This window comes from Schistocerca serialis, chromosome 3 (genome assembly GCF_023864345.2).
Source record: "Schistocerca serialis cubense isolate TAMUIC-IGC-003099 chromosome 3, iqSchSeri2.2, whole genome shotgun sequence".
Classification (NCBI taxonomy): Eukaryota; Metazoa; Arthropoda; class Insecta; order Orthoptera; family Acrididae; genus Schistocerca; species Schistocerca serialis.
The window spans coordinates 162,785,466-163,850,795 of NC_064640.1; the positions used below are offsets into that span (position 1 = coordinate 162,785,466).

Below are 1,065,330 nucleotides of genomic sequence, written 5' to 3' on the forward strand. Positions count from 1 at the left end.
TGTGCAGTCTTGTGATTATACAAGTAGAATTTCATGAATTGCACGAGAATGTAGAAAAATGTTGGTGGGAATGGAAGCTATAAGAAACACAGTTAACTAATTATTCTGTGCCACGTAATAATCAATAAATTTGAAAATTCAGAAGAGAAGGAACTAAAAATTATGCCCATTAAGACAGAAACTAAAGTGCAGATGAGGGCACTGTGGAGATCTGCGCTTTTTCATCTTCAGATCTATACAAATAATGTATAGCAACCAGCGTATTCATCTGCTTTCGTAATGTTTCCCTCTTGAACTGGGTCCACACCCATGAGTCTGAGTGTTTCTTTGTATCCTTCCATCTACTATCTTTGTGTGTTATTGCTGGGTGTTCAAAAAGAAAAATGTTATGCCTGCTCCCACGAGGTATTAGAGCGAGGTCTCAAGAAGGCTAATACATTGAGACGCCAATTTGTCTGCCGTCATGGTGTTAAGTCGACAGAAATAGTTGGGTATTATTGCCTGCACTACTGGCATCCCATTGTTGTCTTCTCTTACTGAGATTTTCAGATTACCCTGAACAAAAGACACCGAGATAAATATGTATATTCGCCGTGACGAAATATCCCACATTCCTTTCATTCTGATCCATTCGTTACGTGCATCGGCAGCAATGAGTGATAGGAAATTTGTTGTGAGTTGACGAATAACAATAACAAAGGTAGTAGTAACAAATCAGTAATCAAGGATGTTTACTGCGTTACAGACAATTGTTAAAGATTAACAAAATAACCAAGAAAGGCAGAGTGGTTAATTGGCGCACTGCATAGGTGTTCTTACCAGTTTGTTACTGAATTCTGTTCTGTTTGTTTGCAGAGGGAAAGGAGAGAACCCTGTAGCATACATATCGCTAGTACAACGAGATATTACCTATCAACTATCCTTGCTTTACATCACGAGCCGAACATGGCATAACCGAGCTGATATTTGAAATACATTTGTTTTCTCTCTCTGTCTCTCTTTTTATTTTAATTTTTTGAGAAAAGCATCAAGAAGCACGAGTAATAATCAGGTAGGCATATAATCTATTTACAGTTATTTTCACACCTTTTAAGTGTATTATTGCGTAATTCCAATTGTTGATAGTCTATCCGTGAGCTTGCGCGCATTCAGTGGGGTGAAACCTATCACAGAAGCAAGCAAAACACAAATATTTCGTGCACCATGCGCAACACACAAACGAAACCTCGCTGCACTGACGTATTGTCTGATACATTGCTCGGAAAACATATCTGATTCATGTTGCTAAATACAGCTATATCAGATATCAATGTGGATGCGTACCTAGAAATGCACAAAGTGGTAGTCGACTGAAACATAGCCATGAACAAGAATGTAACTGGGGTCGCCAGCATCGTCGTCTACCACCTTGACAACTCGAACGGTGACAGTGCTCGGACGGTTACTTACGTTTACTGATATCAAAGCTATAGCATGAAAACACAAAAATGTTAATAACCTGAAGATCATTAACTTTGGAACCCATAGTGAAGTAAAGCAGTCATCAATTAGAAGATTGGTTTGAACACCACAGTGCTTTAATAGACACGGTCTTGTTGGAGGTGGTATGTCGTTCCTTTCCTCCGACCATTTAGTTGACGTGCCTAGACAGTTAATAGGGGAACCTACAGTTTAACGTGGCTCTCGGATCGTAGTGCAACTCGGCGTTTTTCACATCAGCAAACACTGCCCGAAGGGAAATAAGTGTAAAACCGGAGATAAAATTAGTGGGACTGACCAGGGATCGAAACCGAGACCTTCGTACTCATAGTCTTACTAGTTATCAATTTGCCGCCATGTAGCCACCTCTGAGGATTCTGCTTGGCATTAAAATTAAGGAACTCTTGTTTGTGCCTGCGTTGGCACTTGCGCGTCCCTGCACCAAAGTAAAGAGAACTGAACTGAATGTAGCGCGTTCAAGTTGGCGTAATTAGAAAAGGAGAAAAATTAAACAACATAAATGGTCTCTAGAATGAAATTTTCACTCTGCAGCGGAGTGTGCGCTGATATGAAACTTCCTGGCAGATCAAAACTGTGTGCCCGACCGAGACTCGAACTCGGGACCTTTGCCTTTTGCGGGCAAGTGCTCTACCAACTGAGCTACCGAAGCACGACTCACGCCCCGTACTCACAGCTTTACTTCTGCCAGTACATCGTCTCCTACCTTCCAAACTTTACAGAAGCTCTCCTGCGAACCTTGCAGAACTAGCACTCCTGAAAGAAAGGATATTGCGGAGACATGGCTTAGCCACAGCCTGGGGGATGTTTCCAGAATGAAATTTTCACTCTGCAGCGGAGTGTGCGCTGATATGAAACTTCCTGGCAGATTAAAACTGTGTGCCCGACCGAGACTCGAACTCGGGACCTTTGCCTTTCGCGGGCAAGTGCTCTACCAACTGAGCTACCGAAGCACGACTCACGCCCAGTACTCACAGCTTTACTTCTGCCAGTACCTCGTCTCCTACCTTCCAAACTTTACAGAAGCTCTCCTGCGAACCTTGCAGAACTAGCACTCCTGAAAGAAAGGATATTGTGGAGACATGGCTTAGCCACAGCCTGGGGGATGTTTCCAGAATGAAATTTTCACTCTGCAGCGGAATGTGCGCTGATATGAAACTTCCTGGCAGATTAAAACTGTGTGCCCGACCGAGACTCGAACTCGGGACCTTTGCCTTTCGTGGGCAAGTGCTCTACCAACCGAGCTACCGAAGCACGACTCACGCCCGGTACTCACAGCTTTACGTCTGCCAGTACATCGTCTCCTACCTTCCAAACTTTACAGAAGCGCTCCCGCGAAAGGCAAAGGTCCCGAGTTCGAGTCTCGGTCGGGCACACAGTTTTAATCTGCCAGGAAGTTTCATATCAGCGCATACTCCGCTGCAGAGTGAAAATTTCATTCTGGAAACATCCCTCAGGCTGTGGCTAAGCGCCGGCCGAAGTGGCCGTGCGGTTAAAGGCGCTGCAGTCTGGAACCGCAAGACCGCTACGGTCGCAGGTTCGAATCCTGCCCCGGGCATGGATGTTTGTGATGTCCTTAGGTTAGTTAGGTTTAACTAGTTCTAAGTTCTAGGGGACTAATGACCTCAGCAGTTGAGTCCCATAGTGCTCAGAGCCCTTTTGTGGCTAAGCCATGTCTCCGCAATATCCTTTCTTTCAGGAGTGCTAGTTCTGCAAGGTTCGCAGGAGAGCTTCTGTAAAGTTTGGAAGGTAGGAGACGAGGTACTGGCAGAAGTAAAGCTGGAACTGACAGGAAAAATCAAGTGAACTTTGAGGCTTAAATGAGTGCACACCAGGAAGTAACTCGTCGATCACAGAGTTGCCAAACATACCTTGCCTTGTTGCCAAATCTCAGTTACAGTACCAGCAGGAAGAAGACGAACCGATGTGTTGCTACACAGGGCTGGGAAGTGACCGTAGTTGTCATCTCAAAGACGGGGCTGGCACGGCCTGGAATACGTATAGTGTCTGATCTCCATTTCTGTAACTAGGTTTAGGGACTGGAGCGTAGTTACTAATAATACTGAGAACTGAGGTTAAACTAAGCATCATAAATCAGTAACTCTCATAGGTTTTTTTATATTTCTTTCGTAAGTGTACTCAAAACTAAGAAACTCATTCATGGACGTTTTCGTGCCTGCCCGATAGTTGAGCACAACAAACAAATAAAAATTAAAATCATTGTGTATGAGTGTGTGTGTGAGTGTGTGTGAGAGTGTGTGAAACAGACAGAGTGGGAGATAGAGATAAATATAAAAAAGATTGAGAGAGAGAGTAAATAATTGTTGCAAAGAAATTGAATCATGGTATGTAAAGAAATCTTTCATTAAAATGACACGTTCCATGTCATTAAGAAATGTCTTATTCATTATCTATGGAACAAATATTAATGGAATCAAATCTAATCTAATCTATATTGCTGATTAGCCATAAAGAGTCATGAATTACCGAAATTTTCGCCACTATCAGTAACTAAATCTAAACTTGAAAATAAACGACCACAGTTTTTGTAATAAACTGGGACTCCTATCAAGACCCTTTCGTCTCTGTTAACTAACCATGAAAGATGTCTGATATACCTCCGTTCAGAAATAACAAGGTGTGCATGCATTTAAAGCGAAATGCATGATGTGATGTTCTGTGACTGAGATACGAACCCAACTCGTAATCGGATTGTTAACTAAGTAAAATCAAATGTTATGTATCGTTTTATCTTACCAGCTGCTAGGTGTTTGAATCTAAAATAAGGATACAAATTTTTGTGCCTGAGCGACAATCGAACCGCACACCTACCGTCCTTCTTTATCATCCACGAGTATAGCTTATGTATCAATTGGTTACTCACCAACAGTAAGATGTGTGCGTGTTTGACCAGAAATAACTACACCTATTGTGAATGTTGGCAACACATGAACATACATTAAAAATGCATGTTAATTTTCACTAGCAGGCCGGTGTGCACGTGATAGGGCTTGAAATGAAATTATGAATATTTTTGTACTGGATCAGTATTCGGACTCACATACTTACCTTTGGAGGAGACCTAGAGAAGATTGCAGCCTTGGGAAAGGGAATGAAATGACTGAACTATACTGTTCCCAGAGATTCAGATCCTCGAGAGAGGAGATACGAATTCAAATCACAGTCCAGCACCAAATTTTTCAGCGTCTGTAGTTCAATCAAGTACAAGTAAAACAAGTGCCTCGTTCATTTAAATGGCTATCGGTTCATCAAATAAAATAAAATTTTCTAATGTAAGTAAGTTTACTGGCGACAATATTTCTATTTACCATGACTTCCGCCTGTGTCATTTCCTAACGTAAACTGGCTCTGCCCAATTGGTAATGAAGGAACGTGATGTTTAATGCGGATTCTGAATTATAACGTCTTTCTCTTGAGGTTACCAGAGGTAAAGTAAATCTGTTTGTGCCTCTTAAAGGTAAGTGCCTGAACCCACGCATTTCACCTGTGATTGTTCGTTCCACCAGACCATTGTGGCCTTATTTCCCAGCCCCAGAAGTTTGCTGTAATGGATTATATGCTTAGCTTACAAAATCAGTCACGGTGGAAAAAAAGCCAGTCTATTAAATGGTTAAGTAGAAGCAAGCTTCTGGCGCGGAGATTATGCTATTTTCATGTTAGCAGGATGTAAAGCCTCTTCCAGGCATCATAGCCTCGATGTCAAACATTTTGAAATTTTCACTAACTCAGCAAATTTCTTAGTTCGAGAAAATCCACTGTGAAGTGTGAAGTTACGGGATAATTCGATTATTACCATCATTATTACTATCATTTTCTTCATGCCGCTGCTGGAATACACGTGCTTGAACATCATTTAATGCCTTTTGGTCATTATAGAAGTAGTTGCCCAAGAACAGGTTCCTTCTCTGTCTAAGGAATTCTTTTAATGTTAATATCAAACATCAGTAATTACTCGTAGATTACATTAAAACTGAAGTAATTGATAAAAACGTCACTTGATAACAAAAACGCACTGTCTTTTTTCATTTACTTGCGCCTAGAAATGGCTGTCGAATTCTGCCAAACCAAAAGCCAAGGGATCTTACTGCCTTCCGATATGCGTCGCTGTCAGTTCTTCCATGTGATTTGGTCGACGTGACCTCTTTCAAGTTGTGTATGGCAGAGAATGTTTTAGAAAATCAATTATTTTCCTTTGCAATAAACAGAAATAATTTTTTTTCTAAGCTATCCAAGTTTAAAATTTTCGCAATATTAGTTCACATTTAATATTCGCTTCTGTAATGTGGGAAAGTACTTCACAGTTCCAAAACCCGCCTCCAACCCATTGACCTTACACTTAGTCGCTGACCATAAATTCTAGCTCAGAGTGACACCAGTTTAAGTAACCTAATGTAGCGAAGACTAGTTGCCAGTGCTCTTTCTCACCGGAAAATACGCAGTTAACCCATTGGGCTCCATAAGTAAACTGTAATAGTAATTTATGTGTGTATGCAACGCATACGGATTGTAGAATTTAGTAGTGCTGTCTCTTCCACTTCTGTATACAATACGCCTGATCTAAACGGGCCCTTTATCATTATAAGCCCTGGGCAGTGCAACATCATACTGACAACAGTAATGTGCTTTTACTGACAACCTCACTGTTCGTTTTACCCGATTTTGTAATCATTTAAATAAACAACATGACCTTCCAGTGTACGTTTTTTCTCATAAGACGCATAATGGCAATGAAGACTGAGGCATCAAAGAGAGACCATTTATGAAACTTCCTGGCAGATTAAAACTGTGTGCCCGACCGAGACTCGAACTCGGGACCTTTGCCTTTCGCGGGCAAGTGCTCTACCAACTGAGCTACCGAAGCACGACTCACGCCCGGTACTCACAGCTTTACTTCTGCCAGAACCTCGTCTCCTACCTTCCAAACTTTACAGAAGCTCTCCTGCGAACCTTGCAGAACTAGCACTCCTGAAAGGTATACAGGGTGTAAGCGAGTAAGGCGCCAAAATTATACAGATAGTACATCTCGGAGTGATTGACAAAAAAGTCTAATGACATTTTCTTGTATCATGTGCTTTATTTTTGTAATATTAAAACCTAATGTTCGTAGGATAGATAGTATACGCATTTTTGTTTACGTAGTCAACCGACAGTACACGGCGTACCGAGCTTATTGCCTACAATGACGGGGCGGCCAGAGAAAGGCAACGAGCCGACTAGAGGATTGAAATCATTAGACGTGTGCAACGACGTTGTGTGATAATCAGGTGGTACCGAAAAAAGGAATGTAAACGGTTTTTAGATTGTCAAGAATGTGTAATTCGCTTTACGTGAATTGAATACAACCAGTCTGTTTCTCAACAAGTCGATAACGATGGTCGTAGTAGTAATGACAAGCTAATATCAAACACAATGTATTTCCATTAGAACAAATTCAATCAATCGCCAAGTAGATAGTTGTGCATTAATTACAATCAATTGTTTCACCTTTTTACGGCAATGCCATAACGAATACTAAATTCACATTATTTTCCTTCTGTAAAACAACATCGTAACGAAAAGAAAACCCATTACTTCGTTTCCTCTTACACCAATACTACAATAAATGTTCGAAATGACCACCATTCGCTTCTACACATACATCGTTACGGCAAACCCAGTTTCGTCGCACTCGTTCACATACACGCACATTGGCCTTTATGGTATTGGCAGCATCTAAAATCTTCTGCGTCACATTATTTACTGGCTCAGCATCAACAAGTTCCTTCATATGGCCCCAAAAGTAAAAATGCAGTGGATTTAAATCAGGGCTGCGTGCTGGCCATCGACGTGGACCCGAACGCCCGATCCATCGTCCTGGAAATCGACTATCCAAAAATCTGCGTACTCTGTGACCAATGTGGGGTGGAGCACCATCGTGGAGGAACCACATGTTACGACGTATGCCTAACGTAATGTCTTCTAACAACGTTAGTAACAATGTTTCCTCTAGAAACGTTCGGTAATAGCTATCAGTCAGACGTGCAGGTAAAACATAGGGCCCAATAATGTAATTATCGAGCATACCCGCCCACACATTAACGGAAAATCGTCACTGAAAATGTGTTGCCACTACGTGGCGAGAATTGTGTACACTCCACGTGTGCATGTTATGGAAATTAGTTATTCCGTCGCGAGTGAAACACGCTTCATCTGTGACGAGTATTTTGTTGACAAAATCATGCTGCGCACTGTGTAACAAAAACCACTCTGAGAATTCACGTCGTGGAGGGAAATCGTGTTCTTCCAATGCTTGTACGCGTTGAATGTGGTAAGGCCGCCGACGCTCCTCTTGCAAAGTGCGATGAACGACAGTGTGCGATATACCCACGTGGCGGGCGATGCTTCTAGTACTCTGAGAAGGATCCTCCTGGATGCGGTCCAGAATTTTTTCCTCAGCTTCCGATGTACGATCGGCGCGTTGTGGGCCTCTGCCTTCTGCGCGGCGCAGTAAAGAGACAGTATCTCTCAATCTAAGGAAATTAAATACGTACTCGTCAGTTGTATTCTGTCATGATGTAACAAAAACGGAAAGCATATAAGAAGATACGTTTCGCATACGGACGAAAATTTACAAACGTGCAGATAACTACTGTACTTTATTAAGATGTAAATGCATAATAATCGCATACAAGTAGAGAATTACAATGACACAAACCTTTGATGCACAGCAGCAAATGTCTTTCGTGCAGGAAGTCGTCACTGTGGGAAGCGTTCTCGATAAATTCGTACAGCTGCCCTCGCAACACCTTTTGCCTCGCCATAAATTAAATGCATATCACATAGTTCAGCTATAGTAAATCTCCTTTCCATCCTAACAGTTAACAGAGTTGTAATAACATCTGCACAGGTTACTCGCCTACTGTCGTCGCTCGGTGTATTACAATGACGCAGCCACTCAGGCCGCAGTTGCCTATGTGTTTACGATTTACGCTCGCGATATCAATACGCGCAGCAGGCAATAACAGGAACCGATTGCTTACGTACGTGCAAGGCCAAGTATCTACTTTTCCAAAACCGTTATCCTGAGACGAACTGTTTTTTTCTGGTCCAACCGTAGGAAATACGCAAACATGTTACTAGACTTTTTTGTCAAGAATTGCGAGATGTGCCATCTGTATAATTTTGGCGCCTTATACCATTTACACCCTGTATATACAGTTACAGAACATTCCAGTACAATGATTATTGATATTTGTATATACTTCTAGAATGTCCTAAGCCCGAATATAGAAATTAAAATTTTACAGCTCATGTGAGTTTGGAACTCACGACCCAGCATGCAACAGTCTAGTATTATAACCGCTACATCCCAGTGACAGTGCTACTCAGCTTCTTATGCGACAATATGGCCGAAAGAGACAGCCTTCCAGGAATTGTGAAACGAATCCTGTCGTCCAGGTCCGTGTGCCACAAAGAGCGCAGATTCGCCACGAGATGGGGAAATTCGTCTATTGTGCTGAATGAGGCCAGGCTGATCAGGCCTAAGCGCTGTGGTGTACGAGTGAGACAGACGAGAACCTACGTCATAGGGAAACCCCGTAGAAGCTGTTTGTGCCCCGGGAGGCGTAGCAGTGTTAAATATGGCGGACCTAAGATCGGCCGTAAAGGAAAACATTTATGAAAACTATTTAATTCTGTAGTAATTCAGGGAATGAAGCCACAGTGATTTTAATCTACCATCTTTCTTAAATTTTCCTGGTGACCCCAATAAAATTGAATATTGATCATATCTATAATAAAAAATGGTTCAAATGGCTCTGAGCACTATGGGACTCAACTGCTGTGGTCATCAGTCTCCTAGAACTTAGAACTACTTAAACCTAACCAACCTAAGGACATCACACACATCCATGCCCGAGGCAGGATTCGAACCTGCGACCGTAGCAGCAGCGCGGCTCCGGACTGGAGCGCCTAGAACCGCACGGCCACCGCGGCCGGCCATATCTATAATAGTTTAGGATTTACTGTTAAAGTGCAATTAACAAGTTTTGTAACAAAGTCCTGAATTCTACATTCTGAACGCTTTCGTCGATCGTAAGGATCGACATTTCATAAAAAAAACCGCACCATTAAAATGACAATTGTTGTAAATATCAACTCTGTAACTTTATTTGTTTAAAAGATACAGTAAATCAAAAATAGGAGGTGCATCGCTATAGGGGGCAGGAGCAGATGGACAGAGAGAGAGAGGGGAGGTGGTGATGGACAGAGAGAAGAGGGAAAAGCAGATTAGGACACTTACCCACTTCCTATACATACCTAGCAATTGCAGAGCATTGCTAGGTTCGTTAGTATTTAATAAAAATTTCTTGTAGCTGGTTGGCAAGTTAAATCAAAAGATTTGCACACTCATGGGTCATCAGCTGCGGAGTCCCATCGTTAGGAGTGTCCGGTGCACTACATATTCAGACACACTTTTACTCTGCTCAACATTAAAGTCTGATGTTAGTTCGGCCACAGTTCACCGCCTGTCTTGTTTTGCCAGTGTGCCTAGCCTACAACGTCTGACATCTCTTATGAGGTGACTGCCCAACTCCACAATGCCTGGACGTGGTTTCAACTTGATTTCGCTATGTGTTGAAGACACTCACCATAGAACTCCTTGAGCACCTGATATATCTTGCAGTTTCCAAAATTCACATGCCGAGCCTCCAGGCCATCACAATCTGCCCTCGGTCAAAGTCAGACAGATCGCGTGCCTTCTCCATTTTACAGATGGACGGCACATTCACTGATATTACATGCACTGTTCATGTATCTAACTATCAGGATTTCCTTGCCAGGTGACGTAGCTATCACATGGATGGGTTTACGTCAGTAGCAGGTCGGTGGTCATAATATCACGGCTGATCAATGTAAACAACATTGACAGAGGTTGGAAATTCGTTACATACACATCTGATTCCGTTGCTCCACTGAATAACTGGGTATTGTCTTCATAAGCAAATCACATTTCGAAATCTGGAGGAAATCTATATGTGCATATATGGTATAGAAGAATGCATTTTTAATGCAAAATTTGTTAACTCAACATTATGATCACGAACTTTATGTTCCAGTACGCCCTTTACAATATCGTAAAAAAGCATTTGTAATGGCGACTTGCCGTGACTTAGTTAGTACACTGTAGCACATATCGTATCCTGCAAAACTCGTGTGTTCCCAACACTTTGATGCTTTAGAAATATGCTCTGCAGTAACTCTCGAGCTGTTAATTTTAATGTGGCAACACGAAATACACACATTATTGATGCACTGACACTGCTGCTGTCAATGACATGAATGCCAAACAGATTGTGCTGTACGTCTCCATCAACTGCCCCTCGATATATATCAGTTTACTGCACAGATTTTCCCACTCTGTCTGAATGAGCCACCTCTTAATACCACACCATACACCCTCAACATCCAGTATAACCTTGAGACCATTGTCAGCTACTATCCCAACACTAACTAACACAGACCCGTTGGTGGTTAATTAATACGTACTGGTGAATAGTAACATCAGTTCTAATGAAACGCGTCTTGTGGATGCTGCTAGAATTGTACATGTTTGGTGGACTCCATTTGAATATGCTACATAAAAAAAATCTCTGGGAAATCCGAAATATTTCTCCCGAAAACATAAGGATGGATTAGGGTATGTATGGAGGTATACAGTCAATCACTTTATACTCGATCAATACGTGCGAGTGGGATGGAAGAGTAATCGATAATGTTGGTGCGATGTACTCTCCACCATGCACTGTGCAGCGGCTTGTCGTGTATTTTTTTTTTTTTTTAAGACGAAAGCTGTTTGCAGGTGATGGAGTTGCCTACAGTCTGACTGGAAGACTTGTGGTTGGGCTGATAGTTGACCTAAACGTGAATAGATCCATTACACACTTATAGGACTTGAAATTCCATACACTGTCACTAGAAGCATCCGCTGCAGTAAAATATAAAATACTTTCCAGGAAGCACCTGGGGAAAGTTGAAGTAGAACGCGTATGTCGGGCTCAGATTCATGTGCAGGAATGTTAAGGGAAGTAACTCAAATACTAAGAACTGACAGGTGGACTTACGTGTGGCAGGCGAGCAGGTGCAAATCCCGTCGGCATGTCACCTAACTAACATTACAACTTTAACCGACATGTAAGTATTGGTGGTTTTAAAAAAATTCTGTTCTACAACACATATGTGCACTGCCCACTGCTCTAGCCAGAATACGGTATTGCAGTCAGCCCAATCTCAAATAGCATGTGGGAGGAAAAATGAATGCTGCTGTGATTAAACCCTAAATCTTCCGCTAATCTTACTGCAGTTCTGAACTGTTGTGTGTGGTCGTTTGAGTCAGTCATACCAATGTAAATGATTCAGTAGATAGCGTGAGTTGAAAGCTCTGTGACACTGCTGAAGTCGTGTTATGTCGGTACACCCCATTTCAAAAGTCTGTATTTCTCGTAAAATGTCATGCGTTCAACGAAGACTCTGATCCCATTATGTCATTGTATATCTAGTGGAACAATCGTAGGAATGCAATGAAGGAGACTGGGATACGTACAGGGACATATTTATAGACTATCATTTTATATCGATGAACTGCAGATGTTACGGCTCTGAATTTCTCTATAAAGTCCCAACATGCCAAAGGAGGTGCGTCAGTAAGGCTTCATTGACCATTTGCAGCCGGCCGTTGTGGCCGTGCGGTTCTAGGCGCTTCAGTCTGGAACCGCGTGACCGCTACGGTCGCAGGTTCGAATCCTGCCTCGGGCATGGCTGTGTGCAATGTCCTTAGGGTAGTTAGGTTTAATTAGTTCTAAGTTCTAGGCGACTGATGACCTCAGACGTTAAGTCGCATAGCGCTCAGAGCCATTTGAACATTTGACCATTTGCACTGGACCAATATTTGCCTATATTCTATCCATTAAAAAACTGATATGTGGCCTAGCGGTCATTAACGAGATTACAGTACGTATTAATGCACACAGATAACCATTTTTAGTCAGTCATTACGTGTGTTAGCGGAATAGGAACAACCTCGATAATACTGCTGCGACATAGCACACAGCGTGCAGTGGTTTACGAAATATGTATTTAGGTCTAGGCTCTTACACAGGGTGATTTTTTCCAACATGTAAAACTCTAGGGATTGATTGATGAGAAGATACAAAACAAAAAAGGTCTAATGAATTTGTCTCCGGAACTGCATGGTTTCCATGCTAGGGACAGTTTATTCAGTCATACTTTGTTAGGGAGAATGCGATCTAATACGCGCTGTAACATGCAGCCACAGTTGCATGGTTTCCTCCTAGAGGCTGATACTACTCCTCATACGTATACTAGGGTGCCCTCTCCTGCCATCGTAATTGTAATGTTGTGTCCGATTCACTTCTCTTGCTGACTCACCTTGTAGTGGATGTGATACAAGTTGTACACAGTGGTTCCGTATTCGAATCGAGAGCTTGCCGACATTGTGTTTACTTACAGAAAGGCAAATGGCATCGAGCGACAGGCAGCAAGGTTGTATATCAGGACAACAACGACAACCACAGCATTCAATGTTTGCAACAGTGTTTCACCGTTTGTATGAGACAGGGTAGTTTCAGAAACCAGGAAATCATGAATGACGTACCCGAAATGTTCAGCCACCAGTCTTGTAGGAAAATGTGATTAACACTGTGGAAGGTGACTACCAGTCAGTACCAGGCAGTTGGTCCACCAGCACAGGGTAAGCCGGACGAGCATGTGGAACATTCTCCATGACAATTGTGACTGCCCTTATCACTTACAGCGTGTGCGGGGCTTACTAGCGACAGACTTTCCACATCGAGAGCAGTTTCTTCACTAGGAGCCATGATTCTAGGATTTGTGTCATCCATCCTATTCACAACTGAGGCCACCTTTATGCGGAGTGGTATCTTCATCTTTCATGACAGTCGTGTGTGGGATAGTATGCAGTACCCCCATGGTATGGTGACAGCGAATCATCAGCATCGGTTCACTCGGAATGCGTGGGCCGGAATGTTTGGCGACCGTATTTTGCGATCAGTCTTCCTTCCACCTCGCCTAACAGGCCGGAACTATCGCCGTTTCTTGAAGCTGACTTTACCTCCCCTGCTGGAAGAAGTGCCATTGATGATTCGAAGGGTTATGTGGTTGCTACATGATGGTGCTCCAGCACACTTAGCCATTAACATCCAGATGCATCTCAGTCGTATCTTGCTTGGTTGATGGATGCTTGTGTGATATTAGAAAGCAAACTATTAAGCATAAACAAAAAATTGATTAAAAAAAAACACAAACCACCTTACCTGTGAAAATTGTTCCGAATACTACAGTTAGAATAGCAAGCAGAGCGTAAGGCGCCCTTTCTTTATTTATTGCTGAACATTGTTCTATTTTAGCTGTAGATCATTTAGGAATACTGTGCAAGAAGGTGTTTTCCCGTGATGAGGGCGCTAAAAACATGCAATTACATCGTACAAAGTGCACTAATATTGTAACTGAAGTTTTGGCTCCATATTTTACACAATCATTGGTTGAAGATACAGGTAACCAAAAATACAGTGTACTAATAGATGAATCCACAGATGTATCAATATCTAAAATGTTAGACGGTACTATAGTGTAAACAATCAAACCATTAGATCAGCATTTCTCAAACTCGCTCTAGTAGAAACTGCAGATGCAAGAAATCTGGCTGCTGTTCTTGTGAATTCTTTGAAAGATCTCAAACTTCCAATCGCCAATATGATAGGAATTGGCACAGATAATGCTTCTGCAATGGTTGGAATAAACAATGGGCTTTTCGAACAACTCAATAGAGAATATGGTTTGAAGCATTTGGTATTGATCCGTTGCATTTGTCACTCTCTTCAGCTTGCAGTTTCGTACGCCTCAGTGAATACCATACCTAGAAACACAGAGTTTCTCGTACGGGAAACTTACAATTGGTTCTCCATTTCACCCACAAGACAAAAGGAACATAAAAAGGTTTATGAGACAATAAATTGTGGAAAACAGCCACTAAAAATTTTGAAGGTCTGTGCAACACGTTGGCTTTCAATTGAACCAGCAATACGAAGAATTCTGGAGCAGTGGGAAGAACTAAAGCTACGTTTTTCACTTGCCATGGTTCAAGACAATTGTTACACTGCCGATCTTTTGTACAAGATGTATTGTGACGACTCAAATCATCTTTACATGTTTTACCTTAAACATGCTTTAAAAGACGTACAAATAGCAATAAAAGCTTTTGATGGAGAAGACAATGACCCCACTAAATTACTAGATACACTTGTATTTCTCATGCAGTCACTCGGACAAAACATAGTTTTTCCAACTGTTGATTTGTTGACAACACCAGTTCCAAGCGAATGTATGTACGCAATTCCGAACCTTGGCTTTACGAGGTGCATTCAAGTTCTAAGGCCTCCAATTTTTTTTCTAATTAACTACTCACCCGAAATCGATTAAACTGGCGTGGCTTCTCGACGTAATCGCCCTGCAGACGTACACATTTTTCACAACGCTGACACCATGATTCCATGGCAGCGGCGAAGGCTTCTTTAGGAGTCTGTTTTGACCACTGGAAAATCACTGAGGCAATAGCAGCACGGCTGGTGAATGTGCGGCCACGGAGAGTGTCTTTCATTGTTGGAAAAAGCCAAAAGTCACTAGGAGCCTGGTCAGGTGAGTAGGGAGCATGAGGGATCACTTCAAAGTTGTTATCACGAAGAAACTGTTGCGTAACGTTAGCTCGATGTGCGGGTGCATTGTCTTGGTGAAACAGCACACGCGCAGCCCTTCCTGGACGTTTTTGTTGCAGTGCAGGAAGGAATTTGTTCTTCAAAACATTTTCGTAGGATGCACCTGTTACCGTAGTGCCCTTTGGAATGCAATGGGTAAGGATTACGCCGTCGCTGTCCCAGAACATGGACACCATCATTTTTTCAGCATTACCCGAAATTTTTTTGGTGGCAGTGAATCTGTGTGCTTCCATTGAGCTGACTGGCGCTTTGTATCTGGATTGAAAAATGGCATCCACATCTCATCCATTGTCACAACTGACGAAAAGAAAGTCCCATTCGTGCTGTCGTTGCACGTCAACATTGCTTGGCAACATGCCACACGGGCAGCCATGTGATCGTCCGTCAGCATTCGTGGCACCCACCTGGATGACACTTTTCGCATTTTCAGGTCATCATGCAGGATTGTGTGCACAGAACCCACAGAAATGCCAACTCTGGAGGCGATCTGTTCAACAGTCATTCGGCGATCCCCCAAATCAATTCTCTCCACTTTCTCGATCATGTCATCAGACCGGCTTGTGCGAGCCTAAGGTTTTTTCGGTTTGTTGTCACACGATGTTCTGTCTTCATTAAACTGTCGCACCCACGAACGCACTTTCGACACATCCATAACTCCATCACCACATGTCTCCTTCAACTGTCGATGAATTTCAATTGGTTTCACACCACGCAAATTCAGAAAACGATTGATTGCATGCTGTTCATGTAAGGAAAACGTCGCCATTTTAAGTATTTAAAACAGTTCTCATTCTCGCCGCTGGCGGTAAAATTCCATCTGCCGTACGGTGCTGCCATCTCTGGGACGTATTGACAATGAACGCGGCCTCATTTTAAAACAATGCGCATGTTTCTATCTCTTTCCAGTCCGGAGAAAAAAAATTGGAGGCCTTAGAACTTGAATGCACCTCGTATGTTCGAACAGAAATTGTCTGAGCCAAGTTTGTCTGAAGAAAATAAAGTTTATTTGAAGAAGAGATGCATTCAATTTAGTCCAAAACTCATAAAAGAAATTCAATAAAGATTGCCAAGTAACGTTACGATCCTGAAAAAAATGTCAATGCTGGATATTGAAGAAACACGAAAGTGAAAAAAAAAATACTGTAGTGGATGTAGCCAAAGAATTGGGTTTTAGTGGCGATTTCATAGATGGTATGCTGCAAGAATGGCATAATATCAACTTCATTAGGTGGAATAACACTACTAACACTGTTCGATTTTGGAGTGAGGTTTTGCAGTATAAAAATGCCGCAGGGGAGAATCCTTTTTCTTTGATTTCACAGCTGGCAATGACTGTTCTATGCCTACCGCATTCAAATGCAGAAGTGGAAAGAATATTCAGTTCTATGAACATTATAAAAACAAAACAACGTAACAGATTATCGTTAAAGACAATTAATGCTTTGATCATGTTGAGAGACCAGCTGAAGAAGCAAAATAAAAATTGTGCATCTTTTGACATACGGTCAGAAGTACTGGAGCTTATTGGAACGAACGAAAGTTACTCTTTTGCAACAAAACCAGTCGAACTGCAACATCATCTTTTGAGCGACGTTCAACCCTCTACATCAACTACAGTTCTGTCAGAACATGAAACAGAAGAGTAATTCGATCTCCTGAGTGACGACGATGAATAGCTCACATGCCGGTATGTATATATTTTGTAACCTAATTTGAGTTCTTGCTTTCTTTTGTTACAAATATAGTTGAATATCTCTAGTATATTTGAATACTGTGATTGAAACAACAATTTATGTGTTGCATCAATTACGAAAACATGTTTACTTAAACGGTAGCGTATTTTATATGTATGTTGTTGCAAGCGATGCGTCATTTAATTAAAACAATATAGCAATTACGTATGAGACAATTTTAAGTAATGTTTTATTCCCCCCCCCCCCCCCCACTGGCTTAGCACGAAATTTTCAGTACACCCCTAGTAAAATCAGTTTTAGCGACTTCCTAGCGACTTTTGATATTGAATCTACCTACTCGGGTTTTTTAGAGTTGGCAACACTGCGTGCCACATCAGTGCTCTTGGAAGAGAGCTGTGGCGGTGACGTGGCTCTGTAGTTGTTCCCACATAGTGATTAGCGAAGATGGAAAAAATCAAGATTCGAGCTGTGATTAAGTACCTCGTAAAGAAAGGTACGAAAGCAAAGGACATTCATGCCGATTTCCAGAATACACTGGGGAACTCTGCTCCTACATATTCAACTGTTGTCAAGTGGACAAATGAATTTAAATTTGGTTGGGAGACCTTAGATGATGATTCGCGCAGTGGTCGGCGAAGCTGTGTCACTACTCCATAAATCATTGCAAAAGTGCACAAAATGGTCATAGAGGATCGCCGATGGAAAGTGCGTGAAATTCATCACGCTTGCCAAATGTCATCTGAAAGGGTATATCACATTTTAACTGAAGAAATAGAAATGTAAATATTATCTGCAAAATGGGTGCCGCGACTCTTGACGCGCGCCCGCACACGTGTGCCGTCGCCATGGCAAAATTACACGAACTACGGTATGAATTGTTGCCACACCAGCTTTATTCACCTGATATGGCTCCGTCAGACTTCCGTCTCTTCCCAAAATTGAAAATTTTTCTTGGTGGACGAAGATTCACTTCAAACGAAGGATTGATAGCAGGAGATGACTACTATTTTGCAGGCCTGGAGGAAACTCATTTTCGAAGTGCGATCAAGGCACTGGAATATCGTTGAACGAAGTCCCTTAGTCTACACGGAGACTACACTGAAAAACAAAAAAAAGTTTTAGTGATGTAAGTACCTTTTTTCTATTCCGTTCTGAGAACTTCTCCAACCACCCTTATACACTCCTGGAAATTGAAATAAGAACACCGTGAATTCATTGTCCCAGGAAGGGGAAACTTTATTGACACATTCCTGGGGTCAGATACATCACATGATCACACTGACAGAACCACAGGCACATAGACACAGGCAACAGAGCATGCACAATGTCGGCACTAGTACAGTGTATATCCACCTTTCGCAGCAATGCAGGCTGCTATTCTCCCATGGAGACGATCGTAGAGATGCTGGATGTAGTCCTGTGGAACGGCTTGCCATGCCATTTCCACCTGGCGCCTCAGTTGGACCAGCGTTCGTGCTGGACGTGCAGACCGCGTGAGACGACGCTTCATCCAGTCCCAAACATGCTCAATGGGGGACAGATCCGGAGATCTTGCTGGCCAGGGTAGTTGACTTACACCTTCTAGAGAACGTTGGGTGGCACGGGATACATGCGGACGTGCATTGTCCTGTTGGAACAGCAAGTTCCCTTGCCGGTCTAGGAATGGTAGAACGATGGGTTCGATGACGGTTTGGATGTACCGTGCACTATTCAGTGTCCCCTCGACGATCACCAGTGGTGTACGGCCAGTGTAGGAGATCGCTCCCCACACCATGATGCCGGGTGTTGGCCCTGTGTGCCTTGGTCGTATGCAGTCCTGATTGTGGCGCTCACCTGCACGGCGCCAAACACGCATACGACCATCATTGGCAACAAGGCAGAAGCGACTCTCATCGCTGAAGACGACACGTCTCCATTCGTCCCTCCATTCACGCCTGTCGCGACACCACTGGAGGCGGGCTGCACGATGTTGGGGCGTGAGCGGAAGACGGCCTAACGGTGTGCGGGACCGTAGCCCAGCTTCATGGAGACGGTTGCGAATGGTACTCGCCGATACCCCAGGAGCAACAGTGTCCCTAATTTGCTGGGAAGTGGCGGTGCGGTCCCCTACGGCACTGCGTAGGATCCTACGGTCTTGGCGTGCATCCGTGCGTCGCTGCGGTCCGGTCCCAGGTCGACGGGCACGTGCACCTTCCACCGACCATTGGCGACAACATCGATGTACTGTGGAGACCTCACGCCCCACGTGTTGAGCAATTCGGCGGTACGTCCACCCGGCCTCCCGCATGCCCACTATACGCCCTCGCTCAAAGTCCGTCAACTGCACATACGGTTCACGTCCACGCTGTCGCGGCATGCTACCAGTGTTAAAGACTGCGATGGAGCTCCGTATGCCACGGCAAACTGGCTGACATTGACGGCGGCGGTGCACAAATGCTGCGCAGCTAGCGCCATTCGACGGCCAACACCGCGGTTCCTGTTGTGTCCGCTGTGCCGTGCGTGTGATCATTGCTTGTACAGCCCTCTCGCAGTGTCCGGAGCAAATATGGTGGGTCTGACACACCGGTGTCAATGTGTTCTTTTTTCCATTTCCAGGAGTGTACTTTGTCCCATAATAGATCTTGCTATTAATCAACGTCAGACCCAATCCTTACTCAGTGCTGTTCAGAGACGTAAAGTACAATACGATGGAGCAGTACCAGTACAGTTTCGCAGAACTCACAGATATGCACCTTGAGTATGGGGAAGTACGTTCAGTGTTCTCGGTGCTGAAAGGCTGTAAAGGGAACGATTTCCTAACAGGCATCATCCGTCACGACGAGTGTTTATTTCTCTCGGTCGACGAATGCTGGAGACTGGTTCATTGGAAAGAACAAACGAGGGATTTGGCAACATGAGGACCACTCACACACTCGATTTTGAAGAGGAGGTGCTGGAACGTGTTGTACCAGGCCCCACTACAAGTACGCGTTGTATTGCATGTGAAATGGGCGCTGCACATACTAGCGTGTGGAAGTATTCCACGACCAACAATTACACCTATATCACTCTCAATGAGTCCATGCAATGCTTATGACTGACTTTGCACCAAGCGCCGTATTGTGTCAGTGGTTGCACCAACAATGGATTGATCGAGCAGATTTCTTCCAAATCGTGCTATTTACTGACGAGGCCTTGTTTGATCGTGATGGTATATTTCGAACAGCACGAAGAGTTGTGTGTGGGATGAGGAAGACGCTTACGCTGTAGTACAGTCACACCATCAAGTACGTTTTTCTATGAATTTCTCGACCTGAATTGTAGGCGACAGTATCTCTGGGCCATATCTTCTACCTGGCCATCTGAATGATCATCTGTACTTGAGATTCGTGCAAAGAGTTCTACCTGAGTTGTTGGAGAACGTACCCTTGGCTGTTCGTAAGAGGATGTGGATACAACATGACGGCACACTTCAGTGTGGATGTCCGAAACCATCTCAGTGCTGTATTTTCTGGTCGCTGGATTTGAAGAGTAGGTCCTATTTCATGGCCTGCGAGGTCACCTGATCTGAATCCCTTTGATTATTTCCGATGTCGATATCTAAAGTCACTTGTGTATGAGAACCCAGTGGATACGGAGATGGAATTAGTTGCCAGAATTTTAACTGCCTTTGATGTGATTCAAAATACACTAGGGGTATTATCCAGAGTGCGTCAGAATCTAGTTCGCTGTTGTCATGCTTGCATTGAGGCTGATGGCTGTCACTTTCAGCACATTCTGTAAGATACAGTACAATTGGTACGTTCATTGTGTCAGTGGTGCTATTTTCAGATAACTGATACTAATGTAAATAAAAAAGTACACAGTAATGTGATTTTATTCCTATTATCTCCTTAAGGTGGCTTCTCCGACCCCAGGTTCCCTGCCTCAAACTGTTCAATGGAGCATCCTCTATGTCCTGTTAAATTTCTGCATTCTCTTACGAAAACATCCTGAATAGATGACTATTGATTTATGTCTTCGGATAAAACGCGAGATTTTCTTGTAATTTCCAAGAACGTTTGCCTATCGAAGCACGGGCTCCAAATGATAGATATCGAACGTCCGATTCTAAATCGATCACGCTACTTGTAATTTAGCATTTTATTTCAACTGCTTCATTAAGGAATATAATTATGTTACTTCGACAACTATTATCGATCCTTTACTAAGTTTGCAGAAGAGTAAATAAAGGACTACCGGGTAGGTAGTAGACCTTGTTCCGGGAGCCTGGTCTGTCTACAAATGGATGGTCTGACATGTTAATAGGCAGCCTAAATTTATGTTGTTGACTCGTACAAAAAATATGGCGAATAAAGTTATCGAATCAATGTGTAGCACAAAAATTCTGACTGACAGACAGACATTCTTTCCGCACGCCATTCACGAATTGTATTAGCTGCAGACGAAAAACAAATATACTTGATGACTCCTAGGAAGGACAAGGTGTATATGTGATCAGTACGAAAGTGAAACTTAAAACTATGGGAGAGCCATCTGCCGGATTTGGTGCATCAGTTCATGTGTGATACGTTCGTCAATGATCATTACGTCGGAATGACGGAAAAATGATAGAATTGTCAAATTGTAACTGAACGTAAATTTTCCTAAGGCAACTTAAGTCACATACTTCTGGAAACATATACAAGCTTTCAGGAGTGATGCAAATTCGTGCATGCAGCCTGCTGCTATACTGTGTGCTGTGAGCTAAAGGAAATGGTCAGAGTCAATTTTTAATCGTGACAGCGGAGGGATCTTTCAGTCGGACAGAAGCTTGTCACCTCACACATGGAGGACAGAGCTACTGCACGCGACCAGTCGCAAAAGGTCACGCCAAGCACCTCTGACTTCTTACGCCTGCTGTGGGCGGGAATGGGTGGGGGGGGGGGGGAGGGGGGAGGTGGGAGTGTACTGCTTGTGTCACTTACAGGCGGGGCAGCTCTTGGCGGCTCATACACGAGATCGCCGTGGTATAACGAAGATACAGTCTCCCTCGGTGTGGTGGGAATCACTGTGCAGAGTACCGGAAGTTATTGTTTTGCATGTCTTTAGGGGCCACCGCACTGCGTGATATTTATTTGAATACAGGCGTTGTAATTATTCGCACACTTTCCCGGCAGTTATCTCGTGGCAGTACTAAAATGCTAAAGGCCGCGGCATTAGTTTCTAGCTGGGAGTAATGGCTAGAAACGGTAGGAGGCCTAGTGCGGGCATCACGAGTGGAGCATAAACTTTCCTCCGTAGAAGCGTTCCAGCCGTCATTTTCTACAAGTCCAGTACAACCATAGAAGGGGGAGGGGGGTGTAGCTTATTTTAAGTGACACGTAGGCCTGATGCGGGTTTCGATGGGGTGTGTCTTTCTGAAAAAGTGACTATTTGTGGAATACTCGGAAAAAATCGACAATATTTTAACAGATTGCCTAAAAACTGTAAATAGCGTCATATGTTGGTGTGCTCGCAACACTGTTGTATTCATTGTTATACATTTAAAGCTTTCTGGAAAAAGTAGGTATTTGTGGAGAAAAATGACAAAATTGTATTGAATTGCCTAATAACACTAAATAGTGTCATACATTGATGGTGTTATTAAACATATAAGCCAACGTACTTTTTGTGTGTTTCCTGAAAATGGATAAAATAGCAGCGAAACCCATATTTACATTATTTTCTTAAAAAGTGTGGGTAAAACAGAAAATAGCAATATAATTATCTCTTCTTAAAAAATCTGTAAAAATGATCCACAAAACCGTAAATAGCATTTGCACATTGCAGAAAATAGCGTTGGTGCCGAACAATCACGAAAACTAGACCGATACTGACGGATGTCATATTATGCAGGAAATTTGTAACGTCACCTGAATTTACTGATGCTGCTGCTGCTGTTGTTGCTTGAGTGAAGCCTAGGTTAAGAATACCAGTCTCCTGACACTTAGAACGCTATGAAGCGGTGGAGACGGTGGCAGGGGGAATGACCAGTAGCAGCACAGTGGGGGTGGTTGTACAGGGAGAAGGGTCAACAGGACCACAGTGGAGGAGATGCAATTTTTTGGGTCATACGTTATCACCATTAAAATGACAGTTATTACTTTACGTTAAATTAATTTGACAATTAACTAACACGTGGGTAAATTTGAACCCAAGACAACCACTCAGTCGCCATCTTGTTTATAAATTACGGTAATTATCTCGACAGTTATTGACCATAAATTGCCAGTATTGTGACAGTAATTGCCCAGCAGTGACAACATAAATAAACAAAACATGCCTTGGGCAACTGGCTGGTTTGTTTAAGAGGACAATGGGGTCTTTGTCGTAAAATATACATACGCTCGCTGTTAATAACCGTTTGTCAAACCAGTTGATAGCAAATAAATTAATAAACGACGGAGCTGATCCTCCTTGGTACACAAAACGGGTTAGAACACTGTTGCAGAAACAACGAAAGAAACATGCCAAATTTAAATAGACGCAAAATCTCCAAGGTTGGCTATCGTTTACAGAAGCTCGAAATTTAGCGCGGACTTCAATGCGAGATGCTTATAACAGTCTCCACAACGAAACTTTGTCTCGAAACCTTGCAGAAAAGCCAAAGAGATTCTGGTTGTATGTGAAGTACGTTAGCGGCAAGAAACAATCAATGCCTTCTCTGCGAGAAAGCAATGGAGATACTATCGAAGACAGTGCTGCCAAATCAGAGTTACTAAACACAGCCTTCCGAAATGCCTTCACAAAACAAGACGAAGTAAATATTTCAGAACCCGAATCGAGAACAGCTGCCAACATGAGTAACGTAGAAGTAAATATCCTCGGAGTAGAGAAGCAACTTAAATCACTTAATAAAAGCAAGTCTTCTGGTCCAGACTGTACACCAATTAGGTTCCTTTAGGAGTATGCTGATGCATTAGCTCCATACTTAACAATCATATACAACCGTTCGCTCAACGGAAGATCCGTACCCAAAGACTGGAAAGTAGCACAGATCACACGAATATTCAAGAAAGATAACAGGAGTAATCCACTAAATTACAGTTCCATATCGTTAACGTCGATATGCAGCAGGATTTTGAAACATATATTGTGTTCAAACATTATGAATTACATCGAAGAAAGCTGTCTATTGACACACAGTCAACATGGGTTTAGAAAACATCGTTCCTGTGAAACACAAGTCGCTCTCTATTCACATGAAGTGTTGAGTGCTATTGACAAGGGATTTCAGATCGATTCCGTATTTCTGGATTTCCGAAAGGCTTTTGACACTGTACCACACAAGCGGCTTGTTGTGAAATTGCGTGCTTTTGGAATATCGTCTCAGTTATGTGACTGGATTTGTGATTTGCTGTCAGAGGGATAACAGTTTGTAGTAATTGACGGAAAGTCATCGATTAAAACAGAAGTGATTTCTGGCTTTCCCCAAGGTAGTGTTATAGGCCCTTTGCTGTTCCTTATGTATGTAAACGATTTGGGAGATAATCTGAGAAGCCGTCTTAGGTTGTTAGCAGATGACGCTGTCGTTTATTAACTAATAAAGTCATCAGATCAAAACCCACTGCAAAACGATTTAGAAAAGATATCTCAATGGTGCGAAAATTGACAGTTGACCCTAAACAGCCTGCCGCTGTGACCGATCGGTTCTAGGCGCTTCAGTCTGGAACCACGCGGCCGCTACGGTCGCAGGTTCGAATCCTGCCTCGGGCATGGATGTTCGTGATGTCCTTAGGTTAGTTAGGTTTAAGTAGTTCTAAGTTGTAGGGGACTGATGAGCTCAGATGTTAAGTCCCATAGTGCTCAGAGCCATTTGAACCACTTTGACCCTAAATAACGAAAAGTGGGAGGTCATCCACGTGAGTGCTAAAAGGAATTTATTAAACTTCGGTTACACGATAAATCAGTCTAATCTAAAAGCCGCAAATTCAACTAAATACCTAGGTATTACTATTACGAACAACTTAAATTTGAAGGAACACGTAGAAAATGTTACGGGGGAGGCTAACCAAAGACTGAGTTTTATTGGCAGGACACTTAGAAAATGTAACAGACCTACTAAGGATACTGCCTACACTACGCCTGTCCGATCTCTTGAAGAATACTGCTGCGCGGTGTGGAATCCTTTCCCGATAGGAATGACGGAGTACATCGAAAAAGTTCAAAGAAGCGCAGCACGTTTTGTATTAGCGCGAAATATGGGAGAGAGTGTCACAGAAATGATACATGATTTGGGCTGGACATCATTAAAAGGAAGGCGTTCTTCGTTGCGACGGAATCTTCTCACGAAATTCCAATCACCAACTTTTTCCTCGGAACGCGAAAATATTTTGTTGACAACAACCTACATAGGGAGAAACGATCACCACGATAAAATAAGGAAAATCAGAGCTCGTAGGGAAAGATATAGGTGTTCATTCTTTACGCGCGCTAAACGAGATTGGAATAACAGAGAATTGTGAAAGTGGTTCGATGAACCCTCTGCCAGGCACTTAAATGCGATTTGCAGAGTATCGATATAGATGTAGATGTAGAAAAGGGTGAAAGAGATAAAGTAGACAAATATAGGAGAGTTTCTTTGCTAAAAATGTTTTTAAAATTTTTTGACGAAGCAATGTACAGGACAGTGTTGGCACATGTCAGCAGACACACTTTGTTTTCAGATTCTCAGTTTGGCTTCAGGAATGGGATATTCATGGAAAATGCTATTTATTCCTTTGTGTTTGAAGAACTAGAAGCGCTAAATCATTGGTTAAGGATAGCTGGTATTTTATTTGGTTTGATAAATCCTTGGATTACGTGGGCCATACAATACTTGATGTAACCAAAGTCGTGGGGTACCTCCTAATATAGAGTATGGCTTCCTTTCGCCCGGCGCAGTGCAGCAACGTGACGTGGTATGGACTCAAGTCGGTGAAATATTGAGCCACGCTGACTCTACAGACGCCCATAATTGCGAAAGTGTTGCCTATGCAGGATTTTGTGCTTGAACTGACCTCTCAGTTATGTTCCATGCGATTCATGTTAGCCGATCTGGGTGGCCAAATCGTTATCTCAGATTGTCCAGAATGTTCTTCAAACCAATCGCGAACAATTGTGGCCCCATGACATGTTTGGGAATACGAAGTCCATAAATGGTTCAAATGGCTCTGAGCAGTATGGGACTTAACGTCTGAGGTCATCAGTCCCCTAGAACTTAGAACTACTTAATCCTAACCAACATAAGGACATCACACACATCCATGCCCGAGGCACGATTCGAACCTGCGACCGTAGCAGTCGCGCGGTTCCGGACTGAAGCGCCTAGAACCACTCGGCCACCGCCGCCGGCTAAGTCCATAAATGGCCGCAAAGGCCTCCAAGTAGCGGAAAATAACCATTTTCAGTCAATCACCTGTTCAGATGGATCAGAGGACCTAGTCCATTCCATGTAAACACAGCCCACACTACTATGGAGCCACTACCAGCTTGCAGAGTGCCATGTTGACAACTTGCGTCCATTGCTTCGTGGGATCTGTGCCACACTCGAACCTTAACAACTGAAATCGGGACTCATCTGACGAGCCCACGGTTTTCCAGTCGTCTAGGGTCCAACTGACATGGTTACGAGCCCAGGAGAGGTACTGCAGGTGATGTGCTCTCGCGACGGTCGTCTGCTGCCATTGCCCATTAATGCCTAATTTCGCCGCACTTCCCTACCTGATACGTTCGTCGTACGTCCCACATTCATGCCTGCGGTTATTCCAGGCAGTGTCGCTTCCCTGTTAGCACTGACAACACTTCACGAACACTGCTGCTCTCGGTCGTTAAGTGCAGGCCGACGGCCATGCATGTGGTAAGAGTTAATGCTTGATAATTGGTATTCTTAGCAAACTCTTGACACTGTGGATCTCGGAATATTGAATTTCCTAACGATTTCCGAAATGGAATGACCTATGTGTCTAGTTACAAATACCATTCCACGTTCGAAGTCTGTTAATTCCCGTCGTGCGGCCAAAATCATGTCGAAAACCTTTTCACAAGAATCATCTGAGTACAAGAGATGGCTCCGTCAGCACTGTCCTTTCATACTTCGTGTACGCGATATTATCGCCGTCTGTATATGAGCATATCGCTATCCCATGAACTTGTCATCTCAGTGTAAGTTGGGACATTATGAGATTAGGGTGTAGCGTTATTTGGGGTCATAGGACACGAAATTGTAGAAATGATTGAATGAGTCATAGAGATATTAACACAATGCACATTTATTAATGTTGTCAAAGTTTTAACAAACTTACAACTTCTTCTCTGTACAACAATTTGTCTTAAAATTCACACACAATCCAAACAATTAACAAATTAATAAAGCTGAACCATGAGAATTATTCAGTACAGAATCCAGAAGTAAGCAAACTTCCAGTATTGTTCAAGTAACCAAACCTGATAATTACTTATTCTCGAACTTTTAACAGATTTACAAAAATTAAAACTTACTTAAATTACCTTAAGAGACAAAAATTATTCACCCAGTTATGCACTTACTCTTTACAAGCCCGTAACCTTGCTGAAAGCTCAAAATGCAGAAATTAAAAAAAAAGTTCTAGTACTACCAAAGCACATACATATTGTAGACAGTTATGCGAGATTGTACTCCTAGCTGAAACACTCCAAGGATAACAGTTACGAGTTCACTGGCTACTTCCTGACATGTGAACCACTTGCATGTTGACTGTTGTCCTATCAGTAGCAACCTGTATTGATTGGGCAAGGACACAACCTACAATAATTTTGGCTCGATTTTATCTAAGGGTCGGTTATGTGCTGCTGCCTTATGGCCCAAATAATTATGCCCTGAGGTAGCTGAACATACGTATTAATCAGCCAAATTTTATAGAATCATGCAAATGTTTTCATCTGTGTTCAATCAAAAATTGATGTAAATTAAATGAGGTGTATCCCAAAGGATAGTAAGGTAACAATGCGTTGGTTCAAGTTCAACTTGTAACTTCAGTTGCAAGTAATGAATCAATGGAAACAAGTGCGAAAAGATGGCCATACATTTCTAAGTAAACCTGTAGCAGATAAATGAATCACTGTAAAGTGCAGAGGAATAGCAGCCGAGCATCGAATGAAATTTCGGAAGATTAACGAAGGTCAGAGTTTGTAGCACATGTAAAATTTTCAGCATCTTGCAAAATTTTTGAAGCTGCACAGAAACTCATTTAAAGAACCTCCACTGCTCAGCGCCAAAGATCAGAAGCGCATCTTCCCATCTACAAAAACAGCGATAAAAGACTACAAAGCTTCTCTACTTGCCTCCTCCAGAGCTTGGGCACATGACCAACTACTACAGCAAGTTCATTACTTTCCTTGGACCACCTTATCAGAATACACTGTTCTTTATACAGGGTGATTCAAAAAGAATACCACAACTTTAAAAATGTGTATTTAATGAAAGAAACATAATATAACCTTCTGTTATACATCATTACAAAGAGTATTTAAAAAGGTTTTTTTTCACTCAAAAACAAGTTCAGAGATGTTCAATATGGCCCCCTCCAGACACACGAGCAATATCAACCCGATACTCCAACTCGTTCCACACTCTCTGTAGCATATCAGGCGTAACAGTTTGGATAGCTGCAGTTATTTATCGTTTCAAATCATCAATGGTGGCTGGGAGAGGTGGCCGAAACACCATATCCTTAACATACCCCCATAAGAAAAAATCGCAGGGGGTAAGATCAGGGCTTCTTGGAGGCCAGTGATAAAGTGCTCTGTCACGGGCTGCCTGGCGGCCGATCCATCGCCTCGGGTAGTTGACGTTCAGGTTTCATAACTAACCTTTTTCGTAGGACTCTCCATACAGTTGATTGTGGAATTTGCAGCTCTCTGCTAGCTCTGCGAGTCGATTTTCCTGGGCTGCGAACAAATGCTTGCTGGATGCGTGCTACATTTTCATCACTCGTTCTCGGCCGTCCAGAACTTTTCCCTTTGCACAAACACCCATCCTCTGTAAACTGTTTATACCAACGTTTAATACACCACCTATCAGGAGGTTTAACACCATACTTCGTTCGAAATGCACGCTGAACAACTGTCGTCGATTCACTTCTGCCGTACTCAATAACACAAAAAGCTTTCTTTTGAGCGGTCGCCATCTTAGCATCAACTGACGCTGACGCCTAGTCAACAGCGCCTCAAGCGAACAAATGTACAACTAAATGAAACCTTATAGCTCCCTTAATTCGCCAACAGATAGTGCTTAGCTCTGCCTTTTGTCGTTGCAGAGTTTTAAATTCCTAAAGTTGTGGTATTCTTTTTGAATCACCCTGTATATTATGAATTTTTAATATGCAGGATGATTTTTTTTTCCAGCGTGATCAAACTCTATGGATTGATCGATGAGAGGATACGCTCTGTATACATTAGGAATTTTTAATATACAGGGCGAGTCACTTACTATTGCCACCAAGAATAACTCCGAAAGTATGATAGAAGCTGAAAAAGTTTGTGGGACAAAAGTTACATGGGACAACGGGGGCTGTAATATGACGTTGGTATTTTGTTGATAGGTGGGGTCGCTTCAGAGATACGAAAGTCTACTTTTCTTTTCTTTTCTTTTTTTTAAATGGGATGCTATAATTTGGTACTTATTTTCTGATAGCGGCTATCGACACCAATCCAATGATGTGTAACAGTAAGGTCTTTGAAGGTCAACGAAGGTCACAAAGGTGGCATGAACGTCCATTTACAGAAGGTGTTAAAAGAGATGACCATTGGTATCAACGCAGCGCTGCAATCTTCTTATAACGGGTTGAGTGGTGTTCCTTATCACTTCGGCATTTATCGAAGCATATGCTCTGACAATTCCAGCCCACTTCGCCGTTAACGTCCGGACGCACATCAATCGTGTGTTCCCTGGTCGATGGATCGGACGAGGGGTCCAGCTGTACGGCCTGCTTGTTCACCGGATCTCAATCTGTGAGATTTCTGGTTATGGGGCCATCTCAAAAGTATCGTGTATGCAGAACCCATTCCAGATGTGGAGACACTGGAGCAGCGTATTCATGCTGCCTTTGACACTGTTCGGAAGCAGCCTAGACCTTGTGAACGTGTCAGACAGAACTTGCTACGGGGCGCGTACACCCTTGCGTTGAGACACATGGAAACCATTTTCAACACGTATTGTAACAGTGAGTGCTTGGTACAGTGCGTATTAGACCGCAGTCTCTGTAACACTGTATGATTGCAAAAATGGTCTCTAACATGGATACCACGCATTTCCGGACATACGTTCATTAGACGTTATTGATCAGTATCCTTTATTGATCAATCCCTCGAGATTGTACATTGTGGAAAAAATCGCCCTGTACGTATTCTTAATTCTACTTCTGTGTACATCTTATTCCATAACTAATGGCTGCCCTTTGTCCTTTTAATTTATTATTTTTCCTTCTATTTGGAAAGGAAATCTCCGAAGCTAGTCAATTACCTGTCCATGTTTTTCTTATCGCTGTGACACTACGAGATTCAAAGCCCATTTCTCAATATTTTTACGAACATAGGAAATAATATGATTAATTTGTTTTCATATATCGTACGTTCGGTCTGATGCGCCTTGCCATGTGTCCCCCCCCCCCCCCCCCCCCCCCCCCCCCCGTCAGAGGTTCGAGTCCTCCCTCGGGCAAGGGTGTATGTGTTGTCCTTAGTGTAAGTTAGTTTAAGTTAGATTAAATAGTGTGTAAGACTAGGGACCGATGACCTCAGCAGTTTGGTCCCATAGAACTTACCACAAATTTCCAATTTTTCCATACATAATGAATAAACTAAGATTTAAACTTTAATGATCACTAATCATGACGGCATATAAATATGTTAATAATTTGTGTTTAGGACTTCCGCTAATTCCAGAAATGTCCTTATATTTGCCGTATCTCAACAGTCGGTAGTCTTGGCAGTTTTAATAGATATACAATACTTTTCACTTGACACAGTTGCCGGGCTACGCTCACCTCTTTATAGCGCCAGAAAGATCGACTATGCCGCTCATTTTGTCACATAGTCAGCTGTACAGAGCTCTCCAGACTTCAGATTCACCTAAATACCTAGTAATTACATTTACGAACAACTTAAATTGGAAATAACACATAGAAGATGTTGTGGAAGGCAAACCAAATACTGCGTTTTATTGGCAAAACAAATCTTCTAGACTGCCTAGACCACGCTTGTCCGTTCTCTTTTGGACCACTGCTGCGCGGTCTGGGCTTAACGGAGTACATCGAGACAGTCCAAAGAAGAGAAGTGATGTGTTGGCAAATGTGCCAACACCTTGTAGATAGAGGCGGCCGAAATGCACGCTATCTAACGCAGACGGGCGTGAATTCTGGAACAGGATAAGTATTGATTGAATGCTAATAAGAAAAGTATGCAGCTCCTCGAATACTTAACTTTATTCGATCCTTGTGGTACATCGCTCTTGATAATACAAATAAGACTATCTTCAGATACGGTTAATGGCGCCTTGATAGGTCGTAGCCATGGACTTAGCTGAAGGCTATTCTAACGGTCTCTCGGCAAATGAGAGAAAGGCTTCGTCAGTGTAGTCGCTAGCAAAGTCGTCGTACAACTGGGGCGAGTGCTATTCCGTATCTCGAGACCTGCCTTGTGGTGGCGCTGGGTCTGCGATCACACAGTGGCGACACGCGGGTCCGACATGTACTAAATGGACCGCGGCCGATTTAAGCTACCACCTAGCAAGTGTGGTGTCTGGCGGTGACACCACAAGAAGCATGTTATTATTATCCGAAATAGAGGAGAGAGTGTCACGGACATGATACAGGGTTTGGGGTCGACAACATTTAAACAGAGACGTTTTTCGTAGCGACGGAATCTTCTCACGAAATTTCAATCAGCAACTTTCTCGTCCGGAGGAGAAAACATTTTGGTGACGGCGACCTACTTAAGGCGAAACGATCATCATAATAAAATAAGGGAAATCAGAGCTCGCACGGAGAGATATAGGTGTTCGTTAATTCCGCGCTGATCGAGATTGGAGTAATAGAGAATTATTGTGAAGGTGGTTCGATGAAATCTCTGCCAGGCACTTATGTGTGATTTGCAGAGTATCCATGTAAATGTAGATGTAGCTGGGTTGCTAAGGCATCTACTAGCGAACATACAATATAAGTAAGGTTTGGAAAGATCTTTCCCTCTCTGTGTAGCTTGCTCACATTCAATTCGCTGCGTCGTTACATGTAGTACTTATATCACTAACCTTCGAATTTGCTCATATGGCAAAGAACACAGAATGTCTCATAGTGTACGTGAAAGAGCCCAATGTTGGAAAACAAGAACTACAAAGTTTCACCGAGCCCTGCACGAGTGTGTTATGAACTAATAAATAAGCAAGCAAACATTGTAAACGGTGTAATGAAATACCTGTAACACCACACAAAGAAGGCGAATACCACTGAGCAAGTCAAATCAGGCAAATGACTCTGTAATAAAGTGTGTACACGACAGTGTTGAATCTCTACAGCTCACGTAGCACATAAAATATATACGAACCGTTTCGTGAGCAGATAATAGGACACCATAAGAATGAAAATCATGAAGTGGTGACACTACCGTCAGTACTGGCTTATTCACATTCCGTAAGTGCACAGAACGTTCGTGTCAAGAATACACAATGACAGTCTTCTGCGCGACAGACCATGGTTCCTTCCGCTTAGGCACAGCCAAGTAACCACAGCGTGTTTCTCTGTCGTGTCTTCCTTCACAGTCAGCGACAACCTCCTGCTTATTCGCGGTATTGATTCCAACCCGCCGTCGCTGACCCGACCTTTACGCGCTGCCCTCGCACAGAGTAACGTCTCCTCACTGTCAGACAGGTCACAGCAGCGTCGATAGGGAGGACGGCCAACCGAGAATACCAGTTCGGATGTTGCCAAGCTAGGCTATAGTGCCCAACACGCCACATACTCCCCCTTCCCCTCCCGCCCCTATTAGACAACCTGCCAAAGTAACTGCAGAATCAGCCGCAAGGACCCAGTTAGATCCGTCTGGACCTCCTTCCCCGTCTGGACCTCCTTCAAACAGATGGTAAGTGATGTTAAAAATTCTTGAATTTCAAAGAGTCCACGAAATCTGTGCAACAATTTTTTTGGTTATTTTTCTCGGAGCCTGCTCACTCTTTGGAAATTCCAGACGAATTCCGTGTTCCCAGATTGGTAGCTGTTCAGCCGATGAGCCCTCCTTTGAGCCTTACGGATATTCCTCTTCGCTTTCTTCTGCTGTGCAGCTACCTGCTGAATACTCTTCCTTTCCGGCAACAAGTCTTCAATGAACCGTAAATTGTACAGTGGAGTTGCGATTTGGTAACCTAGAAGCAAGATCGTGGAAGAGGGCTGGTATAATTGCACAGTGGAGTTTCCGTTTGGTAACCCAGGAGCAAACTCGTGGGTGTCGGCTGGTGGCTCTTGTGGTGTGCCGTTTTAAATGCAATGGTTAACCAAGTAAGAGAGCGATACCATCGCCGTTTCGTCTTTCCTATGTTATGCTATAAGGGTAGACCGAATGTTCCTGTTAATTCTTTCTGCGTATGAAGGGTTGGGATAATATGGCGTGGTGGTGATGTGTCGTATATCCATTCCAAGACAGAACTGTTTGATTTGATGTGCCGTTTATGCAGTTCATTGTTGGTAATTATGGACTGCTGGGATGCCAAGGTGCCAAATATTCTTTGCAATTTCTGAATGACAACTTGCGTGGCTGCCCTTCTAGTTGGTAACAACCAGACAAACCTGGTGAACACATCCACACACAAAAATTAACTTGTTGCTGGTCTTAGATCTACACAGAGGCCCAACAAAATCAATGTATATCCATTGGAAGAGTGTGTCCGCCATTTTGGAGGCATAATATCCAACCCTACTATTCTGGTTGGATTTGCTAATCGCACACACTCTACAATTGCGTATTTTCTTTCGAATCTCACTGTCCATACGCGGCCATATAAATTGTTGTCTGATCTTTTCTCTCTTCTTATACACCCCAAGATGTCCACCCACCAGTGAGTCACGAAAATATTTGAACAGAAATGGAACCAGTTCCCTAGGCGCAACTAACCCTTACACATCACTTTTGGCAAACCATTCCTTAATTCTACATATAAGGCTTAACATTTTCTTCTCCTAGGACCTTTTTTTTAATTCTCTTAGGACATTCATCGGAGTCCTGAAATTCTCTTTTGTCGGGGGATCTTGGTGAGGATAGAGGCTACTATAGCATTCGCACCATAACCCTTCTCCTGCTGATCGTCTTCTTGCCCCTTTTCTTCTTCTCCAAACACGAGGCTCATACCATCAGCAATCAAATTCTCAGAGCATCGTATATTATACACTTCAGACTTGAACGTTATGTCTGGCTATGCGACGAGTCTTTCTGGACCTCGCCAAGGAGTGAATTGTCATTGCTCAAGATAGTATATAAATTTTCCATACCGAACAATACAACTAAAGCTTCTAACTCACACATGGGATACCGTTTCTCTGAATCATTCTAACTTCTTGAAACAGAAGCAGTCACCTTTTTACCACCTTCGTGTTCTTGTAGCAGGACTGCTCCCGCTCCCAGAGCTGATGAATCTGTCTGCAAGATAAATTCCTTATCGAAGTCAGGCAAGGCTAATACTGGGACCGACTCCACGGCTTCCATCAGTACTACAAATGAAGCTTCCTGTATCAGACCCCACACAAACTTGCATCCCTTGTTCCTGAGTTCGTTGAGGAGTGCTGCCTTCTCCTCAAATCAGCAAATAAATTTTCTGTAAAAATTGGTTGTCCCAACAAATCAGGTCACATATTTCACACATTTTGTGGCTGGGGATACTGCCTGATTGCTTCAACTCTTTCTCGATTGATGGAAATCCCTTCGCCAGAGACCGCATTGCCTAAAAACTTTATGGTGGAACAAGATAATGATAGACATATTGAACTTGATATCGAAAAACATTGCATCCATCAACTGTAAGAGCACGGTAGCGCCCGTAACCAACCCAAATGGTCCACAGTTATATTCAAACAGGTTCCAATCTTCACGAACGCTGTTACATTCTTACACCCTTCTTCTAACACAATTTGATTGTATACCTGATTCAGATCTAACGTGGTAAATATCTTTGCTCTCTTAAACCATTCAGAACATGAATGCAAGACCGGCAGAGGAACAGATCGGAATATAACCTTCTTATTTAGGTCCCTGTAGTCTACAGCTGGACGATATCCGCCGTTACCCTTCGGTACTAAGAATACTGGTGCATTGTATGGTGCCTTAAATGGTCATATCACACCTTGTTGAAACATTTTCTAAACATGCTATCTTAATTACTTCATTCTAGGTGGAGATAATCAATATAACTCCTTTTTAACAGGAATCTGATCCGTTAACTCCACACAATATTCAGGCGCATCCGTCGTCCCCAAATCTTCCGTTAACACATCCGGATATTCCTCACACACAACTTTCATCTTCTCGTCCAGGAAACTGTCGAGGTGACGTAACTGCTGATCAATTCGAATGTGAGTTCGCCTCACTACCCACTTAAACACCCTGTTATCATATGCCAAGTTGGTCTCACCTTCTGCCCATGTCGGCAAAAATGAAACTGGGCATGAGGCTTAAACTTGAAATAAAACTGCTGGCCCACCCAATCCGGAATCAGTCATACCAATAAAGCCCGATACCAAAATACATTCAGTAGCTAAATCTTCCGCAGCCTTCATGGTGATCCTACAGGAATATTTGGCAATCGAAATCTTATCTTGTAAAATCCCATTTACACTCAGACTGGACCTATCTGCTGTGAGATATTCACTGCTATCAGTTATCAACTTCCGTCAGCTACATATAGTCTTTTACTCGACAAACCACGTATAATCGTTGGCAGTTCCCGATTTACTAGAATCAATTAAGGTGCAGTCTGGTTCGTTATTGATAGCTGCGTAAACAAATGGCGAACATGGAGCCCAATCCTCTCATATTGCGTTCATTAATATCCCTGGATCTTGTTATCATAAATGTTGTTCTGTGTTTACCATGTTTGTTCAAAATGGCTCAAATGGCTCTAAGCACTATGGGACTTTACATCTGAGGTCATCAGTCCCCTAGAACTTAGAACTACTTAAACCTAACTAACCTAAGGACATCACACACAGCCGGCCGGGGTGGCCGAGCGGTTCTAGGCGCTACAGTCTGGAAACGCGTGACCGCAACAGTCGCAGGTTCGAATCCTCCCTCGGGCATGGATGTGTGTGATGTCCTCAGGTTAGTTAGGTTTAAGTAGTTCTAAGTTCTAGGGGACTGATGACCTCAGAAGTTAAGTCCCATAGTGCTCAGAGCCATTTGAACCATTTGAACATCACACACATCCATGCCTGAGGCAGGATTCGAACCTGCGACAGTAGCAGTCGCGCGGTTCCAGACTGCAGCGCCTAGAACCGCTCGTCCACCGCGGCCGGTTTACCATGTTTGTGTACTCCCTCTTTATATGTTCTCGTTTGCCATAGTGGCGACAAGTTACCTTCGCTGCCCCTTTTCCAATCTGCCCTTGTAAATTTCTGCTTCCTACATGAGTTTTCTGATCCATGATCCTCCCCATCTGCTTTTATCTAATTGCTGATTTTCACAGCCTGCTCCTTCATTACCTCTGTTCCTACTAGAATTCATTAATTCAGTGGTTTGTATATGTCTCACTAGTTCTTCTAAAAGAACAAACGTTGTAAGACCTGCAGAATAGAGCTCTGCCTGGTTTCCAAATTGAACCCCCCCACCCCACCACTAATATATGGTTCATCACTTATTTCTCTGTGAACTCCAATTCTAAGGCTACCATTCTTCCTTTAATCCATTCAACATATTCTACTAATATTTCAGCGGTACCTTGCTCGTGCCAATATAGATGACTAACCAATTCTTGCAAGGCCCTGCGTGGAATTAACCCACAAATTCCCTCTCTTAGTTGTTTCCAAGTATTATTCTGTTGCATCGATCACACTACTTCCTCCTGTAATGTACTCTTTACAGTACTGACTATGAATCGTTATGTGTCCACATTATTTACTTCCATAGCTAGCGTTACATTTTGAAATTCCAGTGTTAAGTTCAAAAACTTCACTATATTATCAACTGAATCCAGTGACAACTGAGAACACTCATTTAAACTGTCCTGAAACAGGCTCTGTAACTTTGAAGACACAGCGTCTAAGACCACTTGCCTACACCAGAATTCTAATCTACTTGGTTGTCGTCACTATTCGCTACACTGAAATTGTTGTTAAGGCGCTATAACCAGTTCTGAATGATATTACTGTACGTTACTACTTGTTGTGCCTGCTCCTTGTCCACACCCAACAAATCACTCGTCCTAACAACATAATGATGGAAACGAGCCTGCAATCTACACAAGCGATTAGGTCTAGGGCCTCCTCACTTTACACAACCTGTAACTTTTTTTCCAAAGCAGCAACTATAGCGATAGTGACAAAACTTACTCCTTTTATCTTTCATCTTTGTAATTCATACACCAGCTCATTCTTTCTCAGGGAAACCGGATCCTTTACATCGGTGGGCATTCTGCAAAATTAGACACAGTAAGACAAGCTAGCGTAATTACGTGACATACACTCAGTCGCAAAACTATTCGGACAGCACGTGACGGCGCATAATTTTGCAGTTTGCCGCATGAACAAATGCAGAAATTGCACTTTGTAATGTATTTGGGACTCTGGGTACGATGTCGCAAACGTGAAACACGCGTCAAATACGAAGAATTGTTGTTGGACGTGTGTCTGTTACGTAATATTTCCTGAAAACGGCATGGGAAGGTGCAAAAAAAGTATTCGGACAACGGCGGGAAACGTGAGAAAATAGTTCATTCCGAGACGCACAGAGAGTGAAGCAACTGCAGTGTGTCCGACATTTCCGCGAGACGATAGCGATGATTAGTAAACACGTATCGCGAGCCTGTGCAGGTCGATGATGGGATGCAGAGGGAAGTGTTCTACGTTCGAGCAACGGCAACTTGTCGTTTATCATCACGCGAAGGGGAAAACCTGCAGGGAAATTGCCGCAATAGTGAACATGAAGAAAAGTACAGTTCACGACATTATTAAACGGTTCGAGACCGATTGGAATTCCGTTGCGTTATAGGACGGCCACGGACATTTTCACAGAGAGATGAACGTGTGATTGTGCGAAAGGTACAACAGAATCCGAAAATATCTGCCACACGAATTGCAAGTGAGGTGGAGGGAGACCTTGGTGTAAAAGTTCATCCCGAAACCGTGCGGAGAGTACGACGACGATCGCAGTACCATGGTCGAGTGACACGGCGAAAGCCATTCATAAATGCTGTGAACCAGAAGAAACGTATGCAGTTTGCGAGGGAATACGCCGAATACGATCAGGCTTGGTGGAATCGGGTGATATTTTCCGACGAATGTAAATTTACATTATGGCAAAGCAACGGAAAGGCAAACGTGTGGCGAAAGACCAATGAAAAGCTGAATCCCAGGAACCTCAAACCAATAGTAAAGTTTGGATGTGGGAGCATCATGGTGTGGGGATGCATGTCCGGCAGTGGTGTGGGTGATTTAGTGTTCATTGATGATACGATGAACAAGGAAGCGTATTTGAATATACTGCGAGGACATTTGAAGCAGAGTGCATGACATCTAGGTATTGCGAACAACTTTCATTTTTATCAGGATAATGATCCCAAGCATACCGTGCATATTGTACAAATGTGGTTGTTCTTCAATTGCCCGAAATTATTGCATCCTCCTCTCCAATCACCAGACCTTAACCCAATCGAACATTTGTTGGATAAATTGAAACGGACCCTCCGCTCGGACAACATCTATACGAAGGAGACCTTGAAAGAGAAACTGCGCCAAGAATGGGCAAATATAGGACCAGATTTCACGAAAAAACTCGTGGAAAGTATGCTTAGTAGATTGGAGGAGGTATTGAAAATGAATGGTGGACCCACAAGGTATTGACATTTTCGTCGTACAACATATGAACATTTATTGGACAGTGTCCGAATACTTTTGTAGCAGCAGGGTGTACCGGGTGTTTCATTTTTGTTGTTAATTTTTCTGTTACTTATGTTTTGGAAACGAAATAATACAATAATTCTTTTGCAATTAATGTTGTTACGCATATATATATTGCTAATAAATATGTTTGGGTTTCATAGTCAGTGTTTCTCGAGTACTCATTGTGAAACTTCCCCCTGTCCGAATACTTTTGCGAATACTTAGCGTTTTTAATATTTACACAGTTTTTACAAGTTTTTACAACCTAAGTCTGCACAACAGTTTCTCTTAAAATTCATGCACAATCCAAACATTTTGCAAATTAATAAAGCAGAACCATGACAATTATTCAGTACAGGAATTCAGGAATAAGCAAACTTCCAATATTGTTCAAATAACCAAACCTAACAGTTACTTATTCAGGAAGTTACCAGATCGACAAAAATTAAAACTCACTTAAATTACCTTAGGGGTCATAAGAATTATTCACCAGGTTATGCACTTTACACTGTACAGACCAGTAACTTTACTCAGAGCCCAAAACGCAGACATTTAAAAAAAACGCATAATACAATCAGTTCACATACATGTTACAGACAATTATGCAATATTATACTCTCATCTGAAACACTATAAGGATAACAGTAACTTGGGCAGAGCTCTTTAGACTTCACTTAACTCATAAACATTCGAAATGGCTTGCTAGAGCATCGTGAACATACAATAGAAGTAAGATTTCGAATGGTTCCTTTCCTTTTTGAAAAGCTTGTTTGGAGTAAATTCGTTGCGCTATTACAGGCAGCACTTATATAATCAACCATCGAGTTGCTTCATATAACAAATAGAATAGCATATCTCATAGTGTACCTGAAACAGCCCAGTGTTAGTTGTTGTTGTTGTGGTCTTCAGTCCTGAGACTCGTTTGATGCAGCTCTCCATGCTAATCTATCCTGTACAAGCTCCTTCATCTCCCAGTACCTACTGCAACCTACATCCTTCTGAATCTGCTTAGTGTATTCATCTCTTGGTCTCCCTCTACGATTTTTACCCTCCACGCTGCCCTCCAATGCTAAATTTGTGATCCCTTGATGCCTCAGGACATGTCCTACCAACCGATCCCTTCTTCTAGTCAAGTTGTGCCACAAACTTCTCTTCTCCCCAATCCTATTCAATACCTCCTCATTAATTACGTGATCTACCCACCTAATCTTCAACATTCTTCTGCAGCACCACATTTCGAGAGCTTCTATTCTCTTCTTGTCCAAACTATTTATTGTCCATGTTTCACTTCCATGCATGGCTACACTCCATAGAAATACTTTCAGAAACGACTTCCTGACGCTTAAATCTATACTCGATGTTAACAAATTTCTCTTTTTCAGAAACGCTTTACTTGCCATTGCCAGTCTACATTTTATATCCTCTCTACTTCGACCATCATCAGTTATTTTGCTCCCCAAATAGCAAAACTCCTTTACTACTTTAAGTGTCTCATTTCCTAATCTGATTCCCTCAGCATCACCCGACTTAATTCGACTACATTCCATGATCCTCGTTTTGCTTTTGTTGATGTTCATCTTATACCCTCCTTTCGGGACACTGTCCATTCCGTTCAACTGCTCTTCCAAGTCCTTTGCTGTCTCTGACAGAATTACAATGTCATCGGCGAACCTCAAAGTTTTTATTTCTTCTCCCTGGATTTTAATACCCACTCCAAATTTTTCTTTTGTTTCCTTTACTGCTTGCTCAATATACAGATTGAATAACATCGGGGAGAGTTAGTAATAAGCACTACAAAGTTTCACTGAGCCTTGCACAAGAGTATTATGAACTAAGAAATAAGAAAGCGTACACTGTAAACGTTTAAATAAAACATCTATAACACTGCACAAGGAAGGTGTGTACCACTGAGCAGTTCAAATCAGGCAAATGCCTGTTTAAAAAAGTGCGTACACAAAAGTGTTGAATCTCTACAGCTCACGTAGCACATAAAATACATACAAACCCTTTCGTGAGCAGATAATAGTACGCCACAAGAATGAAAGTCATGAAAAGGCCCGGCCGGAGTGGCCGAGCTGTTCTAGGCGGTACAGTCCGGAACCGCGCGACCGCTACGGTCGCAGGTTCGAATCCTGCCTCGGGCATGGATGTGTGTGATGTTTTTAGGTTATTTAGGTTTAAGTAGTTCTGAGTTCTAGGGGACTGATAACCTCAGAAGTTAAGTCCCATAGTGCTCAGAGCCATTTGAACCATTTTGAATCATGAAATGGCGACACAACCATCAGTACATAGTACTTGAAGGAACTGAACGTTCGACACAAGAACGACACACAATTTCAATGCGTCTGGCTTGTTCACGTTCTGTAAGTGTACAGTACATTCGTGCCAAAAATACACAATCACAATCTTTTTTGTGACAGACCAGCTCCCTTCCGCATGGCACAACGAAGTAATCATAACGTCTATCTCTGTCGGGTGTTCCTACACAGTCAGCGTCAGCTTCCTGTTAATTCACAGTAATCATTCCAACTGACTCCATCTTTTCGCGCTGCACATGCTTAGATAAACCCTTATCTCTGTCAGGGAGATCAGAATAGCGTCGATAGGGAGTATGACCAACCAGAATATCCGTTCGGGTGTTGCCATTCTAGATCATAGTGCCATACATGGCAAAAAGAATAAAGCTCAACAATGGTTCACTTCATATCTAGAAATTAAAAAGGAGAAGGTTGTCCTCCAGTATTAACAGACAGGTAAGAGGTGTGAATCTGACTAATACCATGTCAAGTGGGATGTGCCATATAGTTCTGTTCTGTGTCTATTGGTTTTCTTGACATACAGGGTAAATCAACTAAAACTTGAACCGCAAATATTGCGGAAATGGAATTGGTAGTCAGGGGCTCGTATTGTTAACCAAAAAACAGATTGTAATAATGTGGAAATTTGTGGCATGGTCTTATGAGAAAGAAAGATCCTTTATCATTTAGCTACACTCCTGGAAATGGAAAAAAGAACACATTGACACCGGTGTGTCAGACCCACCATACTTGCTCCGGACACTGCCAGAGGGCTGTACAAGCAATGATCACACGCACGGCACAGCGGACACACCAGGAACCGCGGTGTTGGCCGTCGAATGGCGCTAGCTGCGCAGCATTTGTGCACCGCCGCCGTCAGTGTCAGCCAGTTTGCCGTGGCATACGGAGCTCCATCGCAGTCTTTAACACTGGTAGCATGCCGCGACAGCGTGGACGTGAACCGTATGTGCAGTTGACGGACTTTGAGCGAGGGCGTATAGTGGGCATGCGGGAGGCCGGGTGGACGTACCGCCGAATTGCTCAACACGTGGGGCGTGAGGTCTCCACAGTACATCGATGTTGTCGCCAGTGGTCGGCGGAAGGTGCACGTGCCCGTCGACCTGGGACCGGACCGCAGCGACGCACGGATGCACGCCAAGACCGTAGGATCCTACGCAGTGCCGTAGGGGACCGCACCGCCACTTCCCAGCAAATTAGGGACACTGTTGCCCCTGGGGTATCGGCGAGGACCATTCGCAACCGTCTCCATGAAGCTGGGCTACGATCCCGCACACCGTTAGGCCGTCTTCCGCTCACGCCCCAACATCGTGCAGCCCGCCTCCAGTGGTGTCGCGACAGGCGTGAATGGAGGGACGAATGGAGACGTGTCGTCTTCAGCGATGAGAGTCGCTTCTGCCTTGGTGCCAATGATGGTCGTATGCGTGTTTGGCGCCGTGCAGGTGAGCGCCACAATCAGGACTGCATACGACCGAGGCACACAGGGCCAACACCCGGCATCATGGTGTGGGGAGCGATCTCCTACACTGGCCGTACACCACTGGTGATCGTCGAGGGGACACTGAATTGTGCACGGTACATCCAAACCGTCATCGAACCCATCGTTCTACCATTCCTAGACCGGCAAGGGAACTTGCTGTTCCAACAGGACAATGCACGTCCGCATGTATCCCGTGCCACCCAACGTGCTCTAGAAGGTGTAAGTCAACTACCCTGGCCAGCGAGATCTCCGGATCTGTCCCCCATTGAGCATGTTTGGGACTGGATGAAGCGTCGTCTCACGCGGTCTGCACGTCCAGCACGAACGCTGGTCCAACTGAGGCGCCATTTGGAAATGGCATGGCAAGCCGTTCCACAAGACTACATCCAGCATCTCTACGATCGTCTCCATGGGAGAATAGCAGCCTGCATTGCTGCGAAAGGTGGATATACACTGTACTAGTGCCGACATTGTGCATGCTCTGTTGCCTGTGTCTATGTGCCTGTGGTTCTGTCAGTGTGATCATGTGATGTATCTGACCCCAGGAATGTGTCAATAAAGTTTCCCCTTCCTGGGACAATGAATTCACGGTGTTCTTATTTCAATTTCCAGGAGTGTACAATGTAGCAGGTCAGCAACTGGACGCAGTTAATTCCATAAATTATCGGGGAGTAGGCATTAGGAGTTATTTAAAATGGAATGGTCATATAAAGTTGATCGTCGGTAAAGCAGATGCCAGACTGAGATTCATTGGAAGAATCCTAAGAAAATGCAATCCGAAAACAAAGGAAGTAGGTTACAGTTCGATTGTTCGCCCACTGTTTGAATACTGCTCAACAGTGTGGGATCCGTACCAGATAGGGTTGATAGAAGAGATAGAGAAGATCCAACGGAGAGCAGCGCGCTTCGTTACAGGATCATTTAGTAATCGCGAAAGCGTTACGGAGATGATACATAAACTCCAGTGGAAGACTCTGCAGGAGAGACGCTCAGTAGCTCGGTACGGGCTTTTGTTGAAGTTTAGAGAACACACCTTCTCTGAGGAGTCAAGCAGTATATTGCTCCCTCCTACGTATATCTCGCGAAGAGACCATGAGGATGAAAGCAGAGAGATTAGAGCCCACACAGAGGCATACCGACAATCTTTCTTTCCACGAACAATACGAGACTGGAATAGAAGGGAGAACCGATAGAGGTGCTCAAGGTACCCTCCGCCACACACCGTCAGGTGGCTTGCGGAGTGTGGATGTAGATATAGATGTAGATGTATGAGACCAAACTGCTGAGGTCATCGGTCCCTAAGCCTACACACTACTTAATCTAATTTAAACTAACTTACGCTATGGACAACATACACACCCATGGCCGATGGGAGACTCGAACCTCCGACGGGGCAGCCGCAAGGACCGTTACAAGGGCCCTTAGACCGCGCGGCTTTGCAATAATACTTAGAAAGTGTATTTTTTGTGCAAACATACACATTTTTAAAATGGAGCAACGCCTATTGACATTAGCAGACCAAAAACAGGGTAAATTAAATTGTTAGTAGTGGTTGTTGCAGGATTCTAGCGCGAGTCTACGTACAGTGCCTGTGGTAGCACACACTAAGGAACAACACAACTGCATAGCACTAGTAATGTGGATTCTAACCTGTAACGAGACAACTGATCATCAGAGGCTGTGTTCAAAATGACCCATGGTATAGATCGACTGCTGCACACATGCTAGCAGTTCAGCGGAGATGTCCGAGCAGGCTGCAGTAATACATTCCTTGCATATCATTGGAAGTAGGTCGTAGGCCACTGTAGATGGCGTGTTTCAGCTTACCCCACAGAAAAAAGCCTACAGGTGTCAAATCCGATGACTGGGCCAGCCAAAGTACATGTCCTCTGGTGAAATCCAAAGATTTGAGAACGATTCGTGAAGACATGTTGTAGTGCTTCGTGCACTATGGGCTGGACAGCCATCATGTTGGTACCACAGGGTTCTCCTAGTCGGCAGAGGAACGTTTCCTAACATTTGTTGAAGATGTTCTGTCAGGAGGCTGCGATATTTGTGCACGTTCAGTGTTCCGTCTCTGAAACACAGGCCAATGGGCTGATGGTTCACTATCCCACATCACACGTTTACACTCCATGGACGCTGACGTCCTACCTCATGAAGCCAATGGGGACTGTCAACAGACCAGCGGTACGTGTTTTGGCATTTTACGTGGCCATGATTGGTAAATCGAAATGAGCGTTTGGCGTCATTGGTCGGGAGGCCTCTCACGGGGCAGGTCCGGCCGCCTTTGTGCAAGTCTTATCACATTCGACGCCACGTTGAAGACAACACAACACCCAGTCCCCGAGAGGAGAAAATCGCCGACGCAGCCGGGAATCGAAACCGGGCCCCTTAGGACGGCAGTCCGTCACGCTGACCATTCAGCTATCGGGGTGGACGATTGGTAAATGTGGCTTCATCGCTAAACAAGAACTGGAGTATCCTGCTTTAAGGCCCATGTACTGAAGTTAACACGGTTCTCATAATCGTTTCCATGCAGCTCTTGACGGAGACAGATGTGATAGGGATGGAACCTTTGTCGATGAAGACTGTGTAGCACCTTATTCATGCCACTCCCTCGTGCGATTGCGCGGGAACTAACATGCGGATTAACTGCAACAATAGCAAGAACATTCATTTCCGCCTCTTCTGCCATCACTTGTTTCCTTGTGTTACGTTGTCTAGGTGTTACACTACCACTTTCACGTAACAGATTGAAGAGGTTGATAAATAACTGCCGAGATGGTTGACGTCTATCGGGATATCTTGCCGTATACATCGCACAAGAAAAAACTGCATTCTTCGTGCAATCTCCATGCACCGCGAGCATGTCGGCTTTTTCTACATTGGTAAATCCCATCGTCCACTCACGACCTACTGCTTAGACTGTCACACACTAACTGACTAGTAAGTTCAGTGCACTCAAGGAACACACACGCTCACTGTAACCAAACATAACAACACCGTACCTAGGAACTATGCAGGTTGAATGGCACAAACAAGTGTCTGTGTGTAAACTTTTCACAATACGGTATGTCATAAACGACTCGCACTAGACTCCTGCAACAAAAACCACTGACATTATAATTTGTCACACTCTTAGGTTGTTAATGTCAACAGGTATTGTTCGATTTAAAAAAGTGTATATTTACGCAAAAAATACGCTTTTTATGTATTAGTACTACCTATTGACTGGCCAACAATACGAACCCCTAACTACCAATCCATTCCGTGAAAACCGCACATCAATAGCGCTTTCCATTACCGCAATATTTTCGGTGGAAGTTTTAGGTGATTCAACCTGTATATCAATGATCTACCACTAAACGTGACAGATGACAGAAAAATTATTCTCTTTGCAGATGACGCAAATGTTATCGTGACAGACATGAAACGTAATATAAATGATGTAGTTAATAGGGCTGGCAGTAACATCTTATATTAGATCTAATGGCAACGAATAGATCTGACCTCGTTGAGGATGACCACATCGAAACTGGTAGCAGGGATCTTGTGACAGTTATAGCAACAATGAGTACCAAAATAGGAATAGCAACTAAAATAAGTATAAAGTTCTATACAGGGAAGCAGTAGTGTCATATGTCAATGAGGAACTTGAAACTTTTATCTCAGGACAGGGGCATGTAGATCGGTTATAGATCGAGTTTAAAATAATAGTTGACCATGCACTGGATAGTTACGCGGCAGGTGGAACAGTTCATGATATTAGAGGACCTCCATAGTAGACAGTCGCTGTAAAGTAACTTCTAAAGAAACAGAGACTACTGCATAATAGGTGTAAAACAAAGCATAGGGCTATAGATGGAGATATGCTGAATGAAACGCGTTTGCATGTCAAGAGAGCAATGCGTGAAGCCTTCAATGACTACCGTAGCAGAATATTGCCGAAAAGTCTTTCACAAGACCCAAAGAAATTCTGGTCGTATGTAAGAGCTGTTAGTGGCACTAAAGTTAGTGTCCAATCACTCATGGACAAGGAACTGAAATTGAGCGTAGCAGAGTAAAAGCAGAAATGCTTAAACTGTTTTCAAATGTTCCTTTTCAAAGGAAAACCCAGGAGCACTGAACAAAGCCCCAGGCCAAATGGAATTCCTATGAGATTCTTTACCCAATTTGCGGCTGAGTTAGCAGCCGCTCTGTTAACTATAATCTGTTGTAGATCCCTCGAATGAAAACCCGTGCCTAATAGTTGGAAAAAGCACAGGTGACACCACTGTACAAGAAGTGTGGTAGAAGTGATCCTCAAACTGCCATCCACTATTCTTGATATTAATTTGTTGTAGAATCTTAGAATATACCCTGAGCTCAAACCTAATGAGATGTCTTGAACGGAACGACCTCCTGTATGCCAACCAGCGCGGATTTCGAAGACATCGATCATATGGAACCCAACTCACATTTTTCCCACATCAATTACTGAAAGCCATGGATAAAGGCAGGTAGATACAGTACATCTAGGTTTCCGAAAAGCGTTTGACTTAGTATCACACCTTTGCTTATTATGAAAAGTACGATCGGATGGAGAGCCATCAAAAGATTTAGAAGTAACTTCGGGTATACCCCAGGATAGTGTGTTGGGTTCCTTGCTGTTCATGTTGTATATTAATGATCTTGCGGACAATATTAACAGCATCCTCAGACTTTTCGCAGATGAGGTGGTTATCTATATTGACGTTATAACTCTAGATTTAAGAGAATTACACATAGCTTCCTATGACTATATGAGTGAGTCATTGTTGGAATCGGTAAACCCATATAAATCTCTGGGTGTAGCCCTTTGTAGGGGCATGAAATGGAACGATCACATTGGCTCAGTTGTGAGTAAAGCAGGTAGCGGGCTTTGGTGAAGAGGTAGAATACTATTGCAATGTATTCAGTCTACAAAGGAGATTGCATGCAAATGTCTCTCGCGCCCCATCTTAGAATATGTGTGGCACTAACAGGGGATATTGAACGCGTACAGAGGAGGGAGAGCGAAAGGTTGCAGGTTTGTTTGACCCTCGGGAAAGTGTCACAGAAATTTTGAAAGAACTGAACTGGCAGACTGAAGAACAGTGGTCGTCAAACTGCAGCCCGAATCAAGTATTCGTGCGGCCCTCGCTTCTCAGCACCTAGCAACTAACAGCCGAATTCAAAAACGTTATCTAAAGTTACGAGATTATTAAAAGTGTAGTTTCCTGGTCAGTAATAAAGCGAAAATACAAGGAATGCTTAATTTGAATTGATGTCGGTGCATTTAGCCGTGAGCTAATTTGGCTGATTAGCTCTGCGGCAGGGGAGTAAGTAGCATGGCCACTGCGGGGTTAGAGGGCGTGAGAGGGGAGGATGATTTATTGATTGTCTTCCAGTACTGACAACTCACGAGCATGCGTGACTCCTGCCGATCAGCACTATGTTATGAATTTTGACACGGAAGTGTTCGTGAATGCGCAATACAGAGACGATCATCTCCAAATGCGGTCCTTATATGCAGCAAGGAACATTAAATTAATTAAGCCTTTTGTAATACATCACAGTGAGTAAAAGAAAACAGGCATTTAAATCATTTATCAAACTCTTGTCATGATGCCTCATATTCAATCGTGCATCTAAATACAAGTACAAATAGTGTTATTAATCAAAGTCAGTCACTTAGGTAGTAAAACCAACAACACTTCACCACGCAACTATAGCGTCAGAACAGTTAGATCACTTAGCAAATTTGTAAATTTGTGGTAAGTTCTTATGGGACCAAACTGATGATGTCATCGGTCCCTAAGCTTACACACTACTTAATCTAACTTAAACTAACTTACGCTAAGGACAACACACACACCCATGCCCGAAGGAGTACTCGAACCTCCGACGGGGGAGCCTCGCGATCCGTGACAGGTCGCCACAGACCGCGCGGCTACCCCGCGTGGCAGATCTCTTAGGTCGGTAGAATCCAAAACAGATCCATCAAAACTGTTTCGATTGGTTTCGACTTTTAACGATCAGTACTTTGGGGCCGGTGGACAACTTTATCGTGCCCTTACTATAGTTAGTCTTCTGGGGGATCAGAACACACGAATGACGTAGGTTACCAATTAATAATAACATCGATTCATATGTGTCCCTATACGCCGCTTCAGAGTGACAGTATTGGCTCTGGAATAAAACAGCTTGACGACTACTGCTGTAGAAGACAGAGCTTCTAGAACTTGCTTTAAGTGATGCTTCTAGGAATATACACTACTGGCCATTAAAATTGCTACACCACGAAGATGACGTGTTACAGATTCGAAATTTAACCGACAGGAAGAAGATGCTGTCATATGCAAATCATTAGCTTTTCAGAGCATTCACAGAAGGTTGGCGGCTGTGGCGACACCTAGAACGTGCTGACATGAGAAAAGTTTCCAACCGATTTCTCATACACAAACAGCAGTTGACCGGCGTTGCCTGGTGAAACGTTGTTGTGATGCCTCGTGTAAGCAGGAGAAATGCGTACCATCACGTTTCCGACTTTGGTAAAGATCGGATTGTACCCTATCGCGATTGTGGTTTATCGTATCGCGGCATTGCTGCTCGCATTGGTCAAGACACAATAATTGTTAGCAGAATATGGAATCGGTGGGTTCAGGAGGGTAATACGGAACGCCGTGCTGGATCCCAACGGCCTCGTATCACTAGCAGTCACGATGACAGGCATCTTTTCCGCATGGCTGTAACGGATCGTGCAGCCACGTCTCGTTCCCTGAGTCAACAGATAGAGACGTTTGCAAGATAACAACCATCTGCACGAGCAGTTCGACGACGTTTGCAGCAGCATGGACTATCAGCTCGGAGACTATGGCTGCGGTTACCCTTGACGCTGCATCACAGACAGGAACGCCTGCGATGGTGTACTCAACGACGAACCTGGGAGCACGAAAGGCAAAAGCTCATTTTTTCGGATGAATCCAGGTTCTGTTTACAGCATCATGATGGTCGCATCCGTGTTTGGTGACATCGCGGTGAACGCACATTGGAAGCGTGTATTCGTCATCGCCATACTGGCGTATCACCCGGCGTTATGGTATGGGGTGCCATTGGTTACACGTCTCGGTCACCTCTTTTTCGCATTGACGGCACTTTGAACAGTGGACGTTACATTTCAGATGTGTTACGACCCGTGGCTCTATCCTTCATTCGATTCCTGCGAAACCCTACATTTCAGCAGGATAATGCACGACCGCATGTTGCAGATCATGTACGGGCCTTTCTGGATACAGAAAATGTTCGACTGCTGCCCTGGCCAGCACATTCTCCAGATCTCTCTCCAATTGAAAACGTCTGGTCAATGGTGGCCGAGCAACTGGCTTTATCATCTGCATTTCTTCTTGGTGTAGCAATTTTAATGGCCAGTAGTGTACTACAACCCCCTACATATCGTTCCTATATGGACCATGAGGACACGATTAATTACAGCATGCACAGGCGGAGTTAAACAGTTATTCTTCCCGCGCTGCATACACAAATGGAACGGGGAAAAAGCTATAATAACTGATACAGTGGTTGGGACTTACCGTCTTTCATACTCTTCACAGTGGTTCGCAGAGTAATGATGTAGTGGCTTCCAGAGAACAGATAAGTGTAACAAAACACTACGCATACAGTTTCTGCCATGGGACTCTTGTAAAACCGAAACTTTGCTGTCCGAAGGTGGTTAAACAATCGAAGAAGTCTACGCTCGTGCGAGTGTAGTGATGTAGTGTGTATTCGCTTATATTTTGAGCCGCGAATAACGTAGTTTGTGCTATATTAACGATTGTAACTAGTATCTATCCTTTATAAAATGTTGACAGTAGTATTCTTTTTCAAAGGATCACTAACCGCCAGTTTCAGTGCGTATCAACGTGAATAAACGGACGTTTTTTTAGGATCATCAGAAATTACGGGTGTTTTTTTTTGGACACTTGAAGATGTATATTTTCGAAAACATTCGTAAGTTATAAGTGCTGTGCGAGCCTATTTCGTGGTAAATCAGCGTTTGTGATTTACAAAGGCTTCAAATGTCTCTAAGCACTATGGGACTTAACATCTGAGGTGATTAGACCCCTAGACTTAGAACTACTGAAACCTAACTAACCTCAGGACATCACATACGTCAATGCCCGAGGCAAGATTCGAACCTGCGACCGTAGGAGCAGCGCGGTTCCGGACTGAAGCGCCTAGAACCGCTCGCACACAGCGGCCGGCTGTGATTTACAATTACTCTAAATAACTAACATATCATGCCACATTTGTTTTCCCTTTTAGCAGGAGTGTGTATTGTCTGCATTCATCGTAAATTAACGCTATTGCCGAATTCGTTAGTGACCATAACGTTTCAGAGAAACAATATTTTTATACTCAGTTTTTTTCTATTGTCGTAAGAGATATCTCGTTTTGCCTGTAAATCGCTTCAGTTCTAAAAGGCTAATCGTAGTACGAGTAGCATTTAAGACCCATTAATTGAAAGAGAAACGATACGCTTAGTTTAAAGTTATCTGTTAACTGTGCTCTAAAATATTTCGCCAGGCACAATGGAGCCGCACTTTGTACGCTATTATTGGGCACGCAAAGAGTTATCTGCTGTTCGTAAGCAGCTGGAAATCGCCCTGATTGCTGTTAATATTGGAAGCTGCTGTGAATAAGTGTGTGTGGGGGGGGGGGGGGGATAATTAAGAATCGTGTACCAGAGGTACCGCCGGCCGGAGTGGTCGAGCGGTTCTAGGCGCTACAGTTTGGAGCCGCGCGACCGCTACGGTCGCAGGTTCGAATCCTGCCTCGGGCATGGATGTGTGTGATGTCCTTAGGTTAGTTAGGTTTAGGTATTTCTAAGTTCTAGGGGACTGATGACCTCAGAAGTTAAGTCCCATAGTGCTCAGAGCCATTTTGAACCAGAGGTACCAATGGCTCCTCTCCTATGGATCCTGCCTCTTATGCACGAAAGGTCCCTAACGACTGGAAAAAAGTGCAGGTCATTTCCGCTTTCAAAAAGGGTCGATGCACGTAATTATAGGCCCGTAACGTTGACGTCACTCTGTTGTAGAATTATGGGTCATGTCTAATGTTCATGTACTATGATATTTATCGAGAACGAACATCTCATCTATAAAAAATTGACATGTATTCCGCAAACAGAGATCTGGCAAAACTCAGCTCGTTCTGTTCCTCCATGAAATCCATAGCACTGTAGACAACGGCGCTTAGGTTGATGTCCTGTTTCTTGACTTCAGGAAGGCATTTGACACCGTCCCGCACTGCCGTTTAGTGAAAAAAAAAAAAAGAGCTTATCGAGTATCGGACCAGATTTGCGACTGGATTCAGTACTTCCTTGCAAATAAAAATCAACATGTCTATTTGAAAGGGACAAACTCGACAGATATAAAGGCAACTTAAGGAATTCCCCAAGGTAATGTGACAGGACCATTGGTCGGCGCGGGATTAGCCGAGCGGTCTAGGGTGAAGCCGTCATGGACTGTGCGGCTGGTCCCAGCGGAGGTTCGAGACCTCCCTCGGGCATGGGTGTGTGTGTTCGTCCTTAGGACAATTTAGGTTAAGTAGTGTGTAATCTTAGGGACTGATGACCTTAGCAGTTAAGTCCCATAAGATTTCACACACATTTGAAACACCATTGGTCGTACGGGAAAATTCCCACTCCATCGATACCTCGGAGATGCTGTGTCCCATCGCTCGTGCGCAGACTGTAACACCACGTTCAAACTCACTTAAATCTTGATAACCTGCCATTGTAGCAGCAGTAACCGATCTAACAACTGTGCCAGACGCTTGTTTTCTTATACAGGCGCTGCCGACCGCAGTGCCGTATTCTGCCTGTTTTCGTATCTCTGTATTTGAATACGCATGCCTTTTCCCCCTAAGGGACCAAACTGCTTAGGTCACCGATTCCTAGTCTTTACACACTACTTGCATTAACTTATACTAAGAACAACACACACACTCATGCCCGAGGGAGGACTCGAACCTCCGGTGGGAGGAGCCGCGCAGACCGTGCATGACGCCCCAAACCGTGCGGCCATTACGCGCGGCCGCATGCCTATACTAGTTTCTTTGCCGCTTCAGTGTAGTTTCGATGAAGCTCAAAATTTGCGGTATTGTCCCCAGCACAAATCGTGGCTCCTTGGTTCTGAGTCGACTGGAAGCTTCAAAGCAGAGACTTGGAAGGTTCTGCGTCAAGCTAGGCTGTAACTTCCTAGACTTGAGCCAGCAGGCTGAGAACTGTGAGGTCCCACTAAATGAATCAGTTGTGCACTACATATCATGTGCACACAAGTTTTTTTTAGATGAGGTGACTCTCCATCCAGTTTAGATAATGATCGCTGTAGGAGACCTGGCAGTGTTCGTGCAACGTCCAACGAAATGTCCTCCACAGGCGAGAGTACTGAAATACTAGGGGTTTCGTCTCCCCTTTTACACACACTGACTCACACACACACACACACACACACACACACACACACACACACACACACAGACACGCACGCACTACCGAAGCATCCGCAATGAAGTTCCAGAGTTTGAGACCTCAAAATTACGGTGAAGTTGACATAATACTTGGTACAGAAAATTAGTCAAATCTGAAGTTGACTGCAGTGAGGATTTTGGAGAAAATGTAAATGTATATCAAAAAAATAGGCTGATGGGTAATGGAGATCGTGATTTGTCACAGTATACAAGAAATTCAAATCCATTGATATGGATACTGAAGCTGCATGCGAGATTGTCTGGACAAGACTCAGTATCATATGTGAGCGTAAGATTGTAATTGGATGCTTCTATTGACCACTAGACTCACCTCCTGATATAATTGAAAATTTCAGAGAAAATATCACTTCACTTGTACGTAAGTTCCTCAGACATTCAGTAATCACCGGTGGAGACTTCAATCATCCAACAATCAATTGGGAAAATTGCAGTTTTGCGCCGCGCCGAGTGGCTGCGCGATTTGAGGGGTCATGTCACGGACTGCGTGGCCCCTCCCGCCGGAGGTTCGAGTCCTCCACCGGGGCATGGTTGTATGTGTTGTTCTTAGCGTAAGTTATTTTAAGTTGTGTGTAAGTCTAGGGACCGATGACCTAAGCAGTTTGGTCCCTTAGGAATTCACACTCATTTGAACAATTTGAACATTTTTGCACTTTTGTTAGTGGTGGACATGACAAGACATCGTGTGAAACACTAATAAATGCCTTCTCTGTAAACTACCTGGAACAGATGGTTTGGAACGCCACTCGTGATGGAAATATATTAGATCTAATCGCAACAAACAGACTTGTATTTTTTGAAGATGTGCACATGGAAAGTAATATCAGTGACCATGAGAAGTTGAAGCAATTGTGGTTACCAATGCACATTTAAAAGAATAGTCGATTATGCATTGCATAGATACGTACCCAGTAGAACAGTTCTTAATTAGATGAACTCTCCGTGGTATACAGTCACTGTAAAGAAACGTCTAAAGGAACAGAGACTGCTACACAATAGGCGTAAAACAAATCATAGAGCTATAGATACAGAGATGCTGAATGAAATATATTTGGCTGTAACGTATTTGGCTGCCAAGAGAGCAATGCAAGGTGTATTTAATGACTACCATAGAAGAATATTGTTAAACGATTTTTCACGAAACCCAAAAAAGTTCTGGTTGTATGTAAAAACTGTTATTCGTACCAGCGTTAGCATCCAGGCACTCATGGATGCGACAGGAATTGAAATTGAAGGTAGCAAAGCAAAAACAGAATTGTAACAGATTATACAAAGGAAAGACAGGAGAACTGCCCCAATTTAATCCTTCACTAAAACATGAGTAAAATGAGTATTAGTCCAGTGGCGATGAGAAACAGCTGAAATCGCTGAAATTGGACGAAGCACCAGGGCCCGATGGAATCCCTATCAGATTGTACGCTTGTACAGTATATTGTACAGGGGACAACTGGGCTAGGTCTACTATCTTGGATTTTTGAATTTCCCATCATTTTACACTGAGTACAATTGGGACTAGGGGATTTCCCACCATTTTATACTTAGATTATTTGGTCCAGACCGCTATGTCAGAGGGATGGGGGTGGAGAAACCTGGCGACATTAAGTAACATCATTGATGACATCATCGGTGATATCATCGATGACGTTATCAGATATCTGGCAACAATGAAAACTAGCCCAGTGCACCAGTTTCCCTACTGCTCAAATCTGGGAGTCAGGACTGTAATTCAGACGACCGGCCGTGCGTACTTTATAAACCAGAAAAAGCGGGCACACATCGATGGCACCAAAATCAACTTCATTTTCGTGAATTCATTAATTCTGCCAGAGATTTTAATTTTTCAGAGACACTGCCAGGAAAAAAGACAACTAGAATGAAATTTTCACTCTACAGCGGAGTGTGCGCTGATATGAAAGTTCCTGGCAGATTAAAACTGTGTGCCGGACCGAGGCTCGAACTTGGGAACTTTGCCTTTCGCGGGCAAGTGCTCTACCAACTGAGCTCAGTTGGTAGAGTACTTGCCCGCGAAAGGCAAAGTTTCCGTTCGAGCCTCGGTCCGGCACACAGTTTTAATCAGCCAGGAACTTTCATATCAGCGCACACTCCGCTGTAGAGTGAAAATTTCATTCTAGAAACACCCCCCCCCCCCCCCCAGGCTGTGGCTAAGCCATGTCTCCGCAATATCCTTTCTTCCAGGAGTGCTAGTTCCGCAAGGTTCGCAGGAGAGCTTCTGTGAAGTTTGGAAGGTAGGAGACGAGGTACTGGCGGAATTAAAGCTGTGAGGACGGGGCGTGAGTCGTGCTTGGGTAGCACTTGCCCGCGAAAGGCGAAGGTCCCGAGTTCGAGTCACGGTCCGGCACACAGTTTTAATCTGCCAGGAAGTTTCAAACAAGACATCACTGGACTCGCATTCGGGAGGACGACGGTTCAATCCCGCGTCCGGCCATCCTGATTTAGGTTTTCCGTGATTTCGCTAAGTCGCTCCAGGCAAATGCCGGGATGGTTCCTTTGAAAGGGCACGGCCGACTTCCTTCCCCGTCCCTCCCTACTCCGATGAGACCGATGACCTCGCTGTCTGGTCTCCTCCCACAAACAATCCAAAATCCAATCAAACAAGACCACTACCTGCCCGTAGCGGTTTCCACTGTCAGATGTCTAGTCGCACAGACCACCCGAAGACGTAACGCACATGGAAATCGACACATGGTCGCCTACGCCGCAGCCGTGTAGTCTGCAAACCTCTCAGCCGCCGACGCAGCATCCTTCATGGACATCGAGCCACCATGAGCGTTGGAGTCATCATCATCATCGCCAGTAATGTTGTCTCCTGTGACCTTCAGTCAGCGTTCTATTTCTGTTTCTTTCGGCATATGCTTCCGGAAATTCGGAGGACAAATTTATGGATCCAGGTTGGTCGATGCCGTCTGCCTTAGTGACCCATGCAACTCCATCATTTTCACCACAGAATAGGCCTTCTCCATGACATGGGCTGCATCCACACTACACGGCGATGGTGCGAAAGTTTGGAGGAGAGGTGGGTGAGGAATGCGAGATCGTTGGTGTTTACGCCGCCCGAACACGACCCTGCAGCGAGCCGCAACGAAGTCAAAAAAATGGCTCTGACGAGGGAACTTCCCCATCGCACCCCCCTCAGATTTAGTTATAAGTTGGCACAGTGGATAGGCCTTGAAAAACTGAACACAGATCAATCGAGAAAGCAGGAAGAAGTTGTGTGGAACTATGAAAAAATAAGCAAAATATAAAAACTGAGTAGTCCATGAGCAAGATAGCCAACATCAAGGATACTGTGAGCTCAGGAGCTCCGTGGTCCCGTGGTTAGCGTGAACAGCTACGGAACGCGCGGTGAAAATGTACTTCCTTTATTTTCGCAAAGTTATGATCTGTCCGTTCGTTCATTGACGTCTCTGTTCACTGTAATAAGTTTAGTGTCTGTGTTTTGCGACCGCACCGCAAAACCGTGCGATTAGTAGACGAAAGGACGTGCCTCTCCAATGGGAACCGAAAACATTTGATCGCAAGGTCATAGGTCAACCAATTCCTCCACAGGAAAACACGTCTGATATATTCTATACGACACTGGTGACGGCATGTGCGTCACATGACAGGAATATGTTGTCGACCCACCTAACTTGTACACGTGGCGAATGGGTAAAAAGATTCTTCTACATTGCCCGATTTAGGTTTTCTTGTGGATGTGATAATCATAAATAAAATAAAATAAATCAAACTTATCGCTCGAGGGAAGACTTGAAACAAGGACCTCGCGTTCCGCAGCTGCTCACGCTAACGACGTCACCATGGCGCTCCTGAGCTCAGAGCATCCTTGATGTTGCCTATGTTGCGCATGGACTACTCAGTTTGTATATTTTGCTCATTTTTTCATAGTTCCACACAACTTCTTCCTATTTTCACGACTGATCTGTGTTCAGTTTTTCAAGGCCTATCCACTGTGCCAACTTATAACTTAATCTGAGGGGGATGCGATGGGGAGGTTCCCTTGTGAGCACAATGGGACTTAACTTCTGAGGTCATCAGTCCCCTAGAACTTAGATCTGCTTAAACTTAACTAACCTAAGGACATCACACACATCCATGCCCGAGGCAGGATTCGAACCTGCGACCATAGCGGTCGCGCGAACGAAGTCAACCAAGGACCGTAACTCGAGGCTGTCCGACAGCTGGCACTCCACAAGTTCCGGGATCTCTGCCACTCGTCGCAACACCGACTGGTGGTGCCAATACAATGATCAGCCAGAACATTATGATCACCTACTTAATAGCCGGCAAGTCCGCCTTTGGCACTGATAACAGTGGCGACGTGTCGTGACATGGAAGCAATGAGGCCTTGGTAGGTCGCTGGAGGGAATTAGCACCACTCCTATCCACACAAGTCACCTAATTCCCGGAAATTCCGGGGAGGGTCGCGATGAACTCTGACACCACGTTCAATAACGTTCTAGAAGTGTTCAGATTTGGCAAGTTGGAGGGGCAACACATCAACTGGAACTCACCATTGTGTTCCTTGAACTAATTCACCAAACTTCTGGCTTTACTACATGGCGCATTATCTTGCTGAAAAATGCCAATACCGTCGGGAAACATGAATGCCATGAAGGGGTCTGCAACCAGTGTACGATTCTCCATTGGCCGTCATGGTGCCTTGCACGAGTTCCACCGGACACACGGATGCCCATGTGAATGTTCTTCAGAGCGTAATCGCGCACCCGCCAGCATGCCTCCGTCCCGTAGTACAGGTGTCAAGGAGCTGTTACCCTGGAACACGACGGATTCGCGCCCTCCCATCGGCGTGATGAAGAAGGTATCAGGATTCATCAGACCATGCAACTCTCTGCCACTGCGCCAACGTCCAGTGCCGATTGTCACTTGCCCATTTCACTCGTAGTAAGCGTTATCGTAGTATTAACATTGACACATGCGTGGGTCGTCGGCTGCGGAGGCCCATCGATAGGAATGTTCGGCGCACTGTGTTCAGACACACTTGTACTCTATCCAGCATTAAAGTCTGATGTTATTTCTGCCATAGTTCGCCGCGTGTCCTGTTTTACTAGTCTGCCTAGCCTACGACATCCAACAACTGTAATGAGGGGTGGCCGGTCAACCCTATTACGTCTGGACGTAGTTACACCTTGGTTTCACTACGTGTTGAAGACACTCACCACAGCAAAAGTCATGCAGTTTCCGAAATGCTCGTTCCGAGCTTCCGGGTCATCACAACCTGCCCTCGGTCAGACTCAGATAGACCACGCGTCTTCCCCATTCTACACAAGGACAACACACTCACTGCCACTACATGCACCGTGCGTATGTCTGACTAATAACGGTCTGCAGTTGACGTTTACACTAGGTCGAATTGCTCGGTGCATCTAGTTCCGCTCCGCGTTAAGTCCGTCAGAAATCGATACAGCCTCTTTCTACTGAGACGGCAACCGCACTCTACTTCCATAACGCTCATTCGAGCGTCACACTCTCCTCGAATTGTTCGGCCGTCTGCTATATTTACCCGGGCGCCGCTCAGTCGCTCGCTGTAGGATCATGGCGAATCTACATCTACATCTACAACCATACTCCGCAAGCCACCTGACGGTGTGTGGCGGAGGGTACCTTGAGTACCTCTATCGGTGCTCCCTTCTATTCCAGTCTCGTATTGTTCGTGGAAAGAAGGATTGTCGGTATGCTTCTGTGTGGGCTTTAATCTCTCTGATTTCATCTCATGGTCTCTTCGCGAGATATACGTAGGAAGGAGCAATATACTGCTTGACTCCTCAGAGAAGGTGTGTTCTCGAAACTTCAACAAAAGCCCGTACCGAGCTACTGAGCGTCTCTCCTGCAGAGTCTTCCACTGGAGTTTATGTATCATCTCCGTAACGCTTTCGCGATTACTAAATGATCCTGTAACGAAGCGCGCTGCTCTCCGTTGGATCTTCTCTATCTCTTCTATCAACCCTATCTGGTACGGATCCCACACTGTTGAGCAGTATTCAAGTAGTGGGCGAACAAGCGTACTGTAACCTACTTCCTTTGTTTTCGGATTGCTTTTCCTTAGGATTCTTCCAATGAACCTCAGTCTGGCATCTGCTTTACCGAGGATCAGCTTTATATGATAATTCTATTTTAAATCACTCCTAATGCGTACTCCCAGATAATTAATGGAATTAACTGCTTCCAGTTGCTGACCTGCTATATTGTAACTAAATGATAAGGGATCTTTCTTCCTATGTATTCGCAGCACATTACACTTGTCTACATTGAGATTCAATTGCCATTCCCTGCACCATGCGTCAATTCGCTGCAGATCCTCCTGCATTTCAGTACAATTTTTCATTGTTACAACCTCTCGATAGACCACAGCATCATCCACAAAAAGCCTCAGTGAACTTCCGATGTCATCCACAAGGTCATTTATGTATATTGTGAATGCGAGATGACGGAGAGTGCGAAAGCGAAACTTAATTCAAAATAATATATCCTGAGTGCGAAAGACGGTGGTTGTAACAATGTTTGGGAGAGATTTTCATCAGTGACTGACAACGGTGTCGTCTACATGTACTGTGGCAACTGATCTGCTCTCCTGTCCTACAGATCCGTCAGATCCGCATATCTGAAGGGACATGTCTGCAGGTTACGACATAACGTAATTTGTGAACATCAGCAGTTTCAGAGAAAGCTACGATAATTAAAAAGGTGCGTAGAAATGTGTACCAGAGACCTTCATCCACATAAAGGAAAATTAGTTGTAGGCTTTTGCGTTTTATATCACAAGATTGTAAATGTCGGTTTAGTAATGGGAGATGTAGGTAGACGTTTCCAACATATTTCCTAATTCTGTGTCAGTATTACGAAACACTGAAAGACAAGCCGATGAAATAATAGCGAGTATGATGCCCAACATTATCCAGACCATAGGCGTCAATGCATGTGAATGTACAGCGAATGTGTGGATAGGCAGATAGCGGAATATGTGTTGCCTATCTAGTACTGTGCACTTTGCTTATCCAGATTAGGAACTGCGAAGTATGGCATTGGCGGCAAATCACTTTTCGGAGAAGCAGAAAACGCATAGAGAATTTTTTAAGAACTACATCGATAAAACATTATTCAAATTGTTACGTGTAAACACCCAGCATTTTAATAAGATTTAATTTGCAACTGACGAAGGCGCTAATACATGCAAGGCACTGAAATCCTTTCAGCATTATGCATGAATTACAATGTTTTGAACACGGTACTGAAACACATGTTAGATGACTATTATTTGATAGATTGGCTTGGAGTGGTTTATTCCACGACTTATGCTGCTAGAGATAGTGACCATTTCATGAAACAAACTGGTGACGTGAATTCGATACAGACAAGCTTGAAGCAAGAAACGAAGAGTAAGTGTGACGGCTTGTTTAGAGTACTACAGAATGTACTAAGACAGTACGACAAAATCATGGACGTTTTTCCAGAGGAAGGTGTCACTGAAAAACTTACTGGTTACGACAGCACTGAAAAAGAGCTCGCGCCATTTTTAGAGAAATTTAAAGATGCAACATCAATACTGGAAGGCGAGAAGCTTGCAACAGTTCAGTTTGTTTTGTTATGGGTGCACAAACTGAAAAGTCGTTGTAATATAGGACCCAAACATTCAAAGGGGAATATTTTTAAATTGTAGCAGTTACTTGCAAAACGATGTTTTCAGCATCACCGGTATTTTGACAGTACACTACAACAATCGTATTATCATCTATTAATTGAAAGTACTACGACTGTTGAATCATCGCTGTCTCCATCTCGCAAATGAGAAAGCCGAAATTCCGAGTTGCACAGAATAGTAACAACCCTGTGGTCGCCCTTCCGATTATTGGAAATGATATCTGTTTGTGACAGAGATAAGACGTTAAGTATTATGCATCAAATGTGTGATGAAGTATCAGGTTCTGGTAAGCAAAAAAAAGCAGTCAATTCATTGTAATTACGCCAACAATGAATAATTTGGAGACAATTTTGTTCTTGTTACATTTTTAATGTGTTAGCTGGTCAAGTTCACACATGTAATTTGAATCAATAAAGCAGGTGGTGTTATAAATAGCAGTAAAGTGATTTTTCAGTATGAAACCGACAAAAGTGGGTAGTTACATAACTTCCCTGTGAAATTCCAAATTGTTTTTAGAATTTCGTTATTGCATAAGGTACACTGAAGCGCCGAAGAAACTGGCATAGGCATGCGTATTCAAATACAGATATATGTATACAGGCAGAATATGGCACTGCGGTCGGCAACGCCTATATAAGATAACAAAAGCCTGGCGCAGTTGTTAGATCGATTACTGTTGCTACAATGGCAGGTTATCAAGAGTTAAGTGAGTTTGAACGTGGTGTTATAGTCGGCGCACAAGCGATGGGACACAGCATCTCCGAAGTATCGATGAAGAGGGAATTTTCCCGTACGACCATTTCACGAGTGTACCGTGAATATCAGGAATCCGATAAAACATGAAATTTCCGACATCGCTGTGGCCGAAGAAAGACCCTGCAAGAACGGGACCAATGACGGCTGAAGAGAATCGTTCAACGTGACAGAAGTGGAACCCTTCTGGATTTCAGTGCTGGGCCATCAACAAGTGTCAGCGTGCGAACCGTTCAACGAAACATCATCGATATGGGCTTTCGAAGCCGGAGGCCCACAGTGTACCCTTGACGTCTGCACGACACAAAGCCTTACGCCTCGCCTGGGCCCTCAACGCCGACGTTGGACTGTTGATGACTGGAAACACGTTGCCTGGTCGGACGAGTCTCGTTTCAAATTGTATTGAGCGGATGGACGTGCACAGCCTCATGAATCGATGAACCCTGTCAGCAGGGGCGTGTACAGCTGGAGTGATATGGGACCTTGATACGTCTAGATACGACTCTGGTAAGTGGCACGTACGTAAATACGCTGTCTGATCACCTGCATCCATTCATGTCCATTGTGCACTCCGACGGACTTGGGAAGTTCCAGCAGGACAATACGACACGCCATACGTCCAGAATTGCTACAGAGTGGCTCCAGGAACACTCCTATGAGTTTAAACACTTCCGCTGGCCACCAAACTCCCCAGACATGAACATTATTGAGCATATCTGGGATGCCTTGCAACGTGCTGTTCAGAAGAGATCTCATACTAGGATTTATAGTGTCAATTCCCTCCAGCACTACTTCAGACATTAGTCGCGTCTATCCCACGTCTTGTTGCGGCACTTGTACGGGCTCGCAGGGGCCCTAGACGATATTAGGCAGGTGTATCAGTTTCTTTGGCCCTTCAACGTAATTAGTGTCAGTTTTAAATTGAACGTTTCCCCACGATTCCGCTTTTGTAAGTAGACTCTTTTAGCTGCGTCAAGCTGCATCGCACCATCCTATCTGTTTTGAACATGGAACAGATTACTTACTTACGCAGATTTTTGCATTGTCATACACAACTGTTAAGTCAGGATAATGGCTCCAGTTTACTAGTACCGTAGCTCTGAAGGAGACAAACTGAATGGTGTTTCACTCTTCAAAATCCGACTAGTAATCCGGGAAAAGTTAGAATTTTTTGGACTTAGGATTTAAATTGTGAATATTGTTGTACTCCGAAACAACTAATCGGATTTCGAGTGATGTCACCACCCCACCCCATCGCTTATGTTCGACGTCAGCATGCATTTACCACTGACAAACAACAGGTGGCAGAAGTAACAGTGGTGGGTACATAAAGCGTGTCGGCGGTGAAGGGGGGGGCGGGGAGGGGGGGGGGGGGGGGGAACGTGAAAACAGTGCAGTCGCTGTCGAGATGCAGAACAATTTATTTGACGTCCAAAAGGTCATTATCATTGTTTTCCGGCAAAGCGTGGTAGAACTTTGTGGTACTGTAGAACTTCCTTTATGTTCGATCCTTGATCCGTCGCGAATGCCACTTTCTTTAGTTCCAGAGGAGATATATCTATCTCAGACAATGTTTCATATAACTCTGTAATAATATTTTCACTAGTTTTTGAAACGTCGGGAAATTTCATTGTGAGGAGCACATTGTTTCTCAGTTTACAGCTATACACCTGTCCTCAAAGTTTAGAATAACACTAGATGTGATGGTCACATAATGTATTTTGCGGTAATTGTAAGTCCAAAGATCGCACATCATAGAACATTCATTCTGGTCAATAACTTTCTGTACTCGAGGCAAGATCTCACCTCTCACATGATCGGCAATAACTCGTATATGTCGAAGACAGCTCTCGGAGAAGGAAAAGTCTCCTGCGCTCTCACTGTCCCGTACTTAGCACCAATATCGATTAGTCCTTGTAAAAGGCTAATAAACCCTTCACTACTAACAATGTTAAACGGTTGTAGATCCAACGCATACATTTGCACACACTTGTCTCTGATTGTCTCTTTATCGCTGTTAGAAACTGTTGTAGATGTCGAATATGTGGTACCTTGGCACTTATTTCTTTTCAGGCTCGTGGTGCTTCACTTGCATACGAGTAACGCTTTGCATCCCTCTCTTCGGCACTGAACGTAATCCAACAGGATCCCAAGTATCCCTTTCAGACACTATCTGGAATTAAAAATTGCGGTACAAAACGTCTGTTCTGTCGAATACAGCTCCTCTTCCAGAATGAGATTTTCACTCTGCAGCGGAGTGTGCGCTGATATGAAACTTCCTGGCAGATTAAAACTGTGTGCCCGACCGAGACTCGAACTCGGGACCTTTGCCTTTCGCGGGCAAGTGCTCTATCATCTGAGTTACCGAAGCACGACTCACACCCCGTCTCACAGCTTTACTTCTGCCAGTATCTCGTCTCCTACCTTCCAAACTTTACAGAAGCTCTCCTGCGAACCTGGAGAGCTTCTGTAAAGTTTGGAAGGTAGGAGACGAGATACTGGCAGAAGTAAAGCTGTGAGACGGGGCGTGAGTCGTGCTTCGGTAGCTCAGATGGAGCCGGCACGGTAGCTCAGCGTGTTCGGTCAGAAGGTTAGCTGTCCTCTGCAACAAAAAACTGAGTTAATCGATCAACAACGAACTTAAAACGGATGTCTTACGACGTCCGCTCCGAGCAGACGCAACGAACAAAAGTGAACAAAATGAGATAAAAAAAAAAAAAAAAAAATGGTAGAGCACTTGCACGCGAAAGGCAAAGGTCCCGAGTCTCGGTCGGGCACACAGTTTTAATCTGCCAGGAAGATTCACAGCTCCTCTTTTTTCTCGTATCCGTTTAACGTAATCAAGCGATTTTTCGGAAGCTATAAATCAACAAAAAGTAAAGCGGAAAATGTTACGATTTTTACTCCCACAAAGTCCCAAGTTGAAAGCCGGTGGACAGACTCCCCAGAACATTATAAATATCATTTAAATCTCGATGAAGTCGAAGGGCCAAATTTTTTAATTTAGTAGGCAAAAAATGTTGTCCATTTGATAGTTTTTTTTTTTAACCGCAACCTTTGTCGGTAACTGAGCTTTTCAGCATTATGTGGAACTGCGGTAACTTACATTAGACTGTGAGCGAAAGAAATGCATCGGTTTTTATAGCTTGTAATGTGCGCGTCCAACGTCCCGACTATCCGGCGTTAATCCTGATCTCCAAAGCTTTGAATTAAATATAAATGAATGTGGCAGCGGACTCGTAAAAAATCTGCGTAGGTTCTAAATTGCATCATGTTATCGTAATAAAAACACACCAGATAACGAAATGTTGCACTATATACCACAATATTATCAGTCCATTAGAGCAGAAGCCACTTTAGGAAATTTAGACTTTAATAGCCAATAAGCCACAGCTGCAAAATCCTAAAGCGAATTCTTTACAGACGAATGGAAAAACTAGTAGAAGCCGACCTAGGGGAAGATCAGTTTGAATTCCGTAGAAATACTGGAACACGTGAGGCAATACTGACCCTACGACTTATCTTAGAAGCTAGATTAAGGAAAGGCAAACCTACGTTTCTAGCATTTGTAGACTTAGAGAAAGCGTTTGACAATGTTGACTGGAATACTCTCTTTCAAATTCTGAAGGTGGCAGGGGTAAAATACAGGGAGCGAAAGGCTATTTACAATTTGTACAGAAACCAGATGGCAGTTATAAGAGTCGAGGGACATGAAAGGGAAGCAGTGGTTGGGAAGGGAGTGAGACAGGTTTGTAGCCTATCCCCGATGTCATTCAATCTTTATATTGAGCAAGCAGTGAAGGAAACAAAAGAAAAATTTGGAGTAGGTATTAAAATCCATGGTGAAGTAATAAAAACTTTGAGGTTTGCCGATGACATTGTAATTCTGTCAGAGACAGCAAAGGACTTGGAAGAGCAGTTGAACGGAATGCATAGTGTCTTGAAAGGAGGATATAAGATGAACATCAACAGAAGCAAAACGAGGATAATGAAATGTAGTCGAATTAAGTCGGGTGACGCTGAGGGAATTAGATTAGGAAATGAGACACTTAACGAAGTAAAGGAGTTTTGCTATTTGGGGAGCAAAATAACTGATGATGGTCGAAGTAGAGAGGATATAAAACGTAGACTGGCAATGGCAAGGAAAGCGTTTCTGAAAAAGAGAAATTTGTTAACATCGAATATAGAGTTGAGTGTCAGGAAGTCATTTCTGAAAGTATTTGTATGGAGTGGGGCCATGTATGGAAGTGAAACATGGACGATAAATAGATTGGACAAGAAGTGAATAGAAGCTTTCGAAATGTGGTGCTACAGAAGAATGCTGAAGATTAGATGGGTAGATCACATAACTAATGAGGAGGTATTGAGTAGGATTGGGGAGAAGAGAAGTTTGTGGCACAACTTGACTGGAAGAAGGGATCGGTTGGTAGGACATGTTCTGAGGCATCAAGGGATCACCAATTTAGAATTGGAGGGCAGCGTGGAGGGTAAAAATTGTTGTGCCACCGCCAGACACCACACTTGCTAGGTGGTAGCCTTTAAATCGGCCGCGGTCCGTTAGTATACGTAGGACCCGCGTGTCGCCACTATCAGTGACTGCAGACCGAGCGCCGCCACACGGCAGGTCTAGAGAGACTTCCTAGCACACGCCCCAGTTGTACAGCCGACTTTCCTAGCGATGGTTCACTGACAAAATACGCTCTCATTTGCCGAGACGATAGTTAGCATAGCCTTCAGCTACGTCATTTGCTACGACCTAGCAAGGCGCCAGTACTAGTTACTATTGATACTGTGTCATGTACAGTCAAGAGCGACGCTCATCATTAATGGATTAAAGTTAAGTATTCCACCAGCTACGTCCGTTTCTCTAAAGTCTAATTTCCTTGTCCTGTTCCAGACCTCACGCCAGCCTGAGTGAGCTAAAACGCGTGCCTTTCGGCTTCCTCTAGTACCCGGTGTTGGCTCTCCCGCCAACCCACAACAAAAATCGTAGAGGGAGACCAAGAGATGAATACACTAAGCAGATTCAAAAGGATGTAGGTTGCAGTAGGTACTGGGTGATGAAAAAGCTTGCACAGGATAGAGTAGCATGGAGTGCTGCATCAAACCAGTCTCAGGACTGAAGACCACAACAACAACAGCTGAAGGCTCTTTGATAAATTTTCATTCAGTGGAGCTAAAGCCTCTTCAAAAACTGCACATTCAGCGAAGTGCGTCACTAATTAATTCAACGTATATGATGACGTGATAATTTGACTCGTGAATTCAAAATATCTGGTAGACACTGATTTATTTCCTCTATTAAATACAGATTGTATCTTTCCTAGAAAGTCTTAAACAGGCGAAGCGAACACTGGAAGTAAGTACGAGATCAAATGACATTTAGTTTTACGAGCATTTTCGGTCAGGAAGTGGAAGCGATTAGCAGCATGTAATAGAAAAGTTTTTACTCAGCATATCATCTTCGTTTCACATACTAGCAAAGCATATCTGTTACGAGCACTCAAAGTCCTCATTCGTAATAACATTCGCAAATAAACTGAACGCTCTAATAATATACTACAAGCCTTAATCCGTCACTGTTCAGAAAGTAAAAGAGATATGAAAACACACTACTGGCCATTAAAATTGCTACACCAAGAAGAAATGCAGATGATAAAGCCAGTTGCTCGGCCACCATTGACCAGACGTTTTCAATTGGTGAGAGATCTGGAGAATACGCTGGCCAGGACAGCAGTAGAACATTTTCCGTATCCAGAAAGGCCCGTACAGGACCTGCAACAAGCGGTCGTGCATTATCCTGCTGAAATGTAGGGTTTCGCAGGGATCGAATGAAGGGTAGAGCCACGGGTCGTAACACATCTGAAGTGTAACGTCCACTGTTCAAAGTGCCGTCAATGCGAACAAGAGGTGCCCAAGACGTGTAACCAATGGCACCCCATACCATCACGCCGGGTGATACGTCAGTACAGCGATGACGAATGCACGCTTCCAATGTGCGTTCACCGCGATGGCGCCAAACACGGATGCAACCATCATGATGCTATAAACAGAACCAGGATTCATCCGAAAAAATGACGTTTTGCCATTCGTGCACCCATGTTCGTCGTTGAGTACACCATCGCAGGCGCTCCTGTCTGTGATGCAGCGTCATGGGTAACCGCCGTCATGGTCCCCGAGCTGATAGTCGAACTGTTCGTGCAGATGGTTATTGTCTTGCAAACGTCCCCATCAGTTGTCTCAGGGATCGAGGCGTGGCTGCACGATCCGTTACAGCCATGCGGATAAGATGCCTGTCATCTCGACTGCTAGTGATACGAGGCCGTTGGGATCCAGCACGGCGTTCCATATTACCCCCCTGAACCCACCGATTCCATATTCTGCGATTAGTCACTGGATCTCAACCAACGCGAGCAGCAATATCACGATACGATAAACCGCAATCGCTATAGGCTACAATCCGACCTTTATCAAAGTTGGAAACGTGATGGTACGGATTTCTCCTCCTTACGCGAGGCATCACAACAACGTTTCACCAGGCAACGCCGGTCAACTGCTGTTTGTGTATGAGAAATCGGTTGGAAACTTTCCTCATGACAGCACGTTGTAGGTGTCGCCACCGGCGCCAACTTTGTGTGAATCCTCTGAAAAGCTAATCATTTGCGCATCACAGCATTTTCTTCCTGTCGGTTAAATTTCGCGTCTGTAGCACGTCATCTTCGTTGTGTAGGAATTTTAATGGCCAGTAGTATAAATCTTGAGCGCATTTGTTTAACATGGCTGTAAGATAAACGTCAGAAAATCCGATAACATTATCGTGGGCACCTCGTTCATCGAACACCAAGTGATAGAAATTTCTAGTAAAATTAAAGAAGAACCTTGAATTTATCCCATCAGAAACTACCCATGCTTGTTCCGCATCTATCCAACAGAACATATGGTTGCTAACATTTGCAGAATGTCCTCTTTCGTCGTCATAGGTCTGTAAGAAACGACACTGGAATGTCTACGCGTCTAATGAATGCAGTGGAAACTCGTAGCAAGTGAGCAGCAACTGGCTCTCCCAGCCTCATTGCCCTTTGTGCTGCGAGTACTACTCACGGCGGTAACGAGCTACAAACGAGCCTGAAGGCTGGGGTTACCGACTCTATTAGAGCTGGACACTTGGGCCATCCATTTCGGAAATTGTTAGGGTATTAAACATTCCGAGATCCACAGTGTCAAGAGTGTGCCGCGAATACCATATTTCAGGCATTAACCCACACCAAGGACAATGCAATGGCCGACGGCTTTCACTTAACGACCGAGAGCAGCGGCGTTTATGTAGAGCTGTCAGTGCTGAGAGACAAGCAACACTGCGTAAAATAATCGCAGGCATGAATGTGGGACGTACGGCGAACGTATCCGTTGGAGCAGTGCAGAGAACTTAGGCATTAATGGGCTATGGCAGCAGACGACCCTTGTGTGTGTCTTTGCTAACAGGACGACATCGCCTGCAGCGCCTCTCCTGGGCTCGTCACCGTGTCGGTTTTACGTAGGTTACTAGAAAACCGATGAGTCCCTATTTCAAATAGTAAGAGCTGATGGTAGGGTTCGAGTGTGGCGCAGACACCTCATAGCCATGGTGCTAAGTTGTCAACAAGGCACTGTATAAGCTGGTGGTGGCTCCATAATGGTGTGGTTCAATTGTACCGATCATTGACTAGAAATGGAGACAATTTGTAGCTATTCATGGACTTCATATTCCCAAACAACGTTGAAATTTTTATAGGTGATAATGCAGCATGTCTCTGAACTTCAAATGCTCGCGATTGGTTCGGATAACATTCTGGACAATTCGAGCGAATGCTCTGGTTACTTGGAGACTATTTGCAGCCTTTAATGGATTTCATGTGCCCAAACAATGATGGATTTTTTATGGATGATAATGCGGGTCCTCAATTGCTCGTAGTTGGTTTGAAGAACATTCTGGACAATTTGGATTAATGATTTGGTCACCCAGATCGCCCGACATGGGACATAATCGAGAGGTAAGTTCTACATCTACATCTACTTGATTACTCTGCTATTCACAATAAAGTGCCTGGCAGAGAGTTCAATGAACCACCGTCAAGCTGTCTCTCTACCATCCAACTCTCTAACGGCGCGCGGGAGAAACGAGCACTTAAATTTTTCTGTGCGATAGCTGATTTCTCTTATTTTGTCGTGATGATCATTTCTCCCTATGTAGGTGGGTGCCAACAGAATGTTTTCGCAATCCGAGAAAACTGATGACTGAAATTTCATGAGAAGGTACCGTCGCAACGAAAAACGCCTTTGTTTTAATGATTGCCACTCCAGTTCACGTATCATGTCTGTGGCACGATCTCTTCTATTTCGCGATAATACAAAACGAGTTGCCCTTCTTTGTACTTTTTCGATGTCATCCGTCAGTCCCACCTGATGTGGATACCACTCTACACACCAGTACTACAGAATATGGCGGACAAGCGTGGTTTAAGCAGTCTCTTTAGTAAACCTGTTACACCTTCTAAGTGTTCTGTCAATGAATCGCAGTCTTTGGTTTGCTCTACTTACAACATTGTCTATTTGATCGTTCCAATTTAGGTTATTTGTAATTGTAATCCCTAAATATTTCGTTGAATTTACAACCTTTAGATTTCTGTGACTTACCGCGTAATCGAAATTTAGCGGATTTCTTTTGGTACTCATGTGAAAAGCTTCACACTTTTCTTTATTCAGGGTCAATTGCCACTTTTCGTACCATACAGATATCTTATCTAATTCATTTTGCAAATTCGTTTGGGTCATCTGATGACGTTACAAGCCAGTAAATGACAGTATCATCTGCAAAACAATCTAAGACGGCTACTCAGATTGACCCCTATGTCGTTAATATAGATCAGGAACAATAGACGGCCTATAACACTTCTTGGGGAAGGCCGGATATTACTTCTGTTTTATTCGATGGCTTTCCTCTACTACTACGAACTGTGAGCTTTCTGACAGGAATCAGGAATCCAGACGCACGACTAGGCGATATTCCATAGGCACGCAGTTTGGTTTGAAGATGCTTGTGTGAAACAGTGTCGAAAGCCTTTTGGAAATCTAAAAATATGGAATCAATTTGACATCCCCGGTCGATAATACCCATTACTTAATGAGTATAAATAGCTAGTTGTGTTTCCCAAGAACGATATTTTCCAAATCCGTGCTGACTATGTGTCAATAAATCGTTTTCTTCGAGGTACTTCATAATATTCGAATACAGTATATGTTCCAAAACCCTACTGCAAATCGACGCTAGTGATATGGGCCTATAATTCAGCTAATTACTACTACTTTTCTTGTTGGGTATTGGAGTGACTTGAGCAACTTTCCAGTCTTTAGGTATGGATCTTCCTGTGAGCGAGCGGTTGTATATAATTGCTAAATATGGAGCTATTGTATCAGCATACTCTGAGAGGAACCTGACTGGTATATTTGGCATGCTTTTTTCGTTGCTTCTGCAACAGCGATCTGACCTGTTTTGTGTAAGACGGGGAATCAGTACCATGACTTATTAATTCATGTGGTATATATCTCTCAACTGCTGTTGATACTATCTCTTTGAAATCATTCCACAACTTTTCTTCGCTTACATGATCAGATCGGAAGGAATGAAGACTATCTCTTAAAAATGCGTTAAGCGCATTTTTAAGCTTTTTTAAATAGATATACTTCGTGTCACTTTTTGATGGTTGTATGCGTTACGGTATTCAGCTTAGCAGCAACTGTCTTGTGGTCGCTATACCCTGTATTCGTAACGATTCTCACTATTTGCCCAGGATCATTTGTTGCTAAGAGGTCAAGTATGCTTTCGCAACCGTTTACGCTTCGAGTGGGTTCATGAACGAATTGTTCAAAATAATTTTCTGAGAAAGCATTCAGTACAATATTGTGTTCTTTGAACTGCTCACCTATATCTTCTGGAGTCGGGGGGGGGGGGGGGGGGTGCCGGTAAAGCGATCCAATTAATAGTTTAGTCCGAGTATCAGGTATAACCTCTACCCATACTATTTCGCAGGAAATACCTACTTCAATTTCACTACAAGGCGAACTACTTCTGACAGCAATAAATACCAACTGCATTTAATCCATCCTTTCTGATCACCGTTAGATCATTTGAAAAAAATTCGGCTGAACTTATTTCCGGCTTTAGCCAGCTTTCTGTACCTATAACTATTTGAGCTTCAGTGCTTTCTGCTAGGGCTTGGAGCTTTGGTTCTTTCCCAACACAGCTACGACAATTTACAACTACAATACCGATCGTTTCTACAAAAACCTTACTGTTTTACCTGCCCCTTTTAGACTGATTTCGTGGTGCACTCAGCCTCGTGATGCCAATTGAGGAGCTACTCGACCGAATAGTAGCGGCTTCGGTCAAGAATACCATCATAACAACCGGGAGAGCGGTGTGCTGACCCCACGCCCCTCCTATCCGCATCCGACTCTGAGGATGACACGGCGGTCGGATGGTCCCGGTAGGCCACTCGTGGCCTGAAGGCGGAGTGAGTGTTACTAGACTGACGCCCTTCCTGTGGTTCCCTGAGACCCTCTAACCTAAAAAATCGCCCAGTCCCTTCCACACAGCCCCCGCTACTCGTGTAGCCTCCTCCTGTGTGTAGTTGACTCCTGACCTACGAGGGTTGGATCTTAAATAGTGGCAACTATTTATTCACAACCGATACAAAAGAGTTACATATTTTCACCTGTTACAGTCCTTCAAAGTAGCCACCAGCGTTGTGTGGAATCCGTTACCAGCGATGTGGAAAGTGTAGTGTACTGTTAGCAGAGCTTGTTCTATTGATGGTGCGAACGGAGCGGTCTACTGCCTGTCGAATCTCTGAAACAGTTCTGAAGCGAATGCCACGAAGTGGTCACTTCCTCTTCGGAATCAAATCAAAGTCTCAAGGAATTACGTCCGGGAAGTATGGTGGATGATAGAGTACTTTCCAGTCCCATCGACCGAACAGAGCAGCCACAGCTTGCGCTGTATGCGCCCGCGCATTGTAGTGCAAAATGATGGGTGGTTTGCGTAGAAAGTGTCTCCACTTCTTTCGCAAAGCTGAAGACCTTGATGACACTGTCGTGCTGTACGACCTCTGGCACATTCGGTCTAGATCCAACTCCGTCGTTCCTGTTTCGAAAACATAGTGACACCGTTACGTTAGGCCGCTCGCTCACAAAAATGGTTCAAATGGCTCTGAGCACTATGGGACTTAACAGCTGTGGTCATCAGTCCCCTAGAACTTAGAACTACTTAAACCTAACTAACCTAAGGACATCACACACATCCATGCCCGAGGCAGGATTCGAACCTGTGACCGTAGCAGTCACACGGTTCCGGACTGCGCGCCTAGAACCGCGAGACCACCGCGGCCGGCGCTCGCTCACAAGTGACTGTTTTTCCCTCGATTGTGCGCACGCCGGTGACGTGGGACGGGCGAGTCCATTTGCTCGGAGATAAGGTAGATATGTTAACAACTTGTGCTATCAGCGACAATAGTAGATTCCATTGCACAGTGTCTCCACAGCAGTGGTGACACTATTTAAGTTCCAACCTACGTATGAGTGACAGTAAACATCACCACAGATCATGAATTAAATGTAGTGATAATTTTTGAAAATCCACGATTTAGTGTCATCTAAGTATTGCTTCCAGGCTATGAATGGTGTCAATTAAGTCTGAATTCTACGCAAATAATTGTTATGTTCAATGCTCAGACACCTGCAATGTTACTAGATTGTGATATAATATGTGTGTGTGGGGGGCGGGGGGGGGGGGGGGCTATCCAAGAACAGTGAAATTCTACAACGACCACGCCATATAGTGCATTCACTTTTGGGAATCTACATTTAGAAACTTGACGTGTGCTGGTTCAGAAATCTAGAGTGTGGTGTTTGAGCGTGGCGACTCGTGTCTATATACAGATGGATAATTTGGAAATGTCTGGTATGTGCTTACAGAGCTTACTCGTCAGAAGTCTTCAGAGGAAGCCTTTGTTACGAATTTCCAACCTACGTATTGAGCGGAACCCGAAAACCCACCACCCGATGGCTCAAGTCAAGGAATCTGCAGTCTACACGGTCACAGAACCCTCTGAGCCTCTGATTCAGAGGCTTTGCACCAAAGGACCACAGTCAGTTCTATCGACGATGCTACAGATAGTGAGCTCCGCCTTAATCTTGAAAGCAAGACTGGCAGTCTTTACCATTCCCTCTAGCCGCCCGAAACGAGAGAGAATCTCCTCCGATCCAAAGCGACACACGTCACTGGTACCGACATGAGTCACCACCTGCAGTTGGCTGCACCCCGTGCTCTTCATGGCATCCGGAAGCACCCTTGCCACATTCGGAATGATTCCCTCCAGTATGCGCACGGAGTGCACACTGGCTTCCTTCCAGTCCTTGGCAGTCATGTTCCTAAGTGGTCTCATTACGCGCCTAACGTTGGAGCTCCCAACTACCAGCAAACCCGCCCTCTCTGAATACCCAGACCTTGCGGGCCGAGAAGCTTCCTCTGGAACAAGGTGGACGGCGGCATCCGGCTTAGAGACATCGTCAGCCACAGTTAACGTCCGAAACCTGTTCTTTAAACGAACGAGGGAGGCCCTACGATCGGACCCTCGGAAAGTTTTTGCTGCCGGCCAGACTTTGGAATGATCTCCCTCTCGACCACAGGTGAGGGGCAACCTCGGTGTACGCAGTGCCTAGGGCGGCTACAGGAGTGGACCGGTCGGTTCGTGAACAAAATCCTGCACCTGCACCACTTTTGCAATTATCGACGGCTATAGATGCAGCAATGCTTAGTTTTTCTGCAGTGGACATCCATCGACTTGTGGAGTCAATGCTACTTCAAGCTGTTACACTATGCCACGCAAAACGAGCTTCAACACGGTATTAGGAGGCATCCAATGATTTTTGTCACCTCAGTGTATACTGTGCATGGCAAAATGGCACTATCCAAAACCTATGTCGAGGCAACTGTGGTGCGCCATGGACCATAAATGACAGGGGTGATTGATGGCTGCGGAGATGTGTACCAGTCGAATTTATGTTCAACTATCAAGCAGCTGACCACCCAGCTGAAACAAGGTGCTGATAACAGTTGTAATCCCTGACACAGTACTCGTTAAAGCCTGTGCTATGGTAAGTGAGCGGGATTCACCTTATGAGAAAGGATTTTCGTATAGTTATCGACCGCGTGTACCTGAATGGTGGCATATCAGACTTACATCCACTCTGTAATAACAATGATCCGTCAAGTAAGTTCAAAATGCAATTACACCTCAGGATGGATCAAAAGCAACCCAGAAGATGCAACCAATTAGATAATAATACGGTCGCCAGCCTAATTAGGCATTAACTGAGTTTCTTTCCTATACAAGTTGGTATATATTCATGCAAAACAACAAGTTGTAACACTGCGTAATATAGTCGAATTTTAGAACCAGAAAATCTATTGAACTGATATTTTCACGTTCTGTACTGATATGGATGAATACATAACACTACACTATAATGTATACTACAAAACTTCATACTGTCTATTAATCTGATTAAAATCGGGCATAGGTTACCCTAGAAATTGCACTTTCGTGCCACACATAAAATGTCAGTTTTGATAAAGATAAAACACTGATAAATTTTGACTTAAACTTTTGCTGGTCAAACCAATTTAGAACACTTCAGAATTCAAATGAATGAGGGGGGACCCTGAATCTGTTATGATCGCTGTATTTAAAAAATTGATTACTGAGTTTATTATGCGTTCAAGATTTCCAGTATATAAGTTACTACTCTTTTCATCTTATTTACTGCTCATTTAAATGCCTTTAAATCTGTCTCGAAATAATAAACTTCATTACTATATCAATACTAAAGTTATCTTTCAATTTCGTTAGACCTTCGTTATTCATTTACTGGTTCATTATCAAAACATTTCTTTAAACACCATGCTAACATAGCTAGTTCTGTAAATAATTATTATTAACACAAATTTTAATTTTCATTTCGGGACACTCGGATTGCACAACATTTGGAAAGGACCCTGTCTAGGTTAGTTGTGAGGATAATTAAATAATGGCAAAGTTCTGGTAAAATTTAGGTTATTATTGGATCAAACAAACACAGTTAACTCTCTGATCCACACGAATACAGTACTAAAAGTTTCAACCTGCTAGTATCGATGCGGCGGTTGGCGGGCGGCGAGATGGCGAGGCACAGAGCACACATACAACCACAGATATGGCTCTTGACGTATCGGCACTTTAATTCTTCTTAGCGTCGCAATACTTTTCCATTTAGTGCCTATGGAATTTTGCCATGCTGTGTGGGCGTAGGAACAGCATACCCGAGGCTCAGTGAAGCTATGTCTTCCAGGAGAGCCTCCTCGCTCCAGAAGGTGTTGCTCAAACCAATGCCAAACTCCAACAACTACTGAGCCCGTTTTGGCGTGCAGTGCCCGTGCGCATTTTCCCGCGCTCGCCTGCCATCCACCTTTTACCGCTCCCTTACAGACAGGGTATTCACCCGAGGTTTTGCATTCTACATATCCTAACACATTGGCTACGTATGGACCAGACGCACAGTTACAATTTTAAACATGTTACAACAGTCTCAACATTTGTTACACTTGAATTCTATTACAATGCCGGCCGCGGTGGTCTCGCGGTTCTAGGCGCGCAGTCTGGGACCGTGCGACTGCTACGGTCGCAGGTTCGAATCCTGCCTCGGGCATGGATGTGTGTGATGTCCTTAGGTTAGTTAGGTTTAAGTAGTTCTAAGTTCTAGGGGACTGATAACCACAGCAGTTGAGTCCCATAGTGCTCAGAGCCATTTGAACCATTTTTTTCTATTACAATATTACTTGACATTCAACATAAACATTAATATTCACATTGAAACTTGTTTACAGTTTTCTTAACACAATGGCATGAAACAAAAAAGAATTGAAATCAGAACATCAATTACACAAGTTTATCGAAAAATCAGATGGGAATAATTACTTATATGTACAATATTACAGAGTCGTTGTTGTTACACAGTGTCTTGTCAACGACCTTTCAGCTAACGTTGTTGGATATGAGCCTCCACAGCAGGAGCCTGGACCCACGCTGACTGCTGCTCATCGGCGACGAAGGCTGGTGGAATTTGCACACCAGATCCGCAACTGGGCGTCTACCGAATGGCGACAGGTGGTCTTTTGAGAAGAATCATGTTTTATGCTCCATCGGACGACGTGGATGGCGTGAAACGTCTGAAAGGAAACAGCCTGCATTATTATGGTGTGGGGAATGTTTTTGTGGCATTCCCTGGGGGATCTCGTTATTCAGGAAGGCACAATGGATCGAAACGAGTAGTCCTATGCATCTGCTCTTGAGGTTCATGCCCACCCCTACATGCAGTTTGTTTTTCCTCGGCTCGATGACATCTACCAGCAGGACAATGAAACGTGTCGCACAGTTCGCAGTGTATGTGTGTGGTTTGAAGAGCATCAGGATGAGTTTGCAGTGACCTCCTGGCCACCAAACTCCCTGGATTAAAACCCAGTCGAGAATCTTTGGGACCAACTTGGTCGAGCTGTTCGCGCCGTGGATCATTAACCGAGAAACCTCACAAGCTGGTCACGACATTGGAGTAAGCATTGCTCCACATTCCTGTCGGTACCTTCCAGGACCTGAATGACTCTCTTCCTTCACGTCACGCAGCTGTCTGTACTATAAAAGGTGGTTACTAGGACTTTTGTCACGTGGTCACATTAATTTGACAGGACAGTACTACAGCAGAAAGTACTACAGCTCCATTTGAAAAACACGCAGTTGATATCTAAACCTCTATGATTAATATAGCCATGAAAAGAGACTATACTTCTTTTAAATAAGACTTTTTCACAATTCGTTTTGGTGAAAAGAGAATTAAGATATTTTAAACGGTTCAGTGAATATCTGAGGAGAACAGATTAGCTGAATCTCTCCGTCTACTGGCGAACTTGGAGAGGTTGAGATGATGCGTTTGGGGAAATAACTGTGGCTAGATATTATATGATGAACGTTTGCCGTAAGGTCACCTCTCGGGCAGCAGCCATTAGTTTGTATATTGACGGCATTCAGACGGAGTTGATCGTGACCACGCGTCTCGCAGCAATACTGCAGAGTCTGATAAGCACTGTGGTCTCAGCGTACAAACTCATATTTGCTGCCAAAGGGGTGAGGGACTGACACCTGCAACTTCAATCTTCTGTAGCGTCGTGAGATGACATTTCCAAACATAGTTTCATAGCCTCAGTTTGTTCTCCAAAACACTCCTTACAACCGCTCGAGGTTTGTATTGTTACACTCTGTATATCACACTTTTCGGTCACTGTGTATTGCTAGAAATCATTTGAGGGTAGAGGGAAGAATAGGGTTTAATGTCACATCGACGTCTAGGTCATTAGCGACGGAGCTCAAACTCGGGTCGGGGAAGGAAATCGGTTCTACATCTACATCTACATCCATACTCCACAAGCCACCTGACGGTGTGTGGTGGAGGGTACCTTGAGTACCTCTATCGGTTCTCCCTTCTATTCCAGTCTGGTATTGTTCGTGGAAGGAAAGATTGTCGGTATGCCTCTGTGTGTGCTCTAATCTCTCTGATTTTATCCTCATGGTCTCTTCGCGAGATATACGTAGGAGAGAGCAATATACTGCTTGACTCCTCGGTGAAGGTATGTTCTCGAAACTTCAACAAAAGCCCGTACCGAGCTACTGAGCGTCTCTCCTGCAGAGTCTTCCACTGGAGTTTATCTATCATCTCCGTAACGCTTTCGCGATTACTAAATGATTCTATAACGAAGCGCGCTGCTCTCCGTTGGATCTTCTCTATCTCTTCTATCAACCCTATCTGGTACGGATCCCACACTGCTGAGCAGTATTCAAGTAGTGGGCGAACAAGCCTACTGTAACCTACTTCCTTTGTTTTCGGATTGCATTTCCTTAGGATTCTTCCAATGAATCTCAGTCTGGCATCTGCTTTACCGAAGATCAACTTTATATTATCATTCCATTTTAAATCACTCCTAATGCGTACCCCCAGATAATTAATGGTATTAACTGCTTCCAGTTGCCGACCTGCTAAATTGTAGCTAAATGATAAAGGATCTTTCTTTCTATGTATTCGCAGCACATTACACTTGTCTACATTGAGATTCAATTGCCATTCCCTGCACCATGCGTCAATTCGCTGCAGATCCTCCTGCATTTCGGTACAATTTTCCATTGTTACAGCCTCTCGATATACTACAGCATCATCCGCAAAAAGCCTTTCCTTTTCAAGGAAATCGACCTTACGTTTGCCCCGAGCGATTTGCGGAAACTGCCGAAAACCGAAATCTGGATGGAAGCATGGCGATTTGTTAACTATTTAAGTCCTTTCGTATGTACAATATTTCTACTTGTTTATATAAGTGTATTTCACTCTGTTGCTACTAAGAATTTTATTGAACACTCTTTCTGAACATATACAGATTTGGTTTAGGTAGAATGTTGCGACATTACGAGCAGTGTGTCAGCCATGCGACAAAGTATTCAAAGAACGGCAGGTTTGGTTGAAAATAATATACCTGGTAACTCGCCGCAGAGTGAGTAGCTCAGGTAGACACGCGAGTGCTGAAGAAAGCTCCGAGTGGCTGCAGAAAGGATTCGAGGTGACTGGGCGGAAGCAGCGTGCAATTCCCGCAGCGGCAAGGGTAAACTGTGCCACCATGTGCATATGGACGCCAAGCAATACTGCCCGATTCAGAACGTTCTAAAATTAAAACGTCAAGTATTTAGTAAAAACACTAGAATTACTTCCAGATCTGCTAAAGAAAATCTCATGACAGCATTGAAATTGCAATAAAGAAACGTATTCAGCAAATTTTTTACCGAATTTATACAACAAATATTAACAAAGTTATTAACATGTATGTGTAAAATTGTCTATAACAACAATATCAAACCCTATACAACACTACTTACGACACACCATTGACTAGATCTTTTGAAGTGAGCTTTGAAATGACCATGTATGTTTCAATATTCAACAATCCCATTAATTGCTATAAATAAATTATTTAATAATTATGAACAGAGTGCCAAACCAAAGAGTTCTAGACAGATGCATCATAGATTAGCATCAACATGAGTAATCTGTCCTATTACTCCAATTTGTTTATGTTTCTTTAATGAGATTTTATAAGCCAATTTTTGTAAGATGCATGTTTGTGCAGCAAAGTACAGAAGCGGCAAGCCGAATCAAGTTACGATTTTGACTAGCGCTTGTCATTCAGTTTTTTTATGTATAACATATAAATCGCAGTCGAATATTATCCATTGTTTAACATGTTATGAAATAATATGTCTGCAGATTGTCTAAACTTGTGGTATTATATGTGTTTAAATGTGTAAAATTGTAAAAGATGTATTCAGTAGAATGGTGGCATAAGTCTAAGACGCCCACCTGACCGGAGTAGTTGGTCATTTGAGAGAAGTTTCAGATAGGGAGGCGGGGTCTTTTGATGTTCGTATCTGGTTGGGTAAGGGTGGTAAAGGATTGAGAAGCCAGTGAGCTGCGTGTGTTTAAGTGACAATTCAGTAACAGGAATATTTTGATGTGCACGTATTCGGGACTTAGTATTTTTCGGTGTAATAATGTGGGCTATAGAAAATATCTGAACAGTGAGTGCTAATATACGGTAGTTATCAGTGATGGAACTTTGCTATGGAGAATTGGCAGTTATATACAGTTTTGAATGAAGTTATTGAAATTTAGTAACTCTGGTGCACTACACAATGGCTTTGGCTTATATTTGTCAGTGCCTGCGAACGCTCTGCTTGCTCTACTAGGTCAGGTCAGTTATTTCATAGCTTATTGTTTCACAGTCTGTAAATATTAGTCCGAGTAAGGCCACCATTCGAAGCAACTTGAGTTTGATGTGAATAGATTGAAAGTGAACTTAAGTCCTGTTCTTAGGCTGCATCATTATCCTGAGGGATCATTTCTTTCTTGTCTCCTTTATTTAATAATTCATTTATTTATGTGATTCTGTAAACTAATCATTAATTCTACATTAGGCAGGCCATGTAAATAATCGATGCCTCTATAAGGACTTAATGCAACAGTGCTCAACTGAACATCTACATTTTCAACCAAACCATACGCAGATTTAAGGTTGTGTACTTCTTTCGGGTGGTTACGTAGCAACAAATTGATTTCAGCTGACGACTGACTGTACAGTATTTGTTTCCTTAAACCCCCAGTGTCGCAGCAATGTTAATCATATTTTGTATACTTACGAGTTCAGATTTTAAGTAACGTGTGTAAAGTTTCCCCCATGAATTACTGACCTGCTTGCCTCAATGGCACACATAGCCGTACTGTAGGTGCAACGACAACACAGAGGTGTCTGTGGAGAGGCCAGATTAATTGATGGTTCCTAAAGAGGGGCACCAGCTTTTTCAGTAGTTGCAGGGGCGACAGTCTGGATGACTGACTGATCTAGTCTTGTAGTAAAATTAGCCAACATGGCTTTGCTGTGAGGATACTGGAATCAGCTGAAACAAATGAGAAACTACAGCTGTTTTTTTCCACGAGGGCATGCGGATCTACTGTATGGTTAAAAGATGATGGCATTCTCTCGGGTAAAATAAACCGGAGGTAAAATAGTCCCCCATTCGGATCTCCGGGCGCGGACTACGTACGAGGATATCGTCATTAGGAAAAACATAACTAGTATTCTACCGCCGGCCGGAGTGGCCGTGCGGTTCTGGGCGCTACAGTCTGGAGCCGAGCGACCGCTACAGTCGCAGGTTCGAATCCTGCCTCGGGCATGGATGTGTGTGATGTCCTTAGGTTAGTTAGGTTTAATTAGTTTTACGTTCTAGGCGACTGATGACCTCAGAAGTTAAGTCGCATAGTGTTCAGAGCCATTTGAACGTTTTAGTGTTCTACGGATCAGCGTATGGAGTGTTCGATCTCTTAATCGAATAGGTAAGTTAGAAAATTTAAAAAAGGTTGAAGGTAGATATCGTGGGATTTAGTGAAGTTCGGTGACAGCAGGAACAAGGTTTCTGTTCAAGTGTGTATAAGCTCATAAACACAAAATCAAATAGGGGTAATGCAAGAGTAGGGCTAATAATGAGCAAGAAAATAGAAATGAGGGTAAGGTACGAGGGTTGACTGAAAATTAATGCCTCCACCTTCGTAACTCTTCAACAGTTGGCAGCATTGGTATGCGGCAGGTACTGGCTTGTTCCGTAGCCTCTTCTCTACAGCTCCAGTTGGCGGCAAGCCTTAGCATTGAACGATTGCGTTGTTACAGTGTAAAGTATGGAACCCTGCGCAGACGGTCGGTCAATGCGATTTAAGCAACGTTGAATCATTGAATTCTTAACAGCAGAAGGAGATTCATCAGAGAATGAAATCAGTTTATAATGATTGTGTTGATGTGAGTACTGTGCGTCGTTGGGCGAGTAAGTTTAAAGATGTTGAGGCGGGAACAACTGACGTGCGTGACAAAGAGTTGGACGTCCTGTGACAGCAACCACCGAGTTTCACAAGCAAAATGTTGATAGATTGAGTCAGGACGATCGTCGTATCACTCAGAGAGAAATTGCAAGCACAATCGGCATTTCACAAGAACGTATGGGTCACATTATTGCTTTATTATCGGAAGATCTGTGCACGATGGGTACCCCGGAAGTTGACTCCTGAAATGAAAGTGTGCAGACTTGAAATTTGCCAGGAACTCCTCTCGCGTTACGGGAATGAAGGCGACGAATTTCTCCATTCAATTGTGACAGGAGACGAAACATGGGTACACCATTACGATACGGAGACGGAACGTCAGTCTATGGAATATCGACACAAAGACTCGCCCCAGAAAACAAAATTCAAGACGCAGCCCTCAGCTGGAAAAATCATGGCCACAGTGTTCTGGCAAGCAGATGGTGTTATCCGTGTTGATTTCCTTGATCGTGGAACAACAATAAATTCAGAGCCTTACATCACAACTCTACGAACTCTGAAACGACGGCTAATAAGGGTCCGAAAGGAAAAGGAAAATGTTTTCCTGCAGCGTGACAATGCCAAACCACACACTTCGCGTATCACCACAGTAGAACTTCAGAGACTGAATCTCACTACTGTACGGCATCCTTCATACAGTCCAGATTTAGCACCGACTGACTTCCATCTCTTCACGATAATGAAGCACGATTTTCGGGGACATCATTATGCTTCTGATGAAGACGCTGAGAGAACTGCGAGGCTGTGGTTGCGGAAGCAGAGTGTCGACTTCTTCCGTGACGGCTTCACAAAACCTGTTCATCGTTGGCAGAAATGGATCCAATTGCCTGACGATTATGTGGAAAAGTGAATATTGGTAATGAAATATCACATTCTAAGGATTATTTCTCCGTTTGACTTATTAAAATATTTTCATACAAACCCAATTAACGAAGGTGGAGGCATTACTTTTCATTCAACCCTCGTACTATGAGCAGCCTAATGAAAGCACTGTCTTAGCCAGCACAGACACGAAGCCAACACTCACCACCGTAGTAAAAATGCGTATGCCAACTAGCTCCGCAGATGATGAAGAGATTGGAAGACCGTTTGATGAAATAAAAGAAGTTATTCAGATAGTTAAGGGAGAGGAAAATTTGATTGTGGTCGGTGACTGGAATGTGACAGTTGGAGAAATAACAAAAGGAAAAATAGTAGGAGAATATGGACTGTTGGTACAGAATGAAAGAGGAAACCGCCTAGTAGAATTTCACGCAGATCATAAATTAATCATGGCTAACACACGGTATAAGAATCATGAAAAATGATTGTATACGTGGATGAGAACTGGAGACATTGGAAGGTTTCAGATTGATTATGCTATGGCAAGAAAGAGATTTCGAAACCAATCTGTAAGACATTTCCAGACGTGGACTCTTACCATAAATTATTGGTTATGAGCTGTAGATTAAACTGAGGAAATTGCAAAAAGATACGAAATTAAGGAGATGGGATCTGGATAAGTTGAAAGAATGAGAAGTTGTTGACATGAGTCTCAAAGCGAGCATTATGTAACAGTTGACTGAAACAGGGGAAAGGAATACAGTAGAAGACGAATGGGTAGCTTTGAGAAATGAGATAGTGAAGGAAGCAGAGGATCAAATATGTAAAAAGACAAGTCCTAGCAGAAATCCTTGGATATCACAGCAGATGCCGAATGTAACTGATGAAAGGAGAAAATATAAAAAAAGCAGCAAATGAAGCAGGACAAAGGGAACAGAGAATCTAAAAACTGAGATTGCCAGTATGTGCAAAATAGCTAAACAGGAAAGGCTAGAGAGCAAATGCAAGACTATAGAAGCATGTACAACTAGGATAAAGAATAGATATATCGTATAGGAAAATTAAAGAGACCTTTGGAGAAAATAAGTAGCTGTATGAATATAAAGAACTCAGATGGAAACCAGTACTGAGCAAAGAAGGGAAAACTGTAAAAAATAGAGGGTATCGACAAATAAAGTTCCAGTTTAAAAATTCTGTAGACACAAAACCACTGCTCATAACGACGTCAAATTTGAACGGCATATCACTGACGCAGGAAGATACGGCATGGAAAAAGAAAAAGAAAATTTGAGCAGTAGACGGCGTTACAAGCGTCAGAATATGCACACCAAAAGGCGCGGGACACAATTGTTCTGTTTGCGTCCGAGGTGCCCTACACAACTATCTTTAAGGACAGCGCGCTTCTGGTAAAGCTCCTTTGCAAGAACGGTGACTGTGCGCCAGTAGCACTGCGAAAGTTCCGGACACTCTAGTGTATGAAATAAGGCACTGGACCGATGTCTGATAAGAGTCTGGAGAAAATTATTATAACATTCGAAAAGACAGGTTCTTTTGAAGTGCGATGAGGCAGAGGGAGGAAAGCAGTGAATCTGATGTCTGTCAAAGGTGTGACCACAGCAATGCAGGAGGAATCGATGGGTAGTGCGCAAACATGCATTGCACGGAAAATTGCTCGAACGTTGGACATGTCTGCGAGCACGGTGCATGAAATCCTACGTAACATGCTGCATTGCTATCTATACAAAATTACCTAAGTTCAAGAGTTGCTGCCTGCAGACCTGCCAGCAAGACAAACGTTCGCTCTGGAATTTGTTGCCCGCATTGAAGTGGACAATGAATGGCCATGGAATTTTCTGTGGACAGATAAAGCCCATTCCTGTCTCCAAGGAAACCCTTCAAGATTCTGTTGATGAATTTCTACTTAAAAACTGGTAGCCCGTAAAGGAAATAAAAAAAGTAAAAAATAATTAAGTGTAGTTGCATGGGTGGGATTAAAACTAATGTGTCCATTAATCTTAACACTAATCATAAATACATATTCTGTAATCTTGTGAATAGGCAGTTTAGGTTTTTATATTGGTAACGTCACGTAGCGCTCTGTATGAAAATCACTGGCTGTGCTGTGTGCAGTCTGTGGCTGGTTGGCATTGTTGGAATATTTGCTATTGTAGTGTTGGGCAGTTGGATGTGAACAACGCGTAGCGTTGCGCAGTTGGAGGTGAGTCTCCAGCAGTGGTGGATGTGGGGAGAGAGATGGTAGAATTTTGAGAGCGGACGATCTGGACGTGTGTCCATCAGAAAGAGTAAATTTGTAATATTGGATATCATGAACTGATATATACATGGTTGACTTTTGAACATTATTAAGGTAAATACATTGCTTGTTCTTCATCAAAATCTTTCATTTGCTAACTATGCCTATCAGTAGTTAGTGCCTTCATTAGTTAGAATCTTTTATTTAGCTGGCAGTATTGGCGCTCGCTGTATTGCAGTAGTTCGAGTAACGAAGATTTTTGTGAGGTAAGTGATTCATGAAAGGTATAGGTTATTGTTAGTCAGGGCCATTCTTTTGTAGGGATTATTGAAAGTCAGATTGCGTTGCGCTAAAAAAAATATTGTGTGTCAGTTTAGTGATGATCAGAATAAGTAAAGCGAGAAATGTCTGAGTAATTTCAGTTTTGCTCAGCTGTTTGAAAATCAAATAACGTAACAGGTTTATCAGCACAGTAATTCAATAATTTTTCTAAGGGCATGTTTCATATGTCGACCCTTAGCCGAGAATACCTCACTGGAATCTTCTGATTTTTTCTTGTAGTTTGTGTAATTAGTGTAGCTATTGTTTATTGCTAGCGCGTAATTATAGAGAGAATTTCCTTTGTAGTTGTAGGTTTTGATTGTTTTACAGTAAAACAGTTGTGTCATGCATGGAGATTTGCACGAAGTATTTCGCAGCTACACATGCAATTAACGAGATATTATTTTCAGTGCTATGCTAACGTATTTTCTTGTTTTTGCTCTTCAAATTGTGCTTTTCTTGTTATCGTGTGAAATACGTGATAATTATCGCGTGTGAAAAACGTAACACTAGGCTCCAAAGTAAATTGAGACATGATAGTGACGACGATTGTAGCTTATCAGCTCCATTATGTAATGAATTAAGAGATATTCAACGTAGTAATTTGGTAATTGTGCATAGGGAAATGGAGCGGGTGGCAAATAATGGTGTAGACAGTGAAACAATTAGAGAACAGGGAAGCATTATCGATCGATCGGTCGGCAACAGCTCGCCTCAGGAATCCGAACTGACAGGACACAATCTTGCAAATACTGTAGATTCAGGTTTTGGGTCCTCACCGTTTTCTCAAATAAGTCAAGACACATTTTCTGCTTGTCAAAATGTGAATGTTTCCGGTGCAAATGCACTGCCGAAAAGCATAGAGGAACAGATTCCAGACACTAATACATTATTATTGCAATTAATGCAACAAATGAAACAAAATCAGAAACAAACACAGCAACAGTTAGACACAATGGAACAAAACCAGAGACAAACACAGCAACAGCTTCAAAAGTTAGACTCAATGGAACAAACGCTTGAACAAACACGTGAAGATTTAACTGCAGAGTTACTTAAAATCGAATATAAATGTCAAAAAGTCTGTAATGACGTAAAAACATAAATTTGTGATCTTTTCAACCCATTTTTTCGCGTCATGAAAATGCATTACAATTTCACGAAGCAGCCATAAAGGAACTGCAAACTATTGTTCATGAAAACCACGACACCTTGCAAGCTAAAACTGACTCAGTTGTATCTACCGATTCGGTTACGCAACTTGCAAAAACTCAGAAAAACTTAAAGGATACAGTACATACGATTTGAATACAAATGGACACTCTGAAACATGGTTCAGAAAAACACACTGTGGAAATCGGTTCACTATCGGAGAAAGTAGCCGAACTTTCGGATCAGTTCACTAACTTATCTACAAAGGTAGATGATGATCTGAATGACACAAGACCTGTAGCCTTCACTGACACAGAAGAGTATGAACAACTTAATAAATTTAAACAAAATCAAAATCAAATTAATATGCAACACAGAAGAGAAATCCAGGAAGTACAAGATCAGTTGGCACAAGTAATACAAGAATTACATATTTCAGAGGACACTCGCGCTCCAATACGTTAAGAGGGACATAGAAATACGGAAAAGCCACACAATGACCGTTATGTGACTCGCCGTCATGATGGCTTTGACTATAAGCTATTTATTACTACACGTAAATTCAAAACGTTTCCGGCAACGATATTTATCCACAATTCTCTCATTGTTTTCCTCCCAACTGGTCATTGGAGCACAGATTAGAATTTATGTGTGGCTACTTAGATAAAGAACCAGCTGTAAGAATGCGATCGGTCATTCACGATTGTCACAATGAAGGAGAATTTTATCATGCCTTCCTCTCAGCATATTGGTCTCAAGCTATTCAAGACCGAGTAAAACATAGCATCATAATGATGAAACATTTCGAACAATGTGAATTTTCCAGTCTTGTCAAATATTTTGAAGACATGTTGCATAAGAATCAGTATCTTTCAAACTCATACAGCCCCTCAGGACTCATCCGTATTTGCTTAATCAAATTGCCTGAACATTTACGACATATTATTTTGGCAGGACGTTGCAAAGACGACATTGAAGCTTTTCAGGCAGTGTTACAAGAATTGGAAATTGACACTGACAATAGCGGGACGCGAAAACAGGAACACAGCAATTACAGGTCACATCCGTCACAATTCCGCTATGACAGAAATAATAACTGGACATGACAAGGCTATTCTTACAACGCAAATCGTGACCAAAACAGACACCACCCGTATGACAACCGTTGGCAGAGTAGTAATAATTACAGGGAAAGATCACCTCTCCCCGGTAATGACTATGACAGAGACAATCAGAGAAACAGACAATATGGGAACCGAAATAATTATTATCAAGAGAGACAGAATAACTTCAGACGCAACGGTCCAGCGCGCAGTTACGATTCCGGGAGAAATTCTCCACCAGATGACTGACAAGAAAGAAACGATGGAAAATATCGACATAACGACAGACCTGAATGTCATCAGAACTGGCGGGATTCAAACAGAGCAGGGCTCTCGACAAGGTGAATTTGTAGAAGTTAGATATCCAAATCCCAATAACGACGCGCGCCAACAAAGACACAGTAGGCAATGACTCACACCGCTGGCAGCCACAAAACGTACTTATGAAGCTGATGACGTAGCTGCCGTGGCTAGTAATTACGTAAAAATGGAAGACATTAGGGATATCTTACTCCAAGAACACGACGTAAAACATAACAACATTGCATATCCTGTAATTCACATTACAGTAAATGACGTTAAATTTACGGCAGTACCTGACTCTGGCAGTCCCATTTCAGTAATTAGTGAAACAGCCTTTAGCAAATGCAAGAAATCGAACGATTGCCCCACACTTCCGTTATGTAAGATTAAATTACAAGGTGCAATCGTTGTAAAAAGTGTAGATGTACGCCAAGAAACCAACTTAGAATTCTTTTGTCAAAGCCACAGTTTCTGTATGAACTTTCTTGTTGTTCCATTACTGTTGACGGAAATTATATTGGGAGTAGAATTTTTGAATGAATAGAAGCAGTATTAAACTTTCACGATGCAGAAATAAGTTTAGAGAAAGAAGGTAAGTCAATAGCTTTGAAATTTGAGATTGGCTCTCAAACCATGACGAGGAAATTAATCGGCTTCACCTTCTGTTAGACAACAGTTCGGAATTTTCGACGGAACTTGGCACTAACAATCACTCTGCAAGTACTGACAGGGATGATATCGACGGCGTATTTGATACTAATGAGTTAATTCAAAATAAAATTCAAACAATTGAGAATTGTAATGACGCTGATAGGCAGGACCTTTTTGAGATTTTACGAGCACATTCCACAGTTTTTACTCACAAAACAGGAACAATCAAGGGATTTCAATACCAATTTCGTGTTCGTGAGCATACTAAATTTTGAGTTAGACCATACGTAATTCCAGCACATTATAGGGACCGTGTTAGAACAGAAATACAATTTGTGCTTGATGAGGGAATTATTGAGTCTGCAGTAAGCTTATACAACAATCCATTACATGTTCTTGAGAAGAAAAATAGATCGATCAGGCTTGTCTTAGATTCGAGAGAAATCAATACTATCATCATTCCTGGAACAGACAGGCCGCAAACGTTGGAAGAACTTCTGCAAAATTTTAATGGTGTAAAAGTGTTGTCTTCTATTGATCTCAGATCCAGCTTTTATCAGATTGAACTTCATCCAGAATGTAGAAAAGGAAAACAAAAATTAAAAAAAGAATGGAGAAGAAATTAAAGTTCAGGGAGAAGAAATAAAAACTTCGAGGTCTGCCGATGACATTGTAATACCATCAGAGGCAGTACCTGGAAGAGCAGCTGAACGGTATGGACAGCGTCTTGAAAGAAGGATGTCAGATAAACATCAAGAAAAACAAAACAATGGTAACGAGATGTAGTCGAATTAAATATGGCGGTACAGAAGGAACTAAATTAGCAAATGAGGCAAAAATATTGGTACATGAGCTTTAATTCTTGGGCAGTAAAATAACTGATGATGGGCAAAGTAGAGAGGATATAAAATGTAGACTGGCAATGGCAAGAAAAGCGTTTCTGATGAAGCGAAATTTGTTAACATATTAGATGTACAACTTTGCTTCCGCCGTTTTGCAATAGACGGCAGTAGAGGCAAGTGGGGTTCAGATGGTCATATGTGTAATGCAATAAGCTTAGACATCTGTAAACATAATGCCATAAAAATATTAGTCGATTTGTGATTGCATCATAAGGTTATTCTCGATTAAGTACGTCACCTTACGTACCCATTTCTCGCCATTTGCGGGAAGTTTTAATGTTCTGCTTTAATATGAAGAAATCTGCGGCTGTGGCTCATAAAAGGCTAGGTAAGGCCAATGGTGATGGAACTATTAGTGGAAGAACGTGCAGAGAATGTTTTCAACGCCTTAAGAACGGTGATTTTGATGTCGAAGACCGGCATGGCGGGGAAGACAGAATATTTTCGTAGCTACTGAAACAGGCGGAGACAGTCACAGGATATCATTACGTGTGTGTGTGTGTTGGGGTTTATGGGATATCATTATCGAAAGCAATTTATGCGTTCGAGCCCAACACTGAAACACAAACGGTCACAATACAGCGATAGACACGTAAAGGTAATTTTGCAGCAGGTCAGTGCTCGACCTAATGTCGCAAAACCCGTCAAAATATACATGGAAACGTTGCAAAGAGAAGTCCTATACCTCCCGCCGTATTATCCATACGTTGCTCTCTCTGACGACCACCTTTTTCGATCAGTGGTATACAGTCTGGCTGACCAGCACTTCCAATCATATGACCTAGTGCAAAATTGAATCGATTCGTGGATCCCCGCAATATACGCCCAGTTCTTCCGCCACGGGATTCGTATGCTATCCGAAAAATGGGAGAATGTAGTGGCCAGCGATGGACAATACTATCAATCATAATTTTTTGTAAGTTTTTCACAATGAAGCGCCGAACTTCGAGAGAAAACGGCGGAAGCAAAGTTGTAGATCTAGTAGGATATAAATTTAAGTGTTAGGAAGTCTTTTATGAAAGTATTTGTCTGGAATATCGTCTTGTACGGAAATGAAACGTGGAAAATAAGCACTTCAGCCAATAAAAGAATAGGAGCCTTTGAAATGTGACGCTACAGAATAATTAATGAGGAATTACTGAATAGAAATGAGGAGAAAAGAAATTTTGCGGTATAACTTGGCTAAAAGAAGAGATTGGTTGATGGATCACATTCTGAGACATCAAAGCAACACTAATTTAGTGTTGTAGGGAAGTGTAAAAAACAAAAAAATCGTAGAGAGAGACCAAGAGATGATTATAGTATGAAATGGATGTATGTTGCAGCAGTTATTTGAAGATGAAGAAGCTTTCACAGGACAGAGTAGCGTGGAGAGCTGCATCAAATCAGTCTATGGATTGAAGACCACGAATGTCATTAATATTTTTTTTTCTTGTCCAGCATATGGAGCATCTTGATGAAAGTTCCGTAGCTCTAGTATTGATTCAATAAAGTGCTAACACCAGATGCAGTTCTTTTAAAAACCACGTCTAGTTTCGGCCCTCAAACCCATTATCCAGTGATATATGTCAGGCTTCCTGAGGGAACACACAGTCGTATTCATACGTCTTGATGTATGTAACGCCTTGTAAACTGCCAATAATAAGAGAGAAAGTAAATGGATCAAGATAAGTTGGCATGTTTCTAGTCAATTGTTGTCTGTACGTCAGCCTTCTCTCTCCTCAAATACCGACTGAGAAGTTAGTGTTTATCATCCGAGCTATCGGCTGCGCGTAATAAATACTGAAATTACCTTGATTTATGGGCCGATTCTTGTATACCAACCCTTGTTAATGTTTGATAGGCATGCTCGGCTGTGAAGCACATGGAAATGGCCACGTATATTATCATATTATCCTAAACGATCCAATGTTCCCTGATATCAGCGTGCTAGAGCAGATCCCATACGAGGTTGTATTAAAGAGTAAGCAACCAAGATTATAAATCCCTCCCCCCTTTTCAAGGTGGATTGAAAATATTACAGAATCATTATGCGTGGAGTTTCGACTTTTTCCACAGTCTCATTAAATGATCTGCTTCATAATACATTAAGAAAGGCATTTTGTACCTTTAATGCTCCTGGCACTTATTCTACTATGATGTTGGCTGAAGAAGCGAAAAAGTGGGAAAAACAGAAAAATGTTTGAAAAAATTAATTATTTTGAATAAAACGCCAACACCAGTTACAATTTTCTTTTTATTCGAATAACCACGACCAGTTTCGGACCCCAAGGCCATTATCCAGTGGAATGTGTCCTGAGAGAATACAGTACTACTCTGCATGCAACTTATGCCTTCCCACACCATAACGTCTGGACCACCGAAACGATTTCGAAAATGTTTGCATTGCGTGTTTTCACCTCTTGGCATATGAGAACACGGTACGCTCAGCGGCCAACACTGCTGTGACATTATATTCCTTCTCCATGTGCGTCTTTTTCGGGATGCATTTTTTTTGGATGATAATGTGCCACTGCATCGAACTATATAGGTGGAGGGGAAGATATTTGGTGAATGAATTGGCCTGCCCATTAACCTGAGTTAAACCCCACCGAGCACATGTGGGCTGTTCCATTTCACTTAGAACAGCAGGAAACCTTGCATTTTTTATGTGGGTTCAATTTTATGTCGTCTAAAGTAGACGTTCAGTATCTTTTGCAAATTCGCATCTATGATAAACAGGTGCTTCTGGTTTTTTTAAAAGGTCAAAGCTATCGTAATTTAATAAAATCTCATGTTTCTGAGACACGTAGTTCAGAAACTATGCAAAGTAAAATTCGAAATAAAATTCAAAACGAAGATAATATGTACAGTTCGAGGTGGTAGTCATGTGGTATTTTTAGAACTTAAATTTAATTTAATTTCCCACAGCTCGCCATTTCCATTGACCAGGGTGCTTACATCACACATCTACACAGACAGGGAAATACGCATAAGCGCCTAAGAAGCTGGTATATGCATGCGTATTCAAATACAGACATGTGTAAAGAGGCAGAATACAGCGCTGCAGTCGACAAGACCTATATAAGACGACAAGTGTCTGGCGCAGTTGTTATATCGGTTGCTGCTGCTACAACGGCAGGTTATCAAGATATCAGTCTGAACGTGATGTTAAGGAGTCGGTGCACGAGTGATGGGGCACAGCATCTCCGAGGTAGCGATGAAGTGGGGATTTTCCCGTACGACCATTTCACGAGTGTATCGTGAATATCAGGAATCCGGTAAAACATTAAACCTCCAACATCGCTGCGGCCGGTAAAAGGTCCTGCAAGAACGGGACCAACGACGACTGCACGACACAAAGCTTTACGCCTCGCTTGGGCCCGTCAACGCCGACATTGGACTGTTCATTACTCGAAACATGTTGCGTGGTCAGACGACTCTCGTTTCAAATTGTATCGAGCGGATGGACATGCACGAGTATGGAGACAGCCTCATGAATCCATGGACCCTGCATGTCAGCGTGGAGATGTTCAAGCTGGTGGAGGCTCTGTAATAGTGAGGGGCCTGTGCAGCTGGAGTAATCTGGAACCTCTGCTACATCTAGATATGACTCTGGCAGGTGGCACGTACGTAAGCATCCTGTCTGATCGCCTGCATAGATGCATGTCCATTGTGCATTCCGACGGACTTAGGCAATCCCAGCAGGACAGTGCGACACCCCACACGTCCAGAATTCATACAGAGTGGCCCCAGGATCACTCACCTGAGTTTAAAAATATTTGATGGCCACCAAACTCTCCAGACATGAACTTTATTGAGCATATAAGGGATGTCTTGGAACGTGCTGTTCAGAAGAGATCTCCACCCCTCGTACTCTTATGGATTTATGGACAGCCCTGCAGGATTCATGGTGTCAATTACCTCCAGCACTATTCATACATTAGTAGAATCTACGCCACGTCGTGTTGCGGCACTTCTTCGAGCTCGCGGGGGCCCTACACGGTATTAGGCAGGTGTACCAGTTTCTTTGACTCTTATACGTCACGCAGACAACACAGGTCATGGACGTAATGTTCATATACTCTGAAGAGCCAAAGAAACTGGTACAGCGACGTAATGGATATATTCACTTATCAGCCAAAGAATCAGGTACACCTACCCGCAAGCAGGCAGAAGTGCTGCAACACTACGTGGCATGGACTCGACTAGTGTCTGAAGTAGTGTCGGAGGGAACTGACACCATGAATCCTGAAGGGCTGTCCATAAATCCGTAAGAGTACGAGGGGGTGGAGATCTCTTCTGAACAGCACGCTGCAAGATATCCCTTATATACTCAATAATGTTCATGTCTGCGGAGTTTGGTGGCAGTGGAAGTGTTTAAATTCCGAAGAGTGTTCCTGGAGCCACGTTGTATCAATTTAGGACGTGTTGGGTGTCGTATTGTTCTGCTGGAATTGCCCAAGCCTGTCTGAATGCACGATGGACATGAATGGTTGCAGGTGATCAGACCAGATGTTACGTACATGTCACCTGTCAGAATCGTATCTAGACGTATCAGGGGTCCCACATCACTCCAACTGCATACGCCCTACAACATTACAGAGCCCCCACCAGCCTGGACAGTCCTCTCCTGACATGCAGGGTCATTGGATTCATGAGGTTGTCTCCATACCTGTGCACGTCTATCCGCTTGATATAATTAGAAACGATACTCATCTGACCAGGCAACATGTTTCCAGTCATCTACAGTCCAATGTCGGTGTAGACGGACCCAGCAAGGCTTAAAGCTTTGTGTCGTGCAGTCATAAAGTCTGCACGAGTGAGTCTTCGGCTCGGAAAGCCTATATCGGTGATGTTTCGTTGAATGGTTCGCACACTGACACTTGTTTATGGCCCAGCACTGAAATCTGGAGCAATTTGCGGAAGGGTTGCATTTCTGTAACGTTGGACGATTCTCTTCATTCGTCGTTGGTTCCGTTCTTGCAGGATCTTTTTGGCCGCAACGATATCGGATATTTGAAGTTTTACCGGATTCGTGATATTCACGATACACTCGTGAAATGGTCGTATGGGGAAATACCCACTTCATCGCTACCTCGGAGATTTTGTGTCCCATCGCTCGTGCACCGACTATAACACCACTGTCAAACTCACTGAAATCCTTAAAACCTGCCATTGTAGCAGCAGTAACCGATGTAACAACTGCGCCAGACGTTTATCTTACATAGAGGTTACCGACCGCAGTGGCGCATTCTGCCTGTTTACAAAAAAATGGTTCAAATACCTCTGAGCACTATGGGACTTAACATCTATGGTCATGAGTCCCCTAGAACTTAGAACTACTCAAACCTAACTAACCTAAGGACATCACACAACACCCAGTCATCACGAGGCAGAGAAAATCCCTGACCCCGCCAGGAATCGAACCCGGGAACGCGTGCACGGGAAGCGAGAACGCTACCGCACGACCAGGAGCTGCGGACGCCTGTTTACATATATCTGTATTTGAATACGCATACCTGTTCCTGTTTCTTAGTTTCAGGTACTGTGCCCTTCTGTTATTTTTTAAAAAAAATTTAGACGTCTTGAAACGTTAATGTAACGGTTTTTTTCCTCAGAGGTACTGGTACAGCCTACCGTCACAGATAAAGCCATATGTATACATATATTCGAGCGACATGACCAGCCCACTGCCATTTCAGGTTATTCGTTCTTTCCATTACGACGCTGACCTGTGTTGTCTGCTTGATATTAACTGCTTTCGTTTTTTTCTTTACGTAGCCCAACAATGATCTTTTCTATTCCTCTTTGGATTACTATTTGTTTTCTGATAATGAACCCAAGTAATGTCCATGTCTCACAGCTGTAAGCTGGTCATTTTACAATGGTCAAAAACCGATTTTTTAAGCTTGGCCGAAATTTTGGGCCTCAAAACTGAGGTGTGTCTTCCATAAGCTTGTCAGCCTAATTAATTTAATATGTCGAAATTATATATATATATATATATACATATATATATATAAAACCCTCAATGACTTAACGCGCAGGAACACAATACAGTAGTTCACATAGACATAGTGGATGTCACACAGTGGGTACATTACTGTGAACAATCGCATCCCTCTTGTCACATTCGTAAATTACACATGGCATCAACGATATTACCTTCTAAGTTAAACTACTTTCTCTATATCACTTTGTCACTTCTTATTACTTCATTTCTTTCATCAAATGGAAGAGTTGTCCTTGTTATATATTCATCTGACACATTCTTCATCCACTGTGGACATAGTAATTGTCTCCTATAGACAATCTCTCTTCATTATCATCAGTCGGTGGTGGATCTAAATACACACATCACCCTGTTATTCTGTAACATAAAAAGTGATGTCACTTTGCGCGACCGTTCCATTCAGCTTTGCACTGACTACTTCGCTCCATCCCTTATTTTCTCGTTACGACTTCCTCATAGCACACAAAGATACAATAAGCACAGCCCTTGCCTCGCAACTAGCAAAACAACAAAATCTCCCTCTAGACATCAGGCGCTTCCCGGAGTCCTTAGTATCACATCATCTTACAAGGGGAGGCCGCCAATTGTGAAATTCAGATTCGATTCATACTGCGCATAATAAAAGCTCATGGCCAGAGGTGTAATGTGGCAAAGCACCAAGATGCACTTCTCAGCCGTTGTCGAGAAAATCGACAGTTAAAAGAAACCGTTGCGGTGAAATACTCTGTATGATTAATAATTTTCTACAGAGTCGTGGCGCAGCGGTAAGCGCTCGGGTTCGTAATCCGAAGGTCGCCGTATCGAATCTCGCGCCATGCAACCTTCTTTTTTTTTTTTAGTATTTGTTTTTTTTGTAATTTATATATATATATATATATATATATATATATATATATATATATATATATATATAATTCCCGGCAATCAGTTGCAACAATTATGCATATAATAAGTTGTTGAAAGTCGTTTGTCGTGGAAAAACTGGCGACTTCGAACATCATTATGTTTTCCGCAAACAAAGTTGTATTTCACAAATGTTATTAATTATCTTCATAATGTTATCCACGTATAGTTAACGGAAGACGTAGGAACGATATTCCGAAACGAATACGTATAGCGTAAGTCAAACGTTCGAATTAGAATAGAGACACCACAAACACAAATTTGCTGTGGCAGGTATGAAATATAAACTCCGTTACTCGCTCGTTACACTTGAAGGACAGATGTTGAATGGGCCGAAACGAGCCGCCGCATAACAGCTTAGTTGCGTGCTAACTTCGAAAGAAGGTAGATGCGGTCCCTAGCGCAACTTATAACATCGTCGAAAATCAGTGCGGATGGGAGAGCTTTGGTACACCCTGTTAAAAAAAAGGGAAAAATGGAGGCGGTACAATTGGAGAGCGATCCGCCTTCACCAACATGCATAAGCAATTCATTAATAGTAGACATATATATATATATATATATATATATATATATATATATTTGAATTACAAAACACTAATAATAAAAAAAAAGTTGCATGGCGCGAGATTCGATCCGGCGACCTTCGGATTACGAACCCGAGCGCTTACCGCTGCGCCACAACGCTGTAGAAAATTATTAATCGTAGAGAGTATTTCACGGCAACGGTTTCTTTTAACTGTCGATTTTCTCGACAACGGCTGAGAAGTGCATCTTGGTGCTTTGCCACATTACACCTTTGGCCATGAGCTTTTATTATGTGCAGTATGAATCGAATCTGAATTTCACAATTGGCGGCCTCCCCTTGTTAGCCTTAATATGCCTCTATCTGGGAACTCCTATTTCTCCTCACCTCCCTATTTCCCCACATTGTTTCCTGCAATGACCACGAACTCCAAACGTTCGACAAAACACAGCGGTTCATAGAAGTACGCGTAATATTCAGCAGCTTTCTTAAGTACCATTCGTAAGACTGATTATTTCTCGCTTTCCTTCGAGCGCAGTGCTTATGCAACATCTTCAGTCTCCTTAATCTACAAGTGCCATCATCACCTACCACACGTCAGATATCCAGCAACAATATTTCCAACATGACCTTAATTTACTATTATGGAGGAGTAAGTAATCGTGATTATGTACAGGGTGACAATTATTAAATAATATGAAAAAAAAACATAAATCAGTTACAAACTACGGCGTGCACGCACTTTATTCAACATGTAAACGTCATTACAGACATTCGGATTTAGGTTACGACATGTTCGATATGCCTGCCATCATTCGCGATGATGTGATGTGGCTCAGACGAATAGCGAAATTCTGCATGACCCGCTGAAGTGTCGGAATATCGATGCTCTCGATGACCTCCCGAATGACTGTTTTCAGCTCAGCAATGGTTGTGGAGTTGTTGCTGTACACCTTGTCTTTAATATAGCCCAACAAAAAAGAGTCGCATATGTTCAGATCCGGAAAATAGGCGGCTAATCGAGGCCCATGCCAGTAGCCTCTGGGTACCCCAGAGCCAGAATGCGGTCGCAAAGTGCCCCTACAGGACATCAAACACTCTCCTACTTCGATGCGGTCGAGCTCCGTCTTGTATGAACCACATCTTGTCGAAATAAGGGTCAGTTTGGATAGCTTCCAGAGCCTTCACGTACCATTCAGTAGTCACCGTGCCATCAAGGAATATCGCACCGATTATTCCGCGACTGGACATTGCACAACACAGTCACCCGTTGAGGGTTAAGAGACGCCTCGATTGCGAAATTCAGATTCTCAGTCTCTCAAATGTGCCAATTTTGCTTATAAACGGACCCGTCCAGATACAAATCACTGACAACAACAAGGCGTGTGTGCATGCGCAATACTTATTATCATCATACCTCGCGACTAACGTGCAGTTTGAACGTCCTAACGCAAACCGTTCAGAAGTTATGATGATTTTATTTTATATATCTTAATAATTGTCGCCCTGTATCAACTAGATGTAATCAAGTGCCCAATCGGCATCATGCCTATAAAGATTTTTCACATTTGAGATATTGTGCACACCTCAAGATCGTTTTGATCGAAGGGTGTCTACTTCAACGGCGTTATGGTGCACTATCCTCCGTAGTCGAAACTGTCCGCAATAAATGTTAAAAAAATTATTACATAGAAATTTCTGCTCCTTAGATAATTAGTGTACTTTCGCCAAAACTCTCTTTCCTGTTTAGTATCCCTTTGTGTACCATTCAGTCACTCTTGGTTCAGATCTACATTCAATTCCATTTTTCGTACCAAAATTTCATCGTTGAATCGCCTATTACGAGGAAAGCCATTACTTTTAGTCAAACAGTCCGCGGCTCAGTTTGTACTGCGCGTCAAACGTACGTCTTCTGTCTCAAAACATATCATACCTCTGTCCTGGCGCCATTCCATCGTGTCCACGGCCACTTTTCAGTGGACGTCATCCATGGTTTCTTCGTGATCACATCGTCTTGTATTTGTGTGACCATACATTTCCCCCTGTTTTCCCCCTGTCATCAAATAGCCAGAAATGTGACTTGCAACTCCATGGTACTAAAAACAAAGAGAAACAGCTTAAAGGGTTGAAAACAATTAAGTCGCCAGGTCCAGATGTAATCCCAATTTGGTTTTACAAAGAGTACTCTACGGCATTGGCCCCTTACTTAGTTTGCATTTATCGTGAATCTCTCGCCCAGTGCGTAATCCAAAAAAAGTAGTTGACTCCTGTACGAAATAAAGATAAAATAACGCATCTGAAAAATTACTGACCATTATCCTTAACACTGGTTTGCTGTAGATTTCTTGAACATATTCAGAGTTCATACATAAAAAATTTCCCAGAGATGGGAAAGCTTATGTCCACGAATCAGCACGACTTTAGAAAATATCGTTCGTGCGAAAATCAGCTGGCTCTTTTCTCACGTGATACACTACGAATTATGGATGGAGGGCAACAGGCAGATTCCATATCCCTAGATTTCTGAAAAGCATATGTCACTGTGTCCCTGCAGACTGTTAACGAAAGTACGAGAGTGTGAAATAGATTCCCAGATGTGTGAGTGGCTCGTAGAATTGTTAAGTAATAGAACCCAGTATGTTGGCATCGATGGCGAGTGTACATCAGAGACAAGGGTATCGTCAGGAGGGCCCCAGGGAAGTATGATACTATAAATGTAGAAAAATGCAAGTTAATGCGGATGAGTAGGAAAAACAAACCCGTAATATTTGGATACAGTGTTGGTAGTGTCCTGCTTGACAAGTCACGTCGATTAAATATCTGGGTGTAACGGTGCAAAGCGAAATGAAATGGAACGAGCTGTGAGGATTATGGTAGGGAAGGAGAACGGTCGACTCCGGTTTTTGTGAGAATTTTAGGAAAGTGTGGGTCACCTGTAAAGGAGACTACATATAGGATGCTATTGCGACCTATATTTAAGTACTACTCGAGTGTTTGGAATCTGCACCAGATTGGATTAATGTAAGACATCGAAGCATTTCGGAGACGGATTTCTTGATCTGTTACCAGTAGGTTCGAACAACATGAAAGTATTACAGATATCCTTGGGGAACTGAAATGGGAATCCCTGGAGGGAAGGTGACGTTCTTTTCGAGGAACGCTACTGAGAAAATTTAGGGCACCGGCATTTGAAGCTGGCTTCAGAATGATTCTAATGCCGCAACATACATTTCGCATAAAGACCATCAACAACTTCTCCATTGGAGCAGTGAATAAATGCACTTTCAGTAACGGTCTTCCTAGCCTATAAGCTCTCCCGTGTCTCCTTGTTGTTTTCTTTTGCTTCTTCTACTTTGTTTATGATCTCTGCTCTCGATTGATCTATTGATTTATCGTTTATATTCTGGATCTTACCTCCGCAATCTCATGGTGAAGAGACCTTGTAGCACCTCGGCATTCCACAATTATGGAGTGCACCCGAGCATCATACTCCTCAAACTTTCTATGGATTCCTTGAATTTCTTTTCTCTCCCCCTCAAATTTCCTAAAGAGCATTTTTTCCTTTTCTTCGAATTTCATATCGAACCATTTTTACTGTGCCTCTAACTTTTTGTTGATTCCCTTGACACCTTCCTCTACCATTACCAGAAACGTATTAAAGCCGAGAGGTAGAGGAACAGGTCTCGCTTCATTGGCTACTGCACCATCGTCTAAATCATCCAGATTATTCTATTTGTTGGATACAATCTCAATCTCCCCTCGCAGAAATGCAACTTCATCCTCTCTGATCATTGTAATGCCACTATCTGATACCTCTAAATCTAATCCCCACTCACTGTTGTTCCGGCCATAAATTTAGATCACGCTATTTCACTCATCCTTTTTTGTTTTATCTCGAATTACATCTGTATACTTTGGTTTACTGTTATACGTGCATGATACAACAACTACTTACAGTTCCACTGTGTTTATTTGACAAATTTCTGTACAAAATTCACACATACGTTATTAATTATTTTATTTAAACTCACTGTAAGAAAATGAGATATAACAATCCAAAAGAACTAATAATACATTTAAAGAAACACTTCAAGAGGGACAAAACAACAGCATAGAATGAAGCTGAACAACAGCAAGGAAAAAATGACTACTGAAGTTGAAAAAAAGTAGCACATGCAACCATCTACTAGTTTTTCCGAAAGTCTCACTCTACACTGTAAGAATTATTCTGGCAACGTCGCCACATGAAAAGAGGGTGTCTTGAGCCATATTGGACACGTTCTAGGTCATGGTTATAAAAGAGGTAATATCTTGAATTATTGGATCGTCAAGAATAATATACATTGTGGTGCCACCGCCAGACACCACACTTGCTAGGTGGTAGCCTTTAAATCGGCAGCAGTCCATTAGTATACGCCGGACCCGCGTGTCGCCACTGTCAATAATTGCAGACCGAGCGCCACCACACGGCAGGTCTAGAGAGACGTACTAGCACTCGCCCCAGTTGTACAGCCGACGTTCATAGCAATGGTTCACTGACAAATACGCTCTCATTTGCCGAGACGATAGTTAGCATAGCCTTCAGCTACATTTGCTACGACCTAGCAAGGCGCCGTATTCAATTGATAATTAATATTATGAAGCATGTACCGTAACGAGAGATGTTCTACAATTGTGGATTAAAGTTAAGTATTCTCCCAGTTACCTCCTGTTTTGCTAGTCTTATTTCTCTGACCTGTTCCAGACCTCACGCCAGTCAGCGTGTAATTAAACGCGTGCATTTCGGCCTCCTCTAGAAACACAGTGTTGGCTCTTCTGCCAACTCTACATACATGGCTAAGGAACATGAACAAGGTCGCGGCTATCGCTAGGATAATATACGTGGCTGTCTCCATCAGCTTCAGAGCCCATCATGCCTATCAAATATTAATATGTGTTCACATACAAGGACTGGTCTATAAATCAAGGCAACTTCAATATTTATTACGTGCAACAGATAACTCAGATTATAAAGATTAACTTCTTGACAGGCATTTGAGGAGAAGGTTGGCTGATATACAGACAGAAAGTGACTAGGGAATATGTTAACTTGGCTTGAACGATTTTCTTTCTGTCTATTGTCAGTTTCTTAGGTGCCACGTACGTCATGGTGGATGAACGCTTTATGAAGTAGGTGGGAATTAAGGAGGTGCAGCTTTGGGAGTGCTTTAGAATATCAAAAAGTTCAGAAATCAACCATAGATTTATTAATTTAAGAAAGGCATTTCACTTCTATAAATTTCGCTATTAGGCGTTCATGGGGTTTTAGAAAGAACATAATTTTTATAAGCATCAATAAGCTACAATTAAATTTCTCCTGAGCAAGACAGTCATATTAATAAACTGAAAGGGTAACTGAGAACATACAACCTAACAAAGCCCAGCTTTTGGATGATGGGAGGCCATGATAAGGGAAACACAGGAAGAAGTCAAATCACATGTGTATCTTTTTTGTGAAAGAAAACATTCCTTTATTCGTTGTGTAATTGGACAACATCGACACTAGGTCAGTTTCAAGCACCTGCAAAAGAATACATCAACATGGACGAGTTTCACTAAATATGAAAATGACACACAATCTTTGGGGCGGGGTGAACACGTGATGGGCTGAAGGCCAAATTCGTTCTAACTCCAAGAAAAAAAAAGTGAAGTAATGGAAATAATTGCCTCGTGTAGGAGTTCTTCTGTTTCTACATACTATAATCTTTCTTTTGAGGAACACAAATTCACTGTAGCAAGCAACATCTGAACATGTGGTGAAGTTAACAGTCAAGTGGCGCCATGATGAACACAAAGACAACTCATCAAGAATATCTGAAAATAACAGTTTTCAAATTAACAAGCAGAGTATAATGGAGGGGAAGCGCATGAGATACCACTACAATTTTGATATTACAACATTCTATAGCAAAACGGCCACATCCGGTGGAGCTGCGACTGGAACAAAGGGTCCCATCTCAAGTTTGCACAGCTACACGAAATGAAGCAAATAAAAAGATAAGTGATACTCTAGAATCAACTTAAGCATTCATAGAGCTTACCGTTTCATTGTAGGAATAGGAGCTACATAAAACCGAAAAAGATCCATCAAATATATCGCAGAATCTCTATCACACTTCACATTTAGAAAATGAGAACCTCGATTATACTCTTTACCTGCTGGTCTTTTACGCAAAAACGTCGTACGGCAGGAAACAGTAGTTTAGTAAACTTATCGCACTGCATTACATGCTTTTATCGACTGAAGGTCCCGAGTTTGTGTACCATGCATTACGGAAACCTCTCGTTTCATTCATGTGGTTTACAAGAGGTTTAGATGCAGTTAATCTATTACGAATGTTATGATTAACCCGTTTCTGCTTCATTATTTTTTCTGATATTCTGTGCCCATGAGACATACCAAACTTAAAGAGTAATTTTTTTGGCAGTCGTCATTTTCTTAGAGACAAAAAGCCTCTTTAATGCCTCTTTTTATCAGGAGATAATTTTATTTTTTCTTTCACAATTGCGCTTAGCAGATGCACATCCGGTAATTAAGTAAGCACTTTAGTTGAGCTACAATTCCAATATTCGTGATTTATGCGATAAGAGATTTTCAAATGAGGGAACTAGATTGTTTTTCATATTTACAGTCACGAATGAGCTACGTAATCAGTTTTGAGAAATCAACTTACAATCATAGTATTTTCACAGTACTGTGTGTTTCAGTTTTTAATACAGACGAGTGCTATAAAACCAGATATTTGGTTTTAGTTCTGGAACATTCTGGACAAACAGCTTCAAAATATGGGGTATTTTGAGAACTTTTCAACAATATTTATTATTCAATGTTGGCCTACGTCATTACCAACATGTTCCTTTTCTCAAAAAACAAGCGTAAAGTGTAAACACGATAACAGGCAAAAAAAAAAAAAAACCTTCACAAAGTCTTCAAGGACTGAAATCTAGTCAGAAATGAGTCAGATATAAACTTACATATGAATTCAACAACGTGCCAGAACATGTCACATGTCTTATGACTAAAGTGCTGGAGCTTAAGATAGAATTAACAAGAAACGAGATGACACAGAATTAACTAGACTCTTATCTTCGTTTTATGTTATTTTGTGGATAATATTAGCTCTGCAGTGCAATAGTATTTCATAATGTTAAATCATTTCACTGCACTACAGTTAAAAAATGCACACGGCTGACCATTAAAGCTATAATGTCAGAAATGTCAGCAAAAACCAAATTTTATTTATTTTTTCGTACACAGTATAGTTGGAAGACTGTATAACTTTAGGTCATTTGAGAATGAACAGGCCGCCCCCTGTGGCAGCAGCGACGTCTCTCCCGTGGCTGGGTATCCATCATCTGTGCTTGGATAATTGACAGGGATGTATTATTCCGTGCTGCTTCCGCTCTCTACCAACGTTAATTAACCTTGTTCAAATATAGCCGGCCGGTGTGGCCGTGCGGTTCTAGGCGCTTCAGTCTGGAACCGCGTGACCGCTACGGTCGCAGGTTCGAATCCTGCCTCGGGCATGGATGTGTGTGATGTCCTTAGGTTAGTTAGGTTTAAGTAGTTTTAAGTTCTAGGGGACTGATGACCAAGGATGTTAAGTCGCATAGTGCTCAGAGCCATTTTGTTCAAATATAACGTCACAGAGATCGCCAAATTAAGGCACAGGACCTGCCTTTAATAGCTCAGATATGCAACGGCTGCTGTACGAACTAAACGGATGCGATTGTGTTGTGCGCTTAATGGCAAGGCAGCAGCTGGGCCCGTATGACGATGGTGCATGCAGTCTGGCAACGTACACTCCCGCTGTCTGCGCGCCCCTCACTGTTACCGCGTGAAGGGAAACAGCTACAGCGGTCTCTGTGGTACTCCAGACGTATGTTTGTAAACTTTTTATGCTGTAATCGAGCCTATTTCCCGCCCCGAGGTGCTTAATGTGCCTGTAAGATCACATACGGCAGAGAAAACAATATGTCTGTCCTCTCAGGCGGCAGTCGCGTGGGGCCGTTGAGATTCCACTTGGCTGTTAGTATGGTCCTCCTCTACCATAAATGAGGCTGTCTTGACCTCGTGAGGAGACCTTTCTATCGGATTAGATTATAGAAGCCTACGTCTCGGTCAAGATAGCCGTGCGTGATAAAGCGGCGCTTTCGGGCTTGGCATATGTGTCGGTCCAGCATCGAATCCGCCTAAGGGTTTAACGACGAGGGTCGGTGTGCCGGCCAGCCTGGATGTGGTTTCTAGGCGGCTTCCCATCTCCCATTAAGTGAATAGCAGATTGGTTCCCAAGTCTCGCTGTAAGATCGCATTTTATTACAGAAATAACTGTGTCAGATGCTGCGCTGTGCATCGGAACCAACGATGTTACTCCTTGCATAAGAAACGCGAACATTATCATTGCATTATCTCTGTTGTTGAATGTAATGTTAATGACAAAGATTTTGTTCTTGCTCTGATAAAGACGAGCGAACTTTTAATTTTCAATATTACTTATTACAACTCAATATTAAAAGTTGTATTCACGGAAGAAGTAGCGAGGGCTCGTCTCTGATAAATAATTAGGTGAGACTCGAAAGTAAATATTACTCTGTCATTCTAATTACTAGAGAAAGTTTCAGCTACACTACGTCGACGTGATGTTGGGAACACGAAACCTGCCACAGCTCTTCACCAACATATTACCACACGGCAAAATACACAAACAAGGCGAGTTTAGTTTCTATGGACATTTAAACACACCATTTGAAAACCAAGAATACGTTCTACTCTTGTTTATAGAACCATAAAATACCAAAAAATAACAATATACCGCCTCCTTTACACGATTCACATTTAGAAAACTTTCGGTCACTTTCACACAAATAAGACTACGCGCAGACAAATGGTGTGCACATATTCCGTTGCTGGGGTAACGGGGTAGCGACAGGAAAGGTGTCTGGCCACCCCTTACATGAACCATGCCAAATCCGCTACTAACCATGCCGACTCTGCCCTGATCCGGGATAAAGGCACAAGAGATTAAAAAAAAGCCCTGTGTGTTAGCCACAAGTTATTTTATGAAAACTGATTACCTGTTTCGGCTTTGCAACCATCATCAGACCTAAAACGAGAAAGCCGGCCGCGGTGCGAGCCGCAATATCGCTGAACAATAAACCGTAGTCTCGATAGACCACCATATTTCAGGCGCTCTCTTGCTTGGTGTGTCTGCGACGACAGACTCAAAGTCTGCTAGTGATATTTAGTTGAAAGTAAACAAAGCCCATGCAAAAACTTCGTCTTTTACATTACATTAGCGGTATTCCACAGATCCCACGCAGAGCAGTCTTCGGGACGTACGAAGAAGTCAACGATATAGAGCGCTGTCCACTGAAATTGTAGCACTATTAAGGTGGCGTCGAACAAACGTCAAATAGACATGAAGTTTACCACATACCTAGATATTCAGCTGACTATCATTCCAAGGCAGCTACATTCTGTATGCAAAGAAAGATTGCCCAGTGCACTTCTCATTCAGAAATCGCATTTGCATGTTGGTTGTTTGTGAGATGCTTCGTGTAAGAAGGTGAAATGTCTACCATCAAATGTCGAATTTCGAAACTGGCAGGATCGCAGCCTGTCGATAATGCATAATGCTGGCTCACGTTGGTCAGAATTCCAGAACTGTCATGCGAATATCGAATAAGTGCCTCAGGAGGGACTTACTATACGAGAACGGGCATATGATTAGTGAAACTAAACAGTTCGAGTTTCTAGGTGTTCAGCTAGATAGTAAACTGTCGTGGAAAGCCCACTGTCAGGATCTTGTTCAAAGACTTAATTCTCCCATTTTTACTATTCGAACAGTATCTGAAGTGAGTGATCGTTCGACACGAAAATTATTCTAGTTTGCTTATTTTCATTCGCTTATGTCGTATGGTATTATATTTTTGGGTAACTCTTCCCATTCTCAAAGGATATTTTTGGTTTAGAAACTGGCGGTTCGGGCAATAAGTAGTGTAAGTTCACGAACCTCTTGTCGACCCCTGTTCACGAGTCTCGATATTTTGACATAGGTCTCTCAATATATATATATATATATATATATATATATATATATATATATTCATTACTGTCATTTCTTGTTAACAATATTAGCTTATTCCCAAGAATAACGGTGTGGCCAAGCGGTTAAAGGCGCTACAGTCTGGAACCGCGCGACCGCTACGGTCGCAGGTTCAAATCCTGCCTCGGGCATGGATGTGTGTGATGTCCTTAGGTTAGTTAGTTTTAAGTAGTCCTAAGTTCTAGGGGACTGATGACCTCAGTTGTTAAGTCCCATAGTGCTCAGAGCTATCTATCTGAACCCAAGAATAAGCAGCTTTCACTGTGTTAATGCTCGGCAGAAATCAAACCTGCATTTGTATCGGACTTTCTTAACTCTTGTGCAGAAATGTGTGCAGTATAATGCTGCATCCATTTTCGATAAGCTACCACTCGAATTGAAAAATCTTAGGAGTAATCCACGCGCTTTCAAATCGAAACTGAAGAAATTCCTCATGGGTCACTCCTTCTATTCTGTCGAGGAGTTTCTTGAAAAATTTAGCTGATTCTTGGTGTATTGTTGATTGAGTTTGCTTCAACATATGGACTGACTTTTTTCGGGTTCATGAACATTTTATTTTTACCTGTTATTACTTTTATGTTGTAATTCCATGTACTGACACGTTCCATGACCTCGGAGATTTGCTCCTCAATTTGGTTCTACGGAAATTGACGTATAAGTAAATAATAAATAAAAAGCAAACTATGCTGACACTCGGCGTGGTAGCTGGTGGGAGCGACCATAAAGGCATTTCCCATTTATAGTTGCTCCCATCAGCCACCGCACCGAGCACCAACTTATACTGATGAGTGATGAGCCAAAACATTATGGCCACCTGATTAATAACTTGTTTGGCCGTCTTTGGTACGAAATGCATCACTGATTCTGCATATCAGGGATAAGACAGTTTGTTGGTAGGGTTGTAGATGTATGTGGCATTAGATGTCTACGCACAGATCATGTAATTCGCGTAAATAACGAACCGCTAATTTGTGTACTCGGTGATGACGTCCGATAGCGATCCAGATGGGTTCGATAGATTTTACATCAGGCAAATGTGGTCGGCGAGACATCAACATGAGTTCACTATAATGCTGCTCAAGCCACTGTAGCACGGATCTGGACCTGAGATACAGACAATTCCACCGCTGAAAAATGGCTTCGCCGTTGGGGAATACATCAAGTATGAAGCGATGCTGGTGGTTTGCAGGTCTCAGTGTGCCTTCTATTACTACCACAGGTCCCATGCAACCGCACGAGCTGTCTCCCATAGCATAATACTGCTCCCACTAGCCTGCGTCCGTGCGAGCTGCGCGTTTCGAGCCGCCGTTCACCTCGATGACGGCGTTTGTGTAGACCTAGTGCAGAAAAGAAGGTGATTCACCGAAGAGCCAACAAGTTTCCATCGATCGACGGTAGAATCCCGATGGACTCGTGCCCAGTGCAGTCGCAATTAGCGATGTCGTTGGGTCAGGATGTGAAGACGCAGGGATGGTCTGCTGCGGAGCTTCATGTTCAACAATGTACGATGAACGGTGTGGTCCGAAAAACTTGTGCGTGTAGAAGAATGAGCTCCATTATTCGTATTATTTTGTTGAGTCCCTAGAGGGAGTGCAGATGGCAGTGAAAACAGAAAGCTCTGTCTACTAAATCACAGTTCCGATGAGGACGAAGACATGTTTTTGCTTACTTGGTACACACTTTCTTCCAGAATCTTGTGCCAGGTAACAAAGTGCTGTTAAAGCGAGGCAGCAAATTCGATAAGGCGACGGCGGCGGGGGAGAGTTAGACAAGGAGGAGGTGGAGGAGGTGGAGGAGGCTGAGGGACGCCGATCAATACGGGACCAGCTCCGTCCGCAGCCCTTCCCTTCCCTTCTATTCATATGCCGGTTAAAGCTGCTGTCTCCAGTCTGCTTCCCAGTGAAACTCGATTTGGACCACTTGAGTTTCATCTTGGACTAGCTCGGCGCCATTATTTCCAGCCACATTCATTTGTCTTCTCGAAGTAATCTCAATGACGAGGGATCACCAACAGATGCGTAAATAATATTTATGCAGGATGTTCGAATTACCTTACGTAACTGTATGACTGAACATTGGCGGTTTCAGTAGTGGCAGAGAAACCAGATAAAGATGACGGCAGGAAAGTGTTACGCACTTAATTGTGAATTGCAGAATAATCATGTAGATACAGATGTAGACATAAAATTAGCTCCGGGAGTCCCGCAAGGCAGTTTTAAGAGACCAACGCTGTTCAAAATATACTGAGTGTACACTGAGTTGACAAAAGTCATCGGATAGAGATAACCACATACACAGATGGCAGTAGTATCGCATACACAAAGTATAAAGGGGCAGTGCTTTGGCGAACTCAGGTGATTCTTGTGAAATTGCGACGTCATTATGGCCGCACGATGGGAATTAACAGACTTTGAACGCGGAATGGCCAGAGTGTCAAAAGTGTGCCGAGAATACCAAATTTCAGACATTACCTCTCACCGCGTACAACGCAGTGGCCGATGGCCTTCACTTAACGACCGAGAGAAGCGGCGTTTGCGTAGAGTTGTCAGTGCCGACAGACAAACACCATTGCAGGCATGAATGAGGGACGTACGACGAACGTATCAGTTAGGGCAGTGAGGCAAAATTAGGCATTAATGGGCAATGGCAGCAGACGACCGTCGCGTGCGCCTTTGCTAACAGAACTACAACGCCCGCAGCGCCTCTCCTGGGCTCGTGACCGTATCGGTTGGACGCAGACGACTGGAAAACCGTGGCCTGGTCAGATGAGTCCCGATTTCAGTTGGTAAGAGCTGATGGTAGGATTCGAGTGTGGCGCAGACCCTACGAAGCCGTTGACCCAAGTTGTCGACAAGGCATCGTGAAAGCTGTTGGTGGCTACATGGTGGTGTGGGTTGTGTTTATATGGAATGTATCGGGTCCTCTGTGCCGATTGAACCGATAATTGACTGGAAATGTTTATGTGCGGCTACTTGGAGGCAATCTACAGCCATTCATAGACTTTATGTTTCCAATCAAGCCCGTGCACAAAATTCTGCACCGGCAACACTTTCGCAATTATGGACGGCTATAGAAGCAATATGGCTCAATATTTCTGCAGGGGACTTCCAACGACTTGTTAAGTTCATGTCGCATCGATTTGTAGCACCACACCGGGCAAAGGGAAGTCCGACACGTTATTAGGAGGTATCACATGAGTTTTGTTACCTCGTTGTATGTTCGATGGAATGTAAAATTGACTTGAGGAACACATGGAGAACAGGAACTTATATCCATAAACAGCAACCAATGACGCTATAGAGCGTCGAAATTGAAAGGGCGATCGTGTGGCCATTAGGCTTAATCCTACTTTTTGGAGCCGCAGATTTCTGCTAGTGATTCGAAGAGAGCGTCATTGCTTGGAGACTGATAGTCAACATTAATTTTAAAACTAACTTGGCATGAACAACATTTAATTACACAATAAAAAATAAGAAGTTACTTGTGATGTGCTTCTTCGAGTGTTGACTTTTATTGTGACTTATTTGTATTCTGGCAGACGAATGATGAGTGAAATTCGCATAAATTCTCTTAAATGTTAATTTGTTAGTTCAGATTAAAATTTTATTTAATGAAACTGAGTACTGAGTGCACTGATTTACGCACAAGTTTTCCCCAAAATTGAAGTCCGTTGGCACGATATTTGGTTAAGGGATATTGTTCGCCGGCCCCTGTGGCGGAGCGGTTCTAGGCGCTTCAGTCTGGAACCGCGCTGCTGCTACGGTCGCAGGTTCGAATCCTGCCTCGGGCTTGGATGTGTGTGATGTCCTTAGGTTAGTTAGGTTTAAGTAGTTCTAAGTTCTAGGGGGACTAACGACCTCAGATGTTAAGTCCCATAGTACTCAGAGCCATTTTTGGATATTGTTCTTCTGGAGCCTGCATCCATAATTCAGTAGATGAACAACTAGTTCGTTTCAGTCCTTTCAGTCCTAGGATCCTAGGACCTTTTTTTAGTTTTAAAAATTCGAACTCTAAAGCTGCTGAAACCTTCATAATTAGGGGTGAAGTGTGACAACCATACCCACAAAACCAGTAGCAAACGGACTTTTCAGTAATGCATATGAAGGTTTAAGTGTCTTTAAAAAAAGTCTCGAATACTGCGATTCGTTTCTTCAGCGAGGTTTGAAATTTTACATAAATAATCTTCAGTCTGAACCTGAACATCAGGAAAGGTTTCAGTAATTTTCTTCCGACATTTGAAATGAGTGAATGTTTTAGTCTCAAGGTCTTTTCGAAACAGTGTTAGTTTGTCATGAAAACGGAACACATTTTGCGCTAAATGAGAAATAAATTTTCAACCGCCCTCCCCCCTGTTGTGGAACTTCTAGCTTTTGTAACTGCTGAACAATATGTGTAATGAAAACCATATTTAACAACCACTGGGAATCATCAAGCTGAAGGGAAGATTTTCCCTTTCCTCGCAGAAATCGTTTGATTATGCTATAATTGAAAAAAATTCTGCCTAGAACATTGCCAGCTGGTAGTCATATCACGAAGCAATAACAAAACACATTAGGAAGGTCGTCATTGTACGTTTGCTCTATGAAGAATTTCAACTGTTGGTTGGTTTAGATGTAGTTTACAGTTTGTAGAACAACTGGCATAATATGTGGATATTGAAAATATCTGCCATATACAACATAAAAAGGCAACTATGCATCGCACTGACTAGTCGACATGAGCCGCAATATCCTGTAGCAGGAACTGCATGCAACTCGAAAGCCGCTTCACGCGATATTGTGCTGAGAGGCGTGGGCGTGTTCGACGCCATCTAAGATGCTGGAAGCTGTCAGCCGCACCCCAGGAAGCTCCGATAACGATCCGTCCGCTTACAAACTTATGTCTGCTGCCGATGGGGATATCTTGGCTGCAGGCATCATTCCTTAGTAAATTTCACCCACTATACCGCGCAGATGAGTTCCTGTCTTCAATTTGTTCCTGATGGCCTCTCTAAAACCCCACAAAATTTAGTTTTATCATTTTGTCATGCATTGTCTATAGCTGTCCTGGTACACATCGCCGAAATCCCCAGGAGTCTGTTGTATAGAGAGCAGTCGAAACGCTAGGAATTGTATCAAAATGCAGGAACACCTGCAGACGATAAACGCATGGTGCAGGGTTTGACAGTTGCCCCTTAACATAAACAAATGTAGAATATTGCACATAAATAGGTGGAAGAACTAGTTATTGTTTGATTACACGATTGCCGAACGATCACCGGAAACAATCACATCCATGAAATATCTGGGAGTGTGACCATGGAACGATTTAAAGCGGAGCTAACACATGAAATGAATTGTAGGAAGGGCAGATGCCAGACTGGGAGAGTACTCAGCAAGTGTAGTCCACCCACAAAAGGGCTTGCTTGCAAAAAAAAACTCGTTCGACCGATGCTTGGGTATTCCTCCTGAGTCTGGAACCCTTACATCTACATGATTACTCTGCAATTCACATTTAAGTGCCTGGCAGAGGGTTCATCGAATCATTTTCACTCTGTCTCTACTGTTCTTCTGAGGGCTGGAGTGGCCGTGCGGTTCTAGGAGCTACAGTCTGGAATCGAGCGACCACTACGGTCGCAGGTTCGAATCCTGCCTCGGGCATGGATGTGTGTGATGTCCTTAGGTTAGTTAGGCTTAATTAGCTCTAAGTTCTAGGCGACTGATGACCTTAGAAGTTAAGTCGCATAGTGCTCAGAGCCATTTTTTTACTGTTCTTCTCTGCAACAGCGCGTGGAAAAGACGAACACTTAAATCTTTCAGGGAAAGCTCTGATTTCTCTTAATTTATTACAATGATCGTTTCCCTCTATGTAGGTAACTGTCAAAAAAATATTTTCGGGTTTGGAAAAGATGTCGCGGCAACGAAAAACGCCTGTGTTTTAATGATTGCCACCCCAACTCGCGTATCATATCCGTGACACTCTCGCCCCTATTACGCGATAATACAAAAGTAGCTGCCCTTCTGTGAAGTTTTTCGATTCCCTCCATCAGTCCTGTCTGATGCGGATCCCATACCTCGGAGTAGTACTCCAGAAGAGGACAGACAAGGTTACTCTATGCAGTGTCTTCAGTAAACCTGATGCATCTTTTAACTGTTCTGACAATAAAACGCAGTCTTTGGTTCGCCTTCCCCACCATATTATCTATGCGGTCGTTACAATTTAAGTTGTTCATAATTGCTATTCCTAGGTGGTTAGTTGAACTGACAACCCGTAGACTGGTGTGATTTATCGCGTAACCGAAGTTTAAGGGATTTATTTTAGTACTCATGTTGATAACCTCACACTTTTCACTATTTAGGGTCGCATCCACTTTTAACACCATAAAGCTATCTTGTTTAAATCAATTTGATATTGGTTTTGAATTTCTGATGACTTTATTACCCCGTAAATGACAGCAGCAGGTGCAAACAAGATAAGAGGGCTGCTCAGATCATCTTCTAAATCACTTATATAGATTATAAACAGCAGAGGGCCTTGGGGCACGCCAAATATCACTTCTGTTTCACTCGATGACTTTCAGTCAATTACTACGAATTGTGACCTATTTGACAGAAAATCACGAATCCAGTCGCACAACTGACAAGATAGTCCATAGCCACGCAATTTGATTAGAAGCTGCTTGTGAGGAACAGTATCAAAAGCCTTTTGCGATCTACAAGTATGGAATGGATTTGACATCCCATGTCAACAGTGTTCATTAATTCGTGAGAATACACAGAGTACGCGAAAGAACTTGCCCCCCTTCTAACAGCCGTGTACCGCAAGTCTCTAGAGGAACAGAGGGTTCCAAATGATTGGAAAAGAGCACAGGTAGTCCCAGTCTTCAAGAAGGGTCGTCGAGCAGATGCGCAAAACTGTAGACCAATATCTCTGACGTCGATCTGTTGTAGAATTTTAGAACATGTTTTTTGCTCGAGTATCATGTCGTTTTTGGAAACCCAGAATCTACTATGTAGGAATCAACATGGATTCCGGAAACAGCGATCGTGTGAGACCCAACTCGCTTTATTTGTTCATGAGACCCAGAAAATATTAGATACAGGCTCCTAGGTACATGCTATTTTTCTTGACTTCCGGAAGGCGTTCGATACAGTTCCACACTGTCGCCTGATAAACAAAGTAAGAGCCTACGGAATATCAGACCAGCTGTGTGGCTGGATTGAAGAGTTTTTAGCAAACAGAACACAGCATGTTGTTATCAATGGAGAGACGTCTACAGACGTTAAAGTAACCTCTGGCGTGCCACAGGGGAGTGTTATGGGACCATTGCTTTTCACAATATATATAAATGACCTAGTAGATAGTGTCGGAAGTTCCATGCGGCTTTTCGCGGATGATGCTGTAGTATACAGAGAAGTTGCAGCATTAAAAAATTGTAGCGAAATGCAGGAAGATCTGCAGCGGATAGGCACTTGGTGCAGGGAGTGGCAACTGTCCCTTAACATAGACAAATGTAATGTATTGCGAATACATAGAAAGAAGGATCCTTTATTGTATGATTATATGATAGCGGAACAAACACTGGTAGCAGTTACTTCTGTAAAATATCTGGGAGTATGCGTGCGGAACGATTTGAAGGGGAATGATCATATAAAATTAATTGTTGGTAAGGTGGGTACCAGGTTGAGATTCATTGGGAGAGTCCTTAGAAAATGTAGTCCATCAACAAAGGAGGTGGCTTACAAAACACTCGTTCGACCTATACTTGAGTATTGCTCATCAGTGTGGGATCCGTACCAGGTCGGTTTGATGGAGGAGATAGAGAAGATCCAAAGAAGAGCGGCGCGTTTCGTCACAGGGTTATTTGGTAACCGTGATAGCGTTACGGAGATGTTTAATAAACTCAAGTGGCAGACTCTGCAATAGAGGCGCTCTGCATCGCGGTGTAGATTGCTCGCCAGGTTTCGAGAGGGTGCGTTTCTGGATAAGGTATCGAATATATTGCTTCCACCTACTTATACCTCCCGAGGAGATCACGAATGTAAAATTAGAGAGATTAGAGCGCGCACGGAGGCTTTCAGACAGTCGTTCTTCCCGCGAACCATACGCGACTGGAACAGGAAAGGGAGGTAATGACAGTGGCACGTAAAGTGCCCTCCGCCACACACAGTTGGGTGGCTTGCGGAGTATAAATGTAGATGTAGATGAATACAGAGCTGTTTCACAAAAGCGATAGTTTTTGAATCCGTGCCGACAGTGTGTCAACAGATCGTTATTTCTGAGATAATTCATAATTATTTTTTTTTTTTTACTTTATTGTTATTTTGACACCTAAACAACCAGGTAGGCTGGCAGCGGCACAATACGCCGCTCTTCGGCCAAAGAGAGTACAGGGAGATAAACAAAGAAGAGACATCATTTAATAAACGGTGGGAAAAAACAGGAGACACAAGAACATAAAAGCACAAGAAGCCGTTCACACTTGATGACAATCCACACTATGAACTGGAGACCCGACGCACAAACACTGAAGAAGACGATGGCACTGGTGAACAATGGAGTGTGACGGCGAAACTGAACACTAAACATGACGGCACACACGATACACTGATGGCGGTGATCTCCGGCGCGCGAATGTCCACTGAGCGTGTGCGAGTCCGGGGACCTGCCAAGAGGGGAACAGGGGTGAGGAGGGGGACAGGGGAGGAAAAGAGGATGCCACAGCTTAGAAGACGGGGACAGGAGGATAGGGACAGGGGTGGGGAGGCCCGGGGGACGAGGGGGGAGAAAAGGAGGAGGGAGGGAAAAGGGAGAGAAGGGTGGGAGGGTGCCCAGAGGAGTAAGGACAGGAGGAGGGTGGGAGGATCAAAGTTGGTAGGAGGGGTAGATGGAGGGGGGGGAGGGCATCATCAGGGAGAGGGAGCTGGCGGAAGCCACCTTGGGAGAGGGTAAGGAGGGTGGAGAGATGGAGACCGGGTGGGACGTGGAAATACAGGCGCGGCAGCGGGCGGGGGTGGGAGAGGAGCGGGGAGACGAGCGGGTGAGGAGGATCAAGTTTACGGGAGGTGTACAGGATCCGTATCCTTTCAAGGAAAAGGAGGAGGTGGGGGAAGGGGATGAGATCATACAGGATCCGTGTGGGGGATAATTCATAATCTTCGAACACAGTATATGTACCAATAACCTACTGCAAATCGACGTGAGTTATATGGGTCGGTAATTCATCGGAAAACTCCCATTTCCGTTTTGAGTGGTGTGACTTGTGCATCTTTCATCCAGCGAGCGGTTATACAGGGTGGTCCGTTGATTGTGATCGGGCCAAATATCTCACGAAATAAGCGTCAAACGAAACAACTACAAAGAACGAAACTCGTCTAACTTGAAGGGGGAAACCAGATGGCGGTATGATGGGCCCGTTAGACGGCGCTGCGATAGGTCACACGGATATCAGCTGCGTTTTTTTTTTAAATAGAAACCCCCATTTTTTAATACATATTCGTGTAGTACGTAAGAAAATACGAATGTTTTAGTTGGACCATTTTTTCGCTTTGTGATAGACGGGCGCTGCAATAGCCATAAACATATGGCTCATAATTTTAGACGAACAGTTGGTAACAGGTAGGTTTTTTAAATTAAAATACAGAACGTAGGTACGTTTGAAGATTTTATTTCGGTTGTTCCAATGTGATACGTTTACCTTTGTGAACTTATCATTTCTGAGAACGCATGCTGTTACAGCGTGATTACATGTAAATACCACATTAATGCAATAAATGCTCAAAATGATGTCCGTCAACCTCAATGAATTTGGCAGTACGTGTAAAGACATTCCTCTCAACAGCGAGGAGTTCGCCTTTCGTAATGTTCGCACATGCATTGAAAATGCTCTGACGCATGTTGTCAGGCGTTGTCAGTGGATCACAATAGCAAATATCCTTGAACTTTTCTCACAGAAAGAAATCCGGGGATGTCAAATGTTCAAATGGCTCTGAGCACTATGCGACTTAACTTCTGAGGTCATCAGTCGCCTAGAACTTAGAACTAATTAAACCTAACTAACCTAAGGACATCACACACATCCATGCCCGAGGCAGGATTCGAACCTGCGACCGTAGCGGTCGCCCGGTTCCAGACTGTAGCGCCTAGAACCGCACGGCCACTCAGGCCGGCCCGGGAACGTCAGATCCGGTAAACGTGCGGGCCATTGTATGGTGCTTCGACGACCAATCCACCTGTCATGAAATATGCTATTCAGTACCGCTTCAACCGCACGCGAGCTATGTGCCGGACATCCATCACGTTGGAAGTAACATCGGTAGAACATTACGTAGGAAATCAGCACACATTGCACCATTTAGATTGCCGTCGATAAAATGGGGGCCAATTATCCTTCCCCCCATAATGCCGCACTATATATTAACCCGCCAAGCTCGCTGATGTTTCACTTGTCGCAGCCATCGTGGATTTTCCGTTGCTCAATAGTGCATATTATGCCGGTTTACGTTACCGCTGTTGGTGAATGACGCTTCGTCGCTAAATAGAACGCGTGCAAAAAATCTGTCATCGTCCCGTAATTTCTCTTGTGTCCAGTGGCAGAACTGTACACGACGTTCAAAGTCGCCGCCATGCAATTCCTGGTGCATAGAAATATGGTACGGGTGCAATCGATGTTGATGTAGCATTCTCAACACCGACGTTTTTGAGATTCCCGATCGTCGCGCAATTTGTCTGCTACTGATGTGCTGATTAGCCGCGAAAGCAGCTAAAACACCTACTTGGGCATCATCTTTTGTTGCAGGTCGTGGTTGACGTTTCAAATGTGGCTGAACACTTCCTGCTTCCTTAAATAACGTAACTATCCGGCTAACGGTCCGGACACTTGGATGATGTCGTCCAGGATACCGAACAGCATACATAACACACGCCCGTTGGGCGTGTTGATCACAATAGCCATACATCAAGACGATATCGACCTTTCCCGCAATTGGTAAACGGTCCATTTAAATATGAGTAATGTATCACGAAGCAAATACCGTCCGCACTTGCTGAATGTTACGTGATACCACGTACTTATACGTTTGTGACTATTACAGCGCCATTTAAAAAACGCAGTTGGTATCCGTTTGACCTATAGCAGCGCCATCTAGCGGGCCAACCAGAGCGCTATCTGGTTTCCCCCTCCAAGCTTGACAAGTTTCGTTCTTTGTAGTTTTTTCGTTTGATGCTTATTTTGTGAGATATTTGTCCCGGTCACTATCAATGGACCACCCTGTATAGTCATACCGCAGTTAGTATGCGCCTTATGCCTTATACGTAAAGAAAGAGTAAGAGATATTTTGAAAGGAAAAGCAAGTATTACCTACCCCCGCCTCTAACTTGCCCACCTTCTACTTTATGGCCCTCGAGACAAGTATATTATCAAAATACAATGATCAGCCAGAACATTATGACCATCTACCTAATAGCTTGTATGTCCACCTTTGGCACAGATAACAGGGCGACGCATAGTGACATAGATGCAATGAGGTCTTGGGAGGTCGCTGCAGGGAACTGCCACCACATTTGCAGACACAAGTCGACTAATTCACGTAAATTGCGGTGAGGGGGGCGATGAGCTCTGACGTCAGATTGAATCACATCCCAGATATGTTCGATCGGGTTCAGATCTGGCGAGTCCGGGGCGAGCAAATCAAATGGATCTCGCCACTGTGTTTTGGTAACCCCTCCATCACACTCCTGAACTCGTGAAATCGCGGAGTATCTTGCTGAAAAATGCCACTTTAGTTCGCCTTCCCCACCATATTATCTACGTGGTCGTTCCAATTTATGTTGTTTATAATTGTTATTCCTAGGTGGTTAGTTGAATTGACAACCTGTAGATTGGTGTGATTTATCGAGCAACCGAAATTTAAGGAATTTCTTTTGCTTCGTGCTTTGCACGAGCTTCACTGGACCCATGGATGCACACGTAAATGTTCCCTGTAGCATAATGGGGCCGCCGCCAGCTTTTCTCCGTCCCGCAGTACAGGTGTCAAGGAGCTGTTCCCCTGGAAGACGACGGATTCGCACCCTCCCATCGGTATGATGAAGAAGATATCGGGATACATCAGACCACGCAACGCTCTGCCACAACGCCAGCGTCCAGTACCGATGGTACCAGTCTGCCTAGCATACGACATTTGTAAAGAGAGGTGGCCGCCCAGTCTCACGACGTGTGGACGTGGTTTTACCTCAGTTTCGCCACGTGTTGAACACCCCTATCACAACACAAGTTGTGCAGTTTCTGAAATGCTCGTGCCGAGCCTCCGGGCCATGACAATCTGCTCTCGGTCAAAGTTAGATCACGCGCCTTACCCAGTCTACGCACGGACACTGATATTACATGACCGCACGGGTGTCTGACTAGCAGTCATTCCTCGTCGGGTGACGCTACTATCGCCTGGACGGGCTTATATCCATAGTGGGTAAGTGGTCATAATTGACATAATTGACATGATTGACATACATACTTCCATAACTTTCTTCGCCGGCCGGAGTGACCGAGAGGTTCTACGCGCTACAGTCTGGAACCACGCGACCGCTACGGTCGCAGGTTCGAATCCTGCCTCGGGCATGGATGTGTGTGATGTCCTTAGGTTAGTTAGGTTTAGGTAGTTCTAAGTTCTAGGGGACTGATGACCTCAGATGTTAAGTCCCATAGTGCTCAGAGCCATATAACTTTCTTCTTCTGGGAAACTTGTTTTTCACAAACAATTAATTAAGACAGAAATATTAGCGCACGCATTTTGTTTCTCGATTGAAAGCCGGGACAAATATGTGTCCCGAATATACACATCGAAGTGCCAAAGAAACTGGTATAGGCTTGCGTATTCAAACACAGAGCTATGTAAACAGGCAGAATACGGCGCTGCGGTCGGCAATGCCTATACAAGACAAGTGTCTGGCGCAGATCGGTTGCAACTGCTACAATGGCAGGTTATCAAAATTTAAGAAAGTTTGAACGTGGTGTTATAGTCGACACGCGAATGATCGGACACAGCATCTCAGAGATAGCGATGAAGTAGATATTTTCCCGTACGACCATTTCACGACTGTTCTGTGACTATCAGAAATCTGGTAAAAGATAAAATCTCTGACATCACAGCGGCTGGAAAAAGATCCTGCAAGAACGGGACCAAAGACGACTGAAGAGAATCGTTCAACGTGACAAAGTGCAACCCTTCCGCAAATTGCTACATATTTCAATGCTGGGCCATCAACAATTGTCAGCATGCGAACCATACAACGAAACATCACCTATATGAGCATACAGAGCCGAAGTCCCACTCGAGCACGCATGATGACTGCGCGACACAAAGCTTTACGCCTCGCCTGGGCCTGTCAACACCGACATTGGACTGTTGATGACTGGAAACATGTTGCCTGGTCGGACGAGGGTCGTTTCAAACTGTATCGAGTAGATGCACGTGTACGGGTATGGAGACAACCTCATGAACCCATCGACCCTGCATGTCAGCAAGGAACGCTTCAAGTTATTGAAGGCTCTGTAATGGTTTGGGGCGTGTGAAGCTGGAGTGATTTGGGCACCCTGTTACGTCTAGATACGACTCTGAGAGTAGACACATGGGTAAACATCCTGACAGATGACCTGCATACATTCACGTTCATTGTGAATTCCGATGGACTTGGGCAATTCCAGCAGGACAATACGACACCTCACACGTCCAGAATTGCTAGACAGTGGCTCCAGGAACACTCTTCTGAGTTTGAACACTCTAAGTAGGCTGTTTAGGTTTTTATGTTGGTAACGTCAGCCAGCGCTCTGTATGAAAATCACTGGCTGTGCTGTGTGCTGTCTGTGGCTGGTTGGCATTGTTGGAATATTCGCTATTGTAGTGTTGGGCAGTTGGATGTGAACAGCGCGTAGTGTTGCGCAGTTGGAGGTGAGCCGCCAGCAGTGGTGGATGTGGGGAGCGAGATGGTGGAGTTTTGAGAGCGGATGATCTGGACGTGTGTCCATCAGAGAGAGTAAATTTGTATGACTGGATGTCATGAACTGATATATATATTATGACTTTTGAACACTATTAAGGTAAATACATTGTTTGTTATCTATCAAAATCTTTCATTTGCTGACTATGCCTATCAGTAGTTAGTGCCTTCAGTAGTTAGAATCTTTTATTTAGCTGGCAGTATTGGCGCTCGCTGTATTGCAGTAGTTCGAGTAACGAAGATTTTTGTGAGGTAAGTGATTCATGGAAAGTATAGGTTATTGTTAGTCAGGGCCATTCTTTTGTAGGGATTTTTGAAAGTCAGATTGCGTTGCGCTAAAAATATTGTGTGTCAGTTTAGTGTTGATCAGAATAGGTAAAGAGCGAAATGTCTGAGTACGTTCAGTTCTGCTCAGCTCTTTGAAAATCAAATAATGTAAGAGGTTTATCAGCACAGTCATTCACAAATTTTTCTATGGGGACGTTTCATATGTCGACCCTTAGCCGAGGATACCTCACTGGAGTCTTCTGATTTTTCTTGTAGTTTGTGTAATTAGTGTTGCTATTGTTTATTGCTAGAGAGTAATTATAGAGAGAAGAGCTGGCCGGAGTGGCCGTGCGGTTCTAGGCGCTACAGTCTCAGGATCGAATCCTGCCTCGGGCATGGATGTGTGTGATGTCCTTAGGTTAGTTAGGTTTGATTAGTTCTAAGTTCTAGGCGACTGATGACCTCAGAATTTAAGTCGCATAGTGCTCAGAGCCATTTTTTGGTAGAGAGAATTTCCTTTGTAGTTGTAGTTTTTGATTGTTGTACTGTAAAACAGTTGTGGCATGAATGTAGATTTGCACCAAGTATTTTGCAGCTCCCTTGCAATTAACTAGATATTATTTTAAGTGCCATGTTAATGTGTTTTCTTATTTTTGCTCTTCAAATTGTGCTTTCCTTGTTATCGTGTGAAATACGTGATAATTATGGCGTGTGAAAAACGTAACACTAGGCTCCAAAGTAAATTGAGAAATGATAGTGACGACGAGCTTAGGTTATCAGCACCACCGTGTAATGAATTAACAGACATTCAAAGTAGTAATTTGGTAATTGTGCATAGGGCAATGGAGCGGGTGGCAAATAATGGTGTAGACAGTGAAACAATTAGTGAACAGGGAAGCATTATCGATCGATCGGTCGGCAACAGCTCGCCTCATGAATCCGAAATGACAGGACACAATCTTGCAAATACTGTAGATTCAGGTTGTGGGTCCTCACCGTTTTCTCAAATAAGTCAAGACACATTTTCTGCTTGTCAAAATGTGAATGTTGCCGGTGCAAATGCACTGCCGAAAAGCATAGAGGAACAGATTCCAGACACTAATACATTATTATTGCAATTAATGCAACAAATCAAACAAAATCAAAGACAAACACAGCAACAGTTAGACACAATGGAACAAAATCAGGGACAAACACAGCAAGAGCTTCAAAAGTTACATTCAATGAAATAAACGCTTGAACAAACACGTGGAAATTTAACTGCAGAGTCACTTAAAATCGAATATAAATGACAAAATGTCTGTAATGACGTAAAAACACAAATTTCTGATAATTTTCAACCTATTTTTTCGCGTCATGAAAATTCGTTACAGAATCACGAAGCAGCCATAAAAGAACTGCAAACTATTGTTCATGAAAATCACGACACCTTGCAAGCTAAAATTGACTCAGTTGCATCTACCGATTCGGTTACGCAACTTGCAAAAACTCAGGAAAACTTAAAGTACACAGTAGACACGATTCCAACACAAATGGACACTCTGAAACTTGGTTCAGAAAAACACACTGAGGAAATCAGTTCACTATCGGAGAAAGTAGCCGAACTTTCGTATCAGTTCACTAACTTATCTACAAAGGTAGCTGATGATCTGAATGACACAAGACCCGTAGCCTTCACTGACACAGAAGAGTATGAACAAATTAAGAAATTTAAACAAAATCAAAATCAAATTAATACGCAACACAAAAGAGAAATCCGGGAAGTACAAGATTAGTGCCAGAATGAGATTTTCACTCTGCAGCGGAGTGTGCGCTGATATGAAACTTCCTGGCAGATTAAAACTGTGTGCCCGACCGAGACTCGAACTCGGGACCTTTGCCTTTCGTGGGCAAGTGCTCTACCATCTGAGCTACCGGAGGACGACTCACGCCCGGTACTCACATTCTGGAAACATCCCCCAGGCTGTGGCTAAGCCATGTCTCCGCTATATCCTTTCTTTCAGGAGTGTTAGTTCTGCAAGGTTCGCAGGAGAGCTTCTGCAAAGTTTGGAAGGTAGGAGACGAGATACTGGCAGAAGTAAAGCTGTGAGTACCGGGCGTGAGTCGTGCTTCGGTAGCTCAGATGGTAGAGCACTTGCCCGCGAAGGGCAACGGTCCCGAGTTCGAGTCTCGGTCGGGCACACAGTTTTAATCTGCCAGGAAGTTTCACAAGATTAGTTGACACAGATAATACAAGAATTACATATTTCAGAGGAGACTCACGCTCCAACACGGGAAGAGGGACTTAGAAATACGGAAAAGTCACAAAATAATAATACAGGGCATTTCAGAAATTATGAAAGAAATTGGCTAGACTCACTGAATTTTGAGATGGAACCGCTGAAACGAAGTAACAATGACCGACATGCGACCCGTCGTCATGATGATTTTGACTTTAAGCTGTTCATTACTACACGTAAATTCAAAACATTTAAGAATTCTGGCAACGACATTCATCCACAACCATGGCTTCATCAATTCGCTCATTGTTTTCCTCCCAACTGGTCATTGGAGCACAGGTTAGAATTTACGTGTGGCTACTTAGAGAATGAATCAGTTGTAAGAATGCGATCGGTCATTCACGATTGTCACAGTGAAGGAGAATTTTATCATGCCTTCCTCTCAGCATATTGGTCTCAAGCTATTCAAGACCGAGTAAAACATAGCATCATAATGATGAAACATTTCGAACAATCTGAATTTTCCAGTCTTGTGAAATATTTCGACGACATGTTACATAAGAATCAGTATCTTTCAAACCCATACAGCCCCTCGGAACTCATCCGCATTTGCTTAATCAAATTGCCTGAACATTTACGACATATTACTTTGGCAGGACGTTGCAAAGACGACATTGAAGCTTTCCAGGGACTGTTACAAGAATTGGGAATTGACACTGACAATCGCGGAACGTGAAAACATGAACACAACAACTACAGGTCACATCCGTCACAATTCCGCGATGACAGAAATATAAACTGGACACGACAAGGCTATTCTTACAACGCAAATCGTGACCAAAACAGACACCACCCGTATGACAACCGTTGGCAGAGTAGTAATGATTACAGAGAAAGATCGCATTTCCATAGTAATGAATGTGAAAGAGACAACCATAGAAACAGACAATATGGGAACCAAAACAATTATTATCAAGGGAGACAGAATAACTTCAGACAAAACGGTCCACCGCGCAGTTACTACTCAGGGAGAAGTTCTCCATCACGTGATCGACAAGAAATTAAATACAGAAATTACCGACATGACGACAGACGATGTAATCATAACGACAGACCTGAATTTCTTCAGAAATGGCGAGATTCAAACAGGGTAGGGCCTTCTAGTCAAGGTGAATTTGTAGAAGTTATGTCTCCTAATCCTATTAACGACGCGCGCCAACGAAGAGACAGATAATGACTCGCACCGCAGGCAGCCACGTGCGCCGGCTGGCTCAGAGAAAAATAACGCAGATGCTAACCTTGAGAAAAATTCCAGAATTCTTTACCGACGTATACCGCATGATAATTGCGTTCAAGTTGAAACTCTGAGTGCTATGAAGAGTAAAGGATTGCACCACATTTCACATGTAAAACCGCTTATTGAGAGATAATCTGTTTTTTAACTTAGTCTTTGCTATAAAATTTTTCACTTCACATTACTAGTACGCTTTGACACACTTAGAAACTTTTAACATGCAACAACGATTTGAAGTTAACTATCCAGTAAAGAACCTGGGCAACTTATTTAGACAGTAATTACGAATGCATTGCCATAGTGAACAGACGACGCAGTGTTATTGTGTGTACATTCTTGCTTGTTAGTTGCACGATTATGTAACGTTTATTAGGCTTACATACTTAGAACATATATCGCTAATAAGATTTTGATGCAATATTTTGGTTTACTTGAAAAGATATTCTTTATTTGAAGTACATTCTGTGAGATTAAAGATGACTTAGCATTTGGTTTCTTTGACAGCTACACGATTATATCACGACGCTACTAATGTGTGACACAATTTACATTGTTGCATTTGCGGTGTATCTGTTTTATATCTGCACAGTTTTTCTGCATTATTTTGGAAAGTAAAACATGTTTTAGTAGTAACTTTTGTGGTATGGCTACAAAGAGACAGCCTTTTCCGTAGCACAACAACACGTTACAGTACAGTACTTACTTCATCACGGCAATAAGCGTAATAACTACGATATCTATACGCAAAGCATTTCACTTTTGTTTATTACGAGGTAAGTACATTGACTTCTACATAACTTTGCTTACGGACGACGATAATTACGACACTTGGCACATTTTTTACCCTTAAGTAATGACAGAGATTATCTTACAACAAGACGCAGAGTTTAGCGCTTAAGTACACGTATTTAAGTGATTAATTTTGTACTTAAAACATTTATTTTTAAAGATTTTTGAATTATAAAGATACAAAGGTTTTCCGTGATAATTTCATTCCATTGCTGTAATCTGTAACACCTGAGGGTATAATTACATTAATCCTCAGGGGGTACACGCCTACTTTGTGTGCGAAGCGTGTAGCGAGCGCTAGGAGCCCTAGCTGATATGATATTTGCTTATACAACTTTACACATCGGTACCATATTTCTCTAACACAGAATTACACAGCTATCTGATTGTTTAACAGAGAAACAAACATTTTTTTTTTTACTATTTCAGTGACACATGTTTACGCAATTACACAGTTGGATAACTTCACACTTATGAAATTGTATTTTGTCTGTACTTTGTGAACTGTTAATACTTTTTCGGAATCATTGTGATACTATGAGAGCTTTGAATGATGTATTTGGTATAGGATCATTATTTTTAAAGTACGTTAGAGGTAGATGACACTACCGAAATCAGCAGAGAATGTTTTTTAGGTTTTTAAATTATTGGAGGAAGCTACGACGATTTTAAGATTTGACTGAGGTGTCATGATGTTATTATTACGACGACGATGTGTATTGTGCTGTGGAGGTATGTTTATGATCAGTAAGTTGATGCTATATGAGGAATTTGATTATGCTATATATTTATTATGATGAAATATTGAAGAAGTGTCGACGAATATGTATATGTGTAATAAGGTAAGGAATAATGAGTAGTGATTAGGGACTCTGATTTGTGAAAAAGGATGTTGGAAACCAAGAATCGTACTTTAAGAGTTATGAAATGTGTGTAAATGCGTGAAGGTATCACAATCCCGGCGAAAAGTTTTTGGACACTGTTATATTTACAGGATTTTGTTTCTACACATTTCTACTGTAATCTCTCGACTTGTGTGAAATTTTATTTGTATCAAACTCTCACTGTAGCGGAAACTTCTGTTGTAAATTTCGGTAAGAAAACTAAGTGACCTTGATGTAATGTGTTGTGGGCGCCCTCCTGCCAGGAGAAAAAGCCATTAGGTGGAGAAAAACAACAGAGGCCAGTAACCTCGCTATTGACATTTCTTTGTAGAAAGCATTTCAAATAAGACACGCTCATACTTGAAACATATTATTACAGTTTTTAGATACTTTCTGATATTTACTGAAATGCCTAATGAAATGATGAGAAATATTTTATGTCTATACACCTGATTATGACAACTGTCTTTCTAGTTGAGAGATTTTTTTTCTGCCTTATGAAATGCCATATGGCTAGTGAATGATGTTTCATGCTTTGCTTGTATATATATTTGCCTATTTTGTTTAATATCTAGTTTCTAGCTGCACTGCAGCATTGGTTAATATAAAATTTAATAGATGTACTAATGTAAATATTTTCTGTCTACAGATCCATTAAACAATAATTTTATGATCTACTTTCTTAAAAAAAAAAAAAGGGAACACAAATAGACATTTCCCTTGACAGGAATTGCATAAATAATTTTTTTAACGATTTGGTAACTTGTGTGCTAGAGTAAGTTATCGTGGTGCATCACTCTAGTGTTTTAAGATGTGAAGTAGGTATTAGGCATGGCCATCTTTACTGTAATATTTTTTCTGCTTGAGCTTTGTCATGTTTAGGTATAAGTTATAGCATTTGCTGCTGCTGTTTGCCAGGCATAATGCTACTAAATTTCACTTTGTATTACTCTGTTAAACCAGTTTTACTACTGATTTATTTTTCTTGTTGCTACACATTGGCTCATATTAGTTGTAATGTTGCATTTGCTCTGCTAATTTAGATTTACTGCTGCTTGCTTTGCCAATCTGCATTTTTCCATTGCTGTTTGTGTTAATTGCTTTTGTGCTGCTGAATTGCCACATACCTTAGTTTATGCAACTGAGCTCAGTAGATTTAAGTTACCTTAAGATGGGGTAAGCTATATAAGAGAACAAGTTGTGATGAATTGGAAGAAATGCATTGAGAAGCTATAATAAAATGGTTTGGCCAAAAAAGTATTGTACAGTGGAGAATAACTACTTTGAAAGAGGATATGAATAGAATACAGAAAGCATGCATGGATAGGATTCTTTTTTTTTTCAGTAGCAAGTGTTGAAATGATAGGGAAGATCTATGGAATGAAGTTTCGGGTTTGAAATGCAGTACTAGACGTCTCACTGAAAACAAACCCTGTCCTTTCCTTTTGTGTTATTCCGCTATGTGTTTGTGTACCCTTTTGTATTTGTGTTCTTCCTCTCTTTATACGAGTATATTTATCTGATAAGAGATATGCTGTAGAATTTTTCTAATAATGTGTTATTTTCCTTGAAAAGACGTTTAAACATTATTTATTCTGTTTTGTTTTAATGCTCATTTGTGAAATTAATGTTTCGAAAACCATTCTCATTATTTTATATATTTACTTATGTCATAATTCCTGTAACACTGATGTATATGTCTATTTCTATTCTTTTGTAAAGCCTGTATTACTACAAACGTTATCTGTATTATTATGTTTTAATGATGTTTTCTGTATCTTTGTAACTGTATTCTCATGTTATAAAATTGTAATGGACGCCAGTTCATCAAATTAAGTAACATGTAAACATTCATTTCACTGCACACATTTCTGTTGGTCATAGTATATGCACAGTATGTGATAAGTTGGGACTGTTAGTGTTTGCACGTGTGTTAATAATTCAGCAAGGGACTGGTTAACAGCATTGCTGGTTCTAATGACATTTTAAAAAAAAAATTTTGTGAGTGCACAAGTGGTGGTTCATGGACTTGCTATATTACCCGCAAGACTCTTCAAAAAATGGCTCTGAGCGCTATGGGACTCAACTGCTGAGGTCATTAGTCCCCTAGAACTTAGAACTAGTTAAACCTAACTAACCTAAGGACATCACAAACGTCCATGCCCGAGGCAGGATTCGAACCTGCGACCGTAGCGGTCTTGCGGTTCCAGACTGCAGCGCCTTTAACCGCACGGCCACTTCGGCCGGCCGCAAGACTCTTCAATGGTGACTGTGCACCCGCACAGTCACAATGGATGGCTGGTAGCCACCTCTGCAAGTACTACAGTGGGTCTACACCTTTGATGACTCACCAGTACCATTATTTCTACAAGGACTGCAGCGGGTCTACACCTCTGGTGGCCCACCAATACCATAATCTCTACCAGGACCACAGTGAGTCTGCTCTGTGATGACCTACCTACCAATATTCTTCAACTTCGACTGACTCTGCTGTGGGTTTGCTCTGTTGTGGCCCATTACCTGTCTGCATGTCAAGAGTCAGCACTGTCTTTCCGTTGGAAGGACAACACTACTTCTTCAAGGCTGCATGGAAATCCACTACTTCAGTGTGCATTTTCCTTTACTGCTCAGACTTTGAGAAAAACACTGCAATTTTACTGTGATGAACGATCACAACAGTCTTTATGGACTGTGAGAAAATCTTTGCTTTTGACCAACAGTATATCAATAAGTGTGTGCATTTGATTTCTTTGCTATTGTAATTATGATATGTATGTAGGATGTTTATGTTTTTATGTTGGTAACATCACCTAGCGCTCTGTATGAAAATCACTGGCTGTGCTGTGTGCTGTATGTGGCTGGTTGGCATTGTTGGAATATTCGCTATTGTAGTGTTGGGCAGTTGGATGTGAACAGCGCATAGCGTTGCGCAGTTGGAGGTGAGCCACCAGCAGTGGTGGATGTGGGGGGTGAGATGGCGGAGTTTTGAGAGCGGATGATCTGGACGTGTGTCCATCAGAGAGAGTAAATTTGTATGACTGGATGTCATGAACTGATATATATATATATTATGACTTTTGAACACTATTAAGGTAAATACATTGTTTGTTATCTATCAAAATCTTTCATTTGCTGACTATGCCTATCAGTAGTTAGTGCCTTCAGTAGTTAGAATCTTTTATTTAGCTGGCAGTATTGGCGCTCGCTGTATTGCAGTAGTTCGAGTAACGAAGATTTTTGTGAGGTAAGTGATTCATGGAAAGTATAGGTTATTGTTAGTCAGGGCCATTCTTTTGTAGGGATTTTTGAAAGTCAGATTCCGTTTCGCTGAAAATATTGTGTGTCAGTTTAGTGTTGATCAGAATAGGTAAAGAGCGAAATGTCTGAGTACATTCGGTTCTGCTCAGCTCTTTGAAAATCAAATAATGTAAGAGGTTTATCAGCACAGTCATTCATAAATTTTTCTAAGGAGACGTTTCAGAACTTCCGCTGGCTGCGATACTACCCAGACACGAACATTATTGAGCACATCTGGAATGCCTTGCAACATTCTGTTCAGAAGAGATCTCCAGCCCCTCGTACTCTTAAGGATTTATGGACAGCCATGACGTCAGTTCCCTCCAGCACTACTTCAGACATTAGTCCAGTCCATGACACGTTGTGTTGCGGCACTTCTGCGTGCTCGCGGGTTCCCTACACGATATTAGGCAGGTGTGCCAGTTTATTTGACTCTTCGATGTAGTTGAGTGTTGCACATGCAGGGAGTTATATCGATTCCTCTCAAATACAGTTTCTCGGAGTTTTTCTGGTAGCTTTTCATTTATTCGGTGAAATGTTTCTAATCTGAGTGCTCTAGACTATGGTTTAAACGCCATCAACTGAAAAATGGTTCAAATGGCTGTAAGCACTATGGGACTTAACATCTGAGGTCATCAGTCCCCTAGACATAGAGAACTACTTAAACCTAACTAACCTAAGGACATCACAAACATCCATGCCCGAGGCAGGATTCGAACCTGCGACAGTAGCAGCCACGCGGTTGCGGATTGAAGCGCCTAGAGCCGCTCGGTCACAGAGGTCGGCCGCCATCAGCTGAGTCAAATCTTCCGCTCACACTAAAGATCTCACTCTTTCGGAGCTTGCAGTTTAATCTCTTGCTGAGTGATAATTAAATGTATGAAGAAAAGCTATTTTTTTTATTATTAAGTCTAGAAAAATAATCTATGTCGCCCGGGTATGCTTATTTGTTAGGTACGTTGTCATATGGTTATCTTTCTAGGATTAATACCTAATATTAAGTATTTGTACAAATCAACAAAAATCAATGTTTATGAAACGATTAGAGACATATTTTTGTACATATATGCTTAATCACGAAATAACTAACAAAAGGCACGTAGGATAGTCACTGTAATTTAATTTTGTTTAAAATATTTAGTAATTGTCATTTGACAATTTTTTTCTCTTCATTGCTGCTACATCATGAATTCATTTTAATTGTAGTACACTCACGGTACCACACTCTGTTTTTCAAACCATTTGACAGTTGTTTCCAGGACTTGAAATGCTTCTGCATGGGACGGTCCTATATCATTTTCTACATCTACTTTTTCTTCTGTTTCATCTTCTTGCGTTTCGTGATGTTCGCTTTCCTGCAATATGTTTAAACAATTTCGCCATTCGAGATGCTCTAAAACTCTTGATCACTACTGTCACAATCATCTAATCATCGGCATAACATTCCTGACATATCTGTATGTTTGTCATTTCCTCACAAATATCCTCCAAAACAGTATCAAACGTATAGGTTAGCGAATTTTCGTGGTCCCGTTTTAGTATTCTGTTCCGAGGTTTGTTCAATGCCTTCCTGTCAATCGAATCCCATGGATCTACAACCATGTAACAACACTCCTTTGAATTCATTTGAAGCAAAAGTGACAAAGCGATTTCTGTGTTATCTTCATCAACAGATAATAATCGACGTAAAAGTTGTTTTATTTAACTGCAACGTCTTTTCACAGAGCAAAGGACCAGAATTTGACTGCCCAGTTGACCGTTTTGTGAAAAGCAATAATACAAAGATTCTTCCAAAAGTTCAGTTTTCGGCTTCTTCATCACTTTTCGACATTTACTCCTGTCTTCAAGTTTGCAGGTGTATTTAAAATTGAATCGGTATTTTTCTTAATATCGCTTATTAGAAGTACCTACACCATGCTTTTCGGCAAAATACGACCAGTTTCTCCTTTTTAAATGAACCAGTAATGTAATTTTAATCATGGTTGACAGCAGTAACCGTAAATAAACTTCCAATAAATGATGTATACAGCCAATAATAAACCTTCACCAGGTTTCAGTACCACTAGCGGTCTCTTCTTCAGAACGAATAAAGTCACATAGTATGAAAATTGTACAGAGCGACAATTATTGAACTATACGAAAAAAAACGTATATTGGTTGCAAACTACGGCATGCACACACCTTATTCAACATGTAAACGTCTCTACAGTATCCGAATTTACGTTATGACATGTTCGATATGCCTGCCATCATTAGCAGTGATGTGATGTGGAGCAGACGAATAGCTAAATTCTGCATGACCCGCTGAAGTGTCGGAACATCGATGCTATCGATGACCTCCTGAATGGCTGGTTTTGGGGTTATTGCTGTACACCTTGTCTTTAATGTAGCCCCACAAAAAAGAGTTGCATGTGTTCAGATCTGGAGAAAATGGCGGCCGATCGAGGCCCATGCCGGTGGCCTCTCGGTATCCTGGAGCTACACTACTGGCCATTAAAATTGCTGCACCACGAAGATGACATGCTACAGACGCGAAATTTAACCGACAGCAAAAAGATACTGTGATATGCAAATGATTAGCTTTGCAGAGCATTCACACAAGGTTGGCGCCGGTAGCGATACCTACAACGTGCTGACATGAGGAAAGTTTCCAACCGATTTCTCATACACAAACAGCAGTTGACCGGCGTTGCCTGGTGAAACGTTGTTGTGATGCCTCGTGTAAGGAGGAGAAATGCGTACCATCACGTTTCCGACTTTGATAAAGGTCGGATTGTAGCTTATCGCGATTGCGGTTTATCGAATCGTGACATTGCTGCTCGCGTTGATCGAGATCCAATGACTGTTAGCAGACTATGGAATCGGTGGGTTCAAGAGGGTAATACGGAACGCCGTGTTGGATCCCAATAGCCTCGTATCACTAGCAGTCGAGATGACAGGCATCTTATTCGCACGGCTGTAACGGATAGTGCAGCCATGTTTCGATCCCTTAGGCAACAAATGGGGACGTTTGCAAGACATCAACCATCTGCACGAACAGTTTGACGACGTTTGCAGCAGCGTGGACTATCAGCTCGGAGACCGTGGCTGCGGTTACCCTTGACGCTGCATCACAGACGGGAGCGCCTGCGATGGTGTACTCAACGACGAACCTGGGTGAACGAATGACAAAACGTCATTTTTTCGGATGAATCCAGGTTCTGTTTACAGCATCACGATGGTCTCATCCGTGTTTGGTGACATCGCGCTGAACGCACGTTGGAAGTGTGTATTCGTCATCGCCATACTGGCGTATCACCCGGCGTGATGGTATAGGGTGCCATTGGTTACACGTCTCGGTCACCTCTTACTCGCATTGACAGCACTTCGAACAGTGAACGTTACATCTCAGATTTATTACGACCCGTGGCTCTACCCTTCATTCGATCCCTGCGAAACCCTACATTTCAGCGGGATAATGCACGACCGCGTGTTGCAGGTCCTGTACGGGCCTTTCTGGACACAGAAAATGTTCGACTGCTGCCCTGGCCAGCACATTCTCCAGATCTCTCACCAATTGCAAACGTCTGGTCAATGGTGACCGAACAACTGGCTTGTCACAATACGCCAGTCTCTACTCCTGATAAACTGTGGTATCGTGTTGAAGCTGCATGGGTAGCTGTACCTGTACACGCCGTCAAAGCTCTGTTTGACTCAATGCCCAGGCGTATCAAGGCCATATTACGGCCAGAAGTGGTTGTTCTGGGTATTGATTTCTCAGGATCTATGCACCCAAATTTCGTGAAAATGTAATCACATGTCAGTTCTAGTATAATATATGTGTCCAATGAATACCCGTTTATCATCTGCATTTCTTCTTGGTGCAGCAATTTTAATGGCCAGTAGTATAGAATGCGGTCCCCAAAGTGCTGCACCATGACGTCAAACACTCTCCTGCTTCGATGGGATCGAGCTCCGTCTTGGATGAATCGCATCAGGGTCACTCTGGACAATGGGAATGGTATCATCTTCCAAAACCTTCACGTACCGCTCGGTTGTCACTGCGCCACCAAGGAATAACGCACCGATTATTCCGCGACTGGACATTGCACACCACACAGCCAACCGTTAATGGTGAAGAAAATTCTTGATCGCGAAATGCGGATTGTCAGCCCCCCAAATGCCCCAGTTTTGCTTATCTCTTATTGACGAACCGATCCAAATGAAAGGGGCTTCGTCGCTAAACTATAGTAATTTCCATCACACCCCGCGGCCAGCCGTGCAGTTTTAACGTCCTAACGCAAATCGTTCAGAAGTGAAGACGATATTATTTCATATAGTTCAATAATTGTCACCCTGTAAGTATACGTTATGAGCTAAAACGATCATGTGAAATAGCAGAAACTGAAACCTGATCAAGGGCTTATAAAAATAAACTTTATTGAGCCGAGTGACTGTATACATCATTTATCAAAAGAAAGAAGAATACTTGTTTCGTAAAAGAAATAAAAAAAAAACCTTCTCTTGCTGCAAATTAATTTATTTTTCCCAGATGCATTTCACCTTTTTCTTGCTCTGAGGCATCTTCAGTGGTATCTATAACGATACAGTTTTGTTACTTTTAGAATATCAAACAGTTCACATCGCGTTTTTTTATGTAAATAAGTAATTGCTTACAGTTTGCTGTGATCTGCGTTTCCGCTCATCTGGCCTGGAAACGCAGACCACAGCAAACTGTATGTAATTACTTATTTACATAAAAAACACGACGTGCACTGTTTGATATTCTAAAAATAACAAAACAGTATCGCTATAGATTCCACTGAAGATGGCCTAAAGCAAGAAATTGGCGAAACGCGTCTGGGAAAAATAAATTAATTTGCAGCAAGAAAAGGCAGTTTTAATTACAATACAAGTATTTCCGTGTTTGCTGCGGAGGATGGTCACGGAGACAAACCTGATAAAGAAAAATGTTTATTTTATTTTTAAGCGTTAACACAGCTCTCTTGCGCTTTGACCTTTTTAAACGTATACGCGACATGGCGCAGCGGCGTAGCGATTGGCAACTGTCAAACTCAAACAATAATGAATCGCGCGCTGTGTAATTCACACACCAATGGAACGCACGTTGTGACACTCAAACAATAATGAAACGCCCGCTATCTCACTCAAACAATAAAGAAACGCGCAGGGCAAAGATCGGCATTGTGCCCACACACATACTAGACTAAAGAGAGATTTGCTCACGCTTGAAAATCCGGGTAATTGCGACTCCGCATAACTGAGGTTCGAATAATCGAGTCTCCAGTGGATATGCGCGTATGATGCAGATAGTGCGTCATAAAGGTGGCTGAGATTCTAAATCCAAAACTGGTCCATATTTTCTCGTAAAATCTTTACACGAATGGCTGGTCCTTTTTATAGGGCATACTGGATAGTGTAAATGTCATACATTACCTATAAATTGTTGCAGGTGAGTCCACCTCTGCGGTTAAAAATTTAAACGTCCTCTGCAGTAACTGTATGATCGCCTAACATCACTGCGGAGCTTCAGCAACTGAGCATGGCAGAAATTTGCACTGACGTACCACATAGATATACGCACTCATTCACGGATAACGTCACCTTCATGTCACTAGGATTTTGGAGCATATACTGTACTCGAACATTATGAATCACCTTAAACAAAATGACTTATTGATATATAACCAACACGGATTCAGAAAATATCGTTCTTGTGCAACACAGCTAGCTCTTTGTTCCCATGAAGTAATGAGTGCTGTAGACAAGAGATCTCAGATCGATTCCATATTCCTAGATTTCCAGAAGGCTTTCGATACCGTTCCTCACAAGCGACTATTAATCAATTTGCGTGCATATGGAGTATCGTCTCAGTTGTGTGACTGGATTCGTAATTTCCTCTCAGAGAGGTCACAGTTCTTAGTGATAGACGGTAAATCATCAAGTAGAACAGAAGTGATATCTGTTGTTCCGCAAGGTAGTGTCATAGGCCCTCTGCTGTTCCTGATTTACATAAACGATCTAGGTGATAATCTGAGCAGCCCCCTTAGATTGTTTACAGATGACGCTGTAATTTACCGTCTAGTAAAATCATCAGACGATCAATTCCAATTACAAAATGATCTAGAGAGAAATTCTGTATGGTGCGAAGAAGTGGCAATTGACACTAAACAAAGAAAAGTGTGAGGTCATCCACATGGGTACTAAAAGAAATCCGATAAATTTTGGGTATACGATAAATCGCACAAATCTAAGGGCTGTCAGTTCGACTAAATACCTAGAAATTATAATTACGAGCAACTTAAATTGGAAAGACCACATAGATAATATTGTGGGGAAGGCGAATTAAAGACTGCGCTTTGTTGGCAGAACACTTAGAAGATGCGACGAACCTACTAAAGAGATAACCTACATTACACTTGTCCGTCCTCTGCTGGAATATTGCTGCGCGGTGTGGGGTCCTTACCAAGTAGGATTGACGGAGGACATCGAAAAAGTGCAAAGAAGGGCAGCTCGTTTCGTGTTATAGCGCAGTAGGGGTGAGAGTGTTACTGATATGATACGCGAGTTGGGGTGGCAGTCACTGAAGCAAAGGCGATTTTCTTTGCGGCGAGATCTATTTACGAAATTTCAATCACCAGCTTTCTCTTCCGAACGCGAAAATATTTTGTTGACACCCATCTACGTAGGAAGAAATGATAATTATAATAAAATAACAGAAATCAGAGCTCGAACGGAAAGATTTAGGTGTTCCTTTTTCCCACGCGCCATTCGAGAGTGGAATGGTAGAGAAGTGGTATGAAAATGGTTCGATGAACCCTCTGCCAGGCACTTAAGTGTGAATTGCAGAGTAACCATGTAGATGTAGATGTAGACTATATTGAGAATTTTGACAACAATCACTTGTTTCGACATGTTCACCCTTTAGGAGTGTATTTTACCTACATAATACGAGTATAACATCGTCACAGAGCTTCCAACATACATTGATTCATTTGCTCTGGCGAGCCAAAACATTATAACCACCTGCTTAGTAACTTCTTGGTTCAGCTTTGGAACGCAGTATGTCACCAATTCTGCATTTCATTGATTCGACGGTTTGTTGGTAAGTTTGTGGAGGTATGTCACATCAGATGTGCATGCACAAGTCATGCAGTTTTCTTAAACAACGGGCAGCTGATTTGTGCATGCGGTGATGGCACCTAATAGCGACCCAAATGTGAAGACAGGGGTCGTCTGCTGCAGAGCCCCATGTTCAACAATGTACGATGAACAGTGTGCTCCAAAACACTTAATGCGTGCACCAGCATTGTGCTCATTCTGCAGAGATGCCACAGATCGACACCTATTGTGCTTCAGAGAGCAGGAAAGGCTCCAAATCCCACATTCTGTGTAGAGTCGTGGACCTCCAACCACTTATCGCGAATGGTAGTTTCACTGTCGTTCTACCACTTTCCAATGATGCTCACTACAGTAGCACATATATATTCGACCAGCTACGCCGTTTTCGAGTATTCACAGGCTCTGGGTAATAATATCAGCTTCGTCAAAGTCACTTATGCCAGCAGATCTCCGCGTTTGTGGCCCGTGTCGTAGCTAGAATGATACGCCATCTGTCTTGATCCACTTACATACTTTCCTGCTACGTCAACAGGCGATATCCAACTTCGGGGGTGGGCAGTGATCATAATGTTTTGGCATATCAGTGTATACTGGAACGTAAAGTTCGTGATGATCATGTAGAGTTAGGTAAATGTATAAGCGCATGTATCGGAAATTCAGTAGAAGACAACACACCTACTCTATTACGTTTGAATACAATACACGAAGAATTCAAAGCACACAAAACACAATTATTTACGAAATTTTGTCGCTTGGCATGTGAGTTTAATGTGGGACGAGGAAGGATTACTGTTTTCAATTGCAATACTGTGTGTTGTCGCTGGCCGGCCGGTGTGGCCGAGCGGTTCTAGGCGCTTCAGTCTGGATCCTCGTGACCGCTACGGTCGCAGGTTCGATTCCTGCCTAGGGTATGGTTGTGTGTGATGTCCTTAGGTTAGTTAGGTTTAAGTAATTCTAAGTTCTAGGGGACTGATGATGGTTCAAATGGCTCTGAGCACTATGGGACTTAACATCTGAGGTCATCAGTCTGCTAGAACTTAGAACTACTTAAACCTAAGGACATCACACACATCCATGCCCGAGGCATGATTCGAACCTGCGACCGTAGCGGTCGCGCGGTTCCAGACTGAAGCGCCTAGAACCGCTCGGCCACTTTGTCCGGCTACGTGCTAGAAACACTGCACCTACACCGGAGTTATGCTCTGGGGTGTGATTTCGTATGGGAACAGGAGCACTCTCGTGGTTATCCCACGCACCTTGACTGAAAATTTGTACGTCAATCTGGTGATTCGACCTGTTGTGCTGCCATTCATGAATAGCATTCCAGGGAGTGCTTTCCGACAGGATAACGCTCGCCCACATACCGCTGTTGTAGCCCAAACATGCTCCACGGAGTACCTACATGTTGCCTCGGCCTGTTCAATCGCCAGACCTGTCTCCACTCGAGCACGTATGGAACATCAGCGACGACAACTCAACGTCATTCACAAACAGCATTAACCGTCTATGTATTGACCGACCAAGTGCAACAGGCATGGAACTCCATCCCACAAACTGACATCCGGTACCTATCCACCACAATGCATGCACGTCTGCATGCTTGCATTCAATATTCTGGCTATTACACCAATTATTAATGTACCAACATTTCACATTCGCAGTGACTTACCTAGCTCTTTAAATTAACCTGTGATCTTGGAATTTTAATCACTTAAATATACTGCCTAGACAAATTTATTCCAGAAACTTCATTACTCGACATTAGTTGTCTTTTGGTGCTACGATTTTTTCCGTCAGTGTATAACTCTTTCTTATCGCTAGCATTTAATAGGCACAGCCACCACCGGGTCAAACTTGAGCAGTTCATTCCAGACTAATAAACCAGAGCTTAAAATCACGTTATTTTTAGCGGAGGAAGATGGGAATGTTTCTGCCGAAATTTAGGTAATCACACTTATCCATTCTCTTAAAAAGTCATCTGTTTTATCCTAATCTATAAGCTAATAGGCATCTACACAAAGCCATTGAAGTAGTATAGGCTGATGTTTCATTTGAACGTCAGGCATTTCTGCTTTTTATACCCGCTGCGTGCCATCCAGTTTCTCCTATCATGTCTTTTGATGCCACAGTATTGCATCAATGTATGGGAAATGGTACAATGGCTCTAGAATGCCTAGTTTCCCTCTATTGAACTACTGATGTGTGACGTCATCCTCTTGTCCTACACTAGTGTTTACATTAAGAAACCCTTTATCTTCTACTGCCAATTGCGATTACGTCTGCTGTGTAACGCTTTTTACTGTAGGCAGCACTCTATAATTTATATTTTACGGATGGTTTTGTGCGGTGATAGAATCGGATTTTTTTTTCTCCACGCATTACACCCCAACACAGAATCTGGTCGCTGCTACGTTAGTGGAGTGTACATCTCGCACAGCACTTGTTACTGGATCGTATAAAACTGTGTAGCACAGGTCATAACAACTGTACTCTTCTGGGGACAAAACGATGTTATTATGGAGGACTGCTTACGTTGACAGAATGGTAGTTTCGTCTGTCAGTTCTCTGTTTCGACACACGAAATCACTATTGTTTAATGCAGGTCAGGAGGTGTTAACATCATGTCTCAATGGAGAGAAGTCTTCCGAAGTAAGAGTGATTTCAGGTGTGCCGCAGGGGAGTGTCGTAGGACCGTTGCTATTCACAATATACATAAATGACCTTATGGAGGACATCGGAAGGTCACTGAGGCTTTTTGCGGATGATGCTGTGGTATATCGAGAGGTTGTAACAACGGAAAATTGTACTGAGATGCAGGAGGATCTGCAACGAATTGACGCATGGTGCAGGGAATGGCAATTTAATCTCAATGTAGACAAGTGTAATGTGCTGCGAATGCATAGAAAGAAAGATCCTTTATCATTTAGCTACAATAGAGCAGGTCAGCAACTGGAAGCAGTTAATTCCATAAATTATCAGGGAGTAGGCATTAGGAGTGATTTAAAATGGAATGATCGTATACAGTTGATCGGCGGTAAAGCAGATGCCAGACAGATTCATTGGAAGAATCCTAACGAAATGCAATCCGAAAACAAAGGAAGTAGGTTACAGTACACTTGATCGCCCATTGCTAGAATATTGCTCACCAGTGTGGGACCCGTACCAGATAGGGTCGATAGAAGAGATAGAGCAGATCCAACGGAGAGCAGCGCGCTTCGTTACAGGATCATTTAGTAATCGCGAAAGCGTTACGGAGATAATAGATAAACTCCAGTAGAAGGCTCTGCAGGAGAGTCGCTTTTGTTGAAGTTTCGAGAAAATACCTTCACCGAGGAGTCGAGCAGTATATTGCTCCCTCCTATGTATATCTCGCGAAGAGACCATGAGGATAAAATCAGAGAGATTAGAGCCCACACAGAGGCATACCGACAATCTTTCTTTCCACGAACAACACGAGACTGGAATAGAAGGGAGAACCGATAGAGGTACTCAAAGTACCCTCCCCCACACACCGTCAGGGGGCTTGCGGAGTATGGATGTAGATGCAGATGAAGATGTAATCATAGTTATCGTATTAAGAACAGACCTAATTGTGATTCAAATAGAAAAAAAAAATCAAGAAGAAATAAGAAAAGAATGCATTTTAACAATAGTGTTCTATTTTCCACAATGTGTATTATCAGTTTATAAAAAATATATAATAATTCCTACAAAATCGCAGTTTTTGTCAAAAACGCTCTTACTGCAATTAAACAGGTCTCCGAGACATAGCACATGAGGAAAGTGGGAGGCCCACGTTTAATACAAGCAACACCCTGTCTGCATGGAAGGAACAGCAGTACCATTTCATTTCGGAAGTAGTTTTACACAGGCAAGTACTGTCAGAAGCTTTGGAGCAACCCAGAGACGTTTTAGTAACTGATATTTCATGCAGTCACTAATATCGTTATTTAGGAAGAGCGTTCAGTATGTAATGAAGCACATTCCTTTTCTGAAAGCAGGTTGGTTTCATTCAGGATTCCAATATATTATATTATTACCCACTCTTTTGTCTACAAAACCTTATCTCTCAACATAATCTCCGTTCAACGCGACGGCCTTGCGCCACATTTCTGGGAGGGCCTGTATACCCGCATGGTACCACTCTACTGGTCGATGTCGGAGCCAACGACTCCCTGCGTTAATAACCTTCCCTTCACGTAGAAGGAGAAGTTCGTTTGCATTTATGTAACGAGCAAGCTGAAGTCGTTTCTTTAATTTCCTGAGGATAGCACAATACACTTCCGCGCTGATCGCTGCACCATGAGGGAGGGAATCAAACAGAATAACAACTTCAGAGTCCCAGAAGACCGTCGTCATGGCTTTAGTGACTGAGGGTGCGGTTTAAATCTTTTCTTCGGAGAAGAGGTGGCGTGGCGCCAGTCCGTGGATTACTGTTTTGTTTGCGGTTCGAACTGATGAACCCATCTTCATCTACATCTACATCTACATCTACATGGTTACTCTGCAATTCACACTTAAGTGTCTGACCGAGGGATCATCGAACCATTTTCATACTACTTCTCTACCATTCCACTCTCGAATGGAGTGTGGGAGAAAGGAACACCTAAATCTTTCCGTTCGAGCAGTGATTTCTCTCATTTTATTATGATGATCATTTCTCCCTACGTAGGTGGGTGTCAACAAAATATTTTCGCATTCGGAAGAGAAAGTTGGCGATTGAAATTTCGTAAATAGATCTCGCCGCAAAGAAAACCGCCTTTGCCGGCCGGTGTGGCAGAGCAGTTCTAGGCGCTTCAGTCTGGACCGCTACGGTCGCAGGTTCGAATCCAGCCTCGGGCATGGATGTATGTGATGTCCTTAGGTTGGTTAGGTTTAAGTAGTTCTAAGTTCTAGGGGACTGATGGCCTCAGCTGTTAAGTCCCATAGTGCTCAGAGCCGTTTGAACCATTTGAAATCCGCCTTTGTTTCAGTGACTGCCACCCCAAAATGGTTCAAATGGCTCTGAGCACTATGGGACTCAACTGCTGAGTACATTAGTCCCCTATAACTTAGAACTAGTTAAAGCTAACTAACCTAAGGACATCACAAACACCCATGCCCGAGGCAGGATTCGAACCTGCGACCGTAGCGGTCTTGCGGTTCCAGACTGCAGCACCTTTAACCGCACGGCCACTTCGGCCGGCCTGCCACCCCAACTCGCGTATCATATCAGTGACACTCTCACCTCTATCGCGCTATAACTCGAAACGAGCTGGTCTTCTTTGGACTTTTTCGATGTCCTCCGTCGATTCTACCAGGTAAGGATCCCACACCGTGCAGCGATATTCGAGCAGAGGACGGACAAGTGCAATGTAGCCTGTCTCTTTAGTGGGTTTGTCGCATCTTCTAAGTGTTCTGCCAACAAAGCGCAGTCTTTGTTTCGCCTACCCCGCAACATTATCTATGTGGTCTTTCCAATTTAAGTTGCTCGTATTTGTAATTCCTAGGTATTTAGTCGAACTGACAGCCCTTAGATTTGTGCGATTTATCGTATACCCAAATTATCGGATGTCTTTTAGTATCCATGTGGATGACTTCGCACTTTTCTTTGTTTAGTGCCAGTTGCCACTTTCCGCACCATACAGAATTTCTCTCTAGATCATTCTGTAATTGGATTTGATCGTCTGATGATTTTACTAGACGTCACATGCAAACAATCTTAGGGGGCTGCTCAGATTATCAACTAGATCATTTATGTAAATCAGTAACAGCAGAGGGTCTATGACACTACCTTGCGGAACAACAGATATCACTTCTGTTCTACTCTATGATCTACCGTCTATCACTACGAACTGTGACCTCTCTGAGAGGAAATCACGAATCCAGTCACACAACTGAGACGATACTCCATATGCACGCAAATTGATTAATAGTCGCTTGTGGGGAACGGTATCAAAAGCCTTCTGGAAATCTAGGAATATGGAATCGATCTGAGATCTCTTGTCTACAGCACTCATTACTTCATGGGAACAAAGAGCTAGCTGTGTTGCACAAGAACGATATTTTCTGAATCCGTGTTGGTTTAGTTTCAATAAGTCATTTTGTTTAAGGTGATTCATAATGTTCGAGTACAGTATATCCCCCAAAATCCTACTGCAAATTGAGGCCAGTGATATGGGTCTGTAATTCAACGGGTTACTCCTATTTCCTTTCTTGAACATTATTGTGACCCGTTTCAAAGTTTGCGACGATGTTCAATAACAAATTGTCAGGGTCAGCCTCGTAACGTGCAAGCAGCTCTGCTCAGACGGTCCTACGTTGCTCTTTATGGTCTTCTGTTAGGCGGTGAGGATACCACACCTCTGAGCACTCCAACTGTCGGACGAAAGTGGCAGCACTACCAACAGAGAGGTCCAGTTGTGCAGCGAGGTGTTTGATTGTGATCCACCCATCACCTCGAATGAGAGTGTCCACCTTTCACTGGGGTTGTGCGGCCGGCCGGCACGCGGGACATACGACAGGTTTCCGCGACTTGTTGCGATGATAACAGTCGCCTCGCGCAGCGACTTACCGTGCTTTTGCTCACTGCCAGGTCTCTGTAGACGTCCTGCAAGCGCGTATGAATATCTGCGGTGCTTCGGTTTTCCGCCAAAAGGAAGTTAATGACAGCCTTCTGCTTAGAATGCACTCCCGTTACAGATGCCATTTTGAAGGCTACGTACAGCGCAGCCACCTGTCGGAACTTCATGAAACTATAGGTACTGAAGCGGGAATATCAACCACGATGTCCCACGACAAATGTCCCATTGTCAACCGAAACTAGTTGAGAAAAAAATGTGTCGCATTACTAACTGAACGTTCCCCTACATCGTTTGACATTTACGTCTACATCTATGTGATTACTCTGCTATTCACAATAAAGTGCCTGAAAGGGGGTTCAAGCCCTGATTTCTCTTATTATATCGTGACGATCATTTCTCCCTATGTAGGTGGGTGCCAACAGAATGTTTTCGCAATCGGAGAAGAAAACTGGTGATTCAAATTTCATAAGAAGATCCCGTCGCAACGGAAAACGACTTTGTTTCAATGATTGCCACTTCAATTCACGTATAATGCCTGTGACACTATCTCCCCTATTTCGCGATAATACAGAACGAACTGCCCTTCTTCGTACTTTTTCGATGTCATCCGTTTGAAATACTAAGACTACTCCTGTGAATTGATCTGTTCAGCTTTTACCAATTTGAACATATTATTTTAGAGGTCGGCCAACCGCAGCCAAAACTGCACATGGTGAACAAAACCTTGCGTACTCTCTGTTAAAATACTTTTATTAAAATGTCACGACTGGTTGCGCATCCATAGAGATGCATCTTCAGGTAATAGGTTCCTTAATTTTTTTAAACAGTCATGGCACGGCAAAGTAAATGCTAAGAGCCGATTCCCATCCTTCATTGTCATTTAATTTTGATTCTAATGTCTCTTAGCATTTACTTTGCTACACTATCACTGTTCAAAAAAATCAAAGAAACCTATCACCTGAGGAAGCATCTCCACTGATGGAAAAGCTGTCGGGACTATTTAATAATAGTACACTCCTGGAAATGGAAAAAAGAACACATTGACACCGGTGTGTCAGACCCACCATACTTGCTCCGGACACTGCGAGAGGGCTGTACAAGCAATGATCACACGCACGGCACAGCGGACACACCAGGAACCGCGGTGTTGGCCGTCGAATGGCGCTAGCTGCGCAGCATTTGTGCACCGCCGCCGTCAGTGTCAGCCAGTTTGCCGTGGCATACGGAGCTCCATCGCAGTCTTTAACACTGGTAGCATGCCGCGACAGCGTGGACGTGAACCGTATGTGCAGTTGACGGACTTTGAGCGAGGGCGTATAGTGGGCATGCGGGAGGCCGGGTGGACGTACCGCCGAATTGCTCAACACGTGGGGCGTGAGGTCTCCACAGTACATCGATGTTGTCGCCAGTGGTCGGCGGAAGGTGCACGTGCCCGTCGACCTGGGACCGGACCGCAGCGACGCACGGATGCACGCCAAGACCGTAGGATCCTACGCAGTGCCGTAGGGGACCGCACCGCCACTTCCCAGCAAATTAGGGACACTGTTGCTCCTGGGGTATCGGCGAGGACCATTCGCAACCGTCTCCATGAAGCTGGGCTACGGTCCCGCACACCGTTAGGCCGTCTTCCGCTCACGCCCCAACATCGTGCAGCCCGACTCCAGTGGTGTCGCGACAGGCGTGAATGGAGGGACGAATGGTGACGTGTCGTCTTCAGCGATGAGAGTCGCTTCTGCCTTGGTGCCAATGATGGTCGTATGCGTGTTTGGCGCTGTGCAGGTGAGCGCCACAATCAGGACTGCATACGACCGAGGCACACAGGGCCAACACCCGGCATCATGGTGTGGGGAGCGATCTCCTACACTGGCCGTACACCACTGGTGATCGTCGAGGGGACACTGAATAGTGCACGGTACATCCAAACCGTCATCGAACCCATCGTTCTACCATTCCTAGACCGGCAAGGGAACTTGCTGTTCCAACAGGACAATGCACGTCCGCATGTATCCCGTGCCACCCAACGTGCTCTAGAAGGTGTAAGTCAACTACCCTGGCCAGCAAGATCTCCGGATCTGTCCCCCATTGAGCATGTTTGGGACTGGATGAAGCGTCGTCTCACGCGGTCTGCACGTCCAGCACGAACGCTGGTCCAACTGAGGCGCCAGGTGGAAATGGCATGGCAAGCCGTTCCACAGGACTACATCCATCATCTCTACGATCGTCTCCATGGGAGAATAGCAGCCTGCATTGCTGCGAAAGGTGGATATACACTGTACTAGTGCCGACATTGTGCATGTTCTGTTGCCTGTGTCTATGTGCCTGTGGTTCTGTCAGTGTGATCATGTGATGTATCTGACCCCAGGAATGTGTCAATAAAGTTTCCCCTTCCTGGGACAATGAATTCACGGTGTTCTTATTTCAATTTCCAGGAGTGTATTTTAACTGCCAGTGTGGAAGATTTTATTCACCATTTCATCAATTTCTCGTGAACTCTGTTGTTGTTGTTGTGGTCTTCAGTCCTGAGACTGGTTTGATGCAGCTCTCCATGCTACTCTATCCTGTGCAACCTTCTTCATCTCCCAGTACCTACTGCAACTTACATCCTTCTGAATCTACTTAGTGTATTCATCTCTTGGTCTCCCTCTACGATTTTTACCCTCCACGCTGCCCTCCAATACTAAACTGGTGATCTCTTGATGCCTCAGAAAATGTCCTACCAACCGATCCCTTCTTCTAGTCACGTTGTGTCACAAACTTCTCTTCTCCCCAATCCTATTCAATACTTCCTCATTAGTTATGTGATCTACCCATCTAATCTTCAGCATTCTTCTGTAGCACCACATTTCGAAAGCTTCTATTCTCATCTTGTCCAAACTATTTATCGTCCATGTTTCACATCCATACATGGCTACACTCCATACAAATACTTTCAGAAACGACTTCCTGACACTTAAACCTATACTCGATGTTAACAAATTTCTCATCTTCAGAAATGCTTTCCTTGCCATTGCCAGTCTACATTTTATATCCTCTCTACTTCGACCATCATCAGTTATTTTGCTCCCCAAATAGCAAAGCTCCTTTACTACTTTAAGTGTCTCATTTCCTAATCTAATTCCCTCAGCATCACCCAACTTAATTCGAATACATTCCATTATCCTCGTTTTGCTTTTGTTGATGTTCATCTTATATCCTCCTTTCAAGACACTATCCATTCCGTCCAACTGCTCTTCCAAGTCCTTTGCTGTCTCTGATAGAATTACAATGTCATCGGCAAACCTCAAAGTTTTTGTTTCTTCTCCATGGATTTTAATACCTACTCCGAATTTTTCTTTTGTTTCCTTCACTGCTTGCTCAATATAGAGATTGAATAACATCGTGGAGAGGCTACAACCCTGTCTCACTCCCTTCCCAGCCACTGCTTCCCTTTGATGTCCCTCGACTCTCATAACTGCCATCTGGTTTCTGTACAAATTGTAAATAGCTTTCCGCTCCCTGTATTTTACCCCTGCCACCTTCAGAATTTGAAAGAGAGTATTCCAGTCAACATTGTCAAAAGCTTTCTCTAAGTCTACAAATGCTAGAAACGTAGGTTTGCCTTTCCTTAATGTATTTTCTAAGATAAATCGTAGGGTCAGTATTGCCTCACGTGTTCCGATATTCCGCAAATGATGATGCACTGCAGCCACAACTTCGTAACATATTTGCATTTTCGGTTGCAATAAAAACTATGTCATCATGCTTGGCATCAGGAACTAGTAACGAAGAAGGTTCCAAGGAACACGTATGTCCCTCACCATCCAGAGACTATGTATCACTACCAGGATTACAGTTTCAACTGCTTCGTGAAAGAGAGGAATGATTCAATGCCTCGCTAACTTGAAGTATGTTTCTTCCTTCCACTCTGAAAGCAGGAAATAATATCAAATATAAAAATTTTGCGGATAGGTACGGTCATTTTCCTCACCTTACATCAATGGTATCATGTTACGAGCTCTTCTTTCTGTTAATATGGCGTTGAAGATATTTTTTGTTACATGTCAGATTGATTGGTACATCTGTCAGCCTGGTGACGATTCTTTCTCACTTACAACTTCCCAAACCATTCATAACGACTAGCGCACCGTTCTGTCGATCTTTTTAGTGTGGAACAGTGTGCAGATTCTGCCAATCACAACACTCACTGCGGTGCGGCTGTCGTTGAAACAAAATGTTCAAATGCGTGTGAATTCCTAAGAGACCAAACTGCTGAGGTCATCGGTCCCTAGACCTACACACTACTTAAACTAACTTTTGCTAAGAACAACACACACACACCCGCCCGAGGGAGGAATCGAAGCTCCGGCGGGAGGGGCCTCGCAATCTCGTTTGAAACCAGTGAAGTTTGTCGTACTTTAGTTCGATCCTCCGCTCACTGGAGCTCGGGGAGCAGAGGAAGTGGCACGTGAAGGAGAGCTGAGAGGGAAGACTTTCTGACACAGCACTCCTTGACGCAAGCTTCTCCCTTCACGCCTCTCATCTTATATGGTAAAATTAACAGCCGGAAGTAACAAGGTTTCGTGGCGGTGCCTAAAATGACGCACTCAAAGAACTATAGCAATTTTCTAAGAACATGAAAACGTTTTTGTTATTAAAGTTCGTAACCATAAGGTATATAGGGTGCTCACTTAACTTTGCGACCACATTGCATTATTGCTGTTGTAGTCTTCAGTTCAGACACTGGTTTCATGCAACTCTCCATGCTGCTCTATCCTGTGCAAACCTCTTCATCTCCGAGTAACTACTGTAGCCTACATCCTTCTGAATCTGCTTAGTGTATTCTTCTCTTGGTCTCCCTTTACGATTTCTACCCTCCACGCTTCCCTCCAAGACTAAATTGGTGATCCCTTGATGTCTCAGAATGTGTCATGCCGCCCGATCCCTTCTTCTAGTCAAGTTGTGAAACAAATTCCTCTTCTTTCCAATTCTATTCAGTACCCTCTCATTAGTTGTGTGATCTACCCATCTAAACTTCAGCATTCTTCTGTAGCGCCATATTTCGAAAAGTTCTGTTGTCGTCTTGTCTAAACTATCTATCGTCCATGTTTGGCTTCCATACATGGCTACACTCCATATAAATACGTTCAGAAAGAACTTCCTAACACTTAAATCTATACTTGATGCTAACAAATTTCTCTTCTTCAGAAACGTTTTCCTTGCCATTGTCAGTCTACATTTTATATCCACTCTAATTCGATCGTCATCAGTTATTTTGCTTCCCAGATAGCAAAACACATTTACTACTTTAAATTTCTCATTTCCTAATCCAATTCCCTCAGTATCACCCGATTTAATTTGACTACATTCCATTATCCTCGATTTGATTTTGTTGATGTTCATCTTATATCCTCCTTTCAAGACACTGTCCATTCTGTTCAGCTGCTCTTCCAGGTCCTTTGCTTTCTCTGACAGAATTACAATGTCATCGGCGAACCTCAAAGTTTTTTTTCTTCTCCATAGATTTTAATTCCTACTCCGAATTTTTCTTTTGTTTCCTTTACTGCTTGCTCAATATACAGATTGAATAACATCGGGGATAGGCTACAACCCTGTCTCACTCCCTTCCCAACCACTGCTTCTCTTTCATGCACCTCGACTCTTATAACTGCCATCTGGTTTCTGTACAAATTGTAAATAGCCTTTCGCTCCCTGTATTTTACCCCTGCCACCTTCAGAATTTGAAAGAGAGTGTGCCTGTCGACATTGTCAAAAGCTTTCTCGAAGTCGACGAATGCTAGAAACGTAGTTTTGCCTTTCCTTAGTCTCAAGAATATCGCCCTTGTATAGACCCTCTATATACTCCTTCCACCTTTCTGCTCTTCCTTCTTTGCTTAGAACTGGGTTTCCATCTGAGCTCTTGATACTCATGCAAGTGGTTTCTTTTCTCCAAAGGTCTCTTTAATTTTCCTGTAGGCAGTACCCATAGTGATATATGCGTCTATATTTTTACATTTGTCCTCTAACCATCCCTGCTTAGCCATTTTGCACTTCCTGTCGATCTCATTTTTGAGACGTTCGTATTCCTTTTCGCCTGCTTCATTTACTGCATTTTTATATTTTCTCGTTTCATAAATTAAATTCAATATCTCCTCTGTTACCCAAGGATTTCTACGAACTCTCGTCTTTTTACCTGTATGATACTCTGAAGCCTTCACGATTTCATCTCTCAAAACTATCCATTCTTCTTCTACAGTATTTCTTTCGCCTGTTGTTGACAGTCGTTCCCTAATGCTCTTTCTTAAACTCTCTACAGCCTCTTGTTCTTTCAGTTTATCCAGATCCCATCTCCTTAAATTCCTACCTTTTTGCAGTTTCTTCAGTTTTAATCTACAGTTCGTAACCAATAAATTGTGGTCGGAGTCCACTTCTGCCCCTGGAAATGTCCTTCAATTTAGAACTTGGTTCCTAAAACTCTGTCTTATCATTATATAATCTATCTGAAACCTTCCAGTGTCTCCAGAACTCTTTCCCGTATACAACTTTCTCTCATGATTCTTAAACCAAGTGTTAGGATTAAGTTATGCTCTGCGCATATTTCTGCCAGGCGGCTTCCTCTTACCCCCAGTCCATATTCACCTACTACTTTCCCTTCTCTTCCTTTTACTACTGTCGAATTCCAGTCCCCCATGGCTATTAAATTTTCGTCTCCCTTAACTATTTTAATAATTTCCTTTATCATACGTTTCTTCACTCTCTTCATCATCTGCAGAGCTAGTTGGCATATAAACTTGAACTACTGTGGTAGGCGTGAGCATCGTGTCTATCTTGGGTGCAATAATGCGTTCACTATCCTGTTCGTAGTAGCTTATTGTCGTTCCTATTTTTTTTATTCATTATTAAACCTACTTCTGCATTCACCTGACCAGAAGTCTTGTTCCTCTTACCACCGAACTTCACTAATTCCCACTATATCTATCTTTAACCTGTCCATTTCCCTTTTTAAATTTTCTAACCTACCTGCCCGATTAAGGGATCTGACATTCCACGCTCCGATCCGTAGAACGCCAGTTTTGTTTCTCCTTATAACGACATCCTCCTGGGCAATCCCCGCCCGGAGGTCAGAATGGCGGACTATTTTACCTCCGGAATATTTTACCCAACAGGACGCCATCATCGTTTAACCATACAGTAAGGCTGCATGCCCTCGGGAAAAATTACAGTTGTTGTTTTCCCTTGCTTTCAGCCGTTCGCAATACCAGCACAGCAAGGCCGTTTTGGTTGATCTTACACGCCCAGATCAATCAATTATCCAGACTGTTGAACCTCCAAGTACTTAAAAGGCTGCTGCCCCTCTTCAGGAACCACACTTTTGTCTGGCCTCTCATCAGATGCTCTTCCGTTGTGGATGCACCTACGGTACGGTTATCTGTGTCGCTGAGACACGCAGGCCTCCCCCCCCCCCCCCCCCCAACGGCAAAGTCCATGGCTCATTGAGGGAGAGGGGGAGGGGGGCACATTGCTTTATCTGTCAAAAAAGTACGCTGTACTAGAAAATATTGTGGAAAAAACCACTGAAGCCAATAATGAGAAACCAGATCCAGTTCACTTGTTAAGAATTATTCCCATAAAGTTAAAAGTTAATCTTAAATGACATATTCGGGAGGACGGCGGTTCAATCCCGCGTCCGGCCATCCTGATTTAGGTTTTCCGTGATTTCCCTAAATCGCTCCATGCAAATGCCGGGATGGTTCCTTCGAAAGGGCACGGCCGACTTCCTTCCCCATCCTTCCCTAATACGATGAGACCAATGACCTTGCTGTCTGCTCTCCTCCCCCAAAACAATCCAGTCCATCTTAAATGACATTTCAGATAAAAGTTCTCATCTGAAATGGTTTGTGCCTATGTATGTTTACTGTGTTTGTGTGTAGTGAAGGAGTCCCTGACGTCAAAATTAAATATGTCGAAAGCTAAGATCGTTAAAGCTGCTAACAGATGGCGCTGTACAGTGTGCAGCGTGCACAATTAAACTCGTCTTCTTCAAGTAGTATTTGCAATTGCATGACCATCTTTACGAAATGTCCACCACCTGCAGTTATTTATTTATTTATTTCATTAACAGTACAGAGTAACCTACTGCCTTGAAATGTAAGGTGGGTCGGATGCTTCTGAATCAACAGCAAAAACTTCTCAGTGTTACAATGTTACTGGTATACAGTTATTAATGCTTTTTAAAATAATATAAAGAATACAATTAAAAACATTTACAGCGAATTAAGTGCTTAACAGCTGTTAAAATAGTTCTATACAATGTTTTTCTGCCTAGCTTATGAGAATCTAATTTATACATGCGACTGTCAAAGAAAAAGAAAAAGAAAAATGTAATAAATGAGCGTGCTGGAAATAATTTGCAGTATGCAGAGGGAAGTGATATACTGTATATGGATGTGTAATATAGCGTGTCTAGCATGTTGTTTTGTAATGGCCTATTCCTACCTATTTCAGGTGAGAAGGTTTCGGTAGAACCTCGAGCTGTTCTCAACCGAAATGGTTTGTGCCTATGTATGTTTATTGTGTTTGTGTGTATTGGTATATTACTGGGAGTGTTGCAAGTCCGGACACTACATGATATTCAGCAGCTGTTTGTTTGTCCTATTGTTGGTAGTTGCGGTATATTCTATGTGATACCTTCGGTACATACACCTGGTATTATAAAAATTAAATACTGACTGAGCATTTGATACATGGAAACATGAATTTAGCTTTACACGAGAAATACACTTATGTTTGTAAATTTGTTAGGAGAAAAACAATGCAGTTCATTGTTACTTGAGTGCATTATTCCTTAAATAACTTAATACATTATATTTTTAGTTTTCTACATACTTTACACAGAAAATACATTTGATGTAGAAAATTAATATACTTCTATCTATACATGAGACGAACAATACAGTACTGCTTGTGTGCAGTATGGAAGCGATGCAAATAAACAGTGAAATTCGCCATCACATCCTGTAATGTCTCAACGGAAATGGATTCAGATACCACACAATTCACCGATTCAAGCACGTCCAACGTGGTGGGGTGGTTCCAATAGACAGCGTCTTTCAATGTTCCCCACAAAAAGTTGTCACAAGGAGTCAGACAGGGTGGATATAGAGGCCAATCCATCCATCTGCGAGCAAATTTTCGAAAATCCAACGCAATGACTCTCTTCCCGAAGTGTTCATCAAGAAACACCTGTTCCGTGCTATGTGGTCTGGCGTCATCTTGCGCGAACCACTCGGTGCCTCGTCGATCGTTCAGCACTAGCTGTGTGACGATAACTTGTTCCAAAATTGCAACATAACGTTCATTAGTGACCGTTTCTTGCCGAAAAAGGGACAATAATGCCTCTGTTGCATACGGCAGCCCAAACAGTAACTTTAGGAGAATACAGTGGTTTCGCTTCACACAAAAGAGCATTTTCGGAACCGCAAAATCGCGTTTTGCTTATTCACGACTCCATTCAGCTGGAACTGTGCTTCATCAGTGAAGCAGACGCAGCCAACATCAAATCCTTCAATATTAATCATTGCGAGAATCTGGTTCGTAAAGTCAGCCCTCTGTCGCACCGCTCGTACAGACATGGCCAGGTGGCTTTGAATTTTGAATGGAAACACATTTAGGCTCTGTGCCAGTATTTTCTTGGTGCTGGAACGCTTCAAATCAGTCACTGCTGCAATTATTCGAACGGATTTTATTGGATTTTGCTGAGTAATTCCAGAAACCGTGGCGACATTTTCTGCAGTAACTACATCTTGCCTGAGGCCATCATTCCCCGCTAGATTATCAGCTATGCTGCCTGTCAATTAGAATTTGACTAAGAGCCTGTGAATGGTTCTCGCATCTGGTCATTTTGGAACATTAAACCGTGTTTAAAAATTGCACCTTGTTGCCGTAGGACTGTGTTATAACCTGCGGTTTCCAGTGCCAGAAAAATACGTTCAATGGAATAAACGACTTCAGTCTCTTCCTTCGGTATGCTAACCTCCTTTCTCGTTCAAACGGTTGAGCTGATAACTCTGGCTGGCTGGCTGACTAACGTGCCGACCTAAGGCACGAGTGGGGTTAGGATAAGCACTTGCGTGCTGTGCCTGCAGGACCTAACTGTGTGTGCGAGGGCCATATCGGTCATGTGGGTCCTCTCTGGTGACGGGGGTGTCGCCTGGGGCTGTTGGGAAGTGGGTCACTCCCGCAACAAGTCCGGCCAACCTGTGGTTGTGCGGTGGTGTGGTTGTTGGCCCGGTCCCTGGATGAGCCGGTTGCGGGAGAGATCCACTTTTTCGTAGAAGTGACGTGCCGTAACCCGAAAACGATCACGCGATGGCAGAATGCCAGTATCCTCATGGAGGAGATAAAGGGGTAAAATCGGGGGAGGCACAGCGCGAGCTTAAGCGCCCTATTTTGGACCCACTGGAGGGAAAATATCCATGAGTCGGCTGCATTGCCCCACACCATAGCCACGTACTCCAACACTGGACGCACCAATGCTAGACATAGCATGATGGCGTGGTGGGGAGACAAGGTTGACTTCAAGTTTAGGAGAGGGTATATGGCGCGAAGTCTCCCTATGGCCCTGTTCCAGACCCAACGGATATGTGGGATCCAGGTGAGCCGCTGGTCCAGTCGCACACGGAGATTAGTGGCCGTTTTTGATCACGGGATGGGGCCTCCCGCGATGTGTAGGGGTTCCAGATTAGGCAGTACCTTTCGCTTTGTGAAGGTAACTGCCTAGCTTTTCCCTGCATTATACTTAAGACGCCACATGGTGACCCAGGCACCAAGTACTTCACAGCCTTACTGGGGACGGCGTCCCATGTGGTGCACATCCATACTGCGAGTGAACAGAGCAGTATCGTCAGCATAGCACCTTCACTCTGTCCACTTGCGGAGCATCAACCACGAAGAGCGAGTAAAACAGGAGCCAAGAACAGACCCCTGCGGCACCCCAGCACGGATGGGCATGACGGCGGATGTTCCCTGATCGTTCTGCCAGAGAGGTAGGAGTACTCCGTGCGATGTTGGCACCCCGTGCACAAATAGCTTGTACACGAGGCCATTGTGCCACATGGAGTCATAGGCACAGGAGACATCTTTGAAGACTGCCCCAAGGTACGAGGTATTCCCTCGTCTCCAGTGCCCTCATCGCAGGTTCCACGAGACAGAGCAGCTGGTGGGACGTGGCGTGGCTGCCACAGAATCCGAATTGCTCATTCGGGAGGAGATTTTCAAGCTTGACGTGCAGAAGGTGAGGCTTCATATATAGCCTCTCGAAAACGTTCGAGAGAGGTGGAAGAAGGCTTATGGTCCTGTAGCTAGACGGCAATCGGGAGTCTTTGTCGTGCTTCGGGATGGCCACCACTTCCATATGTTTGCATACGGAAGGGTAGACCCCCGAAGCAAGAATCTGGTTGAAAATGTCCGCCAGATGAAGCTCCGAAGGCAGATTTCTGAGCAGTATATTTGGGATGCCGTCATTGCTACAAGCCCTCCAGGCGTTTAGCGTCCGAAGTAGCGATGCGACCCCCTTGGCGGAAATGGGGTCAATGACGCCGACCGCCTCTCTGGCAGCAGGGAAGGTGGCACGACGTTCCTCAACGAGCCTGATGTGGGCCTCGTCAACGACGTCCACCATAGACCTGAAATTTGTCTCGAAGGTGTCTGCCAGGGCACTAGCTTCAGCGTCCGGCTCGCAGAGGTACTCTTGACCAGACTGCAGTGGAGAGACGCGCTGCCCGCGGCGCTGGAAGCAGCGCACTACGCGCCAAGCACTGCCGTCGTCCAAGTGGAGGAACTTAACGAGGTCTGGCCACGCATTGTTACGGTGAGCTCGGATCGCCGCGGTAATAGCTCGTCGCTTGCGGTTTACGCGACGTTTCGTCGCTGGCTGCCGCGTGAGTTGCCACTCGCAGAATAGGCGGTTCTTGGCCTCAAGAATTGATGGTGGGAGGTGGCGAGACCTATCCCACAGGTGAAGGGGACACCCAGGTGTGCTACATCGGCAGCACATAGAAGTTCCTGGTTTAGAGAGGCGATATGCTGCTTTGGCCCCTATCTCCACTAGGTCAGATGCGTGTGGGAGGTACGTCAGTATCTCGGCTCGAAAGCGATCGACAGCGACCTTCCTGTAGGTCGAAAGGCCAGGTCCTACCACCGCCCCGATGACACCGATGTCAATCATCACTGGTACGTGATCAGATGACAGGGCTGTCCTCGTAGAGGTAGACATAAACTGGACAACCCCCTCGAGAATGGCGCTGTCGAGCACACTAGGCTGTCCATGGGCGGGGTAAATGGCGAGGTCAGAGGGCCCCAGGATGACGGCACCGTGCCACAGCGCAACCCATGGCCAGCAGGGCGTCGAAGTCTGCTTCCTGCAGCACACCCTGAGGAAGCCGCTAGGCCGCCACCAAGGTGATTTTGCCAGCAGTGGTGTGTACTATTATGCCTGTGGCCTCTAGAGTGGCAAGCTGGGGCAGTTGCACTGGAGAGTGCAGCAACGATGACCTAACGTACACTGCCATATCACCACCAGCAGTCAGCGTGTTGGAGCAGTAGCAGCAATAGCTGCCTTTACAAAGTCTCCTGGTTTAAGGAATGTCTCACAGACAAGGCAGATATCAACTGCCTCCCCCCCCCCCCCCCCCACCCTGTGGATGGACGCTGTTTGCTTTAAAAACGCAGATGGGCAGATCTTCCATCTACATCTACATCTACATACATACTCCGCAATCCACCATACGGTGCGTGGCGACGGGTACCTCGTACCACAACTAGCATCTTCTCTCCCTGTTCCACTCCCAAACAGAACGAGGGAAAAATGATTGCCTATATGCCTCTGTACGAGCCCTAATCTCTCTTATCTTATCTTTGTGGTCCCTCCGCGCAATGTAAGTTGGCGGCAGTAAAATTGTACTGCAGTCAGCCTCAAATGCTGGTTCTCTAAATTTCCTCAGTAACGATTCACGAAAAGAACGCCTCCTTTCCTCTAGAGACTCTCACCCGAGTTACTGAAGCATTTCCGTAACACTCGCGTGATGATCAAACCTACCAGTAACAAATCTAGCAGCCCGCCTCTGAATTGCTTCTATATCCTCCCTCAATCCGACCTGACAGGGACCCCCACGCTCGAGCAATACTCAAGAACAGGTCGTATTAGTGTTTTATAAGCGGTCCCCTTTACAGATGAACCACATCTTCCCAAAATTCTACCAATGAACCGAAGACGACTATCCACCTTCCCCACAACTGGCATTACATGCTTGTCCCACTTCATATCCCTCTGCAATGTTACGCCCAAATATTTAATCGACGTAACTGTGTCAAGCGCTACACTACTAATGGAGTATTCAAACATTACGGGATTCTTTTTCCTATTCATCTGCATTAATTTACATTTATCTATATTTAGAGTTAGCTACCATTCTTTACACCAATCAAAAATCCCGTCCAAGTCATCTTGTATCCTCCTACAGTCACTCAACGACGACACCACAGCATCATCAGCAAACAGCCGCACATTGCTGTCCATCCTATCCAAAAGATCATTTATGTAGATAGAAAACAACAGCGGACCTACCACACTTCCCTGGGGCACTCCAGATGATACTCTCACCTCCGATGAACACTCACCATCGAGGACAACGTACTGGGTTCTATTACTTAAGAAGTCTTCGAGCCACTCACATACTTGGGAACCAATCCCATATGCTCGTACCTTAGTTAGGAGTCTGCAGTGGGGCACCGAGTCAAACGCTTTCCAGAAGTCAAGGAATATGTCATCCGTCTGATACCCTTCATCCACGGTTCGCAAGATATCATGTGAAAAAAGGGCGAGTTGCGTTTCGCAGGAGCGATGCTTTCTAAAGCCGTGCTGATGCATGGAGAACAATTTCTCTGTCTCAAGGAAATTCATTATATTCGAACTGAGAATATGTTCGAGAATCCTGCAACAAACCGATGTTAAGGATATTGGTCTGTAATTTTGAGGATCCGCCCTTCTACCCTTCTTATATACAGGCGTCACCTGCGCTTTCTTCTAGTCGCTCGGGACTTTACGTTGGGCAAGAGATTCGCGATAAATGCAAGCTAAGTAAGGAGCCAATGCAGTAGAGTACTCTCTGTAAAACCGAATTGGAATCCCATCAGGACCTGGCGATTTATGTATTTTCAACCCATTCAGCTGCCTCACAACCCCAGGGATGTCTATCACTATGTCCTCCATACGGGAATCTGTACGAGACTCAAACGGCGGTATGTTTATACGATCCTCCTGCGAGAAAGATTTCTCAAATGCTAAATTTAAAATTTCAGCTTTCGTTTTGCCGTCTTTCGTTGCCAGGCCAGACTGATCAGTGAGTGACTGGATGGAAGCCTTCGACCCGCTTATCGATTTTACGTAAGACCAGAATTTCCTTGGGTTTTCAGCAAGATCTTTTGCTAAGGTATGACGGTGGTAGTGGTTGAATGCTTCGCGCAGCGCTCTTTTTACAGCAGCACGAATCTCTACTAACTTTTGCCTGTCCTCTTTCTCCCAATCTTTCTTGTACCGCGAGTGCAACTGCCTTTGCTTCCTGAGCATTCTCCGAATTGCGCATGGCTGTGAGAAGGAACGGCGGCCTGGAGTGCCATCTCAAAAGTTGAGACAAGCGCTGGAAGTTGGAGCATGATGGTGTTTAGGGTCTGCTGTAGCGCGTGTAGATCGCCAGCAGCAGCGCCCGCAGCGGGGGAGGCAGGAGGCGAGAATTCCTGGAGGCCAGGGTCCGGCTAGCTCAGATCGGGAGTGGTATACTGAGTTGAAGGAGCGGCCGGTCTGTCTCGAGCACAGAGGGCTGGGGCAGGAGGTGGTGTGCTGACAGCGATACCAAATGGACTGAGTACCTTCAGCCAGCTGTGAAGACAGGGCCGGTTTTCGACGCTCCTCTCGGGTCCCTGCTGGTCAGCAGTCTGACCCTTGGCAACGGCAGCAAAGGTGACATCGGCCTGCACTTTCCGTGCAGCCTTGCCACGTTTGCGCTGTTTGAAGGCACGACAACCTCTGTAGCTGGCCACATGCGGCCCGCTACAGTTGCAGCACTGAGCTGGATCGTCGCGCATTTTGGTACAGTCCTTACTCTGATGCGAGCCTGCGCACTTGACACAGCACGCAGGCGTGGTGCAGTTGTAGGCCACGTGGTCCAAGCTTTGGCAAGAGTAGCAATGCGGCCTCTTACCCTTGACTCGGAGAGGTTTAACCACGACAGATGTCAGTGATTGCCTCCACTTGAAAAATCTTGCGGTTTTACGTGTTGTCGACCAGGACGACGAGGAACAACAGCATTTTCTTGTGTGTCCTAGGACGCTTCTAAAGTAACTGTTCAAAATAATTTTCTGACAAAGCATTCAGTAAAATTTCGGACGACGTTTTATGCCAACCACCAATTGGATTTAATCTATTCTTCCTCAACACAGTTAGGTCCTCTGCAAGCATTTCGACCGAACTTATTTCCGATTTTAGCTTGCTTTCCGAACCTATAACGATTTGAAATTCAGTTCTTTCTATTACAGCTTGGAGCACTGGCTGTTTCCCAACACAGATCCGACAATTTACAGCTACAATACCGATTGTTGCTAGGTCTACCTTCGTCGTGTGTTTGCCTGGCACCCTTTTAGACTGACGCCCTCTGTGTAGATTCCCAAGACCCTCTAACCGTAAAAACCGACCAGTCCCCTCCACACAGCCCGTGTAGCCACTTCCTGTGTGTAGTTGACTCCTGACCTGTTAAGTGGAAGCCGGAAACCTACCACCCTATGGTGCAAGTTGAGGAAACTGCAGCCCACACGGTCGCATTACCATCTGAGCCTCTGATTCAGACTCTCCACAGTCAGTTCTGTCGTCAGTGCCACAGATGTTGAGCTCTGCCTTCATCTCGCAAACAAGACTGGCAGTCTTTATGACTTCAGCTAGCCGCCCGATAAAATAAAAAAAAATCTTCCGATCCAAAGCGACACACATCGTTATTATCGATATGCGCCACCACCTGACGTTGGCTGCATCATGTGCTCTTCATGGCACCCGGAGACATTTGTTCCACATCTGGAATAACTCATAGTCTAGTCTGTCTTCATTTACTGCTGGAAATGGGGAAAATAGTGTCAGAGGTGTTCTGAGAACTGAGTTTGCACTTGCTAAAGTTATTGCTGCAACATGTGGCATTTTATTCACACGAAGTAATGAGTGCTATCGACAAGGGATCTCTAATTAAGTCCATATATCTACACTTCCAAGACGCTTTTTACACTTTCCCTCACAAGCAGCTTCTCATCAAATGTCATGCCTACGGAGTATCGCCTATTTGTGCGACTGGATTCGTGATTTCCTGTCAGAAAGAACGCAGTTCGTAGTAATTGATGGGAAGTCTTTGAGTGAAACAGAGATGGTATCTGACGTTCCCCACGTGAGTGTTATAGGCTCTCTACTGTTTCTAATCTGTATACACGATGTGGGAGACAATGTGGACAGCTCTTTTGGGTTTTCTGCAGATGATTTCGGCGTTTACCGTCTAGCAAAGTCATCAGAAGATCAAAACCAATTGCAAAAGTATTTAAAGAATGTGTCTGTATGATGCGAAAAGTGGCGGTAGATCCTGAACAGCCAGCCGTGATGGCCGTGCGGTTCTAGGTGCTCAGAGGCATTTGAACCATTTTGATCCTGAACAATAAAAAGTGAGAGGTTCTCCCCATGAATTCTAAAAATAATTCTTTAAATTTCGGTTACCCGATAAATAAAACCAATTTAAAGGTTGTCAATTCAAATAAGTGCTTAAGGATTGTAATTACGAACAACTTAAGTTGGATCCATCACTTGTGGGGAAGGCGAACCAAAGACTGTGTTTTACAGGCAGAACACTTATAAGATGTAACAGGTCTACTAAAGAGACTGCCTGCACTTCGCTTAACTGTCCTCTGCTAGAGTGTGCAGTACAGGATCCTTACCAGACTGTATTGACGGAGAACATCGAAAAAGTTCAAGGAAGGGCAGCTCGTTTAGTATTATCGTGAAATATAACACGAGTGCTGGGGTGGCAACCATTAAAAAAAGGCTTTTTCTGTTGCGATGACATCTTTTCACAAAATTTCAATCACCAACTTTCTCCTCCGAATGCGAAATATTTTGTTGACTCCTACCTACATAAGCAGAAATGCCTATTGTAATGAAACAAGAACGATTTAGATGTTTATTATCTCGCGTGCTGTATGAGAGTGAAACGGTCGAGAAATTGTCTGAAAAATCTCCATAATGTAACCACATGTATAAATTAATTTGCTATGCGAATGTGAAATGACTCGTTTCATATCATTACTCTCTATCGTGAAAAACGATCCATGGAACATGTAACGAACTATCTAACCAATTAATTTAGATGCGAATTGCGAAGTAGTATTGTAGATGTAGGTCTGAACTGTTCCTGAAGGGACAGAGCAAGTGTATAACAAGAATGTAGATAAACACCACAACTGACTCATCCCACGGAGATACCGTGCAAAACCGCCTCTAGCCTGGGTAACGGCCGAAATTCCGTAAGGAGGAGAGTCACAAGATTTTCAGGTATGCCGTATACACCTGACGTTATTAATCGATGATCAGATCTCGACACTCCCTTTCCATAAAATACAGAAAACGAGAATTCTGAGTGGAGAACTCTATGTTTAGTGTGTCAGATACATGAGCAGTTCCGGTCGTTAAATATTGGATGCCGTCGCTAGAATACTTAGAAGGCAAAGTCAGCTACTGTGAATGACGGCTCGGGGAAGTTAAGTCTTTGTAAGCCTCAGTGTGGTATTCATAAGTCTGCGAGCGATCAATACTTGTACGAAACTTTGCTGTATAGCCGGTTATTATGTGGAAGAAAGTTCTTAACTAAGAGAAGCTACTGTGCTGCTAAACAGAAAACATTCATTCGTTCGTGTACTAACGCAGCCGACAGAGAACTCTTCGGTAAATTATAAGTACTAAGATGCTGACATCATTTCCTGCAATATTGCTTCTCTAGGGTAAACTGTCTCATAGTAAATGTCTCGTAATAAATGTCAGACCATATTATTCTTCCTCCTCTCTTCTTTTTTCGCGCTTTTTGTTTCTACATGAACCTGCAAATTGTTTTACGGGGAAAATAAGCCTGTGGTTCTGTATCGAGAGTACCCTGTTTCCTCGGCCCTTTATTTTTACGTGTACCAGTAAATTGTTTTTGGGGGAAAGTAAGCATATGTGATACTACACTCCTGGAAATGGAAAAAAGAACACATTGACACCGGTGTGTCAGACCCACCATACTTGCTCCGGACACTGCGAGAGGGCTGTACAAGCAATGATCACACGCACGGCACAGCGGACACACCAGGAACCGCGGTGTTGGCCGTCGAATGGCGCTAGCTGCGCAGCATTTGTGCACCGCCGCCGTCAGTGTCAGCCAGTTTGCCGTGGCATACGGAGCTCCATCGCAGTCTTTAACACTGGTAGCATGCCGCGACAGCGTGGACGTGAACCGTATGTGCAGTTGACGGACTTTGAGCGAGGGCGTATAGTGGGCATGCGGGAGGACGGGTGGACGTACCGCCGAATTGCTCAACACGTGGGGCGTGAGGACTCCACAGTACATTGATGTTGTCGCCAGTGGTCGGCGGAAGGTGCACGTGCCCGTCGACCTGGGACCGGACCGCAGCGACGCACGGATGCACGCCAAGACCGTAGGATCCTACGCAGTGACGTAGGGGACCGCACCGCCACTTCCCAGCAAATTAGGGACACTGTTGCTCCTGGGGTATCGGCGAGGACCATTCGCAACCGTCTCCATGAAGCTGGGCTACGGTCCCGCACACCGTTAGGCCGTCTTCCGCTCACGCCCCAACATCGTGCAGCCCGCCTCCAGTGGTGTCGCGACAGGCGTGAAGGGAGGCACGAATGGAGACGTGTCGTCTTCAGCGATGAGAGTAGCTTCTGCCTTGGTGCCAATGATGGTCGTATGCGTGTTTGGCGCCGTGCAGGTGAGCGCCACAATCAGGACTGCATACGACCGAGGCACACAGGGTCAACACCCGGCATCATGGTGTGGGGAGCGATCTCCTACACTGGCCGTACACCACTGGTGATCGTCGAGGGGACACTGAATAGTGCACGGTACATCCAAACCGTCATCGAACCCATCGTTCTACCATTCCTAGACCGGCAAGGGAACTTGCTGTTCCAACAGGACAATGCACGTCCGCATGTATCCCGTGCCACCCAACGTGCTCTAGAAGGTGTAAGTCAACTACCCTGGCCAGCAAGATCTCCGGATCTGTCCGCCATTGAGCATGTTTGGGACTGGATGAAGCGTCGTCTCACGCGGTCTGCACGTCCAGCACGAACGCTGGTCCAACTGAGGCGCCAGGTGGAAATGGCATGGCAAGCCGTTCCACAGGACTACATCCAGCATCTCTACGATCGTCTCCATGGGAGAATAGCAGCCTGCATTGCTGCGAAAGGTGGATATACACTGTACTAGTGCCGACATTGTGCATGCTCTGTTGCCTGTGTCTATGTGCCTGTGGTTCTGTCAGTGTGATCATGTGATGTATCTGACCCCAGGAATGTGTCAATAAAGTTTCCCCTTCCTGGGACAGTGAATTCACGGTGTTCTTATTTCAATTTCCAGGAGTGTATATTGAAAGTGCGTATTGTTTACTCTGCGTGATATTAGAAATGTACCTTAGAGACTCGACCGCTGGGAGACCAAGTGTGTTACTAATATTCGAATAAAAAAGCGAGTTTTGCCTACAACTGAGAAAGTGCCGGCCGGTGTGGCCGTGCGGTTCTAGGCGCTTCAGTCTGGAACCGCGTGACCGCTACGGTCGCAGGTTCGAATCCTGCCTCGGGCATGGATGTGTGTGATGTCCGTAGGTTAGTTAGGTTTAAGTAGTTCTAAGTTCTAGGGGGCTGATGACCACAGATGTTAAGTCCCATAGTGCTCAGAGCCATTTTTGAACAATTGAGAAAGTGATATGTTCTTCGTCAGGGAGAGAATGTCATTAATATCAATGAGATATTGTATTTCTTGTATTGATTCATAACGACAGGATTCTTAGGTATCTGACGTCTTGGTACTGAGCACGCATACTAAACCTCATACAGACAACAGTGCTCAAGAAGGATAGAACGAAGTCTAAAAAAGTTAATACAAAGTTTCTCCTTAAAACACACACACACACACACACACACACACACACAAATATATACATAAATAGAATATAATCTTGTGTTACATTATTTCTTAAAATTTGTGATGAAAATTAGGACGTAAATCGGAAAAAAATGTTCAAATGTGTGTGAAATCTGATGGGACTTAACTGCTAAGGTCATCAGTACCTAAGCTTACACATTACTTAATATAATTTAACCTAAGGACAAACACACACACCCATGCCCGAGGGAGGACTCGAACCTCCGCCGGGACCAGCCGCACAGTCCATGACTGCAGCGCCTAAGACCGCTCGGCTAATGCCGCGCGGCGTAAATCGGAAGACAAGAGATAAAGTACTGCGGAAGATATATATACATAAATTATTACTAAATTAAACTGAATGAACCAGATACTCTGGTACAAACTAAAATTTCCAACCTAAAAGCTTAAGCTGGAGTTAAACAATTAAAGAGATACTAGGATGTACATCACAAACATCTCATCATCAGCTAAAGTAGAGGATAAGTCCTCATTGATAAGTAAATCTATCCTTTCATTAAAATTTAAAACGCACTCCGGTCAAATGTGCTATACTGAAATGCGTACACCGCAGAGTGAGAAACAGATGAGTCTTTCTGGCATCTATAACCATGGGTCTTCGTTTAACTTCATGCTACATCTGAAAAAAATAAAAGAGTTGTTTGGCATTTCCGTGTGGAGAAATCACGAGCTTTTTTCTTACTTCCAGTCACGCTTTTTCTGATTGTTTTGTGACATAGCTCAAATGCGAGGCTAGACAAACAGCTGAATAGGACATTTTCGTGTGCCGCTAAGCTCCGTGATCGTCACAATGATCACTCAACATCAGACGCTATTCACGTACCTTATATTTCCCGCCAGACCTGATATTGCTACTGAAGAATTAACTCTGTTGGCCGTTGCAGCTATCACAGAGTATTACAACTCTTATCTTGTACATACCTAGCGATCATGGAGTACGAAGTTACATTCACACTCGACCGTGTCTTCTGGGTGCTTCACTTTTTTTTTTTGATATATTATAAAAACTGCAGTGGATACGAAAGAGAAGGAAACGAGAAGAAAGCAAAAAGTGCAAAATAAAGAGAGACACCACAAGAAGACAGATAAGGAACAGAACAGCAGAAGAGGAGAGAAGGTGGGGAATACACAGAAGTTGTGGAATAAATTAATCGTGAAAGTCATTTTTTGCTACTAGACACATAAGAAACTGTGGCGTTTTATCGTGAGGACTCCGATCTGTAACTGTTAAAAACAAAATCCTCGCCTACTTGATTAGTTTCAGACACCATCTTTTACGCGAACTTGATAACTGTAGTTCTTATGCCCGGTTTGCGAATGACTGTTCAAACGCAGATAATAGGATATCTTGAATTATAAAGTCCATCACTCAAGCCGATGCCACATCATAGTTTTGTGAGGATGTTGATTTATTAATTAATATAGCGTCATCAAGGCGCCGCTACGGTGTTAAATCAACAACTAATACGACGTAATTCCCGAGATAAAATACTCTTCGGACAACGTACAGAAAGCGTCGTATTTCGGTGTAAACTTGCTGTTCACTGTTAATAAAATCACTAAATCAACTTTAACTTCTGCGTTCTCTCAAGAAATAGTTAATTTCACAATTACACAGTAAATTTCCATTAAATGACGTAGCCGACACGAAGCATTAAGGTTATATTGGAGTTTATTGAACTCTGCAATTATTTAAACCTGCACTGAAAACACACCAATCTGTCATTCAGGGTCTTGAATCTATTTGCGATTCTGACATTGACTGCAGCTTCCGACAACACGGCGTAACTAAGTTCTTCGTGATCGCGTGTAACTGTTCCCTACTCAAGGCAAACAATAGAGGTTATGTTGGCGGTTGGTATATTGCTGTGTCCTTTGATGTTCGTGACAATCACAGATCACGAAGGCTAAGTCCCAGCGTTAATCAGGTATCACACGATTTACTTTTCTTTCACACATAATAACTGCTCCGTTGTCTGGCTCAACCGTAAATGTTATTTTACTGCCGGCCGAAGTGGCCGTGCGGTTAAAGGCGCTGCAGTCTGGAACCGCAGGACCGCTACGGTCGCAGGTTCGAATCCTGCCTCGGGCATGGATATTTGTGATGTCCTTAGGTTAGTTAGGTTTAACTAGTTCTACGTTCTAGGGGACTAATGACCTCAGCAGTTGAGTCCCATAGTGCTCAGAACCATTTGAACCATTTTGTTATTTTACTTCAGTTCGAAATTCTGGCTAGTACGTCAAGTCGATGCTGGAAAACTTGTAAAACTTCAGATCGGTTTGAAACAATCTAGTAGCGTTCAATAGGTTTACTATTATTGCGACGTCTACAAGAGAGACTGAATCAACATCTCCATTGCAGTGTTACATTGTACTCGCAGCGAACTTACAGCTCGATGCGGCTGCAACTCTCTTCTTGGATAAATGTTATCTCTGATCTGTTTATGGTCTGGGATTTAACCTTCGTAAAGAACATATTTTGAATTATTTATTTAAAGTCTCAGGCTTCGTATCATCTGATAGTCTTTCATTTAGTCCTTTCTTTATAATAAACGTTATTAGCTACATAGTATTGCTGTTAGTCAAACTTGAAATATGTTAATTTTGCTGTCACTAACTGCCGTCAATGTCAGGATCACTAATTTTGTTATTTCTTTTGCTACAAAAGGGCTTTCATTAGGTGTTCCATATTTGGGGTGTTACAAAACAGATACAGAATTAAATAAATCGTGAAAAGTGAAATTCCATATACATACCCTATAAGCCACTGTGCAGTGCATGGTGGAGAGTACTTTGTACCAATTAAGAAACTGGAAAAAGAAGAGCAGACATAACAAAAAACGTTTCAGTCAGGATAGAGAGTAGTAAAGAGAAATTCAGAGAAGGCGAAATCGAATGCCGGTAAACAGACTGGGAAAGCAACTTAGAGATTAGAACGATAGCGTGTTCCAGAGCGCCGGCCAGTGTGACCGAGCGGTTCTAGGCGCTTCAGTCTGGAACCGCGTGACCGCTACGGTCGCAGGTTCGAATCCTCCCCCGGGCATGTATATGCATGATTTCCTTAGGTTAGTTAGGTTTAAGTAGTTCTAAGTTCTAGGGGACTGATGACCTCAGATGTTAAGTCCCATAGTGCTCAGAGCCATTTTTTTGTGTTCCAGAGCAACCGACCGACTGGATTACAGAGAAAAATTCGCTGGGAATCGGCAACGTCACCCTAGCTGCTACATGGAGTCTCGAGATAGCCACTTACAACCATACTCCTCTTAGTATGACGTGCATATAAAATGTTATCTATAACCCTTACCCCTGCACATTATACCCATGCTGGGCTATCCGTTGAATCACATGTCAATAGTCGCTTGCGAGCAGCGAGACCTTTTCGCATACATGATGAAACAGAAAATAATGCGAGATGCTAAGGTTGGCGCATTTCTCTACCTTGGTTTCTTGTGAGGCCGTCTCTAACAGTTTTGAGAACAAAAAGCATCTCCAGTAGAGTTTTTGAAGCACAGTTTTACAATATTTTAGACAAACAACTTGATTTTCTGACTGTGTGTAGTGGTACGTGTATGACGGGGGTCTCTGTTGGCTTCTCAATCTACTTACCTGGTCACCTCTATAGGAATAGTCTTTCGCATATGTTCGGAGTTCATTGTGCATAAATCTGTGCGATTATGTATAAACACGAACATTTGAGGGATGACCGAGGAGGAATTTATCTCTTCTACTGCAGTTCTCTCATTACATGTCAACTGAGCCAACAGATGTACTGAGTAGAGAAAATGATTCCGATAAACTAAGATTTCCTTCGCCACTACCAAATCCGCGAAGCCATGAACCATTCTTGATGCTCTCTACTATGCACTATACAGTGATTTGTGGAATATGTATGTGGAATTTGATTATTCATGATCAATTGAATTCTATATCTGTTTCTTACGTGCCTAGTAACCCAAAACGATTTCAAGACTAATCCATTTCACAATTTCTATGCATTCCCCTCCTTCTCTCTTCTCCTCTCCTATTTGTTCCGGATCTATCCTCTTATCGTATCTTTCTTTACTTTCCTCTTTTTGCGTTCTCCTACACACACACACACACACACACACACACACACACACACACACGTACACGCCATTTCCGGATATGTAAAAGAAAAGAGCTGTAATTCTCTGTGATAGGTAGAACGGTCAACAGAATGTGTGAGTGTTGTTCATGTTTAGTAGTTTTATCAGGGATGGTAGGGAATATAATGGGCGTGAACAGCGTCTGATATTGAGTGATCACTGTGTAAGTCACGGAGCTGCCGTACCTGTGTGACATAACATTATCAGCACCTGAAAGAATTCGAAATGGGCCTCATTGTGCATCTCATTTGGTTGGTCGAACCGTGCAATATCCAGTTTGTGGGGCATTCCAAGGTGACAGTGGATTTATACTAGATTGCATGGGAACGTGAGGGCAGGTGAACTTGTCATCAAGGTTCCAGCCCATCAAACCTCACCACGACAAGGGCGAATTGCCTAATGTGCGCCAAGCATATCGTAACCCCTTCACATTTACTACTGCCATCCAAGAACAAGTAATGGAAATTCTGTGTCATTCCACAGGGCTGGTCGGAGCTTTGCATCAGCCGGACAAGGGAAGAACTGTCCCGTGCGAAGGCTGCCGCTAACACCACAACATTAGCTGCTGAGTTTGCTGTGGAGCCGTGACCGGCAGCGATGAATCGCCGTCCTGATCAACCCCAGCTGATCACTGTCAGCCTGTATGGTAGTGACCTAGGGGGAGGTCCAATTCTTCCATTGTTCTCGATGGCACAGCGGCGTTACTCCTTGCGTCATGGTGCCGCGTGCCATCGGACATGGCGTCAGATCACAGCTCATAATGCTTGAGGAAACTCTGGCGGCACATCGGTACGTCACCGACCTCGTAAATCCTCATATATTACCTCTCAAGTGACAGTATCGTGATCCAATTTTTCAACAAGACAGTGCTCAACTGTCCATGCCTCAATATGGTTCAAATGGCTCTGAGCACTATGGGACTTAACATCTATGGTCATCAGTCCCCTAGAACTTAGAACTACTTAAACCTAACTAACCTAAGGACATCACACAACACCCAGTCATCACGAGGCAGAGAAAATCCCTGACCCCGCCGGGAATCGAACCCGGGAACCCGGGGTCCATGCCTCGTGTAGCTAAGAACTGTCTACGTGATATTCTGGTACTTCCGTGGCCAGCAGGACATCCAAATCTATCCCTGTCAGAACATGTGTCGGAGCAGATCACAGGTCATCTCCGTCACAGCGCCAGTATCCAGGATATCAATAACCAGTGGCAACTGCTGTGGGCCTCCTTGCCTCAGGAGGTGCTACAGCGGCTTTACGACAACCGTCCCAACTGAGTCAGTGCATGCATGCAAGCCAGAGTGGATGCAACGTCATACTCATAAGTGGACTCATACTGCTAAGTTCCTTGAGAATTTGAATCGATTTAGTAATCACCGAAATAACATCAAATACCTCCTCGCATGCATGAAGTTTCATTACGTTTCCTCCGCCTCCTCTTATGCGCACTTCACATATTTAGTTATGGAGTGTACCTACTCCCTCGATTTTACTTCGTCAGCGTGTAGCTTTTCCCTCTCTGTTTCTTTATTCCTTTTCCTGTTATATCGACCTCTCTTTCCTTTCTTCCCTGAGATTTTGTTCTCAAACCTCTGTCTTAGAATACTCTATTTCTTCTTGCTTTCCCCAATCACTCTCACCACATTTCTAATGCTTGGAGAGACTCGCCAAATGTAATCTATCTGCTCTTTTCTGCCTGATGTTCTTTCTCGAATACCACTCTACCTCGGTCAAGTCTATGCAAAACATAAAAGCTCTCCTATTTCTGTTTGGCTCTCGCTTCCTCATACATTGTATGTTATGGCCGTCAGCTTCACTTGACATTCAAAACTACGTCAAACAACGCCAATTCACCTTTTAGACTTTATTAGATCCTCTGGCTATTTCAGTCTCTAAGATTTGCGGTTCGTTCAATTTATCGATTAAATGCAAGGAGACTGTCCATCGGAAAAGGGTCAGCCATAGGAAAATAAACTCACTGATACAGATAAAAAGATTAAAAGTGTATTGGATGTTGCCAAAGAGGAGATAGCATAAAACCGTACAGGCCGACCTCGTCTGTTGACTGACAGAGATCGCCGACAGTGGAAGAGGGTCGTAATGTGTAATAGGCAGACATCTAGCCAGACCATCACACAGGAATTCCAAACTGCATCAGGATCCACTGCAAGTACTATGACAGTTAGGCGGAAGGTGAGAAAACTTGGATTTAATGGTCGAGCGGCTTCTCATAAGTCACACATCACGCCGGTAAATGCCAAACGACGCCTTGCTTTGTGTAAGGAGCGTAAACATTGTACGATTGAACAGTGGAAAAACGTTGTGTGGAGTGACGAATCACGGTACACAATGTGGCTATCCGATGGCAGGGTGTGGGTATGGCGAATGCCCGGTGAAGGTGTAGTGCCAACAGTAAAATTTGGACCCATAGTGCTCAGAGCCATTTTTTAAGTAAAATTTGGAGGCGGTGGTGTTATGGTGTGGTCGTGTTTTTCATGGAGAAGGCTTGCACCCCTTGTTCTTTTGCGTGGCACTATCACAGCATAGACCTACATTGATGTTTTAAGCACCTTCTTGCTTCCCACTGTTGAAGAGTAATTCGGGAATGGCGATTGAATCTTTCAACACGATCGAGCACCTGTTCATAATGTACGGCCTGTGACGGAGTGGTTACACGACAATAACATCCCTGTAATGGACTGACCTGCACTGAATCCTGATCTGAATCCTATAGCACACCTTTGGGATGTTTTGGAACGCCGACTTCGTGCCAGGTCTCACCGACCGACATCGATATCTCTCCTCAGTGCAGCACTCCGTGAAGAATGGGCTGCCATTCCCCAAGAAACCTTCCAGCACCTGACTGAACGTGTGCCTGCGAGAGTGGAGGCTGTCATCAAGGCCAAGGCTGGGCCAACACCATACTGAATTCCAGTATTACCGATGGAGGGTGCCACGAACTTGCAAGTCATTTTCAGCCAGGTGACCGGATAGTTTTGATCACATACTTTATGTACTGTCCTACTGCAGACGCAAGAAAAATGCAGTCCAGGAAAATAAAGTGGAACACGTTTATGAGAAAACACATGAAATAAAATCTTTTTGGAGCAATTTTTTTCCGTTGGACCAACGTCATACAAGCTGGAACGGAAAATAAGTCAGTTCACTCAAAATTTGAACATTACACGAAAGAAAAACGCCTTCTATCTACGGCGTAGCACACAGCTGAAAAAATGAGGGGGGGGGGGGGGGGGGGGGGAAGAACTCGCCAAAATGAATTGATGTACCCTATGTGCTAGCAAACACTTAGTAACTGATTGTCTCAGGTCGTTGTCAGTTAGCCCTTACATGTCAAGATACATCTACACCTACATACATGCTCTCCGTAACCCATTGCATTGTTCGTGGCGGAGGGTACCTTGTACTATTACCATACATTTTCTTCCTGTTCCACTCGCATACAGAGCAAGGGAAAAACGACTGTCTATATGCCTCTGAACGAGCCCTGATTTCCCTTATCTGATCTTCGTGGTCCTTACGCAAAATTTCGTTGCCGGCAGTAGAACCGTTCCGCAGTCAGCTTCAAATGCCAGTTCTCTGATTTACTCAATAGTGTTCGCGAAAAGAGAGTCGTGTTCTCCCAGGGATACCGATTTATATTCACGAAGCATCTCCGTAGCACTCGTGTGCTGATCGAACCTATCGGTAACAAATGTAGCAGCACTCCTCTGAACTGCTCACATGTCTTCCTTTAATCCGTCCTGGTGGAGACCCCAAACACTCGAACAGTACTCAAGAATGGGTGGCACTCGAATTCTACACGCAGGCTCGTTTACAGATGTACCACACTGTCCTAACATTCTCCCAATAAACTGAAGTCCACCGCTGGCCTTCCTTACTACCGTCATTACGTGCTCGTTCCATTTCTTAACCCTTTGCAACGTCCCGCCTAGACATTTGATCAACGTGATTGTGTCAAGCAGCACAATACTAATGCAGTATTCGAACATTACGGGACTGTTTTTCCTACTTATCTCCATTAACTTACATTTTTTTCTACATTTAGAGGAAGCTGTCATTCACCATACCAACTAGAAATTTTGTCTAACTCATCTTGTATCCTACAGTTACTCAACGACGGCCCCTTCCTGTACACCACAGTATCATCAGACTGCTGCTCACCGTGTCCGTCAGATCATTTATGTGTATACAGAATAACAGCGATTCTGTCACACTTCCATGGGGTGCTCCTGACGGTACCCTTGCCTTTGAACACTGACTGTCGAGGACGACGTACTATGTTCTATTATTTAAGAAGTCTTCGACACAATCACATATCTGGGGACTCTGCAGTGGAGCACCGTGTCAAACGTTTTCCGGAATACTAGGAATATGGAATCTACGCATTGCTCTTCACTCATGGATCGAAGGGCGAATTTCGCAGGAGTGATGCTTTCTAAATCTGTGCCGATTTGGGGACAGAAGCTCTTTCGTCACAAGGAACTTTATTATATTCGAACTGAAAATGTGTTCAAGAATTCTGCAGAAGACAATGTTAAGGATATTGGTCTGTAATTTTGTGGGCTTGTTCTTTTACCCTTTTTACATACAGGAATTATATGCGCTTTTTTCAGGCATTTCCTACTATACTGTGGGCGAGAGATTAGCCTTAAATTCAAGCAAAGTAAGGGGCCATTGTCGTAGAGTACTCTCTGTAAAACCCATTTGGGATTCTATCAGAACCTGGCGACTTATCTGTTTTAATCTCTTTCAGTTCCTTTTCTACACCGGCGATACTCATTGCTTCGTTCTCCGTACGGGAGTCTGTACTACGGCCAAACGACGGTTTGTCTGTACGATCCTCCTGCCTGAATGAGTTCTTAAAAGCGAGTTTTAAAACTTCAGCTTTCCTTATGCTGTCTTCTATTGCCACAGCATACTAGTCAACGAGTGACTGTGTAGAAGCCGCCGACCCTTTTACGTGGGGTGAGAATTTTTTAGGGTTCTGGGCAAGATATTTTGCTAAAGAATGACGGTGATAATAGTATGATTCGAACATCGATCTTTTTGCAGACACACGAATTTCTGCTTTTATTGTCATCATTTGCGCATTTTTTCCTTTTTTTACCAAGAGTGCAACAGCCTGCTTCCTCAGCAATTTCTGAAGTTTGTTATTAAATCACGGTCGGGTTTTTTCGTCCTTAATCGACTTACTCGCCCCATAATTCTATGAGTCGCGACACATAATTCTCCGAGCTGCAGTTTTCAATCTGTTTAATGATCATGATTATATTTGATTAGTGGTGCGCTCAACTGCGTTGTTATCAGCTCCCCAATCTTTTCACCCTCCAGTCCCGCCACTTTTCCCGAATGGTGATGAACTGATGAGGAAAACGTAAACGCCCAGTCCCCAGGCGGAGAAAGTCCCCGACCCGGACGGGAATCGAAACCGGGATCCCGTGATTCAGAGGCAGCAATGCTAGTCACTAGACCACGAGCTGCGGACTCAATCCGTAAAATTCATCTACGTCTGTAGAACCAAATAATGCCCACACATTGTGTAAGTGGGACGCTAACAAGTGTTTATCCGCTCTTTCTAAGAAAACTACTCTCCTAGCATTCTTGATGGATTTATTAACAATCATCGCTATGATGACATGCATCATGATCACTAATCCCTGTCTCTGTACTGACACCACCAATAAAGTGTTGAAGCTACAAAGTCTAAAACGTTTCCCTTACGTGTGGGCTGTCGAACTAGCTGCTCGAAGCAGTTTTCGGAAAACGTGTTCAAAAGTACTTCACAGGAGTGCCTGTTTGTATCACCAGCAGCGAATTCATAGACGTCCCAGTCTATACTCGTTAAGCTAAAATCGCCTTCAACCAATATTGCATGATCCAAATATTTCCGCACAAAAATGCAAAAATCGAAAGAAATTTATTCAGCATTGACTTAGTGTGCCGACTGGACTGTACCACAATACTATAAAGATTATTTAGTGTCTATACATGAAAGCACTTGAAAGTTTGTAAGTTCCAGAGATGGAATCACGATGACGGGAGTCCGTGAAGTTTACGATACAGATAATAAGACTTATGATCAGTTAGCTGTGGTCCCTATTGAGGAAGTTCCACAAAGTCAAAGTCTGTTTGGTAATATAGTGATGGCAACTATTGAGAGCAGCTGATAGTGTAAGTTCCACATAAGAATACCAGTCATGAAGCACCGAGTGCACGAGACCCAAAGTCGGAGGCGAAGTTACCTGGGCGACGAGTGGCTGCTCGTAGTGTCAGCGGTGCGTGGCTGCTGCTGGAATCGTTTGGTGAAGGTCCTGCTGGTTGTTCCATTTCTGAACTGCTTACAATCACTCAGCGGACTGAACTGGGGGATAGCAATCGTTCGCCGTCGTAAATACATACCCGGTGGAGTGATATCTGCTTGGATGGCACATGATTCTCATAGGTAAAGTAGTGCTTCCAGTTGTGTCAGGAATGCGTGTGCCGCTGGTCTCGAGGCTGGTGTCTCTCCCGGCGAAGTTAGCACCGCATTTTTCTGTGGAGCCGGCTGGAATTCCACTTCAAAACAGACTGTCGTGTTTCAGACACAGTCCAGTTTTATGTAAGTCTGCAGGCTCTCGTGGCCGTTGTCACTAAAGTTAAAATCTTATGGGTTGTTAGGCCACGTCATATTTCCTTCTAAAATAATCGATGTTTCGAACCGTCTGCTGATGTTACGTCTGCCACAGACGGCCCCTGCCAGGCAGACTACACTCAGGACACCCCTGTGTACCATATAACATACACAAGCACTAGCAGGCGCAACCAAGAGGAAAACAATTCTTCACAACAAACAGAACTTGCTAGAGGCTAATGCGAACCTTTTTCTGCAGAGGTCGCCTCACAGATACAGGGAAAGTTGGAGTACTCCGCCGACCTCCGCCGGCTTTATAAGGCCAGCGGAGCAGCAGTACAGCCAGTTCCTCGCCGAGCTAGGACCAGCTCCGACGGATCTCACCGACGCTCTTGATGAATGGCCGTCTACATGTTATTTGTTTTCTTTGTATATATATATATATATATATATATATATATATATATATATATATATATATATAGTGATTATTCGAGAAGTGTCGTTCAGTTTCAATAAACGACATTATACTGAGTGTTCTACAGTACTGAGTATTCTTCAGCTGGGATCTTCTTCAGAATGTTACGGTGTCCACTATTGCTAGAATACTATCAGAGACCAGTCTCACGTTCTCTTATAAAGAAGCCTTTCCTGCGTAGTCACATAAAATCACGACGCATTTTACAGGTTAGAATGTACACACCTGAATAGGGCAAATTATTAGCGTTGTCTGGTACATATTCAGAACCGATATCTGAGAACGGCGTATTTTCAACCAGTGGAGAGGACATCCTGATCTAAAAATCACGTATTGTGTAACAGCAGCAGACTACTATGTCTAACAGTACTCCAAGACAAACAAGCCGGTGTTGCAAACGGACTTAGAGTAAATGACTTCGGAACATTTCGGCTCATTTACTCTGTGGTCAGTACATGTGCTGTCATCTACGGTACGAAATGTCAAATGGTGACTTAACTCGTCTCGGCAACCGAAAGACTGAATACTCAGGAATCTGTTACGACATTTCTACATCTACATCTACATTTATACTCCGCAAGCCACCCAACGGTGTGTGGCGGAGGGCACGTTACGTGCCACTGTCATTACCTCCCTTTCCTGTTCCAGTCGCGTATGGTTCGCGGGAAGAACGACTGTCTGAAAGCCTCCGCGCGCGCTCTAATCTCTCTAATTTTACATTCGTGATCTTCTCGGGAGGTATAAGTAGGAGGAAGCAAAATATTCGATACCTCATCCAGAAACGCACCCTCTCGAAACCTGGCGGGCAAGCCACACCGCGATGCAGAGCGCATCTCTTGAAGAGTATGCCACTTGAGTTTGTTAAACATCCCCGTAACGCTATCACGGTTACCATATAACCCTGTGACGAATCGCGCCGCTCTTCTTTGGATCTTCTCTATCTCCTCTGTCAACCCGACCTGGTACGGATCCCACACTGACAAGCAATACTCAAGTACAGGTCGAACGAGTGTTTTGTAAGCCATCTCCTTTGTTGATGGACTACATTTTCTAAGTACTCTCCCAATGAATCTCAACCTGGTACCCGCCTTACCAACAATTAATTTTATATGATCATTCCACTTCAAATCGTTCCGCACGCATACTCCCAGATATTTTACAGAAGTAACTGCTACCAGTGTTTGTTCCGCTATCATATAACCATACAATAAAGGATCCTTCTTTCTATGTATTCGCAATACATTACATTTGTCTATGTTAAGGGTCAGTTGCCACTCCCTGCACCAAGTGCCTATCCGCTGCAGATCTTCCTGCATTTCGCTACAATTTTCTAATGCTGCAACTTCTCTGTATACTACAGCATCAGCCGCGAAGAGCCGCATGGAACTTCCGACACTATCTACTAGGTCATTTATATATATTGTGAAAAGCAATGGTCCCATAACACTCCCCTGTGGCACGCCAGAGGTTACTTTCACGTCTGTAGACGTCTCTCCATTGATAACAACATGCTGTGTTCTGTTTGCTAAAAACTCTTCAATCCAGCCACACAGCTGGTCTGATATTCCGTAGGCTCTTACTTTGTTTATCAGGCGACAGTGCGGAACTGTATCGAACGCCTTCCAGAAGTCGAGAAAAATAGCATCTACCTGGGAGCCTGTATTTAATATTTTCTGGGTCTCATGAACAAATAAAGCGAGCTGGGTCTCTCACGATCGCTGTTTCCGGAATCCATGTTGATTCCTACAGAGTAGATTCTGGGTTTCCAAAAACAACATGATACTCGAGCAAAAAACATGTTCTAAAATTCTACAAGAGATCGACGTAAGAGATATAGGTCTATAGTTTTGCGCATCTGCTCGATGACCCTTCTTGAAGACTGGGACTACCTGTGCTCTTTTCCAATCATTTGGAACCTTCCGTTCCTCTAGAGACTTGCGGTACACGGCTGTTAGAAGGGGGGCAAGTTCTTTCGCGTACTCTGTGTAGAATCGAATTGGTATCCCGTCAGGTCCAGTGGACTTTCCTCTGTTGAGTGATTCCAGTTGCTTTTCTATTCATTGGACACTTATTTCGATGTCAGCCATTTTTTCGTTTGTGCGAGGATTTAGAGAAGGAACTGCAGTGCGGTCTTCCTCTGTGAACAGCTTTGGAAAAATGTGTTTAGTATTTCAGCTTTACGCGTGTCATCCTCTGTTTCAATGCCATCATCATCCCAGAGTGTCTGGATATGCTGTTTCGAGCCACTTACTGATTTAACGTAAGACCAGAACTTCCTAGGATTTTCTGTCAAGTCGGTACATAGAATTTTACTTTCGAATTCACTGAACGCTTCACGCATAGTCCTCCTTACGCTAACTTTGACATCGTTTAGCCTCTGTTTGTCAGAGGTTTTGGCTGCGTTTAAACTTGGAGTGAAGCTGTCTTTGCTTTCGCAGTAGTTTCCTAACTTTGTTGTTGTACCACGGTGGGTTTTTCTCGTCCCTCACAGTTTTACTCGGCACGTACCTGTCTAAAACGCATTATACGATTGCCTTGAACTTTTTCCATAAACACTCAACATTGTCAGTGTCTGAACAGAAATTTTCGTTTTGATCTGTTAGGTAGTCTGAAATCTGCCTTCTATTACTCTTGCTAAATAGATAAACTTTCCTCCCTTTTTTATATTCCTATTAACTTCCATATTCAGGGATGCTGCAACGGCCTTATGATCACTGAGTCCCTGTTCTGCACATACAGAGTCGAAAAGTTCGGGTCTGTTTGTTATCAGTAGGTCCAAGATGTTATCTCCACGAGTCGGTTCTCTGTTTAATTGCTCGAGGTAATTTTTGGATAGTGCACTCAGTATAATGTTACTCGATGCTCTGTCCCTACCACCCGTCCTAAACATCTGAGTGTCCCAATCTATATCTGGTAAATTGAAATCTCCACCTAAGACTATAACATGCTAAGAAAATTTATGTGAAATGTATTCTAAATTTTCTCTCAGTTGTTCTGCCACTAATGCTGCTGAGTCGGGAGGTCGGTAAAAGGAGCCAATTATTAATCTAGCTCGGTTGTTGAGTGCAACCTCCACCCACAATAATTCACAGGAACTATCCACTTCTACTTCACTGCAGGATAAATTACTACTAACAGCAACGAACACTCCACCACCGGTTGCATGCAATCTATCCTTTCTAAACACCGTCTGTACCTTTGTAAAAATTTCGGCAGAATTTATCTCTGGCTTCAGCCAGCTTTCTGTACCTATAACGATTTCAGCTTCGGTGCTTTCTATCAGCGCTTGAAGTTCTGGTACTTTACCAACGCAGCTTCGACAGTTTACAATTAAAATACCGATTGCTGCTTGGTCCCCGCATGTCCTGACTTTGCCCCGCACCCGTTGAGGCTGTTGCCCTTTCTGTACTTGCCCAAGGCCATCTAACCTAAAAAACCGCCCAGCCCACGCCACACAGCCCCTGCTACCCGTGTAGCCGCTTGTTGCGTGTAGTGGACTCCTGACCTATCCAGCGGAACCCGAAACCCCACCACCCTATGGCGCAAGTCGAGGAATCTGCAGCCCACACGGTCGCAGAATCGTCTCAGCCTCTGATTTAGACCCTCCACTCGGCTCTGTACCAAAGGTCCACAGTCAGTCCTGCCGACGATGCTGCAGATGGTCAGCTCTGCTTTCATCCCCTAGCGAGACGCAGTGTTCACCAAATCAGATAGCCGCCGGAAGCCAGAGAGGATTTCCTCCGATCCATAGCGACACACATCATTGGTGCCGACATGAGCGACCACCTGCAGATGGGTGCACCCTGTACCCTTCATGGAATCCGGAAGGACCCTTTCCACATCTGGAATGACTCCCCCCGGTATACACACGGAGCGCACATTGGTTTTCTTCCCCTCTCTTGCTGCCATATCCCTAAGGGGCCCCATTACGCGCCTGACGTTGGAGCTCCCAACTACCAGTAAGCCCACCCTCTGCGACCGCCCGGATCTTGCAGACTGAGGGGCAACCTCTGGAACAGGACAAGCAGCCATGTCAGGCCGAAGATCAGTATCAGCCTGAGACAGAGCCTGAAACCGGTTCGTCAGACAAACTGGAGAGGCCTTCCGTTCAGCCCTCCGGAATGTCTTTCGCCCCCTGCCACACCTTGAGACGACCTCCCACTCTACCACAGGTGAGGGATCAGCCTCAATGCGGGCAGTATCCCGGGCAACCAGAGTCGTAGTCCGATCGGGGGATGCGTGGGACGAGCTGGGCGTCCCAGGCAAACCCCCATCCGGACCCCCACAGTGATGCCCATTGGCAACAGCCTCAAGCTGTGTGACCGAAGCCAACACTGCCTGAAGCTGGGAGCGAAAGGATGCCAACTCAGCCTGCATCCGAACACAGCAGTTGCAGTCCCTATCCATGCTAAAAACTGTTGTGCAAAGAACGTCTGAACTAATCTACAGAGAGCACAAACAAATCGACACAAAATTTAAACGGTTATTAAAATACAAGATTGCCTAGTAAATGCAGTAATGCTGCTACTTGCACACTGCTGACACACTGCTCGGCGGCGGAAGGAGACTACGCGATTTTACACTATTCAGGTACTAAAACGCGATGCTACAACTCTCAAATACTATAATACGCCCGAAAGTTATGGATTAAACAATGCAAGTACCAAAAACACGCAAAGAAATTAAGAATTACACTATGTAACGAATGAGTGAGCTAGGAGTATACGACTTGCTGCTGCAGCTGCTTATCCAACGGCGGCAGGGAGCACACTGACTGTGACCAACCGACACAGGCCGTTCAAAACAAAAACAGAAGACAAACGACTACGCGAATTTACACTATTCAGGTACTAAAACGCGATGCTACAACTCTCAAATACTATAATACGCCCGAAAGTTATGGATTAAACAATGCAAGTACCAAAAACACGCAAAGAAATTAAGAATTACACTATGTAACGAATGAGTGAGCTAGGAGTATACGACTTGCTGCTGCAGCTGCTTATCCAACGGCGGCAGGAAGCACACTGACTGTGACCAACCGACACAGGCCGTTCAAAACAAAAACAGAAGACAAACGACTACGCGAATTTACACTATTCAGGTACTAAAACGCGATGCTACAACTCTCAAATACTATAATACGCCCGAAATTTATGAATTAAACAATGCAAGTACCAAAAACACGCAAAGAAATTAAGAATTAAACTATGTAACAAATGAGTGAGCGAGGAGTATACGACTTGCTGCTGCAGCTGCTTATCCAACGGCGGCAGGGAACACACTGACTGTGACCAACCGACACTGGCCGTTCAAAACAAAAACAGAAGACAAACGACTACGCGAATTTACACTATTCAGGTACTAAAACGCGATGCTGCAACTCTCAAATACTATAATACGCCCGAAATTTATGAATTAAACAATGCAAGTACCAAAAACACGCAAAGAAATTAAGAATTAAACTATGTAAGAAATGAGTGAGCTAGGAGTATACGACTTGCTGCTGCAGCTGCTTATCCAACGGCGGCAGGGAGCACATTTAAGTCACTTGCAGAAAAATGATGACTTACACTGATTGGCATCTGAGCCCTCCTATGACAGTAGTCTCTAACACATTCAGTAACAGCAGTTTGTCATCATATTATTCCATTGTGGGGTCACGTCATCCTCCTTGAGTGCAGAAAGAAACACATCTTGCTGTAGCCTTGCCGGTAGCATCTAATATTTCCGGTCGACATCCTTTTCAGTATAGTTTTCAGATTAGGGACTACGTTAAGTTGGTACACCGTAGTGTCTCATTCACAATTTGTATACTCCGTGCACAGCCTACAGGCAGTTGTTCGTACTGAAGCTCAGTTGTGTAAAACTTTTTGGGACGCACGTCACTGCCTCGTGGGGTAGCCGCGCGGTCTTGGGCGCCTTGTCACGGTTCGCGCGGCTCCCCCCGTCGGAGGTTCGAGTCCTCCCTCGGGCATGGGTGTGTGTGTTGTCCTTAGCGTAACTTAGTTTATGTTAGATTCAGTAGCGTGTGAGCTTAGGGACCGATGACCTCAGCAGTTTGGTCTCATAAGACCTTCCCACAAATTTCCGATTTCCGTACGTTGCTCTGACGTCGTCCAAGCAACCGATGATATTTGCTTTACGTCAAGTGATCAAAGAAGAGTAGTACACTCTTTATCAGCCCGTGGGCAACGCGCGTTGTGGTAATAATAAATTAAGTGATGCTATAAGAATTTGTGGCTACTACAGTGCCACTAAACACGCCATGTCCAACACACATGTACAATCGACATCTCTCCCAACAGAATTACTAGCTAATTTAGTCGGCGACCAATGCTTCTAAAAAATTGAATTGCTGACGCATATTTACAACCACGACTCTGAAAGCAGACGAAATAAGAGCTCTCTTAAAATATGTCGTACAGAATGGATAGATGAAATGGTTTGCAAGCAGTCCCTCCTTATTTCAAAGTTATCGCAGCAACAATCCCCCAGTGTACAAACCACTTTTAGGCATCATTAGTGTAGCAGGCACTCTGCAGGATCACTATTTTTAATTTATCAATGTTGTTCAAGCAACTCCAAGCCAGTTTACTGTGCAAGCTGAGTAAATGCTGCTTCTTTGAGGCTAGTGCCAAATACCTCTGCCGCTTGCTAAATTTGATAGATGAGCTTACGCCAACAACAGAGTGTGCTACAACAGCATACAATATAGCAACATCCAGAAACTTACAGAAATTGCTAGCCTTCGTGGGAAAGAATAATTATTATAGTAATTTTTTGTTCGTAATGTGCACCAAATAACCTAATTCAGCTCCCTGTTTGGCCACATATACGATTAAGCGAGCGTCTTAGACTTGCTATCGGTGACTTTCATCAATGTTGTCTTATCGTACAAAAATTCCAGCAACACACACAGCCAATGGTTTTGCCTCATATACGTTATTGATGGGCGTCATTCCTTCCTAGAAGGGAACGGGCTATCAGTGACAACGTATAGGGTTGAGAAATTTCACATATATTTAAAAAATGTGTGTGAAATCTTATGGGACTTAACTTTTAAGGTCATCAGTCTCAAAGCTTACACACTAGTAAACATAAATTATCCTAAGGACAAACACACACACACCCATGCCCGAGGGAGGACTCGAACCTCCGCCGGGACCAGCCGCACAGTCCATGACTGCAGCGCCTGAGACCGCTCGGCTAATCCCGAGCGGCTCACGTATATTTGTATGATACGGAATTTTCTCAAATAACGGATGAGCTGTTCATTTCTTATTCGGTAGGGTTAAGCTCGTGGAAAAGACAGTAAAACAGCTGCAATGGTGCACCATATTCGTAAGCGACTACCAGTACAATATTCAAAATGCCCTCTCCCGTACCTTTTTGTTATATTATTCACCAACGGAAAAATGTTCCTATCGGAGCCCAAAAAAGAGGGTTATGTACGCTCCTCTTAAAAAGTCTCCGACAGAAGAGTGGAGAACCAGCTACCTCAGTCCTCATTCCGCCTTTCTCACCAAAAACTTTGGCATGAGAACATATTCGCGCTCTTTTAACACAGAAGATTCTAAATCCTTTTACCCCATCTGTCTTAGTAGTTAAGTCTTCATACTCAGCATCTCCGTCTCACTGCCACTGTCTATATGTGTCTCTCTCCGACTGTCTCCATTTCCTCCCATTGATTTAGAGTATATCCCACTGCCACTGTCTGCTCTCTCTCTTATACCGTGTCCTTTTTTGTTTCTTAACCATTTCCACTGACTGTACCACATGTCGGCAGCTCAGAAATTCTGTTGGGGGAGTGCTTCTGTTTCCGAATTACCATGCAAAGTTCCTTCGGACATGCATGCATGCGTAAAACTCTAGTGCGAATCATTCTTGAGAGAGTTTAGGATTACCAACATGTTGAATTAAAGGGAGAAACCGAAGCAATTCGGAGTCGTCTTATTAGATGTGTTACCAGCAGGTTCGATCAAAGCGCGAGTGTTACAAGTTTACGAAGACACTTCGTGAACTCGAATGGGATTTCCTGGAGAGAAGACGACATTCTTTTCGCTAAGACCGGCCGAAGTGGCCGAGCGCTTCTAGGCGCTACAGCCTGGAACCGCGCGACCGCTACGGTCGCAGATTCGAATCCTGCCTCGGGCATGGATGTGTGTGATGTCCTTAGGTTAGTTAGGTTTAAGTAGTTCTAAGTTCTAGGGGACTGATGACCTCAGAAGTTAAGTCCCATAGTGCTCAGAGCCATTTGAACCATTTTTTTTTCGCTAAACAATACTGAGAAAGCCGAGCGGTTCTAGACGCTACAGTCTGGAACCGCGCGACCGCTACAGTCGTAGGTTCGAATCCTGCCTCGGGCATGGATGTTTGTGATGTCCTTAGGTTAGTTAGGTTTAAGTAGTTCTAAGTTCTAGGGGACTGATGACCTCAGAAGTTAAGTCCCATAGTGCTCAGAGCCATTTGAACCATATTGAATATTGAGAAAATTTGGAGAAGCGGTATTTGCGACTGATGCAGAATGGTTCTATTGTCCCCAATGTATGTTTTGCTCAAGGACTACAAAGATAAGTGTTATTAGGGCATATAGACAGTCGCCCTTTTCCTCGCTGTACTTGCGACTGGTAGAGAAAAGGAAATGAATAGTAGTGGTACGAGGTACCTTCTGCCATAAACCGTACGGTGCCTTGCGGAGTGTGTACGTAGATGTAGATGTAGGTGCCTACTTATTTCTCTTCCGTAATATAAGGATGGAGCGCGACGCTTCTGATTCTACCGGAGCGGAATGTCTTTCTTTGGGTTGCAGTTGTGAGAGAAGCTGTTGGACGGGCTACGTGTTTCGTACCGAAATGGTGCCGAGAGCGTTATCCAGCTTGCGACATATTTGTCATGCGATGACAGCAGAGGCGGCAGAAGCTGGATAGGCTTGCGCGCGCACAGCGACGATCGAAGCAGCGGCGGCGGCTGCGGCTCGGATGCTGAGCGTGTCTCGCGAAGCCGCCACTGTGCAGCCCGCAGCGCCGCGCGCAACCGAGCCTCGCCGGTAAGTCCAATTACACGCGCCGCACCTGCCCTCAAACTTCGTACGCTCTTTCTTTCGCTGCGCCGCAACCGTTTTTTCCACTCGTTTTACAAACGCAGTTAAGGTGCGACTGTCGCAGAATCTTTCGAAGCGTGCTTCCTTTCTCAGACTGTTTGTACGAGAGTGTGTCAATTAATAAGTAGCAAACGCCAGAATACCGGACACTATTTTAAATTTCGCGCCTTACGTGTCTAGGAGGTTCCAGCACGTGTCGCGTGGAAGGTAGCCGATACACAGTATTCCGCGGCCAATGCTTAATGATGTGCAGTCATACCAGAATGGCAGGTGTGATATAAGTAAGTTCCCGACTAGATTAACGCGATTTTTGTGAGCCGAGGGACACTTCGCGAAATACGTCCTTTTACACGTTTATAACTTTATTTCGTGCAAAATTGTGTTCAGTGGGATACAGGAATTCTGCAAAGGACAAAAATTAGTCCCAAACGAGAATCGTCCTATGTAGATCGAATGTGGAGTTGGGTAGAAAGGAAAGGGATTACTGGCGTCAGCCGCAACGGGGCATTGCGAGGACACAGCGGTACGAGTGAAAATAGGTACCTGAACAGGATTCGAACCCGAGACCTCCTGCTTACTAGGAAGGTGCAATCCGGGACATAGTATTATTGCCACTGGGCGGACTATCTCGGCACATTCCCGCCGTTCCCGTCCATTTCCTCCATGCTCACTACTCTAAGATTCCTGCAGGAGGTCGGACTTATCTGTGCATCCGCAATGAAGATGGTGGATCCATTGCCCATCGAGGCGAATCAATTATATGAAAACGTTGTGTCTGTTCTTTTGTACGTGTCCGAAAGAACAGATACCACGCATTCGTATAAAAGAAACGTCCTGTCTGCGCCGGTTATCCACTGATCTCATAGTTTCCCGTATAGCGGTATTTCCCTACCCCTTGCACACATCGGTTTTGTGAGGTGTCGCAAATTACGGAACCAAATACACTTGGTGTATCCCGAGAGCGTTATACGCGAAAAAAAAAAATCGATTTCAGGCTGGTACACGAGGCTTTGATGTCTCTATCCTAGTTTGCGAGTTATTTATTGACTTACCCTCGTAGATGCGGCCGAGTTTGCGTGTTCCAGACACCCTTTTAATTTATTACGTAATCGCCGATTGCAGATTAATCCGTCTAAATGTGATTACTTGGTGAGCTAACCTAATATGCTGCTTAACAGACCGTAGAAATGCACCATTCGGCACTAATTTTACCGATTAATATTTTAGTTTCGCGACCGATTATGTTATTTAAAATTTGCTGCACTCACAGCGTGTGTATTGCGTAGGCGGAGGGTGCTTCGCGCGAGTGTTGTTTCTTTCTAATCCTCAGCCACTTGCTGAATGGGGCGTGACCAAAATGAGTGTGTTCGCTTTAGTGTGTGTGGGACTTCCTCTTGTTCTTATGCAGATCTGTTCCGTCACAGAATTCTTCGGAAGGTGTTGTTATAAGCTTTTCGGGCGAAAAGCCTCGTCGCTCTTCGGGCATTCTCAAATTATACCGGACAGGGTGTGCTTGGTAATCTCTCCATTATTAGTCGGAACGTTTACAGTTACAGTTAGATCTCCAGTCTCGTTTCTATTGCTTAGCTGCGGGGAACTACGATGGAAACGCTGGTGAGGAGTTGATCTGACACTTACCATGTAGTCGAACCTCGTGAATGCTTTCCTCTTCTCTGTGCTTATTGGCTCATTTTATCTACATATGACATGAAGAGCATTCGAAAAGACTGCGGGACATTTTCATAGGTAAATATGTAGCATTATAGTATTCCGGTCTCTCAACAGTAGTATCTTTAGAGAAGAATCTGAAGGCTCGAACCATTTTGACACATCATTATACGAACTGAGGACGTTAGTTGTTCTATAATGCTTTCTTTTATCAGTGCTGATAATGTTTGTATTTAACATCACGTATCTAACACAACATACGCAGTGTGATATTGCAGTGCCTGTGCACTGTTCCGAAGGAACAGGCACTGGAGCGACTACAGCCGTTATGAAATACATGAAATGTATTCGTAGTTGCGAATATGAACAAGCGTCAGCTGTATAATGGAATGGCAGCAATTAAAATTTGTGCCGGACCGGGACCGTAACACAGGCACTGCAATATCCTATTTATCTGCCGATACTAGGCAGCGACTTTCAATTAAAATGTCTCCCCTGTACGGGAAATACATAATGTGTATACCAGCACGTTTTGTGACGCAGGAAAGACGACGTTTGGAAGTTTGGGTGTGGCCATGAATCGCGCACGGGTAGCCAAAGCAGTTAAGGAGACCGCTGGCGTAAAGCGGGGAACTCGGGTTCGAGCGCTGGTCCGGCACCAATTTTCATTGACATCATTCCCTTATACAACAGCTGATGGTTCTTAGAATACTGTGAGTATATTTCATATACTCTTTGCGAAAATTTAGGGAATCGGTATTTGGTTTAACTGCAGAATGATTCCATTGCCGCCAATGCACCGTACATCTTGCGTATGAGGCTCGAAGAGAAGGTAAGAGAAATTAGGGCTCGTGCAGAGGCATATAGACTGTCGTTTTTCCCTCGCTCTATTTGCGGGTGCGAGTGGAACGTCATCTAGGAAACAGCTGCAGAGTGTTACTTATCCAGTCTTTCAATTCATTTATATGTTTAGAGAATAAAAGTGTTCCTCTCAAACTTCCCTCAGGCATTCCTGACGATACCCTCGTCTCTCACGAACACTCGCCGTCGAGGGCAACGCCCTGGGTTCTGTTACTACGACGACTATTCGGAAAGTAAGGAACGATAAGTCGCGAAATGGCAACCACAGTGAAAATCAAAACTGTTTTATTTGCAACAATTAGCTGCAAATTCCAGCTACTTATCTCCATAGTCGCCGATCAGACTTGGACATTTGTCGTAGCGTTATACCAACTTTCCAATAGCCTCGTTATAAAAGGCAGCCACCAGTGCTTTCCGCCAGTTCTCTACGCTGGCCTACAGTTCGTTGTCTGTGCCAAAATGTTGTCTTCATAGCCAGCGGTTCATGTGAGCAGAGATGAAACTCATAGGGAGACAATTACGGGCTGTAATGTGGGTAATCAAACATCTCCAATTGAAAAAGATGCAGGAGCATCATCATTGCCCCTAAAGAATACGGCTGAAAATTGTCTTGAAGAAGAAAACGCAGGACAGTTATGTAATGTTAGGTGCATAGCTTCAGGCGAAATTTCTCCCCAGGGCCTCGTACTTGGCGGGAGACACTTTCTAGATACCTTTATGTGCTCCCAGTGTGCTCAGAACTAAAAAAAGTAACGTAACGCGATCGACGGGTATACTAGAGACACTGGCCAACACACCTGTGCAAAACGTCATCGGATTTTCACTGAGGTTTCCATTTCGCCACCGATCGTTCGTTACTTTCCGAATAACCCTCGTATGTACCGACGTCTACAGACCAAAGAATTTTCCCACATGGAACAGAAAACTGTACTAACTCATACCTGTTAAATATTTAAGATTAACTTTGGGAATCTGCACTAAGCGAAGTGAACATACAGGGTGGTCCATTGATCGTGACCAGGCCAAATATCTCACGAAATAAGCGTCAAATGAAAAAAACTACAAAGAACGAAACTTGTCTAGCTTTAAGGGGGAAACCAGATGGTGCTATGGTTGGCCGACTAGATGGCGCTGCCATAGCTCAAACGGATATTAACTGCGTTTTTGTAAATAGGAACCCACATTTTAAATTACATATTCGTGTAATACGTAAAGAAATATGAATGTTTTAGTTGGACCACTTTTTTCGCTTTGTGATAGATGGCGCTGTAATAGTCACAAACATACGGCTTACAATTTTAGACGAACAGTTGGTAACAGGTAGGTTTTTTAAATTAAAATACAGAACGTAGGTACGTTTGAACATTTTATTTCGGTTGTTCCAATGTGATACATGTACCTTTGTGAACTTACCATTTCTGAGAACGCATGCTGTTACAGCGTGATTACCTGTAAATACAACATCAATCCAATAAATGCTCAAAATGATGTCCGTTAGCCTCAGTGCATTTGGCAATACGTGTAACGACATTCCTCTCAACAGCGAGTAGTTCGCCTTCCGTAATGTTCGCACATGCATTGACAATGCGCTGACGCAAGTTGTCAGGCGTTGTCAGTGGATCACGATAGCACATATCCTTCACCTTTCCCCACAGAAAGAAATCCGAGGACGTCACATACGGTGAACGTGAGGGCCATGATATGGTGCTTTGACGTCCAATCCACCTGCCATGAAATATGCTATTCAATACCGCTTCAACCGCAGGCGAGCTATGTGCCGGACATCCATCATGTTGGAAGTACATCGGCATCCTGTCACATAGTGAAACATCTTGTAGTAACATCGGTAGGACATTACGTAGGAAATCAGCATACATTGCACCATTTAGATTGCCATCGATAAAATGGGGGCCAATTATCCTTCCTTTCATAATGCCGTACCATACATTAACCCGCCAAGCTCGCTGATGTTCCACTTGTCGCAGTCATCGTGGATTTTCTGTTGCCCAATAGTGCACATTATGCCGGTTTACGTTACTGCTGTTGGTGAATGACGCTTCGTCGCTAAATAGAATGAGTGCAAAAAATCGTCCCGTAATTTCTCTTGTGCCCAGTGGCAGAACTGTACACGACGTTCAAAGTCGTCGCCATGCAATTCCTGGTGCATAGAAATATGGTACGGGTGCAATCGATGTTGATGTAGCATTCTCAACACAGACGTTTTTCAGATTCCCGATTCTCGCGCAGTTTGTCTGCTACTGATGTGCGGATTAGCGGCGACAGCAGGTAAAACACCTACTTGGGCATCATCATTTGTTGCAGGTCGTGGTTGACGTTTCACATGTGGCTGAACACTTCCTGTTTCCTTAAATAACATAACTATCCGGCGAACGGTCCGGACACTTGGATGATGTCGTCCAGGATACCGAGCAGCATACATAGCACATTGGGCATTTTGATCACAATAGCCATACATCAACACGATATCGACCTTTTTCGCAATTGGTAAACGGTCCATTTTAACATGGGTAGTGTATCACGAAGTAAATACCGTCCACACTGGCGTAATGTTATGTGATACCACGTACTTTGTGACTATTACAGAGCCATCTAGCACAAAGCGATAAACGTGGTCCAACAAAAACATTCATATTTCTTTACGTACTACACGAATATGTAATAAAAATGGGTGTTCCTATTTTAAAAAAGGAGTTGATATCCGATTGACCTATGGCAGCGCCATCTAGCGGGCCAACCATATCGCCATCTGGTTTGCCCCTTCAAGCTAGACGAGTTTCGTTCTTTGTAGTTTTTTCGTTTGACGCTTATTTCGTGAGATATTTGGCCCGGTCACTATCAATGGACCAACCTCTATAGAATCAGTTGTAAGGTGGAAAAATGTACGACTTCAAATGGCTCTGAGCACTATGGGACTCAACATCTTAGGCCATTAGTCCCCTAGAACTTAGAACTACTTAAACCTAACTAACCTAAGGACATCACACACATCCATGCCCGAGGCAGGATTCGAACCTGCGTCCGTAGCAGTCCCGCGGTTGCGGACTGAATCGCCTAGAACCGCACGGCCACCGCGGCCGGCTGTACGACTTCGAATTTTCCGAAGGATTCGGCTAAAATGATGTGGAGCTGCGTAGTATTTATGGTCCTCACGACCTCAGATTAAAAGCGGATATGGTAAGACATCACTGGTGTGCTGCTAGATTTGGTTCAGCTAGCCTGACAGTGTCTGGGAAACTTACATGGCAGTATTTGAAAGAATGGCAATTTTCTTTTTGTGAAGCACTGTTTCGTAAGTTTAAGAAACCAGCATTCTTCACAGATATCATCCGTCGTATATCGCTGCAGAATCTGAGCCTGAGGGGTAAAAGAACGGTAAGGGCGTCCACGCGGTTACACAGACCGTCATTTTTCTCGCAGTCAGTTTGTGAGTGGGCTGCGAAAGGGAGGTACAAATAACAGTATGTAGCACTCTCCCCCAACAACTTCATTGTGTGACATGCTGCGTACATACGTACAGGCGGGGGGGGGGGGGATAGGTGGAAGGGTGGGAGGGGGATCAAATTTAGCGAACCGCTAAAACGCAACTCATTACCATGCCTAATACGGTGTAGGAAAACAGTTGACGATCAAAACAGCTTCCAGTCGTCTCGGGATGGATAAACACAGGTCCTGTATGATTTTAAGGGAATTTTCGTATTATTCTTCCTGTAAAATAGTGGCAAGCTCCGGTAACGATGATGGCGATGGACAGTGATCACGCACACGTCTCTCGAAATTAGACAACAAAGGTTCAATAATACTGAGATCTGGTTGGGTTGGGGTTGTTTGGGGGAGAACACCAGACAGCGAGGTCATCGGTCTCATCGGATTAGGGAAGGACGGGGAAGGAAGTCGGCCGTGCCCTTTCAAAGGAACTATCCCGGCATTTGTCAAGAGCGATTTAGGGAAATCACGGGAAACCTAAATCAGGATGGCCAGACGAGGGATTGAACCGCCGTCCTCCCGAATGCGAGTCTAGTGTGCTAGCTAAGATCTGCAAAACGCGGCAATTCAACGTTTTGCTCACAAAACCAGTCCCCGACGATGCGGGCAGTGTGGGCAGGACACTCTAACCTTGTAACACAGCATCTTCGTTGGGAAAAAAATATTGTACCTTGGGGTGGAACTGAGCAGCCAAAATCGTCACGTAATCCTTGGCACTAATGCAAACTTGCTGCGTAACCAGTGGGCCCACGAATATCACGATATAGCTGCCCAGTTATCACCGAGTGTCCGCTATGTTTCACTCTTTGGCTGCAAGCAGTCTACATCAAATTCTTGGAACGGCGTGCACCAGACTTAAACTCTACCATAAGTAGGAAACAGTGTGAAACATCTGACCAAATGACGCTCTTCCATTGCTCCATAGTTCAAGGTTTAAGACTTCGGCACCACGTTTTCCTGTTACGGAAATTTGTATCACTGATGTGTGGTTTTGGAATTCCAGCTATCCCTGCAATTCTCTACTAGTGGAATTCCCTTTGAGTCGTTTTGGCGCTCACAGGGTTCGCGAGTGCGACAAACAGTTCTGCATTATCGTTGAACACACTTTCGCCCGCGTTGTGATTTACTGCTTGATGGTTCCCGGTTTCCCTCTATGCGAATTAATTTCGATGCGGTGCCTCTTGAAACACGAAACACGTCTGCTGTATTGGTTACGGCAGTACCCACCATATGAGCACAAACAACCTGTCCACAAATGTTCAAATGTGTGTGAAATCTTATGGGACTTAACTGCTAAGGTCAGCAGTCCCTAAGCTTACACACTACTTAACCTAAATTATCCTAAGGACAAACACACACACACACCCATGCCCATGGAAGACTCGAACCTCCGCCTGGACCAGCCGCACAGTCCATGACAGCAGTGCCTGAGACCGCTCGGCTAATCCCGCGCGGCAACCTGTTCACGTTCGAATTCACTTACAAGGGGACCGCGCCTACATGTCATCACTGATTTGAACCAAATTTATGGTATATGCAGGGTTTTACAGAAACGAGAGAGACAGAAGTTGGTGCTGTGTATGGTAATGCGTTTAGAACAGATAACATGTTTGGGGCGGGTCGGGAGTTCAAAAATGTTCAAATGTGTGTGAATTTCTAAGGGGCCAAATTGCTGAGGTCATCGGTCCCTAGACTCACACACTATTTAAACTAACTTATACTAACAAGGGGAGGCTACGACGTCTGGAAAGCGGATTTACTGCAAACTTCGTAGACTCGTAGTACTCCATTGGGACAACAAAATGTGTAAGCAATAGCGCGTACTTCTCAAGCGTTATTGAGAAAATCGCAAGATAATTTCGATCGTCAAATATCTCAGATATCTATGCGTAATCATTTACCAGGAAGCGCCGGCAGGCGAGTGGTTAGCGTTCAAGCCCCGTAATCGCTGGGTCACTGGATCGAGTCCCGCTCGTCAGTTTTATTTTTATTTACAGTTGATGTAATGGGAAAAATACGTGTAATCGGATGAACTTTTATTAAATTTACAATGTTATTTGGCAGTCTACAAATTTTTATTATTCATAACTACTGACTAGTAAACGGCCAAACGCATAAAGTGATACTGAAAGTGTATGCTTGTCCCTGATTTGAGAAATCCCTTGTACCTGGAAGGAGCCCGAAACGACTTGTTACCTCAGAAGTTTTGACCGGCACAGACGGCTTTCGAAAGATGTACAATTAATCGTCGCTTTCGACATTACGATTACAAGCTGCGGGATGGTATTTTTCGTAAAAACATGAAAAACAAAGTTAAACGGCAACAGCTGCACTGAATAATTGCTATGTTTCCTCACACGCAAGGTCTTTTGAGGTTTTCCGTGGAAAAACAAACCTCGTTAACATTTTCAAAAACCTCCCTGCAGCCGATAATTTGGAAGCAAACCATGCATAACGCAGCACTTCCTTAAATATCGGCGCTGATCGTTGGTCACGCAGTATCGAGTGTATTTTGATAGCGTCATCACGAGAAGCAATTTCTCGTTCTCTTTCGATTAAATACGATCTCTATGACGCTTGAGAAGTACGCGCTAATGGAGTACTACGAGTGTACGAAGTTAGCAGTAAATCCGCGTTCCAAACGTCGTGGCCTCCCTTTGTAAGAACAACACACACACACACACATGGGAGGACTCGAACCTCCGGCGGGAGGGGCCGCGCAGTCAGTGAGATGCGCCGCTAACCACGCGGCCACTCCTCGCGGCCCGGGTCGGGAGTGACATGAGCCATTTATACACTCCTGGAAATTGAAATAAGAACACCGTGAATTCATCGTCCCAGGAAGGGTAAACTTTATTGACACATTCCTGGGGTCAGATACATCACATGATCACACTGACAGAACCACAGGAACATAGACACGGTCAACAGAGCATGCACAATGTCGGCACTAGTACAGTGTATATCCACCTTTCGCAGCATTGCAGGCTGCTATTCTCCCATGGAGACGATCGTAGAGATGCTGGATGTAGTCCTGTGGAACGGCTTGCCATGCCATTTCCACCTGGCGCCTCAGTTGGACCAGCGTTCGTGCTGGACGTGCAGACCGCGTGAGACGACGCTTCATCGCCCGCAGCTCGTGGTCGTGCGGTAGCGTTCTCGCTTCCCGCGCCCGGGTTCCCGGGTTCGATTCCCGGCGGGGTCAGGGATTTTCTCTGCCTCGTGATGGCTGGGTGTTGTGTGATGTCCTTAGGTTAGTTAGGTTTAAGTAGTTCTAAGTTCTAGGGGACTGATGACCATAGATGTTAAGTCCCATAGTGCTCAGAGCCATTTGAACCATTTGAACGACGCTTCATCCAGTCCCAAACATGCTCAATGGGGGACAGATCCGGAGGTCTTGCTGGCCAGGGTAGTTGACTTACACCTTCTAGAGCACGTTGGGTGGCACGGGATACATGCGGACGTGCATTGTCCTGTTGGAACAGCAAGTTCCCTTGCCGGTCTAGGAATGGTAGAACGATGGGTTCGATGACGGTTTGGATGTACCGTGCACTATTCATTGTCCGCTCGACGATCACCAGTGGTGTACGGCCAGTGTAGGAGATCGCTCCCCACACCATGATGCCGGGTGTTGGCCCTGTGTGCCTCGGTCGTATGCAGTCCTGATTGTGGCGCTCACCTGCACGGCGCCAAACACGCATACGACCATCATTGGCACCAAGGCAGAAGCGACTCTCATCGCTGAAGACGACACGTCTCCATTCGTCCCTCCATTCACGCCTGTCGCGACACCACTGGAGGCGGGCTGCACGATGTTGGGGCGTGAGCGGAAGACGGCCTAACGGTGTGCGGGACCGTAGCCCAGCTTCATGGAGACGGTTGCGAATGGTCCTCGCCGATACCCCAGGAGCAACAGTGTCCCTAACTTGCTGGGAAGTGGCGGTGCGGTCCCCTACGGCACTGCGTAGGATCCTACGGTCTTGGCGTGCATCCGTGCGTCGCTGCGGTCCGGTCCCAGGTCGACGGGCACGTGCACCTTCCGCCGACCACTGGCGACAACATCGATGTACTGTGGAGACCTCACGCCCCACGTGTTGAGCAATTCGGCGGTACGTCCACCCGGCCTCCCGCATGCCCACTATACGCCCTCGCTCAAAGTCCGTCAACTGCACATACGGTTCACGTCCACGCTGTCGCGGCATGCTACCAGTGTTAAAGACTGCGATGGAGCTCCGTATGCCACGGCAAACTGGCTGACACTGACGGCGGCGGTGCACAAATGCTGCGCAGCTAGCGCCATTCGACGGCCAACACCGCGGTTCCTGGTGTGTCCGCTGTGCCGTGCGTGTGATCATTGCTTGTACAGCCCTCTCGCAGTGTCCGGAGCAAGTATGGTGGGTCTGACACACCGGTGTCAATGTGTTCTTTTTTCCATTTCCAGGAGTGTATTAGTGAACATTCCAGGCAGTGAGTTGTTTAACGGAAAGAATGCAGAACTATAATCCGAGGATCGCAGAGTCGAGTCCCTTCACAGAAACTTTTTTTCTTATTTTTAACATCAAACAAAGAATTTGGAAAACTTGAAAATTTGAGGTAAGGTCTTATGGGACCAAACTGCTGAGGTCATCGGTCCCTAAGCCTACACACTACTTAAACTAACTTACTCTATGGACAACACACACACCCATATCCGAGGGAGGACTCGAACCTCGGATGGGGGGAGCCGCACGGACAGTGACAAGGCGCCTAATACCGCGCGGCTACCCCGCGCGGCCAAAGAATTTCATCAAAATGTTTCAAAGCTCCTCTTATCTCATCGAGAGAGAAAAAGAAATTACATTCCGCGAAGACTGCATCAAAATATATTCTGTCGTCATCATAAACTTCTAATATTCGGAAAAATGCTGCGTTGCGCGTTGTTTGTTGCCAAACTGTGCGATGAGAGATAATGTTTTATGAAAGTAAACCAAGATTGTATTTCTGTAATAACTTTAAAACAACCGTGTAATTTTAGAAACGCAGCGATTGAATGAATATATGCAAGATAACGGGAAAATTATTGCTTCCCCTACTTTTACGCCGGCAAGTGTAAATTATCAGCTGTAATAATCTAATTTCGTGTACGAAGTTCTTGTGTGCGTCTTAAAATTTCTTCCTAGAAATATAATTGCAATTTCAAATTTCACTTCGACTTTCTTTTCGTGTCTTTTATGGAAATATTATTAACTGAAATATATTTCGCATTATTTCAATTTATTTTGCTGTGTAAGTAATGTAAAAAATTAAAATAAAAAAAATGTTTCCTCATGGGAACTCGACCCCAAGACCCTCGCATTACTGTTGCGTACTCTTTTCGCTGCGTCAACCAGTCAGCAATATTGTTGAAATCGGTGATGATGAGAAGGCGCGGTCCCGTTGTTAGCTGTGATACAATGCTGTCACAACTGCACACGACACTGTTCTGACCAACGTATGAGGGCATCGACAGCTGCCGTCAGGGGTCAAATACAACAGCGCCACCTAGCATCTGCATTTATGTTCTCGTGCTGTTTCCATAATTCCGTCCAAGCCGTGTAGATGTGTTGTATAAGTTTTTTCGTGTGTTGTCTTATCCTTCCTATCAACAGGAGCGTCTTGGACCCCTTGTAGTAAGTTACGGGTACTGTCTTTATAATAACTCTACAAGGAACTCTTTGTGTTCCGTCAGACATAGGTCATTTTTCATATACAGCAAGTTCACTTGTTTGAACGAAGGCTGTCTTGTGCCTTCATTCAGATCAGAGTGTGAGCAAATAGCGTTCATCTTTATATCGTAGTTACGAGCAACACGTTCAACGTCTTGAAACAGGAGTGCAATCTTTAATTCATATTTTGTAGAGTAAGGTTGTAAGAGGTAGGCAGGAACCACTGTGGTTCAATATCCACGAAAGGAAGGTGTTATGAAGGCAAAGACAGTTCCATCACAGATTTAAGAGCAATCAAGTCCTTGACACACAAAAGCTTACCGCAGTCAAAATGAGTGTAAGGAGACCAGAGCGAGGACCGTTTAGTAATTTCGAAAGTAAAGTTTTACCGATAGATCTGACAGACAATTGCAAGACGTTTTAGTCTTAGGTTAAATAAGTAAACGCATCAAAATCATCTAGTCACAGCGACCACACTCGTACCGAAAAGGAAGATGAAAGATATCTACATCTACATACATACTCCGCAAGCCAACGATTGTTGCATGGCGAAGGATACCGTATACCACTGCTAGTCATTTCCTTTCCTGTTCCACTCTCAAATAGAGCGAGAGAAAAAGATTGTCAATATGCCTCCGTATGAGCCCTTAGTTATCTTATCTTCGCGGTTGTCACGCGAAATGTACGTTGGCGGCAGGAGAATCGTTCTACTGTCTGCCACAAATGTTCTCAATAGTGACTCGCGAAAAGATTGTCTTCTTCACTCCCGGGATTCCATTTCGAGTTTACGAAGCATGCGTGCTGATCGAACGTACTAGTAACAAATCTAGCAACACGCCTCTCAATTGCTTCGCTGTCTTCCTTTAACCCGACCTGACGGAGATCCGAGACACTGAAACAGAACTGTATAGCGCTATTGCTCTACACACATTCTCCTTTACAGATAAGCTGCACTTTCCTAAAATTCTCCCAATAAACGGAAGTCGACCATCCATCTTTATTCCCTTTTACTACTACCAACTTTGCATGCTCGTTCCATTTCATATCGCTTTCCAGCCTTACGCCTACACATTTAATCGACGTTGCTGTGTCAAGCAGTACGCTCCTTGTGTTGTATTCGAACGTTGCAGGATTGTTTTTCCTACTCGTATGCATTAACTTACATTTCTCTACATTTAGAGCTAGCTGTTACCCGCACAACAACTAGAAATTTGATCTAAGTCATCTTGTATCCTCCTATTGTCACTCAAACGACGATATCTGTCCGTACAGCGCAGCATGGTCAGCAGACAGCCGTAAATTGCACATCATCCTATCCGTCACATCATTTACCTACATAGAGAACAACAGTGGTCCTATCACACGTCCGTGGTGCATTCCTGACGACACTTTTGTCTCAGATGAACGCTCGCCGTCGAGGACAACGTACGGTACTGCGTTCTATTAGCCGAAATAAAAGTTTTCTGCGTATGGTACCGCGTCATAATGTATAAAACTACTGCTGCTGGAGATAAACCAACGTTTCGGCCACTATTGCAGGGGCGTTCATCTGGGTCTATTGTGACCAGTAGACCCAGAAGAAGGCCGCTGAAACAGTAGTTTTATACATTATGACGCGGTACCATACCTAGAAAATTTTTATGTCGACTGACTCTGGCCACAGAAGTCCACGCAGTTATAATGCGTTCTATTACTTAAGAAGTCTTAGGGCCTCTCACATATCTGGGAACCTAGTCCTTATGCTCGAATATTTGTTAACAGACTGCAGTGGAGCATCGTGTCAGACGCTTTCCGGATATTTGGAAATATGGAATCTGCCATTGCCTTCCGTCTATGGTTCGCAGGATATCATGCGAGGAAATTTCGCACGAGCGATGCGTTCTAAATCCGCGCTGATTTGTGGACAGAAGCTTTTCTCTCTCAAGGAAATTCATTATATTCGAACTAAGAATGTGTTCAAGGATTATGTAGCCAACTGATGTTAAGGATATTGGTCTGTAATTTTGTGGGCCGTTGTCTAACCGTTCTTATATACACGAGTCACCTGCGCATTTTCTCTCATTAAAACCGAATTGCGATGCTATCTGGACCTGGCGTCTTATTTGTTTTCAGTTGATTCTCTACACCGGGGACGCCTGTTATTACGTCCTCCATTCGGGGCCTGTGCAACAGTCAATGGACAGTTTGTTTATACGACTTTCTATTGCCACTCCGGACTTGGCAATGAGTGACTGTATAAAAGCCCTCAGCCGCTTATTGATTTAACGTGTGAGCAGAATTTTCCCAGGCCCCCGGCGATATCGTTCGCTAAGGCTTAACGGTGGAAGTTGTTGTATGCTTTGCGCATCGATCTTCTTACGGACGCATGAATTTCCATTTTTGCATGCTGACATTCGCGCGTTCTTTTTTTTATTTTATTTTTTTATTTTTTTTAACCGAGAGTGCAATCATCTCTGCATGCTCAGCATTTTCCGAATTTTGTTAACAAACCACGGCGGGTCTTTTTTATCCCTTACCCGGAACATACGTCTCCAGAGTGCGATTTACAATTAGTTTAAACTTTGCTGATAGTTTCTCTACATCCGTCATATTGGAACTAAATAATGTCCATTCATTGTCTAAGTGACATACTAACAATTGCTTATCTGGTTTTTGCAGTCTAAATACTCTCGTAGGCTTCTAGATGGATTTATTAACTTTAGGAACCATCGTCGCTGAGATGACATCATGATCACCAATCCCTGCCCGTATACTGACGCTGGCGATAAGGTCACGCCTGTCACTGTCGAAGATAGTTCCACTGCGTGTGGGCTGCGGAACTAGTTGTTCAAGGCAGTTTTCGGAAAACGTGTTCGAAAGTGCTTCTCAAGACTGTCTATCCTTACCACCTGCAATGAATCCACAGACGTGCCAGACTATACTCGTAGATTAAATCCACCTCCAACTAATATGGCATGATTTGGGTATTTCCGCGCTAATGCGTATAGACTTTCTTAGATTAATTTTACAACTTTTACGGCAGAATCGGAAGGCCGGTAAAAACACCCGATAATTAACTTGAGTTCACCTAGACGTGTTCCTCGTAACCAGATAACTTCACAGCCAGCCTCAATTTCAATCTCGATGGACACAATATTTTGTCGATAACAACGAAAATTTTTTTTCCTAAGGCGTCTAATCTGTCTTTTTCGATAAACGTTCCATGTCTCACCAATTCTATTTCAGGTTTCATCTGTATCTCGGATCTGAGAGTAGTTTGAACGCAACAACTTTCCTATAGGGCAGTAAGTTCAGGTACTTTCTTACCAGTTCTTCGAAAATTTACTCTTAAAATTTTGAAAGTCGCTTTCTGTGTATCCATTGGAAAGGGTTCATCAGAGGGCCTTAAACACAACCTAGCCTAAAAAGAACTCCTTGTGCGCTCCAGAAGTACTCTGCTGCTCGAGTAGCCGCGTCCTTTGTTTAGTGCACCTATCAACAGGGTCCTACGATACTCCACCTCATACCGCTGGTCCAGGAATCTGCAGCCATGAGTGTCACAGAATCGACGGAGCCCTTCGCTGAGACTCCCCACTCGGCTTCAAACCAGAGAACCCCGATCGACTCTGGGTACGATGCTGCAAACTGTGAGTTGTGGTTACGCCATGCGAGCGAGGCCAACAGTCTTCACTACTTTCGACAGCCGCCCATTGGAATTGAGGATGATCTCAGAACCCAAGCGACAGGCGTCACTGGTACCGACATGTGACACCAATTGCAGACCACTGCTCCCTGAAACCTCGACAGCCACAGGCAGGGCCTCCTCCACATCTCGGATGAGGCTCCCACGATTGTACATTGGAGTTCTTTCCAGCCCCAACCGATATTTCGCTAAGGGGCTACATAACACAACTAAGATTGGAGATCCCGATAACTATTAAAACTTTACCTACCCCCATGTGCCTGCTCGGACGCTGCTGAAGGAGCGGCCACCTGTCAACTCTCATTGTGAATCGGCGAGGCCCGATGGCCAGCCTTCACACTGCCTCCCTGCCTCGAGAGACGCAACCACGTAACAACCCACCATTCACCCTGCAGTGAGTGCACATTTCCCGTTTCGGGTGCGCTGGAAGGTGCCTCCACAGCAGAGAACCTGGGCGATACAAATGTCCCTTGCGACGCGCCATTTTCTCCACCGTCGCCACACCCCGAGCCAGCAGCCTGCAGACAGTTGACTACGGCCGTAAGCGTCTGTAGCTACTTGCAAACTGCGGCCAGATCTTCCTGCGTCCGCACACAACACGCGCACACCCTGTCCATCCCACTACTATTAATTTAAGAATTAAACTACGAAAAAAAACCAAAAAATTAAATATGTGAGCTGGTACTCCCATGGAGCTACCAGTAGAGGCTTGCGGCTGACTGGGCTGTGTTCCAAAGTCACTGGCTGTCCAAAACAAATGACAACTACGCTACAGATAGAAGGTCGAGATACTGAATTCCCGGAATTTTTTCAGTGCTGAAGATCGAGATGTGCTTCCTCGTTTCAGTCATCGTACAAACATCGAAATGGAAGATACTGAGATAAATGATTACGAAAGAGAAGGTCAAGTACAATGGAACGACAGAGAAAAGACATGCATACCTGACGAGATACATAAGCAATTCTGCTATACAGATAATGCAAAGTAACTTCTGGGAAAAGGTTTTTGTAGGTCGCTGTATCAACGAACAATATCAAGAGATTAAAAAAAGAAGGAAAAAAGCGCTGTTTATTCTCGTTTTGAAAAAGAGTTGTCGGTCAGATGCAGACAGCTAGAGTCCTAAATCGGAGATGTCAGTTTGTTGGGGAATTATAAACCATATGTTTTGCTCATGTATTTTCATCTTTTTCGGGAAGGAAGATCTACGCTATAGAATTCAACAGGTATTTCGGAAACTGACATTCCGTGAAATTCAACTCGCTCTGTTCGTTCATGAGATACGGCGAAAGCCTGATCCCGTGTTCTTTTCCGTCCGAAAGACAGTCGACATAGATCCGCATGCCGCTCAACGAACGAATTACAAGTATGGGAATATCGAACCAATTTTGTGATTATGTTAAAAATGACGAAATTCCTCTAGCTGTAGGCATCGAATATTCTCATTCTCGATACTGTAAGTGGACTGCTTCCACGATATCGTATCTTTGTTGCTGAAGTTGTCTTAGTTACGATCTTTGAACCACTAGTTTTAACTTCATATCAGTTACTACCTGCCTTCCGCGTGGAACACGCCTATCTCACCACTGACTACTGGTGTTAGACACATACAGTTGCTGTCAACAAGTATGGTGAGTTACTTATACAATGTTACCTGCTTAGACGTCCTACACGTAATAACAACGAAGCACGACCGTTTCTCCGTCCGCCTACCGCGTGTTACTGTTACATCGCTTTTAGAATGACTTAGCTTCCTAGTAGATTTAATGTCAACTTCCTTGACGATACTTGAACTGTTTCCCCCACGTGTAGAGATTGTTCTGTTTAATACTGATTATAAGACAGTAGTTCAGGTGTTTATATCCGCTTATACCTACTATAGAGTTCAATATGTTGTCACTTCAATGAGTAACTTGCCCGCCTTAGACAGATTTTATACTTGGTATATTATCAACTTCCACTATTAGTCAGTTTATTTTAATCAGTAAATTGGTCTTTTAGCCAAAATAATTATGCTTCCAAGTTTCATGCTCGTTTCTCGTAAATCAGTGCGTAGCTGATATGCTTTAACTACCAATTCTATACAACAACCGAATTATAAAGATAAGTAAAATGAATGAGTCCCCATGTTATAGTAATGATTGGTCCAGTAGACTATTTGCCCATAGTAAATAGAGATTAAGCGCATTATTGATCGTAATTAACTCGAATTGACACTCGACGAGATCAAATACTTAATACAAGAGATTTTAAGAAATCTAGGACTCCATCCAAAACTAATTAAAATAATACAACTCACTCTAAACAACACCAAATCAAAAGTGAAGTTTAGAGGAGAAATTTCGGAACCATTCCTCATAAAAACGGGCTTAAGACAATGTGACTGCCCATCACCATTACTGTTCAACTGTGCACTGGAATACATAATGAGAGAATGGTACAAGGACAATCCAAAGACGATAAGAATTGGAAGTCCAAAAGATGATGTTAGCTTAAACTGCTTGGGATTCGCTGACGATCTTGCTCTCCTAGCCAATACCGTTCAAGAAGCCGGGTAACAAGTGAAATCACTACAAGAAATAGCAGAGAAAGTAGGCCTTAGAATATCATTTGAAAAAACGGAGATTATGCTAACTGATCCACCACTTGCAAACAAAATTACAATAGGAGAACAGGAAATCAAAATTGTTGATTAATTTAAATATTTAGACGAAATAATAACATACAATCTAAATGAGAAGCCATCATGGCAGAACAGAATAAAAAAACTGAACTACGCAAATTACGTTACCAAAACTACATACAACAAAAAAAGCCTATCTATAGATGCAAAATTAAAACACTATAAAACAGTTACACAACCAGAAATAACGTATGCAGCTGAAACTATTGACAGAATACTAAAAATAGAAAGAAGAATAATTAGAACATGTATAAATAAACAGTATAAAATAAATGGACATTGGAGAATAGCATCAAATGAAACAGTATATAAAAAAATAGAACCAGTCAAGAGCACGATCAGGAAGAAACGCATCTCATTCTTTGGACATCTGATGAGAACTCCAGAAAACAGAATTAGTAAAAAAATAATACAAAAATTGTAGAATAGCAAGAGCGACATTAAATGGATCACAGAAATTAAGGAAGATAAAAAAGAACTCCAAATTACAGTAGATGACCTAAAAAACAAGACAGAGAAAACCAGAATACTGCAAGACCCGCAAACCAGACTACAAATGAAAATCAATAAAATGAGTACAGGAAGAGTGGTCTCAGATGAAGAAAGAAAGAAAATATCTGAAAGAATGAAGAAATATTGGGCAGACAGAAGAGCAAAACACCTTTCATATAAGAATGGACTCTAATAATTATATTACCTAAATATCATATTAAGTTATTGTTGAGCCAAATTATATCCCTGTGTAACAACTTGTTTACAACTTTGTATTTTTGACTAGAGTGGTCCAATGAAGCCCATAAAAAAAAACAAGAGTTACTTTACTGGGTGGCTATGTTTGTGTGTATTTATTAGAGGAACAACAAATACGTTACATATATGACCGTTTATTTCAACTGACGTTGCCTAGATTACTTCTATTTAGAGCATTACCATGTATCTGATCGTACTTTTGACCATGTAAACTTACTGGAATTGATTTTAGACCCTGGTCGTAGCCTTCGATGAGACACCGACCTATAAATTATTTCAGCAACGTGTTAACTTATACCTTTATTGGAATGAATAGTTTTTTTAAATTGATTAGCACGTATTTTACACTATTGACTACCTTGTATTAACTGGGTTTCACACCATTTTTCCGGTCCCTTACCATTTCTTTCGTGGTGTTAGGAACGAAGTTGTCTAAGTAAATTACGCCATTGTTACTTTAGTATGACGACAGTACAGAATTTTGCAAACGTAACTCTAGTCCACCTTTCCCACCGTTCACTACTAGTAAACAATGTTTACCTAACATACGTTTGATTGGCAATGCGTATGTTCTCCTTTTTATAGTTCATTATTTTAAAAAAAATTACAATGTTCCACGCCTATATTATTATCTATTAAAATAACGGCTTGTAGCGTAAGCTTTTACATAGTATCATTTTTAATACCTGATATTAACTTATAATAAAACGATTGTGCATATACAGCTTCATGTGTATTTAGTGATACCACGTAAATGGCTAATGTCCATTTTAACGGAAATGACCAAAAATATAATTAGTTTCACTAAAATTATCCATTACGTAATATGGTTATAATAGAATTATTTTGCATAATAACTCATAAATTACTGTTGTTGCATTGCTTGTTTGTGTGGTATGTTGTATTTAGGGCCTGAAGACGATGTAACAACATCGAAACTATTTGCTAATAAAACCAACACCTTAATACAGCGAGAGGAATTTCGTCGTTTTTAACATATATTATACTAGCTGACGTCCCAAGTCCTCCGTTTCAATTGTGAATATACGAAGAATTTTGTGATTGAATTCAAATATTACTAGCAGACTAATTGTAGGAAAAGCAGATAGCCGAATGAGATTCTTTGGAAAAAGCCAAAGCAAATGTAATTCATCTATGAAAGATGTAGCTTACAAATCACTCGATTGATAGAACCTTGAGTATTGTTCTAAGTCTGGACTGTTGAAGTGTAGGCTTAATAAAGAAGATCCAAAGGAGAGTGGCACATTTCGTCACGGTTTCGAGTAGTAAACGGAAGTGCGTTACGTAGGAACGAAGGAATTTTATGTCCCGTCGACAACGAGGTCATTAGAGAAGAATCACAGGCTTGAGCTGCAGAAAGTTGGAGACGGAAACAGACCGTGCCTTTTCCAAACGATACGTCCCAGCATTTACCTTAAAACGATTTAGGGAAATCGTGGCATATCTGCATCTGGATGGTCAGATGGGAGTTTTAACCGTCGTCCTTCCGGATGCGAGTACAGTCCTCGCTCGGTGCGTGCGTTACGGAGATGCTCATCGAACTCTGTTGGCAAACGCTAAAGAGACGTGACTTGCATCATGAAGACGTTTATTGTTAGAATTACGAAAGCGTAAATTCCGAATAGAGGCAAGCAACATGTTAAATTTCTCACATACATCTTGCGAAATGGAAAAATCGGACAAATCAGAGACTTACCGATGGTCGTTATTCGAAACCGCCACTCGTGAATGGACAAGAGGAGAGTGGAAATGATGCGCTACTAGAGGCACCCTGCTCCAAGCACCGTAAGGTGGCGTGCGGGGTATACATGTAGATGTATTACACTTTTCTCCCATCGCTGTTTCTGTAACAAGAAATACAAAGAGACAATCTTCTAATTTTCCTCTTCTCAGAACTACCATCTACATCTGTATCTACGTGATTACTCTGCTATTCACAGTAAAGTTCCTGGCAGAGGGTTCAACGAATCACCGTCAAGTTGTCTCTCTACCGTTCCACTCCCTAACTGCGCGAGGGAAAAACGAGCACTTACATTTTTCTGTGCGAGCCCTGATTTCTCTAATTTTTATCGTGATGATCATTTCTATGTAGGTGAGTGCCAACAGAATGTTTTCACAATCGGAGGAGAAAACTGCTGATTGAAATTTCATGAGAAGATCCCGTCGCAACGAAAAACGCCTTCGTCTTAATGATTGCCACTCCTATTCATGTATCATGTCTGTGGTACTATCTCCCCTATTTCGCGATAATACAAAACGAGCTGCCCTTCTTTGCACTTTTTCGATGTCATTCGTCAGTGCCACTTGATGTGGATTCCACACCGCACAGCAATACTCCAGATTAGGGCCGACAAGCGTGGTGTAAGGAGTCTCTTCAGTAGACATGCTACACCTTCTAAGTGTTCTGCCAACGAATCGCAGTCCTTAGTTTGTTCTATGCGATCGTTCCAGTTTAGGTTATTTGTAATTGCAATCGCTAAGTATTTAGTTGGATTTACAGCCTTAAGAGTTGTGTGACTTATCGCGTAATCGAAATTTAGCGGATTTCTTTTAGTACTCATGTGAATAACTTCACACTCTTCCTTATTCAGGGTCAATTGCCACTTTTCGCACCATACTGATATCTTATCTAAACCATTTTGTAATTCGTTTTGGTGGTCTGATGACTTTTCAAGACGGTAAATGACAGCATCATCTGCAAACAATCTAAGACAGCGACTCAGATTGTATCCTATGTCGTTAATAGAGGGCCTATAACACTTCCTTGGAGAACGCCGGATATTACTTCTGTTTTACTCGATGACTTTCCATTCTAACAGGAAATCACGAATCCAGTCGCGCTACTGTGGCGATATTCCACGGGCACGCAGTTGGGTTAGATGATGCGTCTGAGGAACGATGTCGAAAGCCTTCTGGAAATCTAAAAATATGGAATTAATTTGACATCCCCTGCCTTTTTTTTTTTTACAAGTTTCCTGAGACCGAATTGAGGATCAAATCTGCAAGGTCATGGAAAGTGTCAGTACACGAAATTACAACATAAAAGTAACAACAGATAAAAATAAAATGTTTATGAACCCGAAAAAAGTCAATCCATAAGTTTAAGTAACCGCAATCAACAATACAACAAGAATCAGCTTAATTACTCAAGGAACTTCTCGACAGAATAGGAGTGACCGATAAGGGAACTCTTCATTTTCGATTTGAAAGTGCGTGGACTACAGCTAAGGTTTTTGAATTCGAGTGATAGCTTACTGAAAATGGATGCAGCAGTATACTGCAAACCTTTCTGGACAAGAGTTACGGAAGTCCGATCCAAATGCAGGTTTGATTTCTGCCGAGTATTAACTGAGTGAAAACTGCTTATTCTTGGGAATATGGTAATATTGTTAACAAGAAATGACAGTAAAGAATATATATATATATATATATATATATATATATATATATATATATATATATATATATATATAGATAGATAGATAGATATATTGAGAGACGAATGTCAAAATACCCAGACTCGTTAACAGGGGTCGACAAGCGGTCCGTGAACTTACACCACTTGTTGCCCGAACCCCCCGTTTCTGAGCCAAAAATATCCTTTTAGAATGGGAAGAGGTGACTCAAAATATAGTACCATACGACATAAGCGAATGAAAAAAGTAAAGTAGACTAATTTTAGTGTCGAACGATCAGTCACATCAGCTACTGTTCGAATAATAAAAGTGACAGCATTAAGTCTTTGAACAAGATCCTGAACATGGGCTTTCCACGACAGTTTACTGTCTATCTGAACAACTAGAAATTTGAACTGTTCAGTTTCACTAATCATATGCCCATTCTGTGAAATTAAAACGTCAGTCTCTGTTGAATTGAGTGTTAGAAATTGTAAAAACTGCGTCTTACTGTGATTTAGCATTAGTTTATGTTCTACAAGCCATGAACTGCGCTGTTAAAAATCGAGCCAATGTTTTACAGAACATCCTTTACTGCCAAGTTAGTGTCATCAGCAAACAGAAATATTTTAAAGTTACGCATAATACTAGAGGGCATATCATTTATATAAATAAGGAAGAGGAGTGCTGCCCCTGGGGCACCTACCTCCCCCCCCCCCCCCCCCCTCCACCACCACCACTCACTTGAGCGTACCCGACCACGACCACAGCCATTCTCAATATTGTGAATAATGCCCTTTTGCTGTCTGTTGCTTAATTAGTAAGAGGTGAACCAATTCTGAGCTACTCCGCGTATTCCGTAATGGTCCAGCTTCTGGAGCAATATTTTATGATCAACACAATCAAACGCCTTAGTTAAATAAAAAAATATGGCTAGCGTTCTAAACCTTTTGTTTAACCCATCAGTACCCCACAGAGAAAAGAAAATATAGCATTTTCAGTTGTAAAACGACTTCTAAAGCCGAACTGTGCATTTGATAGCAAATTTTATGATATAAAATGATCAATTATCCTTACATATAGAGCCTTTTCAATAGCTTTAGCAAACACTGATAGCATAGAAATAGGTCTAAAATTATCTACACTATCCCCTTCTCCCTTTTTATAAAGCGGTTTTACTACTGATTACTTTAATCGTTCAAGAAACTGACCATTCCCAAAGGAAAAATTACAAATATGACTAAATACAGGGCTAACAAATGCAGCACGGTACTCTAATATTCTGCTGGACACTCCATCATAACCATGAGAGTCCTTAGTCTTCCGAGATTTAATTATTGACTCAATCTCCCCCTTGGTTGTATCACAGAGGAGTATTTCAGACATCAGTCTCGTAAAGGTATTTGCCAAGAAAGTTATGATTCGCTGTAGAAACTAATTTTATATTTAATTTGCCAGCAATGCTCAGAAAATGATTGTTAAATACTGTACATATATCTGATTTATCAGTAACAAAAATATTTTTACTACGAACTGACTTTATATCGTCGACCTTGTGCTGCTGACCAGACACTTCCTTCACAACTGACCATATGGTTTTAGTTTTATCCTCTGAATTAACTATTCTATTTGCATACCACATACTATTTGCCTTCCTTATAACATTTTTAAGCACCTTACAATACTGTTTGTAATGGGCCACTGTAGCTTGATTGTGACTACTTCTAACATTTTGATATAATTCCCGCTTTGTTCTAGATGATATCCTTATCCCACTAGTCAGCCACCCGGGCTGCCTATTACTGCTAGTACCCCGTTTAGAACGTTCTAATGCAAAGCAACTCTCAAAGAGCATGGGAAATCTTTTAAGGTACGCATTATATTTATCATCTATGTTACTGGCACTATAAACATCCTGCCACTCTTGTTTCTTGACAAGGTTTAAAAAACTATCTATTGCTGTTGGATTAACTTTTCTACATAGTTTGTAATTACATGTGACATTTATTTGAGTACAAAAGCCATTTAGTGTTAAAATTTGTGCATCGTGTTCTGAAAGTCCATTCACCTTTTTACTAACAGAATGCCCATCTAGTAATGAAAAATGAATAAAAATATTGTCTCTGGCTGTGCTACTCTTCCCCTGCACCCTAGTTAGAAAAAACAGTCTACATCAGATCGTAGGAATTTAAGAGATCTACCAAAATCCTTTTTCTTGCACCATCATATACAAAATTTATATTGAAGTCACCACATATAACAAATTTCTGATACTTTCTACAAAGTGAATCAAGAACCCTCTCTAGCTTGAGCAGAAATGCTATGAAATCAGAGTTAGGGGACCTATAAACAACAACAATTAGAAGTTTAGTTTCACTAAATTCAGCTGCCCCTGCACAGCATTCAAATATCTGTTAGGTGCAGTGGCGTGATAAGTCTATGGACTGAAATGGAATACTGTTTTTTACGTACATAGCCACTCCCCCACCGCGCAAGGAACTCCTTGAAAAACAGCCAGCTAATCTGTATCCTGGTAAAGGAAACCTCTGAATTGTCGAATTATTTAAGTGGTGCTCCCATATACCAATAATTTCAGAGTCAACATCTATAAACAGTTCACTACATCTCGAATACCTCTTATATTTTGGTGAAATATGCTAATTTCGTCTCTACTTGGAAACATGACGTCCTACGAAGGTAGGCCCTTAGAGGGACTTACTTTAAGCAGGTATACCTATCAGCTGACTTCAATCTAAAAAAGGTTCAGCTCTAACACCAACTACTACAGGAATATTTCCGTGAATGATCCCAACACCAGTATTGAGGCTCAGACAATGCTTAGTGAAACCCGATCTACTGATAGACCCAACTGGCACCACTGAAATGTGACCCATGCCCTCTGTCATCAGTACCCTCCCCAGCCCCATGTTAACGCGCCTAACAGCTGCATTAAGATTAGGCCGATCATGACGCTGAAACATTTGCACGAAATGCACGTTAGTGCCATCAGTTTGAATAGCTATCTTTACCAGGTCACCACCTACATCATATTCCCCGTCCCTATCAAGACCGTTCCCTGTTCCACTCACTATCACTAACTGATCCTCCTTCGTAAAATTCCTACATAACTCCCCTATTCTGTCAGTCACCTGAGCCAGCCCTGCACTAGGCTTCACAATGCTGGTGTCCTGGTACTCACTTCCCAACACTTCCTGCAACTGCTGGCCCACACATCTACGGTGCGAACTACCTAGCAGCAGAACCGTCTTCTTTCTGTTAGACTTTGCAACTGACTGCTGAGGACTGCTGCATGTTCCCTACATCTACAGCTACAAGAGGTTCCTTTCCACTCAACTCTGACAGTTGGCCAGATCTATTGCATATACGTAAAGTATAACTGTCTGAATACCTCCTCCTCCTAGCTGCCTTCTTGCCAACTGCCAGTTCCCATTCCCCACCACCCTTCACCCTCCTCAACCTCCTTTGCGCGATGTAGCTGCACCTGAAGAGCACAGATCTTATTCTCCTGCTCCTCTATCAACTGTCGATAGCACTCATTACTTCATGAGTATAAAGAGCTAATTGTGTTTCACAAGAACGATATTTTCTGAATCAGTGATGACTGTGTCAATAATTCGTTTTCTTCAAGGTACTTCATAATGTTCGAATACAATATATGTTCCAAGATCCTACTGCAAATTGGTGAAACAATTTTGGGAAATCAAATTCAGTATTTCGGCCTTCTCTCTGTTAGCTTCCGTTTCGGTGCCAATATGGTTTTTGATTGAATGAACATAATATTTTGATCCACTTACTGATTTTACATGCGACCAAAATCTCTTAGGGTTTTAACTCAGATCGTCTAAGTTTTACTTTCAAAGTCATTGAACGCTTCTCTCATTGCTCTCCTTACGCTCATTTTCGCTTCGTTGAGCTTTTGTTTCTCAGCTAGTTTTTTACTTCCCTAGAATCTGAGATGGTTATTTTTGTTTACGTAGTAGTTTTCTAACACAGTTATTAAACCATGGTGGGTCTTTCCCATCCCTTAAGACCTTACTCGGAACATACTTGTCTAGTGCATATTGCACGATGCCTTTGAATTTTTTCTTCACATCTTCGCCCTCATCACCGAATATTTGATGCTGACTGCTCAGATACTCCGAAAATTGCATCCTGTCACTGTTGCTATGCAAAAATATCTTCCTACCTTTCTTAATATTCTTTGTAAGACCCATTGTCTTAGATGCTATCACAGCCTTGTGATCACTGATACCTTCCTCTAAGTTAACTGATTCGACAACCCTCACGAATTGTTTCTCTGTCTGCTCAAAGTAATTTTCGGATAAGACATCCAGAATAATGTCACACGAATCCCTCTCTCTGGCACCAGTTTTGATAGCGTGACACTCCCAATCTATACATGGCAAGTTGAAGTCAGCCTCTATTACAACAGCATGATCAGGAAAATTACTAACGATATTCTGCAAGTTCTGTCTGAAGCGCTCCACCACTAGGGTTCCTGACCCAAGTGGTCTATGAAAGCATTTGATTATCATTTCTGACCAATCTTTGATACTTAACGTCATCCAGATTAATTTACAGTCGGAATCCGTTATAACGTCGCTAGATTTTGTGGAATTCTTTACTGCAATAAACACGCTGCCACTACTGACAGCTAATCTATCCTTACGATAAATATTACGAACAACTTAAACTGGAAGTAACACATAGAAAATGTTGTGGGGAAGGTTAACCAAAGACTGCGTTTTATTGGCAGGACACTTAGAAAATGTACCAGACCTTTTAGGAGACTGCCTACACTGATATGCTTGTCCGTCCTCTTTTAGAATACTGCTGCGCGGTGTGGGATCCTTACCAGATAGGATTGACGGAGTACATCGAAAAAGTCCCAAGAAAGGCAGCACGTTTCGTATTATCGCGAAAGATGGGAGTGTGTCACAGAAATGATACAGGATTTGGGCTAGGAATTATTAAAAGAAAGGCGTTTTTCGTTGCGACGGAATCTTCTCACGAAATTCCAATCACCAACTTTCTCCTCCGAATGCGAAAATATTTTATTGACACCGACCTACATAGGGAGGAACGAATACCACGATAAAATAAGGGAAATCAGAGCTCGTACGGAAAGATATAGGCGTTCATTCTTTCCGCGAGCTATACGAGATTGGAATAATAGAGAGTTGTGAAGGTGGTTCGATGAACTCTCTGCCAGGCACTTAAATGTGATTTGCAGAGTATCCATGTAGATATAGATTCCAATGTGAAGTGGGGATTGGTTACAACCAAGTTTCTGTTCATAGTAGAAATCTGTGCATTATAATTTTCACTGATACTAATTTTGGGACCTTTCTTTGGATGCTCCTGCGGCTGACTAAAATCACGTTAATCTTTCCTGTCTCTGATCTGCGACGACGAACTTCCTCTGAGGACATTGCGGCTAATTTATGAGGCGAATCGTCTTATTCCCGAGGGAGGGTTTCTCTAACCTAAAAAAGCCTCATGAGCACGCCACACGTACTGCGCTACCCTAGTAGCCGCTTTCTGCATGTAGTGCACGCCTGATATATTAAGGGGAACCCTACAATTCTGTACCCGATAGCGGAGGTCGAGAAATTCGCATCCGATACCGTCGCAGAGTCGTCTGAGATTCTGGTTTAGACCTTACACTCTGCTCCAAACCAGAGGACCGCGATCAACCCTCCGTACGATGCTATATGCAGCTTAGCCTGCACCCCGCGTACGATGCTAGTTGCCTTCACTAAGTCAGCCATCCGTCGAAAGGAGCTGAGGATGCCCTCAGAACCCAAGCGGCAGGCGTCATTCGTGCCGACATGTGCCACTACATGCAGCCGGTTGTATCCAGCGCGCTCGATAGCCGCCGGCAGGGCCTCTTCCACGTCACGGACGAGATCCCCCGGTAAACATACCGAGTGCACACTGGCATTCCATCTCGCCTTGCCTGCTATCTCCCTGAGGGGCTCCATCACCCGCCTATCATTGGCGCTCCCAATGACAAGCATGCCCACCCTCTGCACATTTCCAGACTGGGCAGGAAAATCGGCCACTGGACCAACGGGGGAGGCATCCCGTGCTGGCTCAGAGTTATCATCACCACTGGGAAGCACCTCGTACCTGTTGCTTAGACGTAGGGAGCCAGACGCCGACTTGCTCCCTCTTTCGCCTTCCGGTCAGTGACATGCGAACGCATAACTGTCTGCCACCCACTCTCGAGTGAGAACGGACCGGCCAGATGTTGCGTATCAGAAGACACAGGGACACCCGGGTCACCAGGGGATTCCTCAAAGGTGTCGCAGGTCTCGTCAGCAGCGCCCCGATGTCGTGCAATTTCGAGCATTAGCCAGAAGCATGTCGATGGCAGACAACGCTTCGTCCAGCTGTTTAGACAACAGCCAATTCTCCTTGTGTCCGCTCACAACAATCACAGTCCCTAGCCATACCGTAGTGTGTAGGAATAGATATAAGATCCCAAATGAAGCTACTGAGTATGGAATGCACGCAAAATATAACGAGGAGAATAAAGAAACACTAAACTGCTGTGTAGACTTCTCACTATGCCCTGAGACGACAAACTTTTAAACCGAAATAAATTTCTCTGTAGTGGATGTATCTACAGTTAACTGTTACTAGAAATTCTGCTTATGCGAAAGCTACTGCACAAGATAAGTACGCAAACTAGATGCACAAATCTAGTGGCGTGACGTGGCGGTCTGACGGCGGTAAAATTACACTAGAAAGCCACCTTACACAAGGATATGCACTAAGATTTACGCAAAAATAAAAAAACTTACAGTAATTAGCTAACCACTAGTCTACACAGTAAAATATACGGGTATAGTTCACTCCTTTGCAGAAGCACGTGAAGAAAAAACAGAAACTAAATTATTGTGTCCCATACAACTAATGCCTTGCTACCGCTGCTGGTGGGGGGCTCGGTGTCTTCTTACGTTGATGTGAAGAACAGTTTTCACTGTCGCTTATTAACCAGGAGCCTGTAGAATCTCCCTGGTTGCGTGATGTGGACGTCAGTGCTGTTAAGACATGTTAGCGAAACTGAAATCAACAAACGCGTATATGAAACGATGTACCTGCTTTTAAAGAACGGATATGATGTCTTAAGCTGATAGTCCGTTGATGATACACTCCTGGAAATGGAAAAAAGAACACATTGACACCGGTGTGTCAGACCCACCATACTTGCTCCGGACACTGCGAGAGGGCTGTACAAGCAATGATCACACGCACGGCACAGCGGACACACCAGGAACCGCGGTGTTGGCCGTCGAATGGCGCTAGCTGCGCAGCATTTGTGCACCGCCGCCGTCAGTGTCAGCCAGTTTGCCGTGGCATACGGAGCTCCATCGCAGTATTTAACACTGGTAGCATGCCGCGACAGCGTGGACGTGAACCGTATGTGCAGTTGACGGACTTTGAGCGAGGGCGTATAGTGGGCATGCGGGAGGCCGGGTGGACGTACCGCCGAATTGCTCAACACGTGGGGCGTGAGGTCTCCACAGTACATCGATGTTGTCGCCAGTGGTCGGCGGAAGGTGCACGTGCCCGTCGATCTGGGACCGGACCGCAGCGACGCACGGATGCACGCCAAGACCGTAGGATCCGACGCAGTGCCGTAGGGGACCGCACCGCCACTTCCCAGCAAATTAGGGACACTGTTGCTCCTGGGGTATCGGCGAGGACCATTCGCAACCGTCTCCATAAAGCTGGGCTACGGTCCCGCACACCGTTAGGCCGTCTTCCGCTCACGCCCCAACATCGTGCAGCCCGCCTCCAGTGGTGTCGCGACAGGCGTGAATGGAGGGACGAATGGAGACGTGTCGTCTTCAGCGATGAGAGTCGCTTCTGCCTTGGTGCCAATGATGGTCGTATGCGTGTTTGGCGTCGTGCAGGTGAGCGCCACAATCAGGACTGCATACGACCGAGGCACACAGGGCCAACACCCGGCATCATGGTGTGGGGAGCGATCTCCTACACTGGCCGTACACCACTGGTGATCGTCGAGGGGACACTGAATAGTGCACGGTACAGCCAAACCGTCATCGAACCCATCGTTCTACCATTCCTAGACCGGCAAGGGAACTTGCTGTTCCAACAGGACAATGCACGTCCGCATGTATCCCGTGCCACCCAACGTGCTCTAGAAGGTGTAAGTCAACTACCCTGGCCAGCAAGATCTCCGGATCTGTCCCCCATTGAGCATGTTTGGGACTGAATGAAGCGTCGTCTCACGTGATCTGCACGTCCAGCACGAACGCTGGTCCAACTGAGGCGCCAGGTGGAAATGGCATGGCAAGCCGTTCCACAGGACTACATCCAGCATCTCTACGATCGTCTCCATGGGAGAATAGCAGCCTGCATTGCTGCGAAAGGTGGATATACACTGTACTAGTGCCGACATTGTGCATGCTCTGTTGCCTGTGTCTATGTGCCTGTGGTTCTGTCAGTGTGATCATGTGATGTATCTGACCCCAGGAATGTGTCAATTAAGTTTCCCCTTCCTGGGACAATGAATTCACGGTGTTCTTATTTCAATTTCCAGGAGTGTATAATAAGCTAACCCGTGCTAACACAACACAGTTCTGAGTTAGTTATCAAAAACATGTGCCACACAATTTCTTTAAATATTAGTGACTGAAAGTGACAGGTGATGAAAAGTACTGATGCGCTCTTGTGATATGGGGAACGAAGATAATGATGACAAATTTCGTTGTGACCGTCATTAGTGAATACAGGCGGCAAATCACGACCACATCTTCTGTACTTCACGTTAAAAATCGTTTTACAGCGGTGTCATTGGGCCTGAAACATTGCTTTTAACGTACACAAGTGGATATTTGTGCTTCATGAAGGAATGGTCAACAGTAAACATTTCTGTGCAGAATACACTGCAAGAGGTAGGACAAATGCTAGCCAGTATAGCGCTTTGACCATGACCATTCCAAATCCACGTTTAAGCTCCCTTAATCATTTGCACCCATCCGGTCATCCAGATTTATCTTCCACGATTTCCCAATTCGAATGCCGCGATAGTTTCTTTGAAAGGGGAACTTCGATTTCCTTCTCCCTCCATCCCCAATATGTGCTTTATCTCCTTCCTTCTTCAAACATTTAGAGATGCATTCCACTCATAGAAAATGTGCTAAAGATGTTGATAGGCAATTGTCATTATCACAGGAAAGCGTGATATTCGTGGAAACACGAAGAGACGATTGCATTCTGGTAAGACTGAGCTATTAAGAAATGAGTTTTGAAAGGTAATATGAGGGCTAACGTACACAACTGGCCATTAAAATTGCTACACCAAGAAGAAATTCAGATGATGAACGGGTATTCATTGGACAAATATATTGTACTAGAATTGACATATGACTACATTTTCACGCAATTCGGGTGCATAGATCCTGAGAAATCAGTACCCAGAACAACCACCTCTGGCCGTAATAACGGCCTTGGTACGCCTGGGCAATGAGTCAGACAAAGCTTGGACGGCGTGTACAGGTGCAGCTGCCTATGCAGCTTCGACACGATACCACAGTTCATCAAGAGTATTGACTGGCCAGTTGCTCGGCCACCATTGACCAGACGTTTCCAATTGGTGATAGATCTGGAGAATGTGCTGGCCAGGGCAGCAGTCGAACATTTTCTGTATCCAGAAATGCCCGTACATGAACTGCAACATGTGGTCGTGCATTATCCTGCTGAAATGTAGGGTTTCGCAGGGATCGAATGAAGGGTAGAGCCACGGGTCGTAACACATCTGAAATGTAACGTCCACTGTTCAAAGTGCCGTCAATGCGCCACAAGAGGTGCCCGAGACGTGTAACCAATGGCATCCCATACCATCACGCCGGCTGATACGTCAGTATGGCGATGACAAATACACGCTTCCAATGTGCGTTCACCGCGATGTCGCCAAACACGGATGCGACCATCATGATGCTGTAAACAGAACCTGGATTCATCCGAAAAAATGACGTTTTGCCATTCATGCACCCAGGTTCGTTTTGAGTACACGATCGCAGGCGCTCCTGTCTGTGATGCTGCGTCAAGGGTAACCGAAGCCATGGTCTCCGAGCGGGTAGTCCATGCTGATGCAAACTGTCGTCGAACTGTTCGTGCAGATGGTTGTTGTCTCGCAAACGTCCCCATCTGTTGACTCAGGGATCGAGACATGACTGCACGATCCGTTACAGCCATGCGGATAAGATGCCTGTCATCTCGACTGTTAGTGATACGAGGCCGTTGGGACCCAGCACGGCGTTCCGTATTACCCTCCTGAACCCATCGATTCCATATTCTGCTAACAGTCATTGGATTTCGACCAATGTGAACAGCAATGTCGCGATACGATAAACCGAAATCGCGATAGGCTACAATCTGACCTTTATCAAAGTCGGAAACTTGATGGTATGCATTTCTCCTCCTTGCACGAGGCATCACGAAAACGTTTCACCAGACAGTGCCGGTCAACTGCTGTTTGTGTGTGAGAAATCGGTTGGAAACTTTCCTCATGTCAGCACGTTGTAGGTGTCGCCACCGGCGCCAACCTTGTGAATGCTCTGAAAAGCTAATCATTTGCATATGACAACATCTTCTTCCTGTCTGTTAAATTTCGCGTCTGTAGCACGTCATCTTCGTGGTGCAGCAATTTTAATGGCCAGTAGTGTATTTTTGTGGAACTTCGCTCGATACTGAACGGAAATGAACTGAACGATTTAAGAATACGTTCCTGGTGGAACGATGATCAGCCACCGCATCTCACGAAAGACCAAGGTACGGAAATGAATATTTCAAAAAACGATAATATGAAAGAGATGGAAGCGTGGTATTTATCTGATACTCGCTATGTTGTCCGTGCGTCGGAGCGTCCGTAGCCTGGCGCGAGGCCGCGGCCAGAAATAAACCACTGATGAATACGTGCGGTGCCCCAGACGTACTGGTCCGTAAATTTAGTCGGAAAGGATCGTTAGGGATTCATTTTCTGCATGGCTTCGCATGGAAATTCAGTTTCCATAACGGTCGCCAAACTCACTTTGACCTGTGAGATAGGGTTAAACTTCCCACTACTCCGAAGTCCATAATTAGTGTCCTTGAGCAACCTAGCTGCGGTCAGAAGAATTCAGATATCCGACCGCTAGACTGGAAAACGAACAGTTGATATACTATCACCACCGACAAAAAAGAAAAAATACAGGTTAAATTCACTAGCGAAAATCTGAAATTAAAACGCCACACTCGGATTTCTACGAAAACGAATACAGTTGACTGGCCTCAATGAAAACCTCGACCGCTCCGTCTCGTTCACTAAATATCATCGTTAAAGCTAGTTCGTTCGCTCCTCGTTCGCCCCGATAGCTGATTGGTCAGCGCGACGGCCCGTCATACCAAGGGCCCGGGGTCGGAGATTTTTTCCGCTCAGGGACTGGGTGTTGTGTTGTCCTAATCACCACCATCTCATCCCCATCGACAGGCAAGTCGCCGAAGTGGCGTCAACTCAAAAGACTTGCACCAGGCGAACGGCCTACCCGACGGGAGGCTCTAGCCACACGGCATTTCATTTCAGTGTGCTCCTCATATTTCGTATTTGTTTATTTGTACGTTGTTGATCTTCTTCCTGTAAAAGTTTGAGAGTTGTAATAATTATTCAAATTTATTATTTAGCAGTTTGTTATATCTTCATTATTATGTTTGTTATTGCTTTGGTAGTGGATTTTCACCTCTTAGCGAGAGTACCAGTTCCTACTTAATAAAAGCAAGTCTTCTTTCGGAGTATGCTGATGTATTATCTCCATACTTAACAAGCATATACAACCGTTCGCTCGACGAAAGATCCGTGCCCAAAGACTGGAAAGTTGCACAGGTCGCACCAATATTCAAGAAAGGTAGTAGGAGTAATCCACTAAATTACAGGCCCATATTGTTAACGTCGATATGCAGCAAGATTTTAGAACAAATATTGTGTTCGAACATAATGAATTACCTAGAAGAAAACGGTCTATTGGCACACAGTCAACATGGGTTTAGAGAACATCGTTCCTGTGAAACACAACTAGCTCTTTATTCACATGAAGTGTTGCGTGCTATTGACAAGGGATTTCAGATCGATTCCGTATTTCTGGACTTCCGGAAGGCTTTTGACACTGTACCACACAAGCGGCTCGTAGTGAAATTGCGTGTTTATGGAATATCGTCTCAGTTATGTGACTGACTTTGTGATTTCCTGTCAGGGAGGTCTCAGTTCGTAGTAACTGACAGTCATCGAGTACAACAGAGTCGATTTCTGGCGTTCTCCAAGGTAGTGTTATAGATCTTTTGCTGTTCCTCATGTATATTAGCATGGAGAGCTGCATCAAACCAGTCTCAGGACTGAAGACAACAACAACAACAACAACATGTATATAAACGATTTTGGAGACAATCTTAGCAGCCGTCTTCGGTTGTTTGCAGATGACGCTGTCGTTTATCAATAAAGTCATCAGAAGATCAAAACAAACTGCAAAGCGATTTAGAAAAGATATCTGAATGGTGCGAAAAGTGGCGGTTGACCCTAAATAACGAAAAGTGTGAAGTCATCCACATGAGTGCTAAAAGGAACTCGTTAAACTTCGGTTACACGATAAATCAGTCTAATCTAAAAGCCGTAAATTCAACTAAATACCTAGGTATTACAATTGCGAACAACTTAAATTGGAAGGAACACATAGAAAATGTTGTGGGGAAGGCTAACCAAAGACTGCGTTTCATTGTCAGGACACTTAGGAAATGTAACAGACCTACTAAGGAGACTGCCTACACTACGCTTCTCCGTCCTCTTTTAGAATACTGCTGCGCTGTGTGGGATCCTTACCAGATAGGATTGACGGAGTACATCCAAACGTTCAAAGAAAGGCAGCACGTTTTGTATAGTAGCGAAATATGGGAGAGAGTGTCACAAAAATGATACAGGATTTGGGCTGGAAATCATTAAAAGATAGGTGTTTTTCGTTGCGACGAAATCCTCACGAAATTCGAATCACCAACTTTCTCCTCCGAATGCGAAAATATTTTGTTGACTCCGACCTACATAGAGAGGAACGACCACCACGATAAAATAAGGGAAATCAGAGCTCGTACGGAAAGATGTAGGTGTTCATTCTTTCCGCGCGTTATACGAGATTGGAATAATAGAGAATTGTGAAGGTGGTTCGATGAACCCTCTGCCAGGCATTTGAATGTGATTTGCAGAGTATCCATGCAGATAGATAAAGATACAGAGGGGAGGTGGGCGGAATATCATTTGCGAAACCTCTTATATTGTCAAAGACCTAAAATTTTTATATAGCCAACCAAACTAACTACAACACCGGTTACAAACAAACAACATAATTAATTTCCCACAGCCGCTCTAGGTAGCCATGCGGTCTATGGCGCTTTGTCACGGTTCGCGCGTCTGCCCCCGTCAGAGGTTCGAGTCCTCCCTCGAGCATGGGTGTGTATGTTGTCCTTAGTGGAAGTTAGATTACGTAATGTGTAAGCTTAGGGACCGATGACCTCAGCAGTTCTGTCCCATAAAGATCTTACCACAAATTTCCAATTTCCTCACCTGTGGGTAGCGCTGTTATATTTATAATAATAATTTACATGTTTAGGACATGGGGAGGCAGCCTTCAACTTTCTAGTTCTTCGGTGACTATTTTCGATAAGTACTGGTGTTACTATTTCTCAGTCTTAGCCTCCTACACCTTCTGTGTCTTATTAGATGTTATGTGTCAAGCGCCAATCCACCGGACCGGTCAGACCAAAGATCGGTCGATTTCACACTGGGACACTGGTGACGGTAGCCAGTGATGGTCACCGGTAATTGTTTTGAACACTCCTGGATCACCGGTGTCCGACACCGCAGGTATAGCCAACTGACTAGTTTGTGAAATGGACTCGAGCGAGGATGAACTTTGTTGGTACCTCTAAGCAGTAGGAAGAGGAGGATGAGGAGGAGAATGAAGACAAAACTTTTATTACACGTACATCGACTGCTACCAGATCGGCTGGAGAAAGAATTGTTTTATACTCTTTATCTCGTTTGAGGATACGTTAACTATTCAGGGATTGCAGGACATGTCACCTCGTTTAGTCCGTGGAGGAAATATGGCGAACAGTGTCAGAGACGACTTTCCAAACTACTTCGTTCGCCCTGAAGGTGAAGTGGCTTGGCAGCTGCAAAAAATGTAATTGCTAGAAATATTACGTGAACGTTAACGTGGTTAGGCCTCATTGTTCATCTGGCATTATATTTGTGATATGCATTGTGCAATTGTTACTATGTTAACTGTAAGAAGTCATATTATTGTATTCACTGAACTGATTGGAACTTACAATTAAAATTATAGTGTGTCAGGAACTTGTACCTCAGTCATATTATAATAAATAAATGAAATTCATTATTGTAGTAGCGACATTTGCGTAAATAATTTTAGCTCTATTTTTTGGACCATAAGGCGGAACGCCTTAAGACGCAGAAGAAAAGGGGGCGAGGGATGCAAATGTGCTTGAAGGTTACTACCCTCCTAGCCACCACTTTGTCTCTATAGTCATCGCTTTTGACGTCCCAAATAGCGGGACCACTTTCTACTTCACTTATAACATCTTCGGTGTTAATGAAATCTAAACTCATGGCTACAATGTGTACAGTATAATATATAATGAATGTTTCGCTGCACCGTCTCAGAAATGACTGCCTGTCTGTTGGCAAATCTGCAGCGCTGTGTCTGTGATCTGTGTCCCAGTGTGAACGATCCAATTCAAACTAATGCATGTCCGGCGGTGACTGCTGTGAACAGTGACCTTGTCCGTCACATGTGGCGAGGGTGAGTCACAGTGGCTCGGTGAGGCTGTGGTGTCCCGGTGTGAATGCTCCAGTTCAAACGAATGTATCTCTGTCGGCTACAGTCGCTGGTGACCGTCACCAGTGTCCTAGTGTGAAACGAGCCTTCCGTGGCGGCCACGCATGTTAACGTTCAAAGAAAACATGGACTAAAATACTCGACAAAAATTACGCGGCTGGTTGATCACAAATTAAAAAAGAGTGGATCAGACGCTAAGCAACACACCAAAAATATCCAGTCTAAAAGATCAGGCTGGAGTCCAGAAGATGGACAAATGAGTACTACACTCGCCTGGTCGTCAGCTAAAGTAGATCGAGATACTCGGCAGATGTTATTGCTGTTCTCTCGTCGGAAAATATATCGCATTCTGTTAAGATATGATTTGCTGCACCCCGGCTGGATATTCTGATTTCCTGTCTTATCTCTGATTGCAAAGAGGGAGCCAGCGTCTTTTCTCACCTCCAGCTATGCTTCGTCCCATTGGTGCACGATTTTCTGTCTCAATTGTGGCATGAATACCTCCAGCAGAATGACATATTATCCAACTAAGACACCCCTATAGGCTCCTGTCGCTGATACATCAACTTGTTCGTTTGCCCCTTATTCAATGTGTCCTGGTACCAATCCACCTTCTGTTGTTATAGCAGGCTGTATATTCTCGACCATTTTTTCTCCTGAATACAGTTGTGGTAGGGCCTGATGAACTCTAAGAGAATTTGAGCAGAAGAGAAGGTTCTTCTCTCGGTCACATCTCTTCTCCTCCAAGGCCCCCTCAGAATCGAGGGCAAGATCGCATTGTAGCTATCAAAGTAACTGCTAGGTGGATCCTGAAAAGCAATGCAGGGAAATACACTCCTGGAAATTGAAATAAGAACACCGTGAATTCATTGTCCCAGGAAGGGGAAACTTTATTGACACATTCCTGGGGTCAGATACATCACATGATCACACTGACAGAACCACAGGCACATAGACACAGGCAACAGAGCATGCACAATGTCGGCACTAGTACAGTGTATATCCACCTTTCGCAGCAATGCAGGCTGCTATTCTCCCATGGAGACGATCGTAGAGATGCTGGATGTAGTCCTGTGGAACGGCTTCCCATGCCATTTCCACCTGGCGCCTCAGTTGGACCAGCGTTCGTGATGGACGTGCAGACCGCGTGAGACGACGCTTCATCCAGTCCCAAACATGCTCAATGGGGGACAGATCCGGAGATCTTGCTGGCCAGGGTAGTTGACTTACACCTTCTAGAGCACGTTGGGTGGCACGGGATTCATGCGGACGTGCATTGTCCTGTTGGAACAGCAAGTTCCCTTGCCGGTCTAGGAATGGTAGAACGATGGGTTCGATGACGGTTTGGATGTACCGTGCACTATTCAGTGTCCCCTCGACGATCACCAGTGGTGTACGGCCAGTGTAGGAGATCGCTCCCCACACCATGATGCCTGGTGTTGGCCCTGTGTGCCTCGGTCGTATGCAGTCCTGATTGTGGCGCTCACCTGCACGGCGCCAAACACGCATACGACCATCATTCGCACCAAGGCAGAAGCGACTCTCATCGCTGAAGACGACACGTCACCATTCGTCCCTCCATTCACGCCTGTCGCGACACCACTGGAGGCGGGCTGCACGATGTTGGGGCGTGAGCGGAAGACGGCCTAACGGTGTGCGGGACCGTAGCCCAGCTTCATGGAGACGGTTGCGAATGGTCCTCGCCGATACCCCAGGAGCAACAGTGTCCCTAATTTGCTGGGAAGTGGCGGTGCGGTCCCCTACGGCACTGCGTAGGACCCTACGGTCTTGGCGTGCATCCGTGCGTCGCTGCGGTCCGGTCCTAGGTCGACGGGCACGTGCACCTTCCGCCGACCACTGGCGACAACATCGATGTACTGTGGAGACCTCACACCCCACGTGTTGAGCAATTCGGCGGTACGTCCACCCGGCGTCCCGCATGCCCACTATACGCCCTCGCTCAAAGTCCGTCAACTGCACATACGGTTCACGTCCACGCTGTCGCGGCATGCTACCAGTGTTAAAGACTGCGATGGAGCTCCGTATGCCACGGCAAACTGGCTGACACTGACGGTGGCGGTGCACAAATGCTGCGCAGCTAGCGCCATTCGACGGCCAACACCGCGGTTCCTGGTGTGTCCTCTGTACCGTGCGTGTGATCATTGCTTGTACAGCCCTCTCGCAGTGTCCGGAGCAAGTATGGTGGGTCTGACACACCGGTGTCAATGTGTTCTTTTTTCCATTTCCAGGAGTGTATATGTAAGATAAGAGGGTCGTGCCCTGTTTCGACTCGTATGGATGTTAAAATAGTGGTGCCCAACAGAAATATTATTTAAAATATCTAAAGCGAGCTTCTGTAGTGCTTTCACTCCCAAAATTCATCTAATCGAATTCTCTTCTGGATCTCTTAAGAATAAGAGTTGGTTGTTTATTCTGACGTATGAGCTAAAACTTCGATGTTCCTTACAAATATTTCCAAGTTCTTTGCACAAAAGTTCTTATTGCTTGCAGACGATTACTGAAAAGTGGCTCCATAGGTGGGCGAGGGAAGGTGTGGTATGCAGGCATCTGGAGATATTACTGCAGATGTGAAGTACCGGCTCGATGTCCTCGGCACAGAGGCTGGGTTCGGGCTGGGCCTAAACGCCTCTATGCCCGCCTGATTCTCTCATGGTGGGCTACTGTCGATACAGTCAGGTACTGTGCTGTACTTTGTGCATTCTCGACCAAGCCAAGGCCATACAAAAGTTCGGTAAAACTGTAGCATACAATCTCGATCTACAACCTACGCGCATTGCCTTTTCAAATATTTAGAGCGTTGGATGACTGCATTTTCAGGTCCACGTTACTTTCTGATAAAAAAAAGGGCCCAAGAGAATCCAACGAATCTAAAAAATTTAAAATGGTGTCTCTTATCATAAATCCTGAAAGATATGAGACATGACTGCACCGGTTCAAAAGAACTCCATTTTTTTCTGTAGAAAACATAAAACCAAATGTTAATGCCCTTTCCTTCAGCCTCCTGTCATCTGCAGCTACCGTGTTCTCGTTGCAAGGCTGGAAGAGGAACGAAAAGTTGACATTTAAATTCTTTTTAGTATTAACCTCTTTCATTCAATTCGTCCAATAATGTGAAGTAAAGAACGCAGTACAGCCTATAGCTTAAAACACCGTCTCGAAGATTATCGTTGTTTTGTATAAAGAGGTTTGGAAGTAGGTCACCGAGCCGACACTTCAAATAACGCAGGGGCGAAAAGGACTGTAAAGAAATCGGAGGACGCCCCCAAAGCCCTGTGTGTGCAACTGTTGAGTATCATGCCTTCAAGCAGAGTCGAAGGCCTTCTTATGGTCGAAGAAAACACACATTAGATGATGCCCACGTAGGAAAGCCTACTGTACAGCCGTGTCCAGCAGCGTCAGGTAATCGATTGTGGAATGATGTCGCCTGAAGACTCATTGCAGTCATCTTAGGGGAGCTTGGATTCTGAGATCCAGACTAACTGGCGGTTGACCATCCAATACGACTACTTTTCAGTGCACTGTTGAGGAGAATTAGAGTAAAATTCTTTCAGAGTCAGTGAATCTTCCAGTTTTCGGAAATAAGATAAAAAAATTTGAGGAGTATTTCCTTAGCAATATACTGTAACGGGTTCTGTCGCGACTTGTGGTGTCAAGGCAGCAGAAAATGCGGATCTGTCTTCTACATTGAGAAAGGGCAGCTGTAAACTTCGTTACTGCCGGAATTGGTGTCTCACTTGTGCTCTGAGCAACTGCTTAGTAGTGGTAGAAGATCTTGGACGGCGATGGTGATGGTTCGAGCGAAATGCTCAGACATTTTCTGGCCATTGTTTCGTGAGAAGTTTAGTGTATAGGAATTTTTCAGGTGGCTTCTTTTGGTTTTCCTTAATAATTCTGCACATTTCACTTTCGCCCCATCTGAAAGTCTGCGAGATTTTCCGTAGTCGGCTGGCTTTCAAATCTACGCAGACACACCCTACTGCCCTTATTTGTAGTGGGGCACTCCATCGCGGAATAGGCTGTTAAGTTGAAGATTGTGTAATGGGTGCTTAGGCAAGGCACATCAAGGGATTGTCAGAGATGCCCCACAGCAGGAAAAGTGACTGCTCTACCTCATGTTCAAGAGACACACGCCTTCTGGCAACTAGAGGCCCTGAGAGCTGTGTTATATGAATTGACGTCACACAGGCTCACGGACGGGGTAGCCACTTTGGAAGGCAATTTTAGAAAGCTGTCTTAGGAAACCTCTCTAGAAAGCCAATATGTCTGGAACACCTGCGGTGGTAGATACAGGGATATAGGGAACATATAGTAAGCCTTCTAGACACTTGCACCACTTCAGTAATTGCTTCTAACTTGCTGGTGAGAGAGAGAGGAGAGGAGTTTCATGAGTCATTAACAAAACGAGCTGCTTCTCTTGTAAGTCTTTCTTTTCCTGTAGAAGACATACTTTCTTAGCGGAGGGGCTTACAGACGTAGAAACAAGGGAATTTCCTGCACAAGGACACTCAATTCATTCACATGCTGATTACGATGAGTGGCTGACTGCAAACTCCAGAGGCTCATCCTCTGATTCGTCAGAGAGAACCAATTCGAAGAAAGCGGATGGTTTTGATCCGTTTTTTTTTAAATCTGTTGTTTTTACTTCTATGTCACTCTTTCTATGTTGAAACTAAAGGCTTGTCGGTTTGAGGACTACTTTTTATTTTTTCTTTATTTGCCCGCTGAGACAGAATGCCAGTTGTGATATTTTCCATTTGTTGGCGTTCTGAGAGAGAGCCGACACACGTGTATCTTTGCAGGAGCACTTACATGCGTTGGATCAAGCTTCCACTGTTACAGAATGCGCTGAAGAAGTTTTTGTACTCACTAATTTTACGGTCGTAGTGGCGAATAATGTTGTGGATACTGGTGATTACGCTTCGATATGATAAATCCGGTCGGTGACTTTTTTTCCGATTTCTTTCTCATCGATGGAAGCTGTACTTTATCATCTTCAGACTGCATGGCATCCAGATCACTTTGCGTATATGTTGGCGCTGACGCTGAACGGTAAGTTATCACTTCATGAGCAGCTTTTCGACATACATCACACTTTGCTTCTTCCTTGCAAGAAATGATGCCATGTCCGTGCGGCCATTTAAAGCACATACTTGGGTTCCGGAACTAGTTCGCACTTTAAGTCCATGGAAACCAGCCTTTATACGTTCTCGCAAGATTGTTGGACTACTAAAAGTAGAAATTAGATTGTTTTCTCAAGCTCGCAATTTATCTTCCACACAACATTTCTGTTATACAGGGTAGTCAGAAACGTTTCAAACTTTCTAAGGGTGTAGCATGGGAGGTTGCACTGAGAAGTAATTGTTAAGCAAAAATTTCGATACTTCGTGTTATTTCGGGGTTATTTAGCATTGAAGTTATCGAATCAGGTCGCTGCACGCGCAAATTCAAGCAGCTTGCCAGAGGCGGAGTAACTAGACGTGTTCATTCCATTTCTTCACCGAAAATAAATGCTTATTTTGCTCACCAGGCTTAAATTTAGCACTTCCAAAGCAGGTACAGTTTGACTGTAATGAGCATTTCAACAAGTGATAACTCACGGACCCGCAGACGTCTGTGCTTTATTGATTTGTAGCGCACACAAGTGCTTGAGTTTGCGCGCGCAGCAACCTCATTGGCTAAGCTCAATGCTAAATAATTCGGAAACGGCGCAACGTAACGATTTCTTTCTTTAACAATTATTACTCAGCACAACCTTTTCTGCAACGCCATTAGAAACTTTTTGCACCGTTCCTGACCCCCTGTATGTCTGACATTAATTTCTCTTTTGCAAAGCAATACCCGTTCACAATTTCAATTACGTTACAATATAAAAAGTGTGATGTTTGTCCATATAATCTACTGCATCGTTTTGGTAACTTCACCACAGTGTAGGAATGCGTAAATTTATCGTTAGTGACTTTTCTTTGTTCCGTAAACACTACAAAGTGTAAAATATTTGTAATTTATCAATTAAGGTGTTTGCCAAAGTTACATATAATATTTTTATTAATGTCTAGTTTCGAATATTTTTGTTCATTCTCGAGCCATTACCTACCTTAAGAGACAATGTTACTAACAAAACATGAAATACAAAATTTTGAACATTTTGTGTGCGTAGATTACAGTAGTGTGATAAATCTTTTGACATACCTGCGTTTGTAATGTTAGACTGTACGCAACAGATTTGGTTTAACATCTTATCAATATAACAAATGTTATTTGACTGTATTATGATTGTCTTGGTACATATAAAATTTGATAGGCCACTTCAGTAGTTCATACATTAAAATCTGACGGACTCTGTCGGCTGTTTGTTGGGTTTTCCAAGGCGCTTAATTGTATAGATAATGTTCTACCCTTAAATAAACTCAAGTTTTATGGAACTGGTGGCTTTATGCACAGCTGGTTTGAATCATACTTAACAGAAAACAAAATGTGCTGAACAATTCAAACAACGTTGGAAGGACAGAAAATTTTAGTGCTCTTCAGAGATCTTAATGTCAAAACTAAAGTCTAGATATTGGCTGTTAAAGATCTCATTCATTGTCGTATTATTATGTAAATTACTTATGTCATCAGCTAACTGCTGTGCTGAGTCATGAATGAAAAAGAGCAAAACTATTGTTTTATTTAAATTCGGCTTGTTCGTTCATCAATTTGTCTGGCCCTTTATCGTCCGTTTGTATATTTATCATTCTGTATGCAAGTCTAACTTCATTCCCTTAGGTGCTACACTTAAAATTTTCATAATATTGTGAATACCACCTGCAGTATGTCGCAAACGATGGTCAAAAAGAGTCTTGTTGTTTGGGCTGATATTTTCTTTGTATTCCAGACTCAAACATTTATCGTCCAACTTTCTTACCGATATCTTTTTCCAGAATATTCGAAAAAGTAATGTACTCATGAATAGTGTGACAGTTAAGAGGAAAGAATTTACTTAACATCTCACAGCTTGGATTCCAGAAGGGTTGCTCGACTGAGAATGTTATTTGAATATTCAGTCATCAAATATTACAAACCTTAATGAATTAAAGATTGCTAATTGGTATTTTTGTGATATTTGCAAGGCGCTTAATTGTATAGGTAATGTTCTACCCCTAAATAAACTCAAGTTTTATGGAACTGGTGGATTTATGCACAGCTGGTTTGAATCATACTTAACAGAAAATAAAATGTGCTGAACAATTCAAACAATGTTGGAAGGACAGAAAATTTTAGTGATTGGAAAGACAAAGGGAGCCCCACCAGGTCCAGTTTTCGCTTCACTCCTATTCATTATATATGTGAATGACCTTCCACTTAATATTCAACAATCAGAATTGGTACGTTTTGCAGATGATGCTAGTGTTGTAAAGATACCATTAGAGAAAAAGCAACGAAAGAAATGGTAAATGATATTATCCAATAAAGGGGTTCCCATAAAATACTATCCCTAAATAAAAAAGTACTATATTCAGTTCTGTACAACAAACAGACATGCCAACAGTGGATGTAGCACGTGATCAAAAGTTTGTACATAGGGTAGAATGATCTAACGTTCTGGGTGTAGATATTGATGAAAACTTGAACCCGCAGAAGCATGTTACTGAACTTCTCAAATAATATGTGATATTCACTAATGGACGTCATGTAGGTACCTCTTCAAGGAACTAGGAGTTTCAATTGCACCGTCACGATATATACATTCTATTTGCTAGTGAAATTCGTAAAAAATAATCCACCACAATTTCAGAAGAACAGTGATGTCCATACCTACAACATTAGAGGAGAAATGGCCTTTTTTACTCATTATTAAAGCTGTCAGTGATTCAGAAATGAATTCAATATGCAGCAACGAAAGTTTTTGATATTTTCCCAATAACATGACCTGTGTGACAGGTAGCAAAGCAAGTTTTAAATTTAACTTGAAATCGCTTCTTCTGGACAATTCCTTCTATTCCAGAGACGAATTTCTATTTAAAAACTGGTAGCCACTAATGATAACTAATCATGTATACATATCCTGTAAATTGACTCATTCCACGTAATTTTGATAAAAGAATTGTTTAAGTGATTTATCGAAAATCTAACAAATTATCTCGTAAGAAATCCCTACCAGCTTGGCTTATATAAAAATTATAACATGTTCCACATTGAAATTTATATACACCAAATGCATAACACTTTTTTCTTATTTTACAATTATATCTCTTAGTTTAAATCTTAATTGAGCTGCTGTTCGAAATGCTATTTTGTACTGCTCGAGGTAAGCGTGCACTAACTTTTCAGCAATATGGTCATAATATTTCAATGTAGTACGTTTGTTTCTTTAAGTGGGATTTACTCCCTTTTATATTTTTTGAGAAATTTCTGTTAAAACCATTGGCTACTGCTACTTGTTTGAGAATGCATAACTCGCAAGATATTTCTATTTTATTTAACAGAAGCTTAAATATGCGAGCTACCATAGCAAAAAAACATGACTTTTGTGTTGTGGCTGGAGGTTGGAGCCATCCATTGTTATTGCATATGAATGTGATTCTTTACAATAAATAGAAAATTTCAGATTATTTTCTGCCATTGTTACTGTTAAGTCTAAGAAATTAATTTCCATTTTGGACTCAACGTCTAAAATGTATTTCATACTGTGGTACTGCTGGTTAAAAATAATGTGGAAGGTGTGTAGATCCTCCTCCCTCCATTTACTACAGTAAATCAATCGTCTAAGCAGCATTTATATATAACTATCTTCTGTGTCAAAAGTGAGTTGTTCTGAAGCAGCGCCTTGATAAATAATAAAATACGAAACTGAACAAAGCCTACGCAAAGAAAAAATGTGTTACTTTGAAATATTATGGCCGTATTACAGAAAAGTTAGCACATGCTTTCCCCAAGCAATACAAAGTAGCAAAATGGTTCAAATGGCTCTGAGCACTATGGGACTTAACTACTGTGGTCATCAGTCCCCTAGAACTTAGAACTACTTAAACCTAACTAACCTAAGGACATCACACACATCCATGCCCGAGGCAGGATTCGAACCTGCGACCGTAGCAGTCGCGCGGTTCCGGACTGCGCGCCTAGAACCGCTAGACCACCGCGGCCGGCTACAAAGTAGCATTTCGGACAGCAGGTCAGTTAAGTTTTAAACAAAGACATAAAACGGAAAAATGAAACCAAGTATTATGCATCAGATGTGTATAGATTACAATGTGGAGCAAGTGGATGTTTGCATATAGGTCAAATTGCTTGGAATACTGCACTATCTATCTGCAACTAGATACAAAGAACATATCAGGCCAAACAATAAGGCTGCTTTTGGCCATCGTTTGCGAAGCACAAAACATACAAAGTATTGCAGATAGTATTGACAATACTATGAGAACTTTAACAGTGTCACCTCAAAGAATGAAGTTAGATGTACTCGAAGAATGTGAAATATGTAAGCGGAAGTTAAAAGAGCTGGACATATTGATGAACGAACAATTAGAATTTAAAAAACACAATAATTTTGCTCTTTTTAAAAGTAATCATGATTCAGTACAGCAGTTTGCTGACAACATGTCAGTGATTTTAAAAATAATACGACAATGTCTGAGATCTCTATGAATACAATATCTATGTATTTAGTTTTAATGAAGAGACAGAGCATATGAACACACAATAAATAACTGAAGGCGCCCATCAAATTTTAATGTATAAAGACCAAATATGCCTATCCAATTTTATACGTACCAAGACAATCATAATGTGGTCCGATAACATTTGTTATATTGATCGGATGTAAAAACTCATCTATTATATACTGTCAAATATAACAAATGTTGGGAATGGGTCGGGAATGAACAAAAATGTACCAAACTTGTGACTAATAAGAATAGTATATGCAAATCTGACGGAAACCTTAATTAATAATTTACACATACATTGAGCCGCTGATTCTGATAGCAACACAATGTGGGAATTACGTAAAGTGTAAAATGTACTGTATTTACGAAACATTGAGTGCTCTGTTACGCAGATACACATCATTATATTTACTTCACTGATACAAAGAAAAACAACAACGTGATCATCACTGACACATAGGGTGATAGTACAAGTCGTCAAGAGAGAATATTTAATACTCTTCTCAGTGTCACAAACATTTTTAACCAACAACGTAGTAATTTTCAAGTAATTAAATTACAGTGAACTCATCAAAACAGTGATTAAATGTTAACGTAGCAGCAAATAAACGAAATATACAACAGTGTCTGTTGGAAGCCGAATACATAGCAATGGTATACATCTTTTTAGCTCTCTGACGCTACCTAGTGAAATGACATGTCAGCTTAAGACAGAGAAGGAGTACGTTAAGTTTTCGTCTGTTCCGCTTAGTTGCTTATGTACATGCCTTTTTTTCAACTTTTTGTTCTTTAAACGCATTGATTGGCTCTTGAAGGGTTCTGTGGCAAGAAAAACATCGGTACTAACGCGCATCTAGAGGTATGTTGGAAGCTCCATTACTGGTAAAACAGCCATTAAACCTAAAATTCTACATTATTTCTCTTACAAATATTCTGCTCTTGCGATTAGCGTTTCATTTTGCTTAAAAAGCAACTACTGACTGATGTATTACACACTCATTGCAGGTTTAATTATATGCTGATATGGATGTTAAGTGTACACCCATTTGCAGAAGGCCGTAAGTGCTGTTTGCAGCTGAAAGAAATTCAGAGACAGTGCAACACACTGTGCCTCTTACTTAGAAATCTGCGAGGCTTGGGTGGATGCTCACAGACAAGACTATTAATCACTGGAAGTTGTAATCAGAAGATTAGACTTCCGGGAAAGAGTTAATGTAAGAGACAAGACACAATCTGTTTTCGATGTCTGCGACTGTCGCACTCTTTGACGAATAAAGATACCACTGTTTGTAGAGGGTGCAGACGACCGCATGTTAGAATCATTGAGCTGGCTTGGATTAATGCATGTAGAACTACTCACATACTCTTCGGCATAGAAAAAATGGTTTGTGCGGTCACATTGTGATTGACTCAGTGATTTCTAATTCAAATGTCATTTAGCGTATAAATGCTATGGTCAAGGCCACGAGATGTAAAATTTTTCCCCTTTACCGTTTTTTCAGTTTCAACCGCAGCATCTATCATCACAATTTCATGCCCTCTGTTGCTCTGATTGCTCTAACTTTTTTTTCTTTCTCCACAGAACGTACAGTACTTGTAATGTATCAGCACGGTCCGTTATGTGTCGTTTTATGCATTGCATAAAAGGGACCGGTAATAAGTATTCTTGAAGAAACTGGAATATGTTCATACACATAAAATTACCATCAGGAAATTCTGAATGAACAGATCGATTTGGAATATAAATATTACACAGAAATTTTATTGTAATTACCCTTCCAAATAAAAGTTGGGTAGAAGAACAGAATCTACAAATATGTCAGAGATCATGTTACCACGAAATTAAAAGTAATCACTGGAAAGCATGCATTTACATAAACAACATCGGTAAATTGTTGGAAACCTCACACACCACAATACTAGCTGGTATAACCAATTCCATAAGCAACAATAGTATTAAATTACATAACTCATAAAGCAATATAATATAGATTATAAGAAAAAAATATAACGTACAGAATACCAGAGAAGTAAACTGCCTGTAAACATGTAACATCACTGACTCAATTGTCAATATAGCTGTCACGAAACATAATTGTGAAATAAGCTTTCATAATTCGACAATTGAGGTGGTGCCTGGATGAAGGGCATTATAGACAGAAACCATATTACGAGATAAAGAACTTTAAAGTTTCGGTTTTCTGCTTATAAAATTATTTTACATATTTTCGACTATAATTCTCACATTCAGAATTAAATTTGAACTTCTTCATTGCAATAAGTTCAGTATCTTGACATTTATATGCTTATTTTATTAAAGGAGTAGTTTAAAAAAAAGTGTTGTATGCTTTTTTCTTCCCACAAAGTACTGTAATAATTTATTAATAAAAACCATGTAAAAAGAAAAATACTTATTTAAATAGTACAGTTTATTACAGAAATTGAAAATTAACACTGTCCACAGAAATAATAAGATTGCTAACAGTATTCGTAAGTAATCAGTGCATTCCTATAAAAGTAATTTTCATCATTGAATATTACTTCATTCTAGAAAATTTCTGTACACTCTTGACCCTGTTGGTTAGTGAAGTGCTATAAGTCTCGAATATCCCTTATATTCTTTGCATTTACCATCACATAAGGACAATCATCAGGATGAAATGTTTAGAATGTTTTTATGTCAAATACACTTAAAAGTTTGAAAGAAACATTGCTTGGTATATAAGTTCCTGAAGAAAGTAGTTCCATCTGGTTGGTACTGTAGTTGTAAGTAACTCTGAAGTTTGAATGAATTTTGTCTAAATAAAGTGGCCTTTAGGAAGAAGTTGATCAATAGTCTATTCCAGTCTTCGATTACATCAGGTGCAAAGCATAAATTGAACGGTGTAGATCAGCATAAAAGACCGCTTCAAGGTATGCGTTAGCTGTAGGTATAATGGTATTCTCCCTTAGAGCCTGTTTCGCTATTGCAAAATTTCTGTCACGTTGGGAGAACGAGTGTCAATATACTGGGGAGAGATGATCAGAATTGACATTCTATATTCGGGAGGCATATGAGCAAAACGAAACCATGGCCTTCTTCTTATTTTGCCCACCTGAAGGATCAGAAAGAAAAATATATTTCTCAGATGTCTCTAATTCGTCATTTCCTTTGTAAGACAGTCATTAAGAAAAGATAAAACAGAGTTGACATATTTCCTTGCTTGTGTTTCTAAGAAACTATATGTGTAGGATGTATTGTCATTTTGAACATCGAACATATTCAACATCAGCAATACTTTATAAAATTGACTGGTGACGTTTCCGCTCCGGTCGCAGGTTCGAATCCTGCCTTGGGCATGGACGTGTGTGATGTCCTTAGTTTAGTTAGGTTTAATTAGTTCTAAGTTCTAGGCGACTGATGACCTTAGAAGTTAAGTCGCATAGTGCTCAGAGCCATTTGAACCATTTTTGAACTGGTGACATTTAGCTTTCGTATCGGAAAATTTTGGGCATCATCGAATTCTACGACAATACATTTCTCACTTTCTGTAGCTCTCTTTTTATTTCGAAGTATTTTTCAACCTTTTTCTTGTAAAGCAAATGCAGTAATGCAGTAGTAATCAGCTGTGGAATGATTCCATAAAATTGATGTCCTGACTACTAGAGTTGAATGATTGAAACAGAAAGTGAAGACGTTATGTATCAGAATATTGGAGATTATTTAAATCAATGAGTGGAAAATAGCATATAAGCCCACATGACATTTTTCCAGCCTACGCCTCAACTTCATAAATAACTACTTCAACAAAAAATGACATCTGCTATAACTCCAACAGCATAAAATGAGAAAACATATAAAATAGGGTGACAGAAACTTAGAAATTGCTGTCATATGGATATCAAGACCACCTGATGTATATAGTAAACTGTAATTCTACAACAGCGTAAATTACCTACTTAAGAAATTTGAAATGTTATACCAAGCTAAGTACTTCTCAGAGATAACCTGAAGATGACAATCACGCAGAAATAAGCCTATTGTGATAAACAATATAATCAAACACACATACTTCCAGCTATTGATTACAGCGATGTTATCAACCAAGTCCTTTCTCAGGAAAGCTGACGGCGCCTGGGACTGGTGTGTTCGTTATATCTATGACGTTCGACTCTTTGTATTTCACTATCGTAAGCACAGCTATCCTGGCTGCATGCACAGATTTCCGCACCTTCTGTCTTCTCTATTGTCTTATCAACGTACACTGTCCCCCATATCTCTCCACGACCTTAATGCTCTTGTCTGAAGAACATGGCAAAACACCCGTTCCCATTAGACCAAAATCCTATTTCACCCCATTATTAGGCCATTTTTCTCAGTGTCCCACCCAGTGGCAGGAACCCGACTCCTAAATCTCCAGCATTATGTTAGAGAACGGAAAAACATCTCCAGCTTCAGAAGACACTTAATGACGTATCTACTAAAACAGTAACAATGATTACTACTGTCCCTGTACAAGCTCGTTACCGTTGTACATCCTTCTTTCTAACCAGATTTTCCTCTTTTCCTTGTATTCTTAACTGGTGCAGTCTCCTTACATTTCCTTTTCCCAGAACTCGCTCTATCAGAAAACATCTACAACTATAAATTCCTTATATATACAGGGTGTTACAAAAAGGTACGGCCAAACTTTCAGGAAACATTTCTCACACTCCAAGAAAGAAAATATGTGGACATGTGTCCGGAAACGCTTACTTTCCATGTTAGAGCTCATTTTATTACTTCTCTTCAAATCACATTAATCATGGAATGGAAACACACAGCAACAGAACGTACCACCGTGACTTCAAACACTTTGTTACAGGAAATGTTCAAAATGTCCTCCGTTAGAGAGGATACATGCATCCACCCTCCGTCGCATGGAATCCCTGATGCGCTGATGCAGCCCTGGAGAACGGCGTATTGTATCACAGCCGTCCACAATACGAACACGAAGAGTCTCTACATTTGGTACCGGGGTTGCGTAGACAAGAGCTTTCAAATGCCCCCATAAATGAAAGCCAAGAGGGTTGAGGTCAGGAGAGCGTGGAGGCCATGGAATTGGTCCGCCTCTACCAATCCATCGGTCACCAATTTGTTGTTGAGAAGCGTACGAACTCTTCGACTGAAATGTGGAGGAGCTCCATCGCGCATGAACCACATGTTGTGTCGTACTTGTAAAGGCACATGTTCTAGCAGCACAGGTAGAGTATCCCGTATGAAATAATGATAACGTGCTCCATTGAGCGTAGGTGGACGAAACTAAAATGAGCTCTAACATGGAAACTAAGCGTTTCCGGACACATGTCCACGTAACATCTTTTCTTTATTTGTGTGTGAGGAATGTTTCCTGAAAGTTTGGCCGTACCTTTTTATAACACCCTGTATATATTGTGTGTGTGTGTGTGTGTGTGTGTGTGTGTGTGTGTGTGTGTGTGTGTGTGTGTGTCACTATCATTATTATTTTAAATTTTTATTGTCATTATTATTGAAATTATTATTATCACTATTAGTGGCGGCAGCAGCAGCACTATTTTCATTAGTTTACAGTCAGTATTATGTACGCAAATTCTCACTATAGACACTCAAATCATTTTAACACTATTTGTCATATTAAAACAGTTATTTCTTCGGTTACTATGGTGTGAAAAAGGTGCTGCATGTGAGAAATCCTGGTCCGATGCAAGAGAGGGCCTGATGGTGCTAATGAGGTCAGATTAAATAAATACATAAAAACGAGTGTTTCAGGCACAGCAGCAAATCTCCTGAAGATAACATTCGCAGGTGACCTGCACGCCACAATGAATAAAGGAGTGTATTCGTACCGGTGGGCGATCACATCTCATGCTGTTGTCCATGATGGACATCAGTCCCACATGAAATGGAAGTTTTATCACTTACTACCCCTTGTATGATGAACATCTCCATGAAGTTACTCACGTACTGAAATGGTGTTACATAATATAACACTTCGATTTCCGTCGGTATGCTTACACGAAGAGACACGATCAAAATGTTCAACATCTTATAATCGGCAACTATAACCATCTTCCTCTTTTGACTGCTGAATCTTCCTTCGGTATTTCGCTACTCATGTAGAATATACTACTGGCTATTAAAGTTGCTACACCAAGAAGAAATGCAGATGATAAACGGGTAGTCATTGGACAAATATATTATACTAGAAATGACATGAGATTACATTTTCACGCAATTTAGGTGCATAGATCCTGAGAAATCAGTACCGAGAACAACCGCCTCGGACCGTAATAACGGCCTTGATACGCCTGGACGTTGAGTCAAACAGAGCTTGGATGGCGTGTACAGGTACAGCTGCCCATGCAGCTTCAACACGATACCACAGTTCATCAAGACTAGTAACAGGCGTATTGTGAAGAGCCAGATGCTCGGCCATCATTGACCAGACGTTTTCAGTTGATGAGAGATCTGGAGAATGTGCTGGCCAGGGGAGCAGTCGAACAGGTTCTGTATCCAGAAAGGCCCGTACAGGACCTGCAACATGCGCTCGTGCATTATCCTGCTGAAGTGTAGGGTTTCGCAGGGATCGAATGAGGGGTAGAGCCACGGGTCGTAATACATCTGAATTGTAACGTCCACTGTTCAAAGTGCCGTCAATGCGAACAAGAGGTGACAGAGACGTGTAACCAATGGCACCCCACATCATCACGCCGGGTGATACGCCAGTATGGCGATGACGAATACACCCTTCCAATGTGCGTTCACCGGGTTGTCGCCAAACATGGATGCGAGCGTCATGACGCTGTAAACAGAACCTAGATTCATCCGAAAAAATGACGTTTTGCCATTCATGCACCCAGGTTCGTTGATGAGTACACGATCGCAGGCGCCCCTGTCTGTGATGCAGCATCAAGGGTAACCGAAGCCATGGTCTCCGAGCTGATAGTCCATGCTGCTGCAAACGTCGTCGAACTGTTCGTGCAGATGGTTGTTGTCTCGCAAACGTCTCCATCTGTTGACCCAGGGATCGAGACATGGTTGCACGATCCGTTACAGCCATGCGGATAAGATGCCTGTCATCTCGACTGCTAGTGATACGAGGCCGTTGGGACCCAGCACGGCGTTCCGTATTACCCTCCTGAACCGACCAATTTCATATTCTGCTAACAGTCATTGGATTTCGACCAACGTGAGCAGCAATGTCGCGATACGATAAACCGCAATCGCGATAGGCTACAATCCGACCTTTATCAGAGTAAGAAACGTGGTGGTACGCATATCTCCTCCTTACACGAGGCATCATGACGTCGTTTCACCAGGCAATGCCGGTCAACTGTCGTTTGTGTATGAGAAATCGGTTGGAAACTTTCCTCATGTCAGCACGTTGCAGGCGCCGCCACCCGCGCCAACTTTGTGTGAATGGTCTAAAAAACTAATCATTTGCATATCACAGCATCTTCTTCCTGTCGGTTAAATTTCGCGTCTGTAGCACGTCATCTTCGTGGTGTAGCAATTTTAATGGCCAGTAGTGTAGTTGTTCCACATTAAACTTCCCTCATTTCAGACTCTTTAACGTTTTCTCGTCAATTTAGAAGCGGAATAACCCATGTTTACAATGTACAAAAATGGCTCTGAGCACTATGGGACTTAACATCTATGGTCATCAGTCCCCTAGAAATTAGAACTACTTAAACCTATCTAACCTAAGGACAGCACACAACACCCAGTCATCACGAGGCAGAGGAAATCCCTCGACCCCGCCGGGAATCGAACCCGGGTACCGGGCGTGGGAAGCGAGAACGCTACCGCACGACCACGAGCTGCGGACTTACAATGTACAATAATAGCACCTCAGACAACAGAGGTAACATATTAACACAAATTATTATTATTCGTACGTAAGTATAGGATTTCGCGGCCGTCGTCACTGTCAATAAAATTCTTCAGGGTATTTGACCGCATCGTCAATATGTAAAATTCTCCTACATTTTGATCACTGTTGTAAATGGCCTTCCTCAGGGTGAAAAACACCCTGAGGAAGGCCATTTTGAAGGCACCCCGATTCATTTTATTGACATCATTCGTATGGTTTACATGGTAATTTGACATTCTCACATAAACGGTTAAATATGCAGAAAATACATAGTATAAAACCAAACATAATATAAAAAACTCTCGAAAATTTTGTATTGGAATCTCTAGTCTCTTAGACAACCCACAGATCTCGGTGTCACTAAATGCAGTTAACTGAGTCCAGCAGGAAATTTTCGTAATAAATACTCTTCAGACTGGTGCTGTGTAGCTTGCTCAGCAACTACACAGTCGCACGTCGGGGCATCTTTGAATCCCCAGTCATACAAATAATGATCATGATTGCTTTGTGACAGCACCAGTTCGAAGGATTAACCAGTGATATTCTGTTGCCCAGGGCATGCCAGAATGTGAATATTACGTTTAGCACGCTTTTCAGGGAGACTCCTTTCATGTCCCCTTTGACGCAAATGAAAACGACAAAGGGATGCTTTTTTATGTGGATTATATGATTCGTAACTGGAACCTTCACGCAAATGATTGTGTGTCGAATGATTTTGTTTTCATTGGGTTGTATCTTCCTGTATAATAAGCTAGTGCGAGTAGGTATACAAGGAGCATTCCGCCCCAAAGTTTCAGCGATGACATTATCTATGATGTCATGAGATTTCCCCACACCAACCCTCCCTTACCACTTCACCTCTATCCATGCTGACAAAGGTCAGTTACCCTACGTATAAAATGGCAGAAAATTCAAATGTTTCTGGGAAATTACAAAATGGCGGAAAATACCAAAACTAGCTCAATTTCGTTAGTGTGTTTCCCTCCCACCCCACTCCTATGATGTAAGTTTGTTGTCCTAAGTGTAAACTAGCAGGAAAATACAATACAGCGCTTGAACAAATCAACCAGGGCATACTGACGCAGCACTATGACATCATAAACCGAAATGATGGGTCTAGGATACTGCCACAGCCATAGCATGGCGTCAGAAACCAAGACATGGAATACTGGCGCAAACCTATGACGTCAAAACACAAGATGCAAGGACAAAAGAAAGTAACACCTGCAGAAATCTGTAGGGCTATTTGTAGCAGCCAGGTCACCGTGTAATTCCGTTCTCCCCATCCTACGTTAATTAGTTTATCTCTGTTTAAACAATAGTTTGTGTTTAGTCAGCACACGTGTCATACAACATCGCAAACTTGCTTTTCCTGTAAGTTTGGATCTTTCCACAGTATATCTATAACGCTACACCCTGGGAGGGAAAGGGCCCCTGGAAAATTCACCACCAATGGGAGCAGTCTGCATGCACTGACCATCTCATGACGGTTGGGTCTGGTAGCGAACAGCCATTGCACTGCGCTGTATGGAAAAAGAGCCCTGCAGTGTAGGCAAAATGCTGCGTTATGACCCCGCAGCCCAGCTGGAGGTGTTCCAGAAGCTATAGGCATCAGATGTGAAGTGCCCACGCAAAGTTGCGTGTAGAAGCTCTGATTCCCAACGCCGGTGTGCTGTTGTGACAGCACTGCAGCTACAGCCCACATGACTAAGATGAATTGTGTGTGTGTGTGTGTGTGTGTGTGTGTGTGTGTGTGTCTGTAATCAGACAAGGTTATACGTATTTACAAGTTGAATCATAGCCATCAAACCATGGTCAATATATATGATGAAAAAATAACATCTTACAAGTATAATGGCCCATACCTCTCTTACTCATGGCGTTTCAACACGAAAAAACTGTCTGCAGTATCAGATGCTAGACCACAGCACTTCCTGTCGACATGGTGCAGAGACTGTAAGCAGCTAGAGCCCCCAGACATCTGTCTCATGGAGAAGCATGACACTGCCAGCACAGTGGATCTATGAATCACGCAGTTCAGTATATAATATAGGCATCCAGTGGCTGTCGATACCGGCATCCTAGAGGTTAACCTATTGAATTTTCTCTCATGTCACAGAACTTTTACATCTAAGGGTTCCCACCTCACTATGCGTCTTATGGTGCATACTTAACGTCATAAATCTCTATAAAATTTCTAAATGGCTACAGATGACATACATACGGCAAGTCATGGAATTATCGCGTCAATTTTATGGTGAATTGAGAGAATAGCGTACCGAAATCAATGAAATTTCCACCTAAAATCACTCTCCAGTTGTGGTCTTATCCTTTTAAAACAAATATTGTACCGACAACACTGAATTCTGCGTTGAAAAATAAAGAATGTAGTACCGAAATCAATTTTGTAAGCTCATTCTCCAGGTGTCATCTTATGCTTGCTATAATGAATATCACACCGCCAAATTGACTCTTCCATTGTAAACAGTGAATGTACTAGACAATAATCATTTTTCAACGTACATTGGAGAACTTCCACTTCAAATCTAAATCCTCCCCTGCCGTTGGACACGAACATCGAAGAGTCAAATGTAATTATCCATCGGTGGGAACGTGCTGATGATGGTTTAATGCCATCCAACAGTCGTAGGGTCCATATCTTAAATTAAAATAATAGTGTACTGCATTGGTCTGCAGGTCACACAAAACTTTAGGCATCCCTCTTACACAGGAGTTTTATACAGCAGCGCTGACATGACGATCACACATATATGACGCTGTTAACAGCCCCTGGCCACAGCAGAGCTCTCTCAGACAACTGTGCTATTAAGTGTCACTCTATGGATTGGAAAGTCCCGGTATTCATTCTCTCGTCAGTCTGTCGTAGGATCTGTATCTGCCACTTACCATTTCTTACAACTCTGTTAATGTTTGTGTGTGTGGAGGAAAACACTGTAGATATAAATTGTTCCCTAATGCCATCTGCTTCTTTAGCCAGACACTTTATAAATTCGGTATATTGACTATAGAGTCATAAATAGTGTTAGTCTGTGTGATAGAATTTCACGTGGTCTATACGTAAGGTAACCACGATAGCAAGTTAATTGTTGTAACTGCAGTTATTCCACCAGTTTTAAGCACTCAGCAAACTGTATCCCAGCTTCTAGATGCACAATGTTCTCTCCTTATAGCCCAGGGGCACCGTCGCAGAACCCTCCAAAATCATTACAACTAGGAAACGGCGAGTTCCACACACTTTTTTGACGAATGCTGGTGCTAATGATATGACGGCTTGTTAATTTTCCCAATAAATCTAGTTCTTCCATCCGCTGCTCCTGTACTTTACAAAGATACAAAACGACTCAACTCTAGCTGTGATGCTCACAATCGTAACAGCTTGACTGTTTCACGCATTTTCACATGTTTAACGGTACTACATTTCTCAAGCACAGGATGTTTACGTATTTAGCTGTTGATAGACATTTCAATTCCCTGCAAGTTGACACGTATGCCCAATATCACTATACCTGTATAATATAAGTTCTTTGTCTTGTTATGCTCAATGTAACGCCTGTGTCACAATGTTCTTTGATTGAACATCTATGTAAAAGTTTATTCATATTGTCTGTCACTTTATCTCACTGTCATTAATCTACGACTCTAATTTTCAATTTAATGTTCTGTTTAAATTCTGTTAGATTAAAATAATCTTTGTAGAACTGGTTTATGCATAGAGAACGTGGGTTTGTACTTAGGATGGACGTCCCCCCCGCTACTAACTCAACATGATGGGAATAGAAAAGGTGGGATTGGCAGTAGAGCGCAATAAGTCTTTGTGACAGTCAGTCAGCAGCTAGCATCAAAACTGTCCAAATCTTGTGTCATGAATGAGGCTAAGAAAGTAGAAAGACTGATTAATAATGCCACGGATGTGGGTGAGAACTGGCTATTTGTTCACGGAATTTACTGGTTGCTCCTGAATTCCAGAAACCCGGCGCCAAGAAAACAATTTTCAGACCTTTTGTACCTCAAGAGCCATGAGTACGTTTATCGCCTTTTCCTTAACCACAGCTGATTGCGACAGTTACCATCTCTATCTCAAGTAAAAGTTTACAACTGTGTTTAGATGCATGTACCAGTTATTTGCCTTATTTGCAAATAATGACTGTTTTTAGTTCAACTTGGAGTTATGAACCCTGAATTACTCATTTGTCATTTTATTTAGACAAGATCCTTTTCCAAGTGAGCAACATACCCGAATTTACTATTTTATTGAGCTGAAGAATATTTATTGCTTCAGTAGTGTTCATTAACTTTCGTGGAGTAGTTTTCTTAAGTGTTCAGCTATCTTTGTTTCTTGAATACCTCACGTAAGATTTCAAATATAATATTATGGACAACAATGTATAACCCTATAACTTAATCGTTACTACAGGTTCACAGTCAAAACCAAACTCCTTTTATAGGCGGAACATTACCGGCAGCTTGCTCTTGTGGTTTTAGATGGAAGTGTTACTTGTCTTTTGGTAAAAGTGATGTTTTAGTGGCTGTTAGTTTTATAGAGTCTTGACGTTTTACGGCTGAACTTAAACAGTATGCTACACTAGCGCTGTGAACAAGGAAAGAACACTAGACCACCACCATCTCGCTCTCTCTCGCATATACAATCAATAGAGTATGCAGCAGGGCGGGTTATTAAAGTTTGCTCGTTTGTCGTACTGTTCACTGCAAAAGTTCCACCTACCTCAGTACGGCGGCAGATCACAAGCCCATTTCTCTGCATACGTATGTACTGCGCTGACGACGTAAAAGCAGCGTTGAAGAAAACGCCATCAGTACTTAAGTTGCACGTCCGCGTAAACTCTGGTAGCAAGCTATTCTGTAATTTCTTGTAATACTTTTCGGGCAGAAAGTGGTTGCATCGTTCTCTCAGTAAAATGTCAAAATTCTGAAACGAGTCTTTTATTTCATTTCAGTTGAAAAAATACCTGCCGTCAGCCCACATGTAATTAGCGAACAACGTCACTCTCTTCAGTTCACAGTTCATGCAACCCAGTACCCACGCATGGCAGCCAGAAATGTATTTAAGTCCAACCCGAAGAATTACGCGACTTCACAGTCAATACTCCGCTACTATATCTGACTTTCACATTCAGTCCTTTTCGGCGGATTTCTATTAAAGAAATTGCTCGCCAAATACTCCATATACGGATACGAAACATGCCACGCGGAATTTTACAAAGGCCGGAAGTTCACACGCGTTTATCTTCCCAACAAAATAGTTCTAGAAATTCCAGACTTCACAAAACTGTCCGAGAATGCAACTGCTTCTACGGCAACACAATCGGGACGCGAAATACCAATAACTTCTTCATTTTACACATTATGCAGACGGACACGTTCAACATGACCTGCAGGTTCAACAGCTACGCAGCGACTCCTTCATTCTGCTCCTTCCACACCCTGTAACTACCTGGGAGTGCGAGGGAACTGCTAAACTCTGATAGGTTGATCAAAATTGGTCGAGATCATTCTCGCGCCAAAGCTGTCCTACGCCAATCACTATTCCCAAGTGCATTCACGTCATTTCAATATGCAAATATTAATATAATGTTTATCATAACCAAACCAAAGGAAAACTAATCTGGGGATTTACTTAGAAAACTATTACTCTGCAAACGGCTATCCTGGCTGCCTTCTTACAAAAGCAAGTACTCTTAGCCATACGTCATCAGCAATGAGGGGAAAACACAACTTTCCCACTACACAGTTACGTAATGTGGTACAATATACAATATTGAATTTCTACGTATGCAACACTTACACACTCTCATTCATCCTCATTCAGTCCAGAACAAACAAGCAAATATTTATTAATTAAATAATCTACTACATCTACATCCATACTCCGCAAGCGGAGGGTACCCTGAGTACCTCTATCGGTTCTCCTTTCTATTCCAGTCTCGTATTGTTCGTGGAAAGAAGGATTGTCGGTATGCTTCTGTGTGGGCTCTAATCTCTCTGATTTTATCCTCGTGGTCTCTTGGCGACATATACGTAGGAGGGAGCAATATACTGCTTGACTCTTCGGTGAAGGTATGTTCCCGAAACTTTAACAAAAGCCCGTACCGAGCTACTGAGCGTCTCTCCTGCAGAGTCTTCCACTGGAGTTTATCAATCATCTCCGTAACGCTTTCGCGATTACTAAATGATCCTGTAACGAAGCGCGCTGCTCTCCGTTGGATCTTCTCTCTCTCTTCTATCAACCCTATCTGGTACGGATCCCACACTGCTGAGCAGCATTCAAGCAGTGGGCGAACAAGCGTACTGTAACCTACTTCCTTTGTTTTCGGATTGCATTTCCTTAGGATTCTTCCAATGAATCTCGGTCTGGCATCTGCTTTACCGACGATCAAGTTTATACGATCATTCCATTTTAAATCACTCCTAATGCGTACTCCCAGATAATTTTTGGAATTAACTGCTTCCAGTTGCTGACTTGCTATTTTGTAGCTAAATGATAAGGGAACTATCTTTCTATATATTCGCAGCACATTACTATTGTCTACATTGAGATTCAATTGTCATTCCCTGCACCACGCGACAATTCGCTGCAGATCCTCCTGCATTTCAGTACAATTTTCCATTGTTACAACCTCTCAATACACCACAGCATCATCTGCAAAAAGCCTCAGTGAACTTCCGATGTCATCCACAAGTTCATTTACGTATATTGTGAATAGCAACGGTCCTACGACACTCCCCTGCGGCACACCTGAAATCACTCTTACTTCGGAAGACTTCTCTCCATTGAGAATGACATGCTGCGTTCTGTTATATAGGAACTCTTCAATCCAATCACACAATTGGTCTGATAGTCCATATGCTCTTACTTTGTTCATTAAACGACAGTGGGGAACTGTATCGAACGCCTTGCGGAAGTAAAGAAACACGGCATCTACCTGTGAACCCGTGTCTATGGCCCTCTGAGTCTCGTGGACGAATAGCGCGAGCTGGGTTTCACACGACCGTCTTTTTCGAAACCCATGCTGATTCCTACAGAGTAGATGTCTAGTTTCCAGAAAAGTCATTATACTCGAACGTAATACGTGTTCCAAAATTCTGCAAGTAATCGACGTTAGAGACATAGGTCTATAGTTCTGCACATCTGTTCGACGTCCCTTCTTGAAAACGGGGATGACCTGTGCCCTTTTCCAATCCTTTGGAACGCTACGCTCTTCTAGAGACCTACGGTACACCACTGCAAGAAGGAGGGGGGGGGGGGGGGGGGCAAGTTCCTTGGCGTACTCTGTGTAAAATCGAACTGGTATCCCATCAGGTCCAGCGGCCTTTCCTCTTTTGAGCAATTCTAATTGTTTCTCTATCCCTCTGTCGTCTATTTCGATATCTACCATTTTGTCATCTGTACGACAATCTAGAGAAGGAACTACAGTGCAGTCTTCCTCTGTGAAACAGAAATCTTTTCTGTATTTTATATTACAAAAATGAAAAGTAGTTAACGTTTTTAATATGAAAATCCAAATAAATTAACCTGACATTTTGTGAGCTCCAGTAATGTTTTCAAATGATACTAAAAGACACTGTTGTTATTCCTAACTGAATTTTTTAGTCTGGGGTGTTGTAATTAATTTCCTCTAACTCTGAAACTATGATAGATAGAAGGCTGAAATTTTTATAAGATATTCTATTGAATAACAAAAGGCAGTGTATCGACTTTGAACAATATTAAATAATATTTGATATAGCTTATTTAGATTCTTAGGGGTCTGAATATTCAGTTGCTCGCTTCCCATGGCTAGTTAGCGACAGGTGCAAATGAGTCATTGCTAAGATACAACTGGCTGTCTCCTTCACAGCCAATGGCTCCAAGGCTACGGGCTGTTCTGCAGAGTAGCTTACAAGTTATCGCATATTGACTCCCAACATTACACACACCCCTAAGAATCTAAAATTTCTCCTGAGCATTTTTATCGTTGTTATTGCAAGAAATGTTAGTTAAGATTCGTTTCGTTAATATACCAGCACTGTCAAATCTAAATGGTTCTTACTAAAATCTAATTTTAACTGAAATCTTTCTCAAATAAACAAAATATCTAAAATTACGTTACAACATTATATATAGTTGCATCAAACATCAGTGGCTGTGGCTTGATGACATACACTCAAATTAATTCACAAAAAAACTTCTCTCTCCTTTCTCCCAAATTCACCTATTACAACATTTTCTCTCAATTTATATTTACAAATTATTCACACGGGGAAATTTTACATGCCGGCCACTGTGGCCGAGCGGTTCTAGGCGCTTCAGTCCGGAACCGCACAACAGCTACGGCCGCAGGTTCGAATCCTGCCACGGACATGGATATGTGTGATGTCCTTAAGTTAGTTAGGTTTAAGTAGTTCTAAGTTCTAGGGGACTGATGACCTCAGGTGTTAAGTCTCATAGTGCTCAGAGCCATTTGAACCATTTGAAATTTTACCTACGTTCTTGAAACTACAAAATTTTTCCTAATCAAAACTTTTATATCTTCCACATAGTATTTAACCAAAAAAATAATTTTATTTCGTCGCTTAATCAGCGTCCAAAAACTTTACTAATTATAATTTAGGCACTGGGAATGGTGCCCTTTCCTGAACCTTACGCTACGATTTGACGGTCGTCTCTTAATTTAACACTTTTCCGACAAGAAGTTGGAAGTTTCACTGACGAAGGAGATGGGTGCGGATCACTTCTACAAATCACTTATATATAGGTCACATAATGGCTTGCTACTGGGATACAGCGTCCAGCTCTCAACATCGGGTTCCCTCTCAGTACCGTATCCGGTTCGGTCACATTTTACATACCTGCAATATATAGTCCGTCTAAATGTCCATTCTTAGCATTTACATGCTAACCTAACACACACATTTATCCTAATAAATAATAATGCTCCCTTTTCAAAATTGAAAGCGAAACTTTTTCAAAGAACTTTTGGAAAAATTTTGGAAAAAAATTTTTTAACTTTACTGTAGTAACATTTTCATATTAATACTCTCAGTAAAGAGTGAATTAATTGATTCTCAGAATTTTAACAGTACCCAATTCGGTACTACTACTGAAATCTTTTTTTCAACATCGGTTTTAATCATTGAGCAAGTTACTGTTACAAAAAATCCCCAAATATTTTTCTCTAGGAATTTTCCTTCAGCAAAAATTCTCTTCTACAGTTACTAATTAAGCTCCATGACTTCACACAAAATGAGCTATTATACATAAAGAAAAAATACATCATCATTAAATATACTGAAAAATTGTTTCTGCCACCATCTTCGGCTCTGAAAAACATCATGATACGTTACATAATGAATATAAAATTATTGCACACAGAAAATCATTCATGCCACCTTCTACAGTTCTGCAAAATCTCCTATATACATTATATGAAAAGAGAAATTTTTTTTTATAAAATCAGTGAATATTACTCTCATACGCCTATATACAGAGAACATAAATTTCCTTATAGAAAAATACTGAAACAAACTCATGCCAACTTCTGTGGCTCTTCTACACTAGCCAACTACTATGGCTCTTCATTTTCTCATATACAATTTTATTTATTTCCTCAGTAGGCAATTCTCTCTTGCCTTGAAAACATTCCTTACAACAATTTCTTTACAAGATATATAATTCGGAAAATTATTTCACATTACTGTATTGGCTTTCAGTTCAATTTCATTCCTCTCTCTTTCTGGTTAGTATTTTAGCTTCTTACTGGAACTACCAGCTTTATGTATCACATGATAGAGAAGAAGGTAAGACAATAGCTATAAATTCTGTATGATGAAGAGGAAAGTTGACAATACGAAAAGAAACGGAAATAGTATTGTCAACAACTTGGGATGCCAGGTGTTCGTCAACCACCTGGCAATGCAAATAATGCGTGTACCCTGAGGCTACTTAGTTACTGCTGTATAATTGATCCTTCAATATGTATTTCTTTAAATCAATAATATTTCTTAAGCCAAGTAATTTGTGTGACTTAACATATTCCAACCTGTAGGCATTTGCATGAGGTTTGGCTACAGTTCTAAATGGTCCCACATAATCAGTAAATTTTTTAGTCTAAGATGTCAGTTTCTTAGACTTTCCTTTATTTTTCACCAGCACTAGGTCACCTATCTGAAAATTCGTTGGACTTGCCCTCGCATCGTGCCTTCTTTTCCTATCAAAGCCTATTTCCTAATATTGGCATGTGCTATTTTCTTCATCTGCTCCAACGCTACCTCAGTAAGAGTCGGAAATTCTACTAGGTCAAAGACAAGATTATTAGGTCTTATTCCACCCATTAATTCTACCGGTGCAAAACCCATTGCTTCATGTTTCAAATTGTTTATTACTTCTTCAGAATACTCCAAGTAATTAGCCCAAGCAAAGTGCTTCATATGACAGTATGTTTTACAAAGACGGTTAAGTTCTTTCATGATGCTTTCACACATGTTTCCCCGAGGAAAACATGCGAAAATTTTTATATGTTCTGTGTTTCTTTTATTCAAACATTCCTCAAAACGCTTAGAAATGAATTGGGGCCCATTATCTGACAAAATTGCTTTCGGCACCCCTGTGTTTACAAAATAACCTTTCTCCAATTTACTCACATTTACTTTGGAATTAGCCTTCTTAATACGATAAAAGCTCACATAATTTGAAAATCCATCCACCAATACAAACACATATTCGCAACCTCCTCTTGAAACTGGCAGAGGACCGAAAAGATTCACTGCTACTAGTTTGTTCTGAGATTCCACAGAGTACATCTGTCCCTGTATAATTCTGTTATTTGCTTGTACTTTTTGACACTTGTCACAGTATTCTAGCCTCTTTTGCACTCAACACCACATGTTATCAAAAATTAACTCACTTAATTTAGCAATACACTTAAGGGCTCCGTAATGTCCATATTTTTGATGTATAAAATCAATCAATAAATCTTCATGTGGCTCTGGGAAACAAATACGCCAATCTTCATTCGTGTTCTTCCTTCTCCTAAACAGAATATCTTTGTATACCTGATAATATTCAGTTAACTTTGGAAAATCAGGGTGACCTATCCTGCTTTTTACCAGTTTCAGATTATCGCCCTGGTTTTGTTCTGTCTGAGGTGCTTACAGATGCGCTTAATTGGTCCCTCTTTCTGCAGTTGAATGACCGCCAGCAAAATTTCATCACAATCCCTATTCCTTAATGGATCTACCCTCTGCTCTTTTTCCATCAAGCTTCTAGATAACGCATCTACCACAATGCTTTGAGAACCCTTTATATACTTCATCTCATTCTCAAATTGCTGTAAATACATAGACCACCTCCTCAGTCTACCGTGTTTGAGTTGACAAGTATCTAAATATGTTAAAGCACGATGGTCAGTAAAAATTATAACTTTGTCCCAAGAGATATTGGTCAAATTTTTGCAATCCGAAAATAATGGCTAAAGCTTCCACTTCAGAAATGCTATAATTTTTCTCTGTTTGTAGCAATGATCGACTTGCAAATGCGATCATTTTGTGGACCTGCTCTCCACCAACTGTATCGATCTGGAATAATTCCACCCTCAGACTATAACCACATGCATCTGATACCAGACAAAAAAGTTCCGAAAAGTCAGGATGGTTTAAAATTTGACTGTTCACTAGTACTTCTTTAAGTACTTCGAATGCTGTTTGAAACTCCTGGGTCCACTTAATATGGAATATTTTTCTTAAGCAATTCCATCGAACAAGATGCATTAAATAACTGCCCAGTCACAAACTTGCGATAAAATCCAAAAAGTCCAAATATTCCTTTTAATTCTTTACGTGTAGTTAGCGCTGCAGGAATTATGCCAGGATCTGGCATAATTCGTTCACCACTAACTATATGTCCCAGGAATTTAATTTCTTTCTTAAAAAATTCTGTTTTGTCCAGTTTCCGTTTCATTCCACATGTTGTAATTGCCTCTAATACTTTGTCTAACAATAGGCAGTGTTCATCCCAAGTGGGAGTTGAGATCAATACATCATCCACATAAACAGTAATCCTTTTTAATAATTGATCACCTAAGACCTGTGACATTGCCCTAACAAAAGCACAAACACTGATGTTTAAACCAGAAGATACCACCTTATATTGGTAACATCGTCTTTCAAAGAGGAGCCAGCCGAGGTGGCCGAGCGGTTCTAGACGCTACAGTCTGGAACCGCGCGACCGCTACGATCGCAGGTTCGAATCCTGCCTCGGGCATGGATGTGTGTGATGTCTTTAGGTTAGTTAGGTTTAAGTAGTTCTAAGTTCTAGGGGACTGATGACCTCAGAAGTTGAGTCCCGTAGTGCACAGAGCCATTTGAACCATTTTTCAAACAGGAACGCCATATACTTTCTGGATTTCTTAGCCAAAGGTGGATTCCATTAACCACACGTTACATCCATAGAAGTAAAAAAATTTGTCCGTTTAAATTTTTGCAATAGCTCTTCAATATTTTCAGGCCTGTCGCTCTCTGGTAATATAAATTTATTCAATGCCCTAGCATCCAAAACAAGTCTAATAGATCCCTCCTTCTTAGGTACAACAACCAATGGGTTATTATATACACTAATCGCTTTTTCTGTTATTGCCCATTGGAGCATTTTCTGTATTATGTCTCTAACTGCTTCCTTATGCACTTCCGGAACAGCGAATGGTTTTATGAAAAAATGTGCATCTTCTTTAACAGTTAAATAGCACTCATGATCCCTTACTAGCCCGGGTTGGTCGGAAAACACTTCACAACGATCGTTCAAAATTTGTCTCAAATCTTGTTTTTGTACTTCCGTCAATTCCGCTAATTCACTTAGTTTTTCCTCGATCCTAATTTTGACATTTTCTGTCTCTGAAGGATCTACTTCCTTTCTTTCACCATATTCATTATAGCCCTCGATTACCTCTGGAGCCCTGCACTATCTTACAGCCCTACAGTATCTTATTGGAATATCACTTTGTTCATTATTTACACAGTGTCTTTTACCTGTGAAGGGAATAACTACCGGTTTTCCATACACTCTAATAATCACATCATTTGTCCCAAAATTAACCCATCCTTCATATTTGTGTAAGAAATAGACACCTACCAACATTTCAACATTGAGTCCATTAACAATTAGAAAATGTAACTCTATTTGTACTCCACTCACAATGAATGACGGGTAACAATAAATACCTGTTTAACCACCTTCCTGCTTTTCCCAGTGGCCACCATAATTTTCAGCCCACGTACTGGCATTAAAACTATTTGCTTACATTTAGGGAGAGCATTCACAAAATTCTGGGAGACTGCACATTCAGAACCAGTATCTATTAAACAAGAAACCTTTTCTTTAAACACAGTGACTTCAATGATAGGTTACCCAATATATTCTCTTCTGATTACAGATTCAGGCTCCTCTAACAAATCATGCACTACTTCACACCTGTCAAAATCTACCTTTTCTGTGGAGAGTACACTTAACTGGATCCCCTTTTACATCATTAATAGTGGCGGCTTTTACAATCGTATCTACCAAAGATAAATAAAAATATCTAACTTTTCAACCTCTGTACTAACTTCTGTTTCTGAAACCCTGTCCAAGTTGTTGTCAGCATTATTTATATCATCTCCTTCTTCATCCTCACTATCTGAAATTACTTGATTCAACCTATTCACAACCTCCTCTTGTATTTTCATAGTATTAATTCCACAGTCTATAGGTATTCTCACGTCTGTTTCGCAGTGCTGATTCACCCCCACCTCCTGATCTGCGTCTTCACTTCCTGTATTTAATTTCTTCTTAACACGGTTCCTGTGATCTTTATTTGAACTTTCCCTTTCACGAAATGCTACTTCATTTTCTAAATAAGTAAACTGCTTTTCAGTTTCACTCTCCTCTGCCCTCCTGATTTCAGTAACATTACTTCCAAAACGTTTTGTGGGTGCCTCTTTCACAAAGGGTTTAATTTGTACGGTTGCAGTCTGCAAACGCTAGCGTCATTACAGAACGTTAATCGTTTCCCTGCTGTGTGACGTAATTGCCTCTGACGTCGGTCACCTGTTGGCGGCGCCTACTCGTTACGTCATCGGTCTGCAGCTGACGGCAATCCTAGTAGTGTACTCGGTCATTGAACAATTTCCAGCAGAGCCCCCTCTCCCCCGGTATCTGCCTCTAACTGTTCGCTCGCTGCACGCCGATCCTGTTTATACTGTCTTCCGCTCTGTTTTCATTGGGTCTAGTGGGAGGTCAAAAATCTCTCGTAGTATTTTCTTCCACTTTTAAAATATTTTCCACCCTTTCGAAATAATAGATAAATCAGTCAATGTCATCCCTTGATGCCGAAATGATATTATTTCGCCAATACAACGGCAAATTGTTCTCTATTCCCATATTCAACCTTAGCAGTTAAATAGGACAAAGTAGTCACCTATTTTTGTACAAACCTTTTAATACCATCTCTCTTGCGGTCATACTTTTCCACAGACCAAAACACTTGTTGAACACTTCAGTTTGCTTCCGTCCCCCCCCCCCCCCCCCCGTACTCTCTTCAAAGAATGCTTGCTTGAAGTCCACTAATCTGTCATACTTATGGGAAGCTAAATTTCCTCAGATTCTAGCTTCTCCCATTAGATTAGAGGTAATGAAACCTATATATCACTTGTCATTCCAAGATTTGGGTAATACATCTTCAAAATCACTCCAAAATTATTTTGGACGAACATTCTTACTTGGATCAAATCTCAAAAATTGTCTGTGAGTAACATATGCAGTTTCTGATGAATCTACACCACTGTTAGATACTATACAGCCACTATGGTTGTTAGCATTTTGCTCCACTCTGGTTAGTCTACCTTCATGCTCACACAATTGCTCATTCACACTGGTACTGAATAGCTGGATGTTAGTTTCAATGTTAGTAATTTTACTAGCAACTTGCGCACGAAACTTTGCACATATGTCTCTCCCTTCTTTAAGTTTACTTTCTAAGACAACATGACTATCCTCACAGCACTTTTCTACATTTTGAATCTGTTCCTGAACTTTATTTACTTCTGAATGTAATTGTTGCTTTAACTGCTGATTGTCCTCAGCAACTTCTTCAATCTGTGAAGTTAGTTCACTTTTCACCGTTACAATAGCAGTATTACATTCGAATTTTACCTGATTAATATGACTTAATACTATCACTAAGGAAAGCCATGTCATTATTCAAGATTCCCTGAATTTAGAAATTTTGTCTTCCATTTTAGATTCCATTTCAACAACTTCAGTGTGTAGCTCATTTATTTCAGAACTTAATGAAGCTTTTATATCTGACCCCATTTTTTTTTATTCATTTTGGAATTCATCTCAACACCCAATCTGCTCATTTTATTATCAATATTAGCAACCATTTTATTAATTTTAGTGTCAATATCGGAACTCACTGACGTTTTAATTTCACTACCCAATCCATTCATTTTTGTCATAATATTCATTAGCATTTCCGACACACTAGCCCTTGATTCCCCCACAATTGACACTGGTTCCTGTTTCGTTTTAGTAATAGCTACAGGCATATATTTAATATCGGCTTCCACCATACTCAGTTAATTTCCTATACCATAATTAGAACTCATTGAGTCTGGCAAACCACTGTCATTGGTTTGTGATACATCAAAACTGAAATTACCAAGCACGGAATCATCTTCGTAATTTACATTACCTAAATCTACCTTCAGTTTATCATCTACAATTTCCTGATTCTTTTCTGACCCTTTGCAAAGTAGAACACTACTTATCTTTCGCCTCGTCGGTTAGTTGCACGGCGAGATGAAACAGCGGGTCCGTCCAACAAGCTCTGACTACGTTGGACCAGAGTACGGGCCACCGCTTCTGCCACGGCTACCAACTGCTCCCACTGCCGGTCTGCTGCAGTAGAAAATGGTTCAAATGGCTTTGAGAACTATGGGACTTCACATCTGAGGTCATCAGTCCTGTAGAACTTACAACTACTTAAACCTAACTAACCTAAGGACATTACACACATCAATGCCCGAGGCATGATTCGAACCTGCGGTCGTAGCGGTCGCGCGGTGCCAGACTGAAGCGCCTAGAACCGATCCGTCACATAGGCCCGTGCTGCAGTAGAAACGCCGTCTCTTGAAGTTCAGCGGTCACTGACGTAGCCTCTGCCATCTCGTTCCACTTGCTGCCATTTTTTGACGAAAGTTTATTTGTACATGTGTCTATTGTCCTACTGTAGTTCCTTTACACGCGCGTGTGAATATTTCACGAGTTCACTCGACACTGCTGCTTTTATAAAGTTCCTACACACCCGAACTTGACTGTTGTTTTTCCCGGCCGATAAAACAACAATTGCGGCGGGGCCGGTTTATGTTTCGTTTTGGATATCACTGTCTTTCGTCGTAATGATCACTGCAAAAGTTCCACCTATCTCAGTACGGCAGCAGATCACCAGCCCATTTCTCTGCATATGTATGTACTGCGCTTACAACGCAAAAGCAGCGTTGAAGATAACGCCAAGTCCGCGTAAGCTCTGGTAGCAAGAAGCTATTCTGTAAATTCTTATAATACTTTTCGGGCAGAAAGTGGTTGCTTCGTTCTCTCAGTAAAATGTCAAAATTCTGATACGAGTCTTTTATTTCATTTCAGTTGAAAAAATACCTGCCGTCAGCCCACATGTAACTAGCGAACAACGTCACTGCCCTCAGTTCACAGTTCAGGCAACCCAGTACCCACGCATGGCAGCCAGAAATGTATTTAAGTCCAACCCGAAGAATTACGCGACTTCACAGTCAATACTCCGCTACTATATCTGAGTTTCACATTCAGTCCTTTTCAGCGGATTTCTATTATAGAAATTGCTCGCCAAATATTCCATATACGGATACGATATATGCCACGCGGAATTTTACAAAGGCCGAAAGTTCACACGCGTTTATCTTCCCAAAAAAACAATTCTAGAACTTCCAAACTTCACAAAACTGTCCGAGAATGCAACAGCTTCTACGGCAACACAATCAGGACGCGAAATACCAGTAACTTCTTCATTTTACACATTACGCAGACGGACACGTTCAACATGACCTGCACGTTCAACATCTACCCAGCGACTCCTCCATGCTGCTCCTTCCACAGCCTATAACTACCTGGCAGTGCGAGGGAACTGATAAACTCTGATTGGTTGATCAAAATGACCAGCCAATCAGAACAATCGTTCGAGATCATTCTCGCGCCAAAACTGGCCTACGCCAATCACTATTCCCAAGTGCCTTCACGTCATTTGAATATGCAAATATTAATATAATGTTTAACGTAACCAAACCAAAGGAAAACTAATCTGGGGATTTATTTAGAAAACTATTAGTCTGCAAACGGCTATTCTGGCTGCCTTCTTACAAAAGCAAGTACTCTTAGCCATACGTCATCAGCAATGAGAGGAAAACACAACTTTCCCACTACACAGTTACATAATTTGGTACAATATACAATATTGAATTTCTACGTATGTCCCAATATACATACTCTCATTCATTCTCATTAATTCCACAACAACAAATAGATATTAATTAAATAATAATCTTTTCTGGATTTTATATTACAGAAATGAAAATTAGTTAACGTTTTCAATATGAAAATCCAAATAAATTGACCTGACATTTTGTGAACTCGAGTAATGATTTCAAATGATACTAAAAGATAAACTGTTGTTATTCCCAACTGAATTTTTTAGTCTAAGTGTCGGTTTGGGGTGTTTTAAGTAATTTCCTCTAACTCTGAAACTATGACAGATAGACGGCTGACATTTTTATACCATATTCTCTTGAATAACAAAAGGCAGAGTATCGACTTTGAATAATACTGATTGATATTTAATATAGTGTATTTAGATTCTTAGGGATTTGAATAGTCAGTCGCTCGAAGTGACACATACACTCAGTCGCAAAAGTAATCGGACAGCACGTAAAGGCGCATAATTTTGCAGTTTGCCGCATGAATAAATACAGAAATTGCACTTTGTAATGTATTTGGGACTCTGGGTACGATGTCGCAAACGTGAAACACGCGTCAAATACGAAGAATTGTTGTTGGACATGTGTCTGTTACGTAATATTTCCTGAAAACGGTATGGGAAGGTGCAACAAAAGTATTCGGACAAAGGCGGACAACGTGAGAGAATAGTTCATTCCGAGACGTACAGAGGGTGAAGCGACTGCAGTTTGTCCGACATTTCCGCGAGACGATAGCGATGATTAGTAAACACGTATCGCGAGCCCGTGCAGGTCGATGATGGGATGCAGAGGGAAGTGTTCTACGTTCGAGCAAAGGCAATTTGTCGTTCATCATCACGCGAAGGGGAAAATCTGCAGAGAAATTGCCGCAATAGTGAACATGAAGAAAAGTGCAGTTCACTACATTATTAAACGGTTAGAGAAAGAAGACCGACTGGAATTCCGTTGCAGTACAGGATGGTCACGGAAATTTTCACACAGAGATGAACGTGTGATTGTGCGAAAGGTACAACAGAATCCGAAAATATCTGCCACACGAATTGAAAGTGAGGTGGAGGGAGACCTTGGTGTAAAAGTTCATCCCGAAACCGTGCGGAGAGTACGACGACGATCGCAGTACCATGGTCGAGTGACACGGCGAAAGCCATTCATAAATGCTGTGAACCAGAAGAAACGTATGCAGTTTGCGAGGGAATACGCCGAATACGATCAGGCTTGGTGGAATCGGGTGATATTTTGTGACGAATGTAAATTTACATTATGGCAAAAGCGACGGAAAGGCAAACGTATGGCGAAAGACAAATGAAGAGCTGAATCCCAGAAACCTCAAACCAACAGTAAAGTTTGGATGTGGGAGCATCATGGTGTGGGGATGCATGTCCGGCAATGGTGTGGGTGATTTAGTGTTCATTGATGATACGATGAACAAGGAAGCGTATTTGAATATACTGCGAGGACATTTGAAGCAGAGTGCACGACATCTAGGTATTGCGAACAACTTTCATTTTTATCAGGATAATGATCCCAAGCATACCGCGCATATTGTACAAATGTGGTTGCTCTTCAATTGCCCGAAAGTATTGCATCCCCCTCCCCAATCACCAGACCTTACCCAATCGAACATTTGAGGGATAAATTGAAACGGACCCTCCGCGCGGACAACATCTATACAAAGGAGACCTTGAAAGAGAAACTGTGCCAAGAATGGACAAATATAGGCCCAGATTTCACGAAAAAACTCGTGGAAAGTATGCCTAGTAGATTGGAGGAGGTATTGAAAATGAAACGTGGACCCACAAGGTATTGACATTTTCGTCGTACAATTTATGAACATTTATTGGACAGTGTCAGAATACTTTTGTAGCAGCAGGGTGTGCAGGATGTTTCATTTTTGTTGTTAATTTTTCTGTTATTTATGTTTTGGAAACGAAATAATACAATAATTCTTTTGTAATTAATGTTGTTACGCATATATATTGCTAATAAATATGTTTGGGTTTCATAGTCAGTGTTTCTCGAGTACTCATTGTGAAACTTCCCACTGTCCGAATACTTTTGCGACTGAATGTATACCGCTACACACGGCTACCATAGCGACAGGTGCGAATGAGTCATTGCTAAGGCACAACTGGCTGTCTCCTACACAGCCAACAGCTCTAATGCTACGGGCTGTAGGACACTCAAACCTTTTTTTTAAAAAAAAAAAAAAAAAAAAACAATACACACAGCTGGCAGTGTCTGATGCCAGACCACAGCCCACTCAGTGTATTTAACACCCTCCAGAAATCAGGAACGCTGACTTTGTTCCAAAACATACCTGACAACATAACCGAAGAGCAGTTTATATGTCCACCATAGATTACGTCTCTCCATAGCGATCCATATTGCCGAGTGGAACTCGCACAGTTTTACCACACTTGAACACTTAAAGTTGCTTGACAGAGGTACATATTCGTTCTCACATTGCTCCAAATGAAAGTGGAACAGCAAAAGTGATATACTAACAATGATACAAGACATTCTCCACAATGTGTTGTATGAAGGCCTGTAGAGTATACATAATCGTCTTTCTAAGATTTGAGGCTTAGTAGAGGCAATATCAAAGTCGTTAACATCACACACGACACACATCAGAAATTGCACATCACACCTTTAATTTCTGGTGGATTCTAAGGTGCTTGTACAGGAAAATATGTTACAATAGTTCATACGGACGTGAGGTTCGCTGTGGCTCGGTTGGTATAGTTCCCTAGTGGCAGTGCAGTAGTAGTAGCAATAGTAAATTCAATAGATTCAAACAGTTGGCCCCATGCCAAATTTAGATTGCATTAGGTTCCCAGCTAGCTGTAAGAGATTCATAACCAAGGTTCTCAGCCAGCTGTACACACAGTCACCCACACATTCTTTTGATGGGTGACATCATTTTTTTAACTAATACAGATTTTTACTGAAGGTACGCCTTGGTGTGATGGAAATTTCACATCAGTGTTGAATAAACGTTAAAATCCAACCATCAGTTTGTAAGTGACTCCTCACATAAATTGTGTTTTAGTTGGACATAGCACATCTAGTATTTCCAGTAGATTTCCATCCACCACTAACCCACAATGTCCTGGCTTACTAGCATCAAGATTATATTGGCCAATTTGACCACCATGATATAAGACACTATTGCACTGCTGGAATTCACACACTGCCAACTATCATTGTTAAGTAGGGTATGCTCTTACGGTGATGAGAGCACTGGGAGGGGGGGGAGGGATGATGATGATGATGATGATGATGATGATGATGGCCTATGGTACTGTGGTCATCTACCTTCCTCCCTCCCTCCCTCTCTCCCCCTTACTCATCTCTGTATTCAGGCATACTAACGATCAAGCAGACCCACAACTTGTGCTCTGCACTCCATAGTGAGAGGGTGGTCACAATCGTAAAGAGTATTCAGAGATCTACCATCTTCAGGCCGAAAAAACTGACTTGCACACTCGACTATAAGTATTAAACAATTCTTCTCGCTCAATGTTTACTAATTATTGCGTATGTGTGAATGTATATGTTTTTCATGGTTTTCTTTTATTTGTCCCTGAGTTCAACAGCTCCGTGACGTATGTGATTCAATGAATATTACCTATGAGGAGCAGCAACAGATATCAAGGCAGCATGCAGGCACACTGTCAGATGCAGCTTCCGACAGACTGGAGTGGAAATAAAGTTAGCACGCAGAACTACGCATATATCCATCACCTGCACCACTAAGATAGCACACAGACTGACCCCATGATGCAGTATAAGAGCAGGACACAGAATTGTTTCCTGACTTTGAGTTTCTGCTATCACCAATGTCTGAATCACTCATCAAGCCGCTACCACAATTTAATGTAGCTATGAAATCGGTTTTGTTCGCTGCAGCAAGTTGAACATGAGTGACAGTAAACACGTAGTTGTAGGCATCTTCTCAGATGGTTAGTTAAATGTAATGGTAATATTTGAAAATCCATGATTTAGTGACATAAATGTATTGCTTCCAGACCATGAATAGTATCAATTATGTTTGGATTCAACGCAAATAACTGCTTGGTTCAACGCTCAGACGCCTGCAGTGTTACTAGATTGTCATATAATACGTGTGTGGGACTGTCCAAGAACAACGAAAATACACTGCAACGAGAATACCACACAGTTCATTCACATTTGGGAATCTGCATTTAGAAACTCGATGCGCGCTAGTTCAGCCATTCAGAGTGCAGTGTATGAACATGTCAAATGGTGCCCATATGTGTATGGGTTTTTTGGACATATGTGGCATGTGCTTACAGAGCTTATGCATCAGAATACTTCAGAGGTAGCCTTTGCTACAAATTTCGACGAATGCTGTGTTTCAGTGCATGGCATGTACAATGCATCTGCACCATCTTAATCTGATGTAGCTAGACAAGTACATGCATATTTCAATTTATTTCTATATTCTACTGTGTTAAACCATATTAAAAATGTGAAAAATAAATGAATATTTATCTTTCTGAGTAGTTGTCCATGAACAGGATATACACGTATCTAACAGAACAGTTCTTGATATGAGGTGGACCGAACTTCTCAGTCCAGTTACTGCTATCTCGAAGAGTCTAACACACTTTACATGGGCTGAAATTTAACAGTTCGTTTGTTGCAATGTCAGAGAGAGGCTTAACAGTTCACACATTTTCAGTTGTTGCCACTATGTTAGACAGGAACATAGATGTACATTATTAGAAGAGGCAAAATTGGTGTGGAATGAAGTTGCCCAAAAATGAAACTATGTACAGGTGAACTATGGAAGACATCCACGGGAGGACGACTGCTCCACATGCAGCTGCCACCCGTTCGACACCGTGCCCAGTACCATGCGTGGGTGCTACATCGCACATTGGATAGCATGGGAATTCTACACCAAGCTGTGCTGCACCCATTAACATGTTCAGTAATTGCGTACAGCTTTAGTGCCACATGCTATATAGTTGTGGCATTGTATCTGGAGAACCACACCGTACATCACATCACCTGTGTAGCGTATCGCAATTGCTGGGCACTTGATCTATCTACAGTACCACATCATAGAGCATACTCTATCTGTAAGGGTACCACTTGTGAGGGAAGTGGTTCCTCTCCCACAGACATCTTGCATTGTTTACCTGTACACACTTTCTTTTTTGAGCAACTTTATTCCACACACAGTTTGTCTCTTCTAATAAGAACTTTGAAGTTTCTCTCTGATATAGTGTCAACAACTGGAAATGTAATCCATCTCTGACATTCCAACAGTTCAAATGTTACATTTCATCACAGACAAAATGTGCTAAGTCTCTTCGATATGACAGTAACTGGGCTGTAGAGTTCGGGCTCCTATCGTATAAAGAACTGTTTTGCTAGATATGTATGTATCCTCTGCATGAATAAGTACTCAATTAAATGTGACCTACAGTTATATTGCATGATTGTGCCCATAGGTAAATATTCCTTCGTATGAGATATGTCTCGACTACCTCGTCGTCTACATTACTGAACATGTAAAGAATTTTGTCATTTATACTTTAGTAAAATTAACTGTATATTTTATTCAACATGTTCAAGGATTTTTACGAAATATAACAGTTTAGAGAGAGAAAGACTCATTTGTTTTCTCTTTTTTACTTTGGTTTAACATAGTAAGATACAGACAGTAATATAAATATCCACATACTTGTCTAGCAATTTCAGGTAGTGATGATGCAGATGCACTGTACATGTTGCTTACTGAAACACAGCATGCATCGAAATTCGTAGCAAAGGCTTCCTCTGAAGACTTCTGACGAGTAAGCTCTGTAAGCACATACCAGACATTTCCAAATTATCCATCTGCATATAGACATGATTCGCCATGCTCGTACACCACACTCTACATGGCTGAACTGGCACATGCCAAGTTTCTAAATGTAGATTCCCAAAAGTGAATGCACTACGTGGTATTGTCGTTGTACATTTTCACTGTCCTTGAATAGTCTCCCATACATATTATATGAGAATCTAGTAACACTGCAGGTGTCTGAGCATTGAACAAGCAGTTATATGCATAGAATTCAGATTTAATTGATACCATTCATAGCCTGAAAGCAATACTTTTGTCACTAAATCGTGGATTTTCAAAAATTACCACTACGTTTAACTTATGATCTGTGGTGAGTTTACTGTCACTCATACGTAGGTTGGAACTTAAATAGTGGCAACACTGCTGTGGAGACACTATGTAATGGAATCTACTACTGTCGCTAATAGCACACTTTGTTGGCATACCTACCTTACCTCCGAGCAAATGGACTCGCCCGTCCCACGTCACCGGCGTGCGCACACTCGAGGGAAAGTCACTTGTGAGCGAGCGGTCTAACATAACGGTGTCACTATGTTTTCGAAACAGGAACAAAGGAGTTGGATCAATGCACAATATTACTGTTCGTTTTTGAGCATCACCTGCGACCAGCTTTGCGAAAGCAGTGGCGACACTTTCTGCGCAACCCACCTATAATTTTGCACGACAATGCGCGGGCGCATACAGCACAAGCTGTGGCTGCTCTGTGCGGTCGATGGGGCTGGGAAGTACTGTACCATCCACCATACTCCCCGGGCTTAGGTCCTTGTGACTTTGATTTGATTCCGAAGATGAAGGAACCACTTCGTGGCATTCGCTTCAGAACTGTTCCAGAGATTCGATAGGCAGTAAACCGCTCCATCCGCACCATAAACAGAACAGACTCTGCTAACGGTATACTACGCCTTCCAAATCGCTGGCAACGGGTTCTACACAACGCTGGCGACTACTTTGAAGGACAGTAACAGGCTAAAACATGTAACTCTTTTGTATCGGTTGTGAATAAACAGTTGCCACTATTTAAGTTCCAACCCTCGTATTCAACTTGTATGATGCAGCTCATAACACTACTTTAATAGCTGCATTAAAGTGTGGTAGCAGCTTCACACGTAGTACTGACGTTGGTGATAATAGAAACTCGAAGTACGGAAAGAATTCGGGACGCTGAACTGATTGCTGCTTCGATGTATCAAGTGCAGTACTGATACGCAGTGTTTTTAGTTCCGTGACTGGTGTATATGTTGGATATATAGGAAACCCAAAGTCTCGAAACAATTCTCTGTCCAGCCCTGATATTAGGCACTGCATCATGGAGTCAGTCTGTGTGCTGTCTTAGTGGTGCAAGTGACAGATATATATGTAGTTCTGCATGCTAACTTGATTTCCACTCCAGTGTGTCGGGAGCTGCATTAGAGAGTGTGCCTGCATGCTGACCTAATGTCTGGTGCTGCTCCTCAAATATAATCTGCATTGCAATCAAATATGTCAGGGAGCTGTTGAACTGAGGAATAAATAAAACAAAACCATGAAAAACATATACATACACATATACACATAACAATTACTAAACATAGAGAGAGAGAGAGAGGAATGGTTTAATATTTACAATCGAGCTGTATGGAGGTGGTAGACCTCTGATTACACTTCATGATTATGATCAATCTTTCATTATGGAGTGCAGAGTACAAGTGGTGGGTCCGCTTGATAACTAGTAAGCCTGAACGCTGAAGACGAGTGGGGCGGGGCGGGGGAGAGGGGAGGGATGGAGGTAGGCGACCACAGTGCCAAGGGATTGATACAACTATTTTTTCTACTGCATCCATATCCACAGGTCAGCCACCTCGGATTCTGTCGTCGCGAAAGATGTCATGGACGCTAAATTTAGAATCATGCAGGTACCTGTAGGATGACATAGAAATACCGTTAACCTGCTTAGTGATTTACTGTGCTGGAATGTCACATATGATTAACATGGTAGAAATTCATAGCAGAGACTTCTTCTGAAGTGTTCTAATCAATCTTAAGCATTTCAGATAACGTTTGGACTTTGAGGAATTTATATGTAACAGGAAACTGATCAGAGGAGACTACATAACACTTTCACTCGGCCTATACATGTTACAGGAAAAAAAAAACATTGCATCTATATGTCTCCAAACTGTGCCAAAATGTCCAACGAACGACACCACAGTTGTAGCAAAATGCTTCCCAAACTATAGCGCCTATCATCATCATCATCGACAACAACACTTTCAGCATTCTCGCCTTCACATGAGCGTTCCACACTTGTGCAGTGGATGTCATGGTGATCAAGTTCACCAATATAATCTTGATGACTAGTAAGCAAGGATGTTATGGGTCAGTGATGGATACAAATCTGTTGGAAATGTTAGATGACCTATGTTTAACGTAAAACACAATTTATATGAGGAATCACTCAAAAGTTTGGCTGTAACTTAACATTTTGTCTACATCGATATCAAATTTTCGTCACACCAAGGTGTACGAGCAGCAGAAATCGGTGTTAGTTGAAAGATTGCACCGTCATCTGTCAAGAGAGTGCGTAGGTCACTGTGATACAGGTGGCTGTAAATCCTTGATTATGAATCTGCAACATAAAGTGAGCTTTCCTCACTTTTGAAGGGTCTTAAATACAGGGTGTTTTGTAGTCTGGTGTCTGACGCCGGTGGTTGTTTTTCGTACTGAAATGTTGCGGATAAGAAGGCAAGGGTATTATTACCGTTGTACACACATTTTCCTATATGTGAAGGATGACTGAAGTTTTGAGTGTCCTAAAGACCAATGCAGTACTGACTGTGTGTGTGTGTGTGTGTGTGTGTGTGTGTGTGTGGAGGAGAGAGATTTTAGTGGTCTACTGTTCTGTTCTTTTTCACAATGTTAGTGTAACATACTGTTTAAGTTCTATGTAAAACGCCGAGACTTTGAGAGAACTGAAAGATGTATTGACAGCTAAATACGTACATATCCTGTACTTGTGAGATGTACTACCGCTAAACATGAGAAATAACGTGAAAAATATCAAACTGCTATGATTATGATCATTACAGTTAGAGATGAGTTGTTCTTTGGCTTAGTACAGTTCAGGAGAAGCGAATGGAGGAATAAGATTTGCTGGAAATATTCACAAGCCGTTATATCACCAGCACCAGTATTGGTCAAAAATGTGTGAGGAACTCGCAGTTTCCTTGCTGTTGTGGTTTTGGATCTGTTGCAGAAATGGGAACACGTTAACGGGATACTGTATGATAATGTTCTGCGACTACATTGTGCATCTAGAATCTGCGAAGCAGTTTGCCGAGTTTTTGAAACTGGTGGAATAGCAGCATTTAACAATAATTCATTTTCTATCGTGGTTAACTTACATTTAGAACACGTGTGGCTCTATTATACAGACTCCAACACTATTTATGACTCCATAGTCAACATGCCGAATTTATAGTGTCTGATTAAAGAAGGAGACGGCATTAGGGAACGATTTGTAACTATATTGTTTTCCTCCGCACAAAAAAAAAAACGTTAACAGAATCGTAAGAAATGGTAAATGACACAAATCCTACGACTGACTGACTGATGAGGGAGCAAAAGCCGATACTTTCCAATCTACAGAGTTATAATAGCACAGTTGTCTGATGGAGCTGTCTGCTCTGCTAGGGCTGGGGGTTGTTAGTACCATGTATCAGTGTGATATGCATGTCAGCACCACGGGTCTATCTTGACGTGACTGTGGTGTACTTGCAGGGATTGCCCTACTGTGAAAACCTGTAACAAACTCCTAGGTAAGAGGGACGACTAAAGCTTTTTGTGTCCTGCAAACGAGTGCAGTTTTGACTGATCTATTATTTTAATTTAAGATATGGACGTAATGATTATTGGATGGCATCAAATCATCAACACTTCCGCAGCCATGGATAACTACATTCAATTCTCGTATGTCTATGTCCAACAGTATGGGGGACGTAGATTTTACTTGGAAATTCCCCAAGTTACTTGGAAAAACGATTATTGTGTTATATATTCATTGATTTCAATGCGAGAGTCAATGTTGTCTATACAATATTCTTTGCAGCAAGCATAAGATCACAGCTAGGGACTGAGTTTTTTTTTTAATTCTTTTTTATCGAGTTGAGCCTCTATGGACTGCGTGGTAACAACTAATTTCAATTTAGTGTCTAGGTCTCCTTCTTGTTCCAGCTTTGACTTCCTGTCAGTACCTTCCGAGCCCATCAGGAAGTGCCTGTTTATGATCTTCAGACGAAGGTCCTCTCCGTCGTTTGGACGTTGATGCCATTTTAAAACCTTGGTGGTTGTTCACCAGTCTTCTAAATTTGTTCCTGTCAGGAATTTCTTTCTCTGAGATACCAATCTACCTAAGATCTTTCTCACGTTCCTCGAACCATCTCGGTCTTGTTTTCTTAGACTGGATGAAACTCCATATTCTTTTTGTTAGTCGGTCACCGTCCATCCTCATCAGATGACCGTAAAGTAACAATCGTATTTTCTTAATGGATGCTTTGATAGGTTCTGCCTTGCTGAACAAGTCCTCATTTTCTCTCATTCGCCGTTGTCCATCAACCTATCTATTACCTAGGATTTTCCTTAATATTCTACGCTCTCGCTTTTCCTGCCACTCAGCTTGACCTTGCCTATTCATGGTCATATAAGGCCTTAGGTTTTACAACTGTATTATAATGTCGGAACTTGTCCCCTATACTCAGACATTTTGTTATAGGTATTCTTTGTCAGTTGGCATGCCTGGTCTAACTTCCTCATCACATTAACTGCTACTTCTTATAATCCATTCTCCTGGATGATTTCACAGAGACACCTGAAATTCTTAACCCGTCAGATTTTTCCCAGATTGGTGATCATCCATTCAGGTCCATCACAGACGTTCGTCATATATTTTGTCTTTTGAATAGAGATCTGGAGTCCAACTTTTTCAGCAATTTCCGACAGCCTATTCACCTTGTTGACTACTGACTGTTTTTAGCAAAAATGGCCAGGTCATCCGCAAAGGCCAAGCAATCAATGCACACCCCTTTGTTCATAGGACCAAGCCTGAACCACTCTTCATTTGTTTCTCCTTGGACTAACAACTTTTTCCATTCTCGAATGACCTTTTCCAAGACGCAGCGGATAGTCCATCTCCTTGTCTTACACCCGTTCTGATTGTAAAGGGTTCTGAGATCTCACCCATGAATTTTATTTTTGACACTGTGTTAGTGAGAGTTTGTTTGATCAGCTTTCTTGATGTATCATTCACTTCAAACTCTTCCAAAATATTCATTAATACCCCTCGGTCGATGAAGTCATATGCCTTCTGAAAATCAACAAACACGACCACGTAGTTATTTCCTCCAGTTTTTTTGTACCTGATGATCTTCTTCAGGTTAAAGATCTGTTCTGGGCAAGAGCGGCCCTATCGGAAACCAGCTTGATATTCCCCAATAAGTTGGTCAAGATGACCTATTCTGTTCTGTATTGCTTTGGAGAGAATCTTATATGGAACACATACTAATGAAATGCCCTTATAGCTGATGACATTTTTTATTGCCTGTTTTGTGTAGAGGATGGATCAAAGCTGACTGCCATTCAGTTGGTACCATCCAAATTCTCCAGATCTCCTCAAAAAGTTGGACTAGTACATCTAGAGTTTCATTATTTGCCAGCTTCAGTAGTTTCATCACTATTGAATCCTCTCCAGCTGCCTTATTATTCTTAAGGTTGTTGATGATCTCTTTGATCTCCTCTTTACTAGGTGGAGATGAGTTGGGTAGTTTGTGAATCGGGGCAAATACAGGGAATCTTTCTTTCGGTGCATCACAATTAAGTAGGTTTTCAAAATAACGAGACATGATTGTGCAGTTTGCTTTGTTGGTCAGGTCGAGCTTTCCATTTTTGTCTGTAAAACAAAGACTATGGGCTTGATATCTTTTCACATTCGACTTGAACGTCTGATAGTATTCTCTGGCATTGTTTTTCCTTAATTTGTCTCCTAGAGATTGCTACATGATCAATCTGTTTCTCTCCACGCACATTGCATGGTGATCACCAAGTCTTCTGTTTACTTGGCTTGTGTTTGTAAAATGTTGACATTATCTGGACATTGAAGGATCGACACAGATTGACTTGTTAGTTACCTTGTGAGCAGGATACTATCCAATTGTTGATCTGAATTGAGGTTCTATTCTCAGCTGAGCGTTAAAGTCACCTAGTAGGATCTTTATGTTCTTAGATGGTATTTTCTCTAACTGTTCTTCAAAAAGATCCCAGAACTGTTAAACTTTTCGGGGTTACGTCTGTTGTCTTCATCGACTGATGCATGCGCATTGATCAGTGTGTATCCTTTGTTACCACAGCTGAGAGCTAGGACAGAAAGTCTCTCAGAAGGGCTGAAGAACTCCACAATTGAACTGACAACCTTCTTACGAACAACAAAAGCTGTGCCAAGTATATGCATGTTCTTACCGATTTTGACTGCCCTTTTCCATTTATAAATCCTGTAACCTTCAATGTCCATTGTATCTTCATCTAGGTATCTGGTTTCTTTAATGGCCAAGATGGTTATGTCATATTTGTCCATCATCGTCAACCCTTTGTGTTTCCCAACTTTCAATAGAGAACTGACGTTCAAAGTCCCAAAATAGTAATTCTGTTTTATCTTTAATTTTGTATGCATAATCGTGTCTTCAAACCATCTAGGTTCATGCTTCCCAGAATCCATAGGCCTGATTGCACTCCTAAGAGTGGTAGATTACCTCAAACAGGTACTACCTGGGGTAGTGTCCTTTTTATGACGTCATTCCACGATGCTTGGTTGTTCAAACCAGTGTGGGGCGGACAAATCCTTCCCAGTAATACAACCGAGTGAAATTATACTTCTTTAGGTACAAAATTCATTAATTTCGATACTATATTCGCTATTCGCTATTTGCAATGCAGATTTCAGTGTTGTCAGTACAATATTAGTTTAGAAATGCTATGGAAACGTTTGATGTTAAGTATGCACCATGAAACATATAGTGAGGTGGGAACCGTTAGATGTAAAAGTTCTGTGACATGAGAGAAAATTCGATGGCCTGTGGTTGGTTAAGTTGCAAGCTTTCATATGCGGTGACTCTGTTGACATCTGCCGGTCCCCTGCGTAGCACACCGAACCGCGTGATTCATAGATCGACTGTGCTGGCAGCGTCATGCTTCTTCATGAGACAGATATCTTGGGGTTCTATTCGATGACAGTTTATTTCTTTATTTTATGTTTTTTAAATGCCATGGATAAGAAGCGTATAGGCCATACTCTCGTAAGATATTGCCTTTTCACTGTCTATATTTAGTGTGTTTGGCGGTTATGATTGAACTTGTTAGTAAGTATAAACATGTCTGATTCTTAAATGCGCTTGATACATGGCTGCTAGATATATTACCATATACGATCGTCTTATCCAGTTCACTAACGCATTAAAATGCCTCAGACTAACACTTGATCGCCAACAAGGAAGCTCCATCTATTAATCATTCAAATGGTTCAAATGGCTCTGAGCACTATGGGACTCAACTGCTGAGGTCATTAGTCCCCTAGAACTTAGAACTAGTTAAACCTAACTAACCTAAGGACATCACAAACATCCATGCCCGAGGCAGGATTCGAACCTGCGACCGTAGCGGTCTTGCGGTTCCAGACTGCAGCGCCTTTAACCGCACGGCCACTTCGGCCGGCTATTAATCATTCAACAGAAAGCCCACAATAGATTAAAATTACTGAAACTACTAACGGGCTGAGCATGGGGATTGTATCGTTCCACAGTCCTCCACACCTATAAATCCCTGATCTGATCCATCTTCTGCTATGCAAATGTGACATGAACTTCCGCTCTTCCCTCCTTTTATCGCGCGTTACAGATGCGCTCCGCCTAGCCTTTCGAATCTGCTTACCCTCCCTCATTTGCATTCTCTACCAACAAATAAAATTCCCCTCCCTCCTCTTCCGTCTTTATAACCTCTGACTATCCTACATTACCTGTAAACTAGACAATACCCACCCTCTAATTTCCTCCCTACTCAGTGCTCCTGGGACTCTGCTGTGCCTCTACCACCACATTCCCCGAATGCTGCACCTCCACACTCTCCACATTCTGCTCCCAAGAAATTTTAGTCACCTTCCCTTACCTGATCATGAAATCTGCCCTGATATATACCCATCCTGCCGGATCTAAGAGATCCCAGCCCAACTCCCCCAGTCAGGGCTCCCTCAGTCTCTACTTCTCTCCACCCATATCCTATGCCTTTGTCCGGAAAAGCATTACTCTTCACTCTCCTGAATTCCTCCTCTAAACATCTGCCCAAACAAACACCCTCTTACTATCGCAACTGCTACATTCCCATGATACCCTCCCTCCTAGCAGTCTAGGCACACTCATCACTTCACTCATCAATGTGTCTATTTTGATCACTCAACACACTGGCTTTTCACTTTTTTAATTTACGCACTTGTTTGTCTTTTATTTTTTGTGAAACATTCACTTGCATTTCTTCTGTGTCAAACTTTTGATTAACAACAAATCCACCTTTTATATTTTAAATTATGAAACTGAATCTATGTTTATTATTTCAAACATTCGTTTTGGGAATTGCTGTGTCCAACTGTATGCTGTGTTTTAAAATTCTTACTCTCATATGGCTGAAGAGTGGTGACTTGCATCACTGACAGCCCACCCCAATCATTGTGGGGCAAGAGGAATGAAATAACAATAAAGAAAAAAAATAACAGAACAGGGGTCGTAGGCTCTCCTCTCCCCCCCTCCTCCCCCTCCCCATACACACAAAAAATCGCGAATTTTTTGTGCGAGCTATGGCTGTAATGCTGTCACTAGTGTTGGAAATCAGAGCTTCCATAGTCCACTTTGGAATCGCACTTCACGTTTGATGTCTACAACTTGGAGACAACCACCAGCTGGGTTGCAGGGTCATAGCACAGCATTTTCCCTACATGTAGAGATCTATTTCCATGCGGTACAGTGTGGTGGCTGTTCGCTACCAGACACAGACCTCCTGAGGTGGCTGGTGCATGTAGACAGATCGCAGGGGTGGTTGTGTTTCCAGGGGGTCCTTTCCCTCCCAAGGTGAGAGATACAGATTGAAAAATGTTTGGTTGTCAAGAGAGCAACATATGAAGCCTTCAGTGACTACTGTAGTAGAATACTGTAGATAGATCTTTCACAAAACCCAAATAAATTCTGGTCTTATACAATCGCTGTTAATGGTACCAGAGTTAGTGTTCAGTCATCCACAGACAAGATGAGAACCAAAATTGAGGCTGGTAAAATAAAAGCAGAAATGCTTAACTCCTCCACTCGATTTTCAAGTGTTCCTCTATAAAGGAAAGTCCAAAAATCCAATACTATTGACCCAATTTAATTCTTGTACTATTGAAAAGATGAGTGAAATACATATTAGTGTCAGTGGTTTTGAGAAACAGTTGAAGTCACTAAAACTGAAGAGAGCTTCAGTGCTCGATGACTTCCTTATCAGATTCCATACTGAAATGCGTCTGAGTTAGTCTCTATTTTAATCATAATCCATCATAGATCCATTGAACAAACAACTGTGACCTGTAGCTGGAAGAACGCACAAGTTATACCCATCTATAAGATGAATAGCAGAAGTGATCCACAAAACTATCGTCTAATATCCTTGACATCCATTTCTTGTACAATGTCACTCAAACGTGATGATAGGACAAAAATAGGAAGGCAGAGCTGCCACAAGCACAGTTTGCGATGTTGCCAAATTTACTGCCCCTCCCCCACCTTGGTACAAGGTTGTAGTGGTAAATGTGGCAACATCGCAATTTAATAATGCAAATTAATGAATTCAGTTATGCAAATTAGCCCTTCTCTGACCCTCCCTCTCCCCTCCCCTTCCTCATCCCCACTACCCCACCTGCCCTATTCACAGGAACTTCGAATTTTGGCGGGAATTTCTAATTTTGTTAGGAAATTAAAAATCATGAGGGTTTCGAAATGGTAGGAATTGCTTTGTCCCAAGGCTGTGCTGACGTCACACCCCCACAGCCCATCCGCGAATTGCCAGGATTTTCAAAATGGTAGGTGACCTTTTTGGGATTCAAACCCCAGGCCTTCTGAGCAGAAAGCCCAAGTGCGCACCCCCCCCCCCTCCCCCCGAACACAAGGACACATGGAAATGGACAGTCTGTATCCAGCTGTACGAGATGAAGGTTAGGTTAGTGAACTTCATTTATTTTGGGTGGGAAACTGAAGTAAAGATCGGTGATAATTACGTAATTAATCATAAAGATCGGTCCTAATTACACATGTACATGCATAACGCTACACAAGAAGCACCTAAAGTCGCAATACAGCTCAAAAATTGACGATGTCCCCTTCCTTTCCTCTTCTGTTCCCCCATAAGTGAGCCGGCCGCGGTGGACGAGCGGTTCTAGGCGCTTCAGTCCGGAACCGCGCGACTTCTACGGTCGCAGGTTCGAATCCTGCCTCGGGCATGGATGTGTGTGATGTCCTTAGGTTAGTTAGGTTTAAGTAGTTCTAAGTCAAGGGGACTGATGACCTCATATGTTAAGTCCAGTAGTGCTCAGAGCCATTTGAGTCATTTCCCCCATATGCCCTATTAGCGAGAATTTCGAATTATGGTGGGAAATTTAAAAAAAATTGTAGCAATTTCAATATCGCAGCAATTTCTTTGTCCCAAGGCTGTGCTGAAGCCACACCCCACCGCCCACTCGGGAATTGTCGGGAAATTCAAAATGCCGGGTGCCCTTTGCGTGATTCAAACCCCGGGCGTTCTGGGCGGAAAGCTCTTGTGCACCCGCATACACAGGGAAAAGATCAATCTGTATCCAGCTGGAGGTGAGGAAGGTTAGGTTAGTATACATTATTTATTTTGGGTGCGAAACTGAAGTAAAGGTCAGTCCTAATTACGCAATTAATCATGAAGATCGGTCCTAATTACACATCTATGGGCATGGCGCTACACAAGGTGCGCCTAAAATTGCAATACATCTCAAAAATTGACCATGTTATACAACTGGTGTTATCGTACAGGAAAAAAGCTCACAATACCACTCGAAACAAGTGGCAGATGTACTCAAAATAAATAGTAACTTTATATAGGATGATCCCTTTACCTACAAGTAGAAATAAATCTCTATGCTTCACTTGTAAATTGGTGGGAGAAAGGCTGGAGTGGAAGGTAATATCTTTATTTTTGGCGGGGAAACCTTTTCAACTCACGGGCCGAGGTTGGAGGCTGTGTCCCTGGCTGAGCACACGGTCGGGAGCCCACGCTATCGATTCAGACCAACGTTACTCACACAATAGCCCGCGACTACAGCAGAGCACTGAGCAAAGCTATCCCAAACAAAGACGACTATGTGTTGTTTGTCTAAACGTGCAGCTGCAGCTGAGATACACTACATGCCACCAACAGCGGATCCTGCCATGGCACGCTGTTCTGGGAGAAAACATTTCAGTGTAACCACTACATTTAACGTCAACACACTTCGTATAAGTGAGCATCTATTTAAAAAAATACAATCTCACCGATAATAAAACAGTCCTGTTGCCACGAAAATAGGTGTCGTCCATTTTTTATTTTTTAGTTTTATGAGCAAAATCAGTATGATTTGAAATCATTCGTTATGCACGAGAATATTACACTAATTTGAGACAGTTGAATTATCAGTATAGAATGGCATCTACACAGTCATTTTTACGTTCGACTACAGGATACAATTCACATCTCTCTCTCTCCCTTTCTCTCTCTCTCTCTCTCTCTCTCTCTCTCTCTCTCTACCTCCCTCTATTTTGTGACAGCCCACGATGTGAAAATAAAAACTACAGCACTGGCGCCTAGTACAGATAAGCAAGCTGCAGAGACCGTAGCTCTATAGTGATAAAGCTGACTGATGCATTAACTTATCTCACATCTCCTATATATGTCCACCTTACGTAAGATCGAAAGAGCTTCTACTATTTTGCTGCTAAAACTACCAATCACTGCACAATGTGCTTGTTATTTGGAAACTTTCATTGGAGGAAAAGTGAGAATTTAAACTCCAAGGAAAAAAAAACATGCAGTCTAACGAAACATCTATGTTAACCGATTTCTTCCAGTATGATGGACAAAATTACATGCTTTGAGAGTGTCCCTGGCATTCAGATCAGTGTCCGTAAATGAACTGTCATGCGTGTGGGTACTACAAACATTTGAGAGATATGAAATAACTTTACAGAATTCAGTCTTTCACACTATCTGTTTACATGTCGGAAAAAATACAATCATTTTTCGTTCGGCAACAAGAAGTTACAATTCAAGAGCACGTTCTTGTTTAATACACTATGGCAGATCCCATTTTACCAATGCTATGGTATATCATCCTGGCATTTACGTAACGTAAAAACCTAGTCGTGAGAGCATTCCTTGTCAAAGAACCTCCTAACGTCATCTGGTAGAGAACTTTATAAGATTTCACAGATACATCAAAAACAAATACCGTCTTCGTGCTTGCATCCGACACATTTGCTCCATAACTCGCCTCTACCGACCTGTGTGTAAAATTCCTGTCACTAGTACTTGAAGAAGAAGACGGCACCCAGCAGACCATCATTTGCAATAGCAGCAGATTCTTGTGTTGAAGTTTCGCAAGCAATTTGGTCATCACACAACAACCTGTTTCATGCAATCCACACACATGTCTGGAAAAACACTACCATATCTAGGCTCCACAACAGCTATAACTCAGCTGGAGGATGCTTTGTAATTAGAGGTTACGAAGTATGAAATAACACAGGACTTGCGGTAATACATATTTTTAAACACACAATCGTGACCATAATAATAAAAACACTCATGATTCCACTAGAATAGACACAGTAGATTTCTGTTGGTTTTATGAGAAAATCGGCATAGTTTGAGTGTGTTCCTCATGTTAAAATTACAAATTGTCATGCATGAGGACATTACATTCATTTCAGACGTATGAATTAACGATACAGATCAGCATCTATACAGTCATTTATTACGTTCGAGCGCATTCCTCTTTGTTATTTTGTAACATCCAGAGAGGGTAAAAAAGTCTACGAATTATCTGCAGCTGAACTTTAACTTGCCATACCGCTCCTTGTAATAGAATCACCTAACGTCATCCTATAACATTTTACAGTATCTCTCTTCAGATATATCAAATACCGTCAGCGTGCCGACATCGACGATATTGCTAAATAAGGCGCTTTCACAGACCTACATGTGTGTGTAAAGTTTCGTCACCTGTGCCGGAAAGAAGCCTGTATCCAGCAGTGTATCACTCGTAATAGATGACTCTTGTGTTACAGTGACAGGTCATATATCCATGTGTTCCATCTCGAAGAGGCCCTGAGCACTACTGCCTCATATTACAGACATGTGCATAATCACTGTTCCGGTGTTGACCACCCTCAGAAAGTGCGGCTCACAACATGCACAGCGTAGTAAAAAACAAAAAGGGAGGTACTGTTATCATGTTGCTGTTGTGGTCTTCAGTCCAGAGACTGGTTTGATGCAGCTCTCCATACTGCTCTATCCTATGCAAGCCTCTTCATCTCCCAGTACCTACTGCAACCTACATCCTTCTGAATCTGTTTAGTGTATTCATCTCTTGGTCTCCCTCTACAATTTTTACCCTCCACGCTGCCCTCCAATACTAAATTGGTGATCCCTTGGTGCCTCAGAATATGCCCTACCAACCGATGCCTTCTTGTAGTAAAGTTGTGCCACAAATTTCTCTTCTCTCCAATTCTATTCAATACCTCCTCATTAGTAGTGTGATCTACCCATCTAATCTTCAGCATTCTTCTATAGCACCACATTTCGAAAGCTTCTATTCTCTTCTTGTCTAAACTATTTATCGTCCACGTTTCACTTCCATACATAGCTACACTCCATATAAATACTTTCAAAAACTACTTCCTGGCACTTAAATCTATACTCGATGTTAACAAATTTCTCTTATTCAGAAACGCTTTCCTTGCCATTGCCAGTCTACATTTTATATCCTCTATACTTCGACCATCATCAGTTATTTTGCTCCCCAAATAGCAAAACTCATTTACTACTTTAAGCGTCTCATTTCCTAATGTAATTCCCACAGCATCACCCGGTTTAATTCGACTACATTCCATTATCCTCGTTTTGCTTTTGTTGATGTTCATCTTATATCCTGCTTTGAAGACACTGTCCATTCCGTTCAGCTGCTCTTCCAGGTCCTTTGCTGTCTCTGACAGAATTACAATGTCATCGGCGAACGTCAAAGCTTTTATTTCTTCTCCATGGGTTGTAATTCCTACCCCGAATTTTTCTTTTGTTTCCCTTACTGCTTGCTCAATATACAGATGGAATAACATCGGGGATAGTCTACAACCCTGTTTCACTCCCTTCCCAACCGCTGCTTCCCTTTCATGCCCCTCGACTCTTATAACTGCCATCTGGTTGCTGTACAAATTATAAATAAGCTCTTGCTCCCTGCATTTTACCCCTGCCACCTTTAGAATTTGAAAGAGAGTATTCCAGTCAATATTGTGAAAAGCTTTCTCCAAGTCTACAAATGCTGGAAACGTAGGTTTGCCTTTCCTTAATGTATTTTCTAAGATAAGTCGTAGGGTCAGTATTGCCTCACGTGTTCCAACATTTCTACGGAATCCAAACTGATCTTCCCCGAGGTCGGTTTATACCCGTTTTTCCATCCGTCTGTAAAGAATTCGTGTTACTATTTTGCAGACGTGGCTTATTAAACTGACTGTTCGGTAATTTTCACATCAAAATAACTGTCATCTTATTGGTAAGAAAAAAATTTGGCGGGCATCGGAGCATATGAAATCACAATTAGTCTCCAGCATTGAGGAACGTCATCAAACAGCTGTCTCAAGGTGATGACCTCTTCATTTAATCCCATGTTACACAGTGACAAGTAGCTGGTGTCCAGTGGTCCACCAAGGCTGTCTCTATCTCAAACAAGTGATGTCAGTCAATCACTGTGTGGTAATCAACAGCGTATCAGTGGATAGATTGGATGGAAAAGACACTGTCGGTACGGAATGATCAAATGTAACAAGCACCGCAGTTGACAGCATGATCAGCTTTACCAGTTTTCCGTAATTTCAACGCCAGAGAATGACGCTGCAGAATGCTTCCTAATTTCTGTACCACCACTAGACTGCAAATGTAGATAGATGGTGTGGTACGTTCGTATGGCCACATACACCAAAGTATACCAGACAGCATGCTACACAGATGCAGTTAGGTTATATACATATTTCTGGCACATCGATCATAGTGCGGAATTTACAATTACGACTGGCCATCTTTCCTTATGTGAATGGGAGTCACAGAGCATTCCTGCATTCATAGGATAAAGTCAGAGATTGCAAGATGTCCCCGCATTATCCTTGACCAGCCATCCCTGAAACACTGTCGCTAATTTAATTTGCAACTGCCCGTCGGCCGGAGTGGCCGAGCGGTTCTAAGCGCTACAGTCTGGAACCGAGCGACCGCTACGCTCGCAGGTTCGAATCCTGCCTCGGGCATGGATGTGTGTGATGCCCTTAGGTTAGTTAGGTTTGAGTAGTTCTAAGTTCTAGGGGGCTGATGACCTCAGAAGTTAAGTCCCATAGAGCTCAGAGCCATTTTGCAACTGCCCAGAAGTAGGAGGGTTTTTTGCCCGCTACATTCCAAGTCTCGTGAAGGAACAGAGCGAGCTGAGTCCATAACTGCTACTCAGACGACTGCCCCTCATCAGTCTTACTCATGGCACCCATCCAACTGCACAAGATCTCTCCAGATACGCGTATTCGAGGAGGTTAGCATCCCTTATTGGTGTATAGTAAACATGAGGATGTTGTGGTGATAAAACAGATGGTTCAAAATAAATGTGTGGTTTATGCACGATGGAGCTCTAGGTAGACGGACTTCTAAACATTTTACGTAAATCAACTGTGCTATCAATTCTGGAGTATTGAAATGAAATGAGCGTATGGCGTTGCTGGCCGGGAGGCCCCATCCGGGGCCGTTCGGCCGCCGAGTGCGAGTCTTATTTCAGTCGACGCCACATTGAGCGACTCGCGTGCCGGTGATGAGAATGAAATGATGATGAAGACAGCTTAACACCCAGTCCACGAGCGGAGAAAATCTCCAACTCGACAAGGAATCGAACCTGGGCCCTCTGCATGGTAGGCAAGCGCGTAACCACTCAGCTAAGCAGGCGGACTCTGGAGTAGTATTCCACTGAAGTCAGTACCAAGAAGGTACTGGCAAGAGGCGAATGATCGTAGAACATAGACACGCGCACTCCTAAGGCTACACGGTTCTGCGATTAAAAAACGCTGTAATGCTAAAGCCATATGGTTTCTGAAGTATTAGTCGTGCAGAATGCCATGCTCTTAATACTCTAATGCAGGACGTAGACGTCCATCAGATATTAATGCCAGCCTACAAATTCTCTGTCGCAATTACTACGGTGACAAACTTTAAGATGATGAAGCTGCTTCGTTCTACACTATTCAGATGACCAAGGAAGTGACAGAGCTGTTCCTCACTACGAATCTATCGTCGGTGTATATCTGTAGCTCGAACTGCTTATAAACAAACTGGAACGAAGTTAGGCGACTGCTGATCTGTCTCTTAGAAGGTAATGGATTTCATACGTCCTTTTTACGTGGGAAACGTACGATACTTAATCACATTTCCCATGTCAGTCGCGCTTATCAGAAGGAGTAGTGGTTTTGATGGATGCGGCCATACCTCACTAGGAAATAGAGCGAGGAAAGAAGACATGAATATCTTCGTTAGTTGATCCAATGAGTTACTAACTGTCCACGCCTTGCTGTATGAAAAGACACATCTAGAAACAGTGACTTCTTATGAGTGAGTTAACACAACGATCATCTACATCTACATCCATTCTCCGCAAGTCACCTGACGGTGTGTGGCGGAGGGTACCTTGCGTACCTCTATCGGTTCTCCCTTCTATTCCAGTCTCGTATTGTTCGTGGAAAGAAGGATTGTCGGTATGCTTCTGTGTGGGCTCTAATCTCTCTGATTTTATCCTCATGGTCTCTTCGCGAGATATACGTAGGAGGGAGCAATATACTGCTTGACTCTTCGGTGAAGATATGTTCTCGAAACTTCAACAAAAGCCCGTACCGAGCTACAGAGCGTCTCTCCTGCAGAGTCTTCCAGTGGAGTTTATCTATTATCTCCGTAACGCTTTCGCGATTACTAAATGATCCTGTAACGAAACGCTCTGCTCTCCGTTGGATCTTCTCTATCTCTTCTATCAACCCCATCTGGTACGGATCCCACACTGCTGAGCAGTATTCAAGCAGTGGGCGAACAAGCGTACTGTAACCTACTTCCCCGGCCGCGGTGGTCTCGCGGTTCTAGGCGCTCAGTCCGGAACCGCGCGACTGCTACGGTCGCAGGTTCGAATCCTTCCTCGGGCATGGATGTGTGTGATGTTCTTAGGTTAGTTAGGTTTAAGTAGTTCTAAGTTCTAGGGGACTGATGACCACAGATGTTAAGTCCCATAGTGCTCAGAGCCATTTGAACCATTTTTGTAACCTACTTCCTTTGTTTTCGGATTGCGTTTCCTTAGGATTCTTCCAATGAACCTCAGTCTTGCATCTGCTTTACCAACGATCAACTTTATATGATCATTCCATTTTAAATCACTCCTAATGCTTACTCCCAAATAATTTATGGAAGTAACTGCTTCCAGTTGCTGACCTGCTATATTGTAGTTACATGATAAGGGATCTATCTTTCTATGTAGTCGCAGCACATTAAACTTGTCTACACTCAGATTCAATTGCCATTCCCTGTCAATTCGCTGCAGATCCTCCTGCATTTCAGTACAATTTTCCATTGTTACAACCTCTCGATACACCACAGCATCATCTGCAAAAAGCCTCAGTGAACTTCCGATGTCATCCACAAGGTCATTTATGTGTACTGTGAATAGCAATGGTCCTACGATACTCCCCTGCGGCACACCTGAAATCACTCTTACTTCGGAAAACTTCTCTCCATTGAGAATGACATGCTGCGTTCTGTTATATAGGAACTCTTCAATTCAATCACACTATTGGTCTAATAATCCATATGCTCTTACTTTGTTCATTAAACGACAGTGGGGAACTGTATCGAACGCCGTGCGAAAGTCAAACACGGCATCTACCTGTGAACCCGTGTCTATGGCCCTCTGAGTCTCGTGGACGAATAGCGCGAGCTGGGTTTCACACGACCGTCTTTTTCGAAACCCATGCTGATTCCTACAGAGTAGATTTCTAGATTCCAGAAAAGTCATTATACTCGAACGTAATACGTGTTCCAAAAATTCTGCAACTGATCGACGTTAGAGACATAGGTCTATAGTTCTGCACATCTGTTCGACGTCCCTTCTTGAAAACGGGGATGACCTGTGCCCTTTTCCAATCCTTTGGAACGCTACGCTCTTCTAGAGACCTACGGTACACCGCTGCAAGAAGGGGGGCAAGTTCCTTGGCGTACTGTGTGTAAAATCGAACTGGTATCCTATCAGGTGCAGCGGCCTTTCCTGTTTTGAGCGATTTTAATTGTTTCTCTATCCCTCTGTCGTCTATTTCGATATCTACCATTTTGTCATCTGTGCGACAATCTAGAGAAGGAACTACAGTGCAGTCTTCCTCTGTGAAACAGCTTTGGAAAAAGACATTTAGTATTTCGGCCTTTAGTCTGCCATCGTCTGTTTCAGTACCATTTAGTTCACAGAGTGTCTGGACATTTTGTTTTGATCCACCTACCGCTTTGACATAAGACCAAAATTTCTTAGGATTTTCTGTCAAGTCAGTACATAGAACTTTACTTTTGAATTCATTGAACGCCTCTCGCATAGCCCTTCTCACACTACATTTCGCTTCGCGTAATTTTTGTTTGTCTGCAAGGCTTTGGCTATGTTTATGTTTGCTGTGAAGTTCCCTTTGGTTCCGCAACAGTTTTCTAACTCGGTTGTTGTACCACGGTGGATCTTTTCATCTCTTACGATCTTGCTTGGCACATACTCATCTAACGCATATTGTACGATGGTTTTGAACTTTGTCCACTGATCCTCAACACTACCTGTACTTGAGACAAAACTTTTGTGTTGAGCCGTCAGGTACTCTGTAATCTACTTTTTGTCACTTTTGCTAAACAGAAAAATCTTCCTACCTTTTTTAATATTTCTATTTACGGCTGAAATCAGCGATGCAGTAACCGCTTTATGATCGCTGATTCCCTGTTCTGCGTTAACTGTTTCAAATAGTTCGGGTCTGTTTGGCACCAGAAGGTCTAATATGTTATCGCCACGAGTCGGTTCTCTGCTCAAGGTAGTTTTCAGATAAAGCACTTAAAAAAATTTCACTGGATTCTTTGTCCCTGCCACCCGTTATGAACGTTTGAGTCACCCAGTCTATATCCGGCAAATTAAAATCTCCACCCAGAACTATAACATGGTGGGGAAATCTACTTGAAGTCGCCAAAGGAGATATAACAGTCTTACTACTGTTTCACAGTAGCAACTCCAAGGCCCTGGTAGCCTTCCTCTTGCACACAGAAGTCATGATCTGATGTTAGGTAGTTTTACTCATGTGCTGGATAATATGGCAATTTCGTCCTAACACCACATCTCTAGAGTACCTCCTCCTCACACTATTAAATAGGAAATATGTGGCATAAGTCTACTATCCTACACAACACGTTAGGAAATGGCTTAACTCTGTTAAACACATTGATTCTTCTCCTTAATACTTGTGGAACAACATTGCTTGTGAGAACCAGCCTCAATTCGGTAATATCTGTATTCCACTTCATGTGTGAGAACACTGTCTTGGAATGGGATACATATATTTCGCCTGCTTCACTATAGCGCTTCTGTGTGATACTTATTTCGCCTTTGTTGAAGTATGCCTTACGACCGCCCACATGGTTTACAAGTGACGAGAATTGAAACTGAATATAGTTTGCGCTCAATTTTTAGACTTTTCTAGGTCTTGAGCGTCCGGGTACATCTAAACCACCTCAATTCCCAGCATTTCATGGTATTTTTTCTCTAATTTTATGTATCATCAGCCAGTATACGTAATTTCGCTAGGTTTTCACGATTTTATGTATTTCGTCGTTATTTCCCTCAATTTTACGTATTTACCACCCATTTGTCATATTTACACAACCCTTTCCTCGAATTTTAGCGATTTTACGTATTTCACGTATTTTTCGATAGTTTTCCGTGTGCATATGGTCTTATTGTTGACATACCCACGCGTTGTTTGATTATATACGAGAATATTTGCGCGTCTCGTACACGAACCTACTAAAAAACCTTAAGGAGACCGCATACATTTTGGATAGGACGATCATAGTAAGTAACACCCGCTTCATACCTAAATGTGGCTCAATGAATTGCGCAGACGAAGGATACATTGGCAACTCGAAGTCTGGAAACAATTCTGGGTACCGCTACGACAGAGAGAGCTTGTCTGCAGACTCGTGTAGTGATGCACTTGATGGAAACTCAGTCTGGAAACAGTTCTACACGTTTGACTTCCACTCTATCGTGCAGGGATCTGCAACAGGGAGCTGACATGTATACAGAGTTGATTTCTGTTGTTGCTCACATATGTTTTCCTTAAGTATATGCTCTTATTGCTTACCAGATGAGCTTCGCTACTTCTGTTTATACCTTCCAACTCTGATACGTACCCACAACCCTGTCAGAACATCTACAAACTGTAGATTTCATGTTTTTTTTACCCTAGTAATTAGTTATTCGTTAGTTGACAGTGTGTTGACTGCACTTGGCATCCTGAGCCGTAACAGTTTCCTTTCTCTCTACCTACAGAGTGCGTCTCTCCAGCAGCGTCATTTATACACGAACAGTTCGCAAGTTATGTATTCTAACCGCAACCATCGGCCGCTGATAGCTCTACACACATATACATACTCTGGATACATATTACCTATCACGAATTCGCGATTTCAACCACTTGCACGTTATTTTCGACAATGCTACAGCTCTGCAAATAGCGAAATACTCTTCGCAAATCAATTCTGTACGGCGTGTGAGCACATTTAAATTTCTACTCCTAAAAAGTATAACATCTTCTGTATAAGTTATATTACCAATATTTGTAACAAGATTGTCTAGATTCTACAGTAATAGCAACAAACCAAGACGTCCTGCTGCGCCTATCGCACCTCCTTTTATCCTCTTAAAGATCCACAATGATGGCACATGATCATCCCAGTTCGGATATTTTATGTGCTAGACGCCTGCTGGATGGCGAGAGACAGTCCTTTGTGAGTATTATCCTTGTGTACGGGATAGAGCAACACATTAGTCGGATGGTATAGCATAGCACTCCACTTTAATGCATCCAGTCACTTACAATCATATATTCTACGGATGCAGTGCATTTTCTGTATTTTCTGTGTGTCTGTTCATGCATGTGTCTCAAATGGCTCCCATAAACCTAACCTAGTCTTCTCACTGATGGATCCACCTTCCAACACTGACCCAGATGTAGTGCATCACGGATCTCCTCCAGTCACCATTCTAGATATAATGCATGGTGGATCCCCCTTCGAACCCTGTCTCAGACATAATGCATTGTGTACCCACCTCTAGACACCATTCCATATATAATGTGTGGTGGATCCTCCTTCAAACGCTGCCCCGGGGCATAACAGATTGTGGATCCACCTCTAGACACTGTTCTGGATATAGCGCAGGGTAGATCCACATTCGAACGCTAACTCAGGCCTACTCTGGGTCATGGCAGCCATCCGTGACACATCTATTGACATAGACATACAGAAAATAGAGATAATGCACTGCATCTGTAGAATATATATTTGTAAGGCCGGCCGCTGTGGTCGAGCGGTTCTAGGCGCTACAGTCCGGAACTATGCGGCTGGTACGGTCGCAGGTTCGAATCCTGCCTCGGGCATGGATGTGTGTGATGTCCTTAGGTTAGTTAGGTTTAAGTAGTTCTAAGTTCTAGGGGACTGATGACCTCAGAAGTTAAGCCCCATAGTGCTCAGAGCCATTTGAACCATGTTTTTATATTTGTAAGTAACTGGGTGCATTCGACTAGAGTACTATATTATACTGTCTGACTAATGTGCTGTTCTATCTCATACATAAGAGTAATGAACACAAAGGACTGTCTCCCTCCATCCAAAGGACGTCTAGCACACATAATAGCGGAATTGGGATGATCATGTGCCATCATCGTGGATCATTAAGAGTATAAAAGGAGGTGTGATAGGCGCTGCAGGTCGCTTTGGTGGTGTTACTGGAGAATCTAGACAACCTTGTCACAAATATTGGCAATATAACTTGTATGGATGATGTTACCTGCCTTTGCAGGAGGAATGGTTCAAATGGCTCTGAGCACTATGGGACTTAACTTCTGAGGTCATCAGTGCCCTAGAACTTAGAACTACTTAAACCTAACTAATCTAAGGAGATCACACACATCCATGCCCGAGGCAGGATTCGAACCTGCGACCGTAACAGCAGCGCGGTTCCGGACTGAGGCGCCTAGAACTGCTCCACCACAGCGGCCAGTTGCAGGAGGAATTGAAATGTGCTCACACCCTGTACAAAACCGATTTGCAAAAAGTATTTCGCTATTTTCAGGGTTGTAGCACTGTCGAAATTAACATGTAAGTGATTGAAATCTAGACTTTGTGATTGGTAACATGCATGCAGAGCCTCTATGTGTATGTGCGTAGAGCTATCAGCGGCAGATGGTTGCAGTTCGAACGCATAACTTGCTAGCTGTTCATCTATAAGTGACACTGCCGGCGAGAAGGGAAACTATTACGGCTCAGGATGCTATGTGTAGTCGATACACTGTCAACTGACGAATAACTTATTACTAGGGTAAAAGAAACCTGAAATCTACAGTTTTTAGATGTCCTGACAGGGTTTTAGGTACGTATCAGAGTTGGACGGTATAAACAGAAGTAGCGAAACTCATCTGGTAAGCCATATGAGCATATAGTTGAGGAAAAGGTATCTGAGCAGCAACAGAAATCAACTCTGTACACATGTGAACTCCCTGTTGCAGATCCCTACACGATGGAGTGGAAATCAAATGAACATGTAGAACTGTTTCCAGACTTTGAGTTTCCATCAAGTGCATCACTACATGAGTCTGTAGACAAGCCTTCTGTGTCGTATCAGTACACAGAATTGTTTCCAGACTTCGACTTTCCAATTTATTCTTCATCCGCATCATTTGTTGAGCCTCATTTAGATACAAAGAGAGTGTTACTATAATTTTCATGGTCATCCTATCCAAAATATATGCATGTAGCTCATCTGGAAGAGGGGGAATTCTTAGGATTTTTTAGTAGACTGGTGTATAAGACACGCAAGTATCCTCATATAAAATCAAACAACGCCTGGGTATGCCAGCAATATGACCATATACACATCGAAAACTATCGAAAAAACATGAAAGGACATAAAATCGGCAAAAGTCGAGGAAAACTAGGTGTAATTACGACAAATTGAAGGGAAATAAGTGAAATTGAAGGAAGTATGAGGGAATACGTAAAATCGTGAAAACATAGGAACAATATGTAAATTGACTGAGAATACATAAGCATAAAATTAGAGAAAAAATACCATGAAATGCGGAGAATTGAGCTGGGTTGGGGGTACCTGAACATTCAAGACCGAGAAAAGCTTAAAATTTATGCTCTCCTGCATTCATTTTCGTTAGGGTCCCAGAGGACGGTGGGACGCTACTTGTCCTTAGCTAAAGAGCGTTGTATTACCAGCTGCCGGGCTGGAATATAGAACTACACAATGGATGGCGTGTTTGACCCTGTGCAGGACTGTTTAGCTGTTTTAAACGCTAACAAACAGTATCTATAATGTGCTTCTCTATGCTCCCCGCCAGTCACAGCCTGACGGTGTCAGCTAACAAACACCTCACAAACGGTTGCTGTAAGATTTCTTTTAACAATATTCTACTTTATGTCTATTGAGGTAATAGTCATACATGCAAGTTGACTGCTGTCTTTGATGCTTTCCTGGAAAAGAGAACCATCTGCCTCTAAATTGACTTGCATCTGCTTAAAGGATGGTAGAAAGTGGATAGAGTGACCTGTTGAGATGAGGCTGTAATGACATATGATTTAATGGTAGACTGATGATGCATTCTAGAGGGAGGGAGACGTTGCTACAGGCCATTTATCACACATTCTCATGTGGTTTATCAGTTGTGTGGTATAACCAGCGTTCGACCTGTATACAATTGCGGTTTTGGTGTGTCACTTACGGCATTGTCTACCTGCGATCGTTAACAGCAAATCTCTCCATACCCCAGTCATCACAGTGCTTCCACCTAATGTGTGATGAAACATGTCATCGATGAAAAACCTTTTTTTCACCCTCCTCTAGATGAACAGAGATTTATTCGACGTACTCCATTCCTCTGCCGCATCTTGGGGCACGGAATCTCGTCTTCAGTTTCGTAACTACAAGTTAGTGGCAGGTGTCTTACTGTAAGGTACTGAAATCCCTGTGTATGCATCTGCTTGACAGATGTCCTGGTTACAGAGTAAGTGGTAGCATGGCGTGTTATTTCTCATGTCGAAGAGCGCTGCTATGCGTTTGCTGTTTCCTTGTAAGAGGCATTCTCCATTGCTGATGATCATTATATAGGACCGATGCGTGTGTAGTATAATTTCTGAACCGTGATTGGATGTGAACAGTGGGCAGTACACACCTCTGTAAAGCTATATTGTTCATGTATGACAAAGACTTTTTTTTTGGTATAGAAGGAAGTAGATTTATCTTCTTCAACTTTGTCACCATAGTGAGTGGGATAGAAATCTTGCAGGGTGGATAGATGGCAAATGTTGGACATCTATGTCCTACATTAGAGTGCATGTGTTTATGTTCTACAATCATTTCTCCCTTACCAATACCTTTACAGTACTGACCCCAGACACTAGAACAATACTTTAGAATTGACAGTGCACTTGATTTACGTAAAATGCTTCAAGCTCCATCCATCTGGAGCTCCATCATGCACAAAACCACACATTCCTTGATCACCATCTGTTAGATCATAACACACTCATATGTACTATACACAGATAAGGGGTGCTAACTGCATCGACATGGGCGCATCTGGAGAGATCTTGTGTACTTGCATGGGTGTCTTGATTAAGACTGGCGTGGAACAGTCTTTGCTGATCAGCAGTTACGGACTCAGCTCGCTCTGTTCCTTCACGAGACATGGAATGTAGCACGCATAGTACCCCCCTACTCCTGGTTAGCTGCAAATTAAATTGGTGACAGCGTGTCAGGGAGGAGTGGTCAAAGAAAATGCGAGGAGATCTTTCAATCCCTTAATTTCTTATAAGAATGCAAGAATGCTCTGTGACTCCCATCTGCATAGGAAAAAAGGGGCAATCGTAATCGAAAGTCGCCAAGAGTGTGCGTTTACGTTTCTGTGTAACCTGACACATCGTTTAATAGCAGTTACATAACATCTCTTTGCGTATTTGTTTATCGCATACAGGCTACAACGAGGTTACTCATCGTTACAAATAATGGCGTTAGATCATCAATTAGAGCGTTACTGCAGTGGTGCAAACCTCCATAATGTTGACCGGCCAGGGTTAGGCGAGCACGGAGCGGGAATCAATAGGCTCCGGGTCGTCGCCCGGGCAACACGTCACCAGCCTCCGGCTCGCGTGTTTGCCTTTCGAGCACACGCTGGCCGCGCCAGGGCTCGCCTAACACGGTAAACCTCATACACGAGATTCAGTGGAGCCTTTATTGCCATCAGTCTTCCCAGCGACTTCCAGACCAGTCTTAATGAAAATATTGCAGGCCTGTGAAGCAAACATGGTTGTGGTGTGACCTTGCGGGGCATTTTGAAGCATGATATAATTATAAAAATTTGAATTATAGACTGGTAGCTAGTTCAGCAAAGCCTTCTGAACAGCGGTGTCAGGCGTGAATATAAAAATCTTCAAAGGAGACTTGAAGGTGTTGCATGTCTATCAATGACAAACGGTGTACACTGAGATGACAAAAGTCAAGTCCTAATATCGTGTCGGACCTTCTTTTGCGCCACGTAGTGCAGCTACTCGACGTGGCATGGACTCAACAAGTCGTTGGAAGTCCTCTGCAGAAATGCTGAACCGTGCTCCCTCTACAGGGTGGTCCATTGATCGTGACCGGGCCAAACATCTCACGAAATAAGCGTCAAACGAAAAAAGTACAAAGAACGAAACTTGTCTAGCTTCAAGGGGTAAACCAGATGGCGCTATGGTTGGCCCGCTAGATGGCGCTGACATAGGTCAAACGGATATCAACTGCGTTTTTTTAAAATAGGAACCCCCATTTTTATTGCATATTCGTGTAGTACGTAAAGAGATACGAATGTTTTAGTTGGACCACATTTTTCGCTTTGTGATAGATGGCGCTGTAATAGTCACGAACATATGGCTCACAATTTTAGACGAACAGTTGGTAACAGGTAGGTTTTTTAAATTAAAATACAGAACGTAGGTACGTTTGAACATTTTATTTCGGTTGTTCCAATGTGATACATGTACCTTTGTGAACTTATCATATATGAGAACGTATGCTGTTACAGCGTGATTACCTGTAAATACCACTTTAATGTAATAAATGCTCAAAATGATGTCCGTCAACCTCAATGCATTTGGCGATAGGTCTAACGACATTCCTCTCAACAGCGAGTAGTTCGCCTTCCGTAATGTTCGCACATGCATTGACAATGCTCTGACGCATGTTGTCAGGCGTTGTTGGTGGATCACTATAGCAAACAGCCTTCAACTTTCCCCACATAAAGAAATTCGGGGACGTCAGATCCGGTGAATGTGCGGGCCATGGTATGGTGCTTCGACGAAGAATCCACCTGTCATGAACTATGCTATTCAATATCGCTTCAATCGCACACGAGCTATGTGCCGGACATCCATCGTGTTCGAAGTACATCGCCATTCTGTCATGCACTGAAACATCTTATAGTAACATCGGCAGAACATTACGTAGGAAATACATTGCACCATTTAGATAGCCATCGATAAAATGGGGGCAAATCATCCTTCCTCCCATAATGCCGCACCGTACATTAACCCGCCAAGGGCGCTGATGTTTCACTTGTTGCAGCCATCGTGGATTTTCCGTTGCCCAATAGTGCATATTATTCCGGTTTACATTACCGCTGTTGGTGACTGACGCTTCGTCGCCAAATAGAACGTGTGCAAAAAAATCTGTCATCGTCCCGTAATTTCTCTTGTGCCCAGTGGCAGAACTGTACACGACGTTCAAAGTCGTTGTCATGCAATTCCTGGGGCAAAGAAATATGGTACGGGTGCAATCGATGTTGATGTAGCATTCTCAACACCGACATTTTTGTGATTCCCGATTGTAGCGCAATTTGTCTGCTACTGATGTGCGGATTAGTCGCGACAGCAGGTAAAACACCTACTTGGGCATCATCATTTGTTGCAGGTCGTGGTTGACGTTTCACATATGGCTGAACACTTCCTGTTTCCTTAAATAACGTAACTATCTGGCGAACGGTCCGGACACTTGGATGATGTCCAGGATACCGAGCAGCATACATAGCACACGCCCGTTGGGCATTTTGATCACAATAGCCATACATCAAGACGATATCAACCTTTTCCGCAATTGGTAAACGATCCATTTTAACACGGGTAATGTATCACGAAGCAAATACCGTCCGCACTGGCGGAATGTTACGTGATATCACATACTTATATGTTTGTGACTATTACAGCGCCATCTATCACAAAGAGAAAAAGTGGTCCAACTAAAACATTCATATTTAGTGATATATTTGGCCCTGTCACGATCAGTGGACCATCCTGTATACAAATGAAGGTTCATAAAGTTTCACGTCACGTGTTGAGACGCTGTAACACTAGTACACGTGTGCCATCGTCAGCCTTCACAACTGACAGGTTTCCTTCCAACTGCGGATTGTTTTTCCTCGCTCAGTGTAATCTTGATCCTAAGCAACAAATGCCCCTCAGTGAACGGTTTCGTTGAAACAATTTACGCATTGAGAGCCTATCGTTTTTTCCAATGAGTTTCACATTGTTGTGGAGTACACCTGGAATGCTGAAGTGGTTAAGAAACTTCCTGGCAGATTAAAACTGTGTGTCAGACCAGGACGCAAACCTTGCAGCTTTGCTGAACAGTGAGGCTGGGTTGTGAGTCGTGCCAGACAAACGTTTTATCTGTCAAAAGAGTTTTCAAATCAGCGCACACTCCGCTCCAGAGTGAAAAATCATTCTTGTGGTTGTAGAGATTGCTATATATCGTCCCAAATTGGACTCCTAAACGGTATCTTTCGCTCAACGTTCGGCACTAAATTTGTCTATTATACAGAAAAACATAGTCTAATTTAATGAAGCGGATGTCGAAAGTAGTGGAGTTCATTTGTATGGGGTTAGCTTATTCTTTTGTGGTTCATTTAATTTATCTCGGCGCCATGCTGCTTACACCAAGCCAATTAAAACTCTCACCAGTGTACACACAATCCTGAAAGAGAATATATCAGGAAAGTGATATGGAAATGTAGGGTACCAGGCAGTGAAATATTAAATTGCCAAGTAGGTGTATTGATCCACTGGAAATGAGCGTAAACAAAATCATTACCACGGAACGACTGACTGAGAGAAACAAATAAAATCCCTGACAAACGAAGTGAAACATCCATAAGGGGAGAGGAAACGTGTTGAGACGATATGTGATGTTATTTCAGTGATTCCAAAATCGAGTCAAATTTTTAAAGAACTTCGCAGTAGGAGCCCACTTATCAGTATGACATTGCTTACCCCTGGCCCAGATGCATTCACTGATTCGATATGGTGGGGCATCATAAGACCGTTGTATCCTCTCATGAGGCAAATTGGCCCACAACTGCTGTAACTGGTCCTCGATATCCAGGATATTAGCACTGGGACGGAGTTAACGACAGAGCTGGTCCCATGAATGTTCTGTCGTGGACAGATTGGGGGTCTTGTTGGCCACTGGATTGCCTCAACATCACGCAGACAGCACATAGATAAGCAGTGTCCAGCTGAAAAATGGCACAACGTTACAGTCGCTTGAGGGGTAGCACATCAAGATGCAAGCTATCTGTTGTGCCATCAGAGTTCCCACAATCACTATCAGACGTGGCCTGAAGTCATATCCGATGGCTCCCCACACAATGACGCCAAGGGTGGCACTGCTCCGCCTCTCTGAAACGTTGGAATAATGGAACCTCTCCAGAAGTACTTGCTACACTCATCCTGGGTAGTGCAGAACGGCGATTAATCCCTGCACACAATGAGATCCCATTCGTCAGTAATCTGCACTTCCCAGTCATGGCACCACTACAAATGCAGTCCGACTGATGGTGCAGGATGACACAGACGATTTCAGGAAGTCCATTACTTATTCTGTAAAGGCAGCGTGGATGTGAATGGCCTATGATGTGCTTGATACACAATATGGCGATCCTCGCTTGTTGAGGTCAGACTTGGTAGAGCAGAACTTCGACAACGAGTATATCTGCCCTCACGTTCCCATGCAGTCGCACGCTGGGCCAGTCCAACACATGAACGCCTCATAAATCTTTTACTGCATCACTCAACCAGCCAGCCAAATGGAGACCCACAATGAGACCCCTCTCAAACTATGTCAGTGCTGATAATGCTGTCTCATATGATTGCATCGCATCTCTGTGTGCTTCATCTACATCTACATACATACTCCGCAATCCACCATACGGTGCGGGGATGGTGTTTACCTCGTACCACAACTAGCATCTTCTCTCCCTGTTCCACTCCCAAACAGAACGAGGGAAAAATGATTGCCTATATGCCTCTGTACGAGCCCTAATCTCTCTTACCTTATCTTTGTGGTCTTTCTACGAAATGTAAGTTGGCGGCAGTAAAACTGTACTGCAGTCAGCCTCAAATGCTGGTTCTCTAAATTTCCTTAGTAGCGATTCACGAAAAGATCGCCTCCTTTCCTCTAGAGACCCCCACCCGAGATCCTGAAGCATTTCCGTAACACTCGCGTGAAGATCAAACCTACCAGTAACAAATCTAGCAGCCCGCCTCTGAATTGCTTCTATGTCCTCCCTCAATCCGACCTGATAGGGAACCCAAACGCTCGAGCAGTCCTCAAGAATAGGTCGTATTAGTGTTTTATAAGCGGTCTCCTTTACAGATGAACCACATCTTCCCAAAATTCTACCAATGAACCGAAGACGACTATCCGCCTTCCCCACAACTGCCATTACATGCTTGTCCCACTTCACATCGCTCTGCAATGTTACGCGCAAATATTTAATAGACGTGATTGTGTCAAGCGCTACACTACTAATGGAGTATTCAAACATTACAGGATTCTTTCTCCTATTCATCTGCATTAATTTACATTTATCTATATTTAGAGTTAGCTGCCATTCTTTACACCAATCACAAATCTTGTCCAAGTCATCATCACTCAACGACGACACCTTCCCGTACACCACAGCATCATCAGCAAACAGCCGCACATTGCTATCCAACCTATCCAAAAGATCATTTATGTAGATAGAAAACAACGGCGGATCTACCACACTTCCCTGGGGCACTCCATTACAGTGATCACTCAACATCTAACAAAGTCCACGCCCCTTATATACTCTACCGGGCATGGGAACAACAGTAAACACCAATAACACTAACGCGCTACGGTGGCCGTTCTACCTGTCACAGAAAACTGCGTCTCTGGTCGTTTAGATACCCGCTGATGATGTATACTTGTACGAAGTTATATTGAAATCCGACCATGTATTCTAGTGCTTCACTTTTTTTGTGCAGGCATTGTAGTTATCATCTGCTCACGGTGCAAAATTCTCATACTTCATTTTGATTGTTATACACTAGAGACATGTGCTATATGATATTAAAAGTTCATGTCTATAGTCATAAGACCGAGAGTTACTGCCTCCCGACTGGACTATGGTGAGGTGTGACTCAGTCGAGGCAATCAGGCCCATCACGTCCTTAGCTAGCCGTCATCTCGGACCGTTATAATGATCCGTGACGCCGCCAGCAGCGCAGTGACGACAGAGCGGAAGTGGCGGGCATCGAAAGAGCTACCATCTAAAGCAGTAGCGGCTAGTGAGGCGCCAGGACTTCTCCAAGAGCCCAAAATAACAGAAGTGTTTCCAATTCTCCTGCCAAACAGCTCTGCGTTCTTCCGCTCTTGCTCTTATTTTGTCATTATTAACTGTCAGTGATTCGTCCTTTGAAGTTCTCCAACCAGTGGGGGTGTGACGTTAAGAACTCATGGCCTGCAATAAGTTTTCTTGGTGTCTGCTGCATCCACGGCTGTTGTGTACATCACAGCCGCTGACTACACAGTCAGGTGACATCACCATGTCCTCCCTAGGAAAAAGGGATATGGTATCCGTGGCTGGCACCATAAGATCCAGCTACCAACCACACAGCAGAGAACCGCGAGTTACTGCCCTGCCAAGGCACCCGCAGTTCAATCACAGCTTATCTTGCCGGCAACAGCCGCCGCGGTGTCTGGGACCATCATAGCATCGCTGTTAGCAATATTATCTCGCCGGGCCAATTGATATAAGCACGATTTCCCAGCATTCCTCCGCCGGATACCTTCATAAGATGCCACCCAGCAGCTCGCCAGTCAGTCTGCGAGTTCCAGTTCCAGTTCGCGAGTTCGAAATCGACGATCACTGACTGCCATTTGTCAGAGCGCAGAGCATGCCAGTCGGAACCTAGACATCAGTAGTATAGCAGATATTGGCATTGCACATGCACTGTTTCCCTACTGTAACAGACAGTGAGCAGACATTCCCTTTCAAGAACTGCTAAGGGTATCCAGTTTCTCATCAACTCAGGACGACCATTTAGTTTCAGTCGTTCACAAACTGTTCATTTTCTATTTAGAACTCAGTTATGCTGTATTCTCTGTGTTAGTGATAACGTTCTAGTGTTCTTGGTTGCCTGGGCACATCTCTTTTTTTTGCATGCATCACCCACATCAAAGGATAAAAATGTGTTACTTTATTCATCTGGCAAATTTACCCAGAAACATGCTTTGGTTGTAATTTCCATGTTTCGCTGGCATTTGCTTTGGGTCACGTGAAAGTTCCTTTTGTGATGGACATGCTCCCACCGACTTGCTATTTCGTAGTGGCGTCTTTGATGGCGTTGTTCCACTCCGGTGCAGTCGTTATTCATGAACTCAAATTCACTGTGAATGGCCTAAAGCTCTGAAAGGTATGTCAAGTCTTCCGTTGACAAGCAGCTAATGAAAAATTTCTTGGAAGATTTCTTCATCTAGTAACATTATTACTACCTTCCCCACCAACTGTCGTTATGGAACTGAATCGTATACAGTGATCAGAATCAAGTCACACATTTCTGTTGCAGGAGCAGAGAATCTCTACAAAGTGCATTTTCCGTCAGTATAACAGACGAATTTGGGGCGCAACCATCCATTCTACGGATAGTCTCGTCGGAAAATATTCTGCCCGGATAGTTGTCGGCGACGAAATGTAAGTCTCCCTTCGACACATTCTTGTTTCTGTATTCCGAAACGACTAATCCTTTTCACATGTTGCAAAAAATGTGAGAGATTTTATCTCTTCATGACGGATAACGCTTCTTCTCTGCTCTGATTATTCACCTGTTGTTTTGTCTCGTGATTGAGGGAAATTTTTGTCGGTCTCCTCCTCACTCATAATTGTCAGTCGTTGCCAGAGCCGGAATATTGTTGAGGCGACACTGTGCGAGACTGGAGTCTGCCGCAGTAGCAAGCTGAATTACATCAGGCCGCGGCCTGATGTTACAACACAGACAGGGCCCAATTAGTATAAAGATGGGCATATCTGCCATAAACATTCGCCACTCAAACGTAGCAGTAAATTGTCCCAGACCGTACCGACACTGAGACGTACTCCGCACCAGCAGACAGCCCGATGTTCGTCCCCCAGTCTGGTCTGCATCTGTCTGCCACCTACGCTGCTTTCTGCTCTATGTGCCGCTGCTGGAACCGATGATGCCGGTGCTTGGACTGGCACCATCCAACTGGGGCCATCTCCAGGTGACTCCAACCATTGTCTAATGTCAACATTGGGTCTCGGGACCAGCCCGCCAGAGCTATTTTCAAAGTGTTTCCATGGTTAGTGCTCAGGCAAAAGGGTTAAGTAGTGTTTGTAAAGGTGTAATAGTGTTACTAATACTAAGTATTTCTCTGTATTTGTCCTATTATTTTTTGCTAGTGTTGTAGATACAGGCCTTACAACGAGCAAACCATGGGAACAAGTGATTACCACCACAGAGCCGGTTCAGTCTTTGCTAGAGCAAGTGTCTCAGATAAGAACAGATAACATAGACTTGGGTAGGCAATTAGATAGTTAGAAGAGGATTGTACCTCGCCCAGTTTATCAGTACATATCCTAGATACTAACACTACTACCTCAGTTTCTCCTTTTTCATGTAAAGTAGGAGAGCTTCTGTTAGCATTTGTGGACAACCTGTTGACAGCTGCAAAACTGAGTTCTTGGTAAAAGGTACAGTTGTTACATATAGTACGAGATCCGAAAACGTATGTGATGTATGATGAGGAATTGATATTTTTATTCTCGAATCAGAAACATACAAATTTACAGTAGCCATACACACCAATAAATATGTACATATAATACACAAATTGTATTTATATTACATGTGCCCAGTACTTTGCAACCTCCAAGGCGCTTGGAGTGGCTTGCAGGAGATCAGTCTTCGTGCAGGATGTAGGGCACAAAAGGCACTGGAGCATGTGGCTTGTGGTTTGTTCTTGTCCATAATCACAGGACGTATCTTCTGTTATGAAGCCCCATCCCTTCAGGTTGTCTCTGGATCGTCTAACTCCTGATCGTAATCTGTTTAAGGATTTCCACACCAGCCAGCTCTCGTTGTGTGCAGGTGGTAGTTCTTCAGCTTTTGGCGTCTGCAGGTAACGAATTAAGAAATGCCGAGACATTTGAAATTCTGAGGAAAAAGTTCTGGCTGCGTTGTAGAAGAATGAATAGGAGCAATATAGCAGTGTGATAGCCGGCCGGAGTGGCCGAGCGGTTCTAGGCGCTACAGTCTGGAACTGCGCGACCGCTACGGTCACAGGTTCGAATCCTGCCTCGGGCATGGATGTATGTAATGTCCTTAGGTTAGTTAGGTTTAAGTAGTTCTAAGTTCTAGGGGACTGATGACCTCAGATGTTAAGTCCCATAGTGCTCAGAGCCATTTGACCATTAGCAGTGTGATACAAAGACAGGGTGAGTCTGCCGAAAGTTTCTTACACAGAATTAGGAAACTTAATGTCAATGTGTATAAGGTAATGGATAGTGATGACACACACACTCCTTCTGAACGTAGCAGAACAAAGGATGTTCGACACATTTTGCGGGGATTGCCTACTGCTGCGACCCGAATCCACAATACAGGGTGAAAAGTATTTAAACCGACAAACTCTGGGAGGTTGTACGGGACATCAAAACAAATATTTTTCCCTAATGTCATTTTTTCCTATAAGGATTATTTAAACCGGTGGAGGCCGTATTTCGCTCTTCAGTTCTTAGAGCCCGTATTACGCTCTTCAGTTGTAGGCAACTGCTGTCCACCAGTGTAGTAGTGCATTGTCTCTGTTTGCTAATGGAGCGATACCTGGAGTGAGTACACTGATGTGGTTGGTGCGTACTACGTAGCGCACCACAACGGACGAACTGCACAGCGGGTTTATCAACAACAATATCCTAATCGCCGTATTACGCATCATACAACCTTAGGTGCTGTGTCCCAACGTCTGTGTGAGACCGGGTCATTTAGCAGGTTACCTGGACAGGGACGCCGTCGCACGGTAAGTACGTTGCAATTTGAGGAAGCTGTCTTGCAACAGGTGGAGCGGGATCCTTCAATCAGCACTCGTGCAATTGCACGTCACATGGGGACGAATCAGACGAATGTAAGAACAGTCCTTCGAGAGCAATTGTTACGTCCATTTCACTTACAGCGTGTCCACAACCTGGAACCAGTTGATTATCCGCCTAGAGCACAGTTTTCGTAGTGGTACCTGCAACATTTCCATCCTCCGAGTTGTTTACCGATGAAGCAACGTTCGGGCGTGATGGAGTCTTCAACACGCACAATTCGCATGTTTGGAGTGAGGATAACCCACATGCCACAGTTACTAGCGCTCATCAAGTGCGGTTTTTCGTTAATGTGTGGGTCGGTGTTGTTGGGGACTGTTTAATTGGGCCGTATTTGCTACCTAGGTCATTAAATGGCAGACACTATTACAATTTTCTTGTCAGAGCATTGCCAGAATTGCTGGAAGACGTCCTGCTCTCTACAAGACAACGCATGTGGTTCCAACTTGATGGGGCGCCGGCACATTTCAGTCGTCGTGTGCGTCGATTCCTGGACCGACGGTTACAAGAAACGTGGATTGGCAGTGGTGGTTCTGTACCATGGCCTGCTCGATCCCCAGATATGTGCCCTCTGGACTTTTTGTGTGGGGAGAGATGCGCAACCTTGTTTACGCAACCCCTGTTGCATCGGAAGAGGATCTGGTTACCCGGATAGTAGTAGCAGCAGGAACAATTCAAGATACTCCTGGGGTTATTGCCCGTGTCAGACAGAACATGATCCGATGTTGTAACCATTGTTTACGTGTCAATGGAAGCATTTTTGAAAATCCACTGTAATTGAAATTGGGTTGTGTTACTGTGTTGTCTCTTGGTCATAAAAAAATGGAAAAGTGTTTGTTGTTTTAATTAATTTGGCGCCAGCTAAATCGTCCTCCACCGATTTAAATACTCCTCGTAGGAAAAAATAACATTAGGAAAAATATTTGTTTTGATGTCCCCTACATCCGCCCAGTGTTTGTCGGTTTAAATACTTTTCACCCTGTAAAAAGGCAGTTTTCTTCCGCTGACGTCAAATATTACTGATGTGGTCGATCAGGCCACATACGGCGAGACTGCCGTCAGCTGCTGAGTAGGAAATGTAGCAAGACTGGGCATTGGGAACAGGACTGCAGGAAGAATAGAGGTGAGGATAGGAATACATGGAATGGGAAACGTAACCTACCGTTAAGCAACAACGTGGCCTCCAGGGCCCCCAAGCGGTGTTCCTAGTAAATTTTCGCACGAGTCAAATGTGTGCACAGGCAGAATTTTGCACAATGGCGTAATGGGTGGAAGGTAAAATAAATTTTTATTGGATACAGCTGCGCACACGTCTCTGGCAAGCTTTGACCTCTTGGGGAAGAGGTGGTTAGGCCCACCACGATACAATGTGTGGTGGTTTGTAATGGAGTGTATGGTATCAGCGATACTGAATTTTTAGGTGGGGACAAAATACTTCCGGTGATTTAGGGAAGTCTTACCTCGTATAGGCGATGGTTATTGCGCAGTGTTGGGGCTATATTTACTATATAAGCATCACGCTGAAATTGACCTTGGACAACGTATAGTAAAATTTAGTGGGACACCGTTTCGTCTTGGGAAAATTGTTGTCAGTGCCACACTGCCGCAAGATTCATTCATGGCACAATGGGGCCAATTTAACTGCGTGAAAGATCATTAAGAATTAATATATGCCATGAAATAATGCAAGGTACGAGAAAACTGCTGTATGTGGGCACAGGAGCCAGTTTGCAAGTAATTAAGTTACGTATGCTTGAGACACTGAGAGAGAGTAAGGAATTAGATAAAGTACCGTGTTTTTTATGCAAGAGTGTTGTACACATGTGGGAGATAGATGATGACCAGGTGGTGCCTGCCAGTGTAACTGTTTTATTGGAGAAACTAAAAATACTGAAAGGAATGGAAAAATTAGCAATGGAGGAGCTGCAGATGGGGTTTGAGAACCTGTTTAATCCTCATTGGGTTTCAGAGTGACCCTGGTGACACAACACAATACCCCAAATGGGAATGAGCCACCTGTGTATTGGAAGTCATACTGTGTACGTGATCTACAGGTGGTGATGGAGGAATTCATTAGCAAACAGTTACATGGTGGCATTATTTGGTGAAGTACCAGTCCTTGAGGAATACCAGTGAGACTGTGCAGAAAAAAAATAGAGATGGATGCAAAGCTTAAAATTTTAGCTGTGACTGCAGATATCTTAATAGTCCTATGATTATAGATGGTTATCCAGGACTGAATATGATGGCGACTTTGGAAAATTTGGGGCAGTGCAGATACCTATCTAATGTAGATCTGCAGTGTGACTATCGTCAATTGGAAATAGCACTGGAGTACCAGCTGAAACAGCATTTACGGTTCCTTCAATTCACTATCAATATCACCGTATGCCATTTGGGTTGAAAAATCCATTTTATCGTTTGCTAGATGGAGTTCTGCGAGGTTAAAACCAAAGCAATATATGGTATATTTGTATGACATTATTGTCTTTGCAAAACATGTGGAGGAGCATGTACTGCGATTAAAACAATTGTTTAAGACGCTACATGCATCCTATTTAAGACTAAGTATAGAGAAGTGTCAATTCACCCAATGAGAAGTACGGTATTTGGGCCATGTGATTAGTCATGATGGATTTCAGACGGAGCCTAGATTAGAGAAGGCCATACAGGATTTTCCTATTCCTCATATGGGGAAGGACCTATGGTTATATTTGGGCTCAGAGAACTACTATAAAAAGTTCATCCGAAAATCTGCAGAAATAGCATGAACTCATACTGTCTTCTGACACAAGTAATCATGTGCTTGGTTCATCCCAATACAATACAGATCACCACACAAGGTAGCGGGAAAGCGGGAAGGAAGATAACGAGTTCAGTGTTCCGTTGACAGCACAGTCATTTCAGAAGGAGCACAAGTTAGAATTACGAAAAGATGGGGAAGGATATTGGCCATGCAGTTTTCAAATGCACCATCCTGGCAGTTGCCTGGAGCAGTATGTCGAAATCGCTGAAAACTTAAATCTGAATGTCCAGATACGGATTAGAACCATCATTCTTCCACATGGGGATCCAGGGTGCAACCATCATGCCACCTCACTCAGTGTATAAAGTTGTGCCAGACTGGAAAATGCCGTCACCATTTGAGACAGTAAACCTTAAATTAGGGAAGAATAAGGAATTGGTGCATAATTTTCCAAGAACGCTATGGGAAGTACGGAAGCCAGTACAAGAAGCTAATACAAGGCCTTCGAACATCAGGGACATATGGGACAGTGGAATGGAAAGCTACCTGAGTACCAAGTAGGACAGTGGGTGATGTTAATGAGTCCATACATCCCAAAAGGAAAAAGAAGAAATTTTTCATGCAATATCAGGGTCCAAATCAAATAGCTGAAATGATCTCACTAGTAAATGTGAAACTGCCTGTACTACAGTTGGCCATATGAGGCATGTACTTCTGTTTCAGAGCTCGCCAGACTCTTTATTGTTGTTCCCAGCACTACTCCTGAATAAGGGAGTAGGAGAAAACAAGCCGCACCTGCACAAGCACAACATAGAATCCTTTGTCTGTCTGATACAAAAAACCATCAACACTCCCATTCTGCCACCTAATGTCTAAGTTGGTCACCCCTAGGATTTAAGTAGACGTAAGTGTGCTCGCCTCCATGGAATATGAGTTAGATTGGTCTAAGACGAAAGACAGTTGGTGTGAAAAGTGTAAATGAGTATGTAAAAAAAATGTAAATAGTATTGTGTTGCTTCTAAGTGGCCCAACAATATAGCAGCAAAACGGTTTCAATGGACTAAATCCTAATATGGGACAAGAAGTTTCACCAAGAACCCTTTGATAGGATTTCATAACACATCGCCAGGTGAACCAGCTAGCTGCCTTTGTAATTTAGTTGCCAGAGCCATAATGTTGCTGATGTAGCATGATACAAGAACTCACACTGTTACAATGCCGGCCGGAGTGGCCGAGCGGTTAAAGGCGCTACAGTCTGGAACCGCACGACCACTACGGTCGCAGGTTCGAATCCTGCCTCGGGCATGGATGTGTGTGATGTCCTTAGGTTAGTTAGGTTTAGGTAGTTCTAAGTTCTAGGGGACTTATGACCACAGCAGTTGAGTCCCATAGTGCTCAGAGCCATTTTTCTGTTACAATGGCAAGTTGAATTACTTCACACTATGGCCTGAGACAGGTCATAACAAAGGTTGACAAATCTATCATAAATTCTCGCCACCCAAACTTAGCAGTATGTTGTCCTCAACGACTACTAACACAGAGACATACTCCGCACCAGCTGACACTCTGGTGTGGTTCATCGAGCCTGGTCTACATCTCCATGCAACCCCCATTAGATGCTGGGCAATGGTCCGCTGCTATACCTAATGCTACTGAGGATTGTACTTGCACCATCCAGCTGGGGCACCTCCCAGCTACCTCCCGTCAGCTTCTAGGTGTCATCAGGGGGTCAGGTTTCAGGGCCACGCCTGACCATCCGCACATGTGCCTGGCTGTTTAACACATGCACCTATGGCTTGCCAGGTGGTTGTGACTTGCGAGGTGCCTGATGTCAGCCGTGACTCAGCAAGGCTTATTGCTGCCATTCTTCACCAAGGCAGCACACAGACACCTTTGCGTCCTCACTTGCTGTCAGCAGAGAGCAATGTCTTGCACTTTGTTGAGGCAGGCTCGGCTGCCTGGGGATCAATGCACGCTGCCAGCAACCATTGTATGAAAGTCTCGACACACAAAGATTGTAACTGTTAACGCAGAATTTATGATTTCGCGACCGCTGAGAAACTGGTAGTACTTACCTATCCTACGCGAATCAATACCACCACAGACTGTGAATACAAGAACACATTCTAGAAAATGCCTCACATATTTCTTCTATCATTATACTTACAATTAAATCTTACGATCTAGGTCTCAACTGAACGGTATTCGGCAATGAGGGAAGTATTGGAAATAAACTCTGTTGAACGCTGTGGCTCTGGAAATACCTGTACCCTCCTTGGCACTAGACATACTCTTCCCTTCGCTATCACAGTACCCCAAGTCAAATCCACACCCACCCTACAACAGCACATAGACATTTCCTTTAGACAAACAGATATACTTTATAAACCTGATCCTCAAATGCAGATATATCACACACCCGCCCGATGAATTTTGAAAGTCATTCGGCTAAGGAACGCAGTATGTGACCGGTATTTGCAACTCCCTCATGCCGCTAGATATTTAGCCAGTATGGGTAACGTATTCTGTCTCGATACCATGTCAGATGTTCCGTTATATATCCACTGAGTTAAAGGCGATGACTCATTGAGAAGGCTCACAGCCACAAGTGAATCATATCTCGAAACGAGTCACCTTTCTCGAACCTATCTGCCACAGTAAAAATCCTACATGGTCTCAGTCAGTCCCTACACATCTTGCAACTGCTCCCATTTATACAGCTTTGAACATGTTATCATACCATTTTAAGTCCGGACTGAGCAGAAGTTGGACAAAGCCATATCCACAATCTTCTCCAGCCCGTCTAGAAACAGAGTGAACTGAGTTACTGTGACAGGACCCTGTTTTGACCATTCGCCGGAAATGCGCGCATTGTGGTGCGCCTACAAACTACATACAAGTACTACAGATCCACACCCATTCAAATCTATAAGTCCAACATCTTGTCATCGTTATTCTCTAGCCCCTCCCCCCCCCTCCCCAGTAGACAAAAATTAACAACTATAGAAGCTCAAATAACTTCATCCGAAATAGAGCTCACATAGACACCATTACTCGCGCGTTGAAGCAAAGCTGCGTTGGAGGTCCAGTGCGGAGGGAGACAGAGAGAGAGAGGGAGACAGAGAGAGAGGGAGACAGAGAGAGGGAGACAGAGAGAAATACACACTTATTGATACACTACAGAGGGTAGTTTAAAGATTCATCACCTCTACTCTAGGAAAATGATCGTATCCCACGTACTATACTGTAAATCGCAAGAAACGCCCACTGTGACCCTGCTTACTTGTTCGAAACACTGTTTTTTAAACTGTACACTGCCAAACATTTCTTTTTTTCTGCCACGACTTCGACCTCTGTCATATTCTAAACTGGCATTAAGACGCTCTGATCCACTATCTCTCACAGAAAACTAGCTATCACACTATATAAATCATATTCTTACCACGGATAGCATAGAACTGAATTATTTTTAAATAAAACACACTTAAAACATAAGGAAACTAGAAGAGTTTGGCAGCGTTGTGGAGAGGTTCCAAACTACCGTGCGAAAGTCTTTCATGACATCTACATTTAAGTTCATATGTCGCCGTGACGAAACAGATGATGGCTCGGCCTCCATTCCGAGTTATTTGTAATTCTGCACTCACGTACGCGATCGCTGTTTAGCTGCTAGCAACCCCCAGAAGTGGTCTCCCACCCACAAAACTTCTCCCCCCAACTCCAACAGGCTATCTCACTCAATCATTATATGGTAACCGATGCGCGGATGTGATGCAAACGACACCTTCGATGTACTGTAATATTAAGCAACAGACCTGATAGTTCGAAGAATTTTACACTAAGCTCAGCACCGGCCGTTGATGTGACATCATGGCCCCTCAGTTTCAAATGGCTCTGAGCACTATGCGACTTAACTTCTGAGGTCATCAGTCGCCTAGAACTTAGAACTAATTAAACCTAACTAACCTAAGGACATCACACACATCCATGCCCGAGGCAGGATTCGAACCTGCGACCGTGGCGGTCGCTCGGTTCCAGACTGTAGCGCCTAGAACCGCACGGCCACTCCGGCCGGCCCTCAACTTCAGTATCACAGTTAAACAGCCCCTTTTACATCACTTTGCGAGTATGATTGCGAATGTGGGCAGATTACTGTGCAGTACGTCCATTAATTGTTAATTCTCGAACACAGACGTGATCAAAGTACATCAGACAATACTCTACATATTTGTAACACTTCAAGCATAGTGTTTAATTTACGATCCATCTCTCAGCGTATGGGAGTCACAGAGCATTCTCTCCATCTGAGGGTAAAAGACCAACCACACACGCTCATTGTCTCAACACGCCTTGCATTCAACAGCAGAGACGAGCCTCGAGTGTGAGACTGGTGTGAGTGCTATTTCGAATGCAACTTTCACCGGCGTTTGGTGGCGGTGACTGGCGTGTGCGAGCTATGGCTGCCTCACTTCGCAGGGGTTGTGGCGCTCCCGGTGAAGCGTCAGTCAATCGTCACTTATGGTCCGTTAGAATCGATAAGGGGGCACATAAGGTTCTGCTATTGTGGAATGGAATTCCGAAGTGTCTTCGCCGGACCGCAGTTAGAGTGAGAAAGGCCGACGCGCGCAACTCTGCTTGGAGTGCGCGTTGTGTGTGTAAATAAACGCTCGGTCATTAAGAGTGCCTACATACAACTTTGGCCTGCGTTCGGCTGAAGCTCGGGTTTGCATTCCCGCCCAATCACATCAGTGCGTGTGTGTGTAGGTGAACACGTGTTTGGATAGCAATTTCACAGGTGTCATGTATGAGGGAGGGGCCGCTACCTCATGTTTGCGGAATCTGAGCAGGGGCTGTGCGCGGTTCGAAATCTGAGGTATACGTCACTTATCGCTACCACGTGTGTACTCAATGGACTGTGCTTGCGAGCGTTCATTGCATTATTTCGGTATCGGGTCGGTAGGCCTTCATATGCGCTATTTGAATAGTTTACTAGTACTTTGCGTGTCTACACATCGTTGTGCTGTATTATTTAGGAGCAGTTTGCAGGTCTGCACTGATATTATTTCCGAAAATTAGGAGTTGGTTCAAACGGCTCTAAGCACTATAGGACTTAACTTCGGAGGTCATCAGTCCCCTAGAACTTAGAACTACTTAAACCTAACTAACCTAAGGACATCACACACATCCATGCCCGAGTCTGGATTCGAACCTGCGACCGTAGCAGTCACGCAGTTCCAGAATGTAGTGCCTAGAACCGCTCGGCCACCCAGGCCGGCATTTGGAGTTGTTCGGCTATTTGAACGTAAATGTTTTGCATTATTTACGAGCGGTTCGCGTGTCTGTAGGCTGTGCTATGTGTTATTTTTAACTGTTTACAATTAGCAAGCGGGTGTCTCGACCGTTATAAATGAGTTATGTAGGAGTGGTTTGCAGGTCTGTATGGTGTGGGATATGTCGGTGCGTGTGTTCTGTGATACATATACTCCATCCCTAAATAAAGTACATTCGTTCCTCCATTCATTGGCCTAGTGCAGGGTGAGTCCTTTTACCTAAAACTTGTAGGAAGGGGTTGCGTCCTAGAGGCTTAGGTTAGTGGTGATGAGCTTCGTTTGCCACAATTTTCTTAGGTTGGCGGTGGAAGCGCTAGTGACTTCTCTTTACTGGCAAAATTCAAACTTGGCGCTGGTTCCTAGGTGGAAGTGGCGGTTGGGTGGGTGAGGTTAGTACAAGTGTCCTTTCTTTCCAACAATTTTCTTAGGTTGGTAGAGAAAGCGCAAGTGACTTTTCTTTACTGCCAGAATTCAAACTCGGTGCTGGTTCCTAGGAAAAGGTGGCGGTCTCGACCTTGAAAGTGGTTGAAATTAGATAATTAAACCGCTTTTCATACTTATACGAAATTGTAAATTGAATTATTTAATATGATTAGAACTGAAATGCAATTAAGTGCTTAGGCAATTGATAGTTTAGATGCGCGATGTGGGTGTTAGCATATTTACAGAAGACTATGTCCGGCGCGTGTATGGAGGCGGCGTTCGAGGGTGTGTGACATAAGTAGTTGGACGGCCACGGGGCGGCGGCGCGTGTCCGGTTATAACGCGCGCAATAGAGCATACGGCCTTGAGTCGGTAAGCGAGAGCGTTCTTTGTCGAGCACGCCGCTTGCTGTACCGAACGGCCGACCGTTGTGTGATGTGGGGGAAGATTCCACTCCCAGGCAAACAATTTTGCTGCGAAACGTGTGGGAGGGACGAATACATGTGGTGGACGGACAAACTACGGTTGTGACGTCACAATCGGCAGGTTCCAGCGTGACGATTTGAACTAAATCAGTTGGAGTCTGAACCTAGTGGCGAGCGCACTGGGTGTTGCTGCGATCTCGAGGATTTGTACTAAGTTTGTTGGAGAACATGTGATGACTGTACTGCTTGAAATAAAGACTTCAGTCCTTTTTCCTTGCAAAATCAGAGGATGTGATCACGTTAGTACAAGGGCAGTTTATTATTTGACGCAATTTTGATAGGTTATCAGTGAAAAAAAGATAAGTGACATTCAAGGTTCGTAGGATGTGGTCTATTTCGTACGTGTGATCGATTATGGTGTTGGAATTTGAACTTGTGACAGGTTTTTGCTATGGATGTAAGGCAAATGGCTTTCTTCCTGCTGAAATCGGACATCTTGAATAAATAATAAATGTATAATAATAATAATAATAAATAGAAGTACAGTTTTCGAGATATTATCTTGTTGGAATTTTAACTTGGCGCAATTTTCTAATGGAGGTAGGCCAATAATGGATGATGATGGTGGATGATGGATGATGGTGGACAGATGGATGGATGATGATGGTGGGCGGATGGATGGATGATGATGGTGGACGGATGGATGGATGATGATGGTGGACGGATGGATGGATGGATGGATGGATGGATGGGTGGATGATGGATGATGATGGTGGATGGATGGATGGATGATGATGGTGGACAGATGGATGGATGATGGATGATGATGGTGGATGGATGGATGGATGATGGATGATGATGGTGGTGGATGGACAGACGGACGGACGGATGGTGGATGATGATGATGATGATGATGATGATGATGATGATGATGGATGGTGGTGGACGGACGGACGGACGAGAGGGCGGGCGGACGGACGGACGGGCAGGTGGACGGACGGTCGGACGGACGGACGATAATAAAGACAAGTATGGTTGTTTGCAGCCATTATCCTATTTGAATTTGGCGTAATTTTCTAGTGGAGGTAGGCCAATAATAATACCGGGTGATCAAAATGTCAGTATAAATTTGAACACTGAATAAATCACGGAATAATGTAGATAGATGCAAATTGACACACATGCTTGGAATGACATGGGGTTTTAATACAACCAAAAAAAATACAAAAGTTCAAAAAATGTCCGACAAATGGTGCTTCATCTGATCAGAATAGCAATAATTAGCATAACGAAGTAAGACAAAGCAAAGATGATGCTCAATATGTACAACATCATTCCTCAACAATAGCTGTAGTCGAGGAATAATGTTGTGAATAGCACTGCAAAACATGTCCGGAGTTATGGTGAGGCATTGGCTTCGGATGTTGTCTTTCAGCAATCCTAGAGATGTCAGTCTATCACGATACACTTGTGACTTCAGGTAACCCCAAAGCCAATAATCGCACGGACTGAGGTCTGGGGACCTGGGAGGCCAAGCATGACGAAAGTGGCGGCTGAGCACACGATCATCACCAAACGACGCGCGCAAGAGATCTTTCACACGTCTAGCAATACTTCCCCCCCTCCCCCCCCTAGAAAAACCCCATGTCATGTGTGTCAATTTTTACCTCTCTATCTACATTTTTCCGTGGTTTATTTAATAATAATAACAAAAAATATAATAATGAATGATGATAAATGATAATGAATAATAATGAACAATAATAAAGACAAGTAAGGTTTTTGCAACCATTATCGTGTTGGAATTTGAATTTGGGGCCAATTTTTTCTGGAGGGTTAGTTTAGTGGACATAGCACAATTGATCTATTTTCACGCCAAAATTCAAATTTCGCACCAATTTTCTTGGGGGTTAGGTTAATGGAGGTAGCCCAGTTGGCTTTCTTCCCGCCAAAATCCGCCATCTTGAATGACGTCACAGTGGCGCTCTCTGGTGGCAGGGGTATGAAGTAACACACAGTTGGACTCCGGACCTCTTAGCGAACACACGTGCATCGTATAAGCAGTGGTGGTGGTGGTGGTGACAAGTACAGTTTTGCAGGCATTATCCTGTTGGAATTTGAATTTGCTGCCAATTTTTTTGGTGGGTTAGGTTAATGGACGTAGCCAAATTAGCCTATTTTCCCGCCATAATCCGCCATCTTGGATGACGTCATGCGCTGTTGCCAAGTCCACACGCCGCCATCTTGGATGACGTCTATGGCGCCATCTTGAATAAATTTGGCAACAATGCAGAGTGGAACAGTACACATGTTGTCTTACTACTGGCGATACTGTCGAAGAAGCCAATACAAACATTACTACAATATTCCACACGCTTGAACCACCACAATCACAATCGTCTACAATGAAAGGTTAAGCGTTTCTACGCTTTCCGTCAACGATTTCGCGTGAATTAACATTACTAACCTTCTCGTGGTCTCACAGTGATACGAATTTTCAGAAAAACACCCAATTGATATATGACAAAACATTCTGAACTTATTGTATTAAATACCGTAGAATTTCTCTTTTCCACACACTCTTGCAGATGTCTGCAAATGATTCGATTTCAGCGTCACATGAGAAATTTTGAGATGAGGTCCCATATCGAACACCACAGTTTCAGAAGACAGTTACGAAAGTCCTATTGTATTCCCGAACTTAAACAAACAGTCCACTTAACACATAAAGGCTCTAGTTCAGTTCAAAAGGTTTATGATATGCCTATCGCAATATCACCAGTGATTCTGCATAAAAGTCTCCTGTCCACAGTCAAATACAGCGTTAAAACTGTTGGTCAAATATTATTAATTAGTTGTCAGCACATCGAGTATAAATATCACAGCTATTATATGTTATGCTAAATATTTCACTTAATTGGAAGTGTTATGTCTGTGCTAATAGCAAGGGTAACGCAGGCGACATCAGTTGTCTGTTGCTATTTTTAATGTTACTGCTTTTGCGTTTCTGGTACAGCGATGTGTGAACCAGCAAACAACGCATCTGGTTATGATTTAAAGTGAGACTTTCACTTTTCCTTCCAGAAAAATTATTTCATTGAAAGGGTGTTAAGTTTACCTCTGCAAAGTTTAATCGGTGAACAAATGACGCGAGTAGTGTTTGAAATCCTAATAGAACGAAGCTCCTGAGTTTCTGTTAATGAAACCTGAAATGACACATTCATGATGTTGCTGGAATCCATACGAGATATAATTCGAGTAATTCATTTTAGCCCCAGGCTATCTTAATCAAAGCAGTTCCACGCTCATTAATATGCCAAACCACAAATACCGAATCCAATTTTAGTTCCACGTTGCGTGGAAATTTCACCGTTTCGCTCTGATATTCGTTTCGAGGCGAAATTAGCTATTCACATGTAATACAATACAGTGACGTTGACGAAGCTACCAACATGATCATATTGTTGACATTTCGTCCTTCCACTAATGAAATACCTCTCAGAATTCGATGAACCCATTCACAATTAAAACTCCTGCTCTCATAATCCCAGTCATTGTGAGCAGTGGTTTATTATTGCAGCGTCCGTTTTTAGCCTTCAGGTACAGCTGACAGTACAGAAATAAAATATTAACGCTCTCACCGTTCCGTTGGTCAGCTATCGTACTTACGTATTTGTACAAAGAGTTTACTGTTCTCTGTTGGCGCAGGTCCCGTTGTAATACAAATTTTACCATATACGTCATAAAACAGAGCTGACAACTTTTATATAAAAAACTTCACATTCTATTAAAATTAAATATGAAAGGTACACAGTACATTAGCTTGCCGAAACAAAGCTTCCATGATCATTAAAAACACGCCATACACTATTTTTAAAGTCACATTTTTGTTACTACAGCAAGCAGTGTCTCAGTTGGGTAATAATGAGTACAGCCAGCTAGGAGTTTTAAGTAAGATCAACATGCAAAATATGTGCATACTTATACAGTAAAAATGGGCGGAATATGTAGTAACATATGATATTTTATCAAATATTTAACATAAAACAATAATTTCAAATTAAATCTATTACTGAATTATACTATATTATTTTAGTATGCCCTTAAATGTACTATAGACAAGAAAACCACATTAAGAAGCTACACTTTACATTAATTAATGTTTTTATTTTAAAAGACTGTACTGTGCAAATAAAAGAAAATTATTTTTGCCCACATTTGTTAACCAAAACGTACATCTTAACTAAATTTCTAAGGTGCCCAGTAAATATGATACGAGAGTTCTGGCGCAATTCTGAAACTGTCTACATAAGAGTTAGAAGGGTTGACCTATAATTCCTTCCTCCCCTCCCCCACCCCCTCTCTTGATTTATTGTTAGCCTTCCCTCCTATCCCCTTGTGAATCACAAAGAAAACAATAGGGTCCAAGATAATTTATTACCCTGCTGTAACTGGTCCTTATTCTCCTGGCTGACAGCTGAATTGTTTAAAGAGAAACAGTAGAGTCCTGCTTAATTTACTACCATGCTCTATCCCAGTCCTTACCCCCTGGCAGGCAGCTTAATTATGATCCCACGAGTTCTTGTGTGTGTCAAAATCCAGACCGGCAGGATCATATACAAAGGCCAAGATCAACCCTCCAGGCCAATTAAATTACATGTAAAATTATGGGAAATTCAAAGTGGGTGATGGGCTTTTGTGGTATTCATTGTCGATGCTGTCACAGGTGGCACGGTTGCCAGTTTTTTTCCAAGATGAAAGTCCAGGATGGCAGCCATTATGATATCACAATCCAAGATGGTCGAACTAGCTCACTTGCCCTTGACAGTTGTAAAGGATTTCACTGCTTCTTACTCTCCCCAAGTTCAAGGTTAAGGACATACAGGCCTTGTCACACACTTGCACCTGCCACAATGATTTATTTTTATTACGTGATACAACAGGGAATCTCCAGCACACCTGTGGAGCATCCAGGATGATTCATTATTATAACAGACATATTTTGAACAAGGATGAAAAGGATGGTGGGTCCAACCTAATTTTATGTGTGAGAGAGCTATTTTTAACAATTACACTCTTGCTATGTGACAATTTCACTGTGGAGAAGCTGGATTCATTTTTTAAACAAAGTAAAATCTTGCTATGTAACAGTTGTGCTCTGGAGGTGATGGGTTCATTTCTAAACAAAGTATACACTTGTTACGACACAATTACACTGTGGACATTCATCTTCTTTAAAAGGTAAATTCTTGCTATTTAACAATTACACTGTGAAGGTGCATGGTTTACTTTTATAAACTAATTGCATTGGCAGTCCCTCGTTCTATGTTTAACAATTACCACCAGCTCCAGAGGACGTTTTCCGTGTTTTCACCGTGTACTGTCGCGAATGGTGTTATTACAAACAATTGCAGCCGCTTTACATCGCTGTACCACACAGTGAGCCCTAATGGCTGAGCGCCAGCTGCCTACAGCCTAATCTCAGTACAGATCACCAGGGGCACGTTCACCATACCGTTGACAGTGCACCCAGCGGCATGTGCCATGTGGTGCACACTAAGGCTTGATATGATGCACTTGCTTCCACTCAGGTGCATGAACTGAAGACCATGCTGCACAGCTATGGCTGTGTGAGTTCATGTTTCTCATTCGTTTAGTGGTTTATAAAATCAGTTGCAGTAACACTATGATTTAAAACTGCATTAAGAGTTTATTTTCAGAATTTAAATACCAGAAACAAATTTAAAGAACTGAGTAATGTACCGCCGCCTATACCACCACAACCAGAAGCTTCTGGCTTCGACCACACACATGTGTAGTTCTCTTAAAATTCATTACCTTTCAACACACACAATGTGCGCTACTTATTACACGACCATGAGTTGCATTATTGTCACTTAAAACAATTCCACTACTTTATTTTAGCACAACCTACTCGGTAGCGGTTGTCTAAAATTTATATATAAACTATAATTTACATTTTATTGAAGATATGACACTGGCTATAGAAGTTACTGTACAAGCTTAGGTATTAGCTCACGACACCACGAATCTATCCCTGACAACCAAGTACCAAACGGGGTCAAATGTGTAACACAGATGTAATCCAGTCCATTAAGTGATATCCTCTCATTGACGGTGGATAGTGCGGTAACTTCAACTGTTCAGTAATAATTATACATTTCTAAGCAGCATCTGTACATTCTGACGAAATATCGTGACTGTCCCCTACAATTGTCATGTGGAAGGGTTAACCAATGACAGTCTCCTCTTACCAGAACATTTCCAGGGTGTTGCAGATCTACTAAACAGACTCCTACTCTATGCTGGACATGTCTCTTTTACGGTATTACTGAATGGTATGAAATCCTTACCAGATCGGATAGGTTGTTCCTTATGAGAAGGCATGCAAAACTCACCTCCTCGACCTTACCTAACCTTTGATTGGCTCCCTCCATTGATTATAACAGATCATGTCAGGTGCATTGTGCTGCCACCTCCTGCCAGGTACTCCATATCAGCGATCTCAGTAGTCATTAGACATCGTGAGAGAGCAGAATGGGGCGCTCCGCGGAACTCACGGACTTAGAATGTGGTCAGGTGATTGGGTGTCACTTGTCATACGTCTGTATGCGAGATTTCCACACTCCTAAACATCCCTAGTCCACTGTTTCCGATGTGATAGTGAAGTGGAAACGTGAAGGGACACATACAGCACAAAAGTGTACAGGCTGAGCTCGTCTGTTGACTGAGAGAGGGTCGTAATTTGTAGTAGGCAGACATCTATCCATACCATCACACAGGAATTCCAAACTGCATCAGGATCCACTGCAACTACTATGACAGTAAGGCGGGAGGTGAGAAAACGTGGATTTCATGGTCGAGCGGCTGCTCGTAAGCCACACATCACGCTGGTAAATGCCAAACGACGTCTGGCTTGGTGTAAGAAGCGTAAACACTGGACGACTGAACAGTGGAAAAACATTGTGTGGAGTGACGAATCAAGGTATACAATGTGGCGATCCGATGACAGGGTGTGGGTACGGCGAATGCCTGGTGAACGTCATCTGCCAGTGTGTGTAGTGCCAACAGTAAAATTCGGAGGTGGTGGTGGTCGTGTTTTACATGGAGGGGACTTGCACTCCTTGTTATTTTGCGTGGCACTATCACAACACAGGCCTACATTGATGTTTTAACCACATTCTTGCTTCCCACTGTTGAAGAGCAATTCGGGGATGGCGATTGCGTCTTTCAACACGATCGAGCTCCTGTTCATAATGCATGGCCTGTCGTGGAGTGCTTACACGACAATAACATCCCTGTAATGGGCTGACCTGCACAGAGTCCTGACCTGAATCCTATAGCACACCTTTGGGACGTTTTGGAACGCCGACTTCGTGTCAGGCCCCACCGACCGACATCGATACCTCTCAGTGCAGCACTTCGTGAAGAATGGGCTGCCATTCCCCAAGAAACCTTCCAGCACCAGATTGAGCGTATGCCAGCGAAAGTGGAAGCTTTCATCAAGGCTAAGGATGGGCCAACACAATATTGAATTCCAGCATTACCGATGGAGGGCGCCATGAACTTGCAAGCCATTTTCAGCCAGGTGTCCGGATATCACATAGTGTATATAAAGGCTGCAATGTCAAAGACTGTATCGAAAGACCTGAAGAGGATCAATGAGTTGTGCAGTTGACCCTAGAACGTAAATACACGCAACATATTGTGCATAAAACTAGATAAAGAGATCCATTACAGTTAGATGATGCGAGTGGAAGTAGTATCACACATAAATCTTCAGCAATACGTGGTTTGTGGCAGTGACTTGCTCAGTTTCCATCAGGGTACGGGCAAAGAAAGACGATCAGATACAGTTACTGTGTGTTCCTTATACCCTTCATCTTTTCAGCTTCCCTTCATTCTGAAGCTTCTATATGGAAACATTTTCTTGAATCCCTCCTACATAGGGGGAAATGTTTTACTGAAACATGAGGCGATTTGCTACAGTTTTGTTGTAACATGGTGAGGTATGGGGGGATTTGCTGCAATTTTGTGTGATGCTTATTTGTAACTTAGAATACTGTTTCTGATCAGGCAGCTGACATTATGGGGAAGTTTGTTACAAATTGGCTGTAAAATATCCATGGGTCGTATAGTCTCCAATGTATGATAGCATTAACAGCAGAAGACGACAAACGTTTTGTATTGCAAGATAATTTTTTTGCCGTAGCATGGGAGGCACTGTATCTACAGATGACTTCAATATCGGTCTTAGCAGGGAGTCTTTAACAATAATACAGACAGTTTAGATATGAGAATAACATTATTTACTGTGATACAAAGATCGGACTATTGTCATTGCCAAGCGCACTTTAAGCTGTAAGACAGCTCAGCAGCAGTGTCATATGTCTTTTTAAATGTTACAGAAGAAATCTTTATGGATTTTGATAAATACTACTGACAACTGTTTGTTTCTTTAGTGTGTCGTACAAAACTTATAGACAAGTGCTGCTTGACCTGAAAGTAATATCCTTAGTGCCAATATGAGAGCTATTCGTGTGTTTTTTTTTTGTTTTTTTCTGCTGCTGTAGAACAATTACGTTACGACACTAGTGCAACATGGGAACAATATTGATTTTTTCGTTCAAATCAGAGATCTGCAATTAGAGGTATGTATTAAGATAAGCAAGCTGTTTGGTATTTGTACACATATTGTTTTTGTTTCATGGTTTTCTGTAACCAAGAACACTATTTCGAGCCAACAGTTGACATTGTATGGTGCAGTATGATACAATTTCGCTGTAAAATGTCGATGTATGGGGTGAAGTAGTAGTCTCCAATGTGGGATAGGAGTACCAGCAGAAGGCATACAGCCCAATGAGAAAGTATAACAGCCTTGCTCAGTGAACTTTAAGTGGGATTATATGGAAAAAGTACAGCGTAGTTCTCGCGAATCCACGTTAGTTAAATTTCTAGGGCAATTTCTGAGTACACATTGGGTGGTGACTTGGTCCTGTAGTTCTCACTGTGTCTGCTACCTTTATGGTGATGTTCATAAGCTGTAATACAGGACCTAATAGATTTACAACTAGAGCAAATCGTCAAATTGCTACAAATCTACTAGACGCATAAAGAGCTTCTGTATTTAGTGTTAATAACGTATTCGGCTCACATATGGTAGGTAAATTTTGATCGTAATTTCTCAATACATATTATGTGCAGACTAGGTCCCATAACTGTCATTGATTCTGCTTTCATTTCAGTACTGTTAATAAGCTGTAATATATGACATAACGGACACTAAATGAAGGCAAATCGTCAATAAATAGGATAAGATTGCCACAAATCAGACATAGCGATATATTGTTTTTAGTGATATGGCAGCATACGTGGCTGACATACAGGCTATAACGGTTTTTTTAACTGTGTGGAAGTAGAGGACAGCACCCAGGAGCCTTCTAAATTTTCGAGGTATAAATGAAATGGACATCTTGAACCTTTAGAGTTTATCGATAGCCGCGACTGATCTACATTGTACCGCAATGACGTATGAGAAAGTAAAATGGGAATCACGTTTGTTAGGTAGAGATCCTGTCAGAACAGTGGTGACAGTCTGGGTGAGAGGTGTTCTGAGAATCAGTAAATATAAATCTGTACTTAAAGTGGCTAAAGTCAACAGTCACCTATGATGCAGTAACTAACATTGTAACACACTCCACCTCCACCACAATCCATACGCTGGAGTGCATATAGGGGCTTGCTTTGACAGCTAGCATTGTGTTGATGGAGGTTTTTCTGGGTACAGCTGAACCACACAGTTTGTATGTGGTTGGGAGGCTGCCGTTTGTTAGTGCCTCCACATGTACAGGATAATACGGCACATTACGACAATAATGCAGCATGGAACGCAAATGGTGCTCAGTTTGTGTAACACGCTAGCTGGATTACGTGAACGCACCAAGTTGCCACATTCTTGCAGTGAGCACTACCGGATTGCCACATTCTTGCAGTGAGTACATGCAGTTTCTGATCGTTTACCTCAGGGAATTACTTTATCTCTGTCGTAGTTCAATGTGTTAATAAGTCTGCTCTAAAGTGCTTAGCATCCATCAACTGAAAAACACTTTGGTCTGTGGTTATTATTGGAGAAATTCGGAAACTGTGATACTGACTTTGGTTGTATAAATTACATTGTGTTCCTACGAGTGAACGACAACGTTGCAGCAAGAGGAATACAGGTATAAAAATAGACTGGAAAGCGCCTAAAAATCCTGTGACCTTGCCATGTGAACTGGAAGTGGCTGAGTTTAAAATGGGTGTTCTGATGAACCAATTGCCTGGAATATTGTAGCAGCTTCAAGTATGTGACTGTTACCTTATGCGTCTGGATATGAAACAAGATTTTGCTGGTACTGCTTAACAAATTGGGGACATATGACTACTAACATCAAACTATGATCCTGTGTGCAAGGAGACTGTCAAGGATGTAGCAATTTATGCACCCTAGTCTGTTGGATTCAGTGGAAGACTCTTTAACACCCACAAAATAATATTAGTGATTCTGATATGAAATTCACTAATGTAGACACTGAATTAGTTGATTTCAACTCAAAATTCGGTGATTACGACACAAAATTCGCTGATTACGACAAAACATTTACTGATTTCGATCCATAGTTCACATGGCTTAAAATCTATGGTGTAACTGCGTTTAACGACTGTTCGTTTACTTAAGTGGTAAACTCATACGTAAACTATATGGAAATGAACAACACAGACAACAACTCTGTTTGACTCTGCAGAAAAACAGATCCAATGGTATGGGAGAGGGGTTGTTTGGACTCCATCCTTTTCTCACCTCATTTCAGTCCGAGCACTTCTATTTAAGACATTATTATGGTTCCATATAACATTTTGTACAAGAATATTTGTATCCTTATTCGTTACCCTACCAGGTAAGGGTCAGTTTATTCTGTATTCAACAGGGCTTCAGATTCACAATCAAATTCAGCCCGGGTATCTACAAAGTATTTACAGGAATACTTCCTCTTCCAAATGTCTAGCCATGAAAACTTCCATCAACACAATGCTAGCTCTCAAAGCGAGACCTTATACACACTCAAATGCATGGATTATGGTGGAGGTGGAGTGCGTTACAATGTTATTTTGTCATTTGCGAATAAACCTTTATGGTTACGGGAGCGCCGCCACACGGCAGGTCTAGAGAGACTTCCTAGCACTCGCCCCAGTTGTACAGCCGACTTTGCTAGCGATGGTTCACTGACAAGTTACGCTCTTATTTGCCGAGACGATAGTTAGCATAGCCTTCAGCTACGTCATTTGCTACGACCTAGCAAGGCGCCATTATCAATTGCTATTTATCTTGTGATGCATGTACCGTCAGACCGATGTTCACCAATTATGGATTAAAGTTAAGTATTCCAACAGATAAATACTATTTTTGCTAGTCTCATATCCCTGACATGTTCCAGACCTCACGCCAGCCTGCGTGAGCTTAAACGCGTGCCTTTCGGCTTCACCTCCTAGTGGCTTGGCTGTCTTGCCAAGTCACAACAATATCCATTTTACTTTTTCGTATATTGACACCACAGAATACAAATCAGTTGCAGCTATCGTGACTTCTTACATACTCTAAAGATTCAAGATGGCTACATTTCAGGTCATATGAACATGTCACTTTCAAACATACCTCCTAAATTTAGAAGGCTCCTGGGTGCTGTCCCCTAGTTCTACATAGTTCAAAAAACTGTTACATACTGTATGTGAGCCATGTATGCTGGCAATAACTAAAAACAGTATTAAAATTATAAACAGCCGACCAGTTGCAATGGATAAAGAATTCTTTACCTAGGTTTCGACAAATGTAAATTTGTCTTCTTCAGAAGGTGGCCTAAGGACAATGAACATCATAGCTTACATTAGAAAAGTATGAAACTTTTTGATGTATAACTACATTAATTGTACCAAGGCTCCCATACTGTTATAACGGGAGTGTTAAACGCCTTCCTTCTTTTTATTGTCACTTTATCTAAGGACGTAATTAATACTGATAATTTACACGTTGCTTTTGTACGCCAATTGGCACATGGTTCGCGCCACGAGCGCCACCTGCCCTGGTCGCAGAGTAACTACGCTGGCCTATTACACTCAGTCGGTTGTGGGCTCTGCAAGACCCATGTACTAATTTATATTTACGTGACAAACCCTAATCCTAGGGCTATATTTTAATTTTGACAAATGGATCTGTGCCGACATTTGTAAAAACGGCGATGGTACATTAATCCTAACTAATGTAAAGTTGTAAGTACCAGTCGTCGTTCTCATATTTCTGTTATGCAAGAGCTCTCTAATTTGTGTTAAAATCTATTCTTGACTTAAGTTTCATACTTTTCTAATGTAATCTATGATGTTCATTGTCCTTAGGCCACCTTCTGAAGAAGACAAATTTACATTTGTCGAAACCTAGGTAAAGAATTCTTCATCCATCGCAACTGGTCGGCTGTTTATAATTTTATTACGTGGAACCGTTGCTGTTGTGCAGCTATATTTAAAATACTAAAAACAGTATGTCTCTATGCCTATAGGTGATTTGTGGCAGTCGCCTCTTATTTATTGACGGCCTGCCTTCATTCAGTATTGTTAGGTTCTATATTACAGATTATTAACAATACCACAATACTAGCAGAAGCATGACTGCTACAGGAGCAAGTCTGCACCTACTATGTATTGAGAAATTATGATCGATGTTTACCATATGTGAGGTAAATATGCTGCCACAACACTAAATACATTAGTTCTTTATGGCTCTAGTAGACTTGTTGTAACTGCGACCAGGACGGTCGCGGGGTAGCATGAACGGAAAGCACGGTGGGACCCGCGGAGAGGCCCGCGAACAACAACACAACGGAAAACGACGGACACGACCAACGTAGGACAGAACGAATACAACAAGACCGAACAACAGAGTCACAAGGAAACACACTCGTACACGAACCAGGAAGAAAGCAGTCTAGCGCAAGCGAGGTGTAAACAGACGTAAGCGAGATTAGACTGACTCACTGAGCTCGTTTCTTTTTCCATTATTGTATTTCTATTCCCCCGAAGGGGGCGGGCTGGCAGCAGCTTATTACGCTGCTCTGCAGCCTACAGACTTTTTAAAACGTTAGAAAGAAGATAAGAAACAATAAAAGCAGGCGATAAAACGGTGACAAATTGTAAAACGGCGGAAAATTATGGAAAGTTAAAACAAAAAGCAAAGGGTTGGCAAAGCTAATAAAATACACAGGAAGCAGACAGGGAACATGGTAGACAGACAATTAAAAAAACATGGCGACAGACTGGTTTCTGTTCGCAAGAGGTATAAAAATCACACCCAGCGACAGTATGATGGCCGTTCGCAACACTTTGGAGAAGACACACAACACTGAACACTCACTGTAAACACTGTACTAAAATGCCAGCACAAAGATAACACACCATAGCCCAGGGCAGATTGGAGGGGGGGGGGGGGGAGGGGACCGGGGCAGATGGGGGGAGGGGGAAACAACGAGGGAGGAGAGGAAAAACGAAAGAGGGGGAACCAAAGGAGGGAGAGGACTCATAAGGGGGGAGAAGGGGCAGGGCAGACGTGAGAGGGAATGGGAAAAGGCAGAGGAGGGAAATGCAAAAGGACTCGGGGGAGAGAAGGGGGCAGAGAGACGGTAGGTGGGGAAAAAAGAGGATGGAAGGGGAGGAGAGGAAGCCCAGGAAAAGGACAGAGGAAAGGAGGTGGGGTGAGGATCAGAGTTGACAGGAGGGATAAATGGAGGGAAAGAGGGCATCATCCGGGAGGGGGAGTTGATGGAAGCCACCATGGGAAAGGAGATGAAGGGTGTAGAGATGGAGGGTAGGGAAGACACAACAGTGAAGACATGGCAGGGGGCAGGCATGGGAGGGGAGAGGAGCAACTAGGGGGTGAGGGGGATCAAGGCGGTGGGAGGTGTAAAGTATGCGGATATGTTCGAGGAACAGGAGCAGATAGTGGAAAGGAATGAGGTCATAAAGGATCCGTGCGGGGGACGGGAGGCGCATACGGAAGGTGAGGCGGAGTGCTTGACGCTCAAGGATCTGGAGAATTTGGGGGGGGGGGGGCAGATATCCAGGTGGGAATGGCATAACAGAGGATGGGGTGGATTAAGGATTTGTAGGTGTGGAGGATTGTAGAGGGCCAGAGAGGAGGTTCAGGAGTTGGAGGTGGTTGTGGGCTTTGGACTGGATGGAGCAGAGATGAGGGATCCAGGTGAGGGGACGGTCAATGGTGAGGCCAAGGTAGGTGAGGGTGGGGGTAAGGCGGTCAGGACGGGCACAGACGGTAAGGAAGAAATCCAGGAGCCGGAAGGAGCGAGTCGTACGACCTACGATGATTGCCTGGGTCTTGGAAGGATTGATTTTCAGGAGCCACTGGTTACACCATGCAGCAGAAAGGTCAAGGTGATTCTGGAGAAGGCGTTGGGACCGTTGGAGGGTCGGAGCGAGGGCGAGGAATGTGGTGCCATCGGCATATTGCAAAAGGTGTACTGGAGGGGGGGTCTCGCTGAGCGAGTGGCCGGCGCTCAAGTACGCTCTCGGGGGCGCCGCTATTGGCCGCTGGGACCACGTGTTTCACTGTGGCGCCCCCACACTAAAAGCGGGCCAGGAGGCGCGCGCCGACACAGCTTAAGGCGCGATGGTGCAGAGACCTCTATGGGTCTTCGACGTCCATGACGTCTGGCGCGGATTCAAATTCCGCGGCGCGCGGTACCAGACTTGTGGCAATTGTCTCCTATTTATTGATGCTCTCCTTGTTGGAAGCCTGTTAGGCCCTGTATTACAGCTTATTAACATCACCATAAAGGTAGAAGACACCCTGACAGCTACATAAGCAAGTCTGCACCTAACATGTAGTCAAATATTAAGATAGAAATTTACCTAACGTGAATTCTCGAGAACTGCACCGTATGTTTTTCCATAGAATCCTATTTAAGATTCACTAAGAGAGTCTGCTAGACTTTCTCACGGGGCTGTACGCCTGCTGCTGGTAATCCTATTGCACATTGGAGATGACATGACACATCATCTAGTACGTTGAAATTTAACAACGAAATTCTATCAGACTTCGCCATACAATTTCAACTGTTGGATCGCAAAGAATATTTTTGCGTACAGAAAACCATCAAACAGAAACAGTATGCAAACAAATCTCAACAGGTTGCTTATCTTAATACACAACTATAATGGCAGATCTCTGATTGTGAACGAAAATATCGATATGATACACAAAATAAATTCGTGTGCAGTATTTATCAAAAGATTTCGAGGACCAAACTCATGTTACACAACTTTCGTAACTTAATTGATCTACAGCAGTAAAAAACGCACGCGGTTCTCACATTGGCACTAAGGATATAATTTACAGGTTAAGCAGCACTTTTCGATGAGGTTTCTATGCGGTAGTAATTCTCAAAACATATAAAGATTTCTTCTATAACATTTAAAAACACGAATGACACTATTGCTGAGCTGTATTACAGCTTAAATTGCACTTGGCAATGAGAGTAGTCTGATCTTTGTATCATATTAAATAATTTATTCTCATGCCTTGTCTGTATTACTGTCAAAAACTCGCTTCTAAAACCGATATTGAAGTCATCTAAACATTATAGTGTTTCCCATGCTACGGCAAAAAAATTACCTTGCAATGCATAACCCCTTTGTCATCTTCTGCTGATAACGCTATCACAGTGGACACTACATGACACGTCAAATTTTACGCCAAATTTTCCCATAAAGTATCAGCTACTGGATCACAAACAGTATTCTAAGTTACGAACAGACATTAAGCAAAATTGTAACAAATCGCTCCACACGTCACCGTGTTACAACAAAACCGTAGCTAATCGCTGCATTCTACAGTAAAACATATCATCCTATGTAGGAGGGAGTCAACAAAATATTTCCATACAAGACTTTCAGAATGATGGGAAGCTGAAATGACATGCAGATGATCGGTATAAGGAGCACACAATAATAGTAATTGATCGTCGTTTTCGTCTGTAGCCTGATACAAACTATGCAAGTCACTGCCGTAAAACCAAGTATTGCTAACGAAGTTTTACACGGTTGATACTGTTTCCACTAGGATAATCTAACAGTAATGGATCTCTCTTCGAATTTTTGATTTACGTTCCAGGGTCAACTACATCAGTCATCGATCCTCTGCAGGCCTTCCTGTATTTCGTCAGTCTTTGACATTGCAGACTTCGTATAGACGATGGCATTGTCCGGGGAAAGCTTTACGGGCTTCCAACGTCATCTATTGAAAATGGTACAGACAGTGGATTAGGTAACGATGGCGATATAAATTGGTCTTGACCTTCTCTAAAGAACCAATCAGCCCAGTGAGAAAAGGACTCCATACCACGCATCAGTACCCTACAACAGAAGTGACAAGTGTAGTGCAAGCAGTCTCTTTAGTAGATCCGCTACATCTCCTAAGTGATCTGGTAATAAATATCTCTGGTTCACCCTTTCACATGATGTAAACGGTGTTGTAGAGGATAATCACGATATTTCACCAGATCTGTGTATGCCAAAATGCTATTTAGAATTGTATGATTATTACTAACTTAAACAATGAAAGTTACTGCACAGTCAACAGTTGACGAGAGTATACACTCTTAACAGGATGGATAACATCTGCTTTCCGCATCTGACCCTATTTGGTAATCTGCTGTTGCGGATAGGTTATTGGTGTAAGGTGTTAATATATAAACTTGTGTGGTAACTGCCATATACCATACCGTGTTTTAAATAAAGTGTAAGTTATGTGTTATCATATGCACTTTAGCCTACCACTGTCAAGCGTGCTGAACTAAATTAAAGTGATGGTGTTTTAAGTACAACTCTGCAGCACATGATTGTTTACTGACATGTTTCTATGAAATATCTAAATTTTTTATATATTACACATTAGTTGTGTTGAAAGAAGATGAAGATGTGGTGGTGGAGGAGGTGGAGCATTACTCGCTTCTTGAAACTTATCTCTAGATTTCAATAACCTAAAATTGCGCTTGATGCAATGTTATCTACACTCCTGGAAATGGAAAAAAGAACACATTGACACCGGTGTGTCAGACCCACCATACTTGCTCCGGACACTGCGAGAGGGCTGTACAAGCAATGATCACACGCACGGCACAGCGGACACACCAGGAACCGCGGTGTTGGCCGTCGAATGGCGCTAGCTGCGCAGCATTCGTGCACCGCCGCCGTCAGTGTCAGCCAGTTTGCCGTGGCATACGGAGCTCCATCGCATGCCGCGACAGCGTGGACGTGAACCGTATGTGCAGTTGACGGACTTTGAGCGAGGGCGTATAATGGGCATGCGGGAGGCCGGGTGGACGTACCGCCGAATTGCTCAACACGTGGGGCGTGAGGTCTCCACAGTACATCGATGTTGTCGCCAGTGGTCGGCGGAAGGTGCACGTGCCCGTCGACCTGGGACCGGACCGCAGCGACGCACGGATGCACGCCAAGACCGTAGGATCCTACGCAGTGCCGTAGGGGACCGCACCGCCACTTCCCAGCAAATTAGGGACACTGTTGCTCCTGGGGTATCGGCGAGGACCATTCACAACCGTCTCCATGAAGCTGGGCTACGGTCCCGCACACCGTTAGGCCGTCTTCCGCTCACGCCCCAACATCGTGCAGCCCGCCTCCAGTGGTGTCGCGACAGGCGTGAATGGAGGGACGAATGGAGACGTGTCGTCTTCAGCGATGAGAGTCGCTTCTGCCTTGGTGCCAATGATGGTCGTATGCGTGTTTGGCGCCGTGCAGGTGAGCGCCACAATCAGGACTGCATACGACCGAGGCACACAGGGCCAACACCCGGCATCATGGTGTGGGGAGCGATCTCCTACACTGGCCGTACACCACTGGTGATCGTCGAGGGGACACTGAATAGTGTACGGTACATCCAAACCGTCATCGAACCCATCGTTCTACCATTCCTAGACCGGCAAGGGAACTTGCTGTTCCAACAGGACAATGCACGTCCGCATGTATCCCGTGCCACCCAACGTGCTCTAGAAGGTGTAAGTCAACTACCCTGGCCAGCAAGATCTCCGGATCTGTCCCCCATTGAGCATGTTAGGGACTGGATGAAGCGTCGTCTCACGCGGTCTGCACGTCCAGCACGAACGCTGGTCCAACTGAGGCGACAGGTGGAAATGGAATGGCAAGCCGTTCCACAGGACTACATCCAGCATCTCTACGATCGTCTCCATGGGAGAATAGCAGCCTGCATTGCTGCGAAAGGTGGATATACACTGTACTAGTGCCGACATTGTGCATGCTCTGTTGCCTGTGTCTATGTGCCTGTGGTTCTGTCAGTGTGATCATGTGATGTATCTGACCCCAGGAATGTGTCAATAAAGTTTCCCCTTCCTGGGACAATGAATTCACGGTGTTCTTATTTCAATTTCCAGGAGTGTATGTTACTGTAACTGACTTGATAAACCACTAAACAAATGAGAAACATGAACTTGCCTTACTGAAGCTGCGTAGCTTGGGTCTTCCGCTCGTGCATCTGTGTGGAAACAAGTGAACTGTGTTGGCACTGCCCCTGTTATGCCATGCGCACAAGGCAGGGTGTTCTGAAGCGATACCTGGAAGGCTACTCTGTTGCTTTGCTGGTGGCTGCAGAAACTCAGGAGTCACGACACTTGTGCAGCACTGTGGCTGCAGTTGTTTACAATAACACCATTCCTGGTGGTACATTGTTACCGCATAACAAATGCTCTCTGTAGGCAGCGGTAACTGTCACACGCACAACCAGTGGGTACCAGTGTGATTTGTTTAAAAATGAACTCTGAAACTCGATTGTGTAATGTTATATAGCGAGAGTGTAATTTATTTAAAAAATTAACGCAGCACTTCCACAGTGTAGCTGTTGCACGGCAAGAGTGTAATTGTAAAAAACAAGTCTCTCACACGTACAAATTGGCTAGAACCGCCATCTTGTTTATCTATGTTCAAGAAAACACTCTGTAATAATAAACCTTTCTGAACACTGCAAAGGAGTGACAAAAATTGCCTCCCTATTGTCATGTAATAACAATAAATCAGAGAGGCTGGTGCATGAGTGTGCTAGGAGCTGTCCCCCTTGAGCTTGAACTTGGGGGGGGGGGGGGAGAGTGGGTGGAATCCTTGTGAACCGACAATGGAAAGTGGACTAATTCCTCCATCTTGGCTTGTGAAATCATATTGGCCACCATCTTGGATAGCCATCCTGGAAAACGTGAAGACTGTGCCAGTTCAAAAATGGTTGAAATGGCTCTAAGCACTATGGGACTTAACATCTGAGGTCATCAGTCCCCTACACTTAAAACTATTTAAACCTAACTAACCTAAGGACATCACAAACATCCATGTCCGACGCAGGATTCGAATCTGCGACCGTAGCAGCAGCGCGGTTCCGGACTGAAGTGCCTAGAACCTCTAGGCCACAACGGCCGGCCCGTAGTGTCATCCATAAGAAAGAAGTTAAGGCCGAGTGCATCCATAAAAAGACGCACATGCGGAATGAGTACAGTGTGTCACAATAACGTTGACTGGCGAGAGAACCGTGTCCAAGGATTGTGGTTCGGTACACCCGGGTCACATTATGCCTCGTCACACCGTAACATTTGGACCACCAAAACGATCGTGTTCGACAGTGCTGGACGTAGCCTCATATAGACAGACGAGGCAACATGCAATGCAACAAGGGTCGTGGGTGTATTCGGCCCTGACTTCCTGTTTGTGGATGTCAATGGTCGAGTCCATCGAAATGCGTAGTTGGAGCAGCTCTTGGAACAAAAGGATATTCGGAGGATTGACTGGCCTGCCAGTTCCACCGACTCAAATCCCATTAATTACGTGCGGAATGTCGAGGGATGAAATACTGCACCACGTTCACGAGCACTAGTGACCATCCAACATTTGTCATCCACACTGCTGGAGAAGTAGAACGTCCTACCACAAGAACTCCTTATCAACGTTGTGCATGGGAGCACACTGCAGACCACGCATTGTCGTCCGTGGTGATGACGCACACTATTAAAAACCCTGTCTCGCCTCTTTTAATGTCCAGGGGATCATTATAAATTGCAGTGTCTACAGTTTAATTATTGTCTTTCAACAAAAATGTCATTTCTCTTCGGCCGGCTCTTTGCGTATTTCTTTCAGTTAGCTTCTGCATCTTTCTATGTATTGTCCAAGTTTCGCCGAGCTATGTTACTCGGCAGTGACACATCAAAAAATGGTTCAAATGGCTCTGAGCACTATGGGACTCGACTGCTGAGGTCATTAGTCCCCTAGAACTTAGAACTAGTTAAACCTAACTAACCTAAGGACATCACAAACATCCATGCCCGAGGCAGGATTCGAACCTGCGACCGTAGCGGTCTTGCGGTTCCAGACTGCAGCGCCTTTAACCGCACGGCCACTTCGGCCGGCAGTGACACATCATGCGAAAGTTATTTTCGTCCTTTAGTTCTGCGTACCAGTGCGCCTTCCGACTTTGATGAATACGTCAGGGGGGCATGTACTTGGCTAAATGTTACTCTACTTTAAATAACTAACTTAAATTCTATTAATCTCAAATATACCATAATACTTCCACTCTGAAAACAGATATTTATTTTTTCACAGGATATGGCATGTTTAGGATTCTAAAGTCTACTTTTAGCTCCAAAGTTTTTGAACAACTATCAGTCGGTCATATGAGTATAATTTTGCTCGCCTTTAAGTGTAAAGTTCTGGTAGAGCTAAGCTCGCCAGGCGGTATTTCACGTAGGCTGCACACAGAAGATGAAGCAAATATTGAGATATCAGACGCATTTAATCCAAGTCACTTCAAGTCTCGTTCAAAATTCACACGACAAATAATGGATAACTATAACATAGTTGCCTCTGCGATACACTAGATTAATAATGCAGTCCAGGAACGTTACGAGCAACGCTCACGGACATGGACGGCAGAGGGAACAGCCGTCATTGTCAAGGCGCTCAACTGACTAGAGAATAAGAAGGGCCTACAGTGTAATCTAAAATCACGCATTACTTTCCCAGTTGAGACTCTAAATAGATGTCAGTTTGTGGCGCGGTGGAGCGTGTTTCTACGCCGAAGTTGATATAATTTCAGGCCTCTACTTTTATACACACATCAAAAAAAGTTTTGTATCACCTTGGTTACGAGACTTCCGGAACCTGTAAAGAAAATTGGAATAGAGATCAACATAAACACCATTTCTGCCCTTTTTATTGCTCATGAAAATCACACACTGCATATTGAACCACCAAACAGCGAGACCGTCAGAGACGGTGGTCCAGATTGCTGTATACACCAGTACCTCTAATACCCAGTAGCCCGTCTTCTTGCATTGATGCATGCCTGTATTCGTCGTGACATACTACCCACAAGTTCAAGGCACTGTTGGTCCAGATTGTCCCACTCCTCAACTCCGATTCGGCGTAGATCCCTCAGAGTGGTTGGTAGGCCACATCCTCCATAGACAGCCCTTTTCAATCTATCCCAGACATGTTCGATAGGGTTCATGTCTGGAGAACACCCTGGCCACTCTAGTCGAGCGATGTTGTTATCCTGAAGATAGTTATTCACAAGATGTGCACGATGGGGGCGCGAATATTCGTCCATGAAGACAAATGCCTCGCCAATATGCTGCCGGAAAGGTTGCACTATCGGTTGGAGGATACCATTCACGTATCGTACAACCGTTACGGCGCCTTCCATGACCACCGGCGGCGTACGTCGGCCCCACATAATGCCACCCCAGAAGAGCAGGGAACCTCCACCTTGCTGCACTCGCTGGACAGTGTGCCTAAGGCGTTCAGCCCGACCGGGTTTCCTCCAAACACGTCTCCGACGATTGTCTGGTTGGAGGCATATGCGACACTCATCGGTGAGGAGAACGTGATGCCAATCCTGAGCGGTCCATTTGGCATGTTACTGGGCCCATCTGTACCGCGCTGCATTGTATCGTGGTTGCAAAGATAGACCTCGCCATGCACGTCGAGAGTGAAGCTGCACATCATGGAGCCTATTGCGCACTGTTTGCTTGAGTCGTAACACGATGTCCTGTGGCTGCACGAAAAGCATTATTCAACACGATGGCGTTGCTGTGAGGGTTCCTCAGAGCCATAATCCGTAGGTAGCGGTCATCCACTGCAGTAGTAGCCCATGGGCGGCCTGAGCGAGGCACGTCATTGACAGTTCCTGTCTTTCTGTATCTCCTCCATGTCCAAACAACATCGCTTTGGTTCACTCCGAGACGTCTGGACACTTCCGTTGTTGAGAGCCCTTCTCGGCACAAAGTAACAATGCGGACGCGATCGAACCGTGGTATTGACTGTCTAGGCATGGCTGAACTACAGACAACACGAGCCGTGTACCTCCTTCCTGGTGGAATGATCGGCTGTCGGACCCCCCACCGTATAATATGCGCTGTTCATGTATGGTTGTTTACATCTTTTGGCGGATTTAGTGACATCTCTGGTCTGTGAAAGGGACTGTGTCTGTGATACAATATCCACAGTCGACGTCTATCCTCAGGAGTTCTGGGAACCAGGGTGATGCAAAACGTTTTTGATGTGTGTAAACACAGGTACTAGAATTATTTACTCGGAGCTATTTGTAATCTTCCACCTCCAAAGTGGCCTATCTTAATTTGACTGTCACTCAGTGTATTACAATTACGAAGATGACAATTGGCACAGCTTCATTAATTTACTGACTGAATGTGGTGCCAAAATTTCTAATTTCTAGGGTAATTTAAAGGGCTAGTTAAATTTTCAGTTTTACAGCCAAACTTTGCGTTTTCCTTAATAATTCACAAAACAGGGAAGATACCTCGAAATTACTTTCAGGGCAATGTTTTTTGCATTTAATTATACCTACCATGCAAGGATTAATTTGATAGCTGATATTTGCAGGTCACTTCATAATTAGGAAAATAGTTTAATTACTCGAAAATTACTTACTTGGTTGACCTAAAACTCATCATTCTTCATTTTTACATCAGTCTGAACAGAATGAAATATATGTTGATATATATCTTCAAAAGAACTGCCTGATTGATTGATTGAACATGGTCTCCTGAAGTGATTTTTTTTTTACACTTCCAGCTGCCTTCTCTGCATGTCTGCACATAGTAGCTACTGAAGTACCAAGTATTATCCCTCAAAATGTTACATAACTTCTCCATATTTTATAGATGGAAGAAATAATGTGTGTTATACGCTCCCCAGGTATTCTTCATACTTAGGCACATTCTGCAATAGGAAATGGTGAAAAGTTCAGGTTTTGGGATTTTAGTAGTGATGAAACCTATTGCTTGCATTCATGTAGTACCCTTAGGCTTGACAATAGCAAAAATACTAGGAATGTCTTGATTTTTGTAGCTCCTGTCACCATATTTTCGGCGATATTGTTTTATTGGGAAACATTGAGTTCATCAGTCACAATAATACTTCAACTCCAACCTGACAAGCAGTAAGTCAAATTTTCCCTGCACTCTGCGTTCACAGTCAACGCTTTTCCGTGACAGCTGTTTATGTTGACATGACACTAGATAGAACAAATCGAACAATAAAACGTTTGGAAAAAGTACAGTGTTGTCACATGTAACATTTCTGCAAATTAATCGGGATAACGCTAAGCTGTTACGTACAGTGCTTACATTTCATAAACCATACAACTCTCTCACTGGTCTGCAGTGTGAACACAATGTTCGATGGATCTATAAATGCACGCGCGTGACGCTTCTGGTCTCAACCTTCTGTTGTCTTCCATATTTACGTCAAAACTGTGCTTTTTTGTCATCAATCTCTGTACACCACAAATACCGCTCACAAACACGCCAAGAGCAAAACAGTTTGCGAGATCGACGTACGACACTAGCAGACCCTGCGACTTATCGTTTATCACATTCCGTTAAATGGCTTCGTTTCCTTATCGAAAACTTAACACCTGCCTTCTACTGTTCCCGACGCTGTGTTTTACAGTCTTACGAACGTCATGTGGCCGTATGCCAAACTTACGTACTCTCGCGAACGTCATGTGGCCGTATGCCAAACTTACAAACTACGAAGGAGCCTATAGTAGTAGCTTTATTCATCCGTATATCTCTTTTTACAAGGATATGACATGTCAAAGTATTTACAAGTTTAGACCAATTTAAAATAGGCTAATTCGTACACATATATATTTACAGACTTCTAGTTAGAGACAGTCATTAGATTTACTCCTGGTATACAATACTTTTTTTTAGAAATAACTTATTATATTAAATAATGTAATACCACACTGTTCACTCATAGCTCACTATCAGTCACTGCACAAACTATGCGGACATTGTTTCACACACACACACACACACACACACGCACTGGTGATCTCTGGACCATTTTCTGTATCGCAACTTCCCATTTGCTAAACTGAAAAACTGAGTCAGCATCCCTCCACAACGAGTGAGATGTTGAGCTCAGAAAGAGGAAGAGGTGTTAGTATTGTGCTATGCATAGCTTGGGGGTAAGTATGTGCAGAAAGGAAAAAAACGTAAAGTGAAGGTGTTATGTGGAATGTTGGATATTTTATAATCATTATTATTATTTATTTGTATAACATTGTTTTATCAAACCCCTACTCTGTTTTATCTAAGTAATCCTTCAATGTATAAAATGTAATGTATAACAGGTACTTTCTAGACCCCTTTTTAAATAACTTTATTTTTGCAGTTTCTTTAATCTCTTTTGGTAATTTATTGTACAGTTTTATTCCTTGTTAGAAAATGCTATTTTGACTTTTATGTTTATTTTTCCTTGGTAAATGTGAGTTTATCTCTTGTTGCATGGGCATGGACAGAGCTCTTTGTGCAGTAAATACCAATGTTATTTTTGATGTATTCACATGGAGCAGTTAAAATCCCCAGTGTTTTGAACAGATCTTTACAATGAGCTCGACTAGTATTATTGGTTATTATTCTCATGGCTCTTTTCTGGAGTTTGAAAATTGTGTTCATCTTTTGTGCGTTTGTTCCCCAAAAAAGAATGCCATAGCTAAGAACTGAGTCTACATATGAATAATATGTAACTAAAAGGCGCTGCACTGATGACATTCTGTTTGCAAGTACCTTTGTGTGTTCACACCACTTCAACTGAGAATCAGCATTCATTCCTAGAAATTTTGCATTTGTTACACAGTCTATCGAGGTGCCATCTACATTTAACACTGTCATTTTTCCTCTTCAAACTCAAATTCATGGCATTTGTTTTCTTTATCTTCAGTGTCACTTTATTGCTTATTGACCAATCATTAATTTCCTTGAGAGTTTCATTTGCTTCCTCAGCAAGGTATGATCGAAACCAGTCATTAGCTACCCCTCTAACTCCTAATGCTTCTAATTTATTTAAGGGAATCTTGTGGTCGACTGTATCAAACGCCTTAGAAAGATCCAAAAATATGCCTGTGACACACTCATCTTTATCAAGAGCATCAAGTACAATTTTTGTGAATTCTACTACGGATGAATCTTTAGTTTTGACACTTCGGAAACCAAACGGTGATTCGCTTAAAAGATTGTATTTATTCAGATAATTCATTAATCTGTCTTTCATAATTGCTTCTGTTATTTTTGAGAATGCTGACAGCAGGGAAATGGGCCAGTAATTTTCTGTGTCTTCTGCATTACTTTTCTTAAGCAAAGGTACAACTCTTGCCTATTTTAACTGCTCTGGAAATGTCCCTGATGTGAAGGATTCATTTATTTTATTTGTTAAGGGGCCTTGTATAATCCCCATGCATTGTTTAAGTACACACATTGGTACTTCATCGAAGCCTGCTGACTTTTTATTTTTTAGTTTTTGAACAGTTTTATTGACTTCTTTCTCTGTGGTTGGAAGTACCATCATTGTAGTTAGTGCAACATTATTTACAGGTCTGCGACAACTTAGTGTGTTCCTCTAGCACACGTGTCGAAACATGATCTCTCCTAAGAATCATCAGAAGCATTTTCTCTGTTGTTCCGGCAGATATTTTCAATTTAGTTTCTGAAGTGTGTAGATAGAATCGGTCCAAACGAACGCTCTCGTCACATTTTTCATTTGGCGCCCAACGTCAACGAGAAGCGAAGGTTTGTTTCTGTTTACAAACGAAATTGTTGTTAAAGTGGAATTGTATGCGGCAGTTCGATAGAGCGGTCCCGCATTAGTCTGGTGCGACATTCGATTTAGCGGTATGTCTTCACAGTAGAACACGAGGAACAACCAGTAGCGGTATTTCGGCGGAGACTCAGTAGTGCTGCTACATGGCGGTAGCAGACAGCGCGGCTCAGCGCGACACACGAGGCGAAGACATGGTGCACAAAAGTTCTACTGTCTTTCACTGGCCCTGTCAATACATATTTCTAAACCTAATATCGCACTAGACTAATCTGAGACCGCTTTATCGAAGGGGCACCTAAAATTTCGATTTAAAAATCATTTTGGTGGTAACGGCAGACAAACCGACGCTTTCCATTGACACTGGGAGTTGCATGAAAGACTTGATGAGTAGTTTTTGTTGTAAAAACGAAACTATGACACGACAGAAAATGCGCTTGAGGACTCTTAGGAGAGACACCGGTACATAGGGTGTAAAAAAAAGGCTGCCTAGAGATCGTTTAAGTGTTTGTCGCTGTACTTATCCTATGCTGACGCCCATAGTTGTGAATGCTACAATTAGGCACTAGAATCCGATATGCATCACTATTACATCATCAACAGTGATTTTCCAAATATGCGGACATCTGACTGGGCCGCATCTTCTGCCTAACATGCACTGTGGAGAAACTTTTTCTCCATGAAGTACTACCGGAAATGAGAGAAATGTTGGAGAATATCCCGACTATATTCAGGCAACGAGCATGGTTCCAGCATTACGGGGCCCAACAGCACTTTCTCTCTGATATCACAGAACGTTAGACAATGTTTACCACAATTGTTGGATTGGGAGAGCTACGCCAGCGCGGTGGTCAGTATGTTCTCCCGACCTCACTCCTATGAATGTGTGTGTGTGTGGGGGGGGGGGGGGGGGATGTAGCGTTTGGTGTACGAGACACCGACAGGCACTGCAGAAGAGGTCATTGCCCGTTTGGCTGAAGCTACAGCCATTTTCGCGAAACACTTCGTTGTTCTGAGAGCGTTAGACGATCATCAGCACACGAATGCCATTTGCGCGTTAGTGTAAACGTACTACATTATCGGCCCCATCTCACAATATTCATCACACGGCAGTCTGAACTCCGTTCCTGGACATCAGCAGCGTCGAAACTACCTTGGGGTCCCATCGGGAAAACAGCGTACCTGTTACATTTTTGTCACATTAAAAACTGTTTCTTTTTATCTCCTCTAAAAACTCTAAAACGTTGTACATGTATTTTTTAGACACTGTGTATTAGTAAAAGCTGTGTTAAATAGATATAGTATAGAAAATGGCTGCATTAAATATGTCTGTCTTCTTTTTTCAACAGATGCAGAGATTTTTATTACAAAAACGAACTGCTGATACAACCCCAAAATGTTACTTTTTATCGCATCAGCTGTAACGACTGTGATATTTTTTGGATATATTCCACTGCAAGCAGACTGCGGCAATCCTACGTATTTTAATATTGGCGGCGTCTTAAGCAATAACGACAGTATATTTAACTTCCAGCAGACTATTTCCGTAAGTAAACTTTTCACAAAAACTGGACATTATAACTGTAAACTAGTTGTAAGTATTCGTAAGGACTTTTTCTCCAAGAGACAAAAATAAAAAGATAAGTGATGTGTTGTTTCCTTTGCAATTCAACCGTATGAAATATTATTTATTGAACGATAGTCCACAAGTGTGATGTGTGACTGAGGGAGCTAATTGTGAGGCGACGTCTAACTTTGGGGCTTCCGCGACTTGAACAATGTTAACATGTGTGTGGAATAACAGGTATAATAAAAGACTCTACTAATAACTTACAATGTTTAGTGTACTCTGTGGATTCGAAGTACATAAAAGATTAAATAAAATTCATTAAAAGAACCTTTTAATAATACACGACAAGAGCCTTACACCAATATTATTTGCGGATGATTTGCTAATCGTGAGCGGTTCAGAATCTCTACATATTATAAATATTGATGTATGTATGTACGTTCGGCATCACCTCCTAAGCTACTAGATAGATTTCAACCAAACTTGGCATACATATTTTTCTATCACGAAAGAAGCTCAGGGCGGGCAAGAACCACCACCCTCTGAAAGAGGTGGGGATGGGAATAAAATAGAAACACTACGCTCCACGCGCAAATACCCAGAGCGTATTCATCCAGTATTTGTGAATGAGAGCACTTAGTGACTTGCTACAAACTTCACACATAATTTCAAACTTCCACGAAACTTTTTCTCTCTCGCTAGTCCCCCCCGCCCCCCAATAGCTCTATTCGTAACACGTTTCGCAGAGAGTACTCACATTTACTACTGAATGTACCTGCATAGTATCATTGCACCGCACATAGGTCAGCAGGAGATATGACGTCATAAACACTGATACACATGATAGCAATGAAGCATATGCTAGGATACTATCATATCCACCAAACAATATTTGTGTAATACATTATTCTCGGTCAATTAATGTTTTCGCAATTATAATCGCCCGTCATTCAAATTAAAGTTAGAAGAACAGTGATTGCACTAGCAGAAAGGAGAGGTAATTTCCTATTAGAATAATAGAATTATCTACACAAAAGAACGCATAATCCTACTTAATTAGGCTGAAGCTACCATAAGGATAACTTTCTCCTGGGATAATTTGAGACTAATGATAAGTAATTTCAGGAAATGCACGCACAGGTTATTTAAGAGCCAGCATGATCCTAAAAAGGGGTCTCAGTTTGTGACAACGACAAGCCTAGCTTCACATTAACGATATAGAAATTGTAATTTTCTTATGTGGCATATTGTGAGATCAATGACGGGTAATTTCGGAAAGTAGAACCCGAGGGTATTTGCAGGATCTGTGGCCAACGTTAAGATGGCTCCTCTATCTTTTTGCCTTGAGGAGCAAGGGATATTAAACGCCGGCCAAGTCCTGCGGTCCATCATTCGGAACTATCCAGCTGGGTCCATTCCTGGGGACCGCATCTACACTGCAACGTGGCGTCGCTCCAGCAGCCGTCAGCGATAATACTCAACAGCAGCCGCACCGAGTTTCCAGCCATCTCCCTCGGAATCCTTGCCTCCACCGACACTGGCCTCCCTATGACACAGTGACACGAGACAGGTAGTGCTCTGTGGAATTTAAACTGTGTGCTTGTGCCACATACTAACCACCGCGACCCACATCACTACAGACTGATTCTGTCATACTAATATCAGATCAGGACGATCTTTCAGTAGCGTTACTCAGACTCTGCCTTATATTAAACTTCGGCTTTGTGTATTGTCCAAATGAAAGTGTACTTAAATGCTACCTTGGAATTATCACTCAATAATTAATTGTTTGCATGTGCACTACGAAGGACGTAACAGTTGGCGATGAGGGTAAAAAGTCACAATCCCCAGTATAGTCGTCTGTCATCACAGCAACTGGCTCGAGCTGCTGCCGTGTCCCGCCCATACACTGCCCTCATACGGCTCAGCCTGGTGCTACCCCAGCCACTTTGCGCCTTCACCAGGAAGTTGCAGCTACGCGCGGCCTTTCTCATGAAGACGGTGTAGCGCTTAATGCCTCTTCTCTTCTTGGTGACTTGCGACAGCTCGATATTTTCCTCTATCCCCTTGATGCTTCTCCTACTCTCCTTCATTTCCTTGGTATAAATAACTTTAGTACCCCTTCACATGCATCACCTCTTTGGCATTTTATTCTGACAGTGTAGATCATTGCTTGTGTTCCACCATACACTTTTCATTGTGTCTTTCACATCCGCCGAGGTTCTTCTGGTCTTTTTGCTCGTGTCCTCTTACGCATGTCACGTTTTCTGGGCCATCAATCCCGGCTCTGGGGAAGCCCTTGCAGTTCTTTCCATGCGCTTCTCGTGCCCAGTTTTGTAGCTCAGGAAAAATCCACCAGTGTCCGCCCTCTGGGCCCTTGCAGGGTCTTCAACATGCATTCCATTTTGTGTCGTCATCCATGGCGTTTCAGGCCTCCTGGCCATTCTTTCTGTCAACACGCACAGTCCTTCTGCCACCCATCCCCATCTCTACCCTCTGGGCATGTCACTCACCACTTTTTTTTTTTTTTTGCTTTTTTTCTGGTGACCACTGTCACATGGGATTAGTGACCATATCAAGTGTCAGGTGGCCACATTGGTCGATCCCTATCTCCTAGTGCCACCTCGCACCGTCACACCTCAGGTGGTCTCATAGGCTGAGCCCTATCCCCCAGTAGTGCCATGCCAGCAGTACCGGGAGACAGGGCTCAGCTACTCTAGCTACTGACGCTACTCTAGCCTTGGCACTGTTGCGCCTCAAGTGGTTTCATTGGTTGAGCCCTGCCCCAGTACTGCCAGCGCCTTGCTGGCGCTATGCTATCCTTTGCATCACTGTACCTCAGTCAGTCCCATTGGTTGAGCCCTGTCTCCGAGTACTAACACCACCTCATCGACGCCACGTCTGCCATTGTCACCTTAACTCCTCCAGCAGCCACACTGGTCATGCCTTTCCTTCCATCTCTGCTGGAACACCGCCAATGCCATTCCAGCCCTTCAGCACCATTACACCCTCAGTGGCAGCATTTATCAACTCTTGCGTTCCAGTGCTGCTGGCATCTTGCCAACTGCATGCCGGCCCATTGGCACCATCATGCCCTTGGCAGCTGCATTGATCAAGCCTTGCCTTCTACTGCCACCAGCACCCCAACGATGCCACGTCAGCCTGTCAGCATCATGATACTCCAGGCAGATGGGTTGATGATGGAGCCTCTCAATGCTTCCAGCACCCCACCTAAACTGCACTGGCACATCAGGACCATGAACTCTGCCCCCAGCTACACTGATCGGGTCTTGCCTTCCTTTGCCTATACAAAGACCATGCAGATTTTTCCATAGGACAGCTGATCTACTTATGTTGTCGGTTAATGTATGGACATGTCTGAGTTTTGCATTTCTCACAGCTTGAGTTACACTGTTCAGCTCCTGCTTGAAGCAATACGATTTTCAGGTGTGGAGCACAGTTTGTATGCCCGATATTCAGTGTTTGAGATTCATGATCTGTTTCAGCTCTTCAGTTACCCAAGGTTCAGGGTTCCTTCTTATTTTTCCAATCTTTAGGGGAGCATATTTGTCATATAGTTGAATAAGTTTTTTAGTTGTGCCTTAAAGGGAGTAGATGATGTCCCCCCACACTACTTCTTGGACGTCAGTTGCAAGTTCAGATAAATTAATGCGTTTTAAGTCACCGTCTACAGTCAGATGTAATTTTTTTCTGGGACATTCTACTCGTAGTGAGTACGTCACGGACAGATATGCCAGGTGAAGATATTTGGGAGAAATGAGTTGCTCTGTTGGGGGATTTCATTGCGAATATATCTATGTGAGTGTGATTCTTTGTATGATAGGTGGGAGAAAGTTAAAGTAGTGACACTTTTGAAGAAAAAAGCATCTGCTTAAATTTCACACTGGAACGACTATTGTGTAGAAAATTTTCTCGCATGTCGATCCGAGACTTGAAAGAGCAATTAAGAAGCAGGCAAACCTGCTTGCTTTACCGTATTTGTAGAGTACACACATCAGGTCCTTTCTGTTAAGGAATTTGATCTCTATGAACATATTTTTCAATCAGACCATAAGTACGCCCCTACTCCACTCTGTTATACGTGTCGTGTCTTAGGAAGATGTAGTTCAAAAATGGCTCTGAGCACTATGGGACTTAACATCTATGGTCATCAGTCCCCTTGAACTTAGAACTACTTAAACCTAACTAACCTAAGGACATCACACAACACCCAGCCATCACGAGGCAGATAAAATCCCTGACCCCGCCGGGAATCGAACCCGGGAACCCGGGCGCGGGAAGTGAGAACGCTACCGCACGACCACGAGCTGCGGACGAAGATGTAGTCTTTTGGATTTCCTGAACTTGTGGGAATACTTGGTTTGAGCCTGGTTTCCCACTGAAGTATTACGTGGACGTCTGTCTCGAGATACATGGCAGAACTCGTCGATATCAGCTGACAGAAACTGGATATTTGCGTGCGCAGTGTGGAGCATGGTAAGTTCAGATGCAAAGCTCTCGAGAATGCCGCAGCTAGATAGTAGCTGTGCAAGTGCTGGCGAGGAAACAGAGAATAGCGAAGCTCCCTGCGCTAGGGGCGTGGGTTCGCAGAAGTGAGTGTGGCACGTACAAGGGACAAGGGAGGTTTAGCTGCCAAATCAAGCGGGCTTTGCAGCGGTCGTCAGGAAAAGACAGGAAAAGAAACACAGTAAACAGAGCTGGAATAATCTGTGCCCAACGGTACTGAATGCAAGATATACGGAACAAAAACAGAGTGTCCTATTAATGGCGCTACTGATCAGTAGCAATAATGACACGATAATAAATTGCTAAAATAAAAATGGAAGTAGCCTTAAGTTGGTACAGTAAGTGACAAAGTAAATAAGAAATGATAAAAAACAGGACTTAGTAATGGAGCGGCAAACAAAAGTTAACATATTAGTTAAGTTATGTTTAATTATAATGTACAATAAGAATATAAACACACAAACTACCAGCAGAAAGTTTTGACATATTCGTAGCTCCTAAATCACAGGTTTTCGAATTCATTTGTATTGCAAACTGATCTTTTTTCCATTTTCAGTCTTCACAATTATTATGCCATTATTTGTCCGTACGTTTTGTAGCCCAAATCTCGAAATCACGTTGTTGAAAATGCTTACTCTTTCAGATGTGAGATCCTCTCTTATTGTCGGACTTTTTCGCTTAAAAATGAACACAAACACACAAACTTTTATTGTATGGTAACCGGTTTCAGTTAGTTTTTGACCATCTTCAGACTCTTGTACCATGACTGTCAGCGGTGCTGGTGATTGGTGCGGGTGTTATAACTCCACGGAAGTCAACTGCTCAACTGTTATAACACCCACTTCAGTCACCGCCACCACCTGACATCCAGGTATGAGGGTCTGAAGATGGTCAAAAACTGACCGAAACCGGCTAGTACAAAATAAATTTTTTTACTGTCGGGCCTGTTTGTGTTCATTTTTAAAGCACTTTATACCAGACCGCTGTTCTCCACGAGAAAAGTTCTCAGAAATTACCTTCTTATTCGCTCTTAAGATTTCGGATCTTTTCCTTCATGACACGAATTTCACTATTAGTGGCCTAGGTTTTGTAGACCCTGGTGTCCTACATCACACTCTGACTTCTATCAAAATCATGCAGTGTCACCTGCAGACGTAGCTTCTTCGCACAAGATTCGTCACTAACTCGTCTGCTATTCTTCGAAATCCCGAACAGTCTGAGATTATTGCTTCTCTGTTATAGTTATAGTTCGTCAGACTTTCCGACCAGTTTCTGTTCGAGCAATGGTCTTCCATCTTCAATTTCTTTTAGTGATTCGTTCAGAGCACGGTTCTCGCTCGCATTCGCCCACAAAGTTTGCTGTATTTTGTCCATCACTGCTGCAGCGACAGCATCAGTGATGGTCTGGACAGCAGTTCCAAACGTGTCCTGTGATTGTAGAGCGGCACTAACCTCAGCCTTGACGAGTGCGGCGACTTCAGCGATGCTGGGCGATGCGGCCGCAACTGCTGGTGTCGGCTCGCCCCAGCATTCTGGGCGGCCTGGCCATTGGCGGTGCTGCGCATTGCTCGACGCTTTTCCATTATGAGAACAGATTCAGGTAACATACAGTCAAAATGAATTAATAATGTGACACAAGGGACTCGCAACACGAATCCTGAATATAGAAAACAGCCTAACTGCTTAATAACACCTCCAAATTTCAGGTAAATTTGCGAACTGAGCTAGGACAGATCACCCACTTGCCGCCATCTTATAAACCTAGGCCATTTTTAAGGGACCGGAAGAGTGATAATCGCATGGGGAGAGACTAGGACTACAGGGAGGGGGGGGGGGGGAGGGGGTGGATGTGTTCGAGTGTCCCCCCTCTTGAGTTGGCGCAACTTCTGCAGTATGGTGACGCGCGTTAGCATAACAGCAGCCGTTGTCTCATGGAACTTGTCGCACTATTTCACAAAGGTGGTTTTCGCCAGCCATGTTTCCCCCATACACGTTCTCCAATTTCCTATGGATGTCTCCCAGTGTTTGTTCTTCGGCAGCCAAGAAAAGAATAGCGGCATTCTGGTGCGGTTTGGACGCATTTGGTAATGACGCCACCATAGTTCAAGTTTCTCCATATTCCTCATACACGTCGGAAAGATTAGATTCCCACACCAGTCCCTTGCTTGGTGCTTATACTCTGTACCCGCATTGGCGTCGCGCTACATTGCACACATGCTGCAGCAACTTCCTCAAACGCAAACTTTTGTTTGCGCGTTACAGGGAGAAATGGGAAAGCCCAGAACAGATGTACATGTTGTTGCTTTCTGAGGCAGGCCTTTTCATTTCTTCACAGTAGTGCTGCGGGTCCGGAAATGGACTTTCAGAATCTAGATTTAATAATTTAACACGGTACTCTTCCGAATGTGAGTGACAAAATAAGCAAAATAAGTTGTGTGTAATAATTATCCCCGATAGAACACTTCACTCAACATATTGTAAAGTAATACTGCTTCTGAGTATGGCATACACAGTCAACATCGAGATGCACTTCTTAATTTCTTAGTTTATTGTATGGCTCCATATTTATATATGGTCCTTTTTTGTAGTTTTAATATCGAACCATAGGGAATCCTACAGAGCGGTAGGCATATTCCACGGGTCGGGATCGATTATCTCCATGTGTAACGTTGTTCATTGCTTTCACTAACGTGAATGCTAGTATTTGGGAAAAGAAAAAGATTATCGCAGCGAGTATAAAACTGCAATTAGTTCTTTCATTTTTTTCTACTTTTCATTAACATTAGAAAGTACAATAACACCATACTGATGTTGGTTAGGATTAGGAGGTTAAACACACCTTAATTATATTTATATTTATATATTTGGTTACAGGCTCAATCCTGATACAACGTGACAACAGCATAACTGAGAACAAATATTTACTATTAATACCTAGTAACTTATGTTTTCAGAACCTGAACTTTGCGGAGCATATAGTGCCGAAAGGCATCACGTACTATGCGACTGCAATGCAGATGGATCCAAACCCAATACGAACAGCCCTTAGCGTGTGCAACCTCCTCATAGCACAAAGAGTAAGTAAGAAATGACAATAATATGACTTTCTCTGTAATTTTGTATGTTAGACGTCAAAAGAATAGACTGTAATCAGTTGTTTCAGAGAAATGGATTTCGCATGCACATTTCAATTCTCTGTGCGTATTACGCAATTTAGTTAGCACCTTTGCCAATCACAGCTTTTGCTCTTTTAAAAATGTGGTTAGAAGGGAGAGAGGACAGAATGGGAGTAACACAAAACGTAGAGCGAGCACTTCAAAATACGAATGTTGTGTTGTTAAGCACTCAAGCACAGCGAAAATCCATGTTCAAAAATGGTTCAAATGGTTCTGAGCACTATGGGACTTAACTGCTGTGGTCATCAGTCCCCCAGAACGTAGAACTACTTAAATCTAACTAACCTAAGGACATCACACACATCCATGGCCGAGGCAGGATTCGAACCTGCGACCGTAGCGGTCACGCGGTTCCAGACTGTAGCGCCTAGAACCGCATGGCCACTCCGACTGGCAATCCATGTTCTCTCTCTCTCTCTCTCTCTCTGTGTGTGTGTGTGTGTGTGTGTGTGTGTGTGTGTGTGTGAAACAGAGGCTACAGAAGTAAAAAATGAGATGAATATAAAAATGTTGAGAAAATTTCTTCTGGATAAATTAATGTTTAGTTCCATTCTGTCAAAAATTAGATACGAGGATTGGAACTTTAATAGTGGCAACAACTTATTTACTGCTCGTAAAAAACAGGTACGTGTTTCAAAGTTTTACTGACCTATAAAATAGTCACTGGCATTGTGTAAAACAATTACATTACCAATAAACTATAATCTAAAAAATCAATTCTACAAAATATACTAAGACAAAATTCGACAAAATTATTTTTATTAAATAATTAAACAAACAAAAAATAAATATAATAAAATAAATAATCAAGATATCCTGATTTGCACAGAAAAATTTTCAGTGTAAATGAAACACTTTACTAATAAGCTATATCTTGAAACTCTTGCTAGATACACTTTCCAGTACATCTACTATGTTACGACTTATCTCATCTAAATTGAAGCTAACTTAAAATAATAAAATAGAATAATCAGTAATGAGAGCGACGGGTGATGTGTACACACCTCAGAGCCAATATCAGTTAAATTAAATAAATTAAATTACCATCAAATCCTCCTTCATTAATAGTATTTCACCATCAAATCTGTTATAAACAAAAATCTATTGTAACCCACCTCCTCTTAACTATAAGCTGCACCTTGACCTGAAATATTTTATAATTATAAATCTTGAGAATTATAACTCTAAAAAGATTCTCTGATAACGGAGATATACAAACAAATAAATTAAGTAGAGTAAATCGTGTATTATCAATCACGGGGTAGGTTCCTCTGAATGGAATGAGATACCGCCACATTCTTTGGGTTTAAAGACCTTAACTAGTAGTACCCTGTTAAATATAATTAACATTTAAAATAATAGGGTATCTAATCCTAGTTTATTATTTAACTTTCACAGATTCATAAAAAGAGTTATAAATAAATTTTAACATTTCACCTTACAAATCTATATTTTAACCCTAAAAATATAAACAACTGTTTTAACCAATAATATTCACTTGTATCAATCGTATAACTGCGGCTGCTGTCACGAATTATGCCGATACTAAATCAATTGCTAAATCCAAAATCATTTGATAATTAAATCAAATTACTGCAAAAAGAACATTTAGTTTCACGAAACATACATATAATACAAAGAAAAAGTGAATAAACAAGCAAGAATAAAACTTTTGGAAACAAAAATAAGAAATTTGAAAATTTATAAAATTAAGAAAAAATAAAAGATTCAAATATTTAAAGAAAAAAAAGAAAAAAAACACAAAAAAGGACAAAAAAAAGAAACGCACCCCCGTATTACCTCAACAACTTCTCTATTATATATAAATAAAGATTAATATGGAACATGTATACCAATAAGTGTATTATATTCTTTCTTATTTAATCTTTCTTTTCACTAATAATAAAGAAAGATTAAATAATATAATAAATATATTTTATACAATTATGTAATTTAATGTAATATGTTATTAATATAAAATTAACTTTATATTAAACTGACTTAAATATTAATTAGTTAAATAATTTAATTACAGAAAATTATGTAATTATATTATTATAATTAATATAATTATTTATGTTAATATAATATTTTATATTTAATACCATTAATTATATTTATTATACCCAATTATAATAATTTTTAATATTAAATTACAAATTATTATATAATTTATAATACAATAACCTATTTTAAGCTAAACACACAAGTTGCTATAATCCTAGGTAAATAAATGTATTAAAATAATCATTTAATAATAATAAAATAACATTATAGGTATTTAAATTTAATTAAATGTAATATATTAATATAAATTATATATATATATATATATATATATATATATATATATATATATATATATATATATATATATTCAAATTATCCGAATCGAGATAAATTAATTAGAAATAACCAAAATAATACAAACAAATTAAAAAAAATTTTAATTTATATATTAAATATAAATGAAGTGCCTGATTAAAGGGTTACCTTGATAGGGTAAATCAAGTAAATAAAAATTACCTTCATTAAAAATTACATAAGACAGAATTAAACTACCTCCTTTAGTATCAAATGTAAAAAGGTAAGCTAAACAAGCTAATGGGCTCATACCCCATTTATAGAGGTATCAATCCTCTCCTTTTGAATGACCAACAACTCTACAAAACTTCTCTTCCTATCAACATTAATGATAGGAACGATCCTGTCCATTTCATCAAACTCCTGATTCGGAGTTTGAATAGGACTTGAGATCAACTTACTTTCATTTATTCTGCTCCTAACAAGAAATAAAAACATAATAATAAATGAGTTGTCAATTAAATATTTTATTGTCCAAGCAATAGCATCGACAACACCATTACTTTCAATTTTGCTGATTCAAATAAAGTATCCAATAGGGTGAGAAACAGAATTTATTCCCTCAATAATAATTAGATCTAGATTATTATTGAAAATTGGGGCTGCACCCTTTCATTTCTGATTTCCAGAAGTAATAGGAGCTTCGAGATGAAATAACTGTTTAACACTAATAACATGACAAAACATTTCCCCAATAATGGTATTATCTTATTGTATTCAACTAAGAACTTTCATTTGAACAATTATCATTCTAAGAATTATTATTGGGACAATAGGTGGCTTAAATCAAACATCTCTACGCCAACTTCTAGCATATTCCTCAATTAGACATTTAGGGTGAATAATTAGATCCCTAACAGTCAGAGAACACATCTGAGAACTATATTTTATGATTTACTCACTATTAAGATTAATTATGGTCTTATTATTTAAGCAAATAAATCTATTTTTTATAAACCAAATTTATTCAGCCAGAAATATAAAAACTGAAATTAAATTCATAATATTTTTATCTCTCCTATCCCTAGGTGGTTTACCACCATTCCTTGGATTTCTACCAAAATGAATTGTAATACAATCATTAATAGAAAATAACATAACAACTATTATAACCGTTATGGTTGTATTAACTACAATTACACTTTATTATTATATACGTATTAGATTCTCAGCCCTAATCATGTCATACAGAGAAAATTCATGATCTATAAAAATAAAGTCTCAAAAATCAAGAATTATTCTTCCTATAACAGTAATAATTTCAACAATAGGATTAATCTCAACATCAGCCTTAATCTCATTATACTAAGGACTTAAGTTAATTAAACTAATAACCTTCAAAGATATAATTAAAAGAATAATCTTTTAGGCCTTAGTAAAATTTTACACCTCTAGAATTGCAGTCTAGAATCATAATTGAATATAAGACCTAAAACATGGTAAGAGAGAAACATCTCATAAGCAGATTTACTGTCTACCACCTAAAATTCAGCCATCTTACTGCAAAAATGATTATTCTCAACAAACCATAAGGATATTGGTACTTTATACTTCTTATTTGGAGCGTGAGCAGGAATAGTAGGAACTTCAATAAGAATACTTATTCGTGCTGAACTTGGTCAACCAGGATCTCTAATTGGAGATGACAAAATTTATAATGTTATTATTACAGCCCACGCATTTGTAATAATTTTTTTATAGTAATACCTATTATAATTGGTGGATTTGGTAATTGACTCGTACCATTAATAATTGGTGCACCAGATATATAATTTCCACGAATAAATAATATAAGTTTTTGATTACTACTGCCTTCATTAACCCTTCTTCTTACATCTTCTATGGTAGATAACGGTGCTGGTACAGGATGAACAGTTTACCCCCCTCTTGCAGGAGCTATCGCACACGGGGGTGCATCTGTAGACCTAGCTATTTTTTCACTCCACTTAGCAGGTATATCATCTATTCTTGGTGCAGTAAACTTCATTACAACAGCAATTAATATACGATCAGAAAGTATAACTCTAGATCAAACACCTTTATTTGTATGATCTGTAGCTATTACAGCCTCCTTCTTTCACTTCCAGTATTAGCGGGAGCTATTACTATACTATTAACAGACCGAAATTTAAATACATCATTCCTTGACCCTGCAGGAGGAGATGACCCAATTCTATATCAACACCTATTTTGATTCTTTGGACACCCAGAAGTTTACATTTTAATTCTACCAGGATTTGGGATTATCTCTCACATTGTATGTCAAGAAAGAGGAAAAATTGAATCATTTGGAACATTGGGTATAATTTATACTATATTATCAATTGGGCTAATAGGATTTATTGTATGAGCACATCACATATTCACAGTAGGAATAGATGTTGACACACGAGCATACTTTACATCAGCAACAATAATTATTGCTGTACCTACAGGAATTAAGGTATTCAGATGATTAGCTACACTATATGGAACTAAATTCAAATTCAATCCACCATTATTATGAGCTTTAGGATTTATTTTTCTATTCACAACTGGTGGACTAACAGGATTAGTATTAGGAAATTCATCACTTGATATTGTATTACATGATACATACTATGTAGTAGCCCACTTCCATTATGTATTATCTATAGGAGCAGTATTTGCAATTATAGGAGGTGTTATTCAATGATACCCACTATTTACAGGATTAACTATAAATAATACATGATTAAAAATCCAATTTACAATTATATTTATTGGAGTAAACTTAACATTTTTCCCTCAACACTTCTTAGGGCTAGCAGGAATACCACGACGATATTCAGACTATCCAGATGCATATACATCATGAAATGTAGTGTCAAGAATTGAATCTACAATTTCTATTGTAGGAATCATTATATTCATTGTAATTATATGAGAAAGAATGGTTACAAACCGAGCAATCATATTTAGAACTAACATAAGAAGATCAACAGAATGACTACAAAATAACCCGCCTACAGAACATAGTTACTCAGAATTACCACTAATTTCTAGATTCTAATATGGCAGATTAGTGCAGTAGATTTAAGCTCTACAAATAAAGGTTTGACCTTTTATTAGAAAAATTCATTAATGGCAACATGATCAAATTTATCCCTTCAAGATGGAGCTTCACCATTAATGGAGCAACTATCATTCTTCCATGATCATACTATGGTCGTATTATTATTAATCACAGTAATTGTAGGTTATGCCCTAAGTTACATACTATTTATTGCCTATACAAACCGAAACATACTTCACGGACATTTAATTGAAACAATCTGAACAGCATTACCAGCAATCACGCTAATTTTTATTGCACTTCCATCATTATGACTACTATATTTACTTGATGATTCAGTAGATGCAATAATCACAATGAAAACCATTGGACGACAATGATACTGAAGATACGAATATTCAGACTTTATAGACGTAGAATTTGACACTTATATAACACCAGAACAAGACCTAGAAAACGACGTATTTCGACTTCTAGATGTAGATAACCGAACAATTCTACCAATAAATACGGAAGTACGAGTATTAACAAGAGCATCAGACGTTCTACACTCATGAGCAGTACCTGCGTTAGGGGTTAAAATTGACGCAACGCCAGGTCGACTAAACCAAGGAACATTTACAATAAACCGACCTGAACTGTTGTTTGGACAATGCTCAGAAATCTGTGGAGCAAACCACAGATTCATACCATTTGTAATCGAAAGAACTTCAGTAAACTTATTTATCAAGTGATTATCTAAGATAATCTAAGGAGTTAGTTAAAATGTATAACATTAGAGTGTCAATCTAAAATAACTAAATAATTAGTACACTTTGAAATACATCAGATGACTGAAAGTAAGTAATGGTCTCTTAAACCAAAAAATAGTAAATTAACGACTACTTCTGATGGGGAAATTTAATCCAAAACCCTCAAATATCCCCTCTCATATGATTCTCCCTATTCATTATATTTTTGGCTACATTAATTTTATTTAATCAAATAAACTTTTTCTCATTTAAACCAAATCTTATTAAAAGAGCAGAAAAAAGAACAACTGATATAAAAAACTTGAATTGAAAATGATAACAAACCTATTTTCAACATTTGATCCATCAACTAATATCTTCAGTTTATCATTAAATTGAACTAGAACATTCTTAGGATTATTATTAATCCCATCAATGTTTTGACTTACACCGTCACGGATTAATATTACTTGAAATAAACTAAACTTAACCTTACATAATGAATTTAAAACATTACTAGGACCAAAATCATTTAATGGAACAACATTCATCCTTATCTCAATTTTTATTATAATACTATTTAATAATTTTATACGATTATTCCCTTACATCTTTACTAGAACAAGACATTTAGCATTAACATTTGCAATCGCTCTACCTATATGATTAAGATTTATGTTATTTGGATGAATTAATCATACCAATCACATATTTACACACCTTGTTCCTCAAGGAACACCGCCTGCATTAATATCATTTATAGTATTAATTGAAACAATTAGAAATGTCATTCGACCAGGTATGCTAGCAGTACGACTAACAGCAAATATAATTGCAGGACACTTACTATTAACATTACTAGGAAATACAGGACCATCTATAGCAATAAACTTAATTTCACTATTAATTATTGGGCAAATACTTCTATTAATCCTAGAATCAGCAGTAGCAATAATTCAAGCTTATGTTTTCTCAATTTTAAGAACTTTATATTCTAGAGAAGTATACTAAACCTATGTTAACAACTCACTCAAATCACCCATTCCACTTAGTACATTATAGACCTTGACCATTAACAGGAGCAATTGGAGCAATAGTTGTAGTATCAGGATTAGCGAAATTATTTCACCTATTTAACATTAACTTATTTATGATCAGATTTGGAATTACCCTACTAACTATAATTCAATGATGACGAGATGTAGTACGAGAAGGGACATACCAAGGGCTACATACGGGATTTGTATCAATTGGATTACGATGAGGAATAATTTTATTTATTGCATCAGAAGTACTATTCTTTGTTTCATTTTCCTGATCATTTTTTAGAAGAAGACTAGCACCTACTATTGAACTAGGGATACTATGACCCCCAATAGGAATTCAACCTTTTAATCCTATACAAATTCCATTACTTAATACAGCTATTCTTTTGGCATCAGGAGTAACAGTAACATGAGCACATCATAGTTTAATAGAATCTAATCATACTAAAGCATTACAAGGACTATTCTGTACAGTATTACTAGGACTATACTTCACTATACTTCAAGCATACGAATATTGAGAAGCACCCTTCACCATTGCAGATGCAGTTTATGGATCAACATTCTTTGTTGCAACAGGATTCCATTGTCTACATGTAATTATCGGAACAATTTTCTTATCAACATGTCTACTTCGACATTCAATAAACCAATACTCACCAAGACACCACTTTGGATTTGAAGCAGCAGCATGATACTGACACTTTGTAGACGTAGTATGATTATTCTTGTACATCTCTATTTATTGATGAGGTAGATAATTGTTTTTCTAGTATAAATAGTACATTTGACTTCCAATCAGAAAGCTTGATATAAATGAAGAAAAACATTCCTCATTTTATCTACAAGAATTTTTATTAGATTTATTATCCCAATAATTGTTATAATCCTTGCAACAACATTATCAAAAAATTAATTAATGACCGAGAAAAAAGATCACCATTTGAGTGTGGATTTGACCCAAAAAGATCAGCCCAAATACCATTCTCACTTCGATTCTTCTTAATTGCAGTAATTTTCTTAATTTTTGATGTAGAAATCGCACTAATCCTTCCAATTGTAATTATTTTTAAAACTTCAGTCATTATAATCTGAACAGTATCAACAATATTTTTTATTATAGTATTACTAGGCGGACTATACCATGAATGAAATCAAGGAGCCTTACAATGAGCAGAATAAAGGGTTGTAGTTAACTATAACATTTGGGTTGCATTCAAAAAGTATTGATATAATCAATCAACCTTAAATAGAATAAGATGCGAAATATTGCAGTCAGTTTCGACCTGGAAGGTTGGTAAATAAAATACCCTTATTCTTATTAATTGAAGCCAAAAAAGAGGCGTATTACTGTTAATAATATAATTGAACTATTAAGTTCCAATTAAGGAAATGTAAAGCCAGTATGAAAGCTGCTAACTTTTTATATTAGCGGTTAAACTCCGTTAACATTTCTAAAATTTATATAGTTTAAATAAAACATTACATTTTCACTGTAAAAATAATATATGTATATTTATAAATACCTAAAAGTAAAAATACTTCCTTAACATCTTCAGTGTCACGCTCTAATTATAAGCTATTTAAGTAAACGAAAAATAATACCACCAAAATAAATATTCAAAAAATAAAAGTTAAAAGATAAATCTTAAAATTAGAATCATATCAACCCTGTATATAACCAATCAAATGAATAAATAGTCTATATAAACCTTGACCACCAAATAATTCACCTCAACCATAATCAAATGTTTTAGATGAATAATAACCTAATTTTAAAGGAATATATCTAATAAACTTAGTTGAAAGAAAGTGTATAAACCATATAGAACCAGCAACTCTGACAAAAGAAAGTATACTTAAAGAATATAAATTTTGAGAAAAATCAAAATTAGAAATGAGATAACCCAAATAAGCACCTAAAACAACTACAGTAATAGTTAAAAACTTTAAATAATAAGGCAAGGCAATCACAAGAGGAACAGGGAAAATTAATCAAGACAAAAGGCTACCACCAAAAACAGCAACAAACAATAAACCAATTATACCAAACGAAATATAATAACCCTTATCATCAAAAGAAAATCTAGTATAAAAATTATTATCACCAGATATTGAATAATAAAAAAGACGAAAAGAATAAGAAGCAGTTAAACCAGTAGAAAAGAAATAAAGAAAAAAAATCAAGCAATTAATTCATCTTAAACAAACCATCTCAAGAATTAAATCCTTTGAATAAAACCCTGCTAAAAAAGGTATACCACACAAAGACAAACTAGAAACATTAAAACAAACTGAAGTTGAAGGTATAAAATTAACAATTGAACCTATAAAACGAATATCCTGAGAATCCTTTAAATTATGAATTTTTGAAGCTGCACACATAAACAATAATGCCTTAAATAAAGCATGACCTAATAAATGAAAAAATGCAAGTTTTGGATAACCAATAGCCAAAATTCTTATTATTAAACCAAGTTGTCTTAAAGTAGAAAGAGCAATAATTTTCTTCAAATCAAATTCAAAATTAGCCCCCAAACCAGCCATAAATATAGTTATACAACCAATTAAAAGTAAGAATCAACCACAATTATAAGTATCTAATATTGGTCTGAAACGAATTAATAAATAAACCCCAGCAGTAACAAGAGTAGAAGAATGAACCAAAGCAGAAGCAGGAGTAGGAGCAGCCATAGCAGCAGGAAGTCAAGAAGAAAAGGGAATTTGAGCTCTTTTAGTTATAGCTGCTAAAACAATTAATATAGTAATAAGCTTTATTTCAAAAGAATTAGAAATAAAAACATAATAATAAATATAATTTCAACCACCAAAATTCAATATTCAAGCAATAGAAATTAAAATAGCAACATCACCAATACGATTAGAAAGTGCAGTTAATATACCTGCACTATAAGATTTCACATTTTGGTAGTAAATAACTAAACAATAAGAAACTAAACCCAAACCATCTCATCCTAATAAAATTCTAATCACATTAGGACTAATAATTAAAAAACCTACAGAAAGAATAAATATTAAAACAATAACAATAAAACGATTTATATTCTTTTCTCCCGATATATAATCCTCTCTATAATAAATAACCAAAGAAGAAATATATATAACAAAAGACATAAAAATAAGAGACATTCAATCCAAAATTAAAGTCATAACAACCATAGAACCATTTAAATTAAACAGTTCTCACTCAACAAAAACTCTATAATCAATTATTAAATAATAAATACCCAAATTAAAAATTATAGTTCTAGAAAAAATAAAGAAAAAAACTCAAAGAACAAATAAAAAATAAATTCATGGCCTAAGATGAAAAATTCATATCATTGATTCCACAAAACAACATTTTTAATTAAAATACTTAAGCAACCTAAGCAAAAAAATACTCGCCCTTTAAAGGCACCAATGTAAAAGTAAAAGATGATATTCACGAAAATATCCAAGAGAACAAGTATAAACACCAGAATAATAATTACCATGCTGAGAATAAGAATACATATATAAAGTATAAACATCTTTAAAAAAAAGACCAAAAATATTAAAGCAAAATATCTAAAAGAAGATCAAGACATAATTCTATTTAATAATCTAAGTTCACCTACCAAATTTAAAGAAGGAGGAGCAGCTATATTAGATGATCTCAAAAGGAATCATTATAAACCCATTCTTGGTATCAAATTAACTATACCCTTGTTAATTAATAGTCTTCGTCTACCTAAACGTTCATAAATAATATTAGATAAACAAAATAAACCAGAAGAACATAAACCATAACCAACCATTAAAGAAAGAGAACCTATACAACCTCATCAATTCATGGTCATCAATCCTCCAATAACCATTCTTATATGAGCAACAGAAGAATATGCAATTAAAGACTTTAAATCAACCTGACGAAAACAAATAAATCTAACAATAACCCCACCAGATAAACCCAAAGACAATCAAAAATAATTAAACTTTAGACCCAAATAAGAAATAACCTTCGTAACACGAAAAATACCATAACCACCTAACTTTAATAAAACACCAGCAAGAATCATTCTACCTGAAATAGGGGCCTCAACATGAGCCTTAGGAAGCCATAAATGAACCAAAAATATTGGCATCTTAACTAAAAAAGCAAGAATTATAAACACATAAAGTATAAAATAATAAGAACCAAAATCAACCAATAAAGGAAAATATAAAGTATTATAAAAATCATAAACCCTAAATAATACTAACAATAAAGGTAATCTAGCAACCAGAGTATAAAAAATTAAATAAACACCACACCTGTAAGCGTTCAGGTTGATAACCTCAACCCAAAATCAAAGGTAAAGTAGGAACTAATCTAGCCTCAAAAAAAATATAAAAAGAAAGAAGACTCAATCTAGCAAACGAACAATAAAGCATAATCATTAAAATTAAGACCATAAAGACAAAAAAATTAGAATGATAAGAACTTAAATAAACTGAACCTCTAGCAGTAATTATTAAAGAACAAATTCAAAAACTAAGCAAAATCAAACTAAAAGAAAAATAATCATTACCAAGATAATATCTAATTATATTTAAATCTGCGTATGAGTAAACACAAATCATAAAAACAAAACTAGACAGAAATATTAAAGAATGAACCAACCATCAACAAGTATTAACCAAACAAAGAGAGACCAAAAAAATAGTTATAAATAAATACTTTAACATAAAGGTAAACCAAAAGAATTAAAAAAATCATTTCCATGAGAACTAATTATTGAAACTAAAATAGAAAGACCTAAAGCACCTTCACAAACAGAAAAAACCAAAAAAATAACAGGAAAAAAATAATCATAATCAAACTCAATAAGAAAAACAATAACTAATGTAATAAAGAAAGAACAATATATTCTAATCTCAAAAGAACCATTAATAAATGCTTACATGTAGAAGAAAAAACATAAACACCAGCAAAATAAACCAATAAAGAACTAAAGACAGAGAATATAAACATTAGTTTTAATAGTTTAAAAAAAACGCTGGTCTTGTAAACAGGAAATAAGTCCAGCCCCCACTTTTAAAACTTCAGAGGTGGAAAAGCTTCCATCATCGGTCCCCAAAACCGATATTTTTAATAAACTAACCCCTGAAATGATCAAAAGAATAATTATATCACTATCAAACGTAATAAATATTTATTAAATTAAGACACCCAATATCAATAATGCTTTTCATTATCCTACAAACTTTTCTAGTTGGACTAATAACAGGAACAATAATGGTATATTAGTTCTATTGATTTATATTACGAGAATTGCATCAAACGAAATATTTCAAGCTAAATCAATTACGATAATTATTACCTTAACAATATGAGTATTTATTATATCAACATTAATTATTTTAGATATAACAATATATATAGACTTTTTCAAGAATACTGAAACTATAAATATTGATAATTCAATCAATTATCAAGAAATAACAATATCTTTAGAAAAACTATATAATAGACCAACATTCATTATCACAATTATAATAATAATTTATTTATTTTTAGCACTATTAGCAGTTGTTAAAATCACTAATATTAACCAGGGGCCTATTCGTAAAATAAGATAATTTACTAATGAATAAACCCTTACGATTAAGACATCCTTTAATTAATATCATTAATAACTCTTTAGTTGATTTACCTGCACCAACAAATATTTCATTTTGATGAAATTGTGGGTCCCTACTGGGTTATGTTTGGTAATTCAAATTGTAACTGGACTATTTTTAGCTATACATTATACATCAAATTTTGAAATAGCATTTAGTAGTGTAGTTCACATCTGCCGAGACGTAAATAATGGTTGAATTATTCATACCTTACATGCAAATGGAGCTTCTATATTTTTTATTAGTATTTATTTACATGTAGGACAAGGAATTTACTACGGATCTTACATATACATACACACCTGAATAATTGGTACAGTAATTCTATTCTTAGTTATAGCAACTGCATTTATAGGATATGTTTTACCTTGAGGTCAAATATCATTTTGAGGTGCGACAGTAATTACTAATTTATTATCAGCAATTCCATATTTTGGAACAGATTTAGTTCAATGAGTGTGGGGAGGGTTTGCTGTTGATAACGCAACATTAAATCGATTCTTTACATTCCATTTTGTACTACCATTTATTATTGCTGGAATGGCAGCAATTCATTTACTCTTTCTTCACCAAACAGGGTCTAATAACCCCTTAGGCCTAAATGGAGATATTGAAAAAATTCCATTTCACCCATACTTTACTTTCAAGGATTCTATTACATTTGTATTAATAACATCATTATTAATTATACTGTGCTTGATTAATCTTTATCTCCTAGGGGATCCAGATAACTTTGTACCTGCTAACCCATTAGTAACCCCCGTTCATATTCAACCAGAATGATATTTCTTATTTGCATATGCAGTTCTATGATCAATCCCTAATAAGCTAGGAGGTGTTATTGCATTATTTTTATCAATTAGAATCTTTTACCATTTTATAACAAAACACCATTCCGAGGTATTCAATTCTATCCTACTAATCAGATTTTATTCTGAATTATAGTAGTTGTTGTATGCTTATTAACATGAATTGGTAAACGACCTGTTGAAGAACCTTATATTATAACAGGACAAATCTCAACAATTATCTACTTTACATACTTCTTAATTAATGTTCATGTTGCAAACACATGAGATAAATTAATTAAGGAATAATAAGTTAGTTAGCTTAGGAAAACCATATGTTTTGAAAACATAAAACTAGAAGTTTAACTCTTCTATTAACTTTTCTTAAAAAATTTCACTAAATAAATGAAATAAATAAAATCTTTAAACCAACAAAGAAAATAAAAAAATTCAAAGATAAAGGCAAAAAACTTTTTCAAGCTAAGTACATTAACTTATCATAACGGAAACGTGGTAATGTACCCCGAACTCAAATAAAACCAAAGGACATAACAGCAAGCTTAATAAAAAATATAAAAGAATAAAAATCACTGCCTAAAAAAATTAAAGCTAATAATATTCTTATAAAACAATTCTAGTATACTCAGCTAAAAAAATTAAAGTAAACCCACCTGCACCATATTCAATATTAAAGCCTGAAACTAACTCAGATTCACCTTCGGCAAAGTCAAAAGGAGTACGGTTAGTTTCAGCTAAACAAGAAGCAAAACAAGCTAAAGCTAAAGGAAAAGAAGTAATAATAAATCAACAATAAAGCTGATAATTTATAAAATCAAACATGTTAAAACTACCAACTAAAATAATCAAAGATAATAAAATTAAAGCCAAACTAACTTCATATGAAATTGTTTGAGCAACAGACCGAAGAGAACCTAATAAAGAATAATTTGAATTAGAAGACCAACCAGCAATTATAACGGTATAAACACCTAATCTAGTACAACATAAAAAAAACAAAAATCCATAAGAAAAAGAACATATATAAGTTAAGTAAGGGAAAATCACTCAAACAGCCAAGGAAATTATTAAATTCAAAACAGGAGAAAAATAATAAAGTAAATAATTAGATATAATAGGAATTGGCTGCTCCTTACAAATTAACTTAACAGCATCACTAAAGGGTTGAGGAATTCCTACAAATCCTACTTTATTTGGACCCTTTCGAATTTGGATATAACCTAAAACCTTACGCTCTAATAAAGTTAAAAAAGCAACACTAATTAAAACACAAATAACTAATAAAAGAAAATTCAAAATAAACATAAATAAATCATAAAGTATCAATACTATTTGTAGAAAAATCCTACATAAATGAATTCTATATTCAACACATTAATCTGTCAAAATAGTAATCTAATTAATATTAATCAATAAAATAAAAAATATTTCAACCATATGGTCCTTTTGTACTAATATGAATTAATAATCTTAGGATAGAAACCGACCTGGCTCACGCCGGTCTGAACTCAGATAATGTAAGAATTTAAAGGTCGGACAGAGCTAATTACTGGGCTACTGCACCCAAAATTTTTCTTAATCCAACATCGAGGTCGCAATCTGCTTTGTCGATATGAGCTCTCAAAAACAATTACGCTGTGATCCCTAAGGTAACTAGGTGGAAGTCATAGACTAGTCTTTAGCAGAGCCAATTGTGTGGACAGTTCGAGCGGCGCGGTATATTGCCAGACGAATTTGTAGCAGTTCTGAAGCGAATGCCGTGAAGTGTTCCCTTCAGTTTAGAAATCGCGTTGAACTCACGAGGGCTTAATTGAGCGAAGTTCAGTAGGTTGTATAGCACTTAGCAGCCCAATCAGTCAAATAAATCAGTAACAGCTTGCACTATACGTGTTTGAGCATTGTCCTGCAAAATGGCCAGGTCCTGCAGAAAGCGTCATCACTTCTGTGACTAACCTAAGGACATCACACACATCTATGCCCAAGGCAGTGTTCGAACCTGCGACCGTAGCGGTCGCGCGGTTCCAGACTGTAGCGCCTAGAACCGCTCGGCCACTCCGGCCGGCTTTTCTGGATCGAGGTAGGATGTTCAGTAAGGTTCAACATTAATGTCTAATATTTTAGCCCTGCCCAAGATCTCTGCTCATGAGATATAATGCCATCATTCCCGTAAGACAGCAAGACAAAATCGTTTCATCTGCCAATTCCACCCTTTGTAGCAGATTTGAATATAAAAGAAATCCCGACATCAGCTATGCCGACTTTCCTAATACTCAAAAATAAGCTTGATGAATAACCGCCTCTACCTATAAACAAGTTAAATGAACATTTCGATTCAGTCACCAGCAGACATTCACCACGGTCTGCTTCCTTGAAAGGCGTTATCAGTGAGAGATTAGACCACCAGCCCATTCAGCTGAATACTTAACGCTGCTGGCAGGAAAATTGGCAAGGAAGGACAGAGAATGGGAATTCTTCGCCTTCTGCAAAGTTGACTATCAAGCCCCCATCAGATTAGTAGTTTACAGTTGCGAAGGCGAATGTTGGTAACTTGTGGGGTGGGAGAGAATTTCTTAGAAACGTGATGGAAAAGAGAAATGAGCGAAGATTTACAACGATATCTAATTTGTCATAAATACAGAATAGTTCCAACCAGTATTGCAAGGAGTATCATTGCTGGCTGCCGAAAGATTGCAGGAATAAGAGCACTGAAGAATGAATATTCCCGAAACAGAAAAGAATTGGTTTTATTCTGCTGTTTTCATGTATTCCACCAACTTGTAATATTCCATCTATTCATGGAAATTATCGCCTGAGTTGCTTGACTCTATGAGCACCAATGACACCGTCTGTCACACAACGCATCAGGTCCACCAGCACATACGCATCTTCAACGCGATGCGCAATCCTATACCACAGGAAATAAAACCGAAAGCCACCACCGCCCATCGATCGCGTGCGTTTTCTCGAGCTCATTTGCAGAAGCAATCATCAGAAGTTTTCCTTGAGAGTGAGTTCCGAAGTCCTCCCCATCTCTGGGGATACTGATATTCGCTAAAATCCATCAAATTCGAATACAGCGTCCACTGCAGTACATATGTTTTATTTCGGCCATCCAACATACTCTTTTCAAAGCAATCTAACTGGCACACACAGTGTAAACAACACTGAGATTGTCTGACGAGCTTCTAATGTGGTTGTTTCTTTTTTTATTTAAAATTAAAGATTTGTTTATACCATAAATATGTTTAGTTCGTAGTTGATCGCTGGTAAATCCCATCATTTTTCCCTCTCACTACAAATTCGACCACCAGTGACTTAAATCCCACACTCTGCTGTTCGGTATAACAACTGATTGTAGGAGACTGAACTGGAAATCCATGCGCAGGAGTGACATTTTTCTTCAAATAACTGGAAATCCGCAAGGGAGAGGGTGGAGATATAATATTTTTCTTCAAAAACTGCTTGGGCATAATTCTTTATTTCCAGCTCCATACCTGATTTCCATACTTACTACATTTTTGGCACTCTATGAATTGCTATATTTTGTGTTCATTATGTGACCTCTGTGTAATGTCTGCCGTGGCTCTCGGAGTCATAACCTATGTGAAATTAGTTTTTCCTCTCCATGTGGGATTAGTGGACGTGACAACTGTCATGTTACGAATAAAATACTTAACTCGTATACATTTATTGTCGATTATAACTGCAAATGACAGTTCAGTATGAAATTACAACCAATCCTGTCTTCACATACAGAAGAGCAGAATTTGACGAACACACAAAATGGTTCAAATGGCTCTAAGCACTATGGGACTTAACATCTGAGGTCATCAGTCCCCTAGACTTAGAATTACTGCAACCTGACTAACCTAAGGACATCACACAAATCCATGCCCGAGGCAAGATTCGAACCTGCGACCGTTGCAGCAGCGCAGTTCCGGACTGAAGCGCCTACAATCGCTTGGCCACAGTGGCCTGCGCGAATACACAAGTTCAATGTGTAACCCTTGACCCGTCATTTCTGTGTAGTTGAGCTATCCAGTCCTTTCACTACAGCTACAACGACGTTAGGTACATAAGGAGGCTTATACCATTTTGGTACCACCCACTGCCGGCCAATAATAATCTGATCGAGATGGAGATAATTTGTCATGAACTTCCTGGTGTAGAACATTTTATTTTAACGAGAATTTTTCTTGTGCCTTCACACTCAAAAGAAAACATTAAATGTTTACCCAGCACTGAATAGAGGCTTGGTTCATGATCCAAGCTAATTTCGATAACATCCATTGCCATACAGTACTGAGAAGAGTCAGAGTACATAATGACTCCACAATAAAATGAATTTTGTCCATAATGTTACGGTTGAACTCCGTGACCGCTTCTTTTTAGCGTGTAGAATAATAAGCGCTACCACGCATTTTATTTAACACACCACCAGAGTCGGGTTTCTGCCCATCTTCAAGTAGTTTACATTCAATTAAATGTTTACGTACTGAAGGTTGGATATAATTGTTTAGATAAAAACCAAACCCGGTTGGGCATATAGATTTAGATTTTCTGTGATTTCCCTAAATTGCGCCGGCCAGAGTGGCCGAGCGGTTCTAGGCGCTACAGTCTGAAACCGCGCGACCGTTACGGTCGCAGGTTCGAATCCTGCCTCGGGCATGGATGTGAGTGATGTCCTTAGGTTAGTTAGGTTTAAGTAGTTCTATGTTATAGGGGACTGATGACCTTAGCAGCTAAGTCCCATAGTGCTTAGAACCATTTGAACCATTTTGAACCCTAAATTGCTCCTGGTAAGTGCAGGAATGATTCCTTTGAAAAGGTCAGGGGCGATTTCCTTCCCCATCCTTTTGTAATCCGAGCTTGTGCTCCGTCTCTAACAATCGAATTGTCGACAGGAAATTAAACTCTAATCTTCCTTCCTTTTAAAACGTTTGAAAGAAGAGTACAGAACGGACGAGTACAGAACGGACGAGTACAGAGCGGACGAGTACAGAACGGACGAGTACGAGTACAGAAATTTAACGCTTGTTCATATTGGTGTTCGCGTAAGGGCCACGAAGATAAGATGAGAGAAATCAGGGTTCGTACGGAGGCTCGTAAATAGTGGTTTTTCCGTTGCTCTATTTGCGAGTGGAACAAGAAAGAGATGACTTGAAGTACTACGTCTGCCATTACCCCACGGTAGCTTGCGATGTATGTATGTAGATGCGGATGTAAAACGAGCACGAGAACCCCAATTTGTGGTATTTACACAGCAATAGGACGTTCCCGCCGCCTTGACTGTTAATTTTAGCACATTTCTCGAATACTTTTGTGAAAAGACTCAGCGCTAACAGTAACAAGAGTCATATGATTGTGATGAGACTGTACTCATCTTTCAAGAGCTTTCGAAGCCCCAAAAAAGTATACTGTAACATTTCAGTAAAACAAATACACTTCATTCAGCATCTCGATTGTCACAAAAGTTGAAGGTTTAACATGCAAGAAAATTTCGTGCCCATCAGCGTACTTTCACTTGCCGAAAACCTCGTTTAGATATCTTGAACTATTCATGAAGTAAAATGAGTACTTCATCTTAATACAGCTGAGAAAGCATAATGATGTTCACAATTCAAAATCTGTAAAAACGGTGATCCAAATTAATCTTCATTAAAACCTGTTGTCCAGGGGCATCTTCTGAGTAAATTGGTATGAGGAACTAGTGGTCTCCGGTGGCTCGCTGAGAGCTAATGATTTAATGGTTATTTATTTCGTACGTTACCTTTGCTTCTGTGAAAACAACTACACAACAGTGCAAAAGTCTATGTTACGCAATTATCTAAACGTATAACATAAAACAGAGTGAAATACAAGAGAACTCTCAGATGAAACACGAACACAGTTCGGCATGGCGTCGTCGTATCTATGTCCATACTGTTGTGCATCATTGTTAAGTACGACTAATACCTCATGAAGAGTAGACCTAAGACAGAACCGAGCATTACTGAATCCAAGATTTCTGGCGAATAGTGACATGGGCGTTCATGCTGACAGCAGTAAGCACCGTGGATGAATGGAATATGTTCGATTTCACAGAGCGCATACCGTCGACATTTGCACCGTTTTGTATTAGTTTAAGTGGAATAAAGATACGAACCAAAGTGGGGCAAGAAGCCAAACTAAGTCTAATAACTTCGCAACGAGCCACAGAGGACTGTGAGCCCTTCATATCAAAATACTTAAAAGGTATCACTGACAAACGCTGAAAGTTTCTGTTTAGAAAACGATCAACACTACTGTTGATAAACATTTTAATTACTTGCCTAATGATATAAACTGCCTGACGGATAGCAAAGCTAAATTTGAAAGTCAGTTAAGTTTTCCCTTTTCAATCCCTGTCTCATAGAATAATCTTTATTCACGTGAGCTTATTTTTAATTCGTAAATATGAAACTATATTCAAATATGAATAAAGTTAATTAACTAGTAAAGTAGCTCTTTTGCGACTTTACTAGCTGGTGTAGTACTAAACTAAATTAATGCTTCTGTACTCGTGCAACATTCCACTATATATTGTAACATAGCTATTCATTACAATTTTCCGGCGTTGGTGATAATTTTGTGCTTAAAATTAGCTACTTTATTCTTAACTTTTCAAACGTGTTATAGTTAGGCGAAATTATCCTGAATGTATTTAATATTTTAAGAGATGCAACTTTTCAAGATATAATTAAATTTAATGATTAAGAAAAGCTGATTAAGACGAAAAGCCTGAAATGTAACATTTGAGCTTTATCTCTTTCTTTTAGCGCAGAAAAAGACCAAAAAACGGTTCAGTATCATGTCATCTTTATTTAACTTCAAATTAATCTATATAAAGTGTTAATCTGAACGAGGAACGGATATTAGTCAAGACCTACTGCTATAATATTATCTTGGAACTCTTCCATTTGGTCCGTGTTTGCATAGAAAAACAGTAATATCACAAAGCGAGTCCGCCTTGATGCAAAACACCTTGTTATTCGTTTATTTCTTTATTATCCCAAACTAGTTTCGGCAACAAATATCACCATCATCAATGGGTTTTTTTTTAAATCTAAAACATGCAGAAAAGGGTATGGTTGTACAAACACAGTAAAACATTATTACATTTTTACAAATCGTCAGCTGCTGACATACGAAGTTCACCTTTGAGTATTTGTTTACTAACAGCCGCTCACATGGTTGCAGTAAAAAGACGGCAACAGAAAAAAGAGAACAGAAAATATGTCACAAACAGCGCCAATAATTGCTTAAAACATGCTGTAGCGTACAATAAATAAGATAGTATGAAAGGATCAATATAAAAATATATTTCAAAAGACGATTTATAAAAATGTAATAATGTTTTGCTGTGTTTGTACAACCATACCATTTTCTGCATGTTTTAGATTTTAAAAAACCCACTGATGGTGATATTTGTCGCCGAAACTAGTTTGGGATAATAAAGAAATAAACGAATAACAAGGTGTTTTACATCAAGGCGGACTCAGTTTGTGATATTACTGTTAGTCCTACTGCTATAAAGAAAATTGGATTTACAGATTCTAGATATGCCTTTTTGTGTCACTCAGGTGTATGCAGTAATTGTCTCTCACCCGTTAACTGGTGACCTTTCTCCTGCTGCCGTGTCCTATACAAGTGGATTTTATCACATTCCTGTGATTGGAATTTCTTCAAGAGATTCAGCATTCTCCGACAAGGTAAAACTGTTCACATGCTTCAACTTTTCGTTTTAAAATATCAGCATATAGATGGAATAGTGACAAATTTCTCTCTACATCTCGGTTCTACTTGTCGTTGCAGAGAAATTTGTTTCTTCTTCGATACAGTGTTCGGTGCCATACTATAATTATTAATAGCGTTACAAAGCAGAACCTTCCTCTGTTAAGTAAAGGAATAAAACACTGAATTTTCCGTTTCTATTTTAGTGTTTTTAAGAGCATTCCTCCGTACTGGAAACGGAGGTTTAAGTATGGAAGCTGCAAGTACTGCCATACATACGTGTTCGTCAGATCTTCACGTCAGCGATTAACCAATTCTTTGCGTGTTTAGAAAGTACACTAATTACAATTTATTCAGCGTGAGTTTCGATATGATAAGTTTTGTATGGTCACGCATAGGTGAGTGACATTGCACGGCATCGCATATATAATCTCAAATGGGAAAATTTTACTTGATTTGTCTCTCACGCCGCCAACAAGTACCACAGTTTGGTCGACTTGATATGTGATAGATTTCTGGTAACGGTACAACCATTAGGAATTAGCCTTTGTATGTCCGACATTTTAGAGATGGTTGCAGGACTCGGCTGTCCGATACAGGATGCCAAATTAAACACCTTTCAGCCGCCTGCTGTCCAACCTTATTTTATTTGGCAACCAGTTTCAGCGTTTTACTACGCCATCTTCAGGCCTCTGACCGACGTGTAGGAAGATTCTACCTCGGTTGTGATCAAAACAGTGGCCAGCAAATACTGGTATTAGTAGATTTTTGCTTTAGCGATCACTTCAACTATCATATACCGACTGTCGGCAGTTGATGGTTGAAGTCATCACTATAGCAAAAATCTATTAATACCAGTATTTGCTGGCCACTGTTTTGATCACAGTCAAGGTAGAATCTTCATACATGTCGGTCAGGGGCCTGAAGATGGCGTAGTAAAACGCTGAAACTGGTTGCCAAATAAAATAAGGCTGGAAACTAGACGGCTGAAAGGTGTTTAATTTGATATCCTATTAGAAATTATGACGGCCCATTGTTAAGATGCTAGAATTGTACACTGCCTGACAGAAAAATAGGAAAGCGTCCAGAAAGGGAGATGGAAACAAAATGCAACTTCACAGACAGTGTGTGTAGATGATAGTGATTACAAAATCGATTCAAACTGACTAAGAAATAGGCAGATGGAGACCTCTTATCAGTATGACGTTGCAGCCATTCTGGCGTGGATGCATGCAGTGATACGGTTGGGAAGGGTGCAGGGAATAGCAATTGAATATCAAGGTAGAAAAGTGTAATGTGCTGCGAATACATAGAAAGAAAGATTCCTTATCATTTAGCTACAATATAGCAGGTCAGCAACTGGAAGCAGTTAATTCCATAAATTATCTGGGAGTACGCATTAGGAGTGATTTAAAATGGAATGATCATATAAAGTTGATCGTCGGTAAAGCGGATGCAAGACTGAGATTCATTGGAAGAATCCTAAGGAAATGCAGTCCGAAAACAAACTAAGTAGCTTACAGTACGCTTGTTCGCCCACTGCTTGAATACTGCTCAGCAGTGTGGGATCCGTACCAGATAGGGTTGATAGAAGAGATAGAGACGATCCAACGGAGAGCAGCGCGCTTCGTTACAGGATCATTTAGTAGTCGCGAAAGCGTTAAGAAGATTTTTGTGGCGGTGTTCGTAGCGACAAGCAATTCGCTGTAGAAACGGCTTACGAAGTCACCGCCACACTTTTAATAGCGGGCCGACCGGTCCGCTGGAACAGTGAACAGAAAGATGAAAACCCAAACACTCTGATTAAATAAAAGTCGGTACTTATCTTTATTAACGAAGATACAGCAACACAGTAGTGAACTCCGTGTCTACAGAAATCTGTCTAGTTCGAGTCGGAGCGGCTAGGTCAGCGTCGGCTGACGACAAACAACAACTTTGCTGCGATGAACACACGACTGACTAGCAAGTACACAATTCGGTGGCGAGTATACAACTGAGCGGCGAATACAGAACTGTCCTAGCGCTCGCGACTCCAGCGCTTAAGAACCCAGAAGCCAGCGGTGGCGCGCGCAGACTTGCGGCGATTTCCTGTATCGCTGGCGCTGCTTATGCGGACGGCGTCCGGACTTTGATGCTGCCAACCTTTTGGCAGCGGGCTCGGGTGACATTACTGGCTAGGATATAACAAAGATGATAGATAAACCCCAGTGGAAGACTCTGCAGGAGAGCGCTCAGTAGCTCTGTACGGGCTTTTGTTGAAGTTTCGAGAACATACCTTCACCGAGGAGTCAAGCAGTTATATTGCTCCCTCCTACGTATATCTCGCGAAGAGACCATGAGTATAAAATCAGAGAGATTAGGGCCCACGCAGAAGCATACCGACAATCTTTCTTTCCACGAACAATACGAGACTGGAATAGTAGGGAGAATCGATAGAGGTACTCAAGGTACCCTCCGCCACACACCGTCAGGTGGCTTGCGGAGTATGAATGTAGATGTAGATGTAGATGTAGATAAGGCCGTTGTATTCTCTCTTGATGCAAGCCGACCCCCAGCTGTTTTAACTGGTCCTTGATGTCCTGTATACTTGCATTGGGATGGAGTTATAACGGTGCAGTTGGTGACTGGCTTCTGCACCGTCAGCTACAATGGAATTCCTAGTTGGTCGGTTATGGTCTGCTAAAAAGAGATGCAGTTGCAGCAGAAAGAGGTTACGATAACTTGTTCATTGCTGTTTGTTTACAATGATGAGACTTGGAAACTGCAAGTGACGATGGCGGGCAAGGTGAATACTCAAACGCTGGCCGGTGTGGCCGAGCGGTTCTAGGCGCTTCAGTCTGGAACTGCACGACCGCTACGGTCGCAGGTTCGAATCCTGCCTCGGGCATGGATGTGTGTGATGTCCTTAGGTTAGCTAGGTTTAAGTAGTTCTAAGCTCTAGGGGACTGATGACCTCAGATGTTAAGTCCCATAGTGCTCAGAGCCATTTTGAATACTCAAACAACGCATCCCCCGGTACGTCAGCCTCTGGCTGCTGACCATACGCACTCTGCTGGTGCGAGAGGCCCATATTGCCCGCTCGGAGTATGGAGGCCAGGCGGTGGTAGCTGTGTTTACGTCCGGTTACGTCACGCTCCAAAGCCCTAGAGCGAAGAAGTCATCCGTTGACACCACGGCTGAGACGGGTATGGCCAGGCGCTCGAATCTTACCCCCTAAACGGCGGTGAAGTGCTGAGCTGCTCGAGCGTCCAGGTGCTCAGGCGACGGGCAGGGGATTCGTGACTCCATCGGCACGGCTCCGGCCGACGCAGACTGGACGTCACATAACTGCACCAGCTGTTCGACGATAACGAACTTGTTTCGTTAGGTTTATATGCTGCTGCTGCTGCTGCTTGCTGATTTAATGATAGTACCTGTGTTTGTATGCCAAACCGAACAATTTGGAACAGACGCAACGACCAACTGGCCTGGGCATTGGTATGCGAAGGCCTGATGATACAGAGGGCGGTTACTTCCGCTGATTATGCAATTCAATGATCAGCACTGACCGGTTTTAGCTGTGGCCTGTTTACAGCTCTCAGGTCTCTAATAGTCATGGGCAACTGGAATGCAGTTGTAGGGGAAGGAGTAGAAGAAAAGGTTACAGGAGAATATGGGCTTGGGACAAGGAATGAAAGAGGAGAAAGACTAATTGAGTTCTGTTACAAGTTTCAGCTAGTAATAGCGAATACCCTGTTCAAGAATCACAAGAGGAGGAGGTATACTTGGAAAAGGCCGGGAGATACGGGAAGATTTCAATTAGATTACATCATGGTCAGACAGAGATTCCGAAATCAGATACTGGATTGTAAGGCGTACCCAGGAGCAGATATAGACTCAGATCACAATATAGCAGTGATGAAGAGTAGGCTGAAGTTCAAGACATTAGTCAGGAAGAATCAATACGCAAAGAAGTGGGATACGGAAGTACTAAAGAATGACGAGATACATTTGAAGTTCTCTAACGCTATAGATACAGCAATAAGGAATAGCGCAGTAGGCAGTACAGTTGAAGAGTAATGGACATCTCTAAAAAGGACCATCACAGAAGTTGGCAAGGAAAACATAGGTACAAAGAAGGTAGCTGCGAAGAAACCATGGGTAACAGAAGAAATACTTCAGTTGATTGATGAAAGGAGGAAGTACAAACATGTTCCGGGAAAATCAGGAATACAGAAATACAAGTCGCTGAGGAATGAAATAAATAGGAAGGGCAGGGAAGCTAAGACGAAATGGCTGCAGGAAAAATGTGAAGACATCGAAAAAGATATGATTGTCAGAAGGACGGACTCAGCATACAGGAAAGTCAAAACAACCTTTGGTGACATTAAAAGCAACGGTGGTAACATTAAGAGTGCAGCGGGAATTCCACTGTTAAAGGGCAGAGGAGAGAGCAGATAGGTGGAAAGAATACATTGAAAGCCTCTATGAGGGTGAAGATTTGTCTGATGTGATAGAAGAAGAAACAGGAGTCGATTTAGAAGAGATAGGGGATCCAGTATTAGAATCGTAATTTAAAAGAGCTTTGGAGGACTTACGGTCAAATAAGGCAGAAGGGATAGATAACATTCCATCAGAATTTCTAAAATCATTGGGGGAAGTGGCAACAAAACGACTATTCACGTTGGTGTGTAGAATATATGAGTCTGGCGACATACCATCTGACTTTCGGAAAAGCATCATCCACACAATTCCGAAGACGGCAAGAGCTGACAAGTGCGAGAATTATCGCACAATCAGCTTAACAGCTCATGCATCGAAGCTGCTTACAAGAATAATATACAGAAGAATGGAAAAGAAAATTGAGAATGCGCTAGGTGACGATCAGTTTGGCTTTAGGAAAAGTAAAGGGACGAGAGAGGCAATTCTGACGTTACGGCTAGTAATGGAAGCAAGGCTAAAGAAAAATCAAGACACTTTCATCGGATTTGTCGACCTGGAAAAAGCGTTCGACAATATAAAATGGTGCAAGCTGTTCGAGATTCTGAAAAAAGTAGGGGTAAGCTATAGGGAGAGACGGGTCATATACAATATGTACAACAACCAAGAGGGAGTAATAAGAGTGGACGATCAAGAACGAAGTGCTCGTATTAAGAAGGGTGTAAGACAAGGCTGTAGCCTTTCGCCCCTACTCTTCAATCTGTACATCGAGGAAGCAATGATGGAAATAAAAGAAAGGTTCAGGAGTGGAATTAAAATACAAGGTGAAAGGATATCAATGATTCGATTCGCTGATGACATTGCTATCCTGAGTGAAAGTGAAGAAGAATTAAATGATCTGCTGAACGGAATGAACAGTCTAATGAGTACACAGTATGGTTTGAGAGTAAATCGGAGAAAGACGAAGGTAATGAGAAGTAGTAGAAATGAGAACAGCGAGAAACTTAACATCAGGATTGATGGTCACGAAGTCAATGAAGTTAAGGAATTCTGCTACCTAGGCAGTAAAATAACCAATGACGGACGGAGCAAGGAGGACATCAAAAGCAGACTCGCTATGGCAAAAAAGGCATTTCTGGCCAAGAGAAGTCTACTAATATCACATACCGGCCTTAATTTGAGGAAGAAATTTCTGAGGATGTACGTCTGGAGTACAGCATTGTATGGTAGTGAAACATGGACTGTGGGAAAACCGGAACAGAAGAGAATCGTAGCATTTGAGATGTGGTGCTATAGACGAATGTTGAAAATTAGGTGGACTGATAAGGTAAGGAATGAGGAGGTTCTACACAGAATCGGAGAGGAAAGGAATATGTGGAAAACACTGATAAGGAGAAGGGACAGGATGATAGGACATCTGCTAAGACATGAGGGAATGACTTCCATGGTACTAGAGGGAGCTGTAGAGGGCAAAAACTGTAGAGGAAGACAGAGATTGGAATACGTCAAGCAAATAATTGAGGACGTAGGTTGCAAGTGCTGCTCTGAGATGAAGAGGTTAGCACAGGAAAGGAATTCGTGGCGGGCCGCATCAAACCAGTCAGTAGACTGATGACAAAAAAAAAAGAAGTCTATCTTCTGCTCCAGGTTCTGCTATTGTTTTATTCTCTTATACCGGCAATTCCCCCCTCCTAAGAAAATAAATCCGCTCATGGATTTCTGTTGAATAGTTTACTGTAACGTAGGCACTAATTAATTTAAAAGTCTTTACAGTTTCCATTTTCAACTTCACTCGTGTTGACAATGGGTTCTACACTATTTATATTTCTTTTCCAAACAAACTAAAGTTGGAGTCACGAACGATGGCTGTCGTGTTTACGCTTGTTGTCTGACAGCCAATGAGCTGTCAATAGTGTTTTGAGTGCTGCTATGTGAACGCCGTAGCCGGTATGAGCATCAGACACGAACGCAGGGAGTTATTCAGTGAATTCATATGCCATTTTCCGTGATTTGGCATCACCGATGATGGTGGCAAGTGAAAAATTCTACATAAATAACCGAAAGATATAATTTGCAGGATACTAGCTTCCTTATAGCGCAGAGCAGGTGTATGCGCGTATCACAACTGTTGCTTGGAACCGGCAACAATGCAGTCCCCGTCAGTGCCTCGACCTATGAGAACGGTCATTGAGAGGTTTTGCTCTGTCCTTTGTTAGATTGTTTCTCACTGGTGCCGTTCTGATTGGTTGGAGGTTGGAAGGAATGGGATTTGGATTACCATTCACTTGAACTGGTAGTAAGCAGTACTTATTGCTGCAAAAATTATGCAAGTAGCTGAGATTGAAGTTCCAGTAGTTACAAGTTGGGATGATGTTCAGTACTGTACTTTGCCACGTGGTCTAGAAGGTGCGCCATTGAAATGCGGCCATTTTGCGCCGATAATATTTGATCTAGGGAGGCTAGCAGAGTCGGGTCTAACGCGTTATCTAAGTAGGTCAGGTTTTCCACAGGTAGAGTTTCAAGAGGTAGTTCGCTTAGGTTAATCAGTGGGTGGGAGATGTTCAAGGTGATAGTTCCAGTTACAGTGAAGAGCAATTGGGTGCGTGGTCCAGGGATATCACATCGGATGCCTTTGACAAATAACCCTTAATCCTGCAGCTCTATGCGCTATGCGACATCGTTTCGTCCTTGCTGGAAAGAAGTAACAATAATAACTACTGGATTTGCTACAGAGAATAACTAATGCAAACTTATTCTTTGGATGAATTCTGTTGCTAAGTTATTATTCTTGTTTGTGGCTTAAGTGCGTAGTGATGTGTAAGGATAACTGTGGAAGATAGTGGAGGCAGTGCATCTATAGTTCCCTTTAAAAAAAAACGAATGTGACTTGTTTGAACAACTGTGACACGAGTTGGAAGTCATAATTTGATATTGAAAGGTGAGGTCATTTCGATCACTTGAAATCGTTGCTGATAAAGCGTCACGAACATTTTTGACTTTCCCCTAGTACATAGGGGTTGGTCATCATAATCCACTGCTTTCTTATTAGGAGTTCTTTCTTGGCATTTCAAAGTTTTAATGTTCATCTTTTTCACCTCACTGACAATATACCCTTCTCTGGCAGGAGGGGGGGGGGGAGGAGGGGAGGGGAGAAGGGTAGGGCAGTTACAAACTTCAAATGGAGAAGACTTCTTTTTTGAAGTTATTGTAATGTTAATGTAGTATCTTAACATTTTTGCAGTCGTTCAATGGACTCTCTGCTTTAGATTGTTTGTCAGTGGGTGTAATGCACCAATCATAAGTTTCTTAATGTGCAATACCCAGCACAATTCCTTTGTTAAATCGCACATACATGCTAAGTCTTGTGCTGGTAGAGGTGCAATGAGAACACAGCGCAGATAAACAATGTAGAACAGTTTGACTGAGAAGCACATAAACCAAAATACTACTCCTTTGAAGAAAAGTAAGTCACTACAATAGTTGAGCTCGCCCGTCTAGCCGTGCGGTCTAACGCGCTGCTTCCCGAGCGGGAAGGCGTGCCGGTCCCTAGCATGAATCCGCAAGGCGGATTAGTGTCGCGGTCCGGTGAGCCACCCAGCCTGTGGATGGTTTTTAAGGCGGTTTTCCATCTATCTCGGCGAATGCGGGTTGGTTCCCCTTATAGTACACTATGTCGGCGATTGCTGCGCAACCACTGTCTCCACATATGCGTACACCATCATTACTCTACCACACAGACATTTGGGGTTACTCTCATCTGGTATTAAACTTTCCCGGGGGTAGGAGGGGGGGGGGGAGATGAGTCGGGAGGGGGGGGGGGGAGTCCACTGGGGGCCGAACCACACAATAACCCTGGGTTTGGTTCGGTGTGGGATGGTGGTGAGGTGGGTGGAATGCTGTGGCCGGTTGTGGGGATGTGAACCACTGAGGGCTATGGCAGGACGAAGTCTCCCTGTCGTTTCTAGGTCTTCGGTTTAATACATAATACACACACTACAATAGCTTGCGGGGCACCAAATTTATATGAGCCTGAACTTTGACTGTTTTATCATTATGGCCTTCAGTCTAAGTTTAATATTCATTAGGAAGCAGAACAAAATAATGGGTGAAGGTCAATGGCTGATACCAAATTCCCTGTCATCTGCGACACAGAGGCCACATCTTGATGATGGTGAAGGCAGACACTGGTGGCTCCCACAGTCAGCAGTGGCTGGCATGGCATTTCGTCATACATAGCAAAGGTTCCAATTGAGATTTTGGTGGGAAGCACTGTGGGTGCAGTCAATGCCAGGCCCAGAGATCTACAGAAGGTCACTTGGATTAACTTTTTGCGGCCTTAAATACCCAGGACACATAGAAATAGTAGAGGAACTATTTGTGATCACGTGAACTGCAGAGGCAAACAGGTCCAGAGGGCCAGTTACCTCTGGCAGCACTCGCTGTGCCACCTCCTGGCCTAGGGAACCTGCATGATTGAAGATCTGTCATCTACTGATGTAATCCCTTTCAGGTTAGGCCGCTTGTACACCAATGCTGTGAGAAGGGTTACCAATCTGTTGGGTGTACACACCAAACACAGCTTCTCTCTCCTCTCCTAGTAGGGTGAGAGGGTTGGCACATCTCGATGTCCAACGAACATGGCTCCTCGTAACTGGCTGCCCGTGAAACTGGTGAGCCCAGTGGGCTAAAGTCAGTGTCTATAGAAGCTGGTGTCTCGACCAGCGATGGGCTGATCTCCCTAGAGGCCAGAGAATGCGTACCCTGTGGGTGCTGTGGTTGTGCTGTGTTGTCAAAGGTTCTCCGATGGGGCATGTCCGACTCTAAAACAAAAATTCGTGACAATCCACTGCTAGGAGGCGTCGCTGTTTCCTGAGGGCACACCTGGTTGACATGCTTGCGACAAATGGATGATCCTTCATGTAGTCATACTTCCACCATGGCCTGTTGCAGTAAATGGATGACTACAGAAAACTAAAACTAACGTCACCTTTGACGGAATAATAGCTGCATTGAGACTGTGGAAGGAGAGACAGAGTTCTTGCAGGATAAAAAGCTCGGACTCAGGTTGCCATCCATGAAGTTTTCTGGTGGGTTTGATGCTGTCCAGAGGGGTGGACAAAAATAGAGTGAGGGCCTATTCTAAATCATGATGGTGGTGCAACTTTGCTAACTGAGACTTGAATATGTCGAGCGACGTCGTTATCCTGAAGGAAGTCATTCACAAGATGTGCACGATGGGGGCTCGAACTGTCATCCATGGAGACGTATACCTCGTCAATATGCTGCCGATAAGGTTGCACTATCGATCGGAGGATGGCATTCACGTATCTTACAGCCGTTACGGCGCCTTCCATGACCACCATCGCCGTACGTCAGCCGCACATAATGGTTGGTTCAAATGGCTCTGAGCACTATGGGACTCAACTGCTGTGGTCATAAGTCCCCTAGAACTTAGAACTACTTAAACCTAACTAACGTAAGGACATCACACACATCCATGCCCGAGGCAGGATTCGAACCTGCGACCGTAGCAGTCGCACGGTTCCGGACTGCGCGCCTAGAACCACGAGACCACCGCGGCCGGCGCACATAATGCCACGCCAAAACAGCAGGGAACCTCCACCTTGCTGCACTCGCTGGACAGTGTGTCTAAGGCGACTGATGACCTCAGAAGTTAAGTCGCATAGTGCTCAGAGCCATTTGAACCATTTTTTGTGTCTAAGGCGTTCAGCCTGACTGGGTTGCCCCGAAACTCGTCTCCGACGATTGTCTGGTTCAAGGCATATGCGACACTCATCGGTGAAGAGAACGCGATGCCAATTCTGAACGGTCCATTCGGCATGTTGTTGGGCCCATCTGTACTGCGCTGCATGATGTCGTGGTTCCAAAGATGGACCTCGCCATAGACGTCGGGAGTCAAGTTGCGTATCATGCAGCCTATTGCGCACAGTTTGAGTCGTAACACGACGTCCTGTGACTGCCGAAAAGCATTATTCAACATGGTGGCGTTGCTGTCAGGGTTACTCCGAGCCACAATCCGTAGGTAGCGGTCATCCACTGCAGTAGTAGCCCTTGGGCGGCCTGAGCGAGGCACGTCATCGACAGTTCCTGTCTCTCTGTATCTCCTCCATGTCCAAGCAACATCGCTTTGGCTCACTCCGAGACACGTGAACTCTTCCCTTGTTAAGAGCCCTTCCCGGCACAAAGTAACAATGCGGACGCGGTCGAACCTCGGTATTGACTGTCTAGGTATGGTTGAACTACAGACAACACGAGCCGTGTACCTCCTTCCTGGTGGAATTGCTGGAACATATCGGATGTCGGATCCCCTCCGTCTAATAGGTGCTGCTCATGCATGGTTGTTTACATCTTTGGGTGGGTTTAGTGACATCTCTGAACTGTGAAAGGGACTGTGTTTGTGATACAATATTCACAGTCAACGAATGTCTTCATGAGTTCTGGGAACTGGGGTGATGCAAAACTTTTTTTTTAATCTGTGGGTATGGGAGCACTGTGTGGATGTGTAAAACATCTGGAGCATGGGCATCAGGCATGGGTAGGGGGGCTCATCAGGGCGTAATGTAATTACTCTTGGGGGAAGATTAGCAAACTTCCATCTTGTGTCCTTTCTTACCTCAGGGAGAACATTTAACTCAGCAATAATAACTCTGTTCCCATGGACGAATAATAAAACAGTTGCTGAATGAGGGTAACCACTGCAGGCAATACAAATTGGTTGAGGGCTTGCCAGCCACAGGCAAATCAGAATGCTGTGAAGGCAGTGGCTTGTGTTGGGGCCAGTGAGCTGGGCAGGCAGAAAACACTTGCAAAGGATCGTGTAATGTTGCTGATGACCACAGAGACTGTTCAAAAGTCCTAATGATGGAAAAGCAAGTCTCTAATGTGGGGCCCGCATCTCGTGGTCGTGCGGTAGCGTTCTCGCTTCCCACGCCCGGGTTCCTGGGTTCGATTCCCGGCGGGGTCAGGGATTTTCTCTGCCTCGTGATGGCTGGGTGTTGTGTGATGTCCTTAGGTTAGTTAGGTTTAAGTAGTTCTAAGTTCTAGGGGACTGATGACCATAGATGTTAAGTCCCATAGTGCTCAGAGCCATTTGAACCATTTTTCTAACGTGGGATCCATGAGTTTGAGGAAGTCATTACAGAATCCTTCATCCAACGAATGTACAAGAATCATGTCTCTGACAAGGGAAGTTGCATAGGACTGATTACATTGGGGTTAGTACACTGGAACCGACAGTCGCAAGATAAGCCCCGCAATGTCGCTATCCGTTCTCTGTAAGATTGTCCACTGAGCTTGTGGCAGCCAAAAAAACTCATGGTGCACCTCCGTAATGTGCACCTGATAATCGAAGTATTTTAGCAAACAAATTTTTAAGTGATCGTGTGGGAGAACATGGGACACCACTTCGGGGTAGAGTTGCTGCAGCAAACAATAAATTTGCAGGCCTCCATATGCCAAGATGAGTGCGTCCTACTGGATGTCATCTATGATACCATGGACCAAGAAATGTTGCTCTATTCTGGCCATGTAATTCATCCAGAACTCGATCTTTCAGTCCAACATATAGAACAGCAGCAGCACCCCTCTCAATCCTTTCACCAGTGAATCGCTGTTGGACTGTTAATTGGATGGATGGTTGGTTGGATGTGGCCATGGCTGCCACATTCTCCACCATCATGTGCATGACTTACTCCATGTTCTGGAGTGGTAGCAAAACTTGGGTTGTAATATTCGAAGGATCAGACATGGTGGAGCAAGAAAACACTATCGTGGTCTTCACACCGGAGGAGTCACATGCACGCTATCGCTGTCTACCTGGGGCATTGAACACGTGTGAAAATATTGGTTTACTGGAAAATTCCTCGTAAGAATTAGCCAAGTCTTGTGACAGTTGAGCCACAGTGAGAACACAGCTCATGTAAACAATTTAGAACAGTTTTGCTGAAAATTACGTACACCAAAATACTACTCCTTTGGAGAAAAGTTAGCCACTAAAATAGTTTGTCGAATTTCGTGATGATCATTGAATTTACACAAGACCAAACGTAGGCTAAAGGCCATAATGGTGAAAGAGTAAAAAATTAATATTCACGAAGAAGTAGAACAAAATAACGTAGTGAATGTCGATGGCCAAAACCAAGATACTGGTCATCTCTCACACAGAGCCCAAGTCCTGGTGCTGGTGGTGACTCCCTCAATTGGCAGTGGCTGGTGTGGCATGCCGTCGTACATAGCAAGAGATCCAGTCGAGATTCTGACTGAACAATGGCAGATGCAGTCGGCGTCTGGCACAGAGCTCGACGGAAGATGCCTCGGAGTGGTTTTGCACCAGCCTAAACACCCAGGCAGGCTGCATGGAGATACTAGAGGAACTACTTGCGATCTCATGGCCCATGGACACAGGCGCCGACTCCATGGGGCTTCAGGGAGTCCGAGCCACCTCAAAAATTCGTCTGGTTAAGAAAATTGTTAGTTATATTATGCTTTGTAAAATCACAAAATTATGTTGGTATTTTTTATTTTCCTTGTTTGACGATAGTTACCGTTTAAAATACATTCAGTAATGAGTTACAACAAATAATTATTACGGTAGTAAGCAGGTTAACTGAAAACGAGTGATGTGAATCGTGACAGTGTTACAGTGCTGTGGGCACACGTAATTTTTTCCGGTGCGCGAACCTTCGGGTAAAGTCTGGCGCCGGCGGGCCAGCGTTGCGGCCACGGCGACATCAAAAGGACTGCAGCAGAAGCGCCTGGAACCCTCCGCCTCGCGTCATATAAAGCCCACCCTGCTGTCGCAGTCACTCAGTGTGGATAGTTTCATTCAGTGCATGCTGCAACACATGTTTAGTGTTCCTACTTTAGTGTCTAGTGGACTATTTTACATGACAATATTTTATTCGTTTACTTTAGTCTCTTAGCGTATTGTGAATTAAGTTTGCAATGGATAAACTTGTTACCACAAAGGCGCGCTTGGAAGTTGATGATACTGTAAATCAACCTCCAACAATTATTGTGTCATCAATTGCTTCGTCATCTTCAGACGAGGACCGTTCACAACCGAAACCTGGACAATCTGGTAAGGGAAGATCATTCCAGAACTCTTGTTTGATCAAATATACGTGGCTAGAACATGAAACATCTACTGAAAAAGCTTTTTGCAAAACCTACAAAGAGGCAGATGCTAAAAATCTGTTACAGTTTTCTTTAAAAAAGATGTATTTACTTCCGTAGGGTTTTATAACTGGGAAAAGGCTTTAGAAAAATTCCGTGTTCATGAAAATACGTTTACGCATATGGGTGTTCTGAAACTAAATTCTATCACTAACCGAAGTGTGGCCTCTCAGTTGAATGAACATTTTGGTGGTGATATGAAGAAAGGCCGTTTAGCTCTTGAGACAATTTTTACTACCGTGCAATTTCTATGCCGACAAGGACTAGCAATTAGAGGGCACGAAGATGTAAACTCAAATTTTTTTCAATTGTTGGAACGCCAAAAGAATGACATACCTGTCTTTAAAGACTGGTTAGGGCGTTTGGGGTATAAGTGCACGTCCCACGATATTCAAAACGAGATCATTGATCTACTAGGAAAGTCTGTGTTGAGAAAAGTATTGGCTTCAATCAAGAAGACTGAACATTTTTCTATTACGGTTGACGAAACAAGTGAGTCCTCGATTCACGAACAAGTGTCATTTTGTATTCATACTGTCGATGATTCCTTAATCATCAACGAAGACTTTATTGGCTTATACGAGACCCCCGACACCGAATCACATACTGTGTTAGGTATTTTAAAAGACGTTTTTGATCGTCTTGGTTTGACAGTGGATAACTTAAAAGAGCAGTGCTATGATGGTGCCTCGAATATGAGAGGTAAGTTCAAAGAACTAAAAAAGTTAGTTTTGGATATACAACAAAAAGCATGTTATGTGCACTGCACTGCTAACAGTTTAGACTTGACAGTTGTAGACAGTCTCCGCCATCTTACATCTATGAGGGATATTATGGCTTTAGCCAAGGGCTTAATAAACACCGTAAGGGAATCCAACAAAAGGATGGGACTTTTCAGAAGCATACGCTGTGAGAGCGCCAACGACCAAGCTGGTCTACGACCCCTTTGCCCGACTCGATGGACTATACGAGCTTACCGAGCGAGGTGGCGCAGTGGTTAGCACACTGGACTCGCATTAGGGAGGACGACGGTTCAATCCCGTCTCCGGCCATCCTGATTTAGGTTTTCCGTGATTTCACTAAATCACTTCAGGCAAATGCCGGGATGGTTCCTTTGAAAGGGCACGGCCGATTTTCTTCCCCATCCTTCCCTCACCCGAACTTGCGCTCCGTCTCTAATGACCTTGTTGTCGACGGGACGTTAAACACTAATCTCCTCCTCTCCTCCACTATACGAGCTTCAAGTATTTTGAGAATATTGAAAAACTTTGAAGAACTTCTAGAGTTTTCTGAAACATTTTCTTCAGCGGACGAAACAGAGGCAGGTTACAACTGTGCAGGCTACCTTGAGTCAATGTTACAATTCAAGAATTTTCTTTTTACATCTCTATCGCCATGTAATGAACCCAGTAGAGGATATCAATGAAAAAATTCAATGCCCTCATCTCAGTGTTGCTGATCTGGAAAAAATATGAGCGTTTGATTTGTATGTTGAATGGAAGGTGTGATCGTTCTGAACACTTTTGGGAATTGTGTTTAAAAGAAAAACCTTCACAAGTTTATGATCCTCCGCTTCCTAGGAATCTAAATATACCAAAGAAGCACACTTTCAAAACCCCAAAGTAATACTACAAAACTATTTACGAGGGTTGAAACTTCAATAGTGGCAGCTATTTATTCACAGCCGATAGAAAAGAGTTACATGTTTGCACCTGTTACTGTCCATCAAAGTAGTCACTAGTGTAGTGTACAACCCGTTGCCAGCGGTGTGGAAGGCGTAGTATACCGTTAGCAGAGTCAGTTGTCATAAAATGACTCTAAAATGCTTAAAAAAACTTTAAAACTCAGTATTTTTCATCTAAAATTTAGAAAATTTTTCGGGGCAAGACCCCCCAGTATGCCCCCCCCCCCCAATCTTTTTTATAAGCCGGCGCCCCCACCCCCCCCCTGCCTGGAGGTCTGCGGGGTCCGAGTCCTGTGGCGGCGTTCACTCTACCTCATGCTGGCTAGGCAGCATGCGTGATTGAAGCTGTCATCTGCTGATGTACCCCTTCGAAGTTAGGCCGCTGGTACACCATTGCTCTGAGAAGGGTTGCCATTCTGTAGAACATACAGCCCGTAAATAACACAAAAATCGTTCCTTGGCCATTATTACTGTTTTTGGTGTTCTGAACTTTAGTCTCAATTAGCTTACCATCCACTCAACATCTTGGGTGTTCTTTTTCACAGTAATAGTTTCCCGCCGCAAAACCAAAATGAAACGGGGCTCCATGCAGTTCTACTATACGTACGCTATTCCAAGTCAATGTTGCCGTGATATGTAATCACGAAATCTAAACCGAGTAGGACTTCGTACCCACTGCCACCTATGGGAAGAACTTCTACATTAACCCGAATGTTACATCCTCCCATTCGGGTACTTATTACCACGAACCAAGTAAATCTACATTACCCCCTCCTACACCACTTAATGCTCAGCCTGGTGGGTTTAATTCTGCTTTACCAAGTGTACTCTTCCTTGCTACAGATACTTGAGATCCAGCTTCTAATAACAATTTATGCAACGTTCATTAATAAGCGGTCACAATGCCCTCATAGTACTAGGGACGGAATGTTGGCTGAAGCCAGATGTAAACAGTAATGATATTCTAAACTCAGATTGGAATGTATACCGCAGAGACAGGCTGGACAGTGAATGGGGAGGCGTGTTTATAGCGATAAAAAGTGCAATAGTATCGAAGGAAATTGACGGAGATCCGAAATGTGAAATAATTTGGGTGAAGGTCACGGTTAAACTAAGCTCAAACGTGGTAATTGTATGTGTCTATAGGCCCCTGGATCAGCAGCTGTTGTGGCAGAACATCTGAAGGAAAATTTGGAAAATATTTCGAGTAGATTTCCCGACCATGTTATAGTTTTGGGTGGAGATTTTAATTTACCAGATATAGACTGGGAGACTCAAACGTTTGTAACGGGTAGAAGGGACAAAGAATCAAGTGAAATTTTTTTGAGTGCATTATTTGAAAACTACCTTCAGCAGTTACACAGAGAACCGACTCGTGGCGATAACATATTAGACCTTCTGGTGACAAACAGACCCGAACTATTTGAAACAGTTAACGCAGAACAGGGAATCAGCGATCATAAAGCGGTTACAGCATCGGTGATTTCAACCGTAAATAGAAATATTAAAACAGGTAGGAATATTTTTCTGTTTAACAAAAGTGACAAAAAGCAGATTTCAGAGTACTTGACGGCTCAGCACAAAAGTTTTATCTAAATTACGGATGGTGTTGAGGATCAGTGGACAAAGTTCAAAACCATCGTACAATATGCATTAGATGAGTGTGTGCCAAGCAAGATCGTAAGAGATGGAAAAGAGCCACCGTGGTACAACAACCGAGTTAGAAAACTGCTACGGAAGCAAAGGGAACTTCACAGCAAACGTAAACATAGCCAAAGCCTTACAGACAAACAGAAACTACACGAAGCGAAATGTAGTGTGAGGACGGCTATGCGAGAGGCGTTCAACGAATTCGAAAGTAAAGTTCGATATACTGGCTTGGCAGAAAATCGTATGAAATTTTGGTCTTATGTCAAAGCGGTAGGTGAATCAAAACAAAATGTCCAGACACTCTGTGACCAAAATGGTACTGATGACAGACTATAGGCCGAAATACTAAATGTCCTTTTGCAAAGCTGTTTCACAGAGGAAGACTGCACTGTAGTTCCTTCTCTAGATTGTCGCAGAGATGACAAAATGGTAGATATCGAAATAGATGACAGAGGGATAGAAAAACAATTAAAATCGCTCAAAAGAGGAAAGGCGGCTGGATCTGATGGGATACCAGTTCGATTTTATACAGAGTACGCAAAGGAACTTACCCTCCTTCTTGCAGCGGTGTACCGTACGTCTCTAGAAGAGCGTAGCGTTCCAAAAGATTGGAAAAGGGCACATGTCATCCCCGTTTTCAAAAGGGACGTCGAACAGATGTGCAGAACTATAGACCTATATCTCTAACGTCGATCAGTTGTAGAATTTTGGAACACGTATTATGTTCGTGTATAATGACTTTTCTGGAGACTAGAAATCTACTCTGTAGGAATCAGCATGGGTTTCGAAAAAGACGATCGTGCTAAACCTAGCTGGCGCTATTAGTCAACGAGCCTCAGAGGGCCATAGACACGGGTTCCCAGGTAGATGCCGTGTTTGACTTTCGCAAGGCGTTCGATACAGTTCCCCACACTCGTTTAATGAACAAAGTAAGAGCATATGGATTATCAGACCAGTTGTGTGATTGGATTGAAGAGTTCCTAGATAACAGAACGCAGCATGTCATTCTCAATGGGGAGAAGTCTTCCGAAGTAAGAGTGATTTCAGGTGTGCCGTAGGGAAGTGTCGTAGGACCGTTGCTATTCACAATATACATAAATGACTTTGTGGATAACATCGGAAGTTAACTGAGGCTTTTTGCGGATGATGCTGTAGTATATCGAGAAGCTGTAACCATGGAAAATTGTACTGAAATGCAGGAGGATCTGCAATGAACTGACGCATGGTGCAGGGAATGGCAATTGAATCTCAGTGCAGACACGTGTAATGTGCTGCGAATACATAGAAAGAAAGATCCTTTATCATTCAGCTACAATATAGGAGGTCAGCAACTGGAAGCAGTTAATTCCATAAATTATCAGGGAGTAGGCATTAGGAGTGATTTAAAATGGAATGACCATACAAAATTAATTGTCGGTAAGGCAGATGCCAGACTGAGATTCATTGGAAGAATCATAAGGAAATGCAGTCCGAAAACAAAGGAAGTAGCTTACAGTACACTTGTTCGCCCACTGCTTGAATACTGCTCACCGGTATGGGATCCGTACCAGATAGGGTTGATAGAAGAGAGAGAGAATATCCAACGGAGAGCAGCGCGCTTCGTTACGGGATCATTTAGTAATCGCGAAAGCGTTACGGAGATGATAAACTCCAGTGGAAGACTCTGCAAGAGAGACGCTCAGTAGCTCGGTGCAGAGTTTTGTTGAAGTTTCGAGAACATACCTTCACCGAGGAGTCAAGCAGTATTTTGCTCCCTCCTACGTATATCTCGCGAAGAGACCATGAGGATAAAATCAGAGAGATAGAGCCCACACAGAGGCATACTGACAATCTTTCTTTCCGCGAACAATACGAGACTGGAATAGAAGAACCGATAGTGGTACGCAAGGTACCCTCCGCCACTCACCGTCAGGTGGCTTACGGAGTATGTGTGTAGATGTAGAAAAAATTCTGCCACTAACTCCACAGAGAGGCGCCCTGTGCTACGTATCTTTCTGTTTTGAGCACTATATTGAATTTAACTGGCCACGTCCGTGTACAAATTTCTGGTGCAACACATTCCAATAAATTCCAATGAAAGAATGCTGGAGCGAGGCTTAGATCATGTTACATAATAATGGTACATAATGATATTTGCTCTTTCTTGAACACTGGTATTTCTGGCGTTTCCCAGTACGTTTTTCCGAACACAATTTTCGACATGGCGTCTGCTTTATCTGGATAATATGATTAGCGACTTGTCTCCTGCGAATCAGTAGGAGTTCATGAAAAACTCTTAAAACAACCTCCCTGTAGTCCTCCGCAAATACAAGTACCATACAAAGAAGCCGAAACTTCCATCATCAACAAATTTGTTGATTTGTTGATCAATGCGACTGCATCAATCGACGTAAAAATGCATATCTGCTCATTAGCGTTGCAATTCTCAGATTGGGTTCAAATGGCTCTAAGTACAATGGGACTTAACATCTGAGGTCATCAGTCCCCTAGACTTAAGAAACTACTGAAACCTAACTAACCTAAGGACATCACACATATCCATGCCCGAGGCAGGATTCGAACCTGCGACCGTAGCAGTAGTGCGGTTTCGGACTGAACCTAGAACCGCTCGGCCACAGCGGCCGGCCCCAGATTGGGCACATGAACAATAATGTGGTTATTCAAAGGATACTGAATTTCTGAAAACATGCGAAGTGCTCAATTTCTATGTAACTCGTTGTCAATAGCTTTCTGCACTGCTGTTTCATCGAGAAGTCTTTCTTAAATATACAGAAGACTGTCGGATGATGGTCGATAAGTGTTCTTGTTTTCTCACAATCGATACTGAATCGCTGTGAGCGAAAACTGGTTGATCAAATGATTTATACTTGCGATATTCGATGCCAGTAATAGAATCGTTGATGGCAATTTTTTTTCTCTCACAGTCAGTACGGTGTGTGACTCACCTTCTTCTTCTTCACTCACCGCATTGACTAATGAGAGCTCACAGAGAACGAAGTTAAGATTTGCAGCACTGTGTATCCTAGTGATGATAGCATTTGTCGATTGTGAGGAGTCAACATATTTTTTAACCTAAAATATTTCCGTCTTGATCTTTAATTGAGATACTTAATTCTGAAACATGTCGTAGCACAACTGGTATGTAAATGGGCGAATTTGGTGATTCCACACTCTTATATCCAGGCGTTACTGCAGGCAAGACCTGATGTAACGTGTGTGCAGGAGTAGCATCGTGGAATGAACCTCCACATATGTTTCAGTCAGTTTATAGGACGTTAACGTTTTGGATATTTACTGCAGGTTTTGCTGTCTTTAAGGTTTCGTTTTCAATTACTTTTTTCTCAAAACATAAAACTGACTCCATATTATTATCCAGCTTAAAATCAGCGTATACTGCACTCCTCATCTCGGAGAGTTCGAGAATTTTATTGTAACTGGTGTCTGTTTTAAACTGATTTTTCTTTCTCTCCGCATTATCTTCGTAGTTATTCCTGATACTGTATAACTCTGTTTCTCTCAACAGGGTGTAAATAATGCCACGGAGTTAGTAAGTTCCATGTTTTAAAGCACGTCTGCCCAAAATTTACTGATCGCAAATCTGATTATAAGAGTAGAAGTTATAGTTTCTCGACAAAATATTCGGTATGGAATAAGTTCTGTAAGGCAATTTTGTATGCGTGATGAGACAAGTTTTTCGTGGGGTTAAAGGCGACAGTTTTATTTGAGTTTTGCATGTGACACTATCTGCTATCGGTATGTGCTAAAAGACTTGCTGAAATATCTAGAGTTCAGAAACTTTAAACAAAGGAGGCCACATCTATATCGTTAGGTGACTGAAATGTATTGTAGTTATACTTTATTGTATAGTTTTGAAATACTTCACAAGTATTGTTCTTCTTCTTGTAAGATACCCATTGTGAACGTGAACCACTTTCCGTCTGGAAGTTAACAATCGCACTCTCAAATGTTTTAGGCGTTTTGGATAAAGTATTTCTCATAAACACAGCAATAAAACGTGGTATTTCCTGTTTTTAGCATAATTATCTAAGTCAATTATAATAATTTCTTTTGTTGGAAGACTTCTTAAGGAGAACGTTTTTCATCAAATACAGACCAAACCTGCTTTTCCTGTATAGTACTTGGCTCTGAGCACTATGGACTCAACTGCTGTGGTCATCAGTCCCCTAGAACTTAGAACTACTTAAACCTAACTAACCTAAGGACATCACACACATCCATGCCCGAGGCAGGATTCGAACCTGCGACCGTAGCAGTCGCACGGTTCCGGACTGCGCGCCTAGAACCGCGAGACCACCGCGGCGGCCCTATATAGTACTAAACACAGCCTATTTCCTTCTTAAATTGCTTTTGTATCTCATTTAGCTGTTTGCTAGTGGGTTTTGCACCATTAATATAATAACATTATATATGTTAGCGCGTATTATAAGGATATAAAATGTCGATTCATAAGATATCAGCGAAGGAAGGCTCGTATCGGAGCACAGCAAAGGCGAATATGCTCCTATTTAAAAGGCTCTGACTCAAAAATGAGGTACCAGCTGCCTCATTCTACCTTCCTCAGCACCTTTAAAAATTTTCCGAAAAATTCTAGTATGCGAACATATACGCGCTCTTTTCAACATGCAGATCTCCTCTCACTCCCACAAACTCCGCTAACTGTAACTCGCTCACACCCATCGCTGTAAATTGCCATACCCATCCACTCCCATGTATCCATCTCTCTCGTTCATTCATCCCAACTTATTGTATTATTTCTTTGTGTCTTTCTGCCACTGTCTCCTGCCTCACAGCCACAGTCTCCTCCTTTCTGTCCTACTAATACTGTCTACTTCAGTGTCACCATCTCATTCTTGCTCTTTCTTAGTTCTACTATCTCATTCATTCCTTCCCACTCCTGCTCTATCTGCCTGTTGTCACTAACCCTCTCTTTTCCTCATTGTCACTCTCATAGGCTGTGTCTCTGATTATCACCAGTTCTCACCCACTTCCACTTTTTCCTTCTCTTTATTCCTCGCCCATTGGCACTGTCTCCTTCAATCTTCTCCTAGCATTGTTCTGTCACCGTCAACTTTCTTCCACTGCCACTGTGTCCCTCTCTCTATCTCTTTCGCTCTTTCTATACCACAGCCATTGTCTACCATCTTCCAGTATTTATTACTTTACCGTCTCTTTCCCATTACCACTGTTTCCTTCTATCTTAGGTTTGAATATGTTATACGCCAAAAAATTTTGGGAAAATTTTTAAAGGTACCAGTACTGAGGAACGTAGATTGATGCAGCTGGTACCCCACTTTTCAATCAGTCTTTTAAGCACAAGCATATTCAGTTTTTTTGTGCTCCAGTGGGAGCATTTTTCTGCTGGTTCCCTTTTTTTCCTTGCTACAGCAGAACATTGCACTCATAAGAAAAGAACTTTATGAGACCTAAAAATTTTGATGGTTTACTTATGTGAAACTGCAATAAACCAAAATTAATTTTCAGCCTCTGATTTTACGTGCACAAAAATTTTGCATGTACTTAAGTACTACAACATGGGTTTCCGAGACTCATTCTGATGATAACGGAGACACTTTAAGCATATTTCTCCGTGATATATGTCTTTAAAAAATACGTTTTCGCCTCACACCAGATTTTACTTCAGTATTTTACGTGTACCTGTAGAGTGAATTTGAACCTCTGCATCTCGGAAACGGATTAAGAGAGCAAGAAACTTTTCGAGGTTGTCTGAGATGGGGACGTTAGAAATATATAGTAAAAATTTCAGCCATATACTGTGCATGTCCATCTTGGGATCCGCGACCCGGTTTTAGTCCCCAGAAGTCATGATTTTGTGGTGTTTTCGATAACGGGCAAAGATTTTTGAAAGTGGGAAGATGGCATTTCTAGATGAATGCCTAGAGAACATACCGTTAAAATTTGAGCAATTTGCTACTGTTAGTTGTATATATATCCACTGCTGGCGGCGAAAAAAATGATGAAAAGGCTTTTCCGAGTTTTCTCAAGAACCGCCCATGAATTAAATGGTGCCTCTATAAGCCCCTCAAGGCGTACTATAGACCACATCTAATGCAAAAAGAACCAACCAATGTGCTCCATTTGCCTAAGAGGAGGAAGTGTGTAATATTCAACTTTTGACCTTCGATAGTTACAGTAAGACGATCCTTTGTTGGGTATACAAATGGTCCCTAGCCCAAGGACTATCCAAAACATTTGAGTCTACCTTTCTATCGCCAATAGAACCTGAGTTGTGATCCGAGGAAAATCCTATTTCTAAGCGAAATTTTGGAATATACTGGAAGAGCAAGCTGTCTCATTCGTATCGATCATATAGAGGAACTGTAAGATAAAATTAATATTCACTTTCTAAAAGATGATTGTCATTGTCATTGTCTCGATGCCTTCTACATCTACATCTACATCTATACTCCGCGAGCCACCTTACGGTGTGTGGCGGAGGGTACTTATTGTACCACTATCTGATCCCCCCTTCCCTGTTCCATTCACGAATTGTGCGTGGGAAGAACGACTGCTTGTAAGTCTCCGTATTTGCTCTAATTTCTCGGATCTTTTCGTTGTGATCATTACGCGAGATATATGTGGGCGGTAGTAATATGTTGCCCATCTCTTCCCGGAATGTGCTCTCTCGTAATTTCGATAATAAACCTCTCCGTATTGCGTAACGCCTTTCTTGAAGTGTCCGCCACTGGAGCTTGTTCAGCATCTCCGTAACGCTCTCGCGCTGACTAAATGTCCCCATGACGAATCGCGCTGCTTTTCGCTGGATCATGTCTATCTCTTCTATTAATCCAACCTGGTAAGGGTCCCATACTGATGAGCAATACTCAAGAATCGGACGAACAAGCGTTTTGTAAGCTACTTCTTTCGTCGATGAGTCACATTTTCTTAGAATTCTTCCTATGAATCTCAACCTGGCGCCTGCTTTTCCCACTATTTGTTTTATGTGATCATTCCATTTCAGATCGCTCCGGATAGTAACTCCTAAGTATTTTACGGTCGTTACCGCTTCCAATGATTTACCACCTATGGCATAATCGTACTGGAATGGATTTCTGCCCCTATGTATGCGCATTATATTACATTTATCTACGTTTAGGGAAAGCTGCCAGCTGTCGCACCATGCATTAATCCTCTGCAGGTCCTCCTGGAGTACGTACGAGTCTTCTGATGTTGCTACTCTCTTGTAGACAACCGTGTCATCTGCAAATAGCCTCACGGAGCTACCGATGTTGTCAACTAAGTCATTTATGTATATTGTAAACAATAAAGGTCCTATCACGCTTCCCTGCGGTACTCCCGAAATTACCTCTACATCTGCAGATTTTGAACCGTTAAGAATGACATGTTGTGTTCTTTCTTCTAGGAAATCCTGAATCCAATCACAAACCTGGTCCGATATTCCGTAAGCTCGTATTTTTTCACTAAACGTAAGTGCGGAACCGTATCAAACGCCTTCCTGAAGTCCAGGAATACGGCATCAATCTGCTCGCCAGTGTCTACGGCACTGTGAATTTCTTGGGCAAATAGGGCGAGCTGAGTTTCACACGATCGCTGTTTGCGGAATCCATGTTGGTTATGATGAAGGAGATTTGTATTATCCAAGAACGTCATAATACGAGAAGACAAAACGTGTTCCATTATTCTACAACAGATTGACGTAAGCGAAATAGGCCTATAATTATTCGCATCTGATTTATGACCCTTCTTTAAAATGGGAACGACCTGCGCTTTCTTCCAGTCGCTAGGTACTTTACGTTCTTCCAGCGATCTACGATAAATTGCTGATAGAAAGGGGGCAAGTTCTTTAGCATAATCACTGTAGAATCTTAAGGGTATCTCGTCTGGTCCGGATGCTTTTCCGCTACTAAGTGACAGCAGTTGTTTTTCAATTCCGATATCGTTTATTTCAATATTTTCCATTTTGGCGTCCGTGCGACGGCTGAAGTCAGGGACCGTGTTACGATTTTCCGCAGTGAAACAGTTTCGGAACACTGAATTCAGTATTTCTGCCTTTCTTCGGTCGTCCTCTGTTTCGGTGCCATCGTGGTCAACGAGTGACTGAATAGGGGATTAAGATCCGCTTACCGATTTTACATATGACCAAAACTTTTTAGGGTTCTTGTTTAGATTGTTTGCCAATGTTTTATGTTCGAATTCGTTGAATGCTTCTCTCCTTGCTCTCTTTACGCTCTTTTTCGCTTCGTTCAGCTTTTCCTTATCAGCTATGATTCGACTACTCTTAAACCTATGATGAAGCTTTCTTTGTTTCCGTAGTACCTTTCGTACATGATTGTTATACCACGGTGGATCTTTCCCCTCGCTTTGGACCTTAGTCGGTACGAACTTATCTAAGGCGTACTGGACGATGTTTCTGAATTTTTTCCATTTTTGTTCCGCATCCTCTTCCTCAGAAATGAACGTTTGACGGTGGTCACTCAGATATTCTGCGATTTGTGCCCTATCACTCTTGTTAAGCAAATATATTTTCCTTCCTTTCTTGGCATTTCTTATTACACTTGTAGTCATTGATGCAACCACTGACTTATGATCACTGATACCCTCTTCTACATTCACGGAGTCGAAAAGTTCCGGTCTATTTGTTGCTATGAGGTCTAAAACGTTAGCTTCACGAGTTGGTTCTCTAACTATCTGCTCGAAGTAATTCTCGGACAAGGCAGTCAGGATAATGTCACAAGAGTCTCTGTCCCTGGCTCCAGTTCTGATTGTGTGACTATCCCATTCTATACCTGGTAGATTGAAGTCTCCCCCTATTACAATAGTATGATCACGAAACTTCTTCACGACGTTCTGCAGGTTCTCTCTGAGGCGCTCAACTACTACGGTTGCTGATGCAGGTGGTCTATAGAAGCATCCGACTATCATATCTGACCCACCTTTGATACTTAACTTAACCCAGATTATTTCACATTCGCATTCGCTAATAACTTCACTGGATATTATTGAATTCTTTACTGCTATAAATACTCCTCCACCATTGGCGTTTATCCTATCCTTGCGGTATATATTCCATTCTGTGTCTAGGATTTCGTTACTGTTCACTTCCGGTTTTAACCAACTTTCCGTTCCTAATACTATATGCGCACTATTTCCTTCAATAAGAGATACTAATTCAGGAACCTTGCCCTGGATACTCCTGCAGTTTACCAATATTACGTTAACTTTTCCTGTTTTTGGTCTCTGAGGACGGACGTTCTTCATCAACGATGATAATGTCCTCTCTGGTAAGCCGTCAGGTATTTTATCGTTTCGCCCAAGGGGGGGTCCCTCTAACCTAAAAAACCCCCGTGTGCACGCCACACGTACTCTGCTACCCTAGTAGCTGCTTCCGGTGTGTAGTGCACGCCTGACCTGTCTAGGGGGGCCCTACAGTTCTCCACCCAATAACGGAGGTCGATGAATTTGCAACCATTATAGTCGCAGAGTCGTCTGAGCCTCTGGTTTAGACCCTCCACACGGCTCCAAACCAGAGGACCGCGATCGACTCTGGGCACTATGCTGCAGATATTAAGCTCAGCTTGCACTCCGCGTTCGATGCTGGTTGTCTTCACCAAATCAGCCAGCCGCCGGAAGGAACCAAGGATGGCCTCAGAACCCAAGCGGCAGGCGTCATTCGTTCCGACATGTGCTACTATCTGCAGCCGGTCACACCCAGTGCGTTCAATAGCTGCCGGAAGGGCCTCCTCCACATTACGGACGAGACCCCCTGGCAAGCACACCGAGTGCACACTGGCATTCTTCCCCGACCTACCCGCTATTTTCCTGAGGGGCTCCATAACCCGCCTAACGTTGGAGCTCCCTATAACTAATAGGCCCGCCCTCTGTGACTGTCGGGACCTTGCCGGAGAATCGGCCACTGGCCCAACGGGCGAGGCATCCTGTGGTGGCTCGGAAACGATGTCATCACCACTAGGAAGCACCCCGTACCTGTTGGAAAGGGGTAAGGCAGCTGCCACGCGGCCAGATCCCACCTTCGCCTTTCGGCCAGGCACGCGCGAGCCCACCACTGTCCGCCATTCACCCTGGAGTGATGGCTGACCGGTAAGATGCTCACTGCCGGAAGACGCAGCGACATAAGGGGTTCCATGTGATTCCAAGGCCACCGAAGTAGGCATAGGTCTCACCACAGTTGCCCCAACGCCACTACGAGCCGACGCCTGCGCCTCGAGCTCGATGAGCCTAACAGACAAAGCCTCCACCTGCCCCCGAAGAGTGGCCAATTCTCCTTGCGTCCGCTCACAACAACCACAGTCCCTACACATGACTATGTTTACCCTACTCTATACGGTGACAAATTCCCAAGATAATCTTCTGATGAGCTACTCTGATAATCAAGAAACACTCACTGAAATACGAGACGCGAAAACTACGCTAGGTTTTCCCAGAAAAACTATTTAAAAGCTAAGCGCAGCAAATAAGTACAAAAACGCTTTATACAAACAGTACTCGCTGCTGCTGGTGCTCTCGCTCTGGCTGTCACAAGACAACTTCTCAGAAGTAAATCTGAAAATAATGCGTTGCTCAAGAAAGACTGCTTTACAGAATCTGAATACTCTGTTTTATTTTAAGTGGGTGATTTACATCTACATCATACTCCGCAAGACACCTAATCGTATGTGGCGAAGGGTACTTTCGGTACCACTATCTGATCCCTCCAACCCTGTTCCATTCGCGAATAGTGCGTGGGAAGAATGGTTGTCGGTAAGCCTCTGTATTGACTCTAATTTCTCGAATTTTCTCCTCATGCTCAATACGAGAGCTGTATATGGGGGGAATTACTATGTTGTCCGATTCCTCCTGAAAAGCGCTGTCCAGAAATTTCAATAGTAAATCTATCCGTGATGCACAACGCCTCTCTTGTAACGTTTGCCAGTGGAGTTTGTTCAGCAACTCCGTAGGAGTTTGTTCAGCAACTCCGTAACGTTCTCTCGCCAGCTAAAAGATTCCGTGACGAAACGTGCCGCTCTTCTTTGGATCTTCTGTATCTCCTCTATCAGTTCTACCTGATAGGGATCACAGACAGATGAACAATACTCATGAAGCGAGGGAACAAGAGCCTTATAAGCCATTTCTTTCGTGGATGAGTTACATTTCCATAATATTCTTCCGATGAATCTGAGTCTGGTGTCTGCTTTTCCCGCAATCTGTTTTATATGGTCATTCCACTTAAGGTCGCTCTGGATAGTTACGCGTAGATGTTATACGGCAGACGCTGTCTCCAGCTGTTTGTCATCAGTAGTCTATCTGTACAGCAGTGGAATTCTTTTCCTATGTATGCGCAATATGTTACATTTATTGACGTTCAGGGTCAACTGCCAGTCTACACCGTTCATCAACTTTCTGCAGGTCGTTCTGCAAATTCTTACTGCCAATAGCCTTAAAGAGCATCCGACGCTTTCTGCTAGATCATTTATATATATTGTAAACAGCAAAGGTCCTAACACACTTCCCTGTGGTACTCCGGATATTACCTTTTCATCTGTCGATTTAGTTCCGTTAGGAACGACGTTTTGAATTCCATCAGCAAGAAAGGTTTGAATCGAATCGCAGGTGATTTCTATGGAGGAGATGTTCACTTTCCATAATGTTCCTTCGCCTAATCTTTATAGAATCTTACAGATATCTCATCTGATCCTCTAGCCTTTCCATTACTAAGCGATTGTAGCTGCTTTTCAACTCCGTGATCGGTTAACTCAATATCTGCCATTTCAATGTTCGTACGGTTATTAAAACGAGGGACTGTGTTAAGATCTTCCACGGTTAAACAACTTCGGAAGACCGAATTTAGTATTTCGGTCATCTGTTTGCTATCTTCCATTTCGGTGCCGGTGTGGTCGCTGATAGAATGAGTAGATGATTTTGACCCACTTACTGATTTTACATACGACCAAAATCTCTTAGGGTTTTTACTCAGGTCGTTGACAAGGCCTTACTTTCAAAGTCATTGAACGCTTCTCTCATTGGTCTCCTTACGCTCATTTTTGCTTCGTTCAGCTTTTGTTTGTCAGCTATATTTTTACTTCTCTTGAATCTGAGATGAAGTGGTCTTTGTTTACGTAGCGCTTTTACATACGACCAAAATCTCTTAGGGTTTTTACTCAGGTCGTTGACAAGGCCTTACTTTCAAAGTCATTGAACGCTTCTTTCATTGGTCTCCTTACGCTCATTTTTGCTTCGCTCAGCTTTTGTTTGTCAGCTATGTTTTTACTTCTCTTGAATCTGAGATGAAGCGGTCTTTGTTTACGTAGCGCTTTTCTAACACGGCTATTAAACCATGGTGGATCTTTCCCATCCCTTAAAACTTTACTCGGAACATACTTGTGTAGGGCATATTGAACGATGCCTTCGAATTTTTTCCATTTGTTCTCCATATCTTCGCCCTCATCACCGAATATTTGATGCTGACTGCTGAGATATTCTGAAATTTGTACCCTGTCACCCTTGCTGAGCAAATATATCTTCCTACCTTTCTTAACATTCCTTGTAGGACCCGTCGTCATCTATGCTGTCACAGCCTTATGATCACTGATGCCTTCCTCGACGTTAACAGATTTGATAAGTTCAGGTCTGTTTGTTGCCAGGAGGTCTAAGACTTTACCCTCTCGAGTTGGTTCTCTGAATATCTGCTCAGGGTAATTTTCGGACAAGAGATCCAGAACAACGCCACACGATTCCCTGTCTCTGGCACCAGTTTTGACGGCATAACACTCCCAATCTATACCTGGCAAGTTGATGTCATGTATTACAATGAACCAATTCTGACTCAGTACAACGAAACTGGTTGATAGTTACATTAAGGAAATATTATTGATATCGTATACCAGTTGTATAGAAAACGCAGTTCAGTGTCAGTTTCATTTTATTAGGGCAGACATAGATATTAAAACTTGGTTACCTGCTGGAGATGTTTTTACATAGTTACTCAAATTTGAACTACCTTTTGTTTGCGATAGATGATATCGTAAAAAGTGCTGAAGGTGAATAATATGTTTAATTGTAGGATGAACAAAGAAAGAAATATAACATTTTTATAATAATTTTGTTTCCAATGGGCCTGCAGTTCGATATAAGTCGTGTAAAGACATTATGAATTAAGTCCAAAAAGCTGCTTCTTTTTTTGAGATGTTCATTTAATCACGACAGACCTGTTTCAGCACTACTGTCATCATCAGGCGATCTGAAAGTCATGGTTTTATTATATACTATTTTCTAGGACAGACAGTAGCCTACTTGTCATATATGAGATTGGCAACCATACATTCATGGAATTCTTAACTTACCTATAACGTCGCTGGTTCGTCACTTAAACGTGTTTCTTACGTCTTTTAAATTGTTTCTTTGACTGGGATGTTAGTGTACAGTTTTGTAATATCAAAGGATAACCATAACTGAAAATAATTTACTACAATATAGGAAAATTTCAGTCATGGGCACTAAAGAAATTATAGAATTATTCAAATTGATACATCAAAATTACTTCTAGTTTAATGAAAAATTCTGCACACAAACTGAGGGAGTTGCCATGGGATGCAGAATTGCAGGAACTATAGCAGATATATTCTTAAATTCATTAGAAGAAAAACTTTTCAACACCACAAACCTATCATTAAAAAAAATTGTATATTACTATAGATATGTTGATGACACCGTAAGTCTACTTGATAGAAATACCACAGACATCCAGCTAATACACAATGCGCTAAATGCACTACATCCAAAAATGAAATTTACAATGGAACTAGAAAATAACAAAGCGATAAACTTTATAGACCTTACCAAAAAAAAATGTTGAAAATACACCCAAATTTGATATATAAAGTAAACCTACCACCACAAATAACATTGTACATGCCACCCAAAAGCGCATAAGTACGCCTAATTTCATGCCATGATCAACAGGATAATAAACCTCCCACTAGAACAAGAAGCAATACATAAAGGGAAAAAAAATTTAAAATATGTGGCACTACGGAATGGTTATAACCCAAAATTGGTTCAACAGATATATGACAGAAATACCACACCATTAAAATCAAAAATACGTAATGAAATAACACTTCAGCGAGAAACACAAACCAAATAAATTCACATATATACCGACAACATATGTAGGCAACATATCGAACACACTGAACACAGTGTTAAAGAAAACAAACGTACGCCTCGTATACCACACTGAAGGAAAATTAAAAATAAGATCGGTAAAAGTTAAATTGCCAATAGACTCGAATCCAGGTATATACAAAATTCATTGTAACGATTGTGATAAGTTCTATATAGGTCAGACAGGCCGGAACTTTAATACCAGATACAGAGAACACACTAGAAACACTGAACGCAACCCATGAACCTTCTTTCAACACCTACAAATAGAACAACATACCACAGGCAATGTAGAAAAAGAAATCCAAATTTTGCATATAACGCCTAAAGGTCGCTTACTCGATATTCTGGAAGAGGTCGAAATCTACACACATGCACACAAATATCCACAGCAAATACTCAACGAGCAATTAGATCTAAAACATAAACACTATATAGAAAACTTTATTCAAATCATCGATCGTGAAAACGGATAAACAACCAAAGACATGAGCTAAGCCAAACCAATCACACATTCACAGATAAAAATAAACAACACGGTAACTAAGTGAAATCGATAAGTAACTGCTCTGATGTCAACTTATAAAATCGTAGGTAAAATGTCAAACAAAAAACACACACAACAAATAAAATTCAGGCTATAACTTCCAACAAACATAGCCTATGAAAGCTAACTTTAAAAGATGTAAGAAAAACGCTTAAGTGACGAACCAGCGATGTTATAGGTAAGTTAAGAATTCCATGAATGTATGGTTGCCAATCTCATATATGACAAGTAGGCTACTGTCTGCCCTAGAAAATAGTATATAATAAAACCATGAGTTTCAGATGGCCTGATAATGACAGTAGTGCTGAAACAGGTCTGTCGTGATTAAACAAACATCTCAAAAAAAGAAGCAGCTTTCTGGACTTAATTGATAATAAAATATATAATAAATTAGACCTAGATTTTGTTTGTTTGCTTTTATTCCTTGCCCTCTAGCATGTTTTATTGATAATGCTTCATTACGACGAGAGTTTGCTCTTCCCGTAGTCAGTATGTAAGCTCAGGAGGTGGACAGTAACTCATGTGTACTTCAAATATGTATGAGCCGCTACTCTAAAAAACGCTGAAACTGGTAATGAGATTGCAAATGCAGATACGTATAAAATGTATACTACAGTTAACTAAAAATATTTCACCAAAAAATATGCATAACGGATTGTCCTGGTCAACAGACTTGTTTCTTTTTTTTCATTTTGAATACTATCTTTATGACTTCATGTTCTATAAAATGAAAATGTCCACAGCTACCTAGGTAGATATAAGAGTTGGCGTACTTTTAATCTCATTCAATATGATGAGATGCTCTAATATCTTACGTGCTTAATGTGAAGAACTATCGAGCATTTATTCTTTCGTTTCCGTTCTTTACAAATAATTGCAGTTCAGTGTTTGACCACGGCACATAATCTCTCAGACAAGCCGTACTGAGCGTGAGTGCAAACAAGATATAGGTATTATTATCTTTCCATATTTATTTCGATGTGTTAGTTCAGAAATGTGTTTGTGTCTGTGAGGTACGTACCACAAAGGTTTAATGTTTTCATTTTTTTTCCTTACAGAATATTCATGTATCGTTCCTGCGTACAGTGCCTCCATATTCACACCAAGCCGACGTGTGGGTGGAACTGCTGAAGCATTTCAACTACAAAAAAGTTATTTTCATACACAGCTCTGATACTGACGGGCGAGCACTGCTTGGCCGTTTCCAGACAACATCGCAAAGCCTCGAAGATGATGTAGAAATTAAAGTGCAGGTGAGTCGCCACGACTGTTATACACCGCACAAAATATGAATATGATGGCGAACTCAGACATACTATGTAACCAGAAAAGGTATAGCTATAATATTCGAATTCTCTTCACGTACTCTCGGCAGAAATACTTGTGCGTTTATTAATCGAAGAATAATTAAAATTGTTTTCAATAGACAACGAATGAAAAGCACCCGAGCGAGCAGCCGAGTCGTCGTGGCAAACGCGCACAATATTTCGACAATAGAGCGAATTATCATTAGGCACGCTGATGGCCTGATGGAGAGCCCACCGTGAGCCTGGCGGCGCCATCTCAATTCGTTGCCGAAATAATGTTCGTGTTTGTCGCTCGCCTGAGAACTTTTCATTCGTGATATACTTTGGAACAAACTGAAAAATCGCAATAAGGAAACTGTTTAGAATTCTTGTAGTCACGAGAGTATGGTTTCAGAGAGTATGGTTTAACACATTTTAGATGCATAGGCAAGCGAATCACTAAGTAAATGTAAGAACAGTTGAAATACTTCCGCCTGCGAGAATGCTTCTGAAATGATTTGTTTCATTAAATAAGGGAGTGTAGTCTTTAATCTGTGTATTGGTTCACAATATTAATGCCTGTTACTCTCTGAATGCACACGTAACTCAGTTTATTTTTGTTACTTTTCTGCTGTTTGTTTCGAATCATGAAAGAGGTAAGAAAATGTGTTGCTCCAACCTTGTGACGTATGACGATGGCAGTGATACCGCAATCTCTGGTTCCGACATCCCTGTTGTATCCCATATAGCAACTCTCCTGTTTCAAGTAATACATAATTTGTCGTTAAAATTATTGATGAAAATTTTTCCGTTCCATTGTGTAGGCTGCTACAGTAACTAGTTTCGAATTATTTCAGAAAAACAGATTTGGCTGCGAAGTTATTTAATGTCAATAACGCGTTTCATCCTTTTGGGGCATCATCATATTGTTTATAAAAACATGCCACCAATCAATTAGAAACAAACAGAGGAAGGCACATGGTCCTATCTTCTACTATTACTCGGGAAAAATGAACTGAAACTAATAGAGAATTACGTAAAAGTAGCTGGCTGAGTAACCTATCTGTCATAAAGCCATATAAAATGGAAAACTGACGCAAAATAAACCACATAAAATGGAAAGTGAACATAGTTAAAGGAAAAGACAACCGCCAGTATATCATTAGGAAGGTACAAGAAGAAGACGGAAAAATTTCAACGACTATCGCATGTTACCTTGACTCCGCTATAGCAGCACGCTTATAACATAAACGCGATGTGAGCCGCACACAGCACAATGTGCATTTGGCGCGCACACAAATATTACTGTGACAGATGAAGATACAAACACCGCGTATAGTGTGCCAAGAGCTGCCCAAGTGGCGCCCATGACAGGCATAAGGCATATTTACGAAATACAAAAACTAAGTAAAACTAGTGAATTAAGATGCATATATGCAAACCATTGCGATGAAATGAAACCAAAAGTACAGTAAGGTATCACTATATAAAACAGAAAAAAATAGGTAAACTGATGACATGAAAGATAGCTAGCTAAAATATGTCATTTAAACTCTGCCACACAGAGAAAAATAGCCAAAGTTTCAAGTGCATGCCCAGATTATGCATACAGGATCAACAAACCCAAACATAAAGGTATCAGGATCAGGGGCACTCGTAAGCATTACAAACTAGAGGCAAAGACCTATTTTAGTATTTCTTTTGTAAATAAAAACAGCCAAATGTTGCTGCAATTTATTTTATTTCTCCCAGACGCGTTTCGCCCTTTTCACTTTGAGGCATCATCAGCGGGATCTAGAATGATACAGCTTTGTTATTTTTAGATTATAAAACGGTTCACGTCTTGCTTTTTACGTAAATAAGCGATTACGTACTGTTCTTCGCGTTTTTGGTTGGCATCGGCGTTTCCATCCTGCAGAGTCGAGGGTCACAGCCTGTTTCTGTTTCTACTTCGCACACGGTAACTGGGAATTCGTCAGAGGTGAGCCGCTGATTGGAGACCATATGGCAAAGGGAGAAAGTGTGTATGCATGTAACTGCTAAGTGGGGGGGCTGTAATGAATCTCGTAGTTACAGCTACCGAGGAACAATACACACTGATGCTTCCGTTGCGCGGTTTTATGGGGGAAGTTTCGAGTGGGAATCGAATAGAAAAATGATAGGCTTGTGGTCGGTCATCAGGTGAAACTTGGTACCGCAGAGTTTGGCGCCGTATATGACACCTAACGACTCTTTCTATCATCATCATCATCATCATCATCATCATTTAAGACTGATTATGCCTTTCAGCGTTCAGTCTGGAGCATAGTCCCCCTTATAAAATTCCTCCATGACCCCCTATTCAGTGCTAACATTCGTGCCTCTTCTGATGTTAAGCCTATTACTTCAAAATCATTCTTAACCGAATTCAGGTACCTTCTCCTTGGTCCACCCCGACTCCTCCTACCCTCTACTGCTGAACCCATGAGTCTCTTGGGTAACCTTGCTTCTCCCATGCGTGTAACATGACCCCACCATCGAAGCCTGTTCGCCCTGACTGCTACATCTATAGAGTTCATTCCCAGTTTTTCTTTGATTTCCTCATTGTGCACACCCTCCTGCCATTGTTCCCATCTACTAGTACCTGCAATCATCCTAGCTACTTTCATATCTGTAACCTCAACCTTATGGATAAGGTAACCTGAATCCACCCAGCTTTCGCTCCCATACAACAAAGTTGGTCGAAAGATTGAATGGTGCACAGATAACTTAGTCTTTCTCTATTTGTGAATAATTTGACTGTGCCACATATAAAGTTTTAGATCCAACCTCAGTAGGCTGTTCTGTGCCATGGGGTATTTATGGGACAGCAGTGTACCAATGCCGGAATATCAGGCATCAGTGCCTAGGGTAAAGCGTTTGCCCAGGCTATGCCGTACAATGCGATCTAACGCAGTTTTTAAGTTGCAAGAAAGCTTTCTAGCATGCCTTCGACCAGTAGGAAGTTGTTGACATTGTGAGTGAATTTTGCATGAAAATTAACTTTATCAAGGAATGAATACAGTAGTTCTTTGAGTTTTTTAGGAGCTGATAAGTTATTTACATGAATGCGTGGTGTCTGTTCTTGTACATGCCCGAAAGAATAGACACCACGCGGAATCCTCAGCCGTGTTACATATTATGTAAACTGAAGGTGGAGGGGAAAGAAAGAAACTACTGATGTCAGCTGCATCGAGATTTTGTGCCAAACAATGGCGACGAGTGAAATTGCGTGCCGGACTGGGATTCGAACCAGGCACCTCCAGCCTACTAGGCAGATACTTGAACCACTGCGCCACTAGGATACAGTGCTTATTGCAGCTGAGCGACCTACCTCGGCATACCTCGCAGCCGACCCACATCCCCACGCAGTCCCCCTCCATGTCTTCAATGCTCGCTACTTTGAGATGCCCACAGGAGGTCGAACGTAGTTGTGCATCCACAGTGAACGTGGTTGATTCACTGCCCATCGAGGCGAATCAATTATACCAATACACGGTGGCTGTTCCTTCAGACATGTCCGAAAGAACAGAAACCACACATTCATATAACTGATTCGCCTCGACTGGCAACGAATCCACCACCTTCAGTGCGGATACAAGTAAGTGCGTTCTCCCGTGGCAATCTCAGAGTATCGAGCGTTTCCTACTCTCCCCATCCCCCACCCCCAAACATCGCCTACAGATTTTGCAGGTGCTGCTTCCGTGCGGCTCCGGTAATTACCAAGTCAAATAATACATGCCATATTGTCATGAGATACCACAACTCTATATTTTTATATTAAAAATGAAGAAATTCCTCTAGCTGTATTTAAGGTGTCGATTTTATTTTGGCAACTAGTTTCAACGTTGTAACAACGTCATCTTCAGGCCCTATAAAATATACCATGCATACAACAACCAATGTGATATCAGTAATCTATGAGTTATTATGTAAACAAATATATTATAAACATATTACATAATGGTTGAATTCAACAAAATTAATTACATTTTGGCCGTTTTCATTAAATGCAGTCATTCTGGAAATCAACAATTCATGTGGTATCAATAAGTACAAATGAAATTTTACTTAAGTGATCGTTTTTATTACAGACCAATGTCAAGCATTAAATGAAATGGGAGTATATACACTCCTGGAAATGGAAAAAAGAACACATTGACACCGGTGTGTCAGACCCACCATACTTGCTCCGGACACTGCGAGAGGGCTGTACAAGCAATGATCACACGCACGGCACAGCGGACACACCAGGAACCGCGGTGTTGGCCGTCGAATGGCGCTAGCTGCGCAGCATTTGTGCACCGCCGCCGTCAGTGTCAGCCAGTTTGCCGTGGCATACGGAGCTCCATCCCAGTCTTTAACACTGGTAGCATGCCGCGACAGCGTGGACGTGAACCGTATGTGCAGTTGACGGACTTTGAGCGAGGGCGTATAGTGGGCATGCGGGAGGCCGGGTGGACGTACCACCGAATTGCTCAACACGTGGGGCGTGAGGTCTCCACAGTACATCGATGTTGTCGCCAGTGGTCGGCGGAAGGTGCACGTGCCCGTCGACCTGGGACCGGACCGCAGCGACGCACGGATGCACGCCAAGACCGTAGGATCCTACGCAGTGCCGTAGGGGACCGCACCGCCACTTCCCAGCAAATTAGGGACGCTGTTGCTCTTGGGGTATCGGCGAGGACCATTCGCAACCGTCTCCATGAAGCTGGGCTACGGTCCCGGACACCTTTAGGCCGTCTTCCGCTCACGCCCCAACATCGTGCAGCCCGCCTCCAGTGGTGTCGCGACAGGCGTGAATGGAGGGACGAATGGAGACGTGTCGTCTTCAGCGATGAGAGTCGATTCTGCCTTGGTGCCAATGATGGTCGTATGCGTGTTTGGCGCCGTGCAGGTGAGCGCCACAATCAGGACTGCATACGACCGAGGCACACAGGGCCAACACCCGGCATCATGGTGTGGGGAGCGATCTCCTACACTGGCCGTACACCACTGGTGATCGTCGAGGGGACACTGAATAGTGCACGGTACATCCAAACCGTCATCGAACCCATCGTTCTACCATTCCTAGACCGGCAAGGGAACTTGCTGTTCCAACAGGACAATGCACGTCCGCATGTATCCCGTGCCACCCAACGTGCTCTAGAAGGTGTAAGTCAACTACCCTGGCCAGCAAGATCTCCGGATCTGTCCCCCATTGAGCATGTTTGGGACTGGATGAAGCGTCGTCTCACGCGGTCTGCACGTCCAGCACGAACGCTGGTCCAACTGAGGCGCCAGGTGGAAATGGCATGGCAAGCCGTTCCACAGGACTACATCCAGCATCTCTACGATCGTCTCCATGGGAGAATAGCAGCCTGCATTGCTGCGAAAGGTGGATATACACTGTACTAGTGCCGACATTGTGCATGCTCTGTTGCCTGTGTCTATGTGCCTGTGGTTCTGTCAGTGTGATCATGTGATGTATCTGACCCCAGGAATGTGTCAATAAAGTTTCCCCTTCCTGGGATAATAAACAGTGCTAAAGAGAATATGCATTCCTAATCATCAGACATAGGTAGGGTAAGATCCATTATTAAACAATAGTAAAGGGAGGGAAAGGTAGAAATAGAGTTATGCTTGCATAACAATGCATTGTCATCTTACCCTACATATGGCAGGAGAAATATCCTGTAGCTGGACTAACGACGACTCAAGAGGATCGTTCAACGTGACAGAAGTGCAATGCTTCTAAAAATTGTTGCAGATTTCAATGCTGGGCCGTCAACAAGTGTCAGCGTCCGAACCATTCAACGAAACGTCATCGATATGGGCTTTCGGAGAAGGAGGTCCAGTCGTTTACCCTTGATGAGTGCACGACACAAAGCTTTGCGCCTCGCCTGGGCCCGTCAACACCGACATAGGACTGTTGATGACTGGAAATATATTGCCTGGTCGGACGAGTCTCGTTTCAAATTGTATCGAGCGGATGGGCGTGTACGGGTATGGAGACAACCTCGTGAACCATGAACCCTGCATTTCAGCAGAAGAATGTTAAGCTGGTGGAAGCTCTGTAATGGTGTGAGGCACGTGCATTTGGAGTGATATGGGACCCCTTGTACGTCTAGATACGACTCGGACAGGTGACACGTACGTAAGCATCCTGTCTGATCATCTGCATCCATTCATGTCCATTGTGCGTTCCAACGGACTTGGGTAATTGCAGCAGGACAATGCGACATCCACACGTCCAGAGTTGCTACAGAGTGGCTCCAGGAACACTATTCTGAGTTTCAACACTTGCGCTGGCCACCAAACTCCCGAGACATGAACATTATTGAGCATGTCTGGGATGCCTTGCAACGTGTTGTTCGGAAGAGATCTCCACCCCCTCGTACTCTTACGGATTTATGGACAGCCCTACAGGATTCATTAAGTCAGTTCCCTCCAGCACTACTTGAGACATTAGCCAAGTCCATTGCACGTCGTGTTGTGGCACTTCTGCGTGCTCGCGCGCACCCTACACGATATTAGGTAGATGTATCAGTTTCTTTGGCTCTTCAGTGTAATTAATATTACTTAACGAAAGTCTTCTGATCCTATGAATCACGAGTTGCGGAACGTCGAATTTTTTTACAGAGAGTTATAAGCCGTTACATAAAAGGAACACCACTATAGTACACTTGTGACAATATTTCGTGGTATTCAGCATTTTACTCAAGACCACGGCCAATTACCTATCCTATCCCCGTAAAAAGTAACTTTATATATTTTTCGTGTGTATATTTTGAGCTGTATATTTTCATTTTATTATTATGATAAATACTATATAATTGTGAGATGATGCCTGGATGAATAAATACGTAAATAAATAAGTAGATTTAACAAATTAACGTTTTTTGACAGGTCGAGTTTGCAATAGAGATTGAACCGGGACTTGACAGCTATACGGATTATTTGACAGAAATTAAAGGCGCACAGTCACGAGTCTTCCTTATGTACGCAAGGTAAGGGTTTCATGGTAATTCTACTCATTACTGCAATACCTATTCGTATTTTATGTCCTAGTTACCGTAATGTATGGAAAAATATTAAGACTTCATAATCCTTCAAGACATTACAGAGACAAACATTTCTAGCGTTACTTGGATCTGAACTACAGAATGTGACTGGAGAAGTATGCTGCATTAATGTTGTGCCAATTAGTCAATAGCTGAACAACAAATTACCCTTATTTTGATGAGATTCGTAATAATTTTATTCAGAGGAAAATTTGATAAGACTGTACGGCATCCCCACAAAATACGAGGGTAATCCCAAAAATAAGGTCTCCTATTGTTTTTGTAAGTACATAGACCTGTTTATTTCTACAATGGTTTACATAAGTTTACAGCTTGAACATTTAGCTATTTTTCGACATAATCACCATTTCCGTCGATGCATTTTTGTAGACACTGTGGCAGTTTTTGTATGCCTGTGTCATACCAGCTCGCCGCCATGCTGTTCAGAAAGTTATGAACATCTTCTTTCACTTCGCCGTCGGAGCTGAATCGCTGGGACCACAATTAACGCTGACAGGTACTGTGAGACTCTTAAAAAAACTCATACGGCCAATTCAGAACCGGAGAAGAGGAATGTTGAGCAAGGGCGTACACATTCTCCATGACAACGCTCGCCCACACATCGCTCAGCAAACCGTTGCTCTCCTGCAATAGTTTCGGTGGAACATAATCACCCACCCACCCTACAGCCCTGACTTGGCGCCCAGTGACTATCACCTATTCCATAGGTTAAAAGAACATTTGGCAGGAAAGCGATACAGCCCCAACGACGAGGTGAAAGAAGAGGTTCATAACTTTATGAACAGTATGGCGGCGAGCTGGTATGACATGGGCACACAAAAACTGCCACAGCGTCTACAAAAATGCATCGACAGAAATGGTGATTATGTCGAAAAATATCTAAATGTTCAAGCTGTAAACTGATGTAAACCATTGTAGAAATAAACAGGTCTATGTACTTATAAAAAAATAGGAGACCTTACTTCTGGGGTTACCCTCGTATATCAGTCGCAATTGAAAATAATGTGAGTCAGTCACTCATCAGTGCGTGAGTGATTGCAATTCCCGTTTCTGTACCACCACGGATGCCACGTAACTGTACTTGACTAGCAGCACATGTAATGGGCCTAGTTGTCTTTTGCCGCGTTGAGCAAAGCACAGAATTTCTAAACTGTCTACCAACCTGGCGTCTTCAAGCGATGTTATCCCAGCATACATGTAATACGTAGATCTTGAGCTCGCTGTTTTTTCTGTGAGGTTTTAATGGAGCTAACAAGAAACAGGCTAAGGCTTCCTCTTACTGAAATAATAAGTTCCAAAGTTTATACACATGCCAGCAGTTGTTTTACTATGCAGACTTCTTCAGATAAAATTACAAACTGTACAACGATGAGGCATAGTAATGCACACGCCAACAGTTCACAGGTAAAGTTACTAATCATTCTTATCACTAAAAATACAATTGTTTATCATTTATTTTCAAACTGAGTAGCAACTATTGTTAACATTTCACAGACCAAATTACACTCTGAACTACCTGCTTAGTTTCGATATAAGAGGCGAACTGCAATCCAGCCAAGCTACCTGTTTGGCCCCTCCACTAACGACTGAACTGTTTGAAGCGAATCAATTTGCTAGACAGTCATTCGCTGCGAAGCTGATTACACGTGAAGTAATTCGGTTCCTTCTAGCTACTCAAATGTTTTCTAAAAGTTGACATTAAAAAACACAATTATGAGTTTTGGCGCGCAGACCAGAGGGTAATTCAGTAACCTTTTATTACAACAGCTAATCAGAACACAAGGCGCTTCAGTTGGCATAGTTTCCCGCCACCGTTGTAGCTATGTAGAAACATCTGTTGATCCTTCCTCACTCTATCTCATAACATCAAAAGATAAGTGACCCTTATAAAGCTGGAATGATCGATCAGCCACTCCAAAGTAACTAAGATATGGCGATAATAAGTATTCATTAGTTCAAAATACCTTTAAGGCCGGAATTATTCATCAAATAGTCATTCATTTACACTAGGAAATCTTAAATTTAGCACCAGGATTTTGTCATCATGAGACCTCTGCTGGAATTACACGCAAGCCAGTTCTTCAATCACATAACTATCAGAACACAAGTAGATTCAGTTTGTGAAATCTCAGACCTCTGCTGGAATTACACGCAAGCCAGTTCTTCAATCACATAACTATCAGAACACAAGTAGATTCAGTTTGTGAAATCTCCCACTATAGGTGTAACTGTGTAGTAGCGTCTGGCGTTCCTACCTCACTCTACGTTATGACGTCTTGATTCAACTAATGTATGACTGAGAAGTGATATGTGGGAACAACTATGGCTCCAAGCACCATAAATGTTACAATAGTCAACCAAATAGACCACGTCACAGTACGATATAAATCAAATAGTTTGGTGGCATGAAGTACAGATTCAGAAGTCAGCTATAAGGGCCAGCAAAACTCAGAGCTTGAGACAACGTGGAGAAAGTAGTTCGATAAAACGTCGAAATCCTTAATAACACCAGCATAAAAGAATATTTCCTACTCCTACTGCTACTTGACGACCACTGAAAAAATACAGGAAAAGGAAATTAATCTAGGACAGAATATCTAGCTATTAGTTGGGATCAAGCCTGTGCAAAACGCCAACTTAAGCCACTGGAAGTGGAAGGGAATTCTGAGTGGGTCAGGGAATTTACGTAGCTGAGAGCAATATTCACATAAGACGTAACGTGCCAGACATATAGCCGGCCGCGGTGGCCGTGCGGTTCTGGCGCTGCAGTCCGGAACCGCGGGACTGCTACGGTCGCAGGTTCGAATCCTGCCTCGGGCATGGGTGTGTGTGTGATGTCCTTAGGATAGTTAGGTTTAAGTAGTTCTAAGTTCTAGGGGACTTATGACCTAAGATGTTGAGTCCCATAGTGCTCAGAGCCATTTGAACCATTTGAACCAGACATATATCAAAGAGATGATGCAAGCTGTGATTCGATCCGGTGTGCCTCACAAGGAATCCCTTGAGTGTGGGGTCGCAAGTTCAAGCTTTAGTAAGGCTCACTTGAAAGTGTTGTGTTAACTAACAGCTATGACTGGAAAAATACGAGGCGTGTTTTTTAAGTAAGGTCCGTTTTGTTGTAGACACTAGTAGTTCGTGCGCATACCGCAACGAACGCGTGCGTCGTGTACCGGCATGCCTCGAGCAAACTGTGCCCAGTTTCAGCTCTGTGGATAACCTATACTGTTCTGTTCTGTGCTTTCAAAATGTTTAAGACTATCAACTCGCCCGCCGCATATGAGGTTCGCTCAGTGATACGGTTTTTGTCAGCAAGGAACCTATCTATTGCAGAAATTCATCGACAGATTTGCGAAGTGTACAGTGATTCTGTTATGAGTGAAAACAAAGTGCGTAAGTGGATGAGAGAATTTAAAGATGGCCGTGACAACGTCCATGATGAGGACCGCTCCGGTCGCCATTCTTTGATTACAGATGATTTGTTGGCTCCAGTTGAAGTGAGAATTCGTGAGAACTGGCACTTCACAATAACAGGTCTCTCAAACGAATTTCCTGATGTGTCGAGATCAGTGCTTTATAACATTGTTTCTGAACACCTAAGGTTTAGGAAACTGTGCTCTCATTGGGTCCCGAAACTCCTAACAGAGGACCACAAAAACAAAAGATATTTGAGTGTGTGATGAATTTCTTGACTCGTTATCATGGAGAAGGTGATGGCTTCTTGAGTCAGATTGTAGCTGGAGACGAAACATAGGTTTCGCATATCACGCCCAAATCGAGCAACAGAGCATGGCATGGAGACACACACACTCGCCTGTAAAGGTGAAGGCCAAACTGATTATGTCCCAGGGCAAAATCATGGCGTCAGTGTTTTGGGATATTCATGGTGTTTGGTTGGTCGACTTCGTGCAGTGTAGGAACCACTATCAATGCAGAAGCATACTGCCAAACCCTGGGAAAGTTACGCAGAGCAATTCAAAACAAGAGATGCAGCATGCTGTCAAAGGGAATTTTCCTGCTCCATGGCAATCCAAGACCTCACACTGCAGGTGAGACCCGCGATTTATTGGGCAGTTTTGGCTGGGAAGTTTTAGACCACCCACCCTATGGTCCTGATCTTGCGCCAAGCGATTACCATCTGTTTCTCCACCTCAAACAACACCTCAGTGGCAACCGTTACAATGATGACGACGACGTGAAAACGACAGTGAACTCTTGGTTATCGGAACAGGTGGTAAGTTTTTATGTAGACGGTATTTTAAAATTGGTTGAGAAGTATATGTGTTTGAACAAACTTGGCAACTATATCGAAAAATAGTGAAGTATGTACTGTCTGAAAATAAATTTACTTTTTTGAAATAACCTTTCGTTGTGTACCTATGTTCAAACGGACCTTACTTAAAAAAAAAAAAAAAAACCTCTCGTATTAGCTGCTAATGACTCACCACGTGCATCTGAAGGGCCACAAAAAATTAGGGTACTGGAGGTGCAGAGATCAACCTTCTATGGCATGTATGTATTATACTTCACAAAATGGACAACGTCGACATTCAAGAAATGTTCAAAGCAAACCACTAACTTGCACCATGAACACAGAATGAAAAATGGCGCGCCATAGTGGTCAGAAAGACTTGCACCATCAAGATCAAAGGCGAAATCCTTAGTAGTTACAAACCGTACAGGATTTTCAGTTAGGTATCCACTCTTACAGAATGCATATAGAATCATATTGGTGTAACAGGGTGATGAGAACTGATGGAATTTGATGGCATGTAACTGAATGCGAAACAGTCTGTCGTGGAGCTTATCGTGAAACTGGCTACCCTTTAGGCATAGCTGCAGATAGTGCGAGAATTTGTTTTATAGATACAAAAAAAAAAAAAAAATATTCACAGGCTGAATTCGTCTAGCGGTTCCGGGTGGTATGAATTACAATGTGACACACTTTTCAGGGGGAATAGTTTGCTCTAAAGGAGTGTAATTTTTATATGCAGACCAGAAATCAAGCGAAAGCAATTTGTTTTGACCAGCTATTGGCCAAAATCAGTGCTGATACCAGTTATAGTTCTCCTAGGCCCATTTTCCCACTCTTGCTTGCTGTGACCTAAACATTCCGTACTGCCCTAAAAAGACCACACACACGAGAAAAAATCATAGGTGGCAGAGCATCTCCCACTTCTCGTAGCACAATAAATAACTTTCTAGTCAGTTTAAAAAATAGATTGGCAGTCGGTATAATTGTATACGGTGGCGTTTGTTTACCTCTGCTACAAATTTTTAGGCCCATTCCGCAGTTAACTGTGCACCGTCAAGTTGAAGCATTGTTTGAAATTTCGTTATTTTATGTGTTGAAATTCCGTAACACCGTTCGAAGTTATGCAGCTGTCCACTGCTCTCCTTGAAATCACTGCAATCCATGTCGTGCACAATGTGCAACATAGTAGGTCACTATCATGCAAATCCTGCATATTGCATCGAGCATCCTTGAAACTCGAAACACCAGTTTTTGTAAAAAGTGTGCCTTGTCCTCCCTTGAATTTCCGTATTTTTTCTTATGCAATACACGGTCATACTGCTCCTAACTTATTCGAAATATGTTTATAATTGTATTTTTACTATGCTGTGGATGATATTCCATGTATGCAATTTATTTACTACCCGCTCCTTGGACAACGATTATTCTTTACTACGTTTCACTGGAGGGGAGATTTGTGGCGTCCTATGTGACAAGGATGATGAACTGTTTCAGTATCATCTTCACTTGGCAAAAACGTATTGTCATCATTGTATTCTTCATGTACAACTTCCGCATAGTTTGGCATACACGACACCACACATTCCAATGACACATCTTGCAGAAATGCTGTTTCATCTGCCACTTCTTTGTCACTCTGTGAAATTCTTTGTGTTCCTTTTCGACGAAATGTCAGTTTCAGCAACTGTTGTTGTAGATATAATGCAGTGTTTGCTTTGTTTATCGTTGCTATTGCCAATACTGTGGTTCTGTGGTAAGCCCTGAGTGAGACATTGAGTGTCATAAATATCATTGGCCTTTTGCAACCTGGCACTGACAGAGTTCCTTGTCAGTCAACTTGTTCAGCCACAAAATCTGTTGTGGAAACTCAAACTCCATATAAACATGGCACTAATTCAAGCAGTGATATTCTACATATCCCAGACAGGGAGTAAATGGAAACTAAAATTTCATGACCTTCTTGTGTTTGAACCAAAAGTCATAAGGGAAAATCTCCGATTGAGTACTCCACTGCAGTCTGGCGGTCCCAGTACACACGTGAGTTTTGTGGAAAACATAGCACTCCACACATCGAAGTTCTGATACGAAACAAACATCTAGTGTGAACATATACGATTCGAATAGGGATTCACTGATGGCGTAAAAAATAGTTAGATTTTGTTTGTAGCCAGTGACTGGAATAAGAGTTAGTGACTGAGTGACTGAAGCCCTCCGCTCAGCAGCGACGGCCTAAATACTTGCTGTCAAGAGGGTATTGGTGGTGTGTTGCTTGCGAGTCTGTCTCTGACCTCTCTCGTGATAGGTGTGCTTGATCCAGCTCCTACTATCGATCTTCGCACTACATCTCTGCCGGCTGGTGTGTTGGCGGCAGCTTACGCCAACACATGCCTCATCCCCCTCCTTCCCTCCCTCCCTCCCTCCCTCCCTCCCTTCCTCCCTCCCTCCCTCCCCCCTCCCCAAAATGCTGCACCGTTGTCGCGTAGGGAAGATGCAAATGATAACAGGGAGGGAGGAGGGAGGCTGGACGCTGTACGTAGAGACGGGCTGGGAGCCGTGACTGGAGGATGGCATACTCCCAAATGCACCCCATCATCGGGCTTGTGAGGCAACAGGAACATCCTTGGGAAAATTGCTGCCAGGGCACATGTCCAGGCCTGAGGGCGTGTCCTAAGGCGATGTCGACGTCGCCGACAGGTCCACGTCCATCGGGTCAGCGAGCGGGGACGGCGGTAACGAAGGAGCATCGTCCATCCGCTCCTCCTGGGGTGCCCTGGTGGCACCAGAGGCTGTCTGGGAAGGCCGCATGGTCCCGCGAGGCCGTGAATCTGGGGGAAGAAAAGCAGTAAAATCATGGGGCAAATGACACGCGCAAATTTTGTTCTGGTGGTTGTGCTGCAAACCATTGGGGCCTGCAGTCAGGTACACAGAAAAGCTAATGTTTTCCTGGGTCATGCCTCTTTCCGAGCGCCCACGGTTGCCATAAACCCTGAAAAGAACAAGATTGTGTGACGCAAAGTGATACTTGCGGACCATTGGCGGCGCCAGAAGCTGCGGTGGTTGTAGCAAATGTAGTAGCATCCGATGGCAGCCGCCATTCAGAAGTTCCGCCGGTGATGGCCCGTCTCATGGGTGGGAGCAATAAGAGGCGAGAAAGAGTTACAGCGCCCGTTCCCATGTGTGGGTGGTGCGAAGTTTGGCCATCTGTTGTTTAAAAGTGATTACGAGGTGTTCTGCCTCTCCGTTGGACTGGGGGTGAAACGGAGCACTTGTTAGTTGACGAATGTCTTTTCGTTCACAAAACAGTTCAAATCACGTGAAGTGAACTGTGGTCTGTTGTCCGACACAAGTACTTCTAGCCATCTCCAGGGCAAAAGGTTGAGGACAACACTTGTATGGTACTACGGTACGCGGTCGAGATCATAGGCACTGGAAATGGAAACTCGCTAAAAGAGTGTACCACTATGAGCACATGAGTGTTCCAAAATGGTCCTGCAAAGTCAATGTACACTCATTGCCATGGCGATTGAGTCTTAAGGCAAGCTGCGAATGTCTGTGGCGGAGCGAATTGGTTTTCCGCACATGCGCGACACTTTGATGTCATGTATTCAATGTGAGTGTCCATGCCCTGCCAAGTACTGCGCCGTCGCGCTAACTGTTTAGTGTGAACAATTCCCCAATGTCCTTGATGGAGCAATCGCAATACATCCTTTTGTAACTCTAAGTGCACGCGATTGTCCACTGTCATTTTGAACTACAGTCACACCCTGTTGAACTGAAAGGTTACGCCGTCGTGCAAAATGTCGGCGCACAACTGACTTCTAGATACTGTTCAATGAACGAGCCCAACACGTGCGAATGTAATGAAACAAAATCTTGAGATCTGGGTCTGCTTCCATAGTCTGTACAATATTTCTGTAGTGCAAGTGAAAAGATTCCAGCAATTCGGAGTCATCGATTTGGCAACAAGCTGCGGCAGATGCATCAAAATCAGAGTCTGGGCCAATCGGAAGGTGAGATAGGGCGTCTGCTTTGCCATGCTTTGCCGTAGTTCTATGCACAATTTCATACTGATACTGCGAAAGCAACAAAGCCCAAAGTTGCAATTTTTGAGCAGCGCGTGTAGGAACCGGCATTGACGAATAAAACAAGGACTGCAAAGACTTGTTCAAAATGGTTCAAATGGCTCTAAGCACTATGGGACTTAACATCTGAGGTCATCAGTCCCCCAGGCTTAGACCTACTTAAACCTAACTAACCTAAGGACATCACACACATCCATGCCCGAGGCAGGATTCGAACCTGTGACCGTAGCAGCAGCGCGGTTCCAGACTGAAGCGTCTAGAACCGCTCGTCCACAGCGGCCGGCGCAAAGACTCGTGATCTGTCACTCAAAAGAACTTGCAGCCTTACAAATAATGATTGAATTTGGTCACACCAGACACAATAGCGAGATCCTCTTTTTCAATTTTAGAATGATTGCTCTGAGTTTGAGTGAGCAACTTTGAGGCAAAAACAATGAGTTTGCTTTGTGCATCAATTCTGTGTGAAAGCACTTTACCCCCGTGAGTTTCCTCAGAACCACGACCACCCTGAAGCAGCGTATAATGGGGTTCAACCTGGAAAAGCTGTTTCAAAGATGATTTGCAGTATACGTCTCAGTTCCTGCTCATTTTTTCTGTTGGACTAATGGTTTGCACGTAGCGAGCAAGAGAATATGAAAATCTCTCGCGTAGGTTTCGAAGGCCTGATAGAACATCTGTTTGTCTAAAACGACGGCGATAGAGGCAGCGGAACCGCCTTGTATACTTATTTTCAAGTTATATTGTGTAAACTATTTCCCTTGTATTGGATAAGAAATTATTATGATACTTGAAGTATTCTCCGGGATAGACTGTAATGTGGCTTGCAGAATTTAGACGCAGAAGTTGTTTTTATTACCTTATGCGCATATCTCATCAACATAAACTGCTGTTATTTAACGGTATTTGTCACTTCCTGTAATCTCCTGTAAAATTGTTCTGCCAAAATTTTTACTCTAGAATACATTGTATGTCTTACAAGTGCAATACTCTTCTACAGAGTGATTTTTTCCACCGTGTACAAACTCTAGGGATTAATCGATGAGGGGATACGGAACAAAAAAGTCTAATGAACTTATATCTGGAATTGCGCTGTATCACATCCACTACAAAGTGAGTCTGCAAGAGAAGTGAATCGGAATCGGACACAACGTTACCAGTTAGTATGATAGGAGAGGGCGCTAGGGCACGACGTATGAGGAACAGTAGCGACCTCTAGAAGGGAACCATGCTTACTGTAACTGTGGCTGTATGGTACAGCGCAGATTAGACCGCAGTTTCTGTAAAAAAAGTATGACTGAATAAATGGTCTCTAGCATGGAAATCATGCATTTCCGGGCATAAGTTCATTAGACCTTGAATCATACTGGAATCATTAGATCTTTTCTGTTCGTATCCTCTCATCGATCAATCCCTTGAGTTTGTACACGGTGGAAAAAATCACCCTGCATACAGTATTTTGATGATGTCATTATTAGTTATATATTTTTTACATATGAGATGAAATATTAAAACAATATGTTTCCTTAATAGAGAATAAAACACTGGACTCGCATTCAGGAATTCGGTGCTTAAAATCCCTATATGCCCATCCAGATAATTTTTCCCGTGATTTCCCAAAATCGCGTAAGGAAAATTTCTGGATGGTCTCCTAGCTTGTGCTCCGTCTTTAATGACTGTCGTCGAAACGACAGTAAACCCTAATCGTCCTTCCTTGTTTTCGTAAATAAGAAAAACTTTTTAAATGTGCATTTCGTGACAGATATCTCATCCTATTGATTTGTCTAAAGTGTTCTAATAGCTACAGTTTCTTTCTTCTCTTAAAAATTATATTTGTTGAAGTTGGAAAGCAACTGAATGGTGCATAACTTTGCATAATGTTTACAAAAGTATATTCATTTTCATATGCATAACTCAGTTGCTAATTAGCAAACGTGAGAGAAAAATCTGAATTCTGGTTGAGAAACTGAAATCGCTAATCATCAGTTTCAGCTGAATTCTTACTCTGATACAATTTTCAGAGCAGTTTTAAAAACACATGTTGGCAATGACAGCATGACACTACAGAAAAAAAGGTACACATGCCAGAAAATAAATGCAATTTACATTATTAGAGTTAACTGTCTAAAATTTTAAGATTAGCAACGTTCGTTTATTTTTCTTAGAATTAATAAAATTGTTTCTGTTACAGCAAACAGGATTCTGAAGTGGTGTTTCGTGATGCTGAGTTACTAAACATGATGGAAGTTAACTACGTCTGGATTGTGACAGAACAAGCACTTGAAGCTCCAAACGTCCCAATGGGTACACTAGGGCTAAAACTAGTGAATGCTACAGTAGAAACAGATCACATTAAGGATAGTATGTGAGTTTTAAGTTGACTATTTATGGCATGGTGTATACGTAACATTACTGCACAAAATGAAAACACGTCAAGTGCTGATAGTTGTAATTTACTTATCCACAGGAAAAAATGTAATATTAGATCTCACGATGAAAATGGTTACAATTTTCGGCGCCGAATTTAATTTTGTAGTTTAACAACAGATATGTACAAACTGTCAATGTGAGGTAGCTGATCCCTAACTTATTGCATTAACATCGCTTTAGTATTAGTTCTTAGTAATTGTGCAGTGCGGCAGTAGAGATTCATCACTAATATCGCAAGCAACGACATCTGAAAGCCAGCTAGTTATCTTCATACACTGCTTAGCATTCAAGAGGAGACCCCCGCACACCCATCCACGTCCTGATGTAAGTTCTCCATGCTATCCTTAAATCACTTAACCCAAGAATCACGATGCTTTGTTTGCAGATAACACTGCGCATTTTCTTCCAGATACCTGTCCATTCCCAATGTGTGCTCTATTTCCAATACATCCATCGTCCTCCCTTCTTTCTCTTTTTAGATCACGTGCAGAAGGTTTTGTGTACAATATCCGTACTGCATTGTTGGCTGCGAGAACCCGAGAGGTTGACGCAGCCTCCTAATCGGATAGGTAATGGTGTTGCTTCCATAGCACTGGAAATAGGGGACGTCAGCTGCATAATATTTCGTTATCGGGAACAGAAGCTACTCTCTGACCACTTTTCTTCCACTATAGCTTCCACTGATTTGCTCTCAGTTTTGAAGCAACTAAGGCTTTATCGTCAGTCACTTTAGCACTGTTATCGAAGTTATATGCCACTGTAAATATACCCTGTTTATGTCCCCCAAGTATCTCATAAGACTGCCTTATACTCACCACGCATATCCGACAGGTGGCTATAAGATGGCGTCCACGTTCTCTGTGCATGCTGTGTTGTGATGTCCACCTAAAAAGTTGAAATAAGGCTATAAAGGGCCAATAGCCGCCATTCTTCATCTGTAGTGATGTTTTTCCTATGTATTGAATATAAGTTAGCATAAGGATGAATTTGCAATGATAATATACAACAGGAATGGAAATGCTCTATTATTAGTTTGCTAGCGTTCATGGTGTAACACTTCCCGTTTCTGTCAGCGTACATTCCCCGACGCTTTGCCGAAGTGATTTCTGACGTTCCCTAAGGTAGCGTTGAAGGCCCTCTGTTGTTCCTTATCTAATAAACGATTTAGAAGACAATCTGAGCAGCCGTCTTAGGTTATTCGCAGATGATGCTCTTGTTTATCGTCTAGTAAAGTAATCAGAAGATCAAAACCAACTGCAAAACGATTTAGATTAGATACTTGATGGTGTAAAAATTGACAACTGAGCTCAAACAATGAAAAGTATGAAGTCATCCACATGAGTGCTTAAACGAATTCGTTAAACTGCGTTTACACGATAAATTAATCAAATCTAAAGGCCATAAATTCAACTAAGCACCTATGAATTACAATTACGAACAACTTAAATTGGGAAGAACACACAAAAAATGTTTTGAGGAAGGCAAACCAAAGACTGCGTTTGATTGGCAGAACACTTATAAGGTGCAACAGACCTGCTAAAGAGATGCCTACGCTACGCTTGTCCGTCCTCTTTTGGAGTACTGCTGCGCGGTCTGGGCTCCTTAGCAGATACGAGTAGTATTGACGGAATACATCGTGAAAGTACAAAGAAGGGCAGCATGGTTTTTACTATCGAGAAATAGGGGAAAGAGTTTCACAAACATGAAACGTGATTTCGGGTGGACATCGTTAAAACAAAGACGTTTCTTACTATGAAATTACAACCCTTAGCTGCTCACAGACGTGGACATATGTCAACGGGGACAGATTAGAATGTGTGCCTCGACCGGGACTCGAACCCGGGATCTCCTGCTTGCATGGCAGACGTTCTATCCATCTTTTTGGGGGGGGGGGGGCGACAGATGAAAATGTGTGCCCCGACCGGGACTCGAACCCGAGATCTCCTGCTTACATGGCAGACGCTCTATCCATTTTTTTTAACGATTACCACTTTTTTTAATACCCAGACTATAAGTATCTGAACCTGTCATATTTTTTTTGTTTCAAAAGAAAACAAATACTCCATTTATACTGGTTTCTCCTTGCAGTAAACGAAAATTAGTCTCTTTCGTCTTGATGGCGAAGAAGTAATCTTTTGGAACAAAAAACGTTTCTCAAAGCCAAAATCAAATTTCATTTTCCTTTAAGAAGAAATTAAGAGGAATAAATAAGGTTGGTTGGTTGGTTTGGGGAAGGAGACCAGACAGCGTGGTCATCGGTCTCATCGGATTAGGGAAGGATGGGGAAGGAAGTCGGCCGTGCCCTTTCAGAGGAACCATCCCGGCATTTGCCTGGAGTGATTTAGGGAAATCACGGAAAACCTAAATCAGGATGGCCGGACGCGGGATTGAACCGTCGTCCTCCCGAATGCAATAAATAAGGAAAAGTTATCGTCGTGCCACTTGTAGTTAAAGACCAGTTCTTACAGGAGCGCCTGAAGTGTCTCCGCCTACAGCAGGCCAGCTCGTCCAAACGTGTCTTCTCGTTGCGTAGGCGTGGGTTCTGGGTAGCAGATCTATTCAGTTCGGTTCTGTTAATACAGTTTTCAGCTTCTCAGGGCTTGGACGTTCCAGCTACGAGGTGGGTCATCGAAGGTGCTCCGTAAGAAATTGGAAAAATGTTGCTTATAGCGTGGGTTGCGTATCAGGACGCAGTGTCGTTCATTGACATAAGTCCAATATCCTAGCATAGACTTGTCGCCAGAAGTAAACAGATAGCGGATCGTGTGGCCACAGATCCAATTCACAGAGTGAGTTTTGGCGGAGGGGTAGAAAGTCTTATCGGGGTACAAAAGCATGCGGACGTCGATCTGAGCTGGTGTCTGTCGAGTAAGAAACGCCAAAATTCGCAGCGCAAGTGTCTAGACGTCGAACGCTGTGCCACAATGGAACCGGTGGACATCCGTGTCATCCACTCCACAGTGGGTGCAGAGGGATGAATCGGCGAGATGGATGCGGTGCAGACGCTCTCGGTTAACTTGTTTGCCATTCACCGTGTTGTACTACTCTGATTGAACGTCTGATTCGAGAAAACGCGCATGGATTGCCTTCCATATGTGTCGCCACACGTACTGTGGATACTTACGTTCGATGGGATTGGACGGGCGGCACTGTTGTAACAATTCGGAGACTCTTTTCGTGAGGTACAAACGCGTAAGTGGTAAGGACCGGTAGACATAACTGAACTCCAGGAAAAATCGTTGGATGTAATAAAAGGGGGTTGGAATGGTCGATACCAGTACTGGGGCGGACAAGGAGGCCGGCGCAAAGGTGTGAAGCAGGAGGCTAGTAAGGCTCTGCGGGCAACGATGCCAAAGTTTTAGTTGGGAGCTGACGTAAAGTGCCTTGACACGAGTCGGCACGTGGATGAGTCCCACCCCGCCACGATCTCGTGGCAGTGCAAGGGGTTCATATTGCACCTTGAATAACATCCCCGAGCTGACGAAGGAGCCGAAAGCGATCAACAGTCGTCGGGCCAGGAGATTTGGTACTGGTAGTACTCGAGCCACGTGTGGTATACGGGAAGCATGATACATGTTCAGGTATTGCGCGCGTTGGATAACGTCGAGAGCTCGTAGCCGGTGATCTGCGAGAGTTGCTCTGATCCTCTGTAGCAAGCGTCTACCATTGATAGTCGCTGAGCGGCGCAGATCTGCTGCGAAATCAAGTCCAAGATATCGTATGGTGGCGGCGACACTAAGGGGGGCAACGCATCTCTCCGGCAAGCCCTCACCAATGAGCAGGACCTTTGATTTTGACACGTTGAGGTAGCTCCCCGACGCTTCGCCGTAAGTCGCCACCCATGTCAGTGCTACTCGTACTTCATCTTCACTGCGCAGATATAGTACTATGTCGTCTGCGTAGGCTGTACAACAAAAACGGTGGCCGTGCACAGCCATACCTTCCAAACGTTGGCACATGCCCTGGAGCAGGGGTTCCAAGGCGAAAGCATATAAAATCGTGGAAAGAGGGCAGCTTTGTCGTACAGATCGTGCGATGACCAGGGTCGGTGTGAGGCGACCATTGTACATGATTTTAGAGGTTGCACTACTCAACAGGCGCATAACCACTGTGACAATACCGCCAGGAAATCCCATATGCTGAAGAACTGTCCGTAAGTGGTCAACACGGTCGAAAGCCTGGCTAAAGTCCAGTGAAGCCAAGGCGACAGGGAGACTTTGATAATGCGCCAATGCTATCACGTCTCTGTAACGGCAAAGGGCCGTACGGATGTTGTTGTCGCCTCCTAGGGAAGTCTGGTCGCAGGATGTGACGTAACGTGCGACCTTCTTGAGTGGCGACACCAATAGTCGTGTGAATATTTTGATGTCGCTGTTGAGCAAAGTAGTTGGTCGATAGTCCTGGACCCTCGATAACCCGTGCGGTTTATGTACGGGGATAATAATGCCATCTAGAAAGGCGCTCGGGACCACTGTCATCGGTGACATCAGCTCTTGTGCGATTGCCGTCCACGTGGAAGCCAACAAATAGTGAAAACTTTTATAAAATTCGATGGGTATATCGTCAGGTCCAGGAGATCTGCTATCGGAACCCGCCTTGATAGCATCTACCACTTCATCTGTGGTTACGTCGTCTTGAAGGTCATGCAGTGCATCCTCTGGAAGAGTGTTCGTAGTAAGCTGAGCGACTTCTGTTATCAGTGCTGCAGAATGCGGTACGGCTGCGTATAGCCCGGCAAAATGAGCATGGGGAGCACGACCGATGTTTTGTTGGGTATCGTGCCGGCGCCCTTCCACATCAGTGAGCACTTGGACCAGAGCTCGTCGTCGTCGTTGTCTTTCCTGAAGGAGGTGGTACATCGACGGACGTTCTTGAGGGATACGATTAGAAGCACGAGAACGGACTACAGTTCCTTCCAAGGAACGCCGCATGATCAAGGAGATCTGCGCATTCGTGCGATGGACCATCGACTGCCGTGCTGGCGAGAAAGGCATCGTCGCGCAGTCACGTAGTATGGTGTAGTAGAAGTGCAGGGTATTAGTTTGCCACGCCTTATATTCCTTCCCATAACTCATCAATATCTTCCTGAGGGTCGGCTTTGCACAGGAGAGCCACCATGATAAGGTGGAGTCATAGGCTTCTCGACGATGGCGGCAGCGTGCCCACGCTTCTTCGACCATACGGCGACAATCTGAGGAGGTCAGGTGAGCGACATTGAGTTTCCACAGTCCACGACTATGCCACACTCGCTGTAGGGCGAGAGTGACGCATCATGGTCTGAAAAGGCCAAAGGCCAGACTTCCTCATGACGTGTGCCATCAGCAAGGGAGCGAGTAACGTAGATGCGATCTATGCGGCTTGACGAGTGAGAGATGTAGAATGTATAGCCCTGTTGAATTCCGTGGAGCTGCTTCAAAGTGTCAATAAGTCGTAGACGGTCGATGACCACTGAGAGAGATGCACAAGGTGAATGTCGCGGGAGTTGATCCGCGGGCTCTTGTGTCGAGTTAAAATCCCCACCGAGTACCAAATCGTCCTGCGGACCTGTGAAGAGGGGTGTGACGCTTTCGGCAAAAAAAGTATGTCGGTCATGACGGCGGCCAGTTCCGGACGGAGCGTAGATATTAATAATACGAACGCCGAACAGTGTGAGGGCCTTGCCTCGCGCAGTGGGGAGGTAGATGACGTCCTCTGCAGGGAGTCCGTCGAGTAGGAGGATGGCGACGCCGCTACCGGTGTCGGATGCTGGGGAAACACGTGCGTTGTATCCGGTGGGAACTAGGAAGTCAGCCACAAACACCTCTTGTAAGAGTGCTATATCAACATCCGCAGAGTAAATAGTGTCTCGGAACATGGCCAGTTTATGGGGGGCACGAATGGTGGCAAGATTCATCGTGGCGATACGATATTGCTGTGTACGGCCATCCTCAGTATTTGCCGAACTTGCGGTAGAAGTAGCCGCCAGGTGGAGACTCGCCGGTGGTGCCGCAGTGGTGATAATTACTGGCGGGGCGCCAGCCCCAGTGTCGCCGTGGTGGACTCCTGTGCAGACACGATGGCAGTCTGTTCCACTTCTTCTTCAACGTCATCGGCCCAGGAAGCTGAGGACGTGGACATGTGACGGTCTCGTGCGTCCGGAACGAGTGTTGTGGATTTCTCAACATGAGTGGCAGGGGGACCGCCGTCATCATTCGTTGACAACGGCGAGGACACGTCCCAGGCTGGGAGAGGAGGCATCACAGGAGGGGCGCCTGTTGCTTCCACATCGCGTGACTGGACACAATGTGGGAGATCACCGTCAGACATCAGGTCGACATCTCGCGAGGCCGTCTGAGAAAGGGTGTCATCGGAAGGCGTTCGTCGTCGTTTCCTGTGTTTGCGAGGCGACCGCTGTTTTCTGATGTGGCCTTCTGAATCAGAATGTGGTCGCCCGTCGTCTGACGCCGAACCCGTCTGGACAAAGGCAGACGTCGCCACGACACCGAGGTCGACGTCCATGGTTCCAACAGGAACATCGGTTTCGGTCTGCAGCCCGGACGGTCCTGAAGCGAGGACTGTAGGCGACGCCGTGCTTGTGTCGTCGGCGCGTTGTGCTGCGGCGGGTGGCGTTGACGTTGCTGCTGGCGCAATCGAGACTGGTACGACGGGGTCCTGTGCAACCTTGGCGTAGGTGATGGGTAAGGACGTGACCGTCGAAGCCTGGGTCTCTTCACGTAACGGCGTCTGTATTAAACGGCGGTGTAAGCATTCGGAACGTACATGTCCCTCCTGGCCACATCCTGCGCATGTTCGTGGCTGTCCATCGTACATGACGATGGCCCTCACACCGCCAATCAGCAGGTACGATGGGACATGTTTCGTCAGCTCAATTTTTATTTGCCGGACGCCATTTAGTACGGGGTAGGTGGTAAATGTTTGCCACTTCTCCGCGACGTGACCCAAGACGGTGCCATATGGCTGGAAAGCGGCAATGACCACATCCTGAGGCACCTCGAACGGAAGCTCAAACACCCGCAATGTCCGAAGACCGCATCCAGCATGGGCGACTGTCACAGCACCCATATGTCCATCAGGGTGTTTAAATTTTAGTCCGGTGGCATGGCGGTGAATTATGTCAGTGCAAATTTCCTCCGTCGACATCTTGATGTAGACAACACTTCCAGTGATGGAAAAGTGTATGCCGATTACGTCCTGGGGGTTCAAACGTAGATCCTCTCGCATGAACTGTTCGACTTCGAAAGCACTGGGTCGTGGATGTTCGGCCTGAAACGTTACTTTGATCGTTGCACGGCGGTACGAGTGCGCCACGGAGTATGTTAGTACTGGACTCGATAGACACAAACACCGCGACGCGGAAGTAAACACCACCGAGAGCGGAGCGTCGGACGGCGCGCGAAGCAGCTCCGCACGCTAACACGGCTGTGAGCCGACTGACTCCATCTGAGCCACCGAGGACACAGAGGATAGTGCGACTGCAGGGATTTATCTCTGGCACGCCTCTCGCGAGACTCACATTCTCAACGTATTGTCCCGCACTACACTCGTCGTGCCCCCGCCCACATATATATATATATATATATATATATATATATATATATATATATATATATAAGGCGCACCGGCCACTTGACCATCTTCTTCTTCTGTGCGAATGCACAAACAGTGCCCGAACTCTTGCGGGAATCGGCAACGAGCCGCGAGTAATGAGTATAATGGGCGGGGGCACTACGAATGTAGTGCTGGACAGTACGTTGAGAATGTGAGTCTCGCGGGAGGCGTGCCAAAGATAAATCCCTGCAGTCTTACTATCCTCTGTGTCCTCGGTGGCTCAGATGTATAGAGCGTCTGCCATGCAAGCAGGAGATCCTGGGTTCGAGTCCCGGTCGGGGCACACATTTTCATCTGTCCCCGTTGACATATGTCAACGTCTGTGAGCAGCTAAGGGTTGTAATTTCATAGTAATTTCATTCTAACGAGCTGCATGGTTACCAATGGTATCTGTTCTTTCGGACATGTCCGAAAGAACAGATACCATCTTCGTATATACCGGGTGATCAAAAAGTCAGTATAAATTTGAAAATTGAATAAATCACGGAATAATGTAGATAGAGAGGTACAAATTGACACACATGCTTGGAATGATATGGGGTTTTATTAGAGCCTAAAAAATACCAAAGCTAAAAAAATGCCCGACAGATGGCGCTTCATCTGATCAGAATAGCAATAATTAGCATAACAAAGTAATACAAAGCAAAAAAGATGATGTTCTTTACAGGAAATCCTCAATATGTCCACCATCATTCCTCAACAACAGCTTAGTCGAGGCATAATGTTGTGAACAGCACTGTAAAGCATGTCCGGAGTTATGGGGAGGCATTGGCGTCGGATGTTGTCTTTCAGCATCCCTAGAGATGTCGGTCTATCACGATACACTTGCGACTTCGGGTAACACCAAAGCCAATAATCGCACGGACTGAGGTCTGGGGACCTGGGAGGCCAAGCATGACGAAAGTGTCGGCTGAGCACACGATCATCACCAAACGGCCGGCCGAAGTGGCCGTGCGGTTAAAGGCGCTGCAGTCTGGAACCGCAAGACAGCTACGGTCGCAGGTTCGAATCCTGCCTCGGGCATGGATGTTTGTGATGTCCTTAGGTTAGTCAGGTTTAACTAGTTCTAAGTTCTAGGGGACTAATGACCTCAGCAGTTGAGTCCCATAGTGCTCAGAGCCATTTGAACCATCACCAAACGACGCGCACAAGAGATCTTTCACGCGTCTAGCAATACTTTGGTTTTTTTTTTTTGTTCTAATAATAAAACCCCATGTCATTCCAAGCATGTGTCAATTCTTACCTCTATATCTACATTATTCCGTGGTTTATTAAGTTTTCAAATTTATATATATATATATATATATATATATATATATATATATATATATAAATCGATCATCATAATAAAATAAGAGCAATCAGAGTTCGCCCGGGTACATGTATGTGTTATGTTAGCTTCTTCTGATGCGTCTTGGCACGCTTCTTCCGTCGGAGGTTCCAGTCCTCCCTCGGGCATGGGCGTGTGTGTTGTCCTTAGTGTAAGTTAGTTTAAGTTAGATTAAGTAGTGTGTAAGCTTACGGACCAATGGCCTAAGCAGTTTGGTCCCATAAGATCTTACCACAAATTTTAAAAAAATTTTAATTTTCCCGCCCGCTGTTCAAGAGTAGATTAACAGAAATTACTGTGAATGCAGTTCGATGATCCTCTGTCAGGCACTTACGTGTGATTTGGTGATTTACAGTGTGGCCATGTAGATGTAGGTGCAGATGTATGGAGGGACATACGATCAGCAAATCTCTCTCCTAATCTTTGTCAGCTTTTCAGAACCTGTAACCACTACTTCATACTCAAGTAGCTCCTCAGTTGGCCTTATTAGACTGAGTAAACTTTATTTAAATGCTTATAATTAGATAACTTCGCCCCTTTGGCTATTATTAAGCTACATCCAGATAAAAATTGGTTTGCTTACATGTTGCTTTTTCCTTACACTGATGTGTGGAATAAAACTTGCCGTCTGGATAATTTTTATTGTAATGTAACTTGATAATACCCAAGGTAATGACATAAAGATTTGTTTCAAAACAAAAGAAGAGTATACCCAAGAAAAACACATTCTTTAAGCAATTTAGAGCAACTATGGGTTCATACTCAAAAATAAGTGTAAGAAAATGCAGAAGACATTAAATAGTATTTACAATGTTTTTGTATGTGCGTAAATGTAAGATAGTGACCATAAACAAATTGAATAACATCACAGTATCCGCTTACAACATCAGTTGTGAACGTTTGGAGTCTATCACATTATATGAATACTTAAGCCTGACATGAAGCTTTATGCAGCACAAATTTGTGAAATCAATGGTAGGGAATATGAATGGAATACTTACATTTTTAGGAGGACTCTGGGAACGTGCAGAGCATGTGTTAAGGAGATTGCATACGAAAAGCTAGCGGCACATGTTCCAGAGTACTGCTCCAGTGTCATTAAACCTTATCAAGTAGACATGACAATAAATATGAAAGAATTCAGAGACGCACTAATAGTGACTTAAAAGATTCGCTGGAAGGAGATAGGAGTTCTGCCTGTTTCAAACAGGAACGAACTTGAGATAGATTCGTAATGTCTGAGTGGTGTCAATACTTTTTCTTTGAGCCGAGTGTAATCTCGTGGTGACAGCTGAAATACAATGTATCTAAAACGTCGTCTGGTCCCTATTTTGCAGAGTAGCACCATCTAATGCCTTGAAGCAATTCATGTACGGACTGCAGTCTTAAAAGTTAGCATCGAAGAATTTACCACTAAGTGTCGTTTCAAATCATTTGGGACAGTACCGACACAAAGGAAATGTTCGTCGTTGGTGATTACAGACTTTTGGAAGCTTCTAAAGAAAGGCTACGTAATCTCGCAAAGCCCTGATAGTTAACTTTATGAAACTGGTATTCGAAGGTGAACTGTGCAACAGTGTTACTGTCTCCGTCATCAGAATAAGACAAGAGACACTGAGGTGAGTATTGGAAACAGATACGATCATTCGCCCCCAATCCATATGTGCGTAGATCACAACAGAATATGGCACAAAGTAACGTTCGTATAGTGATTTGTGGAGTACCGGTCTAACATAGATGCTAGACCAATTCACGAGTATTGCTCGTTAGTCCATTATCCTTCCAAGGCATCTCCAATAGAGAAAGTAGAGAAAATCCAAAGAAGAGCAGAGATTATCTTCACGGGTTCCTTTAAAAAGCGCAAGAGCGTCACAAACGTGCTCATCAAATTCCAGTGGCAGTCGCTACAACAGAGCTGTTGCGCATGGAGAACTTGGATAAAGTAGCTACTCTAAGCGGAAATAATTTCTAACATCACTGAGGAACACTAGATATTGTATTTCATATTTTAACAAAAAAGAGGTTATGGAAAATTTATTATTTCGTCTTCAATAAAGAGATGTATGTGGGATGTGAATGCGCTGTACACTTTATTTTCACATTTAATACACATCAATTGAAAACACGTATAAACTCCACAATACAATGCAGGCACAGACCCAAACTCGACTATTAAAGAACAAAGGGACAAAGGTAACATACGCATTCACAAAATATTCTTAAACTTTAACGCTCACACTGTTTCGACTTGTGTCAATCTTATTGTCTCATGCCACCACATTAGCCCCCCCCCCCCCCCTCATTTTTGTGATTTGGAGGGCAGAGTTTGGAAGAATTTCACGTTACGTGGCTGAGATCTGTGAGAAAATTCTGCAGCCCCCTGAATATGTGTAAAGCGACAATAAATCTGCCTACTGACACGCGGAAAAACGATTTCCAAGAGGGAAAGAAGGAGAGTGTGAGCCTGACTGAGGCACTTGTCGCACCCATGGGGTAACCATAGAACCTGAATACTCCTCCATGTAAGCCAGCTTCGATCAGTCAATTGACACAGTATCTCAAAACTCCGTTTACATCCAGGACAAAGGTCTTGTCCAAATGGTGTAACACCTTAAAACGGCCTTTATCTAATTGGGAGAGTGGAGGCTTGACAGCTCCCACTCCCTGCCAGACAAAAGAGCATGTATGTAAATCATTACTACATAAAAAAGGTTTTTGCACCGTGACATACGGGTTTCTGCGGCGAAAGAAACTGCATATACTATTGCAGCTTCTGTAACAAGAGTTCAAATTCTCTAAAATAAAGGTCAGGAATAGAGGAGAGGGAAAAAAATTACTTTGGACCCTCAACGTCTCTCTGTAGACAAGCTAGGCTATAGAGCACCCAATGCCTTCTTTTACAACAACGTGAAGGCCTAGAACCACCATAGGTAATGTATCAGGTCCACATTCAAAGTACTGTGTAAGTGCACTACTATCCTATTACTGGTGAATGTGACTACAGCCACACCGAGGCACACTAAAGGTAGTCAAATTGCCTACCTCTGCCGGTAGTAATAATCTAAGGGTTGTCAAATAGTGAAAAGCAAAAAGTAAACAGAGCTTAGGCGACAGAGAGAGCAGAAATGTCTGTGACCAGAACAGCCTCAGGCCACCTTTTGAACCTGTCTATTATTGTCACTATGTAGCGGAAACCACGATAAAGGGGAAGGGACCAACAATATCCAAGTGGATGTGTGAAAATCACCCTGAAGGGTAGGGGAAAGAAGATCTAGGAACAGAAATATGACCAGCAATTTTTGAAGATTGAAATTTGTAGCAACACTTCACCCACTGCCGACATTCCAGCCTGGGACAGACGACCTTATCAACCACTAATTTAGCACTAGCCTTAACACCTGGGTTAGACAAGATGCGAAAAATGTCAAAACTGGGGCAGAACTATTGAGCCAGAATAAGTAGGAGAACCCTATTGCAGGATATGTCACATGGTACCTTTTGACGAAAACTTGCAGAGGAGGGAGTCCAAGATGCAAACCAGTTGATGGTGGATTCTGCTGGCATTGAAGAAGGAAGGGATCTGAATCTTGATATACAACCAGGGCTGCAATCAACGCACAATCCAGAGACAAACAGTCAATGACGACATTATCCTGGCCAGAGATATGTCAGATATTGGTTGTAAATTGTTCAATGAAATCTGCCTGCCGACACTGATGTGGGGGACTCAGCTCCATGACTCTGTGAAACATTGACATAAAGGCTTGTGATCAATGAACACAGTAAAAGTATCCCTCAAGCTACTGCCAGAAATGCTTGATGGCCAAGTAGATGACCTACAGCTCCCTATCAAAGACGCTCCGACGTAATTGTTACAGGGACAGATCTTTTGAGAATAATGCCAGAGATTGCCAGGAAGAGGAAACACATTGCTGCAAAACAGCACCGACGGCCGTCTAGCTTGCAGCAACCAGTAAGGCGATGGGTGCCGTCGCAACCGTATATGCGAACAATGCGGTGTTAGCAAAGCGTAGTCTTCATGGAACTGAAATCAGTTATGTTTTTGGAAGTCCACTGGATGCGTCGGTTGTCCAAAGTGTTTTTGCCAGCTATTAGGTTTTTGAAGGGGAGCCAAGTGATGCAGATGACATCTGTAGTAATTAAGCATCCCAGAACATGCTGGTGACATCTGAAGGTGGTTGGCGGCGACAGCTGCATAATGTTCACTCTCTCGGGCATCGACGAAATACCAGTACGTGAGGCTGTGTATTCAAGAAACTGAACTTGTTGTCTGGCGAATGTGCATTTATCAATATTTGTCATAGTGCCGAAACTCTATAACCTGTCGAACGTTGACACAAATGTTGGCGGTATTGCTCATGGCTCTCCGAGAAGATCACAATATTGTCCGTATAGCAAAAGGTGGAAGACAGCCCATGGAGGACCCTAGGCATAAAGTGCTGCCAAGTTTGTGCGGCACAAACTGAAAGGCATAGAGTTGTGCTCGAAATTCCAAATGGTGTAGCAAGGGCAGTTTTATGTTTGTCCCTCTTAGATACTGGAATCTGAAAAAAATACTTTGGCGCAATCGACAGCAGTGAAGACACATGTGTCAGCCACATTGCTATTGAAATAAGTCATGTTTGGGACGGGATATCTGTCAGAGGTTGTGCAGGCATTTAACCATCTGTAATTGCCACGCAAACGACAGGAACCATTCCTTCTTTTGATTTGCGGCTCCTTGTATTGGCCGTGTTTGCAGTTACAATTTTTAGGATTTGAGGTCCGCCAGTTACGCAAAACACCGTTTTTCTCAGTACCCTAACGTGTTTCGGCACCACTGTGCCACCATCAGTGGGTTTTCGTTTTTATTTATTCTTTACATTTGGTGAGCATGAATTTTCTGGACCACTTTTGCGCTAATTATTACAGGTAGCTTGTCATGTTTTCGTGTGGCAAGCACTTCCATTCTCCGCATCATGCTGAGATGTTGTGATGCATACATAGCTATAACAAGTATTTTCCACAAATAACGGCGTCACAAAACATCCGAACTGGCGCTGTAGAGTGAACAGGAGATTGCGGCATTCTAACTAGGCACCGGTCCGCTAAATCAGGCATTAAGGAGAAATAATTTAAGAAATCAGCATCCAAGATAGCACCGCTAACATCTGCCACAATGAAGGTCCACGTGGGGCGGAAGTTCTCATCCAAATCAAGAGTCTAATTTACCCTTCCTAACGTAGCAATTGATGAATTGTTGGACGCTGTGAGAATAGGTACTAGTCCGGCAGAAGGGTTCACAGCTTGTGATTTTGGGTACACACTTTTCTCTGACCCAGTATCAATTAGGAAAAGGTCACTGGTTAATCTGTCTTTCACAAAAAGTCTAGCTGAACCTGTCACTGCAGAAACTGTGTTGTTTCACATTGGTTGTAGGCACTTCAAATAGTGGAGACGAATGTGTGGATCTACTTGCACTCATCTTTGCAGTTTGGGTAGGCACATGGCTTGGAACGTCTTCTGGCAGCCTTATCGAAAGGTCAGTGAAAGCGACACCATTAGTGGCCTCGATCTCCACACCGGCACACGCGCTGCTTCTTTCTGCTTCTGCAGTCTAGCGTTGTGGGCGACCTAATTCATTGACTAAGTTGCCCTTAGATGGCTCCGGTGTCGAACTTTGAGGGGGCGGCGTTGCAATACACGATGCGGGACCGTCCGAAGCAACTGCCGCTACTATGCATGGTTCGGGGCCACCCGCCATAACCTCTGACACCACTGCACTCATATTTACTTCTGTATAAGTAATAGCAATAGCATCAGCTTCGTGTGCGATTTCGGCTACAGACAAATTTGTGAAGGCAAAGAAAATATCCCGAACATGCAGAGGTAATCAACGGAGCCAAAACAGTTTGAGAGATTGTTCCGACAGTATGCCCCGTCCAGCGAGCACGCGCAGTGAACGGAGCACTTGGGAGGGGAACAACTGGCACTCTCTTCACTATCAGTGATCTTATGCAATTGTAAGTCTGTCGACAGCATAAAACGTTGCAAAATCTTTTCCTTTAGATCTGCGTAAGGCTGTCGACTGAACACTTAGGTCCAATTGTGCAGCAGCTACTGTGAATTGTTCCGTGTCCGACATAATGCCATGGAAACGGAAGACAGCTTCTACTTGGGTTAACCATAACTGAGCGTTTGTCGGTGAAAATGGGGGAATCTTGACGTTCCTGTTGACCATGTGATTGCCGTTGCTTGCAGTCACTGCAGGTGTGGTAGTAGAATCTTGCTATTCAGTTTGAGGTTCTTCTTTTTTTTTGTTGGAAGCTATATCGCGAACGGTTTGTTGCAATACACTTGTAGAAGGTAATCGTCCAGTTTGGGGTCACCACTGCGGGGAAATTTATGCTTCAATGAAAGGATGTACACTGGATGTGAATGCACTGTACACTCTATTTTCGCATTTAATATACATTAACTGAACACATCCATGAACTCCACAGTACAACGCAAACAATGAACCACGCTCGGCTATCAAAGAACAGACACTTTTCTTTAACATACACTTTTACAAAAGGCCTTTAAACCTTAATGCTCACACTGTTTCGAATTGTGTCAGTCTTATTGTCTGACGTCACCACAATGTCCATAACGTAATAAATTATTCATTTGTAATTCCGGTAACGCGTTTCGACCTATACCACTGTTATAGTGTGAGTCGGTAACTGTTATGTTCCGATCAACCAAATGTTACGTCCTCGTTGCTAACGATAAATTGCTGGAAGGTGGCCAAAGGGATCTGCCACCGTGGGAACCAGGATAGGCAATCAAAAGATTAGTTGACATAAGTGCATTTTAAATAAATATATTTTACTCAGCTTGTCACTGAATTACTTTTACACTGTTGACAACATGCGGCAGCTGTGGCTAGCTATAAGCAGAGGCACGACATGGACGTGCGTCTGTGTACAATGAATGTTTGGCGGTAGCTCGGTGAAACGTTCGGCACCAACTAGCAACAGGGAACTACGAGGGTTGCCCAGAAAGTAATGCACCATATTTTTTGTTTCTTCAACTATTCTTTATTGAACTTACTGAGAATTACACACATGAAAGGATGGTGTTTTATCTACACACCCTAGTTTTCCACGTAATCTCCATCTCATTCTATGGCCTTCCTACAGCGCGAACAAAGGCGTACATGCCCTGTCGGTACCAATATTTGTCCTGATGGTGGAGCCAGTGCTTCATTGTGTAAATCGCCTCCTCATCGTCCGCAAAATGTCTTCCACGAATGACATCCTTTAACGGCGAATGACTAGATATGCTCCTGTAACATGTCACGTGTGACGGCCGTGGATGGTCTCCCGACCGCTGTAAATCGTGGAGCTCCGCGGAACCGCCTTCTGTTGACCTCACCCTCCGTGTTCAGCGACTAACTGTACTTCTGCCTACAGCAGATGCTCCATAGACTTTCCACGAGCGTTTGTGAATATTCCCCACAGTTTCTTTCTCTACAGTGAGAAATTCACTGGCGGTACGTTGCTCGTAACGTACATCACCTACAGATGTTATTTTGAAACTGTCCTGCTGCTACACAGTTTGTCAGAAGTAACGGAAATTTGGCGCGCTCACTCAGGAGACTTCAAATAATACATACGTAAGGCGTCGCATTCGTAGCATTATTTTCGGCTGAGAAGACAACGCGGTGCATATCTTTGTGGGCAACCCTCGTAATATTGAATTGGAAGAAGGCGCACAGGTGGCCGCTGATTAGAACACCGTCCTGGCGGACTCCATCGGTCGGCGGCCTGGAGGATCTTCATCGGTGAGGTCATCATATTTGTGGCGATCTTCAAAGCGCTGCTGGCAGCGCCCGCAGGTATCTTCATCTCGGCGCCGGCTCAGGCAATATCAATAAGCTACGACACTACGAGGTGCATTCAAATTCTAAGGCCTCCGATTTCTTTTCTAATTAACTACTCACACGAAATCGATGAAGCTGGCGTTACTTCTCGACGTAATCACCCTGCAGACGTACACATTTTTCACAACGCTGACGCCATGATTCAATGGCAGTGGCGAAGGCTTCTTTAGGAGTCTGTTTTGACCACTGGAAAATCGCTGAGGCAATAGCAGCACGGCTGGTGAATGTACGGCCACAGAGAGTGTCTTTCATTGTTGCCAAGTCACTAGGAGCCAGGTCAGGTGAGTAGGGAGCATGAGGAATCACTTCAAAGTTGTTATCACGAAGAAACTGTTGCGTAACGTTAGCTCAATGTGCGGGTGCGTTATTTGGTGAAACAGCACACGCGCAGCCCTTCCCGGACGTTTTTGTTGCAGTGCAGGAAGGAATTTGTTCTTCAAAACATTTTCGTAGGATGCACCTGTTACCGTAGTGCCCTTTGGAACGCAATGGGTAAGGATTACGCCCTCGCTGTCCCAGAACATGGACACCATCATTTTTTCAGCACTGCGGTTACCTGAAATTTTTTTGGTGGTGGTGAATCTGTGTGCATCCATTGAGCTGACTGGCGCTTTGTTTCTGGATTGAAAAATGGCATCCACGTCTCATCCATTGTCACAACCGACGAAAAGAAAGTCCCATTCGTGCTGTCGTTGCGCGTCAACATTGCTTGGCAACATGCCACACGGGCAGCCGTGTGGTCGTCCGTCAGCATTCGTGGCACCCACCTGCATGACACTTTTCGCATTTTCAGGTCGTCATGCAGGATTGTGTGCACAGAGCCCACAGAAATGCCAACTCTGGAGGCGATCTGTTCAACAGTCACTAGGCGATCCCCCAAAACAATTCTCTCCACTTTCTCGATCGTGTCGTCCGACCAGCTTGTGCGAGCCCGAGGTTGTTTTGGTTTGTTGTCACACGATGTTCTGCCTTCATTAAACTGTCGCACCCACGAACGCACTTTCGACACATCCATAACGCCATCACCACGTCTCCTTCAACTGTCGATTAATTTCAATTGGTTTCACACCACGCAAAATTCAGAAAACGAATGACTGCACGCTGTTCAAGTAAGGAAAACGTCGCCATTTTAAGAATTTAAAACAGTTCTCATTCTCGCCGCTGGCGGTAAAATTCCATCTGCCGTACGGTGCTGCCATCTCTGGGACGTATTGTTAATGAACGCGGCCTCATTTTAAAACAATGCGCATGTTTCTATCTCTTTCCAGTCCGGAGAAAAAAAATAGGAGGCCTTAGAACTTGAATGCACCTCGTACAATGGCTGAAGTAACTCTTTCTTAGATTTGAAGTTACCACAGTATTGCGAACACGTGAGATATTTAACATATTATTTACACAATGTGCAGAAAGTCCATTTCTTTCATCCATCCACTGTATATGTAACAAGGAAAATATACTTTCCACTGCTCCATTGTAAGATGGATTGCAAGTATTAAACAATTTTCAAAAGTTGCGGATACTCATCTCCAGAGCGATTGTTGATGAAATCACACCATCAAGTCACCGTGTCACGAGAATCGACGATCTCTGAAGTGTTTCCAATCTGCTATTATCTCTGGTAATTTATTCCCAGGTTCAGTTCCAGCCTACCAGATGACAAGTGACATCACAGAACAGAAACTTGACATAGAACTCCAAAAATTGGGGTTTTTACTGTTTTATTAAGTTGCAACCAGGGGCTGAAGTAGAGCGTCAAAAACCGGGTGAAGTCCGGGTAAACTGTGTGATTCGGTAACGCAAGATACGAGTGCTTGTGCAGCGTTCAGTTTTAAACTGCTAGAAAGTTTCATTTGTTATTCCGTTATAAATCTAACAATTTGCTCGAGAATATAAATGTGCAGCAAAACTCAGAGAAAGTGTGATTCCAGTTGTAAGATGGCAGCTGATGTGCTTATCGGTAGCAGTCTGCGTTGCTGGCCCGTTCATTACCCAATGTTCCTCCAGTCTAGACGGCGGTAACACAGCACCAAAAGACTTTCGCGTTTCTGTTTCAACAGGTGCAATCCATTTACGACTGTGCGCCGTGATTTCCATTGCTGTTCCTACGTAGGGATCTCGCACTGCGCCATTGAGCTCAAAAGTCGCCTGATCTCAAGATATGCCACTTTTTTGTGGGGATTTTGCAAATGACTCCGACTTTGCCTCCTCTTGCACTTGCGATGCCATATAGCAAGGACACGGTATGCAGCAACTCCAGATGTGCTTTCAAATGAGTGGGAGAAGTTTGACTACCGACTGGGTATTTGTAGTGTGTCGAGTGGATGCCATATTGAACATTTGTGAAAAGTAAATGGAAACTTGGATCCTACAAGTAATTTTAGAAAATGCTCCGTAGCTGTGCATCCATGTAAAAGTATATCCTTGTAAATTCGGATTTTTTTAAATAACATATTTATAGTCTGATGCGTAAGTTAAAATGTAGCCCAAGTTTCTATCTTCATTCATAAGCGCTGCTCGCGCCACCCGCAGATTGTTCATATCGGCGCCGGCTCCGGCAGTATCAATAAGTTACGATACTACAACGACCATCTGCAGATCACAGCCGATGGAATGTACGAGGGGGAGTTGGAAAATAAGGTTCGGCTGTCTACTGTGGGCAGAGTTGTATGATATGGGCGAAATACGACACGGCAGGTGGATGCGGACGTGCAAGGCACCGATACACCATTGGGTAGAGGTTGACCGCGATCAAGCAGATGGCGCAGCCGCAGAGCCTGCGCAAAGAGGCGGCCAGCCGATCAGTCTTTTCCCGGAGCTATGGAGATAAGGTGCGTTTTGGAGTCGTTGTCAAGGGCGGAAGTGAAGCTGTTATCCGCTATGAATGGGCACGTGGAGTATCAGGCAGAGAAATTAATAACCGCCTTGTTGAGACGTATGCGTCAGGCGTGATGTCGAGACAAATGGTGTGGAGATGCCAGCAATTCAGTGGTGGACGTCAGCAAGTGCAGGACACACAGAGACCTGGACGGACGCGCACGGCCACTACAGATGCAAATGTCAGGAAGGTGGATGACATGAATAAAGTGAAACGGCGTATCACCATCGATGGAGTAGCGGCACAACTTGGAATCAGACGTGAGGGGAGCTCACAAGATCATCCATGACATTCTTCGATACAGGAAGGTGTCAGCACGATGGGTGCCCCGCCCGCTCACCCCGACACACATGGAACAACGCATGGCGTTCAGCCTGGAACAGCTCGTGCATTACCATGAATCTGGCAGTGACCTTCTGTTTCGGATTGTGACCGGGAATGAAACATGGGTCCACCATTACACGCCCGAATGGAAGGCCGCATTCATGGAGTGGAAACATCAGTCGTCGCCTGTCCGAAAGAAGTTGAAAAGTACTCCGTCTGCAAGTAAAGTTTTACTCGCCGTTTTCTGGGACGCCAAAGGAGTTTTGCTGCTGGACTTTCTGGAGGATGCAACCATCAATGCTACGCAGTACTGTGCCAGTCTGTCGAAATTGAAAGAGGTGATTCGGAAAAAGCGGCCTGGCCTTCTCAGAGTCGGCGTTCAGCTCATGGATGACAATGCGAGACCACACACGGCGACGGCAACGCAAAACCATATTGCAACTCTTGGTTGGGAGCGCCTACACCATCCGCCTTACAGTCCGGATCTCGCACCAAGTGACTTCCATCTGTTTCCTGCTTTCAAGAAGACTCTCGGCGGAAGGCGCTTTGGCAGCAATGCTGACCTCAAACAAGCCGTTCAATGCTTCTTCCATATGCAACGTCCTGATTTTTTCCTGGAAGGCTTTTTGAAGCTTATAAAGCGGTACGAGAAATGTCTCAATGTTCTTGGAAATTATGTAGAAAAATAAAGATATGTCTTATCTTTAAGGTCTTATTCTCTTTTTTCGTTTTACACGCAACTCTGACCACATTCGACAGGAGAAACTTATTTTCCAACTCCCCCCCGTATAACAGAATGGGCCATGTATCACAAAACTCACTCATCTTAAAAAGTAACACAAGAGCAACAACGTTATAAAATAAAATGGTGTGCTTCTCAGATGACACGAGGAGTCAGTTCACAGAGCGGCTGTGAGTACTAACCGGTAGTTGTCACCAACTGCTAACTAGCCAACAAAGGCTGAGCGTTATAAACGGGAAGCTCTGGCTACCGTTTACCACGTGATCCATAGTGAAAATGTTTCAAATTCATCAATAGCGTGTGTATAAACAGGAAAACATCGTACTGTCCTTGCAAACGTAGCACAAAATATAGGGGGCGATCGAAATTTTCCGTCTGAAGGCATTGCTGCAGCGTATATACAATGCAGCGCGACTCCTATGCGGGTATATAAGCATCGGCATGTAGCAAGAGAGTAGTGTGTCATTCATGGCTTTCCCACGTGCGTGCAGTAAATGCGGAACTATGGTTACGCTATTAGCAAATGCGTAACGTGAACATGGCGACCTTATTACGAAACGCGTCGAAACAGAACCATCGCGTTGTTCTTTTTTTCTTGGCTGCCGAAGGACATACCTGCGCTTGATAAATTGCGTTTTGTTGGCGATTTTCTTGATGGCACTTTCAATAACAAACATTGTTGGAAATCAAAGGTTCTTGGAACAGCATCAGCCTTCAAGCACGCATTTCCGAACCTCTCCCTATCAAAACGTCCTCCTACGACGTGTTTAGAGCAACTTTTGAATCTTTTTTTTGTTTTCTGGACCAATATTTTGACTCTGTTCATCTTTTGGGAATCTAAAATAAAAAAATCACATAATGTAGGAAGCCGTCTCATACAGAAGTAGTTAGATATTCAGAAGGGTTTGAGAACCTACATGAAACAGGGTTAATTAATTTGACTTTCACGTATAAATTTTAACTGCAGTTTGTGAATATGTGTATACTGAAACATACTTCAGATTTACCTAGCACCTGTCTCGTAAACACATGGCCAAAATGTCGCAAAAAATAGCTTTAAAAAGTAAGATCCTGTACTGTAGTGTCTCGATATTTTGCAACATATAAAGTTCTTCGTGTCAAGACGACATTTACATGTAGTCATAAGTTGTACCTATCTATGAATAGTGTCTGGTCCTCCTTTCACGTACTTTTCCTTGCATCTGTTGCAAAAACAGTACTACGCCGTAACTGATACTAATACGTAAACATACGGAAAGGCACGTAAGACAATATAAATGTTTCGCCGCTATCACAGTATGCAATGAAGCAGCGTCGTCCCAGTATTACGTGACTAGCCAAGACTGATATTGAGAAGATGCGCAGTAGGCAATGCTCACTCCATAGATATTTATATTCTGTTACCCGCCAAAATTTGCGGGTTCGAGTAAGTTTACCATATTCCAAATGAAAAAGCAGGAAGTAATGCAAACAACCTTCATGTGTACCGCAAAGGCTTACTTCTTTTACAAAAGCATTCTTCTCGCTTCTTCGACGTTCTTAAGCAACTCTTTCTGGGATTTGAAGTTATCAAAGTATTGTGTACACTTGAGATATTTAACATATTACTTACACAATGTGCAGAAAGTCCATTTCTTTCATCCATTCAATGTATATTTAATTAGGAAAATATACTTTACGCAGCTGCATTGTAGGAGGGATTGCAAGTATTACACAATTTCGGAAGTTGCGGATACTCAATCTCCAGAGCGATTGTGCCACGAGTGTTTCCAATCTGCTTTTATCTCTGGCAATTTATTCCCAGGTTCAGTTCCAGCCCACCAGATGACACGTGACATCACAGAACAGAGACTTGACATGGAAGTCCAAAAATTCGGGTTTTTCACTGTTTTATTAAGTTGCAACCGGGGGTTGAATTAGAGCGTTAAAAACCGGGTGGAATCCGGATAAACCGGGTGATTCGGTAACGGAAGGTACAAGTGCTTGTGCAGCGTTCAGTTTTAAACTGCTAGAAAGTTTCATTTGTTATTCCGTTATAAATCTAACAATTTTCTCGAGAATGTAAATATACAGCGAAACTCAGAAAGCGTGGTTTCAGTTGTAAATGGCAGTTGATGTTCTTGTCAGTAGCAGTGTTCCTTCCTGGCCCGTTCATTACCCAATGCGCCTCCAGCCTAGATGGCGGTAACACAGCAAGAAAAGACTTTTTCGTTATCTGTTTCAACAGGTGTAATCCATTTACGACTGTGCGTCGTGATTTCCACCACTGTTCCTACGTATGCCATTGGCCTCCAAAGTCGCCTGATCTCAAGATATGCCACATTTTTGTGGAGATTTTTGTAAAAGATTCCATATTTATGCTTCCTCTTCCAGTTGCGATGCCATATAGCAAGGATACGATATGCAGCAACTCCAGATATGCTTTCAAACTTGTGGGAGAAGTTTGGCTACCGATTGGATATTTGTAGTGAGTCGAATGGATGACATATTGAACATTTGTGAAAAATAAAGGAGAACTTTGATCCTACAAGTAATTTTAGAAAGTACTCCGTGGCTGTGCATCCGTGTAAAAGGTATATCCTTGTAATTTCGGATTTTTTTAAAGTAACACCTTTATATTCCTATGCGTAAATTAAAATTTAGTCTAAGTTTCTACCTTCATTCATGTGTATGATAGTTTTGTGAAGCAGCAGGCAGTTTCAGCTGTCGGTGCATGAAGTCCTCTATTCCCCACTGTCTGCCGCAGCACCAATGCGTCAATACTGCGGGGAGAGCAAATATGATTCACCCGCTAACCACATCCGCCTGTGTGTGACAGCGAGGTCCTTTGACAGCAACGGAATTGCTTTTCACTCTGCACGGTTAGAGCCACAGAGCGGTGGAAACTGTGCGCCATCTCAGTCCCACGATGACGCGAGAATTTAAACGACGGCCTGGATGCTTTCATCTCTCATGAAATTGTGGACAACCGAAGCATCCCTCTTACGTTCTACACATTTAATCAAGTTACGTGCTTAAATTAGCTGCTGAACTAAAACCCTTCTAGGCGCTTCAGTCTGGAACCGCGCGACCGCTACGGTGGCAGGTTCGAATCCTGCCTCGGGCATGGATGTGTGTGATGTCCTTACGTTAGTTAGCTTTAAGGGGACTGATGACCTCAGATGTTAAGTCCCATAGTGCTCAGAGCCAATTTTTGAACTAAAACACCTTTCTTAGAATGGGATGCCTTGTCAGAAGTAACACCAGGGTCGAGTGTGTCTCAGGGAAATGACAGGGCTGTTAAGACTGACGTTGAATAAAACTGACCCAGTATGCATCGCTGGTTTCTTTGTGAGGCTGTCAGTGGACAACGCAGTTTTACACACGGTTGACGCATTATTTAAAGTTGTTGCGAAATTCGGAACGATTAGTGCTTGGTGCAAAAAATGGCATGTTTCCCTGGTTCTAAGTAAATGTAAAGCTCATAGACAGGGTTAAAAACGTGTCCTGTTTGATTTCGCAACGCAGACCGTCGTAAAGCTGTCAGTAAACCTCCCCGTGAAGCACTACGCTTCCGTTGTAGCATCTGTCACTGGTGTTGGTGACGTAGCATCCCACTCCTCTTTGAATCAACCTGTCTCTTCTATTAATCCTACCTGGAAAGGGTCTCAGACTGACGAGCGATACTGAAAGATCTGTCGAACGACCACTTTGTAAGCAACGTTTCTCTTGGGGTTGTTACATTTCCTTAGGAGCCTACCAACGATCCTCAGCTTGATATCTTATTTTTTCTGCAGTACTTCTATGTTATCGTTCCACTTTGGGTGTTAGGCCTTCCGAGGTCTGTTCGGACAGAGAGAGAAGGGGGGGGGGGGGGGGGAGAGAGAGGGGGGAGGGAGGGAGTATAATGTAACAAATGTCCTTGATACACAATGCATTGCTTTGTATATTAGATGAGAATCACCTGTCAGCCTCTTGCATCAAAGATCGATCATCTGCAAATCGTTTTCCATTTCAATAAAATTTCATGGTGTCGGGACTTTCCTGTATACATCAGCTGGAGGTCTCCAAATTCTGCGTCTGGCTCGTTCATGCTCGTTCGAACCCCCAGCGCATGGGAACGGCTTGCCAGAGTACGAATACTCGAAGTGGACAGGCTCTGATTGGACGTGAAACTGTACCACACGGTCTATTGGTGAAAAAGTACGAGCTTATCGTGCATCGAACCAGATTTGCGACTATAGTCAAGTCTTCCTTGCAGATAGAACTCAAACCGTGGCTCTTAACGGAACAGAATCGACAAATGTAAAGGTAATTTCGGGAGTACCCAGAGAAAGTGTGGTAGCACCGCTGCTGTTTACAATGTATGTACATGTTCCAGTAGAATGCCCGGAAGCTCTTTAAGGGTGTTCGCAGATGATGCGGTCGTCTGTAAGAAGATAGCAACGCCATTCAGACAGTAACGATATTCAGAAGGACCCACGGAGGATTTATGAATGGTGCAGGGGCTGCCAGTTGATCGCCAACGTAAATAAATGCAACATCCTGCGCATACATAATCCATTACTGTACAACTACACTACTGACGACAAATTGCGGGAAGCAGTAACTACCGTCAACATCTTGGCGTATCTGCCTGGAGCGACATTCAGTGGAATGATCGAGTAAAACAAACACGAGGAAAAGCGGATGACAGACTGAGATTTGTAGGAAGAATGTCAAGAAAATGTAAATCATCCACTAAAGAAGTGGCTTACAAGGCGCTTGTTCGACCGATTCTTGAGTACTGTTCATCACTCTGGGATCCTTACCAGGTGGGATACTGAAGGTCCAACGAAGAGCGGCGTGTTTCGTCACGGGATCGTTTAGTCTTGTGATAGCGTTGGAGAGATACTCAGCAAATTCCGGTAGCAGACGCTACAAGAGAGGCGTTGTGCATCACGGAAAGGTTTACTGTTGAAATTTCACGAGAGTACTCCTAGGAAGAGTCAGACAAAATATTGCTTGCTCCCACATATGTCGCACGAAATGGACACAACGAGAAGATTCGAGGAATTGGAGCTGATGCAGAGGCTTACCGACTATCATTCTACACACGCGTCATTTTAAAATAGAACAGGGAAGGTGGTAATAGCGGTACCAGAAGTACCCTCTGCTACGCACCATCCGGTGGATTGCCGAGTATTGATGTAGACGTAGATGTAGAACGAGGCGCTGTGCGGAGGGGAGAGAGCGCCCGCTGCAGTTGCGACCGTTTAAATAGCAGCTTTGTTTGTCTGCTGGCTGTGTCGCCTCTGACGTACTCCAATCAGCTGATGGATCTACACTCAGGTCAATTTAGTTACGATGTACTCGCATGTTCCTGGGTGGTAGTGCCTGATGGCGACATCACCGTGATCCGTAAGAGAAAACAGCTTGCTTTACAGTACAACGAAACTTTGGAAACAGTTGGGAGTTTGTCAGGAAAACTATATAACTGCCAACTTTTGTGATGAGGTTTTTTTATAGCACCATCTGCTTTATTGATTCAAACATAGTCGGCCATATAAATCGCAAGATCCCTCGTCTCATCGTTATGTTGAATCGCACAGCTTTACTATCCGTTAACACAGCATAACATGCAAAGAGACGAACTACTACCAACATATTGTTTATAGGCGCGGAGTGGAAAAACTAGCCGAACACTGTGAGACTGTTTCAAACAGTGTGGGAGACTATATCGCTGCTGATTTATTTCTCTCTTATCTTTATCTGCTTTGTTCAATAAAATAACGAAAATCGCTATTTAGTATGCAGTGCATTAATACAAATGAATTAATGTTTATGATGATAACTTAGTCCGCCCCTGGTAACTGAGTGGACGCCGGCACGTGTTCGGTCAGATGGCGTAGCTATCCTCTGTAATAAAAAGAACTGAGTGAACGGATCAACGAACAACCTGAACAGGTGTCATCGGACGTCCGCCACGAACAAATTCAACGAACAGTATCGAACAAAATGAGATAAAAAAAGTGGGGTCAGCGCGACGGAATGTCAATCCTATGGGCCCGGGTTCGATTCCCGGCTGGGTCGGAGATTTTCTCCACTCAGGGACTGGGTGTTGTGTTGTCATAATCATCATCATTTCATCCCCATCGACGCGCAAGTCGCCGAAGTGGCGTCAAATCGAAAGAGTTGGATCCGGCAAACGGTCTACCCGACGGGAGGCCCTAGTCACACGACATTTATTTATTTTTATGATAACGTTACGAGAAAAGTCTTTTTTTAATGAAACACAGAATACCAAAACTGTCAAGAGCTAGCAGGATAATACACACTTCTGGCTTCTAAACGATCTGAGTCAACGTTCATCCAGTCATAATGAAGTAACTTTAAAAGACTACTACAAAAGTACGCGAATATAGCAGTATGGGTAGCTACATAACAAAATCCAGTTAACAAATCATTCAGTGCCACAATGACGCAAATACAATTGGCAGAAGCAGAAAAAACACACACTAACAAGTGTGCAATTTAACAAGTTTTCCACCTATGGGGGAGAAGTTATCTTAAAATTTATTTACTGATTGGCGATCTACCTGCCAGGGGCTCTTTCACATAAGAGGTAAAAATCTTGTCCCCAGCATAATTAGAACTGGAAAACTGAGTCAATCAGCACTCCCTTGTTGTCCCAGTGATAGCTAAGAATCTGGAACGTAAATGGTGAAGTAAGCTGGAGTTTCTATTGGAACGAGATACCTGGATTCAAAACCATATTATTTTCTACCCCTCTGTGATGCCTTGAATGAGAATAATTTGGAATAACCGATCCAGATGACAAGAAAATATCAACTGAATGTACCAGGATAATTCTGAACCAAACCAGAAGTGAACTGACGGCCACGTAGCTGCCAAACGTATTCTACAATGTTTCCAATTCTGAGAATAATTCTGAATATTTAATATCCAAATGACAAGAATATTGACTGAATTTACCAGGATCGTTCGGAACAAAACCGGTAAATAAATCGTGCCAATCTGTCTTAGAATAGCCATAGGCAAACTAAATTTGCTCAGCCGATGTGTTTCTTGAGCTGAATGGCCCCAGAAAGCTCGCCCTTCGAAGACGCGATGTCGCCACCTGCCACTGCATCGACTAGGAGCAGAAATACGTAGTACCAGTGACTGTTCTTAGCATTTCTGTAGCTGTGGTTTGCGTCTAAAGCGTAGTTACGAATAATATTTAGAGGCACCGATTGCAAATCGAACATTGTAAATAAAGGGCAGGGAAAACTGTTTCAGTGGTTCTACTCTTCTTTAGCTGTCATACGTATATTGTTTTTCTGCCTTAAGCAAATTGAAAATTATAAACCTGGTTGTCTGTACGCGATTCGCTTTCTTAGTATTACCAGACGAAATTAATTTGATGTGTAAGTAACACTTATTTTAATATTATATACTAGAAAACAGTTTTCCTTACGAATGCTTGAATTAACACCACTTGTAATACACAACAGCACAAGTGAAAAGACAATATAGTACTGCTTGTGGATGTCCACATTTTGCAATCAAATTTTATATGCTGTGGATAACACATAGTTTCAACTCACAAAAATGAACCGAGCAAGGGAATTTTTCGCAGTGGTCGAAAAATAGAATTCAAAACCTATGAAGTTAAGTTAGCAAATTAAGCAGTGCTGCACAAATCCGATTCCAAGTTCTGATAACATGAAGGGAGATGCGGTTGTGGTGAGAATGTGAAACAAGGAACAAAATGTCAACATTAATGTGTCAAATATGTCATACTTAAGCAAAACTGTCATTCATTTCACAGCTACTAAAGAAATGAAAGGTTGAATTTAATTGAACTGAATTTTATTTGATTCTGCAGAATTACATGGTGTACAGTGAATATACATGTAATGTAGAACATGTCAAAAGTACAAAAACCTTCATTTTCACATTCTTCCTAACTGTTGTAACATCATCGATTATAATTAAAAATATTTACAATACTGTAAAATACATTTTTAATCAGATAGTATTTTAAGTTCTTTGGAAACTTAGTGTCATGTACGTTTTCATGCAGTTTCTTAGGCAGACTTCATAGTAAACTAATACCTGAGTACTGGGGTCCTTTTTCAAGCATTGTCAGTCAGTGGGGTATTCTTTGTATGTCATTCTTCCTCCGTATGTTGTGTGTGTGTACACTAGCATTTGTAGTCCACTTTGCACTGTCTTTTGTGACACATAGTATAGTTTTATGTATGTACAAGGGATTAAGATGGCTTGTCTTTTGAAGCAGTGTCTGCATGTTTCAGAAGTCTTTCTTCTTAATGATTCTGACTGCTTTTTGTGTAATGCGAACATCCTTTTTATGACACTGGAGGTATGAATTATAAAACGCCTTCAGTCACAAATTTTCGTCTTTTATTAAGCACGCAATGCATTTCGGACCCTGTGGTTCCATCATCAGATGTAATTTGTGTTAATACATGCTTTATTTTTTCCCTTGAATAGGGGTGAAATGCATATTCCTGTCACGGAAAGGTTATGGATTTCATAAGTCAATCGCGGAAAATATGTGCGAAATAGTAGAAAAGATGAACAGTGTAAACTTACCACGTAATCCAAGAAAAGCGTTTTTAACGTTTTAGCACCATCAAACATTCTTTTCTCCATGAATTTTGAGTTTCTCCACACTGCCACTCCATATTGCAGGAAATGTTCAGAGAGTCCATAGTATACTCTGCACAGAAGCTGTTTGTCTGCATACAGTGGCAGCTGCCTCATTATAAATATGACGGAGATGATTTTCTTACAGACAGTATAAATATTTTGTTTCCATTTCAGCTTGTTATCCACGGTAATAGCTAAGAATCTATTGGATTTTACTTCTTCTAGTCTCGTTTCATCCACCTCTAAACCCATGTGTACAGCATTGTCTTTATTTCTGAACACTCCAAACAGTCTTTTTTACGTTTATAACGAGTCCATTTTCCAGGAGTCTTTGAGCCGTGGTGTTTGCAGATATGTATGCTCTTCTCTCAAGCTGAGCCACAGTTTGGTCATTGTTCAGTATTGTCATGTCATCTGCATACAATATTTCCTTTTCTTTTTCTTCAACACTTACCTAATTAACAAACAGATTAAACAGCAAATGCCCCCATTACCGACCCCGCGGCACTCCATATTTGATGGTTTTGGTTTCTACCTGATAGGCATCCCTTATTGACACCTACTGCTTTCTGTTGCATAAGTACGATTCTATCCACTTCCCTACTTGCCCTCGAATGTCTTGGTTTTCTATTTTTCTTATCGGTATTTCATGGTCAATAGTGTCGAGTGGTTTGGAGAGATCCAGAAACATTCCAGATACAACTCATTTTTCATCTAAGAAATGTATAATGCATTCTGTCAGACTGGCAATTGCTGAGTTTGTAGATCTACTCTTTCTGAAACCCTGCTGCGATGGTATGAGAACGTTGTATTTGTCCACATAATCAACTAATCTATTATGCAAATACATTTCCAGGCTCTTTTGAGAAAACTGATATCAGTGAAATTAGATTGTAGTTGTTGCAGTCGTCCTTTTCCCCTTTCATGTACACTGGTACCATCTTGCTAATCTTCAGTTTCTCTGGAAAAATTCCATCTCTGACAGAGCTGTTTGCTATGTCCAGCAAAGGTGAAATTATTGCCTCACTTACTTGCTTTATTACATGATTCGGTATTTTGTCGTCACCATACCATTTCTTGGACTCCATTTTCTGTATAGTTTTCCTCAGTTCACCTTCTGTGACTGGTTTCAAGAACATGGTTCTGCTTGATTTTTTGTGACAACTTAGTATCCTTCTTTTGTGGACTTTTTCGTTCCTGTTTTAAGTTCTTTACCACATTTGTACAGTTGTCATTGAGTATGTTAGCTATTTCTCTACCATCTGTAACCACTGTGTTCTTTATTTTTCATTGACCTGACATCTGTTTTATCCTATCTTTCATCATTAATTGCGTTCCAAGCTGCCTTTGCCCTGTTTCTTGAGTTCATTATGGCAGCATTAATTGCTCTTGATTTTACCTCTCGTATTATTTTCCTATACTTCTTTTGCAGCATTTTATAATTTTCAGCTTCACCCCTCCGTCTCAGATCCTGCACCTTCCTTTACAATTTTATTATTTCACTGGTAATCCACTTCGTCTGATCCTGCATATTTTCTTATCTCTTTACTTTGGGGAATGCTGTATTAAAATGGTGTTTAATTGTAATAAATGAAGCATATTTTTCATTTACATCCTGCATCTCTAGGGCTTCATTCCAGGTTTCCCTGCTTAATAGTGTATCAAAGATGTCATAATTTTGTTCACTATTGTTCCTGATTTCTTTGGTTGTTTGTTTTGGTTCATATATTATGTCTGTACTTCTGCAGAAGCCGATCAGCTGTCCATGATGATCAGATATTTCTGTTTGGACTAAATGTGACTCATAGTCAGACCAACTAATATTAATAATATTGTCAGTAACTGTCTGACTTTCAGAAGTCACTCTTGTTGTTGCAGATAATGTTGCCTCCATACTGCACTGAATTAATAATTCATCAAAATCTTGTCTTGGTTTTGATTCTTTTCCCATGTCAATATTGACTTCTCCACATATAATGCTTTCCTTCATATTCATTCTTAGTAAGTTGGGCAATTTTTCCACAAAAAATGCTTCAATCTTGCCTCTTTGTGATGTGTACACACAAAACAATCTAGAGTCATCAGTCTCTACACCAGTAATGTCAAAGTCTTTTTCTCTAGTTATACGTAACCTCATAACTTTACTGTTTGCAGTTTTTAGGAGCTTTCCTGTTTCAATAGATATGGAAACTGCATCACTTTTATGTTTAGATCTACAGAAGTAACTGGATAAGATATAGTTCTTTATTGTCAAGTAAGCTACACTCCTGGAAATTGAAATAAGAACACCGTGAATTCATTGTCCCAGGAAGGGGAAACTTTATTGACACATTCCTGGGGTCAGATACATCACATGATCACACTGACAGAACCACAGGCACATAGACACAGGCAACAGAGCATGCACAATGTCGGCACTAGTACAGTGTATATCCACCTTTCGCAGCAATGCAGGCTGCTATTCTCCCATGGAGACGATCGTAGAGATGCTGGATGTAGTCCTGTGGAACGGCTTGCCATGCCATTTCCACCTGGCGCCTCAGTTGGACCAGCGTTCGTGCTGGACGTGCAGACCGCGTGAGACGACGCTTCATCCAGTCCCAAACATGCTCAATGGGGGACAAATCCGGAGATCTTGCTGGCCAGGGTAGTTGACTTACACCTTCTAGAGCACGTTGGGTGGCACGGGATACATGCGGATGTGCATTGTCCTGTTGGAACAGCAAGTTCCCTTGCCGGTCTAGGAATGGTAGAACGCTGGGTTCGATGACGGTTTGGATGTACCGTGCACTATTCAGTGTCCCCTCGACGATCACCAGTGGTGTACGGCCAGTGTAGGAGATCGCACCCCACACCATGATGCCGGGTGTTGGCCCTGTGTGCCTCGGTCGTATGCAGTCCTGATTGTGGCGCTCACCTGCACGGCGCCAAACACGCATACGACCATCATTGGCACCAAGGCAGAATCGACTCTCATCGCTGAAGACGACACGTCTCCATTCGTCCCTCCATTCACGCCTGTCGCGACACCACTGGAGGCGGGCTGCACGATGTTGGGGCGTGAGCGGAAGACGGCCTAACGGTGTGCGGGACCGTAGCCCAGCTTCATGGAGATGGTTGCGAATGGTCCTCGCCGATACCCCAGGAGCAACAGTGTCCCTAATTTGTTGGGAAGTGGCGGTGCGGTCCCCTACGGCACTGCGTAGGATCCTACGGTCTTGGCGTGCATCCGTGCGTCGCTGCGGTCCGGTCCCAGGTCGACGGGCGCGTGCACCTTCCGCCGACCACTGGCGACAACGTCGATGTACTGTGGAGACCTCACGCCCCACGTGTTGAGCAATTCGGCGGTACGTCCACCCGGCCTCCCGCATGCCCACTATACGCCCTCGCTCAAAGTCCGTCAACTGCACATACGGTTCACGTCCACGCTGTCGCGGCATGCTACCAGTGTTAAAGACTGCGATGGAGCTCCGTATGCCACGGCAAACTGGCTGACACTGACGGCGGCGGTGCACAAATGCTGCGCAGCTAGCGCCATTCGACGGCCAACACCGCGGTTCCTGGTGTGTCCGCTGTGCCGTGCGTGTGATCATTGCTTGTACAGCCCTCTCGCAGTGTCCGGAGCAAGTATGGTGGGTCTGACACACCGGCGTTAATGTGTTCTTTTTTCCATTTCCAGGAGTGTATCTGGGTTTTAGTTAGACAATGTTTACTGGTTGTATTTCACTTAGGACTACTTCTGCTACTACTTTGTTGTTACCAACGTATTGAATATTCTGCTGTAGTACTTTTATATAACATTTCTTTTGTTGACATACATGCTGTGGGCTGCATTCTGAGAGCATATTCTGTAGTCTCTCCTTTTTTTCTGTGGTTCTTATATTTCCATTCTCAGCTGTAACAGTAGGTTTTTCACTCCCATTGCCTGCTCGTAATTACACCAATATAATGGTCGGTGATGCTTTGTCAGTAACAGCGAAAAGTGACTGATGAATGGGTTTCTCAATTTTCAGGTACCGTAAAATCATAAGGACAAATAGGCATGGAGACTATGAAACGTACTAATATACGATCGTTAGGATACGGATGACATGAAGTGTTGACCTCAGGTGCCAGGCTGCCACATTTACAGGCTTATATAATTTTTTTAACCACCTCATTTCAATTATCTCGTCATTTAGAATTCAGTTTATTAAACTGATTCATACTCTATTATCGATTATTGATTATTGATTATTGATATGCTTGCTAAAGTCGGCTTTAGCAAGCATACATATATCTCTGCACTAGTTCAGTTGATACTTGAACATCAAACATACACAATTCTCATTTTTTAATTGTAGGATAATTTTTGTAAGTATCCAAATTATCGTACCGTTTGCATTTGTATAATAAACTCACAGAAATTTTAGGAATATTTTCGAACTAATAATCTTCATGATATAAACAAAGTCACAAAAAAACGTTGTTAGCAAACGTACGAATTTCAGTACTAAAAGCCGTGTAAAACTTTATGTTGCAACGTGAGAGGAACGAATTAATGCTTAACTGAATGACAATAGTCTGTGTACTCTAACAAGATTTTGATTGTAATCCATAAATTTTCTGTTTCGAATGATGGATGACGTAGGTAGTAATTATATATATATATATATGAGTAGTCAATCAGTTTTCCGATAATTTTGGTGAGCTAGTTTTGTTACAGTGTTACACGATAAACATGCGATTTTGAAAGCGGACATCGTGTCAACCCGAATTTCTTGAAATTCCTCTTAGCACTTCCAAACCTACAGCTACGCTGCCAAGAACTCAACAAGTTGCAGCAAATTTTGTTGGAGCAGATAGCCCGCAAATTCTTTTATGACTACTGCAGCATCGGAGATCGCCGAGAAATGAAGATGAGTATTTGCTACTTAATTGTTACTCCTAAACAATTGTTACGCCCTGATATATTTCAACTGTGGTGAAGGATCGTGGGATTACAGCTCCGCTGCTAAGAAAGTTTTGCTAACAGAATTTTTTGAGTTTCAGGTTGAGCTATGCAATAATGGACGCTGATACAATGGGCGATTTTAAAGAAATCACAGGTATGGTCGTCTGAAATGAACTATACATTAACACAAAAAAGGGGAGTCGAGAGATGATTACTAAAAAATGGACACAAAGAAGGAAATGATGTTTATGGCATGGAACTACATCCCCACAGACAACTGAGATAAGTATTTTTGATTGTTCATTCTTTTTTCTGTGTGCTAGAAATTCCGCTTGAAGGCTAAAATTATAGTGTGAGGACTTCAATTTTCGTTCAAAGCGTTTAGAACTATGTTTGTTTATCAGTACGGTGAGTAATAGTAGCCAAAACTGTGCGCTACTAAAAAATCAGGAATAGGTAGCAGGCAATGTTGCGAGTTTAAACAACAACTTCACTGTTAATGAAAACGAAATCAAAGTAAACCGTGACGCATCAGATTGATTGAGGGGGGGGGGGGGGGGGGGGTTATGGGACTGAACGGCGAGGTCATTAGTCCTGCAGTTCCAAAGTTACATGTGTAAAGTAGAGGTGTCCGCTAAACGTGGGCGGATCCGTTCAGAGGGGTCAAACTACAAAGCGAAGAAGCTAAAACACGCACAGTAGAAGCCATAAAATGGTAGGCCAAATTTAAAAACTGGAAAAACAAAAGGATAAAAGAGCGGTCTGTGCAAGGGGAGTGCTCATGGGTCCCAGACTCAGAAAACACGGAGAGGCCCCAACCACAACCACACTGCCCCTGCTCCAAGAGTTAAGCAAAACCTTATAACTGAGAACAAAAACCACTTTCACGTACGAAACTGAGCATCAGTTCGGTCATCCTTGAGTCGTTTGCTAATATTAAAGACAAGGAATCTGGAAAGCTATACATAGCGTGAACGGCCAAAAATATGGGACATTCCACCAATATACGAGATACCGTCAGTCTGGCTCCAAAGCCACATTGTAGGGGTAGCTCGTTACAAAGAGATAACAATGAGTGCGCCTAGTATGACCGATGCACAGACGGCATAAAACAGTGGATTTCTTCGGAGACGAGCGGAAGGAAGAGCGCCAGACTGCAGTAGTCTCCTCGATTGTGCAGGGTTTATTGCTTAGAACAGTAGCGCACCAGATGTCATTCCACTTTTGGGCAAAGAGAGATTCAATGTCGATCCGCATATCTCAACTTGGAATCATGAAAGGGAATAGGAAGCAAGTATCTGCCTCTCTAGCCAAATGGTCGGCCAGTTCTGTTCCTGGGATATCCACATGACTTGGGACCCAGAGAAAGATAACTTAACAGGTGACACGGCCAAGGGCAGAGACCAAAGGGTGACGTAAGTTGCATCGGTCTATAGGCTGCAGGCTGCTCATTGCGTCGGTACATATTAAAACAGGTTGTGAGATGTGTCGTCAAAATCCTTGCAGCGTCCATCGGCGATCCTGGACAGCGACTTCTACATCCTTGGTCCACCATGGTACCGGTCGACGACTAGGGGATTTGTAAATAGGGGCATAATGCCAGCGCCATGAATAATAGTGTCAGAGACGTCTTGCACGACCGCATAACACAATAAAAGAGAGAGGTGTCAAAGTGCAGAGCAGACGTATATACAGGCAAATTGGTTCTGTGAAATGCCAACGTGGGGGCCTGTCTGCCTGACAGTGGCAGGGGAACTATAGAATCACTGGAAAGTGGTCACTGTCATGAAGATCATCATGGGGTGACCAATGTAGTGAAGCCACGAGAGAAGGGGGAAGATTGTGAGATTGATAGCAGAAAAGGTGCTATGAGCATCACTGAAGTGGGTAGGAGAACCGTCATTGAGGAGACACAGATCAAAGTCTGTAATAAGTTAGTCAATTAGAAGACCCCTACCCATCAAAGTGGCACTCCCCCACAGAGTGTGGTGTGCATTGAAGTCCATAAGGAGGAGATAGGGGGAGGAGGTTGCTGTATTGACGTAGGCAATTTAACATAAGGAAGATGACCAAAGACGTTGGAGAATGGTCATCGTGGAAGTGCATTTCTTGAAGAGGGAGACTGAATGCAGAATAAGAGGAAACAAGTTGTTATATTTCTGGTAGGTGACAGTAATATCTATTACAATTCCACTGGATTATCGTGTGATGAGAGTCCAGGTTAGACATAAAGGAGGTGAGTGGAGGTCATGTCACTGGATGAGTGGTCATCATGGACAAGGATGGAGAGACATCCATAAAAATTGGGTCTGATTTGGAGTTAGGAGGAGACGACATAGCCCCTTGGGATGCCAGGGAAGACTCGTCCTTGGATTTGCGCTGCTGCTTCTTCTTCTCCCTCAGAGGGAGGGAGGAAGTGTTATCAGCGATGTCCAGATCAGACAGAGAGAGAGCGGCTTTGGGGCCCTAAACCCGAGGTTGCAGGCTTCTTACATCGAGAACGCCAGGGAGGGGAGTTCTGAGAGGAAACCCCAGCCCTAGAAGGGCCCAGGAGCTAGGAAAGAGGACTTCTTCTCTGGCTGAGGAGGAGGAGGAGGAGTTCCTTGAGGATGGTTGTTAGGATGAGGGGGTAGGAGGCAAAGGTAGATAAGAGATTCACAGGGTGAAGTCTGTCAAACTTCTTCTGGGCCTCAATGTAGCTGATATGATCAAGGATCTTTATTTCCTGGATTCTTTTTTTCCTTTGTATACACCGGACACCCCAGTCAGCTGGGACAATACAGACCAGAGGAGTTTACAGAGTTAGGCAGTTGGGTACAAGGGCTCGCCATATGATGAGGGCGGCCACAGCCACCACAGATGGGAGCAATATCGCATCACAATGACAGTGGCCAACTTGAGACAATGGAAGCAAATGCATGGGAGATAAAATGAATGGCTTAACACTGCATCAGTAAACCATCATCTTGACCTTTTCGAGCAGGGTATTCCCCTCAAAGGCCAGGATTAAAGTGCCAGTGTCTACACGATTGTCCTTAGTGTCTCTCTGGACACACCACATGAAATGAACGCCAACTCATTCTATATTAACCCCAAGTTCATCATCAGACACCTAAGAGAAGGTCCCTATGGAGAATCATACACTGTGTCATATTGAGAGACTTGTGAGGAGTGATAGTCACTGGGACATCTCCCAAGCAGTCACAGGCATGGAGAGAGGCTGACTGGTTGGTATAAGTTGTCTTTATAAAGAGATCTCATCTTGCTCAAGGACTCAACTTCACCAAACTTGTCCTCAACGTACTCCACAAAAAAAATAAGGTTTGGTGGCGGCAAAAGTCTCCCCATCAATCCTGGTACAGACCACGAACCGCAGAATGGGTTTCACCCAAAGCCAGTGGGCCTGGCCCTCCTCCCATGGGGTAGCAGATACAACTCATTTTTCATCTAAGAAATGTATAATGCATTCTGTCAGACTGGCAATTGCTGAGTTTGTAGATCTACTCATTCTGAAACCCTGCTGCGATGGTATGAGAACGTTGTATTTGTCCACATAATCGGGGGGGAGGGGGGGGGAGGAGGAGGGTGAGAAGGTAGAAACAGGAAATGAGACAGAACTATTCCTAGGAAGAGATGCGGGCACAGAAGAGAGGTCAGACTTCAATATGTTTCATGTGCTGAATGTCTACCAAGGTACCACCCACTCTGATCAGGGTCTCGCTTCATGGGCGTCATCCAGCCAGAGCAATGGCCACCTGGCATGACAGTCATTGCTGGGAGTTCTGACGCCCCGAAAAGATAGGCAACCAATCCTAGGCTTTCATGAGGCATTCACATTGCAGGTTCCAGCAGTGTGATCCCTATGGTGCCAGAGGACTCAGCCAGTTGGGTACATAACACCAGCCCCCCCCCCCCCCCATATGGACTGGCTACCGAGCTAGTGACCTAACAAGGAGGCGAAAGGGCTATGGTGGGGTGAAAGGGAAGGGGGAAAGGGAGAGGGAGAGGAGGAGTGGGGGAAAGGAATCCAGGCGAAAGTCGCTAGGGACTGAGTTCTTCCCCTTATGGCTCACACTACAGATTTCAAATTTAGAGACAGAGGTCAAACCCCAAAGGAGGACAAAAAAAACAAAAGTCGAAAAGGAGGAGGAAAAGTAAACAAACCAAAACTGCAAGATTAAACGAAGTAAGAAGGATAGCGGGGCTGACATAAATAAGAACACCAAGAGAGGGGAAAGGAAGGGGCAAAGGGAGAGGGATAAGGACAGGGAGGGAGAAGGAAGGGGAGGATAAAGCATTCCTGAAAAGAAGTAAGGCTGCAAACGCTTAGGGACCTGTGCATACCACACACATACCCACAAAGGTCCTGTGGGCCCTCTGGGGGGGAGCGAGATACCAGAGAACCAGATTCGTGACAATGAGACAGTGGGAGATGTTAATGTGATTGGTTGTTCATTGTTCCTTGGTTTTGACGAAACTGGAGTTACAGGTTCAAACAGTGGAGTTGTAGAATTATTGTCAAGATTATTAGGTGAAACTGCTAATACCATAACTAGTACCTTAGGTGGCCAAACTTGTGAAACAAAGAATACTTTGAAGGACCTCAAAACAGGACTGGAAAATAGTAATACAAGAATTATAGCTTTCTGACTGTTCTTTTGCTCTATTCTTGCCGCTGATGCCTGTCTTGTGAGTGTCAATTTTCATTTAACTAATACTGTGGATTTACGGTCAAAAGGTAGTTACATAGCAAAGTTACTCAGTAATAAAAGACGAAATGTTATTCTTACATAAAGTGTCAGTCTGCGTGCTGAAACTTTATTTGCTTTCTGTATTAATTTCAACTTACTTGTATCCTGTGTGTTTGCTAATGACACAACTATATACTAACAATTGTCAATATGTAAGTGAGACACATTTTGCTTGGCATTGGAAGAGTTTGTTGAAAGAGTGGACTGCACACACAACATAACCTAAGAAAACTGTGCTTAGTTGTTTTGAAGTGAATACCTGACTATACATGCAGAATTTTTTACACGAAATTAGTCAGTTTTGTTAGCAATCTTAATAAATAAACCAGACACATGAATTACTATTGACACTGAAAGATACATTTCCTTACATTATTAAGAGATATGGGAGCTGTTTTATTCAAACAATGACTGTCTGAGAATTACTTTGATACTGGCATTATATTACAATGAGAATATTGCTGTGAATTTTTGCTAACACAGTTCATGTACATCCTGTGGATAATTTGTGGTTCAGTAATAATTAGTAAAAAGGGGATGGATACTGTTTTGAACTAATGCACACTTGTTGGACTTGAAACCATTTTGTAGATACATATTGTCTTTTATATGCTATTTCACATGATTTATATTGTAGTGCTAAAGGAAAAATGAAGTTAGTGATACACAATGAGTATGATCAATACTACTTTCCACTGTTGTTCTTGCTATCAAGCTGCTGAGTGACTGGTAGACTATTAGGAAGAACTCATTGTAGTTTACCAATAAAATGTGTCAAAATATTCACCTGGAAGAGTTCTACATTGCTTATGCTGGACACACTACTAAAAAGTGGTTTTAAATTACCTGAATGTACATAGTCTATTATGTTATTGGTAATAGCTGATTGACAGAACGTAATTATCTGTATTTTATAGCGTACACACACACACACACACACACACACACACACACACACACACACACACACAGAATCTCTGTAAATATTGAATAATATACTAATATACAGAAAAGATTGTCTGACTGATATGAGTCACAGCAGTTTGTGAAGCTGTTTAGTCAATACTCTTGTCAGCCACATACATTCTTACTTCCTTGTATTTATGAGTTGCTGAATGTTCATGTACTGTAAAATCAGTCGTCAAGGATAATGATGACTGCAGAGTTTTGCTGTGTATTGCGGTGTTTTACTACACTTATAGTTCACATTATACTATGGTAAAGGCACATAGTCGCAGTGGACTTACACTTGAGTTCATTTGTTTGTCAAGAGATGCATTTGTATATGCAAGTTTAATTTTTATTGCATTTTGAGAAATGTGAATTATTTATGGGAGATAACGAAAATGTTGAAATGCAAGTCTACTATGGGGCCATGATGTGTGCATTTCCAGTATATTATGTCGAAAAAAAGTAATTGTGTGACAGACACAATGAATGCTATTTACACAGTACATTTATGGGAATTTGAAAGGAAGATTACTTCAGATAAGCTGTGGTAAGGAATAGTTGTCACCTTACTGAAATCTGTGTTGGATCAGAAAAGGAGATAGCTGAATAAAATTTCCATACAAGCTGTCACTTGTAATAAATCTGACTGGATTAATAATTGTTAAGCACGTAATTTGTATATTGAACATATTGATTTGTCATTATATGAAAGTTTTATTACATATCAATATGAGCAATCCTTGCACAAAACATGTGCCTGCACAGTATTCCTTACCTTAGATGACCACAAATCTTCAGTACTGAGAAACTGAAGGAAGAAAATTATTAATTGCTAATTTTATTACTTTACGAATATACACATTACTTTGATACATGAGAGGGACACTAGCACAAAAGTATGTGCCCATACCGTGCTTCATTCTTCTGAAAAAATCGTTACTTAATATTTTAATGTTTTCTTAATTACGGACTACTTTGCAGGGAGAGCAAGTATAATGTCAAAATGAATATAAAGACATGCAAAGAAACAAAATAACTTATATAAATGAAAATACAAACTGATTGTCTTGCTATCTACACACTGTTTTAACTTCTATTCTGTCTTGGAGGTGATATTCAAGAATGTACCTGTTACCCACAAATGCCATTTGAGGAAGTCATGCACCCATATTGGAAGAATCGACCAAAACGTAACTTGCTAGTAAGCTAATGTCTATGCAACAGTATCTGTGTAACGATAATGAAATTTTGGACTTTAATATAAGCACCATGTCAGGGTATTTGAGCATCAACCATGTATAACTGTGCAGTTGAGGTAATATGTGTCACTAATAACATATGTTTTGATGGAAATACATTTATAAAATTATGAATAACTAAAGACAATGCAGCAGAATACATGAATGTTACAGCATGTGAAAAAACTGGTATCTGACTGCTCCAAAGAAAGTCCTTCACAGATAAAACACACTTTACACTTATCGATAGTCACCAAATGCCCCCCCCCCCTCCACCCCCCCCTCCACACCCCCCCCCCCCCCCCCAGAAATACAGAGCATGCTAGAGAGGTTGTCTCGAGGCCATGTTGTGGCACATAGGACACTGGCTGCAGTGAGACATAGTATTCTTCGTGGCAGTGTGGCAGTTGAATAGGCGTCTAGCTCTGGAGATGGGAGGCATATCAGCTTGCATTGGTTCAGCAGGAGCACTGTTATCACGTTAGTGCACTGAGGGGAGGCCCAAGGGGGTGTCATCTTGGAGCAACAGTGGAGCCAGTGGCGCAGGAGAGTCTTCTAGGGTCCAAGCAGGTTTTGCGCAGTGCACAAATACTGTTCAAGGTTTACCGTTGAGCACGATGCGCATAGTATTGGTGCTGCGAGTGAACACTTTGTGACCTCGAGTAGGGGGGGTTGAAGAGCTGCATGTATGGAATTATCCCATAACATGATAAAGTGGCATGTTTCCAAGTCCTTATGGACATGTGTGGAGTGGTGTAAGGCTTAGCTGGTGGTGTCCAAAGGAGATGTGCATACAAACATGCTCGATCAGGGCAGGTAGTGGGCCTTGAGAGGAAGGTGGGACGTCATCCACGAACTTGTTCGGCAGGAGTAGTGGCTCACCGTACAGTGTTTCTGTAAGTGGTGCATTTGAGTCGTCCTTGTGCGCTGCACATATGCCTAGAAGTATGCAGGGTAGTGCCTTGGACCAGAATCCTCCATGGTACATGAGCACAGCCTTGAGTGTCCTGTGCCAACACTCCACCAGGCCATGCTCTGTGGGTGGAAGGGTATGGTGTATAATATCCATCTTTTTGATTTGCAGTCCCTTGTATTGGCCATGTTTGCAGTTAAAATTTTTGGATGTGAGGTCCGCTAGTTATGCAAAACACCGTTTTTCTCAGTACCCAAACACGTTTCGGCACCACTGTGCCATCATCAGTGGGTTTTCGTTTTTATTTATTCTGCAATGTGAACATTTTTGTTAAATGATTATAAAATTATGTGCATTTTTAGTTCAAACAACAGATCGTTTCTTTTTGTAAATACCTTTACATTTGGTGTGCACGAATTTTCTGGATCACTTTTGTGTTAATTACTACAGGTAGCTTGTCATCTGCAACCAAACGATGTTGATGAGAAAGTTTTTTGCTGGGAGTTAACCTATCTTCTAAAATGTAATTTAATTTTACGCGATGTGTTCGCGCCTATTTTCGTATTTACTTACGTTTTCGTGTGGCAAGCACTTTCATCTCCGCTGAGATGTTGTGATGCATACGTAACTACAACAAGTATTTTACACAAATAACGTAGTAAAACACTTTTCAGTACACCAGAACACAGTGTGATTGTGGTTTGTTATGTGTCCCAGCGGAGTCACCAGAGAGTTCGGCGCCAAATTTGAATTTTGTTTGCATTTTTATCTCTCTCTCTCTCTCTCTCTCTCTCTCTCTGTATGTGTGTGTGTGTGTGTGTGTGTGTGTGTGTGTGTGTGTGTGTGTGTGTGTGTGTGTATGTATGTATGTAGACTTCATCTGTTCGTGCTGTTTTCGTTTGTAAAGTTCCTTTAATGTGTTAAATAGTGTGCCCTTGCAGAGTGTAGTGTATTCGTTTAAGACCTGTTTCCCTTCTGCTATTGCCTTCTGTATATGGAAGTTTTCCTCAATGGTCAGTTTGCTGTATAGGCTGTGGCTGGTTTTAGTATTCTTAAGTCTGTTTCTCTTGTGGTTGGGTGGCGATTGTTGGCTATAAGCTGGTCAGCAAATGTGCTATGGGAGCTGTTATGTCAGTTCATATATTGCTGATCTGTTAAATTTATCTATGGGTGTTTATTGTGTTCTGATCTTTTTCTGTGTTATGTTCTCTGTCCTGTATCCTATTTGGAGTCCCTGTTCATTTAATATGTTGCCTATTCAGTGAACAATCTTCTTACTGTAGGTGAGTATGTGCCATTTCGTTTTGTGTGTGTGTTGTTGCTCTGTTGTGTCTTGTGTGTGGTCATTGTTTGTGTATTGTTTTGTTCTGTGCTGGGTGAGGATTTGTGTGTGTGTGTGTGTGTGTGTGTGTGTGTGTGTTCATTTTTGTACTGTTTGCATATTTTTTGATTTAACTTGTTTACCATATGGGTAATATAACCATTTTCTACCGCTATTTGTTTTATCGTGTTTAGTTCTTGTGTGTAGTTCTGTTTGTTCATGGGTGTTCTGTTTAATCTGTGGAGCATGAATCTGAAGTATGCATGCTTGTGTGTCAATGGGTGGTTTGATAGGTTGTGAATGGTGGTGCTTGTGGTTGTCGGTTTCCTGAATATTGTGAATGTGTATGTGTTTGTTTTTTGTATGGTGAGACCTAGAAAGTGTAGTGTGTTGTTAGTTTCTGTTTCTAATGTGAAGTTAATTTTTGGGTGTGAGTTGTTTATTTCATTGTGTAGCTATTCTATGTGTGTATGTGGTTCATCAATCAGGTATATTATGTCATCAACACAGCTGTACCAGTATATAACTTTGTAGTTCTTTGGTTTTATTATGAGTCTGAAGATAATGTTCTCCAGGTTGTTCATCAATACGTTAGCTAGGAGGCCATTAATTTGTGCTTGGCGTAACTGGCGGACCTCACATCCAAAAATTTTATGGTGTGTAACTTCACCACAGCACACAGAGCACACAGTTGGTCGAACGGGTTAGACTCTAACTGGTGGGCCTGGTGCGTCATCAGGGACAAAGAACAGCCACACTGGGAGATCCACCTGTTGATGAATGCGCAGGCAATGATATAAGCCGTGATGTCCTCCAGAGGAACTGCCTCAACCCACTGGGTGCCCCAGTCAATCACAGACAGTATGTATTTGAAAACCTCAGACGGAGGAAGCTGACTCATGAGATTGAAATAGCTGTGCCTCAGCTGCTTGGGGGCATAGCAAAGGTGCTGAGGGGGAGCAAAGCCGACATTGCTATGTTGGCACAGGGTGCATGCCCTTGCCCACATGTGACAGTCATTCTTGACTCCCAACCAGACATAACGTTCAATTACCAGTGTGGTGGTTGCTCTTTCACCTAGGTGGACCAAGTTGTGTACGGCGTGGAAGATGTCGCTACGCAGTTCAGTCAGAATGACTGGTCGAACCCTGCCTGTCGGTGTGTCAGAGAGCACCAGTGTTGCCACTCTTGGAAGGTGGCACATTTCAAGCACAAGTGAACTTGATTGATTGGTGCGTAGCTGTTGAATTGATGTGTTCATGACCTGCCTATGTAGCATGTCTTTGAGATTGATAAGTGCAGCGATGATATTGACCCATGAGTGGTAGTCCACAACCACCCCCCCCCCCTCCCTAGATGTATAGAGAGTCTGTGGCATGCTGGCAGATGAGGCTGAGGTGACGAAACTTGCAGGGAGGGAGATCCTGAGTCTGGTTTGCGAATGGAAGTGTTTTAAGATCTGAGCATATAGTGAAGGGATGTCCTTCAATATTGTTATGGAAGTATTTGATCGCCTCATAAACCACTAAAAGTTCTCGATCAAATGCAGACACTTTGCACTGAGACAATGTCAGTGTCTTTGAGAAGAAGTGTTTCCATAGTGTCACTCACATGCTGTTATAGTGCAGCACCAATGGCTGTGTCACTAGCATCTGCTGTGAGGCTGTGAGTGACACATGTGCTTCTGCGAGGGGGGGGGGGGGGGCGGTAGGAGGGAGCAAGGGTAATGGCCTTGGAAAACACAGTCTTCAGACAGTTGAACGCATCAATCATGTCTTAACCAAGGGAGATGCCCTTTGCCTGACGTTTTATTCATGGCCAATGCATCAATCAAATGTATCTCTATGAAAGGTGCATGGGAGAGGTATCAGCGATAAAAAATGACCATACCTAGAAAGCATCTTGGTTCAGAATATTCTGGGATCAGAATTAGATCGATGCAGTCCGAAGTGGGGTGCACGCCATCAAACGAAACTATATCACTCAGAAAAATGATAGTGGTGCCACTGAGCTGCGACTTTTCTCGGTTCACTGCCGCTTGATTCCAAGGCTGCGCGGACTTCTTCAAGGTGCTGCTGATGCTCGCTGACAGACGATGAGCACATGAGAATGTCATTGAGGTAAGCATAGGCAAATGGAAAGTTAAACAGCACCTAGTCAACAAACGTTGCCACCTCTGGGCGGCGTTTTTAATGCCATAAGTCATGATTTGATACTCAAAGAGCACAAACGGCACAATGATAGCAGTCTTAGAAATGTTGGGTGGGTGCATGGGAATTTGGTGGTACACTTTACAACCATCAAACACTGTAAACACTTGGCCACCATGTAGCAACTGTGTGAAGTCCTGGATGTGGAGAATTGGGTAGATATCAATTATTGCATGAGAATTTAGGTTTTTGTAATCACCGTACATATGGAATGTACCATGTCTCTTTAACATGAGTTGTATTGGCAAGGACCAGTTGCTATCCGAGGGTCGTAGGAGTGGGTCTTTGACAATGTCTCTAGCACAGCATAGCTTGAATGTGTTAAGCCACTGAGCCTTGTGTCGGATCAGAGCCTCCTCCGTGGTATTCGTTTTATGCCAGGTGTCACTGGTGATGGTGCCTAAGCATTAGGTGAGGCAGGAGGGGGTCAAGTGGCATGAGCTGCAGGTTGCTGGTAGCTGATGAAACATAACACTGACAGGAGACAGATTGCTGATGCACAGGAGATGGGGGTGAGTCTGCCAGCAGTGTGAGTGATGTGTCAGATGATATCCGGAGATCCTTGGTGGGCGCTCTGTGATGGCAGATAGCGAGTGTGGTGGCATGTTAGCAGCAATGACAATGTTGCAATCACTATGCATGTCATGTGTAAGTGGGTGCAGCTGCTGGGCCTCATGTAGTGGCATCCGTGTAGTTGCTGTGGATAGAGGAAGCGGTGTGTTGGCCTGAGTCGCAACCATCAGGCCAAGATTGGGCTCAGATGCTTGGATTTAGATAGAGAGGCGATGTAAGTCCGCCAGTACTCGTTACAGTTTGTGGGACGTCGCCTTAATGCGTGAGAGCAGCTCTGACTTTTGTGCATGGAAGGCTGCTCATGCGAGGGCTAGGAGAGCATGGTCACAATCTCAGAGGCCAGTGACATGCATTCCGTGAGGATTGCCGAGTGTGGAGCCGAAGGGATAGGCATTGGGTGCAGCACATGGCTGTCATGGGAGATAAAAACATCTGAAGAGTGGAGAAGTGCCACGGCTTGAAGGTCAAGTGATAGGGCATGGTGGTAGAGGAAGTTCAACCTTCTGATAGGTTCATCCGTTTCAGCCATTTAAAAAGTCCATGGAAAAAGATTATTGTGGGAAAGACAGAGAAATAACCTGAAAGAGCTGTCATGCACATAGAGATGCTGAGTGTGTGCCTGGGGCAGGTTCTGTGTGACCTGGGCTGGTAGGCGCCAGGGAATCGAGGATATCATTCACTAGGGCAAACCACGTCTTACGATTGTCCTTTTGCTGGGCTGGCAGCTTGGAAAACCTCAGAGGGGTAGTATTAAGAGTTGATGAGGAAACAGCCGACATGCACTGAGGCAGGGGAGCCATCGCCGGCGATGGGGCATCGGAGGGTGGCGCAGGAGGGGCAGGCGGGGCAGAGCAGGGATGGCGTAATCCATAACAGCAGGGCTGGGTGTGTGGGCAACAGCAGCGAGCTGAGCAGGTGCACACGAGACAGTGGTGCTATAATTGGAGGCAGCAAGTGCAAACGATGCAGGTGCAAACAGAGAAGAAACATTGTAGTCCATAGGAGCATGAGTGGGAACGAAAGATGCTGTGGCATGTGGACCGGTAGGTTTGAAGTGGGTGTGAGCAGAGGATGGGCGTTATAGGTCGGTGTGCCAGGATCCAGCATGGAAGCCGCGAGAGCGAAAGCATCCAGCATGGCAGGAGTGACAGGCATCGCCGAAAAGCCGTGTGGGTGGGAGACAAGATGCGCGGAAGTGCGAGTGTCCGATGCTGTGGAGGCGATCGGCGTCGCCGCTAAAGCAGATGGTAGAGCTCACATAGAAGAGGCGAAATGTGATACCTGGTGAACATGCAGGCGAACCTATGTGGCAGAGGCGACCGGCATCGCCGAGTAAGTGAGCAGAAACGAAACCATGGGACCAGAGCCCATCATGGCAGGGTGAGGGGTGGGCATTGTCTAGACGAATTGTGAAGACACTGCAGAATGAGGAGCCAAGCTGGACAAGGCAGTACGCTTTGGACTCACTGAATGGACCATGTAGCTCCATCTTTGTCTATGGGCCAGCAATGTGGTGCGGAACACCCTAGCGACATCCTTTACAGAGATGAGGTGACCCAGCAGGCCATTCGGCCCAGCGTGGTCAGCATGCAGGGCCGCAGGCGAGGTCGGCCATATTGTGCCGGATGAGGCTGGCATGGTGGCGTCGGAAACCAGTGAAACAAAGTCACATAGTTCCACCTGAGCCATGAGTAGGTACGATAGCAGATTCACAGAAAATCTTCACTTTACGTATGGAGAAGTCCGAACACAAAGGAATAATAAGATCCTTCGTGGCAGTGAACAGTGGGAAACGAAGCACATGAAATAAAGGCGATAAACAGTCACAGTTTTTTAATGTTACTAACGCTTGTTGGGGTCAACACTGCGATTATTAATGCAGTTACGGCAAAATACATGACTTATGACATACATCTCTATGGAAATTCATTTATTAAACACTGAATAACTAGACCCAATAAAATACAAAACATGAGTCATACAGCATGTGAGAAAGCCAGTATCGGACAACTCCAAAGAAATTCGTTCACAGATAAAACGCATTTTTCACTTTATCGATAGTCATCACAAGTGTTTCCTTGTCCACTATGCTGTGTATGTTGCAGTGGTGAATAGTGACTAAAAGTCATTTGTTTGTATTTGCAGCAATTACTGAACGCAAACTGCATGCCTAAGAACGCCAGAGGAATATAAAGAGAGTGGAAGGAGGAGTTACCACAAACAGACAGGAATCTTCTCAAGCAGTGAGACAAGCATATAAGAAGAATATATACATTTTTCTTTATAGTTTTGTGTAATTGATTCATTTATTTATTTTTCAAATTATGTGGAAATGGACAATGTTTAAATTTGAATCTTTGTATTAAATTTTTCTTTGAGCATGAATTCATAATTTTTTCATATTTGATCTACTACACACTTGTCATATTTTATGTTCACTAAAGTCAACTTCATGTTGTGCTGACCGGTAATTTTTGGTGAATTTTATACTATTTTTCTGGCAACTGATTGAAGTTTCATTTGTGACAGAGCATCGTGTCTGATTCTCAGCTGCGATACTCTAGGGGAGAGGGGGGGGGGGGCGTTGTTGAAACGTACCATACCAATATATGGCTGCTGAGCGTGGCTAATATTCTCTCAACTGCTGTAAATAAACATTTACAGATATTACGAAAACAGAGTAAGATATTAGTGCAACATTATGATTTTGTTCTAGTTTAACAGGAACTGATGTTTGGTCACATATTTGGAGCACCGTATTTAACGTCTCATCTCTATCAAAATAGACATCGTTTCTAATAATCGGAAGAGTGGCCACATAAATGATACTATTCTGTGCAACGCCCGAATTTCGAATTGCTCGTCAAGTAGCATCTATAGTTAATAAACGATAATAAGACAGCAGTACTGTACTGCCAACATACCATTGACGATGAAACTGGCGTTTTCAGACTAAGTGCAATTTTCATTTGCTGCACATGCAGAATGTATTCGATAAGAAAACTGGGTCTGTAGTAGTTTAGCCTATCTCTGTATCTACAGGCCTTGTATTACAATGGCTTTTCAGTTTGGGCACCCGTAACCAAACAAAAACATCTCGTCTTCCAGCACGCCTATTGCATCTTCGAATGGCTCTGAAAATGTCACGAGTACTTTTGCAATGTTTTTGTCATACTCATAATTTCTTTAGAAAGGCCTGTCTCCAGAAGCATTTCCATGATTTTATCGTACTGCCTGACTACAGACTGTAGCATTCCAAAGAAGCTGTGCCACCTACTCTCCATTTGTTTTCTGTATCGAATTTATGTCACCAGGTTTCTTATGAAAGGGACAGCACCTCTGGCAACGTAAGTAATGGAGTAAATCATTGCAGCGTTGTGTTATCAAATAGTTGTCATAGAAAATGTGTATGGTGATAGTATTGGGTCAAGGGCGGTCCTGAGCCACTCTGCATTGTTGCCAGTTGTATCCAAGATGGCGACGATGACGTAATCCAAGATGGCGGATTTTGGCGGGAAGTTTCGAACCCCAAAGTATCATTATCCAAGATGGCGGCGATGACGTCACCCAACCCCCCCCCCCAGTTCTGCCCCAAAGTATCGTTATCCAATATGGCGGCGATGATGTCATCAACTGACACCAGCTGATATCATCCAAGATGGCGTCTGTGACGTCAGTTGATGACGTCATCTAAGATGGCGGCCGTGATGTCATCTGATGATGCAAGTACCGTTAGCCAAGATGGCAGGAAAGTGCTATGGCCCCCTGCCATGCCTCCCATGGTGGGAAGTTCAAATTCCATAAGAACAATGCAACCTCTACCAACTTAAGGAAATGGTGGGTAAGAAAGGACACTTGGGCTACCTCCACTAACCTAAGTCACTCGACCACCACTTAATCCTAGGAAATGGCGGGGAGAGGACTCGACCTGTGCTTGATGTAAGTCTTTATTTTGCATGCACTACTTATTTAAACAATTAGAGGCAGTATGACCATCAAGTGTGTTCACCATGAGGTCTTGGTCTAGGGCACAGTACCACCACCAGAGGGCACTGTCGTCCTTTCCATGACGTAATCCTAGATGGCGTCCTCATGGTGTAGAGGAAGGGCTACGTAACAGGGAAATTCAGGGGTATATTGTTTAATTATAAAAAAATCAGTTTGTGGGGTTTTGATTCCTCTTGCTCATCATTCTCTGCCGTAAGAAGTAATTACATGGAGCAAACGTGATGCATAAACTAATGTTCGGCACTGTACTCTGGGTGTCTTAACCTAATGTTGTCCCATTAAGTGGTTTTCGATGTCACCCCCCATTTTCTTAAACTATTGTACCGCCATTGATAGCAAATTAAGTAATTAATTACGTCCTCCCACCATTTCTTGGTATACTTTTCGAATTTCACATGCTTTTGAACGCCATTTCTGACGCACTCTTCTTTGTCACGCATCCCACTAAACTTTTGCAATGCGTATTACATAAAAATTATGCAAATTAACCCAGTGTTCTGCTACATGTCACCCACTCACGCACTCCCTCCCCATAACTATTGTACTGCTAAAACCACCTTGATATAAAAAATCTATGGAAATTAATTAAATCGATATTTTTCACGTGTTTGGGGTAGTTTTTTTTTTTTTAATTTGTAGCATCCTACTGGTCGGTGAAATCGCTGGAATACGGTTTAAACAAAAGATCTCTAATAAAAAACTCATCCCGCCACTCGACGCCCGTCGCTGCAGCTGCCTCCGTCGCTGCCTCAGGCCCCGACCCCATGCCGGCCGCGGCCGCCACAGCATCGCTCTGGCGTCCATGGGTCGCCCTCCCTCAGGCTTGTGGGTTAGGGATACAGCAACTAGGCTGCTCACAATGGCCCATTTCAACAGCGTCTCCGCCTCCGCCGTCAGGTCCTCGCTAATCATGTGAGGTATAGCACACACCCCTATCCACCTCGCCACAGAACTCCATGGCGCGCTCGTACCGATCCCATACGCGAAATGCCTCCGGGCGACACCTGTGTTTACCATTGCTGCCGCTATACCTATGGATACTGAAGTCACAGACCGCGCTATAGAAATTTGTTCTAGAATAGCACAGGCAGCTTTCTCCCTAGCGATCCTAACGGAACATGCGAGCTGTGTCCAGCCGTGCGTACCTGCCCCAGCGTGACTTATACCTCACCGCAAAACGTCCACGTGGCGACTCACCATCTAAAAGATTCTCAGTGTTATTATGACGTCACACGGTTATGTAAAATAAGAGACAAGTCGACCTCTCGGAAATTGTACAGTGTCCCAGAAATAGTTAACGTTCGCTTTCTTGATGTCTCAGCTTGTATGCAAGGAAATTCTTGCCCTAACAGAACTTGTTTACGAAAATAGCGCAGAATAACGTTGAATGCAGTCTTCCTCGCGTTCCTGACTTGGTAACCCGTCCGTCATGTGTTACCCTTCCCATGTTCAACACACACAAACGTTCCCACCACTATGTAGAGACTCCTATATCCCAGCACAAAAGGATGTCTTGTGAATGAATCGAGCATTATGATTGGCTCTTACCGAATTTACCCACCGAATTACTGATGCCGCCATTATCGAAGTACCATCTGTCTTTTTTTTTCTTATTTGAACAGTTCTCGGGTATCCGACCGGGTAGCGTCGTAATTTCTCCGCAATATTTCGGCAGACGTCCACGCTGCCATCTTCAGGTGGTTCCTGACGAATGCTGCGCTGTTCCTCTCGGCGCCCTATGTATACTAGCCGTTACCCCCTCCACCCTTCCTCTCCTGGTGTTCCGGTGCGGCCGGCGCGGCGGCTACTGAAGGTGGTGAGGGAAGCGGCGCCTGGGTCTGAAGTGGGGTCTGCAGTCTCCCTGCTGCCGCCGTTGGGGGTGGTCCTCGTTCTCTGGGACCGCGTCTTTCTCTCCAGGCTGAGCGCAGGGTTCCAAGCCTGACTAAGTTGAAGGGAGTTGTCTTTATTAATTAGATCGTCCTGTAGTCGGATTTCGATGGCCTCTTAAGTTACGTAGTCCCAGAAGTAGAAGGATTGACAGAGTATTTTTGTTTTTTCATAAGCCATAGTATGGCCATTCTTTATACAATGGTCAGCCACGGCTGATTTAGTGGTCTGGCGTAATTCGGTATGGCGCTTGTGTTCGCGGTACCTCTCTTCTACAGTGCGGACTGTCTCCCCAATGTATGATTTTCCGCACTGACAGGGAATTTGATAAACGCCTGGTTTTCGAAGGCCTAGGTCATCTTTCACTGAACCCAGTAGAGTCAAGGTTTTTGCAGGGGGTCGGAGTACACATTTCACATTGTGTTTCCCGAGGATTCTGCCGATTTTTCTTGAGGTGTTTCCGACAAACGGAATGCACACAAATGAGTTGTGTTCTTCTGTTTCTTCTTCTTATTCTCTTGGCGCAGTCTGTCTGAGTGCGTGTCTTATTTGCTTCTGGTTGTACCCATTTTTCCGAATATTGTCTCGAGGTGCTGCAGTTCTGCTGGAAGGCTCTCCTGATCGCAGATCGATCGAGTCCTCTGAACAAGTATGCGCAAAACGCCTTCACGCTGGGAGTTGTGGTGGCAACTGAAGGCATTTAGGTAGAAATCGGTGTGTGTAGGTTTTCTGTATACACTGTGTCCCAGCTTGCCGTCAGGTTTCCGTTTCACCAGGACGTCAAGAAACGGTAGGGCACCATCCTGCTCCACCTAGATCTTGAACTGTATGTTGGGGTGCAACGAGTTGAGGTGTTCGAGAAATTCATTTAAGCTGTCCCGTCCATGTGACCAAACAACGAACGTGTCATCCACGTAGCGGAAGAAACAAGTTGGTTTTTGTTTGGCTTGTTCTAGTGCCTTCTCCTCGAAATTCTCCATAAAAAAGTTGCCTACAACCGGTGAAAGCGGCCATCCCATGATCCCACGGCGACGCCAACTGTCTGTTCATAATAATTTCCGTCGAACAGGAATTATGTTGAGGTGAGCACGAACTCGAAGAGCCTTGTTAGGTTGTTGTAGAATTTCTTGCTTATCAAATCGATGGAGTCTTTCAGTAGTACCCTAGTGAAGAGGGCCACTAAGTCGAAGCTCACTAACAAGTCGCTATCCTGGAGCCGAAGTTCTTGTATACGTTGCACGAAGTGGATGGAATTGCGGATGTGGTGTTCGCATTTTCTCACAAATGGACTAAGAAGACCCGTCAGGTGTTGGGCCAGTTCATAGGTTGCTGCTCCTATGTTGCTGACTATTGGACGCATAGGTGTCCCATCCTTGTGGACCTTTGGCGGTGCAGCCACTCGTGGTCGAAGTTTCTTGACAGTTTTTCCATCAAAGGTACTGCGAAGAAGTTCAACGGTTCTTATTTAAAGGCGACTTGTCGGGTCTCCTTCTATCCTCCTGTACGCTGCGTCATCGAGAAGTTTGTACATTTTTCTCTTATATTCTGAGTGCAGGAGCAGTACAGTAGCATTGCCTTTGTCAGCAGGCAAGACCACCAACTCAGGATCGCTGCGTAACTCTCGGATGGCCGCTCTCTCCTCCTTCGAGATATTCTGTTTCAGTGGTGCGGCCCTGGTGAGCGCACGGCACGTTTCACGACGTATTTCTTCTGCTTCATTGGCTGTCAGAGTGTATGTGACCTGCTCCACACTGCTTATAATGTCCACAATCGATAGAGATGTCGGGGTCGGGGCGAAGTTGAGTCCTTTCTTGAGCACCGACATTGCTGCGTCATTGATCGTTCTTCCTGTATGGTTGATGACAGTACGCTTAGTTGGTTCTTGCGTAGTATTCTGTTGTGCCACAAGGCGTTCAAACTTCGATGTCTGCTTACTCTCAGCTTTTCTTCGTACGCCGTCTGCTTGTTTCCAGGTGGCAGCGTCAGCCCATTCCCCTGATATGAGAGATAGAACTGAAGATATCCTGAGGTGGACATCTAGCAGTTTCTTCGAAGTGTCATCCAGGCAGCGGCGAGTATAATGAATTCTCTCTCTTACCAGCGCAAAGCTGGCCCGTCTCATGATGCGCCTGGCCGCTGCAGTCCTTACGTGGTGAGTTATCTTGGCGAAAGGCGGCACGACAGTACCGTCTCGGCATCTAAGCAGGAATGCAAGTGAGCACAGCAGTCGCTCCTTGTTCCGCAGCTTGTCCAGCATCTTCATCTGTTGAAGCATTTCCTCCCCGTAGAGGTACTTGATGTGCGATATGAAGTTTTCCCGGTGTATTTCCAATTTGAAAAGTTCTCGGTATCTGACTGGGTAGCGTCGTAATTTCTCCACAATATTTCGGCAGACGTACACGCTGCCATCTTCAGGTGATTCCTGACGAATGCTGTGCTGTTCCTCTCGGCGCCCTATATATACTAGTCGTTACCCCATCCACCGTTCCTCTCCTGGTGTCTTCGGTGCGTCCGGCGCGGCGGCTACTGGAGGTGGTGAGGGAAGCGGCGCCTGGGTCTGAACTGGGGTCTGCAGTCTCCCTGCTGCCGCCATTGGGGGCGGTCCTCGATCTCTGGGACCGCATCTTTCTCTCCAGGCTGAGTGCAGGGTTCCAAGCCTGACTGAGTTGAAGGCTGTCTTTATTAACTAGATGGTCCCGTAGCCAGATTTCGATGGCCTCTTTTTCTTTCTGCAGGTGAGCTTCAGCGAGAAAATAACTATTTTACACAGATCGCCATATTATACCGACAATTGAACCATGCAAAGTACCCCTACATACCATCAAATATGGAAAGACCCTTACTCAATTACACTGCTCTCTCACTGAGGACAGCAGCTTGAATATTAGTGCGCAAAACCGATCTCCAACCCAGCAATATATCACCACGTACCCTGTCGATGTAGTAAACATACAGTTTGTGTCCTGCACCAAACAAAATCATCCCTTTTGCAACATTACTACATATACCACGAAGACTGACAACACCGTATACACTCCTCACAGCACTAGATATTTTGCTGCAACTGACGATCCCAAGTCATCCACCCCCAACGCGATACCAGAGCAACCTCAGTGGACCGAAGTCGCTCTCAGAACAGTTCTACAAATTTGGGCTCATTTCCCATCGACACAAACGCGTTACTGTTTCTGTTCCGAACTTGCTTCCTTGCTTGCTCGCTTTTCTACACCCAACTCCACACTCGTGGATTGTAAGAACACACGTATTTTCGCATGGTTTGCCATAATATTATAGCATTTTCGCGGTACTTGTCGATATCATGCGCTTGGCAGCAACCTACTGATTGTGTGCGCAACATAATTCCCAAGATATAGATGGAAATTATTTCTCTAGAAACCTGAAGCTTTAGCTAGGTGGGCCGTGCTGTAAACCACTCGGCAACTCGAAAAAAAAAGAGAGAAAACTGATATTTCCTCTCGCAGATACCCATGTCAGTGATGTAGTAGATTCCAAATGATCCCTATAATTTACAAGGGCAACTAAAGTGTTTCTTATGTCTAGAGAACCGGCAAACGTGTCGTCCACATGCTAGATGCACACACCACAATCTATCTTCTCTCGACTAAATGTAGGCGCAAAAAGTGCAGACGCAGTCAACTGAACAGTTTACATGGGAGGGAATAACGATCCAGCACTAACGCACCTCCATATTCAAACTTCTGAAATTTCAACGCAATCACGAAAGCTATCCAACACATCCTAAGTATTAGTTCGCTATTCGGTCGTCTAGAGGACAACACGGTTAATTCATCTACATTCCTACACTCCAAGAGGCCTCTCCAGTCTGACAGCTCCTACCGTTAACGGGAAACGTGAATCCCCCCCCACACACACACACAGCTCACTGGTGCTGCAGGCCGAGCACATACAGGTAGAATGTATATCGTAAGAAATCGGTCACATATATATTTTCTCCCTGTACTTACAACTAAATGTTGTGATCGCGGTCTCAGTTGAACAATATTCGACAATGAGCGAAGTATCGGAAATACACTCTGTTGATGGTTGTGGCTCTGGAAATAGAAATATCAGTACCATTCTTATGACCTGACATACTCTTCCCTTTGCTGTCACGGTACTCGACGTCAAATCCATACCTTCCTTTGCACATGTCTGAACACAAACACATGCTTTATAAGCCTGATGCTCAAGGCAAACCTGTCTCGCACTCCCTATTACTAAGTATAATACTTCGTCAATAACTGATCGCTGGCGATACGAAATAATACTGAACGAAAATCAGCGATGGGTGGACATGTCTCATAAGTTTTTCTTGCGAGTGTTACCACCTTGTCTTAGAAAGAGAGGTTTAATCATCTTAAAAACTGCCAGATGTTAAAAAAATCCAATCCCAACAACTACTGTATGCTACTGTCACAAGCAGTCGTTTTTCCAGACAAATACTGAGATGGTGATCTCCGGAGTGTATAGTATCAGACCAACACCTGGCCGATGGTGCAACTTCGTTATAAAATTACTGTATTTTGAAAGCAATTCGACTGAGGAGCACGATATGAACCGGTATCTGCAACTCCTTCACGCCACTGCCGCGAGATATTTCTCCAGTATTTGTAACGCATTCTATCTCGATGCAATGTCAGAGGGTCGGTGATACATCCACTGGGCTATAGCCAATGGTTGATTGACTCTGAGCACTATGCGACTTAACTTCTGAGGTCATCAGTCGCCTATAACTTAGAACTAATTAAACCTAACTAACCTAAGGACATCACACACATCCATGCCCGAGGCAGGATTCGAACCTGCGACCGTAGTGGTCACGCGGTTCCAGACTGAAGCGCCTAGAACCGCACGGCCACACCGGCCGGCCAATGATTGATTGAGAAGGATCACAAACAGTAGTAGATGGTGTGATGATTGAGGTCGTAAGAAATGTACACAAGCTTTTCAGATCTCTAATGCCGCGCTATCCGCTAGAAATGCTGTCAGGGATTTGGAATCAAGTCTTTCCATTGAAGCACATACCTGTGTTGGATCCTATGGAGAAGTCCATTAATGATTACACCCACTAGTGGATCATATTTCTGGCAGTCACATATCTCGAAATGAGTCACCTTTCTCGAACCTATCTGTTACAGTAAAATTACTGCTTCGTTTTAGGTAGCCCCTATGCATCCTGCAACTGCCCCCTCAGACTCTAAACTACCATCCCTGCAGCTTTGACCACGTGATCGTTCCAGTGTAAGTCTGAACTGAGTAGGGATCAGAGGAAACTATATCACCTCCTGCAATCCGTATAGAAACAGGCGAAGCCGAGTTATTATGACAGAACTGTGTTTTGATCATTCAATGAAGCCTGCTCCTGCAACACAAAGTAGTATAAAAGACAGTATGGGTACTGGGGGAGGGATGTGGATTTTGCTACTGCATTGTGGTGCTCCTCCAAACTACATACAAATACTACAGATCCACGTCCATTCACATCTATCTCCGCAAAATACTATCTTCGTTATTCTGTACCTTCCAACAGAGAAAAATTACGAACTATAAAAGCTCAACTAACTTCATCCGATAGATAACTAGATAAGATTTTTACTGCATCTCCCTCCTCCCATATATCGAAAACAAATACTGCATGCATGCAGGCATCGAGCACATATGACGATCCTATTAAATATTCAGGTATTGATCAACTGCACAGACCAGTTTAAAGTTCCATCACCTGTACTGTAGGAGGATGATCGTATCCCACACACCATACTGTAAGCCGCAAGAGACGCTCCCTGTGACCCTATCTCGTTGTTTGAAACATTTTGTTTTCTGCTCTAACACGCTCTGTGCACTGATAAACATTTTGTTTTTCTACCATGACTAAGGTGTGTGTCAGGTTCTAAACTGATATTAAGATATTCTGATCCACTGTCTCTCGCAGACAACAAGGAATCACCCTAAAGGACAGTTATCCAAGAAATCGCACTGTGACGTGATTGACATCATTCAAGATAGCTGCTGCGATGTCAGCTGATGACGCGATTGACGTCATTCATTTAGACGTTCTGATCCGTGGCCTCTCGCAGACAACAAGGACTCACCCCAAAGTACAGTTATCCAAGACGTCGCACTGTGACACGATTGATGTCATTCAAGATGATTGCCGTTACGTCAGCTGATGACGCAAGTACCGTTACCCAAGGTGACTGGAAAATGCCACACCTCCCTGCCAAGCCCCCCAGGTGGGAAGTTTGAATTTTGGAGGGAAGATAGGTCAATTGGGCTACCTCTAGATGTTGAACTGAGTAAATCATATTATTACTGCTGTTACCATAACACACCTCATACACTGGATGATTTTAAATGAAAGTCATTTACAAGATAGGGAAATTGAACGAGTTTTACGGTGTTGGTGTAGGTCTCCAAACTACGTTTAAACTCATCTGTCACATTGACCGAATAGCTGATGGCTCTGCGTTCCGTTTCGACTGATTCCTCATATTGCAGTCATGTATGCAATCACTGTTTCGGATCTAACCATCCCCAGAAGGTGTCACACCGCCACTAAACTCCTCCTCCAACTCAAACAAGCGCTGTCAGTCAACCATTATGTCGTAACCAACAGCGTGCCAGTGGACGGATGGGATGGAAAAGACACCGCCGATGTACTGAAATAATAAGCATCACAGCTGATACTGTGAAAAATTTCAGCAATTTTACACTAATTTCAACATCGACCAATGATGTGACATCGTGTTTTTCAATTTCAGTATCATAGCTAAACCAACCCTTCTCCAATTTGCGAGTATCATTGCGAATGTGGATAGATTCATTGTTAATTCTCGAACACATACATCATCAAAGTATATCAAACAGCGCTCTACATATTTCTAACACCTCGAGCGTAGTGCATAAGTTACGGTCTATGTCTATGCTGATGGGAGTCTCAGAGCATTCTCACAGTCTTAGCGTAAAATTAGAGACTGAAAGACCCTCCTCACACTGTCATTGACCAACCGGCCCTGCAGCACCATCACCGATTTAATCTGCAACCAACCAGAAGTAGACACCACATTCCACATCTCGTGAATTAATGGAGCTTACCGAGTCCTCACCCACCCAAGTGCACAAGATTTCTCGAGATTCGCCCATGTCGAGGAGGTTAGCACTCCTTATATATGTATAGTAAGAGATTTGAAATGTCGTGATGTAATAGCTGACGGTTAAGAAGAACAAGAAACGGATGATTTTTATACGCGATGGAGCTCCAGACGGATGGAGTTCGACGCATTTTTAGGTAAATCAACCAAGCTATCAACTCTAAAGTACTGTTCTAGAGTCTTAACCGTCAGTCTTTTCCTCAGTCTGTCTTTCACTTCGTTTACTCTGTGAGTTAATGAGTTCACTCGTTAGTAAGTAGGATGTTTGGTTAGTTAGTTATCTAGAGAGATGATTTGTTTGATAATTAAAAGTTCTGTGGCCTCATGACCACGAAGCAAACAAAACTTATTCGAATCTGCGGAAAAAATTAATATTTGGGGCAACATTTGTAAAACTCTAATTCCTCTCTCTCAAACCCCACCCTACAGGGAGAGAGGGAGAGTTTTAGTTTTAGCGAATCAAAATTTACGAAGTAAATAAGCATTTTTTTTATTTAGCTGTAACAATTAACCACGCAAAAATGAGGACATGGAATTTCTTGAATTACAGCGCTAACTACCAAGAATCAAAACAAATGTTTAAGACAAAATGATGTAGTTTTTTATGTATAATCTGATTCTGCAATAAAAAATGGGAGTTCCCATTTGAATTTTTAAAGTTGCCTCCCGCCCAAATACCAGGGGCTGGGATGTCCCCCTCGAAAATAATCAACTTTGGATTCTACACATTTTTTCGTGTGAAGCTTATTTTTCGAGTTATTCTGGTTTGTCAACTTAAAATTTACACCCTGTATAAGGCATACATTTTGATACACACAGTCAGTTTTCTAAGCTCACTGCCACTAAAGAAAACGTGAAATTTGAGTAACTCATTGTGGCCTTGAAAGAATAACAAGGATAGTTTACTAAACGTTTTGAGGGCACTACCAGTCTTACATCGAGAGCGTTTGCTGTTTCAGTTGAGCCGGCTGGAGTGGCCGAACGGTTCTAGGCGCTTCAGTCTGGAACCGCGTGACCGCTACGGTCGTAGGATCGAATCCTGCCTCTGGCATGGATGTGTGTGATGTCCTTAGGTTAGTTAGGTTAAGTAGTTCTAAGTTATAGAGGACTGATGACCTCAGAAGTTACGACCCATAGTGCTCAGAGCCATTTTTTTTTTTTTTTTTTTTTTTTTTTTTGTTTCAGTTGAAAGCGCATCCGTGCATGTGCAGATGTAACTGACTTGCAAGGCAATTCCTTTACGTTAGAACTGTCCAGGACGTCCTTCTTTTCCTGAGCTAGTTTCCATATCTCCATAAAATACTACAATATTTCGATCGACATATTTGTGTGAATGATCTTTTTCGATTATGAAACTAAATACGTCTCTGTTACGTGGAAAAACTAATGCCAAACTCTGTGAAACGTCAGCGTCTGTCCGCATGCTGACATTTTGTGCCAGCTAAAAATTTATATTATGACTTCTGCGCACCAGGAATGATTAAACAATACTGAAAGTTCATGCTACTGTCATGAGCCCAAACGTTGGTGACTTATAGATGTCCCAATTCTGAATTGACATTTAGATCCTCCTGACGCAAAGCGCGAAATCCTACAACTAATATTCATATAAATGGACTAAGATATCTGTCACATTTCTGTGCACCTTTTTAATTAATACAGCTCTCAATGAAACCGGTAATGCTACGGAACTTTAACAAATGTCGTGTTCTGCAGACATGTGCCTTGAGATATGTGGTGGCAGATCTGTAACACAGGAAGGCAAAGCACTCGCCACAGTACATGCAACCAACATCCTTACCAGTCACTAATGAATATCTACTTCTACCTTTACAGCTACATGGACACACTGAAAATCACATTTAGGTGCCTGGCAAATAATTTACAATAATTCTGTTATTCCAATCTCGTACAGCACGCGGAAAAAACGGACACCTATATCTGATTTCCCTTGTTTTATTATGATGACCCATTCTCCCTATGTAGGTCGGCGTCAAAAAAATATTTTCGCATTCGGAGTAGAAAATTGGTGACTCACATTTCGTGAGAAGATTCTGCCACAACGATTAGCGGCTTTGTTTTAACGATGGCCATCCCAAATGTCAGTGACTCTCTCTCCCCTATTTCGCGATAATACAAAGCGTGGTGCCCTTTTTTGAACATTATCGGTGTACTGCGTCAGTCCTATCTGGTAAGGATCACACACCGCACAGTAATATTCTAAAAGACGACGGACAAGCGTAATGTATGCAGTCTCATTAGCAGACCTGTTACATCTTCTACACTACTGGCCACTAAAATTGCTACAATAAGAAGAAATGCAGATGATAAACGGGTATTCATTGTACAAATATATTATACTAGAACTGACATGTGATTACATTTTCAAGCAATTTGGGTGCATAGATCTGAGATATCAGTACCCAGAACAAACACCTCTGGCCGTAATAACGGCCTTGATACGCCTGGGCATTCAGTCAAACAGAGCTTGGATGGCGTGTACAGGTACAGCTGCCCATGCAGCTTCAACACAATACCACACTTCATCAAGAGTAGTGACTGGCGTATTGTGACGAGCCAGTTGCTCGGCCACCATTGACCAGACGTTTTCAATTGGTGAGAGATCTGGAGAATGTGCTGCCAGGGCAACAGTCTAACATTTTCTGTACCCAGAAAGGCCCGTACAAGACCTGTAACATGCGGCCGTGCATTATGCTACTGAAATGTAGGGTTTCGCAGGAATCGAATGAAGGGTGGAGCCACGGGTCGTAACACATCTGAAATGTAACGTACACTGTTCAAAGTGCCGTCAATGCGAACAAGGGGGACCGAGACGTGTAACCAGAAGCACCCCATACCATCACGCCGGATGATACGCCAGTATGGCGATGACGAATACATGCTTCCGATGTGCGTTCACCGCGATGTGGCCAAACAGGGATGCGACCATCATGATGCTGTAAACAGAACCTGGATTCATCCGAAAAAATGACGTTTTGCCATTCGTGCACCCAGGTTCGTCGTTGATTACACCATCGCAGGCGCTCCTGTCTGTAATGCAGCATCAAGGGTAACCGCAGCCATGGTCTCCGAGCTGATAGTCCATGCTGCTGCAAACGTCGTCGAATTGCTCGTGCAGATGGTTGTTGTCTTGCAAACGTCCCCATCTCTTGACGCAAGGATCGAGACGTGGCTGCACGATCCGTTACAGCCATGCGGATAAGATGCCTGTCATCTCGACTGCTAGTGATACGGGGCCGTTGGGATCCAGCACGGCGTTCGGCATTACCCTCCTGAACCCACCGATTCCATATTCTGCTAACAGTCATTGGATCTCGACCAACGCGAACAGCAATGTCGCGATACGGTAAACCACAATCGCGATAGGCTACAATTCGACCTTTATCAAAGTCGGAAACATGATGGTACGCATCTCTTCTCGTTACACGAGGCATCACAACAACGATTCACCAGGCAACGCCGATGAACTGGTGTTTGTGTATGAGAAATCGGTTGGAAACTTTCGTCTTATCAGCACGTTGTAGGTGTCGCCACCGGCGCCAACCTTGTGTGAATACTCTGAAAAGCTAATCATTTGCATATCACAGCATCTTGTTCCTGTCGGTTAAATTTCGTGTCTGTAGCACGTCATCTTCGTGGTGTAGCAATTTTAATGGCCACTAGTGTAAGTGTCTTGCCAATAAATCGCAGTCTTTGGTTAGCCTTCTCTACAAAGTTTTCTGTGTGTTCTTCCAAATCTGTGTTCGTAATTGTGATTCCTGGGTATTTATTTGAATTTACTACCTTTAGATTTGACTGCTTTATCGTGTAACCGAAGTTTAATGGATTCCTTTTAGCACTCATGTTTATGACCTCACACTTTCCATTATTTAGCGTCAACTACCAATTTTCGCACCATACAGATATCTTTCCTGAATCGTTTTGATCTTCTGATGACATTACTAGTCGATAAACGGTAGCATCATCTGCGAACAACCTAAGGTGGCTGCTCAGATTGTCTCCTAAATAGTTTATATCGTCACGTAGGAGGAGGTGTAATTAGATGAATGACGAACATTAACTTCACTTAACGAAGGTTTATTCAGCACTTGCACATACAAGACCACGTAGCGAAATGCCTCCGGCTAGAACACATACAGTATATATACATTTGCACAACATTGAGGTACAATGATTCTTGACATTTGTGGATACTTCTAGAATGTACTCGAACCGAATATAGAAATTAAAATCGTACAGTCCAGGTGAGTTTTGAACTGACGACTCTTCAGGCAACAGTTTAGTATCATAACCACTACACCACCGTACTACTCCGCTTATTGTGCGACATTGCTCCCTCTGTAAGAGAACAGCGTCTCTGTGTTACGCCGTCCTAGACCAGGAACGACTAATCGGTCCTGCATACTCCGACTCCCGATGACTGATTCTCACCCTGGTGGTGATCTTCTTAGAACTTCGTTTGCCCCAACGCTCTTCGCTACCTTTCCGCTTGTTGCCTGTCGCTGGAGCTTCGAATTTACCCTGGGTTGCAGGATCCTTATAAGGCTTCATTCGAAGGACGTGGACCGTATCTCTGATCTTTCGTCGTCTTGTGTCGGGGTCGAAATCTTCAACTTCATAAGTAACATCAGACAACTGTCTTACAACCTTATAAGGTCCAAAGTAGCGCCTGAGGAGCTTCTCAGAGAGACCAACCTTCCGAACAGGAGTGAAGATCCAGACGAGGTCACCAGGCTGGTACACAACAGGGCGTTGGCACGCGTCATAACTTCGGCGATCGTTTTCTTGAGCCTGCAGCGTGCGGAGTCGAGCTAACTGCCGAGCTTCCTCAGCTCTGGCTAACACCTGGCTGATGTAGTCGTTGTCCACGTCATCAGGATGTAACGGAAACATGGTGTCCATCGTGGTAGTCGCCTCACGCATATGCACCAGGAAAAATAGCGTATATCTTGTTTGGCGGTGTTGTAGGCAAACGTCACGAAAGGTAGCACATCATCCCAGTTGCTCGGCTCAACATTGACGAACATTGATAGCATGTCGGCCAAGGTCTTATTAAGCCGCTCAGTAAGCCCATTAGTTTGCGGATGGTAGGCAGTCGTCATGTGATGAGTAATGTTTCACCGACAGTTTATCTCTGTCACAAGCGATTGAAAAAGTTTCCCTCGATCCGTAATTAACGACCTTGGGGCACCATCTTTTCATACAATATCTTCCACAATTAATTTGAATACCTCGGATGCTTCGTCTGTTTTCATGGCTTTTGTAACGGCATAGCGTGTCAGATAATCAGTGCAAACAATAATCCATCTGTTGCCACTAGCAGACGTTGGAAATCGTCCGAAGAGGTCAATCCCAATACGCTGGAAAGGCGTTTCGGCTGGTGCAATTAGTATGAGTCGGCCATGTGGTTTCTGAGGAACTGCCTTTCTCCTCTGGCACTCTCGACAGTGCGACACATAGTGACGGACACTCCTGAATAAACCTGATCAGAAAAACCTCTTGCGGATTATGTTGTATGTCTTCATAAATCCTAAATGTCCGGCCTCAGGTGTGTCATGGAATTTCTGTAGAACATCTAAGCGCATGTGTTTAAGAATCACTGATAGCCACCTCTTTCCAAACGGATCAAAGTTTTTCTTTCAAAGTAATCCATTAACTACCTTAAATTGTCCTTTCACATTCTCTGACCGATTTAAGGCAAGCATAATTTGAGATATCTTGGCGTCCTTCTGTTCAGCAAAGAGATCCTGGACTGCAGCGAGTCAAAGTCTTGATGGGCTTGCACAGGGTTTCTTGAGAGACAGTCGACATCTTGGTGTTTTCTTCCACTTTTGTACACTATGGTAATGTCATACCCTTGAAGATGTAGTGCCCACCTGGCGAGTCATCCTGTTGGATCCTCAAGACCTGTCAACCAACAAAGTGAATGATGGTCTGTAACAACTGTGAATGGCCTTCCATAGAGATACTGTCGAAACCTGCACATGGCCCATATCACAGCAAGAAATTCGCTTTCTATAGTTGAGTAGTTTCTCTCGGCTTTTGTAAAAAGTGTCCTAGAAGCATAGGCTATAACCTTCTCTTTTCCATACGAAATTTGCACCAGAACAGCACAGATCCCATACCCGCTGGCATCTGTGTGTAGTTCTGTAGGTGCTCTCTCATAATACAGACTAGGTACAGGGTCAGTCGTCAGATCTTTTCGCAACACGTCGAAAGAATCTTCTTTAGCACCACCCCAGATAAATTTAGCTTCAGTTTTAACAACTCTTGGAGTGACCTGGCTTTGATACAGAAATGTTTGATAAAACGACGGTAATAAGAACATGATCCAAGGAAGCTTCTCACATCTCTAATACTTTTAGGAATAGGAAATTCTGTTATAGATCTCACCTTTTCTGGGACTGGCGACCTTCACCAAAGATGTTCTGTTGTCCACGAATACGGTTTTCTGCAACTAGCGACAGTACTTCTCCGAAGTGACTGAATATGATGCTCCAGAGTCCACAAGAGCTTGGGCCAGTTGGCCATACATGAAGATCTCGATGTAGTTTACTATCATTTTTGTAGCGATCGACGGCGGAGGATTTTTCTCTTCGGCGGCCTCACCTCCAACGAAGGTCGCATGCTTTAGCTTTCCAGGCTGCGGCGGCTAGGTGATCGGCTGGAGTTTCTAAGCGGCGATGGAGACCTTCATTGGCGTGTTGGGGAGCGTTCTCTCCAGCGGGTAGCTTGCGGAGATGGTGACCTACGTCGTCCTGCACCCACATCTTGTTGTTCATCTCCGTCGTCCCGGAGTTGGCGTCCGCTAAGATCGGTCTGCTGTCTTCTGGCGCGGGCGTCATTAAATATCCGCCGCCTTTCTCGACAAAAGCGCACCACATGTCCCGGTCGTCCACAGTGGAAACACACTGGTTGGTTATGCTGGGTCCTCCAGACGACTGTCTTCCTTGGTGCCCAAACACGTTCCTCATGCGGCATTGTAGGAACGTAACTCCGCCTGGGTCCCGACTTTTTCACCGTTTAAAAGGGAAATGAAGGACACGAGATTGGGTTCAATGTCTGTTCGACTTCCTCCCTTATGACCTCTTGAAGTGTCTCGGTTTTTTGCTCGCCACGCAATCCAAGTGCCTTCTGATCTTCCCCCGTCACTATCTGAGGAAGAACACTTGTGAAATCGGTTTCTTTCTCCAACACTTGTGAAATCAGTTTCTTTCTCCATCACAGACATCGATACGTCTTTTGAAACCCGTTCAAACTACTTGTGTGTAAATCTTGTTTGATGTATTGTCTCGATATACTGGCACCATTTTATAAAGTCATCTTCTGTCGAAACCTCCTTCAGGAGTAGGGCTTGATACATGTCCTCAGCAACACCCTTCGTGAGATGTGCAACCTTATCTTCCTCCTTCATTCTAGGATCCACTACTTTACACAGCTCCAAGACGTCTTGAATATAGAATGCTGTTGTTTCTCCTAGATGCTGTGCCCTGCACTTGAGTTTATCTTCAGCCTTGCCCTTACGTCGTTGTGTGTTGCCGAAATACTTGCGCAGTTCCGCCTGGAATACTTCCCAGCTTGTGAACTTCTCCTCGTTGTTCTCTTACCATTGCTTGGCAGTGCCCGCCAAGTAGAAAAAGAAGTTAGCCAAACACACGGTGTCATCCCATTTGTTAAATTTGGCTAAACGCTCATGTACCTTCAACCACTTGTTTGGATCTTGACCATCGTCGCCAGAGAATCCGGAAGGATGTCTCATGTGGTAGCACACAGTTGCTGTCACCGTAACGTCCTCTTCTTCTTCTGTCTGCGATAGATTGCGATTTGTTGAATATGGCTCGAATTTGGGATTCTCGCCACTGTGTCGTCGATAATGTGCGCTATGACAAGTTCCAATATGCAGCGTCTCCACCAGAATAATGTCACGTAGAAGAATGTGTAATTAGATGAATGACGAACTCTAACTTCACTTAACGAAGGTTTATTCGGCAAATGAACATACGAGAGCGCGGAGCGAACTGCCTCCGGCCAGAACACATACAGTATATATACAGCTACAGAACATTCCAGTACGATGATTCTTGATATTTGTGGATACTTCTAGAATGTACTCCAACCGAATATAGAAATTAAAACTGTACAGTCCTGGTGGGTTTTGAACTCACGACTCTTCATGCAACGCAATTTCACTACAATCCGCTTCCATGGTACAGTGTCAAAAGCCTTCTGGAAATCTAGAAGTATGGAATCAATTTGAAGTTCCTTGTCAATAGCACTCAACACTTCGTGTGTGTAAAGAGTCACAAGAACGATGTTTTCTAAATCCGTGTTGACTGTGTCTCAACAGATCGTTCTCTTCGAGGTAATTCATAATGTTCGAACACAATATATCTTCCAAAAGCCTGCTGCATATCGACGTTAATGATATGAGCCCGTAAGTTTGTGGATTACTTCTATCTTTCTTGAATATTGGTGTGATCTGTGCAACTTCCCAGTCCTTGGGTTTGGATGTTTCGTCGAGCGAACGGTTGTATATGACTGTTGAGTATGGAGCCACTGTATCAGCATACTCTGAAAGGAACCTAACTGGCATACAGTCTGGACCATAGGACTTGCTTTTGTTAAGTGATTTAAGTTGCTTCACTAATCCGAGGATATTTACTTCTACGTTACTCATGTTGGCTGCTGTTCTCGATTCGATATCTGAAATATTTACTTCGTCTTCTTTTGTGAAAGCATTTCGGAAGGCTGTGTTTAGTAACTCTGTTTTGGCACCACTGTCTTCGATAGTATCTCCATTGCTATCACGCAGAGAAGGCATTGATTGTGTCTCGCCGCTAGCATACTTCACATACGACCAAAATCTCTGGACTTTCAACCAGGTTTCGAGGCAAAGTTTCGTTGTGGAAGCTATTGCAAGCATCTCGTATTGAAGTTCGCACTAAATTTCGAGCTTCTGTAAAAGATCGCCAATCTTGGAGATTTTGCGTCCGCTTAAGTTTGGCATATTTTTTCTTTTTTTTCTTTTTGTTTCAGCAACAATGTTCTGGCCCTTTCGAGTACCAAGGAGGATCAGCTCCGTCGTTCGTTAATTTATTTGGTATAAATCTCTCAACAGCTGCCGATACTACTTCTCTGATTTCAAGCCACATTTAGTCTACACATACATTGTTGATTTGGAAGGAGTGGAGATTGTCTCTCAGGAAGGCGTCAACTGAATGTTTATCTGCTTTTTTGAATTGGTTTATTTTTCTTTTATTTTTGGAGGATTTGGGGGTTACAATATTCTATCTCGCTACGACAACCCTGTGTTCACTAATCCCTGTATCCATTTTGATGTTAGTTATTAGCTCTCCCAAGCATTGTTACGACCACTGTCTTGGATACTCAGGATATATTTTCTCGAATCACACACTTCTTCACCTCACATTGATGTGCATGATCCTACAGGGATGGAATGAGCTTCGTTTGGGTAACTATTGTAATGAGTAAAACATGAAAGGCTGTCAGAAAGAGAGAGAAAAAATCATCCAAGTATGAATAACTCTTAACTTAGGAAGAGGCGCACAGTGGAAGCCGCTTTCGTCAGTCCAGTAAGAGGACAGACGCATTGAGAAATTGCTAATTTCACGCCCACCGATTGCGAATTGGACGTAAAAAGCGACGTACTCACGTATCATCTACGAGCAAACAGCCTCAAACGCCGTATATAGAGGCCCTCAAACGCCAAACAAGGCGGGGTTCGGGAGCTAAAGCAACCAACGTCGGCCTCGGATGGACGAACCTACTACAAATACTATGTAAGTGAGCAGACTCAGTTAACTACGTGTACCAAGGAGGACATGCAAAGCTTGCTTGTACGTACCTCTGGGCTAAGGTTACTGGTTCTCATCGTACACGGACCTATATCTGTACATCACTTTCATTGTGATGGGTATTTGAACCTAAGGGTTCGATTAGAACAATGCAGTTTGGCACTTCCATGGTACATGGTCTCTAGTACCATACGTTACTGTGTAGACCCGAATCTTAATTAAGTTATAGCCCAGAGTGGCCGTTCTGATAACTGACTGCAGAATCTAGTAAGCTCTATCAATGTTCTAATAAAACCAGTGTCCGTTATCTTCTGCATGTCCCCTGCTAACATATCAGGAAGCAAAAAGAAGCAGACGAGTAAGCCAACCCAGTGACTCGTTAATTTTCTCCTATCATCACATATGTACCTCCTTAGTCTAACATCTGAGTCATTCTGTACTGTCGCCAACCGCAGAGACCTGGAAAATCTTAGCTTGAACTCATTACTTCTGTACGCAGCCGCTCGCGTACCAGGAAACAGATCATCAAAATTCCCACTTCACCTTTGATCTGATCGTGAACTTGTAAAGCAAGTATTTCGCGATCCACATCCGGTTACGACATATAAAACTGATGTCAGTTGTGGGGTCCAGGTTTCTATTCCTTGCTAAGTACGTTTAATAAGAAGTAAGTTGCCTTAGAGCACAAAAGACAGGATTTTCTCATAGTAGAGCTAGTAAGTCCTGTCTCAGGACGAACCGGCTTGAGGTTTCAAGGTAAATCAGATACGGTCCACAGGAAGGAAAGGTCTTTAATGTACAGCACTAGCGAGGCAAGAAGAAGTAGAAGTAGAGACGGCGTCACCATCCCGTGTCGAAGAATTACGTGACCACAGCAAGCAGCTCGCAACAGTAAACAGAACATGACACTGTCGCAGCAATTACGACAGCCGATGTCAGGACAACAGACACTCGCATCAGTGGCACGTATGTGCTCACTCCACCGAATTCCAACCTTGGGCCTACACGTGATGTCAACACAGCGCAATGCCTGACCGAGAAACAGGTCCAGTATATCACAACATAGTGTGGAAACAAGATCTACAGCTGCGAAAAGGCACGAAATAACATCTAATATGAATGTGGAAGGTACTAAGGTTCCCGTTAAGCACAAAATCTTGTCTGACGCATTTCCGTTAATCCAAAGAGTTTTTGATGGAAATAAAGATGAACTTAGAGAATTCGCAGACACTTTTGACCCGGCATTCAAACTAACGATAATCCAAAGTGTCATTAAAATTTCCTAAAACTACTTGTACATGATTTGACAGCAACTGGGGCTGCTGTGAAGTGAATTCTCTTGGAGAACTATGAGCTAAAACGGCCTTTAGATTACCATACGTGTTTATTATTATCTAGAAGAGAGAGAAGGGTCGAAAGTATGGCCGAATGAGCGAGTCGCATTGACGCAATGCAACATCAGTTTCGAGAAGCCATCGAGGGAGAGATGAACAGTAGGATAGCAGTGTATGTTCGGACCAAGTTAACGATCTTATCACATCTGGTATCATGTTACGCATCCAGTATCAGGTTACACACTTTGGCTCCTTGGTCCCCCCAACTCCCTTTCCGCTGGGTAATACACGGGAATTGGTCAAGATCACCCAGGGGCCTCCCACATAGGCAACAGTACGAATTATGGAAATACGCTTCTCGGGTTTGCCGCCGGATCGTATTGTGTAAATCGCACAATATTTCTTCGATGCAACTGCTCGACATCATCAGGTGGTGGTAGCTGCTGCTGTCACTGCTGCTGCAAGGCGTCCTACGAAGTCCTCTGAATTCCGGATATGGTGATCACACTTGTCTGTGAGAGGTCCCAACAGTGTAGTAAGATATTTGGCCAGAAAATAAGTAGGAGCTCCAATGTTGCTCACTATTGGGCGAAGAGGTGTCCCATCCTTGTAAATCTTGGGTAGGCTGTACAGTCTTGGGGGAACTGCAGCCTGTTGGCGTAGGCTTTTGGTCACTTTAGAAGGAAAGAACTCTCCTTGAGAAGATCTAATGTTTTCCTCTGTATTTTGCCAGTCGGATCCTCTCTTAGCTTGCGAGAGGCAGGCTCGTCGAGCAGCGCCTCCATCTTGCTGTTGTATTCAACTCGTGAGAGGAGGACAGTGGCGTTCCCCTTGTCGGCAGGTAAAATGACGAGTTCTTTGTCCGCTCTCAAGTCTCGGAGGGCCTTCCTTTCTGCTGAGCTGATGTTGTACTTTCTCGGTGGGGATCGTGTTAAAATTCGGCAGGTATCTCTCCTGATCTCTTCTGCAACGTCACTGGGAAGCTTCAAAATTGCCTGTTCTGTGCCAGCTATGACTTCTCGGATTGGAGCTGTCCGTGGTGTTGGTGCATAGTTCAAACCTTTCTCGAGCACTGCAACAGCTGCGTCGTCCAGGATTCTACCCGTGAGATTAAACACGGTGCGTCGACGTGGTGCATTCCCATCTTGCTGTTGGGCCTCGAGACGAGAATACTTGGACATTTGGCGGACCTTGGCTTGTTGTTTTGACCAGTCTGCTAGCACCCAGGTAGCGCTATCTACCCAATCCCATGATAACGCTGCGAGTTTCGAAGAGATGTTCAGATGCAGTGATAGCAATTTTGTGGACACCATGTGCAGTTCCCGTCTTGTATAACGTACCCTCTCTCTCACTAGGGCTGCACTCGCCCGTCGTTTAATTCTAACAGCGGCCGCAGTGTCAATACGATGTTTAAATTTAGCAAACGTTGGGACAGTTTGCTTGTCACAGCATCTCAATAAAAACGCCATAGTGCACAGCAGTCTACCTGTCTTATTACGTAACATGTCAAACTCACGTACGTCGTTGGCCATCTCCTCCCCGTAGAGGTACCAGATGTGACTTTTCATGCTTTCCCGACGGATCTGTTGCAAATACGCTTCTCGGGTTTGCGGCCGGATCCTATTATGTAAATCGCACAATATTTCTTCGATACAACTGCTCGACATCATCAGGTGGTGCTAGCTGCTGCTGTCACTGCTGCAAGGCGCGACTGATGATAATCGCGCGGCGGTGTCGGAATTTAACATGACGAAGAAATATTGTGCGATTTACACAATACGATCCGGCGGCAAACCCGAGAAGCGTATTTGCAACAGATCCGTCGGGAAAGCACGAAAAGTCACATCCAGTACGAATTATATTCAAAGATATGACTAACTCGATACTGATCATGTAGTCCTACTCACCCTCCTTACGCAAGTGGAGTCGATAATGGTGAAGTGATATACGCCAGGATTCGGAAGGCGAGCCCTGCCCTCTTTGCCCCCGACTCTCTTCTCGGGCTTCCTTTTTTTTTATGTGATTGCGGTGTTAGACTGTCAAATGGACGAGCCATGTTCGAACCTTTATCTTTTTTTTTTCTTGTCGCTCTTCGCTTCATTCAAATTTGTGTCTGTGTCTGGGTGTAACGCCCATTTGCAACAGTGAGGCGTAAGGTAGGGACCTATAATGACAGTTACTTACTTTCCGTGTCCGGAACTAGACTTCAGACTTCCAAAAATCAGCAGCCAATATGGCCTTGTCATTTGCCTACCATAAGTCATTCATTGTGCAGGGCTGGTCTAAATATGGACAGATAAGCAGGTGTTGAGGATCCTGGACAGAACCACACAGATAGAGTGTGTTCTCATTCTCTTTTAGGAAACCCCATTGCTGCAGGTTTGTCTTGCACTTTGGCACTTCTACCCTCATACGGTTTAGGGTTCTCCAGACTGTGTATGGTAGGTCTCCATCAGGCGCCAGTTCTTCTTTTACATCTTTATGGGGGTTTCTCAGCTTGATTTTCCACCTTTCAAACGATTCTCTACAGCCGACCCTTCCAGGGCTCGGGTACATGACAGGAAACTCTTCCTCGAACAAAGCCGTCGGTCAGCAGGCTGGTGTCCATATAAAGGGTGACGCATGTCCTTTTCTTGCTTGGTTTTTTCGGCTTCGGCAGCGATGTCACGTCGTATGTTGGGCGGTGAAATCCCCATGATTAAATACATCTTGTGCACTGGGGTTGGCCTCAAGCATCCGGTAACAATCCGCGCCATTTCATTCACCGCGACATCAACTTTTCTCGCGTGTGTCGATGCAGACCATACTGGAGCGGCGTATTCCGCGGCTGGCACACTGAGCGCAAGGGCTGAAGTTCTCAGGACTTTTGGGTTTGCACCCCTGGATCCGCTGGTTAGTTTCCTGATGATGTTGTTTCTAGTTGAAACTTTTTCCCTTGTGGCATTGCAATGATGTTTATAGGTCAGTGTGCGATCCAACGTGACACCAAGATATTTGGGCGTTTTACAATGCTCGAGACGTTCACCTCTCCATATTACATTTAATTCACGATTTGCCTCCCTGTTCTTTAAGTGGAATGCACAGACCTGCGTCTTGGAAGGGTTCGGCCTTGGGTTGTTTGCCTCATAATACTGAGAGAGAGCTTCCAAGGTACTGGTTGATTTCTCCTCTACGACCATAAAATTGTTACCTTGGGCTGCAACTGCAGTATCATCGGCATACATAAATTGGCGCATGATGTTTGGCACTGGTTGGTCGTTTGTATATATATTATACAGAGCTGGGGTGAGGACGCTTCCCTGAGGTAGGCCGTTCCCCTGATTTCTCCACCTGCTCTTCTTGCCCTGGAGACAGACGAAAAATCTCCCATTATGCAGGAAAGCACCTATCGGTGATGTTAAATGGTAATCTCTTTTCACATTATATACTTTCCTAAGGAGCCTCCGATGGTTTACAGTATCATATGCAGCTGAAAGGTCTATGAATGCCACTCTCGTGATCTCTTTCCTCTCAAACCCATCCTCGATATGTTGGGTCAGGTTCAGGACTTGACCGCAGCACGATTTGCCTGGTCGGAAACCTTCCTGCTGTGGGATGATCTGTTGTTCCAAGACGCTTTCTATGCGACTTAGCGTCAGGCGTTCCAAGATCTTAAAACAGTGACATAGAAGAGACACAGGTCGGAAGTTTTTTGGATCATCAGAGTCCTTTCCTGGTTTCAGAAGTGCAACCACTCGGGATTTCCTCCACATCTTTGGAATATGGAGCCTTTCTACACATGCGTTTATCAAATCTAGCAGTCACTGTAGGGTATTACTGCCAAAGTTTTTAATTTGCTCGACTCTCTAATTTCAACGATACCAGGAGCTCTGCTGATCTTCAAGCTGGAAATGGCTGCAGTAAGTTCTGACATTGTAAATAGTGCCTTGAGGTGATGATTTTCCTCTGCCGAATCACGTACTATTGGTTCCTGGTACTTTCTGCCGTGGGTTTTGCCATTCATAAGGAGTGTAGTGGCGACTTGGTCTGCCGTGACGTTAGTAAATTTATCATCTGACTTTGTGGCGTCACCGTTAAGGTTCTTTAACAGTTTCCAAACCCGCCTAATGTTCACTTTCATATCCAGGTTCTCCACGAGGACACACCATTTGGCTTTGCGGTTCTCAGCTATGACTGACAGGAGTTCATCGCCTGCTAGAAGTGTCTCATCATCAAATGGGTCGTTATCGAAGAGCTTCTGGTATCTTTCCAGTAGTGGCTTTGCGTCCTCAGATAGTCCCGTAATATACTGCTTTCTGCATCCTCGCGGTATTGTTTTCATAGACACCTTCTGAACGAGGTTGACAAGTCATACAGTTCAGGTTGTAGGGGGATTTTTGTTATTTCTACATCAATGAGCTCTCTAAATTTCTTCCAGTTGGCCTTTTTAAAATTGAACCTTCTTTTGAAAGGAACTTGTTCAGGCTTAACAACTGCATTGAACATGCAAATTATGGGCCGATGCTGCGTATGGGGAATTGGCTCCCGAATCAGTTTTCCACATTGGCCAGCGAGTTTCTTGCTAACAAAGATGTTATCGGGATTGTACCCTTTCTTCCATCTGCCACTATTAAAAGAGCTTGGCAGTTTCGGGTCATGTATGAGCAGTAGATCGTGTACCTCAGCCCAGGTCTCTAGTTCCACTCCACTGCTGTTAGTTTCTTTATAGCCCCATGAAGTGCTCTGAGAGTTAAAATCGCCCAATACAAAATTAAAGTCTTGGTAACTGAAATTGCCAAGCTCAGTGAAGACAAAATCTGATTCTGGGGGTTTTTACACAGAGGTAACATTATACTGCTGATTTCGAGCTGTTAATATCTCAATGTCTTGCCAGTCAGTCAGTGATGCAGAAGTGACTCTAATTTCTGGCCTGGCGAAGATGGCACTACCGTACCGTTCATGTGGTCCCTCCAAGATCATCTTCATTCCATATATTTTGGGTGTGGGTCTTGTACTGCCCCGATGAGTTTCTTGAATCAGGAGGAAGTCACATTGATATTCTTTACACAAGTCAGATAATAAAACTTCTTTGTCTCTCGATATTCCTTCAATGTCTATCACCATCGTCACAAATGGCCTTAGAAAAGACCGTTTGGGTAGGGTCTTGTTGGTCTTCATTTTCTCAGAAGTCCGTTCCGGTTGTTGAAGGATTAGCTACTGATAAATCAACGTTGCCCGGGGTGCGCCCGATAGCGGTCCTCGTTTGTAACTTGCTGTCGCAATCTTCGGGGAGGCTCCTTCATTGCAGTGACAGTTGATTCTGCACAACTACTCTGTTAACATCTGAAAGGAAGTCGCTTTCGAATGGAAACCGCAATCGTTTGGTGGCAAGTCGACAAGTAAATGGAATCCTCCCGTGCAAAATAGGTCTGGTGTGTCATACACGGCGTTAGTGACAGTACGTGTGTCATATGTGAGCGAGATTTGCCTCCTTGCCCGGTATACACACATCAAAAAAAATTTTGCATCACGTCAGTTTCCAGAACTCCTGAAGATAGACGTTGACTCTGGATATTGTACCACAGACACAGTTCCTTTGACTGTTCAGAGACGTCACTAAAGCCCCCCAAACATGTTAACAACCATGCATGAGCAGTGCCTATTAGACGGAGGGGTCCGACAGCCGATCAGTTCCAGTCATTCCACCAGGGAGAAGGTACACGGCCCGTGTTGTTTATAATTCAACCATGCCTAGACGGTCAATACCGTGGTTCAGTCGCGTGCGCATTGTTACTTTATGCCAGGAAGGGCTCACAATAAAGGGAGTGTCCAGACATCTCGGAGTGAACCAAAGCTATGTTGTTCTGACATGGAGGAGATACAGAGAGAGGAACTGTCGATGACATCCCTCGCTCAGGTCGCCCAAGGGCTATAACTGCAGTGGATGACCGCTACCTACGGATTAGGGCTCGGAGGAACCCTGACAGCAACGCCACCATGTTGAATAATGCTTTTCGTGCAGCTACAGGACGTCGTGTTACGACTCAAACTGTGCGCACTAGGCTGCATGACGCGCAACGCCACTCCCGGCGTCCATGGCGAGGTCCATCTTTGCAACCACGACACAATGCATCGCGGTACGTGTATAACAACATGCCGAATGGACCACTCAAGATTGGCATCACGTTCTCCTCACCGATGAGTGTCACATATGGCTTCAACCAGACAATCGTCGGAGCCGTCTTTGGAGGCATCCCGGTCAGGCTAAACGCCTTAGACACACTGTCCTGCGAGTGCAGCAAGGCAGAGGTTCCCTGCTGTTTTGGGGTGGCATTATGTGGGGCCGACGTACGCCGCTGGTGGTCATTGAAGGTGCCGCAACGGCTGTACGACACGTGAATGCCATCGTCCGACCAATAGTTATCGGCAGCATATTGGCGAGGCACTCGTCTTCATAGACGGAAATTCGCTCCACCATCGTGCATATCTTGTAGATGACTTCCTTCAGGTAAAGACATCGCTCGAATAGATGGTCAGCATGTTCTCCAGACATGAACCCTATCGACCATGCATGGGATGGATTGAAAAGGGCTGTTTATGTACAACGTGACCCATCAACCGCTCTGAGGGATCTACGCTGAATCGCCATTGACGAGTGGGTCAATCTGGACCAACAGTGCCTTGATGAACTTGTGGACAGTATATCACTGTAAGAGGACGTGCTACTAGAGTGTTAGAGGTACTGGTGTGTTTAGCAATCTGGGCCACCATCTCTGAAGGTCTCAAAAAATGGCTCTGAGCACTATGGGACTTAACATCTGAGGTCATCAGTCCCCTAGAACTTAGAACTACTTAAACCTAACTAACCTAAGTACATCACACACATCCATACCCGAGGCAGGATTCGAACCTGCGATCGTAGCGGTCGCGCGGTCCCAGACTGAAGCGCTTAGAACCGCTCGGCCACACCGGCCGGCCTCTGAAGGTCTCGCTGTATGGTGGTACAACATGCAATGTGTTGTATTCATGAGCAGTAAAAAGGGCGAAAATGATGTTTAAGTTGATCTCTATTCCAATTTTGTGTACAGATTCCGGAACTGTCGGAACCGATGTGATGCAAAACTTTTTTTTTATGTGTGTAGGTGTATTAGTAGCATTCAAAGAACTGCGACTGACGCCGAACAACACGGACTTCCATGCACTGAGAATAAAAAATAGTGCATTGAGAATGGCTACCTACTAGCTGAAATCTGGATTTGATTAATAAAATCTAAAAAAGGACGACTGAGTGCTGCACTCTATAATTTATAAATATTCTATGCCGGCCGTTGTGGCCGAGCGGTTCTAGGCGCGTCAGTCTGGAACCGCGCGACCGCTACGGACGCAGGTTCGAATCCTGCCTCGGGCATGGATGTGTGTGATGTCCTTAGGTTAGTTATGTTTAAGTAGTTCTAAGTTCTAGGGGACTGATGACCTCAGAAGTTGAGTCCCATAGTGCTCAGAGCCATTTGAACCATTTTTTTAAAATATTCTATTACCTAATGATTCAATAAGGTGTCATGCTGGCCTCGGAGTCTTTCGCGACGGCATACATGAACAAAATGTTCTCGGTTTTCCATCCGCGTAAATTCGAATGAAATCCTCGAGCTTTCGATGACCATCGCCGCCCGTCAGGAGTTCACTGAGCGCCGGGGCTACTACGGCTTTTCGCTTATATAGGCATGATGAGACCCGGACAGCTAGAGGAGCTGTTGCCTGTGGCAGCACCGGTGACGTCAGGTGGCGCCAGGGGCAGGCACCACATTTGAAACTGCCGCTCCCGCGTCGTCCATCTGTCTTTGCTTTCTTTCGATGTCCAACACCCACCCCCATGCCCTGCTGAGTGTGTACCCCTGGTCTCTGTTGAAATTGTTATTGTTTAAACGAATCTCTGTCGCTTCCTTTATAATGGAGTCCCAGTATGTAGTTGCATGAGCCAACACTTTTGTATTTTCGAACTGTATCTCCGCTAGCTGCCCGGGTCTATCTGATTGGCTGCTGATAATGTCATCATGACTATATAAGTGAGAAATCGTAGCAGCCCCGGCAGCCAGTGAACTCCTGACGACGATGGCGGAGATGGTCATCGAAAGCTCGAGGATTTTATTCGAACTGACGCGGATGGAAAACCGAGAACGTTTTATTCAAGGTTTCAAGGTGTCACACTGTCATCGTTCAGTATTTTTTTTTTTTTTTGAGGAAACGATGATCCGATGTTTAACTGTATATACTGATAGTAGTTTGAATTTACTATATCTTTTAAACAAATCAAGTTACATAATTGATACTGACAACGCTTGTCATTTTAATGGTGCTTTTCTACATGAAATATCGATCGCTAAATCGACAAAAGCGTTCAGAGTTTAGCAGTCAGTTCTTTGTTACAAAACTTGTTAATTTAACTTTAACAGTAAATCCTAAACTATTATAGATATGATCAATATTCAAGTTTTATTGGAATCGCCATGAAAATTTATGGAGGATGGCTGATTAAAATTGCTTTGGCTTGATTCCCTGCATTGCTACAGAATTAAATATTTTTCATAAATGTTTCCCTTTATGGCTGATCTTAGGTCCGCCATATTTAACACTGCTACGTCTCCTTGGCCACAAAAGGCTTCTTTTGGGTTTCCCTTTGACGTAGGTTCTCGTCTGTCTCACTCGCACACTACATCGGTTAAGCCTCAATAGACAATAGACGCCTGAGAGTTCCCCATCTCGTGGTGAAACTGAGCCCTTTGTGGCATGCGGTCCTGAACGTCAGGGTTCGTTTCACAATTCCTGTAGGCTGATTCTTTCGGCCATATATTTAAATGAGAGCGCAATGCTCGTTAACTCACAACCTCTGTAATGGAATGATGACAAGGAAAATTTGTGCCTGACCGGGACTCGAACCCGTATTTCCCGCTTATTGCGAGCGGTCGCCTTACCATTTTTTTGTGCTCTTTATTGTTAGTTGTATTTGATCGTATCCGACATTGAAGTTCGTTTTCCATCCCTTCAGTCAGTTTTTTTATTTGACAAGTTAGCTCTCTGATCGGACACGCTGAGCTACCGTGCCGGTTACCATTCGGCTATCCGAGCACAACTCACATCCACACCCAAACTGCGATATGTCGTCAACAAGGTGTCTTCAATCTGTACTTGTACATCCATTATGTATATTTCCGTACAGAGGAGATATTTTACTTGAAAGTCGCTTGCCCTGTGTCGGCGGCTAAGTACTATATTGCATCTCCAAAGGAACATTCCATCGTGATTCGAAATAATATAAGAACTGCAATATCGTATTTATCCACCGACACCGGGCAAGCGACTTTGTAGTATAATGTTTCTGCTGTACGAGAATATACATAATAGATGTTAGAGTACAGGTTGTAGACAAATGGTTGGCGACATCTGAAAGTTTGTGTTATGCTCTATCTGTCAATAGTTTTAATTGTTTAACGTGCAAATCGATTACCTGAGCAACGAAACGGCGACGCTGACAGCTCTATTGTTGACTATATGTAGGCTGGATGACTGACTGTTCGTCGCAAGCAAACCAATATGGGTTATATTACATTCTCAGCGGCTTTTTTTTTATATGCAAGATTCTAGTGAGCTCAAGTATGAGATTGCGCTGAATAACTATACATCTGTAGGGGGTGTGACTGTCTTGCTGGCAGAAATATAGAACAAATTATACCTTTCTGACACATAATGGAGGCAGTGTTCGTTAAGCAGACCTGTTCTAATTATGGTATATGTTACCATAAGTTCGTTATGCAATTTGTCTATTGGGGGAAGTAACACTAGCTCTAATGGCATTGCTCATGGTGTCTTTTCTGGTTATAGATCCTAAATTTCGAATACATAAGTGTTGTATAATCCCTTCATACTCCACTTACAAAAAAAGTCGATCATGACCTATAATGACTCGCTAATGGCGGAAGGATGTGGCTGTCTATGCATCTAATCGTTTCGTAAGCCAAGTTACTGGTGTCGGAAACATGTTATTTGCGGCTCCCCAGAAGATTTTGCTGTTGTGTTAAGAATACGGATAAAAATATAGTGACAGTAATTCTAACAATGTAAAGGTGAGTCCTGGATGTGTTACTGGTAACGATATATAGAACAAATATGCCTTCCTGATACGTAAAAGAGGACTGTCTGCCATGCAGACCTAGAGTGTTACCTAGTTTTCGTATGTGCATCCCTAAGAGCGTTCTGCAACTTGTTTACTAGGTGAGTAATACTACATCAGATGCTGTTCATCATGACGTCTTTTCTGATTATAGTTTCTAAAACTCGACTACATAAACGGTATATTTTTTAGCTGGATGTGTACGTGCTGTGAAAGGCTGTAGTTTTAATGGATTATTAGGTAATGCGGACTTAATGCCTCGATACTATATCTGCAAGAAAGACAATCAGGATCTACAACGGATTATAAAACAATTCGCTGTAACGTGTAATCCGATTGCACAAAAACAACGATACTAACAGCCAATCTGATGATGGAATTCAGAGTTATTCCACCTGATGACTGACATCATCTCATCTGCTCACGATACTTCTTTTAAAATCAAGACTGGGAGATTGGCTTTCTTATGCTGTCGCAGTTATTTCTGGTGGAAACACCATCATTCCGAATCTGTTACGGTTCCACTACACACTTTTAATGTCGGTATGGTGCTACCCGTGATTAGTATTCAAATCAATAATTATTTATCACGTACATAACATGTTTAGGATTTTCATGGTGTGTTACGACAAAATACGAGATTTGATCGACACTTTGAGACACCATAATGGTTTAATGGAAGAGGGATATAGTTATCACAAGAACTACTTCCATAGAAGCCTATTTTACTGAAAGTCCAGTGCTTACATACGTTTAAGTCTGAACACATACTAGATCCAGATTCATTGCGTCTCTTTTTTTAAACGCTTATACGATTTCTAGGCTGCATATTGCTTATAAGGGGATCATGTGAACCTGAAATCTCCCTTTCCAAGCCACACACAAAATATGGTCCCTTATGCCGTTCACAAAAAACAGAGCTAGAGAGAGGAAGGCGTCTATCTGTACGAGTTCAGTTTTCCCTCATATTACATTGACTGTTAATGTTAGTTCTCAATACCGTTTTTCACGAAAAAAAAAAAACACTTTCAGTAATTTCGGTCCAAGTAATACTATTGTGTTGATTGATGATACCAGAACGAATCCAGCATTATGATACTGGTTTTCAGGAGAAGTCTTCCGCGATAGTAAGGAGTGTGTCACAACATTACCGCAAGCAACCAAAGATTCACTTCAACGAAGTGTGTTCAGCAACTTTATAAAACATATGGGTTGGTCATAGCTCTTGTTTTTCTTCTTCGTAGGATACTGTGTGAGAGTCTGTCTTGTGGTACATCGATCGCAGTCAAAACTACACACGTTGTCAGAACGCATTTTTAAATGAGTCCCATCACTATGGCAGACATGACACAATTCACTGTCTCCTTGTCTCAGAACGTTGTTTTCCTAGTAGCAGTTAATAAAACCACGATGTGCTGGTTGACTCTGCTACCTTTTCTTTCAAAAGTATTTGGCTCCAGTATCAGCTGATTTGTGGTTCGTCGTCGACAACAATTGCTTAGGAGGGACGGTGTCGGAGCTCTAACGATAAGTAAGAGGTGGATTGTGGTATAATTTTAACGTCCAACACGTAGTGATGCTATTGTAACCGGTACAAATTGCGTGTATTTTTACTATTAAACAATTCTTTTTTGTTAATAAGAGTATTGTGCTGAATGACATAATAAGTATAAACACACGAATCAGGCGTTACATCAATGAACAGCCAAAAAGAGATGTGTTCCATAGTCACGAAAACATAGCAGCGGCTGAGGTTTTTTTTTTTTTTTTTTTTTTTTAAAAAAGTGGAGGCCCTCCACGCTCACATCGGCGTGGAGACCGTCACAAAGGTTCTGCTGTCACCTCTGTATGGTTAGTTACAACCAAGGTGTTCATCGGATGTGGGCCGTGATGTCCATACGTATGGGTAGGATTACCCACCAAAATGGGCGCATCGAGGAGATGGAAGTGGTCGAAAAGTGAACGAAGGGTACAAGTGTTAGAAAAAAAGTGCTAAGGCAAGCGCCAAGGGGAAAAACCTCTGCAATAGTCCGGACAGTTAGTACGAGCAGTAGCGATTTTTGTGCTATCTGCAAGAAATAATGCAAGATTTAGGTTTTGCAATGCTCGGTACCGTCGTCATGGCTTAGGTCGCCTCATAAGGAGGATCAGTCCTATCGAGGAGGGGTACTGCTGGGCTGTACATCTATGAAGTCTCCTGGGTCAACTGCAGCGTCTGTACCTATAACAAGCCAAGGTTGTTACATGGGTGGTCTATTGGCCACATATCGATCGCATTGTGCGAGAGGTTTGCTTGGATTTGTTTTCGATTAGTGTGTAATAAGGATTCCCTGCATTGTCAGTTGGTCGGCTAGGTATTTTCAGCTGGCAATGCCAGTTATTTTTGCTGTAATGCAGGCGTTCATCATTATTCGCTTTGTTTGTGAGCTTGTGCTGTCCATAGATAGTTAATTGTCCCCAGCTATAAGTTTTTTTTTAGAGAAGTTGTGTTTCAACCTGTGGCTGTAGTCGTAGTTTCGCAGGTTAAGTGTGAAGGGATTGTTCGAGTGTGTCGAGTTTCAGTACAGTCCTGTGGAGAGTTTGTTCAATACCACCGTGCGGGTCTCTGAGACGGCCCGCGGTACGTTTGTATCGCGGATCATTGTTTACGACACGTAGTAGTTTATTCTGTACGACCTGCAGGCGGCGCAGGCGTGTTGTGGAGCCGCGTATCTCCAAACTGGAGCTGCGTACGTCATCAGTGGTCTAATTAGTGTCATGTACATGGACCTCCATACCTTCCCATTCAGCGGGCTCTGCCTGTTGAGCATATTGTAAAGCTGTCTCGCGTTTGCTTGATTGGTTACGTATTCAATATGGCCCCTCAAGTAAGTTTCTGGTCAATCCAGACACCGTGGTATCTGACTTTCGCACAAAAACGTATTGGGCGTGTGTGTAGTGTTATTCTTCTGCAGTCTCGATGTTTGCGCAGTTGTTTTGGTTTGCGTAGGAACAGAACTGCTTCGCATTTGTCGATATTTACTTTAACACGCCGTCGTCCCAGCGAAGGCTTGGCAATTCTGAGTGCACGCTGTAATCGTGAATCAATGTTTGATGGCTCCCAATCCTGAGCTAGGATGATGGTGTCATCCAGGTAGATGGCTACTATCGCGTTTTGTGTAGTTACAAAACCATTTATGTAGAGATTAAACCAGAGGAACCCTAGGATGCTGCCCTGGGGTACTCCCACTTGTATGCCATGTCGTGTTCACTGTTTGCCCTGAACGGCAGTGTTGAAACTTCTGTTGGTGAGATATGAGTGTATGAGACGTACGATACGACCTGGAAAACCAGCATCGCTGCGCCTGCGAATAAGATCGTTGTGCCATAGACGTTCGAAGGCCTTTTGGTGTCCAGGAACACCGCCTCTGTAGCTTTGTTGGTGTTGCAGCAGTGAGTAATATGTTCTGCTACGTGGAGGAGTTGTTGTGTTGTGGAGTGGTGACTTCTGAATCAGAATTGCTCCGGTTTCAGGGTGCCAATGGTGATGCAGTGCCTAGTGAAACGTTTGAGGATCACATTCTCAACAACATGGCTGAGTGAACACAGCAGACTGATGGGTCCGTAATTTTGTGGGAGGGAGTGGTCTTTCCCCGGCTTCCTGAACACCAGGACCTTGGCTGCCTTCCAAAAGAGAGGGAAGTGTTGGTGCTATAAGATGGCATTCGTGATATGTGTGAGTTGCTCTGTAGCTTGATCTGTGAACTCCTAGAGGACACGGTTTTGAATACCATTGGGACCTGGAGGTTTTCTCACTGTGGTGTTCTTAATAACTTTTGTAATTTGGTGTGTACTAGCTCGTCGTATCACATCATGTGTGGGCTGAGCTACAAGTCGTGTAAACTCCTGATCCGTTTCAAGTGTACATGTTGAACCGGAAGGAGCTACATTCTGTGTGAATGACGCTGCTAGTGTTCTGGCCGTCAGCTCAGATTTCTTCTCAGCAGAGTGTACTGGTCCGTCAGCTCCTTGTGAAGTTGGTGTGAAGTATTTCTCCTTGGTGAACACTCGTCACATTCTAGGTCATGTGGTATCCAGCCCTGCGAGTGTATTGTCCCAGTGCGTGGTTCTAAATATTTGAATATTTCCATGCATAGTCCCCAGGAGGTTATTAACGTGCTGTTTGTACAGCGGGCGCCTGCCTCTATCTCCTGAGACTGTTTCTTGGGGCGGGCCACTGAACATTGTTGTGGCGTAAATACTGGAATGGTACCAGTTATTGCATCGATAGCTTCATCAATTTGTGCAGTTTGCGTAATTTCGTGAATTTCTGGGATACGACTATCAAGCGTTTCCTTGAACAGCGCCCAATGGGTCAGGTTCCTGCATGGTTCATTGTACTGCAGTGTAAACCCTTATAGGTGTGTGGTCTGAAGCGGCTGAGTGCACGGCGCCATCTGTGACGATGTGAGGAGGCTTCTTTAGGCCGGGCGAGGAGGCATCCGCTGTTTAATTATGCGCACTCACTGTATAGGGTCACAACAATCTTTCACCCACGGAGAAAACTGTTCGCCATGGAGATGTCCATGTCTTCATCGGAAAGGGACGACTGCTGGAGCAGGTGTCGTGCCGTCAGGGTAGAATACGGTATGAAATGTCGCTCTGTCCCCGACAAGAGACCTTAAATGAGCACCAGTGATAGAGGAGCCTGTGGCCAAAACAAGATATTTGCCTAGTTGGAAGGTAACTAAGCAAGGCATCGAGTGTAATTTTGACTTCAACAGGGTGAAAGCACTCTCGCTGGCGGGCGACCAGTGAAAAGTAACACCTTTACGTAAGGGAGCAAGCAAGGGATGAGCCACCATGGCCAAATCAGGAAGAAATTTATGGTAGTAAACAACCTTTCCTAGAAAGGCCTGCAACTCTTTGCCATTAGTAGGACGCGGCAAAGCCGCGACGGCATCGAGATGCTGGTGTAATAGCTTGACGCCAGCGCGCGAGAATTCAAAGCCGAGACAGACGATGTACGGCTGATAAAGCTGCGATTTGTCCATGATAATAGTTACGTCCAATGGCAGGTGCTGGTATTGATATAACCCTAAGGGGGTATTCCTCACGAGGATACGTTTAGAATCATCGTCCACAGGTAGTTGGAAGTAGGCTTCAGACAAGTCTATTTAGGGAAAACATTGGCCCTCGGAGAGCTGAGATAGGAGTCTATCCTGGCGGTGTAAGGGATATGTATCAATAATAGACTGTGAATTTACAGACTTTTTAAAATCACCACATAGCCGGAGGTTGGCCTTAGGTTTTGCTACAATTCCCAACAGAGTGGACCATTCACTAGAGGAGTCAGGAATGATAACACCGAAGGACGTTAGTCGATCTAGTTCCACTTTGACTTCCTCCCGTAAAACTATGGGGATTTAGCGGGTACGAAAGAAACGAGGTCGCGCCTTCGGTTTCATTGTAATGGGAGCCTTAAAACTAGTAGCACACCCTAAACAGTCCAAAAACGGTGAGAAAATTCCGAGCAGAGCGCGTCCAGTTGTTAGTACGAAACTTGATGCAATATCTGATGCACTTCGTCAGAAATAGAGAACCCAAAAATTTTGAAAGCGTCTAATATAAACAAGTTTTCAGTGTCGGCATCGCGTAACACTAGAAAGTTCAAACGCCGAACAAGTGCCCTATACACTACGGGAGTAGAAAACTGTCCCAATTTATTGTTTGTTGTAACTCACCAACCGACGAGAGATGTGGGACAAAGCTGGTGATCAAAGATCCACATAGATTTGAAAATTTACCAAAGTCACTGCCGCACCCATGTATACTTGCATTTTTAACATCTTGTCCATAACATGTACTTCAGTATAAAGTTTGTTTGGGACTACCATCATTTGAGAGACACTGTTCACATCCACATCCAAGTCTGATGAATGAGGTTGAGAGTTACACACAGACGCAATATGACCCTTGTTGGGCACGCAGCCCGCTCGTGATGAAGAAAGCAATAATGGCACGACAGGAGAGAAGCACGCCGCCGCTGTTGTGATACCCGTACTGACTGCTGCTGTGTAGCATGGCGCTGCCCATGAATCATGGAGACCGCGACTGCACGGCCGCGATGTCATCTTCCCTCTGTGAGCTAACTGACGACGGCGAAGGAGGAGACGCAATGGCGGCTTCTTTACACCTAGCTTCTATCTGGTGTCCAGCCTAGATACTTTAAAAGACTGGGCAATGTTCGAAACCTCATTGAGAAAGATTTTCACATTGTAAAGGGCGTTCACGAACTTCTCTATCAGAAGCCAAGCGTATTATAGTATATTAAAAACTAGAAACCCGCCTCGACTGCGAAAAAAGCACCTAGTGTTAACCTAGGTTTCGGCGTAGATAACTACACCTTCTTCACAACAATAAAACCCACAAGTGCCTAAGAGGACCTTTGTCAATGATTAAAGGAACACCATAGCTATACATTTAAAAACGAAAAAAAAAGGAAAACACAAACAGTACATATGTACAAAGTCAAAACCACTACTTAACTTAATGGTGTACGGTCCACCTCACACCGGTCTATGTTCGATGGGCCATGACCCGCCATAAACTGCAGCTACAAATGGTCGCTCACTTACACGCCCGACCTATGCACATGCGCAAGACAAGGGAAGTTACTTGAATGCAAACCATAAAGCTACAGAGCAACTCACACATATCACGAATGCCATCTTATACACTCCTGGAAATTGAAATAAGAACACCGTGAATTCATTGTCCCAGGAAGGGGAAACTTTATTGACACATTACTGGGGTCAGATACATCACATGATCACACTGACAGAACCACAGGCACATAGACACAGGCAACAGAGCATGCACAATGTCGGCACTACTACAGTGTATATCCACCTTTCGCAGCAATGCAGGCTGCTATTCTCCCATGGAGACGATCGTAGAGATGCTGGATGTAGTCCTGTGGAACGGCTTGCCATGCCATTTCCACCTGGCGCCTCAGTTGGACCAGCGTTCGTGCTGGACGTGCAGACCGCGTGAGACGACGCTTCATCCAGTCCCAAACATGCTCAATGGGGGACAGATCCGGAGATCTTGCTGGCCAGGGTAGTTGACTTACACCTTCTAGAGCACGTTGGGTGGCACGGGATACATGCGGACGTGCATTGTCCTGTTGGAACAGCAAGTTCCCTTGCCGGTCTAGGAATGGTAGAACGATGGGTTCGATGACGGTTTGGATGTACCGTGCACTATTCAGTGTCCCCACGACGATCACCAGTGGTGTACGGCCAGTGTAGGAGATCGCTCCCCACACCATGATGCCGGGTGTTGGCCCTGTGTGCCTCGGTCGTATGCAGTCCTGATTGTGGCGCTCACCTGCACGGCGCCAAACACGCATACGACCATCATTGGCACCAAGGCAGAAGCGACTCTCATCGCTGAAGACGACACGTCTCCATTCGTCCCTCCATTCACGCCTGTCGCGACACCACTGGAGGCGGGCTGGACGATGTTGGGGCGTGAGCGGAAGACGGTCTAACGGTGTGCGGGACCGTAGCCCAGCTTCATGGAGACGGTTGCGAATGGTCCTCGCCGATACCCCAGGAGCAACAGTGTCCCTAATTTGCTGGGAAGTGGCGGTGCGGTCCCCTACGGCACTGCGTAGGATCCTACGGTCTTGGCGTGCATCCGTGCGTCGCTGCGGTCCGGTCCGAGGTCGACGGGCACGTGCACCTTCCGCCGACCACTGGCGACAACATCGATGTACTGTGGAGACCTCACGCCCCACGTGTTGAGCAATTCGGCGGTACGTCCACCCGGCCTCCCGCATGCCCACTATACGCCCTCGCTCAAAGTCCGTCAACTGCACATACGGTTCACGTCCACGCTGTCGCGGCATGCTACCAGTGTTAAAGACTGCGATGGAGCTCCGTATGCCACGGCAAACTGGCTGACACTGACGGCGGCGGTGCACAAATGCTGCGCAGCTAGCGCCATTCGACGGCCAACACCGCGGTTCCTGGTGTGTCCGCTGTGCCGTGCGTGTGATCATTGCTTGTACAGCCCTCTCGCAGTGTCCGGAGCAAGTATGGTGGGTCTGACACACCGGTGTCAATGTGTTCTTTTTTCCATTTCCAGGAGTGTAGCACCAACACTTCCCTCTCTTTTGGAAGGCAGCCAAGGTCCTGGTGTTCAGGAAGCCGGGGAAAGACCACTCCCTCCCACAAAATTACGGACCTATCAGTCTGCTGTGTTCACTCAGCCATGTTGTTGAGAATGTGATCCTCAAACGTTTCACTAGGCACTGCATCACCATTGACACCCTGAAACCGGAGCAATTCTGATTCATAAATCACCACTCCAAAACACAACAACTCCTCCACGTAGCAGAACATATTACTCACTGCTACAACACCAACAAAGCTACAGAGGCGGTGTTCCTGGACACCAAAAGGCCTTCGAACGTCTATGGCACAACGATCTTACTCGCAGGCGCAGCGATGCTGGTTTTCCAGGTCGTATCGTACGTCTCATACACTCATATCTCACCAACAGAAGTTTCAACACTGCCGTTCAGGGCAAACAGTGAACACGACATGGCATACAAGTGGGAGTACCCCAGGGCAGCATCCTGGGGTTCCTCTGGTTTAATCTCTACATAAATGGTTTTGTAACTACACAAAACGTGATGATAGCCATCTACCTGGATGACACCATCATCCTAGCTCAGGATTGGGGGCCATCAAACATTGATTCACGATTACAGCGTGCACTCAGAATTGCCAAGCCTTCGCTGGGACGACGGCGTGTTAAAGTAAATATCGACAAATGCGAAGCAGTTCTGTTCCCATGCAAACCAAAACAACTGCGCAAACATCGAGACTGTAGACGAACAACACTACACACACGCCCAATACGTTTCTGTGCGAAAGTCAGATACCACGGTGTCTGGATTGACCAGAAACTTACTTGAGGGGCCATATTGAATACGTAACCAATCAAGCAAACGCGAGACAGCTTTACAATATGCTTAACAGGCAGAGCCCGCTGAATGGGAAGGTATGGAGGTCCATGTACATGACACTAATTAGACCACTGATGACGTACGCAGCTCCAGTTTGGAGATACGCGGCTCCACAACACGCCTGCGCCTCCTGCAGGTCGTACAGAATGAACTACTACGTGTCGTAAGCAATGCTCCGCGATACAAACGTACCGCGGACCGTCTCAGAGACCCGCACGGTGGTATTGAACAAACTCTCCACAGGACTGTACTGAAACTCGACACACTCGAACAATCCCTTCACACTTAACCTGCGAAACAAAGCGAATAATGATGAACGCCTGCATTACAGCAAAAATAACTGGCATTGCCAGCTGAAAATGCAAACCATTCAAGTAACTTCCCTTGTCCTGCGCATGTGCATAGTTAGCGGGTCGGGCATGTAAGTGAGCGACCATTTGTAGCTGCAGTTTATGGCGGGTCATGGCCCATCGAACATAGGCCGGTGTGAGGTGGACCGTACACCATTGAAGTTAAGTAGTGGTTTTGACTTTGTACGTATGTACTGTTTGTGTTTTCCTTTTCTTTGTTTTTAAATGTATAGCTATGGTGTTCTTTTAATCATTGACAAAGGTCCTCTTAGGCACTTGTGGGTTTTATTGTTGTGAAGAAGGTGTAGTTATCTACGCCGAAACCAAGGGTTAACACTAGGTACTTTTTTCGCAATCGAGGCGGGTTTCTAGTTTTTAATATATTAACCAACGATTGCTGACGCGCTGCGATGTTGAAGGTATTATAATATCACGAACCAACGAATCAGCATATGAGTCCGGGTGTGCTTCAGTAAGAAACTGACAACGACTGCCGTGAAGTTCCGCTGCCCAAGCTGTTGCGGCCGCTTCTGTCAACGGTAGAACTCAACGCGAGCAGCAGTAACATGGGCACATTTTCAATGATAATTAGAGAGCAACTGACACATTTCTACATCTACATGGATACTCTGCAAATCACATTTAAGTGCCTGGCAGAGGGTCCATCTCTTTAGTAGATCTGTTATATTTTTTAAGTGTCTTGTCAATAAAACGCAGTCTTTGGTTAGCCTTACCCACAACACTTTCTGTGTGTTCTTTCCAATTTAAGTTGCTTGTAATTGTAATTCCTAGGTGTTTAGTAGAATTTACGACCTTTAGATTTGACTGATTTATTGTGTAACCGAAGTTTAACGAATTCCTTTTAACACTCATGTGGATGACCTCACGCTTTTCGTTATTTAGGGTTAATTGCCAATTTTCGCACCATACAGCTATCTTTTATAAATCGTTTTGCAATTTTTTTGATCTTCTGATGAGAGTGTTAGTCGATAAACGAAAGCATCATCTGCAAACAACCTTAGACGGCTGCTCAAATTGTCTCCCTGCCTTTAACACTATCTTGGGGAACGCCAGAAATCACTTCTGATTTACTCGATGACTTTACGTCATTTACTATGAACTGTGACCCCTCTGACAGGAAATCACGAATCCAGTCACATAAGTGAGATGACATTCCACAAGCACGTAATTTACGCAAGTTACGTTTCAACATAAAGATAAGAAAACTTGCGTCTTTTGCTACTGAAATTTTTTCTTGACTACCAAACGTGTTTCGCCATTTTATGTTAGACACTTTCAGTGGTCTACAATATATGTAAAATTATTTAATTATACAGACCTTTATGTGATATTTGTAGTGACTTTTTGGCAGTTTGTTTAGATCTAGCTAGTTCCATTTGTAATTATATGTTTGTGTTTTTTTTTTTACTTACATTAATTTTTGTGTGCTGTTCATCCCGTCATTTGGTGTTCTATATGTAGTAAATGCACATGGTATAGGTTTTGTGCCCTGTTCACACAGACATTTGTTCTATATGTGCTGAGTGCGATACTTGTAAGACATATGCAAAGCCATTTTATCAGCCTTAATGTAAGTACGTTAGCTTCTTTTATATTTTATATTTTTAAAAAGTTTTTATACGCAGGTCTATAAGTAACTAGCATATGTATCACTACACTTGCGTCCTCTTGTTGCTGACTTGAATTAATACCACGTAGCAGTACGAGCAGTTCGCACGTGGCTGTGGTACACATCATATGACGAGGTATAATGTACCCATATGTCAATATTGTCAACAGTATTTTAGCATTAAGGTTATTTGTATTGTTAAAAGTTTGCACTGTCATTGTAACATTCATGTAATCATTACCTATTTATGATACTTTGTATATACTTCTTTGTAACTTTCGCAAACGATGTAACATGGAAAAGCATAAGCCCATTTTCATCCAATAAAAAGTGTGACTGAGAAAAAACAGTTTCAAGTGACGTAACATGCCACGCTCTAACCACAGACTACGCCAGTTTAGTTTTTCCTGATGACGACATCCACTTAATTAGTCCTCACCCGGGGATCTGAATGGAGGATTAATTTACCTCTGGAATATTTTACCCAAGAGGACGTCATCATCATCCAGCCATACATTAGAGCTACATGTCCTCAAGGGAGATAATGGCCATAGTTCCCTCCAAGGCAAGGTCAGTCAATCATCCAGACTGTTGACCCTGAAACTAATGAAAAGGCTGCTGTCTTTTCGCAGATATACCTTCGTTGTTACGGTATATCTGTCTGTATCTTTGAGGCACGCAAGTGACCCTCCCTCGCCAAGATCCATGGTTCATAGAGAACTTCAAATAACATATTCAAAAGAGACTTTTAGATTTAAAATTTAATGAGTGGCATTAGTCCTTATTTTCGTAGATGTGATAAAAAGTGTTAGGCATTATTATGACAGGTTTAGCATTAGATCTGTTTCGGGTATTTATTTTTTCTCGAGACATAAGCTGAGAACAGTGTTTAGCACGCACACACGCACACACTCAAGTACCAACGTGGGCTTTTGCGAAAAGTGACATTTTCATCCTGTATACTACACCAAAATTCCGTTATCGGTATCAATTTAATATACCTTTTGCTTCCATCTATGTATCAGATGTCAGTAAATAAAAGCTTCAGCTTCGCATTCTTCTGCTGACATGGTCGAAGATCGTGCACTGACAATACATGGTCTTGAAAACACAATTCATTTTGATACTTAATTTGCTGTTTATTGAGAAAATGTTGATGATAGACGATAAAGCGATAAGGACTGCTGTAGATGTAGTGTGAGATGGACGACTGTGGCAATTTGAATAGGCTACTGCAATTACGCCTTCTTCAGGCGCTCCCTCATTGTTGAGTTCTCCATATGGAAGACCGCCATCTGGTCTGTGACGATTCTTTTTTTTATATCATTTAGCTGTAAAATAACCACATCAAGCTGTTAACAGGTTTTTTTTTTTTTTAAGTTCTGCTAGATGACCGCTAGGTCGAAACTACCGGCAGGGTATTAAAATCTTACAACAGATAGATGTCGTTCATTTACGACAAAATGACTTTCATGCAAGCTGTGTCGCACAATTTTAGGACGATTTTTTAAAAATTTTCCTTGAGGAGAAAATTTGTTATTTTTTGAGGTTACTTTCTTGAGTGTAAATAAAAAAAAAAACTCGTAAGATTCGTGGAAGTCTAGTACGATTCTAGGTGTCGAGAACACTTCCCCTACCGTGTGGAACACCTGTTCTCAGATGGTTCAGATCCCCGAACTTAAACTTCTGTGGACAACTGAGTTTACTGTTAACAGTCAACTTGGATTTAGTGATTAATTGTTTCGCGAAAAATTGTACAATGTTTTATGAGAAACATTAATGATGAAGTGCAGCAGTAGTCGGCATTGGTGACCAATTACAATATGCCTGGTATTATAACCATCTTATCTCAAATAACATACTGTCAGAGTCACAGTTTGGATTTCTAAAGGGTTCTGATATTGAGATGGCTATCTACACTTACAGTGAAAATGTACTTAACTCATTAGACAAAAAATTGCAGACAACTGATATATTTTGTGACCTGTCAAAGGCATTTGACTGTGTAAATCACAATATCCTTTTAAGTAAATTAGAATATTATAGTGTAACAGGAAATGCCGCAAAAATGGTTCAAATCTTATATATCTGGCAGGAAACAAAGGGTGTTATTCGCAAAGAGACATGTATCAAGCTATCATGCGCCATCCAACTGGGAATTAGTTACATATGGGGTCCCACAACGTTCCACTTCAGGACTCTTACTTTTTCTTGTGTATATCAATGACCTTTCATCAGTAACATTACCAGAAGCCAAGTTCGTTTTGTTTGCCGATGATACAAACATTGCAATAAATAACAAATCAAGTGTAGTGCTAATAAAGTAGCTAATAAAATAATTGTGGACATTAATCACTGGTTCCTAGCCAATTCTTTGTCTCAAAACTTTGAAAAACACACTACATGCAGTTCAGAACTTGTAAGGGGTGTCCAACGAGTATATGCCTAACAACGATGACAAGCAGATAGAAGAAGTGGACAGTGTTCAATTCTTGGGATTACAGCTTGATAATAAATTCAACTGGGAGGAGCACACCACAGAACTGCTGAAGCGTCTTAACAAATCTCTATTTGCAATGCGAATTGTGTCAGACATAGGGGATATAAAAATCAAAAAGGTGGCATACTATACTTACTTTCATTCCATAATGTCATATGGGATTATTTTTGGGGCAATTCATCAAGACAAGCTAAAGTTTTCCGGGCACAAATACGTGCAGTAAGAGTTATATGTGGTGTGAACTCAAGAACATCTTGCAGAAGCCTGTTTAGGGAACTAGGGATACTAACTACTGCTTCCCAATATATTTATTCCTTAATGAAATTTGTCATTAAAAATATATCACTTTTTCGAACCAACAGCTCTATTCATGGAATCAATATTAGAAATAAGTATAATCTTAACAAGGATTTAAGGTCACTTACTCTTGTACAAAAACGTGTACATTATTCAGGAACACACATTTTCAATAACTTGCCAGCAGCCATAAAAAGCTTAACAATCAATGAAATTCAGTTTAAGAGAAGCCTAAAGGATTTATTGGTGGCCAACTCCTTCTACTCCATTGATGAATTTCTCAGTAAAACCAACTGATATATATATATATATATATATATATATATATATATATATATATATATATATATATATAAACAATATAACTTCTGCACAATTTCATTGCAGTAATGTGTTCATTGTAAATAAGTATTTAGTAGTTGTATTACACATTTATTACCTTATAAATAAATAAAAACCTTTTTTATTTTAAATTCAGTGCATTATTATTTGTAAAGTGATTCTTTCATTTAACGTTCATTAAAAAATGACGACCATGCCACCTGGGACCTGTTGAATGGTACATTAGCTTATTTGTTTGAATTATAAATACTTGTCATGTATTGTTGTTTTTCTGACATGTTCTACATCCTGGAGGACCTCCTCACTACGGATCAATTGGAATGAAAGTAAATCTAATCTAATCTAATCAATACCGCGGTTCGATCGCGTCCGCATTGTTACTTCGTGCCAAGAAGGGTTCTCAACAAGGGAAGTGTCCAGACATCTCGGAGTGAACCAAAGCGATGTTGTTTGGACATAGAGGAGACACAGAGAGACTGTCGATGACATGCATCGCTCAGACCACCCAAGGGCTACTACTGCAGTGGATGACCGCTACCTACGGATTATAGCTCGGAGGAGCCCTGACAGCAACGCCACAATGTTGAATAATGCTGCCGGCCGGAGTGCAGTGCGGTTCTAGGCGCTACAGTCTGGAACCGAGCGACCACTACGCTCGCAGGTTCGAATCCTGCCTCGGGCATGGACGTGTGTGATGTCCTTAGGTTAGTTAGGTTTAATTAGTTCTAAGTTCTAGGTGACTGATGACCTCAGAAGTTAAGTCGCATAGTGCTCAGAGCCATTTGAACCATTTGAATAATGCTTTTCGTGCAGGCACAGGACGTCGTGTTACCACTCAAACTGTGGGCAATAGGCTACATGATTCGCAACTTCACTCCCGACGACCAAGGCGAGGTCCATCTTTGCAACCATGATACCATGCAGCGCGGTACAGAAGGGGCCCAACAACATGCCGAATGGACCGCTCAGGATGGGCATCACGTTCTCTTGACCGATGAGTGTCGCATATGCCTTCAACCAGACAATCGTCGGATACGTGTTTGGAGGCAACCCAGTCAGGCTGAACACCTTAGACACACTGTCCAGTGAGTGTAGCAAGGTGGAGGTTCCCTGCTGTTTTGAGGTGGCGTTATGTGGGACCGACGTACGGCGCTGGTGGTCATGGAAGGCGCCGTAACGGTTGTACGATTCGTGAATGCCATCGGCCGACCGATAGTGCAACCATCCCGGCAGCATACTGGCGAGGCATTCGTCTACATGGACGATAATTCGAGCCCCCACCGTGCACATCTTGTGATTTACTTCCTTCAGGATAACGACATCGCCCGACTAGAGCGGCCAGCGTGCTCTCCAGATATGAACCTTATCGAACATGCCTGGGATAGACTGAAAAGGGCTGTTTATGGACGGCGTGACCCATCAGCCCTTCTGAGGGATCTACGCCGAATCGCCGTTGAGGAGTGGGACAATCTGGACCAACAGTACCTTGATGAACTTATGGATTGTATGCCACGAGGAATACAGACATGCATCAATGTAAGAGGACGTGGTACTGGGTATCAGAGGTACCGGTGTGTACAGCAGTCTGGACCACCACCTCTGAAGGTCTCGCTGTATGGTGGTACAACATGCAATGTTTGGTTTTCTTGAGCAATAAAAAGGACGGAAATGTTGTTTATGTTGATCTCTATTCCAATTTTCTGTACAGGTTCCTGAACTCTCGGAACCGAGGTGATGCAAAACTTTTTTTCATGTGTGTATTTAGTTCGGTAAATGTAAGAAACGTTACTCTTTCTATTGTTTGTATAGCATATTTTATTTTCTTTAGAGTTACAGTAACGAGCTATGGTTTCTTAAATAGTACACTATTTGTTTCATCGTGTAGCTGATGCATTTAAACCAAGTGTATGTGAACCAGTTCAAATCAAGTTTCCGCCAATTTTAGCTAGAGAACTAGAAACGTTCAAAGTTTTACGGATGGCAGCAAAGTGCTGTATCTTATTATCTATGTTCAGATGCATGTTCTGATGACAAAAGGTTGAATAAGTGAGAGATTCAAAGGTTTGCCCATTTTCGTGAATACACAGCTCAATGTGGCTTCTAAACAAGTTGCAGACGAGATGTATAGCTGTCGGTGCCACGGAACGACAAGCTTCCTCGGTGTGCTGTTTGAAGTCCTCTGCGATTGTGCGTTCGGGTGTGTAAAGTGGTCTAGGGTGTAGGACCACTTCTATGTGGGGCTGGGTCGTGGCAGTGAGTAGAGTTGGTTGAAATGGGCCTTAGATAGCTCAGGCAGATAACATCAAAACGTTAAAACATTTCATTAGCACTCATTTGTGTGCCCTGGTAGCGTCTCGGTGGAGGCGGTGACCCACATTCTCGAGCACATCGGGAGGCGGCGGAGAGCTGACGTTTACCGCGCTGTGACGTAAGCGTCCTGCAGTGCTGACTCCAGTGGCTTTACGCTGCGGCGTGTGGCCTCGTTATTGGACACGGATGCCCGCAGTCGGAGCCAGTGTTGTTGAAGACTGCCGAGTTTCGTGCAGCGGATGCCAGTCTCCGATGAAACTCGCCCCAGCGAGTGACGCCTGCACCTGCACGGAAGGTTTAGTAGCGGTACCGTCCAGCTCCCGAGCTGCTTCCCTCCAGGGAAGGGGCCAGGCAGCTACTTGAACTGGCCCAGATGGTGGAGGCAGACTAGTACCTTCGTTCGAGGATGACGACTTGGCACTAGCAGACGGTGCGGCAGTAGAGGCCCGAACTTCTAGTGGCTGCGGACCGTTCCCCTAGGCGTCTTGCGTGGCCCTCCAGTCTCTCTTGGTGATGCTGGACTGCTAACGCCCCGGCCTACGTGTTGTGCCAACGCGCTGCTTCCAGCTGTTCCCAGTATAACAAATCCTTGTCCTGGGCGTGTGGTAAGGGCTTGCCTCGCGCTGTAAGAGTCCCATTCTAACTCCGCGGTTGCAATATTGAGATTCGTGCCCTAGTCTGCCTCGTGCTGTCTAAAATGACCCCGATGATGCATTCGACATTCCAGCACATGAGCATCCTCCGACTGCCTTCCACTGCTGCGGCAGAACTGCTAATTTGCTTAGCGATGCCATCCCCGCTTCGTAAGACCTTGGTCCCCAGGTCTCTTTTTAGACCGGTCTGCAACGGAACTCGGCATACGTTGACTCAATGTACGATATTTTACAATATTTCGCCTAAGCACTAGGTGGATTAATCCATGAGGTTCAGATGCTGTGAATGTACTCTACTGATTTAGCTCTTAGGCTCCACAGTCATTCACACTCTACAATTATCCCAGGCTTACCTTAATAACTAGTATTTCCCATTTTCTACTAAATTTTTGTAACACAACTTATAACTACACACTACTCCCTCCTTACTCTGTCATGGAACCATGGCCTCTGATCTAGTGTGGCTTGACGTGGGGCCCTATACTCAATGCAGAAGTGTTCAGCGTCATCCTAAATACTAGTGTATACACTGAGATGACAAAAGCCATAGGACTGCGATATGTACATGTCCAGAAGACGGTAGTATTGCGTACACAAGGTATAGAACGACAGTGCATAGGCGGAATTGTCATTTGCACTCAGGTGATTCATGTGAAAAGGTTTCCGACGTCATTATGGCCGCACGACGGAAATTAACGGACTTTTAACGCGGAATGGTAGTTGGAGCTAGAAGCATTGGGACATTTCATTTCGGAAATCATTAGGGAATTACAGTGTCAAGAGTGTGCCGAGAATACCAGATTTCAGGCATTACCTCTGATCATGGACAACGCAGTGGCCGACGGCCTTCACTTAACGACCGAGAGCAGCGGCGTTCGCATAGAGTTGTCAGTGAAATAAGAAATGAAATCATCGTGTGTCTTTGATGACCAGGAGTCCTCACCGGCGAAAGTTCCACCGCCGAGTTGCAAGTCTTTTCATTTGACGACACACTGCACGACTTTCGTTTCAATGATGATGAAAGGATGAAGAGGAAAACACAACAAACACACCCCGAGGGGATAAAACCTCCAAGCCGGCCGGGAGTCGATCCCAGGCCCACTGTGTGACAGCCAAACATGCTGACCTCGCAGCTAATGGTACGGACAGAGTTGTCATTGCCAACAGACAAGCAACACTGAGTGAAATAATAATAGAAATCCAAGTGGGACGTACGAAGAAGGTATCTGTTAGGACGATGCGACGAAATTTGGCGTTAGTGGGCTATGGCAGCAGACGACCGACGCGAATTCCTTTGCTTACAGCACGACATCGCGTGCAGTTCCCCTCCTGGGCTTGTGACTATATCGGTTGGACCCTAGACGACTGCGAAACCGTGTCCTGGTCATGAGAGTCCCGATTCCAGTTGGTAAGAACTGATGGCAGGTTACGAGTATGACGTAGACCCCACGAGGCCATGGACCCCAGTTGTCAATAAGGCACTGTGGGAGCTGCGGGTGGCTCGATAATGGGGTGGTTTGCGTTTACATGGAATGGACTGGATTCTCTGGTGCAAATGAACAGATCATTGATTGGAAATGGTTATTTTTAGCTACTTTGAGACAATTTACAGGCATACAGCGAGACCTTCAGAGGTGGTGGTCCAGACATCATGTTTCCAAAAAACGATGGAATTCTAATGGATGACAATGCGTCATGCCACTGGGCCACAGTTATTCACGATTGGTTTGACGAACGTTTTGGATAATTCTGGTGAATGATTTGGCCACCCACGTCGCCCAACGTGAGTCCCACTAAACTTTATGGGACACAATTGACGGGTCAGTTCGGGCACAAAATCCTGTATTGGCAACACTTTCGCACTTACGGGTAGCTTTAGAGGCAGCTTAATATTTCTGCAGGAGACTCCCATCGACTTGTTGAGTCCATGTCATGTCCAGTTGCTGCACTACGCTGGTCAAGAGGATGTCCGACACGATATAAGGAGGTATTCCTTCACTTTCGTCACCGCAGTGTACATTTCTCAATACGACTCATTGTACAAGTTTCATGCACACAACAATATTAATTCTGTCCATTTACATTTTCTGTCACACATACACGATTAATGATGCAGTCTATTGGGAGCTGTACTTCCAGGGGTTCACTTGGTCGGTCGTCTCTCCATCGCAGCTAAATGAAGGCTGCACGAAACAGAGTCACATCTGTTAGGATGCCAGAAGTTGTGACACTCAAGGTTACAATACTTCCCGATACTTCTGCAGATGCGGTAGCGCCTGTTCTGCCGAGATATACCCTTCTTAGGTCTCGGTTAGCTTGTTCAGGGAGAGGATTGGTTCAGGTTTCAACGTATTATTGAGATAGGTCAAATCTGTGCTGGGAACACTTGCAACGATTTTTCTGGCCAGTATAGCTGTGACTTACGTTCAAGCTGGTAGTCCTTGTACTATCAGGTCAGAGATGGGAAGTCGGTCGCTTTATGTAGCACGTTGTTCCGATAATTAACAACCCAAACAATCCATTACCGTGTAAATCTACTGTAAGCCTACCCCATTCGCAGCATATCGCTACTGTGTTGTAAATCGGTTGTCGCCCCACTTGTGGCTCCCAAATGTCACGCGGACGAATCTGTCCATCTCTTTTGTCTAGGTACAACTGAACCTCACATGTGCCTGTGCTAGTCAGGATTAATGGAGTCCAGCAGACTGTAACACTATCCTTCTGACAGTGCTGAAGTTTCTGCAATGTCATTACCGTATGGGCAACGGCCTTTCCGCAGTGGATACGCCGGTTCCCGTGAGATCACCGAAGTTAAGCGCTGTCGGGCGTGGTCGGCACTTGAATGGGTGACCATCCAGGCCGCCATGCGCTGTTGCCATTTTTCGGGGTGCACTCAGCCAAGTGATGCCAATTGAGGAGCTACTCGACAGAATAGTAGCGGCTTCGGTCAAGAATACCATCATATCGACCGGGAGAGCGGTGGGCTGACCCCTCGCCCCTCCTATCCACATCCTCCACTGAGGATGACACGGCGGTCGGATGGTCCCGGTAGGCCACTCGTGGCCTGAAGATGGAGTGCATTACCGTATGCTTATACCTGTCCAACGATATTAGCAAGATGCCTCCCGTCCTGATCCACACAAATTTTCCCGTCTCTCACTGTAATGGGTAAGCATTACACGTATGGCTGTGCTTGATCTGTCCTAACTTCCACCGTTGCTATGTGATGGCACAGGGGTAAATTTTACCTGAGGAGCTCTGCAATAAGTTCCAACTCAGGTGGCAACTCCTTCTACACTTTCTGCAACACACCCTAGTATTGTTCTGGTAGTAACAATGCTGAACTAAGCTGTACGTACATGACAGGGTGAATGGCTTCCTGCAGATCTGCTATACCCATTCGTATGTCTCAGAGGCTGTCGGCCAACGACTATAATAGTCTTTCAATTGTAGCCCTCGTATCTAACATTTCTATTCGAGTCTGTAAAATTCTTAGAACCAGGTTGATGACGTCGACTGATGACTTTTCACACTCCATCATCTCCATCGTAATTTTTTGTAGTGCACGTATGTTATTCATCACCTCCTGCTCCAAGCTTGTCATTTGTGTGGTATGCCACTCCACTACTGATTTGCTACCCTGGCCATTTTCTTCAGCCCTTACACGGTTATGTTTATCTCCCTAACATTGCTCTTATCTATCTTCTGAATACTGTTTGCAATGATCATCCCACAGCATCCAAACAAGCTAGCTTCCGTCGCTGCAACGTGAGTGGCAGCACGTCTGTTGCTTGCTGCATCTGTTCCTGCAGCTGTGGGACCTGTTATACTCCCCTCATACTTCTTTAAATATATCCTTCTCCACTTTGGAACGCAATTCTATAAGTACATCCTCCAATCTCCTCAATTCATTTCTCATCTGTCACGCCCGTTTTCAATCTACCAGTCGTCAAATCCTTTCTACCTCTCCTCTGCATATTCCGCAGTTACTCTATTGCAAAAATCTCAGCTCCGCTCTTCCTTCTTCATAGAATCTGCTCCAAATCTCTTAAACAATTTTATTTTGTCCGCTGGAATCGTCTCTGCTTCTCGTGTTACAATTACCAACACCTCCTCTCTGGTAGCCCGTTATTATATTGAAAACCTTGGTCCCGGCGGTGCTGTCCATGACATGAATACCCTTTGTCAGCTGCACAAACACAACTGACAAATACACTTAAACGTTCTGCTACCTCAATACTTTCCACTGCTTCACATGCTTACATTTTTTTTTTGGTCATGAGTCTACTGACTGGTTTGATGCGGCCCGCCACGAATTCCTTTCCTGTGCTAACCTCTTCATCTCAGAGTACCACTTGCAACCTACGTCCTCAATTATTTGCTTGACGTATTCCAATCTCTGTCTTCCTCTACAGTTTTTGCCCTCTACAGCTCCCTTTAGTACCATGGAAGTCATTCCCTCATGTCTTAGCAGATGTCCTATCATCCTGTACCTTCTCCTTATCAGTGTTTTCCACATATTCCTTTCCTCTCCGATTCTGCGTAGAACCTCCTCATTCCTTACCTTATCAGTCCACCTAATTTTCAACATTCGTCTATAGCACCACATCTCAAATGCTTCGATTCTCTTCTGTTCCGGTTTTCCCACAGTCCATGTGTCAATACCATACAATGCTGTACTCCAGACGTACATCCTCAGAAATTTCTTCCTCAAATTAAGGCCGGTATTTGATATTAGTAGACTTCTCTTGGCCAGAAATGCCTTTTTTGCCATAGCGAGTCTGCTTTTGATGTCCTCCTTGCTCCGTCCGTCATTGGTTATTTTACTGCCTAGGTAGCAGAATTCCTTAACTTCATTGACTTCGTGACCATCAGTCCTGATGTTAAGTTTCTCGCTGTTCTCATTTCTACTACTTCTCATTACCTTCGTCTTTCTCCGATTTACTCTCAAACCATACTGTGTACTCATTAGACTGTTCATTCCGTTCAGCAGATCATTTAATTCTTCTTCACTTTCACTCAGGATAGCAATGTCATCAGCGAATCGTATCATTGATATCTTTTCACCTTATATTTTAATTCAACTCCTGAACCTTTCTTTTATTTCCATCATTGCTTCTTCGATGTACAGATTGAAGAGTAGGGGCGAAAGGCTACAGCCTTGTCTTACACCCTTCTTAATACGAGCACTTCGTTCTTGATCGTCCACTCTTATTATTCCCTCTTGGTTGTTGTACGTATTGTATATGACCCGTCTCTCCCTACTTTTTTCAGGATCTCGAACAGCTTGCACCACATACCGAGCCATATTCCATGCTCAACGTCAGTGTTCGTTCCAAATGGCGCAAACTATGCACACCTTTCCTCCAATTAGCAGATTCTGGCGTCGTGAAAACACTGTTCACTAAACACAACAAAACAGCAAAACAAAAGCCAATTATTAGGAAGACATTTAACTGTAACCCTGTCATAACACTTCATACGTAACTTAACCACTCTGCCCGAGCGGCTGCTTTAAACACTGAATCAAGGAATACTCCTCTAAAGCAGTTGTTGTTGTTGTTGTTGTTATTGTGGTCTTCAGTCCTGAGACTGATTTGATGCAGGGCTCCATGCTACTCTATCCTGTGCAAGCTTCTTCATCTCCCAGTACCTACTGCAGCCTACATCCTTCTGAATCTGCTTAGTGTATTCATCTCTTGGTCTCCCTCTACGATTTCTACCCTCCACGCTGCCCTCCAGTACTAAATTGGTGAGCCCTTGATGCCTCAGAACATGTCCTACCAACCGATCCCTTCTTCTAGTCAAGTTGTGCCACAGACTTCTCTTCTCCCCAATCCCATCCAATACCTCCTCACTAGTTGTGTGATCTACCCATCTAATCTTCAGCATTCTTCTGTAGCACCACATTTCGAAAGCTTCTATTCTCTTCTTATCTAAACTGTTTATCGTACACGTTTCACTTCCATACATGGCTACACTTCATACAAATACTTTCAGAAACGACTTCCTGACACTTAAATCTATACTCGATGTTAACAAATTTCTCTTCTTCAGAAACGCTTTCCTTGCCATTGCCAATCTACATTTTATATCCTCTCTACTTCGACCATCATCAGTTATTTTGCTCCCCAAATAGCAAAACTCCTTTACTACTTTAAGTGTCTCATTTCCTTATCTAATTCCGGCTTAATTCGACTACATTCCATTATCCTTGTTTTGCTTTTGTTGATGTTCATCTTTCAAGACAATGTCAATTCCGTTCAAATGCTCTTCCAAGTCCTTTGCTGTCTCTGACAGAATTACAATGTCATCGGCGAACCTCAAAGTTTTTATTACTTCTCCATGGATTTTAATACCTACTCCGAACTTTTCTTTTGTTTCCTTTACTGCTTGCTCACTATACAGATTGAATAGCATCGGGGAGAGGCTACAACCCTGCCTCACTAACTTCCCAACCACTACTTCCCTTTCATGTCCCTCAACTCTTGTAACTGCCATCTGCTTTCCATACAAATTGTAAATAGCCTTTCGCTCCCTGAATTTTACTCCTGCCATCTTCAGAATTTGAAAGAGAGTATTCCAGTCAACATTGTCGAAAGCTTTCTCTAAGTCTACAAATGCTAGAAACGTAGGTTTGCTTTTTCTTAATCTTTCTTCTAAGGTAAGTCGTAGGATCAGTATTGCCTCACGTGTTCCAACATTTCTACGGAATCCAAACTGATCTTCCCCGAGGTCGGCTTCTACCAGTTTTTCCATACGTCTGTAAAGAATTCGCGTTAGTATTTTGCAGGTGTGACTTATTAAACTGATAGTTCGGTAATTTTCACATCTGTCAACACCTGCTGTCTTTGGGGTTGGAATTATTATACTCTTCTTGAACTCTGAGGGAATTTCGCCTGTCTCGTACATTTTGCTCACCAGATGGTGAGTTTTGTCAGGACTGGCTCTCCCAAGGCTGTCATTAGTTCTAATGGAATGTTGTCTACTCCTGGGGCCTTGTTTCGACTTAGGTCTTTCAGTGCTCTGTCAAACTCTTCACGCAGTATCATATCTCCCATTTCATCTTCATCTACCTCCTCTTCCATTTCCATAATATTGTCCTCAAGAACATCACCCCTGTATAGACCCTCTATATACTCCTTCCACCTTTTTGCTTTCCCTTCTTTGCTTAGAACTGGGTTTCCGTCTGAGCTCTTGATATTCATGCAAGTGGTTCTCTTTTCTCCAAAGGTCTCTTTAATTTTCCTGTAGGCAGCATCTATCTCACCCCTCGTGAGATAAGCCTCTACATCGTTACATTTGTCCTCTAGCCATCCCTGCTTATCCATTTTGCGCTTCCTGTCTATCTCATTTTTGAGACGTTTGTATTCCTTTTTGCCTGCTTCACTTACTGCATTTTTGTATTTTCTCCTTTCATCAATTAAATTCAGTATCTCTTCTGTTGCCCAAGGATTTCTACTAGCCTTGTCGTTTTACCTACTTTATCCTCTGCTGCCTTCACTACTTCATCCCTCAGAGCTACCCATTCTTCTTCTACTGTGCTTCTTTCCCCCATTCCCGTCAATTGTTCCCTTATGCTCTCCCTGAAACTCTGTACAACCTCTGGTTCTTTCAGTTTATCAAGGTCCCATCTCCTTAAATTCCCACCTTTTTGCAGTTTCTTCAGTTTTAATCTACAGTTCATAACCAATAGATTGTGGTCAGAGTCCACATCTGCCCCTGGAAATGTCTTACAATTTAAAATCTGGTTCCTAAATCTCTGTCTTACCATTATATAATCTGTCTGAAACCTTCTAGTATCTCCAGGGTTCTTCCATGTATACAACCTTATTTCATGATTCTTGAACCAAGTGTTAGCTATGATTAAGTTATGCTCTGTGCAAAATTCTACCAAGGGGCTTCCTCTTGCATTTCTTAGCCACAATCCATATTCACCTACTACGTTTCCTTCTCTTCCTTTTCCTACTGTCGAATTCCAGTCACCCATGACTAATAAATTTTCGTCTCCCTTCACTATCTGAATAATTTCTTTTATCTCATCATACATTTCATCAATTTCTTCATCATCTGCAGAGCTAGTTGGCATATAAACTTGTACTACTGTAATAGGCGTGGGCTTCGCGTCTATCTTGGCCACAATAATGCGTTCACTATGCTGTTTGTAGTAGCTTTCCTCGTACTCCTATATTTTTATTCATTATTAAACCTACTCCTGCATTACCCCTATTTGATTTTGTATTTATAACCCTGTATTCACCTGACCAAAATTCTTGTTCTTCCTGCCACCGAACTTCACTAATTCCCACTATATTTAACTTTAACCTATCCATTTCCCTTTTTAAATTTTCTAACCTACCTGCCCGGTTAAGGGATCTGACATTCGACGCTCCGATCCGTAGAACGCCAGTTTTCTTTCTCCTGATAACGACGTCGTCCTGAGTAGTCCCCGCCCGGAGATCCGAATGGGGGACTATTTTACCTCCGGAATATTTTACCCAAGAGGACGCCATCATCATTTAATCATACAGTAAAGCTGCATGCCCTCGGGAAAAATTACGGCTGTAGTTTCCCCTTACTTTCAGCCGTTCGCAATACCAGCACAGCAAGGCCGTTTTGGTTATTGGTACAAGGTCAGGTCAGTCAGTCATCCAGACTGTTGCCCTTGCAACTACTGAAAAGGCTGCTGCCCCTCTTCAGGAACCACACGTTTGTCTGGCCTCTCAACAGATACCCCTCCGTTGTGGTTGCACCTACGGTACGGCTATTTGTATCGTTGAGGCACGCAAGCCTCCCCACCAACGGCAAGTCTACATGCTGGCACGGAAGCGTCTTCCGACTGCCTTTCACTGCTGATGCTGACCTGCTAGTTTCTGTGGTAACGCCCAAAAAATAGTGGCGGCGTTACAGGTGATATAAAGACATTTCTTTAGATATACCCACAAAAAGAAATCTGCTGTTGGTAAACCGAGGGACCGTGCGGTCCATTCCTGAGGTCTATAACGTCCTTACCGTCTTCCAGAAAACCAGTTGTACTTCCCGCGCAACACCATGCCCTAAATGGATTGGGTGCCCGTCATGCGGCATCCAACTACGGCCTTTCGTGTCTAGACTGACAGTTTCAATGACGGCACCAAAATTATTGACGTTAAAGGTCGATACTTCTTACATGTTAGAGGACGTGGGAAATGGTGTGACGTGATAATTTCATGTTCAATGATTCCACACCGTATGTTAATGGACCACCTCCTTTGATGATCGACATGATGCACCAGCCTAGGATTCTCTGTTATGCAGTAATACGTATTATGACGGTTCACTGCTCCAAAATTTGCCAGCAAGGATTCATCAGAGAGCATAGCACTTCGTAAGGCATCCGGAGTGAAATTATTCACGGCCCATTCACAGAAACTGAGTCCCATTAAAATCGTTGCCATGCAGCTTAAGCGTCAAATGTCAAGGGCATTTGTGGGGAAAGCAGTCCCTGGGACTCGATCCGCTGGCCCCAGCCCCGCTGCTGGACGCGAATCTCGCCAGCGCGGTGACAGTAACCCCTTTCCTCTTCAGCTGCGACGACGGGAGCGGATTTCCACGTAAATTACCGTTGTGCTTTGAGTATACTCAATGTTGGGTCCCAGACATTGCTTGATTGAAAACCGTTGTCTTCATTTACTAGTTCCTTGTGAAGCTGGATTTCTACGGCATTTATTAGAATTCAGTCCCAGAAAGTGTCGAACTGTTGCAACAACTTGGTGTTATCCTAACGCCTGACACGCCCGTGGGAGATGCAGTGCTCTTCCGGAGCGGGCGTCGTCGGCTGTTCGTTTTCTGTGTGCCGTTTATGCTCGCCTGCACTGCCAGATAGCCTGACCTACATACGAGGGTCACTGCAACAGAAATGCACACTATTTTTTAAAAAAATATCCATCTTTTGTTCTACATGTTTGAAAGTTTTACAGTGTGTAGATACATCCTTATAAACGATATTTTCATTTCTCCACATAATTTCCATCCCTCTCAGCTGCCTTCCGTCATCTTGGAACCAGCGCCTGTATACCCGCACGCTAAAATTCTGGACCAACCTGTTGGAGCCACTGTTTGGCAGCAAACACAAGGGAGACCATTTTCAAACCTTGTTCCATGAAGAGAATCTTTGTTTCCCAATGAGATGATAGTCACATGGAGCTAGGTCAGGACTGTAAGGCGGGTGTTTCAGTGTTGTCCATCCGAGTTATGTGATCGCTTCCATGGTTTTTGACTGACATGTGGCGGTGCATTGTCGTGCAACAGCAAAACATCCTGCTTTTGCCGATGTGGTCGAACACGACTCAGTCGAGCTTGAAGTTTCTTCTGTGTCGTCACATGTGCATCAGAATTTATGGTGGTTCCACTTGGCATTCCTTCGGAATCGAAAAACACCTTAGCCATAACTTTTCTAGCAGAAGGTGTGGTTTTGAATTTTTTTTTCCTCGGTGAATTTGCATGATGCCACCTCATTGATTGCCTCTTCGTCTCTGGTGAAAAATGATGGAGCCATATTTCATCACCTGTCACAATTCTTCCAAGAAACTCATCTCCACCATTCTCGTACTGTTCCAAAAGTTCGCTGCATACCGTTTTTCTTGTTTCTTTGTGAGCCACTGTCAACATCCTGGGAACCCACCTGGCACAAACCTTTTTAACGCCAACACTTCCAGTACTCTGCGAACACTTCCTTCCCCTATCCCAACGTAGAATGACAATTCGTTCACTGTGATGCGTCTGACAGTAGTCACCAATTCGTTAACTCTCTGCACATTGGACTGTGTGCAGTAGGAGGCCTGCCACTGCGAGGACAATCCTCAATATTGCCGTGCCCGCTTTCATCACGTAACCTGCTTGTCCACCGACTAACTGTACTGCGATCGACAGCAGCATCTCCACACACCTTTTTCAACCTCTTGTGGATGTTTCCCACTGTCTCGTTTTCACAGCACAGTAATTCTATAACAGCACGTTGCTTCTGACGAACGTCAAGTGTAGCAGCCATCTTGAACACATGCTGTGACGGCGCCACTCACGGGAACAGGTAGAACTAAGTTTGAAAACAAGCGGGAAGGATTTATCTACACACAGTAAAACTTTCACACATGCAGAATGAAAACTGTATTTTTACAGAAATACTGTGCATTTCTTATGGAGTGACCCTCGTAAATTTCCCTGCCCTGGCAGCGGTTGCAGTAGACTCCTAGTTTCCGAAGTCTGGGTCATGCTTGACTGATCCCAATAAGGCTTTCGTCTCTGCTGGTGGGCGGAACAGACAGTTGACGTTATGTTTCTGGTGCATCCTTCCGATTTTGCTGACGTGTTCCAGGCGTATGAAAAAAATGCCGACGCAACAAGTCCATCTTCACCTTCAGTAGGCTGTAGTCAATGCTTCTTTGGTCTGATGGCACGTTGTCTCTGGCAGTTGCTGTAACCGTTCGCATGGACACTGCCTGTAGATGCTGCAATTCGGCTGTTAGACTGTCTGGGTCCAGGATTTCGTGTGCACTGCGCACTAGTGTGCTTAGGATACCTACTCGTTGTGATGGTGCATGACACCTGGCGGCATCCAAGTACAAATCTGGATACGTCGGTTTACAGTAGATGCTGTGTTCGCCTAGACCTTAAGGTAGTCTTTAAGTCCACAAGGAAGGAAAGGCACTCTGCCCAATTGTTAGTAATACAGGCATACCAACATATGAATTAGTTAAACACCTAACAAAGATATTCATCCCCTTTGCCAGTACCAGTGTGGAGTAAGGCCCGTTTCATCCAGCAACTTCAGAAATTTCGACTGGGCCAAGAAGAGCTAACGGTGTGCTTTAACGTAACTGTCTGTACTTGTGCTTATGTTAACCTACTTTTTATTTGAAGGAAAGTACTAGGAACAGACGAAGTGGCGATCAGCTGCCCGCTATCATCAGTCGTGGCCAAAATATTTACGGAGGCATTCAAGAAAGAAGCCCTTGAGCTTTTTTAATATGTACATGATACATTCGTAATGTGGCCACACGGGTGACATCATTTACAAGACTTCCTACAAAGCCTGAATTCGCTGCACCTAACATCAAAATCCTGATGGAGACAGAAGAAATAGTGAACTTTCACTTCTGTATGTGATCGTCAAATGAAGTACAGATAACACGCTAGGAGAAAGCGTGTACCATAAACTGGCATTTGCACTTGCAGCTGTCATGTATCTTCGCAACAAGAAAATGTTCTAAGCACACTAGTGCACAGGGCACGCGAATTCTCGGACGAAGACGGTCAAACAGCGAAATTGCGGAACCTGCAGGCAGTGTTCCATACAAACGGTCACACCAACTGCCAAATACAACGTGTCATGAGACCAAAGTAGCTGAGATCACAGCTTGCTGTGGACAAAGGGACACTTGCAAGATCACCACAAGGCTCCAAATTGAAGTTCGATAGAAGAGTTAACTCTAGCTGGGTCTACGTGAGACATAACTCGCATGAACCCAATTATTTCTTAAAATTGTTACACATCGGAAATGCTAGTTTTTTAATGACAATTAATTGTTTAAATAATAAGAAAGCAGGCCCAAGTAAACGGGTTACAGCCTCGGTACCTCTACTTTTACAGTATGTAGCATGAAATGAGATATAATTTCTATATACTTACATTAAATTCAAGGGCCAGTGGAATTACAACATTTATTTTCTCTGTATGCGTTCACATGATGTCAACAAGGTACAGTTATTTGATGTCACAAAATCTGATGCAATAATGAGATCATACCATAAACAAACGTTCATACAGATAATTAGCACAGTACAAGGGCCACGAAACCATTCTGGTAATAGTCGCGCAAGTTAATAATACCATATTGGATATGAAAGATAACCACAGAATTTATCATTAGTAGCTGGTTGTGTGAGTGATTGCACGAATCTGACCACGATGTTAACCATAGTCCCAGGCACCACACTTTACCCAGCAATTCATTGGTGACCCACACGAACATTTACATGTAAGAAACGATGGTTACAAATTGAATAAAATCGATGGTCTGATCGCACCTAAGTTTAACCCCGTGCCGCAGACACATCTTACCAACTGACTGCTGAAAAATAAAGGTGCAAGACGTGCACTCTCGCAACTGGATGATCCTCAGACATCAATTGTTGGATGGTCAGACTTTTCTCATCTCGGATGTCCTTCACATCTACAAACGTCACCTGTTTGAAATTTTCTAGTTCCGGAGCGAGCACGAAAAGTGCTTAAAGAAACTCAAGACCTGAGACAATTATACTCCAAGAGTGCTTTTCACCTTATCCTCCGAGACTCCTCAGCTTCTCCACTCCAGAGTTCTGCACCTTCCTCTATCAATCGGAGGGATAGCTCTCAAACTTCTGTCCAATGGAATGTTTAACGACAAAGTTACATCTCCTACCTACAGACGTTTTCTGAATGAATCGATGGGCAACATTCCCACACATCACAAAACATGCGTACAAGTATTTCCTATGCTCAATCCAACTGGCACTTTCTGCTCCCAAAAAACAGAATACAAAGTATTTTACAAAAATGCGTCTGTATCTCACTGAACACTGAAAGATCCTATCTAGGTGAAAACAATTTCAGCAAGCATTCCAGACGGCATCCTCTGAAAAATATTATCTGGCCCAGCTGAAATACGAGCACTGTCCATATCTACGTTTCTTGAGAAAGCCCCGAATCCACAGGTACTACTCCATTGTACAGACAAGGAACGCTGCTGATAGCATCAGACTGGCGCCTGCTATTGCAGCACTCTGCCGTTGTTGACTCTAGGCCAACAAAACCCTGCTGCCCTAGAAATCTTCCCTTCAGGATGGCCACCAGGTCTATGGCGACCAACTTCCTCCTTCCGCTTGTTCCCGCTGCTCACCCAGAACCACAAAACTAGCATGCAGTTGGCGGAACAAAGAACATGCACTATCTGCGCTTGAATCTACAAGAAATTAGAAGGAAAAGATGAAGTGAAACTGCGGGTGGATAACGTAACCACTCACCAATTCTTGTGAATCAGTTTAACATCACAAGCACCATCTCGTCAGTTTTTCGAAAAACATATCAACATGAAGAAATGAATTCAAAATGACAGGACACAGCCCAGCCTCAGGCAGACTCCTCTCGTCACTTCTGCAATAGGGACAAAAATTCATTTGGGGAATGTTACACTGAACAAGGTATGATGTTCCATCACCAAATCAATTTTTCCTTTAGCCCTTGACCCCACTGAAATAAATTATCAGGTAAAGAAGCCAGAAGGTTCCCTTGCCAATATCTAAATGAGCTGCTCATATCACAATCATACTCTTGAGCCATCAGTTCATTCATACACTGTGCTGGACAGTCTCCTCAATAGTTTCATCATTGTTACATTACTCAAAATGGCGGATAGTTACACTAGCTGCATTTACATTTGATAATCTTTACAATAGTAGGGTGATCGAACACACCGTCGTGTGTATTCGCTTTATAAATTTTGAACTCTCTGGTCCTATCAACATTAACACTCCTCGATTACCAGATTCACGCAAATTGCTTGGTCACAGAGCGGCAATAAAGGCAGTCACTTATTAATTTAACAGCATTCAACTGCTACTGCGAAATACATACACTAATGTTCACACTCACCACCTGAAACGCACTATTCATTAGACGAGGAACCAACATTAACCAAACGTATTCAGAATTTAAATTACTTATACAGAACGAAAAATAATATTGACTAACACGTAATACACGGAAATGAACCGAGAGATAATTGTTGCCATAAACGTCCAAATACATACCACAATCGCAGAAATCGGTTCCTAGAACATACATCTTCATAAACACTCTAAATTAATATACGCAACATTGAATACAATCTATTAACTGACTCGTGTGTTTGACAAAACACTAGTTGTATATTCCTGACATTGTTAGTCTGGGGGGCAATCTGCAGTGTGTGATAAATGAAGGAAACTTTACACGCCAAAATCGTTGCAAAGCATTTTATTGGATGATCGGTTTCGACACAGCTATGCTATCATCATCTGAACTTACGCTATAACATTTTTACAACATATTGTCTGTAAGTATTGCAAGTCCCACTACCAAGAAGAACACTACGCAACGGCGTTTCGAATATAAAAGTTTTATGTACAAACATAAGTGTAACTCTGTTGCGCCTTTACATATGTTCATTTTCACAACCAGCTGGCAGTTATCAGCATTTTCTCTTCTTTACAATCTATCTGATTTCAATTTTATCGAACAAGTGGAACTACTCCATTTGCACTATGTGTTTTATAGTTTATTCTGCGTGACACTTGATATGTTTTGACATCGTCTAAGGTTTGTTTGGAAACCTTCACTTCAAGATATCAGGAGATTTGAAACACTATGCCTCAACAAACGGTTAGCTGCATTTACTTCAGTGGAGGGATAAAAACCAATCTTACATAATGGCCTCATATATCGTCTTTCGCATAGAAGTAATGAAGAAGGAGCCGGAGCAAATGGAGAATCTGCAGTTGTTCGACGAATCTGAAAACAATATGCACAGCACTAAATACAATACACGAACTGAATCATGTGTTAAATAAAACACTAGCTACATATTCCCGAGATTGTCGGTCTGGGGGCATCTGCTGTGTATGATATCTGCAGGAAACTTAATAAGCCAAGATTGATGAAAAGCATGATCACCGGTCTCCACTGGATTATACTGTCATCATTAGATTCTATGCTATAAAATTATTACAACTTTATGTTCATCTGTGTTGCCAGTTGTTTTACACTGTATATGCACATCCCACTACCATTAAGATCACTACACATTAGTATATCAAACATAAAACTGTTATGTACAAACATAAACTTAACGATATTGAGCTGGTTACAAATGTTCACCACCAGCTGGCACTTTTGAGTTTGTATTCAAAGTGTTTTCTATCTTTTGTAATTTGTCTGATTTTGGATTTGTCAAGCAACTGGAGTTTCTCTGTTTGCTGCAGCTCTTTTACCATTTCTTCCGCACGAAATTCTACATATTCCGCCATTGTATGACTTTAGTTTTGGCCCTTAACTTCAAAATATCAGGAAAATTGAATTAACTACACCACAAAAAACTATTAGCTATATATTTGCTTCAATAATTCCCGATTCGAACCAACACTGTCATAACATTATGGTGTTATGACAGTGTTGGTCTAGTGAACTGGGATATATTGAAGGAATTATTTATGCATGAACGTTTGTTGTGGTGTAGATAATTCAATTCTCCTTATATTGAGAGGCAACGGCCTTGCCGCAGTGGTTACACCGGTTCCCGTGAGATCACCTAAGTTAAGCGCTGTCGGGCGTGGTCGGTACTTGGATGGGTGACCATCCAGGCCGCCATGCGCTGTTGCCATTTTTCGGGGTGCACTCAGCCTCGTGATGCCAATTGAGGAGCTACTCGACCGAATAGTAGCTGCTTCGGTCAAGAATACCATCTTACGACCGGGAGAGCGGTGTGCTGACCCCACGCCCCTCCTATCCGCATCCTCCACCGAGGAGGATGACACGGCGGTCGGATGGTCCCGGTAGGCCACTCGTGGCCTGAAGACTGAGTGCTTTTTATATTGAGAAGTGAAGGGTACGGAACTAAACTTTCCAATGGCGGGATGTGGAGTTTCGGGCAGAATTAATGGTAAAAGAGCTGGTGCAAATGGAGAAGCTCCAGTTGGGGGACAAGAGAGGTGCCTCCACGTGCGGTGTTCTTACCACGAAGCAGAACACCCGGCGTCCCCTGGTAACAGTGCCATTGGCCTGGCCAAACCTCTCGCCACGATGACAACCAATGATTTACACAATATATTCTTTTAAGACCACTCGTTAGGCTAAACTCGATTACATGGAGAGATTTTCAACAACCAAATCAGTTTCATTGGTATCACTTTTATTTATCTGACATATATCACAAACATGACTGTAATAATTTATGCATACAAGAAACACAACGTAGTACAAACGACTGCCGACCAAGAATTGATGGCGTGAGACTAGTTACATAGAAAGACCTCACTCGAAGTATGGAAGTGCAACAGTGCAAACGAAGCCTAGTGATAAAATCCATTTGTCTAGCAGATGGTGACTACATCAAAATCCTAACTATAGAACGTGACAAAAACGATGAAACTTCTGTCTACATACAATCTGCCACTAATATTGTTCTACAACCACCAGGAAATCATCACAACTAGAAAATCAAGTAATTATCGGCGAACTCAGCAGCCACCACATTGATTAGGGATATAGTGCGTGTAACAACAATTAACTTGAAGTTGAGTTGTGGGCAGAGGACCAGCAACACAAACTCATTAATCACCGAAACAAACCAAAGATATTCTATTGGTGTCGATGGGAGAAGATCTACAACCCTGCTCTCCTTTTTGCATCTGTGACATCAGTCAAATAATAAAGAATCAGCAGTACCCTTCACACAAGACATATCAATTATGTGCACCATTCAAACCGTTTTACAACCTCAAGTCGCACACTTCAGCTGTAGATTCAACTTTAAAAAGGACAAGTGAGATGTCTTGCCGAAATTGTTGAAGACATAGTGCTGGAAATAGATTCCCATCCAAAAAAACTGCAATGCATTCTTCAAGCTCTTGCTTAAAGCTGCTTGTCAGAGCATCCAAAGGGGCGGCAGAACCAGCTACACATCATGACACATCAAAAGAGCTACTATGCATTCTTCAATCTCCCGATTAAACCTGTGCGTCAGAGCATCCTAAGGGCCTACAGAACCAGCTACACACCATGACGATGTGGAACTATACGCCGGATACTGCACTGTTTTAAAGTGGACCCTCTCTGTTGCAAAGATGGGTAAGACGCTAGTGCATAGAATAGGTCCCACTCGCAGAACTGAGTTGTGTAGGCTCATGACAGACATCGACGTTACTCACAACATCAAGAGCGCATCGCCCACAATAAAGACATTATGCAATGGCCCTCACAAACCTTTACGATTAAGAAACGTCACTGCAAGTGAAATCGCCCATCAACGTCTACTTACTGGGAAGTGCAGCAAGAAACGCCTGAAGACTACTTGTAAAGTAACAAGCGATATAAAATCAGAAACTGACAGCATCTGCCACCCCATCACAACAGAAGAGATCGCTAATTGTATCCGAGCTCTAAAAGATAGTAAAACATTTGAGGCAGACAAGGTACGTGTAGAAATGCTATCACTGTCTCTAGAGGAGTACTGAGTGCCTCCGCCAAATTTTCAACAACACAATAGGAATGTTCAACATTTCTAAGCACTGGAGACAAGCTCATGATGTCGTTCTGATCAAGCCAGGAAAATCATCAGACGACCCAAAAAAATTTCCGGCCTATATCTTTGTTCTTCCATCCGTTCGAACTACTTGAACGAATTCTTCTAGCTGATCTCACCCCTATCATAGAATATAAGCTCATAAAAGAACAAATTGGCTTCGGACCTGGTCGGTCTTGCACAAGGCAGGTACTGAATCTTACCCACTATATCGAGCACGGCTTAGAGAAAGGTCTTGCCACCGGTGTTTTCCTTTGTTGACCTGAGTGAGGCCTACGACATGGTAGACATTAGGACACTTCTACCAGAGGTGTCACAAGAAAAGATTATGGCTTTAGGGAGGTCACTGCAGAGCTTCTCAACAGCAGAAGATCCTATGTTAGTTTTCAAAACATCAAAATTTAGTGGTGCAAAACAAAAATGCTCATCCCCAAGGAAGCTTACTTGCTTCCAAACTATTTAACGTGTACTCCAACGACCAACCAAGTAATAAGGCTTGCACCTAATTTGTTTATGCTGTCGATATGGCCCCCTCTGCCCACCATAAGACATCTGAAAGCGTTCAAAGACAGCTTCCGTCTGTCCCTGAAGACATCGGAAATTATTAAGAGGCCAACAGCCCGAAGCAAAACGGTAGTTAGCACTTTCCATCTCTGTAAAAAAATATGCAAACTACAGTTTAAAAGTCTCACAGCAGGGAACTACTCTCAGTTACTGCTCAGCCCCTATTTACCTCAGGGTTATTCTTAATACAAGTTTGACATCCAAGGAACATTGTGAAAGTGCCATAACGAAGGTCGCAGCGCAAATCAGTATCGCAAAAAAAACTCGTAAGTCTCAAAGGCGCAAGTTGGGAAGAAGCACACATGGCTTTAGCCTTCTGCTATCCAGAAGGACGATATGATTCCCCTGTATCGTATCAGTCCAGCCACTAGAGCCAGGTTGATATTGCTCTTTACCAAACTCGCCGCCAGGCGACAAGATACTTGACACTAAACCTGGCCGGATTAGCTCCACCCGTTATCAGGCGGGTAGTAACAGCGAAATCTGAGAGGAGCAAAGTCTACACTGATGACAGACAGCCCCTATAACGACGTGTACCTGTTGCTCGACGCCTTCGCAGCAGATAAAGCTTCGTCTCAAGTACTTCAACCTTAATGAAGTCAAAGGTAGATGAGTTTCAACAGTGGCAGGAAAAACTAAAAGTAGTTGGATACCACCGAAAGAGGAGCTACACCCAGGAAATAGCCTGTCATGACCAACACGGAGATCACTAAATCGTCTTCGCGTGAGCTTTGGTCGAAGTAAAACGTCCATGTTAAAATGGGGACTCTGCAATAACCAAGATGTGTTCCGTGCACGTGGGGCTGAGCAGACGGTGATTCATTCCCTTCATTGCCCTGTTTACTCTACCTCCTCAGTCATCACGATCCAAGAGGACTGGGCATCAGCAAGGTCAACAACAATGCTCCTTGCTGAGGCGCTACACTTCATTGAAATGGTTGAAATGGTTGTCATCGACACGCTAAAAACAAGAAGTTGTTTGACAAATCCAAAATCAATATACACAACACTGAATGCAACATATTAACTGAATCACGTTTTAAACCAAATACTAGTTACATATTCGTGACATTGTCCGCCTGGGGGCGATCGACCCTGTATGATAACTGGAGGAAACATCAGAAGCCAAGATAGCTAGAAAAGCATTTTATTGGATGACCAGCTTCGACAGAGTTATGCTGTCGTCATGGGATAGGATGCTTTTAAAATTTTTATAACATGGTGTCCATCGTTGTTCCATGTCGCTTAACATTGCATATGCACTTCGCACTACCTCGTACACCACTAGACATCGGCATATTCTTTCATCACTTCTTCTGTGCGAAATTCCACATATTCCTCCGCCTTATATATATATATATATATATACTCGTATATAATATAGGGTAAGGCACTAACTATTGCCACCAAGACTAACTCCGAAAGTACTAACTCCGAAAGTATGACAGGAGCTGAAAAGTTTGTGGGACAAATGTTGCATGGGACAATGAGGGACATAATGTGACGTTGTTTCTTTGTTTCTAGGTGGGATCGCGTCAGAGATATGAAGATCAGCTTCGTTTTTTAAATGGGATGCTATGGTTTGGTACTTATTTTCTGATAGCGCCTATCGAGCCGACGCCAATGTTTCGTAACAGTAAGGTCTTTGAAGGTCAACGAAGGTCACGAAGGTGGCATGAACGGCAATTTACAGAAGGTGTTCGAAGTAATGACCATTGATATCAATCCAGTGGCGCTATCTTCTTATCGTAGACCGTGTGGTGTTCCTTCTCACATCAGCACTTATTGAAGCACATGCTCTGACAATTCTCTCTCGCATATCTTCAGGTGTAGTTGGAACGTCTTTATAAACAATGTCTTTCACGAATCCCCACAAGAAAAAATCTAGAGGCGTCAAGTCTAGCGAAGGAACCGGCCACGATACATCTCCTCCGCGTCCAATCCAACGATTTGGAAATTGCTTGTGCAACTCATTTCTAGCCATCAGCGAAAAATGTGCCGGACACACATCGTGTTGATACCACATTCCGTTCCTTGTTCCTAAAGATATTTCTTTAAATAACAGACCTAATGTTCCTTCCATGAATGTGGTGTATTTCCTACCATTAAGATTTCCTTCGATGAAATAGGGGCCTATAATTGTGCCCTCCAGAATCCCACACCATACATTCACCGACAACGGTTTTTGGTGTGCAACTTGCCGCAGCCAACATGGATTTTCAGTTGCCCAATAGTGCATGTTATGCAAATTAACATTTCGATGATTCGTGAATGTAGCCTCGTCAGTAAATAAAATCAAATTAATAACTGTGTGATCCCTCTGGATCTGATGTTGAGCCCATCGGCAGAATTCAATGCGACGCATATAATCCATACCAGTTAATTCTTGGTGAAGACTGATATGATAAGGATGATATTTATGACGATTCAGAACACGAACAACACTAACCTGGCTCATGTCAGCGTCCCTTGCGATTTGACGAGAACTAACACAAGGATCTCGAACCACAGTGGCAAGAGTACAAAATTCCGCTTCCTCGTTAGTAACTTGTGTTAAAGATCCAATTGTTCTCAATTTATCATACACATATTTAAATGTACGACGTGTAGGGTGGGTACATTGAGGATACCATTCAGCGTATAAGTCCCTAGCTCTCACTGAATTTCGTTGACCTACTCCGTAAATGAGAAGCCTATCGATTTGTTCTTCGAAGCAATACATCATTCACATTCGCTTATTCGACGATACTAGTCTTACCGTTCCTATTAGTGTTGTACTGCGAAACAAATCGAATGATGTTTGCATGTCAATGGCACGTTAGATGGATACGCCGTATTCGGCGAATATTTACTATTTGCACGATATACGAGAGAGAATTGTCAGAGTGTGTGCTTCGATAAGTGCCGAAGTCATAAGGAATACCACTCAATCCATGATAAGAAGATTGCAGCACTGCACTAATACCAATGGTCATCACTTCGAACACCTTCTGTAAATGGACCTTCATGCCGCCTTTTTGACCTTCGTTCACCTTCAAACACCTTACTGTTACATATCATTGGATTCATCTCGATAGCTTCTATCAGAAAATAAGTATCAAACTATAGCATCCCACTTAAAAAAAAAAGTTGACCTTCATATCTCCGACGCGACCCCACCTAGCAACAAAAGACCAACATCATATTGTGGCCCCCGTTGTCCCATGCAGCATTTGTCCCCATAAACTTTTCAGCGACTATCATATTTTTTGGAGTTATTCTATCTGGCGATAGTTAATGACTCACCCTGTATAGCTAATCGTTTGTTGAGGTGTAGGCAATTTAATACTTCTGATATTTTCAAGTGGAGGGTTCAAACAAACCTTATACAAGTGGCAGAATGTGTGGAGCTTGCCACAATAAATAGTAAGAGTTGGAGCAAATGGAGATGCTCAAGTTGACTGATAAACCCGATATAAATGTAAGCAACAATAAATACAACATGTTAACTGAATCATGTGTCAGATAAAACGCTAGCTATATTTTGCTGACATTGTCACTCTGAGGCTCTGCAGTGTATGATAATTGAAGGGAACTTCACAAGCCAATACCGCTAAAATGGTATTTGATGGATGACAAGTTTCGACAGAGGTGTGCACTCATCTTCGGATCTTACACTATAAAATTTTTACTACATATTATCTATCAGTGTTAGAAGTCGGTTCACACAGTTTATGCACTTCCCACTACCATGGAAATCACTACATATCGATAGCCAGATACAAAAGTACTATGAAGAAACATAAAATTAACTACACACATCAAAAAAAGTTTTGCATCACCCCGGTTTCATGAACTCCTGAGATATACGTTGACTGTGGATATTGTATCACAGACACTGTCCCTTTGACTGTTCAGAGGTGTCACTAAACCCGCCAAAAGATGTAAACAACGATGCATGAGCAGCGCCTATTAGATGGAGGGGGGGTCCGACAGCCGATCTGCTACGGTCACAGGTTCGAATCCTGCCTCGGGCATGGATGTATGTGATGTCCTTAGGTTAGTTAGGTTTAAGTAGTTCTGAGTTCTAGGGGACTGATGACCACAGATGTTAAGTCCCATAGTGCTCGGAGCCATTTGAACCATTTGATAGCCGATCTGTTCGAGCCATTCCACCAGGAAGGAGGTACACGGCTCGTGTTGTCTGTAGTTCAACCATGCCTATACGGTCAATACCGCCGTTCGATCGCGTCCGCATTGTTACTTTGTGCCAGGAAGGGCTCTCAAAAAGGGAGGTGTCCAGGCGTCTTGGAGTGAACCAAAGCGGTGTTGTTCGGTTATGGAGGAGATACAGAGAGACAGGAACTGCCGATTACATGCCTCGCTCAGGCCACCCAGTGGATGAGCGCTACCTACGGATTATGGCTCGGAGGAACCCCTACACCAACCATCATGTTGAATAACGCTTTTCGTGCAGCCACAGGACGTCGTGTTATGACTCAAACTGTGCGCAATAGGCTGCATGATGCGCAACTTCACTCCCGACGTCCATGACGAGATCCAACTTTGCAACCGCGACACTATGCACCGCGGTACAAATGGGCCCAACAACATGCCGAATGGACCGCTCAGGATTGGCATCACGTTCTCTTCACCAATGAGTGTTGCATATGCCTTCAACCAGACAATCGTCGGAGACGTGTTTGGAGGCAACCCAGTCAGGCTGAACGACTTAGACACACTGTCCAGCGAGTGCAGCAAGGTGGAGGTTCTCTGCTGTTTTGGGGTGGCATTATGTGGGGCCGACGTACGGTGCTGGTGGTCATGGAATGCGCCGTAACGGCTGTACGATACGTGAATGCCATCCTCCGATCGATAGTGCAATCATATCGGCAGCATATTGGCGAGGCATTCATCTTCATGGACGACAATTCGCGCCCCCCATCGTGCACATCTTGTGAATGACTCCCTTGAGGATAAAGACATCGCTCGACTAGAGTGGCCAGCATGTTCTCCAGACATGAACCCTATCGAAATTGTCAGGGATAGATTGAAAAGGGCTGTTCAAGGACGACGTGACCCACCAACCACTCGGAGGGCTCTACGCCGAATCGCCATTGAGGAGTGGGATAATCAATGTAAGAGGACGTGCTGCTTGGTATTAGAGGTATCGGTGTGTACAGCAATCTGGACCACCACCACCTCCGAAGGTCTCACTGTATGGTGGTACAACATGCAATATTTGGTTTTCATGAGCAATAAAAGGGGCAGAAACGATGTTTATGTTGATCTCTATTCCAATTATCTGTACAGGTTGCGGAAGTCTCGGAACCGAGGTGATGCAAAACTTTTTTTGATGTGTGTATACTGCATTGATTACAGATGCACATCTTCACCACTAGCTGGCTGTGATTAGTTTGTATACAAAGTCTTTACATTGCTTTATAATTCGTCTGATTTCTGATTTTTCAGAAAAGAACTGGAGCTTCTACATTTGCTCTAGCTCTTTCACCATTTCGTCCTTGTGGAACTCCACATATCCCGCAATGTTTTAGTTTTGACCACTTCACTTCAAAATTTCAGGAGAATTGAATAACCAACACCACAACAAACGATTAGGTACATATTTCCGTCAATGTACCCCAAACTAACTGGACAAACACTGTCATAACACTGCGTTTGTTGTGGTGGGACGTAGACAGTCGTTTTTCCCTCGCGCTATTTGCGACTGGAACAGGAAAGGAAATGACTAGTAGTGTGGTACAGGGTACCTACCCTCCGTCACGCACCGTACGGTGGGTTGCGCAGTATCTATGTAGATGTGGATGAAGATGTGATACCACCACAGTGTTACTAACACCAGAGTGTTATGACTGCGTTGGCTTAGTGAACTGGAGATATATTCAAGGAAAGGTGTCCAGTGGTGGAATACATGGAGCTTCACTGGGAGGAGATGATAAAAGAGCTGAACAAATGAATAAGCTAATGTGGTTTCATAAATCCGATGTCAATATACACAACACTGTATGCAGCGTACGAACTGCATCGTGCGTTAAACAAAAAACTGTTTGCAGTTTTGGTGTAGGGTAGATTTGCAATATACATTCTGTATATTATTAAATTCTCCTGATATTTTGAAGCTAATCGTTCAAAACTAACTTTATACAACGGCAGAATCTGTGGAACTTCGTGTGGAAGAACTGGGGCATATTTAGGAAGTACAGTTGTTAGACAAATCCGAAATCAATAATCAATATACACAGCACTGAATGGAACATACTAACTGAATCATGTGCTAAGCAAATCACTAGCTACATATTCCTGAAAATATCAGGCTGCAGACGATCTGCAATATTTGATAACTGAAGGAAACTTAGCAAGTCAAGGTCGCTAAAATAGCATTTTAGTGAATGACCGGTTTCAACATGGCTATGGTGTCATCATCCGATCACATGCCTTGCAATTTTTTCAACATTTTGTCGATCAGAGTTGCATGTCGCTTCACATTTCATATGCACTTCCCACTATCATGAAGATTACTACACATATCATATCACTATACATCGGCATGTAAAACACGAAAGTATTATGTACGCACATAAACATACTATATTGTGCTGATTACAACTGGCACTCATCGGTTTGTATTCAAACTCTTCCTCTCGTTATAATCTGTGTTTTCAGATTTGTCGAACAACTGGAGCTCCTCCATTTGTTCCAGCTCTTTTACCTTTTCTTCTGCGTGATAGTCCACATTTTGTGCCATTGTATAAGGTAACTTTTAACCCTTCACTTCAAAGTATCCGGAGAAGTGAGTTACTTACACCTCAACAAACGATAAGCAATGTATTTCCTTTGAAATATCTCGATCTTACTGTGGTGTTATGGCAGTGTTAGTCCAGTGAGTTGACATATATTGTAGGAAATACCACTGTGTAACGACTGTGTTGGTCCGTTTACTTGGGGATATACTGAAGGACGTATATAGGTAATCCTTTCTTGTGGTATAAGTATTTAATTTTGCCCAGAATAAATGGAGCAAATGGAGAAGATTTAGTTGTTTGATAAACCTCATATCACTATGCACAAAGTTGAATAGAACATATTAAGTTAATGATATCTTTTTAAAAAAAACACTAGTTGTATAATCCTGATATTTTTCAGTCTGGTGGCGATGTGACATGTATAATACCTGAAGCACATTTCACAAGCCATATTCGCAAAGAAGCACTGTATTGGTTGATTAGTTTTGACAGAGCTTTGCTGCCATCATCCCATCCTATTCTTTAAAATATTTTGAACAATTTGTCAATCAGTGTTGCAAGTCGCTTCAGATTTCAATGCTCTTCCCACTACCATCAATCTCACTACCCATCGGTATGTAAACATAAAAGCATTATGTTTAAACATAAATATAACTATATTGTGCCGATTACAAGTGTTCACAACCAGCTAGAAATCATTAGTTTGTATCCAAAAAATTTTCTCTCGTTTATAATTTATTTATTTATTTTTTATTTACTTTTGGCTTTGTCAAACAACTTGGGCTTCTCTATTTGCACCAGCGCTTTAATCGCTTCCTCCGTGTGGGACTGCACATATGCTGCTATTTTACCAGGCTTGTTTTTAGCCATTCCCTTCAAAATGTCAGAAGAATTGAATTACCTACACAACAACAAACGGTTAACCATATATTTCTTTCACTGTATCCCTGATTCACTGGACAAACATTGCCATAACACCGTGGTGTTGTGACAGTGTTCGTCTGGTGAATTGGAGGTTACATTGAAGGAAATAGATAGCTAATCATTTGCTGTGGTGTATGTACTTCAATTCTCCTGATATTCTTAAGTGATAGGTTCAAAAGTAACCTTAGACAATGGTCGAATATGTGGAGTTCGTGGTAAAAGAACTGCAGCAAATGGAAAACCTCCACTTGCTTGGCAAATCAGACATCGGACAAATTATATAGAACAGAAGAGACCTTGAATACTAACTGATCATAACCAGTCCGTGGTCCAATGTTGCTGGGATACTTTAATGGAAATGTACATAGCTAATCATTTGTTGTAGTGTACGTAATTCAACTCTCCATATATTTTTAAGTGAAAGCGTCAAACCATTAGAATGGCGGAAAATATGGATCTTTGCTTAGAAGAAATAATAAAAGAGCTGGAGCAAATGAAAAAGTTCTAGCTGTTTGTCGAACCTGAAATCAAAATACACAACACTGAATACGAGATATTAACTGGCTCACGTGCTAAACAAAAGACTAGTTACATATTCCTGACATTTTCCGTCTAGGTGCCATCTGGAATGTATGATAACTGATGGAAAGTGTTGTATCATACCTCTGATACAACCACAGGAGGATATTTTACTCATCGCCACCCTCAACTCCACTATGTGATCAAAAGTATCCGGAGTACCTAAAAACACACGTTTTTCGTATTAGGTGCACTTTGCTGCCACCTACTGCCAGGTACTCCATATCAGCGACCTCAGTAGTCATTAGACATCGTGAGAGAGCAGAAAGGGACGCTCCGCGGAACTAACGGCCTTCGAATGTGGTCAGGTGAACGGGTGTCACTTGTGTCATATGTCTGTACCCGAAACATCCACACTCCTAAACATCCCTAGGTCCACCGTTTCCGATGTGATAGTGAAGTGGAAACGTGAAGGGGCATGTACAGCACAAAAGCGTACAGACCGACCTCGTCTGTTGACTGACAGAGACTACCGACTGTTGAAGAGGGTTGTAATGTGTAATAGGGACACATATATTCAGACCATCTCACAGGAATTACAAACTGCATCAGGATCCACTGCAAGAACTATGACAGTTAGGCGGGAGATGAGAGAACTTGGATTTCATGGTAGAGCGGCTGCTCATAAGCCACACATCACGCCGGTAAATGCCAAACGACGCCTCGCTTGGTGTAAGCAGCGTAAACTTTGGACGATTGAACAGTGGAAAAACGTTGTGTGAAGTGACGAATCACGGTACACAATGTGGCGATCCGATGGCAGGGTGTGGGTATGGCGAATGCCCGGTGAACGTCATATGCCAGCGTGTGTAGTGCTAACAGTAAAATTCGGAGGCAATGGTGTTATGGTATGGTCGTGTTTTTCATGGAGGGGGCTTGCCCCCTTGTTGTTTTGCGTAGAACTATCACAGCACAGGCGTACATTGATGTTTTAAGCACCTGCTTGCTTCCTACTGTTGAAGAGCAATGCGGGGATGGCGATTGCATCTTTCAACACAATCGAACACCTGTTCGTAATGCACGCTCTGTGGCGGAGTGGTTACACGACAGTAATATTCCTATAATGGACTGGCTTCCACAGAGTACTGACCTGAACCCTACAGAACACCTTTGGGATGTTTTGGAACGCCGACTTTGTGCCACGCCTCACCGACCGACATCGATACCTCTTCTCCGTGCAGCACTCCGTAAAGAATGGGCTACCATTCCCCAAGAAACATTCCAGCACGTATGCCTGCGAGAGTGGAAGCTGTCATCAAGGCTAAGGGTGGGCCAACACCTTACTAAATTCCAGCATTACCGATGGAGGGCGCCACGAACTTGTAAGTCATTTTCAGCCAGGTGTCCAGATACTTTTGTTCACATAGCGTATTTATAGTGCACCGAGGAAAGCATCATGAGAATAGAACGTGGAGGACACTGCAACACTGAAACCACTGATGATGGTCAGTGACAAGAACACACATATTTACTGACGAATACTCAACTTCGTACAAATCGGCTCAACAGCAGATCGTAAAGTTCAGCTACCATTCCAGAAGCTAAGGTTGGATAGTAAACACTTCTTGTCCAACTAGAATGTTCACTGAAGACGGGCAGGTGTGCACTTGGTAGAAGCAGACGATGAGGCGCTAAGTACACGAATAGAAGGCAGTCTTCTGGGTAGTCGAGCTGATTTGGAACTGCCCGCTCTGCAGTGGTGCAGGCGCATATCATTTTTCTAGGGGCGCCAACGTTGCAACTTGGAGCAGCAATCGCTGGGTTATACTCCGTCTCTGGTGTTGGTTGTCGACCTATCAACGCCTGTGGTGCTGCCCGGTGGTACGTGATGTCCTTACGACACCACATAAACTTTACAAGCCAAGACCACTAAAACAGCATTGTATTGGATAACTAGTTTCAAGACAGCTATGCCTTAAAATTTTTACACCATGTTAACAATAAGTGCCGCAAGTCACTTCACAATGTACATGCACTTCCCACTACCATGAAGAATTCAGCACATCGGCATGACAAATCTAAAAGTATTATTATAAACATAAACACTACTCTATTGCACCTATTACAAGTGTTCATGTTAACCATCGGCTGTCTCTCATCTGTTTCCATTGAAAGTCGATAATTTGTCCCATTTCGGATTTGTTAAAAATCTGAAGTTTCTCCAGTTCCTCTCTGTCTCTTATCACTTCTTCCGCACAATTTTCACATAATCTACTACTGTATGAGGTTAGTTTTCAGCCCATCCCTTCATCAAAAAATTTGGCGAATTAAATTACACACATCACAACAAACGATTAGCTATATATTTTCTTCAATGTTTTACCAATCCACTGGATCAACACTGTCATAACACCATGCTGCTGAGGCAGTGTTGGTCTGGTGAGTTGGGAATACGTTGAAGCAAATATTTAGCTAATAGCTTGTTGTGGTGTAGTGGTGTAGGTCATTAAATTCTCATAAAATTTTGAAGTGAAGGAGTCAAAACTAACATGATGCAATAAGTGGTGTTTTGCATGGATGAAATGATAAAGGGCTCGCGCAAATGAAGAAACTTCAGTTGTTTGACATATCTGAAGTTAATATACACAACACTGAAAAATATTTAATGGATCATGTGCTAAACAAATCACTAGTTGTACATTGCTGAAACTGTCAGTCTGTGGCGGATCTGCAATATGTGATAACTGAAGGAAACTTCACAAGCCAAGATAGCTAAAAATCATCTTATTGAATGACCAGTTTCGAAAGAACAATTCTATCAACATCGATTCTTAAAAGTTTTACAACACATTGACCATCACTGTTGTAGGTCACTTCACTCTGCATACGCACTTCACACTACCATGAATATCACTATACATCAGCATATCAAATATAAAAGTGTTATGTGCAAACATAAACGTAACTATATTGTGCCAATTACAAGAGTTCATGTTCACCATCACAGACACTTATCAGCTTGTATGCATAGTATTTTCTCTTATTCATAATTTATCTGATTTCAGATTTTTCAATGAACTAGGCTTCTTCATTTGCTTCAGTTCGTTATCATTTCTTTCACGCTAAACTCCACATATTCCCCCATTGTATAGAGTTAGTTTTGAACACTTCACGACAAAATATAAGGAGAATTGAGCTACCCACGCCACAAAAAACCATTAGCTATGTATTTCCTTCAGTATATGGCCAGTTCACCATGGTGTTATGACAGTGATGATCCAGTGAATTTTGGATATATTGAAGGAAATATATAGCTAATTCTTTTGTTGTGGTGTAGATAAATCAATTCCCTTGATATTCTGAAGTAAAGCGATCAAAACTTCAAAAATGATTCAAATGGCTCTGAGCACTATGCGACTTAACTTCTGAGGTCATCAGTCGCCTAGAACTCAGAACTAATTACACCTAACTAACCTAAGGACATCACACACATCCATGCCCGAGGCAGGATTCGAACCTGCGACCGTAGCGGTCGGTCGGTTCCAGACTGTAGCGCCTAGAACCGCACGGCCACTCCGGCCGGCTGCAATCAAAACTAACCCGATACAAAGACGAAATATGTAGAGTTCCACAAGGAAGAAACGATAAAAGAGCTGGAGCAAATAGAGAAACTACAGTTGTTTGATGAATCCGAAATCAATCCACAAAACACTGAGCAGAGCGTACTGACTAAACCGTGTGTTACACAAAACACTAGTTATATATTTCTTATATTGTCGGTCTAAGGGCAATATACATTGTGTGTCAACTGAAAGCTCACAAGCCAAGATCGCTAAAGAAGCATTTAGTTAGATGGCCGGTTTCAATGGAGCTATGCTGTCATCATCGGATCGTATGCTTTAAAATTTTTACAACGTATTGTCCACCAGTGTTGCTAATAGCTTTACACTACAAACACAACCATTATGGTCTTTGAGATACGTGCGTGACCAACGTTCTGTTGGAAAGAGCAAACTCTCGAGTTTTACATGGTTCCCGCTAGGTAGCAGCAGTGTGCGCCCACCTCACTTGTGGTAAAAATGGTGTCGGGACAGCAGAAAGCGTTTTGTGTTACACGTAATGTGCAGTGCGGGCCAGTAATAACTGTTCAGCGTGACTGTCGTACTAGGAATGGTGTGGATCCTCCTACAGCACAGAGCATTAGACGATGACATGAACAATTCCGAGAAACAGGTTGTTTGTGTATAGGCAAATCGCCGGGTCGTCCTCGAGTGTCTGACAGACATCGAACGCATCCGCCAGAGTTTCACAAGGGGTCCATAGAAATCTGTTCGCCGAACAGCTCGATAGCTCAACCAACATACGCCCAATGTCCGTCTGGCGTGCATTGCGTCGAGGTTTACACACGAAACCATACAAAATTCAGCTATTGCAAGCTCTTCATGAAGCTGATAAACAACAACGTGTGGAGTTCTGTAATTTCGTTCATGGCAAGACGGAGGATGACAGATTTCATCCACGCTTAGTGTTTAGTGATGAGGCAACATTCCATTTAAATGGAAAGCTGAACCATCATAATGTGAGAATATGGGGTACGGAACAAACACATGAAGTTGTAAAACATGAGAGGGACTCTCCATAATTTAATGTGTTTTGTACCGTTTCATGGGAAACTGCCGAGAACTCTGTTACAGGAAGCACACATCTCGATATGCTTGAGAACTTCCTTTTCCCACAGTTGGAGACTGATTCGAACGACTTCATTTACCAACAGGATGGGACTCCGCCACAATGGCATGGACTGGACCAAATAACTCAGCCTTACATTACTGGCCTCCAATGTCACAGGACCTGACGGTATGTGATTATTTCTTGTGGGGGTTTATAAAAGACTCTGTTTATGTGCTTCCGTTACCAAAAACAGTGAATGAACTGAGACATCGCATAAAAGCAGCTGTGGAGGTGTAACTCAAGACGTACTCGCTGTAGTGTGGGAACAATCTGAATACTGTACTGGCTTATGCCATGACTTCAAGGGGGCATATTGGACATCTATGAAAGGTATGAAAAAACTTTGAGTTTCCTGTTCATTAGAAAACAAAATTCATTCTGTATGTTTATTAGTTTCAGACGTGCCAAATCGGATGATTCTTTTCGATACAGCCTGTATTATATGTATTATGTACAACGTTAACATTACTGTAATTCGAGGTTTGCAATTTTTTTTCACCACCAGCTGGCAATTATCAGTTTTTTATGCAAAGTTTTTCTCACGTATATAATTTGTCTAGTTCCAGATTTGTCAAACAACTGGACCTTCTCATTTGCCCCAGCTCTTTTATCGTTTCTTCCACATGAAGCTACACATATGCTGCCATTCCTGTATATCAGGCTTGTCACTAACACTTCACTTCAGAACATCAGTAGAATTGAATTGCCTATGCCAAAACTACCAATAAGCTTCATATTACCTTTCAAATAACCCTAGTTCACCTTGGTGATATGACAATGCTGGTCCAATGAATTAGGGGTATATTGAAGGAAGTATATCACTCGCACAAAAAAAGTTGACACTCGGCGCGGTGGGCGATGGGATCGACTGTAAATGGGAAATGCCTTTACAGTCGCTCCCATCAGCCACCGCGCCGAGTGTCTACTTTGTTTGCGCGTGTAATATCTTATATAATGGTGGAACACATGGAGCTCCACATGGAAGAAGTGGTAAAATATCTGGAGCAATTGAGAAGTTCCAGTTGTTCGACAGATCCGTAATCAATATACACAACATTTAATACAATATATTAACTGAATGATGTGTTAAACTAAACACTTTATATTCATGACATTACAATCTGGGGGGCGATCTGCAGTTTATGGTAACTGTAGGAAACTTCACAAGCCAAGACTGCCTTTTATTGGATAACCAATTTCGAGAGATCAATGCTGTCATCATCTGATCTTATGCTTTAAAATGTTTACAACATGTTGTCCATCGGTGTTGCAAGTCGCTTGACACTGCATGTGAACTTCTCATTATCATCAAGACCACTACATATCAGCATGTCAAATGCTGTATTAAAGTATTATGTACAAACATAAACATAGCTATAGTGCGATGATTACAAATGTTCATGCTGACCACCTGTTGGCTCTCATCAGTTTCTATTCAAAGTTGTTTCTCTTCTTTATAATTTGTCTGAATTCGGATTTGTCAGAAAATTGAAGATTCCCAATTTGCTCCAGCTGTTTTAACATTTCTTCAGCGTGAACTTCCACATATTCTGACATTATATAAGGTTAGTTTTGAACCCTTCACTATCAGGAGCATTTAATTACCTACACCACAAAAAAACTATTGTCTATATATTTCCTTCAGAACATCCACAGTTCACCGGACCAGCACTGTCATAATACCATGATGGTAGACTGTGAGATCCATCGTGCTGTAATCGAGTTTCGAATTCGCAGCTTTAGACCACACATGGAGAACCCTCTCCTTCAACATGACAAGGCCACACGACACACGAGCGCTGAGACCCCTGCAACAATCCGACGCCTTGGGGTCACTGTCATCGTTCATCCTCTATACCAGTGGTTTCCGACAGGTGGTCCGCGGACCCCCAGGGGTCGCGAACTATGCCAGAGGGATCCGCAAGATGCTATTAGAATAAAAAATATATTAAATATATTTCGTATGATAACATTCGGGAGGACGACGGTTCAATCCCGTCTCCGGCCATCCTGATTTAGGTTTTCCGTGATTTCCCTAAATCGCTTCAGGCAAATGCCGGGATGGTTCCTTTGAAAGGGCACGGCCGATTTCCTTCCCCATCCTTCCCTCACCTGAGCTTGCGCTCCGTCTCTAATGACCTCGTTGTCGATGGGACGTTAAACACTAATCTCCTCCTCCTCCTAGAGTGTAAAGAGATCGGCAGTGAGCATGAGCAACTTCTTATTGATACGGAACCTAGAGACGAGGTTCGTGTCTTCCTTCTTGATACAAAGTACACGGATTTTCTCACTAACTTCTCGGCTTTGCTCAGTTGCGTACTTAGCTGATGTGTTTGAACACTCGAATGTGTTAAACTTGAGTTTACAAGGAAAAAATGTAGACATGTTCAAAGTTGAGGATAAGATTAGTGCTATGGTCAAAAAGTGTCAGATCTGGGCGTCAAGGATAGAAAACGAGTCACAAACCAACTTTTCTACTTTAAAACAATTCTTGGAGTCATCAGAGGAAAATTTGCCTGACCAGATCAAGATCAATGTAGCCGGGCATCTACGCAGACTAGCCACCACTTTTATAGAGTATTTCCCTGAACCTGACCCTTACGACAGATGGATTCGAAATCGCTTCAGCTGTGAAGAAATAGACAAAATCGAAGGCCTCACTGAAGAAGAGCAAGATCAACTTGTGGATCTGTCCAGCTGTGGTACGATACGATGATAAACATTTTCATCGGTGATAAAATTACAGACTTCTGGGCATCAGCACGCAAGTACTACAAGAAACTTGGAGATAAGGCAATGAAAATGATCCTTCCATTTGCAACCACATATCGGTGTGAGCAAGCATTTTCTTCCATGTGTTTCATGGAAAACAAATATAGGAATCGGCTCGACGTGCGGTCGGATTTCAGAGTGAAAGTTTCAAGTTTGGAACCTAATACTTCAGAAATAATGGACGCAAAGGTCAGTTTGAGCTCATCTCATTAAGAACTGAACATTAAAGCTAACTGTGTACTGATAGAGTACTCTGTTATAACTGTATTTTTTCAAATAAATAGTACCTTGTATGAAATTAGTGTTTTCTTATTTTTCACACATGTCTACTCAATATAATCTCAAGTGTAGTACACTTGAAAAACCAATACACTCAGTTTTAGTTTTTTCCTGTAATTTTCAGTTCGTACTCAATTTTTATTTTTTTAAGGAGTTTGTTGTACTAAACACCCAGATTTGAAGACAAAGATTTTGAGCAATAATCAAAAATTTAACAATAACAATGTTCTTTCTAAGTGCCAAAAATAGAAAAAGTATAAAAAGATTCTTAATTTGGCTTTTTTAGGTACTTGATACTGTGATATGACAAGGTACCAATCAAGCTCGATGAGGGGGTCCTCGAGGAAATTTTGTTGGGAACCGCTGCTCTATACAGTCTCGACTTAGCTCCATCCGATTTTCATGTGCTTAAATCTCAAAGATTACCTTCGAGAACTTCATTTTGATAGTGATAACGTGGTGGAAGCAGAGGTGAATTGTGGGCTTGTCAGTGAAGTCAAATATGCAACAGTGACGGTATGAACCAAGTGCTCTCTCATTGAAATAAATGTGTTAGTCGCCAGGTTTACTATGTTGAGAAATAAAGATTTAGAATGTTAATAAAGTTTTTTTTTACCATGAAAAAATTAAAGAGTTTTCACATATTAGGAGGTTTTACTTTTCAGCACGTCCTCGTAATTTGGCATGAGTCCAACTCTGGTCGAATTGTGCCATATTTTTCCAGAACAACAACAAGTGCACAGTTGCACAATGAAATCGCCATTTGAATCATCGTGTGATCGAGCATTGCTTGGATCTCTTCCAAACCCTTCCGCTAGTAGGCCAGCAGTATCTCTAAGGACGTACGAGAAATTTTGTGTGTTCTTTTAACTTGAACTTATACTGGAAATCCTTTTGGACCCTAGTGAGGGTGAAAATACGGTCGCATTCTCCCACAAAATTCCTGATAGCCCCTCTTTATACTGCAGACGGATATCCTGGATTCCATCAAACTTTTTTTAAATTCTGAATCCTAACTGTGCATCCATTGACTCTGTGTGGCACTCCTGCTGAACCACTGAAATTCTCCGCACAACGGCATCAGTCGCATCAACTTCGACACGTAATTTTAGACAACTAGGTGGAATTTGTGCATGAGTTATGTGCTCCTTGAATCTATGCACACTGGCACATGCTTCCCCAAAACTATCTCTCTGTGCCCCAGGTCCAAACAGCCTTGTTACTCACACATAAAATCCATACTGAATACGACGGTAACAGAGAACTTTCCTACCACTGGAAAATTCCAGTCTATGTTACTTCTTGGCACATAAAATCTAGCAGCACCTGCCGACTCGCATCGTCACTCTTTCCAGCTGCCACCCCATGCGCTTACGTCCTTTGCAGTCTCAGCACTGAACATTCGTTGTTGGCAGAACACTTCCTTAATGTGGTATGGGATATGGCCGAAATCAGGCTGCTGCTATCTAAAATCGCCACTAGGCTGGTCCTTCCTATTGAAACAATAATCGCTGGGTATATAGTCCAGGCACCCTCACTCCTCACTTTCCTTTTGCTCCAGCAGTGCCTCTAGTATAACATTAAAATGTAATAAATTTATGTCAATTGTTCCGAGGCAATCCATGGTTTCGTCTGGCTCCAACATATTCATGTCGTCCTCCCGTCATTTCGGGGATGGATTATTATAATTCTGATCTCTCTCGGGGCAGGAGATAGAAATATCAACGACTTCAACTGGCAGCATGGAACCTTTGGGGCCATTAGCTCCTGGCCCAAATATGTACCCCTTGTTGCCACGATAATCATTCCACTTACACTAGTTTTGTTGATACAGCCAACAGTGCATACGGCCAAAAGATTGGAAGAGCTCATTCTTTCGCTCGTTATAGAATCGCTGAGGTTCCATTACATGCCATTCTGGCTCCCTCAGACAATTTCCTGTATTTTTATCACCTGTATATATTCTAATTCTTGCAACAGCGATTTGAACACCTCGATGTGCTCTTTGTATCTCCCTACCATCGTTTGTTGGTAGTTCCGTGGCAGCTTAACGTAGCAAAGTCGGATTGATTCTGCCAAGCTAACTGGAGTATTCACAAACTGAGTTTCTAAGTATTTTTCTGGACTGTAGAACCATGAGCTTCTTAGGTTCAACTCCATCATAATGAATGTCCTCTAGTACTCTGTCTTGTACCTTTGATGACCAGTAATTAGGCAGGACGCCGTCTGTGAACTGTTTGTAAGTACTGCGATATGATGTCGTCGAATGCATTACTGTTGTGGATTTGCCCAAAAGTTACCCTCACATGAATTCTAGACAGTGGTGCAATGGCCATGTAGATGTCAATGAAAATACTCAGGCTTTAGAATGAAATGTTGTACCCATTTCTCTAAATGTTACGAACTTTCTGAATGACAATGAGTGGGATTCGCAAGTTCAACCTTTAGTAAGGCTCATTTGAAAGTGTTGTAGTAACAATTAATACAGGAAAAATATTTGCTGCCAATGGCTCAGCATGTGCATCAAGAGGGCGACAGAAAACAAGTGTCCGGGAGGTGCAGAGATCAACCTTCAATGGGTTGTATGTATTACATTTCACAAAATGAAAATCGTCAACATTCAAGAAATGTTCAAAACAAATCATTAACTCGCACTACGAGCACCGAATGAAAAGTAACGCGTCACAGTGATCACAAAGGTTCGCACCATCGAGATCGAAGGCGAACTCCTTGGGTATTACAAACTGTGCACGACGTTCAGCTTCGTATCCACTTTTAAAGAATACGTGTAGAATCATATTGGTGTAACGGAATGATGAGAATTGATGGAATGTGATGGCATGCCACTGAATGCGAAGCAATCTGACGTGGAGCTTATCATAAAACTAGCCGTCCTTTAAGGCGTAGCTGCAGATAGTGCGATAATATGTTTTATAGGTACGGAAAAAAATCAACATCCAGAGGCTGAATCTGTCCAGTAGTTCCAGGTGGTATGAACTGCAATGTCACACACTTTTCAGGGGGGACAGCTTGCTCTAAAGGAGTATGATTTTTGTACACAGGCTAGGAATCAAGCAAAAGCAAGTTATTTTGACCAGCTATTGTCCAAAAGCAATGCTCATACCACAGTTGCAGATCTCTTACAGCCACTTTCCCACTACTGCTTGCTGTGACGTAAGTATCCCCTTCTGTCTTTGCAAGATCATCCACACGAGAAAAAATCGTAGGGACCAGCGTACCTCCATCTTCTCGCAGCACAATAAATAATATTCCAGCCAATTTACCAACCAGACTAACAATCGGCATACTTGTTTAAGAATGCATTAAGGCAATGATGTTAGTTGATATTCATACAACTCTCTTGTTGCCTCTAATTTCCAGTGTTCTTTTCATAGGCATTTCCTCTTCAAATTCAGATTGGGCAGAGTTGAAAACAAATTCCTTACTGAACGATGGAATAAGTTTGTTTAGTTGATCTGCAAATTTTCTGGCCGATTCGGCAGTTTGCTGTGCATCGTCAAGTTCACGCTTTGTTTGAAATTTCGTTATCTTACGCCTTCCAACTCAGTAGCACTCCTTAAAGTTGTGCAACCGTCCACTGCTTGAAATGACTGTAATCCATGTCACGCATAGTTTGATGTGAATAGCGTAGTAGATCACTATCATGCACATCCTGAATGTTATATCGAGCATCCTTGAATCGCGAAAACACCAGTTTTTTGTAACAAGTGCGGCTTGTCCTCTCTCGAATATCCATAGCTTTTTTCTGCACTAGACGTTCATATTGTAGTAGTAGTAGTAGTAGTAGTAGTAGCAGTAGCTTTATTCATCCGTAGATTTCTTTTTACAAGGATATAGGACATGTTAAAGTATTTAGACCGATTTAAAATAAGCTAATTCGTATACGCATGTATTTACAGGCTTCTAGTTAGAGACAATCATTAGATTTACTCCTGGTATATAAAACTTTTTTACAAATAACTTATTTAATAATGTAATGCCACACTGTTCACTCATATCTCACTATCAGTCACTGCGTACACTATACACACATTGTTTCATAACACCTAACTCACGACGCACACACACACACACACACACACACACACACAGTGGTGATCTCTGGGCCATTTTCTGTACCGCAACTTCCCATTTGCTAAACTGAACCACTGAGTCAGCATCCCTCCATAATGAGTGAGATGTTGAACTCAGAAAAGGAAAAGGTGTTAGTATCGTGCCATGCATAGGTTGGGGGTACGTATTTCTAGAAAGGAAAAAAGAAGGAAAAAAACAAAGTGAAGATGTTATGTGGAATGTTGGATGTTTTATAATCATCATTATTATTTATTTGTATAGCATTTTTTTGTCAACCTCTATTCTACTTTATCTACGTAATCCTTCAATGTATGAAATGTATTGCATTACAGGTACTTTGTAACTGCCTTTTAAATAAGTGTATTTTTGCAATTCCTTTAATCTCTTTTGGTAATTTATTATACAGTTTTATTCCTTGGTAGAAAATGCTGTTTGAGTTTTATGTTTATTTTTTCTTGGTAAATGTAAGTTGAGTCTATCTCTTGTTGCATGGTCATGGACAGAGCTGTTTGTGCAGTAATTATCAATGTTATTTTTTATGTGTACAACTGACTGCTAAATGTATTCATATGGAGCAGTTAAAATCCCGTGTTTTGAACGGATCTTTACAATGAGCTCGACTAGTATTTTTGGTTATTATTCTTATGGCTCTTTTCTGGAGTTTGAAAATTGTGTTCATATTTTGTTCGTTTGTTCCCCCAAAAACAATGCCATAGCTAAGAATTGAGTGTACATATGAATAATATGTAACTAAAAGACACTGCATGTTACACACTGATGATAAGATTCTAAGGCCATAACATGCTGATGACATTCTGTTTGCAAGTACCTTTGTGTGTTCACACCACTTCAACTGAGAATCAATATTCATTCCTAGAAATTTTGCATTTGCTACACAGTCTACAGAGATACCATCCACATTTAATTTAACATTGTCATTTTTCCTCTTCAAACTGAAATTCATGACATTAGTTTTCTTTATGTTCAATGTCACTTTATTGCTTATTGACCAATCATAAACTTCCTTGAGAGTTTCATTTGGTTTCTCGGCAAGAAGTTCTCTTGTTTTCCCAGTGACTATAATATTGCTGTCATCAACGAAGAGAATTTCTTCACCATGAATAACACTACTGGGAAAATCATAGATGTATATCAGGAATAGTATTGGTCCTAATATGTTACTTTGAAGTATGTGTCATCTCTACTCCTTGTACCCTATCTGCTAGGTATGATCGAAACCAATCACTAGCTTCCTCTCTTATTCCTAATGCTTCTAATTTGTGGTCAACTGTATCAAACACCTTAGAAAGATCCAAAAATATGCCTGTGACACACCCTCTTTATCAAGAGCATCAAGTACAGCTTTTGTGAATTCTACTATGGCTGAATCCGTATTTTTGCCACTTCGGAAACCAAACTGTGATTCGCTTAAAAGATTGTATTTTTTCAGGTAATTCATTAATCTGTCTTTCATAATTGCTTCTATTATTTTTGAGAATGCTGACAGCAGGGAAATGGGCCGGTAATTTTCTATGTCTTCTGCATTACTTTTCTTAAGCAAAGGTACACCTCTTGCCTGTTTTAACTGCTCTGGAAATGTCCCTGATATGAAGGATTCATTTATTATATTTGTTAAGGGGCCTATGCATTGTTTCAGTACACACATTGGTACTTCATCTAAGCCTACGGCGTATTCGCAATCGGTTCATAATTGTTTTTTTACTATGCTGCGGATGATCCTCCGTGAGTTTAATTATGTTTATTACCCGCTCCTTGGACAACGATCGTCCTTTATTACGTTTCACTGCATATGGGGCCTGTGGCTCCCTGTTCGACAAGGACGATGAACTGCATGGCTCGACACATGCCTCAGTATCACAGTCACTTGTTAACCGCGTTTCGTCATCGTTGTACTCCTCGTGTGCCTTGTCCGCATAGTCGATCATATACGGCACCACACTTTCCATTGACTCATCGTGCAGAAACGCTAATATTTCATCTGCGACTTCTTTCTGACTCTGCGAAATTCCTTGGGCTCCTTTATGACGAAATTTTAACTTCGGCAAATGTTGCTGAAGATATAATGCAATGTATGCTTTGTTTGTCGTTGCCATTGCTCTGGTTTGTATCAACATCACTAGCACAGTAGCGCTGTTGTGAGTTACTCATCGACTAAGCATCTCAGCTGCGTTCCATAGCCCCATACTGTATTCACCATTGGATAGCTTCAGTCCCGCCCTCTGTTGCCATTAGCAGCCAATTTTGTGGTTGCATGGTAGACAATACGTGGGGCGTCGAATGGCGTAAACGTCATTGGGATTTTGCGACCTCGCACGCAAGGGGCTCCTTGTGATAGGAAATGCTTATTGTCAAATTGTTCATCCTCTGATGATTTGGTTCCGCTACTAACTACTGGGTGAAGATCTGTTTCTAGTTCACATGATGTGAGGGAGTGCTCCCATACACTATTTCACAACTGGTTTGCCCTGTTCCTATCGCATAATTACTTGGAGAGCGCGAATCTCACTGCAATCCACTCGTACCTTCCATCAGTATTAATAACTGTGTATCTTTTTTTACCATCCTGCCAAGATTGCATCCCGTTGTCGCTGTCTTTTGTTAATATATTCCTGCTGCTGGGTGAAGCAAGTAATTTCTGAACCTCAGCTGTTTCAGTTGCTAGCACAGGACAGGTGCCACCTGATCCCCTGTGCGTATTCCTTACAACTTCAGTCAAGATTTCATGATTGCTAATCTTGAGCTGCTCCATGACTTCGCACAATCTATTCTAGAATTCATCCAGAATTTTGCTAATTGTCTCCTTGAACCTGCCAACTGTTATTATACAGTCCCCGTTCTACTCTCTATGGTGTGCTGTCGACGTTACACCTCACTAATGTGTTGCTGCATGTTTGGGAATTATTCTAATTGCAACCCAATTTCTATTAGTTCCGCCTCTTGTCCGTGCAGTAACTCTTTCGTTCCTTTCTCTTGCCTGTCTTTGGATTCTAGACACATCTGCATCATGATGTCGAGTAGGACGTCGAGCAGGGGGGGGGGGGGGGGGGGGGGGAGGACTACCAATGTAACAGGCTGATTAAGTTGAGCATTACTGGATAAAAGAAAATCTGCCCTTACATCCTCTTCTGCACTCAACAATCCCCTAAATACATTCTCTTCCCCTTTGTGCACTCGTTATCCGCTACTCCGGCTCTATCCCCAATGTTAAATAGCCGATCATGTTCACTTATTTCATTACGCCCGGCTCTTCTACTATGACACTATGACCAGTTACACAACTCTTATCTACCACTTCTATCTCTCTTCTAGCCATGCTCTGGCTCGTTGTCTTGATTCGCCTAAACTTCTGTCCCAGGTAAATTTATTTTCATTAGTGTAAGCCAAGTTTCCTGTTGCTACTTATGTCTAATACTACAAAGCTCAACAAAAATTTCTCCAAAGTGCTGAATCCGACGATACAATGCTGCAAGTAAAGCTAGAGTGCACTAGAACCCACAAACACACAAAGAAAATATATATTAATGATTGTGCCAGCAACTTAGGTTCAATTCACTTCCTTTTTTTTATTTGCTTTCAACTAAGAAACCTCATAGTAATTGTATCAGTGTTGGCCTGAAGTAAATTTTCTTCAATAATCAAAAATTTCTTTAATCAATTAACATGAATTGTGCTTGCTTAGCAGAAGAAAAGACAGATGAAAGCCATTTTAATGCGAGATAACAAGCGAGCTCCAGACCATATTTCGGTAAAAGAGTCCACTCCACTGCGTAAAACAGACAGTTCGCGTGAACCCAACTGTCAAAATAGGCCCAAGTAACTGGGTTATGGTGTCGGTACCTCTACATTATCATTAAATGGTTAGAATTTCTAAGTAATTTAATTTAATACTAGGGCCAGTTGCATTATAACATTGATTTTCTCCATGTGTGCTCATATGAGATCAACAAGGTACAGCATTTTGATATCATGAGGTCTGATGGAATAATGAAATCATACCACACACAATTATTGACACAGTTAATTAGTATGATATAATGGGGATGAGACTGTTTTGGTAATGGATGAGCAAATTTGTAATACCGTACTGGATTTGTAAGACAACCACAGAATTTGTCGTTAGTAACTGGTTGAATCTTGACACGATATTACACATAGTCCCAGGCACCATGCTTTGCCCAATAAATCGCTGGTGGGTTACGCGTACTTCTATGGAATGATGCTTATAAATTGAATACAACCCATGATCTGATCATGCCTAAAGTCTCGAAACCCCGTGCCAAAGATACCAGTTATGGGCTGGGAACTACATCTGTAAGACAAACATTACCACAATAGGATGAGCCCAAAATATCAATTATAGGATGGCCAGATCATCCTCATATCCAATGTTCTTCCACCTCCGCAGTTCATCAGTATCCACAGGCACCACTCCCTTGTACAGACAGGGTACCCCGCTGCTGGACTCATCCCAGCACCTGCTTATGTAGCGCTCAACCATTGGTGCTGATTCTAAGCTGGCGAAATCCTACTGCGTCAAGTATCTCCCCTTCAGGGCGGCCGCCAGGTAAGTAGTGACTAACTTCCTCTCCCACTTTTTCCCACAGCTCACTCAGAATCATGAAACAAACATGCAGCTGCTATAGCTACAACCGTGCACTAAATGCGCATGAATCTAAAATAAACTAGAAGAAAGAGGTGAAGTGAAATGCTCGATGTTTTGAATACCAGTGTTCCACACAAAACGCACTTGCATGAAAGAATGAAGAAACTAGGGCAGGACTGTTCCGAAACTTGGCATCTGACGTCACCCTCCATCGGTGTGTATCAACCATGGTGTGGCTGACACTCTCTGGAGTCAGGATCCACCTATTTACTTAGAGTGCAAGAGGAGCCAGGAAAGTAGAGAGACTAAGTGTGTACGTTATAGCAAAGTGACAAAGACACATAATACATAAAACATATATAAAGCATAAATGTCGCCCACCCTTTCAATATAATCCACTGCTATTCTGAAGGAACTGGAGCGGGAATTAGCATGCTGATTAAGACTGATGTAAGCGAAAAGACCTACACTGGCAAGTACACTCACAAAGCAAATGACCTACAGCAACCAGCGAACAAAACCTACATTTATCACAGGTATATGTAACAGCCAAAGGCAGATCCATCAGCATATCTGTTATGGTTAAAAACAAAATACCTAATAAGCTGATAGATGTCTCAATCTTAGTTTTATTTGACGAATTTTCAAACAGTATTGACTTGGAACCATGGAGCCCCTCATGCAGTTTCTCCATCTGTTATACATCACCCAAGTTGATAACAGGATTACGGGGAATTAAAAAGAAAATCGTCATCACACATATTACTTCCTTATTGTAGTATACCATTAAGTGTTTAAGGACACAGGACGATTCCAGTGCTCTTGTTTACAAGAAACACATTCTAAATTCACAGATGTCCTTTTGCAGTTAGGACATTCTCTATCACATAGTTGATCTTAAGTCTGGTCTGAGCCCATCATCCCATTAATGATGCCTTAGAACAAGAAAAAGGTGAAACGCGCCTGGGAAAAAAAGTGGCAGCAGGACTAGGTGGATTTATTTACAAAACAAGTATTTCTGAACTTGCTGTGGAAGATGGCTACGCAAACAAACTTGTTGTCTTATTGCGTTTATGAAAACGTATAAGACTCCAATGAGAAGTTCAGGCAGGCAGGTGCTAAAGAGGTCCAAAACTCACAAAATTCTCACAACAGGAAAGTAAATAATAATGTTACCATATTTAGCCAAAATATTGGTGGATTAAAGAAAAAAGTATATTCTTACAAAAGTAAAGTAAAAAATAATGTTGCCATTTTTCACCAAAATATTCTGGGATTGAAGAATAAAGTAGATGAGCCCCTGCTTTGTTTAGATGGCATTGAATCTGATAATGTAATGGATATACTATGCCTGTCTGAGCATCACATTGTGTCTGACATGGAAAAGGAAAATATCAGTGGTTGTAAACTAGCTGAACATATGAGTAGAGAGAATAAGGTGGGAGGAGGAGTTGCCATATATGTCAAAAGTTATCACTGTGTAGAAAGCTTAGATACAAAAAAGTTTTGTCTAGAGCAACATATAGAAACATGTGCCTGTCAACTTAAACTGAAGGAGGGCTCTTTTATAATTGTAACAGTATATAGGTCCCCTTCAGGAAACTATCATTTATTCCTGGAAAACTTGGATGCCTTGTTGTGTTATCTGTCAGATAGGGAAAAGTAAATTATTATTTGTGGGGACTTTAATGTTGATTCACTGAAAGAGTGTAATAGGAAGAATGACCTGGAAGTCTTGCTCGGTTCTTTCAATTTGAAATCTGTCATTAATTTTCCTACTCGGGTAGTAAAGGACAGCAGCACATTGATAGATAACACTTCTATAGACCAAGATAAGTTTAAAAACATAAATTCTTGTCCTCTTGAGAATGGGCTTTCTGATCATGATGCTCAGCTAGTTACAGTATATGGCATAGCTCCATTCAATAATTCAAAACTATCCTCCAAAGGTGTGCGTTCAATTAATGACTCAACAATTAGAAATTTCAGAGAAAATCTTCAGCAGTTAGACTGGGATGAGGTGTACAAGGAACCCAATGCTAATTTAATATATAACTTATTTCATGATACACGTTTAAGAGAATTTGAAAACTGTTTCCCCAAGAAAGTACTTCAATCTAATTATAAGAAACCATGCATAAAACCTTGGCTTACTAAAGGAATAAAAATATCTTGTAACCACAGAAGGGAACTGTATCTAACAACAAGAAAGGGTAATGACCCAGAAACAGCCAAATATTATAAAAACTACTGTGCTACATTAAGAAAGGTTATTAAAAAGACCAGAAGCATGTGCATCATATTCTGAGATTAATACTTCTGATAACAAAATCAAAACAATTTGGAATATTATTACAAGGGAGACAGGACAACCAAGAGTACAGGATGACGGCATCACCATCAAAGCGAATGAAAACTTGATAAACAACAAGCTGGAAGTCGAAAACATTTTGAATAATCATTTTTTAAATGTTATAGAGAAAATAGGATCTAAATGTTCATTAGAAGAAGCAAGGCAGTTAATGGAAGACCATTTGATACAATTGAAATTCCACCCACCTCTCCTTCTGAAATTAGGAAGATAATAAACTCTCTCAAGAATAAAAGCTCACATGGAATTGATGGCATTTCCAGCAAGATAATAAAAGCTTATTCCCAAGAAATAAATGGGATTCTTAGCCACATATGTAATAGCTCTCTGAAGCAGGGTATTTTCCCAGATAGACTGAAGTATGCCATTGTTAAACCACTGCATAAAAAAGGGGATACATCTGATGTCAACAACTACCGCCCAATCTCTCTTCTGATGGCCTTATCCAAAATTCTTGAAAAAGTAATGTATTGTAGAGTAGCTTCACACCTTTGTAAAAATAAAGTTTTAACAAAATGTCAGTTTGGTTTCCAGAAGGGTTTTTCAACGTAAAGTGCTATATATACTTTCACTAATGAAATATTAAATGCTCTGAGTAACCAGCAGACACCCGTCTGGATTTTTTGTGATCTATCAAAGGCTTTTGATTGTGTAAATCATGGAATACTTCTAGATAAGCTCAAGTACTGTGGTATCAATGGGACAGTGCTCAAATGGTTTAAATCATTTCTAACTGGAAGAGTGTAGAAAGTTGTAATAAACAGTTCACATAATATGCAAAAAACTGGTGATTTCTCAAACTGGGGAACAATCAAGAATGGTGTGCCGCAAGGCTCGGTCTTGGGTCCTCTGCTGTTCTTAATATATGTTAATGACGTGCCATTCTATATTCACGAAGATGCAAAGCTGGTACTTTTTGCCGATGATACAAGTATAGCTATCACACCCAACAGACAAGAATTAAGTGGTGAAATTGTAAATGATGTTTTTCAGAAAACCATTAAGCGGTTCTCTGCAAATGGGCTCTCATTAAACTTTGACAAAACACAGTATATACAGTTCCACACAGTAAATGGAATGACCCCATTAATAAATATAGACTTCGATCAGAAATTGGTAGCAAAGGTAGAATATTCAAAATTTCTAGGTGTATGGTTGGTTGGTTGTTTCGGGGAAGGAGACCAGACAGCGAGGTCATCGGTCTCATCGGATTAGGGAAGCACGGGGAGGGAGGTCGGCCGTGCCTTTTGAAAGGAACCATCCCGGCATTTGCCTGTTGCGATTTAGGGAAATCACGGAAAACCTAAATCAGGATGGCCGCTAGGTGTATGCATTGATGAGGGGTTGAACTGGAAAAAAACACACTGAGGATCTGCTGAAACGATTGAGTTCAGTAACTTATGCTATTAGGGTCATTGCAAATTTTGGCGATATACATCTGAGTAAATTAGCTTACCACGCCTATTTTCATTCTCTGCTTTCGTATGGCATCATGTTCTGGGGTAACTCATCACTGAGTGAAAGAGTGTTCATTGCACAAAAGCGTGTAATCAGAATAATTGCTGGAGCTCATCCAAGATCATCCTGCAGGCACTTATTTAAAGAGCTACAGATCTTCACTGTAGCCTCACAATATATATATATATATTCACTTATGAAATTTGTTATTAACAATCCGAACGAATCCAAAAGTAATAGCAGTGTACATAGCTACAACACTAGGAGAAAGGATGATCTTCACTACTCAAGGTTAAATCTAGCTTTGGCTCAGAAGTGGGTAAATTATGCTGCCACAAAAGTCTTTGATCACTTACCTAATAGCATCAAAAGTCTGACAGATAGCCATATAGCATTTAAAAGGAAATTAAAAGAATTTCTTAATGGCAACTCCTTCTACTCATTAGATGAATTTTTGGATATAATAAGTGGGTAATTTCATCAAACCCCACAAAAAGTAAAAATATTGAGTGTCATGTAATATTTTGTCTAATGTAATATCTTGTATAGACACCTTTTATTAACCTGACACTTTCCACATCATTACGAAGTGTCGTATTCATGATCTATGGAACAAGTAGTAATCTAATCTAATCTAATCTAATCTGGTGTCGACCTGGTTCAAAACATTCAAGTAATTGCTTCTGCAGTTCACATGCAATACAGTACAGTAATATGATCACTTTACCTACCGCCGTAAGAGGCTTTGGTCTCACTTATGGCGCATCACAACTCACCCACCACCTCCTGCTGCTGGATCGTTCCAGTGCCACAAAAGTGTTCCAGGTATGGAGTGGAGAGCTTTGTGGTTTCTCAAGCGCTATATATACATAACAGTGACAACAACACCCACTTAAGCAGTGCTATAATGTCATCCTCAACCAGAGACATCTTTCTCTGCCCTCCAGCTGTCACAAACTCTATTCAGTGGGAAGTGACTTATTATCCCCACGCCATTAATCGATTCCCAGCCTGGGTCCACTAACAAACAGAACAACTCACTGACAAACAGGGTAGTCGCCAAAATGACGCCCCCAAGTCGGACTATCAGCTGAGAAAGTTGTACAGCTTGTTGGTTACTTGTGAACATCAGGAAAGCGTTCAGCACCAAATGAATCTCTCCCCCGTGGTATCCTACACTCCTTAGTCCACACAAGGAGGCAGCCTGTGTAGTTTAGGTTAGGTGTGTGGAAGTGCGACCATTCAAATGGCGACAAAACGCAGCCAAGGCCCAACAAAAATTAAAGACAGACAAAAGTTTTTTGTTATATGTTTCTTTTTCATGCCACTTAAATGGTATGCTTACAGATTTTGACTCCTTATCATGATTAAGTCATTAAGAATTATGTCTAAAAAAACAGAAAAAGGGCATAGTAAAATGCTAGGTAACTAAATTACAAACCAAACAAGCTTTTATACAAAACTACACGTATTTGAATCGTTACGTAGTAACTCGTTAGAGAAATGTGCTGTACCCTCATTATAAACATTCTGCGTATCGAAGTCCAAGGGAACGAATTAGCACTTGTGCACCTTGTAGTGAGTACCGACAGTCCGGTGGCTGTATGTTCTCTCTTGCCTGTCTCTTGAGGTGCTTGCGTCAGTGGGAAGAAGAGTGGCTGGAAATGATGGATGATAAGCTATGGCAAGTAAAGACCTCAATGAGCACGAATTTCTGCTCAAGAGAGACCTACCAATGCCTGTTTCTTGCAGCACACACATATCCGTACGTCAATTGTAACTGAATGTATCTTATATTTAGTCCGGAAAACAGAATAGCTTGTCATTTGATCTTGTCTTTATGTTATCAGACGAAGAGATTACGGTATTTTAACAGAAACCATCGAAACAATTGTATAACATGTATGGCTGAACTTCTGTGAATGAGAGAATATGAGTGAAAACGGGATAGAGAGAACGAAATATTGCCAGAATGTTATGTTAAATGTTCTTAGTTTTAACATTTTACCCCACATTTGTCTTGGAGTATGTTGAGTATTTTAGCATAGACACGATACTGAGGCTTGCACACACACACACACACACACACACACACACACACACACACACACACACACAGCACAGCACACACTTGCACATGCATGCACACGCCATACACACTCTGTATGGAGACAGATGCTTCTTCAGCACCACAAATGCAAACACACCAAATGACCTGAAGTTCAGTAACATATGCCATTATTAACTGAGGTTTGTTCTCAAACAATATGCTCTGTAGTTTACTAGCTGAGTACCCAGTGTTCCCCATGTGTGTATTTATTCCAATCTTCTGTTAGCCCATCTACCCTTTCCCTCCTTGCCTCCATCTCCTCCAGCCTCCTCTCTCTGTTCATCCCCTCTGACCCACTTCCCTGTCCTACACCTACAGCCCCCCCCCCCCACTTTCTGTCCATCATCACTTGCCTCCCACTATGTCCATCTCCTCCTCGCCCTGTCTCTATCCATCTCCCCTAACCCCCTCTCTCTGTCCTTCACCTCCTCCCCACCTGCCACCTTCCCACCCAGTTTCTGTCCATCTCCTCCTGGCTTCCTCTCTGTCCTTCTCCTTCTCCCCCTCTCTCTGTCCATCTCCTCTGATCCCCTTCTCTGTCCTACACCTCCACCCCACCCCACCCCACCCCACCCCCCAGTTTCTGTCCATCTCCTCCTGGCTCCCTCTCTATCCATCTCCTTCTCTCCCTCTCTCTGTCCATCTCCTCTGATGCTCTTCTCTGTCCTACACCTACACTCACCCCCCCCCCCCACACCACTTTCTGTCCATCTCCACCTGTGTCCCTCTCTGACCATCTACTCCACCCCCTCTCTCTGTCCATCTACTCTTCCCTCCCCCACTGTTCATCTGCTGCTCCTTCATCTTTTTGCCCATTCCTTCTCTATCATCTCTCTGTCCAGCTCCTCCTCTTCCTTTTCTCTGTCCATTTCAGCCTCCCCTTTCCCTGTCCCTCTCTTACTCCACCTACCTGTCTCCATGTCCTCCTTTCCCCTCTCCATCTCCTCCATCCCTTTCTCTCTCCATGTTATAAACCCCAGACCAGTAGGAGGCTGCTGCCCACAGTATTTCCTTCCAGATTGTAAGAATATATTTATCAAATCTGATTGAAATTGACCCATGGATTCAGAAAGAGCTTTACAGCCACGAATTTCCCCATGTACACACATACACTGTGTGATCAAAAATATCTGGACACCTGGCTGAAAATGACTTACAAGTTCGTGGCGCCCTCCATCGGTAATGCTGGAATTCAGCATGGTGCTGGCCCACCCTTAGTCTTGATGACAGCTTCCACTCTCGCAGGCATACGTGCTGGAAGGTTTCTTGGGGAATGACAGTCCATTCTTCACGAAGTGCTGCACTGAGGAGAGGTATCGATGTCAGTCGGTGAGGCCTGGCATGAAGTCGGCGTTCGAAAATATCCCAAAGGTGTTCTATATGATTCAGGTCAGGACTCTGTGCAAGCCAGTCCATTACAGGGATATTATTGTCGTGTAACCACTCCTCCACAGAGCGTGCATTACGAACAGGTGCTCGATCGTGATGAAAGATGCAATTGGCATCCCCGCATCGCTCTTCAACAGTGGGAAGCAAGAAGGTGCTTAAAATATCAATGTAGGCCTGTGCTATGATAGGGCCACGCAAAACAACAAGGGGGAAAGCCCCTCCCATGAAAAACACGACTACACCATAACACCACCACCTCAGAATTTTACTGTTGGCACTACACACGCTGGCAGATGACGTTCATGGGCATTCGTCATACCCCCACAATACCATCGGATCGCCACATTGTGTACCGTGGTTCGTCACATCACACAACGTTTTCTCACTGTTCAATCATCCACTGTTTACGCTCCTTACAACAAGCGCGGCGCCGTTTGGCATTTACCGACATGGTGTGTGGCTTATGAACACCCGCTCGACCATAAAATCCAGGTTTTCTCACCTCGCGACTAACTGTCATAGTACTTGAAGTGGATCCTGATACAGTTTAGAATTCCTGTGAGATGGTCTGAATAGATGTCTGCCTATTACACATTACGACCCTCTTCAACAGTCGGCGGTCTCTGTCAGTTAACAGACGAGGTCGGTCTGTACGCTTTTTTGCTGTACGTGTCCCTTCACGTTTCCACTTCACCTTCACATCGGAAACAGTGGACCTAGAGATGTTTAGGAGTGTGGAAATCTCGCGTACAGACATGTGACACAAGTGACACCCATTCACCTGACCCCGTTCGAAGTCCGTGAGTTCCGCGGAGCGCCCCATTCTGCTGTCTCACGATGTCTAATGACTACAGAGGTCGCTGATATGTAGTACCAATGCAGCTAATACAAGAAACGTATGTTTTTGAGGGTGTCCAGATATTTTTGATCATATAGTGTATCACAAATATTTCACCCATTTCACCAATATTTGTTGACATATTTGACTTCTATTTCTAGCTAACATGTATAAGTTGAAAGAACCATACGTTGTTGAGATTTCCAAAGGGATAATTAGGCAACAGGGGAAAGGAATACGGTAAAAGATGGATGGGTATTTTTAAGAGATGAAATAGCGAAGGCAGCGGAGGATCAAACACGTAGAAAGACAAGGCCTATTAGAAATTCAATGAATTTAATTGATGGTACGAGAAAATATAAAAATGCACCAAAAGAAGCAGGCGAAAGGAAATACAAACGTCTAAAAAATAAGATTGTCAGGAAGTGCAAAATGGCTACACAGAAGTGACTAGTAGACAAATGTAAGGATTTAGAAGAATATTTCATTAGGGGAAAGGTAAATAGCGCCTACAGGGAAATTAAAGAGTCATTTGGAGAAACGAGAAGCACCCGCATGAATATCAAGAGCTCAGACGGAAAGCCTGTCGTAAGCAAAGAAGGGAAAGCTGAAAGTTGGGAGGAGTATATAGAGGGTCTATACAAGTGAGATGAACTTGAAGGCAATGTTACAGAAATCGAAGAGGACGTAGATGAAAATCAAATGGAAGACATGATACCGTGAGATGAATTTGACAAAGCACTGGAAGACCTAAGTCACAACAAGGCCACAGGGGTAGACGACATTTCATGAGAATTACTGACAGTGTTGGGAGAGCCAGCCATGACAAAACTCTTCCATCTGGTGATCGAGATGTATGAGCCATGTCCTCAGACGTCAAGAAGAATTCAGTAACTCCAATTCCAAAGAAAGCAATTCCTGACAAGTATGAAAATTACCAAACTATCAGTTTAATAAGTCACAGTTGCAAAATACTAACACGAATTCTTCACAGAAGAATGTAAAAACTGGTAGAAGCAGACCTCGGAGATCAGTTTGGATTTCGGAGAAATACTGATCCTATGACTTATCTTAGAAGATAGGTTAAGGAAACGGAAACCTACGTTTGTAACATTTTTATAGTTAGAGAAAGCTTTTGACAATGTTTGACTGGAATAGTATCTTTGAAATTCTGAAGGTAGCAGAGGTAAAATACAGGGAGCAAAAGGATATGTACAACTTGTACAGAAACCAGACAGCAGTTTTATGAGTCGAGAGGCATGAAAGGGAAGCAGTGGTTAGGAAGTGAATGAGACGGAGTTGTAGCCTATCCCCGATGTTATTCAAACTTTATATTGAGCAAGCAGTAAAGGAAACCAAAGAAAAATTTGGAGTAGGAATTAAAGTTCAGGGAGAAGAAATAAATACTTACAGATTTGCCGATGATACTGTAATTCTCTCATAGACAGCAAAGAACTTGGAGGATCAGTTAAAAGGAATGGACATTGTCTTGAAAGGAGGATATGGGAATGTAGTCGAATTAAATCAGGCGGTGCTGAGGAAATTAGATTAGGAAACGAGACAGTTAAAGTGGCGACGAGTTTTGTTATCTGGGCAGCAAAATACCTGATGACTGCCAAAGTAGAGAGGCTATAAAATGTAGGCTGGCAATGGCAAGAAAAATGTTTTTGAAGAGCAGAAATTTGTTATCATCAAATGTAATTTTAAGTGTTAGGAAGCCTTTTCTGAAGGTATTTGTCTGGAGTGTAGCCACGTACGGAAATGAAGCATGGATGATAAATAGTTTAGACGAGAAGAGAATAGAAGCTTTTGAAATGCGGTGCTACAGAAGAATACTGAAGATTAGATGGGTAGATCACGTAACTAATGAGGAGGTACTGAATAGAAAATAGGGCGAATGAAAATTTGCGGCACAGCTTGACTGAAAGAAGGGATCGGCTGATAGAACACATCTGAGACATCAAGGGATCACCAAATTAGTATTGCAGGAAAGTGGGGGGGGGGGGGGGGTGGGGTGGAGGGGAGGGTAAAAATCTAGAGGTAGACGAAGAGAAGAATACAGTAAGTAGATTCAAAGGATGTAGGTTGCAGTAGTTATGTTGAGATGATAGGCTTGCACAGGATAGAATAGCTTGGAGAGCTGCATCAAACCAGTGTTTGTACTGAAGACCACAATAACAAAATGGATACCTTACCGCTGCTATTTGCTATACAGAGTGAATGATTCATGTTTATTTTCGAAATCTCTGAACTGTAATTTGAAAAAAAAAATTATTAAATCCTCCTTCCTGTTAGATACTCTTTACATACTGAGGTTTTACTAATTCATACTAAGAAGCATTCCATGAAAATTAAAGACGTAAGGTATTGATATGGGCATATAATGAATGGTAACTGTAATGTTTTGTTTCAGCTATGTGCTGGCATCAGCTCTAAAAGCAATGAATCAAACGGAGAACATAACGGAAGCTCCAAACGACTGCGACACGTCTGGCTCTATCTGGGAAACTGGAAAAATATTATTCGAGTAAGTGCAAACACAATCGCACTTACAATAATGTTTTGTGTAGTTTTAAGACAGTGTTCCAGAGTAGATGGCTATTTTTGTCTGATTTTATTTTGCAATGAGTATTACTATAAATCAGTATAGTCAGTGTGATACAGCAACATCTCATTTAAGGGAAGGCGTGCTGAAAAGTAACACCCTCAATTTTTTTATGTTAAAACTCTTAAAGCTTTTTAAATAAAATAAACCTTGTCGACATCCTACATTTTTATTCTTCATATTTACATATTTATGTCTCTACATTGTCACTCTGGCGACGAACAAAATTTTGCCAACGAGAGACCGTTTTGTTGATACTTTCATTGTAAAATGTATCACATTGTTGATCCATCCACGCTTTGTCACAATCAAAGTGAAGTCCTTGAAGGTATTCTTTAACATTTAAGCAGATGAAAATCGGATGGAGTTACATCGGGACTGTATAGAGGATGAACGATGACAATGAACTCAAGTCATCGGTTATTGCAGATGTCGCAGCGCTCATCTATGGACTGGCATTGTCATGCTGAACGAGAGAGTGGTCCATGGGTGGACGAACTCTTTGAATCAGAAACTTGATTTCAGCACGATGTGCCTCACGCCTCGACGTGTGCGGGCCGGTCAAATTAAAATCGAACAGCCGTCATAGGGAGCGGGTTCATACACTTCTGGCCATTAAAATTGCTACATCAAGAAGAAATGCAGTTGATAAACGGGTATTCATTGGACATATACATTATACTAGAACTGACATGTGATTACATTTTCACGCAATTTGGGTGCATAGATCCTGAGAAATCAGTACCCAGAACAACCACCTCTGGCCGTAATAACGGCCTTGATACTCCTGGGCATTGAGTCAAACAGATCTTGGATGGCGTGTACAGGCACAGCTGCCCATGTAGCTTAAACATGATACCACAGTTCATCAAGAGTAAACTGGCGTATTGTGACGAGCCAGTTGCTCAGCCACCATTGACCAGAAGTTTTCAGTTGGTGAGAGATCTGGAGAATGTGCTGGCCAGGGCAGCAGTCGAACATTTTCCGTATCCAGAAAGGCCAGTACAGGACCTGCACATGCGGTAGTGCGTTATCCTGCTGAAATGTAGGGTTTCGCAGGGATCGAATAAAGGGTAGAGCCACGGGTCGTAACACATCTGAAATGTAACGTCCACTGTTCAAAGTGCCGTCAGTGTGAACAAGAGGTGACCGAGATGTGTAACCAATGGCACCCTATTACCATCACGCCGGGTGATACGCCAGTATGGCGATGAATACACGCTTCCAATGTGCGTTCACCGCGATGTCGCCAAACACGGACGCGACCATCGTGATGCTGTAAAAAGAACCTGGATTCATCCGAAAAAAAGACGTTTTGCCATTCGTGCTCCCGGGTTCGTCGTTGAGTACACCATCACATCCTATCTGTGATGCAGCGTCAAGGGTAACCGTAGCCATAGTCTCCGAGCTGATAGTCCATGCTGCTGCTGCAAACGTTGTCGAACTGTTCGTGCAGATTGCAAACGTCCCCATCTGTTGACTCAGGGATCGAGACGTGGCTGCACGATCCGTTACTGCCATGCGGATAAGATGTCTGCCATCTCGACTGCTAGTGATGCGAGGCCGTTGGGATCCAGCACGGCGTTCCGTATTACCCTCCTGAACCCACCGATTCCATATTAAGCTAAATGTCATTGGATCTCGACCAACGCGAGCAGCAATGTCGCGATACGATAAACCGCAATCGCGATAGGCTACTATCCGACCTTTATCAAAGTCGGAAACGTGATGGTACGCATTTCTCCTCCATACACGAGGCATCACAACAACATTTCACCAGGCAACGCCGGTCAACTGCTGTTTGTGTATGAGAAATCGGTTGGAAACTTTCCTCATGTCAGCAGGTTGTAGGTGTCGCCACCGGCGCCAACCTTGTGTGAATGCTCTGCAAAGCTAATCATTTGCATATCACAGCATCTTCTTCCTGTCGGTTAAATTTCGCGTCTGTAGCACGTCATCTTCGTGGTGTAGCAATTTTAATGGCCAGTAGTGTAGAATGGTTCCATTCAAAAGTAATAACTACACGCGCTAAGACTTTCATCTCACTGGGAGATGAGACGATCAATTCCTGTTTCTTTGAAAGCAGTCCGCCGCTGATGGATCCAAAACCGCACCCACTCTTTCCTCGTCCGACTGAAACCGACTTCCACACATGTCTTTCTTCAGGTCGCCAAATATGTGAAAGTCACACCGTGAAAGATCGGGGCTATGCGGAGGATGTTACAGGGTTTCCCAGTCAAATCCCTGAAGCGTAGCTTTCGTCCAATTGGCAGTGTGGGGTCGAGCGTTATCGTTCAACTGGTTGATTCCATCCGACAGCATTCCAACAGCCCGAGGGCAAAGGCAAAGGTAGCAGCAGAAACATCCGCACATCCCCCGCCAATGAAATCTAGAGCTGTTCACACAAGGTTCGTCAAGTTCCTCGAATGTGAACCACAGCCAATGCGCAGCGTGTGAAGACAATTTGCAGAAACTGCGACACGCCATAATATGAAAACGCTCAGGATTGCTGTCGGACCGAATCATCTTGTAGCACGATGACGCCCTCCCCCACACTGCCAATCAGAAGAATGCCACACTTCGGCGATTTGGTTGGGAAACACAGCAACATCCTCCTTACAGCCCGGAACCTTCACCATATGACTTTTACATTTTTGGCGACCTGAAGAAAGACATCTGTGGACGTCGGATTTACTCAGACGAGGAAGTGCAAGACAGTGCGGTTGTGGATCTGTCAGCGGTCGATCCCTTTCTACGAAACACTTATTGATCGCCTTGTCTCCCAGTGTCTTAATGGATTTGGGGATTGTTGTGACAGACAATTTGAAATTTTTCACAAACACAACTTTTATTGATGTAAGTTCGCAACGTTGATGACTGAACATACAAACGAAAGGTAACAATAACGAAGCCAGTAAAAGTCTCCTAATTGAGGCAAACAAAAGTTCACTTCTAATTTTCCACAAAGGTTCGTGGTAACACACTCGCACACTAGTAACAGTCCAATACCGAGACGAAGACGTAATCTTCAACGGTCGCAGTACATGAGGTCGGCATCTGGCGTGAACTGAACTTTGGCACTGGTTCTCGCCCCTAAATACCTGTCTCCAGCCAATCAGGTTTTGGCGTAGTGATACTTCCTGCAGGCCGTGACTCAACCTCCCGCTGCAGGAAGTAGTGCTCGGATTGTCTGTTTCCATTATCTTGTATGTAAATAGCCTGTGTTTACCATGGTGCTTTTGGTACGCCTTGGACATAGACAACCTCGTCCTCTGTAGTGTAATATGGGTTGCCGGCCCTCAGGGGCTACCTTGGCTCCGGTGTAACAGGGATTACTTTTGAATGGAACCATTCCATGGTCGCCTTGTGGTGGGCGTTCGGTTTTCATTTGGCTGACCCATATAGTTATGTTACACACAGCCATGTTACATCCGACAATTCGGAGCTCTCTAACGGCAGAGGGCCGAAAATAAGTAGACATGAAGAATAAAGGTGTGGAATGTTAATAACGTTTATTTTATTTAAAAAGCTTTTAAGAGTTTTAATACAAAAAAATTCGGAGGCGTTACTTGTCAGCATGCCCTCGTATGAAATATGTTACTTCTAAATCATTTCAGTCGGCTCTCAGATACAATGACCTTCTGCAATAAAACGACTGAATGAAGCTTTCAACTATGAACTTGAACAGATGAAACGACGAAGAAACAGATACCGGTAAGTTGCCTTATTACAAATTCAAAGGTCTGAGGTTCGATCCCCAGACAGTCCTAGGATTTTTATCTGTCAATTATCACTTCTTTCACCTCTCGGAGCTGCACCATGGTTCCGAAAAGACATTAAGTTCTACGTGCCCCTATAATTGGTTGTGAAAGTCAGTTCAAAGGTCAGAGGAACGCAACGGCATACCACTTCCAACTGGACCACGTCTATTAAAGAACTGCGTTGTTCAAAACAATATTTGAATTGGTAACAACTTTCTATACAAACATTAAAAAGGTGCTCGGCTACTCCTATAGATAAGAAGGCAAAAGAATACTGTCGCGAGTCAGATGTGACATACTTAAAAAAACAATCTCTCTGATAACATGTTTTTAATATTTGCAAGCTACAGAACACCACATGTTCAAGACATTCTTATCGAAAATGTGTTAAAATAATGGGTAAGTTACATAATCCTAAATCAGAGCAAAGACTTTAATCAACATAGAGGAATGGCAATAAGGAATACACTGAGGTGACAAGTGTCATGAGATACCTCTTAATATTGTGTCGGATCTCCTTTTTCTCGGCGTAGTGCAGCAACTCGATGTGGCATCGACTCAAAAAATCGTTGGAAGTCGCCATGCTGCTTCGATAGCCGTTCATAATTGCGAAAGTGTTGCCGGTGGAGGATTTTGTGCACGAACTGATCTCTCGGTTATGTCCTATAAATGTTCGATGGGAGTCATGTTGGGCGATCTGGGTGGCCAAGTCATTCGCTAGAATTGCCCAGAATATTCTCACATGGCGCGTTGTCACCCGTAAAAATTTCATCTTGTTTGGGAACATAAAGTTCATGACTGAATGTGGATGGCCTCCGAGTAGACAAACGTAATAGTTTCCAGTCAATGATCGGTTCGGCTAGACCGAAGGACCCAGTCCATTCCACGTAAACACAGCCCATACCATTATGGAGCCAACACCAGCTAGCACAGTGCCTTGTCGAAACCTTCGGTCCATGGCTTCTTGCGGTCTGCACCACACTCGAACCCTAAAATCAGCTCTTACGAACTGAAATCGGGACTCATGTGACCACGCTACGGTTCTTCGGTCGTTTAGGGTTCAGTCGATGTGGTCACGAGCCCAGCAGAGGCGCTGTAGGCGACGTCGTGCTGTCAGCAAAGGCACTCGCGCCGGTCGTCTGCTGCCATAGCTCTTTAACGACAAATTCCACCGCACTGACCTAGCCGGATACGTTCGTCGTACGCCCCACATTGATTTCTGCGGTTATTTCACGCTGTGTTGTTTGTCTGTTAGCACTGACAACTCTACGCAAACGACACTACTTTCGGTCGTTAAGTGGGGGCCGTCGGCCACTGCTTTGGCCGTGGTCAGAGGTAATGCCTGAAATTTGGTATTTTCGGCACACTCCTGACACTGTGGATCTCGGAATACTGAATACCCTAACGATTTCTCAAATGGCATGTCCCATGCGTCTGGCTACAACTACCATTCCGCGTTCAATGTCTGTTAAATTTTTACAAAAGTTCTTAGTATTAGAGTAAAAATTTTCGGAGCGTATTTGACGAGTACCGTGTTTATAGTATCAGTTCCAGATGTCTTGTTCCATTCGTAGTTTAATTACTTACCTCTAAAGATTCGTCTTTTGTGATAGGGTCAAGCGGAAGCTTGTTTCCATGAAATCTGTATCTAATAGGACGAAGAAGACAAAAAGGAAACGATTCTATAGATTCAGTAGGAATGACTGTACAGCGGTAAAATACATTAGTGCTTAAGCTTTATAAATTGTGCATACCGCGACACGAGAAGAGGCAGCATTGTCTCTGTAGAGGGAGAAAACTTCTATGCAGCTCAGCTGCTTTACAAAGATGAGATGTTATCACAGAGTTTTCGTGGTAGTCCATTCTTATGCTCAACAGATAACTTCACGTCAGCTGAAACACATTTCACAACGATATTTTCTTACGCCTAAGTTTCATATCCTGGAGTTAAAGTCAGAAATGGATAGGGAAAAGTCGGCTGGATCGGACACGCAAACCTTTTCGAAATTATATTTACATTATAATATCTTATGAAGCTTATGTTGGAATGTTCTTCACACAAAAAAATACTATGGTACGTTATTTAATATAATTATAAACCGATGTGTCATAAGAATATATGTTCGTGAATTTTTTAAATATTTTTTCCACCATTTACATTTTGGTTTATTAATCTTTAGAGGGTTGTATTGGACATGAAATTGTAACGTGTAAAAAAGTCATTTTCGTTGCAGCAAACATTTAATTGGATTGTAAATGGTTATAAATTTGAATTTGTCCATCAGCTCATCTAGATTCTAAAACAATCTGTCGACATGTTCCTTGCTGAAATCTGCTGCTCGCTACAGACATAGATTCAGCTGCCCTCATCTATAAGTTTCCACGCCTTTTCATGAAATCATAGCAATAGCCTTTACCCCCTTCACTTATGTGTTTACGACAGATGCTTCATTTTCAGTTGCTCTGCATGTTTCTGCACTAAATTTAAGAATTCATCGTTAATTACAGGCACAAACTATTTAAATTTTTGACAGAATCGTTCAATATTGATTCCTGTTCATCACTGCATGTTCTAAGAGAAAAACCTTATTATTTTCTAAAACAGTTTTCATGACCACCTATTTGTTTTTACGTAGAGTCTATTACATAATGTACTTCTTGGAACTTAATATTCCCTGCTCGATTCCCTGATTGTCATTTCGAGAAGTGTGACCTTTTCTACAGGTTCCATCATGTGATTTTCATCCCAGTTATGTGCTGATTTCTCAGTCTTTGGCTGCTGAAGAAACAAACCGTAAACATTTAGGTTTGTGTGCTGTCTGTTTTGTCCAATACAACCCGGTATGGTTTTGTCCGTTACAAACTACTGAGGTAGTTTAACATTCCTGTTATTATTACTTGTGGCAGACATTGTAACTCTTCCCCAACAGGCCATGAAGGCCCAACGGTACTGACCGGCCGCCGTGTCACCCTCAGATTATAGGTGTCACTGGATGCGGATATGGAGGAGCATGTGGTCAGCACACAGCTCTCCCGGCCGTATGTCAGTTTCCGAGACCGGAAGACATTGTAACAGCCTACAATATAAAGCTTAATATCATGTTCCTCTATATTCTTAATTCAAACTGCACGTGGATGGACGCCGATATTCTATAAGGTTGAGAAGCTTACGCACTGCATTTCATACCAAGAGGGTCGGAGATCTTAAAGTCCCCGTCCCACGAATGTGTCACCATCAACAAAGTCGGAGGGTGTCACTTCAAGGGACGCACTTTCGTTAACAGAAACTACAGTCTTTAAGGCACTGGACAAGCCATGGAACGGAGCGGGAATCAAACCCCAGAGAGTCAGCCACGTTCAAGTTTACCGCGGTTGCCCTAAATAGATTAAGGCAACTGACAGCCTGCTTTGTTTGAAAAAAAACTCGGCCGACTATCTTCTCAAAGTTCGTCCAAGCCGAGCTTTTGTTCCGTCTCTAACGATCTCGTCACCTGCGGGGCTTTAAACTCGAATCTTAATTTCCTATTTTCCAGCCTTTGCCAACCAGATACGGATTGTGAAAATCCTCCAGTTGTTTGCATTCTGCCCATCTCTACTACATAAACTCGTCATTTGGGGTTTTGTTTAGCATTTCCTCCCTTCAGAAAATTTCAGATATCTGCTGTCTCTTTTTGCCACTGTCCAGCCGTAACTATATCTACTGTTGGATACATTTCCGCTGTGCAAAGAACATTATCTCTGTTTACCGAAATACTTGTTTTTCCCACGTATATACTGTGCTAGAGATAAACGGAAATCAATCTCAAATTTGTGTAGCACCAAGTACGTGTAATTATACTGAGTTGTGCAGCACTACAAAAAAATACTGACCTTTCTCAAAGTTTGCACTGAAAGTTCAGCTGGGGCATCAGTAAGCGATTCTTTTAGTTAACATTTATTTCTGCAACAATTTTAACATTTACAATATTCCTTAAAAAGTATAGAAATATACTTATGCAAAACTTTCCAACTAAAGAATCAAACATTTTGCAGGTACATACGAAAGCAGGAATTACTTGATGGAGCTACAGGAAAGGTGGCATTTGATGACAATGGTGATCGTATTAATGCTGAATATGATATTGTTAATGTCCAAGAGAACCAACGCAAAGTCTCAGTTGGAAAATATTTTTACTCGCACGTAAGTAGTCACTTGCTCTAACACAGACAACTGACTCTATCATTTATTCTCTCGTTTTCCGTCAATTGTGTCAAAAGAGCTTTTAGTCAAAGAATAACTTGCACTAACAGCTAAAAGCTGATTTTCTAAAAAAAATTGTGCTACAAATAATTAGTTGCCATGAAACTTCCTGGCAGATTAAAACTGTGTGCCCGACCGAGACTCGAACTCGGGACCGCAGGAGAGCTTCTGTAAAGTTTGGAAGGTAGGAGACGAGGTACTGGCAGAAGTAAAGCTGTGAGTACCGGGCGTGAGTCGTGCTTCGTTAGCTCAGTTGGTAGAGCACTTGCCCGCGAAAGGCAAAGGTCCCGAGTTCGAGTCTCGGTCGGACACACAGTTTTAATCTGCCAGGAAGTTTCATATCAGCGCACACTCCGCTGCAGAGTGGAAATCTCATTCTGGAATTAGTTGCCACTTTATAGCCATAAGAAATGAGTGTCCATTTGTTTAATTATACGATCTTCTTGTCGATTCCTCAAATAACTACATCTGTTATTTATCTTATGTCATGATTTTACTGCATAGTATTCGAAGCGGGTAATATTTTATCTAAAATCGTTCCTTGTAAAAAATAGTAAGAAAAATTGTTCGCCCCCACGGACCATAGATCTTGCAGAGGTGGGGTGGCTTGCGTGCCTCTACGATACGGATAGCCCTATCGTAGGTGAAACCACATTGCAGGGCTAACAATGGAGATGCCAGTCGAACATATAATTCCTGAAGAGCAGCAGCAGCTTCTCAGTAGTTACAGAGCCAACAATCTGCATAATTGACTGGTCTGTCCTCGCAACATTAGCCACCGTGCCTTTGCTATGTTGGCACTGTCAAAGACATAAACCAATCGAAAACTACAGTCGTTACATTTCCCGAGGACATGCAGCTTTACTGTATGGCTCAATGATTATGGCATCCTTTTGGGTAAAATATTCCGGGAGTAAAATAGACCCGAAAAGGATCTCTGGGAGGGCACTACGAAAGAGGATATCGTCATCAGGCAAAACAAAGTGGTATTCTACGGGTCGGAGAAGGTCGATTAGGTAGGTTAGAGAATAGAAAAAGACAGAGAGACAGGCTTAATTCAAATATAATGGCAATTAGTCAAGTGCAGTGACAGGATGAACAGCACCTTTGGTCAGTTCAGTACAACGTTATCAACACACAATCCGATAGGGGTAGTGCAGGACAAGGTCTAATAATAAATAAGAAAATAGGAATGCGGGTAATCTAGTATGAAAAGCATAGTGAACGGATTATCGTAACCAAAACAGAAACAAAGCTAACACCACTATAGTAGTACAAGTTTATATGACGACTACCTCCGCAGATGATGAAGAGATTGAAAGAATGCGTGATGAGATAAAAGAAATAATTCAAACAGCTGGGGAAGATAAAATTTAATTTTGATGAGGAACTAGAATTTCATGGTACGTAAAGGACGAGAACGAAAAATAGTAGAAGGACTAAGAGTGGAAGAAAGGAATGAAAGAGAAAGTCGCCTGATATGATTTCGTGCAGATCATAATTTATTAGAATTGCGAATACTTGGTTTAAGACCCATGAAAGAAGGTTGTATAAAATACCTGGAGACACTGGAAGGTTTGAGACCGATTACATACTGCCCAATCACACTAGTCTGACCACCTGTCACCCGAGTTCGATTCCCGGCGGGGTCAGGGATTTTCTCTGCCTCGTGATGACTGGGTGTTGTGTGATGTCCTTAGGTTAGTTAGGTTTAAGTAGTTCTAAGTTCTAGGGGACTGATGACCATAGATGTTAAGTCCCATAGTGCTCAGAGCCATTTGAACCATTTGAACCACCTGTCAAAAGCTCAAGACCCACCTTTTGCAGCACAGACCAATGCGAGATGTGCAGAAAGAGAGTCAGTGAGGTTCTGGAAGGTACCGACAGAGATGTTGAGCTATGCTCACTCAAGTGCTACGGTCAGCTAGGCTAGGTTTCTCAGCTGAGGATCCATGGTGCGAATAGCCCTATCGAGATCATCCCACAGATTCTCGATTGATTTTAAATCCGGAGAGTTTGGTGGTCAGGGAAGTACAGTAAACTCATCCTAGTGCTCTTCAAACCACGCATGTAGACTGCGAGCTGTGAGACACGTTGCGTTGTTCTGCTGATAAATACCGTCGTGCAGAGGAAAGCCAAAAAGCATGTAGGGATTGACACGGTCCTCAAGGATAGACGCATACTTGCGTTGATCCATTGTGTATTCCAGAGTGACGCAATCACCCAGGGAATGCCACGAAAACCTTCCCTGGACTATGACGTGTGCAGGGTGTCTGCCTTCAGACGTTTCACGCCGTACACGCCAACGGCCATTTGTCCAATGGAGCACCAAACGTGATTCATCAGAAAAGGCCACCTGTCGCCATTTAGTGCACGTCCAGCTCCAGTACTGGTGTGTAAATTCCAGCCTCTGTCGCTGATGAACAGCTGTCAGCATGGATGCATGAACCAGGTGCTTACTTCACTGGCCCATACGCAGCAACGTTGGTGGAATGGCTCTTGAGGAGACACTGTTGGTATCCCCTTGGTTCGTCTGGGCCGTCAGTTACTCAACAGTTGCACGTCTATTTGCTCATACAGATCTCTGTGGCAGTCATGCACCCCTGTCATCTATGTCCCATGGTGCACCACAGTTGCCTCAGCACTGGTTTTGGATAGTGCAATGTTGTCACGCATGGTATACTTCAGTCACAGCGGCACACAAACAGTTTAGAAATGTTGCCGATTCGGAAATGCTTCCACCCTTGACCCTCATGCCCATTTGGACGTCAGATACACTGATGAGCCAAAACATTATGACCACCTGCTTAATAGCTTGTTTGTCCACAATACATCATTGATTCTGCGTATCAGGGATCCGACAGTTTGTTGGTGGGTTTGTGGAGGTATGAGGCATTAGATGCCTACGCACAAGTCAGGTAATTCGCATGAATAACGGGCCACTGTTACGCATATACAGTGATGGCCCTTGACAGCGACGCAGATGGGTTCCATAGAATTTACATCAGTCGAATTTGGGACATCGACGTGAGTTTACTGTAACGCTCCTCAAGCCGCTGTAACACGGTAATGGCTCCGAGACACGCACAATAATACTGCTGAAAGATGACAGCGCCACTAGGAAAGACATCAAGCATAAAACATGTGTCTGAGTAGATAATATATCGCTCACAGTATATTAATCGAATTTCCAGCAGTAGAAACTCCCTTGCATCGAACACCACAAACGAGTCTGTTTAGAACCCCACTACAACTACACAGCTGCATACATGCCACTCTCCATTGAATTCACTATTAATCCAACCTGGTAAGGGTACCAGGGTGACAAGCAATACCTGAAGATCGTTTCAATAAGTGTTTTTTGTAATCCATATCATCTTCTGCGGATGAATTAGACTGCCACATGCAGTCATTCTATATATTATCTCAGTCTGAACGACTCTCCCATAGGTAGTGTAGCCGAAAAGTAATGGACATTGTCACCCATTTATGTGCAATAGCTACATTTACAAGCATTTTTCGAATGAACAAGTAGCATTATGTGTTTAATTCCATCCTGCAAATTATTATTATGCATCTTTGGGAGTAGATGAGACTTAACAGAACATAACACCATACTCTTTAGTCAGGAAGATGTGTATCAGGGTACTTTTTTTGTTTTATAAGGTGACTATTTAATCTTAAATCTCCCCCATGTCCAAAGTACCATGTAGGCTAGTATGTCTATTGTGGTACGTCAAAATACCATCAGAACACTAAGAATAAGATGTAGGCAATCTGCTAAAGATAGCCTCCAAACACTATACTTGCCATTTTATGCATACTGTGACTCGCTACCCCAGCAGTGCTACATGTATCTTTGTTTATTTTTTCCTAATGGTATAAAAAAATTGAGCTACAGTTTCAGCGTTACATGTATTTGGTTTCTTTCTTACTCAACATTTTTAACAGAGAGTGGTTTAAGTCTGTTCCATACAGTGGTTCTTTTTCTTAAGGCCTATGAAATAACATTGCTTCTGTCATAATTCAGTAATATCTACAACACATACAGAATAACACTGCTTAATAACAATGCGGCAATATCTCTACTTGATAGTTTTGTGCTGAAGAAATATGTTTCTCCCGCCTTTATATAACATTTCTGTATCACTACGATAACCCTCCGCAATGTCAAATTCGAACTGTCTATTCCATAGTAACAAATGAGAGATTAAAAAATCATGTTCTTTTTAGCGAAGAAAAATGTAAACGTTTCCGAATCCATAAGCTAGTAGTCATCTACATAAAGCCATTGCAATAGTCCAGGTTGGTGATTCATTTTAAGTTCAAATGGTTCAAATGGCTCTGAGCACTGTGGGTCTTAACAGCTGAGGTCATCAGTCCCCTAGAACTTAGAACTACTTAAACCTAACTAACCTAAGGATATCACGCACATCCATGCCCTAGGCAGTATTCGAACCTGCGACCGTAGCGGTCTCGCGATTCCAGACTGACGCGCCTAGAACCGCACGGCCACACTGTCCGGCATTCATTTTAAAGTCAGCTGATTCTGCTTTATATGGATTTCTTATATTCCACCTGCTTCCATCCTGATTTCTCCTAATATTCCTCAGGTCTGTTCCCTTGTAAGGAGAATGGTACACTTCTGGCCACCGTAAATGCAACACCCTGAAGGAAGCATCGGAATCAAGTGAAATTTGCACCATGAGTTTGCAGCGATGAGATATGCAACTGATTAGAATTTCAGCGCAGACGCATATCACGCGCGCCTGTGGCGCCACCTCATAGCGCCATTCAAGGCTTGGCGATTTCGACGAGTGTACATTCGGCACGTGTGTTTCCCTTGTGGTTGTTTCACAAGACGATCAGTTATGCCTCGTAGACAACAGTGAACATCTTTTGATCAAGTATCCGAGTTCGACAGAAGAAGGATAGTGGCTTACCGAGATTGCGGATTATCATACAGAGAAATCGCTAGTCGTGTTGGACGAAACCAAACAACTGTAATGCGGATATGTGACCGTTGGATGCAGGAGGGTACGACGGACCGACGTGGTCGATCGCATTCACCTCGGTGCACCACTGCACGTGTTGTAGGCAAATTGTGCGCATGGCAGTGACGGATCGCTCACTGACATCCCGAACCATAGCACAGCACATTGCGTCTGTAACGCATCATCCAGTGTCTGCGCGTACCATTCGACGCCGTTTACAGCAGAGTGGTCTGTCCGCAAGACGTCCATTGCTTCGTCTACCATTGACGCAGAACCACAGACGTCTGCGTCACCAATGGTGTGATGACAGACGGATGTGGACGGCAGAATGGAATGACGTTGTCTTTACTGACGAGGCACGCTTCTGTCTGCAGCACCACGATGGTCGGATTCGAGTGTGGAGACACCGTGGAGAGAGGATGCTGGACAGCTGCATTATGCACCGCCACACTGGTCTTGCACCGGATATTATGGTATGGGGCGGTATTGGATATTACTCTCGCACGCCTCTAGTACGCATTGCCGGTACTTTAAATAGCCAGCGCTACATATCCGAGGTGCTGGAGCCAGTTGTACTTCCTTACCTTCAGGGCTCGGCCACAGCAATATTTCAACAGGACAATGCGCGACCACACGTGGCACGCATTGTCCAAAGGTTCTTCGTCAATAACCAGATTGAATTGCTTCCCTGGCCGGCTCGCTCTCCGGATCTTTCGCCGATAGAAAACATGTGGCCCATGGTTGCTCAACGAGTGGCCCAGATTACATCCCCAGCTGCCACACCAGATGATCTTTGGCAACGTGTGGAAGCTGCTTGGGCTGCTGTACCCCAGGAACACATCCAACGTCTCTTTGACCCAATGCCGAGACGTGTGGCAGCGGTGATATCCAACAATGGCAGCTACTCTGGCTACTGATTCTGGCAGGAACCACATGTCACAGACGTCTGTAAACGTAATCATTTGATACTTGGTCAACATGTTACCTACAAAATAAATTGTGTTGTGCTACCTCTTGTCTTTCTTGGTGCAGCAGTGTACACTGTCTCTAGAATATCTCGACTTCCCCATTAAAGTATTGATGTGTGACGTCATACTTCTGTCCCACACCGAGTGCTTACATTAAAAAAGTCTGGCTCTTCTACTGCCAGTTCCGATTACATCCATTGTGTAATGGTTTTTACTAAAGCAATATGTCATATGGCTGTAGGGAGCACTCTATAATTTATATGTTATGGATGATTTTTTGTGGTGGCAGAATCAGATTTTATTTCTTCTACATGAAATATACCCCAATACTGAATCTAGTCGCTACTAACTGAGTGAAATGTACATGACACAAAGCTCTTGTTACCAGATCACATGGAGCTGTGCAAAATAGGTCTTAACAGTAATATTTTCCTGGGCACAAAATGATGTTTTTAATCCCGTGTAAGACTGCATACATTGACAGGACAATGGTATTGTCTGTCACTTCTATACTTCGACACTAAAAACTCGCGATTCCTTAATGCATGTCAGAAGGAGTTAAGATCACAGTGTAATCACAGCTATGACATTAAGAACAGATCTACACTACTGGCCATTAAAATTGCTACACCACGAAGATGACGTGCTACAGACGCGAAATTTAACTGACAGGAAGAAGATGCTGTGATATGCAAATGATTAGCTTTTCAGAGCATTCACACAAGGTTGGCGACGGTGGCGACACGTACAACGTGCTGACATGAGGAAAGTTTCCAACCGATTTCGCATACACAAACAGCAGTTGACCGGCGTTGCCTGGTGAAACGTTGTTATGACTCCTTGTGTAGGGAGGAGAAATGCGTACCATCACGTTTCCGACTTTGATAAAGGTCGGTTGTAGCCTATCGCGATTGCGGTTTATCGTATCGCGAAATTGCTGCTCGCGTTGGTCGAAATCCAATGACTGTTAGCAGAATTTGGAATCGGTGGGTTCAGGAGGGTAATACGGAACGCCGTGCTGGATCCCAACGGCCTCGTATCACTAGCAGTAGAGATGGGCAAAACTGTTCTTTTCAGAGATCGTATCAGAACTGTTCACTCCCTGAAATGAACTAGCTCTTTTTCATGACTCACCTCTCATTCGCAACAGAAAATAAATGGAAGGCACATTGCCCTTTAAACTTGGTTTATTCCAGTACTATACCTGTATTTTGATCTTATTTGATCCTATTTTGAAGTAACACAGATAATGAGTAAGAATTTTGTATTGTTTATTGAAATTTCCACGATATGACAAAGTTTTTGATTATTGATTTATTTTGCACTATCGTGGTTTTTTGGGTGATCGGAAAATATTGTAACTTGAGATTTACCTTAACAATATATTTGGCTATAATGTATTAAAATTTCATTAACCTCGTACAAATACATCGCAAGCCATATATTTTTAAAGTGAACATTTCCTTCCGAAGACGCCTAAAATCGCAAAATCCGTACTAAAATAAGAAAAAAATATATAAATTTGACTGTAAGACCAAAGTGCTGCATATAGCCTTCTGCAGAATAAAACAAGGAAAATATTGGTGTATCACTTTTGCTATACGTTTATCGGTTCGCTCGTAATTAATGTGTAAATTCGAGTGACCATAATAAAAAATCCTATAGTAAGAGGAGCCGTCAGGAACCTAATCTGATCAGTTTAAACAAATAAAAATAAAATAAAAACAAATGATGTATACATAACATAATTATGTAATATACATAACGGTATTACTACGAAGAACAATATCCAGTAGAGACGAACTCCGATGCAGAGGCGCTGAGTCAAGCAGGTCGAGAGGCGAGCTGTATTACTGCGTGAGCTAAGACCGCAGAGACCAGAGTGACACCTGAGTTGCTTTGCTCAACGCTCTGGCTAGAGTCGAGAACGGTGGGGTGAGCGTTGAGCGGGCGAGTTCCGACGGTGGGGGGAGCGGTGAACTGCCACCACTCACCCGCTCGGAGACAAATCGTCCGTTCTCTTGCGAGCAGGCTGTTGCAAGTAGTTCTTATGTTCTCCGCTAGGAGACTCTCTGTCCTGTTGCTCGCATCAACTGCCCAGAGGGCAGGACGTGCGACTGAAACGATCGCCGACGGAGTGTTATGCTAAGGTGCGCCAGACACTGCACGCGGCAGAGGAAGCACAGAGAGGGCACGGCATATGTGAAACACAAAATCCAATGGGGCACTGCACAATGCAGGCAGCCAAGGCAGAAGCAGGGTAGAGGCCGGCGCTGGCTGTGTTGTGTGGCGTGCAGTGTGCTCTGACCAGCAGAGGCCCCACTGGTCTGTTCCGACTCCCTCTCTCTCTCTCTCTCTCTCTCTCTCTCTCTGCTGTGGGAAACGTTTGGAGCTACCATTCTTTTTTTCTGAATCACTGATTGTTCACTCCTTTGAAAGATTCAACTCTATGAATTAGTTCAGGAGCGGATCCCCCATCTCTAACTAGCAGTCGAAATGACAGGCATCTTATCCGCATGGCAGTAATGGATCGTGCAGCCACATCTCGATCCCTGAGTCAACAAATGGGGACGTTTGCAAGACAACAACCATCTGCTGCAGTTACCCTTGACGGTGCATCACAGATAGGAGTGCCTGCGATGGTGTACTCATCGACGAACCTGGGTGCACGAATGGCAAAACGTCATTTTTTCGGATGAATCCAGGTTCTGTTTATAGCATCATGATGGTCGCATCCATGTTTGGCGACATCGCGGTAAACGTACATTGGAAGCATGTATTCGTCATCGCCATACTGGCGTATCACCAGGCGTGATGGTATGATGTGCCATTGGTTACAGGTCTCGGTCACCTCTTGTTCGCATTGACGGCACTTTCAACAGTGGATGTTACATTTCAGATGTGTTACGACCCGTAGGTCTACCCTTCATTCGATCCCTGCGAAACCCTACATTTCAGCCGCATAAAGCACGACCGCATGTTGCAGGTCCTGTACGGGCCTTTCTGGACACAGAAAATGTTCGACTGCTGCCCTGGCCAGCACATTCTCCAGATCTCTCACCAACTGAAAACGTCTGGTCAATTGTGGCCGAGCAACTGGCTCGTCACAATACGCTAGTCACTACTCTTGATGAACTGTGGTATCGTGTTGAATCTGCATGGGCAGCTGTGCCTGTACACACCATCCAAGCTCTGTTTGACTCAATGCTCAGGCGCATCAAGGCCGTTATTACGGCCAGAGGTGGTTGTTCTGGGTACTGTTTCCTCAGGATCTATGCATCCAAATTGCGTGAAAATGTAATCACATGTCAGTTGTAGTATAATATATTTGTCCAATGAATACCAGTTTATCATCTGTTACAACGTATTCTCCCTTGCGGTAGGTCGTAACCAAGTATTTGGCAGCCGGGCAAAAGGCCCTCGTTCGCGGCCCGCCACATGACCAGCTACAGTGGTGGCACAACGCGAAGTGACCACATCTCTGTTGGTCCAGTGAGCTTGGCATACAAGAACAATAACCAGTTGTTCATTTGTTCCAGTACCGGCGTGCCGTTCGATGACTGTGCCATGTGTCCGTGGGTGGGTGAGGAAGGCAGGGTGAGGGTGGGGGGGGGGGCTCCAGCCATGTTGCCAGTAGGTCGCATCTCAGCACCGGGGAAATGCGTTTTAATAAAGTGCATTTCCTCTACCATTCCCTATCCTACACAGTGTTTAGAGTGCGATTTATTGCCCGTGTGCTACGCAGTGATATACCGACTTCGGCAGGGCGGTAGGCGGCCATGCAATGGCGCAGTGCTGAGCAGTAGCAGCAGAGTATGAGCGATGGTGTAAAGGTAGTGCTGATTGGGCGGGGTCTGCAGATCACAGTCTGGCAGCGTCGGTCGTTGTTCAGTGACTGCTAATAGGTAGGGAGAATGCAGCAAGTGCATATTTGTTGCATTGCTTATATTCTTTTATTAATATATTGTGCTGTGCTAATGTGATGCAGTGCTGGTTAAGCGTGTTTTCTTAGAATGGAGGGTTAAGTATTTGGGGACAATATAGCAACGTGCTGTTCTCCACGCCCTCGTACTCTTACGGTTTTAGGGACAGCCCCGGAGGATTCATGGTGTCCATGTAATTCGCTCCGCGAAAGGTAACATGGAGGCGAAAGTGGATATCAATGCTCTAAGGAATTGTAATGTTTAATTAAGGACTATTTATCGTGAATATTTACGAACGTACTTCCTCTTCGTTGGAGTTCCTCCTTGACAATTTTTAAAGCCTGGTCATTATCCTTTTGTCATCGAAGTATCATCACGATGATTTCAAATCGAGGCAATCAGGATACTGTAGGTATTACCGTCTGTAACGTCACTACTGCAGATAATCCAGATGGTGTTGTCTTGCACGAAGCGTCATTGGTTGCAGGTGAGCAGCTCCTGGTTGCTGTGGATGAGTGATACAGGGGAAAGTACAGAGAGAGTTTAGGGATGTTACGAGGGAGCTGTGCACTGCAGTTGGTGGATGTTCAGTGTATTAGCCTCGGATTAATGGAATATGAGGTTATGTAGGTAATGATTGGGATGACGCGGAGGTGATGAGCTGAAATAAGTGTAGTGAGGAAGGAACTAGCTAAACTTATGTGTCGAGTCGGCTGAAAATAAAGTAAAATTGGCTGTGGAAGAAGGTAGTTTTTCATTTAAGTGGAAAATTGTGTGCACAGCAAGGTTTATTTGGGACAGGATATAAGGACGTTAGAAAGGGTGGATTTTCTGGAGAACAAGGGGTATGAAACTTCTGATGTCTTCAGTTGTAAGTGGAGGGCGGAGGGAACAGTTTCTTTGCAGTAGAGTGTTAACTGACTAGATGGGTATGTCAGCTCTGGTTCTGTTCAGGGAACTGACATCTGGACATTGCTTGAGGAAGTGAGGTTCTTTGTAGTGGGTACAGGTAGGAAGTTTTCTACAGTTATGTTAAGTAATAATTATATGTAAAGCATCATTGGCAACAATATGATTGGGGAACTGATCTAGATGGTTCCAACCTATACCGGTGATGATATATGAATGTACCATGTTGAATGAGGTTGTCAATAATGATGAAAGGTTCAGCTAAAATCTTATCAAGAATTTTTGTTAATTCGCAGGGCTTTTCTGATTCTGAGACCTGGGTGTGTCATAGGTTCTAACTGCATTTCTTCGTTTCCGATATCCGGTGTAATCCTTTGGATAACAGCAGTGAATGTAGGAGCCCGTTGAGGAACTTGGAATTGTCTGGGAGGAAGATTTGTTAATGGTGTGAGGATTGCTTCTGAACTAAAGGCAATAAAAGATATTTTTGATAGGACTGCAGAATGGAAGTCGCGGAGTAACGATTTGATAATGAAATCTTTGCAAGGAATAATTTGGGCTATGTGAATATTGGGCATATATTATCAGATTTCAAGGGTAAGAAATTTTGATTGTATGAGTCTTGTATCAGGGGGAGAAGGGAGGGCACAAGGAAGATGTGGATTTGTGATATTATGAGCTGGTCTGATGTAGTAGGGTGACGTTCCATGTATTCAATTTTGTCAATTTGGAGTTAGATTATTTTAGGATCAGGGATTCTGGCTGTTTTAGTGCTGAGGCGTTTCTGCTTCTTCTTCCTGGTGGATAGAATGGAGTATGTTAGTTTAGGATTAGCAGGATGTAGCAAATGATAGGTTCAAATGGCTCTGAGCACTATGCGACTTAACTTCTGAGGTCATCAGTCGCTTAGAATTTAGAACTAATTAAACCTAACTAACCTTAGGACATCACACATCCATGCCCGAGGCAGGATTCGAACCTGCGACCGTAGCCGTCGCTCGGCTCCAGACTGTAGCGCCTAGAACCGCAAGGCCACTCCAGCCGGCGCAAATGATTGGTCTATGAGCTACTGCCATTCGTGATATCACTTTATTAGATGCTACAGAGTCGAAAATTGAGTGTCATGAGCCCATAGGCTCTCCCCCTGTAGGGACTGTAGTGGATGATGGTCCTATCAATGGGCCTGAAATGTTGTCCGTCTAATATGATTATGATTGTAAAGTTGATATCAGTGCTAATGGTGTAGGTGCTGGTGAAGCTGGTGCTAATGTTGCTGGTGAAGATGAGAGTGGCACTGTTGTTGATAAATGTAGTCCGGAACACAGCAATGCAGTTGCCAGGTACTCTCGTGTAGCAGATGCTGTGAGTGGAAAAGTTAATAGGTTTAGTAGTTCTGAGATTGTGTGACGAAATGAAGGAACTGCCACAGCTGTAAGCTAAGTGGATTATGCTGGAAGAACTACATCTACATCCATACGCCACAAGACATCTGACGGTGTGTGGCGGAGGGTACCTTGAGTAACTCTATCGGTTCTCCCTTCTATTCCGGTCTCGTGCTGTTCGTGGAAAGGAAGATTGTCGGCATGCCTCTGTGTGGGCTCTAATCTCTCTGATTTTATCCTCATGATCTCTTCGCGAGATATACGTAGGAGGGAGCAATATACTGCTTGACTCCTCGGTGAAGGTATGTTCTCGAAACTTCAACAAAAGCCCGTACCGAGCTACTGAGCGTCTCTCTTGCAGAGTCTTCCACTGAAGCTTATCTAGCATCTCCGTAATGCTTTCGCAACACAGCAATGCAGTTGCCAGGTACTCTCGTGTAGCAGATACTGTGAATGATCCTGTAACGAAGCGCGCTGCTCTCTGTTGGATCTTCTCTATCTCTTCCATCAACCCTATCTGGTACAGATCCCACACCGGTGAGTAGTATTCAAGCAGTGGGCTAACAAGTGTACTGTCAACTGCTTCCTTTGTTTTCGGACTGTATTTCCTTAGAATTCTTCCAATGAATCTCAGTCTGGCATCTGCTTTACCGACGATTAATTTTATAGGGTCATTCGATTTTAAATCACTCCTAATGCCTACTCCCTGATAATTTATGGAATTAACTGCCTCCGGTTGCTGACCTGCTATACTGTAGCTAAATAATAAAGGATCTTTCTTTCTATGTATTCGCAGCACATTACACTTGTCTACATTGAGATTCAATTGCTATTCCGTGCACCATGCGTCAATTCGTTGCAGATCCCCCTGCATTTCAGTACAATTTTCCATTGTTACAACCTCTCAATATACTACAGCATCATCCGCAAAAAGCCTCAGTGAACTTCCTATAGTATCCAGAAGGTCATTTATACATACTGTGAATAGCAACTGTCGCCGCGCGGGATTAGCCGTGCGGTCTAGGGCGCTGAAGACATGGACTGTGCGGCTGGTCCTGGCGGAGGTTCGAGTCCTCCTTCGGGCATGGGTGTGTGTGTTTGTCCTTAGGATAATTTAGGTTAAGTAGTGTGTAAGCTTGGGGACCGATGACCTTAGCAGTTAAGTCCCTTAAGATTTCACACACGTTTGAACAATAGCAACTGTCATACGACCCTCCTCTGCGGCACACCTGAAATCACTCTTACTTCGGAAGACTTCTCTCCATTGAGAATGACATGCTGCGTTCTGTTATCTAGGAACTCTTCAATCCAATCACCCAATTGGTCTGATAGTCCATATGCTCTTACTTTGTTCATTAAATGACTGTTGGGAACTGTATCGAACGCCTTGCGGAAGTCAAGAAACACGGCATCTACCTGGGAACCCGTGTCTATGGCCCTCTGAGTCTCGTGGACAAATAGCATGAGCTGGGTTTCACACGATCGTCTATTTCGGAACCCATGCTGATTCCTACAGAGTAGATTTCTAGTCTCCAGAAAAGTCATTATACTCGAACAAATTACGTGTTCCAAAATTCTACAACTGATCGACGTTAGAGATATAGGTCTATAGTTCTGCACATCTGTTTGACGTCCCTTCTTGAAAACGGGGATGACCTGTGCCCTTTTCCAATCTTTTGGAACGCTACGCTCTTCTAGAGACCTACGGTACACTGCTACAAGAAGGGGGGCAAGTTCCTTCGCGTACTCTGTATAAAATCGAACTGGTATCCCGTCAGATCCAGCCGCCTTTCCTCTTTTGAGCGAATTTAATTGTTTTTCTATCCCTTTGTCATCTATTTCGATATCTACCATTTTGTCACCTGTGCGACAATCTAGAGAAGGAACTACAGTGCAGTCTTCCTCTGTGAAACAGCTTTGCAAAAAGACATTTAGTATTTCGGCCTTTTGTCTGTCATCCTCTGTTTCAGTACCATTTTGGTCACAGAGTGTCTGGATATTTTGTTTTGATCCACCTATCGCTCTGACGTAAGACCAAAATTTCTTACGATTTTCTGCCAAGCCAGTACATCGAACTTTACTTTCGAATTCGTTGAACGCCTCTCGTATAGCCCTCCTCACACTACATTTCGCTTCGTGTAATTTCTGTTTGTCTGTAAGGCTTTGGCTATGTTTACGTTTGCTGTGAAGTTCCCTTTGCTTCCCTAGCAGTTTTCTAACTCGGTTGTTGTACCACGGTGGCGCTTTTCCATCTCTTACGATACTGCTTGGCACATACTCATCTAATGCATATTGTACGATGGTTTTGAACTTTGTCCACTGATCCTCAACACTATCCGTACTTGAGATAAAACTTTTGTGTTGAGCCGTCAAGTACTCTGAAATCTGCTTCTTGCCCCTTTTGCTAAACAGAAAAATCTTTCTACCTTCTTTAATATTTCTATTTACGGCTGAAATCACCAATGCTGTAACCGCTTTATGATCGCTGATTCCCTGTTCTGCGTTAACTGTTTCAAATAGTTCGGGTCTGTTTGTCACCAGAAGGTCTAATATGTTATCACCACGAGTCGGTTCTCTATTTAACTGCTCAAGGTAGTTTTCAGATAATGCACTTAAAAAAATTTCAATGGATTCTTTGTCCCTGCCACCCGTTATAAACGTTTGAGTCTCCCAGTCTGTATCTGGTAAATTAAAATCTCCAGCCAGAACTATAACATGGTCGGGAAATCTACTCGAAACATTTTCCCAATTTTCCTTCAGATGTACTGACACAACAGCTGCTGAGCCAGGGGGCCTATAGAGACATCCAATTACCATGTTTGAGCCTGCTTTAACCGTGACCTTCACCCAAATTATTTCACATTTCAGATCTCCGTCAATTTCCTTCGATACTATTGCACTTTTTATCGCTATGAACACGCCTCCCCCTTCACTGTCCATCCTGTCTCTGCGGTATACATTCCAATCAGAGTTTAGAATTTCATTACTGTTTATATCTGGTTTCAACCAACTTTCCGTCCCTAATACTATGTGGGCATTGTGACCGTTTATTAATGAGAGCAGTTCTGGGACCTTTATATAGACGCTCCTGCAGTTTACTATTACCACATTAATATTGTCATTCCTTGTTGTGTTTTGCCTACTGCTACCTTGTCGCGTCTCAGGAGGCGTCTTGTCGGGCCTAGGGAGGGAATTCTCTAACCTAAAAGAGCCACATGTGCACTCCACACATACTCCGCTACCCTTGTAGCCGCTTCCTACGTGTAGTGCACGCCTGACATATTCAGGGGGATCCTACATTTCTCCACCCAATAGCGGAGGTCGAGAAATTTGCACCTCAGATCTCCTCAGAATCGTATGTGCCTCTGGTTTAAGCCTTCCACTCGGCTCCAGACCACAGGACCGCGATCGAGTGTGGGAACGACACTACAAATAGTTAGCTCAGATTCCACCCCGCGAGCGAGGCTTTCCGCTTTCACCAACTCCGCCAACCGCCTGTATGAACTGAGGATGTCCTCTGAACCCAGACGCCAGACAGAAGTCATTGGTGCCGACATGAGCCGTCCAGGGTGGCCGAGCGGTTCTAGGCGCTACAGTCTGGAACCGCGCGACCGCTACTGTCGTAGGTTCGAATCCTGCCTCGGGAATGGATGTGTGTGATGTCCTTAGGTTAGTTAGGTTTAAGTAGTTCTAAGTTCTAGGGGACTGATGACCTCAGAAGTTAAGTCCCATAGTGCTCAGAGCCATTTGAATCATATTTTTCCCGACATGAGCAACAATTTGCAGTCGGGTGCACCCAGTGCTCTCTATCGCCGCCGGCAGGGCCGCCTCCTCATCTCGGATGAGACCCCCCGGCAAGCAGACAGAGGAACACTGGTCTTCTACCCCGACCTTTCCGCTATTTCCCTAAGGGGTGCCATCACCCGCCTAACATTGGAGCTCCCAATCACTAATAAATCCCTCCCCCCGTGTGCCTGCTCGGACCTTGCTGAAGGAGCAGCCTCATGTCCACTCACAGGCAGAGCGGGCGATGCCACACGGCCAGCCTCCACATTGACCCTCTGCCTCGTGGCGACGCGTACGCCACTGAACCCGTAGCATTTATAACAACTTGCCTCCCAAAATGTATCATCTTGTCCCAAACTGTGATTACTTACCCTGCACCTGTAAAAGCTTGCCCTACAACTATGAGAATTTGCCATGTAACTGCAGCAATTTGCCACCCAAAACTATAACAGTTTGCCCTAAAACTAACTATCAATGCCCCACCCCCAATGGTTTCTGAGGAATGCTTTCTGCAACTTGTTATAGTTTCAGCGCAATTTGGTACAGTTTTGGGGCCAGGTTGATTCAGCTTCTGGATGCAAGTTGATACAGATTTGGGGGAAAAGTTGATACAGCTTGGGGGGGGGGGGGGGGGAGTTGTTACACTTTCAGAGGGCAAGTTGATACAGTTTCAGGATAACTTGATACAGTTGTGGGCCAAGTTGACACAGTTTTGGTTCAAGTTTCTAATATTTTTGGAGTAAGCTGATATACTTTTGAGGACACATGTATACAGTTTTGGGGCACGTTGTTACAGTTGCAGAGCACGTTGTTACAGCTGGGGGGCATGTTGATACAGTTTCAAGGCATATTGATACAGTTTTGGGACATGTTACAGTTTTGGAGCATGCTGCTACAGTTATGGGGCAAGTTGATACATTTTAGGAGCAAGTTGATACATTTTTAAGGAAAAGTTGATATACACTCCTGGAAATGGAAAAAAGAACACATTGACACCGGTGTGTCAGACCCACCATACTTGCTCCGGACACTGCGAGAGGGCTGTACAAGCAATGATCACACGCACGGCACAGCGGACACACCAGGAACCACGGTGTTGGCCGTCGAATGGCGCTAGCTGCGCAGCATTTGTGCACCGCCGCCGTCAGTGTCAGCCAGTTTGCCGTGGCATACGGAGCTCCATCGCAGTCTTTAGCACTGGTAGCATGCCGCGACAGCGTGGACGTGAACCGTATGTGTAGTTGACGGACTTTGAGCGAGGGCGTACAGTGGGCATGCGGGAGGCCGGGTGGACGTACCGCCGAATTGCTCAACACGTGGGGCGTGAGGTCTCCACAGTACATCGATGTTGTCGCCAGTGGTCGGCGGAAGGTGCACGTGCCCGTCGACCTGGGACCGGACCGCAGCGACGCACGGATGCACGCCAAGACCGTAGGATCCTACGCAGTGCCGTAGGGGACCGCACCGCCACTTCCCAGAAAATTAGGGACACTGTTGCTCCTGGGGTATCGGCGAGGACCATTCACAACCGTCTCCATGAAGCTGGGCTACGGTCCCGCACACCGTTAGGCCGTCTTCCGCTCACGCCCTAACATCGTGCAGCCCGCCTCCAGTGGTGTCACGACAGGCGTGAATGGAGGGACGAATGGAGACGTGTCGTCTTCAGCGATGAGAGTCGCTTCTGCCTTGGTGCCAATGATGGTCGTATGCGTGTTTGGCGCCGTGCAGGTGAGCGCCACAATCAGGACTGCATACGACCGAGGCACACAGGGCCAACACACGGCATCATGGTGTGGGGAGCGATCTCCTACACTGGCCGTACACCACTGGTGATCGTCGAGGGGACACTGAATAGTGCACGGTACATCCAAACCGTCATCGAACCCATCGTTCTACCATTCCTAGACCGGCAAGGGAACTTGCTGTTCCAACAGGACAATGCATGTCCGCATGTATCCCATGCCACCCAACGTGCTCTAGAAGGTGTAAGTAAACTACCCTGGCCAGCAAGATCTCCGGATCTGTCCCCCATTGAGCATGTTTGGGACTGGATGAAGCGTCGTCTCACGCGGTCTGCACGTCCAGCACGAACGCTGGTCCAACTGAGGCGCCAGGTGGAAATGCCATGGCAAGCCGTTCCACAGGACTACATTCAGCATCTCTATGATCGTCTCCATGGGAGAATAGCAGCCTGCATTGCTGCGAAAGGTGGATATACACTGTACTAGTGCCGACATTGTGCATGCTCTGTTGCCTGTGTCTATGTGCCTGTGGGTCTGTCAATGTGATCATGTGATGTATCTGACCCCAGGAATGTGTCAATAAAGTTTCCCCTTCCTGGGAAAATGAATTCACGGTGTTCTTATTTCCATTTCCAGGAGTGTAGGTTCCAAGGCAAGTTTTAAAGTTGTGGGGCAAGTTGTCACAGATGCTGACTTTGGCTAATTTAGACGTGAAAATAACATTGTTTACTTTGGTAATTCTCACTGACAAGTGCACTTTAAGTTGTAAGTCAGATCAACAGTAGTGCCAATGTGTGTTGACTGGCCCGTTATCCTTCCCTCTACAGATAACTACTCCATCATTGCTCACTCTGTAATCGAACTCCCCTCTCTCTCAACTTCCTTTTACTCCGTCACTTCTGGCATGTTTTCCGATTGCCTTCTGGCATGTTTTTCCCTCAGGGATTTATTGTTCCACAAGCACACAGGCCATTGAACTTTAAATTCTTGAACAGATCATATGAAGTAAAATAATGGTCCATAGAAATAATATAATTCTTTCTATGAAGATGTTGTTGTTGTGGTCTTCAGTCCTGAGACTGGTTTGATGCAGCTCTCCATGCTACTCTATCCTGTCCAAGGTTCTTCATCTCCCAGTACCTACTGCAACCTACATTCTTCTGAATCTGCTTAGTGTATTCATCTCTTGGTCTCCCTCTACGATTTTTACCCTCCACGCTGCCCTCCAGTACTAAATTGGTGATCCCTTGATGCCTCAGAACATGACCTACCAACCAATCCCTTCTTCTAGTCAAGTTGTGTCACAAACTCCTCTTCTCCCCAAATCTATTCAATACCTCCTCATTAGTTATGTGATCTACCCACCTAATCTTCAGCATTCTTCTGTAGCACCACATTTCTAAAGCTTCTATTCTCTTCTTGTCTAAACTATTTATCGTTCACGTTTCACTTCCATACATGGCTACACTCCATACAAATACTTTCAGAAACGACTTTCTGACACTTAAATCAATACTCGATGTTAACAAATTTCTCTTCTTCAGAAACGCTTTCTTTGCCATTGCCAGTCTACATTTTATATCCTCTCTACTTCGACCATCATCAGTTATTTTGCTCCCCAAATAGCAAAACTCCTTTACTACTTTAAGTGTCTCATTTCCTAATCTAATTCACTCAGCATCACCCTACTTAATTCGACCACATTCCATTACCCTTGTTTTGCTTTTGTTGATGTTCATCTTATACCCACCTTTCAAGACACTGTCCATTCCGTTCAACTGCTCTTCCATGAAGATAACTACTTAAATTTAGTACCACTTTCGATCCGAATCCTGCTATTAGAGATGATGAAACTTTTTCTGTATAAATATCAAAATTCGAGTTGTATGGCGATTTATCACATGATAACAACACTTTGTACACTTTGATATAGGTTTGTCTATCGTGTACTGCCTTGGAAATTAACCTTTGCTTAATCAATAGCGAGATTCTAACGTGGAGTAAAGCAGTCTTGGAATTTTCTGGTGAAATGATACGGCAACGGACGTAGTTTGTATAGTTTGTCATAATTCTGACTGTTTCTGTCAGAAGCCACAGAATTTTCACTGTGGCGCAAGTTACTCAGTAACCAACTAAACCTTTTTACTGGCATTAATTTCGATATACACACATTAAAAACAATTTCGCATCACCTCGGTTTCATAAAATCCTGAAGATAGACGTTGACTGTGGATATTATATCACAGACACAGTCTCTTTGACTGTTCGGAAATGTCACTAAACCCACCCAACGATGTAAACAAGCGTGCATGAGCAGCACCTATTAGACGGAGGGCATCCGACATCCGATCTGTTCCAGCTATTCCACCAGGAAGGAGGTACACGGTTCGTGTTGTTTGTAGATCAATCATGCCGAGACGGTCAATACCGCTGTTCGATCGCGTCCGCATTATTACTTTGTGTCATGAAGGGCCCTCAACAAGGGAAGTGTCGAAGCGTCTCGGAGTGCACCAAAGCGATGTTGTTCGGATATGGAGTAGATACAGAGAGACAGGAACTGTCGATGACATATGCTTCATATGGTTCATCAAGAAACTCTCAAAATAAGTTAGCTGGTTTTAGATTCAGTTTGTCCCTTTATTTCTGCAACCACACCGCTTTGTTCAATAAATAATGGCACTTGATCAACACTTGTTGCAGGGCTCCAGTTCATCGTGGCTGCTGATGGAACATCGAGTGGTACCGCTTTGTTTTCACTTGTCTCATGACTTTCACTGTTATCCTCAGAATCATCGCTGTTTGACACACGACTATAAACACCACTAGAACTTGTACAATCTGTACGAATGTTGAGTCATTGTCATCATTTTCATCACCGTCAATACTGTTGTCACTATAAGGAACTTCATCAAATAATATTCGGTAATATTCTCCCTCTGTTGTTCTTTTTTGGCGAGGCATACTGGATGGAGAAGACAATATACTGGATGGGGAAGAAGGGTGGTGGTAAGCGCCATCAACCACACAGAAATCCGTCTGTTAAGTATAGAAAATTCTATTCGAATACAAAATAACATTACTTGTGTATTTATGAAAGGCCAACACAAAAACTATTACTTACCAAAAACAGTCGTATAAAGAAGAGCTATAGAGAGAAATAGACGACACTTTCATGAACAACACCAACAATATATACGAAGACAGTAACTTGTTCCCGAAAGAACAGTTACTGTTGATGACCGTGCAGCTTTTCCCTGTTCTAATTTTCTGTACTGCTCCCGCAACTCTCGGAACCGAGGTGATGCAAAATTTTTTTTTGTGTGTGTCTAACTTTCACCAAGGTCTGTATCAGTGCATCAGTAGTCTCTGCAGCTAGGATTTTTTAGTTCAAATGGTTCAAATGGCTCTGAACACTATGGGACTTAACATCTATGGTCATCAGTCCCCTAGAACTTAGAACTACTTAAACCTAACTAACCTAAGGACGTCACACAACACCCAGTCATCACGAGGCAGAGAAAGATTTTTTAGTGATTTCTATGTAAAGATTTATTTCGATAATTTTTTTTATTTTATGTTCTTTGTTGGAGAAGAAAGATTTGCCTGTCAAGTCTGTGCGAATGCGCACAGGTTGCCCAAACTCTTACGGGAATCGCCACAGCGTGCGCGAGTAATGAGTGGGTGGGCAAATGTCTATAAGGTACAATACTTATGTAGAATTGTGGACAGTTGGGAATGTGAGTCTCACGGGAGGCGTGCAAGGGATACATCCCTGCAGTCGCGCTATTCATCTGTGTCCTCGGTGGCTCAGATGGATAGAGCGTCTGCCATGTAAGCAGGAGATCCCCGGGTTCGAGTCCCGGTCGGGGCACACATTTTCAGCTGTCCACATCGAGGTATATCAACAACACCTGTCGGCAGCTGTGGTTGTCAGTTAGTCACCATTTAACACCAACATTGATTGAAAAATCAGCATGTGTCGTAAATAAGCAGCAAAGATACTGCACTGTGATTCGCCTGCCATCTAGTGAAATTTTAGTCGAGAATCAGATTATTAGTTGAGAGAACGGCAGACTGAGAAAAATATGTGGTTATGCATAGTGACCACCGCCCTTTCAAAGCGTCCACATATTTGGTAGGTTACAATGATGCCCGCCCTTCGAAGAGTTGCAGGATAGCCAGTTTCACGATAAGCTCCACGACAAACTGCTTCACATTTGTCTTCATCCCATCACATTCCATCAGTTCTCATCACCATGCTGCATCAACATGATTCTATATGCATACTTTAAGAGTGGATATCTAGCTGTACGTCCTGTATGATTTGTAACTCCCAAAGAGTGCCATTCGATCTTGATGGTGCGCGCCAGTTTTCATTCGGCGTTCGTGATGCAAGTTATTGGTTTCTTTCGAACATGTCTTGAATACCAGCGATGTCCATTTTGTGAGGTGCACCTCCCGGACATTCATTTTCTGTTGCCCTCCTGAAACACATGATAGTTATTAGCAGCTAATATTTTTCCTGTCATAACTGTTAACACAACACTCTCAAATGAACCTTGCTAAAGATTGAACTTATGACCTCGCGTTCAAGAGGTTAGTCAGTAAAGAAATACACTACGTCCACAACCAGAACATGTGCATCCACTTTCTGAACTGAGTTAATTTAATTTCCACGTTATTTTCGTAAATTACGAGGGTCAAGTAGGGGGATGATTCCATAATGTAAAGTTCTGACGATCCCCAGCCACAAAAAGTTTTCATGAAACTTTTGTACCTCTTGTGCGAGAGTTATATCAAAGTTCCTATTACAGGCTTTTAGAGGCTATTAGATGAAGTTTTGATAAGGAATCAAAGTCCAGAACTGTACCGTTTGAATGTAAAAAACACACACGACGGAGACAATGAGTTGCGACCTGTGTGCTGTAGGAGCAGATGGCACGGGCAGTGTTACGAGTGCTTGTCCTCAGGTTCTCTTCTACGTGACGAAAGACGTCGTCTTCAAAGTCGAGAAATCTAGCGCGTCCCTGAAGCACCACAGCCAACCTCCTAGCTTCGAACGTACCGATTTCTCGCAGCCGTTGTTTGTTGTAAACGGACGAAGGTGTAATATAATGTCATAATTACAACAGGGGCTGCCGAAGACGCCCTCTTCTCAGCTTGTGTGCTCACCGCTAAATGGAAGATTTGAAACTGAACCGATCTTCAAAAATTTGTTATATTCAAGTGGCACATTTCTAGACGTAGGTCCCTTATAATACTTCATCTATTATGTCCCTCCTACAACCTCTAGAAGCCTGTAATAGGAGTTCTGAATCGCCCTCTATGATTAGAGTCAAACCCACAACTTGATAGTCCTATTTTAAACACTTTTAGCGTCATATGAAAGATGATACTGATATAAGATAATAATTACTGGGGTCTGTGCAGCTCACGTTATCGTCGGGTAACAAAAAGAAAGATTTCTGTTTATACTGCAGGAGCAGAATCGAATGAAGCTGAAAGTGAACGACAGCAACATACTGTGGCCAGGAGCGACCCATGCAAAACCAGAAGGCTTCATGATCCCTACTAACCTAAAAGTGCTTACCATAGAGGAGAAGCCTTTTGTGTACGTGCGAGAGCTTGTGCACGAAGGAGACACGTGTACACCGGAAGAAATACCTTGTCCGCATTTCAACTCTACAGAGGAAGGTAAGACTGAACATGCGTCAGCTAATCAAAAACTTACATTTTCACTAGCAGTCTTGCTGTTTGCTTGTTTTAGGGAAGAGGCGTGTAACAAGGCCACCTCAAGGAGATTAATGCCCAAAAATTTAAATAATTGTGAGAATGAGCTACATTGTGACAGTGCAGATTGTTAATACAATAGCTTTACGATAAATACAGAAAATATGGGATTCATCAAGAAAAGAACAGTTTGCAATGCTTCTAAATTATCCCTATTTACTTGCTGATTTTGTTCTGATTTCTGTAGTGGTCCACAGTAAAGGCACTAATACATTAAATGAAAAACGTTTTCTTTCCATATACAATACAATTTAATTTTGCAGTAGCATTCGTTACATTGTTCAGTGTTTATAACAAATTTTGCCTGCATTGTTGGTTCTTAAATTTGCTGTAATTCCGATAACAATAAATCAAAAATCTGGAATGGTGAAAGGAAATCGCCTGTAGATAACTGAATCAATATTCCATCAACCACAGGCTTGTTAAAACCTACAGAGCGTATTAAACTGGTTGAATGCGGCTTCCTGTAGTTTAATTCCTGATGCTTTCTCATTAATATTATGTAATAATCTTTTCCCTGCTGAAACTTTGTAATAATCTGTATCTTTCTGCAAGGCTCTGGCAAGGTTATTTCTTGGTACACTCTACCTTTCTGTTCAAACTTCAACAAATATTTTGTGCTCTAACACACATGGAATTTCTAATTTCATGCACTCTTCAGTCCAATCCTCATCGGCTGCTCCTGCTGATTTTTTCTAAAATCGACCCTGAAAAAATCTCTATTCATATATAGGGGTTGGAGAAAAATATGGAAAAACAGCGAGAAACACTTGCTTGAGCATGAACGCAGACGCTAGCCGAACTAGCAGATTGCGCTGCCGTATTTGAAAATGAACGACACCTATACAACTGCCTCAATATGTTGCAAGTGGCAGTCGTGGTCAGAACTGCTGTGGCCGCCCACTTCATACATCGTAGCGCCTACTGCGTCGGTATCCCGCTTCACGTCCAACCAACACGGGATGCCTCCATCACAGGGCGTATATTCACCAGGAAAACCTATGTCGTTTGTGTTGTCAAAACAAATACTTACCGGCGGTCACAACACAACACAACACCAACGGCCACCACGAACCGCTACCCGTTCGCGGAGCCTGCAGAACAGCTTCACCAGAGGTCGCAATTACCCCAAGAACTACTTTGATACGCCAGGCACGTGATCCCAAATAGTTCCGGCATCCGCCAACGGGCTTTATAAGGCGGCTCACTGCCGGCAAAAGGCAGTTCGGCACACCGCTTGGAAGGATACAGAGCTGCCGTCCTGGCAACCATAGCCAGACGCCTCTTCTAGCAGCCCGATCTGTTGTAGATCGACTTGGTATAGTCTACGAACCTCTTCACATTGTACAATTGCTCATTGTGTTCGCTCCCCATCAAGAGTCTGGTCTTTCCTATTATTATTGGTTGTTTTGTATTTGTGTCGATGCGCGCAGTTGAGGTTGAGTCGCTCGTTCTTTTGGTGATTGTATTATTGTTTCGTTTTGGTAAGTCCAGTAAATTGTTTTCGGACTTGCTTTTTCCGCATTTCTATTCTGCTAGCGCAGATACTTCAAGAACAGTGTCCTGGATAGTTGTGAGTGCAAGTCAATTCAAACGTGGACAAATTGTTGGTGCTCAAAGGCATCATGTCGAAGATTTATAGCGCAGACAGGGAAAGCGGAAAAACATCATCCGCTAAGTCACAACGTCGACGAAAGTATGTGTTGAGTGATCGTGACAGGCGGTCATTGAAGAGGACTGTGACAAAAAATAATGGGACGGTAGCTGTAAAAGTCACTGCAGAACTGAATGTCGCTTTCGCGAACCCTTTCAGTTCCGAAAAAACACGAAGGAAGCACCATAAGTGGGGAATTGAAGAGCGTACTGGAATTCAAAAACCATTAATCAGTGATATAAATGCTCATAACAAGAAAACGTGGTGTTGAAGCAATAAAACCTGGACTATGGAACAATGGAAGAAATTCATTTGATCGGATGAGTCTTGTTTCACATTGTTTCCAACTTCTGGCCGAGTTTACGTCCCAAGAGTGAAACATGGCGGGGGTTCAGTGATGATTTGGGTAGCCATATTGTTGCATTCGATGTGCCCTATGATACTCTGCAAGGTCGCGTTATCCCAAGGATGTAGCAATTTAGGCTCATTAGGTATTTCCCTTGGTACAATGTTTGTTCCACAATGATGGTGCTATGTTCCAAGAAGACAGGGCCTTTGTTCACACAGCTCTTATCATCCAGGACCAGTTTATGAGCACAATCTCTCCAGACCACCACAGACACCAGATCTCAGTTTACTGGACCTTTGTTGTCTGCTTCGGAGAGAAGGGTGCGTAATCGCTATCCACTTCCACCATCGTTATCTGAACTTGCTATTATTTTGCGATAAGAAAATCATACAGGATCTGTAACCATTCCGATACGACTGGAAGCTGTTTTGAATGTCAGTAGATTTCCTACACTGTGTTAGACATGGTTATGTGTTGTGTTTTTCAGTGTTTCCATATTTTTGTCTAACCCCTGTAGATTCTATCTGAATCAATCGCGGGCCATACTACCCAACCGAGTCTGTAAAGATAAACGTTGAGTAGTCTCAAGGCAAAGTGAGACATTTGTTTAAAATTTTGACAATCTAGTTTACACTTAACTACTTTAGCTTTTCGTGGTACCCGACTCCAAGACTCGGTCGAAAATGTAAACTGAGATAACGAGTTGCAGGAACAAAAGCAAACACGTACAGCCTGGTCCACAACACTGAATACAGTCTATCTTTCGTACGAACAGATCTAATCCACCCTCATAATTGGCACTTCGTGCACAGCACTGTAACGTTCTACCGCCTCCTGTGAGATGCTAGAAATTCTCAGTGGGCTGTACTATCCAACCAGCTGTACCAACAGCCTCTCCCCTATACATCTATTAAAGTAAACGTGTGAGATGACTTACACATTCTTTCAATGTGCGTAAATATTCTGATGAATCGAAACATTATCGCCACCGCCGACCATGAGATTAAATGCCACCTGCTGGCTTTTCTAGTACGTAAAGCGGCAAGAAACGTTTATAAGCAGGGGAGATATAAAGCAGAAATCATTCTAGGGATGATATAGGACGCAAATGGAGAAATCCACAGAAACAAGTGACTTTAATAAAGGGCAGACTGTTAAATCCCGATGCCTGGGAATGAACATTTCAGAAACGATAATAATGGTCAGGTGTTCACTTGCTACTGTCGTGAGCATCTACGAAAAGTGGTTGAAGAGCAATGAAACCACGAGTAGACGGCAAGGTGCTGGACGTCCACTCTCGATCATATAACGTGGAGATTGGAAGGATTCCCACCCTCTCAAGCAGGACAGACATGTATCTGTGGCAGCTCTAACGACAGAGTACAACGCTGGTGCTGGTACAGGTATTTCAGAGCACACCGTTCAATACACATTGTTGAACATGGAGCTCTCCAGTAGACAACCCCTACATGTTCCCACGCATTATCAATACAGTTGCATCGGGAGTGTACTCATCGAGATAGAACAGCGAATCAAAGGAAACGTGTCAACTGGTCTAATGACTCTCGTTTCTTGTTAGAGCAAGTTGATGATTGTGTCTGGACAAGCCATCATCCACAGACGCAGGACAGTGGGGGCAGTATTATGCCACAGAGTTAATTCACCTGAACTTTAATGGTACCTGTGGTAGTAACTGAATTTGCCATGACAACTGTAGACTACTTGATTATCGCAGATCACCTGCAGCTCTCCATGCTCCATGTCTTTCCTGTCTGTGATAGAATCTTCCAGTAGGATAACTGTCCATGTCTCAAGGCCAGAAGCGTGCTACAGTGTTTTGAGAAACTTGACAGTGGAGTCACGTTGATATCTTGACCGCCAAATTGGTCTGATCTGAAACCGATCGAAAACATCTGGGACATTATAGGGGGTCAGCTCCTCGCACAAAAGTTATTATTTTTGTTTTTGTATTAACACTCCGTCTTCAGGCCACGAGTGGCCTACCGGGACCATCCGACCGCCTTGTCATCCTCAGTGGAGGATGCGGATATGAGGGGCGTGGGGTCAGCACACCGCTCTCCCGGCCGTTATGATGGTATTCTTGGCCGAGGCCGCTACTGTTCGGTCGAGTAGCTCCTCAATTGGCATCACGAGGCTGAGTGCACTCCGAAAAATGGCAACAGAGCATGGAGGCCTGGATGGTCACCCATCCAAGTGCCCACCACGCCCGACAGCGCTTAACTTAGGTGATCTCACGGGAACCGGTGTATCCACTGCTGCAAGGCCGTTGCACTCGCCCACAAACCACCAGCCAATTAATTTCGGATGTTGCGTGACCTGTGCATCGGCATCTAGTGCCATATACCGAGAACTTGTGCAACTTATGCTACACAGAATCGTTACTGTGTCACATTCCAAAGATGGACCAACACGCTATCAAGCAGGTGGTTGTAATGTTTTCGCTAATCAATGTATTTCAGTACAATGACAAATTTATAGTAAATATTGATTACAGTAGCATGTAAAATTTGTCTTAAGCATTTTGATCAATTCTCTAATATGAAATATTCGTTTTATTTTAGTCTTCTGCTGTAAAGGATTCTGCATGGATCTCTTAAGGGAGCTAGCACGCAACATAAATTTTACGTACAATCTGACATTGTCACCAGACGGCCAGTTTGGTAGTTACATCATCAAGAACAGCTCAGGTAATTCATCGACATACAAGAGTAAAAATTTTCTCAATCTTTCATTAATGAAGACGGGAGACAAATTCAGTTCAATTGTTTTTATAATGTTTACTTTAAGCGTATTAGTAGCGTTATATGAATGTGGACTGTAGCATTTATGGCTTTGTTTTGCAATATGTGGAATTTGTCTGTCCCTGTATCCCAGCAGATGTTCACACAACTTTCCCGCTGAGTGGACGTCTGCATCTACAATCACAGCCATACTGTGAAACTACTGTAACGAGCGTGAGAGAGGGTATCTCTCATTAGGATTTCTTCCCATTCCACTCTCAAATGGAGTTTGAGAAGAATAAATTCTCAAATTTCGTTTAGTATTCCATAAAATCGTATTTTCGTTGATTAGCATTGGTATGATACTGAGTCAAACACTTTTCGGAAGTCAAGAAATACTGTATCTGCCGGTCTTCTTCGATGTCTGGATTTCAAATTGTCATTTAAGAATAGCACGAGATGGGTTCTTCATGACCATTGCTATTGGAATCGAGGCTAAATGGCATGGAAAAGGTTATTCTGTTCAAGATACCTCATTCTGTTTGAGCTCAGAACACGTTCTCAGATTCTACAACAGATCGACGTCAGTGATACTGGAATATGGCATGCACAAAACATAACTAGAGGCATTTTGTAGAGCACCTAGACTTAGGCAGATAGTACCAGTTCTGGAACAATAATGAATGCCACCCCCCTTCCCCCATGATTTCATTGACGACGTAATCGATTAATCCTCAGATTCCAACACCCCTCCCCCATGACATCACACAGTTGTCAGATTTCCCCCACCCTCTATGCCATAGGCCAACTTCTCTCTGTGTAAAATGAGCGCAAATTCAAAATCCGTGGGAAATTCAAAGTTTGGTCCAAATGGCTGGTTCAAATGGCTCTGAGCACTATGCGACTTAACTTCTGAGGTCATCAGTCGCCTAGAACTAATTAAACCTAACTAACCTAAGGAGATCACACACATCCATGCCCGAGGCAGGATTCAAACCTGCGACCATAGCGGTCGCTCGGCTCTAGACTGTAGCACCAGAACCGAACGGCCACTCCGGCCGGCAAAGTTTGGTGCAAATTTCAAAATGACTCAATTGTACTAGAGGGTTTTCAACCTACTCCTATTCCGTCACTGGGGAAGTGGGGCTGTTGTACGAAGTACAAATTGGTGAAAAATTTTTAAAAATCCAAGATGGAGTATTCTCATGTTGATGGTAGTAGGTCAATTGTGCTAAATATAAAATTTAATATGGCCACTGGCTGACATTACTGTGGAAGTAGGTCACTTGTGCAAAGTATAAAATCCAATGTGGCTGATATGGGATACTGGTAACATCTTTATGAGGCCAGAATTCAAGATGCTATGACAAAGGGAAATAACCTGTCTGTTGTCCTAGTTAACATGTTTTCCCCAAGCTATTTCTCACTGAGACTATTTACAGGAATCGTATCACTTATAAAATTTCTGGGTTTTCCCCTCTGATGTCAGCATTTAAACAGTTGTCACCCAAAGTCTTTAAGTTCGGTGTAAAATTCAAAATGGTCAAAACATACGTCATACAGCCTGTTACTATGGAAGTAGGGCTGTTCTCCTAAGTATAAAATGCTGGGATATCCAAGATTGGGTATTGTCATGTTGATGTAAGTAGGTCACTTGAGTTAAATGTAGAATTCAAAATGACCTAAGGTTTCTCCCCCAGCATCACTTGCCTGATGCAAAGGATGTTTTTCCCCCCTCCCCTCCCCAGGTCCAACCCTGCCCGTTAGACAAAAGATGCCAGCCTGGGTAGGGCAGGGGAAATTAACCTGTCTTCTGCCCTACCTAATACGTTTTCCCCAAGCTGTTAATCACTCAGACCTGCAAGGCTATTTATAAAAAACAGATCACTTACAGAATTCCCTCCTACATCGCCTGCAAACTCAACGTTGGCCACCATTACCACTGTGCTGCCATCTGTTTGTCAGTGTACGAGGCAGTGCTGGGCCAATGCCGCCACCACCACTGCCACCGTCACCACCACCACCACCACCACAAGAGACTGGACCCCTGTGTGACACTCCATAGCTATTGTCCAAGTGCTGACAAAACCCTGGAAACTGAATGACACAGAGAGCACGATGTACTATTATAGAGACGTCACTTCTGCCTACAATTCCAGGGCACCTGGCGCCCCATGATACAGTTAGGAATGCAGACAGATGCTAGCCTGTTGTCCACTACGACAGTACATCCCCAGCAGAGCCAGAGCAGTTTACGAGATGACACAGCTGTCAGATGTATTCCAAAGGGTACACAATTTTACACCTAAACATACTCGAATTTTATGACAGGACTGCGTCCTATTGTGGTAGAGGAAGGTGCTGTAACAGTTCTGACATTCCATAATTCGAGCAGCCTCCATGACTCTCTGAAAACTGCTATTCAGTTTTCAACTGATATACGTTTGGTGCGAGCTGACTACAGTTACTTGATTGTTTCTCCATACCTGTGGCTATATGACAGATTAATGAATTACCTGAATAAATACAATCTTGAAAGCGAATCACAGTTTGGTTTCCGAAGTGGCATAAATACAGATTCAGCCATAGTAGAATTCACAAAAGTTGTACATGATGCTCTTGATAAAGATGAATGTGTCACAGGCATATTTTTGGATATTTCTAAGGCGTTTGATGCAGTCGACCACAAGATTCTATTAAATCAATTAGAAGCATTAGGAATAAGAGGGGTAGCTCATGACTGGTTTCGATCATACCTAGCAGATAGGGTACAAAGAGTGGAGGTAACACATACTTCAAATAGATATAAACATTTAGTAAAATACTTAACAGACCGAGCGAGGTGGCGCAGTGGTTAGACACTGGACTCGCATTCGGGAGGACGACGGTTCAATCCCGCGTCCGGCCATCCTGATTTAGGTTTTCCGTGATTTCCCTAAATCACTCCAGGCAAATGCCGGGATGGTTCCTCTGAAAGGGCACGGCCGACTTCCTTCCCCATCCTTCCCTAATCCGATGAGACCGATGACCACTCTGTCTGGTCTCCTTCCCCAAACCAACCAACCAACTTAACAGAACCAAAATACGTTAGTATAGGGGTTCCCGAAGGTAAAATATTAGGACCAATACTGTTCATGATATATATCAATGACTTCCACAATAGTGTTACTCATGGTGAAAAAATTCTCTTCGCTGATGACAGCAATATTATAGTCACTGAGAAAACAAGAGAACTCCTTGCCGAGAAAGCAAATGAAACTCTCAAGGAAGTTTATGATTGGTCAATAAGGAATAAAGTGACATTGAACATAAAGAAAACTAATGCTATGAATTTCAGTTTGAAGAGGAAAAATGACAATGTTAAATTAAATTTAGATGGCACCTCTATAGACTGTGTAACAAATGCAAAATTTCTAGGATGAATATTGATTCTCGGTTGAAGCGGTCTTTTAGTTACATATTATTCATATGTACACTCAATTCTTAGCTATGGCATTCTTTTTTGGGGAACAAACGCACAAAACATGAACACAATTTTCAAACTCCAGAAAGAGCCATAAGAATAGTAACCAAAAATGCTAGTCGATCTCATTGTAAAGATCTGTTCAAAACACTGGGGATTTTAACTGCTCCATGTGAATACATTTACCAGTCAGTTGTACACATCAAAAATAACATTGGTAATTACTGCACAAACAGATCTGTCCATGACCATGCAACAAGAGATAGACTCAATTTACATTTACCAAGGAAAAAATAAACATAAAACTCAGATACCATTTTCTACCAGAGAATATAACTGTACAATAAATTACCAAAAGAGGTTAAACAAATTGCAAAAATACACTTATTTAAAAAGGCAGTTAGAAAGTACTTGTTATGCTATACATTTTATACATTGAAGGATTACGTAGATAAAACAGAGTATGGGTTTGACCAAAAAAATGTTATACAAATAAATAATAATAATGATTATAAAACATCAAACATTCCACATAACACCTTCACTTTATGTTTTTTCCCTTCTTTTCTCCTTTCTACAAATACTTACCCCTAAGCTATGCATAGCACAATACTAACACCTCTTCCTCTTTCTGAGCTCAACATCTCACTCATTATGGAGGGATGCTGACTCAGTTTTTCAGGATAGCAAATGGGAAGTTGCGGTACAGAAAATAGCCCAGAGATCACCACTGTGTGTGTGTGTGTGTGTGTGTGTGTGTGTGTGTGTGTGTGTGTAGTGAGTGAAGTGTTATGAAACAATGTGTGTATAATGTGTGCAGTGAATGATAGTGAGATATGAGTGAACAGTGTGGCATTACATTATTTAATAAGTTTTTTGTAAGAAAAGTATTATATATCAGGAGTAAATCTAATGATTGTCTCTAACTAGAAGCCTGTAAGTATATGTGTATACGAATTAGTCTATTTTACATTGGTCTAAACTTGTAAATACTTTGACATATCCTATATCCTTGTAAAAAGAGATCTACGGATGAATAAAGCTACTATTACCACTACGACATACTCTAGCGCCATTTGTGGTCTTTGTTGGAGATTGGTTAATCTTTTTTAACAGATGCAGCCTGATTCCGATTCAATGAACCAATGCTTTATTATTGTACTATTCTTAAACTATAACTGCTTTTTATTATATGTGGACAGGATGGATAGCATGAGTGAAGACATCGTTGATACACATTTTACATAGGATACCATGATGATTGTGCGTAGTACAAGCCATTGGTAGATTTCGGTGTCTGGAGACATAAGGCATCAATTTATTCACGAAACTCGCGTAAACTGCGTGCACAGAGCGGTTTCTCAGCAGTATGGACGGTAACCGCGAAGGGATGGGGAATTCTCGTCTGACACTTGTCAGAGTATTGCGAGCAAAGTGAAATCCTTTGTACAGAAATCCAACGACACAGTTTTACACTTAACACACTATTAATATGATTTTAGAACTGCAAGGTTTCTGGACTCTTACTCATCCGAAATGCAACGCTGTTCACATTCCGATGTAGGAAATCTATTCCCATAACACGACATACGTTCACATAACGAAGTTGTCTTCTACGAAGCTCCATACGTTATGGTCGCAAACTTGAAGAGGGCGAGAGTAATACCTTGCACACCAAATAGAACATTAATTCTTCAAACTGTTTGCAGGTTTCTGGAGGTGTATGACAAAATTCACATCCAGTTGTGGTTCAGACATTATATTATGTTCACATCACATCAGAAAGGGGTAAAATACGCTGCTATAAAAATTTTCGACAAATTACCGGATGCAATAAAATGTCTGACAGACAGCAGTAATAGCTTCAAAATAAATTGAAATTATATCTGCTTGACAACTCCTTCTATCTATACCATAGATGAATTCTTGAATAGGAATAAATAAATCTATAAATATAGTATATGCATTGTGTGCCATTTAAGGGAATGGGGTACATAATAGAAATATTAATCTTTAACTCTATATATATATATATATATATATATATATATATATATATATATATTAAAATCTTGTTTCATAAGTGCATTTCTTGTGCACTTGACACGTTCCACATCATAACGGCTACCATACCGTGCGATTGATGAATGGAACACACAACCAACCAACCAACCAACCAACTTCTCTAAAATGATCGTCAGCGAATATTTCAACTTAATTATAGACATCTGGCTTTCGCATATACGAAGGTACAAAATGACGTATGCGTTTTCAGCTACTTTCAGCGTCATTTCAGTTACCCAATTTCAACTACTTTTGAATGTCTTGGGGAATTTATAAATAATTTCTGTCCAATGCGAATGTGCTTCCCTCAACAACAGCGCTTGTGTAGAGTATGTAGTACCTACAACCCCAGAAAAATTTGAAAGGAGTGCAGTGAGATAATGCTTGTTAATGTTTTTGCAGTTCAGATGATAACACTTCCCACTCCATACGATGTATGCACACAAGATGAAAGTGCAGAACATACAGAGATGTTTATTTAACGCCATCCAACAGCCCTTATATCCATGTGTTAAAGTAAAATCAATAGAGCAATTCTACAGTGGCTCCAGGACACATAGAACTGCAGTCATCCCTCCTATAAACAGAAAGCGATATAGTATTCAGTCGATATTAAGCTATTACTCACATAAATTATAACTGTTTTATGTTGTACATAGGACATCCAATTTCTCCATGAGAGTTCGTATGGTACTGTCATCTGGGGTTTAACATCAGGTGGATGTGTTAACCACTGACCTCAGTATCACTGTAAGGAAGATGAAAATAGGTACTTTAAGGAGAGACCTCATGATAGTAGATCTAGAATATTGTCTTGATTAAGACAGTGGAAGCGGAGACGGATATGTGCTGTTTATGATTTTGGTCACTCAGTGTTTCTAAGAGCAGTCTGATGACAAGTGTCACAGGTCTGCGATTGAAGATGCATGATAGCACAGGATATCCATTCGGAAGTGTTGCAGAAGATGTGCAGTGAGTTAACTGTGAGACATATGCAGTGCATGTTTCTACAGGGTTTCTTAATCATTCCTGATGGATCCAGGTGTGATTCCTTCAACAAGATGCTTGTGTTGGCATTCTTTTGCTGATCAAGGTTGCAAGATATACTAGATGTGATGCAGAAGATTCATCGAGAAGTTTGTTACAGCATTTCACAGTAGGGCATTCCCTGCAGTTTGTCTACATTACTGCATCACCTTCCAGCCAATAGCACACACTTAACGCTGCTGAAGTACTGAGACTACCATCTCAGTAAACTATTTATATTCTTCCTCAAACCAAAGTAGACCAATGCAACCCTCATACCTTAAGACACTTATCCTGCTGGAAAACAGAACTCGGTATGTAATAATAGATTACAAATGTCAGACATCTCAGAACACATAACCAACAAACACAGACATCAAGTGGTTCCAAGGGATTTCTGTATCACTTGTGATGAACAGCGGAGTTTGTTGTATTGCTCCATTCTATCATGACTGAGTTTTATAACACAATCAATTATAAGGATGTTTCTGCAGGAAAATGTTCTATATCAGTTCTTAAGAGATGTGTGGCCATTGTGGCTCGGTGGGTGGTGTACTTGTACTAGTACAGGGTGCGGCAGTCAAACCTGCATTATTAGTGCGCGGAAGTGTTGGAAGTAGTGAGGGGCGAGTATCCAAGGTCACCACTGCGTTCCCAACACAAAGCATTTCAGTAGACATGGAGCAGTGGACCAAGCAACAACGGTCGTTTGCAGTGAAAGCGTTCTACCAAAGCGGTAGCTATGTAGCCGCTCAGCGTCTTTTCCAGGCGCATTTTCAAATTAATCGTAATAGGCCAGTGCCTTCAGTTAACTCAATAAGAACTTGGCTCGAAAACTTTGAAAACGTCGGTGAAACAACAAAGAAAAGAGGTGGGACATCAAAGACAGTGCATGCTCCCGAGTATGTGAAACGTGTAAGAATTGCTGTGGGAAGAAGCCCCTGGAGATCATCGCGTAGACAGAGTACTGCGCTTGGAATTTCTGACAGGACTGTCAGAAGGATTCTGAGGTTAGACTTGCATCACCACCCATACAAAATCCAAGTGGTTAACGCATTGAATAATAACGACTTCGTGATCCGACAGCATTTCTGTGAAAGTCTTTAGCAAATGGTTGAAGAAAACGAGGAGCTTGTTCACAACCTCTGGATGAGTGACGAGGCACATTGTCACCTCAATGGATATGTGAACAAACAGAACTTTAGGTACTGGTGTGATCAGAACCCTCACCAACTCCATGAAAAGCCCCTGCACTCAACCAAGGTAGCAGTTTGGTGCCTCATCGGGAATAATAGACACTTTTTTTTTCAGAACGAAGGAGAGAAATCTGTTGCTGTGAATGCTGAGCGCTATTCAGCAATGTTAAGGACATTCTTCATACCTCAGCTTCGTCAATATGCAGCGAATGATGAAACATTATTTCAACAAAATGGAGCAACAAATCACACAGCCTGCGTGAACACTAATGTTCTCAACGAAATTTTTCCCAACCGAGTGATTTACAAGAATGGAGCGATTGCTTGCTTGCCCCCACCCGGTCACCTGACCTTACACAGCTTGTGATTTTTTTCTTATGGGGTTACGTTAAGAGCAAAGTGTAGACCTCATAACGCTGGTGATCTCAAAGCAAGAATCCGGTGCGAGAATGCCGAGATCGAGAAGTACGCCATCCTGCTGATGTTTTTTCCAAACACTGCAAAAATGTGTTGATGTTTCTTAAATCCTTTTTAACGTAGCAGAAGGCTGTATGAATAAAATTTTGATATCTGCATCCGTGTTTATTTTACATTCATTTTAAAAATGCAGGTTTGACTGCTGCAACATGTAGTTGTAGTAGTATTACACTACTGGCCATTAAAATTGGTACACCACGAAGATGACGTGCAACAGACGCAAAATTTAACAGACAGAAAGAAGACGCTGTGATATGCAAATGATTAGCTTTTCAGAGCATTCACACACAAGGTTGGCGACGGTGGCGACACCTACAACGTGCTGAGATGAGGAAAGTTTCCAACCGATTTCTCATACACAAACAGCAGTTGACCGGCGTTGCCTGGTGAAACGTTGTTGTGATGCCTCGCTTAAGGAGGAGAAATGCGTACCATCACGTTTCTGACTTTGATAAAGGTCGGATTGTAGCCTATCGCGATTGCGGTTTACCGTATCGCGACATTGCTGCTCTCGTTGGTCGATATCCAATGACTGTTAGCAGAATATGGAATCGGTGGGTTCATGAGGGTAGTACGGAACGCCGTGCTGGATCCCAAAGGCCTCGTATCACTAGCAGTCGAGATGACAGGGATCTTATCCGCATGGCTGTAACAGATCGTGCAGCCATGTCTCGATCCCTGAGTCAACAGATGGGGACCTTTGCAAGACAACAACCATCTGCACGAACAGTTCGACGACGTTTGCATCAGCATGGACTATCAACTCGGAGAGCATGGCTGCGGTTACCTTTGACGCTGCATCACAGACAGGAGCGCCTACGATGGTGTACTCAACGACGACCCTGGGTGCAAGATTGGCAAAACGTCATTTTTTCGGATGAATCCAGGTTCTGTTTACAGCGTCATGATGGTGGCATCAGTGTTTATTAATTAACATTACATTGAACTCTCGATCTGATTAGAATCCTGTAACAACACATTTAGCATTGCAGAGACTAACACCACATTCTTTGATGCACTATGCGATGCTTGTGGCATAGATGCTTAAGATAATGGTAAGCCTGGAAACAACTGTGTGTTTCATTGACCATGTCTGGAAACAGTTCTGTTTACTGCTACAGTATATTCTTGATGGCTAGTAAGCCTGGATGCTGGGGGTGACAGGTGGTTAGAAATCTGCTGGAACTGTTAGGAGGCCCATTTACAACGTAGAACATTTACAATGTATGTGAAAAACATTTAAAAATGCAGTGCTGACCTGCAAATTACGTCGTATTCTGTTTAAAGAAAGGATGGATAGAGTTCAACGATTTGTCAGTGTTGCAATCACATTTCCCTCACACCAAGGCATGCCTACAGCGAAAATGAGTGATAGGTAAAAATAATACTGTCACCTATCAAAAGACTGTGTTGTCGCTGTGGTACAGCTAGTTGAGAATCTACAGTATGAATCTACTATATCCCTCTGAAAACCTATTTAAATTTATATTATGAATCTAGCTTACTGACCTTGCCACTGGCCTCCCTGTCTGAGTCTATGAAATAAATGTACAAGCACTACTACAGCCACTAGTACTCAACCAACTGGGCTACAAAGAGCACACGTCTTTTAAGAACTAATATAGCGCATTTTCTTGCACAAACACCTTTATAACTGACTGTGTTATATGACTAGTGTCTATGGTATAAGGGCTGGATTGTTCGACTTTGATTTGAGGGCGTATGTACTGGGCTGTTATAGTTACACTACTGGCCATTAAAATTGCTACACCAAGAAGAAATGCAGATGATAAACGGGTATTCATTGGACAAATATGTTATACTAGAACTGACATGTGATTACATTTTCACGCAATTTGGGTGCATAGATCCTGAGAAATCAGTGCCCAGAACAACCACCTCTGGCCGTAATAACGCCCTTGATACGCCAGGGCATTGAGTCAAACAGAGCTTGGATGGCGTGTACAGGTACAGCGGTCCATGCAGCTTCAACACGATACCACAGTTCATAAAGAGTAGTGAATGGCGTGTTGTGACGAGCCAGTTGCTCACAACAACGATTCACCAGGCAACGCCGGTCAACTGCCGTTTGTGTATGAGAAATCGGTTGGAAACTTTCCTCATGTCAGCACGTTGTAGGTGTCGCCACCGGCGCCAACCTTGTGTAAATGTTCTGAAAAGCTAATCATTTGCATACCACAGTATCTTCTTCCTGTTGGTTAAATTTCGCGTCTGTAGCACGTCATCTTCGTGGTGTAGCAATTTTAATGGCCAGTAGTGTATATTGCAGCTACTCATGGAGATTCAGTGTGGGCTGTAACTATTGTACAGCAGCGAAACGTGGTAGACATGCTGCAGTAACGAGAAACCGATTTATGCAGGAAAAAATTAGTTCCAGTTTTGTCCATCAGCTACATATCTGGCGTTGTACACTGTTTGTAGTGAAAGTCCTTTATGTGAATGACAGCAGTTACAAAATGGTTCAACTGGCTCTGAGCACTATGGGACTCAACTTCTGAGGTCATTACTCCCCTAGAACTCAGAACTAGTTAAACCTAACTAACCTAAGGACATCACACACATCCTTGCCCGAGGCAGGATTCGAACCTGCGACCGTATCGGTCTCGCGGTTCCAGACTGCAGCGCCTAGAACCGCACGGCCACTTCGGCCGGCTGGCAGCAGTTACAGTGATACATTGAGTGATTATCGCCGCCGACGCGCGCCACGCTGTTGTAGGCGCTGCAGTCCGGAATCGCGCGACTACTACGGTCGCAGGTTCGAATCCTGCCTCGGGCATGGATGTGTGTGATGTCCTTAGGTTAGTTATGCTTAGGTAGTTCTAAGTTCTAGGGGACTGATGACATCAGATGTTAAGTCCCATAGTGCTCAGAGCCATTTGAACCATTTTTTGATTATCGCCGACTGACAGGTCTGAGCAGAGGCTTAGTGTCATTAAATGGTATAAAGAAGATTATAATAAAATTCAAAAACACAAGTGAGCTTGGTGTTGTACCTGGAGGAGGAAGGCATCCTATCCCGATGTAGGCTATTGGCGAGGTTGGTTTTGCTGTCATTGACCATGCAGCACATGCCCCATGTAGTGGTAGTACTCATGCAGTGTCACAAGAATTGTCCATCCCATGGTCAACGATACAGAAAGTTTTGCAGCCTATTTTACACTGGTACCCATACAAGATCCTGATGGTGCAGCAACCCACATCCTATTCCTAATCCATTACACATGGAAACATTGCTACAGCTCTTTCTTGCATTCAGAGCACCCGATTTGCACTTGGTTGCCAAAAATTGTAACTAACATTTTCCAGTACAAATCGGTTCCACATAAATGCATTAGAATGTCTACCAAGTTTCGCTGCCATACGATAATTTCAGAACACACTGGACCTCTTTGAACAGGTACGCTATAATTACAATCACGAGGTAGTTTACTGTGATAGTCATGGTACTTCTGCTACGATAGGTTTGTGCTATTGGCTGGAGAGTGATGCAGTTATGTATAGACATGGCAGGGAATGCCTGACTGTGGAACATTGTATAAAACTTCTAGAAGGGTCTTCTCTGTCATATCCCGTATACGTCCCAGCCTTGACCAGCAAAATAATGCCAGCACAAGTGTCATGTTGAAGGAATAAATGATTAAGAAATCCTGTGGAAATATGTGCTGCATATGTCTGAAAGTTAACTCACTACGCATCTTTTGCGACATTTTCGAATCGTGTCCTCTGCTACCATGTATCTCTGACTGCAATCCTGTAGCACTTATCATCAAACTTTGATCTTAGAAACTTTGGGTGCCCAAAATCACAAACAGTACATCTCCATCTCAGTGCTTCCACTGTCCTGTGCTAGACAGTTCTATAGATCTGCTATCACAATGTCTATCCTTAAAGATCTACGTTCATCTTCTTACAATGACATTGAGCTCATTGGTTCACAGGTCCACCTCATGTTAAACCCCAGATGACAATAGCATACGAACTCCCACTGGAGAAATTGGATGTCCTATGTACAAAGTAAACAGTTATAATTTATGTGATTAGTCGCTTAATCCCGACTGAATACTATATCTTACTGATTTAGTTCCTGTCGTTCCCTTTGAACACAGGGCCGTGACGAAATTCCTCCACCTCGCACGATTTGTAGCAAGTCTCTTCACTTCATTCCAGGTTTCCCCCTCCTCTGCAGCTTCTCTCTCGACCGTCCTTTTGCAGGTTTTGGGACGACCGCTTTTTCTAACCCCTTGAGGGTTCCAATCCAACGCCACCGTTTCAACAGCTCCATCTGGTTTCCTCAATGTATGCCCAATCCAGTTCCATTTTCTTTCCTTGATTTGTATATTGATTGGTTGCTGATTTGTCTCCCTCCAAAGATCTTCATTTGTCATTATATCTGGCCATCTCACATTTAAAATACGCTGGAGGCAGCGATTGATAAAAACTTGGAGCTGGTTTTTGATGTGGTTAGTCGCCTTACAAGTTTCGCAACCTTGCAATAGAACAGCCTTCACATTGCTATTCAAAAGCCGGAGTTTGATCTTCTTTGAGATGTTCCTATTTCTCCAAACAGGGTACTGTTGCACAAACGAACCATTTGCTTTGCAGATGCGACTACGGACGTCCTTCTCAGCGCCTCGAGGTAGTCGTGACTATACTTCCGAGATCCATTAATGGACAGCCTATTCGTGATGGTCGAATTTATCTGCATTTCTTTGATTTTGCAAACATTTATCTTCCTTACAGTGACATTGAACTCAGTGGTTCACAGGTACATCTGATTTTAAACCCCAGATGACAGTACCATATGAACTCTCATTGGAGAAATTGGGATGGCCTATGTACAACATAAAACAATTATAATTTATCTGAGTAATCACTTAATATCGACTGAATACTAATCGCTTTCTGTTTATAGGAGGGATGACTGGAGTTTTGTGAGTCCTGCAGGTCAGGGAAGAATTGCTCTACTGATTTTACTTTAACGTATGGACCTAAGGCTCGTTGGATGACGTTAAATTATCATCAGCCTGTTCGCAGTGAGTGTTCTGCACTGTCACCTTGTGTACATAGCTCTTATTCAGTAGGACGCCTTTTCATCTGAATTGCTGAAACATTAACAAACCATTATATGACTGTGCTCTTTTCAGATTTTACTGGGCTTATAGCTACTATGTTCTCCACACAAGCGCCCTTGTTGAGACAAACACAGCCACATTCGAAGGAAATTACTTGGAAATTCCTCAATAAATGCAAAAGTAATTGAAATTGGGAAACTGAGTGACGCTGAAAGTAGTTCAAACTGCATGCTTCGTTTCTTACCTATATATATGAAACCCAGATGTCTGTGCATAGGTGAAACATTCGCCGACGATCATTTTATAGGAGTGATGTAAACATACCATCATTTTTCAACAATAACTGGACGTGAATTTCGCCAAGCACCTCGAGAAACCTATAAAGTGTTTGTGCCATTTAGAATTGATGTTGTATTTGCTGTACATCTTAGTCGTCTCACCCTGTTAATGTGTGGAACTCTGAACAAGAGAACCTTGCTAGGTGAATGTATGCCAGGTGCTGGAAATAGATTTTCTATATTGAAATGTCGCATTCCAGACGGCAAAGAGGCCAGAAACTGTGCAGTTCTAAAATTATACACTCCTGGAAATTGAAATAAGAACACCGTGAATTCATTGTCCCAGGAAGGGGAAACTTTATTGACACATTCCTGGGGTCAGATACATCACATGATCACACTGACAGAACCACAGGCACATAGACACAGGCAACAGAGCATGCACAATGTCGGCACTAGTACAGTGTATATCCACCTTTCGCAGCAATGCAGGCTGCTATTCTCCCATGGAGACGATCGTAGAGATGCTGGATGTAGTCCTGTGGAACGGCTTGCCATGCCATTTCCACCTGGCGCCTCAGTTGGACCAGCGTTCGTGCTGGACGTGCAGACCGCGTGAGACGACGCTTCATCCAGTCCCAAACATGCTCAATGGGGGACAGATCCGGAGATCTTGCTGGCCAGGGTAGTTGACTTACACCTTCTAGAGCACGTTGGGTGGCACGGGATACATGCGGACGTGCATTGTCCTGTTGGAACAGCAAGTTCCCTTGCCGGTCTAGGAATGGTAGAACGATGGGTTCGATGACGGTTTGGATGTACCGTGCACTATTCAGTGTCCCCTCGACGATCACCAGTGGTGTACGGCCAGTGTAGGAGATCGCTCCCCACACCATGATGCCGGGTGTTGGCCCTGTGTGCCTCGGTCGTATGCAGTCCTGATTGTGGCGCTCACCTGCACGGCGCCAAACACGCATACGACCATCATTGGCACCAAGGCAGAAGCGACTCTCATCGCTGAAGACGACACGTCTCCATTCGTCCCTCCATTCACGCCTGTCGCGACACCACTGGAGGCGGGCTGCACGATGTTGGGGCGTGAGCGGAAGACGGCCTAACGGTGTGCGGGACCGTAGCCCAGCTTCATGGAGACGGTTGCGAATGGTCCTCGCCGATACCCCAGGAGCAACAGTGTCCCTAATTTGCTGGGAAGTGGCGGTGCGGTCCCCTACGGCACTGCGTAGGATCCTACGGTCTTGGCGTGCATCCGTGCGTCGCTGCGGTCCGGTCCCACGTCGACGGGCACGTGCACCTTCCGCCGACCACTGGCGACAACATCGATGTACTGTGGAGACCTCACGCCCGACGTGTTGAGCAATTCGGCGGTACGTCCACCCGGCCTCCCGCATGCCCACTATACGCCCTCGCTCAAAGTCCGTCAACTGCACATACGGTTCACGTCCACGCTGTCGCGGCATGCTACCAGTGTTAAAGACTGCGATGGAGCTCCGTATGCCACGGCAAACTGGCTGACACTGACGGCGGCGGTGCACAAATGCTGCGCAGCTAGCGCCATTCGACGGCCAACACCGCGGTTCCTGGTGTGTCCGCTGTGCCGTGCGTGTGATCATTGCTTGTACAGCCCTCTCGCAGTGTCCGGAGCAAGTATGGTGGGTCTGACACACCGGTGTCAATGTGTTCTTTTTTCCATTTCCAGGAGTGTAGAAAGAGTGAAAGGTCCAAGCTGACAATGTGCAGCGTCGAGCACAGAGGTATAACTGTGGCGTCGTGGTTATGTGGTTATGGTGTTGGGTTGGTAAGGGTGACAACTGTGTTCAAACACTGTTCTTCTGGTTATTGACATGTCTTTTCGCTGTGTTCACATATGTGTCTGTGTCGTTGTGTAAAGTCCGTTTGCATCAGTGAGGTGTAAGAACAGGACCTCCAGACATATGTACCTCCTATTTGTTCTAGCCAAGTGCCACATGTTTGACTCTTGCATTCCGTTTTAGAAGTTTTTACTTTTGAATTCCTGTATTGTTACGTAATTCACACCTGCTTATTTGTTGTATTCAGTTCTGTAAGAGATCTACATCTACATCTACATACATACTCCGCAATCCACCATAAGGTGCGTGGCGGAGGGTACCTCGTACCACAACTAGCATCTTCTCTCCCTGTTTCACTCCCAAACAGAACGAGGGAAAAATGACTGCCTATATGCCTCTGTACGAGCTCCAATCTCTCTTATCTTATGTTTGTGGTCTTTCCGCGAAATATAAATTGGCGGCAGTAAAACTGTACTGCAGTCAGCCTCAAATGCTGGTTCTCTAAATTTCCTCAGTAGCGATTCACGAAAAGAACGCCTCCTTTCCTCTAGCGACTCCCACCCGAGTTCCTGAAGCATTTCCGTAACACTCGCGTGATGATCAAACCTTAACACTCGCGTGATGATCAAACCTACCTGTAACAAATCTAGCAGCCCGCCTCTGAATTGCTTCTATGTCCTCCCTCAATCCGACCTGATAGGGATCCCAAACGCTCGAGCAGTGCTCAAGAATAGGCCGTATTAGTGTTTTATAAGCGGTCTCCTTCACAGATGAACCACATCTTACCAAAATTCTACCAATGAACCGAAGACGACTATCCGCCTTCTCAACAACCGCCATTACATGCTTGTCCCACTTCATATCGCTCTGCAATGTTACGCCCAAATATTTAATCGACGTGACTGTGTCAAGCGCTACACTACTAATGGAGTATTCAAACATTACGGGATTCTTTTTCCTAATCATCTGCATTAATTTACTTTTATCTATATTTAGAGTTAGCTGCCATTCTTTACACCAATCACAAATCCTGTCCAAGTAATCTTGTATCGTCCTACAGTCACTCAACGACGACACCTCCCGGTACACCACAGCATCATCAGCAAACAGCCGCACATTGCTATCCACCCTATCCCAAAAGATCATTTATGTAGATAGAAAACAACAGTGGACCTACCACACTTCCCCGGGGCACTCCAGATGATACCCTCACCTCCGATGAACACTCACTATCGAGGACAACGTACTGGGTTCTATTACTTAAGAAGTCTACGAGCCACTCACATATTTGGGAACCAATCCCATATGCTCGTACCTTAGTTAGGAGTCTGCAGTGGGGCACCGAGTCAAACGCTTTCTGGAAGTCAAGGAATATGGCATCCGTCTGATACCCTTCATCCATGGTTCGCAAGATGTCATGTGAAAAAAGGGCGAGTTGCTTTTGCAGGAGCGATGCTTTCTAAAGCCGTGCTGATGCATGGACAGCAACTTCTCTGTCTCAAGGAAATTCATTATATTCGAACTGAGAATATGTTCTAGAATCCTGCAACAAACCTATGTTAAGGTTATTGGTCTGTAATTTTGAGGATCCATCCTTCTACCCTTCTTATATATAGGCGTCACCTGCGCTTTTTTCCAGTCCCTCGGAACTTTACGTTGGCCAAGAGATTCGCGATGAATGCAAGCTAAGTAAGGAGCCAATGCAGTAGAGTACTCTCTGTAAAACCGAATTGGAATCCCATCAGAATCTGGCGATTTATTTATTTCCAACCCGGGTATTCAGCTGCCTCACGATCTACGACATCTCGCCTGCTCTCACTATTTATCACATTCACTTGCGACGGTAGTATATTCTTACTGCATGACATATTCTATAACCAATGTATAGCGTGAACGACTACGGAAGGAGAAAAGACGCGTCAACAGCCGGACGGAAATTTCATGATTTTGTGAAAAAGAAGTTTGGCGGACAAGCGAAATTTCAACACCACCTTTCACAGTCCAACACCATAACTACATAACCACGACGCCGCAGAAACACATTTATACTCAGTGCTGCACATCTTCAGCTTGGACCGTTCACTGTTTATATTTTGCTTCTTTTTTCACAGTTCAATACACCTCCTTCCTGTTTTCATGCTTGATCTGTGTTCAGTTTTTGACGAGCTATTCAGTGCACCATCTTACAACTAAATCTAGTGGGCGGCGGGCGGCGGGCGGCGGGGGGAGGTGTTGGGGAGTTTCCCTTGTAAGCTTTGCAATGCACTCGGAGGATACCTTCCCTAGCATGGTGTTTGTTTTAATACTGTCACAGTTATTCCTATCCTATTCCTACTAAATATGATAGTGACAATTGTCTAGATTGCGTCAGTGAGTTATTCAGTTTTAAAGAGCTCTAGTTCTGACAACCAGCAGGCTGCCCATCATTTTAAACTCGTGGTAAGCGGATTTTCTCACCATGTTAAACTTATGACAGTTGGTGTGTAGGACATATTGTTTAATCTGTAACATCAGTGGGATGGGAGAACTGTTTAAGCTGAGCCCAAGCAGACTTAGGGAAAAGTGGGTTTATGATTTTTTAATTGAAATAACATGACGCTGTATGACATATGTGTCGAGCAATTTGAATTTCCTGCCAAACCAGACTTTGAGTGACAACTGTCTAAATGGTGCCATCAGAGGGGAAAATCCAGGAATTCTGTAAATGACTTGGCTGCTACAAATAGCCTTGATAGTCTCTGCAGGGCTCGATCTTTCTAGTGAACATGTCAAGTAGGTCAGCAAATTGGTTATAATTCCCATTGTCCAAGTCAGACTGGTATTTTTTGCCTAACAGACAGGCTTGGACCTGGAGGGGAACAAACATCTTTCGTCTCAGGTAAGTTGCATGGGGGTAAAACCTAGTGGCTATCTTGAACTCTATATTTAGCATAAGTGATCTACTTCCACCAAATTACAATACCCCATTTTGAATTTCCCGCCAGTTTACATTTACGACAACAGATTGGAGATATGCTGTGTAATATGTGTGTTGCCCATTCTGAACTCCCCACCAAACTTAAACTTTGGGTGACAACAGAGGGGAAAAACCCAGGAATTCTGTAAGTGACTTGATTGCTATAAACAGCCATGCAGGTCTGTAGGTGAAGTAGGTGAAGTAGGTCAGCAGACTGGTCACTTCCTTTTGTCCTACCATCTTGGATTCTGACATCATAAAGATGGTGACAGTATTCCAGGTCGATCATCTTAGATTCCATACTTAGCACAAGTGACCTATTTCCACAGTAACATCAGAGGAAACCTGGTAGCCATATTGAATTCTATGTTTGCACAAATGTCCTACTTCCACCAATGTGACAATGCACCACCCTGATTTTTTTTTAATTTCCCTCCAATTTATGCTCAGGACAACAGCCCTACTTCCACAGTGACATCATGGGAGTGGGTGAGAAACTCTCTAGCACAATTGGGCTATTTTGAATTTCCTGCCAAATTTTGAATTTCCCACGATTTTTTAAAATTTACTGCCAATTTATACATAGGGCAACTGGTGTATAACACAGGGGGTGGGGAAACTTTGACAAGAACACATGATGAGATAGGGAGGATGAGAGGTGTGGTGAAATTTGATGACTCATTGATTACGTCATCGACGATGACATGGGGGAGGGGAACGGTGTCTTCCGTTGTTCCAGAACTGGTATTCTTCTGTACCTTCTCCTAAACCTCCTAATATTACATTATTTATTCAGGTGGAGACAGACTACATAGACTTGGTAGATTTTTGTCTTTTTGACATGTGGGCCTGTTTACCACTGCTCAGACTTGTGTTTCATCACAGCTGCACGGCATTTTGTGGCATTATGCATTATCTGGCAGTGAGATTCATTCTCGTCAACAATAGAAGATAACTTCCAGTGTGCTCTGGAGCACCATTAACCTTGCAACACCATGAAGTCCTCAACTAAAAATCGTCAAATTGTCATTAAGTTTACTACATGCCTGGATAACCAACTGATTAGCATTTTAGTGCAACCATACAAAGCAGGTAGTAGTAACACCATCTACATTCTTTGTGTAAGGAACGATTGTGTTTCACATTCAGAAATTATATCTGAATGTTAGTTTTTGTGAGATGCTCGTATTACGTCTCATGTAAGAAAACGAAACGTCTACCAGCAAGTGTCAGAATCATCGCCTGTCAAGACTATGAATCATCATTCTGTGATACTGTTGCTTATGTTAGTTGCGAACCCAAGACTGTTATACAAACATCGAATCAGTGGGTACTATGGCCCATACAAGATATTAATGGCCGAACGCAACTAACACTTGAAAGGACAAGCATATTGTTCACAAGGGCATGTAGGGTCGTGTAGCCATGCCACCTACCTCGGGTCAGGAGATGGACTTGTTTGCAGCAAGACAAGTATTCACACTGACAGTGCGACGACTCTGTTGGGGCCGGCCGCGGTGGTCTGGCGGTTCTAGGCGCTCAGTCAGGAACCGCGGGACTGCTACGGTCGCAGGTTTGAATCCTGCCTCGGGCATGGATGTGTGTGATGTCCTTAGGTTAGTTAGGTTTAAGTAGTTCTAAGTTCTAGGGGACTGATGACCACAGATGTTAAGTCCCATACTGCTCAGAGCCATTTGAACCATTTTTTTTTTTGACTCTGTTGGACGTCGGACTGTCAGCACAGCGACTATTGTTGTGCCTTTACTTGACGTGGCACCAGAGGCAGGTATTCCAACAGTGATGCACCCAATAACAAAACTGGGCTCAGAAGTGGCACCACGTTATCTTTTGAAGTACATGAACATTGTCCGATTGCGTTCATCATCGTCACATGGGCCCACAGACTGTGAAATTGGGTATACGACATGAGCACCTCTGGTCCGCATAGCTGGTAATTTGGGCAGCACCTGTTACATTTTTCAAGCTGTCTTCAGGATTATCATGATGTTATCTTCCAACAAGGTAACACAAGACCGCACGTTGCCTGTGGCGTCCTAATATATCTCGATACAGAGGATGCTCGGCAGTTGTTCTGGTCAGAATGTGATCCCAAAGTGTCGTCTACTGAAAACATCTAATCGTATGGGGGTAAGTCAATTATTATCCGCAATTTAGTTATATTTTTGTTTATTTTGGTAGTACTGTTGTTTTACATTGATGACGCATGCTTTGTTTATTTGTTGTTATATATTTGCAATTTTCAAGCTGCTAGGATAGTTTCGTTATCCTGCCGTGCTGTTAATCATGGGTACTCCGCTGTCTATTTACACCAAAGAAGAGCAACCTTCAGTGATCCGTTTTTTTGTTGTCGGAAGGCGTATCAGGGGCCGAAATTCATCGAAGACTTTCGGTACAGTGTTTTGCCACAACGGAGTGTCTACGAATGGATTAAAAAATTCCAAAACGGTCGCACAAGTGTTACGCACGATGAAGGTGCCGGACGACCGTTTACCGCCACAAATGAAGAAACCATTGAGCGTTCACGTGAAATGATTCTCTTAGACAGACGAATGACTATTGGCAAAGTGGCACATCGTCAGCAAATTAGTCACCGTTCTGACTACAAAATCATCCACAACGCACATGGGTTTCATAAAGTTTGTGCAAGATGGATCCCAAATCAAATCACACAGCTGCATAAACAAAGGCGCTTGGACATCTGCAAAAAACATTTGAATCGCTATGATAACGAAGGTGGCAACTTCTTAGACAGGCTCATTACTGGTGACGAAACATGGATCCATCATTACGAGCCGCAGAGTAAACGGCAGAGTATGGAATGGAAACATTCAAATTCGCCATGCAAGAAAAAGTTCAAGACCTAACCGTCCACAGGATAACTGATGCTTACGGTTTTTTGGGACGCATAAGGTCCAGTACTGGAACATATGGGGAAAGGGGCACAGCAATAAACAGTGTACCTTACAGTGAGATGCTTACTGTCAGGCTGATGCTTGCATTTCGAAGCAAATGCCGAGGATTGCTGTCGAAAGGTGTTGTGTTGTTGCACGACAATGCCCGTCAGGATACTGCTGCGCACACTGCTGAAACGCTCCAGAAACTCAAATTTGAAGCACTGGATCAGCCTCCGTATAGTCCCGATCTTGCCCCTTCTGACTACCACTTGTTTGGTCCACTCAAACAGGCATTAAGGGGCCATCGATTTGCCTCAGACGAAGCAGTGAAAGAAGTGGTGCATTCCTGGCTCGCAGCTCAACCGAGAACCTTCTTTTATGAGGGCGTCAGGAAGATTGTACAACGATGGACCAAGTGCACTGAAACGCAAGAAGACTACGTCGAAAAATGATGTTCTTGTAAGTTTCCTATTTGATTACAATAAAATTTTATAACTACTTTCCGGATAATAATTGACTTACCCTCGTATGTTCCTGAAAGACTCACAAGCCACCGTAAGTCAGCCATTAAGTTTGATGAACACTGATACAGAACAGCGTTTCCATTTTAGGTGTAGTACGGTAAGTAAAACGTCGTTATTTGCTATCCTTTCTGGTGTTGTAATTTTAGTGGCTAGCAGTGTATCTCAGGCGCAAAGGTCAGTGATGACGATCTATTAAGAGGCTAAAGGATTCTGTCTCCATTGCGGTACTTCAGTCTGGAACCGCGCGACCGCTACGGTCGCAGGTTCGAATCCTGCCTCGGGCATGGATGTGTGTGATGTCCTTAGGTCAGTTAGGTTGAAGTCGTTCTAAGTTCTAGGGGACTGATGACCTTAGCTGTTAAGTACCATAATGCTCAGAGCCATTTGAACCATTGCGGTGCTCTTGCCCACAAGAGCAAATGCGCGCTCAATGTCACAGCCGTGCAAACAACAGCATCATTGATCATAGAGTAGTGGAGGAAGGCCTTACTGAAAGCGTAGGTGGCAGTACGTAACTTGGCACTCAGAGGGCATATGTCAAGTTGCCTATCCTAACATGGACATCCGCAGAAATTTATAGAAGAGGGGAAAACATTCTAATATTTTATGCTTTGATATAATTGATTCAGCCAATTGATAGATGTGTTCTGCTCCAAGAATTAAATTTGACTATAACTATAATAAACGTATTGAGCTCCAAAGATCAATTGTTATCACTAATAGATTTTTAAGCTAAATTATTTCGATACCCAAAAATAAGCATCTTTTTAGTAAATGTAAAGCACATCATTTTATAGTATTGCCTTTTTTTTTTTTTTTTTTTTTTTTTAATGGCCTGAAATTACATCTCCATGCGATTCAATCAAGCATATCAAACGAGCTACGAAACAAAGACAGAAAATATTCGCAAAATGTTTTTACATCCACATACAAATCGCCTGTGTGTTAGGACGACATTGGAATATAACAATCAGAAATAAAGGAGTCGGAACAGCAGAGAAATGCTTGCTGGACATCTATAAAAATAGCCAGCAAGAAATGCCATTGAGCAATACTCTCAATAGTGGAGAAACGAGGTATACTCTCTCAAATATCTTTTATACAACTTTTATATATCTGCCTGTACTGAAAGACAGCTGCGAAGGAAACAGTACAATTATATGTGAACACCCGGACAAGGAGGCAATCCGAAATTATGCAGTGATTACTGAAATCAAGTGTTTCTCGTCGCACTCGGCAGTGCTGAATCTGCAGTTTTGTAATATCGCAGACAATTATTTCTAGAAATGCGTAAGAATTCTGTAATTAATTGAAGATCTGCACCCCAGGGGTAAGTTCCCCTTCTTGCAGACGGCTATATATCCTGCCGAACAGCATTTCCCGGGATGTCTTGTGTCGACAGTGAAACACTATAGTAGCTGTTTGTCTGGGGATGTTATTCTAGATTTGGATCATTCGTTTCAGCGAATGGAAAAATTTGCATAAGGTCATAAGGTTTCAGGAAATTATTAACGTCTTGTAATGTGCATGCACAATCACTATAAATTACTCAAATGACGTCATTTCCGTTTTTGACTAAGTATTTCTCTTGTGTTATTGCAATTTTGCCTTATGTGCCATTCTCAGGCACTATAAAAACAGTTACATCCAAACGCAAAAATGATATTGTTTAAAACATTTTAGAAAATCATTTTACATAATAGCCTGTTTATGCATTATGCCAACAGCTTCAGTGATTGCATTATTTGGCTCAAGGCTGATGTACAGTTGTGGGAAACTCCTAGATGAGTGTAGGAAGGTTGCACTAGACACTTCTTCATGGCTTGAAGAAATGAAACCCCACCACCACAAAAAAAAAATAATAATAATAATAATTTTCGTAAAATCACTTACACATTTATATACTGGCATATCATTTTTCCAATTTCCCAACTAGATTATGGAGGATAAAATAGGTCTAAAACTAAGAGTCTCAAAATTGGCATAGCATTTTAGAAATGACTTTTCATACATGATACTTTTCTGTTGCTGGGGTGAGGGCCTATCTGTGTGGATAGGACTGAGACCTGACTGCTTGCAGAGAACATTTCAGCTAGGAAAAGGCACCCAATCACAATGTCGCTGCAGCTACTTACAGAGTTTGTGAGTCCACATAACAACTGGCAAGCTATGAGAAGTTAAGTAACACAAGGCAGAAATGGAAAAACTGTTCACTAAGAGCATGATATTGCCAATAGATATTCAGACTTACCGAACGTTGGCCAAAACGACTAGGGGCTTGGTAACAAGTTGGATTACACAACACCACAAGAAAAAATGAAAACTTGCCATGCAAGGCAGTCTAGGGGGAGCATAAAGTCCAAAACTGCATAGAGACATCCACATGGGTAAATACAACACACGAATGGTGTGGGTGGCTGATGACTGATCACACAGAAAGGGCACATGACACTCGGCCCAATGATAAGGTGAGGTCCACGGTGGTTGAACTCAGCATTAGAACCATCCTGCCAAGCTTACTACTACCAGCAGGTAAAAACTTCTGTCAGCATGGTTGTAATACTGCACATTACATACACTCCCAAAGGACGTTATCCACACTATTTCACAATGATTACCACACTAACTCATCTGCCTCCATTGCGATGTCCTTTAGTGGAGATACTAAATGCCTCCCCCCTCAAATCAAATGGCTCTGAGCACTATGGAACTTAACATCTATGGTCATCAGTCCCCTAGAACTTAGAACTACTTAAACCTAACTAACCTAAGGACATCACACCCAGTCATCACGAGACAGAGAAAATCCCTGACCCCGCTGGGAATCGAACCCGGGAACCCGGGCGCGGGAAGCGAGAATGCTACCGCTCGACCACGAGCTGCGGACGCCGCCCCCCTCACTAGGCCATGTAGAGCTGAAAATGGCCAGGCTTGGGCTACGTCCTCTGGCACAGAACCAGAGAAAGTGTTGGGGTCCAGGCAGTGGACTGATCTCCAGAGGAGATAATGACAATGCTACTGGCTCCATTAGAGGGGCAAAAGGATGCAGAGGCAGAGGCAATAATCAGTCAACCAGCTGTAGTGAAGGTGATGCCAAAGCCACTGGCAGGGGGGTAGGGGGAGAGGAGGAGGAGGAGAAGGAGGAGGAGGGCAGGTCAAGTCCATGGGCTCCAGATCTGTAGGCAAGGGAGTGTGTCTCACTTTGGTCCAAGGTAGCAGGCAAAATGGGGAGGTCAACAACATGGTAGGAAACTGCTGCAAGTGGGAGTCCACACCTGGAACAACTTCACAACAAACCCTGCTGCTGGCTGACTGGAAGACTGTGGTGGTAATGACCCAACAGGGTAACTGATTTGGATGATGGGTCAGCTGCCCCCAGCTGACATCCACCAGAGACAACTGACCACCTTTGCAGCCCACCATGTCTGCCCTGCTGCTGGCCAAAAGACCGGGGCCAAACTGCAGTTCCAGGGCGAAAATGGTGCTCTGGGGCAGTGACTTGGGGGCGCAACAAATGAAGAAGACTCCACGACTAGCGCCCATGCCAATGTTCCACTCAACTGCACCCAATGACTGGCGTTGCCCAACATACAGCCAGAAAATTTGACAATGCATCATAGTGTGAACAAGGAGACATGGACTTCTTCATATGGATCTTGAACCTAAGCATGAAGTGCTCCAACTCTGAGCTATGCCAGGTAAAACTGCGTGGTAGCCACATCTTGGATAACATTGTAAATGCAAAAGTCTTCAAACTCCCATGATACGGATTGCTAACTGTTATCAGACACAAGGGTCCTGCGTGTCCCTCAATGGCTAAAATGACTCACAATGCCCACAGTGGCTGTCAATGACGTGGAAGTCAGCTTGGCTATATACAGGAAGTTTGACAAGGCGTTGACCACCAATAACATCGTGCTCCCCAAAACTAGACCCATGAAATCAATGTGCACCCTGCAAGGGGAAAACGGCGTGGTTCTGTTTTGTGAGGACACAATACTGAGGGATGACCACTCAACAGTTGGCAAGCATGAGGACCCCCTGGACAACATATAGGAGAAAAATCATACACTATGCCAGATCTGCACCCAAAAAAGATGCACTCCACTCAATCCACATAGATCACTGAAACAATTTTCTGGAAAAGCGGGTTGGCGGCCATGGTGGTTACAACTTCCAACATCATCAATGGAAAATCCAACAAGGTTTTCTGCAAGGTATCAACCAATATGAACAGGAGAGCCTCCTGCCAATAAACCTCTGGATCAGGCTCCACAGGCAGTCACAATAATGCATCAGCGTTTGCATGCTGGGTGGGAGAGTGGAAATGAAAGTCAGCAATAATTACTGAGAAACATGGTCCATCTCCAAAATTAGTGGGCTGTCTATCTGGGAGCTTGGAATGAGGGCTAGATTAGGAAACCAGCAGCTTTTGAGGAGGAATCTTGCCCATACAAGAAGACATTAAACTTTTGAATTACGAAAACAATAGCCAGCACATGCTTTTCCACCTGTGAATAATTATGCTCCACAGAAAGCGTCATTGATATGTAAGTGATAGGATGTTCAATGTCATCTGGGTTCTGATGGAACAGAACTGTACCATTGCCATACTTCGACTTGCCACAGGCCAGGTTTAAAGGTTTCCTGGCATAAAAGAAGCCATACTGGAAGCAAAGGACAAACACTGCTTGAGGGACTGAAAAGCCCATGGAAAATCCGCTGACCAGACAAACTTAAGACCCTTTTGGTGAAGCTGGTTAAGAGGACGGCAGATGTGTGGGGAATGAACAAAGCATAATATGAAATCTTGCCCAAAAAGACCAGATCTCTTTCAGGTTCCTGGGTGCCGGCTAGTAGATGATGACTTTTATGTGTTCACCTGTAGCAATGAGGCCATCTTTGCCAAATAAACATGCCAAAAAATGCACCTTTTGGAAGGTAAAGAGTGTACTTTTCCAGTCTGAAATGAAGGCCATTTTCCAGAAGGCATTGAAAACCATCTGTAGGTTCTGAAAATGCTCCTCTTGTGTAGAACCCATAACCAGTTATGTAGTTTATTCAACAGGGGATGCCCTGAATCATCTGATCCAAATGTCACTGACAAATTCCTGGCGCAGATGAGATTCCAAAAGCCAAGTAATTAAATTCATGAAGCTCAAAAGGGGTGTTGAGTACAAAGAAAGTCTGAGAAGCTGCATCCAGTGGCAACTGTCGGTATGCATCACTCAAATTGATGTGTGAAAAATACTGAGCCCCTGAAAACTTCACCAACAACTGCTATGGCCATCAAATGGAACACCAATCCCCAACACACTGTGCACTGACCATATGTTTAAAATTGCCGCAAATGTGCATGGTGCCATCAGATGCTGAATCATCACCAAAGCATGGCTCAGTGACATGCTAAAATAGGAGAAATGACTCCCTGATCATGCCAATTCTGCAACTCAGACTCTACCTTGTCATCCATGGAGAAAGGAATGCAATGTGGGCAACAAAATTTAGGTGCCACTGATGGCTTATGAGAAACAAGTTCCTTGAAATTTTCTGTTCAGCCCAAGTTATTCTCAAAGAGCTGGTTGTATGACCATAGTAAGGAGTCCAAATCTAGAAAATGGACTGACTGAGATACTAAATGGACTATGTCAACTATCTGGAAGCCCAAAACAGAAAAAGCATCGAGCCCAAAAACTTTTTCCACCATTGAGGAATTGAGCACTAACAATGTAAGTTGTTGTTCCACTTTCATATAACAGCCAGAAATGGAGAATGCCCCCTCAATTGACTACAATGTTTACTTTAAGAAACAACTTGATGTAGCAGCCATACCATTGGCTAGATGCTCAAGACCCTGTATGTATGTATGTATCTAGGTTAATGAGGATGACCATTGCTCACATGTCTACTTGAAATTCAACCAGTCACATATCCAGTACCAACATAAGCAAATATGCAACGTATGCAGGACGTCAATGAAGGCTGGTAGACAAGTGAAAATGTGAGCTACCGACCACCAATCCCCTGCTCACTGACTGTCGCAAACAGCATAACATCATACCTCACGTGTGGCCTCCACATGACAATGGTTCAAATGGCTCTGAGCATTATGGGACTTAACATCTGAGGTCATCAGTCCCCTAGAACTTAGAACTTCTCAAACCTAACTAACTTAAGGACATCACACACATCCATGCCCAAGGCAGGGTTCAAACCTGCAACCGTAGTGGTCGCGCTGTTCCAGACTGAAGTGCCTAGAACCCCTCGGTCACACCGGCCAGCCCTCCACATGTGGTCAGTCTCATCAGACATCTACCAAAAGGCAAACATGGCAGGATAACTGGCTTTCCCAATGACAGCAATGGAAAGCAACACCAAGGAGATAAAAAATGCTACAAGTGAGAATTATGATGCTGTGATCAATGCAAACCTGCCAAACATGATGAGGGGAAAAATGGGCAGTGCCTTGACATGACTGTTCTGGATGACTTGGTAGAAGGGAAGACCACTTGGGGAACACCACAGGGCACTGGGAGCTGTTTACCATGTACACCTAATTGCACCACCAGTCAATTTTCAGGAAAAAGTCCCTCACTGCTGCTGTAAGCTGACATGATTCTGCAATCTGGGCAATGTGGTCCAAAAAAGGGTCAGACAAGGTTAACACTCCACTTTGAACGTCAGGATGAGGTGTTTACAGGATAAACATGTCCTGAATTGGAGAATCTACGTAGGAGGTAACACATTTGGGACACTCAAAATGACGTTTTTGTGAAGTCCCCTGCAAATCAGCCATCCAGGCTACGTATAAATATGAAACTGGTTAAACTGTAGCTGTGCTGCCACAACATGGATTTGATATCTGAAATACTGCCTAAGCTACCAACAAAGTTCATCAAAAAGGAGTTTCTCAGGCACTGTGAAGGGCTTAGAATTTTCCACAACTTCATATAACCTTACAGTGCTCAGCAATAACAAGGTGGCTTTATTTCCTGGATCGACGAAACTCCTTACTCGGCAGTGCAGCAAGAGCCAGAGTAGGTAACTTTCCCTGCTTTCCATAGGCTCACTGAAACTGACAAATGACATGGGGAATGGCAGCAGTTGGAAAGAAACTGCACAGTGGGAGCCTCATCTACCACCTGCCATCTGCATGGCACAGGTGCAAAGCAGTTCCACATTCTCGTTTGGCAGTGTCTATATCTGCTCATGCTACTGCTACTGCTCCTTCTTCAGTCACAACTGTTCCTTTCAGCAATGCAGAAATACTGGGTGCATGGTGGCCCTAATTAATACTATGAAAATGGAAGGAAAGAAATGGAAGTGTCACACCTGCATGGCATAGGAGCAAACAGTTCCACATTCTGGTTTAGCAGTGTCTGGATCTGCTCAAGGTGCTCCTGTTGCTGCTTCTTCTGCAGTCACAACTTTTTCTTTCAGCATTGCAGAAATACTGGGTGCATAGTGACCCTAAACTAATACTATGAAAAGGAAAGAAAAAATGGGAGAATCACATGCATAAGAACATCCTTAATGCCAATAAACCACACTGTTGGCACAAGGTAATGTGTGGACTGATGGTGACTAGAGAGCAAGACAGGGAACAGAAACCCACAAGAAGAAATGAAACCCCACAATGTGAGTCAATCTGCAGGAAAGCAGAAAGGCCGAAACTGTGTAGAGATATGCACAGGAATAAACACAACACATGGCCAGTGTGAGTGGCTGATGACTGAGCACATGGAAACAGCGTATGGCACAAGATACAAGATTAGGTCTGCAGTGGTTGAACTCAGTGTTAGACTTACCCCACCCAGCTTAGTGGTACCAGCTGGTATGGACTTCCCATCAGTGGGTCTGCACGTACCACATGTTGGGTGCATCCTCCATGGCAGTTGTCCTCACTCTTCCACTGTGATAACCACTCCAACTCATCTCCATTCATTGCAATACCTACTGGTGGGTGTGCTAAAATTGTAAACTGACTGCTAAAAGCAGGCCACCAGTGATGTGTCCACTCTGGAGTTTACCATTGTTCTCAGTTCATGACTGTTTGCCAAAGATGGAGTACTGCTCATTGCAGGAACTTGACAGATGTGCACTCATTGCATTGTGCAACAGGATTCAGTGCCTGGAAAGCCTCATGAATGTAGAGAGAAAAGTTACACTACAGGTCTCATCCTCAATGGAACAAATTTATCATCACAAAGAGAAAATGGGTTGTGCTGAGGACACAGTTTCTCAACAATGAATTGTTTGCTCAGTAGAACTCAATTAGATGGTGTTACCTTGTGTGGTACATGATTCATCAATAAGCACTCTTCATTGAAAAGCACCCTTCAGTGAATACAGTGTGGAAGGTACTGCTGGAGCACCAATAACATCTCTACAATAAACAACATGTGCAAGCATGAACAAATGATTTTGTACTCTAAGTTCAATTCAATTGAAGGATTATCCATCACCGTGATGCAGTGTGAAACTCTCTACAGTTCTTACCAAGATGATGTTTAAAACTGCTATAATATCCAGGTCTGGACTGATGAAAATCAATATGTTGTACTTGTCTCAGATTTTCAGCAATGATTCTCAAGCAACTTGTAAACTGGCACTGAGCAAGATAAATTAATAGGACATTAGTTTTTGGTTGCTTGTTTGAATTGAGCAAGTTAGCTAGTGTTAATTTGTGATATTCTGCCCACAATTGTTAGGACTAATGGTTACCACTTTGAACAGCTGCTATGAACTTAATTTGTTGATTTAATCTGTAAGTCATTTATGTCAATAAAAACCTACCAGTAAGTATTCATTCCTTGTAATAGTTCTTTATTGCAAAATACTCAGTTTGAAATCCTGTGCTGTTTGTATAATTTTGACCGTAAACATTAAGGACACCCTCTAAAAGGCATTACTGAGTTGTTCAGATCTTTTGAAAGTTGTCTTTTGGGAGAGTCTGGTGTGTGTGCCCAGATGAAAATTTTATACACATGGAATTATGGACTTGTAGTACTTTACAGGAGTGACTAGATTCAAAACATGGAATTTTTTTCATCATTTATTATATGCGAACATAAAATAACTTCTGAATAGTGTCATCACAGATTTAGTAAATTTTCGTGTGAGCATTGCAGTTTGTAGACAGTTGATGTTGAATGGAAATTAAAAACTGCTAATATCTCAGGGGTGGTCGTGTCTACAGACACATTCAGTTGACAATACTAATCATTTCAGCAATATGAGGCTGAAATTTCTTTAAAGTACTGCTAGGGAAGTGTTCCATTTCATAAATCTAATAAATTAAGTGAACTCACCAAACAGTGGTGATTCTGAGTCACAGATAGGCATGGTCATGTCTGTGTTTGTGTGTGTGTATGTGTGTGTGTGTGTGTGTGTGTGTGTGTGTGTGTGTGTGTGTGTGTGTGTGTGTTTGCCTATTTCTGATGAAGACCTTGTTGGCCAAAAGTTTACTTTCAAAAAATGGCTCTAAGCACTTCTGAGGTCATCAGTCCCCAAAGCTTACTTTCTGACAGTCTTTTTGTTGTGCCTATCTGCAACTCAGCATCTCCACTATATGGTGAGTAGCAACTATGCTTTTCATAATATTGTCATATTCCACCTTGATTTTCCATTGTTTAAATTAAGTCAACACTCTTTATGAAATACACTGAAGTGCCAAAGAAATTAGTGTAGGCACGTGTATTCAAATACAGAGATATGTAAATAAGCAGAATATGGCACTGTGGTTGGCAATGCCTATACAAGACAACAAGTGTCTGGCACAGCTGTTAGATTGGTTACTGCTGTTACAATGGCAAGTTATCAAGATTTAAATGAGTTTTAACATGGTGTTGTAGTCAGCGCATGAGTAATGGGACACAGCATCTCCGAGGTAGTGATGAAATGGGGACTTTCTCGTATGACTGTTTGACGATTATACCATGAATATGAGGAATCCAGTAAAATATCTAACCTCTGACATCGCTGTGGCCAAAAAAGGATCCTGTAAGATTGGGACCAATGACATCTGAAGGGAATCATTCAATGTGACAGAAGTGCAGCCCTTCCACAAATTGCTGCAGATTTCAGTGCTAGTCCATCAACAAGTATCAGTGTGTGAACCATTCAATGAAACATCATCAATATGGGCTTTCAGAGACAAAGGCCCACTCACATACCCTTCATGACTCCACAACATGAACTTTTTCACCTCACCTGGGCCCATCATTGCTGACATTGGACTGTTGGTGACTGGAAACATGTTGCCTGTTTGATAAGTCTTATTTCAAATAGTGTTGATCAGATGGATGTGTACAGGTATTGAGACACTCTCATGAATCTGTGGACCCTGCATGTCAGCAGGGGACTGTTCAAGCCAGTGGAGGCTCTGTGATGGTGTGGGGCACGTGCAGTTGGAGTGATATGGGACCCCTGATACATCTAGGTGACTGGTGACACATACATAAGTATCCTGTCTGATCACCTGCATCCATTCATAACCATTGTGCATTCTGACGGACTAGGGCAATTTCAGCAGGACAATGTGACACCCCACATGTCCAAAACTGCTACAGAGTGGCTCAAGGAACACTCTTATGAGTTTAAACACTTCCGCTGGTCACAAAACTCCCCAAACGTAAACATTATTGAGAATATCTGGGATGCCTTACAATATGCTGTTCAGAAGAGATCTCCAACCCCTTGTACTCTTATGGATTTATGGTCAACCCTGCAGGAGTCATGGTGTGAATTCCCTCCAGGACTACCTCAGACATTAGTGGAGTCCATGCCACATCATGTTGCGGCACTTCTTTGTGCTCGCGTGGGCCCTACACGATATTGGACAGGTATACCAGTTTCTTTGGCTCTTCAGTATAGTTTCACTTACTGTAACTTAATTTCAATCTGTCTTCATTCTACTTAACTTGAACAAACTACACTTATTGGCTGATAGTGATTTACATGGAGTGTATCACCACATTATGCAGTTTCCTTTAGACACATTCCAATCAATAGGTTACACATTAGCCCTAAATAGACAGCAGTGGAAAACTTGCTTTCCCTATTAGCTTCAGAATTTTGTGCATGGTCCCCACAAAACAATGGAAATGAGAGGAAGTCATGGTGATATATGACACTGAGTGAGATGGCACAGGCAGTTAGCACAGTGGAGTTGCATTCAAGGGGACGATGGTTCAAATCTGCATCCGGGCCATCCAGATTCAGGTTTTCAATGATTTCCCTAAATCACTTCAGACAAATACTAAAAACTGTTCAAAGGTGTGTGAATTCCTAAGGGACCAAACTGTTGAGGTCATTGGTACCTAGACTTACACACTACTTAAGCCAACTCAAACTAACTTTTGCTAAGAACAACACACACATCCATGCCCAAGAGAAGACTCGAACCTCTGGTGGGAGGGGCTGCGCAATTCGTGACATGGCGCCTCAAACCATGCGGCCTCCCTGCACAGCCCAGGACAGTTCCTTTGAGAGGGCATGACTGATTTTCCTCCCCACCCTTGAAACAATCTGAGCTTGTGTTCCATCTCTAATGACCTACATAACAACGGGATGTCTTCCTTTCTTACTTTTCATGATCTATGGCCACTCAACAGCTGCCCATCACTCACAGAGACTGTGAGTGTCTATGGGGTATCCTTAAACTACTCTGACACAGCTGAGGAACACCTGAATGAGTGCTCTGTGTAAGGAGAATGTATAGATCTCCAGTGGTATTGTACAGCTAAACAAACAGATTCATATGGCATTCTGGCAGACCATTGTAACATTTGTCTGTGGCATACAATGACAGATGCACCCAGTGGTCCAATTCCTCATACATAAATCTTCCATCAATGTGTAACAACATGTACTTCAAATCATCAGGAGTTGCATTCCAAGTTTCAAGTGTCCAGTCATGGTGGTGCTGCAGCATGCTAATTTATGTGCCTTGTAAGATGAAGTTACCAGAGGTACTAGGTAGGGCTGTGGTGTCTGTACCTCACAGTGGTATCATCCTGAATGGTACAGCTATTGTCTAGCTTTGGATTGCTGAGTGACCTTTTTCAACTCGGCCTGCTGTACCTTGGACTTACAGTCTGTTGTTACAGTCTTGGTGGCCGTTGGCAAGAACCCTTGTCTGCGTATTGTTGACTGCAGGAGACTCGCTGTAAATCCTCAGTGTCCTGTGAAATGCCCAAACACCCTAATGATGTCACAGACAGTGTGTGTGTGTGTGTGTGTGTGTGTGTGTGTGTGTGTGTGTGTGTGGTGGTGGTGGGTGGGTCTGTTGGTGGATGGGTGGATGTGTAATGTCTTTTCCTGGTACTGTCAAACAGCTCTATTCTCTCATCTCGTCCATCTCATATGTACTTGTCACAGATACATGCTGTGTGACATCTCTCACTGACAAGGCTGCCAGTTGAAATACTCATATGGTATTTATTTGTGACTGATATTCACCAATCTGATGAACCGCTCTCTCATTGTCAATGCCAAGAATTCCTAATTTCTTACCATACAAGTACAACATGGGTATTACTTTGACAACTGCTTACACAGATATACTAAGGGATAATTAAAGTCTATGTTTATCATTACTACTAAACAAGTGTCATTTGTCAATGGAACCTTTGAGTTATTTATATTTTAGTTACAAAAATTCCAAGAACCCAAAGTTCAGAAAACAGGCAAGAAGCAGTTCTCTTCATCCAACACACATCTCATATAATTAACACAATGCTAAAACCAAGCAAATTTGGGCTGATACATATTGATATTGATTGTCATTTTTCCTGCGTACCATCTGCATAAGGAATAAAAGGGAAGAGAGGGGGGGGGGGGGGGGGGGGGGAATTACACTGATACAATTTGTACCTTATGCCATACACCATACAGTGACTTGCAGAGTTCAGATTTAAATGATGCAGGTGAACATGTAGATTTGCAATTTCCACCCATAAAAACATTCTAACATAACTAATTGTGGGCTATAACCAGGGCTCTGGTACCAAAAGTCAGAGCTAAATAATTTTATGCTCACAAAATGCAGAAGTAATATGATGTCCTCTGTACCTCATTTTTTCTCTTGTCACTGCAGTCTAACTTACAGTTTCATCTTCTCCAAGGTACTCACTGAACATAGTTACACTCTATTAATAGCTATTGTTGTGAAAAATAAGTATCTTCAATTCTCTGTAGAAAGTTAGAAGCTAAACATTCTGAAAGTAAAAACTTTCTGGCACATTAAAACTGTGTGCCAGACCGAGACTCGAACTCAGGACCTTTGCCTTTCGCGGGCAAGTGCTCTACTGACTGAGCTACCCAAGCACGACTCATGCCCCGTCCTCACAGTTTTAATTCCGCCAGTTCCTGCTGTGAGGACAGGCCATGAGTCGTGCTTGGGTAGCTCAGTCGGTAGAGCACTTGCCTGCGAAAGGCAAAGGTCCCGAGTTCGAGTCTCGGTCCAGCACGCAGTTTTAATCTGCCAGGAACTTTCATATCAGCACACACTCCGCTGTAGAGTGAAAATTTCATTCTAGATTCTGAAAGTAGTTACAAAATGTTAATTCTTTCTTGTCATGACTGAAGATTATGTCTTTTCTTAAACTGATATTCTTAACACCCCTACCACAAAAAAATTGTTTTCTCAAATTTTTTCCCTTCTGCAGCTGGGGGAAAGAAAGAATGGACAGGACTTATTGGAGAATTGGTAAATGACAGGGCAGACATGATTGTTGCACCACTCACCATAAATCCAGAGAGAGCAGAATTCATTGAATTCAGCAAGCCTTTCAAATACCAAGGAATAACAATTCTTGAAAAAAAGGTAGAAAATATCATTAAATGAGTGAATTATGTAGTACACTAGTTAAAATAAATGCTATTCTACCTATATATCTCAACTTTGCAGCCTTCCCGCTCCTCAACACTTGTTTCATTTCTACAACCATTCAGTAATACCTTGTGGATCTTAGTTATGGTATCAGTGCATGTAGTTGCTTTGGTACTCTATCTCCTGGATCGTTTCTCACCTTTTGGCCGCTTCAAGCTAGCTAACAATGATGGAACTGAGGAGGATGCTCTAAACTTGTCCAGTGCAATATGGTTTGCCTGGGGAGTGTTGCTGAATAGTGGAATTGGTGAAGGTAAGAGGCTGCACTTTTCTTTATTTGCTAATTAACTAAATTATTCCAGTTAAACTAAGTGACCAACAACTTGAAAAAATTGAATATGTCAGCACCACTTCGCAATAATTCCACTTCCTGCACAGTTTACTTACCACTAAGATGCAATGTATCAGTTCATCAGTCATACGTTGCCCAGCTGGCAGCTGGATAAATGACTTCATGCAGTTCTACAGTGCTGCTTATTGCAAATCGTTCCTCCTGACTGAACATGAGGTAGTCAGTTACCAATTTCACCACCAGTGTCCATACACACACACATGCACATATATACAGCCTCTGTAAAATTTTAGAAAATTACTGAAATATTGCATAGCCACGATACATCTGATGTGAAGCTTTTAAAAATTCTGGTAGGACATGATATTATATCTGCAATGTCTCCTGAAGATCCACCATCACCTGCTATCAAGTTTATATGTTATTATTATATCAGACACAACCACTCTAAATGGACACTGGTTCTGCCTACATTTGTTAAAGGTACAGCATTTCGATAAAAACGTGATGTTAAGTAGTCACTTGTCAAAAGTGATCATGGCAAAAAAATTGTCATGTGACTGGAATGCTATTTAATTGCTATATACTTCTACAGTTGCATAATGGCCTTGTGTATTACATTAGTCGTGGACAAAACAATTACTGCTATAAGTAAAATAGTAATAAAACCATTGACATACAAGACTACACATAAGAATAATAATGTATTCAGTAATGGCTCATTTCATAATAGAAGAGAGTAATGGAGAGTCAGTGTTATGAAACATTAGGAGAAGACTGCATATTGCACATTTGGAAACAAAAATAACATTCACAAGTTATTTCCAACTGATATTCCTCAGAAGGTTCCCATAGCTACTGTGACTAATAAAACACATGAAAAATTGAAACCTAATACAACTACACTTTTTGTTTTCTGTTAATACTAGGTACACCCAGAAGTTTCTCAGCACGTGTCCTTGGCATGGTATGGGCTGGTTTTGCTATGATAATTGTTGCCTCGTACACTGCCAATCTGGCTGCCTTCCTAGTGTTAGAAAGACCTAAAACAAAGCTTACAGGAATAAATGATGCAAGGGTATGTATGACATTCTCTGACTGCACAGAGTTTCTATAATTTACTCTCTTATGTAGTATTTTCATTTTATCGTTGTGTTCCTCATCCATTTGCATATCATGTTTCATATACGAAGGCAAATTAGAAAGTGTTTGCACCTATTTTTTTAGCCAAATTATGACTATAAATGTGAAGTCAACACATCCATTCCCAGTGTTGGACATTTCTTGGTTCACACTGGCCTTATCTGCAAGTAGCTCTAGCACACGGCACTGGTGTCAGTTGTTAAAGGTGGCCTTTGTGCTTCACACATCCATGGCATTAGAGCCACAAAGTGTGATTCATTTTCTATAGAGCAATAGACAAACACCCATTGAGATCTACAGGAAAATGCAGCCCACATAAGGGGAAAACTGTCTCATTTTGAGAACTGTGAGGTATTGGTCATGTGAGTTTGACATAATCCATGAAGTCTTGCATTACAATGAGTAGTCAGGAAGGCTGTGTTTGTCACTTACTAATGACAACATTTCCCACATAGATCCAATGGTGAAATCATATTGGCTTAGGAACATCATGGCCATTTTGTAGGAGCTTGTCATATCAAATGGGAGTACTTATGACATCGCTGATGAGTCCTTATGGTACCAGAAGTTTTCATGTTGGTGGGTGCCTAAGCACTTGGATGACATAATGAAAGGTAAGAAAATTATGTCTTCACAGAATCATCTGGATCAGTACTCCAAGGAGGATGAAGGTTTCCTGGACTGCATTGTTACTGGCGACGAAACATGGATATTGCATTTCACACCAGAATCCAAACAGCAGAAACATAGGCAGAGTATAGTGTGGAAGCATTCAGGTTCACCTGTGACAAAAAGGTCCATTCAGTGCCGCCTGTTGGGAAAGTGGGATAGCCATGGACCACTCCTACTGGATTTCATGCCACAAGGTGCAACCATCAATGCCGACAGCTACTGTTCCACACTGTCGTGTCTGAGGGCTGTCATCAGGCAAAAGCATCAAGGGCGTCTTGATGTGGACAACTGATTTTGCTCCATGATAATGTGAGACCACATGTAGCAATCAGAATTCCTGAAAAGCTCTGGGCATTTCACTGGGAGATTCTGGACCACCAACCATATACACTCCTGGAAATTGAAATAAGAACATCGTGAATTCATTGTCCCAGGAAGGGGAAACTTTATTGGCACATTCCTGGGGTCAGATACATCACATGATCACACTGACAGAACCACAGGCACATAGACACAGGCAACAGGGCATGCACAATGTCGGCACTAGTACAGTGTATATCCACCTTTCGCAGCAATGCAGGCTGCTATTCTCCCATGGAGATGATCGTAGAGATGATGGATGTAGTCCTGTGGAACGGCTTGCCATGCCATTTCCACCTGGCGCCTCAGTTGGACCAGCGTTCGTGCTGGACGTGCAGACCGCGTGAGACGATGCTTCATCCAGTCCCAAACATGCTCAATGGGGGACAGATCCGGAGATCTTGCTGGCCAGGGTAGTTGACTTACACCTTCTAGAGCACGTTGGGTGGCACGGGATACATGCGGACGTGCATTGTCCTGTTGGAACAGCAAGTTCCCTTGCCGGTCTAGGAATGGTAGAACGATGGGTTCGATGACGGTTTGGATGTACCGTGCACTATTCAGTGTCCCCTCGACGATCACCAGTGGTGTACGGCCAGTGTAGGAGATCGCTCCCCACACCATGATGCCGGGTGTTGGCCCTGTGTGCCTCGGTCGTATGCAGTCCTGATTGTGGCGCTCACCTGCACGGCGCCAAACACGCATACGACCATCATTGGCACCAAGGCAGAAGCGACTCTCATCGCTGAAGACGACACGTCTCCATTCGTCCCTCCATTCACGCCTGTCGCGACAGCACTGGAGGCGGGCTGCACGATGTTGGGGCGTGAGCGGAAGACGGCCTAACGGTGTGCGGGACCGTAGCCCAGCTTCATGGAGACGGTTGCGAATGGTCCTCACCGATACCCCAGTAGCAACAGTGTCCCTAATTTGCTGGGAAGTGGCGGTGCGGTCCCCTACGGCACTGCGTAGGATCCTACGGTCTTGGCGTGCATCCGTGCGTCGCTGCGGTCCGGTCCCACGTCGACGGGCACGTGCACCTTCCGCCGACCACTGGCGACAACATCGATGTACTGTGGAAACCTCACGCCCCACGTGTTGAGCAATTCGGCGGTACGTCCACCCGGCCTCCCGCATGCCCACTATACGCCCTCGCTCAAAGTCCGTCAACTGCACATACGGTTCACGTCCACGCTGTCGCGGCATGCTACCAGTGTTAAAGACTGCGATGGAGCTCCGTATGCCACGGCAAACTGGCTGACACTGACAGCGGCGGTGCACAAATGCTGCGCAGCTAGCGCCATTCGACGGCCAACACCGCGGTTCCTGGTGTGTCCGCTGTGCCGTGCGTGTGATCATTGCTTGTACAGCCCTCTCGCAGTGTCCGGAGCAAGTATGGTGGGTCTGACACACCGGTGTCAATGTGTTCTTTTTTCCATTTCCAGGAGTGTAGTTCAGACCTCTTCCCTAGTGATTTCCACGTTTTTGGACTGCTGAAGAAGTTCCTGGCAAGACAGCAATTCACAAATAACAATGAAGGTAAGACAGCAGTCCAACGGTGCTTCCATAGTCAGCCGGATGAATTCTATGACATAGGAATCTCAAATTTAGTGCTGCAATGTGACAAACGTGTGTACTGATGTGGGGACTATGTGGAAAAATAGTGTAAGATATGCAGAATGGGATGTATATTTGTCATTACCTGTGTGTACCTTACTGTGGCTAGTAAAAAATAGGGGCAAAGACTTTCTGATTTGCCCTCATATCTTACCATATCTGAAAACTTCCAGGGATGCTGAGTGAGTCAAAAGTGCAAAGCAAACATTTACTAGATATTGTGATACTAAAGGTGATACATTATAATCTTCCAAAAAATATGATATAATTGGATGGATAAAAAAATGTACTCACCAAACGGTGGCAGAAGAAAACATAAAAATTAAGGACATGTACAAGCTTTTGGAGCTAGTGGCTCCTTCTTCTGGAAGAAGGGTTGAAGGGGAAGGAAGGGGGATAAATAAAAAGGACTGGTGGGGCTTAGGAAGTGGGGAGAGTTATGGGAAAATTAGGAAGAACCCCAGGTCAGGAGAGACTTACCAGACATATTCCTATTACATATGGACCAACTAGCAGCCATGAGTGACCTACAAGTTAACATGATATCTGGATTATGGTGACACTTAGCATTTTCTGTACAACTTCGACAGAAGTTAAAATTGCGCTATGTGCCAGAAAAAAATCTGGCATGATATCCTTTAGACAAATTGTCTTTCATTTACTCATCAGTTACTTAACAGAGTGAGTGCCTTAGAAAATATTGTTGCTCTGCTGGTTATATGTCTCATTTGTGCAGTTTTCATTAGTTTTGAGGATACTATTACTTATTCATGGGAACACTTATCTGTGTGCCACATGAGGTGGTGTACTAGTAACACAGTGGACTCACATTTGGAAGGTTGACAGAACAGGGTTTCAGTTCACCATCCAGCCACCCAAGTATAGGTTTTACATGTTTTCCCTTAGTTGCTCATGACAAATGCCGAGATGATTGGTTTGAAGAGAGCATAGCTGATTTTCTTTCCTATCCCTCTCTAACTGAAGCTTGTGCTCTATCTCTAATGACCACATCACTGATGGCACATTAAAGTCAGATCTCCCTCTTCTCTTACTGCTCTATGTACTGTAAGCGTGGAGGCTTGCTGAGTTACTACTGCATTAGCTGCCATGTGTAGACCCAGGATCTTCATATTCATGAAGTTTATAGGACACTAATGAGGTAAATATTAAGTTTAATTTTTAATTTTTGCAAATTCTGTATTAACGTCTTTTGCATATGGGTAATTTGTAGTGATTTTTGTACCAGAACACACAATACTACCCAGAACATCAGACAAGTATTAGTTTTGTAGGTTGCCTATACCACACTTCATGTGACACTCTGATTATTAGCCCACAATATTACTGGGCATACAAATCAAACATACTTGGATGTACTGGTCTTGGGGGTGCAAGGACTCTTAAGTTCCTTGTAGAAGCTACAGAAAAATATTAAGTTACAAGCTATCAACAGCATTCTTACTGTTTCCTTTCAGAGAATAAATAATTATTTATTTCTTTGTTTCCTCAGAAAACTACACTGTGTGACAACAGGGAGTGAAAGTACATAAAATTTGTATAGATTCTGCTGCAAATCCAGCCAAGACCGGTTTTTTGATCACCTGACCAACATGTTGATTTCACTTCTGCATCTACATACATTCACTGTGCAGTGTATAGCAGAGGGTACTTTGTAAAATTGCTAAGCATTTCCTTCCCTATCCCACTCACAAATGCAGTGAGGTGTGTGACTGCAAGGCATTTTACTGAGGAAGATTCATTTTAATTGTGAAGATTAATATTTATTTCTTGACCAATTTGGTTTTTGTTAGATAAAGAGTTAAACTGTTTGTCAGAAACCAGTTAGAAACTGCTTCAGCTAAAGTCTTCACTAAGTATGACAATGATATCTGCACTTGCAAATGTTACATCTTAGGAGAAGCCAATTAAGTGAATTTGGTACATAATACTTATATGTTTAAAACATGATCCCTTAAGGGATATGATTATGTACATCAGAACAGGAACAAATTGTAGTTTTGTCTGGGAAGAACGGTGGGAACATGGAAGAGGTGTGTGAAACATGTAGGTTAATATGGGGTAGCTGGCTTGCACCTACACAGGGATCAAGGTAGGGGCCTGCTATTAGAACTGGTGAGAAGGCAGTATAGGGGGAAAGAGAAGGATACAGAATAAGAGATGTTGGTAAGATAAGGAAGAACATATGGTTAATAATATGATACTGGAATGTACAGGTTGATATATAAATAATGGAAGGAGTAGTGGTAACCACTCACTGTATGGTCGAGACATTGAGCATTTGACAGATCCATAAACAAAACAGAAAATGTTGCTGAGCTTTAAGACAAGCTTTTCCAAGCTAATTAACACAAAACACACCTACACATATTGGTGTATCTAACTACATGTCTCCACAAAGCAGCTCCACACAGCAGCTATTCAGCATGGGCAAGAGGAGAAAGGCGGCAGGGAAGGGGTGATAGAGGTGGAGGAAAGGATGGCTGTTTATTGGGAGGAAGAGGCACCAATGGAACAGGATAGGAATGTGACACTGGTGACTTTACCCTGGCACAGACAGGGGGACTTTCATGTGGTTTACAATGATGTGGAAGAGTCGGTTGGGAGGAGATAAGTGACACGATACAGAAAGAAGGAAACTGTGAAGGAGAAAGTGTGCTACTGGGTATTAGAGTGTGCTACTGGGTATTAGAGGTACCAGTGTGTACAGCAATCTGGGCCACAACCTCTGAAGGTCTTGCTGTATGGTGGTACAACATGCAATGTGTGGTTTTCATGAGCAATACAGAGGGTGGAAATGATGTTTATGTTGATCTCTGTTCCAATTTTCTGTACAGGTTCCGGACCTCTTGGAACCAAGGAGATGCAAAACTTTCTTTGGTGTGTATATTTTGGCATTCAGAAAACAGGTTTCTGATTGAAATTTTGTGAAATGATTTTCCCACGACAAAAAACATCTCTGTTTTAATGATTAGAAACCAACTTGCATATCATATTTACAGCACTCTCCCCCATATTTCATGATAATACAAAAGAAACTGCCCTTTTTTTAAAATTTTTTGATATTTTCCATCAGTTCTGTATGGTAAAGAGCCCATACCACCCAGCAATACTCAAGAAGAGGACCAAAAAGTGTAATGTAGGCAGTCTCTTTAGCAGATATGTTGCACATTCGAAGTATTTTGCCAATACAATGAAATCTTTTGTTTGCTTCTTCACAACACTTTGTACCTGATGGTTTCAATTTAAGTTACTAACAATTGTAGTCCCTATGCATTTAGTTGTATTGTCACCCTTTAAATTTGTGTGATTTATTGCGTAAGCAAAAGTTAATGGTAATTTTTTTAGCAATCATCTGGAGGACCCCATGCTTTTCTCGTTTAGGGTTAATTTCCACTTTTCACAGCATACAGATATCTTGTCTAAATAATTTAGCAATCGGTTTTGATCTTCTGATGACTTAAATAGATGGTAAATGATAGCATCATCTGCAAACAGAGTAAGAGAGCTGCTCATACCGCCTGCTAAATCATATTTAAAGATTAGGAAGAGCAGAAGACCTATAACACTTCTTTGGACAACCCCAAATATCACTTCTGTTTCATTTCATGGCTTTCTACCAATTACCCTATGAACTGTGGCCTTTCTGACAGGAAATCACATATCCAGTCACACAATTGAGACAATACTTCCATAGGCACACAATTTGGTTAGAAGTTTTTTTTGAGGACTGGTGTCAAAAAACCTTCTTGAAATCTAGAAATATGGAATAAATTTGAGGTCCCCTGCGGCAGTATTCATTACTTTGTGTGAATAAAGAGCTATTTGTGTTTCACAAGAATGATATTTTATGAATCTATGTTGCTTATGTGTCGGTAGATTATTCACTTTCAAGTGTTTGATAATGTTTGAACATATCACTCCTTCTACTCATTAGATGAATTTTTGGATATAATAAGTGGGTAATTTCCCCAAACCCCACCAAAACAATATTAAAAATAGTAAGTGTCATGAAATATTTTGTGTAGTATAATATCTTGTATAGACATCTTTTATTAACCTGACACGTTCCACATCATTACGAAGTGTCGTATTCATGGTCTATGGAACAAGTGTTTATCTAATCTAATCTAATCTAATCTAATCATATATTCCAAAATACTACTCCAAAAATTATTTCAGTGATATGGGTCTATAATTCAGTGGATTTCTTATACTTCCATTTTTGTGTATTGGTGTGACCTGTGCAACTTTCTAGTCCTAGGTACGGATCTTTAATTGAGCAAGTCATTGGACTAAAAAATGGAGCTATTTCATCAGCATACACAGAAAGGAACCTAACTGGTGTGCAATCTGGTTCAGAAGACTTGCCTTTATTAAGTTGCTTGAGTTGGTTTGCTACACAAAGGGAACCTACATCTAAATTACTCATAGCAGCAGCTGTTCTTGATTCAAATTATACAATATTTATTGCATCATCTTTGGTGAAAGAATGTCAGAAAAACATGTTTAGTTCCACATCTAAATTAATGTAAGTCCAAGCATGGCTACTTCATTGTGCATGGTTACTACAGTTATAACATTAAGCGCAGTTCCAAAGAAATGGAAACTCACGGACTCATTAAGTACATGGTGCAGTCACATTAATGTGACCACCACTAATGTCTTACACCAACATGCAATAATCAGTTACAAACAGCAGGTGGCAGCACTAGCAGTGGAGGGTATATTAAACATGTTGGGAGGAAGCAGAAACAATGCAGTCATTGTCATGATACAGAAATTGAGTGATTTATCTGAGGTGCAAAACAGTATTATTATTGACTTTTGGGACAAGATTGGAAATATTTCCAAAATGGTTAAGTTTGTAAACTTTTTGCATGTTATCATGGTTGAAGTATACCATGCCTGGCAAAATGGCACTATCCAAAATCAGTGCCAACGATACTGTGGTACACCATGGGCTATAGATGACTAGGGTGAACAACATCTGTGGAACATGTATGGGCAAAAGGACATGGAACTGTAGAGCAACTGACCACCCAGGTGAACCAAGAGGCTACTGACAGTGTCTGCTCAACATCTGATCAGCAAAAGTTGTTGTGTATGGGCCTCCTCAGTAGGAACCTGGTTCATGTATCCATGCTGGCTACCAATCATTGATTACAAAGGCTGGAATTTGCATGCCAACGCTGTAACTGGATGTTCACTGAATGGTAACAGGTGGACTTTTCAGATGAATCATGTTTTATGCTTCATCAGGCAGATGGCCATTGGCATGTATGGGCCTGCAACAACAGTTGGAAGGATCCAGGCTGAAGGAGGGAGCATTGTGATCTGAGGAATGTTTTCATGGCATTATCTGGGTGATCTCATGACGCTTGAAGGCACAAAGGATCAACACAAGTATGCATTTATTCTTGGAGCCCATGTCCCCCCTTTATACAGTTTGTTTCTTCCTTAGCACTATGGCATCTACCAACAGGTCAATTCAAAGTGTCATACAACTCTCAGTATACACGTGTGGCTCAAAGAGCACCAGGATGAGTTTACTGTAGTCCCCTGGCCACCAAATCATCTGAATTTAAACCCAGTCAAGAATCTGTGTGACAACCTCAATCGGGCTGTTCATTCCACTGGTCCTCAACCAAGAAACTTAGCATAGATGACCACAGCAGCTGAGTTTTCATGGCTCCACATCCCTTTTGGCACCTTCCACTACCTCATTGACTCTCTTCCTGCATATCCATGATGCCAAAGGTGGTTATTCAGGCTTCTGACAAGTGGTCACATTAATGTGACTGGACCATGTAGAAACACTATACAAAAATTTTATACCAGTTCACTGAGTGCAGGTAACAGGCCCATCACTAGTCATGAAACAAATGCAAAGCACAGAAGACACTATCCACACAATAATCCAATCCAGTCAAAGTAAGCAGCAGCAGTAGTTGTAGTTCACTTCATAGAGGTGGTCAGATAACAGCAGCTAGCAAAGGAAAACTGAAAGTGAACCATCTTCCACACAGCCTTATATTGCCCCATATTTCACATGACCAGCCTTAAATATTGGAAGCTTCTTCACTAGGACTTTCTTCACTGGCCGCAGATGATGTTGTGCATATCAGTAGTCCATATCTTCCATTTGCATGTCCTGCAGGGCTACTAAATCACTCCCCCCCTCCCCCCATGAACAAGTGTGTAGGACTGGAACCTACTTGGCTGGGAGGCAGGGGAGGATCATGTGGCAGAAGTAGCCAGGAGCTGAGCTATCATAGCCATCAAGACAACCTGGCACCCCTGCACTTCCATCAGGGACCCCTGGATCCACCCTGAATTCTGTTCAAAGGCGCATGCCCATACAACTACACCCAAACAGAACTATGGCTGCATCAGCATCATGTTCCAGAGGTGAAATGGGAGATCCAACAGCGTCCTGTGAGGGTGCCCATGTAGGAGGGCCACCAAACCTCAACAACTGATGGGTGTGCATCTGTAAGAAGGCAGGAATACACTGAACACAGAAGCCATTGAGCACAAAAACCAATTTCTTATTGTATGAAGAAACTGTTCTGCCAGCCCATGCGAGCCTGAAAAGTGGCATGGCATGGTAAGTTGTTTAAAACATTTTGAAATTGTTAGTTGTGAACTGGGGACCATTCTTAGCCACCAGCATGTGGGGTGCACCCTCTGTTATAAAAATACATCCCAAGGTTAACATAATGGACAGTAACAAAGTCTGCTGGAGGCAGATAACATAGGAGAAGTGCGTCAAGGGCTCCACAATGATTAACCACATGGAAACCAAGAAAGCACCTCCAAAGTAAGTGTGAATTTGGACTTGAGACTGCATCAGTGCTGGCCATGAAGAGAATGACAGGGGTGGGGCCATCTGGTGTGCCTGGCAACTGACACATTGTTGATCCACCCATGCAACATTATCATCAAGGCAAGACCAGTAGATGTTGTGACATGCTAGCTTTTTCATCCTGGAAATCCCCCACTAGAATTAATCCAGGAGTTGGAGCACCCAGCATTGAAGACAGGATGGTACCACCAGCTGGAAGCATTTATCATCTTCTGTAATGAACACCACACCTTGGCAGACCTGAAGTTGGTGCCACAGAGGGAAAAAAAAAAACAACAAAAGCCAGGCAGTTCTACACAAGAGAGCTTGATAGGTCAACACAACTCAACATACAGCACACCCATTGAAGAAGCTGGTTGTGCCTAATCACTGTACCAATGTCCTGGGAATTTATAGGGAACTCATCAGGTAATTGCTCCACCTCCATAGTGGAATGGGCAACACTGTTGACTGCCATACAGAAGATCTATGTTTGATTTCTGGTTCAGCTAGGGATTTTTCCTTGGTAGGAGGACTGGTACAGGGTACACTCTGCCACATAAGGCCAACTGAGGAGATACTTGACCAGTTAGTAGCAGTTCCAAGGTGAAGAAGCTCAACAATGACAGGGAGAGCGGCATGCTGACTTCATGCCCCTCCATACCACATCCAATGACACCACTGGCAGAGGATGACACAACAGTCAGTTGGGTCCAGTTGGTGCAACTAGGGCCATAATGCAGAACATCAAGTAATTGCTCCAGTTGATTGTCTAACTGAAAGCAAACTATCTCCTGATTACCAAATTCAGGATCCCAAGGCAACAGAATGCATCTGCACTAGAATGTTGAGTGCAAGTGTGAAAGTGGTCAGAATATTGGAAATCTGTGAAATTCAGAGCCCATCCATGAATATGATGTGCTATTCACAGTGGAAATGTTTCCTTAGGTCCAACCAACGACGAGAACAGTCTGTGATCAATAATAAGATGAAATTTTTGACCACGGAAAAAAATATGAAACTTGAACTGTAAATATTAAGGCCAACAGTTCCTTTTCAATCTGTGAATAATGTACTTGTGTTGGAGTAAGCATCTTTGACATAAATGCTATTGGCCTCACCAAACCATCCTTTAACTTAAGAACAACCCTGATACTGTTTTTGGACACATCTCTTGCCAACACTAGTGATAAGTGAGGCAACAAGTCATAAGATAAGGTCATGACTAGAGGGCCAGTTTCAGTTTATGAAACGTAAGAGGGCATTCTTCTGAAAGGGGAACTCCTTTTATGGAGTTTAGTGGGTGATATATGGAGAGTACCTATGGAATAAACTGAGCATAGTAATTCATTTTTACTGTGAATGCTTACTTAGGTACAGTCATGTTGTGAATAGCCACTACATATCCTTTGGTGAACCAAAGGTCCTCTTAATTGAAGATATTGAGTAAATAAGGGGCCACTAGTTGAAAGAAGGCATATTTTTAAAAAATAGAACTTTTTTCTTTCTGTTCAAGGGCTGCAAAATCCAGACATAGATTGTGCAATTTTCTTCTGTCATGTGTCCAGTGACCAAAATATCATGAAGATAATTCCTGAAGCAATCTGTTCAAGAAACCTCTTCAATATGGTGAGGTGTTGGTCACTACAAAAAGCAACCTACACTCCTGGAAATTGAAATAAGAACACTGTGAATTCATTGTCCCAGGAAGGGGAAACTTTATTGACACATTCCTGGGGTCAGATACATCACATGATCACACTGACAGAACCACAGGCACATAGACACAGGCAGCAGAGCATGCACAATGTCGGCACTAGTACAGTGTATATCCACCTTTCGCAGCAATGCAGGCTGCTATTCTCCTATGGAGACGATCATAGAGATGCTGGATGTAGTCCTGTGGAACGGCTTGCCATGCCATTTCCACCTGGCGCCTCAGTTGGACCAGCGTTCGTGCTGGACGTGCAGACCGCGTGAGACGACGCTTCATCCAGTCCCAAACATGCTCAATGGGGGACAGATCCGGAGATCTTGCTGGCCAGGGTAGTTGACTTACACCTTCTAGAGCACGTTGGGTGGCACGGGATACATGCGGACGTGCATTCTCCTGTTGGAACAGCAAGTTCCCTTGCCGGTCTAGGAATGGTAGAACGATGGGTTTGATGACGGTTTGGATGTACCGTGCACTATTCAGTGTCCCCTCGACGATCACCAGTGGTGTACGGCCAGTGTAGGAGATCGCTCCCCACACCATGATGCCGGGTGTTGGCCCTGTGTGCCTCGGTCGTATGCAGTCCTGATTGTGGCGCTCACCTGCACGGCGCCAAACACGCATACGACCATCATTGGCACCAAGGCAGAAGCGACTCTCATCGCTGAAGACGACACGTCTCCATTCGTCCCTCCATTCACGCCTGTCGCGACACCACTGGAGGCGAGCTGCACGATGTTGGGGCGTGAGCGGAAGACGGCCTAACGGTGTGCGGGACCGTAGCCCAGCTTCATGGAGACGGTTGCGAATGGTCCTCGCCGATACCCCAGGAGCAACAGTGTCCCTAATTTGCTGGGAAGTGGCGGTGCGGTCCCCTACGGCACTGCGTAGGATCCTACGGTCTTGGCTTGCATCCGTGCGTCGCTGCGGTCCGGTCCCAGGTCGACGGGCACGTGCACCTTCCGCCGACCACTGGCGACAACATCGATGTACTGTGGAGACCTCACGCCCCACGTGTTGAGCAATTCGGCGGTACGTCCACCCGGCCTCCCGCATGCCCACTATACGCCCTCGCTCAAAGTCCGTCAACTGCACATACGGTTCACGTCCACGCTGTCGCGGCATGCTACCAGTGTTAAAGACTGCGATGGAGCTCCGTATGCCATGGCAAACTGGCTGACACTGACGGCGGCGGTGCACAAATGCTGCGCAGCTAGCGCCATTCGACGGCCAACACCGCGGTTCCTGGTGTGTCCGCTGTGCCGTGCGTGTGATCATTGCTTGTACAGCCCTCTCGCAGTGTCCGGAGCAAGTATGGTGGGTCTGACACACTGGTGTCAATGTGTTCTTTTTTCCATTTCCAGGAGTGTATTTTACTAACACAGTCCAAATGATGTGTTGAACATTAAAATCTTCCTTAAGTCTTCATCAAGAAGCAACTAAAAATGCACCTCTTATAGATCAATTTTACAAAATAGTTTTCTTCCTGAAAGTATAGAAAAAAGTTCATTTGGACTAGATGAGAAAGAAGTATCAGCTTGTGCATTAATGATTTGCTCGAAGTCTTCACACAGCCAAAGATAGACCCCAGACTTCCTAACCACAACTAAAGATGAAGCCTACTGACTGCAGGAAATGGGGAACAAAACCTGTACTTCTAACTTAAGCTCATCATTAATGAGCAACAAAACCAGGCAAACTTCACAAAACCATGGACTTGTTGTTGTCTTTAATTCATTTGCCTGAAAGTCAACAACCTTCCCCAAGAATGGTTCAAACAGTGACATAAATTGCATACAAAGTGTATCAATGGTTTCCCAGAGTACTGACAATCCAATGGAGGGAACTTTATAATGTTATGAAGATTCAAAGGCTGAATATGCATCAAGACCTAAATGTTTCCAGCCAACAGATCCACCACAATGAAACATAACAATATCTGAGAAATCTGATATTAAGTGACCATCAGTTGCACATGACCTGAAAGTGGCACCTCATTGTGACCATATGTCCACAGCATTGATTAATGATTGACACTGATATCCCATTATGAAAAATAAAAAGTCACTGGAATATCTTGAAACATTGAATGTAATAAAATTTTATAAAGTGTCAGCATGCCTGCCTGAAATGTTATTAATTTAAATCTGCTGGGGCCATTACAAGGTGCTCAATAAGCTACAGCCTACTTCTGGACTGTGACCTGTACATAAACACTAATAAAACTTGTCCTTATAATGTGTACAATCCTATATGGGACACAAGGAAAAACAGGCCAGGCAACTTGCAAACAAAGTGTATCAATGTGAACAGTGCTTAGAATTGGTGAGGGTTTGTGGAGAATGAGGTCAGTTGGCCGCATTGAATCCAACATGTTGTTTATAGTCTGTTACAGAAACCTGACACACTGTATCACTATGACTTTGAGATTCCTGTAAAATGTCAAAGTCATCTGGAAAAGTTTATTGTGCAGCTTGTACTACTTCAAATGCATATGCAACTAGCAACATTTCAGCCAGGGAGAGATCAGCATGTTGTTAGGCTTGCATGCAGACATCCTTATTCAAGGCTAAGTGAATGACAACATTACATATTAAACTTTCTGTGTATGACTGACCACACACACACACACACAGATCTGCAGTCCAGGATGCATAGCTTTCAACACCTGACTTTTGGTGTAAGAATTCTGTCCTTGCCACTACTACACACATTTGGTTGGAAAATTAGGAGAATATGTCAGACAATGGTAACACAGATGGATCAAGCAATTTGCAACCATATAATATAATTGGGAATTTGTAGAAAACAAAAAGACCTATAACCAATTCTGACATTTGACATCACTTACCTGAAAGTGCTGCATGAGTCATTTTTGACATACTTTAGTCTTCTCAATCCTCATTAAGTGACTTAAATGCTGAGATGATGCAGCAAATGTGACTGCTGTAGCATGGAGCTATTTCAGAACTTGACCAGTTCCTGATGCTGGTTAGCTGTAGATGTGAATGTCCAAAAAATTTCATATCCATAGTAGCGCTTAGTGACCCAAACCTGGGACCTCCTTTTCACAAAATTTGTAACCTTCATTTTAGGGCCAACAAACATTAATTGAACACAACATTAATGTTCTGTAACAATAGATAATATTACTCATTAGTTTACAACACCAAACAATAGTAGTTCCTGACAAATTAATATAAGCACAAGCATGACTACTTTGTTGTGCGTGCTTATTGCAATTCTAATACTAAGCACAGTTTGACAGAACTCTTATGATGGTGAAAACCACACATTCAACGAATTGAAGCACTATACAGAATTGTTACATCAGTTCTTGGAGTGCAGATAACAGGCCCATCATTCTAGTCTTGGAGTAATTGGAAAGCATGACAGTCACTATTCAAACATAAGTCCAGGTAAACAACATTAGCAGTTGTAATTTACTTCATAGAGAAAGAGTCAAATAACAGCAGCTAACAAAGGAAAACTGACAGTGAGTCATCTACCAGGTGACTTTATATTGGCCCACCACTGAATTTCACAGAATCAGTCTGCGAGATTGGTGGCTTCCCCATTAGAGGTGCCCTCCTCAGCTGTGGACAATGTTATACATATCATTACATCCAAATCTTCCATTTGCAAGTCCTATGGTGTCACTAAAGAATTATTAAAAATTTATAAGCTTGAAGTTTAATTTTAACAAGAGATCATATTTGCTCACAGTCTTTAATAACTGAAGACTTTCTTCTGAAACATGAACTCTGTTGTTAGATGAAGATCACAAACAGCAGGATCATTATTGACTTTCTAAAAATACTTAGAAAAAAATACAGAGGCAATAGCTGTGACTCATTGCTTCAGTTTCACAATTTACAAATATGATCTATTTTCCAAAAACTTATTAGTGCTGTTCTTTTTGCCTAAGGCCAAAAACAACACTACTCATAAAAAATAAAGCACCTCATATTTAACTCTGATCTGAAGTGTGTGAACTCATGGGAAAGTTCGTTTATTTTCAGATTAGTGACTCTCATCATATCCTTTCAGTGTCAATGCAAAAGTGCCACAGCAATAAATACAAGTTATTATCAAATTTAAAAATACTATTTCTGAAAACCTGCCCATTATGTCTGACAACAGATACTCTGTAAAAGGAACTCAATTGCACTACAGTATTGGCTTCATTCAACACTATTGTATTTATGGCATTGTTTGAATGCTATCTTTATTTTACATGAACCTTCATTTTCATCTATATATTCACTATATCTGTAATGCTTGATCAAACAATATGTTCATATGGTAAATACAGCACTGAAATTTTCTCTTCACAACCACATAATTTGTTTTTTAAATACACCTCATTACTGAACCATCAGCAACTGAGAAACTTCCTGGCAGATTAAAACTGTGTGCCCGACCGAGACTCGAACTCGGGACCTTTGCCTTTCGCAGGCAAGTGCTCTACCATCTGAGCTACCGAAGCATGACTCACGCCCGGTCCTCACGGCTTTACTTCTGCCAGTATCTGTGGCTAAGCCATGTCTCCGCAGTATTCTTTCTTTCAGGAGTGCTAGTTCTGCAAGTTTCGCAGGAGAGCTTCTGTAAAGTTTGGAAGGTAGGAGACGAGATACCGGCAGAAGTAAAGCTGTGAGGACTGGACGTGAGTCATGCTTCAGTAGCTCAGATGGTAGAGCACTTGCCCGCGAAAGGCAAAGGTCCCGAGTTCGAGTCTCGGTCGGGCACACAGTTTTAATCTGCCAGGAAGTTTCATATCAGCGCACACTCCGCTGCAGAGTGAAAATCTCATTCTTGTACCAACAACTGTCATAGCTCCACCTCTCCTTTATTAATGGATAGAGAGACAAAATATAGATTGGGACTCTTTTTCATCATAAAGGAACCCAATTCTCATTTATGTTTAAATTGGATAAGAGGGCGACTGAGTTCCTTCATGGAGAAAAGAGTTCAGAACTGTATTTTGTCTCTCTATCCATAAATACAGGAGAGGTTTTTAGTATTTTTTCTGAATCCTGAGGGATCAAAAATTTTGTTTGCACATAACTCAGGTTATTTATGCCACTAGTAGGTAGCCCCAACTTAGATTACAGACACTATCACACTAAAAGTAGTTCCTTTAGCAATAGCAGCTGCTCTCAAGGGTACAATTCTAATTATTGCCCTCCCTTTCTTTACTTTATCAAAAGCAGAGTGTTTAATTCTGCTTCTTAGTGGTTTAAATTTGATAATTACAAAATTTTCTCGACTGACTGTTCACTGCAAATTTAGATTTTCTCAACAAATCTCGATGATGAAGTCTTCTTGGACTATCAGCCAAATCAAGGCATCATTCTGTGGCAGTGTTTCAACAAGTAGGAAACTTGTGACTCTAAGCTTTCCCGGCGGATGTGTTGTAAATAGTCTTCACAGGTTTGCTGGTGGCAAACCCGTGAAGACTATTTACAAGTAGGAAACTTGTTGAAATATTGGTGCAGAATGACACCTTGACTCAGCTGATAACCTGAGAAGATTTAACAATCAGATTGTTCACTCTTCTGAAAACTTCTGTGTGTTATTTGAACATCATATGTCACTAATCCACTTCAGTCATTGAATCATTCAATATCCTAAATATTTTCCTTACACACACACACACACACACACACACACACACACAGACACACACAGAGAGAGAGAGAGAGAGAGAGAGAGAGAGAGAGAGAGAGGGGGCTCAGGGTGGTCTTGATTGATTTGTTTTTATTTGTCCACTTATGTTGTTGTTCAGTGATTTATTAATAGAATACTTACCAAAAATGTCTCTCTAGTGATGTTAGTGGTATGTATTTATGTAACAGTGTACACCAGCTTTGTATGATTATGTGACAAAAATCCTTTAGCAAAAGGATGAAAAGCAAATTTGATAACCCAGGGCGATAATAGGAATAGATTTTGGTTGGTTTGTGGGGATTGAAGGGACCAGACTACAAAGGCCATTGGTCCCAATAGATTTTAATGATCATAAAAACTTATATAACCACATTTCAGAATAAGATTTATTTGCTGACTCAATTTTTGTAAATTATGACTCTCGATAGACTTATACTAAAATATTCTGTAGGAACTATAGAGTAACATAAAACAGATTATTTCTTTGTGGATAGCAGGTTAGATCATGCATTAAAAATGCACATGTAAAACATTATTCATCCATCCTTATAATGTGTATTATCATAAAAATACTAATTATTTTAAATGACATCACAGTAAAATAATTAACATTTGATTAAAAAGGACAATTTTGCCTCTTTACTTTCAAACTGACACATTTATTTTTGCACATGAACCTCATTTAAGCTTCTATTAATAGTTTTTTAAATTGATCATTGGCATATATTTCTATATTTCTTGATTAATATACATATTGATGGTATCTGTCCAGCTTCATTTATTATTTTTACTTTTGTAGAATGTAGCAGGTAATATTGTTTAACCAAATGTGTGTTTTTTTCTTTTGAAATGAAACTCTCCATTTACTAAAAGGTATGTCTTTCAAAGACAGAAACGCTATATTTGTAGAAGGGACTACTGCAACAATTAAATAATTCACACTTGTGCTCCATAATAAAGTTTCATTGATAGCATAACTAACACATGTTTTGTGGAATCACAGAGAATATTCTTTTTGTATAATTCAATTCTCTATGCACTATTAATTTTCAGTCTGAGTACCTATTGTTAACTTTACTTAAATTCTACAGTTAAGGAATACTATGGAGAACTTAACATGTGCGACTGTAAAGGGGTCAGCTGTAGATATGTACTTCAGAAGGCAAGTTGAACTGTCAAACATGTATCGTACTATGGAAGCAAATAACTATGATACTGCAGAAGAGGCAATAAGGGATGTTAAGCAAGGGTAAGTTCTTTGACCGAATGAAAAGGCACATCTAGATAATTAGATGCAACTTAATTTTTTAGTGTCCAGGATACCACACTGAATGATTTCTTATGCTATTGTACAATGTGCAGTTCCATCCTCAAATAAATATATGATCAGTGCAACATAATAAATTTGTTACAAAAAATTTTACATGTTGTGGAAACCATCTCCCATATCTGGTGGTTTTCAATTCATACACCATTCTTCACCAGTGAGAGGAATCTGTATGTATAAGTTTATTGATTACTTTAAAATAGGTATCACAGAGTGTACTAGGCAGCTCAAAATAATAATAATCTAGTTATGTTAAAACTCAGCCAGTGGCCACATCAGCAAATGGCAAATTCGAGATGAAAAATGAACAAGCATAAAAACGGCAGAATGTCAGTCACCATAATGTCTAACTTTTAAGAGATGTCTAGATATATGTAAAAATTGATATATTTCAGTTTTGGAACATCATCATCAGAAGGAGGTAACTCAAAAAAATAATACACATTTCCTTCCTGTGCCACAGAGAAACTACTGTAGCCTGAAACTGGTTGTAGAGAGAAGAATGATGGCATTGTGGGAAAAGAGGAGTGGTAGGGGATGGAAGTAGAACAGAAAAAACTGAGGCATAAAAAGGCAGCAGTAAGGGTTGAAGAGACAGCAGTAAGGGTTGAAGAGAGGGGACAGAGGGAGAAGATGTTGAACCCTACTCATATACTGTACCACTCCTATCCCATTAGCTGATGAATTAATTTAAAATAGAGAGCCTCCCCTACTTAAGGTATTTCATCAGCTTGTCAGTAAAATCACTCCACATTTTGCTCCCAGCCAAGCGAAAAGCCAGATCCAATTTAGTCCACAGTAGATATAATGGTAAGAAAAAGTGAGACAGTCACAAACAGTGAATGAGAAAAATAGGTCTTTTAAGAAAGTAATTGATCCAAAAACGAGAGACTGACAGAAAGAGAAGTAAACAATGTAATGAAATTTCAAATTTAATTATAAAATGCCTATCTACACAGTTTAAATGTACTGGTGTTGTGGAACAAGAAGGGGGTTGAGACTCTAAATTCACAGATTGCTGGAGCTCCTGGACATAATCTTCTGGTGGCTGTTCATGCATGTTAATAGCTGATTTGGATTAGTAGCTACAGGAAAATTGAGTAACACAGTCAAACGATGAGTATTTTTGGAATGTGAAATCGGGGGTAGAATTTTTTTTATACATGGTTTGAGTGCAGGCATAATTTCTATCCTCTATCCTATTTTCTGACTCAACCGAAGAGTATTTTTGAACTACACTTTTTTTCCACTACTTCCCCACTTCATTTAATCATTATCCCCACTCTTTTCTTCAGGCATGTGTATACTTCTTGGCCTTTATGTACACAATTATTCACTTGAATCTCACTGCATTCTCAGAATATTTTGTACATTGGTCTTAGTAATTTTAATTCTCTAAAGAAGAACAAACCTCTACACAGTTCAAGAAGAAGTAACTCACTTTTCTACTTGAGTATATGGGTGGTGTTTTGCCCTGGTGTCATTCTATTTCTGTTGTTAGTTGTGAAAGGAATCTTTCAGATCACACAAAACTATTATTTTTTAGTCTTCATAGTTTTCAAGCAGCTCACATTTTTTTCTCCAAGGGTTCTTTTTAATTCTTCAGTCCACTGTGTTCCTGGCTGATGGCAACTTCCCTCTCTGGCAGTACTTCTCCTTTGTTATTTTTTGTCTGTATATGTTTCTGTTGAAAATGACTGATGAACTTATATGAGCCTTTTCTAAATACTTTTTCACCTGCTGGATGCATGGCATGGTTTTGAGTTGAGTTGTTGATGTTGCGGTTTTGTGAATGATGCTGTCTGCGGATAAGCCCATAAAATTTCTATCCCCATTTTCGTAAATCTGCCATGGGATTTGACAATTTTGCAGTTCTTATTTGGCATTATAATCTGTCTTCATCATCTGTTGTTTTGGAGCTGAGTATTCTGTGCTTTCAATCTACTAATTTTCGTTACTTTAAAGGGATGTGGACTCAGATTTTCAATGAAAATAACAAATTTTTTACTATCTTATAATATTTTATAAGACCAACTCTTTGAAATTATGTATTGAACATGGTTGTACTCCAGATGTAATCATATTAATTTATCAGTTTTCTGATTTGGTGCATACAGTTTTTTTCACTGAAAACTTTTGTGACTGGCTGGAAATCTGTCAGTCTTTCGCCATGATTCCAACAGTCTTATTTCCCATTGATTATTTTGTGTAGTATATGACATACATGAAGTTCCATTGTTTGCCAACCTGGAAAATAGGCTTTTCTCATTTTCAGTTTATATCTTTGAATGTAGTATTCTTTGTAATTTGGTGAACATGGTTATTATTTCAACAACATTCTTGCTCATTGTTGCACTGCTTGTGTTTCAGACACTGGGTGTGAAATTAGAACACCTTCAGAAACATTTTTAATTTTATGAAAGAGTATAATGAGATTATGGACATACCAAACCATAGTAGCTACAGGAAAATTGAGTAACACAGTCAAACGATGAGTATTTTTGGAATGTGAAATCGGGGGTAGAATTTTTTTTATACATGGTTTGAGTGCAGGCATAATTTTGCAGATGGATTGGTTAAGCTTGTAAAGCAAAACCATTGTCGGTAAAATTTGATGATGTAATAGTAGATGGTAGCTATTAGTGGGTATTACAATACTTTATTTTCATGTATATGATGCAGTGGTACCATTTAAACAAGACAAAATTACAAAATGCTAGGTTCTTGAGATATTGGGATTTCCTCTTGGCTCCAAGATAGTGAGTGCCATGTTGGCCTTAGATTATGCTAGGTTACAAAATACAAACTACTCTCTCAAATGTTTAGTAAGGAGTACAAGATAGTTGAAATATCAACAATATTAGAAAAGAGCAGTTTGCTGCTCACCATAAACATGACATGTTGAGTTGTAGACAGGTACAATGAAAAGAATGCTACATATTAGCTCTTGGCCAAAGCCTTCTTCAGTAAAGAGAAGTGCTCACACATTCACATAGGCAAGCACACATTACATACACACAATCGTTACCTGTGGGCATCTGACCAGGAGTCTGGCCAGAGTGGCCAGAGGAAGTGGTAATGTGTGTGTGTGAGGTGTGATTGCTTGTGTGAATGTGTCTGCACTTCTCTTTTCTGAAGAACATTTTGGCTGAAAGCTAATATGTAATATTCTTCTCATCATGCCTGTCTGCAGCTCAGTGTGTCATCTTTACAATGAGGGGCTGCCTCTTCTTTTCTAATATCACTGGTGTTCCAACCTGGAGTTTCCATTGTTTCAAACAGGACAGTTGATAAGAGGTGCTGTGAGAAGACTCCAGCATGCATTTGAAGATGAAAACTGTAGCTATGCAGTAGGATTGCTTTATCTTTGAAGTTGCCTTTTTCCATATGTAATGTATCATTTTTCAGCTTTCACTAAAGGGTGAATCATCAGCTTTTCTGTGTATGAATGGACAGCTAATGTGTATGCACTGAAAAAGTATTATGTCCATTACTTGCACAATAAAAAATTTACAGAAATCAAAGGAAGAATCTTTGTAAATCTAGCTCATATAGAAAAAAAAATATTTGAGTCTTCTAACAAGATTTTACAATCCCATAGTTCAATGTTGACAGGATACATGTGAGCATACATAATATGTAAAAAATTAGCTCACTAGCTAACACAGAGACTGAGAAGTTTTACATTACTTCAAAAACAATTTTATATTGCAAAGGTGTCAGTTCCACTTTCCCCTTAATAATCTTACTCAATACATGCTCAGATGTTTGTAACAATTACAGCACTTGGGAAAAAGTACTCTAGAAGAATTCACACTCAAAGAATGTGTAGAGTATACCAGCAGTAAGTGTTGCAGATTGCATACAAATGCCAACAGGGTAGCCCTCTCATATATTAGTGGAAAAGATCTGTGCTGTGCCAAGCTAAAGAGCCGATGCGTAAATATGGAAGTGAGTGTCAGTATGTCTTGGCAACATCAAATAGTGAAACATGAGCATATGAGTGATTTCAGACAAAGCAGAATGAGTTGAGTGGTCTTGTGAAATGCCTTTTAAGAGTGGGTAGTGAGGAATGGGTATTGAACCATGAATTATGACCACTATTTTGTCTGCATCATCAAAACACATTTTTCAGCTTTCTGTTAGTCAACAAAAAGCTGAACAATCTGATTTGCTGATGCAGACAAAATGGGACACTAGGACCATCTGTGGACATGTCTCCTTCAATGGTCTGACTCTACTTGCTGCAGACTAGATTATTAATAGGCATTCCATTGAATCAGTTTTTGTTATTAAGAAACCAGAAGACTATCAGACTACAATAGGAACATAAACACTGTCACTTGCATGCTGGGTGGCAAAATGTAGCGCTTTCGGGTGAATCCCACTATATCCAGCACTGCAGTGAAGTACTATGTTGGCCGTTTACATCTAGTATTTCTGGATAACAAATTGGGCAAATGTCAAGTGTAATAAGTCACTGGATATGACTTGCAATTTCAGCAACAACATAATTTGTACAATATGGACAGTAGTTAATATATCAGGGAGATATTATAGTCGAAAGTATTGATTATTTGTGGTTATTAAGTTGATGGGATGGGAAATAAGTGACTTATAGGATTTGGTTTGCTGAGGAGGTGGGACAGATGGCATTTTGATCAACAGCATGAGGAATGTGCTGGTTTAAGGGTTTATGAATGCAGTGGGCAAATATAAATACAAAGACTTTTCTGAACACTTAAGGTGTGAATCCACTGTATAGGCTGTGGCGATTCAAGCTGTATGGCAATATCTGTGTTCCTCTCCAGTGGGTTTCCTTTAATGTAACTGAATACAAACCCTTTCAAAGGACACACATGCATGATTAAAGATATGACATTGGGAAGGGTTGTACTCGATCATATTAAAGGAGTGACACTGAACAGGCGCACAGCTACTGCTTCGCTGCATGTATCAGCACAGCCACTGCATTGACATCATGTTTTAGGTTAGGCTAATTGTTCAGTAAGAGGAGACTTCTCTATCAATGAAAGGTAGAATTTCAGAGGTTTCTCATGGTTCAGGTTAATAACCAATACAGAGGTGTCATCCAAGGTGGCAAGGATTACCAGGAAAATATGTGAATGCTTTTTAAGACATCATCTGGTAGTGCAGTCATAAATAAGGGCAGTAATGGCAGTGTGGTGGTCCTTTTTCTAAAGTGTGCCTGTAATACCATGTGTTTGGATTAATGTGTTAAGTGTATTGTCTAAGTATTGGAAGTTGAAATGCGAGTCATTGTGAAACACTGGAGAATCAGAGAGTTGTAATGCAATGTGGTTTGCTTCAGTCAGGTTATCAGCTACATGTTTCTTATTGTAGAAGCAGATATAGTGCCAGTGAAATGATGGAAAGCTCTCCAGTACTTTGGGACATAATAGAAAATGTAGTACTACACTTGTTAAATATTTGGTGTAACCCCAGAAATAATTTCCAAAATGTCTTTGTATTTTACAGTGGAATGTTGCTACTTACCAACTCTAAGTTCCTCTTGAGGAACAACATAACTGCTGAGTTTCATGCAAATGGAGCAGATATCATGAAAGGAGTTTGGGATGCTTAGGACCAATATACACAATTGGGATGTGGGTGGATATGGAGTAATTGTAATTGTATTTGTAATATTATTAATCCTGTAGATCATACATTGTGTGCAGAGAAGCACATGATGATATAGGACAAGTCAAAAATGGAGATGAGATGATACATGGTTAAAATTATTATGACAGTGATCTTATAATGATACAAGTGCTCATATAATACATGTGTAATGCCAAGAAACAGAAAAGTGTATAGGTGGATATTTTGTGAAAAATTCAGAATTGCACACTATTTCTAAATAACTTCATGTTATTAAGGGAAAGAAACATAGAAGCAAGTAGCATGGAAATTCAAAAGTATCAAATTCATTACTAAATTAAAACAGTAAAGGTGACACACTTCAGTATAAAGCTGTTCGGATTTACATACGAAGTACAGCACATGAACGGAACAAATTTTTATGTTTCAATAAATTCATCTATACAATGAGGGTAATCCCAAAAGTAAGGTCTCCTATTTTTTTATAAGTACATAGACCTGTTTATTTCTACAATAGTTTACAGCCTGAACATTTAACTATTTTTCGACATAATCGCCATTTATGTCAATGCATTTTTGTAGACACTGTGGCAGTTTTTGTACGCCCATGTCATACCAGCTCACCGCCATGCTGTTCAGAATGTTATGAACCTATTCTTTCACCTCTTTTAACCTAGGAAACAGGTGATAGTCACTGGGCGCCAAGTCAGGACTATAGGGTGGGTGGGTGATTATGTTCCACTGAAACTGTTGCAGGAGAGCAACAGTTTGCCGAGCAATGTGTGGGCAAGCATTGTCATTGAGAATGTGTATGTCTTTGCTCAACAATCCTCTTCTCCAGTTCTGAATTGCCCGTTTGAGTTTTTTCAGAGTCTCACAGTACCTGTCAGTGTTAATTGTGGTCCCAGTGATTCAGCTCCAACAATGAGGTGAAAGAAGAGGTTCATAACTTTTGAACAGCATGGCAGCAAGCTGGTATGACATGGGCATACAAAAACTGCCACAGTGTCTACAAAAATGTATCAACAGAAATGGTGATTATGTCGAAAAATAGCTAAATGTTCAAGCTGTAAACTGATGTAAACCATTGTAGAAATAAACAGGTCTGTATACTTATAAAAAAATAGGAGACCTTACTTTTGGGATTACCCTCATGTAACAACACTCTTGTAATAAATATTTATGGAGAGCACTTTTAAATTTTGAAGTGCCTTTAGTGTTTTAATGTTATTAGGTAGCTTATTGTACAATCTGTTTCCTGTTTGCAGTGGTCCATTCTGTTTTATTGTTGTGTATGCATGTTGAACATGTATATCCTGCTTTCTCCTTGTGTTATACAGATGGATATTCTGGTTAGTTGATACAAGATTGTTGCTATTTTCTAAGACTGTTGCTATTTTCTAAGATCTTCCTAACAAATATTATTACTTGTAAGATATATAGACATGGTAGTGGAAAGACGTGAAGTTTCTTAAATAAGGTCTTGCATGAGCTTCTTGTGGCAGCATTTTCTATGGCTCTTGCAATTCTTTTTTGGCAAATAAAACAACTTTTGCTGGCAGATGCATTTCCCCAAAAGATTATGCCATATCGCAATAACGTTTCTGCATCGGCAAAGTATACATTTTTTAGTGTCTCTTTCAATGTGCAACCAGAAAGAATTTTGATAGTGTAACAAATGGTATTCAATTTATTTGTAATGTATTTTGCATGTTGGATCATCTTAGATCCATATTCCAAGAAGTTTTGTGGAGCTTACATTTTCAAGAGTTCTGGTAAACAACTCTATGTCTGTTGTTAGTGGGCATTTATTTTTCACTGTGTGTAAGTGCACTGTAACTGTTTTTTCTGTGTTTATTACTAAATTGTTTCCAGAAAAGTAGTCTGTAATGTGGGCATACACTTTTTAATATCATACAGTAATTCTTCTCTGGTCCTTCCTTTTATTATCACATTTGTGTCATCTGTGGATTTTGTGTAATTAAGGTGTGGATTGGTCGGTTCCAAGTCATTTACAAACAGTAGAAACAGAATTGGTCCTAGAATGGAGCCTTGTGGTACATCGTAATTAATGCTCTGCTTTTCTGAGCAGTAGGACTTTATCTTGTTTCCTTCTTGGATAGCAAGCTCAACTACTTGCTCTCTATTTTGGATATATGATTTGATCCATTCATAGGCTGGGCCCCTAATACCTACAGATTCAAGTTTCTTAAGCAAGATGTTGTGACTGATGACATTGAATACCTTAGAGAGGTCTAGAAATATGGCTGATATATGCTCTTTGTTGTCTACTGCATTTAAGGCTTCATTTAGGAATGCAAAAAAGAGAAATCTCATTAGATGTAAATTTTTGGAATCTGTGATATGTGTTTGAGAAGTAATTATTTTTTTCTATGAAACTGATTAATCTTTTATAATAAAGTTTTCAATTATTTTGGAAAGACCAGATATTAGTGAAATAGACCTATAGTTCGATACTTCCGTTTTTATCCCTTTCTTGAACAGAGGTTTTACTTTTGCCTCTTCAATTTTTCTGGGAATACCCCTTCTGATAGAGAACAGTTACAGATGGCAGCAAGTGGCCTGGCTATGGGGGGAGCACATTTCTTCAAGATGTAGTCAGGCATAATGTCGGCACCAACTGAGGATTTGGGCTTCAGTTCTTTGACTATAGCAAGTATTTCCTTTTCATTGGTGGGGTAGTCCGCCCCCGGTAGCTGAGTGGTCAGCGTGACAGAGTGTCAATCCTAAGGGCCCAGGTTCGATTCCCACCTGGGTCGGAGATTTTCCCTGCTCAGGGACTGGGTGTTGTGTTGTCCTAATCATCATCATTCCATCCCCATCAACGCACAAGTCGCCGAAGTGGCGTCAAATCGAAAGACTTGCACCAGGCGAACGGTCTACCCGACGGGAGGCCCTCATCACACAACATTATTATTGAAACTTCCTGGCAGATTAAAACTGTGTGCCAGACTGAGACTCGAACTCAGGACCTTTGCCTTTTGCGGGAAAGTGCTCTACCAACTGAGGTACGCAAGCACGCCTCACGCCCCGTCCTCACAGCTCCACTTCTGCCAGTACCTCGTCTCCTACTTTCCAAACTTAACAGAAGGTCTCCTGTGAACCTTGCAGAACTAGCACTCCTGAAAGAAAGGATATTCTGGAGACATGGCTTAGCCACAGCCTGGGGGATGTTTCTAGAATGAAATTTTCACTCTACAGCGGAGTGTGCACTGATATGAAACTTCTGTTAAGTTTGGAAGGTAGGAGACGAGGTACTGGCAGAAGTGGAGCTATGAGGACAGGGCGTGAGGCGTGCTTGGGTAACTCAGTTGGTAGAGCACTTGCCTGTGAAAGGCAAAGGTCCTGAGTTTGGGTCTCAGTCCGGCACACAGTTTTAATCTGCCAGGAAGTTTCATATCAGTGCACACTCTGCTGTAGAGTGAAAATTTCATTCTCGAAACGTCCCCCAGGCTGTGGCTGAGCCATGTCTCCGCAATATCCTTTCTTTCAGGAGTGCTAGTTCTGCAAGGTTCGCAGGAGAGCTTCTGTTAAGTTTGGAAGGTAGGAGACGAGGTACTGGCAGAAGTGGAGCTATGAGGACAGGGCGTGAGGCGTGCTTGGGTAACTCAGTTGGTAGAGCACTTGCCCGCGAAAGGCAAAGGTCCCGAGTTCGGGTCTCGGTCCGGCACACAGTTTTAATCTGCCAGGAAGTTTCATATCAGTGCACACTCTGCTGTAGAGTGAAAATTTCATTCTCGAAACGTCCCCCAGGCTGTGGCTAAGCCATGTCTCTGCAATATCCTTTCTTTCAGGAGTGCTAGTTCTGCAAGGTTCGCAGGAGAGCTTCTGTTAAGTTTGGAAGGTAGGAGACGAGGTACTGGCAGAAGTGGAGCTGTGAGGATGGGGCGTGAGGCATGCTTGGGTAGCTCAGTTGGTAGAGCACTTGCCCACGCAAGGCAAAGGTCCCGAGTTCGAGTCTCGGTCGGGCACACAGTTTTAATCTGCCAGGAAGTTTCATATCAGCACACACTCTGCTGTAGAGTGAAAATTTTCTAGAGACATTATTATTATATTATTGGTGGAATATAGAAAAATATCTTTATTATTTATATCACATCTAGACTGATTTCTGGGAGTACACTGTAAATTTTGATTTACAAGATGTTCAGCTATCTGTGTAAAATAGGAATTAAATTTATTTGCAATTTTTGTAGGTTCAGTTATCGCAGCTGACTTCTCCATTATGCAGTTAAAATTATGGAAATCTGTCTGTTCTGTTGTAGTTTCCTTCCTTACAATATTCCATATGGCTTTCATCTTATTGGTGGAATTTTTTTATGTATGGGTCATTTGCCATTATTTTTACTTCTTTGACAACATTTTTGAAGATCTTTGTATAGGTTTTGTAATAAGTATCAAATTCAGGTGACGTGAGATGTTTGGATAATCTGTGTGGTAATCTTTTTTTGTTTGATAGTACCATAATTCCAGAAGTGATCCATTTATTTTTTTTTATTTTCCATGTGTATTTTTTCCTCTGTGTTGGAGGAAGTAGAATTCAAAATAGTAGGAAAAATTACTGATGAAATTATATTTTCCATCTGTGTGTCTGCAGTTATAAATCTCTTTCCAGTTTTGTTTGATCAAATAATGTAGAAAGTCATTTATATTTTCATTACTGTATTTTCTACTGGTGGTAGTTAAGCTGTGTTTAAATTGCAGTTTAGTTTCTGTACTCAGTGAGAGTTTTTGAGCTGTGTGATCCTCAAAGCCCATGTTTAGTGTTTCTATTTTATAGTACATTTCTACATTTACAAATATCTGATCAGTGCTGGTAGATAAAGTCTTTGTGATATGAGGTGCTGTTTCTACAGTAGATTTTATGTTAAATGTTTGCAAGAGATTCAGTAATTCACTCTTTTCTTTGATGTACTTTGCAAAGTCAATATTAAAATCACCACACAGGATAACTCTTCTGTTTCTTTGTGTTAGCCTATTAAGTGAATATTCTAAACTTTTTAGGAAAGTATTTATGTCACCAGTTAGAGCTCTCTGTAAACAAATAATGGCTAGAGTCCACTATCTCAACTCCTGAGAGCTCGACATCTTTTTCCATCATTATTTCAACACAAAATTTTATATTTACAAAGCTTATATTATTTCTTATGAATATATAGCTGCCACCATGTTTAAAAATTTTTTTACAGAAATAACCACCTGGCACAATGTTAGGTAGGGATATAATATGTAACTTGTCCTCATCAAGCCAGTGTTCTGTTAGACACAATAATGAGGTGGTTTTTAATTTGTTTTCTAAGAGGATTTGGATTTCACTTATTTTACTAGTTAGTGACTGCACATTTTGATGAAAAAGAACCAAGTTCATATTTTTCTGTTTTATTTGTGAGATTAGGTATACGATGTTACTGTGACGTATCTGTGAGTTGTCAGGCTGATTTTTCACATTTTTATTTTTCCCTGGCTTGATACCATAAAAAATTTTCATTGAGTGACACAGATGTATTTTGCCTTTAGCTCTTCCTTAAGCTGTTCTGTACTGGTGCTCCAGTTGTTGTCAGTTCTGCTACTGCTACTGTTGTTGTTGTAGTTGTTACTGCTGCTACTGTCACTGCTACTGCTTCTGGTGATGTTGTTGCTGGTATTACACTTATTGCTGGTGTTTGCTCTTCCACAACTACTGTGCTATTCTGTGAGCTGCTTGCATTTGGGCTGTTTGTGTTAACAGAATCTCACATGGAATGTTCTAGCTTCACTGACACTAACACACACTTCTTGTCCTTGAGAGGTATGACTCCTGTATTATCACACTGCATGTTTGAGATTTTATTTACTACATCTAAAATTTTTGTTTCTATAACGTTTCCGCCCCCCTCCCCCCCCCCCCACCCCCCCAGAACGATGGACCTTGCCATTGGTGGGGAGGCTTGCGTGCCTCAGCGATACAGATAGCCATACCGTAGGCGCAACCACAACGGAGGGGTATCTGCTGAGAGGCCAGACAAACGTGTGGTTCCTGAAGAGGGGCAGCAGCCTTTTCAGTAGTTGTAGGGGCAACAATCTGGATGATTGACTGATCTGGCCTTGTAACACTAACCAAAACGGCCTTGCTGTGCTGGTACTGTGAACGGCTGAAAGCAAGGGGAAACTACAGCCGTAATTTTTCCTGAGGGCATGCAGCTTTACTGTATGGTTAAGTGATGATGGCATCCTCTTGGGTAAAATATTCCAGAGGTAAAATAATCCCCCATTCGAATCTCCGGGTGGGGACTACTCAGGAGGACGTCATTATCAGGAGAAGGAAAACTGGCATTCTACGGATCAGAGCATGGAATGTCAGATCCCTTAATCGAGCAGGTAGGTTAGAAAATTTAAAAAGGGAAATGGATAGGTTAAAGTTAGATATAGTAGGGATTAGTGAAGTTCGCTGGCAGGAGGTACAAGACTTTTGGTCAGGCGAATACAGTGTTATAAATACAAAATCAAATAGGGGTAATGCAGGAGTCGGTTTAATAATGAATAGAAAAATAGGAGCGCGGATAAGCTACTACAAACAGCATAGTGAACGCATTATTGTGGCCAAGATAGACACGAAGCCCATGCCTACTACAGTAGTACAAGTTTATATGCCAACTAGCTCCGCACATGATGAAGAAATTGAAGAAATGTATGATGAATTAAAAGAAATTATTCAGATAGTGAAGGGAGACGAAAATTTAATAGTCATGGGTGACTGGAATTCGGTAGTAGGAAAAGGGAGAGAAGGAAACGTAGTAGGTGAATATAGACTGGGGCTAAGAAATGAAAGAGGAAGCCGCCTGGTAGAATTTTGCACAGAGCATAACTTAATCATAGCTAACACTTGGTTCAAGAATCATAAAAGAAGACTGTATACATGGAAGAAGCCTGAAGATACTGACAGGTTTCAGATTGATTATATAATGGTAAGACAGAGATTTAGGAACCAGGTTTTAAACTGTAAGACATTTCCAGGGGCAGATGTGGACTCTGACCACAATCTATTGGTTATGAACTGCAGATTAAAACTGAAGAAACTCCAAAAAGGTGGCAATTTAAGGAGATGGGACTTGTATAAACTGAAAGAACCAGATGTTGTACAGCATAAGGGAACAATTGACAGGAATTGGGGAGAGAAGTACAGTAGAAGAAGAATGGGTAGCTTTGAGAGATGAAGTAGTGAAGGCAGCAGAGGATCTAGTAGGTAAAAAGATGAGGGTTAGTAGAAATCCTTGGGTAACAGAAGAAATATTGAATTTAATTGATGAAAAGAGAAAATATAAGAATGCAGTAAATGAAGTAGGCAAAAAGGAATACAAACTCCTGAAAAATGAGGTTGACAGGAAGTGCAAAATGGCTAAGCAGGGACGGCTAGAGGACAAATGTAAGGATGTAGAGGCTTATCTCACTAGGGGTAAGATAGATACTGCCTACAGGAAAGTTAAAGAGACCTTTGAAGAAAAGAGGACCACTTGTATGAATATCAAGACCTCAGATGGAAACCCAGTTCTAAGCAAAGAAGAGAAAGCAGAAAGGTGGAAGGAGTATATAGAGGGTCTATATAAGGGCAATGTAATTGAGGACAATATTATGGAAATGGAAGAGGATGTAGATGAAGATGAAATGGGAGATACGATACTGCGTGAAGAGTTTGACAGAGCACTGAAAGACCTGAGTCGAAATAAGGCCCCAGTGGTAGACAACATTCCATTAGAACTACTGACGGCCTTGGGAGAGCCAGTCCTGACAAAACTCTACCACCTGGTGAGCAAGTTGTATGAGACAGGCGAAATACCCTCAGACTTCAAGAAGAATATAATAATTCCAATCCCAAAGAAATCAGCTGCTGACAGATGTGAAAATTACTGAACAATCAGCTTAATAAGTCACGGCTGCAAAATACTAACGCGAATTCTTTACAGACAAATGGAAAAACTGGTAGAAGCCGACCTCGGGGAAGATCAGTTTGGATTCCGTAGGAATATTGGAACACGTGAGGCAATACTGACCCTACAACTTATCTTAGAAGCTAGATTAAGGAAAGGCAAACCTACCTTTCTAGCATTGGTAGACTTAGAGAAAGCTTTTGACAATGTTGACTGGAATACTCTCTTTCAAATTCTGAAGGTGGCAGGGGTAAAATACAGGGAGCGAAAGGCTATTTACAATTTGTACAGAAACCAGATGGCAGTTATAAGAGTCGAGGGACATGAAAGGGAAGCAGCGATTGGGAAGGGAGTGAGACAGGGTTGTAGCCTCTCCCCGATGTTATTCAATCTGTATATTGAGCAAGCAGTAAAGGAAACAAAAGAAAAATTCGGAGTAGGTATTAAAATCCATGGAGAAGAAATGAAAACTTTGAGGTTCACCGATGACATTGTAATTCTGTCAGAGACAGCAAAGGACTTGGAAGAGCAGTTGAATGGAATGGATAGTGTCTTGAAAGGAGGATATAAGATGAACATCAACAAAAGCAAAACGAGGATAATGGAATGTAGTCGAATTAAGTCAGGTGATGCTGAGGGAATTAGATTAGGAAATGAGACACTTAAAGTAGTAAAGGAGTTTTGCTATTTGGGGAGCAAAATAACTGATGATGGTCAAAGTAGAGAGGTAATAAAATGTAGACTGGCAATGGCAAGGAAAGTGTTTCTGAAGAAGAGAAATTTGTTAACATCGAGTATATATTTAAGTGTCAGGAAGTCATTTCTGAAAGTATGTGTTTGGAGCATAGCCATGTATGGAAGTGAAACATGGACGCTAACTAGTTTGGACAAGAAGAGAATAGAAGCTTTAGAAGTGTGGTGCTACAGAAGAATGCTGAAGATCAGATGGGTAGATCACATAACTAATGAGGAGGTACTGAATAGGATTGGGGAGAAGAGAAGTTTGTGGCACAACTTGACTAGAAGAAGGGATCGGTTGGTAGGACATGTTCTGAGGCATCAAGGGATCACCAATTTAGTATTGGAGGGCAGCGTGGAGGGTAAAAATTGTAGAGGGAGACCAAGAGAACAATACACTAAACAGATTCAGAAGGATGTAGGTTGCAGTAGGTACTGGGAGATGAAGAAGCATGCACAGAATAGAATAGCATGGAGAGCTGCATCAAACCAGTGTCAGGACTGAACAACAACGTTTTTCCAAAGTCTATGTAGATGAAAACTGTGTGTTGTGTGGAATCTTTTCCCAAAATTGCTTATGTTCACAAATATAACATTTTCAAACTGCCTGCAAATATTTTGCATCTCTGTATTTGCACTTCCAATTTCTTTGTTTACACAGGACCATTTTCTCAAGTCATACCGATGTGGCACTGAAAAAACAGAGCACATAAAGATCTTCTACAGGAAGAATGACAGTACGCAGTGGCTTCTGATTAGGGTATCCATTTGACACTCCAGTTGACCTGACAATAGTCTTGCCTTGTTTACAATGATTCTCTAAATCTGCATTGCAAGCCATCCCTGATGAGTCTGTCCTCACAACTAAGCTCTTCATTTCATAGCTTATGTAGTGCAACATTAATATCAGCTATGAAATTAATTTTACTTGCTTATTTGGAGGGGGACTGTGGCACCTTGGAAGGTATCAGAATACTAAAACCACTTCTGGAGCTACAGGTGGAAGTGGCTTTGCACATAAATGCCAGTGGCAACAGTATGAGGGGAGAAGGTCTGGCCCACATGAGAGAGAAGATTTTATGGGATATATAGTGCCACAAGTGATGGTGGTCTTAGATTTACTTTTGGGCAAGTATTTTAAGGAAATGAAGAACTTGGCTATAAGAATGGATTTGACCAGTAATAGCATGCAATAGGAGGTAAATAATCATTGTACATAAGGTGGCACTTTTAGAAGCTTGTATGTGACTTTTAGGGGTCTACTTTGTGACTGTGGCAGTAGATCAGTGCTCCATCTGTCATTATGTAGGCTATTGTGAATGGATATTCTATAACAACTTGGCTGAGAAAGGTGAGGCTAGAGACATTTTTGATGCAGAGGGATTTACAAAATTTTGCATGTGGTAAGGAGTTTAATTTGGATTCCATGTCTGTAATGATTCTGAGGTTAACTGCCTTGATTATAGATGCGAGACTAGAAGTGTTTGGTTTTTGGGAGGGGGAGTTCAGAGGAGTGAAGCTGATAGTGGGACCAAGGATGATATATAGAGTTTTGTTGTTAGTTTATATGGAAGCTGATGTTTCAGAATTTGTAAATGACCAAGTCCACCCAATGTTTGAGTTGGTAAGAGCAAGGTTTCAGATGTACTACTTTACTTCTGATGCAAGGGTTTTAGGATGTAAGACTAATGTTTCTGGGCAAAAAGTAATTATTTCTCAGAGGTGAGATTGCTTTTGGAAGGGAATGATGGTAGCTCAGTGCGCAGATTTTGTGTAGCCAAGTTTTGACTGCTGCCAGTTCAGATGTGATGTGATTTTAGGGGCATTGTCTTATCTGTGACGTATAGAAGATTTCTTTGGTACTATGAAATGGAGGAAAGGTTACATGATGGAAGTGTTGATAGCTGATATACATTTTTACCCATTGGTGGTGCAGGCTTATCAAGATGGTTTGAAGACTTGGGTGAGAGGAAACAGTTTTCTGCTGAAATTTTTGAGGGTGGTTCAGCTTCAGCAGCTGATTCTGTAGGTCTCCTCTTTACTAACACCTATGTTGGTCAGTATGGTGTCTGATGATTCTATAGGCAGTGTTGTATCTGAGATTCCTGAGTAGAGGAAGAATGGAAAGTTGTTGCAAGATTTGAGGATTTTATTGATGAGATAGGAGTAAAGGTGTAAGTCAGATTGAAGAGGTGGTGGGGTGGATAGAGAAAGCTCCATGTATTTAAGAGGAGATAGTGATTTATGTATTATAATGATTGTTTAGAACTCTCTCATGGATTGGTGTTTGACACCACAGAGCTGCAATTTTAGTGTCAAAGGCTCTGAACTGAGCAGTGGGCCTCTATTTGTGGTGAGGTGCTTGGATAGAATAAATGTGAACATTGAGCAGCAGGCCTTTTGATAAAGATATCTGCAATGTACAAAAGTACAGTGAGTTCCTCACTTTTGTCCAATCTCTGAGCAACATAGAGTGATAATAGCAGTGACTTGTTTACATGCCTTTCTCCAGTGGCTGATCCAACGTGTTTGACTATTTAATTACCTTGTAAGTCATGTTTTCAATAAGCATTCAATATTTTGAGATTAAAAACCAAGCTACCTTTGTACTGAGACACAGTAAATATGACAAAGTTACAAGTTTTTAGTCAGGCAAGATGTAGCCTCTTCAATAGATGTGTGATACATTTTGAACCTCCCTGTACAGGAAAAGCATTTACTGTGCACCATAGTGTTCAGCCAGAAGGTAGGCAGTAGGTTTTCATCTCTAGCATTGTTACTGAGCAGACATAGAGCCAAAAATAAACAACTTTCAATTACATGAAGTTGACAATACTGTTAAATTAGTACACTATGTCAAAAGTATGTCATACCGGACAATGACAACTAGCAAAGAGTTTTTATGTATAAGTAGTGTTTGTTCTTTCAGACATGTCCTAAATAACAGACACCAATTTGATCCTGCAGCCACTATGAATCAAGACACAAAGGAATTAAGGACGTTAGCTGCCGTTGGATATCAATTTATATCAATGCAGCAAGTTGAAAATTTGTGCCAAACCAAGGTTCAAATCTGGGTCTCCTGCTTACTACACAATTTCACAGACCATTACACCATCCAGACACAGTGGTCACCACACTCACTTGGACTACCCTAGCACACCTCCTGCCAGACCCAAATTCTCAACTTATGCCACACACTACTGAATGTAGTGCCCCTGCTCATTAGCCTATTACTCACAGCATTTCACCAATTCCAGCCGGAGTTCAAGCTTGGTGCGCACCTGCACTCAAGGGATCATTGGCCATCATTGCATTAATCATATATATGTGGTGTCTGTTCTTTCAGATGTGTTCATAGCACTTGTCTTTAGTTGCTGTTATGTAAATAGCGTTCTTATGTTTTATCCAAGTTACTATCTTTCCACTATTTGGTCGGCATAAGATTCCTGAATTGTCCCATTTACTGACACACACACACACACACACACGCACACGCACACGCACACACACACACACACACACACACACACACACACACACACACACACACACACACAAACTTAGGGCATGTCAGAAATACTTTCACAAACTTTGAGGGCAGATTCTTTGCACAAAAATGCGGAAAGCATCCATATAATAATATAAACATATGTGCAAAACTTCCTCATTTTTGAGTTATTGATAAAAGAATGTTTGACAAACTTCTCAAGTTGAAAACTCATAACAAATATTCAAAATGATCTCCACATGCTTGTGAGCATGCATGGACTGCCACACCATTCCAAATTCCCCCACATGTTGTTGAATGGTTTTTCAGGCTTCTAAGACAGTTTGATGTAGCATCTTTGCATTAAAAAGTATACTGCATAAACCAGTTAATTTTGGTTGCACCATAGATAATATTGCAAAGATTTGCTGGTTTTGGGAACATACAGATTATACAACCATCATGGTATGTACCATTGAGTGTATTGTGGAGGATGTGATTGAAATGTGCAAGAACCACAACATGTATAAACCACATACTTCTTATTTGCAGGGGCTTATGCTAAAACAAGTCTGGAGCAATGTTCTCAAAAAAATCCTTGTAGGCACCACCTGTAATATATGCTGGTAAAACTTATGGACCTATCAGAAAATTATATGCAATTCCAGCCTACACATAAATCTTCAGCTGCTGCAATTTCTTAGCTTGAATTTTACAATTTCATGAGCAGTTCCTGCATCTATATCATCTTCAACATGTGCATGCATCATTCACCTGCCAACCACCAACCTTGAGAAAGTTTATGACAATAGTTTATTGAACAAATTGCCAATCTGTTGCTTGTATTGTAAGTCTTGTTTTCAGGGGTGAGAATGTTTGAAAGAATTGGAATACCAAATTTTAATATTAATATTTGAGGATGGATGTGCAGTACACTGAGAGCACATATGACATTAATGTGTCAAGTGCTTATGTTTGAAGAGTCTTAAACAGCTGCAGAATGCATTATTGCCAATCAGGCAAGCAAATGAACTTTAATACAGTGTTTGTGATATTGTGGATACTATCTCAGCAACACGACTATATACAGAAACAAAGGCTGTGTATGATAATTCAGTTGTTTTCCATCTAGAAATGCATACTTATACAGACATGCAGCCAAGTGTCCATTACTGTTCATGCAACAGTTGTTAAAAGTTGTACATACCCAGGGTAGATAGAACTTTAACAGTAGGACCACTCCCAGCTAATATGCTGCTGCTAGCCAGCACCATCTGACATCACCAGGGAGACAGCAATGCTGTGAGCATTCGTTCTTTGTTATGCTAAGCAGAGATCATGATATTTTTTCCACAGTGTATTTTTCATACTGATAATAAACAATTTTACCTTTTAGCTCTGCTAGATTTTAAAACAGCTACTGTTCTACTTATTAGTCAATCTAGAAGGGTTGTACAATATCAGGGTTAAAAACAGAATTCTGCTGCACAAAGTAGCAGAACATTGCACACCTGGCTTCAATGGCTCTCAGAGGTATGTGTGTTTACCATGTATAATAATTATCAGTTCAGTGTGAACTCCAAATTAAACATAGTCCCATTTCACATCAGTTATTTTACACAATTTAATTAGTAATGGGGATGCTACTTTAAATGATATTTTCAAAAATATTCTCAGATTCTACAAGTGTAGTCAGCCATTCAGGTAATGGAGATGTGAGACCCACTTCAGAAAATCACAGTATTTTCAGCCATGATCCTTGATCTCATTTGTAGTGGGATGAAAAATTTTGACCTCCTAGTGAGATACTTGAATGTACTGAATGCCACATCTTCACTGAGACATGTTGAACAATTGAACAGAATGTTTAGAAGCAAGTGGTCTTTGCTTCGGTTTTGGCATTAATGTAACATGAATTACCAATTAAATTGGCACCTAGTTTTGATGTGTAACTGACTAGAAAGACAGGTTTTCTGATCTCCATTGGCTTCTTCCAAAGCATACAATTATTTGAAGAGACAAAATTATCCTTTGTTCTGCCATTCAAAGCTTCAAATATAGATGAGGTAGCTTAATTAGAGCTGAAGTAACACTGTTGGAAACCTTCAAAGAGGTAGCCTTTTTGTCAATAAAATGAAAACTGATAGTTGAATAAATTACATCTGCTAATATGACACTGCAGCTGATGGTGGCCCACAGCTTATTTGCAACATGCAAGCAACCAGTATACAATGACTAGTGAGCTCTTGGAAAGAATAGTAAAACATCCGGAAGGAGGTCAGCAACATGTTGTAAATATTGCTTGTGACATGAGATCCAAAAATTTTAAAGTATGCAAGCAGCTTTGGTTATCCACAAATGAAATGTATTCCACCAACCATACAGATCATGACAGGACAATATGGATATTCTGTAATGTGCTCATTTTTGAAATTGTAAAGAAATCACTGATTACATGAAGGACTCTTTTTTTTTCCAGACATCATGAGTGTAATAAAGACATTAATACAAGGGTGGTCTTTCAGTTGTGTTTCATATTTCAGATGTGTGCCTGAGTATTACTAGACATGCTTGACAGAGTGTGAGAATAATCAAACAATGGAATCTCCGGGTAGGAATATCAACAATGTAGGAAAAGGTAGTTTACTACTTACCATAAAGAAGACACATTAAGTTGTAGACAGGCACAATTAAAGATACTTACATTAAGCTTTTGACCACAGCCATCATCAACAAAAGAAAAAGTCACACCATTCACACACGTAAGCATTGACGAAAAATTTTTGACATACAGTCACTTTACTATAGCATACCATTTCTTCCATCCTAATAACTGTTTGTGTTGCGACACAGCAATATTAATACCATATTGCATAACAACCACTCTCTATCCATTAATACTAGTATTTTCATGCATTTTGGGAAAGTGACAAGTGCAGTGTGAAAAACGAACTGGAAAGTAAGCTAGGAGCAAGATCATGCTACTATTTACACAGTCTAATTTCAGTTCTTTAACCTCTTTGGTTTCCATTCACAAAAATAATTCAGAGTTGGTTTGCAACTAATTTGCCGCAAAATTTTATCCTACTGAAACTGTTATAATGACACCTCATTAACATTAAAGCATTGTAACAAGTTGTAATTGGAGGTGGTGGAGATGATCACATTTTCATTCAATAAATTCCACTCATCCCTAACAATTTTTCCTTCTACTTTCCACATGGACAGTTTGTTGTCAAGGACTATCTTGAGACCATCAGCTGCTTCTAATCAAACTAGCTCTATATGGTTCTTTCCCCTGCCAGTGTGAAAATACTGCAGTTGTCTTTATCCGAAGCATTGAAATACCAAACATTGTTTGAATTTTATAATAAATTCAAAACTGCCTGATGAAGATGCAGTCCGTATTTTGCTTGAAGCAAAATATGTTTGTCTGTATGACAATTGTACAAATACAAATTTTTAATGTATGAAACTGTAGGTACTGCTAGTAGTCAAATATTTCTGGAAGAAAATGAAAAATTCTGAATTTTAAACAGGAATTCAAGGTTGTGTGAAAGTTTTGTTTTGTTTTGTCATTTTCATGTCAGAGTTTATCTGAAATTCTTTTTGCTCTTGAAAGGAGTAGTTTGCTGAACTATGGTACAGAAAGCTTCTCAAATATAATACTATCTAATACATTAAATTAAATATAAAATTAGATAAAGTTGATTTAGTTTGTTCACCCAGTTGATATGTCAGTCCAAAATCACAGATAAAGTGTTTGGAGCAATATTATATTTCCTTCCCATCCTACTAAAACCTAGTCTATACTGTCAAATTTTCATACTTCAAAAATACACATAGCCTGAAATCTTGCATACATGTAGTGCTCATGAAATAAGTCCATTCTAATCTTATATCTGCCTATTGTACATGTTACTGGTTTATATATAGAATTGTTTAATGACACACTACTTCAGATTAAACACTGAATTTGCAGCAGGACAGAATGTGTCTGTCATATTATGTTATTTTCCTAATGATATTAATACATAATGATGATGAAAGTTCCTTTAACATCCTCAAATCACAAATTAGAACTTAATGCTTTATATAACTGTAAAATTAGTTTGCCCTACTACCTTAATGTCAATGCAACTAAAGTATATAATAGACGCAATACTTACGTAAACCTTGTATTATAGTAGTATTACTGATCTAATATGGAGAAATATTGCACATGTTTTTTTGCTATGACTAGCATCTGTCAGCCTGTAGGAAATTTATGAAATAACCAAAAACTTGTTTATGCATCTGTGATTGGCAAGAGTGCAATTAAACAACAGCAACCTAAAGTAGCTTTTAAACTATTTTTAAATATTCACTGGACTCATTATTGAATTTATTGAATTACTTTCAAATACTGACTGTAAAACAGATAGAGACAAATCTGGATAGAAAAAGATGTAAACTTATATCAGTCCCAAAAACTAACATGTGCCTGTTAGAAAATGCAACACAATAATGCAGAAGAAATAAAAGAGAAGCAGAAGGATGAAGAGTAGTTGGAGGGGAAATGTATAGTCAGAGCTGTAAGTACCAGATTGAAAGTTACATAACTTAATTAAAATTATTATGATTGTTGCAGAAAACTAATGGCTTTTATATGGGACAGCTCACGCTTAGAATTTGAAGCAGCCCAAGACTGCGAACTTGTGACTGCTGGAGAGCTCTTTGGTCGATCTGGATATGGAATTGGACTTAAGAAAGGCTCACCCTGGGCTGACTCAGTCACTCTTGCCATTTTAGACTTTCATGAAAGTAAGTAAACATTGTTTAGAAAAGAAGCATGCAGTTTGACAATGGGCAACTTTTAATTACTTGTGAAACCTATTTCAGTGACCATTGAAACCTATTTGTTTTAATTAAATGTCAGAAACCTAATTACCACATTCCAGACTATGGAATTAACAATTGGCAAGCTGTTCCATTCCACATAACTTTGAAAGATGCTAAGTATCCATCAGCAGTAATAAAAACCATCAAAAGGCTCAGGATGCATCCATTCATTCATTTATTCATTGTGTTCCATTGACTCCACCAAGAAAAATAACCTTCATGGATGTGGACTGAGTTAAGATATGCATTAACAAAAGACAAGGAAATTATAGAAACTTAATACACACACTGTATAAAAATGAACTCCCATTATAGGCCTTCTGGTTAATGATGTTAACGCTTACACCATCCAAATTTAAACATGTAAATGGGAAAGAACACTTGTTTCTGCCACTGTCTGGCTACTGTGTAAAGTAAATATGGTTTTCAGTAAGGGATTAACACATGTTTTTGCATGCTAAGCCCACTGTGCAACAAAAGTGGTGTATTGTCAGAAGAGAGTACATGTTCTAGGTTCCCTGTAGTCCCAGCTCTGCTGTGGTATGGATAACTGGTGCATCACAGTGTACAAATGAAATGCATGGCAACCGTAAATGTACTGCAGAATTGAGATACATGGAGCAGTATGATTCTTTTGGGGAAAAAATCTAAATTGCATACTGATTAACCATGAAATTCTGGTGGTATAAATAGCAAATGCAATATCACATCCGGCCACAGTGAAATGGTGTCAACAGTTTGACCAAGGCCACACAGATGTGGATGAAGCTGATCAGGAAGGAAAGCCATAAACATCAACCATAAAGGACAATGTCCAGGCAACTGAAAAAGAACATCTGGGGGGAGGGGGGGGGGGGAGTGATTTTCTAATGATGAAGATATAACATGGAGGCTTGTAATGGCTCCATGACCCATGGAGTGGATTTCTATCATTGAGAAGCTGAACAACTGGTAGAATGCTCCAACCATTGTTTACAGAGACTTGATGACTATGTTGAAAAATAGTCAAGTATCTGTGTCACTTTGAAGTGTAGCACAGCATTCAAACAAAAGCTACTTCACCTGCCATAATAATGTGTAATGAACGTTTTAGCATCCTCTCATGCTAATGTGGCACAGTTAGAACACTTATCTCACTATAATTCCACCTGTAGATGTCAAAGCTTTACATATTATTGTATTCACCTGCTTTATGCGATAGCTTGACTTGGTTGTCTGCAGTTGTGCTTCAATTGTGGGAACACAGAGGTCACAATGAAAGTTGGGCAACACAGCATTAACTTTCACTATATTTTAACATAATTTCCATCACACATATAAGGATGTGCCAGGAGGAATAGTCAATAATCAGGGATATGACAAAAATGCTCATCTGAAGCAAAAAACTTCAAGTGTACATACACCCTATTCCAAATGGTCTCCAAGATAGAACATGTTTAATGTACATTTCCGTTTGGGCTAATGGCACACATCCATGTCTTGCTCACCCAACCTCTTTTACATTTCATTCAAGCCCAACATACTTCATTGCTTTCAACCTCTTTGAAGTTGACAACAGGGTACTTGAACATTTGATGTGAACTCTTCAACAGCAGTAATGTGATATGTGCAATAATTCTTAGAGGTAAATGTGTTAAAAATATATATTTTTGATGCTTTGTGAACTGTATTTGTAATGCTTACTAATTGTTATGCATGTGTACATCTATGAACCAGACAATGTGTTGATTACTGCTCACCACATACCAGAGATGCTGAGTTGCAGATAGGCACAACAAAAAGAATGCCAAACAAGTAAGCTTTTGGCCAAAAAGGCGTTTATTGGAATTAGACAACATATACATACACATACGTGCTCATGCAAACACAACTCACACACATATGAGTAACCAAAATGTACAACACACAACAGAGTAATGCTACAATCCTCAGACAGATGCAAAAGTACTGTAATGTGGCTACAGTCAGTGAAGGAACAGCTCAGCATAGCATTATTCTGCTGCTCTTCCACTGCACTCAGTATACTCATTCACAAGGTGCATATTGGCCAACTCTTCATCATTAAGCCTATCCATAGCACTGCTGTGTGTCACTGCTAATGCACAACTAACACTGCCAAAAAAACAAAACCCTAGACAGAACCTACACGGCAGGATGCAGACTCGAGGCTACCAAGTTAAAGAAGGCGTCACTGCTTCCAACGTTACTACTGTCAATGGAAGCAAGACACACAGTGCATATCATTGATATCTGGGCTGTTGTGCACTGCTTTCTGTACAACATAGATCCAAAGCTAATTTGGGGCAAGAAACTAAATGAAATGCGATAACTCCATAATGAACTGCTGGAGACTATGTGTCCCTTGTACTATCAATAACTATAGGCAAGCACTGTTACAGTGTGTTTGGCTTGGTATGATCTTAGGACTTCTTGCTAATGTCACAGTCTAATGCTATAATGAGAACTCCTGAGAGAATCTATACGTTTTCTCTTTCTTATATCTGATATCCAATTCAGCTGTGTACATAATTTTAACAAACAACAAATGTTTGTCTTCCATATCCGTATACACAGGATGTATAAAAACATGTTAGAAGCTTTATCAATTTTTTCTTGATGTCATAACATTAAAAAGTTCATATGAACATGGCTGTGAAAATCCTCTATTAAGGAGGTGTGAAATGATTTATCATTCACCCATAAAAATGATGCATTTACCAAACAAATTTACAGGTATGAAAGGATTTATTACTCATAGTAAAAAAATGGTACATTTAATGAACATATTTAGATTTAGAAGAATTGCTCAAAGTGACCACCTCTTGCTTCCATGAATCCCTTGAGCCTGCATTCCATACTTGGCTGTAAATTGTGGAAAATTCCTGCTGTGTTCTATATTTGGTCAAATCCATTTTGGACTGACTCCCGCAGAAACACAAAGGATTTTAAACGCCCCCAAAGGAATAAAAATCTACTGGATTCAAATCAAGTGATCAGGTAGACCATGCAAGTGATCCCTTCAACCAATCCACCTGTTTGGAAACTAGTTGTTGACATTTTGGTGAATAATCCATGTAATGTTATGTGGAGCACCATAATGTATAAACCACTTTCGTTAGATGATGACCAGAGGCACATCATCAAGTAAACAAAGCAACTCATGTTTGTGATACTGCAGATACATTTGCCCAATAAGATGTTATGCCACACCACATGTTGAGGCTGAACTGCTGCTAATGTCTGATTTGCTGCACTTCTTGAAGGCTTCCATGAGCCTAAATATGAGTGTTATGGTAACTGAAGATACCATCACATGAAAAGTCATTCTTATCAGTGAAGAGTGAAAGTCTGCCTCATTTTATCCATGCACCCATTGAAGGTGGTAAGGATACAGAATATTTTCATGCAGAATGTTCCAGATTGTCATGTGATTAATGCTTTCCCTTGTCACAACTTTCCTTGTACTAGTTGATGCATTTTCAGCCACAGTTTGAAGAACCCATTATTTAAAGTTGGATTTTCAAACATTGTGTGGTCCCCCACCATCCACAGCTCTCTTCTCAAATCAGACTGTCTCTAGCAAGCATTACTGGAGTCATTCAAATGTTCTTGCACAAACTAACTGTCTCCCAGGATAATGTTCAGCATAATGTTGATGTGCCATTTTGCAAACTGTCATTTCAGTCACCAAATGTGTCATTGTGATTTGTTGTGATGGAAGTTACTATAAAACAGAACACACAACATTCAGACAAAAAGAAGCAAATACCATGAACAACTGTCAACAAGAAAGTGATTAAATGTAACAATTAAATGGCCGAAAGCTTTAAGTGTGAAAATATTTTCGTTGTGCCTATCTGCAACTCAGCATCTCCACTATATGGTGAGAAGCAAATTTCATTCTCATAAATTGTTACATTTCGTTCTGGATTTTCCATTGTCTGAGAAAGTGATTAAAAATGCACAGTTGAAGTTAATTATACAACCAGGAGTCACTACAGGGAATTCATTTCATACTTTTCTTACAAAGGATTTTTGGAACCATGTCCATATGAACTTTTTGTAATGTTTTGATGTCAAGAATAGAGTCTTAAGATTTCTAACATGTTTTTATATGACTTGTATTTTCAAAATATTTCGCCATGTAACTATAAAATACTGAAGGATATTATTGCATTAACGCTAACAAATAGTAGGGGTAATAAACATTTAATGAACACAAAATTAGCATTCTATAGCAACATATTAAACTGTCCATTAGTCTACAAAGGAAAACGGTAATAGTTCCTGATTGAAATTAATTCAAGTCCACACATAACTTTTTTGTGTCTGTATACTGCAGTTTTATTAAGCACTGTCTCAGAGAATTCTTATTTATTTATTTATTTATTTAACCTGATCAGATTAGGACCTTCAGGCCCTCTTTCACATGGGAATGGGGTTTCACACATGTAGTATCTTTTTTGTATCATAATTGGAAATAACAATAGTTGTAATATGACAAATAGTAATAAAATGATTTGTGTGTCTGTAGAGGCAATGTAAATAGTACTTATTAAGAGCCAATAAAATTAGTAATGGCAGTACTTCTACTGCTGTTCCAATAATAATAATAATGACAATAATAATAATTATTATTACTATTATAGTGGCAGATATAAAAAGAATTTATAGGTGGACAAAATATATATTTTCTGATGTGGCAAGTTCTGAAGAAGGGAAATTTAAGGAGACTGCACCAGCTAAGAATACTGGGAAATGAGGAAGACCTTGAAACTTCCTGGCAGATTAAAACTGTGTGCCAGACAGAGACTCGAACTCAGGACCTTTACCTTTGGTGGCCAAGTGCTCTACCATCTGAGCTACCCAAGTATGACTCATGCCCCGTCCTCACAGCTTTACTTCCACCAGTGCCTAATCTCCTACCTTCCAAACTTCACGGAAGTTCTGGAGGAAGACTTGTTGGAAGAAAGAATATAAAGGGTTAATGAGTGCATACATGGAAAATAGCAGTGATTATTGTTGCTTCAGTAGATATGTCATTACCTTTCTTTTGGAACTGGATATATCATTCAGTTCTCTGATGCAATGAGGCAGGTTATTCTAGTGTCAGGCACCTGCTGCTGAAAATGAATTTGAGAAAGTGTCTGAACAATGATGTGGGACAGAAAGGGTTTTGCTCTGATGGCAATGAGTGTTTCTGCCATGTTGTTCAGGCAAGAGCATTAAGGTTAAGGAGAGGTATGTGGGGCAGTGTACATTGATAAAACAGTAGAGGAGATACAGTGTACAGAAACCACTGTGCTTGTCTGCATGCAGCCATGATAGATGAGCATATGATGGTGATATATGGTCAAAGAGTTGAAGGTCACAGATAAATCAGACACTGGCATTTGTAACCTGTTCCATGTCCCATGAGCTTTCCTGGGAAAATCCTTACAGGATAACATTGCTGTAATCACTAATCTGAAGTGTAAGTATTTGTACAAGTTTCTTTTTCAGGTCAAAGATGCTGATGCCTTTTTCCACATTGCAGCTATGTGGTTAGACCAATTTAGATTTTCATCTATTATTATTCCCAAACTCTTTAGGATTAAAAGATGATAGGGAGTCCCAACATTTTGAACTAATGAGCCTAGAATGACAAACCAGTATCACTTGGATTTTGAAAGGGTTGAGCTTTAACCCTATGCTCTGTGCCCATTTTGACAGTGCCCACAGGTCAGTACTGAAATTCTTGATAACTCTCTTCAGGGGTATTGGTTTTGCACTTAGATACAACTGGACACCATCAGCATATGTGTGATATTTGCAATAGGACAAAGGTGGTGGAAACAACACGATCATTAAATAGAAGCACTGTACATAAATCTTACACCAGCCAGATAACAGACCCATCACTCTTAAGTCACAAAGCAATCAGAGAGTCTGGCAATCCCTGTCTAAATCTGTTCAAGGTAAACAGCAACTGCAGTCATAGTTCACTTTATAGAGGCAGAGGCAGAGGCAGATAGCAGCAGCTAATGAAAGAAGACAGAGTGAACCAGCTGCTGGGTGATATTATATTGGCAAGCTACAGAATACTATGTGACTGGCCTGTGATATATGTGGCTTCCATGTCAGGAGGGCCCTTGGTGGACGTTGCTGATGTCATGCATACTAAAATACCCCTATCTTCCATTTTCATGTCTAGCGGGAGTTCCTGAAACCTTCCTTCAATGAAATGGGTGATATCATGATGTAACATTCCTGAGAGGCATCTAGGTATGCCAGTGATCATGGTTCCTGATCTAGAATATCCTCCATGGGCCCAGAGTCCTCCAGGATCAGAGGCATACCTGCAGGATGTGGCGGATCAATTTGCCAATCAATATCCATGGACGTGCCCCTCAGTTTGTAGTAAATGGGAACCAGGCAGACAACCTCTGTAACCAAGGAGAGAAGAGCGCCATGAAGTGGTTGTGACAGAAATGATGGTGGACTCAGTGACAAGGAAGATTGCTCACCAGGGTTCCACAACCAGAGCTAATTATGATGTTGGTAAAGTATCCCAAGTACCGTAGCCTGTAACACAACCTGGAAACTGTGCTATTCTGCCACAAACCCCAGATCCACTCCAGATTCTGCCCAAATATGCATGCTCACACTGGGGCACCCACACAGAATGGTGTGTTTTGCATATATTTCATGTTCCAGTCCTGTGAGGGCACACATATAAGAGCTCCATCAGGATTCAACCCTTGATGGGTATGTACTTATAAGAGGCTATAAAGGCATTTGGTGCAGAAGCTGATTTGGAAGGTCTTAAAATTTTCAAATTCGAATTTTTGAATGTATGAACGAAATGTTCTGTCAGCCAATTTGAGGCTGGATGGAATAGCAGCTTGGCAAGATGTTAATTCCATTGCGAGTGTAAAACTTTTCAAAATCTGTAACTGTGAATTGTGGACCATTGTTGGTTGTGAAATCCATTGCAAGGCTCACACCATGGCCAATGTTGTTGCCTGCTGGATGTAGCTGACATATTGGAAGTGAGAGAAGGAGCCCATGATGATTAACCCCATGGACCTCAACAAAGACCGCCACAAAGTTAGCATGAACTCAGACCCACGGCTGTGTCCATGCTGGTGACATAGAAAAATACTGGGGTTGGGAAGGCTGGTGTGTCTGGAAAACTGCACACTGTCAAATCACCCCTGCAACATCATTATCCAGACAATGCCAGTAGATGTAGTTGTGTGCCAGTTATTTCACACTGGAAATCCACCAGTGCAGTTACTGTAGGAACTGGAGCACGTGACATAGCATGGAGGATGGCACCATCACCTGGTACTGTTTGCTGTCTTTTGTAAGGAACATAACACCTTGCTGAACCTGAAGTTGGTGCCACCAATGAAAAACTAGTGAAACCTATGTGATTCCCCACCAGGGAGCTTCATAGGCCAACCCAACCAGATATACTGCAGGCCCACTGAAGAAGCAGGTCACAAATAGATGTGTCAGCAACATCCCAGGAATTAATAGGGAACTTGTTGAGTGAATGCTCCAGTTGGCTGTCTAACTGAAAGAAAATTGTCTCCTGACAGTCAAATACAGGCTACAGACCTGCTGGAAGGCAGGAGAATGCATATGTGTCAGCAAGTTGTGCACAAGTTTATGTTATTGTTGTAGTCTTCAGTCCAAAGACTGGTTTGATGCAGTCCTCCATGTTACTCTATCCCATGCAAGTCTCTTCACCTCTGAATAACTACTACAACTTATATCCTTCTGAATCTGCTTATTGTATTCATCTCTTGGTCTCCCTCTACAATTTTTAACCCCCACACTACCCTTGGCATCTCAAAATGTGTCCTATCTACCAATCTCTTCTTCTTGTCGGGTTGTACCACACTTTAGTTACATGATCTACCCATTTAAGCTTCAGCAGTCTTCTCTAGCGCCACATGTCAAAAGTTTCTATTCTCTTCCTCTCTAAACTGTTTATCTTCCATGTTTCACTTCCATGCATGGAAACACTCCATACAAATATATCATGTTATTTTGCTGCCCAAAAAACAAACCTCATCTACTCCTTTAAGTGACTTGTTACCTAATTTAGTTCCCTCAGCATCACCTGATTTAATTTGACTACATTCCATTTTGTGTTTGTTGATGTACATCTTATACCCTCCTTTCAAGACACTGTACATTCCATTCAACTGCTGTTCCAACTCCTTTACTGTCTATGACAGAATTGCAATGTCATCAGCAAACCTCAAAGTTTTTATTTCTTCTCCCTTAATTTTAATGCCTTCTCCTTATTTTTCTGTGGTTTCTTTCACTGCTTGCTCAATGTGCATATTGAATAACATCAGTGATAAGCTACAAACCTGTCTCATTCCCTTCTCAACTGCTGCTTCCCTTTCATGCCTTTTGACTCTTATAATTGCTGCCTAGTTTCTGTACAAATTGTATATTGCCTTTTGCTCACTGAATTTTATTCCTGTTGCCATTAGAATTTCAAAAAGAGTATTCCCCTCAACACTGTCAAAAGCATTCTCTAGGTCTACCAATGCTAGAAATATAGGTCTGCCTTTCTTTAACCTGTCTTCATAGGGACAGTATTGACTCATGTGCTCCTACATTTCTCTGGAATCTAAACTGATCTTCTTGTGCAAAGAATTCATGTTAGTATTTTGCAACCATGAAATATTAAACTGATAGTTCAGCAATATTCACACCTTTCAGCACTTGCTTTCTTTGGAATTGGAATTATTACAATCTTTTTGAAGTCTGAGGGTATTTCATCTGCCTTATACATCTTGCACACCAGGTGGAAGTGTTCTGTCAAGGATGGCTGTCCAAGGCTTTCAGTTGGGTTGACCTATGAAGCTCTCATGGAGTATTGTTTTGACTTACATCTTTCAGTGCTCTCTCAAATTCTTCTCACAGTATCATCCCTCCCATCTTATCTCCATCTATGTCCTCTTCCATTTGTATAACATTGCCTTCAAGTTAATTTCTCTTGTATGGGCCCTCTACACATTCCTTCCACCTTCCAGCTTTCCCTTCTTTGCTTAGGACTGGTTTTCCATCCGAGTTCTTAATATTCATACAGCTGCTTCTCTTTTCTCCAAATGCCTCTTTAATTTTCTGTAGCGAGTATCTAGCTTCCCCCTAATGAAATATGCTTCTAAATCTATACATTTGTTTTCTAGCCATTCCTTCTTAGCCATTTTAGACTCCCTGTTTGTCTCATTTTTTGGACATTTGTATTCCCCTTGGCATACTTAATTTGCTGCATTTTTATGTTTTCTCCTTTCATCAGTTAATTTGAATATCTCCTGTACGTCCCCGTTAGCAGAGTGGTCAGCACGGCAGAATGCCATGCCAAGGGGCCCGAGTTTGATTCCCGGCTGGGGCAGGAGATTTTTTTCTGCTCAGGGACTGGGTGTTGTGTTGTCCTCACCATCATTTCATCCGCATCTCCAATGCGCAAGTTGCCCAATGTGGTGTCGAATGCACTAAATACTAGCCCTCGGTGGCTGAACTTCCCCGAATGGGAGACTCCCAGCCCACAATGCTGTACACTCATTTTCATTTTGAATATCTCCTGTGTTATCCAAGGATTTCTACTAGGCCCTGTCTTTTTACCTATTTGATCATATGCTGCCTTCACTATTTCATCTCTCAAAGCTACCTGTTCATCTTTTACAGTATTCTTTTCCCTTGTTCTAGTCAATTGTTGTCTAAAGCTCTGTCTGAAACTCTCACCTTCTTCTTTCAACTTATTCAGGTATCATCTTCTTAATTTCCTGCCTTTTTGCAGTTTCTTTAGTTTTAATCTACAGTTTGTAACAAATACATTGTGGTCAGAGTCCATGTCTGTCCTTGGAAATGTCTTGCAATTTAAAATATGGTTCCAAAAGCCCTTTCTCACCATTATATAATCAGTCTGAAACCTTTCACTGTCTCCAGGTCTCTTCCATGTATACAACATTCTTTCATGATTCTTAGCAATTATTAAATTATGTTCTGTGCAGAATTCTGCCAGGCAGCTTCCTCTTTCATCCTCTTCCCTCAGTCCATATTCACCTACACTTTTTCCTTCTCTTCTTTTTCCTGTTTACAAATTCCAGTTCCCAATCACAATTAAATTTTCGCCTCCCTTAATTATCAGAATAATTCCTTTTATCTCATCATATATTTCTTTAATCTGTTCATACATCTTCAGAGCTAGTTAGCATATAAACTTATACTACTGTGGTGGGTGTTGAGTTTGTGTCAGTCTTGGTTATGATAATGCATTCACTATGCTGTGCATAGTAGCTTACTCACATTACTGTTTTCTTATTCGTTATTAAACCTGCTTCTTGTTTACCTCTGTTGGATTTTGTATTTACAGCCTTGTACACATTTGACCACACCTGCCACTGAACTTCACTGATTCCCACCATATCTAACTTCAACCCATCCATTTCTCATTTTAAATTTTCTAACCTACCTGCATGATGGAGGGATCTGACAGTCTGTGCTCCAGTCCATAGAATGACATTATTAATTCTCCTGATGATGACATTCTACTGAGTAGTTTTCACCTGGAGATGTGAGGGACTATTTTACCTTCAAAATATTTTACCCAAGAGAATGCCATCATACACTAGAGTTGCATGTCAGTGGGAAAAATTACAGGTGCAGAACGTAGATTCCACACACAACACAGACTTCACCTGGATGGCTTGAAGAAAGAATATCTGGCAAACCTGATAACCAAGGAAATAAAAAACCACCAAAATAAATTAAAACCCAAAATGATAATTACATCGCCACCACCAGACTCCAGAACGAAAACACTTCACAAAAAGGTAAAAGCATTAGAACCTCATCAGCACCAGCAAAGCCTGTCAAAAAAGGTCAAGTTTAATAGAGAGAACAGTAGTCAGTGATTTCAACGAAAAGAGAACTACAGTTCTTCATCATCCAAATATTATTTTAGACAAAAATGAGAAGACTCCAAGTTCACAAGAAAACACAGCAGTAGTGGCAGAACCAACATTTGAAGTGTCAGAAACAGCATCTACATCATCATCAGCAACAACAACAACAACAACAGAAATTGTGGTATTAAGTACATTAGCAGCAGGACCAATTGCAGCAACAAGCAACTCACCACAGCCCAATGTACAGGTACATCCTCGGAGGTGCAGGAAACCTGTCTTTCTTAAGGATTTTTGGTATCTCACCAGACACGGGAACAAATATGACAGCACAAAATGTAAATAAAAGTGTAACCAGTTCTCACCCTAGTCATCTACAGATTTTAAGTCTAAATACTCAGTGCCTTAGAAATAAATCACTACAACTTGAGGTAGCAATGAATGATGCAAACATTGACTACATGTGCATCATGGAGCATTGGTGCAGAGATTTTGAACTACGTACCATTAATATTCATCCATATAATTGGCAAGTCAGTATTTTAGGAAAAAAAATGTCAAAAATGGAGGTGTATGCATCACTAAATCAGGATCAGGTACAAAAGAAGGTGTGAAGCTGAATTATTGAGTGTGGAAAATCATTTTGAAGCAGCAGCTATACACTTGTATGAAATACAGGGAAAAGTCATAGTAATAGCTATATACAGACCACCTACTGGGTACACAGACATATTCATTGATAAATTAGAAACACTACTTAATATTCCTCTTAATGAAAGAGCCACTGTAGTTGTCTGTGAGGATTTCAACATATATCTTATGAATGAAGGTAGGCTAAAAAATCAATTCCTATATCTATCATGTAGTTTCAATCTGTTTCAACACATACACAAACCCACAAGAATAATGTACAATACAAACAGTCTTATTGATAATATATTTTAAAATGTACAATCCATAGAAGTAGAAGTAACAAATACTGATTTGGGATTATCAGACCATATTGCTCTTGTCCTCAAAATTCCTTCAGTGTCACTGCAAGAGAAAAAAGAGAACTTCATGTATAAAAGAAAATTTTCCACTGAAAACTGTGTAGAATTTACAAATATCCTCACTAGTGAGTCCTGGGCATAAGTACAGTCCCTACAAATATGAATGATGCATATAACACTTTTTCTTCAGTTTTCATGGGATATTTTGAAATCTGCTTTCCAAAGAAACTGTCAAGAATCACATCACATCACAATACAAAGCCAAGTTCTTGAATAACAGTTGACATCAAAACTTCTTGTGGAACTCTAAAGAGACTAAATTCAAAATTGAAGACATCTACAGATCCACAATTCATAGAATATGTTAAGAATTACAAGAGGGTATATCAAAAAGAAATTGCCAAGGCAAAATTTATGAGTTATGACAACTTCTTTCTAGCCACACCGAAAGGTAACCTGTTATCTTGATATAGTTCATTTAAACTTTTCAAAAGTAAAATCTTCCTCAAGTCTTCATCAAAAGGCAACTGAAAATATGTCTCTGCAAGATTGATTTTAGAAAATAGTTTTTGTCCTGAAAATATAGAAAGAAGTTCATCTGGATGAGGTAAAGGATAATAATTAATGTCTGCTTGCATTTCAATCATTTCCTTGCAGTCTCTGCACAACCTAAGGGACCTCCCAGACTTCCTAACCACTACTAGACATGAAGTTGACTGACTGTAGGAAGTGAGGAAGAAAATCTGTTGTTGTTATACTGTGCCTAGTTCAATCTTAACCTCATCCTTGATGGCCAATAGAATTGGGACCACTTGGCAAGATCACGGACTTGCTGTTGGCTTTAAGACAATGTGTGACTGACAGTCAACTCTGGCCCCCAAACCAGATTCAAAGAGTGGCACAAACTGCATATCAATTGTAGTGATGAGCCAATGGACTGCACTTCATGATGTAATGAGTATCTAAAGGCAGAATATGCACTGAGGCAAAAATGATCTCAACCATCTGAAATGTTACTAATTTCAATCAGCTGGGGCCATTCCTAGTGCCCATTGTGATACTGCATACTTCTGCAAAATGACCTCTTCATAAAGACTAACAACACAGGTCTGCAAAAAAATATTTTTTGAAAGTTGTTTGAAATTTGATAACTGACTTTTATGTACTTTTCAAAAATGTAATCCATTTTTTCTATCATGTCAGGTTTTCTCACAAAAAGGGGAGTATTTTTGGGTGTAATAACAAAATTTAAGCAATTTATCGCATTTTTTCCAACGTTATAAAATTTTATTTTATTTATAAATCATGTTCTAAACTACATTTCCAGTACACTTCCAATTCTCTTTAAGCTCATAAGTCCTTATAATAACACTTCGCTTTCTGTCAAAGCTTCTTTTATTGCTTTTCCGGCTGTGGACTTGTTGAGGATCATCTCTTTTTATCATCCAGCAGTAGTCCACTATCATGTTGATGTTCCATCTTCCTTGATATCTTTTTTCCATTTATTTGATATCTCGGTGGAATCTTTTGCCCTGTTCTTCACTTACATCACCAAGGTTTGCAGGGAAGTAGTCAAGATGTGAGTGGAGAAAAGGAATTTTAATACTCATGTTACAGCTCAGCTTCTTAAAGTTGTTGAGCATGTCTGCGATGATTGTCTTGTAGTTTGGATCGTCCATGCTGCCTTTTCTTTTTGTTTCCGTGAAAAGGATGTACCCGGAACCAACGTGTGTGTGTCTTTCAATCTAGATCCTAAAACTTCTGCCAATTCTTTAGAAAGGCCTAGGTCTTTAACTAAATTGTTCAGTTCAGATTGTGAGAATGGAATGGGATCGGTTGTGTCAGGATCATAGCAATCTCTGTCTTCTTCGCTATCACCTTGCTGAGCCAATGGCTCGTGATCATCTATATTATCCAAAGAATCTGGAGGAGAAGGTATTGGTACTTCAGGTCCATGAGGAACAGAGTAAATAGTTGATTGAATGTTAGGTTAAGAAATATCCTTTTTGTTTTTCAAATTGAAACCTCGCACATTGCAAGAACAAAATTAGCAGTTGTCACTAAGATTTTTGGGCTCCCTCCAAACCACTGGTATTCCAAAACGTAAGGACTGCTTTTTACATTGAAACCATTGCCTCAATTCTTCAACACACACTAAACAAACTTTGTGTGGGGCCCAAGGCTTATCTTGATTGCATAACTTTATACCAAGATAGGCAAAATATACTTTTTCAACAAAATGGGAAATGTTTCTTTGTTACTTTTTAACGGTATATTTACCACAAATGTAGCAGAAGCAATTTGGTGAGTTTATACACCCTCTGGTAGCCATTGTCCACTGTCCATAAAAAAACTTCACAACACAAGAAAACAGTCACTACTTTAAAGCACTAGTAACAACAACACATGAACAGCACAGAGTGGAGAAGTACTGTGAACTCAAGGACAATAGCAGAAGCTCACTGCTTGGTGATGGCAGGGGAAGGCGAGCATGACAGATAGGCACTGACATGAAAATACTGCTATTTTCTCCTAATTACTCTTTATTTTACGTATATCTAGCATAAAAAATGGCTATATAACAGTTTATGGAGATCCTAAAAACCAAAATTCAAACTCACAAGAGTGCTGAAATATTGAAAAAAGCTAAAACTAGACACGCTGTTTGTGGAATAACTGTATGTGATGGAATTTTTTCACCTTCCATTGACCTACGGGCAAGACAAAGCTCATTGACTTTATCCGGAACACCGCCCTGGGAATAGACAACATTCCATTGGAACTACTGATGGCCTTGGGAGAGCCAGTCATGACAAAACTCTACCATCTGGTGAGCAAGATGTATGAGACAGGCGAAATACCCTCAGACTTCAAGAAGAATATAATAATTCCAATCCCAAAGAAAGCAGGTGTTGACAGATGTGAAAATTACCGAACTATCAGTTTAATAAGTCACAGCTGCAAAATACTAATGTGAATTCTTTACAGACGAATGGAAAAACTGGTAGAAGTGGACCTCGGGGAAGATCAGTTTGGATTCCGTAGAAATGTTGGAACACGTGAGGCAATACTAACCTTATGACTTATCATAGAAGAAAGATTAAGAAAAGGCAAACCTACGTTTCTAGCATTTGTAGACTTAGAGAAAGCTTTTGACAATGTTAACTGGAATACTCTCTTTCAAATTCTGAAGGTGGCAGGGGTAAAATACAGGGAGCGAAAGGCTATTTACAATTTGTACAGAAACCAGATGGCAGTTATAAGAGTCGAGGGGCATGAAAGGGAAGCAGTGGTTGGGAAAGGAGTGAGACAGGGTTGTAGCCTCTCCCCGATGTTATTCAATCTGTATATTGAGCAAGCAGTAAAGGAAACAAAAGAAAAATTCGGAGTAGGTATTAAAATTCATGGAGAAGAAGCAAAAACTTTGAGGTTCGCCGATGACATTGTAATTCTGTCAGAGACAGCAAAGGACTTGGAAGAGCAGTTGAACGGAATGAACAGTGTCTTGAAAGGAGGATATAAGATGAACATCAACAAAAGAAAAACAAGGATAATGGAATGTAGTCAAATTAAATCGGGTGATGCTGAGGGAATTAGATTAGGAAATGAGACACTTAAAGTAGTAAAGGAGTTTTGCTATTTAGGGAGTAAAATAACTGATGATGGTCGAAGTAGAGAGGATATAAAATGTAGACTGGCAATGGCAAGGAAATAACTTCTGAAGAAGAGAAATTTGTTAACATCGAGTATAGACTTAAGTGTCAGGAAGTCGTTTCTGAAAGTATTTGTATGGAGTGTAGCCATGTATTGAAGTGAAACATGGACGCTAACTAGTTTGGACAAGAAGAGAATAGAAGCTTTCGAAATGTGTTGCTACAGAAGAATGCTGAAGATAAGGTGGGTAGATCATGTAACTAATGAGGAGGTATTGAATAGGATTGGGGAGAAGAGAAGTTTGTGGCACAACTTGACTAGAAGAAGGGATCGGTTGGTAGGACATGTTTTGAGGCATCAAGGGATCACAAATTTAGCATTGGAGGGCAGCATGGAGGGTAAAAGTCGTAGAGGGAGACCAAGAGATGAATACACTAAGCAGATTCAGAAGGATGTAGGTTGCAATAAGTACTGGGAGATGAAGAAGCTTGCACAGGATAGAGTAGCATGGAGAGCTGCATCAAACCAGTCTCAGGACTGAAGACCACAACAACAACAACAACAACAATACAACTGTGGATTTGTCAAATGCAAAAACATCTATTGACAATCTAGACATTTGATTTCACTTGCCTGTAAAAGCAGCACAAGCCATTTTCAACATACTTCTAAGTTTTCGAACACAAAATTAATGTCCTGTAACAACAATTCAGTGATATTCCAGACCATGGCTTGTATCTTGTTAGTGGAAGATCTCTTTCACAAATGAGTTACACTTATCCAGTAATTTACCAATGGACATAAACATGAAACTTTTTAACAAAGAATTTAGTTCCCTCAAATTAAAGTAATTTTTAATTTTAAAATTCAGCTATTTATATATACTATTCATTCTAGATGTGGTTGTGAGCACTGCAGAGGTTGTTATATTTTTCCATCAAATGTAGTGTAATTTTTGTTTCTGTGTAGTTATCCTGTTGAGGTGACATTTTATCTGGAGTTATGCATGTTTTCCTCATAAGTAATTGCATTGTCTACAAAATTTCTGATTTAGAACAAACACTATTTTTTGCACAGCTCATAGACACTTTCAGAAGTATATGCAGTTTAGGTGTAACTCCATCATTGATCTAATTCCCTCATATAGTAATTACACTAGTAACAGAAACTTTCCTGGCAGATTAAAACTGTGTGCTGGACTGAGACTTGAACTCGGGACCTTTGCCTTTTGTGGGCAAGTGCTCTACAATAAAGCTATGAGGATGGGGTGTGAGTCGTGCTTGGGTGGCTCAGCCTTGGCCGCGAAAGGCAAAGGTCCCGAGTTCGAGTCTCAGTCTGGCACACATTTTTCATTTGCCAGGAAAGTTTCATAACAGCACACACTCCACTGCAGAGTGAAAATCTCATTCTGGCCTACACTAATAACGTATATAACATTGTTTGTTAATGTGTGTGTTTTGGCAGTAATATTACGGGGTTCTTAACACAATGTTTCCAACATATGAGGGCATGTTGAAAAGTAATGCCCTGGAATTTTTTATGTAAATACCCTTAAAGCTTTTTGAATAAAATAAATGTCATTAACATTCTACATCTTTGTTTTTCATGTCTACATATTTGCAGCTCTCTGATGTTAGAGGCCTCCGAGCTGTAGTGCGTAACATTGTGGTGTGTAATAAAATTACATAAATGCTTGAGAAACAGCATACTATAACTGAGTTTCAAATTCCGAGAGTTCATCCACACCTGGAGCAACTTCTCCTTCAGCTTGACAATGCCAGACCACACACAATTTCTGTGACATCAGCAACAATACAATGCCTTGGGTTCCCTGTCATCAATCATCCTCCATACAGCCCCATCTTGACCCCATCTGGCTGTCATCTGTTTTGAAAACTTAAAGAACACCCTCAAGGATTTCACTTAAATACTGATGATGGATTGCAAGCAAAGCTGAAGCTGTGGCTGCATCAGCAAAGTCAAATGTTCTATAGTGAGGGTGTCAACAAACTAGCCTCTCATTGGGAGAAATGAGTTAAGAGTTTTCACATAAAAATTTGGAGGCATTACTTTTCAGCATGCCCTTTTAATTTGTGGATTTATGGACAAAGTTTGCAATACCTAGGAGACATCAGAAACATACGAGGGCAGTTCAATAAGTAATGCAACACATTTTTTTTCTCCGTCAATTTTGGTTGAAAAATCCGGAAATTTCTTGTGGAATATTTTCAAACATTCCCGCTTCATCTCGTATAGTTTCATTGACTTCCGACAGGTGGAAGCGCTGTACGAAGCTGTTAAAATGGCGTCTGTAACGGATGTGCGTTGCAAACAACGGGCAGTGATCGAGTTTCTTTTGGCGGAAAAGCAGGGCATCTCAGATATTCATAGGCGCTTGCAGAATGTCTACGGTGATCTGGCAGTGGACAAAAGCACGGTGAGTCGTTGGGCAAAGCGTGTGTCATCATCGCCGCAAGGTCAAGCAAGACTGTCTGATCTCCCGCGTGCGGGCCGGCCGTGCACAGCTGTGACTCCTGCAATGGCGGAGCGTGCGAACACACTCGTTCGAGATGATCGACGGATCACCATCAAACAACTCAGTGCTCAACTTGACATCTCTGTTGTTAGTGCTGTCACAATTGTTCACCAGTTGGGATATTCAAAGGTTTGTTCCCGCTGGGTCCCTCGTTGTCTAACCGAACACCATAAAGAGATAAGGAGAACCATCTGTGTGGAATTGTTTGCTCGTCATGTGGCTGAGGGTGACAATTTCTTGTGAAAGATTGTTACAGACGATGAAACATGGGTTCATCACTTCGAACCTGAAACAAAACGGCAATCAATGGAGTGGCGCCACACCCACTCCCCTACCAAGAAAAAGTTTAAAGCCATACCCTCAGCCGGTAAAGTCATGGTTACAGTCTTCTGGGATGCTGAAGGGATTATTCTGTTCGATGTCCTTCCCCATGGTCAAACGATCAACTCTGAAGTGTATTGTGCTACTCTTCAGAAATTGAAGAAACGACTTCAGCGTGTTCGTAGGCACAAAAATCTGAACGAACTTCTCCTTCTTCATGACAACGCAAGACCTCACACAAGTCTTCGCACCCGAGAGGAGCTCACAAAACTTCAGTGGACTGTTCTTCCTCATGCACCCTACAGCCCCGATCTCGCACCGTCGGATTTCCATATGTTTGGCCCAATGAAGGACGCAATCCGTGGGAGGCACTACGTGGATGATGAAGAAGTTATTGATGCAGTACGACGTTGGCTCCGACATCGACCAGTGGAATGGTACCGTGCAGGCATACAGTCCCTCATTTCAAGGTGGCGTAAGGCCGTAGCATTGAATGGAGATTACGTTGAAAAATAGTGTTGTGTAGCTAAAGGATTGGGGAATAACCTGGTGTATTTCAATGCTGAATATAACAACCCCTGTTTCAGAAAAAAAATGTGTTGCATTACTTATTGAACTGCCCTCGTATATAAAGCAGGAATGAGTTTGCTCCAACTAAATAATCAATCTAACAACATTTACCAGTTAAAATCACCGGTATACAAGGAAAACCACATGTTGAAGAATATAATAAACTCACAATAAGAATTGTATTAACATTTCCATGACAATCTCCTACTGATGTTCTATGCATATTTTAATCCTTTGTTGAATACTACAAGAAAATTATTATATGTTTATCTTACAGGTGGCTTCATGGAAAGTTTGGATAATCGTTGGATCCTGCAAGGAAATTTACAACAGTGTGAACAGTTTGAAAAGACACCTAATACCTTAGGTTTGAAAAACATGGCAGGTGTTTTCATACTAGTTGCTGCTGGAATAGTTGGTGGTATTGGGCTTATAATAATTGAAATGGCCTATAAGAAACATCAGATACGGAAACAAAAGAGAATGGAACTAGCTCGCCATGCTGCAGACAAATGGAGAGGTGCCATTGAGGTAAAAAATTACAAATGCTCTATAAAGTGTTTCTGAAAGGTTCTGTATTTCTGTGACAGACTAATTTTGTTTACAATTAATAATTTTAACAAACTTATGCTTTGGCTATACAGGCACATAAAATGTCTGGCAGTGAACACAAATTATTGCTGCAGCAAAGAAGATGAAACATAAAAATTATGTCAGTTTAGAATTTTCTCTGATGTACTTAAAAGTTTGAACATCATTACTGAAAAGAGTTCTGCACCACTTCACTGATGTGTTGTGCTTAATAATTAACTTAGGAGTTAGTACTACAGCACATTATGTTGTACTGGGACCACTGTTAGAATGTAAACTAAAGTTGCTGTAATTGTTTTACCAATGTACTCTCCAAATTGTCAAAGAGGCAAATGAAGTCAGGGTGTAGTCTCCTTGGTGTGTTTTACCTGTGATATGCAAGGGACATTGAGTGGAGAAGGTGTGGGGCTGCAATACTGGCAGTAGTGAGCCACAGATTAGGCTGACTTCGTGATGAAACTTTGACGTGATTTGGATTTGGAGTCTGGTGCACTTATGGTATCAGCATTGTCTACTGGATTGAGACATGCCAAAGCAAAAGCAAGTTTCACAACAATGTTACATAATAGTGGTCAGCTAAAAGGATAACAGCAGTTGTGGGCTGCGTCCATTGGTAGCCACAGAAAAACAGTGATGGCACTTGATGTAGGCTAAATAGTAATGGCACAATCTTTGAAAACATTACCCTGGTAGTGTGCTATCAAACAAATTGTCTCAGTTATTACTGTTTTACTGCTTCATCTGATGTTGAGGAAGAGTTGGCACAGGGAAGGGGTGGGGAATGGAGGGAGGTGGGGAAGGGGAGGAGTAGAGAAAGATTTCATTGGCTTCTGCCCTCCTTGAATGCAACTGTCACTTCATGTAGAATGCTGGTTCCACACGGCCATCTGTCAGATGATATGGATGATATGCCCTCTCAAACATGGATTTAGAGTTCAGCATCACAATAACTTTGGAATCACACACTCTTGGCAATTTCACATACCTCTCCCAGAAGAAAGCAAAAAATTGGGTTGCCCTCAGGGGATGTATCCTGGTATGTCTCTGCAATTCCCATTTCTGGGGACAGTTCTATATTTCGCCTGAGATGGGCCACGTTCTTCATCTCTGTAACATGGGTTGAAACCAGGATTGGAAATGACTAGGAAGACACAGTACTCTGTGAAGATATTGCCTAAATAGAGTACATGCAATTAGGATGTCAATACTTGATGCTTTGCATGACCCAACACCAGTTTCCAGGATCCGCACCTTCCACGTCCAAGAATTTCAGGTTATCATTGGATAATTCAGCTGAAAATTAGGTTAATGCCATGTTGCCATACTGTGATCCCAAAGATGCATCAAAAACAATAAAGTTCATGATTGTTGGCAATGTAAAATTTCAACAGCGCCTCTTCCATTTAGCAGGGTTGTCCTATAGGTACTCTTTTGACTTTCTCTCTTGACTTAGCACAGATTATTTTAAACATTTGGTTTTCTAATGTCCTTAATAGTCTTTCTGTTTCTCCATTTGACTGGGAATAAAATGGAGTTGAGGTAATTGTGTGATTCCGTTTTGCACACAAAATTCTTAAAACATGGGGATGACACTGAAAAAAATTGGGAGAGCATCTACAACGAACAATCACAAGGGCCATAAAAATAGCTAATGAAGTTCACATGCATTCTTTCCTATAGTTCTGGTGAGATGGACAGTAGGGATCTGCTTGGATGCTGGTTGGTGCTTCACACAAATTTCACACTACCGGGCTAGCCACTCGTCCTCAGTATTATCACAAAGCTAATAACTGTTTCATATGAATGATGCCCCAGTATCCCAACATAAATAACCTCCTCTTCTCTCCTCCCCCTCCCTTCTACCCTCACATCATCAAACTCCTTTATTAACCTTCTGTCGGGCGCGGTGTTTGTCGCAGCGATATTGGGTGCGGTGTATCAAGTTGATCACACCGTTTATTCACGTGATCATTTATTAAATTCTGTTCAAAAAACATATTATAACTGCCAGATATATTTAAAGAAAGACAAAGATGACATACAAGCACAACTGCAGTAGAAATATTCATCATTCAGATTTCTTATCGTCAATGTTGGACTGCAGTAACAAATGATAAAAATGTCGCTTTTTCATTTGCTTCTTTATTATATTTCACTAATAAAACACATTACAAATGACAATTATCTTTACAGAAAGGCTATTATGACACTGGAGCAGAACAACAATGATATTAAAACTCATTCATTTGTTTCATCGTCACTTTTTAACTGTGGTAACAAATGCGGAATTTTTCCACATTCAGAGCAAAAAGATTCAATGTGTATCAAACAGATAGGCTTCTGACACATTTTGCAACAATATTTTGTCAGTCTTTTTTTCTGTGCAGGTATTACACCTTTTCCTCTTGATCCCAGTCCCTTGTTCTTCGTTTCTGCTTGTGTCTTCTGCTTCTTCTTCACACATTGGCCTATATTGTTGTAGCTGCAGTTGAAGGTCTCTGTGAATTCCTGAGGTGTCCAAGCATCTACGAACCAAGTGAGGTAGAACTAACACATGTGAGAGTTGCTTCAGGAATCCTTTTCTTCGGGTGAAATTCTCGTTGTTTCCATAGTAAATTACTTGTGAATTGATTCCACTCATATTGATCATTGCAAAAAATATGACCATGGGCCAAAGGCACAAATTTCTTGCTACATTGTATGAAGTGGTCAACTTATCTGTAGTGTCGACTCCACCTTTGGTATAGCACAATGTTACAATGGATGGCTTCTGTTTATCTCCAGTGTCAGCATCTACTGAATTATCTTCATGCAAACTTGATGCCAAGATAAAACACTTCCCCTTTTTAGGAACGTAGGAAACTAGAGTACAGCCTTTCTTGAAGCCAAAAAGTGAACTATGGACAGCCCTGCCTTTACTGGTAGCAAACTCCAGAGGAATCTCACACTTGTTTTTCTTCATCGTCCCAACAAAAGAAAGATTTTTTCTTCTTAGCTCTTCTATCAAACCAATACTAGTAAACCAATTGTCTGCTGTCACATTTCGACCTGACTGATAAATTGGTTCACATAGTCACAGAACAACATCTGAAGGTTTATTGCTATGTGGTACAATCCTTCTGGCTGCAGCCCAGCGTATATTTCCAGATTATAGAGATAAAATACTTGGGAATCCACAAGAGCATATATCTTAATTCCATATCTGTTTGGTTTGCTAGGTATGTATTGGCAAAAACTGCGCCTTCCATGGAATCCTTCAAGTTTCTCATCTACTGTAACGTTTTCTCTGAGGGTGTAGGATTTCTGGCAATTCTGTACAATCAGAGAAAATATTTCCTGAATTGCTGTTATCTTGTCTAATTTTCTCCTTTCATCGCAAGTCACACGATTGTCAAATGTAAGGCACCGCATGATGAATTTGAAACGTTTTATGTTCATAACGAGACAAAATTTTTCAATTCCATCCCCATCACTTCCCCACAGATCTTCTAAGCTTTGTCTGTTACTTTTGTTAACACCAGCAAAAAACAGAAGACCAATGAAAGCTTTTAATTCAATAATATCTATAGGTTTTACGTCTCTCTCTCTCGCTGAAAAGAAGCTTTGATGCTCTCAATATACAGATTGGTATACAGAACTATAATTGACAAAATGTCGTCATCTATGAGGCAATTCCAACATTCCAAAGGCATTCTCAATGCTTTCACTGCACCTATAGGATCAGGTAACTTTCGAATAATATTGTGGGCCCTGAAATGTACTCTCTGCGATGGTGGAACTTTATTCCATTTTGTCTCTTTGTCCCTTCTAGTATAATAATGCTGGCTTTCTTCAAGTACTTCCTCATCATTTTCACCATCGTTTTCCTCCGTTTCTGAATCTTCCTGCCGAACTTCAGCTGCGTCATCACAATCTGAATCTACTTCATCTTCAAAATCCTCTTGAACTTCATCATTATCCTCTTCGAACAACATTTTTTGTATTTCTGCAACATGATTTGGGTCAAGGAGGTTGTACATCTTACTGTAGCCTGCCATGATCAAGTGTCTCACACCTAAAATGATAAAAGTCCTATAAAATAATGCAGTCAGGCCCAGTGTATCAATTTGATGCCTGATACTCAAACATTCTTAACTGATGATTAAACGGTCCAAAAAGAAAATAAGTGCATTACACATTATATATTAACATTGTACTACTTACTAAGTTATGTTGATAACCAAAGAAACGAATTGTTGAAATGCAACACAAACGGGCACAGTGTATCAAACTGATCAATCAGCACATATATCAACAACAGAGCAGTCGTATTGACACTGAAGCACACAACAATGACAAGCGTTCGGAAAAGGCTAGCTGCTAGCGAGTAGGTGTCAGTGCTGCCACTCATTGACAAATAATTTACAGTAAACTTCGAGGTGTATCAATTTGAACAGCCACACCCGACGGAAGGTTAATAATGAGGTATTGCCACCTGGCACTCATGTGAGAATGACTGCAGTAGCAGAACATATCATTTTATCATCCGCTGGTGTTGTAAGTTACAATGGCTATCCCCAATGTAGGGCTTCCCACAAAGATGGATCGGCTCCATCTGTTGAACAATGTATGAGGTGTGATCAAACAATATGCAAATGAATTTTTTAGCAGCAACTGATGTTGCTGCAACAGCTTGAGGAAATTTGTCCAATAGCCTGATCTGGTGAGACAAGCAACATGTTCTCACTTATCAGTCAGCATTCAGAGAGGCTAGAGTGAGTTTGTGCTTACGTATCTGTCACGCATCATGGATTTTGAACAATGCATGAGCATTAAGTTCTGTTTCAAGTCACAAAAAAGAGCCAGGGAAACTCGTTAAATGTTGAAATTGGTGTATCGCAATAATGCTTTAACTATGAAGACTATTTGCAAGAGCCATGAGCAATTTAAAAGTGTAAATGAGTTGGTAGAAGATGAGCATTGTTTAGGACATACATTAACCTAAAAAAAAACAGAAGAAAACATACAAAAATTGGAAAAATTTTTTTGTTCAAACAGCTGAATAACTATTTGAGAGCATACCAAAGAACTTAGCATCTCATAAACGTCTGTGCAAAGCATTTTTATTAATAACTTGCAAATGGGATAAGTTAGTGTAAAATTTGTTCCCAGGGTTTTGAGTGATTAACAGAAGAAAAATGGTGTGTCAGTTTGCATATAGTTGAAGGATTGTCTTCTTTTAGATTCAGGCTTCATGTTCAAAAATTGTAACTGGAGATGAAACTTGAATCTATGTGTATGGCCCTGAGTCATGAATTCTAAGAGTTCCCAATGTAAAACCAGTGACTCTCTTCCCCATAAAAAGGCATTGTCAGTCAAAATCTGATATTAAAGTCACGCTCTCCTTTTTCAGTATTCAGGGCATAGTGTGATGAGAGTTCATTTCAATGGGAACAACTGCAAATGCTGAATTTTACAAGGGTATACTGGAACTTTAGCAAAATGATGTATAGAGGAAGAGACCAGAACAATGGGTCTTTGGCTTACTTCTTCATCACAACAATGCACCTTGCCACACTTCATATTGATTTACAAGTTTTTGGCTGGAAAAAGTGTTCCTGTCTGTCCATATTTGCCCTACTCACCAGATTTAGCACCATGCAATTTCTGGCTCTTTCCAAAAATTAAAACTATGAGGGGCGTTTGAAAAGTCCATGAAAAATCTGAGAGATGGCACCAACGGTGCATATTGAGATCATTTTTAGTTAGTAGCATCTTTGGAAAGAACGCACACCAAGTTTTAGCCATATTGGTCCATTTCTTTGTGTATGGAATTCGTGTGAATCAAGGAAGTCGAGTGATTGTCAAAAAATGGACAAAAAAGAATTTTGTGTGGTGATTAAACATTACTTTATGAAAGGCAAAACGCCTCAGGAGACTAAAGAGAAGCTTGGTAAACATTACAGTGACTCTGCACCTTCAATTAGAACAGTTTATAAGTGCTTTCAAAATTTTCGGAGTGGCCATATGGGCACAAGTAATGCTAAACGTTCTGGATACCCTGTGGAGGTTATGACTCCAGAAATAATTGATAAAATCCATTATATGGTGATGGATGACAGAAGAGTTAAGGTTTGTGAGATTGCTAGTGCTGTGGACATCTCAAATGAATGGGTACATAATATTTTGCATAAGCATTTGGACATGAGAAAACTATTCGCAAGGTAGGTTCCGCGATTGCTCAAGCTTGACAAAAAACAGAATCGTGTGAAGTGACAGCCAAAGCTAAGTATGGTACAGAACGGAGTCCATTTCAGTGGCTGTAAGATTTTTAATGCCCTCCCTTCAAGAATTAAGTGTTTGGTAAATGATGATCTCTTGTTTAAAAAAACCTTAAGGCAGTTCCTATTGCAAGGATCATTTTATACAATAGAAGAGTTCCTGAACTACAGTGTTTAACATTTTTTGTATTGTAAATTGCAAATGTATGCCCGAATTTGTATTTGTAATACTGAATATTTTTATTGTAAACATATGTTTCGCAATATTTATTTCTCTGTAACACTTATTACTTTGTAATGTTTATCTATCTCTAAAATGTATTTGATGTAGTGGGACCTAAGTTACTGTTTACTGTTTTTGTTTTGTAATCTCTATCTATTTCTAAAATGTATTTTTTGTAGTGGGACCTAAGTTACTGTTTACTGTTTTTGTTTTGTGTAATGTATTACCATAAATTCTGGCCAAAAACTTGTAAAATTGACACATTCCATATCCTGTGATAGTGTCATAACATGGATCACTGGAAAAAGAGATAAATAAATAAAAAAATGAGCAAAATTTATGTAAATAGGTTGAAATTTTCACCAAGCTTATGGACTCTCTCCTTCCTTGGAGCTAACAGACTAACAAAAACATACATATAAGCAGAGGATGCAGTGCTGGGATAATGTTGCCAGTATAGCACTGCATGTGTATGTGTGTGTTTTGGTTAACCTTTAAATTGAGGAAGGATTTTGTTCAGAAACCTGGCTTCAGTTTCAATCTGGTTTACATGCCTGTTTGCCATTCAGAGTCTCAACTTTATGATGACTGATTAACTATACACCTCTCATTATTTGTATTTCACCTGCTAGAGACTAAAGCTTGTGGATGTGACTTTGTCAGTTTGATGGTGATAGTCAGGTTTTTAAGATATTGAATGCTTCAGGAATGCAAACTTTGACAGAAAATGTAGGATGTTCTGATTTCAGAGAAAAAATATATGGAATACTACTAACAAACTCCATGGTTCAAACACCCTTGAGCTATGTGACTGGAGCAGCAGGAATGTAGATTTTTTCTCATTTATTCAACACCCTTATTTTTAAATGACATTACTGATAGATCACTTCTTTTTTTTTTCAGAGAAGAAAAACACTAAGAGCAACTGTTGCAGCTCAAAGAAGGCTTAAAGCAAATGGAGTGAATGATCCAGCAACAGTAAGTTTATCAGTAGACGCTCTGCCACAACTGGAAGCCAGAAGTCCAGCAAGAGCATGGCCTGGGGGTTGTGATGTAAGGCAACGTGGATCAAGAACTGATGAAATAAGAGTTGCCACTACTGCCCAGAGCAATCCAGCTTATACCTCCAATCTCCCTGACATGATAGTATAGAAATACTGCAAGTGGAAGTGGAGAAACTATGTATCACACAATCACTCTTGTGCGCAAAACTTATTTGAATTTACTGATTTTTATATATTTATTGCACGTTAAGTAGCTCCGAAATTCATACAATTGAATACAATTAAAACATCAAGGTTGTGCATTATATCATGGATAAATACGAATTCATCATCCCTCCCTTCTTCCCCCCAACCCCTACCCCCTCTGCCCTGCCCTCTCCCCCTGCTGCCTCCTCTCCTCCTCATCAGTCATCTTCATTTTTCAGTCATTAGATCATTTACCTACTACATCATATTCATAGCATTAATTCCTAGATATAGCAATCCAGCAACAGAAAAAATTTTAGAAAATATATTGTAATTGACAGGTTAAACTCACTATCAACTTTACATTAGAAATCCTTTGTATCAGTACTGATTAAGTGTGTTTAAGAAATCAGTTCATTTTTGTTTACTGTGATATTTTTTACAATTACTGATCATGAGCATTTAGTGCCAACTTAGGAATAGACTATATTGCTGGAAGATACCACTGCCCATAAATATGTATAGATGCATATGCTTATATACATTTACAAAATGAACTGATGCTGGAGCTGGCTCTAGTATAAATTTTCTCTGTTGCATAAAATAAAAATTACTGAGTGAGATTATTTTTCTTGTGTCAATTTACATACAACGCATCATGTTGTGATTTATTAAATGAATGATACAACTACTGTTGTCTTCCTTACTTTCATATTGTATAACTGTGGTATTTAATATTAAACATTAAATTCTGTGACATACGTGAGTTATTATTTTAAAACTTGCAATGATACAAAACATAGCAGCAAAAATATAAGAAACTATTGCATCGCTCAGGAAGATAAATATATATTGTAAACGAGAATTGTCGACATTTTCTAATGTTATGACCACAGGAACATTTTTATGTATGAAATTTCTTTATAGTTTAAAATGTCTTAGTTTTATCAAGCAAAAGAGCTTATCTAGTAGAACACCTGCTATGATGCAACAGAACTTAAAACATATTAGTGATTTAGGTGATACACTTCTTATTATTTCAAAAATGAAATGAGTATAATGCAGATGTAAAATACCAGAAAAAGTATTTACAATGGCGTACACTATACATGTTGGAAACAGTCACTTTGGATCTACAGATTTGAAATAGAAAAATTTCAGTTAACTCATGTTTTTGCAAGTGGTAGAAAATTATAGTCTCATTTATCACATAGTCAAGACTTTTCTTGTGATAAAAATAAATTACTCTGCACTAAAAGTATGGCTGCATAATGTTAGATGGCATTAAGTTTCCATTATATTGCCTTTCCACATATTTATTGTATCAGAGAGCACATCACTGACCAAAACACTGTCAACACTTTCATATGGTGCACCACTTTGTGGCATTGTTAGATCCAAGTATTTTTCTGATTTTCCACTATTAACACTTCAAGCAATTCATTTGGGAATGGAATGTGTGTATTTTAGAGTGAGGAAATGATCCATATGAGTTTTCCTTTGAAGATTTTAGTTCCAACTTTGAGAGATCACTTGTCACAGGTTTGGTAATAATGTGAGCTTGATGTAGACACACCTGTCCAAGACTAGTGAACTTTTTGTTTGCTGGGTCTCACACAGTGCACTCTGAAGTGCTAAATAATGGTGATAATATGAGATTATCTGAAGTGCAATCACACTGATGCTGCAACAAAATAATTTCTGTTTCCTTTCCACAAAAACGTCCCTTCATAGATTCAGGCAACTGAAACAATTCTTGCACTATTGCAACACCAAGATGTATGATCTACACTAAATTAAACAATATGTGTACTGTACTTTATTATCTGAGAAAAGGATGTAGGTACACACATCAAAAAAAGTTTTGCATCACCTTGGTTCTGAGAGTGCCAGAACCTGTACAGAAACTTGGAATAGAGATCAACATAAACATCATTTCTGTCCTTTTTATATCACATGAAAACCACACATTGCATGTTGTATCACCATACAGCAAGACCTTCGGAGGTGGTGGTCCAGATTACTGTACACACCAGTACTTCTAATACCCAGTAGCACATCCTCTTGCATTGATGGATGTCTGTATTCGTCGTGGCATACTATCCACGTGTTCACTGAGGCACTGTTGGTCCACATTGTTCCACTCCTCAATGGCAATTTGATGTAGATCCCTCAGAATGGTTGGTGGGTCACGTCATCCATAAACAGCCCTTTTCAGTCTATCCCAGGCACGTTTGATAGGGTTCATGTCTGGAGAACATGCTGGTCACTCTAGTCAAGTGATGTCATTTCACTGAAGGAAGTCATTCACAAGATGTGCATGATCGGAGCGCAGATTGTCATCCATGAAGACGAATCCCTTGCCAATATGCTGCCGATATAGTTGCACTATCAGTCAGAGGATGGCATTCATGTATCATACAGCCATTACGGCGCTTCCATGACCACCAACGGTGTACATTGACCCCACACAATGCCACCCCAAAACAGCAGCAAACCTACACCTTGCTGCACTCACTATACAGTGTGTCTAAAGCTTTCAGCCTGATCAGGTTGCCTCCAAACACGTCTCCGACGATTGTCTGGTTGAAGGCATATGTGACACTCATTGGTGAAGAGAATCTGATGCCAATCCTGAGCGGTCCATTTGGCATGTTGTTGGGCCCATCTGTACCGCACTGCATGGTGTAGTGGTGGCAAAGATGGACCTCACCATGGACGTTGGGAGTGAAGTAGCACACCCTGCAGCCTATTGCGCACAGTTTGAGTCTTAACATGATATCCTGTGGCTGCACGAAAAGCATTATCCAACATGTTGGTGTTGCTGTCAGTGTTCCTCTGAGCCATAATCCATAGGTAGCGGTCATCCACTGCAGTAGTAGCCCTTGGGCGACCTGAGTGAGGCATTTCATCGACGGTTCCTGTCTCTCTGTATCCCCTCCATGTCGGAACAACATTGCTTTGGTTCACTCTGAGACACCTGGACACTTCCCTTGTTAGGAGCCCTTTCTGACAAAGTAACAATGCGGATGCAATTGAACTGCAGTACTGACCATCTAGGCCTAGTTGAACTACAGACAACACTAGCTGTGTACCTCCTTCCTAGTGGAATGATTGCAAATGATCAGCTGTCAGAGCCCCTCCGTCACATAGGTGCTGCTCATGCATGGGTATTTACATCTTTTGGCAGGCTTAGTGACATCTCTGAACAGTCAAAGGGACTGTGTCTGTGATACAATATCCACAGTCAACGTCTATCTTCAGGAGTTCCAGGAACCGAGGTGATGCAAAACTTTTTTGATGAGTGTAGTTACACATTCCTGAAATATATCTTATGATAGATACATTTCTGTTACTATACAATGACACACTTAACTGATACAATACATGCTACTAAAAACATCCTAATTTGCCATCACATCATCTGTACCTTGTGAATACAGAAATTGATATGTAAAATTTGTCACGATGTACACTGGGGGACAAAATGTTTGATGAAGAAGATCTTACCACATTTTCTCATGTTGTAATGAGAATGATAAAACCTTTTTGAACAAGTTATTTTGCCTGAAACTCATAATAACTTTTGTACAGATGTGCTGCTAACAGATATGTTTTTGGTCAACAATATGGATTTTACATCACTGTTAAGCTGAACAGGGGAAACACGCTATCATGAATAAGGACCAAAAATTTGGGTATGAGAAATGTCATGACCCTCCAACAAAGCAGAGTTGGATGGATAAGAAAGGCATTGCACTTTTTAGTTCAGTCCTTAATATTGAAATGGTATAAGCAAAAAACTGTCAAGAGAAGACAAGATAGACTGCTACTCACAAAATAAAGGAGACAATGAATGGCAGACAGGTACATTGAAATATAATCACTTAATTTTATCAGCTGCCAGACTAAGTCCTTTGTCAGATGTAGCTGGAACACACACACATTCACAAATGCATAATTCACACACATGGCCATTGTTATCTCCTGTTGCTAAAGATTGGCCTATTTCATTTTGGTAAGGTTGGTAGAGCAACAGCATTAGCATTATAGGTACTGTGAGAAGCAGATAAGGTGTGTATCAAGGCTAGCATGGTTGAATTTGATAGTGAGGCAAAAGATGAGGCCTTTGAAAAATACTCATACTTCTGTGGGACTGAGGATTTTGTAGGACAGGTTCATGACTGTGCTCCAGATTTGATTAGGCTCTGGATTTTGTAGCATGAGATAATGTATTTCCTTAGTGTCTGGAAATGTATGTTGTCTGTAAGGCAAGGTTTGGCAGCTATGAGGGGATGTGGGAGAGGTTTAATGGAGGCTCTTGTATTGGTGATGACTAGTGGTACAATAAGACAAGCTTGTGAGGTGAACAGATTGGACAGTTTTTTGATGTGGCATTTTGCACATTGCTCTAGTTCCTAGCAGGCAAGTGTTTCAATCTGAGTGATGGGGTGCAGCATTCCATTGTTTGAGCTATCAAAAGAGAATGATGAAAGTACAAGTAGCTCTGCACTATAACAATGCTATGTGTTGAGTAGACTGTGTATTCCAACACCTGTTTTACTCTGTCCAGGAAATGTATTGTGTTGCCACTGGCCAACAGTTGCGATAAGGAAATGAACTCATTGACATCATAGGTTTAACTGCTACTCTGACTAGTTCCAAACACAGATTGCATTGGGTTCACTGCAGCCACTACAAGTGTGAACCATGTGTGAAGCAGAGACTACCACATGCTGTTAAGTGCAGCCCTCAATACAGCCAAGTCAGTTCACTGCAGTTTACATTGTGTATTGTTGTGCACCACACACTTCTGTTTTCAACTTTAGCACCAGATCTGTTTGGACTGTACTCAAAAGCTCACAACATCTTTGGCTTATTTCACACTTCAGTTGAAGTATGAAGTTTGGATGTTGGTGTTTCTCTCACTTTCTTTGAAAGTACAAGATTTGAACTTTGTACATCATATGCTTAGAACAGCATTTGTGTATCTGCAGAGATACTAAAAATGAGAAAGCAAATGGTATAAAAGTTGTTTTGAAAATGATATTGTGTAATTTATATATTCTCTTTCATAAATCAGTGGTAAAGAGAAGCCCTTGCAGTTCATACTGAAATTAATAGAGGTAAACATCACAAAGTATCGCACAAATTCATGTTTCTTCAAAATCTGCATATCCGGGAAAATTACTGACATCTCTGTCTCTCTGAGGAAAATATTTCTTCCATGCTCATATAAAATTCATAAGGAAAACCGCTCAACAAGGCACTGTGAAGTGTATAACAATGCATATCATGCAGCTGCAAAGAAAACTGGTTGAGAGGGATAATATTATTGCATTGATTGCAAAATTCCCTACTGTGTTACTCCGTGCCTTCATGTTCATACTATTGTGTTGTTTCCAATGTGTACTACAAGCTGCTTTTTACTGAGATGTGTATTACACTCCAAAAATTATTTTAATAAATATTTTCTACATATATATGATGTTTGCTCAAAACATATCAAACCTTTCTTAGACAAAATACATTTATTGATCTGGATGTGTAGAATCCTACTCCTCTTCAAAGTATTCACCTTGATAATGCAGACACTTGTCCCAGTAATCCAGCCACTGTTGGAACCACTTCTGGGACATGTCTTTTGGAATTGTGATCAGCTAGTCTGTCACATTCTCCATTATTTTTTCTCTTGACTGAAGTTGTGTTTCTTACAGGGGCATTTCAGCTTAGGAAACTGCCAAAAGTTAGATGTGGCTATGTCAGCAGGCTATATCTAAATCTACATATGTACTCCCAGACCACCATATGATATGTGACAGAGATTATGCTGTACCACTACTAGTCATTTCCATTCCTGTTCCACTTGCATGTAGAGTGAGGATAATGACTGTTTATATGCCTCCATATGAACCCTAATTTCTTGTATCTCATCTTCGTGGTCCTTACACTAAATGTATGTTGGCAACAGTAGAATTGTTCTGCAGTCAGCTTCAGATACCAATTTTCCAAATTTTCTCAATAGTTTTCCTTGGAAAGAATGTCCCATTCCCTCCAGGAACTCTCATTTGAGTTTCCAAAGAATCTCCATAACACTTGTGTGTTGCTCGAACCTACCAGTAACAAACATAGCAACCCGCCTCTGAATTGCTTCGATCTCTCTCTTTAATCTGACCTGGTGTGGATCCCCAACACTTGAACAGTACTCAACAATGGGTCACACTAGTGTCCTATATATAGTCTCTTTTACAGATGAACCACACTTTCCCAAAATTCTCCCAGTGAATTGAAGTCAACCATTCATCTGCATCTGCATCTGCATCTACATTTATGTAGATACTCCGCAAGTCACCGTACAGTGCATGATTGAGAGTACCCTGTACTCTGCTATATGCCTCCACATGAGCCCTAATTTCTTGAATCTTATCTTCATGGTCATAACGCACAATGTATGTTGTGGCAATAGAATCATTCAATAGTCAGCTTCAAATGCTGGTTTTTTTAATTGTCTCACCCGTGTTTCTCAAAAAGAACATCACCTTCCCCCCAGGGATTCCCATTTGAATTTCTGAAGCATCTCCATAACACTTACATGTTGTTTGAACATGTTGAATCATATGAGAAAGAATAGTTACAAACTGAGCAATCATATTTAGAGCTAATATAAGAAGATCAACAGAATGATTACAAAATAATCCACCTGCAGAACACAGTTACTCAGAATTACTATTAATTTCTAGATTCTAATATGGCAGATTAGTGCAGTAGATTCAAACTCTACAAATAAAGGTTTGACCTTTTATTAGAAACCCAAAATGGCAACATGATCAAATTTATCACTTCAAAATGGACCTTCACTCTTAATGAAGCAATTATCATCCTTCCATGACCATACTATGGTCGTATTATTATTAATTACAGTAATTATAGGCTACACCCTAAGATATATACTATTTATTGCCTACACAAACCTAAATATACTTCATGGACATCTAATTGAAAATATTTGAACAGCATTACCAGCAGTCACCTTAACTTTTATTGCACTCCCCTCACTACGACTATTATATTTACTTGATGATTCAGTAGACACAATAATTACAATCAAAACAATTGGATGTCAATGATACTGAAGATATGAATATTCAGACTTTATTGATGTAGAATTTGATACCTACATACCACCAGAGCAGGATTTAGAAAACGATGGATTTCGGCTTCTAGACATAGGTAATCAGACAATTCTTCCAATAAATACAGAAGTGCAAGATTAACAAGTGCCTCAGATGTCCTTCACTCATGAGCAGTACCTGCTCTAGGGGTTAAAATTGATGCCACACCAGGCCTACTACATCAAGGAACATTCACAATAAACTGGCCTGGACTATTCATCAGCCAGTGCTCAGAAATTTGTGGAGCAAACCACAGATTCATGCCAATTGTAATTGAAAGAACTTCAGTAAGTTTATTCGTCAAGTGATTATCCAAGAAAATTTAAGGAGTTAGTTAAAATATATAACAATAGAGTGTCAATCTAAAATAACTAAATAATCAGTACACCTTGAAACATCAGATGACTGAAAGGTCTTACACCAAATAATAGTAAATTAATGATTACTTCTGATGGGGAAAATAATCCAAATTCCTCAAATATCTCCTCTCATATGATTCTCTCTATTCATTAGATTTTCAACCAATTTAATTCTATTTAATCAAATAAACTTTTTCTCATTTAAACCTAATCTTATTAAAAGAGCAGAAAAAAGAGCAACTGAGATAAAAAATCTAACCTGAAAACCTTATTCTCAACATTTGATCCATCAACTACTATCTTCAACTTGACATTAAATTGGACTAGAACATTTCTAGGATTACTATTAATCCCATCAATATTTTGACTTACACCATTACAAATTAATATTATCTGAAATAAAATGAACTTAATCCTACATAATGAATTTAAAACATTATTAGGACCGAAATCATTTAATGGAACAACATTCATCTTTACCTAAATTTTCATTATAATATTATTCAATAATTTCATAGAACTATTCCCTTACACTTATACTAGAACAAGCCACTTAGTATTAACATTTGCAATTGCTTTACCTAAGTGATTAAGATTTATACTATTTGGATGAATCAATCACATCATATATTCACACCCCTTGTACCCCAAGGTACACCACCTGCATTAATATCATTTATAATATTAATTGAAACAATTAGAAATGTTATCCAACTAGGTACATTAGCAGTATGACTAGCAGCAAATATAATCACTGGACACCTATTATTAACCTTATTAGGAAATACAGGACCATCTATAGCAATAAATTTAATTTCATTACTAATTATCAGACAAATACTCCTACTAATTCTAGAATCATCAGTAGCTATAATTCAGGCTTATGTTTTCTCAGTTTTAAGAAGTTTATATTCTAGAGAAGTATACTAAACTTACATCAACAACTCACTCGAACCACCCATTCCACTTAGTAGACTATAGACCTTGACCATTAACTGGAGCAATTGGAGCAATAGTCCTAGTATCAGGATTATCAAAATAATTTCACCTATTTAACATTAACTTATTCATAATTGGAGTTGGATTTACCTTATTAACTATAACTCAATGATGTCGACATGTAGTCCAGGAAGGAACATATCAGGGATTACATACAGGATTGAATCAACTGGATTATTTTATTTATTGCCTCATTCTTTGTATCATTCTTTTGAGCCTTCTTTAGCAGAAGACTAGCACCAACGATTGAACTAGGAATTCTATGACCTCCAATAGGAATTCAACCTTTCAACCCTATACAAATTCCATTACTTAATACAGCTACTCTTTTAGCCTCAGGAGTAACCGTACCATGAGCACACCACAGTCTTACAGAATCTAACCACACTTAAGCACTACAAGGCTTATTTTCGCAGTACTATTAGGATTGTATTTCACAATACTTCAAGCATATGAATATTGAGAAGCACCTTTCACTATTGCAGATGCAGTAAACGGATCAATATTCTTTGTTGCAACAGAATTTCGTGGACTCCATGTAATAATAGGAACGATCTTGTTAACAATATGTTTACTTCAACACTCAGTAAAACAATTCTCACCAAGACACCACTTGGGATTTGAAGCAGCAGCAGGATATTGACACTTCGTAGATGTAGTATGATTATTCCTATATATCTCAATTTATTGATGAGTTAGATAATTGTTTTTCTAGTATTTTCTAGTAGTTTCTAGCAGCCCACCTCTGAGCTGCTTCAATGTCTTCCTTCAATCTAGCCTAGTATGGATCCCAAACACTTAAGCAGTACTCAAGAATATGTTGCTCCAGCATCCTACATGTGGTCTCCTTTACAGCTGAACCACTCTTTTTTACAGTTCTCCCAATAAACCGAAGTCAACCATTCATCTTCCCTACCACAGTTCTCACATGCTCTTTCCACCTCATATTGCTTTGCAACATACACCCAGATACTTAAGTGACCAGACTGTACCAAGCAGGACACTAGCAATTTTGATGAAGGTTTCTTGGGTCTCCAGCCGGGTGGTAGCGTTGATATCTCGCAATGTTTCGGGACGTGTCATACTACCCATCTTCTGGTGAAGTGTCGAGATTCGCGGAGAGCGGGCTATTTATATGCAAGGGCACCCCCCTCCACTAGACCTCGGGTGGCTGCGGTGGACCAGCGGCATGCACGTGGTGGTGGGGATGGAGGGCGCCACCCGGCGGCCGCATTCGGTTCTCAGTGTAAGCAACCTGTCTGCGTCCGCGGCAGAGGACGTTGACGGGCGCGCTCCCAACGGATTGCTGCTATCGCAGGGTTCCATGCTGTGCTGAGTTGGTATCCCTCATCTCTGTTGACCAGATTCTCGTGAATCCTTATTTCTATGGATTCTTTGATAATGCTTTCCCAAAAGCCAGATGCTCGGCACAGTACCTTCATGTTTTCGAAGTTGAAGGTGTTTTCTTCATTGATGCTGTGTTCTGCTATGGCTGATTTTTCTGTGTGGCCTAGTCGCACACATCTGATATGTTCTTTGCAACGTTTAGATATGCAGGCTGTGTTTGCCCAATGTATTGCTTTCCGCATTCGCATGGTATACTGTATACTCCTGGTGTGTTAAGGTCCATTATAATGAAGGAGAAGAAGAATATAAACGACTCACATTCCTTCCATGCTTGGGTCTGCTCTCAGCCAAAATTGCACGACTTCTGGGAAAATACAAGATCAAAACCATTCTCCGACCACCACCAAAGACGAGGGAGCTCCTAGGTTCTGCCAAAGACGCACTGAACCTTAACATACCAGGAGTATACAGTATACCATGTGAATGCGGAAAGCGATACATTGGGCAAACGCAGCGCTGCATATCTAAACACAGCAAAGAACATATCAGATGTGTGCGACTAGGCCATACAGAAAAATCAGCCATAGCAGAACACAGGATCAATGAAGAACACACCTTCAACCTCGAAAACACAAAGGTACTGTGCCGAGCATCTGGCTTTTGGGAAAGCATTATCAAAGAATCCATAGAAATAAGAATTCACGAGAATCTGGTCAACAGAGATGAGGGATACCAACTCAGCACAGCATACCAACTCAGCTGCAATAGCGGAAATCCATCGGGAGCGGACCCGTCAACGTCCTCTGCCGCGGACACAGACAGAATGCTTACATCGAGAACCGAACGCGCCCACGGGGGGCGCCCGCCATCCCCACCACCACGTGCACGCCGTTGGTCCACCGCAGCCACCAGAGGTCTAGTGGAGGGGGGTGACCCTGCATATAAATAGCCCGCTCTCTGCGAATCTCGACACTTTGCCAGGAGATGGGTAGTATGACACTTCCCGAAACGTCACGAGATATCAATGCCACCACCCGGCTGGAGACCCGAGAAACCTTCATCAATAGTTTATGCTGGTAAAGCCTACAGTCACATATACTAGCAATTTTGTAACCAAACATTACGGTTTTGTTCTTCCTACTCATCCACATTAACTTACATTTCCCCCCATTTAGAGCTAGCTGCCATTCATCACACTAAGTAGAAAATTTGTCTAACTCATATTGTATTTTCCTATAGTCACTCAATTTCAAAACCTTACCATACAGCACAGCATCATCAGCTAACAACTGTAGATTGCTGCCCACCCTGTCTGCCAAATCAGTTATGTATGTGGAGAACAACAGCTGTCCTATCACACTTCCCTGGGGGCACTCCTGATGATACCCTTGTCTCTGATGAACGTACCTTTGCTAACAGCCTGCAATCTATGTCAAATGTTTTCCGGAAATCGAGAAATATGGAATCTGCCTGTTGCCCTTCATCCATAGCCCATAGTATATCTCATGAGAAAAGGGCTAGCTGAGGTTCTCATGAACAATGCTTTCTAAAACCATGCTGATTCATGAACATATGCTTCTGAATCTCAAGAAAGTTAACTATATCTGAACTGAGAATATGTTCAAGGAATCTGAAGAAAACTAAAGTTAGGGATATTGGTCTGTAATTATGTGGGTCTGTTCTTTTACCCTTCTTATATACTGGAGTCACCTGAACTTTTTTCCAGTTTCATGTGACTTTGTGCTGGATGAGAGATTCACAATAAATGAAACCTAGGTAAGGGGCCAAAGAACTCTTTGCAAAACTGAATCCAGATTCCATTCAGACCTGATGATTTATTTGCTTTCATATCTTTCAGTTGTTTCTATGTGCCAGGGATGCTTATTACTGTGTCATCCATATGGGATTCTGTCAAATGATGGCATGTTTGTATGATTCTCCTGTGTGCACAATTTCTTGACTGTAAAATCAAAACTTTGGCTTTCATTTTGCTATCTTCAGCTGCCACACAGACTGGTCAACAAGGGACTGCTCTGACCTTCCCTTCTTAGCAATTTTACATAGGACCAGAATTTTCTTGGTTCTCAACCAGATCATTCACTAAGGTGGGATGATGGTAGTTGTTGTGTGCTTCATGCATAGATCCTTTCACAGATACAAGCATTCCTATTAAATTTTGCTTGTTGTCATTTGTGGATTTTCTTTTGAACCAAGAGTGCAACAGCCTCTGCTCCCTCAGCATCTTCTGAATTTTGTTATGAAACCATGGTGGGTCTTTTCCATCTTTTATCCACTTACTAGGCACATAACTCTCCACATCAAAATTTACAATCTGCTTAAACTTTGCCCATAATTCCTCTGCATACATCTTACTGGAACTAAGTGATACCAGTTCACTGTCCAGGTGAACTGGTGTTCATAACTGCTTATCTATTCTAACTAGGAGAAACACTATCCTACCATTCTCAACGGATTTATATACTTTTGAAACCATAGCTGCTATAATGACGTCATGATCGCTAATGCCCATTTCTACACTTGGATTGTCAATAACGTCCAGCCTATCTGTAGCTACAAGATCTAAGATATTCCATTGTGTGTGGGCTGCTGAGCTAGCTGCTCAAGACAGTTTTCAGAAATCATGTTCAAAACATGTGACTGTATGTCTGTAGCCCCCTGCAATGAATGCATTGACATCCCAGTCTATACTCGGTAGGATAACATCACCTGCAACTAGTATTGCATTATCTGGGTATTTCCATGCCACTGACTGTAGACTTTCTTTGAATGATCCTAGAGCTGTCACGGCAGAGTTGGGTAGCTGGTAGATAGGTCCAACAATTAAATAAGTTTCACCTAAACCTGTTACATGCAACTAGATAACTTCACTGTCACATTCAGTTTTGACCTCTATGGAAACAATATTTTTGTCAACTGCAATGAACGCTCCCCCTTCTATGGGCTCTAATTTGTCTTCCCAATATATGTTCCATGACTCACTAAATATCTTAGAAATTTCCACTTTCAGTTTGAGTCAGCTGTCGGTCCCAAGAATAATTTGAGTGGATGGCAGTAAATTTGATAACTTTATTACAAATACTTTGACAGTTTACAGATGAAATTTTGACAGTCAAAGTGTCTTTACTCTGGATGGCACCAGACTTCCCTTGCTGTGTAATGACTGGCAGGTGTTAATCAGGGCACCTCAAACTACCGTCTTGCCTATAAAAACCTCATGGGCATTCCACAAGTACTCTGCTACTCTAGTAGCTGCTTCCTTTCTGTAGAGTTCCCTGACTTGTCAATGGGACTACCACAAACTCAACTTGATAATGTAGGTCTAGAAATCTGCAACCAAGACCATCACAGATTCAACAAAGCTCTTAGTTGAAACCCTCCACTTTGCTCCAAACCGAAGGACTCTGATCAACTCTGGGAACATTGCTGCACATTGTGAGCTCTGCTTGCACTCTGTATGTGAGGCCAGCAGTCATCACCACCTCCACCAGACGCCTATATATACTGAGGATGGCATCAGAACTCATGCGACAGACATTGTTGGTGCAGATGTGGGCCACAACTTGCAGATGATTACACCATGCATACTCGATAGCTGCAGGCAAGGCCACCTTCACATCTCAGATGAGACCCCCTGGCAGGCATATCAAGTGCACATTGGCTTTCTTTTCAGCCCTGTATGCTATCTGCCTAAGGGGCTCCATAATGCACCTAACATTGGAGTCCCCAATAACTAGTAAACCCCTTGCCCTTGTGCCTTCATCTTTCCTACCACAATCCTCACATGGTTGGTACATTTCATATCTCTTTGCAAATTTGCTTGTAGGTATTTGAACAATGTGACTGACTCAAGCAGCACTCTACTAATGCTGCATTTGTACATTATGGGTTTGTTTTTCCAACTCATATGCATTAACTTACATTTTTCCATATTTAGAGCTGGATGCCATTCATCACACCAACTAAAAATTTTATCTAAGTCATCTTGTATCCTCCTGCAGTCACTCAACTTCAACACCTTACCACACACCACAGCATCATCAGCAAACAACTGCAGATTGCTGCCCACTCTGTCCAGCAAATAAATTATGTATGTCAAGAACAACAGCGGTCCTATCACACTTTCCTGGAACACTCCTGATGGTACTCTCATCTTTGATGAACACTTGCTGTTCAGTACAATGTACTTAGTTCCAGTATCTAAGAAATCTTCAAGTCACTCACATATCTAAGAACCCATTCCATATGCTCATATCTTCATCAACAGTCTGCAATTGGGCACTGTGTCAAATGCTTTTCAGAAATCCAGAAATATGAAACCTGCCTGCTGCCCTTCATCTGCAGTTTGCGGTACATCATGTGAGAAAAGGGCAAGCTGAGTTTCACATGAGTGATGCTTTCTAAAACTATTCTGAAATGCGGACATAAGCTTCTCGGTCTCAAGGAAAAATTATTATATTCAGACTGAGAATATGTTCAAGCATTCTGCAGCAATATGATGTTAAGAATATTGGTCTGTAATTTTGTGGGTGCATTCTTTTGCCCTTCTAGTACACAGGACTTATCTGCACTTTTTTCCGGTCAGTTGGGATTTTGGGCTGGGTGAGGAATTCATGATAAATGCAAGCTGAGTAAGATCCCAGTGCTGCAAAATACTCTTTGTAAAACAAAACTGGGATTATATCTGGATGTGGCAACTTATTTGTTTTCAACTCTTTCAGATTTTATCCATGCCAGGGATGCCTTTTACTATGTTGTCCATATGGAACGGGCAATGGTCAGATGATGGTATATTTGTATAATTCTCCTGTGTGAGTGATTTCTTAAGTGCAAAAATTAAAACTTCAGTTTTCATTTTGTTATCTTCTACTGCCACATCAGGCTGATCAATGAGTGACTGGATATAAACCTTAGACCCAGTTAGTATTTTTGCAAAGGATCAGTATTTTCTTAGGTTTTTGGCCAGATTTTAGGCTAAGGTATGACAGTGGTAGTTGTATGCTTCATGCATGGATCTTTTTGCACAGACCTGAATCTCTACTAAACTCTGCCTGTCATCATTTGCATGTTCTTTTTTTGACTGAGAGTGCAATAGCCTTAATAGCCTTTCCTTCCTCATTATTTTCCAAATTTCATTGTTAAACCATGGTGGGTCTTTTCCCTCTTCAATCCAGGTACCAGATACATACTTCTCCAGAGCACAATTTACAGTCCATATAAGCTTCACACATAATTCTCTATGTCCATTATACTGGAACTAAATGATGTCAATTCATTGCCTAAGTCAGATGCTAACAACTGCTTACTTGCACTTTCTAATGGAAAAAATCTCCTAGCCTTATTCACTGACTGTCGACGAAATGCAGCTGAAGCTTGCAGGGTGTATGCAGAACGGTACCTGGACAGAGAGCATCCAACGTGCCGCACATTGCAAAATATCCACCACCAACTGTATGCAACAGGTATGGTCGTAGCATGCAAACGGGTCCGTAACTGGCCCGTCACAGGAGAAGCGGGTGCAGTTGGTGTGTTAGCTGCTGTTGCCATGAACCCACACATGAGTACATGGGACATTGCGAGAATCGGTGGACTGAGTCAAAGCAGTGTCATGTGCATACTACATCGTCACCGCTTTCACCCGTTTCATGCGTCGCTACATCAGCAATTACATGGTGATGACTTCAATCATCGAGTGCAATTCTGTCAATGGGCATTAACAGAGAATGTGTTGCAGTTCTATCTGTTTACTGATGAAGCAGGTTTCACAAACCATGGGGCAGTGAATCTATGGAACATGTATTACTGGTCTGTGGACAATCCTCGCTGGCTCAGACAGGTAGAGCGACAGCGACAGTGGACTGTAAATGTATGGTGTGGAATCCTTGGCGATCACCTCATTGGTCCTCACTTCATTGCAGGGGCCTAAACAGCTGCAACATACATCGCATTTCTACAGAATGATCTGCCAACGTTGCTCGAAAATGTCCCACTGGAAACGCGTCGACGTATGTGGTATCAGCATGATGGTGCACCTGACATTCCGCAATTAACACTAGGCTGACCCTTGACAGGATGTTCGACGGGCGTTTCATAGGACGTGGAGGACGCATAAATTCGCCAGCCCGTTCTCCTGATCTTACACCTCTGGACTTCTTTCTGTGGGGTACGTTAAAGGAGAATGTGTACCGTGATGTGCCTACAACCCCAGAGGATATGAAACAACGTATTGTGGTAGCCTGCGGCGACATTACACCAGATGTACTGCGGTGTGTACGACATTCATTACGCCAGAGATTGCAGTTGTGTGCAGCAAATGATGGCCACCACATTGAACATCTATTGGCCTGACATGTTGGGACAAACTCTATTCCACTCCGTAATTGAAAACAGAAACCACATGTGTACATGTACCTCACCCCTCATGGTAATGTACATGTGCGCCAGTGAAAAAGACCAATAAAAAGGTGTTAGCATGTGGATGTAATGTGCTGTTCCAGTCTCTTCTGTACCTAAGGTCCATCACCGTTCCCTATGGATCCCTACGTAATTCGGTGCTCTCCGATACACACAATCGAACATCGGAGGAGTGGTGCTCAAGCGTCAAATTTAGGTTACAATATCTCCAGATGTAATTAACATTTTACAATGCAACAAATGGCACTGATTATGTATTTGTTTATATGTTCAGATGTGCTAACAAAACTAATGGGGTTCCATTTAAAAAAACATAGGTTTGTGTTAAAAAACATACTTCCGTGCATTTTTTTATGGTTTGTATTAACCAATTACACTAGCCCCTCTCCTCACATTCGGTCTGTGGAATCAATTCATCAGTATTTGATGTGGTTTACAAAATATATCCAGCGGTAATGTTAGGTGACTCACCCTGTATACTATTAATGAAGAGATTGGTCAAATATTACCTGTGTTTTAGAAAGCACAGAGGCATTAGGCTACTGACCTACTTTTGTTTCTATTCCTTTGATGTATGTTTATTATATCTGTTTATGTATTAAATAATGTGTGTTAGAGTGTGTTTATGGTCCAGCCATAGGAACATTTATTTAATTTCAAGTTATTTAAATGTAAATCCAATATTTCATATGTGTTTCAATATGTTTGTGAGTGTGCATTGGCTTGGAGACATGGCGGGATCACTTTAGCCAATCACAGTGCTTGTTACTATGGTAAGCAACTACCAAATTCAATGGAGAGACTGTATGGAAGTGGGGGAGGAGGATTGGGTTGCACAGGACACTGGGGAGTGCTGGACGGGAAAGCACAACGGACGGTTGCAGGAAATACTTGGAGAGAGTTGAGCAGTTTGCTAGTGGTCGCAGGAGATAGAAATATTTCGTAGTGCCAACTTGTGCACTTCTGAGATTTCTGTGGCTTCTGCAGTGAAGACGTAGTATGCATTTATAGGTGAATATCTCATGATCTGTGTTGTTGTTCATAACTGATTACATGAAGTAGGAATCTACTGTTTTCCTGTTATTCAACTTATATTTTATTTAATTGCTGGGCCATTGACACCAATAAGTGTTTTGCAGTAATTAACAGCATTCGTAAAGGTACTTCTGCTATCTTACTCATCATTTCAAGTCGTTAAAAGTAGTTCCTGCAGATTTTACTCAATTGCAATCTTTCATTTATAAATTTCTATGTTACACGCAAATTTGCAATTGCTGAGTAATAGGAACTTCAACCATTCGATTCTTGTGTATATTCATATTGTATACTGTGGTATTTGGCTTGTATTGCAGCAACTACATATCCCAGCCCCTAGACAATGAAACCAGATAAAACTTTTAACATTTCAACTCTGATTCTGAGGATACATACTTAAGGGCCACCATTAATGTTTATTGAAAACCCACAATTGGGGGCTCATCCAGTATTTGTGTCCTGCAAAGTGGTAATTCCTTTGCTCTATGTTATTCAGCGTACTATGTGAAATTTAAAAACCTTTGTAAAACCAGTAGAGATTTCTGTAGAGTGAACCTCTCACAAAACACAGAGTTAGATTGTTTTTTTTCTGCAAGTAGGTTTCTGGAAATAGTGAAATTATGCAGTAATTTTCACAACTAACACATGCTATCAATAGAGGTCTTAATCTATCACCTTAAAGGCAATTTGAGTGGGGGCTCAGAGTCTATAAAAGTTGAGTGTGGGGAATGGAAGCGGTTAGCGCTTTTAACGGGCAGCGGTATCCGAGACGGTTGGAACACGCCGTAACCGGCAGCTACTACAGTTACATCAGGCGACTTCTCCAGTGGCAGACACAGTTCAACAGCAGTATGACAGCAGCGTCTTTGAGTACTCCAGGGCAGTCTTCAATGTTGACTTCCACTACAACCGATGGCATCACCACGGCAGAGGAACCATCTCAGATCAGATAAGTGCCTGCGCAAATAGTGAGATAGTGTTTAACTATGAAGTTCAAGTTCTACTTTTAGATCTTGTGAATATAAAACAGTCACCTAGTATGTGTAATTCTGAAAACAAAAGTGAGCCGGTTAGTCTGAAGTCAGAGCGCAAAAGTGTAACTAGTAGGAATTCAGGCAAGGGGAATGAATGTGAGGGAGATATCATGTCTCAGCTAATGCAAATGATCCAGGGATTGGAAAATAATATGAATACAATGGAAAATAACATCAATACAATTCGAACAGATATGGGTGGATTGGGAACAGATATGGACGCATTGTAAACAGTTATAGATACAATTTGGACTGATATTGGTGGTGGTGGTGGTGGTTAGTGTTTAACGTCCCGTCGACAACGAGGTCATTAGAGACGGAGCGTAAGCTCGGGTTAGGGAGGGATTGGGAAGGAAATCGGCCGTGCCCTTTCAAAGGAACCATCCCGGCATTTGCCTGAAACGATTTAGGGAAATCACGGAAAACCTAAATCAGGATGGCTGGAGACGGGATTGAACCGTCGTCCTCCCGAATGCGAGTCCAGTGACTGATATTGGTACAATGAAAACTGAAATAGGTTCTGCTATGAAAAAGGAGGTTGAAAAAATTATGGGTAACCTTGAAAAAGCAATTGATGATAGATTAAAATGTGTCCGAGTAGACATGGGGAAAATTACAGACAAAGTTGTAATAGTAAAATCTAAAATAGAATCAGTGGAAAGAGATCGTGGGGAAAAAATGGATAAGATACAGACAGAACTTGGGAGTCAAGGTAAGAGACTGTATAAAAGCACAAGATGCTTGTAAAAGCGATATAAATTTAGCAATTAGTGACATTGCCAATCATGTAGGTGAGGGTAAGAAAGAAGTGGGCAAAATTAAAGATAAAATAGAGTCTGGTATCACTAGTGAAAATGAATTCAAAAAACAAATGTAACAGATAAAAAGTGGTTTAAATTTGTTAGCCTCCCAACAGGCCATGACAGTTAAAAATATCCCTTGGGCAAATACCAGATCTGTGAAATGTTACACAGATAACAGAAGATATCACCCAGTAAATTTCTTGGCTGCGTGTAGGGACGCTTTTGCGCATGGCATGTCAGAAGAAGTGAAAATAAAATACGTTAAATGACATTTGGAAGTAGACACACAGTCTTGGGCAAATGTTAATGTAGTTCATGTAAATCACACAAAGAGTTTAAAAAGTGGTTTTTGAATAAGTTTTGGTGTGAGGCAAAACAGATGTAGATCCAAAATGAACTTTTAAATGGGTCGATTTACAGATGTGGCAATCTGACGATGAGGGATTTTTGCAAGTGCGAACTTGGCAAGCTCATGCAGGTGAAACATCCATTGGGGGCTTCAATGGAAATCACCATGTTAAAAAGGCAATTATCTGAAAACTTGCGGTGGGATCTTGTCCATAGTCCATGTGATTCCATGGACAAATATCTAGAATTTGTAGGAAAATTAGAGAGAGCTTTGAAGTTCCAACCTCAGAGCAAACGGGGTGGTAGTTATCAAAATGGGAATCCAAATAATCATCATCAAAATAATAATCATGAGAGAAAGCAAAGAAATTCTCAGGGAGATAGTAACTGGAATGAGCAGAATGGTGAGAGAACGAATGGGAGTGATAACTTCTGTGAACGTGACCCAAGTAAAGAACGCAGATTTGAAGGGGGAAATCCATGTGAAATGCAACCACGTAACAACCAGCCAGGAAACTGATGTTTGCCAAATCTCAGGTCTGGGGATGGTGATCTGAACAGGCAATGAAAAGGACTGGAGACAATGGTAACTATAGAAATGTTGATAGGTTAGGAGAAAGGCAACAAATATGTAAAACAGACTATGTTAAAGAGGAAGGCCGTATAGATGGCTCTTTCAATGAAAGCAGGCATGAATGGTGGAAGCATAGATTTGTGAGAAATTTAAGTAAAAGTAATGGGAATAAATTTGTGGGAAATGGTGTAAGTTATGAATGTGTGAATGATGATGAATGGAAAGATTTAATGGGTCAAAAAGAAGTTAAAGAAGAGATGAATTTTGTGAAAGCAAGTTGTGTGGAGAGTTCTGAAGAGGTATTAGCAAATAGTAGCAATTGCAGTAAGAAATGTGTTGTAGTAGCAAGTATTCATGACTCGGCAGAAAATGTCAATGTTAGTGAAGGCAGCATAGCTTTGGTCTCACCAGGTGCAAGTGGGAGTGATTGTGTTTCGTTGGAAAGCATCGTTGTTACTAAGGGAGGCTTAGCATTGATCTTGCTAGCAGTTGGAGTTAAAAATATATTGGTGAAGGTAGATGATTTCTGTTTAAAGGAACAGAGTAACGATAATTTATGTAATGATGTGAAAGCTACTGGTATGTGTGGAAGAACTAACAGAAAATTTAGAGAGGACTGAAGTAAATAGTGTGGATGGGGATAGTTTGTGTAATGAAGTTCATACAAATTGGTTTATGAAGGAGGAGTGTGATTTTAGTGTGACTGATTGGCGTTGGTATGGTAGAACATTATGGTCATTACTGCCACATATGTGGAAATGAGAGAAGTTTAAAATTGCTTGAGGTTTAGAAAAGGGAAGGAATTAATTTGGGGCAAAGGAAATATTTAATGAATTATTTTGGGATTAACATGAGATATAGGGATGGATAGAACAGGACGTGTGTACACTAGAATTGGAAGAGAAGGGACGAGACATAGAAAATTAATTATTAAGGGAGAAATATTTGGAATGAAAGGAAATGGTAAATGTACAGCCAATTACAGAACATGATCAAAAATAGGAAACTAGTAATCTTCCCAATCACTAGCATTCAGATTAAAATGGCAGTTGGTGGTATGAGCAGGCCAATAAGACAACAAATACTTTTAGAATTTAAATGTGGAGAAAATAAATTTGAGATAGAATGTTTTTTAGTGAGTAGTCTAGTAAAGGAGGTAATTTTAGGGACTGACTTCCAGTGCAAACACAATACTTCACTTAATTGTGTAGGGAAATGCCTAGAATTTGAATTTCAGAGTGGAAAATGGCAAGTAAAATTTAAAAGATTTTTAACAGGTGAATATCAGATCGCTCATGCCGTAGTTACTGAGGGTTGGAGTGAGGAAGTCAATATGCATAATAGAATTAAGGAAGTGATTGATGTAGTCAAGGGTATATCACAAGGGGAAAAGAAAGAGTTGTGTGGGTTGTTGTACCGCTACAAGGATGTATTCTTGGATAAATCTGGTAAAGTTACCAATTTTGAGTACTTGATAAAAGTGAAATCTCATGAACCAATAAAGTGCAAACTGTATGTAATACCTATAGCTGATCAGGATGCTGTCACAGTTCAATTAAAACAAATGTTGGATTGTGGTACAGTTGAACAATGTAGGAGTGATAACTGCTATCCTATCATTATTGTTAAAAAAGCATGATAACTCAGTCAGAATTGTATTAGATGTGAGAAAAATAAATAAAGTAATTGTAAGGGGATTAGACCAGCCTGGCAATATGGAGGAACTGCTGCAGAATTTTAATAATGTCAATTTAATGTCCAGTGTTGATCTGACCTCGGGATTTTGGCAGATTCCGTTGGCAGAGGAAAGCAGACAGTATACTTCTTTCCCTTTTGAAGGGCAAAGCTACAGGTTTAGGGTAGTACCATTTGGACTTACAATTTCTGTGGCAGTTTTTGTAAGAGCAATAAGTCATGTCCTGGAGGATAGTCTAATGAGCAAACTCATGATATATGTAGATGATATATTGATCGCTACAGAAACGTGGAATGAGCATTGTCGAGTTTTGGAGGTACTTGTGGCTCTGAGATGAGGTGGAATGACTTTAAAGCTTGAAAAATGTGAGTTTGTTCGAGCAGAAATTCAATTCCAGGGGCATATGCTTACTTTGGAAGGAATTTTACCTAGTTCCGAAGTCCATCGCCGATTGTAATAGACCCTAAAGTGGGAAACAATTTAAGTCCTACTTGGGCTTGTTTGGTTTCTACAGAAAATTCTTGTGGGAGGGAGGAATGAATATTCCAATTTAAGCCAATTGTTGAAGAAAAACGCAGCTTGGAGGTGGATCAAGGAATGTGGAAAGGAATTACAGGGTATAAAGGATAAATTGTGCAATAGTAAGATGCTATACTACCCAGGTCCGAATCCCTCTGTCTGTTTAGCATCGGACAGTTTGAACTATGTAATAGGTTGTGAGCCATTTCAGGAAAAGCTAGTCGATGGAAAAAATGAACACCATAGTGTGGCATTCGCCAGCTGCATGCTAAATAAGCACAAACAGAGATACAGCATATCACAGAAGGAGATGCTCATGATCATGCATGGATTTAAGAAATTCTGCATGTATTTTGAGGGCAGAAAAGTGACAGCGTTGTTGGACCACAAGGCGCTGAGTTACCTGCAGGACTACAGTATACTGAATGACCGCTTAATGTGTTGGGCAGCAATTTGAATATGAAATCCACTACATCAATGGTACAGAAAATTGTGTTGCCATGCTCTGTCCAGATTACCAGTGGGGATGGAAGATGATCGAAGGTAGGAGCCAAATGAATTTAAGCTACTGTATATGAGGGGTATAGCAGGGGAGAAGGAAATTCGTGTGGTATGTGAAGATATGCGGCGAGCACAAAATGATGATCCTGAACTGAAACACATTAAGGTGAATTTTGACAGCAAGGGAAACGAGAAAGTACCCAAATCTTTTAAGATACACAAGAGATGGACAAATGGAGACTGTGTTTTCCCAATAGGTATGTGGAACAGTTAATAGACTACATCCATTTAAGTGATGGACATTACGGGGCCAAAAAGTGCATTGAAATCACTGAGGAATATGTCCACCTAAATAACCTGGCCAGACAGGTCCACGCACAGCTGGTGGCATGCAACGATTGCCAATGGGTCAAATACTGCATGACCGCACAACAGGGGGTAATGCAAAGCACTATACCTACTAAAGTGGGCGAGTTACTGGCTATAGACAATTTTGATCCACTACCCACAGGATGCGGCAGCATGAAGTACATCTTTGTTGTGGTGGACGTGTTCTCTAAGTTCATTAAACTGTATCCAATATGGAAAGTGAATACAAAAACTCTTATCACCAAACTGGAGAAGGATTTCTTAAAAAATATTGTAAAACCAGTAAGGCTGTTGTCTTACAACGTATTACAACCCATGTGAATGGTATATGCGAGAAGTAGGACATTTACATAGGATGTATGCCAGCAGTTGTCATTGCAAGTAAGTGGAGTACATGAGCACATTTGTGGATGTACTCAATGGCGTAAAATATAAGGCTATGGGGAACTTACCTTTGGAAGTCGTGACCGGGGTGAAACCAAAGTTTCTACTCACAGAAACGGTAGAATTCCCGCCGTGAAAAGTGGAATTATCTGCTGAAAGAGAACATGCCATAATGGACCCCATAAAAAAAGTTAGCTGCTGAAAGGACAAGGCAACACAATGGGTGATACAAACCAATGAAGTACAAAGTGGGGGACAAAGCGCTTGTATGCACCAAAGAGCATTCCAGCAAAGTGGGTAAGGAGATTAGTGAATTATTTTAGTTATACTATAGACCATTTGTTGTGGCAGAGTGCACTTGCCCAAATGCATACCATTTAAAATACCCTGTCTCAGGTAAACCTTTGGGTCTAAGAAACTGACAGAGTTCAGGCTGTATATAGAGAAAGGGGAGAAATGAAAAGCTGTTCTAATTTTTAATTAGTGGTAGTAATTTTGGAGGGATAATTTTATATGTTTTACTTGGGGATTCATTAGTAATTTGTTAGTGTGTTGAGGCACTGTGCATTTGCAAGATGGAGAAGTTTAGGCACTGAAGGTGTGTGGAGGTCAGTGACCTCGTGGATTTAAGTAAAATATGTATTGATTTATGCTTTTTATAAGAGTGTGGCAAAGAATTTATTGGTTAATTTGTAGGGTATTAAAATTTTAATTGTTTGCACATGCATTTTTTGGTGCATGGAGGCAGGAAGGATTTATTAAAGTCAATTAAACGGAACTTGGTGGAATTTGAGCTTACTGTGATTCAGTTGTTTGTCTTGTGACTTTGTTCCTAAAGTATCATTTTCTGCTGGAGAGAATCTTTAGTGATTATCCTGGTTGTGTTTGGGAAATGATTTGTTGACGGGTTTCTACTTTTGGTATTCAGTGTAGACAGATTTGTCATGACAAACGGTGGCACTCGGAATTCAGAGGCAGACATGATTTCTGCAAGGCACTTGGTCAAATGATTCATGTGAGTTGATCAATACCTCATGCTAAAATTCGTGTGAGCATGTGCAGTGCAACAGAAAAATTAGTGCAAGAAGGTGCCTTAGTGCTGAGTGAGTGGCACAAGAATTGCTTACAAAATCGCACATAAGTGAAAGTGCATTTAAAAAAATATATTTCTTGTCCAAAAAATTGTTTATGCATAACTGAAGTGCAGACATTTATTTAATATACCATTTCGTTCATAATTTGTGTTAGTTCAATTTTATTTCAAAATTCATGCTGCTCCCACACCACTACAAAAAATTTGTAAACACTATTGGCCTGGAGTTTTAATCATTTAATTCTGTTCTTTGTAATTTGTTTTATATTTACTTGTATGAACTGAAAGGTGCTACATCTGAACATTCTGGCAAGCCAAAATGTTAATAAGTTGGGGTGTGTGAGGTAACGGGCGAGTTGTGGTGCCCTGAAAATATACTAAGATCGGAGTTGGCATGGCTGCACGGGCCGCTCGGCAAGCTGGGGCTTGACAGCAACTGTGTGGTACCGAACATTAGTCGGAGCAAGAGGGGTAGCCCCAGCACATGATTCAGGCTGACTGTGTGGCTGGGAAATGGGCTTTGGGTCGATGAAAGAGATTTGTTTGCCGGGAGTGCCAAAGATAGCAGATATTTCACAGTTCATGTAGAAATTAATAATAGCCAGAGGAATCATGATACCTTAAAAAGAAACATGTACATTACCATTATTTGCATGACATTTCTGATGCTGTAATCAGATTTTCAATATCTTTGTTAGTTTTAAGTTTAGTATTTGACTGCAAATTATACATGTAACACCCAGCAACAAATTTTGAAAATCTAAACAGTTCATCCAATTTTGTCAATTGACATGTCTTTAGAAAGCTATTAGTGTAAACCTAAATTGGTATGAATTACAGGCATGTAACTTGAATAATACATGAGTTATTGAATGTCAAAGTGGCAGATAACTATTGGTCGCATCAGGCCACAAGTACTCCACAGTTACATGTAAAAAAGGTATCAGCACTCTTATAAATATATTTATTCATCTATGTCTTTGTTTATATCCGATATATACTATTAATGAAGAAATTGGTCAAATATTTACTGTGTTTTAGAAAGCACAGAGGCATTAGGATATTGGCCATCTTTTGTTTCTATTCCTTTGATATATTTTTATTATATCTGTTTATGTCTGTAATAGTGTGTGTTAGAGCGTGTTTATGGTCCAGCCATAGGAATATTTATTTAATTTCAAGTTATTTAAATGTAAATCCAATATTTCATATGTGTTTCAATATGTTTGTGAATGTGCATTGGCTTGGAGACATGGCGGGAGCGCTATAGCCAATCACAGTGCTCGTTACTACGGTAGGCAACTACCAAATTCAAAGGAGAGACTGTATTGAGGTGGGGGAGGAGCATCAGGTTGCACAGGACACTGGGGAGTGCTGCATGGGAAGGTGCAATGCACGGTCACAGGAAATACTTGGAGAGAGTTGAGCAGTTTGCTCGTGGTCGCGGGAGATAGAAATATTTCGTAGTGCCAACTTGTGCACTTGTGAGATTTCCGTGGCTTCTGCAGTGAAGATGTAGTATTCATTTAGAAGTCAATATCTCGTGAACTATGTTGTTGTTCATAACGAATTATGTGAAGTAGGAATCTATTGTTTTCCTAGTATTCAACTTATGTTTTATTTAATTGCTGGACCATCAACACCAATAAGTGTTTTGCAGTAATAAACAGCATTCTTAAAGTTACTTCTGCTATTGTACTCATCATTTAAAGTTGTTAAAAATAGTACCTGCAGATTTTATTGAATTGCAATCCTTCATTTATAAATTTCTATGTTACATTCAAATTTGCAACTGCCGATTGATAGGAACCTTCAACCATTTGATTCATGTGTATATTAATATTGTATACTGTAGACTCAGCAGTATTTGGCTTGTACTATATGCAACAATGTATCCCAGCCCCTAGACTACAAAACCAGCCAAAACTTTTAACATTTCAACTCTGAGTCTGAGGGTACGTAGTTGAGGGCCACCATTAATGTTTTTTAAAAGCCCGCAGATGTCACACTCAATTTTGAGCTCAATAGAGAAAATATTTTTGTCATCTGCAATGAACATTCTCCCTCCTGTGGCATATAATCTGCTTTTACATATATGTTCCATGACTTGCTAAATATCTCAGAGGTTTCTGCTTTGGCTTTCAGCATGCTATTGGCCCCAAGAATAATTTTAGTGTGAGAATTTTCCTGAAAAACAGTAAACTCTGGAACTTTGTTATGAATACTTCAATAATTTATGGATGAAATTTTGAAATTCGAAATACTTTTACTCTCAATGTGGTCTTATTTTATTACCTGCTTCTAAGAACTAGCAAGCGCTATGTCTGCTCAGACTCTGCTGAAGGAACAGCTACCTGTTCACTCACAAGCAAATAGGCAAGGTTGGATGGCTGGTCTCTGCATTGGCCCTCTGCCTTAAACACTGGGAACACATTATCACCTGCCACTCAGCCTGTAATGAGGGTGGATCCACCATGTCAGGTACACTTGGAAGTGCCTTGGCAGCTGAGCCCGTGGACAAAACAAGCAGCACCTGAGATGTCCCATGTGACACGCCAGACTCTCCATCACTGCTCCACCCCAAGGCAGCAGCCTGAAGGTGGTTGATCATAGCCAAAAGTGCATTCAGATATTTGTGAACTGTGGCCAGCTGCCCCTGGGTCCACACACAGCCTACACTCATCGTACTCTTCCTAGGAAGACTAACTGGTAGATACGTGACTTGCTACACTCCTCACATGTCAGCAATGGATGCTGATATCTTAATGAGCTGTGTAGCTGGCTGATTAGAAGAAATTAAAACTGCACTACAGACTTTCTGGTATACACTTATAGTTAAAATGACATGAGATTAAATGTCTTAAATAGAAAAACATGCACGAAATTTAAGAAATATACTACTAGGAGAACACAGGAAAGGCTACATACGCAACTTGCTACTTTGGAGGTGTGTAACAGGTGACAACTGGAGCCTTACTGACTGACATACTAGGCTTAAAAGAACAGACACTTGTCTTCAAAACAAACAAATGAGCAACATTTCACAACACACTCAATGAATTTACACTTACAGTTAGTTACAAAACACAATATTAAACCTCTTAAATAGAAAAGCACACACAAAACTTAAGAAATATACTACTTGAAAAATACAGGAAAGACTAAATATGGAACATAACTTATCACCTTGGAGATGTGTAACAGGTACCAGCTGGTGAAGAAAGTCAGAAAGAGATGTTCAGAATTGGTTGGTACGTTATCATGATGCAGCTACCAAGATTTTGCTGCCCTCAAAGCCAGTGATTTGCACTGCACAGCAAGATGAAAGTGATTAAAAACCACCATTCCTTTTTGATGGCATGGCCTTTTGGTACATGTTCATAATGCTCCACCTCAATAGATTTGAATAAAATGGTCAACAGGACCTCAACATTGTTGCAGACCTGTTATGCTTTTTTTGACCTTGGGTAATATACATAAGGCCACCTATCATCACTGTCTTCAGAAAGTTGAGGTACCTGTTTCCACTGTCCAGAATGTCCTTAGTGATTCCTGGATGGTGTTTCTTCTGTTCCACTGTCAGCAGTTTTGGAAAAAACATCTTACACACTATCTTTGTGCACAAATCGTCAGAAAAAACTGAAATTACTGAGCCAGTTGTTACCCTTATCTTGTTCACAAGTTCTTGTGGTTTGATACAACAGTCTTCCATGACTGAAGTCCACACTTGCTCAATGACATTGTCATTTCAACTTGTTGAGGGTGTTCCTGAACATGGTTCTGTGTCCATTGGTGTGTGGCCATCTTTGAAGCATCTGTACTGCACTTCTCTGGTTTATGCAGAAAAGAATATTTCATACATTTGAGAAAAAGCACCACCACAACTGTATCTTGAGAATGTCGTTATTCTATCACATGACTTGTTTTGGCAGCACATTACTGCCATCCTCAGGCCCACCCACTGTATTCCCTTGGCACATTTACTGTGCTTAGTTATCTAACAGAAGCTGAAAATAAGATTCCTAAAGATCAGTTTTGGAAAAAAATTGATCCCCCGACAATTCAGAAAGATTATGTTGGGCTTTGATAATAGATATCCATCTACTTATACTTGTACACTGACTGAATTTAAAATCATGGTGAAGTCCATTCACTAAAAAAGATGGGAGAAAGGACTTGTTGGTGTTTCAATTCTATCTTAACTTCATATGAAAATGCTAGCAGAACTGAATACACATCAAAGAACTTTGGCACTGTCAAAGGTTTCTTCACTATGTGGACATGCAAGTTCAAAGCTTACCCTAATCCTGACTCAAACAACAGTGCAAATTGAGAAGAAATAATGTCTGTTGCTTAATATTGCACCAGGGTGACCCATAAGAGGGGCAACCCCAAAAAAATGTCTCTCTATATGTATTTCTGTTCTTTATTCAGTTTTAGTTTACCTGAAAACTGAAATTTTTGCCAAGCTGTCTGTGCTGCACTGTCATATAAGAATGTATGGCCAATGTTGCTAGTGATGCTTTTGTTTACAAATTTAAAACAACAGCAAATAAACAGATGCAACAAAAAGATTTCATAGCTTATACATCTTTTCTTGAGGCAATGCCCTCTAGTACCACTTGGCACTTGTCAACAGAATTTGCAAGGTTTCTGAAGCTTGCTACTGTGTTTGTCGCTGATGCCAGTCTATGCAAATTGACCCTGAGTGGCATTGCAGTAGTTATTATGTAGTACTCTGCTTGTTGTTTGATCTTAGGCTGTGACCTTAGATTAATTTCATTTCACTTTCATTGCCACAAATAAGTACAAAATGTGAACATGAAAGTTGATTTAACACACTTTCACAAAATTATTACTACCACATGTCATTTCCTTTAAGGCAAGTGGTTAGAATATAGTGTGAGCTGCAAATGTTGTCAGCACAGCAGGAGATGTTTCCTGTACAACATTCCTAGCCCCACATCCACCACAGTTTATATTCATTCATTCCCCGCACTAGCATATGACACAACTCGAGGAAAGTTGAACAAGCTATCGCCTTCTATCACAATCAATTTTACAACACAATTTGATAATTGATTGTGGCAATGACTGAACACTACTATCACCAAATTAAATCATAAATCCCCACATCCAGTATTTGGCATGTTTTGCAGTAAGATATAATCATAACTTTTCTGGAGGTTAAGCATATTTACATATGGACTTAGCAACTCTCCTAAACCCTTTTGGTGATGAGAACAGCATTTCTGCCATTGATAACAGGCCAATAGAAATACTGACTTTAGCAATCTAACTTTGCTTTGTTCACAAAAATAACATTGTTTTTACGCTTTGGCATTGATTTTTGGTTTGATTTATTAATCCATTTCACCTATAGCTCCACCATGTGCAAGAGATATTTGGATTTTTATGTTAATATTAACAATTTTATATGTAATTATGCATTTGTTCATAATAAAACCCATTAATATATAAATTAATGATCAATACTTAAATAAATTTTGTTATGCTATATACAGAGACAAATATACAAATGTTCTTCTGTATGAGACTACATTATGTAAACATAGAAAAATTTATTTTTGTAGGCATCAATGTCAGTGGAAATCATGCATACAGGCAGGCACACCACAGGTATTATTGTATGTATGTATGTTAACCGGGGACCTAGAAACGACAGAGAGACTCCATCCCTGCTGCAGCCGCAGTGGTCCACAACCCCATGACGACTACCGCAGTCCACTTCACCCCTGTGCTACACCACACCGAACCCAGGGTTATTGTGTAGTTCAGCCCCCAGGTGACCTCCCCAGGGAATGTCTTACACCAGCCGAGTGTAACCCCTATGTTTGCGTGGTAGAGTAATGGCAGTGTACACATACATGGAGAACCTGTTTGTGCTGCAATCGCTGACAGAGTGTAGCTGAGGCGGAATAAGGGAACCAGCCTGCATTCACCAAGGCAGATGGAAAACCACCTAAAAACTATCCACAGACTGGCCAGCTCACCAGACCTCGACACAAGTCCATTGGGAGGATTTGTGCCAGGGACCAGGCGCTCCTTCCCACTCCACTCGGCTAACTGGGTGGGCCCACACCAGAGGTACTTCCATCTCAAATGAGGTGGGCTGTGCAGGTGGAGTGGCGAGAGGCAGGTCCACTTCATAGCCAGTCAGCCACCACGGTCAAATGAGACGAAGGCCGGCCCGGGAGTAAGCGGGCAGGGCAGTCGATGGAGTGGTGGAGGCGTGTGTGGCCCTTAAGTGGATCGAGCAGTCCATAGAAATGAAAGCATGTAGAGATGCCTGGTCACACTCACACTGGAGTGTGAGTTTGTGTGCAATGTTGACGTGTAAGGGACTGTCCAATGCCCGGACCTCGGTATCTGTCAAAATAATGAGCACTCGGTCATCGAACATCAACAATGTCGTTCACTCATGCAGTAGCATGCTGCAGGACAAACTGATAGTAGGTATGTGTGTCTCCGATGTTGGAGGTGAAGGTGTGAAACCAGCGCAGGGTGAAAACGGGGGGCCAGGTCGGGAAACCAGCGAACTGTGACGAACAGTCTTTGGCAGATGAGGTGTGTGGTGACGTTTATGGGAGCACATCTTCATTCTCAATCAAGGATGGATCATCTGCAGAGTCTGACTGCAGCAGTGTGAGACCATCAGGGTTGATGAAAGCCAGTTTCAGGCAATGCAGAGAAACTGTCTGTGGGTGGTCTTTAATCATGATATCAAAAGTCATGTCCCCACACCGCAGGACCTTGTAGCGGCCAAGATAAGGAGGCTGAAGAGGCTGCCTAACCACATCATCACGCAGCATGATATGGGAGCAGTTGGAGAGTGCTGTGGGAACATAAGTCTTGGACTGTGAGTGACTAATGGGAGGGTGGAAACGCATTTGTTGAAAATGCATGCGCATCCGGATAATGAAATATGGTGAAGGGGGAAGATCCTTGCTAACCTGGGGAAGAATAAGTTCCCCCTGAAGGACCAAATTCTCGCCAAAAACAAATTTGGATATAGTCCCCTGCAGGTCAGGTTTATAGGTTGAGTGTAGACCAAGTAGCACCCACGGTAGAGCTTCCGACCAGAGACAATCATGGCATCGAAGGACCATCTTGAGGGTGCAGTGCCATCTCTCCACCAGCCCATTGCTTTGTGGGTGATAGGCGGTAGTGTGTATTTTTTTAATACCACAGATATTGCAGAGAATGGTGAAAAGGGAGGATTCGAACTGTCAACCCTGATCGGTGGTGATGGTGGTCAGGCACACGAAACAAGGGATCCACGAACCAATGAAAGCCTTGGCTACCATCTCGGCAGTAATGTTAGGGAGAGGGACAGCCTCGACCTAGCAAGACAAATGGTCAATAGTTGGTAAGATATATCTATGGCCCTCCAAAGGAGGAAGAGGCCTGATGAGATCAATATGTATGTGACGGAATCGTCCTACGGCAATGTCAAACTTGCCCAGAGGCGAGGAGGTGTGGCAGTTGATCTTGTTGCACTGGCAAGCATCACAGCTGCATGCCCAGGTTTGACAGTCCCGTTTGACATTCTTCCAAACAAAACATTCTGACACGAGACGTGTGGTGGCTCGAATGCCCAGGTGGGCTAGTTTATGCAGGGCATCAAAAGCCTGTTGACACAGCCCAGGTGGGAGCAAAGGGCATAGGGTGCCAGTTAAAGAATCACAGCACACCTCATTGGAAACACCAGGAAATTTAGCCTTTGTGAAAACAAGTGATGTTTGTAGGTCTCGTAAGAGAGCCTGAGGATCTTCATCATAAGTTTGGAGGGAGGCTAGATTGGAAAGATCAAAGATGCGAGAAACAGCACTGATCCGTGAGAAGAAATCCGCAGCAACATTATCTGCACCCTTGATGTAACGGAAGTCTGTTGTGAATTGAGAAACCAGGTCAAAGTGGGGGTAACGTCGAGGGAATGGGTCCTCAAGTGGGTTGCAGAATGCTTCTGCCAGTGGTTTGTGATCGGTGAGGATGAAAAGCGAACATCCCTCAACATCGGGGCGGAAACATTTGATTGCCTCATAAAGAGCAAGGAGCTTTCTATCGAATGCAGAATATTTTCTCTGAGCCATAGATAGTTTCTTGGAGAAGAAATGACGCGGAGAAACTGTGTTGCTCTTGTGTTGTTGCAACACTGCCCCCATCGCAATGACACTGGCCTTCCACAGTGATGAATAACTCGGCCGAGGGGTCAGGGCGGGCAAGTGTCACAGCATGAGTTAAAGAAGTCTTCAGAGCCTTGAAGGCCTCTAGCATTGGAGCAGTCCAAGAGACAGGTTTGATACCAGAAGTTTGTTTGTCTGATAGTGCATCTGTCAGGAGTGCCTTTTGTCTCCGGCCGGAGTGGCCGTGCGGTTCTAGGCGCTACAGTCTGGAACCGAGCGACTGCTACGGTCGCAGGTTCGAATCCTGCCTCGGGCATGGATGTGTGTGATGTCCTTAGGTTAGTTAGGTTTAATTAGTTCTAAGTTCTAGGCGACTGATGACCTCAGAAGTTAAGTCGCATAGTGCTCAGAGCCATTTGAACATTTGCCTTTTGTCAGGGGTGCCTGAACAGCAGTGGCAGAAGGCAGATGGCAACGATAGTAATTGATGGTGCCAAGGAAACGGCATAGCTCTTTGTAAGTAGCTGGGGGTGGCAGAGATGTGATAGCCTGCACATGAGATTTGGGAGGTTGTATTCCGTCAGCAGAGACAGTGTAACCTAGGAAGGAGACTGACACATGGTGCAACTGAGACTTGTCTTTGTTGATCTCGACACTGTTGGAGTTCAAGGTCTAGAGACCTAGGCAGATGATTTTCATGCTCCTCTGCTGAGCTGCTGAAAACGAGAATGTCATCCAGATAAGCAAAGCAAATCTCGAACTGTCCCAAGATAGAGAAACGTTGACACGTTTGCGCCGCGTTCTTTAGGCCGAATGGCATGAAGTGTTATTGGAATAAACTGAGCGGCGTGATAATAGCCATTTTAGGAATGCCTTCTGGCGCCACGGGAATCTGGTGGTAGGCTCGATTACAGTCAATAACACTAAAAATTTTGGCGCCAGATAACATATGAGTGAAGTCATTGATGTTCAGCACTGGGTAATTGTCCATGACGGTACGAGCGTTTAAGCATCTGTAATCACTGCACATTCAAAAAGATACGTTGTGTTTGGGGATGAGGTGGATTGGTGAAGACCAGTTGCTGTCTGAAGGTTGCAGAATACCTGCCGCCAAAAGTTCATTAATCTGCTGCCAGGCCATGCGCAACTTTATAGGGTTGAGGCGTCGGACCTTATGCCTAATAGGAGGGCCGGCAGTGGTAACTATCTTGTGTGTCGTTCCATCAGTGACGGAAGAAACTGAGAACTGCACATGAAATTGATTAACGTCTTGGCGCCGAGTCCTCGGATGAGTAGGGTGCGATGAGGCGTAGCCATTTGCGCGAGTGGGGAAAGGTAGCACGAAAGTCACTTGTCTCTTACAGGAGTGCGTCGTGTGGAAGGGGTGGGTGTGCGCACAGCGCTGAGCGAAGGGGAACAGTCGGTGACTGCCCGCTGTTAATTTTGCACTGGACAACCGGCGCGGGCGAGAGCAGCACTGTCATCGCACGTGGGGCCACAATGGCCACTGGGTCATGTGGCCGGTGAGTGAGAGAGGGGGAATGTTTATCAACATGGTTGGTAGCTGTTCAAGAGGTGGGCATGGTCACAATACACACGTGACTGTCATTAGCAGCTCTGTTTGAAAAACACAGCACTGGATGAGGCGAGCGTGATGAGGGGGTTGGAACTTCACGTGCCAGTAAGGTTTGTGGACTAACCTGGTGAGAGCTCGAGCTAGGCTCGGCCGAGCAATCTCGTTTAGGTGGCAGCACCATGGACTGCAGTTGCAGAAGCGAGGTATGAGCCATGACGAGCTCGCTGTATGTGTATGCGATGTGTTGTTTCAGCTTCGCATTGTCCTGGCGGAGTTGCGTTGCTAAGTCGTATTCTTACAGTAGGTTGGTAACGCAGGTCACAATGTTGCCAGAGAGGGGGGAGCACTCGCGTATGATATCGTATGTTTTGGTGGAAACAGAGCATTGGACATAGGTGCGGGTGCACAGTATGTGAGTGTTCGTAGGATGGTGGAGCATTGAACCCTGTACAATGTTTGGAAATAATTTGTAATGAGACAAAAAAATCCATACCTAGGATTGGTTCATCGATGTTGGTAATGTAGAACGTCCACAGAAAAAGTAGAGAAGGAGATGGGATCACCGTAACTTTTACTGAGCCTGAGGTGGTAACGTCGACACATTGACAGCTTGTAGAAGTGACTTCGTCTGTGGAGAAGAGGATGGAGCCATCGAAGTAGGTATGACTGACATGTCAGCACCAGTGTCGACCAGAAAAGCCAGACCTGATGTAATGTCAGTCACATAGACACGACCACTCGGCCGGGCAGACTAGTGAACAGAGTGTAATGTAAGAGGATGCCTGTTAGGTTCCCAACAGGACTTGGCATCTCTTAGTTCCTGCAGCCGGCGTTTGGATGTTGGCATGGCAACCTGCACTTCTTGGCATCATCGCCAAACACTTTGTGGTACCAGCAGAAAGGGTGAGCAGGGTGAGGAGGAGGTGGAGACTGCAACAGTGGTGGCAGCTTGTCCTCGTTGATTTGTTCCGGTAGGTAGACCGGTATGTAAGGTGCATGGGCGATCCTGAGAGTGAGCTGATGCTGCCAGGAGAAGTAGATGAGGTGACGATGGAGCAAGCCCTGCCTCTGCTGGCCAAAGGTTGGTATGTGGGGGAGGCTGTGCCGACAAACAGTGTGGAATGAACCGGCTAATGTTACCACAGCAGTGAATACAACTGGTCAGCGATGCGTAGGTGGGAGCCGATGGACCAAAACGAGTGTGGTAACAGATGGATCTGTAGATCGGCAGGTAGTTTGACAGACCACACAGCCCATAGTGTGGCGTCAGGCATGGTGTGCTCGTTCATGAACAATCGAAGGTGGCGCCAAAGTTGTGAGTGGGTGCATTACCGCAGGTGCTCCTGATAGAGAATCTTGATTATTAACTCTTGTGGCGAGCAGGCAAGTCGTTCCACTACAGTCTTCTTTGCAAACTCGTTATTTTGGTGCAGGCAAAAGGAGCAGGTCACAAATCAGATCAGAGTGGTTGTGGAGGTGTGTGATGAGGCAGAGAAACTTTGAGTTGTTGTCAGACACATGATGTAACTCGAAGAGATGCTCGAAGAGTGCGAACTACGATTCCAGGTTGTCCTCATATAAGGGCAGTAGCTTCAGCAGGCGGCCAGGAGGGGGTGACAACAGTGGCTTCGGTGTCTCCTAGGGTAGCGGCTGAACTGAGGTTAAGTCAGAGGCCAGTACGGTAGGCCCGGATTTAAAACAGGTGAGTGAATCCATAGTAGCGGCAGCTGGCATAGCTGACTGTGTGTCATGAAAACACGGCGCAGCAGGCACGGACGGTACCGTGGAAATGGGCAGATGGACGGCACACAAGAGGGGGCCCGGAAACTGGACCGTGAGTGACGAGTGCTGGATGGAAATGACCCACTTCCAGAATAGGGCCTGAGACCGGCGCGGCAGACACAGGTGGTGCTGTGGGAGTTGCAGGCAGTTGAGCGACCAGAAACGGGGACCCCCATAAGTGAAAGGGGGGGGGGGGGTTGAGAACGCCAATCTGATGCATAACATGCCAGTAGTGTGTAGGCGAAACACTGAATTGTGCATGTAAATTAGACACAACTGGAACACCATGTGCGTGGAACAGATCCGGCACAGTTTGTAGTAATGACAGCGTTGCACATGGCCTGACAGTAACTTATGTAGCATGCTGGTGGGTGGCTAAACACGTGTTTGGATGGAGATCACTTTGTTCTTGAAACACTCGATTTCAAGAAACACAATTCAAAATATTGTTCAGTTAACATTTCACTGTCAGATGGGCATAATCCGGTGATGCAAACCCTGAGTCCATTGTTCTCTCTATTGGCGTAGTTGTCAAACTTCCTGGCAGATTAAAACTGTGTGCTGGACCGAGACTTGAACTTGGGACCTTTGCCTGTGGCTGTGGCTAAGACAAGTCTCCGCAATATCCTTTCTTTCAGGAGCGTTAGTTCTGCAAGGTTCGCAGGAGAGCTTCTGTAAAGTTTGGAAGGCAGGAGATGAGGTACTGGTAGATGTGAAGCTGTGAGGACAGGTCATGAGTCGTGCTTGGGTAGCTCAGATGGTAGAGCACATGCCCGTGCAAGGCAAAGGTCCTGAGTTCGAGTCTCGGTCCGGCACACAGTTATAATCTGCCAGGAAGTTTCATATCAGCGCACACTCCGCTACAGAGTGAAAATCTCATTCTCGTGTAGTTGTCGACTGATGAAAACTAATGAGGTTAGGACACAGCATTGGTTGAGAATGCGAATCACTGCGTAAATGATGAATGCGCCATTGGCGAAGAAACGACGAAACTCAGTGAGCGGAGTTGTGCTTCCACATCTTTGAATAAGACATTGTTTGGTGTGGCCATTGCATAGTGCATTTAACCTGTTGCATAAACACCGGCGTGGAAGACGTAAAACACGAACGAACTGCGGGATCACCACTATGGGAATGGGATCGGTAATCGGGATATAGGAAACTTAATTCCCATACATGTTGTAGCTTGTATATATTTATGATTGACACTGCGTCCATACAAAATGAAGTATAACAAAGAACTGATTAAAATAAAGTTAAGATGGGGGCTCGACAGAGCACTTAGAGTTCACAGATATTAAGTTTTGTGATCAATATGAACTATCAATGCCACAATGTATATCCATAGCTACAGTTTTTCTAGTGTTTATTATTAGGTCATTGTTATAAAAGTAAAATGTTAACCTGTCAGTGGCTTTTCTTAAGTTTTTTACAAGGATTTCTTCTGAGTTTCCTGTAATTACAGCACTTGTATCATCAGCAAATTGAAATATTTTACTGCTGTCATTGCTTATGTTTCATCTTTAATTACAGTAAGAACAGAATAGGACCTATTACTGATCCTTGTGGCACACCGTATTTAACAGTCAGTAGCTTGAAATTATATTTCCTAATGACATTATCCCTTTCCTGATCTATTTCCACGTACTGTTTGTATTCAGAAGATAGGTTACATATGTGAGTTAAGGGCTCAGTAATCAGGTCCCCACATTTCTTTATAATGAAATGAGGTTATCATCTACTCCTACAGTGTATTCATTTTGAGACTTTTTATTGTAACCTGTACTTCTTCTACATTTGTTGGGTACATGAACCTCGATCTGCTTGAGCCTTTTTCTCTCTTTCTGTATGATGTTTTCTATTGGAGGTCTGTTGTAGTAGTAGTATAGTAGTAGTAGTAGTAGTAGTAGTACCTTTATTCATCTGTAAATCTCTTTTTACAAGGATATAGGACATGTCAAAGTGTTTACAAGTTTAGATCAATTTAAAATAAGCTAATTCATACACACATATATTTACAGACTTCTAGTTAGAGACAATCATTAGATTTACTCCTGGTATACAATACTTTTTTTACAAATAACTTATTAAATAATGTAAGATCACACTGTTCGCTCATATCTCACTATCAGTCACTCCACACACTATACACACATTGTTTCATAACACGTCACTCACTACACACACACACACACACACACACCACACACACACACACACACACACACACACACACACACACACTGGTGATCTCTGGGTCATTTTCTGTACCACAACTTACCTTTTGCTATCCTGAGAAACTGAGTCGGCATCCCTCCTTGCGGGTAAGTATTTCTAGAAATGAAAAAAGAAGGAAAAAACCATAAAGTGAATATGTTATGTGGAATGTTGGATGTTTTATAATCATTATTTTTATTATTTATTTTTATAACTTTTTTATCAAACCCCTACTTTGTTTTATCTAAGTAATCCTTCAATGTTTCTTTGTTACAATTATAAAATAGTTATTAAACATATTAACTACTTCCTCTGGGTTATTAATGTTTTCCATGCCAGCTTTTAATACAATATTATTAGCTCTATTTTTGTCAGATTGGGTTTCTTCCATTACAACTTGCCAGACTGCTTTGGTTCTCTTTGAAGACATTGGAGCTAATACAAAGGCTTACAAACAATCATTCTTCCGAGGCACCATTGGTGAGAAGAACAGGGAAGGGGACATCAGTCAGTGGTACCAGAAGTACCTCCACCACACACCATTAAGTGGCTTGTACAGGTAGGAAGCTTTGTTTTTCCATTTAATTGTGATGCTATGCCAGATGTGTTTAAGACCAAACATTGTCTTTTTGATTTTAAGTCATGTTTTTCTAACAAAGAGGAAAATAAGTAGGACATTTATGAGAAGTTTTGGGATTGTTTTGACTTGCAGAAAAAGGCAGATTATGGAATTACTTATGCCATCATAGAAGTTGGCTGTGCAAGTAAAAGGTGTGTAAGTAAAAATTAGAGACTCCTTTTGTGCGCCATACCCTGAACTTAGTAGGATTACATGTTACAAGAAGTAATGAAGTAGTAGGTACATTCTTCAGCTGTGTGCACCAGTTGCACAAATTCTTCAGTTCTTCAGTGTAAGCCCACAGAGATGGGAGGAGTTATTAAAACACACTAGCTGTCGATCTCTTCATGTCTTGTCCAAAACAAGATGGAGAGCAAGAACTGAGACAAGAAGTGTATTGGAAAAGAAGAAATAGAAACTTTAAAATACACAAATAATCAATGCAGTTTGTTTTGTAATAGGATAGCAGAAGTAAATGGGCTGATCAATTAGTTCTCCAAGTTTGAAATGTTGATTCTCTTGAATGTTGGGAGTGATGTTTTACAACATATGCATGTAAGAAGTTTGATTCTTCAGTCTACATGTACTTCCCTTGATACTGAAATGAAAAATATGAAAGCCGTTACAGTTACCGTAGTTAATGATGTAAGAGCCCTCTGGCCTGAATTCTTAAGCAGAGCTAAAAAAATGGCTATTGAAATTGAGACTGAGGCAGTTTTTCCAGAAAAGGGAGGAAGGAAAAGGAGGGTTCTCTTTGGTGAATCTGACTGGAGTATTAGTGGAGCACCTGACACATTCTTAGATGAAACTGAAGAATAACATTTTCAGACAAAGACTGTTTCTCAGATGGATTCTCAGTACGAAAAAATGAGAAATATTTCTGCAGTTTTTGAAGCTATTCTTAGAATAAATACAACTTTGGATGATAGTGACATGATTCAGAAATTAATTAGAACTTATCCTGATTATTTGAGTCATAATTTTATCAACAAGATACAAATGTTTAAGTCTGTAAGTACTACTTTTCTGGGTTTGACAAAGTCAACAGAAGGAACAAAGGGTTTCCATTTCTTCTTCTAAATGAAGTTTTTAAGTTGAGATTACAATCTTTGTTTCCTGAACTCTGCATTGCACTCAAGATTTTCACAATTTTTGTTTCCTAAACTCTGCATTGCACTCAATATTTTCACTACCCTAGCAGTAACTTTTGCTTCATGTGACAGAGGATTTAGTAAATTAACATTAATGGAAAATCATTTAATATAAACTTTAGCCAAAGAGAAACTTATCTGTCCCCCATTGTTATAAGTAGAGCATGAACTTGTGTCTAAAATGAGCTTCAGTGATGTAGTGGATAACTTCATCAGCTGCACTTGTCTGAATGTGTTTAGATGACAATGGCAGTTTCAACCAGACTTTTTAATTCAAGATAATGAATAATGATGCAAATGTTTCTCACTAAATGTTAGGTTTGTTTCTTTTACTACCTATTATTATTATACATGATAATATTTGTATCTTTTCAAATATGGTGCATTCAGTTAAGAAATTTATTACTGATAGAACACTGTGTAGGCAGCATATATTTGTTATGAGTAAAACAATATACTGAAAATCAGTATTTGTAATAATTAACTCCTATGGGCTGAAGAGGCTAGGAGGCCCTCAAAAAATTGTGTCTAGGGTCCTATGAAATCTATGGATAGCCCTGATGGCATGAAAGATTGAACAGAATGCACAGAATGTTGAACATAGGAACCAAATGCAGAATATGCACTCATCCAGTCCAAAAACGTTTTCCACATATGGCTCTGCAACCACCAGGGAAGGCAGTGTCTCAGTAACTTGGTTGTATTTCACTGAAAGCTGCACTTAGCCTAACAGTGGAATCTCATTGCCCAGTGGCAGAGCACCAATTCTGAAATATGTGCATTGATTCATCACTGAGACTGATGCATGAGTATGAAAGAGAAATGCCACTGGCACATAAAAGCATCTTCCTAGACACTATTACAAGATCACTGTCTGTAATTTTATTAATCTGAAGTGCTGAAGGACAGTGCATGGTACTTACCACACTTTGGCACATTTCTATAATATGCCTTTTTCGAAAACAGTGACAACATTCTGCTTTGTAATGACAACATTAATGGGCTATATGCAATGTAAAATAGTCTGAACAGCTAGGGAGAAACCAAATTCATTGTGACTGGCACCTCATAACAATACAGGTGGGCTGCTGCCAGGTGAGACATGATTATCACACTAGGATCCGACGTGGAAGTCCATTGCACTGGTTCTGTTCTTACTAGAGCCATAGTAGAGATTTCAAATAAAAAAAAACCATCTGCTGTGCAGCCTGTGAGGTTTCAACAGGATGTGCATTGTGCAACACTTATGCTGGAGTGAGATCTGACTGTTGTAAAGCCTGTGTGCACGTCTTTAGTAAGGGCCAGACAGATTACCACATCTTGAATTAATCATTTGGTGTAGGGTTGTCCACAAGCATACACAAATATACACTTTTTCCATAAATCTTTAAGATCAGCAGTCCATAAAGCACAGCTTTTGCATTCAGGATTTCAATATTGTAAAAACTCTAAATTGACTGCTACTACATGCATCTTGGTGTAAAAATGTTACAAAAGTAAGGTAAAAATATCTGACAGGGGCAATATCAATAGGATTTTGCTCTAAGTAATACAACCTATGGCTATTGACAAAAAAAAATGCCCACTTACAGTGGAGACATTATATCACTTCCCCCAAAAATGCAGCACTAACCATTTTTGGTACAATTCCTGACCTTATTAAGCATCACTGAATCACTAAAAAACTGGAATACCTACATTTGTGACTATTGGAGTGTTGAATCTATAAAAAGCTTTACCAGTTCTTGATTTGACTGAGTTGTTGTTGCCAAACTACAAAAAAAATTGCATTGATGATAGTTATTCTGTTGATATGAAAGTAACCACCTTGTCACCAATTTTGTGACTTGCTTGCTCTTCTATTGTAATGGTTATCTAGATTCTAAGACAAAAAAAGATGATGCACTTTGAAGAACTTATCTGAATGGGATGGAAATTGGTAGATGTAATGACATGTACAGACAAACAAATGATTACAGTTTCAGAAAAATTGGATGATTTATTCAAGAGAAAGAGCTTCACAAATTGAGCATCTCATTAATGTGTTGGTTCATTTCTGGTCTTTATTCAGGCAGTTATTAGGCCTGGCATTGATTGTTAACAGTTGTTCAATGTCCTCCTGACGGATATCATGCCAAATTTGGTCTAATTGGCACATTAGATAATCAAAATCTCTAGTTGGCTGGAGGGGCCTCCCCATAATGCTCCAAATGTTCTCAATTGGGGAGAGATCCAGCAACCTTGGTGGCCAAGGCAGGGTTTGGCAAGCATGAAGGCTAGCTGTAGAAACCCTCATTGTCTGCAGGTGGCCATTATCTTGCTGAACTGAAATGCATTCCCAGGATGGCTTGCCATGAAGGGCAACAAAACAGGTCACAGAATATTGTCGACATACTGCTTTCCTGTAAAGATACCACAGATGACAACCAAAAGGGTCCTGCTACAAAAATAAATGCCACCCCCAACCATCACTCCTGGGTGCTGGTCCTTACGGTGAACAATAGTCCACTGGTATCCCACCACTGCCAGGGCATCTCTAGACACATCTTCACTGCTCATCAGGGCTCATCACTGGAGACAATTCTACTCCAGTCATTGACATTCTTGGCTGAAGATGTGTCTGGAGATGCCTCAGACAGTGCTAGGATACCAAACTGACTGTTGCCCATCATATGGCCTGACAGCCAGGAGTGATGGCCTGGGGTGCCATTTGTTTCATAGCAAGGCCCCTTTGGTTGTCATCCATGGCATCCTTTCAGCATAGTGGTACGATGGCGATATTCTACACCTTGTTTTGTTGACCTTAATGACAAGCCATCCTGGGCTCACATTTCGACAAGATAATGACTGCCTGCACATGGAGAAAGTTTCTGCTGCTTGTCAACAGGCTTGAAAAACCATAACTTGTCCAGTAAGGTCACCAGGTCTCATCCCAATTGAGAACATTTGGAGAATTATGGGCAGGGCCCACCAACTACCTCAGGATTATGACAATGTTACACACCAAGTGGACAGAATTTGTTATGCCCTCGGGAGACATCCAACAGCTCTATTAATCAATGCCTAGCCAAATAACTGTTGCATAAGGGACAGATATGGACCAATCATTCTTAACTTGCTCAATTTGTGAAGCTCTTTTCCTTGAATAAATCATCCAGTTTTTCTGAAACTGCAATCATTTGTTTGTCTGTACATGTATATCACATCTACCAGTTTCTGGCCCATTCAGATAATTCCTTTGTAGTGCATCATTTTTTATCTTAGAGTGTATTACACTTGTGCAAGTACACTGCAACATGACAAAATACCAATAATTTCGAAATTTATTCACTGACTGTGAATTCCTTGTCATCAGATGTATTAAATTTAGATCTATTACACACTAGTGACATATGAAAATTTGTGCCAGAACACAGCTCAAATCCAGGTTTCCTGCTTACTGTGAGTGGTCACCTTAACCACTGTGGCTATCCGTGCACACGCCACAGAATGACATAAACTTCCATATTTCACACTGTCTACATCCTCATATCAGGAAATTACTGCAAAAGCAAAGAGAGCTTCACTGCAAATTTAAACGCACCCAAAACCTCTCAGACAAACAGAAGCTAAACGATGTCAAAGTTAACGTAAGGGGGGCTATATGTGAAGTGTTCAGTGAATTCGAAAGTAAAATTCTATGTACCGACTCGACACTAATTCCTAGGAAGTTCTGGTCTTATGTTAAATCAGTAAGTGGATCAAAACAGCATATCCAGACACTCTGGGATGATAATGGCATTGAAACAGAGGATGACACGCATAAAGCTGAAATACTAAACACCTTTTTCCAAAGCTGTTTCACAGAGGAAGACCACACTGCAGTTCCTTCTCTAAATCCTCGTACAAACAAAAAAATGGATGACATCAAAATAAGCGTCCAAGGAATAGAAAAGCTACTGAAATCACTCAACAGAGGAAAGTCCACTGGACCTGTCAGGATACCAATTCGATTCTACACAGAGTACGCGAAAGAACTTGACCCCCTTCTAACAGCCGTGTACCGCAAGTCTCTAGAGGAACGGAAGGTTCCAAATGATTGGAAAACAGCACTGATCTGTAGTAGAATTTTAGAACATGTTTTTTGCTCATATATCATGTCATTTCTGGAAACCCAGAATCTATTCTGTAGGAATCAACATGGATTCCGGGAACAGCGATCGTGTGAGACCCAACTCGCTTTATTTGTTCATGAGACCCAGAAAATATTAGATACAGGCTCCTAGGTAGATGCCATTTTCCACAACTTCCGGAAGGCATTTGATACAGTTCCGCACTGTCGCCTGATAAACAAAGTAAGAGCCTTCGGAATATCAGACCAGCTGTGTGGCTGGATTGAAGAGTTTTTAGCAAACAGAACACAGCATGTTGTTCTCAATGGAGAGATGTCTACAGATGTTAAAGTAACCTCTGGTGTGCCACAGGGGAGTGTTATGGGACCATTGCTTTTCACAGTATATATAAATGACCTAGTAGATAGTGTCGGAAGTTCCATGCGGCTTTTCGCGGATGATGCTGTAGTATACAGAGAAGTTGCAGCATTAGAAAATTGCAGTGAAATGCAGGAAGATCTGCAGTGGATAGGCACTTGGTGCAGGGAGTGGCAACTGACCCTTAACATAGACAAATGTAATGTATTGTGAATACATAGAAAGAAGGATCCTTTATTGTATGATTACATGATAGCAAAAAAAACACTGGTAGCAGTTACTTCTGTAAAATATCTGGGAGTATGCGTGTGGAACGATTTGAAGTGGAATGATCATATAAAATTAATTGTTGGTAAGGCAGGTGCCAGGTTGAGATTCATTGGGAGAGTCCTTAGAAAATGTAGTCCATCAACAAAGGAGGTGGCTTACAAAACACTCGTTCGACCTGTAGTTGAGTATTGCTCATCAGTGTGGGATCCGTACCAGACTCTGCAAGAGAGGCGCTCTGCATCATGGTGTAGCTTGCTGTCCAGGTTTTGAGAAGGTGTGTTTCTGGATGAGGTATCGAATATATTGCTTCCCCTGACTTATATCTCCCGAGGAGATCATGAATGTAAAATTAGAGAGATTCGAGCACGCATGGAGGCTTACCGGCACTCGTTCTTCCCGCGAAACATGCGCGACTGGCACACGAAAGGGACGTAATGAAAGTGGCATGGAAAGTGCCCTCCACTACGCACCGTTGGGTGGCTTGCGGAGTATAAATGTAGATGTAGATGTAGTTCACTGAATTCATCACCTAAATTTTGAAATATTTTGTACAGATGTTATGTGTCTGTTCTTCAAGACAAACAAACATCAATAAGTTCACAATGGAATATAGTAATTGTCCTGAACAACAAGAAAACTAAAGAATTTGGATAACTAATTCACTGTGCATGCAGGCAATACTTAATACAGGCAAGTTTCTGGATACCAACATAGGTGGGGATCATCAAAATAGTTAGTTAGTTTGCTTGGCTGTGTAAGGATACTGTAGGCACCAAAGAATAATTTCATTCTAGCAGTCTCACACACAGGTGCAGGGACCTTGCACAACAGTAACAGCAGTCCAGTTTGTTATCCAGTGGAGTCCATACATATAACACCACAATCTAGAGACATGTCAGCTAAGATCAGAACAAGGCATCAGCTGACTTACAGACAATGAGAGCCAGCTCATGGCTATTCTGGCTTAAATAGTTCAGGTAGCTGGTCTTATATGATTGAAACATGGGAGATGCTGTATTTTCCTTACTATCAGTGCCCTTGGTAGATGCAGACATAATGACATTTGTCAATAACTCTGCATCTTTCTTTGAAGCATCCTGTGGGACTATAAGAGCATTAACTCATTAGGGAACTTAAATTTTCTTACTATGACACCTCTCTGCAAATGAATAACTGCATAAATTCACAGACTGGGGTTACTTTAAGCTGTTTTTATATGTCAAAATGACATAGCACCATTCAGCATTGCTAAACAGTCCTCCAAAGTAGTACATTCAGTCAACGATTTAACAATTGCAAATTTCAGGGAAAGCCTACACCAGTTAGACTGGGATGAGGTGTACCGTGAACCTGATGCCAATTTAAAATATAATTTATTTCATGACACTTTTGTAAATGCATTTGAAAACTGCTTCCCCAAGAAAATAGTTAAATATACTCGTAAGAAATCATGTAACAAACCATGGCTTACTGAGGATATAAAAATATCTTGTAACCAGAAAAGGGAAATGTATCTGACAGCAAGAAAGAGTAGTGACCCAGAAACTATCAAACATTATAAAAACTACTGTGTTATATTAAGAAAAGTTATTAAAAAATCCAGAAGTATGTGTATCATGTCTGAAATCAGCAACTCCGATAATAAAATTAAAACCATTTGGAATATTATTAAAAGAGAAACAGGTCAACCAAGAGCACAGGAAGACAGTATTACCATCAAATTGAATGAAAACTTTACGAACAAAAAGTCAGAAGTTGAAAATATTTTTAATAATCATTTTCTAAATGTTGTGGATATAGTAGGATCCACGTGTTCGTTAGAAGATGCTAGGCTATTAATGGAAGAGGCCATACCTACGCAATTTGATACAATTAAAATCTCACCCACTTCTCCCTCTGAAATTAGGAAAATAATAAACTTGCTGAAAAGCAAAAACTCACATGGAATTGATGGCATTTCCAGTAAAATACTAAAAGCTTGTTCTCAACAGATAAGTAAGATTCTCAGCCACCTGTGTAATAGCTCTCTGGAACAGGGCATTTTCCCTGATAGACTGAAATATGCTATTGTTATACCTTTGCATAAAAAATAGGACAGATCTGATGTCAACAATTACCGTCCAATCTCCCTTCTAACAGCTTTATCCAAAGGTTTTGAGAAAGTAATGTATTCAAGACTAGCTTCACATATCTGCAAAAATGAAGTACTAACAAAATGTCAGTTTGGTTTCCAGAAAGGTTTTTCAACAGAAAATGCCATATATGCTTTCACCAATCAAATTTTGAATGATTTGAATAACCAAACACCACCCATTGGGGTTTTTTGTGATCTCTCAAAGGCTTTTTATTGCATAAATCTTGAAATTCTGCTAGACAAGCTCAAGTATTGTGGCATGAGTGGGACAGTGCACAAATGGTTTAATTCATACCTAACTGGAAGAGTGCAGAAAGTTGAAATAAGCAGTTCTCATAATATGCAAAGATCAGCACATTCCTCAAACTGGGGAACTATCAAGAATGGGGTTCCACAAGGGTTGCTCTTGGGTCCATTGTTGTTCTTAATATATATTAATGACTTGCCGTTCTATATTCATGAAGAGGCAAAGTTAGTTCTCTTTGCTTATGATACAAGTATAGTAATCACACCTGACAAACAAGAATTAACAGATGAAATTGTCAATAATGTCTTTCAGAAAGTTGCTAAGTGGTTCCTTGACACAGTATATACAGTTCCGTACAGTAAATGGTATGACGCCATTAATAAATATAGACCTTAATCAGAAGCATATAGCTAAGGTAGAATATTCAAAATTTTTAGGTGTGTCCATTGATGAGAGATTAAATTGGAAGAAACACATTAATGATCTGCCGAAACGTTTGAGTTCAGCTACTTATGCAATAAGGGTCATTGCAAATTTTGGTGATAATCATCTTAGTAAATTAGCTTACTACACCTATTTTCACTCATTGCTTGCATATGGCATCATATTTTGGGGTAATTCATCACTGAGGAATAAAGAATTTATTGCACAAAAGTGTGTAATCAGAATAATAGCTGGAGTCCACCCAAGATCATCCTGCAGACATTTATTTAAGGATCTAGGGATATTCACAGTAGCTTCTCAGTATATATACTCTCTTATGAAATTTGTTATTAACAACCAAACCCAATTCTAAAGTAATAGCAGTGTGCATAACTACAATACTAGGAGAAAGGATGATCTTCACTATTAAAGATTAAATGTAACTTTGGCACAGAAAGGGGTGAATTATACTGCCACTAAAGTCTTTGGTCACTTACCAAATAGTATCAAAAGTCTGATAGATAACCAACAAGTATTTAAGAAGAAATTAAAAGAATTTCTGAATGACAACTCCTTCTACTCCATAGATGAATTTTTAGATATAAATTAAGAAAAAAAAGAAAAAAACCAAACAAAATAATTATAAAAAAATAAAAAAATAAAAAAGTTGTTATATTAACTGAATTATGTTGTTCAATTAACTTAATTATGTCATGTATTGGAAAATTTGATTCGTTCCACATTATTACGAAATATCGTATTCATGATCCATGGAACTAGTATTAATCTAATCTAATCTAATCTCTTATACCATTTATAGGTGAAAGGAATATACTGACAATCTGTGATCATTCTAATTGATCAGCATTTACTGTGGACCACAGCAAGACCCTTACACTTTGTCTGTTATACCCATTTTATGAGAACTATTTTGTAATTTCATGTGTGACTTATTTGTTAGACAATTGCAGATTGAGTGCTTAGTCGTAGGCAGATTGCCTACCTGTATTAAGTACACCACGTAAAAACTTTTAGTAATGTACAGATGTTGCTGTCCTTTGTAGTAAATAATCAAAGGGCTGCTTTAATTTTGGATCATTCTCAGTGAACTGAAGATGGTTGACTGTCGGTCAATAAGCTTTCTTTGGGATAGCAATGCTTAATTTTTAGTATTTTGTACCTAATTTATGAAATAAAAAGTTTACAATTTGTCAGCTTAATATGTCAAGAACAACAGACCTTATGTCTCTGCAGGAGACTGAATGTCCCTAATTTCAATATTGTGATATATGCAGGGGTTAGTAAAATGTTGTCTAGACCCTCTAATAAGGTAGATACTTCATATTTAAGAATATCCTTTTCAGGCTATGAAACACATTTTTTGAACATCACCTACAGGAATTTGCTAATCACTTCTGTGCCTGTGTTCACAAAATACATCATCTCTTTGAATCTTCTCTCTTTCTGGTAACACTATATGATGAGGATCCCATACAAAGAAACAATAACAATACTGTTTACTGAGAGCAGCTAAACTTTTGTCAGTTTTATGGATGGTTAGTTTACTTAGCATTCCAGCTACTCAGTCTCCAGTGAACTTGCACAAAATATTAGTCAATGTGGTTAAAATGCTCTAAATAATGCAAAAAACAATAAAAAACCCTGTAACTGCTACACATGCACAGAAATATACACAGAAACGTCCATAGAACAAACCACTTAAAGGATAAAATCCTTTCTATGGGCAGAAACATACAGATGTCATGAAAGTATACAACCCATTATAAGGGAAAGAAATACAGCCATCATGAAACTCCAAAAACAATAACCATTTGTATATAGCTGACTGATCATTGACAAAAAATAAATGAGTTTGACACTTTAACATGTTAAAACATTCCCTATCAGTTTATGAAGAAACTATGACTTAGTATCCGCCAATGATATAGATTCACCACCAAGCCCAACTGATGTGGAAGAAATGTCAGGTACTCAGGCTTCATACCATGGTTACATCTCACTCTCACAGAGGGTGCTGCCACCATCACCATTGTCATAGTACATGGACCTGTCCACTAATGTGACAGACACCATAAGTACCATGGCCCCATACTTGTCCAGGAGATCTCACTGTACTCTGAAGCCTTAATTACATGCCATTCATAGTAGAGTAATTGACTTTGTCTGTATTTTCATTTTCTGATTTTAGTCACCAACTGGACTGTTTGTGAGTGCTATGCTCTGGACTTTGCTTCTGACTAGTCATTCACTTCACAAGCTCCACTGTCATTGACCACAGGAACTACCAGTTTGTTCCCGATCTCTGCATAATTTCCAGTGTCAGTAATCATAAACTGTGTTCTACTTATGCTGAGTAGTACAGAAAAGTGATGTCAATGACTTCCCTCCATGCATCTATTCACTATGGGGCATGGGTCCTGAGTTTCTAAATTTATGGTGGCAGCAGTTATGGCTGCAACAGCAATGACAACTGGAGCAACAGCAATGACAACAGCAAGAAAAGCAGTGGGAATTTTAATGACAGCAACAGCAGGGATTGCTGTTACAACGACTGCAGAACCAACAACAGTCTTCAGTTGCAGCAGTATCATCTCCCCTGCAACCAGTTACTTGTTTTGATGAGATAACAAGAGTTGGGAGGTCTGTTTACATTGTTTTCTTCTTCACTGCAAGGCACGCCAAATAACTGACCCTGGAAATCAGATTACAGTCCTACTGTCTTCTAATTATATGAGGGTGTGCTGAAAAGTAAAGCCTCTGATTTTTTATGTGAAAACTCTTAGAGCTTTTTAAATAAAAAATGTTATTAATATTGTAAATCTTTATTCTTGATGTCTACATATTTGCAGCCCTCTGATACTAAAGGGCTCCAAACTGAAGTGTGTAACATGGAGGTGTGTAATGCAACTATATTGGTACGTGAGAAACAGCATGTGGTAATTGAATTCTGAAATCAAAGAGTTCATCCATACATGGAGCACCCTCTCCTTCAGCATAACATTGCCAGACCACACATGAATGCTGTGACATCTGTCATAATCTAACACCTTGAGTTCACTGTTATTGATCATCTTCTATAATGTCCCAACTTGTTCCCATCCAATTGCCATATGTTTCAAAAACTTAAAGAACACTACAAATGTAATCTTTCCTGTAACCAACGCATCACATCATATGCAGAATCATTAATCCATGATGTTATTATACATCTGGTTCCTTACAGAGAAGTTAGTGTGAAGGATTTAGACTCTCATCTGTTTGAACCCGGTGTGATATGCTAAAAATTACAAAAGCTCGCAGTGTAACAGCATCAGTGCAAGCAATTCTTCATGATACTTCTGGTGTTGACTTTCTTTTTTGTAGTGTTAGCCATAGTAGTAGTAATCACTATTGTGTTCTATAATCAACTGATGGCAGCCAAGCAACATAATTATATGATTTACTGAGCACCCGACCATCTAGTAGACCAGTGAGGCAAGATTAACTAGTTACAGCAATAGCTAATCATCCCTGCCCTCATCATTGGCAGCCAGCACAAATAGGAAGAAGTGCCTGCCATGGCTAGTGGGGAACAACAGCAAGAGCTGCAAGCACACTGCATGCTATCAAAATGGTGCCAATAGCAGCAGCAGACAGGATGCAGAAGCTCACACTGCAGATAGAAATTAATTGAGCAATGGCAGAATTATAGCTGGACACATCTGCAGTGAAGTCACTGATATTTGTTGGCAAAATTAGCTGGGGTCATTATTTTTAGTGATTTATCCCACTTATGCCTATTTTCAATTACCTGTAGATACTAAAAAAAAAACACACAAATTTTAGATTAATATACCACTTGCCATGTAATGTAACTTCCTGGCAGATTAAAACAGTGTGCCCGACCGAGACTCGAACTCGGGACCTTCGCCTTTTGCGGGCAAGTGCTCTACCAACTGAGCTACCAAAGCACGACACACACCTGGTACTCACAGCTTTACTTCAGCCAGTATCACGTCTCCTACCTTCCAAACTTTACAGAAGCTCTCCTGCGAACCCTGCAGAACTAGCACTCCTGAAAGAAAGGATATTGAGGAGACATGGCTTAGCCACAGCCTGGGGGATGTTTCCAGAATGAGATTTTCACTCTGCAGTGGAGTGTGCACTGTGAGTACCGGGCGTGAGTCTTGCTTCGGTAGCTCAGTTGGTAGAGCACTTGCCCGCAAAAGGCAAAGGTCCCGAGTACGAGTCTTGGTGAGGCACACAGTTTTAATCTGCCAGGAAGTTTCATATCAGCGCACACTCCGCTGCAGAGTGAAAATCTCATTCTGGTAACATCCCCCAGACGGTGGCTAAGCCATGTCTCTGCAATATCCTTTCTTTCAGGAGTGCTAGTTCTCCAAGGTTCGCAGGAGAGCTTCTGTAAAGTTTGGAAGGTAGGAGACAAGGTACTGGCAGAATTAAAGCTTTGAGTACCAGGCGTGAGTCGTGCTTTGGTAGCTCAGTTGGTAGAGCACTTGCCCACGAAAGGCAGAGGTCCCGAGTTCGAGTCTCGGTCAGGCACACAGTTTTAATCTGCCAGGAAGTTTCATATCAGCGCACACTCCACTGCAGAGTGAAAATCTCATTCTGGAAACATCCTCGCAGGCTGTGGCTAAGCCATGTCTCCGCAATATCCTTTCTTTCAGGAGTGCTAGTTCTGCAAGGTTCGCAGGAGAGCTTCTGTAAAGTTTGGAAGGTAGGAGATGAGATACTGGCAGAAGTAAAGCTGTGAGTACCGGGCATGAGTCATGCTTCGGTAGCTCAGTTGGTAGAGCACTTGCCCGCGAAAGGCAAAGGTTCCGAGTTCGAGTCTCGGTTGGGCACAAAGTTTTAATCAGCCAGGAAGTTTCATATCAGCACACACTCCGCTGCAGAGTGAAAATCTCATTCTGCCATGTAGTGGTTCGCCTACTTTGTTTCTTGATTTGTTGTCCTCGGTGTTGATGTACTATGTTGGCTGAAATATGGGGTTTGTAATTCCGACACTGAATACTATAAATAATGTAGGTTACAGGTGCACTGTTGTATTTTGCAGTACTTTAATTTCACTGTTCACAACCCCCCAATAATACACAGTTATATGGCCAGTGCACTCTTGTTTAACTTTCGATAAGCCTCATTAATAGTTTTCAGGAAAATCTCCACATACTGCTACAATAGTTTACTATTGATCATCTATGAGCAGTAAAAACCTAACCACAAAAATCACTATTCTTTCAGAATAATCAGATACGTATGGAACAGACACTGTCATTGCTTTAACACATGGCCTATTGGTGTAACACTTATTTCACTGTTAAGTTGATTCATTGTTGTCGTTCTAACCAACACAGGTCCCTTGTCTGAAACTCGGCCATGAACAGACTGTCTTGGGACCAAAAATTGAGCCCTTCTATATCATCACAATAGTAAGTACTTAAACTACACATTGTTTAAAGTTAAATTTACAGAAATTACAATTAAAACTTGTTGAATTAACTGAACATCAAAAAATTCCATCTTTGTTAACAGGTTCTTCTTTTGCAAGGTTTCATCTGAGTTATTTGTTTAAATGATGAAATTAACATATATAGTTATGTAAACAATACTTTTGACAAAACTGGAAACTACTTTGGAATTAATGAAGGGCTGGTTTTGCTAATATGTTTTCGAATGGAGCCAAATAGATCCTTTAAGGATGCTATTGTTTCGTCGCCCAAATGTTTATAATTAGTACAGAATTTATATTTCCTTATACGTCAACAAAAGAATTTAAGTTGCAATTACTGATTTCACCCTATAACAAAAGATACTACCTATGAATAGTCCAAGTAAATTAGAAAATCAATTACATACCTAAAACTATGCACTAAATGAGATCTGGTGTTAAATATTGTAAAACTGAGGGCCAACCTTTCTCTTATATGAAAATGCAGGTTATATTCACATATGTTAATGGTAATTAGTTGAAAATAAAAAAATAAATGTTGAGGAGTCATATGGCAAAACAAGAGGGGAAGTAAAAATATCCCAGCTTGTTTCATCACATCACCCCCTCATTGGATTGACCAGATAGATATTGCAAATAGCTACCTTGACAATTCAATGACCACAAGCAACCCCAGAAATTTTGTTTAAAATCTACACACAAGCAAATATTACATAAGAAATCATTTCAAAACTACAGTACAAATGTTTTTTTCAAATTTATACTTATGTGAAGTGGCCATACGAAAATCCCCATACAAAATAATTACATACAGTGTATTGTACATTTACATAAAATATCCACAAGTTATACTTTTAACAAAAATTAGGCATCTTCATCATAAGTGATGTCCTTTTTGGGTAAGCGAAGATTTCATTTTAAGATACATATCACTTTATACAAGTCCTGTCTTGCTAAACAAAATAAATCCTCATGGGTTGAAAAAAACTAAACTATACTGCACTTCTTTTTTTTTTTTTTTTTTTTTTTTTTTTTAAAAAAAAAAAAAAAAAGAAAGAAAAAAAAAGAAAGATAGACAGTTTCACTTTCTCAATGTTCAGTATTTTTCACAAGCATTTTCACTTTTTCAATGAGCTTTTACACACTTTCTCACCAAGTTGTCCATGCCTTCAACAGGTCCTAGTGGCAGTTAGTAAGGAAATTCACCACTATCAGTTCCCTTGGAGGTAGTTCTCCTCCACCACAGTACATGAAAAAATGAGACAAAATATCCTGCTTTAATACACTTACTTTTACATCTAACTAAGTATAAAAAAATGTTTAACAATAATGGCAAATGATAGTCATTACATCATAAATAATTACATAGTTCTCATAACATTACAATAATTAGCTCTAAAATTGACTATAGTATGAAAGATGTGGGCTACAAAATTATTTTAAATCAGTTGCACATTACACTACCAAAATATTAATCTAAGTCATAACTGTCTGAAACTGGTTAAACTTGAAAGATTTGGGTCTCTTTCTCATCTGCAAAATAGCGAAAACTCAAGATGTGTAGTAGCATAGATTTACTAACCATTGCATTATGAAAAAAGATTAGTCACCATCAAATAACTTAATTACTATTCAAATCAAGATTAAGGGTATGGAAGTTGTACTAAATCATAGCCCCACTAGTCTACCCAAATCTGAGCACTACCGGTACTCTCATTCAACCAGAAAATTAAATCATCACAAAATGCTATGAAATACTTAACATGTCAGAATATTCACATCAGTCTAGCACCAGTACCTTAATCCTGCTGTTTACATTGCATGAAAACCAGGCTAGCCCACACATTCAGTGGTAGTTTCAGTGGACACATTTGTCATGAAACTCCCAACCTCAAAAATCAGTTTGTAAAGCACAGTCATCTGAGCAGAGTTACTTACTAACATCACCATTTATAATAATTAAGGGTATAGTTACAACTGCTACTCTGAGATGAAAAGGTTGGCACAAGAGAGGAATTCATAGCGTGCTGCATCAGACACATCTACAAAGTGCCATCTGGTAAACACAATTTATGCTCACAACAACCAAAAAAAAAGTTTCTGTAGATGAAAATTGCACACAGCTGTGTGATCAATGAGTAAAATGACATGGACATATTAATTTTCCCTGAATATGATGACAAACACACTTTTATATCTTTCAATTAATAACTTGATCCAAATGAGCACCAACTTACACTGAAAAGTTAGCATAGTACTTTTTAGGCACCAACTTCACAACACAATTGTGGATACCAATATAAAAATGTTAGCATGTTCCTACTTCAACACAAACTTGACTACATGATATGAACCAAGTGGTGCTACTGGGAATGGACTGAAGATTTTTCAGTGGGGTAGACTGCTTATAGACATGAGTATGAATATTTTTGGATTTTGAAATATATTTGTTTTTTAAAACTGCTAGATGTCTGTGTACTAAATTGTATTAGATATATGTTCAGATAATAATTTGGTTTACATAATGCATAGTTACTAAATTACAAAAGGTTACATAAATATTTTGTGTATTTATGCTCAGAACTGGCTATTTACAAGTATAGTTGCTGTATCTGAAATAATGCCAATTTATGCAAATTCTTAATCAGTGGCTTAATTTTGTCATAAAGGGTGTCATTCAGTCCTTAGAAATCAGGGAAAATAAATTATAATGTCAAACTTGGGATTTAAGCAGGTACAATTGCTCAAAAAATAAAAGTAATACCGGATGTATTGAACTTTAATACTGATTATCTGTTAATTACTTTTCAGAAAATTTAAACATGTTACTGTGAAGCCTGGAGTCATAGCTTTCTAATGGTATGCATCAGTATCTCCAAAATTACTGCTTAGCTCAGTCAGAATCCACCATTACACACCATTACGATAATTCCTATTGTCCACTACTATTAATCAATATGATTTCCAGTGCAACTAAACACATCACTGTAATCAATGTATTGAATATTATTATCTGAATAACTCCTTTGCATGAAATATTATCTTAATAATATTTTGACAGTTTGGGGTAGTATACTACATAATACACAAAAATCTTAGCAGTAATCCACGCTCTTTCAAATTAAAACTGGGTCATTCCTTCTGTTCTGTCGAGGAGTTCCTGAAAAATTAAGCTGATTCTTGCTGTATTGTTCATTGTGATTACTTCAACTTATGGATTGACTTTTTTTCAGGTTCATAAATATTTTATTTTTATCTATTACTACTTTTATGTTGTAATTTTATGTACTGACATGTTTAATGACCTTGGAGATTTACTCCTCAATTTCGTCCTGTGGAACTTGACATGTAAATAAATAAAATTAATAACACTATGTGAATAACTAGACTCAAAATGAAAAATGAGAAAAAATATAGTTATTAATAGGAGCCCAACGACGGCAGGTGGAAGATTTCCACCTCACTCCATTTCAGGGTGAACATGTGGACAGCACACAAAATCCACAATAGTTGTTTGAGTAGTTTCAACTACTTGGATTTAATTCTTGATCAGCAAATGTAGTTTCTTTGAACCAAGTGTAAAATACCTAGGACATATTAACTAAAGAAGGGCTCACACCCATGTAACATCATATGGACAAAATGAGTAACTTACCATTCCTAGGAACCTTAAAGGAATAGTTGTGCCTGGCCAAAGTTAATTATTATGCAAAATTCATTCCCAACTTGGTCCAGATTTCCTACCAATTTAATCAAAAGCATAAAAAAGTATTAAATTTGTGTGGTCAGAAGCATGTCAGAAAGCTTTCTTGCAGCTTAAAAAGAGCCTTATGCTGGTCCCTTGTTTAGCAGTGTTCAGTCTGGTAAAATGCTCAATGTTTGCCACTGATGCGTAAAAGTGTGGCATAGTGCAGTTCTTTCCCACAAATATGCCAAAAGTACAGAGCAGTACATCAATTTTGCATCCAAAACATTAAATGGAGCACAGCAAAATTACTTGCAAACAGAGAAACAGGCATTGTCTGTCACATACAGTGTCAAGAATTTTCACATATATCTCTGTGGGAAAATTTCACCTGGTTACTATTCAGCCTCCACTCATAACTTTTTGAGAAGAAGGTGCAGTGGCTGCAACAGTAGGCATTGTCCCTTAATAACTATAACTGTGAGATACATTATAGGTCCACAATGCAGCACTCAAGCACAGACACACTTTCCTGCTTGCTGTGTGGCCCAGAATTTTGACAGGCACAAAACATGATTTATTCCTATGAATGGTGCACAAAGTAGCAACAAAAACAGGTTGTAATCTGCTACACACAGGGTGTTGTGTACTATACAGTTGGGTTGGTGGGAGCACATGCCTTCAGAGACCTGTGATTGGATACTGGCTTTGTGCAACCAATGGTGTCTTTATTTTTAGCCACAGATGAATCTGAATGCTGGGTGTAATTCTGCCACTGCATATTAAAGCTCCTCCACACTACACACTGGAAAATATACAGACTGAAGGCAATAGCATGGCTTCATGTGTATTGGTTTGGTGTTCATGCAGTCCAAACTGCCAGGCCTGCAACAATCAGTTAGTCCTGGTGCAGCATTTCAACCACTGTCCATGCCCTGACTACCCTTGGCAAAGAGTGCATATTAATTTTTCTGGACCATTCCGAAGAGCAATTTGGTTTCTAGTTGTCAATGTCCTCTTCATACATGATATCTGGCCTGGATGGCTACTGTCAGATCTGTGCCCTCTACATCATATTTGCAATATAAGTATCTGACAGATTTGGATTCTTCATCCAGCTTGAGTACTGGTATGGAATGAAGATCAGAGATACACAGGCTTCATACCACAACTGCTGCTTGCTCACATGGAGGGTGCCAATGCAGCACTGGCATATCATATTGCAGCGGCACCACCGTTTAGGATAGGGAAAGTTAGTTTTGTGCAATATTCTGAGCACAAGTTACAGCCAAGTGCAGGTTGGATTGCAGTAAGTTACACTGATCAGAGGTTGCAAAGTGGAATGGAGACCACAGGGGCCATCAAACCGCTGAAAAGGGTAAACGCAGCAGTTTGCATGTCGCAAGTTACAGGAAGAAGGGGCCCACTGGCGCAAGTGGGGTGTGGGGTGTACGTGACTCGGAGCGATGTGTTAGCGAAACACAAGTATAAATAGGTGTTGTTTTCTAGCGAGATTCACTCAAGTGTGGCAGCTCTCCTGGATGGCGGGGCATGTCACACTACCGACGAAACGTGGCAACAGATGGAGCGACAGCATCCCAGTCCATGGTGGGTCATTGGTTCGACCCTCTGAGGCTGACACAGGATCTGCAGCCAGCCAGGGCGGGCCACTCTTCTGCTCGCTACCACAGACAGTCGTCTCGGCTCCCGCCTCACGCCGGAGATTTTCGTGGCGAGGGGCCGCAAATTCTGACACTGGATTGCGGGCGGTCATTGCTGCTGCATTCCCACCTATGCCAGCCAAGGAAGAAGCAGGCCAGCCTACAGTTCCCGGCAGAGCAGCACGGCATCAACGGGGATGGTGGCTGCTGAGTCAGCTGCTGGCACAGCCATCCTGACGTAACTGGAACTCTACAGCTGGCAAACAAGGCCGGCACAACACAGCGTTGCATTGCGCAGGTCCCTGGGGCAGTGGCCTCAGCATTGCGGGGCCTGTGACACAGACCGAGGTCAATGAAGCACCGTAGTGGAGACGAATAAATCATTTGGAAAGCTCGGCCGAGCATTAATACAGCGCCTCCTGCCACCCATCCACTACATTTGGTGTCAGTACGCCACATTTGGTGTCTGACGGCACAACATTTGGTGTCAGAATAGCGGACGTCATCTGTCCAGTATGATGTTCGAGCCCACCACCTACAGTACAGTCATAAGATGTGGCAAGTGCTGTCAAGATTGATCTTTCTTGTTGGTGTTTTGAGTATGGCTTGCCAGAAGCAACATTTTAGGTGTTTTGCGTATGCATATTATTTATTTTGTCAGGATAAGTGTTAGTGTATTTGGGACAGTAAGATGTTGTTTTTCGTGGCATTTGATTACTTTGTATTAGTTTATGATGTTACTGAGTATGATGATACAAAGTTGTAGGAAATCAGATTATTCTTGTACTTAGTCCCGAAACAAAATGACTAACTGAGAACAAAAGCAACACAATGGTACAGTCAAGGACGCAATGTGTGTCGGAACCAGAAGTGGTGCGGATTTTGTTGGAAAAAGTAGCACAATTGACAGCAGACAACACGCAGTTGAGAAATGAATTAACATCTAGAAGTGAGCGGGAAACAGCATCTGATCAGTCGTTGTTGCCTAGGGAGCAGGAGATTGATGCAGCCACCATGAGTTTGATTATCCCGTTTTCTGGCAAGGAATTTGAGGATGTGCTTTCGTTTGTGGAAGACTTGGAAATTTCAGATTCGATGAATGGTTGGTCTGATGAGCAGTTGTTACATGTATTCAAGATTAGATTAACGGATGAAGCGAAAACATATGTAAGGTGTTCTGAGGCCTTAAGGAAGGCAGGACAGTTTAAGCAGTTAAAGGAAGGGCTTTTACAAAGGTACAAGAAACAGAATAGCGCTTGGTACTTTAGGGAGAGGTTAAGTACAATGACAAAGAGACAGGGGGAGATGGTGGGGAAATTTGCGGACAGGATAAGGGAAATTAAGAGGACACTTACGAGTTGGGTCAGAGCGTTGAAGCGAATAGTGTTGTGTTGCAGGTGGCCGAGCAAAGGGCACTTGATGTATTTTTGAGAGGGTTGCCGACGCATATGTCACGGAAAGTGCGTGAAGGGACTCCAAAAGATTTGTATTCGGCCATTCAGCTGGCAATTCAGTGTGAGGAAATAGACATGGCAACAGGAGCACGTGAGAGGCAAACAGTATTTGCAATGGGTATAAAATGTTATAAGTGTGGTCGTATGGGACATGTGCAGAGGCAATGTAGTCAGTCACCAAGGAATAGAGGAAGGGGTGGAAATCAGCAGCGTGGAGGATGGAGAAGTGGAGATAGGAGAGGTGGACAATCGTTAAACGACAGAGGGGGCCCAAGACCCACCTAAAGGTGCTCCCGTTTAATTTCAATGCTATAAATACATATGCAGAGGTGGAATGCTCAGTGGTAAGATCCGTAGGAACTAACAAGTTTAAGATTTTGTTAGACACAGGGGCGCAAGAGTCAGTGGCTGCTAAGAATATAATGGGACGAAGGAAGTTAGACCCACCACGTTATAGGTTGCGTGGAGCGGGGGATAAGGAGGTCACTCCTTTGGGGGCGGTGACAATTGACTTTCGAATGGGGAAAGTCCAATTTAATGCATGCATGGGGGTAGTACCATGGGTAAGCGAGGGCTACGACATGATCCTAGGCATAGATTTCTTGCATCAACATCATGCCAAAATTGACCTTGGACAATGAACTGTGGAACTTGGTAGAATGTTATTTCCGCTAGGGGAAACTGTTGTCAATGCAGAGTTGTCGCGAGGGGCGTTCAACGTAATGAACAAACCAATTGAACCGTGTACATTAGCATTAAGTCTTAATTCGCGTGAGTGTGTGTCTAGTGGCACCGGGAAGTTGCTTGTGGTAAGTGTGGAGTCGAATCTACCTGTGGGTACAGTATGTGTTATTGAACCATTGGAGGATAATGAAGATTTGGGTTCACTGGGTTGTTTTGTGAAACATAGTGTTGTACGTGTGCAGGAGGGAACGATGGGTGAGTAGTTCCCGTGAACATGGATAATTTTAGCACTTTAGACGTGAATTTGAGGAAAGGAGTTTTAGTAGCAAATCTGGATGTGCCAAATGATGAAGACCGGTGTTCGAGAGGTAGGTGAAGCGATCAACCACTAACTGCCGATAGAACTGCATTGCATGCCAAAGTTACGCATTTGAAAGAAGAAGAAAGGGAGCAGACGGAAGAATTATTGTGGGAGTTTAAGGATTTGTTTTTTCCACAATGGCCGTTACCAGCAACTCCATTAGTTCAACATAGGATACCAACAGGGAATGAAGCACCTGTTTACCATAAACCATACTGAATACCAAGGTATTTGCAGCCGATTGTGGAGGATTTCATTGATCAGAAGCTTGAGGACGGTATTATACAGCATACTAATAGTTGCTGAGGAGCAGGTATTGTCGTTGTGCCTAAAAAATCTGCGGATGGAACAAAGAAATACAGGTTCTGTTGTGACTACCGATACCTCAACAATGAGACAATAACGGACGCATACCCCATTCCAAACATATCGGAGACTTTGTATCTCTTAGGACAGTGCCAGTACTTTTCTACGATGGATTTGACAAGCGGTTATCATCAGTTAGAGGTGGCTCCAGAGGATCGTCCAAAAACTGCTTTCTCTACAGCTGGAGGCCATTACCAGTACATTAGAATGCCATTCGGTTTGACAAACGCTCCGGCAACGTTTCAGAGGTTGCTAGACAGTGTCTTGAAGGGTTTGAAACCACGGCAGTGTCTTGTCTATTTGGATGACATTATAGTGTTTTCAAGTAGTATGGAGCAAACATAGACAGCGGTTAAGGGAAGTCTTTATGAGGGTAAGAGCAGCTCGTTTGACGTTGAGCCTGGAGAAGTGTCATTTCGCATTAGAAGAAGTAAAATATTTGGGTCATATTATCAGTAAGGACGGAGTGCGAACAGATCCAAGGTTGGTACAGGCTGTAAGGGATTTTTGGAAATCAAAAACAGTTAAGGACGTGCAGTCATCCATCAGAATTTGCAATTTCTATCAAAAGTTCGTGAAGGGTTTTGCAGATTTAGCACAGCCGTTGACACGATTGTTACGGAAGGGTGTGAAATTTCAGTGGACAGAAGAGTGTCAGAAAGCGTTTGACAAACTGAAAGAAGTTTTAACATCAAGTCCGGTTCTTGTGTTTTGAGATTTTGAAAAGGAGTTTATACTAGCATGCGATGCATCGAATCAAGCATTAGTGTGTGTTCTTAGTCAGGAAATTGATGGGAAAGAACATCCTGTAGCCTATGTGTCTAGGCAGCTGAATGCAGCAGAGAGGAATTACTCAACAACAGAGAGGGAAATGCTTAACGTAATCTATGGAATCACATATTTTAAATGTTATTTATATGGGAGAAGATTTCGGGTAGTGACATATCATGCTGCATTGAAGTGGTTGTTGGGGTTCAAGGATCCGTCTATTAGACTCGCTAGATGGGCTGTGAGGCTTAGTGCATTCTACTACGAGGTGGTGCACAAGCCTGGGAAGAAGCACGGTAATGTGGATGCACTAAAGGAGGAAGGTGGCAAAGGTAGAAGTCATAGGTTATGAGCTAGCAATATGGCAAAAACTACAGGACACGGACAGCGATTGTAAATTATATCAGACATAGCACAATTTAATATGTACGATGGTCTTCTGTGCAGGGAAACAAAGTTAGGGCTGCTAACTAGAACCACGATAGTACACGTTGGGCGATTACGGCCAGCGAAACTCAGAGACGAGGTTTTAAAGGAAGCACATGATCACTTGCTATCCGGTCATGGAGGGTGTAGAGCGACGAATAGGAGAGTGGCGGAGAGATATTGGTGGAGAGGTAGGAAAGGAGATGTGGATCAGTATGTCAAGAATTGTATACCATGTGCACAGAGATCAGATTTGAGTCGGAAACAAATACAGCTACAACGATTACCGGAAGCAACACATCCATTCTCTTTGCTCATGATCGATGTCTTAGGACCTTTCAGGTGAACACCATCAGGGAACAGGTTCGTTCTCACAATAATAGACCATTTTTCGAGGTATGTGAAGATGGTGGCTATGCCTAATCAACAGGCAGCCATTTTCGCACAAGCGTTAGTAAACAACTGGATTTTGAAGTTTGGTTTACCAGAGACAATAATTAGTGACCAAGGGACCAACTTCATGTCGGATTTAATGAAGGAGCTGTGTAAATTGTTGAATGTAAAGAAGTTGAGGATGAGCGCGTTGCATTCACAGGCCAACGGAAGGACAGAATGGGTGTACAGAACAATCGGGTAGATGCTGAGCTTTTATGTGGATTCTCATCACCATCAGTGGGACAAGTATTTGAACCATATTGTATGGGCAAACAATGCCAAAGTCCATACAAATACCCATTTGTCTCCATGTGAGGTAGTGTACGGGCGAAAAATGCCATCACCATTTGATTTAGTAAAGCTAGAGAAAAGGACTGGTGAATCTGTAGGTCAGTTCATGAGAACAATTCAGGATGTTTGGAAACGAGTACTAAAGGCAAATACAAAGGCTTTGGAAAGGCAGGAAGACACAGTAAAGCGGAAAGGAAGTTTACCGCAGTATAGGGTGGGGCAATGGGTAATGCTGTCCAGCCCCTATATGCAAAAATGGAAAATGAAAAAGGTTCCTCGCGAGGTATCAAGGCCATACCAAGTTGTTGAAACCACATCTCCCATTAATGTTAAGCTTCATCTGCTAACTAGAACCACGATAGTACACGTTGGGCGATTACGGCCATTTAAGGGTTGCCTGGATGTGATTCCAGGCATGTCACAGGAAGGAAAGAAGAAGAAAGAGAGAGTGAAGAGAGATGCTATGCGCAGAGAAAATAAGGAAGATAGAGTACAGCATGAAGTCCCGTATGTTTTGCGATCTAGAAAGTAGTAGAGTATTGGTAGGTTTTTTTTTTTTTTTCGTGTCATGTATCATTGGGTTTGTGTGGATTAATTAGGCATTGTATTTTATATGTGTTTTCAAGTATTGTGAGCCTGCTGGGGCAGCAGTCTTTTTGAAGAGGGAGGAAGGGTGATGGTGATCCCTGTCCTCAGGTCACTGAAAAGGGAAGTGTAGCGTCTGACGTATGTGGAGTGTTGCTGGAGGAGAAATCAAATGCAGTTCTGGAGAAATAAATGCATCGGAGTAAAAGCCGTAATAAATATGTGTTGAATGATGTCAGAGTCGTACGATTTCTTGTTTAAATTTTTAGTTGTCGACAGTGCTGGGTCAGAAAAGTCGTGTTTATACAATGTAAATTTAGGGATAAAAGTAATCACACAATCGGTGTTGAGTTTGAATCAAAAATAGTGAATGTTGGAGGAAAATCTGTGAAGCTGCAAATATGGAACACGTGCACCATGCAGTTATTTTTAGCTTAGGTTTTAAAAGGGTACTAGACCACATTTAAGTTTTCTAGTAGTAATTAAGTATGTCTTAAATGCCAATCCAGACAAGTTTAAGAGTTAGTTAAAGGACGACATAGGGACCGGGTCTTTCCAAAGAGGGGAAAATGTAGCGGCATCACCGTTTAGGATAGGGAAAGTTAGTTTTCTGCGATATTCTGAGCACAAGTTACAGCCAGGTGCGGGCCAGATTGCAGGAAGTTCCGCTGACCAGCGGTTGCAAAGTGGAATGGAGGCCACAGGGGCTATCGAACTGCTGAAAAGCAAAAACGCAGTAGTTTGCATGTCGCAAGTTACATGAAGAAGGGGCCCACTGGGGCAACCGAGGTGTAGAGCGTACGTGACCTGAAGCGATGCGTTAGCAAAACAGAGGCACACAGTGTGGCAGTTCTCCTGGACGGCGGGGCGTGTCACACTACCGACGACACACGGCAACAGATGGGGCGACAGCATCCCAGTCCACGGCAGGTCGTTGGTTCGACTCTCTGAGGCCGACGAGGGGTCCACAGCCAGCCAGGGTGGGCCACTCTTCCGCTCGCTACTGTGGACAGTCGTCTTGGCTCTCGACACATGCCAGTGACTTTCGTGGCGAGGGGCCACAGATTCTGACGCCGGATCGCGGGTGGTCATTGGTGCCGCATTCCTACCTATGCCAGCCAAGGAAGAAGAAGCAGGGCCAGCCTACGGCTCCTGGCGGAGCAGCGTGGAGTCAACGGGGATGGTGGCTGCTGAGTTGGCTGCTGGCGCAGCCATCCTGATGTAATCGGAACTCTACAGCTGGCGAACAAGGCTGGCATGACACAGCATTACATTGCACAGGTCGCTGGGGCAGCAGCCTCAGCATTGCGGGGCCTGTGATGCAGACCGAGGTCAATGAAGCAACGTAGTGGAAACGAATAAACCATTTGAATAGCTCGGCTGAGTTTTAATACAGCACCTCCTGGCAACCACCCACTACATTTGGTGTCAATACGCCAGATTTGGCATCTGATGCCACAACAATATGGACCTATCCACTGATGTGATAGAGTTTGTAAATGTGGTATTTACTTGTTTGACACTTCTTCTTATCCTCTGAAGCCTTTGACAGACACCATTCATAACAGTGACTGACCTCACCATTGTTTAAATTTTTTGATCTGGATCACTATTTAGATTGTTTGCGCGCACTTATGAAGACTTGCTATGCCCTGGGCTTTGCTTCTGGCTAACCACTTGCCTTGTGAGCTCTGACATTATCAACTCTAGGAACCACCTGTTTGTTTCCAGTGCCTACATTAGCACCAGTGCGAGTGATCGTAAACTGTGTTCTACCTATGCAGAGAATGATAGAAAACGTGACTCCACAGAGATCCTTAAAACTTGCAGCACACTCATCTGATGATCATCTCACACAAGTGGGATACCTCTTTTTCAGTATATAAAACACTGTTAAATGCAGCCCAGTAGGACAAGGAAACTATCAGCATCAATAAATGAGGGAACCCCTTACTCGAGAAGGCAACCATTTTTTAAGGTGCAGTCGTTTTATGGACACTTATTTCTATATTAGAAGCTACTGAGAGGTCCTCAAGGGCCAATACCCAGTTTCACACATCTGAATAAGTTATTCTGTAAATCCAACCATTATTTCCCATTGCATTTCTTCTCACATGTGAGGTGACTGCATGCAAGAGGATGGCATATTTTTGCAGTGACCCTTTCACATGCACCTTTAACAATTCTGTCAGCTTCTTTTTATCTATGTGAACTGATACACGTCTGTTTCTGAAAGACAGAGCTGCAAATAACTAGACATCCTTGAAAGAATCAATGGAGAAACAAACAATGGCAGCTTGGGCAACACGGGGGATAAATATGCACAAAAAGTGGAATAAAGGCTCTGGCTACACACATACACACCTAAACGAGTACTGGACTGAACAGAACTCTGAGTTCAATATTTCAGGAGCAGTAGTTTCTTACAATGTACAGACTTCTAGTAAGAAATGTTTTAAACTTCATTAAGCAATTAGAAATGGTAAAAATAAGATTTAGAAGAAATGACTGGTAAGTCATTCAGTGTGGAGATTTTAATGCTGATAGATTCTGATCAAGTGTGCTGACACAGAGTTGCTTATGTCCAGCTTTGATTTGGCCCCCATAGTAGCATTCCCAACAATAGTAGGTCTTAGTGCAACAGCAACTGTTTATTTATTTATTTTGTAATCCAGCTCTCCCTGTTTCCTGTAAACAGTGCTGCACAGCTTAAATGTTAATAAACGAGTGCCTTGTGATGGCGTTTTTTAAACCAACTATGTATCACAAAATAGATGTGTGATCCATAATAAAGACAGAAATATAAGGCACAGTCAAATGAAAACCAAACACCTACCTTGATGAGACCAGAATTAAAGCTGTGAGGATGCAGCGAGAGTCACACTTGGGTAACTCAGATGGCAGAGCTCTTGCCTGCGAAAGGGGAAGCTCCTGAGGTCAAGTCTCAGTACACCACACAGTTTTAATCTGTCTTGAAGTTTCACAGTCAGGTGCTGATGGATCCACAACCACATCCCCTCTTGCACCTTTTCATTTGATTAAAATCAGTGCCCACAAATATCTTTCTTCAGGTGGCCAAATACATGAAAACCAAATGGTGGAGAAGATTCTTCAGTTTCTCCCAGCACATTTGTTCATCAAACAGTCCATGTGTGTACCGCAGGTTCATAGTGACCAATGGGCATAACATTTTGATGATCAGAATGTTGCCATCATCAGGTGTGCTGACTATGTGAGCTCCTGAAAATGCATGGCTGACTAATATCCCTTTTCCCCATGAGCCATGCCTGTGGTCCATGCCCATGATTGCATGTCGGTGGTCATAGAGGTGCTAATGCCATCATCTGTGATGGTGTTGATGTAAGTTCTCTGTCCGCCATGGTTGCCAGATCATTTTGTTCACAGATTCTTCTTAATTAAACTCAGTGCTGGTTCCCAAGCCTTGCTAAGATTATAGCCACAGTCTCAATTGATGAAATCGTCATTGGTATGAATTTCTATAGTCTCTCTAATGAGACTGTCCCAGTATTTGGGAGTATGTGCCAACACCCTCCAATTTTTGTACTCCTTTGGATGAGGGAAGCTATAGAGGAAGAGGCAGCCATTGTCGTTGTACTATACACTTTTGCGCTATTGGTAAAAAATGGACCCGCATTGAAGAAACACTGAGTAAAAACCATGTTTTGCTCACCCAATAAAACAGAAGCATTATTAGGAAGTGTCAAAGATGATCTTGGTTTACAGAAGGCCAGCATATACCAGATTCCATGTCAATGTGGGAAGACATATATTGGACAGATAGTGTTCACTGTCGAAGATCATTGCCAAGAACACAAGACACACACTTGACTGATGTATCCCAACAAATCAGTGATTGCAAAGTCTGTTTGTCTGAGAATCATGCAACGGAGTATGAACATACCACAATCTCGGCTCAGACTTCCAAATACTGGGACAGTGTCATTAAAGGGGCCATAGAAATACATACCAGAAATGATTTCATCAACTGAGATTGTGGCTATAACCTTAGGAAGGGTTGGAAACCAGCACTGAATTAATTAAGAAGACTCTCAGCAAACAAAATTGTCTGGCAATTACAATGGACAGAGAAATTATATCAACGCCACCATAGACACTAACACTAGTGCCTCTGTGACCGTGATGGAGCAGCTCATGGGGGCAGGGTATTTTAGTCAGCCATGAGCCCTCAGGAACTCTGTTCGCTAATGCACCTGACAGTGGTGACATGTCTCATCACTGAAATATTGTGACCACCAACACACAGCCATGGGTATGGATCATGGACAAAGCAGCTCATTGGCACAGGAGATATTATTCAGCCACACACCCTCAGGAGCTAAGTTCGTCAGTACACCTGACATTGACGACATGTCTGATAATCAAAATATTGAGCCTGTTGGGCCAACTGAAGAATCACATCATATACCTATACAAGGAGGAGATGTATTGCAGCGTGAAGAAATTCAACAGGCTGTGCCACTGAAGATACCGTTTGCTGAGTGCTCTTTCATTTCTGAAGAGATGTCTTGCCAAGCACATTGTGCCGAACTTCACTATGGTCATATGTCACATTGATTCTGCATCAGCCATCAGATTGAATAAGGGGACCAGCCTTCCTCTTGTAAGTGAAAGAGTGCACTTCACCCACCAAAGCCTTGAGTACAATTTCCAGAAATTATTTACATAACATTTACAACTGGCCAATCATTTAAATTCCTGGACCTGGGATTGGATTGATGGTGTTACCTGGGTGGCAGCTGATTCCACCCATAGAAAGGCCAAAGGGTGTCAAATATCAAAATTCTCACGTCTCTGTGACCAACCATCACTGGAGGCCCCATACATGACGGTCTCTGGCTGACATGGAGCTGAGTGACAATGTGTTTCAGCTCTGGAGAAGGGCTTAAGTCTGTTCCCACCCTAAAATATACACTGGTTGCAGATATCGTCAGCACAGTTGAACAAGTTGCAGCTTGACAACCATCTGAAGTAGCAGAAGAGGTACATTGTGAAATTGCGGTGCTCTGATAGGAACTAAGCCTACAAAGTCAAACATTACCAGCACAGAGTCAGCAGCAATTTGGGACCTGAGAGAGTGCCCTGAGATTGTTGTCTTACCTGCTGAGAAAGGCAATGTTCCTATTGTTCTTTCCTACAAGGTCTACATTAAGAATATGCAGAGTCTGCTGGATGATGAATCTTACAGGAATATCAACACTGACGCCTCAAGGAAGGCGGAGAACAAGACTAGGTAGGACTCTTCTCAAGGATGCAGATCTGCCAGAGGGCGCCGCCAAGAAACTGTTACCTCAAGAAGCTGTACCGGCAAGACTTTATGGATTCCCAAAAGTTCACGAAGAAGAGGTGCCATTGCACCCCATTGTCAGCAATATTTGAGCAACTACATATTTGCTGTCAAAACACCTGATGGAAATATTAAGTCCTTGTGTGGGTAAATGCACTCACCACATCCACAATTCTGTGGATTTTGTGAAACACCTTGACAACTTCAGGGTGTAAGATTCAGATAGCCTGGTGAGTTTTGACATCATTTTGTTATTCAGCAGAGTACCTCTACAATAGTAAGTAGAGCTTATTGGTCATAAATTTGGCGTGAATCCCACTGGCCTTTTCAGGCATGTTCTGATCTCCACTTATTTTTGTTTGATGGAGAATACTACAAACAAATGGAAAGAGTCGCAACGGGCAGCCCACCCCCACCTTCGGTTGCAAATTTTTATATGGAGTATTTCAAGGAGGAAGCCCTGGCATCATCCAAATGGAAACTCATGTGTTTTTTTTCCATTATGTGGATGACATGTTTGTCATCTGGTCCTATGGAATGGAAAAACTCCTTGACTTCTTTACACATTTGAACTCCATATATCCCAACATCAAATTCACTATGGAGACCAAAGCAGATGGAAGATTACCATTCCTGGACATCATGATCTAGGGAAGAGCTGATGGCACTCTGGGCCATGGTGTGTATTGGAAGAAAACATGCATTGACCCATATTTGCATACAGAGAGCTGCCGCCACCCTTCGCAAAGGAATCAGGTACTATTAACACTAATATACAGGGTGCACACCATTTCAGATGCAGAGTCTGCCCCAGGAGTTGGAAAACCTCAGAACTGTATTCTGAAAAAACCCAGAATGGCAGATCACGTGAGCTCTCACCCTCACCACAACAGTACAAACTGTGGACATGGAAGAAACTGTGGAGGAAGAGGCAGTCACTGCCTTTGTACCATATACTGGTGCGGTAATGGAAAAAACCAGATGCATATTGAAGAAGCACTGAGTAAATACTGTCTTTTGCTCACCCAATAAAACAGAAGCAGTATTGGGAAGTGTCAAAGATGATATTGGTCTGTGCAAGGCCAGTGTATGCCAGATTCCATGTCAGTGTGGGAAGACATATATTGGACAGATCTGCACCATCTAAGATAATTGCCAAGAACACCAGAGGCACACTCAACTGAGGTATCCCAAAAATCAGTGGTCACAGAGCACTGTTTGGTGCAGAATCATGCAATGTAGTATGAATGTACCAGAATCTTGGCACAGACTTCCAAATACTGGGACAGCATTGTTAGAGAGGCCATAGGAGTTTGTAGCAGGGACAATCTCATCAACTGAGATTATGGCTATAATCTTAGCAAGGCTTGGGACCCAGCATTGAGTTTAATTAAGAACAGTCTCAGCAAACAGAAAGCTCTGGTAACCAGGGTGTGCAGAGATCTTACATCAATGCCATCAAATACACTGACACTAGCATATCCATGACTGGTGATGTAAGGCCACAGGTGTACACTGCAGATGGAGTGGCTCACAGGGGAAGGGGATTTTAGCCAGCTATGCGCCCTCAGTAGCTCAGGTAGTCAGTGTACATGATGATGGTAACATGTCTGATCGCTGAAATATTGTGCCCGTTGAACACTATGAACTAACAGTACACCCATGAACTGTTTGATTATGTGGTAGAAGATCTGTGCTGTACAGAAGATGTTGCAGTGTTTCCCAACCAAATAGATGAAATGCAGACTTCATCCAACTGGCAGTGTGGCAGCAGGTACTATTTTACAGCAGGATAATTCAGTCCAACATCATTCCTAGATGCTTTGACTTTATGGTTCATTGTAGTTTCTGCAAAGTGTCTTCATAGCACTGCACATTGATTGTGGTTCCTAGCTTGAATACTCAATGAGCAGTGGGCCTCTCCAGTCAAAGAAGAAAATCATCATGACCTTACTGGAAATTGTGTGAACAGCTTTGTATTTCTTTGGTGGGGGAGATGTGGGATTTTTTCAGTGTCGGCTTTGTCATTTTTTCTCTGGCTGTCAGAATGCTGTCTGATGGAATCATTGTGTTGCATGATAATATCTGCCCCCACACTGCCAATTGGCTGAAGGCTACATTTCTTTCTTAATATTTATAAATGATTTGCCAAGCCATTTATCAACAGCAGATGCATTATTGTTTGCTGACAACACCAGTCTATTTGTCAAAGCTACAAATGAAACTGAGTTACTGGAGAGAGTCACAGTAGCCACAGAAGAAGCAAACATGTGGTTTACAAACAACAAATTAATTGTTAATGACAAAAAACAGTTTGGATGAACTTCAGATATATAACGAACAAAGTAAAATCTGACCTAACTGTAAAACTTGGGCAGTGTAAGATAGAGCAAACCTCCAACACTAAATTTTTAGGATTATGGCTAGATGAATATTTTATGTGGGAGACACAGAAATGTTAAACAAAAAATTAAGTCAGTATTGTTATGTTCTTAGAATACTAAAATGTTCATGTAGTGTTGATGCAGTGTCACGTTCATACTTTGCACTCACACATAGCACACTAAGATATGGCATCATATTTTGGGGGAATACCAGTTTGGCCAAACACTCGTTTGTGCTTCAAAAGAAGACAATAAGGATAATCAGAGGTATGACACACAGAGAATCATGAAAATAAGTTTTCAGGGAACTACAAATCATGACTCTACCTTGTATCTATATTTATGAAAGTACATGTTTCATGAAGGCACACCAGGAGCATTCTTTGTTAAACAATCAAGTTCATAATAGAGACAACTTTCATAGAGAAAGTCACACAAAAGCTATGTATCAAAAAAGTGCTCTTTATTGGCCAAAAATCTTATTTAGTGCACTACCAAAGGAAATTAAAAGTATACCAAAATTCCACATATTCAAAAAAGAACTTAAAAAAATGTTAATTAGCTATAGTTTTTATAGTGTCATGGAATACATAAATCATCAGCATTCAATATACAGTACCTTACTTCCTTCATCATAATGACCCAAAATGCTCATTGAAAACCAAATTGCTTTCATCTATTATTCTAATTTAGCATATTATGAATGTTGGTACGCATATGGTTTCATGTTATATGTAATAATATTTTATTTATGGAAATATAATTGTAAATCTTTTCATGTCCTATTTTCTATGTAAGGCACTGTATGACAAATCCTATATCATTTTTATAATTATGAGATACAAGAATGCTAAGTAAATAAATGAACAAATAAATCTGTCACCATGTGATTTTCATATATTTTTTGAGCTGTAGAAAGACATGCATGAACGTCAGTTTCAGTTGGATGAGAAATTGTAAGAGTGGGTGTAGTTGTGGATCTCTCAATGGCCGATTACATTCTATGAAACAGGAATTGACTGTCTTGTCTCCCAGTCCGATAAATGTCTTAACAAGCGTCATGATTACTTTTTGATGGAATCACTCCAATGTCCCATTGTGGGAGGTATTCAGTTTTCACTTGACTGCCACTCATAAGTCATCCCCATCTGTTGAGTTTCACTAAGAAGGGAAACACACAATCTATTCAGTTATGATATTCAGGGAGAATTTACACATTGCCCATTGGGAAGAAGTTTACCAAGCATACATAGTAAATGATATTTTTCTTTCTTTCTTACAACACTAACAATCAATTTTCCTTCATAATGGTTTGGAAATAATTTTAGTGGAATCCAAGAGAAATGGTTACTAACAACTTGGAACAAAGTATATTGTGCCAGGAAGAAAGAGCTTTATATTAAGCAGTGGACTAACTCTAATCAAGAAATGAAGGGGCACCACAAGCATCATTCCTTGTCACATCATCAAAGAGGCAAAACCATGTATTAGTCACAAAAATTCAAAATTCCAAGAACAAGCAAAGACAATTTGGACATTATCAGGTATGAAACAAATAACATTGGCATGAAAAATTAAATTAAAACTCCCTTACGAAAGCAGCGCCAAGACAGATGATATCAAATTCAAGTAGATCTTGGCTGTGGGATACTAACTTCAGTCATCTCTTCCTAATAGTGGCTGAAAGCACAGGAACAAAAAGTGGACCATTGAAAGGAGTTCCATTGGGCTTACAAATACAGGTATAGCATACTCTCTTACCAGACATCCGCTTGGTCAAATAATCAGCCAGAGAGATTAAAAAATACTTATGCCATTCAAAAGTAATAACTCTGACTATCTTGGTATTTCAACATATGCAATAAAATCTTGACCTGACCCAGTAGAACTACCCTTAAGTTACCATATCTTTGTAACTAGCTGGTGAATCAAGATGTATTTACTGAAAAACTAAAGTAAATAGCAGCATCACTCATTTATAAAAGTGAAAATAAACAAGTGATCTCTAATTATAGACCAATGTCTCTCATTACTTTGCTTTCAAAAACTTTTGAGTAGATAGTTCACAATAGAACATTGAACCACATCTCTGAAAATAACATTTTGACAACAGCAATAATTTCTCTATAGAATATGCCTCCCTACCTATGTTTCAGAACAGAGTTTTATATTCTAGTGGGTGGGAAAATGTATACCAAATTGCTGGCAGACATCAGTTTTTCTCAAAACTCAATCAGAGCTTAGAGGAGGTAACTTGTCCAAAAATGAACATTCTCATATGTGGGGATTTAAACATCAACACAATGAAATCAGATGATCTTAGTAGTACCTACTTGAACATTCTCTGCAGCTATGGCATAACATCACTCGTTAACTGTCAAACTAGAGTGACCAAACAATCTTCCTCAATAATAGACCATGTAGCAACAGACATAGAAAGAAAGCACTGCCACTTACTTGCTCAAAATCTAGGCCTATCAGATTATCTCTGTCAGACATTAAAAGCAAATATTTGTGTAGAAAAGTCCGCTAAATTGAACGCAAGCAAGAGGGTGTTCTCGGAATCAAACCTATGTCATTTCTCATCTCAGTTACAACATGAAGGGTGGGAGGAAGTGTATGCAGAAACAAATGAACACGAAATGTGTAATAAGTTCATGACAATATTAAAACTAAAATTTGAGGTAGCATTCTCCAAAACACTGCATTCAACTGGAGCAACAAACAAAAATAAATGGGTGACCAGAGGGATCAAAAAATCCTCTGATATCCTAAGGTATCTCGCGTCCATCAAAAATAGCCAGACTGACCCAGCTTGTTTAGAGTTCTGCAAGAATTACAGGAGAACTCATAGAAAAGTATTGCTAGCTGCAAAAAAACTTACAAATGGCAAAATGTTACTGACAGCAGATAACAAAAGTAAAGCAATCTGGAACATAATTAAACAGGAGACAGCAAATGACAGTCAAAAAATCTGGAAACACAGATTAAAAGCAAAGATGTTGGAATCAGCAACTCAAAGGAACTAGCAAACTTTGTGAATGAATACTTTGGTGGAATTGCTGAGAAATTACTAGAGAAATTTCCAGACACATATGTTCTACACCAACAGGACCAGCCACCACACTCAATGGTGCTCTTTCCAACAACAGAGCAAGAGGTGGCACAGGTGATACACCATCTAAAGAATAAAAAATCCACAGGGTTAGATGAGATCCCAGTCAGTGTGCTAAAGAAATGTATACATAAGATAAAATCTCCATTAACAATAATAATTAATGAATCTCTCAGATCTGGTTGCTTTCCTGTACACCTGAAACAAGCAAAAGTAATACCAGTACTAAAAAAGGTATGGTAGTAAAACACTGATCTGATCCAATATAAATTAATATAGGTGTCCCCCAGGGAAGTGTACTGCACCCAATCCTGTTCCTTATATATATATAAGATTTCCCACAGAGTGTCAGGCATGGGGAAAAAATACTATTTGCTGATGACAGCACTGTAGTGATTACAGACAAAAGCTCAACACTGTTAATAGAAAAATCCAATGAAGCTCTCAGAGACATCCACAACTGGCCACTAAAGAATAAACTAACTCTAAATGTCAAAAAGACAAACTATACAAACTTCTGACTACATAAAAAACCCATTGAAATTACACTGAAAGTAAAGAATGAGGTACTTGATTGTGTAACATACAGCAAATTCTTGGGGATGAATGTAAACTGTCACCTAAAATGGACAGGGCATGTGAGAATTTCAGCAAAGAGGCTATCTTCACCATGTTATGCCCTGTGAATCCTTGCACCAGTGTGCAATATTTCATCCCTCAAAGTAGCCTACTTTGGGTATTTGCATTAAGTCCTCAGTTTGGGATAATGTTTTGGGGAGTAAGTGCTGGAAAACACAAACTATTTTCAAGATACAGAAAAGAGCTGTCCGAATAGTAACAAATAGCAGTAACAGGGCACACTGTAAAGAGTTATTCAAAAAGTTAGAAACTCTGACAGTTCCGTGTGAATATATTTATCAAAACATATTGTATATAAGGAAAAACACTAATCTCTATACCACAAGCAGCACAATTCACGACCATGGAACCAAATTCAGACACTGTTTACATCTAAACAGAAGATACAAGTCAAAAACTCAAAATAGTGTATTATATCATGGTATTATTATCTTTATTATTACCTTTATTACCAATTCTATGTCATTCACCAGCCACAGCTGGACAGACAACGTCAAGATACAATAGATTACCACTAGAAATAAAAGGTGTAAATGATCCCCACACCTTTAGTCAAAGGTTGAAAAAATATTTACTAGATAATAGCTATTACACTGCAGATTAATATTTAAAATAACTATGAACATTGTACTGTGTCACAAATTTAACTTGACATGATTAGAAAAGTAGAACTAAGTGTAGGAGCTGTATATACTGTAAAGAGACATGTTTATTTTTTAAGAACTATTGTACCAACATTTGACGACATCCATTCAATGTATATTGTTCTATGGATGAATAATCAGTCAATCAATCAGGCCAGAAACTGAAAATCCTTAGATATTTCTAAACAAATTGTGAGTAGATTAGCACTCGTCACAATTTATTGTTAATACACTTTATAGACATAGGTTACAGTAGCTCCTTGTGCATATTGATGATTAGTTTCACTTGTTCCACTATATCTGTGTTATTCAGCACTACTTTTTTATACTTAACAAACAGAAAGCAAAAAGTTGTGCTGAATAACACAAATAACGTTGGTAGGGTGGTAAATTCTAGTGAATGGGGAGTTATCACAAAGGGAGTCCCATTGGGTTCAATTTTGGGTTCTCTGCTGTTCCTTGTTCATGTGAATGATCTCTCACTTAATGTTCAACAAGCAGAACTAGTACTTTTTGCAGATGATACGAGTGTTATAATAAATCTCATTCCAGAAAAAGCAGCTGAAGATATTGTTAAGGATGTCTTTCAAACAATTATTAAGTGGTTCTCAGAAAATGGACTCTCCCCTAATTTTGAAAAAACTCACTATATCCAGTTCTGTACACGGAATAGAGTCATACCAACAATTGATGTAGCATATGAACAGAGCTCAGTTAACAGGATAGATTTCTCCAAATTTTTGGGCGTTCGCATTAATGACAACTTGAGCTGGAACAAGCATATTACTGAGCTTCTCAAACAATTAAGTTCAGCTTCTTTTGCTCTTCGTATAATCGCTAGTCTTGGTAATAAACAGATCAGCTTTCTAACGTACTTTGCATATTTCCACTTAATAATGTCTTATGGAATAGTTTTCTGGGGTAACTCATCACTTACACATAAAGTATTGATTGCACAAAAGGGAGCAGTGGGAATAATTAGTGGCGTTCACCCAAGTACATCATGTAGGCACCTATTCAAGGAGTTAAGTACTTTAATGGCACCATCAGAGTACATATATTTGCTAATGAAATTCGTTATAAATAATCCATCTCAATTTGCGAAGAACAGTGATGTTCATACACACAACACTAGAGAGAAAAATGACCTTTCCTATCCATTATTGAAGCTGTCAGTTGTTCAAAAAGGAGTACATAATTCAGCAACAAAAATGTTTGATCATTTGCCCAACAACATAAAGTGTCTGGCAGGTAGCAGATCAAGTTTTAAATCTAGCTTAAAATCATTTCTTTTGGACAACTCATTCTCTTCCATGGACGATTTTCTGTTTCAGAACTGGTAAAAACATGTACTTCTAAATGTAGTTGCATGTGTAGAACTAAAAATTACAGTAATATTAATATTAGCATTATCAAAATATCCACGGGTATGCTGCCGGTCTATAGTGTCCAACGGGCACAATATTTCGGCGATCAAACATGTCGCCATCATCAGGTGAACTGACGGACTGAGCTCCTGTGAACGTGCCGGCACGGAGATCCGTACGCTATGGCTGCTCAGAGGGAACTGGGTTCGGTCGCGGCGGCGGCCGATTTAAATACCCTCCGCCCGCGGCGCGCTCCCTCCGCCGTCCGCGCCCAGGGCCACGGTCGCGCGGTGGAACAGATTGCGACGGCGTCTGAGATGACGTCGGTGTGATGGCTCTGTCCGCCGTGGTCGTCACAACTATACGTCTGCTCGATTTACTCTTGATTAACCCGATCGCTGGTTCCCAAGCCCTGCTAAGATTATAGCCACAGTCACGGTTTATGAGGTCGTCATTGGTGCGAATTTCGATGGCCTCTCTAACAACGCTGTCCCAGTATCTCGACGTCTGTACCAGAATCCTCGTGCGGTCATACTCCATGGCGTGATTTTCCGACAAACAATGTTCAGCGACCGCCGACTTGCTCGGATACATCAGCCGAGTGTGCCTCTGGTGTTCACGGCATCGATCCTCTACGGTACGCATCGTCTGACCAATATACGACACGCCACATTGACACGGAATCTGGTAAACACGCCGGCCTTCCTCAAACCGAGGTCATCTTTGGCGCTCCCCACCAGTGCACGAGTTTTATTTGGAGGACAAAACACAGTTCCGACCCGGTGTTTCTTCAGAATGCGGGCGATTTTTCCCGAGAGTGCGCCTGTGTATGGAATAAATGCAGTGCCTACCTCCTCCCTCGTGACTTCATCCATCTCAACAGGTTGTGCTGCAGTGGTTGGGCGGAGAGCACGTTGAATCTGCCACTCTGAGTACCCATTTTTTTCGAAATACAGTTCTCAGATGTTCCAATTCCTGGGGTAGACTCTCTGCGTCAGAGATAGTGCGCGCCCTATGTACTAGAGTTTTAAGTACCCCATTCCTCTGTGAAGGGTGGTGGCAGCTGTCTGCATGCAAATACAGATCAGTGTGCGTAGCCTTCCGATACACCCCATGACCTAGGGTGCCGTCAGCCCTTCTCTTGACCAAGACGTCAAGGAAAGGTAATTTACCCTCCGTTTCAGTCTCCATAGTGAATTTGATGTTGGGGTGTATGGAGTTTAGAAGTGTAAGGAAGTCAAGGAGTTTATCCATACCATGTGGCCAGATGACGAACGTATCGTCAACGTAACGGAAAAAGCAAGTAGGTTTCCATACGGATGACGACAGGGCTTCCTCCTCGAAGTTCTCCATGTACAAATTCGCTACCACCGGTGAGAGTGGGCTACCCATGGCGACTCCCTCCGTTTGTTCGTAGTATTCTCCATTAAAAAGAAAATACGTGGAAGTCAAGACATGCCTAAAAAGTTCAGTGGTCTTCTCGTCAAACTTCTGACTAATCAATTCTAGTGACTCTCGCAGGGGTACCCTCGTAAACAAGGAAACGATGTCAAAACTCACCATGATATCTGACTCATCCAACCTGAAGCTACCAAGGCGTTTAACAAAATCCACGGAATTACGGATGTGATGAGGGCATTTACCCACATAAGGACTTAATATTCCCGTCAGGTATTTGGCCAACAAATATGTAGGTGCCCTGATGTTGCTAACAATGGGGCGTAATGGTACCCCCTCTTTGTGAACCTTCGGGAGTCCATATAGTCTAGGCGGTACCGGACCTTGGGGTAACAATTTCTTAGCGTCACCCTCCGGTAAATCTGCGTCCTTGAGAAGCGCCCTGGTCTTGTTCTCCACCTTCTTTGTAGGGTCAACGCTGATCTTCCGGTAGGAATCGTCATTTAGCAGGCTCTGCATCTTATCAGTGTAGTCCTTATGGGAGACAACAACTGTAGCATTGCCTTTGTCAGCCGGTAAGACAACAATTTCAAAGCGCTCCCTCAGATCACGAATGGCCGCCCTCCCTTTACTGCTGATATTTGACTTCATCGGCTTGGATTTCGTCAACGCACGGCAAGTTTCACGACGTATTTCCTCGGCTGATTCTGGCGGAAGTCGAGCTGCAACCTGTTCAACAGCACTAACAATTTCTGCGACCGGAGTGAACTTGGGGGTGGGAGCGAAGTTGAGACCGTTCTGCAAAACCGAGACCGCATCATCACTCAACACCATGCCACTCAAATTGATGACAGTCTTGCACGGAACCTGCAGGGATGGTTTGTCAAGGAGACGTGAGAACTTAGCTGTTTGACGTCCCGTAGCCTTCTTATGGGCGGAATCAGCTGACACCCAGGTGACACCATCAATCCAATCCCAGGAACAAGAAGTGAACTTACTCGCCAGTTGCAAATGTAGTTTGAGTAATTCCTGTGAGATAAACTCAAGGCTCCGACGGGTGAAATGCACTCTCTCACGTATCAATGCGAGGCTGGCTCGTTTCTTGATTCTCTTAGCTGCTGCAGAATCGATGTGATGTATAACCTTAGCAAAATTTGGAACAACATTCTCGGAACGACATCTCTTTAGAAAGGCAAGAGTACTTAGCAAACGACATCTACGGTGGCACAACTTTTCAAATTTCTTCATGCTGCGATACATCTCCTGCCCGTAAAGGTGTATGATGTGATTCTTGAGTTTCTCCCGGCGTATTTGATAATCAAAATATCCACGGGTATGCTGCCGGTCTATAGTGTCCAACGGGCACAATATTTCGGCGATCAAACATGTCGCCATCATCAGGTGAACTGACGGACTGAGCTCCTGTGAACGTGCCGGTACGGAGATCCGTACGCTATGGCTACTCAGAGGGAACTGGGTTCGGTCGCGGCGGCGGCCGATTTAAATACCCTCCGCCCGCGGCGCGCTCCCTCCGCCGTCCGCGCCCAGGGCCACGGTCGCGCGGTGGAACAGATTGCGACGGCGTCTGAGATGACGTCGGTGTGATGGCTCTGTCCGCCGTGGTCGTCACAACTATACGTCTGCTCGATTTACTCTTGATTAACCCGATCGCTGGTTCCCAAGCCCTGCTAAGATTATAGCCACAGTCACGGTTTATGAGGTCGTCATTGGTGCGAATTTCGATGGCCTCTCTAACAACGCTGTCCCAGTATCTCGACGTCTGTACCAGAATCCTCGTGCGGTCATACTCCATGGCGTGATTTTCCGACAAACAATGTTCAGCGACCGCCGACTTGCTCGGATACATCAGCCGAGTGTGCCTCTGGTGTTCACGGCATCGATCCTCTACGGTACGCATCGTCTGACCAATATACGACACGCCACATTGACACGGAATCTGGTAAACACGCCGGCCTTCCTCAAACCGAGGTCATCTTTGGCGCTCCCCACCAGTGCACGAGTTTTATTTGGAGGACAAAACACAGTTCCGACCCGGTGTTTCTTCAGAATGCGGGCGATTTTTCCCGAGAGTGCGCCTGTGTATGGAATAAATGCAGTGCCTACCTCCTCCCTCGTGACTTCATCCATCTCAACAGGTTGTGCTGCAGTGGTTGGGCGGAGAGCACGTTGAATCTGCCACTCTGAGTACCCATTTTTTTCGAAATACAGTTCTCAGATGTTCCAATTCCTGGGGTAGACTCTCTGCGTCAGAGATAGTGCGCGCCCTATGTACTAGAGTTTTAAGTACCCCATTCCTCTGTGAAGGGTGGTGGCAGCTGTCTGCATGCAAATACAGATCAGTGTGCGTAGCCTTCCGATACACCCCATGACCTAGGGTGCCGTCAGCCCTTCTCTTGACCAAGACGTCAAGGAAAGGTAATTTACCCTCCGTTTCAGTCTCCATAGTGAATTTGATGTTGGGGTGTATGGAGTTTAGAAGTGTAAGGAAGTCAAGGAGTTTATCCATACCATGTGGCCAGATGACGAACGTATCGTCAACGTAACGGAAAAAGCAAGTAGGTTTCCATACGGATGACGACAGGGCTTCCTCCTCGAAGTTCTCCATGTACAAATTCGCTACCACCGGTGAGAGTGGGCTACCCATGGCGACTCCCTCCGTTTGTTCGTAGTATTCTCCATTAAAAAGAAAATACGTGGAAGTCAAGACATGCCTAAAAAGTTCAGTGGTCTTCTCGTCAAACTTCTGACTAATCAATTCTAGTGACTCTCGCAGGGGTACCCTCGTAAACAAGGAAACGATGTCAAAACTCACCATGATATCTGACTCATCCAACCTGAAGCTACCAAGGCGTTTAACAAAATCCACGGAATTACGGATGTGATGAGGGCATTTACCCACATAAGGACTTAATATTCCCGTCAGGTATTTGGCCAACAAATATGTAGGTGCCCTGATGTTGCTAACAATGGGGCGTAATGGTACCCCCTCTTTGTGAACCTTCGGGAGTCCATATAGTCTAGGCGGTACCGGACCTTGGGGTAACAATTTCTTAGCGTCACCCTCCGGTAAATCTGCGTCCTTGAGAAGCGCCCTGGTCTTGTTCTCCACCTTCTTTGTAGGGTCAACGCTGATCTTCCGGTAGGAATCGTCATTTAGCAGGCTCTGCATCTTATCAGTGTAGTCCTTATGGGAGACAACAACTGTAGCATTGCCTTTGTCAGCCGGTAAGACAACAATTTCAGAGCGCTCCCTCAGATCACGAATGGCCGCCCTCCCTTTACTGCTGATATTTGACTTCATCGGCTTGGATTTCGTCAACGCACGGCAAGTTTCACGACGTATTTCCTCGGCTGATTCTGGCGGAAGTCGAGCTGCAACCTGTTCAACAGCACTAACAATTTCTGCGACCGGAGTGAACTTGGGGGTGGGAGCGAAGTTGAGACCGTTCTGCAAAACCGAGACCGCATCATCACTCAACACCATGCCACTCAAATTGATGACAGTCTTGAACGGAACCTGCAGGGATGGTTTGTCAAGGAGACGTGAGAACTTAGCTGTTTGACGTCCCGTAGCCTTCTTATGGGCGGAATCAGCTGACACCCAGGTGACACCATCAATCCAATCCCAGGAACAAGAAGTGAACTTACTCGCCAGTTGCAAATGTAGTTTGAGTAATTCCTGTGAGATAAACTCAAGGCTCCGACGGGTGAAATGCACTCTCTCACGTATCAATGCGAGGCTGGCTCGTTTCTTGATTCTCTTAGCTGCTGCAGAATCGATGTGATGTATAACCTTAGCAAAATTTGGAACAACATTCTCGGAACGACATCTCTTTAGAAAGGCAAGAGTACTTAGCAAACGACATCTACGGTGGCACAACTTTTCAAATTTCTTCATGCTGCGATACATCTCCTGCCCGTAAAGGTGTATGATGTGATTCTTGAGTTTCTCCCGGCGTATTTGATAATCAAAATATCCACGGGTATGCTGCCGGTCTATAGTGTCCAACGGGCACAATATTTCGGCGATCAAACATGTCGCCATCATCAGGTGAACTGACGGACTGAGCTCCTGTGAACGTGCCGGTACGGAGATCCGTACGCTATGGCTACTCAGAGGGAACTGGGTTCGGTCGCGGCGGCGGCCGATTTAAATACCCTCCGCCCGCGGCGCGCTCCCTCCGCCGTCCGCGCCCAGGGCCACGGTCGCGCGGTGGAACAGATTGCGACGGCGTCTGAGATGACGTCGGTGTGATGGCTCTGTCCGCCGTGGTCGTCACAACTATACGTCTGCTCGATTTACTCTTGATTAACCCGATCGCTGGTTCCCAAGCCCTGCTAAGATTATAGCCACAGTCACGGTTTATGAGGTCGTCATTGGTGCGAATTTCGATGGCCTCTCTAACAACGCTGTCCCAGTATCTCGACGTCTGTACCAGAATCCTCGTGCGGTCATACTCCATGGCGTGATTTTCCGACAAACAATGTTCAGCGACCGCCGACTTGCTCGGATACATCAGTCGAGTGTGCCTCTGGTGTTCACGGCATCGATCATCGACGGTACGCATCGTCTGACCAATATACGACATGCCACATTGACACGGAATCTGGTACACGCCGGCCTTCCTCAAACCGAGGTCATCTTTGGCGCTCCCCACCAGTGCATGAGTTTTATTTGGAGGACAAAACACAGTTCCGACCCGGTGTTTCTTCAGAATGCGGGCGATTTTTCCCGAGAGTGCGCCTGTGTATGGAATAAATGCAGTGCCTACCTCCTCCCTCGTGACTTCATCCATCTCAACAGGTTGTGCTGCAGTGGTTGGGCGGAGAGCACGTTGAATCTGCCACTCTGAGTACCCATTTTTTTCGAAATACAGTTCTCAGATGTTCCAATTCCTGGGGTAGACTCTCTGCGTCAGAGATAGTGCGCGCCCTATGTACTAGAGTTTTAAGTACCCCATTCCTCTGTGAAGGGTGGTGGCAGCTGTCTGCATGCAAATACAGATCAGTGTGCGTAGCCTTCCGATACACCCCATGACCTAGGGTGCCGTCAGCCCTTCTCTTGACCAAGACGTCAAGGAAAGGTAATTTACCCTCCGTTTCAGTCTCCATAGTGAATTTGATGTTGGGGTGTATGGAGTTTAGATGTGTAAGGAAGTCAAGGAGTTTATCCATACCATGTGGCCATATGACGAACGTATCGTCAACGTAACGGAAAAAGCAAGTAGGTTTCCATACGGATGACGACAGGGCTTCCTCCTCGAAGTTCTCCATGTACAAATTCGCTACCACCGGTGAGAGTGGGCTACCCATGGCGACTCCCTCCGTTTGTTCGTAGTATTCCCCATTAAAAAGAAAATACGTGGAAGTCAAGACATGCCTAAAAAGTTCAGTGGTCTTCTCGTCAAACTTCTGACTAATCAATTCTAGTGACTCTCGCAGGGGTACCCTCGTAAACAAGGAAACGACGTCAAAACTCACCATGATATCTGACTCATCCAACCTGAAGCTATCAAGGCGTTTAACAAAATCCACGGAATTACGGATGTGATGAGGGCATTTACCCACATAAGGACTTAATATTCCCGTCAGGTATTTGGCCAACAAATATGTAGGTGCCCTGATGTTGCTGACAATGGGGCGTAATGGTACCCCCTCTTTGTGAACCTTCGGGAGTCCATATAGTCTAGGCGGTACCGGACCTTGGGGTAACAATTTCTTAGCGTCACCCTCCGGTAAATCTGCGTCCTTGAGAAGCGCCCTCGTCTTGTTCTCCACCTTCTTTGTAGGGTCAACGCTGATCTTCCGGTAGGAATCGTCATTTAGCAGGCTCTGCATCTTATCAGTGTAGTCCTTATGGGAGACAACAACTGTAGCATTGCCTTTGTCAGCCGGTAAGACAACAATTTCAGAGCGCTCCCTCAGATCACGAATGGCCGCCTTCTCTTTACTGCTGATATTTGACTTCATCGGCTTGGATTTCGTCAACGCACGACAAGTTTCACGACGTATTTCCTCGGCTGATTCTGGCGGAAGTCGAGCTGCAACCTGTTCAACAGCACTAACAATTGCTGTGACCGGAGTGAACTTGTGGGTGGGAGCGAAGTTGAGACCTTTCTGCAAAACCGAGACCGCATCATCACTCAACACCATGCCACTCAAATTGATGACAGTCTTGCACGGAACCTGCAGGGATGGTTTGTCAAGGAGACGTGAGAACTTAGCTGTTTGACGTCCCGTAGCCTTCTTATGGGCGGAATCAGCTGACACCCAGGTGACACCATCAATCCAATCCCAGGAACAAGAAGTGAACTTACTCGCCAGTTGCAAATGTAGTTTGAGTAATTCCTGTGAGATAAACTCAAGGCTCCGGCGGGTGAATTGCACTCTCTCACGTACCAATGCGAGGCTCGCTCGTTTCTTGATTCTCTTAGCTGCTGCAGAATCGATGTGATGTATAACCTTAGCAAAATTTGGAACAACATTCTCGGAACGACATCTCTTTAGAAAGGCAAGAGTACTTAGCAAACGACATTTACGGTATCGCAACTTTTCAAATTTCTTCATGCTGCGATACATCTCCTCCCCGTAATATTTTGATTATCAAATACGCCGGGAGAAACTCAAGAATCACATCATACACCTTTACGGGGAGGAGATGTATCGCAGCATGAAGAAATTTGAAAAGTTGCGCCACCGTAGATGTCGTTTGCTAAGTACTCTTGCCTTTCTAAAGAGATGTCGTTCCGAGAATGTTGTTCCAAATTTTGCTAAGGTTATACATCACATCGATTCTGCAGCAGCTAAGAGAATCAAGAAACGAGCCAGCCTCGCATTGGTACGTGAGAGAGTGCATTTCACCCGCCGGAGCCTTGAGTTTATCTCACAGGAATTACTCAAACTACATTTGCAACTGGCGAGTAAGTTCACTTCTTGTTCCTGGGATTGGATTGATGGTGTCACCTGGGTGTCAGCTGATTCCGCCCATAAGAAGGCTACGGGACGTCAAACAGCTAAGTTCTCACGTCTCCTTGACAAACCATCCCTGCAGGTTCCGTGCAAGACTGTCATCAATTTGAGTGGCATGGTGTTGAGTGATGATGCGGTCTCGGTTTGCAGAAAGGTCTCAACTTCGCTCCCACCCACAAGTTCACTCCGGTCGCAGAAATTGTTAGTGCTGTTGAACAGGTTGCAGCTCGACTTCCGCCAGAATCAGCCGAGGAAATACGTCGTGAAACTTGCCGTGCGTTGACGAAATCCAAGCCGATGAAGTCAAATATCAGCAGTAAAGGGAGGGCGGCCATTCGTGATCTGAGGGAGCGCTCTGAAATTGTTGTCTTACCGGCTGACAAAGGCAATGCTACAGTTGTTGTCTCCCATAAGGACTACACTGATAAGATGCAGAGCCTGCTAAATGACGATTCCTACCGGAAGATCAGCGTTGACCCTACAAAGAAGGTGGAGAACAAGACCAGGGCGCTTCTCAAGGACGCAGATTTACCGGAGGGTGACGCTAAGAAATTGTTACCCCAAGGTCCGGTACCGCCTAGACTATATGGACTCCCGAAGGTTCACAAAGAGGGGGTACCATTACGCCCCATTGTCAGCAACATCAGGGCACCTACATATTTGTTGGCCAAATACCTGACGGGAATATTAAGTCCTTATGTGGGTAAATGCCCTCATCACATCCGTAATTCCGTGGATTTTGTTAAACGCCTTGGTAGCTTCAGGTTGGATGAGTCAGATATCATGGTGAGTTTTGACGTCGTTTCCTTGTTTACGAGGGTACCCCTGCGAGAGTCACTAGAATTGATTAGTCAGAAGTTTGACGAGAAGACCACTGAACTTTTTAGGCATGTCTTGACTTCCACGTATTTTCTTTTTAATGGGGAATACTACGAACAAACGGAGGGAGTCGCCATGGGTAGCCCACTCTCACCGGTGGTAGCGAATTTGTACATGGAGAACTTCGAGGAGGAAGCCCTGTCGTCATCCGTATGGAAACCTACTTGCTTTTTCCGTTACGTTGACGATACGTTCGTCATATGGCCACATGGTATGGATAAACTCCTTGACTTCCTTACACATCTAAACTCCATACACCCCAACATCAAATTCACTATGGAGACTGAAACGGAGGGTAAATTACCTTTCCTTGACGTCTTGGTCAAGAGAAGGGCTGACGGCACCCTAGGTCATGGGGTGTATCGGAAGGCTACGCACACTGATCTGTATTTGCATGCAGACAGCTGCCACCACCCTTCACAGAGGAATGGGGTACTTAAAACTCTAGTACATAGGGCGCGCACTATCTCTGACGCAGAGAGTCTACCCCAGGAATTGGAACATCTGAGAACTGTATTTCGAAAAAATGGGTACTCAGAGTGGCAGATTCAACGTGCTCTCTGCCCCATCACTGCAGCACAACCTGTTGAGATGGATGAAGTCACGAGGGAGGAGGTAGGCACTGCATTTATTCCATACACAGGCGCACTCTCGGGAAAAATCGCCCGCATTCTGAAGAAACACCGGGTCGGAACTGTGTTTTGTCCTCCAAATAAAACTCGTGCACTGGTGGGGAGCGCCAAAGATGACCTCGGTTTGAGGAAGGCCGGCGTGTACCAGTTTCCGTGTCAATGTGGCATGTCGTATATTGGTCAGACGATGCGTACCGTCGAGGATCGATGCCGTGAACACCAGAGGCACACTCGACTGATGTATCCGAGCAAGTCGGCGGTCGCTGAACATTGTTTGTCGGAAAATCACGCCATGGAGTATGACCGCACGAGGATTCTGGTACAGACGTCGAGATACTGGGACAGCGTTGTTAGAGAGGCCATCGAAATTCGCACCAATGACGACCTCATAAACCGTGACTGTGGCTATAATCTTAGCAGGGCTTGGGAACCAGCGATCGGGTTAATCAAGAGTAAATCGAGCAGACGTATAGTTGTGACGACCACGGCGGACAGAGCCATCACACCGACGTCATCTCAGACACCGTCGCAATCTGTTCCACCGCGCGACCGTGGCCCTGGGCGCGGACGGCGGAGGAAGCGCGCCGCGGGCGGAGGGTATTTAAATCGGCCGCCGCCGCGACCGAACCCAGTTTCCTCTGAGCAGCCATAGCGTACGGATCTCCGTGCCGGCACGTTCACAGGAGCTCAGTGCGTCAGTTCACCTGATGATGGCGACATGTTTGATCGCCGAAATATTGTGCCCGTTGGACACTATAGACCGGCAGCATACCCGTGGATATTTTGATTATCAAATACGCCGGGAGAAACTCAAGAATCACAATTTTAGAATTGTTCATGTGTGTGTACATATCTTCTAATCTGACATGTTACACATCATATCAATAAAATAATTGTGAAAATGATCTACGGAATATGACACAACCAAACTAAACTAAACTAATACCTGAAGGCTCACCTTTAGGATAGGATTTACAGAACACAACATGTAAATGAATGAATAAGAGTTCCTTCCATCATTGTTAATGGAGTAAACTGCCCTGCATAATTTGAATCTTTCTCTTTGGTGGGTATATCTATGTATTAGTCTAATGGTACTCAGGGGATATGAACAATTGAGATAATTAGTGTTGATGATTAAGATGATTATAGTGAATTCAACCTAAAATGTTGGGCTGGAGTGTAGGCAGGAAACAAAACTGTAAAAGTTTTATCACTCTCATCTCAGTACAGGTAAAATTGAGGGCACGTGGCCACACAACTTTGTTTTTGACCTCTGGCCAAAATGTGAAATTTACTACCTTAAAATGTGCCAAGCAGTGATTCACGCACCACAAGCAAATGTGGAGGACTTATCTCACTACAGTAATGTGTCCTGTATTAATGTACAGTTTCTATTCAGAGACTTACTGGGGTAACTGTCACATTGAAGTCACAAATATGAAGTAAACCGAGATAAAACAGTTGGTTTCACAGATAACAGCTTATTGTGCCTCATTTGTACAGCTCTGACTGAAAAGTGAGATGACAATTTACATGAGAATATAACATGTTCTGGTCCCTGCAGGTGTCTGGCTGCTGTATCTACTTTCATATTTCCCTGAATTATTTCATGCTCGTTTTCATATGACACATTAGTTGTAATGTTTCTATAGCATGGAGACAATTGGGCAGATGAGAAATTTCTTCCCCCATCTACTACAGTGTGTTTCAGAATTGCATAAAGTTAAGCTCTAAGGTTGGTCATCCACTGAAACAATATTTGAGTGCAAACTGATTGGTTGATTAAGCCCTAATATGGCTGTAAAATTGCAGTAAAAGTAAAAGTGTTGCACAAAATCAACCTGGTCACATGTGGATGAGCACAGTTGACTAATTGATGGATTACACTGAAATTTAATTAAACGAGCATATTTATGTGATAGAGAACTTGTTCTGCTTTGTGTTTCATTTTTAATTACCCAGTATGGATACTAACTAACTTATAAACCTTGTGAATTAGAATAAGTCAGTGTGGGATATACAAGACAAAAGATATCTCCACTGGGATTGGCAAAGAAAAGTGTGGAGAGGATGAGTGTGCAGGTAAGGCTTTAACTTGCTGATTTTGAGTGTTAGCACTTGTGCCTGCTCAGGAGTGAGAGGAAAAGTGCACGCACTATTTGGGCACAACAACACGGGGGATGCACCATCTGTGAAATACGGGAGGGCCAGTTTTGACATAAATGCTATCTAATAACTGCAGTCATAGTTAACATGTCTTTGTATTTCAATTTGTAGTGTGAGGAATCTCATCTTCTTACACAAAAGATGGGTTCACAAAAGGCTTAGTTTATCATAATGCAATGAATACTCACAGGAAATTCATTTTACAGTACCATTGCATGTCTTACAATGTCAACGAATATGGAATCAAGAAATGTGTGGAAGATCTGAACATATACAAGAGATTTAAAAGCTCTCTGAAGAGGAGGGGAAATCAAGTGAGTGTGCCAATCAAATGAACAAAAAATTTAACTACTTTCATCACAGTCCTTTTACCATTTGAAACAAATCCATACTTTTGTTATATCCCTCCAGTAGTTGATGATGATACATCTGTGTCGTATGAGCCTCTTGTTAGAATTCTCTTTCTAATGATTTTTCTTGACATTTGCAAAGTTTATTTTCTCTGTGTCACTTTGGAGATTCATTTTAATGTTGGTGACTAATTTCTGACATTTCTTTTATCATTTTATATTTTTTCCGTAACATTTTCAAAATCTGTTTCTTCATATTTTTGCCTTTTTCTCAAAACATTAATTATCGTACGTGATCAGTTTTGCTTTCTATACCAACTATCAGCAGATAAACTTATTCTTGGGAAATGTAAATTACTAAAAAGCTGTTATAAAAGCTGTATTTAGAAATCACATAACAATTTATAAAAAAATTTATTTTGCGATATGTGCTTGTCATTCAGTTAATATTTGCTACATAAAAGTAATTGCAGCTGGATTGTATCAATATCAATTAAACTCTGTGAACTGATGAAATGTAATATCTTTGTTTTACTTTATGTTATTCTCAAACTGAGAGAGAGTCTGTATGAAGAGTTTATAGTGGGCTGATATAGGGAGACAAATCTGACATGTCTTCGTTGTAACTGTGTAATATGAAATTGTAAAGATTTGATAGTATATGGAAAAAAATTTTATTCAACAGTGCTTTGATTCTGACTGTAGTAAAATACAAGAAGTGTTAAGTTAAAGAAGTCTTTTTTTCATAATGTTACTTACTTATCCAGTTGCATGATTACAAAAGTGAACAAAACTTCATTATTGACAGTGTTATTGCAGGAAGGCATTACATCAAATCAAGATTTTATTCATAAAACATTTGAAGATCTTTATCTTTTACAGAAAGCATACCTCATTTATCTTGCAGGACAAGAAGATGAGCCAGTTTCTATGAAATCAATAAAATACAGATGAGGATGATTTCTTATTTGTGACGTCTTTGACAGTCAACATAAGCATTGCTTGAAACTTCCTGGCAGATTAAAACTGTGTGCCAGACCGATACTCAAACTTAGGACCTTTGGTGGGTACTGGCGGAAGTAGAGCTGTGAGGACAGGTTGTGAGTTGTGCTTGCATAGCCCAGTTGGTAGAGCACTTGCCCATAAAAGGCAAGCTGCCAGGTTTCATATCAGTGCACACTCCACTGCAGAGCGAAAATTTCATTCTGTAAGCATTTCTTATCTGCATTCCATGTCCCATAAAATGAACGATATACATTTCTATGTCTGTTTCTCTAGACAGAAATGTTGCAGAAATAATTTTTTGTTAGTTAATTTTCATCATCAATTAGTCTGTGGGAATAGTATAGATGTGTGGGCTCTGTCCAACATTACAAAGGGCATCATTGTTAAAGCAAAACGTTTAAAGTACTGCACAGAATCATTAGATATAAAACTGAGTGCATACATTTAAAACGGTACTGTAAGCCATATAAAAAAATCTACATCAAAGGAATAAAACAGGCAAAGGAAATGGAGGTTGAACAGGACATTATAAACTCAGACAATAAGGCAAAAACAGGGAGGATGATCAGAGATTCAGAAACAGAAAAGGCAACATATAAAAATAACTCAAGGAAATCAGATGGGAAAATTCACTACAAAGAAACCCAGAAACTATAGCGAAAGCATTTAATGACTACTACAAAAATTTATGCAAAACTCTAACAAAGGATATGTCAACTCCTGCAAGTGCTATGAATGCTGTTATAGAGAAAAGATATCCACTACAAAATTCTATATTTTTGTATCCAACAATTAAAAAATCAATAACGAAAATCATGAAAAAATTGAAAAACACAAACCCAGGACATCCATGGTATCTCAAATAAGATTATTAAACTTTCATCCAAATTCATTATTAAACCTAGATCATCACAATTAATGAAGTGATCACAGGAAGTCTGTATCCTGATAGTTTACAAATTGCTAGGGTGCTACCACTGTTAAAAAGGGTGACACTGCAGGACCTGAAAAGATAGAGACGTGTTGGCATCATGCCAGTAACATCTCCAATCTTCAAATGCATTCTATAGAACGGATTAACAAGCTTCTCCATGTCACAGAACATCATAGAAGGAAGCCAACATGGATTGCAGAAACATCTGCAGCACAAGAACTTTTGGACTATGTGCTGCAAACACTTACAGGAAGGAATCAATACCTGGAGTATTCTGTGGCATATCAAAAGCTTTCAACCTCATCTTTTTGATAAACTAAAATTCCATGGATGAGAGGGAATGCATTCAAACTCATAAAATCCTACTTAATGAACAGATAGCAAAAACTAGAAATAACAGATGAGGAAACATGGGTATCCTCCAGAACAGCATGCCACAGGGAAATGTGCCAGGGCCTCTGCTGTTCTCAATATATATTTGTGAGCTATAGCATGAAATTCAATGAAAATCAATACTTATTATGCTTATCCATTACAGATATTTTAGAACCGTGACTGTATATTGAATGTAAATAAGTTATACAGAAGTGGAACCAGTCAGAGGTGACTGCTTGCAGTTCTGTATAACTTATTTACATAAAATCAATACTATTTGTGGATGACACAAACATCTTAATTAAGTAGAACTGAAAATGCGTTATTCAGACTAGAAAAATGGTTTGAAATAATAAACTGACTATAAATTACAAATAAAAGATTATGGGCTTTAAAAACAATCAACAAACAGATAATGAGTTAGTGTTAAAGAGCAAGGAAAACAAACTTGAACAAGTATCATGTGCAAAATTTCTGGATCTCAGCCTTGATGGCAAATTAATATGAACAGAGCACATCAGTAGCATAAACAGTAAATTAAATTCAGGTTGCATTGCACTACAGAATGTGATATTACAATTATTTGTGAAAATGTGAAATAGTGCTTGCAAAGTTTCTTGAAATTATGTAAATTATATTTTATTATAAAGTATTGTTTCTTTGAGGTGAACTCAAAAATGATTGTAAATTTGTATGAAAATTGTAGTATAAAATTTGGATGATGGTCAGAAGTAAAGCAGCTACATTGACTCTAGTGGTAGTCATGTGGCTGAGCTTATAAGTAAACATGCTTAGCAGACCATGTGGCCTTTGGTTGTTGGTGCTTGTCTTGAAAGGTTGTCGTTTGGGTGGCATGTGTGCTGTAAATTCAACAAATTTCAGACTGATTTTGTGAACTTAGAGATATGATTAACAAGAAGACCTTCGTAAATTTTCAGACTTTCGATACTAATGTGATTTAATTACTTCCATTGTATTACACTGTAAATAATTGCAATTTTAGTGCATATAACTTCTAAGAAATCATAAGTGCTGTTAAAACCATCTGTTAATACATATGAGGCCATCATTCAGAAATTTGTGCTGGTAGAAACATAAATAAACCTGCTATAATCCTGTGGACATTTTATTATTCATGAACTTGACACTCTATTTACACAAGGTAACATGAATTCTCCCCGTTGTGGAATAATAAGGGCTTTAGAGTCCCGGTGTGTAGGTAACCCCTTTTGATCGAGCCATGTGATCTGCTAATGGCTGCACATTGCCCTTACTCACTGGGATGTGCTACATGAAAATTCGACTGTAGCGAGTAGCAAGCACCCGCAAGTAACGTCATAAGAAGTTAGCCAAATCGTAAGTATTGAAGTCCTCAAAATGTTTTCCTTTGCACACTTTGATTCAATAATGTCATTTGGAACAGAACTATGGAGAAGATCAGTATGTATGAAGAGGGTAATCAGCATACAGAAAAGGACTACATGCATAATGACCAATGTGAGACAATGAACAAGTTGCAAGTCAAAATTTAAACTGCTTAACATTGTAGCAGTAAGAAGACGTTTACATATATGAAATAGTAGTACACATCAAGAAAAACATTAGGAATTTTAACGAAAAATGAAGAGGGTCATCAGCATGAAACAAGAAACTGTTGAAAACAGAGAGCAACCAAACACAGGAGAAGTAACTATGGGAGAAGTGTAACATGCATGGGGATGTTCCTACTCAATTGACTTTCTAACAGTATCAGCCAAATAAAGAACACAAAGTAAGAGAAATACTGGAGAAAAATCTATTTTATTCCTTAAATGAATTTACTGATTATTGCAAGGAAAACAAAAATATGATGAAAGCAAGAGATAGGTGGAATGAAGTAACCATCATTCAATTCAAAAAGCAATATAAATGTATGTGCATAAGTTTAAACGTATGTACACAAATTTAAACACAAGGGAAATAGTTATATACCACGAAAAAGAATTGAATTGAAGATACTGTGAAATACCATAAATGTATTATGCGCTATAAATGCACTGGACTGTAGAAAACAAAATATAAAAGGTAAAACTGATTATTACATGTATTACATACATTGTACAGATCTGCTGTACAGATCTTTTGTAAAGGAGACATGTCAAGTTTATCAAAAATATAATGATTTACAAAATTATTTTTACACTATTTTAAGAACAATGACAAAAAATACAACACTATAATATTTACTATAAATTAACAGTTTATCAATTTACTTTATTGTATACAGACAACACTGCAATATTATCTACAGATTTCTATTGTTCAAAGTGTCAGACTACCTACCATGGATTCTTTAATGGTGTAGTAACATTTCTCTACTAAAATAGTTTGGAGTAGACTTCTCTGCGAACTAAGGTCCATTGTTAACATATTTCTTCCTTTCAATTTGTTACATATATCTTTTTCAAATTTGCTACATATTTTTCTCATGTACAGTGTCGCCTGAGCATGAAGCTTTAAGTGATGCGAAGGAAATTTGAAGGCTTCCTTGTGACGAGTACCATAGCCATGCTTACAACAGAACGTTTTATGATTATGTTGATTGTTATACACAACAATCAAAATTTCAGAAATGTAGAAATAATTAATAGTTAGTACTTTTAATTTCTTGAACAATGGATGACATGACTCATTTTTGTGGGAAACACATATGTTTCTGATGTTTTTCTTCTGAAGAATTAGTAACCTTGTCCCGCTTCTAGAGTTTCCCCAGAAAATTATCCCCTACTGAATAACAGATTCAAAATAACTGTGGTAGACTGTCTATCTTGTGTCAATATGAGTTGCACCAGATAAAATAAACATTGCAAAAGCTAGGGAATTTAATTTATTTGCCAGGGTGTCTGTATGTCTCGTCCAGTTTAAACTTTCGTCTAGGTTTTAGGTCCAAGCACTTCACATGACTCAGTTCTGTCATCAGTTGATTATTATGGGCTATTTGTACAGGACAGATTGCTACAATTTAGAGACAAACTGAATTATCTGGGTCTTAGTGACACTGAGCTTTAGTCCATTTTAATGGAACCAGGATTTCAGTTTCCCCAGAACATTTTCTATACTATCTGGAATCTATTCTATTGTATCATTTTCTATCAGGACTGAGGTCTCATTTGTGAACAAGACTGAATGAGCACCAATATTTAGTGATAAACCATTTATATACAACAAGAACAGGTAAGGACCCAGTACTGAACCCTGTGGAATTCCTGGGAAAATTGTTTTCCATTCAGAGTGTTAGTTAACTGAATTTGATGTTAAGATAACTCTTTGTTTCCCTTCTGTCAGATAAGAGTTGAGCCACTGTAATGCAGTATCTTCGATCCCATAGTTCTTCATTTGTGAAGTAATAATTAGTCGTTCACTGAGCAAAAGGCTTTCGTTAGATAACAGAATATCCCTGAGACTTTTGTATCCTGGTCTAGTGATATGCTTACTTTTTCTGTAAATTCTCTGATGGCATTTATGGTGCTTTTTCCTCTTTGAAAACCAAATTGATTTTTCAAATATTTTAGAACAAACAGGAAGGAGAGAGATAGGCTGGTAGTTTCCTATATCTTCTGGTGATCCCTTTTTAAATAATGGCTTAAGCTCTGCTTATTTTAGGACATCTGGTAAAGACCCATGTCCAAAAGACTGGTTTACAATACTAGTCAGTGTGTATGAAATAATATGGCGTACCTCCTTGATTACCATGGAAGGTATTCCATTGAGCTGAATTTTTGTTTTTTAATGATATTATTGTGTCTTCCACATCTTTCCGAGTGATTTTTCTCCATTTTAAAAACAAAAGTTTTGTATGTCATCTCTGTCTGAAAATCATATTGTCTTGATGGGCTGTCATGTCTACATCAGATATTGCTATACTGACAAAGAAGTCATTGAAGCAGTTTGACAAATTGAAAATGTTTTATAATTATATCACCCTGAAACCTAATTTGAGAAATTTCTTGACTTTTAACATTGACTCCCAACTCCGATTTCACAACAGACCAGACTGCCTTTACTTTATTTCTTTGTTTGTTTATGAATATACTATTTGCCAGTTTTCTGCTGCCAGTATAACTTATCTGAACATAGACTTAATGCATTTAATGTAAGACACAAAATTAGGGTTTCTATTTACTTTGAGCTCACTGTGCAGCTGTCTTTTTCTGGCACTTGATATCTTTATGCTTGGTGTAATCCAATTTCGTTTATTCCTGACTCTCTTTTGATATCGTAAAGTGGGGTCACTCTGATTATTCTAAATTCAATGTTGTAAATTAAACAGAAACTTCTGAAGATACTGACTTGAAACGTTTTGGGAAGTTGCAAGAGGTGTTGTTGAATACGATAAAGCAGATTATAGATTTTTATCCCCCCGCCTAGTTTATTTTTTAAAAAATTTTCACTGTTCAATTTCACCCCCATGTCACTTTGAACTTGGAAACATTTGCTTATTCTGTGGAAGTCATGTCAATTACTGTTAAATGACACACCTATCATATGAAACAGCATGATATTTTGTATATAAATATAGTTTTGAAAGTAACTTATTTAGAAAAATTTGGGTATTTTTTATGAGTTTTCTTTCATCACCTGAAACTGTTCCTATGATTACAGCTTAATTTTGCTAATAATGGAAAGGGGTGCTGAGCTAGTTATAAAATAAGAAACTTAGTTAGAAACAGATCTTTTCAAAACAGTCTTTACAGCTTTAATAAAAGAAATGAAAGAACATTATCACATTTTAAAGAATTACATCTGTAAACACTCTACAGGAAAGGAAGAAAAGAGTTACCACACTAACAGATGTCATAGCCATCAAATTTAAACTCAAAATAAACCCTTTCCCTTCTATCTACCTTAGAATCAGATAGAATCCTACAAATGTCATCTTTCGCAAAATCTGACACATTGGGAACATTAGGTCACACAAAAAGCTTCATCTGATTGCACCTTGGAATGTCATTTCCTCAGAAGTGTAATTTCATCATTGGTGATAAATTGTCCAACACTATTTTACACTTTTCCTTGAAGGAAACTTCACTAAAACATGTGTTCCATGGAACTTATGTGTCAAAGACTAGAGAAGGCACTGTTCAAAGTCACCCCTTGAAAGAAAAGCCGTCATATTTTATTTTTTTAAGTCACCAAAGAATAAATTTAACACTTTACGCTTACTGTAAATGTCCATTCAAGTGTTAATCTTGGCAATAAAAACTTGTTTCAATTTCTAAACTCAAAAATGCTTCTAATAACAGGCAAACGTTTTTGCAGTTGTAGGAACTTACATTTCCAGAAAATTATTTTATTTTCTAGCATTGGTATACAATGTTATTTCCATGGAGGTAAGAATAGAGGGAGACGCCATGACATCACAGCTGTGAAGCTATGTGAAGCCGAGGGTAGCCATCTCAATCCGACCAAAACATTGCTGCTGTAAGCCTGTGTGCATAGGCTTGTCGCTCGCTTTTGGAAGGATTTTGCGCTATTATGGTGACTTGGGTGGTGTTCGGATGTACGAATCGTTCTGATTGTGATGCGAAATCGAAGGGAATAACATTTCATGTGTAAGTTGTCTTGTTAAGTGTGATTTTACAACTTCATTGTGAATGAACGTGTGCTACAGCGGTACTTATACTATAGCGTGTTTTTCTCCTGTATGATTTTATAGATTTCCTAAAAATGAAAGTCGGAAAGCTCTGTGGGAGAATACCGTGAGGAGGAAGAATTGGCATGCGTCTAAATGGAGCTCTGTATGTTCTCAGCATTTCCGAGAAGAGGACATAGAGCGAACTTCCCTTTCAACAGTAAGGCTCCGAGAAAATGCTGTAGCATCAGTTTTCCCTACACACCCAAAACATTTGCAAAAGGTATGTTGATTCAAAGAATTAAATTCTTAGTTTTCAAGTTCACGTTTCAGTATAATACGTACGTATCGCCGATATTCGAAGTGTTGAGTAACTCACTTTATCTTCATCATGTACCAAATTAAAAGCTAACACTACATTAACTGGCGTAAAGTATAGGCCTAAACAGGACACTGTGTAGATTTGCCATTCTGTGTACCGTACTTCAGTAAATATTGGTGGTAATGAGCAGTGTTTCCCAGTAGTGTAACGTAACTGAAATGTCCCAGTACGTATTACAAACAAGATGTATTTATGGGGCTTTGGAGGGAGGGTATAACAAACTTAGTTTTCAGTTTCTATTATTTAGTTTGTGATACACGTTTATTACTGAATTAACAAAATTGTATCGTTTACATTGAAGGCCAGCTATTCGTAATATTACATTAAAAACTATTTTTAATCAGAAGAAACGCGGAATTTCGCCTTTGCGAGATTTTATTTTAAACAAAAACTTTGAAACAACCAATCTGATGACGTTACATGCGCATATGGTGCAATTAGCGACTGTAATACACGCAGCGCTATAGCACACTGGCAATGTTTTGGTCAGAGTGTCATGGCAGCGAGCCACGCCCCCATGGCTTCAAAACGGGACGATGCTAAGTTCACCGGACTTGGATACGATGTGACGTCATTATGACGTATACACGCTACATCGAAAACGATAGAAACCGTATATCGACTATTCGACTTTTGTGAACTTTCGAGAGGTTGTGACACGGTAGCGCTGCGCTCTGCACCATTCGTTGACATGTGTTTTGCGTTCCTTGCGTTTAAATCGTGTATTGTACTGTGTTTATGTCCTGTGCGTTGTTTTTCGTTTGCTCGTCTCTAATTATGTGTTCAGCATTCGAGAGACTAACGAGAGAAAATCTGAAAGAGTTCAGCATCGATGACGACAGGCAATTGCGTGGTTATTGTGAATCTCAAGCAGACATTGATGTACTTCTGACCCAGCTGAAGTGCGTCGGTTATTTGTACTCGGAGAGAAGAAGCACTCAGCAGCCAAAATCTTTAGATGCGTCAAGACACTAACCTTTCGTTAAGATTACATTGAGAAATCCACTTCCCCTCGTATTTCATCTCCGGTCGACGATTTTTCTTCAACAATGCCTCATATTTTTCTTTTTAAGTTCGAAATTCAATCATTCTACACACCAGTCATTACTGGACACTAAGGTACCTGTCTCTGCGGTCCGAGTGTAAAATTACTTGGAATTATGGTTGGTAAAAGACTATCTTGGGATGGACGTATAAAGTACTTAGCTAACAAACTTGCACGAGTTCTCTTTCAGCTATATAAATTAAGAAAAAAAAGTCAGCAAGAGTATGCTGCAACAATCTAATATGTACTGACAAGACCAATTGTATGAAACCATACTAAAATATTGATAATAAATAAATATTATTTTCGGCGTAAGCGTTCAATACAACAATCACACAATCTAATCTGGTCAGGACACAAGAAGACTTCACTTTTTTACGAAACGTGTTGTCCGTGGTGTTTTCAAGGCCACGGTCAGGAATATTTCTATTAATATCCAGCTCTTTTACTTTTATTTTTGCGAAATACATATACGCTGCCACACTGAACTGTTATCAGAATCGCACGTGTCAAAACAAACCACTAGCTGACGACAGTTTAGAATCTCGAACGTTCGTAAAAGTCGATAGGTGTGTTAATCGACTAAAGCGTGTTACGTCATAATGACGTCACATCATATCCAGGTTGGGTGAACTTAGCACCCTCCTTCAAAACGTAGTACGGCTGGGATACGTAGCGCCATCTCCCCTGTCCAATATCCTGTGTACAATATATGTACTTAAAAAGAGATTTATATGGACAAATAAATAAATAAATAAATTATTCTTACCTCCATGGTTATTTCATATCGACTGTCATATCATCGTAAAGTATCGATTATAATATTTAGCAACTCTCGCCTTAGTTCCATATTTACACACTAGAGTGTAGGATTTATTTTAAAAAAGACGAGGTATTACTGTTAATACGCCTCGCTGTTCAAAGTCACCCTCCTTTACGGTAAGATTTTGAGCAAATATTTCATTGAATGCACTCAAAAAACAATTTAGAAATTTATCAAAATTTTCGTTGCTTGGAATACAGTGGTCTAAAGGAGAGCTTATAACAACTTATCACAAAACAACTCTACATTTTCTTTGCTTAAGTTCCTTCTTATATAATATTAAGATTTTAGTTTCTCTGTTTTGGGGTACTCTGTAAACAAAGCTGAGACATCAGATATCCTTAGATCTAAGCTAAACTTCCTTGCATCATCAAAGTGATAATTTGTAATAATACTATCTATGCAGGTTACTGAGTGGAAATTTTCTCTTTTGTACATAGTAAAGTTTAAGTTGAAACCAGATTTTTGGATTAAATCATGAAATTTTTCAATGTCAGTGCTTTCAGTTAATGTATTAATAATTTTAGAAAATTTGTTGGTCACATTAAGTTCACATCAAGGAAACGACAATGAAGAATTAAAATCTCCACAAAAAGCAGTAGAGAGAAAGGTTAACAATTTACGTTCTGAATCAGAAGGAAAAATAATTAAGTTAGATTGAAAAGTAAATAAGGCATCTGAAACTGTAATAAACAGTGTAAATTTAGTAAGAAAAATTAATGAAATTCAGGAAAATGTAGTAACAAAAAATATGTGGCACTATTTGGACCTATCACGTGTTTTCTTTTCAATAATTTACAGCCTATTGATTTCTTGCAGCATTGTAAAGATAACTTTGTTTCTGGTATGCCAGATAACTAAAGATTAAATTTGTCAAAAACTTTCATGAAGGACAGGTACTGTCTTGGGGTAATCAACATTTGGAATAGGGTGAAACCTTTAATGATTTTAAGAATGGAATGACTGAGATAGATGTACTAAAAAGAGAAGGTTGCCAGATAGAATAAGTGGAATCTAGTTCATGGGCGAAACAACTCACTTCATCAACTTCTTTAATGTGCAAACAAATTATATATGGCTAGGGAAAGGAATATTTCACACAACTTTCACAAAAAGGGGGGGCTGGAGTTCTGGTTACAATGAGGAGACTCTTAGAAGCAGTGATATAGTAATTTTAGGCATCAAGATCAGGACAACAGGATAAGATAATGTAATGTTAATGGAAGAGGGGAGGCTGGGAAAGAAATGATGATAGCAGAAACAGAAGCTGGGATGGGGAAACATAATGCAAACAAACTTGAGACCGAATTACAGGGAAAACTATCCAGAATACTTGGGATCACCTCAACGTGGTTCCACACTTTTGGGGTAAACAAAAGATATTACAATAGGGTCTCTAACTTTTACTGGAAATCATCACATAAGTTTTGAATATTTTGGGACGTAAGTGGAAAAGTATCCATAACAAAATAAGTGTACTGAAAAACAAATAGAGAATCCAGACTTGGGAGTGGAGGCTGTAAGTGATTTTTACAACTGGGCTGAAAGTGAGGTACAAAATAATTATGAGGAGAGTTATAAGTACATTGGTTGTGAACTAGGGGGATTGCTTGGAAATCATATTGACTTGGTTAATATTGGTACTGGGCCACAATAAGCTGTAACGATGATGGGATGGAGGGAGGGGATTTGGGGGTGGTAGTTGGTGGGGGAACGAATGTAGGTAATGCTCTTGAAGGTGTAAATCAATGATGTTAACTGTAAAGGAGAAAGATGTCGAGGATTCTTAAGGTAAGTACAGAACGTTTATTGAAATAAATGATAACAAAATGTTAATACTAAGTGATGATAGCGTTTTTGTTAGTGAATTCCAGGAACATAAAGAGAATGATGAAGTTGCATCTGATAATCAGTTATTCCCAAACCACCACCTAATCCACATTCACTGAAGAATCCTATTATAGAAATAGAGACACGTTGTGTCATTTAAAACTGTGTGCTAGTTTAGAAGGAAAAGGGGAGAAGCTCTTACAATTTCTATGAGAGCAGTTTGGAGATAGTGTTGACAGAGAATTATTTTAGAACCAGTTAGCAAAGATCAGTAGAGTGTTATATCCAAACAGGGGGAATGGAGTGAAAATGGGGCTGAGTGAGAAATGTATAGGTAATAGTGATCTGTTTCGCATCCAACGAGTGTCCAAAACTACTAGCTTTAATGTAGATTCCGATGATCTTGTTAATTTAATCAAAGCTAGAAAGGATGGCATTAAAGAAAATTTTAAAGATGTTAAAAATGATTTGTTATGTAAGTTTCTAAAGGGAAAGAAGATGAAAAGGAATGAAGTTGTCCTTACATTAAAGCCAAAGTAGATCAGTAGGAAGGTAAATGCTTAATTGACACAGGAATTCTTGTTTGTGGAATTTCAGATAAATTTAGGGATAAAAACAGGAATGGGAAAAACTTTGTGGAAATGTGAATAATTGGAGCAAAAATTAGAGGAGCTCCTGTGAGATGAAGGAAATCAGTAAAAAGACAAGAAGAGAATTTTTTAATTGGTGTAGTTAAATACAGTGATCCTATTTTAAGAAGGTAATAGCGGAAGGAAAATGAGAGTGTCATAAATATTCAGGATTTAGAAATTTAAGAAAGAAAAAAGTACTTTCACTTAAGAATAAGGTATGAATTTTATGGAGTTTCTTGTTTATAATTATAACTTTTTAGAAAACGTTTCTCAGATTTTCAAAATTGTAATGAAAATTGAAAACTTGTTACTAGTAATCTGCCTACAACATTATGTACTCTTAATCTGAAAGCTAGCATAAATAAGAAACCAGAAAAGATTCAGTGTAGAAATCTTACTAAGAATGCTAATTGTGAAACTTTAGACAGAAATACCAGCACTTTCTTAATGCACTTCAAAGTAAATGGATTAGGTACAACCAGTCATAAAGGTAGGATGAATGAAATTGATGTACTGCAGATTTTACTCTTAGTATGCAAAAGTATTAAAATTATTTGTTCCATTAAACATTGGCTTACAAAAGATTGTGTCACAATTTTAAATAAGCTAAACAATTTCAGTGTAGCCTCACGTTTCTGTAGTACAAATAGTACATATGGAGGCTCATGCATACGTGTAAATAACTCTTTAGAATACAAAGTGAAAGACGATTTTAATTTTCTAAACGAAGAAGATGTATTTAAAAGCTGCTCAGTATAATTGGAAAAACAAAATATTTTCGTTACATCAATATACCGAATTCAAGGTGTAGCAGTAAGAAAATTATTTTTACCAAAGGTAATGAGTCTTTTACAGAAAGTCAGTAATGACATAAAGAAAAGGGGTCTAATAGCCACTGATTTCAATATAAATTTATCAAATGAAACCACTGACTCAATACAGGTTATGGACCTAATCCAAAAATTTGGGTTCAAGGCATACTTACTGAATTCACAAAAAAATGAGAATAAAGAAACCTGTATCGAAAATATTCTAACAAATTATAAATTCGATGATGCAAGGAAACTATGTGTAGATTTAGGACTTCCAGACCATTGTGCTTTGTTTATTGAAATGACTAATACATATGAACAAAGTACTAGAAAAATGTACAGCAAAAGACATTTTACTGTTGAAAACTTAAAATTGTTATTCTCTAAATTAGAAGAGATGGAGCGGCAAGTCCAAGATGAGATTCCAATATCTGTACATTTTAACACATTTTTCGAAATTTTATTACATATATTTAATGAAATGTTTTCGATTAGAGTGTGGCAGACAAAAGTATCTAATAAGCTTAATTGGATCACTGCTACAATAAAAATATCCTGTGAAAAAGAAGCCAACTGCACAAGTAAGTGAAATACAACAAAGACACTGTTTTCACTATGTTAAACAGAACAAAAACATTTTAAAAGAGTAGTGAAAGCAGCAAAAGAAATGGTTAATAATAAATACATCCCTGCTCACGGAAGAAAATCAAAGGCAGTGTAGTCCATCATAAAATAAGAACTCGGGATTGGAACTGACAGCAAAGATATTTCCAAAATTATGGTGGGGAGAAAAATTGTAATAAACCCCGTTCAGATGTCAGTGCCATTCAACACGTTTTTTTATAAATGTATATAAATCGGATGTAAATATTGATGTTATGCAGAGAAAGAACATTTAAGACACAAGACAGAAGACTACTTTAACAAATTTGAGAAAATTTCAGTTAAAGATGTATAGAAAACTATATTATAGCTAAAAAAACAAAAATTCTGCTGGGTGGTCTGGCATACCAACCAAAGTAGTTAAAGCAGCTGCCAGGATAATAGTTCAATAGCTAGTAAATCAGTCGAAGAAGCTCACTTTCGCGATGTCCTAAAGTATGTGGAGGTAAAACCTTCGTTTAAAAAAAGCTCAAGAGAAGATAGGGGGACCTACCACCCAATTACTATTCTCCTGGTTTTTTTTTTTAAATATTTCAATAAGTGGTGGTAAAACAAATTTATAGAGAAATCAAACATATTTGCAGTTAATCAATATGGCTTTCAAAAAGGCAAGAGGACAATAGAGGCCATTAATGAGTTTGTGGAAAGAAACAGTTCTGCCTTAAACAAGTCAAGAAAAGATGCAGGGACCCCCTGTGATCTCACAAAAACAATTGATTGTGTAAACCATCACTTGCTCCTGTATAAAATGGAAAGATAGGGAATAGGGGGTTGTGCTTTAGAATGGTTTAGGTGTTAATTCATGAACAGAAAACAAAGGGTGGTTATATCATCAAGTAAGGGAAATTCCTTCTCTGATTCGATGATTATTTCACAAGGAATTCCACTAGTCTCAATTCTGGGTCCAATTTTGTTTTTACTTTATAGCAATAATCAACCCCTGAATATAAATTCACAAGCAGTTTTATTCACTGATGATACTTCTGCCCTTGTTGAAAGCAATGACCCCAAACAATTTCCTTCAACTGTCACAAAACTATTAGACAGATTGGAAATCTGGTTCCAACTAAATGGGCTAAAATTGAATATTGGGAAAACACATTTGCTGCAGTATAAAACTAAAAACCCTAAGGTAAAAGAAATCCACATTAGTCATAGAAACCAAGAACTGAAAGAAGCAGACTGTGTTAAATTTTTAGGCATGCAATTGGACCAAAATCAATCCTGGTCTTCACACATAAAGTGTCTAGCAAGTAAATTAAACAGCCTGACACGTGCAGTGAAGATTATGTCATATTCAGCTAGTATGGAGACAAAAAAAATACTTTACCACAACTACTTTGAATCAGTTATAAGGTATGGCATTATTTTTTTTGGGAGGCACAAAATCAATTGTTAGAAATATGTCTAAAGCAAAACCCAAATTATCCTGTCACCACTGTTAAGAAATTTAAAAATATTAAGTGCTCCATATCAGTACATTTATGAACGGATTATCTTTATATACAATAACCTCAAGTTATTCATAGACAAAAACTTCAAACATCAATAGAGTATTAGGAGCAAGGAGAATTTCATGCTTGCCACTCATAGATTAAAACTGTTTGCACAAACTCCAGCATACATGGGCATGAAAATTTACAACAGTCTAAAAAAGAAACAAATCCTCAGCGTGGAGACTGTTAGTATAGAAATCTTATTATTCCTTACAAGAATTTCTTAATGATAATATGAATATCTGAGCAAGAAAGCAAGTGGCTAAATAGTTTTGTTAAATTAGCTTATACATTTTATGTCTAATAAATGACTATAATAATTATTCTCTCTTTTTATAGTAATACTGTTGTTAGGCTGCACTCAGTCTCGGTAAATTTAAATAAATAATTATTGTTTCTGTAACACACATAAATTGTAATTGAAATATTGATGAGTCCCCTGGACATTAAATCTTGTGATTTAACTCTGTATGTTAAGAGCCAATAAAATTCTGATTCTGAACTAGACTGCAGTATTCAAATAAAATTACATTTGAACAATACTATATTTTATAAACCAACATTTAACTATCTGAAATCTAAACCTAACCTTCCAGAACAAAAATATTTTTTTATTGTTACTGTCATATGAAATTTCCAAGTCTCATTTGTTAGGATTCTTGGAAATGAAAATTTGAAACACACACTTAGAGGAATTTTTAGAGGAATAGACACCTATGAAACATAATTTTTTTTCTTACCTTCTTATTATAGTCCAAAGTCTCATTTGTCAGCGTTCTTGGGAACAAAACTGCAAATTTAGCACTGGGGGGGGAGGAAGGTGGGGAGATGGGTGAGGCAAGCCTAGGACCCAGATGCTTTAGCAGTATTATTTCAGAAATTTTGACTTTCATACTGCAGTTTTTCTCTGACTCATCTGGTCATATTTTACAAATTTCTACTGCCATCCTACTTTCTTTTATGTTGGATAAAGAATTCTGTGATAAGTCTGTTGATTCGTAGGTTAGTATGCGGATCTCACAGTGGGAATGTAAATTAGTTTGAAGCACAAATTCTAAAAATTGAAAACAGCCAAGAGTGTACAAGAAGATAATATTTAATTGCAGTTCATTTTGAGAAACTTCTCGAAGATGAAATCACATTTATTGTAATATAAATAATTTTGCTATGAATGAAGTTATTGGAAGAAATTTTATGCCTTTCTCAAACATAATGTATTTATGATCTAGTTTTATTTAAACAAAGATTTGTTATGTTGTATTACTGCTATCTTGAAATAACACAAGGTGAACAACTATGAATTACTAATATTTTGGTAGTGAGGGGTCAAACTAAAAACAAATTTTACTGCCACAAAGTAGAAATAGTCAGCACCTCTATCTGAAAATATTAAAAAATCCAAAGTTTTATTAAGTGGAAAAAGTCAATATGTATTAAAAATATTAGGTTTACTTTTGTAAACTATGTCAGTATGTATCTATCCTTGTTGTTGAAAGAAAAGGCTTACTGGAGGAGGGCAACTGACAGATCAATGGGATATGAATATAATGAGATGCTTGAAAAATCAGTTACAATGTAATGTATTTCTTGGTTGAAAGTATATGCTGTGTAATGAAAGAGGTATTTGAATTATATGTAGAGTGTCGTTTGACTAGGGGTAATGTGACTATGTTTGGGATACTATGGTGATATTTGATTTTATGATGTAATTTGAGGTTTATGTGATATTATGAGGGGTTTATTACGATCACAGGAAATACTGAGATGATGTTTGTGGTGTATACTTTGATGATTATAGGGATCATGATGATGCTAGATAAAAGATGTGTTGGGGCCCACTGATGTTCCATTTTCTAATTTATATTATTCTTGTTCATGATTGTACAATGAGAGAAATGTTGGAGATCAGTTAGTATTGTTTGCCAAAGTAAAGTTTTGATCTGTGAGCATGATCATGAGTTACTGAAGTGCTTGCTGTCAGTCTAATATATCTGTGGTAAGTAAATTTTGACTGAAACTCTGTCAGGGATGATATAGTAATGATGTGAATGGAACAACAAGAAAGGTATAGATGAAATTATGATTACAATGATGTTCTTGTTGTTCTGGTTTGTCTAGTTTGATGCAGGTCTCCTTGCTATTTTGTACTGTGCAACCCTCTTCATCCCCAAGTAACTGTTGCAACCTACATCCTTCTGAATCTGCTTAATGTATTCATCTCTTAGTCTCCCTCTATGATTTTTACTTTTGACACTTCCCTCCAAAACTAAATTGATGATCCCTTGCTGCCTCAGAACGTGTCCTAGCAATTAATCCTTTCTTCTAGTTAAGTTGTGCCAGAAATTCCTCTTCTCCCCAATTGTATTCAGCACCTCCTCATTAGTTATGTGATCTTCCCATATAATCTTCAGCATTCTTATAAACATTTCCAGAAAACAATTCCTGACACTTAAACCTATCCTCAATGTTAACAGATTTCTCTTCTCCAGAAATGGTTTCCTTGCCATCACCAGTCTAGATGGCATATTATTTAAGTGTCTCATTTCCTAATCTAATTCCCTCAGCATCACCTGATTTATTTTAACTACATTCCATTATCCTCGCTTTGCTTTTGTTGATGTTCATCTTACATCCTCCTTTCAAGACACTGTCGATTCCATTCAACTGCTCTTCCAAGTGCTTTGCTGTCTCTGAGAGAATTCCACTGTCATTGACAAACCTCAAGGTTTTTATTTCTTCTCCCTGGATTTTAAATCCTACTCCAAATTTTTCTCTTTTGCCCTTAATGCTTACTCAACACAGACTGAATAACATCAGAGGCTTCAACCCTATTTCACTATTTTCTCAACAACTGCTTTCCTTTCGTGCCCCTCAACTCTTATTAACAGCCATATGGGTTCTGTACAACTTGAAAATAGCCTTTTGCTCCCTGTCTTTTACCTCTACCACTTCCAGAATTTGAAGGAGAGTATTCCAGTCAACATTGTCAAAAGCTTTTCTGAGTCTACAAATGCTTTAAAAATAGGTTTGCCTTTTCTTAATCTATCTTCTAAGGTAAGTCATAGGGTCAGTATTGCCTCACGTGTTCCTACATTTCTACACAATCCCCTGATCCTCCCCGAGATCAGCTTCTACCAGTTTTTCCATTCGTCTGTAAAGAATTCGTGTTAGTATTTTGCAACTATGACTTATTAAACAGATAGTTCAGGAATTTTCACACCTGTCAGCACCTGCTTTCTTTGGAATTGTAATTATTATAGTCTTCTTGAAGTCTGAGGGTATTTCGCCCGTCTCATACATCCTGCTCACCAGGTAAAAGAGTTATTTTGATGGGGTTATAAAGTGATTCAAATATTTTACATTGACTGTGACAAGCTAGTCAGTTACTTAGGAGTCCCACAGAGGTCAACAACTTAACTAAGCATTCAGATTCCATGTGCAACAATATTAATGTGCCACCTCCTGAGAGTGGTGAGTATGAAGGACTTCATCTTTGATATTGATCTTATGTAAATTACACAGCCACAAACTGACTACACCACAGGCTAACTTACACAATTGATGACACTTGCACTAGGATAGATTGAGGAAGCAGAAGAGGCATGACAGAGGAGGCAGGGAGAAAAGACAGCATGAGGCAAAACAATTAATGAAGAAAATCGCTGAATATATGAATGAGTTTGGGGACAAATTACAGAAATATGCAAACTTAGTGCAGAGGCAAAAAAAGATGAATGTCTTAACCAAATAGAGGCAGCAGGGGCTAAGAAAATTGCTCTTATTGCTGACAATCATGAAAAACTAGCGAGGTCCAGGGCAAAAAAGAGACCTAAAATCTTGGCATAGGGGCAAAATGCAGTAGTGGTGAACACCAGAAGTGATACCAAAGTGGTCAATTGTTTAGCTCATGTTGAGCAAGCATTGAGAACGGTAATGTCAAGAACTTGTGCTGTGGAGTTGATATGCAGATGTTCAAGCCACTTGGTATGGACAGTGCTGACAGGTTGTGCAGACAGCTGTAGTACAAAAGCGACATCATGTGCCAAGTCCAGTGCACACCTACATGATCTCATTGTGCCAATGAAGGAGATTACACCTGACAATTTTTTTTGATAATTCAGGTAGATGTGAGAACCACAGAAAACATGAGCTTTCCCACGATGTGGAATAAATCTATATGACAGACTCGATGAGATGCACAAGTGTGAAGGATGAACCCACATTCGACCACAGCATTTTCTTTCTGTATTGAAATTTCAAAATTTTAAAGAAAACTCTCACACACTCCGTCCAAAGATTTGGATAGGACAGTTGAGCTGCTCAATACCATATTCATGGCCCCTCAGTGGAAAGCTGAAATTCATACACGTATATATGGATGAAAAGACCACAGAAAGAATGTAAGATGTTGCAGAAAATTCCAGCACCTTCAAGGAGGTCAGGGAGACAATTCTCACTAACTATTGGTCACAAGAAATACAGGATATGGCAAAGCATGAAATCATAATGTAGACTGAACTCAAATCATCAGGATACAATGGACCAATAAAGATGTTTCAAATTTTATTAAAGAGGAATCAGTTCTTGAGTGTGCCGTGTAGCCCAGCGAAGGTAATGAAAGGCGGCAAGTTCTTCTGGCCAATCCTCTCCCACTGGAAGGACCATCAGGCCCTCCCCCTTTCATTTTTTCTTTCTTTATCATGCAAATTTTGTCAGAATCATTATGTTAAAATTTCTTTTCCTTTATTAATATAAAATGTGAAGGATGATTAGTGGTGACTGACTGCACTGTTCCTGCATGACTTGGGAGTCCATAATGGAATCAAACTCTTTTCTCTATACTGTTTTTCGATTGATGGACGTGACTGCTGGATTTAAGGTGAGAGGCAGCAGCCAATGAGTGTGTGTGCATGCCACAGATAGATACACAGTGGGCATCGGTAGTAGAAGAGCCGCTCTCTCTGCTCATGTGTATGATGGATGTAATGGTAGATACATTTTTGGGAGTTTTTGTTGGAGAGTAGAGGCTTGACACTCACTGCTTTGCTATAGCGGAAGTAAGTCATTTTATCTTGTCCATATCTATGGAGAGTTTTCTCTTCCCACCATCTGGCCGAAACTTAATTTTTTTCCCGGCCACAGCCGGCCGGAGTGGTGTCCTTAGGTTAGTTAGGTTTAAGTAGTTCTAAGTTCTAGGGGACTGATGACCTCAGATGTTAAGTCTCATAGTGCTCAGAGCCATTTGAATCTAAGCAATCTACTGATCGGAGATCATCTGCTGGCATGTAGCACAGCAGCCTACTTTACTGCATTGGCATCATCCTCACACAGCTGACAACTTCACACTGTATGACTGCTGCACTGGTAAAGTTTTGCTGCTTTAGCAAGTAGGGCAATTATAAGCCATTAACCTGCTCTCTCATTGCGGTACTGTTTATGCAGTGGCTGCACTGAGATTCCTTATTGCGTGCTCACCTAATCTTCCACATGTGTGATCAATTACTTGGACATAATAGGCAAATCTGTATGTTATGATTAGCAGTGTGCCACTCACCGTATGTTGGAAACCAACACTTTTTTTCAATTTAAAATTTTCGTTTTGATGCGGGAGGGGGGGGGGGGGAGTCCACAGCCTCAATGTGTTTTGTGAATTAAAACATGGTACAAGTAGCTTGTATCATTACTATTACTGTTATTATTATTATTACCATTAATATTATTATTATCTATTTGATTGACTAGTTTCAATCTGTGGTCATTTTTAAGCACATACCTTAAGCTTACACGTCCATTTTACATTACAGGTAATATATCACTGGTACATATCTGCCACATACACACAGAAGCAAGATGTATTCCCGTCAACATGTACCAATGATATATAATAATGTAAAATGATGATGGAAGCTTGATTTGATTTGATTTTAGCAGGGAAGCTAAAACAGCTTTGGTCTAAACCACTACTGCCCGCATCAAAACCAAGTTCATTGTGCGGTATTGCTCCCTGTATATCTAGTAAAGCCAATCAGTGCCCTTAAATAGTGCAAGGAGTCCCTTTAACAGTTTTTTGTTAGACACAATTTCTTCAGGTCTAGTTGTCTGTGTTTCTTGCTCTCCAGTGCCTTGCATTCGAAGATTAGGCATGATGCAGTTTCTTCACTCTTGTCACAGATCCTACATTCAGGGTCTTCTTCTATTATACCCATTGTATGTAGGTGTTTTTTGAAGTTCCCATGGCCAGTCATCAGTCCAACCATGAGTTTAATCTCTTTCCTGTTCAGGCCCACGATTACATGGCTTCTTTTAAAACTTGGCTTCGGCATCATTAACTTACCATGTTTTTGTTTATAGACCTTGGTCCGTTATTATACATGCTGTCTTCTAAGCCAGTTCCACAGTTCTAGTTTGATCATAGCCTTGGTGATTGTCAGGACAGGTTCTGGTCCAATGAAGGGAATCTATGCCCCCATCCTGGCCAATCTGTCAGCTTGTTCATTGCCACCGATCCCTGAGTGGCCACGGACCCACACTAGGTTTGCCCTATTGCTTCCCTCTAATTCCACCGGAGCCGTGTGACATTCTGCAGCAATCTTAGATCTTGTTGCAGGGGCTGCCAATGTGTTCAGGGCTGCCTGGCTGTCTGAATAAATGTAGATGCTATGGTCCTTGTAGCATCTACTCATATTCTCCTCCACACATGCCCTGATTGCAGTAATTTCAGCTTGGAGTACCAATGCCAGTTTTCCTAAAGAGGCGATGCCTTCCAGTTTTGGTTGAACCACATACATCTTTATTACTTTACTTTATTACTATATCTTCATCCTTTACCAGCCATGGCTGGACAGACTGCGTCACAAATACAATGTTTATCAACTAACATTTATACAACACCATATACAAAATTTATATTGCAAATAAAAGAAAATATTTATGCAGTGCACAAAAACACACAGAACATAGAGAAAATGAAATATAACTAAACAGGAAAGTAAAACTTCATAGCACCAAATGAAAATACCATAAAGCAAAATGTTTACAAAACCATGTGGGTCACACACATAAAGTTTCGTTTTGGCAAACTAAGTACTTTAAGTAAAACACAAAATTAAATGTGCAGTTAACTGAGAACATAAAAAGGAGATTAAATTTAGGCAAAATTATATATAAAACATAACAATAATTATTATTTTGTCCATTCACTAGAACCACTGTTGAAAAACTCTTCCAAAGAATATAGTGGTTGTTGTTTCAAGTCCTGAGCAATTTTTTTCCGAAATAATTCAGGTGGCAGGGATTTCACTTCTAGGGGCAGTTGATTGTACATTTTTATGGCAACTGTTGGAAACCTGTCTTGTGTGCTTGATAGGTGACACCTTGGCACTTCAATGATCCTCTTACAGTGAGTGTCATGATTATGTATTTCTTGTCTTATGCTAAAATTCCTTTGATTTTCTTTTATATAAATGAGGCAGAAAAACACAGACTGGCTAAATCAGTCATTATGCCTAGCATGGTGAAAACAGACTTACAGTGGTCCAGTCTTTTGCTAGAGGATATGATCCTGATGGTTTTTTTGTAATATCAACACATCTTTGCAGCCTGAGGAGTGTTCCCACAACAACAGTAAATATCTAATGTGGCTGTGGAAGACTGCATGGTAGACTCTTGTGAGAAACTGGTCAGTTATTACCCTCTTCAGCTTCCTCAGGAGGTATATCACATGAGAAAGTTTGGTGCATACATATGCAGTGTGATCATTCATGGAGAGTTCGCTGTCAATCTTGAAGCCCAGTAGTCTGACAGTCTCCATGTTTTCTTGCTCTTCAATGTTGGTTAGACTACATATCAAATGTTGGGTTTTTTCTTCATTGATCTTCATTTTATGTATGATGAACCATCCTTTTATTTCTACAAACATCAAATTTGATGCACCATGAGCTTCTGTGGCTGTATGTCCTTTGGCAATAAGGGTAGTGTCATCTGCAAACTGCAACATTTGACTATTTACAGCTCATATCATTGACATATATGAGGAATAGGAGAGGTCCTGAGACTGATGCTTGGGGCACTCCATGCTCCAGTTTTTGTTCAAGAGAAGTTGCTCTGTGCACTGATACTACCTGCTTTCGGTTTTCCAGATAAGATTGGAGTGTTGATAGAACAACACTTCCAACACCATAGCATCTTAACTTGGCTATTAGTGTTGTGTGTGAGATGCAGTCAAAGGCTTTTCTGACGTCACAGAGTGTCAGTACCACACTCTCTCTTTTCAAAACTCTGTCGAATCATTTTTAATAAGTCCAGTGTGGTTGTCACTGTTGATCTCCCTTTGCGGAATCCGTGCTGTGTGTTTTGGAATAAGTTGTTTTCCTCAAAGTAATTCAGTAACTGGCAGCGCATCACAGACTCAGTAACTTTGGCTGGTACTGGTACCACTGAGATTGGTCTGAAGCTGGACACTTCACATGGATCCCCCTTCTTATATATTGGTACTGTGCGTGCCAGTTTAAGGAAATCTGGGAAGACACCAGAAGATAGACATTTGTTTATTACTATGGCTAGTGGCTGAGCTAATTCTGCAATAATTTTCTTTAGCAGTGTGCAGGACATGCCATAGATGTCTACACTTTCTGAGTGTTTGTAGGAGTTTACAATTTTTATCATGTCTTCAGGGTGTACTTCCTTCCAGTTCTGAATACTGCAACTATCTGCATTTCTTATGTTTGCAGTCGGATCTAGGTCAGAGTGTGGTATTTCACTCACTGTCTTTTCCACTATTCTGACAAAATATTCATTGCAGTCATCAGGGCTACATGAATTTAAACAGGAGGTAGTCTTCTTTCTGTTCTCATTTACAAGATTCCAGGCAGCTTTACAAGGATTTTGGGCCTCTTTAATGTATATATCATTATATTTCTTTTTTGCTTCCGCTACTGCCTTCCTATAAGCTTTTTTGGCTTTTAGGTAGTTGTGGTGATGTAATTCTTTAGCTGAATGTCTAAAGCTGATGTCATTCGGTCCTTGCACATTGTTACAGTACACTTCAATTTATTGAGCTCAGGTGTGTACCATTGTTTCACATTGATAACTTTCTGCCTGCCTTGTGATTTGTCCACATGATCCTTCACTGGTTTTACCAGAAACATGTCATCAAATATTGCTTTTAAGGTTTGGAACAGACATAAGAAAGAATCACTGCCTACTAACTCTGCAATTTTCTGCTGCCAGTTTACGCAATAGAGAACTGCTTTGAGATCATTTAGTCTCGCTCTTTTAACAAATCTTCTTTTCAATGTGTAGTTTGAATGCCATGGGCCTATCTGCAGTTTGCTCCTCATACTGGTTTCCATTACTAGCGCACAGTGATCTGCTATCATAGGTTCAACTACACTGAGTTTATAATCCCAGATGTTGAAGTTAGTGATTATGATGTCCAGGCATGCACCACCCCTTGTCGGGAGCTTATTTGCAATAAACAACCCATAACTGGTAATTAATCTCATAAAGACCCTCTCTCTGGCATCTCCATCTCCCCAGTGCCTTGGTCTGATTTCGATGCATCAGTGAACCAGCTACTGTCCTCTGTATGGTGTCGAACTGTTTTTTCCCACTGTATCCTGCTTCCAATTATTATGTTGTAAGGCTTGTTGAAGCAGTTGAGAGTTGCTATATAGTCAACCAGCATTTCCCCAGCCATTCCTATATTTACCTCACTCACCATTTTAGTGTGTGATTCTGGATATCCCAATGAGATCCAGTTTTTACCAGTTTTGAATCTGTAAGCACCAGCTGCTGCCTTCATCTTGACCCAAAGGTATAGTGGAGGCATGTCCAGCATGGCTTCCATCCCAGCGGTTGGTGTGCTGCTAATTCTGCCTGTTATGGCTAAGCAGGCCAGCCTCTGCACCTTAGCAAGCTCCTTAGCTGCAACCTGCTGTTCTACCTTCTTCCACCGTAGGAGATCCTTGGTCTAACCACCATGGTGTATATCCAGTGGCATACCTCTGGGGCTTAGTCCCCACTTTTTGCCATAAGCCCTTCTTTTATTCACTAAAGTACCTTTCGCATTGGAGCAGATACTCTTAATGTAGGGGTTCCATGTTAGTTTCTCATCTAAGGTTACCCCTAGATATTTCACTATCGCCTTCACAGAGCTTTAGATTCCAACTTGAGTGTTGGATATGCTTCTTCATGAATGGTACCACAACAGTCTTCTTAGGATTACCCTTAGATCCTGTTTAATGCACCAGTCGTGCACATTGTCCAATGCATCTTGTGCCATATTCCCAACTGTGTCAGTAAATTTGCCAAGTATTTCCATGGCAAGGTTATCTGCATATCCTTGGCAAAAGCACTGTTTGGAATTTACTACCTCAATGAGTTTGTTCACCACTAGATTCCACAGTAATGGGGACAAAACTTCTCCTGTGGACAATCTCTAGTGGTGTTAATTACCATTTTTTCATTCATCACGGTGGCCTCTACCTTCCTTCCACTAAACATGGCCCTAGTTCACCTACATACAGGGTGTTACAAAAAGGTACGGGCAAACTTTCAGGAAACATTCCTCACACACAAATAAAGAAAAGATGTTATGTGGACATGTGTCCGGAAACGCTTAATTTCCATGTTAGAGTGCATTTTAGTTTCGTCAGTATGTACTGTACTTCCTCGATTCACCGCCAGTTGGCCCAATTGAAGGAAGGTAATGTTGACTTCGGTGCTTGTGTTGACATGCGACTCATTGCTCTACAGTACTAGCATCAAGCACATCAGTACATAGCATCAACAGGTTAGTGCTCATCACGAACGTGGTTTTGCAGTCAGTGCAATGTTTACAAATGCGGAGTTGGCAGATGCCCACGGGGCAATAGCCGTGGTGCAGTACGTTTGTATCGAGACATTTCCAGAACGAAGGTGTCCGGACAGGGGAAGACCTAGAACGACGAGGACACCTGCAATGGACAAGGCAATTCTTCGTGCAGTTGACGATAACCCTAATGTCAGCGTCAGAGAAGTTGCTGCTGTACAAGGTAACGTTGACCACGTCACTGTATGGAGAGTGCTACGGGAGAACCAGTTGTATCTGTACCATGTACAGTGTGTGCAGGCACTATCAGCAGCTGATTGGCCTCTACGGGTACAATTCTGCAAATGGTTCATCCAACAATGTGTCAATCCTCATTTCAGGGCAAATGTTCTCTTTATGGATGAGGCTTCATTCCAACGTGATCAAACTGTAAATTTTCACAATCAACATGTGTGGGCTGACGAGAATCCGCACGCAATTGTGCAATCACGTCATCAACACAGATTTTCTGTGAACATTTGGGCAGGCATTGTTGGTGATGTCTTGATTGGGCCCCATGTTCTTCCACCTACGCTCAATGGAGCACGTTATCATGATTTCATACGAGATACTCTACCTGTGCTGCTAGAACATGTGCCTTTATAAGTACGACACAACATGTGGTTTATGCATGATGGAGCTCCTGCACATTTCAGTCGAAGTGTTCGTACGCTTCTCAACAACAGAGTCGGTGACCGATGGATTGGTAGAGGCGAACCAATTCCATGGCCTCCACGCTCTCCTGACCTCAACCCTCTTGACTTTCATTTATGGTTGCATTTGAAAGCTCTTGTCTACGCAACCCCGGTACCAAATGTAGAGACTTTTCGTGCTCGTATTGTGAACGTCTGTGATACAATACGCCATTCTCCAGGGCTGCATCAGCACATCAGGGATTCCATGCGACAGAGGGTGGATGCATGTATCTTCGCTAACAGAGGACATTTTGAACATTTCCTGGAACAAAGTGTTTGAAGTCATGCTGGTACGTTCTGTTGCTGTGTGCTTCCATTCCATGATTAATGTGATTGGAAGAGAAGTAATAAAATGAGCTCTAACATGGAAAGTGAGCGTTTCCAGACAGATGTCCACATAACATATTTTCTTTCTTTGTGTGTGAGGAATGTTACCTGAAAGTTTGGGCGTACCTTTTTGTAACACCCTGTATAATTGTCCCTAGATCCTGCACCTCTGCTGCACTAACCATGGAACTGAACGTTGTGTTACTAAAGGCCCCATCAATGTCCAGGAAGATGCAGAGGGCTATTTTATGAAAGTGAAGTGCTTTCTCCACCCTCCCAGTGAGTTGATGGAGAGCTGTCTCACATGATTTACCTGGTTGATATGTGTGTTGGTTTGAATGTAGAGGAGCCCTAGTTAGCCTCCTCTTCCCAACAGTATATTAACCAGTTTTTCCAATGTTTTAAGAATGAATGAGGACAGACTGATTGGTCTCCTATCCTTGGCCTTAGTATCATAAATTCTCCCTGGCTTTGGAATAAAGACAACCTTCACTGCCCTCCAGGCATTGGGAATGATTCCTGTCGCTAGGCTAACCCTGAATACTCTGCATAGGACTCTTATGGGATTCTCTCCTGCCTGTTGCAGGAGAGCTGGAAAGATTCCACATGCGCCAGGTGACGTGAACTGTTGGGATGTTCCCACAACTCATTGGATCTTATTGAAGTCGACACACTCCTCAGCCAATTCCCAGTCCTCTCTTTGAGTATCTGAGAACCATTGTCTCTCAGGGATCCCATTCTGTCTATGTTATCTGCCAGAGCATATTGAGGAAAGTGAGTTTTGAGAAGCAGTTCCAGCATCTCATGTGCTGTCTTTGTATATCCCCCATCCTCCCTCGACAAGCCTCCTGGATTAGTTGGTACTCTCGTGAGAATTCTGTGACATCTGGCTTGAGCAGCCGTGCCATCCACTTCCTCACAGAATGCCTTCTGGGGTGCCTACTTTGCTTGTCTAATTGCATAGTTGTAGTTGACAAGGGCCTCACGGTATTTTGTCATTTACATTACAATACGTTGCGTTACAATATTTGTCCTTTGCGTCTCACAAGATTAAACAGTCTTCATACCTGTTTTCTTTGCATTTCCAAGTTATTGTTCCACCAACGCACACTCCTATTTGTGCACTTCTTGGTGATTGCACAGTTGTCCTGGTATGAGGTCGCTATGGCAGCTTCCTCAAACACTACTGGATTCCTCATCATGGTTATAACTTCTGATAAACTTAAGCCAAGGTTCCTCCTATTTGTCTCCCAGTCTCTTTTCCTGGGATTCCTATAGACCATGGTCTGTCTGATTCCCATTTCAACCTTGAATTTAATATACATATGGTCTGATGAGGATGCCGCTAATGCCACATGCCATTGTTTGACATAGCTGCCCATCATCATGGAACCAAAGGTTATGTCAATTACTCCTTCCCTTCTGCTATTCCTGAATGTAGGTTCATCACCCCTATTCAGGACCTCCAAGTTATTGCACAAGAGAAATTCAAGAAGGTGATTACTTCTACTGTTGGTGTTTTTGCTGGCCACACTAAGTGTGGTTGGTCACCTTGCCGATGGCAAGCATCTGTTGGTCTCCTTACCTCCAATGGAGGAAGAGAGCTGTCTTCATAAGGAAGGTATTCTGAGGCCACAACAATTTATCTCATGCTACCTTCCTCGCATTGCTGCATCCTGATGGTCACCAGGACGCTGCAGCAGAAATCCATCATTGGCATTAAAGAAATTCCATTTCTCGCATAGATGCATGTTTTAGATTTTTTTAATTTCTAGCATAAATCAGCTTACCTCCAGTGCCACTGAGGCCCAATACGTCCCCTTTATATAAGTAGGGTTCTTATATCAGGGCCATGTCCACTTCCTGTTTCTCCAGACAACAGCTCAGGGCAGCAGTGGCCCCTTTACTGTACTACAGATTAATCTGCAGCAACTCCAATCTCCATCTGGTTGCCATAATTGCCTTTGAGATCTTTCATTACCCTGACAGCGACCTGTAAGAAACGTAAAAACAATTTTAGTTCTTGCTCTCGCATCACCTTCAGGGACTTCTCTCCGACCTCCACCACCAGGGTTCGTCCTTCTGGTACAGCCCTCTGGTTGATTACTCTACAATCCTGTGTCGAGACTTTTGGGTTCTGGGCCCCTATTTTCTCAAACAGAGTCTTTGGAGAGATATCCTTAAGGATCTTTGGTACCCATATTGACACCTTTGTGGTCTTAAGAAGCTCAGCTGCCATCTTGACTAGCAGCTTCACATCCTCCCACGGGGAATATCGTAGGCACCTTGTCCTTGAGCCATTCCACCGTATGCATCCCCTTGCAGACAAAAATGAGGACACTGCGATCTAGCTAGACCCTCCTGAAATTGGGTCCAGGGCCAGTCTTGCTCCTCCTGTTGTGAGGTGATGCCCACCAGTGGATAGCCTTCCTGGATAATTGCCATCTTAAAAACCAAGACTGCAGTACTATAGGTCTATTTCCATATTATTTCTTGCCTTGGCTTTTTCTGGGCTCACTTATCCTGAGAGGAGGGAGTCTTACATTCCTCACTTATCTGCTTGTTACCTGTCTTTGACGTTGTAGGGATCTGTGTATCCCCTTCAACCTGAGACAGTTTTTTCTTGGGGGTCTTGGGTTCAAGTCATTTTATTTCCCTTCACTTATGTTTGGGAAGACATTCATTTCCTTTCCCACTTCTTACTCTGGTCTAGACCCAGATTCAGTAGTGGGAGTTCATTCCATCAGTTGTGACCCCAACAATTGGGTGTCTGAGGTCTCAGTTTGCCCCTCAGTTTGTTTTAATTTATTTTCATCTGTCATATCCATCTTGGTCCCATGAGATTTAGGGATCCACACCATGGCAACCTCAAGCTGTGTAAGGCCACTTACTCTGGGAAATCGTCCAGTATACCTGAGGCTCCATTTGCAACACATCTTCCCATGTGCCACGCACCCCTCGGCATGGATCGCTTCACACCTTGTGTTGGGGAAGAGAATTAGGTAAGGACTAGGAGTGGATAAGGAAAACAGGACGTTGTGGGACACTCATAGTATGATCCATCAGCTAAGGCCTTTTCGTCAGTAGGTCCTCTACCTTCGGCATAGCCTTCAGCTTCCTGCAGATACGCAAGCCTGTCCACCTGCACGGACAGTGCTTCGTCAATGTGCAGCCCAGAGCGGGAGCTGGAAGCTTAAGATATGTGCTTGAAAATGACCAAAGGTCGAAATTGGCCAATCGCATAGATAATAAAAAATAATAACACAGCCTACCTGGATGAAGTTTTCATTCACAAAACTTATTTTCAAGATAGGATACCCATGATTATTCCTAGTCATCCAACCACATATGACACTGAAATTGTACACACTATAAGCATCTGTCATTCAGTATTGTATACCTTTACCTAAGTCATGACCTAGATTAGATTCAATAAATCTAGCTGTGATGTTGTAAAGCATCAAAGACTCACTTCCCTTATCATGCCACTTATTTTGCTGGAGTTATCAAGTGATTCAAATATTTCACATTGACTATGTCAAGCTAGTCAGCTCATTAGGTCTCACACAAAGGTCAACAATTTAACAAAGTGTTCCGATTGCATGCGCAACAGTATCAATGTGCCACACACTACTGATTTTTCTTATTTATTTCATGTGTGCTCATTAATTTCATATAATCCCAAAGTAAACTGTTGGGGAAGGGGAAGGGGCAGATAGAATTTGTATGTCATATATTAAAATGATGGTTTTTTGGTTAGGTCAGATAAAAATGAAACAGTTTGATTCCTCTAAGTATGATACTTGTCTTATACTTTATAGAAAATCCTTTTGTCTTCTTTTGAAATGTATAAGTGATTTTATGCTTTTTGTAAAATCTGTGCTTACATTATGTAAAGAAACTTGAGAACGTTTCACCATTTACTTGTACTTAGTTCTAGTAACTGCTGGAATTCAATCCTTGTTTACAGCCTTTTACTGCCATGAACAATTTTTCCTTTCAAACATTTGTTTAAATCTGCTGAAAAAAAGAAACTAGAGGAAGGGACATGTTGTGGGAAATTTGAACACTGAAATGAACACAAAGAAGAAACTCAAAGAGAATGTGGTGAAGGACACCATTACTTTGAATTACAAATGGACCAGAAAGAGGATGGGTAAATGACAGAAACTTTTATACTGATACTAATAATTATGACATTATTGTTATTAGAATCGGCATACAACTATGGTTAATAACGAAGAAGAAACGTTTTGGAGACAGGGATTAATGACAAAATTTTATAATCTTCTATATTTTATTTGTACTAATTTAGGTGAATATAAATGAACACTAATGCATGAACAGTGGCGTGAAAAATGAAAAAATCATAATAATCTTTTTTAAAAATGCAAGATAACTTTGCTATACTTTTTATCTTCCCTGCATGTAAGTTAGAAAAAGTCATGTTTAAACTTCATATGAGTATAATCTATAGTAGCACAAAGATTAGTAATATCTGTGTTTACTATATAAGTATATCATTATACCACTATCAAGATAATAAAAGTGAAACAGTCAACAATTTATATGGTCAAATATCGCCAGTTTATACTATTCATACAAAAAACTGTTTAAAAACTTGAAAACTGGAATCAAAGAAAAAGTCCATGAGATAAGCAATGCTATTACAATATATTTATGTTCCATAGCCTCACACAACCCCATACGTAATTCTGAATAGTAATGTGTGTGTGAGGAGGGGGGCAGGGATGCACTGAAAAAAAAATCTATATTTTTATGATATCTGTGCAGTAGCAGACAATAACATAGCTTTGTTGTATCACTCTCTCAATAGCATTTTATTATAATTACATTTCTCGGCACTGGCAAAATTTATTCTCTCTTGTTTTCAGTACCATTTTGATATTGGACAGCTATTTTTTGGAATTTCACTTATAATTATTATTTTGGAAATTCATTTCTTCATATGTATATTTTTTTTCTGAAAACATTAGTTATCCGATGTGATCGTTGATGGTGGATAGTGGCGTGGACAAATCTAGGGATATGACTCCATTGCATTTACAAAATTGTACAAATTCAGTGATGTACATATAATGTTTATATTCAACAGTGTTTTGATTTTGATTGTGGTAAAATACAGAGAAGTGTGAAGTTGAAAAAGAGTTTCATTCAAGAGTATTTCTTATTTATCCAAATGTATTATTACAAAAGTGAACAGAACTTGATTACCAACAGTACTGTTGCATCAATCATCAGTTTCAGAAAAGAATTTTGTACATAAAACAAATGAAGACCTTGGGCTCTTATGGAGAGCAGACCCCAGTATCTTAAAAGATAACAAGCAGAGCTAATTTCTAGAAATCAAGAAAATAAAGATTCCATGTTCCATAAAGTGAACAATATAAATTTCTGCGTTTGTTTCTCTATGCATAAATGTTGAAAAAATAATTTTTGCTAGTTAATTATCATAATTTTTATTTTATTTTTCTATTTTTCTGTTAGGACCATTTGTGGATGGTGATTTTTTAAAACTTGGTAGTTGCTGCTGAACTTTTATGTTCACTTTAGGTAGAAGAGTTTCACATGGTCCCATTATCAAAATTGACAATCGTGTATCCCACACAGTTTATCACAGATGACTTTCTGAATGAGCTCACAAAATTTTTTAAAGGGTTTGCTGCAAATTCTTTAGCATTCCATGTAGATATCACAGGCAAACAGCTGGATGCAACATCCATAGCAGTGTTGAAGTAAGCATAGAAAATGTAGGTTTGTCATGGGATTTATTAGCTTATGTGCCACCAGACAGAGCACCAGCCATGCTGGAAAATAAACCAGGGTTCATAGAGTAATGGAATAGGAAAATAAAAAAGCTTTGAATACCCTATGCCCACTGATCTGCAGCTTGAAGTAACTGACATACAACACAAAACAGCATATAAACATGTTCTAAATTTCTCCAAACATCTCACTCAGGATTGATTCTCTTGTTTACACAAGTCTCCACACAGCTCTCCATCCTATTCCCTATGACAATGGAAGGTATTATAGTGCTCAGTACTTGCAGACCTGCACTCACCATCTGCTTGTGGAGCACATTTGCTGTGAAGCCCTGCTTTAGTACATAGCCTTAATCTCCAAGCAGAACATGAAAGTCTCATCTTTGTTCCTGGAATAGTGCAGTGGTGTTAAACACCTAGCAATCTCTCTCTAGTCTTCATGGCAAGGCAACAGTAAAAAAGACTCACCACGACTCTTTTTTCAGCATATCATACAATTTAAAAGCCACACCTACAGGTCTAGACCAGCTAAGGCCTGTATGTTAACTGAAGATTAAAGCTGTTTATAATTTCTGCACATAATATGTCTATTGTTGCATGCTTGCTGTACACACACTCATACAATTTTGAAACTGCCATGCCTTTCACCACAGCCTTCTACTATTGTTTCACATCATCTTGTTCAGGGAAGATACATGCCTGAACTGTGAAAATTACAATAATTTATTATACATACATTTTTTTTATGCAGGTATCAAGTGATTTTTAAGAGTTATTAACGCTTGTCAACCAAATCTTGAAAAATCTTATACTTATATCTAAAACATATTCCATTTTGATTTAGTTATAACAGCGATTATAAAAATCCTGCTACGTATACTGGTAAAATATCCAACAAAAAAATTCGTTGAAATATTAAAACAAGAATTTAGTGAAAGTTAAAGAAGTATATGATCGAAATATTCCAATAATAAAGAAAAATGAAGATAAAATAAATTTTAAAAATTAAAAAAATTGCTTTATTTGTGAAAAGAAATTTTCTAAAGCAGAAAGAAAGTCAAAGTTAATTGCCATTTAAGAGGAAATTATCCAGGAAGCTTCCATTAAGAGTCTAATCTTAATTATCAAAATCCTAATTTTACTCCTATTTATATTCATTACACTTACAATGTAACAGATAATCAAGATATTTATGCCATTACAAATAATGAACAAAAATATATTTCGTTTGTAAAAAGGTTGAAGATGAATAAATATCAAGAGTCTTAGATGTGTTTCAATTTATGGATTCAAGTATTGATGAATTACCTAACATCTTCCAAAAGATTAATTTAGGGAGAGAAAAATTATTTTAAAGGTGACAATTCCATTTAATAATTAAAAAGGGTCTATCCCTACAAATATATGGATTCTGAAGTAAAATTGCAAAAAACAAACTTACCTAAAGAAAGAATGAATAAAGACTGAATAAAGAAAATATTTCTAATGAAGCTTACAATTGTGAGGAAACAGTTTGCAAAAAATTCGATGGTAAAAATGTAGGTGAATATACAAGAGCAATAAATCTTACATTTTCATTTTAATGGATATCATCACTAATTTTAGAGATACTTGTATTATATCTAATAAACTGAATCCATCGTGGCATTTTTCAGCACCTGGTTTATCTTGGTATCCTACGGTAAGAACGAAAAAACGTGAATTAGATTTATTAAATGATTATGATATGGTTTGATTACTTGAAAATGGACTTTGAGACAGAATATCATGAGGTATTAGAAGATATGCTACATCATATATTAAATATGTAAAAAATTGTGAACCAGAAAAACAATGAAATTACATTGCATATTTAGATGAGAATAATTTATACGGTTGAACAATAAATGAACTTTTACCATTCGAAGCTTTCAGTTGGTTAGAACCAAAATATATTAATTCTAAAAAAGTACTCAAAATAACAGACAATAAATGGTAATATTTTAGAAGCTGATACACAAAAATTACATGATTTACACTAATATTTACCATTAACACCAGAAGGAGGAAATAAATTATTAACAACATCAGATTAAAAGGGAAAATAATTTACATTATAGAAATCGTAAACAATATTTAAAATTCTGATTTAAATTAACAAAATTTCATAGAATCTTATCACATCAACAAACAGATTGGTTGAAAAATCAATTGATTTTAGTACAGGAAGGAGAAAAATGCTGTTAACGAAAAAGATTTCTATAAGCTGAATAATTTAATATTTGGTAAACGATGTAAACTATTAGAAAAAATACTAAATAGCGAACAGATCCAAAAATATATACAAAATACACTTCAAAGCCAAATTTTGAACATACTACTGTACTTTCAGATAATCTAGTTGCAGTTCATTTGAAAGAACAATAGTGAACTTCAATAAAACAATTTATATTGGAATGAGTATTCTAGATGTTTCAAAAATAATTATGTATGATTTTCACAGTAAAGATATCAAATCACAGGGTAATATTTATTCATGTAATATGGATACAGATTAGTTTATTTATGATACAAAAACTAAAGATTTTTTATAAAAATGTTAAATAAATGAAAAACGAATTTGATACAAGTGATTATTCAAAAGATAATATTTATGGAATTCCACAAGTAAACAAAGAAGTAATAGGAAAACTGAAAGATGAAAATGGTGCAGAAATAATGTTATAGCATGTCAGTTTAAGATCCTAAATGTGTGTTTAAAAGTCTGGTGATAAAGAAGAGAAAAAAATCTAAGGGAGTTAAAAACCTGTTCTAAAATTTGAAATTGGTTTTAGTGATTATAAGAATCATTTAGACAACAGAATAAAAAAATATATAGAAATGAATTTAATTAGATCATTTTAATTTGAATTGTATACAGCTGAACGTATTTAAATTGTTTTAAGTTCAGACCAATTACATTTCAAGATGGAATTAATACATTACCATATACTATCTATGAATTAAACTCAATAAAATAATAGATGATTACATTAATTTATTACAAAAATTAAAGAGTTGCATAGAAGAATAACTAAAACAAATAATGACATAAAAATCTATCAATTTTTAATATTTTTTCAAGACATGCTAATTTTTAATGTGTCTTCAGGAATAGTTCAGATATTAATTTACGACGAAAATTTTCAACTTTTTCATAATAATTTTCTTTATATTTTTTATTATAGTTAGTGTTACGATTATATTTAGAAGAATTTTTGATTTATTTTTATAATTGTCATAAATAATTCCTTATTGCTTATTAGAAATTATTCCTTTTTAATAAGTTCCCTATATGTCTAGATTTATTTTCTCTATATTCCATTTGTTTCTTCTTTATAGAATCAGTACAACCCTTTTTAAAGTGGACTGTCATTTGTAATTGTTATTTCTGTAGGAATTACTTTTTATAGTTTGCACAATGGACAAATAATGTTATGTTCATTTTCCATTTATAAAGAACAAATTTAATTGGAATTTAAAAAATAAAAGTCTAGTTATTTTAGTATAGATAAATCGAGTCTTTTTAGATCTAAGAAATAACAAACTCGTACATATCACCAAAGAATTTAAAGAAATACTAATGAAACGAATAATCCATGGTTTAAAGCCAAATCTGTGGCTAAAATTTCAGAAAATAAAAAAATAGATAAAATGTCAAGCTTTTTTTTAATGAAGATATTATTACTTCGCAAAAGTCAAACCCCTCCATTTTGGAGGTTTTGAAAGGATATGAAAAACAACTATTTTCATCAGTATAGGATGTCTTCAAACTTTAGGTGTAATATCTAAGAAATAAGAAGCAAATCAATTTAAAAAATGGGTTAGTCATGTTGTTTGTCCTCAATAAGAAATTATGGATAATAAAATTACAACAACTCTATGAATGTCAAATACGCCATTTTAAAGATATAAATAAATTTTATGATAGTTATATAAAAAAACAAGTGAAATATATTTTGGAACTCTCGAAATGTTAAGTGAAACAATGAAAATATCACAAATTACCACCTGTTGTTTCTCAATTAACTATGAAAATTCAAAACCCACATTAGTCATTATAAGATTAAACGATAATAATTTTAATAATGATTATTTTGTTATTCAAACATAGTTTAAAAGTGTTGAGAAACAATTAAATAATACCAGAAATAGACATCCAAATTGTGAATAATTGTTAAGAATTAATTATGTACCAAATTCAGTAAATTTACATTAACAAATGAAAGAAACTATCAAATTATTAGTTGTGAGTATGAAAGGAAATTTTCAATAATTTTTTGTTGTGTAAATCGTAAATCACATTCATAACGACTTTTATATACATCTAATAAACAAAATTCATTAAAACCAATTAATTCAATTACTTACAATTTTGAATTATGAAATAATATTTGTTAACCCTAATTCACATGTAACAATATACTTTACCTTCTTTAATAAAACAATGCGCATAATGAAAAATGAAATATATACCAAACATGTTAAATTTTCAAATATCTAATTCTTTTTATATGTAAGTTTTATACAAATTTTAAAAAGGTACATTACTTTTATTTACACAACTAATATAAGAATTATCAAAACCTAACCATTTAGCATTTACTTTATTAACTTCGATATTTGAACTTATTTCAAAGAGGTAAACATCGGGAAATATCGTTTTCAATAGTATTTGTTGATAAAATTTTCCTTTTCTTTCGTCAACAATTTAATCTTTCAATTTATATGAGATTTGATTTGAATGAATAACATCTTCAACTTCAGTAATTTCTGTTGACAATCTGCTGATTTTCCCTTTTCTAAAATTATTTTCATTTACTTTTTCTTACTTTATCACAAATTCTATATTTAGATTTAGAATCTAACAAATTTATTATATAAGTGGTTTTCAATATTTTTTCATTTTCTTTGTTTATATCTTTTGGTTTCCTTTTTACTTTGATGAATGTTTTGTGTTATTATATTCATCAACTAATTTCCTGTCTTGTTCAACCCATTTACATTTTCCCTGTAAGTCAAACATGTTTCCACATTTTTCCTTTTAATGTTCTATTAAATCTTTCAACAAGAGATGTACAAAACTCACAAAATGTTAAATAAATACTAATATTATTTTTTATTTTTTAAATCCTTTATTATTAAATTCTTTACCATTATCTGTATGTAAATTTTTGGTTCTCACGACTCTTAATACAGGGTGATTCAAAAAGAATACTACAACTTTAAAAATGTGTATTTAATGAAAGAAACATAATATAACCTTCTGTTATACATCATTAAAAAGAGTATTTAAAAAGGTTTTTTTTTCACTCAAAAACAAGTTCAGAGATGTTCCATATGGCCCCCTCCAGACACTCGAGCAATATCAACCCGATACTCCAACTCGTTCCACACTCTCTGTAGCATATCAGGCATAACAGTTTGGATAGCTGCTGTTATTTCTCGTTTCAAATCATCAATGGTGGCTGGGAGAGATGGCCGAAACACCATATCCTTAACATGCCCCCATAAGAAAAAATCGCAGGGGGTAAAATCATGGCTTCTTGGAGGCCAGTGATGAAGTGCTCTGTCTGGCGGCCGATCCATCGCCTCGGGTAGTTACGCACAGATAAGTGCCAGTGTGGTGGCGCTCCATCCTGCTGAAATATGAATTGTTGTGCTTCTTGTTCGAGCTCTCTGCTAGCTCTGCGAGTCGATTTTCCTGGGCTGCGAACAAATCCTTGCTGGATGCGTGCTACATTTTCATCACTCGTTCTCGGCCGTCCAGAACTTTTCCCTTTACACAAAGGCCCATTCTCTGTAAACTGTTTATACCAACGTTTAATACACCACCTATCAGGGGGTTTAACACCATACTTCGTTCGAAATGCACGCTGAACAACTGTCGTCGATACACTTCTGCCGAACTCAATAACACAAAAAGCTTTCTGTTGAGCGGTCGCCATCTTAACATCAACTGACGCTGACGCCTAATCAACAGCGCCTCAAGCGAACAAATGTACAACTAAATGAAACTTTATAGCTCCCTTAATTCGCCGACAGATAGTGCTTAGCTCTGCCTTTTGTCGTTGCAGAGTTTTAAATTCCTAAAGTTGTGGTATTCTTTTTGAATCACCCTGTATTTTTTCAGAAGAATCAACCATATCTTGAACTGAATTAGCCATCATCAGGTGAACTGACGGACTGAGCTCCTGTGAACGTGCCGGCATGGAGATCCGTACGCTATGGCTGCGCAGAGGGAACTGGGTTCGGTCGAGGCGGCGGCCGATTTAAATACCCTCCGCCCGCGGCGCGCTCCCTCCGCCGTCCGCGCCCCACGCCACGGTCGCGCGGTGGAACAGATTGCGACGGCGTCTGAGATGACGTCGGTGTGATGGCTCTATCCGCCGTGGTCGTCACAACTATACGTTTGCTTGATTTACTCTTGATTAACCCAATCGCTGGTTCCCAAGCCTTGCTAAGATTATAGCCACAGTCACGGTTTATGAGGTCGTCATTGGTGCGAATCTCGATGGCCTCTCTAACAACGCTATCTCAGGGGAAAATCACCCGCATTTTGAAGAAACACCGGGTCGGAACTGTGTTTTGTCCTCCGAATAAAACTCGTGCACTGGTGGGGAGCGCCAAAGATGACCTCGGTTTGAGGAAGGCCGGCGTGTACCAGATTCCGTGAAAATGGTGGCAAGTCGTATATTGGTCAGACGATGCGTACCGTTGAGGATCGATGCCGTGAACACCAGAGGCACACTCGACTGATGTATCCGAGCAAGTCGGCGGTCGCTGAACATTGTTTGTCGGAAAATCACGCCATGGAGTATGATCGCACGAGGATTCTGGTACAGACGTCGATTTACTGGGACAGCGTTGTTAGAGAGGCCATCGAAATTCGCACCAATGACGACCTCATAAACCGTAACTGTGTCTTAACATGCCTCTGCAATGCCTTTGCGACATGGGTACTGTCGCCATTGATGGTGCAGTGTTTCTGTGTATAAGATACTGAGAGCAATAGACTTTGATTTGACTGGACAATTTAATAAGCAACAGCTGATGAGAGGCCCTAGAATCTTTTCTGGACTATGAATGCAGTTTACGTGTGATGTCCAAGCTGCTTTTTAAAGCAGTACATGGCTGACACTGACGGTAGTATGTGGCAACCACAGAGAGTATGGTGGCCTTGAGGCATTTCCCGATGCAAAAATCTTGGCTTGTAAGACATAGATTATAATGGAGAGTACAGGACTGCTTGCCAAAGTTCCCTATGGTACTTTGGTGCCAGACATGCTACTCACACTGACTGCAACAAAAAGGAAGAAGCTCAATGCAGACGAGTATCTGTTTATATGGGCCAAAGCAGGGAACAACAATTGTAAAATAAAGATTACTGGTGACTGTATGTTTATTATAGACAATAAAAATCCCTTATCTCCTTCCCTTATCTCTCCCATATTTTTTTAAAAAAAAAGAAATTCACTTATATACGCTTTTTAGCATGTGGTTACGAACTAGGCTTAGAGTGACCTTGAACAGAACTTAGCCTGTTATACGTATAATTCATATGTAACACTTTTAAAACAAATTACCACAAATAAATTCGTAAAAAATTTTATAAGTAATTTTTTCCTAAGCAATTTACTAATTGTTAAGAATATTTCCTCCAAAAGAACGAAAAACAAACCTTATATCTTTTTTCTTATAATAACAAATCCAATGAGAAGCAACATGATCACATGTATCTAAATTTAGATTGTGGAATAGTAAATTTAGATAGATCTGATCATCTATTTAAATTTATTGTCCACATTCTAAATTTTTTGGTTTATCGTGTAACTCAGCATTCATAAAAATGCCGCGAAAATATTTAATTTTTTACTGTTTAACTAATTTTTCTATGTAAAAAGTAGATAAAGGTTTATTTAATTTTTAATTCTTTCTTTTATTTTTTCATACCTTCTCCATTATTTTACATTTCTTCACCGTGCATTTTTTTTTTTGCAATCCCATTCAGTTTCAACTACATATATTGCAGTCCTAATGTTTGTTCTCCTTACATTATTCCTCTAACGGTAGTTGCAGCTAATTTTTCACTAAGTGAAGTGTCTGAAGCATACATTCATTGTTTTGTACCTGACTGAAGTTTTTTATCAGCTTGACGTATTTTTCTAATTCCTTATTATCTCTATAAAAATATCATTTTCTTTACATGCTTCATCTACTGGCTTTCTCCAATTTCCTATTCCTTTTTCATATTCAACTTTCCCTAAATGTACATGGTAAATTATTCAAAATTCTAATAAAATATGGAAGACCTTTTGAATTATTAATTATAAAAATATTAAATTTATCAGTAAATATCTTAGTTATTCCAACTTGTTCACTATAATAATTTTTATTTCCAGCTAATCTTTCTCAAAGGATTACTGTTAAACTATTAATTAATAGATGAACACCATTCATCCAAATATATTCAATGGATTTTTCTATTTTTTTAGTAAACCATCACCAACATTTTCAAATGAGTCATTAAGATTTATTTCTGAAAAACTAGGAAAATATTCTTTAACAATTGTTTTTATCAAATTAATATATTTATTTCCTATACTTGATTTTATTTTATTTTGATTATTATCACAACATACAGCATTTGAGTCGAAAAATATTCTACAATAATTTTATAATACAAAAGACTCAAATTGTTTTCCTAACTCACACGAAGTAATTTGTTTTTTTGTTAAAGTGCTCTTGCCCGCTAAAGGCAAAGGTCCCGAGTTCGAGTCTCGGTCGGGCACACAGTTTTAATCTGCCGGGAAGTTTCAATAAATGACATATAGCATTTTGAGCTTTCAATTCAAACTATGCGAATGAACTTCAGTAACCAACATATTTAGTACATTGTTGTCAAGTGCTAAGAATAAATCCGGGGAGTGATGCACAACAATCTTTAAATAATCTGTTTTCAAATATATATGTAATGTGGCCAAAGTGACCACTGGGCGGTTTTAAGTATAAGTGGTCATTTAAAGAAAGCTAATGAAGATAAAATAAATATTGGACTATTTATATGATCTACATAAACATTTAGGAAAAGTCATCAACTCACAACAGCATAGATTACAAATTGACTGAATAATAACATGTTAAAATATAAAAGGTGGTTAAATTGACCACTCGGCAGTCCTAGTGTTCATGCTTTTATGTTAAAAAAACTTATGTCTAACGTTTTATGTTCAACATTTTTATGTTTAAAACTTTGTATATCAATATAAACGTAACTGTAGGTTTCACAGCAAATCTTCACACTTATTATGTTTGACAATTAAAAAATTCTTAATCTTTTCTCTAAATTCCCGATTATTAATTTTCATGTCATATCTATTGTCATAATATTGTCGGTCCTAGTGTTCATGCTTTTATGTTAAAAAATCTTATGTCTAAAGCTTTATGTTCAACATTTTTATGTTTAAAACTTTGAATATCAATATAAACGTAACTGCAGGTTTCACAGCGAGTCTTCACACTTTTTATGTTTGATAATTAAAAAATTCTTAATCTTTTCTCTAAATTTTCCCATTATTAATTTTGATGTCATATCTATTGTCATAAAATTAAAATTCATTTTTATTCCAACATTTTCTACATACTTCTTTACAATTTTCAAATTTTAAATCACCCCCAACAGATTCATGCTAAATATGATTTAAATTTGTATCATCTTGCCTGAAAATATTTAAAAATAAAGATTATCTCTAACTAATTGTTTTGGTAGTTTTGGAAAATTTAATCTAAGTAAAAACATCTATTTCTTTATGCCTACTTCCAATAAAATGTTTTCTAATTATATGTTGATTTTCGATAATGAAATCATTATAAGCTACAAATGAATTATTTTCACATTCATCTAATGCAATAATTTTACCATTATTTTCCATAAAAGTAGCAATTTTTTCGTTAATTTTATCTCTACATTTCATACCTTTTTATAAATCCTTGATATTTGGGTTGAGCTAAACTTTTTGAATAAACACACAATTTCCATTTTAACCAGTCAGGTGCTAGAATATAATTATGAGTCATTAGTGTTTCTTCCACAACCACTTAGTCCTGTTACTGAACATCAAATGGAATTTGGTACATGTTTACCATGTTTATTTTTAAAAAAAATTTTAGGAATTTTTTTGGTTCCCAATCTGTCATTTAAGTAAATAATTCTTATTAACATAAATAAGTAGATTATTTCAATTGAGCGATTGTTCATCTGCTCTTAAAAGAAGATTAAGTGTTCTAATAAAAGAAACTTATAAAAATGTATCACTAGTTGATCATTATTGAATTTTTTTAACTGCAAACATTACATTAAAAAAATTTAAATTATACACTAACGAATAAAAGACAGAAATTCTTGTTGGTCAATGTATTTGGAAAACTAGGAACATGTTATTTAGTCGAAAAAAACCTTATATACACATTAAAGAATACAAAAATTTTAAATACATTTGACATCATAAGTGATGTTTAATTATTTATGAATAGAGCTGATTGTATTGGTCAAATTTTAGGATTTAATGATAAAATTAATAAATCTAATGAAAAACAATTGCCAATAAAGCTTCTAAAATAACTGCATTTGAATTAATAAATATTAATTTTAGTTTAGCTGTTTATCTGTTATACATAATGATTATTTTCATAGAGAAACTAATATTATTTCTTCATTTAAACTAGATGCTGAATGAGGAGGACCAATAATTTATGAACCAAATGATCCTATAAATATTCCAATTTTTAATACTCTTCAAAATGACTATCACAGACGAAAATGATAATTTCATTGACTTGAATGACAGTTGTGTGACAGTAATTTCAAAAATAAATTCATAATTTTTTCCTGGATACATTATGAACAGAATCAAAAGTTACCAATTTTACTCATTTCCTATTAATAAGAAAAATTTTTTTAAAATCTCCCTAATAGAAATTAATTTTAATTGTTCACAACTTTATATGATATTTGATGTAATTCACACAGATGGAACAGATTGTTCAGCATCAATGCTAAATCGCATATTAAACTATTTGATAATTGTGTGTTGAAATTGTTTGATGTTGTTACAATTCAAAAAGGAAACAATATTTTATCTAGAATAGAAGACCCATGTATTTCTTCAGCAACTCTTATTCAGTTAACTTCATCTATATCAAATGAATTTATTATTGAAGGACATATTCTTAACAATGATGAAATTAAAAACAAACAAAATAAAGTACTTTATCCATAAGAATTTTTTGTGGGTACTATAAAGATTTTTAAAAAAAATAATTTAGAAAGGCGGTTTAACAATAATTTTGAATTTGAGTTCAAGAAAAGATCGAGAAAAATCTGTTCTTCAATGGACTACTTATAATGGTAACAGTGTACTTCCAAATGGGGGTAAATTTGTTGTAAAAGGTATGGAAATTCGCCATCTTGTTGTTAAATATGAACCAGACTATTTGCCTGAACTAGAAGAAGAAAGACTGAAAAATTAAAAAATTCCAATTTCTTGCTTTGAGCTACTAGCAATTGAATTTGCTGAATTAAATGGAAAAAAGAAATTGTGAACTAGATATTACTAATTATTATAATTCGAAACGTCTTGGCAGATTAAAACTGTCAGCCGGACCAAGACTCAAACTCAGAACATTTGCCTTTTGTGGGTGAGTGCTCTACCAACTCAGCTACCCAATCCTGACTCACAACCCATCCTCACAGCTTCAATTCTGCCAGTACCTCGTCTCCTACCTTCCAAATTTCACAGAAGCTCTTCCGTGAACCTTGCAGAACTAGCACTGCTGGAGGAAAGGATATAGTGGAGATATGGCTTAGCCACAGCCTAAGTGATGTTTCCAGAAGAAAATTTTCACTCTGCAGCGGAATGTGGACTGGTATGAAACTTCCTGGCAGATTAATTATAATGCTGCTGAATTTGATATAACTTACTTTATATTTGTTGTTTCCAAACTAATCAAAAAACCATCAGTTCAGTGATTTTTCTTTATTCAATCATGTTAAATTGGAAAATATTTATGTAAAAAAATGGAAGAAAGGAAGTTCTTCCTTAAGAATTATGAAATCTTGATCCCCCAAATAACTTTTTAAAAACTTATGACGCTTTTAGAGATTTTTACAAGAATTACACAACTGAATAACGATGTAAAAATAAATCCATTCAATTTTATTCAAAATTATCCTATTTCATAAATATGACTAGAAGAATGAATGTTTTAATGACTCAAAAAACAATGAAATATGTGCATTTTTAATAAAAATATTCCTAATGATACAATTACACATATAATAATCTACGGCAAAAAAATGTAACTTATGATTAGCAACATAGTATTTTAACTGAAAAATTTTAATTAGATAAATGAATAAAAAATTTAAAATGTTATATTCAAGGATTAAAACGTTCGATAAACATTTTAATTTTTTAAAATCAAAATTTTTAAAAATCTAAATAATTTTTTCTGTACAAGCTGTAAACATATACAAGAAAAAAAAAATTCACGGATTTTTCCCTGGTCCCCCAGTTGAAAACACACTTTTTCCCCACATGAAAATATACTTCTTCCAAGGTGAAAATACACTTTATTCTGTGATAAGCGACGTTGTAGTTCCCTCAGTCCTTTCAATAGTAAAGGTTTTATACACCAGCGTAGATCTTCCTGGCATTTCAGAAAACGGCTCTCTTCAAGAGAGGAAAAAAAAGAAAGAAACATGTTTCGGAAAGATCTTTGCTGTGGAGCAGCATGTACGCTGCATATTTTCGTATTACTACAGTATAAATTCGAATTCCACATTACTTTCCGAGGCATTGAAAAAGAGATTTCAATGCACTTTTGTAAGCCAATCATAGGTCATGTCACATGACCTCGCTAGCCAATGACAGCACATTGTCAGAGCATAGGACATGTGATGTAGTCAACCAATAGCAACATTATTGTTTAAGTAGCGTGAACACACAAATAGGAAAAGTTTATGGTTCAAATTTATGTATATAGTGGAGCTACAAGTAAAGCTAAGCTTTTATATATAATATTGATCTTTTTAGCGTTAGTTACACTTTAGGATATATCACACAAATGTGCTTGTAAAATTTTTAACAATGACATCGATGTCTGGTCTTCTGGGCTCGAAATTATTCTAAGTGGCTGGTCCTCAAAGTGTTAAGTTTTAAATGAGAGTCAAATGCTCTGTGATCTAAGCAATTCATTGCACTTAACAGAATTCATCTTGCATAAAAGGAAATTTCCTCTGAAAATAACGCTTTTCAAAGAACCATTCGCAATATTTTCCCGCGACCTCTTAGTCATGGGTTCGTTTCAGCGGTTGCCAGAGTGCACCAAAAAACAGCGTTACTGCACGTGGGCAGTTACAATGACGAGGAAGCCCGTATGTTCGTACACATATAGCATTAAGAGATCTTACATGATGTCATAAAACAACAGGACATCAGGGGATACTCCAAGAGCATAAGAATTTCGTAAACCATACTAACATCCATAATTCGGCTTAAAGGACACATTCATATGTCCAGATCCACAATGAAGTGACCCCAACCTGATATTCAGCTTTTCAGTGGGCTTTTCAGTGTGCAAACTTTCTTGGATTACCAGTACTGTATTGTCTCATGTTTCGTTCTTTATTCTGGCATAATGCGATACGTGCCAGAAGATGAAAATGTGCACTTGAAATTAAGTGAACAGTTGAAACTAGCCAATAGTGTGAAACGAAACAATTAGTTTCTTGTAAATTGACTGAATCTGTGGAAAATATTAATAAAAGCCACATTTATTTAGCAAACAGAAAAATATAACTTCATTGTTGTGCAAGGTGATTACTACTTGACTGCCAAAAACGTGAAAATAAAACATAATCTAAAAACTGAAACTAACAACATACACTCCTGGAAATTGAAATAAGAACACCGTGAATTCATTCACATTATTGACACATTCCTGGGGTCAGATACATCACATGATCACACTGACAGAACCACAGGCACATAGACACAGGCAACAGAGCATGCACAATGTCGGCACTAGTACAGTGTATATCCACCTTTTGCAGCAATGCAGGCTGCTATTCTCCCATGGAGACGATCGTAGAGATGCTGGATGTAGTCCTGTGGAACGGCTTGCCATGCCATTTCCACCTGGCGCCTCAGTTGGACCAGCGTTCGTGCTGGACGTGCAGACCGCGTGAGACGACGCTTCATCCAGTCCCAAACATGCTCAATGGGGGATAGATCCGGAGATCTTGCTGGCCAGGGTAGTTGACTTACACCTTCTAGAGCACGTTGGGTGGCACGGGATACATGCGGACGTGCATTGTCCTGTTGGAACAGCAAGTTCCCTTGCCGGTCTAGGAATGGTAGAACTATGGGTTCGATGACGGTTTGGATGTACCGTGCACTATTCAGTGTCCCCTCGACGATCACCAGTGGTGTACGGCCAGTGTAGGAGATCGCTCTCCACACCATGATGCCGGGTGTTGGCCCTGTGTGCCTCGGTCGTATGCAGTCCTGATTGTGGCGCTCACCTGCACGGCGCCAAACACGCATACGACCATCATTGGCACCAAGGCAGAAGCGACTCTCATCGCTGAAGACGACACGTCTCCATTCGTCCCTCCATTCACGCCTGTCGCGACACCACTGGAGGCGGGCTGCACGATGTTGGGGCGTGAGCGGAAGACGGCCTAACGGTGTGCGGGACCGTAGCCCAGCTTCATGGAGACGGTTGCGAATGGTCCTCGCCGATACCCCAGGAGCGACAGTGTCCCTAATTTGCTGGGAAGTGGCGGTGCGGTCCCCTACGGCACTGCGTAGGATCCTACGGTCTTGGCGTGCATCCGTGCGTCGCTGCGGTCCGGTCCCAGGTCGACGGGCACGTGCACCTTCCGCCGACCACTGGCGACAACATCGATGTACTGTGGAGACCTCACGCCCCACATGTTGAGCAATTTGGCGGTACGTCCACCTGGCCTCCCGCATGCCCACTATACGCCCTCGCTCAAAGTCCGTCAACTGCACATACGGTTCACGTCCACGCTGTCGCGGCATGCTACCAGTGTTAAAGACTGCGATGGATCTCCGTATGCCACGGCAAACTGGCTGACACTGACGGCGGCGGTGCACAAATGCTGCGCAGCTAGCGCCATTCGACGGCCAACACCGCGGTTCCTGGTGTGTCCGCTGTGCCGTGCGTGTGATCATTGCTTGTACAGCCCTCTTGCAGTGTCCGGAGCAAGTATGGTGGGTCTGACACACCGGTGTCAATGTGTTCTTTTTTCCATTTCCAGGAGTGTATTTTAGCTTTTCATAATTATGTGCATGTATTTTAATTCACTTGATGACTCCCAACGACAGAAATCCATTTTGTTTTCATTTGACGTGTGAACTGTAAACGAAGATGAAACAGCAAAATCACTAAACGTAAACACGGGTCAGTATGGCTCTTCCCACTACAAGCCAGACGGCTCTGCGCGAATCTGGCAGCTTCGGCGCGGCAGAAACATTTTTCTGGGTAGCATGACTGCTTCTTGCTACTGCTGCCGCCACACTTCAGAAGCGACAGAAGGTACTGCTCATACGCAACTCAACTGCTCATGCGCTTGAACCCGCTGGCAACTGCTTGAAACAAACTTAATGTAAACAGTTGTGACGTCACGCTCATCGGAAGCAGTTTGCTGTTATGATATGCTGATATTCCATAGCCTTCGCCCTAAAGCCTTTGACACACCTTGCTTTTGACAGGCGCTTGTGTGTTCATTGTGTATTGTTGCTGTAAATGGTGCATTTCCTTTGCAACATAAGTTTTATTTTGGTTTTATTCTCTCGTTTACGTTTTATTGCCGCAGTAGCGGAATTCAGTAAAATTCTTTGGTAGACCATCAGTTGTTACGAGTCAAAAATTTACCTGTAGATTGAATGAAAAATTCTCAAAATTCTAAAAAAATCCCAGTTTTCTCCAGGATAAAAGAATTCCAGGATTTTTCCGTTATTTCCCTGTTGTCCCGGAGCGTATACACACTCTTGTATAATTAAAAGCAAATTAAAATGAGCATGAACTACTTCGTTAAAAATTTTATAAATGAACTTAACAGTTATAGTAATAAATAATGGTTATGCAGAAGTGTTCACTAAATTATCGGCGATGGAAAAAAAAATCTTGCAATATTTCAAAAGCTGAAATTTTGATAACCAAATACGGCCAGAAAGTTTTATTACTTTTAGATGATAAATATAAACTTACTCTTCCCAATCGATATACCAAAATCATGTCAGATGATGATAAAATATAGCAAATTGTTGGCTTAAATTTTATTTATCAAAGTAAAAAAAATAAACAGCGCTCAATTCTTGTTATTGAATTTGCATAAATTTTAGAAGTTTTTTTTTAGTTAAATTTTTTCAATATTAAATTTTAATTGAATACATTTATTTTTTTAATTAAATTAAAATTTTTAAATAGGGGAAACAGCAAAACTAAAATCTTGCTTTTAAATCTGAGAATTTTGAAAAAATATGCTCTTTGGTCCAGAATCGTCAAATATACCACTGTCAACCCACCACATATTTCAAGAGAACAGCTGTCCTTTATCTTTTAGGCAATAATGCATTGTCTGGCAACGGTGAGTACATGGCTGTTCAAAATATTGTAAAGTTTTATACACATACACTATGAAATTAAATACCAGATAACCTCATCAATAACAGCATGGTTAAATAGTGTAATAATCTTATCCACTGGTAAATGTGACACATTTACCTTTAGTGTCTTATGGCCGAGTGATTCTTGGCGCTTCAGTATGGAACCGTGCAGGTTCGAATCCTGCCTTGGATGTGGATGTGTGTGATATCCTTAGATTAGTTAGGTTTAAGTAGTTCTAAGTTCTAGGGGACTGATGACCTCAGATGTTAAGTCCCACAGTGCTCAGAGCCATTTGAACTTTAGTGTCTTAATGACCTGTCTTTTCCTATTGAGTAAAAGGAAGTTAAGGACAAATGCAGCAGAATTATTCAAGTAGAGCTCTTCATGTAACTGAGGCTAAGGACAAATACTTTTGGGTTAAGTGGATCAGAATGCAACACCAGTGTTGCACCTTCCCTACTGATAACTTTTGAAGAGTTAAATGCGACTAGTAACTGTTCAACTCCATTAGATTAGTCTTCAATTGTATGTGAGACTTGTGATGGACTTCAATCTACATCTACATCCATACACTGCAAGCCACGATACGGTGAATGGCAGAAAGTATCCTGTACTACTACTACTACTACTACTACTACTACTAGTCATTTCCACTTGCAAACAGTGAGGGGGGGAAATGACAATTCATATGAATGCATACAAGTCTTTAATTTCTTGTATATCATCTTCATGGTGCTTACAAAAAATGTATGTTAGCAGCAAAAGAATTTTTCTGCAGTGAGCTTCAAATGCTTATTCTCTAAAGTTTCTCAATAGTGTTCCATGAAACAAACATCTCCTTCCCTCCAGGCAGTCCCATTTGAGTTTTTGAAGTATCTCCATTAATACTTGTATGTTCTTCAGACCCACCCATAACAAATCTAACAGCCCACCCTGAACTGCTTAGATGTCTTCTTTTTATTCAGATCTTGTGCAGATCCCAAACACTCAAGCAGTAATCAAGAATAATAGACGGTCTCCTTTACAGATTAATTACACTTTCCCAAGTCTCCCAATAAACCAAAGTCGACCATTCACCTTCCTTGCCGCAATTGTCACATGCACATTCCATTTCATAGTGATCTGCAACATTGTGCCCCAATATTTAAACGACATGACCGTGTCCAGCAGGATACTACTAATGTTGTTTCCGAACATTATAGGTTTGCTTTTTCTATCCATCCGCATTGACTTATATTTTTCCACATTTAAAGTCAGCTGTCATTCATCACACCAATTAGATGACAGTTTAGTAACAGTCATATTGCCACGAGCTCTTGAGCATGCAGTGTGGCATAGTGCTTACTGTCACAGGCTGGCATGCTGTGGGTCACCATTTCAAACCCGACCCTCAGAAATTATATGTTATTTAATATTTATCACGCCATTTATCATTTCTGGAAGTTTCATGAAATATCTTGTTTGTAATGTTTGTATATTCAGGAATATTCAGTGTTTGTATAATTACCAGCATTCTGGAATATTTGAGGTTTTTGTAGATAGCTGCACACTCTGCCGAGACTTCAGTTCTGTTCTGGCTGTATGTTAGTGTTGGTAATAAACATGCTTTCAGTACTAAATGTTGAAGTTCAGTGACAATCCTGCCTTCGGATTTGGACTCGGTTGTGGTTTAGATGCGACATTGTCTGATGGAGACTGTGGGTACTTCTAAACATCTACATCACCATAGTGCCAATTGGATAATACAGAAGCAGTCACCTACATGGACAGGAACCGGAATACAAGCAGTACAGTGTTCCTAAGGCAACAGATGGATTCAGCAGTAGTGGAAGAAAAATTCAAGAACAGGGCATAACATCATCAGGAAATGACAGCTGTACATACAGGATGTTTCGGCTCTGTGACACATCAAGAATCCCAACATGATAGAAACAGACAAATTCTCACATTTGATAAAAGGAATCATAAGAGACATGTACCAGACTCTCCTGGTTAAGTATGTCACAGCAGAGGAATTCCCCTATGGCAGTTCTAGAAGACCACCACAAGTTCATCTCATTCACATGCCTGATAGTAGAAGACAAACAGCAGTGTATGGTACCAAGAAATGTTGGGCAGAGTACACAGGAGATAGTACCCTGAACGTTGACCTGGTAGGAAATAGAGAATGTTAAAGAAGAGGTGATCATTATTTAGCCACAATCCCTGCCATCAGCAGAACGCACCAAGAACAGCCATCAAATGATGGCCCAACACCTGACAAACACAGGTACAACAAACTCCACTGCCAAATATCATGCCCCCACAGAAGAAGCAGTGTTAGGAGGGCCGAGGACAAAATGCCAGGTAGTTTCCACAGTGGTCACCCTAGATGCATTGTACACTACTGCAGAAAAAGAAGGGAAGTTTTCAACAACAACTACACAGTCAGATGTCAACCATCTCGATAATTGTAATCATATGCCAGCTGCAGACAATTATTGACCTGCAGGAAGAAGCCCACTGCCATACTCTGTACAAGGTCACTTTGCAGTACACCACAGCCATTTCCTGTCCCTGTACTGTGGTACCGGCTGCTCACCTAGCTGCTGAATTCAGGAAAGCTAAGCATGGGGATCACATATGGGTGTGAGGCTGCAAAAGATGAAAATCCTCCATAGACGATACTTACCATGATGTCAGGAAATCTCGCTAATGTTGTCATTGGTGGCGAACATGTCCAGGTGTTAGTCTGATCAGAGGCTTCCTTTTCTTTAGTGTCAGATGCTTATCATCAAATAAGGAAAAATATGCTCCATAATATGAAAATTATTGTGCAGAAAGTCACAAATGAAAGCATGTCAAGCCAGTAGGAACGTGTATTGCAAGAATAACTACCAGTGAATTTGTTGTTTTATCATAAGGTAGTTGTGACATTCTAGATGAGACTTCTTGCAGGCATCACAGGCATAGACAGGAAAATCAGAGCTCCAGACTGACGAAGCTATTCCAAGAAGCTCACACAACAACTGCTCTGGGCCATTAGTCACCACTGAAGGCATCATCATCATGCCATCATCAAAACGAGTTCCAATTGATGTAGGTTGATTCTTACGAAGAAGAAGAAGACAGCAACCAGCCACTCTCTAAGTCTGAGATAAACTTATCCTACAACAGAGAAAGAGTGCTTTGCAGTTGTTTGAGACATCAAACTTCTGACTGTATATATTTTTCAAACCATTCACCACTGTGCATGACCACCATTCTCTATACTTGCTGACTAGTCCAAAACATACGTTCGGTCAAGTGGCGAGATGAGCACTGCAGCTTCAGGAGTACAAAGTCCCAATTGTTTACAAAAGTGGACACAACACGCAGACACTGACTACTATTCTAGGAATCTCTTGGCAGAACAGCAGAGTGGATTAAATCTCAGTCATCATGCCATTAAACGAGATTATTGCTAAAAAAATGGGAAGAGACAGCACTGCCAAAAACCATAAAAACCTTAAAGAGAACTAACCAACAACCACAAGAAACTTACAGTCAATTAACACAGCATTGTATATGAGGAACTATGATGGAATGGGGCAGAAAAGGTTGCTCATCATCCCAGTCCATCTACGGTCAGCTGTCCTGAAGTTTCTCCACAACACTCTAGCATCTGGTCACCACAGATTCATTAAGATTCTGGACAAAATAAGATGCAGGTAGCACTGGTCGGATCTCTACCAATCCATTAGGCAGTACGTAAACCACTGTAAGACAGGACATCAAAGGAATCTTGTTACCTCCAGGGCAGCCGATACCAAGCCCATCTACAGCAGCACAATTTTACCAGATTGGAATCTACCCCTTGAGGAGTATCCCGAACTCCACAAACAGGAATCAGTGGATAGTCTACACTGACTACCTAACCCACTACACTAACTGAAGCTGTGCCAACTGTCGAAGCTCCAGAAATTTCAAAGTCCCTTGATGACATTTTGAGGCATGGAACATCCCGTGTGGTGATCTCAGATTTCAAAATTTTTCCAGTTGAGATTTTCAAGTTGCATCACCTCCCAAAGAAAGACAACCGCTTACCATCCACAGAGGAATGGTGTCACATAATGTTTTCGTAAGACGTTGGCAGATATACTGTCTATGTATGCCGATGTCTACCAGAGAGATTGGAATATCTCACTGCCTGCCGTGACATTTTCATTCAACACAATGAAGGAAAACATCACAAGCTTCACACGATTCATTCTGTTCCATGGTTGTGAGGCTGAAATCACAATGGATACACCGTTCCCATTTCAAATGGATGATACCCATAATGACTGTGTGAAACATTTCATCACCAGGACTAAGGCACAACACAGCTGGTTTGTATACGGACCCTGGACGGCCATGAGGACAGAGTGCTACAGAGCCAAGCACCAACCAATGAGATACAGTCCAGGAGACTGAATTTGGATTGCTATGCCTTTCCAGAATGTAGGACTATTCCAAAAGTTACTTAAGTGCTACTTTGGGCTGTCTTGTATTCTCCACAGCTTCTCAGATGTTACATATGAAGTCAAGGATTATGACCCTTTATCAAAAATACAGAAGCACAGAGACAACATCCATCTCCTCCTTATGATGCCCTACTACAGTGCTGAGACACAGATCGATTACGGGAGATTCAAAGAACTGAAGCATCAAACTTTCATGCTCATCATAGCGAAGAAGATGTAACAATGTGACCGAAACGCAAGGATCTGCCAGCACTGCCACACAGATGACCACTAGCGAGATCTAGATACGGGATGCTATAATTGGCTCCAGTGGACCACATTGAACAGTGGGTCACTGTACTTTCTGGAGAGGAAGCAATGCACCAGCTGATGTGCACACAGTGTGGCACAGTGGTTAACATTGCTAGCTGGTGTGCTGTGGGTCGGCAGTGTGAAGCCGACAACCAGCATTTATTTAGTATTATCATTTCTGGAAGGTTCTCAAAATGTCTTATGTTTGTGTATTCTAGAATATACGATGTTTCTATAAATACCAGCTTCCTGGAATATTCGGTGTTTGTATATAGAACTGCACACACTGTACACAAGTTGAGCTCTGTTCTGGCTGTACATTGGTGTCAGTAATAAATGTGCTCTCAGTGCAAGTGTTTAATTTCACCAACGACCCTGCCTTCGAATTTGAACACACTTGTAGTTTACATGTGACAATATACCACTACATTTTAAATTTAAACAGAATTATAATGTAAGCCAATATTAATAAAACTCTCCGCTGAACTTGTGCTTTGTATCACACTTAAATATCTCCAATTAGATAAATATGATAAGGAAGAGGGTTTTATTATTTCTAGCACAAAAAACAAACTCTACCAACGATTACATTTTTATGAACAGAATACTTTATTCCACTGTATTTTAAAAAATCTTAACAGTTCAATTTGGTACATTCAGACACATCACAAGTCGTTACAAACCTAATACAGCACGTATTCTGGATCATTTTCCAGGGCTCTTGCTGAAAAATCTCTCAACATTTCTTCTCTATTTTAATACCATACAGCAATAAACCGTAAGTCTTTAACATCAAGAGTTTTAGATTTATATCGATAACCAACTGACGAAATCATTTCCAAACTAGTACATTGGTATGATCGACTGTAAATTACACATGACAAAGGCTTGTTGGAAAGCTCTAAACTGGCTAATGTGAGACAGTATAGAAGACAGCTGCAGACAGCTGTGCCACTTATACCTTTATGGACCAAACTGTTGATAACAGTAGTGACAAGTAAGAGACATCAGTGGAGTGTAAATAAATGATATCATTTGAAATCTCCTTACCTTACATAAGAAATATATAATTAATACATTGCACATGCTTGTTACTAACAAACATGTGAGAAAACTGTGCTTTGTGAATTGTGAAATGCTTCCACGCAGATGAAAAAAGAACATGAAAGTGTTGATAGAGAAGGTATCCAGTCTGCTAAATAAACAAAAAAATATAAAGAGAGGAGCAAATCAGACAATTATTCAACATACTTTCGAGACAAGAACCAGTGAAGATTAAAGAAACACTACAAAGTGGCAAGGGGTACCGCAAATAGAACAATACTATGCAAGTAAGCGAGAAAGAACATTAACAAAAAAAACGAAAAAACGAGGTGGCTGAACAGTACACCCTAAGAATAATACAGAAAAACAATATAAAATCAACGTAATCCGTCATAACGCCAATTTGAATGAAGTGGCAATATATAGTCTGCTGTGCCACAAGATGTGCACTTTGTGAATTATTCCAATCAAACTTTCATTACATTTTGATAAAATTTCAAGCTTTCAAAAATATTCTCCTTTTCCTTTGCTAATAATACAATTGTTAAACATATTATTGCGATCAATAGATACAAATGACATACTGATAGCACCTGTATGCCGAGTTTACACTGAAATCTGACTTGTGAATAAGCACCAGGTACTGCCCGGCAGCGAGAGATTTTGATTAACACTCAAATTACTGGTGCCCAGTCATCAACGATGTTAGAGAAATTTAGAATGTGCATTAATGACATTAATAGACACACAGTTTACATATTTCGCTGCACTCCATTTTACTCATTTACACTGATGCTACAGGTGACATAGTTTGTGTCAGTCTAATCTCTTCACAACAGCCACCACTACATTTCTTACATATGGGGATTCTCATTATCTCCCAAAGTTCCTTTCTGGACAAAGACAATCGAGGATATTGTTGGAAGCTTGGCGTCTTGCGTACATTTAATATACTCTTTCCTCAAGAACCTTCTATTCAAAATAAATCTGTTATGAAGTACCACATGTTTAACATGTGCACATTTTGATTACAGAATACAGGTAGATTTAGGTTTTATTTATTTTCATACTATAAAGAAACAGGATGTCATCACAGCCACCGAAAACTTCCAATGTCGGCTACAGTGACATGCCTTCCAGAACTAATACATCTCCTGAATATCTCCACAAAATTAAGATTGTCATACTGTGGAAGACGCACAATCAAAACTTAAATATTCAGCAATTCAGAAGGAAGAAGAAGGAAGCAGGCTGAAGATATTTTCATTATTCAGTTACTTCACAGCAGTGGTTGGCCTCTCTTTGTTATGATGATGATTTTTGGATCTGTCTGCAGAATCTGCTTTCCAACAAACCCTCAGAACTAATATTACAAAGCATTAAGTCAGTTCACAATGCATGTACTAGTCAAGCGTTCTGCCATTGCCATCTGTAGTGCTGATTCCAACATACTGTATAGCTGCTAGTCTTCTAAGAAGAAATACTGACCAGCTCGCTTTTGTTCAGTGTCCTGAAAGTCAAAAGAAACACTTCTTAGGAAAAACTTTAGTTTCAACATACACAATTTTTTTCATTAATAAACAAACCAGTAATTAATCAGCTGCTTTATGGAAAAGATTAGCAATAGACTATAACTAAATGTAAACAGCCTTTTCCGCTAACATTCAATTAACATATCTGAACCAGTATCGTAGGATATAAACCAAGCATATGGACACTCGGACCAAGGGAGGAAGACAGCTCTCAAATACAGTGCTTCCTTAGTCCAGTCAATGATTTTCTGGACATTTCTCAAACTCACAGCCACAGTTTAACCTTTTCATTGCTAGAGATGTTCTCTTTGTATTACATGCTGAGGCAGCTTTTGTTACAGCTGCACCGCTCACCAAATGCTGGTGCCTGCACCAAGAGACAGCATTCCGGCCAGTATAAAATACTTATCATCCGGTTTTTTGAAAAGTGTTAGGTGAAAAAAATTTGATTTTTGCACACTTTACAGTCTGATATTTTCACCTGGTAAAGAACTTAATTTATTTTCGTTATTCATCATATGTACTGCGCTGCATCAAATTAAGTAAAACACTGCACAAAATTCTAAAGAGTTTGCAGAGGTAAAAACGCATTGCATAAACACTGCTTTCCTCATACAGTGCAGTGAATGAAATTTTATTTAAAACTGAGAACAGAATCTCATTTCATTTTTGAGTTAGTGGGTTTTATATCCCAAGGATAGTCCTGCGTGTCATGCCCATTCATTCACGTTAGTCTAATCAATGTACCATTTTAAATCCCCCCCCCCCCCCCTCTCTCTCTCTCTCTCTCTCTCTCTCTCTCTCTCTCTCTCTCTCTCACACACACACACACACACACACACACACACACAAGCCACAAGTTAGTCTAATCAATGTACCATCTTAAATTTCAGTGAAGAATGAAAAAAGTAAATTACATTAAATTCAACTTCTGTAAGAATTTGTTTTATAACGAGATACAACCAAAATCGGTACAGACAACCCAATTATTCAGGTTAACAGCATTTTACTCCTTTAGCTTTGATCAACTCTCAACACATACCTTCACAGAGTTGTTTTTATTGATTCGAGGTCTGTAGTTATTTGGATCTCTCCTAAATGTGATGCCTAAAAGTTCCAGGAATCTGTTCATTCCAGCCAATAAGTTTTGTGGACTGTGTGCTACAGTTTCAATCGATGGTGCTCCTTCAAATACAATGACTCTGTCAGCCAAGTAAGTGGCCATGATGAAATCGTGTTCAACCACAAAACCAGTTTTCTTAGCATGAAGTATGAACCTGCAGAAAACAAAAGAGAAATCAGTGCTGCTGATTTCATAGTTTAAAACTCAGTTAAGCATTAAAAACATAGTGTTTAGGAGTAGTTATAACCACTTAACAATGAATAGAATTTTGTGTGTGTGCGAGCGTGTGCACATGCGCTTTTTTTTTTATTTTTTTATTAGCCCTTCAGAGAACAATCCACGCACAAAGTGACATTTTATATTGCACAACTAATACATCTCTGGTCTCAAAAATGATAAGGTCATTTTATTACAACTACAGCTAGTACATCCACATCAATACTCCAGAAGCCACCATACAGTGCATGGCGGAGAGTACCCTGCACCACTACTAGTCATTTCCTTTCCTATTCCACTCAAAAACAGAACAAGGGAAAAACGACTATCTATATGCCTCCATACAAGCTCTAATTTTTCCTATATTATCTTCAGGGTCCGTACACGCAATGTATGTTGGTGGCAGTAAAATCGTTTGGCAGTCAGATTCAAAGTCTGGTTATCTACATTGATACAATAGAAATTTTCAAAAAGAATGTCACGTTCCCTTAGGGATTCCCATTTGAGTTCCCCATGCTTCTCCAAAACATTAGCATGTTGTTCTAACCTACCGATAATAAATCTAGCAGTCCGTTTCTGAATTGTTTCGATGTCCTCCTTCAATCCGACCTGCACCAGTGTCCTAAGTGCGGTCTCCTTTACAGGTGACCCACTTTTTCCTAAAATTCTCCAAATAAACCAAAGTGTACCATTCACCTTACCTACCACAGTTCCCACATTCTCATTACATTTCATATCGCTTGGCAATGTTACGCCCAGATATTTAAACAACTTTACTGTGTCACGCAGGACACTCGTAATACTGTACCAGAACATTACATGTTTGTCTTTCCTACTCATCCACATTAACTTACATTTTTCCACATTTAGAGCTAGCTGCCATTCATCACACAAACTAGAAATTTTGTCTAAGTCGTCTTGTATCTTCCAACAGTCACTCAACTTTGACACCCTACCGTACGCCACAGCATCATCAGCAAACAACTGCATATTGCTGCCCACCCTGTCCACCAAATCATTTGTGTATATAGACAACGACAGCACTCATATCACCCTTCTCCGGGGCAGTCTTGATGATACCCTTGTCTGATGAAAATGGCACTATTCTGTTCCTAACGAAGTGGTTCTATAGAAACATTTACCTTTTTATAACTTTTGCAGCCACAAGACGTTGCTCAGAATCTAGATATGCTGATGGTTCATCTATGAGATAAACATCAGCAGGTTTACCAAGACAAAGTGCTAGAGCAACACGCTGCAGTTCTCCTCCCGACAAGTTCTGAACTTCCTGATCCATTATATCATCCATTCTCAAAGGCTTCATGACGTCAGTCACAAACTGCATGAACAAAAAGTACACGATTATAAACTTGAAGTTCAAAATATGTAAGCATAAATTAGCTGAAAATATGTAAGAATCAATAAAAACACTATTTAGAACACAAAAGCACATGCCATATTTATTTGACAATATCAGATAATCCCTTTTTTTAAAGGGACTCCTTGAGAAATTTTTATTTTTGTGTGTTATGACAAATCAAATTTAAAATGTGTAATTAAAGTATCTTAACATCTGGCTAAAAAGTTAACATTGCCCATAATAAACATCTGTGTTTTCCTAGATAGATTATATGATGATGATACGCAATGGTTTTTCATCAAAAGCCACAGTAAATCATTGGGCTAGTGTTCTTCTGCACTAGTACATAAGTCCCATCCTCTGCATTGTCAAACATCAGCTTGTACTCGCTTTGAACTCTGGTAAGTATGCAGTCAGAAAATTCTTCTTTACCTCCAGCAACTTTATTCACATTATTTCTTGAATAACTTGGAATCCTTAATTGTGTCTCTCACTGACTTAATGAACAACCAGGTGCTCTAATTAATGAAATCTTTCCCAATTTGGTCCCCTGAGAGTTTCACATGTAGAACCAGCTTTCTTCATTTGACAGCACCTTCACTTTGTGACATCAAATTTGCTTCATGCTGTACAGTTGTGACCTCTGCATCATGAATAACCATTAAGTTAAAGTTAGTTTTGTATTGTCTGCATGAGCCATTTGTCAGCAGCATACACTTGGCTCTATGTTTCTCAACAGAGTCACTGCTGTGATTTACATCCATGATAAAACGCTACAACTTCCCATTCTTGCAACATTATGCAAACTGAATAACAATAATAATACGTTACCCTCTGGGAGCCTCTGCTGAATTGGCAGAAGTCTGACCACTTTGGGCTAACAGTGCTCTTCATCATTGGTCACAAACCTTGGAAAGTAACAATGCTGTCTAGCAGTGGCTGGTTTAGTGCTATTGTTATACTTCTTGTTTCATTTATTATGCCACATTTTGGGCATTGTATATGAACATATTCATGTTAGAATTGATTTGTCCACTGTTGAAATGTATACCATTGCTGAGTATTTGTTCATTCACAAAGTCAGTTCAGTTCAGACTACATTTAGATTCAAGTGAACAGCAGTTTAAATGTGTAGATGTTCACAAAAAGCTAGGTACATAGGATGCATCATAGTTAGCAGCATGACAAAATTTTCTGCACCTTACCACTACCCTACTCACATTCAGCCATGCTGGTGCCACTGCACCCCTCCAACCCTTCTGAAATGGCCAAACCTGCATGTGACAGCTACCAAAGCTTCATCTGTGAATGTAAGACAACCCCTATACTAAGCTATTACACAACATAAGAACACTGACCTCAGCAACCAAAGATTTGTCAGCAAATATACAATGAGCCTGTATTTTTGAAATGATGAATTTAGGAAGAAACCTCATAATAGTTGGGTAAATATAGTATTTATCATCAGCCAAGAAACTACTTAAGATTAAAGCAAATAACTTTCTGAATTTTTTTACAATAACTGTTTCAACTAATGGGAGGGGGGGGGGGGGGGGGGGGGGGGGGGGGGGAACCAGGAAATCTAATACAATACATAAAGCGACCAAAAATTAAAATAATTTCAAATCCTGAATCACAGAACACACAGGTTGCAAGTTAGGAGTTCACTACCAACCCTTTTACACAATTTGTACCTTGGCAAGATGCACCATAATACGTCTGTACAGCTCACTACCCACACGCAAAACATCAAAATTGAGAGAGAGAGAGAGAGAGGGGAACAGCACAGTTATTATTATATTAAAAGAATCCCAAAGTTAACACTTACCAACAAATTACAGCATATTTCTGGTAACTTGTTAGGAAAGTTCTAGAATGTATTGAAATTTAATCACGAGATAGCTGGCATATAACGGTGTTCAAGATACATAACTATGAAAGTTCTGAACCCCAAAACAGTTTTTAAAATATAATAGAACAGGAAAGTATATTCATTATCTGCACAACATGATCAAAAAGCTATTTGCTCAACGAATCTAATGAGAAGATGCTGAGCATCTGTTCTGTACCAGATAACAACCTGCAACTCATATCCCCAAGGGGTCCCCAATATGCTCTACAATTTTTAGATCCAGTTACCTTGCTGGTCAGACCAAGCAGTCAACAGCTGGAGGCCTGCATGTAAGACTCATTAAACGTAGCACCTCAATGTGGACAGGCCTGCAGTAAGCCATCCTTGACCTATGGGTGTTATTCCTCTGAACACCAACAAGACAGAGAAAGTCTGTACATGCAGACAATACGATACCTCCCCACACCCATCACCTATCAAATGGATCTTTTTCAATAATGTTCCAGTGACTATATCAGCTACCACATTCCAAGAAATGACACTTTCTGAAAAAAATTTAATACTGCTTAATGTATGACTGGTATATGGCATAGGTCCAAATAATTTTGTGTGTGTGTGTGTGTGTGTGTGGTGTGTGTGTGTGTGTGTGTGCGCGCGCGCTACTTTCCTGGCCAGATTTAACACTTCTGGGTTTATGAGGAAACATTAACAATTACACAGATTGCTGATCATTCTCCTTCCATTTCTCTTTTCCCCTATTGTGCTTAACTTTTAGACATGTGTGAGGATTATGGCCCCGAGATGTAAGACAGGATACCAGAACTTAATGCTCAACTGAATCCAACACTGCCCTGTGAGGCATAGAAACTCACATGCACAGGTAGTAAAAGCTGACCAGCATGTGGCGCTACTGTAATGTGGTTGTGCCTTGTTCTGTCACCTGTGCAAGTCATTCACCCAACCCCCTGCCCTCAGGCACTCCTGCTGTGGTATATGGTCACATAGGCTATGGCCCATTTCCTCAAATAACTGTGCATGAGCTGTTTTCCCACCACTGTCTGCAAGCACTTTGCAAAAGATGTGCGAGCACTCTAAGTGGAACAATCTCATCTAGACATTTGATGCAATCTTACAAGACACCCCTTGAGTGCGAGGTCACAATCTCAATCTTTCATAAGCCTCCTACGAAAGCGCTGTGTAAACAACGACGACAGGAAAAATATTAGCTGCTAGTGATTCATCATGTGCATCAGGAGGGCGACAGAAAATGTGCCTGGGAGGTGCAGAGATCAACCTCCTATGGGAAGAATGTATTACACTTCACAAAATGGATACAGCTGACATTCAAGAAATGTTCAAAATAGAGCATTAACTTGTACTACGAAGAACAAATAAAAAATAGCATGCCACAGGAATCACAAAGGTTCACACCATCACAATTGATGGGGAACTCCTTGGGAGTTACAAACCGTGCAGGACTCTCCACTTTTAAAAAATGCAGATAGAATTGTATGGGTGTAACAGGGTGATGAGCACTGATGGAACGTGATGACATGCAACCAAATGCAAAACGCTGTCATGAGCTTATCCTGAAACTGGCTACTCTTTAAGGTGTAGCTGCAGATACTGCAATAATATATTTTATAGACACGGAGGGGGGGAGGGGGGGGGGAGGGGGGGGGGGGGGGGAAGGCTTCGAGAAGCTGAATTTGTCTAGTGGTTCCAGGAATCAAGCAAAAGTAAGTTTCTTGGCCAGCTATTGACCAAAATCAGTGCCTATACCATAGTAGTAGTTATATTACACCCATTTTCCCACTCATACTTGCTGTGACACAAATTCCGTACTGCCCTTGCAAGATCATGCACAGGAGAAAGAATCTACGAGTGCAGTACCTCCAACTTCTCGCAGCACAATAAATAACTTACCAGCCACTTTACTACCCAGATTAACAGTCTGCATAATTTTATACAGAATGTGTTTAAGGCACTAATGTTAAGTTTATTTTGAAATAGCTCTCTTGGTACCTCTAATTCCCAGGGTTCCTTTCATATGCACTTCCTCTTCAAATCAAGATCAGTCAGAGTGGAAAACAAATTTCTTACTGAATGATAGTATAATTTTGTTTATCTCATCTAAAAATTTTTGGGCCGATTCAACAGTTTCCTGTGCATCGTAAAGTTAATGCTTTGTTTGAAATTTCGTTGTCTTAGTTTTCGTAATCTGTATCACTGTTTGAAGTTATGCAAGTATCCACTGGTTCCCTTGAAATCACTGTAACCTATGTCACATGCAATTTGATATGCATAACGTAGTATGTCAGTATCATGCACATGCTGTAAATTTTATCGAGCATCCTTAAAATCCACAAACACCAGTTTTATAACAAGTGCACCTTGTCTTCCCTTTAATATCCATCATTCTTCTTATGCACTACATGGTCATGTTGCTGTGGACTTATTCAAAATCTGTTCATAAATGTTTTTTACTATGCTGCATGTGATCTTCCATGTACATAATTATGTTTAGTACACACTTTCTGAACAACTATTGCCCTTCACTACCTTTCACTGCAGACCAGATTTGTGGCTCCCTGTCCAACAAGGATGATAAACTACATTGCTCAACCCCTGTTTCAATATCATTTTCACTTGTTAACCACACATCATCATCATCATCATCATCATCATCATCATCATCATCATCATCATCATCATCATCCTACTCCTCATGTACAATGTATGCACTGTGTATACACCACCACACATTCCACAGAGTCATCTTACAGAAACACTAATCTTTCTATCTGCCAATTATTTCTCACTCCGCAAAATTCCTTGGGTTCCTTTCCAACAAAATGTGGACTTCAGAACTGTTGTTGTTGTTGTTGTTGTTGTTGATATAATGCAATGTTTGCTTTATTTGTCATTGCCATTGCTCTGCTTTGTAACACCACCACTAGCACTGTAGCACTGTTGTGGGTTACACATCGACTAAGCAGTTGAACTACGCTCCATATTCTCACAATAGGGTATCTCCAGTCCCACCTCCATGTTGCTATTACCAGCCAATATTTGGTTCCATGGGGACACTGAATGCCGTAAACACCACTGGTCTTTTGCGACCTTGCACTCAAGGGTTTCTTTGTTAGTAGCCACACTGTCCCCTTTCATGTCTTTGCAACATGGAGAATGTTTACACCACAAGCATTTCATTGAGACATACACTGAGGAGACAAAAGTCATGGGATACCTCTTAATACTGTGTCAGACCTCTTTCTGCCTGGTGTAGAGCAGAAACTATGTGGCATGGACTCAACAAGTCGCTGGAAGTCCCCTGCAGAAATACTGAGCCATGATGCCTCTACTGCCGTCCACAATTGTGAAAGTGTTGCCAGAGCAGGATTGTGTGCACAAACTGATCTCTTGATTGATGATGAGGTCCCATAATACTCCGAGGAGCGTAGGGGACGATGCGGGAGACCCGCACCGCCATACTAGGCAAGGTCCTAGCGGAGGTGGTTTGCCTTTGCCTTCCTCTGGCCATAATGGGGCTGGATGATGATGATGATGATTAAGACTACACAGCAACATTCAGTCATCTCGAGGCAGGAAAAATCCCTGACCCCGTCGGGAATCGAACCCGGGACCCCGTGCGCGGGAAGCAAGAACGCTACCACAAGACCACGAGCTGTGGATGACCTCTTGGTTAAGTCCCATAAATGTCTGATGGGATTCGTGTCAGGCAATCTGGGTGGCCAAACCATTTGCTCAATCTGTCCACAATGTTCTTCAAACCAACTATGAAAAATTTTGGCCTGGCGATATTGCGCATTGTCATCTACAAAAATGTGATTGATGTTTGGGAGCACTGAGTCTATGAATGGCTGCAAATGGTCTCCAGTAGCTGAACATTACCGATGACCCACTCAATTCCATGTAAAAATAGCCCATGCTAGTATGGTGCCACCACCAGCTTGCACAGTGCCTTACTGACTACCTGGGTCCATGGCTTCTTGGGGTCTGCACCACACACTAACCATACCAACTGAAATTGGGACTCATCTGACCACATCACAGTTTTCCAGTTGTCTTGGGTCCAACACGTCTGGTCACGAGCGCAGGAGAGGCACTGCAGGCAATGTTGTGCTGTTAGCAAAGACATTCATGTCAGTCATCCGCTGCCCAATTCATTAATGCCATATTTCACTGCATTGTTCTTAACAGATATGTTTATCGTACGTCCCACATTGATTTCTGCAATTATTTCACACATTGTTGCTTTTCTGTTGGCATTAACAACTTTACGTAAATGCCGCTGTCTTCTGTCATTAAGTAAAGGCCATTGGTCTCTATGTTGTCTGTGGTGAGGTGTAATGCCTAACTTTGGTATTCTTGGCACACTGTTGACACTGTGGATCTCAGAATATTGAATTCCTGAAGGATTTCTGAAGTAGAATGTCTCTGGCATCTAACTCCAACTACCATTCTCTGTTCAACATCTGTTAATTCCCATCATGCAGCCATAACCATCTCGGAAATTTTTCTACATGAATCACCTGGGTACAAATGACAGCTCTGCCAATACACTGCCCTTTTATACATTGTGTAAACAATACTATCACCATATGTATATGTGCATACCATTATCCCATGACTTTAGTCACCTCAGTTGAATACTGTGAAAGGAAGCTCTTTACAAGTGAACAGTACAACAATTTTAATGAAGATCAATTTGTCTGTTTGTTTGTAAAGGAGGAATTTACTGAGAAACATAGTTGTCATAATTTTAATAATGTATTAAAGATTATATGCTGGCAGTAAATTAGGCCCGAAACAGCTGATGTCTACATAAAAAAAGGTGCACAACCTTACAGTGTGGGGTCACAGTTTTCACTTAAGTCATGGAAAGTTATTTGTATCAAGATTGGTATAATATTTGTCAGTGAACAAAACTGTTCAGAGCACACACTACCTATTGTCTTTAAGAGAACCAGGACTTCCTCTTGAAAAGAGGATCAGTAGTATGTGTATACAACACTACCAGCAAGAATATAAATAGAAAATTTGCACCAGAAGAGGGACTGATGACCTCAGAAGTTAAGTCCCATAGTGCTCAGAGCCATTTTGCACCAGAAGAATATAGTCCCCACTCCCCTCCCCTCCCCTCCCAGATGGAAGAGAGGGGTAGGAGGAATCGTCACTTATTCCTCATACAGATTCAGGATTATTATCTCTATGAGTTCCCAGTTTTGTTTCACAATGGAACAAATGCCTCAAAACCCGTAAGATGTGCGAATACATGCAACTTACGTGTGAGTTCCACATTAACTTGCCTAATTGTACAGTTCACTATATTAAAAACTGTTCTCTTGCTGGAATTATTGCAGGATGAAAAAATACTTCAACAGCAAGTGTTGAGAAATTGGTATTACAACAAGAAATAATAATACCATCACAAAGTTTTACTGGAGCCACCCAACACCACCCACCACCATTTTGAATTTATTCCATATTATGCTTTTTACTTGTTAAAAGTTACTGCACAGTGTCAAACTACTGAGGATAAAACTAACCTGTGGGTGAACGTATGAATCTCTTATTTTTTCATGAAGTAGTTGACGAACAATTCCCTGTGATTTTGGACTGATTTTTTGAGGTTTGTAACTTATATGTAGCTGGGGCACTGAACCTGAAAGAAAATTAATGAAATACACAAGGTAAATTAAATAATTTTGGGCATAAGGAACTTAGTTATTTTGTCAATTTAAATGTAATTATTCTACACTGAAACAATGTTAACATACACATTTTCAGAAGATTTTATTACTTTAATGCGTACAAAGAGGAAAGTAAAACTAGGATTGTGCTGATATAACTAACTGTAGTACTCTTATCAAATTAGTGAGAGCCACGAGGACCCTAAGAGTAGTGCATCATTCCTCCAAGAATACGCACTAATTACCGACAGAAATAGCCACTATATAAAATTTGTGTATTGGCTCTGGTTTAATATTTTACATGGTTCTGTGTGAAAGCAATCAGAAACTACCTTTTCACCACGTTTAGCAGTTTTCCTATATTTTCATCATTGCAAGGGCTAGTTATAGAAGTATCTTTCACCAGGTACATGTGGCTATGGAGTGTGGCAGTTTTGCGATCTTTTTTCTTACTGTCATGTGGTCTCATAAGATTCCCAATCCAGCATCAAACAGTCACTTGGTGGTGAGTGGCTAGGGTGTTGTTAATGGTCAAAAGGCTAAACTGATACTTTTAATTAATAGGTTTGAGGCATTCCCTTCCAATGATAATCCAATTGCTCCACAGGTGAAACACAAGGCTGTTAGCTGTAGGAAACTTATGTTAGGCTGACAAGAGTGCATCCTAGGGAAATATTGGAGGGAAACAAATAAAATGTGCACTGTGTCTGTATCCCATAAGGAGTTGTCTGCCAGATGGAAGAGGCCAACCAAAGAGGAATTGAGGGAGGCTTGTCACTGCTATCATCAGTAGAAAAAATGTGTTACTGAGATCTGAGACCACTGTGTGTTCTTTCCATAGACACAGAAGTGATGACAACTAGCCTCACTATTGGGGCTTCAGTCAGCACAGCTGTTTATTGGCAGCACCATTCCAAGAAATGATCACGGTCTACTGGCACTGAGCCAAGTGGTGCATCAAAGCCAGAAACTGCCAGTTCTGTGTTGAAATCAACTGTATGTTTCTCAGTCTGCACTACAGTGTGGAGACTGGTCACGTCAAATGTGTGCTAGACAGTGAAAAGGCCAGTCGGAATGCACACAGCATTTTTTTTTTTTAGACAAAATTCCAAAATCTACATACAAATACATATATTTTAATATTTACACTCTCCAAATTTGCTGCCCAATATGTTCTAACAAATGCTTCTCTAACAGTGGGCTAGAAAACAATTTATTAGAACATATTGCACAGCAAATAAGGACAGTGTAAATATTGAAACATTAGATGTTAACTGTTGGAAAATTTTCAGCAAATACTCAACAAAGAAGCTGAATCTACATTATACTAGACATTTCATTGGTTGAAAACTCAATCTATTCATTATTAGGATTTTCAACAAGCCATGGAACACATATTGGGGAGATAGATTAGATTCCACTGTAGAAGAAGCATTTATAGCAACAAGTAGGAAAATTTCTGAAAAATGGCATTCTGTAGAATTAAGGCATAAATGAGACACACAAAGAAATAAATTGAGCCTCAAGAGAAGGTGCCATGTAGGTGTCAAACAAATGCATAAAAAAATTTTACTTCTTGGAAGGCACATTTGTAAAAACCAAATTTATTAAACTTACAGAATAACAGCTACAACATTCAACACAACAGCTTTGTGCATGCATTCACTTTTAATTTGAGGAAAGCACTACCTTTTTTTCTTTTTCTTTCTTTCTTTTTTTTTTTTTTTTTTTTTTTTTTTTTTTTTTTTTTTTTTTTTTAAAAAAAAAGAAACAATTTCCAACTGCCAGAAACGAAGTTTCATTTTAGTTAAACCACAGCCTGAACACTGCTTCCTCTGCATATGTATGAGCTTGTACTAAATTGGTGGTAGAGCACACACTAACTATATTTCATGGGTCAGATGAGATATCTCACCCCAACAGTGTGACATTACATAATTAATAATGTTAAAGTGTTGCCACAGTGCCAAAGTAAACCACTTATTTTTTTCCCAGGGCACATGGTTTCATGTAGTCAAACTTATCCCTTCTGGAACCTTACACACTATTACAACTGCATTAGATGAAGTAAAACCCCATTGTCTTTACACAAAAATATAATATGGCACACTTTCTAAAGGCATGATAGAAATTGCTCTTCATTTCTGTCATTCATGTAATACATTTCACTCCAACATCTCTTATACCACTTAAATTAAACAACACAGTACAAGTCAGTCAAATTATGACACAAATGTACATTTGTCGTCAATCTCGGTGATAAGTAACAAGTGTACTGACACCAAAACTTAATTGGCATTTGTGGAGTATCTTCTCTACAAAAATACAAACGTAGGAGAATATGTGATTTGTACTGTAAGAAAATTATCTGACCAGAGTCAAATGACCTCTTACTCCATTTCTTTCACCTGTTTACTTATCAGTCACTATTTCTGCCTGAAATAAAATTTTTCCGGTGTATGACTACATCTTGACACTAGATCAACCTTTTGGCCACTTTCAGCAGTTGCCTAAATGATGGTCTAGACAACAATATGACAATATTGTCATGTATCCAGAACAGTTTTACTCAATATGACAACTGACACATAAGCCTAGAGTTGGACAACATTCTCATGCTCACGAGGAGTTCATTTAATGTTTGATGCACAAATCAATGTTGCAATCACAGTATTAAGTACTAACCTGAACCATTATCAGGCCGAAGCTTTCCTGCCAACAACCTGATAAATGTAGTTTTACCAGTTCCATTCTCCCCAAGTAGCACTAGAATTTCTGAATCTGAGAATTGCCCTCGTTCAATACTTAAATGAAAGTTTCCCATTCTCATATACATTGGTGGATATTCATAATGGTTCATCCGTTTAACTTCCTCCTCTGTTGCAGATTCTGCCACTTTGAAGACAAGCGACTCATCCCGAAAACGTAAGTTCTCCGTTGGCACAAAACCATCAAGGAAAATATTTATTCCTGCAATGAAACAGCATAAAATGGAATATGAAGACGTCAAACACTTTAAAGACATTAAGGAATGGAGACTCCAGGTTGGAATATAAACAATTTAAGGAGAAGATGGTACGGTAAGTTGAAGACAAGACACAATTAAAAGGCACACATTCGTTTTCAGCCACATCCTTAATCAGAAAAAAAAGAAGAGAAATGCACACACATTCTTTCATGCAAGCAAGCACACCTCGCATGTACGCATCATCTTTTTGCTTTAAAGACGTTGGTATAGACGGAAAAGTTATTTAACTATAGAATCTCATGATGGTGACTAACAAGCTTTGTATTGCTCATGGTACATACTGTCTAATAACTTACCAGAGCTTCACTATCATTTGCGACACCAGAAAACCCTTAAAAACCACAAAATTTGCTATACTATTTACTATGTTTACCTGCTAATTTAGCGTGTAATTATTACATAATCTTTCAAACTATACAAACATTATTCCTTATGTAAATAAAACATACAGAAACACCTAAAACAAATTACAACTAATATATTCACCTTCCCTCACCGAAAATGGCATTGTAACCACACCATATGCTCCTGGCACACCATACAAACAACAAATGAAGTCAGATAGATAATCCAGGACTGACAGGTCGTGCTCCACAACAATTATGAATCTGGAATGCAATCCAACTAATGCAATGAACATACATACATTTGAGTAAAACAGTTTAAGCAACATTTTAGTTGAAGACAATGACACACACTACATAAACTTACTTATCAGGATGCATAAGGGAGCGTATTGTAACAGCAGCATTCAAGCGCTGTTTTACATCCAAGTAACTAGATGGCTCATCAAACATAAATATATCACCTTTCTGTATGCACACCATGGCACACGCAAATCGCTGAAGCTCCCCTCCAGAAAGTGCATCAATTGCCCTGGTTCGTATGTTATTCAAATCTGTCAAAATTAAAAACAAATGCAATTTACACTAGAAATACCAACTGCTTCAAATCGCATTAACAAAGGGAGGGAATTCCACAGAACCTTAGAAAGTGGAGACTTCAGATTTTTATGTACAAATTATATGAGGACCAAGCAGTCTGCAATCATTCAACTAAATACAAAAAACCCAACAACACCTGACATCTGAATGCCTCCCCCCCCCCCCCCCCCCCCCCCCGTGTGTGTAATGGGAGAGTAGACCCAATACAGAAATCTCAGGAGACGTGAAGTAGGTCAAAAAGTGATCACCTGGACTCACTGATCACTGGCTATGGAAATGTGCCAGGTGCAGAACATGTTGATGCATGCAAATGAACTTTCTGTGGAACATCAGGCCTTCCACATTATGCACTGGAAGGTGACAGTGTAGATAGTCATGGGTAACTGAGAAGGACAAATTATGACCATGTCACATCATCAGGTACATTCACAGTACGTAAGCATGGAGCACCTGATGGTGGAGAGATACTTAGCATCTGGTAGTTTAATTATTGAAAGGTAAACACACATAAGAAAAGTAAAGGCTCTAGTAACTTTGTCAGGGTGCATACGCACACAAGGAAATATAATTCCCGGATTTTCCCCAGACTTCCCAGTTAAAACTACACTTACTCCTGGGTGAAAATACACTTTTTCCATGTTAAGTGACAGTATAAATTTCCTTGGAACTGTACAACTTATCGATTCATTGAATCGTTATGGTTTTATATGCCGGTGTAGAATTTCCCAGCACTTTACAAAAAGAAACTTACGTGGGGGTGGACAGGTGGGTGGGGGTGGGGGGGAACCACACGTTTTGGAAAGATCTATAATGTGCAGCAACATGTACCCTGCACATTTTCATATGCCAGCCGATGACGGCGGATATTCAGTGCATAGGACATGCAATGTAGTCAGCCAATAGCAAACACCACTGTCAAGAAGTGCGACCACACAAATAGGAAAAGTTAATGGTCTAAATTAATACGCATAGCATTGCTACAAGAAAAGAAAAGCTTTCACATATAATATTGGCCTCTAAGCTTAATAAGCTTTAAGAGAATCTAAGCTTTCACACATAATTTTGATCTTTTTTACGCATGTTACACAGATACATCACACAGATGTGCCAAAATTTTTTTAATAATGACATAAATTTCTGAACTTCTGGCCTTCAAATTTTTCTAAATGGTAAAGAGTTTTTTTAAAAAGAGTCAAGCACACTGTGATTTAAGAAGTTCATCTTACATTCTCGCACATAGTTCATCTTGCATAACAGAAATTTACTTTGAAAGTAACACTATTCAAATCATCATACGCAATATTTTCCCGTGACCTGTTAGAAACAGGTTCATTTCAGCAGTTGCCAGAAAGAACCAGATAATACGCGTCACCACACCTGTACAGCTACAATGACGCAGGAAGCCCATGTTCTTACGTCTAAAACATTAAAAGATCTTAAGTTATGTCATACAAGAAACAAGACATCAGAGGATACTCCAAGAGCATTGAAATTTCGTGAACCATGCTAAACTGCATGATTCGGCTTAAAGTGCACACTCATATGTCCAGATTCGGATGTAAATTTGCTTGGAGTACCAGTACTGTATTATCTAATGTTTGATTCTTTAGTATGGCATAATGCTATATGTGCTATAAGATGAAAACATGCACTTGAAACTCAGCAAACAATTGAAACTAGCCAATAATGTGGAATGAAACACTTCGTTTCAAATAAATGGACTGCCCTCAGCAGGAAAGGTTAACAAAAGCCAAATTTCTTTAGCAAACTGACAAAAATAACTTCACTGTTCTGCAAGACAAATAATGCTTGACTGTCAGAAAGGTGGAAATAAAATAAAATCTGAAACTAATAACTTATTTTAACCTACCATAATTACGTGAATGTATTTTAATTCACTTTATAGCTCCCAGCTACAGAAATCCGTCTTGTTTCCATTCAATGTGAGAGCAATAAACGAAGAGGAAATAGCATGATAACTAAACGTAAACACAGGTCACGTGGAGACTACCCATCTCTCCACTACAACTCAGACTGCTGTGTATCAGTCTCGGATCTACAGTATTTCCGAACCGTGGCAATGCTATATAGTAGTGGTGGTGAACCCCCCCCCCCCCCCTTTCCTCCAGCATTTGAGTTAGGATGCCAAAAATTAAATAGCCTTTTCAAAAAACGTTCATTTTGTAGTGCACATCTTTCTGAAGAGTCTCATACATAAAACCTACATCTTCGAGGAAATGTAAGCCATGTTATTGGTGTTAAGTGTTCTGAAGTGCAGTGCCATGCCTCTTCACACAGCATTCTTCAAACCGCACGTCAGGATCATATTCATGTTACTTAAGGTATTTGCAAAGCTTGATTTCAGGTATCTTATTCCACAGCAGCTTTTACTGAGCCTGACAATCCCACCTTTGTGATAATAAACACATCAATTATCATAATAACATCAGCCCTTGAGGCTACTCTTCATCTCTAATTTTACCAGTCTCTCTTTCATTGTATTTGATGGTGTCTATTTTGTCGCATGATGGGACTTGCTTGTAATTGTGCATTTGCTTTGATGTCGGGATTATTTTCAACAATGATTGGCAGTACACATTGTAAAGAGCTGTCATTTCAACATCAGCACTCTTCCTGACAGACAATTAGGTTTTTTGCTATGCAGAATACTCTGCACAATTTTCCAGCTCACACTGTTCTAACATGCATTATTTTGGGGTTGTTCTTGAGCAGTCAGCTATTTTAATCGGAAAGTTTACATCAGTAACTGATAGTAGTAAATTCTTAATGGAAGTGCTTTAAAGGAACTCGATATTAAATTCACCATCAGCTAATTGTGTTACACAGGCCAATAGGGATTCAAAATGATTTACAAGGTTAACATTTTATGTTGGAACTCAGTTATAAGTAGCTTTTATACAGAATTTGTTACAAATTTTACTTATATATATTTTCAGATGCTGCTGAAAGCAAAATTTATTAATATCAACATTCTCAAATGTACGCCAATTTCTGATGAATGTTACAACTTACTTTTTCCATATCTCCTCAACAGAAGTAAGACACTAACATGAAATCTGTAGAATTGCACATACCTAGTTCAGCAATGATAAGATGCCCAGAGAGCAATAAGAATGGTTGACATTTTATAATGATGCAGTATGATACATTACAGCTTTTCAGTAGCCTTCTGATACTGAATGTTTTGTTTCTTGCTGTTCTCTGTAACCTAATTAAGGCACTGCTGTGACGTCATGATAGTGTTTTGTTTGTAACCTAGTAATTCTTCCTTTAATTTTCTTACCGTGTTGAAGATATAATTTTCCCGTACTGAAAGAACTATCCAACTACATCAATATGCAAGTTCTCTCTTCAAATTAACTTTATTTAGAGACGAGGTCAAGTAAAGTTTATTGTAGCTGCTCAGAGCAAACTCAACACTGGCATGCCTCAATGAATATGCAATATTTACAAGATCACTATAATACTTAGAATCTCTGCCAACACCACTGCCCAACCACAATGGCTTCCTTTGTAAAATCTTCAGGCAGTGTATCTATATCCTCTTATAATTTCACAAGAAACAGGACTAGGCAAAAAAGGTCTTCTAGATCCAGCATTGTCATCTTAGTTCGCCCAGCAACAGTAGGCCTCTCTTTCTAGCAAGATACCATCTACCAACAAACTGCTCTATTGCTGTTTACTTATAGCCTTACTTTTTAAATTCTTACTGAAAAATACTTGTGCACTGCCTACCCTTACATTTTTAATTGGAGCAACCAGTTAAACTTATTTTCCACATTTACCACAAAGCTGTCGACAAAAGTCTGTGACTGTTTCTTATAACAATTGTTGCCACTATTCGCCATCCTCTACCCTTTTTCCTCCTTAATCCATGTATGCACTCATGTGCAGCATTCTTCCATTTACATTCCAATGTTGTCCTATCTCAAGTTCGTTTTTTACAAAACTACTGATGAACAGCCATATATGCACCACCAGTTTTATTCAATGGAAGAAACTATATCAATCATCACATCAAACCTAAGCAGATAATTAACTTAAGTCAGGCACTTTTCAGTCATGATAAGTAACAACAAATTAGTAATAATAAATTAGATTTCCAAACATATAGGGAAACATTTACAAACATTAGATTGGATTGGACTGATGGGGTTAGAGGGAACAAACTATGAGGTCTTCAGTCCCTCCACCTATATGCATCAAGTTGGGAAGAGCCCTCAGTGAGGAAGAACACAGAAAACAAATACAAATGAAAGCAACTGTAACAGAGGATCAAGAAAACCAAAAGACTGAAGCAAGTAGAAAAGAGAGAGAGAGAGAGAGAGAGAGAGGGGGGGGGGGGTGTTAAGAGGGTGAATGTGGGAGACTGGTTCCACCAAAACAGCAGGTGGAAGTCCCTGGGACATAAGTGATGGGAGGCACACCCACAGAAGCAGACCTGTGTTTCTTCACCCTCCATTACCAAAAGAAAACTAGCAATGCAGACAAGTTGATTAAATCTCAGGAAAGATAAGACAATGAGACAGTACATCAACGACAGATGTAAAAAAAAATTTAAACAGATGCTTTGGTTCCTCTGCTACCACCAGATTCAGGCATGTCAGCAAGTTTAATGTTTCACTGGAAAGTGGCCACACTGGAGCAGTCCAGCAAGATGTGGACCACTGTCAGATAGGCACCAGTGGGGTGGATTCTCACGTGATAGGATGTGACAATGTGTCAGCCAAGTGCAGCCAATGCAAAGCCGACATAACGGTAGATTCCCTGTGAAAAGCATTAACGGAAGACAGCCCCATCGTCATGGTCCCCTTTATTGTTCACAGTTAGTTTGGAGAAAGCAGGGTACACCAATCTGTGCCAATGAGTCAACCGAAAGTCCAGTTTCAGTACCCCCATATCCAAAGTTGGCATTCTGGTAGCCAACTTGGCCTACAGTTCAGCATATTTGCTCCCTTGGATCCGAATATGACCCAGGGTCCACACAGACAACAGCCGATCCAGTTCGACAGAGGTCACAAGAGAGCTCTGGACAGTTACAACTAGTGTTAAGGGTAGTACTGGTCGACAGCCCGAAGACTACTCTGAGACTGTGAATTCACAAAGTCTCGGCAGTGCAAGAACAAATGTGACAGACAGCTCAAGCAATGGCCAACAACTCTGCAGCAAATACACTGCATCTGTTTGGCAAGAAGCATAGTTCATTGCACCGGGCACATGTGCAAGCAAAACCGGTTCATCCATCAAGCATAGAGCCATCTGTGTAAACCACTTCAAATTCCGGAAATGCATCGAGAATGGCCAGGAACAGATGGTGAAAAACCACAACGTCGACAGCCTTTTGGTCCAAAGGACAGGTCTAGACAGGTCCGAGGAAAGGGCAGACACCATGGGTGCGTATATTATTGTTTCCTGACAAGAGGAGGCAGTTGGGGAAGTTGGAGTTCAGAGCGGCGACACTTTATGTGAACTGCAATTGTGAATAGTCCTGGCCTCTGTTGTGTGAAGTGGGTCTCAATACCAGAAGATAGGATGCACAGGGGAGCAGCAAATATGTATCTCAGAGTTAAGCAGCAGTTGGCCGCACCTGGTTTGTAGTGGGGAGGACCCAGCCTCTGCAAGTAGGCTGCTCACAGGGCTGGTTCGAAAGGGAGTTCTTCCAAGTCAGACCCCACAATGATTTATCGAGTTCAGGTGATGCCAAATCATATGCCAGACTCCTATAATCAAGAAAGGACAGGATCAAACCTCAGTAGAGCATCAAGCATGTAGAGCGGTCTGCAACCCAGCTGGTGTTGCTGAGGCAGTGAAGGGTATTAAGGTGTGACCAGTGTGTTTGCTTATGTTGGCAAATCTGGGGAAGCCATGTCAACCAGGCATCTAAGACCAGTCCCAAAAAGCACCAAGACTCTACCACACTGAGCAATTGGTCATTGAGGTACAGTTCTGGGCATGGAGGGACAGCACTACAGTGACAAAGCGTATGAATCATATTTTGGTGGCTGAAAACCATGGGTGAGAGCCCAGGACTACATATTTCATATGGCACCCTGTAGTCAGTGTTCATCAACACCCATAGTTGAGGAGCAATGGTGATAGCAAAAATCATCAGTATACAGTAGGGATGACACTGTACATCCCACAGCTGCAACTAGACTATTGACAGCCACCAGACAAAGGGGGCACACACTGAACAGAGCCCTGTGGGACACCATTCTTTTGTTGATGTGGGAGTTGGGGGGGATGGTGGGAACCAACTTGATCCCATGATGTATGGTGAGACAAGAAGTTCTGGACAAAAATCAGGAGCAGGCCCTGGAGAGACTGCTCGTGCTGGGTAACAAGGTTGTAGTGAATGGTGTCATGAGCCTTTTGCACATCAAAGAAGACAGCTATAAGGTTTTGACACAGGGCAAAGGCTGACTGGGTAGCAGTCTCCATGCAAACAAAATTGTCAGCGGTAGAATGGCCTAGGCAAAAACCAGCCTGTAGACTCAAGGTAACAACACAGCCCCCAGCTCACCTTACATTTGCACAGCTTATAGAGAACATTTGTGAAACTAATTGAGCGACAGCTGCCCATCTCAATGAGGTGGTTACCTGGTTTCAGTAACAGGACAATTACACTTTCCCACCAATGACATGGGAACTCATCCCTCACTCTGCATACACTTGAAAATGGCAGGGATGTGACACTGGCAATCCACAGATAGGTGTTTTGAGCATTTGACTATGGATAAGGTCTGGCCTTCAAGTTGTGTCAGGGCAAAGGGCTTGAGCACTGAGTAATTTTCACTCATTGAACACAGCTTTACACGACTCCAGGTGACATGAAGTGAAAGGTAAAAGGTAAGTGAATTCACTCGATTCACTGTTTGAGGATACGAAATACAGGCTGGTAATTCTCAGACTCAGAAGCCTGAGTAACGCAAAGCAAAATGTTTGGGGCAGTGCCGCACATAATGAGGAAGGGTGGCATGTGTTTGTTTTAGACTGAATCCAGACTGTACATGCAAACTTGTCTGAAACACTGTCCTTGTCAGCTCAATTCTTAAAATAGCTCCAAATAGTCATGGAGTGTAGGGTTTCGCAATACATGGAACCTGGTTTCCTGGAGGTCAACACCGAAAGCAGAGAAAATGAGTGAGACACATCACAACTCAATCAGGTGGTGGAAAAAAAATAACTGGAACAGTCCCACTGGAAAATCACACTATCAATATCTCGTGGGGCCATGAAGGGACCCAGAAGGCAGGTCACGCCCCAGGGTCACCTGCTGCTACCGGTTATGTACACATTGATTCTGAAGAAGACTGTGTGGGTATCCAATAATACAGTGCCCACACAGAAGTCCCCTCTGGTACAGAGTCTGAACATATGAAAACCAGTGGCATGGGGACCATGAAACCACCTCTATCCCTGAGGTCATTTTTATGTCCCTCCTCTCATTGGGCAATTCTGATGTCCAAGAAGGCTTATCTGCCCCAGCTGCAAGACAGAGGAGGAATGCAAAGCCCTATGTACAGTAACCTGTGGTTCCTTGAGCTACTGGCTGGTATCCAGTTGCAGATCAGCAGAATCCTGGGACGGGAGTGTCCCTAGGGAACCCTTCCTGGTGTGAGATGACAGAGAAAGGGGTGTTGCTTCTCCAGCTGGAGACTGGGGATTGACATAGCCAATGGACAGGGAGCCAACGCTCCCAAAGTGGGTGTGGGTGACGGTTGCCAACCTCCAGGGGAGCAGGTGTAGTTAAAACAGCCCTGAGGGCCTGACACAAAAGACACAAAGGGTGAGGGTACTGTCATTAGGGAGGATGAAATAATCATAACCATATCATCATAAATCATCATCCTCCTCCTCCTTTCATCCATCCATCACGCAAACAACCCTGTTCCTTCTTGGCCTCCTGACACAAGAGTCTATCAAGAGTCTTGTATTCTTGGATTTTTCTTTTCTCTCTGAAAGACTGTGCACTCCAGTGAACAGGGGGAATGGCGCTACCTGCAGCTGACACCGATGGGCGAGGGGCACAGGGAGTGTTTGTGTGCAACTAATGTGCACAATCCTGGAATATGAGGCTAGCATTACAATGTGAAGACATGTGCCCGAACCTCATACATTGAAGCACCGTGTGGGAGCGGTAACATCGGATTTCACTTCACCACCTTTATCCCTTCAGGCAACAAGTCATCATCCAAAGCCAAGATGAAGGCCCCAGTATCAAACACATTGTCCTTTGGTCCCTACTTGATAGGACATCCCATTGCTCCAAGCTGATGTAACTCATCATCAGTCTGTAAAAGGAGGCCGCCATGTTCAGACTGTTATGGAGAGAGTGATACTTGCAAGAATGTCACACAGCTTGTCACAGGCAGGCAGTACCAGTGACTGTAACTGAACCACTTCTCACTTTTGAAACTGCTGCTACTTCCCTAAACCTGTCGTCAAGCTGTTCAACACAGGGTAATGGCTTTGTGGCCAAAAAGTATCTCTCATAGGTCCTAGATTGAAATAAGTATTGTGAGGAGTATTTCTCCCCTTGTCTCTTAGGCCTATGTTCCACCTACAACGTAGCCAGGGAAGGAAAAATTGTAGTAAACCTTTCCTTCAGAAGACATTGCTAGGGCCATGTGGCCATCAGCAGAAGAAAGTTTGAGCTGCTGCAGTTGCGAGTTATGTGCCTTGGTGCCACCCACTCCAAATGGAAGCTCTCCCCACGGGCACTACCCAGCCATAACAACAGCTACCTGGCTGGGTAATCGTTGCTGGGAGTCCCCATGCCCCAGTCTGATGCGCACATACTGCTTGGCACACATGGGGGGTTTCCAGCAAAGGCACAACTCCCCCTCTTCCACCCCACAGGGATGGCTACTGGGTTGGGTTTATTTAATTTTGCCAGAAAGGATGGCTGCAAAAGATAGAAATGCACAAAAAGTGGAATGTACAACACACTAGGTCACCCTCCCCGCACAATCCACATTTCTGTAAAATTTGGAAGAGGAATGGCACAGCAGACCTGACAATGGGGACCACATGAAGGATGACAAGTTGTAATAAAACAACGGAAAAGAAAAAAAATAAACTTGTGTCCAACGTGATAAACCAAATCCATGCATGGTTAGCATCAAGAAGATCATCCAATGGAAAGGCAGAGGGGAGAAAAGAATAGAAGGATTGATTTGCAGCAAGAAAACTGAAGTAGTGCTGCAACAGCTGTGGCCCTGCATTGGGCGAGCACATACTTACAGAAGAAATGCGAGCCCCCTAGAGGCGGGAGGGGGGGGGGGGGGGAGATTAGACTTATATGCGGCGGTATGTAGATACCTTAGGTTCTACGCTAATTTGCTGAACAGACACACATTTTACATGGTCCTCTGTACACATCACACAGGCAGCAACGGGTAAGTTCTTCTTTCTTACTTCAAAACAAAAAACAATTTCATGTACAAGTATGTTTTTCTGTGCCAAAAATGTGACGAGTAAGACTTCGAACAGAAGGCCTAGGGTAAACACTAGCGGACGACTTTTCTCTTAGTACTGACTAACATAACTGTGGTTTTAACTTAACTATGTAGCTGTACAAGACCACACTAACATGTCTTGTCTGGCGTATGCAAGGCTGGCAACAATGAATAATAAGAAAAATACAAATAAAGAGTGGCACCAAATAGTAAGAACTAGTCATAACTCTATCACGTAAACAAAAACAAGCGACACCAGCATGTAACTCAAGATAAATTTGTGTAGTTACCGATGTGCCACAATACACTGCATTGTGCTCACATATAGACCATGACCTTGCTCAAAGTATGAGCTTTGGATATTGCAAAACCCATATCAAAGAATCAATTATAAACATAACTATTGTGATAAACTCCAAATTGCCCTTCTGCACATTAATTCCATGGTGGCTGAAGCTGAATTGCAGAGAAGTAATGATGTAAAATACTCCACTACTAACCACACAATTTCTCCAAATGTTTTTTACCCACAACAGCAATAAGTGCAATTTGTATTTTGAATATTCAGAATGTTACCAATCTGCATCCAATTGCAGAGTGACTATCGTCGCTCCATCAGGAAAGAGCCTGTCTTCTCAGCTGGCATGAAGAATTTAACACAGATGCATCAGAAATTGTGGTTCACACTAGTCAATCCACTTCGGTAACTTCCTTTCAGAGACTATTCTGCTTGGCCAATGGACCCACTCAAGCAACTGGCCACTCAAATTGATATCAGCACCAACTTCCAATGAGCAGGGTCTGTGAAGGGAGGAGAGCAATATGACAGAAAATGACACCACAGCATTGCTGAAATGAGTCATGTAGTCATTGGTTGAGTGTAAGGGACAAGTTGTTTACCATATGGCATGTTAAGTAGTCTTGCTCTTCAAACCAGATATCTGAATAACTAAACACAGAGTTGTTCGGATCCATCATGGTTCTACATCAGCATCAGCATCAGCATCACCAAGTCACATCTCTGAGAATCCATTTTGTCTTCGTCTACCAAGGAGTGTTGGGGAAGGGGGGGGGAGAGAGAGAGAGAGAGAGAGAGAGAGAGAGAGAGAGAGAGAGAGAGAGAGAGAGAGAGACAGAGGGCATGGGGGGCGGGAGAGGGAGGGTGATGGGGAGGGGGGAGAGAGAGGGGGGGAGAGGGGGGGAGAGGGGGGGAGAGGGAGTGTTGAGCTGTTTTAATATGCTGAGCCTTATTTCTGATGTAAAAATAAGGATTTAAATACATTGTCAATGAAAAGAGTAAACACACCATGAGTAAATTCACCAAACAAGAATGTGTGTAAAAAAAAAATAACAAAAAGACAAACGTTAGACCGATGCAACCACATCATCAATATTTTGTGAACTAGTACATGTTACAGCATCAGCATCAGATACTGCAGAATTCCACTGAAGATGAGATGTACAATAGCCCAGTTGCTTGGTGATTATCACCCTGTAGATAACAATCAATGAAATTTGGCATAAACAGGTAGAAAATAAGACATTTCTGCTGTCATATACAATCAGTTTGGACACTGAAGGTTATGTGCTTGGTTGCTTATTTGTGGTGATATGGGTGTGCTTAGAGGAGGTCATAATGTAAATCTAAGACACTGCTCTTTCGTGAAGGTTGTTTTAAGAGGTACTCAATCAGTAAAAACAGAGGTCAACATACATACAATATGGTGCACAACAGCAACATATTTGTCACATGCCCATAATCTATTATAGCACAAAATGTTTTAGCTACATATTTTCAAATACAAACTACAGTGCATGGGTTTGCTGACAAATCAAATCTTTGAGGAAAGCAAGATTTATCCAGACTGCGTACATGTGTAATTGAAGATAAGATATTGATACTGGACAGATGGCGAGTATGACTGCATGGGCTATTATGAGGTAGACACAGGAATATCTCTTACTGTGAAATTGAATGGTCTACGGTCTTAACTCCCTTAGAGATGTTCTAGATGTAAAAACCCTCAACATTTCAATTTTAAGACAAGTCCAAAGCGTGTGACAAGCCATAAAGGTTTCTATATAAACTACTTACAACCTTTTTTTGACTGGTTTCAATGTTCCAGAAATTTCTTCCTAATGTATACAAAGGCTGAACATGTATCAACCACTAAGTGAGAATGAGAAGCTATGGTAAGGTAAATTTAGAATTCAACCACAGTGTACCTCACTGAACACATTATGTGAAAATTAATAACATGCCTATCTCAAGATCACTACTAAAATAGCCAATAGCAATCTTCAAAAAAGGGTGTTACAGAATAGGTACGAGAATTACATTGCAATCTGAGGTATGATAATATAAAAGGAAAAGTAAACTAAATGCAACACAGTTCTCACCTTCACTATTTTTCAATGAAGTTGCTACTTTTTATCACCAATACCAAATACTAACCAACAAATAAGTTTACTAGGAGAGACTGGGCCCTGTGAGCCATCTATTTTTATGAGCTTTGGCATACTAAGCAGACACCATTCAAAACTAGCTCCTGCTAAATGGTATAGTTCACTATGGAACATTACTGGAAAAAAGAGACAGGAATCTTTAGGACAGTTGAAAAAGAGGAAACTGTATTGTACATGATGCCCATAAGTTACATGCTTAAGAGACACCAAAGAATTAGTGATTTCAATCCATTATATATAATAATGAGTGCCTGTGCTAAGTGGCCCAATGGCTAAGGGATTTAAAATATACATTCTGGTCATAGTCAACACATTGCACACAATAAACTGCATCATATTCTTTGGTCTAAGGCAAGAGAGTGCAAGCTGCCACGACATCAATATACTGTTACTTTGAATTAAAGAACGGAGAGTGTGTGTGTGTGTGTGTGTGTGTGTGTGTGTGTGTGTGTGTGTGTGGTGTGTGTGTGTGTGTGTGTGTGTGTGTGTGTGAGCGCGCGCGCACGCGCGCGCTGATCAGTATCATTTTCACAAAGTGCAATCAAAATCACGTACAGATCGTTATCTGAATGTAGGCTTTTGTAACATTGGACCACTGGTCGCAGTGTCACCAGAAATCTCCCTCATGAATATCTGCAATGGAGTGAAGCCAATAATTCCTCAGCTTGTCAGAAACTACTAGATTCTAGGCTTTGTTGAACCCTGGAATAGTATCGCATGCTAACACTAAAAATTGAAAATTGATTTTAAGTTCTTCACTGCTGACACCGGAAGTAAAACGACCGGTGTCAATGAGTGGCTCACTGCCAACTAGAAGGCAATGCTGAGCAGGCAGAGGCAAACACTGAAGCAATTGCGACATGTGGGGCCAGCCGAATGCCTCAGTCCACAAGTGAAGCACAGTGACATCATGGCAGTACAGATATCAGCACACTGGTGAAACAGCAGAATGTGACAAGAAAGCCAAGTTATTACCCAACAATAATTATTCAACCACTGATTCAGCAGAAAAGTGTATCTGAAATATGAAGCTACTAAAGTCTGAAGCCGCTAGAAGAGCTGACCACATTAGAAAATTAGTACGCACGATGTCACTGCCAAACCCTCCAACCTCCCACCATCACAGCAGAGTGCACAGGAAAACACCAGCATAAATACTACACCATTCGTAATCTCACTCTCAGTTGCAGAGCAGCCCCGTGGTACAGTGAGGGCTATGTCAGTCGACCTTCTGCACGCCTAATAATCTACAGAGTCTCAAGTCTCGCCGGAGAGACTGCCACTGCAAGATTCAGCGCTTCAGTCAGTCATTCATTGATAGCTTGTATTTCCGCCTCCAGTCTGCTGGCTTACTGGAAGCTTGACCAGCAGGTTCAGGATGCTGTACGCCATCCATCACAATGAGGGGGAGTCACTGCTGCTGTTCCGCCCATTCCTGTAGACGACACTGATGTCACTAGCCTCCATTTCCTAACTGGAGGCCACAGGTCGGACTTTATACGACAACATGTACACAAGGACGGGTTGCAGAGCGAGTCTCCTGGGCACAAGTGTTCAACAAGAACACTTCAGAGTTAAGCCCACAGAGGCTGCTGTCCAGCGAGGGCCACAGCTGCCGGTACCTAGTGGCCATCAATTGAACCGAGATGTGATGGTTGCCACACGAGCCTTCCACGACGTAGCAGAACTGTTGTTTGCTTCTGCTGACTTGAGTCCACACTCTGTTGATCCGACGGAGCAGCCAGTGCCTGGGGAAGACAACCTTGTATGTCTGATTAATAAACGTTTTGTTGTGAATAATGTTTTTTGACACTTGTGGGCATGAACAGATTCTTCTCATCACATCCCCACTCTGTTACAACCTGAGAAGTGTAGGTACCTGTGTCTGAACCCCTATAGCTTGATATGCAAAATACAATTAATTTATTGTAGGGCCCAGAACGGATCTGCATTATCACCTTTAATCTCTCTCTCTCTCTCTCTCTCTCTCTCTCTCTCTCTCTCTCTCTCTCTCTCTCTCTCTCTCTCCCCCCCCCCTTTTTTATAAATGGAAGCATAGTGAACTAAACCCTCTCACAGGAGTTACTCATTAATATTCCACTGACTAACATACCAAAGTCGAGTCAAACTGGGTCATTGGATCTGCTCTCTCCTTGTTAGCAATAATACGTAATTATCAATTCAGTTTTTTTTTTTTTTAATTTGCTTGGTCCACAGAGCTGAGAGAATATTTATTTACAATGTCCTGACCCAACAACTGAGTCACCTAGAGTGCTGGTGTTAAAGTTAAACATGTACTACAGATACACTACAGGTTACATTGCTTGATTTTTTAACAATACAGCTTCCATGTATCTACCAACAGTATTCATGGAAGATGTTTCGTAGAAGCTGAATGTGTACACTAATTTTTTTATATCCAATTGTTGTTCTCCTCCCAAAATATCTCGTCCCTGAAGGTTCTCCATGCTTGCTAACTGATTGTTCTTGACAACTGTTCTGAGAGCAGCTCTATCCTGCATCATACCACTTGTCATGTCTATTTGCTACAGATATCTTTCAGTTTCCAGCAGTCAAGTATTCTTAATTTTAGTTGAAATTACAAGAATGAAAATTCTATTAGTTAACCTGTCCTCATTCATTCTGAGAATTTATCATATGATTACAGGAGAACCACTGAACAACTACTTACAATAAATATGTACATCTCTACTCAGATATACATAATACCAAGTTCATAACTGGTTCATAGCTCTGAGTCCAGGTTTTAAATCAAACAAGAAGCTTCTGCAGACAAATTGTGAAGGTCTGTCACTGTCCCTTTGAATGCTGTCAGGTAACATTCAAATGTTATGGGATGTACTGTTTGCTGCTCTTCACTGCAAATCACATTCAGGGGAGGACTTCCATCCTCATTGGTAAAGCCAATGCTTCAGATACACCCCCCAGTTGTAATCCAATTCAATATACACCAGTGCTGTCAAGGTAGACGAAAAACTTGCTGGTCATTCTCGGGAAGTTTTGATTAATTGTTCATGCTCCATGGAAGATTGCTCTTGCCTCTGACTGTTTCAGGTTCCTTGCATCTTGAAGTTACTGCTCTGCAGTTATGCAACCATTCACTGCTTCCCTAGAAATCACTATAATTGCTGTGCACCATGATGGTTTTCTAGACCTAAGTTGCTAGGGTACTGTGATAAAATTTCTGAATAAACTGGTAATTCTGGGTTGTTTTCTATTATTGTCAGACTGGGATGAATTGTACAGCGAATCCGATGCTAATTTAAGATATAGCCTATTGCACGAGACCTTTGTGAGTATATTTGAAAACAGTTTCCCTAAGAAAACATTGAAATAATATTCTAAGAAACCATCTAGAAAGCCATGGCTTGTAAAAGGGATAAAAATAACTTGTAAACAGAAAAGGGAAATTTATCGTATAGGTAGGAGTAATGATTCAGAAACAGTGAAACATCATAAAAACTACTGCATTAATGTCAAGAAGTATGAGCATTATGTCCGAGATTAGCACATCTGATAATAAAATTAATACAATTTAGAATATTGTTTAAAGTGAAACAGGGCAACCAAGAGCACAAGAAGACTGTATTTCTATGAAACTCAATGAAAGTTTGTTAACAAGAAGTTAGAAGTCGAAAACATTTTAATAATCTTTTTTGAAGTGTTGTAGGGTAAATAGGATCCAGCTATTCATTAGAAAGTGCAAGGCAGTATATGGAAGAGGCAATACCTATGCAATTTGGTAACACTGAAATTCAATCCACCTCTCCTACTGAAATAAGGCAAACAATGATGTCACTCAAAAGTAAAAGCTCACATGGAATTGATGACTTTTTAACAGAGTATTAAATGCTTGTTCCCAACAGGTAAGTAGGATTCTCAACCACATATGTAGTAACTCACTGTAACAGGGCATTTTTCCAGATAGACTGAAATATGCTATTGTTAAAACACTGCATGAAAAAGGGGATAGGTTTGATGCTAGAAACTACCACCCTAACCACTGCATAAAAAAGGGGATAGGTTTGATGCTAGAAACTACCACCCTATCTCACTTCTGACAGCTTTATTCAAATTCTTGAAAAAGTAATGTATTCAAGAGTAGCATCACATATTTGTAAAAATGAAGTACCAACAAAATGAAAATTTGGTTTTCAGAAAGGCTTTTCAACAGAAAATGCTATGTATGCTTTCACTGATCAAATATTAAATGCATTGAATAACCGAATATAACCTATTGAGAATTTTTGTGATCTATCAAAGGCTTTTGACTGTGTGAACCATGAAATTATTCTAGGTAAGCGTTAAGTATTGTGGTATGGGTCAGACAGTGCACAATAGGTTTAATTCATATTTACCTGGAAATATGCAGACGGTTGAAATTAACAGTATAGATAGTCTGCAAAAAATCAGCAGAATCCTCTAACTGAGGAGGTATGAAGAATGATGTCCCACAGGGTTCAGTCTTGGGTCCCTTACTGTTCATAATATACATATTAATGACTTGCCACTCTACAGTAATGAAGATGCAAAGCTAGTTCTTTTTGCTGAAGACATAAATACAGTAATCACAGCCCAACAAACAAGAATCAGTTGAGGAAATTGTAAATAATGTCTTTCAGAAAATTATTAAGTTGTTCTTTGCAAATGGACTCTCACTAAATTTTGAAAAAACACAGTATATACAATTCTGTACAGTAAATGGCATAACACCATTGAAAAATATAGACTTTGAACGGAAGTCTGTTGCTAAGGCTGAATATTCAAAATTTCTGGGTGTGTGCAATGATGAGAAATTGAACTGGAAGAAACACATTGGTAATCTGCTGAAACGGTTATGTTCAGCTACTTACGTTATAAGGGTTGTTGCAAATTTTGGTGCTAAACATATCAGTAAATTAGCCTACTATGTATATTTTAATTCACTGCTTTCATATGGCATCATATTTTGCGGTAATTCGTCACTGAGAGAAAAAGTATTCATTGCACAAAAGCGTGTAATCAGAATAAATGGCTGGAGCCCACCCAAGATCACCTTGCAGACATTTATTTAAGGAACTCGGGATATTACATTGTACCTTCACAATACATATATTCACTTATGAAATTTGTTGTTAATAACCCATTCCAATTCAGAAATAACAGCGAAGCGCATGGCTACAACACCAGAAGAAAGAATGATATGCACTATTCTGGGTTAAATCTGACTTTGGCACAGAAAGGGGTGAATTATGCTGCCACAAAAATATTTGGTTATCTGCCAAACAGTATTAAAAGTCAGACAGATAACCAATCTACATAAAAAAAAAACAATTTAAAAGAATTTCTGAATGACAATTACTCCTACTCCACTCAATACATGAATTTTTAGATATGAAGCAGTAAGCACAAAATAATAATAATAATAATAATAATAATAATAATAATGTAAAGAAAACTTATGTTAAAGTGACATGTTCCACATCGTTACAAAATGTCATATTCATGATCTATGGATGAAGTATTAATGTATGTATGTATGTACATTCAGTCATTGTTGACATTCTTTTGGATGGTGGTGAAATGTTACTAACGCCCAGTAGCCAGAGTGTGTGTGTGTGTGTGTGTGTGTGTGTGTGTGTGTGTGTGTGTGTGTGTGTGTGAGAGAGAGAGAGAGAGAGAGAGAGAGAGAGAGAGAGAGAGCTGTAGCTGATGATCTGAGAACCATCGTAGCTGCACCCCACACAGTTCCTGTCAATTTAGTTTAGACTCTAAATGGTGTTAGTTTCATAGTTTGCTTGTTTACTCCTAAGGTGGAAAGTTGATGCAAAGGTCTTTTGAGGATTCAGAGGAGAGAATTATGTTTAAGAATTTATCCATTGTCTTCTAGTCTGATGCTGGTATTGCTTCAGCTTTGCTAAAACTTTGATCCACAGCGATCATAGCAATATCATCAGCGTAAATGAAAATCCTGGACTGTTTCTGGAAGGTTGTACGTATACAAATTAAAAAGAAAAGGGGAAAAAATGGAACCTTGTGGGATACCATCATTTATTTTGTGAATTCTGCTTTTAGAGTTCTCTGAGAATTCCTGCAAATTATTTTTCGGCATGTTGTTGAGGGGTTAGTTTCGAACACAGAATGACACTGATGAATTTCAGCAAAACTGTCAAGTCTGGTGGTATTGTAGGCTACAGTAAGATCTAAGAAGACCCCAGTGTTTATCTTCTGCTACTCAAAGCTCTTTATGGTCGAAACCCAGCATGCTCTTTGGGGACATGTTTGTTGATAGCTGAGCATTCTGTTACAAATGAGCCTCTCCAGGAGCTTGAACATGACACTAAGGAGAGCAAAGGGGTGGTTGTTTTCAATCTTGAGGGATCTTTGTTTGGCTTTAGTATGGCTATTATCTCAGTTTTGTTGTAGAGAGGTAGCAGATGACCTAACTAAGATATTTGAAAAGAAGGCGTAGCAGTGCCACAATGCAACAGAAACTCACGGTAAATAGCATAAATGCAGTAAATACCATAAATGCCTGCTGCTTTTCTAAGTTTCATTTTCTTTACAGCTTCTATCATCTCTTCCAATTGAAATGGAATGCAAAACTGATTGTAGAGGCCGACAGTTTTTTTGAGATGTCTCATTTCTCTTCTGATGATGCTCAGAATGAGAAATTTTAATAATCTCTTCCTGGTAGTGTCATTTCTCAGAATTATGATATTATAATTCCCAGGATTTCTGTTATAATTTCATCTAAGCAGACTGGATCAAAATTTTCTTTAGAATTTTTCCTTTTCTTCTTTTCTAGGTCCTGAATTAGTAATTCAATTATCATGGTTTCCAATGCGTAAAACTTTATTTCTAATTATTTTACTTTTTATTTAAGAGATTCACTTTCTTTGCTTCACTATTTAATCCTGAAGGTCAAATGATTCTCTCTAGGTATCCGAAATTAGTAGGAACCAGAAAAATTCACATTTTGCAATAAATGCAAAATATTTAGATGCAAATTCTGCCTCAAAATTTGAAATTGCTTAATAGATGCTGTTTCATAGCAAATTGTATCCGTAAGGATTATTTATCAGAGATAGTTTGAAACAGCTTTATTTTTCACGTACAATATTGAAAATGTAAGCAGTTACAGGGCGAAACCCAATTTGGAAAGATAATGTGCACAAGAACCTACTTGCAAAAGAAAATAAATGAACACAACATCCTCAATGTGCCATGCCAATTGTGGACAGTTGAATGGTCTGTTTAAGATGCAAGTCTCATAATGGAATGTAGTACTCGGCCATGGGACCTAGCATTTTATGAGAAAAATGTGTTATTTATGTTTGTTAGCTAAAGCTCAAAAGACAGTATAATGTAGGCAGTTATAACATGACAAATTAGGTGGCTGATGTTTTGAAGTGTAGTTTCATCGAATACTGATGGAGGTTGGGCCTGAAATACATTGTTAACAATACTCTGCTAACTTCAACAAGCAACTGCATGTTAGCTGTCCACAAATGCTTTGCGTTGTTCTTTTTTTTTTCCTTATTCCTCTTCTTCCTCCCCAGAAGTGATCGGTGATCCTTGTAACAATGTGTCAATTCTGCTGTAGGCTGCCGCCCAGCAAAATGGATGCAGGGTTTCTTCCCCCGTTGCTCCCCTGAGGCGGTCAAAATTCTAGTCTATTTATGCTCATGGACACAACACCCGCCCTCTGTGCTATAGTGACTGGAAAACAAAATCTGTAATGTTTTTCAACATTGCCAAAATTCTTCCCCTAATGTTAAAACTGAATTGCTGTACATTCAGTTCTATTTCTACACAGTGTGCCTTGTCAGCTCTACCAGTAGTGACAATCATGGGTTGTAGGGCTATGAATATGCTCACAAAAGGTTGAAATTAGTAGTCTGCAGATTTTTTTAATCTTCAAATTGGGTGGGAAAAGACAAATAATGCCCAGAAACACCTTATATCAGAGACTGATTCACTTACCTGACAGGAAAATACTGCTGCTTTTCAACAGAACGATCATTTTTGAACGTTTAAATACAGAAAAATTATGGAAACAAAGGTCATTTCCAGAGGGAAAGGTGTTGCAGTTATTGCAAAAGCAAACATTCCATCAAAATATTCCCAGTCAGCACTTTTTTTAACAGTCAGTTTTAAAGAACTGATAATTTGTGTCTTCAATCATGTAGTGTGACAACATTTTAAATTTGTGTGTCTAATCATTTACAAACAAAGAAAATAGATGTAAATTTTGACAAAAATAGACACAAATTTTGCCAAAAGTAGATGCCACGTTTTCCGATCCCTATAAATTAGGTACCTGATGATGATATTTGTTTGTGAGGCACTCAACCATGTGGTTATCAGTGCCCGTGCAACGTCCCAATTTTTTCACTGTCCAATTTTGCCACTTTCCCTAATGATGATGAAATGGTTAGGACAACACAAACACCCAGTCGAACTCAGTACTCAGAGGCGGCAGTGCTAGCCACGAGACAACGAGCTGTTGACTAGAGATTGTCCATCAACATACTGAGGAGTTCCTTCTACAGTTTTTACATTTGAAATTTGGAGCCTAGTTCGGACTGCAATTTCATGTAGCTTTTATAGGGAGCAAATCACCTCTTTACTATTAATTAAGTAATCTCAGAAGAGCGAACACTGTACATGAATTTGTCATTTTCACACAGTCTGCCAACTAGTTCTTTTCCTAAAGATCTTTATTACTTTTTCTGCCTTTTTAAATACTGTCTGATATTCACAATAATTAGATAGTTGATTACACTTCAAGTAAGACTTAACAATTTTTTAAGCAACTGGTAGCAGATATTCCTATGTAATCTATGTCTTACACCATTTCTTATGTGAACAGCAGATTAAGGCACACTGCCAATAACAAGCAATTTTTTCCACATGAAAATATCTATAGGAATCTGAGAAATAATTGAGCCACTTATTTTCCACATTTTGGTGGTGGTATCACCTCCCCACAGGTCTTGCTATTTTTGCTTCAGCTACTATTTCCTCAACTTCTTCTAGTGTGGGGGATTCTGAATCGCAGTTCGATTCAGATTATGCAAATATATGAGTAGGTTTTTTTGCGACTCATAGTTTAATTGGTCTTAGAAGTTATTTACAGTGCCCTTCACTTTGAATGTAGAATGTTCTATTGGACATTAAAACAGATTGGAACCCTTGTAATCTGACAGCCTCATTACATGTTCTGCAAAAGTTCCATGCATTTTTTTTCCCTTGAAATCTTGTTAAATTTTTGCATACTTGCTTTCATCAAATAGCACTTTTGAGATATGATGTTTTTAGTTTTTCTGGATTTCAGTTAACAACTGTCATTATGCTGAATGGAAAGTGAACACATTAGTAGAAACACAACCACAAATCATGAAGAGGCACACCGATAACTGCTGACGCTTGGACAAGCACCTACATAAAGCAGGACAGGAGTCATCCTGAAACAAAGATATTTTAATGGGAATAATCTTACCTAAGAAGTTGCATATCTCTGCCTGGTTTCCTCGATCATCTTTTTTATTTAGTAGTTCATCTACTGTGCCTTTAACTGCTTTTGGTATCTGATCAACATACTGAGGTTTAATAAGTGCCTTCAAATGATCTTCTAGAATTTTTGTGAAGTAATTCTGTAATTCTGAACCTCTAAAATGATTCAGTATCTCAGTCCAGTCAGGTGGATCCTGAAAAATATTCATCGTGTACAACAAACACTTTTCATTCGACCATCTAAATTTCAGAGCAAAAAAGAAATTACCATTCAATCAACCAAAGAACAAAGTAGCGGGGATAGGAGAGGTGACAAGTGAAATAGTAACTCTGTTACAACAACTTGCAGTCAGTAGGGCTGAGGCTCAAAAGTCCTTAAATAGATAAAAATGTCTATTATCTTTCATTTACAATCTGGTAAAGGTTTACTGTATTGGCAAGTGAGGTATTCTGCAAACAACTGGAAGAAATTGGAAAAAAAAACTTCTAGGTTGCACTAATTTTGAACTACAACACATTTCACAATTAATGACACTAATCACCTCAGCTGAGGACACTAGCACACGCTAGTGAAATTGTGGTTGACATTGAGGGGGTGGCTGGTCTGAATGTCATAGGTGGTAGATATTTTCATCACTAGTATTTTGTTGGTGTGGTAAGAAAAGGTGGTGATTTTACATCATTAAGCACTGGACTTTGTACCTATGACTTTGATTAAAATCCAAATCTCTCCACAGTGAGTGTGGTGTTGATGGTCAGTAAATGTGCTATTCATGAGTGGAGGCTGTGGAGTAGCATAATCAGGTTCCATCTTCTACTGTCCATTTCTTAATGCTCTCACTTTACACTGTACACATGCTCATCCATCACCTACACTACAACAGTTACACTTGAGGGCACATGTAGGGGAAAACTGGAAAAATATTCATTTTTTTATTGCATAATTTATTAGATTGATTCTTTAAGAACAACATTGCAAGTTTCATAATCGAATTCTGGCTAGAAATATATTTTAAAAAAGTTAGTTTGGGCATTTGCACCTGCCACACCCCCTCTTTATGCCGTGGTCCACATCTTTTCTACATTATAAATTTTTTGTGCATTAATTTTCGTTCACACACTGAACATTAAGTGCTGCAAACTCATTTCAGTTTTTAGTTTCACATACATATCAACCCACTTTGTTCGAAATGGTTCGGAACAGTGGATGCATAAACAAAAAAGGGTGGAAATGTCAAATTTCATGTGTAAAAGGTACAGGAAAATTAAATAACTGTGTTGCAGATGTTGCTCCTAAGTGTGAAGAACAATTTTTGACAAAGTCACAAAGTTCATCAAAGAAGAAAATTAGTGAAGGAATTGATGATTAAGTGTACAGTGTCAAAGATGAGTTTTCCAGTGGATTTAGGTTAACTGACCTAGAAATACTTGACCATATGATTAATGTTTCCATGTGCATGTGGTAATTGTGGGTCAAAGGGTCTTAGACTGTATGATGATGTCCTCAATTGTTGTGAAGATAGCTGCACGTGATGCCTGTCTAGTGTTCAATAGTGGAAATGTAGGTATGACTAAGTGCCTGCAGCGACTAAGCTTCCATCCAGGTGTGCTCACACTGAAGATACTCAGAAGCATCAATGAAGGGCGACTGGACAAAGCTCAGGCGGCAGAAGAAAAAATGCAAAATTTGACTGTGCAAAGGAGGGAGGGGAAGAGATTACTCCAGGAAGGTGAGAAAGAGAATAAAGATCATGGATATGAAAATCGTTAGTCATGAGAGGTATAGCAATATTGTCAAAAATTTAAATAAAAACATCAAATGCAAATTGCTGCAAAAGGGACTTTTTGAGCTATAATGTAACTTTTCTCAGGAACTGTAAAAGCTAACACCATGAAATTTGGCATAGTTCTTCAGAGTTGCTTCCTAAATAATCCTGTGCAGCACTTTTCCATTATCTTTTCTCTGAGAAAAGTTTTCCTTTACACTTTGACAAAAATAGAGCAGTCCTGGATAACACAAAACTGAAAAATTAATTTCAAAGCTACTGTGACAAACACAAATCTGTTCCACACATTTTATTAGCCTCTTATGCAGATGTAAACTGTGAAATTCCCATTTATTGCTTGAATAGTTTCCAAGAATAGATAAGTTATAGAAACAATGGTAATTAAAAATTCTAATCCTTATAAAATTTATGTCTGTGCAGGCTTTCATACAAAAATTGCACAGAATTTCAAGTATTGTTGTACATAACAGCCTCAAGTTTTACTATTTTAACTGTAATATTTCTGGATATATATGCCTTTTGCCCTGCATCTGGCCTTAAGATACCGACACAGAAGTTACTGAAACAGCACACAAAAGTAAGTCTCATATCAAACCATGAGGAGACAAATAAATAAACTAACAAATAATGCACAGTATTCATATGCAAATATACAGGATGAATCACCTAAAACTTGCACTGCATATATTCCAGAAATGGAAAGTGCTATTGACTTGGGATTTTCACAGACTGGATCGGTAGCAGGGGCTCGTATTGTTAGCCAGTCAACACATTGTAATAATGCTTGGAGAAAGCACATTTTTTTGAGCAAACGCACTTTTTAAATGGAACAATGCCTATTGACATAAACAAACTAAAAGCGGGGTCGACTGGAATGTCACTTGTGTTTGTTGCAGGATTCCAATGTGAGTCGTTTACAAGATATTGTATTTTGACAAGTCCCCACACCAACACTTTTACAATACCTATGGTAGCACACACTAAATAGCAACACAATTGCATACACTAGTTATGTTATTCTAACCAGTAATGAGACAATTGACCATCACAGGTTTTGTTCAAAATGACAACCAGTGGAGGCAATACATGTTTCCAGTCTGGTATGGAACGACTGCTGCACATGTGCTAGCATTTCAGCAGAGATGTCCAAGCAATCTGCGGTAATACATCGCACATTATCAGGTGTAGTTGGTATGTTCTTGAAGACAGCATCTTTCAGCTTTCCCCACAGAAAAAAAGCCTATAGGCATCAAAACCAGGGAATGGGCCAGCCAAGGTGCAAGTCCAGCGTCCAGTCCAGTGTCCAATCCCATGATTGGAAAACAATTCGTGAAGACATGCTGTAGTACTTGTGCACTATGATGTGGACAGCCTCTTAGTCTGCAGAGGAACATCGTTTAGCATCTGTGGAAGATGGTCTGTTAGCAGGCTGCGATACTTGGGCACATTCGGACATGAAAAACGAGCCTATGAGCTGGTGGTTCACTATCCCACACCACATGTTTACACTCCATGGACACTGACGTTCCAACTCTATATCTACATCAATACACCGCAAACCACAGTAAGGCACATGGCAGAGGGTACACTGTACCACCACTACTCATTTCCTTTTATGTTCCTCTTGCTAATAGAGCGAGGAAGAAACTACTATCTATGTGCCTCCATATGAGCCCTAATTTCTCATATCTCATCTTCGTGGTCCTCACACGCAATGTACGATGGCAGCAGTAGAATTGTTCGGCAGTCACCTTCAAATGCCAGTTCTCTAAATTTTCTCTATTGTGTTTCTCTAAAAGAATGTCGCCTTCCTCCAGGGATTCCCATTTGAGTTCCCAAAGCATCGCCGTAACACTTTAGTTTTGTTCGAATCTACCACTAACAAATCTAACAGCTCACCTCTGAATTGCTTTGATGATGTCCTTCAATAGATCTGGTATGGATTCCAAACACTTGAGCAGTACTCAAGAATGGGTCGCACCAATGCCCTATATGTTGTCTCCTTTACAGGTGAATCACTCTTTCCTAAAATTCTCCCAATAAACCAAAGCTGACCATTCACCTTCTCTACACAGTTCTCAAATGCTCGTTCCAGAAATCTAGAAATACAGAATCTGCCTGTTGTTCTTCACCCATAGTTCGCAGTATGTATCACATGAGAAAATGGCAAGATGAGTTTCACACAAGTGATGCTCTCTAAAACCATGCTGATTTGTGGACATAAGCTTCTCAGTCTCAAGTAAGTTTATTATATTTGAACTGAGACTACGTTGAAGGGTACGGCAGCAAACAGAAGTTAGGGGTATAGGTATGCAATTTTGTGGGTACATTATTTTACCCTTCTTATAGACTGGAGACACCTGTGCTTTTTTCCAGTCGCTTGGGACTTGGCACTGGAAGAGAGATTCATGATAAATGCAGGTTGGGTAAGGAGCCAATGCCGTAGAGTACTCTTTAAAAAATTGAACTGGGATTCCATCCAGATCTGGTGATTTTTTTACTTTCATATCTTCAGCCAGGGATGTTTATTACTATGTTGTCCATACGGGAGTCTGTCTGATGGTCAAATGACAGTATGTCTTGATGAAGCAAATGGGGATTGTCAACAGATCAATGGTGCACATTTCAGCAGTTTATCTAGCCACAGTCGGAAACTGTGGCTTCATCACTAAACAAGATGCACAATTCATCTGGAGTCTCCTGACTCAATGGCCATGTACAGGAGTTGACACAGTTCCCCTAATTGTTTCCATGCAGCTATTGATAGAGAGATATGTGATGGGATCGACCTATATCGATGGAGACTGTGTAGGACACACGCCTAACTCATGCCACTTCCTCGTGCAATTGCATGGGAGCCAACATGCGGCAACAGCAGCAAGACCATTAATTTTCCCCCGTTCCGTCGCCACTCGTTTTCTCCTGCTACATTGTCTGGGTGTTACACTACCACTTCCACATAGTTAGTTGAAGAGGTTGATTGATAATTGCCGAGATGGTTGACATCTATTGGAATATCTTGCCACATACACGATACGAGAACAAACAGCATTCTTCTTCCCTCTCCATACTCCATGATAATGTTGGCTTTATCTGCATTGGTAAATCCCATCGTCTGCTCACTAGCTACTGCTTTGACTGACACACACTGACAAACAAGTCACAACGTACTCAAGGAATGTGCAAAGACTCTGTAAAGAAACTTAAAGCGTATCTAGCAACTATGCATGGTAAATGGTACAAGCAAATGTTGGTGTAGAAACATTTCAAAATTCAATATCTGTTGAACAAATTACACTAAAATCCTCCAACAAACGCCACTGGAATTCTAATTTGCCCTACTTTTCACACAAAAATACTCTTTCTAAGTATCATTACAATCTGTTTATTGTCTAACAATACTAGCCCAATTACCAAACTATTCTGTGTAAACCGCACACCAATAACACTTTCCATTTCCCCAATATTTATGATGGAAGTTTTAGGTGACTCACCCTGTATAAAACATACATTTACATATGAGAAGTTACACAAGGAAGACATTTACTTCTCTTCATCAAACAAAGCTTTGTAATCAGAAGACTGTGAATGTGTGAACTCTGACATAAGAGGACAAGAAAAATTAATTTCTTTGCTCTTGCCAAGCAAGTGGGAAGCAAAATGATTTAAACCACCACATTACTAAGCAGATCTAAATAGTAGAGGCTCGAAAGTCATTGTTGTAACTAATGCAAAGTTGTGTCATAATCTCTTAGTTTTATCTACATGTGGACTTTTGAACTCAAAACTAGAAGCCAAATACTGCTGCACCATTTTTGGAAGGATTATATCCGTAATCAACAATGAATAATGTAGGGCCAAAATTTCATCACTGAACTTGTATAAAAGAATTACCACATAATCTGCACTGACGGAGTAAGTACTTTGTTCAGGTCAAGACATTAAACAGACAGCAAAGTAAATTATTTCCAGAAAATCAATATTAAAGAAGCAAGAAGCAACTAACCAATTTAAAAACAACCAACATCGCAGAACTAAATATATAAAATTCTATAAATAAGACAGTGTGGAATAATGAGTATTCATGTTGTTCCTTTCTTCAGTTCAGCATGACTATTTCTAGTTCATTATAAACATTCATATCACTAACTACAAAATTATACATACTGAGTACCGTCCCAAGTTTGGTTTCTGTTTTCCAGCCAATATTTTTAATGCTGTTGATTTCCCGATTCCATTTGTACCCACTAATCCAAGAACTTCTCCTGGACGAGGAATTGGAAGTCTGTGTAACTTGAAGGAATTCTGAGAGTAACGATGTGTTGTGTCCTTTTCTAAGTTACTTGGCAAATTAATGATGTTGATAGCCTCAAATGGGCATTTCTGAAAATAAATAATTGAATATTTAAGATACACTCTTTGTAACAGTACTGATCACTGCAAATTACAACTTCAACCCTTGAAAATACAACACACAGTCATATCTGGTGCCAACTTAAAAATACAATTTACTTCCGTGACATAATCTGACTCTTTCCTGATTGACACAAAACACAATGTAATATGAATTTTGTTTGCTGGACTACTTTGTTTTCTGGGAATGCCAAATAAATTACAGAAGTTGTGAAATTATTTCAGTCAACTCCTTACTTACCTGGCCACCAAACAGTAAGAAACTTATTTTGTATCCAGTTTCCTAATCATATTCTTGCACATTATTTGCCAGCACACAGTTTCAAGACTTTAAAAAGAACAGATTTTGTGCCTACACTCTACATCAATGTTTCATACTATACAAAATTCCTGGGAATGTGAAAGTAGTATAACATTTTTACATAATAAGTCAATGTCATTTGAAATTCATTTATCCAAAAGAGGTGTGCATGACGTGGTTCTGAAGTTGAACATGCTCGGCACACAACATGCACACAACTTTGCAAATAAAAACATCGCCTTTCTAACATATGTAACACTATCTGTCGGCAAAGACTCGTATTACCAGTACATTGGTAGCTGCAGAAATAACAACCATTGCAACCGTGTCTAATAAAAATCCACTTGCAGATACTAAATAAAAATTTTAAAAATGTGAAATTTATAATGTGTTAAGGGTTTCATCACATTTGCTTATGACTACTTTTATTGCTGACTAGTTTCAAATGCTTGTGTTCATTTCTAAACCATTACCTGCTTCTCTAATGTCTACTCGTACATACTGTAATTTCAATGGAACATTCGAAAGATTTGTTTATACATTAGATCATAACAACAAATGTTATTTGATTGTAATACAATTCCAATGGCACAATTAAAACTTTACCACTATCTACAGTTGTTCATACGTTCAAAATTACTGAATTATACAGTTGCTCATGCTTAAGCCAATGTAACATTGGAATTAATTTAAAAAAATTAATCTTTCATTATACAATGAATGAAATAATCACATCCAAGCTTGCTTGTTGGCACAGTTCATGAAAATCCTAAGGATCTTATTAATTTATGGCACCCCACACCAGACTTTAAATAATACACTGCACAAAATACATAAATATACACACTACTTTGTTTCTGTCAGTCTTGTCTATATTAGTCTACTTTTGACAAGTAATTAGCAGATTTTGTTATAACTGCAATGTACAATATTAAAATTTCAATTACATTAACTCCTTTCAATGTTTCTAAAAGATTATTTTCATAAAGAATGACTAATATACAGATAAGAATAACTGATTCATTACTGCTGATTTTATACAGCTCTCTGCTCAGATTAAATGGGCCCAACAACATTGAAGTATACTTGACCAAAAAACAAACAAAAGGAAACATTATACTTTTCTTAGCAAACTTTAGATGAGAACACTTACAACATTTCCCCCACTGAGTCTCAAATTACATGCTCTTCAGAAAATTGACAGTTTCACATCACCAAACATTATGGGTATATATGCGCATTTTAAATGTGGCAATGAGTGGAATACAGCAACACTTGCCACATGTTCAAATGAAGAAAAATACTTCTAGAAAACAGTAAACTCTTAACACACTGTCAGCTGTCCTATGATTCTACTCATTTATTTTTAACCAGAAAACTGGTCACTAACATTGTGAAACTGCAGTACTTTTACATGTCTGAGGGGGCGAACTGGTGTTGCACCAAGAGAACTACTCTTCTTCAAGGTGTACAACTTTGTTTCTACCGTTTTCTCCCAACATTTGAGACTTTAATGAAACAAATTGGTTACACATGTATCATTTGAAGAATTTTCCATCACTGGCCACTACTTTCTCCCATATTTTGGGCAGTACAAATCCTGTGTTGAAAAAAAATTGTTCATCTTTTGGAGCAATCCACAAATTGATCCAATTTGTGACTTCTTCATGAGATCGGAAGTGTTGGTTAGCCAGGCCATGCACCATTGATCTAAGCAGGTGATAGAGGGAGCAATGTCTGGAGAGTATGGTGGGTGGGGTAGGACTTCCCATTTTAACTTTTCCAAGTAGGTTTTAATCTCTTCTGCAACGCGCGGTTGAGCGTTGTCGTGCTGCAAAATCACTTTATTGTGCCTCTCGCTGCATTGCGGCCGTTTGTCTTTTAATGCTCTGCTCAAATGCATTAACTGCGTTCGATAATGAACACCTGTGATTGTTTCACTTGGTTTTAACACCTCATAGTACACGACGTCGAGCTGGTCCCACCAAATGCAGAGCATGATCTTGGAGCCGTGAATATTCGGTTTGGCCGTTGACGTGGAAGCACGGCCGGGACACCCCCACCATTTTGTGCACTTAGGGTTATCGAAATGAACCCATTTTTCATCCCCAGTCACAATGTGTTGCAGAAATCCCTTCCGTTTTTGCCTCTGAAGCAAGTGTTCACAAACACACAAACACCATTCAACATCTCTTGGTTTCAGCTCACACGTGACCCAAGTTCCTTCTTTCTGAATCATGCCCATAGCGTTGAGACATTGTCTTACCCTTGAGACATTTTGAAATGTCTTAGCCTTGAGACATTTTGAAATGGCTTGCTGTGTCACTCCCACTAATCATACCAATTCTTCTTGAGATTGATGTGAGTCTTCACTCAGCAATGTCTCCTATTCAGCATCCTCAAAAACATTCTCTCTTCCACCACTATGCCGGTCTACGACGTTAAAATCACCATTCTTGAAGTGTTGAAAGCACTCACGACACATTCTTTCACTAACAGCGTCCTCACCATACATACTTGAGACCATTCAATGAGACTCAGCTGCTTCATACTGAAACAAAACAGTAACACCTCCCACAAATGACAAGAATTAGGCTCGTAAACTGACATTTTCAATCAAGAACAACTTTATGATACAGACACAAATCAACTAATGTTTAGATGAGGTTATGTTGACCGAGGTCCAAGCTAAATGCCTGACATATGCAATCTGTTTCTTTCGACCGTTACTTACCATTGTCGCCACCTATCGGCAAACGGCGGAAGCAAAGTTGTACCCCTTGCAGTATTACAGTAACTGCTTCCAAGTCAGTACCACTGCACTGTCTTCGCAATTTATGCTTTACTTATGTAATATTTTGTTAGTAATCTTCACAAGGAGAAATTTACTATGTTCTGCAAAATGAGGCATTCTGATATTCACAGAACACACATTGCTGCTACCCTTGTAAATGAAATATTATACTAAAGAGTTGATTGCTATCAAGAATACTCCTGGTAAAGCAACCCTTAAGGAAAGTATACAGTAACATACCATAAGAGGGCTTCAGAAAACGAAGGTCGCTGTTACAGGCTAGCAAACTACATGTTTAGAATAGTTAATCACAGCCTGTATGAGAAAGTCACTGCCAATGGAAGATTTTAGCACTCGCTTGTCAGTAAACAATATGCCATATCATCTGAGGAACACAATCTTGTTCCAGCAGTAGTTTTCTTTCAGAAACTACAGCTAGTGTAGTTACCAAGTTAAAGATTCCTAATTTGAGAAGTGGACTGTTACGAACCAAAAGTTTTGAAATCTGGTCTGTAATGTCTGTTGTCTCTTGCAAGTCCCAATCTTCTTCTCATTGAAAAAAACTGCTGGGCATTATAATGTTTGTAAAGTATAGATATTTAATTAAAATATATGGGCAAGAGCAACACTACTTAAATTTACAATCTCCACCTTGATATTTGTAACAGTATTGAAGTCTGTCTATAAAACTTAACTTTCTAACTGCAGAGCTTATTTCATATGTGGTGCAACTAATCTCTGAAACACAGCACAGCTGCATTATGGAACCAGGTTCAGATAACAAAATCAAAATATCTTGGTAAATATCAAATATTTTTTCCAGACTTAGGTTAGCTTGGCTCAAGCTCCAAGTACTGTCCATAAATTACAAAAGTGTTAGCACAAACAACCCACAGGCACAAGTGAACAACAACAGAAGTGAATAGTTAAATTATCAGTAGATGAATGTGCCAGTTTTACCTTAAAGATAACAGAAAATGAAGTACAAGAGTTATTTGGAAAGCTCCAATGGAGACTTTTAAATTAATTTTCCCAAAACGTAAATTAGTCTTCTCAAACTGCTCGATGGAGAGTTTCACCTCTGAAGCAGCCTCTTCAAACACTTTGTGAAGGTTTGAAGATTTTCTTTCAAACTATGCTCACAAGTATAGCTTTGGGGTGAAGACCTGTCATGAATGGCAGGTATGGAAGTATCCATACTCAGGTCGACTCAAGAACCGCTCAAACTGAAGTTTTTTTTCACACTACTGAAGTATGCTGAAAATGCATATCACTACGTGTTTTCTCTGCAACAATCACCCACTCAGTCCCTATGGCACAATGAATATGCTGATATTACAGCTGGTACTCCATTTTCTTCAAAACAAGAAAATTTCGTGGCAATTGTTGAGGGGACAAATCTGATTTCATCTTCAGTATTATTTCTTTTGTATATGAATCTATTGAGTCACAGAGAGACTGTAACAAAGAAAGTAGAATCCACTATTTGCAGAATTCCTAAATAATTACACAGTGTTTTAACTTGGATCATTATATTAGAGATGATGATGATATAGCACATCTGCTTTGGAATTGCAACTCCAGCCACTCTCCAAGTTTTCAGAGTTAAACAACTACTTTCTCAGTAAACAACCATACTCTGTCCAGTCCCTAACCAAACCAAGTTTCATTTGGAATTCTACACATTTACATTTGAAAATGTTTTTCAATATACAAAGAACTAATCCTGGCAAAAATATAGCTGAACCAAACAACTGCTATTACTTATCACATTATTATTATTTCTTTCCTTTCTCAGACGTTATGTCTGGTTAAAAATGGAAAGTGACACGGACCTTGATCAAGCGTCACTTCCTTTTAACTGTACAGTATATGTTACATTGCATTTAGGAACTTTCGGGTAATTGAACATGTATCAATAATTACAGAATTCTGTAGTTGTATATATACGTTTGGATGTAGCTGTATTGCGTTGATGTACTGGTGGATATTGTGTGGTATGACTCCTGTAGTTGATAGTATAATTCGTATAATGTCAACTTTATCCTGATGCCACATGTCCTTGACTTCCTCAACCAGTTGGATGTATTTTTCAATTTTTTCTCCTGTTTTCTTCTGTATATTTGTTGTATTGGGTATGGATATTTCGATTAGTTGTGTTAATTTCTTCTTTTTATTGGTGAGTATGATGTCAGGTTTGTTATGGTGGTGTTTTATCTGTCATAATGGTTCAGTTCCAGTATAATTTGTATTCATCATTCTCCAGTACATTTTCTGGTGCATACTTGTATGTGAGAATGTGTTGTTTTATTAGTTTATGTTGTGTGGCATGTTGTTGATGTCTTATTTTTGCTACATTGTCATGTCTTCTGGTGTATTCTGTATTTGCTAGTATTGTACATATGCTTGTGATGTGGTCTACTGTTTCTATTTGTTGTTTGCAAAGTCTGCATTTATCTGTTGTGGTATTGGGATGTTTAATAATATGCTTGCTGTAATATCTGGTGTTTATTGTTTGATCCTGTATCGCAATCATGAATCCTTCCGTCTCACTGTATATATTGCCTTTTCTTAGCCATGTGTTGGATGCGTCTTGATCGATGTGTGGCTGTGTTAGATGATACGGGTGCTTGCCATGTAGTGTTTTCTTTTTCCAATTTACTTTCTTCGTATCGTTTATGTTATGTGATCTAAAGGGTTGTAGAAGTGGTTCTGAAATTGCAATGGTGTAGCCGATGTATTTATATGAGTGATTGCTTTGTGTACTTTGCTAGTTTCTGCTCGTTCTATAAAGAATTTTCTTAAATTGTCTACCTGTCCATAATGTAGGTTTTTTATATTGATAAATCCCCTTCTTTCTTCCTTATGTGAATCTTTCTGTTGCTGAGTGTATGTGATGTATTCTATATTTGTGGCATTGTGATCGTGTAAGTGTATTGAGTGCTTCTAGGTCTGTGTTACTCCATTTCACTACTCCGAATGAGTAGGTCAATATTGGTACAGCATAAGTATTTATAACTTTTGTTTTGCTTCTTGTTGCAAATTATGTTTTCCGTATTTTTATTAGTCTTTGTCTATATTTTTCTTTTAGTTCTTCTTTAATATTTGTATTATCTATTCCCATTTTTTGTCTGTATCCCAGATATTTATAGGCATCTGTTTTTTCCATCACTTTTATGCAGTTGCTGTGGTTATCCAATATGTGATCTTCTTGTTTAGTGTGTTTTCCCTTGACTATGCTATTTTTCTTACATTTGTCTGTCCCAAAAGCCATATTTATATCATTGCTGAATACTTCTGTTACCTTTAGTAATTGGTTGAGTTGTTGATTTGTTGCTGCCAGTAGTTTTACATCATCCATGTATAGCGGATGTGTGATTTTGCGTGGGTATGTTCCAGTAATATTGTATCCATAATTTGTATTATTTAGCATGTTGGATAGTGGGTTCAGAGCAAGGCAGAACCAGAAAGGACTTAATGAATCTCCTTGGTATATTCCACGCTTAATCTGTATTGGGTGTGATGTGATATTATTTGAAAGTGTTTGGATATTAAGTGTGGTTTTCCAATTTTTCATTACTACGTTTAGGAACTGTATCAATTTAGGATCTACTTTGTATATTTCCAATATTTGTAGTAACCATGAGTGGGATACACTATCAAAAGCTTTTTGGTAATCAATGTATGCATAGTGTAGCGACCTTTGTTTAGTTATAGCTTGATATGTCACCTCTGCATCTATTATCAGTTGCTCTTTACATCCTCATGCTCCTTTGCAGCAGCCTATTTGTCCTTCATTTATAATTTTGTTCTGTTTTTTTGTGTGTCATTAACTTCTGTGTAATGACTGAAGTTAATATTTTGTATATTGTTGGTAGGCATGTTATGGTGCGATATTTAGCTGGGTTATTATTATTATCATTATTATTATTACTTATTTAATTTACATGTAATCTGTTTCCAGGAGTATGTGATGTTGTGTTGCTCAGCCAATGTAATTTTTTCCATGTAAATTTTACCATACGATTTTTCATATATATTAAAAAAAAATACTGTAATAAGATTTGTTTTATGTTTATTTCCTCTATGTTATAATATCTATATTTAACATGCTGCATTTCCTTGTGTTTAAAGCAAATATGATGCCTTAATGAATTTTCAATTAGTGTTTCAAACCATTTGTGCAGCAGCTGCAAAGAGTCTTTTGTAACAGTCTTCTTAGACTTATAAAATAACATCAGCTTCTCCTGGTAGCTCACCACGCAAAGAAATCATTTTATAATACATATATTTAACATGCTGCATTTCCTTGTGTTTTAAGCAAATATGATACCTTAATGAATTTTCAATTAGTGTTTCAAACCATTTGTGAGCAGGTGCAAAGAGTCTTCTGTAACAGTCTTCTTAGACTTATAAAATAACATCAGCTTCTCCTGGTAGCTCACCACGCAAAGAAATCATTTTATAATACATATATTTAACATGCTGCATTTCCTTGTGTTTTAAGCAAATATGATACCTTAATGAATTTTCAATTAGTGTTTCAAACCATTTGTGAGCAGGTGCAAAGAGTCTTCTTAGACTTATAAAATGACATCAGCTTCTCCTGGTAGCTCACCACACAAAGAAATCACTTTATAATATCTATATTTAACATGCTGCATTTCCTTGTGTTTTAAGCAAATATGATGCCATAATGAATTTTCAATTAGTGTTTCAAACCATTTGTGCAGCAGCTGCAAAGAGTCTTCTGTAACAGTCTTCTTAGACTTACAAAATGACATCAGCTTCTCCTGGTAGCTCACCACACAAAGAAATCATTTTATAATATATATATTTAACATGCTGCATTTCCTTGTGTTTTAAGCAAATATGATGCCATAATGAATTTTCAATTAGTGTTTCAAACCATTTGTGCAGCAGCTGCAAAGAGTCTTCTGTAACAGTCTTCTTAGACTTATAAAATAACATCAGCTTCTCCTGGTAGCTCACCAAACAAAGAAATCATTTTATAATATCTATATTTAACATGCTGCATTTCCTTGTGTTTTAAGCAAATATGATGCCTTAATGAATTTTCAATTAGTGTTTCAAACCATTTGTGCAGCAGGTGCAAAGAGTCTTCTTAGACTTATAAAATGACATCAGCTTCTCCTGGTAGCTCACCACACCAAGAAATCATTTTATAATATCTATATTTAACATGCTTTATTTCCTTGAGTTTTAAGCAAATATGATGCCTTAATGAATTTTCAATTAGTGTTTCAAACCATTTGTGCAGCAGCTGCAAAGAGTCTTCTGTAACAGTCTTCTTAGACTTATAAAATGACATCAGCTTCTCCTGGTAGCTCACCACACAAAGAAATCATTTTATAATATCTATATTTAACATGCTGCATTTCCTTGTGTTTTAAGCAAATATGATGCCATAATGAATTTTCAATTAGTGTTTCAAACCATTTGTGCAGCAGCTGCAAAGAGTCTTCTGTAACAGTCTTCTTAGACTTAAAAAATGACATCAGCTTCTCCTGGTAGCTCACCACACAAAGAAATCATTTTATAATATCTATATTTAACATGCTGCATTTCCTTGTGTTTTAAGCAAATATGATGCCTTAATGAATTATCAATTAGTGTTTCAAACCATTTGTGCAGCAGCTGCAAAGAGTCTTCTGTAACAGTCTTCTTAGACTTATAAAATAACATCAGCTTCTCCTGGTAGCTCACCACACAAAGAAATCATTTTATAATATATATATTTAACATGCTGCATTTCCTTGTGTTTTAAGCAAATATGATGCCTTAATGAATTTTCAATTAGTGTTTCAAACCATTTGTGCAGCAGGTGCAAAGAGTCTTCTTAGACTTATAAAATGACATCAGCTTCTCCTGGTAGCTCACCACACAAAGAAATCATTTTATAATATATATATTTAACATGCTGCATTTCCTTGTGTTTTAAGCAAATATGATGCCTTAATGAATTTTCAATTAGTGTTTCAAACCATTTGTGCAGCAGCTGCAAAGAGTCTTCTGTAACAGTCTTCTTAGACTTACAAAATGACATCAGCTTCTCCTGGTAGCTCACCACACCAAGAAATCATTTTATAATATCTATATTTAACATGCTGCATTTCCTTGTGTTTTAAGCAAATATGATGCCATAATGAATTTTCAATTAGTGTTTCAAACCATTTGTGCAGCAGCTGCAAAGAGTCTTCTGTAACAGTCTTCTTAGACTTATAAAATAACATCAGCTTCTCCTGGTAGCTCACCAAACAAAGAAATCATTTTATAATATCTATATTTAACATGCTGCATTTCCTTGTGTTTTAAGCAAATATGATGCCTTGATGAATTTTCAATTAGTGTTTCAAACCATTTGTGCAGCAGGTGCAAAGAGTCTTCTTAGACTTATAAAATGACATCAGCTTCTCCTGGTAGCTCACCACACAAAGAAATCATTTTATAATATCTATACTTAACATGCTTTATTTCCTTGAGTTTTAAGCAAATATGATGCCTTAATGAATTTTCAATTAGTGTTTCAAACCATTTGTGCAGCAGCTGCAAAGAGTCTTCTGTAACAGTCTTCTTAGACTTATAAAATGACATCGGATTCTCCTGGTAGCTCACCACACCTAGAAATCATTTTATAATATCTATATTTAACATGCTGCATTTCCTTGTGTTTTAAGCAAATATGATGCCTTAATGAATTTTCAATTAGTGTTTCAAACCATTTGTGCAGCAGCTGCAAAGAGTCTTCTGTAACAGTCTTCTTAGACTTATAAAATGACATCAGCTTCTCCTGGTAGCTCACCACACAAAGAAATCATTTTATAATATCTATATTTAACATGCTGCATTTCCTTGTGTTTTAAGCAAATATGATGCCTTAATGAGTTTTCAATTAGTGTTTCAAACCATTTGTGCAGCAGGTGCAAAGAGTCTTCTTAGACTTATAAAATGACATCAGCTTCTCCTGGTAGCTCACCACACAAAGAAATCATTTTATAATATCTATATTTAACATGCTTTATTTCCTTGAGTTTTAAGCAAATATGATGCCTTAATGAATTTTCAATTAGTGTTTCAAACCATTTGTGCAGCAGCTGCAAAGAGTCTTCTGTAACAGTCTTCTTAGACTTATAAAATGACATCAGCTTCTCCTGGTAGCTCACCACACAAAGAAATCATTTTATAATATCTATATTTAACATGCTTTATTTCCTTGAGTTTTAAGCAAATATGATGCCTTAATGAATTTTCAATTAGTGTTTCAAACCATTTGTGCAGCAGCTGCAAAGAGTCTTCTGTAACAGTCTTCTTAGACTTATAAAATGACATCAGCTTCTCCTGGTAGCTCACCACACAAAGAAATCATTTTATAATATCTATATTTAACATGCTGCATTTCCTTGTGTTTTAAGCAAATATGATGCCTTAATGAATTTTCAATTAGTGTTTCAAACCATTTGTGCAGCAGCTGCAAAGAGTCTTCTGTAACAGTCTTCTTAGACTTATAAAATGACATCAGCTTCTCCTGGTAGCTCACCACACAAAGAAATCATTTTTACATTTCTCCTGTGGGGTAGGTTTACAAACAAAACTGGAACCAAATTACCCTCATACAGGTTGATTTTAAACATATTATTCTACAACCCAGGAGTCAAAGATTCCAACAATGGAAAACAACACAATGTGTATTCAAAGAGTTCTTTCTTGTAGAAAGCACTAATTCCTAAAACAGCTACTACTTATAGCAAGGTTGATGAGTTATTCCAAATAGGATAAATGGAATGGTTTACAGAAACTCAGCAAGAACTTAAGACATGGAAAAAACAAAATAAGATATTTTTATGGGGAATATGGAAGACTACTTGACATAGGTCATTCAGATAATCTGAACACATGAAAAAAGGTAAGAGGATAAGCATTACTTGGTGCTACAACAGCAATAGGATGACTGACCCACAGCTGATGTGGGTAAAAAACTGAAAGATGAGGAAGAAAAATCACTAAAATACACTCCAACAGAAACTGCATGGTAGAAAATTACTTCTGAAGAAATGTTTGTTCATGTTTTCTGACAGTAGAAGTTGTAAATAAAATCACAGTTTCTATAAAACTGGTGCAATTTACTTATTTGAGGTGGCATTTGTGTGTCTCCACGATACTTCTCTTCAAATAAAAACAGGAAATGGCAGAGATGTGGAAGATGATACCACTTTTGAACCAAATTAAACCATACACATTTTCCACTATCAGGCAATTAGGGGTCACCCAGCAGATGACCAACTGATCACAGATTTTCAAGTACTTTTTGTTGTAGATTTAAACAGGATTAGTGAGCAGGAACAGCAAAATTTTATCTTTCAGAAAGTTACCTATGGCTTATGACAACCCTACAGTAAAGCACAACTACAGATATAAAATTACTAACAAATTATTCTTAATCCTTACTTACGTCATACCTTTACACAGATTCCACACCCAATACATAATTCTTCAGAAATTGATGCAATTTTGTCATTGGATGTCACCTCAATACATAATTTCCCCATTCGCACAACAGGACATGACTTCTTGCATTCTTGACGACAGCGTTTAGGCTTGCACTTATCAGCTGTTACAATAGCAATTCTTGTAAGTTTATCGGTTTCTTCGGTAGCTTTGCTTCTTGGCATATTTCTTCTGTAAAATAAAAATATTTAAAATTTCACTGAAATTCATTATAATCATCCTGCACTTTTCTATTGGCATCAATATATAAGGGGCGTTCAAAAAGAAACGAGCCAGAGACATAATTACGGAAACCAGTACCGGTATGTTAGAAGTATTGACCCTGGCTATTGAGACACTTGTCCCACTGTGACACAAGGCAGTGAATGGTTTCTCATAAAATTCCTAGGGCTGAGATGTTAACCAGTTCCGCACACAAAGCTGGATGTCGTCGTCCGAGGTGAATCGTTTGACTCCTCAGAGTCTTTTTAAGGGGACCAAAAATTCCTTCCTTCTGATTGACTTCCTGCAGCATGGGATAACAGTGAATGCCCAGTGTTACTCGCAAACCTTGACCACCCTTCGCGAAGTGACCAAATGAGAACAACCAGGCAATCTCACCCGTGGGGTCATTCTGCTCCACAACAATGCAAAACCTCATACGGCCAACACAGTTGCGGCACTCCTGCAGAAATTCAAATCTGAGGTTCTAGGCCATCCTCCATACTGTCTGAACCTCTCTCCCTGTCATTACGCTATTTTTGGTCCCCTTCAAAAGGCTCTGAGGGGCAAACAATTCACCTCGGACGACGAGGTCCAGCTGTACGTGCGGAACTGGTTAACACTGTAGCCCCAGCTATGAGACAGCCATTCCCCACCATGTGTAAAAGTGGGACAAGTGTCTCAACAGCCAGGATCAATACTTCTAACATACAGGTACTGGTTTCCGTAATTATGCCTCTGGCTCGTTTCTTTTTGAATGCCCCTTATGTAACACCATTTATCAATTTAAAGATAACACAAGAAACTATATTATTAAATATATGGAAACTGATTATTAAAGCTGTACATTAAATATTTTCATGATTCTGTGGACTGCAATGGCAATACTAATTTAATTGTTCGTGATCCCATACTGTCATTCATCTATGGTCAATCTACAATCTAAAACTCAAGCAAGAGTTTATTTCTAATATCTCAGGCACTTGCCACTACGTTAAAACTCAGTTCTGTTTTACTACTACAATTTTGTTACCTAACTTTCCTGCCACACGGCAGAATATCAGGACAAGTCACAAGGCGGTGTCTTGTATAACACTGAACTAAAAGAACTGTTATTCCCTTCATAAATAAGGTGCATCTGGTTTACGTGCATAACACACTAAGCACACACTAGTGCTGTCTCCTGTGCAAACAACAACAAACAAGACATCTTGGATCCATCACCACCTTGTGGTGGGAAGTTTAATATTGATTGAGGTATGTGTGTTTTATTAAGTAAGGAAGTAAATTTAAAGCAGACTAGAAGCATTATTAAAATTTGAAAAACTAATAAAATGTAGCCAGCTAAAAATACAGAGGAGACCTGGGAATATTTAAACTAATCTTTATGTTATTACATAAATATAACTTGGCCAGTTGTCCATACAATCATAACCAGTAATTATAGTGAGAAATGGATTGCAACCACCACTTTCTAGTTCAGGGAAGAATTCTTACACATGAAAATTACCAAATAAGCAACTCGCATGCTAGTCATAATGGTTACAAAGTAAAGAAAAAAATGTATAGTACATTGGTAAGAGAAACTAAAGCTATCCTGGGTGACTTTTGGTATACAGGCATCAGATGTGGTGTAAGGCATTATCTGTGCCAAATGTTCTGTCTCCTAATGCTGGAGATATCAGGCACTAGATTTTACCAAACTAAATCACTACTTCAAATAACACCGTTAAGACAATGTGACCCAAATAAAAGAAGATACAATAGTCAAAGTAGAGCAGGTAGTGTTAACATGATATTGCAAGAGGAAGTGAAGGGATACAGAGATCCAAATGAAGTCAACAATAATTTTAATCAGCATTATGTTAGAGTAGTAAAAATTAAATTAAAAGGACAACAGTAAAAAGTTCAAACAACATCCCCAGAGTGATAAATGACTTCATGTTCCCAACAAATTAAACACCGAGTGCAATAACAATTAATATTCATAAAAATAAAAACACTGAATTACTGTGTATCTGCTAGAATAATTAAATACCGTAGTCACTGGTTGATGCAACCATTGACTTTTCATGTAGGCTAAATTAAATAATAGTGGAAGTAATACTTCCAGAATGCTTCAAAAAGGTAAGTTAAGGTAGGGCCCCTAGGTTTGAAGCTGGAGTTACAAAAGATCCTGGGAATTACCACTATATTACTATAACCTTTCACATATCTAAAATATTACAAACTCTGTGTGAAGAGGTAAAACAGTAAATCTTAGAGAGAAAAAGAGGACACTAGTCGTGACACAGAATTTATTTTAAGAAGTGCAGATCAAAGAAACAAAATAGCAAATTTTGAAGCTTATGCAGCAGAAGCAGTGCATAAATTATTGGTTTACTGCTTGACTGCTCCATGGAATTTGATTCTATAAGTCACAGATTCAATACAAGAAAACTTAACTAGGGCACAGTAAAAAGCCACAAATGTTCTAGAAATCCTAACATATTTCAGAACAAAGAACGATGTGTGCAGATAAATTACAATACTGGCAGTACCAATAAAAGCTTCTACTCTGATCTCCCTGGGAAAGAGAGAGGTACTAAGCTATCAGGCATTGCAGCCAACCACCTGTCCTTATCCCGTAGGCTACATGTCCTATCATCTTAAAGAATGCTGCATGTTACATTTTGCCCTACAGTGAACACTGCATTACCTTGACAAATCATATCATTGTGAGATGATCCTTGGATGAATATAGAGATGGGTACATAGATAAATAAATAATCCAACTATGCCAAGTACTTTTTGTTTATTGATGACAGAAAAATTGTAGTAAACAGCAGGTCAAATTTAGTACCAGAAAGATCAGTTATTGAAACTTTCCTAGACATTAATAACTGTATCCTAGGCTATCTTTTGTCATTAACCTGTGAAAAAGTACTACATGCCGTTCAGAACTTTTAAGAGGCTTCTCACCAGGCTATGCCTAAAATGTGACAGCAAACAGGTAGAAGAAGTTGGCAGCGTTACATTCTTGGGATTGAAGCATGATGATAAATGTAACTTGGATGAGCATACCACAGAGTTGCTCTCTATTTGCAATGTGAATGTTGTCAGACATAGGTGATATAAAAATATCAAAGCTGGCATACCATGCTTACTTTCATTAGATGCCGTGTGGAATTATTTTTTGTGATAACTCCTCAAACCAAACTAACGTTTTATGAGTCCAAAAACATGTAATAAAAATTATTTGTGGTGACTACTCAAGAACACCCTACAGAGTAAGTTTAGAGAACTGGGGTTATTAAATGATGCTTTGTAATATATTTATTCCATAATAAAATTCGTCATTCAAACCAACAGCTTAGTTCATGTAAAAAATATTACAAAAAAAAAAGTAATCCTGACAAAGATTTTAAGTCACTTACTTTGGTCCAGAAAGGTGTCAATTATCGAGAACATATCTTCAATAACTTGCCAGCCTCAATGAAAAAAAAGTTGAATTAGTGATGAAGTTCCGTTTAAGAAGTGCCTAAAGCATTTATTGGTCACCAATTCCTACTCCACTGTTTAATTTCTTATTGAACCAACTGGTTTGTGTGTATTACTAATATGAAATATTGAATGTAGTAGTAAGCACTCACTTTTGTACAGAGTCAGTGCAGTAAGGTTATCATTTTAAATAAATGTTGTAAAATGGGTTTTATATTTAATGAAACATTGTATCAGTAACAAGATTTATCATATACTCCTCAGTGTGTTGAACATTTGCCTGTTTTGTGAAAAGTCCCCTCCCCCCTGCCCCCTTGTGTATTCTTGTTTTCATCTCGTGTTCTACATCTAAGAGGCTCTCCTCACTGCAGATCTACTGAAACAAATTTAATCTAATGTATAGCCAAAATTTCTGATATATGTACATTCTTGTATATATGACTCATATCTATGGAACATTATCACAAGGTGACCCTAGCTATCTGAAATCCTAAGAGTCAATTAGGCTTAAGAACAAAATTGCTTCCTCTTCCCTCCTACATCTAAGAAAACAGTTTCACATTCTGCTTTCGTAATAACGACACTGTGCATGTGACAAATATTGTCAGGATAAAACTATTTTATAGACCATCTTTTCACCAACAGCCATTGCAACACAAACAATTAAGTGGATCATTATTTTAAACATTATTTAAAAAAAAGCACGATTATGCAACCTAACACGGCTGATGGGCTTCCTCAGTACAATAATCTCTGGCATTTTCACATCGTGCAATTGTTTTAAATCATCCTGGGTAAAAGTGGGAATGGAACTGACACATTCGAGTTGAGGTGCCGTTATTCCTGGCTTGTCGTCTGCAAGAGCAGAAAATACTACCTTAAGGGTTGGTGTTACAATAAGGAACATACTACGGGGCCCTCCATTGCACGAGTAATTACTTAAATAATTACAAGCATTAGGGAACAGAAAAGTACGTTCCCCGCACCAAGAATTTGAGAGACAGCGTGAGTGTCCTTTGCGTAACACAACACAGCAGCGCAAGGATGAAGTTACAAGCTTCAGTCATGTGTTATGTTCGAACAAAGCAAAATATCATATTTCTGGATAAATTAAAGCTAGTGACACACTTAAATACAACATAAACGCGATGTGCAGTACAATCACAGACAAAAATGTGTTTACAGTATGGTTATGCAATTCGTGTATAATACGTACCACAGAATGTCCCGTATCGATTTTCACTTCCTGCACACAGTTGCACCTACAATTTAACACTGACCCACAAACCCTACACACACTATACAATACACTCACTCGAAAAACGTGTTCACAAAACTTACACCATGCACTCTGACATCCATTCGTGGGTAAAAGGCTTGCCAACACACGCGTTTAGAAAGTCCGCCGCCTCCAAAGATTAAAGCTTTGTCGCTCCACGTGCTTAAGCTGGGTTTACACTAGCAAGTCGCTTGCAGAAGTTATTGCTGCAAGTTATTGCTAGCCGCTTGCAGCTGTGTTTACACAGCAGCGCAAGAATTAAGCAAGATTCTTCCGCAAGTTCTTTGGCAAGAAACTTGCGTCAACAACTTGCTGATAGTGTTTACATATGCTTTCAGTACCACTACGAGTGTCAGCCGAAGTGTAAAATGACAAGTAGGTGGGTGAGATGCTGCAGCTCTTGTAATTGTAATGCAAAACGTGAAAAAAAAGAAGTATTTTGGTTAGAGAGTAGATAATGAGATCGCAAAATGGTGCCTGTAATAACCTTTTGCAAGAACTTAGTATCGAGAGCATGGATACTTTTGCAGAATGCCTTCAAATGATCCTGAGTATTTGCTGATGTTAATAGCGCCTGTCATATCAAAACGAGATACAAACTTCGGTACTGCTATTTTAGCAAAGGAATGTTTGCTAGTCACTCTATGATTTATAGCTACCGGTTAGCTACGAATAAAATAGGCATTTCATTTATTTATGTGAAACATACAACCAAAAAAAGTTTGAATTTTGAAACCTTTTCTTTGTAGGAGACTCATACAAGTTCCTAATGTACTTGTTTCATATTCCCGTCTGCACGATTTCTCTGATCGTACCCGATGTATGTAGAGCCTTTTTCAGTGTCTTGAAAAGGGAAAATTATTTGAAGGTATGTGAAAACACAACAATGAAATGAAATTTTTATTGAAATAAACTGCATTTTACAGAATGATATGATTATAAAAATGTTTTTTTTTCTAATGCTCATAAAATAGAAAGTGAAAAGCTAAGTAAATAGAACATGTAATAATTACACATCGTCTTTTTCTAGACTCCTAAAACAACAATCGAGTGGATGCAGGTGGCAAAGGGGTTGTCTCTCCAAGTTATGCTACTTTATATGTACGTCTTTTATAGATTGTCGAATATCGACGAGATTTCATTTAAAGCGCTCATCTCCTTCACTCTCTCCTTAAAGTCTCGGTTATGCACGTTCCATATTTCGGGGTAGCTCTCCACAGCTTCAATAAAATGTTCTGTATTCTGCTTCATCCATTCCCGTTTCTCCTCCATTTCTGAAATTTGTTTGCATATAATACGTAAGATGGTTGCATAAAATTAAGTCACCACATTAAGTAAAATGTTAAATATGAATGTTATGCAGACGACATACTTACTATAACTTGCGCTTCCTACTTGCAGGAAATAGAAATAAATCCTAAAAGCTGCAAGTTACTTGCAGATACTTCTTGCGTGGTGTTCACACTGGAAGCGAAAAACGTGCAGCAAGTCACTTCCGCAATAAATTGCTACAGTCGCAAGTCGACTTGGCGATATGTTTACACTCGCAAATCGCGCGGCAAGTTCCTCCGCGCAAGTAAATTGCTGCAATAACTTGGTAGTGTAAACCGAGCATTAGGCGGCCGACATTTGCGTACTTTAACACTGAATTATTAACTGTATACTGCACATGTTTTTGACTGAAAAAAATACAACTGTTGAAACCGAAAAATATAGGAAATTATGTTCTGTAGAGAAGCAATTCGTCGTAGCCACTTCGTTGACTCCGTACTGCATTAAAACACGAAACGTTCACTTTCCTGCACACAATTCAGTTCGCGATGGCATTCCTCTCTCTTTAAGTGGTTGCACGATTAATGAAATAATACACCAGATTTCTGGTATTCATTTTGGCACAGTGGATAGGCCTTGAAACATTGAACACAGATCAATCGAGAAAACAGGAAGAAGTTGTGTGGAACTATGAAAAAAATAAGCAAAATATACAAACTGAGTAGTCCATGCGCAACATATCTATCATCATGGATAAGGCGAGCTCACGAGCGCTGTGGTCCCGTGGTTAGCGTGAGCAGCTGCGGGACGAGAGGTACTTGGTTCAAGTCTTCCCTCGGATGAAAAGTTTAATTTTTTATTTTCGCAAAGTTATGATCTGTTCGTTCGTTCATTGACGTCTCTGTTCACTGAAATAAGTTTAGTGTCTGTGTTTTGCGACCACACCGCAAAACCGTGCGATTAGTAGACGAAAGGACGTGCCTCTCCAATGGGAACCGAGAACATTTAATCGCAAGGTCTTACGATTCCTCCACAGGAAAACACGTCTGATATATTCTGTAACACACTGGCGACGGCATGTGCGTCACATGACGGGAATATGTTGTCGACCCACCTAACTTGTACACTTGGCGAATGGGTAAAAAGATTCTTCTACCTTGCCCGATTTAGGTTTTCTTGTGGATGTGATAATCACTCCCAAAAAAGTGATGAAAACATGAGAGTTTGTCACATAAACTGCAACAAATGAATGCAACAGTGTCACAGTCACACAGTTTTCACTGTGCTCTGTCAAAACATATGTTTTTAACGTGTTCAAATTTTTCCGTGTGTAGACAGCCAAATCCTGCATATGTCCAAGCAAATCTGAACATGTCCTGGAATTTTGGAGAGCGAAGTTGATTATGTGTAAGTGCCTGAACTTTCATAATTGTCTGAAAATAAAAAATTAAAATTTTCTCTCGAGGGAAGATTTGAACCAAGGCCCTCTTGTTCCGCAGCTGCTCACGCTAACCACGGGACCACGGCGCTCCTGAGCTCATTTAATCCTTAATGTTGCATATCCTACACATGGATTACTCAGTTTGTATATTTTGCTTATTCTTTTCATAGTTCCACAGAACTTCTTCCTGTTTTCTATATTGATCTGTGTTCAGTGTTTCAAGGCCTGTCCACTGTGCCAACTTATAACTAAATCTGAGGGGGGGGGGGGGGGGGGGAGGGTGCGATGGGGAGGTTCCCTTGTAAGAAGAATCGCTTCTCGTTTGGCGACTTGTGACCTCATTGTCCAAAGCCGACGGGTTGTATCCCCTGCTACACTAGTCCCGGATTTTTATACATCTACAAACATTTTCAGTAGGCCTTCACGACACATAAAGCCTGTTACAGCCAATTATTAAGTTTGCAACGCAAGCTGGAGGTTTTCTTCCAGGCAAAGTCCTTTTGTATCCTTCAGGAATATACTAGGTTTACTTCACTGTGTTTATTTCAGTATCACTCACTGGAATGAATGGAACAGCTTCAGTATTATTCATATTTGAATGCTTTAGGATCGCGTGATAGTGATATTACCTTATGACTTGAAGTTACTAAAATCTGTTGAGTTTCCTGATTTGCATTTTCCCAAAGCACTCCAGTAATTTTCAATGTTACTTTGATTGTGACACTTCAGGTTTACGTTATTTTTTATTATTATCCATTGTTCGATAAGTTTTGTATGTGATAGGGCATTTTCTATGACACTATCATGGGCAAGATACTATGCCAGAGACCGAGCGAGGTGGCGCAGTGGTTAGCACACTGGACTCGCATTCGGGAGGACGATGGTTCAATCCCGTCTCCAGCCATCCTGATTTAGGTTTTCCGTGATTTCCCTAAATCGTTTCAGGCAAATGCCGGGATGATTCCTGTGAAAGGGCACGGACGATTTCCTTCCCCATCCTTCCCTAACCCGAGCTTGTGCTCCGTCTCTAATGACCTCGTTGTCGACGGGACGTTAAAAAACACTAACCTAACCATACTATGCCAGTACGGAATATAAATTCTATAAATGGATTAGAAAAAATACACAACTCACAGGTTAGAACTATATTGTCTGCCACACACAAGTTATATTTCCGTACTCCAAATTACACCCATGAGCAACTTAATTACTCACCCAAACTTAGTAACGCATACTGTATGTCGAATTGATCGCTGAGCTCCCGTGTTCCGAATCTGTAGTCAGTAACAGTCGAAAGACTTCGGGGCCTTACATTTTTTTGCGGTCACAACCACGGTCCAATTCTAAGAATAGTATTACTGTGTATAGTATTGTAGGCACTAAATGTCATATTGACCTGCCGGGTATATTTCAGATGAAATGCGCGATGACGCTACTTATGACTTCTCAGAGAAGGTTTGTTAGAATTTAATCAATAATGTCGCCGAATGTTGCTTTTGCGAACTGGCACAGAAGTCGCAAAATTATTTGCAAATGAATATGCCAATGCACGTTTACTCGGTCTGGCAATCGTGGCTCACTCTCACTCACTCACTCACTCACCTCTCTCTCTCTCTCTCTCTCTCTCTCTCTCTCTCTCTCTCTCTCACTCACACAATATATATATATATATATATATATATATATATATATATATATATATATAAAAGTTTGACAAATGGTAGCACCCCCTTGCATGCTGGTGAAGGTGATGCACTGTGGTATGGCTACAATGAAAGACGCCGCTAAAAGCTTTGCGGAACTCTTCTGATCCATCACCATTCAACCGCCGCCCAGTCATGGTGAGTGGTCCGGGATGGTTTTGCGGCTAACGTCACACACGGCAATTTTTTTCCCGTTCGATGATATTCGCGGTTGAAACAGTCGCCGAAGGGTGCCACATTTGAAACTATTGTAATCGAGGCAAATGAAGCGGCCCGAAAATAAAAATCGGGTATCACACTTGCGACAAAAATCTGTGGTTTGTGTAGCGTAGTACAGACAGCCGAGTGGGCAACCCTTGCAAGATGAGCTGTCATTCTAAACTAAAACATGTAGTGTAGTGGGACGAAATTGAAGCGTCACCCATCCACCAGTGTCAGCCCAGTTTGCAGGTGAATATAAGTTTAATTTAGTTTTGTTTATGTATTTTTGTAATATTTGTAATGGTTGTGAAGTGTCTAAAGTTTTTGTATTGTTTTATGTTTCATGTACGGAGAGGGAGGCGCAACGAACGGAGACAGCATCTTCATTGCCGGGAGCGGAGAGAAAGTTTTTGTATTGTTTTATGTTTCATGTACGGAGAGGGAGGCGCAACGAACGGAGACAGCATCTTCATTGCCGGGAGCGGAGAGAAAATTGCTGGCCACTATACAACGCGGGTCGACAGCCTAAGAGCAACAGAAGATCCTGAAACCGAGTTGTTGCGTCGTGCTTCTAAAAATTAAATAACAGTGAATTTGTAATGTTTTGTACAACAATGATATCATAGGAAGTTTAATCTTATTGAAAATGTTAGTTTTGTCTCGTCAAGGCTCAGGTTCACGTCTGTATGTAGGAAGATAATAAACTAATGGATGCTATTAAAGTTGAAATACGTGTTCCGAGGATTTATTTATGAAGAATTATGTGAATGAATTAATAATATATTTGACAAGATGATTGAATTTTGACAGCGTTCATCGTGACTTCGAATCTCAAAAAGTTTATTCAATGTGGTCCTAATATCGATTAAATCAGATAATGTGTATCAATATAATTTCTGAGGAGAAACAAACGACATCTAAAAATTGAAAAAGTTTACGCAAATCAATTGGACTGAGACGTAATTCTGCGCATACGACTCAAATGATGTTTTAGTGTTTCGTTCAAGAACCATTCTGAGACAATTTAAAAAGAATATAAATAATTTTGAAGTGGGTTGTAACTGACGTAGGTGACGAAGTCTACACATGGTCATATGTCAAAAGAAAATCGTTTATAAGAAACTTACGTCGTTACACTACAGTAGGTGCAGGAACGTACATGTTTTTCATCGGTGTAGAAGACGTGACTGCCTACTAAAATGATTAGATTCATCCAGTACTTGTGAATCGCCCAAGTGAAGGAAAGTATATGTTATTACACAAGAAACTTGAGGTTTTTGTGGTAATATTCTTTGATTACTAGCGTATGTTTGTAGCAGTTTTCGATTTACTGTTGTCTAATACTAAAACTAACTCACATAAAAAGAAACTTAAGCAATGTGATTGTGTTGGTGCAGCAGTAAAAAAATGAGATAAGTAAAACACTGAGGTAAGTTTTTGTTATTAAATAGTGTGAGTAATTCATTAACATAAACAAGAACTAGGTTGTAATTAACGAGTCTATGTTAAAAGATCACTTCTAATATTCTTCAGACAACTATATACACTTTTCAGATACAACGATACACAGAGGAAACGAAGCAGTATGGTACACTTCGACACTGTATCGCAACTGGCGAAGCAAGCAGACCATCGTGGCAGCGACGCAAACGACAAGCGCCCATTTAAAAAAATAATTAGAGAGAGAGAGAGAGAGAGAGAGAGAGAGAGAGAGAGAGAGAGAGGCAGGCCCTGACCCATTTCACAGCGACAATCGCGGGCGGCAACTTCACTGTTCACTGAGTGAGAAATTCCAGCACAGTGTGGCACTTTCCGTTTGAATCAGTTGGTTCTGATCCTTAGCCGACAAGAATCGTTTAACTTCATTGAGAAAATCGCCTAGTGTGGCATTAGCTTAAGCGTGCACACTTCATTGTTAGGAGGGTCTAACGTGGAGCAGGGACGTTACACAAGCACAAATAGGTTTGTCGTTGGGTGACTTGGAGCACCACTTCAGCTTCTGTAAACCAATACTGTTCCTCAAACTAATATGACAATTCAGGAGTAATAGGATGGTGCATCACCTTCCCGAAGGTACCATCATCTGCAGACTTATATATGAATGTACATGGTCAGACAGTCTGCTTCTGTATCATTTGACATAATGGTAGATGTACATGGTCAGACAGTATGCTTCTGTATCATTTGATTGACATAACGATAGATGTACCAGGGGCCTCATTTAAACTGCCACTGCCGGCCGAAGTGGCCGTGCGGTTCTAGGCGCTGCAGTCTGGAACCGCGAGACCGCTACGGTCGCAGGTTCGAATCCTGCCTCGGGCATAGATGTGTGTGATGTCCTTAGGTTAGTTAGGTTTAACTAGTTCTAAGTTCTAAGGGACTAATGACCTCAGAAGTTGAGTCCCATCGTGCTCAGAGCCATTTGAACCATTTAAACTGTCACTTGATAATATCTCAACCAGCTGCCTGAACAATGTGCTGTTGGCAACTAGGATGCATTGATTCGTCCAATTTTTGAAGTATCCATAACCTAGCCATCAGTGTATGCTAACTTATCAGTCCAGGTGCTCTTTTATCATGCTTTAAAGTGTGCCATGGAGGTAGTCCTGTCCTGCACCCTGTGACATAATATGTAGTGAGGAAGTGGTTCTGGTACGTACAGTGCTTGTTGTTTCTTGTTAGGCAACTGAATTGGGGAGTGATTTGCTGCACTACAATCCATCTAATCACTGTCGCAATCTAAGATAGTAGATGCCGACCACTTTCATCAACACGTTGCTGCCCACTGCAGTTGACTCTAGTGGTGAGCTTTTCTTTAAATCAAAATTCACATGTTTCACTCCAGGGCGATAGCACATGAAAATCCCTGCCCTTGCACAACCACAAAGATGGAGTATCCCATACATCAGGATACCAGGATCTGACTGCAACCAAAATATGTATTGATGCTGTGCATCTAGCCCATCTTGCAAACGCCTCTTGTGCTGATGGCTAGTACAAGATCTGACTATATCACAGCGAACTATTTGATCTACAATGCCAAGATCTCTCTCTCTCTCTCTCTCTCTCTCTCTCTCTCTCTCTCTCTCTAAACACACATCCATCTTCGATTCAGTTACTCATGAGAGTATTGAGTGTACACAGGGTGTCCCAAAGAACACAGATGAACTTCAGGGAGAGGTTCCTTATACAGAAACAAGTAAAAGATATCCAATAAACATGGACTCTCAAATGCATAACTTAAGAGGTATAAGCACTTGTCAGATTAGGTTAGAGATTAGATATACTTTGCGTTCCAACAGATCCATAGTGAGGAGATCCTTCGTGATGCAGAACATGCCAGAAGAACAAGAATACACAATAAATATTTACAATGAAAAACAAATATACTATTGTACCTTCCACTGATCCCAAGTGGAATGATCGCCATGTATGTGGAATAATTCAAAAAATTTTTGAGCATATTTTCATTTATAAGGTAATAAACACTGAATAGAAGAATCATTTTACAACACTTATTTACAATGATTGTATTACTCTGAATTTGCACATAAGTCAGAATGCATTAAGTAGGAATGGCCGCCAATAAATCTTTAAGGAGCCTTTTAAACTGAAATTTATTGGTAGCTGAAAATGTGTGTTGTGGGGTAATGGACACCTTTATGGGCCAAAGTAGGTGACTTTAAATAGCTGTGAATATTATTCATATTTCTAGTATTGACACCAAGAACTGAGCTGTTGGTTTGAAAAAGAGATATATTTTTCATGACAAATGTCATTAGGCAATAAATACACTGACGGAAAAAAGACGCAACACCAGGGAGGAGTTGTGCAGCATATGCGAAAGTTGGTAGCTGTGTTTCAGCATCTGAAAAATGATATCTATTCAAATTCCGCACCAGTGGCATAACAGTCGCGATAATAGCGCCACTATCAGGGCGAAATCATGTTTCTTTAGATAACGCTATAACCTCGTGAGCATTACTTCCCTTTGAGACTGGACGTGGTGAGTTGATGTTAGTCAAGAAAGCCTTCAAGGTGACAAAGGCGCCATTATCAACAGCTCATTGAGTTTTAATGAGGTCATAATGACACAATTACGAGAACCTGGATGTTCCTTCTGCAATATTTCAGAACGACTTAGTAGGAATGTATCATCTGTATGTAACATTACCGAGAGGGAAGCCCATCGTGTTCGGCGTATTGCTCTGGCGCATCTTACTGCATCTGCAGCAGCAATTTGAGCAGCAGTTGGGTCCACAGTGGCACAACGAACTGTTACTGATCGGTTACTTTAAGGACAGCTTCGAGCCAGATGCCCTGTAGCGTGCCTTCCACTTACCCCAAACAACCGCCATTTGCGACTTCAGTGGTGTCATGCGAAAGTTCACTGGATGGCAGGATGGAGGACTGTTTTTTTTTTCTGATGGAAGCTGATTCTGGCTCGATGCCAGTGCTGGCCGTGCGTTGGTTCTCAGGCACTGCAGTCATGGACTGTGCGGCTGGTCCCGGCGGAGGTTCGAGTCTTTCCTTGGGCATGGGTGTGTGTGTTTGTCCTTAGGATAATTTAGGTTAAGAAGTGTGTAAGCTTAGGGACTGATGACCTTAGCGGGTATGTCCCATAAGATTTCACACCTCATTTTTGTATGACAGCAGGAACACTCTCGTGGTCATCCCATACACTCTGACTGCAAATTTACAGACAATCCGTTGATTTGACTTTTTGAGCTTCCATTCATGAATTACATTACAGGGGGCGTTTTCCAACAGGACAACGCTCGCCCACACACCGCTGTAGTAACCCAACATGCTCTACGGAGTGTCGTTAAGTTACATTGGCCTGCTCACTCACCAGATCGGTCTCCAATGGCGCACATATGGGACGTCGTCGAACGACAACTCTAGCGTAATTCACAACCAGCAGTAACGGCCCCTGTATTGACCGACATAGTGCAACAGGCGTGCAACTCCACCCCGCAAACTAACATCTAGCACCTATAAAACACAATTCATGCACATTTGCATGTTTCCATTCAAAATTCTTCTGGTTGCACAGGTTTTTCATGTTGTAACATTTCACATTTGCAATGGATTATCTCGCGCTTACATTAACCTACGATCATGCATTGTTAATCACTTAAATATGATACCTAGACAAATGCATTCCCGAAATTTTATTACTCTATATAAAATGTGTTTTGGTCTTGCGATTTTTTTTCCGTCAGTGTATTTTGGGAAGCAGCAGTTTATATCCCCAGTTTCCTAAACAGGCCTCTGCAGGATGTTCTCGGTTTCACACAACAAATAATTCTTATTACCCGTTTCGTTTTAGTACATGGAGAACTTTAGCTTGACTTGGTGAGTACCCCCAAGAAAGAATCCCATACATTATGGATGAGAGAAGCATAGCAGGTCAGCTTTTTACCTTTTATATCCTCTATGTCTGACAACATTCGCATTGCAAACAGAGATTTGTTTAGACACTTTAGCAGTTCTGTAGAGTGCTGCTCCCAGATGGATTTATTATTAAGCTGTAATCCGAAGAATTTAACACTGTCCACTACTTCTATATGTCATCACATTTTAGGCATGTCCAGGTGGAAAACCTCTTACAAGTTCGGAATTGCATGTAGTGTGTATTTTCAAAGTTTGGTGACAAAGAATTGGTTGGTTTGGTTTGTGGGATTAAACGGACCAGACTGCTATGGTCATCGGTCCCTTTTTCTAAATACTAAAACACCCACAGAGAATAAAAAACGGTCAACAGAATAGATGACAGACGATACAGAACAAGAGAAACTTAGACCAATACCACACAAGACGAACTAAAATCACACAGAGTGTGATGGTGGTTGGCCGACCATAGAAACAAAAAAGGAAAAGCCAACCACCTAGAAACACATTTAAAAAACCACTAAAATCGTAGGCCATAGGCCAGAATCAACACAAAAAGACAAACACATTAAGCGATAAAAGCCCCCTGCCCGAATAAAACGCAAAACTAAGTCCGCTATGGCAGAGTCGTCAGTTAAAAGGGCAGGGAGCGTATCAGGCTGCGCAAGCGTCTGCCTGAGCACAGTTAAAAGGGCGCACTCCAACAGAATATGGACCACCGTCAAGGCTGCCCCACAACGACAAAGAGGTGGGTCCTCACGACACAGTAAATAACTGTGTCAGTCGGGTGTGGCCAATGCGAAGCCGACAAAGGACGACTGAGTCCCTGCGGTTGGCTCTCATGGAAGACCGCCACACAGTCGTCGTCTCCTTTATAGCACGGAGTTTATTGGGCGTGGTCCGATCGCGCCATGCAGCGTCCCAATGCGCAAAAACTTTTCGGCGGAGGACTCCTCGCAAATCAGTCTCTGGGAGGCCAATCTCCAGAGATGGTTTACTGGTGGCCTCTTTCGCCAGGCGGTCAACACTTTCATTGCCGGGTATCCCAACATGGCCTGGGGTCCAAACAAAGACCACAGAGCGGCCACAACGGGCAAGAGTATGCAGGGACTCCTGGATAGCCATCACCGGACGAGAACGAGGGAAACACTGGTCGAGAGCTCGTAAACCGCTCAGGGAATCGCTACAGATAACGAAGGACTTAGCTGAGCAGGAGTGGATATACTCTAGGGAACGAAAGATGGCGACCAGCTCAGCAGTGAAAACGCTGCAGCCAGCCGGCAATGAACGTTGTTCGGAATGGTCCCCTAGAGTTAGAGCAAAACCAACACGACCAGCAACCATCGAAACGTCAGTGTAAACAATGCCAGAGCCCTGATATGTGGCGAGGATGGAGTAAAAGAGGCGTCGGAAGGCCTCCGGAGGGACTGAGTCCTTCGGGCCCTGTGCCAAGTCGAGCCGAAGGCAAGGGCGGGGCACACACCACGGGGGTGTACGCAGAGGGGCCCGGAAAGGAGGTGGAACTGGGAAAACCCCAAGCCCGGAGAGAAGCTCTCGGACGCGGACCGCAATCGTGCAACCCGATCGGGGCCGACGTTCTGGGAGATGGACGACTGACTGCGGGAACAGGAGACGATAATTTGGGTGCCCGGGGAAGCTACAAACATGGACAGCATAAGCGGCCAGCAAACGTTGGCGCCGTAGCCGCAGTGGAGGGACACCTGCCTCCACTAGTATGCCGTCCACACGGCTGGTACGGAAAGCACCAGTGGCAAGGCGTATCCCGCTGTGGAGGATTGGATCCAGCACCCGCAACGCAGATGGGGATGCTGAGCCATAAACGAGGCTCCCATAATCCAGACAGGACTGGATTAATGCCTGGTAGAGCCGTAACGGGGTAGATCGGTCGGCGCCCCAGCTGGTGTGGCTCAAGCATCGCAGAGCATTTAGATGCCGCCAACACTTTTGTTTAAGCTGCCGAATATGAGGCAGCCAAGTCAACCGGGCATCCAAAACTACACCCAAAAACCTGTGTGTCTCCACCACAGCAAGAAGTTCGCCGTCAAGATAAAGCCGCGGCTCCGGGTGAACAGTGCGTCGCCGGCAGAAATGCATAACGCAGGTCTTGGCTGCCGAAAACTGGAATCCATGAGCTACAGCCCAAGACTGCGCCTTATGGATAGCGCCCTGTAGCTGACGTTCAGCAGCTGCAATGCCAATAGAGCTGTAGTAAAGGCAGAAGTCATCAGCATACAGGGATGTGGAGACAGAACTTCCCACCGCTGCAGCGAGCCCGTTTATTGCAATTAAAAAGGAACTATGGGAGGCCGCGACTTGCACGCGGAAGGTACGATACGACAGAAAATTTCGGATAAAGATCGGCAGAGGGCCTCGAAGACCCCATCCATGAAGCGTAGAAAGGATGTGATGACGCCATGTCGTATCGTACGCCTTCCGCATGTAGAAAAAGACAGCGACCAGGTGCTGAGGGCGGGCAAAGGCAGTACGGATGGCCGACTCCAGGCTCACCAGATTGTCGGCGGCGAAGCGGCCAGTACGGAACCCACCCTGAGACAGAGCCAGAAGGCCCCAAGACTCCAGTACCCAGTTCAAACGCCAGCTCACCATCCGTTCAAGCAACTTGCAAAGAACGTTGGTGAGGCTAATGGGACGGTAGCTGTCCACCTCCAAAGGGTTTTTACCTGGTTTCAGAATGGGGATAAAAATACTATCCCACCATTGCGACGGTAACTCACCCTCGACCCAAATGCGGTTGTAAAGGTCGAGGAGCCGTCGCTGGCAGTCCACTGAAAGGTGTTTCAGCATCTGACAGTGTATGCTATCTGGCCCAGGAGCGGTATCAGGACAAGCGGCGAGGGCACTGTGAAATTCCCACTCACTGAATGGAACATTGTAGGATTCAGGATGGTGGGTGCGAAAAGAAAGGCTCCGACGTTCCATCCGCTCTGTAATGGAGCGGAAGGCCAGTGGGTAATTGGAAGAAGCGAAACTCAGAGCAAAATGCTCTGCCAAGCTGTTGGCAATTTCGTCGGAGTCTGTACAAACTGTTCCATTCAGTGAGAGCGCAGGGACGCAGACAGGGGTCCGATAGCCATAGAGGCGTCGGATCTTGGCCCAGACTTGCGATGGAGAGACATGGAGGACAATGGTGGACACATACCGCTCCCAGCACTCCTGCTTGCTTTGGCGGATAAGGCGGCGGGCCCGCGCACGCAGCCGTTTGAAGGTGATGAGGTGTTCAATGCAGGGATGTCGCTTGTGACGCTGTAGCGCCCGCCAGCGATCTTTAATCGCTTCAGCGATCTCAGGCGACCACCAAGGCAAAGTCCTTCGCCGAGGGGACGCAGAAGAACGGGGAATGGCCGATTCTGCGGCAATGACGATGCTGGTGGTGACTGACTGAACCACCGCAGTGACAGAAAGATCGGAAAGTGGTCACTACCACACAGGTCGTTATGCACACTCCATTGGACAGACAGTAAGAGGCTAGGGCTGCAGATCGAAAGGTCAATGGCGGAGTATGTGCCATGCGCCACACTGAAGTGTGTGAAGGCACAATCATTTAAAATCGAAAGATCGAGCTGCGCCAATAAATGCTCGACGGTGGCGCCTCGACCTGTTGCCACTGACCGACCCCACAGAGGGTTATGGGCATTGAAATCGCACAAGAAAGGTGGTGGCAATTGGGCTATCAGCGCAGCCAGGACATGCTGCGTGACATCACCATGCGGTGGAAGGTAAAGACTGCAGACGGTAACAGCCTGTGGCATCCACACCCGAACAGCGACAGCCTCTAAAGCTGTCTGTAGAGGGACAGACTCGCTGTGAAGAGAGTTAAGGACATAGATGCAGACGCCACCAGACACCCTTTCATAAGCTGCCAGGTTCTTATAATAACCCCAATAGCCACGGAGGGCGGAGGTTCGCATTGCGGGAGACCAAGATTCCTGAAGAGCAATGCAGAAGAAAGGGTGAAGGCTGATAAGTTGTCGGAGCTCAGCTAGATGGTGGAAGAAACCGCTGCAGTTCCACTGGAGGATGGTATTGTCCATGTCTGAGAAAGGCGCGACGGGACTGGGAAGGCAGATTACGCCGCTGGGTCACCTGCTGCCTCCGATTGAACACCTGTGCTAGTGCTATCCATTGTGTCTGAGGGACCGGCGAGATCGAGGTCCTCAGCGGACGCCAGAATCTCCACCTCGTCCTCAGACGCAGAGTGGGAGAGTTGCGGTGGGGTGGGTGCCACCGCGAGTTCCTTGGGCTTAGAGCTCTTCTTCTTAGATTTCTCACGCTGCTCCTTGGGTTTCACTGGCTGGGAGGGCTTCACCGATTCAGTCTCCAGGACTGAGGAGGATTGAGAAGCACTACGACCAGCCGATTGTGGGCACTTACGCCACTGTCGGTCGTCAGCCTTCCCGCTGGTGGAATCCTGGGAAGGGAGGGACCCAAGGGACCCCTTGCGAGCGTGAGAAGCCGAAGAAGTTGGACACTTCTCCGGGTTAGAAGCAGGGACGGACGTCCCCGATGGGTGGTATGGTGTTGCTCCTGAGGTAGGTGGCGCAGGAGCAAGGAGGAGTTGTACTACTCATCGATCCGGCCGGAATTTGCAAAGCTGATGGGGCTAGCACAGTAGTTGTAGCAGCGGCGTAGGAAGATGTCAGCCTCACAGGATGTAATCGGTCGTACTTCCTTTTGGCCTCAGTATAGGTCAGTCGGTCCAGGGTCTTGTATTCCATGATTTTACGTTCTTTCTGGAAGATTCTGCAGTCTGGCGAGCAAGGTGAATGAGGCTCTCCACAGTTAACACAGATGGGAGGCGGGGCACATGGCATATCGGGATGAGATGGGCGTCCGCAATCTCGACATGTGAGGCTGGAAGTACAGCGGGAAGACATATGGCTGAACTTCCAGCATCTAAAGCACCGCATCGGGGGAGGGATATAGGGCTTGACGTCACAACGGTAGACCATCACCTTGACCTTCTTCGGTAATGTATCACCCTCGAAGGCCAAGATGAAGGCACCGGTAGCAACTAGATTGTCCCTTGGACCCCGATGAACCCGCCGGACGAAATGAACACCTCTACGCTCTAAGTTGGCGCGCAGCTCGTCATCAGACTGCAGAAGAAGGTCCCTATGGAAAATAATACCCTGGACCATATTTAAACTCTTATGTGGCGTGATGGTAACGTTAACATCCCCCAACTTGTCACAAGCAAGTAACCTGCGTGACTGGGCAGAGGATGCCGTTTGTATCAGGACTGACCCAGAGCTCATTTTGGACAGGCCCTCCACCTCCCCAAACTTGTCCTCTAAATGCTCTACGAAGAACTGAGGCTTTGTGGAGAGAAAAGACTCCCCATCAAATCTCGTACATACTAGGAACCGGGGCGAATAACTGTCACTGCCATTCTGGGACTTACGCTCCTCCCACGGTGTGGCCAGAGAGGGGAACGTTTTCGGATCGTACTTCTGAGCATTAAATTGAGCCCAAGAACACTTAGAGACTGCTGGCGGCTGACCGCCAGTGAGAGATGATGTACCACGCTTCATTGCGGGTCATCCGCCCTGATGCCACCTACTCCGACCAAGGGCCCTCCCCACTGGCGCCACCCAGCCTCAGCAAGAGCCACCTGGCAGGGTGGCCGTTGCCGGGAGTCCCGATACCCCAGTAGGATATGCATCTACTCCTTGGCATACGTGCGGAGTTGACGGCGCAGGCGTCAGTAGAGCGATCCCTGTGTTGTCAGGGGGCTACAACCAACAGGGTACATGGTGGCCCCACCACAACGGACTGGCTACCGTGCTGGATGTTAGGTGACATGTGGTCCATTGTCGTCGTCAGTGCAGAAAGTGGCACTGCACAGCGCAAGGTGGAAAGTGCACGCGGGAACGTACCCATGCCCAAAAGATGGAGAGCGGGCAGCACTGCAACGCAACGACAAATAAGCTGGCGAAAGGTCTGATCGCAAGATCGACACAATGCACCAAGTAAGGCGCCCTTCCCCAATCGGCTCGCTCTTCGGAAGAATTTTGAGATATGAAGGTCAAACCCAACAGGGGACCATCACATAAGGCCGAAACGTTTGAGACTCCTTTTAGTCGCCTCGTACGACAGGCAGGAATACCGCGGGCCTATTCTGACCCCCGAACCCGCAGGGGGGACAAAGAATTGGCTAGGAACATTTTATTAATGCCCATGAAAATTCTAAGACTACACTTGATTTGCTATTTATTGCAATGTGTGTAACAACTGCAAACAAACTTGGCATCTGGCAATGTTACTGACGAAAGGGCCCTCAGTCATTTGTTCTCAGATGGACAAGACGTTAACTGTATATTACCCTTCCTAAACTTTTGAGAATGCTTTCAAAAGTGAAACTTGACAATATTTCTTTCTCTCTTTTCTGAAACAAAGGCTTAGCTTCAGTCTATTTCAACCACTCACTATATGTTCCACTGATAAATGACTGGTTACACAATTAGTTTAATATGTTACTAAACTCAGAAGCAGAGTAACTTCACTGAAATTTTACCATATCCAATAGATTCTTTTTTTTATTATTTTAAAGATTTTATGATGGACATTACTTCTGCTTGGGTAGCGAGGATGATACGTTTGTGAAGTTGTGAGTGCTGTCTTTGTTTGGGATACTCCTTGGCAACATCTACTGAACCTTTCAATCCCATCTTTTTAGTAACAGTTGTGAAATGTCTATTAAAAAGTTTTTCAACACTGCAACCATCTGTTACCAATATATCGTTCACTCTTAATGCTATTTACCCCTCTTCATGTGGTTCTAGGCGCTTCAGTCCGGAACCGCGCGATTGCTACGGTCGCAGGTTCGAATCCTGCCTCAGGCATGGATGTGTGTGATGTCCTTAGGTTAGTTAGGTTTAAGTAGTTCTCAGTTCTAGGGGACTGGTGACCTCAGATGTTATGTTCCATAGTGCTCAGAGCCATCTGAACCAGCCCTCTTCATGTCTGGCTCTACCAGTCTCCTCCTTCACTATATTCCAAATGTCTTTATTTCGATATCTGATGTGATCATCTTGTCCTTGTAGTGTATTTCCTTTGATGTCCGTATTACTAGCTTTAATATTTTGCAGAATGTCTTGTAACGTGCAACAGCATCAGCACATCAACATGAGAACAGTTTCTGACTAACAAATGAAGTTTCCTTTTTGTTTTATGTGATACATTTATTTCTTTAGTAATTCGTCTTAGATACTGTGTAACATCTCTTCTACTGCAAAGTCTTTGCTTTCCATATTTTGAGAGGAGGTCTAGTAAAGATCCATACTTTAAGAGCTATGAGCACGTTTTCATCTTCACTAGAGTGAAACATCCCTTCTACTGAACAATGCTCATGGCTCTATAAGGTATGCATTTTAGAGCCCTTGTTTATTGTTTATTAGCCTTTTTTTCCTAAGCAACCTGTTCCCAAATATCGTCAGTGTGTTTTTGGGACACCCTCTATATCACAGACAATTTTTAAATTACGTCTACTGATGTGAAAGATGTAGCAGTGCTTATGTGTCATGACTACTCACTACCATAAAACAGATAAACGTTTAACATACTTACTTACAAGCTGGCAAAAGGAAATATGACACCAGTTTGCACACGAGTGTATAAAAAGCCTGTACATATTGTGGATGCTTCATCTGAATTACAGGGTCTCTGTATATAACAAATATCCTATGCTGTATCTGTCTTTGAATAGTCAACAGTACGCCTGAAACCTATAGGCTCAAACTTATAAAGAGGGTATAGGATCCTAACTTGAGTAGTTTGAGGTAAGAAACAAACGGTCGGGAATGAATGTTTTTTGTTGACATAGACATCATACATTTCATAACAATATCTTGAGCTCACAACAACTCTTCGAAGTGATAAACGACGGTCTAAATGTATGATTACAACATAGTCCACAACACAACTGAACTCTTGGTTGAAAACTATTTGGCCCAAGTGCTTTCATACTTTTAGTATTTGGTTACAACTGCTGCTACAACAGCGCTCTCTAGGAGGTATGCTTCAAAAATGGATATTTCGCAGGCCAGTAGACGGGTGTTTACTGATGAATAATAAAAAAAAAAAAAGGTTCAAATGGCTCGGAGCACTATGGGACTTAACATCTATGGTCATCAGTCCCCTAGAACTTAGAACTACTTAAACCTAACTAACCTATCACGAGGCAGAGAAAATCCCTGACCCCGCCGGGAATCGAACCCGGGAACCCGGGCGTGGGAAGCGAGAACGCTACCGCACGACCACGAGCTGCGGACTTACTGATGAATCGCCTCCCACACAATCCAATACCATAATTCAAATTCTATTATGTAAAATATTCTTATTCGGGAAACGTGGCCGAGTCTCTGTAGCTTGAACGACCAAATACCTCGTAAATTTTTTTCACACTGTAAAATTCTTGCAGTTTTGATGATAATTATTGTGGTTGTTTGTAAATGTTTGGTTTTCTGGGCTCTAAACCTAGCTGCACCATACATTAAATGCAAGTTCCATCTTTGATAATTAGTCATGAACTGTTAATAGAGGCAAACTCCATCATGGACCCATGACATGATTATGAACTATTTTTTTAATGTAGCACCTCCAACGTCAATGCGGCAGGCACGAATTTGTAATGAAACAAAGAAGTGCCTCAAACACACCTCGTAACCACTGAAATTGCTTTTGCTGACCAAAGGTTCCATATATCGAAAGTTTTAGTTACCGACGATCAACTACCTGTATAGTTTTGACACTAAACGCATATTTATGGACGCAATGATTTATTCGTAACACGGCAAATCAAAAATGTGCCCAGTGAACAAAGACCAAAACAGGTTTAGGGAATAAAATCGTGTAGTCGCAAATTTTTGCGCAATGTTAGCAGGAAATGTCCTGAACATATTAAAAATCCTGACCAGTGAGGTGTGACTGTTGGAGTGGAAGGTGTTGAACACTTTATGTTTTTCTCGAATAACTCGAAAACCACGGCTTTTGGCGAAAATATTTCACAGAACAAAATTAAACTACACTAAATTTATACATTTTTATTTTTCTCTAGGACTAGTTTCGCCGTTGCAGGGGATGGAAAAATCGTAGATTAGTAAAAATTTTGTTTTAACAGTATATAATTAATGGTTAAAAACAAATATTAAATGTGTGTATATAGCTTTTAAGAGTAGGCGAGCCGTATTAATGGATAAGTTATGTTCTGGGGGAGTAACAGGGTTAAGGAGGGGATATATGGGGTAGAAGCACAACGTTCGCCCAATTGTGTTCATGCACTTCCCTCCTCAAACAGTCTGCAAACTGAAGATCGAACAGCTGATTTTCCACTCTATCTATACCACTACACCACAAGAAGCAACTGCAGGCTATCTTGCAAAGTTATGCCGACCCTCCACGTCACGCCTTACGAATCACTGGTGTAACAGTACACAGACATGCCTACAGCATGTTTATTTTCTATAAAATGCGTTAACTCTACATGAAATGCCGTTATGATTTACTAGTAACACTAACACAAGAAACTCATATGGCCAGAATCTATGTGTTTAAAAAATTTCCACAGGGAAAATTTATTCTTACTCATCCTGTGAGGTAGCTGTATTATTCTTCTGGGAAAGGTAACTTCTTCCCTCACTACTGCTCAATTTTCGGTTTACAGAAAATATATCATCCAGGTGGGTGTGAATGTGTCTTTTGTGAGTAAACAAGATAACTTCAGTGAGCTCATGTTTATATAGTGGAGTTATTTTAAGCTTATTGAGTGAGTGCTTATTTGTAGTTGTTAAGTGAACTATCATATAAAATAGTTCAAGAACTGGAACTGAAGTGTCTGTGCCACGTTAACTTAGTGTCAATGTGTGCTCAGCAATGTCTATGTCACTGTCTCCAATATCACAGTTTGGAAACTTTTCACAGCATGATAGATATATAGTGCATCATCCCAGTCTCAGCTTTATCAACATCTGAAGAGAGACAGAGGCTTAAATTGGATGCCTCTACAAAGCAAGTAGGTTACCTAGGTGTTATACAACTTGAGAGACTTCAATACAAGTCAATCCCATTCCATCAGACACATTCACACCCACTTGGATGATATACCGTGGATGTGTGGCAAGGGTCTCCACTCAGTGCAGCCCACTCTACAAGTACCAGCAGTTCCTGAATGGAGAGTATGTATGCAGCCTACTCGTAACAATGGTGAAAGAAGTGCGTTAACTTTCCGATCATTCATTAATTCACCACCAAGTTACAACAAAATTATCTGCCTTTACAACATGCTGTCAAATACAGAGAGCAGCAATGCGTCATTTACCAGCCCAGTCCCTTTCCCAACAACACAATGAAGGTCACTGACATCATCACACAAACAAAACACTTCTCAGATATTGTTTAAAGGAACTTATTTTACATCAAACCTCACTTAACAGCTGCAAAAAGTACACAGGGGAGAAACTGAAAATGACTCCACTTCATGAAAACCAGCCCAGTAAAGCTATTTTGTCTTCTCATCTAAAAGGACTGGACGGGAAATGCTGGGGCCCTGTACTGAAAATCGAGCAGCACACATGGTGGCGGAAGTTGCCTTTCCCAGAAGAACACTACAGCTGTCATACAGGATGGCTAAAAATCAATTTTCCCTCTAGCAAAGCAGAACAGTGAGCAGAGATTTAAGCCAAGTTCACACATGCAAAAAGCTTCCCCAAGTGAAATTCCCTAATATTTCCCCACATTTCCATACATGTTTTAGCATTTTTCCCTGACAAATTCTGAGATCTCAGAAATATGTAAGGACTCCTGTATTTCTCCCCATGTGAGCAACGATCTTAAGTACTAACATCAACAACTTTTGTAAAGAACTGTTTTTAGATGCAGAAAGCAAGCCAAATGGTTTGTGCATTTCGTTAAGACCACTGTTGTTTTGTTTCAATAAAACGAAACACATGCGGTTACGAAAAACACACATTTCCTTGGAGTCGCAAGACAGATTTAAAATACCTTTACTGTTTTCATAAATAACACGAAAAAGTCTCTTCAAAGAAGTGTATAAGGCACGGAAGAATTGTGTAAACCGACACTATAGGTGACTGCCAACAAAATGTTTGTTCTACCATGTTTGCTTTTGTTGGATATTACCCACTGTGTTATGTGCAATACTTTGCAGGTATTGTGCGATTTTACTTTGGAGAAATATATGACTACATAGCATACAAAACCGCCCGCGATTGCCACAATTCTTTTCTTATCGTCCATACATGTATGTACACTACTTTCGAAGCGCCAAAATGTACTACAATAAATAAAATGTGTATAAAATGCCGCACTGTACAATGTACTTGTGGTGTGAGAGTTAATTCCTGAAACCCATCGCCCGTGGCCTCTGGCGTGCCGAGGAGCCACGGAGTAGTGGGTCCACGGATAAACTAAGAAAATCCGCCGTATTACGCCACACATGGACTGACCGGGCCTGGAGACAGATCGGCGAGACTAGATCCGACGCGCAGGTCCTGCACATTAGGCTAGTTTCACACTAGGCGATTTTCTCCACTGAAGGTCAATGATTTTTGTCGCGCCAGAATTGGAACTCCACGTTGCAAACAGAAGGTGCCACACTGGGCTGTAATTGTCGCTCCATTAAGTTTCCGCGCACGACTGTCGCTGTCGAGTGGGTCTGGGTTTATTTTTGGGGCGGCAATAACCGTCGGCATCCCTGCCACACGAGACTGTTGTTATCACCAGTCGCGCAGCAGCCACAAGGATACTGCACTCATTTCTGTTTCGTCTGTGTGTGGCAATGTCCAAAAACTCTGTAGACGTCGTTCCAAAGGATCATTTGGACAGTGAACTGACAATAATTGAGGTGGAGAAATATTCCTGTCTCTAAAACATAAAATCGCAAGATTATAATGATCGTCTGCTGACGACAGAAGCATGGAAGAAGGTGTGTGCAGACGATGTTGGGGCTGAGAAGTGAAACTCGTTATCACTGGATGCACAAAATGTAATAGGTAAGAAGATACAAGTGCATACTTGTATATAGGAGCATGCAAAGTTTCATAGCAATCGGCACAACTTTTGCATAGACAACTACTAAAAAAGTAATTTTTATTTTTCCTTCTCCCTCTAATAGTTTGACATACATACAAACCTGTTGCGCCAAAAGAATTTAATTGTGTTGAAACTTTGCATGATTAAATATGTTTTTAACAGGCGTTTTCAGACTATTTTCAGTATTTAAAATGTCAAAAATAAATACTCCGAATTTGTACAAATTTTTCTTACTAATATCTTAATGCAATATTACCTAAGATTAAAAAAATAAGTTATGAGGATACAGTTGGAAAAAAATCGAAAACTTATGGTCTTATGGAGTAACTTATTTCAAAAGTTAAAAGGAAAACTACAAAGAGTTGTTTGAAAGAACGGTATTCTTGTGACCATATTCGTAACATTATGTATTTAAGTCACAAACCAAATAGTGTAACATGACAATGTGAACATGAAATGTATCAGCTATTAAGTACAGCTTATGACAAAAATGACATCCCCACCAGACGTCTAGTTATCTTTGCCGACAATGCATGCGATCACTTCCACAGAGCAGAAGTAGTTGCAAAACGTATCTCCAATGTCACAACCACGGTTGCTACCTCGTTGTCCAACGTTTCCTATAGATTCCAGAGAACAAGTTAAATCTTCAAACCAATAGCTATCATGTTTCCGCACAAAGTTAAGCACCACGCAACAAGTTTTTATAATACTTTCAGCCATCTATGGCCCAGTGGAAAATTCTCAGCCTATAGTTAAACACACTCATCGAGAATGTGAGTGATTTTCTAGCAAAAGACCGCAAGCAAGTGTTTATTAAGAGCAAAACCTTTGTCACCAATAAATACGAGAGGCACATTTTCATTGTTCGGTTCATTTGTCAAATGTTTGGCGTCTGGAAAAGGTAACCTTCCATTATAAAGTGCTCTTCCGAAGTTAGTTCCTTTTATAATATTTGAATCACCATCGTGTCCATATCATCCTATATTAATATATCGGAAGCAATAGTCACAATTCGCAACTGCAATACGCACTACGGAATGAATCTGTTTATGATACAAAATTCACTTCCTCTATTCCAGGGCTTCACCAACCGCACGTGCTTACCGTCAATAGCACATATGCAATGAGGAAAATTTGTAAGTTTTCTCAAAATTCAGAGCTATTTCTTGTAAGTCCTTTTTCGTTAGCATTGGCAGTTCCACATTTCTCTGCATATATCTTCAACTATAGATGCAATAGTTGAGCGTCCTAGTAAAAACTCATAGCGCAGAGACTTCATGGAGCATCACGTTCCAAGATACACGTTATAAATGAGTATAAAACACAATATTAGGTAAATGGAAATTAATTAATTTCAGCGAGCAGGTGAAAGAATAATTATTTTTAACGTTCCTACAGGAAAAGTACAAAAACGGTGGAAAAACATGCGAGAAATACAGTGGAAGCCTGAAAGAATTAACAAAAAAAATAAAAAGAGTGGCAGAGCAACGGCTACTAAAACAACATATGACGACTACAGACGGATGTCTTTCCTGCAAAAAGCCACGGAATTGAAGCAGTAAGTAAAAACTTTCTTCTGCAGTTTTATAACAAATGTATTTACAATGGATATGGTAGTTAATTACCTACTCAACACAGACTTACTATATATTTATCACATCACACACATTTGCACAGTGCAAAGTGACGTGGGTTTTTCCAAAAATGTTTCTTTTAATTTTAGGACCTCAGAAAATATGAATGATGCCTCTATTCCTGAGGATGATGAAGCGGAAAAGCATCATGAAGACAGTGCACCGCCACCTAGCACTGCTGCTAAGCCTTCCTCTGCTAGAGCAAATAAAAGGAAACTTCAGAACCCATTTGAAAGAAAGTTGATAGAGTATTGGCGCACAGTTCAACTTGTGCTGTACCACAAAATGATCCTGTTGACTTGTTTTTGACCTTTCTTTTGCCTTACTTAAAAGTAATGACTACCGACGAGAATCTAGACTTTCAAACCAAAACATTACAATTAACAAAATCTTACAGCCGAAAGACTATAGAGAGCAGCACTGCTACTGACTACTCCATAAATACTGCGTCGTCAAGTACGTCGACATCGACAAGCACACAAAGCCCTAAACTTGAGAGTCCAGTAATTTAGTATTCACCAGATACAGGAATGACGGATGAAGACTCGATCTTGTCATTTGAAGAATGTAAAAAGTGATTAGGCAGCACACATGAGCTTGTATGTAAACTCTTTCATTCTAACCTAGTTTATGTTAACGTTAAGTATATGTTCATGTCCATAAATTACTTTAATTAAAAAACGTACCTCAATGTTACTGCAAGTTTTTCTTCTGCACCAACCCAGTCATGTAACTTGGTATCCGTCTTTTGTAAGTTAGTTTCTATATTCGAGAGCAGTAAGTCGAAAGTTGCTACGAACATGCGGTAATAACCAATGAATTTCTCCCGATAACTCCTAAGTTTCTTGTGCAACAACACAAACTTTCCTTCACTTGGACTATTCATAATAATTGGATGAATCCATCATTTTCATTACGGTTACGCCTTTAGCAGTGTCGAACCACATATAATGCTACTGCAGCTAAATATTTCAGTTTTGAATGACAGGTCATCATGCATGGTGTTTCTCGTGGCTGGTTGCAACCCAACTGCAGGGACCACCGATTTTTATCGCTTGTGCGGTACACAGTTACGTCGGCGCGATTATAATCGCGTGAAGTGTGGCACCCTAGGCGACTATTTCAGCCGCGATTATTATCGAGGGGAGAAAATCGCCTAGTGTAGTATTAGCCTTAATGGGAAACGACGGGCTTCAGACGGACAGGCCCGATCCGTTAAGACATAACCGCAGAAATGGCATGCTGTTTTCGTCCGTTGCAGAAATCCACTCGTGTGGTGTTTCACAGACATCATGTTGATGAAATGAGACCGCTGTTATCAATCCGTACAACAGATAACTTGCACAAATACTCTGAGAATGAATACTAGTGAGGATAAGTAGCAAATCACCGTGAAGATGATTGCTTAGCCTCAGACAGGCACGTAGAAAAGACAACTACACTCTCACAACTAAATTTTCAGCTGTAGCTTTTGAGTGATTGTATATGTACTTTCGATTTGTGACAGACAACTCGTGCTCACATGACCGCCGTCTCCGGTCGCTGCGTCAACAATATCTGAGAATGAGATCCAAACAAATCACTCCTCACGCCTCCCTGCGCAGCACTGACTGCGAGCTGACGGGGAGTGATACAGCTTGTGGCTTTCTGCAGAAGCACCGTGAGCTATCGTTCACACAGGACGACACAGATTCTATGTAATTGTACGACTTTCAACACAGCGTCAATTGAAATTATATGGGCTGGTATTGATGTTATAGTGCACGTTATGGCATTGGAGCTGCGACAAGAGTTAAATACAAGAAAGACGAAATCCAAATGTTAGATGCGAAAATAGATTTCACGCAGGGATAAATCAGGCTCCAAAAGCACATTTACAGAAGAAATAACACAACTCGAAAATGCTGAATGCTATGGCAAATTAACATCTGTCGTGTATAAACAACATCTGCACACACGTCACTCTTCCAGAACTTTAGAATCTTATTGTTTTCGTTGATCTAGGTATTTCCAATGAAATTTTTATTTCAGCAGCTTCCACATCAAACTCCAGGGTTGTTTCCCGCATAAAATCCACAATTTCTACTGTACTTGGTCCCACAAATCATGAAGTTTATAACACAAGTTTCAGGAGCTGCTGAAGTATACCTGCCGACCACGGTTTTGACTTTTCATCAAAAAACGAAAACCCACTGAAATCGAATGGGATACAGCAGCAATTACACCATAACTGCGACAGAGTGCTCATGTTTCGAAATACAGCCACCTGCGAGCAGTGGTGGAAGAAAAGTGGCGTAACGAAGTACAGTCAAGTTGAACTTGTGGCACGACAAAATCTCTCTCTCTTAAGTTCTGCCAATGAAAACTGGGAGTTCACACATGCAATTTCATTGCCGTTTCACCATAGCACACTTTTGTTGCATGTGTGAACTCGGCCTTACATAGATTCTGTCCATACGTGTTGCTTGTATTAGTGTTTCTAGTAACTCATATCTGCATTCCGCCGGCCGAAGTGGCCGAGCGGTTCTAGGCGCTTCAGTCTGGAACCGCGCGACCGCTACGGTCGCAGGTTCGAATCCCGACTCGGGCATGGATGTGTGTGATGTCCTTAGGTTAACAAACTGCCTATTGGCTTCTGTCTCGGGTTCTTCGGCCGACGTTCATCTAATGATTTTTCTGACGTTTCGCCAGCACGAGTGGCTGGCATTGTCAAAGCTTCACCCTCCATTGCCGGTTCACCACCGGCAATGGAGGGTGAAGCTTTGACAATGCCAGCCACTCGTGCTGGCGAAACGTCAGAAAAATCATTAGATGAACGTCGGCCGAAGAACCCGAGACAGAAGCCAATAGGCAGTTTGTCAACAAGTGGCCACGAAAGCCTTAACGATTTTGTGTCCTTAGGTTAGTTAGGTTTAAGTTGTTCTAAGTTCTAGAGGACTGATGACCTCAGATATTAAGTCCCATAGTGCTGAGAGCCATTTGAACCATTTGAGCCATCTGCATTCCATGTAGTGTTAACGCATTTTGTGGAAAATAAACATACCCTAGGCATGACTGCACATTATGTCACCAGTGGTTTATAAGGCATGCTGTGGAGGTCGGTACGACTATGTGAGACACACTGTAGTTGCTTCTTGTGACATTAGTGGGGTACATAATGTCGGGAATCATGTGCTCGATATTCAGTTTACAGACCTATGAGGGAGAAAAGTGCACGAACACAACCCGGCGACCCTTGGGCTTCTACACCACACATCCCTCTCTTCTCTCTCCCTCCTTAGAGCGCGCACGGAGGCTTTCCGGCACTCGTTCTTCCAGCAAACCATATACAACTGGAACAGGAAAGGGAGGTAACGACAGTGGCACGTAAAGTACCCTCCGCCAAACACCGTTGGGTGGCTCGCGGAGTATAAATGTAGATGTAGAGTGGTGTTGTTGTTGTTATGTCAGTGGTAGCCTGGCCACAGGCACACGTGATCTGAATCTTGCTGCAAGCATCCTGTTCCCAATGGTCGCTGATGACACAGCAGGTGCACCATATGAACATATTTTGTCCCTGGATGATCATCGGTCGGTCATAGCTGCTCGCTCAATGCTTTGATCTTGGCGTGCGTCTGTACTATGTGGACGTCCAGACCATGGTCTACACGAGCGCAACATGTGCAGCAATCCGTCAACACATCCATCCAGCTTTCCGTAGGCCGACAATGTGCCCCACTGAAATGACTGAAGTTGTTTAACATCAGTATGTACGTGTTGGTGTGGCATAATTGTACCCCAGAATGTATGCTGCAACCACTGTTCACCTCAACTCAGCACAGTTACTGTCTACAGCGCCAAAACAGGCAAGGCTCGTGAGAACCATCTGATTGCCGATGAGAGAGAAATCACTAGCACTACAGACCCACCCAGTACGCACGTATTATGCCTTGGTGTCACGTAAGTCTGCGGTGGTTGCATTTTTTCCTGCAATGTATGTTTTTCCAATAGCGCTTCAGCAAGCACTGTATGTAACCTATACAAAGAATCGATGTGTTCTATGAGCATCAAAGTTCTGCATTCATGTGGACTGCGCTGTGGACAACGGAAAGAAAGTGTTCGCAAGAACCAACTCAAACTTACTTAAAAAAAACTGTACTCTTTTTCCTAGTATGGCTTCATCAATGTCAAAAGTGAGATGTGCTGCTGACTTACATGAGGGAAAAAAAGCTGAAGCCAGCTAGCGTTGAATGGAATAACGTACACATTCAACCGTGTTCATTAAAGTCTGTCAACAACGTAAGTCTATTTTCAGACAAACTAGTTTCGGAAATTGGTCGCTTCATTAAAAATGGTAGGTAGCCATTCCAGCAGACGAATTAAAGCAGCAGCTCTTTCATATTACGTCCTATGAATAAATGTTTCAAAACTCCAAGTAATTTCGAGGACCTCTCGAAAACGCGCCAGTATTAGTAAAATTTGTTCTTGTAAAATGACGAAAAACTTTAGTTTTGGTGGGTAAAGATATACTTAATTAAAGACCACCTCCTCTGCAGCGGAAGTGCACTAAAAGAGCCAGCTCTTAAATTTTCTTTTGTACTTTATCGTTGGCGGAGACAGTTACCTTTTACTTCTTTTGTAAATCTGTTAGTTTTTTCCTATGCTTTTTATTCTGAATGACAGTTCGTTTTACCAGATGACCATAGCAAATATTACATAACATATTTATATAAAATCAACAATGAAGTCCAAAAACCTTTTTAGAAACGCGAAGGCGAAAGGACAAAAAAAAGCGGATATGGCAGGACGCGAACCAACTGATTTCCACTTCGTAACTCCATGCTTATAACCTCACACCACGATTTTTTTTTCACTCAGTTTTTTATGACAGAGGGTAGCTAAACCCTCTGACCGAACACGCTGAGCTACCGTGCCGGCATCACGATGAATATACGCAATTACGGCCATTGTACTGCTAAGTTAGATTTTAAGGTTACATCTACACGTGACACCTGGGTGGTGCTAAGCAAGAAACAACGTTGGCCGCTAGACAATCCTCGTGATCTAGCACATCACATCACTACGGCTACTAATATATGAACAACGGTGCTTTTAAGAACCAAAGGCCTACATATTTTGGAGCAAATAGTACAATTTTATATGTCAACAGAATGCCAATATTTATGAGAACTCTACTCGGAAAGTAATGCTGACATGATTGCTATCCAGGGTACATATTATGCAAATAACGCAGACAGGGCTGGCGAAGCGTGGCTCCCGAGATATTCCCCTGTACTCTGAAAAGCTAGGCGCAAATTGAGACGCGTATAGCGCGTGTGGCGCGACGCAGCGCAGCGCGCGTTTTTGTAACATCTCACAGGTTCAAATGGGACCGCGCAAATTGCGACGCGACGTGACTGGGACGCGACACGCGCCTGCACCAGGTCGCGCGACGTTGTGGTTGAGGCAGTTTCTCGCGCCGCGCGTGCCTCGCTAGCACCGAGGGAATTTGAGGCGGGGAGCGGAAAAGTAGCCCGGCCATATGCTCACATCGGAACGGCGCGTATGAGCAGTGGTAGTATTGCCCATAGGATAAATTTTGCCTCACTGTGTACTAAATTTTATTGCTTTTGGGTAGTGTTTCGTTTTTCGCCATTTAAACACTCCGGCTTTCTTCGTTAGTACGTTATACCTTTCTGTTATTTATATCTGTGTAGTTTAGTTTTGTTTCGATTTTCTTCTTTCAAGAAAAATGCATACTTCAGTAACCGATGAGCCACTGGCCGCTGGAATTGTATCATATGCCTCCGCGGTGTTTTTAGATTGCAAGAAGGGACAGAGGGTACTGAATAAGGAAGCAAGGAATATTATAAAATCATGTGATTAAGAAGCAAGACTGGAAAGTAAAACAAGGTTATCCTCTCGCTGCTTAGTATGCTGGCGTTTCTGTACGATCTGTTACAAAAATATAGAAAGGGATAATCTCCACAGGTGCGATCGCTTTGTGCTCCTGGTAAAAAAACGTTCAAGATCTGAAGTATAGAAGTCTCACTGTGATTACTCTGATATGGATGTAATAATGTAATACGACACACTGTACTTCATGCATGTGAACACATTTCCACTGCAAGCTAGAAACAGTGGAAAAGCAGTCACAAATAACATTGTTTTAATTGGTTCGCCGTGATGAGAAAAAGCATTTCAATTGTTGTATGCACATTATCAGCATTAATAAACCAATTATACAACAGGCTATACAAATGAAGAAAATGGTCGGTATTATTATGAAAGTAGGAATATCCTAAAAGAATATTATGATTAGATATATTTAATTTGTTGAAATGTACTGCTGACAAAGGCAGCCCTACTTTCATGACAATGTTTTTCGAACTCCAACTCACAAGGCCACACATGTCTAGTTTGTGCATTCCTGTCGAGAGCATTATCCTCCGCTGCTGATAATACACTGACCATTGTGTTGTGCGACAGATCAATTGTTTATTTTTCTCAATAACAACTATTTTATACGCGATCACTCATTGGCAGTTTGGCAAGCGGTAGGTGAGTAACCAGTATCTAGCATGTGCCTATCATTTCGCCTGAAGGAACGCTCGTCATTTTAATACTGCTCAGATCAAGAGAAGGAATAAAATCCTTTGGTAAGTTTCCATTCTAGTCGTTCAGTGTTAAAAATACGATGGGTTACGGGGATTCCATCAAAATTCCAACAGAATTGGCAATCTATTTTTGTGAGAGTTGTTACCTTTTCTCATTCGAAGAAGCATCACCGTTTGTAACGACCACATTTCTCTTGGTGACTGGCTTAATTGTACTTCCTTTGTCACAGTGTAATTTGCCAAACTCATCCCACAGTAGCTATTGAGACAGAATTCCGAAACGGGTACCTCATTAAACAAGTAATTGGCAATCACAGAGCTCAATTGCTTAAGAGAAACCCCACAGTGTCGGTTTGCAGTAACATAAAAGAAGAAATTTCATGTTTATTTTCATACTAGGAAGCTGTTTCACTAGTTTGTCGATAACTCTTAAAAAATTAAGTCACCGGCGTGAAATAAATGAAAAGGGAGGTATAAGTACTGATATATCGCCATAGATAAGAAAGTTCCATGTGTGTAAGAGTTGGCTAAACACTCTCCTCCTTGTGTGCTATCATTCGCCAAACTTTCGTTTCGATGTCTCGAGCGGTTTAGGAGATATGAGAGATGTTGCGAGTATTTCATTCTCGCGGGCGTGAGATCGGAAGTGAGCGCGCTACATGGGATCCATTTTCTCGAAATCGGAGGCAGATAGAGACCTTCTCCCAAGCGTAAACAAAAATTCAGAATGGTAGCTAAATTTCATACGCAGCAACATATGGTGTAATACGCACCAAATGCAAAATGATAGCAACCCCTAATTTTCGTTGCAAACTTTTTGAGTTTTGCGAAGTGTCTTACTAAAATGTGTACATCACAATAAGAATGGTCATTAGAGAGGTGATAGGTACTTCGCCACAAAGCTGACACATAACGCTACAAGTAAGGCAAAAATCATATATTTTCAGTAAATAGTTTCTGTAAAATCGTTTGTGAAAGATAACAGGTTGCTCGCGCTTCGGTTCTGTCAGCGCACAGCTTCGCCAGTCGGCGCGTGCGAAGTATGGTGTACGCGTCGCAATATGCGCTGGACCCGCGCGACTCGTGCGTGTCACGCTATAGTGTCGTGTCACTTCACACCGCTGGAATTGAATCATATACCTCCGCGATGTTTTCAGGTCGCAAGAAGGGGCAGTGGGTAGTGAATAAGGAAGCAATGGATATTATAAAATCATGTGATTAAGAATCAAGGCAGGAAAGTAAAACAAGGCTATCTTCTCGCTGCCTAGTATGCTGGCGTATCTGTACGATCTGTTACAAAAATTTAGAAAGGGATAATCTCCACAGTTGTGATCCCTTTGCGCTCCTGGTAAAAAGCGTCCAAGAAGTATAGAAGTCTCACTGTGATTACTCTGATATGGATGTAATAATGTTATACGACACACTGTATTACATGCATGTGAACATCACATTTCCACTACAAGCTAGAAACAGTCGGAATGCAGTCACAAATAACAATGTTTTAATTGGTTCGCCGTGACGAGAAAAAGCATTTCAATTGTTGCATGCACATTATCAGCATTAATAAACTAATTATACAACAGACTACACAAATGAAGAAAATGATCGGTATTCTTACGAAAGTAGTAATATCCTAAAAGTGTTATGATTAGATATATTAAATTTGTTGAAATGTATAGATGACAAAGGCAGATCTACTTTCATGACAATATTTTTCGAGCTCCAACTCACAAGGCACACATGGCTAGCTTCTGCATTCCTGTCGCGCGCATTATCCTCCGCTGCTGACAATACCATTGTGTTGTGCGACAGATCAGTTGTATTTTTGCTAATTAACAACTATTTTATTCGCGATCACACATTGTCAGTTTGTCAAGCCGTAGGTGAGTAACCAGTATCTGGCATATGCCTATCATTCCGCCTGAAGGAACGCTCGTCATTATTTTAATACAGCTCAGACCAAGAGAAGGAATAAAATGCTTTGGCAAGTTTACATTCCAGTCGATCAGTGTTAAAAATACGATGGGTTACGGGGATTCCACCAAAATTCCAACAGAATTGGCAATCTATTTTTGTGTGAGTTGTTAACCTTTTATCATTCGAAGAAGCATCACCGTTTGTGAGTAACGGCCACATTTCTCTTGGTGACTGTTTTAATTGTACTTCCTTTGTCACAGTGTAATTTGTCAAACTCATCTCACAGCAGCCACTGAGAATTCCGAGACGGAGTGCCTCATTAAACAAGTAATTGGCAATCACAGAGATCCAAAGCTTACGAAAAACCTCAGTGTCGGTTTGCAGTAACATAAAAGAAGAAATTTCATATTTATTTTCATACTAGAAAGCTCTTGTTTCGCTAGCTGTCGATAACTCTCAAAAAATTAGTCACTGGTGTGAAATAAATAAAAAGGGAATTATAAGTACTGATATATCGCCATAGATAAGAAAGTTCCGTGTGTTTAAGAACTGGCAAAACACTCTCCCCTTTGTGTGCTATCATTCGCCAAACCTTTGTTTCTATGTCTCGAGCGGTTTAGGAGATATGAGAGATGTTGCGAGTATTTCATTCTCGCGGGCGAGATATCGGCAGTGAGCGCGCTACATGGGATCCATTTTCTCGAGATCGGAGGCAGATATAGACCTCCTACCAAGTCTAAATAAAAATTCAGCATGTTACCTAAATTTCATACGTAGCAACATATGGTGTAATACGCACCAAACGCAAAATCATAGCGACCCCTAATTTTCATTGCAAACTTTTTGAGTTTTGCGTAATGCCTTACTAAAATGTGTACATCACAATAAGAATGGTCATTAGCGAGGTGATGGGCACTTCGCCACGAAGCTGACACATAACGCTACAAGTAAGGCAAAAATCAAATATTTTCAGTGAATAGTTTCTGTAAAATCGTTTGAGAAAGATAACAGGTTGCGCGCGCTTCGGTTCTGTCAGCGCACAGCTTCGCCAGTCGGCGCGTGCGAAGTGTGGTGTACGCGTAGCAATATGCGCAGGACCCGCGCGACTCGTGCGGCACGTGCGTGTCGCGCTGTAGTGTCGTGTCACGTCACACGTGCTATACGCGTCTCAATTTGCGCCTAGCCTCATTGTCGTCACGGTCTGGCCGCAGCCTTCTGTTCGTTTACTAGCAATCGAGTGGGGCAGCGTCTACGACTTCGAAGAGGTATCATTGTTTCGTTAATGGGATTACTCTAGGCGTCACGATTACTCTCCCCTTAATATTGCGCTATCATTCATGTTGTCATTGTGTTTATTACTGTGGTTATCTAGTTTCGAATCTGGTTACTTTTATGGCTATTTTTCCATTAAAAATGTCATGAGCAGTGGGAGATAAGTACTATGCTGTACACAGTTCCGAGGAAAACAATGTTTAATTTCTAAAAAATTAGTAAGTCAAAACTAAGGTGTTAACCTAGCTTGACATTTCTCTTTGCTCTATGAAACAATTCACAGGCGGTACTATGACGAACGATGCCCTTTTGTCGATAACTTTGAAAAGAGGTACAAGAATTGCCTGAACAAAAAGAGTTAAACTGCATTGTACATCGTATGCTTAAAATTAGCAAAAGCTAGGAAATGCTTCAGTGACTGCTTACTGTGAAATAATCTGCAACAGAAATGGCAAAAGCATTTTGTATCAATTATGCTGCCGTACGATTTAAAAAACCTACTTTGCCACTTAACACTGAATTCATTATATAGGACAGAACCTAAAAACAAACAATAATTTGGGTATTAATAAAACGCTTCTGCTGTATTTAGTCCTTTATTATTGGATCACTACCGGTTTTGTGGCACTGAAAGCCACATCTTCAGGTGAATATTTGTGTAACAATAAATCCAGAAGGAATAACAACCCTGAGATAGATACTGGCATCGTGAATTATTTTAAAAAATATTAAAACCTTTTACATGAGAATATCAAAAATATTAGTATTCATGTAACAAAGATTAGAGCGGAAAAGCTCGGAACTTCGTACCCACCATTCGTTGTCGTCAGAACAAAACGCCGCTAAAATGCGGTATGTCATAGAACACAACAGCCACATTCCAATATAGCGAATGCGTCCTAAACAAATCATACCATAGTGATCCATTGATAAGGTGAAAATAAAAACTTAAGCTCTAATTTAGGGCCAGAATGAAAAACCAAGAAGTGGCTGCCACAAAATGGACCTGGACCAGACCCGTCAAAAGTGCAAATGAACAGTTACAGCGCACATAGATGCGCTGTAACTGTTCATTTGCACTTCATTGTATGTATATATTTTTGACTGCGGATTTTGCAGTTTCGGATATACCATTTTGACTATCTGTTACCATGATTTGAAAATGGTTTCTGGTCCGAAACTAGTCATCGAGTAAATAAAAAAAGTGAATTTTGCAACTTAGGCTGGTTTTTCGTTGTACTGATTAACAGAAGTTGCTGACTTCCAATTATTCCAGCATGCTGAAAGTTTGTACTCATTGAAAAGAATATTTTCACTTTTGCACGCCACATCAGTTAAATAGGACGAAGTACCACATTTATTCCATATCAAATTTTTGAATTAAACAGTCGTGCAAGTGCACCAAAGGACATTGTGATACAGTTGATTTCCTTTGGTAAAAACAACACTCAACCTAAAATAATACTGCCACAGGTAAATCTTGTTACGTCCTTTCTCAAATCACAGCTCAAATTCACTGAGAAAGTGTTTAAATATAACTTTTGTACTATGGCTATATGTGTTGTAATTTGAGTGCCACCATAGGAATTTGTTTCCATTCACAATTTCGAAGACAGAGATCTGGCTAAGTGGAATCATATTCGTTGCATGTGGAAATCCATTTTTGTAGTGTACAGTATAGTGTACAAGTAATAACTTTTAGAATATTTTCGTGTACATAAATAAGTTAAACATAATATTTTCAAATATAGTACAGTTCTGGATTGATTCGTTCAACATTTATTGGAGCACATCAATCATTGAGATCTAAAGCAGTACACAGGTTTTTTGGTACGCTGACATGATCGCTTTTCTATAATTTCCACACGTGATTTACAGTCATGGGCCACGTTTCGACACCATACATAACAACTGGTCTTATAATTTTTTTGTAAATGAGGATTTTGGTGATAGAAGCGAACTCCTAAGTATGGGTAATGTGGCAAAGTACTATCTGTTACCTGCTGCTATTCTGGCTTTCACCTCACTGCCAATGTCATTTGTCTCAGTGATAGTCGACCCAAGGTACTTTAAGTCTCTCACCATTTCAAACTCCCTGTCGGCTATCCTGAGATTTGGTAGGTTTTGTTGGTTGGTCATTGCCATATACTTGGTCTTTTCGACATTGACTGTCAGGCCAAGTTCCTTTGCACCTTTCTCCAGTTGATAGGCCTCACCTAGCACAGCAGTGTTTCATGTGGGTAATGCGACACTGTCAGCGTAGGGTAGGTACTGTAGTGAACGATTTAAGACGGTTCCTCCTTTATTTAACTCTATCTGACTTAGGACTTTTTCTAGGCAAAGGTTGAAGAGCAATGAGAAGATACTGTCACCCTGTCTAAGTCCCTTCTTCACTTCCACTTCTCTGGAGATTTCGCCTTGTATTTTTACTTTACAGTTTGTTTTGCTGAGGGTCATCATAGAAAGTTTAACGAGCGTTTTAGGTATTCCAGCCTCTTCCATTCACAAATTTTCACAAGTCAAAGTTGACCACACTTCATGGCAATACAATCAAGGATTAATGATTATACAATGCAGATTTCTGAGTTAAGCTGGACCTGAGGTCACTTTCTGCATTATTCTACAGTCAAATGGTTTACACAACAGGCCCTAAGTGTGGGTATGCATGTAACATGACTAGGGTCATTTAATTTGTTAAAGCCGGAGAAACTACATAAGATTCCACTGTTGTGGGAATGCTCAGAAGTGTGAACAATAACAGATGTTCTGTAAGGAGTTTTATGGAAAGGCTGGAGTAGCAGAGGAATGTAACCATTAGTTTAAGCTGTTGAATGCCAGGTTGGATGGTACCTTTTGGGAAATGAATCCAACAGTGAATTACTACAGAAAATTGTTCATTGTGTTGTGTGTATAAAAACAGAGGCTGGGCAAATGGTAATGGGTTCAGCTGAGGTAAGCATGATGGGTGCCTATGGACAAGGGAGAGATTAGCAAGAATGAGAGAGAGTGACTAAGTGGCAGGGACTTACAGGTAAAAACCAAGAGCGTCGCTAACAGCTGCAGATATCAGAAGCAAAGTGTTATTTGGAAATGCCAAAACTTTGAACAGAACAAACATTCTAACAACTTAGAACGACACAAGAAACACTGATGCAGTAACCTTAAGGGTTATATGTGAGTCCAAGAAAGGTAATTTTATGTACACAAGCACCAACCATAATTACAAGCTTAACTAAACTACAGCGTAAACATTTACACGCTATAACAACAAACAAGGCTGCCTTACATGGTAGACATAAAATCGGATAATGGCATTACATAATTGCTTTTATCCTGAGTAATAATGCAAATTATGTATTATAAAACATGCTATGATAAGTGTCTACACTGTGTCATATCGGAAAGTGCTCCGGACACACACTTATGAATGAGGTGGTATGCAGTTATTAGTATGTCAAATTAATTTAACATATTAACCTTGCCGATGGTATTTGATTGAAAGTGCAATAAACACACACCTTTGTCTATGTAAATCACACTAATATCTATGTTTAAAGGCATAATAATTAGTGTCAGTAGACACATTATTAAATAATATTTCATGTAACATATTTAAATTAACTGTAGAATTATTAGTGTAGGAATAGTGGCCCAATTCCATTTACATTTAGATTTAATGTTTATTTTGATTACATTTCAACTACACACAATCTGTCAAAGTGTTGTATGCAGTGTGTTATGTGGTGGGGAGATGCTCAAAATTCCATTGGCTAACGTTTGGTGACATAGGTGGACATGCTTGTGGGAGATGTACTCTTTTGGAGCTGCTGGAAATTACAAGGAAGGCCGTTATGGCCAGTGGACAGAGGGATCATTCCATTTTCAGCAGTAAACCAAGTGAAAGAGTTCAAATGGCTCAAATGGCTCAAATGGCTCTGAGCACTATGGGACTTAACTGCTGAGGTCATCAGTCCCCTATAACTTAGAACTACGTAAACCAAACTAACCTAAGGACATCACACACATCCATGCCCGAGGCAGGATTCAAACCTGTGACTGTAGCGGTCACCCGGTTCCGGACTGTATCGCCTAGAACCGCTCGGCCACTCCGGCTGGCTAGTGAAAGAGTCATAACTTCGGAAACACTATATTTCCTCAGGGCCTAGTGAGCAGACTAATTGGCTAATGTTAACAACTGAATTTGGTATATCTGTCACCTGTTATGAACTAAGAAAAGTCTCCCATGTGGCTGCCTGGCAAGTAGTTGCCAAAGTTTTCATAGTTAAGAACAACAAATCTTTTACATTAATTATTGAGTAAACTGTTAGCCAAACAAATGAAACAAAGAGGAATGTGTATCTGCAAATAATCTATTTTCTGCAAATGATGATGCTTTATGCATAAGAGTCACCCTGTGTACACAAAATTAAAATCAACTTATTGACACGGATAAGGAGCAAATTAAATCACACAGTTTTAGCAATATTTAGAGAAGAAAAATTCTTTACCATTATCTCTGAGAAAACCAACAATGTTTCTCATGTTAACAATGAGGAGCACGTAAAGATCACCAAAATAGACCACAGGGAAGAGTGTGTGGCATGAACAGTAATTTGCATATTTTAATACAACTCTTTTGTGCCCTATTACTTTTATTAGCTGGACATATATTTTACAACAGGTCTGTAGAAGTTCATCTAAAAAACAAACAACTGGTATGAAATGTTGTCACAACTAACCACTGCCCCATTTCAGAATATAAGTTTGATGACTGGAAGCTGAATTTAAGTAAAAGTTCTAGCAGATTTCATGGTAACTTTCAAAATATTGCTTGCTCATTCTTGGGAATACTGAACACATTCACACAGTTTGGACTGTGCGTTCCCTTTAACTCCTTAGAGCGCACTGTCAAGACAATGAATAAACAGGCTGGTGTTTGTAGCTTACATATTTTATTTTCTCTACATATGGTCTGTATGCCTTGATCAGTAAACAAAGGCTGGAGTAGCTGGTGCAAGCTACTTTAGGATGTAATAAATATTTGTACATCTCCTGAAGAAAGTCTTTAGTGGTGAATCACTCCATCTGAAGTTCCTTGTGCATGATGAATGCATCCCTAACACAACGGAAAATACCTCACCCATTTACTTGTCTTTTCTATTGCTAGCACCGTTCAATCTTTCGACCAACATTGTTGTATGGGAGCAAAAGCTGGGTGGATTCAGGTTACCTTATCAATAAGGTTGAGGTTACGGATATGAAAGTAGCCAGGATGATTGCAGGTACTAGTAGATGGGAACAATGGCAGGAGGGTGTCCACAATGAGGAAATCAAAGAAAAACTGGGAATGAACTCTATAGATGTAGCAGTCAGGGCGAACAGGCTTAGATGGTGGGGTCATGTTACACACATGGGAGAAGCGAGATTACCCAAGAGACTCATGGGTTCAGCAGTAGAGGGTAGGAGGAGTCGGGGCAGACCAAGGAGAAGGTACCTGGATTCGGTTAAGAATGATTTTGAAGTAATAGGTTTAACATCAGAAGAGGCACCAATGTTAGCATCATGGAGGAATTTTATAAGGGGGCTATGCTCCAGACTGAAAGCTGAAAGGCATAATCAGTCTTAAAAGATGATGATGATGATGATGATGATGATTATTCTATTGCTAGCATTGTCCAACATTAGTGTATCAAAGTTATACATGAACTCCAAGATAGAATTGTAGGCCTTTAACACAAGATGACTGAGTGAAGATGGTTATGCTCCACCTTACTCTTTGCAGCTTAATATAGACTTTCTGCTGAAAGAAGTAATATCATGTTCAGTTATATTATACTTCCACTTTTAAACAGTTACTTAAATTGTTGCTTGCACTCACACAAATTCTCTCTTCCAAGCTCATTTTCCTCCTCAGGTTTGCGCTTTCTGCCCCCCCCCCCCCCCCTCCCCCTCCTTTCCCTACACAAAATAAGATAAGGTTGATTTCATAACTTTGAGACCATCTTAAAACTGTAGAGGCACAAAGGTTGCAGCCACAATACACTCAATTAAAAAGAAGACACTGGACCAATTACAGAAGTAAAACCACCATACAGTCAGCTTTTACATTATGACTTAATTTGACTAAAACAGAAAGGTGTATTTAGTTTTTAGAATATCCTTACTGTTAAGTTATTGAAAATATATAACCTATTACATCTGACAATTCACTTCCAAACACATCAAATAATCCCTTGCTATAGTGAATCAAGTGTCCAATGGATTATTTTTCTTTCTTTCTTTCTTTTCGTTGCACCTTTTTCTTTGATGTACCCATCTTTTCTTCTAGTTCAGTTATTGTTGATACCTGTTAAAATAATTATAGAGAATTTAATACAGATTAATACTATATCAGGTAACAAAAAGAGTACTGTGATTCCTTTATTGCATTTTGGAACACTAAATATTTATCAGCAGAATCATTGGTACTAACAAATCACTTATATGTTGTCTGAAGAGGGTAGCACATTTCTGTTCCTCTTAAACCTACAGTAGGTTTACACAATGTAAGCTCCTTAATAACACCAGTTATCAATCATAATATAACACAGACACCAAAACACACTCCACTGGCGAAGAATTATTAGTTACTGTTGGTGTTTTACTCAATATAATGAAATTAAATTTCACAGGTATGGACACAATTTGTCTAAAAGAGAGTGTTAAAGATTCCTTACACAGCTAATGAAAACAGCCACTGTTTTCTCTGTACAGTAAGCTACACAGGTGAAGACATTTATCTCCCTTGAGCACAAGTTCTGTTAATATAACAAACTTTAAAAAAAGAACAGTGAAGTCAAAAACTGATTATTTGCACTCTGTCCCAACAACTGCAGCAGTCACCAACCATACAAATTAATTCTATGAAGATGCTCTGTTGGCCATCAGATGTCACAGCAGACATTCTAATATTTGATCTTCCTTGTTGACCACCACCAACCATTTTATTAAAACCTTTCTCAAATTATTAGCACACTTCATTATGAGTGTGTAGAATACTGAATCAGACCCATATATTCTTAAAATTTTACTCCAAATTGCTATGCACTTTAACTGTTTTGTTCAAAAGTTTATTTCCTTATAATTCAGTCTTTAAACTCTTGATACAATGCACCTACTACCAACATCATAAGTGTGTGTCTAAGAAATCACACTCACTGGGCAATTCAGAACAAAAGGTGACAAGTCCCAACAGCAACTGTTTCGTGTAACTTTGAGGAGTACTTCACGGCATGAAGAGCACAGCGTGCAGCCAACTGCAGGTGGTAGCTCATGTCTGTACCAATGATGTATGTCACTCTGGATCAGAAGAGATACCCTCTGGTTACAAGCGGTTATCAGCAGTGGTAGAGACTACCAACCAGTCTTGCTTGTAAGATGAAAGTAGAGTTCACCATTTAGATTTTAGAGCATAGACAACAAGACCGACTGCAACCCTCTGGTACAGAACCGAGTGAAGGGTCTAAGTAAGAGGTTCAGATGGTTCTGCAAGGGTGTAAGCTGCAATTCCTCAACTTGCACCACAGGGTGACGGGGTTTCGGGTTCCGCCAAATAGGTCAGGAGTCCATAACACACAGGAGGTGCCTACATGGGTAGCGGGCACTATGTGGCATGGACTGGGTGGTTTTTTTTAGGTTAGAGGGTCTCGAGAAAGCACAGAAAGAGCTTCAGTCTCAAAGAATGCATGTCAAACACACACAGAGAAAATGCAGATCTGTGAACCATTGGTATAACAGTTGTAAATTGGCATAGCTGTGTTGGGAAGTACAAGAGCTTCAAGTGCCAATAGAAAAACACTGAAAGCTGACCAAGGCTGGAGATAAGTTCAGCCGAAATTTTAGCAATCTAGCAGCGTTCAGAAAGGAGAGGCTAAATACCGTTGGCAGTGATATGTTTGTTGCTGTTAGAAGTAGTTTACCTTGCAACTAAATTGAAGGAGATAGTTCTTGTGAGTCAGTATGGATAGTGGTCATTCTTCACAACTGGAATAAAATGACCCATCTCCAAGGTCAGATGATACAACTGCTGAAAGGTTCAAAGAAAACTTTAGTCTAACTTCAAATACGTATCCAACTCATACAATTATAGTTGACGAAGACTTATACTTACTCTCAATATTTTGGCAAAACTACACATTTGAATCCAGAGGCATGCATCAAATGTCATCAGAAATTGTGTTAAACGCATTCTCCATAAATTATTTTGAGCAATTAGCTCATGAGCCCACTCCAATAGTAAACAGTTGTGAAAAAAATACTATCTCCTAGCAACATATAATCCTGAGCTAATAACAAGCAACAAAATGGATACATAGATTAGTAAACACAGGATTGTTGTAGCAAGACTGAATTCCAAACTCCCAAATCCTCCAAAAATTAATGAAAAATATATCTATTCAAAAAAGAAGGTAAAAGTGCACTTCAAGCCTTCCTGTTAGACAATCTCCACTCATTCCAAATGAACAATGTACGTGCAGCCAGATACGGCAGAGCTGATCCCCCTTGGTACACGACAGAGGCTTGAAATTTAGTAGACATTTCAATATGATGGTTGGTTTGTGGGGTCGAAGAGACCAGACTGCAAAAGTCATCAGTCCCTTTTTTCACAAATATGAAACACCCACAAGGAAGAAAAACAAGCAACGGAGATGACAAGGAACGACACAGAACAAGAAAGACACAGACAAAGACAAGAAAAGAGGAATTAAAAGCACACAGAGTTTTACAGTGTTTGGCTGACCAAGGAAACAAAAAAAGGAAAAGCCAACCACCAAGAGATACACTAAAATCCCCAATCAGAAACCGTAGGCCAAAGGCCACACTCAACACACAAAAGAAACAAACTCTCAGATTGAGTGATAAAAGCCCCCTGCTCGAAGAAAACTCAAAACTAAGCCTGCCATTGCAGTGTCATCTGTTAAAAGTGCATGGAGCATATGAGGCAGTGCAACTGTCTGCCTGAGCGCAGCTAAAAGAGGACAGTCCAACAACATGTGGACCACTGTTAATGCCGATCCACAGCAACATAAAGGTGGGTTCTCGCGGCGCAATAAATGACCGTGCGTCAATCAGGTGTGGCCAATGCGTAGCCGGCAAAGAACAACATGAGTCCTTGCAAGAGGCTTGCATGGAGCAGTGCCACACACACCTGTACTCTCCTTGATGACCCGAAGTTTATTGGTGAAGGCAGGGTGCGCCATTCATCACCCCAGGTACCAAGGACTTTCTGCCACAAGACTGACAGGAGATCACATTCCAAAAGGCCAGTCTCAGGACCGGTTCACTGACTGCCTGTTTGGCCAGCCTGTCAATACGTTCATTACCCGGGATGCCAACATAACCCGGGGAACACACAAAAACGATGAAGTGGTCAAAATAGGCAAGTGTATGGATAGCCATCACCAGATGAGAGCGAGGAAAACACTGGTCGATAGCTCGTAAACCACTCAGGGAGTCACTACAGATGACGAAGGACTCACATAAACAGGAGCAGATATACTCTAGGACGCAAGAGACGGCTACCAGCTCTGCAGTGAAAACACTGCAGCCATCCAGCAACAAGCATTGTTTAAATCGATCCCCGAGAGTAAAAACATAACGAATTTAACCAGCAACGATCAAACTGTCAGTATACACTATAGCAGAGCTGTGAAACGCAACAAGTATTGAAAGAAAGCGTTGGCGGAGATCCTCAGGAGGGACTGACTCTTTCAGGCCTTGCGCCAAATCCGGCTGAAGGCCTGGGCGGGGAACACACCACGGGGGAATACATATATGGGCCCAGAAAAGAGGTGGGAGAGAGAAAAACTCAAACCCAGAGAGCAGAGACCGGACACAAACCGCAATTTTACACCCTGACCAGGGCTGCCGGTCTGGAAGATGGACGACCAAGTTGGAGGACAGGAGACAGTAATCTGGATGCCTGGGCAAGCCACAAACATGTGCAGCATAAGCGGCCAATAGTCGTTGGCGCAGGATCTGCAATGGACGGACACCAGCCTCCACAAGTAGGCTGTTTACAGGGTTTGTGCGGAAAGCTCCAGTTGTGAGTCAGATCCCGCAGTGAAGTATGGGGTCAAGTAACCGCAATGCGGAAGGCGTTGCCGAACCGTAAGCCAGGCTCCCATAATCGAGATGGGACTGATAGATGAGCTTGTCCAGAGTGTTTATTTCCATTATTCCCCGCTCCTTATGGAGAACAGGGCAGTCAGGCGAGCAGGGGGAGTGGTGCTTCCCACAACTGAAACAAGTGGGAGGAGGCACACATGGAGCACCTGTGTGCAGAGGACGACTGCAATCCCTGCTTGTGGTGCTGGAGGTACAGCGAGATGGTATGTGGCCAAACCGCCAGCACTTTAAGCACGGCATAGGAGGGGGGACGTATGGTTTCACGTCACAACAGTAAACCGTCACCTTGACGTTTTCATGTAACGAGTCACTCTCAGAAGCCAAGATGAAGGCACCGGTAGCAACCCTGTTGTCTTGGGGACCCCTATGCACGCGTCGGACGAAGTGGACACCCCAACACTCTAAGTTTGTGAGTAGCTCCTCACATTCGACTGCAAAAGGAGGTTGTGATGGAAAATAATACCCTGGACCATGTTCAGCCTTTCATGGGGCATAATCGAGACAAGGATGTCACCCAGCTGTCATAGGCTGCAGCTTGTCAACAGGCGATCAACGCCCGCGACTGGGCTGGGGAAGCCGTTTGGATCAAAATCGACCCGCTGCGCATTTTGGACAACGCCGCCACTTACCCAAACCTATCTTCAAGATGGTCGACAAAAAACTGGGCTTCATCAGTCCTGCTGCAAACTAGGTACTGACTGGTCGCCCTACGGTCACCCTAAGGTGTGGCCAGGGAGTGGAACGATCGGCAATCATAGGCTGCAGCATCAAAACCATTCCTTACATGCTCTGAGACAGCTGGGGCCAAGCGACCACCAGCTTGATTCAATTACCTGTTTCATTGCGGGTCATCCAGCCTGATACCACCCACTCTCACCAGGGGCTCTCCCCACGGGCACCACCCAGCCTCAGCAAGGGACCCCTGGCTGGATGGCCATTGCAGGGAGTCCTGGTGCCCCAGAAAGGTTGGGCACCTACTCTTTGGCATATGCGGGGGTCTCAGCTCTGGCATCGGGAGTGTAATCCTGTGTTGTCAGGACTGGCTACCACGCTGGATTTCAGGTGCCAAAATGGTCCAGAACTATCATGGGCATGAAGGATGGGACGGCACAGGAGACGAGAAGTATGCAATCCATAAGACGTTGGGTGCAAAGCCCGCTACACGACAATAAGTAGCATGCAAAATCTTGGTGCACAATAGACGCAGACCACCGAGTCAACCGCGGCATCCTGATGACGATGCACTCCGCTGGCAGACAAGGCCGGCTCGACACAGCGCATTGCACTAGGTCGCTGGGGAAGTGGCCTCAGCATTGCCGGACCCTGTGACACGGACCGAGGTGAATGAAGCACTGTAGTGGAAATGAATAAATCATTTGGAGTGCTCACGCCGAGCTTTAATACAGCACCTCCTGGCACCCATCCACTACATTTGGTGTCTATACGCCACATTTGGCATCTGATACAACAACAGTAGAGTCTGTACTGGCCAAAAATTGTTGCCAGAGCTTTGATAAATTGCAAGTAACTGTGTGTCACTGCTAGGAGAAGCAAAGAAAATAATTTCAAGAGGCTGTGTTTTATTCCCAAAGCCACTGTCTACAATACAGAAACTACTTACTAAGGAATATCACAGCCACAGAAAAGTAGGAGCACTTATATATTCAACATGCTTCTGGGTGGTGGCAGAACTGTTTTACGAAGGGTACTTCCCCGTATATCTTGTACCTAATGGAGCACATAGTGAATTATCACTCAAACTGAAATTTAAGTATACCTAGTAACATCAAGTACTTATTTAGAAGAGTGGTGAAATTTCTTTTGCTACGAGCATGATTAAGTTTGTGCACATAGTTCATACACAACTTGACAAAACAGAGGAATTAGTGTGTGGTGATCACTTTCACATGCTAAAAGCAGACAGACAGGTGGGGGTAATCAGCCAAACCAATGGGAACTTATTGGCCAAAGTAGTGCTCATGAACGCCACAGGATGTGAAACTTCTATGTTTACACCCTCAGCAACATCCAGTCTGCACACAATAGAAGTAAGAGAAACATTCTGTGGGCTTAATTGTCACCAATCAGACAAACGTATGACAAAAATAAGCAAAAGAAAACTGAAAAAGCTTACAGAGACATAGAACCAGCAGAAAGATTTCTAACAACAATAATCCACAATCATCTGAAACAACCACGGAAGAAGAACAGATAAGTTGAGGTCACCATGATTATTCCACCCTATTGTCTTTCTGTAATAACCAGAGCATCTGCAGCTTAAAATGTATCATATGCCTTTTGTGTGTCAATGCAATTTACAGAGATTATAAAACTGATTCACATTTTGTGAATCCAGATTGACATCAGCTGTTTGTGACAGATGAAAATTTCTGTCAGACTGGGACTCTAACGCAGATTTCCCACTTATTGGGAGCTGTTGCCTCAACCACTTCAGCTAGCCAAGCATGCCTCCAAGACCAATCCAAACTTCCATACATCATGGAGTTCACAATCCTTCCACTCTGACATTTCACGATTTCCGCACAGGGAGAGAGAAATAATTTATTGTAATTTTAGCCATAGCATTATTCATGGTTACAATTGTAGTATCACATATCGATACCATCTCACCGTTGGCCAATAGCAGTGATGGATCCAGTGGACCCAACGGTGCACTCCCATTGAGCCACAACTCTAGCAGCTCTGGACTATGAGTGCCCTCTGCTGCCACAATACACGACAGATGATAGCAGCGACACGGCCGCTCATGCTTCGAGCCACTTCAGTATAGGACACTATGCTAATGTCACACAGTCTAGGCTCCCACTGGCACTTTGAGCCTCTTTGCTATGACACCAGTGTTTGTGCCTCGTGCAGTGAGCCTCTTTGTTGTTGCTGTTTTAGTAGCTAGACTTATTTCTTGATGCATTACTTCTAAAGAGTCTTCATACATTTGGAAAAGTACAAGTTAAGCAATCTTCTGTTTGTTGTGCTAACTTGTTTGCTAATCAATTCTACTCTTGTCTAGCTTTTATGACAGCTGCCACACCTCTCTGTAGCTCGCTTCTCCTTACCACTGAGTACGAAGTCTTACACAACAAACCTGGCAACAAGTCATCATCCCTAATGTGGGGCTATCATCCTGCTGCTTCTTTCTGTTCTGTCATTTTTGATTGATTTTTTGCTGTTTTTTTTTTTTCGTCTTCTGGGTACCCAGGATTTGCCTTGCTTGTGCTCTTTATGTTCTACTTCCCGCAGTTGCTATTTTTGAATCCTTTTCTGCTGTCTGCTATTTCTACCTTCCGCTGTTTGTACTAGTGTGTTGCTTACTTATTATGGCTGCCAAGCCACTCTCACCTACTGTGTCACCTGCATATGATCTAAGTCAGTTTATTCAGTTTCCAAGTCAACAAATGGTGCAACTGCTTGAAATGATGAATTGCTGCATGATGGTGCAGATGACTTCATGCAAGACGCTGGGTCTCTTCAAATTTTTGAGATTGCCATTTGCCAGTGCTTCTGCAGCCACCACATTTCAGCAGTTTCTGAAGCAGCTCACTGCAAAAGTTCCTTTGTGATCAAATTATTTAGATGACACTGTCGTCTTAGGTCACACATTAGGTGTCTGAAGCTGGTCTCAAATGTAACGAAGACAAGTGTGTGTGTTTTCAGACAGAACATGAGCACTTAGGACATGTCAGTAATAGACAGGATGTTCACCCACTAAAATCACATTTGCTTGCTATCCGTGACCTTCCACCCCCATGCAATATGCAGGAGCTGCAGTCTGTATTAGGAAAGCCCACATACCGCACCTGATTTAATCCTACAGCCACTCACATTATGGCACCCTTGCATCACTTGTGCAGGAAAAATGTTCCTCTTCTTTGGTCTTAAGTGCAAGTCTCCTTGCCAGAAGCTGAAAGATGCTCTGCTTAGTGATCAATGTCTTGTTCATTTTGAGCCAGCTAAGCCTGTCATCTTGCCTGTGGGTGCTTTCTCTTATAGCCTCTGTACAGTTTTGTTGCATAAATTTGGTTCTGTTGACAGGCCGATGGCCTTTGCTTCGAAGTTGTTGAACAAACTCAATGTAGGTATTTACAAATTGGAAATGAGACTCATTCCATTGTCTACGGTGTCACTAAATTTCACAGCATTTATTTTATTTTACTTTTTTTTGGCAAAAGTTTTACTTGGCGACAGACCGTAAACTTCTACAATCACTGTTCGGCCCTGCTCAGTCAGCCCAAACTCACTCAGCATAGAAGCTACAACAATGGGCTCTTCTTTTGTCATATTATCAATATGAGACTGTATCATCCCATTTCTAAGCAAGCCAGTTCAGATGCTATTTCTTGCCTCCCTGTTGTTCCAGGTTCAACATTCGAACCGCACACGCGTGCACCTTCACTTGGCTGCCTCAATGTCATTGCCTGGCCTGCACACATGCCCTCAGTGCGGCCAAGCTACGCTGTCGTCTATGCGCCATCGCCACAGTTCGTCCCACATCATTTTCGAGGTGTCGGCTGTCACAGTGTCCCCAATGCATGGCTCATTGTCACCTGCTCCACATGTCACTAACAGTTGACATCGCAGCAGCCACAAGTTAAGTACAAATATTAGTTGCATTATGGATCTTGTATTGCTAGAAATCAGCCACGGTCAATCAGTTTACACTATTCTTCTACTCACTCAATGAGAAAATCATTGACAGAATGGAATCAATATTTGACGATCTAAAGTTTTAAATGAGTGATAGTATTAAGTCTGAAGTTGGGGATTTAAAAGCCAAACTTTTTGATAAAATAGATGAAGTAATAAAGGTGAATAATTCTTGCGAGAAAACTGGAGAAGGTAATCTGGAGGAGGATAAATCAGACAGTGAGAAGGTTGAAGTCATAATGGGGATGCAGAATTTGAAATTAGTGAAAAAACAGAAGTCTGAAGAATTAGGTAACACTGAGGACAATGTAACTGAATTAGTAACAGTATTGAGGGTGGTGTTAAAGTTACAAAAAGTTGTTCAGAAATGGAAGAGGTAGGAGATTGAAGATGGGAATAGGGGTCCATGTGTATGTGTAATGGAGAGAGAGAGATTGGGATGGAAACAGATACTGGTTTAATGGAGAAAACTGATGACAAACCAAGAGAGAAATATCTGACTAGAAGGAATATATGCCATGTTTGTCGTAGTGAGAAAAGTAGTGTACATTGTGTGTTACTTCAAAATTGTAGGCCAGATGCTAGCGCTGTGCCTGATACTAAAGTTATTGATGGTAATCCAGCAGATTGTGGTGGTGGTCTTTGAGTTCTACAAATTTACCAGTACAAATGGGTGTACTATTTGGGGAATGTTGTGCTAATATTGAATGAATGTATGAAATGGTAAATAATTATTGTGCTGGAAGTGTTATTACTTTGTTTAACAGTAATTTTGGGTGTTTGTTACAGTAAGAGAGAGAGAGAGAGAGAGAGAGAGAGAGAGAGAGAGTGTGGGTGTGTGGGCACGCGTGCGTGTGCGTGTGCGTGTGCAAGAATGACAATAATTTTATTTGTATGAGGAATTATATGAGGGCATATGAAGGAAGCTTTTGTGTGGAAATATATTCTTCCTTAGTACAGTAAGGAAAGTTGCACCCAAAGTTGAGGCAGGTGTGTGTGTGTGTGTGTGTGTGTGTGTGTGTGGAGGGGGGGCGGGGGTGCTGATTGTGAGCTGGGCAGAATTCAAAAAGGTGTCTTAGTAAAGAAAAATATGTGTAATTTGAAAAAAGTGATGATTATGATTACAAATTATATCTAATGAACTGGTACCAAGGGTGTTCACTGGGTAAAACAGCATACAATTTGCCTATTTAAATAAAATGTTTATAGATTGTGAAGTCTGTAGCTGCAGTTTGATTCTGCGACTGATTCATAAGGAATTTGCATTTATATGGAATTTGCCTGTGCACTCTGTTCTTGCTACAAGATCTCTCACTTGTGAACTGATGCAGTGGATGCATGGTAACCAGGGAGGCTTTCAGTAGCTTGATCACTGGGAAGCTGTCTGGTTACAGTTCCAGGCACTTGTTGATTTGGGTCATTTGTTTGACATTTGTCAGGATGTGGCTTGGCTGACGCGTAGTGCAATACACTGTTAGCTGTAGCTCAATGCAAGAGAGGCTGTCAACTGATGCACAGACGGAGCTGGAACTCAAGAAGTATGGTTGGTTGGTTGGTTGGTAGCGAAGGGACCAAACAGCAAGGTCATCAGTCCCATGATCTAGGATGGCAGAAATCAAGGGAGGAACAACACTAACAGTACAGTCCAGTCAAGGGGAAGGGCTAACACACAAACAAAGAGGAGAAAGGGATGTCAGGGAAGCAGGAAGAGGAAAGAACAAAAAGGGGTGGGTGGAAACATGGAGAGTACAGGTGCCCCATAAACACTACACATTTTGGAGCACCAGCACTGCCATCAAACCATCCTGACACCCATACATTACCATACCATTATCACAATACAATGGGGATGCCACCACGGGAAGAAGACCCAAGAAAAGGGGAAACAAAACAGAACAGACCACACAAAATGTAGGAAAAAGGCAGGGAGAACATGGCCAGTGTAGAGGTAAGGTCAAGGCCTCCATAACCAATGCCTGTGCTCAGTGAGGCAATCAAATTCCAGAGGAAACTTCAAGAACTTACACCTGGGAGGACAAACCACTTACACATATGAGTACAGACATAACCTTGCCAGGGTAGTCAGCAAACACCTGAGAGAAAAAAGGTGGAAGAGCATATTTAGCATGAAGGGCCAAAAGGTGGGGGCAGTCCAGTGAAAGATGGATCACTCTGAGCGGAACCCTGCAATTACAAAAAAATGGCGGAGGGGGTCATTGTGGAGTAAAAACCCATGGGTCAACCTAGTACGGCCAATACAAAGATGACATAGGATAGTAGATTCCTGTTGGGAGAAGAAGACTGAAGAACACCACATGATGGGAGTCTCCTCGATGGCTCTAAGTTTTCTAGAACGGGGAGGGAGGGTGGGGTGGGGTGGGTGGTAGCCTTCCAAGAGTCAGCCCACAGCAAAAAAGGCTTTTATGTAAAGCCGCAAATCTGCCCTCAGAAGGGTAATGGAGAATGGGGGTTAAGGGGCTCTGCTGCCGCCGTCCGCCACCCCCCCCCCCCCCCCCCCAGCCAGACGATCAGCAAAGTCATTACCCAGGATACCTAAATGGCCAGCAACCCGAAGGAAGTCGACTGAACATGCATCATTACCAAGACCAGCGACAAGGTCATGAATGGCACAGACCAAGGGCTGGTGGGAAAAACCCCGAGTGATAGCCTGAAGGCTGCTCATTGAGTCCTTACATAACACAACTTGGGCGAGGGAGGACCTTTTAATAAAGCAAAGGGCCCAATAGAGGACCATCAATTGCGCAGTAAACACTCTACGTGTCACATGCAAGAGATGATGTTCTGTGCCTACAAAAGATGTGAAGGTATATCCCACATTATCAACTGGTTTAGAGACACTGGTCTAAAAAACAATGGCATCCTGAAACTCCTAAGAACAGGCAGAGCAAACAATGGAATATCATTCGACTGATGGAGGCTTTCAGATCCCAGAAGAGATCCATCCGAACCCATGACCGAGGAACTAACTGTGGGAGAGAATGTGGGGAAGAGGACAAAAAGAGGAGATGGAAGTCTGGAATAGGAAACCAAGAGCGTGGATCACCGATTTGGATGGGGAGGGATTTCATCGTCAACTGAAGACTATTAATGGGGCTATGCAAAAAGCACCGGTGGCTAAACAGATCCACAATGGTGAACCAGTCCAAGAGGAGCAGTGTGGACGGGGCAGCTGATCCATAAACTTTATGACCATAGCCCAGATGAGACAGAACTAATGCCAGATAAAGGCAGAGGAGGTTCGAATGATCCACACTCCAAGACTTGTGGGCATGGAAGCGAAGTACATTGAGTTTATGTAAACAGCCAACCTTAAGACGGCAGATAAGAGCAAGCTAGTTGTCAAAAAGAAGACCCAAGAACTGGAACTGAGGGACCACAGTCAGGCTTCTGGCATCAAGGTAGAGCTCCAAATCAGGATGGACAACAGTATGGTGACAGAAGTGCACCACCATCGGCTTAAGGGGAAGAGAATGGGAAACTGTGTGAGGGTCCGCGTGGGAGTACAACGGATAGCACCCTGGGACTGTTGTTCTGTGGAGGCTACAGAGTGGCAACCAGCCCAAATACAGAAATCATCCACACACAGAGCAGCGATGATCAATGGTCCAGCAGAGGCCCCAAGTCCATTAACAGCAATTCGAAAAAGGACACTTAATACAGAGCCATGTGAAATGCCATTCACCTGTGCCCACAGAGAGCTGAGAACAGTGTCAACATGGACTGATTGCCCAGCAGGATAGGAACTGGCAAATAAAAATAAGAAAGGAGCCCTAAAGACCCCACACATCGTGAATAAGGAGGATGTGCTGGCACCAAGCTGTGTTGTAGGCCTTATGAAGCTCACAGAAAACTGACAAGATATCGCTGAGAAAAGACCTACAGAAATGTGGTTTCCAATCAAAGCGGACGACTGATCGGAGTAGTCCCCTGCAGCATTCAATCATCCGTTAGCACTCTAAGAGACAGCCCTAAGAGAATTTTTGGAGCTTGATACACTTCATACTCAAAGCACCCACCCTGATACCATCCACTCTGATCAGGGGCTGTCCCCACACATGCCACCAAGCCGCATCAAGGGTCATCTGGCACAGCAGCCATTGCCAGGAGTTCTGATGCTGTGGAATAACAAGCAGCAACTCCAAGGCATGCATGGGAAGGCAACAACTCAGGTATCAGAAGTGTGATCCCTGTGTTGTCAGGAGGCTCAGCCAGATGCGTACATAACAGCCCCACCACACGGACTGACTACACGTGCTGGTGACCTAGAGGGGAGGGATATGACAGAAGGAAGGGGGAGAGGAATCCATGCCATAGACACTAGGGAGCGAGTTCTTCCACAAATAGCTGACACTACAGAGAGAAAATTTAGAAGTGAACGTCAAATCCCAAAGGGGGGACCGAAACTGCCAAAAACGACACAGAGAAAGCATGGGGAACAAAATTCCAAGTAACTTAGGAAACCTGGTGGGTAGCCTGGTAAGAACACCTAGAGAGGGGGGGTAGAGGGGGAGGAGTGATGGAGAGGCACAGGGAAGGATAGGCAGCCTGGGGAAGGAAGAATGAATACAGTTTGCCATCGTAGGATGATGGTTAAAAACACAGAGAGCACGTCTCCATGCGCAAACTGCATCGCGGCATGCCTCAGTCCACCAAGGGACTGGGACACAATGTAATAAAGAGGACGTGGGAGGACTGGAATGTTCTGCAGCAGTAAGGATAACGTTGGTGTGAGAGTCCACCTGGTCATCATAACTGGCGAAATCTCGTTCTTCGAAGGTTGCCAGGGAGGAGTAAAGCTGCCAGTCAGCCTTAGTAAGCTGTCATTTGGGTGGGCATGTGGATGTGGTAGGAGTCAGCTAATGGATAGCACACGGAAAATGGTTGCTCGAATAGGTGTCGGAAAGAACGGACCACTCAAGACGATGGACAAGCTGGGCAGTGCAAACAGATAGGTCCAAATGGGAAAAGGTGTGTGAGGAGTCTGAAAGGAAAGTGAGGTGCTCCAGTGTTAAGGCAGAAGAGGCTAAGTTGGTTAAGAAGGTCAGCCAAGAGGGCACCTCTCTGACAGGTCCTGGGAGAAACCCAAAGAGGATGGTGCGCTTTGAAGTCACCGAGTGGCAAAAATGGGTGAGGTAGCTGCCCAATAAGCTGAAGGAAGTCTGCCCTGGTGACATTGAATGAAGGAGGTACATAAATGGTACAGAGGGAAAAAGTCAGGCGGGGAATGGAAAGGAGAACTGCAACAGCTTGAAGACAGGCAGTCAGGGAGATGGGTTGACTATGAATATCATCCAGTATGACTAACATGACGCCCCCATGAGATGGAATGCCAACCTCACGTGGACGGTCAAAACGAATCGGTAAGTAATGTGAAAGCTCAAAGCGGTCATGAGGGTGCAATTTCGTTTCAAGACGGCAGAGTAAAAGGGGATGCTGCAATGCTAAAAGCAGCCTCCATTGGAGGACAATCATGAGGACGAAGAGATGCAGGGGTGTCAACTCGGCAGCCGCTGAGTGACAGCCTGTGTAGAGTCGCTACTACAGGGCACAGAAGCAGAAGGATCCCGCTGCCTGGGGTCCACAGAAGCATCAGTTTGCTTCTTCAGTTGGTCTGTGGAGTCCAATGCTGAAAAACGGTTGGTGAGACAAAGGCCAGCCAGGCTAAGGTACCACATGCTGACACTGTCTAACAGGATCTTCAAGTTGGCGAAGGGGAAGACCATTTGCCTTTGGTAGACTTCTTTGAGTCTTTATGGTTATAGGAAGATTCAGATGATGATTGACTGGAGTTTTGGAGGAAGGCTTCACGGGAGTACTCCTCCTGTCCTTTCCTGCCTACTGGTTGTGTAGCTGGTGGCTTTGCCTGCTGAGGCGAGAGTTTGACAGTTTGTTGGACAGCAGGACAGGGGATGGTGATGCTACCTTGACACTGGGTGATTTCACACTTCCGAGCTGAATTTGAGGTCGCATGTCTGCGTGGCCATGTCCTTCATGCAGCAAGGGGTAACAAGAACAGAGCTATAGGTGCCAGACGGGAGAACACAGGGTTTGCAATTAGCCAGTAACTCACGAGCTACTGGGTAAGGCACTTTTTCCTTTACCCAAATCTCTTTGACAGCCCGTTCATCAAGATACGTGGGACAATCCCAAGAGGAGGCGACATGGCTGCCATTGCAGTTGATACAGCAGGGAGGAGGCGGCGGCAGACAATCGCCCTCATGTGCATCCCTACCACGGGTTACACACTTGGCTGGGTGTCAACAAGACGTTCTAGTGTGGTTGAAACAATGACACTGGTAGAAGCGCATCGAGTTCAGAAAGTATGGCCAGACTGTGATAATTTCATAGCCTGCTTTTATCTTGGATGGAAGCGCCAGCCTATCAAAGGTGAGAAAGAGTGCGGGTGGGCACTAAGGAGGAATCTACCTTTTTCGTTACATGATGGATGGCAACAACACCCTGATCAGAGAGGTAAGATTGGATTTCAGCGTTTCCGATCGAGGAAGGCAGGGTGATAGCAGGAAGAGCTCAAAACCTCCACAAAATGGTGGCCAAAGATGTTGGAGATACCACTAGGGTCCACAATAACACCCGTCTGCTACTGTGAGGCTGGAAATGAGGGACTGGATCTGGGTCCCAGGGAGCCATCGGCAGTTGGCTCACATGACAGAGGAAGGGGTGGAACTGTTAAAAGAACTAGTAAATGAACTCCAGCTACCTTTGGTGCTATCCCGAAGAACACGATGACACTGTGCACGTAACTGTTTATAACAAATGCATTTTGCCATTGTAGGGTAATGGTTGAAAACATGGAGAGCAAGTCGCCGCACACAAATGGCATTGCAGCACGACTCAGCCCACCAGGGAACTGGGACACAGTTCGGTAAAAAGGAAGTGCTAGGAATGGAACACTATGCAGTGGTAAGGATAACATTTGTAAAATATTCTACCTGGTCATCAGAACTGGAGAAATGTGGTTCATTGAAGATCACCAGGGAGCAGTACAGCCTCCAGGTGGCCTTAGAAAGCTACCATTTGTGTGTACACATAGGAGGGGTAGAAGTCAGCAAAAGGATAGCACATGGGAAATGGTCGGTCGAGTGTCAGAGAGAACGAACCAGTCGAGATGGACAACGTGGGCAGTGCAGAAGGAGAGGTCCAAATGGGAATAGGTGCATGTCGAGTCTGAATGGAACATGGGTTCTCCAGTTTCAAGGTAGATGAGATTAAATTGTGTAGGTCAGCCAAGAGGGCACCTCTGATAGGTTCTGGCCCCCCCCCCCCCCCCCCATACGGGATGGTGCGCATTAAAGTCACCAAGCAGCAGAAACGGGTGAGGGAGTTGACCAATAAGCTGGATGAAGTTTGCCCTGGTGACACTGAATGGCAGAGGGATATAAATGATACAAAGGGTAAAGATCAAGTAAGGAGGGACAAGGTCAAGTGAGGAAGGAAAAGGTGAACTGCAACAGCTTGAAGCTGGACAACCAGGGGGATGGGTTGACTATGAACGTAATCCCGAATTAGCAGGATGGCTCCCTCATGAGATGGAATGCAGACCTCAGGGGGAAGGTCAAAACTGACGGGGAAGAAATGCGAAGGCTCAAAGCAGTCATGGGGACACAATTTTGTTTCCTGAAGGCAGAGAACAAGTGAATGCTGTGACTAAGAGCAGCCATTAGTCCTCTTTGTTGCAACGAAGGCCACAAACATTCCATTAGAAGGGAGTCATGACGAGGAAAGAAGAGGATGGAAAAAATGAAGGGTTGCACCTCGGTGGCTGCTGAGTGCCACCCTTCAAAAAGTCACTGCTACAGGGCACAGAGGCTGGAGGATCTTGCTCCACAAGATCTACAGAGGTGTCTGCATTCTCCTCATGTCAGTCTGTAGAGACCAGGGCAGTAAAATGGTTGGTAGTGTGCACCAGCGACATGGACATCAGCCAAGCAAAGGTATTGTACAGTGACACCATCGAACAGGATCTTCGAGTCAGTGAAGGAGAAGACTGTTTGCCTTTGTTTGATGTCTTGGAGCCTTTCCCGTTGGCAGAGGGAGATTCAGATGTTGGCTGGCTGGAGGGACGTAGGAAGTATTCACAAGAATAGTCCAGTCCTTTCCTGTCTGCTGGTTGTGAAGCTAGTGACTTCATCTCAAGAGGCGAAAGTTTGGTGGCTTGTTGCACAGCTGGAGGAGGGGACAGGCAGCTACCACGACACTGTGCTGTTATACAACTGCCGAATTTGAGGTCACATGTCTGCATGGCCACGTTCTTCACAGAGCGAGAAAAAGCAAGAACAGTACTGTAAGTGCCAGATGGTAGAGCGTGGAGTTTCTGACTAGCCAACAATTTGCGAGCAACTGGGTAAGTCACTTTTTTTTTCATCTGAATTTCCTGAACAGCCCGCTCATTGAGATACATGGGGCAATCTCAGGAGGTTGCAGCATGGTCACCATTGCAGTTGATACAGTGGAGAGGAGGAGGCAAACAATCGCTCTCGTAAGCATCCCTACCATAGGTGACATTTTGCCGGGTGTCGACAGGACACTTGAGTGTGGTTGTAACAATACCACTGGTAGCAGCGCATCAGATGAGGAATGTACTGCCCGAGTGATAACTTCATAGCTTGCTTTGATCTTTGACGGAAGCACCACTATCACTATCAACAGTGAGAAGTAGTGTGTGTGTGTGGGGGGGGGCGGCACTGAGGCAGCATCTACCTTCCTCAACACCCGATGGACTGCAATAACATCAGAGAGGTATTCTGCCTCGATCCGACCATTGAGCAGCCTAGTGTAAATAACGCCACGGAAAGAATTCAGCGTTTGATGGGCCTCAACATGAACAGGATAGCCATGGAGGAGTGAAGCTGCAAGCAGTTGTGCTTGAGAATCAGGAGCCATCTCCAAAAGCACAAGTGCCATTGTGTTAGTGACAGCAGGATTTCACAGGGTCAGCAATCGCATCAACACCTTTCTGAGTAATAAATGGGTTTACCATAACGAAGGACAGGCCGTCTTCAGTACGTGACACCACGAGGAACTGTGGTGCAGCTGGGAGAGTCTTTGAATCATTAGCCTCATTCCATTTATGTTTCATGGACATTGACTGTAAAGATGATGACTGGCTCACTGCAGGAAAATACCTCATGATTGTGTCTTGAAAGGAGGATATAAGATGAACATCAACAAAAGCAAAACAAGGGTAATGGAATGTAGTAGAGTTAACTCGGGTGATGCTGAGGGAATTAGATTAGGGAAAGAGACACTTAAAGTAGTAAAGGAGTTTTGCTATTTGGGGAGCAAAATAACTGATGATGGTCGAAGTAGAGAGGATATAAAATGTAGACTGGCAATGGCAAGGAAAGCATTTCTGAAGAAGAGAAATTTGTTAACATCGAGTATAGACTTAAGTGTCACAAAGTCGTTTCTGAGAGTATTTGTATGTAAGTGAAACATGGACGATAAATAGTTCGGACAAGAAGAGAATAGAAGCTTTGGAAATGTGATGCTACAGAAGAATGCTGAAGATTAGATGGGTAGATCACATAACTAATGAGGAGGTATTGAATAGAATTGGGGAGAAGAGGAGTTTGTGGCACAACTTAACTAGAAGAAGGGATTGGTTGGTAGAACATGTTCTGAGGCATCAAGGGATCACCAATTTAGTATTGGAAGGCAGTGTGGAGGGTAAAAATCGTAGAGCGAGACCAAGAGATGAATACACTAAGCAGATTCAGAAGGATGTAGGCTGCAGTACGTACTCCGGACCACCTGACAGAGGGACCAATCGGTAGCACGTCAGGCAGTCACACCTTCCTGGACCTGGCCTGAACCTGGGGATACGTGTGAACCCTGCCTGTCAACTCGGGGCTGGGAATTATGCATTACACAGTCACCTTTTACGCTCAGACGTGTGGGCTGGCCTTCAGGCGTCCACAGGGAGGAAGAAGAAAAAGAGGAACCTCAAACGCTCAAGAGGAGGAAGGATAGGAGAAGGGGAACAAAGAAAGAAAAAAAGGAATGAGAAACAGTGTAGAGACTGTTCTGATATTGACTACTGAAAATGCAGAACAGATTTCCAAAAACATCCCAGACATGTTCCCCAAGGGAGGGGGAAAAGAACAGAAAGAACACAGACACAGAGCACGGAAGCGAAAGGACGCTGCAAAGGCTATGGCCCCGTGGTAGGCAAGCACAAACCCCACCAAAGAGCAGCGAGCCCCCTGCAGCGGCAAGGACCAGTGGATCAGTACACAGAGCACCCTGTAAGGTAAGACTCTGGACAGCTGACTGTTGCTGGTGGCCCACAAGACTATGGAGCTTTGACCAAACCTGTGATGAAGAGGTATACATTCCCAGGAAGAAAACACAGCATTCCCAGAACTCCTTTTTACTCTGCTTAACAAGGTAGCAAGCCTTAGCATGAAGACATTAAAAAGCGATAAGGTTGGTCTGTGAAGGGTGTTGCTGAAATCGCTACAGCACCCATCGGCAGTCCCGGATAGCGAATGCCATGTCCTTGGTCCACCTTGGTACCGGTCAATGGTGACAGGGACCTGTGGATAGGGGGATAGTAGTGCCAGTGGAATGGAGAAGAGTGGCAGAGATGTCTTGCACGACCGCACCAATGCAATCCGAGAGAGAGGTGTCAAAGGTACCGGCGGACATATGTAAAGGTCAAGTGGCTCTGTGGAATACCCAACGTGGGGGGCTGTCTGTCTGACAGCGTCAGGGGTACAATAGAATCACCGGAAAGTGATCACCACCACAAAAATTGTCATGGGGTGACCAATGTGGGGAAGCCACGATACGAGGGGAGCAGATCGTGAGATCGGAATCAGAAAATGTGCCATGAGGAGCACTAAAGTGTGTAGGGGAACTGTCACCGAGGAGAGAGAAATCAAAGTTATCAATTAGAAGACCTCTACCCATTGAAGTGTCACTCCCCCCATAAGGGGTGGTGTGCAGTGAAGTTCCTGAGGAGGAGATATGGGGGTGGGGTGGTTGTATTTAGGTAGGCAGGTCAACATCAGGAAGTGCCCTACCTGGAGAGAGGTAGACATTGCAAATGATGATTGCTGGGGTCATTCGCACTCTTACTGCTATTGCATCCAGGCTGGTACAAAGGGGGATCCAGTCACTAATGAAACCTGTGTGAACCAAAGTGGAGACCCCTCCAGACACTATCCTGGGTCCAGCACTGTTCCGACAAAATGCCCAATAACGACAAAATGTTTGACAGTGGTCATCACAGAAGCATGTTTTTTGAAGAGCAAGACAGAATGCAGAATACGAGGAAACAAACTGTCTTATTTCCAATAGGTGATGTATTATCCATTACTATTCCACTAGATTATCATGTGGCGAAAGTGTCCTGGGTCTACTACTTCTTTCTCCTCCTCCTCCTCCTCCTCCAGAGGTTGAGGGGGCGCAGAGCAAAGAGGGGGGAGAGCCGGCTTCCGCGAGATCCAGAACCGAACCTGAACGAGTGTGTGAGCTTGTGGGGCACAGATGGTGCACCTTGTGGCCAAGTTGTTGTAGCAGGCATCCGACCTAAGAGATGTTGGGGAGAGGAATCGGAGGGCGTAGGGGGGGGGGGGGGGGGGCACCACTGGCAGTCAGCAAAGACGGGAGGCACATATTTGACCACGCAGGGGGAGCAGCACTCAGAGGGAAGGCATGGGAACCGCAGGAGAGGGTGAGATGAGAGGGGGACAGGACTGGGGTAAGGAAGAGGTAGGATGGGGAAGTATTTAACAGAGGCAAAAGTAGTAGTAGTTTACACTGGGTGGAGTCAATCTAATTGTTGGTGAGCCTCAGCATAAAATAGACGATCCAGGGACTATTACTCTTGGATCTTCTTTTCTTTCTTGTAAACTGGGCAATCTTGTGAACATGGAGAGTAGCAGTCACAACAGGTGTAACACAGAGGCAGCAGAACACAGGGGCTTCCCTTATGGAGTGGATTGTCACAGTCACCACACATAGGGTCCACTGTACAGTGGGAAGACGTATGCTCAAAACGCAAACACCGAAAGCACCTCATGGGTTGCGAGACAGACGGCTTCACATCACATCAGGGACACACAACCTTGGCTTCCTATGGGAGGGTGTCCCCCTCAAAAGCCATAATAAAGACGCCGGTATCACTGCAGTTGTTTTTATGACCCTTCTGCACACATCAAACAAAACAAATGCCACGTCTCTCCAGATTAGCCTGGAATTCATCAGTTTGCAGGATGAGGTCCCTATGAAAAATCACTCCCTGGACAATATTCAGAGACTGGTCAGGGGTAATAGACATCAGGATGTTGTCACGGCAATCACAAGCACAAAGGGCTGCAGAAGCAGCTTTCATCAACAGGGAGCCTGATCCCATCTCACTGAGAGACTCCACTTCACCAAACTTGTCCTCAATACTATCCACAAAAAACAACGGCTTTGTGTCCCTTTCTGGCCTAGTACACACCAGGTAATGGGGAAAGTGTTTCATCCCAAGGCAGCGAACTGGCGGTCCTCCCAGGGTGTAGTCAGGGAAGGGAAGGTTGCACTGTCATATGAAGCAGCATTCAGTGATCCACAACAACTCTAAGAGATAACTATTTGAGAATGGCTGGATTTTTGCAGACTGATATGCTCACGCACAAAGCATATGCCCTGACACCACGGACTCCAATCAAGGGTTCTCCCCATCGGTGCCACCCAGCCATAGCAAGGACCATCTGGCAAAGTGGCCGTTGCCAGGAGTTACAAGACTCCAGAACGACAAGCAACCACTCCTAGGCATACATGGGGAGGCAACAGCTCAGGTATCAGAAGTCTGATCCCTGTGCAGTCAGGTGGCTCAGCCTGATGGGTACATAACAGCCCCACCATAATAAATGGCTACACATGCTGGTGACCAAGTGCAGTGGTGGGGGGAGGGAGGAGTCTACAGCACCTCACACTGTAGAGGCTAGGTAGGGATTCTTCCCCAAATGGCTCAGACTAAACACAGAAAATTTAGAAGTAGAGGTCAAACCCTAAGGGGGCCCAAAAACACAAAAATGGATGAAAGAACAGGCTAGAGGAATAAAACTGCACGGAATACAGGAAACCAGGTGGATAGCCAGGTGGACATAAGCAGAAACTCCGAGAGATGGTAAGGAGGGAGCGACAGTGAAGGAGCCAGGATGAGGAGGGAGAGGCATGGTGAAAGAAATGCAGGCCAGGAAGGAATAATGGGCTGCAATAGCTCAGGGGCCCCGCACGAGCCACGTGGGGGGTGGGGGGGTGGGGGGGAGTTGCCCATGGAGAGACCAATCATTATTCAAATTTATAAACATGTTTAGATATTAGGCAGCACTTGTAGTTTAGATGTGTGATTACTTACTTATATCTTATTTCGATTCCAAATTGTTCACCACAAGACGTTCCTATTCACATTTTGACACAGTGTTGTTTGAATTTCTGTTTATTATTTATATGTACAGCTGCATGGGAGCGGCAGGCTTGGTGTTACTTCATTCAGCCATTGATGGAGTAACATCTCAATGAAGTGGGGGTCTTAAGATAATATGCATTAGTGTCGCATTATAATACAAATCACAGCTGTGGCACCATCTGCTGAACATATGTATTGCAGAGAATTTCACCAAGAATTTTCTGATGAGAGAGAAAACTTATTTGGGAAAATAAGTGCCAAGACAAAGTCATCGACACAAACAGTTCTACTTTAATCCATATACGAGTTGAATGTGTGTTTTGAATGGTAAGTTGGAAACTGGTATAAAAAATCTGGATAACACAATATCAACATGGAAATTTCAAACTGTGGTTGATTACCGTGCACTGAATAAGAATGTGATCTTAGAATCTGTGCCCTTACCTGATCTCCATAATTGCTTTACATGGTTTCTCAGGGCTATGGTGTTTACTGTCCTGGGTTTAAACTAGGCCTATTACCAGATTCCTCTCGCTGAGGCGTCTAAGCCGGTCAGCACCTTTTGTACGGACTGGAACCTGTCTGAATATAACCATATTCCATTTGGTCCCACCACAGGGGCAGCAGTCTTGTCCCGTCTTTTGGACAATGTGTTAGGTGACTTGGAATTTGCCTGTGTTTACAATTACTTCGACAACCTGCTTTTTTCAGTCGCTCCTTCTCCAAAAATCTGGAACACTTGGACCACGTTTTTGCTTGGTTGCACTCCGAGGGTCTTATGGTCAAACCATCGAAGATCACCTTGTGCAGACTGTATATTTCATGCCTGGGCCACTTTATTTTGGCCAATAGGGTCCACATTGACAAGGACAGGACCAAGGTTCTAAGAGAATTTCCTCCTCCACGTAATAAGTGGGGTATCGCCCCTTTTGTGGGAAATGGCAATTTTTTTTTTTTTTTTTTTTTAAGTTCATTCGAAATTTTGCCCACATAGTGGCTCCTCTTAATGAGTTGCGTAAGAAGCATGAGCAGTTTGTCTGGGGAAAGGAGCAGCAGGAGGCCTTTCAGGCTCTCAAAACTGCCATTGCTAATCCCCCGGTCCTGGCCATTCCCGAATTCAGCTGTACCTTTATTATCTAAAAAAGACCTCTCATGCTGGCATTATTGCCATTCTCCTGCAAGAACACCAAGGAGAAAGATACCCAGTGGCCTATGCTTCCCGGCATCTTACCGATCCCACCCGTAATTACTCCATCTATGAATGTGAAGCTCTGGCAATCCTATTTGCCCTCAAAAGGTTCAGTTTTTATCTTGAACACCAAGAATTCATAATTGAGAAAGGTAACCAGGCTCTGAGCTGGGTCTTGGCCAAGCCCTGCAAGAGGAGTCATATTGCTCACTGGGCAGTATGTATTTCAGCCTTTCATTTTCGAGTGAGTCATATAAGGGGAGCTGATAATTATGTCAGGGGTGCGCTCAGTCGCATGTTTGAAGCAGAGTCAGAGGAAGGGGAGAGTAATACAAAGTCGGACCTACAGTTGAACACTATTCGCTCCAAAACACCCAGGCTCTCCTCCAATCTTAGTATCAAACAGTCCCAGGATCCGATCTGGGGTCTGCTCTGTAATCAGTTGGAAGGAGGAGAGATGGTTCCTGGATTTTGCCTACAGAAGGGTGTTCTTTGTAAGCAAGTCTGGTCCGGTAAAGGGAATTGGTCAAGATGGTACACTGCTATTTCCATGACTCACCAGTGGGTGGACACCTGGGCCTGTGTATGACTTTGAACCAGATCCGTAAGACACTATTCAGGCCTACATTATATTATGACATTCAGTGCTATGTCATTAACTGTGATCAGTGCAAGTGCACCAAACACGACTCGGGACCACATAGAGGATTCCTGAAATCCTAACAGGAGCAATACCCTCCAGATTGTATGTTTATCAGTTATATTGGTCTGCTACCCCGTACCAAAAGGGGCAATAAGTATATCCTTGTAGCTGTGGTCACCTTCTCCCGTTTTGCATGGCTGCTACCTATGCGGTGAACCACTGCCAAGACCACGGTCCAGCAACAATCAAAGATCATTTCTTGTTTTGGTCCTCCAAAGAGCCTGGTGAGTGTTGACATGCCGGCTTTCCTCTCCAAGACCTTTCAAGGGTTTTGCTTTAACAATGGCATTAAACATATTACAACCACCCTGTCCTACCCCAAGGCGTCTTAAGCCAAGCGAGTTAACAGGAACCACAAGGGCACCCTGTGCATTTATCATGCTAGAACTCTCACCCCCTGGGATACTACCTTGGTTTGGATTGATTGGTTGGTTTAAAAGAAGGGAGCGGGGGACCAAACTGCGAGGTCAATGGTAGGTAACTTGTTCCCGGTAAAACAAATGAACAAGGAAAGAAGAAAACAAAGAAGGTGTACAGCACAATAACAAGAGAAAGGAAGAACCAGAAGGACAACCAACACTACTATGGACAAAACAGGAAAAGAAAACCACAGGGAGAAGCAAGAAACAGGTAGAAGGAGTAAAAACAAGAGCATAGATGACCGTGGCTGGCCGACCATGAGAATAAAGAGGAAAAGCCAGCCACTCTGCAACACATTAAAACATCCACCCTAAAAGCATTAGAGTGCAGAACACAAAGGAACGAAGGACATGGTCTAAAACACATATAGAACGATAAAAACCCACCATGACATATAAAACATAAAACTAAATTAGCCAACAAGGCGTGTCAGCTAAAATTAATGGCAACGAGTCCAGTAACTGAAGGCTCCGTCGCAGGGCAGCCAAAGAAGGACAGAGCATCAAGATATGGGCCACTGTCAGATGGGCACCGCCCCGACAGTGAGGGGGTCAGGGCACAGGAGGCAACTGTTTGTCACCCAAGCATGACCAGTGCGGAGCCGGCAGAAAACCACAAAGTCCTTGTGAGAGGCCTGCATGGAGGACTTCCACCCATTCGTAGCCTCCTTAATGGCACGCAGTTTGTTGTGCATGCTGAGGTTATGCCATTTCGTCTCCCAAAGCCGCAAAACCTTGCAGCGTAGTACTGAACGGATGGTCACTTGCAGAGAAGCTGATCTCCAAAAGCAGTTTCAGCAGTTTCCGCGTAGCCTGTTTGTGCAGCCTGTCGGCAAGTTCGTTGCCTGGTATTCTGACGTGACCTGGGGCCCCACACAAACACCACTGAACGACTGGGCCATCCCAGGGCATATATGGACTCCTAGATGGTCGCTGCCAAAGGATGACGAGAGCAGCACTGGTCAATAGCTTGTAGGCTGCTCAAGGAGTCAGTACACAGAAGAAAAGACTCCACAGGGCATGAACGGATGTGCTCAAAGCTCAGATATAGCCACCAGCTCAGCAGTGAAAACACTGCAGCCATCGGGCAAGGGGCAGCCATCGGGCAAGGAATGCTGTTCAATATGTCCTCCATGGACATATGCAAAGCCAATGTTATCATTATCCATCGAGCCAGCGGTGTAATCCACTTTGGGGCCTCAGTACACGTAAAGAATCGACAGGAAGTGGGAGCGGAGATCTGCGAGGTTAACTGAGTCCTTAGGGCCATGTGAAAGGTCGAGGCGAAGCCACAGCCTAGGAGTACACATGGAGGTGTACATGAATGGACCTCAAGTATAGGTGTTAAAGGCAAGGACTGCAGTTTGGAAAGAAGGGATCGGACACGAACTGCAATTGGAAGCCTTGAGCTGGGCCGCTGATGCGGGAGATGAACCACCGTGGGTGGGAAAAGGAGACAGTGATTCTAATCCGCACGAGAACTATGAATGGTTGCAACGTAACAGGCCAGCAGTTGTGCATGCCTAACCGGTAATGGAGGGGCTCTGGCCTCCACAAGGACACTGGTCATTGGACCTGTCCTACAAGCTACTGTCGCTAGGCGACAGTAGCTTTTATGCAGCAGCATAGAGCGATCTGCACCCCATTTGGTGTTGCTCAGGCAGCTGAGGGCATTGAGGTGCTGCCAGGACTTCCGCTTAAGCTGACGAAGGTGAGGAAGTCAAGTCAATCGGGCGTCTAAAACCAGTCCTGAGAATCGATATGTCTCCACTACAGTGAGTGGATCATTATTACGGTAAAGTTCTGGTTCTGGATGAATGGTACGACGCCAACAGAAGTGCATAACACATGACTTTGTGGCCAAAACTTGGAAACCATGGGCTAGAGCCCATGTCTGCACCTTGTGGATGGCTCCCTGTGTGCGCTGCTCAGCAACATCAGTACTGGTGGAGCAGTATGAAATGCAGACGTCATCTGCATACAGAGAAGGTGTGACAGTCAGTCCTACAGCTGCTGCTAGACCGTTATTGGCCACTAAAAATATAGAGACACTCAATACAGAGCCTTACAGGACCCCATTCTCCAGGATACGGAGGGAAATATGAGAGGCACCAACTTGGACATGGAAAGTACGAAGCGACAGATAATTCTGGATAAAAATTGGGTGTGGGCCTCAGAGACCCCACTCGTATAATGTGGCAAGGATATGATGTCACCAGGTTGTCTCATACACTTTTCGTAAATTTAAAAAGACGGTAACCAGGTGTTTGTGTCCAGAAAAGGCTGTTCGGATGACAGACTCTAGGCACACAAGATTATCAGTGGTAGAGCGACTGTGGCGGAAGCCGCCCTGCCATGGAGCCAGTAGGCCATGTGACTCCAGAACCCAACACAATCGCCAACACACCATACGTTCCAGCATCTTACAAACAACATTCGTAAGGCTGATGGGCTGATAGCTATTCACTTCAAGCAAGTTTTTACTGGGTTTAAGCAGCAGAATGATGGTGCTCTCCCTCCACTGTGATGGAAAGACACCATCCCACCGGATCCAGTTGAAGATGATGAGATGTTGCTTGTAGTCAGATGAGAGATGTGTAATCATCTGACTGTGGATCCGATCTGGCCCAGAAGCTGTGTCAGGGCAATGTGCAAGGGCACTGATGAGCTCCCACTCTGTAAATATGGCATCATAGGACTCACTGTGGCGTGCAATGAACCAGAGAATTCTCTCTTCCAGCCGCATTTTGAGAGTGCAAAAGGCGGGGGGGGGAGGGGGGGGGGGGGGGTAATTCTCCGACACAGAGGCTCGAGCATAATGCTCAGCAATCACGATTGCATCGTTAGATAACCCGCCATTTATGTTAACACTGGAAACACCTATCGGGGTCTGGTACCCGAAGACATGTTTGATCTTTGCCCAGACTTGGGAAGGTGACGTTCAGCACCCAATGGTCAAGATGTATCTCTCCCAACACTCCTGCTTCCATCGTCTGTCAAGTTGGCGAACACAGGCATGGAGCTGTTTAAAGGCTATGAGGTGCTCCAGGGAAGGGTGCCGCTTATATCGCTGTAGGGCTCGCCGACACTCCTCAATTGCTTCGGTGACTTCTGGCAACCACCAAGGGACTGTCTTACACCTCGGGCACCCTATAGAGCGAGGGATCACGTTTTCTGCCGCATAACCAATTGTGCTAGTCACCTGCTCAACCATCACAGCGATGTTACCGTGTAGGGGAGATTCAGCGGTGACAGCAGAGGTGAAAGTTCCCCAGTGAACCTTGTTTAAAGCCCATCTGGGTTGGCATCTGTGGGCATGATGCTGGGGGAGTGACAGAAAGATAGGGAAGTGGTCACTACCACACAGGTCGTCATGTACTCTCCAGTGGATATATGGGAGAAGTCCTGGGCTGCAAATTGGTAAATCAATGGCCGAGTAGCTAACTCGAGCCACACTGAAATGTGTGGTGGCCCCAGTATTTAAGACGCAGAGGCCGAACTGAGACACTAAAGTTTCGACATCTCTGCCTCTGCCACTAAACACGGTGCTAGGTCACAAAGAGGTTTATGGGCGTTAAGATCGCCCAGAAGTAGGAATGGTTTCAGATCTTGTAGATAGTGGTGGTGTGGGTGACACCACAATACCCTTGGTCTTGGGGACCTCCTTTTTCAATTTCTTTCGCTGCTCGTTGGGTTTCCCAGGCTGGGAGGATTTCACTGATTCAGTCTCCAGGACTGAGGATGAGCATGAAGCCCTACGACCAGCTGCTTTTGGACTCGTCAGTCAATGGCGGGTGTCATCTTTCCCACTAGCAGAAACCTGGAAGGTTGATTCAAGGGACCCCTCCATAACGAGAAAAGCCGAAGAAGACTTACGCTTCTCCAGCTCAGAAGTGGTGACTGATGTCCCGATGTTTGGGAGGGGGGGGGGGGGGGGGTGTTGCTACTGAAGCAGGTGGTGGGGGAGCAACAGGGAGGGAAGTGTCCCCCACCAGCAAGGGGGCAGGTGTAGTCTTCTGATTCTGAGAGGCAACAGGAAGGAACTGATGGGACGACAACCGTTCTAGTGGCGGCATAAGAGGTAGTCATAGCCACAGGATGTAGGTGCTCAAAATTTCCTCTAAACCTCAGTGAAGGTCAGTTGGTCCAGTGTCTTATATTCCATGATTTTCCTTTCTTTCTGTAAAATCCTTCAATCTGGCAAGCAAGGTGAATGATGCTCTCCGCAGCTGACACAGATGGCAGGCAGGGTACATGAAGTATTGGGATGTAATGGATGTCCACAATCTCAATATGTGACGCTGGAAGTACAGCGGGAAGACATATGGCCAAACTTCCAGCACTTAAAGCACCGCATCGGGGGAGGGATACATGGCTTGACATCACAGCAGTAGACCATCACCTTGACCTTTTCGGGCACTGTGTCATCCTCGAAGGCCAAGATGAAGGCAACGGTAGCAATCCGATTATCCCTCAGACCCCAATGGACGCGCCAGACGAAATGAACACCTCACTGCTCTAAATTGGAACACAGCTCGTCGTCTGACTGCAAAAGAAAGTCCATGTGGAATATAATACCCTGTACCATATTTAAGCTCTTATGCGGCATGATTGTAACAAATATCCCTCAATTTGTCGCAAGCGAGTACTGCTCGTGACTGGGCAATGGACGCTGTTTTTATCAAGACTGACCAAGAGTGCATTTTGAACTAACTCTCCACCTCCCTAAACGTGCCCTCCAAATGCTCCACAAAAAACTGAGGCTTCACGGACATGAAATGTTCCCCATCAACTCTCGTACATGCGAGGTACCAGGGCAAATGAGCTTCACTACCATCCTTAGCCTGGCACTCCTCCCATGGTGTGGCCACGGAGGGGAACAATTTGGGGTCATATTTCTTAGCATTGAAGTAAGACTTTGCCCACTTAGAGACTGCTGACGGCAGACCGGCAGCAAGAGATGACGTATTACACTTAATGGCGTGTCATCCGCCCTGATGTCACCCACTCCGACCAGGGGCCCTCCCAACGGGCACCACCCAGCCACAGCAAAGCCCACCTGGCAGGATGGCCATTGCCACGAGTCCCGATGCGCCAGGGTGACAGGCATATACTCCTCGACATACATGGGGTGTTAACTGCGCACGCATCAGCAGGGTACATGGCGACCCACCACAGCAGACTGGCTACCGTGCCGGAAATCATGTGCAACCAAGCAAACAAGTCCATCATAATCATCATCGGTGAAGAAAACAATACTGCACAGTTGATGGAAAAGTATGCACCCAGGAGGGTGACATCATCAAACAGTTGGAGAATGAGCAGAAATGCAGATCCACGTTGGCGAATGACGCGATAGGTCTCAGCACATGTACACAATGTACCATGTAAGGCACCCTTCCCCAGTTGGCTTGCTCTTCATGAAAATTTTGAAAAATGGAGGTCAAACCCTACAGGGGACCATCATGAAGGCCGAAACGTAAGAGACTCCTTTTAGTCGCCTCTTACGACAGGCAGGAATACCTCGGGCCTATTCTAACCCCCAGACCCGCAGGGGGGAGGAGTAGTAGCTTCATGAGACAATTTCCATAGGGATCCCATGACACACTAGGGAAACAATCGTCAACCCAGGCAGAGCCCTACATGCCTGAACAAGTCTTATACAACTGGGAGTGGAAGGTGCCCCAGAGGTTGCCTGCTATAGACTGTTTTACCTCAACAGGCATTCACCACCTCAGCACAGAGCACACCTTGAGGTTGCGGGTTTTTTTTTTTTTTTTTTTTTTTTTTTTGAGAGGTACGAACCTTCCTCGCAGTCCAGGCAGTGAAGCCAAGGTCCCTGTTCTCTGAAACACGCAACATTCAACCGCTGCACCGCATGGTGGTTGCTGAAGCACAACCAGAGCTTACGGTGGCGGGGGACCTGTGGTGCACTAGGGTAGAGGACACAGAGGGACAAAGGGCATACGCTAAAGCTACAATCAAATGATAAAACCCACCCTCACGAATAAAACATAAAACTAAAGCTGCTGTTGAGGCATTGTCACCCAACACCGAAGGTAGGTGGTGCTGGGAAAGTTAAAAGTCCTTCGCAAAGCAGTTTGTTGTGCATACTGTTATGCCATTCTGTTTCCCAAAGCCGAAAAGCCATGCAACATAAGATAGAACACAGGTCAATTTCGGAGGTGCCCATCTCCAGAAGCAGTTTCCCCATAGGCTGTTTGGCCAGCCTGTTGGCAAGTTCGTTGCCTGGGATTCCGAAGTGTCCTGCAGTCCAAAAAACACCACTGAACGACGGGACCATTCCAGGGCATAAATGGACTCCTGAATGGATGCTACCAAAGGATGGCAAGGGTAGCACTGGGGGATAACTTATAGGCTGCTCAGGGAGTCAGCACACAGGAGAAATGACTTGCCAGGGCATGAGCGGATGTGCTAAAGAGCACGAGATATGGCTGCCAGTTCCACAGGGGAAAACACTGCAGCCACATGGCAAGGAGTGCTGCTCAATATATCATACATGTATATACACAAAGCCTATGTGACCATCAGCCATCGAGTCGTTGGCATAGAACATTTCATGGCCCCAGTACACGTCAAGAATCAAGAGAAAGTGGTAGTGGAGAGCAGCAGGGTTAACAGAGTCCTTAGGGCCATGCGAAAGGTCCAGAAGAATCTGCGGCCTAGCTGTACACCATGGAGGTGTACGTGAATGGACCTCGAGGAGAGATGGTAACGGGAAGGACTCCAGTTCAGAGAGAAGGGACCGGATGTGAACTGCAATGTTAACCCAGACCTGGGTCACCGATGTGGGTGATGAACCACTGTGGTTTGGAAAAGGAGACGGCAATTCAGATGTGCAGGAGAACTACGAACATGTGCAATGTAACTGGTGAGCAGTTGTGCATGCTTAACCTTCAATGGAGGAACTCTGGCCTCCACCAGGACACTCATCACCGGACTAGTTCTAAAAGCTCCCGCCACTAGTCAAACGCCACAGCGGTGCACTGGGTCAAGTAAACGCAACGCTACGGGCACCACTGAACCATAAACCAAACTCCCACCATGAAGGCGGAATTGAACAAGAGCTCTGTAGAGCTCCAGCAGCATCGAGTAATCTACACCCCAGTTGGTGTTGCTCAGGCAACGGAGGGCATTGAGGTACTGCCAGCACTTTTGCTTAAGGTGACAAAGGTGAGGCAGCCAAGTCAACTGGGTGTCTAAAACCAGTCCTAAGAATTGATATGTCTCCACTACAGTGAGTGGATCGTCATTAAGGTAAATTTCTGGTTCTGGATGAATGGTGTGATACCCACAGAAATGCATGACACACAACTTCGTGCCTGAAAACTGGAAGCCTTGGCCAAAGCCCGTATCTGCATCTTGTGAATGGCTACCTGTAGACACCGCTCAGTAACACCAATACTGAAGGAGCAGTACGAAATGCAGAAGTCATCCGCATACAGAGAAGGTGAGACCGATGGACCTACAGCTGCTGCTGCTGCTGCTGCTGCTGCTGCTGCTGCTACACTGTAAATAGCCACTAAAAATAGACACGCACTCAATATGGATCCTTGCAGAACACCATTCTCCTGAATCCGGGGGATCTATGGGAGGCACCAACCTGGACACGGAAAGTATGGGGAGAAAGGCAGTTTTGGATAAAAATCAGGAGCGGGCCCTGGGGACCCCACTCATACAATGTGGCAAGGATGCAATGTCGCCAGGTCGTGTCATACACGTTTCATAAATTTATAAAGACGGTAATCAGGTGTTGGTGTCTGGAAAAGGCTGTTCAGAGGACAGACTCTAGGGATACAAGATTATCAGTGGTAGAGCGACCCTGTTGGAAGCCGTCCTGGCATGGAGCCAGTAGGCCATGTGATTCCAGGACCCAACCCAACCACCGATACACAAATCATTCCAGCAGCTTACAAACAATGTTGGTGAGGTTGATGGGCCGGTAGTTATCCACATCAAGTAGGTTTTCACCGGGTTTGAGCACAGGAATGAAAGTGCTCTCCCACCATTGCAATGGAAAGACACCAACACACCAGATCCGGTTGAAGATTAAGAGGAGATGTCACTAGTACTCAGATGAGAGATGTTTAATCATCTCACTGTGGATCCAATCGGGCGCAGGAGCTGTGTAGGGGCAATGTGCAAGGGTGCTGATGAGCTCCCACTCTGTAAATGGGGCATTACAGGGTTCACTGTGGCGTGTAGTGAACGAGAGGACTTTCCATTCCATCCCCCATTTGAGAGTGTGAAAGGCTGGTGGGTAGTTCTCCGACGCAAAGTGCCCGGCAATCACTTTTGTGTCTCTACATAACATGCCATTAATGTTAATGCCAGGGACACCTGATGGAGTCTGGTACCCAAAAAGACATCTGATCTTCGCCCAGACTTGGGAAGGTAGCGTATGGCACCCACTGATTGACACGTACCTCTCCCAAAACTCCTGCTTCCGTCGTTTTATAAGCCGGTAAACGCGGGCACGGAGCCGCTTGAAGGCTATTAGGTGCTCTTGGGAAGGGTGCTGCTTATGTCGCTGTAGAGCTTGCCGACGCTCTTTAATTGCCTCAGCGACTTCCAGAGACCACCAAGGGACTGTCTTTCGCCGGGGACACCCTAAAGAGCGAGAGATCATGATTTCTGCCACAGAAACGATTGTTGTAGTGACCTGCTCAGTGACAACATCAATGGCAACATATGGGGAAGATTCAGTGGTGACAGCAGAGGTGAAGACTTCCCAGTCTACCTTGTTTGAAGCCCATCCATGGGCATGATGCCAGGGAAGGATTGGTGGGGGGGTGGGAGGGGGTGACAGGAAGATGGGGAAGTGGTCAATCCACACAGGTCGTCATGTGCTCTCCAGTGGATAGATGAGAGAAGGACAGGACTGCAAGCTGAGAGATCAATGGCCTAATATGTGCCACGTGCCACACTGAAATGTGTGGGGGCACCCGTACTTACGAGGCAGAGGTCAAGGTCGAGTTGTGACAGTAAATTTTCGGCCTCCCTATCTCGGCTAGTAAGCATGGCGCCACCCCACTATGGGTTGTGCACGTTAGAATCTCCCAGGGAGTTGATCAATCAGTGCAGTCAATACGTTCAGGGGTACTGCACCATCTGGAGGAAGATATACGTTGCAGACAGTTATTTCCTGTGTCGTCCTTATCCTGACAGCCACAGCTTCAAGAGGGGTTTGAAGGGGGCACAGGTTCACTGAATACTGAGTTCAGAATCTAGATGCAAACTCCACCTGACACACTATTACATTCGCTACAGTTCCCATAATATCCTTGTAGCCACGGAGGGCAGGAGTATACATTGCTGGGAACCAGGTTTCATGGAGGACAATGCAGATAGCAGGTATAAAGCTGAACAGTTGCAATAGCTCAGCCAAGTGGTGGAAAAAAACGCCGCAATTCCACTGGAGGATTACATGATCAAGAGACTGGGAAGGTATGAAACACTCAATGGGGGCAGTCTACGCCTTAAGGTCACCTGCTGCCACCAGATGAGTACCTGTGCGATCGACATCCATTGTGTCCGAGGGCCCAGGGAGATCTAGGTCACCAGCGGATGCCAGAAGCTCCACCACATCTTCAGAGACAGAGCTTGTACATAGTGGTGGTGGTGTGGGTGCTACCGCAGTGCCTTGGTTCTTGAGAGTCTTTTTCTTTTTTAGGTTTCTCTCGCTGCTCCTTAGGTTTGTCTGGCTGGGAGGGCTTCACTGATTCAGTCTCAGGAACTGAGGAGGACCGTGAAGCCCTATGACTAGCTACCTGTGGTTGCTTCAGCCAATGGCGGGTGTCAGCTTTGCCACTGGCAGGAACCTGGAAAGGGAGTGACCCAAGGAATCCATTCCTTGTGAGAGAAGCCGAAGAAGGCTTATGCTTCTCCTGCTGAGAAGTATGAACTGACTTCCCCGATGGTTGTGGGGGGGTGGGGGGAGGGGGGGTGTTGCTCCTGAAGTAGGTAGTGCAGGAACAACAGGGAGGTTGCCCCCCACGAGCAAGGGGGCAGGTGGAGTCTGACGGCTCTGAGAGCCAACTATATGTGGTGGAACGGAAGACATTCTGGGAATACAACTTTTTCCCCCCTATGCCCACATGTTTAAACCTCGGTCCAAAATGTGCCCTCCCCTAACCTATGTGTTAAAGTTCACCAGTGTGTGGCAGTTCAGACCCTCCACCCAAGCCTATGTACGGATGCCAATCATCTGATTTCCGCTCTCACTCTTCTCTTTTGCTCCCACTGCTCTCTCTCTCTCTCTCTCTCTCTCTCTCTCTCTCTCTCTCTCTCTCTCTATCTGTCTCTATCTGTCTCTATCTGTCTCTATCTGTCTCTATCTGTCTCTATCTGTCTCTATCTGTCTCTATCTGTCTCTATCTGTCTCTATCTGTCTCTATCTGTCTCTATCTGTCTCTATCTGTCTCTCGTTTTAAAGCATTATTTAGTTCCTGCGCTATAATGAGTATATTGTAGATTGCCAAGTCTGTTTAGATGAAAGACCTTGTTAAAAGGCAATGCTGAGTGAAAGTATGACGCTAATTCTTAGATGCTGACATTTATGTATAATATATCGCTGAATGTTCAACAGTGTCAGAGGAGCAGGTGCTAATTCTGCCTTCAAGTATGCCCTATATTCTGTTATTGTATTTTAGTCAACTACTCCACCACAATTTGCACCACACATGTCCAGTTGGGTATATGGTGTCATGGTGTCATGGCACATGGCACATTGTTTCCATCTAGGATGACCTCAAAAGAATGGTATTTTACCGTTCACAGTCTAAAGGATTGTTTCCATTGTGTCTTGTACTTCTTTCATGAGCCTCTTCATAATTTTTATTGTAATCACTTTGTTGGTGAAAGTATTCCAATTGGCTCTTTACAATGACTAATGTGATCACCTATCATTAGGTTGTAGGACTGGCACTGATACAATAATCGGGTAATTTCCACCATTACAAGGGTGTCCCACTGGATCATATCTGTTTACATATACATGCCACAAGCCATCATACAGCACATGGTGGAGGGTATCTTGACCACTACTAGCCACTTTTCCTGTTCCACTAACAAATGGAGCACGGGAAAAACAACCGTCTATATGCTTCCACACAAGCAGTAATTTCTCTTATCTTCGTGGTCCTTGTGCATAATGTATGTTGGTGCTGCAAAGTTAGGCTACGGATTGTCAAATCTATTGCAGAATAGGAGCCATAGATGGTGCCGTGTGTTGGGACTCCCAAGTTTATTAGGCAGAGATCAACAGCTGAGAATAATCTCTCTAGTGGTGGTCAGCTATTAGTTGTTCCACTGCCCCGCAAGTGATTATGGCCATTAAAATCTCCCACTAAAATTGAAGTTGGGCCTAACTGTTTAAGTTTTTCATCTATCTGTACATAATATCTCTGTCAGGGGAAAGTAGATGGTACACATTGGATTCATTATGTTCAACTGTATTCTAAGGTCTATCACTTCAAGCTTACTGTTCATAGGTAATTTTTCCACTGAAGGTTTTTGACTAATGTACAAGACATCTCCAGATGCTCATTCCATGTTCAATATATTTTTGCCACATATGTTATACCCTTTTAGGAGAAGGAAGATGATCTTCAAAAAAATCTCGAGCCTTGTATTGCTATACATATTGTGGGATAGTTTGTGATTAATTGTCAAATTTCTCCCACATGGAGATAGTAGCCATTGCATTTCCACTGTAAGATAACTGAGAAGGTAATCAGCCAAGATGTAGGTGATACATGTTGAGCTGAAGTGTTTTCCAATCCCACCTGTGTGGTTCACATAATGTCCACAGCTTATTCTGCTGTCTAAGAGTGTTCCCATTCCACCGGAACCGACAAATTAATTCTTTGCTTTGTTCTTTTCTTGTCCTCTCTCTCTCTCTCTCTCTCTCTCTCTCTCTCTCTCTCTCTCTCTCTCTCTCTCTCTCTCTCTCTCTCTCTGCTGTTTTCCTTCAAGTAATTGGGTAAGAAGATGACATTTCTTTGGTCCAACATCTCGGTCTCTTAACCACTATTAATTGACTGAACATCAATTATATTTGAAGCTGTGGAGTACGTCTTCCTCTCATTTACTGTTGTAGGTATATGAAGAGTCTCCTGATGTCTCTGCTGGGTGGCTCCTGCTGGCTCTGCAAGACAAATTGAAGACAGGTGGTGATAATGTTCATAATTTTTCTTGTTATTCAAGCGATTTAGGAGTTACTTTGTGTCAGGAAGTAGATGGACAGGAGCACCCTATTGAATACACTTCACAGTAGTTCAATAATGCTGAAGAAATTACTCCACTACGGAGATGGAAATACTCAGCGATTTTTCGAATTGGGTACTTTCGTTATTACCTCTATGGTAGATGGTTTAATGTGGCAGCTGATTACGCAGCACAAGTGGCTTTTAGGACATAAAGATCCAATGAGTAGATTGTTAACATGGGCCTTGCAGTTAAGCGAGTTCAATTATGATGTAGTACATCGTCTGGGAAGGTCGCACACTAGTGCGGAAGGACTCGGCTGTAAGTTACGCACTATGGAATTCATAGGCATTGACATAAGTGAACAGAGGACAGCACAAAGCGCTGACCTTGACTGTCAGCAATTTGCTAAACAGCAGCAGTTCTGCACGGAGGACTGAGTATTCAATGTGCTCAAAGGACAGATCTTAATCACCACAAAATTAAACTACAGAGGTTACTGGAAGCTGATAAGCCCTTCCAAATTGGACATCCTAGGACCCCTAGCACAAACACCAACAGGGGATCCTTAAATATGAACCATTATTGAACATTTTTCTCGTTACATCTCCATAATAGCTTTGCCAGACCAGCAAGCCACAACAGTGGTTCAGGCACTAGCCAGCCATTGGATACTTCAGTTTGGAACACCTGAAACCATAATCATGTATCAGGGCACAAATTTCATGTCAGAGTTAATGTAGCAGCTATGCAGGCTGTTGTGGATTAAGAAATTACAGATGAGTGGTTTGCATCCTGGAGCTAACAGTTGCATGGAACAAGTCCACACCACAATTTCAAAAATGTTGAGATTTACATACATTCCCAGCATAACTGGGACATCCTATTGACCTGCGTCGTCACTGCATACAAATCAACTTCACCAGAGCACAGGATTATCCCCATATGAAGTAATTTTTGGACAAGATGCCATCCTCCTCTGCGTTTTGCAAAGCCCCACCACAAGGAGGTACCTCCTCAGTGAAGGATTTCACTAGGTGAGTGACACTATCTGGAGCCAAGTACAAAAACTGAATACAAAGCCTTTAGAGAAGCAGGAAAGGGCACATGAAGTGAAAGCAGTGTTATGTAAGTACCATATGGGTCAATGGGTTATGTTAACAAATTCATGGGGGAATGTGCTGAAGGGGAAAATGAAGTTTGTGTCACAGTATAATGGCCCTTACCAGATAATAGAGATGTCAATGGCTAAAGTTAAATTGCAGCTCCCCATCTGGGGATATAGACAATTTGCCTCATGTGATCCCAGGGGGCAAACGAACTGCAAACAAGGAGGTGAAAAAGGAAGAAGCAACATGAAGGAAACAGGATAATAGGCCGAATCACCAGTATATGCTAAAACCCAGAGCAAGTATGTGCGCTAACATTAGAATTTTCTTTCCACTTACCAGCAACAATAATGGGAACCATAGTCATCAGTATGGTCCATCCCTTAATTTATGTACCTGACCTACCTTCCTTGGTTTTGCCCTCCCGTACACCTTCTGTTTCTTGATGATACCATTGACTAGGACCTGCTCACTTCTCTAGATCAGACAATTGCTATCCAGCATGTTTGTGTTACCATGGACTCTCTCTTAGAGCACGTGAAAAGTTACAGAAGTAAGCAGCAACAGCAATTGGTACTCACTGCTTCATCAACATCAGCCTCTTGTATATTCCTTGTGGTAATCAGAGTTATGTATTTCTCGTTCACGAGAAGAGCTGCCCAAATTCCGCCCCTCTCAATCTTCAGTGTATGGGTTCAAACTGATAAGAATGGCACACCCCCTGACAAGGCAGTGTAATGACTGAACAGATATTAAGTCAAAGACTAAGTGTGCTCCAGGACTGTAAGGAACAATGGTATATAGGAGGGAGAACTGTAGTGTAATTAGTAGTGACAAGATACAATATATGGTTTCACAGAAAGTGTACTGTGTAAATATGATACAAGTCCAGTATCGGTAGAGGGTTCAAAGCCATATAAATAGAGTCAGGTGTAAATAGATGTAGAGGCAGAATTTAGAAGAGGATTAAGTTAGTCAAAGGTAGTAGTTTTACAGTGTTGAAGTTAATTAAAATGTAAAGGAATACTGGGAGCCAGAAATCTTATGTGTGTTACATTCTGTTGTGCAATTCTATGCTACGATACCACGGCACAATTAGGTCAGCAGAGCACCAAGTTAAGCAACACGAAGGACAGTGCTGTGTCACTGCTCAGCGGAGGATGTGACAAGAAGCAGTTCACTGCATGCCAGATTGTCAACATCAAGGGCAGTAATCGGGTCAGTTGTTCCAGCTGGGCAACACCAGAATATTGCACCAAGCTACTACAGAAGAAGAACTGCAGACATCGGCAGCAGAAAGCCGTATTTAGGGACCGGCAGCCAGCTCGTCGGCACTGTCCCTCATGAGGCACTGGAGTGACACAGAGCCCGTGTCAGTGCTGCCATAAGTTTGGAGTCATGTCTGCCATTGCAGTCATTGTAATAGTCACTGTCATAATACAGGTCATCGCCTAGGAGGCACCAGAGTGACACTGCTGCCGTAACTATCGTCGGATGCCATCAACAGGCAGCTGCGTGTCATGGGAGTCGTTGCTTGGGGTGCACTGTGGTAATGCACTATTGCTGTCGTCCTGGGATGCTGCTACCACAAATGCAGTAAGCAAGGCAGGAGCTGGGGACCCTGGCCCACCAATACAGACAGCCGCGACTTGGAATGGTCACCCAGCTGGGGCACTGACCTCTCCCACTGTCGTCATGTCCCCCAGTCCCGATCAAAGCAGGGGCCAGTGATGTGAGGTTTCAGCCGCCGCAGTACAACCCAGTGAGGCCAGAGCACCACTGTACAGGCAGCAGATTTGAGTTACATCACAGCAGCTATAGAAACAGCAGCAGGCACCCGGGTGAGCGTCTGCTGGCCCCCTTCGATGCCACCAAGAATGTTATGAGCAGATACAAACCTTGCCCAGAGGGCCCACAAGTTATCAACAAATGTTGTTATTCTGTCACCAGGAACCAACCGAGGACACACCCCCACCATCCTCTTCCTCACACTCAGCAGAGAACCCACGTTTGGATCTGGCGCCGGGTAGTGGAGTCCCATGCCAGTTAACATGGCCTGTGGACACTGGTATCACAAGGGGGCATTTACACTGTCGGCGGGATATGAAGTGGGCGGGATATGAAGTGCCTCCTTGTGTATCAGCTGGGAGGCTCCTGCTGACTGTTAGACCGGAATTCAAGACTTCCGCCATCCGTCCTGGTACAAACCAGGTACCGAGGGAAAGTTTTCAACCCAAGCTGGCAAGCTTGACCCTCCTCCCAGGGGGTGACCAGAGAGGGGAAGGCCGAAGAATCAGAAGGAGGAGTGTCACATCTGCTACCACTCCTAGAGCCGGCCACAGAATGGCCCAGATGGTGAAGCTTTTGTCGCTTCATGCGCAAGGCTTCCACCCTAGTATCACCCACTCCGATCAGGGGCTCGCCCCGTGGGCGCCACCCATTCACAGCAAGGGCCGTCTGCCACAGTGGCCATTGCCAGGGCTCAGCCAAGTGGGTACTTAACAGCCCCACCACACGGACTGGCTACCGTGCTGGTGACCTAGCAGGAGGTGTGAGGTGAGGGGAGCGGGAGGGGAGCGGGAGGGGAACGTGCACCATGGAAGCTAGGTAGGGAGTTCATCCCCAAAAGGCTCATGCTGAACGGAAAATTTTGGGAATGGAGGTCAAACCCCAAGGGGACCAGAAACGTCGAAATGGAGATTGAAACAGCAAAATAAACACTAGCACAGACCAAAACAAAGCCAGGAGGATAGCCAGACTGAAATAAAAAAGTCCACTAAGAGGGAAAAAAGGGGGCAGGACAAAGGAGTAAGGATACAGAGCGAGAGGAACAGGGATGGTATTGCAGCCTGGAAAGGAAAGGAGACTGCAATAGCTCAGGGCCCCGTGCGCACCACACACGTACCCACAAAAGGACTGTGGGCCCCCTGGGGGGAAAGAGGGGGGAGGGGGGTGCCAGCTGTGAAGCAGGTGATTTCACCACCGGGGATGAAGATTTCGTGGCTTGTTGCACAGCTGGAGGAGGAGGAGGAGGAGGAGGAGGTGGCAGTGAGGATGCTACTGTCATAGTATATGATTTTACAACTGCAGTGCTGAATTTCAGGTCGCAAGTCTGCTTGGTTATGTCCTTCATGGAGCAAAATGTAGCAAGAACGGTGCTGTATGTGCCAGATGGTAAAATGCAGGGCTTTCGACTATCCAACAACTTGCAAGCGACAGGATAAGGTACTTTTTCGTTCACCCAGATCTCCTGGATGGCCCACTCATCTACATACATTGAAGAATCACCGGATGAGGCTGCATAGTCGCCATTTCAATTGAGACTGTGGAGAGAAGGAGGCGGGCAATCACCCCATGAGCATCCCTACCACAAGCAACACATCTGGCCGTGTTTTGACTGGACATGCGAGTGTGGTTGTAACACTGACACTGGTAGCAATGCATCAGGTTTGGGACCTTCAGTCGGACCGTGATGACTTCATAGCCTATTCTGATCTTTGATGGAAGTACTACAAGATCAAACATGAGAAAAGCAGTGTGCGTAGGCGCAATAGTTGCATCGACCTTTCTCATTACCCGATGGACAGCAGTGATGCACTGATCAGAGAGTTAAATTTTGATTTCACCCTCTGTCAGACCATCAAGCAGCCAAGTGTAAATAACTACGCAAACAATTCAGTGTTCAATGGGCCTCAACACAAACAAAATAGCAGTGGAGGAGCGAAGCTGTAAGCAGTTGTTGAGCTTCTTGAATATCTCAACTGGTTTCCAGAAGCAAAGTTCGATTATGTAAATGACAGTGGGAGTTCACAGAGCCTGCAACTGCATCAACACCTTTCTGAATAGTAAACAGATTAACCACAGCAAAGGACTGACCTCCACGAGGAACCGAGGTGCAGCTGGGAGATTCTTTGAATCTTCAGCCTCATTCAGTTTACTTTTAGTAAACGTAGACCAAGATGGCGACGGGCTCACCGCAAAAAAGTTCCCACGATTTCCAATATCTCCAATGGCATGCTCCTTACAACTGCCCCCCTCTCTCTCTCTCAGAGGGGGCTAACCTGCCTTAAGTGAGTCTTCACACCTCTGGCCACACCTCCCAAACATCTGATAGAGGGACCAATTGGCAAATTGGGAAGATAACAGGTCAGACAACCTTCCCTCCCTGAGCCTGGCCTCTACCAGGGGCCACATGCAAAACCTACCTGTCGACCCACAGCTGGGAATTATGTGCTACCCAGTCACCTGTAACACGTCAAATGCATGGGCCGGCCTTCAGGAGCACACAGGGAGGAGGTAGAAACACAGAAACCTCAAACACCGAAGCAGAGGGAGAGTAGGAGATGGAGAACAGAGAAAGAAAGAAAAAACAAATGAGGGACTGTTCTGATGTAAGGCTATTAAAACTTAAGAGCCCATTCCCAAAAATACCCAAGACATGTTCCCCAAGGGAGCAGAAAAAGAATATGAGGAGACATGCAGCACAGAAAGGGAAGAGGTGCTGCTAAGCCTGGGGCCCCGTGGTAGCCAAACACGGACTCACCAGAGAGTGGTGAGCCCCTGGGAGAATTGCATCTACCTGACTGCCTTGACTAAAAGCTTTTAGGATGTCATGTGACATAAGTGTAAGTAAGGTTTCGTATGATCGATGCTTTCATAATCCACACCAGTTAACATGGAGTAACTCATTCAGTTCCAGGTACCTCATTAGGTTTGAGCTCAGAATATATTCCTTGGTGCTACAACAAACTGATATTAAGAATAATGGACAGTTTTTTCGATCACTTCTACCACCCTTCTTGTAAACACATGCGACCAGTGCTTCCTTTCAATCACTGGAAACATTTTTTTTTTTTGTTCAATTGATCTATGATGGATTATAGTTAACAGAGGGGCTAACTCGGCCACAAATTGGACATAGAATTCCTTAAGGATTCCATCAGGCCCTAGGACTTTGTTCAACTTTGCAAATTTCAACTGTTTATCAACACCTCTGACACCAGTATCTATTTCACTCATCTTTTCAGTGGTAAAATAATTAAATTGGGGCAATAATCTTGGGTTACCCTTTGTAAAGGAACATTTGAAAACACTGTTAAGTGATTTTGCTTCGCTACTCTGAGTTCCTACCATGCCCATTAGTCTGTTTCTTTGTATTTTTCTTTACAGTGACTGTCACGGAGGGGTCCCTCCTTTTTCACTGGGTACATGTGTATCCAGTGCTTGTCAACTACACTACTGGCCATTAAAATTGCTACACCACGAAGATGACGTGCTACAGATGCGAAATTTAACCGACAGGAAGAAGATGCTGTGATATGCAAATGATTAGCTTTTCATATCATTCACAGAAGGTTGGTGCCGGTGGCGACACCTACAACATGCTGACATGAGGAAAGTTTCCAACTGATTTCTCATACACAAACAACAGTTGAATGGCATTGCCTGGTGAAATGTCATCGTGATGCCTCGTGTGAGGAGGAGAAATGCATACCATCACGTTTACGACTTTGATAAAGGTCGGATTGTAGCCGATCGCAATTGTGGTTTATCGTATCGCGATATTGCTGCTCACACTGGTCGAGATCCAATGACTGTTAGCAGAATATGGAATTGATGGGTTCAGGAGGGTAATACGGAACACCGCGCTGGATCCCAACAGCCTTTTATCACTAGCAGTCGAGATGACAGGCATCTTATCCGCATGGCTGTAACGGATTGTGCAGCCACGTCTCAATCCCTGAGTCAACAGATGGGGACATTTGCAAGACAACAACCATCTGCACAAACAGTTCGACAATGTTTGTAGCAGCCTGGACTATTAGCTCATAGACCATGGCTGCGCTTACCCTTGACGCTGCATCACAGACAGCAGCGCCTGTGATGGTGTACTCAACGATGAACCTGGGTGCACGAATGGCAAAACTTTGTTTTTTTAGATGAATCCAGGTTCTGTTTACAGTATCATGAAGGACGCATCCGCGTTTGGCGACATCGTGGTGAACGCACATTGGAAGCGCGTATTTGTCATCGCCGTACTGGCGCATCGCCTGGCATGATGGTATGGGGTGCCACTGGTTACACAACTCTGTCACCTCTTGTTCGCATTGACGGCACTTTGAACAGTGGACGTTACATTTCAGATGTGTTACGACCCATGGCTCTACCCTTCATTCGATCCCTGCGAAACTGTACATTTCAGCAGGATAATGCACGACCGCATGCTGCAGGTCGTGTGCTGGCCTTTCTGGATACAAAAATTGTTCGACTGCTGCCCTGGCTAGCACATTCTCCAGATCTCTCACCAATTGAAAACGTCTGGTCAATGGTGGCCGAGCAACTGGCTCGTCACAATACGCCAGTCACTACTCTTGATGAACTGTGGTATCGTGCTGAAGCTGCATGTGCAGCTGTACCTGTACACTCCATCCAAGCTCTGTTTGACTCAATGACCAGGTGTATCAAGGCCGTTATTACAGCCAGAGGTGGTTGTTCTGGGTACTGATTTCTTTGGATCTAAGCACCCAAATTGCGTGAAAGTATAATCACATGTCAGTTCTAGTATAATATATTTGTCCAATGAATACCCGTTTATCATCAGCATTTCTTCTTGGTGTAGCAATTTTAATGGCCAGTAGTGTATTATTTAAAACTTGAGCCATAGTTCCTCTGCATGCTCCTCTCCTGTGTTGAAGATTTCAAGTTCCTCAATGAGATATGACTAGACCTGCTTTTTTTTTATCTAGTTTACTGAACATGTAGATATTTCTACTTGTCCTTTGGTAATCACTGTTGCCACAACCGAGTCATGGTCACTAATACCAGATTCAATGTAGACATCCTCAAAGAAGTCAGGTCAATTTGCTACCATTAGATCTAACACTGTTCCATCATGAGTGGTGTCTAGAGCTATCTATTCTACGTAGTTTCCAGAGAAGGCATTTAGTAAAGTTTCGCACAGTAACATGTCACACCCACCACTAACAAAGCTGTAATTTTCAAAACTGACTGTTGAATAATTAGAAGTTCCAGCAATGATTACAGTATGACTTGGGAAGTTATGAACAAGCAAACTGAGGCCTGCTCTAAAGTTTTCACTTACATCAGGAGTTTAATCTGGTGGATGACAGAATGACCCAATTACCATTTTATGCTCAACTGTCACAATGAGCCTTGCCCAAACAATCTCGCATGCAGCCTCAATTATTATCTCTGTGGATCGGTTTCTTGTGTACTGCAACGAATACACTATCTTCATTTCCCCACTAGCCTAGCTTAGCCTAGACTAGCCTTTCAATATACACTTAAATGTTCCCCAAATCTCACTGCCATTAATTTCAGGTTTCAAACCACTTTTGGCACCTAGTATTATGTGAGCTTCAGTTTTTTTTTTTTTTTTCAGAAGCACTTCAAACTTTGGCACTTTGTTGCAAATGGTTCCGCAGTTAATTAATACGATTTTAGGGACCATTTTCCAGATAGGGTACCGTGTTCTGACTGTCTCGACTGTGCTCCAACTGTGTCATGAAGCACTGGATCATGACTGAACTCTGCCTATTCACTTTGTATAGGTGTCAAGCACCTCGTTTCAAAGATGACAGGTGTGCAGTGAGAATACAGTATGTCGTGTGGGAATTATATCAAGGCACTGGTACGTCGACTGTTGGCAGCTGTTCAGTGTTCAGCTCTTTCCGGCTTTGCCCGAACTGCTATGACTCTCTCTCAAATACACAGGTAATTTCTGACCTCATACTGGGCTCTGCATGTTTTTTGTAAACATGGATGAGGAGAAACTTCTACATCTACATCTACATTTATACTCCGCAAGCCACCCAACGGTGTGTGGCGGAGGGCACTTTACGTGCCACTGTCATTACCTCCCTTTCCTGTTCCAGTCGCGTATGGTTCGCGGGAAGAACAACTGTCTGAAAGCTTCCGTGCGCGCTCTAATCTCTCTAATTTTACATTCGTGATCTCCTCGGGAGGTATAAGTAGGGGGAATCAATATATTCGATACCTCATCCAGAAGCGCACCCTCTCGAAACCTGGCGAGCAAGCTACACCGCGATGCAGAGCGCCTCTCTTGCAGAGTCTGCCACTTGAGTTTATTAAACATCTCCGTAACGCTATCACGGTTACCAAATAACCCTGTGACGAAATGCGCCGCTCTTCTTTGGATCTTCTCTATCTCCTCCGTCAAACCGATCTGGTACGGAGTGTTTTGTAAGCCACCTCCTTTGTTGATGGACTACATTTTCTAAGGACTCTCCCAATGAATCTCAACCCGGTAGCCACCTTACCAACAATTAATTTTATATGATCATTCCACTTCAAATCGTTCCGCACGCATACTCCCAGATATTTTACAGAAGTAACTGCTACCAGTGTTTGTTCCGCTATCATATAATCATACAATAAGGGATCCTTCTTTCTATGTATTTGCAATAAATTACATTTGTCTATGTGAAGGGTCAGTTGCCACTCCCTGCACCAAGTGCCTATCCGCTGCTGATCTTCCTGCATTTCGCTACAATTTTCTAATGCTGCAACTTCTCTGTATACTACAGCATCATCCGCGAAAAGCCGCATGGAACTTCCGACACTATCTACTAGGTCATTTATATATATTGTGAAAAGCAATGGTCCCATAACACTCCCCTGTGGCACGCCAGAGGTTACTTTAACGTCTGTAGATGTCTCTCCATTGATAACAACATGCTGTGTTCTGTTTGCTAAAAACTCTTCAATCCAGCCACACAGCTGGTCTGATATTCCGTAGGCTCTTACTTTGTTCATCAGGTGACAGTGCGGAACCGTATCGAACGGCTTCCGGAAGTCAAGGAAAATAGCATCTACCTGGGAGCCTGTATCTAATATTTTCTGGGTCTCATGAACAAATAAAGCGAGTTGGGTCTCTCACGATCGCTGTTTTCCAGAATCCATGTTGATTCCTACATAGTAGATTCTGGGTTTCCAAAAACGACATGATACTCGAGCAAAAAACATGTTTTAAAATTCTACAACAGATCGACGTCAGAGATATAGGTCTATAGTTTCGCGCATCTGCTCGATGACCCTTCTTGAAGACTGGGACTATCTGTGCTCTTTTCCAATCATCTGGAACCCTCCGTTCCTCTAGAGACTTGCGGTACACGGCTGTTAGAAGGGGGGCAAGTTCTTTCGCGTACTCTGTGTAGAATCGAATTGGTATCCCGTCAGGTCCAGTGGACTTTCCTCTATTGAGTGATTCCAGTTGCTTTTCTATTCCTTGGACACTTATTTCGATGTCAGCCATTTTTTCGTTTGTGCGAGGATTTAGAGAAGGAACTGCAGTGCAGTCTTCCTCTGTGAAACAGCTTTGGAAAAAGGTGTTTAGTATTTCAGCTTTACGCGTGTCATCCTCTGTTTCAATGCCATCATCATCCCGTAGTGTCTGGATATGCTGCTTCGAGCCACTTACTGATTTAACGTAAGACCAGAACTTCCTAGGATTTTCTGTCAAGTCGGTACATAGAATTTTACTTTCGAATTCACTGAACGCTTCACGCATAGCCCTCCTTACGCTAACTTTGACATCGTTTAGCCTCTGTTTGTCTGAGAGGTTTTGGCTGCGTTTAAACTTTGAGTGAAGCTCTCTTTGCTTTCGCAGTAGTTTCCTAACTTTGTTGTTGTACCACGGTGGGTTTTTCCCGTCCCTCACAGTTTTACTCGGCACGTACCTGTCTAAAACGCATTTTACGATTGCCTTGAACTTTTTCCATAAACACTCAACATTGTCAGTGTCGGAACAGAAATTTTCGTTTTGATCTGTTAGGTAGTCTGAAATCTGCCTTCTATTACTCTTACTAAACAGATAAACCTTCCTCCCTTTTTTTATATTCCTATTAACTTCCATATTCAGGGATGCTGCAACGGCCTTATGATCACTGATTCCCTGTTCTGTACATACAGAGTCGAAAAGTTCGGGTCTGTTTGTTATCAGTAGGTCCAAGATGTTATCTCCACGAGTCAGTTCTCTGTTTAATTGCTCGAGGTAATTTTCGGATAGTGCACTCAGTATAATGTCACTCGATGCTCTGTCCCTACCACCCGTCCTAAACATCTGAGTGTCCCAGTCTATATCTGGTAAATTGAAATCTCCACCTAAGACTATAACATGCTGAGAAAATTTATGTGAAATGTATTCCAAATTTTCTCTCAGTTGTTCTGCCACTAATGCTGCTGAGTCGGGAGGTCGGTAAAAGGAGCCAATTATTAACCTAGCTCGGTTGTTGAGTGTAACCTCCACCCATAATAATTCACAGGAACTAACCACTTCTACTTCACTACAGGATAAACTACTACTAACAGCGACAAACACGCCACCACCGGTTGCATGCAATCTATCCTTTCTAAACACCGTCTGTATCTTTGTAAAAATTTCGGCATAATTTATCTCTGGCTTCAGCCAGCTTTCTGTACCTATAACTATTTCAGCTTCGGTGCTTTCTATCAGCGCTTGAAGTTCTGGTACTTTACCACCGCAGCTTCGACAGTTGACAATTACAATACCGATTGCTGCTTGGTCCCTGCATGTCCAGACTTTACCCCGCACCCGTTGAAGCTGTTGCCCTTTCTGTACTTGCCCAAGGCCATCTAACCTAAAAAACCGCCCAGCCCACGCCACACAACCCCTGCTACCCGTGTAGCCGCTTGTTGCGTGTAGTGGACTCCTGACCTATCCAGCGGAACCCGAAACCCCACCACCCTATGGCGCAAGTCGAGGAATCTGCAGCCCACATGGTCGCAGAACCGTCTCAGCCTCTGATTCAGACCCTCCACTCGGCTCTGTACCAAAGGTCCGCAGTCAGTCCTGTCGACGATGCTGCAGATGGTGAGCTCTGCTTTCATCCCGCTAGCGAGACTGGCAGTCTTCACCAAATCAGATAGCCGCCGGAAGCCAGAGAGGATTTCCTCCGATCCATAGCGACACACATCATTGGTGCCGACATGAGCAACCACCTGCAGATGGGTGCACCCTGTACCCTTCATGGCATCCGGAAGGACCCTTTCCACATCTGGAATGACTCCCCCCGGTATGCACACGGAGTGCACATTGGTTTTCTTCCCCTCTCTTGCTGCCATTTCCCTAAGGGGCCCCATTAGGCGCCTGACGTTTGAGCTCCCAACCTCCCAACTACCAGTAAGCCCACCCTCTGCGACTGCCCGGATCTTGCAGACTGAGGGGCAACGTCTGAAACAGGACAAGCAGCCATGTCAGGCCGAAGATCAGTATCAGCCTGAGACAGAGCCTGAAACCGGTTCGTCAGACAAACTGGAGAGGCTTTCCGTTCAGCCCTCCGGAATGTCTTTCGCCCCCTGCCACACCTTGAGACGACCTCCCACTCTACCACAGGTGAGGGATCAGCCTCAATGCGGGCAGTATCCTGGGCAACCACAGTCGTAATCCGATCAGGGGATGCGTGGGACGAGCTGGCCGTCCCCGACAAACCCCCATCCGGACCCCCACAGTGATGCCCATTGGCAACAGTCTCAAGCTGTGTGACCAAAGCCAACACTGCCTGAAGCTGGGAGCGAAGGGATGCCAACTCAGCCTGCATCCGAACACAGCAGTTGCAGTCCCTATCCATGCTAAAAACTGTTTTGCAAAGAACATCTGAACTAATCTACAGAGAGCGCAAACAAATCGACAAAATTGAAACGGTTATTAAAATACAAGATTGCCTAGTAAATGCAGTAATGCTGCTACTTGCGCACTGCTGACACTGCTCGGCGGCAGAAGGAGACTACGCGAATTTACACTATTCAGGTACCAAAACGCGATGCTACACTCTCAAATACTATAATACGCCCGAAATTTATGAATTAAACAATGCAAGTACCAAAAACACGCAAAGAAATTAAGAATTAAACTATGTAACAAATGAGTGAGCTAGAAGTATACGACTTGCTGCTGCAGCTGCTTATCCAACGGCCGGACCGAGACTCGAACTCGCAGGAGAGCTTCTGTGAAGTTTGGAAAGTAGAAGACGAGGTACTGGCGGAAGTAAAGCTGTGAGGACAGGGCGTGAGTCATGCTCGGGTAGCTCAGTTGGTAGAGCGCTTGCCCGTGAAAGGCATAGGTCTCGAGTTCGAGTCTCAGTCCACCACACAGATTTAATCTGCCAGGAAGTTTCATATCAGCGCACACTCCACTGCACAGTGAAAATCTCATTATGGATGAGGAGCTTGTAATATTTGCTCAGCAGCACCCAGAATTCTACAATGAGGTGCATATAGATTACAAAATACTCTTGTCAAAGACAATATATGGAGCAACATTGGTAAGAAGCTTAACAAATCCAGTTAGTATATGTTTTGTTTCCTATTCACGTTACCTTTTGTGTATTTGCTGAAGGTATCAGTAGTAATATTTTTCACATTCAGCTATAATTTTGCTTACATGTAGGTGGCGAGTGCAGAAGCAAACAGGCACTACGCATGTTGTATTTTACTGGAGCTTGTGCTAGACACAGACACAACCACATCTAGCCAGTCTGCAAAGAAGATAAAGAAACAGAGACGAAGATGAAAAGCAGTTTTTAATTCTGTTTCCTCAAAACTGTGAGACTTGCCAATGTTCAAAGTTCCTTATATGATGATGTAAATGGAGAAGAAAATGAGGATATTGGTGTAGGTCCAGCCACAGTTGATCGCAGCACTTCCTCTCCTGCAATCTCTATAACATAACGGCATGCTGGCCTGATGAACAGAAGCCAAGGGTGTTCAATCTCAGGAATAATGGATTGCATTATTTCTTGAAGTTAGTAAAATTCATTCTAATGTACTTAAAAGAATTTCACAGGATCATCTGCAAGCCTATTAAATATCATGTGAAATTCTCCCTCTTCTCTAGCTCTGAATAGAGGGTGAACCCATTAACGACATTTCTTTCTTTCGCATTCTTGTTTTCTCCTCAACAAAACTAAATAAGTCCCAAGCACCACAACAACATCCTTATCTACTTGCTCCATTTGTGCCCGAGCACAGTTCGCAAATGGTGTGTTATGCAGGAACACAGGTGATGCAACACTGCAGAAGCGAAGTCTGAACACAGTGCACTATGTGGAAACTGCTCTTAATACTCCCATCTGTGTTGAGCATTCTTTTGGATCTTGCACTTATACTTCTGGGTCTCATAGTTGTCGTTATTTGGACTCAATAGAGCGTCACCTAATCTATTGCCTTGTATGCATCCCACACACAGCCAGCCACCTGGGCACAGCTGGTAATCCTTTGAAGGGATTAAATGGCAGTCCAATAATTCTAATCTTTTTCATTCACTCAAGTCACCAATTTATTTATTTCAAATTTTGAAAATTTCTGATCCCACTTGAATTTAACATGCTATTATGACACTTGTCTAGAATGGAAAACTTATAACATTTGATGGTCAATGCTGGACATCAATTTTGTAATGTTGTACAATATGATTCTCAAAAAGAACTCATAAATTGTCTTTGAAGATGGGAAGATTTCAGAGTGTGAACGGTTGAGTCAATAGTAGGCGAATGTCTAGCACTGATGTTTTGTAATTGTAAAGCCACTGGTTCAAATGTAACTAGAAACTCCTTTATTTACTTTTATTCAGATTTCATACACGTTGATAAATGAAAATAATAACTAACAATACTGGATTATAAGTGTAATAGAAATACCTTTTCTCTCTTTAATTACCAGTCATATGAAATAATTAAAATTTGATACAAGCATACAGTATTAGATTATTAGATGAAAAAATTAACAGTAAACAAGCAAAAATGTTCCCAAAGATTAACAAGTTTGCCAATCTAATCAAAAATCCAAGCAATTGTATAATTACTACCATGAAGGATGAGACGTAGAATGGTTGTTGATCCATGAACCCTGGCCTACAAGTACAAAGAAGTACACTTTCCCACAGAGGAAATATACTGCCCACACCATTCCTTCTTCCTGCATTTAATCAGGTAGAGGGCTTTTGCACAGACACCCTTAAAATATGAGAGTAGTCTGAAGGATGTCACTTGACACACTGAGGGCCCTCTTATAGTCCTGAATAGCTTTTGTGTGGACTGGCCCACCATGATACTGACTGCCAGTGGTGGGACTTATAGAAAGTTCAAACGATGAGGGTGAAAAATGTTCAAATGTGTGAATTTCTAAGGGACCTAGCTGCTGAGGTCATCGGTCCCTAAACTTACACACTACTTTAACTTATGCTAAGAACAATACACAACACCCATTCCCAAGGGAGGACTCGATCCACCGGCGGGAGGGGCGCACAGTCAGTGACATGGCGCCTCTAGCCGCGCAGCGATGAGGGTGACTGCAGTGGTGGTGTTCTTTGGAAAGCCCAAACATCCCCAAAAAGTGATTGCTGTCACGAAGTTCATCATACAGTGACTGTTCTAGCAAAATCATGGGACTGTGGGAAAAGATCAAGACTGACAACCAAATAGGTGCCATGAGCTGCACTAAAGTGGGCAAGGGCACCAGGATTGAGAAAACAAATCAAAAGTGATTTAATTAGTTACATTTCTACATATCATTTGAACGATTCTCTTATCAAAATGATTTGCAACTTGTCAATTAACAGGATATGCAGATATGATTAGTTTTAACACCAATGATCACATTTTTAGCAGTCATGCAACTATACTTAAAAACTAGTTGTTTCTCTTATTTCATAACCTATCAATATTTGAACAGAAATTTGTCATGGAATAGGGGTTGTCCACAAGAAATGATTTTGAGTCAAATTTAAAACTTGCTCTGCTACCTGCCGAACATATGTTATTTGGTAAATGATCAGAAACTTTTGTTGCTGCATACTGAACTTCATTAAATGTCCAAGACAAGATTCACAGCTATGTTGCTGAAAATATAACGTGATCATGTAAAGAAAAGCTTCAGGTGATCGGAAAGTCGAAAAGACATAAACGTTTTAAAAACGTTCACTCTCTACCTGAAGTTTTCATGAACTATGCAAGATTTTGGATGACATCTGACTTTTTGAAAAATGGTTGAACATGAAAATGAATGAGACTAGTTTGCTGTGTCATCACTTAACGAAGCTCTCACTGTGTAAAAACTGCACAAAAACTTATTTTCAAAGAAGAGAGTAATAGAAATAACAATAATGAGATGTTAAACCTAATGCATTAATTAATGCAAACACACATCTTAAATGCAAACAGATATAACTGATTACCTTAACTAGGACAGTATACTGTAGTATACATTATTGCACTGAATTTAAAGGTAACACAACTGCTAAAAACTAAACACTAACTTTGCTGTTAGTGTAGAAAACTAAAAATTAAATTCCAATATGTGTAATTTTTTCAAAGTGCAGAAGTGGAATAATAGTGTACTCGTTACTGATTTTTGTGGTTGTGTGTGTGTGTGTGTGTGTGTGTGTGTGTGTGTGTGTGTGTGTGTGTGTGTGTGTGTGTGTCTCAGATTTGCAATGTTTTAGGTACAATACATCACATTTGCACCACATCTTAAAGAGAAACATTTTTAAAGAGAAAATTTAAGCCTTCGTCTAATTTATGTACATAATACTGTACTTTCATTTTGGTATTGTTGATTAATTTTTGTAATACAGTAATTGGGATCAAGTTGTGTTATTCATGACTACTATGCTATACAGCACTTACAATACATTTTTAACATGTTTGACAGTTTATTCATTATCTATGGCCACATTCGACATTATTGAACATTTTACATCATTGCTATCCACATGACATTGGTACCCACATGGTGGCCACAAGTGAACATTACATATTATTCTTACTGCTTGCTTTCATGCAATCAACACTTTCTAAGTGATGAGTTACCCCAGAAAGTTATTTCTTAAGACGTCACATTACATCCAATCTACACATTGAGCCATCATTAAGGGAAAACAAAGAAGAATTTGGAGTTGAAATTCAAGTTCAAGCAGAAGAAATAAAAACTTCGAGGTTTGCCAATGACATTTTGATTCTGTCACAGACAGTAAAGAACTTGGAAGAGTAGTTGAATACAGCTGATGGCATCTTGAAAGGAGGATATAAGAGAATCATCAATAAAAGCAAAACAAGGATAATAGGATGTAGTCTTATTAAATCAGATGACACTGAAAGAATTAGATTAGGAAATGAGACACTTAAAGTAGCAGATAAGTTCTGCTACTTGGGCAGCAAAATAATTGATGGTGGAAGTAGAGAGAAGATAAAATGTAGACTGGTAATGGCAAGAAAAGCGTTTCTGAAGAAGAGAAATTTGTTAAAATCAAATATAGATTTAAGTGTTATGAAGGTTTTTTTTAAAGGTATTTGTCTGGTGTATAGCAATGTTTGGAAATAAAACACGGATGATAAACAGTTTAGACGAGAAACGAATAGAGCCTTTTAAATGTTCTGTTACAGAAGAATGCTGAAAATTAGATGGGTCAATCGTGTAACTAATGTGGTACTGAATAAAATTGGGGGAGACAAGAAATGTGTGGCACAACTTAAAAGAAGGGACTGGTTTATAGGACACATTCCGAGACATCAAGGGATCACCAATTTAGTACTGTAGGGAATAGGAGAGGGGGTAAAAATTGTAGACAGAGACAGAGATGAACAAATTAAGCAGATTCTGAAGGATGTAGGTTGATGTAGTTATTTGCAGATGAGGCTTTCACATGATAGTAGCATGGAGAGCTGCATCAAATCAGTCTTTGGACTGAAGAAGAAGAATATGCAAAATATGTTCTTAGGAGGCAGACTCGTTTCCAAGACTTGCAATTATAAAAGGAGCAAAAGTAGCTGAATGTAATTGTTTGAGAAGATCAGTACTACATTTCATCCAGCTCCACTTTTCATCAATAAGTACACTCAAAAATTTTGAGCATTCTATCCTATTCTGTGACTCCTGTTCATGTGGTACACCAATTGTTGGTACAAATACTTTTTGTGCAAAACTGAATATAGTTTGTTTCCTCAAAATTAAGAGTCCATTTTTAGAGAACCACTTAATAATGCTTTGGAAAACATTAACAATATCTTCTGTTGCTTGCTCTCTGATGTGGTCTTTTACAACACAAGAAATATATGATAAGGTACCAATTCTGCCTGTTGAATGTTAAGTGGAAGGTCCTACACCTACATCAGGAATACGAGTGGATGCAAAATTTAACCCTGTGAGACTCCCTTTCCGATTTCTCCCCAGTCACTAAAATTTCCTACCTTTCCAACATTATTTCATTCATGCAGAATGACTTCTTGCATTCTGTTGTCACATATGACAAACCAGCTACACCTAAAGAAAGCCATTAGTCCATAAAACTTTATATTTTCTAAGACAGGAACATTACCTATACAATCAAATGCCTTAGAAGGAGCACAAAGAAGGCAGCTGGTCAAACATATGGCTCCTACTGAACAACACCCCTTAGGGTGTGGTGTGCACTGAAATCCCCAATTATGAGAAAAAAAGGGGGTGGGGCTGTTGGCGGATTAAGGTGGTCATCTCAAAAGTAAATAAGGGCTGTGCACAGAATTATATAGACATTTCAAGTGGCAACCACTGGGGTCATTAGCTGCCTCTGTGGTATGGAAGGGAAATTTACTGATGGCATCTGCACAGACCAACATGAAGACCTCTGCAGTTGCCTGTACAGTTTGACAGAAGGCACGCAAACCTCTAAGGATTTGTGAACGGCCACGTGAAATACATTTCTTGGAGCACCATACCAATGTAGCTGGGGCACATTATTCTGACAAGGGAGAAATCATGTATGGGATTCCCCAAGGCTCAATTTTAAGTCCACTACCATTCCTGATATATGTAAGAAATCAGCTGAAGTCTAGATCATGGCTGGCGACAGTCACAGCAGTGGTTATCTACTGCTCAAAGGTTGGCAACACACCAGTTTTGCATCACCATTGGAATGATTCTCTGACAATCAACAAGAGGCAATGTAGGCCTAGCACCGAAATTAAAAACATTGTCTTGTTTGTGTTTTTCAGAGTATTAGCGAGTTTCAAGAGAAATATTTTGCAATTACGGCAGTGACTGTTATAAAGTGGACTTATTTACACGATTTAGTTCTGCACAATGACATCATCCATTGGTGCATGTCTTACTGACTGACTGAAACAGAAATGTTATCAAATGTGGTAGTGAAATTACTTTAAGGGTCAAAGGTTTGTGTGGATGGAATCTCCTGCAAACTGCAGCAAAAGCTGCCACTTTGAGCAAGTGGATCAACCATTTTTAATTCAGTCATGGAAGAAGGTAGGTGGATAAATGTTTATTAGTAATTAAGTTGAGCGTTTGATATATTAACATACATTGATCTACCAACCTTCTTCCAGGCTTTAATTAAAAAACATTGATCCACTTACCTTCTCCAATGATTTAATTAAAAAACATTGACCCACGTACTCATTACACTCTCAGATTGATTGCGTAGCAATACAGAGCACAGAAAGATTTCACTGCTTTTTCAAACATATCATGGGTTGTGATGCCGCCCTTTGTGTGCATCTACTAGCAGACTTTAAATAGTTGCAGCTCAAACAAAAAGCAATTAAATTTATAATTTTCACCTACAGTAATGTTTCACTTTTTCTTCTGAATATATAATTTTGAAGCATGTCATCTGCCTGTTGCTCTCTTATTGGCTGCGTAAAAGAAACAGCAGACACACCTGTTGCTCCCATCATATCTCACAGTAAGTGCTGACAAATTCCTGCATGAAACACACACATACACTACTGGCCCTATTCTAGATTTTTACCTAAGCCATTTTCCGTTTTATATACAATAAGCAGAATTAGTTCTTTTTGTGGGTGACATTAGTAGCGTAGATCAATCCAAGCGTACATACAGCAACAGAAGAAATGGTAAACAACGTTCTTTCAAGTATCACTAACTATAGTTCAATTCTTTTATCTTGGCGGCTCGCGCATGCCCGCCCAGACGCGGGAGATTGCTGCGTTGCCAGTTGCACACGACGCACGCACCAATAGAAGCAGCACCATAGTATAGCATAGTTCGCAAGCTTACGTGTAGGGGGGAGCGCGTAGTTCATGAAGTAAAGCCCCCACGGGCGCATTAACCCTTTCACTGCTACAAAGACGTGCTCCCTGCATTCCGCGCTGTGCGCGATTTTGTCACTGCACTTCTCACCTGTGCAGACACATCGTGTTCCGACTGCTTTGACACACTTATCAATCGATTCCACAAAAACTATTTGGCCCAAAAATTAGATTTTTACACATCTTCTTGACTAATACCTTCCCCCCATAAATGACTTAATTTTGTTTCGATGTTCAACGCAGTTATTATGCAGCATTAAATATTGTAAACCATTGCACGAAATTTTGAAGAGTTTGCAGAGGTAAAAGTCCATAGCGTATACTTTCCGTATGGTCGATTTTAGTTGCCACAATGTTGAGAATGAAATGTGGACAAGATGCCTAAATTTCATATAAAATTTACTGTATAACAATAGCTCATTTAAGTACCGCATAGGTGTCGTATGCAATATTGAGAAATATTCCGTCTTTCGCGACTGTAACAAAAGTTTTATTTACACTAAGCACGTTTGGCTTTATTTTAAAGCACTTCAATCAATCAAAAGGAAGTAGACAAAATACATTAAACTAAACTGTGGACTTACAAAAACATTAGGACTGGAATATACTGTCTATCAGTGAAGTGCTCTGAGCTATGTCAAATATAATTTTTGTGTGTGGCACACACAAACATCTTTTATTTGCTAAAACACTGATCTTCCAACACAAACGTTGAATATTGTGTTACCGCAGCACAAAACTACGAAAGGTGACTTGGCAACGGAGGAGACAAAATACTGTCCACTGAAGATGCTTCAAAAGAGAAACGCGTCTGGTCTAAATAAGTCCCTTATTACAGTTGCAGAAGAGGAATATATTTCAGTACCATTGGTAAAACTGCGACCGTGGAACAAAAAAGAGAAAGAGAACATGAGTACCATTGTGTATGTGCCATACCTTTCCTTGATTTAAGTGCTTTAAAATAAAGCCAAACGCGTCCGGTGTAAATAATACTTTTATTACAGTCGCGAAAGACGGAATATTTCTCAATATTACATACGACACCTATGTCGTACTTAAATTAAATGAGATATTGTTATACAGTAAATTTTATATGAAATTTAGGTATCTTGTCCACATTTCATTCTCAACATTGTGACAACTAAAATCGACCATACGGAAAGTATACGCTATGGACTTCTACCTCTGCAAACTCTTCAAAATTTCGTGCAATGGTTTACTACATTTAATGCTGCATAATAACTGCGTTGAACATCGACACAAAATTAAGTCATTTATGGGAGGAAGGTATCAGTCAAGAAGACGTGTAAAAATCCAATTTTTTGGCCAAATAGTTTTTGTGAAATCGAATAAGTGTGTCAAAGCAGTGGGAACACCATGTGTCTGCACAGGCGAGCAGTGCAGTGATGACAAAATCGCGCACAGCGCGGAATGCGGGGAGCACGTGTCTGCAGCAGCGAAAGGGTTAATGAAGAGAGAAAGCACTAGAAATTTCAAAAAATTGCATTCAAACGAATATAATTCGTGAAGAAAGGCACTTCGATATTGTTTTTAAATAATGAAAATATTAAGCACCGCATAAGATTCGAACTCATAACCTTTTGCGTAGCAGTCCAACACCTTAACCGTTACGCTAACGCACCTCGTCTGACTTCAAAACGCCATGAGGAGTATGACACATCAGGCAAAATACTGACAAACACTGTTGATACGACTATGAATTACTCACGCTTCGTTGAAGTACAATAGGAAATAAACAATTACCGCTGTTCTTTATTGCGAAAAAGCGGTTTGTGAGAGTGATACAAACACCTTTCCTTGCTATCGCCTGAATTAGGAGTCTTATTGCTTGTTTGGTTTAATTAATTAATAGAATATGAAGCAATTGGTATATAGAATGCTTTTTCCAAACTTTCTATAAAAGAATGTCTGCTATCAAGACATTGCTTTTGTTCTATTACTTTATTTATGACTGAACGTTTCTAAAACTGAAGACACTCGTCCATGCTCTGCACTGCAGTCGAGATGTGGCAACGTCGTTCTCTGTTCATTGGCTGACTGTGTTTTGTGACGTCAGATGCGCAGAACGAACCTAAACTCGGCCGCCAACATAAATGACGTGCACTTTAGTTTTCTGCGAAGGGTCTCACCCTCAATTTAAAAAATACAACATATTCGGTTCTGAACACCTAGGGGTATTACACCAATAATAAGTGCAACACATGGTGAGGAAATAACAATTAGGGTGGGAACTTCAAATTCTTAGGTGTCCACACCGATGAGAATTTAAACCAGAAAAAAGCACATTTTTGAACTCCTAAAACAATATTGTTCAGTCATATGTGCACTCAGAAGCACTGAATATCTTAGGGAGGGAGAAATCAGAGAACAAATCAGTAAGCTGACATTTTACACATTTTAATTCAATGTCATATGGAATAAAGTTCTTGGGTAACTCAATATTTAGGAAGAAAGGCTTTATTTCTCAAAAATGTGCAACAAGAACAGTACTTTGTGCTCACCCACAATCATCTTCTAGACATATTTTTAAGAATATACTCAATCACCTGCATCAGGGACTAAAACTGACTGTTGTGAACTGCCAAGGTTCTCTTATGTACACAGATTGGCATCCGATTTGATAGATTATGTCATGGAGGCACATAGAGTGTTGGTGCCCTCTACAGCCATAGATTTTGTTTACAGCACCATCCATCACATCATGTGGGGAGTATTCCTTTGTGTTTTTTCCTTATCAAGTGCACACTTCCATACATTGCTAAGTGCCATGTTGAAGCTGTTTTCACAAAGTCTAATTTCAACTGTTTCTCTGATCACAGAGACCCAAAAGTTCAATGTGTGAGGAATTATTCTCGTCTGTCCACACAAAATCTTGCGCTTCTGTCTAATGTGCTCTGCCACCGCTGATTTATCAAAATGCCTGTATTTAAGATTATGATGATTCTGCTCAATGCAACAATCAGCAACCATCCGTACAGACTGTCACACGTAGCTCTCACCACACTCACAAGGATGTTACAAATTCCCGGCACACTCAGGTTGAGATTATCTTTAACTATTTGCAACATTTCTTTAATTTTTCTGGGTGGCCGGAAGACTGGTCAGATTTCTTGCCTGTTTAAGGTTCTACTTATGTTGCTAGTTGTTGCACCGCAGAATGGAAGCCGTGCTGTGTGTTGATCCTCAGCCTGGTTGAACAGCATTCCGTCTGTTTTCTCAAGAGCGTTGATCTAATGCCATGGACAGAATACCCATTCCTTCTAACACTATCTTCAGATGCTTAATCTCAGAACCAAGGTGGTCCTTGTTTTTAGCATAGCTCTTTTCTGAGCTAATCACAAGAAAGTGGGTCTTCCTGAGGATTATGGGCGGGATTTAAAGAACGAACGCCTGGGGTGCCGCAAAAGAACAAACTTAAAGCAGATGCAGTTCCATCTCAACATTTACCTAACTGGCATGGAGATTTACGTACAGCTGAAAACAGCACTGAACCTGACAATGAGGTAAGCAAGCTGCTGTGTTATACTGATCAGTTAGATTAAGGTACTAATTCGTTAAGCTTTTTCTTCTCAAATGATTTATTGTTTGGTGAAAAAGTATCATTTTAGTACTAATTATTAATCATAAATGAAACAATTAACAGGTGTTTTTTGTTCCTGTAGGATGTTCGTGAGCGAGCTCTATGTTAGGAGATGAGAGATGTGCACAAGAGAGCAATTGATACTTTGCAGTCTGTGTCCCCAAGGAAAAGGAAACTGGACCAAGATACAAATACAGTGCCTATTTGTGAACACACTGATTTGAAAGTGAAGGACGAAGAAATAAAAAGACTAAAATCAGAAATAGAAGTTCTTTATAAGAAAAATGCCGAGCTTGAAAGTAGCCTTAAAAAGTCTGAAGAAGCCCTGAAGAAAGCCAATACTGTTAGACGTGTCTTATTAAAGAAAGAAAGTGCCGTAAAGAAAGAAGGACAGAATATCTTATCTAAGTGTTTCACTCCAGGACAAATTCACTATTTGTTACAAGGCAAGACGTGTTAAATGGAGTGCTAAGGATATTGCCAATGCCCTAACTATGAAATCTCTTTCTCAAAAAGCTTATACGTATTTGAGGAAGTGAAATATTCATTTGCCATATCAAGCAACACTTCAAAAATGGACTACGAATTTTAAGTGTAATCCAGGTATTTCAGAAGAAGTTTTGGCAATTTTGAAAGCAAGGAGTCGTACATTTACTCCCCTACAGAAGACAACTGTGTTGTGTTTCGATGAAATTAACATTGATGGTGGAATCTGCTATGATGCTTCAAAAGACAGGATTTTAGGACCTCACACAAATGTTGTAGTTGTAATGATTCGTGGTTTGTTTTCATCTTGGAAGCAGCATATTTATTACAATTTTGACGTTACAATGAACTGTGGCCTGCTACTATATATAATATTAAAAATTGAAAATTCGAGACTATATGTTGTGGCTGTAACGTGTGATTTGGGTGCAAAAAAAACTATAAAGTGTGTAATGAACTTTGTGTCAATATCTCAAAAACCTTTTTCAAAAGTCCAGCACACAATGAAAGGAAAATCTGGGTTTTTTAAAATGTGCCACATTTACTGACGCTCCTTAGGAACCACTTTTTAGATGAAGGGTTATCTCCTCCTGATGGAACTTTGATAACCAATAGTGTAATTAAGAATTTGTTAGACAGCCAGAATGGCTATGTGAATGTAGTACATCACATTTAAGAAGTGCACATCAGTGTTACAGGACGTGCTTGACAAAATGTTAGGATGGTAGCCCGCTTATTTTCACTCCGGCTAAAGCTCTCTTGTATGTTTTGGGAAAAGAATGGGAAAGCATGTTCTTTGATTTAGTAAACAATGTTTTTGACATTTTAAATTCTAGAACTCCCATTGCATTTTAAATTCTAGAACTCCCATTGATGATGTCACACCTTTATGTTGCGGATTTGGTCTGAATTTTAAAAGTCAACAACACTTTAAAAAGGTTTCGCGATGCTTGCCATGACATGTGCTGTGGAAGCAGGAAGAGTTTGTTGACATTTCAGAAGAGGTTTATAGTCTCAATCACATCCCTTCTAGGGTTACTCGAAAAGGTAAAGAAAGATAATGTGAAGTTTATCTTAACACCACGTCTAAATCAGGACTGATTGGGAAATAATTTTTATTTTTCTAGAATTCGAGGACTTGGTGCGTTCTGCAATAATCCCACAGCTGTAGAAGTCAAACACAGAATTCGGCTTCGTTTAACTGGAAATGCAGACGACATACCTTTATCAGGCAGTGCAGCAGTTGCTGAAGAAAAAGTCACTACCATTTCTGCAGATACTGGTACCGAAACACACGATGATGACATCTTGAAGATCATCAAAAGTGAACTCTGTATCGAGATAACAGACGAACAACACGAGAAACGTGCAAATAGTTGTGACATCTTAGGTATTGTCAAAGAGGAAGAAGAATTCCTGAGAACTGTCCACGAAATAGATCAAAATAGTGCTGATATAGAAGATGCTACTCCTGACTCTGTTCAATACTTGGCTGGCTATCTCGCATTTAAAAGTCATTCTATCGATTAAACCTTGGGTTCACGCACTGAAATGTGCTCGATTCCTTGAACAAGTTCTCAATCATGGATAAATACTGTTTCTTGTGGGGGTCTTCTAACACCAACAACAGACTGGGTGAATACCGTGAAACAGTTCAAAGTTATATTTTCAGGTTTCCATGGACTAACAATTTCAAAATGTAACAACGTAATTAAAAGTTTAACTTCGATTATCAAAATAAAGTTTCCTCATGTATGTTAGAACACAAACTTCTATATGTATCAGGCATTTAAAGACTAGTAGAAGCAAGAAAGAAGAGTGACACAAGGAAGAATCTCATGTGGACAGCATCTAAACCATGTAAGAAATGAAGAGCCGCTTTTCGTCAGTAACTACAGCCAATCAATGCACTTTAAAATTACGGAATGGTGGTAAGTTTGTTTTACGCATTCTTTTTTACCTCCTATGTCGAACTATGTTAGTTACATTTTTTTTTTTTTTAGGTTTAGTTTTGTGTGTGTGTGTGTGTGTGTGTGTGTGTGTGTGTGTGTGTGTGTATGTATGTGTCTCTAACATGCCTGAAAAGTTGGTAATTCATTTATAAAATAACAACATTGCTTTTCTAATGCCCACTCTCTGACGCAGGTGCAGCTTTTCTGCCGGGTGACGTAATGTGAGTCAGCCAATCGCAATAGGATTGTCGAAATAGCCCTCGCTGCACCGAGGCCATCCAGGCTAAGATACACAAAGACAGAATATTAGAGCTACCGACTCTCCTAAATACAGGCTGGCAATGTATCTGACTAAGGCATTGGTAGCTACAGTCGGTCGCTGTAGACATCATTAAAAAGCCACAAAAGTTTGTTGTTATCATAAAACAGATGAGGATACGCCCAAATGAAGTTATGGTTAGCCTTGATGTGGTCTCCTTGTTTACGAAGGTGCCTGTGGAAGACACATTAAAACTGTTGGCCACTCATTTCTCCCCGGAAATTTTGAAATAATTTTGGCACACTGACGATCACTTACTTCTTGTATGGTGGAAATCATTATGAAATGTCTGATGGAATGGCCATGGATTCACCACTGTCACCAGCCATAGCTAACTTTCTCATGGAAGATTTCGAAGAAAGAGCATTGAACAGTGCTCTGTTCCTGCCATCTTTCATCTTCAGCCGTAACGACATTTTTAATATGGCCGCATGACAGTGAGGCACTGCAGCAGTTTGTTCATCATCTGAATGGTATACATCCAACATAAGATTTACAGTGGAGGTGGAAAGGAAGTTGCCTTTCTTAGATGTGTTGGTCAAACGGAAATAGGACAGATGACGCGGCCATTGCGTGTACAGAAAACTGACTCACACAGACCTGTATCTCAATGGGCGTAGATTTTACCATCCAGCTCAGAAGAAAGCTAAGATGAACAGATTAGTACACAAAGCCAGAACTATTTCAGACAAGGACCACCTCTATTTCAAGATTAAGCACCAAAATTTCTGATCATTTGCTCAGTGATATAAAATGTCTGACAGGCAGCAAAGAAAAATTTTGAAAACAAATTTTAAAAAATATTGTGCCCGTTGGACACTATGAACCAGCAGTATACCCGTGGACTGTTCAAGCAACAAATACGCCAGGAGAAACTGAAGAATCACATCAAATTAAAAAAAGTTTCTGCTTGAAGACTCTTCTATAGAATTTCTGTCACTTAATGCAGAGAAGGTGGTGGTCAGAAATTACATCTGGGTCTTTTTTTTAAATAAGAATAAAAAAGAAAAAATACTTGTAAACGATCGGCATGCAGCCGTATTCACAAAACACAGGGTGAACATAAAGTCCGGGAACAATTATTTATTGCACAAGAACTAAACATTGTACAGATGTCACGCTACATCGCGTGGTAGAGTCTGTACATACACCAGATCTTTAATGTGTCCCCACAGAAAAGTCACATGGCGTGAGATCTGGTGATTGGGGAGACCATTTCATGAAACAGCTGTCCCTTTCTGTAACACAGACGATCCAGTGATGCAGCAGCTCCGTGTTCAGGTACTCACGAATTTGAATGGTTTCGCAGACAGCTTCTGTTGCAGGACTTTCCACACCGTCATTTGAGGCATTTCGAGTTCACAGGATGCACGACACACCAATTTCTTTGGACTCCTTATGAATGTCTCTCGTACGCACTCCACATTCACTTCATTCACATTGGAACGTCCACTACTCTTTCCCAGGCACAAGCAATCCGTCTTAACGAATTTGTTGTGTCAGTGGCCTTCCTTGTTGGTAGCTTCTTACTGTACTTGGTTCTAAACATCAGTTGAACAGCTGTAGCACACTTGCTTTTGTCAAACTACAACACACAGAAGCCTCACTCCACACCTGAACTCATCATGTTTGCAACTAGTGCTGACTATTGGCAGATTACCACAATACGCTCTGGCAGTATATACGAAAAAAACCTTCAGAGTTTCTCCTCAAAATGACATATGTATGATATCTGCACAATGTTTGGTTCTTGTGCAATAAATAATTGAAGGTGTTCCCGGACTTTATGCACACCCTGTAATGGTTGATGCAAATACAAAATGACTTGTTCCACATCATTACGACTTATCATACAAATGAGCCATGAATCATGATACAAACACAGATCAAAGAAGAGTACACCAGCAGTCATTTTGCCAAATAACAGTTCCATTGAATTACAATCCTAGTTAGGCCTCCATGGAAGGAAGTCAACATTGAGTAATAGAATAAGTACTCGAGGTACTACCAATGACCTGCCCATGTAAGTGACAAAATTCGATACCTTTCGAGCGAGATGTGTATGTACACGATTTTTTCTGGCCTTCAAAATATAAGAGGCAGTCATAGGCTAAGATCCTTAAGTATTCAAAAAGGCAGCATACTTCAAACAACAAGGTGGTGGTGGGGATGCATGGCAATCGTCTCTGCAACTGAAACAATTAGGGATGGTCACACGAGGTGGTTTCATGAAGCAGCAAACAACAGTTTCCACAACTTATATTATTTGTACAAAGGTAAGACTAGGCCCAAAGTTGGCATTTAAAACTCTGCATTGGAGGTGGGAAATATAGCTTCACATGACAACAGTAGACCTCAATTTCAACTTCTTCAGGAATTGAATCCACCTCAAAACTGAGGGTATCAACCTTCTGCTCTATCAGGCTTGGATTTTTACGATGTATGAAGCAGATTTCTTGTCTTTTCAAGTTTTCGAATAGTTCCTCATCCTTCTGCAGCATTAACACCCAGTAAAAAATTAAACCCTGTACCATCCTCAGGCTCTTATGTTGCAATGACAGGTATAGCAAGTTTCTTTGAAAACAGTAACATTTGAAACTAGGTAGGAATTGTTTCAATTTGTCAAACCAGATTTGTAGTTTTGAGGAAAGAGATTTCCTCAAAAACATTTTCGGTACTGTCTATAAAGAACATAGGTTTGGTAGATAGAAAGGACCCTTCATCAGTCCAGGTGCAAATGGAAAACTGAGGAATAAATTTTTGTAGTTTGATCCTGCTGTCTTCTCATGGCATGGCTGAGGAGTGAACATTATTGAACCCTACAATCTGTGCTGAAACATTCACCTCTGTACTGAGTCACTGCCAAAGCCTCACAGCCACTAGCTGTTAATTTTTATCTTTTCACTCTGCAAGATATCCACCAAGACACTGCCTTCTCTGGTCGAGGATCCCCCTCCACATGCACCACTCAGCCTGAGCTATGGGTGCCTGTCTTAAAGGCCATTGTCCAAAGCTGCCAAAAAGACAGGCACATTCTCAGCATCAACAAGGAGGTATCAAATTCAGGCATGAACAGCAAATTGCCTGCTTTGTTAGGTGGCTGATTCAAAAAATGTTCAAATGTGTGTGAAATCTTATGGGACTTAACTGCTACGGTCATCAGTCCTTAAGCTTACACACTACTTAACCTAAATTATCCTAAGGACAAACACACACACCCACACACGAGGGAGGACTCGACCCTCCGCCGGGACCAGCCGCACAGCCCATGACTGCAGCGCCTTAGACCGCACGGCTAGGTGGCTGATTCCTGAAGACCCCAAAACATTGGTTATTTATCGTGCTACGTACAGATCAATCTTCCCCGTACAGCCCACACTACTGGAAAATTTAGAAAAAGTGGAGATCAAACATATGGATCTCTCAGTCTCTTCTGGTACTTCATTCATGAATAGAATACAGAGCTCAAAAGGTATTTTCTTTAACAGGCTAATCACATAAAAAGTGGACTAAGGAGAAAAAAAATGAAAAACGAACACACAGGATTACAAAAATAAATAAATAAGCAGCATGTCCTAATATTCTGGAGGAACTTGCACATTTCAAACAAGGCTTTATATATTTACTCACCAAGGAAGGGTTTCTCCGCACAACAAGCTTCACATCATCTGAAGATACCGTACTCCGTTTGGCATGTCTGGAAAGAAGAGTTCAGGTACTTTCATTGCAAACAATAAAGAACATAAACTGTGCATTTCTAAGCATCCACATAGACACTCATTTTTAATTTATGGGTAGACACGTACTTTGCAAACAATTCCAAATCTTCAGCAATTGAACGAGCTTTCTTCCAAGCCATTTCTGCAAATACATTCACAACCTCAGATGAACATGTTACACCAATCTCCTTCGACGTCTCTGTAACAACTCTGTCCACCTCTTGGAATAAGATAATCTTCAGTATCTGAATAGAAAAACACGAAGTTAGTAACATCTACCTAAAACTGATACTTATGCACCGCTTGCTACAAAAAAATCTTTATGAAAAACTGTTGATTGGCAGTACAAAAATAGTAATGCTTAATAGCAAAATTTTAAAACATCTATCTACTTACACAAAACAGGCGGAAAATTAATTATTTTACTAACTACCATTTAATTTTGGATCAGTCCTAATAAATGAGGTATTCTTCAAGCTGTGCCAGTCCATGCAGCCTGTATAAAATCAAAAATTTCAATCTCTGAAGAAATTAAACTACTATATGCCTCAAATACCTACACAAATTTAAAGCAGAAAGCTAAAGGCTAAAGCTCTGTTGTTATTTCACCATCTTTGGAACTAATGGTACCAAAGAGAACTGGCAAAAAAAAGTATGTTTCATTATACAGCAATGTACAGTGACCAATAAAGTAATCATGGCTTTATAAACAATAATATGACCGCATTGCAAACTTCGTTTGGGGTACAAAGATGAATGAAATATAGAAATCAATAGACTCGATAAATTATCTAATCATTTCCTCAATTCAACTTAGGACGTTCAGGTGTGGTAAGTTCGAAATACAAACTTTTACCTTCGGTGAACTACTTCACTTGTAGAATGGTACATTCACGTTTCTCAAATATTTCTATCGGCATTCATTCACTTATATAGTCGTACTAAGAGTTCTTACTAATACTTATTTCTGTGCGCATGAACAACTTGCGCTCAGAATTTACGCAAACTGACTCATACGGCTCTGTGCATGACACTTCCTTGCTGTTAAGGCAAAATTCTATTGAACTACACTGCAGACAAAACGCAGCACCACATCATTTGACACACACTGCTTCCACGAAATACAACCACAATTCCACATATTCCATTTGATGCGTTACAAAACATGACTACCTTACTTTCACGCAAGAAAAAAAAGGCTTACTTCTTCTTTCTTAAGAGCACACATCCCAGCTGACATTATAGCAACTCAACAATACTCCCATGTCCAAATCCAAATTACCGCTGTTTGCCACTTCCGTTAAACATCTGCAAAGATCATCACAGTAAGATACATACTGCTGGTCTAACCCCTCTGGCGACTGGCTACAGACCCATCACAGTCTAACCACAGTCTAACATAACAGTCGCGACAGCACCGCCCCAAGCGGCCGGTAGGTTAGACTGTGAGTTCGGCGCGATCGTGGAATCGAATAGTGACTGTTTATTTTGATTTACACAATGGTTTTTACCATCGGGAGCGTTTGTAGCGCAATAAATTGAAGACACCACAGCTGTCTTTTTCAGGTTTCCTAAGGATCCTGAGAGGTATATACCATCAAGTTACTAAAGTGTATCGTCAGGATTCACTTGCAAACTATATGTGTATAAATGATGAATGTTTCGTTTTAGGAGCAAAAAATGGCTAGTTAATAGCAGACGAGAAGACCTTATGAAGAAAGACCCGGTTTACCTGTATAATAATATTAGGTTTTGTTCGCTACATTTCGAACAAAACCAGTTCATGAACGCAGACAATAACAAACTCGTGTGGAAAGCAGTACTCACACTCTTTGACATTCCAAATAAGCCACCTCAACTGACGATGAAGAGGAAACTGCCACAAAGATTCGACAGTCAATCTAAAGCTGTAAAACAGTCCTATGACATAGAAGCAGCCAGTTCAACTCTCCATGTATTAGTGCCATATTCGTGAGAATCATCAACACAGACCTGCTTTAACGATGAAGTGGTTAGATTAAGTGCAGCTGTTCGTGTCTTACAAAAGCGTGTGTAGTGTCAGAATGTGCAGATCGCTAGACTTCGAGCGAAACTATTATGGGACAAGGAAAGTGCCTACAGACAGATTGTTTGAAAATTATTCAAATATTTGGTTTTGCGTGAAATGTAATATAATCAGCTCATTATAATGTTTTCAGCATATTTCTCCCACTATTTGTTAGTTGCTTGTCCCACACAGAATAATATAAAGATGGAGGTCGTACTTGTGGCAACAGGCGTCAATGACAAACACAGTAGTCCTACAGAACGATAAACGAGCTGTCCATCGTTTTTGCATGTAGAGGTACATATCTGTGCTTCTTACAGGTGATTCTGTGTGTTTATATTCTTCTGATATCGACGTGGTAAGCTGCAATTCTGTCCAATGTCACAAGTGTTTCTTCACGAATGTGTTGTAGCTTGCCACTATATTCATGGTTTTTGTCCATACTTGCGCTTATTTTAGAATCATTTTTAGAAACATATATGCCTTCTGATACTGCACAAACTCTTGGAGGCAAGAAACTAACTCGAATAATTCGGAAATAACGTAGGAAATGGATGCAAATAAATATTACGCTTACGACGCATCTGACGTTCACCTTACCTGCCGCTTGGAGCACTAGTGTCGCTCCACCTGTCAAACGGCAACAACTTTTACAGCAGTGAGTGTCACGACTGTTATATTAGACTGTAGTCTAACACACAGGCTAACATAACAGTCGCGACACTCACTGCTGTAAAAGTTGTTACCGTTTGACAGATGGAGTGACACTAGCGCTCGAAGTGGCGAGTAAGGTGAACATCAGACGTGTCGTATGCATAACGTTTGTTTTGCATCCATTTCCCACGAAATTTATGAAATATTTGAGTTATTTTCTTGCCTCCAAGGGTTTGTGAACCAACAGAAGGCATATATGTTTCTAAAAATGATTCTAAAATAAGCGAAAGTATGGAAAAAACCATGAATCGAGTGGCAAACGCCGGCCGAAGTGGCCGTGCGGTTAAAGGCGCTGCAGTCTGGAACCGCAAGACCGCTACGGTCGCAGGTTCGAATCCTGCCTCGGGAATGGATGTTTGTGATGTCCTTAGGTTAGTTAGGTTTAACTAGTTCTAAGTTCTAGGGGACTAATGACCTCAGCATTTGAGTCCCATAGTGCTCAGAGCCATTTTTTTTTTTTTTAGTGGCAAACTACAACACATTCGTAAAGAAACACTTGTGACGTTAGATAGAACTGCAGCTTACCTCGTTGATATCAAAAGAATATAAACACACAGATTCGCACGTAAGAAGCACAGACATGTACCTCTACATGCAAAAGCGATCGACAGCTCATTTATCGTTCTGTAGGCCTACTGTGTTTGTCATTGTCGCCTGTTACCACAAGTACGACCTTCATCTTTATATTATTCTAAGTGGGACAAGCAACTACCAAATAATGGGTGAAATATAGTGAAAAGATTATAATGAGCTGATTACATTACATTTCACGAAAAACCAAATATTTGAATAATTTTCAAACAATCTGTCAGTGACCAAGGTGCTAACAAAATAATGTCATCACACGAAGGCAGTAAGGAAAATTATGTGACTAACAACAGAAGTGAATGAAATACATACCAAACATTACAATTTTGTAAGACACTAATAACTGCACTTAATCTAACCACTTCATCGTCAAAGCAGGTCTGTGTTGACGATTCACACGAACCTGGAACTGATACACGGAGAGCTGAACTGGCTGCTTCTGTGTCATAGGACTGTTTTACAGCTTTAGATTGATTGTCGAAACTTTGTGGCACTTTCCTCTTCATCGTCAGTTGAGGCGGCTTATTTGGGATATCAAACAGTGTGGGTACTGCATTCCACACGAGTTTATTATTGTCTGCATTCATGAACTAGTTTTGTTCGAAATGTAGCGAACAAAACCTAATATTATTATACAGGTAAACTGGGTCTTTTTTCATAAGGCCTTCTCGTCTGCTATTAACTACCTATTTTCTGCTCCTGCAACGAAACATTAATCATTGATACACATGTAGTTTGCAATTGAATCCTGACGATACAGTTTAGTTACTTGATGGTATATACCTCTCAATTAGAAAAACTTGAGTTTCATTAATTTTAATGATGCTCAGTCAATAAACAGTAAACTAGAAGAATTAAAATTAAATTTCTAATATTTAAGGGTTTAATACTTACTTCTGCTTTCATTAAATCGATCATTCACATAGTAGCTAGTTACTACTGCCGCTGTGCAGAACACCAACGCCACATTAAAAATAGAGAACTGGAGAAATCGGCAATTGCGGAGCACAGCCTCACGAACAAACATAAAATATTGTTCGATGAAACTAAAATTCTGTCCCATGCCTCCACGTACTGGGATTCTGTTATGAAGGAGGCTGTTGAAATAAGAATGAGCCAAAAGAACTTTAACTGCGATAGCAGATACCATCTGAGCTGTTCGTGGAAACGAGCGCTTGATGCAGAGAAGCAACAGAGACGTTCCTTCCAAGGTTTACGTGCTGCTGCTCCTTTTATGACTTCCTCACTGTGAGGAGATTCGAGTGGAAGTTTGTGGCCTGTTGGCCTTTATTCCCCTGGGAATCTTGTAGAGTCTTCTGTCTGTACTGGTGGTTGGATCTGTACTGGCGAGGAGTGCCGATGTCCTATTTCTTGATTTTGTCGATATGACGATGTTTCTTCTTCTTCTTGCTATTGCTGAGGGCTCTCCCTCAGTTGGGATACTGTGCGTAATGTATCCTGCTTTATCATATTCTCTGTTGACCAGAGCGATGATGATACAGCGCATTTGCTACTCTGTGAAGATAGGGTAGGAATCAATCAGATTGAATTCCTCCCTAGAAAGACCAAGAAGGCCTTCTGGATACCCAACTGGGCGATGTGGGAGTAGAGGTTTAGGATAGTTAGGTGGAACGAAAGGATAAGGGTTGTCGTGGTGGGGGTATGTACCATCGCGAAGCGATGCAGGGATCTTCTTCGTTACAGCATTTGCGCTGTACATATCTGGAACCGGGAGGAATGGGACTTCTTCCCACTCTTCCTCTTGCGCTGCTGCTTCGGTGTCCGTCTTGTGCTGTGTCGCCTCCCCTTCGGCAGGCTCGTCGGTCTGCGTGGCCACCGTCACGAACTCCTTCTCACGTGGAGGAGTCGTCTGGGTGGCGGTGTCTTTTGTTGTGGCGGAAGCTGCTTTGGCTGAGCGAAGCTCCTGCATCAGCACAGCAATCTGACGCCGAGCCTCACCCAGTTCCGCCAGCATGGCCGCCCTCTCTTCCGGCATGGCGGATTTGAAGGCGGACATGGCTTCTTGTACGGCGTCGTTAAGGCGCCTGGTGACGACGTCTTCTGTACAAGTGACCACCTCTTCGTGTGTGGTGGTCACTTGCTTCTGCGTCTTCTTCTCCGGTCCGCGCCAATTTCTTCTGTAGGCGCAGGAACGGGCGCTGGCCGCGTGTGCGCCGCCGCAGTTGGCGCAGGTACAGCGTCCTTCTGCTTTTTGCAGTCGCGTGTGTCGTGTGCTTGCGCACACTTCAAGCACGCAACTGCTCCGTTGCAGTGCTTGGCGACGTGGCCAAGCTTTTGGCAGCGAAAGCACTACGCTGCAGTCTTCCTCTCCTTCTTCTCGGATGTTCCTGCTAGCGTGAGCAGCAACTCCGCCAAGGTAGCAGCTTTGCGTCCCCTTCCGCGTCCCGACATCTCGAGTAGCAACAGCGACAATCAGCGATGCTTAACTCTCCGCAGCGTGAGCGGGAATCAAGGTTTACGTTCAAATGGCGCACACAGTGACACGGTCTGAAACAGCAGTACGTAATCGCCGACCAATCATAAGCCGACCAATCAGAAGCTGTCTTCGGGCTATATAGAGGCTACCACAGCAGCAGTTAAGACAGTTAGCTCCTGACGATGATGGTGGAGGTAATCGTCGAAAGCTCGAGATTTTATCTAGAACTGACACGGCAAGAATACCGAGAATGTTTTATATATAAGTGCCGTCGCGAAAAACTTCGTTCACATATTTCAAAATTTAATGTTAGGTGTTGCATGTCATGGTCAGATAGCCCATTTACTACTGGTTTTGTAATGTGTCCTAGTTGCCTAAAATCGTCTATAAAGATATTATCAATGGCAGTCTTAGAATATTTGTATACCTAAGTTGGGAAATTTATAGTAGAACTTAAATAGAATGACAAAGTAACTGATTTCAGTAACTGTTCACTGACAGTGTTTTTCAGGACATCTATATAAAAATCACCAGCAACCACTAGTTCTTTGTTTCTTAATTTTAGCTGAGGTAATAAATCTCCAACACCATTTATAAACAGGTTGAAACTTCCTGAAGGTGCTCTGTATATGGCTATTATTATAAGGGGCCTTTTATGAAATTCTATGTTTGTTCCACATGCTTCTATGTGCTGCTCTAAGAAAAATTTATTAATGCCAAAATTCTTAAATTTAAAACTGTTTTCAACAAATGTGATAATTCCTCATTTCTCCATATTTTGTCTACAGAAGTAAGACGCTAACTGAAATTCTGTAAGATTTAACATATCTATACCAGTAGTCACATGATGTTCAGAGAGGCAGAAAGCGAAAGTGAATAGTAGTTGCCGGCCGGTGTGACCATGCGGTTCTAGGTACTTCAGTCTGGAACTGTGTGACTGCTACGGTCGCACGTTCGAATCCTGTATCGGGCATGGATGTGTGTGCTGTCCTTAGGTTAGTTAGGTTTAAGTAGTTCTAAGTTCTAGGGGACTGATGACCACAGATGTTAAGTCCCATAGTGCTCAGAGCCAATAGTAGTTGTTTATATTAGACTAGCATAGAAGCCTTATTGTCACATGACATGTTATATACAATCATTTGATTGAAACATTGGTCACTCGTGAATGTCTAATTCTGTGCCTACCTAAGTATACCTAAAACAAGACACATTAAAATAATGCATATGGCTGCTCTCAGAAGCACATTACAACATAAAAAGATAACTACTTTTTAGATTATTTCCTTTTCCATAAAATTTCCACAGTGGTTTGAAATCATTCTTTTAAAGTATTTTTCATGTTTGTTTCTGTAGTTTATAAATATGGACATACTTTCATAAAAGTTGTATATAAGTTTAAATCTAGATATTTAGATACATAGTTCACATGATACATAGTTTATAAGTATGGACACATATGAAAAGAACATATACCTCCATTAAAAGGGAACATAAGCACACACATAGAACGTAATGTAGAAAAAAACTGGAAAACAAATCAGATGTAATATCTCTTACTTGTCTTCCTTGTTTATAAAATCAACTGTAGCAGCATTTGCTTTTTAAACATTTTTCAATGTTTGCACATGTGGATTCTAGCTTGCAGTTCTTCAGCTTTGAATGGATTTTATTGCTAAGCTTCAAAGCCATGTAATATGGAGTATTTTCAAATAATGTTAGTCTGTGGCAAGGTAACATGTAATCTTGTTTGCGGATCATTTCATAAGTATAATGAATTTCCCTCAAAAAGATGTGGGTTTTTAACTCAAAGAAAAGTGTTTCATATATAAGCATGGAAAGAATTGTCAGTAAGTCAAAGCTTGCAAATAAAGGTTTGCGTAATTGTTTTTTGTTTGTTATAGTCATACCTCCGATAATTTTTTTCTGTAGGTTGAACACTCTGAGGAGGCTTCCTTTTCCAACTCCCCAAAAAATTATGCCATATCTTACAACTGATATAAAATATGCATGATACCCAATTTTCCTAACCTTTAAGTCAGTTACTTTATTCAGAGCCCTCATTGCGAAGACAAAACTATTTAACTGCTTCAGTAAGCCATCCACATGATGAGTCCATGACAAGTTTTTGTTTATGGTCACTCCCAAAAAATTAGACAGATTCTGCAGTTAGCAGTTCTCTTCCTTCATAACTACTGTGATACATATTCAACAGTTTGTTTGGTCCTGAAGTGTACAATGTATGTTTTTGTTAAGTTTAGTTTCAGAGCATTTTTACTTATCCAATTTTCTAGTTATTGAAGGAAGTTACCTTACCTGCCATGTCGTTTGTATAATATAGAAATAATAATGGGCCTAGTATAGACGCCTGGGGTACACCTGCTTGTCTTTCCTTCCAATTAGAGCAAGCTTTCTCGCCCTTATGTTGTATAACAACCCTCTGTTTCCTATTTTTAAGATATAAACCAATTTAAATAGTTTTCATGGAAGCCATAAGAAGCTAATTTGACGAGCAGCTGCTTATGGTTTATCATATCAAATGCATTACTGAGGTCACAGAAGATATCAGATACGCTCTCCTTGTTATTGAGGCATTTGCTTATTTTAGTAATTAGTTCATTAATAGCATGCACAGTGCTTTGGCTCGTCCTAAATCCATATTGATTATTAAGAATAATGTTATGTTTTTTGTTATATTTTCTGTTTGGTTACACACTACTGGCTCAAATATTTTAGAAATAATTATTAGTATTGATTCTGGGCGAAAATTTCTTATCTCCTCTTGTCTACCCTTTTTTAGGTCGAACATCCACATACTTCAGCCTACTCAGAAAGCGTCCCTCATCAAACGATTGATTTATTATGTGACTGAGTTGGGGTGCAATATTATCACATCGTGCCTTTACTATTTTTGTTGAGGATTCATCCCAGCCCACAGAATTGAGATTTTTTTAGGGATTTTATAATGTTAGCCACCTTACAGCATAAATGAGTGAATTTGAATTCTACTGATCTGTGCTGCACTATATTTGGACTGTGTAGGAGGGAGTTTGTCAATTTTGTTAGAATTCATGAAATACCTGTTGAATTCTTCGTAAATATGTCTGGAGTTTGTAATCATTTCCCCATCTATTCCCAATTTATGATTAAAACTTTTTGCCATACAGCTTTTGATTTATTTGTGGTATCTGGTATGTATTTACTGTTTGCCATTTGTTTTACATGTTTAACTTCTCTACCAAATATATTTTTGTATTTGTTTACATAGGTGACAAGCTCTGCATCATGGTTGTTCTTTGCTTGCATGTGCGGTTTCCTCTTTCTAATACTAGACATTCTGATGCCTTCAGTTAGCCATGAGTTCTTTTAAAAGTTTTTGTTATGTACTGTATGAAGGGGAAGCACTCATGAATTCTGATATGAAAGCATTGTAGTTTCTGTTTAGTGATTACCGCTTGCTGAAAGACCAGGATGATTGGTTCAAATGGCTCTGATCACTATGGCACTCAACTTCTGAGGTCATCAGTCCCCTAGAACTTAACTACTTAAACCTAAGAGGCCTAAGGACATCACACACATCCATGCCTGACACAGGATTCGAACCTGCGACCGTAGCAGTCGCGCTGTTACGGACTGTAGTGCCTAGAACCGCTGGGCCCAGAAGATTTATTTAGTCTTGAGACAAATGTATTCACATTGTGTTGGCTGAAGCTCCTGACTCATTTCACTGTTACCGTTTTATCTAAATTTGGCAATGGGATAAAAAGGGCTGAATGGTCAGATATACCTAATTCTAAGATGAACTTTTCTCTAGCACCATAGTTGATGCTGCTCACTATATTATCTATACATGTTCCAGAAGATGCTGTTATTCTAGTGTACTCACTAAAGTTTAACATTAAGCCATTTGTAGATAACATGTCCTTCAGAGAAACAGCAAACTTGTAATCAGCTCTTACATTTATGTTGAAGTCAGCAGAAATTGTTATCTTTTTACGCAATTTTTCTGCTTGCAATCTATACAGTAAGGTTTCAAGTTTGTCTAAAAATGCACATGTATCGGTATAATCAGGGATTTGATATATACTAATAATTAATATGCCGTATTCCAAAAGTTCAATGCAGCAGCTTTCCAATAATAGTTTCACATTCAAGCAAATTAAAAGTCTGCCTGGCTTCAAAGCTTAGTGATTCTTCTACTAGAATGCATGATCCTCCAAAACCGTTTTTTCCAGAAAAACTCGCTGCTAAATTGTAGCCTGAAAGTGAGTTTGTCAAGTTTATATTTTCACTTTTAAAACAGTACTCATTTAAGCACATAACAGAAATTGTGTTCTCCAGAAGTACTTCTAGTTCATACAATTTGTTAATCATTCCTACTGATAGACCGCCTATGTTAAGCTGCATTATAAAATTATTACGTTTTGAATCAAACTGGGAATCATTTAATTGGTCATCGAATGTGGCACCTGAATGGGTCTTTAATTCTAAATTGCATCCTATTATTTTGTTTCTCATATACCAAATTAGATGGGAATTGGCAAACTCTATTAGTTTCACTGTTAAGGATCGCCCAGCACAATAACAGACTTATTTTTACTTTCGTTGACGAGAGAGATCTCATCAAGAGCATTGCTTATGTTAGAAGCTAGCATCTTTTTACCGAATTTGTCGAGATGCATTCCATGGTATGTGAATCAGTTTCTTTCATAGTTACTAATGTCAATCACCTTTACAATGCCAGACACGTGAAAACTGTTATTCACATTGTTCGTCAATAATTCTCGAATGTTTCGTGCACAACTATCCCCAAATAGTTTCACTTTCTTCTTTTGTAGCCATTTTTCAACTGCTGAGCCACTGTTTGACGAACACTTTGAATATTCCTTTGAAAAACCGCTATTACACGACTCTGAGACGTCTTTCTTAGTTTCCTGGTGTTGATGGTTGTCTTCTTTTGATGAAGTACAGTTTGTACGGTGAATCAACATATCCGCTTTGTTTACATCGTATTCTTTTTTGCGATCTTCTAGCGATGGAGAAAAATGTATTTTCTTTACCAAAAGTGCACACTTATGTTTCAGAGCAGCATACTTTTCGTTTAGATCAAACATATAACTTTGAAGTGATCTGATTATTTCGTCCTTTTTTCTGATTACGCCTTTAAATTTGCATTCACAAACATCACCAACGCACTCATGAAGCCAACGGCGACAGTTGCTACACTGGATACCCTTTAATACTTTCTTGTCACACATCTTGCAGTTGTTTGCACTTATAAGTTCGTTTTTACTGGTGCAGTTTTCACATACGACTTTACCGCATGGCGCCATATTGCTTTGGTTTGTACAATGGGTTTTACATTTGGGAGCGTAACGTAGCGCAATAAGTTGCAGCAAGAACAAGAATAAGATACTACATCTGTTTTTTTGTAGGTTTCCTAAGGCTGGGCCCACACTGATCCAGCATTTCACCTGAAGCAAGCGTTGCCAAACAAAATGTTTTGCTGGGTACAAGCATTCCATGTATTTAAATGGGAGCCCACACACTGATCAAGCAAACGTTGCGAGGTGTTTTGCAACGCCTTGAAACATTTGAGCAGTTGCTCGACACCTGGATCCGATACAGCACGATGCTTGATGTTACAAGGAGCAAAACGTTCTGCACATGCGCCAACTCCCTTCCACTACAGCTGTTACGAGCAGCTCTGAACATACAGAAGCGTCTGCTTTTGGTTTTCGGATCTGTGTTTTAGTCAAGTGTATTGTGTAATGACTGAAACAGGGGAAGATGGCGTGGTCGACGATGCAGTTATCGATGTTGATAAAGTTGTAGCCCTCGTGGAAACCAGACCCGAGTTGTACGTGATTACCAGGAAAGATCACCGCAATCAGAACGTGATCGCCAAAGCATGGCAACACTTAGGTCAGGAAATGAAGATCTCAGGTAAGAAATGTATAATTAAAAAACAAATTAATAGAATTCGTGCAATTTTATCAAGGATGACCTTCATGAGTTATAAAAGTGTTCATATTTTGAAAACCTCTTCTTTCAATCGTTTTACAGCTTTAAACATAATGTTTTATAGGGGTTTAAACAAAAATATTTCTAAATTGATTGTAAATTACTATTTAGTAAGATAATAAGGTAATAATTTTATCGTCATCTTTACTTTCGTACATGAATTCATTTCTACATTCAGGTCTATATGTTAATAATTTTGCACACATTGATTGATATCTTAATTACAGAAGGCCATCCTGTCTTACCAAGGAACAGCATCTGTTGGGCTATTAAAAAACCGAACGTAGCTTTCTCTAACTTTGTAGGCTGCTTTTGAGGCTCGTGTTCCAGCCTGCTGTGGTTCTTCATCAACCTCAACAATATGCATAAGCTCATCATAGCCTTCTGCTAGTTTTCCCTCCCTTTTTCTTATGAAATTGTGCAACACACAACAGGCTAATACAATTTGTTTTGTGACATCTTGGTGAACGAGCCTTGCTTGCTCAAGAACTCTGAATTTTTTTAACCATCATACCAAACGCGCATTCTACTATTTTGCGAACTCTAGATAACCTGTAATTGTATATTTTTCTATCATTACTTAGAAGTGTTGATCTATGAGTACGGGAAGGACTTAATCATGGCCTTTTTAGATATTGAGAAGGCGTATGACAGTCTCTGGGATGTGCTGAACGCAAAAGGGATAGATGAAGAGATAACACGAAAATTCAGAAAAATGTATGAGGGAAGTGAGAGTTGTGTGAAAGTGGGGAGGGAACGTACTGCATGGTTCAAGCTGGAAAATGGGTGGCGACAGGGAAGTGCACTTTCGCCTTTATTGTTTATTATTGTTATGGATGAAATCATACAGCAAGCATCAGATGCAATTGGAGATCATAAAATGAAAGCAGTGCTTTTTGCCGATGACCTGATGTTATGGGGAAATTGTAAGAAGGAGGTGCAAGAGCAGTTAGATGTATGGGAGGCAACGGCAGCAAAATACGGAATGCATTTCTCTGCAAAGAAAAGTGAAATAATTGTCACAACAAGGAAGAAGAATAGGCCAAATGTGGATATAACTTGTGGAGGGGAAAAACTACAAGTGGTAGAGAACTTCAAATACCTGGGAAGCATGATTGAAAGTAAGGGGGGAGACGCAATGGAAATAAATGAAAGGTGCAGAAAAGCAGGGCAGTTCTTCAAATGCATTAGGGGGCTTATTTGGAGCAAGGAGGTGCCACACAAATCCAAGGGAATTATATACCGAACCTACTTTGTCCCCATATTGGCATACGGAAGTGAGACATGGGTAATGCACAAAAGCGACAAAAGTAGAATACAAGCTAGTGAAATGAAGTTCCAGAGGAGCAGGTTGAGTGTAACATGACGAGACAGATTGCGAAATGTGTATGTGAGGGAAAGACTAAAGGAGGAACCAGTACAGGACAGGATAGAAAAATCAAGACTGCAGTGGTATGGACACATGAAGAGAATGGATGAGGGAAGAATTATAAAGAGGATGTTTGATCTGCAACTGGAGGGGAAGAGGCCCAGGGGAAGACCAAGAGATAGATGGGTGAAGGGAGTGAAGGAATGTGTGACGAGAAGAGGAGAGAACTGGACGAAGGTGGAAGAGGGGGAATGGTGGAAAGACAGAACACGATGGAGAGGCTTGTGTTCCCGACAGACCCAACCAGTGGCTGGAAACTGTCCAAGATGATGACTTAGAAGTGTTGATCTTGGAAATGGTTTCATCATATTGATAGCCAAACCGGATGCATCATCAGCTACTAACACTTAAGGAAACGAAACGTTTTTGTTTGGGTACAACAATCGGGGTACAAGAAGGTTTAACCTCTTGTCAACGAATCTCTGTCAAAAGCTCGAAGAGAGAAAAACACCAACATCATTGTTTCTTCCCAGTGCTCCTATGCCATCTATCAAAAAGTTTACTTCAGCATCTATCACTGCTTGCAGCATGATAGTGTGAAAGTTCTTGTAATTGTAGTAGGCTGATCCACAGTTCCATTCACCCTTAATTCTTATATATTTTCCATCTACTGCGTCATAGCAGTTTGGAAAATTCCACAAGTCTTCAAAGCGTTCAGCTATCAATGCCCATTTCTCATGTGTAGGCTCAGTCATCATATACAATGGTGAAAGTACTTCCCAAATATAAGTACATGTCTCAGCTACTATTTTTCCGACTGTCGTCACACCAACATGAAGATTGTAATGGACGTATTGAAATCCATCCCCAGTAGCCAGAAACCTGAAAATACCAAATACCATTAGCATACAAATAGTTTTTAACTTATTTTACTAATTTTTGTTGTTTTGTTTTAGGTAATGAGTGCAAGTCCAAGTGGCACATTCTGAGGTCCTCATATGCGAAATATCTGCGTGAATTGAAAAAAATGCCAAGTGGATCAGGTGGGAACAAGAAAAAGTGGTATTTGGCTGGCGCAATGAGTTTTTTGCTGCCCTGCATTGGGCATCCACAAAGTACAACCAGCAATATGGTTCGAACGTGAACAGATGTAGCAGCTGAGGAAGGGACAGAAGAGACCTTGGAACAACCCACAACTGAGAGAGATGTTGCCACAGTCGCTGGTATTTCATCTTCACTTACAGCAGCGGTCGAAATGAATCCAAGGAAAAAAAAGGCTGAGACACCAGTGGAGGTAGTGGCTGAACCAATGGTTGCATATTTTAAATGGATCACCCAAAAAAAATAATCAGGAGAACATCCTATGATGCTTTATTTTAGAGGTCTAATGCCAGAAATTGAAAAATTGTCTGACACCACTCATAGACGTTTCAAAATGGTTGTTGTAAAACAGCTGAAGATCAAGAAGAAGGAGTTTATTCAGGACAACCGAATGTCCCTCAAATTTTACCAACATCAACTTCCTGCAGTTCTCATGGCAGAAACCTGTCAGGTCATTTGACACCATCTCAGATATCTGCTCATGACGAATATAATCTTTTATAGCTTGGTGACTATCATAATACAAATAACCTTTTGTGGTTCAACAAAAATTAACTCTTCCTTGAAAAATATGTTTTGACATTTCATTATAATGTAACAATTATATTTTGAATTTCCATTGAACAGTATTGTTTTATTTCGTTTGGTATCAATTTTATTTTATAATTAATAAAATATGTTAATAAAACTGAAGGTTTCATTTCATTTTACCTAATGACATGTGTGAGTGTATAAATAAGTAACTTTTATTTATTATGTTCTATGAGCATGACATGTAAGCCTAAAGACTTGAATTTTTGTACCATCATATTACAATATGAGCAACATATAGAAACAAAGAGGAACAAAATAAATTCAACTATTTTCTTGATAAATGTAGAAAAGAAACAAATTTAGAACACGAAATAGCCAATTGATTTTATATAGATGTCCTATTTCTGTTACACATATGAACTGTGAATTGATGCCAAAAAGAAAAAAAAATATTCTCATGACTGCCTTAAAAACGAAATATTGTATGTGGTCCACCTCGGATTCTCAAGGGTAATAAGTGGTCCTCAGCAGTAAAAAGGTTGAGATCACTTTCACAGTTGTTCCACATTACAAAATATAATTATAAATTTTAATTATAAAGTTATTATGAGGCTAATTATGGCACTTACAAAGTTCATCAAGCATCGTAGGAAACCACTGTGATAACTGCACATTTTACATAACCGTTTGAATCGTAATTTCAGTAAATTAACCTTACCTTAAAGTTGTTAACAGTCGTTCTTCAGCAGGGATGCTGCATCTCCAACTAGTGTCCTTTTTGGAAATTTTGTCTCTGACGAGTTCCAACAACACTTCAAAACTATTGACACTCATTCTACAATTATTAGCCGGCCAATATGGCCGAGCGGTTCTAGGCGCTTCAGTCTGGAACCGCGCGACCGCTACGGTCGCAGGTTCGATTCCTGCCTCGGGCATGGATGTGTGTGATGTCCTTAGGTTAGTTAGGTTTAAGTAGTTCTAAGTTCTAGGGGACTGATGACCTCAGATTTTGAGTCCCATAGTGCTCAGAGCCATTTGAACCTTTCCTACAATAATTGTAAAATTTTCCCAGATCTGATTTCAGTTCTGAGAGGAAAGACTTAATGTCTCTCCTCTGATTGATTGGGTGAACCCAATGTTTCCTTTCATTTGAGTCCAGCATTTGCAAAAACTGCCACAAAGCAATAGCTACGTTGACTTCCTCGTCACACATGTTAATTGTGCCACTACTGGAGGAGAACAATACAAACAATATTATGTACTGTTGCTTGAAGAAAAAATATTACCTCCCACACACTGGAGCAGCAAAGAAGCAAAACGCTTGCAGCAAAACGTTGCACAACATTTTGCTTCAGATGAAATGCTGGACCTGTGTGCACCCAGCCTAAGACCCTGAGAGGCATAAACCATCATGTTACTAAACTATATCGTCAGTATTCGTTTGCAGATTACATGTGTATTAATGACTGATGTTTCGTTTTAGGAGTAGAAAATGGCTAGTGAACAGCAGACGAGAAGATCTTGTGAAAAAGGACCCTGTTAAGTTTTGTTCGATACACTTTCGAACAAAACCAGTACATGAATACAGACAGTAACAAACTCATGTGGAATACAGTACCCACTCCGTTTTACATGCTTGGTAAACCACCTGAACTGACGATGAAGAGGAAACTGCCACAAAAGTCCAGCAATCCGTCTAAAGCTTTAAAGCACTCCTGTGGCACAGAAGCAGCCAGAACAACTCTCCAGTCCCAGGTTTATCTGAATCGTCAAAAGACACCTGCTTTGACGATGAAGTGGTTAGATTAAGTGCAGTTATTCGTGTCTTTCATAAGGGTGTGAAGTGTTAGAATGCGCAGATCGTTAGGCTTCATGCAAAACTATTACTGGGCAACATATTCCACCTTTTAAAGCATAAGGTACAACATTTCACCTATACTGATAACCTAGAGAATATGTCACTGGATAAAAAAAAGTCTCCATTGGCACATTTAACATATGACAGCACTTCTGACAGTGTTATTGGCTTTGAGGACTTGGGGTTTTCATGCACAATATATTTCTCCCACTATCTGGCAGTTGCTTGTCCCACTTACAATATTATAAAGATGAAGGTCCTACTTGTGACAACAGATGACAATGACTAAAACACAGTATACCTAAGGACAGACAAATCAGGCATCGATCCCTTTTGCATGTAGAGGTACATGTCTGTGCTTCTTATGAGTGAATCTGTGTGTTTGTATTCCTTCGATATCAAGTGATAATCTGTAGTCCTTTCCAACGTCACAAGTGTTTCTTCACGAATGTACTGTAACTTGTCACTGAATTCATGAGTTTTATCCATACTTGCGCTTATTTTAGAATCTCTTTTAGAAACATCTATGCCTTCTGATATTACACAAATCTTGAGGGCAAAAAAGTAATTCAAATATTTCGTAAATCACATAGGAAAGATAAGCGGAACAAACATTATGCATACGACGCATCTCACGTTCTCCTTTCTCTCTGCTTGGAGCCCTAGTGTCGCTACAGCTGTCAAGTTTTTACAGCAGTGAGTGTCGCTACTGTTATGTTAGGCTGAAGGTCAACTCACAATAGCCATTACGGCAGGATGTATTCACATTGTCCGTCACGTCACGTCACAACAATTCGCGTAGCCCAGTACCTACATTATGTTAATACCTGTTCCATAGATCATGAACACGACATTATGTAATGATGTGGAATATGTCAGTTTAACATAAGTTTTGTTTACAAAATTTGTTTTTATATCTTGGTTGGCTATCTGTCAGACTTTTAATGCTGTTTTTCAAATGACTAAATACTTTTGTGGCAGCATAATAAACTCCTTTTTGTGCCAACGTCAGATATAATCCAGAATAGTGAAGATCATCCTTTCTTCTAGTTCTGCAGCTATGCATTTCACTATTATTTTTGAATTGGGATGGTATATCAATAACAAGTTTCGTAAGTGAATACATATATTGCAAAGAGACTGTGATTATCGCAAGTTCCTTAAATAAATGTCTGCAAGGTGATCTTGGGTGAGCTCCAGCTATTATTCTGATTACACGATTTTCTGCAATGAATACTTTTTCCCTTAATGATGAGTTACCCCAAAATATAATGCCATATGAACGCAGTGACTGAAAATAGGCATAGTAGGCTAATTTACTGACGTGTTTATCTCTAAAATTTGCAACAACTCTAATAGCATAAGTAGCTGAACCTAGCAGCAGATCATCACTGTTCTTCTTCCTTCAATTTCTCTCCAATGCACACACCTAGAAATTTTGAACATTCTGACTTAGCAACAGACTTCTGTTCAAAGTTTATTTTTATCAATAGTGTTATGCCATTTACTGTACAGATTTGTATATATTGTGTTTTCTCAAAATTTAGCGAGAGTCCATTTGCAGAGAACCACTTAATAATTTTCTGAAAGACATTATTTACAATTTCCTCAGCTTATTCTTTTTTTTGGGTGTGATTGCTATACTTGTATCATCAACAAGAAAAATGAGCTTTGCATCTTAATGAATATAGGGTGATAAGTCATTAACATACATTAATAACAATAAGGGACCCAAGACTGAAGCCTGTTGGACACCATTCGTGCTACCTTCCCAGTTAGAGGACTCTGCCGATTTTTGCTATGAAGTAAACCATTTTTACACTGTCCCACTCATGCCACAATAGTTAAGTTTATCTAAAAGAATTGCATGATTCACACAGTCAAAAGCCTTCGAGAGATCACAGAATTTCACAATGGATTATGTTCAGTTATTCAAAGCATTTAATATTTGATCAGTGAAAGCATATACAGAGTTCTTTGTTGAAAAGCCTTTCTGAAAAGCATACTGAAGTTTTGTTAGTACTTAATTTTTTCAAATATGTGATGCTACTCTTGAATACATTACTTTTTCAAGAATTTTGGATAAAGCTGTCAGAAATGAAATTGAGCAGTAGTTGCTGGCATCACATGTCTCCTCTTTTTTATACAATGGTTTAACAATAGAGTATTTCAGTCTATCTTTCAGTGAGCTACTACATATGTGACTAAAAATCCTATTCATTTCTTGGGAACAAGCTTTTAGTACTCTGTTGGAAATGCCATCAATTTCATGTGAGCTTTAAGTTTTGACTGAATTTATTATTTTCCTAATTTCAGTAGGAAAGGCGGTTTGAATTTCAGTTTTATCAAATTGCATAGGTACTGCCTCTTCCATATACTGTCTTGCACTTTCTAATGAATAGCTGGATCCTATTTCATGTTTTCTACTTCTCACTTTCTGTTGACAAACATTTCGTTGAGTTTCATAGAAATACAGTCTTCCTGTGCTCCATTTCCTTCTTTCTTTTTTAACAATATTCCAAATTGCTTTAATTTTATAATCAGATGTGCTACACTTAGACATAATGCACATACTTCTGGACTTTTTTAATTTCTTTTTTTTAATACAGGCAGTAGTTTTTATAATGTTTCACTGTTTCTGGATCATTACTACTTCTAGCTATAAGATACAATTCCCTTTTCTGTTTACCACGTTCATTTTATACCTTTAGTAAGCCATGACTTTTTGAATGATTTCTTAGAATTATATTTCTCTGTTTCCTTGGGGTAACTGTTTCAAATACGCTCACAAAGGTGTCATCAAATAAATTAAATTTTAAATTAGTATCAGGTTCGTTGTACACCTCATCTCAGTATAACTGCTGCAGGCCTTCCCTAAAATTTTCAGTTGTTGCATAGTTATTGAATGTGCTATTTTGGAGGACTGTTTTGCGTTACTGCATGGAGCTATGTCATATACTGTAAGTAGCTGTGCATCATGATCAGACAGGCCATTCTTAACAGGAAAAGTATTTATTTAATTAAATTTATCTTGGTCTATAAAAACAATATCTTTCAGTGTGCTGCCTTCCTGTGCCACCCAGTTGGAAACTCAACAACTTACATCAAACTGAAAGAACCAATTAATACTTCAAGGTCAAGCTTTATCTGTCTGATGGATAGCACAACAAAGAATACGCGTTTTTCAAAAATAGCTGAAAATTTCCCAATGGGGACCTATACGAGGTGCGGCTAGAAAAAAACCGGACTGATGCTGGAAAAAACATTTATTTACAATTATTTACAATTTCATGTTATCTCCTTCAATGTACTCTCCTCCTCGGTCTCTACACCGCTCCATAAGAATTTTCCACTGTTCATAGCAATGCTGCAGATCATTTTGGGTAAGTCCATACATTACTTCCGTCGCTTTTTCTTTTACTGCTTCAACAGTCTCAAATCTAGTTCCTTTCAAAGCTGACTTGACTTTAGGGAAAAGAAAAAAGTCACAGGGGGCCAAATCAGGTGAGTATGGTGGATGATCTAAGATGGGAATGTTGTGTTTTGCCAAAAACGTCTTCACTGACAACGCACTGTGAGCTGGGGCATTGTCTTGGTGAAGGATCCATGACTTTTTTCTCCACAAATCTTTCCGTTTTCTCCGTACTCGCTCACGTAGGGTAGCCAGGACGCTAATGTAGTAATGCTGATTCACTGTTCGTCCCTCTGGTACCCAATCAATGTGCACAGTCCCTTTGATGTAAAAAAAAACAATCATCATTGCCTTGAATTTCGATTTTGAAATTCGTGCTTTTTTTGTCGTGGAGAACCAGGAGTTTTCCAGTGCATCGATTTTGTAAGAAGGTGGGATCACTTTCAATGTTTTCCAGGATGTCAGAACAAATCATTCTTCGGCGTTCCTTCTGTTCAATCGTGAGACACTTTGGAACCATTTTTGAACACAGTTTGTTCATGTTGAAACTTTCATGAAGGATCTGCCTAACACTTTCCTTGTCAACTCCTGTTAACTCAGACACTGCTCTGATTGTTAAACGGTGATCTTGTCGAACAAGTTTACCGATTTTTTCAATGTTTGCATCAGTTTTTGCTGACAATGGTCTGTTAGTGCGAGTGTCATCACTGGTGTCTTCGCGGCCATCTTTAAATCGTTTAAACCACTCAAACACTTGTGTTCGCGATAAACAATCATCGCCGTACACTTGTTGTAACATTACAAACGTTTCACTTGCAGATTTTCCTAGTCTGAAACAAAATTTGATGTTAACATGCTGTTCTTTCTGTTCACTCAACATTTTCCGACGCACAGACAAAACGTCAACTACTTAAAACAGACGCCACGGGCAGACTGAGTGCAGGAGGCAGATGAAACTCGAGTAGTAGGCGGAGCGAGAGTCACGTGACAGGCCACGCGACTTTCAGCCTTATTGCATTCGTTTTATTGTTTCACCAGTACTAGTCCGGTTTTTTTCTAGCCACACCTCGTACAAGACAACAATTATAGAAAGTACCATTATTTAGTTTAAGCTCACATTCATGCTTCTATATGATGCTCTACACAAATTTTTTTGGTTCTAAATTGTTCATACTGTGACAGATTTTAAAATATATGGCAAGTCCTGCTCTCTCCATAGTGTCTCTACTTACATGCACTGAAAGCTTAAATTATCCTATATTTACCCTTTCTATATCTGTGACTATATGATGTTGAGACAGGCATAGTACATCTATTCCACCCACATTTTCTAAATCCTCTAAACAAACAAGAAGTTCATCTATCGTTAACATGTTCCCAAACTAAAAAATTGTGGGTTTACAAACATTATTTACTTTGAACCACAGTGGGTTACATTTTCACGAAATTATATATCTTGTTTCCTCGAAATTTCGTTTAGTAACTCTTTCTTAGATATGATCTAGCGTAGCTTATGGCTTACACATCGGTAAAATATAAGATAACAACCACATTGACACACTTGAAATGCGGAATGTTGACTCAAATAAAGCAGGAACTATAATCACATTGAAGCAAATTTACATAAGAATGTAATTGCTGTGAAGTATGACTATATAAATAAACAACAAGTTTACTTACCATATGTCCTCTTCAGAAAAACTGCCAAGCAATCTTGCACATATGCAAAAGCATTGGTAACATCAGTCTTGTAACGCTGTGGCAAAATTCGGGAGATGTTTACAAACACAATATCACCTGCAGCTACACATATATACTCATACAATAGTTCTGCCAAAAATGTATGTACCTGCATGCACAACTGTTATTTACAAAACAGACTACGTTCTGAACTGATTATTGTAATGATGTAAGCCATTTTCTTCCGTTTTTCCGACGAGTTGTCTCAGATATTCTTTCTTTGTAAACAAATATATGTGCGGCTTCTAGCGTAAATTCTAATTATCTTTTTGTATATATTGGAGGATCACTCACCAAGCGTTGCATGCAACTTACTAAGACCTGTTGGTGAATGTTTCAGCCTCCATTTTCGTCAGAATTAAAACATCTTTCAAAGTGCCAGGAGTGCAACTGAAGGAGAGGTTTATCCAGGCCTTCAATGTAGACACTGCCGGTAGAGGATATCCGACATTTTTCCTCAGAAAATTAAAACATTTCCAAAATATAGCACCTAGAGTAATTTATTTCTGAATATCTTCAGTATTCCATCGAACCCTTTTTGAGTCATTTAATAAACTTCTTATTTTATTGGATGGAGACATTTTCCCCTAATATTCGAGTAATTCCGTTAGACGTAAGAACCCCTTATTAATTTCTTCCTCCCACAGAAGTCGTGTTCGACAAATGGCTCTGAGGCTCTTTACTACATGCTCTAAGTTGCACACACTTGTTTGTAAAAGAGCAGCATCCCTTGTTTCTAACGCTGCTATAACATTGATCAAAGTAACTTAGTCTGTGCCAGAAGAAAGATTGTCATCCATAAATGTGCCCTTATTAAAATGTCTTTTATTTGCCGACAGTTTTTCCTGGGCTTTATGAGACCTTTTATGTAGTTCTTGTTCCTTATACCGTTAGCTTCTGTCTTCTGTTGCAGGTGACACATTGAACATCGCACCACTTCAGGGCAAACTGCACGACGATACTGCATCTGAGTTGAAGCCTCTTGTTCAGGACAAACTGAGCAATTTAGGCTATAAATCCCTCATGTAATCTCCTTCTGTGAAATGGTGAGATCATATTCGTGCATACACAACATTTACAATGTCTTTCTTACAACATTTGGACAGCCATAGTTTTTGTAATGTTTCATTATGCCAGAAACTGATATATTATGTCAGTTCCCAGTGTGTTCCGGTTGTAGGAAAAACAGCCCATAACAGCACAGCCTGGCACTGTAAAAATTAATTTTCACACTAACTAGTATGTTCCGCACTGAGTATTTTAGAGGAAAAACCATAAACCATAAAGCTGGCGAGTTGACTGCGTACTTACGAAGGAAGAAGTCAAAGTACTCCACCAAATACAGCGAAAATTATTACACACTACACGAACTAGTGTACTGTTTGTCGCAACTGCTTCCACTCTGACGTCATGCACACATCAAAGAAAACGCATTACTTTCTCAGCATTGCTTACTGCGCCCCCAGGTGAAGTACGCTACTTTAGAAGAGGGAAACTGAAAAATCGAATAGATAGCCGTACAGCAACAGTCGACGACCGCCTGATGTGTTTCCAACGTACTTTTATCTCTTCACTTATGCCCAGTTTAAATTTCAGTCCTCCAAATGACATCTGATATCACAGAACAACTTGAAGTGGAAGTCCTCAAACAATTTTTTTTTTCTGTTTTAGAAATTTACCAACGGTGGGTTGAAACAGAGCAGTAAAAAACCTGGTGGAATCCAGATAAATCATGTGATTTGATAACCCTTACAATACCGAATGATGAAAGTGAACGTAATACAAGAAGTCGGAGTGTAGTATTGGAATTGAGCAAGTAACAGACTGAAGGGGACACCAAGGTGAGGGAGCCACCAAATTCGTTGCATCAAAATCAACAACAAAATCGTTTTTCAATGTTGTGTTTACATGTTAAGGTCTGAACCGGATTTGCTAGCCAAGTTAAATATGGCGCCTGGAAAACAGCTGTTACAGTATATCTATTTATATTTCTCTCCAATTAGACGAAGTATAATCAGCTTCAGTCTACTGGTTATGCCTATCCTTCACTGTTCAAAAAGCCACATCGTCTATATTAGCCGAAAATTTTTAAAAACAAGACGAAACCTGTAAGTTCCACGACATTTCAAACCCGTTTGCCTCTACATGGGAGCGAAAATCAATTGCGGAATAGGAAAACCGGCAACAAGAAGCAGATTTCCAGAATCGGTTTTGACGTGTTTACATGACCACCGATAAATCCGGTTTCGGGAGCCTCATGTAAATGGCGTGATTTTGTCAGCTGGAAATCATTTTAAATCGTAATCTTAAGGATGTTTCTGTGTTGTGCATTAATGAGTACTGGCTATGGGACACACAGCAAAACTACCAGACTTTGACCTGATAAGTAGCTTTTGCAGGAAAACCTATAAATGTGGAAGTGTGTGTCTATAAGAAGCAAAATTTTACAAAGTAAAATGTGCAGAAATTTTTTTTGAATATTGTATATGTGAACTGCCAGACTGTCAAACTATCAATGCTTGCATTTACAGGTTCCCATCAAATGACTAAACCCTAATTCTTACGTTATGTAGATGAAATTTGAAATGAACTGAGAAGTAGGCCAAAAAGCATAATAGTGTTGATGATTTTAACATTAATTTTTACATAAGTAATGGGAGGAAGGTGAATTTATTAAATCTCTTTAGCTCATACAAGGTGCAAGCAACTGCGGAGGTAGTTACCAGATATGGGGACGTGTGCAAAACAACACCTCATCAAATATTTACCAACAAACAGGGTGGTGACTATACTACTGATGTAGAAAATACTGGCTTTCTGATTACATGGCTTTAAAATTAGTGATAAGTAATGGGAACAATAAGAAATGTACAGCCACTGAAAATATGTACTGAGAAAAATTGTTAATTATAACAACATAAGGATTTTTAATAGTATACTAAAGAAGATATATTGGGAAAGAGAACAAACTGGTGATGTAGACAAGAAGTAAGCAACATTTGTCACTGATTGCAAATATTGCTATGATGTGGCATTCCCATTAAAAATATTCAAGTCAAAGAGAAGCCACAGATTATACAAGGGATTAAGAAATAGGCCATCACCTTTAGAAACATAAGCAGGAATGTCAAAATAAATACAACAATAAAACCATACTATAGAAAGTGGTAAAGGATCTGTAGGAATGTTTTGACATACAGCTAAAAGACTAAGCAATGTTCATATACCAAAGGGGAAGCAACAAATCTAAATCTATTTAGAAGGTTATAAACAACACCATGGGAAAATGTAAATCTAAAACCCATAACATAAAAATGGAAAGTGAGGGTAAAGTGATAGGCGATTCTCAACAGATTGCCAGTTTATTCTGTGAACAATATGTGAATGTTTCACCAAACCTAATTAAAAGTATATACAACTCAAAGAATCAAAACAGAAAGTGCCAAATTGTGAAAAGAAACAGAACATAAGGCAAGAAATGCCATCAATAAGTTAAAAAATAAAATATCTAGTAGTACCAAGAGAATTTTGGACAAGGTAGTCAAACATATCTCCACGAGCATAGATTCTGAGCCAGCTGACATTATTAATATTTCTTTCAGGACAGAGGTGTTTCCATCAAAATTAAAGTTATCCACAATTAAACTACTGTACAAAAAGGATAGTACAACTGAAATAAATAATACTACACCAGTGTCACTACGGACATGTTTTTCTAAAGTAATTGAAAGAGTAAGATATAAAAGGCTATCTGACTTCCCAAATAAAAATAAAATACCAACTAATGTTCAAAATTGCTTTAGATAGAAAAGATTAGAAAAACATAAGTCTTTCAGTTCGTGAAAATGGCCCTACATGCCTTGGATAGGAGTGAACTAAGCTATGGGATATTCTAAGCTGGATTTGATCTAGTCTGCCATGAGTTAATGCTTGTGAAACTAGATTAGTAAGGGGTCCATAGACTGGCCTTAAAATGGTTCAGGTCTTAGCTCTCTGATAGACAGCTGAGAATACAAATATCTCATGAATGCAAGGAATACTTTTCAGATTAAAAAAAAATATATAAGAGAAACTATGGAGTGCCCCAGGGTTCTGTATGAGGTTCTCTGTTGTTCCTGGTATACATAAATGATTTCCCAAACCATTTGAGCACCACAGACACAGTGATGTTTGCTGATGATGTAGACATTTTTATAAAATTATGCACAGTGGATGACCTATAGCAGAATGTCTTGAAGACAATAAATGCGGCAGTAAAATAGTTTAGGTATAATGCTTTGGTCACAAATGAGGAAAAAACAGTATGGATGAATTAAAAAATATTACAAGTAAAGCTAGAAGTAGTGTAATAACTGAGTCAGGTAACTATGCACAAGCTGCATCCACAGTTTTTCTATGCATACAAGTTGATGAGCAGTTGAGATGGGAGAAGCATGCAGAGTTTTTGAATAAAAAACTAAGTGAATGCTGTTATGTGTTAAGAAAGATTTGGGACCGTTGCAGGATTGAATCACTGTTGTGTGTCTATTATGCTTATATGAACAGATTGCTTAGATATGGTGTGATCTTCTGGGGAAATAAAGGTAAGGCAAAACAGACTTTCAAAGTTCAAAAAAGGGATTTTAGAATAATGAAAGGTGTTCACTTTAGAGGGTTATGCAAAGGTATATTTAAGGAATTTAAAATAGTCACACTTCTTGGCTTACACATTTATTAACATGTGTGCTTCCTGAAAACTAATCAGCAGTTGTCAACATTGAACAGTCATGCACATGATTACAAAACAAGAAAGATTGATGACTTCCAGAGATACACTCACAGAAAAGTCCATTACCAAAAAAGCGTACATTCTCAACCGAAACTACTTTTTGGTGCATACCTGTGACAATAAAGAAAATTAAATAATATCATGTATTCAAAGTGCAATGCGTGTTTTTTAAAGTAAGTACCGTTTTGCCACACCCTAGTGCAGCCCAACACATTGTCAGTATCTCTTTGTGCCTTTCTGTCACTGTCTCCTGTCTCGCAGCTACAGTCTCCTTCATTCTGTCCTACTACTATTACTAGTAACCATCTCCTGTCACTGTCACTGTCCCACTCTGGCTCTTTCTTACTGCTGCTCTCTCACTCATTCCTTCGCATTGTTCCTGTCTCTTCTCACTGTCACTATCTTTCTCCTCCTCTTTGTCATTGTCATAGAGCCTGTATCTCATTATCACTGGCTCTCATCGACTTTCACGTTCTCCTTCTCTTTATTCCTCTCCTCCAACCTTTTTCTAGTATCATTCTGTCACTGTCAACAATGTTACACTGGCACAGTGTCCTTGTCTTTCTTTCACACAGCCATATATTTGTACACTAAATTTTTTGGGGTAATTTTTAAAGGTGCTGAGGAAGATAGAATGAGGAGCTGGCAGCTCATTTTACAGTCAGAGCCCTTTGAGCAGGAGCATATTCACCTTTTTTGTGTTCCAATAGAAGCATTTTTCCACTGGTTCCCTAGTTTTCCCTGCCACAACATGGCATGTCGCCCATACAAAAAGAACTTTATAGATCAGAAAATTTTGATAGTTTACTTATGCGAAAATGAAGTAACGCAAAACTAATATTATATCTCAGACCGGATTTTAAAGGCACAAAAATTTTGCGTGTGCTTCAGTTCTAAAACATGGAGTTCCCAGATCAATTCTGATGATAATGGAAACACTTTAAAGCTTATTTTTTTGTGATACCTCACTGTAAACTAAGTATCCACCTCTCACCATATTTTAAGTGCATATTTTACTTGTACAATTAGGGTAATTTTGAATCACTGTATCGCTGAAACTGATGAAGATAGCAGAAAAATTTTCGAAGTCGCTCGAAACCTTGGGAATATATTGTAAAAATTACAACCATTTGCTGTGGACAGCCAGCTTGAAATAAGCGCCTCGGTTTTGGTACCTAAAAATCATGATTTTGTGGTGTTTCCCGATAAAACATAACATTTTTTTGAAAACAGGAAGATGGTACCTGTAGATAAATATCTAAAGAACATAACGTTAAAATTTGAGCAATTTGCTGCGGTTATTTATTATGTGAATTTAACCACAAATTGGATTTTACGAGTACATGTAATGTACCTTTGAACATATCTTGTAACAGGATAAGAACATCAATAAAATGTTCAAGGTTGCTCGAGTTCGAGATATTGGGAATGTATGGTATCGCCACATTGTGTTCTTGATTTGTCCCTCCACACAACGTTTTTCCACTGTTCAGTCGTCCAATGTTTATGCTCCTTAAAACAAGTGAGGCGTCGTTTGGAATTTACCGGAGTGATGTGTGGCTTATGAGCTGCTTCTCGACCATGAAATCCCAGTTTTCTCACCTCCCACCTAACGTGCAGAGGATCCTGATGCAGTTTGAAATTCCTGTATGATGGCCTGGATAGAAGTCTGCCTATTACACAGTATGAAGCTCTTCAACTGTTGGCAGTCTCCATCAGTCAACAGACGAGATCCACCTGTATGCTTACATTCTGTACGTGTTCCTTCATGTTTCCACTTCACTGTGTTTAGAAGTGTTGAAATCTAGTGTACAGACATATGACACAAGAGACACCCAATCACCTGACCATGTTCAAAGTCCCTGAGTTCCGCAGAGTGACCCATTCTGCCCTCTCACGATATCTAATGACTACTGAGGTCGTTGATATAGAGTATTTGGCAGTAGGAGGCAGCGCAATGCACCTAATATGAAAAACGTATGTTTTTGGGAGTTTCTGGATGCTTTTGATCACATAGTGTACTTTGACTCTGTATTGTAGGCTATTGACACTAAGACTACCCTTTTGTTTAGTATACAAACGGTTGCCAGCCCAGGGGTTATCCAAAACACTTGACCATATCTTCCTGTTGCCAGTACAACCTGAGACATGAGTCCCAGAAAAATCTCGATTTGTGAGCAGCATTTTGGAACATATCAGACAACACATGCTGTCACATGCGTACCGATAACAGAGTAAGTAGAGCTAGTTTACCTTATCCACTAAATCAAATTCAAACTGGCTGTCACATAACGTCAAAGCCTTCGAAAGTAAATTTCAAATAGCGGCACTCACACTAGCTGTCAAACGACTGTCATGTCACATCATGTCAATATTTCTTGTGAAGAAAGTTTTGACGGCGTCATCGTTACTAACATTGGAAATGAACAGTGAAACAAAGCCGATGCCCACACTGTCAAATATGAACAAAAGTCGATGAAGCAGTTTTCATTTAATAACATTTTAAGTGAAAAAGTCAGCCCTAATGAAGTAGAAAACTGAAGTTGTTTGTTAAGTTATTACCTATATAAGGAAAAAGCAATGCATAAGGTAAACAAGCTCTGTTTATCCCTTATAAATATTGTTTGATGAAGTTGTATGTAGATATTTTTGCAAGTAAATAAATGTCGATGTTTCGAAATGTTGCTTCACTTCTCAGCACGTTACTGCACAATATTCGTCAAGGATATACATCATGAAGTTGCTTTGGCTAATACTAAACTTCATTGTTGCTAGTTCCTAAGTTTCGATAGTGTAGTCTCGAATTCTTGTATCATTTACGGTGACTCGTAGAACCATTTTCACCATTCGGAATAGTCCGAAGTGAATTGACATTACATAATGGACAGAATGAAAACATCATGTTGTGACAATACTATGACATGATGTGAAGTGACACCAAATGTAAATTGGCCTTTGTTTTCTTCTTATATAATGTCATACACAAATGTATTTTTCTCATTCCTTAGAGCTAACTTTTGAACTTAAAACGTTATTGAACGAAAATTGCTTCATCGACTTATGTTGTTATTTACATACTGTGTGGTTTCAGCTCTGTTCTGTTACTGTAAAACGTACATAATTTTTCAGTCTCATGCATCTAACATTGCTTGCAAAAGAGCACTCAATGGAAAAAAAAACCTTCAAGTCGTCATGGAAAATTTCAAGTTAGACACAAAAACAAAGCATAATAATAAAATACAGATTAAGAAGTAACAAAGGCATGACACCCTCTATTATGCAATAAATTAACGTTTAACATGAAGAAAATGAGCAATATCTACTTCAGCATAAAGAGAGAAAGCAAGTCTGTCACTTTAAGCATAGATGATAAATCTGTAGATTTAGTAGCAAACACAAAGGTTTTAGGGATGAACTTTGATTACCAGTAAATATCGAGTGAACATATAAAGATACTGGCAAAATGAATGCCATCAGGATGTTGAGCTCTTTGGGTGTTAACATCAGTTTCTAACATCCAATACCCTTTAACGACATACTATGCCCATATACAATCAATTCTTAGCTATGAGATTCTTTTCTGTCGATCAAAGGCACAAAACATGGACACAGTATTTAAAATGCAGCAAAGGGCCATAAGAATAATAACTGAAAGTAGTAGTCAGGTACATTGTTAAGAGCTATTCAAAAAATTGAGCATCCTTACTACAAGTGAGTACATGAAACTTCCTGGCAGATCAAAACTGTGTGCGGACCGAGACTTGAACTTGGGACCTTTGCCTTTTGCGGGCAAGTGCTCTACCAACTGAGCTACCCAAGCACGACTTACGCCTTATCCTCACAGCTTTACTTCCACCACTACCTTGTCTCCTACCTTCCAGACTTTACAGAAGCTCTCCTGCGAACCTTGCAGGACTAGCACTCCTGAAAGAAAGGATATTGCGGAGACATGGCTTAGCCACAGCCTGAGGGATGCATCCAGAATGAGACTTTCACTCTGCAGCAGAGTGTGTGCTGATATGAAACTTCCTGGCATATTAAAACTGTGTGCTCCAGAGTGAAAATCTCATTCTGGAAACATCCCCCAGGCTGTGGCTAAGCCCTGTCTCCTAGATCGTTAAGGCAAATTCCAGGATGGTTCCTTATTGAAGACCACAGTCGACCACCTATCCTATCCCCTTAGGCTATCTATGCTATCCTTGTAAAGCATGTTATGTGTGCTGTGTGTTATATTTTGGCCCATTAATTGGCACAGTATTTCCTCAATAAATCCTATATCAGTGTGAGATGTTCCTTGGATGAATAAATAAATGAGTGAGTGCAGCGAAAATAGGTTAACTTCCAATGCTAGCAGATGATATCACCACCAAAACTTTCTTCCCGAGAAAGGCAAGTTCACACTGGTCGTCGCGTCATGTCATGGCATGTAAAAAAATTTCACAATGCTTTTCAAATGGCGGCATTCATACTGGCATTCACGTTTCAGCACATCACATCACAGCACCATTAATATTTCCTGGGAACAAAGTTTTGATGAATGACATTGTAGATCACGTGACTCTCAATATACAGCCATGCTCTCAACATGAATACTTCGTTATGTCGTGCTTTCGTTATGTCTTGGATTTTGTGATCGATATCAGTTGTTCGTCTATGTCTTTTTTATTCGATCATTGTCATTATTCGTTATTTGTTCAGGTTAGTTCACTCTGGGAGTCACATCAAAGCACGCCACAGCATGTGAGAACATTCCAAAATGAATTTCAAATAGCAGCGTTCACACTGGCCTTCATGTCACATCACGGCACTGCCAAGTTTTCTCGGGAATAAAATTTTGACAGGTCACATCATTGTCTGTTGTTGATCGCGTGAGCTACAAGTTCATTTTCTCCTGATAGTATAAGGAGCGGCTGAGACTTCCTCCATACTTCGTTTTGTCATGCTCTTGTTAGGTCGTGGTTATAGTGGTTGATATCAGGTGTTATTCTACGTCTTCGTTATTCATTCTATGTTACTTTTTGTTATTGGTTATTGACTGTAAGCTGTTGAGAAAGCCATGTGAGTTGAGATCACGTGACCTGAATTAATGCAATGTGACATGTTGTGACAGACAGTGTGAATGCACCCTGACATGACAGTTCCATGATGGCTAGTGCGAATCGCCTATATAGATTCACACAGTTAAAAATAGCGTTTCAAATTGACATCACGTCATTTGAATTGTACTGATTTGACTTGAAGATCAGTGTGAATACATCCTGATGTGATGTGCCATTACAGCCAGCGTGAATTGCTCTAAAGTGTGGTGTGACGTGACAGTCTACGTGAGTGACACAATTTGAACTGCAGTGTGGAATATTTTGATGTGATGGCCAGTGTGAACCGGCCTTATCTGTGTGAAATTTTCGCTCAACAGCGGAGTGCATGCTGATATGAAACTTCTTGGCAGATTAAAACTGTACCAGACAGAGACCCGAACTTTACCTTTCTGCCTGGAAGTTTCAGGCCATACCTATTTGTGGCTAAATACATGTTGAATGAAGACCAGCAGTGGCCACCACAGCGTCTGGCACTCTTGATGCTGTAGCCTGGGATGGGGTAAACATCTTTATGTAAAGATGAGGTTGTCTTAATGCCACACACACACACAGATCGAAGACCACTGGAAATGCAGTTAATTTTTGTTAACATTCGATGCTGCGCACTTGTGAAATACAATATTGGATTCTGTAATTTCGTATCAAGGAAATGGCAAATTGAAGATTAATAAAAACACATCATTTCTGGTGAAATTAGATGTAATTAAATGTCACATGATGATGTCTTGGCAGTTAAAGCCTTCATGAGATTTTGGTTATCTTCTTTACTGCGGATGATAGGGATGAAAAGAGAGTACACTGACCACATGTGTAAGATAACACATCACAGGGTGAGTCAAAAAGGACTTTACAACTTTGGAATGGTACAGAAATTTACTGAAATAATTTACACAATCTGTACACATATCATTTTGTAGTAAACAATCTGAAGTGCTAAGTTTCATTTTGATTCGATGTGAATCCATTTGTGATACTGGAAACATCCCCTCGGTAATCAATTTTTTCCCACAAGCATTGCAGCAAATCAGGTATAATTTCGCAAAGCCATGTATATACGACTTTCGAGGTCAGCTAAAACTGTTTGGTAGGGGAGGAACGTAACAACTGTCTTTGATAAAACCCCAGAGAAAGAAGTCCAGTGGTTTCAAGACTATGGAGCGAAGTGACCTTGTGATTGGTCATTCATGGCCATTCCACCCACCTGGGAAGCGATTACCGAGGAAACCTCCAACTTCCGTGAGGAAATGAGGTAGTGTACCGTCTTACTGGTAATAAACCATCCCAAGTTGGTCATATTTATCGATGTGTGGAATTAAAAAGCTGTGAAGCATATCCAGATACACAATACAAGTGACAGTTTTCCCCACGATCACTTTCAATTTTCTAAGTGCAAACTTTGGGGCTGTCACAAACGTGTTTCAGGGCAGCATGTGGTTTCTCGCTGCCTCATACTCTGGAGTCGTCGGTGTTCACCATGCCACTGATCTGAAATGTTGAGTCATTGCCGAAGATTATTGTGTTCCGGAATGTCGATTAATCCTCGAAATGATGCAACATATCCGTACAGAGTTCCCCATAAGAAGCATGGTCTACATCACTAATGTGATGTGCTATTGTTAATCTGTATGGTTTCAAGTGTAAACATCCACGCAGTACTCACCAAACAGTCTTTTGTGGAATGCCAGTCTCATGAGGCACCCTCGTGTATGTTTTTTTGGACTGTGGGCGAAACTCTCCCTAATCATAAGCCCTCGGGCGGTCTGGTGATTTGTCAAATAGCAGTGAAAAACCCACCTCAGCAAAGTTCTTGTGCCAAAAGTAGGCCTGCTTGGAGGTTCTTTAGCGTATCTGGTGCGTAATTTATGCCGAACAGATGTTGCAGAGTTCGTTTCATGAAACCAAAACACACAGCGAGCACACTCCGCATCAATGAACGTAGCTATTTGAACTGTGCACTACGCTGACGCTCCAGGTGGCGGAACGCGTACTGATGCACCACGTGGATCAAACTTGAGATTGTTTGCTACAAAATGAATCACCTACCGATTCTGTAAGTTATCTTAGTAAATTTCTATATCATTCCAAATTTTTATAGTTCTTTTTGACTCAGCCTATATAATTTTCTAAAAACACAGATTATGAGATCCACTCTTTAGCTCCGAAAATTACACATAGCACAAGAACAAAGAACTATATACATAAATATGACAAACACTGAAGCAGATCACTGCAATCTTTGTGGCAGAACAAAGTTCTCCATACATAAAGATAACAAACACTAAAACAGATCACTGCAATCTTTGTGGCACCAATCGATTTCACTTGTCGCTACACTAGCCCCCCTTTCTGAAGTCCAGTGCCCTGGGAATACCAGGGTACTGATGGTAAACGACCCTTCTGGCTCTGCTGATCACCAGTGCAAATGTTGGCGTGCTCTCTGGTACACTGGTGAGATCCGTAGTGCAAGGTCTAGTTGCAAACTGGAGATTTGTTAATCCTGGCTGCTGAACTGATCTGCGTCGAGCTGGGCAGGTTCAGCCGCTGTATGGAGACTAAATCCAGTTTTCCATACCAGTCTATCTCGATGTTGATGGATAATCTTTGTAGTACTCGGAAAGGCCGCATATGAGGCTGGCAAAGAGAAGGACAGACAGTGTCATCCTGTATCCATATGTGTACTGATGTAGCCACATCCCTGTGTAAAGTACTGTTCTGATGCCCTGATGTTGGGAGTCCATGTTGATCAGCGATACTGTTTTTTTTTTAAATGCCAACACCAATCTGACGCTTACTCATCGGATGGAAGGACTGCTGGTTTGTCAGTAAGCAGATCTGCAGGAAGGCGTGCATCTTCGCAAAAACCAGCTCCACAGGTGAACATCCTACATCTACGTCTACATCTACATCTGCATGGCTAACCTACAAATCACACTTCTGTGCCTGGGAGAGCGTTGATCGAAGCACCTTCACACTAATTCTCGATTATTCTACTCTCAAAGAGCACAAAGAAAAAACAAACAAATATATCTTTCTGTGCGAGCTCTGATTTCCCTTGTTTTATTGTAATGGTGGTTTCTCCCTATGCAGGTCAGGGTCATCAAAATATTTTCGCATTTAGAGGGGAAATTTGGTGATTGAAACTTCATAAAAAGATCCTGCCGCAACGAGAAGCGCCTTCTATTTAATGATGTTCACCCCAAATCTTGTATCATGTCCATGACACTTTCTCCCCTATATCTCGATAATACAAAATGCACTGCTCTTCTTCGAAATTTCTCGATGTACTCCATTAATCCTATCTGGTAAGGATCCTACACCACACAGCAGTACTCCAAAGGAGGATAGACAAGTGTAATGTACGCAGTCTCTTTAGTAGATCTGTGGTATCTTCTAAGTGTTCTGCCATCAACATGCAGTCTTCAGTTCACTTCCACCACATCATTTTCTCTATGTCATTCCTGTTTCATTTGTTTGTAATTTCAATTCCTAGATATGTAGTTGATTTTATGGCCTTTAGATCTGATTTACTTATCGTATATCTGAAGTTTTCAGATTCTCTTTAGCACTCATGTGGATGGCTTCTTACTTTTTATTACTTAGGGGCAATTGCCAATTTTTGGACCATACAGATGTCTTATCTAAATTATTTTGCAATTGGTTTTGATCTTCTGGTGACTTTACTAGACGATAAACGACAGCATCATCTGCAAACAACCTAAGACTGCTGCTCAGATTGTTTACTAAATCGTTTATACAGGTAAGGAACAACAGAAGGCCTATAACACTACCAAGGGGAACGCCATAAATCACTTCTGTTTTACACGATGACTATCCATGAATTACTATGAACTGTAGCCTCTCTGACATGAAATCACGGATCCAGTGACATAATTGAGACGATATTCCATAAGAACGCAGTTTGACTTCAAGCTGCTTGTGAAGTATGGTGTCAAAATCTAGAAATATGGAATAAATCTGATATCCCTTGTCGACAGCACTCAACACGTCATGTGAGAAAATAGATAGTTGTGTTTCACAAGCAAATAAAGGCCTAATAACGCCCAAAGGCAAAACCTCTATCCATTTCGAACCATGTGCCATTAATACTACCTTAAGAATCTGATGCAATGTTTCAACTAACCCACTGCTTGCTGGATGGTAACTCGTTGTCCAGATGTGTGACATCAGTACATCAGAAGAAGCTCCGGATCTGAATAGAATTCAAATTGTCTCCCTGAGTCAGATGTAATGACTTGTAGAACCCCTCAGTCGGCAAACCAGCCAGATAGTAGTGTCGCAGCTATCATGTCAACTAAAATGTAGGATATGGGATATTCCTCCAGCCAAGGAGAGAACAGATCCATGACTGTCATCATGAAGCTGTAACTCTCTGAACACAGATCAATGTGTAAATGCATAAAGTGGAAGGTAGGCTCAGGAAATGATCCGAATGGTATGTGTCGATATACCTTGTTTTTTGACATTGTAAAAAATATTGTACCCAACAGTGGGTGTCCTTCCTGATCCTGTGCCACACAACACATTTTGACAGCAATCTAATGGAAGCCCTTATGCTGGATTAGGGGAGGTGCCAAAATCATCTCATCTGTGTCTTAGTGAATGTATGCAAGGTGCCTTTTCTGCGATGCATCACACCATAAAGTAGTACCCACTTCTTTAATTTCCGTGTGGGTCAACACCAATCTGTATGATTGAGCTGACAATAATTATGGTAATTCCGTCTTGTCTTATTGATATCGGGTTATTTTCTCCCAGCAGACTGCTTTCACATTGGTACTGCTACATGATAAATACTCAGCAACGACGCTGTCCTCAGCACAGATGTACCTAACGTTGGTGGAGTATTGTGCACGTATTCTGCCATCAAACACTGCCGTGGCAGAGCTAGGTCCGTTGTTTTGGAAAAAATGTTGTAATCTATGCATGGTCTTTGTAAACAGTAAAGTGCTTGCCTTCCAGGAATTCCCTGAAGAATTTTACCACTGCATGTATGGCGACGAGTTCTCGATCAGTAGGGCTCCATTTATGCTGCGCCTCTGTTACGAGAAGAGAAAAAAATGCCAATGGTTGCCAGTGACCATCAATCCTCTGTCTCCTGGTAGGCGTCGACCATGATTGCAAATTTGATGTTATTGACAGGATGATTCAATAGTACTACATGAGCAATTGCATCTTTCATCTTCTTGAGCAACTCAAACAATTTCTCATTCCAAGTTAATTTTTTGTTCTCGGAGGTGAATTTTCCCCTGCAAAGTTCTGTCAGTGATGTCTGTTTTGCAACTGCTTGTGAAAGATGGCAGCGATAGAGATTAATTGCTCCCAAAATTCGTCGCAGTTCCTTGAAAGTCTTCAGAACCAGAAAATCACGAATTATATGCACACTGTCGGGGTTTGGTGACAAACCTTCTGCCAAAATAGTAAAGCTCAGAAATTGCTAGCAGTCTTTACCGAAAATACATTTGTCTTTGTTAATCACCACTTCAAAAGCCTTAAGCATCTGGATAAGCGTTCGTAGATCCACCTCATGTTGCTCCATTAAATCTGGGAAGACGAGAATATCATCCACATAACAGAACAGGAAGCACAGGTCTCTTAGTACTTGGTGTATAGATCTGTATCCCACGATTGCATCACGTTTTCGAGACCAAAGGGCACAAAGTTGAAATGGAACAATTTGAACCGAATAGTGACAGCCGTATTGTCCCTGTCACCCTTTGCCACCGGTATTTTCACATTGACACTGAAAACATTCGCTCCTGCTCGTCGCTGTTGCACTGAGCCACCTGAGGTAATGGATATTTGTTGGGAATAGTACAAGAATTTACGACTCTGTAATACTCGAACATGGGCCATTTACTATCCTTCTTTTTGACCAGACGGATAGTTGATGCCCATTGGCTATCCGATGAAGACACAATGCCTTCACTAATTTGTCTGTCAAAGTCCTCTTCAGCCACAACAAATTTTTCAGGTGTTAGCCTGAGAGGACGAGCCAGTACCAGAGGACTACATGATGCCTGAATGTACTGCAGTCATTCATGCTTGCAAACCATTCCTGGTCTCCTAACCTCCATTATTTATAGGAAATCCTGCAGATCTGCGTCAGATCCTTTGTTAACTGTTGCTAACTGATCCACCTTGAGCAAGCGGTTTGTTGACAAATAGGGAGCCAACTGGAAGAAATGCAAAAGTCAGCTCATAAGATCAGCTGTGATACATTTTCCACGATGAAAAACGATGTGAATGTACGTTGTAGCCCTTAATCCAGTGAAAATACTTGTTTACCAATATCAGAATTATTTGATGCTATTGGCATAATCAGTACCTTCAAACTATTTCCACTGAAGTGTCTGAATAGGAAACCGCTGCAGTCAGAGCCACTGTCAGTCAAAAATGTCGTTCCTCACTTCATGTCCTTCACAAATAATCGACGAGACTGACCTTCCATGGAACTCGAGAGACCAATCTTTTTTTGTGAGTTGTATACTATCTGCAGACTGGAGCTCTTTGAAACTACAATTTTCAGATTCATTCACTAACACGTATTGTCTTCTCGTAGGCTTCTGCATTTTAGTTAATACCATCCTTAGGTGTGAAAACAGTTCCTGATCATTGAAGGACGAGCCTCCACGAATCTTCTTGAGTGACATACCTGGGTCTATACTACATTCCCCATGTACAGGATCGTTCGACTCCTTAAAAACCGGCGAAGTAGATAATGGAGAAATGGAAATAGTAGGGCGCATTTTATGCTGACGGCGATCTATACCCTGACGGGGCGTCGGAAAAGTTTGGGAAATTGCACTGACGTCATCTGCTCAGATGTCTTTACTTTTCGTTCCTGTGTGAATCCTCGCTAGCATTTCAGTGCTGCCACTGTTTCATGTAGATATTTCATGCAAACAGTCAGCTGTGGCTAGTGATGTACTTATGTTAGGGCCACATTGTCCACATTCACTGCTGATGCTGGATTTAGGGCCTACTGCTTTGCCGCTCTGCTGCACGATGCTACCACCTTTATGTTACGAATACATAGCCATCGCCTCTGATTTATCTGCCAAGGCTGCCAAAGGCAAATCAGTACATGCTGTCAAGACTATGTTAATTGTTTGCGGAAGTTGTCTGAATCATAATAAATGCAGGGAAGCTTCTGTCAACAAATACTTACTTGCTAGTGATTTTAACTCCTCCAAAATTTGTTTTGGCGACAAGTCACTGGTCAGCGTCCCTCATACTAGTTTATGTAATCTGTTCTCTGGAGTTAAAGAATATTCTGTAATGAAACCTGTGTTAAAGATCTCATAACTTTGCGAAGGTAACAAATCTTCTGCATGCATAACTTGAGCATCATCCAAGTGCGCCACCACGCAATGAAATCTGTCCAGCGAAGCCAGAATGCCATGTTGCGAAAAATAGTCTCTACATGCTGAAACCACAGATGTGGTCATTTAGTCAAAAATGTAGGAAGTTTTACATTTCTGAAGTTCCTATCTCCTGTAGAGACTGTAGGTTAGGGTTGCCATAATCTCGGAATCCAAAACCAGGATAAAACTTACGGTCACCATAGCTGATCGAAGGAAATAAGAGGAATAAGAAGTCCTCACGCCCATAAGCTAAGGGAAATGTGCATTTAATTAATGATCCAGAGTTTAGGAAGGACTGTTTCATTAAGAAAGCATTTATTACAAAAAATAAGAATATGCATTACATTATTCAGTACACGAAGTTCTATTGTCATCATTTGAGCTTTTCTTATACCAATCGTATTTCTCAGAACCTTGAATAGATGAAAGGAACTTAATCTGGTTCTCAATCAGTTTATGAAATTCACTGCAACTTACATTTTTCATATTGGACTGTATTTGTATCATTGCATTAACTGATTTTACTGTTAACCTATTCCTTTCTTCTGTCCACTGAGAATTCATGAGGGAAAAGACTCTCTCTACATTGGTGTTACGACTGGGAATGGAAAAATAAAATTCCACAATTTTTATATAATGTGAAGGCAAAGAGATAATATATTGATGCTTATTTGGCAGCAATTTTTGAAATTACCGGAAGTTGACTTCAAATCCAGCAAATATCGCGGACATTTGCCGTTCGGCCCGGACGTATTCATTTACCCTAAAATCGTGGACTGCCCGTGAAATCAGTGGCGTATGGCAACCCTACTGTAGGTGCATGTGAAGAGCTTGCCTCTGCATTAACATTATACGTGCTGCAGTGACTGCTGTAGTTTCGCTTGTATTGTTATCCATGATATCTTGTTTCTTGTGTTGTAGTCATCACTTTGTTTATCTTATTTATGGTGGATGGTAGTGATGAAAAGAGAATACACTGACCACACGTTCAAGATAAAACAATATAATTTTCTAAAAACAGAACTTACGAGAGCTGCTCGTTTGCGCCAAAATTATAGATAGAACAAGAGGAAAGAACTACATACATAAAGATAGCAAACACTGAAATAGGTCACTGAAGTCTTTGTCACTGCGATTGATATCACTTCTTGCTACAAAATCTAAGTTACTGCACAAAAGGCAAGCCATGGCTAGTTCATCATGAGGTAGTGTTTATAAGTGTTGTGTTGCAGAGCATAGTGCAGCTGTATAGCAGATTTGCGTCATGTTGTACCTGAATTTTTTTTCACCTTCGCATTTCTACACGGTTCTGGGACTACCTTATTAAGTTAATAGGAGTATGTTCTGTAATATTCAAAGTTACATAAATATAAGCGTGCTCTCACTCTCTCTGTCTGTCAGTCTCTCTCTCTCTCTCTCTCCCCCTTAGGAGTGAACTGTCATTGTCAGTAATTCGCAGATGAAGCATGAAACACACAAGTGTGAACAAATAGCCAAAACAAGTTGATCATCTAGTGAATCTAACTACCAATCAGAATAGAAACCATAGAAAAGACTGACACATTTGCAAACAAGATAAGACCAATTCACAGTGGCTGTCATGAAATCATGACATGATGGCACTGTCATGTCAGGGTGTATTCACACGTCCATCACGTCAAGTCTATTCCATTCATGTGATCTCAACTCGCATGGCTGTCCTCACCTGTTTTTTACAGAAATTGTGATCTTCACAAGATGATTTTCAACTATCTTTATGCATGAAGTGCTCATACACAACCCGGTAGCATATACATGCAGATGCTGGAGTCAAGATTTATACGAAAATGACATCAGACTCAAATGGTTTGCAGCTTGCAAGGATAGATTGTTTTTTTTTTTAGATAAGACAGAACTGCAAAACAATGTAAACAAAAAGAGTGTGGGTCTGAAAAATGTCGTTACATGGTACAGAAGGGGAATTTCATGCACTAAACGAGGTGTGCAAGGAAAAGGAATTTGCATTTTATGCACTACACAAGGAGTGCAAGGACAAAGAATTTGCATTTTATGAATATTTTAGAAAGTCTAAATACCATTTTTTTTCATTTTGTTGCACCCAAAATTCCTAAAAGGAAAACAATGTTACGATCTGACATCACATCTGATGAAAAATTGTTTAATTTAAGTTTAGTTGGCAGTCCAGTGCAAATTTTTGTGTGGTAGTCTTACCTCCCTCAATACCTCTCCCTTAAAGAATTATAGGTTTTCTTTCTGTTTTGCATGTGGCTTTTAAGTGCGTTATTTGTATAGGGATTAGCTAGCGAAACCACATAAATATTGACAATAGGTGCTTGCAAAACTGTTTCACACGCATTTCAGAAAGATACTTAACAATAAATATACCTGCCAAAAGGTATATTTAAACAAGCAACTCTAATACATTACTTGATATATACTTCACAAAAAAAGCCACTCTTGCAGTGTCTGTTGGTTTCACTCAATTTCATTATGAAACATTACAAATGCTGTCTTTATAAAACATTACAAATGCCTGACAAAATTCAAATAAATTCCACTTACTAATCAATCTGATTCGACCAACAGTACTTTTTTCAGTTCAAGTTGCAGCTATATTGCAATCCACTCTATTGTAGAATATTAAATATAGGTCCAGCACGTATAAAAATCCACATTATAAATAAATGTAGTAAGGGGCAAGTAATTTAGTATACTCATGTCATACAGTTCAGATGGCTACCTCACTACTTCAATTAAACTTTCATGTTGTTTATCACTAAATTATAAATTTTTACAAAGTAATTAATAAATCCAAACAATTAATAACAAATAACAAAAATAATGAACAACAAACAACTTATATCAACCACGATGAAATAAAATGACGGCAAGTGTAGATGCCCCCATTTTAATGTACTGCAGAATGTTTTGAGGGGATGTGAAGTGACACGATGTGATGTGATGTCTTCTATAAAGTATAAAAGAAAATTGATGAGTTACTTCCTTTAGGATACTTCTTTGCTCAACAAACATGTCGTAATTAATGTACAGCTTTAACCACCAATGTGACTTTCTCGTAATTTCGTTACAACAAATTTTACTAATACCGACATGTTTTCCAGACATCCTTAATGTTTTGATACAGCATTTATTCAGTGGATGCTCGATAAATGAGCTGCTGGAATCCTTTCTAATGACAGACCAACACCTCAAATTAAGTTTCAGAGTTTCTAAAAACAAACTTATTTTGTTGAGACACCGTAATGAACACTGATGAATATATAAGTTATTGGATTCAATGCTACTTGGATTCAGCTTTTTTCCCTTGTAAATCAGTGAGTTGCGTTACTTTCGGTGTTGATGAAGGCTCATTTGGAAAAACAGTAATACTTTTTCAGTAAGTTTAGCAGTTACTTCTTGCGAAAACCGGGTTCACACACACATCGAATTTGTTACCACACAACAAAATGTGGCGCCACCCTTGTGGCTTGCTGTTGTGGTATCGTGAGCTACCATTCACACAGGACACCACAAATTCTTCGTAGTTGCACAGTTTTCAATATGGTGTCAAGTGAAATCATATGGGTGGGTATTAACGTTATAGTGCAGGTAATGATCTTAGAGCTGTGACAAGAGATAAATACAAGGAAAACGAAACACAAATGTTGGTTCCAAAACTAGATTTCTCACACGGGTAAATCAGGATAAAAGCACATTTATAAAATAAATAATACTCAGAGAAGAAAATGCTGTCTGCAATGGCAAGCTAACCAACAGCTGTCATGTAAATATCATCTGCAGACCCGCCACTCTTCCAGGATTTCAGAAACTTGTATTCGTTGATATAGCCAATTCGAATAATTAATTTTCAGTTTAACAGCTGCCATATCACACCCGGAGCTATTTCTTGCATATAATCCACAGTTTGCGTAATGCTTGGCCTCACAAGTTACCAAATTTATACGACTCGCTTTTTTGGTTACATAAATTAAGGGGACATTGTACATGAAATTCGTTGAATTTTGACATTTACTGTTTTCTACTCCATAATGCACTTTGGTCTTTCCTGAACATTTTGGTATATAATACATTAAAACCAGACAATTGTGAGACCTTCAAATAATATTTGGAATGTTGACATGTGACTGTCAAATTTCGCTTCTACACATATACTGCCACTGCCGAGGAGTCAAACCTTGGGAACTACACAGTCTAGAAGGCTGTGAATTGCTTTGTTTTGTGTAGGACATATCAAGAAAAGGATGGGAACATGTCCGCGTGTCCTAAAAACCAAGCTGGGTAACACAAAACTGTCTGATGGCAAGACAATAAAATGTGCTGGAAGACTAATGGACAAAGTAATTGATGAATTACAGGAATATTATGGGAAGGTCATTAGAGATAACTTTGGCAATTTAGAGAAGATGGAAAGAGCGGTGAGGTGCCCTTTCTTTCATCGATTATCAACTGACGAAAAGCCATGTCATGGTTTGTGTTCACCTCCACCAAACACTTGGTGTAAATATAGGCAAGCTGAATTTTATGGCAGAATCTACACATAAACATTCTCTTCCTTTGGCAGTAATGGAGGCAATCAAACCTATTTACAGAGATTTGACAGATCCTGAGCTACTAAAGAAGTGTTTACATGGGAAGACCCAGAATGTGAATGAGTCCTTCAATAATGTTGTGTGGTGCTGTGTGCCTAAAAATGTATTTGTTAGCCTTGTGACTGTGATGTTAGCAGTGTCTGGTGCTGCAATAATTTTAATGGTGGGAACTATGAAAGACTTAAGGTTTTGGAGAAGTTAGAGGTAAGATTTGGACAGAACACAGCTAAAGGACTGCGGGAACTGGATGAGCTTCGTGTATGTGAAGCAGAGTTACCTGCCCAGCAAATGACAAAAGAGGCAAGAAAGAAAAGAAGGAGGCAAGCTCTGGGCTGTTGTGACACTGAAGAAAACACAGACTATGGGCCAGGGCAATCTAGTGCATAAAAGACGCAGATAGGTAAGTGTGTATAAGAATTTGTAATAAAAAAGTTTTAAATCGCAGTACCTCTGAACTACATTTTTTGCAATAAATAACCCATTTTCTAAACAAAGTATTGATGGTAGAGACATGCCAAATGTGAGATTCAACACATATGAAACTAGAATAATTAAAATATCCTGAGTTGTTTTGTGTTTCTGTTCATTTATTTACAAAATTCTGTCAAAAAATTGAGTGTTTGAAAGAAAAAGGATAACATGCCCCACAATACAATTTTAGTAACAATTCTAATTCAGTGTATCTAGAAAAGTGCATTCAATAATTATGGAAAATTGTAAGTTGGTGTCTTAAAAAGTTTCACTGCTGTAGAAAATCAAACGTTGGTTGCTGTTTTCGTAGTTCTAAAGGCTATGAAAGTGTACCTGCCGACCATTGTTTTCACTGTTTTCAGAAATAAAATAAAAACACTGAAACTGAGTCGAGTACAGCAGAAATTACTCCACTATAATTGTGACAGAATCCTTGTTTTTCGAATTAGTGCCACCTGGGAGTAGTGGTGGTAAGAAAGTGGCGCAACAAAGTACAACTTAACTGAACTTTTTGTGGCGTGAGTAAGGTTGCATCTCTTAAATTGCGCCACTGACAATTGGGAGTTCACACATGCAACTGCAGTATGCCTCTAGCTGTGGCGATACTTTTGTTGTGTGTGTGAACCCGACTTAACACTTCAATTTCTCCCTTATATAGCCCAGCCCGCATTAATACAGAACTTTACATATTTATAAACGACGTAACCTCGATGTTAACGTACCATGCAGTAAAGAAAAAGCCTAACTTCAATTTCTCTCTGCTTGAGATTAATGTTATTGCTTTGAA

General features: G+C 41.8%; 4 protein-coding genes, 1 long non-coding RNA gene, 1 other non-coding gene and 2 pseudogenes across 9 annotated transcripts; 4 read left to right on the top strand and 4 right to left on the bottom strand.

Annotated features, from left to right (window-relative positions):
- Positions 1–2,075: 2,075 nt before the first annotated feature.
- Trnal-caa (transfer RNA leucine (anticodon CAA)) lies at positions 2,076–2,150 on the bottom strand. Its single transcript has one exon. It is a non-coding gene; the product is annotated as a tRNA-Leu (tRNA).
- Positions 2,151–184,450: 182,300 nt separating this feature from the next.
- On the top strand, positions 184,451–708,800 carry LOC126471556 (glutamate [NMDA] receptor subunit 1). Of its 3 annotated transcripts, XM_050099783.1 has the most exons (19): positions 184,451–184,508; positions 232,231–232,274; positions 334,370–334,566; positions 342,072–342,194; positions 363,522–363,650; positions 396,386–396,580; positions 403,520–403,620; positions 414,218–414,391; positions 566,455–566,568; positions 574,440–574,587; positions 597,832–598,045; positions 602,727–602,852; positions 638,377–638,534; positions 638,619–638,853; positions 639,822–639,970; positions 658,025–658,182; positions 680,666–680,838; positions 700,183–700,436; positions 707,883–708,800. In XM_050099783.1, the coding sequence occupies exons 3-19, from the start codon at positions 334,417–334,419 to the stop codon at positions 708,129–708,131; spliced, it is 2,850 nt and encodes a 949-aa protein (XP_049955740.1). In that variant the 5' UTR covers positions 184,451–184,508; positions 232,231–232,274; positions 334,370–334,416; the 3' UTR covers positions 708,132–708,800. The 3 variants fall into 3 exon arrangements, with proteins under 3 accessions (XP_049955740.1, XP_049955742.1, XP_049955741.1); XM_050099785.1 differs by lacking the exon at positions 232,231–232,274 and having other exon boundaries at positions 184,477–184,508; XM_050099784.1 differs by lacking the exons at positions 232,231–232,274; positions 363,522–363,650 and having other exon boundaries at positions 184,477–184,508.
- Positions 515,032–515,149, top strand: LOC126472048 (5S ribosomal RNA; annotated as a pseudogene).
- On the top strand, positions 528,587–528,704 carry LOC126472125 (5S ribosomal RNA; annotated as a pseudogene).
- A 144,489-nt stretch (positions 708,801–853,289) lies between the features above and the next one.
- On the bottom strand, positions 853,290–913,880 carry LOC126469874 (protein Pixie). Its single transcript, XM_050097197.1, has 11 exons — positions 913,706–913,880; positions 908,760–908,979; positions 896,942–897,157; positions 890,974–891,181; positions 869,288–869,474; positions 869,063–869,184; positions 868,234–868,518; positions 865,405–865,520; positions 857,762–857,958; positions 856,323–856,557; positions 853,290–855,258 (listed from the first exon to the last, which is right to left on the bottom strand). Exons 2-11 carry the CDS (start codon positions 908,970–908,972, stop codon positions 855,211–855,213), a joined length of 1,827 nt encoding a protein of 608 aa, XP_049953154.1. The 5' UTR covers positions 908,973–908,979; positions 913,706–913,880; the 3' UTR covers positions 853,290–855,210.
- A 21,698-nt stretch (positions 913,881–935,578) lies between these two features.
- LOC126471557 (uncharacterized) lies at positions 935,579–938,134 on the top strand. The gene is made up of 3 exons (XR_007586336.1): positions 935,579–935,829; positions 937,271–937,430; positions 937,596–938,134. It is a non-coding gene; the product is annotated as an uncharacterized LOC126471557 (long non-coding RNA).
- Positions 938,135–953,317: 15,183 nt separating this feature from the next.
- LOC126469875 (centromere protein S-like) lies at positions 953,318–1,021,726 on the bottom strand. Of its 2 annotated transcripts, none has more exons than XM_050097198.1 (4): positions 1,021,594–1,021,726; positions 1,020,477–1,020,634; positions 1,020,301–1,020,367; positions 953,318–953,637 (listed from the first exon to the last, which is right to left on the bottom strand). In XM_050097198.1, exons 1-4 carry the CDS (start codon positions 1,021,627–1,021,629, stop codon positions 953,554–953,556), a joined length of 345 nt encoding a protein of 114 aa, XP_049953155.1. In that variant the 5' UTR covers positions 1,021,630–1,021,726; the 3' UTR covers positions 953,318–953,553. The 2 variants fall into 2 exon arrangements, with proteins under 2 accessions (XP_049953155.1, XP_049953157.1); XM_050097200.1 differs by lacking the exon at positions 953,318–953,637 and adding an exon at positions 989,820–990,044.
- A 12,324-nt stretch (positions 1,021,727–1,034,050) lies between these two features.
- LOC126470728 (uncharacterized) lies at positions 1,034,051–1,036,034 on the bottom strand. Its single transcript, XM_050098732.1, has 2 exons — positions 1,035,919–1,036,034; positions 1,034,051–1,034,447 (listed from the first exon to the last, which is right to left on the bottom strand). The coding sequence occupies exons 1-2, from the start codon at positions 1,036,032–1,036,034 to the stop codon at positions 1,034,051–1,034,053; spliced, it is 513 nt and encodes a 170-aa protein (XP_049954689.1).
- Between the last annotated feature and the right edge of the window lie 29,296 nt (positions 1,036,035–1,065,330).

Coding starts and splice junctions, on each gene's coding strand:
- LOC126471556 (XM_050099783.1), top strand. CDS start 334,417: ATGTTACTTTTTATCGCATCAGCTGTAACGACTGTGATATTTTTTGGA. Junction 363,651..396,385: donor ATTCAGCATTCTCCGACAAG/GTAAAACTGTTC, acceptor TTTTCCTTACAG/AATATTCATGTATCGTTCCT. Junction 638,535..638,618: donor TAACAATTCTTGAAAAAAAG/GTAGAAAATATC, acceptor TCAACTTTGCAG/CCTTCCCGCTCCTCAACACT.
- LOC126469874 (XM_050097197.1), bottom strand. CDS start 908,972: ATGCCAAGAAGCAAAGCTACCGAAGAAACCGATAAACTTACAAGAATT. Junction 869,185..869,287: donor TCCCTTATGCATCCTGATAA/GTAAGTTTATGT, acceptor ATTGCATTCCAG/ATTCATAATTGTTGTGGAGC. Junction 855,259..856,322: donor ATAAAAACAACTCTGTGAAG/GTATGTGTTGAG, acceptor TTTGACTTTCAG/GACACTGAACAAAAGCGAGC.
- LOC126469875 (XM_050097198.1), bottom strand. CDS start 1,021,629: ATGTCAGCTGGGATGTGTGCTCTTAAGAAAGAAGAA. Junction 1,020,635..1,021,593: donor GTGCTCTTAAGAAAGAAGAA/GTAAGCCTTTTT, acceptor TTTTCTATTCAG/ATACTGAAGATTATCTTATT. Junction 1,020,368..1,020,476: donor GATTTGGAATTGTTTGCAAA/GTACGTGTCTAC, acceptor TCTTCTTTCCAG/ACATGCCAAACGGAGTACGG.
- LOC126470728 (XM_050098732.1), bottom strand. CDS start 1,036,034: ATGAGTGTCAATAGTTTTGAAGTGTTGTTGGAACTCGTCAGAGACAAA. Junction 1,034,448..1,035,918: donor CGACTGTTAACAACTTTAAG/GTAAGGTTAATT, acceptor TGGTATTTTCAG/GTTTCTGGCTACTGGGGATG.